General features: G+C 45.5%; 17 protein-coding genes, 5 long non-coding RNA genes and 1 pseudogene across 52 annotated transcripts; 12 read left to right on the top strand and 11 right to left on the bottom strand.

Moving 5' to 3' along the window:
• Nucleotides 1–61,108: 61,108 nt before the first annotated feature.
• On the bottom strand, nucleotides 61,109–118,912 carry SMAD6 (SMAD family member 6). Its single transcript, XM_082198612.1, has 4 exons — nucleotides 117,941–118,912; nucleotides 106,560–106,616; nucleotides 100,890–100,967; nucleotides 61,109–61,928 (listed from the first exon to the last, which is right to left on the bottom strand). The coding sequence occupies exons 1-4, from the start codon at nucleotides 118,776–118,778 to the stop codon at nucleotides 61,387–61,389; spliced, it is 1,515 nt and encodes a 504-aa protein (XP_082054738.1). The 5' UTR covers nucleotides 118,779–118,912; the 3' UTR covers nucleotides 61,109–61,386.
• On the top strand, nucleotides 81,259–90,346 carry LOC309518565. Of its 2 annotated transcripts, XR_014213499.1 has the most exons (4): nucleotides 81,259–81,409; nucleotides 85,284–85,379; nucleotides 89,960–90,130; nucleotides 90,282–90,346. It is a non-coding gene; the product is annotated as an uncharacterized lncRNA (long non-coding RNA). The 2 variants fall into 2 exon arrangements; XR_014213500.1 differs by lacking the exon at nucleotides 81,259–81,409 and having other exon boundaries at nucleotides 83,724–85,379.
• Nucleotides 118,913–192,080: 73,168 nt separating the features above from the next.
• LOC309518583 lies at nucleotides 192,081–206,710 on the bottom strand. Its single transcript, XR_014213523.1, has 2 exons — nucleotides 206,165–206,710; nucleotides 192,081–192,808 (listed from the first exon to the last, which is right to left on the bottom strand). It is a non-coding gene; the product is annotated as an uncharacterized lncRNA (long non-coding RNA).
• A 23,765-nt stretch (nucleotides 206,711–230,475) lies between these two features.
• On the top strand, nucleotides 230,476–236,726 carry LCTL (lactase like). The gene is given in 8 exon segments (XM_082199986.1): nucleotides 230,476–230,662; nucleotides 230,855–230,963; nucleotides 232,256–232,295; nucleotides 232,297–232,519; nucleotides 233,563–233,689; nucleotides 233,780–233,979; nucleotides 234,859–234,922; nucleotides 235,633–236,726. Coding segments are annotated over 8 exon segments (927 nt in total). The 5' UTR covers nucleotides 230,476–230,614; the 3' UTR covers nucleotides 235,749–236,726.
• A 142-nt stretch (nucleotides 236,727–236,868) lies between these two features.
• On the bottom strand, nucleotides 236,869–257,240 carry ZWILCH (zwilch kinetochore protein). The gene is made up of 18 exons (XM_082198529.1): nucleotides 256,950–257,240; nucleotides 253,080–253,131; nucleotides 252,228–252,323; nucleotides 252,023–252,138; nucleotides 250,855–251,051; nucleotides 250,217–250,296; nucleotides 249,231–249,401; nucleotides 248,969–249,040; nucleotides 248,355–248,448; nucleotides 246,717–246,769; nucleotides 245,577–245,673; nucleotides 245,326–245,405; nucleotides 242,323–242,479; nucleotides 240,732–240,760; nucleotides 239,956–240,092; nucleotides 238,788–238,883; nucleotides 238,568–238,686; nucleotides 236,869–237,488 (listed from the first exon to the last, which is right to left on the bottom strand). Exons 1-18 carry the CDS (start codon nucleotides 257,003–257,005, stop codon nucleotides 237,403–237,405), a joined length of 1,788 nt encoding a protein of 595 aa, XP_082054655.1. The 5' UTR covers nucleotides 257,006–257,240; the 3' UTR covers nucleotides 236,869–237,402.
• Nucleotides 257,241–257,347: 107 nt separating this feature from the next.
• On the top strand, nucleotides 257,348–263,941 carry RPL4 (ribosomal protein L4). Its single transcript, XM_082198729.1, has 10 exons — nucleotides 257,348–257,486; nucleotides 259,664–259,835; nucleotides 260,161–260,267; nucleotides 260,577–260,715; nucleotides 261,156–261,280; nucleotides 261,949–262,078; nucleotides 262,358–262,514; nucleotides 263,055–263,138; nucleotides 263,499–263,619; nucleotides 263,705–263,941. Exons 1-10 carry the CDS (start codon nucleotides 257,484–257,486, stop codon nucleotides 263,852–263,854), a joined length of 1,188 nt encoding a protein of 395 aa, XP_082054855.1. The 5' UTR covers nucleotides 257,348–257,483; the 3' UTR covers nucleotides 263,855–263,941.
• Nucleotides 263,942–265,516: 1,575 nt separating this feature from the next.
• SNAPC5 (small nuclear RNA activating complex polypeptide 5) lies at nucleotides 265,517–271,786 on the top strand. The gene is made up of 3 exons (XM_082198919.1): nucleotides 265,517–265,678; nucleotides 269,179–269,268; nucleotides 269,847–271,786. The coding sequence occupies exons 1-3, from the start codon at nucleotides 265,589–265,591 to the stop codon at nucleotides 269,949–269,951; spliced, it is 285 nt and encodes a 94-aa protein (XP_082055045.1). The 5' UTR covers nucleotides 265,517–265,588; the 3' UTR covers nucleotides 269,952–271,786.
• MAP2K1 (mitogen-activated protein kinase kinase 1) lies at nucleotides 271,709–316,318 on the bottom strand. The gene is made up of 11 exons (XM_082198730.1): nucleotides 315,943–316,318; nucleotides 299,480–299,690; nucleotides 298,492–298,638; nucleotides 293,869–293,946; nucleotides 292,773–292,824; nucleotides 283,606–283,730; nucleotides 282,639–282,846; nucleotides 280,845–280,909; nucleotides 274,263–274,324; nucleotides 273,382–273,427; nucleotides 271,709–273,121 (listed from the first exon to the last, which is right to left on the bottom strand). The coding sequence occupies exons 1-11, from the start codon at nucleotides 316,020–316,022 to the stop codon at nucleotides 273,008–273,010; spliced, it is 1,188 nt and encodes a 395-aa protein (XP_082054856.1). The 5' UTR covers nucleotides 316,023–316,318; the 3' UTR covers nucleotides 271,709–273,007.
• Nucleotides 316,319–319,269: 2,951 nt separating this feature from the next.
• LOC309518454 (tigger transposable element-derived protein 1-like) lies at nucleotides 319,270–323,694 on the bottom strand. Its single transcript, XM_082198797.1, has 2 exons — nucleotides 322,458–323,694; nucleotides 319,270–319,422 (listed from the first exon to the last, which is right to left on the bottom strand). The coding sequence occupies exon 1, from the start codon at nucleotides 323,442–323,444 to the stop codon at nucleotides 322,491–322,493; it is 954 nt and encodes a 317-aa protein (XP_082054923.1). The 5' UTR covers nucleotides 323,445–323,694; the 3' UTR covers nucleotides 319,270–319,422; nucleotides 322,458–322,490.
• A 1,231-nt stretch (nucleotides 323,695–324,925) lies between these two features.
• Nucleotides 324,926–333,428, top strand: TIPIN (TIMELESS interacting protein). Of its 2 annotated transcripts, none has more exons than XM_082198843.1 (8): nucleotides 324,926–325,078; nucleotides 326,625–326,774; nucleotides 327,628–327,721; nucleotides 329,000–329,075; nucleotides 329,950–330,072; nucleotides 330,167–330,230; nucleotides 331,471–331,674; nucleotides 332,549–333,428. In XM_082198843.1, exons 2-8 carry the CDS (start codon nucleotides 326,648–326,650, stop codon nucleotides 332,572–332,574), a joined length of 714 nt encoding a protein of 237 aa, XP_082054969.1. In that variant the 5' UTR covers nucleotides 324,926–325,078; nucleotides 326,625–326,647; the 3' UTR covers nucleotides 332,575–333,428. The 2 variants fall into 2 exon arrangements, with proteins under 2 accessions (XP_082054969.1, XP_082054970.1); XM_082198844.1 differs by lacking the exon at nucleotides 324,926–325,078 and adding an exon at nucleotides 325,093–325,328.
• Nucleotides 333,396–364,970, bottom strand: DIS3L (DIS3 like exosome 3'-5' exoribonuclease). 6 transcript variants are annotated; one of them, XM_082198377.1, is made up of 17 exons: nucleotides 364,884–364,970; nucleotides 360,692–360,845; nucleotides 356,769–356,824; nucleotides 356,388–356,523; nucleotides 355,267–355,443; nucleotides 344,854–344,932; nucleotides 343,584–343,763; nucleotides 342,792–342,961; nucleotides 342,538–342,699; nucleotides 340,691–340,938; nucleotides 339,256–339,348; nucleotides 337,844–338,377; nucleotides 336,757–336,911; nucleotides 336,467–336,645; nucleotides 335,581–335,726; nucleotides 334,774–334,948; nucleotides 333,396–334,687 (listed from the first exon to the last, which is right to left on the bottom strand). In XM_082198377.1, exons 2-17 carry the CDS (start codon nucleotides 360,722–360,724, stop codon nucleotides 334,379–334,381), a joined length of 2,832 nt encoding a protein of 943 aa, XP_082054503.1. In that variant the 5' UTR covers nucleotides 360,725–360,845; nucleotides 364,884–364,970; the 3' UTR covers nucleotides 333,396–334,378. The 6 variants fall into 6 exon arrangements, with proteins under 6 accessions (XP_082054503.1, XP_082054504.1, XP_082054501.1 ...); XM_082198378.1 differs by having other exon boundaries at nucleotides 356,769–356,897; nucleotides 364,884–364,964; XM_082198375.1 differs by lacking the exon at nucleotides 364,884–364,970 and adding an exon at nucleotides 364,679–364,817.
• LOC309518534 lies at nucleotides 364,668–379,064 on the top strand. Of its 9 annotated transcripts, none has more exons than XR_014213443.1 (3): nucleotides 364,668–364,733; nucleotides 369,078–371,248; nucleotides 373,096–378,791. It is a non-coding gene; the product is annotated as an uncharacterized lncRNA (long non-coding RNA). The 9 variants fall into 9 exon arrangements; XR_014213444.1 differs by lacking the exon at nucleotides 364,668–364,733 and adding an exon at nucleotides 364,863–364,970; XR_014213445.1 differs by lacking the exon at nucleotides 364,668–364,733 and adding an exon at nucleotides 365,016–365,362.
• A 2,740-nt stretch (nucleotides 379,065–381,804) lies between these two features.
• MEGF11 (multiple EGF like domains 11) lies at nucleotides 381,805–742,930 on the top strand. 7 transcript variants are annotated; one of them, XM_082198336.1, is made up of 27 exons: nucleotides 383,148–383,478; nucleotides 463,392–463,496; nucleotides 467,005–467,128; nucleotides 479,947–480,048; nucleotides 481,788–481,888; nucleotides 502,045–502,137; nucleotides 575,462–575,536; nucleotides 610,723–610,969; nucleotides 611,939–612,059; nucleotides 621,207–621,343; nucleotides 630,329–630,541; nucleotides 636,570–636,744; nucleotides 664,418–664,538; nucleotides 667,202–667,365; nucleotides 668,612–668,714; nucleotides 688,840–688,986; nucleotides 690,732–690,866; nucleotides 697,837–697,965; nucleotides 702,161–702,289; nucleotides 704,798–704,926; nucleotides 709,263–709,391; nucleotides 709,726–709,956; nucleotides 720,214–720,332; nucleotides 723,376–723,442; nucleotides 729,208–729,264; nucleotides 735,775–735,981; nucleotides 738,897–742,930. In XM_082198336.1, the coding sequence occupies exons 3-27, from the start codon at nucleotides 467,013–467,015 to the stop codon at nucleotides 739,055–739,057; spliced, it is 3,408 nt and encodes a 1,135-aa protein (XP_082054462.1). In that variant the 5' UTR covers nucleotides 383,148–383,478; nucleotides 463,392–463,496; nucleotides 467,005–467,012; the 3' UTR covers nucleotides 739,058–742,930. The 7 variants fall into 7 exon arrangements, with proteins under 7 accessions (XP_082054467.1, XP_082054468.1, XP_082054466.1 ...); XM_082198341.1 differs by lacking the exons at nucleotides 383,148–383,478; nucleotides 720,214–720,332; nucleotides 723,376–723,442; nucleotides 738,897–742,930 and adding exons at nucleotides 381,805–382,014; nucleotides 735,584–735,660 and having other exon boundaries at nucleotides 735,775–735,916; XM_082198337.1 differs by lacking the exons at nucleotides 383,148–383,478; nucleotides 720,214–720,332; nucleotides 723,376–723,442 and adding an exon at nucleotides 381,813–382,014.
• LOC309518497 (ribonuclease P protein subunit p21 pseudogene) lies at nucleotides 538,134–538,734 on the bottom strand (annotated as a pseudogene). Its single transcript has one exon. The product of its transcript is annotated as a ribonuclease P protein subunit p21 pseudogene (transcript).
• A 1,443-nt stretch (nucleotides 742,931–744,373) lies between the features above and the next one.
• On the bottom strand, nucleotides 744,374–764,245 carry RAB11A (RAB11A, member RAS oncogene family). Its single transcript, XM_082198858.1, has 5 exons — nucleotides 764,036–764,245; nucleotides 755,201–755,396; nucleotides 753,177–753,370; nucleotides 749,369–749,449; nucleotides 744,374–746,445 (listed from the first exon to the last, which is right to left on the bottom strand). Exons 1-5 carry the CDS (start codon nucleotides 764,076–764,078, stop codon nucleotides 746,306–746,308), a joined length of 654 nt encoding a protein of 217 aa, XP_082054984.1. The 5' UTR covers nucleotides 764,079–764,245; the 3' UTR covers nucleotides 744,374–746,305.
• A 9,862-nt stretch (nucleotides 764,246–774,107) lies between these two features.
• LOC309518550 lies at nucleotides 774,108–777,889 on the bottom strand. Its single transcript, XR_014213481.1, has 2 exons — nucleotides 777,786–777,889; nucleotides 774,108–776,667 (listed from the first exon to the last, which is right to left on the bottom strand). It is a non-coding gene; the product is annotated as an uncharacterized lncRNA (long non-coding RNA).
• A 149-nt stretch (nucleotides 777,890–778,038) lies between these two features.
• On the top strand, nucleotides 778,039–841,197 carry DENND4A (DENN domain containing 4A). Its single transcript, XM_082198932.1, has 31 exons — nucleotides 778,039–778,215; nucleotides 787,870–788,199; nucleotides 788,759–789,008; nucleotides 791,335–791,404; nucleotides 795,297–795,466; nucleotides 796,260–796,501; nucleotides 797,242–797,308; nucleotides 800,913–800,971; nucleotides 801,734–801,878; nucleotides 803,174–803,349; nucleotides 806,533–806,633; nucleotides 808,877–809,095; nucleotides 809,677–809,822; nucleotides 811,012–811,145; nucleotides 812,275–812,410; nucleotides 815,976–816,182; nucleotides 816,903–817,031; nucleotides 817,725–817,869; nucleotides 818,946–819,062; nucleotides 820,842–820,991; nucleotides 821,274–822,367; nucleotides 823,053–823,266; nucleotides 824,603–824,697; nucleotides 828,001–828,176; nucleotides 828,267–828,413; nucleotides 829,083–829,287; nucleotides 830,377–830,631; nucleotides 831,470–831,587; nucleotides 832,575–832,737; nucleotides 835,315–835,379; nucleotides 836,556–841,197. The coding sequence occupies exons 2-31, from the start codon at nucleotides 787,892–787,894 to the stop codon at nucleotides 836,690–836,692; spliced, it is 5,640 nt and encodes a 1,879-aa protein (XP_082055058.1). The 5' UTR covers nucleotides 778,039–778,215; nucleotides 787,870–787,891; the 3' UTR covers nucleotides 836,693–841,197.
• LOC309518599 lies at nucleotides 827,303–834,215 on the bottom strand. The gene is made up of 2 exons (XR_014213542.1): nucleotides 833,970–834,215; nucleotides 827,303–827,611 (listed from the first exon to the last, which is right to left on the bottom strand). It is a non-coding gene; the product is annotated as an uncharacterized lncRNA (long non-coding RNA).
• Nucleotides 841,198–843,562: 2,365 nt separating the features above from the next.
• Nucleotides 843,563–853,755, top strand: INTS14 (integrator complex subunit 14). 6 transcript variants are annotated; one of them, XM_082198579.1, is made up of 13 exons: nucleotides 843,563–843,714; nucleotides 844,402–844,519; nucleotides 845,416–845,680; nucleotides 845,845–845,952; nucleotides 846,565–846,720; nucleotides 846,971–847,089; nucleotides 848,441–848,583; nucleotides 849,075–849,167; nucleotides 849,581–849,722; nucleotides 850,901–851,034; nucleotides 851,412–851,530; nucleotides 852,352–852,417; nucleotides 853,392–853,755. In XM_082198579.1, exons 3-13 carry the CDS (start codon nucleotides 845,459–845,461, stop codon nucleotides 853,641–853,643), a joined length of 1,554 nt encoding a protein of 517 aa, XP_082054705.1. In that variant the 5' UTR covers nucleotides 843,563–843,714; nucleotides 844,402–844,519; nucleotides 845,416–845,458; the 3' UTR covers nucleotides 853,644–853,755. The 6 variants fall into 6 exon arrangements, with proteins under 6 accessions (XP_082054705.1, XP_082054700.1, XP_082054701.1 ...); XM_082198574.1 differs by having other exon boundaries at nucleotides 849,578–849,722; XM_082198575.1 differs by having other exon boundaries at nucleotides 843,572–843,689; nucleotides 849,578–849,722.
• Nucleotides 853,756–854,870: 1,115 nt separating this feature from the next.
• Nucleotides 854,871–875,126, bottom strand: HACD3 (3-hydroxyacyl-CoA dehydratase 3). The gene is made up of 11 exons (XM_082198566.1): nucleotides 874,963–875,126; nucleotides 872,421–872,463; nucleotides 870,498–870,571; nucleotides 866,437–866,601; nucleotides 862,979–863,030; nucleotides 861,416–861,526; nucleotides 860,047–860,174; nucleotides 859,136–859,248; nucleotides 857,759–857,865; nucleotides 857,032–857,163; nucleotides 854,871–856,411 (listed from the first exon to the last, which is right to left on the bottom strand). The coding sequence occupies exons 1-11, from the start codon at nucleotides 875,053–875,055 to the stop codon at nucleotides 856,335–856,337; spliced, it is 1,095 nt and encodes a 364-aa protein (XP_082054692.1). The 5' UTR covers nucleotides 875,056–875,126; the 3' UTR covers nucleotides 854,871–856,334.
• Nucleotides 875,127–879,408: 4,282 nt separating this feature from the next.
• Nucleotides 879,409–907,087, top strand: DPP8 (dipeptidyl peptidase 8). 3 transcript variants are annotated; one of them, XM_082198407.1, is made up of 21 exons: nucleotides 879,480–879,572; nucleotides 879,963–880,040; nucleotides 882,627–882,900; nucleotides 883,562–883,674; nucleotides 885,480–885,653; nucleotides 887,329–887,497; nucleotides 888,389–888,499; nucleotides 888,695–888,823; nucleotides 889,606–889,667; nucleotides 891,464–891,564; nucleotides 893,446–893,623; nucleotides 895,425–895,584; nucleotides 896,317–896,396; nucleotides 898,297–898,449; nucleotides 898,822–898,957; nucleotides 900,016–900,161; nucleotides 900,265–900,411; nucleotides 900,761–900,913; nucleotides 902,037–902,179; nucleotides 904,205–904,316; nucleotides 906,687–907,087. In XM_082198407.1, the coding sequence occupies exons 2-21, from the start codon at nucleotides 880,002–880,004 to the stop codon at nucleotides 906,810–906,812; spliced, it is 2,706 nt and encodes a 901-aa protein (XP_082054533.1). In that variant the 5' UTR covers nucleotides 879,480–879,572; nucleotides 879,963–880,001; the 3' UTR covers nucleotides 906,813–907,087. The 3 variants fall into 3 exon arrangements, with proteins under 3 accessions (XP_082054534.1, XP_082054535.1, XP_082054533.1); XM_082198408.1 differs by lacking the exon at nucleotides 879,963–880,040 and having other exon boundaries at nucleotides 879,409–879,572; XM_082198409.1 differs by lacking the exon at nucleotides 879,963–880,040 and having other exon boundaries at nucleotides 879,429–879,576.
• A 33,383-nt stretch (nucleotides 907,088–940,470) lies between these two features.
• Nucleotides 940,471–1,019,055, top strand: IGDCC4 (immunoglobulin superfamily DCC subclass member 4). 2 transcript variants are annotated; one of them, XM_082198314.1, is made up of 20 exons: nucleotides 940,471–940,813; nucleotides 961,108–961,443; nucleotides 967,350–967,464; nucleotides 968,911–969,044; nucleotides 977,550–977,687; nucleotides 981,112–981,267; nucleotides 982,612–983,022; nucleotides 984,750–984,914; nucleotides 986,506–986,643; nucleotides 987,123–987,293; nucleotides 988,361–988,594; nucleotides 993,084–993,191; nucleotides 994,734–994,917; nucleotides 998,885–999,012; nucleotides 1,001,668–1,001,838; nucleotides 1,002,545–1,002,682; nucleotides 1,002,778–1,002,883; nucleotides 1,003,557–1,003,794; nucleotides 1,014,038–1,014,199; nucleotides 1,015,460–1,019,055. In XM_082198314.1, the coding sequence occupies exons 1-20, from the start codon at nucleotides 940,756–940,758 to the stop codon at nucleotides 1,015,982–1,015,984; spliced, it is 3,816 nt and encodes a 1,271-aa protein (XP_082054440.1). In that variant the 5' UTR covers nucleotides 940,471–940,755; the 3' UTR covers nucleotides 1,015,985–1,019,055. The 2 variants fall into 2 exon arrangements, with proteins under 2 accessions (XP_082054440.1, XP_082054439.1); XM_082198313.1 differs by having other exon boundaries at nucleotides 940,472–940,813; nucleotides 967,323–967,464.
• Nucleotides 1,019,056–1,026,196: 7,141 nt separating this feature from the next.
• Nucleotides 1,026,197–1,139,896, top strand: IGDCC3 (immunoglobulin superfamily DCC subclass member 3). The gene is made up of 14 exons (XM_082198429.1): nucleotides 1,026,197–1,026,745; nucleotides 1,045,859–1,046,164; nucleotides 1,095,238–1,095,382; nucleotides 1,098,245–1,098,375; nucleotides 1,101,803–1,101,940; nucleotides 1,104,384–1,104,542; nucleotides 1,110,877–1,111,042; nucleotides 1,122,558–1,122,805; nucleotides 1,125,455–1,125,619; nucleotides 1,128,520–1,128,708; nucleotides 1,130,242–1,130,346; nucleotides 1,132,175–1,132,313; nucleotides 1,133,319–1,133,529; nucleotides 1,134,484–1,139,896. The coding sequence occupies exons 1-14, from the start codon at nucleotides 1,026,670–1,026,672 to the stop codon at nucleotides 1,134,673–1,134,675; spliced, it is 2,370 nt and encodes a 789-aa protein (XP_082054555.1). The 5' UTR covers nucleotides 1,026,197–1,026,669; the 3' UTR covers nucleotides 1,134,676–1,139,896.
• Nucleotides 1,139,897–1,153,433: the final 13,537 nt, after the last annotated feature.

Here is a 1,153,433-nt window from a genome sequence, read left to right as displayed (position 1 = left end):
CTAGTGTCAGTCCTGAACTGTTTTTTTGGATCTGGGTGGACATATAGGCCTCATCTCCAATTATTTTATATTCTGCTAAGATAAATTAGGGTCCTAATTGGAATTTTTGATTTAGTAAACCTTCCTATCCCTCATCCCCCCTGCCCTGCCTACTTTCCTGTCTAAACATCCCACACCGCTTATCTCCTCCCCTTACACAAACCTCATTATATTTTCCCACCAAGGGAATATTTATCATAATTTTATCCCATCTGTCAAATGAACCCTCCTCGAGGAAATCAGGTTATTCGGAGACTTGATATGCAGAAGGTCCTTCACTTTCTCCTTTGATACTGACTTCCTCTAGCCTCTGGTGGGACAGCATTAGGCCCCGAGGGTAAAGAGGCGCAGTTGCTCTCTAGCATTTGACGGGAAATGCAAAATCTCTATTAATTACCATGCAAATCACTGGGTGAAAAGAGTCCTACCCTCCCTCTCTCTCTGAATGGGACAGAAACTCAGTCTGTATCCAAACTGGGGGTGGGAAAGATAACTCACAATCTGCGTTTGCCTCATAGTTTTGGCAAAGGGCCCTCGTAACTTACCCAGCCCATGTCAAGGGATTGCAAACTTCCTCCTGCCTCACACAAAAAGCCATTCCTGGCTATGTTGCAGGTTCCACAGCCAGGGTGGGGAATCTCATACCTATGGCCCTTGGGTCCTCTCTACCTGACCCTCAATACTGTTTCCTGGGCACACCCTCTCTCCTAGGTCCAGTGCTTTTTTTCTGGGGGTATGCAGGGATACACATACCCCTAAACACTATGTGAATCTATGTTTGGCCTCATTGAGGGGCGGTATTTCAATATGAGTAGGAAAATGAGAGTACCCCTAAACATTTTCTAAGGAAAAAAAGCACTGCCTAGGCCACACCCCTTTCCAGCCCTGTTTCTAACATCCTTGGGGGAGCATCTTCTCTTGGTCCTATCAACATCAGGGGCATAGTTGGTGGTCACACGACACGGGGCCTTTTCTGTGGCTGCTCCTGTATTGTGGAATTCCCTCCCAAGAGAGGTCAGACTGGCTCCCTCTTTGTTTTACTTTTGCCAACAGGCTAAGACCTTCCTGTTCAGGCAGACCTTTGGAAACTAAGGTGCAGATAATGCTGATCACGGGGCTGCCATCGTGGCAGACTGCATTTTCAATCAATATTATCATGCTCACAAATCAGCCACAAACTGTATTTAATTGCTGGTTCTAAATGTGTTCTGATGTATTTTAATTATTGTTTTTAACTGGTTTGTTTTCATCGCTCTGTATTTTATAACGTTGTTATTAAATGTCAAAAGCCACCTTAAATCCCAGCTTGGGAGAAAGGCAAGATATAAATGCACCAATAATAGTAATAGTAATAATAATAATAATAATAAGGCTGCACGGCTTGGCCTTTTAGAAAGGAGGCAAAACACAAAGGATTTCCAAGGTGGGCTGTCAATGGAGGCTTTTGGGTGGCAGCCAACTCAATCGCAGCTGGAGAAAAAGAAAAGGAATTTACCTAATGACGTCCTTTGACCTGCGCCTCTCCCATCATTGTTACAAATAAAACTGTTCTTGTGTTGCTTAAATACTCTGCTGTCAGAAAAATGGGATGATGGCAGAACAGGAATGACCTCCAAGAGACACAGACCCGGCTGGAAAAATCTTGGCCTGAGTCCTGGGCGTAATTAATGGTCCTGTTCCCAGGGAGAGACAATGATGGATCTCTGTATGCGCCAGGCCGCCAGGCCGGGTCTAATTCAACACTTGTCACCCGCACTTCGGGCTGTATCAACAAGCCCCCTGGACTAATGAGCTAAGCTCAAACAGAAAATGACCTCATGTGGGCTGGGATTCCAGCCACAAATCTCCTCGGCAGTGTTTCGACAGCCTCACTTTTGACATGTTGCGGTTCGGCCTGGGCGTCACAATGGTTTGGGGTTCCGCAGGATGCCACTTGGGGCATCTGTTTGCTTATTGAGCAGCCAGGCTGGCCCAGGGCTGGAGGTCCACATAGCTGGGAGCAGAGGAGCACTTGCAAAAACAAAATGCCTCTAATTGCATTGTGGAAACGCGGAGAGAGATGCAAGAGGGCAATGGCGAAAGATGCCTGCCTTTATAACAGCAGGATGCCCGGGAACAGAACTGGCATGCATGGTCTCGCCAGCTATACTTTGCTCATTTGCCTACCCTGGTTTTCCCAAGGCTGAACACAATAACCAACATTCGCTTGTCTAAAGTAAAGGGACCCCTGACCATTAGGTCCAGTCGTGGCCGACTCTGGGGTTGCGGCGCTCATCTTGCTTTATTGGCCGAGGAAGCCGGTATACAGCTTCTGGGTCATGTGGCCAGCATGACTAAGCCGCTTCTGGCGAACCAGAGCAGCGCACGGAAACGCCGTTTACCTTCCCTCCAGAACGGTACCTATTTATCTACTTGCACTTTTACATGCTTTCAAACTGCTAGGTTGGCAGGAGCAGGGACAGAGCAACGGGAGCTCACCCCGTCGCGGGGATTCAAACCGCCGACCTTCTGATCGGCAAGTCCTAGGCTTTGTGGTTTAACCCACAGCGCCACCTGCGTCCCCCCTGTCTAAAGTAGTGGTTCCCAAATTTTGGGTGGCCACTGCCCTCTTGGTTCTATAAGCTCATCCCCATTGCCCACTACCCCACCCTATAAAATCAGAAAACCTGACCCACTAAGGAAGATAATAACACAATACAATTCGAAACAGTAGCAAATAACTTCACATTTATTCAAAATCCTATTAAAGCCATTTAGTTTGATTAATTCAACAAAATTGGTGAGCTTGGTCCAGTGTTACCAGCTTTACAATGTCATTCAGCACCTCCAGCCCCCCCGTCACCCCCTTGCCTCTTAAGAGCCCCCCTAGGTAATCTCACTGACCCTCAGGGGGTAGTACCACCCATTTTGGGAACCACTGGTCTATAAGATCTGGGTTGATGTGAGTGGAAGGCTCAGGGTAGTTTTTCAGGCCTTTGGCCAACACGTTGCAACTGTAGAAAGACAGGTGCTTTTTATGTTAAGGTGGAAAACCAACATTAAAAGAATTAATTAGATAGAAATATAGGGAGCTGCCATATATCAAGTCAGACAATGGGTTCCTCAAGCTCAACATTGTCTGCACTGACTGGCAGTGGCTCTCCGGGATTTTAGGTGGGGGACAAGTCCCAGCCCTGCCTGGAGAAGCCGGGAATTGAACCTGGGACCATCTGCATGTAAAGCAGATGCTCTACCACTGAGCTATGGTGATAGCCAAGGGAGTAGAGAATCAAGTGAGTAATACATAAGCTAAAATATGTCATTGATTGGCTGGTAGGTGGCTTATAGAAAGTTAAAAAAGTGATAAAAGAAAAGGAAAGAAAAACCCCATTAGAATACCACAATGCATAATAAAAATATAAAAACAGAAATAAATGCAAAATAGCGTAAATACAATTCACAGAGGCCTAAGAATTTTGGAAAAATAAAAAGATGACATCAAGATTGGCCCAGGTAAGCCTTCCTTGGGAGAGCATTCGACAACTGCAGGTGCCACCTGCATTTACCTAATGACGTCCTTTGATCTGCGCCTCTCTCATCATTGATACAAATAAAACTGTTCATGCCAGCCAGTGTGGTGTAGTGGTAATCTGGTGAACCGGGTTCGCGTCTCCGCTCCTCCACATGCAGCTGCTGGGTGACCTTAGGCTAGTCACACTTCTCTGAAGTCTCTCAGCCTCACTCACCTCACAGAGTGTTTGTTGTGGGGGAGGAAGGGAAAGGAGAATGTTAGTCGCTTTGAGACTCCTTAAGGGGAGTGAAAGGCGGGTTATCAAGTCCAAACTCCTCCTCCTCTACCACCAAGTGGGTCCTTTCCCATTACAGCTCAGATTATATGGGCATCCCTGTTGAACATGGGGAGATGGGTGGTCCTTCAGGGATGTTGGTCCCAGATGGGGAAGGGCTTCGAAGGTCAAAAGTTGCATCTGAATAATGTGAAGGGAACAGGGACTAGGTCAAATATTCCTTCTTTCATTGGGACTATTATAAGTCTCTCCTCATAGGCATAAGAACATAAGAAGATTCCAGTCTAATAGGGCCCATCTAGTCCTGTCCTCACATTGGCCATCCAGATTGCTGTTTCCAACAACGGGTATCAAAAGCACTACTACCTCTGAGAGCGGAGGCAGACCATATCCATCCTGGCTAGCCGCCATTGCTATCTCTGTCCTCCATGAATTCATCTCATCCTCTTTGGTCATCACTGCCTCTTGTGGGAGCAAGTACCACAGTTTAACTATGTGCTGTGTGAAGAAGTCATTCCCTTTCTGTGTCCTGAATCTTTCAACATTCAGCTTCATTAGATGTCCCCAAGTTACGGTACGTGTTACGAGAGAGGGAGAGAAGCGTTTCTCTATTCACCTCACAGGAAAGAGGCTGATTCCTGGCTCCACTGCTCATGTTAATCAGATCTCTCCCTCGAGGGATGAGCTCCACACATGCAGTGGAGTGTGTGAGCCACTTTAGTTCAAGGAATTATACCAATCAGAGTAAATCTTGGAGACTGCTGGCCAGTTCCCTTCAAGGGAAATTTTGCCTGGTTCACTTCTTCATGAAGGATCTGCAAAATTTATTCCAACACTCTCCTTCCCTCAGCAACCCAAAATAGGATTTCTTGGAAAAAGCAACCCTGCCATTATGTGTGAGGCCTTTTCCTCTCTCCCAGGCCCTCACTTATAATCTGAGTGCTCCAGATGAAAATGACAGACCCTGCCCAAAAGGGAACTCATTTCTGCTATACCGGCCCTCTGTTAAAGGAGTCAAGGGTGATGGTTTTGGCTTGGAAGGACCAGGGGTTTTTTTGCATCAAAAATCCAATAAGTGATATAGTTTCAGGGCTCTCAAAAACACCCCCTTAGATGTTCAGACGGGCTGTAATTTAAGCTGCCAGGCGCTGACTTTTTGACCAAGAGAATGTGCAATTTAGCTGGATGCTCCGTGGAGACGGAACATTCCACGATCTTCGTAGCCAAGCCCATAATAAGCAGCCCCTGTTTCTTCTGCAGGCCATTCCAGTCAGTCTAAATCAGGCATCCCCAACCTTCTGCCCTCCAGATGTTTTGGACTACAATTCCCATCATCCCTGACCACTGGTCCTGTTAGCTAGGGATCATGGGAGTTGAAGGCCAAAACATCTGGAGGGCCGCAGGTGGGGGATGCCTGGTCTAAATGGTGTGGCTCAAGGAGAGGTGGGTTCAGCTCTTCTTTGTAACACTTAAGCTAAAGTAGCAATTTATACTGTTTCCATTTTGTCCATTTTTCTGTTTATACAGAAATGAGATTCTATAACCAGTTTTGTACCCACAACGCAGTTCCCACAGGTCTCTGCTTTACAGCTCTGGAGAGTTCAGAGTGCTTCACCTACCTTATCTCAGTAAACCATACAGCAATCCTGCAAAGTAGGTCTTTCTTCTTTCTCTTCCTCTTCCCCTTCCTCTTCCTCGCTCTGCTGAATGACAAATAAGCTTCTAACCGATTTACGGAGTATAAAAACCAAGTGCACAGACTTTAAAACTATTTCATTGAAACATTAAAATATAAACATCCATCCTTAAAATAAACAATAAAACAATCACACGAAGACTATTTATTATCCCCATATCGGTGGGATGGGGGGCTGAAAATAAGAAGCAGAGCATGGAAGAAGCTTTGGAAAATATCTTTTCCAAATGGGTCCATCTAGCTCAGTATAGTCTACACCAACTGGCAGCAGAACTCTAAGGTAGGGGTAGGGGATAAATTCGAATGAGTTTGCTTTTAAAGCTGAGCCTATCAAACCCACACATTCCAAACCAATACATAGCCATCTCTGAATATTGTTATTTTGTGAATTATAATTACTACTACTACTATTACAAATTATTACTCACGCTTCACCCTAAGGTCCAAAGGTGGGGTACAACAATTGTTTTTCCAGACAATGTACCAATTGCTTCTGCTCTGATCATTAATGAAAATAATGCATTACATTAGAGGGGAATGCTTGGGGGGAAATGTGCAAGGCAAAATTGCCTAGGAAAATGTGTTTATTAGGATAAATTTGCACTAAATATTGATGGAAGTTCCTGAGTATTACTGTATTTTTTGCACCATAACACTCACTTTTTTCCTCCTAAAAAGTAAGGGGAAATGTCTGTGCGTGTTATGGAGGGAATGCCTACGGGTGGCATGCCTACGGATTTTCCTCCTCTAAAAACTACGTGCGTGTTATGGTTGGGTGCGTGTTATAGAGCGAAAAATACGGTATTTAAAGAAACAAAAATCACAACTTGCCACAGTAATGTGGAAAACTGAATTTAAGATTGGAAAATGCCCACAAGGAAATGCAGCCTGGGCTAAAAAAAAATGTTATCCACCCTGATCTAGCCACTCCTGCAGAGCTTCCCTAGTTTATCCTAAATTACCGCAAACATTCCAGAATGACCCACAAAAGCATTTGACAGTGCTTGAAACGGATCAGAGCAGAAGCAAACCACTTGGCAATGGGTACATTGTCTGGAAGAAGAGCTGCTTGTTCGCCTGTTCTAGCAAAAACAGCCAAGAGCCTTTTCATCATAAAGTTCAGCGCAAACAAGAAGCACCACAAGGATACTACCATAGTCTTCCACAGCTCCTGCTCATGTGAATAGGTTACTCAAGAGTAAGCCCATTGACTTGATTAACTTAAGTCCACTGGTGTCAATGGATCTACTCCAGGGATCAGGGAGAAATTACGGTAGATTCAGTTCATATTTTAAAGCAAACTTTAGCTCCCCAAAACAATAACACCAGCCAAAATGGAACCATCCTTCAGAAAGCTCACTTCTCTGAATTTTGCAATTCAGTTCTCTATCCAAAAACTGTACAAAAGTGTTATGATGATGAAATTTAATACCTGCCCTTCACATGCAGGTTTTAGGGCAGGTGAAAAAAATAAATAAATTCAGTGTTAAAAACAAATTACAGTCACAGGGATGGGGTGGGTCCTGAAAACACACATCTCAATTGTCAAAAGCCAGGGGAAAATAAAGTCTAGATGAATTGGAATAAGAGGAGAAATTGAATCCAGTTTACATTTTAAAAGTGAACCTGCCTATGTAATTGGCACTTTCCAAAATAATATGCGAAGCAAAACACAGCAATCAACCAAAATTGGCACTTCTCTGAATTTTGCAGAGCTGTTCTCCAACCAAGTGAAGTATACAAAAATGCGTCTACCAGGACAAAGTTTGCATAAAATATATACATTGGTGGAAATGACAAAAAGACATTATATTTGATGAAATTGATTGCAAAAAAGTGTTTATTAGGGGAAGCTGCATACAAAAGTGTGCATATTAAGGGCAATGTGTACTACAATACTGATGAATTTTCATTTAAAAAAATCAGACTGAACTGAAGGAGAGAAATGAAGAGAACCTGAAATTGTCATATTCTTCCCCTCTTACTTCTAGTCTCAGGATGATTTAGTTGGATACACCCCAAAGAGATTTGCACAGGAGAGCACCCTCATGGCTTGTGTGCTTACAAATTGCTCACGGCACAAGTTTCTATAGGCAAAATAGGTCTGCTTCATTTAGCAGCAAATGAATAGGAGACAGGTGAGGAGATTTGTTGTTATCATGGCCACAGTTTATGGTTAAAAGCACCAAAAGTATTGAATGGCAGGCTAAAATATATTTCTTGTAATTGCTCCTCTAGCTCCACCTCTGTAACGCCACTAGATGGCAGAGGCCATTGCAAAATGCTGTGCTATGCAGATGATGTTGGCACATATTGGTGGCAGCACAAATGGGGTTCCATGCTGCTGGGTTCGGGTCTGAGAAGCAGCAGGGCACTGGGAGAGAGCACTGAGGAGCTTCTGTGGTGGGGTGGGGATCTTTCCTAAAGAGAGACACATCACAGTCATCAACAAGCCTACTCTCTATTTACTCTGCAGTCGGTTTGTTTTGCCAGTTCCATAATGTGGGGTTAGTTATGGCGGCTAATGACAGGGTGGGTCCGGTTTGTGCCTTCCAACTCTTGCAAGATGAAGGCAAATAGTTTGCAACTCAGAAAGCAGAAATTGAAATCGAGAGGCCAGGCAACCTTTTGGCCCTTCGTCACATCTGGAGGTGTGGGTTTGCGCATATCGTTGCAAATATACACCCGCGAGCAACTGGGGTGTGAGTTGGTGTGGTCCATTGCACTTCTGTGCTTGAACTGTGACGTCCAAATGGCACTTTCACGGCTGCTCATTCCTGTGAGGCACAAACTGCTGAGAAACTGTGTGGATTTGGACAGGGGTGTGTGATAGAGCTGAATCACTGAACCCGGGGCCTGCCTTTGACTCTTTCTCCATTATGCCAATTCCATTGCAGCAAGTATCCTAGCAGTAACAGATGTTCACTTGCGGGCGCATGGGAAGCATGGAGGCAAACTTTGCAATTCTCTCCAGTCAGGGGCACTGGCTCCTGGGGACAGAGGAACTTTGCCCTCCCCCCAGTTTTTAAGGAGTGGGCTGAACTCCCTCAATATCCAGTGGAGACGTCACGAAGTTGCACGATGATGCACATGGGACGTCACAATATTGCGCACGGCGGTGGCCTGGACAGGGTGAAGGCCCCCTAGATTTAGAGGCCCAAGTTGCCCTGCCCTCGCATGAAGTCTTGGGTTTGCAACTTAGCCTATACATAAATCCGGCACTGCATGGTGCTTACCTCCTCCCTGTGAAAATTTTTACCTGGCGATTTCTACAGATTAAGGAGATCAGAACTGTCATGGCGCTGCCAGGCATGGAATGTCTAGAGTGAGGAATTAACTCTTTATTGTCAAAAGTACACTTACCATAGCTGTCAATTTTTCCCTTTTCTTGCAAGGAATTCTATTCGGAATAAGGGAATTTCCCTTTAAAAAAGGGAAAAGTTGACAACTATGACACTTACATGCATGTGCATCAGTCCTACGTCTCTCAACTACTCCTAGGTGTTCACCCAATGAGGCAGTTGCTGCAACAACAACAACAACAAGAAGAGTTTGGATTTGATATCCCACTTTATCACTACCCGAAGGAGTCTCAAAGCGGCTAACATTCTCCTTTCCCTTCCTCCCCCATAACAAACACTGTGAGGTGAGTGGGGCTGAGAGACTTCAGAGAAGTGTGACTAGCCCAAGGTCACCCAGCAGCTGCGTGTGGGGGAGTGGAGACGCGAACCCGGTTCCCCAGATTACGAGTCTATCGCTCTTAACCACTACACCACACTGGCCTCACCCTTGACTGCAGCTTATGTATGTCCTCTACCCGAGCTGCATGCAAGCACGTGAATACTCTACCTGCATGTAACCTGTTTCTGCTCCTCCTGCTTCAATCCTCTTCTCATCCTGGGAGACAGTGGAGCAGGAAAGGTGGGGGCAGGAGGAGGAAGTGTGGAAGTCCTTGACTGTACACCACTGTCCTTCTCCTGTCTCTGCTTGTTGTCTCCTGGCTGTTACAGGTTCCTCTAGTTCACTGACCCCTTCTTCCAAGTCAGCCTCCGACCTCCACTTCTCCCGCTGCCCACTCCTCTCCTCAGTATCCAGCCAGCCCCTGACAAGAATAGATTGGGTATTTTTCCTGGTCATCTGGCAACTTTGTAGGTAACAGACTACTAAACCCAATGAAGCATCCTCCCCTGCGTAGGCATCTTTCATGGGCATTGCAAAATGCTTTGCATTCTTTACTCACTGGTATATCGCTTAATGCAAGGTAATATACAAGCAGGAAAATGCTATATAATTTATGGCAAGCTGCAAGCTCGAGGGACCACTCAGGTTTACATTTGATGTCAAGCAAACTAGCTGTGGATGTATTGCTAATGTCAGAGAAAGCTACACACCCACTTCCTCTTTGAGCTGTGCCAAATGTGTGCTCATCTGAAAATAAGCTGCATTCTTAATGGAGAAAAGTCAGGAGATTCTGGGCCCACCCTGCGGAGCGTCTAAAAGGTAAAGTTATAATAACAGAGGGATGCAAATGACGGCTGCCTCCAATGTGAGGTGTGTGTTTTTAAAATTGACTCATCATCAGCTTTTTAACTTTTACATTTGCATGTCACCAAAACCTCCACAGAGGTGTGTTTCTGATTATCCCATTCAATTCTATATTTAGGGTCAGATTATCCATTTCACATACCAGTGGGGAACCTCTGGCACCAGGGCAGGCTTCCTCAACCTCGGGCCTCCAGATGTTTTAAACCTACAATTCCCAGCATCCCTGACTACTGCTCCTGCTAGCTAGGGATCGTGGGAGTTGTAGGCCAAAAACATCTGGAGGGCCGAGGTTGAGGAAGCCTGCACTAGAGCCACATATGGCCCTCTGGACCCCTCTATGTGGCCCTTGGGACTGTCCTCCAGCCAACAGACCAGCCCTGCTTCACACCCTTCTGGAGTGCTTTTGCCTAGCTGGAATTTGTCCTTGAGCTCTCGCTTATCTTTTTCTTGGGCTGCAGCATGTCAAGGTGTCCGTGGGGTGGGTGGCTTGCATTCTTGACTACTTCCCCATGAAGCAAAGCAGCAAACAAAAGCAAAAGTCCTAATTAAATCCATCTTTATCTGGCATTGGTCAGAAATCATCAGGTTGGTTTGTCTTTCAGAAAATCTTTCTGATTTTCTAGGGACGCTCACATTTTGGGATTTGGGAGACATTTGATCAGGTTTGCATTTAAAAGACAAACTTATTTACTCTTTTCGAAACAATACGTGAACCAAAACAAAGCCATCCTTCCGAATTCTCACCTCCCCAAATTTTTCAATGCACCTCTCCAGCCGAGGTGCACTGAAAATGTACAACACTTACAAAAATGTGTTATATTAGAGGAAATCTATTCTCAGAAATTGTGCATATCAGGCAGAATTGCATAGAAAATTTGTCCTTTAGGAGAAATTCGCACTAAAATGCTGCTGAGTTTTCAACAGGACTTTAAAAAAAAACAAAAAACAATCAAACCAAACAAACTGAAAACTGATGTGTGGAAATGTGAACCAAATTTAATATTGGAAAAAATGAGAAAATGAGAGAAATCGAAATTGACATATTTGCTCATCCTCATTCACATGTCATTGTGCATCCATGGAGAACCTTAAAGCCCCTGGAGATGTCAGGAAACAGTTTATTCACCCTTGTTAACATATGAGGTGAAACAGACCTGCACGGAATATCTATAGACAAGGTGATATAGATTAATTATAGGGTCTCCCATCTTTTTAAATGTTTGTAAAAATAGCAAAAGTGGGGTGGATGCCTGAAATTAGGAAAGGGGGCTTACCTCTTTCCCCTTGGATCTTTTCTGTGTTCTGAAGGAAATTCCCCCACAAAAGGCCTGATATTTTGCCTGTTCATGAAGGTAACTCATGGTGAACCAATAGCAAGGAGCAGAGCAAGCCTTGCAGGTTATGATGTGATAGTTACGGGGGTTATTGTTTTCCTTTGTTCCTATAGGATGTGGTTGGCGCTGTGGTCTAAACCACTGAGCCTCTTGGGCTTGCTGATCAGAAGGTCGGTGGTTCAAATCCCTGCAATGGTGGGAGCTCCCCTATGTTATGTAATTTTGTGTTTGTACGTTGTAAACCACCCTGTGATCTTCAGATGAAGGGCAGTATAGAAATTTAATAAATAACAACATTCATTTGCAACATTACACATGAGATGAGTGCACCATTGCGGTAACAACTTTACCCCAACAGAAGCTTCTATAGGACCTAAAGATTGAACAGAAGTCAGGAAAGGAGCCTTAGCTGTCAGCAGGGGTTTTTTTTACACCATAGAAAAGCAGTATAAAAGAGCCATAGAGTTGGAAGGGTACCTGTGCGGTCATCTAGCCTGACCTCCCCTGTTCAATGAAGGATCTGCAATGCAGGGATCTCGCAACCGCTGCAAGGCTGATAGGCATCCGCCCAGCCTCTTCTTAAGACAATTCCAGCAAAGGAGAGCTCCTATTATTTGCATGATGCGGGAGCCATAAAAGCATGCAATAGTATGGATGTTTGCTGAAGATTCTCCTGCAGGCTTAGGTCAGTCCTGAGCTACACACCAAATGTCCCTGCAGGCGCCGCAGAGCAGATGGACCTGCAATCTTCAAGCTGGGAGCTGCTCGGCTTCCGGCCTGTTTTCACTTTGTTTAACAGCTGCCCTTTGTTCTCTCGCTTCTTCGCAGACAGCAGATGGATGGAGACGTTTCATGGACCGTCCCCAAATCTTCAAACTTGCTTTCCTCTGATTCAAAGCACCTTGGCTGAGAAAAGGCACCAGAGCCATCAGGAACGTCCTCAAGCCACAAATGTTTTTTTTAAATTTTATTTTAAAATGTTATTACAATTATAGGCCACCTTTCCTCCATGGAGCTTATGGTGTCTTACCTGATTCTCCTCACAACAGCCCTGTGAGATAGGTGGGCTGAGAGACAGTGACTGGTCCAAGATCTGCCAGACCATGTACACACCATGTATATTTAAAGCACATGGCTTCCACCAAAGAATCATGGGCGCTATAGTTTGTTAAGGGTGCTGGGTGAGGGGAAGACTTCAGTTCCTGGGATTCATTAGGGTTTTAGGTATTTGTGGCCTTTTCTAGTGGGGTGAGATGGGCTAGACCTGGCTTTTTCTATCTGTTTGGATGTGTTTTTATTCTGTTGGGATTTTTACACTTGGTTTTAAGCTTTGTACCATTTTGTAAGTTGTATTGGGTCACTTTTTGTGAAAAAGTGACTATTAAATGCAATTATTATTATTAATATTAAGAGTAGTGATAATAATAAGGTAAAAGTAAATGACCCCTGGACAGTTAAAGTCCAGTCAAAGGCGACTACAGTGGTACCTTGGGTTAAGTACTTAATTCGTTCCGGAGGTCCGTTCTTAACCTGAAACTGTTCTTAACCTGAAACACCACTTTAGCTAATGGGGCCTCCTGCTGCTGCTGCACCACCGGAGCACGATTTCTGTTCTCATCCTGAAGCAAAGTTCTTAACCCGAGGTACTATTTCTGGGTTAGCGGAGTCTGTAACCTGAAGCGTATGTAACCCGAGGTACTAGGGTATAGGGTGCTCATTTCACTTTCAGGCCAAGGGAGCAGGCATTTGTCCACAGACAGCTTTCTGGGTCATGTGGCCAGCGTGACTAAACCTCTTCTGGCATAACGGGACACCGTGACGGAAGCCAGAGAGCACATGGAAACGCCATTTACCTTCCCACTAAAACAGTACCTATTCATCTACTTGCACTGGTGTGATTTGGAACTGCTAGGTTGGCAGAAGCTGGGACAGAGCAACGGGAGCTCACCCTGTCATGGGGATTCGAACCACTGACCTTCGGATCAGCAAGCCCAAGAGGCTTAGTGGTTTAACGCCACCCACAGACAGCAGCCTGTTCTCCAGCAGAATAGAGCCAGGGTCCCAGTGGGAAATGGTTTGCTTAGCATATTTGTGTACTGAATTCCCCACCGGTTATTCATTGACATTTTAAAGTCAGCACTGAGAGTGGACACCTCCCCCAGGTGTGTTGAGTGTTCCTTTGTAACTTTCCATTTTCATCTTCATTTATTGCGTTTGTTGCCTGCCTTTTCTGCCAGGAGCTCAAAGTGGCTCTCCTCTCCCTCATTTTTTTATCCTCAGCACAACTCTGTGAGGTAGGTCATATGGAGAGATTGTGATTGGATCGCACATTGAGCTTCATGGCCGAGTCAGGATTTGAACCCAGGTCATGCAGGTCCTAGTGCCACTGCCACACCTTCTGATACTGAAGGCTAGTTCCATTTCCTCCTCAAATTGATGCCTGCGCTCAGGCAGTGCTCAGTGTGTATTTGCCCAGTATTTATTTGCACCTCATCCATTTGCCCAGTGTTTATTTGCACCTCATCCATGGAAGCAATCTCTCACAGGTAGCAAATTTATGTTGCCTTGTCAGTAGCCAGAACCCAGGCTTAGGCACCAGGATTGAAGAGTGGGAAATAAAGGAAACTGGATTCATTAACACCTGTCAAGCGAGTGCCCAACAACTTCCTTATTGTCCGTTCACAATCGTTTGAAGTCCCAGCGGTTGGCAGCCTTCCAGTGTGTTCCAGCAGAGTTCCTCCTCTGTCCCCTGCAACATGCCTCTGTTACACATCGGGGTTGTCTGGTAGACCCATCCTTCCTGGCCTCCATCCTTATGGATGCAGAAAGAGTAAGAGAAGAGACACTGGGGCTTTGCACCTTGAGAAATCCACCGTGGTTAAGAGCTCTGTTTGCCTGACACATGTAGACAGTCATTCTTGCCTTCTGAAAGAGCACACGGCTTGAGCAGAGCAGAGCAGGGGGAGCCCACAAAGGGCCCCCAGATGTTTTGGACTATGATATCCACCAGCCCCAGTTGCTGGAGAAGGCAGAGGGCCCATCTGGATGGGCCCCACAGCTGGACAGAGCTCAAATCACTGTTCCCTCTATGGGAGAATACCAGAGCGGTAGTTGACAGGATTCTCAAGCTCATCATAATATCCGCCTGGCATTGCCCAATGATGAGGCTCGCCCATATTTATATCACATCTAGAGCAGGGTTGGGGAAACTTTTCAAGCCTGGGGGGCTCATTCATTCCTGGGCAGCCTTCCAGGGGTCACAAGCCAGTGGAGGACAGGGCCAGAGGAAAATGGGGCAATGATGATGATGATGATGATTATACCCTGCCCATCTGGCTGGGTTGCCCCAGCCACTCTGGGTGGCTTCCAACAAAATATAAAGGGACACAATGAAACATTAAGCATTAATAGCTTCCCCAAACAGGGCTGCCTTCAGATGTCTACGAAAATTGATGTGATTGTTTATCTCTTTGACAACTGATGGGAGGGTGTTCCACAGGGCAGGGGCCACTACCGTGAAGGCCCTCTACTTCATTCCCTGTAACTTCACTTCTTGCCATGAGGGAACAGTCAGAAGGCCCTAGGGACTGGATCTCAGAATAATGGGACTGGAGGTATATAAGACTGAAGCTGTTTGGGGCTTTAAAGGTCAGCACTAACACTTTGAATTGTGGTTGGAAATGTACTTGGAAAAGGTGAATTTTACCTTTGGGCAGTAGGCTGGTTTCTATGTACACCCTTCATTCACCTCCATCCAGGGAAGCAAGAGGCTTTGTTGGAGTTCAAGGATACATCCTATTCAGACTTCCGGGTTAGCGCCATCGGCGAATGGCAGAGTTCCTCCGACCGGAGGAACTGGCTCCGTGGAAACTGGGTCTTCCCGCCACGGCGAAGGCGGGGACCCGCTAGAAATCCCAGGCGGAGGAGGCCTGGGAATGTGGGGTTCGGCAGGGCGCTAGTCACCGGGAACTCACTGGGAACCCCATTTTGGGGCTCCGGAGTGAAGTGGGGTGAGCGGCGCGGTGCTGCGAACTGATTGCTACTTTCACAGAGTGAAGCCGCACAGCCATTGTCGGAGAGCGCTGACTTTTTCCTGTGGACAATTGGGTTTAAAATAAGTACCCGTGAGTAGAGACGGAAAATTGGATCAAGAAATATCTTAATTTGGCACCGAAGCGGGAAGGTTCAAAACAGGAAGTCCGCCTTCCACTTTTTGTTTATAGACTAAAGCAAAAACTTCGTAAGCTAAAGCCTGGAAAGCTGTCAAAAAAGTCTAAATTTCCTTCATTCAGAACTACTGAAACCCCCTTGGAAGCAGGAGAAAGGCGGGGGCATTTTGTTTAACCCCTGCAGGAGAGGGAGCGAGAAGGATGAGTTTCCACCGTCTCTAACCTGGGAACTGGGTGTCAGAGATAGAAATTGTAGGTTCATTGACTGTGAATGGAACATTTTGACAGATAGTTAAAGAAGAGAAACAAGCTGATTCCAATGTTGCCTTTTGCATCTTAAAGAAACAAAATATCCGGAAAATATCAGAAAAATGAAAGTAATTTTCCTTTGTTGGACTTGCCTTAAAAAAAATAAAAATGGATACAAATAGAAATTGTCTCCTCTAGAGGGAGCTTGTTAAATTGTTGCAGCAGTATACTGGAGGACTCAACAGCTGTGAGATTAAGACCATGGGAACAGTCTTTTCTGACCTTCACGAAAGATGAGCTGGGAGGAAGATTGGGTGCTTGCCTTATGCAAGACAAGTGCCCTGTTGGAATAGATGCATGAGAAGATGGACTTGATGAATGAAAAAATGGATTTGACTGTTGTGGTTAATAACTGTGGACAAACAGGGAACATTGATACAAAAATTATTCAGGGACCAACTCATGAATCAGTACTGACTGGGCAAGAACATAAGATAATGGAGGAGGATGTGGTTGCACCTCAAATAATACAAATGGAGAGACCCGAGGCCCTACAGGAGCATAAGCCGCTGTCATTGAAGATTGAAGTTGGAATGGGCCAGGGGGAATCTGGTGTTGAGGAGGTTCCTAACTTTGGAGAGACCTTGAAATATGTTTTTAATTTTTTTTGGATTTTATCGAGGACTGTGGGGAGTGGGACTTTGGGGAATGGGTGGGTTTGATGAAGGGAGATGGAGACAATTCTGGATTGGAACCCCCCAGAGAACTACTCCTCAATGAGAAAGGAAAAGAATTAAGAAAGAGACCAACAAAAGACAAGGAAAAGGGCAAGTATAAACAAGAAGAAGAAGAAATGCAGAAGGGACATGGAAAGCCTCAGACATAAGGCTTCCAGGTCGATGGACTACATGGATTGGACAGTAAGGACTGACACGATCTGAGACCAGGAAGATGAGACGCTGGGTGAAGATTGGAAGAAAATTTATAAAGGAAACTTTTTATTTAGGGAATTGGCTAAAAATTAATGAATATTAGGGAAAATGTTGGAATGCAACTATGTGACTCTAGCAGAAATGATATCAGGAGTTATATATATTTGAAAACTAAGATTTAAGCTTTAAGGTATTTTAGGGTAAGGTAAAGGTAAAGGTAAAGGTACCCCTGCCCGAACAGGCCAGTCTTGACAGACTCTGGGGTTTGTGCGCCCATCTCACATCTATAGGCCGGGGGCCAGCGCTGTCCGGAGACACTTCCGGGTCACGTGGCCAGCGTGACAAAGCTGCATCTGGCGAGCCAGCGCAGCACACGGAACGCCGTTTACCTTCCCGCTGGTAAGCGATACCTATTTATCTACTTGCACCCGGGGGTGCTTTCGAACTGCTAGGTTGGCAGGCGCTGGGACCGAGCAGCGGGAGCGCACCCCGCCGCGGGGATTCAAACCGCCGACCTTTCGATCGGCAAGCCCTAGGCGCTGAGGCTTTTACCCACAGCGCCACCCGCGCCCCTATATTTTAGGGTAAGATAAGGTTAAATAAATTAAGGCAATTTGAATAACAGAATATGGGGAAAGATGGTAAGGATTTGCTGAGCTAATTATTAAGTTAAACTGTCAAGATAAATTTTTTAACAAAAATTGAGAAAGATGGAAAGAATTTGCTGAAATAATTAATTAAACTAGAATACAAGAAGGGAGGTGTGAGGAGGTCAATGAAACAAGCAAATGGACGTTATAGATATGTAACTTGGGATCTATGTTGTTTTCTTTTTTCTTGTGGTTTCCATTTTTTTGTTGTATTGTTGTTTCTTTTTTCTTTCTTTCTATGTATTACAGTGTTGTTTTTAATTTTTCTTTTTTCTTTATAACTTTGAAACTACTAATAAATATTATTTAAAAAAAGATATGTAATATGGGATTTGTGTCTTTTTTTCCTTCTTTTTTATCTTTTTGCTGTATTGTTGCATTGGTTTTTATGTCTTGGTTTGTTTTTTCTTGTTTCTTTTTTATGTATTGTAGTGTTGTTTTTAATTTTTTTCTTTCCTTTCTGTAATTTTGAAATTATTAATAAATATTATTATTATTTTTTTTAAAAAAAGGATACATCCCATTCAGGCTGAAGCCCCCAAAGAGGTATTAAAGCATGATCATGGAAGGGCATGGGCTGGGGAGAGTCTTGAGGCCCAGACACAAAGGCCGAGTGTTGATTCCTGCATTGGCTTGGATAGAATTGCCCTTTGGTCCCTTCCAACTCTCCTAAATGAAAACCATTTAGATATGCTCCTTTATTATAATACAGTTTGCTTGGTAGGGTTTTCCGATGCTGATTCTACTGTGATTAAATTATATCCCTCAATCGCACAGAGAGTTCTGGAGAGATACATTTCGCACCTAGGACTGAGGTTCCCCACTCCTGGCTCAGAGGAAGCCAGACAAGAACTTGGTTCTCTTTCCTAAACATAATCTGAACAGTGGCAGGAAACTCTGGACTCCACCCAGATACAACTTAGTCTAGTGCCACCTAGTGGCCTAGCCCTGTAATAACTCCATAGGTAACCATTGACTTGAAATTATCCTTTGGTTCTTGGCTTAGAGAAAGTATTTGTTTTGGTTTCCACTTGGAAATAAAAGCGCTTTCTGAGCTGTGTTATATGAACCCGAGACCTCAGACTGGTAGCCAGAGACAGGTCCTTCCTTCCAAAATCAGGGATTTTAACAGACGTGAATGCTGGACTTTGTTTTTTCTGGTGGGTTGAAAGGACTAGGATGGGATGAAGCTAGCTCAGTGCAAGACTGGGTCCAGAACGGTAGCCAGGAATGTTCTGGAGGGGCTGGCCGGCTGGAGAGTTGTGGGAGAGGTCAGAAAGCCAAGAGCTGGGAGAGAAAGCCAAAGTGGAAATGGAAGGCTGGGAGGAATTGCACTGCAAGCCCCGTGGAGTTCCGGATGAAGGAAGGCAGGAAACCATTTCACCAGGGCCAAAAGGCAGGAAGGAGAGGAAGAGGAGAGTGGGAGGTAGGTCAGGAAAGGATCTAGAGAAGGAAGGAACAAAAGCAAACAAGTCGAGATTGCATGTGTCCCAAAAGGAAGCCCAATATGGCCACGGAGGGATCCTATGCACAGCCACAGTTCTATCAGTGTTCATCAGATAACCAGACTGGGTGCAAAAACTGACATTCTTGACATGCTCCATTCTCAGGGACCCAACCCTAGTTCTTGAGAATGTGGTTGCAGACCAATTCCATGTCTTCCAAGCAGTTTCAGATGCTGGAACAAAATGAAACTAGGGACTAGCTGCTGGGAGATGCATCCCTGTTGGTTCTGTATTGCTCAGTATTGTCTACACTGACTGGCAGTAGCTCTCCAAGGTTTCGGTGGAAATGCTAGGTCTTGGACCTTAGAGCTTCTGCGTGACACCATTGGTTCAAGAGTTAGGAACAAAACAAGCTGCCTTATCCTGAGTCAGACCTTGGCCCTTCTAGCTGTGTATTCTTGACACTGACTGGCAGCTGCTCTCCAGAGTTTCAGGCAGGGGACATTTCCTGCCTGGGCTGGAGATGCTGCGGTTTGAACCTGGAACCATCCGCATGCTTTTTTGCAGAGCGATAGTCCTCCAACCTCTGTGACTCTATACCAAAACATTGTGCGATGTGCTGAGGGCTTTGCAGAAAGCCAGAAAAGAGGCCACCGGCCTTCATTTCAGTGCCGGAGAACAAACATTTGACATGCTTTCCCCTAGCTCATTCCCATGGAACAACACACTGCCGATTGTTCTCCAAACAAGACGGTCAGTGTTCAGGTTCTCTGACATTTCCAAGTGGGCTTCGGATTTTCTTTTAGTGGCACCCCTTGGGCGCCTCGTCCGATACTGGGTGGCATTGTCGCCGGCGGGACGTGGCTAGCGGACTGGCCCCTGTTACATCACTGCATGTGTGCGGCAGAGGCATCTGAACCAATCCGAGATGGGAAAAGGCCTCTCTTTGGGGCCTGTTATCAGGCCGCAGACCTCCTGTCGCCAAGCTGGGAGAGCATGTTGCCAGGCAGGGTGAGCGTGGGGACGAGTCGAGGAAGGAGCGAGGCCTCAATGCCCTTCGGAAAGAAAGACGTGCCCACAAGTCTGGCTGCGAGAAGGGGCTGACAAGGCCTCCATAGAACCTCTTGTTCCCGAGCATAACAGCTCCGTTCAGAGTGTGTGTGTGTGTGTGTGTGCAGGAGGGGAGAAGCGAAGAGCTCCAGTTAACAGATTAAACTGTTCCCTTTTTTTTTTTTTAAGTGGGGAGGGAGGTTATTATGCACCAAGATAAAACTGGCGACAGCTGTTGATAAAGCGTCTGGCACCGTCGTTTTTGGCAGTCGGTGGCTGCTTCTGTCTCAAGCCATTCCCAACGGGGGAGAGAATGACCCCAGAATTTAAAGGGAAACATTCTCTAGATGTTTGTATCTTGTGAGGCTACGGCAGGGAGGGCGGTGGAAGGAACAATCACTCTCCTCTATGGATGCTGAAACCTAAGTCCTGGGTTCATCCGACCTTCCCCAGCAGTATTCAAAGCACATTTTGAAAAACGGCCGCCTCAGATGTCTCAGTAGAGACGTTTTGAAACCAAACCGCATTTCTTCTGGTCTTTTTCCATGAAGACCCCCTTCCCGCTAATCTGGATCTGCCACTTGTGGCCACATCCACAACTTGTGGTTTCCGGTTTGTTTATAGGTCCAGTTCAAGGAGCTCACGTTAGTGTTTGAAGGCCTAAATTACCAAGGCCCCAAATATCCAAAAAGGCCATCTCCATCCCTACTGACCTGTTGTTGTTGTTTAGTCGTTTAGTCGTGTCCGACTCTTCGTGACCCCATGGACCAGAGCACACCAGGCACTCCTGTCTTCCACTGCCTCCCGCAGTTTAGTCAAACTCATGCTGGTAGCTTCGAGAACACTATCCAACCATCTTGTCCTCTGTCGTCCCCTTCTCCTTGTGCCCTCCATCTTTCCCAGCATCAGGGTCTTTTCCAGGGAGTCTTCTATTCTCATGAGGTGGCCAAAGTATTGGAGCCTCAGCTTCACGATCTGTCCTTCCAGTGAGCACTCAGGGCTGATTTCCTTAAGAATGGATAGGTTTGATCTTCTTGCAGTCCATGGGACTCTCAAGAGTCTCCTCCAACACCATAATTCAAAAGCATCAATTCTTCGGCGATCAACCTTCTTTATGGTCCAGCTCTCACTTCCATACATCACTACTGGGAAAACCATAGTTTTAACTATACGGACCTTTGTTGGCAAGGTGATGTCTCTGCTTTTTAAGATGCTGTCTAGGTTTGTCATTGCTTTTCTCCCAAGAGAAAAGGTCAAGAAACAGTGCTTGCTTTGGTAGTTCCACCACCCTCAGAAGGGAATGGCAGCCTAGGTGGAGATGGCTTTCACAGGAGCAGCCCCTAAACTGTGGGACTCCCTCTTCCACAGAAGACTCTTGTACAGCTTTCACAGTATGCCAAAGAATAAGGCTGCAGTGTGTCAGGCAAAAATGGAAGAGGAAGAGGAAGAGGAAGAAGAAGAGGAGGAGGAGGAGGAGGAGCAGGAGGAGGAGTTTGGATTTGATATCCCACTTTATCACTACCCTAAGGAGTCTCAAAGCGGCTAACATTCTCCTTTCCCTTCCTCCCCCACAACAAACACTGTGAGGTGAGTGGGGCTGAGAGACTTCAGAGAAGTGTGACTAGCCCAAGGTCACCCAGCAGCTGCATGTGGAGGAGTGGAGACGCGAATAGGAAGGGGAAATTGCTGCAGTTCACGTGTTTGTTTGTAGTAAGGAATGGAAATGTCAAGTGAATATAACTGGTATTTTTTTAGTTTGCAAATGACACATAATTAATTACTTTTGTACATTGTTTTGACATTCTTTACATTGACATAAGTGTAAGTTAGGTAAGTTAGGTAAATAGTTAGATAACATGTAACTTGGGGTAAATTAGCGCACAGCGAGACAATGAGTAGCATTTGGCAGAAAGAGAACGGCAGGTCAGGATGGAAATTGCTGCCTTCTTGCATCCCTGCAGAAGACACACATCTTTTCCTGGCCCTTGATACCTAAGATATTTTGTTTTGTGGGGCCCACCTCTTTTGGTAAAGTTATTTTATTCTCTCCCACTTGGAACAGTTTTACTTAAAAAAAACCCTCATTGTATGAGTTTTATCTCCTTTTATAACAGTACTAGGGACTCCCACTCTGCTCACCAACTTTGCCTCCCCACCAACTCAGGGCACTTCACAGAAAAGATTACAATATATAAAATCAAATAAGAACAATGACCCAATAACACCGCCCCCCCAAGAGCCACATTTTTAAAGGGTATAGGATGTTGGATGTAGGATGTCAATCCGGTCAACCAAAGGCCTGGTTAAAAAGGAACGTTTTTGCCTGGCACCAAAAGGCATATAATGAAGGTGCCAGGCAAACTTCTCTGAGGAGAGCATTCCACAGATGGGGAGCCACTGCAGAGAAGGCCCTGCTCTTGTGTTGCCACCCTCTGGACCTCTAGAGGAGCAGCACACTAAGGAGGGCCTCAGAAGATGATCTCGGGGTCCGGGTAGGTTCATATGGAAAGAACCCCATCGCATCTCACTTCACCCTCCCTCATTGCTCCCCCCACCAGCTCCTCTCCCTGACAGCTCTCCCCAAACCACCCCCTTCCCTCACAGCTGCCGCCCAGCTCTAGCCCCTTTAAAGCAGGAGGAGAGGTGCTTCAGAAACTGATTGAGCAAACTGCTCTCCGAAACACCTTCCCTCCTTTAAATGCCACAGCAGCTTAGGGCTGGAGGTGCAAGTCCCATCAACCTCAGCTATCTGTTGAAAGTTCAGGGGTTAGATTATTCCAGGGGAGTGCAAAAGACCAAGCCTCTACATCTGTGGCCTTGAACAAGTTCTCCCCTCTTCCCTGGGATCTCTTAAACGGGGTCTGCCAGGGACCAAACTTGAGGCCTTTCGATTGCAGGGCAGGGACTACATATACCAGGGAGAGCCCAGCCTTTCAGATGTGTTGGTTTCCAGCTCCCAGAATGCTTGACCCCTGGCTATGATGCATGAGACCAAGGGAAATTGTAGTCCAGTGTGTTCAGGAGAGCACCACACTCTCTGCTGCTGGGCTATACTGTGCAATGGGCCTTCCTGTGCCCACCCTGACAGCCCAGGTCATGTAGGAGAAGCCCAGGGCACTGCTCCATCTTACTTGCACTCCTTTGGAATTGCCCCTTTGAAATGCTGCCTGTGATTTTTGTGCCTCCAATAAATCATATTCAAAGCAGCCAGGGAGCTGAAAGACACCCCTCCCCGCAGGAAAGCAGGCTGCAATGGAAGCAATTAATGGTTGACAAACACCTTTTCTAAACAAGCAGGGCATGGCAAGCCTTAAAAACAGCTACCTCCATCTGGCCGCTCAGGCCCTCCTTGCAGTTCATTCGAGGTCACCCCAAATTTATGGCCAGTATGGTCTTAAGAGCCACTTTATAGAGTGTGAGAAGCTGGCGGGCTGTCACTGCAGCTCCTCTGAAATGGCATATTCTGGGATTAATATTGTTTTATGTCCCTTTCTGCAGAGTGGCAGGAAGCTGGGGCTGCCTAATGCCAGCTTCTTTGAGAAAAGGGGGCAGTTGAGCATTACAGGATCATTCTGGTAATCCATTTAATCTCTTTTTAAAAAAAATGTTGAGAAGCAGCAACCAGCTTTTGAGCATCACTAAAGCCCACCTTCTGCTTGATGAAGAGTCTTGTGGAATTCAAAAGCCTGCACACTCCAAAGTTGGTCTCAGGTAAAACATTTTAGTTCTTCTGTATCTCTTAAAAACATTGCACTGACAGCTATATGCACACATGGGCAAAGCCAGGGAAATTCCATTGGTCCACTTACCCTAATGGCCAAACAACCAGCATAAAACATTTTACATATTCTTTAGCAGTGATTTCTGCACTGCAGAGGTTAGACTAGATGACCCACTGCGGTCCCTTCGAACTCTACCATTCTATGATTCTATATCCAGGTTAGTGGTAAAACAGGCCACTGGCTGGTTTTGGAAGGAACAGGAGGAGGATTGAAAGGGGGAGGGAGGAAAGGACCTACAATAAGAAAGGACTGCAAGGGGAAAGAAACCTCGTATTGTCAAGAGTGACCTAATCTGGCCCGACAGCAATTCCTCCCAATTATTTCTAATCCTTCTCAAACTTAAGTGGCAGGAACGGAACTCAAAAATGTACAAACAAGAGGGGGGAATTTGGCAGAAGAGAAGCGAGAGAGCCGGAGAAGGCGGGGGGAGCAGCAGATGGAGCAAGTGGCGGAAGGCACTGCAAGGAGAAACATGGAGAACGGTAGAGTTGGAAGGGACCCCAAGGGCCATCTAGTCCAACCCCCTGCAATGCAGGAACCACAGCTAAAGAATTCCTAGCAGCCGGCCATCCAAACTCTGTTTAAAAACCTCCCAAGAAGGAAAGCCCCAAGACCTTCTGAGGTTGTCAATCAGCTCTTAGGGCTCATCCATACTTCTGCTTCTCCTGTGCTGAGAAAGCACAGAACTGAGTGGTTTTCTGCTTATCCCATGTTTTCCAGGGATGGGTCTGAGCAGTTTATAGAAGTATAATCAATCGTAAAAAAGTAAAGGGACCCCTGACCATTAGGTCCAGTCGTGGCCGACTCTGGAGTTGCAGCGCACATCTCGCTTTACTGGCCGAGGGAGCTGGCGTACAGCTTCCGGGTCATGTGGCCAGCATGACTAAGCTGCTTCTGGCAAACCAGAGCAGTTCACGGAAACGCCGTTTACCGTCCCACTGGAGCAGTACCTATTTATCTACTTGCACTTTGATGTGCTTTCGAACTGTTAGGTTCACCCCGTCGTGGGGATTCGAACCGCCGACCTTCTGATCGGCAAGTCCTAGGCTCTGTGGTTTAACCCACAGTGCCACCCGCATCCCATAATCAATCATACCAACAGGCTAAAAAACAGTTTCTATCCGTGGGCTCCAGTTACAGATAGGTAGCCGTGTTGGTCTGCCATAGTCAAAATAAAAAAATTCCTTCCAGTAGCACCTTAAAGACCAACTAAGTTAGTTCTTGGTATGAGCTTTCGTGTGCATGCACAAAATGTGTATGTGTATCTGAAATGTGCATGTGTATCTGAAGAAGTGTGCATGCACACGAAAGCTCATACCAAGAACTAACTTAGTTGGTCTTTAAGGTGCTACTAGGCTGCTGAACGGGAAATAATATAGTACAACTGACTTTCAGGGTTGGTGTGTTGTGTGACAAGCACACAGAGTGCAATGAGATTGAGTGTTTGTGGGGGAGAGAGGCTCAGTTAATTTCATTGTACATAGGTTGTACATTGATAATAAAGGTATTCTTCTTCTTCTTCTTCTTTCCGGATTGTTCCTTCGCTTTCCCTAGGAAGGTTCTTCCTAGTATTTAGTCAGAATCTCCTTTCTTGGCATTTGAATCCGTTGGTTCAGATCCCACCCTCTGGAGCAAGAGAAAACATCTTCCATGGGGCAGCCCTTCAGATATTATGTCCATCTGCCAGCTGCAACGAACACCACCCTGTTCACAGGATGATGGCAATTTGAACGCTGCACGGTGGTGCCCTTTACATTCCTTCAAAGCCCATCCTCAAAACCTCCTTTTCCCAAAACGCTGTTGGAATAGGACCCACCCACCCCCCTCCTTATGAAGGTAGACCCTAAGAGTGACAGACCTGACCTGAAAGCCCTTCTTTTCTCCCTTCACCATCACCTCTTTGCTCCTCCTTGGGAAAAGGCCCACTTGGGGATGCTCAATGGTAGAGCATCTGCCTTGCATGTTGGTTCACTCTCCGATGGCATATCCAGGTAGGAGTGGGAGAGCATCCCTGTCTAAAACTCTCTCTAGGTAACCCTGGGAGAGAATGTGTCTCTGAAATCCTGGTGAACCACGGCCAGTCAGTGTGGACAATACTGAGATAGATGGACCAATGGCCTGATTCAGTGTAAGCCAGCTTCCTGTGCTCCTATTCCCCTTCCACTCCCTGTCTATATATCACATTTTCTTTGGACCATAAAGTCCTTTGGGACAGAGACTTCTTTCTGTTGTTGTCCTTCATCTGTAAAGTGCCATCTACACTGGTGGTGCTAAATCCATAAACATTACTAGCAATATCGGCTCACGATCAAATTGCGTGTTTGCATTCCCCTTTGATCCCCAGAGTTTGCACAGAAAGATGGAGGCGGGGAGACACCGCTTTAAGCACCACCATTTAAGAAGAATGTTGGCAAGCTGGAATGTGTGCAGAGGAGGGCAACCAAGATGATCAAACTAAGCTTTGTGAGGAACAGTCGAAGAAGCTGGGTATGTTTAGACTGGGGAAAAAGGAGATTGAGAGGAGCCATCTTCAAATATCTCAAGGGACATGGAAGATGGAGCGAGGCTGGTTTCTACTGCTCTGGAGGGTAGGACCCACACCAATGGCTTCAAGTTACAAGAAAGGAGATCCCCACTAAACATAGGGAAGAACTTTCTGGCAGTAAGAGCTGTTCAACAGTGGAAGAGTCTCCCTCAGGAGGTGGTGGACTCTCTTTCCTCCCTTTCAAGCAGAGGTTGGATAGCCATCTATCTGTCTTGGATGCTTTAGCTGAGATCCCAGCAGTGCAGGAGATTGGACTAGATGACTCTACAATTCCATGATTCTATGTTTTTCACTGTAATTGTTTTTAAAATATTTCAATCTCAGTTTTATAATGTTTTTGCTTTTTTATTTTTAAATTGTATGTCTGTTTCCCACCCTGAGTTCCTTAGGGAAGAAGGGTGGGATATAAACTCAGTTAATAATAGTAAATATCATCATCATCATCATCATCATCATCATCATCATCATGCTTATATGACTTAGGGATTTTTAATTATTAAGTGGTTCAGAAATGTCAGAAATGCCTTATCTAGTGGTTCCCAGTTAGCTAAGTACTGCAGACCCCGTTTGTCAAAAGCCAAGCCATGGACCACCTACTTTTGAAAATGTTGATATATCTGTGGTAGTTTTTGTTATGCGAATGGTGCCACGGACACCCTGGGTTGGTTATGGGGACCTCTTGGGGTCTGGGGACCACCAGTTGGAAATCACTGCCTTAAATAAAGAAAGAATACTGCAAGGAGGCAGCTGCAGGAGGACCAGTGCAGTGCAGTGTAGTGGTTAGAGAGCTAGACTAAGGCCTGGGGTGCTAGCCAGCACTCAGCCATGGGTGACCTTGGGGCAATCATAGTCTCTCAGCCTCACCTAGCTCACAGGGTTGTTGTGAAGATGAAACAGAAAGGGGGGATAACTATGCATGACATCTTGAGTTCTCTGGGGGAAAGGTGGTATATAAATGTATTAAATATTGGCTCCTGGTGCGATTTAGGGCCTAATTCAAGATACTGGCTTTGACCTGTAATCGTTCAGGGAGCATGTGGTCCCTCGCAAACCTCTGAGGCCTACCAGCAGAGCCTGGATTCAAATTGCAAACTTATTTTCAAGCTGGATTAACTTCTACAAATTAGAAGGGGGCTCCCCCACCCCCACAGGCAGACTCCTTCAGCAGCTTCGTCCTCATGGCATTCTGTAAACAGGCAAAGACAAGTTTTTGTTTCATTGTGCTTTTTGGGCGTTTGCCATTGTTGTGCTTCACATTCTCTTCCCTCCAGCCCAGCTTCTTCTGCAGAAAAAAAAAAGCTTGATTATTTTGTGTTATTTCTTTTCAAACAGATTGCTGTCGTTTCAGCGACACCTTTCATTGTTTTGCACGATAACTTTGTACTCCGCTTGGAGAGGAGCAGCTGAGAGGAGCAGCCCCGAATTTCTGCAAATAAGGAAAAGCAGAAAGGAAAGGAGGAATGTCAGAAACCATAATGGGGCAGAAACATTTCCTGAGGTTCCTTTTTGGCTTCAAATGTGGAACCTATTAGTGGCTAAATCCACCCCTTCCACACACTCCAGCAGCCCTAATTGTGCTTTTCACTAGCATTTAACACACAGAAGAAAGCTTTGTTGCATGTCACTCCCCCATGCTAGTATCTCTTACCCACAGGAAATTAAATAAAGTAGCCTTTTCAAATGGCTGTCAAAACAAGCAAGGCTGCTGTGCTTTCCATGACTTCACTTCTAAGCCCTTATTTTTACTTCTGGGCTAACTTTGATCTAATTTAATCCAGAGTCAGGGTTCTCCAGACAGATGGCCGCTATGCTTTGCGGTAAAACTCTGCAGATGTATGGCGGTGTGTCCTCTCCCATTAGGAGCATGGGGGAAGACAAAACTGGGGTGCTGTGAGCATCACATGAGAAGGAGGCTTCGGAGCAGATTGGAATCGTATCCCTTTGTGTCTTATAAGGGGCATAAAAAAGGATTTTGCTCTGTTCACTTGACTGTCCCATGTCCAACCCAAGCCTCTGGGATTGGGCAGGGTGCAGGTTTAAACGGGGGGGGGGGGGGGACTCACCATTCTGATCCTGTTGCTTAAATGACACGGGAGGAAACCTGAGGTTTCGTTTCAGGTGGAGTGCAACACACAGTTCGTGTCTAGATGCATGCGGACATACGAAGCTGCTAGGAAAGGGAGAGCACTGAGATTCAGTTCACATTTAAAGGTGAATCTATCTACCCACTCCCTACATCAATATAAGAACTGTATCGCCACCATCCTTTGAAATTGACTCTTCTCTAAATTTTGCAGTACAGGTTTCCAACCAAGTAAAATGCAATGTAATGAGCCAATGTGGTGTAGCGGTTAGAGTAGTGGACTAGGATCTGGGAGACTAGGGTTCAAGTCTCTCTCTGCAGCCATGAAGCTTGCTGGGAAATCTTGGGCTGGTCGCAGGGTTGTTGTGAAGATAAAATGGAGAGGGAGCAGACTCATGTATGCCACCTTGAACTCCTTGGAGGGAAGGTGGGCTATAAATGTAAATAATAATAATAATAATAATAATAATAATAATAATAATAATGCACAAATATGCATATACAGTGTTACCTCGGGTTACATACGCTTCAGGTTACAGACTCCGCTAACTCAGAAATAGTTCATTGGGTTAAGAACTTTGCTTCAGGATGAGAACAGAAATCGTGCTCCGGCGACGTGGCAGCAGCAGGAGGCCCCATTAGCTAAAGGGATGCTTCATGTTAAGAACAGTTTCAGGTTAAGAACGGACCTCCGGAACGAATTAAGTACTTAACCTGAGGTACCACTGTATTAGGTAAAATTGTGCATACAAATGCATATATTAATGAAAATAACATACAAAAGTGCACTAGATTGGGGGGGTGGCTTAGAAAAACCCACATACTGTATTACTTAAAAGTGCATACACTATTGTTCTCTGATATTAGGAGAAATTTCCATTGAAATGCTGGCAGCTTTTCATGAGAATTTTTAATAATGATTAATTGCTGCAGAAATGTGGAGAATTGAATTTAAGACTGGAAAGGATGGATTTATCCAGCTTTATTTATACCAAAGCCACAACTGACCTGGGAATGCATTTTAGAAACCACAAATCCGAATTTTTGACTGAAAAGTGGCACAATGATTTACTAAACCGTTCGGTTCTGAGAACCGTAGCTTGCCAAGACTTTTCCATATGGCAAAAGACATGCCCACTGTTTGTGCTATGTTAGCAATGAGGGAGACCTTCTGCATGTACACACTGGTCACATGGACACCACCTGGCCTGGAGGGTAGGACCAACTTCGCTGAGCTTCACGAAAGCCCTTCTGAACACTCCATCCTCATAGCTCTATAGCTGCCACCTTGGAAACAGCATCTGATGGAACTGAAAGCCAAAACATGTTGCCACCTGAATAAAAATCTGCTTTGTTAATCACAGAACGTAAGAACATAAAAAGAGCCTGCTGGATTAGGCCAATGGCCCACCAGAATCTTGTTCTCACAGTGGCCACCCAGATCCCTGTGGGAAACCAGCAAGCAGGATTCGATCCCAAGAGCCCTCTCTCCTCTTGCAGTTTCCAGCAACTGGGATTCAGAACATGGCTAAGACCATGGAGGAAGAGCACAACCATCATGGCTAGTAGCCATCCATAGCCCTCCCCTCCATGAATTTGTCTAATCCTCCTCTAAAGCCACCCAAGTTTGTGGCCATCACTGCCTCCTGTGAAAGTGAGTTCCATAGTTTAACTATGCGCTGCATTAAGAAGTCCTTCCTTTTATCTGTCTTGAATCATCTAACATTCAGTTTCATTGGATGTCTGTGAGTTCTAATGTTATGAGAGAGAGAGAGAGAGAGAGAGAGAGAGAGATTTCTCTACCACAGTAAGGGCTGTGTGTACACACATATGAATGAAATCTCAGTTGACAAGTTCTGGCCAATTGCTACTGAAACCAAAGGAAGGACAGGAGAAGGACAATCCTCTGGCCAAGCCCGAGGCCAGATAAGCAGTCGTTCACAGAGGCTGGGCTTTTTTGTAAGCCAGTCATTGTGAAATGGGAACACTTTTCGGTTTCCTTTCCAAGCTATCTGTATTTACCTTGGGAGCTAAACCACCATATCCTGTTTGAAAGGAGAAGGGTCAACAGGATTTCAAGGCAAACATTACCACGGGCCAAGTACCTCATCAAAAAACAAAAAACAGAAAAGGCATGCTTGCACTTAACACTCTCCCCTGACTCTGGATACTGCTAATTTGCTCCTGCCATGGCAAAGACCACCCAGGAGGGATGTTCAGTCTCCTCTATCATCAAGAAAACTGCTTCCTGGCCTGGCTTTCAAACCTCCCAAACCCACCACTCCCTTTGTTATCAGGGTATTTATCTCCTGAAAGACCTGAAAGACCACCTCCTTCCCTACAGATCCTCCTGGGTGTTAAGGTCAACAGTGGGATGCCCTCTTGGTAGTTTGGGGGGGTGCCCAAGAGAGGACATTCTCTGTGGCAGCCCCTAAGTTGTGGGACTCCTTACCCACCAAAGTGCATCTGGCTTTTTATAGTTTTAGGTGAATGCTGAACATTTGTCTCTTTCCCCCGACTTTTGACACCCGAGGTATGTGTTTACAGAGCCCACCTTTTTCCTTTGATCGGTTTTGATCGGTCTTGAATTTTGAATTGTTGTAACCTACCCTGGGACCTGCTTGTGAAACGTGGGTACTAAACTGAATCATCACCATCGTCTCAGAACTGTCAATGAAATATTTCCCACTGCCTCCACTTCCCATAGTCCCCAGACTCATGAGTGACCTTGGACCAGCCACTGCCTCTCAGCCTAACCTCCTCCTCCTTCTCCTCCTTTAGCAATCACTCGTAGCCGAGTAAGATTGTCTTCCATAAACACAGTTTATGTGACTTTGGAGGCCAATTCTGGATCCACACTTTCTTCCACAGTGTGGACATAGATTTCCGGGTGGGAGTTGATCATCGTGAGGGTTTACCAAGCATGCCTTCTTCCTCTTATCACGTTTGTCTCTTTCACCCTGAGTTCAAGTGCCTTCAAAGCCTATGACACCTCTGGTAAAGGCTGTTCTCCAATTGGAGTGCTCACAGGCCAATGTTTCCCAGTTGTCGGTGTTCATACTACATTTCTTTAGATTTGCCTTGAGAGAGTCTTTAAGCCTCTTTTGCTGACCACCAGCATTACGCTTTCCATTTTTAAGTTCAGAATACTGTAGAGTAGTTGCTTTGGAAGATGATAATCAAGCATCCACACATGACCAGTTCAATGAAGTTGATGTTGAAGAATCATTGCCTTGACACTGGTGATCTTTACTTCTTTCAGTACACTGGCATTAGTTTGCCTGTCTTCTCAAGAGATATGTAAAAAATTTCAGAGATACCGTTTCGAGGAGTTGGAGACGGTGTTTATAAGTGGTCCATGTTTCACAAGCTTACAGTAAGATTGGTAATACAATAGCTTTGTAAACAAGCTAACCTACATTACAGGGTTCTTATGCAGGTAAAATCAAAAGGGAGCATAAATGCCACCTTAAGCTCCTTTCAAGAAAGGTAGGATATAGAAAAGTTCGCTTTTCACCTTGCTCAATGTACATCAAGGGTGTGCTGGTTGAAGCACAGGGCACTGGTACCCAATTGATGCTCCAGTCACTTCCAGAAGAGATGGGGATGCAGTTTTTGTCTGTTCTCCCTCCCCGCTTAAAGCACCCCCCAAAAAAATCTGTTCTGGAGGGTTGGGAGATCCTCCAGGATGGCGTTCTAAGGAGCACTGGGACCTGTTGTGAGAGGAAGGATAACTGGCAAACACTTCTTCCCCTCAGTGAAGGGCACCTTCCAGAAGCTCATAAGGCCTTGCAATGGCACCAATTGACTGACTCTCACCCTCAGTCCCTTGAAGTCCAAGCTTCTTATGTGTAGGGCTGCCACACGTCCGGATTTTCCCGGACATTACAGCAGGGATTTGAAAGGTTAGAAGTGTGATCCAGGTGGAATTTCTGGAATGCGGCTGTTTGTCTAAAAAAAGTTGCTTTTCCTTAAAAAGAGCTCCCCAATTTTCAGGGTGTCCTGGTTTTGTATTTTATGAAATATGGCGACCCTGCTATGGGCACCTGGTGCTTCCTCATTCATGCAGAGCTTTGATGAACGAAGAGCAGCATCACATTTTCCAGCGGCAGAAAACTCTGCTGTGTGCCGCATCGTTTTCATTTCAGCAGCCTGCTAAATCTATGCAAAAGCCTGGGTCAGAGAGAAGCTTGAAAGAGATGACATCATGCACATTACCACTAAACCTGAGTTGAATATTATCCAGGAGTGAGTAATTTTTAATGAGGCCTTCTGGTATGTCTTGTTTAAACTTGCACATATCTTCAACTTGGAGCCTGCCGAAAAGAAAAACAATACCATTTGGCTCTGTAATTTTTAATTTTTTTTTAAAGCACACCAGAAAAGTGCTAAGAGCCTCATATCTTACCTCTTTTTATCCTCAGGTTTACTCAGTCGACGTGCAAACAGAAAAGGCCAGGGGATTGTTACATTAGGACGCACCTAAGAATAACTTTAGCATTCCTCCAGCAAGTTATCTCAGGAACGTTTCAGCATCACTGGTGGCGGTTGGAGGATGCCCTTCAGATAAGGGCTGTGGCTGCCTCCCCACCATAAGTACAAATTCCATCGGGTGTAAAGAGGATCCTATTTCATCAAGGGGTATTAATGAGCTCTTAAAGAAAGTGGCATGCCGCATTCTGGGGTCCCCCCCCCCAAGGCCATGAGAGATGGCTAGATTGTTTGTCTGAAAAGAAAGCATTTTAGAAACAGATGCTAAAGGTCTGCACTGGAAATGTAATGGGTCACCAAGGGAGGAAGCACAGATTTGTGCCCTCTTATTTATTAATTAATTGCAGGGATGTGCTGTTGATCGGTGTTACTTCATCTGTGTTGCAAGCAGAAGGTCTGAGATGTTGGAAGTGCAACAGCAGTGTTCATTCAGTTTGCAAGTTAAGCGTTAACTCTGTTAGTGTTAAGGTCAGTTAACCAAGTGTGTGTGTGTGTGTGTGTGTGTGTGCGTGTGTGTGTGTGTGTGTGTGTGGAGGTGTTGCTTAGCAACCAATCGGAATGCCATGATCCTCACAGAGTATCAAGTGCTCTGATTGACTGTGTAGTTCTGAGGGAGCTTCTCTTCTGAATGTATGGTTGAATGTCTCCCCGCTGTATACAAGGCCCAAACTAAGGAAGACAAAAGCTCTCTTTGTTCTTCCTCAGATTATACACTGTTTTGTTCAGTTTTGCTTAGTAAAGTGTCATCAAGACTTTTCTCTCCGAACTCTGGTGTTATGTGAGAGATTTCTAAGCAGGGCTGGGAAAGAGACCCCTGCCTGAAACCACGGTGAGCCCTGTCAGTCATTGTAGACAATACTGCACTTAGATGGACCAGTGAGTCTGACTTGTAGAAAGCTTATTGTTAGCATCCATGTGTCTCAAGAGACAAAGGAGTGTGCCTCTGGGGTTAAGTCAAACCACTGTGTTAGCAGCACTGAAGTGACCTGTGTATGGAGGTTCTGGGCTGCCCAGATGACAAGATGTCGTCCAAAGGAAAGAAAGATGTTTGGCACCAGCTTGGCTGCAGGAGTTGTCAAAAGGAGACGTACAAGGCACCATCAAACCATCTTAGGGACTCTACTCCGGATTGGTGTAGGGTTCACTCCTTAGCCTTTTCTTCTCCCAAAGATATTTCATGAAACAGCGGAGGTTTGGGATCAGAATTTTCCTTCACCTACATGGGCTATCTTCCCAGGTTGATGATCCCCATCTGTCCCTCACTTCCCTCTACAGCAGATGCAGAAACTGCCTTCCTGATCGTTGGACCCACTACTGGTCTCATCCGCTCAATCTGCTGGAGCCTGTTTTCACATGCAGAGGAAGTCCCTAACTTACTGATGGTTTTATACCCATTGGCTACCCTCATCTGGTTGAGCCGGCTAGTCAACGCCATTCGCTGGTGTGGCTGCTGTCGCTTGCTGACAGCTTCTAGGAGCCACAGGTGACAGCTGAGTGCATGGTGGGGACCAGATGTGGACAAGCTACCCCAGAAGGAGACAATGTGTCCCCCACCAGAGGTACTCCCCCTCCCCTAAAACCCCCCACACCCCTGGTATACAGCAGCTTTCTATATACTGTATTTTTTGCTCTATAGGACTCACTTTTTCCCTCCCAAAAAGTAAGGGGAAATGTGTGTGCGTCTTATGGAGCGAATACAGGCTCTGCAGCTATCCCAGAAGCCAGAACAGCAAGAGGGATCACTGCACAGAGGTCCCTCTTGCTGTTCTGACTTCTGGGATAGCTGTGCGAAGCCTCTTCAGGGCAGTGGGAAGAACGCTGGCTTCTGAGATTCAGAATATATTTTTTTTCTTGTTTTCCTCCTCCAAAAACTAGGTGTGTCTTATGGTCTGGTGCGTCTTATAGAGCAAAAAATACAGTAATTATATTTAAATGAATTTGCATGTTATGCAAACCTCCACTGTTTTGAGAGACTGAAGAAAGGGCAAGATAATGTTCCTTTTAGGGACCAAAGGAAGAATGTCCTGGCTGGGGCTGCAGGTCTAGATGTACTCAACTTGTGGGAATGTAAAAAAGTGAAAAACTTCTGGGAAATGATATATAATGAGATGAAAAAGATGTCGAAATATACATTTATTAAGAAACCAGAAGCATTTTTACTTGGCATTGTAATAATAATAATAATAATAATTTATTATTTATACCCCGCCCATCTGGCTGGGCCTCCCCAGCCACTCTGGGCGGCTTCCATAAAAACCAAAAATACAATAAAATATCACACGTTAAAAACTTCCCTGAACAGGGCTGCCCTAAGATGTCTCCTGAATGTCAGGTAGTTGTTTATCGCCTTGACATCTGCTGGAAGGGTGTTCCACAGGGCAGGCACCACTAACGAGAAGGCCCTCTGCCTGGTTCCCTGTAGCTTTGCTTCTCGCAATGAGGGAACCGCCAGAAGGCCCTCGGCGCTGGACCTCAGCGTCCGGGCAGAATGATGGGGGTGGAGACGCTCCTTCAGGTATACTCTACCGAGGCCGTTTAGGGCTTTAAAGGTCAGCACCAACACTTTGAATTGTGCTCGGAAACGTACTGGGAGCCAATGCAGGTCTTTCAAGACCGGTGTTATATGGTCTCGGCGGCCGCTCCCAGTCACCAGTCTAGCTGCCGCATTCTGGATTAGTTGTAGTTTCCGAGTCACCTTCAAAGGTAGCCCCACGTAGAGTGCATTGCAGTAGTCCAAGCGGGAGATAACCAGAGCATGCACCACTCTGGCGAGACAGTCCGCAGGCAGATAGGGTCTCAGCCTACGTACCAGATGGAGCTGGTAAACAGCTGCCCTGGACACAGATTTGACCTGTGCCTCCATGGACAGCTGTGAGTCCAAAATGACTCCCAGGCTGCACACCTGGTCCTTCAGGGGCACAGTTACCCCATTCAGGACCAGGGAATCCTCCACACCTGCCCGCCTTCTGTCCCCCAAAAACAGTACTTCTGTCTTGTCAGGATTCGACCTCAATCTGTTAGCCGCCATCCATCCTCCAACCGCCTCCAGACACTCACACAGGACCTTCACCGCCTTCACTGGTTCTGATTTAAAAGAGAGGTAGAGCTGGGTATCATCCGCATACTGATGAACACCCAGCCCAAACCTCCTGATGATCTCTCCCAGCGGCCGCATGTAGATGTTGAAAAGCATGGGGGAGAGGACAGAACCCTGAGGCACCCCACAAGTGAGAGCCCAGGGGTCTGAACACTCATCCCCCCCCACCACTTTCTGAACACGGCCCAGGAGGAAGGAGCGGAACCACTGTATAACAGTGCCCCCAGCTCCCAGCCCCTCAAGACGGTCCAGAAGGATGCTATGGTCGATGGTATCGAACGCCGCTGAGAGATCCAGCAGAACTAGGAAACAGCTCTCACCTTTGTCCCTAGCCCGCCGGAGATCATCAACCAGTGCGACCAAGGCAGTTTCAGTCCCATGATGAGGCCTGAATCCCGACTGGAAGGGATCCAAATGGTCCGCTTCTTCCAGGCGTGCCTGGAGTTGTTCGGCAACCGCTCGCTCAATCACCTTGCCCAGGAATGGAAGATTTGAGACTGGGCGATAGTTGGCCATCGTGGCCGCATCTAAAGATGGTTTTTTAAGAAGTGGTTTAATAACCGCCTCTTTCAGCGGGTCTGGGAAGGCTCCCTCACGGAGGGAAGCATTCACCACCCCACGAAGCCCATCGCCCAGCCCTTCCCGGCTTGCTTTTATTAGCCAGGATGGGCAAGGATCCAGGAGACAGGTGGTTGGTTTCACTCGTCCAAGCAGCCTGTCCACATCCTCGGAGGTAACAGATTGGAATTGATCCCACTCAACTTGACCAGACAGAACTCTTGCACTCTCCTGCCCCGGCCCTGCTCCCACGGTGGAGTCTACTTCTTCCCGAATCTGAGCGATTTTATCTGCAAAAAACTTTGCAAAATCATTGCAGGAGAACATGTGGCCCGTACTGGGCCCCGATGTTGCAGGTGGTTCCGCTAAATTGTGAACCACCTGAAAAAGTCTCCTGCTGCTGTTTTCTGCAGATGCAATAGAGGCGGTGAAGAAATTCTTCTTCACCGTCGCTATCGCCACTTGGTAGGCTCGACGTTGAGCTCTAACCTGTGTCCGGTCAGATTCGGAATGAGTTATCCGCCACCGGCGCTCTAGCCGTCTCAACGATTGTTTCATTGCCCTCAGATCCGTGGAAAACCACGGGGCTGTCCGGGCTCCATGCAATCGGAGAGGGCGCTTCGGAGCCAAACAGTCAATAGCCCTGGTTAACTCCGCATTCCAGCGGGCCACCAGGGAATCAGCTGAAAGGCCATCAACTTGGGATAAAGCATCCCCTACCACTCTCTGGAAACCATTTGGATCCATTAAGTGGCGGGGGCGGACCATCCGAATTGGTCCCACCTCCCTGCAGAGGGGATGGGTCGCAGAGAAGTCCAGTTGCACCAGGAAGTGATCTGACCATGGCACTTCTTTCGTTTCGCTTTTACTTAGTGTCAGATCACCAACATCCATAGAGGTAAACACCAGGTCCAAGGCATGTCCACGGCTATGGGTTGGGCCAGACTTATTCAGGGACAGCCCCATGGAGGCCATGCTTTCCACGAAGTCCCGAGCGGCCCCTTGTAAGGTCGTGTCGACATGGATGTTAAAATCCCCTAGGACGACCAAGCTAGGTGTCTCCAGGAGAACATCCGCCATGACCTGAAGCAGCTCGGGCAGGGAATCCTTGGCGCAGCGGGGAGGTCGGTACACCAAAAGGAATCCTGTACTGCCCCTATTGCCCAACTTCCAGAACATGCACTCAGAAAACTGGGTCTTCCCAATAGGACGCCTGGTGCAAACTAATGACTTCCTAAAAATCACTGCAACCCCCCCTCCCCGCCCACATGACCTGGGTTGCTGTGCGTAAGAGAAACCTGGTGGACAAGCAGCGGCAAGAACAGGCCCATCTGCTTCACCCAACCAAGTCTCTGTTACACAAGCCAGGTCAAATCCTCCATCCATGATCAAGTCATGGATGGCAGTGGTCTTATGAATCATTGACCTGGCATTGCACAGCAGCACCTTCAGGCTATGTGGGTATCCCTTGCTGATTCTAGTATCCATCCGGTCAGGACCAGACCCGGAGGCAGGGATAGTCCTCAGACAACGACTAAACCTGCCTCCTCTGTAATGACATGGTCTGGTCTTAGCGTAACTCCTCCTCCTACCCGTGATCACTGAGATCGGTTGTCCCAGTGCATCCCCCCCCTGTGGAACATGCCCCAGCCATTTTGTGGGCTGGGGCCCACTCCCCGGCAGCCCTGACCCCTCCCCCTAAAAACAAAATAGGAGATGTAGGAGATGATGTTAATAGACAGGATTGTAAGTTGTTTTTATATGCAATAACAGCAGCAAGAATATTATTGGCACAAAAATGGAAGCAAGAAGAATTACTGACGAAAGAAGAATGGCAGATGAAATTGATGGACTATACAGAATTAGATAAATTAACAGGAAGGATTCGAAACCTACGGGACCAGAGCTTCTTAGAAGATTGGAGTAAATATATGAACTATTTGAAAAGTAATGGTAATGAACAGATCACGCTAGTAGGATTGCAAGAAGTTTTGTAAGGAGGACTATTTGAAATATTGCAAGAAAGACTTTGAGAAGAATTGTTAGTTAATGATAATTAAGAGTAATAGAGAAATTAAGAAATGCAGAATAAGTGATAAAGAACGAAAAATCATCAGAGGTGTTGACGGAAGTCTAAAATATTGTATAAGATAAGAAGTTATGTTATATGATTGTTGGAAATTATATGTTTAAAAAAACCAATAAAAATGTAAAAAAGAGAGATGTACTCACCTTGGTCTGATCCAGTGATAGGGGCTCCTCTTATGTCCTGAGGAGCTTTCAAAGACCGCACAGATGCTTTCCAATTCCATAGGCCAAGAATAACTCAAAACTTCAGACAGTGTATACTCATCACGTGAGACAGAGTTCAGAAACACTATCTGGATTAGGCTATCAGAGAAGCCGTATCTCTGAGAAAGCTTAAATTAACAGGACTTTATTCAGGGAATTCTTTGCAAGGCAGAAACAAGAGGCCACTGTTATCGCAAATATTGCTTTGCATTACCTCTTTCACTTTTAGTCTGCCCCTGAAAAGTAGATATGGACACAGTGGAAACAGCCTCGAGCAGAGAACCAAGCTTTGACACAGCTCAAAGTTGCATACTAATTTCTCCCTAGATTTCTCTCTCTGTGTTTGATAATGAAAAGCAGCCACAGGAGGCTACATGCTTGTTGTTGTTTAGTTGTTTAGTCTTGTCCGACTCTTCGTGACCCCATGCCAGGCACTCCTGTCTTCCACTGCCTCCCGCAGTTTGGTCAAACTTGTTTTAGTAGCTTCGAGAACACTGTCCAACCTAGTTGGCTATTTCGCAGTTCAGAATGGACTCCTGTGGCTGCAGAAGATGAAAGAAGTTGTGGTTTCGGTGACTGGTGGTTTAATGTGCCGTTTGACCATGAAAGTTTAAAGTGAATTGGCTTTCTTAAACCTGTTGCCGCAGAGAGAACAGGACCCATTCTTTTGGGTCAGGATGGTTCTGGGCATTTTGCAGTGGGGCGGGTGCTACGGAACAATAGGGTTGCCATATTGTGGACTTGCAAATTCTGGTGCCTGGGTGGTGTCAGAACATGGAGACCACCTGTGGAGCCAAAAGAGCCAAGCCTAGTAGGTCATGGCAGCTCGTAGGCTGTGGCACTGTGGTCTAAACCACTAAGCCTCTTGGGCTTGCCGATCTGAAGGTCGGTGGTTTGAATCCTGTGACAGAGTGAGCTCCCATTGCTCTGTCCCAGCTCCTGCCAACCTAGCAGTTCGAAAGCACACCAGTGCAAGTAGATAAATAGGTACCGCTGGGGTGGGAAGGTAAATGGCATTTCTATGTGCTCTGGCTTCCGTCACGGTGTTCCATTGCACCAGAAGCGGTTTAGCCATGTTGGCCACATGACCCGGAAAGCTGTCCATGGACAAACGCTGGCTCCCTCGGCGTGAAGCGAGATGAGCACCCCACAGTCACCTTTGACTGAACTTAACTGTCCGGAGGTCCATCACCTTTTACCTTATTTACCCAGTATGTACAGCAGTAATATAATGGAGCTGGAAGGGGCAGGAATGAAACACCATCACTTATTTCACAGGTACTGTATATCAAGTAGATAAGATTTCTCAGAGAGAGAAAAGCCACCAAATAACCTCAGCAGAGGAAGTGCTACATTGCAATAGCAATGCCATTTAGTTTGGGAAAAGCCCTAAATCCCAAAATACAGCAGAACTGCATCATACTCAGGGATTCCATTCCAAAAATGCACAGAAAATCATATATACCCAAACCCTTGGAACTGCCCTATAGCTGGCAGGTGAGGAGAAGAAAGAGGGAATCCCCAGTACTCCCAGAGCAGGTCTTGTCCCCCAACCAAGTCAGAGAAGAAGAAGAAGAAGAAGAGTTTGGATTTGATATCCCGCTATGTCACTACCCGAAGGAGTCTCAAAGCGGCTAACATTCTCCTTTCCCTTCCTCCCCCACAACAAACACTCTGTGAGGTGAGTGGGGCTGAGAGACTTCAGAGAAGTGTGACTGGCCCAAGGTCACCCAGCAGCTGCATGTGAGGAGCGGAGACGCGAATCCGGTTCACCAGATTACGAGTCTACCGCTCTTAACCACTACACCACACTGGCTCTAAAGCTTTTTCTATGCTCGGTAGCCTCATGCACAAAAAGAGCTTTTAATCTGTCTGCCTCACCTGGATTTAAGTTGCACATTTTCAAGCAGTCTGCCTTCAACCAAGCATGGTTGAAATTGTGCAAGTTAAATATGCAAAAGATGCAATCATACTATATCACAAAACGGAACACTTCCTCAGGCTGGGTGCTAAACAAAATGGCAGGGTGTGTGGAAGAAGAAGGAGGAAGAGGAGGAAGCCAGCTTGATATTAAAGCCAAAAGGTCTTCACTGGTCAAAAATGCATTTTTGTGTCACCAGATACACCTCTCTGGGGAGGGAGTTCCACAACATGATAAAAACGAGCCATTTCCCTCCCCCATGTCCCAGATCAGCCTTTCCCAACCCTCCAGATGTTTTGGAGCACCGTTCCCATCAGCATGGCTGTGCTGGCTGGGCCTGATGGGGGTTGTAGTCTCTAACATCTGGAGGGCACGAGGCTGGGGGAAGTCTGTTGTAAGGTAAAAGGTTATTATGAATCAGCTATAATCATTTTAAGAAAAGAATTATCTGCTGGTGCAGATAAGAGCATTACATAAGTGAGATATTGCGAGCACGAGCAGAGTTGGCAAAAAGATTTGGCCCAGGGCAATTTGCTGATCGGATCCCATCTGTAGTGCCAGAAGAAGAAGAAGAAAATCGTTTCCTAATGAATTTGAATGGAATTCCACACCAGTGGCAGCGCTCCAAAGCTAATAGGTTGATCGCTTGGTTTGAATAATGTACGTAAAGGAGCACCTGCCATTCTAATTTGGGAATAGGGCATGGCTGGTGGAGGAAATGAACATGAGAACGAAACATGGGAGAAGCCCTGCTGAATCAGGCCAGAGGCCCATAAGTCCACCATCCTGTTCTCACCGTGGTCAGCCAGATGTGCATGGGAAGCCCGAAAGCAGAGCATGAGCAGAGCAGCACTCTCTGTCCACCTGCGAATACAATTATCTGTGATATTCAGAGGCAGAGTATAGCCATTGTGGCTAGCAGTCATGGACAGCTGCGTCCTCCTTGAATTTGTCCAATCATCTTTTAAGCTATTGAAGTCAGTGGCCATGACTGCCTCTTGTGTGTAAGCAAAGTCCATCACTTACACAGTGGTACCTCAGGTTACATACGCTTCAGGTTACAGACTCCGCTAACCCAGAAATAGTGCTTCAGGTTAAGAACTTTGCTTCAGGATAAGAACAGAAATTGTGCTCCGGCGGCGCAACAGCAGCAGGAGGCCCCATTAGCTAAAGTGGTGCTTCAGGTTAAGGACAGTTTCAAGTTAAGAACGGACCTCCGGAATGAATTAAGTACTTAACCCAAGGTACCACTGTACATGGCGTGAAGAAGTACCTTCTTTCGTCTGTCCTGTATCTTCCAGATCTAACCTGACTCATGTCCTGATTCTATCCACACTCTCCAGGCATAATTTTATAAACTTCTATCATGTCACCTTTTCCTTGCCTTTTCTCTAGACTAAAACCTCCCAGATGCTGCAGCCTTTCATTGCCCTTCTCTGCACCTTTTACAATATCCTTTCTGAGCCGAGGTGATCAAAATGGTACACAGTATTCCAAATGCACCCTAGATTTGTATAACAGCCTTGTGAAAGGGGCAGTTTTACTTTCAGTTCTTTTCTTAACCACCCCTAGCATGGATTCACCGTTTCCACCGCTGTTGCAAACTGGGTGAAAACTTCATGAATGCATGACCCCCAGATTCTCCATCCCCTCAAACTGATGTCAAATCTTAGTGCTAGTTTTGTGCCACAAACCCTGTGTTTTGTGCCACTCCCTCCCAAACTGAGTAATTGACGTAGCAAATCAGGGTCACAAGTTAATGCCAAAAAAATCCAACCTCGTCCGATTAACTCTGGGTTGCCATTTTCCTTGAACTATCTGCTGTGGCCCCAAGGTCTTGTTCCCCACCAGTGTTCCTAGTCAGTATGGATAATAGTACAGATGAGAGAGCACCTGGAAGATACCATCCTATGACAGGTCCATTCCACACAATGTTGGAACGGGGCCTTTACTGTGATGGCCCCCACACTTCAGAACTCCCTCCATTGCACACCAGACAAGCACCTTCTCTGTCGTCTTTTTTGGCATGTGCTCACGACGTTCCTCTTTCCACAAGCCTTTAAAATCTTTATCCCAGTTGGTATCTGTCCTGGATCTGAACTGATTTAACGTATATGCTGCTGTTGCTTTAAACTATTTTTATAACTGTTTTCATTTATTGTTTTCATCTATGTAATCGTTATATATTAAAATGTTGTTGTCAATTGCTTCAGGAAGTGATTCATAAATAACAGCAGCAACATTTACGAGATCCTATTGCAAGTGGATGTCAGCTTGGTTGAAAGTAGGCATAGGCTGAGCAGGTTAAATTCATCCAGTTTTAGTATCTCTGGTGCTCTGTCCCAAGTCTCTCTCAACCCTTCTAAAATATTTATCCCATTTAGTATCTGTCTTGGATTTGAACTGATTTTATGCACCAGCTGGTGTTGTTTTAAACTGTTTTTATATTTATAGTTGGTTCCTTAAAACTGTTTTTATATATGTAATTGTTTTAACTGTTTGCTTTGAGATATGCCACACGGGAAATGATTCCCAAATGAAACAAAGTTGTTGTTGTTGTTGTTGTTGTTGTTGTTGTTATTATTATTATTATTATTATTATGATGCTACTACTGCTACTATTATTATTTTTAAAAAACTGTGTGTGCCACCATCCTGCTTGCTTTGAGCTGGGCTGAAATTGCCGAAAGGAGAGCCTTGGCTGGAAGTCGGATGTGGAGAATCTGTACCAAGGAACAGGCGACGCCATTTGCTGAACTTTTGCTAACCCCCCCAAAAAGGAGAGCAAAGGGGGATTCCGCTCTTCCTTCCTTCCTTCTCCTGCCTTCAGCGTTGCCTATCCCTAATTAGTATCTCAGAGGTATCCATGTCAGTATTTTGTAACCTTATTAGAACAGGGAGAGCTTAGCCATAAGTTCTCGGTGTTCCAGAAATTTTATCGTTTACTCTCCCATCCTGTCTGTAACACAGCTGCCTTCTGAGCCAAGCTGCCTGGGTGTTCCAAGGAGAAGGGGCCAAACTCCGTTCTCCAGAGTTATACAGACATAACCCACTTTAAAAATTGGCCTATGAAGACACAGAGGAAAGCGCCTGAAGGTGTTGGTGGTTTTGGGTGGGGTGAGGGGATGACTATGCAGCCTAAACTGGCTATAAGCAATGGTGGCTGCTGCCCATTGAGACTCCATCACAGCACACAGAAAGTGGATTAAGATTTTCCTCTCTCTCTCTCAACACAAGAACCTGGGGACATTCAGTGAAGCCAAATTACAGATTAAAAAAGAAAGGACTTATTCACATAGTGCCTCATTAAACTATGGAACTCACTCCCACAACAGAGATGGCCAAACAACCTGGATGGCTTGAAAAGAGCAAATTCAGGGAGAAGGCTGTCACTGGCTGCTAGCTACAATAATTGTGCTCTGCCTCTGTGGCTGGAGGTTGGATTCATGCTTCTGACTACCACTTGCTGGTAGCTCAGTTAGTTAGAGTATGGTGCTGCTAACACCAAGGTTGCAGGTTTGACCCCCATACGGGACAGGTGCATATTCCTGCATTGCAGGGGGTGATACTCAGGGTCCCTTCCAACTCTATGGTTCTATGGTATCTATGCGGCAGCCAGACTGGTGACTGCGAGTGGCCGCCAATACCATATTTCACCGGTCCTTAAAAACCTTCATTGGCCCCAGTACGTTTCCAAGCACAATTCAAAGTGTTGGTGCTGACCTTTAAAGCCCTAAACGGCCTCGGCCCAGTATACCTGAAGGAGGTCTCCACTGCCATTGTTCAACCCAGACACTGAGGTCCAGCTCCGAGGGCCTTCTGGTGGTTCCCTCACTGCAAGAAGTGAGGTTACAGGGAACCAGGCGGATGGCCTTCTCAGTAGTGGCACCCACCCTGCGGAACACCCTCCCATCAGAAATCAAGGAAATAAACAACTACCTGACTTTTAGAAAACATCTGAAGGCAGCCCTGTTTAGGGAAGTTTTTAAAGTTTTGTTCTGTTTTTAGTGTTCTGTTGGGAGCTGCCCAGAGTGACTGGGGAAACCATATTATTATTATTATTATTATTATTATTATTAAACCACAGGCATGGGAGAGTGCTTTTGTGCTCGAGTTCTGTTTATGGCATTCCCACAGGCATCTGGCTGGCTACTGTGAGAACAAGGTGCTGGAGAGAATGGGCCAAACCTTGATCCAACAGGCTCTTCTTAGGTTCTTGGGCTCTTACTGGTAGAGTGGAAGGAAAGGAGACCCACAGTAGGCAGAGCCAGGGCAAATGACAGGTTGACTCAGAACTGTCAGGGACTGGGCAGAGGAGAAATGGTGGAGACTGCCGCCTCATCCTGACCCTTCCAGGGAGGAGGAAGAGGAAGACAGTATAGGTTTACAACAGGGGTTTGAGGGAGGTAGCAGCTCAAAGGCAGATGAGAGGAAAAGCTGGGAAATCATGGAAGGCCGCCCCAGCATTCCAGACTGCCCCATCTCCCAGAACCCTGCAAGCCTTAAAAGTAGGAGAGCAAAGAGCTCAAAGGCAGAGGGCATGTAGCAGCTCCTGTAGAAGTGTTGAATGAGGAAGTGGGAGATTCACTTGGGACAATGCCATTATCCAAAAGGCTGGGTTCTATAGCCTCTCTCTGTAATATTGAAATAAAAAAGGACAGTAAGAAACTTTTCCTTGTCTTTATACTTTCATGGTCAACCAGCCGGCAGCCACTGAAAGCATCCTGACAAGAACCAATGAGAGATGGAGCAGGCTAATTTTACTTTCCCCCCATCCTCCTCCTTGTGGAGTACCAGCACTAAGGCAACGCCCAAACTAAGGAGCTGATAGACAGTGCTACCCTTCTCCCTCCTTCATCTCAGGCAGGATGAGGACAAAAAGCCATACCGCTTTGTAAGCAGTTTCCTGGAAAGAGGACTTGATTGGTAAACCACCCTGGCAACTGTAGCTCTGGGAAGGGCATAGGGGTCTCCTAACAACTCTTAGCACCCTGAAAGAACTACACTTCCTAGAATTCTTTGGGGGAAGGCCATGGTACAATAGAATGTTACAGTAGAACCCTTGAAAATGCATGGATGCATGCGAGTTCCACTGAAATGAATGGGAGCAGTGCGCCAACACAGCTCAATGCAATTGTGCAACATCCATCCATTTCAGCAGGCCTCATGCCAGAGGGATTCCTAGGGGATTGCGTCCAACAAAAGTGGTAACTTCAGGCTAAAGCCAAAGAACAGCCACAACGCTTGTGGCAAACAACTCCAGAATTTCCCAGGCTGCACCTGATAGCCTGAGACCCCTGGTCATCATCCCATCATGTTTCATATTAAGCCCAAGTGTGGATTACCCTGTCATCAAAAAGAAGGATCTCTGCAATTGTTACAGTGGACCAGCTGGTTTTTAGCTCTCTTTTTTTCCATGTGTGATCTACTGTTCAGCTAAGCTCCTGGCTCACAGTGTTTCTTTTTTGCTTGTAACTGATGGACAGACTGCTTTGAGAATAATAACTCCATAAATCAGACTGACACATCCTCCATTTCACAATAAATCTTAAAATAATTCAGAATCGAGGGGAAAAGGCGGCCATGGTGAGAGTTTGATGATGATGAAGAAGATTACAAATCGTTAAATATATATATAAATAAATTAGACTCTTGCATAATCCACAAGGGGTCACTCACTCTCTTGGCAGAAATAATCTCATTGAAACCGATTTTTAAAAAACAACAACGTTAAACCAGGATTCTTCTCAATGGTTTTAGAGAGAAGTAAGTACATTTCTGGCCTCAGAGCGCTTGGATTAATCTTAAAGCCAAACATCCCGCCTCCAGGACCAAGAACGAAACTCCTGTTTCATGTGCAAAAATAAAAACTAAGCAGCTCAGGTTTAATGGGACGCACCACCCAGGCCACCCGGTATAAAGATATCATGGCAAAAAGTTCTCCAGAGAATAGCAATTCAGACACAGTAGGTATTTTAATAACCTTGGTCTCAGTGTTGGAACTAAAATTAACAGAAGCTTATGGGTTCTCAAAATGTTTAATTAAAAAAACAAACAAACCTTTGGCTACTCTATTGGATGCCTCCCAAATAATTTTAATGCCCTGGGTTTATTTCCTGGCCCTTTTATTTCAGCCTTGATTATTATCCCCCTGTTGCTGACAGGATCCGAGGCAGAGATAGCGGCTTACCTTCAGCCACTACTGCAGGAGTCACCAACGTTTTTAGACCTGTGGGCATCTTTGGATTTTGGAGCAAGTGCCATAGCTAGTCTCCATCCCCCGATTACCCTGCAATTCATTAGAGAAATAGTGGAGAGTATGCCACCCTAGTGACTTCTCTCCCCCAAAGAAGAGGGGGCGGATACACTTTGCTTTTCCAAGGGATCTGGGTAAAAGTCAAACCCAGTAGAATCAATCTGAGCCTTGGAAAGCCCATAGAGCTGAAAAGGAAGTGGGGAAGAGTGGCCACTCTTTCAACTTCCTGCTTCTGCTCTATATATTTCTCGTGACCAAGGGAGCAACTGAGTAGTGCTGGTGAATTCAGAGGCTTCGCTGGTACCAGGGGAAGACCTTGGTGGCACCATTGAGCCCCAGAGCATCACACTGACAACCTCTGCACATGGTTGTGGTGAGACTGGAACCATGGATCTCTCCGTTAGCTGCTGCCCAGTCTCAAAAGTGGGGCAGTTTCATGCCTAGAAAGGGAGGTACTTCCCCTTCCCTGCCTCTCTTTTTCAGGGTCTGATGAAAGACTAGAGCCAAAATAAGGTAGTGGCAGACAAATGAGCTTGCATTCCCAGGCAGGGTGGGGCTGAGGAACGATCCCTGATGCTTCTTTCAACTCCCAACATGAAAAAAACAACAAAAAAGAGGCTTACAAACATTGGGTGAAATACAGGATTTGCCTTGGCAAAGAATTGTCAGCATTGTCAAGGTGGAAGTCTTTGAAGGCCTTCTCCTTGCTGGAGAAAGACATTGAAAAGGAAAGCAAGCTTTTAAGTTCTTGATTTAGAAAAGCATCTTTGCAATTAGCCTGGCTCTGTGATGTATGAAACTGCAAACATGAGTAAGAGACACACAGACAAAAGTTTTCCAGGTTACCTTGGAGGGATCACAGTTATCTCTTTGCTTCATCTTCACCTTATGTTTACTGAAATGGTTTGTCGCAGAAATGACTCAATGTTTCCCTCCACTGAGTCAGCCTGGGACTCTTGCCCAGCCTTTGACAACCTGGTATCTTCCAGGTGTTTTGAACTACAATCAGCCCCAGTCAACACTCCTGTTCTGGTTGGAGCTGTATTCCAAAACATCTGGGGGGGCACCCGGTTGGCAAACATTGAATAAGAGGAGGGCTTGGCCAAGTCAGACTCCTCAACCACTGTCATGGACTGGCTAGGCACAGAGGAATGGTGGGGGGCACCAGCTGAGGAACCCCCATGGGACAAAGGCTCAGAGCCTGGAGCTTGGTGGTGGGATGACGAGAGTGGTCAGAGGGAGAGAAGGAAGAAGCCTGGGAGGAGGATGTGTCAGAAGTTAAAGAGCAAGGAGAGTCTGAGGCAGAGAGAAGTTCAGAATCAGAATCAGAGATGGAAGCAGGAGAAGAGGGAGGCCAAGCAGTAGAGACGAGTCAAGCTGGGGAGGGATCTGACCATTGCAAATCAGCTGCTTAGGCCAGCCTTCAGCAGCAAGTTATGCCCCACATGTTTTGGACTCTAATGCCCATCTGCACCAACCACATAGGCGCCGACTCCATGGGGCCTGAGGGGGCCCGAGCCCCCTCAAAAATTCGTTTGGGGGTCTCCGCCCCCCAATAATCTCAGGCGCCCCTCCAGCAGAGCGCCACCGCCGCCCCTCCCCCAGCCCAAAATGCACAGGGGCGGGCTGCATGCCTCCTGCCCTCCCTCCCGAGCAAAAGCTCCACCCAATTTCCTTCGGAGCTGATTAATAGGCGCAGCACGCTCTCCCCTATTCGCTCACGAGGAGGCGGCGCCACTTTATCTGCATATTCATGAGCTTATTTATTATTCATGAGCTTTCCCGGGCTCCCCCAATATTTTTTATAAGTCGGCGCCCCTGACCAACCATCACGGCAGCCAATATGAAACCTTCCAGATCATAGCTCCCAACCATCCCTTATTTGGTGGGAAACTCCCTTATCCCAGCACTGTGTCCCGCTGCTGTCCCTTATTGATGATGTCCCTTAAATTTCCCAGGTTTCAAAGGAAACAGCTTCTCTCCCTCCCTCCCTCCCTGCCGGCCAGGGAGGAGGGAGGCTCCAACTGTGTTGCTTGGCTGCATTACTCACCCAATAAGGAGTCTAAGAACGACTGGGGGGTGGAGCTTGCATGCCTTGTGCCGATCAAATCGGCCGCGTCGCCTTTGCTCAGCACTTCCCAGTGGAGAGGTGACGGTGGTTTTCCTTGCTGGGTTGCTGCGCTGTGGGTACCACCGCTTGAGGCTTCGTTTGGCTGCTGGCTGGGCTTTCTTTCAAACTGGCAGTATATTTTTAAACAGTCCCAAAGTTTTGAGAGTCAGTAGCACAGATGTTGCAAAGGTGTGGTGATCTGTCTTGGAACCACCCTGTTGAAGAAGATAACCTTGGTTACCCAGACCTTGTTGCTGGTTGCAAAGGGGCTCCCATGACAGTTCGAGCTTCAGGGGCCCCCAAATGTAGGTTCGACGTTGCCCTGACCATTGGCCATGCTGGCTGGGGCTGATGGGAACTGGAGGCCAGCAACATTGGGAGGGCACCACATTACTTATCCCTAGATTAAAGAATTGTGGGAGGAGTAAATTGGTCATAGAATTATAGAATTGGAAGGGACCCAAAGGGTCATCTAGCTCAACCCCAGCAATGGTGGGTTTAAAAACAAAACAAAACAAGAGTACCGTTCATGACAGGCAGAAATCCAACAGGCACAGAACTTCAGGGATGAGGAAAAAAACTGCTTTTGCCACTGTGGCTGTGTGTAGTTTTTTACAGCAAACAGGTTCAGAATTCCTGCTTTCTTAATATTCTCCAGCATTCGGCTCCCAACTGTCTCTCCAATTACCGCATTTTTCGCCCTATAGGACGCACTTTTTCCCCTCCAAAAATGAAGGGGAAATCTGGGTGCGTCCTATGGGGTGAATGCAGGCTTTCGCTGAAGCTTGGAGAGCGAGAGGGGTCGGTGCGCACTGACCTCTCTTGCTCTCCAGGCTTCAGGAAGACATCCGCAGCCTAGGCAGCCCTACGGGAGGTTCCGCAGGGCTGTCTAGGCTGTGGATAGCAGCCTGCTTCCTGGAGCGCCAGGCGCGCTGAAAGCAGAGCGCCTGGCGCTTCGGGAACGCATCCGCAGCCTAGGCAACCCTGCGGGAGGTCCCGCAGGGCTGTCTAGGCTGCGGATAGCAGCCTGCCGCCCGGCACGAGCTACGCCCTGAAGCAGAGCACCCCTCGCGCCGGGCAAACATCTGCAGAGTGGGGAGTCCTGCAGGAGTTCCCCGCAGGGCTCCCCACGGTGCGGATAGCAGCCTGCCACTCGGTGCGCGAGGCGCAGAGCGCCCCACGCGCCAGGCACACATCGGCCAGCCCCACAAGCTTGGGGGACAGCAGGGAGGCGCAGCGCCGCCATCCCGCTGTTCCTCAACCTGTTTCGGTTTCCCCGACCTGGTTTTTGGGGGAAATAAAGGGGAATTTTTTCCCCTTTATTCCCCCCCCAAAAAAACTAGGTGCGTCCTATGGGACGGAGCATCCTATGGGACAAAAAATACGGTGCCAGTTTTGCCTCTAAGTCCATTTCCAGGGGCAGCCATGCTGAGAGGCACTTCTTATCTTATGAACTGAGCACACCAGCGGAGGGGTGTGAGCAAGCTAAACATATGGACTTGGGGGTCTCTGTTCACTTTTGCGGGCAGCTAGGATTGCCTGGGGTGAGGTGGGCAACTCTGGGCGACTTTGATCACAGAGGTCCACGTTGTGCAGCTCTTTTAAGGAAACGGCGATACGCTGCACAACACAGATTTGATGGAAGGGCAGAAGTGATGCAGTGACTTTCAGACTGTGAGGCACTGCTTGATACTTAAAACTGGGGTGTGCGGAGGTTTTTGTCCGTGACACTTCCCAATGTTCCCGCATTGTTGCTCTCTGGAAGGCACTGTTATACTATAGAGCAGCTAAAGCAGGGCAACAGCACTATCATCCTAAAACATTGCAGGGGTGGACTAGAGGACCCTTGGGCGACCCCCCCGTCCAACTCTCTGATTTAGGATATAAAAAGTTACAGGGCAGAAAGTTATGGGAAATGTACTGATTGGAAATGAAGCAGTGAGAGCCCCTTCAGACATTCTTTCTATTGCATTTTCATGAGGAACTGTGTTCATGATGCTGTTTAAGGGGTTGAACAAAATTCTGCTTTCAATATTGCAAAAGATTGGGGTTGGTCACTTCACTTCTTTTTCTTATTTCTTTTTTTCTTTCTTTTTTTAAAAATAAATTTTAATAAGTTCTGCATTTTTATCATATAACAACATATCAAATAACAAAAAAGAAGTACAATTTCCCAATTTCTCTCTCTCCCCCCCAACTTCCCTCAATTTCCTCTCCTGGTTTTTTACATATTAACTTCTACTGCTTGCTTTATTATATCTTAATATTGAATTCTTTATATGCTATTCTGTTCTTATCATTTTAACATCCTCTTTGTAATTTCTATATTTGTTCTGTTAATTGTAAGTGTTTACTCAAACCCTGCTAGTGAGTCCATTTCTTTACACTGCTTCTGTAGGTACAACATAAGTTGTTCCCAATCTTTTTAAAAGTCTCTATTGTCTTTTTCTCTAAGTCTTTCTGTTAGCTTCACCATTTCAGCATATTCCATCAGTTTTTCTTGCCATTCTTCTTTAGTTGAAATCTTGTCGCTTTTCCATCTTTGGGCTAGCAATATCCTAGCCACAGTTATAGCATACATAAAAAGTTTCTTCTTCTCTTTTGGCAAGTCTTGACCTGTAATGCTGAATAAAAAAGCTTCTGGTCTTTTAACAAAGGTTATCTTAAGCATTTTTTGGATTCCATTATAAATGGTCACTTCATTTCTAATCAGGGCATACCACATAACTTCCTGCTGAAATCCCATTAACTTTTTATATACCACAAATGTTCTGGTTTATTCTTTGTCCTGCTTTCATTGCACTATGGCTGCTCCAGACAGCAATAATGTGGTATCATTGGAGAAACATAAAAAAACTAACTAAATCGTATTAAATCCATCACTGATGTACTCTTTTTGTTACAATAACATGTTGCCGAGTACACCCCCAATAAAACACCAGTCTGGAGGGGAATGTCCACCCTGCAGGATTGAAAGTAAGATTGTGTATAATTGCCCTGATACCAACATGAAAACAAAGAATCACAAAAAAGAATGTCACCCTGAAGGGGGCTCGAATTGCACTGGGCAAACCCAAGTTACACACCAAGAGAGGGTCCCAGGAGCAAAATCCAAACCCCATGAAGGGGTTCCTTTAGTCTCCGTTGCTCAGTGCACATCAGAAGCAAATTGGTTGGTGAAATGGGATCCTGGATCCTGCAGAATCAGGCTCCTTTCTACACATTTCTGAAGAAGGCATCTTCTTCACTCCTTCCATAAATCGGCATCTTCATCTTGACAACAACATGCCTTTGGGGTAATAACTCACAGTTAAGGGGACTCCAAGCCTACCCATAATTTCAAAAAAACCTGATGTGTTCAAATTCGGCTGTGTACACACCAGACGTTTAAAACTCACGCACCCTAAGACTCCTGGGAGCTGCAGTCTATTAAGGGTGCTGGGAACTGTAGCTCTGTGAGAGATAAACTACAACTCCTGGGATTATTTGGGTGGGTGTGCTTTAAATGAATTGTGTGTACATGGTCATTGTGTGTACATGCACTCATTGTGTGTACATGCACTCATTGTGTGTACGTGGCAGCTGATGTCTCTGTGATACTAGTTTTATGTGGTTAATTGCCTTCTTGGGGCAGGGCAAAAAAAAGAAGAAGCAGAGTTCTGGGCACCACAGTTTAAGAAGGATATTGACAAGCTGTGCAGGGGAAGGGATCAAGGGTCTGGAAACCAAGCCTTATGAGGAATGGTGGAGAGAGTTTGGGATGTTTAGCCTGGAGAAGAGAAGGCTGAGAGGTGGTATGATAGCTGTCTTCAAATATCTGAAGGGCTGCCACATGGAAGATGGAGTGAGCTTGTTTTCTGCTGTTGCAGAGGGCGGGACCCAAACCAACGGATTCAAAGGACAAGAAAGAAGATTCAGACTGAGTATTTAGAAGAACATCCTGACAGTATGAGCTGAACGGATTCGCTTGGACGGTGGTGGACACCAGAGGTTTTTAAGCAGAGGTTGGATGGCCCAGTGGCGTAGCGTGGGGGGTGCAGGGGGGGCCGGGCGCACTGGGCGCAACATCTGGGGGTTAGGGTTAGGGGGCACAAATCCACGGGTTATGGGGCGCAAATTGCTTGCCTTGCCCCGGGTGCTGACAACCCATGCTACGCCACTGGGATGGCCATCTGTTAGGGGGTTGGACTAGATGACCCTTGGTGTCCCATCCATTTCTGCAATGCTATGATTCTAGGAAGGAAGCCCATTTTAAGAAAGCTGATCTACCTCCCTCTGCCCTCTGGCAAATCCAGAAAGGAGTTCTCATTCCCTTACAAATGATCTGGTGTGCAACCTTCATAACTGGGTTGCGGTTTCCACGCGAAAGCAAACTTTTACTACAGTATCAAATAGCCCTCAAACCCCACGAAGCAACGGAGTGTGCATGTTTGCTCCGGGGTGGGAGGGGAGGGGGAGAGGCAGGAAGCCCAGAAGCTTTCAAATGTTGCACATGAACCAGCCACAGAAGCTCAGTTCTTCTGATTGGGCAGCGAGACAAAAATTTCTCAGCCATCCTCTTAGAAATGTGATTTTGACAGAGTCATGCTCACAAACGAAATGTGGCAACCCAAACAAAATGATTTTCTGGTGTGTGGTGAAAGTCCAAGGGGATTTCTCTTAAAACGGAACACCAGGCCCCCTCTCATTGACCTCCCCCCCCATCATTAAAGTGTCATGACTTACAGATATATTACCACCCAATGGATATAAGACAAGCATGCTGAATAAGCAAATAAATCTCCAGTCTGGGCCAAGACATCCCAAACTACATTGCAAGAGGAGCAGAGAAAATTATGCAGATTAAGCAAATGTATAACGTTTCCAACAGAGCTGAGTCAAGACATATTGCTCCTGGAGGCAAATATGGCACTTCCATCCCTTTCTCCATCCGGTGGAATCTTAATTTCCCTGCCACCACACCACCTCTAGCATCGCCACTTCAATCTGCCTTAGGGTAGGGCCGGCCCTGGATTTCCCTCCCATAACTAGGCAGTGTTTGCAATTTTGCATAATATATTCTGCTCCTCCTCCTAATTGTAGAGAAGGGAGAGGCCTACACAAGCACCTTGCAAGGGCTAAACATATTATTCTGCAACTCCTCTGGATTTAGCAAGGTTACCAGGCAGAACCATGCTCATTAAGGACTAGGAACTTGTCTTTCAATTTAAAAAGAATTATTGGGAGGCAGAATTCTGCCCCAAATGCTACATTTTGCAGCTTTTCTGTTTATTCATTTGGCACACACAGCTCTTGTAGGGGTGGGAAGACCCCCCATCCCTATGATTCCCCACCACCACCTTCGATTTTCAACCCTATCTCAAGTAAGGACTATTCATCTGTAAGTTATGGCATGAACTGAACTGAGCTCCCTTGAAAGGTGGTGGACTCTTCCTTCACTGGAGGATTTTAAAGAGAGGTTGGATGGCCACCTGTCAACGCAAATTACATTGCAAGAGAAGCAGAAAAATAATAATATGCAGATTAAGCAAATCTTCTTTAGCTGTGATTCCCGCATTGCAAGGGGCTGGACTCCAGCAACTCGTATTTGGAAGCATTCCTGCCTCCGACCATGGAGTCAACCGCACGATGCCAAGACTCTTGCCTTCGGTTTAGCTTCTTCCTCCTAATCCCAAAGTTATGTAGCCTGGGTCTCATTTTATTATTTAAGTAGCCGAGCAAAATAGACGTTAGAAAGTAAGCTGGTGAGTCATATTTCCTCAAGGATTCTGGGAAATGCCAGGCTGCTCCTTAATGAGCAGGAGGGTTTTGCTAGGGCCGTCCCCAGCCAAACTAATAAAAATGGGAAGGAGAGTTTTAAAAATTAAATGAAATAAAAAGCATTCAAACGGTCGATGAAGAGAAGTAGAGGATCCCCTGTGTTTACTATCATCTTGACTGAGGGAAGATCGGGAAAGGACCAGCCTGGGAAAGAGTTGTGTGTATTTATATCGCACATATCAAGAGCCCATGCAGTTGTGGGGAATACACACTTTAAACGAGTCTGCCAAATATTCTTGTCCCCCCCCCCTTCGTTTTATTAAAAAAAGGACTTGGCTCCACAAAGGCACAACTGTAAGAAAGCTTGTAATTTGCCCAAATAAAACTTAATTCGAGCCATGAAATAGCTGTGGTTTATTGTGTAATATATGTGCTATGTATTTTAATTTAATCGAACCCAATATAATTGGAAGCCAGTGGGTTTTTTATTATTATTTTAATTTATTCTTCTTCTGCAGAGCAACCCGAAAGCTGTTCCCATAGCAGAAGGCACTGTGTTGCACAGCGGACAGCTCAGAGTGAAGCGTAGATCAAGTCACAAAACTCGTGATTGGCAAGCAATGTGTGAAATAACTTAGCAGAGATTCCTGCATTGCAGGGGGTTGGACTAGACAGCCATTGGGGTCCCTTCCAACTCTACAATTCCATGATTCCATGACTCTCACACAGGTCAACAAGAGTCTGGAATGGTCCCTAAAGGGCTGCAGAGATTCTCAGCCTGGGACCCAGAAAGGTGCTGAGCAGCGCTGAATTATCCAATTGGCAGACTAAGCAAGTGCTTAAGGCACCAGCACAGGGCACAAAAAGAAAATAGGTTTTTTTGGTTAAAGAATTTGATTTAAAAAAGATAAAAAGTACTGAGGCATTTGGGTAGGACCCAACCCAATGGATTCAAATTACAAGAGAAGAGATTCCAACTAAACATTAGGAATCACTTTCTGAGGGTAAGAGCTGCTTGAAAGCAGAGGAGGAAGAATTTGGATTTGATATCCCGCTTTATCACTAGCCTAAGGAGTCTCAAAGCGGCTAACAATCTCCTTTCCCTTCCTCCCCAACAACAAACACTCTGCGAGGTGAGTGGGGCTGAGAGACTTCAAAGAAGTGTTACTGGCCCAAGGTCACCCAGCAGCTGCATGTGGAGGAGCGGAGACGCGAACCCGGTTCACCAGATTACGAGTCCACCGCTCTTAACCACTACACCACACTGGCAAGTGTGTTGGACAAGGGGTTGGACTAGATGAACCTACAACTCTACAATTCTAAGATCAAAGTAGTCTGCATGGGATAAATCAGAACTTACACTCTACACTCTTTCCCCATTCTTATTTTCTTTTCTTATTACTTATCCCCAGCTCAACCAGGAGACATCCTACTAATGTAGATCAAAATCATAGGAGGACAGCAGATCCTGCCATGTGTTGCACATGGCAGCCACACATGTCCATTTGGGCATGCATGTAAATTTTGTGTCATGGGGGGGAACCATTGTTTCGGGTTTAGTCTTGTTTTTATTTTGCACTATATATGGGGGTACCATGATCTTTTCAGCGCTTAGGCTGGCCTCCAAAGGTCTGGCTCTGGAGTTGAGGAAGGGATGTCGAGCTGGATGAAGAGGGTTGTAGCACCAACAGAGGCAGAAACACGAGATGCTCCTTCATGGAGACTCCAGGGACAGTTCTTTAATCCAGGGACAGGCAATGTGACGCCTTCCAAATGGCGTTAAGACTCCAACTCCCATCAGCCCCAGCCAGCACGACCAATGGATAGGGATGATGGGAGTTGTAGTCCAGCAACACTTGGAAGGGCACCACCGGGCTGGTCCAGGCCTCGCACGACAACTTGGCTTTGATGGGTTTTTACCTTGCAGTCTCCCCTGGGGTCTCTGCCACGGGAGAGCCATGGCTCTGTGGCAGCACCCGCACCTAGCCTTCAAAATACATTGGTACCTCAGGTTACCTACACTTCTGGTTACATACGCTTTAGGTTACAGACTCTGCTAGCCCAGAAATAGTATCTCGGGTTAAGAACTTTGCTTCAGGATGAGAACAGAAATCGCGTGGCGGCGGCGCAGCAGCAGCGGGAGGCCCCATTAGCTAAAGTGGTGCTTCAGGTTAAGAACAGTTTCAGGTTAAGAACGGACCTCTGGGACGAATTAAGTACTTAACATGAGGTACCACCGTATCCCAGTTCAATCTCCAGCACCTCCAGTCAAAAGGATCAGGGGCTGGCACAAACCTCTGCCAGACACAGAGACAGCAATGGTCAACGGTGGCACCTTCTGGGTTTCATTAAACTACAACTCCCGTCGTACCTGACCTTTGGCCATGTTGGCTGGGGCTGATGGGAATCCAAAACATTGGGATGATGCTATGTGGCTGCGGCTCTCCATGATTTCGCACCAGGGCCTTTGGGCAGCCTTACATGGAGAGCTGCTGCTTGTTACAGGAGAATATGGCAAGAGGGACCAGCGTGATGATGCAACAGAAGGGACACTACTTGCTTCGTGTAAGGGACTTGAACACCGTTTGCTTCAACTGCAGAGAAACACAGCATATTGCCTTACACCAAGTCAGACTACTGGTCCATCTAGCTCAGTACAGTCGGCACTAACTGGCAGCAGCTCTTAAGGGTTTCAGGCAGGGGGCAACCCGAACGACAGCCCTTCCAAGAGGAACAAGTATCTGAGCAGAAAGTGGTAACTGGATGGGAGATCCTTCTTACCAGAGTAGTGTAAAAGGACCTCGCTTTCTGCAACCCATCTGGCTGCACTTGAAAATTATGGAGCAAGTAGAACAGAAAAGGCATCGTTTAAGAACATAAGGAGAGCCTGCTGGATCCGGCCAATGGCCCAGCACCCTGTCCTCACAGTGGCCAGCCGGATACCCATTCTGGAAAACCCGCAAGCAGGACCCAAGCCCAAGCACCCTCCCCTCCTGTGGTTTTGGGCAACTGGTATTCAGCAGCATTTCTGCCTTCAACCCTGGAGGCAGATCGTACCCATGGTGGCTAGCAGCCCTCTCTCCTCCTCGAGAGTCGCTTCTTGAATTGCAGCATTCCAAAGAGGAGTGCTGTGTGTGCCCTCTCCCCCAAATAGGTTGCTATAAACAAGCAGCTGGGATTAGCATCTCCACGGAGCGCCTTGGAAGTTCGGGATTTGGTAATGTGTTTCAGATGCTGCGTTAAAGCCTTCATTAAAAGGGGATTTGGTGGACTCGCTCATGGAAGTGGTAGGGGTGGGGGGTTTGCAGGGAGAGAGAGAAATGCTGCCTTTTGTAATTAAATTTTTTTCTAAGGCTGGACCAAGGTTGGGGGATGGGGGGGGAGAGGGAGGGAGCCTGCAGAACCAGTCAGGCAAAAGAGGGTGACATTCTTGATAGTTGATGACCCAGAACAGGAAGCATGGGGGTGTGGGAGGGGAAGAGAGAGAGCGCACTAATTGTTTAAAATGAGAGCGCGGGGAAATACAAATGCTGGTAATGCTAGACCCAAGTTCACCTACCAGTTCACAGCTGCTGTCCAGCATAGCCTGCTTCATTAGCTATCGCAAGAAAATACAGGTGCTGGGTTTTCTGGGCTCACCTACCAATTTTGTAGCACTTTCCACACAGCTCCTGTCTTGCAAAGGCTGCTTCCTTGGCTACAATGTCAAAATGCAGTTGCCAGCAGTGCTGGCATCTGTGAACTCGCTTGCTCCAAAGCAAGAAAATCCAACGGCCAGGGAGAAAGCTTGGCTCTAAGCCCCTCCTTCATTGGTTTTTGTTTTCATTTTCAGTTGTCTCATTGTTACCCAAATGAGTACCATACGACAAAAAAAAGCAAACCGACAACAAAAAAACAAACCATTGTGTTGTCTGTACAGTCATACCTTGGGTTTCAGATGCTTCAGGTTGTGTTTTTTCGGATTATGGACCCGCTGAAACCCGGAAGTACTGGAACAGGTTACTTCTGGGTTTCGGGGGTTTTGCGCATGCAGAGAAGTGCTAAATCTCGCTTTGCGCATGCACACCAAATTGCAACCTGCACGTGCGCAGATGCGCCATTGCGGGTTGCGAACGTACATCCCGCACTGATCACGTTCGCAACCCGAACGTCCATTGTACAATGGTACCTCAGGTTACATACGCTTCAGGTTATATACGCTTCAGGTTACAGACTCCGCTAACCCAGATACAGTGCTTCAGGTTAAGAACTTTGCTTTGGGATGAGAACAGAAATCGTGCTCCGGCGGCGCGGCAGCAGTAGGAGGCCCCATTAGCTAAAGTGGTGCTTCAGATTAAGAACAGTTTCAGGTTAAGAACGGACCTCCGAAACGAATTAAGTACTTAACCCGAGGTACCACTGTATAGGCTTTCCTCAAGTAGAAATTTGCTTACCTACGAAGCTGGCTCAATAGAAATATTTGCAGTTTCTTTGAATGGAGATAAAGTAAGCCCCCCCCCCCCCCCCGCAAGGATCCTGAAATCATAGAGGCAAGTCCTCCAATAAACGTCTAGACCAGTCCCTGCCCAAAGGAACATGCCCTCCTGAAACCCCACTCCACATGCAAATCTATGCAAAAGCACTTACAGAGCAAAGGGCTGGATACCCACATCCCAGAATCCTTGGTAGTTTTTTTATCTTGGCAAAACTCCGTATTGGGGGGGAGTCATTCAGAAGTTCATCACACCGAAAAGAAAACTACCCTGCAGTGTCTTTTATCCAGGACTGTTGTCCCTTTCCTGCAGTTGTGCAGTTTTGCCCTGAGTGGTCAGTTGAGCTCCTTGGGAGTCTTGCATTTAAAAAGAGAGAGAAAAGAGATGTGTAGTCCTTAAGGCTGTAAGACTAAGCTAGAGTGTGTGTGCATGTAAAAAGCTGCAGATGGCAGGAAGCTCAGAGTGCCTAACAGATCTTGCTGCCTTTCCCCACAGCCATCAAAGGTAGAATTAACTATGCACAGTGCTGAAAGATATGCTGATTGGCTGCATATTATGGCTTTCCCCCACTGCTCCTGTTTAGCAAAGGCTGGTTCTTTAGCTGTGGTGACAAAAGTGAAAATTTGTGCCATAAGTCCTCTTGAGTCACTTGAGAACAAACACTTGGGAGAGGCTCATTTTGGCACATTTAAAAACATTTAAGGGAAATTTTACAGAAGGGCTGTGTGGATCAGTGGTAAGCACCTGTTCTGCATGCAAAAAGCCTCAGGTTTAATCGCCAGGCAGAGCTGGGAGAAACTCTTGCCTGAGGCCTGGGAGAGCAGCTTAGTATCAACAGCACTGAGCTAATGATCTGGCATGATATGACACAACTACCTATTTAAATCAGCCCCTTAATTTCAAACCATGTGGACTACAGCCTTACTTTATTTAGAGGGGGAAACCAAAGCTCAGTGGTGGACCACATGGTTTAACATGCAAAAAGTCCCAGGTTTAGGCCCCAGTGTGGGAGGGACCCTGCCTGAAACCCTGGGGAGCTGCTGCCAGCCAGTGTAGACAATACTGAGCTACACCAACCAATGGTCTGAGTAGGTATATGGTACCTTTTACCTACTGGGAAAATCCATGATCTGTAGCAGGGGTAGGCAACCTAAGGCCCGTGGGCTGGATGAGGCCCAATCACCTTCTCAATCCGGTCCGGGAATCAGCATGTTTTTACATGAGTAGAATGTGCCCTTTTATTTAAAATGCATCTCTGGTTTATTTGTGGGGTCTGCCTGGTGTTTTTACATGAGTAGAATGTGTGCTTGTATTTAAAATGCATCTCTGGGTTATTTGTGGGGCATAGGAATGCGTTCATTCCCCCCCCCAAAAAAATATAGTCCGCCCCCCCCCCCACATGGTCTTAGGGACGGTGGACCGGCCCACGGCTGAAAAAGGTTGCTGACCCCTGATCTGCAGGCTGCAACAGGACAAGAGGCTGATTTCTGTATGACTGTGTACAGCAGAATTGTCTGTGTTCTTGATTATCATTGTTTAAGGGTAACTCGGGCCACCCAGGTAAAACAACTGTTAGGTTTGGGGAGTGGAGAGAGAAAACTTGCAAATGCAAAACTTCTCAGCTCCACTTTGGACTCCAAAATCCCTTTTTGTTCATATCCTAGAAGTACGTCTCCTTACATATTCTTCCTTTAGTTTTAAAAATTAGACACTTTGGGGCAGGGGGGCAAAACCTATAATGCAAATACTTTATTATCAACGAGTGTCCGGTATTAGCTTTTTTTTTTCTTCCTGGGTATTACTATTATTTTTTTTAATATAAAAAACTATACAGCCCAAACATGGCGCTACTTCCAATTTTTGCTGTATAATTTTTTTCCTCCTTAAAAACAAACACAACTGTATTGAAAGACCTCTAAGCCAAAGTGCATTTTCCTTTTTTTGTCCATATACACATTGCACCATACATAAATAATTACATTGTAAAAATGACTCCATAATTACAAGTATAATATATATTTTCATATAATATATAAAACTTTATATTAAATCTAGGTAGATGATATTTGGGGATAAGTCTCGTGTCCCGCTCGGCTCTCCTCCTCCTCCTCCAAGGCTGGAGCGGCTATCTGTGGTTGTTGAGCAAAATCTCCAGCCAGCAGGGGCAGGAGGTGATGAACTGTCTGGAGTAGGAAGGGCCCCAGCCTTTTGCAAAGCTGATCCGGACACTGTTAGGGTCAAAAGGCCCGTCTGGGTACCCCAAGTCTGTGGCGTGCTGCAAGAGGCAAGACTTCTCGTAGTCGAAGACCTTGATCGAGTAGCCAGGCATCACTTTGCGCACAATCAGAGTCCGGCAGTTGGGAATGTCCAGTGTTGGGGAGTTGATGAAGATGGGGTGCTCGCTGCGGTTGTAGGCCCACACGCCGTCCTGCTCCTTGCTGAGCAAAATCCCATATCCAATCTTACTTCGAGTCCGGCGGACAGTCTCGTTCCTGTTCTCCAGCTGCAGCTGTCCCAGGCAGAAGCCGTTTCCTTGAGGTAGGTCATAGAAGATACTGACGGACTGTTCGTACACGGTGTAGAGGCGCCCGACGCGCGTCCGGTGCTCCCAGTAGGCGACGTTGCACCAATGGCTTTGCTTAATTGCGTCAGGGGACATGCTGGCATCTAAGGAGAAGAGGAGACACAGAAAGGGCAGGTTAGTTTCCAAAGCAGCAAACCTCATGCTGCGTGTCCAACTGGCGTCAGAAGTGGACCTCCGTCACCCAAATGCAGCTTATCCCAAATGGGATTTTGTGTGTGCGATTTGCAAACCAGTTCAACTGGACTTTCAACAGGGCTGCGTTAGTGACAATCAAAGATTTAGGGCTTAGAAAGGAGCGTCGGGAAAATCCCCCCTCCTTCCCCCCCCCGGTTCCTTTCCCTGCCCCTATTCCATGGCCCCAGGAAACAGAGGCAGAGCGATAACCCAAGGGTTGCCTCCCGTTGCCCCACTTGCAAAACTGCGCAGCCCAGGAATCGACATCCTTGAAAGGGGCCCTGGAAAGGTGAAGCTGCTTTCAAAACATGTAATCTGGAGAGCTCAGCAGGCTCTTTTCCAAAAAAAACCATTCGGGGGATTCCAAGGATGACCGTAAAATAAACAGAAAGTCCTCCTGCAAGCACCCTATCTGCGTCAATTCCCTGGCCGCCCCGCCTTTCGCTCGGCTCTTTTCTGCTGCCACAGCTGAACCACACTCAAGTTCTGCACACGCCCAGCATCTCCTGCCTCTCAAGTGCTCAGAGGATTTATTTCCCCGACTCTGTTAAGGAGGCTTAAGGCTGCCCACCCCCACTCCACACCCCCTATGCCAAACATCGCCATTCCTAGCTCAGGAAGAGCCAGGGCATCTGCCTGCCACGCAGATAAGTCACAGCATCTCCAGCTAGGACTGAGAAATATCCCTTGCCTGGGAACCCCAGAGAGCTTCTGCCAGTGTAGACAATGCTGAACTAGATGGACTCAGTAAAAGGCAGCTTCCCATGTTTCTCTGTGCCCAAGAGTCTGCAAGCTTGCAGATGCCACAAGAAGCTTACTCTAGTCAGCAGCGAAAGCTTGGAGGACAGGAGACCTGGCTCCATTAACCAGGTGTGGGTGGAAGTCCAGCACAATCCAGAGGTTTTACACGGCTAGCCACTGCGGTGGTCAATATTGCACACATCTTCATAGCCCCAAGACAGCTCAGTCGGAACTTAATCTTAGGGTCAGGGGTTCGAGCTCAACGTTGGGCAAAAAGGTCCCTGCATTGCAGAGGGTTGGACTAGATGGCCCTTGAGGTCCCTTCTAACTCTACGACTCTTCTTTGATTCATTCTTTGCTCCCCATGCTTGCTCTGGAGTGTGGGAGAGCACCTATACTGTTCCAGGGCTGTTACTGTACGTACACAGACTCCCAGGCTCTGTGCCCCACAGCCCCGGGTAACCCAGTTCGTAAATGGGATCCTTTTGTTGTTGTTGTTCTTCAAAGAATGCCGGTGTTGGAAGGGTTCCAAAGGATCATCCAGCCAACCCCCTGCAATGCAGGAATCACAGCTAATCCCAAGAGTCTTCAGGCATCCAACCTGGTGGGCACAAGGCTGGCAAAGATTGATCCAAGGTCCTTGGTACCTTCCAGATGTTTTGGAATCTGCCTCCCACCAGCCCCAGCCAGGATAGCTGTCAAGCGCTGACCAAGTCTGATGTGAGGCAGATTCCAAAACATCTGGATGGCACCGGGCTGGACGGAGAGTCTGCCAGAGGGCAGTGGAAGGGCCAAGGCAAGTTCAAGCCACCATGACTCCTCTCGAGTCTCAAAGATTCTCACCCACTGCCGCCAAAGTTCAGTGAAAATCCACAATCCCCCTCATTTTCTTCCCTGACCAAAAGAGCTGGATGTTGCCTTCTATTCTGCAGTTCAGAAAGAATGCCACAGATAACCCTGGAGTCTGATAAATATTCCAACCCAAATGTTTTGGAGGATTCCTATGGAAACATTTTCCCAGAACTCTCCAAAACGCTTTCCCTCCTACTCCAAGGAACTCTGTCAAAGAGATGGGAGCCCCTTCCTTTCTGAAAGCGTCTCCCCTGCCTGTACACCATTTCCCTGGCCAAATGGGGCTCAGCCACTTAGCAAATGCCAGGCTTCGATTGGTAAGCAAACAGAGAATCAGAAGGCAAACAATGATTCTCTGCCTGCTCCTGCGTGTGGGGACTGGTCTCTCCAGCTCTGGCCAGACTTGGCTTCACCACTGTGGCTGTGCAGCACCAGGCCAGGATTCTCGGTTCAGGGCGGAGCTACGGACCTGGCAAGGAGCTGGTATTCAGCTCCCTGACAATCTATCACGAGACGGCGGCCTCCTGACCCCTCTGCCTTCATACCTTCAAGTCCGATTAACTCGCACACAGGCTGATGCCATCATTTTGCTTGAGAGATTCCATTGACTCACCGGATTTCAAAAACAGGGGCCTAGTGCCCCTGCCCCGCCCCACTCCACGCTGCCCCCACCTTCCCCTTTCATTCTCAAATTTCACTGGCAGGGGAAATATAGACCCCGCTTGCCTGGAGAACAATCTCTGGAACTGTGCAGCTTTGTTAAAAGAGAGTTTTAACTTGAGAGTTGTAACTCTACAATTTTAAAGGGGGAGAAAGGGAAGGGAGGCGGGTGGAGATAATGGTGCTTTCCCCACCTCTCAGCCAGACAATGCAACAGGCTTAATAATCCGGCTGGTGCAAGAAAATGGTTTCATGTTTTGTCAATCAACCAAGCCCTTGGGGATTCTCAAGAGTAGCAGTCACAGGGGGGGAAATGTTCTTTTTTTTTTTTAAAGTGCATACATGAAAACAGCTTTTCTTTTTTGGCTCATTTGCTTGTGTTAATAATTTCCCGATCGTTTGGTAGATCAGTTTGCCCTGAGCTGTGATCCCTTTGACGTGGGATTTATTTGGACAGTTTATGATAAACAAGTGAAACAACAACAAACAAATGGAACACAAAGAAAGATGGAAAATGATTTCATGGGGGTGGGGAACTGCAGAAACACAACAAAGCAGGCCTGGTAGCAACTCCCAAAATTAAATGCATTTAAAAGACAGAGGCTTGGGTGACGTAATTGATTTAAAAGACCCGGGTGACCAGAAAGGGTGAACAAAAAGATGAAAAGTTGGCCCCAGGAGAACCTCCCTGCACAGGCTATTCCAACTGGGGTGCCACTGCTGACGGCTGCCCAGCTGGCTTCATTTGGTGGGGGCACCGAAAGGTTTGGGTAGCCTAATTATGGCAGAAAGTGACTTTGGCCTGTTCCCAAGTTACCAACAGCAGTGGTTCTCCAAGTGGGGGGGTACTGCTCCCTGAGGGGTGGAGTACTGAGGGGGGGGCACTGGGGGTGTAAATGGCTACCAAGACTTCTAAAAGCTGCCTTCACTGGACCAAGTTCATCAATGTTGTTGGATTAATTCAATTAAATAGTTTTAACTGGATTTTGAATAAATGTGCAATTCACTGCTGCTATTTTGAATGTTATTGTGTTGTTATTTTCCTTAGTGAGTCGTGCAGACCACTATTGTGGATAATGCTCTTTATAGGATACAGCGGCAGACACTGGGGGTGGGCTTAGGGAACCAAGCATTTGAGAACCACAGGCTTTAAATGAGATAAAGCCAGCACTTTAAAATGATGAGCTGGAAACAGACAGAGGTGGTGATGGGGAGAGAGCAGAGCTGGCAAAGCACAGGTGCTATAAGGTCGACCCACTTAATCTCACATCCCTGCTCTGGACCCCTTGCAGTCTCCGGACCTTTCTTAAAGGCTGCTCCATGAATAATGCAACAGTCTAAACGGGACGTTATCAGAACATGGGGAATAGGAGCCAAGGTATCACCATGCAGGTAAGATGACAGCTTGCAGATCAGCTGATAAAAGCCACGTTGAGCCACAGAGGTCACTTGAGTTACTAATTCCGTTGCTGTATCAATAAACACCTCAAGATGGCAAAGCCAATGTTTTTGGGGGGAGTGCAACCCCCATCTAGATCAGGCTGCTCACCTGTATATGTGCATATATATACGTCTCTCAGTGTGCATGCGTTGATAGATATAATTGTGGAATCTAGAGGTAATAAAAATGTATTCTTTCTAGGAGGAATGAAAACAAAAGCACCTCAGATTTTCCAGTTTTCCAAAGGAGGTGTCCCTTTGAGACCCAGCACTTAGCCTCCGCTCTGAGGGGAAGGATTCGAAAACCTGAAGGCAGCTTAATTGCCCAACCTTGTGGAGGAAGATGCAGTTCCTGTTGAACTCTGAAACCCATTCAAGGGAAATAACATTGACTGGAGGGATGGGGTGGGGGCGGCGGAAGAGACATGGATGTCACGTAACTTAGGGCTTCCAGCCAGACCCCTGGAACTCAGCCACCTGCCTCCAACCGGTTTGCTTGGGCTCAGAAAGCAACAAGTGGCTTTGTGGTCCTTGCAAAAAATTCCACGGGCAACTTCCTTGTGGGGGGAAAAGGATGTCATTCAGAGTCACCTGATAATAAATGCTGAGCCCATTGGCAAAAAAGGGGCTTCTCTCCACTTTGACAAACGGCAGTCTTTTCATCCCTGAAAACCGTGCAGGATATAAGGGCTGCTTGTAACCTGCCTGGAATAACATGGACATGAAGATCTGGGATGAAGGACATGACTTCCCAGTGTTGTGTAGTTGCTACAGCACTCTACTAGGACCAGATTTTATATCTGCACTCTGCCATGAAGCTCACTGGCTGGTCTCGGGCCGGACACCTGCTCTCAACCTAACCCACCAATATAGATGGCATTAAAGGAAGTTTAGGGACACGGGTGGTGCTGTGGGTTAAACCACAGAGCCAAGGACTTGCCGATGAGAAGGTCGGTGGTTCGAAACCCCGCAACGGGGTGAGCTCCCATTGCTTGGTCCCTGCTCCTGCCAACCTAGAAGTTCGAAAGCACACCAAAATCAAAGTGCAAGCAGATAAATAGGTACCGCTCCGGCAGGAAGGTAAACGGCGTTTCCGTGCGCTGCTCTGGTTCGCCAGAAGCAGCTTAGTCATGCTGGCCACATGACCCGGAAGATGTACGCCGGCTCCCTCGGCCAATAAAGCGAGATGAGCACCGCAACCCCAGAGTCGGCCATGACTGGACCCAATGGTCAGGGGTCCCTTTACCTTTAAAGGAAGTTTGGACAAATTCATTGAGGAGGAGGCTATCAATGGCTACCAGCCACGATGGCTATATGCTCTGCACCAGGGATAGTAATGTTTCTGAATACCTGTTGCTGGAAACCACAGGGGCAGAGGGTGTTCCTGTGTTCAGGTTCTGCTTGCGGGTTTCCCACAGCTATCTGGCTGGCCACCGTGAGAACAGGGTGCTGGACTAGTTCAGCCTTGGTCTAAATCCAGCAAGGCTCTTCTTATGTTCTTACTGTTTTTAAAAATAGTAGAGCAGCTCTCAGAGGTCTCCTCCAAATTGGACTTCTTACTGTCTGACTCCCCTTTTAATTGACACCACGCACAATCCTTGCTTCTTTATTTGATTTTACCCTGCATTTAGACAACTCTAATTCTGGGGAAAGGTAAGTGGGATTCTGGGAATGACTGAGTCCCACACACATATTACTCAGATGGAGCAAATCTGAATGCTTTGCCTTTCCCTGATCTATTCTGCGTTTCTTTAAACTACAAAACTTTTGCACAATGTATTCTGATTTTGCTCGCCGTAAGGCGAATCAAGGGACTGTGCAGGGCATCCAATCCCTGCATCCAACCACTTCGAAATTTATTCCGTGACCCTTCTTTTGCTCCAGAGACCATGCTGCATATTTTCTCATTCATAAGGCTCAGCCCACGACGAATATCCTCAGTAAGAAGTAGCTGAGTAAGGAAGAAGTAAAATTCCCCCTGCAGAAAATGGTACTTTAAAGCCAGAAAATGTAGCCGTCAACCTCCGCTGCCCCCCCCCCGCATCCTGCCCCAACACTACTTCGAATCATTTTCATCAAGCCAGTATACTTAAAATACCTCAGCCTTACAAGTTTCAGCTGGAATGCATCACTATAAAACAGAGCTAAACCCTGCCTCCAGAACTATCCCATTACATTAAGAGCTCCAATGGAGAGCAAGGGACTTATCTGGTGGTGGAAAACTTGCAAGAGGCATGGCCTGCAACCAACTCCGCCAGCTCCCTCCCTCCCTCCCCCCTCAAAAGCTTTCCCTCCCTCCTTATTTCATTATTATGCAGGAGGCGAGATTGGCGGGTCCCAAGACAGGCGATCCGTGACAGGTTGGGGGGGGGCATTGTTGGAGCAGCGCTTTCACAGCCCCAAACTGCTTGTTTGTACAAGCCAACTCTTCAGAGACATACCTTCGGAGTTAAGTCAGCCGTCAGCTCGCTTTACTCCCCACACCCCTCCCTCGAAAGACCTCTCCCCGCCTCTTTATGTTGCTCCTTGAGGTTGAGTGCATGGGCGGAGGACACACACAGAGAGGGCCCACGGCAAATCGTGGTTTCCGCAAGAGCTGCCCCCCAAATTTTGCCAAAAGAAAAAAAGTCAAAAGGACTTTAGAGGTACCTCTTGTGGGGCGGGGGGAAACTCAGGGATTATAGGGAAGCCAGAAAGCAAATCTCCCGAGGGTAGGGCTGTCCACACACCCCTAGTTTCAGAAGAGTGGTTATAGGATGGTTTGGCAACGCTGAGGGTTTGCAAGGCTTCGCATCACTATTCCCTTTAAGATCATTGGTGCTTCCACCAACAGACCAGTGTTCTGACAGTAGAAAGACAAGCAACATGTGACTAGAGCAGCCTTCACCAACCTGGTGCCCTCCAGACTACAACTTCCATCATCCCCAGCCAGCTGTATGGCACGGGAACCGATGGGAACAGAGCCGCATTGGCCCCTGGGGGCTGATGGGAGTTGTAGTCCGAGACATCCAAGTGGTATTATGTTGGCGAAGGCTGGATTAAACTGTGAGCCTCGGCTGATTGCGGAGGACCCCTTAGCCACAGGAGGGTGGGTGGGTGTCCCCGACACAAGGGATCTGTGCAAATGTTTTATCCTCCGGCTTCAGCGCCTAAGTGCAAAATAACATGCAGCGGTTCTGCAAAAACTAAGCACTGCCGTGCTATTTCATTTCTAAAAGACAGAACTCACCAGCTCCTTTTTAAATGCCCTTCTTAGAAAAGCATTCCCCTGCCTGCCCCCTTTTGCTGGCTTTATCTCTCCCTGATCCTTGGAGCGTGGCCCAGAGCCAGCGCTGGTTATTAATTAATCTTGAGGGTGCAAGTTACATTCCTGGCAAGTCTCACCACTTCCTGCACTGGCTGAGGCAGTGGGCATCGTTTGCCCTGTGCTTCTGATAATAATGCGACCTAGCAGAGAACATTCACAGCTTGTTACCCACAACAAAGAAACCCCAAACTCTACAGACGTTCCCCCCCTTTTGCGTTTTCTGATGGAAAGCACACAGTTAAAAACAGGGGAAGGGGAAGAAGCCTTGAAGAGAGGCGTGAGGTTTTACTAGGAATGCCAAAATGGCCTGTGACCACCTGGCGCCCCCTCAGATGGTTTAAACTACAACTCCCATAAGTCCCAGCCTTTTTGGGAGCTATAGCCCAAAACATCTGGGAGGCATCAGGCTGGCCTTGAGAGCTTAGAAGAGGATGAGGGAAGACAGAGCCTGGGATCAAATCCCCTTTTGGCTAAGGATGTCTCCGGAGGATGCAAGCTTTAGGCAGGGGTCGGCAACCTTTTTCAGCCATGGGCCAGTCCACTGTCCCTCAGACCATGCAGTGGGCTGGACTATATTTTGGGAAAAAATATATGAACGAATTCCTATGCCCCACAAATAACCCAGAGATGCATTTTAAATAAAAGGGCACATTCTACTCATGTAAAAACACCAGGCAGGCCCCACAAATAACCCAGAGATGCATTTTAAATAAAAGGACACATTCTACTCATGTAAAAATACGCCGATTCCCAGACCGTCCGTGGGCCAGATTGAGAAGGCGACTGGGCCGCATCCAGCCCATGGGTCTTAGGTTGCCTACCCCTGCTCTTAGGCTTTATACTACACCGGCTCACCCTGGAAAACAGCCCACTGTTACAAAAATCCCATCTTCTGCTTGGCCGACTTTTGGCCTCTGGCCCTGCCCACTGCTACTCGCATGCGGCCCCCAGAAGCTTGCCTGCAAGGGAGTGTGGCCCTCAGGCTGACAGAAGTTCCCTGCCCCCGTAACAGACAAAGCACCTCAACAGGCAACCCAGCAAACAGGGAGCCAAGCCACCCCACTGCCGGGATGAAGCTGGAGTACCTGAAATTGTCCAAAAAACTGGCACAACCATCATTACTGAAAATGTAGACAGACAACATGAAAGCTTGTTGCTCTAAAGAGCTTGTGACATGGATGTGAGCGGCAGCTAGAATTTCAATAGCCCCGTAGTCTTGAAAGATCTACATCTGTGGTACAAGACTTTGGTTACTGCGGAAAAAGTAATACATAAACTGCACATCTCCAGAGAGATGAAGTATCCAGGCTGCTTTTATGTCATCTGGTGAACAATGTTAGAAACTCAGGTATATAAGCTTGGTGCCAAATGGCAGCTCAAATCTCGGTTACAATCGCCACACAACGGAAGGCCTATTTGCCAGGTGGTTGGACTAAATGACCCCTGGGATCCCTTTCCAAAGCTACAATTCTATGATTCCATTTTCTGAGCCACATTGTTTGAGTGTAACTTGCTCTTACAGCAATTCTCTTGTCCCAGTATGCAAGAAGGAGAAACACACACACAGTGGAAGTGGAAATGGTATAGACTAAGGCAGAGGTTTTTTAACTGTGGTTGCCAACCTGGTGCCCAGAAAGCTCCACGAAGTCATAACTGGATCTGTGTTAGTAGCAAAATGCACTTGGCGCCTGGCTCATTTCAAAAACTGCTGGTGGGATTTTATTTCCTACGCTTCGGACTTGGATGCTCAACATTCGCCATCCAAGTCATCTCAGGAAAGAGGGGTGTCTTGATTTGAATCAGCGTGCAGTCATTTCTTTCTCTTATTGTTTTCATTGCTTGCTTGCTTGCTTTGCATACGGTACAATGCTACCACACTTTGGGGTTGTTAGTACAGTGGTGCCTCGGGTTAGTCGCTTCAGGTTACAGACTCTGCTAACCCAGAAATAGTACCTTGGGTTAAGAACTTTGCTTCAGGATGAGAACAGAAATCGCGCGGCAGCAGCGGGAGGCCCCATTACCTAAGTGGTGCTTCAGGATAAGAATAGTTTCAGGTTAAGAACGAACCTCTAGAATGAATTAAGTTCTTAACCAGAGGTACCACTGTAATGGCGATTAAGGAAATTTTAAAAAGGAACAACAACAACAACAACAACAACAACAATGCGGTGCTATTTTGGATGAGGGCTTTTGCAGGCCTGTGATCCTATGACCTCAGTGCAGCCTTTGGCAGAGGAAGAGGGGTGAGCCGAAGGCCTAAGTAAAACAACCCCCTCCCTCACCAAAACCGACACCAGAGGCAGAGGAAAATCAGAAAGGGTGTGTGTGAGAGGATCTGTTTGGCCATTACAAATCAGCAGGGTACATAAAGATCTGTGACTCAAAGTTCTTCTCCATAAGGTTTATTTCCTTAAGAGGTCCTATAAAAAAAAATTTTTTTGGGGGGGGGAGCAAGAGAAGAGAAGCTAGGCAGGACGTGACAGCCACTTTCTCCCCCCGCAAACCGACAGAGTTGGTGGCGGCCATCGCAACACTGTTAGGAACAAAACAAAGCCGGAAACAAAACTGCACGGTTCACATTTTAAAAAAACAGAGCAAAGGGGGGGGGAGGGAGCAAGCACGCACACACACACACACACACACACACACACACACAAACATGGGATTAAATCAGCCCATCTCTAAGCTGGCACCCTCCAGATGTTTTGGGCTGTGATTCCCATCAACCGCCTCAACATCACGGCAGTGCTGGCAGCGGGGGCTGATGGGAGTCGTGGTCTGAAACATCAGGAGGGCACCAGCTTGGGGAAGGGCTGAGTTGAGTCAACATCTGCAAAAGATATCCCCGCCGAACCAAAGAGCAGGATTTCATTAAGTAAATTGCAACTTGGCACAAATTCTGAAAGAAAAAAAGGGGTGGGGGGGGGGAGCCACAGTCAAGCCTGTAATTTAAGCCCCGCTTTCAGGGTGATGGCATGACTGCAACAGACTCCGGCTTCCAAGCTGACTTGAAATAAAATAAACGCCTGCCCCCCCCCCTCCCTGGCTCCTGCAAGCTCCACCTCAACGAACCACAATGTTTGCAGGTAATTATAACATTAGGAAGAGCCTCCCTGCTGGGCAGATAGAAAAGAGAGACCGGAAAGTAGAGAGAGGATGGAGCCGCCATTGTCATCTGAAACAAATTTACCAAGTGACCAGGAGTGTAACTCTCTGGGGAGAAGCTTTTGACCACAGGGGTGAGCTCCAGAGTTGCTCAGCTCAGCAGCTTGCTGTGCTGGCACACCTACCCAAAAGCACACAAAAACTGAGCGTGCAAAAGGGAGTCAGCAAGGGCTGAAACGGTAGTCCAGGAGCCAGAAGCAGGTGTGCAAAGTCAGTCCAACAGGACGTTCAAGCCCAGGTTCAATTACTTTCCCCAAGCCCCAACCACACTGGAAACAGAATTACCATATTTTTTGCACCATAACACTCACTTTTTTCCTCCTAGAAAGTAAGGAGAAATGTCTGTGCGTGTTATGGAGCGAATGCCTGCAGGTGGCGGAGGGGATCTGCGGCAGTCGTGAGCAGAGGATCCATGGTTCCCCTTCCTTCCCTCCCCCGTGGTTACAAAGCATGGATCCACATGGATCCTTAGGATTTTTGCATTGGGCTACTCCAAACTCACTGTCAGATCACATGTCTGTGGCCACAGCATGAACCACAAAAATCATATATCCACTATTTTGTTTAGAATATTTTTTTTCTTGTTTTCCTCCTCTAAAAACTATGTGCGTGTTATGGTCTGGTGCGTGTTATAGAGCGAAAAATACGGTAGTTTGCTGCAAGCCGAGAAGGCGGTTTAATAATGCTTTCCATTAGTCTGGTTGCTTCTTTCAATGCAGTTGTGCGAAAACTGGATGCAATCCCTTCCAGTGACTCAGCAGTGTGCAAATGCTCCCCACCAAAAGACCAGGAGGAACCTCACCAAAGGAAAATCACACACACACACACACACACACACAACAACAATGCCACCTAAAAATAAACCAACTTGCTATCAGCTCGCTGCCTGCTGCTAGTGGGCATGCTTTTTTGCTTCAACCCTGGCAGAAGATTTCAGCTCTCCCAAAGTTAACAAAAACAACCTTCCAACTTTCTGAGTTAAATGCAAAATTGGTAGGGGAAAAAGAAGGAGCAGCAGCAGCCCACATCACCAATTATTTGCTTAGACTGGGCTTGGCTTCTTGCAATTTTCCTGGCACTTAAGACTACAGTCTGTTATTTTGGAAGGCTCTCCACTGTATACAGAGCTCAGAAACCAGCAAGCTGACTTCCTCCGTGGTCTAAACATCCGCATGCCGTCCCTAGCTGGATAAAACTGTGCACTTCAGGAAACAGCACAAGAACCCTCAGTAATTCTGTGTGCGGAGGACAAACAGGCATCACCAAGAAAGCAAAAAAGCTAAAGCAAGATTTCTAAAGCAGAGCCTTTCTGTGATCCATTCAACAGGGGGTTGTGATTGCAACACAAGCCATTTTATCCGGCTTCCAGAATATTATCTAATGCACCCACTGGGTGCCTGAGGATCTCAGCATCACTCCTCAAATGAACAAGCACCTGACCCTTATGATTGCAGAGATGAGCTTGTTAGGTGGGGCGGCCCAAGGAGCTTGAGTCCTGGATCTTTTGCTCTGGGCCATAGATGTGTTGCTTCTTCCTACTTTCGGGAGGGGGGGAGCCTCTACCTTAACATCTTATTGGGACATCCAATGAAGCTGAATGTTGGAAGATTCGGAGCATAGAGAAGGGGGGGAACTTCATCACACAGAGCATAGCTCAACTATGGAACTTGCTCCCAAAGGAGGCAATGAAGGCCATACCTTGCACTGCTTGAAAAGAGGGTTAGATGGGTTCTCAGAGGATAAGGGAATCAATGGTTACTAGCCATGGTGTCTATGCTCTCCCTTCACTATCTGAGGAGGTCTGCCTCTGAATGCCAGTTCCTGGGAAATTCGGGTGGGGAGATTGGCTGTTGCACTCAGGTCCCACTTGCAAGCTTCCCACTGGAGTATTGGGTTCGCCATTGTGTGAACAGGATGCTGGACTAGACAGGCCATTGGCCTGATACCGCAGGGATCCCCTTACGTTCTTAAAGGCTATTGGGTAACCCACACAGCTCAATCACAGAGCCCATACTTTGCATGCAGAAAGTCTCCCTTTTAATTTGCATTCTCTTCCGTTCCCCTTCTAAGGAAATTAGAAGGCAATTTCAAACAGGACTCGTGACTTGAACCGGACTTTTGGAGAGGCATCTAAGCAACAGAGGATTATTCTCTTTTAACAGCTTTTGCTTTCCTTCTTAAGACTCATCAGCCCATCATTATCCTCCAAATTCCCCTCCTCCTCTTCTGATGTGCCACTTTGAAACAGAAGGTGCTCTCCATAAATCAATAAAGTGCTAACGTTTTCCGCCAATGCCAAATGAGATCTTAAGTCTAATAAAACACAGCTGAGTGTTTTATTTGATCTGACCAATTACTGCTCACTTGCTCTTGTGGAAAGTAATGTTCAGGGTTACTAAATTTGGGGTTGGTACTGAGGAAACTATTGCCCCTGGCTGGGGCTGGGGGGAGTTCTGGTGCAAAACATCTGGAGGGCACCAGGTTGGGAGATGCTGTTGTGACAGGAAAGAATGGAGCATGCTTAATGGATAGGGGAAACGGAGACCGTTTCATAAAGCGAAGACAAGAGAACTCTTAACTCCTAATCTGAATTTGCATGGTACAAATCCAAATACAGTGGTACCTTGAGTTACAGACGCTTCAGGTTACGTGATTTCGGGTTGCACACTGCGCTGAACCCGGAAGTACCAGAATGGGTTACTTCCAGGTTTCGGCACTCGCACAGAAGCACCAAATCGCAACCCGCACATGCGCAGATGTGGCACTGTGGGTTGCGAACGTGCCTCCCGCATGGATCACATTCACAATCTAAGGTTCCACTGTATGCAAAGTGCAGTTGACTGAGCATCATGCATGGAAAAGATCTTTGGTGATAGTCAATCCGCAAGTATGAAGGATCCTTTTGTCTGTAAATGTGAAAGGAAAAGCCTGTTTGGATGTTCCTTTTTTGCTCTGTGACCTTAAAAAACAAACCCTCTCATCAGGGCTAATACTATGTTCTGTCACTAGATGTCACTGTTCTTAGTTTATAATTTGTCTACGCTTTTCTCTAGCACAGAAACAGAAGGAAAATGTACAGCAAAGCCTTGATACACTAGCATAAATTTATTCCATTTACAGAAATGTGGGTCTGCAGGTAGCAGAATTTGGACTTTGGTATGGATTGAGAGAATATTTAATAAGCAGGGATAACTGAATGGAAAAACCCGACTCTTAGTTCAATGGTCCTTTAATTTTTACATTCCCTATGTGTGTTTGCCCTCACAACTAGCCCTGTGAGGTCGGTGATGGCTACTTGGGTTCCCCATCCCCCGATGAGGAACTGATGCTAAAATATACAGTGACCTGCGTAAAGCCACATAGCAAGACTACTGCGGGTGTAAGACTTGCATTGCAGTCTGTCAGATGTGTCCATCACATCAGGGTACTGGCCAGCTATCATTTTCTGCCTGGTTGATAAACAGTGTGAGTCCCAACGTTTCTCAAGTCACTCAACCTGTTTCTTTGTGAGCTTGCCAGAGGCATCTGGTTGGCCACTGTGGGAACAGGATGCCGGACTAGATGAGTCTTTGGCCTGATTCAGCGACCAGCCTCTTATGTTCATTTATACCACCATCTGAGAGGGCAGGAATTGGGTCCTCTGTTTGCAGAGCAATTTCAACAGGACTGGAAAATGTAACTGGCTGTTTGCAAAGGAAAACACACACACACACCCCACACAGCCTCTTCCTCCAACTCAGACTAGAGAACCTCTGAATGTCCCAAAACGGTTTTCAAAACCGGGTAGCTTCCAAAAAAAACCCATTCAGATGCGGCAGGGGGCATGAGGTTACCACAATATATTAAAAATAACAACAACTAGCAGTGCCCTGAGAAATGCAAGGAATGCGGGAGCATTGGAATGATTTAGCAGGAGAAAACATTATGGGAGTGCAGGACTTAAATGCAGCCTTCTCTCCACAGAGCCCATGCATTTGAAATGCCTTCCAAATCGCCACTGACATTCCTCATGTACCATCATCTCACAGCAATACAAAGTCATATTCTGCAGGGCAAATAAACACGTTTCCTCTCTCCCCTCAACCCCTTTCCTCAATCTCAGCTTTTAAAATAAAATAAAAAGGCTAATTTCTTAAACTTTATGACTCTGCTCCGCTTGCAAGAAAGAAACGGTATTTGGTGCCCCTGCTCAGAACTGCTGACATTTCAGGGGAATGAAGTGACCGAGCAAATTACTGCGAAGTCCCCGGGGCTTTCCAGATGGAAACTGCACTCGTTGCTGACGTGTTTGGAGGTGCAGAGTCTTTTTTCCCCTTTGACGCAAGCGAGGGCTCCCGGTAATGGAAAAAAGGAGTCCGGTCTGTCACTTCGTCACTTCACGGTCCTGTGGCAAAGTGCAGGGGGGTTGTGGCCACCTAGGGCTGGTGGGGAAGGAGAGGGGCACTGGAAATTGCCTGAAACCAATTCCTCCACAAGGAAACTTCCAGAGGGGGCAAGAGCTGTGTGTCAAATATAATGAAGGGGCTTGCAAGCACACGTTCCTTGAGCACTTTGGCCTGGCCGAAATGCGTCCTTGGAAAGTGAAAATGCCTCTCATTTTCCTGGCTGGATGTTGGAGAGGTGTGTTTGTGGCTTGTGCAGAAACCACTGGCCTTTGTGTGCCTGCAATCCAGCCTATTATGCAAAGGGTAGGGGGCACACCCATGGATAAACCTACTTTCGCCAATGACATGTGCCCCCCCCCAAAAGTTCCCTATGAAGAGATGTGTCCCTTCCTGTCCCCTGGGAGATGCTTTCATGGTGCCCAGAGTCCAGTTCAGCAGCTGCAACACTTACACAGAAGGTAACTTAAAACGTACGGACACCCCAAACCCCACCACTGCCGGGTCAAAGGCAGGACAGCTATGGAAGGGTGATGGGGAACCAATGGTGTTTATTCTCTGTAAACTCCAGTAAGCAATGGCAGAGGCACTGGGCTGGGCTAGTGGGGCAGAAGACAGGGAGCCTGAAAGTAGGTAGCACCACAGCAACTAAGTCCAGTTTTGTCCTCACTGTTAAAATCTACAAGTACGACCCCTGGGATGAAGAAGGAGGAATAGGGCTGAGCGATATCAAGTTTTCAACGTTGTGGAGCATCACCAGCTAATCACTGCGATACATCACAATGTTGAAAAGGAAAGAACACTTCCGCTGGCCTTGAAAGGCACCAGGGTGAAGTCACTGCTGCCAACGCCTGGCGCAGGGATGAAGGAGGCAGCTTGCCCACTCGGTCGGAGAAGCTAAGGCAACAGCTGGCAAGTTCCACTCGCAATATACTGCTGGGTCAAAACACCATTGCGATCTGGCCCTCAAACCTGTCGTGGATGATATACCAATACATTGCCCAAGCCTAGGGAGGAAACTGGCAGGCAGGGCCACCCCCTGGTCAGTAAATGAGTGGCTGGCTAAGGGCAGGCTGAGGTCAGCGGGGTAGGGCCCCCATTTGCCCCAGTGGATCTGCCTCCATGATGCACAGTGAATATGCGAGCACAAGAGTTCCCTGCCAAATGTTAGCACAGCTAATCAAGAGCACCAGACCCCTGGAGTCCTTATGGCCTTGAGGCTGGACTCTCCAAGGTTGCTTTGTCCCAATACGGGCAAGAAAGGTTCTCAGAGAATGTGTAGTCTATTGGGTCCAAAATTAGCCTCTGGAAAGATCTGTGTTTGGGTTGTTCCCAAAACTACTCAGCCTGTCCTGAAAAGATAGCTGAACTAACAGCTCCGACCATGACTGAAGGCCTACCAAGTGCGTTTGTATAAATTTCAGGAAGTACTTTAAACATTTACACAACAAGTCATTTAAAGAGAAACCTGTTATGTCTCAAAAATGCAACCGCTAATCATTCTGGAGTTACCATCGGTCATTTCAGGCTTCCTTCCCCCAGAATATCTCCTTTTCAAGGACAGAAAATAAAGAATTGCTAAGGAATCTTCCTTTCTGGGCTTGAAACCTAACTATCTATATTCACAATGAGCCCTATAGGAGCCTCCAAGCCAGATTTCGCCAACCTGTTGCCCTCTATGTGTTTTGGATGACACCTCCCATCACAACAACAGCTGGGTCTGGTGGAAGCTGTGGTCCAGAACATCTGGAAGGCACCAGAGTGCTAAGAACAGCTGCTCCTTGGAATCAAGAAACATCAAAACCTGCTTGTGGGTTCCTGTTTCTCTGGCCCCGGAGACTATATCAGAGAAGGGCATTCATCCATTCTTGCACGCTTTATAGAATTCGCAACCTATTCAATCTCCTGCTTCTTTCCACAGGAGGGGAGCAGCCTGGGATACTTTGACCAGAATTCTGCAAAGAAAAGAAGATAGACAGAGAGGAGGGCCAACGGTCTGGATGCTGGGTAAAGGCAAAAAATAGCCCCATTTCACAATTTCCTTAGAAACTAAGAATCATATGTGGCTGCAGGTTCCAAGTTTCTATCAGGGCCCAATGTGGGGCAAGAGAATGTGAGAAAAGGCTGAGTGATGGATCAGGCCAAGAACCCCTTCATAGTCCAGTATCCTGTTCTCACAGTGGCCAACTATGTGCCCCAATGGGAAGCTCCCACTGTACTTTCCAGAACCTCCAGGCCTTCCGGTTACTGGGCCTAGCAGAGTCTGACTGGGCAAGGAATGGGCTCTCCTCTTTGGGGTCACGGCTTCCGATCTGCTAGGCCCATCTGTCCTGTCCTAAAATTTAGTTTAATCCCCCTTTAAATCTATTCCCATTTGCTACCATCACCACAACATCCAGGAGTGAATTCCGTACATAGCATAACAACCAATTTACTAGGCTCTACTGACAGTCATCGAGTAGATGTTTATAGGATGAATTCCACCGGGAAACCCCATTAAGCCTTAACCAGAGACCTTCAGCTGGCCGTAATGCAACCTTCAGCTTTTAACAGGGAATACGGAGCATCTTGCAAAGTGGTGCCGCCAAGGAAATGGCTAGACCTGAAGTAAGAACCCCATCAAAGAAAAGGAAATGCGTGCCCAGCCTCTGCTTGATCATTTGCCCAACTCTCTTGACTTCCACCTGCAGTACTCTTCCCCCAAAAATGAGCAAAACTTGAAAGCCTCCACATCGCATCATTCACTTGCAAGGAGGGCCCATCAGCTATGCTGGCATTCCAGCTGATGGCATCATCGCAAAAGGAAGAAATCTGATTTCCACCGGGGGGAAACTAAGCAATTCTCAAAATAATCATCTGCACCCCAACTTTTAGGCAGCTGTTCTGTTTCCTCCATCAGGCTTTGTCTCAGGACAGTGTTCATTAACAGGGTGCCCTCCACGTCAGAACCAACCAAAACGTCACAAAATAAGTTAGCATGCTTTTGAGATCTCCAGAACCCTTCATCAGGCCGGATTCTGAACAAAGCAGTTTTCAGTCTCAAAACTGGTGCAATAGACCCCTTTGGGTCCCAAAGCAAGTTTTTAGTATTTAACAGAGGAGCAAGAGTGATGACAGCGAAACGAACTACCTCGCAAGGTAGCCGGGCTCTCCTTCATTGGAGGTTTTTAAACAGAGGCTGGACAGCCATTTGTCAGGGATTCTTCAGCTGTGATTCCTGTATTGCAGGGGGTTGGACTAGATGACCTTTGGGGGTCCCCCTCCATCTCTTACGATTCCGAGTTTCCACTACCGGAATACAGGACACAAATCAACCAAGGAAACAAACATTTCTGCATAAAGCAACTTGTCATCCAGGAGTGCCGTCTCCCAAAATGACGCTGAGGAATTTTAGCATCTCATTGCTCCACCGGGGCTTGCTCCTCAAAATCTGGTGCCACTTCTAAATATTTCAGATATTCTTCCAGCCATGGAAATTAGGGTTGTTGATGGAGGTGCCAGACTTGGGGTGGGGGGAGAGCATACAAACACCAACTCAGCATGCCAACATACAAATAACGCACCCTGGACCTTACAGATTTCCCGTTAAAAATATGAACCAAATCTTTGGACACAGAGATGCTGGGGGGCTGGCTATACTCCAGCCCCACCAATATACGCCCAATGTTTATGATGTGAAACAGGGAAATGGAAAGACCCACAGACAGTTCACGTTATCAAATGCACAGCCAAAAACATGAGACAGGTAATCCTCTTCTGAATGAACGAAGCTCGATTAGAGATAATGAAATATAGAAACGCACATCCTCTTCCAAGTATTACATCACCATCGATTTCTAGATAGCTGGAATCTCCCGCTGATGGATTCATAGCCAGCTCCTCCCTACCAATCAATTTACAACTGCTGCAAGGTTGCTGAAACGCTGCCTCGTTTTCTACTTTTTTTTTCCTTTTATGAAGCCAGGATGGCTGCTCGTATATGCAAATGCGGTGCCGAAATCCACAAAAGATTCCAGCGCGCGCAAAATACTGCTTTGGGAATTCACGTTACGCCCCAGGCAACATGTGTTTACATTAATGTGAATGGGGGAAAGGCGCTCGCGGAGGGGAGGGAGGGGTGGAGAGCGCATGAAAACAGTGAGCATTTCAAAAGCAACAGACCCAGGAGCAGAGAGCTGAGGAGGCTAGGAGCTCCGAAAAAGGCCGCCGGGCAGCATTAAGGAACAAGCGAGGAACATGCAGCAGCAGAAACAAATGCCAATTCCAACTCCGCCAGGCCCCTCTCTGCGAGCACAGTTTTTGCTCCTGCCTTCGAGGGGAAAACTCATTTTCATAACCAGCTGTTTTTAATTGTGCATTCTTCGCAGCATGCCTAAATAAGTGGGGGGGGGATGGAAAGAACGCAGGGCTGACGGGGGTTTGCAGGGTTGGCGGGAGGGTGGGGGAAGAAGAAAGATCAGGGCTTTAAATAATTCTGGGCCGACTTGGACAAAAGTTGAGTGGGCTAGAAGGATGCAGAATTTGCCACTCCGGCCCTGTGAAAAGAAATATCCCAATCTGCAAGCTCTTTTCTGGCAGTCTTGGCACAATTATCCTCACTTAAGAAGAGAGGGCTCAGCGTCAGCATATTTAAGAACATGAGCAGCAACACAGCTATAGGACTCAACTCCCTCCCTCCAGAGCCCCAGAACACAAAATGGCTGCCACTGGAGGGGCAGAAGGTGTATATCGGCTGCCTCCTATACCCGAGAGAAAAGGACAACCGAATTGATCAAGAGGATGGAAAGACAGTCCTATGAGTAAAGGTTGCAGCATTTGGGACTTTTTTACTTTAGAGAAAAAGGTGAGGAAGAAGCGACACAACACAAGTTACAAAATTATACCTGGTATGACGAAAGCGGGCCGAGAAAAATTTTGTCCCTCTCTCCTAACGTTTCATTACATTACACAACATTACAGCTCATGAGAATCCAATGAAGCTAAATGCTGGACAATCCAGGGCAGGAAAAATATCATTAAACTATGGAACTCACTCCCACAAGAGGCAGGGATGGCCACCAGCTTGGATGGCTTTAAAAAAGGAGTAGGCAAATTCATGGAGGACAAGACTATGAATGGCTGCCAACAACAACATGGCTATGCTTTGCCTTCAGAGTCAGAGGCAGCGATGCTTCTGAATCCCAGTTGCTGGAAACGCCAGGAGGGGAAAGAGCTCTTGTGCTCAGGTCCTACTTGTGAGTTTCACACAGGCATCTGGTTGGCCGCTGTGAGAACAGGACGCTGGACTAGACGGGCCACTGGCCTGGCCCAGCAGGGTCTTCTCATGTATAGTGGTACCTCGAGTTACAGACGCTTCAGGTTACAGACACTTCAGGTTACATACACTTCAGGTTACAGACTCCGCTAACCCAGAAATATTACCTCGGGTTAAGAACTTTGCTTCAGGATGAGAACAGAAATCGTGCGGCAGCAGCGCAGCGACCCCATTAGCTAAAGTGGTGCCTCAGGTTAAGAACAGTTTCAGGTTAAGAACGGACCTCCAGAACGAATTAAGTTCGTAACCCGAGGTACCACTGTACTTATGACTTTGCACCACTCCATTAGCAACAAGAACCAGGAAGAACGGCAGAGGGCACGTAACAGTCTGAGCCACATTTCTTAGAGCTAATGGCTCCCAGTTGTGGCATTTGGTTGGGGTAGGGGAGAAATAACCAACAACTCGATGACAGGAGTCACCAGGAAGTCAGAACATTCTGGCCAATAACATTAGTTTATTTTGTACATTTTATCACCCACCTATCTAATGCCAAGAACCCCCCCTCCCGGGGGGGGTAAGCCCATGGGGTTGCCCATCCAGCCACTGACCAGGCCCAGACCTGCTTAGCTTCACCAAGGTGGTGGGTTCATGAGCCTTCAGACCACATCCTGGGGCTCTATCCTGGGGTGGGGGAGCAAAGAAGCAAGGAGTTTGGAAAGGGTTTCAGTCCAGAGACTGGCCAGCTAACAAAAATAATGCTGGATAATTTCAAAATGGATCCCTATGTTTTCTTAGACACTCATAAATCTTTTGGTATCTGCCGCCAAAGCCACCTCCTTTGGGATAATCTAAACTTCCCTGCGAAGAGATGTGAGTGGCTAACCCAGATTTCACCAGCCTGGTGCCTTTCCTGATGTTTGCTGAACTACAATTCCCATCAGCCCCAGTCAGCACAGCCAATGGCCAGGGGTGATGGGAGTTGTAGTCCAAAACTGCCTGGCGAGCACCAGATTTGTCGCCTGCATAACAGTGATTTGCGGAAGGCCAGTTTGTGAACCCACAACCCAAGATAGCCTTCACAAGGAACAACTCCTAAGAACATGGAAGCCCTACGTCTTGGAAGCAAGAAGGAGCAGCTCTCTCAAGCCACGGAGGCTCTTGCACAAATCTAGCCAGTCGAGCACCAGGCACCTCTGCCCAGATTGCTTTGCATTCAAGAAGGAGCCTTGGCTGTTCCAAGCACAGCTGAATCCAATTTCAGATCACCAGATTCATATCGGTGGCGCTGAAATGGAAAACACTAAGGGCATTCTCAAGTATGTGAGGCTGCAACAATCTGAAAACTTATATATAATATATATATATATATATATATATATATATATATATATATATATATATATTTGCTTTCGTAGCCAAGCCAGAGCACAACTAAATGCAGCACAGCCATCTTCTCAGAAAAACTCTTCACAAGCTCAAGAGGTCAAGACACGAGAGCTTTAGCAACTAATCTACACTTAATGACCCACCCAGTGATATTCAGAATATCACTCATGAAATCACCCAAGATATCCCTCAAGTAATTAAGGAACAAAAGAAGAAAAGGCACACTAATCTAGGAACTTCCTCTCTGCCCAGAACGTTGGAGGCTATACACCACACCCCTCAACAGTATTTATAGGAACTCAAACACCAGACTCTGCTCTGTTCCAGTAACAAGAAGCCGAAAGCACCAGCCTGAAGATGACGAGTGAGACCTCGTCGAAACGTCGCACAGACACCCCGACTCTTACACGGGAAGACACCCGAAGACACCAAAACCTGCATATATATATATATATATATAAATAAAAAAGGGGGGGGACGTATCCAGAGGAATTGCATAAAAATAAAAAAGGGGGGGGGGACGTATCCAGAGGAATTGCATGAAATGTTTCTACCAATAAACAAGCCAAGTACTTTCACATACCTCTGTTGAGGTTGGCCTTTGGTGACTGGGAGAAGGCTGAGAGAGACATGGGAGGGGGGACACACTTAGAATGGGGGTCTTGGAAAATAAATCCGAACAGCTGGAAGGCATCGATGCGAAGGATTCTGCACTTCTAAGACCCACACAAGTGCACTTGTTGCAGAATTCCAGAAAAGCACCTCCGCTGTCCTTTTCTGAGTTTTCTAATGATTGAAAAGAACATGCTTCTTGTTCCTACATGTGCAAAGGTCACATTAAAACAGGGGACAGCAAGGTTTACCTCGCCTGGGCCGGTTCACTCCTGCAGAGATCACTTCATGGGCCGGAATGCGTCTGTGCAGGCGCGATTTCCGGCGCTGCGGAAGAGAGTCCCTGCTCCGCACTGCAGCACTTTAGTGCAGCGCACAGGGACTCGCCGAGTGGGCAGCTCGGTTTGGAGGCAGCTCATGGGCCGTTTAAACAACCCCCGTGGGCCAATGGGCTGCAGGTTGCCAACCCCTGTATTAAAACCTCACAAGCTAAAGTTTGACGATTTCTTCGTAGCTCTAGTTGGAGGCTCCCCAAGGCAGTAGGACTCTCAAGTGCTGCTCTACCCATAACTCCCACTACTCAGCACCTCTCACAAGACTGAAGAACAGAAGATGTGCCTGCTGGATCTAGTCCATCACCCTGTTCTTGTAGTGGCCTTCCAGATGCCCATTATGGCAAACCTACGAGCAGCACCTGAGCACAAAAGCAGTCTCCCCTCCTGCTCTTCCCAGCAGCTGGTATTCAGAAGCATTCCTGATTTTAAGTACTGGCAGCAGAGCATAGTCTTCATGGCTAGTAGCCATCGATAACCTTCTCTTCAATGAATTTTTCTAATCCTCTATGAAAGCCATCCAAGTTGCTGGCCCTCTCACTGCCTCCTTTGGGAGTGAATGCCGTAGTTTATAACTATGTGCTGCTGGAAGAAGTCCTTTCTGAAACTTCCAACTTTGCTGGATGTCCACTTCCCAGCCTGATCCACAGTTTCCTTTCACTGAACCCCTGCACTCACTGGCAAAAGGACACATGACCCTAAGTGGATTGGGCAACGCAGTCAGATAGGTGGGGTACAAATATGATGACGAGACCCCAAGTACTGTAATCAGGAGAAAGCGGAGTGTTTTTTTATTTCTCCTCTTCATTTTTGCAATTCTATACTACGGTTACCAGATTTTTTCCCATGAATCCGGGGACACTTTTCAATTTTAATAGGAATGATAGGATTTTGTCAGGGGACTGATTTGTAAATCTGGGGACTGTCCTTGGGAAACAGGGATGTCTGGTAACCTTATTCTATACAGCCTATCTGGGACATAAAATTGAGGGTGTCTTAACAGGGAATGCTTAATCAGTGTTTCCAAGGAAAATGCTGTGACTGTTTTCAGACAAGTGCCATTTGTGTTGCAATACCCATAACAACAGAGGAGCTTAACAGTGCTTTCACTGTTGTCCGTGGGCTGCCAGTGGTCCACAAACAGGAAACAAGGGGCGAGGGGACACCAGTGGAGAAGAGCAAGAAGGGAAGAAACAGAGACATCAAAGTCTGGAGAGAAGCATAAGGTAGGCAAACATTCCTCATGCCTTATCTAAGAGACCTTTGTTGAGAATGACATCCATCCAACTCTGGGGGAAGGACCATCCATACCTTTGATAACGGAAACCTTTTGGAACCTCCAGGCAGGGCTGGGAATACTACTTGCCTGAACCCACCAAAGTTAATGCCGGCCAGCTAATGGGGTGCCCTACAGTTCTTATTGGACTATAACTCCCATCATCCCTGACCATGCTGGCTAAGGCTGATGGGAGTTGTAGTCCAACAATATCTGGAGGGTGCAATGTTGGCTACCTCTGCTGTAGACAATATTATGCTAGGTGCTTTGTATGAAGAAGTCCTCAGGTCAGTACCAAGCATCTTCTGGTATGCTGGGATCCATTTCATCTGAAAGTCTGCTTCCAGTCAGCATGGACTTTATTCAGCTAGATGGACCAATGGCCTGCCTCAATATAAGGTAGCTCTCTAGGTTCCTAGCTCTAAGGGCAGCTCTTGCCCCAACCATATCATGGGCATGGTGGCATGGGGATCCAAAAATTGCATGTGCTGTCACCCGGGGATAAGGAAGATCCGAGTCTTGGAAACCATTCCTGGAAAACAGTGAGCCCATTGCCCCCAAGATTTTCCACAACAATGGTGTTTGCTAAATAAAAAAGCAAACCGAAAGGGGAAAACACACCCTGCTCTGAGGCGGAAAGGCAAGCTACAGCCAACAGCATTTCCCAACTGTAAAACAAGGTTCACTTTATTTATTATTTTGAAAACACAAATTACTTCCAAAAGCAAGAAAGCGGAAGGACACAGCCTGCCGGAGCTGGCCAATTGGCCGGCGCTGGGCCAATCCCATAAATGTTTGGCAGTCAGCAGAATACAGAGCCCTCTTCTATTGAAAAGGGGGCTAGTGACTGCTATCCTCCCCCCCCCCCCCGCTTTGCATTCCCAGCGGATTCATAAAACACTTTTCAGATTTCAGAATGCACTTCCTCAGCCTGTCCAAGTTTGAAAGCAAAGCCTGTAGGAAGTGGTTGGTCTTAACCTTTTTTTGCTATGGAGAGAGGTGGGGGGGGTTGAACTTCTTCCACCAGCTATCATAGAATCTCATTGGAAAGCATCTTCAGACTTCTCCTGGGCATGAAACCAACAGGGTAAAAGTCCGTAGCTCAGGGGGGGCATCAGCATCGCATGCAAAAGGTCTCAGATTTCACCCCACACAATATCTCCAGGTAGGGTTGGGAAAGACTAAGAACTAAAAACCCTGGAGAGTTGCTGCTGGTCAAAACTGACAACAGCAACTACAGGGATCCATGGTCTGACTGGTGCCTCTGTCCACACTAGACACTTAAAGCATTATTATACCACATTAAACCATGGTGTCTTCCACCAAAGAATCCCAGGAGCTGTAGTTTGCTAAGGGTTTCTTAGGAGACTTAGTCCTCTCCCAGAGCTAAAATTCCCAGGAGGAGGATTGATCGCTAAACCACTCTGGGAATCGTAGCTTGGTGAGGGGCTCTCCTAACAGCTCTCCGCACCCCTAACCAAGTACAGTTCCCAGGATTCCTTGGGGGAAGCCATGACTGTTTCAAGTGGTATGAGGTAAAGTGCAGATGGGACCCAAGCAGAGGGCAGCTTCTTATGTTCCTGACACCAGGAGTTTCCACCCATGCTTTTCTGGGCATAACCCTCCCTTTAGCTCATCTGCCGCTTCCACCATTTCCCACATAAAGATGTAGATTTCTACTCCTAACTTAAGAGCCCCAGGTGTGCACCAAGGTAAGCTTGACAAGGGAGGGAGTCACTCCCTTGCACATCCCTTTCATCAGTGGAATCAAAACTGCCCCCAGTAACAAAAGCTTTCCTTTCAAGTGAGATGCGTTAGAAGGGTGCAAGCAGTGGCCTGGCTCACACTTATGGCTTTCTCCTCTTGGAGAGTCAATAAAGTTGAGGTGCATAACATCTAGGGACTACCAAGTTGGTGAAGGTTGCATTCAACTGTGTGCCAGGGAGGCAAGTGTGCAACACAACCCAATGTATGTGCCCTCAGACCACTTGACAGGATGCCAGGGGGACAAGTGCCTGTGTGCCACGTTTAAGGTTTTGATTTATTTTTCATAAAATTTATACACTGTTTGATTGTTTAAAGAAAAGAAAACATGAAAGTAGTTTACAAAAAGAATGAAGCAATAATATTATCTGCAAAGGCAGTTAAAAGCAACAATGTGAAACATTTATGTGTGTAGAATTTTGTAAGAAAATATATATATATATATATGCAACTCTGAAGAGCGATGAAAATGCAAGTCTACATTCTACGTATCTGGGTAAGCGATGGGTAAATAAGATAGGCTGCTATCGCTCAAGAGATGCCAAGGGGAGTGTGGATCCAAGACAGGTAGACAGAGGGTTCTTGGCTGAATAAGGCTCAAGATCTGAACACAAGCCCAGCCTCTGGGGCCTTCAGAGGCTGGGTTCCATTGGTTGCCAAACCAGCTAAGAACAAAGAGCCATGGGAAAGACTACAGCCAGCTACTGTGCCGACATCATCCCAAACTGTCTTCTCCTTGATGCACATTAGGCATGAACCATCTGCCTCCAGATCTTGGGCCTAGCTTGGCACACACCGTCACTTCTAATACCAAGGTGTGCCAAAATGCCATGGACTTCAAAGTGCTTGCTTGTAACAGCACCCAAGTGGCAAACCCAGCCAAGACAACAGCAAGAGGGAGTCCCGACAGGTTTATGCCCTATCAGGAGGCATGGTGAAAGTTGCAGAAGGCAAACAGTCCCCTTGAGCTCGATTGAGGTAGCCAATGCATTGCATTCCTCCAAAACCCATCAGCACCAGACAGCATGGCCAATGGGCAGGGATGTTGGGAGGTGCAGTCCAAACATCTGGAGGGCACAAGAATCGTAGAATTTTAGAGTCATCTAGTCCAGCCACCCTGTAACGCAGGAACCTTTTTGCCCAACATGGGGTTCAAACCCACAAGCCTGAGATTAAGAGTCTCATAGTTGTGGGGAAGGCTGACCTAGATGGACCAATTGTCTGACTTGGTCTAAGGTAGCTTCCATCATAACTTCCACAATGGCTGCATTCCTTCCTCTGAATCAAATCCAGGAAAGCAATGCACAGTACAGCATCTTAGCACAGTACGATCAGATATTACGTGGTGTGCGTGTGTGTTTCAGTTCCAAGGGTTCTATATATACACAAAAATGCGCCTACTCAAAAGGCCTAGTAATCCAAACCCCATGCAAACATCTGGGGGCTTTCGGGACTGGCACACCGGCTCCAGAAACCCTAGGATGCTCTTGCGAAATCGCACAGGGCTGCCCACATCCATGCAAAATTTTGCAGGAGCATCCCAAACCCAGCAAGAGGTGAGGGAGCAAAGCCATCTCCATGCACTGGATGGTTGTGGGATTTCAAGCAGCCTTCAACTGCGCAAGTGGAATAAGCGTAAGATGTCATGGTACTGTATGTCCTACTTAAATCTTCTTTGCATCACCAATGGGCACGTATAAATGCTTGTTTCCCAAACAAGAGACTGCTATGGCCATTCAGATCCAGACATTTGTAAGGGGGCAGGGAGGGAGTCTAAGAAAGGCTTTCTATGCAAAGTACTTTTGTCCTGACACAAAAACTAAACATCAGTTTGACACATTTCTATCCATCAAACCACCACCCTCAGAACTGGAATTTTTCCTCATCTGGAAAAGGTTAAAGAAGACCTCCCTCCTTCTCATGCTCTCTTTAGGTATATACCTTTTTTCAGATGAGCCATTCTCTGATTCTTTATTTTAAAAACTGAAATAACAATGTGTGTGTGAATACAGCCAATGGAAACGCAGGGTTGATGGTGGGCTGGTGTCCTGGGGTCTGGCTGAAGACTGTGTTCCTTCATCTATATATTCTTCCCTTCCTTTTACCACAACAAATCTGACCGCCCCCATAAATCCGCAAAATGCAAATAGCAGGTTGCTCTGTACATTTTATAGATTTGCATAACACATTTCTAGCTTGGAAATGCAAATTATCTCATTGCAAACATTTCAGCTTCTTTGTGTTCCCTCTCTCTCTGAAGGGCTGTCACATGGCATATGGAGCAAACTTGTTTTCTGCTACTCTGGAGGGCAGAATTCATATGGAAAAATAGGAGATTCCAACTCAACCTTAGGAAAAGCCTTCTGATAGTAAGAGCTGTTCCAACAGTGGAATGGACTCTCTCAGGATTCCTTAGCTGCAATTCCTGCATTGCTGGGGTTGGACTGGATGACCCTTGGACCCTTTTCCAACTCTTGTGATTTCCAATTCTATGATTTTACATCTGATTAGAGAGGAGGGGGGGATGAGAAAAGAATCGGAACAGTCTCAGGCCAGGTTCTGGAAAAGTTCAAAGCTGTCGGCAGCCGAACCAGGAACGGCCAACGCTGTATTCTCAAGAGCTGAATCGACACAAATGCCCAGTGTTCCAGGGCAGCAGGATTCAACCGCCAGAAATTCTTTGAAATTATGGGTGTTTCTCTGAAGTTCTCTCCCTTCAGTTTATTTTGGGAGGGTTTTGATTTTCTGCCCCCCCTTTTTTTAAAGTTATTCTTCCGCCATCTCTGACTCTCCAACTGGGCCCCCCCTCCCCCCCTCCTGAGACCCGAGCTTTCTCCCAAAAAGCAAATTGCTGAGTTTGGATTTGGCACCTCCAGGAAGAGGAGGCACCTTTGATGAATACCAAGCGGGCAGACTTCAATCGCTTCAATGAGAGCCGTGCGTTTAATAAGTTATTTCCGTGGAAAAACCTTGGTCACAGAGTTTGGAGGGAAGGCTTATAAACGCCTCCCCCTCATCAAAGCGGCAGAGGGATGGGGCGGATTGGGGGGGGAGAGTTACTGTAACTCTAAATAACTTCTCTCCGCAGGTTTCCAGAAGAACTCAAGAGTTTCTCCTATATTACTGACCTGGTTCTTAAGCACGATAGAAGAAAACAATCTTTGACCAGCAAACGCGTATATACCCCTAGGACAAAGGTGGAGGGACCTCAGAGGCAGGAACTGAATGTGGCCCCCAGGCATTTCTATCTGGCCCTCGGAACTTTCGTCATGACACCCCCTCACTGTGACCCCACACTTCACCCTGAGCACTTTGTTCTAGCAGAATTTATGTCCCTCAGCTCCCATATTGCCCATTGGTTGTCCGGATGGAGAAGAGAGGTGTGACTGTGTGTACAATCACAGAAGTAGAATAACAGAAACATAGAACTGTAGAATTGGAAGGGACCTCAAAGGTCATCAAGTTCAAGCCCTTGTGATGCAGGAATCTTTCACCCAACATGGGGCTCGAACCCACAACCCTGAGATTAGAAGTCTCTTGTTCCATTGTCTGCTCCAAGCACTTTAGCCTCTGGCTCCACTCACTACTAGCTTGCATGTGGCCCCTGGAAGGCTGGCCAGAAAGGAACGTTCCCCAGCCCTACTCTGTGCCTTTACTTGCCTAAAAGCATGGGGTAGGGAGTTGGCCTGGGAGGGCACCTTTTATTCTACTAGGGTTTGGGGGGGTGTTTTTTACTATTTCTCATAGTCTGCTCAGGCTTCTAGTCCTCAAGGACGTGGGATCCATGATGAAGCACCTTTTAACACACTATCTCGGCAAAAGGCCTCTCCTAGCCCTCCTATGCAATGATCTTGCCAACTGGCGTGGATTTGACTGCTGATTGGCTTATGCTGAGGTTTTAAGATGCAGTTCACTGGCTCTGGGATTACGGGGTCAGCGGAAGCTGCACTATCCTGAATCAGGCCCATTGGTTATCAGCTCTGCTGAGTTTCAGACAAGGGGTAATTCCCAGATCTATCTGAAGGTGGCAGAGTTCCTTCTGCATGCAAAACAGATGCCCATGAGCTGCAGCCCTTACTGCTTGGGGAGCCTTCAGACAAAAAAGCAGTGTAGAAACAGACTGTTGCCATCAACACCATCATTCTCCCCCACCCCAAAAAGCAAACCAGTGTGGTTCCAGGCAAATTCATCTTCCCAACTGACCTCTTTTATAAACCACCTCTCTGATAGGAGATTGGTCCACTTCATAAGCAAAAGCATGTTCCACTATTGTGGGTGGTGGCAGCCCCTCCCCTGCTGGTCCAATTCACCAATTCACACACCCCCAGCCCCCAAACCTGGTGCCCTCCAGAATGGCCTGATCCAGCAGGGCTCTTGTAATGTTCTTAGGGTATGTTCCAAAGCCCCTGCCTCATCAGTGGAGCTTGGAGCACAACATCTAAGAGAGGGTCCAGTGGCGGCTCTACCTCCTAGGTCTGCCTTCCCCAACCTGGTGCCTGGAGGACACACAGCCAAGAGAAGGCTATTCTAGGGCAAGTCACATTTAGCTTTTTGCTCTAGACCAGCTCTTCATTGTTGATGGGATGGCAGCTCCCACACAGGGCTTTCTGGCTGTTCCCTCATTGCGAGAAGTGAGGTTACGGAGAACCAGACAGAGGGCCTTCTCGGTAGTGGCGCCCGCCCTGTGGAACGCCCTCCCTTCAAATGTGAAGGAAGTAAGCAGCTATCTTATCTTTAAAAGACATCCGAAGGCAGCCCTGTTTAGGGAAGTTTTTAATATTTAATGCTGTATTGTTTTTAACACTCGATTGTGGCTGGGGAAACTCAGCCAGATGGGCAGGGTATAAATAATAAATTATTATTGTTGTTGTTGTTACTATTATTATTATTATCATCATCTTGAGAGTCCCATGGACTGCAAGAAGATCAAACCTATCCATTCTTAAGGAAATCAGCCCTGAGTGCTCACTGAAAGGACAGATCCTGAAGCTGAGGCTCCAATATTTTGGCCACCCCATGAGAAGAGAAGACTCCCTGGAAAAGACCCTGATGTTGGGAAAGATGGAGGGCACAAGGAGAAGGGGACGACAGAGGACAAGATGGCTGAATAGTGTTCTCGAAGCTACCAGCGTGAGTTTGACCAAACTGCGGGAGGCAGTGGAAGACAGAGTGCCTGGCGTGCTCTGGTCCATGGGGTCACGAAGAGTCGGACACGACTAAATGATTAAACAACAACAACAACATTATTATCATCATAGAATCATAGAGTTGGAATAGACCACAAGGGCCATCGAGTCCAACCCCCTGCCAAGCAGGAAACACCATCAGAGCACTCCTGTTGTCAAGCCTCTGCTTAAAGACTTCCAAAGAAAGAGACTCCACCACACTCCTTGGCAGCAAATTCCACTGTCAAACAGCTCTTACTGTCAGGAAGTTCTTCCTAATGTTTAGGTGGAATCTTCTTTCTTGTAGTTTGGATCATCATCAATCCCACACAGATTGGCCAATGCTCTGGGTTGATGGGAGCTGCCGTCCACCAACATCTTGAAGGCCGCAGGTAAGCCCACCTGTGGCCCAGGCAATCTTTTGTTGTACTTGCTTGAGAAGGAAGTGTGCAAACACCGTCTGATCATGGAGGAGAGGTGGACTATTGACTACTTGCCACGATGGCTAATCTCTGCCTCCACAATCGGAGGCAACAATGCTTCCGAATACCAGTTGCTGGAAATGGCAGGAGGGGGGAGGGCTCTAGTGTTCGGGTGCCGCTTTCAGGTTTCCTACAGTTATCTGGTTGGCCACTGTGAGAATAGGATGCTGGACTAGACGGGCCACTGGCCTGGTCCAGCAGGAACATCTTATGTTCTTCTGGCTCCACCCAACTTTTCAGGATTCTGGGAAAGCTTACACCACAATAACAGATTTTTGTTTTTGTTTTGAACCACAAGAATAAAAACAGCAGCCCTCTTGGAAATTAACACTTTTCCCCACTGCCTTGGTTGAATTTTTTTCTCATCGGAGAGAAAAGGAGGCCTGAGAAGTCACTTTTGCCCGGAGCTCCAAAGAGGGTTAAACGTTTTGTGAAAACAAAGGGAAGGAATGTATTCTTGGAGGGAAGGGGAAGGAGATTCTCCCCCTCCTTTATTATTATTTTTTATAAAGCAACAAAATTGCTCAGTCATGCTGTCGCTCTGCGATTTTCATCCAAAATGGTTTATGGAATCGTTTGGGCCATATGGGGAAAGCGCCCACAAGGGGCAAAGAATTTTTACTTTTTTTGGAAGCGTACTGGAAAAGAAATGCCCTTTTAGTTCCCATCGGCAAAATAGGTCCATAGAGGGAAAAATATTTAATATAAAAACATCTGAACGAAGTATCCCCAGCTACTTTCTTTGCTTACTCTCCCCTCTTCCCCCACCATGCCCCCCCTTTTTTTTGCTTCTAAGTACTACTTTTTGGCAACGGACACGTTACCTTGTCAAGAAGACTTTTTAGCCTGATTGTAACAGGGTACGCAGAGAGAGAAAGGCCAAATAACATGAAATGAAGGGGAAGCCCAAGGAGGGAATCTACATCCTTTAAATAAGAATAGGGCAGAGATGCAACCGCTTGTAACAAAGAGGCCTCCTTCTTCCTCTCATAAAGGCCCTTTCATATTGTGTCATCATTGGGGGACTTCTCCTTTTGAGACAGGGGCTTCTACGTGATTTATTTATTTAACTTATTTATTAAATTTGTCAGTTCTGCTTTGCCACCCAAAGCGACTTACATTACAACCAAACATCAACGGACAATAAACCCCACAGAGATACATTAAAGCCAAGAGGAAAGAGAAGTACTTTAAAAGCATCCCATCCACTATGAAACGAGCACTCTCCCTCTTATAATATGTGGCTGGCACAGCTGTTATTCAACCTTCAACGCCAGTTAAAGACATACAGTGGTACCTCTGGTTATGGACAGGATCCATTCTAGAGGCCTGACCATATCCTGAAAAGTCCGTAACCAGAGGCGCCCTTCTGCGCATGGCGAAACCCAGAAGTATACACTTCGCAACCTGAAGTTTACGTATCCAGATACGTAAGTAGAGGTATGACTATTTATTTATCTGACCAGGCTTTCCGAAGGCGTCGACAGGAGGGGGCCTGCTGCCCATGGATTGACGTAAGAGCAGCCCTGCTGGATCACACCAACAGCCCATCTAGTCCAGCATCCTGATCTCACAGTAGCCAACCAGATGTCTGTGGGGAACCTGAGGGCAGCATTTAAGAGTAGGAGTCCTATCCCCTTCTGCGGTTTCCAGCAACTGGGTTGGTGGACGTTCTGTTGCAGCGCTGTGCTCTGGTTATGTACAGCTCCTTTTTCAATCATTTTCATATTCATGCTATTGCTGTGAGCTGCCTGAACCAATATAGCATTGGTTCTCAACCTGTGGGTCCCCAGATGTTGTTGGACTACAACTCCCATCATCCCTGAGCTCTCGCCTTGCTAGCTAGGGGTGATGGGAGTTGTAGTTCAACAACATCTGGGGACCCACAGGTTGAGAAAGGCTGCAATAGAGGACAGGCCAGAAATCTAAATAATAGGGCATGTTCTTCGGAATGGAACCTCGGGCCCGGGGTCTGAATGTGGCCCTCCATGCCATTCCATCTGGTCCTCAGAACTCTTTGGGGGCCACACACCCTCCCCAGCCTTGTATCACACCATCCTTGACTGCTTTTTCATAGACTGGAATGTGTCATGCAGGAGAAAATTTAGCCCCACCCACTTTGCCACTCCCCCCCACCACGGGCATGTGATTTCTCCATGCCTGAAGCATGCCCAGAAGAGAATGCACCTCTCAGGCTGGAAAAGGTTCCCCTCTCCCTCGATTTGGTTTGGGGACGCATGACTTTGCTGAACTCAAACCAGTGCTTGGATGGAGGACCTGCTAGCACCTGCCCCGCCTGAAAGCCAGTAGTTGGAAGTGTCAAGACTAGGACACAGAGGATCGGGGTTCAAATCCCCACCATGCCAGGAAGCTCACTGGGCGTGACCCCCAAGGTCACTGCCTCTCAACCTAACCTACCTCGTACGGTTGTTGCGGGGATTAAATGAGATGGGGAAGAAATCACGTGCGCCACTGTGAACTCCTGGGAGAAAAGGTGGAATTATAAATGCAACCAACAACTAATAATAATAATAATAATTTATTAATTAAAGCCCGCCCATCTGGCTGGGTTTCCCCAGCCACTCTGGGCGGCTTCCAGCAAAGTATTAAAATACAGTAGTCTGTTAAACATCAAAAGCTTCCCTAAAGAGGGCTGCCTTCAGATGTCTTCTAAAAGTCTGGCAGTTGTTCTTCTCTTTGACATCTGGTGGGAGGGTGTTTCACAGGGCGGGTGCCACTACCAAGAAGGCCCTCTGCCTGGTTTCCTTGTAACTTGGCTTCTTGCAGTGAGGGAACCACCAGAAGGCCCTCGGCACTAGACCTCAGTGTCCGGGCAGAATGATGGGGGTGGAGACTCTCCAACTAAATAAATAAATTCATTGGATTTCATGATGCCATGCTATTGTTGGGGCTACTAGCCATGATGGCTATTGCTCTGCCTCCACAGTTAGAGGCAGTTAGAGGGGAAAGGGATCTTGGGTTCAGATTCTGCCTGTGGGCTTCCTTTTTGGGCTTCTGGTCAGCCACTGTGAGAACAGGATGCTGGACTAGACGGGCCACTAGCCTGATCCCACAGGGCTTGTATCCCAAGTTCTTAAAGGGGCATGCATGGGGCCACACCAGGCCAGAGACTTCCTGCCAGAGACTGAACTCCACTGACGTTGCTCAAGTATGGCACGCTCAGGGTTAACTTCAGCTTGTCTCTTATCCTATATATATGTAATCCTCCCCACTGGGGAAAAGATAAATAGCCCACATTACACTCTTATGAAGAGTTGCGCCACTTGAAATTCCACGGTAGGAGATGGGAATATCCAGTTACACTACAATCTTGGTCACAAAGTGATCGTTATTTTGTTCCCAAAGAAAAGTTTAAACCCGCTTTCTTCTCCCGTCAACAACACAGGGCTCAGATACCACAGAATCTAATCCGCCACCTTCCCCCTGGAAGCTCACAGCTATTGTGTGTTTTCATCTGCGGTTTATTTAAAGAGGGGGCTGTATGTGGAAATGGATCATTCCAAGACATTATTTTAGTACTGAAAGCGCCGAAGTTTTCATGCTGAAAATTCATATGCGAGCCTCTGGCCCGGTGGTCAGAAGCTATATTTACTGAAGTTCCACATCTGAGTCACAAGCCAATATAGGCCAAGCCCCGATCCAAACACCAGCTCTCCTTCCTGGGTTGTGGGGCTGGAGAAATATCTCAAATTCCGGCATGTCAGAATCAAATTCGTCCATGCTCACCCAACACTTCCTCCCCGCTCTCGGATTTAGCACCAAGAGGACAAAGAGGGCAGAGGAAAACCCAGGATTTCCTGGGTTGTTTCTTGACAGAATCAGAGAATAGGAAGGGACCCAAGGGTCATCTAGTCCAACCCCCTGCAGTGCAGGAATCGCAGCTAAAGAATTCCTAGCAGATGACTATTCAACCTCTACTTAAAAACTTCCAATGAAGGAGCGTCCACCATTTTCTCACTGAGTCCGTTCCACTGTCGAACAGCTCTCACCCTCAGAAAGTTCTTCCAAAGTTTATTCAGAACCTCCTTTGTGGTCATTTGAATCCCTCTGTAGCAGCAGAAAACAAGCTTGCTCCATCTTCTACATGACAGTCCTTTAGGGTATTCGAAGATGGCTGTCGTATCCTATACTGCTGAATTGTGAGGGAATCACGCAAGTGAAACCTTAGTTGGTTCCATCTTCAGGTTTTCTCCTTGTCCAGAATAGGTCTCAAACTCTGCCAGCAGAAAGGTGGGTGTGGTAGGGCAGAGGCACTTTCCTGGCGCTGGCAATGCATCTCCTGACCTAGATGGGGCCAAGGAGGTCAGTACTGCGGTGTCAGGACTCATCCAGTGCTCCAACTGGTGCACCCACACAGCCCCTAACTCACTGCCACCCTGCCTAGTCCAGGGAAGTAATGGTGACACTGGTGTCAGGAAGACAGCTCCACTCCACAGCATGGATGGCTGAGACCTTTTGCTCTAACACAGTGATTCCCAAATTGGGTGGCACCCCCTCCCAGAGGCAGGAATTACCTAGCAGGGCACTAAGAGGCAAGGAGGTGGCAGGGGGGCTTTGGAGGTACAAATGACCACCAGACTTTGAAAAGCTGATACAGCATTGGATCAAGTTATTAATTTTGCTGGCCTAGTTAAGCAAACTAAATAGTTAATGGGACTTTGAATAAATGTGCAATTATTTGTTACTGCTTTGCATTTCATTGTGTTGTTATCTTCCTTAGTGGACTGTGCAAACCACTATTCTGAAAGCTTTTTTTATAGGGTAGAGCAGGGAACCAAGGGGGTCCTGGCCCCAAAAAGTTTGGGAGCTGCTGATTTAACAGGTTAAAGGTAAAGGGACGCCTGACCATTAGGTCCAGTCATGACCAACTCTGGGGTTGCGGCGCTCATCTCGCTTTACTGGCTGAGGGAGCTGGTGTACAGCTTCCAGGTCATGTGGCCAGCATGACGAAGCCGCTTCTGGTGAAACCAGAGCAGCGCACGGAAACGCCATTTATCTTCCCGCCGGAGTGGTACCTATTTATCTACTTGCACTTTGACATGCTTTCGAACTGCTAGGTGGGCAGGAGCAGGGACCGAGCAATGGGAGCTCACCCCATAGCGGGGATTCAAACCGCCGACCTTCAGATCAGCAAGTCCTAGGTTCTGTGGTTTAACCCACAGCGCCACCCGCGTCCCTTGATCTAGCAGGCTACAAAGCAGCAATTGGAAGTCTCAAGTCTAGCCAAATCTGCTTCAAGAGCAACAAGATGTCAGTTACTCAACCATAACTTTGAGGGGACACAGCTGAAACAGCCACAACAACACCAGCAGCATTTGAGGAGAGGACATTTGCCACCATCATGCCCAACTCTGCAAAGCATCTTCAAGTCACTACTGTCCCGGGTCAAGGTTCCCTGCATGTTTCAAAAGGAAGATGGAGAAGAAGTCGCAATTTTCAACCCCAGCTATGGGGTTCATTGAATTGTGTTAATCGCTTTGACCAATTAGACGCTGTCGTTTGCTTTACTTACATGCTACTGTGTTTAATATCATAGTGATTGCCTTGCTTGTTGCTGTTTTAATGCCACCATGGTTGTTGCAAGCTCAACACTTGTTGTTGGAAAAGCAGAACACAAACATCAAACCAAACCAAACCAAAATTAAACCAGTTGGGTATTTGACAACAACAAGCCACAGCAGTCAGGAGAAGATCCGTGGCCAGTGAGTAAAACCTGGCCATAAGGACTGCCATTTGTCAACTACTCGGATGTGGTTATCATCTTTTTTCTGCCTGCCTTGAGAGAAAGCAGGATGTGCGCATTTCTGAATAAACAAATCACAGCTTCAGAAGAAAATGATGGGAGTCTTCTAAAAACCCCACTTTTCTACCAATTGCCAATCTGGTCTGATTACAACCATGCCACCATGACCATCCTATTTCCCTTTGCTTCTTTCCAAACAGGTCTCCAAATCAAGCTCCCTCAGCTTGGTGCCCTCCATATACTTTGGTCTGCAGCTGCCATGAGTCCCACCCAGCACAGACAATTGTCAGGGATACAAGGAGTTGTAGCCTAAAACATCTGCAGGGCATCGGGCTGGAAGAATGCAAACTCCCACCTACCACATTAGGACGGCAACAAAGAAATACTATACTTCCTGGTCTCAGCAAACTTGTTTATGGCTTGCTGCTGGCTCAAAAAACTATGGGAAATTGAAAGGGTGGGCAATGTCTGAAGCACATTTTCAAAAGCAGTAGCCAGGACTAATTAAAACGTGAAACTTGGAGTTCCACAACAAATAACAAGAGGAGTATGAGAACTTGATTATCCAAGTTTCCCTTGGGCAAACCAAGTCCTGCAAAACAGGAGAGATCATTTGCAAAGGGAACAACCGGTTGCCCGATGGAGCAGACAGTCTGTCCCAGCGACTGCACGTTTTCATTCTTCTTTTTCCCCAAGCCAGCAATATGGTGCAAGAGAAACTTCCAACTGACACCAAATTAGGAAAATATAACAGCAATTCACATGGCAGGGACATTTTTTTTTGTTTTGTTACAGAAACACAGAACTCCATCGTGCTCCATGGAAAACTAGATCATTTCCACTTTAAAATTCGAGCCAAGATTAGTTCCCAATATTTATGACATTTTTTTAAAAGAAACAGATAATCAGATAAATGGAAACATACAAACAAAGCTCCATTTGCAGAGATACTTAGAAGGCATGCACTGATTATGAAACAAAACTGGGTAGATAAAGGATTCTCAACTCTAGATTAACTGCCCCACCCCCAGTAAATACCCATATTAGCAACTCTGTGGCCTTCCAGGTGTTATTAGAACCAACTGCACAAATCTAAGATGGGGAACACCTGGATTACCAATAATACTTATGAAAAGGATCTAGGGGTCTTAGTGGACCACAAGCTTAACATGAGTCAGCAGTGTGATGCAGCAGCAGAAAAAGCTAATGCTATTCTGGGTTGCATCAATAGATGCATAGTGTCAGATCAAGGAAAGTCGTAGTCCTGGCTCTGGTCTGCCTTGGTCAGACTTCACTTGGGAGTACTGAGTCCAGTTCTGGGCACTATAAATTTAAAAGGATATGGACAATCTGGAACCTGTGCAGAGATGGGTGACCAAGATGATCAAGGGTCTGGAAAGTAAGCCTTATGAGGAACCATTGAGGGAGTTGGGCATGTTTAGCCTGCAAATGACTGAGGGAGAAACGATAGCAGTCTTCAAATATCTAAAGGGCTGTCACACGGAGAATGGAGCAAGCTTGTTTTCTCCTGCTCTGAAGGCTAGGACCCAAACCAACGTCTTCAAGTTACAATAAAGGAGATTCTCTAAACATCAGGAAAAACTTTCTGATACTAAGAACTGTATCAGTGGAAGGAGGAAGACCTCCTTGGAGGTTTTTAAGCAGAGGCTGGATGACCATCTATCATGAATGATCTAATTGAGATTTCTGCACTACAGAAGGTCAAACTAGATGAACCCTGGTATCCCTTCCAACTCTAAAATTCCATGATTCTATAGGATGGCCAATGGTCAGGAATAATGCAAATGGTCCAGGAACATCTGGAGGACCGCAGGTTCACGGACGCTGGCCTACACTGCAAGAGTAAACTGCTTTTAAACCATTTTAAGTGCCACAACATCCCATAGGGAGCCCTGGGGCCAGAGGTTTAGTGATGGGGTTCAAACCCATATTAAGAGATCCTGAGCCCCCCCCCCATAACTGCAATTCATGGAGCCTCCTACACTACTTTTAGGTGTGTACCACACCTACGCCTTAATTTTCTCTTTCTATTCCATGTCAAGCAAATCCATTAACAAATATCTTGGATAAAATTCTGAGGCTACGAAGCCCTGGGAAAGGTCCCTTTGATATACACGACCATCACCCCTTTGTTTCCCATATTCAAATGAGCATTTCAACTTCTTGGATTATATTTCCCAAGAGAGAGTCAGTTTCTAACACTGAGTCTGACAAAGTTGCCCCAAAGAGTCCCTTGATTTCAACACGCTGAAAAATCTGCTAACCTGAAAATTCTCCTGGGGTGACATTGGGCGAGTTTGTAGCCTCTGTTTCAGTGTACGACAAGGTGGAATCTGAAAGATCTAGAAGCAAAAGTAAGAGAAAAGACAAGGGTTATTTCCTAGAAGACAGGCATCTTATTTGCAAAGACTCTGAAACCCAAGTTGCCGCTCACTCAAAACACAAAATACGCTAGCACACAAAAAAGCTTTCATTTCCAAACCAAATCCTTATCGTTCTTTAAAGTCTTGCCTTGCCCTTTCTAGGGGTCAATGTACATGTTGCCCTCTTGGTGAAGCCACACAAGCAAGCAAATCCCACTATTGGTTACACAACCCACCTGGAGCAAAAATGTAGAAGGTTCCTCACGCAGTCCGGGGCTGGAAGGTGGAGACGGATGACCTATTTGATCCAGAGAAATCAGTCCCCAAGCAGGAAGGGTGACAGAGGGGTTAAGGGACAAGTGGAAAATGGCAACAGCAACTGGGAAGCATGGAGTTAGGGGATTGTTCTTGGGAGCACTCGATAAGATGGCTTGCTGGATCAAGGAAGTTGGCTCAATTCTCCCAGAAGACAACACAGGTGAAAGCATAGCTGTCAACTTACAGATTTGAAAATAATAATAATAAGAAGAAGAGTTTGGATTTGATATCCCGCCTTTCACTCCCCTTCAGGAGTCTCAAAGCGGCTAACATTCTCCTTGCCCTTCCTCCCCCACAACAAACACTCTGTGAGGTGAGTGGGGCTGAGAGACTTCACAGAAGTGTGACTGGCCCAAGGTCACCCAGCAGCTGCATGTGGAGGAGCGGAGACGCGAACCCGGTTTCCCAGATTACGTGACTACCGCTCTTAACCACTACACCACACTGGCTCCAGCAGCCATATATAAGGGACCAGCAGCCTCGAAAATAAGGGATCAGCAGCCAAAATAAGGGATTTTCCCAGCACAGGTATGTTCAGCTTCTGAGCCCCTGCGAGCCAAAGGCAGAAAGCCCAGCCAGCAGCCAAACGAAGCCTCAAGCGGTGGTTCCCACAACGCATCAACCCGGCAAAAGGGATGCAGCAAGGAAAACCACTGTCACCTCTCCACTGGGAAGTGCTGAGCAAAAGCGAGTCCCCAGGCAACGCGGCCGATTTGATTGGCACAAGGCATGCAAAATCCACCCCCTAGTCATTCTTAGACTCCTTATTGGGTGAGCAACACAGCCAAGCAACACAGCTGGAGCCTCCCTCCTCCCTGGCCGGCAAGGAGGGAGGGAGAGGAGCTGCTGAAACCCGGGAAATTTAAGGGACATCATCAATAAGGGACAGCAGCGGGACACAGCACTGGGATAAGGGAGTTTCCCGCCAAATAAGGGACGGTTGGCGTGAAAGGCAGACTGGTTAAGTACGCTGGAACGGGATATTGCAGGAATTGGGAAACTTAAGGGCAAATGAGGCCCCGCAGGCCTCTCTCATTGGTCCTCAGAACTCTCCCTAGGCCACACCCCCTCTCCCAGGCCACGCCCCTCAGCAGCACAGCTCCACAACCCATTCCTTTGCCCTTGAACATAGATGATGAAGAAGTACAGAGAGCCTGCTTAGCCAGAAGCCCTAATGGGAAATGCACAAGCAGGACTTGAGCAAAAGGACCCCTCCTGTGGTTTCCAGCAACCATAGGAGCCAACTTCTAGGCACTGAGGTCCCGTCAGCCCTCCCCATAAAATATTTGAGGGGGCTGCCCCCCCCAGTTGATGGGCATCGCCATTCAAATGGGGGGAATGTGATCAATTATGCAGGGCAGGGCTTACCAATGGCACCCCCCCCCATAGTTTATTCAAGTTGCCACCCCTGCCAGCATTTGGAAGCATTAATGTAAAGGCAGAAAATTGCCATCATAGCTACTGATAGCCTTCCCCTCCATGAATATGCCCAATCCCCTTTTCAAGCCATTCAATTTGGTTTGCCATCACAGCCTCCTGTGGAAGAGAGTTCCATAGGTTAACTGTGCACTGTGGTTGGCCCTTGTGGAACAGGATGCTGTTGCTAGATGGGCCATTGGCCTGATCCAGGAGGCCTCTTCTTATGTTCTTATATTCTCCATGAATTTGTCTAAGAGGCACCCACGTTGGTGACCCTCCCTACCATAAACTTTTCCATCAACTAAAAAAAGAAATCTGGCTTTGGTTGAACCTGTGGGATCTTCTGCTTGCAAGGCCTCTTGAGATATGGTGGCCCCTCACCGAACTTCACACTAGCCCCATTTCCCTTTGTTTCATGTCCCTGCAGATCCAAGCGCCATTCACTGCTCCCCTTCCCTTTCCTGAAACACCGAAACTGCCCTCAAAAATAACCCAAGGTTGAGTGGATCAAATCAAACAAGTAGGAACTTGGGAGCGGATAAGGTTACACTAAGCCTCCAAACAATTCATCGTTACTATACTTAATTATCACTATTAAAATTCTTGAAGCTGTTTATTCTTGTTTCCTTCCTCCCTTCCTTCCTCCCCTGCTGAAACCAAGGAAACTTTGTTTTAACAAGTTAAAAGTCTTTGTTGATCTTTCTCCCTCTCTCCTCCACCCACCCCCACTTTGCTTGCACCCCTTTAATTAAAAAGGTGCTCTAAATGTTTGCTCCAAGATCAACTCCGTGTGTGCGTCGCCCTCCCCCATCCCTTTTCTTTTCAGTCAAACCAGCCTGAAAAGCAAAGCTTCACTTCGCATTGTGTCACTCAAAGTTCTCCGTCTAGGGAATGCAACTCAACTTGGTGCACTGTGTAGGTGCTCTGAACTACAACTCCCATCAGCTGCAGTCAGCATCTGGAGGGCACCAGGTTGGAGAAGGTTTGAAGAAATTATGACACCTCCAGCGCAGGAATATGCAAGTGGCCCATATGGGGATAGAACCCACAACCTTGGCATTATCAGCACCACGCTCTAAACAACTGAGCTAGTTCTCCTCCATCTCATTTAATCCCCACAACAACCCTGTGAGGTGGGTTAAGCTGAGAGGCAGTGACTGGTCCAAGGTCTCCCAATGAGCTTCATGGCCAAGTGGGGATTTGAACTCTGGTCTGCCAGATCCTAGCCCAATACAATGGTACCTCGGGTTAAGTACTTAATTTGTTCCGGAGGTCTGTTCCTAACCTGAAACTGTCCTTAACCTGAAGCACCACTTTAGCTAATGGGGCCTCCCACTGCCGCCACACCACTGGAGCACGATTTCTGTTCTCATCCAGAAGCTAAGTTCTTAACCCGAGGTACTATTTCTGGGTTAGCGGAGTCTGTAACCTGAAGCGTATGTAACCCGAGGTACCACTGTACTCTAACCACTACACCACACTGGCTCTCATACTTAATTTGAGCAATTGATGTGCACTGTTATAGTTCTATTGCTTTTGTTATTGTATTCCATACTATGTACTATGCAACAAATCTTTAAAATAAGCAGTTAATATTTTTTTTTAAGTCTATACAGTGGTACCTCAGGTTAAGTACTTAATTCGTTCCGGAGGTCCGTACTTAACCTGAAACTGTTCTTAACCTGAAGCACTATTTCTGGGTTAGCGGAGTCTGTAACCTGATACGCATGTAACCTGAAGCATATGTAACCTGAGGTACCACTGTATTGGGCAAATACACATTTTCCTTGTTATGTTCTTAGGAGGATTCTCGTGAAGAGCCCTGAACTTTAAAAGGTACCACTATACCACTGCATTTGGTGACTGCTTATTTGCAAGGGATATGGGGTGGGCTGCACACAATCCGAATTCATGATTCTTGACTTTGCATTCCCACCTAACTGACCAGCCTCCCAACCCCAAAAAGCCAGAGGCAGAATCGGGCACTCCATCCACTGAGGTCTGTGCTTGAATTCCTCAGAGGCAATATATACTTTGGAAGGCCACTCCTTTTGGATTTCACTAGCTTTTAAAGTAGGTCAATTTTTTCCCCCAGTTCCCAGCTTCTTTGACCATTTTTCCTTTGCTTGATTTGGGGGAAGGGGGAACAACAACTGGAACGTGTCCAGAGGAGGGCAACCAAAATGGTCAAAGGCCTGGAAACGATGCCTTATGGGGAACGGCTAAGGGAGCTGGGCATGTTTAGCCTGGAGAAGAGGTTAAGGGGTGATATGATAGCCATGTTCAAATATATAAAAGGATGTCACATAGAGGAGGGAGAAAGGTTGTTTTCTGCTGCTCCAGAGAAGCGGACACGGAGCAATGGATCCAAACTACAAGAAAGAAGATTCCACCTAAACATTAGGAAGAACTTCCTGACAGTAAGAGCTGTTCGACAGTGGAATTTGCTGCCAAGGAGTGTGGTGGAGTCTCCTTCTTTGGAGGTCTTTAAGCAGAGGCTTGACAACCATATGTCAGGAGTGCTCTGATGATGTTTCCTGCTTGGCAGGGGGTTGGACTCGATGGCCCTTGTGGTCTCTTCCAACTCTATGATTCTATGATTCTAAGGAGAGAAATTAAATCCAAAGCATCTCACATTGCTGTGTTGAAGGGAGGCTTGTCACCTTTGCTGTGGCCAGATTCTTTTAGCAGACTCAGTTTTCCCTTAGTTGGCAGAGCAGAAGACTCTATCAATCTCAGAGTCGTGGGTTTGAGCTCTATGTTGGGCAAAAGATTCCTGTATTGCTGGGGGTTGGTCTAGATGACCCTCAGGGTCCCTTCCAACTCTACAATTCTGAGATTCCCCTACTGCTGCACTGATCTGCGGGTGGCAGACAGACAAAAGGCAACCCGCCTGCAACCGTTGGATTTTCTGCCTACCGTACAGGTGCCAATAGCTCAGGTGCCCTATCAGTCAAAAATGTGGTAACCAAAGATTATAAAGAGAGCTTGGGGGGGGGGGATTAGCTCAGTAGCAGAACATCTGCTTTGCATGAAAAAGGTCCCACACAGTTTCTATCTCCAGAATCTCAAAGCAGGGCTAAGAATGCTCTCTGTCTGAAACCCCGAAGACTCTCTGTCCCTGTACATCCCCAAGAGCGTTCCTGGGATCTTCTAGGGAAGCACTATAAGTGGTCCTCCATGGCCCAGAAGCACAACTCATGCCAACAAGTCATCGTGCCTTCAGGGTGCAACCCTGTGGAACTTCCTCCCACCAGAAGTCAGACAGACACAGTCCTTGCTGAGGTTTCAAAAGCCTGGTTAGAACAATTTCATTTCAGGAGGCCTTTGCACTACAAACGCTTCCCCTTTGTTCCAAAACATTCTGACGCTCTTTTTTTGTTTCTGAGATTTTAAATTTGGGGAGTTTTGTTTGTGTTTGGGATTTTGTCAATCATCTACAGTGGTACCTTGGGTTAAGTACTTAATTCGTTCCGGAGGTCCGTACTTAACCTGAAAATGTTCTTAACCTGAAGCACCACTTTAAATAATGGGGCCTCCCGCTGCTGCCGCACCGCCGGAGCCCGATTTCTGTTCTGATCCTGAAGCACTATTTCTGGCTTAGTGGTGTGTGTAACCTGAAGCGTATGTAACCTGAAGTGTTTGCAACCTGAGGTACCACTGTATTTTTTTTGTTGCAAGCCACACTTTGTGAGGCCTAAATGGCAGAAAGCAGGATTTAAAAGAAATGAATGAGATGGGCTTGGCCTGCAGCAGCTTTTGAACATTTCGCGTGAAATCACAGCAAGACACAACTCCAGGACTCCAGCAATGTGTAGAAAAAGAGATACTTACCCAGTGGCTTTTGCTCGTCATTTGGAGACAGCCGGGAGTAAGGAGGGGGTGGAGATTCTGAAAAGCGAGGAAGACACTGATTAACAACCCCTGGAAGTTTAGGTTACAGAAGCATTTGCCCCCACACCAAGGAAGGAACCATTTGGCTGAATGTATGGTGGAATATCTCTCTCCTTGTTTTTATGGAGACACTGGGCACCATTACTCACTCCTAAAACCATAGGTAGGCAAACTAAGGCCCAGGGGCCGGATCCGGCCCAATAGCCTTTTAAATCTGGCCCGCGGATGGTCCAGGAATCAGTGTGTTTTTGCATGAGTGGAATGTGTCCTTTTATTTAAAATGCATCTCTGGGTTATTTGTGGGGTATAGGAATTTGTTCATTCCCCCCCCCAATATAGTCTGGCCCCCCAGGGACAGTGGACTGGCTCTCTGCTGAGAAAGTTTGCTGACCCCTGCCTAAGACAAAGCATTCATAAGCACATCACAAAGCATAGTTATTTAACAACACATTACCCCTCAAGGTGCTGGGTGTATACGATAAAATGGGGAGAAGTGCTTTCATGGACCACAATGAACTAGAATTGGGTCTTAAGGAGGCCACTGGCTGCAGTCCTTAATCCAATTTACTCTGCTGTAGTCCCATCAACCGGGGACGCGGGTGGCACTGTGGGTAAAACCTCAGCGCCAAGGGCTTGCCAATCGCATGGTCGGTGGTTTGAATCCCTGCGGCGGGGTGAGCTCCCGTCTTTCGGTCCCAGCTCCTGCCCACCTAGCAGTTCGAAAGCACTCTTAAGTGCAAGAAGATAAATAGGTACCGCTTTATAGCGGGAAGGTAAACGGCGTTTATGTGTGCTGCGCTGGTGCCTGTTCGCCAGAGCAGCTTCGTCACGCTGGCCACGTGACCCGGAAGTGTCTCCGGACACAACTGGCCCGTACGGGCAGGGGTACCTTAGTCCCATCAAAGACAAGGCGGGTACTCTGGCCAGGTTCACTGGGAATACAATGCACTTTGTGGCTAGCAAACTCCTGCTCCTACAAAGGCACAAAAGGCCTATTTGCTTGGGAATAGGGACCACTGCCTTTTCAAGTTCCAGAACTTCCTCATTAGGGCTGGTCGATATATCGTCCAAAACCCCGGTTTGAAGTTCACATTGTGATAATTGTTTCATAATATTTTAGCTAGCAATATATTGCGAATCACAATGTGTGTAGGGGCTAGGTCAGGCATCCCCAGCCTTCAGCCCTCCAGATGTTTTGGGCTACAATTCCCATCATCCCTGACCACTGGTCCTGTTAGCTGGGGATCATGGGAGTTGTAGGCCAAAACATCTGGAGGGCTGCAAGTTGGGGATGCCTGGGCTAGGTGATTGCTGGTTTTCAACATTGTGATAACTCACCAGCTAAACACTGCAATGTTATCAGGAGCTAAACCTCACAACATCACCTGCTAAATGTTGCCATCTACCACAATGTCTGAAATAAGGATAGAACTATACAGAGGCAAACAGGACAACTGCTGGCAACTGCTACAACTTAGGGGTCTAAAACAGATAAATGACAATATTACCAATAATCAAATACTCGGTTTCATCAGCAGGCATGCCAAAATGCATCCCAACAGGACTTTGGGTTTGGGGCTTGGCTACCAAATGGTGGTACAGTGGTGCCTCGCAAGACGAAATTAATTCGTTCCCACCCCCAGCATTTTAAAAAACCCCGGGACAGCGGAGGTCTTCTCTGCTGTCCGGGCAATATTAAAATGCTGGCGGGCGGCATTTTAAAATCGCCCCGGGACAGCGGAGGACTTCTCCGCTGTCCAGGGCGATTTAAAAGTCCCTGGGAAGGCAGGCAGGGGGGACAAAGACTTTTGCCCCTTGCCAGCCTTCAGAAGGTGTTCCCGCCCCCCCACCCCGCTTCAGAGCACCGTTCCGAAGCGGGGCGGCGGGGGAAGGTGTTCCCGCCCCCCCGCCCCGCTTCGGAGCACCGTTCCGAAGCGGGGCGGTGGGGGAAGGTGTTCCCGCCCCCCCGCCCCGCTTCGGAGCACCGTTCCGAACCCGGGCGGTGGGGGAAGGTGTTCCCGCCCCCCCGTCCCGCTTCGGAGCAGAGTTCCCCGCAGCCCCTTGCTTCAAAAGAGGTCCGGGAGGCAGCGGGAAGCGCTTCCCGCTGTCCCCAGACCTGGGGCTGCGGGGAGAAGATTGCTTCTCCCCGCCGCCCCTTGCTTCAAAAGAGAATACCCGCTGTCCCCGGGGCAAGCTTCGTTTTGCGAAGCAAGCCCATAGGGAAATTCGTCTTGCGAGGCAACTCGAAAACAAAAAAACCTTTCGTTTTGCGAGTTTTTCGTCTCGCGAGGCGTTCGTCTTGCGGGGTACCACTGTATAGAGGACAATCCAAATTACAGCGATGAGTGATAGTGAATACATATAATCTGGGGCTGCCAGACTGCCAGCAGGCCTACCAGGCGGCAGAAGCGGCAGTGGCAGAAACAACTTGCCGTGACAGTGGTACGTGGCAGCAGCAGCAGCGACAACCTGCAAGGCATGGCGGCACAATCAGTGGCGACCTGCAAGTCCTCGTGGCTGCGACGGGAGCTGGTAGCAGTAGCAGTAGTAGCCTGCAAGGCCTCATGGCAGCAGCACAAACAGTAGTAGCAGTTACCAGGATATTGTCCTGTTCGCCTCTGGGTATTTCCATTCTTACTTCAGATATCGTGATATATTGATATATCGCGATGCTTAGCTGGTGATATATCGTGATACAGTGGTACCTCGGGTTACATACGCTTCAGGTTACAGACTCCGCTAACCCAGAAATATTACCTCAGGTTAAGAACTTTGCTTCAGGATGAGAACAGAAATTGTGCGGCGGCACAGCAGCAGCAGCAGGAGGCCCCATTAGCTAAAGTGGTGCTTCAGGTTAAGAACAGTTTCAGTTTAAGAACGGACCTCCAGAATGAATTAAGTACTTAACCCGAGGTACCACTGTACGTACTGAAAACCCATTACTGTATTGTCCAGCCCTATTCCTTATCAGTGTACAATGAGAACTGAGTGTTTACTTGAAATTTCAGGGCAACTAACTCTCAACACTGGTGCTCCAAACAAGACTGCAAGATGAGGAAACCACACTATGGAAGGGCATCAACACTTCAAATTTTTAAAAGAAATTTTCAACTAGTTTATTTCAATTTCAACTCATCCTACCAGCCCAAAGGAAACCTGGGAACTATAGTTTTCAGAGGTGCCTGAAAATACCCTGTTCCAAGGTCCAAAGGGTGACAAATTATGGGGTTTCTCTAGGAGCCAAGAAAGTCCTCTGTAGAGTTTTGACACTGCTGCGGAAAGAATCCAGAACAACACTGTCACATTTTTTTTAAAGCTGCATTTTGGGGGTTCTCTTTCTTGGGAGGTGTTCAACTACAGCTGCTTCCCTCCAAAACCCTGGACACAAAGTCAGTGCACATTTGTTACAAAGAACACGGTATTCCGTGTTCCAGTGATATTCGAGAGAGAATATTCGAGAGAAAGAAATTCCATCACTCCCTGTAGGAAAGATCCAAAGTGAATGGGGATTGCAAAACAAAGAGAATTAAGGAAATTAAGGAAAGCTGACTTGCCAAAAAAAGGGGGGAGATTCCCCGCTCCCCTTGCAGCAACGCAGAACAGAATTAAGAGAGAGAAAAGCACACACACAGAGAGAGACTCCTGTCTTGTTCCTGTCAACCAAAGAACAAGATCTAGGATCCTTTTCCAAGTCAAGTTTCTTAGACAATTTAATTTCTACGTGAACTGAATTCTATAGTTAGGGCAACAGAAAATTCAGGTTCGTAGAGCTGGTTTTTCCTTCTCTTAAGGAGTTTCAACAGGAAGGCAGGTTTTGCTGCTTTTTTAAAAAATGGAAAAACCCCAACTTGCAATAATAATAAAAAACACCAGAAGTTAGGAAAAGGGGCACTGCAGCTTTAAGAGAGTCAGTCAGATAAATTGCCAGTCAGGCTGGCGCCAGCAAAATGCAAACTGCATATTATCACCACTTCTTCACCTAAATAGCAAGAGGGGGGAACCTGCTAAGGAAAAGAAGGGAGGGAGGGGGGAAGGAAGGGGGTGCTTTTTAAGAACAACTTGAAACTGATCTCGGTTGAAAGGGGATAATGCCAAGCCAAAAGAAAAAGAGACTTGTGTGTTTGTGCGTTTCTCTTTAACTCCCATTTTCTTTTGCCTGAAGAAAACCAGTGATTTTCTATACATCCCCTCCAAAAAGGTTAAGTCTCCTTCGGCATTGCCGAAAGGGCAGTAATTTTGTGGATACGGTTACTACCACCGAAAACAAAAAATGCAAAAACAGGCAAGGCAAAATTTGCCTTTCTAAAGAGAAGGAGCCGGCGATGAGAGTTAAGCACACTTCATTGTGTGATGGCTCTTACTCCTGTGCAAATTTACTTAGGGCTGTCTTGGGAAAACAAGTCCAAATCCTGCTCAGCCTTTTCTTCCCACAGAGTTTTGCTTAATTTAACACGTGTTCGCAGAAGCCCCTTTGGGAATCGAACTCAAACAAAGTGGATCTATATTTTTTTAAATGCCACCAAGCTGTTTGTTTGCTTTTGCTGGTCTTGATTTCTACATTTCCAGCGCCTGCTGTCAGAGCAGAGGAATGAGATAAGGGAGAATCTTGGATCTCCTTCTTCCCAAATGCTTTGGTGAATGCTAACTATTCCTCTGATGGAAGCAGAAATGGATGGTGGCGTTTGTGTGTGAATTTGGTCCAATGGCAACAGAAGAGGGGAAAGGATCCTGGATGTTAAAAACAACAACACTGATGGGAACTGTACTTCAAAACATCTGGGGGGGGGGACGGACACCAGGTTGTAAAAGGCGCCATCCTGCCAAACTTTGTCTAACATGGCCCTTTTAAAAAACACACAGTAAGAATGCGCAGAAGATGGTGTTTAGGGATGAAGGGAGAAATCTCATTTGCACTACTCTGTATTAAGTTACAGGGAGTACAAGGGCTGCCTACTCTTACTTCACCCTCCTGGCATCCTATAGACCCCATGGCCACAGGGAGTGAAGGGGGCCAGCCAAGGGAAGCCAGCCTCTCTTCCCCCCCCCCAACCCCACCTCAAATTGCAGCCCCTGATGCAAAACGTTAACCCCTTGCTGCCTGGAGCACACCATCCATTGACGTGCTCTGCTGGGATCAACAGGTGTTGCTGGTTTTAAGCGGTGGGGAAATCTGCACTCTCTTGATGCCTCAAGACTTCCACTAAAGGAAGCTGGGAGAACTGTGCAAAGGTGAGGGTGACCGCAGCCAGCTTCATCTGGCACACCCAGGAACCCACCCTGGGGTGCAGGTAAAAATATGGGCATAGGAAACTGCCTCAAACCAGTCAGACCACTGATCTGTCTAGCTCAGTACAGTGGTACCTCAGGTTAAGAACTTAGTTAGTCCTGGAGGTCCGTTCTTAACCTGAAACTGTTCTTAACCTGAGGTACCACTTTAGCTAATGGGGCCTCCCGCTGCCGCCACATGATTTCTGTTCTCATCCTGAAGCAAAGTTCTTAACCCAAGGTACTATTTCTGGGTTAGCAGAGTCTGTAACCTGAAGCATCTGTAACCCGAGGTACCACTATACTGTCTACTCTGACTGGCAGGGAATCACCAGGGTTACAGATATTGGCCTTTCCCAGTCCTACCTGGAGATAGCGAGGACTGAACCTGGGACTTCCAGCCTGCTAAGCTAGTGTTCAGCCACGAAGGTATGGACAGCCCACCTCACAGCCCCCGAAGCAGAAGAATGGGTTACTGTCTTGAAGGAAATTAATACCATGTTTTGTCTAGCCGATTGTCCAGATTTTCTATGACTATTATTACATTGACATCCCATCCTTCCTTCAAGGAGCTCATGGTGACATACATGGCTCTCGCAGCCGTCCTCACAACAACCCTGCCAGGCAAGTTACACTGACAGATAGTGACTGGCCCAAGGTCACCCAGTGAGCTTCACAGGCAAAAGTGAATGTGAACCCTGGTCTCCCAGGTCCTATTCCAACACTCCACTTGCACTCATTCTGGATTAGTGGCAAAAGGGTTCCCACACCTGTGGCTTCATGGTTCCCACACAAGCACAGAAAAGGCGCAGAATTTGGGTCTGGATGCAGAATTCAGCACCCATGTTTCTGGTCCTGAACACTCTGAAAATAATAATCATAAACACTCAGCACGAATATTCTCTGGAGCTCCATCCATTCCCATGTTATAATCCTCACAACAACCCTGTACGGTAGGCCTCCATTTGCATTTTACAGTTCTGAGGCTGACAAGAGAAGAACTTGCCTTAGGCCAGGTGCAGAATTCATAGCAGGAGGGATCTGAATGAAGACTGGACTCATTGGTTACACTAGCTTGAAAGTTTGTAGAGGACCATACCCGGGAAATGTCTGCAGCCAGATGGGCGGCTGAACAGGATTCCCACCAGCTGTTTGGCACAGCATCTGCTTTGCATGCGGAAGGTTGCAGGTTCAATCCCCAACAGCATCTCCAGTTAGGACTGGGAGAGAACCCTTCCTTAAATCCTGTAGAGCCATTGCTGCCAATCAGTGCAGACAATATAGAGCTTGGTGGACTAATGTGTCTGATAGCTTCCCTATGTCAGGTCACAATTCCTTGTTTAGAGCCAGGCAATGAGTGGAGCGTTGATCGGGGTGACAGCTATCTGGAGAGGGGAGAAAAACGCCCCGCTTGCCCCCGGTCAAATATCACTGTGACCAACACCACTGTGACCAACATTACCTCTTGTCACACAGGGAAGGGCCAAGGGGAGCCCTCATCCCTAATAAAACCATGAAGAAGCAGGCAGGCTTTGATCTGGTTTACATGCAGAAGATTCTAGGTTCAATCTCTCTAGGTAGGACCAGAAATGTCCCTAACCTGAACCATGAAAAGCAGCTGCCAGTCAGTGTAGACAATACTGAACTAGATGGACCAATGGCCTGACCCAGTATAAGGCAGAAATTTTCTTTGTTCCTTAACAAAAAAACAGACTCCCTGGAGATACAAAGGAAGCCAAGACAGGAACTCTTTCCCCTGATATCTAGGGGTTTTTTGTGGGCAAGGAATTTTTTTTTCAATCATGCAAGCCCCACCCTGCAACCTGAGGAGGGACAACTCTTACCAAGCTCATCAGCTGCTTGTGAGAACTAAGTCTCCCTTGCAACCGGATAACCAATGCCGATATTTGTCACTTTGAATACGGCCACTGAGCGGCAAGATATGCATTTCATACATGAAATAACTATAAGCAACATATAAAGTTTAAACTCAGCAAACAGGTTTCCAGTGCAGCCTTTGATCCAGGGAGATGATGCAGCTTTCTAAGTGGGCCAAGAATCAGGTGTTCTGTGCGTGCGCATGTGAATGGGCGACCCAGGGACTTTTTCATCTACTCAGATACAAGGCTTCACACGAAATCTGCCCGAGTCAGCAAATCCAAAGCAACGATGCATGAATCAGAGAAGTCAAGAGATGCACATGCATGTGTGAAACAGCCCTCGCTCGGACAATGCTCGACATCAGTTCTTCAGCAAACCCTTGAGGCAGACAGAGCACAGAACAAACACTACACTAGGGTGCTATTCAATAAAGGCTTGTGTTTTAGTACGGCATTACCACCTGCTGCCCAACACACCTGGTTTTAGACGTGCGTAAAGTAAAGCAAAGCAGTATTTTAATTTAAGAAAACAAGAATGTGCCAAATGTGTGTCCGTGTGTGTATAATACTATATAAGAGATCCCTGTGTATATAAATAGACCCTGAGTGCTTTCCCTAATTTAAGCTACGATCTATTCCAAAAGAGGGAGGAATTGAAATATGAGCAAAGGTGCTCTGTTGCCAGTTTTGCTTTGCTCCAGGGCTTTTTGGCTGGTAGACTTTAAAGCATCTCTGCATTTATATATATATATATATTTGAAAGCCGCAGCTAGCATGGCCAATGGTCAAGGCTGGTGGGAGTTGTAGTTAAAAACATCTGGACCATTGAGCCCAACCCACTTCCCTCTTTGGTACTCACAACAGGAGGAACCAACCACAATCCCTGGCTTTAGTGTGATGGCAGAACTTGGGACCATGGTTTGTTGTACCCCAAGCAAACCATAATGATAAACCAAAGTTTGTTCTCGCCATACCAGTCATGGTTTACTTGAGCTAAACAAACTATGATCCCTGTGAGAAGAGGATGCTGGACTAGATGGGCCATTGGCCTGATCCAGCAGGCTCTTCATATGTTCTTACAGGTCAGTTGTAGCTTCAGGAATCATGCTTTGTTTCCTTCCAACATGAATGGGGAGGATCAGAGCGGGCACAACGTTCTTGTGTAAACCAAGGTTTCCAGCTAAACATGATGTGTCACCTTGGCCACCATCTTCAGCTGGCCTTTTCCCCTAGTAATGTGTTTGGAATCGATGAAGTGGATTGTCCTATATTCTCAAGGAGCGTCTCCACCCCCATTGTTCTGCCCGGACACTGAGGTCCAGCGCTGAGGGCCTTCTGGCGGTTCCCTCGCTGCGAGAAGTGAGGTTACAGAGAACCAGGCAGAGGGCCTTTTGGGTAGTGGCACCTGCCCTGTGCAACGCCCTCCCAGCAGATGTCAAGGCAATAAACACCTATTTTACTTTTAAAAGACAACTGAAGGCGGCCCTGTTTAGAGACGTTTTTAATGTCTGGTGCTGTATTGTTTTTAATATTCGGTTGGAAGCTGCCCGGAGTGGCTGGGGAAACCCAGCCAGATGGGTGGGGTATAAATAATAAATTATTATTATTATTACGCTGGCCACCAACATGGATGGCTTTAAAAGAGGATTAGACAAATTCATGGAGTTTGAGGCTATCAGTGAATGTCAAAGGCAGTTTGCCTCTGTATGCCACTTGCTGGAATCACAGATGGGGAGAATGCTGTTGTGGGATTTCCATAGGTATCTGGTTGGCCACTGTGAGAGCAGGATGCTATGTTAGATGGGCTATACTTATGTTTTTATCTCTCACTCTCAAAAGTTGGGATACGGGCCTGGGCACAGCATGACGTCTCTGGCTTAAATTCTTTAACCAATCGTCATGGACTATGTTGGACCAAAAATACTCTAACCAGTGCGCTTTCCACACTGCGCCTGTCAAAATTGCACAACAGCCCTGTCAACACTGAAAAGGAAAATCAGTTCAACTTCCAAGGGCCAAGCACCAAACATCAACAGATCTGGGCCACACAGAACCTGCAAGCTGCTCTGCTCTGGTAGTAAGCAGCCAATTGTCACAGGTGGTGCAATAAATAAGGACCACTTCAGACAAGCATGTACATCACTTGATTTCTCAACGCTGGATCACCCTCAGCTGGAACACTGACTTCTGCAAGCCTCTGACATTTTACAGTTCTCTTGGGAGCGCCTGGAACTGTGATGGTGCATCCACACATGCAGGCTGTTTTATCTGATGCCTGCAGTTTCTAAGTGAACCAGGTCTTGATGAGTGGCAGTGGGATGTGTCCACCAACTTGGTATGGGAAGCCCTGGGTCTGAGGGGAACAGGAAGCTCCTGTGATGCTTCCTTCACAGATGCAGGCCACCGCTGGGTGCTGCAGTTTTCAAGTGCAGGACCTGCACATGTGAATCAGCCCTAGGGTGGGAAGGCGGAGAGGTCTCCGGTTCCATGCATTTGCGTGAACCATCACCATTCCAAACCTATCATCCCCAAAGTGGCCTGCAACTTGAACTGCTCATGCGGTGGACAAAATGAGTTAGGATCAACATTCCTGGCTTAAGAAGGAAATGGCTAGAAGTTGTTAACCATAAACAGAGAGGTACTGTGTGGCTCTAGGCATCCTGGAGGTCACACCCTATGACTTCAACACGATGCACCATAATCCCAGAATCCATTCTGCACATGCTCAGATATGCAGGGAAGGGCTGAAGCTCAGTGATAAAGTATCTGCTTTGCACGCAGGTCCCATGTTTAATCTCCAGGCAGGGCAGGGAAAAAGACTCCGGCCTGAAATCATGGAGAACCACTGCCAGCCAGTGTAGACAGTAGGGAGCTAGAGGAACCAGTTTGCGATGTTCCTTCCTATGCTGCTACGATTAGCTACATATACAAGATTATCGCTAGACATGGCACTTTGCAGAGTTTCTCACACACAAAAATTCAGGTCCTTGCCCCAAGGAGGTTCCCATCATGTCACATGTGCCAAGCCTGAGATCTGGCACTGAAAACTTGTTTTCAAAGCAGGCTGAGCGCCTCTCAAATAAACAGGGTGAGAAAGAGATACAAAGGCACCAGAATTCTGAAGCACCTTCCAAGACTAACAAAGATTGTTGTGCACCAACTTCCACAGGACAGTCGTTACATCTGGCAGTTTGAGCCGACAGCTGTCGTCATGCCCTTCAAATGCTGTCAGACCCAAACTCCAATCATCCCTGACCCTGAACACTGGCCATACTGGCTGGGAGTTGTAGTTCAACAACCATAGCCCTATGAAAGGGCAGTAGCTCAGGGGTAGAGCACCTGTTTTGCATGCAGAAGGTTCCAGGCCCAATCCCTTGCATCTCCAGGAAGCCAGGTGTTGTTGGACAACAGCTCTCATCATCCCTGGCCAATGGAACTGATGGGAGTTGTAGTACACCAGCATCTGGAGGGGACCACATGGGCTACACTGAGGCAGATGGACACAGGTCTAACTCAGAAGAAGGGAGCTTCCTATGTACATCTGAAGGGCATCAAATTGGTTATCCGTGCCAAACTACATCTGCTCACCTTTGAGATGCCTCCTATGGCAAACTATTCTGGAAGTTGCTTATGCCACTCCAGGCAAACTTTTGCACTTGCAAAAACATCATTCCGTCTTGGTTTAGACCAAAGATTCATCTGACCTAGAGATGGGGAACCGCTGGTCTTGCAGATACTGTTCAACTGCAGATCCTGTGATCCATGGGAACAGGGAACCCAACAGCGTCTAAGGGCCACAGGTCCCCCATCTCTGATCTAGGCCAGCATTATGGATCCCATAATGCAGCAATCCCCTTGATTTTAGCCACACAGGTGATAAGATTCTCCCCATGTCGTTTGCCCCCAGCAACTGAATTCAGAAATACAGTGGCTCTATCTATGGCGCTCTTATTCAGCCACCATGGTCAAAGTGAGAGAATTTTCACCAAGATGCCTGTGCATGTTGATTTTCAACACTGAATACTTCAAATGGGAGGGGGTGTAACTGTGGATCCTTTATGAAGATGCACCTTCCCCAATACTCCAGTCCCCCTCCCTGAACTGCCTCAGGACATCCCAGCTGCCCAGCCCTCCCGCGCCCCAGGTGGCCCCGAGGCAATCGACGGTGCTACTAACCTGGCCCGCACAGCCTGCTGAAGTGATAGGGGTTGCAGCACACCGTGGGGCCGTCGGGGAGGCCGAAGCTGCCGCACTCGCACAGGGGCTTCAGCTCGGCCGGATGCTGGAGGTCCGGCCAGCGGAAGAGCTTCCCCAGCAGGAGGTGCGGAGGAGCCGCCTGACCGCCCAGGCGCACCTCGGCGCGGGAGACAAGGACACAGTCACTGGGCATCCCGCCGCGGGACTCGACGGCTTCGAGGAGACTGTCGAGGGAGCGCTCCTTGAGGCGCTTCAGGAGTGAGTACGTGACGGCCTTGAGCTCCTGCTCCAGCAGAGAGAGCCTGGAGCGCCCTTCCCGGGCTGGCAGCTCCCGGGGCCGGGGCGAGACGGCGTCAGCGTCGGCGTCCCTCTCCTTGAAGAGGCAACAGGTGACGGTCATGCCGTCGCTCTCCTGCGCCCACCACGGGCTGTCCCTTTCGAGGCCGCCGTCGGAGCCGCCATCCTCGGCGTCCTCCAGCGCTGCTGCTGCTGCTACGGCCGCTGCCTCCTCTTCCACCTCGGGGGGCGCCGGAGGGTCGCCCTCGCCGTGCGCCATGGACCTCTCCAAAGCGCACGGCTCCTCGACGGCGCCTCCGCCGGTCACCGCTCGCCTGCCGCTCGCAGGGGGCTTCTCCGGGCTCCTGCCGTCGCTGCCCCCTCGCTCATGGCTCTTCCTGAGGCTGCCGGTGCTACTGCCGGTGGAGCCGCCGCCACCACCATCTCCTCCTCCTCCCCCTCCTCCGACGCCTTCTCTGTCGGGGAGGACCCGGCTTCTCCAAAGTCGCCGCACAAGCCCTGCCCGTTTGGACCTGAACATACGCTTCGCCCGGCCGCGGAGCTGCTGGCCTTTCCTGGCTCCGGGTCAGATCCTCCCAAACGAGGGCCGCATGAAGGAGACCCAGCAACGACGGCAGCGGCGCCGGCGCCCGGAGCAACCGCGGGGGCTACTCGCCCGCCCGGCCCAGCCACTCGCCCAGAAGCGCCGGCCGGGCAGCCACATGGGGGAAGGAGGCAGCAATGGCATAGAGCGGAGCCCCGCAGGCCGGCGTCCTGGCGAGCGGGGGATCCGCCGCAGCCCGCCCCCTCGGCCCTACATGGAGCCCCGAGAGCCAGGAGGGGACGGGGAAGGCTTGCCGGCCCCCCTCCCTGCGAGGGAGCCCTTCCACGAACAAGCGCGCAAGCAAACAAAACAACAAAACTCCCCCAGGCTTTTTCCTTTTCGCCCTTGCAAACCCTCGACGCCGCGGTCCTTCCTTTGCGTCTGGCTGGGGCGCCTTTTAAAAAGTTGCCCCGACGCCTTCCCAAGTTAGAGGCTGGCCGCCCCCCGGGGCAAGGAGCAGGCTGGCGGCGCCGCGCATTGCTTGGCTCGGTACTCAAGATCCCAGCCCGAGAGAAACGCGGCGGCGGCGGCAGGAGCAGGAGCAGCAACACTGCAGAAGGCGCATGAGAAGAAGCGCCGTCGTCGCCGCAGCCGCTCGGGGAGAAAAGGCGCCCCAAATCCTCCTCGGCGGTCCGGAGCAGCCTCAGCAAATCCACGCCAAGCGAAGCCCTCGGTGCTTGCAGAAGGGCCGGCGAGGCTCCTGGGGGCAGAGGCGTCCACCCAGGGTAGAGCCCCCCGACTTCACTACTCCTCCTTCTTCCGCCCCCCGGGCTTGGAGGGCCGCCGAGATCTGCCTCCCGAGCAGCGGAGACCCTCGTCGCCTCTCCCTCCCTCTCTCTGTCCCCCCCACTTCTTCCCTCTCTCTCTTTTTTGTTCTTCTAAAACACACACGCAGGGCCCCCTAGGAGAGCGCTGGAGTCATTGGCTCCCTCCCATCATGTGCCAGTCTAGACACTTTGGCGGCGCGGAGCTGCACTGATGGTTGCGCAAACAAGGTTTCAAGTTTCTTAACTCTTAAAGGAAAACGCCTCCCGGTTCTCGCTCGCCTCTCCTAGCTTCTGGCTCCCCCTTCGCTCTCTCCCTCCGCGCTTCTGGTTTTGGGGCACCCTCTTGGCCCCCACCCCTAAAATAATAATTAAGGGAAGGGAAGGAGCTTCTGCGAGGAAGACGATTCGCAAAAGAACTAATAAGAACAACAATAATAAAAAGAGGCTGGGAAATGGGAGCGAATTATAATACGTTCTCGTGCCCTTTTGCTTCCTATCTGCTGTGTGCAAATGGCCAAAGTGTTTATTTGTTTTTTGGAGGCATTTTTTATCCCGCCTCCTCCAAGGAGCTCCAGGTGGTGTCCACGGGTCTCCCCCTCCTCATTTAATCCCACAACAACCCTGCGAGGTAGGTTAGTGGGCCAAGAGGCAGTGATTCTAAGAATGTCCTCTTTCATTCAATAATAATATTGATAATAATAATAATATTAATGAACTGGCTGAGCAAGTCTTCATTGAGCTCCTGCATTTGAAGCTCCATAGAATGTTCATCCTTTTTCAGTAAATCCCATGGTGATGAATGAGACCTTGTCCCAAGTAAGCATGCAAAATTAATAACCGCAGTGGGAGTTAACTTCTGGGCAGACCTGCCTGAGATCAGGCTACAAGTGCACTAAGTGGGTGTCTACTGGGGGTGGGGGACCTGCTCCCATCAGTCCCTTCTGGACTTTTGTTCTGCTCTTGCTCTCAAGTGCAGTATGTCAGTTGTGGCAACTCAATCCCCTGTCTGACTGAGGCTTAACTTTCAGTGGGTACCAGTATAAATGTTATATTTTGCACCCCCTTGGTTCAGTTCCTTCTGTGGAGGAAATGCCCACACTGCCCTAATTCCGGCACTGGTGGGAGTTGTAGTTCAGTAAGATCTGGAAGGCTGCAAGTTGTACATCCTTGGGACACAGCCTTCAAGGCTGCCCAAAACATCGAAGCTGCATGGCAGGTTCTGGGAAACATATACCTCGGGAAGAAAGTGTGCATATTTGCAAGGGATGCTGGGGTATAGCTTCCAAATTGTATTTTCCTGCATGGGATCCCAGCCACTGCACACTGCAAGGCAGGGACCCTGGCACATACCTCTTGGGTTGCAAACTCCACTGGCGCCCCCAAGCAGCATCACCTTGTGATGTAGGCGGCTGTTCCTCCCATTTTAACACAGGGGGAAACTGAAGCCGAAAATTTGCATCTCACATAGGTTTGGCTGGGACGTTGAGGCTGCAGTAGGGCAACTTTTTACCCATTGGTTACCTGCAGTTTAGGGCAAGTTTCTACACTACACTTGATCTTAGCAAAAAGGCCGAGTAGCAAGTTTCATATGTAAGGAAAGTGCTTGGACATAAAATGCCTGCTTGCAAATTGTTTGGGTGCAAACAGTTCAGAAGGAATCTGAATCCCCATTGCAGAAGTAGATGCAGCCACAGGCTCACCTTTAATTATTTAGCGAAAGTCCAAGAAGAGCAGGGGATAAAGCTAAACATGGCTGCCACATTTGGAATCACCATTTGCTTTAAAAGACCAGGAGGGTTGAAGCTCAGAAATAGAGCATATGCCTTGCATACAGAAGATCTCCCGTTTTACTCCCCAGCATCTTGAGGTATGGCTGGAAGAAACCCCTGCCTGAAACCCTGAAGAGGCGAGCTGCTGCCAGTCAGTGTAAACAATACTGAGCTAGATGGACAAATGGCCTGACTCAGTATTAGGCCGCTTGCTGTGTTTGCTAGCTGATAAAGACTATGGAAGGGCATTTCTGTCCTCCAAGAATCACACCCTCAATTCAACTCCCTAGATCTCCCTGGGACACACACATCACCACACCACACCCCTTGTTTTGCAAAGACTCATCTGCACACCCCAAACTGCCCTGCAGCAGTGTACAGTGGCTGCAGCTCTCCCTGTGCTTCATCTCATTAATGCAGGGTTGCTGTATGTTTTTTAATAGCAGCACCCACAACATATCATTTCAAAGATTGCATTTTGTTTTTTGTTTTTAAAAAAGTCTGCTCCACGAGGCCCATCTTCATAAAAAAGTGAGGCCCTGGACTGCATAAAGCGAGAAGCTAAAGGGCTCTATCACCAATGTTCCGTAACACAAAGTGTAAGTACAGAAATAATCTCAAAATGCAAATTTGGGGGTTTAGATGGCTCCAGAAAGGAGTTGCTTTCGCTTTGTCTGGTGTGTTTTGTTTTTGAAGCTGTCACCTTGTTTGGATGTAAACTCTCCCAAGCCCAACCCTGCTTCACTCTGGACACAGGACAGAAGAGTCAGCCGCATTGTTGGGGCTAAATAATGCTGGACAGTGCTCATAATATGCAACAGGGCTTGGTATTTCCAAGATTATCTGATATGCACAGAATAGTCTTATCAAATGCATTGGGGATATTTGCTGTATAAACACACATACATTTCTTTCTGTTTGTTGTGTCCACCTTAGATTATTATATAAAATAATAAAATTCTTATTGTATAAATTTCTCAAATGCCAAAGAAATTGTGGGTTTGCATGAGACCTAAGCATTGTGCTTTCAGAGGTAGTGAGGACCAGATGGATTTCCAGGAGAATCCTCATGCCTTGCTTGTGAAATTTGCAGAGATATTCAATTAGTTGCTGGGTATGTGGACTTTTTATTTTACTCATTCTTTCCTCCATCATATCTTGCAAAGTTGTTCTACAATTGCACGTGTATGGAAGAGAGAGAAAGGATGAGGTCTTGAAATCTCTGGATGGGCTGACACTTCTCCCCCCTCCTGCTCCCTAGCTTCTAATACCAGGGTAGCCAACTGACCATGATGACCACAAATACCTGCTCCTGTCAGCTGGCTCTGCAGAAAGCAGGCAGTGAAGCCTTTCACAGTATTAAGATAAACTGTTCTTTTAAGGCACAGGAACAGAACCCAGCAAAACATATTTGGCAACGCCATTCAGCATCAGCAATTACCCTAAGCAAGTGAAGATATTTCCTGGCTTGTCTATAAGCGTGCTGGGAATCGCTTCGCCTGCTTTATTTATCCCGCCTCCCCCCGCCCCGCCCCGCCCGGCTGCTGTTCAAGACAGAGGAGCAGGGCCAAGGCAGGCAAGTTGGCAACCCCCTGCTTAAAAAGGGTAGGCTTTGGAAAGACGTTCTCCTCCGGCGCGCCAAGGGTTAAAGCGCCTCTCCTCCGCCGGAGTCAGAGAGGCTGGGCCACGCCTCCGGGATGTATTAACTTGTTCAGGGTGGCAAAAGTTCAGGCTCCGAAAGCCCTGGTTGGCCTTTGGCAGAGGGACACCCCGCCTCCGCAGCGCGTCCATTGGCTCGGCTGGCCGGGGGGGGGTCTCCGCCTCCTCCAGATCACAGATTGTCCCTGAATGAAATAAATTCCGTTGCTCTCATTGGCTGCTCGCCGCAATATTTATGCAACATTCCTTTCTCTCCCTGTCGGCCGCTGTTTTGAATGAAGTGGCTGCGCAGGCAGCCGAAGCAGCGCCGCCCTGCGCGGCTCAGCTTTTGCCTGCGTGGGGCTTACTCCCAAGTAAAGCGACCCGAGCAGCGATGCGACCCGAGCCTCCGTGCACGTTTACGCTGCAGGAGAAGAGGCGTTTTGAGAAAGGCCATAGCTCAGCGGTAGAGCAGTTGCCTTCCATGCTGCTGAAATCCTGCCAGTCCGTGCAAACAATACTGAGCTAAATAGGCCCTTGGTCAGATAGTATAAGTTAATTTCCGTGCATAGGATCAAACCCCTGTTCCATGCCCTTCAGGCAGAGTTCCTGACAGATGAGCCCAATTCCTGACAGATGAGCCCTACCTTTTAAAAAAAAAGTCTGATGATTCCTACACCCTAATATAAAAACTATTTCTTTGTGGGTGGGGATGGCACATCTCAAAGCGTTGTTGATCAGGGATTGGGAGATGTGTCTCGACCAGCAACTCATTCAGAGACATTGTGGGAAGTTGCCTCTTCTGAGGTTGAGTGATTCTGTTGCAACCCTGCAATGGGAGCAGTTGGAAAATTCAGTTCCATGGTAGAATGATTTTCCCCACCCCAAATGTGGACTGAAGCAAGCAAGGCTAGAGTAGGGAATGATGGAGAGAGGCTGCAGACAGCCTCCTCTGTGTTTGGGTGCTTTGGATTTTCATTAATTGGGTAGCACAATCAAGGTATAACCTTCACGGTATGAGAGAGCACTGGAGATTTAGGGTGAATTAGTACCATTTATGTTTTTTGACAGATACGCAAACAAAGCATAAAGGTAAAGGGACCCCTGACCATTAGGTCCAGTTGTGGGCGACTCGGGTTGCGGCGCTCATCTCGCTTTATTGGCCGAGGGAGCTGGCGTACAGCTTCCGGGTCATGTGGCCAGGATGACTAAGCCGCTTCTGGCGAACCAGAGCAGTGCACGAAAACGCCATTTACCTTTCCGCCAGAGCGGTACCTATTTATCTACTTGTACTTTGAGATGCTTTCAAACTGCTAGGTTGGTAGGAGCAGGGACCGAGCAACGGGAGCTCACCCCATCACGGGGATTCGAACCGCCGACCTTCTGTTCGGCAAGTCCTAGGCTCTGTGGTTTAACCCACAGCGCCACCCGCATCCCTAAACAAAGCATAGTACAAAGAAATAAGCACTGGCAGCAGGTAGCACAACCAGTGATCCTGTTGCAGTTTTCCAGAAAGTCAGTTTTCTACACATGCACCCAGTGCTTTCCCCCCCCTAAAAAAAAATGTTTAGGGGTACTCTCACTTTGACTTAAGAAAACCACCATTTTATAGTTCGAATCGGGGAAAATAAATACAGTAAATGGACAAAGTACATAGATTCACAAAATGTTTAGGGGTATGCGTCCCCCCCAGAAAAAAGCACTGCATGTAATTCAGTGTTGCACACCAGTTTTACTCTTTACAAAGATCTATGTCCACCTCTGTAAACTTAAACTGCAAAACTGTTTCCTATCCCACTAACTGGAGGCTCTAAACTTCCTAAGCTCTGACGGGACAGTGCTTTCCAAAGGCTGGTAAGCGATTCTCAGCTATCAAGATACATCACAGTTCTTTTGTTAAAATCTGAAATCAGTTGCCCATTCAGATTAATTAGACAGCCAAAACCCAAACCACCGATTTACATTTCAACCACCCTCTGTTTAAAACTGGTTCCAGCTGAGCTTTTATGTGGAGAACTACAGCTATGTAAATGTATGATAAATACCAGTGATACATCAAATTACTAAACTGCAATTTAGTAATCTATTGTAATGACTATGCAGGTATAATCAACATGGTGCATTCCGGAAGGGTTTGGACTACAATTCCCATCACCCCGACCATTGGCCATGCTGGCTAGGGCTGATGGGAGTTGTAGTCTACAACATCTGGATGGCTATCCCTGGGCTACAGCTTTTGTCTATGTGAGATGGGCAAGTTCTGCATTACCATCTCTGCTCGCTAGGAGGTAGATGAGCAGCTCATCCTCATACAATGTTTTTGAGGAATCCTCGAAATGTGTTTTAAAACCTTTGATACAAATGTCTTTTTCTAAACAGCAACAACAACCAACCCAAACTAAATTTGATACTTAAAGCCATCAAGGCTTGCATAAAATATAAGCAATTTGTTCCACACAAGCAACATGGAAATCAAACACTTGATTTTTGCCCCCCTTGGTTGTGTAACATTTTGTACTATTGATTATAAGATTCTATCAGACACTTGAGCAACAGACATTGACAGTTTCCTTTGCAAGACTTCCCTCAAAAACCAGAAAGACAAGCTAGTGTCACGGAAGTAGAAATAGCTTGCCTAATTTAAAAAAAATAATGTTATATTGATAACTTGACATATTTCCTGGCAGCACTTTAAAGACTCGTGGGCTGATTTTCTTTCATTTTTAAAATCAAACTCGAGACACACACATAGGAAGAAGGCATGCCAGAACTAGCTATCCACATAAAATTGGTTTGTTAAGTTAAATTTATATCCTACCCTTCCTCCCAAAGGAGCAGCAAACATCAAATTATTAAAATCAAATGCCTGGGTAAAGTGGAATACCGGGGAGGGCATTCCACAAACAGAACCACCACCAAGAAGGCCCTGTGTATGGTACAGTGGTTAGAGTGTTATACTAGGATCTGGGAGACCAGGGTTCAAATCCCCACTCAGCCATGAAGCTCACTGGGTGTCCTTGGGCTAGTTGCTGCCTCTTAGCCAAACCCACCCCACAGGGTTGTTATGGGGATTAAATGACCACCTGAAGCTCCTTGGAGAAAGAGGTGCGATATAAATGCAATAAATCATAGAATTGTGGAATTGGAAGGGACCCTGAGGATCATCCAGTCCAGCCCCCTGCAATATGCAGCTGTCCTAAACAGGGATTGAACCTTCAACCTTGGCGTTATCAGCACTATGCTCTAACCGATCGCAGTCAAAAGCAGCAGTCAGAGGGACCCCACCCATCAGGGCCTCCCCTGCTGTTTGTAGGGCGTGAGATATGGTTTGGGGAGTGAATAAATGTATCTGACCCAAAAGGGATCTAAAATCATAACTGGTGTGATCAGTGATGCTGAGCATCACAGACGATCAGCTGTGGTGACTGAAAACACTTCCTCACACTTCTCAGGTGGCAGGAGGTTCCAGGGGCTGCCTTTCTGTTTTGTGCAGAAACAGTGCTATGTAGAGGGGCCACAGCCCAGCGGTAGAGCATCTGTCTTGCATGCAGAAGGCTCCAGGCTCAGTCTCTGGCATCTGCAGGGAGAACTGCAAATGCACCCTGCCTGACACCCTGGAGAGCCACTGCTGGTCATTGTAGACCATGGGTCAGCAAACGAAGACCTGGGGGCCAGATCTAGCCCAATTGCCTTCTGGATCCGGCCCGTGGATGGTCCGGGAATCGCCGCGTAGATTGGCGTGGGGATTTGATCATTTGGGCTCCCTCACACACACTGCGGCGGCGGCGCCTCCCTCCCTCCTCCTGGATTCTCCCCGCCATGCCTAGAGGAGGAAGGGGGCTGGGCTTTGTTGAGCCATGGTTGGTTGAGCGCCATTTTAAGCAGCCCCTCTCCAGAACCAGCCCTTTTGCACCACTCATCTTCCCTCCGCCGCCACCAACCCCTGCCACTCACAAGGCACAGGTAAGCATTCACCGGAGCTCTTCCGGTGCTGTGGAGAAGGGAGGGGAGAGTCGGTGGGGGGATTCCCCCCCCAAAAAAATATAGTCCAGCCCCCCACAAGGTCTGAGGGACAGTGGACCGGCCCCCTGTGAAAAAGTTTGCTGACCCCTGGTGTAGACCATACTGAGTTAGATTTGACGCAGTGTAAGGCAGCATCCTATAGGGACGCGGGTGGCACTGTGGGTTAGGACAGAGCCTAGGACTTGCCGATCAGAAGGTCGGCGGTTCGAATCCCTGCGACGGGGTGAGCTCTCGTTGCTCGGTCCCAGCTCCTGCCCACCTAGCAGTTCGAAAGCACGTCAAATTGCAAGTAGATAAATAGGTACCGCTCCGGCGGGAAGGTAAACGGCATTTCTGTGAGCTGCTCTGGTTCGCCAGAAGCGGCTTAGTCATGCTGGCCACATGACCCAGAAGCTGTACACTGGCTCCCTCGGCCAATAAAGCGAGATGAGCGCCGCAACCCCAGAGTCGGTCACGACTGGACCTAATGGTCAGGGGTCCCTTTACCTTTACCTTTAAGGCAGCATCCCACTTGAATCTGCTGGCCGTAACCATGTATTTGCAGGGCTGAGATTTGGAATCTGAACCAAGGGCCTTGTTTAAATAAATTATCTGTTATTGTTTTGGCAGGCAAAGCATAAAGCTTCTTCAACACCGTATAATCACCCAGCATGCAAGAAGGCATCGTCGAAGACAATGGAGCTTTCATAGCAGTGCAGGCCCACTATCACAGCTAGCAGAGATATGCTATGCAGAAGCTGTCCCAGACATGTGCAACTCTATATAAAGCATCCCAGGACAAAATCAGGATATATTTAAAGTATGTAGCAGAGGATATATTGAAAATGAATCTTAACTCTTAATTCATGCATTTTAAATTCAGTAACTTTTAGTGCTAATTTGCCAAATTAATTATTACACCCTTGTTTGTGGGTTGGTTTTTCTACTTCGCCTCTTAGGCTGCTATCCTGGGCAAACTTACTTGGGAATAACCCCAACTGAAACACAGTGCAACTTATTTCCCAGTAATCATCAAGGATCGGGTTGCCCAGAGACAGCCATTATGTGGGGGAGGTCAGGGCAATTTAGAGGCATCAGATTAGAATGCAAGTTCCCATTTTTGCAAGCAAAAGCAATGTGCAAGAATGTCTCACACAAATTAATTTTGTCTCCTGCAGAAATGTCCCTCTGTCTTCTTAACGTAAAAGCTTATTCATGCATTATGATGGAATTTGCTTAGAGGAGCTGATCGGAGCCAGCTATAGCAGGCATGCTTTGTAAAAAGAAAAAACCAATTCCTCCCTTGGAAAACACAAAGGCAGGCAGACAGGCTGGCCTGGCGGCTTCCCTCCCTCCTTCGCCTCTCATATCAGCTGCCTTGGGCAATAAGTTCTGTTGTGGCAGCTCTCGCTGAAGAGGTTGGCGTCTGGTACATTTCAGAGCAGACGCCAGTCACTCCAAGCGAGAGCCACTTATACCAACTCAGTAAATATTTTGTGCAGTGCTGCTGCTGCTGCAGTCTTAAAGGGAGGGAGGAAGGGGTTGGGGTTGCAGTGGGGGTCGCTTCACAACAGGGAATCTCCTGGAACAGAGAGCACCTTGATAAGGCAGGTGCTGGGAGAGGGGCTGTACTCAGTAAAGCAGGGTGGGCGAGTCGCAGAAGCTCAAGATCGATTTCTCCGCCCTCCTGGACTGCAAACTTTTTGTATGACTTTGGGCAAGGTCACACGGGCCTCAATGTATTCAGAGAGGAGCACATGTCAGCAGCACATATGGCTTCAGTGCTGCTCAGGGGATAGATGGGTAATAGCACCAATCCTAGGCATAGCTTGTCAGAAGCAAGTGCTTCCAAGTTCTGCGGCACGTACTCCTGAGAAAACATGCATAAAAGGAGCCCTACCCAAAGGCTCTGTCATAGCTTCTGTGGTGCAACTAGGAATGGGTGAATGTTGGTTGCGCTCATTTTGCAATCTGAAGTTCAGTTCTCCACATTTCCATATCAGTTTGTGAATTTTTGTTAAAACTCACCAGGGTTCTAGTGCAAATTTCCCCTAATACAGTGGTACCTCGGGTTAAGAACTTAATTCGTTCTGGAGGTCCGTTCTTAACCTGAAACTGTTCTTAACCTGAAGCACCACTTTAGCTAATGGGGCCTCCCACTGCCGCCGCACGATTTCTGTTCTCATCCTGAAGTAAAGTTCTTAACCCGAGGTACTACTTCCGGATTAGCAGAGTCTGTTACCTGAAGTGTTTGTAACCCAAAGCATTGGTAACCTGAGGTACCACTGTATACACATTTTTATAGTGTGTTTTGGCATGTTATTTTCACAAATACATGCATCTTTATGCCCCCTCTTGCCTCATTACAGTGGTACCTCAGGTTGCATACGCTTCAGGTTACAGACTCCGCTAACCCAGAAATATTACCTCGGGTTAAGAACTTTGCTTCAGGATGAGAACAAAAATTGTGCTCCGGTGGTGCGGCGGCAGCAGGAGGCCCCATTAGCTGAAGTGGTGCTTCCGGTTAAGAACAGTTTCAGGTTAAGAACGGACCTCCGGAATGAATTAAGTTCTTAACCTGAGGTACCACTGTATGTGCATCTTTCTGCATGTGATTTGGCTGGAGAATTGCAACATTGAAGAAGCCGGTTTCGCTTTGTGCCCTGTTACAGGAAATGTGAATTAGATAGGTTTGCCAGGATTGATTTCTCCCCCTAGCCCTTAGGTGTGACTATGTTGGAATAAGCTGAATCATATGGTAATAAGGGTTTTCTAGCTGTCACTAGGGGTGGATCATGCCTGGTATTAAGAACATGATTGAGCAGGACAGAAGGTTTCAAGCATCATCAGCATAAACCCTGTTCACCCGGGGTGGAGAGGAGAGAAGAAGAAGAAATCAATACAAGCTGATGAAGGCAAGAAAGGGACCTACCCCCCTTTTCATTTTTCAGCCCAAGGGCCACTTTCCAGGGGCCATATGCTGGGAAGTGCCAGCAGCAAAAGCGGTTGTTCGGGGGACGCAACTCTCTTATTATTTTGCGCTAGGCTGCATTCCAGCAAAAGTCAGAGGTCCCTACACACCGACTGCCCGCGTATCTTTCCATCCAGAGAAGCAAGGCTGCAGTCACACACCAGGCCTGAGGCACCCCTGCTTTATACCATAAGACAAGGAATGGGGAATCTCAGGTTCAGGGAACAAACACAACCTTCTAAGGCTTCTTCATTTTGACCCTGAGAACTCTCCCTATGGGACGTCCCCTCCCCTGGCCACCAACCCCTGAGTGCCTCAGCCTGGCTGAAATGTTTGTGTGTGTGTGTATTCATAAAATACATTAAGAATCAAAATAATAATCAAAATATACCCTGCCCATCTGGCTGGGTTTCCCCAGCCACTCTGAGTGGCTTCTACATTTAAAAACTTAAGAAAATATCAGACATTAAAAACTACCTAATACAGGGCTGCCTTCAGGTGTCTTCTAAAGGTTGTGTAGTTCTTTATCTCCTTGACATCTTGATGGGAGGGCATTCCACAGGGCAGGTACCACTGTTGGCTCCCCGTAACCTTACTTCTCTCAGTGAGGGAAACGCCAGAAGACCCTCAGAGGAGGACCCCAGTGTCTGGGCTGAACGATGGGGGTGAAGACGATCCTTCAGGTATACTGGGCCGAGGCCGTTTAGGGCTTTAAAGGTCAGCACTAACCTAGTCTACAGAACAAGACTAATAAAAAGAAAAAAACCAAAAATAAGGAGGAAAGAGAGAAAATATAACCATAAAACCCTTTATCATACAGTGGTACCTCAGGTTAAGAACTGGAGGTCTGTTCTTAACCTGAAACTGTTCTTAACCTGAAGCACCACTTTAGCTAATGAGGCCTCCCGCTGCTGCTGTGCCGCTGCTGCACGATTTCTGTTCTCATCCTGAAGCAAAGTTCTTAACCCGAGGTACTATTTCTGGGTTAGCGGAGTCTGTAACCTGAAGCGTCTGTAAACTGAAGCGTCTGTAACCCGGGGTAGCACTGTATTTGTATCTCATATATCCTATCCTTTATCCACACACAGTGAAGTAGACCTTCCCATCTTCCACCTAGGAGCTTACCATATTTTTTGCTCTATAAGACTCACTTTTTCCCTCCTAAAAAGTAAGGGGAAATGTGTGTGCGTCTTATGGAGTGAATGCAGGCTGCGCAGTTATCCCAGAAGCCAGAACAGCAAGAGGGATCGCTGCTTTCACTGCACAGTGATCCCTCTTGTTCTGGCTTCTGAGATTCAGAATATTTTTTTTCTTGTTTTCCTCCTCCAAAAACTAGGTGCGTCTTGTGGTCTGGTGCGTCTTATAGAGCGAAAAATACAGTACTTCTTCTCCCAGTCTCTCACCCAGGGAGACTCTTTTTACCCTGCCTTTTATGCAGGGGCCTTCCTCCTCTGACTGTCCCCTTCGTGCGTGTGCCCTCCTCAGTCCAAGATTAAGGACTGCTCAAATGTCTGACGATGTCTCTTACTCGCTCGGACGGAGAGGTGTGTCTGTGTGCAAACCTCTGACTTCCGTACGGCTGGAATGCAGCCTATTGTAAGAGTCACGCACATCGTTCCACCCACGGTTGGCATGTGGCCTCTGGAAGCTTGTCCGTGAGTGAATGCGGCCCCCTCGGGCTGAATAAGTTTCCCCACCTGAGCCATAAAGGAAGGGGAGTGCCTGCCTTTCTCTTCTTCTCCTCGGTCTTCGTAACGTTGCTGGCGTTGTCCGCTGTCAAAATTCAGCTTGTAAGCTCCTGAGGGCAGGAAGTAATCTCACCTTTCCTTACATTGTTCTGCAAAGCTCCAGCTATATCAACGCTACTATAGAAAGTTGATTAGGATGATTAATAATAATAATAATTGTAGTGCCAACAGAAACAGAGCAAACGTGTTTTACGTGAGGCCTGTCCATGGCAGAGCCTCTGCGGTTTCATGTGAGGCCAGACACCTGCAGAGTTCCTCATTCACACAAACGTATTCATCGCTTGATAGCTGCAGTATCGTGGCTTGGACCATGCCTGCTACCTGTCTTCTTGGTCACCCCAAATGCAGGCCTCTTTCCAGAGTCTGTTTACACCAGCTTTTGCCAACCCGGGGCCCGCCAGAAGTTTTAAACTACGACTCCCATCAGCCCTGCCCCAGTCAGTGCTGCCATACAATGCTGGGGCTGATGGCTGATGGCAGTTGTGGTCCAAAACATCTGAACCCCTGGAGATCCCTGCCAGTTAGTACAAAGATACAGTGGTACCTCGGTTTACATACGCTTCAGTTTACATACGCTTCAGGTTACAGACTTTTATTGCTTATGCAAACCACTCAAAATATATGGCTGGATGAGGGTGTGTGTATATATATAACTGTAATAAACAAATTTGACTCGTGGCATCACACCCTATAGGAGGAATGGGGAACCTCTGGCCTTCCAGAAAGGTTCTGAACTCCATCCCCCATCAGCCCCAGCAGGCATGGCCAATGGCAAAGGGTGATGGGATCTGCAGTCTTCCAGCTTCTGGAGAGCCAAAGATTACCTCAACCCCTGCCCTACAGAATATCACAGGGTGACGATCTGAAAATGGGTATTTTCTGCTATTACAGTGGTACCCTAGGTTAAGAACTTAATTCGTTCTGGAGGTCCATTCTTAACCTGAAACTGTTCTTAACCTGAGGTACTACTTTAGGTAATGGGGCCTCCTGCTGCCGCCGCGAGATTTCTGTTCTCATCCTGAAGCAAAGTTCTTTTTTTTTATAATAGTTTTTTTATTGCTTTTTTTCCAGGTTAAAAATACATCATCAATGACACAACAAAAGCGGTTTTACAGAAAAAAGGAGAGATTATAGAAAGAAAGAAAAAACATTCACTTTTTCAAATCAATTTTCATGATCAACCGGACTTCCCCACGTCCTCCGTCCCCTGCTTTCTTTGCAATAAAAATAAACAGCAAATTAATACCTTATTTTGAATGTTTTTGTGTTTTCATTTAGTTATATAATCTACAATTTATATTTTTCTAAATCTTAACTTAATTTCCATCATTTACCAATCTCAATACTGAAGCATGTTTTTCCTGAAAGCTTAGCAAATTCTCAACATTCATATAACTTATAATGTTTTTGTAAATAGTCCTTAAATTTTTTCCAGTCCTCTTCCACTGCCTCTTCTCCCAGATCTCGGATTCTGCCTGTCATTTCGGCTAATTCCATGTAGTCGATCAGCTGCGAATGCCATTCTTCCAGCGTGGGTAGCTCCTGTGCCTTCCAATATTTGACTATAAGGATTCTTGCTGCTGTAGTTGCATATAAAAAGAAGGTTCTATCTTTTTTTAACACTCTCCGGCCCACAATGCCCAGGAGGAAGGCCTCTGGTTTCTTATGAATGGTGTATTTAAACACCTTTTTCAACTCATTGTAAATCATTTCCCAAAAAGCCTTCACCCTCGGGCATGTCCACCAGAGGTGAAAAAATGTTCCTTCAGCCTCCTTGCATTTCCAACATTTATTATCAGACAAATGATATATCTTTGCCAGTTTGACTGGGGTCATGTACCACCTGTATACCATTTTCATAATGTTTTCTTTTAAGGCACTACATGCCGTGAATTTCATACCGGTGGTCCACAACCTTTCCCAGTCTTCAGACATAATGTTGTACCCAATGTCTTGTGCCCATTTTATCATAGCTGATTTAACTATCTCATCTTGAGTATTCCATTTAAGCAACAAGTTATACATTTTTGAAAGCACTTTCGTCTTAGGTTCAAGTAGTTCTGTCTCTAGTTTTGATTTTTCCACCTGGAAACCAATTTTTTTGTCCTTTTTGAAAATCTCTAAAATTTGGGCATAATGAAACCAGTCTCGCACCTTTCCTTTCAATTTTTCAAAACTCTGCAACCTCCAAGTATCACCATCTCTTTCTATTATCTCACAGTATTTTGCCCAGCCACTCTCCATATTACGTAGTTTTATGGCCTTAGCCTCCGTCGGTGATAACCACCTTGGGGTCTTACTTTCAAGTAAGTCCTTGTATTTAGTCCAGACAATGAATAGAGCTTTCCTGACAATATGGTTTTTAAACAATTTATGAGACTTTGCCTTGTCGTACCACAAGTATGCATGCCACCCAAAAGCATTACTATGCCCTTCCAGATCTAGGACATCAGTGTTTTCTAACAGAAACCAATCTTTCATCCAGCAGAAGGATGCAGCTTCATAATACAGTCTTAAGTCCGGCAGGGCAAACCCCCCTCTTTCCTTTGCATCTGTTAATATCTTAAATTTTATTCGGGGCTTTTTGCCCTGCCAGACAAACTTCGTGATATCCCTCTGCCACTTTCCAAAACATTCCACTCTGTCCACGATCTGAAGTGTTTGAAACAAAAACAACATTCTTGGCAATACATTCATCTTTACTGCTGCAATTCTTCCCGACAAGGAAAGTTTCAATCTTGACCAAATTTCTAAGTCCTTTTTAATTTCCGACCAGCATTTTTCATAATTATCCTTAAATAAATTCAAATTTCTCCCAGTCAAGTTAACCCCCAGGTATTTCACTTTTGTAACCACATTTAATTCTGTTTCCTTCTGAAACCCATCTATTTCTAAAGGTGTCAAGTTTTTGGCCAAAACCTTAGTTTTTTGTTTGTTCAACTTGAATCCCGCCACCCGACCAAATTCAGAAATTAGTTCTAAAGCTCTTTTTGTACTGGTTTCTGGCTCCTGTAATGTCAAAACCAAATCATCTGCAAAGGCCTTAAGTTTGTATTGTTTTTCTCCGACCTGTATTCCTTCCACCAGCCGATCCCTCCTGATCAAGTTCAGCAACACCTCCAGGACAGAAATAAATAGCAAGGGTGATAGGGGGCACCCCTGTCGTGTCCCTTTTTCAATTTTAAACTCCTCTGTCACCACACCATTTACTATCAATTTAGCCTTTTGTTCTGAATAGATTGCTTCGATACCATTTTGAAACGCCCCTCCCACTCCCATCCCTTCCAAATTTTTCTTCATAAATTTCCAAGATATATTGTCAAAGGCCTTCTCTGCGTCTATAAAAATCAAGACTGCTCTCGTGTTCATATTTGTCTGTAGTAACTCCAAAACGTCAATAATGTTCCTAGTGTTGTCAGACAAATGTCTACCAGGGAGAAAGCCGGCTTGGTCCTTATGAATTACTTCATTCAAGACTTTTTTCAGTCTGTTTGCTAAGATGTCAGCAAAAATTTTGTAATCCACATTTAGGAGTGAGATAGGACGATAATTCTTGAGTTGAGTCTTTTCAGATTCCAATTTTGGTATCAGAGTAATAAATGCTTCTTTCCACGATTCTGGTGCCCCCTTCTCTTCCATAATCTGATTACATACCTCCATTAATGGCTGTGTCAAATATTCCATCAGTGTCTTGTAATATTTGGAGGTAAGTCCGTCTGGGCCTGGGGATTTGCCTGTTTGCATGTTCTGAATGGCTCTTTCAATTTCCTGTTGTGTTATTTTATAGTTCAGGGCTGTTTGTTTATCTTGCGTTAACTTTTGGAGGCCATAGCGTTTTAAGAAGTTATTTATTTCAGTCTCAGCTTGTGGTCCTTGGGTATACAGTTTTTTAAAGTATCTCTGGAAACACTTTCTAATTTCTTCTGGTTTCTGAATACATTCTCCTTCGACCTCCAGATTGGTAACAAAGTTCAATTTTTGTCTCTTTTTCAGCTGCCATGCCAGCAGCTTCCCACATTTATTTGCCGATTCAAATGATCTTTGTTTCATCTGTTTAATTTTCCATTCAATTTCTTGGTTTATCAATTTCGTATATTGTGCTTGGTAGAATTTTATTTCTCTTAAAACTTCTTTTGATTTTGGATTTAGTCTCAGCTTTTTTTCTCCATCTCTTATTTTGTCCAAAATCTTGTCCTTTTTACCATTCCAGAGTTTCTTCTTAATAGTGTTCTGTTGTATCAGGAACCCTCTCATAACAGCATTGCTCGCGTCCCAGATTGTTTTCTTTTCCACCGAAGTTTTCAAATTTATTTCGAAATAGTCTTTCAACGTCTTTTGGGCCTTCTTCACGATCTCCTGATCTCTAAACAAATAGTCATTCATTCTCCATCTGAAGGATCCAGCTGGTGTGAGTCTCAAGTCCATTTTCATATGATAGCCATGTTCAAATATATAAAAGGATGTCACATAGAGGATGGAGAAAGGTTGTTTTCTGCTGCTCCGGAGAAGCGGACACGGAGCAATGGATCCAAACTACAAGAAAGAAGATTCCACCTAAACATTAGGAAGAACTTCCTGACAGTAAGAGCTGTTCGACAGTGGAATTTGCTGCCAAGGAGTGTGGTGGAGTCTCCTACTTTGGAGGTCTTTAAGCAGAGGCTTGACAACCATATGTCAGGAGTGCTCTGATGGTGTTTCCTGCTTGGCAGGGGGTTGGACTCGATGGCCCTTGTGGTCTCTTCCAACTCTATGATTCTATGATTCTATGATTCTATGATTCTATGATTCTAAAGCATTATGGTCGGAGCAAGTTTTAGGGCAGATCTCTATTTTTTTTGTCTTAGGTGCCAGTCCTCTAGATGTCCAGATTTGGTCGATTCTTGTCCATGACAGATGGGCCTCAGAAAAGAATGTTCCCTCCATACCTAGAGGGTTCTTTGTCCTCCAAACATCAATCAAATCCATATTGTCTGTGAGTTCAAAAAAGGTCTTTGGAAGTCTGCCGTCCTTGTTCAAATTTTGGTTTTGTGACTTATCCATGTAGGGAGAGACTACCCCATTCATATCTCCCATCAAAATGATGTTGGTATAGTCAATATGGTCCAGCATTGTCTCATGCGGCCTCTTATAAAATTCCGATTTCCCATCGTTTGGTGCATATATTCCAACTATCAAAAATTTTTCTCCTTGTGATTGTATTTCAATCGCCAAAATTCTTCCTTGTTCATCTTTAAACACCAATTTTGGTGCCAGGTTCTCCTTAGCATAGATCACTACTCCTCTTTCTTTCACCTTGTCTGATGAAATAAACTCTTGGCCTAGTCTCTTGTTGATTAACACTCTCCTGTGGAGCCTAGTCACGTGTGTCTCTTGAAGGCAAATGACGTCCAATTGTTCTTTTCTTAGTATATGAAAAATCTTTTTCCTTTTTTCGGGAGAGTTTGCGCCATTAATGTTCCAACTAAGAAGCTGCAGAGACATCCTGGGTCAATTTATTTGTCAGTGGGGGTGTCTCCTTTATCTTCTTTACCTGGAGGTGGAACCGGGTTGAGGCCAAACGAAGGAGGTGGCCAGGCTCCTGCTACTCCTTTCCGAAGGTCCTCCCCGTGATCGTTCAGGAACTTTTCTTGCTCCTCTGCTGTTCTGATTCTTACCTTCCTCCCTTTCAAGGTAAAAGATAGTCCTTGAGGGAATTCCCACCTATAAGAGATTTTATTGTTTCTCAATAAGCTTGCTAAGTCTTTGTATGTAGTTCTTAAATCCAAAAGCTGTTTTGGTATGTCTCTGAAGATTTCTGCCGTTTTTCCCTGAATCACCAATGAATTTTTAAAGTGCAGGCCGAGTATGGTACCTCGGGTTACAGACACTTCAGGTTCCATACGCATCAGGTTACAGACTCGGCTAACCCAGAAATAGTACCTCAGGTTAAGAACTTTGCTTCAGGATGAGAGCAGAAATCGTGCGGCGGCAACAGGAGGCCCCATTAGCTAAAAAGGTCTTCAGGTTAAGAACAGTTTCAGGTTAAGAATGGACCTCCGGAATGAATTAAGTACTTAACCTGAGGTACCACTGTACTGAGCATGGGGTTAGTCGACTAAATGTGCACCTCAGAATGCTGAGCGCTGCTCCCTTCACGGAGTTACAATTCCCAGAGTTCCCTGGGAAGAGGGACTGATGGTGAAACCGCTCTGAGAATTGTAGTTCTGTGAGGGGAATAGGGGCCTCCTCAGCACCTTTAACAAACCCGAGTTCCCAAGATTATTCGGGGGAAGCCATGTGAGCTAAAGTGGTATGATACTGCTTTAAATGTAAAACGCAGGTGAGGCCTAAAGCAGTTTCCTAGAAAGCAAGGAGAAAACTGAGTGGTGTGTGTATCAATATTGATATTGTTATAGATACCTCGGAGGCACAGCTGGATTGCTCAGTCGATAGAGCATGAGACTTAATCTCAGGGTTTAAGCCCCACGTAGGGCAAAAGATTCCTGCATTGCAGGGGGTTGGACTAGATGACCCTTGGAGTCCCAACTCTACAATTCTATGATTCAATTATTCTATACAGTGATACCTCGGGTTAAGTACTTAATTCGTTCCGGAGGTCCGTAATTAACCTGAAACTGTACTTAACCTGAAGCACCACTCTAGTTAATGGGGCCTCCTGCTGCTGCTGCCGCGCCGCCGGAGCACGATTTCTGTTCTCATCCTGAAGCAAAGTTCTTAACCTGAGGCACTATTTCTGGGTTAGCCGAGTCTGTAACCTGAAGCATATGTAACCTGAACTTATGTAACCTGAGGTACCACTGTATCTGTGATTCTTGTATTGCAGGACTAGATGACCCTTTAGGTCACTTCCAACTCTACAACACACACACACACACACACACACACACACACACACATATTCATGCTTGGACCAGTCCAGTACTGGACATCAAGCAGACCACCGGACGTGACATTTCTTCATCCACCTCCATCTTCACTCTCCCCTCTTGTTAACCCAAGGCCAGCCTGTTGCAAAGAGCTAAAGTTTGACCGTCTGCCTGTTTGACTTTCTCTCTGCATGTCAGCGCCTGCCCTTTATTTAGTCGATTGAGCCTGTCCGAGGGATGGAGACAGGCTGGGTTAGTCACTCTGACCATGGGTCGCCAGCCACTGAGAACCGCCTTAGGTCATTTCCAAAATGCACCACTCACAATGAGAGGGAATCGAGCCCCAGGAGACCTGCAGGAAATGGAGTGGAGATGGAAGAGACAGATACCGTCCTTCACAAAGGAACACAGAAAGAATGTCCCCCGTGTGTTTCGTCGGGCAAAAGAGTTTCTTCCTCACCAGGGCCGCTCCATCTATTTTAAGTTTGTTTGCAGACCAAAAATGGTCATTCAAACTGCTGAGTGGTTCTCGATCCAAGAACCATCCAAGGAAATGCAACCCCTTTCGGCTGACTTTTGTGAGTGGAATTCCTTTCAGCGGTTCCTGGTTGCAGAAGGAAATGGTTTGCGACGACCTTTTTTTGTCCGCTTGGCACTCAAGTCGGGCTGGAGAGGCTCTGGCCTGGAACGGCAGGAAACTGAATGAGAGCTGGTGATTTGCGCCAGCCGAAGCTCTGGGGTGGCTCTGAGGCCTCTTTGCACTTCTTCGTGCAGCAGGCAAAGAGAAGGGAAGGACTCAAGTTCTCGATGGGGGAATCTAGGCATGTGGACCAAATTTGGCCCTCTGCGATTATCTGGCCTGCAGGACTCTTCCCAAGCCCCTTCCTTCCCCAGACCTCTCCCTTGCCCTGCTCCCCACTCTCCTCAAGGGCTCTTGTTTGGCTGGAAAGAGTCCTTGAGCTGTGCCCATGCTTCTTGCTTGCCCCGAAGGAGGGCAGTGAGCTATGTACATGTGCATACCCTCTAACATTCTCCAATGTAAATAGGGACGTCCCATTCCATCAACATCATCATTTTATTATTTATACCCCGCTCATCTGACTGGGGGGTGTGGGTGGCGCTGTGGGTTAAACCACAGAGCCTAGGACTTGCTGATCAGAAGGTCAGCGGTTCGAATCCCCGCGACGGGGTGAGCTCCCGTTGCTCAGTCCCTGCTCCTGCCAACCTAGCAGTTCGAAAGCACCTCAAAGTACAAGTAGATAAATAGGGACCACTCTGGCAGGAAAGTAAACGGCGTTTCCGTGCACTGCTCTGGTTCGCCAGAAGCAGCTTAGTCATGCTTGCCACATGACCCGGAAGCTGTACGCCGGCTCCCTCGGCCAATAAAGCGAGATGAGCACCGCAACCCCAGAGTCGGTCACAACTTTACCTTTACCTTTATCATCTGACTGGGTTGCTCCAGCCACTCTGGGCGGCTTCCAGCATATATAAAAACATAATGAAACATTAAAGATTTAAAAAACTTCTCTATACAGGACTGCTTTCAGATGTCTTCTAAAGGTTGTATAGTTATTTATCTCCTTGGCTTGCGGGGGTCGCAACATTTCTCAGATGAAAATAGGGATATCCTGTAGAAACCTCGGCCTCTTGTTTGGCTGGAAGGCAGTCTATTCAGCAAGTCACCTCTGTTGCTCAGCCCTTTTTTTGCCTCTGGTCCCCCCTGCCACCAGTATGCGGCCCCTGCAGGGTTGCCCACAAGGGAATGTGGCCCTCAGACTGAAAACGGTTCCCTGCCTCTCTGAGGGATCCTGCTACTGATGCCAAATGAAAAGGGAAGTCCCAGCTCACGCTTTAAAACAGAGGTTCTTAACCTGTGGTCCGCTGGGGTGTGTGTGTGTCTGTGGATGGGGCTTGGGGGTTCATGAAACAGACCAGGGTGGGGAATGGTTTTTCCTTTGATTTCCTTCCTGTTACTTTGACAACTGTCTTTGTGGGGGGGGGGGAATTCCAAGAAGGGGGTCTAAAGCTTTCATCAGATTCTGAAAGGGGTCTGCGACCCTGCTTTATTTTATTTTTTTATTTTTTAACAGCAGACACAATCATTTTTACTTCCAAGCCAAACAGATACAGAAATATAGAAATAGAGAAATAGAGAAATAGAGAAATAGAGAAATAGAGAAATAGAGAAATAGAGAAATAGAGAAATATAGATATAATAAAAAACCCTTAAACCACTTTCAAAGCTACTCTTCCAGCAACCAAGTTCACTACACTGTCATTTAGCTCCAAGCAGCTCAGTTTCTGACCCTTATATATCCCCACTTCAAGGAAGCACACAATGGTTCCCAGACATTCTAAGCATAATGGCTCTCGCTCATTCACTGTCACAGAGTATTGGCTTCTTTTCCATGAATGAGAGCTTGTTGAACCAATCCAGAAGTACTCGTCTTTAGAAAAACGTCTATAAGGCAAACCTCAAAACTCAGATTTAAAAAAAAATATTATTATTTCACTTTAATACATCAGAAAAATGGGAAATACAAAAATAAACAAATATCCATCGCCACCAAACATCAACAAAAAAATAATACATTAAATCCTGCTTTAAAGGATGGCAGAACGGCCATTTGGATGCTACCACCCATAGCTGTCAACGTTTCCCTTTTTTAAAGGGAAATTCCCTTATTCCGAATAGGATTCCTATCAAGAAAAGAGAAAAGTTGACAGCTATGCCTAACATTGGCAACATTCACCATATGTTTAAAGCACTATGATACCACTTTAAAGAGACATGGCTTCTCCCCACAAAGTTCTGGGAGATGTAGTTTGCAAACAGTGCTGAGAGTTGTTAGAAGACTACTGTTCCCGGATTGGTTTAGCAATCAATCCCTCTTCCCAAAAGAAACCTGAGAATTGCTACTCTGAGACAGGAACAGGGGGATCTCACAATAACTCTCAGAACCCTTATCAAACTACAGTTCCCATAATTCTTTGGGGGGGGAGCCATGTGCGTTTAAAGTGGTATCATACTGCTTTAAATGTATGGCTATTGAGATGCTGTAAGCTGTCCAAAAAGTCAGGAGCAAGATGACATGAGCCCTATAGAACGAGCTGGATTTGTGATGTGCACAACTGCTGCTAAGATTGCAGCTGGATCGAGGTCACCGACTGAGAGAGAAGGAAAAAATAGTGGACTTGTACCTGTAAAACACATTGCCCTCCGTTTGAAAAGCCACAGAGCTGCAGTGAAATGCTCACTCCAGGAACATCAGTGCCATTTGGTGTGTGGGTACATTCCAAGGTTTTACAGTGTGCAGAGAAATGGCTGAGTGGGTCAGGATTAGGAGTCCCTCCACCACCCTGCTGCTCTTTAATATCTGATGGAAAGATCACTCTAGCGTGTCGTTTTGCTCCAGCCACGGACTGGAAAAGTCTCTCTTCTGGAGCAGTTTTCTGTAGCTTTCCTTTGCTGGCCTGGGCAGGGAGGGGTGGAGGAGCCGTAAGCACAGGACAAACTGGCTATTGACTTCAGTCTGGGTGAGTGTATTAAGAAGCTGCACGTTCTGATGCTCTTTTTTTTGCTCAGGGTAGAAGGGGGGCAGGAATCTACAACCCTAAAAGCAGAGGTGCATGGAAGGGACACACCAACAAGCAGGGTGGCCTGGCAGATAAAGAGGTTTAGTTCTGGAACTAAGGTGAGGTTGAGGACAACCGTCTTATTTGCTGCACTACGGAATGGGTGCAATTGCCTGATTACCCTGCTGTCAACATTCTCAGTAACACACATCCTCTGTTAAACTTCGCAGCTCTTTGTACTGTATACTTAAAGCAATACAGTATTATACCACCTTGCATTCATGCCTTCACCCAGACAACCATGGGAACTATAGTTTGTGGAGAGTTGTTTGTTGTTGTTTAGTCGTTTAGTTGTGTCCAACTCTTCATGACCCCATGGACCAGAGCATGCCAGGCACTCCTGTCTTCCACTGCCTCCTGCAGCTCGGTCAAACTCATGCTGGTAGCTTCGAGAACACTGTCCAATCATCTCGTCCTCTGTCGTCCCCTTCTCCTTGTGCCCTCCATCTTTCCCAACATCAGGGTCTTTTCCAGGGAGTCTTCTCTTCTCATGAGGTGGCCAAAATATTGGAGCCTCAGCTTCAGGATCTGTCCTTTCAGTGAGGACTCAGGGCTGATTTCCTTCAGAATGGATAGGTTTGATCTTCTTGCAGTCCATGGGACTCTCAAGAGTCTCCTCTAGCACCAGAATTCAAAAGCATCAATTCTTCGGCGATCAGCCTTCTTTATGGTCCAGCTCTCACTTCCATACATCACTACTGGGAAAACCATAGCTTTAACTATATGGACCTTTGATGGCAAGGTGATCTCTCTGCTTTTTAAGATGCTGTCTAGGTTTGTCTGAGAGTTGTTAGGAAACCCCTATTCCCCTGACAGAGCTACAATTCCCAGAGTGGTTTAACAATTAGTTCCTCTTCCCAAGGAACTGTAGCTCTGGGAGGGGAATAGGGGTCTCCTAACAGCTCTCAGCATCCTTAAGAAACTAAAGTTTCCCACCCAGTATTCTTTGCGGAAGCTGTGACTGTTAAAGTGGTCTCATGGCATGTTAAATGTATGGTATGCTTGTAGCCGCAGCAAAGGCACCTGCCTGAAGTCAGCTGCAGCATGTTCAGGCATTTCCCTGGGAAGATGGGCTGATTGTTGAACCACTCTGGGATGGGGCCATAGTTGTAGAAACAGGCATAACACCAGCCTGGTTCATCCATAACACTAAGCAATGGTTTGTTTAGCAAAAGTGTAGTTTGTGTGAATGTCTGAATTCAGTCCAACAGACTAACCATGGGTTGTTTTATGGGAACAGACCATGATATTGGCCTATAAACCGTGGCTTGTATTTACCCTGGTTTGGTTTCAACCTTGGTTTGTTTTTAGGTGGACGACCTTGCTTACCCATGAAACCATGGCCACCCCAGAAGTTTGCCAAGCTAGAAAAGCCTTGAGGAGATAGCTGATGAAAGCCAAAGCAAGCTTCAGAGGAAACAACCGTGGTTTGTTTGCTTATCGGTGAGGCAACTGCTGGGTTGTTGGGGAAACCATGGCTTAGTGTCATGTGCAAATGAAGTCACTGTAGATGTATGGGCAAAATAAAACCCAGCCCCACAACTCAGAGTGGCAACCAGCAGAATAACTTGCATGTCTTTTATAATTGCTTTTGTTGGCGCAAGATTCTGATTTTAAGTACAGTGGACGCTTGGGTTGTGAACGTGATCCGGGCGGGATGCACGTTTGCAACCTGTAGCATTTGCAACCGCGTCTGCGCACACGTGGGTTGCGATTCGCCGCTTCTGCGCATGCACAAAGCACGATTTAGTGCTTCTGTGCATGCGTGACCGCCGAAACCTGGAAGTAACCCGTTCCGGTACTTCCAGGTTTCTGCAGTCCGTAACCTGAAAAAACGCAACCTGAGGTATGACTGTACTTTTAAAGCCCTGTTTAATCAAGCCAGGAAAGCTCTACTGAATTCAGCATACTGTTTCCAACAAAGTTCCAGCAGCGGTTTTGCAAAAGTATGCATGTGAAGGCAACAGCCCTTTGCTTATTATCCACTGCCAGCTTCTGGTATACTGCTTCTTTATCTGGAGGTTCAGCTGAGTTATCAGAACTAATAACTCTTGATAGGCCTACTCTTTATTTATTTGTCTAATCCTTCTTGAAAACCATCTACATTCCTGGCATAAAAGGAGCCTTGCGGATGAGAGCAAATGCCAATTCATTCCAGCATCCTGTTCTCACAGGGGCAACTAGATGCCTATGAGAAGCCCACAATCAGGACATGTGTGCGATAGCACCATCACTACCTCTTGTGGTAGTGAGTTTCATAAGCTAGTCATGGCCCATGTAAATGTGTTTGTGGCTGTTTCTGTACAGAGCACATTCTCTTTGCATGTCAAAAGAGGCTTTGCAAATGTTCTGAGTCCTGGTAGAGCTTCATTTCCCCCCGCTTAAAATCATTTCGTCTGTCATCACAATAATTAATTCCTCTGCACAATTGTTGGCATGTAGATAGTCTATTGAAACAGCAACAATAACAAATAGAGGAAAGGCCTCTTTTTGCAAGAGAAAGGATAAGGAAGAACAAGACATAATTATAGAATGAGCACATCACAATGGAGAGAGAGAAAGTTAGGAGATAATTCCTTAATTGCCGTGGTTGCTCATTCTTCTGGTGCTGGTTTTATCCATTCGAAACAAGGAACTTTAAATTATTATTTTTAAATTATTATTATGTATTTATATCCTATTTGTATAAAAGGGAAATCAAAACATGTCGTCTCTTTTTACAGTGGATTCAACCATATCTCTGGCAACACATTTTCTTGAACTTTGCTGCATCAATAATACATAACAAACGCACTCCATTTTTCTATATAAATATGATTCGTCTTTCCACCCATAGCCAAAACAAATTAAGTTTATTTCACCATGTATACTGTATCCCAAACCTTTAACATCTGGTCCTCGGAAGCTGGGGTTTTTACTCCCCCTCCCCCAATTTGAACTCACTGCCATTTATTTGCACAGCGGTCAAAAGATGGAACATTGCTTTCCTCCGTTCAGGTAAAACAGGTAAATCTAACAATTAACAAGCAGTAGCCATATCCTGTTATTATTTCAATTTTAGATAATACCCCCAAAATATTATTTTAGGACAGCTTCTGTCTTTTAATTTATAGCTTTAGCTAATTTGTAGAGGGTGGTTTGTAGCCCTTACTGATCTGCCACTGACTTAGTAGGAATTCATGAAAGGCTTCCTCAAATAATTCTGGGAGCTGTAGTTTGTTAAGGGTGCTGAGAGCTGTCAGGAGACACCCTCCCGTTCCCCTCCCAGCACTACAATTCCCAGAGTGGTTTAATTGCCAATCCCTCTTCCCAGGAAACTCTGGGAATTGTAGCTCTGGGAGGGGAACTTGCAGTGCCTTTAATTCTTTGAGGGCAGCCATGTCTGCTAAAAGCAGCATCACAGCACTTCAAATGTATGGGGTGAAGGAGTGCATGCAGGAGAGTCCTCTGCAGTTTCACCAATCGGCTATTCTAGCAAAGGAAGGGATTAAATGCTCGCTGCTGTTCTAGATCTTCCTTTGCTTGTGCATTTAGGCTCGGTTCTTGCTCAAGAGAAGCAGTTAACAGGATCCTGGGGAAAATAAGCATGTGCTGCTTGCAACTGGGGCAGGTTCTGAAGCGGGGCAGTGGGGTGGAATAGGCGCAGGGTTGAATGCCTTGAAGTCGCAACCATATATTATACATTCCATTATCGCGTCCCTGGTTCCACTGAATGTCTGCGAGAAACCACAGCCAGAAACCAGCAGAGGTCACCCCTTTGGAGACGAAGGGTTTGCTGTGTGAAAGGAGTGTAACTTTGGGTGCCTTATCTGCTGCTGGCTGGTTTGATGAAGAGTGCTGGCGTCTGTCTGGTTAAGCTCGATGGCTCCCATTTAACCCCGGCAAAGGCTGCATCAGCGGAATGCAGGGGGAGATAGCTGGGCCTGCTATCTAATCACAGGCCTTTCTAGCATTCAGGAGGGCCTCTGGCTTTCCGCTTTGCCAGGCTGGGAGCCCCAGACTCCCCGGATTTTCACAGGGAGGGAAAAACAACAACACCAAACACCCTGTCAACAGCTACCCTTTCAAGACTTCCCCAGCCAGCGGTGAAAATCAAGATGGGCAGGGAGGTATTTTATCAACCAAACTGGCAGACTTCTGTTCTCCGGCTTCCAGGTATTGGGCCGGCCAACCTCAACTCCCTTCTGCAGCCCCTGCGAGCGAGACACCAAGGAGACCTTTTTGAGATAACAGCTTTCCCCTTGGCTCTCTCTTTTCCACACAGTCCCTCACGAGGAGAGCCCCTTCCATGGGAGCTTCGTTTCCCAGCTGGCTCCGTCTGGGTAGTTTTAACTTTCCCAAGAACGAAGGAGGCCTGCCTCCACAGAGATTGCAAATTTCAAGGCGCTGCAGGGTTTTGCAAACAAGCTGGTGAAAATTCAAAGCGCAGAACAATGAAATGTGACCTTCAGAGATTTCCTAACCAGGTCTCTCAAACTTGTTCTAAAGATCCCATTTCCTCTGTCAGGTTCAAGGACCAGCTATAGCAAGGACCATGGCTCAGTGGGAGAGCACCTGACTTTCATGCAGAGCTGCTGGCAGTCAGTGTAGACAATAATGAGCTAGACAGACCAATGGTCTGGCTCAGCATAAGACAGCTTCCCATGTTCCTTTGCTCTTCAATAACTCCAACTGTGTGGGAGATTAGCAGATAAACCTAACAAATGCCTTATTCTTGCTAGTTAGCATTAGAAGGGACTAATACCACAGAGCTGTACTGCTGATAGGCAGATACTCAGACCAGAGAAATATAATTGGTAGAGGGGGCTCTGTGTGATGTCATTTCCCCTCCTCTGCTGGAGAGGAAGGAATATATAGTATTTCCAGTTCCTCTCCCTCTACCTTTGACCATCATTGGATGCAAACGTTCCTTCACTTTCACCAGCTTTAGGCACACGCCTGAAATTGTTATACTCCAAATAGAAGTACCGTATTTTTCGCCCTATAGGACGCACTTTTTCCCCTCCAAAAATGAAGGGGAAATGTGTGTGCGTCCTATGGGGCGAATGCAGGCTTTCGCTGAAGCCTGGAGAGCGAGGGGGGTCGGTGCGCCTGGAGAGCTTGCCGGCACCCAGAAGCTTGGGGCACACTGAGCTCAGCACGCCCCAAACTTGGGGCTTCGTGCAGTGCTCCGCTAGCCGTGGGAGAGCCGTGAGAAGTTGCGTGGCTCTCCCATGGCTAGTGGAGACCTTGCCGGCACCCAGAAGCTTGGGGCACACTGAGCTCAGCACGCCCCAAACTTGGGGCTTCGCGCAGCGCTCCACTAGCCGTGGGAGAGCCGCGCGAAGTCGCGTGGCTCTCCCATGGCTAGCGGATAGCAGCCTGTTCTGGGGGTGAGAAATAAAAATTTTTTCCTTTATTTTCCCCCCAGAAAACTAGGTGCGTCCTATGGGCCGGTGTGTCCTATGGGGTGAAAAATACGGTATTTTGCCAGCATGGTTTTTACTACTGCCATTGCTGTGAACCAATGAAGGATTATAAGTAATTTTTTAAACTTTGTTCCCAAGTTCATGCCTGATACTTTGTTAATCGGGGTAAGAAAGGAAGAGTCACCCCAAAGTACAAGATTGGCTCCACTATTATCAAATAATGGAGGTTTTTAAACAAGACAGGAAAATTGGCTTCCAGGTGGAAAAATCAAAACTTGAGACAGAATTGTTAGAACCCAATACTAAGAATTTGTCAAGAATGTATAACTTGCTGTTGAAATGGAATACACAAGACGAAACAGTTAAATCAGTTATGATTAAGTGGGCACAGGACATTGGTCATAATATTATGTCTGCTGACTGGGAAAGGTTGTGGAACACTGGTATTAAATTTACGGCATGTAGTGCTTTAAAGGAAAATGTGATGAAAATGGTCTATAGGTGGTACATGACCCCAGTTAAGCTAGCAAAAATTTACCATTTGCCTGATAACAAATGTTGGAAATGTAAGGAAACTGAAGGTACTTTTTATCATCTTTGGTGGACATGCCCGAAGATTAAGGTTTTCTGGGAGATGATATATAATGAAATGAAAAAGGTATTTAAATATACCTTCCTTAAGAAACCAGAGGCCTTTCTCTTGGGCATTGTCGGCCAACTGGTGCCAAAAAAGGATAGAACTTTTTTCATGTATGCAACTACAGCAGCAAGAATACTGATCGCAAAGTATTGGAAGACACAAGATTTACCCACCTTGGAAGAATGGCAGATGAAAGTGATTGACTATATGACATTGGCCGAAATGACGAGCAGAATTCGTGACCAGGGAAAGGAGACTGCGGAAGAAGACTGGAAGAAATTTAAGATTTATCTTAAGAACTATTATAAACTTGATGAAGTTTAGAATGTCGAGATTTTACAGAGAGAAAGGGTTGCAGTAATATAAGATTAGATTAAGAAAGGACTATGATGAATTAGGATGGGAAAAAACATTTATAAGTTGCTATAAAATTTGGACATGAGGATGCAGAAAGGGGAGGTATGGGGAAGTCCGAGGAAAGAAGTTTATGAAAGGACATTTTGAAATTATATTTGTTTGTTTGTCTGTTTTTCTTTTGTGTTTGTTTGTTATAAAAACTTTTGTAAAACCAATAAAAATTTTATAAAAAAAAAGAAAGAAAGGAAGAGTCACCTTACTTCATAGCTAGACTTGCTGAAAACAAAGCTTTGCAGCCTAATACCTATGTTTTTAATTTTGCTGCCAAGGATGGTATTTTGAAACTCTGTTCAACCCACACAGATGGGTGCCTGGAGGAGTAAAATGCAATTAGTATGTCCTCTCCTACCCATTAAAACCCACCCCACAAGTTGCACCCTCTTTAGAAACCTAGGAAGCTGCTTAATCTGGAGTCTGACCCCTGATCCACCTTGTTCAGTAATTTTTACAACGGACAGTCAGCAAAAGGGCCCTCCCGATGTTCTTGAAATACAACTCCCATCATCCTTGCTGGCCATGCTGGTTGGGGCTGATGGGACTTGCAGAGAAGCAAAGTGTCAACATCCAGTGCTGCCTCAATACAGCTGTGTGCTTCCGTTGCTGTGGTCCATTGAAAACGGCTACTCCATGCAAACCAGGAAGTGACCTCTCAAGATAACAGAATGACTCTTCTTATCTTTGCAGCTGTAATCTCCTGGTGTCAAGGACTGGTCAGAGGAGGAATGGTGGAGACTGCCTCCCCAGCCTGACCCTTCCAGAGAAGAAGACAGTTCAGAATTACAACAGGGGTTGGAGGGAGGTCACAGCTCAGAGGCGGATGAGGGGGAAAGCTGGGAAATAATGTGAGAAGACGAGGAGGAAGCACCAGCAGGGTGACAGCTGATGGACACAGTGTCTTTAGAAAGCATTGCAGACCCCACCCCCTCTCCCAGAACCCGGCAAGCCTTGAAAGTAGTAGTGCAAAGAGCTCAGAAGCAAAGGGCCCTCAGCACCACCCATAAGGGAGATGATGACAATGATGAATGAGGAAATGGGAGAAAAGGGGGGTGGAGAGTCACTCTGGACAATGCCATTATCCCAAGAGGCTGTGTTCCAATCCTCTCTCTGTAAATATTGAATAAAAAGCAGAGGGTAAGAACTTTTCCTTGTCTTACACGTTCCTGGCAACCGGCCTTGGGAGTTGCTTACTGCCGCCTGACACCTGGGTGATGCAGACGCCATTAGGCAGTTGAATGCACATGCACACTCTGTCTGTTTCCCTCCCACCCACCCTCATGTGGCCCAGGGAGCTGGCAACCCACGCTACGCCACTGGGACAGACAACCGAAAGTACCTCTCCATGCAGCGCATAGTTTTATAGATTATGGAGTGACATCCCTCCTCTTTCTCTCTACACATTTTTCTCTCTACACATCCCTGCTGCCTCTGCTGAATATTTCCATTCTTGTGGCAGCCACTATCGTTGCCATTCCAACATCAGCTGCAAGCACTTCTGGAGTCAAAGAATTCAAATTATGTTTTCAGATGGCGTTCTCGCCAACAGCGGGAAAGTCCCTTAAAGCACATGCAAAGACAGCAAGTTGGCTCAGGAGTGCCACTGATAATTTGCCTGGTGCAGTTTCTGCCCGTTTGCAGGGCAGAGGGGAAAGGAGGAGGGCATTAATTTACACAAACATATTATCTGGAGAAATTGGGAGAACAAAGTGTTCAATGATTGTGCCAGTCTGTTCCACCGTGTGCCAATTACAGAGCCAAAGTATTTAAAACATCCTGACAGTGCAGCAAGAAAATAACCTATACAAACCTGAGCATACTGGTGAAAAACATTTCTTTCTACCACAAGAAACCAACAATGGAGCACATTCTGTGACTTGCTTTACGTATAAACCCCTTCTTGGGGGTCTGAGTACTTTATATAGATATATGTATAGGAACTCTCCCTTTCAATGCTTCTCTAATTAATTTGCTCTCCCGCTGCCACAACCAAAGAGCTATAGAGTATTTTATTTCTTCTCTGAAGTATCTTATATAATGCTGTGCATATATGAAGCTTTGCAAGAGTTCATCTCCTAGATCAAGCATGTTAAGCTTTGCAAGAGCGAATCTGCCAGGTCAAGCAAGAATGAAATTTGTGAATAGTGGCTACATTCACACTATACTACTTCAAACAGTCACAGCTACGGAGCTACAATTCTCAGAGTTCCCCTGGGAAGGGGGATTGATTCTGCAAATTATAGCTCTGTGAGGGGTATAGGGGTCGCATATCAGCTCTCACCACCCTTTCCAAACTACAGCTCCTAGGACTCTTTGGGAGAAGCCATGACGATTTAAAGTGTTATCATAGTGCATTAAATATATGGTGTGAATGTGGCCAGTTACATAAGCAAACTTGAGGTTGTACTATCTTTCTTTTAACTACAGCTCCCCAATACATAAATAAATAACACACACATTCAAGCCAGCTTCAAAACAAAACAGAGATAAACATAAAACTTACAGGTCTTTCCAGTGCTATTTTTCTGCAAAAAGGTGTCAGAACTCACCATGCCTCCCTTGTTGTCTTATAAGAGGTGCTGGAACTGAGTTCTGGTGAGTAGTTGAAAAAAAGCCCTGGGTCTTTTAAAAAGGCAATATGAAAACATTACACCCACTGAAGGAGGCTTTTGGCTGACCCCTAAAGATAAGCACAGTGGTACCTCAAATTTTGAGTGTCTTGGAAGCTGAACATTTCAGTTTTTGAACGCCGAAAAGCCGGAAGGAATTGCTTCTGTTTTCGAATGTGCCTCAGAAGTCGAATGGCTTCCACTGTGTGTTTTTCCATTTTTCCAACTGAATTTGCAGCCAGCCCTTTGCACCTCGATTTTTGAACATTTTGGAAGTCGAACGGTCTTCTGGAATGGATTACGTTCAAGAACCGAGGTACCACTGTAATGATGCTGCCACACATATCTCTCTGGGGAGAACATTCCACAGTCAGGCAAGTCTCCCCAGGGAGAACATTCCACAGTCAGGCAAGTCTCCCCAGGGAGAACATTCCACAGTCAGGCAAGTCTCCCCAGAGAGAACATTCCACAAGCAGGGAGCCACCCCTGAAAAGGCCCGTTCTTATGTTGCCACCCTCTAGAGGGGGCACAGGGAGAAGGGCCTCAGAAAACAATCACAGGGTCACATGATGAAGAGTTCTGGAGAACTTGAAAGCTTGCACACCATTTGGTGATATTTTAGCTGGCTGGGTAAAGGTTTTGCCCTTATATGGATGTTGGAAACTCTATTCTGGGCAAAAGCAGCTACCTGGGCTTTCTGTCTGACTGCCCTTGCTCCTGATCCCAGCCGTGTGAGCGACTTCTCTGCTCCATGTGTGTGGTTTTGGCTGGTTCAGCGTGACTGGAGGTTCCTCCTCCTTGAATTGTTCTCTTCAACTCCAATGAAAACACTTCTCTCTCTCTTTTTTTTACTCCTCCTAACGTGCCGCAGTCCTGCCTCGCATTCCAAGGGCAACAAATTAGAGCATTTGCAAAAGCTGGAAAGATGCTTTCAATGCTGGGACAAGCGTTGCTTTAAAAAGCCTCACGTGGACTCTAGGCTTTGTTGGAAAGCATTTTGTAAGGGCTGCTGTCATTTTCTTCTTCTTAATTTGCAGGCAACTTCAGTTGGGAAAGGAGCCTAGGAACCTCCACCCTACTGCTGCATTTAGGATGATTCAAAGGCAACTCATTCTGTATAACAATGAGGGTGACACAGCAGAAGAACGTGGGTACAAACCACTAGGGGAGACTTCCCCCACCCTGGCACTGTTTTGGACCGCAACTCCCATGCTGGCTGGGGCTGATGGGAGCTGTAGTCCAAAACATCTGGGCAGCACCATGAATGGGGGAGCCTGCACCAGAAAGTTCTCAAGGTAAGACCCACTGAAGAAAAGACTGAGAGGTAATCAGAGAGCCACCTGCAAATACCTGTCACATGGAAGGTGCAACAAGCTTGTTTTTTGGTGCTCCAGAGGGCAGGACCCAAACCAATGAATTCAAATTACAGTACAAGAAAGGAATTCCTTCATTGCAGGTTTTTAAATGGGTTGAATGGCCATCTGTCAAAGCTTCTTTAGCTGTGATTCCTACACGGCAGGGGGTTGGCCTTTCTCAACCTGTGGGTCCCCAGATGTTGATGAACTCCAACTCCCATCACCCCTAGCTAGCAAGGCCAGAGCTCAGGGATGATGGGAGTTGTAGTCCAACAGCATCTGGGAACCCACAGGTTGAGAACCGCTGGCCTAGATGATCCTTTGGATTCCTTCCAACTCTACAATTCTATGAAATAAATGGGAGGCACAGGATATGCAGCTCTTATTAATTTCACTTGTATAGGGAGCACTTTTGGGTGGACTGTGCCCTTTCGTGCCCAAAGAGAGCCCTGCTGGATCATGCCAATAGCCCAACTAGGCCAGCATCCTGTTCTTGCAGTAGCTAACCAGATACCTGGAGAAACCTGCAAGCAGGTCCTGAGCACCACAACTCTCTCCCGACTTGTGATTCCCAGCAACTAGTAGTGACAGACAATACTGCCTCAGACATTGGAGCTTGTACACAGGCATCATGCCTAGAGCCATTGAGAGCCTCATTCTCCATGACTTTGCCTCACACCCTTCTAAAGCCATCCAAAATAAACCTGCTTGTTTTGCCAAGACAGGACAGCTGCTTTGAAAGCTTTATTGGGGGGAGGCAGATTTTCCCCAGCTCTGTTTCAAGTTATGGGTTGGATGCCCTAAAGGAGGAATCTCTTGGTTTTATGGCAGGGGTATATAAGGCATGCCTTGACCACTTGGAAGGGTGAATCTGTCAATTTAAGTTTCTCTGTTTCTAATTTTTCCAATCCTAAATTCATTTCTTCACATTTACACATCAGTTTGTGTTTTTTTGTGAGTGTGTTTCTTTAAGGGAAAGTCCTTTTAGTCCACCTGAAATTTTTCCCTAATATGCACATCTTTTATGCAATTTCGCCTAACTTTTTTTTTTTTGCAAGCAATTACCCCAACTATTGTGCTTTTTTGTAGTTTAACTAGTCTGCGCTTTTTGAAACACATTTTTTGTACTAACCATCTTGACCAGCAATCAGCTGGTGAGGCCTTGTGGTGATTCCACTATCAGGGACAGAGACCCATGAAACATAGGGCATGTCATTTTAGGGGTTGAAATTTTATGCAATGTTACACACATTTTACTTACCAAGCAAACCTGAATTATATTAATTTAAGCAAAATATCCTTTGAATTTGAGAGTCAGCGTGGTGTAGTGGTTAAGAGTGGTGGACTCGTGATCTGGTGAACCGGGTTTGCTTCCCTCCACACACAGCTGCTGGGTGACCTTGGGCCAGTCACACTTCTCTGAAGTCTCTCAGCCTCACTCACCTCACAGAGTGTTGTGGGGGAGGAAGGGAAAGGAGATTGTTAGCCGCTTTGAGACTCCTTAAGGGGAGTGAAAGGTGGGATATTAAGTCCAAACTACTACTACTACTACTCTTCTTCTTCTTCTTCTTCTTCTTCTTCTTCTTCTTCTAATTCCAAACTCACATTACACCTTTTTTAAAGGTAAAGGTAAAGGTACCCCTGCCCATACGGGCCAGTCGTGTCCGACTCTAGGGTTGCGTGCTCATCTCGCTCTAGAGGCTGTGAGCCAGCGCCGTCCGAAGACACTTCCGGGTTACGTGGCCAACGTGACGAAGCTGCAGCTGGCGAGCCAGCACCAGCGCAGTACACGGAAACGCCGTTTACCTTCCCGCTATAAAGCGGTACCTATTTATCTACTTGCACTTTGACGTGCTTTCAAACTGCTAGGTGGGCAGGAGCTGGGACCGAACGATGGGAGCTCACCCCGCCACGGGGATTCGAACTGCCGACCATACGATCGGCAAGTCCTAGGCACTGAGGTTTTACCCACAGCGCCACCCGCGTCCCTTACACCTTTTTTTATCACCTCTCATTTTTGTAATTTGAAAGTTGGAAAAGTCAACATTCACTACTATGATAGGGCCACTTCAGTGGTAGCTCCCTGGTTGTGAAATGCCCTCCTACACGAGGTGCGTCTGTCTGTCTCCATCTTTATGCACTTTCAGGAAGAATTTGAAAGCATTCTGGTTTAACCAGGCATTGGTGGCAACCCCAAGATGGAAGTATGTTTTAACTGTAATTGCTTTTAGTTGTTTTTAATTGTATTTGTTTCTAGAATCTTTTAACCTGTTTTAGAATCTTATTGTTTTTACATTGTTTGCTGCCCCAGACTCCTCGTGAAGGAAGGGATATAAATTCAATAAATAAACAAATTCAGTAAATAAATAACTTGCAGGGCCATATTTTGAAATGCGAATGTCAAAGCATGGCTGCTTTATTTCATTTATTGTTTTGGGACGGGCAAATCACCTTTAAATGTGAACAGAACCTAATTTCTCCTCACCCCTTCTTTACAGATGTTATGGATTACAACTCCCATCATTCATTGGAAGTGTTGGGTATGGCTGATGGGAGTTGTAGTCCACAACATCTGGAGGTCACCACATTATTTATCCCAGATTTAAGACCAGATCCAATGCTTGTAATATTCACCTGATAAATCTCTATATCTAGGAACCAGGCTGTTTCAATATACCTTTTCTGTAGCCCCAAAGCGTTGCCTAGAACAAAGCCAAACAATTTCTTTGCCGCAAGGATGTCTTCCATTCTTCCAGATTCTCTCTCCTCTGGCCCCGCCTGTACACACTTTCTGAGCCTATTTTTTTGGTACAGCTGCCAAAAGGTTCAGCTCAGCATGCCACTAAAAATGCAGACTTCTGAATTCCAAACTTTCGCTTGAAGAATAATTTATGTTTGGGTGGTGGAAAGTACATTTTCCCACTGCCAGTGGAGACAAAAAGAATACCTTTGCAAAAATACATTGGGAGCGCAAGAGAGCCTGCAAGTCCTGCGCCTGTTGTTATTTTCATAGGACAAGAAACTTGGCCCTGGGCTAGTTTAACAATGTGAATACAATGACATGGGGCTATTTTCTGGAAATCCAGTGAGCTCATTCAGGGCATCAGATTCCCAATCTCACACGGGTTTCCCGATCCACCTGTTGCACAAATGAGGATATGTCAGTCCTTTGTGCATGGTCTTCATTAGGACTTCAGACACTATCCAAACTGCCCCTGCCATTGTACAATGAATTATTTCAGAAGCTCTTGTGTAAAGACCAGACTGGCTGGCTGCTAACTCTCCACTGTTTAGTGGTGATTAGAGCATCTAACTACTACACACTAGAGAAGGGTCTTAGCTTAGTGGTCAAGTATCTGCCTTGCAAGCTGAAGGCCCAGTTCCCAGCAGCATATCCAAGCAGGGTTGGGGGTGATTCCCTGCCTGAAATCTTGGGAGAGCCGCCGCCAGTCAATACTGAGCTGAATAAACCAAAGGTCTAACTCCATATAAGGCAACCTCCTATGTTTCTAGTGTTGGACTACAACATGGGAGACCGTGTCTGAATCTCCACTTGGCCACTAGGTGACCTTGGGCCAGTCACTGCCTCTCAGCCTAGCCTAGCTAACAGGGGTGTTGTGAGGATTAAATGAGGAAATGGGGAGAACCATGTTTGCCACCTTGAGCTCCCTGGAGAGAAACGTGGGATATAAAAGCAGCCAATCAAACTTGGCATTCTCCCTGCCTATGCAGAAAATCAAGTGAGAATTAGGAACAGAGCCTGTGCTTCATCAACAAAGCTCAGGCTTGTCAAGAAGTTATTGATATGTATAGAATGATTTCACAAAGTTAAGTTAAGCTAAGCTAAGCAGATATATAAGATTGAATGTTTAATTATTAAGATACAAAATTACAGTCTTAATAATAAATTTACAAAATAATAACATGGAAGTCACGCACGGGTGGAGGGAAGACACAGGGCAAGGAATAAGGAATGGATAAATGTTGGTACATAATGAAATGTGAAAATATGAATTTACGAATATAATGTATATGTATCAATATGTAAAGATTTCATATATAAAGGTAAAGGTACCCCTGCCCGTACGGGCCAGTCTTGCCAGACTCTAGGGTTGTGCGCCCATCTCACTCTAGAGGCCGGGGGCCAGCGCTGTCCGAAGACACTTCCGGGTCACGTGGCCAGCGTGACATCGCTGCTCTGGCGAACCAGAGCCGCACACGGAAACGCCGTTTACCTTCCCGCTTGTAAGCGGTACCTATTTATCTACTTGCACCCGGAGGTGCTTTCGAACTGCTAGGTTGGCAGGCGCTGGGACCGAACGACCGGAGCGCACCCCGCCGCAGGGATTCGAACCGCCGACCTTTCGATCGGCAAGCCCTAGGCGCTGAGGCTTTTACCCACAGCGCCACCTGCGTCCCTATTGTAACATTAATAATAAATAAATTAAGTGCAAAAATTAAAAAGAAAAAGGCAAAGCTCAGGTTTAACTCCCAGTCATTGAAATAGGATTCCCCAATAGATTGCACCCAGAGAAGGCATAAATAATACTTAACAGATAACATGCCGCATAATCTTCGGAACTCTCTCCCACAGGAGGCAGCAATGGCCACCAGCTTTAAAAGAGGAATGGACAAATTCATGGAGGGGAGGGCTAACAATGGATGCCAGCCACAGTGGGCATCCTCTGCCTTCATAGCTGGAGGCAGTGGTGTTCCTGAATCCCAGCTGCTGGAAACCGCAGGAAGAGAGGGTGCTCTTGTGCCCGGATAAAGCTTGTGGGCTTCCCATTGGGGCACCTGATTGGCCACTGTGAGAACAGGATGCTGGCCTGATGCAAAAGGCTCTTCTTAACAGGTATTAAGAAACCAAATTCAGGGATGGCCATCCAAACAAACAGGAGTGCAAATGGGAGAAAGAGGACCTTGCTGGTGTCTGACGTCAGCCTAGTTCTCTGGCTGATGAGGAATAAAAGTGGAAACAACGGGGAAGGAAAAAGGAAAAAAAACACACACACACACAAAGGGGGAGGGGGTGGAATCAGAAGTCAGAATCTTAAACAGGAAAAGCCCGGCGTCAGGACTGGCTGGCGATAACAGGGAACTCCGCCGAATACACAAACAAACAGAGTTTCGGCAGAGGCGACCTGGCAAAAGCAGCCCTTGCACGGATCCAACCAAGAACACAGAACATCGGAAGCTTATACAGAATCAGACCATTGGTCCATCCAGCTCACAATTGTCTACACGGACTGGCAGCGGCTTTCCAGAGTCTTCAGCAGGATTCTCTCCTGGTCTTAACTGAGACGCCCTTCAGGTGGAGCTGAATGGAGGTAACCATTCTGAATTCCATGGGACTTCTGAGTTGACATGGTTCAGATTGCAGCCATCATGCCCATGCCACTAAGTTTAAAAGGGGTTGGGATGTGGTTATGTGTTTGGCATCCCCAGCTCCAACCGAAGACTATTCTCCCATCCATCCAGGAAAAAGTTAAATGTTTCTGCCCAGCTAAAATTTCAACAAATACTGAAAGCTTCCTTGCTTCACTGCCCGACATCACTGCAACATCCATGCTGTAATCAAAAGCACATTTTTATTTTATTTTTTGCAATTGTGAGGACATTTTGCCAAACCAACAAAAAGCATCAAACTCTACCAACTGGTCCAAAAATACCCGACGTGTAATTTATGCAAAATCAGCAAAACTCATCTTTTACCCATCCCCCCCCAGCCACTTCAAAGCGGGGGCCTTGAAGAAGGGCAAATGTGAAAAGTTCAGAAGGAGAGGCAAAGTCTGTTCTGCAAAGTGTTGTTTGTGAGAGTGAAACAGACAAGCATTACCCAGTGCCATTTCTGAGTACAGGTGAGCATATTCTAAGGAAACAAACAAACAAACAAACAAACAAACATATTTTGCCTCTTTCCCACTGGGAAAAGAAGATTAACTATTTTGGCCGTTGCAGCAAATTAAACCAAGATTCAAAGTTGGGAGGATGCATGAAGACAGATTCACACTTGCACATGAGTAACTATGATCTGGGAGATGTGTACTCAGCCATGAAGCTCACTGGGTGACCTTGGGCCAGTCACTCTCTCTTAGCCTAACCTGCCCCACAGGGTTGTTGTAGAGATTAAATGGGGAGAGCCATGTACACTATCTTAAGCACCTTAGAGGGAAAGGTGAGATATAAATGAAACAAATAAATCAGCAAATATTGGCAAGTATCCAAAGAAAGGATGCGAAGAGGGAATGGCACACACAGCTGGGTCTGGATTTTGCTGTACAATACTAATTCCTCCAGGATGCAGGTGGCGCTGTGGGTTAAACCACAGAGCCTAGGACTTGCTGATCAGAAGGTCGGCAGTTCGAATCCCCACCACGGGGTGAGCTCCCGTTGCTCGGTCCCTGCTCCTGCCAACCTAGCAGTTCAAAAGCACCTCAAAGTGCAAGTAGATAAATAGGTACCGCTCCGGTGGGAAGGTAAACAGTGTTTCCGTGTGCTGCTCTGGTTCACCAGAAGCGGCTTAGTCATGCTGGCCACATGACCTGGAAGCTGTATGCCGGCTCCCTTGGCCAATAAAGCGAGATGAGCGCCACAACCCCAGAGTCGGTCAGAACTGGACCTAATGATCAGGGGTCCCTTTACCCTTTACCTTTACTAATTCCTCCAGCCAAGGAGGCAAGCCTCTTTACAAACTGAGCATTGCCTTGCCTCTTCTTCCACGGCAAACTCTGTTGCAGAGAAATCAAAAGGCCACAAGCACATTCATCCTTTGGAGCTCAGCCGCAGGCTACGATCAAACACCAATCCTGTCAAAATAATGAGAATTTACTCAGGATCGTGCCCAAGGAGTCCTATGGCACCTTAAGGATGAATCTTGGATTGCCAAGAAGGGACCATGTGGCAGATGTCCAGCCCCCATCGGCCCCAGCCTGCCTGGCCAGTGCACAGGAATGGGGGGGGGCTATCTTCCACAGCATCTTAAAAAGCAGAGACATCACCTTGCCATCAAACGTCCATATAGTTAAAGCTATGGTTTTCCCAGTAGCGATGTATGGAAGTGAGAGCTGGACCATAAAGAAGGCTGATCGCTGAACAATTGATGCTTTTGAATTATGGTGCTGGAGGAGACTCTTGAGAGTCCCATGGACTGAAAGAAGATCAAATCTATCCATTCTGATGGAAATCAGCCCTGAGTGCTCACTGGAAGGACAGATCCTGAAGCTGAGGCTCCAATACTTTGGCCACCTCATGAGAAGAGAAGACTCCCTGGAAAAGACCCTGATGTTGGGAAAGATGGAGGGCACAAGGAGAAGGGGACGACAGAGGACGAGATGGTTGGACAGTGTTCTCGAAGCTACCAGCATGAGTTTGACCAAACTGCGGGAGGCCCTGGAAGACAGGAGGGCCTGGCGTACTCTGGTCCATGGGGTCATGAATAGTTGGACACGACTAAATGACTAAACAACAACAGAAATCTTCCAATGTGGTGGGCACCACGTTGACTATGTGGCTGTGCACCTGTTTCCAATCCTTACACACCAGAGTCTGCTTCATCGAATGGAAATGCAACTGCCACTGGATTTGGTTACCCCAGCCCAGACCCCCTAAGCATGCTCCAAAGCATGCATGGTGGTTTTGAAGAACATCAGCTATTCTGCTCAGTTTCAGCAGAGGCAACATATCCTTGCCCATGGGCCCATGCCCTTCTCTTTCCTCTGGTTGGTGGGGTTTGCTGCGTACACTCATCAGAACTCCTTCACCCGTATAGTTTGGGGCACTGTTTCCTTTTGAGCAATTTCCTGGGGCTTGTGTTTTCTTCCCTCCCCCTGCCCCCGCTGCAGCTGACTTAGCAGCTGGAATGAACAGGGACCAAACTAGGCATCTGCAGCAGATGCCATAAAACAGATCAACCAAGAGCCCATGGAACACCCAACTTTCTCCTCTTCTGCAGTCAGGTCTTGCTTGTACGCTTCCGATCTGGCTGGCTCCACTGTGAAGGGCAGGAAGCTGGACTAAATGGGCCTCTGGTCTGATCCAGCAGCCAGGTTCTTCTTATGGACTAGAGCAACTCCCAGAGGGAACGCTGCTTTAGGACACAGGAAACTGACCTGTGAGGAGTCCATCTAGCTCAGGGTTACTGCTGTATGCCAGTTCCTGGGAATCATCACAGGGGAAAGAGCGCTGTTGCACTGCGGTCCATCTTTTGGGCTTCTTATTACGCCATGTGGTTGGCCACTGCAAACAGGATGCCCGACTAGATGGGCCCCCTTTGGGATGGACCCCCTCTAGCAGGCCTCTTCTTATATTGACATGATCCTTGCTGAGCTCCAAAACAGCAAACGAGAAAATGTTTGGGATCTCCACGGCCAAGAGTCCCGCCTTTCCCAGCCCGAAGAAGAGCAGTTTTAATTAGAAGTTCCAGCATTTGGTTTTAATTCAGCCCAGTGAACAGCATGGTTTATTTCCACACACAGCATATTTTCACAGACTCATGAAACACTGTGCCACTAGGAGGTCGTTACGGGCTGTGATTACAGCTTTTTACATTAAGTAATTACGGCGGGAGGAGCAAAACGTTGACTTGATCTGCTTCAGGAGAATGGATCTATCATCCGCGTGCAGTTAATTAAGCATTCCTGGCACAAGTCAATTAGCGAGCAGATGAAACAAAACAATAACACCAATAATTATATATGCAGTGGTAGCCTTTGCTTTGGGCATATTGAGCACAAGAAATACGCATTCTGCTGATGTTACGGACCAGAACAGAAGTCAATGCGGAAAGCCTTTTAATGGCATGCCTAGTGGACAGTACGACGGGCAGTTTTGCATATTAGGTGGGGGGGGCAAAAAACCCCTGTTTGCTTCCAATGAGACATCCAATGCCACGGAGCAGCCGGTGAAAGATATCTCTGTACAAGAGATGTCTCTCCTGTCTCTCTGTCAGAGACAGGATGCCCCTGAATATCAGTAGCTGAGAACCATTAGCGGGTGGAGGCCTGTTGTATTAAAATCTTGCTCATGGGCTTCATATTAGGGCATGTGGTTGGTTGCTGTGAGTACAGGATGCTGGACTAGATGGCCTGATCCAGTAGGGCTCTTTTTATGGTCTTGTGGAATACAACAACAAGACACCCATGGTTGGGAGGGAGAAAAACCCTCCTCTTTACAGTGGTACCTCGGGTTAAGTACTTAATTCATTCCGGAGGTCCGTTCTTAACCTGAAACTGTTCTTAACCTGAAGCACCACTTTAGCTAATGGGGCCTCCTGCTGCTGCCGCACTGCCGGAGCCCAATTTCTGTTCTTATCCTGAAGCAAAGTTCTTAATCTGAAGCACTATTTCTGGCTTAGTGGAGTGTGTAACCTGAAGCGTATGTAACCTGAAGCATATGTAACCCAAGGTACCACTATACTGTTTTTCATATGTGTGTGTGTGTGTGTGTTTTAACATATCATTTTCAACAGTAATTAAACATACTTTTACATCTTATACTATTTTTTGACTTCCATCAATCCTGTCTGAAAATTTTCCAATCTAATCTCTTAATATACATTTCTTACTTCCCCTAATACATTTAAATATCATAACTCATATCTCTATTATTTTTCTACTTTGTAACATTTCATATTTTTCTCCTTACAGAACTTCTTGTTGTCCTACTAGCGTAATTTGTTGGTTATAATTGCTCTTCAAATAGTTTGTACACTTCTTCCAATCTTCTGTAAATCTCTGGTCCCGCAGGTTTCGAATCCTTCCTGTCATTTTATCCAATTCTGCATAGTCCATTAATTTTATCTGCCATTCTTCTTTCGCCGGAATTTCCTCTTTACTGTTTTTCATTCCCCGGTGCCATCAGATGTTTGCGGCCATAAAGCCCACTAGCTGTGGCTCTCATGGCCAATGCTCAGGATGATGAGAGTTGTTGTCCCAAACTTCTGGAAGGCACCAAGCCATGGGAGGCTGCCCTTTACCAATCATGCATAACCTCAAAAATAATCAGTACACTATAAGTGATTATAATTTACTTTCAGCAATTAAAATGGACTCCAAGCGATTAATTGGTTGACTAATCTACCAATTGCAGGTTACAGCCCTAGTGAAATGAAACCAATGTAGTGTTCTTGGGCTTGGGGGAGTGCAGTTGGGGAATCTGTTGACACACATGGATTTGCAAATGGATCTGGAAGGAGGTGGGAACATAGGAAGCTCCCTTATACATCTAGCTCAGTATTGTCTACAGCGATCAGCAGCAGCACTCTCCTGGATTTCAGACGTGGGGCAGGGAATAGGGATGTCTCTCCCAGCCTTCCCTGGAGATGCCAAGGATTGGACCCAAAACCTTCTACATGCAAAGCAGTTGCCCACCACTGAGCTATGGCCCTTTCCTAGACTACGCAGGCAAAAATCCCATTTGCAGAGAAAGCAACTGGACTTTGAGGGTTTTGGCCACAAAATGCCAGCATTTTAGGCACAGATGACTTTCTAGGTGGCCTTTTAAGATTGTTTATCCTGGCTATGCCCTCGCTCCCCTTGGCTTCTTGTACCAGCAGCCTCCACTGTGTGCAAGAACAGCAGCCTCCACTGCTGACGCAGCCTGCTTGCTCACGGGCAATCTTAACTCCATTCCTCCTCCACCCCCCCAAAGGTCTTTGTCCCGTCTTGGGCCTTATACTGTCAAAACAACGTCACCAGGAAGATAAGAGAGCTCCAGATATTAAGAGGCTCCTTCCTGCAAACCGCCGTCTATCTCCAAGAAACTCTCATCTCGGAAGGGCAACAGACACACATGGAAACCGGGATGTGTGTGTCTTCCAGTTGCATTGCCAGAAATATTCCGAACCACTCTTGACCTCCAGATTTTCATTTTCTGCTGTGTGTTTTTTTGGTGGTGGTTGAAGCAGCAACACAATTTTCACGTACAGAAGGATCTGTGTTTTCCAGGAGTCACTGAGGCTGGTCTCCCATTGGGGAGAGGACAGTCATCCAGGAAAACACACATTCTTTGGGACTGGTTTTATCTCTGCCTTTTTGTTTTTTTGGCGTCCACCCCCACCCCACCCCTGCTCTCCCCCAGCCTAGTTAGGATCCCTGGAGCCTCCTCCTCCTGAATCGAATTAATCTGAGGCTTTGGACTCGGCCCAAAACCTGCCCCACACAGATATCCAAGAGGAAATAAGATTATAAAGGGATGTGATTCGTTTCGTTAAGTTTCCCCTTTACAATTACTAAGCTCTTCCTTTGAGAAAAGTCATCTTCAGTCCAGAGTGAGCAAGTAATTTATTTATTTCCCAGTGTGTGGGGGGGGTATGAAAAAGGGTGGTGGTGGAAAATGCAGAAGCCTCCCCCCCCCGGTAGCTTTAGCATTTGATTGAACAAAAAGTGGGGAATTGCTTTATTTTATTTTTATTTATTACATTTGTATCCTGCCCTTGCTTTCAAAGGAGCCGACGTTAAAACAGCACAATGTACAATAACATAAAAACACGTTTAAAAATTTTGAAAAACAATCTGAAAAATCTGAACTTTTAAAAGCAATCACTGTTATTAATTTCAGTTACCAATCACATACTCTCACTGTTATTAATTTCAGTTACCATGGCCAGTCTCTATCAGCCATCAAATGCCTAGGTAAATAGGAATGTTTTGAAGTTTTTGCTGAAAGTGAGAAATGAGGGAGACAAGCACTCCTCACCAGGGAGGGCATAGGGGCTCCTCTGCTGCCCCCCCCCAATTTTGTTTCCCCCGTAAACCTCCAAAGCCATTGTCCAATCTTCTCCCCACTTCCACTGGCATTTTCCACTGAGTGAGAGGCTTCCTAGATGAATCTGCCCATCTCCTCGGCTTAGTCAATCAAAATATAATTATTTACTAGTAGGTCCCATCCATGTCTCCAATATCTCCCTCCCAGAGAAATGGCTTAGGCAGGGTGGTGAATTATTCTGCTCATTTCCCTCTCATTTTTCTTTCTCCACAAGCAGAAAAGGCCTTTTTTCAGCTGAAACTCACTGGAACTCAGTTCCAGCACCTCACAGGTGGGCGCCACTGCCATTATAACGGAACAAGGGATGTGTTCATGGTGAGTTCCGGCACCTCTTTTTCTAGAAAAATACTACTGTCTGTAAGAATCTGTGCAGAGAAAGTGGGTTGAAGGAACAAGTTAAGGTTTATAAGGAGGTGGGATTGGGGTGGGGGACACTGGTAGCCCTACCTGTCAATTAGTCCATGCTAAGCCAATCAGAACCACGCATTCTTCCTGAGGCATCTTCTTCAGGTCTGCAGTTTATGCCACACACACACACACACACAGAGAGAGAGAGAGAGAGAGAGAGAGAGAGAGAGAGAGAGAGAGATTTAACTCATAGCAGGAGCCTTGTTTACTGATACATTTTCTAATCTGCAGTATATAAATTACTTAACTCTTACGATGTCTTCAAAAATGTGCTGCTATATTTTCTGGTTTTTCAAGATGTTGCTTTATCTGGTATTATAGTTTTTCAGTTTCGTATAGAAATAAATATAGATCTACATATGAAAAATTGCAATATATGTACAACTACAATATTTTATACTTATATACATATGGTGTCACTTTTGTAAACCGCATAGAGACACTCTAAGTATTAGGCAGTACATAAATATATGAAACAAATAAACATGAAACTAATTTTTAAAAAGGTGACTATTTCTGCATTTACAACTATAATTATAAACTAGCAAATGCAAAATTGTACCCTCTTTAAGCTGAGGCTGAAGCATCCGCCCTACATACTGAGCAGAGAAGAGATAAAAATTTGAAACATACATGGGTTCATATCCAAAGTAGTGTTCAGTCTCTTGTTCCACTGGAACAAGAATTTATCATTTCACAGCAGAACTCCTCCCCCTCCTTTCTCTGCCCCCCTAAATTTGTTCTGGGACTCTACAACCCCCATCATCCATGCTGGCTGGGGCCAAGGATGGCAAAAATTTGATTCAGTCTGTGTTTAAGGGCGAACCTACCTAATCCACACTTTTTGAACCAAAACATGGCCATCCTTCAAAATTTGCATTTCTCCAAATTTTGCAGTTCAGTTCTGCGCCCAAGTAATGTGTACGTAAATGCATTTAGTAGGGTAATGTGTGCATAAAAAGGAATATATTCGTGACAATAACATGCAGAGACACATCATGTTGAGGAAAATATAAATATTAGGGAGCAAATGCTTTGCCAAAAAGGATGTGCATATTCGGTACAATTGCATACAAAATTGTGGATATTAGGAGGAATTCACAATAAAGTACTGACGTGTTTTCCCGAGGACCATCAACATTCTTTTCAAAAGTTGCAAACGAATATGGAAATGTAGAGAACTGAACAAGAAACAAAAATGGGCGTATTTTCTCATCCCTGGCCAGGGCTGACGAGAATTGCAGTTTGAAACATCTGGAGGGCACCAGGTTAGGGAAGGCTGATCTGCAGGAATCCTACATGCATAAGAACATGGGGATCCCTTTCTGGTTCTCTTTAAGGACCTACAGGACCAGAATTCATCTCCCCCTCTTCCGCTTTGCAACAGTTTCTTGAGAGCAGCGCATCCCTCGCCCCTTGAGATTAACCCGGCTTAGGAGATCTGGGTCTGGGATCCCAGGCCTTGTTCTTGGTGACTTTCCCTCCCGGCACCTCTTTGTTAAGGCCGGGCGGGCCTCCCTTTCCCATGCCAGGGAGAGATTTGCCTGGTGCCGGCCAGCTCTTTGTCCCAGAGCGCAATTGATACAGCTTCCCCCAGATAAACACAAGCTTGTTTAACTATGTCTGTTGATAAGTCCCAGCAAGACTTGATAATGTGGCCGGTCGGATGTTGTCAGGACGAAGGAGTCAGACATGCTGGCAACAACCTTTTCCCTTTCAAAGCACATATGTTTAGAGAAGAGAAGGGGCCGAGGCTGCTGCCTCTGAAGCACCACTGGAGGCTATCAGAAGCATCAAAACACAGAGCGGAATGCTGTCGCCCGGCCTGTGAGCGCAGTCACCCCTTCCCTCCCAGGCCCGGATCATGAAATAAAGATCACACACTTACAAAAATGAAAGGATCTCGGTGAAATGGCTCATGGGCACATAAGGGGGTGCGGGCTGCATCCCACGTAGTGCTGCGCGAAAATTCTGTCGGTGCAGGATTCCTGCGTGTGCACTGGAACATAAGAAGAGCCTGCTGGTCAGGCCAGCAACCCATCTAGCCCAGCACCCTGTTCTCACAGTGGCCACCAGGATCCCCTAAAGCAGTGGTTCTCAACCTGTGGGTCCCCAGATGTTGTTGGACTACAACTCCCATCATCCCTGGCCTTGCTGGCTAGGGGCGATGGGAGTTGTAGTTCAACAACATCTGGGGACCCACAGGCTGAGAAAGGCTGCCCTAAAGGGAAGCCTACAACTCCCACCACCCCTAGCTAGCAAGGCCAGAGCTCAGGGATGATGGGAGCTGTAGTCCAACAACATCTGGGGACCCACAGGTTGAGAACTGCTGCCCTAAAAGGAAGCCCATAAGCAGGATCTGAGCACAAGAGCACTCCCTCCTGGCCCTGGTTTCCAGCAGCTGGTATCACTCTGTACACTAACCACACAACCCCTAAATCTGTTCTAGGGGTTTCCCCAGTGGCGTAGCGTGGGGGTGCAGGGGGGCCGGCCGCACCGGGCGCAACATCTGGGGGTTAGGGGGTGCAAATCCACAGGTTAGGGGGTGCAAATCCACGGGTTAGGGGGCGCAAATTACTTGCCTTGCCCCGGGTGCTGACAACCCACGCTACGCCACTGGGTTTCCCCAACACTCTGGAGAAGATTTGGAGAGGGCACACGTGTGTGTGTGTGTGTGTGTGTGTGTGTGTGTGTGTGTGTGTGTGTAAGGAAGAAGTCCCATTGTGCCAGCGAAAATCCTTACACTGATGGGGCAAGTTCACTGAATACCACTCCAGGTATGCAGCACTGTGCATGTGTGTTTGTGTGCAAATGTGTGTCTGCGTCTGTGTGCACATTCAACAGTTCTCTGGATATAATATGTTGGCTGTTCAGGCCATTGCTGCTTTCTAGCGCTGCACTGACAAATTTTATCCTCTGCCTCCTCCCAATCGTTCTCAATTGTGTACTAAGAGAAGAAGTTGCATTCGAAAATTATCAAAGGGGAGGAAAATTGGTAAAATGCTTGCGTGCAGACTTTTTGTTGTGCTTTCCTTACTTTTGGGGTGGTGTTTGTGGGACTGTCCTGTCTTTCATTCTACAAATAATCTGGCCAGTGGTCTGCACTCTACAGCCTTCCCTGGCTTCCCGCCCATCAATCAAAGCCCAGGGGAAGATGTTGTGATGCAACTCTTCCCCCGGGGCTTTTTTTGGACCAGGAAATGTGGACAGCCAGGGAGGCTGGATAAATGTTTACTGGAAAGAAGAGAAACACACACATGCACACAACCCATAGGCACTTCACAGGAACAAGGTAAGCTCAAAACCCCAGACCTTCTTAAAGCCACAATCTAAAGGGTCCTAAGCACGAAGTCGAAAATGGAAGCCTCTTGTGCATAGGAGGCAACCCTGCAAGGAACTGCAGGGCAGATCTGGGCAAAACAATGCTGTTGTGTTGGATCCTCAACCAACTTACAGCGATTTCATGACTGATTCATCTGGTTTTCATCATTGCAATAACATGTATGTGCATTGCTCTAGTTCCCTTTTCTTGATGGCTACACACTGGGGCCAAATGGTAGGGTATTTATGGTGCTCAGAACTCGTCGTCATTTACTGAGGTGGGCGTTGAACTAAAACTACTTGCTGTGGACCCTCCATTGAAACCTATTGAACCTGTTCATTTCTAAAGCAAGGATACGAGAACATGTGGCCCTCCAGATGTTGCAGGGCTACAACTCCCATTGTCCCTGACCATCAGTCATTTGGGTCGGGATTGATGGCAGCTGGAATCTGACCTGCATGTGTGAATGGACCACCACCACAGCAAACTTCACTGTCACCTTTGGTGGACCCAGATCACACATTCGGCCTGCAAGGGTGCCTGTCTCTGTGATGCAGCCACATGTTTTCCCATCCCTGTTCTAAAGAAAGACCTTTGTGGGTAAGGGCTGTAGCTCAGCGGCCTTGCATGCAGATAGTCCAGGAATGTCCCAATGGCCTCTGCAGGTAGGGCTGGCAGAGGACCCTGGAAAGATGCTGCCAGTCAGTGCAGACAATACTGAGCAAGATGGACTAATAGTCTGATTCAGTACAGTGGTACCTTGGGCTACATACGCTTCAGGTTACAGACTCGGCTAACCCAGAAATATTACCTCGGGTAAAGAACTTTGCTTCAGGATGAGAACAGAAACCGTGCTCCGGCGCTGCAGCGGCAGCAGGAGGCCCCATTAGCTAAAGTGGTGTTTCAGGTTAAGAACAGTTTCAGGTTAAGAACAGACCTCCGGAACGAATTAAGTACGTAACCAGAGGTACCACTGTATAAGACATCTTCCTATGCTTCCCTCTCTTCTCTCTGTCTTAAAGGGAATCCAGTCTGAAAAAGTTCAAAGCCCTTGCAAAGTCTCCACGAATAAAATCAGAGAGCATTGAACCTGACAAACAGGATCTGTGCACGGAAAGACCCCATGCTGGATTCCAAGCCAAGCGGCCTGCCAGAGGCATCCACCCGCCTGTCATCCCTCTCTTGAGATGGAAAACTTTCCTGGCCAAAGGGAACTCTTCCCTTTGATACACTCTCTCTTCCAGTGCTGAGGAAGAACCCACAGCACAACCGGCACCTGAAAAGAAAGGCACTCTCATGCCAGGAGGCAAGTCTGTCTTTTCTTATTTCAAACGTTTGGTGTTTTAGAGTGTAATGAACAGATTAAACAAGCTCACACCTACAATCTGCAGCAGATGCGGTCAGCAGCAGCACTGAAGTTACGAAATTTAAAACCCTATGAACGACGTACCAAAAAACAACAACGTCTGCAAATCAGGACCGCACCTGACACTGAACAAAGGGAGAAATAGTGCAGACAACTTTCCCTGGACTGGGCTGGTGAAAGCGGCTTAAGCAAGCAGCCCTGAGGACAGCATTCCAGAGACAGGCTGGCAGCTGCATGTATGAACTGACACCACTGGAGGTGACAAGAAAGTTTGCTGTGGGAGGGAAGGTCTGCAGTAGTGGCCCAAATTTTGCAGCCATCAAGCAGTGAGTATGGTGGACATGGGAGACTGTTTGATTGATTTTTATACCACCCTTCATCAAAAGATCTCTGGGTAGTTCACAATACAAAAGACATGAGATAAAAGCACAAATACAGTGGTAAAGGCCAAAGGTACCCCTGCCCGTACGGGCCAGTCGTATCCGACTCTGGGGTTGCGCGCCCATCTCGCTTAAGAGGCCGGGGGCCAGCGCTGTCCGAAGACACTTCTGGGTCACATGGCCAGCGTGACAAGCTGCATCTGGCGAGCCAGCGCAACACACGGAAACGCCGTTTACCTTCCCGCTAGTAAGCGGTCCCTATTTATGTACCTCAGGTTAACTACTTAATTCGTTACGGAGGTTCATTCTTAACCTGAAACTGTTCTTAACCTGAAGCACCACTTCAGCTAATGGGGCCTCCAGCTGCTGCCGCGCCACAGGAACACGATTTCTGTTCTCATCCTGAAGCAAAGTTCTTAACCTGAAGCACTATTTCTCGGTTAGCGGAGTCTGTAACCTGAAGCATATGTAACCCGAGGTACCACTGTAAATAGCTAAAACAGATTTCAAGACCACAATGGAATGCAACTCTTTGGATGCTGACGCTGAATTCCCATTATAAAAGACGAACTTTGCTGAACCTGAACTGCAGGAAAGTTCTTGTAAGACCTGGGTTGCTTTGCAAGCTAGGTGGCCCCATTAAAAGCGAGCTGCTTAATGACAAGCTGACGAGGTTTCCTTCCCCAGCAGACTTAATCAGCGAGAGTCAAAGGGCCAAACCTAACGGGATGGTAAACGCATTGTTGCTACTCCTGTCAAAGCTTTTAAAATTAATAGCAGGCATGGTGAGGGGGGGGGGCGGTACTGATTTTCATCAAGAGCATAGCATTCAGAGGAGGGGAGGTTTAAGCAATGGAAGCTTTGCTCCTAGGTCTCCTAGTAACTTGGAGGGGGGCAATTTTCATTTGGAGTTAGGAAGGGTTTAACATTCCTACTTGAGAGGGATGACAGGTATATGGGGTGGAAGGGGCTCCAGTCGTTGTTCCCAATATTTTGGGGCAGGGGGCTGTCCCCCCAATATTGAGGGGGTTCCCACCTCCCGCCCCCCGGCATCCTCTGCATGCCCCAACTCCAGCCTCCTCCCAGCAGCCGGGACAAGTGAGGGCGACCAGCTGGGATGAGCAGAGGCATTGTCAGCACACAAATCTGAAATCCAAGATGCTCCGTTGTGGACTTTTAAAGCTTCCAAAAATATACTTGGATTCGGGGCCAAGGTCAATACAATCTTCCTTCACATCCACACACCAGTTTAAAACCCACACAAAAATATGGCAATCTGCCCTTCCCTCTTTTTTCTCACAGGGAAGCTCACAAGCAGTCTTTCTTTTTATCACTTCAAAAGGTTAGAATTTATAACCACATCAGCTCCCAAGTCAACCTCTTAGTTATTACAAGAAACGACTTAGGAGAGGTCTGTAGGTTTATGCAAAAGGTTGTATATCAAGGAGCCCGCCTTTAGATCTAAATTCTTTGCGAGTTCTCTTCTCTTAGGTATTTTTAAAACATCTTTAATAGAATCCCTATATTTTGACCGACTTTATCCTCCCAAATCAAGCAGGTCCTGTTTAAAATCTGGAGAAATCTGCCTCTAACTATCCAGAACCGAAGAGTTCTGGGCTCATTTTTTTATATTAAAAAAAAAAATCGCTGCTCATCCAACCGAGTTCTAAGTTGTAAACACCTGAAGTAATTCTTTCCATAAGCTGAGCCACTGTGGGCCTCACTTGCTCATCACACACAAATCTTCAGAAGTGTCTTTATGATGCGCAACCGTGTAAACATGTGTGAGCCAATGAAGCATCAGGGCTTTAATTGCAGAAGAAGAAGAAGAAGAAGAAGAAGAAGAAGAAGAAGAAGAGGAGGAGGAGGAGGAGGAGGAGGAGGAGGAGGAGGAGGAGGAGGAGGAGACTTCAATGGCACAGAGTGCAAATCCACCAGGGTGCAATTCTTTCCAGCTCTGCTATTCTCAAGCCATTGCAACCAAACACATATAGGACTTCTTGTAAGGTGGGGCAAATTTTAATAGACACAGCCCTGGAGGAAAGCTATACCTGAATATAGTCATGGGAATAAGAACAGTGCTCAGCATTTAGAATCATAGAATCATAGAATCATAGAGTTGGAAGAGACCACAAGGGCCATCGAGTCCAACCCCCTGCCAAGCAGGAAACACCATCAGAGCACTCCTGACATATGGTTGTCAAGCCTCTGCTTAAAGACCTCCAAAGTAGGAGACTCCACCACACTCCTTGGCAGCAAATTCCACTGTCGAACAGCTCTTACTGTCAGGAAGTTCTTCCTAATGTTTAGGTGGAATCTTCTTTCTTGTAGTTTGGATCCATTGCTCCGTGTCCGCTTCTCTGGAGCAGCAGAAAACAACCTTTCTCCCTCCTCTATGTGACATCCTTTTATATATTTGAACATGGCTATCATATCACCCCTTAACCTCCTCTTCTCCAGGCTAAACATGCCCAGCTCCCTTAGCCGTTCCTCATTTAATTGAATCTTCGTCAGACTGCTGCCTTTCAGATGCTTTGGACTACAATTCCCATCAACCCTAGCCAGCATAAGGTTCCCAAAAGCTAACTTCACCATTGCTTTTTGAGTGTTTTTTTTTAAAAAAAATTATTTTCAATTGTATACATTTCAACAGTTTTACAGTCATTCTAACATTTCAAAACTTGACTTCCTTCCTCCTCTTTCTGCAGTTCCTTAAATTTATTTTTATCATTTACTGCATATTCTAAATTAACTTAACTTATTCTTTTATTCACCTACTTTAATAATATACTCTTATGAAACTGCAGGTTATTACAATAATCCTGCCAATGTCCTTATCTGTTTACAATTTGTTTGTAAATATTCAATAAACCATTTATTAAAAGTTCTTATTTTTCCGATAAATTTCACCATTTCTCCATGGTTCATAAGTTTTTGTATCCATTCTTCTTTCATCAGGACTTCTTCCTTCCATTTTTGAGCAAATAACATTCTTGCTGCTGTAGTCACATACTGTACATGAATAAATTTCTATACCATTTAGGTAGTTCTACCCCTATAATTCCCAGAAGGAAAGCTTCTGGGTTCTTTGTTTTTTTTACAAATGTTATTTTAAACATCTTTTCCCATTCATTATATATCATTTCTCAGTAAGCTTTAACCCTACTACAAGACCACCACAGGCTTCAAACAAATCTCAAAAATCCTCTGACACCCAGGTTGAGGGGGAGACTGCTGCCACATTGCAGATGTTGACAGAATGGCTGTTGGAAGTGCAGCAGCAGGGACCATCCACCTGGTTACTTAAGGGTTAATTCTATTCTCATTGAAGTCAAGTAGCCAAGAGGAGAATGGGTGGAGGTGTTGCTTAGCAACCAGGCAGAGTTATATGATCTTCACTTAGATAGCACAGTGCACTGATTGGCCATGTAGTTCTAAGTTTTCCTTTGTATGTTTGGTTGCATATCTATGTGCTATGTACAAGGCCTGAACTAAGAAAAACAAAACCTCTCTGTTTCTTTCTCCTCAAATTATGCCCTGCTTTTGTACAGTTTGGTCAGTCCAGTGTTAACAGGACTTTTCTTTTTTATTATTATTAAATCGTTATTGGTTTAAAATACAAAGATACAAACATACAACAAAGGTAAGTATTTCAGATTTAAATACAAAAAATAAAAAATAAAAGAAAGGGGGGGGGGAGAATAATTTTGAAACAAAGACAGAAAAAATGATATAAAGAAAAAAAGAAAAGACCAAAGATTTATACATTATATCTATCATATAAATTTTTTTGCAAAAAAACTTCTAATCTTTCTCATTATACTTTTTCTGTTGTCATGATATTATTGTGCGGTTTTGTTTTATATCCCTTTTCATACATTCCACTATAGTGTTTATATCATTTATCTATTATTCACAAGTATCATTCCAATTCTGCTAAGGGGAGTTTTAAACCAGAAAACATACAGAGAATGGAAAATATTTAAAGAATATATAAGATTATATTGCAAAAAAAAAAAAAAATGTTAACAGGACTTTTCTGCCTGGACTCCATCTGCATTATTTGAGTAACTGAGACTACACTCTCTACCAGGACTAACTAGGAAGTCCTGTGGGAAGGCAACATGCTACATAACAAGAGAGAGAGAGAGAGAGAGAGATGGGGTGGGGTGGGGGGAACAGACAACTTTCCTTCCCTCAAGCACTGTGCCAAATTGGCACTAACTTGCTTAAGCTGCCAGCTACCAGGCATAGCTCATTACCATTCTGCCCATTTGACACGGCGTTACTATCGTGCTGATCAGCTTGAGATATTTTTTTAACAAACCTCAGCTTCATCCAGGCAGCCAATTAAGAGGGCTCTTTGAACTCACACTAATGAATGCATTATGGTATCATTCGAGGCTTATGGCAAGAGGAGGCATGTTTGCCAAGAGCAGGCCAGCCCCTCTTTCCACCCCTCTCAAGCGCAGACGCACAAACACACAAGCGTTGCACAAAACAGGAGGTGTGGCTGGGTCAAATCCCACAAGATGGCACCCTGAGCCACCTCTGGGGAGACTGATCTCATCCTCAGGTCCTGCTTGTGGACTTCCCATTGGGGTACCTGGGTAGCCACTCTGAGAACTCACCATGAACACCTCCCTCAATCTCGTATGATAGCAATAGTGCCCACCTGAGAGGTGCTGGAACTGAGTTCCAGTAAGTTCTGGTTGGAAAGAAACTCTTGTCAACAAGGCACCAGACTGGGGAAAGGGTGCTCTAGTCCGTCTTCTCTGTGGAGGGTTTGAGTTAAAGCACCAAGTTAGCGGAAATGTCAATGACCAGACAGCCAAGACTTGAGCTGCTTCTGCGCCTGATAGTCTTATCTTGTGCGCCGCCATTGCCAAGGCTCTCAGTCAAGCCATTCAGTCAAGCAACCTGTGATGGTCGTGCAAGTTGCAATTTGTTTATAAGCTCATGTTTGTAATGAATCATGCAAGGAAGTGTTCACCGCATGGAGACAAAAGTCTGGAGTTGCTAAATCAAAAGGGAAATGTAACGACGCAGTTTGCCTCTCCCCTTGGCACAGAGTATCTTTCAGGGGTTTGTTTTTTTCAAAAAAACACAACCACGCATACACACACGTGTGTGTGTGTGTGTGTGTGTGTGTGTGTGTGTGTGTGTGTGATTTTCTGCTTATTTCAGCTGTTTCTTTTTGTCTCGTTTTTATATAGCAAAAACTAGGCACGGTATCTGATTATAAATAAGAAAGGCTTCAGACATTTTTTTAAAAAATTGTACACTTATTCAGAGTGGAAAGAACAGCCCAGTGCCCTTTGGAACTCCTTTTCAATGCTAAAATCTTTTTTTATTATTATTATTACAGAAATAAGTAAGCAACAATGTAGAATAGAGTTTGGAGAGGGGAAACTTCCATACTGCAGTTGTTTGCAAATAAAGAGGAGGGGAGGATTCACAGCAACTCACAGGCATTATGAATCAACATTCCCATCCTATCCACCACTAATAAAATTATTAAAATAAGTACACAGATAGATTCAGGGTGCCTCCCTTGACTGGTGAGCTGCGGGGCTGTTGCAGGGGTGAGGAACCAGGTCACTTTCAGATGTTGCTGGAATACAACTCCCATCATTCCTATCCACTGGCCATGGTGGGTGGAGCTGATGGAAATTGGAGCCCAACCGGGTGTTAGGGGTTTAAATCATTGATTACTCAGGACTACAAAGGGGCCACAGCTCACAAACAACCCACCACTCCCCAAACCTGTAGGTGGGATCATTAAGCATGAGAATAATCAACCACAGTGTAACCAGGAGTGTGGGGGCTTCTTCCAGCAGTATTATTACCCTCCTAATGTTATTTCCCTTTTTAAAAAAAACTTTCAAGGCCACGCAGCCCCTAAGAATCCTAGTATAGTCCAAGGCAGAGCCATGACTTACTAAATGCTAGGAGTGGACAAGAGAGGATGGCGTGCTCGCTTGGTGCCCTCTGCTGTAATCCCAAAGCATGAAAGGCTAGAAGTTGGAAAACGAGGAGCTGAAGGAAGTGCCAGAGGTGAGATACAGCAGGGAGCTTGGGTGAATCGGTCAATTTCAGTTTCTTAGGTTTCCAGTTTACCACACTTCCACATCAGTTTGCATCTTTAAAAAAAATAGTGCTCATGAAAATGCACCAGCATTTTAGTGCAGATTTCTCCTTAAATTCGCATTTTTGCAAAGCAATTTCCCCTACTATAATGTGTTTCTGTATGCCTTTTTCACTACTATAGGTAAAGGTAAAGAGATCCCTGACCATTAGGTCCAGTCATGACCGACTCTGAGGTTGCAGCGCTCATCTCGCTCTATAGGCCGAGGGAGCCGGTGTACAGCTGTGGCCAGCATGACTAAACAGCTTCTGGCAGACCAGAGCAGCGCACGGAAATGCTGTTTACCTTCCCGCCAGAGTGGTACCTATTTATCTACTTGCACCTTGACATGCTTTCAAACTGCTAGTGGGCAGGAGCTGGGACCGAGCAACAGGAGCTCACCCCGTCGCGGGGATTCGAACCGCCGACCTTCTGATCAGCAAGTCCTAGGCTCTGTGGTTTAACCCACAGTGCCACCCGCATCCCGCGTTTCACTAATATAGGTACATTTTAATACACACTTCACCCTAGCGCATGCATTTTTGTGCACATTGCTTGGCTGGAGAGCTGCACTGCAAAATTCAGAGAAGTTTGGACTTTGAGGGATGGCTGTGCTCATGTATAGTTTCAGAAAGTCTGGATTAGGGAGGCTCGTCATTAAAAGCAGACCGGATCAAATTCCACTTCCATTCGTAACGCCACACATTGTGTTTTGCATGTGTGTTGCTGCAGGTTGAGATCATGGAGATATTTTCACATCACAAACTGGCTTCTTGCATGCCAGGCTGTCCCTGGGAAGTTGTCAACAAGCTGCTTAGTGATTGGTTGGCAGTGTCACCATGGAAACTGGGGGTACAGTTGGTGTGGTTGTTCGTGCTTTGGGCTTTTTGTGTGTGCTGGGGGGTGCCTAGGATCCTGACTAAATTGTGCCAAAAGGAATGAGTTGCCAACTTGCCAAACTACAGGGAATTCTCAGTTACTCTGCCCAGCTAATGAACAGGTTTCCTCTAAGCCAGCCTTCACCAACCAATCAGTTGCAGTCAGCACAGCCCACAATCAGAGATGATGGGAGTTGTAGTTGAAATCATCTGGAAGGCGCCAGCTTGGGGAAGACTGCCCCACCATAGAAAAATAAAAATTCAGCCCTGGAGAAATATATACCACCAAAGAGCATAAGCCACAAGGGGGTTAGATGTGGCACGACTCAAGTCCTTGAAGATGAAAGATTGGCATTTATCAAAATGTGACAGTATAAATATCTTAATTACATTAGGGCAACTGCCAGAACATAATTGCCTGAATGGTACAGACAAGTATGCTAAATCTTCTCCAAGTGGTAGCCAGGTAAGGATGATTATGCATCATTACACTTTTATCTCTGCAAAAGCAGTTGGGGGGGCTGCTTCTTCTTTTTGTGATCTCTTGGGTACAATTAAGTGTTTGCTTCTACTCCAGGAGAAGATTGAGAAGGTGAGACAGGAGGGGGAGTCATCCTGCTCCAAGTTGTGAGGGGTGGAATCTCTCACTCTTGCCAGCAGTGAGGCTGACATATTCCCACCAGCTTCTTTTAATCATCCTGCCCCCAGAAACCTTTGCAAGGCAAGGCAGGAGAACAGCAAGCTGCCATTTATGCTTATTTGAGGCGTGGGTGTCATTTGAAACCAATGGATTCAAATGACAAGAAAGGAGATAAGGAAGAACTTATTGATGGTAAGAGCTGTTCAACCACGGAACGGACAACCTGGGAAGGTGATGGACTCTCCTTCACTGGATGTTTTCAACAGAGGTTGGATGACCATCTTTCAGGGATTCTTTGGCTGTGATTTCTGAATTGCAGGAGGTTGTACCAGATAACGTTCAGGTGCCTTCCAACTCTACAGTTCTATGATTTTATGACATTTTTTCTGTTCAAGCAAGTTTCTAGATTGGGAATGACCGGAGCAACCTAACTCTGTCCAATTTCATTTTCACTGGTGCTCAGCTATAAATCCATTTCATCTCATTTTGTGTGGATCTTCTTCTTTTTTTAAGAGCAGACAGATTCCCAGTCTGTAAATTGTACATGTTTAATGGACTTTTGATGTATGGAAGTGAGAGCTGGATCATAAAGAAGGCTGATCACCAAAGAATTGATGCTTTTGAATTATGGTGCTGGAGGAGACTCTTGAGAGTCCAATCGACTGCAAGAAGATCAAACCTATCCATTCTTAAGGAAATCAGCCCTGAGTGCTCACTGGAAGGACAGATCCTGAAGCTGAGGCTCCAATACTTTGGCCACCTCATGAAAAGAGAAGACTCTCTGGAAAAGACCCTGATGTTGGGAAAGATGGAGGGCACAAGGAGAAGGGGACGACAGAGGACGAGATGGTTGGACAGTGTTCTCGAAGCTACCAGTATGAGTTTGACTAAACTGCGGGAGGCAGTGGAAGACAGGAGTGCCTGGCGTGCTCTGGTCCATGGGGTCACAAAGAATCAGACACGACTAAACGACGACAACAACAAATGGACTTTTTGCATCAAGACCAAAAAATGTTCATACCTTTTATGTATGCATTTTTCTATGAAATGTGTGTATTTTTAATATAAAATATGTACTTTTCTGTGCACTTTCTGCACACCCAAACGGCACTGCAAGATCTGCAGCACAGCGGTATCAGACTAGGAGTTCCACTCTGATCTGCAAGCAACCAATGGCACTTCAGAAAAAAAGGAGTGTCTTGGTCAAGCTCAACAGTTGTGGAATCCAAAGTTTTGAGAAACTCTTAATTTACCCAGCTAAGTAGGAAAATGCCCCAAAGATCTCGGTCCCCACAAGCAAAACTAGCTCACCCCTATTCCAAATAGTCAGGACACAATATACAAAGTGAAATTTGTAACGCAAGCATGCAAGAACACCCATTAAGCTTTTGAAATGCAGACCTCATTGGGGCAGACACAACAAAGGGTTAAAATGCAGCATGGCCATGAGGTCAGGAGTCCCATTTGCATTGCTTGGAATCCTTAAGCTCTCTCATAAGATCACCCACAGGCTGCGTCAGACCCTCAAGAAGATCAGATTTGCCTGCTGTTGCAACACACTTGTCAGCATGCCAGGTCTCCATTCACTACCATAAACCAAATCTCTAACCCTTCCCGCTCCATGCTCCATATTTTCTGACAATCCCTTCATTCATCCTAACTGCAACATTTCATTGGACAGAGAATCATTCTGGGGCAAAGCATCGAAAGGCACTTACCAAGCCCTGACCAACAGCTAATGGTTTGTGGGGTTGGAAACCACCCGCAGCGGGTTGGTTTTCTCTGCGATCACAAAATCATAGAATTGTAGAGTTGGAGGGAACCCCAAGGGTCATCTAGTCTAGCCCCCTGAGATGCAGGGATCTTAACTAAAGCATCCACAACAGGTGGCCATCCAACCTCGGCTTAAAAACCTCCAAGGAAGGAGAGTTCACCACCTCTCATGCAAGTCCGTTCCACTGCCAAACAGCTCTTATGGAAGATGTTTTCACCAGACTGCACAAGTCCACTGGTAATGGGAAGACCAACACCCTTCCCCCAATGGGTCTGCAAGAAGACTGGAACATAAGAAGTGGCCTTATTTGGAACCAGACCCATTGAGCCACCTACGTAGCTTACTATTGGCTACATTGGAAGACAATGGCGTTGCAGGGTTTCAATCTGAATTTCTCCCAGCCTTACCTGGAGATGCAGAGGACTGGAGGACATGCCTTCTGCATGCCACACAAATGCTCTAACCACTCAGCCTCTATCCTTACCTAAGGGGAGGAGAAGTGCATTTAGGTCCCCCCCCCCACCTCCCGCAAACTCTCTAATTTTCACTCCTCTGTCTAATCCCCTCCCTCCAGCCTGCGCTCTCAGAAAGTTGCAAATAATATAAAACCATAATGATTCTTATGCATGTCGTGGCATAAAAGAAAGGAGATTTGCAGAGGCCTGATGAAAGCAGAGAGTTCAGCCAGCAAACTCTGAGAGATTGTTGGCAAATTTGTGAATTGGCCTCTCCCCATCTTCTACAACCCGTAGAAAGTAGCTGCACTCAGGATATAAACAGAGCAGGCTGAGTAAGGCCACTTCATGGTGCCTCAGAACTAGCCAGGACTTTGGGCAGGTGGCGAGGAGCAGGGGCCGTCAGAAAGGTGACAGAATATCCACCCCATGTCTTTGTGTAGCGTCTGACACACGTTGAGGATTATCGCATTCAGAAATACAAAGCACTTCCAACATCTGAAGTGCCAAAAGCAACCTCGGCTAATGGAAAACTTTGCAGAGTATTTAACAACTGTTGTGTTTGTCCAGGCTTTTTTGCATGTTAGTGAAGGAAGTCGGCTTTTAACACTGACACTTTGGTTGCTCTGTCCTTTCGTAACTATTTGCGGATTTTGGGATGTTGTTGCTTTTGAATTTTTTCCTGGAAACTCTCTGGACTGAGGAGTGGGATGCATTCCAAGCAAATAATTAATAGGCAAACTTGGCACTGACCTTTCAGCAAGCAATCGCCAGTGATTTCAGCCTCTGGGTTTTGTGGCTGCACTTAAGTTAGTCAGTTCAATTCATTTCATATTTAAAGGTGACCCTACCTAATATGTGAACTGTGGGGGAAAGCCACCCTTTGGAATTCACACTTCTCTGAATTTTGCAATGAAGTTTTCCAGTTATGTCATGTTTACAGATATGCATACATATGCATATATTAGTGAAAACAGCATACAAAAATGTGTTATATTGGGAGAAATTGTCTATATTAGGCAATATTGAATGCAAACATGTGCATATTAGGATGAATTCACAGTAAAATGCTGGTGAATTTTCATGAGGACTTAAGAAAACTGATGTGGAAAACTTAAGGCTGGAAATTTTTGAAAATGAGAGAAACCAAAATGGAAGGATTTACCCATCCTTCGCTTTCATGCATTACAATGCCATTGGTAACTTTAAGTAAAACGCTGGGCTGATTTGGGCAATCATAGCTGAATAAGCCAAGATACGAACGTGCCTCTGGGGTGCCTGTGCCACCCCCGTGCTTCTTCCTTTGTGCTGGGAGCAAAGGAACCAGAAAGTTTTCTATAGAGTTTTTTGTTCCATCCAAACCAAGAAACTATGGTTAACATAACACAGGATAGTAAGCAAACTTCATCATCCATAATCACTTCAGATATATATATATTCGTTAAACCATAGTTTCCTGGTTTGGATTAAACGGGAAACTGTAGCTAATGAGAAACCTCCTGGTTTCTTAGCTCACTTGCACAAATGGAGAAGGGAAGTGGCTGCAAGCACAACCCAGAAGTTTACTCATAGCTTATTGAGCTGAGAATGAACATCCAAATGCAGCTAAGTTCACTCACAGCAACCCCCACCCCCAATCTGCCATAGAGGGATAATATAATCCTGGTCTATTTTACGGTCCTGTTTGCAAAGATTACAGGGTGACTATATGAAATGCATTGAGGTCTCAGGAAGAGCCAGTGTGGTGTAGTGATTAGAGTGTTGGACTAGGACCTGGGAAACCTGGGTTCAAATCCCCACTTGGCCATGAAGTTCACTGGGCGACTTTGAACCAGTTACTGCCTCTCAGCCTCACCTGTTCTGGGGATTAAATAAGGAGGGGAAGAACCATGTCCGCCAGCTTGAGCTCATTGGAGAAGTATGGTGGGATACAACTGCAAGAAATACCGTAAATAAGTGAACTTTATGAAATCTAAGGGGCTTTTACCCAACTTTTCACAGGGGAATTGGCTTTCCTCCTGTTGCTTTTTCATTTTCAAATTAAAACAACAACGTACTTTAAGTTCGAACCTTAACATCACTTCTCATCTCTTTCAATAGCCAGTGGATGAAGTCATGAGAGGGAATAGAGATCTTTTATCCATCAAAAAGATTGGCACCTCAGTCAAACTAGAACACCCTCCCAGTGGGGCTGCCTCATCAATCATGCTGCCCCCTCACCTCCTTCCTCTCCATTTCCAGTAGGAAATTTTGCACCTTTTACAAGCAGTAGCTCCTCCAGAATCTCAGCAAATTGGTTAGGAGTCTGGTATACTCATGTCCTCCTGCCTGGCTCTAGTCCTATCCTGACTTGGTTTATCGAGACCCTTTGCTTCTCGTTCTAAATTCACAACAAAGGTGTCAGAAGGTGGTGCATACACATCATCAGGTGAACGGGACATTTGATGCATCAGAGTTAAGTGCACTTTTCGCTTCTGCTTTACTGTGCCACTATGGCCAATGATCATGAAAATTAAGAGTTGTACTTGAACAGCTTCTAGAGAGCCACAGGTTAGCTACTCATTTTTATCCTGCTCTTCAGGCAAAAGAAAAAAAGGGGGGGGCTTCCAAAGATCAGAACTGAAAAAAGTACCTGCCTGCAGACTTATGTTTTTGAAGACGTGGCACGCAAGAAAAGGAAGATGGGGAGGGAGGAGGAAAAAAGCAAGCTCAGACACCAACGTTGTGTGGAACCACCCTTGTTTCTCAAGTGTCTTGTTGTGGCTACGTGGTTATTATAACTTAGCACCTGTATTTGCTGTTTGAATATGTATGAAAACAAGCAAATAGTTTGTATCAGTTCTTAATTCCTCTCCGTGTCTGTGAAAACAAATCTCTAAAGCCACACACACATCACTTTTCTTTTTTTTTATAAACCTGGGCAGCAAAAGTGAAGGAATCACCTCAAGACATTCCTCAGCAGCTCTTATCTGATGAAAGATCTCTGCAAATGCGCCCAGGCAGCAAAAGAAACGCTCCTTTGTTAGGCCTTAACATTACCTCATAATCCAGGCTGGAGTGCTTACGGAAGTCCAGATGGTCCATTTAAAATAAAATAAAAACCGAGCATGTTGCCCCTTCTGGTTCGCCCAGTTTGAGGAAGAAGCCATTTGCTGCTAGAAGTTATTGCGACACCGAAACACGATTCATGCCTCCCTGATCTCCCACTCATTCCATAGGCTTCAGAGCAGACAGCAAACTGGGGGAGCGAGAGGAAAAGGCAACAGAAAGGGCCCCACATCGCGGCTCAAGTTTTAGCAATATCCCTCAGCAGGGCTGTAATTAGATAGTGCACTGCATTAATCTGCCGCATTGCCTGCAGGCCGCCGTTGGCCTCCAGCAAAACCTCCCTTAATGAGAGAGGATTCCAAAGATTCCAGGATGGGAAACAGTACATGAGAAACCCTGGGCCCTTCTGGGTTCTCCTCCCAGTCAGCTAACCCAGGAGTTGGCTAACTGACTGAGCTGCATCAATCAGCAGGTCATGAGGAGGCCTATGCCAAAAGTAAACATGCGGGAGGAGGGATCCAGTTCAGTTTGTATCTTAAGGTGAACCCACCCGACTCATGTTTCCTGGAGCAATACAGTGGTACCTTGGGTTACAGACGCTTCAGGTTACAGACGCTTCAGGTATGGACTCTGCTAACCCAGAAATAGTACCTTGGGTTAAGAACTTTGCTTCAGGATAAGAACAGAAATCGTGCGGCAGCAGCAGGGGGCTCCATTAGCTCAAGGGGTACCTCAGCTTAAGAACAGTTTCAGGTTAAGAACTGACCTCCAGAACAAATTAAGTTCTTAACCCGAGGTACCACTGTACGCAAATCAAAGCAGCACAACCCTTCAAAATCTGCACGGAACTGAATTTTGCAATGTAGTTCTCCTATCGAAAGGAATGCATGAAATTGTGTGTATTTCTTTTGTTTACAAATTTGTACACCACTTGGCTGTTTTTAATATTAAAAGGTCCTCAAAGCAATTCAGGACAGATTGAAAGGAAGGGCTTAATTCATGCAGCACATGGTTAAACTATGGAAACTCGCTCCCACAGGAGGAAGAGGTGGCCAACTTGGATGGCTTTCAAAGAGGATGAAACACATTCATGGAGGAGAGGACTACTAGATGACTATGCTGTGCCTGTACAGCTGGAGGCAGTACTTCTGAATCCCAGTGGCTGGAAGCCACAGGAAGGGAGAGGGCTATTGTGCTTACATGCTGCTTGCTTGGCCACTTTGAGAACAGGGTAGGTTCTTCTTATGTATGGAGAAAATACCTATACAGAGAGAGACCGACAGAGCTTTTTCTCCCTCTCACATAATAATAGAACCTGGGGAACTCTCTCATCAGGGAGTCAGGCCTGGCACCATCACCACCAGTGTTTTTGGCACCAGCCTCAGGCGTTTCAGTTTCCTGAAGACTTTTTGGCTCTTAATCATGGATCCGACCTCAGTAGGATTCTGGCTTCTGTTCATTGTTTAGTGAGGTGGAGTCAGATTTTATAGGATGACTAGATCAGCACTGCAGGAATTTTGCTAGCTCTGTTTTGTTTGTTTTTCTTGCTGTTTGTTTTTTAACTGATTTTAGCTGTCTTTGTGTTTTATTGGGTTGAAAGTCATTTTGACGCTCCTTTATTGTATAAAGCAACAGAAAAAGGACAGGCAAAAGCAACCTGTAATTAGCTTGTGGAATGCACAGCATTTAAACTCACTAAAAAGCACTGAAAAAATGCATATTTTGCATCAATCGTGCGTGCAAAAATCCCTACTTTATGCAAAAAGCGGAAACGAAATGTGTATAATTTAAATGTATTTTTTTCCGTGTTATTGTGAAAAACCCACACAAAGTGAGATGAAACTGACCTATAACTGAGCACCAGCAAAACTGAAACAGGATGGAATTTGGCCACTCAGCCCATCAGTACCTGCCAGCATTCATCCCTTCAAGAGGTCTGTTGCCTTTGCTAGTTCTCAGTTGTTGTTTGTACTGATTAAGACTCTCACGCTCTACTGACTGAGCTATGTGAATTAATACGTGCGTTATAAGTAAGCAAGTCAGAGCATCTGGCGCTAGTAACCCACCTCCCCAGAAAGAACGCCTTTAAAAAGTACCTATAAACTGCAAGTTTGCTTTTCATTAGAAGCAGAAAATGCGCCCAAGCCAAAGGGATTCCCTCCATCAACCTAACTGGAGTGGCTTATCTTGAAAATCAAGCCCAAATTCTCCAAGGCAGGACGAGGGCTTTGAAACCTGATCCTCAGATGCCTCAAAGAGGGCCAAGGCACCTCGCTCTGAGCCCCAGAGCCTCTAACCAAGACTTCGATCGGATTGGCTGAGCGGGGGAGGGATGGTCAGAGTAGGGGGGGGGAGTGTGTATCATTCTGTTGCAAGACACTTTGGCACCTGAGGCAAACCACAAAACGGCACCCCCCCCTCCCCACCAGGGAAGAATGGATGAGTGCAGAACTACATCAGGAACAAGGGGGGAATGAGGATCTACACTGGGATCTGCTGACCCAGTGGATCCTGCCGCCTGAGGCAGTCGCCTCACGGGAAAAATAAATCTCAGCAGTGAAGTGCTCATTGGTGACAATTTAAACAAGAAACAAAGGCCAAAGAAGAAACATCTTGGATGTTATGCTTAGGTTTTGCTCCCCAAGACCCAGAATAAATCTAAGCAAGGGTTTTAAAAGGAGGATGAGATGATGTGGTTGCATCTTCCTTTGTGACAAAAATCAGGTGCTGTGTCCCTTGGATGTCTATGAGGAAAGGTGTTGATGATCATTTTACTTTATGTTATTTTTTAATCCAACTTAATGCATTCTGTTATATTCTATCACACACATTTGGATAATGTGTTTTATGCGCTTCCTATTTCGTCTCCCTGGTGCTGGTCATTGACTGCACCAGTGAAGGTTTGCTTTCTTGAAGCAGCAACAGTTAGCTGAGGACATCAATAAATACTGTACCGCTGTCAGGAGGTGCCCACACTGGCACCTGAGAGCACAATGAAGTAGTGCATTTCACAACAGTCTCTCTCCCCCCCCCCATTCCCCATCAGCACAGCTTCATTCATGTCAGAAATTCCCAACCAAGATTTATTGGGTTTTCCTTGAAGCAGGGAGTGTGAGGATTTCAGAGCCCACATGGTATGAAAATCCTAACGACATATATCCTTGGTGTGATCAGCATGTGCTTCCCCACCATGCTTGGTGGTCACACAATGCCAGCAAATGTGTCCTGCCATCGTTCTTTTGCTCTCTATCAACTCTGCCAGCCCTCCAGTTTGCAGAAAGTTGCATGCTTTGCATGCAGGAGGTTCCAGGTGCAATTCCCTGCATCTGGGACAAAGTCCTGCCTGACACCCTAGGGAGCTGCTGCCAGTCAGTGCAGACAATACTGCACTAGATAGACCAAGGGCCAAACTCTGGACAAAGTAGCTTCCTATGTTCCTGTAAAGCTTCCATCTCCTTGCAACCCCCGTGGCTGCAGCCTCTGTTTTCCGTCTTCCTTTGCAGGCTGAGGAATGCAGAGCAATGAGGTGGGGAGGAATCCTCAGGAACATGCCCTGGAGAAGTTCTCTGTTGGGGCAAGCGTCCCTCAGCCTTCCTTGTCTCCCACCTGTGCCCACGTCTCAGAGCCAGATTTCCTGGGAGATCCTTGTAGCTGATATGCCAGGGTGTTGCTGCTTATCAGTCAACGGCAAAGCAGGAAGAGTGAGATGGAGCCTCTCCTTTTTATACCCGTCTCACATTCGCCTTTAGGACAAAGTGTTATCTAAATAATACTGTGTGCCAAGCTATCTTTCTTTCTCCAGAAATTGCACGTATTCCTCTGGTTCAGAACGGTCCCTCTTTGAATGGCCTTCTAGCAGAAGCAGTGCATCCCACATGCCTGAGTTCTGTGGGAAGGAGCCTCCTGCCTTCGCTTGAGGCCTTGAACACCAGACACCTCAGATGTGCTCTTTCTGCAGAGAAACACTTTCCACGGAGTCCCAAACATCTTAAGAACGTAAGAAGAGCCTGCTGGATCAGGCCAATGGCCCATCTAGTCTAGCATCCCATTCTCACAGTGGCTAACCAGGTGCCCATGGGAAAACCACAAGCAGGACCCAAACACAAGAGCACTTTTCCCTCCTGTAGTTTCCATCCTAAAAAGCAGAGATCCTAAAAAGCAGAGACATCACCTTGCCAACAAAGGTCCGTATAGTTAAAGCTATGGTTTCCCCAGTAGTGATGTATGGAAGTGAAAGCTGGACCATAAAGAAGGCTGATCGCTGAAGAATTGATGCTTTTGAATTATGGTGCTGGAGGAGACTAAAGAGAGTTCCATGGACTGCAAGAAGATCAAACCTCTCCATTCTTAAGGAAATCAGCCCTGAGTGCTCACTGGAAGGACAGATCCTGAAGCTGAGGCTCAAGTACTTTGGCCACCTCATGAGAAGAGAAGACTCCCTGGAATAGACCCTGAGGTTGGGAAAGATTGAGGGCAGAAGGAGAAGGGGATGACAGAGGACGAGATGGTTGGACAGTGTTCTCGAAGCTACCAGTATGAGTTTGACCAAACTGCGGGAGGCAGTGGAAGACAGGAGTGCCTGGCGTGCTCTGGTCCATGGGGTCACAAAGAGTCGGACACGACTAAACAACAACAACAACAAAGTTTCCAGCAGCTGGCATTCCTGCCTTTGATAATGGAGGCAGAACACAGCCATAGTAGCCATTGGCAGCCTGATTCTCTTTGAATCTGTCCAGTCCTCTTTCATAGCCATCCAAGCTGGTGGTCATCACTGCCTCCTCTGGAAGCAAGTTCCATAGTTTAAATATGTGATGTGTAAAGATGTCCATGAATTCTAGTGTTATGAGGGAGGAAAAAAATTCTCCATCCACTCTCTCCATGCCATGCAGGAATGTATAAACTTTTATCATGTTGCCTCTTACTCACATTTTCTCTAAACTAAACAGCTCCAAGGGATGCGGGTGGCGCTGTGGGTTAAACCACAGAGCCTAGGACTTGCCGATCAGAAGGTCGGCAGTTCGAATCCCTGTGACGGGGTGAGCTCCTGTTGCTCGTTCCCTGCTCCTGCCAACCTAGCAGTTCAAAAGCACGTTAAAGTGCAAGTAAATAAATAGGTACCGCTCCAGCGGGAAGGTAAACGGCGTTTCTGTGCACTGCTCTGGTTTGCCAGAAGTGGCTTAGTCATGCTGGCCACATGACCCAGAAGCTGTACACCGGCTCCCTCGGCCAATAAAGCGAGATGAGCGCCGCAACCCCAGAGTCGGCCACGACTGGACCTAATGGTCAGGGGTCCCTTTACCTTTACCTTTAAACAGCTCCAAATGCTCCAACCCTTTCCTTATTGGGCTTTCACTCCAACCCCTTGATCATTTTGGTTGCCTTTTTGATCCTGAAAGCAAGGGCTCCAATTCAGGATACCCTATACCTGGAACATTATACTTGGGGTCATCAATGGAACACCTGTGGGCACAATGACACTCTCGAGAACTTCCCTTGGTGCTCAGGAATCTTCTGAACTGCCACAATCACAGCTTGCTTTGTCAACAGGGGGTGAGCGTGGCTACCTTTTCCTTCCTTGAAAAGCACTTAAAAGTGAAAGGGGAAGTTGAGTGACACTCTTTCCCACTTCCTCTTGCTGCTCTGTGTGCCTTCCAAGGGTCCGATTGGCACCTGAGCATCTGAACAGAAAGTGGAGTGACTGAGAGAGTAGGAAGGGAAGGGGAGAGATCTGGGAGGCTGAGGGAGGAAAACAGAGCAAAGTGGGGGTGGGGGGCGCAGAAGTCAGGAGAGAGAAGTTGTGTTTACAGGCTGAATCCAGTAAAATGGGTGCTCTTGAAATTACATATTTGTTTAATGGGTTCTCCCATTTTCCCAAATCCCATGTCCCCAAATCACAAATCACAGATCACATCTGTCTTCATTGACTCAGCTGCAGAAAAAGTGGACCCAGTGTTTTCCAGCACTGCCATAGCACAAAAGGATGGATTTTTATGGATTCACATTTCCTCTGCCCACAAGAGATCCCTTCAAAATCACCATCAAATCATAGGTAGCATCTGTGCTCACTGTTGTGTTCTGTGATTTGTGGTTGTCATCCTTTAAAAAACAAACAAACAAACCACCATGAAGATCCATGATGATCTGTGCCTTGGTGCTGGCAAGCTCCAGATCTATCATTTTTATTGCTCAGCCATACAGCAACATACACTTTAATCTGATGGTAGTTTTTTGGGTGGACCTCATGTAAAGCTCTGCAAATTCAATATGGATCTGTTCAAATTCTGCCCAGGCCTTTAGAAAAATGAAGTCCTGGTGCCTAAGTACTGGAAAGGTAAACAAATACCCACCAGGGAAGAATGGTTATGCAAACTTTGTGAATACATGGAACTAGCAAAGCTGACGGACATTATAAGACATAAACCAAAAAATACACATAAGAAGGAATGGGGCTGTCTGAATGAGTATTTTGAAAGACAAGGTTCAAGGGTAAAAATCTGGCTGTGTTTAGAATGATCTCATGAATGGAAAGGAAAATGTGTACACACACACACACATTAAGAGAATAATAATAATGAAATACAGATAGGCATATTAAGAACAAAAGGAAGTGCTGTGAGATTGGTGGAAGTCTATTATTTATTATTTATGTAAAAAAAAGCTGTTAAGGGTGTTTGAAGTATTTTTTATTTCTTTTCTACTTTCTCTCTTTACCTTCATTACTTTTTTCTTTCTTTCTTCATCTTTTATTCATTTCTATGCATTATCTGTTATTATTTTTATGTATTGCTTTGTTTCGATGTAGTTACTTTGTAAGAAAAATAAAAATTATAAAAAGAAAAAAGAAAAAAATGAAGTTTGTGTGACCCCAAAAAGTTGGTGACCACTGATGCTTCCGTAAAGCAGGGAGTGCTGCTGATATAAGTCCATCTTGAGGACTGAAGCCTTGCAAAGATGGCTCACACACCCATCCTGGATATTTTAGGCTTAAAACCCAAATACGTAAAGCGGGAAAAGGAGTTCTCTCCAAAAGACCACCGTCTGAAAACAAAATGAAATCACATGAGCTGTATGGAGTGCAAGGCATCTTGGGAGCCAATGGTTTCTTATCAGCCAGATAAATGTGAGGAAGGAGAAGCCTGATGGCAGCAGGCAATTGTACAGCTGAACACTGCATATGGATACAACAAAGCGCATTTTTGAGCCAGAATAATAAAGGCAGTGTTGACAGGCGGATCGGACGTTGGTCTTCTGTAGTGAAAGAGGGATGGGATTCCAGTGGCAACTTTGCACCTCCTTTAGAGAAGTCTGAGTCCAACTAGCTGGAGCAGACACATCAAAAGCCAGTATAAAAAAGGAGGGCTCTCTGTGGCACGTGGATCAATTATTTAGTTTTATCAGTTATTTGTTTTCAGGGTTCTGTTCTGGGCCCATTGTTGTTCAACATCTTTATACAGTTGTACCCTGGAATCCATTTCGGAAGTCCGTTCAACTTCCAAAACATTCGGAAACCAAAGCGCGGCTTCTGATTGGCTGCAGGAAGCTCCGTCGGATGTTTGGCTTCCAAAAATAGTTTGCAAACCGGGACAGTCACTTCTGGGTTTGTGGCGTTCAGGAGCCAAAACGTTTGGAAACCAAGCTGTTCCAAAACCAAGGTACGACTGTACTGTAAATGACTTTGATGAAGGCATTGAGGGGATGCTTATTTAATCTGCAGATGACACCAAACTGGGAGGGGTGGCCAGTGCCACTGAATTGGGATTCAATATGACCTTAACAGATTGGAGAACTGAGTTCCAGTTGAAAAAAAGCCCTGGCTTCAGGAATCACAGCTGCCATGAGGGGTGATGGCTGGGGTATCTAAGAGCTGTGGAGAAGCCCCAGATAGGTTAAGTCCAATGCATGGGAAGTTAATTTCAAGGGTCATGGAAAAAAGACTTTTGGGGTGAAAACTCAGGAGCCAACTGTCAGCCCACCACTGCAAGATATGAACAATCTACAGCCTTCACCACTACTACAGAAAGGACACACCTACTCTCTTCACAGCCATCCCGGTCTGTTTCACACCCTCCTTGGGTGTTTTTGCCAGGTTGGACTGTGCCTTTGCACACTGAGAGTGCCTCTTGCTTGTCTGGATGGAGACTAGAGACCGGTGTGTGAACGTGTGTAGAAACTAGCCTACAGTACAAAGGTACAATTTGTTGATCCACCCACTTTGCCTTCGGCCACACCTATCACTGGCATATGGCCCTTGGGAAGTTGCCCAGAAGAGAACATGGCCTTCAGGTGGAAAATAGTTCCCCAGCTTTGCCAAGGTGGAAGATAGAGAGAGGTGTGCTTGCATATAAACTTCCCTACTGTCCAAAGGTTAAATTTGCATTTGTTGCTCCACCCACCTTTATCTCTGGCCCCTCCCACCACTGACACCATGCAGCTCCTGAGAGGTTGCCCAGAGGGGAATTTGGCCATTAGACTGAAAAATGGTTTTCTGCCCCAGATGTAAGCAGAGCCAGTTGGCAAAACAAACCACATACTCTCAACACCTATCTACTGCCCTTCATGTGACATCTAAGAAAGCCATCCAAATACAGAATTTTGCCCCGTTCCTCCACGGTCATGCCACCCAGATTTCTAGGTTGGCTGGCCATCGTACCATTTTATTTAGGCTAAGATACCGAAACCACAACGACGGCCCTCCAGTGGAGGGAGCCCTGTTGCATAAACAATACTTTCGAGAGAATAAGCAAGGTTCTGTGTTGCCGTGACCCACTCCAGAGCCAATAAATTACATCTACGCTAATAAATCGCTCAAGAAAGAACACTCTTGTTCCATTAGAAGAATGGTGCTCAACTCTGACCCCGAAAGGAGTAATCGTATTACAGTATTAATAAAACAAACTCCATCCGATATGTTATTTTCCTTCCAGGAGAACATGCACTCTCGGTCCTTCACGGAGGGGAGGAAGGAGTAACAATTCCCCAGTTAGCCGCGTCAGGAAAAATGCATAAAATGCACCACTACAGCTGACAGGGAGAGCAGAGAAAATGATTTATAGGGTAAACTCGTAACGCTTTCAAGTCACATTCCTCCTGCCCACACAGTCCTGCTCTCCTTGCTGCAAGAGAGCCCGTTTCTCAGGGTGTACGATGAAATTTAAGATTACTTTTAATTACAGAGGGTGTGGGAGAATGTTTTCATGAGAGACAAATGCATCTTCTGCTTCTGAACTCTGTTGATTTAAGAGGCTCACAGCAAAACACAAATAAACCAATTTATTGGCATGGGGGCATAAAACAGCAGACGGCCTCAGCGCTTCAGATTTACATATATTTTCTTTAGGAGTTTGGCCTCTGGGCTCATTATAATTGGGCACTGTGGAGTGCTTGTAGAAGAAAGGTTATTTTGACTTTTCTCCTTCGAAACCCCGGTTTATGGATCCGACGCTGCAAATGGGATGCAGGTGAGATGGCCAGCCTGCCTTTCCCCATTCCACGAGCTGACAGAAGATCCAGGGCCCCTCCAGACATCCTCTTTACGGCCCATTCATGTTGATTTCTGCTCACGGTGCTCTTGAGGCAGTCAAACAAGACCCCCCTTTCAATACTGTTTGCCCTTGCAAAAGTTTTGGGGTGGTCGCATAACTTCCTGCTGAAATCCTGTAACTTTCTGTACTGTGCATGTTCTGGCTTAGTTTTGTCTGGACAGCAGTAATGTGACAGAAGTGGGGCAGCATCACAGGACAATTAATAAAGCAGTATAAACCCACCAGTTTATTGCATCAAGACTGTTATGTACTGAAGTTCTCAACCTGGGCCAGCAGGGGGATACTGTAGATAGTTTTCGCTCAGGTCCACATATGCAAATAAGGAATTGAAAGTGATGTTCAGTGATTGGATAGTTACTTGGAAAGTTGTTACTGTTGCATTGTAGTGGAGCTCTATATAAGCAGGCTGGCTGAACCCTTCAGTTCAGTTCTGTTCTGGGTCTGTGAATAAACAAGAGCTGTTTGAAGAATCACTGTGTTGTCTGATAACAAAAGCTTGTTATTCAACTTAACAAAAGCTATGTTGAATAAACTAATGGAAGAGCCCTCCCTGTACACATCCTTCTTTGATAGTGGTAGAGCACCTTCTTTGCATGCAGAAGGTCCCAGGTCCAATCCCCAGCATCTCCAGGTAAATTTGGGAGAGACCCTAGTCTGACACCCAGGAGAGCTGCTGCCAGTCAGTGTGGACAGTACTGACTAGCTAAGAATAAGGCCTAGCTAAGAATAAGGCAGCTTCCTATGTCCCACTTACAGAGCACTAGAAAAGAGGAAGCACATCACCAGGTACAGGTCTGTATAACATTTTCAAATGCTAATGTATGTGCAAATATAGATATATAGCTATATGTCAGGGAACTGACATCGGAGGAAAGGGAAGTGGTAGGGCTCCCAGAGACTGGGAGAGAGTCAACAGCCAAAGCAGGGACCAGCAGGGGGAGCGCGGGGTCTCTGGAGGAGGATCTCAGTAATGCTGAGAGAGACGCAGCAGCCCAGGCAGGAAGCAGCAGGGGAGAGAAAGGGGTGAGAGACACTTCGAGCGAAAATAGCGGGGAGGTGTCAGAAGCAACTGCAGGGAGACCTATGCTTCGCCGGAAGCTGTCACGTCGTGAGTCCAGGAGACGCGTTTCCGTTAAGGAACTTCTTTGCTGGAAGCGCTTCCGCAGACAGCCACTGTCGGACTCTACAAGTGACTAGAGCAGACATGTCTGAGGAGCTCTGTCACACACAGAGGTTTGTGGGGTCGCACAAACTCTGAAGGGGCACTATTTTAAGCACAAGCAGCTAATCATCCCCTGATAGCAGTCCGACAGTCTCTGTACGCTGCCTGTGCAGGAGAAAGCATCATGAGCGACCCAGCAGGAGCCGGAGCCGCAGGGGGTGGAGCTGGTCCAAGCTTGGAAGACAGATACCGAGCATTGGAGGTCCAACTTGCGCTGCAGACGGCGAGGCTCGAGGAGAGGAGGGCTCAAGATGCAGACAAGAAGGGGAGAACCACTCAGTTCCCCAGAAAGGTACCAGGATTAGTGCAGAAGTTTGGGGGGGACCCCAAGGATTACCATGCCTTTAGGACTGAAATGCAATATGCCCTGAATGTGCAGTTTGATGAGTTCCCTGATGAGGAATCCCGAGTTGCTTTCGTAATTGGGCATCTTGAGAAGGGGGCGCGAGACTGGGTTCGACCCCTGATGGCAACGCACAACGATATCCTGAAGGACACTATGAAATTCTTTCGGGCAATGGATATCATGTTTTCCAGCGATATTGAGGAAGGGGTGGTGCGCAGACAGCTAATGGCTTGCAAGCAGGGAAGCAGATCTGTCCGTGAGTACTGGACTGAATTTACCATGCTGATTCACAGATTGGGGTGGGATTTATCGGCAGCACCCATTCAGATGCTATTTGAAGAAGGTCTTTCTTCAGCTGTGAAAGACGAGCTGGCCAGGAGCCCCAGGGCGGTGTCTATGGATCAGCTGACCAAATCTGCGCTGACCATTGGAGCGCGCCAGGAGGCAAGAGCCTTGGAGAGGCGGGAAGGGAGAGGGGAACGTTGGAAGGAGTTACGCATTCCAGACATTCCTGAGCCAGCTTTCCCGCCGGCAGAGCCGATGGAAATCGGAACAGCCCGCGCGCGCGCAGTTTCAAAGCCCAGTGAGGGGGCGAAGAAGGAGGGAAAGGGAGCCCGGAAATGCTATCTCTGCCAACAGCCAGGCCACTTTGCCAGAGTCTGCCCCCAGAGGAAGGAATGGCAAGGGATGGTGGGAACTGTTGAGGGGGAAGAGCAGGGAGAAACGGAGCAGGTAAAAGCCAACGCCTGGTTGCCAGCAGGGCACTGCAGCCAGGCCAAAGAGCAGTGAAAGTGCCCCTTCCCCAAGTGCCAGTGCCAGAAGCTCCTCGACCTGCTCTAGTGATTGAAGTGTCGCTAGAGTTGCAAAATGGACACCCCCTAAAAATAAAGGCGCTGTTGGACTCAGGCAGCTCCTGCAATTTCATGAGCAAGGAGTTTGCTGCTGAACACCAGATACAGACTATCCCCTTAAGCAACCCCCTGCAGGTGACCACGATCGATGGCAGGGAACTGTTGGGAGGAGGCGTCAGCTTGCAGACCATCCCAATGATAATGAGGGTGGCAAGGCACACAGAACTGATAGCGTTTAATGTGGCCACCTTGGGAGGCGCTCCCATTATTTTGGGAATGAGCTGGCTAGCCCTACATGATCCGCTGGTGGGCTGGCATCAAAGAGTGGTTTCCTTCGGTTCCGCACATTGCTTAGAACACTGCAGGGGGGAAAAGGGGTCAGCAGGGGCCCAAGCCACCCTAGCAGGGACGGAAGTGATGGAGAAGGGGAAGGTGCCATCACAGTATGCTGATCTCAGCGACGTGTTCAGCGAGAAGGAAGCTGACCAACTACCCCCGCATAGGCCCTTTGATTGCCAGATCAATTTACTCCCTGGAGCACAGCTTCCTGTAGGCAGGTTGTATGCCATGTCAGACAGGGAGATGCAGGAGTTGCGAGCGTTCATTGACAAGAACCTGAAGAGAGGCTTCATCAGAGAGTCCAAGGCAGCGGGGGGTAGCCCAGTGTTTTTTGTGGATAAAAAAAACACGGACAAGCCGAGGCTGGTATGTGACTTTCGGGCCCTAAATGCAGTGACAGAGCCGGTGGCTTTTCCTATGCCCAGGATTGATGATATTTTGACCAGGGTGCGAAAAGGAAAGATTTTTACAAAGCTGGACCTAAGGGGGGCGTACAACCTGATACGTATAAGGAAAGGGGATGAATGGAAGACCACCATGTTCACCCCTTTGGGGGCATTTGAATACCTCGTTATGCCTTTTGGATTACAAGCAGGCTCCGCGTGTTTTCAAGCCTTTATGAACCATGTACTGGGGCCTTTGCTCTACAAGAATTGCGTGGCCTTCTTAGATGACGTGTTGGTGTATTCGGAGAATGAGGAGCAACATGTGAGAGACGTCAGAGAAGTGTTGAGCAGGCTGCAAGCCAACAGACTGTGGGTGAAACTGGAGAAGTGTCAGTTTCATACCAAGGAGGTGGAATTCCTGGGGTACCGCTTGTCAGACAAGGGGTTGGCCATGGACCCCGGCAAGGTTCAAGCGGTGCTGGAATGGAAAACACCCAAGACTAAGAAGGATGTGCAGAGGTTCCTAGGGTTTGGAAACTTTTATCGTAAGTTCATCCGAAACTTCGCCCACCTGACGGCGCCCATCACGGACTGTCTCAGCAGCAAAAAGAAGTTTGTTTGGACGGGGGAGGCGGAGCGAGCGTTTGAGGAACTGAAAAGGGCCTTCGCCTCTGACGAACAACTTCTACATGTGGATTTACAAAAAAAGCTGAGGGTCGAAACAGACGCTTCTGACAGAGCCATAGGGGCGGTGCTTCTTCTGCAGCCGGGGAAGGAGGGGTCCGAGTGGCGACCGTGTGCCTTCTTTTCGCGAAAGCTGAACAAATCTGAGAGAAACTACACGGTGTACGACCGGGAACTTCTTGCGATTTATGAGGCCTTCCGGAGATGGAGGCACCTACTAATTGGTGCACAACAGAAGGTGCAAGTGCGCACGGACCATAAGAATCTAGAGTATTGGAGAACTGCGCGAGTGCTCAACCAACGGCAGTTGAGATGGGCCCAGGAGTTCTCCAAATTTAACTTTGAGATTTGTTACGTACCAGGCCCGGAGAACGTTAGGGCGGACGCTCTCTCACGCAAACCTGAATATTTGGAGGGAGAGGGTGCACCCGAAGAGACCCATGTCATTCCCGAGGACCGCTGGGTGTGTGGGGCGGCATTGGTGGGGCTAAGGGAACTGATAGAGGGAACGGTGCAGGATGAATATGCCCAGGACAAACTCAGGGGTCTCAGGAGGGAGGGAGACAAACCCGGGGGTTTTGAGGAGAGAAACGAGGCGTTGTACTACAAGGGAGCGTTATACGTACCTGAAGGGGAATTGAGGGAAAAGGTACTCAAGCAACTGCACGATAGCCCCACAGCAGGGCATTTTGGGCAACACAAAACCATGTGGCTGGTTACCAGGGAATTCTGGTGGCCCAAGGTCAGGGAAGATGTGCGGGAGTATGTGAGAGGGTGTGACCGATGTCAACGAGCCAAGGGGGAGAGGCGGGCACCGGCAGGTTTATTAGAACCACTACCCACGCCGGAAAGACCATGGGAGGCAGTGGCAATAGATTTTATGACTGATCTGCCCAGGTCCAAAGGGAAGACAGCCATTATGGTTGTGGTAGACCTGTTAACCAAGATGGCCCACTTTATAGCCTGCTCACATGCGGTCACAGCAGAAGAAACCGCTAAATTGTTTGTGGAAAATGTGTTTAGATTGCATGGTGCCCCCTTGAGGGTGGTTTCGGACCGAGGGAAACAATTTACTTCCAGGTTCTGGAGGAAGCTCATGAGCTTATTGCATGTAGAGGTGAATTTTTCCACTGCCCGCCATCCAGAAACCAACGGGCAGGCGGAAAGAGCTAATGGTGTCCTCCAGCAATATTTGAGGTGTTATGTGAATGACAGAGAGAATGATTGGGTGGAGAAGCTGGCGTTGGCAGAATTTGCCTATAACAATGCAGAGAACGTGTCCACGGGAATGAGCCCTTTTTTGGCCAATCACGGGTGTCATCCCCGAGCCTTCCCAGGGGGGGAGGGGGAGAACTGGAGCGTTCCAGCCGCAGAACAGTTCGTTGAAGAAATGGAAGCGATCCATCGCCAGCTCCAACTTAATTTAAACAGGGCGAAGGAGGAATATAAGAGGCAGGCAGACAAAACCAGAAGGGAAGGAGAAAGCATTAGGGTGGGGGACCAGGTGTGGTTGTCCACCCAAGGGTTACCATTTAAAGGAGGTTGTAAGAAGTTAAGACCCAAAAGGCTGGGCCCATTTGAAGTCACGCAACAGGTCAACCCAGTGGCTTTCAGACTCCGGTTACCGAACCACATGAAGTTGCACCCAGTGTTCCACAGATCATTGCTGTCACCGTATATAGGGGACAGAGAGGGGAGGGTCAATAGGGGACCAGCTATGGAGGAAAAAGAACACAGCTACCATGTAGCGGAGATTCTCGATTCCAGGTGGAGGGGAGAGCAAGTAGAGTATTTGGTAATGTGGGAAGGGGAGCCGGAGTCGGAAAACACCTGGGTCAGGGCAGAGGATGTAGATGACGAGGTTTTGATTGAAACTTTTCATCAGAGATTCCCTCGAAAACCCCAGCCAGTGGCGAGGTTCCGGAGGGAATACTTCGCCACCACCGACGAAGAAGAAGAGTTGGAGGGGTTCGCTGATTCCGAGGTGGAGGAGGATTCAGCGAGTCGGAACGAAGACCGATGGAGGGAAATGTTCGAGACGTCTGAAGATGAAGAGGATTCTTTTAGGGGTTTCAGCTCCTCACCGCCCAGAGGAGAGAGTAGGGGCGGGGGAGAGGGGGGCCCTGGAGGGGAGGTGGATGTCAGGGAACTGACATCGGAGGAAAGGGAAGTGGTAGGGCTCCCAGAGACTGGGAGAGAGTCAACAGCCAAAGCAGGGACCAGCAGGGGGAGCGCGGGGTCTCTGGAGGAGGATCTCAGTAATGCTGAGAGAGACGCAGCAGCCCAGGCAGGAAGCAGCAGGGGAGAGAAAGGGGTGAGAGACACTTCGAGCGAAAATAGCGGGGAGGTGTCAGAAGCAACTGCAGGGAGACCTATGCTTCGCCGGAAGCTGTCACGTCGTGAGTCCAGGAGACGCGTTTCCGTTAAGGAACTTCTTTGCTGGAAGCGCTTCCGCAGACAGCCACTGTCGGACTCTACAAGTGACTAGAGCAGACATGTCTGAGGAGCTCTGTCACACACAGAGGTTTGTGGGGTCGCACAAACTCTGAAGGGGCACTATTTTAAGCACAAGCAGCTAATCATCCCCTGATACTATATATCTGAAAGCAACATAAATAAGTAATACAAATAAGGACTATCACTGAGATAGAAATACCAAAAATACTTCAGCAGGGTGTGGAGGCAGACTTTAACCAGATGATGTGTCTGCTGCCCAGGTGGTCACTGTTCATTGCATGCAGCGCTGTTCCTGTTCTGCTGCAGTTCATCTCCCACCAAAAACTATGTCATCCGTCTCGCTGCTCACTCTGGCAAAATTACATTGTTTGTATAATTTACGTTCACTGGTTATATAAATTACTTTGCCATTACGCTATTCCTCCCATTTCATTTCATTGCACAGGAAATGCAGCACAAATGGGGACAAAACGTAATCAATTACATATCATTTGCAAACTGAAAACAACAGCAGCGAATGCCTATTGTATCCATTGCATTGATTTTCATCCAGACATGGGAGGAATAAGCGAGCATTGGCAATTGCTACTCCCATTTCCGTTTCCACAGGGAATTCTCTGACCTCTCCATCACTGATGACAACTTCAAACCCACATCCACCTCTCTGCTAGTCTCCCTTCTTAATGTTCATTGTCCTTGAAGTGGGCTTGGACCACACACTTCGGAGTACAGTGGTACCTCAGGTTACAGATGCTTCAGGTTACAGACGCTTCAGGTTACAGACTCCACGAACCCAGAAATAGTACCTCGGGTTAAGAAATTTGCTTCAGGATGAGAACAAATCGTGCGGCAGTGGCGCGGTGCGGCAGTGGGAGGCCCTATTAGCTAAAGTGGTGCTTCAGGTTAAGAACAGTTTCAGGTTAAGAATAGACCTCCGGAACGAATTAAGGTCTTAACCCAAGGTACCACTGTATATGGAACAAATCCTCCTTGGTGTTCTTCCTGCTTGCCTTCTCCAGAGTGACCCTGGGAGCCAATCCTCCAAGGCTGAATCCCCTCTTTTCACTCTGATTGGCTCCAATCAGAACAAAGGGCAAGAAGACTTCTTCTTAGCCTTCTGCTGATTGAGTGACTCTAGGATGCTGGATGACAAGAGACCCTGCTGGGACCCTGATGCAGAAATAGTAATAGGTTTCTGCCCCCCACCCCCATATCCTTGGGCCACAAAATATTGGGTACTGGACCACCCAGGTTTGGTATTTGTTCCTTACAAATGGCATTCTGGTGTTCTCTTGAACAAACGCTCCGTGCCATGGAAACATTGCTTCCCTTGTTCTTCTTAAGGCCAAGTTCATCTACAAGTCAGGGTGAAGGCGGCTTTGGCCATCGAAAGCCAAGACACTCTGACGATGCTCTGGATGACCCAAAGGACCTTCTCTTCCTTGCCAAACAACCTGCCAAGTCAACACCACATCTCTGTGAGAAAGCTGCCATTTCCCATGATATACGGGCAACGATTCTCTCTCTTACTGGCAAGATCACTGGAAAATTGCAAAACATTTTCACTTAAAAGAGGCGTTTCAGCCTGCTTCTTTACAGGAATGTGGGGGGGAAAGACCCAAAAAAACAGCTGGAAAGATTCCGTGGACCTTTTGTGTTCATAATGACATTTAAAAAAGGAAGATATATCTAAAGTATAAGGAGATAAGGAAGAGGCACAGTTATGTGATCTGCATAAGTAGGGAAAGTGGGAGCTTTCAGGACCTTAAAGGGGGGCGGGAATCCCTGGCCACAGTCAAATGAGTGGGAGCTGTGCTAAAGCACTGACACTCAGGGATTGTTTATTATTTCCCTTGCGCAATCAGCATGCATGACAGAATGATAAGGGAAGGACACAGATTCCCTGCCCCAGGGACCTTACAATCAAAATCTCAGCAGAAAGGAAAGCAAAGGGAAGAAAGGAAGAGGCAAGGGTATAAAGGGCAGGTCAATATGTACAAATCCAGCTTCAGCCAGCATGGCCCAGCGGTCAGGTACAACAGGGATTGCGGTACAGCAACATGTGATGGGGAACAGATTGGGTATCCCTGCACTAGCCCATGACAAGTTGGTCATGTGCACACAATTTATTGATGGTGTGTGAGAAAGGTCGTGAGTGGCAGAAAGGCATGGCAAAGAGTGTGTGTGTAATAAGGAAGTTGCAGGAGGCGGCTCACATTACAAGTCTTGTACAGTTTTTATATAAGCTTAACTGTTGTGCATTCTCCCAAAGGATCATGGGAACTGTCATTTGGCAAAGGTATCGAGAATTTATCTGCCGATGATCCCTGGCTTCCCTCAGCTTTGGAGAACTACGACTCCCAGGGTGCCCAGGGGTGGCTATTAAAGCCTGTGAGCAAGTGTGGTGTAGTGGTTAAGAGCGGTGGACTTGTAATCTGATGAAGCTGGTTCGTTTCCCAGCTCCTCCACATGCAGCTGCTGGGTGACCTTGGGCTAGTCACACTTCTTTGAAGTCTCTCAGCCCCACTCACCTCACATAGTGTTTGTTGTGGGGGAGGAAGGGAAAGGAGAATGTTAGCCGCTTTGAGACTCCTTCAGGTAGTGATAAAGCAGGATAGCAAATCCAAACTCCTCTTCTTCTCTTCTTAAGTAGTGCTATGCAGATATACCCATGAAAGTGTTACACACAGAGAGACACAGACACACACACTGGATCTGTTGAGTGGAAGGTGCCAGCTGGCCACCCTCCAGATTCTTACAACGCAAAGCCCTTTAAATTGTGCTTGGCTGTGGTTTTTAGGAGGGTGCCTAGTCTTGAACAATCAGAGGATGGTGAAGGATCCACCATCCCTCTTGGCAGCCTTCCCCTTCTCCTCCAGGACTTATCACCCGTGTATGATTAATTGTGTTTTCTTTTTATGTCTGATTTGCATTTTTCCAACTTTGACTTCCTGCCCTGGTTGATCCCGCCCCGCCCAATGGTAGGTCTCTCACTGATCAGGTGTAAACCTTAGGAGTGTTAAGAAAAAGAAGTCCCTGCTTATAATAGCATGTTACTTCTGCTGGGGACGAGCTGGATGGATTATACATGATGACTAGGCATTTAAGCTTAAATCTAAGCTACAAACTGATTTCAGTTTTAATTCAGTGTCATTTTCATGGCTTCCCCTAAAGCATCCTGGATACTGTCATTAAAGAATGATAAAGAGCAATACATAGTAAAAATGCTTGACAGTGATAGCTACCATATTTTTCCGTGTATAAGACACCCTCATGTATAAGATGCCCCCTATTTTTTTTTTAATCCAAAATTAAGAAAATGCACTATGCACTATCCATGTATAAGACAACCCCTTATTTTTAACTTCAAAAATTTAGGAAAAAATATAGTCTTATACACTGAAAAATAAAGTATATGGCTAGTGTGAGTTTTGGGGCTTTGTTCACAGACACAAATGGAGGACTCAGTGCATTCAACAACATCCAAGTGTTGGCAGAAATTGTTTTCTCCACCTCAGAAAGACTTGTTTGTAACTATCACAACAAACTGGGTGAAGTCATGCCAAAGTCACATTTCGGTTTGCCTTCTTGGTTCAAAATGGCAACTGGAATCCCAATGTCAATGAACACCGCTGTCCGCATCTTGGAAACTCTTGTGCCAAGTTTGAAACTGGAACAGTTTGGATCCGTCACACCAAAAATTGGACAACATCATGCTAAAGTCACGTTTCAGAGCACCATCTTGATTCAAAATGACAGCCAGCATCCCAACATCAATGAAAACCGCCACCTCCCATTTCAGGAATCGCTGTGCCAAGTTTGGTGATGATATCCTGAGAGACATCCAAATGCAGAGCGAACAAACAGTTTCTCAAAATATACAGTCGATTTTGAGGGGTCAGCAAGAAGAAGACTGATGGCATTTCCCGAGTCTTTACTTCCCATTTGCCTTATCTGCCGGGGGGGGGGGAGAACCCCCTGTCTTCTGCATGTCCTCAACATGCTACCGTTCCTCTTTATGGCTATTTCCGCAGGTGTTTTGTGGCTCTCAACAGATCATTAGCGAAGTCTTCTCACTTGATAACGTCAAGAGCCAGCCAGATCAAAGCCACAGCTGATCTTGCAACCAGTAAACTTGACTTTCTCCACTGTAATTTCTCTAATGGCTCAGCAAGAAGCTCCGAGGGTTGATTGCTTTCCAGCCGTGGCGCCAGATTCTGAGCCCTCATTAACTTCTGCACCAAGGTTTGTGCAACCCAGGAGTTAATAATGACTCTGAATTAACATGGGCTTGGCATTGCTCCAGGTGAGATGTTGCGGTGTGATGGGCTGCACCCAGCCACACAATGGCTGCAGTGCATTTTTAAAGGAATCTTCTGGATGCCCTGCAAGCCCCACCCTAACCCCTTTGGCCATCCTGCAATTGCAGGGTGATTTGGAGTTATCCCTAAGCAGGGCAACAGAACCTGCACCAGGTTTCCCCCTGGTGGCTTGGAAGGAGGCAAGAGATTCCTGTGCGGAAATCCAAAGTGCATTTAAAAATAAATGCCAAAGTTTGTCTGAAGTTCCCCCATGCAAGTTTTTACACAGCTTTTCATTCTTGGAGCTGCTTTTGTATGCTGCTTTTTAGGCTGGAGGAAGGGGAGTTCATGCTTTTATTCTAGGCTGTATCTGCATTTTATTGCTTATGCAAACCACTCAAAATATATGGCTGGATGAGGGTGTGTGTATATATAACTGTAATAAACAAATTTGACTCGTGGCATCACACCCTACAGGAGGAATGGGGAACCTCTGGCCTTCCAAAAAGGTTCTGAACTCCACCCCCCATCAGCCCCAGCAGGCATGGCCAATGGCAAAGGATGATGGGATCTGCAGTCTTCCAGCTTCTAGAGGGCCAAAGATTACCTCAACCCCTGCCCTACAGAATATCACAGGGCGACAATCTGAAAATGGGTATTTTCTGCTATTACAGTGGTACCCTAGGTTAAGAACTTAATTCGTTCCGGAGGTCCATTCTTAACCTGAAACTGTTCTTAACCTGAGGTACTACTTTAGGTAATGGGGTCTCCTGCTGCCGCCGCGAGATTTCTGTTCTCATCCTGAAGCAAAGTTCTTAACCCGAGGTACTATTTCTGGGTTAGCGGCGTCTGTAACCTGAAGTGTCTGTAACCCAAGGCACCACTGTACAGTGGTACCTCAGGTCACATCCACTTTAGGTTACAGACTCGGCTAACCCAGAACTATTACCTCGGGTTAAGAACTTTGCTTCAGGATGAGAACAGAAATCATGCTCCAGCGGCACGATGGCAACAGTAGGCCCCATTAGCTAAAGTTGTGCTTCAGGTTAAGAACAGTTTCAGGTTAAGAACGGACCTCTGGAACGAATTTAGTACTTAACCCGAGGTACCACTGTACTCCTTATCTGCAGAAGAGGGTAGAGAGAGAAGCGCTGTGAACACTTCAGAATGGGATAAAAAGGTTTAACAACCTATATTCCTAACACTATACTGCTGTCTAACTTTTGTGAGTTTAATCTCTGCTACTGGGGCTCTCTCCCTGCAGGAGATTGTACAAAGCCTCATGTTTTGAATCCAGGAACACAGCTGTTTTCTTTTGTTGTTCACCCACACAACAGGGTCTGTAGGGGTTCACCTTTTATTCCCCCACAAATAGCAACTTCAGAGGAGAGATTTGCTCAGAAGCTGACCAGCCAAGAGGTGAAGAGGCATCATGCTAGCTTCCGGGCAGGTGAGTAGCTGTTGCTTCCTGAGATGGTGAGGGATGAGACCACATGGGAGGTCAGAGTGGTACAAACATGCCAATAGGAGCACCATGCTGGCTACACTGCTGAGTTTGCACTGCACCAACCTCCTCACCACATTGCCCCTCCCTTCTCCCTCCCAGTAAGCAGCAGTGACCTGCCTGCTGAGAAGCGAGAGCAGCATACTGGGAAGTGTAGTTTGTTAAGGATACTGAGAGTTGTTCTTCACAGAACTACAATTCCCAGAGTGGTTTAGCAGTCATTTCCTGTTGTAGGGCAATGTAGCTATGCAAAGGGAACAGGAATGTCTTAACAACTCTACACCCTTAAACTACACTTCCTAGGAAGGCATGACTGTTCAAAGTGCTGTAATAGTGCTTTAAGTTTATGGTGCAGACAGGGCCCAAGGTATTGGCACCCATTATCGCGCACCAACTTTCCTCATGACTTCTTGACAACGGGTGCTCTCACCAGCCCTTTGCAGCCCTGCCAGGGTGGCGGTGGTGCCCGCTGCCTCTTTATGTGGGGCAAGGCTGACTCCGAGGGCAGTGCTCTGTTTCCTCAGCTGGAGAGAGCATTGTGTGGAAAATGTCACACAACCGCTCTCCTGCGCAACCGAGCAAGCGGCGGCTTCATTAAGATCCATGCGTAATGAGCACATCGTTCCCGTAGGACCTGCCCAACGTAGGAGAGGCTGCCAGGCAAAACCCTCCTTGAAGGAAACCAGACTTGACTGTAATTTAATGGAGTAGCAGCTTTGCATTCTTGGAGCGTTAAATAACCAGGAGAAATGATCATAAATTGATCAAGCCGGAGTGTGTAGATTTCCCCCTCCCCTTTTAAGCGCTTTATGGTGCCAGAGCTGCTTATAGAGTGAGCAGAACAAGATCTCCGGGAATGGTAGAATGCAGAGAAGCCCAGGAGTTTACATAATCCTAAATGTCAGATGGAAAATCAGTTAAAGGAGGAGGGACCCTCCGCCTCACGCACGCACGCACGCACACACACACACACACACACAGACTGCATTGAAGTGGGGATTCCATTTGGCCCAACTACCACTCCTTTTAAGGATTGTATGGGAGGCAATAGCCCTGGGGCAAGGTATCAAGGCTACAAATGCGAGCTGGAAAGGCCCCACTTCAAATTTCTTCTCAGGCCATAAACTCACTAGGCTTCAGATGGGGAACCTCAGCCCCAGGGGCCATTTATGACTCTCCATGCCTCTCATCCCTCTTCCCAGACACACCCACTTTTCACTGGCTGCCCCCTCACTAGCCCTGCTTTGTTCCTCAAGTATTGCTTGCCTGGTTGGAGGACAGAGAGGGTGTGTTGTGTGTTTGTTTAAAAACCTCGGGCATGTGGGCTGGAATTGTTGGGATGCGATTAGATGCTCGGAGAGGATATGTTTATTAGATGTTCTCTTTCCTCCCTCAGGTTTGGAAGTCCAGCAGAGTGCATCCCTTTGCAGCTTAAAAGGGAAGCTAAGATAGGCTAGTTTCAGCCTTTTAGTTTATCCAGGATGTTTTAAGACAGACTGACTGTATTTTCCTGAATAAAAAAAATCCTTCCAGTAGCACCTTAAAGACCAACTAAGTTAAGGTGCTACTGGAAGGAATTTTTTAATTTTGACTATGGCAGACCAACACGGCTACCTATCTGTATTTTCCTGGTATTCCCCACCCCACCCCTGTAAAATAATAACCAACAACCAGAGTTATTAAAAGGTAAAAATAACATATACTCACTCACAATGCTTCTTGAAGAGTAACAGATACAGCAGCTGTGTTCAGACAGGCTTAAAACATTAATTCGGTTACAAAGACGTACTTAAGTCTGGCTTAAAAATGGAGTTTGGGCCTGGAGCTCAGACACATAGATGCTTCCACACTGCTAGCGTGGTGCATAAGAGCAGAAAAAGGATGTGCTCAGGCAGGGAGAAGCATATATAGTGACAATCACTTCCTGTCAGGGCAACGAGGGGAGTGTTCTCATCGGGTTCTCTCTAGGAAGCTCACAGGAAAACTCTGTGAGCCTCAGCCCCTTAATGCGCCTATCTGGCAAAACATGAATTGTTGGTTTGACTGCCTTTAAACATCCCACAGGAATGTGACCTACTGTACCAAGGCAAACAAAACTTCGCTCTGTCTCCTTTTCTTCTAGCCCCACCCACAACTGGCATGTGGCCCCCAGAAGGGAGAGAATGTGGCCCTTGAGCAGAAAATGGATCCCTGCCCCAACTTGGAATTTCAAGGGCCACTTGGGCAAATTGGTTAATCTTTCCTGTAGTTTAACCACCCTTCTGTTTGTTGACTTAAAAAAACCCTAGCATTATTATTATTATTTGTTACATGAATATACTGCCCTTCATCATTAGATCTCAGGGCGGTTCACAGCAGAACATACAAAATAAAAAAGCAAATAATTAGAATAAAACAGCAAAGCAACAACCACCACCACCCTTTCCACTCACACATTTAAAAGATTGTAGAATTTTAATCAGCCAAAGGCCTGGTTGGAGAGGAATGCTTTTGCCCGGCACCTAAAAATATATAATGAAGGCACGAGGTGAACCTCCCTGGAGAGAGCATTCCACAAATGGGGAGCCACTGCAGAAAAGGCCCCTTCTTTTGTTGCTATCCTTATGTGAAGGGCCTCAAATGATGAATGCAGAGTCCAGGGCGGTTTGTATGGGAGAGGTGGTCCTTGAGGGAGGGAGATCAGACGTTATCTGCCTTCCCTCCCTGCCCCATCTCTCCATCTGAAGTAAATGGCAAACAGTTTGTATCATGGTGTGTGTGTGTCAGAGGGTTGAGAGTGCATGTAGAAACGAGATCACCCTACAAAAGGTCACATTCACACTCATTGTTCTGTCCATTTTTTGCCTCTGCCCCCACCCTCCACTGGAAAGCAACCTGTCCAAAAGGAATGCAGTCCACAACCTGGGGGGGGGAGGAGAGAGATTCCTCACATCTGGCTTCCTGGAAGGTGAAGGAAGGAGCAGCTGCAGCAATCAGAGGACGAGCAGATGGCTGTTTATTGCCTCTATCTAGGTAGGTCTGCATATATATTTACAGGGAACTGTATTCAAATATGAACATTTGCATGATTTGAAATGGTACAGGCAGGTTTTCTTTGCACAAACTTTTGCATTTTCTTTCTGCACGGCGTACAGAATGAGCGTACGGCCGTTGAATGTTGTCTGAATGCGCTTGGCATCCCACACGCCTGGATTTGCATGGTGTCCTCAGCAGTGCCAAAGCCTGAAGAATATGCCTCTTTCCCCCATTTCAAAACTTAATGGCCTGTGGACTGTGTTTTCTCCAAAGGAGAGCATCCATCGCAGCGCACTAAATCTCTGCCACACAACTGGAAAGCTGCCTTTTGCTCAAGCCTGGCTCTAGAATGGGAATTATTTAGGTCAAAGTCAAAGTGTATTTTAACTTGCTAACTCTATTTCTTCCTTAATTAGTGGCAAGAGCCATGCTGATCCAAAGCAATAAACTTCTCTCCAATGGTTTATCTATCCCAAATACATCTCCTTCCCATTTTTATGGGTGCTCTGTTGCACGTGTGAAGCTGAAGAGGGAACGGAGTATTCCCTTCCGGCCATTAATGGAAGACACTAAATATCCTTTTCAGCCTGATTTCAACAGTTTTGCAGTCCATTTGCATGGTAAATTTTGCCAGCGTTAAGAACATTCTTGCTTCAAAGAGCTGGGACTGGAGAAAGATACAGTCTATATACTTCATTTGGTGGATGTAATGACACTTCTCCCCCATTTCCCCACAACTTTGAGAATGCTCAGAGGCATTTTGTGGTTTGCCTTCTGTGACTCAAGAGTGGTTCACACAACCCACTCCTTTTGTTTTGGGTCAGAATAATAGAATTGTAGCATTGGAATGGACCCCAAGGGTCATCTAGTCCAACGCCCTGCAATGCAGGAATCTCAGCTAAAGCATCCACGACAGAGGGCCATCCAACCTCTGCTTAAAAATCTCCAAAGAAGGAGAGTCCATAACCTCCCGAATGAGTCCGTTCCACTGTCAAACAGTTCTTGCAGTCAGAAAGTTCTTCTTGAGGTTTAGTCAGAATCTCCTTTCTTTGTAACTTGAAGCCTTCTATTGTTTTAAAAGGTTGGATCATTCTCCCTGCAACTTTGCACCCTCCAGTTCTTTTGGACTACAAATCCCATCAGTACTAGCCAGCAAGTACAGGTCATCACAGTTGCACATCAGCTTGTGTGCGTGTGTGTTATGTACTGAGCTGAATCCTAGAACAATAGGATCCAGAATGCAGCAGTCTGATTGGTCCGCAGGAGCCACCCAATCCAGCTGCAGGTGGAAGTGAATCAGCAACCTGACTGGCCTGCAGGAGCAGCCAATCAGGCTTCTGGAGGAAGTGAATCCGCAACCTGATTGGCCTACAGGAGCAGCCTGGAATTAGCCAATCACGCGGGGGCCATTGTGTAAATAATGTATATATAAATAGAAGTTTTGGGGAAAGTTTCATTCATTGCTACTACGAGCTGAATAAAGAGCATAAAATTCACACTCGACTCCGAGTATATTTCAGTGTGTTTTAAGTCCTCACATTCTGTCTGATTTACCATTTGGCCTTTAAGCTTCTGCCTTTCCTGATCAAGTCCCTCCTTTTTTGCAAGCAGTTTCCCCTAATATAATGCAGTTCATATGTTATTTTCACTAGCATGTGGTATTTTGGCTTTGTCCTAATATATACATTTTTGCACACGTCTCAAAATTCAGTATTGTACATATTGTTCTCAGCATTGTAAAATTAGGCAGTTTGCGAATTGAACTAAATTGCCTCCCCATCAGTGCACAAGATTCTACCACATGAAGTACAAGAACTGGTCTGCCTGAAGGAAATCAAGGAAAAAAGCACTCCTGTGAAGTTGTTGGGAGATGGGGAAAGCAGGTCACTGATCTCCCTGAATTAAACAGTTGATTATCCACAAGGAGAACCAGTGTGGTGTAAGTGGTTAGAGTCATAGCTGTCAACGTTTCACCTTTTTTTAAGGGAAATTCCCTTATTCCGAATAGGATTCCTCGCAAGAAAAGGGAAAAGTTGACAGCTATGGATAAAGTGTCAGACTAGGACCTGCAAGACCTGCCTTCAAATCCCTCCTTGACCATGAAGTTGCTGGGTAACCTTGAGCCAATTGCTGCCTCACAGGGTTGTTTTGGGAATTAAGCGAGGAGGGAGAGAACCCTGTAGGCCACCTTAAGCTCCTTGGAGGAACGGTGGGATAGAAATGCAGTGAAATGAACCAGAGGACTCATCTCTATGTGGCAGTCAGATAGAGCTATGAGCAGATATCAAAAGAGAGTTCTCTTTTTCCTATGAAGAAGAGGGGTGGTGGCTGGGGGAGGTAAAACTTTAAAATGTGAAGCCAGAACTTGACCTCAGAAGGCAACACAGTAAGGAAACATCACATTATGTGGAAAGAAAACCTCCCCTCTGCTGACGTTAAAGCCACTCAGTATTTATCACCAAGTTGCCGTGTCATAGCAACTTGCAAAAGACAGCACATCATGTAGGGTGACTTTTTTCCCCTTTGAAATAATTAATGAGCGGAGAGCTGTCATCTTGGTGTCCTGATTCAAGGAGGAGAGAAGTCATAATTCAGAAGGAGGGCAAACTGGATATATACAGTTCCCTTCCCTCACTGCTGACATCCATAAATGACAGCATTAATTGCTCATCAAACATACAGAAGATCTTACTGTATGCATTTTGGACAGCCCTCAGCTGTCAGAAATTGACACCTGCCAGGATTGGTTCCCTGAACTCCGAGCTTATTTATTTCCTGAGGTGACAGGAGTCCGTGAAATTGACTAAGCCGGGCTGATGGTTATACACGAGAATGGAATGCTCTGAACAGAGGATGGTGTGCGATAGGTAACAGGTTGCAATTGCCACATAGCTTTGGAACTCCCTTCCTGAAGAAGTTAAGCTGGCCTGCTGGCCTTATGCCGGCAGGTGATGACATTTCTATTCCAACAGGCCTTTGGGAACTGATAGTTTTTGTGAAAATGGCTGGTGCTGTGATGCTTTAATTGCTGTTGTCTGTGTTTTAAATGGACCTTCTAAATATTTTAATTCTATTACTGTTTAATTACATTTTAATCATGGTTTTTTCTATGTTTTTAGCTCATTCTATTTTATCTGTGTAAGCCACCTTGAGTCCTGGACTGGGGACAGGGCAGCATATAAATATAAATATAAATATAAGCTTTGGGTGGTCAACCAGATAAAGTGAGAATTGGTAAAAGGTATAGCTTAAAATAATAATAATAATAATAATAATAATAATAATAATAATAATAATAATAATAATAATAATAAATTTATTATACCCCACTCATCTGGCTGGGTTTCCCCAGCAGCCACTCTAGACGGCTTCCAACAGAACACTAAAATACAATAACCTACTAAACATTAAAAGCTTCCCTAAACGGGGCTGCCTTCAGATGTTCTAAAAGTTTGGTAGTTATTTTTCTCTTTGACATCTGGTGGGAGGGCATTCCACAGGGCGGGTGCCACTACCGAGAAGGCCCTCTGCCTGGTTCTCTGCCTGGTTCACTTGGCTTCTCATAGCGAGGGAACTGCCAGAAGGCCCTCGGCGCTGGACCTCAGTGTCCAGGCAGAACGATGGAGGTGGAGACGCTCCTTCAAGTGTACTGGACCGAGGCCATTTAACGTAAGCCCTGCTGTTTGTCCACTTCTGGTAACGAGACACCACCACACCAGTTAAATCTCCATAGAGACTGCACTCACCCTCCAGCAGTCTCACAGTTATGGGAAGCCGGTGCCTTGTGTGTGTGTTTTAATGAGTGTTTTCCCAAGACCAGCGTGTACCTTTACTCGATCTCTCTCCCCACCACCACCACCAACCTCTTTTTTTTTGCATTTGTGTGTTTGTAAGATGGGCTTCTCCACCTGCCTTGTGTTGAGGTGCGCACCCAACAACTCCCTTTCCTAAAGTAAAGCATGAAATCCCCCTCCAAAAAAAAGTGTCCCCAGATTCCTTGAAAAAAATCTGCTAGCCATAATGTAGGTACAACAACCTCCATGATTCTAAAGCTCCTTTAAAGCCATCCAAGTTGATGGCCATCACTACTTGTCATGGGAGCAGATTTCCAAAGTTCCCTGTGAAGAGGGATCAAATATCAAACCACTTTGAGAATTGTAGCTCTGAGAGGTGAACAGGAGTCTCTTGGCACCCTTAACAAACTACAGCTCCGAGGATTATTTGGGGGAAGCTATGACTGTTAAGTGGTATAACAGTGCTTTAAACATATGGCATGGAGGGTCTCTAGCTAAGTTGCTCTTGGATTGTTTTACAGCCTTAATTAATGTGCTATACCAGCTTACTTAACGGTGCTCTGAGGATTGGTTTTGCAAATATCAAAGGGCATCTAGCAAACTCGGAAGACTGTATGGGAACATTCCCAGGGAAATCAGATTTTGTTCCTTGATTGGCCTGAATTAACTCTCCTCTTCCCACTCCTAACTCCCAGATTATCACTCACTCTTCTTTTTTTCTTTGATAAATGGTGTCCCCTACTGGTTTGATAAAACATATATAAATCACTAGACTCCTGGGGTCTTTCTACAGGATCCTGAAAGCACACTGCTACTGGCTGCCTAGGGGGCACCTCCTCTGTAGACTCAGAACCCACCTTCAGTCCCAAGCTTCAAAAAGGAACATAGTTTTCGTTCCTGCTACTCCTTTTTCTTTCTCCGCAGTGTGCTTTCAGGATCCTGTAGAAAGACCTTGGTAGTACATTGTGCAGCTCCCTCGCAAACAGCTACATCCATTTTAGACCCCCCCTTCTTATAATTCCTTCTAGATCTTTATTCTTTTCATTATTTGCATCCCTCACAATCGGCAACAAATGGTGGCAGAAGTATTGGTTACATAAGGTTACCACCTCATGGAATCGTAGAGTCATCTCATCCAACCCTCTTTATCACAGCTAAAGAATCCCTGAGCGATGACCATCCCACCTCTTTTTTAAAAACCTGCAATGAAGGAGAGTCCACCATCTGTTCCATCTCACCCCATATAACCCTGCCCAAAAACTGTGCTAAGGGGTGAACTAGGAACCGGTCATTTAACTGTTATAGCTGCAGCACTCTGGAATTAGTTACCAATTGAACTTAGACTGGCATCTATATTGAATACAGTCGTACCTCGGGTTACAGATGCTTCAGGTTGTGGTTTTTGGGTTGTGCACTGCGCCAAACCTGGAAGTATCAGAATGGGTTACTTACAGGTTTCGGCGCTCGCACATGTACAGAAACACCGAATCACAACCCCGCGTGTGCAGACGCAGCGCTGAGGGTTGCGAACTTGCCTCCTGCACGGATCATGTTCGCAACCTGAGCGTCCACTGTAGTTAGTTAGTTAGTTATTTTCTATACTGCCCTTCATCCAAGGATCATGGGGCAGTTTACAATATGAAAACACATAACACAGCAACAAACTAAACAATACCCTCCCTGCAGTTTAAAAGGCCATAGAGATTGTTGAATTAGCCAAGGCCTGGGAGAAGAGGAAAGTTTTTGCCTGGTGTCTAAAAATATGTAAGAAAGACTCCAGGTGAGCCTCCCCGGGGAGAGCATTCCTTAAGCAGGGAGCCACCACAGAAAAGACCCGTTCTCGTGCTGCCACCCTCCGGACCTCTCATGGAGGAGGCACATGAAGAAAGCCGTCCAACGATGATTGCAGGGTCTGGGGCAGTTCATATGGAGAGAGGTGGCCCTTGAGGAATTGCAGTCCTGAACTGTTTATAGCTATTAAAGCCATTTTACCTGAAAGACTGTCTTCCTGAGAGCCAGTTTGGTGTAGTGGTTAGGAGCGGTGGGCTCGTAATCTGGTGAACCGGGTTCGCGTCCCTGCTCCTCTACATGCAGCTGCTGGGTGACCTTGGGCTAGGCACACTTCTCTGAAGTCTCTCAGCCTCACTCACCTCACAGTGTTTGTTGTTGGGGAGGAAGGGAAAGGAGATTGTTAGCCACTTTGAGACTCCTTAGGGTAGTGATAAAGTAGGATATCAAATCGAAACGCTTCTTCTTCCTTTCCACTACCTGGTAACAAGTAGATGATTATGATTATCAGCTGGCTTTTTCACTAGTAGCACCAATGTTGTGGAATGCTCTCTCTGCTGAAATACAAAAGGCGCCATTGGTATTAGTGTTCTACCAGTTCTTAAAGATGCACTTGTTTAGGCAAGCATTCCCCTGATCTCCTGACCCCAACCTTCTGTTTTAATGGCTGTTTTAATTGCTGTTTTAATTGTGCTCTTTTAATGGCCTTGTTTTATGGCACATTTTAATTGTGGATGTTTATTTTCATGTTTCAACAGAATTTTGATTTATTGTGTATTTTAATTATGTGTATCCCCCCCCCCCCACGTAATTGGGTTTATACTTGTAAACTGCCCAGAAGCCACTTTGGAAATTAAGAACCAAATAAATTTAACAATCACCACTGTCATATTTTTTGGTTCAAGAAGAATTTCCCTGAAGTGTGACTGGGTCATGTTATGGAATAACGATTGTACAGTTGTAGAAATTGTTTTTTTGGTTTCAGTTTTCTGAGTTTGCAACCTTTTAAAATTTAGTTTAATTGTATTGCACTCTGCGTCAGTGGTGAAATGGTTTATAAATCTGCAACCGAATCAATAAAATAAGTGTGTTCCATCTTAGGTTAGGCTGAGATGCACTGATGGACACCTACCAGCTGAAGGCTATTATGAAAGCACATTTTTAGACATTTCACAGTACCACCACCCTACACAAGTGAATTTTCAGATAAATAGCACACAATAGATAAACAGCTAGGGCAAGTAGCCTTGTTCAGGGGGCAGGAAACATGCTGCTGTTCTCTAGAATGCCACATGACACTGTGTAGTAGTCAAAACTGCATACAAACAATCTGCATATTGGGAGAAATTCACACAAAAATGCTGATGAGGATTTTTAAATTTTATTTTAAAACAAGATTAAAAATCGCAAACTGCTGTGCAAATGTAAAGAACCAACGTTAAGACTGTAAAAATGAAAAACTTAAGTTGACAGATTTGTCCATCCGTCATTACCATGTGGAATAAGCTCTAATCGTTAACATTTTCCACACAGTTACGTTCTCAGGTTTGCAATTGTGGAGAGAAAGGGCTCTTTATACGTGTGAACTGTGAGGAAATTTGGGGTTCTCTTCCTTGTAAAAGGAATGTGTAGGGAATGTGTGAACCTCAATCCAAGAGGCAAACGTAGATCTAGTGAGTCTGTTGAAAACTTTCTTCCGCCCCATTCAAACACTCAAGGAGGCCCACTTCAGAAACCAGTTTGGCAGGAATGCTGGCGAGGAAAGATCAAGCAGTCCTGCAAACATGTTTGATTTCCTCCAAGTAAATCCATCTGGGATAGAATCTTAGGTGGAGGGCTTTTTGCTAAGATCTTGTTCTTAAGCCATTTTGCTTCTCAGATCATTCTCATTTATCAAATTGCAACAGAACCCCCTCCAAAGAATCCCAGAGAAAGTCCTGGGTGCAGATTCCCAAAGACAATAAGAGTTCAAAACTGTAATGGGGATATTTAAATCTCTCATCAGGCTCAGGGACATTACTCAATGATTGCAACCACTTTCCAGAAACAGTTGGGAGACATTTTTGTTCCAACTAGCTTCCCCAGATGAATGACTGTATCTGTGCTGTGGGTGTCCATTTTCTGTTTTTGAATTAGTGAATCTGTTCACTCCAAGCACTGCATTTATTATACAGGTCACATTAAGGAAAGACATACCAGGAGTCTTTTGAAGAGGTATCACTGGATAATAATTTATCCCAAAAGGGAAGTTGGGAGCAAAAAAGAGAGAGAGAGAGGCAGGAAGCAGCCCAGAATTCAAGCTGGTTCACCCGGCCAAAGTCCTCTGCCTTTTCAGCAACGCCAGAGTCCCCCTCAAAAAGCCATTCATGTTAATTAGAGTTTTGTAAAAGGAGAAATCCCCTCCCCCCAAAAAAGATGTCAAATTTTATCTGGAGTGTTAGTGATGGATGGATGGAGTGAGGCTTTTGGGCCTCTTAATTGGGTCTGTTTGTTCAAGCGCCACAAACGCTTTTGACACGAAATGTTCTAATAACCCGGCAGCACAGGTGGCCCATGTTCCTGACAGGCCCGGTCTTCATGTCCGTTCCGTTCAGGGTCCGCACGACTGAACAGACGGCTTTGGGCCTTACAGTCATTAACCCTCATGTTCTCAGCCGGTCGCCTAGCAACCAATTTAAGTAGCCAGGATCTGTTAACATCCGTACCAGAAATCCACACAAATAAAAAAGCGGTTCTGGGGTAGACTGGATTTTATCGACATAGATCTCATGAGGGTTTGGTGTGGCTTTTTTCTTCCTGATTAACTATGTGGGCTGAGTGAGAGACAGTCAGCAAAAACCTCCCACTTTTGACACTGTATTCAAACACTACTGAAGATCTCTGCACATGTTTCTAGAAGTTCAGTTTGGCTTAGCTGGTCTAAACATCAAGAATGCAGTGTAAAGGTTATCAGGGCAACCTATAAAACAAAGATACCCACAATTTGAATGCACACAAGTTGTGGTGCTTTCATTTATTTTATTTATTTCATAAAATTTGTGTGCTGCTTGATAGTATAACACACAAAAGATCAAAGCAGTTTACGAAAAAGATAAAACAATAAAAGTATCACTAAGAGAAATCAACAACAATAATTGGGTCATTCCATATCAAGTGATCCAATTTTTTTTACCCCATGTCATCCAATTTTCTTAATATTTTGTAGACTTGTTGAATGATCAAAACTAAGTTTAAATTTGAATTTTGTATCTCATCCTGTTTGTGAGTTATGAGGATTTGAATTTTTTTTTTTTTATTGACAATTTTGGCCTCGCCAGAATTGAGATACATCAAAACTAAAGACACCAATTTCTTCAGAACTTCATGAGCTTTAATCTTATATGTCAAATTTTAAAATTTAAGTTACAAAATTTAAAAAGTGATTTCAAAAACATGTATTGATTTTAACATTTCTAAGAGCTATCTGCAAAATTTCATCTAGGAATCTCAATAGAATCACATTTTTGAAATATATTTTGTACATACACGTCTGCCTTATTGGGTTCTATTTAGGATAAATGGGTCTTCTTGGAGTAAAATAGAATAAACAAGACTTCAAACTATAATACCAGTTACTTCAGGCATTTCTTCAAAAAGTCCTTCAGACGTATCTGAAAAGCTAGTCAGGCTTTTCTTTCAAAAATGTGTTCCAAAGCCAAGTGATAGCTTGCTATTGCATGTTAAAATTAACACTTAAAATACTTATTGTTAATCTACCTATGACCTTATGAACATTACCCCATGAACAACAAAATACATATCAAACAAAGGATGACACTGCAGAAACTCTTTAACTGCTGCCAAGATAACATCCCTTCTATCCAAAAAAGAAGAGGGAAAGTGATGAAGGGAACAGAAGGATTTCAATGCTTTGTTCCATCTACATCCATTCTAACCGAAAATGTGACCATTTCCTACCTCCCCACTCCTATAAACCTCTTGAAGACATGGGGTCGACTTAGTAGAGACATCTTTGCTGCATGCCTTCCACGTGCAACCTCTCAGGACCTGCAAGGCTTCCTCTCATTGTCTTTGGCGCTCCTCAGAGCGAGGGAGAGATGATTGATGGTTCGGAGACATTTCCATGTTATGTATTATTGACACTTTTAAACCTTGGCTTTATTGCTAACTCTTAAATTGTAGTTGTTTTTCGTTGCCCGTGCAATAAATGAAAAGGCAAAGCAGCGAGATCGCACCGATTAGGAGCAGATAGCAGCTTGTATTACACATGCAAATAGGGGTGTTAATCGTTCATTAAGCAACCCTAAATTAAATATATATTTATTTTGTTGGGACAAGCTGTACCCTGAATTGCAAAAGGAGCGGGCGAGATAACAATCTTGGAGCAGCATCTGGAAGGGGGGAGGGGAGGGAAGAAAGTTGCTGTTTTATCTAATCTGATGTTTTGCAACCTGTTACCTCACTCACTGCCAAAGCTGGCTGCTCATAGAAAGCAGGCAATTAATCATCCAGGGCTGATTGTTTTTGAATAGCAGTCTCTGATGCTTTGGGAAATGAGGAAAGCCCGCTTATGAATTTGTCACCTTTGTAACCCAGCTATTTCTTCACCAAGCATTGGTGATTGGGATGTTGCTGTATGTCATTCTAACAACAATCCTGGGAGGTAGGCTCTTGTTTATTCACAGGCCAGAACAGAACTGAACTGAAGGGTTCAGCAAGCCAGCTTATATAGAGCTCCACTAGAACGCAACAGTAACCATTTTCTGTAACTATCCAATCGCTGAACGTCACTTTCGATCTCTTATTTGCATATGTGGACCTGAACTATCTACAGTATCCCCCTGCTGGCCCAGGGTGAGAACTTCAGTACATAACAAATAAAATAAAGAGGAAAATGTCAAGATGACATCCCCACTCCCCAACCTGCGTAGCAGCTGAACCTTCCTTTAACATGGAGGACAGAACATCTTCCACTGTACCTGAGAACCACAGGCTAGTTAGAAGGTGCAGGATAGGGTATTTATTACGGTGGTACCTCGGGTTAAGAACTTAATTCGTTCTGGAGGTATGTTCTTAACCTGAAACTGCTCTTAACCTGAAGCACCACTTTAGCTAATGGAGCCTCCCGCTGCTGCTGTGCGATTTCTGTTCTCATCCTGAAGCAAAGTTCTTAACCTGAGGTATTATTTCAGGGTTAGTGGAGTCTGTAACCTGAAGTGTCTGTAACCTGAAGCATCTGTAACCCGAAGTAACATTGTATTATAAATCAGGGGTCAGCAAACTTTTTCAGCAGGGGGCCGCTCCACTGTCCCTCAGACCTTGTGGGGGGCCGGACTATATTTTTTTTAGGGGGGGATGAACAAATTCCTATGCCCCACAAATAACCCAGAGATGTATTTTAAATAAAAGCACACATTCTACTCAGGTAAAAACACCAGGCCCCACAAATAACCCAGAGATGCATTTTAAATAAAATGACACATTCTACTCATGTAAAAACACGCTGATTCCCGGATTTAGGAGGCGACTGGGCTGGATCTGGCCCCCGGGCCTTAATTTGCCTACCCATGTTATAAATAATAAAGCTGGATAATGAAGCTGGATAATGAAGTCCCTTACCCCTGCTCTACAATGACTATAGCTCCAACTCCTGGGAAAGTGAGGACTTTTAACTAACTGCCTTGTTTTCCCACTAACATTCAAGGCCGGCCCTATCATTAAGCAGAGTGAAGCAACTGCCTCAGGTGGCAGATGCTCAGGGGCAGCCCCTGACTCTTCCTCCTGAGCCTCTGGTAATTGCCTTCTGATGCCACATGGCCTCTCCTATGCCCCCCCCCCCCCAAAAAAAAATTCAGCCTGCTGCCTCCAGTGTGTTGGAGGATTTTACCCCATCAGAAGTATTAGATTCAACTGCTGGCCCAGGCAGCTTCTGTGTGTAGACTTGGTAAGGAGCACTGAAAGTAGGTCCTTAAATTTTGCTCCATGGAGCTACTGTTGGCAAGCGGAAACAAACCAGAGTCGCATCAGAAGTAAAATAAAGTGGAAAGATTTGTTTAAATTGAAACAAAGAAATGGTGAAAATATATAATCTCTTCCATTACTAAAAATATATAAAAAGAATGCATGAATGAAATGTAAGAGTGCATATTATAAATGGAAAACGAGATCAGATTGGCGAATAAAAATAATTAACCTTTAAGTAAGTAAGTAACCCAACAGTTGCCAATAAAGCATGCATATTCCTAAGCCCTAAATTGCATCCTCCTAAAACTTCCACCAGTCCAAACTAGTTGAAAGCTTACTAAATTCCAGCCTTATAGCAATTTAACAAAGATCAGGAGTGGGAGTGGATTATAACTGCCAATCCAAGCAGGGATCTGAGGAACTGGCTTCTGTAGGCTCAAAGGGAAAGTTGGGGATGAATCATCCAGGATCCATTGTAAAGGATCCAGAAGGATCCGAGGGGAAAATAAGTTCAGTTTAAAAATAAGGAGAAATGTTTAAAACTGGATGTCTGAACCTCAGAAGGGAATACAGTGGTACCTCGGGTTAAGTACTTAATTCGTTCCGGAGGTCCGTACTTAACCTGTTCTTAACCTGAAGCACCACTTTAGCTAATGGGACCTCCCGCTGATGCCGCACTGCCGGAGCACGATTTCTGTTCTCATCCTGAAGCAAAGTTCTTGACCTGAAGCACTATTTCTGGGTTAGCAGAGTCTGCCTCTCACATTCCAGACAGAAAAGCATTTCTGCCCTCAAGACAGGCATTCAGGACTACTACATCCATGAGCCAAAGCTTCTGGGTTCAACATTTCTCTTCCATTCCACTCCACAGCTTTGTAGGGTGATTATCTTCACCCTGTGTGCAGATTTTCCCCCAAAACTGACCTCCCTGAAAGGCTCCACCTCCTCATTTGTCTCAGGTAACAAAATGTCCTGGGCCAATCCTCTTGACATGGCTCCTGGGACAGTATCTCAGTGTCCTTCATTCAGTCCCATCAAGGTGAGTTGAACACACACTTCGCTCTCTTCATCTGAAACTAACAGGACTTAAAAGTGGACAAATGAAACTTTTTTATTATCGCTCTCTCACTCTCTGTTATGTATTTAAGTCCTCACCCTGGTCATCAGAGGTATTGTGTATATAGTTTTCACTCAGGTCCCCATCAGCTAATTTAGGCAGGAAACCCTGGGATGTTGTTGTTACAGTGTTGACAGCCGGTGTTATGTACTGAGTTGAATAGGATCCAAAATGCAGTAGTCTGATTGGTCCTAGAACAATAGGATTCAGAATGCAGCAGTCTGATTGGTCCTAGAACAATAGGATCCAGAATGCCGCAGTTTGATTGGTCCACAGGAGCCACCCAATCCAGCTCCAGGTGGAAGTGAATCCGCAACCTGATTGGCCTACAGGTGAATCCCGGAATTAGCCAATCACGTGGGGCCCATTGTGTAAATAATGTATATAAAGCAGACATTCTGGGGGAACTTTCATTCCTCCTCACCACTATGAGCTGAATAAAGAGCATGAAATCCACTCTCGACTCCGAGTGTATTTCAGCCGGCTGCCTATAAAAGCAGGCCGGCTGAGCTGTTCAGTTCAGTTCAGTTCCAGCTTACTATAAAGAACCACTTGGAGAAATCTCTGTGTCATCTGCTTTGTCACCCACTACCTAATATTCTCATAACCCTAGAACTCATGGACATCCAATGAAGCTGAATGTTGGAAGATTCAGGGCAGACAAAAGGAAGTACTTCTTCATTGAAGTGTGTAATTGAACTGTGGAACTCATTTCCACAGGAGGCAGTGATGACCCCAGTGTAGATGGCTTTACAAGAGGATTGGAAAAATTAATGAAGAAGAGGGCCATCAATGGCTACCAGCCATGAGGTGGTCGAGAGCCAGTGTGGTGTAGTGGTTAAGAGCGGTAGTCTTGCAATCTGGGGAACCGGGTTCGCGCCTCCGCTCCTCCACATGCAGCTGCCAGTCACACTTCTCTGAAGTCTCTCAGCCTCACTCACCTCACAGTGTTTGTTGTGGGGGAGGAAGGGAAAGGAGAATGTTAGCCACTTTGAGACTCCTTAGGGTGGTGATAAAGTGGGATATCAAATCCAAACTCTTCTTCTTCCGTTGGAGACAGCAGTGCTCCTGAAAACCATCTTCTGGAAGCTACAGGAGGGGAGAGAGCTCTTGTGCTCAAATCCTGCTTGCTGGTTTTCCACAGGCATGTGGTCGGCCACTGTGAAAAGAGGGTGCTGGACGAGATGAGCCATTGGCCTGATCCAGCTGCCTCATCATATGGTCTTTTCTTCCTATAATATTGTTAATAGAAGCCCAAAAAAACTTTGCAGCCAGGAACTGAAGGCAGTTTACTCTCCAACACCCAGAGAAAGGCTTTAGCCGAAACATGGCAGGGTTAGTGGAGCGAGTGCCTGCAAAGTCACGCATTAAATAAAGCTGTTCCTTTTCATTCAAGGTAGCTACTGTCTAACAGTACATAATTAATATCGACTTGAAAGGCAGACTTCCCAAGGGAACCTAAACAAGTGCTGATGCTACACGCCGATAAAAGGAACAATCTGGGTATCTGATGGTCTGTTTATGCCATAACCTAAATGAATATTTGTCAGTTCCAGTTGGAATCTCTTCTGTCTTCTGCACAAACTCTTGGCCTTGGAATAAGGGGGAACCTATGGAAGATGAAACAGGAAACTCTGTTGGGTTGGAACGAATCCAGCCTGCAGAAGAAACAGATGGTACCTGCTATTAAACCTTTGTCTTATTTATTGAAAGTATTTCTATACCATTTTTCATAGGAAAGTTTGCACAATGGTTTACAAGCAAGGTGCGGTGTCAAATCAACAAAATTAACAGTACAAAACTGCACCAGATAAAAACGTCGTAAAACATCAAAACCCAGGCAGCAGAACAGCATAATCTTCCCATAATTCAGAGTAGGGTAACTAGAGGTACCCTAAGCCTGGCTGTGTAAAAATGTAAAGATGTCTTAGCAATGATGCAACCAAGTATCCCAAATGGTATATGTACCAAATTGCCCAATAGCAGGGAAGGAGAAAAGATAATGGGCAAGTCCATTGGAGAACATGAGAATGCAAAGTAATGAAAAGCTTTGATTATCAGCCCTGATCATAAAATGAAGAATGCTATTATGTCTTATTGTTTTCATTTTTAGCTTTGTAAAACTATAAAATCCAATAAAAATATTTAATATGAATAAAATGGATAATGGCTACAGAGCAACTTTGAACTGAACTGTTGTAAGGTGCATGAAGTCCCTATTTGGGCTGACAGAAAAATTGGCAGCGGAATCCCTGCTGCAGGGGGGCCTGGTCAGGAGCCCAGCAACTCTGAGCACCAGCACCCCACAACAACCAGGGTCATTCCTCCTTCCAGGGAATTCTAAGAAATATACTGGGTGAGGAAAACACAATGGACCTCTAATAGAAATCTCATCACTTCATCAGTCTCAGAGGTAGTCACAGGAGCTATGTAAAGGGGTATAAAGTAAAGCTATGTTTACAGGGTAAAGAGGGTCTGAAACTCAGTAGGTAACAGCGCTGGAATCCTGTTGACTTCACAAACCTTTGGAACTAGACGACCTGAGCTGATCCTTCCTTCCTTCCTTCCTTCTAAGAAACCCAGCCAAATGAGGAAAGAACATGTTTTAATTAGCTGACGGCTGTAACGATAACAATGGAATCAAGTAAATGTGCTTAATTCCTAGCTTTTAATAAATTTAAATACAAAATTTACATGTTGCATCGCTGGCTAGCAAGCAAACTGGCAGAGCATTAAAGGGTTACAAATTTAGCTGGAATGAGCACAAATCCGATTTAATTTTTTTTGTTTTATGATTACAGCTAAGTAATAATCCCACAGGAGACAAAGTTCTTTTCTTCAAACTATGCCAACAAAGTTAGCTGGAGAAAACACACACACACACACACACACACACACACACACACACACACACACGAGACCTTAAGAAACTTAAGAATATATTTGAAATTTTAAGTATTCTTTTTAAAAAAATAATAATAATGAATTCACCCCACGACACAGGAAACAATAATCAGATGACCTCAGCTCCAAAAATATTCCACTGTAGTGGCTATGCCAGGTTGGAGAGTTCATGTGGAAAATAAAAAGCTTTTTAATGTCTCCAAGTATCAGTCATCACTTCCAGATACCTCTAAATACAGCCATTCATTTCACGCTGCAGGATATTGTATCGAAAAGCAAGGCAAGGCACAGCCAATCCAGCACCTTCCACTGCTAACTCACACACACAGCACACACAAGGACCTCTGGCTAAGTGTGTTTTTCCTATTTGGAACAGGGCTTCTTCAGTGCTGGAGAAAGATTTGTGGAGCGAGCGCTCCTCTTGGATAGGGAAATTATTCACAGCCCTCTGCAATGCAGTCCTAACATTCCATGAGAGCTACATGGCAGAGATGCTCCTAGTGATTCAGCAACCGCTTCCTTCTGTGATATGCATCAATCTTGTATGGATCAAAGCGATGCATAGCAATAGAGCCGGCCCTACCATTAGGCAGAGTGAGGAAGATGCTAGGGAGAAGGGCACGGCAGCAAGGTGTTAGGAAACAGAGCTGTGTGTGCCAGCACTCCCTAGGCTGGTGTGTTGACCCCACAGGTGCAGTGGAAAACTGACACACACCCCACCAGGGTAAAAAATAGTTCAGTAGAGAGGGGGTATTTGATTCAGTTCACATTTAAAGGCAAAACTACCAAATTCATACTTTCTTGAAACAATGCCGTTCTCTAGCTAAGCAATGTGTACAAAAATGCTCAGCTCTCACCTGTGGCTCCTAAAAGCTGTCAGCAGGTGACAGCAGCCACATCCCAGGAACGACTGTGACTTGCTGGCTAAACCAGGAGAGGCTAGTCAATGGGTCTCAAACCCTCAGTGAGTTAGGGACTTCCACTGCATGTGAAGACGGGATCTGGTAGATTGAGGGAAAGAGACCAATTGTGGGTCCAACAGTTAAGGAGGCAGTTTCTGCACTTGCTGTAGAGGGAAGTGGGGAGCAGATGGAGCTCATCAACCTGGGAAGGAGAACTCTGGTCCTAAACCTCTGCTGTCTTGAAGGATGTATTCGGGAGAAGAAACGGCTAAGGAGTAAAACCCTACACAAATCCAGAGTGGAGACCATAAGATGGTTGGGTGGCGCCTTGTATGCCTCCTTCCGGCAACTCCTGCAGCCAAGCTGGTTCCAAACGTATTGCTCGGCTTTCCTTTGGACCACATCAGCAAGGTTGAGGGTGTGGTTTTGTCATCTGGGCAGCCCAGGACCCCATACACACTCAGACCCTCCAAGTGTCCCTATTTTCCAAGGACGTCCCTGATTTAGAGAAGCCGCCCCAGTTTCTGATTTGATCCCGTAATGTCCCACTTCTCCTTAGGATGTTCCTATTTTCACTGGAGAAATGTTGGAGGGTATTGTAGAATGTCCCTATTTTCATGGGAGAAATGTTGGAGGGTATGCATATTGCCCAGGTTTTCACCTCAGGGAGGTCACTTCACTGCTGCTAACACCCTGGTGTTCGACTTCACCACCAGAGGCGCACTCCGTTGTCTTTCAAGACAGACAAATGCCAACAACATAAGGAGCGTGAGGCATGGCAACGGTTGGGACATCTTCACTGCTTCCATTCACTCCTGCAGCTCTTGTACCTTGGAATCATGACTTCTGGGCCCTGTGCTTGTTTGTTGAGCCTGCACTGCCATTAGCCTGAAAAAAGATCTCTTCTTTTGGGACATGAGAGTGGCAGGAACTTCTGGCCGGTGGGCCAGTACTGGTCCAGCAGGAGTTCTGATTTGGCACATGAAGTTTTGTTAAACCATGTCCACCTGTCAGAGGTGTGCGCACCTTGATGGGCAGGTTTGATATGCACAATGGAGCCCTGACCTGAGCAGGATTGAACCCCAGCTTACCACCTGACGGGTAGGAAATTGAGTCCTGCTTTCAGCTGCAGGTGCAGCCGATCCCTTCACTGAGCAGAACTGAACTCTCCTCACCCATCAGCTGAGCCCAAGGCAGTTCATTCCTGCCTTGGTTTGGCTGCATGTGCCAGTTCTCCATAGGGAACTGGCTCACATAGTCAATTCGTGCGCCAAACAATCCCTGTGCATGCCAGTCAATTTCTGCAGAAAGCACAACTGAACTCCCGCTCAGCTGATGCACAGAGAATTTAATACTGCTCAGTTTAGCTGCGGGCACAGTGAAAAATGTTGGAAGGCATGCTCATCTTCCTCAGCCCCTCCCCCCCCCATGCACATTGGGACAAGAACAATTGTGGACTACTTTACAAGGCTGCTATTAAGGATTGCTGCAAAAATGTGTGTGAGGCACTTTGAACTCTCCCCAAACACTATATAAACCACCCCCCCTCCACTAGGTAATAAAATCCAGCCACTGAAATCCAAATCTTTGGGAAAGGTGCTGAGTTGCAGATGTTTGCTTCCTCCGTGACATAAATGCTCATGTTTTAAAGTCTAGTTTACACAAGATAAGAGAGCGAACTTGGGCTGATGTTACTGAATTGTTGCCGGAGGCGCTGCGTGGATGTCAGAGCGCTACCAACTAGGCCTGGAAGCATTAGTTGATTACTCAGTGTGATTAACCAATTAATAGCTTGATTACAGAGTAAATATACAGCTCTGGCTAATTGGAACTGACAACCCACTGGGGGTCTTCGACTTCCACTGCTGGGGCTGACATGTTGCTTAATGCTCCACTTTCATACTGTGCTGCCTCCCACAGCCCGACTTGCACCCCTAACCTTTCTCCACCCCCTAATGAATAATTGTTTGTCTCCTAACATCTCTGAACATTCTTCACTGTGGCCTGCCTTGCCTCCACTTTGGTTTGGTTTCTGGAGTTTGTGAGCATGGAAGGGTTGAACAAGAAGCCTCAACAGTCAGGAAAGTATAACGTCAAGACCAAATTGTGCCAGATAATCTCGCCTGACCACAATGGCCTAATTTAAGGCCTTGGTTTCCCCTGTCTTTTAAGAAAGGCAGCTCAGAGCTTGCACTAGGGGAATGAAAAGAGGAAGTCAAGTGGAAGAGTTATTCTAATGCTGCCATCTTGTGGGGGGAATGGAACATGGAACCGTCTGGCATCTATGGTTTGTCTTCTTGCGAATTTTAGTGCCTGGTTGCTGCGAAAGTGTCTCCATCACTACGGTTTTGCCTGAAGGGGCTGCTCATCAGAGTCAGGGATTTGCAAAAGAACCGTAATGGCATTTTAATGGCTGTGAAAGTGACCCAAGGGCAATTCACCTGTGGTGTGTGTTTCAGATGAAGCTATCTGTTCCCTACAGATGGGCTACTCCAAAGCCCTGTCTGTGTGGCTGCCTTCACTGCGTTGGGCCCAGGAGGCAGGGCTCTCTCCCAACACTGTTGTCAATAGATTTCACTTTTGTAAAAGGTGGTGGGTGGGTGGGTGAGTGAGAGAGAAAGCTTCAATTGGTGCAATTATCCAAAGCTCTAACAACACCCAGCTGATGCTGGCTCTGGTCTTATCAAATGCTGATGGCCTAGCTTAAATTGAGATGCATTCTGGGTGGATAGTGGAGATGATGTCACCATTTGAATTCAATTGTTTGGAGGCCAGTCATCAAGCATTAGAGCACCAACTATTAATTTTAAGGAGAGAATGCCAATATTTGAAAAGTGAGCTACTCACTAAAAAACCTCCTCGCCAGTCGTCATACTCCAAGTTGAAAACTCTGTGTTTTGGGATAACCTCATTCCTTCTTGCTTTGATATGTGATCTCCTCATTCTGTCCTCATTCTGATCAGTTTCATGGGATTCCCCCTCCCCACTGGGTGCTTCCAGATGAGTGTTGATTGAGGAAAGGCAGCTTCTCAAGCATGTAATTTTTTTTTTGCAGAGCCTGTATTCCCCCCCTCCCTTTGCAAAATCTCAGCGACCCATTTGCAATTTAAGCCTGCACCTGGAAACACTCATTAGTAGTCAATAAAATTCTTCAGTAGGTGCTCTTGCTCAATTGAAAGATGAAAAATTACTTTTGCTGGACAGCTCTTGTCATGTCCTTTGCATTGCACTTGGCAAAACCGCTTTTAGCGGTCCAACAAGTTTCTTGCAGAACCCCCCAGGAAATGAACAAAGCCTTGGCAAAAAGAGCATGAAAGTGACCAAGTCCCATTTGGTTCAAGGAAGATTCCACACTAAAAATTCCCACGGATGGTGATGGGGCTCGTCCTTCATTATGAAGCTGTGCTTACCAAGTCCTTTGCGAAAAAGGGGAAAAAAAGGAGGGGAAGGGGAAACTATTTGTATAGTTAAGCTAAATCCTTTGCTGCACCAATGGCTGCGGACAAAATAGAAGGATTGTTCTGTATTGTTGTAGGGCGTTTTTTGTTGTTGTCGTTCTTGTTTTAACCAATAGAACATAGATGGGGAGGCGCTCTACCTAGAAGTTTCTACCATATGTATGAGGCAATCTGTAAAGTAATGTAAAGGTGAATTTGTTGTTCGTGCTCTGGTAGTTTTCCAGCTGCTATGTGGAAGTCTCCCCCCATCAGAGCACCACGCAAGGAAAACTAGCAGGTAAGAGCAAGCAAAGAGAACAGTAATTGAGTGAGGGGGGCAGCGGCTATTTTAATTAGCAGGTAACTTACTAAAAAAAAAGGCAAGGTTATTTATAAATATGCCTCCAGATCAAGAGAGTACAAGAGTGTGTAATTATAAATCAGAATTTTCACACTGACTCTTACACATCTTAGTGCTGATCGTTGCTAAAGTAATTATTCACACAGGTTTTCTAATTGAGGTTTGGGCCTGTTCTCCTGTTTTTAATAGGAATGGGGTAGAGGGAAGCAAGTGACGTTTTTCCTGGGCCCTGGTGATAGAGCAATAGGACGTGAGCTGTGTGTCAAGCTGTTGTTAAAGGGCAGCAGCAAACAATCTATTCTATCAGACTTTACTAACCTGGTGGCCTCCAGAAGGCTTGGACCACAATACCCATCAGTGCTTCCTGAAGCTGACAGGTGTTGTGTTCCAAAATGACTGGAGGACACCAGATTAGCAAGGCTTGCCCTACCTAAATCTTCATTGGTTTCTTTTTGGATAAGAATCTGGAAGAATCAATAAGAAGGAACACTCCTGTTGGGGGAGGAGAGTAAAAGATCAGTCCTGGATGAGAGCTGTTGTTCATTGCAGTAACAAAGTGGAGCCTCTCTATTCAGCAGCAGTCTCTCTCTGCTCACCAGATGCTGCAGAGGTTCCATGGAAGCATCCTGCTGGCCACTGGCAGCGGCCGAATGGAGAAGATGGGGCTTCTTCTGATCTTGCAAGGCAATCCTTAGTTCCAAACAGGTTAGCTGAAGGAAGGGCAACATCTAGATTTGTTTGGAATATCCCTAAAATGTTGATGAGAGGTGTTTTTGTTCCATCAGGTGGACCCTTGGGACAGCCTTTTCATTGCAATTCTGGTACAAGGAGCAGTGCAGATGTGTGTTTTGGGAGCAGCCTTTCTGCTTGGGCTACCACAGGGTCTAAAGCCTGCAGAGGACTTCTCATGGACAAAGCAGAGCCCATCTTCCTTTCATTACGGAGTTTTCCCAAAAGGCATATTCCATCTATGGCTGGTTTTCTTCTCTTTTTTTGCTCGGGGGGTGTGTGTGTGAGAGAGATTATGAATTTATCTGTCGACCCAGGATTGCCTGCTTTTTGAAGACAAGCCTTGTGGCACCTTGAAGACTAACAAATTTATTAGGGTGCCTCCAGGCTGTCAGTATTCTGTGGCAGGGATTTAAACACATCCCAGGAACAGAGCTGGCCCATCCATGAGGCAAGAGGAGGTGACCGGCTTGGGCGGCAGTATCCCCAGGGGCAGATCTGGCCTCCAGGGAATGCATCACCCGTTACCCCTGGCGCGATGGCAGTGATGACTGCAGTGGGCTTCTTGGAGGCCGGATCTGCCTACTCCTTGGCAGCCCCCTTCCCCAAGCAATTCTCTAGAGCAGCCTCTCAGCCCATAGAAGCTGCTGGTGGTCTCCTCCCACTCTTGTTCCTGATGTAGATCTTCACCCACCCCTTCTTTCCTGACATGCACAGAGTAAGGGGGGAGCCATTTTGTGGTTTGCCTCGGGTGTGAAAATGTCTTTGGCTGGCCCTGCCCAGATTTGTGTGATTAAAAGTCAATGGAAGTGCTCTGTCATCCCCGCTTAAAAAAGAAAGAAAAAGAAATGGGCATTTTATGGTTAAGAAAGTGACAGGGAAACACACTGAAAAGTGGGGATGAACAAATGACTAATGGGAAGATGTGTAAGCACCCTGCAAGCAACTCAGAGTGAATCTCTTGATTTCCTTGGAGAAGAGGTGGGATATAAATGCAATATCTATCTCTATCTATCTATCTATCTATCTATCTGTCTGTCTGTCTGTCTGTCTGTCTGTCTGTCTATCTATCATCTATTCAGTGACCATGGACTTACACCATCATTTTATTTATATATATATATATATATATATATATATATATATATATATATATACACACACACACACACACACACACACACACACACACGTATGCCACAATTTCATAGATTTGTTAGTCTTCAAGGTGCTGCAAGACTGCATTCTTTTTGGTACAAGAGAGTGCCAGGACTGCCGATCTGGGTACTGTTTCCGAAGGCATACATTTACTTCAGGGCTGTGGCTACTGTAATCTAAAATTTAGTGCCTTTTTTGGAAGAAGAAGAAAATCTGGTGGGCTGGGAAATGTGGCTAATGTGGCTGTTCATTTTGGGACTTGTTTCCAAACAGGTAGATTTAGTTCGGGGCTGGTGATAACAACAAATGAACCAATGTTGCCAAAATCCAGTGCCAAAAATGTTTAACGTGCCAACCCTCATAAATGCAAGCTTGACAATGCTCTGACATAAACAGCTAAAGCTCTTCTTTAAAAAATCTCTTTCTCAAATACCTTTTTCCTTTCTCTCTCCTCCCCCTTCTGCAGAGCACACCAGAAACTGTAATAACCTAAGCCAGATTAAAGAATTGGGCACAAACAGGCCAGTGCACATAAGGGAATTATTGAGCAACTATAATACACTGCATAGACAGAGAGCAGTTCCCTGGGCGTCAATATAAACAGCAGTTTGCTATCCGATTGTGGTTTCTGCAACGCAGCATACATGCTATCCATTTAAAGCACGTTACTTCCCCCAAAGAATCCTGGGAACTGTAGTTTAACCCTCACAGAGCTACCATTCCCAGCACCCTTACCAAACTACAGTTCCCAGAATTCTTTGGGGGAAGTCATGTACACCGTGGGGAAAATGTGCTATAAACAGAAATGAAATGGTTTGGTGGGACTCCTGTTTGCTGACTTGTTTTTTCCTGTGCTCATTTGTCAATATCTTCAGGGTTCCTCTGGGGCGTTGGCAGTTCTGCCTGCCAAACCGAAGGCGCCTGGGACAAGGATGGAAAAGGCCCAGGTATCTGGGACTCTTTCGGGCACCAAGCAGGGAAGGTCTTTATGAACCGCACAGCAGATTCGTCATGCAAAGGCTACTATACCGTTAAAGTAAGATTCCTCCCCAACCCTCCAAATTTTCAGGACTGAATTTCAGCAAATTCGGTAAACAGGATGCTGTTGGGTGGATCACTAGCCTGACTCAGCCTTGCAAATCTCCAATTTGTAGCAAGACCTGTAGGATGTTTTTAAAGACGTGAGCAAAACTAATTTATTTCACCCTCTTTTCCCCTCTGCTTGTAGGATGACATTGAGCTGTTGAAAGAACTGAAGGTTAATCACTACTTGTCCTCAATTTCCTGGCCTCGTATTTTGCCCACGGGGATTAGATGTAAGCCTAATGTTTTGGGGTAACACGTCAATATTTTCCTACAATATGGCAACTAACTGATGGTGTGGGATTTGGTGGTGATCCCCCCTCTCCATACATGTATCGTACTAGACCAAGAGGGAGCTTTCAGTTTTTGTTTTTGCTGCATGATAAACCACTCTTGAAACTGAAAGAAGTTTCAGGAATACAGTGGTACCTCGGGTTAAGTACTTAATTCGTTCTGGAGGTCCGTTCTTAACCTGAAACTGTTCTTAACCTGAAGCACTGGTGAGACAGTCCGCAGGTAGGGTCTTAGCCTGTGTACCAGGTGGAGCTGGTAGACAGCTGCCCTGAACACAGAATTACTGTAACCTGTGCCTCCATGGACAACTGTGAGTCCAAAATGACTCCCAGGCTGCGCACCTGGTCCTTCAGGGGCACAGTTACCCCATTCAGGACCAGGGAATCCCCCACACCCGCCCGCCCCCTGTCCCCCAAAAACAGTACTTCTGTCTTGTCAGGATTCAACCTCAATCTGTTAGCCGCCATCCATCCTCCAACCGCCTCCAGGCACTCACACAGGACCTTCACCGCCTTCACTGGTTCTGATTTAAAGGAGAGGTAGAGCTGGGTGTCATCTGCATACTGATGATCTCTCCCAGCGGCTTCATATAGATATTAAAAAGCATGGGGGAGAGGACGGAACCCTGAGGCACCCCACAAGTGAGAGCCCAGGGGTCTGAACACTCATCCCCAATACCACTTTCTGGACACGGCCCAGGATAAAGGAGCGGAACCACCGTATAACACCAAATATACAGCAGTGGAGCCTGGTCCATTAAGATGAACAGGCCACTCCCCCACCTGCCTGCCTCCTCATTACATGGAGTGGCTTTGCCAGCTTCTTCCTCCTTGGTCTGCATTCTGCCCTTGCAGAAGACAGTAGGGAGGAAGATGGGGACTAAACTGTGTTGGCTCTTCTTTTCCTACCAGTCCCAGGCACCAACTACTAGAGATACAGTTGGTGTGGATGCAATGGGCTGTATTGCATTCATTAATATCACTTCATTTCATTATTTCAACTCTGAATAGGATTGGCATTGGTTACAACCTAATGCACTTCTATTAAGCTTATCCCACTGTAATCAGGAAGAGGGTCTAATTGAGGCATTAATGACTACAGAAATACAGCCAGTGACTGCTAAAGTGAGCTTCACTGCTTGGATGTTGTAGCCAGCATATGTGCTGTTTCTAAAACAGGCAAAGGTAAGAAAGTTTCAGTCATACACATACCTACACAGACTGCTTTTTCTTCTTCATGCTTGCCTTGAAAGGTAGAAAAAGTGCCAAGCAAGGACTGGCATCAAGACTGCCAGTTTTCTCAGCACAAGAGCTACATTAAGGGTACAGCAGTCTTCCTACGAATAAGCCATTTCACCACCCGTTACATTTCACAAAAGAACTATCTGTCGGAAGAGCTAAGTTATTTCACTGACAGAGATTTGATGGAATTGGTGGATCCCAAGTGGCCAAATGCAGGGTCCCAGTGGGTATATGCTGTGCCTTGGGGCTTCCGAAGACTACTCAACTTCGTCAAGGTAATGTGTGCTTCCTTAAAGAGTCTTCCTCTTTGCAAGATGTGTGTTATTCTATCAAGTTGGAAGCACTGTAAAACATTACAAGCACTTTTGCTGGTTCACATGAGCATGTATGACCTCCAGCATCAATTGATTTGCATCAGAGAACAAGACTCACCAGGTCACTAAAAACAACTTTTCTATCAAAGTAAATGCAATGTTTTTCAATTGAGAGAGCTCCCTAGAGTCAGCTGCAAGTTATCCAGTGTAATGAAATCAAGAAATTACATATACCTACGTGAAAGCTAACTACCAAACAATGGATGAATGCATACAGGCATGACATTTGGTTTACACCAGGGATGGAGAATCCCTGTTCCCCAAGTGTTTTTAGGAATACAACTCCCATTATCCTTAGCTGTATGCTAGCTAAAACTGATGGAAGCTAGAGTCCAACATCTACATGGCCACAGGTTCACTATCCCTGGGTTTTTAATAAACCTTAACTGGAACTAGCTGCAGTTGGAAGTGCCATTATATCAAACAAGGGTTTAAAGGAGCACCCCATGGGTACGTGTTGGTTTGGGCTCCAGTGCTCAGCAGAACTTGCAATAAAATTGTTTCTAGCCTTTTAACATACAGTGGTACCTCAGGTTACATACGCTTCAGGTTACATACTCCGTAACCCAGAAATAGTGCTTCAGGTTAAGAACTTTGCTTCAGGTTGAGAACAGAAATCGTGCTCCGGTGGCGCGGCAGCAGCATTAGCTAAAGTGGTGCTTCAGGTTAAGAACAGTTTCGGGTTAAGAACAGACCTCCGGAACCAATTAAGTACTTAACCCGAGGTACCACTGTACTAGCACTGCATTCTATAACCACAAATATTTGAATTATCTTGGATCACTCCAGCTACCCTTAAAATATATACATTGGGTGTTGGTTTTTGTTGCCTTAGGAACCCAGCTGCAATTTCAGTGCAGCAAAATGCGCCCATGGCTCTTGGAACAAGGGCAGCTCTGCCTTTGATACACATATCAATGAAGACTTTCTCTTTTTGTTTATAGGCACAATATGGAAACCCACTCATTTATGTGACTGAGAATGGCGTTCCAGAAAAGCTACTGTACGCTCAGCTGTGTGATGAATGGAGAATCAGTTATCTTAAGGGGTATATTAATGAGATGCTAAAAGGTGAAGTTTAAGTCAAATAATCACGTAAAGCAAATCAAGAACAGGTATAAAGTCTCAAACTTAACAAAACCATATGGTCCTTTCTTTCAGCTACTAAGGATGGTGTTAACATACAGGGTTACACTGTCTGGTCTCTACTGGATAAATATGAATGGGAACAAGGTTATTCTGAGAGATTTGGACTCTACTATGTTGACTTTCAATATCAGAACAAACCTCGATACCCAAAAGCTTCAGTTCACTATTATAAGGCAATAGTTGAAGCAAATGGATTTCCTAACCCAAGGGAGGTAAGGCCACTTTCTGCTAATTTTTTGCTTCATGGGGAAAGGCAAAATTGATCAGGTCTGAAGCATCAAACAAGCATCACTTGGCTTGGAGTTTGGCAACCATGTTTCCTTCTAAGGAAAGAGCATAAGAGTGCTGCTGGATCAAACCAAAAACCTTTTATGTTCCAAAAAGAATGAAGTCTCAAGGCTGATGTAGGGAACCCAATGTCTCCAATGTGATGTAGGGAACTTCATCTGCCTAAGTTGGGTTTGTTGTTGGGACTCCCATCATCCAATTGTCGTAGATAAGACCTGGAGTCCCAGCAAACACCCGGAGGGCCAACGGTTCCTCATCCCTGACTTGGGCAGACTAAGAATGTTTCCCCGTATCACACTGGAGAGCAACCTTGAGAATTTATTGCCTTTCATACATCACAGCAGGAAGAACCAATGTTGTACACTCCAGACTTTTTGGACTACATTTCCTGACATTCCATGCAGGATGAGGATGGTGGAAGTTGTAGTCCAAAACCTTTCTGTAAGGCCGGCTGAGAGGCAGAGCCTTTCAGTTTGCCTGATGCTGTGGCGATTTCTTGGAAGTTGAGGAGGCAGGAATTTCTCCTCCCACGCCCTCAGCACTAGCAGTGGCAGTTTTAATCTGGAATGTTAAGTGCAGTACTGTGCCTCATGCTCAGAAATTGCTTGCACTACTGAAATTCCCAGTCACAAAATACGCCTAGAACAATGGGAGTTTCGAACACTGGTTTCCTTCAAGCACAGTAGGTAGTTCCTCAACTAGGTGTTTTCTTAATAGCACATTGATGTGGACTAATCTTTAAAGAGCACACTGCTCCTTTCCAGCTCTATTACTTTATAGCTAACAGCAATTTGATTTGGCAGGTGGAAAACTGGCACCAGAAGGCCACTGAAGTCTGCTCAGCCATGAACCAACTCCTTAGTGCAGGTAACTCGTTTGAGCTGCCCAATGATGATTCTTCCAGATCACAAAGACAGAGTTGTTGCAGTAATATAGATCAATACACTTAAGTTTCAGTTTTGCTTTTAGAACTTTGCTCACTTCAGAAATTATTACATATGTTTAAGAGAGTCTTATGTCTCTTAAGTCAAGTAGGGAAATAGGATGTAGAATGATTGTGGTTGTGCACTCTTACCTTTAAGGGCTAAGTACAGAAAAAGTCATGGGTGCAGCCATCTTAGTGTAACATTTTTTTCTCGCTAGAGACACACCTCCCAGCACTGAGCAAGCACCGTCTGAGGATAGTTAGTAGTGATGGGGGAAGAGGGTGCTCCACTATGTGTGCACCAGAATGACAAATGGTGAAGCTGCTCCAAAGATTGACAACTCTTTCTTTCCCTTTCTTTAAAAATTAAGAGTATCAGCAGAATACTGTTGCTAATATACTCGGACTAATTCACAGTAATGGGCACAACCCATTTTTGTTATCATCTGAGCATGCACATGCTTGTAGACAGGAATCTAGAATTGGGCTTCCTTGTGTTTCAAAGTTCTTATGGGAGTTGTTGACATTTGTTCATAATTCCAACTTAGTGCAGAATGATAGTGCAGAATGACAGCAATGCTGTTCAAAAGTAGTTTTTGATGAAAATGCACAGCTGTACTTATCTAGCCCCCACTCTTTTCTCAAATTTCAGAGCCTTTGACAACTCATTTGGAAATGGTGACTGAGATTGTTGTGCCAACATTTTTCACTCTCAGCATTCTCATAAGTGCTGTTCTACTGCCGATTCTACTCAGGAAACATCATTAACAAGCTTTTCATAAAACATCTTCATTTGAAAAATGTTCCCACCCATTTATTTCTACATCTATTGGCTAACCAAAGTTCATCTTTTTGCTGACTTTATCAGTCATCTTTTAAATCAACACTTCCTTTGGGTCAATCGCGAGCGAAATAGCTGTATCCATTAATTCAGTGAGAACACTTTATAACAAAGTAGCAAATTTTTATTTTACATTCATAACCTATCTTTTTTCCTATATGGAACTCAAGGACCTTTGGCAAGGTGGCTGTATCATGTGCCTTCAGACTATGCTGTGGGACTTAACTAGGCACAGCAATCTCTGATCTAAATTAGGAGAGGAATTTAACATATCATTTGTCTGCTTCTGAAGTAAAAAGTGGCCTTCAAAAATTAAGAAAGGCTACATAAAAATGGCCCTTCTGGAATATATAAATAATATCCAAGAAGAGTTCAATGTTGAAAATCCTACACTAAACCTCACTTGCTGCTGCCCAAAATTCCTGCTTGTAAAAGAAAGAACTTAGCTTGAATTTTAACATCAATTAGACTGATTGGATGACAGTTGTTGGGTTGTTTTTTAAAACCTTTCTTACAGATCAGGACAATACTTGTGGTCCAACCCTGTGATATGCTTCTGGAATGATGTAAAATTCGAAAAGTGTAACAAGCACTAGGATCCACCAGTCTAAAGTCTTTTCTGATTAATTTAGCAAAAATACAACCTTTTGCTGAGGCTTTCATTAAGAAAATGTTATCTGAATTATAGAGAATTATGTGCCAACTGGTTCACGGTTACTCAATAGCGAAAATGAGCATTTTTTTAAAGTAGGTTACCTGTCAATAGAAGTGTCTTGCTTTTCAACACAGTCCTCACTACCTCATTTTTCACTGCCACTCTCCCCGACATCCCCACTTTTCCTTTGCTAGCCCACAACCCTCCTCGCTTCCTCTCAGTCCCATCTACCTAACATAAATTCCAAGTATTGTGGACAAATGAGTATATTAACTTCTGGCACACTGTAGACACTACATAAATGTTTAGCAGGAGCAAAGAATAAACCTTAAACTTTAAGGCTGCAGCTCTGCTTCATGTATGGACTTTGGTACAAAGCTGGAGTGGAGTCCAACAGTCCACTTATCAGGAAAATCATCACCATCATTTATTTATTATTTCTACCCCGCCCATCTGGCTGGGTTTCCCCAGCCACTCTGGTGGGGGGCTTCCAATAAAAGATTAAAAATACATTAAAACATCAGGCATTAAAAGCTTCCCTAAACATAAGGAAGTTGTCTTATATAGAGTCGGAACATACTATCTCAGTACTATGTATGAATCTTCAATGGATACATTGGTGGTTACTAGACATAAGCACAATTTCAGTGTCAAGAGGCCTGCGACTACTAAATTTCAAAAACACAGAAAGCTGCCTGGTTCTGAGGTCAGATTATTGGTCCGTCCAGCTCAGTATTATCTATACTGATTGGCAGTAATCTCTCTCTAAACTTTCTGCATGCAAAATAGATCTTCCTCCTGCTATCTGCTCAACTGCATTTTTACTATTATATTGGTTTTAATAACTGTCTTATGTAGATTTTATATTTGGCTATTGTTAGATGCCCTAGGCTCTTATGGGAAGAACAGGAAATACTGCCAATATTTTATGTAAAGTACACCTGAGAGCACTCGGTGAAGGTAATAAAAGACAGTTCTTTACTGCCACCATCTTCAGTATCATCCAGAAGACCTGCAAGACCAAAGAAAAGTGGTGACAGGTAGAGAAACCACAACAAGTGGATTATGAGGTGCTACATGGGATGTTAAGAGCAAAACATTGGACTTATCCATGAAGCTTTTTCTGGTTAAGTAAAAGGGGAGACTTCTGTGTTTTCCATGGGGGGGGGGGGCTTTCTCAGGTTTGGAAGTTCCCAGAGTGAAGGAATACGCTGAACTATACAATTCAAGAAACCCGGAAACACACTGACCCGGAACACTTTCTTGCACAGAAAAAGAGGACAGAAGCCCATCCACAGGATCTTAGTTAGAATAACTAAGACAAAAACACATAGTCCCTAGGTAGAATGTGGAGACCTGGTCTATCTAGGATGTTCTTTCCAGGAGCAAAACGTCCAATGTTTTTTCAGAGAATCTCTGAACAGTTTGGGATGAAATCTGGATCTGACATCTACATTCTGGTGGTAACCTTCATCTTAGCATCTGACCTCCACTAAATCAGCCATAGCTGTAAGTGGAAAGATGGTACTTCTCCCTTTCTGAAGACCTCAGAGCAAAGCCATCAAAATTAATCAACCCATCAGCTGCATGGCCCTGACTGTAACCAATAAGGAACTTGTTTCCAAACTCACTGAAAAACTATTATGCCTCTCTACGAACTAGTTTGGGGAGTTATGTGAGCCAGTGCCCTTGTTGTTTACCTTTCCTCAGTTCAACACACACACTTCATAGAAGAAACCCATCTTCTTCTCTTTCTAGAGAACGACACTCCTGTAAGCTACACCCCAGAAATTCCCTTCATTTTTGGAGGCCAAAAGGAACTGTAATCAGTGATCTCTCGTACATATAAATAGCCTCTCCCTTGCTGATATGCAAGTCTTCACACATGCCTCAGGTCTACTCATTTAAACCACATGTAAGATGTGTCTGCATTGGCAATCACCAGTCTGCCATCAGCTCCAGTACTGGAAAATAAGATTCCCAGTAGTAAGACATTTGTAAGGCAGGCTACAGGAAGTGGAATGAGGCAGAGCAGGGAGAGACAAAGAAGCAAAACAAACACTGAAATTCAGATCATAGAGACCCACTCACCTACACTGCTTGAGCTCATGTGTTCAGCTGGCAATGTGGTGCTCAGTTGCCATATTGTTTTCACTTTTTTCTCTCCTTGCCCACTGCTGATATCCACTCTCCATACTTGAGGATTTGCACTGAAGGACAGTCAAGAAGAAAGCCAATTATATGACAACCTGGAAGTTAACGCTCTACAGGCATTTAAATTCTAGGGTTCAAATACTGAGGCCTAGCTTACTTTTGGTAGAACTCCTTCACAAAAGTTGTCCTGACTGGTAGCTGAAATACATTATTTTCATTCAGGGGGTTTTCCTTGTAGTAATTTATACAGGACCTAGGAAAAGAGAATTTCTTTGAATATCAGCGCTCTGAAGAGATACCAGGGAATGTTAACTACTGATCCCTGCAAAGTAATTCCAAACCAGCCACATCCTTAATCTTTACAGTGATCAGCTGGCAAAAAGGTATGAGATACACTCAGGCAAAGCACAACCTATTTGGAAGGTATTTTCATAAGTGCCAGAGTGAACAGGAGTTGTGCAAAGAGCACATTCATGCTGAAAAACTTAGGGGCCTTTACAGGAAATATCAGCAACAGGAAATCCCTTCAACTGATTTTTGATTTCTTAAATAGGAGCAGAGAGACACTTTAATTTAGAGCTGTAGTTCTCAAAGTGGCTGGTACTGTCCTCTGGAGGGCGCTAAAAGGCAAGTGGGCAGCAGGGGGCCAGCGGAAGTGTAAATGGCCATCAGACTTTGAAAAGCTGGTATCATCAATATAGTTGAATTAACTGAACTAATTAGTTTTATTGGATTTTGAATAAATGTGCAATTAAGTGTTATTGTTTTGATTTTTATTGTGCTGTTATCTTCCTTAGTAGGTTGTACAAGCCACTATTCTGAATAATGGTTTTTATAGAGTAGATGGCACTGGGTATTAATTTATGTAACCATGGTGTTGGTGGCATGAAAAAAAATTGGGAGCCACTGATTTAGAGCTTAGCTGTTAAGAATTAAACAGTACTCCCCTCCCCTTTAGAAATATATTCTATGGCCAAAAACTTGACACAGCAACTTGGGTGTCCAAGAGTAAGACGTCAATAATCCAATCATTATTATATATTTGCCCCCAAGTTGTATTTTTGTGACAGCTGCACTTCTCTTAAAACCACTTACAAATGGAGAAAGGAGTTAGCAGCAGTACACACTATGATAAACAGGAAAATAAAAGAAGGGTTAAATAAATAATAATAATAATAATAATTTATTATTTCTACCCCACCCATAGTGGGGACTGGGATTGCAGTCTCCATCCTCAATTAAGATGGCCATTTTCCCTTTCCAGATATCAGTATTCCAGAGCATTCACTTGTCCTTGCTATTGAGATTTGCTGGTAAACAATTACTGTGTCAAGAAGATGAGGTTCTCTTGCTCAAGTTTAAGAAGTTCTACACAATTGTCCACGATCTCTAACATATGGTGGAGTTTCTGGATGTGCTGAACCTGCTCTTGCAGATCTACTGAAGTTGACATGAAGTAGTCCTTCAAGACAAAGAGGTGGCAAAGAACAAAAATCAATAGCTTTTAAAAGAGACACCAAATATATATAAGTTGCTCGGTTAAGACAGAATGCAATGCAAATACTTCAATACATGCAAGACAGTGCTCACCCCTACTTTACTCAAGAAAGACTAAGCCAAAAGAATTGCTGCAGTTCTGCTCATAAAAGGTCTAGTTCGCTCATCATAGTCAACCATAGTTAATGGTTTACTGTGAACAGGTGCTTTGCTCCCCCTGTTATCATGTGGAAACAAACCATGATTCTTGGCCTAGTGTTCTGTCCAAACCAGAGATCATGGTCTGCCCCACTCCCTTAAACCCCTGAACTATAACCAACATTTGTTTTTGGCTCACTGACCATAGTCTGTTGGAAACAATGCTAATCCAGGGATTATGGTTTGCTGCTTCTTGATAAAGCACAAGGGGAAACTTAAGTAGCCAAGATCAGCGAGTTGTATCAAATGCTAGTCCTGCTCAGAGCCGACCCATTGAAATGGATGGGAATGACTAGCATAGGTCCATTAATTCCAGTTGGTTTACCCAGAGTAGAACTAGCACTGTGCAGGCTGGGACAGTCATTCACTACTGTTTTGAAGAGAGGAAATATTGGAAGTCTCTTACCAAGTGAGTACGGATTGCAAATTCCTTGCCTGAAACAAAGATAGTTCTACTTAGCATAATTTTAAATACAAGGGAAACTTTCATTTATATAAAAAAAACCAAATGCGGATATTACCCAGAAAGTCACAAGCCTCCCTCCACGTTTGCTCTGCAAAGAGCCCAAGACCAATTGAGATGAAACCCAGATGAGTAAGAGACCTTGAAAGTTGGCCACAGCAGAGTTTTAACTTCTTAACAAATTAAAACACTTTTTCTTTTTGTATCCCAGCATTTGGTTGACTTCTTATTGGAGAATTCTACTGGATGTGTGTGTTTTGTTGCTGTTTTAAAGTTCTATTTGCTAATATAATTTATGCTTTATTGTACTTATTATATTGTTCCCCACTCGAGGATTATTTTTTATTGAAGAGTGGTTCAGAAAACTTTTTTTAAAAGAGGGCAGTTTTGCAACCACTAATATTTACAGGCAGCAGAAGGCCCCTGTTTTAGTGGCAGTGCTATATACAATGTATTGATAATATCAGTTAGGTCAACAAAATAACCCCTGAATGAATGGATCTAGGAGCATGACCAGGAGACTAGACCACCAAGTGCAATCAGAGAGTCATTAAAGGTATGTAAAAAATGTAGAAGACAACTGGTACTAGAACTATTGCCTAGTAACACATATAAAAAGACAGATGTACAGTGGCAAAAATGTTGGTTCAACCAATAATTTTAGTTGCTAAATACTTGGGAAAAATAATAAATTCCATCAATAAGACTCTAGTGCATAAATTGCATATTATTAACAAATATGGGAAGGAACATTAGATTTTTTTTTGCAAAGTTTCCCTTAAACCTTGGCACACATTCATATTTCATTAGTAGTAGTAGTAGTAATAATAATAATAATAATAATAATAATAATAATAATAATAATAATGTATTATTTATATGCTGCCCATCTGACTGTGCTACCCCAGCCACTCTGGATGGCTTCCAACAAACAAAGAGAGTAAGACATAATAGTGTAATAAAACCAAACATTTGGGTCAATAGCTCTCTGTATGGGGGGCGATTTAAGAAATGTGCTGAAGCCAATATTGAAAACTTAGTTTGTACATAAACGGTACTCATCATTGTACCCCCTTCCGATGGATCTCTAATGATTCTCTATCTTTGTACTTTTGTTTTAAATGCAAACCTCCTCCTCATTCATTTATTTATATTCCACCATTCCCATTTACAGGGACTTACGAACACTTTCTGCTCCTAAAAAAATTATCTGCAAACCCCCCCCCCAAAAAAATTGTCTTTTAAAAAGAGAAATCTACTAAATATTATGTGAAGATAATGTAGAAAAGCAACGTAAGGACAAGGACCATCTGGCAAACTCAGCTGATAGTCACTTTTGTTGGTTTATATCCAAAAGTAGCATTCATGGAAACAGTCCTAACATATAATTAAGTAATTTGCCCAACAGAACTTCAAATCCTTTTTCATGACATGCCCGTCTAGATTTTTTAATTGAAAGAGATTGATTTCACATGTGATGGATTGTTTGGACGCAGTCACCCAATATCATGATGGTTGTACAAAGCAGACTTACCTACAAAATAGCTAACATAATCTCTCTTCATCTTGTCCACACCAATTTCTAGAAGCATTTGAATTGGAGTATCTCCACTAAGAGAAACTGATTCTATGCTTCCATTATAAGATTGCTTAATCAGTTTGCTCAGTAAGCTGTTACTTCCTTGATGAACCTACAGAGACATAATCCGTATAAATAAATGTATACATCCTGTCTACTGATAAGATATAGTGAAGTACAATTACAGCACAAAGAGTAGTTTTAAGAGAGCCCATTTCTGAAGGCTATACGAGTCCGCTCAGCCCTAATCATTCAACCAAATACATTCACTGATACTCATTCCTTCAATTAGCAAAGTCAGGCAGTAGAATACATCTTAGTTTGGAAATAAAGCAGGGTCACTCAAAAGTAATGAGTGGTTTCATAGTTGGGAGCCTATATAGTGCCCTCCAGATGTTAGTGGACTATAACTCCCATCAGACCCAACCAGCACAGCAAATTGTCAGATTTGTTGTAACCCAGCAACATCTGCAGAGCGACCCCTGCCCTGGGTACAAAGAAATACAATAGTTTGTAAATTAATTTATTATTTATATCAAATTCACAGAGAGAATGGCATGCAAGTTTCTAGCATGTATGGAATATTGAGGGGTGCCAAATAAAGGGAAGTTGTGGGGTGGGGGAGAAAATTGGCCTCTGCAAACCCCTAAGATGGTTAGTAACCTGACAGAAAGGAATTAAGGTGGGGGCAGGTGTATGACATGACATTAAAAAGCCCACCTACCTTCTCTGCACTGTATTTCGGGAGCAAGGAAAGGAAAACACGGATTTTCTCTTTCCCATTCTCCAGAACCCTCCCACCATGCTGGCTACTTAGGTTTCAGATGCTTTGTTTCATGGGTACCAGCCTTAAAACAGAGCCCACTGAGAATATAAGCTGCTGCTTTTTACCACAACAGGCTGTTTGTCTGTCTCACCCACTGTTGCCTAATTTTGACGGGCAGTGTTATTTCAGAGAGTCGGGCAGAGATATGCCATATGGATGGATTATCTTATCCTCAGCACAGCTGGGAATGGTATCATAGGGGTGGGAAAGAAAAAAAAAGTGGTCTATTTATTCTCCGTGAAACTCTGCCTGCCCCTACCCGCACTTACAAAGCCTGAATAGGACTGGCTGAACTAAAGCATTCCTCTTAGGGGCTGGAAGCAGACCTGCCATAAAGAAGTTTCCTGGTCACCACTGGCAACTAGAAATTGCTGCCAGGCAACCAGGCAGTGACTCAAGACTCCTCAATATGCAGCACATTCCCCAGCACGAGCCTAGTCCTTAAAAAAAAAAAACCAAAGTAAATTCACTGGATATGCTCTGTTCAGTGCCAATTATATCAAACTAGAACTTTGTCTCAGAAGCCTCCTGCATGACTTTGCGGAGAGCACTGTCATTTCACGATCAAGACTCCGTAAGCTGAGATGAAGACTCAGGGTGAGCAGATTGTTCATGGTCTTTGGAAGGATCTTTAGCACCTTCTGTTTGCTTTTGCCTTGAGGCTGATTCATTAGGAAGGTGTAAAGAGAGCTCCAATAAGCCATTTACTTTTGTAGAAGCTGCAGCTGCCTTAAAATAACCTGGAAACTGCTTTGATAGGAATTCTACAAGGGCTATACAAGACTGCTTACAGTTACTCAGCAAGTAAAGAAAAAACGTATCACTTAATATATGGTTTCTAAGCATTAGTTCCATAAGCCTGTTTGTGAGCTGAGTCCTGGCAGTAAAAAACAAACTTTGGTCCAAGTTCTAGTGAACACCAACTCAGATTAAAAGGAGAGAGAATGAGATCTGCCAGAGAGGTGCACCTGCAGTTGTGTTGTAAAGAGGTCTGGTTTGGGGCAGTGGGGGAGATTTCTTTTGCTTTGTCTGCCCAGCAAGGAGAAGTTCCTCTGCAACTCTGTCCAATATTTTGAGAAAAATATTCCTGTGCTCCTTTGGAGATTCATCAAGGTAAATCCAAAACCAAAACCACCTTTATTTTCCCCTTCAAGTTTTCTTTGTCCTAAGACTTTACTTTTGTAATCCCAGAGCAGCTGGTTTAAATCTGAGGTGAGAGAATTGACAAGAAGTGCTTTGAAAAAAGACTCAGGTCAATATGGAAGGAATTAAAATACAATGAGCCAAGAGGCAAGGGAAAGAGGGATTCTAATCTATGTACTCAGCATTTAATTAAAAAGGTATTTGTTTCCCACCCACTTTAGCAGGTAGCCCCCTTCAGAGTTGGCTAAGGGTCAAAGAGGTCCTTGGCCTGAAAAAGGTTAGCCACTGCTGACTTAAGGGAACAATCCTATATTGTAGTTCCTCTGGCTGGGGGTTTACAAGATTTGGTGGAAGCCCAGCATGAAAAATGGCTGCAATGTAGGCATCCTTTCCAAAGCAGCCCGACTGGTAGACTGTAGCACCAAGGAATGCCGAGGGAGCTTGTCATTTTTTTGGTTATCTGGTTGTGCTTCTCCCCATCCCAGTTCCAGACCAAATACTCCCAGGATACCACAGCTGCTCAGCTAGCATAGTAGCTGTGCATCTTGTCTCCCTGCCTACTTCCCAGTAACATAAATACTATACAGCAGGGGTGGTCAGAAGGTGGACTGGGATCTACTGGTAGATCTCTGGGGGGGTTGCAGTAGATTAACAATTGGGAATGAAATTCTTGGTGAGCAAAAGAAAAACCTTCTTGTTTTCCAAAACGAAACAAAGAAAGTGGTGGGCTGGAGGAATGGCTTTTTCAGCAGAACGAAAGCGAGCTCAGGTTCATTGAAAACGAATTCCTGGGCACCAACGTATGCCCTATTCCTTAACTCTAAGGATATACCTGCTCCACTTTCTAAGACAGTACTTTGCACATGGTTCCAGTTTGCAGATAGCAAACTGGAAAAAAGGAAAAAAGCAGATCCCACAAGCTTGAAGTCTGACCATCCCTAGATAGGATTGGTTTACCCGAGATGTAAGCTTTATTAATCATTACATACCCAGGTCTTCAATTCACCACACTGGAGAGCTTTCATTATCAACATGAAGCACTTCACCAATTCTTCATATGAAGTGACATCTTTTTTTGGGGGGGGGAGCAAAGCATTAAATAAAACCAGTGTTAATTAAAAGTAGCTCAAACGAAAAACAAATAAATAAGCAGGACAGTGCATAAACCTTCAGTCATTTCTCTTACAGGCTAAAAATCTTAAAATAAAAGATACCTAGGGTCATCTAGAAGCATACTTACTCTTCCATATTTTACACCAGAACTGCTCAACAAAATCAATGTCTCTTCTCCTGCTAAAATGTGTTTTCATGGTGCCATAAACTGCAGCAGTGTCATCCTGGAGATTCGGAAAATAATTTTTAAAATCATCCTTCATAATAAAGGCATGGATTTAATATTCTTTTAGTTATTTATATCTTGCTCTTCAAATAAATCTATCACCGGGCATTTGCAATAAAGAAGCAAAAAACACTACACCTTTTTTTAAACCAACAGCAGTAGCAAATAAAAAGGCCAAATAGTTAAATATGGAAGAGTTCCTTTGGATCACACAATGTTAGGTTGGTAATGGCACCAGGTTGGAGAAGGCTGAACAAAGGGAATCAACAGGAGCAGACATGCCACCCCAAACCCATCAGACTCTGTGTTAGACTAGTTTAATAGGTCCCCATCACTGTAATGAGCTGTACTAGTGCACCCCAGGACCTGAGAAACTGCCCCAATATAGACCTGTAAGGTAACTTTGATCATCTGAAGAAATTCTACTCATTGCATCACACTCTATTATATTTTTACCATAGGGTGATGACCTGAAAACAAGCATTTCTGCTACTGCCCATTCAGTGGCATGCCTTTTCCTGTTTGCCCTATGCGAGAGCAGCAGCCATCATATGCTTCTGATGTCTTGTAGAGACATCTTTTTGCCTAGGCTTTTCTTGACCCAGAAGATCAGACTCTTCTTTTATGTGTTGGAATCCCCCAATTCCTATTGTATCTGTTTTATATGCTTTTATATTGCTCTTTTATCATATTTAGGCTGCATTTTTAAATGACATTTAAAAATAATTGCATACCACTTAGTGAACACTTTTAAATAAATAAATGGAAGTGGCCGGTGCCAATCTGAATTGCAACAGGATATGACCCAACCATAACAAGGGACTGCTTCAGTATTTTAGAAATAAAAAGGTATTTAAGTTTAAAAAGTAACAAAAAGCAGTTGCATTGGAAGAGAGTTCGAAGAGCACAGTCCCTCCTATACACACCTATGAGGCGTAAAAGTCGTTACCAAACAATGAACAGCCAACACATATCCAGCAACTACAGATTGAAACTGCCCTGGCAATGATGAACAATGAAAAATTTCACAGCTCTGAATACCTCAGCATCACTACTGTTTGGCATCTTCAAACCGTCCATCATGTCCTTTAAATCTAAAGCGGGAGAGAGGATGACAGTACAGATCTATCGGCAAGGTACACATAGCAGAGTATCAATACATAATGCATATGCCATTGATGTAATGCAAATAGTTTTGCTAAAAAGTTTGGCTGCAATGGACATTTACCGTATTTTTCGCTCTATAACACGCACCCGACCATAACACGCATGTAGTTTTTAGAGGAGGAAAACAAGAAAAAAAATATTCTAAACGAAACAGTGGATGTATGATTTTTGTGGTTCATACTGTGGCCACAGACATGTGATCTGACGGTGAGTTTGGGGTAGCCCAATGCAAAAATCCTGAGGATCCATGTGGATCCATGTTTGTAACAATGTTTTTGCACCTTTGCGGCCCAAGGCAACAGTGGGTGCGTAATTTTTTTTGGTACAAACTGTAGCCATGGACATGCTATGTGACCTGATGGTGAATTTGGGGTGACCCAGTGCAAAAATCCTGAGGATCCATGTGGATCTGTGCTTTGTAACCACGTTTTAAGTGGGGAGGGAAGGAAAAGCACTTAAGGGACAAGGAGCACGCGTGGAGCAGGCTCTGCTTCTCTCCCCCCCCCCCTGCAGCTCCTGTCCGGTAGGCTCCTTTAAAGCAAGCAGATTCTGCTTCTCTCCCTCCTTAGCGAGCTGAAAAACTTTGCTGGAGGGACAGAGAGCCTGCTTGCTTTAAAGGAGCCTACCGGACAGGAGCCACTTACACGAGTGTAAGCGGCTCCTGTCCGGTAGGCTCCTTTAAAGCAAGCAGATTCTGCTTCTCTCCCTCCTCCCCCTCCCCCCCCACCCTTAGCGAGCTGAAAAGCAAAGCGGGAGGACACTGAAAATCTTGCCTGCTGTTTCCAGCAAAGCGAGAGGAAAGAGATACAGAGAGCCAGCTTGCTTTAAAGGAGCCAACCGGACAGGAGCCGCTTACACTCCTGTAAGCGGCTCCTCTCCCACTTTGCTCCTTTAAAGCAAGCAGGCTCTGCTTCTCTCCCTCCCCTCCCCCCTTAGCGAGCTGAAAGAGCGAGAGGGGAGAAGAGCCGCTGAGTGGGGAGGAGGGAGAGAAGCAGAACCTGCTTGCTTTAAAGGAGCCAACCGGACAGGAGCCGCTTACACGAGTGTAAGCGGCTCCTCTCCCCTCTCGCTTTGCTCCTTTAAAGAAGCAGGCACTCTGTCCCTCTCTCCTCCCCATTCAGCGGCTCTTCTCCCGCTGGAAACCACGGAGGAGGGAAGCATTCGCTCCGTAACACGCACAGACATTTCCCCTTACTTTCTAGGAGGAAAAAAACGTGTGTTATGGAGCGAAAACTACGGTACTGAGCACAACAAATTTACCTCTACTTCTATTGTAAGCACAAGAAGTTGCCTTACGACAAGTCTGACAATTGGGTCTATCTAGCTCAGTATTGTCTACACTGACTGACAGAGGCTCACCAGGGTTTCAGGTAGAGGGCATTCCCAACACTACCTGCAAATGCCATAGTTTGAACATGGGACCTTCTGTATGCAAAACAAATGCTCTACAACTGAGCTATGGTCCATGTCTAGCTTTTCACAGCAAACATTTCCAGAATACTACAAAGTTACCTTTCAAAAGTTTCTGTACTAGTTCAACAGCTGGTTTCCCCCCCACAGGTTTAGGCCAGTCAGCCATGCCAGTCTTCAAGCTCTCAGCCAAACTCTTGACAGCGCCGTGTAAACAAAACAAAAAGATCACTATTCAAGAGCTTTGTATTGGTTATGGTAGGGTACACAGGGGTTAAGTTTATTTTTTGGGGAACCACTGTTTTAAATGTATAGTGGATCTGTCTCTAGAAAAACCATGTGAAAATTCTGCCATAAAAGTGAACTCAGGGTAGGATTTGGGTCCAACTAAGAATCAGTTATGTTTACTCAGACAAGACCCACTGAGATCATTGACCTTACTCCTTGGTAAGTGTGCTTAGGATTGTACTTGGGACTTCATACTTTGTTCCATTTCTTAAGAAAAGAAAAGAAAAGAAAAGAAAAGAAAAGAAAAACCACTGGAACTACCACGATCTTTACTGAGTGAGCTGACTTTCAAAACATTTTTTAAAATTTGGAGTATTCTTACAAATATTAATTTGATTTAAGGCAGCTGTTTAAAACCACACAACCATCCTTGTTACTATATGTCCAATAGTTCTCTTCTGAAATGCGATTTTCATAGCTATACTTACAAGAAGGAACTGCAGTTCCCTATTCAGTTCATACACAGAACTCAAGGGGCTCCCAGATGCCATCTGAATCTTCTGAAAGTTCAAAAAAAGCATAATTCTTGATGTGGATCCTTGCTAGAGCCCAGGAAGACTAATAAATCATTTAATGCACTATCACTAGTTAAACTACCTAACATTAGTTTGTCAATTTACACTATTCATAGTTAAGTCAGCACAGTTTTACTCTGCTACAATAATATGTTAAGAGAAGTGATTTCCTTACCAGTGTGGCAGTAGAAGTCAGGGGAGGGGCCTCCACCATCTTCTTTACAGAGTTCCAAGAAAAATCAGCGAATATATTTCTCTCCAACGGAATAAGGGTGTCCTCCAGTGAGAGGGAATCTAATGAAGTGGTTTCAAGGAACTTGTAACGGGCAAAACCCTTTATTGTCAACTATAATGATAATAATGATGATGATAATGATGATAATGATGATAATAATAATAAAATTATTTACACCCTGCCCAACTGGCTGGGTTTCCCCAGCCATTCTGGGCAACTCCCAACAAAACACTAAAAACAGAATAAAACATCAGACATTAAAAACTTCCCTAAACAGGGCTGACTTCAGATGTCTTCTAAAAGTCAGATAGTTGTTTATTTCCTTGACATCTGATGGGAGGGCATTCCATAGGGCAGGCGCCACTAGCAAGAAGGCCCTCTGCCTGGTTCCCTGTAACCTCACTTCTCACAGTGAGGGAACCACCAGAAGGCCCTAGGCGCTGGACCTCAGTGTCCAGGCTGAACGATAGGGTGGAGATGCTACTTCAGGTATACTGGGCCGAGGCCATTAACTAGAATTAACAGTTTACAGTTGCAGAATGCTGTTGCAAAGCTGACCTTCCAGAGCATATTTCTGAGGGATAAGGGACCTGGGAGGGGGGGGCAGGTAAGGAAGCTTATCTAACATTGGATGTCACCCATAGTTTAGAAGAAGACAAACACCGAATTAAAAAGTGGTTACCATAAAAATCCCATTAAGGCTTAAATCCCACACAAGAGCTAGACCCAGATTGTTTAGGCTCTAGCCCTACAGAGCCATGTCCTAAGACTAAATATCAATATTTTAGGGGTCTAGGCAGTGACTTGAGGTTTCACCAGTTGTGTGCATTTGAAAATTAAAGTTGTTCCAATATTTGTATAGGTGTGAATAATAATAATAATAATAATAATAATAATAATAATAATAATAAACTAGAGAAACCTACGTCAGAAGAGTGATTCCTCATTCTGTGAGTATCTTTTAGTTCTTGCAAGTCTGCTGAATAATTTTTATTTGATATTGGACCTGAATTTAAAAAAACTGAATTTAGTAGAAGTCTTCTAACTTTTGAAGAACAACATGTTAGTTTCCTCTTGGGATTTGCTTGCATCAGAAGATTCCCCTCATATCAGTATCCTACTTCCTCTCCCAACATTGAGAAGCTATGAAAAGAATCTAGATTATAGGTTTCTCCGAGACAAAAATTATTACTGGCAACCAGTAATACACACTCACTTGTCTACATCTCTTTAAAACAGCAAGTAAAGTACACCCACCAGACCATCAAGATTAAATAGGTACATTTCCAGGTAATACCATTTGAATTAAGAAAAACCCAACTTGTTTACTGTACTACATGCTGTATTAACCAATATAGCCAACAACCACTTTCTGAAAAACATCTTCGGGACTAGAGGTGATGAACTAACACTTTGATTATGGACCAGAAATGCAGACACTGTATTTTAAAGACAAAAAAAAAAGGGGGGGATTTACATTAATAGTCTTAACATCTCTACTTCCTCTCAATCAAATTCAATGAAGAGGTTGCTGACAAGTAAGGTATCCAAGGGAAAATCTTACCATTGCAGGTAACTGTGTATAGATGGATCCCCGTAATCTTGTTTCCAGTGCAAAAAGGTTCAGCTCCTAGCCAGACAGTTTGTTTGGGGTCGGAGTGATCACAACGCACCCACAGTGGAGGAAGCGGTGCTGACTCGTTTATGTTGGGGTGGGCCATATTTGGATTTTGAGACATTGTGTAGAATGAAATCAACTGCCTGGAAACAAACTTAAAGACATCAGAAATGTTCAATAACTGTCAGAAGTGTATTATGAGGGGGATAATGCTTAATTCTTTTCTATGCCACAGCAGCCTGATTTAGAAGATAACCTCTTCACTTAATAAACCAAGAAATGCATGTGCTATTCTAAGAAAACACAACGGTGGTGTACAATAAAAGCATTAAAACACCACAGAGTACAGAATAAATGATAAACACTGACTCAAATTAATTCTCTGAAAATGCTTAGCGAAGCAGAACTGTTTTCAGCAGGTGATGAAACATCAAAACTGCAGGTGCCTGACTTGATAGGAAGGAACATCTGCTCTGTTCCTGGCTCAACCCTTCTTCCTTTTTGCTGGCATGCTGTGGCACATCTTAAATTAACTGCAGTTTCCTGTAATGTCCAAACTGGGAAGCTATAGTTACTGGTATGACTACCAGATTCAGAATGAGCAAGCATCTTAAACCAACTTCAAACCATGAAATGTAATTATAGTTACCTTGTTCAGCCATCATTGGAAATGATGATTAACTGAAGACTTCCTGGCTTATCACATTGCATTGAGAAAGGGGAGCATAAGGATGGGGTTGACAGGGGAAGTCTAGTACACATCTCATCTTAAGAAACTGAGATATGACAATCCAAATCAAGCCACTAGCTTCTGGGCTGGATCGTTTGATCTTACAATTCAGCATGCAATAGCAGGCTATCCCAAATCAAAGAAAGCTAATTTATGTCTCACGTGTAATAAAAGCTATTATCTTCATGCAAATTTAACATAGGCTCCTCTTAGAGGAGTTACAGGTGGCTGCCTACTAAGGCCATCATGAAACATTTGTCTCCAGCATTTCTCAGAAGTTTACACATTCAATTACAGTAGTTGACTTGCATAATAAACAATTAGTCTTCTGTTAGTGGTTAAGAAAGTGCATTCTTTTCAATATAAAAATTAGGGTTCACACACCTTGCTCTTGGAAGGGGTAAAGCAAGTGCTGAAGAATTCTCTTTCGGGAAAGTCCTAGAAATAGAAGGGTCACCTATCTGATCCTCTTCCAGTTCTTGCATTTCTTCACAAGGTCTCTATAAGAATAAGCAACTGTGTTAGAATGATTACCACTCAGACAAAAGCAAGCTCAATGTTTGTTTTAAAATAAAGACACTAAACATACTACTTTCTCCATAATGAACATTGTATCATTCCTGTCCCAGAAGCTCTCCAATGGATTTATACATCCTTCCTGAATCAAATAGACTTGCACATCAGCCTGGAAGAACAAACAGTTTAATTTCTGCAGCACAGCTTTGGGAAGCATTTAAATGACACTTGAGGAATAGAACATTATCTGCTATAATTAATTTAGAGCATCAATACATGAAGCAAATCTATATGAAGTGACACTAAGAATGAGTTTTCTTCTGTCAATTTCCACCCCCCCTGACTAAAAGCTAATCTCCAAATCACAAGCATATCCCCCCCCCATCTCAGTGATCTCTTCAGTGGTGATGCAGAGTTGGACTTTTCACATTTGATGAAGGTTATCTCCTATTGAACTACATTGCAGCCTTAATCTACATAGCAGCATACACATACTTAAAAAATTAGGCTGATCAGTGTCAAGGAAGCATCTCTTTAAGGCAAAAGCACCAAAGCTACATCAAAAATCTTGAGATAACAGTCTACGATATGGCAAAAATGAGAGAAGATCTATATTTTCCTTACAAGAAACTTTTAAGAATTCATTCCAACATCTGCAACTTTCGAGGCACAGAATGAAATTTACTCAATAGCTGTTCTTATAGCATGAGTTGATTTGCCATTTCAAATCAATCAGATGAATTTTTCAGATTCAGAAATACTACAATTTTAAAGTTTGTCAATCAGATTAATCCATAGATTTCTCCTCCTCCTCCTTTTCTGAATGTAGCTCTAAATTAGGACACCCACAAGTGCAGAACTATACATTTTCATCTACTGTTGTAAAACACAATGGGTGTTTTTGGGAGAAATTATACATTCTTACCTCAAAGGTAAGTGGTCCTTGGTTGATATTCTTTTTTCCTTCCTCATATACTCTGTAACATAAGTAATTTATAGTATTTGGTTTTCTGAATTAATGAACAGACTTCAACAGAAATATTTTGCAGGCCAACCCTAATAATCTTCTGGTAACACTGTCAGTAAACTGTACAAATACTGCTAAAATCACCATCTGTACTAAGGTTGCTATTCCACTCCCACCTCCAATCATTAAACATTAATTAAGCAGCAGTAGAAAAATGCTCACATCCATTTAATTTTTGCCTGTCAAGCTGTTACTAAAAGTTCAGGACAAGACTCCTTGCCAACAGTGTCCCCAAGCGAGTGCAGCATTTTGCGGTTTCCCTTAAGCCAGAATGGCACCCATCCACTGCAGGAGAAAATAAAAACAAAGCTTTGGCACATAGTTAAACTGTGGAACTCACTCCCACAGAAGGCAGTGATGGCCAGCAATCTAGATGGCATTGAAACAAGATTAGAATAAATTGTAGAGTGCAAGGCTACCAATGGCTACTAGCCACAATGGCTATGTTCTACCTCCATTGAAGGTTGTTCACAGTAGAACCTTCACAGAATACCTCTGAATGGCCAGTTGCCGAGAATCGCTGTTGTGCTCATATTCAGCTTGCAGGTTCCCCATAGGCATCTGGGTGGCCACTGTGAAACCAGATGGACTAGATGGGCCACTGGCCTGATCCAGCAGGCTCTTATGTTCTCATGGCAGCATCGTGTGGGCTCCCACTGACTAAAAATCAAGCCTGTTTTGCACAGCCTTATCCCTTTGTGGGCCTGACCCCAACCTGTGCCTTGTATCTTGGTTAATTAGGGGCAAGCAGGAGGTAGAAAGAGCCAGATGTTAATTTCTAGGGAACCACCTGCAGATTCCAAGGAACTGTCACAGGTATCCCAGAAGGCCCATTCCACCGAAGGAACTTGCAACAAAATTAAATTCTGTAAGCTTATTTGATAAGTTGCAGACCTGAAAGCAATATATAAATAGATACATTTATATTAAGCAGTGTACTGTATCATCCTTGCTGCACGATTATGATGAAAAAGCCTTGACACCTGCCCATGCCTGCCATTCTTCCACCCTTGTCCTAGTGCTGGACTTTAGCCAGAGAGCTCCAGGTTCCAATTCCCACTCATTGCTTGACCCAATACCACCACTCTGGAGCACATTCCCCTGTTCCTTATTTAACTTGCAAGATGAACTGCAAGAGACAAATTTTTAACACGTAACACGTTACCAGGGCATATTTCATTACTTTTAAAACCCAAAGTTTCTGCACCACTCGACATTAAGAAATGCACCACAGTAGCCCCAAAATGGAAAGTGAGTGAGGTCTCAACTAAAGAAGAATGGCAACTTAAACTGATGGTATATGCACAACTTACGAACCTAACATATAGAATGAGAAGAAGAACACCCGTTTAAAGAAGATTGGAAAATGTTTATTGAATATATGGGGAGAAACTCTGCACACTTGAAAACGTTAAGATAAATTCAACAGTGTAAACACATTTTGATGAATGTATTAATGTAATACAGTGGTACCTCGGGCTACATATGCTTCAGGTTACATACGCTTCAGGTTACAGACTCCGCTAACCCAAGAACTTTGCTTCAGGATGAGAACAGAAATCGTGCTCCGGCAGCGCAGCAGCAGCAGGAGGCCCCATTAGCTAAAGAGGTGCTTCAGGTTAAGAACAGTTTCAGGTTAAGAACGGACCTCCGGAACGAATTAAGTACTTAACCAGAGGTACCACTGTACTAAGGGACGCGGGTGGCGCTGTGGGTAAAACCTCAGCACCTAGGACTTGCTGATCGCATGGTCGGCGGTTCAAATCCCTGCGGCGGGGTGCACTCCCGTCGTTCGGTCCCAGCGCCTGCCAACCTAGCAGTTCGAAAGCACCCTCGGGTGCAAGTAGAATAAATAGGGACCGCTACCAGCGGGAAGGTAAACGGCGTTCCGTTTGCTGCGCTGGCTCGCCAGATGCAGCTTGTCACTCTGGCCACGTGACCCGGAAGTGTCTGCGGACAGCGCTGGCTCCCGGCCTATAGTGAGATGAGCGCACAACCCTAGAGTCTGGCAAGACTGGCCCGTACGGGCAGGGGTACCTTTACCTTTACCACTGTACTGAATGGTTTAGTTTATCTAAAATATACAGGGATTTATGATATGCAAACTGAACCATGGAAAGAGAAGAATGGAAGTCACTGACATTTTAAGGTTGTTTAATAAATATTTTAAATTGTAAAATAGAAAACTTAATAAAAATTATACACACAAAAAGAAATGCACCACAGCATGACATAAGAACATTCAATTATTTATTGCACCCCCACCTTTCCTCCAAGGAGAGATACGTACTGGATTCTTGTCTCATTACATATGCTAAAGCTATTTTTGGTCATCTGCATACTATCCCTTGCTTTTTCCTGTAGGACTAAATGCAGTAGTCGTCAACAGGTTTACCATACCCATTGAGTCACCCACCCATCTCCTACTATCCTTCTGAGAAAAACCCCACCCCACCCTCCCACTATATATCAGGGTCTGGTGACTTCAGTGTATCTGAAGAAGTGTGCATGCAAATGAGAGCTTAAACCCAGAACAAGCTTAGTAGGTCTCTAAAGTGCTACTGGACAATTCTTTAATTTTTTTCAAGGTGAAGCACATTACATAGCTCTCTTTCTCCCCATTTCCTCCTCGCTCCTGTGAGAGGCTGTGGTTGGCCAGCAGGCTTCATAGTTGTTTCCTTGTGAATGGTGCAAAAGCGAATTACAACAACTGGACAAAGTGTCCCCATAATAACTTATATGCAGAATTCATCATGCGAAAGGCTGGGCTGGATGAATCCATAGCCGGAATTAAGATTGCTGCAAGAAATATCAACAACCTCAGATATGCAGATGACACAACCTTGATGGCAGAAAGTGAGGAATTAAAGAACCTTTTAATGAGGGTGAAAGAGAGCGCAAAATATGGTCTGAAGCTCAACATCAAAAAAACGAAGATCATGGCCACTGGTCCTATCACCTCCTGGCAAACAGAAGGGGAAGAAATGGAGGCAGTGAGAGATTTTACTTTCTTGGCCTCCATGATCACTGCAGATGGTGACAGCAGTCACGAAATTAAAAGACGCCTACTTCTTGGGAGAAAAGCAATGACAAACCTAGATAGCATCTTAAAAAGCAGAGACATCACCTTGCCAACAAAGGTCCGTATAGTTAAAGCCATGGTTTTCCCAGTAGTGATGTATGGAAGTGAGAGCTGGACCATAAAGAAGGCTGATCGCCGAAGAATTGATGCTTTTGAATTATGGTGCTGGAGGAGACTCTTGAGAGTCCCATGGACTGCAAAAAGATCAAACCTATCCATTCTTAAGGAAATCAGCCCTGAGTGCTCACTGGAAGGACAGATCCTGAAGCTGAGGCTCCACTACTTTGGCCACCTCATGAGAAGAGAAGACTCCCTGGAAAAGACCCTGATGTTGGGAAAGATGGAGGGCGCAAGGAGAAGGGGACGACAGGACGAGATGGTTGGATAGTGTTCTCGAAGCTACCAGCATGAGTTTGACCAGACTGCGGGAGGCAGTGGAAGACAGAAGTGCCTGGCATGCTCTGGGGTCACGAAGAGTCGGACACGACTAAACGACAACACAACAAGATCACCACGCGTTCCTTGTGCTGGAAACTATTACTCAGCAGCAGCCCTACCTTACAGGGTTGTCGTGAAGGTAAGTGGCGAAGGCACCTCCCGCCCTCAAGACACTTGCAGCGTGTCATGAGGGGCAGAGGGTGGAGAGAGAAGTCAAAGGAAAAAGGTGTGAAGAGGGAAACACTCACCGCAGGAGGCGGCTGTGGAACCGAAGGAGCGACTCCTGCCTCTGCCGGGAGCCCATCGCCGGTTCTCCCGCGCCACTCCCGCAAATGCGCAGCAGCTCCCTCGGCTTCCTTTCACTCAAGCGACAAACGAACTGCGCGCCAGAACTTCTTCCTTACAAATCGGCCTCGGACAAGTCTCCGGTAGGAATCCCTCCGCCGAAGTGAGGAGGTTTCCTCTCCGTCACCGCCCGCACACACAAAAATAATCCCTAGCATTTCTGAGGCGAACTCATGCAAAGAAAGGGAAGCGGAGACCCTCTTTCCTCAATTTTCTTCAAAGAAAGCGGCAGCGAGAATATTTACGTCCAGGGAAGAAAAAAGAGGGCGCCGAGAGTTCAATCCGCTGGGCGGGGTAGAGAGAAGGAGGGCGGAGCTGTGAGCGGAAAGGTGCGCAAGAAGCAAAAGAGGAACGGATGCGAGCAGTCCTTCCTTTTCCGGCTGGGGCCGAGTTGGTGAGAGAAGCCAGCGTGAGGGGCTCCTCCGCTAGTGGCCATCATGGTGAGCAGGGAAGGGGCCGGGGGCTCTGACGGAGGTGAGGCTGGGGAGGCAGAGTGGTCGCGGGGAGGCCGCCATGGCGGGCGGAAAGGAGGAGGAAGAGAAGGAGAATGGGAATAAGCCGGGCGGTGCGGAGGGGAGAAGCGGCGTTACAGGCCGGCCGGGCGCCATTTTGGAGCGGAGAAGCCGCCGCGTGGAGGCCTGGCTGACTCGGGAGGGCAGGCCCAGTGCCCGCTCCTGCGGCTGCCTGGCTCGCTTGTCTTCCTCCCCCCTCGCACCGACCGCGACCTGAGGGAGGGCCTTTAGCTAGGAAAGAGGGACGCAGCCTGGAGCCGATAGCGCTGGGGATGCTGAGGCCTGGAAGGGAAATCCCCCCCTTGGCTCCTCGTTTTTCCCTCTCTCCCATCCACCGCTCATTGGATTGAGTGACTTTAATTTTAAGTCACACAAGGGAAGAGTCAGTGGCCGGCCTAGTCCGGCATCCTGTTCCCACAGCGGAAAACTCCCGATCAGTACCCGAGTGCAAGAGACGTGGCCTTCATCGCTTAAAGATGCACGGCAAGGCGGGTCTGCAGCTGCAGAAGAGGGTCGTGCTGTAGTCCTGACCATTCACCACATTGGCTGGGATTTGGGGCCCAGCAGTAACTGGAGAGGGGCACATTCCGCCCCCTCCCGTCTGCTGTAGACATATATACAGTATTTCTAGTCCCAAGATGCTTCTGAGCTCCCCAAAGGTGGTGCCGTCTTCGTGAGAGGACTGTTTCAGTAATGCATTTTTTTAACTTTGAAATTTCTGGGTTTTATATCAATTTACAACCACCACCACCCGCTTTTCAGATGATAAGTTATCCTGTGCTTGTAGGATAGAGTGCAGCACGTTTCCATTAAGACCCTGAGTATTTTGCTGGAAATTTGCATTTACCAAGCCAGCATGTTTATACTTGGGCTTTCATTCTATATGTGCTTACCTGTGAGTAAACTGCACTAAATCCAATAAATATGCATAGAATTGCTACATGCTTTCATTATAAATATGTCAGACAGCATATAAAATTAATTGCACTGAGTTACATATGACACATTGTAGTTGAAACAGTAAAATAAGTATTGCCTATGTTCCAGTTTTCTAACTTTCCCATTGGCCTCATAACTTACAACACATAACTTACAATGATGTAAATATTAAAATGGTTAATAGCAACAATAGTATACAGCTTCCAAGTTCAGCTGATGTTGAGAGTGTTGCAGCTTTCCTAAGACTACTTAGTGAGTTGAGAGCAGAAACAAGATTTGCACCAGGACTCCATAGTTCAGTCTCTTTGCTGCTGCTCTACTTACCTATTAGAGGCTAAATGAGTTAGATTAATTCATGCAAAATGGGCTTATCAATGCTGTGTGTTAAATACCTATATTCTTGATGACTAAATTGAACATGTTCAGACAGAATATGCCTCTGAATACCAGTTGCATGTGGCAGGGCAGGATAAAAAGTGCAGTAGCTGTTTTTTAACCTTGTTTGTCAGGCTTTCAGAGATGCATTTGGCAACTGAGGGAAACTGGATGCTGAAATTATAATAGAAAACTTTTTAAAAAGATTAAAAACAAACCACAAATAGTCTAAAACTACAAAATGATTATATCATAAATAACCTTTAAAAATCAGATGAGAAAACAAGATGATCCATGGCAGCTTGACTTTTGTTTGTTCAAAGTAGTATACATACTTGGAATGTGGAGGAAAGTTGCCTACAGACAGTGTCTTCTATAACTTGCTTGCTTAAGTGGTCAGCAGATCCAACAGTTTCATGGCAGTCCAGTAGAAGACCTGAGTAGTGGACAGGAATTGCATTGTATGGACGATATAGAGGGCTGCAGGTTCTCAATCCCTGACATCTGAGAGTCTAAAAAATAAGTCAAAATACTTGTATGTTCATTCTTTATTTAACATAACAAGCATTTTTATGCTAGGTGCAAGAATGCATTACATTGCGTGAGTGCACATATTGCTGTGATGTTGTAATTTGCGTCCTATCCGGTCTTCAGGGGCAGTAGCCTGCTGTCCACTTGCTGTTGCCGTTGAGCTGACGACTTTCTGAAACTGAGCAATATTTGTGCTGTCGCTGAACTGCAATAACACTAGTTGCTTGTATTTGAGAATTTGCTTCTCTCCCCATCCCCAGGCTTGTACTCGTCCTTTGGTTTCGGTATATTCCGAAAAGGGGGAAGTTTCGGGTAAAAATGTCACTATGCCTGCTGTGTTCAAAGCTCCAATTCGTCCAGATATTGTGAACTTCGTTCATACCAACTTGCGGAAAAACAACAGGCAGCCATATGCTGTCAGCGAGCTTGCAGGTAAGAGTTGTACCAATACCACTGGGGATTGAAAATTTAACATACACATCTTATTTTTTAAAAAAGCTTTTTGGATATAATTTCTGAAAACCTGACTGAATAAAAGTCTTGGCTTGTTACTTCAAGTCAGTTTTTAAAGTCATTCATATGGCATAAAAATAAATACATACCTTGCTGAAATGATGAAATTCCACTTCATTGGTCCGTGTTTTTGAGCTCCGTGATATCAGTGGAAGTTCTGATGTTGGCTGTTAATAATTTCAGGAAAATGACATAGAACATGGTGATCAGTAATTATTTAATGTCATGCTTCTTTTCTTTTCAGGTCATCAGACCAGTGCTGAATCTTGGGGTACTGGAAGAGCTGTTGCTCGTATCCCAAGGGTTCGTGGAGGTGGAACTCATCGATCTGGCCAGGGTGCTTTTGGCAATGTATCCTTGACTCTGGCTGCCCTTTCTGATTATGTCCTCAAAAGCAAAGCTAATCAATTGAAATATAATGATTTATTAACAGCATTGTGATAGAATGTATTGTGTGTTTAGAAACTGGTTAGGAATAGAGGGATCGTACTTGCCATGATGTCGTAATTTGCGCCTTACTCTGTATACAGTGACAGTTGCCTGCTGTCATCAGGCTGGTACAGATGGTTGATGATCAGCTAACTCTGAGCAAGACTGAAAGAGGGGGTGGATCTTCCACAAGAATATACTTTGGTTCCATCCTTTACACTTGACAAATAGATGTGTCGTGGAGGTCGCATGTTTGCCCCAACCAAGACTTGGCGACGCTGGCATCGTAGGGTGAACGTACCTCAGAAGCGCTATGCCATCTGCTCTGCTCTGGCAGCTTCATCCCTTCCGGCACTTGTTCTGTCCAAAGGCAAGTATGTTGTTTTATGTAGGGCCATTCATGTACTTATTAAATGTGACATAGTTGTAATTGTGGGACAGTTTCTAGCCCACGTTTATAGGAAGTAGAGCACCTTTTACAGAGCATGTAACTCCAGATGTTGCAGACCACCAACTCCAGTCGGCCTCAGCCAACACGGCCAGTGGTCAGGAATGATGACTTGTAGTCCAACAACTTTTGCAGTTTAACCACCCTGGGACTAGAAGGTGACTGATGAGTCTGGAGGACAGTTTAGAGTACTTACGGAGACATTGGGGTGTTATAAGTGGGTTTTCAGGTGAACAGGCTTAGAGTGCAGGTTTTTTGCTATCCTGGTGTTCATTAATGAACCCAGACATTTAGTGGTGCTGGTTGTTTATTTGCCATTGTAGTCAGTGTGCACTAAAATCTAAAATGTGCTATCTTAACAGGCCATCGCATTGAGGAGATTCCAGAACTTCCTCTGGTGGTTGAAGACAAAGTCGAGGGCTACAAGAAAACAAAGGAAGCTGTTCTACTGCTTAAGAAGCTGAAGGCCTGGAACGATATCAAAAAGGTGTGCTGAGTGTTGACTGCAAAAATCAGGGGTGGTAGAGGAGTGTGTGTGTGTTTAACCAATCCAAGAACTTTATATATATATATATATATGTATATATATATATATATATATGTATATATATATATATATATATGTATATATATATATATATATATATATATATATATATATATATATGCTTTCGTAGATTTTCACGGGTACAGGAATGCAGGTTTTGGTGTCTTCGGGTGTCTTCCCGTGTAAGAGTCGGGGTGTCTGTGCGACGTTTCGACGAGGTCTCACTCGTCATCTTCAGGCTGGTGCTTTCGGCTTCTTGTTACTGGAACAGAGCTCTGTTCCAGTAACAAGAAGCCGAAAGCACCAGCCTGAAGATGACGAGTGAGACCTCGTCGAAACGTCGCACAGACACCCCGACTCTTACACGGGAAGACACCCGAAGACACCAAAACCTGCATATATATATATATATATATAAATATAAAGCTTCATATAGATAAAAGCATTCAGCAATCTGATTACTGTTGCTTCTGCAAAATGATGAATTTTTCACTGGTCCGTGTTTCAGATGAACACTGATGATTGTGAAGTTCTGAGTTGCAGAAGCACAGTTGTTAACCCTGAAAGTGGTTACTTGGTTTTTACACAAAATGTTTGTTTCCACCCAGGTCTATGCCTCCCAGCGTATGCGTGCAGGCAAGGGAAAAATGAGGAACCGCCGTCGCATCCAGCGCAGGGGACCCTGCATTATTTACAACGAGGACAATGGCATCATAAAAGCTTTCAGGAACATCCCAGGTAGCTTTTGAATTACTATGCAAGATGCATGAGGGAGGTTGTAGGCTGGAGGGGTGTAAAAAATGATGATATTCCACTTCATTGGTCCGTGTTTATGAAACACATGATTTGGTGGAGGTTCTGACTAAATACCCAGATTGGGGTGAATGTTTAGGTGGGAATATGGTTAAGAGCCGCATTGTGTTCCCTTTTATCTTCTAGGCAGTAAGAAAACAATTCATTAATCAGAATAGTGAACATGTGTACTTAAAATACGTACACTGTACTCTTATCTAACAGGGATTACCCTTCTTGATGTCAACAAGTTGAACCTTTTAAGACTTGCTCCTGGTGGCCATGTTGGACGTTTCTGCATTTGGACTGAAAGTGCTTTCCGCAAGTTGGATGACTTGTATGGCACCTGGCGTAAGCCAGCCACCCTGAAGAGTAACTACAAGTAAGCTTGTTTTTAGGTTCTGGTTGGGTTTGCTTAGCCTCACTAGTGGTTAGAAGTGTTAATTGCCCTACAAATAAATTGGGAGTTTCAAGTATTGTAGTGGGCTTGGTGACTGTTCGGTATGCTCACTGGAAAATCCCATAATAGTTGCCATTCCTCCTTAATGCCTCCTTTTCAGGCCGAAAAACACCTTATCAAGGAGGAGAGGGTGGCAGACAATGGATGGCTCCCACTTCTCCAAGGCATTGGCTTGGGTGAGGAAGGGCTGTAGGAAATAGTGGAAATGGGTTCAAATCCCAGTTGGGGCAGGGGACGGTAGAAGCATGGTTGTGCGTGACTGAGGTTGCCCTATTTGAATGAGAAATTGTCACATTTTGTACTCTGCCATTTGGAATTCTGCCCAGGCCTACTTAATGACAAATGGAAGGGTGCTCATGTAAATACATGTAATATCTATCATCAATAACTAAAAGGAGATGAAATGTATTTGTGTGTGAGAGTTCAGTGCTAAAACTGTAACATGCCTGTATTTAAATGCAGCCTGCCAATGCACAAGATGACCAATACAGATCTTGGAAGAATCTTGAAAAGCCCAGAGATCCAGAAGGCCCTCCGTGCACCAAAGTTAGTGTTTGTTTTAAATTTTCGACTTAAAATAGTAGTCCTTAAGTAGTGCTATAAGTGAGATACACTGGATGTTTTCTGGAACACAGATAAGGGGAAATGAAGCTTCAAGTGGGAATTTTAGATTTGAATCTTGAATTTCTGTCATATTGTGTAGCAGTATTTTTCTAGTTGCACACAGATTCTCTCCCTAGTATCTGTGTTTGGCATCCTAACAGAGCTTAGGAATTCCTTTTTTTCCCCTTCTTTTTGTTGTTGTTGTTATTGAGCTGTATATAATCTAACCCATCTGCACTGCATGATGGTGATGACTAGGCTATAAATAAAAGGGCTATGTACTCATCCAACCACCTTCTGCAGGAAAAAGATTCACCGCAGAGTTCTTAAGAAGAATCCACTGAAGAATTTGAGAGTTATGATTAAACTGAATCCATATGCCAAGACTATGAGACGCAACACCATTTTGCGCCATGCTAAGAATGTAAGTGGGGTAAAAATTGGATTGAAATTAGATTTCCTGTTTTCAAAGCGCTGCAGAGTATAACCATCTTAATTTTTCCCTACAGCACAAGCTCAGAGAAGAGAAAGCAGCAAAGGGCAAAGCAAAGGTTGAGGCTGCAGCTGCAGCTAAAAAGACAGAAATTGCAGCTAAAAAGAAGGAAACTGCAGCTAAAAAGAAGGAAACTGCAGCTAAAAAGAAGGAAACTGCAGAATAAATAAGACAAGAATTGGCACTTCTCTGCTTCAGTGCTGAAAAGGGCTGTACTGTGGATTACAGTTAATAAAAAACAAATCTATCCAGAGTGCTGTCTTTACTAATCATTTGCACTGATGCCCTTTAGTCCTGAAAGACTGGAATGGAAATTCAGGAGCCAGCAAATACATTTTTATGGAATGGTTTAGCCAGAGACCTAAGATTATTTGCATGTGTTATAAAGACATATCAAAACATATTTTTTTTGGATACCATGTTATTTATAGTACCCCATAAACTACTCTGAAGTGGAGTGATAGGACTTGTGAGTTACTCTTCAGAAGAATTCTGGCACACAAAACCAAGTTATAACAGATAGAATTTGGAGTCGGAACAAAATTAGAGGGGAAGGAGAGATGGAAGTTTTGAGGTGATGGATTTAATTAGGATGCAAACTCATTAAAACTTTCATCAGTAATGTGGAATGGGCATTGGAGGGAGTTCTAGGGATAAAATATTGAAAAGGGCTTTTAAATGGGCATAAGTGGAAATATAACTTGCAGTTAATGTGATATCACAAAACACTTGACTAAAGACTTTCAAAGTTGCTGATTCTGCATCAGATTTCCTCTTATGTACATGATGCAGAGCGGGTTGCAGTTGACATGCAGTTTTGCTTCTGCATGTTCTGGGAATAATTGTAGATAGCCCCTGACCACTGAATATATAGAATGGAAGGATGGCCTATAAATCCTTTTTAAAGTTAAGTGAGGAGAGGTCATTGCTATAGAAATAGTACCAATAGTAAATATGAAGGAATACACAAAGTAGTTAAACACTCAGCCAGTTGTGGGGTTTTTTTCTGGTTGAGGTTCAGTTTGCAACATCTGACATGTCCAATCTTTTGAACTGCTGCTTATAAAGTGCAGAAGGGTAGCTGTCCCGTTCCAGCAAAAGCAAGCCTGTACCTTAAGCCAAGAGTCAATGCTCAACTATGAAAACTTGTATCTACAGAAGAATGGAGGTGGTGCAGTGGGGTATGAGAGCTTGAAAATAATACCAATATATTTCACATCTGGCATCGAGGTGTAGTTTGGTCAGAATTGAGTATACACTAACTACATCTGGTAAAAACCACCATAGCCGCTAGAGGGGCATGAAAAATTGGGATTTTTAGACCACCAAAGTACTATCTGAAACCAATGGAGCACATTGGTTGCCAGATGTGAAATGAATTGGCAATATATTCAGCTTTTCTACCCCACTAGCCCTGAGCTCCATAAGGGCTACAACAACTGCAGGTTTGCTATTTTAAATACAACAAAGAGAATAGCAGAATTGGAAACATTCTAGCTAAATCTGTTCCATTATGCGCCACCTCTCAACCTGACGCAGGAGAGGATTCAGAAAAGAAATTTCTTTCCCTCGCTTCCCTTTGCAATGAGAAATTATGCCGCTGCAATGGGTAAACCGGTCCGCTAAAGTAGAAGCAGACGTGACTCCCTGCCCGCGCCCTCCCCGAATTGAAGAATGGGAGATCCCGTAGGCGGGCGGGCCCTTTCTGTCGAAAAGCGGAGCTGCCAATAGAAAGGGGTGGGCGAAAAGGATTTACGCGCCAGCCATCCGGCGGAACTTTGAGCTCTTCCGCCCTCAGGCAAGATGGCGCTGCCCCCTTCCGGGTAGGCGAGCGGCCGCGACAAAGGTAGCGTCATCACTCCACGCGGCCTGAAGAGGTGGCGGCGGCAGCAGAAGCAGGATGCTGAGCCGCCTGCAGGAGCTGCGCAAGGAGGAGGAGACGCTGCTGCGGGTCAAGGCGGCACTCCACGATCAGCTCAACCGGCTCAAGGTCCGCGGGGGGCGGGGGCGGTTTGAAAGAACAGGAGCTGGAGGGGGAGAGGAGAGATGCTTTCTGGGCCCGTCTCTATGGGGGGAGGGGGTTTATTTGCATATGCAATTTAGGGCGTTGTGTGTGTGCGTCTGCAGGTGCACGTGTGCACGCGTTTCCTCAACCCGTGTTTGAGTTGCGCTCAGTGCAAACGCCTGGCGAGTGCAGCCCGTCAGCAGGGGTGGAGGGACGTGCGGTCAGCGAGTTCAGGGCGGTGGGTTTTTTGATCCCCTTCCATGCAAAATGAGGCTTATTTGGGGACCACGGCTGTGGGTTTGCTGGCAGAACCCAGGCTTTGGCTGCAACGGGTCAGCGCCGTGGTAGAGGATCTGCCTTGCAGCGTCCTTTATTACCCTTGGGTGCAGCCCATCAGGTCCCGGAAATTCGAATTCATTTAATGTAGCTAGATGTTCCCGTAACACCTCTTTTCCTATCTTGAGCTGCAGCTCCCTCCTTAACCTTGCTCATTTGGTTATCACCAGGTTAGGCACTGCTTTCCTTTTGGGTGAAAATATATTAGATTTTATTATGCATCTTATTGGAATTATTTCAGGTCCGGGGTGGGGAATATGTAGTCCTCCCACATGTTGGCTGTCCCCATCAGCCCCAGCCATCGTAGCCAATGGTCAGGGATGGTGTGAGGTGAAGGCTGATGTCAGCTGGAGGGTTGCAGTTCTCCATCCCTAGGATAGACAGTACAGTACTGAGCTGGGGAGTCCCAGTGCCTGGTTCTATATAAGGCAGCCTCCTATGTCACAGAGGATCACATGTTTAAGAAAGTTGCCGTCTACACAACTGGAGGGCACCAGATTGGCATATGCTGGGTTAGGTGGAGGTTCTTGGGCTAACATAGGAGGGCTCTGTATTTGTTTTTATATAGGTCCATTTTATGTTCGTAGATGTTCTCATTTGCCTCGGTAGCATGCATGTGTTTATGCAAATAAGGGAATATCCACAGCATACATTTCAGGTACATGGCTTCCCCCAAAGAATCCTGGGAATTTACAGAGCTACAATTCCTAGTGCCCTTAAAATATAGTTCCCAAGATTATTTGGGAGAAGTCATGTGCTTGAAATGTACGGTATGGATGTGACTTAAGAATCAAACCCTTTCCTTCCTCTTCTCTTTATTCAGCTGTTTTCACAATAGTAGGCCTCTATTTTTTCCTCATTTCAATAGAGCCCTTAGGCCTGTCTTCTCCTCAGCTCTTGTGCACTATCCATCCTCTTCCTGCAACAATTCTTTTTTGTCATACTCAAGAGTAGATCCATTGAAATGAACTTGTGTTACTTAAGTTCACTGATTTCTGTGGATCTATTTTGTGTACAGCTCACATTGAATATCACTCATTCTCTCTCCCACCTGAAGCTCACTCTTCAAAGAAAAATCCTATATTGCTCAATATGACTTGCTAGGCAATATTGGCATTGAATGGGTCCTATCCAACATTACACCTATCCACAGCAGACCACACTTAGCCTTAGTGTGACTCAGTTGGAGATCACCCAATATGAAAAGATAACAGCCATATCAGAAAGCTGTATTGGCATACATAATAATTTAGACATTTACATATTTATATCCTCTCTTTCAGTCTCTCAAAGAGCCCCAAGATGGCAGGGGGGTGGGGGAAGAAAGAGAAACAGTAAGATTCATCTTGAAGCTCCCCCAAAGAAGAAATCCCATAAGGAAGTTGCTGTAAATTAGGCAGCCTTGCTCCTTACAGTAACCAACCTAACATCAAAAGATAGCTTCCCTTAAAGCTCTGAACCCACAACTTTGTGTGCGTAGCCCCGGAGTAAGGAAGCTTTGACTTTCCAGATGATCCTGGGAGGGGAGGGCCATAGCTTTGTGGTAGAATTCTGCATTCAGGTTCAATCCCCAGTATCTCCAGGTAGGACTGAGAGAGACTCCTGGCCATTTTAGCCAGGGCTGATGGGAGTTGTAGTCCAGCAGCAGCTGGAGGACTACAGGTTTCCCCAAACCTGGTGTAGTCTTTTAAGCCTCTTGAACTTTTCCTTCATCTTCCAAACAAAGGTCAGATGAAGAGTGCTTATTCAAAGGTGCAATTTCTCTGTAGACCATGCAGTTTGCTTCCTCTTCTGCAACTTGTAGCTATAAAAGGGCTCGGCCAGTGTTGCACCAGACGCGGTTGGTTGTTTGCAGTGTTTTGCTTTAAATGCCACAAGGTTTTGGGAGCATTAGTACAGCTTTCAGCTGAGTGCTAAGGCTCTGGTATGGAGAAGGGAAAACAACAACAAGAACACACACACACACACGGCAGTGTTATAAATAGAGCGCTAGGGAATGCACTTTCCGGAAGAGATTAGAGCTTAAGCTTCCTGGCATGTGCAGAGTGCTAGATGCTATGCTGATGCTTGCTCGCCATTGTTTTGGCACCGACAGAGCTGGCTTCAAACCATGTGCCTGTTAAGTGTGCCTCGCAAACATGGAATTCAGCTTTCTTTTAAAAGTAGTTATTTTTAAAAATCCCTTCCAAACTACAATTCTGCGAACCTAAATTTCTAATCCTTGTGATGTGGTAATTTTGTGAATCTGGGCAATGCTGTCTCCACATCCATCCCTGTGGACTTTTTTTTTTTTTAAATGAAACTTGAATGCTTTTGAAGTGGGAATTTTAATTTTGTTTACAGCTACCCGTCTTCCTGTTATCTCAGTTCGTTCCTGTTCGAGCTCTTTCTCCTCCACCTGCTGTAACCCACTACTTCTGTTCTTCATTTTAACACGTCAACATGACTTTATATTCAAAAGAGCAGGACTAACTAACTCCGTGCACCTGAATATGTTTGCTGTAAGCTGTTTCTTGTTCTGCCGTTTCTTGACAATCCTGCCTTCTAGTGAATCCAGCCAAGTTGCTTTTTATTGGGGTGGGGAATTGCGCAATTTACCCACAGGGAAATGGGCTGTAGCTCACCGGTAGAACATCTGCTTTGCATGCAGAAGGTTCCAGGTACAGCTGGGAAAGACTCCTTACCTGAAATTCTGGAGAGCCGCTGCCATTCCGTGTAGGCAACACTGACGGACCAATGGTCTGACTTGGTGTACGGCAGCATTGTACACTCCCGAGAGCTTAGAGGATTTGAATTTTGGTGTTCATAGAACCATAGATTTGTAGAGTTGGAAGGGACCATGAAGGCCATCTAGTTCAACCCCCTGCAATGCAGGAAACTTTTGGCTAATGTGTGGTTCGAACCCACAACCCTGAGATTAGGAGTCTCATGCTCTACCGACTGAGCTATTTCCCCAGCATCATGCTGATTTCCCCTGACACTGGGTGGTGAACGAGAGCAGACTTTGCCATCCTGGTGCCCTCCAGATGTTTTGGACTGTCAACTTCTATTGGTGCCAGCTGTAGAGAGCGCCAGGTTGCCGAAGGGTGAACTTGCTGGTTGTAACATTTTGGCTGTGCTGCTTTCACTGCTCTTTAAAACATTTCTAGGTGGAAGAGTTGGCCCTTCAGTCCATGATCAGCGCCAGGGAAGGAAAAATGACCGTACCTCCCGATACCGAGATGGAGGAGCATCAGAACGTAAGTTCCCGCTCCCCGCTGTTCTCTTTTGGGAGGAAGGCAGTGTCAGGTTGCCAAGAGAGACAACTGGCCCTGATCGAATGCTGGTGAGGAGGTGCAACATACCATCCGCTAATCCTTTTAGCGTTTATTTCCCCCTGCCTGGAAAGGAGAATGCCTCCTGTGCCAAAATGGATTTGAGCCAGCTGAATGGTCCCAGTAGCATTGCTGACACACTAAGAGTGGGGGTGGGTAGTAGCACCAGGAGAGAGGCAGAAAAAAACATGTCATTTTCTTTAAAGAACTGTTCCTTTTGAATTTCTTCCATCCCCTGGTCACCCCAGGGAGTCAAAGGTAGCCATTGCTGCCACACAAAACAAGTGTGGAATGAGTATTTTGTGGCACCAGTGTCTGTTCCGCAAATTGAAACAGCCAAGCAGGAACCTATGAGCTTTGGCAACCCTGCAAGTAAACTGGAAAGATGTATTTGGGGGTGTTTATGCACATTGTTGCATCTCTCAAATAGGAGGGCGCTTCTGGTTTGCGTTCTTTGTCCTGAAGTAATTGGGTTTTTTATTTTATGCATGCTCACGGGACAGATGGACAATGAAGCTGCCATCAATCAAACTAAATTGCAGTTGCAAATGCATGTCAGTGAAGAGGAAGAGGAGGAGGAGGAAGAGGAGGAGGAATCCGATTCATGAAGTGTAGCATGCAGCAGCCTGACAGCCTTTTCCTCCCAAACTCAGGAACCTACCTGTCCACCACCATTCAAGCAAATTACTTCATTGGACTTTGCTTGGTGCTACAGAGACCAAACAGTATTCACAAGTGCATCTGGGCTTCCCAAAGGCTTCCAGAGGTGGTGATGAACTGTGGCGGGTGTTGGGAGAATGCAGTGTCGATGCATCGCTATGTAGCATGATTCCTTTTAAACACACACTCTTTGAGCCAAGTAGCATTTGGGAAAAGTCCAACACGCAACTCCTCCCAAAGCAATAATCTACCCTTTGCAGCATCTGCTGCTGGTGAAAATAAGATGAAAAAGCATCAAGTCCAAGCCAATGGCACTATCCAACCTCAAATACTACAAACGGAAACGGTACTTTGGGACTTTTCTTGCATGTAGCATTTGCTGTGGCATTCACAAAAAGCAACAATTTCCTTTGATTCCAACCCACGGTATGAAACTTTGAACATTTTATGTATTGTCTACAAGTAATAATGGGGAACATTTTGAGACAGGAGCTTTTACTTCTGAAGCGGGCATATGGAACGGTGTTTCTTTCAGCAAAAGTCAGCGGATTGTATTTGTGTACAAAATAGAGAGGAGTCTGTTGATCTTCCTAAAATCAGGGGTTTCTTGCCTTGAATGAGGTGCCCAAGTATCCCTCCCCCTAACTGCTTAGTTTGGCAACCACAGGCTTGATTGCAACAAGCCCATCTTCTGGAGTGTGTCTAAAATACCTTGGGCTTCTCCCGAAGGGTTTTTAAGATAGGTCCTGCTGGAAACAAGTGCTGTACTTGTGATCAAGGGTGCTGAGTGCCTGCAGTGGCTGCTGGTCCTCAGAGCTGAAGTGCTTCTCTTTCTAGCCTCCCTTAGCTCTGTGCTGCTATGGCAGAAGAAGCTGATTCTTCCTACCTGCCAACCCAGCAGTGCTGCTTCCTCTTAGGGAAGTGAAGCTGGTTGTGCTCCTGGATGTTTTTCTTCTAAGTCCTTTTCAGCCCCAGGTGCTTTCCCCTGCTCTTCCTCTTCCCAGGTGCAGGCAAAAAAAGTGGGCTTAGGCAAGACCAGAGAGGGGCCTGAGGGGTTTTGGTTGTCTGTTTCATGTGTCTGTGATCCAGTGTCAGGATTTCACATGTGCTGGTTTACGGTGTAATAGCTGAGCATCACCCAAGGGAGTGGGGCTAAACCCAGATGTATGACCATACAGATGTGTGCAAACAGCTGGGGGGTCTCCTTATCTGTCACAGGCTTTGAGGTGGAGTGAACAACTGCAAGCAGTACATATACTCCCAACTAATAGTCAGGTGAGTGGGTGGGTGTGTAGCTTTATAAATTGCCCCATTCTCCCCACTTGAAATTGCTAGCCACTGGCATGCACGGATACTGGGAGTTGTAATATATTACCATTGTGGCTGATAAGACATTGATAGCCTTATCCTACATGAATTTGTCTAATCCTCTTTTCAAGCCACCCAAGTCAGTGGCGGTTGCTACATCTTGCGGTAGCGAATTCTATCGCTTAGCTATGCGCTGAAGAGGTTAGCTTGATGTGCCACAAGGAAGAATGGAAGGAAATCTACAAATTGAATGTGTGACAATGTGCCCGGGAGGAGGAGGGTGTGCAGATCTCAAAGGGCAGCACTGGAGTAGCAAACCTCTCCTCCCCCCCTTGCCCAAACGCCTTGAATCCGTCTTGATACCAACGAACCACACTTAATAACCCACTCCCTGAAGTAACTTCATGACATTTATTAGTGTAAGATGAAACACCTGAAATAATAAAAACGATTAAAAGAATTTTCAAACACTTAAGTATGCACAATTTGTCATATCAAACATCAGCTGACCTAGAAGGGAAACCATTCTGATGTGTATTATTATTATTATCATTTATTACTCATTCTTCAAAAAGTCTTTGATTCTGGTTGAGAGAAATAGTTCTTTCATCACCTGTTCTCAAAATACAGATACAGGCAGCCTCCCCGTTTACACGGGGATTATGTTCCGAGGCACCGTGCGCATCAGTGAAATTGCGCATAATCGAAACCCATTGAAAAAGCCCACAAACACCGTTCTGCCCTTTTTAAATGATGTTTCAGTGGTGTCTTTAGGACATTTCCAGGTCACTTCCAGGTTTGGTCTCACACATATTGAATGTGCATAAACGGGCAGCTGCCTGTACCAAATTAACCAGAAGGGGACAGATGTATACCACTAAGCAAATCCCAAACATATGCAACAAGACACTTAAAAATAAATAGAAGTGCCAACAGATTTCTATGTGTTGACCTGGGGGCGGAGGGTGGCAGCAGTCTACGGCACAGGGTCCTACTCACATTTACCAAGAGTCTGTTATACAAACCAAAATATCAGAGCCATTATTCATAACTTCAATCTCAGATTAGCAGCAGCAAAGACATGCTTCAGGGGAGGCTGGACTTGGGGCATCTCTGAACTGTTCTGCCCGCAACACTGGCTAAGCAAGGCTTGGGGGAAAGTACCACAAAAGGCTCACGGTCAAAACAACCCAGCAGAGGTGAGAAGGAAGCAGCTCCAGCAGGATTTCCTACTTGCTGAAAGGATATCCCAACATCCAGTGCCAAATTTGCCATATCGCTATCACTTAAAGCATCACATGTTTGGTCAGTTAACAAATAAGGAATCAAACACAACAGCTGTTAATTTAGAACCCTAAAGAGGAAATAAAAGAGACGGGGAATGGGGGAGAGAATTTGGCACATGCTAAAATTAGGGAGACACTCTTAAAGGGAAGTTTATGGGCTGGGGAATAGACTTTTTTTTAGTAGACAGAAGCTCTGAGAAACAGGACCAAAACAGCTTTAAACAGTTGGAACAGGAAGTAGCTTGGAACACAAATCCACCAGGCGCCATTCCAGTTTGCTTTCAGTGGGTCTTGCAGGGGGAGGTCCTGGTCAGACTCCACTTGGAATGAAGGTGGCGCGGGAAGAGCAGGAGCAGAAGGAATCGGCCACAGGAGTTCTTGGTGTGTTGTTTGCCCTGGAGACTCCAAATTCAGACTCCTCCCATGTGGGTCGGGGTGCTAGGCTGGTTAAGGCCTATGGTGGCACACAGCCAGCCTGCAAAATCCACTTCCTCGGCTTCTGATCTCTTTATGAATGTGTGGACCTAGAGGATGCAAAAGGGGGGGTTACAACAAAGAAAGCCCAACTTTGAGGCTCCCATGGGAGCTGTTACATAATTAGCATGGAGCAGATTAAGGCAGCAAAATGTATTTTCCTTGCACAGGTAGAGGCCAGAGGGGACCCTTTTTATACCAGCTTCCCTAAGACCGTGACTTCTGTCCAGCTTCCAGGTTTCAAAAGCTGGCAGAAGGCATCTTGGAAAGCCCCAGAATACTGTTAGCAGAGAAAGGAGTTTCCACTCACCACCAGCTGCTTCAGATCTGCCCTCTCTGCTGGATTCTTGACCAAGCTGCATAAAAGGAAAGAGTGTCATACTCCTCTTGCCACTTCAATACACTCTGCATCGCAGAACGGACAATGCCAACCATTGCTCTCCATTTGGCCGGCTTCAGATGGTGATACGGCACTGAATGACAACTCTTGTGTGGCTCCTGAACATTTTAACAGGGCTTGTGCAAGAGAACTTCACCCTGGCTTGTGCTGTGGGCTGAATCTGGGGTGGGGAACTGGATCCTGACCAGTGGAGCAGATCCTTCACACACCCACAGGCCAGGTTTGACAGCCGGGATTCAAATGACCTGTTTTTGCCACACTGCTGGAAACCAAACCGCGAGGGCAAAGAAGTATGTATAGCATTTCCCTTCTGCCGACAATCAGCTGACTGCTAGCGCTAGGTTCTGTGTGCAGCTCTACCCAAGCAGCAACAATCAGCTGATAGCCAGTGCTTGGGAAACATGGCGCGAAGTGCTTTGCAGCCAAAGCTGAAAGCAGGCACTGCCTAAGTCCTTTTTGTCCATGCCCTGCCTATACCTGTCCCACAGCAGATGTCATATACAGTGACAGGTGGGTATGGTTTGGCCAAAATGGCCTCATGGGTCAAATGTGGGTGGGGCTTGGGAGGGCTTCATTAGGCCTACAGCCAGAGGTTCCCCACCCATGTTAAATTAAGGGGAAAGAGGACTGGCATTTGGGAGACCCAGAAGCATTTTGACCCCGTCTGCTTAGGATCCTTTCCAAAAAGCAAAACCACACTTTTTATTTACTAGTGAACCCCAAACAGAGTTTGAAAAACACACGTAAAAAACATTTCCTCTGAAAATAAGCTGCTCAAGAACTGAACTCACCACTTGTTCACGAAGTCCTGGAATTCTGGACTGAAGACTCCACTGGGAAGCTTTGGAGGAGGCTGGGGGGAAAATGTGGCAAAGAGATGAAAGCAAAAAAGAAGAAACATTGCAACAGTATAACTCCTGAAACTTGCAGTTGATTTAATGGTTCTTTAGGAAGGCATAAAAAGGATGCAATTGAGTTGAAGGGGTTTTAAGCACTCTCTTGACAAATAAGGCATTCACATGTGACATCAGAGAAAGGTCCAAGTGGTATTTTGTGTGGTGTGAAGGGGCTGACAAAATCAGTTTGTTCAAAACTCCACCCACATACAAACATTAGCTGTCTTTTGAGACCCGAAGCACAGATTTAGTGTTGGCAGGCAAACGGGGGTGGTGTTTTGGGGGGAGGGTGTGTAGACATGTTGACAATGTCAAAGGATATGATCATGGCAGCAAGTGTCTAAAAGGTAGGGTTTTAGTTTTACATTGAACACCAGAGCACATTTGTGAGTCACCAAAAGAAGTGCATAAAAGCTTTGTGTGCATCATGCAATGTGTACAGTGACTCCAAGCCCCAGAGTCTCAGGGCTGGAAATCAGGGCTCTGAAAGGGGGAATAAAATGCAGTGGTGCTTTTGCATGACAAGGTATTAAAATAAGCGAGGGCAATGTACAGCCTTCCTGCATTTGCAATCCCTGGGATGGTCTCTCTTGGATGCTGCATCCTGGGAAGGCAGTGTTTCAATATCTTGCAGCCCTTGCTTTGTTCCAGGCTTGTCAAATGATCATGGGTCCAAAAGTGCAATCTTTTAGGTTCCACATGACTCGAGCATGTTAGGCTTGGAACTGGCACCCTCCCTTCTTCCCCAGGGGAAATGGAAGAGCACAACAACTGGAGGAGGAGGAGGAGGAGGATGGAGGATCAGGTGAGAGCCTTCCTGGAGGGGGTGCTGCAAGGGGTTCCCTCTCGGCCCCAAAATTGGCACAGATTGCAGGGAAGAAGCCCCCACAAGCAGCTTGTCTCACTTGAGTTAGCTGGATTCTAAAGCAGGGGTGGGGAAAGCTGTTCAGCCAGAGGGCCACATTCACTTCTGGGCAATCTCCTGAGGGCCACATTAGAGTGAAGGGCAGGGCAAAAGTGAGCAGAGCAACAGATGTGGATTTTGCCCAGGTATGGGCAGGCAAACGAGAAGCATAATTGGAGTTCAAGGACACATCCCAGCAGGACAAGAACACCCAGCATGTGAAGTAGAGCCCAGATTGTTAGTTTCAGCTCTCTTCACTGTGCAGCAGAGTGCTTGTCACAAGACAATGTTTACATTCCACAGTCAGAGTACTGTTGGGTTTCCCACGGGAATGGGAAGCTGGATGTGACGTACACTGGCTTCCTGTTTCTCTCTGTTTTCTCTCGGTGTTCGTTATTCCGAGGAGAAGGATGGGTTGCTTCTCTGCTCCAGCAGAGGCAAGATGCATGTTTGTAAATTCTCTACAATGAACTGAAAATAAAGCAACAAAAAGCATGTGGCACGTACTATTCATCATTCCGTTGTGCAAACGGACTCTGCTATATCAACATTTTGGTTATGGGCCCAGAAAGACGTAAATCAAACTGAGGATCAAAGACTCCAGCGATCGAGTCGGAATGCCGGCAGAGGTACAGAGGAACGGATCGCGTTATCTGCTCTGCGCGTCAAGTTTGATTGATGAAGGTATGTGATCATGCTCCCGGAGCAGCCTGGCAGCCTGCCAGCTACTAGTTTATGGTTTTATGGCTGGACTTTGAACTTTTAAAGCCGTTTTGCCGTGTTACAGGCAAGGCTCCAAAAGGCACAAGCTAACAGGCTTGGATGGCTGGGGAAAACGAAAGTACTTTTACAAGTGCTTTTGGCTGAAGCTGCAGGACTGTGACGCAGCTTGTTTTAAGCAGCAGAAAATGGCAAACGCAAAGCTGGTTAATGATTTTGGGATTCCTAAGCTCAATAAGATTAATTACACAGAGTGGGTGTTATATGCAGAGGCAATTCTGCGGAAAGAAGGTCTGTTTAATGTTATTACAGACAACCCCCCAGCTCCAGTTACAGCTGATTGGAATGATAAGGATTCCAAAGCACAGGGAACGCTTACGTTGATAGTATCCCCAGAAGAGCTCTGTCTGTTGCGTGGAAAGACCACAGCCAAAGAAATTTGGAACTCTTTAAGATAGGCTCACTTGAGGACAGAGGCTGGTTCCTCAATGTACTACTATGCCAAGCTGCATGATATGGCTCTTGCTGAAGGTGGAGATGTGCGTAAACACCTGATGGAGATGCAAAATCTGAGACATGAGTTGCAACAGAGAGGACTCAACTTTCCAGAGGCTGTGTATTCCTTCATGATACTACATTCTTTGGGTCCAAGTTGGGAGTCCGTTGCCACTCAGATTGCTGTTCAACCAACTGCTCAGCTCACAGTAGCCTATGTTACTGCCGTGATCCAGAATGAAGCAGATCGCCGGGGTGCTAGCTGCATGGGTAAGGGGGAGTCTTCACAGACGTCATCCCAGAATGCAGTGGAACCACCAGAGGGCGCCAAAGCTTTGAAGGCAGTGAAATGCTACTCGTGTGAACGTCTAGGCCATATGAAGAGGGAATGCAAATATCCCAGGGCCAAGACAGAGCAGCGCAGCGGAGGTTCATCGCGTGGAAAAGGCCAAAGCAAAGGCAAAGGTCCAGTGTCCAGGACAACGCAGCACAAGGCAATGGTCTCACGCTTCACTCCAAAGGTCGCAAAGGTCCAGAAGACGTCTAGATCTTTCTTCGTTGTTGATTCAGCAGCTACCCACCACATGTGCAACGATAAGAGACTGTTCGTGTCTTTTACACCGCAGGAAGGTGCGATTCACCAGGCGGATGACCACACGATTCCCAGTCAAGGCTACGGAACTGTTGTTCTTCACAGTTTGGACTTAGAGATACATGATGTACTTTATGTTCCAGATGCCACACACAATCTTCTCAGTGTGATGCAGCTGAATGAACGCAACATTGACGTTTCCTTCAAGAACAAGAAATGCACCATCACAAAGAAAGACGATTATGTGTTGCATGCTGAATGTGTTGATCGTTTGTTTGTTTTGTATTATGATGATGTTGTGCAGAATGATACTTGTTGCATTGCAGGTTCTAACAAAAGTTTGCATGCAGGATGTATTCATGATTTTCACAGGAAATTTGGTCATTTGCATTTTGAGGCAGTTTCTAAAATGCCTACCTTGGTTGAAGGTATGACTATTAAACCCTGCAGGTACCACATGAAGTGCAAGGCATGCGCAGCAAACAAGGTGAAAATGGCTGCGAAAGGTAAGGTGTCTAGTAGGCAAGCTACAGAACCATACCAGATTGTTCATGCTGATTTAGTTGGTCCACTATCGCCCTCTATAGGTGGCAATAAGTTCTTCATGGTTCTCATTGATGCATTTTCCAGGTATATTTATGTGTACAATCTCAAGCAGAAATCAGAGGCTTTTCCAAGGTTTAAGGAATTCTGTGCTTGGTTAGAAAATGTGCATGGTAAGAAGATAAAAACTCTTTTCACTGATCGCGGGGGAGAATTCACTTCTCAGCAGTTTGAAGCTTTTCTGACTGAGAAAGGAATTCAACACGATTTGTCCAGTCCTCGCTCGCCATGGCAGAATGGACTTTGCGAAAGGGCAAATCAGACATTGCTTCAAGGGTTAAAGACCTTGCTGCATGATGCAAATCTTCCAGAGAGTTATTGGGCCGAAGCTCTCTCGTGTTTTCTTTACAGTTACAATCGCAGGTTATCTTCAGCGATTGGTTGTACCCCCTATGAGAAGATGTTTGGCAAGAAACCATACATCAAACACATGAGAATTTTTGGTTCAGACATGTGGATTCATTCACCACAAAGCTCCAAATTAGGCAAACGTGGATTGCATGGTATCTTTCTAGGTTATCAGAAAGGTTCTTACAGAATAATGATGACTGACTCTAAAACAATTAGGCTCACAAGAAGTGTTGAGTACAATGCCAAGTGGGGGGAGAATGTGGGAATTTTTCAATGTTATCCTGATGACAGTGATGAGACTGAGGATAAGCAGCCACAACAACCCACACCCACTGATGAAGGTTCTGACACTGAGTCTGAAACTGAATCGGATACTTCAGAGGATTTCAAGAGTGCGAAAGCATCTATGCGACCCTCTGAAAGTTCTGATCAGGAATTGGAAGAACCATTGTTCACAATAGGCCACTTTTCTCCTAAGAAGGAAGAGGAAAGTGTTGAAGACCAAAGGCTGATTCGCAGGTCACAAAGAGCCACAAAAGGCAGACCTCCAAAGAGATTTGCTGATGAATTTGCTAAGACAGCAGTAGCAGCTGTTAAAAAGCTCCAAGAAGGTATTTGAACCTTCAAGTTTCCAAGAAATCCAGGATTTGGATTCTAAGGAAGCTGAGCCTTGGTTAAATGCTATGAAGGCTGAGCTTGATTCCTTAGAAAAGAACAAAACTTGGGAGCTAGTTCCAGTAGTTCCAGGAATGAAACTGCTTGGAAGCAAATGGGTCTTCAAAGCGAAGACTGATCAAAATGGCAAGATAGTCAGACACAAAGCCAGATTGGTAGCCAGAGGTTTTGCACAGGTACCAGGTGAAGACTACCACGAGACCTACTCACCCACGGTGAGATATGAGAGCATTAGGCTTATGCTCAAGCTAGCTGCAGAGGAGAATCTACACATTAGTCACCACGATGTAAATACAGCGTTTTTGTACGGATCTCTAGGTGAATCACTTTATATGCTTCCACCTGATGGCGTACAGGTAAAACAGGGATTTGTTTGTGCTCTGAAGAAGTCCCTTTATGGTCTCAAACAAAGTGCACGGTGTTGGCACACAAAACTCACTGAAGCATTGTTTTCTCTAGGTTTTAAGCAAGGGAAAGCTGATCCATGTGTATTTGTCAAAGAGGAGGGGCAAAAGAAGCTGTATTGTTTGTTTTATGTTGATGATATTTTATTCTTTTGGAAAGATGTCACAATGTACAATAACACCCTAGCTCAACTGAAAGAGCACTTTGACATGAAAGATCTTGGTGAGGTAAACAATTACCTATCTCTGGAAATAGAGAAAGATCAAAGTGGTAACATTCTAGTACACCAGTCACGGAAAATTGCTGATGTGTTAAGCAAACTGAACCTGATGGATGCTAACCCTGTAGACACACCGATGACAACAGGTTATCAGGTAGAAGACACTGAAGAAGCATTTTCTGACACTACACTGTACAGAAGTGTGCTAGGCAAGTTAAACTTCATTGCCAGATGTTCAAGACCTGACATTGCTGTTAGCTGTAATTTGCTAAGCAGACAAGTTAACAATCCTACTGTTAAGGATTGGAAAGCTCTGAAACGCATAGCACGCTATTTGAAAGGCACTATGCATTACAGACTGAGATTTAACAATCAGAAGTCTGGTGGTCTTGAGATTTTTGCAGATGCAAGTTTTGGAAGTGACACTACAGACAGGAAAAGTACGTCTGGAGTTTGCTACATGTACAATCAGGGTCTATTTGATTGGTCATGCAAGAAGCAAACAACAATTAGCTTAAGTACTTGTGAGGCTGAACTGAATGCACTGTCTTATTCACTTAAGGATTGTGAATGGTTGTTACAATTGTGCAAAGACATGAAAATTCCTGTCAAATGTCCAATCCAGGTTTACCAGGACAACAAAGCATGTTTGGCTTTGCTGAATTCAGAAGGTTGTAAGCAAAGCACGAAGCACTTGCAACTGAAGGTGCAACATGCTAGGGAACATATTCAGAAGGGACTCGTAACGGTGTCCTATATGCCAGGTAATGAAATTCCTGCTGATGTATTGTCCAAGATTGTATCAAGGGATCAACACTGTACCTATGTACAGAAGTTGGGTTTGTACTGATATTGTACGAACACGCTGCCCAGTGATGTTCACAGAAAGGGGGAGGATGTTAGTTTCAGCTCTCTTCACTGTGCAGCAGAGTGCTTGTCACAAGACAATGTTTACATTCCACAGTCAGAGTACTGTTGGGTTTCCCACGGGAATGGGAAGCTGGATGTGACGTACACTGGCTTCCTGTTTCTCTCTGTTTTCTCTCGGTGTTCGTTATTCCGAGGAGAAGGATGGGTTGCTTCTCTGCTCCAGCAGAGGCAAGATGCATGTTTGTAAATTCTCTACAATGAACTGAAAATAAAGCAACAAAAAGCATGTGGCACGTACTATTCATCATTCCGTTGTGCAAACGGACTCTGCTATATCAACACAGATATGAGTGGGGCCTATGGTCTGGAGAGTTCCAAGGGCCAGATAGAATGGCTTGGGGACCACATGTGGCCCCTGAGCCTGAGCTTCCCCACTTCTTGTCCTAACATGTTGCTTGAACTGTGTGCAGTACAGGGGAGTTTGCACCCACCCCACTCACATCCAGGGTGAGGCAAGGTACCTTTACGTTTTGAAGGATCCATATGCTGGAATGGGGAGAAGTCTAAACCCTCCTTACAGTACATTTCCTCCTTGCAAAACTGGCCAAAATGCAAAACACAGAATAATAGCAGCTGGCTTACCTCGTTGACAATATAGTCTAGGAGTTCAAATATAGCCATTGGTGGTCTGCTGTCTGAGCCATAAGCTGAAAAGTCACAACAGATGTTGGAAGTTAATGAGACAACTCATTTCTCTTTCTTACATTGTGTTGTTGCTCCTACCTTTTCTAGTAAGTTCTTTTACCCCCAAAGCCATCTCTAAATGGTGGTTTTCAAATGCTCACATGAAGTCCAGATATTCACATGCTTACAAAATGACCACTGAGGTTTTGTTATTCATTGCTGCTTTGTTTCTTTTTTAAAAACCAAAAAAACCCAATTCTGTCTGGCAGAAGCATTTGGCAGTAGCTAGGTACCTCATTTCCTTAATTCAGCCTCCTGCAACCTGGGGCCTTGCAGCTTTTCTGGAACTACATCTCCCATCAACCCCAGCCAGCATTTCCTGGCTGAGGATGATGGGAGTTGTAGCCCCAAACAGCTGGAGGGCACCAGGCTGGAGAAGGCTACTTTGGTTACAGTGAGCCCCTTGTGAAATGGGAAGCAGTTAGGAAAGAGATTCCATAAATAATCTGAAAATAACCATGTGGAAAAAGTCTTCCAAGCACCTCATTTTGTCATAATTACTCTTGAGGAGAAGTTTGTGCAGTTTTTGCAGCCTCAATTTATTTATTTATGTCTATTTACCTAACAAGGTTTATATATAGCTTGGACAACTAAAACCAGCTTAACATGAAGCAATGCAAAATACTGACTTAAAAAATACTGATAAAAACCCAGCGTTAAGAGCAAGCAGGCATAAAATTTATCTAAGTAAATAGATAACACCAGCAGTCTTTTAAAATAAAAAATATACATACATAATAATGAGTAGGTTTGCCTTAAAAGGGGGGGGGGCAGCCATTGAAAATAATAAGGCACCGAGCTAGGAAGCTGCATGTTGACGGATTGCTGAACCACCATCCAGCAGAAGAAAATTATTCCCCAAAGGTGTATTCAATTCACCATTGCACAAATGGCTACTTTATAAATGAGTCTCAACTCCTACCCTGAGGAGAGTATAATTACACTTTGGGGAAGGGCCATAGCTCAGTGGCAGAGCATTTGCCTTGCATGCAGAAGGTCCCAGGTTCAATCCCAAATGGCAGCTCCAGGCAGGACTGGGAAGTGTCCCCACATGCAATCTTGGAGAGCCACTGCCAGTCAGTGTAGACTGAGTTAACTGGACCCATGGTCTGATGCGGTATAAGCAGCTTCCTTTATTCCTAGGTATATTGTCTTCATCAACTCCAAGAAGGCCTCCATGCAGAGACCAGCTCTGGGATGGCATCATACGTCTTTGCTGACATGGTCCTCCTCCCTGTGTTAAACCGGACAACCTACACTGTGGGCATGAAGAGGGAAGTTTGCTACAGAAAGCAGGATTTTGGGTTTAGAGAGGATAAGACGGCATAAATGACACCAACTTCTGACCACAAGACTGCCGCATTGTGAACTCTCCTGTTGCCTTTGTAGAGCTTTCCCTATAGGCAGCAGAACCTTGGAATTTGGGTGGGTTTAGGCGAATTTCCAGATTTCCAGGCCCTGGGCACAGAATGCATCAGCCAATACAGTGGTACCTCTAGTTGCGGACATGATCCGTTCCAGGGTGTCGTTCGCACCCCGAAAAGTCCGCAACTAGAGCGGCGCTTCTGCGCAAGCGCAGAGCACTTCTGCGCATGTGTGAAGCACGCAGAACGTTTCTGCGTGTGTGGCGATCGCAATCCAAAAAACCACAACATGAAGCAAACGCAACAAGAGGTATGACTATGATCTTACCGCTCATCGGCCGGCTGGGTGTTCTTTGCCTTGGAGATGCCTCAGAGACAGGCGAGTCGCCCCCTATGGGGCAGCCGAACATGAGCTCCAGCTCCTTCGAATCAGGTGGGGGGATTGGATACCTGCCGATGGCCATCTCGACCAGGGAGAGCCCCATGCTCCAGATGTCTGACTGGACCGAATAGTGAGTCCCTTGTAGTCTTTCTGGCTACATGCACAAAAAACCACAAAAGATAGAACAGAAATAAATCTAAAAGCCTGAGACAGCGGAAATTTGCAATGTAAAAGAGAGCAAACCCCTGGCGAGTGTGGCAAAGAAAACAAAATGGAGGAAGGTGTTTTAATTCTGCTTAGTCAGGCAGGCCCCTTTTCTTTTGCTTTCCTTTCCCCTACAGCAGGAGACTTGGAAGCCTGTGGGACCTTCAGAAGCCTTCAGGAATGCTGCACTGCTGAAGCCTTCATAAATATCAAAGAGAACTGCCAATTTTTAGTTGTAGTTCGTGCTGCTCGGCCTGCAATCTGTTGTTAAGCCTCTATGCCACAGGAAATTATATGGCACTCAACTTGAAACGAGCACGGCTCCTCCACTAGCCCTCGCTGAAGCTGATCCTGGGAATAACACCAACCACAAGTAATGGGAGAGGCAAGTCAGGTCCGGCTCTGAGGAAAGGGTCAAGTTCCTTAATCTCCTGCCCCAAATGCATCTGAAGTTCATGAGCCACAAAATCCTGGCAAGGTTTGATTCTAGCAACGTCTGTCATAACTGCATCCCTTTCCAGCAATGCAAATGGCTCACACGTAATTCTGTGGCACGTACACAACTGCAAAGCACACCAACGTGCAACTGTCACACATGGGGAAAAGCACACCACATGAGGACATGGAAGTGCTCTCTGCACATGGCCATTTTGTCCTGAGTAAACTGGACCATCACAGTTTCATCATCATCGTCGTCGTCTGTACTTACGGACATGTAGGACCTTGTGCCCACAAAGGAGTTAGCCATTGAATCTATCAGCTGTCCACTGACACCAAAATCACAAAGCTTGATCTCCCCTCTAGAGTTTACCAAAATGTTGGATGGTTTAACATCTGGGAGGGGAAAAAAAAAGATGAATGGACGATATTTTAATTACTTGTTTTCATTCAGGCATTTCTGCCTTGCTTTTTTAATCTCTGGTGCTTAGTATATATTAAAATGAAATGAGAGGGTGGTTCGAAAACAGATCATGAAAGTAACAAACCAAAAAGTGAAAGGGAGAAATGCAGTCCTTTCCTTTTTATAGCGCAACAGAAAAAATTAATAATAATTCCTTCGGTAGGCCTTCTATTTACCTCATGACATATAGGAGACAAGATACTTTGACCAGCCTTCCCCAACCTGGTGCTCTCCAGATGTTTTGGACAGCAATTCCTATCAGCCCCAGCTCACATGACTATGCCAGCTGGGACCGTTGGGAGATGTAGCCCAAGTCTTCTGGAGGGCACCAGGTTGATGAAACACCAGCTGTGGTTGCAAGTTGTCCAATTCAGAGTTCACTGGTTTGTCCATTCTGGGCAACCTTCCAGGGGCCGCAAGGCAGTGGTGGGCAGGGCCAGAAGCAACAGTGGGCAAGGCAACCAATTTTACCTTTGTACTGTAGTTTCATTTCTACATGCACTCACAACACCCATCTCATCCTTCATCCAGACAAGCAAGAAGCATCATCACATTTCAAGGCCACTTTCCAGTCAGGCAAAAAGAGGGCCAAGTGTCTTGGGGGAAGTTCCAAGGACTGGATAGAGAGCCTTGAAGCCCCCCATTTGGCTCACAGGTCTGAGTTTTCCCTTCCCTGCTTTACATGGTCAGGAGTTTTGCTACAGACCAAGAACGTTCCTGAGGTGGTGCAAGCTGATCTTGGTCCAAACATATCCCAAACTCAGTCCAATTATGCAGTAAAGGCTCCTTGTGGATTGCTCCAAGGATGACTGAACCCAAACAGCTTGTTCATGTAAAGAAGAAACACGACTTTGAAAAGAGCGTCCTGTGGCATTTTGCAGACCAACAGTCAGATCACAAAGGACTTGGCTTCTACGGAATTTTATCTGTTTATCTAAACTTGTACTGTCCGATCAGAGCTGGAGCTGCAGCAGAGAGGAAGATGCTTTCCCTGGTCCTGGGACTTGACAGCCTTTGTATGGGAGATCCCAAGGGCTGAGCAGAGGAGACCTTCTGCAAACAATGCCAAGTGTTCCACACAAACACTACACACACACACACAGTCCCGGACTCTCTGCCCATGGCACCCCGCTGACATAAGCATTTGCAAGCTACAGCTGCTTAGACAGATGGCAGAGTCAGGACACAGAATACGTCCTCCGAAACGCCAGCCTCACTGCCTGTTCTCTGCCTGTCAACAGACTTCCTCTACTCATGAGGCTTCACATGTTTTCATTCCCTCCCAAACAGTTTCCCTGGATCAAAAGCAAGAATTCCCAGCTGAATTCCGACAGTCTTTTATCACGCAGGTATGCATGGGGGGGGGGGGGACAAGGCTCTTTGATTTCACAACCCCAGAGTGGTGTTATGGGACAAAAGTCACAACCTCAGAGTATCACTCAACTGGGGTTCACAACCCTGTTGAGCCACACAGCTTCTCTCTTTCTCTCTGTCTAAGCTACCCCACAAGGATGCTGTGAAAGGACTAAGGGAGAGAAATTATGTGTGCTTGCCTAAGGTCTTTGGAGGAAAGCTGGGATTAAAAAACAGGGTTGTATTCAACCAGATGGGCGGGATATAAATAATAAAATTTTTGATAATATCATAAGTCACTAGATGAGCAGAAAGATTTCCATGAGTTCAATGTAACTCCTTTCTCTCTTCTTTATGGATGCTCCCCAAATCTGTTCTGAGGGTTCCCCCAACCCTCTGGGGCAGATTTGGGGTTCTGTTGCACTTTTGGAAGCCGTTCCACACATGCAACGATTCTGCTGGATTCAACGCACAATAAAGCAGGGACTGTTTGCAAACCAACAGGCAGGTGGCGAGATTATGGTCAACCACCTCCCACTTCAAATTCAGTCTTGATCTACCTTTCAACATACACAAAGCATCAAACGTAGAGGAAACTGCACCCTGATCTACCTGGCATATGGATGGCTGAGTCAACAGTGGTAGTAAATAAATGTCAGGTGGACTCTGGAAAACTTGGGTTCCCCCCACTGAACAAATAAGTGATAAAACTTTTGCAAAACACCAAGTTATGGGATGAAAAAGCAAAACTTATTTGTGCAAAGGGATCCAAAGCAAGAAGCCCTTCAAGCCATCATCTTTGGACAAAAATTGGAAAACATGGTGGCTGCTGGAGCCCATCGTTCATCGGACCTCTTCGGCCAACTTTGATCCACCACACTTTTCCAACAAAACCATAAGAACTGAAAGCAATCAGTGAGTCTTTTGGTTTTGCAGAAATCAAGGCTCACTGTAGAAAAACATGGTTGTCTGGACCAAGCCACCACCAGCTTACATATGCAGCCCTGCTTCCTTAAATAAAGGCTGTCTGTAACTAGGCAACTGAAAACTATTTATGAATGCTCAGGCACTGGAAGCGATTCTTTTCATCTTTTCTGCTGTAGGCGGAGGACACCACTGTAGATTAGAGCACTTATCCAGTCATTAGCAATGCATTAAGCCTTATGAAATAAGCAGGCATCTCTGCAATCAATTCTTCTGGTAAGGAGGAAAAATGGAGCAGCTGAAAAGTGATGGAGGTTCAAGGAAGTAGTAGCAGCAGCAGCAGCAGCAGCCTCTCACGATTTCTACTTGCAGGGCAGGGAAAGTCAAGGGCCCAGAGTTCCTTCCTCACTTCTTCTTTTAAGAAACCTTACAGTGGATAAGAGAAAACATCACTGATGTTTCCAGTGGGTTAGCTGTGCTAAGTCTTTTGCACCTACTGGGCTTCTATGGTGGATGGGAAACAGTAAATCTCCTGAGTCAAAGTCCATCTCTGTGGTATAGATGCTGCATAGGAACATCTACGTATGTTAAACCTATGTGGATGTTCATACTCATTGAGTGGTAGAAGACTGGGATCACGCCAGCTCACCCTGATCCCTTTGGCGCACCACCAAACCTTTAATCCTCAACTAATTTGCACATTTCAGCACAGAGGACTCCCACCCTCATTGGACAGTAATGTCTTGTGCTACTGTTATCTAGTGCTGAGTAACACACTTCCAGGGCAGTGTAGCTCTGTGTGAATGTGTGTGTGTGTTTTTGTTCTTCCACTATGGCCTCACTCCCTGTGAGACAGGAGCATAAAGGATGGAAGGAGGAGTTTCCACATTCCTCCAGCACTTCCAACAGCCTCACCTGCCACCTGGAGTTCTGAGAGCCAGAACATCATTTGCCCAAGGAGCCCCTCAAGAAAGGGTGCAGGTGAAAACAGACCTGCATGTTTTGCACACCTTGGGTGATACTCAGAGCAGAAATCAATAGATGTAAGTCCATTCGTTTCAGTGGATCTAATCAGAGTACTGACTGCACAGGCTATATCGCTCCTTGAGCTTTCAGGGCACAGACAGCTGATTTGCTCCCTGAGACATATAGGACTTATACAAACGGTAACTCTAACATGTGAAGCACAGATGAAGCCAGTGGTGGAGTGGGTGCCCGATATGGCTGGGCTGGCTTGGTCCATTCCCTTACTGTACAGGAAGTTGCTGTGTCAGCTTGCTTCATCATAATATTGCGGTTCTCCATGACACCACTGCATGTTCCTGCAGAGCTCTGGGACCAGAATGGAGACTTCCCACAATGGAGCAGTAGAGCCAAACCATCATGTGGGAAGACTTAAAAATCATGCGACCTCTGAGCCAAGGAGATAAGTAGCTATACAACCTTTAGAAGACATCTGAAGGCAGCCCTGTATAGGGAAGTTTTTTAATATTTAATGTTTCATTACGTTTTTATATATGTTGTAAGCTGCCCAGAGTTGCTGGGGCAATCCAGTCAGATGGACAAGGTAAAAATATATCATTATTATTATTATTATTATTATTATTATTATTATTATTATTACTACTACTACTACTACAGTAGTAGTTAGGTTAATCAGGTTAGGTAGTCAGGTTAAGTACTTAATTCGTTCTGGAGGTCCGTACTTAACCCGAAACTGTTCTTAACCTGAAGCACCACTTTAGCTAATGGGGCCTCCTGCTGCCGCCGCACCTTCGGAGCCCGATTTCTGTTCTTATCCTGAAGCAAAGTTCTTAACCCGAGGTACTATTTCTGGGTTAGCGGAGTGTGTAACCTGAAGCGTACGTAACCTGAAGCGGATGTAACCCAAGGTACCACTGTACTACTACTACTATGGAATAGGTCGTCCCTATTTTCATTGGATAAATGTTGAAGGGTATGGTAGAATGTTTGATGTGTACAGCAACTCTCACCCTCAGCTTTCAAAGGAATCTCAGGAGGCACCCAGCTGCTATCTCTTATCTCCATTGGTCTGGTATGTGCTGAAGCTTTCATTTGAATGGTCATTACAGCCAAGAGAAGAGGCAGCCCTCTTGATCATGGTAGATCTTCACCGGTACTGCTTGCATCTACACCCTCCCGGATGAAATATTTAGCACCTGCTTCTCTGAACCTCACATCCCTGCATCTTGGCTGCCATAACAACCCAGTGCTTTACAGCTGCAGAAGGAGCCAGCTAAGAGCCTAAGTAAATGCAGTCAATTAGACTAATGCAAGGGTACAGTGCTAGTTCTTTATCACTCCCTTGCCAGCACCAGGACCCAAAGGCTCTTCAGGATATTTAAGTCAGGATCTCCAGTCCTCTGCCGTGCCTTTCCCTTTGCGGGGGGTGGGCAAGTCATTGCCCCTAAGGGAAGGGCCATAGTTTGTGGTAGAGAGTCTGCTTTGCATGCAGAAGGTCTCAAGTTTGATCCCCAGCATCTCCAAGTAGGACTGGAAAAGACTCCTGTCGGAAAGTCTAGAGCAGGGCTTCCCAAACTTGGGTCTGCAGATGTTTTTGGACTATAAGACCCATCATGCCTAGCTAGCAGGACCAGCGGTCAGGAATGATGCGAACTGTAGTCCAAAACCAGCTGGAGACCCAAGTTTGGGAAACCCTCATCTAGAGAGTCACTGTCGGTCAGAGTGGGTGATACTGAGCGAAATGGACCAATAGGCTGACTCTGCATTAAAGGTAAAGGGACTCCTGACCATTAGGTCCAATCGTGGCCGACTCTGGGGTTGCAGCGCTCATCTCGCTTTATTGGCTGAGGGAGCCGGCGTATAGCTTCTGGGTCATGTAGCCAGCATGACTAAGCCGCTTCTGGCGAACTAGAGCAGCACACGGAAACGCCGTTTACCTTCCCGCCAGAGCAGTACCTATTTATCTACTTGCACTTTGACGTGCTTTCGAACTGCTAGGTTGGCAGGAGCAGGGACCGAGCAACAGGAGCTCACCCTGTCGCGGGGATTCAAACTGTCGACCTTCTGATCGGCAAGTCCTAGGCTCTGTGGTTTAACCCACAGCACCACCTGCGTCCCTGACTGTATTAGGCAGCTTCTAATGTTCCCCTTTTTGTTTTCATGTCAGGAGGTGTCTGAGTGAAACACACCACACTTAAAAAATGTGAACTATATTATCCTATATTCTAGGATATCAAAATGAGTATCTTGCCCCTTATATTCATAACTGGGCTCTATAGGATACCATCTCACCAGGAGGTCCACGCAGTTCCATACAATGCAGGAACTGGACCTTTAATGGGGTAGCACCTCCCTTTTGAAACTCCCTCCCATTAATAGGTAAAAAGGTAAAGGACCCCTAGATGGTTAAGTCCAGTCAAACTGGTTAAGTCTAGTTATTGTCTTTTCAGTGCCTACTGAAGACTTCCAGTGTCGACTGCTAGGAGCTTGTAGCCCAACAACATCCAGAGGGCAAAAGGTTGGCCAAGGCTGGGTTTCCTGCACTGTCACCCAGTGCTTGTAACAAGGCAAAAGGAAAACAGAATAAAAACCTACAAATTCCAGTTTCTTTGGGGGCAGAATGCACAGAATCACCTCCCTGCCAGCTGGGTATGTGTCCTGCATGGGCAGCCTAATTCACAGGAAAGGAGATACACAAGTGGAGAGGAATTGCACTTTTCTGCAGTGGCTCCCGGTTTGTGAAATGCTTTCCCCAGGGAGGCTCACCTTTAGGTGCCAGGTGAAAGCATTCAACTTCAACCAGGGCTTTGGCTGACTGACATCCTGCATCCTTTTAAATGTGTTTGCGGGGAGACAGAAAGAAGAAAGAATCCCTACCAGAGAGGAATGACAAATCAAGCTCTCAGACTACGGCAAAATGGCAAAACTGACCGGAAAGCTCAGGGACCGAGAAGACAAAAACTTCCAAGAAAGAAGTAAGAGGATGAAAACATTAGCAGGATTTTAATCTCACTTGTAATGTAACAAATACTATGGACAATATGGATAGATTTAAAATATAGGTTATGATATAATATGCAGTTGAATACATTGACATTAGGACCCATGGAGGGGATGGGGGGGGAATCTTGGGATTCAAAGAAATTTCTTTATATGGATATGTATTTGGTTTTGTTATAAATTTATATCTGTAAAATCAAATAAAAACGATTAAATAATAATAATATGTTTGAGGGGGGGAAGGGGAGCTATTGATTTATTTTGGTTTTGTTCTTGTTTTTATTATGTATTTTGTGTTTTTATCTTGTGTTTTTATTCTGTGAACCGCCCTGAGATATTTGGATGATGGGTGGCATACAAATTTAATAAGTTAATAAATGCAAAGATCATCTCAGGGTAAAGATGATCAGGGTAAAGGCCCTGCTGACCAGAATCAAGCAGCCCAACATGACTGTTCTAGCAGTTTCATACAATTCTTTTTTCTTAGCCTTTTAATCTCCTATTTATCTGAGCTCTCTGGTTTTATTGATTTCCACCGTCCGAACATCCAATAATGTCTGTCAGGAAGAGAATAAGTTGACACAAGCACATCTTTGGAATATTGGTTTTTGCAAACAGCCTCCTCCAGGTTTATAAACCCCCAGGGGTGCTTGGCTGCAGAGGATCTATGGAAGGAGGGGTTATGTTGGGACACGGACGCTATTAAGGAACTGGGGAGCTGACAAAGGAGGCAAAATTCACACTGCATTTGAAGGTGAGAATTGGTTTTTTAAAATGCGTACATTGTACAGTAGGTACCTTTTTAACCTTGAAAGGCTGAAGCAGCAAGTTGGCCTTGGAAATAATAAAATGATGCAAAGCCCCAGTCTCCTCACCCCCTCCACTGACCATGCAAACAACTCTGCAAACAAGTGTTTCTGGAACAACCCGCACTATGCATTTAAAGCACTATCATAGAGACTTCAAACAGTCATGCTTCCCCCCAAAGAATGATAGGAATGGTAGTTTGCTAAGGGTGTAAGAGTTGGTTCAGAGACCCCTCATAGAGCAGCAATTCCCAGAGTTCCCTGGGAAGAGGGATTGATTGTTGAACCACTCTAGGAATGGCAGCTCTGTGAGGGGAGTTAGGTAAAGGTAAAGGGACTCCTGACCATTAGGTCCAGTCGTGACCGACTTTGGCGTTGCGGCGCTCATCTCACTTTATTGGCCGAGGGACCCGGCGTACATGTGGCCAGCATGACTAAGCTGCTTCTGGCGAACCAGAGCAGCACACGGAAACGCCATTTACCTTCCTGCCAGAGTGGTACCTATTTATCTACTTGCACTTGACGTGCTTTTGAACTGCTAGGTGGACAGGAACTGGGACCGAACAATGGGAGCTCACCCCATTGCGGGGATTCAAACTGCCGACCTTCCGATCGGCAAGCCCTAGGCTCTGTGGTTTAGACCACAGCGCCACCCGCATGAGGGAAGTCAGGGGTCCCCTAATAACTGACCATTCCCCTACAGTTCCCAGGATCCTTTCAGGGAAGCCATGATGTTTTAATAATGTGATATAAGTGATCTAAGCATATAGTGCAAATGGGGCCTAAAGTATGTCCTTACAATTTGTAACTGGGATTCAAGAGCAGCCCTCCTGGGGTCAGGCGCAAAGTCCAACACCCTGTTTCAAACCTCAAGCAGCTGGCCGGCTCCAGGAACCTTGAAATCAAGTTTATTTTTGCTTATTGATTATGCTTGTGCCCTGCCTTTTTCTCCAAGGGATCAGGCTTGGCTCTCCCACCCCAGCCCAGCCCAATTTTATCCTCACAACAACTCCGTCAGCCTCCCCCAAAGTGGTGCCCCATCCAGGTTTCCCTGGCCAACACCCACAACTCTACCCATCACGTACCACACTGGGTTCCCTACCGGTAGGAGAAAACAACAGAGGCCAACCAGAGTATATTGAGAAGTAAAGCGGCTAGTATGCCTGATCTTTATTAAAGGAACTGCTGCAACATGGTCCCCACTCACCACATGCAGGAAGGTGGTGAACCCTGAACAATGCTGCACAAGCCCTTATATAGACGTTTGAAGTTGCCCACCCTTTAGCCCAAGACTACCCCCAAAAATATCATACATACATCCCAGAAAGAGGTGGTCTACAACAGGAACCCTGTCTGCCAGGATACCTGATAATGATCACTGATTGCACTACCTGGGCAATCTGGCCATTCTTTTGTGGTGGTTAATATTTTAGTTCCTGAATCCAGGTCACAGGCTCATCCTATTCATACACAAAAATGCCCTTAAGACAGGATTTGAAAGCGAAAAGACAATGGGAAGGCTTTCCATATTTGCCTCTCTTACTGCAGGTTTGAGGTTATTGGGAGAGTCAAAATGGCTTCAGGATTGCTCTCCCATACTATTTCAGACACATGGTTCATATATTTAGATACGTGTGCGTTTATGAATATTTATTCTATATTTGAGACCTTAAAATTCTTTTAACACTCCTCCGAATGGGCTGAGCTCAACCCTAGTTGTCCTCAGAGTAGACCCACTGAAAATTAATGAGCCTTACTTAGTCATGTTCATTAATTTCAGTGGGTCTTCTCTTAGACGAGTATCATCCTATGAGCTAACCTCACAGACACCTACAGGGAAATGAAGCTAAAAAGCATAGACGAATGCAGAATATGCTTGATCGTGAAGAAGGAAGATTGCATCCTTACCTCTGTGCATGATCTTATGCTTCTCTCTCAAGTATGTTAGACCTTTTATGACCTGCATCCAAAACCAAAAGATTAAATTAAAACAAAAAAATAGCAACGGAAATGAAAAGCCATATACTGCATAAAATACAAGGGGAAATGGCATTATTTCTCCTTGATTGGGGAGCAGCAATGCTCTTCCTTCATGTATGAATTGTGCTTTAAATGAATTTAGAATTGCAGGACAACTCCTCAGATTTGGCTCCACTTGCTAGCAGAATACAGCAGAATTTAATTTAAAATTTTAATTTAATTTTTAAAAAGCAACATACACGCCCCAAAATAAAAACTCACAAGCTAAGAAGCCGTTAAAAACCAGCTGAAAACATTTTAAACAAGTAGGGCAATAATAATAGCAACAGAACCCCCTAAACAATACCCCAACCCCAAAATCTTTTCTCTGCCTTGGTTCAGCTGCCTTGGCTTTCGTAGATTGAATCAGTCAGGGCCCTGCCCTCTCAGGCTAGGTAGAACGGGAGCAGGGAGCAAGTGGTGTTTGGATGAAGGGCAGTATACAAATTTAATTAATAAATAAGAATAAGCAAAATAAACTTTAGGGGGGGTTGGGAAGCTGTTTTATTAAGTGGGTTGGTAACATCCAAGGTTGAAGTGGAGGAGACAGATGCAGAGACAGCAAGGAGGAAAGGGAGGGTCTCTCCTTGCATCACATACTTTTCTCTCTCTCCCATCTGCCTGCCCTCTGACCCCAAGTTGCATCACACGCTGGGGAACAGGAAGGACATACAAGACCACAACAAATGAGTTCTCTGTGGGTGACTGTAGTGGCTGTCCCACCCAAAAGCTGCCGCAGTAGTCAACTAAAGGCTTCTGGTGACAAGGGACTTCTATATGGGCTATATTTCCTGTGCCAAGTGTGTCTTTCTATTTAAAAGGGGGAAAGCAATATATTTAGAAGCACAAGTCATAGCTGTCCATCTCATTTCAGTTTGCCTCAAGCAGAAACTTTCAACCAGCTGTCTCTGCCTTCTGGACTTGACCTGCCATCACCGACTGCATTTCGATTCCACTTGCTTGAATGCCAAAGCAACATACTTACGGCAATGCTAACTTTGCCCAGAATCTGTTCGGGGATTCTGCCAGCCTTTTTCAGGACTTGATCCAAGGAGCCGCCGTCCTATTAAGAAAAGAAAAAAACATGTTTAAACATTCAGAGCGTTAATCATGTTTATCCTCAAAGTGTCAAAGACACTCCGAAAGGCCTGAAGGGGGCAGGAAAAAAGGCAGCTTGACATCTGATAGCAGAAAAGGAACAGCTGGACCATGTTTTTGATGAAATCAAATGGCAAATAGTTCTGCAAAAGGAGAGAACAAAGGAAGGCCACACAGAGCAATTTCTTACCCACAACTTGAGGATGTAAAGGGCACACAACTTCCTGTAACTCATCCCATTAACCCCTGAACTCAGATGACACATTTAAGGTTCATAACCCCTTCCCACCAGCATGTTTATGAGCCATAAAGCCATTATTTATCCAAGTGTGGACATTGGCAGGTGTGTCCCTCTTGTTACCTGCACACCCTCTAGAATTTGCACTGCATAAGATTACAGCTGAATTAACAACACATTATCTTACTTCCACATTTCGAAACAAATTAATCAGCAGGTTACTGGTCACCACACAGCTGGAGAATGCAAGAGCCCTGCTGCATCAAAATGGGGCAGGGGCCTAACATCCTCTAACATCCTTTTCCCAACGGCATGTCAGCCTGTTGGGTTTTCCAGAGGCAGGGACACCGACTTGTCTCCCACCCCTGAGATGGTGCCATTGCACTTGCTCGTCCCAGCCGTGGGTCAGCTGCTGTGTTGCCAGGCGGAGGCTGGGGCATGCGGAGGGTGCCCAGCGGCAGTGGTTGAGGGGTTGGCCCCCTCAATATGGGGGGGTGCAGCCCCCTGCCCCCAAATATTGGGGGACTGGAGCCCCTTGAGCCCCATATATCTGGCACCCCTGTCCAGAGGTCCAAGCAGGTCACAAAAGCAGGAGCCCTTCCCCACTGGTCCTCAGCATTTCCAGGGTATACTGCCTTTGAACATGGAAGTTCTATACAGCTGTGAGCAGAGCACACCTTTTTCCGTCAGGCAGAATTAGGTAAGGAGTGGGACACCCATGACCTGCCAAAACATGGGGGTTTTTGGGGGGGCGGGTGGAGCAAGGAAGGCAAGCAAGACATAACCAAGCAGCACAGAAAGCCTGCTATCCTTAGACATCAGTCTTTAAAAGAAAATCTCTTCCTTTGCTTATCGGGGCCTGTTACAGAACGCAAACACACCCTTTCCAAGTTAAATATATACTGCTGTTGCTAAGAGCTGGAGGCAGAAGGGGAGAGGAACGGTGTAAGTCACAATAATTTATTTATTTTTTGCAAAGCACAACCATTTTGAGGAAATAACAGGCTTTAAAAAGAGCCCACCTCTCTTCCAAAACACAAAAAACCCCAATCAAAATCTTTATTTTAATTATTTTCACAAATAGAGCCGGGAAGCGTCTGTTTCCAGGGTGGTGGAGAGGTTTGTGGTGTTCCAGACTTCCTGAAATGCTTGATTAACAGGAGACAAACAGTCTCTGCAGTTAATTTATTTACTAACCCTCTAACTTTCTTCTAAGGAAGAGACAGTGTGGGTGAGACGCAGGGATAAAAAAAAGCTGCCCAAGCAAGGAGCAAGCTGGGTGGTCTGGGACACTTTAAAGCTCCTCATCTGGATAGTGTCATTGTGACCGGAATGATAAAGTTATTTTATAGAACAGAATCACAGAATTGTAGAGTTGGAAGGGACCCCATCATCATCATCATCATCATCATCATCATTCTGCAATACTAGATATGCTTTTTATATCATTTTGATTCCATGTCTAGATTAATTACTTAATAAGCTTTTTATGTTTTTAGCTACATTTCTTTCAAGTGTATTTGTTTTAATTTTTGTAAGCCCACTTGAGTCCTGGCTCTGGGGGAAAAGGTAGGATATAGATAAGGCCAGGGTTTTCTAAACTTGGGTCTCCAGCTGTTTTGGGACTACAGTTCCCACCATCCCTGACCACTGCTCCTGCTAGCTAGGGATGATGGGAGTTGTAGTCCAATGACAGCTGGAGACCCATGTTTGGGAAACCCTAAGTAGATAGGTAGCTGTAGGATACATCTGCAAAAAACACCCCCCAAAACTCACCAGCCAGGAAGGGTCCTTTTGACCTCCTGCCCTCTTTCTCATACACCTTTACAGTGGTACCTCTGAATGCGAATGGGATCCATTCCGGAGCCCCATTCGCATCCTGAGTGGAACGCAACACACGACTGCGCATCTGCGCATTTCGCTGCTTCTGCACATGATGTCATTTTGAGCATCTGCGCATGCACGAGCAGCGAAACCTGAAGTAACGCGTTCCGTTACTTCCGGGTCGCCGTGGAGCGTAATCTCAAAACGCTCAACCTGAAGGAGATTTAACCCGAGATATGACTGTATTTTAAGTTATTCACTGCTCTTCCTGTAGAGTGTATTTTCTGCGAATATAGAATAAAAAAAACCAACTCATGTCCTTCTCATTTCATAAGAAACATTAGCAACAGAAAGGGCAAATAAAACAAAGACTTCTGTTAGAGTAGGACAGAAATAACGATGCATCGTGGCGCTCAGAATGCCAGCTATTTTTGTAGGCACCATTTCATTTAGCCCCAAAGCTGGGACTTTGGTTTTTTTTGGGGGGAGGGGATACTGCACAACAACATTTGGTCACACATGTGAAATTGTTCCGATGCCTCCGCTGGGGTTGAAGAGAGGGAGGGTTATGACTGACCTTTAATGGAGGGGGGGGACTAGTGCTCTAAAACTAGGGGTTCCATCTGGCTTGACAAAGGCTGACAGATGTCGAGAGCAAAGTGTCATTTTTTTCTCTCTATCAGAGTGAAAATAAATGTTAAATAGTTAAATAATGTTAAACCTGAAACATTGGGGGAGAGGGAGGGGAGGGAGAGAGAGAGAGAGAGAGAATGGAGGGGGAACTTTCTAGTTTTGTTAAAAAATGGAAGACGGGAGCAACCCCAGGCAGCCCATAAAGGTAAAGTGACCCCTGACTATTAGGTCCAGTCGTGACCGACTCTGGGGTTGCGGCGCTCATCTCGCTTTATTGGCCGAAGGAGCCGGCATACAGCTTCCGGTCATGTGCCCAGCATGACTAAGCCGCTTCTGGGTGAACCAGAGCAGTGCACGGAAACACTGTTTACCTTCCCGCCTATTTATCTACTTGCACTTTGACGTGTTTTCGAACTGCTAGGTTGGCAGGAGCAGGGACTGAGCAACAGGAGCTCACCCTGTCACGGGGATTCGAACCGCTGACCTTCTGATCGGCAAGTCCTAGGCTCTGTGGATTAACCCACAGCGCCACCCGCGTCCCCAGGCAGCCCATGCTCACTGTTTATTTCCCTATAGGTGAGAACGGCAAATGCAGCAGTGAATACGAAATAAAAATACAAGGTGAAGTGGAGCAGTATGGAAGAGATACTACGTAGATTTGTATTTAGGGTGAAGCTCATAGTTTATATTTTTCTGTTTGGGTAGGGCACACACAAGGAAGAACTCGTCTTAGAAAGAGCAGTAAATCCTACAACTGTCTCTACAGGAGGGGCCATAGCTCAGTAACAGAGCACTTGCGCTGCATGCAGAAGGCCTCAGGTTCAATCCCCAGCTTTCCCAGGGAGGACAGGCGAAGACTCATGTCTGAAACTCCGGAGAATAGCTGCCAATCAGAGCTGACAACACTGAGGTAAGAAGGACCAATGGCCTGAGTCAGATTCCTGTATTCCTACCTCTTAGTCACAGGTCCTTCCATACAGAAGCTGTGCTTCCATCCAATAGCCACCAAGAGCTCTGATGAAGCTCTTGAGCAGGACACACAGTTAAAGCACTCCTTGGATGACTTTCAGAAGTGATCAGACAAATCCATGGGAAAGGAAGTTATAGGGATGCACCCAGTGATAGCCCTATTCAAGAGCAGATCCTGACATTCATCCCCCCCAAGTTTGTCATGTTAATTCATTTCAATGGGTCTATGCTGAGTAGGTCTAGCAGTGGATATGGCCTACAAGTCATGATGGCTCTGTTCCATCTCTACTGTCAGAAGCATACACCAAATGCTGGCATTCACAAGTTGGGAAAATGCTGTTGCACTTGGATCCTGTTTGTCTGCTTCCCTTTGGGTGACCAATCTGGCTGACCAATGCAAGAACTGGATTCTGGGCTAGGTGAGCCTCCTTGGACCTGATCCAGCAAGGCTGTTCTTATCTGCCTCTGATTAACCAAAACAGTTCGGTGTTTGGTGTAAATGAGTTCTATGAGTTAATCACACAAAGCATCATGTTGTGTGCCTTAACCCTGCCGGGTGAGGACCCAAAATTCTGGTACTTTGAGAATGCACAAATAGCTTTTCTGTATTCAACCTCATGGAATTGTACAGTTGGAAGGGACCACAAGGGTCATTCAAGTCCAATGCCCTGCAATGCAGGAATATTTCGCCCAATGTGGGGCTCAAACCCACGACCCTGAGCTTAAAGAGTCTCATGCTTTACCAACTGAGCTATCCACTTCTCCATGAAGACACACAATGGGGAAGCCGTAATCAGGGAAGGAGCCCAAAGGCTGGGGGGGAGGGAGGAGAAAAGGCATACTTACCATGTGTTCCATGCAGATGCTGATCTCACCGTCGCTGTAAAATGCTCCATAAAAGCCCACAATATAGGGAGAATTACATTCATGCAAGACCTGTAGCTCACGGATGATCTGGTTCCGGATTGCCGGCTTGATCTCCAGGTGAATTAACTGCAAAATGATAATTGCCATAAGTTTCCGGGGCATTTAAAAGAAAATAAGCATACCCCAGATGCAGGGTGTGCTGCACGAAGGCAGAAAAGTCATGACATACCAAACACAGATTGACCCTAAGAGCTACAAAGCTGCATTTCATGGAGGAATCTCTTGTGAAGTCTGAATGTTAGAAGCCACAGAGGATAACACCTGTGATCTGAACATCCTCCTCCCAGAAGTATGGGCTGTACTGATTGATCTCTGTGGATGCGTACCAAAAACATACTAGACTTTTACTCAAGAATTTGCCAGGTGGTAGAAACTGGCTATGGCAACTGTGAAATAAGTAACTATGTGGGTATTTTATTGCTTTTTACATGCATTTATTTTATTTTAAGTTTGTACTGAATTAATAATAATAATAATAATAATAATAATAATAATAATAATAATAATACATGTTTTTATATATTGCTTCCCCGGGCTCCTTTGGGATTCCTAGTTTTTATTTGTTTCATTTCCCCAAATTCCCGATTTTATTTGGTTTAAACTAAATTTGTACTACTGTTTTACTGGTTTTATGTTGTATTTTTGTTTTAGTCATACTGTTTATTGTTTTTATACGTTACTTAGAGATTTTTAAATATTAATCAGTTTATATGTAGGTGCTTTTAAATAAAATAAATTATAAATAAAACTACAGAATGGGCAAATTTGTCAATGGGAAGCTAGCCAAAACAGCTTTCCTCATCCTGTGCTGGATTATGCTGGGATTGATGGGAGTTGTAGTCCAAAAACTGCTGGAGGGCACCAGGTTGGGGAAGGGCTGGCCTATAAGGTCAGTAACAATGCTCACCTTCCTTGCCATAATGAGGCCAGAAGGTTTGTGCGAGACTTTGAAGACCACCCCGCCATTTCCTGCACCCAGCTCGCTTATTTTCTCAAAGTCATCGTCCTTTAGCTCCCCAACTTTTTGTTTCTGGGTAAGGAAGGCCTCAAGGCGTTTTCGCTGCTGCTCATCAAGTTCTAACTCTTCCAACTTTTTTTGGAGGGCTTCCAAATTTGTCCTGGAAGGAGAAAGAGAGAGAAAAGGCAAAGAAATAGCCATTAACTGAACTCGAGTCACATTCACAGACACTGCTAAATGAGAAAGTGGAGAAGGAGGAGCCAACGCAATTCAGCAGGGCCAGCTCTACCATTAGGAAGAGTGAGGCAATTGCCTCTGGTGGCAGTTGCTGTAGAACAGAAGCATTAGCAGTACCCCCTGATCTGTGGCTCAGAACCAATCCCACTCCTCCTTAGCACAGTATTGCAAAATATACACTGCACCAGTCTCAGAATGGCTCAGGGAAATGCTGAGGTTGGGACTTGGATGAATCCTCATCTCAAGGGAAAGACACTCCACAATTGTGGCACAGCCACAGAAAAGGCATTCCACGAGCCCTTGGAACAAGGTATGCAGGGCTCCAACTGTTTAGGATTCTAAGTCAAAATGAGAGCTGTGTAGATTCCTTGCCAGAAACATCAACATTCTAAGCCAGGTCATCTGAATTCTGCACCACAGGAAGTGCAATTCTGTTTCTCTCGTCACGTGTGCCATGGAAATCGGCACAATTTCTCTGATTTTATACATTTGTTACTCAGTTTTACTATTTTGCAGAATGTATTGTGGTTTTGCTAGTCACAGGGAGGGGCAAATATCTTAGCGGGATACTGAAAACACACACATTCTAGAAATCCTCTTTAGTCACCTCACTCCCTGCAAGTTTCAGAGATTTCGGAAGCTCTTGCCAACGCGCTTCCAAGCACCTATCTGCAACCATAAGACCCAGAGACTTTACCTCTCTTTTTAACCGAAAGCTGAAATTGTCAGGAATCTGAAAACCAGCTGAACCCAATACCACATTCTGCTTGCCTCCTTTCCCCTCCCCAGAACTGGAGCACATGCAGAACTTGCATGTTTGGTGGTGGCGGATGCAACATGAACGGGAAAAGGAAATGTCTGTGCATAAGAACATCTAGATGGATTCAAGCCAGCCACCCCTTTGGGACAGGAAACCGAGTTAATCTTTGACTCAACACTTCCATTGTCCATGTGGCCCCGTTGACTCAGCAGTGCTAACTCATGTTCCAGTGAGCAATCACTACCTCTGCAGAAAGGGTTCTCGGATTGAATGAGGGGGACGGATAGAACGTGCAATCATACCCTGCAGAGCTTGTGTAAATATTTCAGATGCGTATCTGTGCCAATTCAAAGGCAATTACATAACCATGGGCACGCTGCATGGAAGCTTCTTGCTTGCGCTTCTCCCTCGCCCACCCTTCCCACATAAATAAAACGTGTCTGTTCACTGAAAGGAAAGGAAAACCAAGGAAACACAAGAGGGCAGCTTCCCTTCCAGAGTCCACACCGATCGCTGATACCTCTGGTTGCTTCAAGTCATTTCCTGCTGAATTTGAACTGACTCCCTTTTACCAAGTACAACACTGATCTAAAAGCCACTTGATTTGCTAAGCACCCAAGTGAGTCCTACCAGCAACGAAACAGCAGCCAGCTTGCATTTCCCTTCCTCCATGAAGTTTGGAGGATGTATCAACAAAGAACTATGCTCAAATGAAGAGGATGTGGCTAAGCAAGGGCTGAATCTGTCTACACGTGCGGAACTATCAGTGTTAGAAACTCAGATCTATAAGCTAATTGCCAAAAGGCATCTTAAACCTGGGTTATGGCCACCAGAATGGAATGTCTAGGTGCCATTTATTTTTACAATGAAATATGATTGTTCTTGTTGTTGTTATCATCATCATCATCATTATTATTATTAATTTCATTTCTATACCGCTTTATGTTTTAAAGAAAAAATCTCAAAGTGGTTTTACAACACACTAAAACATCAGATAAAACAATCCAGAATAAAACAAATTCCAGCTTCAAGGAAAATATTTCAGATCCTTCTCTAAGTGACAATTTGCTTTCCCCATATTTCATTACCTACTTAATTTATATAGCTGCTCCATAGCAAAAGTACTATGGGAAGCCAATGTGGTGTAGTGGTTAGAGTGTCGGACTAGGACCTGGGAGATCAGGGTTCAAACCCCCATTCAGGAAGCTCACTGGGTGGCCTTGGAGTCAGTCACAGCCTCTTAATCTACCTTCTAGATCAAGCCAAAGCCCATCTAGTCCAGCATCCTGTTCCTACAGTGGCCAACCAGATGCCCCAATGGGAGAAACCTGCAGGCAGGACCAGAGTCCAACAGCATTCTCCCCAATTGTGAAACCCAGCAAATGGGCTTCCTCACTGTGGTCTGCAAGAGAGCTTCTCCTTTTTGTAAGCTGCTTTGAGGTTTTATTACAGGTTGTGAAATAAAATAAATAAATAAAAGTCCCAAAGATCTCAGAAACCCAATCCACAATAACTCCGAGCAGGGCTTTCAGTGTGGCTGTCCCTGTTCAGTTGTCATGACTAGTAGCTAGCTAACTTCTGGTCAGAAGCATAGCTGTCAACCGTCCCTTATTTTGGCAGGAAAGTCCCTTATCCCAGCGCCATGTCCCGCTGCTGTCCCTTATTGATGATGTCCCTTAATTTCCCCGGGTTTCATGCTCGCCCAGCTCGGGAGGGAAGCAGCGGCTCGGGGTCCTCCGCCGGGTGAGAGAGCGTGCGCACGAGCTGCCGCGTCTCTGTCTCTCCCTTTTCCCCCTCAGGGGCGCATCGTGAGGAGCCCAGTAAGCAAAATCCCTTATTTGGGCTGCTGATCCCTTATTTTCGAGGCTGCTGGTCCCTTATTTTCAAATCTGTAAGTTGACAGCTATGGTCAGAAGTGAACCCAGTAGCGGCAAATCGGTTGTAAGCTACAACGGCCAACATGTGTTTCCCAAGTTTGCAGACCAGCACATTTCACAAACAAAAAGGGAGTAATTGCATTCTACGCAATGGCACAGAATGGTAGGGTTTATGCAACATATATGAAATGCCTATAATAGCCTTGTTCCACCTGCCACATGCTTCTCCTCCTGTTACAACAGAAAGACGGGAAACCGAACATCTCCTGAAACAGGAAATCTGCATCTGTTTCAGGCCTGGGACACAAAGAATGCAAGAGGATTGTGTTTTCCTAGCCAACCCCCCCCCAATTAAAACAAAGAAACAGAGTTCCTCTCTCACAGCCCCTGCAAAACAACTGATGCATCAGCTAAAAACAAGAAGAGGCACAGGTGGAAACAGCTGCCTTCTGCCTCTTTATGCCAACAGTCAGAAAACAAAATTAGAAGCTGCTCTCATTAAGAGGAGGAGCAGAGCACTTGCCTTATCGCAGGGCAGTAAATATTTGCATGTCAGTGCAATCTGATTATTCACTTCCTGCCCTGGAAGTTTTCTGACAGGGCAGGAGAGCAGAATAAGCAGCTCACGCTTCCGCTGGCAGGGCCCACCTGGTCAGCTGAACTCCTTGGCTCAGAGCCAGCTGAGCTAGGACCCGGGAGCTTCCACAGCAAAGGATCAGGTGGTGCCAGAGACAGAATATCCTGGACAAATGACAAGAGCCATGCAAGAAAAACTGCCAGCACCATTCGCAATTCCAGGTCAGAATGTGAATTTATTTACAGATAATATGTGCACTTATGAAATCAAACAAACTGTAAGTTATTGGGGGGGGGGGCAGCCACGTGGTTCTTGTGCTGAACTTGCATTCCACAAATTCCACAATTAAACAAACCCTTCTAAGGGCCTAAGCAGATTACTGCCCACCCACTCCAGATAAGAAGCAAAACAGACCTTTCCCATTTATGCCTTTGTTATTCAACAGTTAGAACAACATGCTAGGCCATGGGTGGGGACCCTCAGGGATCAAATCCTGGTCCCTAGAACTCTCTCTGGACCACACTTCTCCCTAACCACAAACCCTTTCCCCTGGCTTCCATAAGATATCCTCCTTGAGTGGCCATACAAGCAGGTGGCCATCACTGCCTCTTGTGGTCAATTTTACATCATGCCTGCAGTTTGCTCTTTAAAGATACGGTATATATAACCATTGTCATGGTTAATTGCATGAATCGTATCATGTCTAGCTGCGTTTCATATCTACTGACACAGATTCGGGGGTACAGGCGCAAAGGCACGAGTGCTCATCTAAAGCACCTACGCACCTGTCTGTTTTTGAAAAGGTAGGAGGTGTTTGACAGTACAATTTGCATGAACAATTGCAACTGGGGAAATTGCTGGTGCGGGAGAGTGAAAACTGAAATTCTGCAGACAGCTCCATACATCTTGAAAAGCAATACATGCTCGCTTCCACACGGTGGCTGAAACAAGAGGGCAAAGTATTTTTTTTAATTGCTTTTCAAGAGCAGCATCTCAAGAAATAACAGAAGGCAGCTCAGCCTTGAGGAGCCTGGGAAACTCCTTTATACCAGGGTACTATCTGACTGGCAGCAGCCCTCAAGGATCTCAGACACAGATGGATCTTTCGCTTCCTGGTCCTCTTCACTGGCATTCCTGGCACCCTTGACAAGGAGCTGTACTGGCACCACTACCTGAAAAAAAATCACTTTGCAGAATAGCCACCAGCTGAGCAAGTCCCACATAAGCACCAAGGCTCTCCTGGGACCACCTCCTTCTCCTCCTCCTCCAGGGCCCTCTCCCCCCATCCATCTGGGTGCACACAGCAGCAACGCAGTTCCCTAGGCTGTGCTATCACCTAGAAGCAAGCAGGGGCAGGCAGGCAGGCAAGCAGGGCCTACTCAGGCTCTGACATTTTTGATGCTAGTGCAGTACAGTGGTACCTCGGGTTAAGTACTTAATTTGTTCCAGAGGTCCGTTCTTAACCAGAAACTGTTCTTAACCTGAAGCACCACTTTAGCTAATGGGGCCTCCTGCTGCCGCCGTGCCGCCGGAGCACGATTTTTGTTCTTATCCTGATGCAAAGTTCTTAACCTATTTCTGGGTACTATTTCTGGGTTAACGGATTCTGTAACCTGAAGCGTATGTAACCTGAAGCGTATGTAACCCGAGGTACCACTGTATTGATGAACAGATTGATAGGTTTAAAGACTGTCTCAAGGCAAATCTAAAAAAATGTAGTATAAACACAGACAACTGGGAAAAACTGGCCTGCGAGCGCTCCAGTTGGAAAACAGCCTTTACCAAAGGTGTCATGGACTTTGAAGACACTCAAACTCAGAACGCAAGGGAGAAACGTGCTAAGAGGAAGGCACGCTTGGCAAATCCACACCGTGATCAACTCCCACCTGGAAACCAATGTCCCTACTGTGGAAGGACGTGTGGGTCCAGAATTGGCCTCCACAGTCACTTATGGACTCATTGCTAAAACCGTGTTTATGGAAGACAATCTTACTCAGCTACGAGTAATCACCAAAGAAGAAGAAGACCTGTAAAAAGGAGAATCTGCTTATTGTAAGTGTCAAGAAGGTTTGTGCAGGAAAAATCTCAGACTTGGACCAGCTTGATAGAAAGCAGGCACTGAATTCTTTCTGCTGAATCAGGCACCCAAGCTCTGATAATGCAGGCATGCTTTCCCTCCAAGAATATTGCTTAATTTCTACACCTGCATCAAGCTAAGGCAAGGGAATGGAATGCCTCTATATGAGCCTTTATAAATTATAGGCCTGTGGACTCAACTCTTGTTGATTCCCCAGCAACCACTGTTGCGACCAAATAAAAGCTGTCTTGAACATTACCATCTGGACAGCTCCGTTGGTTAGAGCATGGTGCTGATAACGCCAAGGTTGCAGGTTCGGTCCCGGCTGCATATTCCTACTCAGGATCCCTTCCAACTCTACAATTCTATCACAACTGTAGTGTTTAACTGCAGAAAATCCACTACACTAGCATGTAAGCATTTAAATGTCTTCTCTGACGATATACAGCTGACTCTTTAACGTTTTCATTTTGGTTCCTAGGAATTTGAAGCATTTCCCCCCCAGACCTGTTTCGCAGGAGAATCTCCTCCAGAGATTGAAGATTAAGCTAATCAGCTTCCTGGAGCCCTCCTTGCCCCTGACATTAGTGCGTGCGCGCACACACACACTCCTGATGGAATGTCTAAGAAGTGATGAAATCTCTCAGAGAGGCCATAAATCGTGTCACAGTCACTGAGGAATGCCAGCCAACAACGTTCCAAAGGAATTTGCTCTTTTCCTGTTCAGACAGGGCTGTGAGTAGGAGAGAGACCTTCCATCCATCCGAGAGCAGATGTTTGCTAAAAATTTCTGAGCGGCAAATGGTCCCTTTCCCCCTTCGAACAGCTGCTGCTTTGCTGCAGGGTAACAGCCAGCAAAGACTTTTGGCATGCGGTTCTCGGAGTCAACGTGTCCTCGGATGCAACCCTTTTGTGGCTGGGGGGGAGGAAGGAAGGGAAATTTGCCCGCTTGGAAGGCAGGGGGAAAGTTCACCATTCAGTTCCAATAATAACATTAATCAGAAAGCACTTGCACAAGGAGTGATTCCCTTCCTGACAGACTCAGTCAAAGTCTTTGGTGCTGCCTTTTGCCAACCTGGTGCCCCCCAGGTGTTTGGGATGACAACTCCCATCAGCCCCAAACATCTGAGGGGCACCAGGTTGGCAAGGCTGCCTTAGCATGTCAATAAAAACGGAACGGAATCTTCTGGAGCCGACAGAAGCCAGCACCGCAGAAGAGGTTTTGCCAAAGGAAAGTGGTTTCTGGCCAGAGAAATTAGCCACAAGAGAAACCAAAGCATACCAGATGTCAGGAAAATACCACCAGCAATGGGGAGGTTGCTGCTTTGGGGTCCTGCTGTGGAGTTTCCAGAAGCATCTGTCTGTCTGCTGCCAGGAGTGGAAGAGAATGCTGGGCGAAGGCAATCTTTTACCCGCTGCAGAAAGACTTCCCTCACACTTATCAGTCACTTTCCCTGAGCTGGAAGTGGGTAGAGCAGCCTGGACCTACCACACTCTGTGTGTGTGTGTTATGTGTGAGTAAAAATAAAAAAATGACAACAGAGATGCACACTGCAGGATTGCACTTGCAACTTTCTGCAGCTGCCCACACCTGCAACACTCTTTAAAAACTCTACATGTGCCCTCACATCCCTGGAGGGTCAGCTGACCCCTGCTCTTTGCACTGCCTCATCCTGAGTCAAACTGTTTTGCTACCTGGCCCAGCACTGCCTACACTGGCCCTTCAAGGGTTCAGACCTTCCCAGTCCTACCTGGAGATACTGGGGTGAAATCTCACGAATGCAAAGCATGTGCTATATCAGGATGCTCCGACGCTTCCTAAAAGGTCCTCTGCAATGTTCAAAACTCCCATTGTTCTAGGCGTATTTTGCGACAGGGAATGTCATTAGCTCAAGCAGTTTCTGAGCTCTGGGCGCAGTACTGCGCCTAAGATTTCAGATAAAAACTGCAGAGTGGAAGGAAAGGAGGATCTTTTTCTGCTCCCCATTTCCAGCTACTCTCTGAAGACTGGAGAAGGGACCCTCATAAAAATATAAGGGGGTGGGGCAGGGGAAGAACTAGACCATGTGAAAAATGAACATAATATTTCAGTTGCAGTCCATTCATTTTCAGCTTTGCATTCTTGTTATAAAAAAGTGTGCCTAGACATTCCGTTGCTGCACCCATAACCTAGGTTTAAGGTGCCATTTAGCTCCTAGCTTTCATATCTCAGTTTCTAACACTGGTCCTCTGTATCTAAAAATGTGCACTTATCTCTCATCAGTGGATTTCCTTCCAGTGCAATTTAACAACATGAAAACACATCAAAATGGTTCGCATCATTTTATATCCAAATATCAAAACACAAATCTTTTCTCAGTCTGTACAGCGTGAGACACTTAATCTCAGGGTCATGGGTTCGAGCCCTGGGTAAAAGATTCCTGCACTGCAGAGGGTTGGACTAGATGACCCTTGTGGTCCCTTCCAAATCTACAATTCAATTATTCCATGAATGGCCTTGCCTGCAGGTTGAACACAGGAACCCTTGCACCCAAGGGAAGCAACATGCTCCCAGAATCCAGAACTTGTCTTAGAGGTTACCTTGGTGAATGATGCCTGGAGGTGATTCCCCCTCCTTTTTTCTTTTTTTTTTCTTTTCTTTTTTTTGCATCATCACCAACATACAGTAATTAATTGCTCATAAATTTCATTTTTAAAGACTCTCATGTGGCAACACATACAAGGGTTAAGAAACACTGCCTACACACTTTCCCTTGTACATTTCTACCTAGCTCTTTATAATTAAAATGGACACTGATGAGAGTATTTTATTTCTCCTGGGGGTAGATTGGGAAGCTGGCCTGCCAATCTGTGCTTGGAACTGAATAGGGATTTAAGGTGGATTTGAAAAGTGCATTTAATAACAAACAGTTCTGCCATTAGCTTGGAATTATGCTAAATTCATAATGCCCGGCTCGTAAAGTACACCCTTTCACAACCAGGGTGGACTGGTTAACATATTATCAGTAGGGAAGGGGAAAGGAGACTGTTTTAAACAAACTAGATGGATTTCCCCCCCCCAAAGCAATAAGCACTTAGAAGACAAAAATGTAAGTGAGGCCATTTTAGAGACAGGAGATGTAAAAAGAGAGAGACTGTCATTTTACTAAATGGACTCATTTGGCACCTGAAGAATTAACCAATGTATTATAAGCATAAGCTTTCTATGAACTAAAGTACATTCTATCAGATGCACGGTGTGTTAACCTCAGGGCAGGTATCTCTCTCTCTCTCTCTCTCTCTCTCTCTCTCTCTCTCTCCTCCCCTCACTAGGGATTAAGAAGACCCATGTTCACACAGCCACAAAGCCCACTAAGCAGCTATAGCAGCTATGGGTGGGTCACAATCTCTCAGCATCTCCAGCCTCACAGGGGTGTTGTGAGGATAAAAAGCTAAGGGAACCTTATAGCTTCTTCTTCTTTTTTTAAAAAAAAACAACTGCGTTGATGCTACTTAAGAGGATTTGTATGCTGGCATAAATAACTGTGATAAAATGATTTGTACTTTTCTGGAGGAAAGACACAATATAAATGAAAGATACACATGCATACATAATTGCCTATATATATTGTTATCCGTGCACAAAAGGACAGGTCAGTGCCCCAAGGGGATTACAGTCTAGAAACAGACACAACGGACAAAACAGGGAGGAAATGGAGGCAGGGCATAAACAGAGTGAGAATGTGTGGCTATTGCAGTTATACAGGCTTTGTTACAGTATGAGGGGTGATGCCCAAGGCTTTGCACACAAACGTGGGTTTTCAGGGTAGATTTGAAGAAAGTGAAATTGACAACCTCAGAGAGGCATTCCAGAGGGGGAGCTGCATTAATAGATCATTGGAACAATGGTTTATGCCGAAGTAGCCAAAGCTGTGTTCACTAGATGTAACTCAACCGCAATTCCCATCAGCACCAGCCACCTTCCCAGGGGCAGGAGCTAACCCACAGCTCAGTGACAGAGTGTCTGCTTTGCAAGCAGAAGGTCCCAGGTTCAATCCTCACCATTTCCAGATAAAGCTGGGAGTGTCTCCTGCCTGAAATCCTGGAGAGATGCTGCCAGTCAGTGTGTATGCTACTGAGCTAGATCAGGTACCGTATCACCAACCTTTTCATACCCAGGACCCACTTTTAACCCATATCTTAATCTTCTACCATGTACTCACAGGGAGGTAGTGTGCTCTTGTTGTGATCCGGCTGGGAACAAATTGCAACCAATGTTTTAAATTAGCCAGGTGACGGGTGACTAACATGGCTCCAGTTGCAACCATGTGGAGATCTCTGGATGCCAGGTTTGCGACTGACATCTCCATCTGGCTGGCCACTCCCACCTTCTTAAGCAGGTAAACAGAGCAGCTTATTTATTGCATTGATAGCCCACCTTTTTTCCCCAAGGAGTACATGGTTCACCCCCCTCCTCAGTTACTCCCTACAACGACCCTGTGAGGTAGATTAAGGGGCTGTGACTGACTCCAAGGTCACCCAGTGAGCTTCCAGACTGAGTGGGGATTTGAACCCTGATCTCCCAGGTCCTAGTACGACACACTAACCACTACACCACATTGGCTTCCCATTGCACTTCTGCTATGGGGCAGCTATATAAATTAAGTATATAACAAAATATGGGGAAAGCAAAATGTCATTTAGAGAAGGATCTGAAATATTTTCCTTGAACCTTGAATTTGTTTTGTTCTGGATTGTTTCATTTGATGTTTCAATGTGTTGTGAACCGCTTTGAGATGTTTTTCTTTAAAGTATAAAGCAGTACAGAAATGAAATAAATAAATAAATATAATAAATTTCATTGTAAAAATAAATGGCGCCTAGACATTCTGCTTTGGCAAATGTAACCCAGGTTTAAGGTGCCTGTTGGCAATTAGCTTATATATCTGAGTTTCTAACACTGATTGCAACCAACTAGTGGGTCCAGACCCACCAGCTGAAGACCAATGAGCTAGACTGACCAGTGATCTGACCGGGCAGAAAACAACTCCTTATAGTCCTATGTACCATGGTTAGTAGGGATGCGGGTGGTGCTGTGGGTTAAACCACAGAGCCTAGGACTTGCTGATCAGAAGGTTGGCGGTTCGAATCCCCGCAATGGGGTGAGCTCCCGTTGCTCGGTCCCTGCTCCTGTCAACCTAGCAGTTCGAAAGCACATCAAAGTGCAAGTAGATAAATAGGTACTGCTCTGGTGGGAAGGTAAACGGCGTTTCCGTGCGCTGCTCTGGTTCGCCAGAAGTGGCTTAGTCATGCTGGCCACATGACCCGGAAGCTGTACGCCGGCTCCCTCGGCCAATAAAGCGAGATGAGCGCCGCAACCCCAGAGTCGGCCACGACTGGACCTAATGGTCAGGGGTCCCTTTACCTTACCATGGTTAGTGGTCCAGGATGCTTCGAATTGCAGCCCAATTACATCTGGAAGGCACAAGGTTGGCCACCTTGCTTACACCCAAGTCCCCTGCCCTTCGCCAGAAGCACAAGGCCTCTTCTAAAGTAATAGCTGCCTCTCTGAGAGCTGCTTGCAAGGCACATAATTCCCATCTAAGACAAAATTATATTTATGGAGGAACAGAAGAACAGACGTGCATAGCAAAAGCATTAAGAACAAAATAATGTTGAGAGCAACAACAAAAAGGTTATATAATAGAGCAGTACCAACACAGAAAGGAGACGTTAGGAGCTGGCCTCATTTTATCTCTGGCGTTACCAACTCTGAGTTGCATAATTAAAGCTATCCAAATAAAATCAACATATTCCTACTAAGCAGCCTTCCCCAACCTGGTGCCCTTCAGACATTTTGGACTACAACTCCTCAGCAGCCCGCTGTACACCAGATTGGGAAAGGCTGGTTTAAAGAACGAAAAATACTTTCTTTCCCTCCTGAATGAAGCATACCGTGAAAATGATTTTTAAAAGGCAGCATTGGTGTGGTGGTCACAAATCTGGCAAGTTAAAATGCAGGGCCAGCCCTCCAACATCTTCACACCAGTAGCAAAATAGCATTTACCTCCTCTGATTGTTAACCTGGCACTGGCTAATTTTATCAGCTAGGAAAGGTAGGGATCCAACAAGCAAGCACGGTGTCTCAACCCTCTAAGCAACTTATCAACATCCTCAGGCTGTTCAAGCTAAAAATAATTCATAACAGGGCCAGACAGTGTTCTAGCTGTATCTTTCTCAGATTCTGTCAAAACTATGCCAGAGCTGACATGAGTGATCTCATCCGCAGAAGGCACCTATGGGCCTTTGAGAGTTAAACAGGTTGATCCATTGGGCCTCTGCAGCACAGGCCTTTCACCACTGAGAAGAGCTGCATTTGCTGGCATTGTGCAGAAGCAATGGTGGTGGTGAAGTGAGCTTTCTTCACAACAGTAGTATAAGCTCTAAAATGGGCTCCAATCTGTGCTTGATCATATTCCCTTTGAGTTTTCCACCATCTGCTCTCCAACAGTCAACCTTGCAGTTTCATTGATATGGTGCAGAGCTAAAACCCAAAAAGTTAAATTGACTCTATGGCTTGGCCAATAACATTAGGAAGCAGTCATCTCAATGGCCCAGGTCACCTCCTGATTCAGGGGTAGGCTACAGCCTCGGTAAGACTGCTGGCCAAATCTGTGGGAAGTTCTGAGGGTCTACCAGTCTTCAGGGTCAAACCATCAAAACTGGTCCTCCACATCTATGGAGCTTAATTGCAGCAGACAGCCCAGACCTGATCAAATAGTGATTTGTCCATGACAACAGTCATTACTAGTACCCACAGACTGCCACGCTTTGTAGGAACGCAGAAAAGGGCCTTCTTGGTGGCTGCTCCCAGACTCTGGAACTAGAGAGTCCTGCAAAAGCTAGACTGGTTCCCTCCTTGTTCTCCTTCCACCAGCAGGTGAAAACCTCCTTGTTCCCATAGGCTTTTGGAATTGACTGTTTTTAATGAAACGGCTTCTGACGTGCTATTTTTATTGTAACCGTTTGTAAGTTTTAATCACGATTTTATATATGTATATAGTTTTAAGTCTATTATTAATTGCTTTTTAATTATTGTTTTTCCTATGTTTTAAGCGACTCTAGCTTTTATCTGTAAGCTGCCTTGAGTCCCATCGGGGGAAAGGTGGGGTACAAATAAATATGTAACAACAACGACAATTACAGACACTCAGAACCAAACAATTCCTGAAGTGGGCATCTGACAAAGGAGATGGGCTATAGAAACCCCACCTCTTCAACACTCAAGCAAAGGCTCATGTGGCACCCCAATCTGAGAGGCTCAGCCTGAACCCCTTAAGCAAACCAGGTCTCTGTTATACATTCCACACCAGCATTTTCCAGGTTGACATAATGCATAAAAAGATACTATATATCAGCAATGTCCAACAGGTCGGCCACGATCAACAGGTAGATTGCCGGGGTGTCCCAGGTTGATTGCGGGATATTTGAAAGTGTTTGCCCAGTTGCTCCTGAGAGCGATCTCCACGCTCCCTGCCCCCAGCGCTAATTAGCATTGTTGCTAAGACAGCTTGTTTATCCTCTGTCAACAAGTGTGGTATTCCCTTCCTAAAAACAACTAACTCTGCCCCCCCCCCAAAAAAGCTCAAGAACTATTGGCAATGACAATGAGTAGATCACTGCCAGTTTTACTACACTGGGAGTAGATTGCATTGGACGTACCTGCTATATATCATTTACGCTGGGTGGCTGCAAGTTCTAAGAAATTGAGAAAAGTGTTTCTCTATCCATTCCATGTATCTACCTAGTCTATCCTACACAATATATCATTTTATAAACCTCTCTTACGACTTCTGTTTAGTTTCCCCCCAAATTAATATGTCCAACATTATTTAGCCCTTCTGCATTGGAAAAGTGCTCCAACCTCTTGATGGTATTGGTTGCCCTCTTTTCCACCTTTTTCTAGCACTAAGATGAGAGCAGGCAACAAGAACTGCACACAGAATTCCAAACACAGCTGCGCCATAGATTTACATCAAGGCAGAATGACACCAGGTGTGTTTTCATCTCGCTTCCTAATACTGTACTTCCCAGCACAGAATTTGTCTCACTCATTTCAGCCGGGTACCAAATTGGCACTCACACTGAGCTATCCACCGTGTCCCCAATATCTCTTTCAAGGTCAGGCACCACCAGAGCCCATCAGTGTATCTGAACGCGCATCACTTTGCAATTAACTTACACTTAACCTCATTTGCCATTTTGTTACCCACTCATACAATATAGGCAGATCGTCCTAGAGCTTTCCAGATTCCGCTTGGGTTTTCACCATCCTGAACAATTTGCTGACATTTGGAAACTTGGCCATCCCAAACATCTCCCATGACTACAGACCATTTAAGAATGTTAAATTAGCACCAGCTTCTTACAGAAGCTCAGCACTTCCTTCCTTCATTGTGAAACCTACTTTTGCCTTCTACTTCCTCATCCTACCCTAGTAACTAACTGATAAAGAGGTCCTAGCCTTTTTACCTCAGCTCTGCTAAGCTTACTTAGCAGCCTGAGTTTGCACACGGTTTGAGTCAGAACCTGCGTTCAATTCTCAATGGCATTTGACCATTTCCAGAAGACTGATTCATTGTTCCATTGACCTTAGCACAATTTTTGCCACTGCGATTGCTTGTGGAAGTATTCTGAAGGGGGAAATGGCACACCAGAAAAGGTCTGTCCATCCATCCATGTGGATTTTTAAAGTAAATATTGTTATTTGCAGCAGTTTAATTTTTATTTTGAATAGCCAGTCACCTTGATGAATCTCTCTCATTTTAAAATGGTATTGTATGTTTTCACATTGAAAAATGCCTGGATAGTTTATGATATGGTGATAGAGATGGACATTTACAAATAAATAAGAAAGAAGAAAAATCTACCTTTCTGAGGGGAGCCTCTCACTTCAAAGAGTCATGTGGATATCCAATGGCAAACATTTTTCTACATATACAGGAATCATTAAAAAATGGACTCGTGGATGTAAAAACATCATGTGGGTGGTTATGACCCACATTTATGAAAAATGGAAAAGGATTACAGGACCCTGACAAATCAACAGCAGAACTCTCACTTTAGGAAAGGAAAAAATCAATCCATTTCTGGGCAGTGTCACTTTTGCATGGTTCTGTTGTGTACGGTTTCTATATCAATCTGTGATTAAGAAAAACTAAAGGAAAACTGTATAAAAGTACATACTTTCAAAATTGCATTTTTACTTTTAACCTTGCATTTCTAAATGTAGGTTTATAAGCTTTTTGACCCTGGGACTATGAGAGAGCATTCAGAAAGTACAAAAGCCAGCTGATAAATTCCAATTAGCACGCCCCCAAAAATTTCCTGTCGGTCCTGAAAGTGTCAGTTTGTATCTGACTTTGGAAATACAATATCGGATTCCGTGAATTCCATTGTGTACATCTCAGCATTGCAATGGAGAGGAAATTAGGGACCTGCTTGTACTATTCATTCCCCCACCCTTCACTAGGCAGAAGGCTTCAATATAGAACTTTCCAGGCACTCAGAGTTGTCAATTCACAAGTAATCCTGACGATCAAAGGCAATAGTTTTGAATAATGCAAACATCTTGGTACCATTTCAAATGAGAGCCTAAGGCAATGAGCTGCTTGCTGTTTCATCCCACACTCCACCCTTCATCCCCAGCGCCCGGATTGTGATGTGCAAACAGAAGAACATCTTCAGTTCTGTCAGAGAACATCCACGTTGTTGGAACAGCCTGTAGTCAGCATAGCAACAGCACAGTATGGCGATTCCGTGGGGTTATGCAAACATATTATTGCAGGTGTCTTACTTGTGTGTTTAAGTAGCATTTCCTGCAAACAATTAATGTAGTTTTGGCGGCCACAAAACTGTCACTGCAGACTGGAGCCGGAGGGTGCGGAAAGGTCCTGCCAACTCACAAATAAATTTTTTAAAGTGTCTCTTTTTCACAGGCGCTGCTTTTAGCGATGCAGCAGCTACAAAACACTCCGGGAAGTCCTCTACAACGGTCTTCAGCAGAGAAACCTGTAGCTAGGCTGAAACAGCGAGTCCTTGCACTAGGGCAGTTTACAACTTAACCTCCAGCCATAATTTTATCTTTAGGGCGGGGGGGAAATGGTTTAATAAGCGCAGATTCTGAGTCTCATTAGTGCATTCACTCATTTCCTCCCTTTCTTTGAAAATACCCCTACACACGAGCCCGAACCCACAAGAATATTCCTGTGCTCTTCAGCCTACAGTTTCGAACCACCACTTTAAAAGCAACTAAGAATGTGAAGAATTGATGCTTTTGAATTATGGTGCTGGAGGAGACTCTTGAGAGTCCCATGGACTGCAAGAAGATCAAACCTATCCATCAGCCCTGAGTGCTCACTGGAAGGACACATCCTGAAGCTGAGGCTCCAATACTTTGGCCACCTCATGAGAAGAGAAGACTCCCTGGAAAAGACCCTGATGTTGGGAAAGATGGAGGGCACAAGGAGAAGGGGACGACAGAGGACGAGATTGTTGGATAGTGTTCTCGAAGCTACCAGCATGAGTTTGACCAAGCTGCGGGAGGCAGTGGAAGACAGGAGTGCCTGGCGTGCTCTGGTCCATGGAGTCACGAAGAGCTGGACACGACTAAACGACTAAACAACAACAACAAAGAATGCGAAAGGAAACGAGGGGCTCCTGGATTTCCGCCGGGCGTCGTTTCCCACCCCTCCAAGCCCCCCCCCGCGCCCCCATCTTCCACCGAAGTCCGGCGAAAGAAGTCCTGCGCTCCGAGGGCAGGAAAAAGCCAGGGCGGCCCGGCGAGGGACCTCAGCCCGGCCCCGCTCCGCTTGCCTCCCCCTCCGTCCCCCCAGCCTGACTCACTCGGCCGCGCTGGTCCCGTTGATGGCGGAGCCGTCGGGCGCGGGGTGGAGCTGGATGGGCATGGGCTTCTTCTTCGGCATGGTCTCCCTCGCGCGCTCCGAGGAGGCTGCCCGCCAAAGCGCCGCGCTGCCTCCGCCCGCCGAGCCCCGCGCTCTGCCCTCTCGCCCTGCGGCGCTGGGCGCGCTCCCTCCTTGAGGCTCGGAAGCCGAGCGGAGGAGCCCGGGGCGAAGCAGGCGCCGGCTCGCTCTGCGCCTTCCGGGCTTCGCCTGGGCGCTCCGCCACCTTCTGGGCGGCGTTTACTGCGGCTGCTGCTCCTGTGCCGAGGCGAGCTCTCGCCTCCTGCGCGCTTTAAAGAACAAGGCGGGGAGAGAAGCGCCTCAGCGGCGCGAGAGGGCGGAGGGTCCTCCCCCCGACGAGCGAAGGGGTCCGGCTTAACGCAGGGCGCATGTGCCCACAGCCGCGCGCATGGACGTTGTGGAGGGGTGAAGCCTCCGCCAAGCTTCCCTACCCTTACTTTGCCCGGAATGCGTGGGAAATTGCGGCAGGGAGGGGCCGCGGAAGGCGCGCTCCGGGGCCAGAGCAGCCCGGGAAGAGCCGGTGCAGCAGAGCGGCAGATCTCGCATGCAAAACGGGGCACAGGTTCAATTCCCTCCCCCATCTCCTGGGGTGCATCCTATCGTTCCCAGGAATCAGCGTTGACAATACTGAGTTAATGAAAAATAAATGAATGAATACTGAGTTACAAGCAACTTGTTTCTGGGACAAGAACAGCGGCACAAAGTCTCAGGTTCAATCCCCGGCGTGTCCAGGAAGGGTTTGGAAAACCCTCGTGCCCTAGAGCAGCGATTCTCAACCTGTGGGTCCCCCGATGTTGTTGGACTACAACTCCCACCACTCCTGAGCTCTGGCCTTGCTAGCTAGCGGTGATGGGAGTTGTAGTTCAACAACATCGGGGGGACCCACAGGTTGAGAAAGGCTGCCCTAGTTATCTGCCCTAGGCTGCCCTAGTTATCTGCCAGCCAGTCTATACAGTGGTACCTCGGGTTACATACGCTTCAGGTTACATACGCTTCAGGTTACAGACTCCGCTAACCCAAAAATATTACCTCGAGTTAAGAACTTTGCTTCAGGATGAGAATAGAAATCGTTCTCTGGTGGCGTGGCGGCAGCAGGAGGCCCCATTAGCTAAAGTGGTGCTTCAGGTTAAGAACGGACCTCTGGAATAAATTAAGTACTTAACCTGATGTACCACTGCACAGTACTGCGCTGTATGGACCACTGGTCTGGCTTGTTTCTCAGGCAGATTCTTGGGTTCCTATAATTTCCTTTATTATAGGAGACTTAAAGTAAGGCGCATCAGCAGTGTTTCTTAGCTGTTGTGTCTTCTTCGGTGGCACAAATTGACTTGGCACCACTCACAGCTCCAGAACATTACATGGACTCAGGGCCAGATTTAGATGAAGAGAGGCCACTTGTGAGGCTCCTCCCCATCCCCCACCCTCACAACTAGAAGAAAATGGAAATGTTATGAACAAAATTGAGTGAAGCCAAGGATGATGACGGGTGTTTAAAATTCTACAATTCACAATTTCTCCTCTAAAGGACATAAAATATTATTGTTACATACCCTGGGCAGGCCGCAGGCCGGGTCATCCTCTTATATACCTGCTGGGATTGACAAGGCATCTGACCCTCACCTGAATCTCATTAGCATCACATGTCATGTGCATGGAAGTTGCCAAACCAATTACAGTGGTGCCCTGCAAGACGAATGCCTCACAAGACGGAAAACTCGCTAGACGAAAGAGTTTTCCGTTTTGGAGGTGCTTCGCAAAACGAATTTCCTATGGGCTTGCTTCGCAACGACAATGTCTTGCGAGTTCCTGCTGGGTTTTTTTCCTCCCCCCCTTTTCCTGATCCAATCAGCAGATAAGCCGCTAAAAGCCGCTAATAGCGCTAATCCTTCAATGGGCTTGCTTCGCAAGACGAAAAAACTGCTAGACGAAGAGAATCATAATTCTCTTCGTCTTGGCACCACTGTAATCAACTTGAAGGATTGCTGTTAATAGCACCAGTTTTCCTAGAACTTGATATTGCTGGATAGTTTTGATGAACTGCAAAAGCATTTTTAGTTTGCTTTCTGTTGCCACCCTGGAACTTTTCTTTATTAGTGCCACTTTGTTTTGTACGATTCCTTGCAAATGAAGGAAAACAACTTTTCTCCCTCCTTGTGTTATCCTCACAAAAACCCTGTAAAGTAGATTAGGATGAGAGACAGTCACCAGTCCAAGGCCAGACAGTGAACTTCATAACCAAATGGAGATTGAACCCTGGTCTCCCAAGTCCTAGTCCAGCACTCTTAACCAGTATATTGCTGTAAGCTGCCTTGACCCTATAGAATACAGCAATGTGTGTGCACCTGAACGTATAGGACAGAGTGTGTGTAGATATGTAAGAGTGGGTACTCTTACATATACTTCTTTTTCCTGTACTTCTTTTTCCAATATTTTCTAACGTGAACATTTTTGTTTAATATTTCATATACCTACTTTTTAACTACAAAAAGAATAACGAACTGCAGAAAATTGGATATAAGATTTAGGATGAGCATTGCTTTTCTATTTTCTAGATTAATCTTGACAATAAATAAAGGTCCCATAAAAGCATCAACCTAATTAAATTAAAAACATTGCACAAATGCTCGAAGCAAATTGTGATTGCTGTGGAAGTTTTGCAGTAGCGTCCTATCCAGAGCCAAAAGTCATGCCAGAACAATTAAGAAGGAAGAGAAGTAATGAAAGTAGCTGGGAGAACCTCAAAGGAACAAATTCAGACTGCGTGCATATTTCTGTTTACTCTGCATCCAGTGTGCTCCCACTGCTGGTCTGGAAAGTGGTGCACACATTATATGAGCTACAATCCATGTCTAATCCTGTTCTCTTCTTGTTTTTTTTTTTTTTTAATATATACCAGTATACAGTGGTACCTCGGGTTAAGTACTTAATTCGTTCTGGAGGTCTGTTCTTAACCTGAAACTGTTCTTAACCTGAAGCACCACTTTAGCTAATAGGGCCTCCCGCTGCCGCTGCGCTGCCGGAGCATGATTTCTGTTCTTATCCTGAAGCAAAGTTCTTAACCTGAAGCACTATTTCTGGGTTAGCAGAGTCTGTAACCTGAAGCGTATGTAACCCGAGGTACCACTGTACTGCATTTTGCTACATTTCCCCCTCAAAACAGCTTCAATCCAAATTGAGGAAAAAGAACAACCTAGCTGAGTTTTAAGCTGGTAATGTGTACAAAGCCTCAGTGTAATAAGGTATATAGGCGCTTGTCTCTCATGGTATAATTCACTTTGCACTCTGAAGGCCAAATTGGGTGAACAGATTCTTGGAATGATTGATCCTCTTGAGTCGTGCTGATCCTGAATCTCATCGTAGATAATTTCTGCCTGCCATGGACTTTTTAAAAGACACAACCTCCCTGCCAAGAAAAAGGGGGGTGGGGAGTAGAAACTTTGTGTTGTATTTACTCCAAGTAAAAGAGGTGTGACAGAGCAAAAGTGAGGGCTTGTGGGTCAGAAATGGCAGTCCCTAGACTCTTACATGGAAGTAAACCCCAGCAAATAAAATAAGATTTGCTTCTGAGGAGACTCCTGCACTCAGCACTTAGGTAAACTACAGAATTTGCTTGGATGGTATTAAGAGGATTAGACAAATTCATGGGGAATAAGGTTATCAATAGCTATGAGCCATTATTACATTTATACTGTATCTCATACTTCTTTCCACTTTTTATTGTTTTGTTATTATTATTATTATACAGTATTTGTATACTGCCCTATACCTGCAGGTCTCAGTTACAACATAAAATCACAATATAAAAACACAAAATACATAATAAGAATAAAAACAACCCGCTAAACCCCCCTCCTCAACCCAACACATTTTAAAAGGGTATTGGAGGTAGGTTGGGCTGAGACGCAGTAGCTGGTCCAAAAACACCCTGTGAGCTTCATGGCTGAGTAGGGATTCGAACCCTGGTCTCCCAGGTCCTAGCCCAGCACTCTAACCACTACAGAGCACTACTTCCGCTGTTATATATGTGCTCCGGGATCTTCTGCGACATTCATGAAGGGCAATAAGGCTATCAATGGCTATTGTACTTCTCTTGGCAAAGGCAGAATCCCTTTGAATGCCAGATGCTGGGAAACACAGATGAGGAGAGGGCTGTCACATAGGGCTGAGCGATGTCTGGTTTTCAACATCGTGATATATCGCAATATACCAATTATTTCATGATGTCTGAAATAAGGATAGAATGATGTAGAGTGAACAGGATAATGCCCTGGCAACTGCTACTACTTTGGGATCTTAAAAGAAAACATTTTTACTTATATTTTCCATATTGTTATAACTGTTACTTTATAGTACAGAACAACGGGGGTGGCAGGAAGCTTGACAGAAGCGATGACCAGCTTCACGGTTTTCCCCACATCACAATTTTTTTACATAGCACACACACACATCACAATTCTCGATATAGCACCACGTCAAATATTAGGAAACCGTGACCATGATGTGGACTTCAAACCGATTTTGGACGATGTATCGATACATCACCCAGCCCGATTGTTGTGCTCATGTGCCACTTTTGACTAAATGGGCCTTTGCCCTGGTCTAACGGGGCCCTTGTTATGTTCTGGGGATTCTGGGGCACAAATTCAAGACTGCACAGCACAACCATGCAATGGGAAGTACAGTGGAACCTTGGTTCTCAAACGGCTTAGTTGACGAACAAATCGGCTCCCGAACGAAAACCTAAAAACCCAGAAGTAAGTGTTCTAGTTTTCAAACGTTGTTCAGAAGTCAAGCATCTGATACGACTGTTGGCTATTGCTTCCGGGGCACCTGCGCCAATTGGAAGCCACGCCTTGTTTTTTTAACGTTTCGGTAGTTGAACGGACTTCCAGAACGGATTACATTCAAGAACCAAGGTACCACTGTATCAAAATACTTAATGCAATCCAGGCCAAAGCCCTCACACTGAAATCTGACCCCCTACCTATGCCATTTATTTAATTACGTGTTACGTTCATCATACCTGGGTCTCCATCCACTCCTGTTTTATCCTCACAACAACCCTATGAGGCAGGTTAGACTGAAAAAATGGCTGGTCCAATTCAGCCAGTGAGCTTCATGGCTGTGTGGAAATTTGAACCCTGGTCCCCTAACTAACCACTACACCACACTGGCTTTCATAATGTTCGATTTTCTAATCTTCATCACAAGATATAATGATTATTTATTAAATTTGTGGGTCACTTAGCACACAAAGGTAAGTGACTTAAATATATATGTGTGTGTATATACTTCAAGTCAACTTATATTGTTTAAATGTAGCTATCCTTTTCCATATATTAAGAATGGAAATTTTATGTATTTATGAACAATGTCATCCTGTAAAAGATTATCTAAAAGAAAATAACAATACTTCAAATAATATAATGCATATATAGATATCTGGACATCAGATGGCACAATTTATACTGTAGAGGGAGGGGGTGTTAGAGGGGAAAGGGTTGGTGCAACTGTGTTCAGGTTTCAATTATTCTTATTTTTTGACTATTAGTTTCCTCTCAGGCACAGTTTACCACTAGTTGGCCACTGGGGTAAAAGCGTGCACCAAGCAACTGCATAGCAACAACAGAAAGGGGCCAAAGTAACAGGTAATGCAAATGAGGCGACCAAGTATGTGTGCGCAGACAAATGGGTAGGGTGGAGCAAAGCAAGTACTGCAATTAAGCGAATAATCACAGTAAATTGAATCACACAATTTTTTTGGTTTCCGAGTGCATATAAAACTTACGTTACCACTATATTGTAGTCTACTAAGTGTTGTTGTTTAGTCGTTTAGTCGTGTCCGACTCTTCGTGACCCCATGGGCCAGAACACGCCAGGCACTTCTGTCTTCCACTGCCTCCCGCAGTTTGGTCATACTCATGCTCGTAGCTTCGAGAACACTATCCAACCATCTGGTCCTCTGTCGTCCCCTTCTCCTTGTGCCCTCCATCTTTCCCAACATCAGGGTCTTTTCCAGGGAGTCTTCTCTTCTCATGAAGTGGCCAAAGTATTGGAGCCTCAGCTTCAGGATCTGTCCTTCCAGTGAGCACTCAGGGCTGATTTCTGTAAGAATGGAGAGGTTTCATCTTCTTGCAGCCATGGGACTCTCAAGAGTCTCCTCCAGCACCATAATTCAAAAGCACCCATTCTTCGGCGATCAGCCTTCTTTATGGTCCAGCTTTCACTTCCATACATCACTACTGGGAAAACCATATACGGATCTTTGTTAGCAAGGTGATGTCTCTACTTTTTAAGATGCTGTCTAGGTTTGTCATTGCTTTTCTCCCAAGCAGGCGTCTCTTAATTTCGTGGCTGCTGTCACCATCTGCAGTGATCTCTACTAAGTGTGCAATAGTGTTATTAAAAAAAAAATCAAACAAACATCAATGTACATACCTTAATTAAAAAATACTTTATTGCTAAAAAATGCTAACCATCATCTGAGCCTTCAGTGAGTCGTAATCTTTTTGGTGATGGAGGGTCATGCCTCAGTGTTGATGGCTGCTGACGGATCACTTTGGTGATCGCTGAAGCCTGGGGTGGCTGTGGCAATTTCTTAAAATAAGACAACAGTGAAGTTTGCCGCATTGATTGTCTCTTCCTTTCGCAACAGATTTCTCTGTAGCATCCAATGCTGTTTGATAGCATCTTACGCACAGTGGAACTTCTTTCAAAACTGGGGTCAATCCTCTCAAAGCCTGCTGCTGCTTTATCAACTAAGTTTATGTAATATTCTAAATCCTTTGTTGTCATTTCGGCAATGTTCGCAGCACCTTTGCCAGGGGGAGATTTCATCTCAAGGAACTCCTTTCTTTGCTCACCCATAAGGAGCAACTCCTGTTGTTTAGCGTCACCACCTCCATCCATAAACTTAGCTAGAACTTCTGGATAGCTTGCTGCAACCTCTACATCAGCACTTGCTGTTTCAGCTCGCCCTTTTGTGTTACGGAGGCGGCTTCTTTCCTTAAACCTCATGAACCAACCTCTGCTAGCTTCAAACTTGTCTTCTGCAGCTTCCTCGCCTCTCTCGGCCTTCATGGAATTGAAGAGAGCGAGGGCTTTGCTCTGGATTAGGTTTTGGCTTAAGCGAACGTTGCGGTAGGTTTGATCTTCTATCCAGACCACTAACACTTTCTCCATATCAGCAATAAGGCTGTTCCTCTTCCTTATCACTCGTGTGTTCACCGGGGTAGCACTCTGAATTTCCTTCAGGAACTTCTCCTTTGCATTCACAACTTGGCTGACTGTTTGGCGCAAGAGGCCTAGTCTTCGGCCGATCTCGGCTTTCGACATGCCTTCCTCACTGAGCTGAATCATTTCTAGCTTTTGATGCAAAGTGAGGGACGTGCGACTCTTCCTTTCACTTGAATGCTTGGAGGCCATCGTAGGGGTATTAAGGGATTTCAATATTGTTGTGTCTCAGAGAACTCAAACTCCCAAGGAAAGGGTGGAAGAGGGTCTAGGGGCTTAGTTCATCCCATGGTCCTCTTGGCTGCAGGGGCAAGAGGGGGGAAACCCGGCTCCAGCCATAGCCAGCTCCACCAGGGCTGCAAGGAGCTGCACCCACGTCCAGGCTCCTGCAGCCTCGTCTGCAACCCAGCAGCAGTAGCTCCTGCAGTTCTTCACATTGTCAAAACCGCAATATCTGCGAAGCGCAACAAAGCGAAGCGCAACAAAGCGAGCCGTGACGTTTACAGTCCTGTGTCGCAATAGGGGGAAAGTAGCGGCGTGGAAAAGAAGGAGGGAAGCGAGAACACAGAGCTAGAACCCCAAGAGGCAGCTCATCGCTTCGCTTGTGTTATAGGCGATTTTCGGGTTCAGATAAAAAAAAAAAGATATTTTAAAGTGCCGCTTCCGGATGAAAGAAGTAAAACCTAGGCGGTGAAATAAACATGGAAATTCAAGGTAATTGGAAGTTGGGTGCAGACTGCTCCCCCGCCCTTCAGAACAGAAGGGCACCAAGAAATCGAGAAGTCCTTGTTTTCTAACTCTTGCTTCTTTTGAAACATTTGATTTTCTGTGCAATCCTGTACGTGTCTACTCTGAAGGAAGCCTCGTCGAGTTTAATGGGGCTTATTTCTGAGCAGAGGCATGCACAGAATTGCATTGGTAATTAGCTCCTGAAGCGTGTGTTGTTTTTTTAAAAAAAAATTAAATTAAAAATAGCCTAATCTATGCAAAATGTCAGTGCCGATATGCTCTACTGTCTTCCACAATGGAAACTGGGGCAGTTGAAGAGAGAAGAGAGTTGCGTTCTCAGCCAGGGGCGAGCACGATCGAGCCGGGATTTTTATTTGGAGGGGGCAGGGGTTTTTTTAGGAACTCAAAGTTGTTTCTTAGGAAATTAAAGCTGGAGAGGCTTCTGCTGGGGGCGGGGGATGGCAGAGCCTCAGATTATTTAGAGCTTTAAATGTTTTTGGAAAATATTTGTGGATTCCCCCCCCCCCACACACCGCAATGCCATCGACTTCCTTCTTCAGAACCGGGTTGCGCTGTAATGTTGCACGTGGAGGCCGGGTCAGGTTCAAGTGGTGGTTTTACAACAGCCTTGCAGCCCCACGATAATTCAAAAGCATCAATTTTTCAGCGATCAGCCTTCTTTATGGTCCAGCTCTCACTTCCATACATCACTACTGGGTCACCGCCCATACTTCATGCTAAAGAGCGCTTGCGTCTCCCACCCCCAAATACCCCAGGTAAATCCCCTTTTTTATCCACACCAAGTAAGTCTTATCATCAATATTTTTTCCCTTTTCTTTTCCATTTGGGGCGGTAGGAGTTTCCTTCCCCGCCCCCAGGGAAGAAAACGAAACAAAAAGATGGACTCGGAAACTGCCTCTGCCACCTTCTGCCTGTTAGGTCTACTGTTGTCTGAAGTCTATGGGAGAAGAGCGCGTGTCGCTGCTCTCGCGAGATGTCGCGCCTTCCGCCTCCAAACCCCTCCCCCCGCAGCGCTTTGGCGCGTTTTCTGCTCGGCGGGAGCGGAGGGCCGGTTTCTGAGGGAAGTTGTCCCTGAGGTAAGCGAAGCCATTCCGTTGGTATTGTCCGGTAGGGAGGGGGCTTCCTCTCCTCGGAGGGTTTGCGTGGAGGCGGCTCGAGGCCCAGGTTGGCTGGACTAGGAAGAGGAGCGGCGGCGGCTCCCCTTCGCCTGCCCTTCAGGAGGACCTGGGCGAGGCCCAGAAAAGGGCTCCCAAAATCATGGTCGAGGGAATGAAGGAGCAGCTTTTCCCCTCTGAGGGAAGGTTGCAGCTTTCTGAAGGAAGGAGGGTAAGAGACGACATGAAATCACTCGAGGTGGGGGGAAAGCGGAAAGGAATAATAATAATAATTTATACCCCGCCCATCTGGCTGTGTTTCCCCAGCCACTCTGGGCGGCTTCCAGCAAAATATTAAAATACAATAAAACATCAAATATCAAAAGCTTCCCTAAACGGGGGAAGGAGGCTTCCCCCCCCAAAAAAAACCCCTCTGAAGCTCAGGGACATCCCATAAAGTTGAGTGTTGGAAGATTTGGGGCAGATAAAAAAAAAGGAAATCCCTTCACGCAGCGCACTGGTGAAGCTGTGGAACTCCCTCCCACAGGAGGTTTTTTAATGGCCACCAACTTGGGACGGTTTTAAAAGAGGATAAGGTAAGTTCATGGAGGAGAGGGGCTATCTGTGGCTGTGAGCGAGGAGGGTTTTTTTATCTATTGCCTGCCTTTTACCCTAAGGTCCCAGGGTTGGTTGCAACAGCATTAAAAGCCGTATTTATAACAAACTTGGATGGTTATGCTCTACCTTCATAGTTGGAGGCGATGATGCTTTTGGATACCAGTTGCTGGAAACCCGAGGGGGTGGAGAAAAGTCTTGCGCTCGAATTCTAAGTGGACACCCAGGGTCTATTCATCCTGCTGGGAAAGCTCTCGTCAGAACGGAAAAACCCCCACATCTTCAGTTTCTGCAAAGTGAAGATAGTGTGGTATCTCAACAGGAAAGCTGTTCCAATGAACAGGGATGGCCACACTGAAAGCCCTGCCCGGAGTTGGTGTGGAGCAGGGTTTCTGAGATCTTTAGGGCTATTTATTTATTTATTTATTTTATTTCACAACGTGTAATAAAAACCTCTGAAGCCCAGTTGCTGGGTTTCTAAATGGGGAGAATGGTTTTGCACTCTGGTCCTGCCTTGGGGCTTCTGGTTGGCCACTGGAGGAACAGGATGCTGGACTAGATGGACTTTTCACTTGATCCTGCAGGGCTTTTATTAAGTTCAGCCAGCATGATCAAGGTGGCTGGAGCACCTTCTCTATGAGGAAAGGTTACAGTGCAGTGTTCTCAGGAATATGAGATGATAACGCACAGCCTTCTGAATGAAAGCTGTGTTGCTCTATACTTGATTCTGAGATGAGCTTTCATTTTCTAACATAAAATTTATAACCTGTAACTTTTATAATCTGTCTTTTTTGTTGTTGTTACCTCACATCATCTGCCCTTTGTCTGAACGTTATCCATGACTACTTTACTTCTTTATCCCTTGTTCATCTTTTAACTAACATTTTACAATTTTGCATTGCTACTTTTCCAGCATAGAGTGCTTTGGATCGCAAGATGATAGATCCAATAGATGGCAATTTGTTTGATCTTCCTGATTATGAACAAATCCAAGATGAGACGTTTCTACCTCTACCACCTCCAGACTCTCCAGGAGATGTTGAAGACAACTTAGTGAATGGAGGTGACTGTTCACTTGAACTAAATGTTCACATTTTGAACCCTGATAGCACAGTCTATGCACGTTTATTTGGATGTAAATCCCACTGTGTTCAGGGTTTTACTCTGAGGTAAGTGTGCATAGCTTTGTGCCCTGAATCCATGAAATGACATTTGCTTCTAATACTAAACTTTACGAGGAAAACTTATTTTATGCACATAGTATGTTTTTAAAAAACCAACAATAACCCCTAATTAAATTATATCTGGTGTTTTTGTCTTTTTTAAAAAAAGACTGATTGAGTTACTTTGCACACTTATTCCTTAAGGTGGTTTAGCTTTGACACAACAAGCTGTAATATGTAGCATGTGGACTATAGCCTTAGGGTTCTCCCTAGGCCATGCCCCCTCTCCCAAAGTCATGCCCCTTGCCTTCTTTGCTCCAAAGCACTCATTGGGTGCTTTTACCTCACTGGAATGTGCCCTTGAACTGTAATAGCCACTTATTTGCCAGGATGGGGTCTGGAATGGCAGGAATGTAACCCACCATTCAAAGGTAAGTCTCCTAATTGTTGCCCCTCCCAATTTATGTTTTGGATTTGCCACTACTGTCATGTATCCCTGGAGGTTTGCCCATGAGGGAATGTGGCCTTGAGGCTGAAGGTTTCCTATCCCTGTTTAGCAGCAAGGGGATAGGACACCAAATATAAGACACCATTGCATGAATAAATACCTTTCCTGGAATATGCCTGTGTGACTGTTACAGCATTCATATATGGTATATAAAAATATATGAGAATGTTTATTACTATGGATGTTTCACTCAGTAAATCTAATCACATTCTCAGTTTTAGCATATGTTGTTTTTCATTTGTCAGAATCAGAAGAAAACAAATTGTCACAAGCCAAGGATTCTTCTAGGACTACAAGGCGATCTGTTAAAAGGCCGGTGCCTAAACTAGATGCTGACAGGTACTGTATTTAGGAAAAAAATTCCTAACCCTATGTATGCCTCTATTTACTCTGTTGCATATTATTGCTCTTAATCCTTTTAATTGATGCCAAACTTCTAGGATTTGGATCTTTGAGATGCATCCCAATATACATAAGAGTTTTTACTTTTTGTTGACCTGTATGGTGTTCTCCTATGGTTACTAGAGTGGAACTTCCCTAGAGTGGAACTTTGGTTGCTGAGTCCCACCATCCATTGCTATTGTCCGTAGAGATCCTCTTTCACACAGAGGTCCAGTTGGCTAGGATATGGGACAGTGTCCTTTCAGTTACAGTGTCCAGGTCATGGAACTCTATTTTCAGGACCCCAGGGTGGGTTCGAACCATAAATACATAGTCCATTCTTTACTGGCACTTCAACATGCTGCCAAAACCTTTTTGTCCCACCATAGCTTTGGTTTGGTTTAGTTTCCCATTGTCTCTTCAGTGACTTTAGTATCTGGCTTCTGGCATTTAGCCCCAATTTTAGGAAATTTATATTATGTTAATCATGTGAGCCATCTTATGATGACTGTTGTGAGGGGCCCAAAGGCAGGAGATATGAATATTTAAATAAATGAATAAATTGGTGATTTTGTAGATCTGCCTAGGCAATGGGTTGTACTATACCTTTGCCATTGTTGTGTTGCAGTGTCACATCATTTGCTTGGCAGTGAGTGACGAGAATAAAATGGAACTGAGCAGAAAACATTTGGAGACTTGCTTAGTCAATGGCCCTCTTCCCAACACAGTACTCAAATGGGTGCCAAAACCCATCCAAATAATGGCTTGGCAACTCTTATTTGTAAATGGTTTGTTTTAAGGAGGTTCAATTCAGTTTTGTTGGCTTAAGAAATATGTATATACTATTGTATATATGTGTGTTTGTGTAGGTATATGTATATATGTATTGTAGATTCTGCTGGAACAAATCGTCTATGGCATGGATAGCCAATATCATGTTCTCCAGACTACAGCTCCCATCACCCCTGACTATTGGCTGTACTGACTTGAGCTGAAGGGAATTGTAGTACAAGAACACTATGTTGGCTATCCCTGGAGAGTTTGATAGCATTTTGATACCTCTTCAGAACTGGAAACATTTTCTTACATGAAAATTATGTGCATCATCAAAACCCATAACAGACTGTATACCATGCCTCTTGTACACATTGGCATCGTATTTCAGAGTTTTGGGTGGAATACCTGTTATTGAAAAAGAAAACATCAAGTAACTGGAGACACTTCTAACATTCACAGGTTAGTTTCAGAGCGAGGACTTCCAGCTTTGCGGAATATGTTTGATAATGTAAAATTCAAAGGTAAAGGTTATGAGGTAAGCAATGCTGAGAAGTCTTCTCTTGATTTTTGTGGCCATTGCATGCATATTATGTATTCTGGGATATAAACTGTGTGGAACATACGAACATGAAGTTTTTCAGCAAAGGATTAGATTAAACGTAGGGATTCTAATACTAACATGTTTAGTTTTGTTGATCAGTTGTGAATTGCCACTCTGTCGTGATGATGATGGCACAAAATTGACTATTTTGGGTAATTTACGTTTAACAGTTAATAGTATAAGGGAAGCCAAGCAAGGAGAAAGATTTGCCTCATTGTTGAAAAGATTGCTGTGCAGGCTCACTTAACTAATACATTCATCAAAACATACCCTTTCCAGACAAGATACTATTTTACAATATCTTAAAAGACTGGAGGGGAGAAGCAATGCAAGTACAATTAAAAACCAGTAGGAATATTTAAAGTGATGGATATGCCATCTCCAGTCTTCAACCACAAATCCACACCTGAATGGACCATCTCAGTTGGTGGAGCTCCTGTTCTTAAACCTCTGGGGACACAAGACTGAGGAACAGTGGTCTACACTGGCTCGCAGTGGATCTCCAGGATTTTAGACAGTGAACAGTCCCTGCCTTAACCTGGAGATGTAGGTGTTTGGGATTTTTTTTGCGTGCAGAACAAATGCTCTATAACTGAGCCACAGCAACTCCCCAAGCATCTTCAAGAAAGGGCCTTTAATCTGTTGTTGTTGTTTTTTAGCTAATAACAATTACTTTTGTCAGTTGGATACACTTTTGCACCCCAAATGTACAACTTCAGTATTTAAGGCTTTGTAAAATAAAGCTTCAAATACTTTCTCAATGTGAGCATGCCCAATGTTTAAACTGTATCTTGTTCTTTATGTTCAGGAAGCAGACCTGAAGGCGCTTGTGAGGCATATGGAGCACTGGGCTCACAGGCTATTCCCTAAACTTCCATTTGAGGATTTTGTTGACAAAGTAGAGAGTTTAGGAGGTAAACAACCAGTCCAGGTGAGTGTCAACCGATCTGAGTAAAAGTAATGCTTAACTGAAAGCAACAAATACAACTCGGATCTGTAACATATGGCACATTTTCTCATTCTAGGCATGCTTGAAGCGAATTAGACTTGACCTGCCCATGTTGCATGAAGAATTCACAAGTAATGAAGGCATGTATGCATTGAAAATGTTAGCACTGCATCCTTTTCTCTTTTGACGGTCAGACATTTAGGTGCTACTGAGAACTGACAGCAAAATTGATGTCCTTTAGGACTGAGCTGACCAGTCTCATTTTGAAAACTTGAATCCATGTGTCTGCTGCTAAAATTACAATGCCATAGTGCATCGCAGGAAGTCTTTAACAGTTGAGGGATAACTTGTTGGTATTGAGTGCTCTAGAACTTGCGTTTTTTGCTTAAAGACTTAAGAAGTGCCTTGCTAGATGTAAAGAGCTACCTAATCAAGGACCCCCTTGAGCAGATTCTAGTAGCAGGTCCTAGACGCACTGGAAATTAGCTAGAGAACTACTATGTACTTTCAGCCCCTCCCTAGAACAATGTATTTAATCCTTTTTTAAAAAAATAAGGAACATATGTCCGCTCCTTAAGTTTGTGTATTTGTTGGGATCCATCTGCAGTCCAAACACTGGATTGCACATTGTGCTTAGGACACAATAAGTTCTGTTTCCAGAATACAGGATTTAATCTGAACAGTCTCCTTAAGTGGTGTGCATTTTGCTAAGCCCTTTGATTATACATTAATTGTAAACTTTTGTGGTGTCTTGGGAAGCTTGGACTCATAGAGAGAGGAGCTAGGTAGAAATTTTGGCAATTGCTGCAACAGTGCTGAAGTTTATGACAATCTTTCCTAAAAGATTAGCAGAAAGGTCACTACTGCCACTGACTTGACTTTAAAAGTGTAAACCATTAATATGCTGTTTTGCCTTCCTCTCCTGGGATATCAGAACAATTAGATAATTGTGGATGCAATGAATATTGGTTGCATTTGTTAGCTATACAATGCAGCCCTAGGCAGCCACATATATTAACAAAATGGATCCTGCCGACAGCCTCTGTCCAGTTATCAGATTTCTGTGCGATGGTTCCATACATATATGTTGAGTGACAGACAACAAGAGTTTTGGTTTAAGGAAAGGTGAATGACATTTTGTTTCAGGAATTAGATAACTTTTTGATTTTGACTGCTTTCTAATTAATAAGACAGGAATTAACACTTCTGCATTATTGGACAAGTAGCTTTCCTTCTATAATTTGCTACACTATTGAATGAGGGAATATTATTGTAGCTCCAGCAATATGATGATAAATCTGGTATACTTTTTTTAAAGCAGCCTAGCTTAGTGTAGATTTTGCCTGGAAACTTCTGATAGCCTTTTCCCATTCAATATAGGTGAGGATGGGGGAAGCAATGGACCTAATCCAGCCACTGAAGAATTAGATTTATTTTCTGAAATCCAAAATGCAGGAGAAGACTTTGGTTTGCCCCCAAATAGCACACTAACAGAGGAGCAGCTGCAGAGAATTGAAAGGAACAGACAACTAGCCATGGAAAGAAGACAAGCAAAAACACAGTTCAACAGTCTGTCACAAGAAGGTAAATTCTAAAGTATGAATAGAGGCTATTCATGGTGATACTTTGGGATAATTGAATTCAAAAATCCTGCTAAATATCAGCTTTTGCAGGAGCTTGCTGCCGGTCATCTATAATTGAATTTGTGTTATTTATGTGTGTGTGTGTGATGCGATTCCATTATACTTTCAGATTAGCAGGAAGTTCATGTGATGACTGGTTTATTGCTAGTTCTATATACGCACTGCCCTTTTACACTAAAACTTGCCAACTTGATATAAACAGGGAAATTAAATCAAACAGCTGGTCTTTGTCTTCACCTGAACAAGATTCAGGTTACCTTGTTACTAGGTGGATGAGCTACCAAGGATTGCCACAAGAGCGGAATAGTTATTAGCAGGAATTTTTCTTCTCCAACCCCCTTCCTTCAACTTAGTAATGAGATTTATTGTGGTGGAGATTCACCAAGTGGCCTGAACCACATTTCTTCATGAAGGTGTACCACACTATGACAAAACCAAAGAGAAGGAGAGTTTATGTAGGAACAAATGTCACAATTTGTTCTTTCCATACATTTGATGACTGAACTAAAGTGTCTTGGTCTCTATTACAATATTCTGTGGAAAGCTGGCAGCCAGAACATTCCTCTCCTTGCATTTTGAATTCATGTTTTTCAGTTTTAAATTTAACTATTTCCTTCAACTTGACCGCTGCCTTGTGATAATTGCTTCATTTTTCTTACTAATAAAAGTTTGGTTTAAAGAAATTGATTGCTTCTCTCACCTCATAAAACTTCAAGTTATTGACTGGGCTAGGGAGTATGAGCCTAAGCAATTACATTAGAGGAAATGAGTTAATGCAAGAATGGTGACAGCCAATATTTTTTTGTTTCTAATAGAGCTGCAAGTGACCCAGGCAGATTAAGAATGTAACATCCTTGTGGCTCAGGAACAAGATGACCTGCCTGTGGGGGAAGGAGGAAATGTACCTTTTCAGACTACTGAGAAGAAGAAAATTGGAAGTATAGAAGATAAACGACCTTTAACTTTTGTATCAAGTGACCAAGGACCAACATCTTGAATTATACGTCACGTATTCCTGTTATTTCTTCCTCTTGAAAGTGGTTTTTTTAATGAATTTTTTTCTACTGGAACAACTGATCATTCTCAGTTCCACTGGTCTCACTTACATGTAAAGATGAGCCAAACCATGCCTAGGCATGAATGAGCAAGTGTCCTGGTAAGAGGTGGAAACTGTGGCTGCTTGACTCCACCCCTGTAGTGCCTTCCATGGTTTGTCTTAATGTTCTGTGCAAACCTAGATTTGTGGTTTGTCTTCTCCGATCAAACCATGAGCAGTAAGCTAAAAACAAGCTTTAGTTACAGCTTGTGGCTTGTTTCTAGTGAGACATACAAGTCTAGGCTCAAATGGGTTAGTTCTGTAGCAGGACTCGGGGAGGAGTAAAGTGGCTGTGATTTTCACTCTGTACCACTATGCTTGCTTGCTCACACTAAGGTATAGTTTGGCTTAATGTTGCATGCTAACTTGGCCTTTCAGTGAGAGTTCTGTAATTCAGATTTTTTTTCTCTTTATCCACCACTTTGGAAATGGTGTTTCTCCGTTTAAAGTGAGACGAGTTGAAGCTTGAATTAAAAGTAATGGCTGCTAATCCTTCAATGAGAAAGCACCATTCTCACAGTAGATGTTATAAAATGTTACATATAGAAAGCAGACCAAAGCAATGATAGTTCTGCCATTAAAATCTTTTATAACTTTCACATTGTGAAATACTTGTGCTATGTGTCCATATTTTACACTGGAAATGAAGATGTTGGAAATCTGCTGTGAAACGGGAGACTTTGTCTGCTACTAGAAGCAGCAACTAATATACTGCGTAGGTAAATATTGTATAGGTTGATCTTGCAGAACAGAGGTAATGTTCAGTGGCATAGCATGCAAATTAGGGGATAGCTATGTGCAAGCTTTTAGATACGCTACGTATAAAAGTAGTGCTCATTAAAGGAGCATGGTTTGGGATATCTGGAAGGTTACTTTGCAGTGTAACAAAATGGCACGATCCAGTGTTAGAATGAGAACTGAGTCAATTCAGATAAGCCTTTCCTGCGACCTCATCCCATCCTGAATTCCTGCACATTGCTTGGATGGTTTCCACATGGCAGGTAGGAAAGCCTAGTCTGAACTGAGAGGCTGAAGAAAGAAAAATACAAAATCTCAACTAAACTTAGTTCTTATATGCTTCATTGCTAAAGTTGTTACTCAAGAGTTTTGATCATGGTTTCGTAATTCGGAGGTACATTTCAGTACAACTCAATGGTGGTGAAAACAAAAAACAACCCAAATGCTAAATACTGGATATAAATTAATGGGAAGTGCGTAACATTCTTTTGCTGTATAGTCACTTCCATTATCAGAGAGTAAAATTTTAAAGAGCTACTTGGTTGTCATATCAAATTATTATTTATTCCCTGAGGTGCTTTGAAACATTTGCCATTTTATGTACTCAATTCACAGAAGGCAAAATGCTATTTCATTACCATCCATGGCTACAAGTGTGTTTTAATGTATAGCTGCCTGTTTTCATAGAGATATTGTATTATACCATGTTTTACCAAAAGCCGAGCCAACTGAAATAACGTAATACATTTAGAAATATTAGAATATTTTTTTTTTAGGACAGGCCAAAGGAACAGCACTTGCATGAGAGCTTTCATGCTCCACTATCTGCAGATACATCCAATAAGGCCAATTCCTTGATTTCCTCCAACAAGTGATACAGGCTCACACCCCGAGTCTGGCGATACTCCTCATATTCTTCCTCTATCATCTTTGTTTTGGCCTTGTCATGAGCAAGCTGGGCCTCCTCCACAGTCTTCGTTACTTCCCGTACCAAATCTGTTCTAGATATGTGGGGGCTTTGAGACAGTTCCAACTCTGGTGTCTTGTAAGGTTTGCAGCTTGTTATATGCAACTGAATGCGATCGGTATGGCAACGAGAACTCTGTACGGAAATTTTTACCTATGGGTGGAAAAAGCACACAGTGAGATTCTATTTTGCCTCCTTGTGTTACAGGAGAGTAATTTCAATGCAGATACGTTACATACCGCCACATGGTCAAACAGGTTCAGAGTAACAGGATCCTCAGCTGTGGGAGCAGAGATAATTTTGCTAGGAAAGCGCTGGAGACAACCAGGTTTCCATTTGCAGCTCCCATCGGCTTGACAAGAGAGGACCAACCCTTCCTTATTTTTCAGATAGGCTGCCCCTTTAATTCCATACCTGTGACAGAAAGAGATTAGGTTCCCAAAAAAGTATCCAATTGCCAGTGAACTTTATCGTTAAAAAGCCTGAGGCAATTAATTGATTAAAGTAAGTACCTCTTTTTAGAAAATTCAATAAAACTATTAGTAAAAAACAAAAATAAATGTAAAATAAGTATCAATTAGTATTACAAAACATGCTTTTTTAACAAACAGAAAGACTAGGCAGTCTCTGTTGCAGGAGAACTTATTCAGTGGAGCTCTGTCCCACCCTGTGCCAGAGGCTCAAAGCATTGTCACATGGGGGCTGTATCTAAGTAGTGAACAGGCTCTGAACAGAGAAGGTCCCAGGTTCAATCCAGCATCTCCAATTGGATTTGGGGAAAACTCCTGTCTGAAATGTTGGGAGAGCTGCTACCAGCATTTGGTTAGAAAGACAAGTGGTTTAACTGAATAGGGCAGCTTCCTAGATTCCTGAATTCCACTTCCCCTCCTCCCAACGTCCTTTGAGAAAAATGTCCCCACCAAATCCCACAGGGTTAAATTAAAAGCTGCTATGCTGTAATCCTTCCCGTGTGTTCCAGATTGCCCAGAAATAGGCAACTTGCCATGTGGACTTGCTTGTCTGGCCTCAAGCTACAGTTGCCTTACCTTGGCACAAAGACAAGCACACCATTCGTTCGGATTGAATAGATAATCCCGTCTGCTGTGCGCTGCTCATCTCCATCAAGACTCTTATCTCTGAAGTACATACACTGGAAAAGTTCAGTGGACTGCTTCTGGGCATGCTGGGCGGCCTATCCAAAGAAAGCCATTTAGATTAGAAATGAGGGTTTCCACTATGTTGGTGCCACTACCAAAAAGGCCCTGCCAATGATGTTTTGATATCTGGTCAACCAGACAGCATAGCTCAAGACAATGACCTTAAACCTATGTAGGTTCATATGGATGGAGGCAGTTCTTTAGGCAGCCGGGTCCCAGAACATTTAAGGTTGGGAATGACTTCCTGTCTTGTCCATTCTCTTCCTTTTCTTTATGTTCTTTAGGTTAATGTAATTAAATAAATCATAAATCATTGTGATTTATTTGCACTGGCCTGCTTCCAAAGCAAGTGGGATGACAAACCTTTCTCAAAATAACTTCCCATCTTCACTGCAGTGAATCAACCTTCACAGTAAATCCACATTCATACTACACATTTAAAGCACTCATCATGATTTCCCCAAAGGAGTCTAGGAGCTGTATTTTGTGATGGGTATTGAGAATTGTTCACAAACCCCTAATCCCCTCCCACTGCTACAATTCCCAGAGTCCTCTGTGAAGAGGGATAGTTTTTAAACTACTCTAAGAGGGGAATAGGGATCTCTGAACAACTCTCTGCACCCTTAACAAACCACAGCTCCATTCTTACGGGGAAAGCCATGATTTTTAAAACTGCACCATAGTGCTTTAAATGTATGGTGGCCTAAGTCAAATGTGCCTCTCTGAGAATCTATTGCATAAACATACCCAAATGCATGCTCACTAATCGTCTTACCCTGTTTCTGTTGTTGATGTGTCTACATAGCTCTTCAAGTTCTTTGTTGCTAAGCAAGTTCTCCTTGGTGCCTGATTTATCTCCTTTCGAAGTGGCCACCAACAGCAGCCGGTGGACTATTATATCAGCATATCTTCTAATTGGTGAAGTGAAGTGGGTGTATTTATCAAGAGCAAGACCTGCCGCAAAATAGGATGCAATAATGGACACAAAGGCCATGAAGACAATAGTGGAGGAGTTGGAGCTGGGATTTTAAAAGCACACAGAAAGAAACAAACGACAGCAGTTACCATAGTGAAAGAACTCTTCTTTGGGGCAAGAGCCAGTTGAAAAATACAAGGCGTTAGACATTGCCTGTGTGGCCATAGATCTCAGCAGCCTATTCACCAGAGGATCGGATGGGTCAACTGCCTTATCCAGGGAGTCAGCTAATGCTTTGTTCGACCTATCGAAATGAATGGATTAATGATAACAGAAAACCAATTTATTTGAACTTTTCAGTAATGTATATGCTTCTTGCTACAACTTTCACAAATGAACCTACGCCACCAACCTGTCCTAAAACTAGTCTTGGACTTACCTGCACAGACAATCTCAGAGCAATTCCAGTTCTACACCAGTTGTTAAGGGGTCTAGCTCTAAGTTTTTAAAGATGCAGATGGAGAAAAGTTTCCAAGCCACTCTCCTCCCCTGCCTTTGAAACTGCACTTCAGTCCAAAACTCAAGTTGCTGCAACCGAGCTCTTCTATGGCAAGCTCCAGCTGGCTGCCTTCTAACCCTGCAACCAGACTACTCTGAATACAGAAGGGTAGAGCAGCTGGAAAGATCGTAATAGCCTTTTTCCTAGCCCAAAGTGCCTTATCTGTAAATATTCAACAATGAAAATGCTGCCAGAAGATAACTCAGGTTCTGGAGTGGCATATCAATGTCATAATTGTAAAATACGTTCTTAATGTTCTATACAGTGGTACCTCGGGTTAAGTACTTAATTCGTTCTGGGGGGTCCGTTCTTAACCTGAAACTGTTCTTAACCTTTTGCTAATGGGGCCTCCTGCTGCTGCCGTGCCACCGGAGCACGATTTCTGTTCTCATCCTGAAGCAAAGTTCTTAACCTGAGGTACTATTTCTGGGTTAGCGGAGTCTGCAACCTGCGGCGTATGTAACCTGAGGTACCACTGTACCACCCTGGAATCTTTTGATAAACGGTGGTATATAAATATATACATTAATTAAATAAACAACGCATAAGCCTAGCCTGTTTCTGAAAATGCAGATGATTTGGGCACCCAGAGCCGCATTGTACTTGGAGATATTTTGGAAAACAACTACTCTGCAGCTTAAGGAAGGCCTGGACTAGTAAGCCCTGATTCAACTTGCCGTGTATCTATGAAGAAGCCTTTTGTTCCAGCACATTCTCGGAGCTCTGAAAAAAACTCCTGCCGTGGGGGTGGGTGTTGGCGCAGGAGGGCTTGGTGAGGGAAAGTCTCCCATATCTTCTTGGCCACCCAATGGTTTGCGAGAATCATACATTCGGCAATCGTTTCGTGGACTTCCAGCGGCTGCCGAGGGATGAGGTCGTCAATGTTCTTTTTGTCATCCAGTAGCACTCTGACCTCGACCCCTTCCAATTCCAGCGCTCCGCAGCTGTCCCTCTTAGCTCGAATATGCCGGGCTACGTCAGTCAGCTTCCCTATGGCCCAGGTCAGCTCATCTAACTTCTGTTTCCTCGTATCTTCGCCCATATCTTTGAGCTCCAGAATTTCATCGGCCACTGTCAAGTCTCCATCCAGCAATGCCTGGGCCGCCTCATAAAACAGTTTGTAGGAAGAGCGAATGATGGTTCTGTGGTACCAAACCTCCTTTATTTCATAGGAAGTTTTTTCAAGTTCCCAAATGACACTCACAGCATACCTTGAAAATAAAACAACATTGCTGATTTATAAATGACAATTCTGACCATCATGTAGCCTCTTTCCATATGAACATACCCAGGCCCTGAGATCATCTTCTGAGGCCCTTCTTCGTATGCCTCCTCCTCAAGAGGTTCAGAGGGTGGCAACACAAGAGCAGGCCTTCTCTGCAGTGGCTCCCTGTCTGGAATGCTCTTCCCAGGGAAGTTCACCTGGCACCTTCATTATATACCTTTAGGCGCCAGGCAAAAACATTTTTAACCAGGCCTTTGGTTGATCTGATTTATATCCTATGCCCTTTCAAATTTTTTTTTTTGGGGGGGTTGTTGTTTTTATTATGTATTTTGTGGTTTTATATCTTGATTTTATTCTGTGAACCGCCCTGAGACCCCCAGGTATAGGGAGGTATATAACTTCAATAAATAATAATAATAGTTTCAAGCAAGAGAGAAACAGAGTTCAGTTGGTTTGACATTCATAACATGGGTTGCTTTTATGAATCATAAACAGCTGTATTAGCAAAATCCACTTGTTAGTCATTGGAAAAAACATGAAGTTCACCCCTAGTTTCTACCCTTTCAATTTTCAGTACAGGGGAGAAAAGACAATGGCTAGTGACGGAGAAATTGATTTAATCGTTATATTTTAAGTACGTGCAGTTTAATAGATTCTAATAATGGCCAAACTTCTTTGCTTGCAAAATACACTAGAACATTTTATGTATGAAACGTTTCTCATAAACTGAGAAAATTGCAGAATATTAGAATGCTACAAGGGGTTATTTTGGTCCCCCAAAGAGTCGGGGCTAGGAAGAAGCAAAACACCAAGAACTTGTCTTAATACCCGAGATGCTAGGGCAAGTCAGTGCTAAGAGCTCACCTGTCAACATTCCCAAGAAGAGAACATAAGTTGGCACTCAAGACGGCAGGCAGCATGTCGTAACGACGATCTGCTAAGTAGTAAGTAGTAGCCCTGAGAAATTGGAGAAATAATTATTATAATGCTCCTACTGCACATCTTTAAAGTTTCAGAACATTTGGACGCATATTGCAACACGGTTGGTTTATCTAATGCGAATGCTAAACAATTTAGGACGGGCCATTTATAATGTAGACAAGAGACATTTGTTTCAGTGACACTAGTATATGCGTAAAATAACCATGCTTTAATCCCTTTTGCTGTGGGGTGACTTATATTGATATCTACTGTTAATTCAGAATAAGAGCAGTTGGCAGCTGTAAGAAACAAACACCCCAAGCATACATGTTAAGATTAGTTTCAGCCTAAAACAGCAGCAAAAATATTAAAATCAATTTTGGGCAATTGTACATCTAAACAGAGCTTTCACAGTTACAAGAAAAGATTTCCCTCTGACGACACGAGTGACTGATTCTGCCATCTCCTATGCTGCAGTATTTAGTCACTACTGTTCATTTCAGAAGTATATTACATTCTTGGTATTGGCTATTGAAATCACTATCAAAAGAACAATCATTCATTTTTCCCCCTGCCAGTTAATACAATATACAGGTCCATACCATACATTTATAGCACTTTAACAGTCATGACTTCCCCTTCCTGGAAAGTAGTTTGTTAAGTCTGCTGGGAACTGCAGCTCAGCAAGGGGTAAACTATAATTCCCATGACTCTTTGGGGGAAGCTATGACTGTCAAAGTGCTTTAATTCTATGTTGTGGATGTGCACAATGAAGTACAGTGGTACCTCGGGTTACGTACGCTTCAGGTTACAGACTCCGCTAACCCAGAAATAGTGCTTCAGGTTAAGAACTTTGCTTCAGGATGAGAACAGAAATTGTACTCCGGCGGCATGGCAGCAGCAGGAGGTCCCATAGCTAAAGTGGTGCTTCAGCTTAAGAACTGTTTCAGGTTAAGAACGGACCTCCGGAACGAATTAAGCACTAAACCTGAGGTACCACTGTACTATTATTATGCTTCGCAATCTTGTTTTCAAATTGATTTTCCTATGTTATTTTATAAAACCTTGTTCACTTAGGTACTTTGTTTTAACTGGTTTATATATACAGTGGTACCTCTACTTACATGCCCCTCTTGTTATGTATCCTTCAGGATACGCATGCGGCAAACCCGGAAGTATATTTCCGGGTTTTGCTGCGCGTGCATGCACAGAAGTGCTCTATTGCGCTGTGTGCATGCGCAGAACAGGCACCTCCGGTTGTGGAAACCTCGGGATCTGACCGGAGCTCCGGAACGGATCCCATCCGCAACCGGAGGTACCACTGTATTGCGACAATAAATATTAAAGCTTTTAGCTTCTACCCCAGAATCCAACCCACCTTGCTCTTGCCTCAATATCTGTGTAAGAGTTTGCAGCCACGAAGTGAGTCACGTCTGCAATGTGAACCCCTAGCTCCAGGTTTCCATTAGGCAGGGTTCTAATGGACAGGGCGTCGTCCACATCTTCGCAGCCTTTTGGATCAATGCTGAAGACTAAATGGGTCTCCCTCAGATCCACACGCTTGAGCTCTTCTTCTGGAGCCACTTTCCATGGCTTCTCTGGGACAACAACTGGCATCTCACACATCTGCAGGAGGAAAGTCCTGCATGTCAGAGATTTTAGATTGAAAAAATAACACTTCATTCGTATCCTCTCTAAGAGTCAGCGAGTAAAACCTGCTGGAGGCAGCTTTGCCCCCTGTTTATACTGAAATCACAGTACATCAGACCCCTTCAGTGCAAGGGGCAGAGTTTGCTTTTCTAAAATGACACCTTAAATTCAGCACTGCTCTAACAACTCTGCAGTGCTTAGTACAGTCGTACCTCAGGCTTCCGATTGGCTGTAGGAAGCTCCTGCAGTCAATTGGAAGTTGCAGCGGATGTTCAGGTTCCAAAAAACTCACAAACTGGAACACTCACTTCTGGGTTTGCGGCATTCGGGAGCCAAAAGGTACGAGTGCCAAGGCGTTCATCAAACAAGGTATGACTGTACTGTATAATAATATTGTATTATTTGTACCCCACCCATTTGACTGGGTTGCCCCAGTCTCTCTGGGCAGCTATAGCTGTTATAGTGTCTGACTAGGACCCTGGAGACCAGGGTTCAAATCCCCACTCAGCCAGGAAGGTCATTGGGTGACCTTGGGCCAGTCATCATCTCTCCACCTAACCTACCCTGTGAGGATAAGATGGAGAGGAGGAGAACCACATATGTCACCTTTCCAAGAGGAAAGCCGGGATATATGTATAATAAACAAATAAATAAAAACTGCTTTTATCTCAAACCGCTAACAGCAAGAGAGCCATAAACAGGCCTGCTGCATCAAGCAAATGTGGAACTTGATACTGGGTGCAGAATTCAGCACCCTGAGAGCATAGAGTTTTATTTATTGATTTTAAAAGCAGGTTTCTAGCCCTCAGCTGTAGAGATAGGTTTGAAAGGGAGCAGGTGAAACCTGTTGAATGCCAGCTGGTAGTGGTTAGGCAGCACTGGCAAAGGTCTTGCAGACCTTTTTGAGCCTCTCCATGCCAGGTTCGGTTATAGTTTACTTCTATGCCACTTTTCATCCCAGGTCAGCTCCCAAAGGTTAAAACACAAAGACATCATTCAAACAAGACAATGAAATGTAATTTACAGCAAATTAATTCAAAACAGACATACATCAATCACATCTATTTAATGGTGTGTGAATTCTTGGGAAGAGGTCTGTGTTTGGTGGGCAATCCTTAAGTTGCAAAGCCTCTGTCAAGAATCTCCACTTTCACTACAAAATACATTTCACTGCAGAGCTCTTGCAAATTCCATGACTAACAGAAGCAGAACAGTTTCCCCCTCCCAAAAAATAAGCACATTTGCACTATTTACAAAGGCTGCAGAATTCAATTGCTGCTTTTGTCTGAGGTTACCTTTGTATGGAAGGTTTGGGCCAGCCTTGACAATAAATAAATAATAATAATAATAATAATAATAATAATAATAATAATAATAATAATAGACATTCGCATAGACCATCACCCACAGTATCTATTACCTGAAATAGTATGGCATTTCTCCAGTACACCTAGTATGTGTTTCATGCAATTGAACAGACTGCACTGTACCAATTGCTGTTATTACCAAACCATTGGGAACAAATATACAATTACCATTTACCAGCTGAAGTATTAAAAGCAAATGCAGACCAACCTGCGCTTCGGAGAAAGGGCTCACAGAGATGCTGTTTTCCACCAGGATAGTCTGAATTTCTCCCTCAAGATCTCCTATCCGCCCTAAAACACGCACAAAATGCCCATTTGGATACACCGATGTCGACTCCCAAGAATCGATACGCACGATAACCCGGAAGTCCTGTTGTGAAACACCAAGTCAACAGAAAACCCATGATTAGCAAATGCAGATTGGAACTTGGTTGACATTTATGCACCAAGGAACTGTTTTACCTGTAGAGCCTCAGCTTGCTGCGTGCTAATTCTGATCTTGGGGATTCTGTAATCCCACGGTGTCACAAGGACTTTCTGTGCATTTTTGCCGTGCGACTGGCTCTCTTCTTTGGATGGAAAAGTGACCACATAATCACGCCAGTTCTTCTGTATGATGCCAACGACTTTACCTTTGAAAGTGGAATAATGCTGTGATTATACATCAATCCCTTGGAAGCAGAAGCAAAACGCATGATAAGGAAGATATTATAGATAAATCCATTTACAGGAAGATCTATCATGCCCAAGAGGCAATAAGGCAATTGATAAAATGATACAGTAGGTCTGCGAAGTGTTCTTACAGGACTAGCTTGCCACTTTACAATGCTACAGTGCATTTCAGACAAGATCAATAATTTCTTCTTCTTAAATATGAGCTTGTTTTTACAATGGCCCTTTCTAGCAAGATTGGAATAACAATCTCAGGCCCAAGGGACACCACTACAATTTACAAACTTCAACACACCCCAAGTAAACCAAATACAACTAAAAAGTTGTCAGCTGAGCGGCTGCTAAAGCTTGAACAGGGTAGCACTGCGTATTAACATGATGTCAGTGACAACTTGCTCAGAATTTGTTCTGCAAAGCACAAACCATGGAAATGTAGGGGGAAATGCCTGTTTCCAGCTCACAGCCCTATGATGTTCTGTAGGGTGCAATGCCAAAGGTAGAATTTCCCCAGGTGACTGAAGTGCTTTTACACGTCTTTACAGAGGCAAACAGTCTTTCAGGTAGCTTGCTCTCTACACTTACCTGTGGGCATAGGTTCACCGTAAACCTCCCCAGAAGTCTTCTCTTCGGTCTCGTTCTCACAAAGGGCGGCAGTCCGTCCCTTCCACTCGCTCTTGGGGAGTAATTCAACCGCTACCACATCACCATGAATTGCTCTGTTCCGAGCTTTGGTGCCGTAAATGAGGACATCATTTTTGAGATCTGGGTGCAAAGAAAGGAGGAATGACTCAGTGGAACCTAGAGCAGACAGCAGATTCCTATTTCTCGAAGTCTGGTTCTTTTTTGGCATTTTCTTATATAAAAAAAAAGGGGGGGGGACTTAGCTGGCCTCACAGATAAATAAATAAATTTTAAGAATGCACACAGCTTCCAAGCCACACTGCCTGTTTCCTAATCACTGGTGTTCATCTATATACAAGATGAACTTCTGAAACTCATAAAGCCACTCTCATAACTAAATGTGAAAAATCACATATAGAGATTTATAGGGCCAAACTCCAGCATATACCGGTACATAAATTCTATGTCAAGAGAATAACTGGATTACTATACATAATATTATGGTTGCCAAGTGTCCTTTACTTTCAAAGAACTGTCCCATATTACAGGACATCCCCTTATTCATTTTGAGCACAATCCAATCCCTTCCTGTTGAAATATTGATCTGATCATTTAAGGGGGAATCATTTGGAGGGGGCTTTCCTGGTAAAGGGAGAACCCTAGGAAATAAATCTCATTATTTATTTCCTCTCCCCACTGTTCTGTTTCCCCACTGGCAAAAAGATCAACCCCTGAGAATCTGTAAAACCTGATTGCAGAGGACAGCTGAAACCCAAGAGAATACCTGCTCTAAAGCAGAATTGCAGCAGTGTGAGGAATGAAGAAGCTATTCAGTATGAGGCAGCTACCACCCTTTAATCAGCTCTCACTATGAGGCAACCTGTTCAGTCTAGACCAGACAAAGGCAAACTCGGCCCTCCAGAAGTTTTGGGACTACAACTCTCATCATCCCTGACCACTGGTCCTGTTAGCTAGGGGTGATGGGAGTTGTAGTTCCAAAACATCTGGAGGGCCGAGTTTGCCTATGCCTGGTCTAGACCACTAGGAACCTCAGAGAGAGAGAGAGAGAGAGAGAGAGAGAGAGAGAGAGAAGATTCCAGAAATGTAAGTGCTGCATGGCAAAGTAGACCCAGATGACCCAGCAAAGTAAGCCAAGCTGTACTTTGCAGAAGGAAAAACCTAGCAAAACCCAGTTCGCTAGTCAAACTGAAAGCATGGAATCTGTTCTCACCTTTTTCTTTGTTGCTGGCTCCTTGAAGTCGCACAAATGCTTCAACCTGCGCTCTGTGCTTGTTCACATTCAGGACCCCCTAGAATAAATTAAAATTCAGAACCAGGCACAGCCAATATAAATATACAAGGCTATGTTAAATTCGGCTCTGTAGTACTGTAACTTGCTAATGACACCCAGCTCTTTCTCTCTCTGCCCCCTGCCTACACTTTCTATAAGTTCCAGGGAGACAGGAGAAAGTTTGAACCATTGTCTAGAATCAGTGAGCCCAGCATGTTGGCCAATAAACTGAAACTTAACCTGGATAAGACAGAGGTGTTCCTGCCCAGAAGGAATGCCAATCATGAGAATTGCTGCTGCCTGTTTTGGATGGAGTTGCACTCCATCTAAAAAATCCTTTTTAAAGTTTGGGAGTGCTCTTGGAGCCAGCATTGCTGCTTGAGGTTCCAGGTGGTGGATGTAGTTTGGAATGCCTTTGCCCAGTTAAGTTAACCTGTCAAATTATGCCCAGAGAAAGTGGATTTGGTCACAGTGATGCTCACTTTAGTTATCTCTTGTCTGGATTACCTTAACCTGTGGAACTGCCCCAAGAAAGCATTCAGAAACCTCCCTGGCTCAAATCGCTGCTGCAAAAGATCTTGCTGGGCCATGCGACTGTCCTGTTGTTTTGGCTGCAATGCCTACCACGTTGTCCAGGTTATCAGCATCAAAGCTCTGTTTGCTAAGTGACTTGGAAACTTTTTTTTTTTTTTTTTTTAAAAGTTTTTATTGTAATCCAACCTCTAAAAAATACATATACATTGTTAATATTAAAGCAAATCACAAAAAAGATAAAAAGACAATAAAATAGTTCAAAAATCAATATACAATATTTCCGATCCTTGACTTCCCACCACCACGACGAGACCTCTATCTCAACGATATTTACAGCAGTGTCTTATGCTAATCGTCATGTTTTACCTCACAGCTTTTAAATTATACCTACTGTGACTTTGGTGTTTCCTAATGTCATCTCCATGTATGAAAAAAATTTATTCCAATCATTAATAAATTTCGTATTTTTCTGATGCCTAATCTTCTGCGTCATTATTGCTAAGTCAATATATTCAGTTAGTTTGGTTCGCCAGTCCATAATTGTTGGCATGCTGGGGTTTTTCCATTTCTGCGCTAGCAGCACCCTAGCGGCTACGGTTGCGTACTGAAATAAGGTTTGGTCATCCTTATTGATCTCACTACCCGTCATTCCTAAAAGGAATGCTTCGGGTTTTTTTGGGAAGGTGTACTTTAGCATCTTTTTTAATTCGTCATAGACAGAGCCCCAAAACTTCTTTACTACATCACAAGACCACCACATATGAAAGAAGTCTCCCTCTTTCTTTTGGCACTTCCAACAGGTCTTATCTCCGGTTTTATACATTTTAGCTAATTTTGTTGGAGTGATGTACCAACGGTACATCATCTTTTCCATGTTCTCTCGGAGGCTGACACATGCTGAGAATTTCATATCCTTGGTCCATAGTTTTTTCCATTTATCATATTCTAGGGGATGTCCTATGTCTATGGCCCACTTGATCATAACTTCTTTAACTTCCTCATCCATGGTATCCCAGTCTAATAGTTGGTTATACATTTTAGTTAGGTGTTTAGACTTCCCTTCTATTATTTCTAACTGGAATTTGGATTTGTTTTTGCTCATCCCAGCTTTTTTGTGTTCATTCCATAAAGAGCTAATTTGGTGGAATTGTATCCACCCCGTTAATTTATCTTTTAACTCTTCGTAGGGCCTAATTTCCCAACCTTTCTCAGATCTTTTCAAAAGTTCGGCATAGGTCCATCTTCTACCTTCCATATTCACTTTTTTACTTACTAGAATATCTATAGGTGACAGCCATAAAGGGGTATCTTTTTCTACCAAGTTCTTACATCTGTTCCACACTTCCAGTAGTGCCCCTCTTATGATATGACTAGAAAAACCTTTGTGCACTCTCCCCTTATCCTGCCATAGGTAAGCATGCCATCCATACCTAGCATTAAAACCCTCCAAATCCAGTAAGTCGGTGTTGTCCAGTACAATCCATTCCTTCACCCAGCATAAGCACGAGGCCTCATAGTATAGTTGTAGGTTCGGTAGCGCAAATCCACCTCTATCTCTTTTATCCGTAAGCAGCTTATACTTAATTCTGGCCCTTTTGCCCTGCCAAATAAATCTAGAAAGGGTCCTCTGCCAGTTCTTAAACATCGTTGTACCCCTGATTACCGGGATATTTTGGAATAGAAATATCATTTTGGGGAGGATGTTCATCTTGATGGCGGCCATTCTGCCTTCCCATGAGAGGTGTAGTCTACTCCAACTATCCAGATCTCTTTTACATTCTCTCCATGTTCTGTTGTAATTGTCCTCCACCAAATTTATATTTTTCGTTGAGAGCCAAATACCCAGATACTTAACCTTTTTTGATGTCTTTATCCCAGGTTCTAGTTCAATTCTATTTTTTGATTGTTCGTCTAAGTTCTTTACCAGCATTTTTGTTTTAATTTTATTCAATTTGAACCCAGATAGTCCCCCAAATTCCTCCATTGTATCAATGATTGCATTTATCCTTTCTAGAGGTTCTTCTATTGATATTACTAGGTCGTCGGCATAGGCCTTAACCTTGTATTCTTTTTTACCTATCTTAATCCCTCTTATTTCCGGAGTACCTCTAATCTTGTTCAATATAACCTCCAATACCATGATAAATAACAGGGGTGATAATGGACACCCCTGCCTTGTACCTTTTGTGATCTTAAATGAGTTTGTTAAATTACCGTTAATACTAAGTTTCGCTTTCTGGTTTGAATAGATTGCTCTAATGCCCTCTAGGAATGGCCCTCTTATTCCCACCCTCTCCATACATTTGATGAGGAATTCCCAGGATACATTATCAAAAGCCTTTTCGGCATCTATAAAGATTAGGGCGGCAGGGATATCGATCCTAAGGTCCAAATATTCAATTATGTTAACTACATGCCTCACATTCTCCTTTATCTGCCTACCCGGCAGAAATCCGGCTTGGTCCCTATGGATTGCTCTATTCAGATATTTCTTTAACCTGTTTGCCATTATTCCTGCAAAAATCTTGTAATCATTATTGAGCAATGATATTGGTCTGTAGTTTGCTATGTTAAGTATTTCGGAGTCTGCTTTGGGTATTAATGTGATATATGCCTCTCTCCACGAATCCGGCATTTCCCCTCCTTGGAGGATATTGTTAATTACACTACAGAGTACCGGGGTCAGATGTTCCTCTAAGGTTTTATAATATTTTTGAGAGAGGCCATCTGGGCCAGGGGCTTTTCCGGGTTTCATTTTCTTGATTGCATCTCTGACCTCATCCATCGTTACTGGTTCATTTAGCATAATCTTTTCCTCATCTGTTAGGTCTTCTTTCCCGTTCCTTTCCAAATACCTACCTATCTCGTTTGTATCTTCCGCCTCTTTCTTTTTATACAGATTTTCGAAGTATTGAAGGAACTTTCCTTTGATCTCACTGGGGTCCTCTATTATTTGATCTTCAAATTTAATTTTATTAATCACCTTTTGCTTTTGCCTTTTCCTCAGTTGCCACGCTAGCAACTTACCAGTTTTATTTGCTGATTCGAAATATCTTTGTTTCATCGTCTTTATTCCCCATTCTATTTCACGATTCAGCAGTGTTGAGTATTGAGTTTGTAATAATTTATAGATTTGAATATACCTCTCATCCCCAGGGTTTTTTGTTAATTTGTTCTCTACTTCTTTTAGTTGCTTAACTACCTCTTCCTTCTTTGCTTCTCTCAAATTCTTCCTAAATTTGTTCTGTTGGATCAAAAAGCCTCTAAGGACTGCCTTACTGGCATCCCAGACCACATTAATTTTTGTTTCTTTATGCAGGTTATGATCAAAATATTCTTTCAAAACATTCTTTGCCTTATCAGTAATCTCATCTTGTTCCAGTAGATAATCGTTCATTCTCCATCTATACGGGCCTGATGGAGTACCTTTTATTTCCAAAAAAATTGAATTATGATCCGATAATGTTCTGGGCTCTATTATACACCTCCCCGCTCTCAGCGTAAGCTCTCTGGAGACCCAGATCTGGTCTATTCTACCCCAGCTCTGGTGTACTCCAGAGAAATGGGTAAACTGTTTCTCTGTAGGGTTTTTGTATCTCCAAATGTCCAATAAATCTAAATTTTCTTGGAGATCATCAAAAGTTTTTGGGAGTTTCCCTTGCTTCCCTTTCCTTCTCTTTTCGCTTCTGTCAATATTAGGTTCCGGGACTCCATTCAGGTCCCCTAGTAAAATTAGTTTATAATTTTCTAATTCTAATAGCATTTGTTCCAGTTTTTTGTAAAACTCGGTTTTATTTGTATTAGGGGCATATATCGATACTACGTTAAATCTTTCCCCTTGGTTGGTAATCTGGATCCCTAAGATCCTCCCCTCCTCATCTTTGCATATTACTTTAGGTTCCAGTTTCTCTTTAGCATAGATGACCAACCCTCTCTTTTTATTCACTTCTGAGTTAATAAACTCCTTTCCCAGCTTTTTATTGATCAGTATATGTTTATGCCTTTTAGCCACATGGGTCTCTTGGCAGCATACCACATCACATTTCTTATTTTTCAAAACTTTCAATATTTTATTTCTTTTGGATTTCTCATTTAGACCGTTGACATTCCATGTTAAAAAAGTTAAAGACATTATTTAGGAAAGATGTAGCGTTTGTGTCCAATTGTTAATTCTTTGTTTCTTCCTCTTCCTCTGTGTCTTCCCCTGTTTCTTCCCCTTCCGCTACACTTTCCCCCTCAACCTCCTCTCCTTCTCCTTCCCCCTCCCCTCTCTGCAGCCTCACCCTCCCCCCTCCCTCACCTCCTCCCTCCCTCACGTCCTTTCTATCCAATATTCCACTCTCCTTTTTGGTAAGTTCCTTCTCGTATCTTCTCAGGAACTTCTCTACCTCTAACGAGCTGTTCAGTTTGAATCTCTTGTCTTTAAAAAAGAAAGCAATTCCCTCAGGGAATTCCCATCTATATTGGATGTTGTTCCTTCTCAGGACACCTATTATGTGTCTGTACACCTTCCCTCTTACGTAGTAGCCTGACCGGAATCTCTTTCAGGACAATTATTGGTCTACCGCCTATTACTAGCTTTTTATGATAACTTGTTTTAAGTATCAGATTCCTCATTCCTATTGAGTTAAACATTACTAGGCAGTCCCCAATGGGCTTCCTGGTTTTGTTCTGGTGTGTTCTCATTTTAATCCTAAAGGCGTTTTCTATTGTATACGCGACCTCCTCTTCTTTGATCTCTAACCATTTTGCTAGTTCTATAGTTATTTTTTCTTTAATATTCTCTTTCATTTCTTCCTCTATGCCTCTGAATTTTAAGTGCATTTGTCTTTGTCGCATTTCAGTCATCGCAATATTGTCCCATATCTGCTCCTGTGATTTGTTCAACTCTCGCAACTCCTCCTTCATTTTCTCTGTCTCCCTTTTCTGTTCTCTCATGTCTTTTTGAATTTTTTTGTTAGATTCCTCAAATGTCTTTGCTTTGACTGTTAACTCTTGAACTTTCTTTCCAAGCTCTCCTATAGCTCCCTCTATTCTTTTGTCTATCCTATCTTGCATTTCCTCTAATTTATTCTCTATATTGTTTTCGTTCTGCTTGAGTTCCTCCTTAATTTTTAACCACAGAAAATCCAAGTCTTTAATTTCTTCTTGTCTTGAGATTTTTCTTTCCCCTGGTGTTCCCCCCCCCCTTTTCCCATTCTTCCCCTGCATTTTTGCTCCTATTTACCCGTTGAACTTTCCAGTGCTGGTTCTCTCCCTTTAAGGGCTCACAATCTCCTTATTCCCCTCTGTGCGGCTGTCCCAGATAGTCTGTTTAGTTACCTAGAAGAGTACCATTATACTCCCAACAAATTCCCACACAAAATACCCAAAACTTAACAGAGTCCCTTATCTCCAGAATGCCAAAATATCGGGGAAGTTATCCAAAAGACGCACATGGGGAGGCCAAAGGGTGGAGGGGGAACAGACGGGTTATTGTGTAAACTTTGCAGGATGTACAAAAGAGAGGTCAATCAGGGAGGCTAGTAGAGGGATATAACAATATCTGTACAGAGAATTGAGCTACTACTAAGTTAGTTAGGTGGAGGAGGAGGGGGTAGAGATTAAATAAGTGAGTGGGTATACACCAGTTTACAAAAGACCATAAGTAACAATCAGTCTAAGTCACTAAGGAGAAGATGGGTTTTGTTACTTCTATTACAAATAGATATCCGTCTTTAACTTCCTTTACAACATTAACAGAAGACTCTTACATCGGCCCAAAAGGAGAAATCCCATATATCTTAAGTAAAAGTCTCATATATCTTAAGTAAATAAAAAGGGAGAGCTGGTATAGTCCTTAATCAGCAATTATCCCCGGCTATCAGCAGTAAGTCTCTTCAGGGTGTGACCAATTCTGTTTATCTCCTCCCCTTTGTGCTTCTCCTGTTCTCTTGAGTTTGTTCCCTTAACGCTTATCGCTGTATGTGCCCACTGGCTCGCCAATAAAGAGTCACAGAGGGAAACAAAACTTGAGCAATATCCCGAAATAAGCGTCCAAATGTACTCGTGAATCCACTTCAAGTTCCTAGCGAAAATATACGTCACTTAGGCAAACAGTCTTTGAACTTCCGATAAATGGAAGTTCAGTTCGTTCCTTTAGTTAAGTCTGTAAAAAGAAAAAATAACCCTCCTCCTTCTGCGCATACACAGTTCGGTCGTTATGAGTTATTCTGCTTTCTTACTAACTGTGCTTCTCTGAATCTGCGCCCTTTTCGCCCTCCGTCGGGTGGGGACCGTATGTAAAGCAGTTAATACCCGGACTCACCCATCTTTACTCCTTCTCTTCTTTGTTGTTTTAAGTCCAGAAACGATGGGGTATCCGTTTTAAACCCGTAGTGGCTCGTCGCAATTTTCGGTGGAAGCTTGAGGCATCGTAGCTCGGAGACGGTAATTCCCCATTGTGCGCCTGCGGCTCCGCCCTGTCTCTCCTCTCTGGTGTACGGGGAGGACCCGCGGATGTAAAACGCCGCTCCGCGCCGCTGGGAAACCTTCCCCCAGGGGTTCCCCCCCTGGGCTTCCAATTTTTCGGGGGGCGCAGTGCCCTTGCGACACCCCTTATCTCCGAGATATTCGGAAAGCCCTTAGCTTGGCTTTCCGCGCTTCCTTGCCGTCCGCGACCGGAACCGGAAGTCTCTTGGAAACTTTTTAAGGGCTACCAATTCCTTTAAGAGCCTGCCAATCCCGTTAACGCAGTGGAAGAAACTCTCTAGTGTCTTTTTACACCAGAGGACACATTTGGATTTTTGAGCAAGTGCTGTGGGCATTAATCCCTCTGATCACTTCTCTCCCCACACTCCCAGATCAGCACCCAAGAGACAGGAAAAGGGAAAGTGCATATGTACACACTTCGCTTTTTCGGGGCACACGGTTAAAAGTCAGATCCAATAGGATTAATCTGAGCCTTGAAAAAGGCATAGAGCTGAAAGAGGAAGTGGGAAGGAGGGTCACTCTTCCCACTTCCTTTTTCAGCTCTGTGTACTTTTCAATGGAGAAAAAAGTCATTGTTCTCACCACCTTAGGACCAAGGGGGCAGTGAGCGAGGCAGGGCAGCGGGGAGCTCAAAGGCCTGAAGGGAAGACCTCAAGGGTGCCATTGCACCCATGGGTGCCACAATGGCAACTCCAGCTCTAGTGTATTCTGCCTATGTCCGAGGCACAGTTGGTGGGGAGATGGGGAAGCTGTCTTGGTGGGAGTACAGTGGTACCTCAGGTTAAGTACTTAATTCATTCCGGAGGCCCATTCTTAACCTGAAACTGTTCTTAACCTGAAGACCACTTTAGCTAATGGGGCCTCCTGCTGCCGCCGCGCCGCCGGAGCACAATATCTGTTCTCATCCTGAAGCAAAGTTCTTAACCCGAGGTAATATTTCTGGGTTAGAGGAGTCTGTAACCTGAAGCGTATGTAACCCGAGGTACCACTGTACCTGGGTTACAGAACTCACCTACCCCAGGGGATCCATTTGGATCCTTGTTAGCAACTTTTTGTCACTTCCTGGACTTGTTTGCTCTAGGAAATATTTGTACAGCCATCTGGCTGGGTTATTACTATTTTCTTCTTCTTTAAAATTTGCAACATTCTGTCCACTGTGCTCATTTTATTAACGATGTAATTCTGAGTGTTTTTATATTTTGTCTTGTTAGCTGCTCTGGCATCTTTGATGGGGAGAGCAGGATTCAAATTAACTGAAATAAATACTTTCTGTACACAATGCCAGATCTTGCAACTGATCTTGCTTCTTTCCCTATCAACACTGTAATGAGCTATAAAGGCCACTGCCGACATTTCAGCAAAAGACTCCAGTCTATCTTTTCCCACAGAGACACTGTCCATTACGGGGCAAAAGGGCAAGGGGGAAACCAAGCCAACTGATATCGAAGGGAGCTTATTTGCAGGAACAAAGTTTCCCAGTGTTGTCTGTTTTATATCCCTACTCTAATCATTATCCTCTGAGCATTTTACAGAAACGTTATGAAAACTGACCTCCTTGCTTGCTGTTTCACTGTTCCAGCGTCAATTTTGGATTTAGTACCTTTTTGTGGCAGAAAGAGCCCATAAAACTTTCCATTTCAAAGTCCAGCCTCCAAACTTTTAAAAACGTTGTGTTAGAAATCTTGCAAAATTGCTTATTATTCTTATTACTATTACTGCAGCGTGTACAATTTGCTTCATCTATTTTTCTTCTCGTATCACTGGGTGCTTTCACCCTGCCAAGATCACAAGGGGTAACTTCAAAAAGATGGAAAGTTCTGACTGTTTGAGCTCACACTATTGGAGGCAATGTTCTGCCACCATACTGGTAAGCAGTACGCTATGATTACCAGTTGCTGGGAAAGCACAGGAGGGGAGAGAGAGCGCTTGTGCCCAGGTTCTGCTTGTAGGCTTCCCAGAGGCACCTGGTTGGTGTGATAGGAATTTTGAGGTCTTAGATATATAGTAATGTTCATAAGTGTACCAACCAAGCACGTACATAGATTAGCAGAGGAAGACCGACCTGGAACCATTTTGATTCCTAAACTCAGCAAATGTTTTCTCTGCAAGGTCAAAGTGGGAAACCTCCCCTTGTCTCTTTCCTCACAAATCCTGTCTTAAGGGCACATTTAAGATACGAAAAGGGTGTGAGCCTGTGACCTGGCCCAGGAACTAAGTATTTATCATTACAAAAGACTGGCCAGGCTCCCCAGGAAATCCAATCAAGTAACCTGCCAGACAGGAGATAAACAATGACAGGAGAAAAACAACATTCAAATTTCTGTTTTAGGTCGCCTTTTTTGTGATGTAGGTGTGATGTATCTGAGGGGTGGTCTTAGATTACACCCCTTCTATGATGTATGTATGATGTTTCTGGGGGTGGTCTTGATCTACAGGGTGGCAATTTCAAAAGTCTTTATAAGGCCTTGCGCGCCATTTTTCTGGGTTCCTCCTCTCCTGCGGGTGAGGGGAGCACCCTGTTGCAACAGATCAATAAAGATCAAGCTTACTAGCTGCTTTGCTTCTCAATATTCTCTGGTTGGCCTCTGTTATCTTCTCCTACCAATAGGGAACCTACATAAGGACTCTACATGGGCTCTTGAATACCCCATAAGGGAAAAGGGCAATTTTTGTTTACAACATTGCTCATTGTGAAAATAGGATGCTGGACTAGATGAGTCACTGGCCTGATCCAGTAGGCTCTTCTTATGTTCACTACATGTTGGATTGGTGGAGTTAACAGCCATGAAACCAACTGTCCATCAGACTGATCTGGAAAGGTTTTGGCTCTGTGAAAAAATACTCGGTTATTTAATGGCAGGCTTTCATTTTCCTATGCACATCTGAGAAACTGCCTCTCCCTAGCCTGCTCACTTAGATCTATGGATGAAGATCTCTTGCTGGTGCCTCTGCAGTAAAGCATGGTGGGACTCAGGCATGTGCTTTGAGCAATTAGGCACCAGTTCTCTTAAATTCTCTTCCGTTAGAAGTGAAACAAGCCCCAACATTGCTCCATTTTCTATGACTGCTGAGAACTTTTCTTCTCAAATCAGCCTATTTCAAATCTGCAGATTTTAACTCTTGTTGGCTTTTATGCCTTAAAACTATTTTTTTATGATCTGCATTATGTTTGATATTTATACACTCTTTCTTTTCATACTGGTTTACTGTACCATATTCTGTATTTTCATGTTTTATTGTCATGCGAACTTGTTTTATTTAATTGGAGATTGTATGCTGCTTTGTGAAGGAAGTTCCTCAAAAAGCAGGGAATACTTTAAAAAATGAAATAAAGAAATAAAACAGAACCTGTATGTATCTCCCCGATTTGATCCCTGCTTCCAGCATTTCCACGGGGACATGTTCAGGGTACTCCCTTCCGTGATTCTCTTGACTTTCATTCTCCCGTTCGCGCCGTGAGTGGACTATAGACTCAAAAAGCTCATGAGCAGCTTTTAAGTCAGGCCAAAAGTTGTCCAGATAATTCTGTGCACAGACAGAAAAAGAGGAAGGAGATTATTCCTGTAATTCGTAAATGGGCAATTCATAACAGGACCATGGAAGCCCTAATAAATAAGGCAGAAATAGTAATCCTAAAGTGAAATTAGTGAAATTACTGGGTCATCCTGCTGCTCCATGTTCAATCTTAACCATGTACCACAATGGATCTCTCAATAAAGACGGCAACTGTATCTGCTAAAATACAGGGATGCAAAGAGCTAAGTCATCCCTCTGAAGAGCCACATACAGTGGTGCCTCACAAGACGAAATTAATTTGTTCCACAAGTTTTGTCGTCTTGCGATTTTTTTCGTCTTGTGAAGCACGGTGTCGGGGAAGTTTTGGAAAAGCTTCAAAAATCACCAAAGTCTTTAAAAACCTCAAAAAAGGCTACCACACCGCGTGCTATGAGTTGCTCCTCAAAGTCAAGTCGCAACTGTATTAACGGTGTTAAGAAAAAGGAAACAAACTTGCAAGACGTTTCCGTCTTGCGAAGCAAGCCCATAGGGAAAATCGTCTTGCGGAACGACTCAAAAAACAGAAAACCCTTTCGTCTAGCGAGTTTTTCGTCTTGCGAGGCATTCGTCTTGCAAGGTACCACTGTACATAGTATTTGCCAATCCCAAGAAATGGAGCAGGAGCAAGATGAAATAATTTGGTCTCGTAAAGGTATGTGACTATATAAGGCTTTAGGAAGAACTAAGCTGTGTTAAGAGAACATTTACGTCATCTCCTTTCTCTCTAGAAGGAACATTTACTTTTCCATGCCCTTGTGTGTTACCGAACAGTTCTGATGTTTTACTACAAAACGGGTCCATTCTATCCATGTCGCTTTAATGCAAACAAGCGAATAAAAGGCACAGAGGCATTTCTGCAGGCAAACATCAAGTACTGAACTGTTTCATTTGCCATTACAGTACAGAAAGATTACCTTGAATGAAATCACAAAAACACCTTCTGTTTCACTTCCAAGTTGCTGGATGGAATCTTCATCATCTGTTACCATGACGATGGGCATCTGACCCGCAAAGTGATTATAGTACCAAACGGATGCATTGTAAATACTCCTAGGAGAGCAAACCTTCACAATTACCACTCCATGTCCTGTTACATTTTTGCCTTGACATCATAAATGTGTAAGACTGAGTCATTATAAGGGCTTTTTATTTTAGTATAATTAACAAGCTTGTTATGGGTCAGTCACCCACTGGCCAGGGCTGAACCTCAAGGGTGGAGAGTTGCTGGACACAGTTTTCTAATAATTTTACTGATGCTTTTAAACTGGCGACACAACCTCATATTCAGCACATACCTTGTCTGCCACTTCTCCAAAGATTCTCCCCTCTCTCTTGGCAAGTAAGAAAGCAGCTGGAATTCATTAAAAAACATAATGCAATCATGCCGGGCATCCCTCACCAAATTTCGCAGTTTATTGTACTGTCTGTGAAAGAAAGAAGTCAAATGTCACTCTGCCAAATCATTACAGCTGTATTATTTATAAATGGTAACATTCATTTTAACAAAGGATCATTAATCCACAGACCATCTTGTGCATGTAGTTAGCACCCAAAGGTACTCCTATTGCTGCCAAACAACTCATTGTTAAGTATCTAAATATTCATCCATATTGTATTCAAATTTAGTACTACTGTAACAGTAACATTATAACTTTTATACGATCAGAAATTTTTATATCAATTATAGTATAAATTAAGAAAATATCGCTATTTTTATTATTGGTACGTTTTATTAAAGGGTGGGTAAGGAATCAAATAAATACAATCTGCTTTCTTTCTTCATTCCTCCCCGTTCCTTTTCTATTGTGCTTTTTACATTCTGATCCTGCGGGGCAGGGAATGTATGATATTTTAATCTGCGCACCGTGTTTAGAAAGTTATAGGTCCTTTAAAAGCAGTAACTCACAATAACATTGACGATGAATCAACTTTTCAATCTGATCTAATCTTTAAATGCATCCCTATACAATTAATATCCACTAAAATGATTTAAACAAAAGTGCAATTTAAGTTTATTAATTTTAAAATTATGATTAATTATGAATTGTTAAAATTTAAATTATAAAATTTAAATTTAAATTAGACTTATTTCTCTACCAAACAGGGCCAATACAAGGATGTGCACAGAGAGATTTCAGAGTTGCCTCCTTACCCTGCAAATACTAGAAGCTGCTGATGCGGAGAGTACCAGGGGCCAGGAGTCAGATTCCTCTTCACTGGGTGATCAAGGGAGGATTCTGAACCAGAAGGGGAGGTGCAGGCAGGGCCAGCCCTGGAAGTACTGCTAGCTCAGGGGTCTGCAACCCGCGGCTCCGGAGCTGCATGTGGCTCTTTTACACCTTTGCCGCGGCTCTGGGGCGGATACTAGCGAGGGGAGGAGGCGCATTGTGCGCCCTGAGACTCCCCACTGTGGCGGGCACTGTACTGGCTGTGACGTCGCATGGGGGTGGTGCGTGCGTTAGTCACGCACCGTCCCGACGTCACCTTCACGCCCGCTGTCAGATCGCGGCTCCGGAGATATATTTGTTTTTAATGTTGCAATGGTTTTGCGGCTCCCAGGTTTTTTCCCCTTCGGAAACGGGTCCAAGTGGCTCTTTTTGTCTTAAAGGTTGCAGACCCCTGTGCTAGCTGATGAAAATGCATAATGCTTTTTTTTTTGCCGCAGCCTGAGGATGTGGCACTGCTGTCCTCTAACTCAGAGGACTCCATTGCAGAAGACCCAGGAAAGCCTGAGACTCACCTTCCTTAGGTCTCAGTAGGAGACTATTGGAGAAGGCTGGGCCCCTCCCCTTTTAAGTCAATAATCATCTTGCAGCAAAGGGGGTGCTAACCATCAGGCAGCACTGCCAGCTATTACAGTTTAAAGACTTAATTTCAGCTCTTCCCTTGCTGGAGGTACTTCAGAGCATTGTGTTCCCAACAGCACTGCCTGAGCTGTCCAGCCTGTTTGCTGCTTTCCCTTATTGCAAAACAGAGCAGGATAGAATGGGTTGATGCAGAGACAGAATCACAGAACTGCAGAGCTGGAAGGGACCAGGAAGGTCATTCAGTCCAACCCCCTGCAATGCAGGAATTAATATGATATGTTAAATTTGTATACCACCCCATACCCGCAGTTCACAGGAATCACAGCTAAAGAATCCCTGACAGATAGCCATTCAACCTCTGCTTAAAAACCTCCAAGGAAGGAGAGTGCACCACCAAGATTCACATGTAAGGTAAAGGTACAGGTAAAGTGACCCCTGACCATTAGGTCCAGTCGTGGCTGACTCTGGGGTTGCAGCGCTCATCTCGCTTTATTGGCCGAGGGAGCCGGCGTACAGCTTCCAGGTCTTGTGGCCAGCATGACTAAGCCGCTTCTGGCTAACCGGAGCAGCGCATAGAAACGCCGTTTACCTTCCCGCCGGAGTGGTACCTATTTATCTACTTGCACTTTGACGTGCTTTCGAACTGCTAGGTTAGCAGGAGCAGGGACCGAGCAACAGGAGCTCACCCCATAGTAGGGATTCAAACCGGCGACCTTCTCATCGGCAAGTCCTAGGCTCTGTGGTTTAATCCACAGCGCTACCCGCGTCCCAGTAGATTCACATGTACAGCTCTGCTTATGCCCCCATGTTCTATACCCCTTTGGGAAAGACTCAAAACAAATGTGTCCCCTTCCTATCCCTACTGATCATTTCAGGAAGAAACTGCACCATTCCTGCTATAGTTCCCGACATCTGAATTGGGCCGCACAACTCTTATCAGTACAAAATATGATGAATATAGTCACAGATCCTAGCCGCAGATCTATATATCAAGTCTCACAAAAGTGCAATGCTGAAAACAAAGCCTGCAATGTTGGGTGGGGTGAAACCTGAAGCATTAAACATTGAAAAATATGCATAACCGTTGGTATAATAAAGGTGGCAGCTAAGTAATTAATGCACAATGAAGAAATGGCTGGCTGGGATTTCAAAAATGAATAGCCACTCTGCAGATATGTGAACCGCATCTCGCAGATGCCAAATTAGCTCCATCAAATAAAGTGACTGATGTTGGACCAGCGGCTTGTAGGCTGCAGCTTTCCCCCCACCTAAGACCCCCGCCCCCTCTCAAATCCTAGAATTTAAAAAAGGCCACGCAGAAAGACAAGGGCCAGACCTTGTGTCACAATCAGAAATATTTTTAAAAGAGACCCACATGAAAACTTTATCTCAACCTGGGGAGTGGTCGAAGGTCAAAAAAATAGAATAAAAAATGCTGGCGGGAAGAAAGCATTATGTATTTTCATTAAATTGCCTTGTTATGACTGAGGATTAGAATACTGCCATTACCTCTGAAATATATTCATAGATAATAATGCTATAATTAATGTCAGTGAGAGAAATCCCTGATTAACCTTTGGGGTCCCAAGGGCATCTGAAATACAGATGTGCTCACAAAATTGCTGTAGCATAATATTAACCTTTGTAAGTCTAAAAAAAGGAAGGGGAGTAAAAGACATTTCACAGTTCGGTTCTATTATTTCTTGGCATTTACAGTGTCATTGTGAAGCTGAAATAAATCTGCCATATGCATTGTTTATAGAGAGCCATCTAAGGATATGGCGCTTTTGACAAAAAAAGAGGCATGGCCAATCTCTACTCAAAGGGCTCGCCATCTAAGAAAGACGGGAGGCTGTATCCAATGTAGCACTAAGTTAAAGTTATTTAGTGGAATGCTTGTTCCACTAGAGAAATGTTTTGTGCCAATGGACCGCTGTTGCACAAGAGAATGCATAAGCAGTTCAGCTTTGTTGTGCAACAGGTTGCACAATGCAGAGTTTGTTGGGTGCTGAGTTTCCACCAGTGCAACAGGACCCTCCAATGGATCTCTACCCCGGCACTGACCACAAAGAGCCATTGGATTCACCCATCTCCAACACAGAACCAGGGGAAACAGTGATGCAGGGGAAACAGTGATCCGGGCAGGAATTTCATGCGCTAGCTGCAAATAAGGCTACTCGGGAAGACAGAGAAACATGTGAGAAGCACCTGCCCAGGTCAGGACCTGGCTGAGAGCCAGGAAGGAGAGGAGCCTGCGGTTCCTATAAAAGTAACAGTGCTCCTCTTAAGATTATCTGCCGAGTCTTCCTGGCTTGGGGTAATGCAGAGCAGGACTGAATGCACATATATTTATCATTTTATTTTTGGAGGAACTTGAAGCATGCAGGAGGCTTCGTGAAAAATCAAGATACCTGCGCCCTCTCTGATGCTGCACTGCTTGACATGCTGTTTGCATGAAAACAATCCCCCTGAGCTCCAGGAACTCCAGTATCTCCAGATAATCTTGGACAACCTTCCAGTCAGGTACAACATAGTGGGTCAGATCGTCGGACAATAATTTCTCACCTGAAACAGAATTCAAAGTGTTACTGTTTGCTTATTTATTCATGGCCTCTAAGAATTATGGTGCTGGAGGAGACTCTTGAGTGTCCCATGGACTGCAAGAAGATCAAACCTATCCATTCTTAAGAAAATCATTCCTGAGTGCTCACTGGAAGGACAGATCCTGAAGCTGAGGCCCCAATACTTTGGCCACCTCATGAGAAGAGAAGACTCCCTGGAAAAGACCCTGATGTTGGGAAAGATGGAGGGCACAAGGAATCATAGAATCATAGAATCATAGAGTTGGAAGAGACCACAAGGGCCATCGAGTCCAACCCCCTGCCAAGCAGGAGAAGGGGATGACAGAGGACGAGATGGTTGGACAGTGTTCTCGAAGCTACCAGCATGAGTTTGACCAGACTGTGGGAGGCAGTGGAAGACAGGAGTGCCTGGCGTACTCTGGTCCATGGGGTTACGAAGAGCCGGACACGACTAAACGGCTAAACAACAACAACAAGACTGTGTTGTGCTTTACAGAGCACGTGTCTCCACACTGAGGTGTGTACAGTCTTGTAGACTATAAGGGGAAACCTATAATGGAGAAGGGTAGAGTATGGTAAACAAGGGAACAACATGCAGTCATATTTCAGTTATACCTGCGTACTGTGGGTTACAGCTTTAGTTGCAGTAGGCAAGGTGGAGAGGGGGAAGCTGGTGCCCTTCAGGTGTTGCCCTCCAACTCCCATGAGCCCCAGCCAGGACAGACAAGGGTCACATATTATGGGATTTATAGTTCAAAAGCATCAAGAGGTCGGACAAGGTGGGTTTTCTGAAAGGAGTGGAAAGAAGAGAGGGGAAAATAGTGCTGGCTCACTAATTTTACTCTGTACTACCCTTCGTCCACCTCTTGGCCTCCAGATTTTTGGATTACAATTCCCAGCAGGCTGGTGAGGGTTGTAGTTCAGAACATCTGGACGCCAACAGGTTGGCGAAAGGTGCTCTGTACATACTAAAAATTATACGGTCCCAGAGAGCCTCAAATCCATCCTTCTAATGGACAGATAGTCCTAGATGGCATTAAGTCTTTCTCACTTTATGAATGGTGATTGAGGTCAAAAAGAGGGCACGTTGCAGTAACAACCTGGCAACAAGGACAGAAACCTTATTTGAATAGTAAAGGCATATGCTGCTTCAAAGTAAAGGCTACCAATCAATTTACTTTCAGGGGAAAGGGCAAAAGGGTTTATTCTACTTGGTATAAACCATTTGACCTTAAATTCTGATGGAAAATAATGTAAGAGAGATGTTGGATCTTCTGTGCATTGCTACACAGCATTTCTGATTTTCTAACACCCACTTGCTACAACAAAGTTAGCAACGAGCCTCAAAAAATATACAAGAATCCCTAAATTCGTACTGGAAGAGTTGCAAATTACAAGTTTTATTCTTGGAACATCCAGTGATTCATTCCTATGATAAAAATTACAATGGGCAGATAGGTAGTCTGATTCAATCAATGGATTGTGTTTGTACTGAAACGTAATCAGACAAGATGGAAATACTGTGGGAGAGAAAATCTGTTGATCTGGAGGGAGCTGTGTGCCCAGTACTGGATAGGGATGCATTCCCCAGAAAGACCAAGTCTGAACTTTGGGCTGGGGTGTCCTCCTGGATCTAGTGCTATCACTAGAGACATAGGTGCTATGTGTTACCAGCAGTGCTTTTTATCACCTTTGCCTGATTTGCCAGCTCCAGTCCTATCTCAAGAAAGCAAACCTTGCCTCATTCATGCCCTGGTTATGTCTAGATTAGACTACTATAATGCACTCTACATGGGCCTACATTTGAAGATGGTTCAGAAGCTACAACAGGTGTAAAATTCAGCTGCCCAGGTGTTTTGAGGGCCAAGCAGCTGCAGCGCCTAATAACCCATTCTGTACCAGCTACACTGGGCGCTTATGTATTTCTGGGCCCAATTTAAAGTGCTGGTGGTTACCCTTTAAAGCTCCAGAAGTTTGGAAGCAGTTATTCAAAGGACTGCCTGCAGTTCTGTGAATCTGCCTGGGACCGAAGTTCATCCACAGGGGCCCCATTTGGAAGCCCTGCCATTAAGCTCAAGCAAATTCCCAGGCACAAAAGACAGCCTTTTTTGTGATGCCCCTCTCCCAGTCTTGGTGGTACGTACAACTGGTTTCCTTTTTAGTGGATGCTAACAGATCTTACTGCTGCTTTTAAATGCTGGACCAGGCCTGGAGTTTTAAAACAATCATTGCTTTGGGTTTTCTCTTTAGTGGTCTGGATTGGGATTTTTTATTTTTTGCTTTTTGTTAATTGCTGCCTTGTTTGATGTTTGTTTTTATGAGGATTCTTTATGCTGTTGTTTAGTAAATGTATTGAGTAAATGTAACCACCTTGGTAATATTTGTGAATTACTTTGCATTGCCTGGAGAAGCAGGATATAAATAAATAAACAAATCCTTCCTCCTGCTTGTTTGGGCCCTGCTTCTTTAGCACCAACCTGAAATCCAAAACCAATCCCACTGAAAGGCACAGGAGCTGCTTAAGAGTGCTACTACAGTTGATGTGAGGAGTCACAATGGCTCTATGGAACATCCATGGACAAGGGGTCCAGTTTGTCTGTGGGCTTCCCAAAGGCATTTAACCGGTCACTACAGAAAGCAGGGTGTTGGAGGAGATGGGCCTTTTGACCGAATCCTGCAGGGTGGTTCTTATGTTCTCCTTACTAGGATAGCCAACGTGGTGCCCTCCCGATTCTAGAATCTGCCAACGTAGCAATAGTCAGAGATCCTGGGAGTTGTATTTCAAAACATCCAGAGGCCACCACATCAGCTACTCCTAGTAGTATAATTTTGTGTGTATATGTTGACAATCATGCTCCTCTCCTCCTGTTTTATTCATCCCGGACAACTACCACATCCCCAGTTATGTACTCATGAGTTCTGTTGGAAATGGCACTCTACCGCTTCCTAAAAGAAATGAAATAAAGCACCACAGACGCTTTCCTCCCACCCTAGTAAATGCCCAAAGAGGGATAACTAAGCCACGTGCATGGAGCTGAAATATACGAATTCAGGAAGATTATACCAAGTCAGATATCTGGTCAATGTAGTTCATTATGGCCCACACTGACTCTTTCAAGTTTCAGACAGGAAGCCTTTCCCAAAGCTACTTGAGGATGTCAGGCCCTCAACCAGGGAGCTCTGGCAATTCATGTATGTGCATGTAGAATAAGCAATTGTGTGTGTCTTACACAGAAGCACCCCCCACTCCTTTTCCCATTCACATGTACTAAAGTTGAACCCTTCCTTAATAACAATAACAATAACAATAACAATATTTTTATAAAATACCCTGCCTATCTGGCTGGGTTGCCAGTTGGGCGGCTTCCAACACATATAAAAATGTAATAAACCGCCAAACACTTTCCTGCTCTTCTGAATAGGGAGCAAGGAAAACACTTTGCATATGCCCAGTGACCTCTTTTCCTGCATTAGCCAGTTTGGTGTAGTTTAAGAGGACAGGGTTCAAATTCCTGCTCAGCCATGAAACTCACTGCTTGATCTTGGGTCTCTCAGCAAAAACCTGCCTCACAGGGGTGCTGTTAGGACAAAATGGGGAGGGAGAGACTTATGCACAGCTCCTTGGAGGAAAAGTGAAGTATAAATGTAATAAATAATAATTTAAAAATGCCAAATCAGGCGGGAGCCTTGGATAGACATTTCCCCTCCCTACCCCACCCAAACATGACACCACGCCCCGCCTCAATAGCCAAGCCCCACCTCCTTTCAGCTTACAGACCGGTGCCCCGCCCACCCTCCTTCGCCCCGCCCACCTACCGCGGGGACAGTCCGCCCGGCAGAGGGCGCTGCCGCAAGGCACGTCGGGCCTCAGGTAATGCTCGCGCACCACCCGCACGGAGCGGCCCAGTAGGCCCCGCAGCTGGAGCACCTTCTCCGTCCGCTGCATCTGGAGAGGGAGGGAGGGGCGCGCGGGAGAGAGAGAGAGGGCCTGCGGGAGCGGGCTCGAGCGGGAAAGCCACACCTCCAAACGACCGCGCTGCGCCGTCCCACCGCCCTGATTCGTCGCCGCCGCCGCCCGTCCTGAGAGGAACGTGGAGGCGGGCTAGGGGCAAACGGGGAGGCTGGAAAGAAGAGGCGGGGCCACCTCTGAGAGAAACAGGGAGGCGGGGCCGCGGCGCGAGATCAGAAAGGGGCGGAGCCGCCTTAAAATGGCGGGCGTGTTTTCCTGAGGGGAGAAATTCCCTGAGGGGATGAGGCCGTTTGCGTCCATTCGCTTTTCCACCCTCACGGTTACAGCCTTGGGCAGTTTAGTAAACCCCATCGTCAGAATAGAATAATAATAATAATAATAACAATAATAATATATTTATACCCCAGCCACTCTGGGCTGCTCCCAGTAGAAGAATTAAAAAATGTGATAAAATACCAAACTTTAAAAACTTCCCTAAACAGGGCTGCCTGTTAATGGGCATGGTTAATTTCGCCCCATTCTTCCTCATGGTGAAAATAATTAAGTTACATCACATTACATTTCTACCGAGCCTTTTCTGTAAGGGACTGAAAGGGACCTACTCAGTTCTCCTCCCGGCACTTAAATTTCAACAACAACCCTGTGCGGCGGGTTAGGCTGAGAGACGGTGGCTGGTATTTTGCCAGCATTTCCCTGCAAAAATCAAGGCCTCCGAGGTGGCAGGCAATGATAATAAAGCAAGCTATTGAGAGAAAAAAGAAGAGGCGGTGCGGAAAACGGAACTAAAAATTAACGTATAAATCAATACATTCATTCATAAATTTATAAATCCAAGGCAGTGCACAAAACCAAAGCGACTAAAAGCCAGAGGCAGCAGTTCTGGTCTATTTAAATAAAGAAGAAATCCATTAACAGGCAATCTCTTTATTAGGAGTGTCTGAAAATAAGTTTTCCAAGTTCATTGGATCCTGTTAGGCAAACAGAGTTCAAAAGGGAATGAATTGAAGACTGTGATTTGGTCCCCTGGCAGAGGTGGTTTTAGGAGTGATCTTGTCCCAACCCATCAGGATTAACTTGAGAACTGGATCTGTTGTTGAAAAATGGAAGCAGGAGACTGACATTGCAGCTAGCTGTCCGGCTCAGAGGAGACTGGAATAGACAAAACGCTGTCATTTTTTACTTGATTAGTATCTTGATTTTGGGTGGCATGCCAGAGCCGTTATCAATTATTAAATAAAGAAGAGAAATAAATTGACAGAGATATACACAACACCGCTTTCCCACATAAATACAGCTGTAATGTGTCATCTTTTGACATTTTAATGACAACTCTGTTGCACTTTATGTCATCCACGTATTACAGAAGTTCCCCTCCCAACCTCTCTCCATCAGGCAAGACTAATGCCTTTCATCACATACGGAAAATTAAAATAACCAAATGCAGCTAGTTTCCAGAAACATGTTGCCAACAGCAAAAGGAACTGCTCTGGTTGGTTTCAGGGTTGAAACGAAGATGTTAAGAATTGTGCAATGCAATCCCATGAATGTTCACTCAGGAGTAAGCCCCACTGGGTTTAGTGAGGCTTCCTCCAAGTTAAGTGTTTTAGAATTTCAGCCAAAGATTCACAAAACCCCAATTCTGGAAATCCAAGAACCCTTTGCTCTGAAGATAATTTAGCAGAATGTCCTGGTGCCTGCCTGCAAGTCATTAGGATGCATTTTCCATTTTTGTCACTAGGAGTCACTGTTTCACTAATACAGTAAAGATAAGCTATATGATGGGGAGTTTCCTTTGCCCAGATGCAACAGACACAAATCCACTCAAGTCCGTGATAACAACATAAGCAGATTGTCTTCAAAATAAACAAGAAATTAAGTGTTTCCCTACAAAACAACAACGTAAACAAATCCCTCAATTTATTGGAAGGATTCAAGTAGTGGAACATGAAATTAGAAGACCAGCTTATGAACATTACTGGTTGTATAGAAATATCTTGCTTGCCATAGCTCTTTGTTTTTGCTGCCATGTGTTTAAGAGTTAACTTTACACTTTATCTCTGGATTAAATTGTTTTACTGTCAAACCAAGCTGCATATTACTTTTATTTTAATTGCAGCCTGACCCTGACACATGCTTAAGCCCTTGAAAATCAATGGTCTTGGGCATAGCTAAGTCTGCATAGAATTGCAACCTTAAACTCCAGTTCTATGCACATGTGCTAGAGGATAAACCCCATTGCATTAAATAGGACCTACTTCTGAGTAAACTGTCTGGAACTGACCTGCTGAATTTTTTTAATTTTCGTTTCCCAAACTGCCATTAAGATCAGGAAGTTTGATAGATGGTTTAATATTACTTTCTTCTATTACCAACAGCAAATCAGAATGTTGAAGGCACTGCGTGGATGGAGCTTTTATTTTTATTGGATTAAAAAAAAATCTCTTTCTCCTAAGTAGTCCAGGGTAGTTTACGTGGTTCTAAGTTCCTCATTTATTCCACACAACAACCTTGTTTGGTAGATTTGGCTCAGAGAAGGTGCTTGGTCCAAGATTGCCCTGTGAGCATGAGGCTGAGCAGGAATTGGAACCAGAATCTTTCCCGTTCTAGTCTGGCCTTCAAACTACTATGTCCTACTGGCCCTCACAGCCTTTTTACCTCAGTTGTTCCAAACACAGCAGCCAACAACTCGGGTGGATGGACTGGCTATAATATGGGAAATGAAGCCAGATAGTGTGCCTTAATTCATGTATCTCCCCACAAGGGCCTTTACCTTTTTCCAGGCAGTGTCTGACTATTCATGTAAACCACTTCAGAATCAGGTCCACCTTAGTTAGGAGGAGAAAGTGCTGGTTGATTATCACACCTGCCCCCCCGGCACCTGCCCCCCCTTTCTCTCTTGAATTTTAATGCACATCCTTGAGCCTCTAAGGAAAACTCTTCTTATCTCATTTGTACCGCAAATGACAACTGGAAAGAGTTCAATGGAGGTCGATTGCCTCCTCATTTAATTTCTCATGATCGGTGGCTAAAAAGGAATCCATCAATTTCACCTCAACATCACAGCTCAAGAATGTGAGGGCAAGGGAGCATTCTTCCATTTGTAGGTGGACTTTTATATACACAGCAAAGCAGCCAAACCTATTTGGGAAATAGCCATGGCCCAGCCTGTCAGGAATGGGGGTGCAGACCTTTAAATTTTGGAACTTCTCCGTTGTACTGTTGGTCAAATATGGGCCTATCTGAACTAGACGTGAAACCCAGATTCCCCCTCTTCTGCTGATGTTTTGGTAATGAGCTCAATGAAACACTCCTCAGATTTCAGTACAAGGCTACCCTCTCCTTCCAAGTTACAGCCTTTTTAAAATGCTGTCCTTAATACCTTAGAAGCTATAACTTGCTTTTATGGGAAACCATAGTGAAATGAGCATTATAAACTACAGGAGCAAATAAAATAAAATCTGAATGGCAGGTGATATTCATGCCTCTTTATCTAAGACTATAGAAACAGAAAAAATTATTTCATGGACCCTAGAAAAAAAGAGAGAAAGCAATGAGCAAGCTTTTAAAATAAAATAATTTATAACAGCTATAACACATAAATCACTCTTGGTTGGCATGGAATAGTTGTTAAATGGTGGTGGCTTGATGTAAAATGGAGAGTGAATGGGGAATTGCATTTGTGTGAGTTCTTATTTTTTTAAAATGCAACACCTGAAGGCTCTTGGCTGACAAAACATGTAACTATGGGTAGGGGTGGGGACAACTCCCATGCACTGTTGGTTATGTGTGTGAACTGCTGCTTTTTCCATGGTGTAGTTAATGCACTGTGCTTCAGCACCCTGGATAGTTCATTATCCCTCTGCTAATGCTGGCTGCTGTTTTTCCTTTGCCTCACCTATCTCCAAGTTGTATCTAGTGTTAGTCATACTCAGAGTAGACCCATTGAAATTAAAGACCATTACTTACTTTCGTCCATTATCTTTAATGGGTGTACTTTAAGCAGAGACGGTTTGCTAGAACCTTATATCTATCTCACCTCTTTTCTAAGCCCATTCTAAACCATCTCCCAATTCCTTTCAAAACCCGCTTCTTGGATAAATAGTAAGTTATGCAAAACAAATGCGTGTCAATATGACTAATTCTACATGTGCATCTCATTTGCAGAATTTGGATTTTCGTGGTGAATATTTTTTTATTTTTGCACAGCACATACGGCCTCCATCTGTTCTTTGTGTTTTCTTCCAGAGAGGCATAAAAACATAGTTTATGCTGACAAACCTCTAAGTATGCCGGTGAAAACTATGATGCAGTCACCCATCACGAGGATGAAGCTTACAGAAGCAAGTTGATAGATTTATTTGCTGATCACTCAAGAAAAGGAAGGAATGAACTGTGTCATCCTGCTTGCATTTTTACAGAAGGCGTTTGCTCATGCAGAAAGACGATCGGCATTACACCAAGGTGCTCTGAGTTGTTGTTGTTTTTGTTTTTTTGCAGACTCCTGGTTGAACTGGCAAAGGCACATGAAGGTCAAATGACTTGCCAGAGGTTATCCATTGATCTGAGTGTTTTTGGCAGGATGGCAGCCAAATCTTCATGCTCATCCTGGTGCATTGCCCATCAGCTGTCAGTGCAGGATTCTGTTGTCTTCAGTCTGTATTTCATTTGTAAAACAAAATGGGCTTCACACCATTTGGTAATAATTTAATAGACTGCACATTAAAAATCCAGAGGACATGTGTATGATTGCTTTACAGCACATCAGCAAAATGCCACTATCATGCACAGGAAATGCAGTGTTTGGAGTAAAGCTGAGATTCAACACATTCATTCAAGCATCAATCTCAAGCAGAGGCAAGGCAGAACAAGCAGAGGCAAGGCAGTACCCTGGACAGCTCCACGCAGGGCTCAAGCACTGCTCAGATGTTGCTTCAGCACCAGTTATTTAGATTGCAGCTCCCTCTCAGTAGCTAGCTCTGCCTTTACTTCAAGGGGCCTAGATTTCTCTGGCAACCTTTGAATCTGACAAGGTGAGTGAGACTCTGGGACTCATGTGATGGAGCCCTTTGAGTCAGATGTGGGTCAGAGGGGAACTGGGTCCACAGATTCTACTTGCAGAAGTGCTTTCAGTAGGTTAGGGGCTTCTAGTACTGATCCAGAGGGCAATTCCCTCTCTCACTCTGAATCCCAAGCTCATTTCCCAAAGAAGGTAAATCTGACCCCGAGGTCATGACATTTCATCCTCTTGAAAAGCTGTTTCTTCTTTCACTTTCATCTTCTTCTTTGGTGATCACTCACAGCCAAGTAAGATTCCATAAACTTCTATAAACATGGTTTTAACAGTGGGTTCGTAAGTGACTGTGGAGGCCAATTCTGGATCCACGTGTCCTTCCACAGTGGGGACATAGGTTTCTGGATGGCAGTTGATCATGGTGAAGGTTTGCCAAGCGTGCCTTCCTCTTATTGCATTTCTCCCTTTCATCCTGAGTTTGAGCATCTTCAAAGCCCATGACACCTTCCATAAACATGTTGAAACAGAGGTAAGAGCATCCTTCCTTTTATTACAGTTTAATTATGCTGAGTAAAAACATTGTGATCATACCCTGTCAGTGGCCAACAACTAACTGAAAGGGTGGTATTTATACTGGAGTAATGATATCAAGATGAAACAATTAAATCAACTAAGGAGTGATTTAATTCTGAACAGAACATAAATTATTTTAAACAAAGAAACAGAAGTGTGAAATCCTCAGCTCTCCGTACATCCTGCTGTACAAGTCCTGTTGAAATAAATGGGAGCTGTGCAAGAGTCCTGCTTCCCAAATATATTTTGCTTGCCCTTTTCACTCTGTGGCTTATCTTCCAAGGATTTTAAGAACATTCCTCCATCTTTGGTTTCCCTTCATCCTATTGAGTTGTCTTTTTCTCCTCCCCACTCACCCTGTTCTCCACTGCGTGGCTCCCCATGTGTCAGATAATTAAAAAAATGGAAATTGCAAAACACAAGGCTGGAGAAGGTAGCAGAAATCCATACTGGTTGAGGCCCTCTTGAATATTAAAATGACTTTACTTTTGAGAGCATAGCAAATTCCAGCCTTGACAATTTCATTTTGAAAACTGTTTATGCTCACAAAAGTCCATAACAACAACATTTCCATTATGTTCTTGCAGGATTTTCTTGTGGTCTTTACTTTTGTGAGTCAGCTTTTATTATTGTTCAGCACTGATGTCGAGCAATGCAAATGCAAAACAGGAAAAGCTTTGCGGTAAAGATATTGCTGTTTTCTCAAAGTACAAAGGTGTCTGTCGGCCTGTAGCCCTGATGTTTTCTCCTCCCGACCTGCCTCAATAATGCAAACTAGCAGCAGTGGAATTTATTCTCCTGAGACCGTAATCTTCATTTACCTGCTACCAAGGTACTCTACCTGACTATATTTAGATTTCTTTTGAATGTTATCTCAAGAGTCTAGAGCAGATTATAGTATATCATCATCTCTTTTTATCTTCACAAAGGCTGTGGGAGGGAGAGGTAGTGGTTTGCCAAAATCCATGCAAATCAGCTGCATCTCCCATGTCCAGACTAGCCAGGGCACCACAATGTCTCTGCAGGGCAATTAGTGAATTCCCATCTCTGGTTTCTGTCCCTCTCTTTGGAGTTTCTCTGTAGAAGCTGGGTGCATTCAAACAATCTCCCCCTCCATTGATCTTGCATTAGGAACAGCTATTTTCATTTAAACAGCTGCGGGGAGTCTGGAACACTGACCTAAAAGGAAGTCAAATTTATTTGAGGCTGATTTTATTCTCATGCTTTATTGTCCCATTGAACATTAAGTGGAAGGGATACATGCAGGCATGCATGCACGCACACACACACACATTCTGCCATTGGGATACGTAATGCAAATGAATCATATAAACAATTTTTCATACATAGAATAATTTATCATTTCCCCAAGATCTAGGTTTTCAAATAATTTAGGCTGGTTGGAAGGAAATAAGGTAGGCAAAATTATACCACAGGGTCTGAAAACAAGGAGAATGCAGAAAAGGAGAGGGCTTTTTCTGTGGCAGCTCCTAAACTGCTGAACCTCCACTCCACAAAGATGCATCTAGCACTTCTGTTACCCACTTTCCACTGTGTGCTTTCTAATCTGACCTTTGACAGTCAAGGTATTATTGGGCGACCCACCTCTTCTGTTTTGCTTAGCTTATAAAGGTAAAGGGACCCCTGACCATTAGGTCCAGGCGTGACCGACTCTGGGGTTGCGGCGCTCATCTCACTTTATTGGCCGAGGGAGCCAGCGTACAGCTTCCGGGTCATGGGGCCAGCATGACTAAGCCGCTTCTGGCGAACTGTGCTGCATTTGTTTTGAATTGCTTTACTTGTTCTTAATTTTACGATTATGAAACCCATCTTATGGTGAAATAAGAAATCTAATAAATAAATATGAGACCACCAACAGGAAGGTGTTTTACACTGAAACAGTCAGTGTATTGTCTACACTGGCAGGAGCTGTCTAGGGTTTTAGGCAGGGTACTTTCCTTCCTGGAGATGCCTGGGATTGTACCTGGAACCCCCTGCATGCACAGTGAATACTCTGTTACCACTGAGCCACAGCATTTCCCCTTAAGCTGCAGCCCTTCCACCAAGCCTCTAGGGCAGGCATGGTGAAACTTGGCCCTCCAGCTGTTTTGGGACTACAACTCCCATCATCCCTAGCTAACAGGACCAGTGATCAGGGATGATGGGAATTGTACTCCAAAACAGCTGGAGGGCCAAGTTTCGCCATGCCTGCTCTAGGGCTTACTGATCGGAAGGTTGGCGGTTCGAAACCCTGTGAGGAGATGAGCTCCCATTGCTTTGTCCCAGCTCCTGCCAACGTAGCAGTTCGAAAGCATGCCAGTGCAAGTAGATAAATAGGTATCACTGTGGAGGGAAGGTAAACGGCATTTCCATGTGCTCTGGCTTCCATCACGACGTTCCGTTGTGCCAGAAGTGGTTTAGTTATGCTGGCCACATGATGCAGAAGGCTGTCTGCAGACAAACGCCGGCTGAAAGCAAGATGAGCCCCGCAACCCCATAGTTGCCTTTGGCTGGACTTAACCGTCCAGGGGTCCTTTACCTTTACACTTCCAGATCACCTGAAATCCCCTTCACCTCCCTTGTTGTAAACTCTGTGATAATTTTGCATACAGTTAGAACAATCTCCCCACCCCCACCCCCCATGTAGATCTTTTTTCCCAGTGGCATATTCTTTTACAGAGGAAAAGCACCACACTGGAATCCATTGCACTTCATAATGAAGACAGATGGTTTACCTGGCAGCTCCCCTTCATGCCTTCTGTCTCAGGGCAAGCAGATTGAAAGGGAGGAGGGGCAGAACCAGGGGGTCACATGGAACCCACAGTCGGACCGAAGATCCACAGAGGATGGCGCCCTGGAGGAGCAAAAAGAAAATAAAGAGAAGAAAAAAGAACTTACCAAAAATAAAGGTAACCATGAACCATTGTTCTGACACAGGCAGCCTCAGACTATTCTCACATGCTTCTTCTTTTCAAGCAACCTGTCTGCTTTCAAGAGCAGGCAATCTGCTCTTCTCTCTGTGTGTAGGAGGAGGAAGCATGCTTCGAAACCGTCTAAATGCAGCTGCTTCTTATATAAAACTCAAAACATGCAGTTTAAAGACTTTGACAAAAGTGACAACGTAAGTGGAACAGCAGCTGTTCCCGAGAGAGGGGGAAGTGAACCCCAAAATGTCCCAGTTGACCAACTGCCAGGGGACCCTTGTTCCTTTAGCTGCCACAAAAAAATGTGAAATTCTCCTGCCTTTTCCGCCATTTCCCACTTAGTTTGCATTTGCTGGGCCCTGGGGTCATATGGAAACCTACGCCTGGAAAGTGGAGCTGGAGACAGATGCAGAGCAAAGTTTCAAGAAGGTGGAGACCCTCTGAAGCAGAATCAGTTCTGCTCAGTTGATTAGGCATTAGCATCAGGCCTGGCCCATCCTCCAGTTGCACCCCACTGAATTTCCCTCTGTGCCTGAAGAGGACCCTGAAGCCTGACCAGTTCTGCAATTTTCCAAGCTCCAGGAATGAATCTTCATGCTAGACAGTGAGTAAAACGACTGTTATTTTCAGGGCATGACTTGAACATCTTCAACTGTCATGGCTTTGCTCAGGGAGTCTGTCAGAGTCTTAATCTGAGACAGGCTGGGTTTTTTTTTGGGGGGGGGCGGTGTTGGCTGAAACACCGAGGTCAGACTCAAAAGGCTAAAAGGTTTCTCAAGAAGTCAAAGTGGAAACACACAGATATCCCTCCTCACAAAAAGCATAAAGTGCACCTCCAGAAAGAAAGAGTCACACCTCTGTCCTGCACATGGGCCTCCACCATAGGCATCAAGTTGGTCACTGTGCGAAGAGGGTGCTGGACTAGATAGGTATTTAGCAGAACTCTTCTTAGAACACCTTTGCATAAGATTTGCTTACAGTATGCTGATTTATAAGAGTAGATAGGGAACAAGACTGTGACCATGTCTCAGCTAGATTGGTAAAGAAAAAGGGTTTTATATGTGTTGTATGTGCGATATAACACTTGACACCAGATGGCGCTGTGGAGCCCCATCTTTCCCTACTGGATTTCCCTATATGAGTTCGCAACGTGTAACTGAATCACTCCTTTGACGTGTCTAGATCCAGCCCTGGTGGTCTGTGTGCCTGCTTAGTCTGCTGTCAGGTGCTAATTAAATGGGAAACTCCTGCTCTCCCTTCTTAGGGCTTTTTAAATCTTTAAACTGGGCAGCCTTCAAATTTCTTTTTCTTCAAAATAGTATTACGTAGTAGGACCAGGAGGCGGGGGGCAGCTGCTACCTTTCTGCATATCACTGAATCTGTTATTCAGGTTGAGAACTTCCAAGATGCTGAAGCAGGTGTATTCCTAATCCTTTGCTCTGGATAACAACCTTCCCATGGGGACTTTCTTCAAGGGCACCTTTCTCTTAGACCTCAGCAGCTGGCCTGCTTTGATTCTCCTCTATACTTTCAACAATCACTCTTCACAGCCACCGTTCTCTGTTACCTGTTCGGAGTGCTTCAGAGGGAAGAAAGTCTCACTTGTGCTCACACTCAACAAGAGAGCATGAACAGGTAGGTAGCATGAGAACATAAGATGAGCCTGCTGAATCAGGCCAATGACCCATCTAGTCCAGCATCCTGTTTTCACAGTGGCCAACCAGATGCCTGTGGGAATTACTAATAGCTTCCTCTTACATTTCCCCCGTGGTGGCTTGTACCTGCGCAACTGGCAGAGTGGAAAGCGGAGACGGGTGGGTAGTCAAAGCCAGAGCCAGTAATGGGCGGAGCCACCGCCTGGCTGCTTGTAAGAAGGCAGGCAGGTGGGGACTAACTGGGAGCTTTTTGAGATGGGTGGGGCAATGCCCAGTTCACCCTAATGAACAAGTCTCCACTGCCGTTTCCTATGCTCATTCATGTGCTTAATCTCCACCACACATGGTCCTGACTCTGCACCTTTGGTCTGAAATGTACAGATGAAGACCTTGTTTTTTTGCTTGAGCAAAAACTCTGCGTAAAATCAGCCACAGTGTGTTTGAAAGGGGGACTGCATTTTATTTTGTTTCCTTTGGTCTCAGCGCCTAAATCTAATATATGTTATTTGATTTGGATCCTTTGGATTAGTAAAAGGGGATTGGCTATAAAGGGGGCCAGCATCATTATTCAGTGTTATTAATGATGTTGTCAACCCTTAGATTTCCCCAAACTAGAAAACTCATAAATTTTACTTATGGGGGGAGTGGGTGGAATCTCAGAATGATCTAACAAATATATAAATTCTTTAAAGTATTTAATATGTGTTAAGAGGACAGCATGATAAATTCAATATTGAAAACCAATATCAGGTTTACAATTATTTGCCATTTATCATCCCTGATTGCACAGACAGTATCTTATTGAAAAGAATAAAGTGATTCATAAAGAGAGTTCTATTACAGAAGAAAGGAACCAAAAAGAGAGAGGGGAGGAACAGTCAAAAATATCTTGTTTTCCTCTCCTACCATTATTGTCAGCTGCTATTTGCTCTTTTGAGAAAGGAACCGTGTGAGCTTAATCGCCTGCACTTTGATATTAGAGATACGATAAATTTATAAAGGGAGGAACCATCTCATTTTCTGAACAGCATTGTGACAGCACATTTTTCTTTAAATATCTGATTTTCTACTTACGGAGGAAAACAGACAGCTCTGTTCCATCTTTGTATGTACAAGCTTGAGTTCTTTGAAGTTTAGTACATTGTGGGGGGCCTTGTTTCCCTTCCCTGCCTGCCCCATGAGTTTGTCATTCTGTTACTGGTGGAATATGTGGAAGAAACCAAACTCCAGCAGTTAAATTGCACATGATAAGACAGGAGAGGGTACCATTGGGGGAGGGCAGGGCACCCCATCCTTGTGTTTCAGAGACCACATCTGGTAATTTCTGGAGTACAGCTATTGCCTACTGTCTCACTGGTCTACACTTTGGATGAATGCCAACAATGGCATTGGCCTATGCACCAGGCATGTATGCCAAAGGTGTAAACCCCTTCCCTTCATATATTAAGATTTGCAGAGGGAGCTTTGTGTATGTAATAGTGCCCAGGAGAGGACTTTCTCTGTGGCACCCCTTAAATTGTCAAACTTCCTCCCCACAGTGCTGTGTCTAGCAGCTTTCAACACATTGTTTGTTATGTGTTGGGGTGCCAGAGTTTTGTGGGTGCAAGGCACCAATAATCCGTAGAATTCATAAAAGTCAGAATTAATCAAAGTTTGATTAAACGGTGCCAAGCACAGAAATTCCTGGGTTTAGCTTCTGCTAACGAGCCAGACTAGCCTGGCAGGAATAGCTGAGTGCAAGCCATTCAGAGACAAAGACCAGTGATGCCCATCAAGGAAACCCCCAAGAGTGAGTGAAGACTGCCAGACCAGGAGGGGAGGGGCCCCTCCTCCAGCTGTGTGTTGCTTGGTATTTAAGACAAACAGGGAAAAGTGTCAGTTTTGCAAGTAGTTTGGGAATCAGAGAAGTGGAGGGCAGAACATGATGTAGGCTGGTTGTGACTGGCTAGAACAAAAGAGCCACAGAGCATGGCTTTTTGCTGTTCTTTGAATCCAGTGCTATGCTTACAGAGGAGGGCAAACCCCCTTGAAATGTGTATGTTCTGTACTCTCCCCATCTAGGTTCAGGTTATCTATCTGTGTAAATAAACCATGTATCCTAAAGATACCAGTGTTTTTGCTGTGCCTTATTCCCAAAAGGGAACACAGGCCCTGGGTAAGCACCCTGAACCCCTGAAGTCTCTTGCACCACCCTTTGGAGATTGGGGTGGCATATAACAATATGCTGAATAGTGAAAGGGGCACAACATGGCTCCTTCTATTGGCCAGAGAAGGAGCAGCTGCAAAGAGCTTAATTCTTCCTATCCCACCTGCCTGAATGACCACTCAATTACCTCTGGCTGTTGCCCTGGGACTGCAGAAACAATACACAAATAAATAATGCACCCTGCCATAGTCCCTATTCAAAGGTAGTGGGCTGTTAGGAAGGTCCCCCTGTGAGAGCAGGACTCAATTTTGTATTCCAGGTGAGAGCAGGCTACAATTTGGGGCATGATTTATTGGTCCTTAAAGGAGTGATTCTGCGCAGGTGAGATCTGGGCTCACAAGCAGGATGTGTTTGGAGACAGTGAATAATTGCGTGTAATTTTTTTTGCTGCAGTTAATATGTTTTGCTCTTTGGCAGCTTAAATTAGGGTTATCAGCTCTAACACTCCTGGTACTGCAGGCCTTTAAATAGGAAATTGATTTGAAACCTTTTGAAACCTTTTCTGTCTTAATTCTGCTATTAGCAAGCGTTCTATCATTTGTTGGTTAGTGCATGTCTCTATGGCAGTGTGGATGGAGGTGTCCCAGTTGTCAGCGTAAGTGGTAGGGTATGTTACAGTGATGGGAGGATGATGTTCTGAATAGATACTTAAGAACTGTCCCTCCTCTCATCTAAGGGAACCTCAGTTGCCCTGTCAATGGACCGCTGAAATTGCTGGTGCTAAATGACAGGTCAGTGAAAGGGAAATGTAGCTTCCAGGACTTGTTCCTGAATCGGGACCAACCTGGTCTACATAATTAAGATATGGCACAGTGAGACTGGCAGGTAGGCTCGTCCCTAGACATTTTGCTGACTGAGGTGAACAACAGGATGGCATCCACTTCCACATTCCACTTAAAGACGTAGACTGGATTGGGAACTGAAGATTGCTTCAATGTGTGCCTCTAGCACACCTGAGAACAGCAAACTCTTTTAGGAGATGCAAGGCAAGTTGTGTGGCACATGCAGTTCAGTCCCCCAATAGTTGGGAACACCTAGAGTCTCAGGAGGAACAACCAGAAGACTGCCACCGTCTTCAGCATCTGCCACCTGAGGCAGTCGCTTCACTCTGTCTAATGGTAGGGCCAGGCCTGCAAGAAGGGTTGGCCTGTCTCAATCATAGTTTTTCAGTGTCCTGTCAGCACAGCATCAGCATAGGTAGGGAGTCAAGGAAGCAGAGTTTCTGTCTTTTATCTGAGCTTCATCTTCTACAGGTTCAGCATGGATTCAATTTTAAGAGACCGTGTTGTACCTCCTACCCTGCTTCCTAACAGACTTCCCTGCCTAAGCAGGTGGAGGAGGTCTTGAAGATCTTCAAGCCTTCAGTGTTAGGCAATTAAAACATCAGTGGTAGAGCATTTCAAGCTACCTGTATGGTGGACCACGTGCTTGACATGCTGGCACATGTGTGGGTGAAAATTCCCTTACCAGGAAGAGCTAGACTTAAGCTTATACAGGCTTCTCTGCAGCCATAGGGGATCAATTAACCACTAGAGGGTGGAAGTGTCATCAATATATTGATAACACCCATCTCTATTTCTCTTTTCTAACTTAACCAGGTAAGGAAGCTGACACTCTGAACAGGTGTTTGTGATCAGTAGTGGACTGGGTGAGGAGGCTAGCAAACCAAAGCGAATTCCGGACAATATGGTGCTCTCGCTGGTTGGCAGCTCAGTTGATCCTGGAGTTAATGTCTGGCAGCATTTGAAATTGAGTTTGTATTAATTGGTGTACTTTGGTAGTATGATATGTATACTGATACGTTGCAACCTGTCCTGTGACCATGTGGTGAAGGGTGGGAAACAAATAAATAAATAAATGAAATTACCACTGCAATCAAATTCCCTCCCTCCACAAGCTAGGACTTCCCTCTGACGGTCCCAAAGTAGTAAAATAAGAAGCTGCATTTTACTAAGCCAAACAGTGGTCCATGTAGCTCAGTGTTGTTGAAGCCCAGGATGTTTTGAACTCCTATCAGCCCCAGCCAGAATTTTGAAGGGTCAGGGATGACCTGAGTTGCAGTTCAACACATCTGAAGGGCAACAGGTGGGCGAAGGCTGCTGTGCATTGACTGGCAGCACCTCTCCAGAGTCTTTCTCTGTCCTACTTGGAGATGCTGAGGATTGAACCTGGGACCTGCTGCATGAATAAGCTGATGTCCCGATCATGGAGCTGGATGAATCATGGCTCTCCTAAGATGTGTAGCTAAGATGTGTAGTCAGTGTGTAGCTGACTCTTTGATATGCCTTTTAATGAGTGCCATTGTGTGTTTGTTTGATCCCCTGCTTCTTTATTTTTAATGGGTCTTTTATGGTTTGGTGGGGTTTTAAAAAATGATTTCAAGAGTTTTTATTATTTGGAACTGATTTTGTTTGCCAAAATCATTGGATCTCTTTCTTAGTGGAAAGGCATAATATAAACACTTAAATAATTAAAAACAAACAAACAGCATCCTCCCTGCCTTTGTGGTGGTCATCTTCTTCTAGGGCAGGATGTAAGTAACTTAAGACAAATCACGAGTTTGTTGTTGCTGTAGGTCTTCATTTGTTTTTAATATTCTTAAGCAAATAATAAAAAAGCAATTAAGTTTATTCTTATTTATTCAATAAAGCCATTGCTAAATTTCAATCAATATGCAATGGCGTTCAATCATCCCCTAATTTAATCAACAATTGCTAATTTATTATTAATGTTGTGAGTTAATAAGAGGTTTGTAAAAATAAAGAGAGAAAATAATTAAAAATAGACCGGCGTGCTGAGCATAAAACTGATGTGAGAATGCATCACCCCCGTGCTGAAATGTATGGGGCAGTTGCAGTGTTAGGCAGATACGTGGCAGAGGTTGCTGCAACCTTGCGTGATGAGGAAGGCAGGGAAATAGTTTTCTGTAGTGACAAAGGGATTATGGAAATGGGTTTTCATAGAAAAGTGGACCAGAAGCTAGCAGCAGCTGCAAACGTGCATATAATCCTCTGCTCTTGTCTTGACGCAAGTGGTTGATAGCAAATTCAGGTAATGCTGACTGCTGAATTTGTATCCTATTTATTTAGTAGATTGATATCCTGCCTTTTCGTCTGTCATGCAATTGAAAGTTGGCAGATATGGTGGTTTTCCAAGCAGCCCTCCATCCAGGGTGCTGGTTAGGGCCAGACCTTGCTGAATACACACACACACACACACACACACACACACACACACAGTTACAGTTTCCTGCACCCCGAACAAAACTACAATTCCCTGGATTCTTTAGGGTAAAAAATGTGCTTTAAATGAATTACATGTACACAGTCTGGTGGGCTTGTTTGTTTAACAAAATTTATATACTGCTTGATTGCAAGAAAAGATCTTACTAGTTTACAAAAATATGGAATAAACCATTGAAATTCTTGATTTAAAAACTGCTAAAAGCAAGTGTTTAAAAACACCCAAAAGATGATAAAAACTAACAGTAGCTAGGAAGAGATGAAATAGGTTTAACATGCTTGCCTAAACAAAATTGCTTACAGCAGGACCCAAAAAGAATGAGTGAAGGTGCCTGCTTAATAGGCAGGGAGTTCCAAAGTGTAGCTGCTGCCACCCTAAAATGTTCATTGCAAGTGCAGAAAAAGTGCTGTGTGGCACCTGCAACAGTATTGGTTCAGACTGAAGAGTCATCCAAGGGGTAAAGGCTGCATCCAACATTACTTCTACTCAGAGTAGACCCAGTGAAATTAATGGATGCAAGTGCAATTCTAACCCTGCTTACCTGGACATAAACTTTGTTGAATGCAACAGGACTTCCCTTCGAGTAGACTGGTCAGGACTGCATGCCCATTGATTTCAATTGGTCTACTTTGAGTAGGCCAAGCGTTGGCTACTGGGGTGGAGGCGGCTGTTTGGATGGGGATGCGTATTGCTTTACGTCCTCCAAAATTTGGTCCCCTAGCCCTGCTGTGTATAGTGTGGGTCCTGCTTGTTCCGATGAACTGGGTCATGGACTTCTGACCCCAAAGTCCTGCCCTGACGGCACCCCCTCGCCCCGTTTCCAACGGAGCCGGCCAGGTGCCCCGCTTTCCCCAGCAGTACCTGAAATTCTGGGGTAGACTGCCCCTTTCCGAGGAGGCTCCATACATATCCAAGCTGCATTTAGCTACCCCGTGAACCTTGACACGTGCAGGAAAGATGCTGACACCCCCCCCCCCGGAAAAAAAAATGGGCCGCGTTTCTGCTCGGTCGGTAGAGTGGACCTCTCGTCATTCTGAGGCCCTAGCCCGCGAGGTTTACATTAGCATCATCATCATCATCGTCAGTGTTTTGCTGCGAGGTTACTGCCCAGCGGGACCGGAAATGAACTCTGCACATGCTCAGAGGCGCCCCGCTTTCTCTTCTCGACTCCCAACGGAGAAGCAGCCAGCAGGCGGGGACCCAGCCAACGTCTAAGAATATCCCGCCGCCGACCCCAGAAGGTTTTGCTGTGGGGGTTGCTGGCCGGTTGGGAGAAAGAGGCGCTCTGCACTTGCTCAGAGGCGCCGGAGCCTAGCGTCCCCTCGCCTCCCGTGGGGGCGGGGCGGAGGGGAGGTCCAGCTCTGAGTCTCCGCCCTCCGGGCCGCCCCGTCTTGCTGGGAGGCGGGTTTAAGGCGCTCGTGCGGCCGCGGCAACTTTCCCAACAGAGCCAAAGAGCCGCCGGGAAGGAGCGCGGAGCCCCGGCCAGCCAGCGATCCGGTCCCAGCCCGGGCTGCGGCTCCTCTCATCCGGCCGCCTCCTCCGCTCCAGGCAGACACTCTCTTCTCCTCAGGTAGGTGCCGCCGAGGCGGGCTTGGCGTCGCTGCTGCTCCGCTCCGGCAGCCGGCGAAGGAGGACGCGGACAACAAGCGTGCTCCTGAGCGCGTGCAGACTTGCGTTCCTCTCGCCTCCTCTCTGCGTGCGCTGGGCAGGCTAGGCGCCATGGCTTCCTCGCTCGGCGTTTGAGGGGCGAGTGGGGCAGTTGCTGGATGTCGACGGCTGTGCGGGGGTGGCAGTGGGTGCTTTGTTGCGTCCCCTTCCCCTCACCCCAGGGACAATAGGGTTATATCGCTCTCCGGGACGGAGAGCGTTTGTGGAGAAATACTAACCCTAACCCGAGTTAGGGAGTCCCGCCCCCAACTGCTTTCCAAGTTCCTAGCCCCTATGAGGGCTGCTTTTCTTGCAAGCTATTTGTGTGACTGACCGCGAGCAGCCAAAAATCTTTCCCCTTGCCTCTCTCTCTCTTTGGAAGCGTACGTGGCCAACAGGATAACCCGTCGGTCGATGGTGCAGGGCGAGCCCCTCTCACTAGGCAGCACGTTTCCTGCACTAGGGTCTTCGTTTCGTGTGCGGGAATGTAATTCTGTTTACCAGGAATTCTAGGGTGGAGTTGGCTATTTCTCTTGTGGCATCCCCCCAACCCCCCAAAACATAAGGCTGCAACGTGACTGTGTGAGAAGCCCCTCTTTTCTTCCATCCAGAAGACCGCTCCCCTATTCCATTCATCCCAGTCCTAGGTCTGCTCCCAAGGACCCCCCCCCCCCACAAAAAAAAACAGCTTTGGGGATATGTGTGAGATGGGTTTTAGCTTTCCAGAAAATTGTGGCTTTCCTTGTATGCAGAAGAACAGTTTCGAGGACACCCCCGCCCTTGCATCTCACAATTTTCTTGCTGCTAGCTGCTAGTTAAAGATCAACTTCTGATCTCTCACCCCCCCCACTCCAACATGCTCCAAAGCCCTGCAGTTTTTCCCTGCTCCACATTCACTCCACGCATCAGCCCTAGCGCTTGATGAATGGGGTTTCCCTGGGGGTGACTGAGTGGGAGGGACATTGCGGGCCAGGCCTGTGGTGGGGAGGGGGGATTGGGTGGCAATACTGATGGAAAAAGGGAGGAGGCGGGGGTCTTGGCAAATTGGAGCTTGGTGGCTGGACGCTGTCCAAAGCCAGCCTGCTGCCTCTTCAAGCCTGCAGAGCATAGCTCATATCTGGGAGGAACGATAGCCTCTCTCTTTGGGTGTTTTTTCCCTTCCCTTTTGCAGTAGTTGATTGCAATAATCTATTAACGTGTTACTTGCGAGGTGGCAGCTGAGAGAGTGAAGCCGGTTTTGAGGGAGAGGAGGGCTGTTGACGTAGCAAGAGAGGGGATCCATTTCGAAACTGAACCCCCCCCTTTAACGAGGCTCTCCTTGAAGTCTGCTCTGGAGCTGTGGTGGAGGATGATGCAAAAGGATTTCTCGAGGCAGCCAGCCAAAGACGTAAGGAAACTCCTGATTTAACTTTTTTGCACCCCGCTGCCCCTTTGCTTTTGACAGCTGTAGGAAGAGTGCATCCTGAACTCTTGAAGGGGGAAAAGATCACCAGCCCAGTTCCCAAAACTGGAGATAGAGTGGGGAGAGTTGCACTTAGAAGTGAACTAGGTTAGTAAAATCACTTGAGCCTGCATGTCTGTGCCTTTGGTTTGCTTCCAGCAAGGATAGTCCCGCAAATGTAGACGGAATTCCCACTGACTTCCTGGATGTCCCAGGAAGCGTGCTAACTTGAGGCTTAATTCCTTGCAATGAAACCTCTTGGCACAAAGGAGATGGAATGCTTTTGTTGGTTTGCTGTTTCTTTGGGGGGGGGGAGATAAGAGTGCCTACTCAAGATCATACAAACCTTTGCCCCCACCACCCGCACTCAATCCCTGTTTGTATGATAGTCGGGCTTGATTTGCCCATCTCTGGATAAGGAGCTGTATTTTACTTTCAGTGACTAGATGACGCTAGTTAGATGAAGCTTGCGATCTTATGCATGGGGCATGTTCAAGTCTTCTTATGGGACTGTATCGCCATCAAAAGTGTATATTAGCGGAGAAATCAATGGAGCGAATGCACCGACGGAAGCTTCCTCGTATTGAGTTGGAAGGAATGTGTTGCATGTTGAGTGCCGTTCACCTGCTGTGTAGTTGGCTATTAGCACGGATAAGTAATTTATGGAGCAGACTATTCTGATGGTAGGCAGGTGAAAGTGGGGTCTATTATGTACCTCTGAGGTTTTTCTTCCTCCTTGCATCTCTCCTGGATATAAGAGGCTCTACTTCGAAATGCAAGTTTCATTTACCCCTTCCCCACCCCAAAAAAGCACTCCCTACTATTTCGCAAAGGTGCTTTGTGAAAGTTGTTTGCTCATCTTTTGTTCACATTCAGAGATTAACTTTGCAAATAGATTGGAGGAGACAATTTTTATCTCCCTATATTTCAGAATGGAATGGAATGTGATGGTTTTGATTGCCCCGGGGAAAATCAGATACAGGTAGCTGAATGCTGTTTTATAAATTTAAATAAGTTTTAAGAGATTTTGCTGATACAAAGGTGGAAAGCAAATAATAGTTTTTCTTTTTCTGAACACCCACCTGCTTCACTCGGGGACATTTTCAGCTACTTCTAAAACAAAAGCCACACGCACAAAGCCCAAATGGGCTTGTTGTACAAATTTGTCTTCATTATGCTTTAAGCGACCATTATCGTTCTATGTCTTAAAGCAAATGTGCTACTCAGCAAAATTATGATTCCTTGAAACAAGGCAGTTCCTAATGGAATTTTGAATCGAGCTTTTAAAAGCCGTTTGCACAAACTGCCGTTCTCTGTTAGGAGCACAGCTCCTCCTAACCTCTCATCTAAATGTGTGAAATTGTTCCTGTGCCTTTGCTGCTACAAAATGAGTGTCTGGCTGTGGCTTGAGCTGCTGCTTTTAAATATAATATTTAGAGTGCTCCTAGGTTGCTTTGAAAAAAAGAAGAAGTCAGAAGGAGGCAAAAGGGTGTGGGAGAAATGCCGCTTGCTGAATATTCCTACATAATTGCTACTTCTGGCTTCAGAGCTCTCAAAATCTCTGGGGCAGCTTCTCAAATGGTAGCAGTCCTGTATAGCTCAGTTGCTTCTTATAGTTGGGCTAGTTCGTATGATGAAAGCTGCGAGTTGGGTACACTTTCTCTGTGTGTGTTTGGCCAGAATACCAGAGCTTTAAATACAGTGGTACCTCGGATTAAGTACTTAATTCATTCCGGAGGTCCATTCTTAACCTGAAACTGTTCTTAACCTGAAGCACCACTTTAGCTAACGGGGCCTCCTGCTGCTGCCGCGCCGCCGGAGCACGATTTCTGTTCTCATCCTGAAGCAAAGTTCTTAACCTGAGGTACTATTTCTGAGTTAGCGGAGTCTGTAACCTGAAGCATATGTAACCTGAAGCGTATGTAACCCGAGGTACCGCTGTAGTGTGGAATTATAAAGTGAGCAGGTACCTCAAGGCTTCCTTGTAATGTGGGCAAGCCAGAACTTCACTGCACCACGCCAGCCATGGACTCTGATGGTTAAAGCATAATGGGCACCCCCCCCCTGTAAACTTTTCCTCCTGTTGTCTTGTCCTGTAGGTCAGAAGGTTGATGGACATCTCTGGTTGATTTGCAGTAGATTTCTGACTCCCAGCTGTCTAACAATAGCATCAGCTAAAAAGTTCTCGAAATTTGCATGGAAGAATGTTCGTTTTTGGTTGCTAGTGCTGATCACAGATTCCTGGGCAGACCGTGTGCCTAGATTCTTAGTGTAAGTCTGCCCTGCTTGAGCTGCTATTTTGCACCTGGCTTAGGCTGGTGGACTTTATGGTATGAAAAAGAGAGAAGCTGGTCCTGCAAGCCTGAAGTCTGCCCTCTCTGCATTCATGTGAGGCATGTGGTGGACATGACCCTAGGCTTTCGGCAGCCCCTTATGCAAAAGGTACTTTGGAGCCTCACCTTACAGACAGTCTTCCCATCAAATCCAGATTAAATTTGCAGGCGAGGCACTAGCTGGGGCCACAGCTAGAGGAACCTGGTTGCCTGGAAGTCTCTCCAGCTTCTTCCCAGCTTCTCTCTGGTCCTTGCAATTCCAGGTGTGGAAGTAGAAACTTGTTTCTCAGTTTCTTCCTGTTTTTGCAATGTGTTGCAAGCTATCTGGCGTGGCCGATGAACACTAAGACATCTGCCACATTTTAAAGCTCTGTCAAATGTAATAAATTAAACCACTTTTCCATTGTAATGAGATTATTACTATTTAGGCTGCGTTGACTTTGCCGAGGCCCCTCCCATGTATCCGTTCCTTCACCCCCTCCTTCCCAATTTCATACTGCGAGTGCAGAACAGGAAATTGTGTGGCTCTCCACATGTTTGATGGGCTTCATCTCCCCATCAGCCTTGACCGCTGCTCTGAATGCAGAGTCTAGCAACAACTAGAAAGCTACAAGCTCCTCACCTGTAGAGAGGACTCTGCAGAAGATCTGAGTAGCTTCCAGCCACATGACGGGCAACTTTTCCTGCCAAAGTGTCTGAATTAATCACAGCCTGCAATTTGAACAGTCCTTGGAGCTGTGTCCTTAGTTCAGATTTGCTGTCCGTAGAGCCTCCTTGCCAGTGTTAGAAACTTAGATATTTAAGCTAGATGCCAAATGGCACCTTAAACCTAGTTTTGCGGTTGCCACGAAAGAATGTCTATTCCCCAGGGGGTTGGGATAGATGATCCTTGGGGTCCCTTCCAACGCTACAATTCTATGATCTCAACTACATTGATTGACTGTAGCTTGCTCTTAACAATTTGCTTGTCCCAGTATGCAAGGAGGAGAAGCACACGCAGTGGAAATGGAATTAACTATGGACTATGGCAGAGGTTTTTAAAGCGTGGTTGCTAGCGTGGCGCCCAGAAATCTCCATGTAGTCGCAATTGGACCTGCTCTGGTAGCAAAATGTGCCTTGCACCCGGGTAATTTTGAACACTGCTCTTTGCTACCACGTTGTGGCCTCTCATTTTGGGGTCCAGAATGGTGTAGGGCTGTACTTGATGGCAGAGCACTTGGTATTTCTCGGCACCGGGGGGATAGACAATGCTCTTGTCTGAAGCCCTGGAGAGCTGCTGCCGGTCAGTGTAGACCGTACTGAGCTAGATTGACCAATGGTCTGATGGATGTGTGAAGGGTGCCCCCCTACATTCCCAATGCTTCTCGACTTGCCAGAGGATTTGGGGTATGTGAAGGAGGGTCTCATGTATTACTCAGCTTTGGGGTGGTCAGAAATCTCTCTGAAGTGCAGGGTAGCCTTAAATGCTTTTTTATAGTTATCTGCCTTTTCCAGAGAACTCTGCTGAGGGTGGGCAGATCCATAGTCTTCATGAAGCTTGCTAAAAACGGTGACTGGCCCAATCTCATTTGCGGAGATTAAACATGTTGCTGTATGCTGAGTGCCATAGAGAATGGATGGCGTAGGAATGTAACTGACTAATACTTTTAGTGGAAGAAAGGGGTGTCAGGGAGAGAGGAAATGTTGGCATGCGCTTAATCTTGAAAGGAAATCTGGGATGGGGAGGTGAAATCCTCTGCTTCCAAGGCAGATAACTCTAAAGGGCACTGACCTTGTCAAGGTCATTGAGTCTGTGGGTGGCCTAGTGGATATGCCATTCCTTATCAGCATGAATTCAAAAGCCCACTTAGTCATTTGCCAACCTGGTGCCCTTCAGATGCTTCGGACTGCAGCTTTGGTCAGCCCCATGGGAGTGGCTTTCTAAAACCTTAGGAGGGAATCAGGTTGGTTAAAGTTGCCCTAGTCTCCATTCCACCTGTGTTCTGATATCATCACTGCAGTCTCATGCAGAGGCGTACCTAGGGTTCCTTACACCCTTGGCAAGGAGCTGTATCAGTTTCTACCCCCGAAAAAGAAACAACATTTTACATGACCCAAGTACTTAAAGCATCCAGAGTGAGGTTGAGGCAAGAAGGAAGGACAAAAAAATAAAAATGGCATGCCTTGGTGCCATGGTACAAGAAGGAAGGGCAGCTGTGAGAGCCAGTGTGGTGTAGTGGTTAAGAGCGATACTCGTAATCTGGTGAACCGGGTTTGCGTCTCCGCTCCTCCACATGCAGCTGCTGGGTGACCTTGGGCTAGTCACACTTTTTTGAAGTCTCTCAGCCGCACTCACCTCACTGAGTGTTTGTTGTGGGGGAGGAAGGGAAGGGAGAATGTTAGCCGCTTTGAGACTCCTTCGGGTAGTGATAAAGCGGGATATCAAATCCAAACTCTTCTTCTTCTTCTGTGTTTGATCTCATGACGACAGCCGTCGCATGCACACCATACATTCCATAGTTCGAGAGGTGATTTTTGCACATACACATACTGGCCTGTGCTCCTGGCAGGGTCTGGTTTCACCAACCCCTGGGAACGCCTCTGGTACGCAAGGATAAGAGATTCTTTCCAAAGGATCCTATGCCCATCTCGGTCTGATTGGCATTGGGGCTTCCACTTCAATATTGACTAGCCTCCGCTAAACTGAATTGGGCCCCTTTTAGGTACCAGAGCAGAACAACTATTTGGATCTGCATCATGGTCTACACTCCCTCCTTGCTGTTCTCAAATGGAAGCAGAGACACCTTTTAGTCTTTCCTTAACTGTGTTGGTGGCTTTCCCTTTTGTGCTGGACTTTGAGATCTAGAAACACTCCAGATTTATTTCTAAGATGGTGTGGGGGCACAGCCATTGCTTTTTTCTGTCAGATACACATGGAATTGCAGTTGACTTTCCACGCTGTGGGTTTTTGCCTTTTTTATTTTTTAAAGATGTTCTATTCATCCTACTGGGTGGTACATGTGGACAGGGAAGGTACAATTCACACTCCAGCCATTTTTAAAACACCTTTTTTGTATCAGTTGAAGGTAACTTAAGTCAAGCTTTTTAAAAAGTGTAAAATCACATCATTTCCCACTACATCACATGTTTTATGAACTATTGCTCAATTGCTTTAATTATGTACAAAAAGTCAAACAGTTTTAGGGACATCTTTGAAAAGAATAATAGAAATTTGTTTTGTTTAATTGCTCAGCATATTAAAATTAATGATATAATAAAAGCCACATGCAAAAAGTGAATACAGAGTCTTTTTAAAGCAATTAAGAATAGGATAGACTGAAAGGTGTATGGCTGACAAGACTGTCTATAACTGATGACATGCTGATGACTTGCCACATTTTTGAGCATTCATGCTTAACCTGTTTTCACAAAGTTTGTGCAGAGGTTAAACAATGCCTGATGTTTACGGAGTATTCATTCTGAATTGTTTGTGCGAAGGTTATACTATACCATGTCAAGCAATTCTTCTCCCACGTTTTCCGGTACATTTTCCTATTACTTTCCTTACAGAAAGAAGACTGGTTGGTTTTTTTGTGTGGAAGTGGGATTGTTTTGCAAGAAGACCACATTCACTTTAATTGTACAACTCAAATGCGTTGATACATCACTGAATTTCATCTGTAAAATAGCAGCAGCCTGGAAGTGGCTGAGTTCAATCCTGAGTTATTTAAGCCTGAAGAAGAACCATGTTTCTAGGAAAATCTGTAGATCTGATAAAAACAAACAAACATTAATTGCTGCCACCGGAAAGGGTGATAGCTAGTAGTAAATCATTTTTAAAAACCGCCTTTGGGGGCTATTATACAAATATGTTAATAAAAGCATAGCCAAAAAAGCATTCTAACTTTAATTAAAAGATTGGGGGTGTTTTTTTAATGGTACCAAGCGAAAAGCTAATAGTGACGGCCTGTCAGTGATTCTAGCTTCACCTGCCTGACAACTCTCTGCATATATAAAATCCTGCCTTTTGAAAAAAGATGAAGGATAATGTGAAGAGGTTTTACACCTGTGGAGATTGTGCTACTCTTCCCTAAAAAAAAAAAATTAAAAAATGGAGGTTTGAAAAGGAATCATTTCAGGGAAAATAACAGGACGACGGGGATTTGGGTGATCATGTAGTTGCCCTGTAGAAAGCAGGTGAACGAAGTGTGACAGTTATTTCTGTGTTAAATACCTGGTGTTTGGGATTCCCGAAGCTTGTGAAATTCCTGGAAGTGGGGTTGAATGTTGCTGAAGGTATATGAGCATAATATGGGCAGAAAAGCAGCAAAATATACATAGACAAACACACTACACCAAGGGTGCCCAAACTTTTTCCAAAGAGGGCCAGATTTTTTAAGGATTTAACTCCAAAGCTGTTGGGCTTTTTTTAGAATTTTACCCCGGAACATACAGTATACTGCTACGGGGGCTGGATTAAATCCCCGAAACGGACTTTTGACATGCCTGCGCTACACACTGGAATTGATTGGTATTTCAAATAGTGTTAGGCTTGTCGTTCCCCGGTTGAGCCTCAGTGGATGTTTTTTGTTTTTTTAAATTGTTCAAATAGTTAAGATCAGGTACAAGAAAAATCCTTCACAGACCATCCAAACATTAACAAAGAAGAGAAATGAAATGAAAGAAAATGTATAAAACCCGAAATGTATTTGCCTGTGTTTGTTCCAGAGTCCTCCGATAAGTGCCACTTGAATGTAATTTATGCTTTGACGTAAGTGCTGTAGTTGGCTTTCCAACTTTAAAAATCCAGCTAAAACAATGATAAGAAATCTCGGGTGATATCCAGCATCCTTCATATTTAGAGCAGACCCATTGTAGCTTAAGCCTAGTGAGCCTCCTCTGAATATATGCAATAATTCTGGAAAATCTCCCACTGATAGTGGGAGTCTAGCAAATAGGATTTCACAAGTGATGGTTTGCAAATAACGTATCTCGACGGAATTGCTTGCACTGCATGTCAAAGGTAGAAATTTGCCTGAAAATGAAACTTGCAGCATAAATTTAATCTCCCTTCCCTCCTGCCACCCCCCACCCCAGTAGCCTGTGGGGTCTTGTGAGGAGAAACACAAGATGTCACAGCGTGGAGAGTGAGATGGTTAATGATTTAATAACTTGGGGTTTTCATCTTAAGTCATTGCAATAAGAAGGTGGGAGGTGAATTATTTAGTAAGGATGAAGACCATTAACTTGATCAGTTTAAAGTGGATTATTCTTTGTTGTTGGAATGGATTGTTTATACTTTGGGAGTAGCTTACCTTTGGTGGTGGTGGGGAGAAGGAAGCAGAAATAAATATGAGGTAACCTTCATAAAAATGCTGGCAGCCAAGGAGAACACCCTATACACAAAAATGGGATGTGCCTTGATTTGGCACCCTGGACACCTTGTTCAAGAATTATTTATTCCAAAGGGCTTAAGGGAGTGTACATGGTTTCCCCCCTCATCGCTTAATCCCCATAACAACCCTGTGAGGTGGGTTAGATGGAGAGGCAGTGACTGGCCCAGGTCACCCACTGAGTGACTGAGTGGGGATTTGAGCTCTGGTCTCCCAGCTCCTAGTCTTACACTCTAACCACTACGCTGTTAAGTTGTGGGTGAACATATCAGACGACACAGCAATTCTTCAAACAGCTCTGGTTTATTCACGGGCCAGAACTGAACAGAACTGAAGGGTTCAGCCAGCCTGCTTATATAGAGCTCCACTACAACGCAACAGTAACCACTTTCTGTAACTATCCAATCACTGAACGTCACTTTCAATCCCTTATTTGCATGTGTGGACCTGAGTGAAAACTATCTACAGTATCCCCCTGCTGGCCCAGGGTGAGAACTTCAGTACATAACATACACCACACTGCCTTTTCTGCTGCGCCTCTTCCTTCTGCAAGGTGTGGTGCAGGAGATTGACTCAACTTCTGCCTTGCTGTGAATCCAGAAGAAAGGGGAATGGCTTTTCATCTCCAGCTCTGCCTTGTCCCGCGAGGAGAGACTGGGGCGGCCCCAAGATTTCCATAGATTCTGGCGTGTTTTAGAATTTTCTACAAAAGCTGGCCATTGAAGCAATGCTTCACTTTGCCTATTGGTAGGGCTGGCAACAGTTGTACCCCTGGCCGTTTTGCCAAATGCATTTTAAGCATGCAGCTTAGAAGTGAGACAAATGTACATTTTGTAAAACTTGTCCAATTGACTGTCTGTAGTTCTGCTGGGTGTAGAGTAAACAGTGTGGGCAGCTTGGGCTTACCTTTGTCATGAAATGGCATGAAATGGTCTCTGGTTTAGCAGGTGATGGGGCCTTTGCTGTGGCCGAGGCAGGTAGAGGCGACCTCTTTCCTTGGCATTGTGGCACAGCACATCCTTCGTCTTTTGTTTGCTCAGCATGTCTTGGGTTCAGTCCCCCATATTTGTAGTCAGAGCTGGTGCTATCCTCTGTCTGGAACCCTGAGAGCCATTGCCAGCCAGGGTAGGCTATGATCTATCTGGGCCAACAGTCTGACTCTGTATCAGTTCGCTTCCTGTGTTCATGGGGTTGACTGGCCAAGACAGGACTCAGTGTCCATCCTAGATGGAAACGTTTGGATCGCCTGCAGTATGGGTGCGCGGAGAAGTTGCTGAACAGCTTTTTCCGAACTGCACAGGGTTCTGAGGGGGCAACGCAAAGGCACTGCGACCCCCCGAAACCTCAAGGGGGGCCCCCTTGAGGGAAACGCAACCGACGGCGTCGGAGGGACCCGAAACCCCTTTGAGTCCTCTCTTTTTTGGGTCGACTTGGGAATGACGGACTGAGAGACGCACTATGGTAAGCCCTGCGAACCCTGTGCAGTAATGCCTCGAGCCCCAACTGAAAGTGGCGACAAATCTCCGTAACTTTAAGAACAACCGCCTTTGGGGCTGTTTAACAAATGTCAGAGTTGAAAATTTGAAGAGCAGAGCCCAAGACGTGTTGAATTTAATCAGATTAAAACTAAGGAGCCCGATCTGCATTTCGGAACTAAGATGGCGCTGGGACGTTAATCGGGAGAGTGAAGCAAGGAAACTCTTACCTACCTGCTGTAGAAGCGAAGAAGGGAAAGTCCCCGTTGGAAGTTTCACGGGGCAAAAGTATCCAAAATAGATAGTGTTCATTTAGAAAAGAGACCTGGAGACTTTGTATTAATTGATCGCTACAGGCAAGCTCGGAGAGAGAGTAAAAGGAACGTCTAAAAGATCTGAAAGGAGGTGATAACCAGAGGCGGAGACGGAGGGGGTAGGAGGGGGAGAGTAAGCTTGGGACACAGAGGAGACGAATTTTGCCCCCCTCCTCCTCAATATTCTTAACATCCCCGCGGGTTTACAACAGCGGTGTGTAAACGGAACGCCTTTTGCCGATTTTGAGCCTCCGCCTCCCCCCCCCTTTTTTTTTTTTTTTGTTCTCTCTCTCTGTTCTTCTTCGGCTCCTGCCAGCTTCCGCAGCCTTCGCTGTCGGACGCGGGGGGAAAGCACTATGTGAGTTTGTGCACGTACGCCAGCCCCTACCTTCTATTGGGCAGTGAATAAGCCGAAATTGCGAAACCTGGTTCACTCACATGGTTTGGAAACCTGGCTGGACTTTTACGAACTAAACTACTGCCCAGGACTTAACGCTAACTAGAAATACGAGAGTGTGTGACGTCTCTTGATTTTTGTTTAACTCGGAGAATATCTCTTTTCTGAAGACGGCGGAAGCTCCGTCCCTCATCCCACTCCAGCTGAAATTTGGGACTGAAATCTAGCCACCTCCTTCTCCCCCCCCAGACCATTTAAACAACGTAGAAAGATTGAGATACTTATAGGACCCCAAGCACTGCCCTACCCCCTGCCCTTTCTTTTTCCCCTTTTTCGTCTCTCGCGTTTGTTCCCCCTCCCCCCTGCTTTTCCCGTCTACCCCCCGGGTTTGCCCGGGCTACCCCCACGGAGACGCCAATTTGAACAAAGCTTGAACATCGGACTGCCGTTAAAATCAGAATTTTGGAGTGGGTCAAACAAGTGGCCGAAGCTAAATTAGAAGAAAGAACCCCAAAATTTCCTCGATTGCTTTTGTATATCCTATAATCTCTCTTTTGATTCTCTCCTTTTTTCAGCCTCTTCCCCATTTCTCCCCTTCCCCTCTTTTAATTACTCTTTTTCTCCCTTTTTCCTTTTTATTGAATTTCAATGTTTTGACCTGTCCAAGAAGCAGGCTAACGGAAATCCCCCTTAGATCGTGCGCCTCCTTCTAGATTGTGCGACCCCAAGGGGTTAGGAGAAAGAAACATTAGTTGGTTTAACCTTAAAGACTGAGGAGGAGGGACGGTATAGGCCGGGTGGATGGCGGGGAGAGAAGGGAAAAAGCCGGTGGGAACACCAATAGAGAGGAAAATCTCAAGGCAAGAGGAAATAAGGGATTTAGACGCTTTATGGTTGAAAATAAAAGAGGAATTTAGACAGAACGAAACCCACATGGAAAAAAAACTAGGAGAGATGCAGGAATCTTTTGATAAAAAAATAGAGGTTGTGGTGGGGGAACTTTCAAACAAAATCAAAGATTTAACAGTTAGAACAAAGTCTGTAGAAGACTCAAATAGGAAAATACAGAAAGATACGAAAGACCAGAGAAGAGAAGTAGAAAAAATTAAGGAAAACTTTGAAGAATTAAACAGAAGCCAAGATCAAGTGTTAGATAATCTAGCCATGATGGAAATGAAGCAAAAGCAGTTAAATCTGAAATTTAGAGGAATAGGGGAAGCAAGAGAGGAAGATATAAAAGGGAAAATGACAAAAGAATTGGCGAGGTGGCTAGTATTGAGAGAAGAAGAAGTTGCACAAACCATAGAAAATGCCTTTAGAATAAGAATAAAACCGAAGCAAGATAAACAGAAAAGGACTCCAGGAGATTGCTTAGTGATCTTCAGATCGATAGAGATGAGAAACATAATTTTGAGAGAAAGCTATCAGAGGAAATTAGTGATTGACGGGAAACCAATTATTATTTTTAAAGAAATACCAATCAGGCTCCTCCGCAAGAGAGAGGGCTACAAACAGTTAGTCAACACTTTGAAAAAAAATGGCATACAACATAGATGGGAATTCCCTGAAGGGATCTCATTCTACTACAAAGGGAAAAGATCCAAGATAACAGAGACTCAGGAAGTCAGTAAATTCCTTCGCAGATATGAAAAAGAACTTGGGGGGATGTTGGAGAGATATGGGGGGGGACGCGGGGGGGAGGGGGAGGGAGGAGCCGGGGGAGGGAGGGGAAAAGAGGGAGGGGTGGGAGAGGGTGGGGGGGATGATGAAGAGGAAGAAGCGAAGGAAGAAGAGGTAGAGGAGGATCAGGAAGAAGTAGAGAACCAAAACACTCGAATTTAAGTTAGTTAAAACTTAAAACTTAAACCAAATTACTGACTTTTCAATAAGTGAAAGTAAAAATGAATCTTAAAATTTTAACATGGAACGTAAATGGATTGAATGAAAAAACAAAAAGGAATAAAATTGCAAATGTGTTGAAGAAGAAAAAAGTGGATGTCATTTGTATACAAGAGACCCATGTAGTCAAAAAGCATAAGCATGTATTAATAAATAAGAACCTAGGAATAGAATTCATAAACTCCGGGAGTGAGAAAAAAAGGGGAGTGGTAACTTATGTCAACGAAAAATGGGAACCCAAACTGACCTATAAGGATGAAGAAGGAAGAATACTAGGGGTTCAAATAAATTATCAAGGAGAAAAGATTGACGTGATAAACATCTATGCCCCCAATACAAACAGGTCAGAGTTCTACAAAAAATTGGAACAGATATTATTAGAACTAGGAAATAATAAGATGATATTATTGGGAGATTTCAATGCAGTGCCGACATTAGAAATGGACAGACAGACAGATAAGAGAAAACGTAAACAAGGAAAGCTACCAGAATCATTCCAAGACTTGGAGAAGAACATGGACCTAACGGATGTATGGAGATACAAGCACCCAACAGAAAAACAGTTTACCTTTTTCTCAGAAGTACATAAAAGTTGGGGAAGAATAGACCAAATTTGGACCTCAAGAGAAATCACCCTAAGAGTGGGAAAATGTGAAATTCAACCGAGAACCCTCTCCGACCATAACTCAATAACTTTGGAACTAAAAGGAGAAGTAAATGGAGGTTTCAGATGGAGGTTGAACGATTCCCTGTTGGACAATGATGAGGTGATCGGAAAAGCCAAAGCTACACTAAAAGAGTATTGGGACCGGAATCTCAATATAGGAATAAACATAGAAACAGTCTGGGACGCCAGCAAGGCGGTCCTAAGAGGTTTCTTTATCCAACAAAGTAATTACAAGAAAAGAATAAGGCAACAAAAAATGGATGAAATACTTAAACAATTAAGGGAGTACGAGAAGAAATTAACAGAACATCCGAAGGACGAGCAAAGTCTACAATCAATAAAAATATTACAAAGACAATATTCAATATTAACGAACCAGGAAATAGAATGGAAAATTAAGCTAATGAAGCAGAGATATTTCGAATCGGCGAACAAAACGGGAAAATTCCTAGCCTGGCAACTAAGAAAAAGACAGAAGCAGAATGTTATAAACAAAATAATGGTAGATGAAGAAATAATAGTTGACCCAAAAAAAATACAAAAAAATTTTATTAATTTTTATGAGGAATTATACAAGAAAGGAGAAGAAGACTTAGCCCAAATAGAAAAATATTTAGAGAATAGCTCAGGGAAAACTGTTACGGAAGAAGAAAGAACTCAACTAAATAGACCTATAAGTGTGGAGGAGATTGAAAATGCGATAAAGAAATTAAAATTGGGGAAGGCACCAGGACCGGACGGGTTATCGGCTAAATATTACAAAGTTTTGGGAGGTCAACTAGCACAAGCACTCTGTGACACCATGAATAATATTTTAAAAGGAGGGAAAATACCCGAGACGTGGAGGGAAGCTTTTATAACACTAATCCCTAAACCTGATATGGACAAATCAAGTATGAAGAATTACAGGCCAATATCGTTATTAAATAACGATTATAAAATATACGCAGACATCATGGCGAACAGATTGAAGAAATGTTTAACAAGGCTAATCCACAAGGACCAAGCGGGTTTCCTCCCAAATAGATTCCTGAAAGACAATGTGAGGCACGTCATCAATCTAATCGAATACTTGGAGATTAATAACAACATCCCGGCATCCTTGATATTTGTAGATGCAGAAAAGGCGTTTGATAACGTCTCCTGGGGGTTTTTAATAAAATCGATGGAAAAGGCAGGGATTGAAGGGGAATTCCTGAAAGGAATACAGGCTATATACTCAAACCAACATGCCAAGCTGATCATAAATAACAGTATTACGAATAAATTTAAAATAGAGAAAGGGACAAGGCAGGGATGCCCCCTCTCCCCGCTCCTGTTCATTTTGGCATTGGAAGTCCTGGCGAACAAAATAAGGTCCAAAACAGAGATAAAAGGGATTAAAATAGGATTTAAAGAGTATAAATTAAAAGCTTATGCGGACGACTTGATGTTATCTCTAGAAGAGCCGCAAGAAAACATGGGCAAAGTATTGGAAATTATGGAGGAATACGGCAAATTTTCGGGCTTCAAGCTGAACAAGACTAAAACAAAAATGTTAATAAAGAACCTGAGAAACGATGTGAAGGAAAGATTAGAGAAACAATATGGAATCAAAGTGGCCAAAAAAATAAAATATTTAGGAATCTGGCTTACATCCAAAAACATAAATTTAATTGAAGACAACTATATACCAACATGGAACAAAGTGAAAAAAGATTTGGACATTTGGAATAGGGTGAAGCTTTCATGGCTGGGTAGGATGGAAGCAATAAAAATGAACATTCTCCCTAGGATGTTGTTCTTATTTCAAAACATACCCGTCATTAGAGGACTTAAAATATTTAAGGATTGGCAGAAGACTCTGTCAAGATTCATATGGCAGGGAAGAAGGCCAAGGGTCAGATTTAAATTATTAACAGATCGAAAGGAGAGAGGAGGACTGGCAGTACCAGATTTAAAAGTATATTATGAGGCGGCCTGTCTCTGCTGGGTTAAAGATTGGATAACCCTAGAGGACACAGATTTGTTAGACCTGGAAGGGGCAGACAACAGACTCAGCTGGCATGCCTACCTCTGGTCAAAGAAAGAAAAAGTACACAAGAGTTTTTCTAGCCACATCATTAGAGGCCCTCTATATGAAGTCTGGGAAAGAAACAAGAAATTGTTGGAGGCGAGAACCCCCTGGTGGCTATCCCCAACAAATATCTTATCATTAAAAAAACCAAATATGGAAGAGCAAAAACTGACATATGAAGATTTATTAGTAAGATCTCAAGATAGCTGGAAACTAAGACCTTATGAAGAACTAAAGGAGAAGTTATCGGGATGGCTACTGTATCACCAAATAAATGCAAAATGGTCAGAGGACAAGAAAATAGGAATGAACGAAAAGAAGTCCAAATTTCAGATTGAAGTAATTGAGAGCAAATCGAAGATATTATCCAAGATGTATAATATACTACTGGAATGGGAGACTAAAGATGAGAAAGTCAAGGAAGTTATGGTTAAATGGGCAAAAGATTTGGGACATAATATAGAATATGAAAAATGGTCAAAATTGTGGAAAGAGGGACTAAAATTCACGGCGAGCGCGGCAATTAGGGAAAACCTAGAAAAGATGATTTACAGATGGTACCTGACACCAGAAAAATTGAATAGAATGTACAAAACTGCAGAAAAGGCTTGCTGGAAATGTAGAACAAAAGAAGGTAATTTTATACATATGTGGTGGGCATGTGAGGAAGTTAAAAAATTTTGGGATCAGATATACAACGAGCTAAAAAAGATATTTAGATACACATTTCCCAAAAACCCAGAAGCCTTTTTACTAGGGATGGTGGGGAAAGAAATCCAAGAAAAAGACAAAACTTTATTTCAATACTCAACCGCAGCAGCCAGAATGTTAATTGCCCAAAATTGGAAAAGCACTAATCTTCCAACAGTGAGGGACTGGCAACTAAAATTATACGACTTTATAGAATTGGCAAGACTGACACAAAAAATCAGAAATTACAAAAATACAAAGTTAAAAGAGGACTGGAACAAGTTTATAGTGTATTTTGATAGTAATTTTAAAAACCTACCAAATACAGCAGGTTTGATCTAAAACTTCCGATGTTGCAAACCAAAAACAAATACCAGCAGCAAAAAGAAACTATTGAAAGTAAGAACCCGAAATCAGTAGGGAAGGAAGTCAATAGTTTTTATGTTGTATGTGGTTGTATTTTGTTTTTTCTTTTTTCTTTTTTCTTTTTTTTCTCTTTTCCTGTACTTAAGTGACGGGATATTTTGTTGAATGTATTTGTCCTTTTTCTTTCTGTGTGTATAAAAGGAACTTAATAAAAAGAATTAAAAAAAAAAAAATAATAAAGTGGATTATTCTTTGTTGTTGGAATGGATTGTTTATACTTTGGGAGTAGCTTACCTTTGGTGGTGGTGGGGAGAAGGAAGCAGAAATAAATATGAGGTAACCTTCATAAAAATGCTGGCAGCCAAGGAGAACACCCTATACACAAAAATGGGATGTGCCTTGATTTGGCACCCTGGACACCTTGTTCAAGAATTATTTATTCCAAAGGGCTTAAGGGAGTGTACATGGTTTCCCCCCTCATCGCTTAATCCCCATAACAACCCTGTGAGGTGGGTTAGATGGAGAGGCAGTGACTGGCCCAGGTCACCCACTGAGTGACTGAGTGGGGATTTGAGCTCTGGTCTCCCAGCTCCTAGTCTTACACTCTAACCACTACGCTGTTAAGTTGTGGGTGAACATATCAGACGACACAGCAATTCTTCAAACAGCTCTGGTTTATTCACGGGCCAGAACTGAACAGAACTGAAGGGTTCAGCCAGCCTGCTTATATAGAGCTCCACTACAACGCAACAGTAACCACTTTCTGTAACTATCCAATCACTGAACGTCACTTTCAATCCCTTATTTGCATGTGTGGACCTGAGTGAAAACTATCTACAGTATCCCCCTGCTGGCCCAGGGTGAGAACTTCAGTACATAACATACACCACACTGCCTTTTCTGCTGCGCCTCTTCCTTCTGCAAGGTGTGGTGCAGGAGATTGACTCAACTTCTGCCTTGCTGTGAATCCAGAAGAAAGGGGAATGGCTTTTCATCTCCAGCTCTGCCTTGTCCCGCGAGGAGAGACTGGGGCGGCCCCAAGATTTCCATAGATTCTGGCGTGTTTTAGAATTTTCTACAAAAGCTGGCCATTGAAGCAATGCTTCACTTTGCCTATTGGTAGGGCTGGCAACAGTTGTACCCCTGGCCGTTTTGCCAAATGCATTTTAAGCATGCAGCTTAGAAGTGAGACAAATGTACATTTTGTAAAACTTGTCCAATTGACTGTCTGTAGTTCTGCTGGGTGTAGAGTAAACAGTGTGGGCAGCTTGGGCTTACCTTTGTCATGAAATGGCATGAAATGGTCTCTGGTTTAGCAGGTGATGGGGCCTTTGCTGTGGCCGAGGCAGGTAGAGGCGACCTCTTTCCTTGGCATTGTGGCACAGCACATCCTTCGTCTTTTGTTTGCTCAGCATGTCTTGGGTTCAGTCCCCCATATTTGTAGTCAGAGCTGGTGCTATCCTCTGTCTGGAACCCTGAGAGCCATTGCCAGCCAGGGTAGGCTATGATCTATCTGGGCCAACAGTCTGACTCTGTATCAGTTCGCTTCCTGTGTTCATGGGGTTGACTGGCCAAGACAGGACTCAGTGTCCATCCTAGATGGAAACGTTAAAAAAAGGGGGGGAAGGATAGCAAGCTGGGTTTTGTTTTGTTTTTAATTTCATTGCATCTGTAGTTGGACTTAAATAAAGTGCCCAAGGCTGTGGTTTGCTGAAATAAAAACTTTTGGATTGCTTTGAGGAACTTGGTTTTTGGTGCCTACAGATGGAAGTCACAGCAAAAGGTGTCAGCATGGAGTACTCCTGTTCAGGCTTCTACTCAGCCAGCCATACCCTCTCCTGAACACTCCATTCCGCTCCTCCTCCAACAGCCAGTCAGCATTCCATGCTCACCAAGCATGTTGCACTGTTGTTGTTTTTTTGTTTGTTTGTTTTGCAGCGGTGTGTGTGAAATTTTGTAAACCTTAGAATTCCCCTAAAGATCTTCTTTCGGAGAACTGGCTTCACTGGTATTATATAGAGCAGGGGTAGGCAATCTAAGGCTCGTGGGCTGGATGCAGCCCAATCGCCTTCTCAATCTGGCCCGTGGATGGTCCAGGAATCAGCGTGTTTTTACATGAGTAGAATGTGTGCTTTTATTTAAAATGCATCTCTGGGTTATTTGTGGGGCATAGGGATTCATTCTCTCCCCCCCCCCCACAATATAGTCCAGCCCACCACATGGTCTGAGGGACAGTGGACTGGCCCACGGCTGGAAAAGGTTGCTGACCCCTGATATAGAGAATGCCAAAGAATGCCGTATTATAGCTCTTGGAGTTTGTGAAAGTCTACAGCTCCCCAGAGAATCTTCCGTTGTATTTCAGGGTGGGGGAGAAAGAGAGAGAGGGCATTTCACTTAATCACTTGCTCCTAAAAACTCTCGGTTGAGGTCTCAGTGTAATTTCCAGTCACGTTAAGGGAGCTGTCCGTGTGCATTAAGAGGAAAATAGACTCATTGACGTCTGGTGTCAAGTAATGGCAAAACTATCAATGCTCTCAGACAAAGACGGCCTGTCAAAACAGGATATGTTTGCATCTTGGGATTGAAAGGGCTTTTTTATCTGTTCGCTACAACTAGCTTACCATGTAGTCAAATTAAGACAATGCTGTAGCATTGTAGCAGTAAATGTAGCATTAATTAGTCTTTTGATTGCCTTTATCTTAAAATGCAAGAGATGTAAAATATCTCACTTTTAAGAAATGTGTGGGCAATTAATTTTAAATTGCATGTACCCTCCACTTGTAGAAGATAAGGATGATCAAAAACTGTGATTAGATCTACATTTTCTCTCTGCCCGCCCTCCCCAGATGGGAAGGAAACTAACCAAAGTATTCATGTTCTTTCTCCTCCAATCTGTGTTCTCTTTCTTCCTTCCCCTCCCAGGTCAGATGGACCTTTGGTGGGGAAGGTTTGAGGGGGATAGGAAAAAAGGAATAGCCTGATTCTTCAGAGCATACAATACAGCTCAGCACCTTTTGAAAACCTGGGCATAGCAGGCATCAGCACTGAAAAGTTTTCTACACTGCTTTTAGTTTTACGAAAAGGAATACCAGACAGATACGACACCAGGGAACCTGTGGCCCTTCGAAGGCTGCTGGAATACAGTTCCTATCATCCTCTGCCACTGGTCCTGCTGGCAGGGACTGATGGGATTTGGAGTCCAACAATACCTGGAGAGCCCCAGGAACTCCATCCTGGCACTATAATAAAACATAGCAATATCCCACTCAAGGTCTCCTCCCTTTTCCTATGTTTTGGGACCAGGCATTTATTTCTAAAGCTGCCGCCTCCTCCAGCTTCTCACAGCTTCACATATCACAGAACGTCCGAATCGTAAATATCCCATAAAACCAATCATCAGTAAAATCAGAGAAATCATCACTGCTGTCGAGCATACCAGGAGCTTGTATTAATATTACATCCTATAATAATGCTAATAATGTTACCATTAATTAATGTTAATTATTAATAATGAAGCTCTTAGCAAAAGGTTCGGGGACAGCCTGGATGAGCAGGTGGTACATCTTGAATTGCAGGGGTTGGGGCTTGCCTGACCTCAATGTCACAGGTGCCACCAGGCCAGTCACTCGCAGGATGGCGAAAAGAGTTGTCTCCTTAATTCTCTAGTGGGGCAACAGTGGTGGTGGTGGTGCAGGATCCACCCTTACAAAATGAAGTTGACTTTTTTAAAAAATAGTCAAACGGTATACAAATTTCATGAAATAATGAAATGAGTGCATAAGTGTCTAAAGACTGGCAGAATTTTGGAAGGGCTTTCTGCCCTCCAAACTCCATAACGCTGGTCTCGGGGCTTGGAGTGTGAAAAATTGGGGGGGGGGGTGTCAGTGGGAGGGCTCGTCTTTTTTTGTAGGCGAATTTCTTCACAACAGAGAATCTCCTCTTGCCCTCTCCAGACTGAAAGAAAGCGACTTCTTCTTTTCAGTTTGGATTCTTCACTGAAGATGCCAGGATGTTTTTTAAAGATATTATAGATATTGAGAGGGCATAATTTACTGCTTGTGAGCTTAGTCTCTGCCAGCTTGGTGTGCCCTCCAGATGTTTTGGACAACATCTGTAGGGCACCAGGTTGGGGAAGGCTGGCTTGGATTTTGTACTGTCATTCTGACCTGTGCAGGACCATCCAAGGCACTCTGGCGACGAAGGTATTTTTAAACCAATGTTGCCTGAGCAAAGAACGTTACCAAGCCTTTTTTTCTTTTCTTTTTTCTTTTTTCCTTTTTTTTTTGTAGATGCTTTTCAGAATAATTCTTGCAGAGTGCCTATCCATCAAGGCTGACTTTGCTGCAAGAGGCAGTTAAAACGCTGGCTTGTAAAATGCTCATTCACTTAACCCAGAAACTGATCATCTATAGAACATTGTGACTCCACTTAATCGGAAATGGAGTTTTGAAAATAGCATCGTCCTGGCCCATGGAGCCTTGGGTTCCTCTGTGTTGGAAGAGGAGGAACTTTTTGTTAATTGAGTTATCCAAATTTCTCTATTTGAGGCTTTCAGAAGATGCAAAATTATATTAAGAGTAATAATAATAATAATTGTGCTTATGTGTGGGGGATTTGCTATTGTGAAAGCAGGGAGTAGAAACTAATAAAAAACCCAGCAGTAAGATGAGGTCCGTTCGTTCAGCTCTTGCTAAAACTTAATGGGGTGTGAAATTCTGCTGTATCTCAGAAGGGTGGGTCTTGGCAAATTTATTTAGGAATATATATTTTGGGGATTAAAGTTTGCATCTGTATGTAGGATGTATAAAGGGACTTTATTGCTAAGCCCCAGGAGAAGGAGCAAGGGATCCTCTCTTATTGAGGTCTCCTGGACCCTGCATCTCAAATGACCCCAGGGCCAAATCCAAACCCTTGAAGAGCGTTGGCTGATCCCCAGGTTACAAATGTGGAAACGAGAAGTGGGTGGAGAACAGGGGTGGCAGATTTCGGGCCCTGGGGACAAATTCTGTGTTCCAGGCCTCCCTGTTCAGTGCTTGGTACTCTCAGGAGGAGAAAACCTCCTTTGATGCTCTCTCTGAGTTCCTTTGGACGTGGGTGGCGCTGTGGATTAAACCACAGAGCTAGGACTTGTCAATCAGAAGGTTGGCGGTTCGAATCCCCGTGACGGGGTGAGCTCCCATTGCTCGGTCCCTGCTCCTGTCCCCGCCTAGCAGTTCGAAAGCACATCAAAGTGCAAGTAGATAAATAGGTACCGCTCCAGCGGGAAGGTAAATGGCGTTTCCGTGCGCTGCTCTGGTTCGCCAGAAGCGGCTTAGTCATGCTGGCTACATGACCTGGAAGCTGTATGCCGGCTCCCTCGGCCAGTAAAGCGAGATGAGCACCGCAACCCCAGAGTCAGTCACGACTAGACCTAATGGTCAGGGGTCCCTTTACCTTTACCTGAGTTCCTTTGCCTGACTGGAATGTGCCCTTTACTCTGATAAGGCCTCTTGCATGGAGAGAGGTGCAACATGCCAAAACACAGGATCAGTTTTTAAGCACAGCACTGGTGAGAGCAGATGGTTCATTGGGTACCCAGGCTCCAAGCAGTCTTGGGGCTTGAAAGCTACTTGGTCATTCTCCATCAACCTGTCTTGAAGTGTCTTGACTGTCCTCAGTCTTGGGGACTTGCCTTCTTCCTGCTAGTGGGAGACCCAGAACTGGGTTTTGCTTGAGCTGCTGCTCCCTCTTGCCATGATTCCTCAGCCCACCCAGACGGGCCATTTCCCCCCTACTTCATGACCTTTGGTGTGCCTGTTGCTGCCCCCTGGTGGGGAGGCAGGTGCTTTGCCTCTGAAGGCATGCAGTGCTGCTGTCTCGTGGCGAGTTATACTGAGGAAGCGAGAAGCAGAAACAAGCTCCAGCTTGCAATGTTTTGGCTGCTGTTTTTGCATCTCCAACCTTCTCTGGGCAGGATTTCAAGGGAGTAAATGAAAGACAAGAGTACGAGACCCTGCCAAGGACTTGGCACTGTCTTGCTTTTTTACGCTGGTGTTCCTGTCTTCTCCTGGGTGGGAACAGACTGAGCTGTTTGTTCCAGTTTTCCCTTTCCCCTTTATGCTTCTATCCAGGTAGTGACTTCTGACCAGTGGATCTGACCAGTGAGCCAGGTCCTTCTTCCCCTGCCCTGCCTGGAGCCAGGTTTGGTAAGTGGGTGGTGCCACCTGACTGCCAATCACCTGATGTCACAATGTTAATAGGTGACTCTTTTGCAAATCTACACTTGGAAAGGCATTTTCACAGGACTTTGCAGTCACAGCTGGCTGGTGCTGCCTGCAAATCCCCTTATGTCCAAGCCCTACTTTTGCCTACCCTATGCCAGGAATCATAATTCATTTATATGTTTATTAATTAGTTATATTTGTTGCTTTTCTCGCAGATTGACCCAAAAGTGACTTGCATTAAAATTAATTAAGAGCAACCAAGTAAAAACCTAAAATGACAGCTAAACAGATGAAAGAAGCCTTTGCTTTGGTGCCCAAAACCAGATAGAGATTGCCTCCATTCCACAAATGGGGAGCCACCACTGAAAAGGCTAGTTCTCATGTGTTTATGAGTATGACTTACCTGAAATGTCCTCACGGGCCAAATGGGGAGGCCTGGTTAGGGCCCGTGACATGGAGGTTCCTTACCCCTGCTTTAGAAAAGATCTCCATCTCCATTTCCTGGCTTTGTTGTAATTTATTTGGATTCATTCAACACAATATCTATACCATGTGGGACAGCTGGGAAATAAGATGCAAAAGACTTCACAGAAGAAGTATACTTAGCAGACCAAACACAGTTTGCAAATAACAGGACATGTTCTTGTATGTTGCAGACTCCCAAGACACACAAATGTTCTCTGCAATCCTGTGCATATGCTGTATAACATAAAAAAATAAATCTGCTTGCAGGTAATTCAAATTCTGCAACCAGTATAAAATATGCTTTTCTAAGCATGTGGGCAAAGCCTTCTCAACTTTTGGAAGCCTGTGATGTGCCGCTGAGTAAGGCTCCCAGTGGTTGGGGAGCAGAGTGTAAGTCCCTGTGCAGATCACTTTATCCTTTCTCCATGCAAGAAATTGTTCAAATTCACATCATTTATACATGCTGCAGAATTGAGGTGGTTGCACAGCTTGGATTTCAAGTTTGGTTTTGTGGGGAGTACGCACACCCCAGAAACTTACCGTACGTTGTTGGAAACTGCATGCACACAAGCCCTCCGTGGCTATTCTATGGGAAGCTTTGCCTAAGTTGCAGAGGTGATTCTCAAGGAATGAGCTAAGCCCCTTCTGCTGGAGATTCAGAGCATCTGTTCCGCCAAAGCATTCATGGGCCGCAGGGCGAGGAGTGAATCTCAAATGCCTGCTTAGTTCAAATCCCACTCTGGCAAATGCTGAATTAGAAGCATTGATCCTTCCCCCAAACAGGGTGGTGCGCAGGAAGCCTGTTGTTTGGCAAGTCCTTTTAAAGCCGCAGCTCTTGGGGTAGGCAGGCTCATTCCACTCCTTTCCCAGAGCTGAAGATGCTCCGTTGCATACAGCCAAAACTGGGTAAATTGATAAGCATTGTGTCCAAATGCTGTGAAGGGGTCTGTCCAAGGGCTATAAGCAGTGGGTCACTGGGCTTACCCAATGCCACCGTTCCCTCTAGGTAGGAGCAAGATGGATTTGGCATAATTGCACACAGACAGTGTTTAATCTGGGAAAGGCCATAGCTCAGTGGCAGAGCATCTGCCTTGCATGGAGAACATCACAGGTTCAATCCCCGACACCTCCAGACTGAGTTATGCCAAAAACTGCCAGCTAGATAGACCGATACCCTGACTTGGAGAAAGGCAGTTTCCTGTGTTTCCTAAAACACAGGAAAGCCCTGCCTGAGTAACAGAAGGTGTCTAAAAATGAACAGGGATGGCTGGGACCGAGTTCCACAGGCTGCCTGCCACACTAAAGGCTTGGTCCTTGGCAAAGGCTTGCTGAATATCAGGGTTGTGGAGAACCCCCAAGGCTTGCTATCAGAGGGCCTCCAAGCTCATAAGGAGGATCACAAGGAATCTTAAGGGCTTTGTGAAGAACCTTGGACGTGACCTGGTAACAGAATTAGTAACCAGCATTTCTGCTCTCAGGAGCCATCGTAGAGTGACGAAGTCCATCGTAGTTGTAGCCATGCACTTCTAAGATTTCACTTTTTTTTTTAAGATTATGCAATTATCTTAGGGATGCAGGTGGCGCTGTGGGTAAAACCTCAGTGCCTAGGGCTTGCCGATCACATGGTCGGTGGTTCGAATCTCCGTGGCGGGGTGAGCTACCGTCGTTCGGTCCCAGCTCCTGCCCACCTAGCAGTTCGAAAGCACCCTTAAGTGCAAATAGATAAATAGGTACCGCTTCTAGTGGGAAGGTAAACGGTGTTTCCATGTGCTGCGCTGGTGCTGGCTCGCCAGAGCAGCTTTGTCACGCTGGCCACGTGACCCGGAAGTGTCTCCGAACAGTGCTGGCCCCCAGCCTCTTAAGTGAGATGGGCGCACAACCCTAGAGTCGGACATGACTGGCCCATACGGGCAGGGGTACCTTTACTAATTATCTTAACATTTTACAGTAATAACAATAATTAGGGATTCATCACAATGATCAGTGCAGATCTCCATCTGTTGTCTTTCAGCTAGATCTGAAAAAAAGGATCAGGAGGGTTTATCTTCTTTTGGAGTGACTTAACTGTTCCATTGTGCATAGCAGAACTTGTATATTGTTCTCTTGAAAAGGAAGCAGCTTGTGTTTTTGGTGTTCCTAAGTGCTTCACTTCCGGCTACGCAGTGGTCTCCTTTCATGCTCTTTGGGCAGCTCTTGGGTGCTGGAGATTCAGCTGCAGAAGTAGGAACAGCGTTAGAAACTCATATATAAGCTAGGTGCCAAATGGCTCCTTAAATTCAATTGCCAAAATGGAATGTCTAGTTGCCATTTTGGGGGCAAGAGGACTCCAAAGTCTTATTTTTCAAATGATGGACTGGCTGTGAATGATTCCTAGTTAAACATCTGGCTAGTACAGATGACAACCTCGAGCTAGGTTAAATGTTTTGAGAACTTAAGAAAAGTCACTTGATCCAGGGACAGTCCACATATGTATTGGACCATTTTGACCTCTTTTTTGTAATGGTGGCTGCTCCTGCTTAGTCTGCGTGGAAAAAGCATCTTGGCTCCTGAAATTCATTCCGATAAAATATAACTGAAAGAATTCTACAGGATGGCATTATTACTGTGTGAAAGCAGTCCAGATCCAATGATCCCCAGATGGTGGAGATATCAGGTGCCATCTTAGTGCCCAGGCATCTTTGATTGGTTGCAAGGGGTTGAAAGCTAGGTGCAAAATGTGCTTGGCGCTTGGCTAGTTTCGAACACCGAATAGAAATGGGTGTTTGATTCCCCATAACCCTGGACCACTACTCTGCTTCTCAGCGGAGGATTAACATGTTGCCAGTAACCTGCTCCTATGAGCTGTCTGGCTATTTGTGATGAAAAGCAAGCGGGAGGCACCAGGTTGGCATAGGCTGGCATATAGTGTGTTGCTGCCAAGAGGCAACAAGCATTGAAGCTGCCTTATAGCTAGGCTTGGTTTTGTTTGAGTGCCCTGTTGCTTATTCCTGACAGGCTGCAGCTTCCTCCACAGTCTTTCCCCTACTTTTTATATTGGAAATGCTGGGGATGAAACCTGGCGCTTTTATATATGCTGAGCACCTGTGCTACCAACCGAGCTGTGGTCCCTTCCCTAGCGAAAGAAGATTGCTGGGCACTCAAAGTGCATCTACAGTGTGTCGTCTTAATTATTGTCTTCCACTCTGGCTTTTTCCAGCCCTCTGGTTCCCCCCCACCCCACCCCTCGTTGATCTCCAAGATTGCCACGGAAGAAATCAAAGCAACCTAATTGCCATTCCCGAATCCATTTTTCAACGATGCCAATTAGGAGTAGTTTATTAGCGACCGGCTTGAAAAGCGTCAGGGAGGCTAATTTACCATAGGAGGCCTTTCATGCACTTTGAAATCCAGGCTCTGTATCCAGGTTCCAAATGAGATCAGCAGAGGAATGAACCTGCTATTTAAAAGCTAATTTGTACACAGGAAATTTAAGTTCTTGAATATTCCTAGTGATGAAAAATGTATTATTTGGTCTTGTTAAGGCGCCTGGCTGCTTTTTTTTTTTTTTTGCTTTTTTTGAAAATGAAGCCCTGATCTTAGTCTTTGCACTAAAAATATAAGCAGTGGGCTATTAAGTGGGGAGGAGGTCTGGGTCAATGGGGGCATGTTTTCTCCCTCCTACCCTAGTGGCTATGTAAGAAACACCAACATCTCAAGCTGAGGAGTTGAGGTCAACACAAGAGGCTTTGTCCAGAGCTCAGTGGCTTGTCTTTGAACCAAGTGCTCTCTTGCTGGGACCTGGGCATTCTGAGGCAGGCTGGGTATAGGATCTCCCCCATATCCTGATACTGCTGACCCCCAACCCCAAATCACTGTAGCAGGTTTCCCAGAACAGGATGCTTGGCCAGTTGGGTCACTGGCCTCATCCAGCAATGCTCTTACATTATGTAAGTCTGTGGGTTTTATGCATGTGAATAATTGTGCTTCTATTAGTTGCTTGCTCTACATATGGCTATGAAGAAACCCTAAAAAACTAGACACCCCCTTCCTCTGAGTATTGTCATACATTTTAGAACCCCACAAGGAGTAGAAACCTAGATTCAACACACCTCTTTCTTCATGGGCCCATTTAGGGCGATTGAGCTGTGGCTTCCCCATGAAAATCTTGCAACGTGACAATCCAGTTTCAGGTTCCCTGCTGGAGATTGGAATTTTGTACCATTTGACACCAGCATTTTAGTTCTATAGATTGTGTTTAATGAGCCATTTTTTCTCTGAGAGGTTCTGGCCCACTGTTTATTTGCCAGAGTTTTATATGCCTTGTTGTTTAGTTACAGTGCCAAGGCAACAATGCTAAATTAAATCTTTATGTTGACAGCCCATCATATTCTGCAGCAAGGTACATTAGCAGAAACCGAGTTGCTTAAAACCTCACATTAAAATACTCCTGGTATTTTGGACCATTTCGGTACACTTTTAAACATTGGTTTCATTGTAATGCAGAGGGCTTTTTTCTGTTGCTGCTGTTCTGTTTTGCTTTAGGAACCATCACTGCAAGAATGAAAGAAAGCTCTTAGCTTAATTGAACCGGGTGTCTTAATACAGCAACTCATCAGTCAACAGCCAGAGTTCGTTCCTTCTGTTATGGTTAATTGTATTTCTCTCTGGGGCTTTGCAAGATCAATGCTTCTGATAGAAGATGCTCAGCATTCTGTCTTCCCCCCGCCCCCGCCCCAGTAGTTATGCAGATAAACAATTGGTCATAATAAACCACTTAAGAACAGTAAGAATACATATTTTGAGAGCTGTGGAAGAAAACAGGCTTCTGGTGCATGGCACCAGCGACTCTGAGTTGGTAGGAAGCTGCGCCTTTGAATGTGGAAAGGGCCACGCTGGAAGAAAAGGAGGGGCCATTGGTAGCCAATCAAATGCTTCTCTTTAGCTCACCAGCTGGACATGAAGGCAATGACCATTCCTGTTGCTTTTTAGGTGGGTTCTGCAGGGAACCTGCACACAGGAAGAGCACTCCTCCGACAATCAGCACTATGGTCAGTGGCAGGTGCGGCTGCTTTGCATGCAGAAGGTCCCAGATTCATTCCCCTGCATCTCCAGGTAGTGCTTGCTAGCAGCTTTCCAAGGTTTCGGTCAGTGTAGACGATATTGAGCCAGGTGGGGCAATGGTTTGACTGTATAGAACAGCTTCTTATGCTCATACTGGTATCACCCCTTTGCTCAGAACTTGGAGGCCAGAGATCTATCTTCATTTTTACATCATGAGCTGCAGTTGTAGTGCTTTGCACGCAGAAGGTCCCATTCTCTGGCATCTCCAGATGGAGCTGGGAACATCCCTTTCTGAAACCTGGAGAGTTGCTGCCAGTCAGGGTAAGCAGGACTGAGCTAGATGACCCAACAATCTGACTTAAGGCAACACCCTGTGTTCCTATGTAATGCTGGCCTGGAAGCATTCTAGTGCTGTGTTGCTTTTTGAAAATTGAGGCATCTTGTGTAGGACGTTGACAGCAGGTGGTGTTGGGCTGTGAGGTACATCTTGAAAGCCTGTGTGGCATAGTGGCTAGAGCTTCAGACTAGGACCTGGAAGACCAGGGTTCAAATCCTCATGCGGCCATGAAATTCACAGGGTGGCCTTGGGCCACTCGCTATCTTGCATCATAAGCTACCTCACAGGGTTGTTGTGGAGATTAAAACCATATACACTACCTTGAGCTGCTTGGAGAAAAAGGTGGGATATAAATGCAAGTAATAATAACAACTTCATAGCAAGTGAGCTCAGTTCACCACAAACGAACCACTTTTGTTCCATTTGTTTCTGTGCATGAACTTGCACTTTCTTCCTTGTAATTGATGCAACTTTGGCTTCCCTTTGGGCTGCTCTGCTATTGCTGGAGCGGGTCTAAAGCACTAAAGATATTGACTTTCCTTTTGGGTGGCACAGAATCCTGGATTTCTTCTCCGGGACAGTCTGCCAAGTTGGGCGGGGGGAGAGACACACCACTTGTTCTTCACTGTGCAGATTGAGTCACCAAGGATGTCTGTGCCTTGCCAAGCCAAGAGAGCATCACTTGGTGTTTGAAAACAACCTGCGTCATCTTCTGTCAATTTATCCTAAGCAGAACTGTGTTGGGGAAATATTAGAGGCGGGTTTCGGACGAATACAGTAATGCTTGGTTCAATATGGGCAAAGCAAGCCAATTCCACCTAGCACTGATTCTAGTGATGGGAAAGACCAGGGTGTGACGCTTGGTCTTACATATTTAAAACCATTTAATACATTTCCAAAAAGCTCCTTAAGAGGTGAACATTATATATATGTGAGAAAACAGATTTGGGGGATTCATACATGTCAACCAGGGTCCAATCTGATGGGTTGGGGAAGGGCCACGGGAGAGCCCTTGCTTTGCATGCAAAATGTCCGGGGTACAATCTCTGGCAGCATCTCCAGCTAGAGCCGGGAGCAGCTCCTTATCTGAAAGCCCAAGAGTCTCTACCAGTCAGTGCAGACAGTGCTGAGCTAGAAAGACTGATGGCCTGACTTGGCGTAAGACAATGTCTTGTGTTTCTATGTCAGGGAAATCCGGGGTGTGAAAAATTTATTGAATGCATTTATATCCCTCCTATTTCTCCAGGCATCTCAGGGTGGCATTCATGGTTCTGACCCCTCCATATTTAATCCCCACAACAACCCTATGAAGTAGGTTAGGCGGAGAGGCTGTGACTAGCCCAAGGTCCTACCTTGGTGGGAATTTGAACCCTGGTCTCCCAGGTCCTAGTCTGATGGTTGTTGCTTTGCGCATGGCAGAGGCCATCTGCAGACTATTTGCCTATGCTCCCTATGCTAGAGGTGTGTGTGTGTGTGTGTGTGTGTATCTGTCTGGAGAAGGCAGGGCTAGGCTTATGACTGAATGTAAAATAGGAAAGCTGCCTTATACTCAGCCAGATGATGGGTCCATCTATCTCAGTATTGTCTGTCCTGGCGGGCAGCAGCTTTCCAGGGTTTCAGGCAGGGAGTCCTTCCCAGCCCTATTTGGAGATGCTATGGCTGAACTTGGGTCCTCCTGCACACCTTTATGATACAGGGGCAGGTGACTTTTCTGGTAACCAAGTCCTGAGTTGATTCAGGCCTTTATATGCTAACTGCTATGCATTTCATCCAGAGCAATTTGGATGAAGGGCAATGATAAAAGAGAATAAATCTCCTTGGACCTCTTACTCTTCTGCCTGTTTCTGCACTTTTTCTGTCTTGTTATGCCTCCCTATTAATCTCTCTCTTGCAATATTTTAGCTCTCATTTAACCTCTTTTAGGATCACTCCAAATCATGACCTTGTGTGGGGATCTGTTACAGATGAGAGAGTATCCATCGCCCAGGCGTTGCGGGGAGCCTTGGTGCTGTCTCCGTTGGAAAAGGAAATTATATTTAAATGGGAATATTAAAGCCCTTGTTAAACTGACTTCAGGTCTTGCAAACGTCACTTTGGGAAAAAAGAAGAAAAACGACTCCCTTGCTCTGTTGCAAAGATTAAACTGAGCGTAAGCACAGCTCTGATATATCAGGGCTTTGGGCTCTGGTATGTGAAGTAAGCCCAAATAAAGGCCCTTTTGTGCATGGACAGAATGCTTTTTTATATTTGCACAGAGGAGTCTCACCAGCTGTGAGTTGTCTCTGATGATGGCAAGGGACTTCTGTGTGTCAATTACAGGTGCTTGAACTGCCACTGACTGGCTTCCTGCATGGGCATACAGGTGAAGGAGCCAGAACTTCTCAAGCAGAGCTCAGTCATGGATCTCTCAAGTTAACATGAAATCCATCCTTTGGTTTCCGTTTTCCCACATTGCTGTAGTCAGTCAGGACCATGGACAGCTCCTTTTCCTAAGCTAAGCGATGAGGATTGGACTGATGAATCAGTTCTATGGCTCTGTGTGTAGACATATGAACAGAGAAGGGGTTGGAAGGTAGGGAGAAGTGGCTGGAGCTAGGGTTGCCATACGTCCACAGTTTTGCAGACATCACCGGTATTTGGTGCTAGTAAACAGCATCTGGGCGGAAAATGATGAAATGTCCGGGGAAATTTGGACGTTTTAACAGTCACAAAACACCCCTTGGCTCTCCAAAAAATGCTCAACAACTTTTGTGTTCGGATTTTCATTTTTTGAAATTTAGCAAGCCTGCTGGAGCATCATGCCCAAGTCCCTCCCCAAAACCTGACCCCATGCCTGCCATAAAAGGGTAGATGCAGGCTGATAGTCTAAAGGCAAGTGGCAATAAGGGGATTGGGGTTCAGTTTTACAGTTCAGGGTTCTCACTTCTAGGCTGCAGTGGGGGGCAGCCTGCTGATCTTGCATTGGTTGCAATTCATGCTTCACAGCAACTTTGCCTCTCTCCAGCCACGGCCCTGAGCAAGAGCCGGCGATGCTCGATGGCTGCACATTAATGCGCCAGAGCAGCCGCAGCTCGTGGTGAAAAGGCCGATTTGTCTATTGTGCTCCCTGAAGATGGGAAGCAGGAAGTGGCAGGACAGAGCGATGAATGTTGCCTTCCCAAATGGGCTGCTTTTGATCTCGGGAGCCTTTGCCGATTGGGCATTCATTAGCTGCCTTTTTGGCCTCCCCCAACTGCAGCGTCTCCTCTGAGCCTTTTTTGTGCATTCCGGTGAATGATCCTCTTGTTTGCAGCAGAAAAGCATGGCTGTCTGGGGACTTTTGGAAAAGCTTCAGGAATGCATCTGGGGCAGAGTTCACACCTCTGAAAACGACAGCTCCAAGCAGGGGGTTAGCCAAGGGACTTCTGTGTGGCCCCTGTGAGGCTGGATTTACATGATTCGGGGTTTACTCCCTCACTTTGTGGCTAGAATCTATTCCAGCTGTTTGAAAGTATCCTATGTTAGGTTGGCTATGGACCATGTAACCATCTGTAACAACAGTCCCATTGAGATGGGCAGAGAAGCAGGAGCCTAGGAAGCTGCCTTAAGCCCAGTTGGACCAGTAATCTGTCTGGCTTAATGTTGTTGACACCAGCCTTCCTTCTACACAGCCTGATGTTTGGGATTATGATAGGGCTGGGCAATATATCAATACATCGCCCAAAACCGGTTTGAAGTCCATATAGTTATATCAATTTCAGAATTTCTGACCTGGCAATATATTGCAAATCATGATGTGTGTGCTATGCAAAAATCACAATGTAGGAAAAACCATGCAGCCAACCAATGCTTCTCTCAATTCCTGCAGCCCCTGTTAACTCTGCTGGCTCAGCTCTCCCTTGCCTCATACAGGGGGCAGCAGCTCACAAGAGCAGGTGCCAGCAAAAATCACGATGCAGGAAAAACCGTGAAGCCAACCAATGCCTCTACATAGCTCCATCCTTACTTCAGATATTGTGATATATTGGTATATCACAATGTTTAAAGGTAAAGGTACCCCTGACCGTTAGGTCCAGCCGCAGACCACTCTGGGGTTGCGCGCTCATTTCGCTCTATAGGCTGAGGGAGCTGTCGTTTGTCCGCAGACAGCTTCCAGATCATGTGGCACATGACTAAGCCGCTTCTGGCGAACCAGAGCAGCGCACAGAAGTGCTGTTTACCTTCCCACCGGAGCGGTACCTATTTATCTACTTGCACTTGACGTGCTTTCAAACTGCTAGGTGGGCAAGAGCAGGGACTGAGCAACGGGAGCTCACCCCATCACGGGGATTTGAACCGCCAACTTTCCAATTGGCAAGCCCTAGGCTCTGTGGTTTAGACCACAGCGCCACCCGCGTCCCCTATCACAATGTTTAGCTGGTGATATATCACAATCCTGAAAAACCAAATATCGCCCAGCCCTAGACTACAACTGCCCTGGACAGCACACTCATTTGCCAGGGTGTTGTAATGCAAAACAGCTCGAGGTCACCAGAAAGGCTATTTTGCAGCCCTTCCTGGAGATGCCAGGGATTGAAACCAGCACCTTCTGCATGTAAAACAGGTGCCCTATCTCTGAGTGCTTTCCAAGCAGTTTGGGACATAGGAACCTGGCTTATACCCCATCAGCCCATTGGTCCATTGAGCTCAGTACTGTCTACTCGGATGGGCAGTAGTTTTTCTTTGAGCCCTATGGGGAGATGTTGGGATTTGAACCTGGGACCTTCTGCATGTGAAGCAGATGCTCTGCCACCGAACCTTTTGACGCATGCCAGCTTTCAATCAACAGAAGCTCTACCCCTTTTTAAAGATTTCAACTCCAAAGCAAAGTAGCCTTCTGCCTATTTTGTTTTTCCATCTTTCAGCGGCACCAACAAAGCACCTATTCCCTAAAGCTATTTCGAGGAGGCTGCATTATTTTATGTAATAAAATTGCTGCTCGTGGACCGCGTGTGCTGGTATTCCTGGCCTTGAGAATCAATGAAGTTAATTAGCAGTGATTAATGAGAGAGTGCTGATTGTTGACTGTAGCCATTAGGGTCGCAAGCGGTCAAGCCATTGGCAAGGAGGTGCCGGCAGTCCCACTGCAAAGCCAATTTAGACTTTTATATTTTCTGCACTGTTTGCAGCTTGGTGTTTAAATATAACCCACTCCAAATGAAAACGGGAGGAAAACACCGGGGGGATGGCAGGAAGAAAAGGGGAATTCTCTTTGGTTCCAGATCTATAAACTCTCTCCTATCCAACAGAGTCAGAGTTTGTTCTCTGGTACTGGAATTGTAGGATGCGGGTGGCACTGTGGGTTAAACCACAGAGCCTAGGACTTGCTGATCAGAAGGTCAGCGGTTCGAATCCCCGCACCGGGTTGAGCTCCTGTTGCTTGGTCCCTCCTCCTGCCAACCTAGCAGTTTGAAAGCACGTCGAAGTGCAAGTAGCTAAATAGGTACCACTCCGGCAGGAAGGTAAATGGCGTTTCCGTGTGCTGCTCTGGTTCGCCAGAAGTGGCTTAGTCATGCTGGCCACATGACCCGAAAGCTGTACGCCGGCTCCCTCGGCCAATAAAGCAAGATGAGTGCCGCAACCCCAGAGTCAGCCACGACTGGACCTAATGGTCAGGGGTCCCTTTACCCTTTACCTACTGGAATTGTACAGAAAGCTACATTATCCCACATCAGACCATGGGTCCATCTAGCCCCACATTGTTTACACTCTCTCCAGGGGTTCAGGCAGGGGACGTTCCCCCAGCCCTACCTGGAGATGCTGAGGATTGAACCTGCAACCTTCTGCATTCAAAGCTGATGCTCTACCACGGAGCTACAGCTCTTCCCCAGATAAGTATCCAAGATAGAACCTGACACAGGTATTTAGGAAGCTCCCATATACGAATTGGTCCACCCACTCAGCGTCTTCTACACTGGTCAGAGGCTCCCTGTCTGCTTGCACTTCCTGACCTGAAAAAGCCCCAAAGCAGGAGTGAGAATGTCAGAAGAGCTGGTATCGATCAGGCCAGTGGCCCACCTAGTCTAGCATCCTGTCCTCACAGTGGCCAACCAGAAGCTTGTGGGAAACCATCAAGCAGGAGTAATCACATGATCTCTTCCCCTGGGCTTTAATTGAAGTGTGGGGACCCAGGAAGGCAGACCCCTGCTGTGGATGGAAGAAATAACAGTCACAAAAACACCCCATGGCCACCTCAAAAGTAAGGTAAGCACCCACCTTATGCTCCACCAAAATGTTCTCTCCCCCTTGATGGTATTCTAATGCAATTTATTTTCTCATTCGTTCATTCATGGAGAATGGGAGGAATCTTTGGTGTGCCCCTTGCTCCTACTGATACATCTGCCCACATCCTCCTCCAGCTTCCAGGGCTGAATTTCCTTGCAGAAGTTGGTCAGAGGCCCAGGAACTCCTGGAGTCATCAACCCCCTCTCTCCCTTTATTATTTCGTTCCTCCTGAGTCAGCTCTTAATTGCTCTTCAGGTTAACCAGGTCTCCTATATATTCTCCCACCTTAATTATCCTTGCGTTCTCCTCTCTCCGCTGCACATTATTTAAATTCAGCTTCCTAAGTGTGGATGTCGACAATGAACATTGAACTGCTGTCAACAGTTTTTGTGCGTGTGTTGGGGACTCGGCCGCTCAGCCATGTAAGCACTCATGTCTGCCCAGAGAGTGCCTCTTTGTTCCCTTACTGTTCAGGCCAACACAGCACCTGTGGGCCTTGAGGGTACCACTAGAGCTCCTTTTGGCACCCAGGGAAGACCCCTGCCAGTGTGGTGTAGTGGTTAACGTGTCTCACTAGGACCTGGGAAAGCAGGGTTTGAATTCCCGGCTTCATGAATAAATAAATAATGAAATTAATCTTGGGTATGATTGAGCCAGTTCGGTTAGGGGTTTTCATGTGTGTGTGGCTTTGCATGGTGATGGATGTGTTTCTTGGAGCATTGGCTGTTTTCCTTCTGTGAAATGGGTTATCTTGTTGTGCCTTTTTGGGGTGTGTGTGCGCTAATGTGCAGGTCAGTATCTGAGGTTCAGACCCAACATTTATTTACTACATGTATATCCCATCTTTCCTCCAAGAAGCTTATACTTCTCCCCAACAACCCTGTGAGGTAGATTAGACTTAAGAATGAACAATTGACCCAAGATCACTCAGTGAACTTCACGGCCAGGTGGGTATTTGAGCCCTGATCTCCTTTTGACAAGGCGGGTGATCTTGGCAGCATTTCTGTGATTTGGCTGGCCCTCTCTTGCAGCCATTTTGTGGTGGTGCCCACAGCAGCGTTCCAACTCCCCCCCCCCCAATTTCCAAATGTGCCCCTGGACCCAAAAAAGGTTGGAGATGTGACCCCTGTCTTTTTTTAAGGGAGAATCATAGAATTGTAGAGTTGGAAGGGACCTTGAGGGTCAGCCCCCTGCAATGCAGCGATCTCAGCTAAAGCACCCATGACAGATGGCCATCCAACCTCTGCTTGAAAGCCCCCACGGAAGGAGATTCCACAACCTCCCAAGGGAGACCGTTCCACTGTCAAGCAGCTCTTACTGTCAGAAAGCTCTTCCTGATGTTTATCCGGAATCTCTTCTCCTGTAACTTGAAGCCATTGGTTTGGGTCCTGCCCTCTGGGGCAGCAGAAGTTTGCCCCGTCATCCACATGGCAACCCTTCAGATACTGAAGATGACTGTTGTATCGCCTCTCAGTTTTCTCTTCTGCAGGCATACACAACTCCCTCAAATGTTCCTCATAAGGCTTGGTTTCCAAAATGACCAATTTTTAATTTTGGTTGCCTTCCTCTGCACACTACAGTGGTACTTGGTTCTTGAACTTAATCCGTTCTGGGAGTCCGTTTGACTCCTGAAACGGTTCGAAAACCAAGGCGCAGCTTCCGGTGGGCTGCACTCGTTTGGAAGCCATAGAAGCAGCGTCGGATGTTCGGCTTCCTAAAAATGTTTGCAAACCAGAACACTTACTTCCGGGTTTGCGGCGTTCGGGAGCTGATCGGGCCAAGCTGTTCAAGTACCAAGGTACCACTGTACCTGGATGAAGAAGTTGCGGTGTTAGACGGTCATCATATTGCATTGCTCAGGAATCCCAGTGATAGCCTGGTTGACTGTTGTATACACAGCCGCCGGCTTCTGGGCCAGCCATGTGGACCTCGCAAATTTCAAGCGCTCCATTTCTCGGGGAATGTTCTCTTGCAAAGAACCTTGTATTCTTTTCAGCCTGGCTTTCTCTCTCTCTTAGCAGAGTGTATAATGCCATGGCACGAATTGCAGCCTATTGAATCTCTACTACCAGCACCCGCATTTAGCCTTTGGCTTCCTTTTAAAGTGTGGCGTAGGAACCAGAGAACAAAACCCGACACAAATGCAAGGAATGTCTCCTCCTGGCAGGGGCGGCTATTAACGGGCTCTGCGTCGGGCTGAGCCTTTTTTTGACTCAACGGCTCGGCAGTTCTTTTATGCACCCAACAGAGGGCTTTTTCTTCTTCGTTTGCTCACCACGCTTTCCTGCATATAAACAAGAAAATGAATAAACTTGCGCTCGCATGATGAGGCTCAAAACTCTCCCCCCCCTTTTTCCTTTTCAATGGAGAGTCTCGGCACTCCTGGTGGGTCGTGTGCAGTCAAACCTCCCTAATTGAGAGCAGATTGCTGGGCCACATTCAAGCACATAGATGAAGCCAAATGGCTTGTTTTCTGCTCCTGATGTGTCTCCAGTGAGAAGAATATGGGGGGGGGGAGAGCAGGGATTGACCAAGTTAAAAACCGCATGCCTTGAGGTCTTCTCTTTTCCAGGAATCTTTGCTTAGACGGAGATCATATCCGTGCCGTACATTTACAGCACATTTAAAAAGGTAAAGGGACCCCTGACCATTAGGTCCAGTCGTGACTGACTCTGGGGTTGCGTGCTCATCTCGCTTTATTGGCCGAGGGAGCCGGCGTACAGCTTCTGGGTCATGTGGCCAGCATGACTAAGCCGCTTCTGGCAAACCAGAGCAGCACATGGAAACGCCGTTTACCTTCCCGCCGGAGCGGTACCTATTTATCTACTTGCACTTTGACGTGCTTTCGAACTGCTAGGTTGACAGGAGCAGGGACCGAGCAACGGGAGCTCACCCCATCGCGGGGATTTGAACCGCCAACCTTCTGATTGGCAAGTCCTAGGCTCTGTGGTTTAACCCACAGCGCCACCCACGTCCCTACAGCACATTTAATAAACATCTAAAGAACATGGTGCCTCAAAGAATCATGGGAACCGTAGTTTATTCCTTGCAGAACTACAGTTCCCAGCATCCTTCACAAACTACAGTTCCCAGGAATCTTTGGGGGAAGCTATGTGCCTTAAATAGATGGTGTGGATATGTGACCTGAGTGAGTTCTTCTGCCACACATCTAAGGAGAACCTGATAACACACAGACAGAGCCCCAACCAACTTGGCAAGAACCTCCCCATTCTTTCTGCATTAAGCGCTTGAGTACACAGGGACTACTTTTCACTGAAATGATTGCAGAACCCCATAATAATTTAATAAGGAGAATGATTTATTTTTAGTACCCCACCCATCTGACTGGGTTGCCCCAGCCACTCTGGGCGGATTCCAACAGGCAGTGCTTTTTCCTTAAAAAAATGTTTAGGGGTGCTTTCATTTTCCTACTCTTATTAAAATACTGCCCCTCAATGAGGGCAAACTTAGATTCACAAAATGTTTAAGAGTATGCGTCCCCCTGCGTCCCCCAACGAAAAAAAGCACTGCCAACAGGGTATACAAAACAACAACATCACACAATAAAGCGTCCCATGGCCAGGAAAGCTCCACTTTCCCTTGGTATTTCTACAGAGCTCTAGGAGTGTCACATAGTCAAAGGGCAGCTATTCATAGACTTTGTAGTGAGCTTTCCTGAGATGAGACGTCTGAGGTCCTGCTCACACAAGTTGAGGTTGTGATGCTGATGCTCTGGAATGTCTTTCTCAAAAGACCTGCCATATGTCCAGATTTTTCTGGACATTACTGGGATTTCAAAGGCGGAATTGCCAGATGGGAATTTCCGAAAGTCGGCGCATTGTCCTGGATCTTAGGCAAGTCAATCGAAAAATTGCATTCTTTCGGTGGTTTTAGGGGGTTTCCTTAAAAAAACCAAGTTTCGTGATGTCCTGGTTTTTACTTTTTGAAATATATCAACCCTACTTATGACCCCATCACTGTATGTGGTGCCACCACAAATTAGGCCCTATCCCTGGTCAATTACGCGGTTCAATCCCTTATAAACTAACCCAACATATTTAATTCCCCACTCCACCAGGCATCTTGACCACCAGCCTCTTTATATGGTCTGTTAGCATGACTAATTTTGGGGTGGGTGGGGGGATGAGGCATTTGCCCCCCCCCACTACTATATATTGAGTTGGTGGGACTAACCAACAGAGATGAAGTTTCTTTCTTGTGAAGTGAATCCTCTGCCCTTGAGTCCAGGTGTTGAAACAATGGTCAAAGGGTATTCCCCCTGCCACGTTCCACCTCTGCACTCTGCGTAAATACCATGCATTTTTAGTGGCTTAAAAGGTCACTGGACTCCTCTCTGTGCTCCTCCCCACTCTTCTCCCCCTTCCCCAACTGTCCAAAAAGGATGTATACAGTCTGCTTGGAAAATATTATGCAAATTGTGCCCATCTGCATTATCTTTTTATGCTGTTCAATATCATTAGGTATATATATATATGGGGGGTTTTTTTTTGTGTGTGTATAGATATATATATGAGGTGATTTAGTACGTGTGGAATAGCAGTTTGGATCCTTCCTCAAATGGATTCTGAGCTGGCTGGATTTCTTGGTGGAATTGACTTTTCTTGCCTTCTTTTTTTAAAGGATTGTAAGTAAATGACATTTAATCTTTGGTGCAATAGACCTTGTCTGAAACTGTTCTCTAAGTTTTTATAATAAATTAATTAAAGTGGACATTTTTAAACTAATCAATTTTGATGTAATTATTGTGGTGGGGTTCAGTGTTTAGTGACGAGAACAATGAATCTTAAGCAGTACAGCCCCCACCCCAGCCATCCCACCCCCACATTTTGTTTGCCAATATCTTATCCAGGGAGGCAGCCAGTCCCAGGGGCTTGGTGGTTCATCTCTGTCGCAGGAGACCTTTGCAAACTCCCTCTGTGACCTTCACGTCTCTCCCCTGCCCAGCCCCACTTTCTGCTTTATTCCTGGGAGTTTGCTTGCAGGTTATTTGGCTGAATCTTGTTTTGGAACTGGTCTGGAGTCTTAACCTTGAAAAACTGTTATGGCTTTATTTTGCCTTATTATAAGCAGCGGTCTGAAAGTATTTTTAAATAAAGAGTTAATCCTTTCTAAGGCTTTGCAAAGGAATCCGCAACACTCACTAGTCCATCTGCCCACAAGGGTGTGGGAAAAGCATGAGAAATAGCCCCCTGGTTTTTAAAAATGCTTCTGGTCAAAATGTTACCCCAACCGGTACTGGCGTATCTGTCAACTTCAGTGTCTCATTTTCCACACTTTAAGTCCTGTTATGCAAACTGCTAGCAAACTTTGCAAAGCTAAGCAGAGTCTGGTATGGTTTGAGATTGGATGGGCGACCGTGCATTGAGATTCCTGCATTGCAGGGGGTTGGACTGGATAACCCTTGGGGTCCATTCCAATTCTATGATTCATATTCTGCTGCAGTTTCAGGTTTTTTTTAAGTTCTTCATGAAACTTTTCGGGTCCCTTTACTCTTATACATAGTCTTTAGTGCCATTGTTATTGGCCATTGTGTTGTGTTCTTTTGTTCAGCTTGTCTATTTTGCAACACAGGGGTCTGTTTACGGATCATACCACTTCAAGCAGTCATGGCTTCCGCCAGAGAACCCTGGGAGTTGTAGTTCGATACGGGTACTGAGAGATGACCTCTATTCTCCTCACAGAGTTACAGGTCCCATAGTGGTTTAACTGTTAGGCCCTCTTCCCAGTGAACTCTGGGAATGGTAGCTGGTAGGGTTCTCCTCCTAGCTCCCAGCACTTTTAACAAATGACAGTACCCAGGATGCTTTGGGGAAAGCCATGACACTTTAAAGTGGTAAAATAGTGCTTCAAATGTATGTTGTGGTTGTCACATAACTTAGGTGGCCTAGGGCAGGCTGGGCCATCTAGCACTTTGCCATTCATCATCTTCAGCTGCCTCACTCTGCCCAATGAGAGGACAGGTGGCTTTTGAAATTAGACCAAGGGCCACAGGTTGTACTACCTGTCCTCTAGGCTTTTGCTTAGTTAATAAGCCTCCTCTTTTTTGCTTCACTTGACTTATAATACTGTAAAGCTGTGTGCAAGTGAAATAAACAGTGTTCAGTGGCAGAAGTTCACAGAACGTTAGAGACTTTCCCAGCTTTGACTGCTTCTAATCAGATCAGGCAGATCCAGAGCACATTGAATACACATTTGAAGCCCATGACTCCAATCTGAGTGGTTCTGGGGAACTGTAGTTGAGCTCTGTAGTGGGGAAACAATAATTCCCAAGATTCTTCCAGGGAAGTCACATGCTTTAAGTGTGCATTGAATGGGCTTTAATTTTACGGGCTGGGTCTGCCCTTGGACATGGCGATTGCTTTGAAGACATCCCATCCCATGCTAAAAGGATTTTTTTCCTGTCTGCCTACCACCACCGAGAAATAAATTTTTAAGTTCAGATGAAGATTTTTGGTTTTTCTCTGTGAGGGATGCGGATGAGCTCCCCCCCCCCTTCCTGCAAAGCTCAAAGCTCAATGCTGTTTTGACAGAATTATGCATGGGATTCTGAGGTTTCCCGGAACACCTGAATCACCTGTCAGGGAGCCATGATTAGCTGTATTCCCCTCTGACACACACACACACACGAAACATGCAACATGCATCCTCGGTTTTGCTGATGCGTAATGTGCAAAGCAGCCTTTGGTCTGCCTGCTGTATTCTCTGTGCGTGCAGAAGGGCTGACTTCGCTCCTGTGGCAGTGGGCCAGACTTACTAAAAAAAGAAAAAGGAAAAAGAAAAGAAAAAGACTGTAAGCTGTTGGCTGGCAGCAAATTCTGCTGACCCAGGAAAATGGTGTTGCAGAAACTCTTGACTTTCGAGGGAGGGTGCAAAAGAAAAAGTGTCGGGGCTCCCCATTGTTGTGAATTAATCTAGACATCGCTGAGCTGGTGGTGTTGCTGGCCTCCAAATCCTTTTTTTTTCCCCCAGAGAAAGTCGACATAAGACGGTGTGAATGGCAAATGCCTTTGAAAAGGGGATTTGGAGAAGAAATTGACTCAGCTGCGATAAAAGGGAAACCTAGTTAGATCTGATAGAGAGCAATGAGTAGGGAGATTCTGAAGTGCTTTTTGATTTAAAAAGACAGCTTCATTAAAATGGTTTGGGTTTAAAATTTTGGTTTTTGATCTGCAACAAAATGCTGCAGTGTGGTCCTTTCTGTTCTGGATCCCAACTGTTCCATTCCATCCCCCCCGTCGGTTTCCTATTCCCCCTCTCCAATAGTTCATCAGCATTCCACACCCACAGGGCATGCTCAGTCTTCATTGACTTTTGGTTTGTTTCGCCAACTCCAAAGACACCTGTTTCCACTCTGCCCTAACCTTGCTGCCTCCTCCCTACTCCTGTGTATAGGTTTGCTGTTTGGACTACAGAAGGACTCTTCAGACCTGAGGTAATTACTAGTAAGGTTGGGGGAGTTGGGGATGTTTAGCCTGGAGAAGAGAAGGCTGAGAGGTGATATCTCAAGGAAGATGGAAGATGGAGCAAGCTTGTTTCTGCTGTTCCAGAGGGTAGGATCAGAACCAATGGATTCAAATGACAAGAAAGGGAATTCCAACGACATTAGGAAGAACTTTATGATGGTAAGAGCTGTCCAACAGTGGAAAAGATTAGCTTGGAGTGCACATTTACACCACCTGACTTCCCCCAAAGAATTCTGGGAACTGTAGGTTACTCCTTGCAGAGCTACAATTCCCAGCAGCCTTACGAAACTGCAGCTTCCAGTACTCATTGGGGCAGGTTGGGTACTTTTAATGTGTCGTGGGTGTGCTTGAAATGCATGTTGCAGACCTGCCTCAGCCTGGTCTCAGTTCACAGTACGGTCCACTTGTTGCTCTGTTCCTCATCTGCAGACTTGCAGAAATTGCTTCCCTTAACACACCATTGCTGCGTTTGAACCTTGCTCAGCTGCTCAAACAAGCACATGTCTTGGCATAAACCTCGGGCGAAAAGGGATCAGAAAGTGAGTGAGGGGTTTGGGTTTTTAACTTGGTAATTTTTTTCGGTCGGAGGCAGCAGAAGCGTATCTTGTAAAACTGGCGTCTAGGGCTTTCCCTGTGACTCTGAATCATTTTCTTTTCCTGTCTTCCTTATCACCTCTTGGGAAAAGTACAAAGAGAAATGCCCAGCCTGTTTTTCAGGAGAGTGATTCATGTGTTGCCGGGGTTATAATTTTGACTCCTTTTATGGGTCAGAAGAGATCTGTTCCTGGAGTGTGGTTTTCTCCCCCCCCCCACCTCCAGGCTACTCTTTCTAATGTTTAGGGAGGGCAAGAAAATGTACTTGCAATCAGTGCAGCTGCTATAACTGTGTTCAGCATTGGTGGTCTGAGGTTTTTGTGGGATGTAATAGCTGTTCCTGTTGTTACTCTTCCTGCTGTTATTATTACACTTTGGGTGTTGGCCCAGCCCACAAATTTCCTTTAAGGGAATATGACCTTTGACCTAAAAAAGGTTGCCCACCCATGGCCTACACTGGCTGGCAGCAGCTCTTGAGAGTTTCAGCCAGTGGTCTTTCCCAGTCCCACCTGGTGATGCTGGTTATCAAATATGGGATCTTCATCATGCAAAGCATGTGTTCCCGCCTTTGGAACTGCAACCCTTCCATCCCTCCATCCTAAGGACTAGAAACTTATTAAAAAAGCCAAGACCATTATAAATCTGACAATTTTTAGGTCCCTAGATGAACTGGATGTTGCAAGAACAGCTTCCTTTCCTGTCATATTGCTCTTTGCCATGCGAAGAGGTGTCATGGTGCTCAAAGAGCCAGCCCACATTCTGTCGCTGCCCATCTGCCTCTTACCCTTCCTCTCAAGGGCAGTTTTATCCTACGCATCCAAGTGCGAATGGATTTTTCTTCTCCCCTGGGTCTGTTTTGAAAACCAAATTCTGCAAACAGTGTTGAAGGGGGGTGACAGAATCCTGCCACTGCGTAATCATTTATGGATCTGGTAGCGATTTCCCCCCTGTTCTGTGACTTAATGACATCTCTGTGCTCTGGGGAGCTGAGCTCCCTTTGTCAAATATTGCTGATACACCCACTTACGTCTGCCAATGCTGATCAAAGCTAACTGCCTTATTTCATATGTACCTGAGTCGCTCAGTTTGCAAAGGAGTTAGGAAGTGTTGCACAAGGCACTTCTGTTTTCCTCTTTTCTTTTTTTTTATCTTGCAAAAGTGAATAAGGATTGCAGCCGGTATATGGGGTTGGTGGGTAGTTTGCTAGCTGAATCTTCCTTGGAGCTGCAGCTAGAAGAAGAGTGAGGTGATGGGGACTCATTCCTGCATGTAGCCAAGATGACACACCCATGACTGAATGGGCCACTGGTGGGGTCAAGTACTTCATCCAGAGGGTGATATTCAACTTGGTCCTACTTTGAGTAGACCCATTAAGAACTTATGTCGGATCAGGCCATTGCCCCATATCTAGTCCAGCATCCTGTTTTCACAGTGGCCACCCAGATGCCTCAATGGGAAGCTCCAGAACAGGATCTTGGCACAACAACGCTCTCCCCACTTTTGATTCCCCACCAACTTTCTCTGACGGTGGGCCAGAGTGGCTTCTGAGTGTGACTCACATTGGATATTGTGTGTACGTGTGTCTGACGCTTGTTCTGCGTCTTAAGCAGTGAAATGTCTTTAGGCAGCTAACCCTTTCATGTAGGTAGATATAAAGAAAGAAAGAACACAGAACTTTTTTATTGAGAGAGCAATGATGGGCAAGAGATTCGTTGGTGTTCTGTCATGCAGTATTCTTCAGTCATCATCTTCAGTTGTAGGAAATAGGTTTATTGGATAATTAGACTGTCCGTATCACAGAGATGTAATTAAAATCCTAAGGAAGCTAATTAATTTCCTTAAAAATAAGTTTCTTTGAAACCGCATTATAGTTGCTTAAAATAGGTTTCTTTTATTATTATTTTTAAAAGCAAGGAGCTATTCCTGGGCACTGACTTTCCCCTTGCATATGTAAAATAGCTAAAAAAACAGCGTTTTGCCCATTATTCATTTTTGCAAGCCCTGGTCTTTATTTTCCTGTTGCCTCCCACTGTGTTGATGCAAAGCTTTACAAGTTCTTATTCGTCACATCATTGCACTGGCTAATTGGTTTCTGATAACCCAGAGAATGTGGGAGAGAACCCGTTCTATCCAGCCTTTTCAGTTGCCTGTGGCTGAGGACAAGGGCATGTGCAGGCAACTTTTGGTCCCCCAGATGTTGCTGAACTACAACTCCCATAAGCCCCAGCAAGCCAACAGTCAGGGATGATGAGAGTTGTAGTTCAGCGACATCTGGAAGGCCAAAGGTTCTCCGTACCTGGAGGGATGGTGCCCTCTTCCTGTTCCACATTGTCCCTCTTCCTGTTCCACCTTAGAAGGGGCTCGGGGCCGGCCCTAAGATTAGGCAGAGTGGGGCAGCTGCCTCAGCCGGCAGATGCTGGGAGACAGCAAAAAGTGATGGAGAAGTATAGGGGAACAGAGCTGTGTGTATATGCTATACAGCCTGTCTTGCACCTCCTAAGATAGCCTGATGTTCACAAGTGGGATGCAGGAAGCTGTCTTCTTGCCAGCATTGTATTAAAACCAGCTGCTAGTCAATGCCCCTGTACTTCTCCATCACTTTTTGTTGCCTCCCAGCATTTGTTGGCTGAGGCAGCTGCCTCACTGCCTAATCTTCAGGCCAGCCCTGAGACTCTTCTAAGGTTTGGTGGATGCAAGCTTCCAGTAGTGCAAGCTTCTTGGCTCTTTGCTAAATTTCTTTCTAATGCTGATTCTGGGAGAAAAGCTGAAACCAGCACCTTTTACCTAACCTCAAAAGCCAGGCAGCTTTGAGAACAATCTGACCACCACGACAGTGCCTAACCCAGTCAACGGACATTGGTCTGTCTGGGATGGCTCAGCAGAGCCTCCACATACAGGAGCAGTATACCTGTGCATGACAAGAAACAACACAGGCCTATTGTCCCCATACCCAGCTGGTGGGGATCCTTTTCAGCCCAAGAGCTGCAGTTCTTTATAGGTGACCATGCTGGGGGTGGGGGATGCCTGCCAGTTGATGGGGAGGCAGAGGCAGAAGTGGGTAGAGGAAAGGATACAATGCTTACCTTTACACAGGAGACTCCATCCCAGCTATGCAGATGCCTGAGGCTTCTATACATACACCTCTCCCTCCCTCCCTCTCTTTCTTGCTTCTGACTATGAAGGCAGAGCATGGCCATGAAGGCCAGCAGCTGTTGATAAGTCTTCTCCATGAATTTATCAAATCCTCTTTTAAAGCCATCCAAATTGGTGGCCATCGCTGCCTTCTGCAGCAGAGAGTTCCATAGTTTAACAACAACAACATGCCTGGATTTACACACAGCCAGAACAAGACTTGGCCTCAGGAGCTTGCCCTTAAATATATTTTGGGCACACACACACACACACACACACACACACACACACTTTTCTGTGGTGGGGAATATATAATTGGCGGTGTGACTTGGGAGAGAGAATGCACGCTTACAAAATGTGCGGGGAAAGGCGTATGTTACGGGGGGAACAGCAAATACAGATTTTTGTTGGAAAGTAACTGTTAACGCATAAGAGGATATTGCCGGGTTGACAAGCTGTAAATAGTCACTGCTGGTGGAATTTAATATCCTCCTGACTTCTGACAGAGATGTTTCGATGAGTCTCCTGCCATCTCTGCAGCCGCTCAGAGCTGCTCTGTCTCCGACTGCCTTGTCAGATTCCTCCTTTAGCCAAGGCAGGGAACAAGTCCCTCCACAACCCCCTTTTGTTTCCAGGAAGGAGACAGCCTTGCAGAAGAACTCCCTCTTTTCTCCCTTATTTCTCAAGGTTCTTCTCCCTCTGCATAAACCTCTTGGCTGTCATGGTTTATGACATCAGCCCAGCCGCCCGCATGAATTACGGTTGCGTTCAGTTCAGCGTTGCTGGATTTACAAGGTGAAGATATTAAGGGGAAAGTCTGCGTTAAATTAACAGACTTTGGGCTTTGTTGAACTTGTTGCTACCATACAGTACATCTCAAGGACCCTATTCAGACCCCAGAACGCTGAACGGAACTCTGAGGGTTGGTTGGTTTAAAGCAATCTAGGGCTCTCTGGAGAGTTTGAACTATAACTCCCATCAGCGCCTGGCCATCTTGAGTGACTTGTAAAAAAAATCAGAGATCCAGTGCTGACCAGCATTTCTTTGACACAAAGACATGGATCTGAGCCAGGGATCCTGGTATGTTTTGTTAAGGGATCCCCTCAAAAGCACCATCAAATCATAGGTCGCCCTTGTCCACAGATGCATTCTGTGATTTGTTGCTGGTTTAGTTGTCCTTTGTAAAAAATAAAGATCATGAATATCCATGAGGATCTGTGCCTTGGAGCAATGTATTTTGTGATTACCCCCCTTTCTTTGTGTGCAGTCTACCTGATGTATGCTTGAATTTGATGGTGATATATAGAGAGGAGGGAGGCAGTGTAGAATTGTGTAAATTCAAGAGGGCCAGTTTTTCTTACCCAAAGAAAAGCAAAGTGTGTGTTGTGTGTATGCAGTGCACACACATGCTTTCTCTCTGTCTGTTGCGTGTGTGTGATGAGAAACAACACACGCCCCTTGGCACACGCCCCAAATTCAAAAAAAACCCAAATTCCAAATGGGTTAATGAGCTCTGAAAGGTTGATGACCCCTCAAACACAACAGAACTCAGGCATGGTATAAGGCAGCTTTCCACACTAGAGTCAGACTATTGGTCCATCTAGCTTAGTGTTGTCTACACTGACTAGCAGCAGCAGCAGCTCTCCAGTGCTGCAGGCTCGGCTCTTTCCCAGCCCTACCAGGGATGGAACCCGTGATTTTCTGCATGCAAAGCAGATTCTTTGCCACTGCAGTGAGAGGGTGGAAGTGGTGAAACCTGGGGAAGCTTCTTTCTGTCTCCCAGGATGCTCAGCTGCTGACCTGAAGGTGACCAGAGGTCAAGAAAGAAAACTTCAGAGTGAGACTCCAGCATGGAATGCACCACCAAATTAGATTCTGCTCAGTATGGACCTAATTGGGATTGTGGGTTTCTTTCCCACTACAGGTATTAAGATACGATGCCTACGACGGCTGTTGGGAATGTGTTAGTTCGTTTTTACAGTATTCTGCTTAGAGCAGGCATCCCCAACCTTCGGCCCTCTGGATGTTTTGGACTACAGTTCCCATCATCCCTGACCACTGGTCCTGTTAGCTAGAGATCATGGGAGTTGTAGGCCAAAACATTTGGAGGGCTGTAAGTTGGGGGTGCCTGGCTTAGAGCATGGTGTGGACAACACCAAGGTTACAGTCTGAGCCCCATATGGTACAGCTGCATTGCATGGGTCCCTTCCAACTCTGCAATTCTATGGTTCTATGAAGTTATTCGCTGCTGGGGGGGTATGTAAAAATCTCACAGACTTATTAAAAATGCCTTGCATTTTGTAGAATTCTGCTTCCACTGCAAAATAAGTTTTGTATTCCTTTGTGTCTGTGTGCGTGTTTATAGATAATACGTATTTGCCAACAGAGACTGGCTTCCCCTGCGTCTTCTGAAGTGGGCTGTGAAGTTTTCAAGGTGCTGCAAGGCTCTTTCTCCCTCCCTCCCTCTCTCCCACTTGCTAATTTGTTCTGGGGCTGTTTTAGCATGGAGATTTGCAGTGTGATCAAACACTATGTAGATTTCCAGCCTCCCCGGATAAAAATCTTGACAGGAGCTGAGATGCATTTGGGAAAAGCTGCTGCAACAGGACAAAAGTAGTGGGGGGGGAGGGAGGGGAGCTGTGGGTTATTAGAATAGACTTTGTCACGTCAGTGAACCTGGAAATCTGCATCTCTCGGCTTGTCACTATTACTTTGTGACCTTATGGATCTTAATGTTGCCCATCTGTTATTGGTGAAGCCGCCGATGTGTCATGCCGTTAATAGGGTAGCTTATTCAGCAAGAGCGCTTGACCCATAATCAATGGTGGAGGCCAGGGGCTGTAAATTAAACAACATCTGACTATTGCCTGATATGCTTTTGGTGCAGTCCTGGGACTGAGAGTTGCAAGCGCCGGTGAAGGGCACCTCCCTGATGAAGGGCCTTCGCTGCAGAAGGTCCCAGGCTCAGTCCTCAGTTGGCATCTCCAGGTGGGGCTGCGGGGAAAGGCCCCGGACCTGAAAGCTTGGAGAGATGCTGCCAGCCAGTGTGGGCAGTACAGTGGTACCTCGGTCTATGAGCAGTCTTGCTAACGAACGCTGCGGACAGTGACCTCCGCAAAACCGGAAGTCGGTGTTCCGGTTAGCGCACTTTGCCCTGGAAGACAAACGGGAGGCGTCATTAGGGAAAGTGCATGCCTCTGTTTAAGAATGCTTCAGTCTGAGAATGGACCTCCGGAACGGATTAAGATTGTAACCCGAGGTACCACTGTACTGAGATAGATGGACCCAGTGGTCTGGCTCAGCAGAAGGCAGCTCCCTATGTTCCTATTTCAATCAGCTCTTTCATTCAGAAACATGAGGACCTGAATCTCGGGGAAGGGGCATCGCTAAGTGGTAGAAGCATCTGCTTTGCATGTAGAAGGTCCCAGGTTCAGGTCCCAGCACCATCTCCGGGTAGGGATGTGGAAGAGACCCCTGCCTGAAACCCTGGAGAGATGCTGCCAGCCAGTGTGGGCACTACTGGGCTAGATGAACCCAATGGTCTGACTCACAAAATGGCAGCTTCCTGCATCTTACCTCCATCCTCCTCTCTGCACATGGAGGCACAGGGACTGTGTGCTTATTCCTTTTCCTGGAGTGGGGGGGGAAAATGATTTTTACATACCTTCCAACATTTCTGCGATGAAAATAGGAATGTCCTGTTTAATAAAAATAAAAATAGTAATAATAATAGTAATAATAATAATACCCCGCCCATCTGACCAGGTTTTTCCAGCCACTCTCGGCGGCTTCTAACATGTATAAAAACATAATAAAACATTAAACATTAAGAAACTACACAGGGCTACCTTCAAATGTGTTCTAAAGGTTGTATCTCCTTGACTTTGGGAGGGGTCACATAACTCCACACCCTTCAACATTTCTCAGATAAAAATAGGGATGTCCTCTGTTCCTGCACTGCAGGGGGTTGGACTGGATGACCCTTGAGGTCTCTTCCATGATTCTATGTTTCCATACCCTCCACCATAAATCTGATGAAAACAGGACGTCCTAAGGAAAAGCGGGACATTCTGGGATCAAATCAGAAAACAGAGGAGTGCTTTTGTAAACCTGGGACTGTCTGTGGGAAATAGGGACACTTGGAGGGTCTGCTTTTAAAGCAGCCTTCGCCAACTTGGTGTCCTCCAGGTGTTTTGGACAGCAACTCCTGCCCACTCCAACCACCGCAGATGTGGGTGCTGTAGCAGAGCAGGCTTGGGGGACACCTTCATCCATCCAAGTGTTGCTTGACTCTTGGCTGCCATCATTCCCCCACCCCGAGCAAACCAGTGTGACCAGTTTTGAGGGATGCTGGAAAAGTTGGAGTCCAGCTGCACCTGCAGGGCCACAGGTTTCCCATCCCTGCTGCAGAGGCTCAGGTGTTGTGCCAGGCTTGCATCTTGAAAGTAAGCCCAGGGAAGTCAATAATTTACATGTTTGTCTTTGTTTTGTTTTTTTGTTTTCTTATAATTAAGTTATGTTGTTCTTATTATTGTTTCCCCCCCCCCCGTGAAGAATTTATTTTCTGTACATATGTGTGTATACGTGTGTATGAAAATTAATAAAGAGAAATTAAAAGAAAGAAAGAAAGAAAGCCCAGGAGCGTATGATTTTTAGCGGGCCTTTTCTGACACATCTGCACTCCCAGATGGCTCAAAAGCCATCCCGTGGGCATCTCTGCATGGAAATGAGTCATTCAACTTTTTCTGGAGCTGCATCTGTTACCAGGAGCAGTCAGAACTCTAGGAACTTGCTCATTCGGGGTTTGCGTGGGAAGTACTAGCACATGGCCCACGTGGGGGGGGGGGGGGCTTAGCTATGTTAGGAACAGAGGGAGCTGCCTTATTCCAAGTCAGATCCTTGGGTCCATCTAGCTGAGTGTTGTCTATTTTGCTGCAGCGGCAATCCAGGGTCTTCAGGGTCTTCTATCTGGAGATGCTGAGGATTGAACCAGGGACCTTCTGGATGCAAAGCAGATGCTCTGCCACTGAGCCCACAGCCCCATCCTCTTGCAACCTCATGACTAATAGCTGATGAAAGGAACAGAGGAAGCAGCTGCCTTATACAGATTCAGACCACTGGTCAATCTCACTCAGTGTTTTCTACACCAGGATTTCCCAAGCTTGGGTCTCCAGCTGTTGTTGGACACCAACCTCTCGTGATACTTGGCTATCAGGACCAGTGGTTGGGGATGATGAGAACAGCTGGGGGCCCAAGTTTGGGAAACATTGGTTTATACTGTCAGGCAGCAGCTCTCCAGGGTTTCAGATATGGGACAATTCCAGCCATACCTGGAGATGCCAGGGATCAAAACTTGGACCTTCTGCATGCAGAGCTGATGTTCTGCTGCTAAGCTACAGCCCTTTGCCTATGTCGAATAATAGAACCAGAGAATCTTAAGAGTTGGAAAGGGACCCCAAGTGTCATCTAGTCCAACCCCCTGCAATGCAGGAATCTTCTCCCCAACATGGGACTAGAAGCCACCACCCTGAGATTAAGCGCATTAGTATTTAGGAAGTATGAGAACAATCTGGGAAGGTAGACTGGTACTGCCATCTCAGTATTCCAGAGAGTGGCTCTAAATTGGAGCTGTGCTCTTAGTCCCCATGCTGCCCCAGCTCAGCACCGGGACTGACTTAGGGTGGTGCTTATGGGAAGGTGGGCATCCTTTAGCATCCTGCTGATCTATGCGCCTTACCCAACTGCTATCTCGTTGCTTACCTTAATTGCTTTCATTAAGCTGGCAAAATTCATTACAGCACTCCAGATTTCTTGGCTTTCCATGCTTTGAGTGTCGGGGGTGGGGGAGCCATTCAGACTCGTCAATAGTAAATCTTATTAATGTTCTTGTCATCTGTTAGGATGTGCCTTAATGAAAATATAATGTGCATTTGAGAGAGCTAGCAGAAGTCTTTGCATCTGCTACCCCAAACAATTGGTGCAAGAGAGTTTCTTCCCCCACCCGTTTTCCACCAGCCGCTCCTCTTGTGCTTCTGATCATTCCCCAGCTTATTAATTCAAGGAGCTTTAAGCAAACATACTGGGTAGCAGCAGCTCCTGCCTGTGGGACCCTCCAGGCTGCTGCTATTTTGCTGGTGTCTTCTGCAGCATGTCGCGGGCACAATAATAGCGTATTAGTGCTGGATTTATATATGACCTTCTACACTTCATTCTGCTTTATTAGTTGTTCTGCGATGCTTCTGCAATGTTAACGCCTGATTGCTGTCTACAGGGGCACTTTTATGCTATAGCTCAACAAAAGTGTGTGCGTGGGGGAACACCCGGAATATCTGCGGCATGGCAAGTTGCAGGATTTCAGCGGGAAGTTTCTTATAGTATTGGCTACCAACTTGGATGGCTTTAAAAGATTGGTAAATTCATGGAAGAGAAAGCTATCAGTGGTTGTTAGCTGCCTCTACTGACAGAGGCATTATGCCTCTGAATCACTGTTACAAACTCAGATATAAACTGGGCACCAAATGGCTCCTTAAACCAGGATTACAGTCACCAAAACGGAACTCCTAGTTGCCATTTTTGAGCCAGATGGCTCGGAAGCCTTATTTTTCAAAGGAAGGGCTGACTGTGAATGATTCTCAGTTAAACGGCCGGCTAGTTCATATGACAGGGATGCGGGTGGCGCTGTGGGTTAAACCACAGAGCCTAGGACTTGCCGATCAGAAGGTCGGCAGTTCGAATCCCTGCGACGGGGTGAGCTCCTGTTGCTCGGTCCCTGCTCCTGCCAACCTAGCAGTTCGAAAGCACATCAAAGTGCAAGTAGATAAATAGGTACCGCTTCTGTGGGAAGGTAAATGGCATTTCTGTGTGCTGCTCTGGTTCGCCAGAAGCGGCTTAGTCATGCTGGCCACATGACCTGGAAGCTGTACGCTGGCTCCCTCAGCCAATAAAGCGAGATGAGCGCCACAACCCCAGAGTCGGTCATGACTGGACCTAATGGTCAGGGGTCCCTTTACCTTTACCTAGTTCATATGACAACCTTGAGCTAGGTTAAGAACATTGAGAATTTTTTGGTTCCTGAAATTCATTCTGATTGTGCAGATAAAATATAATGGAGAGAATTCCATGGGACGTGTTGCTAGTGTGTGAAAACAGGCAAGACCCAAGGATCCCCAAGCATGCACCTCCAGATGGTAGAGACATCAGCTGCCCTCCTGGCACCTGGGCATCTTCACTTGGTTTGCAAGTGGACAATAGCCGGGTGCAAAGTGCAAAGTGAATTCTGAATGCTGCTCTGAATACCACCTGCTGCGAATCACAGGTGGGCAGAGTGCAGTTGAGCGCTGGTCCTGCTTGTGGCTCTCTTGGACTAGATGGGCCATGGGCCTGATCCTGCAGGCCCTCCTTACGTTCTTATTGTCAGGAATAATTTTCACGGTCAGCCACTTGGTGACTGTATTGGCGGACATCTGCCTTTCTGCTGCAAGTGCCAATGTTTTCTAGCTCTGAGTACTGTGGCTGGATTATCTCAGTCTGCTCTAACATTGTGGGAGTTCTTCCCTCCATCCTCGGTCCTGTTCCGCGACACCCCCCCCCCACTGCATGAGCCCTACTAGGTGCCCTGCTGGCTCCTTGCGCTGTTGAGAGAGGCTCTTTTGCCCGTGCCTGCCCGCAATGATTACTCGGCATGGCTGGTGGTGATGTGCTAATGGCAGTTCAATTAATATGATAAGATCTTAATTGGCTATGTAGAATATTGTCCTTTCTAATCTATGCAGAAACTCCACGGCTACCAGGAGTGAGGCTCTTGTAATTCTCCCTGAGTCATAATAAAATGGGGACATCAAAGCTCCTGTCTGCCTGGTGATGAACACTAGGGTGGAGTGAGCAGAAGGTTGATTGCCGGTGTCACTCACTGGGTTCTTAATTCTTCTTGCCTGAGATTGCAGCAGTACTTGCTGTCCAGCGTGTTGTCAGATAGGAGTGAGTCTCTACACAACTTGAGTCCAGGTCTCAGGAAAAGGTGGGATATAGCTAAATAGCTAAATAATGCAACTACAAATGGGTGAGTCTCTCAATTTTGGTTTCTCTTGCTTTCGATTCTCCACATTTCCACATCAGGTTGCATTTTTTTGTTTTAAACGCGTCATCGAAAGTCATCAGCAGTTTAGTGCAAATTTCTCTTAAAATGATTTTTTAAATTCAGTTTGGTCTAATAGACCCATTTTTGCAAAGCAGTTTTGCTTAATCTAATGCATTTTTGGATGTTCACTAATATATATTTGATTTGGGTGGTGGTTAACAAAGTTCTTCACCTTGAAATGAGCAAGCATGACTGAGTTAGGTCTAGCCTCAGTCTCTAAATACCTTCTATGAATGTAGTACGTAGAGTCTACTAGCAAACATGTTTGGCTTAGAGGACAAGCCCTGCAGGCAGCTGGTCCAAAGACTTTATTGTCTCCAGCAGCAGGACTCTGCTCCCTCTGCCCAAGTACAATTAAGTCTACTGCCACCTAGTGGCTAAATGATATATGACAGTATCCACCCAGCTTTCATGCTCAGCTCAATATATGGTGCATCATTTTTTATACTTAATTGTCATATGAAAGCCATCTATTTCTAAGAGAACGAAGAGGGGAAACAGTCCTTTTAATCATCTTCAACATATGTTCCCTCTGTGAGAGAGACATTCTGTCTTCATTCTGCCATCCTTCTTTCAGCTTTGCTTCCTTTAGAAGAAGGCTGGTAATATCTTTTCGCACCATACTTCGCGGCAATAGTGGAGTTCTGTTTTGGGGGCTGGAATCTGAACAGAACGGAATCTAAGTTTCCTTTTGGATATATATTTAAATTTTTTGGTCGATGTACTTCATTTGACAACCTGAAATAACTTCTAACTGTGATTTATGCCTCTCTTCCCCGCAAAGCTTTGGCTCATCTGATTGAATGGCAACAGAAAGACAACTAATTCTTTAAGAAAAAAAGATTGAGGCAACTTGCCTGGCATATGCAGCTGTTGAATTTTGTGTGGGTGGGTGGCAGGGAGCAGGGATAAGGCATTTGCTAGATGCCAAATAAACACTTCAAATGAGGGATGGGGCAAGAAGTCCTTTCAGCTTAGAGTACACAAAAATGCATTCTGTTACTGGAAATCAGCTAGCAGAAATGCATGTTCCATTATTGCTATTTATTTGATTTATATTTCACTTCCTCCTGAAGGATCCCAGGGTGGCAAAGCTGCAGACAGAAGTGTGTGCATTGGGAGAAATGCACACACAAATTAGTACAAATGCAGAGTTTGTGTAAGCTTCCCATGGACTGAACTGTCCTCCTCATCAATGCACAGACTCCTGGCCCTATACTGCTGGAGGATGATAGTGATGAAACAGGAGTACTGACCAAAGAATGGGTGTTTGGTGCCAGTGCTAGAATCATAGAACATTTGGAACTGGGTGCTTGATGAACAGCTCGATTCCCCACTCCTCCACATGCAGCTGCTGGGTGACCTTGGGCTAGTCACACTTCTCTGAAGTCTCTCAGCCCCACTCACCTCACAGAGTGTTTGTTGTGGGGGAGGAAGGGAAAGGAGAATGTTAGCCACTTTGAGACTCCTTAGGGTAGTGATGAAGTGGGATATCAAATCCAAACTCCTCTTCTTCTGATGTGGTCCAAAGGAAAGCAGAGCAATACATTTGGCACCAACTTGGCTGCAGGAGTTGTCGGAAGGAAGCATACAAGGCATCAACCAACCGTCCTAGGGACTCCACTCAGAGTAGACCTATTGAAATTAATGTATATATGCTAGCCATTTCCAATGACATCAATGGGTGTATTCAGCATTGAATGCAACTCAAAGCTTCCAGTGAGGGAGGGTTGGTCCCTCTTAGGCAAATAGGAGATTGTGTTTCCTGTTCTATTTTAAGGTGTTGACTCCTGCCCTGCCTGTCACTCACCCCTTGATAGGAAAATGGTTTGGGGGGGGGGCAGGGAAGAAAGGTTTGGGCATAAAAATCCTAACCAAGGACATGGCCTCTTTGAAAGCTTTCCCTAAGGGGAAGCTGAAGTGAACAGAGATGCTGGGATTTGCTTTAGCTATTACTATGAATGAATAATTATGTTCAATTCAGCCAGTGATATGGGTTCACAGCAGGTTAATTGGTAATAATGGCCTTCATTCCAAACAGTGAGGGAAAATGAAATTTCCATGGAAAAATAGGCTGCCCCTAAAATGTCCTTGTACTTGGCGTTACACATTCATAAATATTGGCAGCCGGAGAAATGGGGATCATGTCTTCTGCGGTGGGTTGGAGAGAGAGAGAGAGAGAGAGAGAGAGAGAGAGAGAGAGAGAGAATATTCAGGGCTCCAGACAGGATGGGGAAGGTTCTCTGAGGAGGCAGGACCAGTTGTGCAAGAGATGCTCCAAATCCTCCTCCTCCAACTCGGGGGGAGAACATAAGATGAGCCTGCTGGATCAGGCCAGGTGCCCAACTTGACCAGCAACCTGTCCTCTCAGTGGCCACCCAGAAGCCCATGGGAGACCCACAAGCAGCACCTGAGCACCAGAGAACACTCCTCTTCTGTGGCTTCAGCAACTGGTATTTAGAAACATCTCTGCCTCCAACTGTGGAAGGCAGAGCACATCCACTGACGCTTGTAACTATTGATAACCTCATCCTCCATGAATTTGCCCAATCCTATTGGAGCCAGAGTGCGGAAAGGTATTTTATTCAACTAACGTTAACCGTTTTATTTGCACCATGCACTTCCCCCCTAACATCCTCTTAAATTGGGGGCTCTTCCTGACGTTCGTTCATGATGACTGAGAATCTACATGCAGCCCCTAAACATCTGGATGCCTGTCACCATTTGTTTGTAGAGGTTAGTCAGGGTGACCACTCGTGTTTTGGAATCTTGACCCTCTTGGATGATAAAAACTAGCAGGGAGGGGACAGCTGGCTCCAATAGGACTAATGCCTCCTTATGAGAGGGGGTGGTCCCTGCGGCTTGACGAAGGCAACATCCGATGCCTTTTAAAATGTGCTTATTATTTATTAATTAAATTTGAATACCTATACCCGTAGGTCTCAGGGCAGCTCACAACATAAAATCATAATATAAAAAACACAAAATTATTATTATTATTATTAATAATAATAGACAACCCAATAACCCCCCCCACAACACATTTTCAAAGGGCTTAGGATGTCAATCAGCCAAAGGATTGGTTAAAGAGGAATGTTTTTGCCTGGCACCTAAAAGTGTCTAATGAAGGCACCAGTCAAACCTCCCTGGGGAGAGCATTCTGCAAATGGGGAGCCACTGCAGAAAAGGCCCGGTCTCGCGTTGCCACCCTCCTGACCTCTTGTGGAGGAGGCACACAAAGAAGGGTCTCTGAAGAGCCAGTGTGGTGTAGTGGTTAAGAGCGGTGGACTCGTAATCTGGTGAGCCGGGTTCGATTCCCCGCTCCTCCACCTGCAGCTGCTGGGTGACCTTGGGCCAGTCACACTTCTTTGAAGTCTCTCAGCCCCACTCACCTCACAGAGTGTTTGTTGTGGGGGAGGAAGGGAAAGGAGAATGTTAGCCGCTTTGAGACTCCTTAAAGGGAGTGAAAGGCGGGATATCAAATCCAAACTCTTCTTCTTCTTCTTCATCTTATGGTCTGGATAGCTTTATATGAAGGAACTGGGGGTTGTGCTGTGGAAAGGAGGGTTATTGGTTTGATTTGTTCATTTTGTATTATGTGTGTTGTGTTTTTATGTGAACCACCCTGAAATCTATGGATGAAGGGCAGTATACAGATTAAATCAGGCATAGGCAAACTCCGGCCCTCCTGATGTTTTGAGACTACAATTCCCATCATCCCTTACCCTGGACCTGTTAGCTAGGGATGATGGGAATTGTAGCTCCAAAACATCTGGAGGGCCGGAGCTTGCCTATTCCTGGATTAAATGAATGAATGAGAGTAGGTCATGGAGATGTTTGCAGAAGGGCCTAGATGGGGGTGGGGGCGGAAAATCCCTTTGGATCTTGGGGGCTTCAGTTGATTTAGGCTGTGGGTGAATTCTTCTCAAACATTCAATCCAAGGCTATGCTGGTATTGACCAGGATAACTTATTTCTGACTCTAAGGAGCTATTGATTGCTATCTTGATTGATCATTGCCCACTGATCACTGCCTATTTGTTGCTAGCATGCGGGCAAGTTTGGGGCTGGCGCCATTGGTTCTTTGTTGACGCTTGTACAGCGTGAGAAGAGCTTGGAGGAGCAAGTGCTGTAAATAAGAATTAATTCATTGCAATGATACTTCAGGGCATATTAGATGTATCCTAAATATTTTTCTTTGGAAAAGATAGATGCTCTTGTCTCTAAATGGAAGCCGGCTCTTCATGTACTCTTGAGGGCTTCCCCCACCCCCAAAAACCCTCATAATGTGTAAATATAATGTGGAGGTCACTTGCTCCTTGAAATTGGTTTTTCATAAGAAATGGACCCTGTCTGTGGGTGTGATAGGGGTTAGGCACTGCTCACACAACTGTTGCCTTTGAGCAAGACTTGAGGCTTTTCTCCGAAGTGGCACAGTGGTACCTTGGTAGTTGAATGGCTTGGCTCCCAAACAAATTGGCTCCTGAACACTGCAAACCCAGAAGTAAGTGTTCCGGTTCGCTAACGTTTTTCGGAAGCCAAACGTCCAATGCAGTTTCTGCGGCTTCTGATTGGGTGCAGGAAGCTCCTGCAGGCAATTGGAAGCCGCACCTTGGTTTTCGAACGGTTCCAGGGTTCCGGAACAGATTAAACTCGAGAACCAAGATACCACTGTACTCTGGATTTTTTGCATTTCAGCAGAGTTGCACATTTGAATATCAAGTCAGATACAGATAGAATGTACACATTGGGGTTTTTAAAAACGGCTCTGTTCAGTTTTTCTGTCCTATCTTAACATGCTTGTAAATGGCCCATTACTGAATAAATTTATAGATTGTAAGCTCTGTGGGGCAAGGTCTTAATCGCCTGCCCTCTCTTTGCTTTTGCTGCTTAGTGCCTTATACACAGATGGTATTAGCATGAAGCAGTAAAAACTTGTCTTTAAAGTGAGGTGATGTAGCACAGCAGCGAGGAAGTCCTTGATCATAATCTAAGTGTTTATTAATATATTTATAGCCTACTCTGTGTCAAATGAGCTCTCAGTGGGGGGCACCAATCATTAAAACAACGAACCCAATTACAAACCGGGAGTAGCTAAAACAATAAGCAATTCTAAACCACCAGCCACAGTCACCACAAAAATTAAGCTGTGAGAATGAGGGATGGGTGAATATTTCAATTTCTCTCCTTTTCTCTTTTGCTCCATTCTTGAGTTCAGTTCTTCACATTTGCATATCCCTTTATGATTTTTTTTTAAAAACCTTATAATAATTCATTGGTATTTTTGTGATATTTTCTCCTGATAGCTGCATGTTTTTATGCAATTTTGCCTCACACATGCATTTTTGTGAAGCCATTTCCCTACTGTAATAAATTTTTGCGTGCTGTTTTCACAAACACATTCATTTATATGCACACTTTTTACCCAGACTTTCCCATACCCATAAGATCAGACCCAGTCTATACTACTGTTTTCCAGGAAATTTGTGTTGTATTTTTGTTTTAATTAGTCTACCTTATGTTGTACCACTACTTAGGGATTTTTTTAAAAATCGATTAAGCACTTTATAAATGCTCTAAATAAATAAATAAATAAATAAATTCTTGAAATAAATGATACATCAGGCCATTTGCAATTCCCTCAGCCTTTTGAATCTTCATTTGCAAGGTGAGGGATTGTCACCCTGATCCTACCTTAGAGAGGCGTCATTAGGATTTCCGAGAAGTGCCCAAAGCCAGGGCCGGCCCAGTATATCCAAGCACCTGAGGCACACCCCAAAATGGCTCCCCCCCCTCCTGCCAGGAAAGAAGGGGTGAGTGAAGATCTACATTGGGAACAAGCAAGGAAGAAAGTCTGACATCAGAATCTGCTGCCCCTGTGGATTCTGCCGCCTGAGGCAATTGCCTCAGTTTGCCTCACGGGTGGGCCGACTGCGCCCAGAGTACTTAAAGGCCTTCTTCTCTCTAAACACCCAACATCTATTGAAGGAGGGGAGGGAAATCCCTGCTATGTCAGGCTTCTGTTTGCTCCAGCTATAAATTCATCTAAAAGGTCACTATTGCTCCTTCCAATTTCTCAGGCTCAGCTGGGAGTTGATTAAAACTGCCAGCAAAGGCATGTCAAGGGGTTGTCAGAGAGACAACTATATCAACACTTTTCTTTTCGTCATCCACCCTGCTGGATGGTATAAACATAGTTATCTTTTGAGTTGCTGACGGGCTGAGTGCTGGAACATCAGCAAGGCTCAGGCGTTCATTATTGGGGCATCATCAGGAGGGCAGTTTTTGTCTTGGAGCTAATCAGCTTTATTTATCTTAGCAAGATCCTGAGTCACGCTGAATATTGTTATTGTGGGAGCTAGTTCACTGTGTTTGTGTGATGTGTGCAATCCACCCGCCTCAGAAATGTTGCTGTTATTATTCAAACTAGTTTTTTATAGTGGTGTTGGAAACCTCAGGGCTGGTGGGTGGGGGTGGGTGGGAGTTCATTGAATCAGGCCCTCCCGTCCTCTCTACCTGGCTCCTCAGGACTATGGAGGGATGAATCTGTCAATTCTGGTGTCTTTCAGTTTCTCATTTTTATCCATTTTTAAGTTCCATCCTCCACATTTCCATCTCAGAGTCCTCATGAAAATTCGCTGGCATTGTTGTGAAAATTTCTCCCTAACAGACACATTTTTAATGCAATTTTGCCTAATACATGCATTTTTTGCAAAGCAACTTTCCCTTGCATATGATACATTTTTGAAGGCTGGCAAAACGTGCATTTCTATACACACTTTACCCCAGCACAGGCAATTTTGTTACATTATGCAGCTGGAGAACTGTACTGCAAAGTGAAGAGAAGCATGGATTGTGAAGGATAGCTGTGGTTCAATTTCAAGTATTGTTTCAGAAAGTGCAAATTAGGGAGGTTTGCCTTTAAATGGAAACTGAATTGAATTTCCTCCCTCCCCATCTCTACTTGGGATTCTCCCTAAGCAAACATGTCTCAGCCCATGCCCCTCAACAGCAGGATTGCCAATTTTAATAAAATGGGGGGGGGGAGGGCAGGTAATCATTGCCTTGCATAATCGATCACAAGATGTGGAGCACACACACCATTTGAATGGTAATGTCCACCAACTTTTGGGGGGCCTGACCCCCTAAAATATTTTATGGGTGGGGGCTTAAGGGGTTTCAGCCCCCAGGAGTTGGCTCCTATGCTAACCAGCCTTGCTCCACACCCACCTCGAGGGTTTTTGCCTGGCTGGACTATGTCCTTGAACTCTGATTGGGCCTCCTGGCTGCCTGGATAGAGGATAGGGAGGAACATGAGCAGAAACTAGCCTATTGGAGAAAGGTAAGATTTGCATTTGACCTTCAGAAGGTTCCCCAGATGGGTACATGGCCCTCAGGCTGAGGAAGCTGCTCTAAAAGTGGTGGCTTAGAAGATGTTCTGTAATTCACAAATGGATTCTTCAGTGTGAACCTGCCTCATACTGACGGAGGGCCGTGTGAAGGAGGAGGGTCTGCTTTGCTTAGGCAGATTGTTTTAATCTTTGCTATGGAAAAGGATGTCACTAGCTTCTGGGTTAAACCCTTGATTCAATAAGACGTATTCTGGCCAATTTACACTTTGTGGAGGTGACGTCGTCCAGACTTTGGTGTACTGGAGAATTGGAATAGTGCAGGTACGCTTGTGTCTTCCAGGGGAGCCAAGCGTGGAGTGTGCAGTGCACATTAGTTTAATGTATGGATTTTTGGCGAAATTAAGATTTCTGCACTACAGCCACTGACGGCAACGGAAAGCGGAGCTGTCCCTAAACATAATTATTAATCACTTTAATAAATGCAGCGGCACTCTTTGTACCCAGCTCCTCTTGAATGAAATTAGATGCTGCAAAGCTGTATGTTGGGTTTCTGGTACGGGGGTCCCCTTAGCTGGGATCGTTCCTCCCCACATCACATGGACGCACAGAACTGGTCCCAGGCTGCAGCACTGACCACAGAAATTCAGCAGGGAAGCTTTCCAGGAGATGCGGTGAGGGCAAAACCTCACCCGCTTATTCTCTGCATATGAGTTTGGCGTGTAAGACACATGAGACCCGTCAGAAGAACTGTTGGCCACCTAAAGCTAAAGAGGGTTGTGTCGGTTTTCCCTGGCCCTTCGGTGGCTGCATTTTCCTTTTAAACGCCGCAAAGTTTTACACGTGTGGGAAAGATTTCGCTTGAGATGACGACCCGTTTTAAAGCAGCGGCGTTAATGGAGCAGCTCGCGAGAGGCTGTGGTGGTATTGCTGCATTTCCCCTCTCCTGGAGCAAGGGGGAGATGCGGCGTTTGGCTCTGCTTGGTCTCGCAGGCAACATGAATTTAACGGTTTTACCAAATTCCCTGCTGTCTGTTCCTTCATCAGCGCAACTGATGTGTACAAGCTTGAACATGCACTCTTGTACAGTGGAAAGGCAATCTGTTGCACAGAGAAACAAGTGGCAGGCAGAAGAAGGGGGGCATTCCTCCCACGGTGCCTTAAGCACTACGACTCCCGGTAGCGCCAGTACGCTTGTAGAAATCTGCCCCTGGTTCCCCTTTAAATGCTCAAGTAGTGATTGTAATCGCAAGGGGGAAATAAGCTGGGGAAGGCTTCCCAGTGGGAGGAGAAAGACAAGAACGAGTCCTGACAATGGCTCTTAAGGGATAGCTAAACGACCTCAAATGAAACGTAGCGTTGGAAGCTTCAGAACAGATAAAAGAAAACATTTCTCCATGCAGCACATAGTTAAACGATGTCGCTGCCTTCCGCAGGAAGCATGGATCGCTACCAACTTGGCTGGCTTTCAAAAGAGGATTGGAAAAGTTTGTGGAGGAGAAGGCCATCAATGGATACTAGCCATGAATACTATGCTCTGCTTCCATGGCCAGAGGCAGTAATCCTTCTGAATACCAATTGCTGGAAACTGCAGGAGGAGTGTGCTGTTGTGCTCAGGTCCACTTTGAGCGTTTCTGATTGGGACATCTGGTTGGCCACTCTGAGAACAGGATGCTGGACTAAGACGGGCCTTTCGGTCTCATCCGGCAGGGCTCTGAGGTTCTCATGTCCTTACCCATCCAGATACCCATGTGTGGAAGCGTGGAACAATTCTCATTTGCCTGCACGTAGGCAAACACATTCAGACTCTGACTTGCAGGTTTGCCGCTGTGACTGGGTGGTAGGAAAGCTCTCTGTGTGGGTGGTAGTGATTGCATACTACGGTGGTACCTCAGGTTAAGAACTTAATTCATTCTGGAGGTCCATTGTTAACCTGAAACTGTTCTTAACCTGAGGTACCACTTTAGCTAATGGGGCCTCCCACTGCTGCCGCCCCACCGGAGCACAATTTCTGTTCTCATCCTGAAGCAAAGTTCTTAACCCAAGGTACTATTTCTGGGTTAGTCTGTAACCTGAAGCGTCTGTAACCCGAGGTACCACTGTATTTGCAAGCCACAATCTATGACGCAGCTACAGAGTAAACATTCCTCAGGCCCTTTCTTTGAGGGAAGCTCAAAGAGGGAGAGGTGGTGGCCAGGAAAAGGAGGCCTTTCAGTTGTGGCTTCCTATCCGTGGAATGGTCTCCACCGTGAGGCCCACCTGGCACCTTCACTGACACCTGTTGATGGTGATGTCTTTGCTGTTGTATGATTTCCTGTGACTGTAGGGGTCCCAGTCTGCAGCACTGTTCTGCATATATTTACCAATGGTGTGTGCTTTTGTTATTAAGGTGTCTGTACCTATGTAATCAATGTTCATGGTTTTAGACATGTTGCAAATTGCTTGGAGGCTTTTGTATAACAAGACACTGACAGGTCTACTGTAAATAACAACAACAACAAACCAGCATGGATTATGGGAATGTTCCACAGAGTGTTCATAGAAGTAAAACATTTGATCTGGGATGTCTCTACTTCTGTGACAGCCTCTGCTACAGACATGCAATATTGCCTCAGACAAATTGCCTATGCCCCCTTCTTTCCTCCCCCCATTTCCCTGACTTGAAACTTGCCTCACAGGTGGCTGTGAGAGGCAACAGACAACAGTGAAATGACAGTCACAGTTGAACATTCCCAAAATAACCCTAATCAGGGAGCGTGCTCTCAAACACTGACAGAGCTCTGATATTTCCATAGGAGGACTTTATTCATGTATTAATTTGCTTGTTAATGAATCTTCTGGTCGGATATTTATTTACCAACATGTATGCTTTGGGATTCAAATGAAGATACAACGATTAGGATGGTGGTGTGTTTTTGTGTCTGTGCAGGAGTTGCCATTGATTATCAATACATTGATTATTAGCTTTCAGTATACTTTTTGTAAACCATCTGGAGGTCTCTAGGTTGTGGAAAGGCTGGTTTATAGACTTGTATACTGTCTAAATTGCATCGAAAGGCAAAAATGAGCACTTACATCCTCTTGGAAGTGCTTATGGTGTGAAAATATTATCTTCTGGTTTTTTAACACTGACTGGTAATGGACGCCTGAGATTTATCCCCTTGTGCAAAAGAGAAATACAGCCTGAGCAAATTAAAGTTAATAACTCCATCTTTATGATGTTGAGTTGGAGGCGGCATTAATGTTAAGGTGGCGGTAAAACTGGCAATGAGTTACAGCCCAGATGTTTACAGAAAATGAAACCAGAATTTGAGCCAATCAGTGTGTGCATGTGTGTTTCTTCGTTCCCTATAGTAGCATCTATTTTATTCCAGCTTTCACCAAATTGGCCAAACATTTGTAAGCCAAACATTTTTTTTAATGTGTCTTGGAATAGGTGCTCCCGAGCAGAACAGGTATGCAGCAGGGGGGAGTTTGCTTGCAAAAATATGCAGCTATTTGAGTATTAGGTTTATTAGGTTACTGATGTGGAAAATTGCTCTGACAGTTATGATATTGTGCCTTTTCTTTTATTAAGGTTTAAAACTGTTGTTAGCTTCCGACATGTCCCCCTCCTCATCCTGTTCCAACTGGTGCTTGGCTTAGCCTGGGATTATAATTGGCTGGTTGCATATTTTTTGCATATTTTTAATGTGTTCACACTGGAAGTGGCACATTGCACAAAGTTGGCGTAAGAGGAGGACATTCCAAAATCGACAGTAGGCCAACAAATATGTCACAAAATAGTGAGCAGGCTTCAGAGTTCTGCAGAAGTCTTCATCGCCTTGGGGATGAAGTAAAGCAAGCCGGAGGAACAGGGAGTAAAATGGTTTGGTGTTTAAAGGCAGAATGCAGGGATGAGGAACCTGTGGTCTTCCAGATGTTGCTGAACTAAAACTCCTATCAGCTCCAGCCATAGAGATGTGAAGGCCTGGAAAAAACCCTGAGACAATATAATAATAATAATAATAATAATAATAATAATAATAATAATAATAATAATAATATAATTTATTATTTATACCCCGCCCATCTGGCTGAGTTTCCCTAGCCACTCTGGGTAGCTCCCAATCAAGTGTTAAAAACAGTACAGTGTTAAATATTAAAAACTTCCCTGAACAGGGCCGCCTTCAGATGTCTTTTAATAGCTGCTTATTTCCTTCACATCTGAAGGGAGGGTGTTCCACAGGGTGGGCGCCACTACCGAGAAAGCCCTCTGTCAATTGGGTAAGTACAGGGGTAGTCCAAAGAGCTCAAGCTATTCACTGAAGTGACCTCCATATCTGAATTCTACATTGGAGACTGTTGTCTGTACCCCTTCTAACGGCAGTGTCATTTCTGTGGAGAATGCACATTTTCTGATACTTTCTCTTTTGGGCAATATGCATTCAAGAGGGCCGAGGACATGATGCCTTGGACCTCGGTTCGCATTAAAGGACAAAATACAGTCTCAACGTCTGTGAGATGTATACAAAATGTGGAGCTTTTGAGTGGATGACTGACTATCCATTTATGTAAAACTCAAATCTGAAAAACAAATCTGAAAAGCCTTCCTTTCATTAATGGAAGATATCTTAAGCTAAAGAGTTGCCTTATGCAATGCTTGGCTAATAAATCCCACTCTCTTTCTACCCTGCCAGAGAGGATACTTTTGTCTCAAAAGATATTCCCCATAAATTACATCTGATTCTGTATACCTCCCCTCTGAATAAGAAAAAGAAACGAACTGCAGATTGCATTGCCGAGAGTGATTCTTGAAGACCTTTGGCTGCTGCAGTTGTCTTCCTAAATAATAGTTACTGAAATAATTCCTAAATTACAAATGCTTTTTAAAAATGAAGCGCAATTAGCTCATTCTCTATGGACCCTTTTACCACGTGCACTGTCATTAATTAACATTAGATGTCATTAATGATCAGTCAACTTATGCAGATCAAAGTAAATGTCTGTTGTAGCAGAAATTGAGAAATAAGCGCACGGTTACTAATTATGATGTTGGATCTTTTTTCATAGTTTGGAAACTTTAATTATAAGTGATACGAAGTGGACTTCATAGAGTCTGCTGTGGGTGCTTTGAACACGAACATTTGCTGGCATTTTCTTGCAACTCTTACATAAATCACATCTGAGGCTAATTGAGTATCTCCTTTCAAAAGGTGATGTTTTAACGGACTTTGAAACCTGAAAAGAGTGAGTTCTGTCTGGTGCCAGATGAAAGAGGCAAGAGATTTGGGATTTGCCTCCCCTGTTTGTTTCACTTCTGATTTTTTTTCTTAACAGCCCTGTGGAAAAAAAATATGTTTCAGATCTCTAGGCGGGATACATTTGTGCAGCGGAAATGTATAAGGCAACTCTTCCTTTTAATTAGCAGGCTGTTTTAATACACCTTTTCCCCCAAGCTCCCCTCGGCTCTGAAATTCCTAAAGTTCACAATACTTTTTCGGTTTCTGAAAGTTCTCAGTGAGGGCTTAGAGAGGAAGAGGGGACTGAGAAGGAAGCAGAATGGGGAAACTGTTAGACACACAAAACCCTGAAGCGTTGTAAGAGACATTAATGATGATTCTTCTTTATCACGTGTGAAGAATGTTTTCATAGTGAAGTAGGAAAGGGTATAAGATCAATAGCATAATTACAAATGCTATTCTCTTTCCCCCACTCCCTGCCTTAATTGCTTTACTTACGAACACAAAAGCTGCATTTTGAAAGTGTGTGTGTCTAATTAACTGTGCCGTTCCGTGACACTGAATTTGCGCCCTCTTCATGGTATTAACAGGGGGGGGGGGAGGGAAGCTACCCAAAACATCTATTTAAACTGCAAGGCAAAGGTATTTTGCTCTTCTTTACCTACCACTTGATCTCCAATTTTCCATCTGTCGCTGATTACCCTGCTTTCTGCTTGACTTCGCTTCTTGGAAAGCAGGGGAGAGATTCATCATGCAAAGTTGAGAGGTAAATGGGCAACAGGGCACTGGCTTCACAGCCTCAGGATGGCAGAAGGAAGAGCAGTTTTATCTAGCTGCTTGGGCTAACAATGGCTGGTATCCAGTGTTAGCCCTGCTCGGGGTAGAGCCATTGAAATCAATGCCTCTCCAAGCTTTGCCAGGCATTCCAAAGAAGGCACACTTCCCAGTCTGTCTTTGCAGCCAGAGCTTATCATTAAAAATAAAATCTAAGATGCTAGATTCTGTACCAACATTGGGCGCTGGGTCTTATGCAGTTGCTATGCAAATGGAAGCTTTTGGGGGCTTTCCCCCTTCACTGTCCAAGCTACTGTTGTTGTTGTTTAGTCGATTAGTCATGTCCGACTCTTCGTGACCCCATGGACCAGAGCACGCCAGGCACTCCTGTCTTCCACTGCCTCCTGCAGTTTGGTCAAACTCATGCTGGTAGCTTCGAGAACACTATCCAACCACCTCGTCCTCTGTCGTCCCCTTCTCCTTGTGCCCTCTGTCTTTCCCAACATCAGGTTCTTTTCCAGGGAATCTTCTCATGAAGTGGCCAAAGTATTGGAGTCTCAGCTTCAGGATCTGTCCTTCCAGTGAGCACTCAGGGCTGATTTCCTTAAGAATGGAGAGGTTTGATCTTCTTGCAGTCCATGGGACTCTCTTCTACCCAGGGGCATAGTTAGGGGTTGGTGAGATTGGCTCCAGTTAAGGGTGCATGCCCAGTGGGGCACAAAAACCATGCCTCTTCACTCTGGTGGCTTAGAGCCCTTCTGCCCATCTGTGCGCTCACTGGGCCACCTATACGCTGCTTTGGGTGGCTGGATGAGGTGTGCAGGCTCCTCTGGGCACCTTGGCAGAAGAATCTGATTGCTGGCATGGACCATTGCAGCAGCCCTGTGCTAAGGACAGGGGGCGCAAGTACAGCTCCTTGCCAAGGCCGCCTCTCCCAATACCTCCTCTGGGAACTGCTGTGGATCAGCAATCCAAACATTTGTGACCGGAAATCCTGCCTCTCGATAAATGTATTTTATGTTTTCTAAGGAAATGAATGGATTTGTGTTATTTTCATTTAGATTTTCTATATAATTTATATAAAAAATGGGTATACTATCACAAAAAGAGCCACCTAATAACCGAAGAGGAGCCCTGTTCTTACACTGGCCAACTAGATGCCTCAATGGGAAGCCTGTAAGCAGGAAATGAAGGCAATAGCCTCCTGCACTCTTGTGTTTCCAAGCGATAGGTGGTCAAAGGTATGCTGCCTTGGGATACTGCAGATATTTAGTACTTTGTCTCACAGTGGCTAACCAGATGCCTGTGGGAAGCCCACAAGCAGAATGTGAGCACAACAGCATCTCTCCCCACCTGCCATTTCCAGGAACTGGTTTTCAGAGGCATATTGGCTCTGATGGTGGAGGTAGAACATAGCTATTCTGATGCTTAGCCATTGACAGCCTTATCCCTCCATGACTTGGTCTAATCTTTGTTTAAAGCCATCCAAGTTGGCGATTGTCACTGCCTCCAGAGGGAGGGACTCTCATAGTGGAACTATGCACAGACCACACCTGGAATATTGTGTCCAGTTTTGGGCGCCACAATTTAAGAAGGATGTTGACAAGTTGGAACATGTGCAGAGGGAGGGCGACCAAGATGATCAAGGCTCTGGAAACCAAGCCTTATGAGGAATGGTCGAGGCAGGCAGGTATGTTTAGCCTGGGAAAGAGGAGAGTGAGAGGAGATATGATAGCCATCTTCAGATGTCTAAAGGGCTGTCACATGGAAGATGGAACAAGCTTGTTTTCTCCTGCTCTGGAGGGCAGGACCCAAATCACTGGAATCAAGTTACAATCAAGGAGATTCTGACTAAACACCAGTTTTCTGACAATAGAAGCTGTTTGACAGTGGAACAGTTTCCCTTGGAGGCTGTGGATTTCTCCTTCATTGAAGGTTTTTAAGCAGAGGTTGGATGGTTATCTGCCATGGATGCTTTAGTTGAGATTTCTGCTTTGCAGGGGGTTGGACTACATGACCTGAGCTTCCAACTCTGCAATTCTATGATTATATCGTTTTGTTCTGTCCTGAATCTCCCAACATCCAGCTTCATCAGTTGCCTTTGAGTTCTAATGTTATGAGAGAAAGAGAAAAAACTCTGTACACTTTCTCTATGCCATGCATCTATTATTCACCTTTTCTCTAAACTAAAAAGCCCCCAATGTTGTAACTTTTTCTGATTGGGGAATTGCAGCAGGAATTCAACCAACCAATCAACTTCAGTTCACAAAATAACTTCATCATTCAGCCTTATTAATACTGGAAGTGAAAAAAGACCATCTTCAGGTTACAGGTCACAATCACTTGCAGACCTATGGAAAAGCAATCTAGTTACTTACTGGGTTTCTGTTGAGGCAGTCTTCAGTTTCTGTCCTTTTGAGCCTATCTTCTTTGAACCACCTGTGCTCTTATATAGCTACAGTACATTTGTAGCACCCAGAGAGTATTTTTCAAGCGTGCCTCAGGGCAAAGTTGGCAAATCTGAAATGGACTAATGATCAGTTTGCTTCTGACTGGCATAATTGAGAAAGCCAATTTGCCCCCAGCTTATTTACTTGTGCTTTCCATCCTCCATCCCCACAGGAAACAGTTTTGGGGGAATATTGCATTCAGATTTCTCTGAATCGTTGCAGAGAACTTTCATGTTTGGAGCCTGCTGAAATGAAGAGGGCTTGAGGTAAACAGGAATGGATTTTTGTGTGAGGAAGCACTAAGAGCTCAGCTCAGTACCCACACTCAAAACAAGATCTCTGTGCACAGAAACTGCTCAAAAGCACCAAGTCCTTTCATGTGAAGTGCAAGTCTTTTGCACATGCCTCCAGTTGGTGGACCTCAGTATTCTAAGAAAGCACAAAGTCGAAAAAGAGAAAAAGAAAGCACAAAGTCTGCCACTTCCCAGTTGCAAGATGCTTTGCATAATTCAAGAGGAGTGATGCAAAAACATTCTAAAAAACGGGGACACGCCATTTCCTTGTTGGGATGACTCTGATATTGTCATGGACATGACTTCCGACAGTTAAGATGAGCAGTCTGAGTGGAGGGATAGTCAGAAGAGGAAGAAGAGGAAGAAAGCCTCTTTCTCAGCCAGCCAAAGGCAGTGGGCTACAACCCCCCCTTCTCAGAAGGAGGAGAGGCCTACACATTATCAGTACAGTGAGAGTGGGCTGGATGGAGGCTAGTTCTCTGAGGAGCAGCTGTTAGTCACCTCACAGGGGAGTGGAATCTTCTGCAAAGGAAGAGGTGGATACTACCCCAAGAGTCCCAAGGCTCGCAGAAGAACAAAGATCAAGGAAAGGCGTCAATTAAAGAAGAAGAGCGTGGGCGCTTTTGTGTTTCCTTGGACTACTGCAATGCGCTCTATGTGGGGCTACCTTTAAAGGTGACCCAGAAACTACAACTAATCCAGAATTTGGCAGCTAGACTGGTGACTGGGACCACATAACACCAGTCTTGAAAGACCTACACTGGCTCCCAGTACGTTTCCGAGCACAATTCAGAGTATTGGTGCTGAACTTTAAAGCCCTAAACAGCCTCGGTACAGTATATCTGAAGGAGCATCTCCACTTCCATCGTTCTGCCCGGACACTGAGGTCCAGTGCCGAGGGCCTTCTGGGGGTTCCCTCGCTGCAAGAAGCCAAGGTACAGGGGACCAGGCAGAGGGCCTTCTCGGTAGTGGCGCCCGCCCTGTGGAATGCCCTCCCTCCAGATGTCAAAGAGAAAAACAACTACCAGACTTTTAGAAAACATCTGAAGGCAGCCCTGTTTCGGGAAGCTTTTAATGTTTAATAGACTATTGTATTTTAATATTCTGTTGGAAGCAACCCAGAGTGGGGTGGGGTATAAATAACAAATTATTATTATTATTATTATTATTATTATTATTATTATTATTCCCTGTTGGAGGCGCAATTTGAGCTGAGATGCCTCAACTTCATCTTGATGGATGGTCGCTAGTGTGAGCAGCTTTGAGGTTAATGACTGTATACAATAAATCTTCTTGTAAATACAACTATTGTGTGCTGATTATCCAAGCCAATAGCCTGTCAGATCCTGCCAGATATCCTTTTGGAATGTGTAGAACAGAGGTGGGCAACCTGCGACTTTCTAGCCTTTTCTGCCATCATCCCTGGCCACTGGACCATGGGCATCTAGAAAGCCACAGGGTCCCCCACCCAGCAATGTAGAAAGAGATGGAAAATTTATTTTTATTTTTCTGGGTCAGACTAAAAGTCCATCCATTCCAGAATCTCTCCCCCCCCCAGAGGAGATATAGCTAACATGGCACCCTCCAGCTGTTGTTTGACTCCATTTCCCATGAGCTCCAGCCAGCATGGCCAATGGTCAAGGATGATGGGAGTTTGTAGTTGAAAACACCTGGAGGTAAGTGGTTGGCACTTCAAGGTAGTGTTTGGTTTCACGGTAATTTGTTTTATTGTTATATAGTTTGTATGGTTTGTTTCTATGAACACCACTTAGAAATGTGAATGACTACATGGTATAGAAATGCCTTAAATGAAATAAATACATCAGGCTGGAGGAGGCTGCTTTATGGTCTGGGAACATGATCAAAAGTACGCACACATATGCAACTACACACATACACAAACACACACATGCACAAACCCTGAGTATCCTGCTGTGCTTTCTGGCCTTGACTTTTTTCAAAGCAATCCTCCTGCCCCCAAACCAACAGAAACCTAGAGAAAATCCAAGCTGCATCTCTTCACAGTTTCATTTCCATTTTCCTTCTTAGGGCCATTATTGATGTGAGAGGCGAACTGAAGGGAAAGTGCCCAGAGGTTGCTTCTTTCCCTTTCCCTTTTGTAACGAATGTTTCTTTCTCTTGAAGGAGGACAGTTAGTCTTTAGTGTGTTTTATGGACGAGAGCTGGGCGGATGATAAAGCACAGGCTTGGCATATGACCCTGGTTGCTTTTTCAGCTTGGCAGAAGAAACGACCCTTTTCTAAGGCAGTGCAGCAGAGAGGAATTTCTCTGAAGCCCAGACAGAAGAGGGAGGTGGGAGGGAGGGCTGAGAACGATAATAATTTTTAAAATCTTGTTCTGTCTGCCCCTATGAATGTTTGCATGGAAGTGAAGATGGTTTTTACTACTAGATAAGCCTCTGTAGGGGACGTGGGTGACGCTGTGGGTTAAACCACAGAGCCTAGGACTTGCCGATCAGAAGGCCGGTGGTTCGAATCCCTGCGATGGGGTGAGCTCCCATTGCTCAGTCCCTGCTCCTGCCAACCTAGCAATTCGAAAGCACGTCAAAGTGCAAATAGATAAATAGGTACCGCTCCAGCGGGAAGGTAAACGGCGTTTCCGTGCACTGCTCTGGTTCGCCAGAAGCGGCTTAGTCATGCTGGCCACATGACCCGGAAGCTGGCTCCCTTGGCCAATAAAGCGAGATGAGCGCCGCAACCCCAGAGTCGGTCACGACTGGACCTAATGGTCAGGAGTCCCCTTAAGCCTCTGTAGAATTGCAGTCTTATTTAGAAGATCTTGCACCCTGCTTCCCTGATCAATCATATTTCCTACTGTCCCCCTGGTCAAAGTTTTCCATAAAGTGGTTCTGTCATCTGGGCAGTCCACACCATTCAGCTGTCAGGGCCATGCTGTGATGCCAAAGTAAACCAGGGGCAGCCAATATGATGCTCTCTAATGTCGTGGGGTTACAACTCCCATCAGTCCCAGCCAGCATAAGAACATAAGAAGATTCTGATGGATCAGATCAAAGGGGGCCATTTAGTCCAGCATCCTGTTCTCACAGTGGCCAACCCAGATGCCAATGAGAGGCACCAAAGCAGAACCTGCATGGCCCAGTAGGCAGGGATGATGGGAGTTGTAGTCTAGTCATGCATAAAACAATGGTTTTTAGCACCGAGTGTTCATATTGCACAATGAATGATTCCCTCAAGACAACTTTTAAATGGTGCCGGTTCACACATTAAGCTGCCCACCATCAGGCAATTGGAACACCCATAGAAGGGAAGATTCACTTTGTGTAGGAAAGTAGCATGTCAAGGGGAAAGCGCAGTCCAAGCCTGCAGCTATTGGGTGTGCAGGGAATCTCTTAGGGGAGAAATGAAACTTGGAGGGTGGTGGTGGTGGGAAGGAAGGACCACCCCACTTGCACCTGTAATGGCAGTATAGGAATGGCAGTCGAGGAAGTCAAATCAAGTTCTACCTTATTTTGAAGGCTGATAAGTCTGGAGACCTTCTTGCTATTGAGATCTGCTGATATTCCACCTAACAGGGCTAATGTTAGTGTCTGGTCCAACAGTTTTGATTTGTTTTGCAACAGGGCCCTGTTCATCTCCCTCTTCCCCCCTATTTGTGTTTGCTTTTATTTTCCTTACAGAGTGACTTTCCCTCTGAGAGGTCGTAAATTCGCACCTGTATGTATAGGTTAGTTTATACAATTTTTATAAATCTAAATTTGTGCCATTCTATGGATCTAGTAATGCCCATGCCACTTATAAACCGTTTCCTAAAAAATATGGGCAAAAACGTTGTCAGGTCAAGGGGAAGAATCAGTCGTATTTATAAGTTCTTGACCCTCTTTCTGCACAACACAGATGGTGTCCCAGGAGGCCTAGCAGATGCTAAGAGTTGTCACTCTGAGCCTGCAGACGGCTCCTGAACCCTCCACGGACCACCATAATTAAATCTGAACACACCCACCGGGAATTGGAAGTCACCTGGAATGAATCCCATGCTGTGCGGCTGTTTGCTTTTGAAAGATATCTGCAGGGCAGTTGTAAAGATGGTTTTATGCCAAGGTTTTGCCAGGCAGGGAGGTGCTTTGGGGAGCTGGCGGGGGGCGGCATATGGGGGATTAAAATGTACTGCCTTGGGGGAGAAAGTCTGCTGGCAGTTTGAAAACGCAGCGCCAACGGAAGCACTGAGATCATAAATCCAGAAATAATAAAACCAGTAGGGTGGCAACCTGTCTTGTTTTAGATTGGACCAGGCTGATTTTTGTGCCAGCTGACTTGCTGCTAACTGCTCTGGTTTATTTTTAAGGTTAGAACTCCTTGTGAGGGAAATGGGAACATATTTGATTAATATAATTCACATTCAGCAGAATACTGTATTGGATGTATTTCTCCTTCAGAAGAGGTCAGGGACCAGCAGTAGAATTATCACTCTGTGATCTGTGCTTCCCTTTGAAAAGTACCTGGGAGTTCCCTTAGGGATTTCCCACAATGCCTCAGAGAGATGCTGCAGCAAGGGGGCATTTTGGAAAATCGTATGGGTTATTTCCCCCTGGGCACTTTCCCATTTCACAGAAGAAAACTGGACATTTCTAAGACACTCCCCACTCCCCTACAGAAAATAAGCAAAACACTTTTACATACCCACAAAGCAGCACAGATTCAAAAACAAAACAAACAGGCAACACGCCCTAAAAACAGGCACAAAACCATAATCCTCAACCTAAATAAATAGGAAGGGCAAGAGCCCTTGACAGGCACCAGAGGGCACAGGGGTATCTATGAACATCACATTAGGGATGCCAGGTTATATACCACCAGTTCATACAATAGAACACAGTGGTTCAGAGCAGAGTGTATACAATAAAATATCAGACCGCATAGGAACACATGAAGCTGCCTTATGCTAAGTCAGAGCATTGTTCCCTCTAGTTCAGTATTGTCTACACTGACTGGCAGTGGCTCTCCAGGGTTTTAGGCGGAGGTCTCTCCTAGCCCTACCTGGAGATGCCGCTGGGGGTCAAACTTGGGATCTTCTGCATGCACAACATGTGCTCCACCACAGAGCTATGGCCCCATAGAAATGGTAGGAAATGATTCAAACTGAGTGTCTGATCCAAAGAATAAAAACTAAACAAGTGAATTGTCCTGTCCTTATGAAAAGGTCTCCAAGAGACACCCAAAAGTCAGGAGCTAGCAAGGATTCACTCATTCATTTTATTTGTATGCCACTTTTCCACACACAAGGGACGCAGGTGGCGCTGTGGGTTAAACCACAGAGCCTAGGGCTTGCCGATCAGAAGGTCGGCAGTTCGAATCCCTGCGACGGGGTGAGCTTCCATTGCTCGGTCCCTGCTCCTGCCAACCTAGCAGTTCGAAAGCACATCACAGTGCAAGTAGATAAATAGGTACCGCTCCGGCGGGAAGGTAAACGGCATTTCCGTGCGCTGCTCTGGTTTGCCAGAAGCTGCTTAGTCATGCTGGCCACATGACCCGGAAGCTGTACACCGGCTCCCTCAGCCAATAAAGCAAGATGAGCGCCGCAACCCCAGAGTCGGCCACGACTGGACCTAATGGTCAGGGGTCCCTTTACCCTTTCCACACACACATTCTCTCAAAGCGGCTGAAAACAAAGAAACCAGAATGCATTTCAAACAAACACTACAAAACAATTACATGATAACATAACAGAGCAATGACATAGTAACAATTTCATAATGACCTAGTACACCCAAAATCTAACAACATACAAAAATCTATATTTCAGTACTATAAATACAGTAAGATTACTTAAGCAGCCTGCAGCATCCGATAGCAGAAATAACAAGGGAGGATGCCTGCTGAATCTCTGCAGCACTAAATGCCCTTCTTCTAGTGAAAGCCAGTAGGTCCTCTGTAACATGGGGTACAAGTAACAACACTCCTCTGGATGATCTCAGTGATCCAGCTGCAAAACAAAGGCTCAGGGTTCAGCATTCACTGGGAATGGTTTAGGTCAGTCTGCGTCTCTCACTCCTCTGATTACTTCTTGATGTTTTTGACATATTAATTCAAAGGAACTTGCCCACCAATTTTTCTGATGGATTGTTGTCACCCTGCCCTGTTACTGGAAAACTAGGTGCTTTTGCTAATAATTTCCTGGAAAGAAGCCCCGCCTTTGGGAGAAACAATGGATAATAAATGAGTTAGACATTACCGGAGATGAAAGATGAGTGAAATTATGCAAAATTAAATTGCAATAGGTGTCGGATCCAGTTGTATTTCTATTTGTCATTGCATCCCTGGAGTAGCTTATGAAAATTAAAGGCTGGTTCTTGGAAAGGGGAGACCGCCATAAGGTGTTGACAATGAATGTCAAAATTCAAAAGCTTCAGTGTGATCCAGAGGTAACAACTGGAGCCAGTTCAACACCGGAGCTTTCATCAGTGGCTTGGCTAATCAGGTATAGGGACCCTCAGGCCCTCCAGGACTCTGTGTCTAGCCCTGTTAGGAATGAGCCTGCTCCAAGTGAAGGTTTGCAGCCAAATGCAGAAAGCAGCCAGGAACAGGGAGGCTTTGATGTTAGGCAGGGGAGAGCCGGCAGCTGCAAAATTTGGCTTTTCCTGACCTTGACGGGCGGGCTGATCGGACAGTAGCTGAGAGCAGGCTAGAACACAGCCAAAGCTCACCGCAAGCTCAAATAGGTGTGAATAGACAAGGAGACAGTTCGCCAGAAAAGGAAGAGGCTGGAGCTAATCCAATAAGTCCGAGGAGTCAGTGAATGGGAGGGCTTCTAGATAGGAAGCAAAACAAGAGATGCAAGGGATGTTGGTTCAATAAATATATTCTGTAGACACTGGAAGAAATCTTCAGAAGGGTCATCTTGAGTAATGATGCCGGAGCCTTTGTTAGAGCTGTCCGGAGCTATCTGTTTGTTTTTGCAATAAATCCTCCTTTTTAATTACCTACGCTTACCTACGTTTTATCAAGCTGGGAACCTGGACTCCTGACAGGCCCTCAGGACTCTCCCTAGGCCATACCTCTCTGGCCACACCACCTACTCTCCATGGCATGCCCCTCATCAGCCCTGCTTTGCACCCTCCTTGAGTGCTTGTGCTTGGCTGGAATGTGTCCTTGAACTCTGATAATGCTTCCTGCTTGCCTAGGGGTGTGTGTGTGTGTGTGTGTGTGTGTAAACAACCCTACTGTAAAAGGTAAAATTAGCATTAATTGCTAAGCCCACGTCTGCTGCTGGTCCCACCTGCTGATAGCATGTGGCCCGTAGAAGGTTGCACAGGAGGGAATGTGGTCCACCATTTAAATAGTATCATAACTTATCCCACAGACTTAAAAGTAAGTGCAAAAATGCCCACGTTGGCCCATCCACACTTTCGTTTGTCCTGTGATTTCTAGTATTTTGTATCGCTCTGTTATCATGGGTCTGAGAAAGGTGGTTTTTTTGTTGTTGCTCTGCTTTCCATGGGAAAGCCTGCTGAATTGTGACAAATTTCCATCCGCAACAAACCCGAAGAAAAAGTTGTCCCTCTTCTGAACTGGTCTTGAAATAGTTCCTGGACTGACTTCTGTGTGCTTTTCCGTGAGTGTCATTGGGGACGGTCTGCTTCCATCTCCTTTCCCATGCTACCCCTGCAGAATAATTTTTCCAGCATCAAGCACTTCTGGTTTTCTCAGCACGTTCATTTTTTTTAAAAAAAATATGAATTCCCCCCTATTTAGCATTCATATAAAAAATTTTGATCAAACAATATACGTGCAAAATATGTGTGCTCCCACTTGTTTGTTTTGATTGGTTTTGATGCTTCTAATCACGACTCACTCATCTTAGGAGTCTCATAATAACAGAATCCAGCTTGTCTCCATTTTGAAGAGAGCCAGTTCACAATAATGTTGTTTTGAGTAAATGGGGTTAAAGTGAAAGTTCAAAGACAGCCCTGGGTTGCTGTAGGAAACCCTCCCAGCCTCTGGTTGAGGAAAGAGGTCATTAGTGAGCAGTAAGCTATGCTGTGATTCGGCGGTTCATTATCTCATATACAGAAACCTTGAGAGAGGATGAGTATTTAAGACTCTCTTGCACAACTCTGTGGTTTTCTTAGTCATTAGTCTTTGAGCTTAAGTTTGGTTTTAATGTATTCTTTCCTCCACGGACAACTCGGTGCACCTGTACTCTGTTTCTCCAGCAGCAATTTCTTTGAAATTGGGCAAGGAGGAGGATTATGTCTCCCACTCCATCCGAAAGAATCTCACATTCCTGATCCATTTTCATAAAATGTCTTTGGGAATTTAGTGCTTAATGTCCAGAAATCTTGATCTGATTTAAATTACGATCTTGGGAGTTCCTCTTGAAGAGTTGAATGAATTCATTAGCATTAAAAGTCAGGGAAGAAAAATATTAATTTGTACTTCTTTAATGCAGTGTCTACTCGCACACCCTCCAGACTTACATATTCCCCCAGTATCCTTTGACATTTTTGGGATAAGTAGAAATATGCATCTCCTACTGAATCATGCAAGCATCTGAACGCAGGGACTGCTGTGGATCAGCAGCCAAAAGTTGGGTTTTAATTCACTTGCTTTTCTTGCCTACCTGTGGCTTTAAAACAAGTAACTACTTTTAAATATTTATTTATATATTTATTTATCATGTGTATTCCCTGTTCTTTAGCTTCCAAATTTCTTAGTATACTGTACTACATTGGATACAACCCAGTGAAACTAAGGGCTTGTCCATACTTTGTTTGCTCCTCTGCTTCCCCCCAGGAAAACCGATGGTTTAGCACTGAATCGGAGCAAACAGCATATAGGTTTTCTAAGGATTGCCATTTGTTCTGATTTATTGCCAAAGAGAAGGTTTTCCAAGGGAAGGCAGTAGGGCAAAGACAAAACTGCTCAGAGCTGTGATGTCCAGGCACGGGACAAATAGAGGTATGGATGAGCTCTAAGTTAAAGTCACTTAGCAGTGTATGGGTTGTGCTGGTGGAATATTGCACAAGGGAAAGAACTAACCAGATATTGTTGTGCAGTTGAGTTATTGTTGGAACATGCAAGAGAGCAGCCCTGACATATGATGTGACAAGGGAGAAATTTAACTCAGTTCACATTTAAAGACAAATCGCCTAATTTGTGGCTTCTGAAACAACACACGTACCAAAACGCAACCGTCTTCTGAAATTCACACATCTCCAAGTTTTGCAGTGCAGTTCTCTAGCCAAGTACAAAAATGCATAGACTGGGGGTAAAGTGTTCATATGAATGTATATATTAGTGAAGATAACATACAAAAATGTGTTATGTGCTGGGCAAAATGGTTTTGAAAACCTTTGCATATTAGGGGAAATTGCAGACAAATATTAGGAGAAATACGCACTATGTATTAACTTTCTATACCGCCCTTCATCTGAGGATTACAGAGCAGTTTACAATATAAAAAACTAAAATGCATAACATAGTAACAAACAAAACCAATACTGCCCCGCAGTTTAAAAGGCCATTTATTATTTAATTAGCCAAAGGCCTAGGAGGCTAGAAAGTTACTGGTTGGTTTTCATAGAGAGCCATGTGGTCTAGTCTAGCCCATCTCTTAAGGGATTGAAATGAGAACAGAATGTGGGGACTGGGAACTCTTCTATGCCATCCTGTAGTTTTTGGATGGGCTGCAAAGATCTGCAAACAGTCAGTTCTTTGCTTTATGCATATAGTCCCCCTTCTCCATTCTACAATAACTAATATATCCTAGTTCTGTGTGGAAAGTTGGTTTAAAAGGTTTGAAATAAATAAATAACTTGGAATGTGACTCACCATTGCTTCTTTCAATCTGAACCTTAAAGTCACTCTTCAGTCTATATAGGGCTCTTCCAGATGTCTTTTTCAGTATGCATTCATGATGATTTGTGCTTGTGATGGTACTGGGAAGTTCCTACACTACAGTATTTCAATTTCAACACTGTTTGTGCCTGCAAAAGTTCTGAGGCAGACATACTGCTTCATTTCCATTTGCTGCATGTCCCATAATTTCTTGCTGAAATCTTTTAACTTCTTATACCACAAAATGTTCTGATTTATTTTTTGTTCTGCTTTTGTTGGGCAGCAGCCCGCAACTCTCCCTTCAGACAGCAGTAATGTAATAGCACTGGGAAAGCATGGCAAAACATCTAATAAAGAAAGATGTGTGGACAGTCCAGTATAAACCCATCACTAATGCAGTATTATTACATTAATGACATGTTGCAGAATATCCTTCAACAGCCTCCCCCCAATTTAGAGAGAGCCTTAAATGCCTGTCCTGATCTTCCTTATCCTTGTTTCCTAGCTTTATTCCCCATTCCTTACTCCCCCACTTTTTAAATATTTAACCTGAATGTGATAGGAAATGCTGATTAGCTTTTGCATTTGAAAAATCCTCATTTTGGTCATCTGGTCGCTGGTACATCCAGCACAATTTCACTCTGGCATTACTTGAGCAAATATTTGCAAGTAGGGATTTCCTCTATCTACATCTGTTTTTTAATTCACTTCTTCTCCTTCCCTTTGTTCAGCTGTGTATTTCTCTCTCTGCAGTTTCTGAAGGACGTCTGAAAAGCCTGCAGAGTGGTTCTTTCTCTTGCCAATGAACTCTGAATACTTGATGGATTCATAGCCACAAGGGATTTACAGCACACTGAGGTGAGACTGTTAAAAACTTGCAAATTCAACTTTTAGTTTGCTTTTTGTTTTGTTTCAGTTAAACAACATAAATAGAGCTCACTTTGGACATATTTGACAGGTGGCCAATCTTTCCATTTCAGGTGGTCATTACAATAACATTATAACAATGAACTAGCGCTTGAGTTCGCTGTTTATTGTTACCCTTCTCTGTGAATCCTTTCCCTTTTGTGTCATTTTAAGTCCAATAGCAGGGACTGGGTTTTTTCCAATGTAAATTACCCCCCCCCAAAAAAAAACACCTTTCAATAAATAAAGTGAAACAACTAAGGCACAATCAGATTTCGGCCGTGATGCAGGAGAAAACAAGGCCTTGTTTTCACTGAGGTGGTAAACCTTAGGAAGGTGGCTAGGCTGAGGCCCAAGGAAAATCCTGACATACTAATTTTCTATATCCAAGGAATCTTTTTGTATGAAGTCTTTTTAACCCCAGCCCGCCATCTGAAGTGACAACAGCCTGACAGGAGGTTGACCACTTCAGGTCAAAACTGGGCGAAAGGATAGGCCAGAGTGAAGCAGTGCCTGAGAGAAAAATATTGTTCTGAGGAAAAAAATTTCACAACATGTGTTTTTGTTAATTATAGCTGATTGGGTTGTATTCCCATTATCTATCACACCACTTCTAAATGGTTAGGCCTCCTTTCTCTCTCTTTTAACTTTATTACCTCAGTTTTCTCATTGACACCAAGCCATTCATTGCCAGTTTCATTATAACGGGATGAAAATACCTTCTCTCCACTAACCCACTAATCTTAGTATTCATCTTAACATTTCTGCTAAGTTACCCTCCTTTCCTCCCTCCCTTAGGATTGATTTTATTTTATTTTTTTGCCCATGCCTCTTCTTGCTACAGAGTGCTTTGTGCTTGAAATGGCAGCCGCTCTGGATTTTAGCTTTCTGCAGTGTCTCGACAAAGAGAGACTTGGTCATTTTTGCCTTACTTTGTTATTGATTTTGATAATATTTCATAACTGATCAACTTGGCATACCCCAAGCAAGGCAGCTCCTATACCGTTATAAGCATGAGGAATAATTACACTTGACATTAACTGGAGACAACCATGTTTCTTGACATCACTCTGGGAGTGATTGTTGCATATCCATATCTGAAACAGAAGAAATAAAGTCCCACCAAACAGAATTGAAATGTTCAGGGCCCTCTTTTCCCTTGGAAGCATGTAGTTATGTGTTATTTTTCCTGCAATGGCAGGAGTCCATAAGGAAATATTCAAATTATGTAGTGTTTCCACTAACGTTGCACTATGGAAATCCTGGCAGCTACCAGCATCCATGTAAAAAGATCTTTGGTAAAAAACAATAAAAGGCCTTTGGTCAGTCCACATGTTCAACAAAGAAAACTGAGGGGAAGCATGAATAGGTGTTTTAATTATTTTAGTTATTACTTGGTGCCATTTATGCATTGCTGAGATGGTATCTGGCATCAAAACATAAGTTTGGTGCCCTTTTTGACTAGCTCCTCCAGCTACCTTTGTTGACCTGGTGCCCTGCAAATGTTTTGGACTCCAACTTGCATCAACTTCAACATTATGTTAGCTTTGGCTGATTGGAGTTGTAGGCTAAGACATCTGGAGGGTGGCAAGTTGTGGAAGGCTTGTTGAAGTAATACAATGGTTTTCTATGGTGAACATATTTATTTATTTAGACTATTTCTATAAAAGGTAAAAAAAAAAAGGGTAAAGGACCCCTGGATGGTTAAGTCCAGTCAAAGGCGATTATGGGGTTGTGGCACTCATCTCGTTTTCAGGCTGAGGGAGCTGGCATTTGTCCACAGACAACTTTCTGGGTCATGTGGCCAGCATGACTAAACCGCTTCTGGTGCAACAGAACACCGTGATGGAAACCAGAGCACACAGAAACACCATTTACTTTCCCGCCACAGCGGTACCTATTTATCTACTTGCACTGGTGTGCTTTCAAACTGCTAGGTAGGCTGGAGCTGGGACAGAGTCACAGGAACTCACCCCGTTGTGTGGATTTGAACTGCCAACCCTCTGATCGGCAAGTCCAAATTCTAAGCAGCGTATACAAAAGTAAAACAACAACAGATGTTACAAAATGTGCAGCAAAACTCTTAATGCAAGCTACTAATAAAATAGACAATCTCAATTCCTTCTCTGTCCGCTTTCTCCATGCCACACATAATTTTATAGACCTCTGCCATATCACCTGTTCCTCGCTTTTTCTCTGCACTAAAAAATTCTCAAGTGCTACAGTCTTTCCTCATAGGGGAATTGCTCTAAGGACAGTCCTGCATCCTAAATACCAAAGATGTGTAAGGACCCTAAAGGGTTGCATGCATCCCCTGCAAAAACCTGTGAGGCTCTGACTCTGGTTTGTCCTCCAGAAGGAGGGAAACTCTATCCCTGGGGGCCACCATCAACCATGCCGTTTGTCATTTGTATTTTGTGAATGTAGAACATTATCGAGATCCCTGGGAGTGAATGGGTACAGAAAAGGGAGAAACCCAGTTCTTGTTTTGATATGAACCTACCTAATTCACACTTTCAAAAAAAAACTACCCCAAGCACCACACCATCCTTCAAAATTTGCATTTCTCTGAAATTTTGCAGTGTAGTTCTTCAACCAACAATGTGTATATCAAGGGAAAGTGTTCATAAAGTGCATGTATATATGTGAATATAACTTTAACTTGCATAAGGGAAAATTGCATACAAAAATGTGTATAATAGGAGGATAAAATAGTATATATTTTTTAAATTGCAAGCTAATGGGGGAAATGTAACAAACTAAACTTAAAACATAGGGGGAAATGAGAAATGGAGGGCAACTTGTAACTGGCAGATTCAGCCATCATTAATTGCAATGGCAGGGAGCTGAAGTCTATCTCTCAGGTATATCATAGCCCTTAAAGCTTTATGTCGAACGAGAACTTTCTAAAATGGTGCCTCAAAAGCAAATGGATTTCTTCTCTGAACTCCGTAATAAGTCCTGAAAATTCAATTGATTTTCTGTCAATCAATCATAATCTGTAGTAGCCATGTTTTGGAGGCAGATTTGGCAGCCTTGTACTTGACACTTGCAAACTCCGTTCAAATTAACAAGAGCTGGTTTCTGTCTTGGGTGAGTATAGAAGTAAGCTATTACAATGCCTCAGTGGTTCACTTTAAGGAAATCTTTTTTAAAAAAATATTCTTTTTTTAAAAAAAATGAGCATAGGAATTGCGGAAAGAACACATTGCTAATGGAGAAAATTAATGCCAACAGATGCTTTGGCCTTCAGTTTTCTCTTTTCTTTTTTTTAAAGCTTTGATTCCTGACGTGCTGGGTAGCAGATCTTTTAGGCCGAGAGATGATAACACTCCAACTCCAACTCCAACACACTAACCACTACACCAGACTGGCATAAAATGTACCAGAAGCTATAACTGGTTAATTATGATACTAGGAAGCAATTGTTTGTCTTAATGCTTTTCTCTCCTTTGCTTAGAAGCAGCGATGATGTTCTGCCTCCTCCTGTGGTGGAATCTCAAAGTCCTTGCCCTGTCTCTCCTTCTGAAAACCACCATCTCCTTAAATCCAGATGACCCAAATGTTTGCAGCCATTGGGAAAGGTAAAATGTTGCTCCCTCGCAGATTTAAAAACCTCTGTATACCACTTCATTTATAGAGCAGTTCTCAACATAGTTCGATACAAAACTGGAATAAAAATGCTGTCAAGACACACTGAGCCTTCCTTGGGCAGAGAATTCCACAGACCCACAGTTGAGGACCCCCTTCTCAGTCACAATCCACCTCATTTTTGAGGAGGACCTTGAGAGCAGATCTTCCATTGTAGAACAGTGTCCTCTTATGAACAGTGCTGTAAGATTGGAGGCATGCCCGGAGGAGTTTACTTTGAGTTCTCTCTTGTGTGTGCACTACCTGCCTTCAGAGGAGTCTCATTTCCCCAGCTGTGGTTGTGCTGTTGTCCCCCTGGTCAAAATGCTCATGGAGATCTTGATATGAGGAATGCAGTCAAGGAACTGTTATCATTGTGGGTGACTTCAACTATCCTCCTATAGACCGGCTACATAAGTGTTCCAGTCATTTCTGAATACCCGAAATGACTTGTGCCAGACGTTACTGACTTGTTAAGCTGAGGTTGCTGCTCATGTGGTCATAACTTCCAAAAGGGCAGGAATATGAGGCATCCATCTTCTTCATCCAAAGCCGGGTAACCTTTAGATGTTGTAGGGCAAACTATCTGACTGTGATTTGTCACCTTTGGAATTTCTGCTTTGGGAAGGGCTTTGCGTGAAAGTCCCAGTTTCAGTGCCTAGCATTTCCAGGTAGAGCTGGGAATTGACCTCTGCCTGAAACCATGGATAGCTGCTGCCAGTCAGTGTAGACAACAACAAACCAGATGGGCCATTTGTCTGACTCTGTATAAAGCAACTTCCTACGTAGGTCCCACTTTTCTGCCGTGAAGCTCTTAAGCTAAGCACAGTCTTGCTTGTTTTATCCAAGAACAGGCTCTTTAAAATGTGTTTCACCTTATGCTATAATGAATATGAATCTTCTTTAAGTAACGTCAACAGCTCTTAGTGGCATTCTGAAGTTCATTATGCTTAGATTTATTAAGGTGTTGTGTGCGCGCATTTTTAAAAAAATTTTTTAAGGATGTTGATCACGCAGCACAACAGGCTTTGAGGGCAAACGTGGGTGGAGATGGAGCCTGTGATTTGGTATTGTTTGCAGTTGCACAGCAAAGTACATTTCAAGCCCAGGAATACAGTATTGATTTTGTGTGAAGGGAGTCAGCAACCCAGAGACCCAATCAAGGAGAAACAAAAATTAAATACCAGAATTGATTGGCTGCCCCGGCCAAGATGACTGTGATACTTAGATGGTAATAAATCAGCCCAAAGAGATTGAGTTAGGGTGAGGTCAAGAGGAGCAAACAGGATCATAAAATAATAATCAAGATGACGAGGGGGTTTATGTTAATAAAAGAGTAGTCTAAATACGTTCCGCTTTGGCATATTTGCCAGCAGGATATCTCATTGCCCCGCGCAGACAAAAGAGAGGTCAGCTCTTAGGGCTGACATTTTGTTGGCTGACAAAACCAGGTGGTTAAAGCCCTGTGCCCAAAGCACTGTAGGGTATACTCCTGCACACACACAGGTTTTCCAGTAGGAGTGGGGGAGAAATACATTTTGGCATGAAACTCTCTAACTTGCACTTCCTGAAACAAGGTGGGAACCAATGTACTTAACCCTTTGGCATTTGCATTTCTCTGAATTTTGCACTGCCATTCTCCAACCAAATAAGGTGTATTAAAATGTGTATATTGGGGGAACCCAGGGCTATTTTTCTAGGAAAATGGTGCTGAAGCTCACCATGAACCTTGTTCTCTTAGAATGGCAATGGAACCCACCTGAGAGGTGCTGGAGCTGAGCTCTGATGAGTTTTGGCTGGGGGGGGGGGAAGCCCAGGGCGAAACTATGCATATATTAGTAAAAAAATGCATTGTATTGGGAGATAGTCCTTGCCAAAAATGGTGTATATCAGGAGAAATTCTCACTAAAACACTGATGGATTTTCTTGAGGACTTCCCCCCAAAAAATGTGGAAATGTGGAGAACTGAACTTAAGAATGGGAAAATGAGAAAACTGAAATTGACAGATTTGTCCCTGCTTAAAATGTGGCCACAATTATTTTTGGTGTTGGCTATCATGGTAAGGCCTCTGAATCCAAAGAGCTTCTGCTCTCAGGCAAATGGCAGGTTCGGACTAAGCGTCAACCCTTGGATTGTCTTCATTTAGGACCCCCATGTTGCAGAGCTCAGGTACATATCAATCCTCTTAACTAAGTGAGTTTCAGGACCCTGAAGGTAATACTTTTGAACCCTGACAGCAGAGCAATCAATAGAAACAGACTGACAGGCATTGAAGGTGATCTCTAAACCTACTCTGTCTCAATACAGCGTGCTTAACTCCCCCAAAGGCTGCTGTTTTATAAAACAATACGCTGTATTAATAAGTAGTAATAGGATTTACTAAATATGGATTTTTTAAAAAAAATCTACAGTGTTTTACATCCTTACAACAACCCCTTAAACTAAGGAAAGTGTGTAAGGGAAGTGCTGTGTAAGGCTATTGGTGAAAAAAGTGTGAACAAAAATACAAATTTTGCTTTGAAATGCATATTTTAGGGAGGAGCTTTATTGAAAAGATTTGAAAAGCTTTGAAAAAAATGTGCGTTTTATGGCCAAAATGTATAGGAAAATGTGTACAACTTACATGCAGATTTCTTGCATGTTCTTTCAAAACCCAGGATGGAGCAGACCCATGATTGGGTGCTTGCTGAACCCACATGCAATGGGCTTAGGTTAGACTAATAGAACCATAGCATTGTAGAGTTGGAAGGAATCCCAAGGGTCATCTAGTTAAACCCCCTGCGATGCAGGAATCTCAACTAAAGCATCCATGACACATGGCCACCCAACCTCATCTGTTCCTCATAAGGCTTGGTTTCCAGACCTTCGATCATCTTGGTCGCCCTCCTCTGCACATACTCCAGCTTGTCAATATCCTTTTAAAATGGTGGCGCCCATATTTGGACACAGTATTCCAGATGTGGTCTGAGCAAGGCGGAACAGAGCAGGACTATTACTTCCTTTGATCAGGACGATATACTTCTGTTGATGCTGCCTAGAATAGCATTAGCTTTTTTTGCTGCTGCATCACACTGTTACCTCATGTTAAGCTTGTAGTCTACTGAGATTCCTATATCCTTTTCATATGTACTACTGGCAATCCAGGTGTCTCCCATCTCATATTTGTGCAACTGGTTCTTCCTGCCTAAGTGCAGACCCTTACATTTGTCCCTGTTGAAAGTCATTTTGTTATTTTTGGCCTAGTTCTCCAGCCTGTTAAGATCATACTGAATCCGGATTTTGTCTTCTGTGGCATTGGCTACCCCTCCCATTTTATTGGTTGACGCAATGCTAAAGTTTTCAGGGAATAAACAAACAAACAGAGAACCCGCTGCTTAACTCACAATTTATGGTTCTCAATTACTGGTTAATTTCTGCTACAAATTATCTTGGATTAAAATAGGTTCTGTTTAAAATGAGCAAAAGTGAAAAATCAAGCCCCAGAGACCTCTTTCCTGTTTCTAATATAAAAAAGCCTTGTGTTTGATTGGTGTGCCCATCATTTTGCGGTGCTTGTGCCTTCATCATCAGAATGAAGTGCCGGGAAGCCTCGACAGCATTATGTTAATATGTGCTTTTAATTAGCCTTTTTTGTACACAAGTAAAAGCTGAACAGTCCCAGGAGGAAGAATATCTGATATGGTTTTATGTGAGGGCATAGAACCCCCCCCCCCCGATCCCTCGTTCTTTCTTTTTTATTAATGGTGGCAAGCTTCAATCAGTTTACATTTTTCCATTGCTCTTTACAAGATTTCCTTTTTTCTTGGTTCAGAAGCTCCATGTCAGAGACAAAGCTTTGAAAATCACTTGCCTGTTCTTTCAGTGTTCCACATCGTGAGGGCAGTTTGTGACTTGTCCATACTTGGAACCTGATGTCTCCCCCAACACAGCCCCCACTTCCACAGCTTGTAGCCATCAGTAAGCCCAGAAATGAATACTGGTTTAACTGGATGGTGGCCAGTTTCAGCCTGCAGGCCTGCAAATTCTTTTTGGTGGGGTGGGGGCTGCTGCTTTGGTTCTGATGTCTCAGTATTTATTTATTATTTATTATTCATTATTATTCATTTATTATTCATTATTCATTAAGAAATAATACCTGAGTGGTGTACAATATAATAAACATAATAACAATAAGTTATTTTAACGCAAATAAAACTTTAAGCAGCTACAAAACACATTGATCCAGTGGGGCAGGCACGCCCTTCTTCACCAAAAGCAAGGTGACTGAAGACATGGTTGGAAAAAAATGTTTTTTTGAACTGGTGCTAACAGCCCACCAGGGTCCTTCATACTTAAAAATGGAGTGATTTCTTTAAATTAAAGATGGTCTTTCTAGAAATCTACGGCAGCTAATATGAGAATTAATGCATCAGGAGCCAGAGTCAGGGGCAGGTCAGCAATAATACACCTGGTGTCAGTGAAGTTACCAGTAATTCTTTTTCAAAGGAACCAAAACAGCCCAGGGCTGGTGATCACAGTAACACTTCCCAGGAGGTCTTGTCCCAATGAGGCAGTTGTGAAGACTGAAGGTCCCTGCTTTCCCACCACTCCCTAAAGCTCCTCCCCCCTGTTCCTTCCCCAGCATCCTTAGGCTCCTTCATCTTATCTTTCTTTGCTCTGCCCACTTCATTTCTCTGCATGTTCTGGAAGACCAGAAAGGAGAAGGGCTTGTCACAGGAGGAGCGGGAGACCCCCTGGCTTCTTCAGTAGCAGACCACATTTCAATCTCCTGGCCTCCCTCCTCTCCAAGCCTCCGTTTCTGCCTCTGATTCTGGACTGCTCTCTGCTACAGCCTCTTCCTGCTCACTAAACCCTGTTGCCTCTTCAGCTTCCTCCTCCCAGTCTTCTCCCTCTTACCACTCTTCATTGTCCGACCACCAGTCCCCTGGCTCTGAGCTGTCTTTCCCCAGCAGTTCCCTTGGGGCTTCCCCAGCTGGTGTCTCCTACCACTCCTGTGCACGCAGCCAGTCCATGACATAACGTTTCACTTATTTCATGATCTGAAAAAGCTTTGGCCAATGTGAGCATGTGTCTAGCTTTCATCTGTTATTGGACCAATTAGCTCAGTATCAACTTTTTAAAAACCCTGGACAGCCTTATCTGTGTGAGTGGTTGACCATTATTTGGTGCCTCAGAGAACCTAAAACAATTAAAGTAGGTCATTCGGGATTTGATTTGGGGAAGTCCTCTTCTGATGCAGGCTGCAATCTACCAAAACCACCTTTCCCCCCTCCACCTCTTTCCCCCTTTTCTTCCTAATGTCTCAACAAATGAAACTGATCTGTAAAAAATGTTACTTGGGGAAAAAAGAGAGAGAGAGATTGCATATACTTTCGTAAACCAAGAAAATATTTAATAAAAATACATTAACAACAACAACAACCTCATGGGTATCTACCAGTAAATCACAATCAACCTGTTGGACATCCCTGCTATATGCCACTGATGCAGCTAGAACCTTATTGGCACAAAGGTGGAGAACAAGTATAGTACCCACTAAGGAAGAATGGCAGTGTAAAATGTTTGAACATGTTGAACTGGCTGGTCTGACGAACAAGTATAAGAGAAAATAAAGATAAGGAATACAAGGAGGAACAGATCATGTTTATTGAATATTTCAAGAGCCAGTATAAACAAATACATACCTGTCAGGGGTTCAGGAGCAGAGACGCAGAGAAGGGAGGAAGCAGAGAGCGAGGGGGAGGAATCCGAAGGGAAAATGAGTGATGATGACGACCCGAGATCTCCAAGCCTAAGCAGTGAGTCAGAGGACTCCCAAAAGGGAGCCCCAGTGAGCAGAGCAAGGGGGGGATCCGGGGGGACACCCCAGGAGGAAGGGAACAGAGGAGATTCAGAGAGTAGCAGCTGGAAGTCGGGACCCACGCTCATAACTGAGGGCGGCAGCAGCTGGAAGTCGGGACCCACGCTCAAGACTGAGAGCAGCAGGGAGGAAGGTAGCCAGGCATCGGGTTCCGGAGGCTGTCAGCAGGAGGGAGGGCACGAGTCAGGGGTGGTCACGCCCTCCTCAGAGAGCGAGGCAACGGTTAAGAGGAAAGTAGAGAGTTGGGCGCGCGCGCCAAGTTCAAATGCAGCGGAAGCTGGAGCAGTAAGCAGCCCGGAGAGTGAGCCAGGTCCCAAAGCCCGCCGCAAGGAGGCAGAAGGATCAGGGGGGTCAGCGTCAGAGGAGAGTAGAAAGGAGGAGGCCCAGGGGGGCAGAAGGACCCAGAGACGTAGGGAGAGGCGAAGGAGGTGGAGCAAGGCTAGGGTATTAAGCTGGTGTGCAAGAGGCGGGGACTCAGACGGGTCTTCGCCGACCTAGGGCAGAAGGTGTAGAGCTGCACGCTGCAGTTCGGAAATGAAACCTGTAACTTAATAAAGACTCTTATAAAGTGAACGCTGGCGGACTTGGTCCTATGTGAGCTGGGACTGGGTGGCAGCTCTGACTGTAAGACCCGTCTCACAAAAGCTTCGGACACCTGATATCTCGCAGCGGAGAGAGAGGCAGCTGGAGGAGGGGATCGGTGTTTGGGAGCAAGCTCACGACGGTTAGCAGAGATGACGGAAGCAGAGACAGTTGCAGCGCTGCAACAGGCAGTTACCCAATTGAACGCGGAGGTACTGGCATCCAAGAAGAGGGAGGAGGATGCGGCAGCCGCCTACAGAGATCTCCACGCCAGGTTTGAAGCATGGGTTAAACACGGGCAGCCAGGACCCAGACCGGAGGGGGTTGGGTTGGCACGGAGAGCAGGAGGGCTTGTGGCTCACTTCGATGGGAATTTACAACAGTACCCCAATTTTCGAGCAGACGTAATGTGCGCACTGCAACTGCTGGCAAAAGACTTTAGAGATGAGGAAGAGAAAGTGGGGTTCATACTATCCCATTTGCATGGGGATGCTAAAGCGTGGCTACGCAATTTGTGGAGGGATAAAGATCCGGCGCTTCAGAATGCAGATGCCTTTATCAAAGCGATGGATGCGTGTTTTTTGTCTACTATTGATGTGGATCTTGCCCGACGGGAGATTCATGGACTAAAACAAGGGAGGGCAAGCGTCCGGCAGTACCACGCCCGCTTTTTTGCGCTGGTCAGTGCCTTAGAGTGGGACCGGGATTCGCCCCCTGTCAGAGACCTGTTCTGGGAGGGTCTAAGCTCTGCGGTCAAGGATAAGATTGCAAGGGGGGAGAGGCCCCGAAGCACGCAGGAGGTGGTCCAAAGGGCGCTGACTGTGGGGGTGAGGCTGGAAGAACGTCCATGGTGCAGAGATGAAGGACGTGGAGGGCGCGAAGCAGCGAGAAGTTTCTCTTTCATTCCAAGAGAAGCAGCGCGTGCGCAATCCACACCTCCGCCTGGAGGGGGAGGGGAACCGATGGAGGTTGGAGGTGCAAGGGCTCAGTCAGCAGCCAGAGCCCAAGCACCGACAGCAGTGAAAGCGAAGCCTCCTAGAGGGAACAGGAAGTGTTACATCTGCGAGGATCCAGGCCATTTGGCGAAAGAGTGTCCCCGGAGGCTCCACAAGCACACTGCAGCCTCAGCAATGGTGACTGCAGCAACGCAGCAAGGAGGACCACAGCAGGGAAACGACGATGTCTGGCTGGAGACAGAGGCACTGGGGCCCAGCCAGACGCATCAGTGAAGCAGTCCCCAGCGATCTTGCAACCCACGGACCCCCTCCCACCCAAACCAGTAGTGCAGCTCACAGCATCTCTCCAGCTACCCGATGGCGTCACTATCGAAGTGCCGCTTTCTGTGGATTCTGGAAGCAACGCAGACTTTATAGCGCAGGATTTTGTGGAGCAGCACGCTATACAGCTACTGCCTGCCACTCTGCCCCTGCAAGTCGTCACAGTGGATGGCAGAGAGTTGCTAGGGGGGCAGGTGGTGAAGCAAACGCCACCGATGGTGATGCGCCTTGGCAACCACAGGGAAGTCATCAGTTTTAATGTCACCCAACTGTCGGACACGCCCATTGTGTTGGGCATGAGTTGGCTGGACAGGCACAGTCCGACACTGGCTTGGTACCAGAGACAGCTGATCTTCGGCTCCTCTTATTGCGCAGAACACTGCATCCTGCCCAGACAGGAGGGAGAGGAGGAGGAATCACAACTGCAGTTGGGAACGTTGCAAGCAGTCCCCCACAAATACGCAGACTTTCTGGAGGTCTTCTGCGAGAAAGAGGCTGACAAGCTACCACCGCACAGGCAATATGACTGCAAGATTGACCTCCTACCAGGGGCGACGCTGCCGAAAGGGAAGCTGTATTCCATGTCTGAGGACGAATTACAGGAACTCAAACAGTTCATAGATCACAATTTGCAGCGCGGTTTCATCCGGGAGTCCAGGGCAGTAGGGGGCAGTCCTGTTTTCTTCGTGAAGAAGAAAGACACGCCCCAAAAAAGACTGGTGGTGGATTTTCGCCTCTTAAACAAGATGACCAAGCCTTCTGATTTCCCCATGCCCAGGATTGACGACCTACTAGCGACGGTGCGCAAGGGACGCGTGTTCACCAAGTTGGACCTGCGAGGTGCGTACAATCTCATCCGCATGAGGGAGGGCGATGAGTGGAAGACAGCCATGTTCACGCCTCTGGGCACCTACGAATACAGAGTGATGCCGTTTGGATTGCAAAACGGTTCTCACTGTTTCCAAGCTTTCATGCATCATGTGTTGGCGGGACTCCTTTACAAGAAGTGCGTCTGCTTTCTGGATGACATCCTGATATTCTCCGAATCGCAGCAAGCCCATGACCAAGATGTTCGGGAGGTGCTGAAGAGGCTGCAGGAGCATAGACTGTACGCCAAACTGGAGAAGTGCCAGTTCGACACGACGGAGGTGGATTTCTTGGGTTACAAGTTGTCGGACAAGGGGCTAGCCATGGACAGCGCCAAGGTTCGTGCGGTGTTGGATTGGAAGAGCCCGCGCAACCGGAAGGAGGTCCAGCGGTTTGTCGGCTTCGCCAACTTCTATCGCAAGTTTATCAAGGGGTTCGCGATGCAGACGGCGGCCATTACGGACACGCTAAGCTCCAAGAAAAAGAAATTCATCTGGACGGAGCAGGCGGAGCAGTCCTTTCAAGCACTCAAGCGTCTCTTCGCGTCGGAAGAGCAACTGCTGCATATCGACCCCAGCAGACCGATGCGGGTAGAGACAGACGCGTCCGATAGAGCAGTGGGAGCTGTCCTGCTGCAAAGGGACCCACAGGGGGTCTGGAGGCCGGGAGCGTTCTACTCCAGAAAGCTCAGCAAGTCGGAGCAGAACTACACCATCTGGGACAGGGAGTTGCTGGCCATTCATGCAGCTTTCAAGGCGTGGAGGCACTTCCTGATCGGCGCCAAGCACACGGTGCAGGTCTGCACGGATCACAAGAATCTGGAGCACTGGCGCACGGCTCAGTTCCTGAACCAGAGGCAGATACGTTGGGCGGAGTTCTTTGCTGACTTCAATTTCCGAATAGAGTACGTCCCAGGCGACACCAACGTCATGGCGGATGCACTGTCCCGCAAACCGCAATACCTCGAAGAGGCGATGCCAGCGGCAGCCATGCACATCTTCGCGCCAACAGCGTGGGCGTGCGCTTCAGCCACAGTAGACCTGGATGCGGTGCGGCGGGCGTTGCAGGACGACTCCTTCGCGCAGGCGAAGATGGCAGAGGTGCACAAGGGCACGGCGAAGGGCGACGAGTTCCAGATACGAGACGGCTTGCTCTTACGTAAAGGGGCCATCTACGTGCCGGGAGACGAACTTCGCGCCAGGGTACTGCAGCAGCTGCACGACGCACCCACGGCCGGGCACTTTGGCACGGAAAAAACGGTGGAATTAGTCGCAAGGGACTTTTGGTGGCCCAGACTGAGAGGGGAAGTCGCGGACTACGTTGCGAGGTGCGACACCTGCCAGAGGGCCAAACCGGTGCACAAACCACCGGCGGGACTGCTGGAACCGCTGCAAACGCCGTTTGAACCGTGGGAGAGGGTGGCCCTGGACTTTGTTACGGATCTACCCAGCTCGAGAGGCAAGACAGCTGTACTAGTGGTGGTGGACTTGTTCACCAAGATGGCACATTTCATTCCGTGTGCGAAGGTGGCCACGGCGGAACAAACCGCCAAACTGTTCATAGATCACGTGTTCAAAGTGCATGGTCTGCCGCGGTCTATCCTGTCCGACCGCGGGCGCCAGTTCGTCTCGAATTTCTGGCAGAAGCTGATGAGTTTTCTAAATGTCAAGGTCGATCTGGCATCAGCAAGACACCCGCAGACCAACGGGCAAGCAGAGAGGGTCAATGCCATCATGCAGCAGTACCTGAGATGCTATGCCAATCAACAACCTGCGACCTGGGTGGATTACCTGCCGCTCGCCGAGTTCGCTTACAACAACACGAAGCACGTGTCCACAGGGGTGACGCCGTTCTTCGCCAACAATGGGAGGAATCCCAGAACCTTCCCGGGACGGGAGAGAGTGGGGGACGGAGAACCACAGACGGCGGACGCGTTCGCGTCAGAGTTGCAGGCGGTACACGATCAACTCAGACGGCAGCTGGAGCTAGCTAAGCACGCCTACAAGGTGCAAGCTGACAAGCACAGGCGGGTTGGCGAAGAGATCCAAGTGGGAGACTGGGTCTGGTTGGCAGCCCACGCAGTGCCGACCAGGTCACTAGCCAAGAAGAAGTTGGGGCACAAGCAAATTGGTCCGTACCAAGTCGAAGCACAGATCAACCCGGTAGCCTTCCGACTGGTGCTGCCGGAGGGTTCCAGAATGCATCCGGTGTTCCACAGGTCGGTGCTCACTCCCTACAAGGCACCTCACAGATTCCAGGAGCCAGGGACGGCACCGAGTCCGTTCCGGGAGCGGACGGAGACGCGAGGGGTGACGCAGCAAGACCCCATCAACGAGGTCACGGAGATTTTGGACTCCAGATGGGGGGAAGAGGGAGTCGAATACCTCCTAGCCAGAGAGGGCACCCGGGCCAGCGCCAATAGCTGGGTGCCAGACTACGCTTTGGAGGAACCCCTGCTCAAGGACGAGTTTCATGCCCTTTTCCCACACAGACCCATGCCAGCGAGCTTCTTCGACGACTGGCTGTTCACGCCCACACTTTCTTCCAGCACGTTCCATGGATTCGACTCGGACGGGGAACCCGCACTGAGCACCCGTTCCCCAGAAGGATCGCCGGCGGGTTCGGCGTCAGACACCTCGTATTGGTGGGACGATCGACCGGAGGAGCAATGGCGCCGGAAGTGGCTGGAGATGCCAGGTCGAGCGACCGACGCAGAGACTGACATGGACGTGTTCGGGGAGGACCTTGGGTTCGAGCACGGCGGTACAGAGATGGAAGCGGAACAGGTCAACGTCGGCGACCGCGAGGAGGAAGACTCGGAGGTCTTCAGTTGGCGGCCAACCACGGGGAGCGAACTGTATCCGGCATTCCCTCCCGTGATGATGGAGCACCCAGCACCCACACCTGAAAGCGGGGAGGGGGGAAGGGGGGGCTTCGAGGGGGGGATGGATGTCAGGGGTTCAGGAGCAGAGACGCAGAGAAGGGAGGAAGCAGAGAGCGAGGGGGAGGAATCCGAAGGGAAAATGAGTGATGATGACGACCCGAGATCTCCAAGCCTAAGCAGTGAGTCAGAGGACTCCCAAAAGGGAGCCCCAGTGAGCAGAGCAAGGGGGGGATCCGGGGGGACACCCCAGGAGGAAGGGAACAGAGGAGATTCAGAGAGTAGCAGCTGGAAGTCGGGACCCACGCTCATAACTGAGGGCGGCAGCAGCTGGAAGTCGGGACCCACGCTCAAGACTGAGAGCAGCAGGGAGGAAGGTAGCCAGGCATCGGGTTCCGGAGGCTGTCAGCAGGAGGGAGGGCACGAGTCAGGGGTGGTCACGCCCTCCTCAGAGAGCGAGGCAACGGTTAAGAGGAAAGTAGAGAGTTGGGCGCGCGCGCCAAGTTCAAATGCAGCGGAAGCTGGAGCAGTAAGCAGCCCGGAGAGTGAGCCAGGTCCCAAAGCCCGCCGCAAGGAGGCAGAAGGATCAGGGGGGTCAGCGTCAGAGGAGAGTAGAAAGGAGGAGGCCCAGGGGGGCAGAAGGACCCAGAGACGTAGGGAGAGGCGAAGGAGGTGGAGCAAGGCTAGGGTATTAAGCTGGTGTGCAAGAGGCGGGGACTCAGACGGGTCTTCGCCGACCTAGGGCAGAAGGTGTAGAGCTGCACGCTGCAGTTCGGAAATGAAACCTGTAACTTAATAAAGACTCTTATAAAGTGAACGCTGGCGGACTTGGTCCTATGTGAGCTGGGACTGGGTGGCAGCTCTGACAATACCCTAGCAGGTCTCGAGTAAATCCAGCAGAGTTGAAAGAGATAGAGGTTTTTAATAGATAACAAATTGGATGATTAAAAAGAAGTGGATTACGCAGAGCAGTAGAAAAGCAAAGGAAGCAGGAAATGGGTGGAAGGAAAGTCATATATGGTATATGTATACATTCTATATTTGGTACGAAGTTGTAAGTGGGACGGGGGAGCAGGGTTAAGTATGCTCTCTGTTCCTGTTTTTGCAAATAAAAAAAGGATAAATATTCCAAACAAATACATGCTGGGTCTTTGGGAGACCTTGGAGGGCCAGAGTGATTTGCTGTGACTTGTAACCTTCACATGTTGCGGAGAGCTTTAATATATGAGCGAGAGAGAGGGGCAGGGGGAGCTATTACAGGCTAATGACCCACCTTTTCTCCCCCTTTCATTGTCTGCTTCCAGCTATGCCGTGACTGTTCAGGAATCGTACTCACATCCCTTTGATCAGATCTATTACACGAGATGCACGGATATCCTGAACTGGTTCAAGTGCACTCGACACAGGTAAGTGGCGATCGGAAGATATTTCAATCTCCCTCTACCGTTTCATCTTCTCCACATTGCCTTCTTTTTATCTAAGGCTCTCAAGATGTTGAGGATAAATATAGACCTCTCTTTGCCAGAATCCTCCTGCAAAATTAAAGAGGCTGAAATGGAATTTTTTTCTTCCAAGAGAACTTGCTCTTTTTTTCTTTTTCTTTTTCTGTTGTTGAAAACATGACCAATTTGATATTGTAAATCTGCAATTAATTTGGGTTTATTATTATTATTATTTTCCCTTTTTTGAACAAAACAAAAAGTTTTGATTTAAACTTAAGTCACCCAATTCAGAAGGAATGAAATGTAAATATCCTGGGGGGGGGGAGTGCAGAGACGAAGAACTGAAAAAAGCCCTCCCTCTGTGAGGAAAGGTTACATTTGAGGGTTTTTGTTTAGGAAAAAAGGCAAGTAAGGAAAGGGTGTGGGGAGAGACATGATAGAGTTGTTTAAAATGATGCATGGTGATTAAGAAAGTAGACAGGGAAGGTTTCCTCCTAGAACCAAGGGCCATCTAGTGACGCTGAGTGTTGTGAGATTTAGGGTAGACAAATGAAGCAATTCTTCACACACCACAAGTTAAACTTTGGGAGTTGCTACAATAAGATGTGGGACGTGGGTGACGCTGTGGGTTAAACCACAGAGCCCAGGACTTGCCAATCAGAAGGTCGCTGGTTCGAATCCCCGTGATGGGGTGAGCTTCCGTTGCTCAGTCCCAGCTCCTGCCAACCTAGCAGTTTGAAAGCACATCAAAGTGCAAGTAGATAAATAGCTACTGCTTCAGTGGGAAGGTAAAGGCCGTTTCCGTGCGCTGCTCTGGTTCGCCAGAAGCGGCTTGGTCATGCTGGCCACATGACCCAGAAGCTGTACGCCGGCTCCCTCGGCCAATAAAGCAAGATGAGCACCGCAACCTCAGAGTCGGCCACAACTGGACCTAATGGTCAGGGGTCCCTTTATCTTACCTTTACAATAAGATGTGACGACATTTGCTGACTTGGATGTGATGATTTCCCCAGAGGCATCTGGTTGGTCACTGGGAGAACAGGATGCTAGACTAGATGAGCCAATGGCCTGATACACTGGGGCTCTTCCTGTGTTCTTAACTGAGACCTGAATCACACGTGTGCATACATAACTAATGAAGTATATGCATTGGACGACTGCAGCTGTGAATCATTGATTCCAGTGAAAAACCTGGTGCTTTGAGATGCTACAGCAAGAATTTCTATTCAAATGGAAGCCATCACTTGATAACTGCAGTCATCAAGCGATGAGCATACATTCACAGATTACCTGTGATATAAAACAGACTAGTTTTCTGCATTTTAGCAGCAATATATTTAATTTGAAGTTCAAATATGAGTTGCACTTCGGTTCACAGATGGTTCAGGAAGTGCAAAGCAGGCAGGTTCACATTAAAATGTGGACAGGAACCAAATTTCACTCCTGTTCCTTTTTAGAGACAGGCAATGGATTTTGACATTCTTATTTCCACAGAGAGAGACACACAGAGAAAATTGTTTTAGGGTATGAATTGAACTGTAGAGTTCGAAATCTGTATTGATCACACACACACACAAAATATATATATCAAAAAACATTTGAAAGTAATTATTGAACACACCCTCTAGGCAGTAACACAGTGCAAATAGTATTCTGAGTGTGAGCATTGATTTCCAATGTGTTCTTTCTATCTCACAATTTAGAATAAGTTATAAGACAGCATATCGGAGGGGACTGAGGACTATGTATCGGCGACGATCGCAGTGCTGCCCAGGATATTACGAGAGCGGAGACTTCTGCATCCGTATGTACATGTGTTTTGCTGGGTTGGTAGGGATGCGGTGCTGGACCATTTGATACAGTTGCTGCCCTACTTTCCAGATGTGTGTTTTGAAATTTTAATTACAGCTTGCATTCCTGCGCAGGCAGTTTGTGCTGGTACCAGCAGGCAAGCAGTACTGGGCAGCAGGGAAGGGACACTGGCATTGTGCACCATCTCTTGTTTCTGCAGTGCAAGGTCTGGGGTAACCCACCTGGAGTAGTGGAAGGAAGCAGGAAACTGAGCTTGTCAGCTGAGGGTACTTTCAGGACTTTGGACAGCTCCCTAGGATGCTGACCTGCCCAAACCCAACTGAGTCAGAATATCCAGCTTACCTACTTATTTTATTTATTTCAGCAATATGTATATACTGCTTAATTACAAAAATCTTTAATTTGTGTAGAAGTAAAGATTTAAAAAATCAGTTAAAACTATAAAAAATCAGAGTTCAGTCAAAATAGCTGCTGAAATAATATATATATTTTAAAAAGTACTCAGTTCAAGTTCAACAGGAAGAGAGGCCTTTCTGTTCAACTGGAAGGCAGTTCCATAAAAGTGAGCTCATAATCCTGAACACATGGTCCCTGGTGGATATGAACGAGTCATGCATCTGAACCATGGGAGACCACTGACAGTGACTCGCCCCAAGACCACAGTGATCAGGCAGGGATAGAAGGGAGTGATGTGGTCCTTAAGGTATCCTGGATCCAAGTTGTTGAGGGCCTTGTAAATTAATACAAGAGCCTTGAACCTGGCTTGGTTGTGTATGGTCAGCCAGTGCAAGCTTTTAAGCACAGGAGTGATGTGCTAGTCTTTCTCCATGAGCATTCTGACCACAGCATTTTGCACCAGCTGAAGCCACTGGATCAGGCCCAAGGGTAGATTCACATATAGTGTGCTTAAAAGCTCTTGGCGTGACAACCAAGAATTGCAAGAGATGTTCAGAGAGTTGTGCCTGCAGTTCTATACCTGGTGGTGGCTTTGAAGGCAGGCATCCCAGTAGATGACCCTGTCATTGGAGTGGTCTGGGATCTACATGGGTCACCTATGAAGCATGAATGGCGCATGTGTGCATTGGCCCTTGCAGATTGGGGAAAGAGATGGAAATGGGGAGTCTTTATTCCACAGATGGGCTGGTGAGTTGTGAGTGGTTCCTTGAAGTTCCAGGTCTCCACTTTGATGCTATCTGTAGATACAATTTGTGTGGGTTCTTCAGTGATAAATCCTCTCTGACAACAAGCCACACAGTTGTAGCCAGGGCTGATGGGAATTTGAAGTCCAAAATATCTGGAGGGCACTGGAATGGGAAAGGCTGAGCTGCCTGGTTATTTCACTGTGTTACCTCGGAAGATACTGATTTCATTTTAATATTTTTGGGCCCTGCTTGAAATAACAAGTGTGAAATTTGCATCCCAGGGAATTGCAAGTATTACAGAGAGAGCCTCCTGTAAATAGCACATTAAAATGTAGTTTGAAAATTGCTTTTCATAGAATTAATAGTTGGTTATGCTGCCACAATTCCCAAGCCTGTTTTCCTGATAAGGAATGATGGATGTTTCATGCCGGAAACGGTTCGCTTAAATGTAGCAAAGTCAGTCGGACAGCGGTTGCACGCTTGAGTTATGTGGCTAATTATATCGCTAACTACATGCACACAGTAATTTTAAATTCTCCGGGTTGCCAACTCCTGTGACTTTGTCTTGTTGCTTTTTTAAAGTCGCGTTCTTAAAGTGTCAGTATTATTTTTTACGGGAAAGATTCTAGCCCTCATGGTTTATGGATGCAAAGTCTCTAAAATCTCATTGTTCATACAGGTTGGAATTCTGAAAAGCCAACAGCTTTGCTCCTCATCTCTGATGTGTAAACACAATGTTGATTCCTGCAATAAGATGAGATAAACAAAACGCTTTATTCTGGATGGAGCAAAGTCTATTCTCTGTCAGTGGATGTTCAGTTGCAAGTTCATACCCAGAAAGGTCCTTTTAATCTCTTCTGTCCCCACCCCACCAAGTACCAGTCGTTTCCTGTATATCTGAAAGGAGATTTTGCTGCCAATGTTTCCTCTTATGGGTGGTGGTGACAGCTCTCTGGGCTCTCAGCTGAAGGCCTCCCCAGTTTTGAGGCCCTCTTTAATTTGGAGAAGACAGGGATTGAGCCCAGAGGCTTACCTAGGCTCCCTTGCACCCTTGTAAAAAAGTTGTATCAGCACCTCCAAAGCTGGGAAAGACCATGGACCAGAAACTAAAAAAGTTTGCTTTTCATCACCAGTGACTTCCTCTGATGCCATTGGAGTCAGATCTGCTTTCCTCATCCTTCATTATCATCAATCTGTCTGTCTACCTCCCTCCCTCCGCCACTCTACATGGCAGCTTGGTTCCAAGAATTCAGTGTATACACGAAAACGCATATATCCAAACTGCCCCTGCATAAGCTTCCCTAGCCTTCTGAATCTGGTGCATTCAGCAGGCCTTGTCACCCTAGCAATACACAGGCTTTAAAAGCCAGTCTTTCCCTGCCTGGAAAGAGCTTTTCAGCTTTCTTCCTTGCCTGCAGAATTTCAACCAACTGGCTTTTGACTGCCTATGGTTGAAATCACGCAAATTAAATGCACAGCTGAAGTCCAGCAGAGGCGTTCTATTGTAAGGTGGCCATTCATAGGACTGGGCGTTCTCTCTTCACTTGACCTTGTAAAGCCACTTTTGTTGGCGCTAACTGGAGTTAATAGTGTGTGACGAGGGGAGACCAAATCTCATGGAGCATAAAATGATCAAAAGCGCTTACTTTTTTTAAAAAAAAAGTTTCCATTTTTTTGAAGTTTTAGATTAAAGACTAATTGGTTCTTCTTTCATTAATAGTAGCCTTGCTTTCTTGTAAAAGTTTTTTGGTTTTTTTTAAAGATGGCTTTCTAATTAAGTGCAACACATTTGGATGACTGAGGACCAAGCTGCTGTTTCTTTATAATAATAAAAAATATCTCTATTCATAGTTTTCTTTCTGGTAGCACAAAGTCAGGATTCCTTGCTGCGGTCTCCTAATCTTACCCCTTTTTTCATCTGTGCTCTACAAAAGGCAGGCTTCTGTGACTGTTCTTTATAGTGAAGGCTGTATATTCTGGCCTGGGTGGGGAAAAAGATTATTATTCAATGCTTATAAAGTGCCTAATATTTCCTAAGGGCTGTACATATAAGACAGTCCCTGTCGGCAGGCCCATTATCTAATAGACAGGATACGAAAGGAAAAACGAATGGGGAGGGGAAAGGAAAGCAAGCACTGGAGCAGCTAAGAAGAGCCTGCTGGACCAGGAGAATGGCCCACCTAGTTCAGCATCCTGTTCTCACAATGGCCAACCTGGTGCCCCAGTGGGAAATCCATAAGCACAGCTAGCGTGCAATAGCATTCTTCCCACCTGGGTTTCCCAGCGACTGGCATTCAGGGGCATGCTATCTCTGACAGCTGACCTTCTCTGGTTGATGGAAGAGGCCAGGTTGTTGCCTTCCCTGCTTGCCCTGGTGTTCTTTCTGAGAGATAGAGAGTGGAACCTTGTCTCTCTGTCTGCAAACCTACATAATATTTCTTTAAAATACAGTTAATTCTAGATTTTGGAAGTAACTGAGTGGGTGGGGTGAGTGTTTTGCAAGTGATTGAAGCCCTACTGTATTCAGACTTCTGGAAATTCTTGGATAACCCTCTGGCTTTTAGAATTTTGCCAGGCATTGCTCACATGTTTTAAATTCTATCTTCCTTCACAACATGGTGCTGGGATGGTGGGAAGGTCTAAGTTTTTATTTCACTTTAAGCACATTCTGTGTCTGGTTGCTCTTGGCTACTGCGTGTATTTTTTCCTGTATTGCTTTTGAGCTTTTCGTTCTTGTCGATTAGGTTCCATCCCCATTGGCAGACATAGACACACACACACACACACACACACACACACACACACACACACCTTCTTACCTGACTGGGCTGGAGGACATGCTGCCTGGTGTGAAGTCCTGAAAGATTTAAAAGCAACGCTTTTGAGATCATAGCCGAATGCTACAACCTCTTTGCAACCACCCTACATTCCTTTGCTCCTGTTGGGCTTGGCTATATTTCAGCCGTGTCTGTGGCCGTGCTGGAGGTTCACTTCCTGGGACAGGGCTCTTCCATTATGGATGAGTGCTTCCCCCCCCTCCCCATTACAGGGAGACCATCAATCTCATTTTACTACGACATGATGGATGGAAGTTGGTGGCTTGAGGTGAAAGGAGTTCAGTGAATGAAAGTGCTTTGGTAGCTTGGACACAAGAGATGTGAAACTGGGAACTAAAGAAGTTTGATATCCCCCCTTTTGTCTCTTGAATGGGAGATCTCAAGTAATCACCAAGCATGAAATCACAGCTTTGTCACTCACACTATCGACCAAATAGTCGAAGCGGGTTGGGGGGTGGGGATGAATTATTTTGGCTGACTTTTCGCTCTTTAACAATTCCAGTTTGCATGTCAGAGAATATCCGGAATTAAGGATTCATGTTTTGGGCGAATGCTTGAGTTGATCTTTGCTGCCATGCATTTGATAATTGGTCACCTAGGTATTTGGATGTCTGTGAAGACTGATGCTGTTTGGCAGGACAATCTATCCTTTGGAGGAAGGCACTGACTAATTTGGTGAGCAGCTAGTCCTTATGATTTTACTGGGAAGACAAGGGCTGCAGGGGAATATTGCTTGCTGGCCATTGAGCCTCTGAGTTGGGTATGCAACAGAGGTGGGTATTAGACAACCTCTCCCTCCAGGGGACCTTAGGGACCATAGTTCTGTGAGAGATGCTTATTGATTATCCCTCTAGAAAGTATTGATTATTGTGCTTCTTGGATACAGTAAGATAAAAGGGTCATGGATTCATCTCTGCTTATGGATGTCTGTAATAACCAATTAAATGTGACATAGTGGGCTGCATGGTAGGCTCTGCTAACACCTTTCTTGGCTTAGCAGTAGCTATTGGGGCTGAGTATGGGCAGAGGTGAATTTAGGGCAGCACAACCGGTTCCACCGTACTGGGCGCTGAACCTAAGGGGTGCAGGGCATCTCAACTATGACCTAGTGAATTGAGCAGAACAGAAGGCCAGAGGCATGTGTGTGTGAGTGTGTCAAATTTTGGGCTTGCACAAGGCGCCATTGAAATTTGAAAGACCAAAATCTGTCATGGCAGAAGTTGAATTAGGCTGTAGTGGGTAAATGGGATGGAGACTTAAGCTTTCCGCATTGCTTCCACCCCATGTGAGTGGTGCAGCAATAAAGCTGCCGGCACATTTGCAAACTAAGCAGGGTCCAGTATGGTGTCAAATGGGATGGGGGACAGTGCAGGAAGTAGGGCTAGAGCAGGCACCCCCAACCTGCAGCTCTCCAGATGTTTTGGCCTACAACTCCCATGAGCCCTAGCTAACAGGACCAGTGGTCAGGGATGATGGGAATTTTAGTCCAAAACATCTGGAGGGCCAAAGGTTGGGGATGTCTGGGCTAGAGGATCTTTGGGGTTCCTTCCGACTTTACAATTCCATGGTGATATGATTTTAATGGCCTTTTGAAACTACTGTTGGTGGTGCTGGGGAGGCAGGCAACCACGCTGCACCTGCCTCTCTGTGCCCCTCCTCCACATTAATAGCAATTCAGAGATGGGCAGTGGAATTTTGATTGGGGAAATGATTAACAAAGCAACAGCTTAAAAATAATAATGATGTGTGTAGTGAGTTTTCAGAAACAGCATACAAAGACTAAAGAAACAAAACCGCCACAACTGTGTGGAGCGCATTATGGCAGTTAGAATAAAATAAACAGCAGGCTCAGTACAGTTTTGCAGACAGCATAATAAAATAGTTTCCGTGAAGGGACATTTTGGAAGTAAGAGTTACATATCGATAATGCTGCCTCGCTGCATAGAGGCATGTGTCTTTGGGGAGACTATGCAGTGCAGTATTTTTATTTATAAAGCTTATTCTAGAGGCTTTTGAGACCTGACTGCTTTTATTGAGAGGGCTGGTACTGTGCTGTATTTGTTGTAATTATTTGTATGTTTTAAAAGATCTGAGAGGGATCTTCAATTGTTTAATTATTTTTCTTAATATTACTTTCTTCTTCTTCTTCTTCTTCTTCTTCTTCTTCTTCATCTTCATCTTCATCTTCATCTTCATCTTCATCATGTTTTTAGCGCTTCCTGTTTTATATGCAAGCTGCCTTGAGTCCCTTGAGGGTAAAAGGCAGGATATAAATAAATATATAATAAAAATATAGAGAGACCATACAACATCAAAATGGTCTCATTTCATAACTTCTCTTTTCACACAAACTCCTATAGGAGGTCTCCTAACATCTTCCAGCACCCATAACAAACTACAGTCCCCAGAATTCTTTGGAGGAACTCATGACTGTTAAGGTGGTATCATGGTGTTTTAAAGGCTATGAGCCATAATGGCTATACTGTACTCTGTCTCCACAGCTGGTGGCAGCAATGCTTCTGAATACCAGTTGCTGGAAACCACAGGAGGACACAGTGCTCTTCGGCTCAGATCCTGCTCACAGGTTTCCCGTTGGGGCATCTCATTGACCGCTGTGAGAACAGGATGATGGAGTAGATGGGCCACTAGACTGATCCTGCAGGCTCTTCTTGAGCTTTAAATGTCTGGTGTGGATGGACTTTGTTGCTGGTGTAAAAGAATTAGGTGTCAGGATTCCTCACTGATCTCTTGCAAATCATCCAGAGATCATACTTGTAGAGCCTGATCTACCATCAGCCTATGACAGGTGGCAGAGCCTGTGCAGGTGAGGCTGGCAGAGTCTAGAGTAGGTTAGTTTTTCCACATCCTGATGCCACCATGGGTGGTAACCCTAGATGTCACTTAGTTCTTCAAATGCAGAACAATGGAACCCTTGCTGATTATGATAATTTTATTAATTATACCCTGCCCTTCTGGCTGGGTTTCCCCAGCCTCCGTGGGCAGCTTCTGGCACATATAAAAACATAATAAAATGTCAAACATTAGAATCTTCGATACAGGGTTACCTTCAGATGTCTTCTAAAAGCTGTGTAGCTCTTTATCTTCTGGACATCTGATGGGAGGGCGTTCCACATGGCAGGTGCCACTACCGAGAAGGCCCTCTGCCTGGTTCCCTGCAACTTCACTTCTCGGAGTGAGGGAACCACCAGAAGGCCCTTTGAGCTGGACCTCAGTGTGGAGATGCTCCTTCAGGTATACTGGGCCGAGGCTGCTTTGCTCATGTAACCATATACCGTACATCCCTCTGAACACTGCTGGCTGCTCAGGAAAGACCCTGTTTTCTGGAAAGAATGAGCTATGTCTCTCCTCCTGTTCTCCAGCTCCCCGTGATTATGCTTTCTCTAGTAACACAGCAAACTGCCTTATACTGGTCTATCTATCTCATCACTGTCCACACACTGACTGGCAGCTGCTCTCCAGAGCTTCAGACTGGGGTCTTTACCAGCCCTATGTGGAGATGTCAGGGATTGAACTTCCTACAAGCAGATTAGATGCTGTGCCACTAAGCAGCAGTCCTTCCCTGTGAAGTTATCCAGAGTTGTATTTGAAAACAAACCACACACCACAGGCCATTAATTTGCACACAAACATGATTTAGTGTATTCAGTTTGCAAAGGTAAGCCTTTTGGCAAAGCAAATGCATAAATTGCAGAAAAATCTCCCCCCACCCATTCCCCGCCTCCAATACACAACAATTGTCCTCTTTTTAAAGGCTTTTAAAATTATTTAGACTAGATTAGAGCTCAGGGTAGCTTTTTGATTTCTTCCTTGATGCTTAAAAAACCCCCACATCCTGGAGCTCTTTTGTCCTGTGTTGCCCTCTGAGCAGAGACACTAATTGAAGATCTCCTCCTTCTTTTTTTGTAAAGAAGAAAGAAAAAGGGAGGAAAGAGCCTCCAATTTACTAAATGGATCTCTTTTTCTTCTGAGGACCAAGCCTTTGTTAATCCTGTCCTTTTCAATCTTTGCACCCTATCAGGTTTATATAAAGCATCTGCAGAGAACTGGTAGCTGAGTTTGTGTTGGACAACAGGAGTGGCAATGATCTAGGCACCAAAGGAGGAGGGGATGGCTTGTTAGGAAACACTTCTGCGAAATTAAAGGAAGTAGTGGACTAATAATTATATATATATATATATATATATATATATATATATATATATATATATATGACTTATTAGTCATGTGTTAGACAAAGCTCTCCAAACGACACATGACATATTTTAAAACATTAGCATAAGTAAGTAAAAATGCACTTTTGTGTGAACACATTCACACAAAAGCACATAGAATTCATTAAAAAGCACACACAAAGAGAGAAGCGGGGTGGGTGGGGAGACACCTTCATTATTCTGTTTTTGGCAAATACTGAAGACACACCTGTTCCCACTGACTTTTGACACTTGAGATATATATTTTTAGGCTCCATTTTATTTTTGTAGTTTTAAATTGTTTTAAACTGTTTTTAATAATGCATAATATTGTGTTTTAATTGTTGTAACCCACCCTGGGACCTTAGGATGAGGGGATGGTAATGAAGTGTAATAATAATAATAATAATAATAATAATAATAATAATAATAATAATAATAGATGTTGGTAGGGATAGGTTAGTCAGCAGAGCATAGGACTCGTAATCTTAGGGTCGTGGGTTCAAGCCCCACATTTGGGCAACAAGATTCCTGCATTGCAAGGGGTTGGACTAGATGACCCCTGTGGTCCCTTCCAGCTCTACAATTCTATGATTCTGTTATTCTAAGTAATAAATTTAAAATGTAGAAAACCAAGGTGGTGCTTGGAATATGGCACAGGTGACTGTCTGGAACCCTGAACAGAGAGGAGTATTTTACATTGCAATGGTTTGCAGATCCTGCTTCTGTTGTTGAATTTCCTAAGCACCGCCCCCCCCCAGCTGTCAACATTTCCCTTTTTTAAAAGGGAAATTCCCTTATTCTGAATAGGATTCCTCGCAGGAAAAGGGAAAAGTTGACAGCTATGCTCCTCCCCATGTGTTTCTGGTCTGGGACCCTGTCAAATACCTTCCATGGTCCTCTGCATTGAAGTCAGCATTGCTGTAGTGCATTTACACCTCACTCTTCGCTACCTGAAGTAGACAAGGTGGCGTAAGTAATGCATTATTTGGGTTTTAAAAAATCCCACCGGGAGGCTCTCTCAATGAAGCCATATGGCCTAATTGTTAAACAGCTGGACTGTCGAAATAACCATTCCACAAGCCTCCCACCATCTGCACAAATTTAATTTTCTTTCTGTTTGGGGAATAGGCTGGTATAATACAGCAACAGGACAGTCAAGCGATCTTCTGATTTGGAAAGTGAAATAAGGCTGAGCCTTCCCGTCTCGCAACCACCCTGCCTGGATGCGAGAAATGCCAGCTCAGCGTTTTTTGAATTCTCTGTATCTTATTTCCACCTCACAATCCTGTTAGAAAACATTTGGGAAAGGGGCAAAAAAACAACCACCACACATCTTTGATCGTAAGGAGAACGTTAAAAACTTCCAGCATTTTAGCAATTTAAACACGTTTCACTGTGTAATGTCTTTTTTTAAACCTCCTGGAGAAGTGCCCATTAAAAGTTTGCATCAGTTGCCTTTGTGCAGAACGCATCTGGGTGTGTCAATCAGCACTCGTGTCTTACCAGCGCTGCTATTTAAATTAACAGAAACAAGACATTTCATTATTTGGAAGCATTCCTCACATGCAAAATAAAATAAAAATAAAAATTCCTGGACTGCTTAGGCAGATGCACAAAACGATTTCAAGGCTAAAGCAGACTGAAGACTCACAGATCTAAGAACATGGGGATGTGGGAGACTGCCGCACACCAAATCTGAAATTGGTCAGTATTGTGTGTGCTTGCTTTATTCAACTTGGGTGTCCTTTGGGTGTTTTGAACTACAATTCCCATCAGGCTTAGTCAGTTGAATGGAACTGTCTACTCCAGTACAGCCATACTGTTTAAAACAATTCTTTATTGGTTAATTGTTTGCAATTCTAAATGATGTACATAAAAGTGGTCCACAGAAAATGGGACAATAAAAAAAAATACAATTAAACCAAACACTACCTTAAAATGCTTGCTGGAACAAGAAAACCCGAGCCATGTACCTGAAGTTCAGGAAAGAGTGTGCCTGTCTAGTCTCAATTCACAGGCTCAGGACCACTGCACTGAATGCATGGCTTCTGGTAGTTAGGAGCAGTGCATCTGAGCCATGAGGGACTGCCAACAGAGACTCCCTTTAATTGGGCATGTATAATCCTGTGATGGGGTGAGCTCTCGTTGCTCGGTCCCTGCTCCTGCCAACCTAGCAGTTCGAAAGCACGTCAAAGTGCAAGTAGATAAATAGGTGCTGCTCTGGTGGGAAGGTAAACGGCGTTTCTGTGCGCTGCTCTGGTTCGCCAGAAGCGGCTTTGTCATGCTGGCCACATGACCCGGAAGCTGTACGCTGGCTCCCTCGGCCAATAAAGCGAGATGAGCGCCGCAACCCCAGAATCGGCCACGACTAATGGTCAGGGGTCCCTTTACCTTTATGAGGGATCAAGCAGTTCTTAAGATATCCTGGACCCTCCTTCCTAGAAAGAACTCTTTGTAACTGAGAACAGATAGCTGGGGTTTGCTCTCCCCTCCCCCTTTCTTCCCAATCCCTTTTGCTTTTGTATTGTGTCTTTCAAATTGTAATCCTAAGGGCAGGAGCTGTCATTGTAAAGTGCTCTGGGAGCCTTTTGGGAGAGGGAGTGTTGACATGCTGGTGTCTGCATTTTTAAAACCCTAAAGGCAGGGAATCTGTCCTTCCAAATGTTGCTAGACTACAGCTGTCGCCACTCTAGGTTGGCCTGATTTGAGTTGGAGTCCAGCTGAACCGGGGGGGGGGGAGGGCGGGGGGCAGCAGGGCTGCTGCATTTAGGTTTGATGAGGCCCTAAGCTGCAGAAGGTAATGGGGCCCTTTATATGTCCAGCTGTCCTTTGTCAACAACAAATTGGCGCTGTTTTTGTGTTGGATATAGAGTATGCTATATGGTAATCTATGGACCTAATAGGTATCTAAAGCCATTTGCACATGTTGCCATGCAACCAGTCCATGCAGAATGTAGGTACCCTATATATAAAAGGTAAAGGTAAAGGGACCCCTGACCATTAAGTCCAGTCGTGACTGACTCTGGGGTTGTGCTCTCATCTCGCTCTATAGGCCGAGGGAGCCGGCATTTGTCCGCAGACAGCTTCTGGGTCATGTGGCCAGCTAAAGTTTCCCCATACTTTGTTCACCATCAACATGCTCATCTGGGCTGCTTTGCTCCTCCGTGCCAATGCGTGGGAGAAACAAACCACAATCCCTGGTTTGGCATTGTGCCCAAACCTGATAGCCAAGATTTGTTCTTGGCTTACCGACCATGGTTTGAGTGAAACAAACCACACCCCCAGGTTCAGACATAGGATTGGCATATTGATGGTTTTAAGGTAAAGGTAAAGGGACCCCTGACCATTAGGTCCACTCGTGACCGACTCTGAGGTTGCGGTGCTCATCTTGCTTTATTGGCCGAGGGAGCTGGCATACAGCTTCCAGGTCATGTGGCCAGCATGACTAAGCCACTTCTGGCGAACCAGAGCAGCGCACAGAAACGCTGTTTACCTTCCCGCCAGGGCAGTACCTATTTATCTACTTGCACTTTGATGTGCTTTCGAACAGCTAGGTTGGCAGGAGACCCTATATATAGAAATGAGCAAACCAGTGACATTTTAGGGAGCAGGCTAGCAGGCAGGGCCCATTACTTACATCATAGGATCCTACACAATGCAAAACACTGTTGCTGTATGTAGGTCTTATTTTTATTTTGATTTATGTTATATTTTGGAAATGTATATCCATTTTTTTTCCCTTTAAAATTTTTGGGGGCCCACCAGAGAGTGGGTCCCTAAGCTATAGCTTGTTTAGCTTATATGTAAATCTGGCACTGGAAGGGGGGGGTCTCAGGTTCCCCATCCCTGTTACATCAGTCAAGCTCCTGTAACTTTAAGGATGCTCCTGATGCTGCAGTTTGGCGCTAAAGGTGGAGAAAAAGGCTCTGTGTCTCTGCTCTGTATAGGTTCTGCTTTCTTCCATTCTGTGTGCTCAGGGTCCGTTTCCGCCCCCCTTGTTTCCCCAAAAGATCCTGCAGGCTTCATTGCTAGTCTGCACGGGTGTGGGCAACCATGTTGACATCGCGGAGATCAATAAGGTCACATGAAGCAGAAATGACACTGTGAGAAATAAAACACACGCTTACAATTAAAGGTGGGGTTCTTTCCCCCGCCCAGCACCCCTTTCCCTCTGTCCATCTCTCTCAACCGCAATAGATTTATTTCTGCTTTTTTTGTTCCGGAAAACTTCTTTGTCATCCTCTCTTAACAAAAAGAAAAAGAAAACACAGGAGCTGCCTAAATCAAGATGACCTTTAAAAAAAAGGCTCGATGTGCACGGTCAAATTTTGAGATACCATCTTTCCCACTTTGTCCTTTTGTATTCCCGACCAGCTGTGCCCCTCTTTAAACCTGCCCCCTTGTTCTCCACCCGCTTTCACCAGCCATACAATAGCCCTGAACTTCAGGGAGGCTAAAAAAGAACAAATCTTCCCCAAACATTCCCTCATTGATTCCAGAGGGGCAGCTCTCAAAGCTGTTCCCCTCCCCTCCCCACCATCCAGTTTTTAACAGAAATGAAAATGAATCAATATCGCAACAAGAGGGCTGGAAGTGCCTTTGAAGAATCCCGATAAATAAAAGCCTACGACGGCAAAGCTGGCTCATTGGTCACAACCTAATTAAACTCCCAGATGTTAATTGAGTCTTTTGGAGCTTGTCTGGAGCTTCAGCAGTTGCAGAGAACTGAGTGGAGGATTGTTCTTGCGATTTAAACTTCCGGAGAGTAAATGGGGCCATTTCCCAGCTAAATAATCTGTTGTGGAACGAGCTCTGGTCACAAGGCATGCATGTTGCAGGCTTTCCAAAGCTGGGGCCCTCCAGATGTTTGGGTATCTAGGGCTATGTCAACAAATTTGTCTGTATTTTTTCCAGCCATTTATTGATCAAAGGGGAGAGGATTTTTTGGTAAGACTCCCATGCATCCCATGTATGGTGCAGGGTTTTGTGGCACTTGCTTTACTTTTGAGGTGTGGCCTTTTTGCAAGTGGTCTTTTTCTTTATCCTACAAAACATCTCACTGGCTGGTGCAAAGGTCTCAGGACCACATGTCTTCCTAGGACTGAAAGAGAAGACTCTTAAGTGGTCTGTGTTATGATCTCTCATTTGGTTAATAGCCTACTTTATTTTGGCAAGGCCCCACTTCATTCCACTTATCGCCTTTTTAAATCAAGCCAGCTCTGGGCTGCTAAACAGTCTCTGTGTTGTCCCAGTGATGCATTATGGCCAAGAGAAAACACATTGGCACCTTCTTGGGAGCCAAAACTAAGGATGTGCATTTAAAAATAGCTCCTGTTAAAATTTGCTAGCAACAGCTGCCCACACCAGGTGAAGGGTTCCGTATGGCCCTCTCTGTACTTGATAAGAGCAATGCCTCTTTCGTCTCCCATCTGGAACATAACTCTGTGTGTTCTGAGAGCGTTGCTATGTGTTAAATATGCCTGATTTCTTTTGGATGTCTTCCATATTTTGAATCTATGATGCCTATGAGAAAGAAGGATGCAAGGAAGCTGAGAATCTCAGGGCTGGACAGTCTCTTCCTGTGATCTTATCCTAAGTACTAGGAACACAGGAGGCTGCTTGAACTGAGTCAGAACATTGGTCCATCTAGCTCAATATTGACTGGCATCAGCTCTCCAGGTTTTCCAACAGGAGTCTTTTCCCAGCCCTACCTGGAGATTCTCAGGGTTGACCCTTCTGCATGCCAAATAGGTGCTCTGCCCCTGAGCTACGGCTCTTCTGTTCAGGAGGGAGGTGCAGAATGGTGGGCACCAACATGTTGCATGAGATGAGAGACTCCTTTATCATTTACAGAAACCCAACAGCATGCTGATCTGTGCTCTGCTCAGCCAGAGGAGTGATACAGGCCATGTCCAGAGTGCTTATATTTCATTGTGGATAGACAGTGGGGAAGCACCAGAGCTCAGTAGTAGCTGACCACCCTTGAGGTCCTCCAATAGTCTACTTGATGTGGCTATGTGTAGGGCAGCTGTGCTGGCTGGGGCTGATTAGAATTGCAGTCAGAGTTATAGTGGTTCAGGGTTCTGAGGCTTTAGGTGGCGGACAAAGACCGGTTACTAATTTTACAGCAGGGCCTCAACAGAGTCACTTTCCCTAGCATCCCTATTGCCTCCCAATCAGCATGAAAGAGGAGCTTTTTAGCCACCGAGAAGTAGTCTTCTCACCCTTTGTTCTGAGTAGAACCAGTCCCAGTGAAAGGAGATGTGACGGTCCAGTTTATGGGTGGTCGAAGTCACGGCTGAGGACATCGGGACCGGGGGCAAGATGATGGGGTGGGAGCAGGAACGGAGTCTGGAAGCCAAGGATCCGAAGGTCAGAGAGCCAGGAGTCAAGAAGCCAAAGGCAGGAAGCTTGTCAACCAAAGGGGAATGCTGACCTTGTATCCCTTCCCAGCTCTTGCCACCAGGTGCTGTGAGTTACCAATTGGCCTCACCTGTGTGGCCATGCCTTGCCTCTTCAGAACAAACTTAGGAAAGCCCCAGTCCTGCGAAGCCCTACCGGTCACAGGGCCTGGCTCCGGCACACACTCCTGACAGGAGGTGAGTCAGTCATTAAGGGTTAGCTCTTAGGGTCAATCTGGAGAAGGCACATAGGAAGAACATTAAAGATGAATTGTTCTGTATGCCCCAAAGCTAAGCATTTTGGAATAATGAAAACGCAAGGTGCTTCTGTTTCAAGAGAATGGTATGCAAGTTTTGTTACATCCAATGGAACTTCAAGCAAAAGGCAAATTAGGTCACTTCAAAGGGAAGGTACTGGAACACCCCAAATCATTTGCCTATATATGTGCCCAAATAAGAGTACTTCTAGCTGAAAGGGCACATGGAGATCTGCATTGACCATTGCAATATATCCCTAATTGTTCTCATTGTTTAATAATAGCATGATTGTGTAATCTTAGAAGGGGCCATGGCTGTGAGTATAGTTCTGAATTTTCCACTACGCTACTAGCTGTAGTCTAAAGCATATAGAGGACACCAGGATGGGGTAGGGAGAGGGAAGAGTATGTCAATATTGCTTTCTCTCAGTTTCATCTTTTTGAATTTTAAGTTCAGTTTGCGCCGTCTCTGCAAATACTTGCAATTCTTTTTGAAGTCTGCAGTTAAACTTGCACTCATTTTCAGCCACATTTCATGCTTAATAATTTGTGTGCATATTTTTTGCAATATATACACAACTTTGTCTACTACAGTGGTGCCTCGCAAGACGAAATTAATTCATTCCGCGAGTTTTTTCGTCTTGCGGTTTTTTTCGTCTTGCGAAGCACGGTTTTGGAAAAGTTTTGGAAAAGCTTCAAAAATCACCAAAGTCTTCAAAAACCTCAAAAAAGGCTACCACACCGCTACTATGAGTTGCTCCTCGAAGTCAAGTCGCAACTGTATTAACGGTTTAAAGAAAAAGGAAACAAACTTGCAAGACGTTTCTGTATTGCGAAGCAAGCCCATAGGGAAAATCGTCTTGCGAAGCAACTCAAAAAACCAAAAAACCTTTCGTTTTGCGAGTTTTCCGTCTTGCGAGGCATTCGTCTTGCGAGGTACCACTGTATATGCACTTTTGCAAGCTGTTTCCACTGACAGAATTCATTTTTGCATGCTAATATACACTTCTTTTTTGGTGCACTTTTCAACAAGGTGCACATTCATTGGTTGGAGAAATGTAAATTTCACAGAAATTTTGTGTTTTGGTTCAGGAAGTACAATTTTGGTATCAAAATGCAAACTTGGGCCAAATGCCTTACCCACCACTTCCTACACCAGCACCAGCTTCATATGTGGATTAATCCTTTTAAAAACAATAATTTTCTGTTCTGTTCTCATGGCTTGGAAGGAGGAGAGTAAAGTTAGGTGAGTTGTTGCAAAGGAGTCTGCCAAAATTTGGAGTTTATGGCCTCTTGACACATGCATACACACATAGGATATGGAATGAGGCCTTGCTTCCAAAAGGAAACGAAATGACTGAAAAACTTTATAAATGATAATATTGGTGAACTGCAGTGGAAGAATAGAACAGAGGAAAAAGTTTAAGCACATGGATTCTTGAGTCACGTGCTGTGCTGATTCAGCAGGCATGTTAACTACATTATCCCATTGAAGACGTTCGTAATTCATCGCTAAGTGTACTAATGGCAGTTTCGGGCCGTGTGGCCAGTAAGTTGGCCATCTCTTGGCGGATATTAAACGCTGGGAATAATAAAGGGGAATGTTATTGTATTAACTTTATTGATTTAGCAGGATTGATTGAGCCTGTCTCCCTGCGGAAGAGGTAGGGGATTTGCTTTTTTGCTGGAATGGCATCATTTTTCCCCTTTCTTTGCTTCTTTAAGTCAGTGCTCACATCCAAAAGTTGCGCTATTTGCATATCTCATTTACTGTGTCATTAGCAAGGCGTTGTAGCTCTGCACATGAGGGAGTTGGCATGTGTGGCTCCTTTACTCTTTGTGTCTGTATTCGATTCCCCACTCTGTCCTTTTATAATTTGGAACTGTGTGTCTTTTTGACAGCCCAGTCATAGACGCATAGAATTGTACCTTTGGCAGAGACCACAAGGGTCATGTAGCTGAACCCCCTGCAATGCAGGAGTCTTTTCCCCAACGTGTACTTTCACATTTAAAAGTTCTGCACCCGTGCTAAGTCTTATTACTATGATTATATTACGCAGCTGTATGTGTATGTACATAAGAGTTGTTTTAAATTGCTTTTAATATTGTGCCTTAATGCTGTAACCCAGGCATCCCCAAACTTGGCCCTCCAGCTGTTTTGGGACTACAAATCCCATCATCCCTAGCTAACAGGACTAGTGGTCAGGGATGGTGGGAACTGTAGTCCCAAAACAGCTGGAGGGCTAAGTTTGGCAATGCCTGCTGTAACCCATCCTGGGACCTTTGGGTGAATGGTTGTGTAATAGATAAATAATAGTCATATTTGAAGCACTTTAAAGCTCTATATAAATGCTTAATAATGATGCCACCACTGTGGCTGCCCCCCCTTCTGCATACAAATCAGGTTCTCTTAGCTATGGATGTTTCTCATGAACACTGGAAGCTGCTTTCCACCAAATCATATCAAGCACCCAGCATTGTCTAGCAGTGGCTCCCCAGAATTCCAGACACGCCTACCTCAAGTTGCTGGGGATCGGACCTGTGACCTTCTTTATGCGAAGCGTTGAGCTACTCACACAGGCCTGCAGAAAACCCTGTTCCTGAGCAGTTGCTTTAGCAATCTTTGGATTTGAAAATTGGCACCAGGGTTTGGAGGGTTGGAGATTAAGATGTGTTAAGAGTTGGATTTAGTCCGTCGGCATGTTTCACTGTGGCTTGAGCTGGAGCCAAACTGGCGACTGCAATTAAAAAAAGCCAAGAAGCGATAAACATCGAGTGGATCTGTTTTCCCAGCTCCCATCTGTAGGCTTCCTCCCCCCCCCTCGTTTCTTTTTAAATTCCATGCTGAGGAATGATTGCCGCATGACCTTGAACGCGGCCCAATATCTCATGCTAAACGCATTTGCAACCAAGTTGGTTCTGTTTTGGCAGGGCTTTGATGTAGGTCGTTTTATTACCAGGCTGAATCCAACTCCATACTGATCTTCTACTCATGCCAAGAATGCTAATAATAAACTAATCAATGAGGTGCTGGATTGTTCTTGTGAAATGGTCTGTCATGATGGGGCAGGGTGGGGGAGAGATGCAAAAGTGGTGGAACAGTTTGCTCACAGGAAGGACTGGCTGTTGCCCTGGGTGGTGGAAATGATGTTACCTTTGCTTGCTTGCTTGCAAGAGAGAGTTTTCTTTACCCCTGGGGTCTTTGGCAGTATGCAGAATAGGGCAGTGCCTAAGAGCGCAGGCTCATCTTTATTTTAGCTTGACCTTTTGGTACAAGTAATTTTTATAGTTCCATTAAATGGCGAGATCGTTTGCAAAAGTACATTAGGAAGAGTGCCGTGGGGACCACTATCCTATTATGTAGAATGTTAATAGAATGAAAAATTAATTAAATGCTAAAGATTACAGCAGGACACATTCTTTTCTCTCTTTTTCTCTCTCTCCCACCCCACCAAAAAATACTAATTCATGGGACAGATATAGAAACTTGCACTAACTGCAACTCAATTTTCAAGTGGGAGGGTAGATTTGATGTATTGAACCCAAAGCTGCCATTTTCAGTGTAGGCAGTTAATCAAAACTTCTTCTCTTCAGAGGTGCAAAGCATCTTTCAAACCCTCTAGCTCATTTGTCTTCTGAACTATGCCTAGTAAGTCTTTCTATTTCCATTTTGCAGCGAGAATAATTGAGGCCGCTCAAGATTATCGGGTAAAGTCAGGACTTTTCAGAATTCAGATTCCTCTTCATAATTGCTTGGGTCTAATTCTTGTCTACCACTGGCTTGTGCTATAGGAAGGGATGGGACTCAATGGTAGAACATCTACTCTGCATGCAGAATGTCTGGATTGGACTGATAGACTGGTTATAGAGCTGCTGCCAGTCAGTGCAGACAATACTGAGCTACATGGACCAATGGCCTGAGTCTGTATAAGGCAGCTTCCCATATTCTTAGGTTTCTTTTTTAATGCCCAGGTTTCCGTGCAAGAGATATTTTAAGGATTATTGAGATAAAGTCTGCAAAGCTCTTTAAATGCTAAGGAAAAGCACAGTGTTAAGACTTAGATTTTTAAGTGCTCAGTAGAGTTGTGGCAACAGGGTGACTGGCTGCTAATTACAGTCTGATGCTGCACTGCAAAATCCAGCCATTAAAACTGACTATTGGATAACATTGTGTGTGTGTGTGTGTGTGTGTGTGTGTGTGTGTGTGTGTGTGTACGTGTACTCTTTTTTTGCATGAATCTGTATAGCTCTCCAATCAGGAGGAGGTGGGAATGACACTGTAACAAATGTCTTATTTTCTGATAATTTGGTTCGATACGATACGACACGACACGACACGACACAATACAATACTGATTTGCTGTTTTTGTTGCACCAAAGTAACAAAATATTGTTCACACATTTAGCAATTTTGTGAATTATTTTCTTTTTCAAATGGCAGATGTGGGCCCCCAGATTCAGACTGGGAACCCGGTAGTGATCTTGGGGGTGTTTGTGGCTTTAACCCTTTAATTCTCACCCAGACTGTAATTCTGATTCTTCCCAGTCTCCTTGCACCCACAATTGCACTAGGAGGGGAAAGCTTCCAGTGGCACAAAGATACCCCTCCAATGTAAATAGTAGGTTGGAACTTCCAGCCTGGATTGGTACGGCGGCGGGGGGGGGGAGGGTTAATGCCCTCTAAATCTGCATCAGGATCCTCACAGAGATCAGGTCTTCTGATTGTGTGAATGCAACATCGTCTGGTTAACCCTGAGCTTAGATCTTGATCAAAGCAACATCTGTCTTCCAGATCCTGCAGGGTTTGACCTCTCCCTGCTGTATCTGAATCTTGTGAATAGTTTAGTTCGGTCATAACACTAAACCATTGTTGTTGTTTTTTGCTGGAACAAGGTGCAGGGAGCTTCAGACTTACGCTCCCCGCCTCTCTTTCAGTGCAGCTGTAAGGAGGGGCTAAGGCTCATTCTGGTAACACTAAACCATGGTTTAGCATTACATCCAAACAAACCATTATGCCTTAATAGCTGTTGAGCAGAGCAGGCGAGATGGTGAAGTCCTCATCTACGGCATGTTCAGTGCACTGTGGAGGCTCAGCCCAGAAGGTTTGGGTTCAGTGTGTGTGTGTGTGTGTGTGTGTGTGTGTGTGTGTGTGTGTGAAAAATATATTGCTATACGTTATAAAACCCTTAAGGATGCAGGCAAGTACAAAAATATCTGCTGATAATCTACACAAATCATACCCCTGCTCCCCTTGCATTGCAACATAACAAATATATGATCTTCTTCTCTGTTTCCAGCTCTCTGCACAGAAGAATGTGTCCACGGAAGGTGTGTTTCTCCCGACACGTGTCACTGTGAACCTGGCTGGGGGGGCCCAGATTGTTCCAGCGGTGAGTAGAAAAAACAGCATTGATTCTCCATAGCCTTCCTACATAGACGTCCCAAGAGGACAGTGCCTTATGGTAAATCTTTTGGTTTCATTTGTCTATCCTGAGATGAGAACAACAATGCAAACGAAGCAGCAAATCTGTTACTGTTTTTATCCTGTTATTTATTTATTTATTTTGGTCAGTTGGTTTTGATAGTGTCATGAATGCACCATGACTCATTTGTTGCTCACTGTCCAAGCATATAAGCATCTTCTGTTGAGGTTGAGCTTTTGTAGTAGGGAGGTTATTCCATTTCCCCATTACTGGGTTCTTTCTGCTATATGGGGTGTGTGTGTGATTCTTCTCTCCACCCACCCGCCTTGGCACCCAGATATAAAAGCTGTAGTGGTTGCTGAACGGAACGTGGTTGTTCAAGTGCTGCAGACCCTTTATGGTTTGACGTCTATGTCATCGTTACTGGTAAGCTTTGCAGAGCTTCCCTCTCCTTCTGGCTTCATGCTATCTTGCTCTTTCCTTCTTCTTTTTAACCGTTGCAAACAAAGCCATGCCTTGCACTGGGGCTGGTTCCAGGGCTCAGGTGGCCCATGCCAAACAGCTGTCCTATGGGATGCCTACTCTGAGTTTTTAATTAGCATTATCTTCCCCACCCTGTCCCTTAGCACTAGAGCATCTAATGGCTTCTGGATATCATATTGTATTTGCCCCACACCCCAAAAGCCTTGAAAGTTGAGTCATTCCAGAGCGGTATGTGTATGTAGGACTATGGATGCCACTGATGCTTTCATCCTCAAGGACAATTTCTAGGACCTTAGAGGCAAGCCCAAAGTTCATTTTTTAAAAAAAGAAATAAATATTATTATTATTTAGTAATGTTAGCAGGAGTTAGTAGTGGGATCTCTCAGGGTACTTGTGCCCCAGTACCTATTTGAATTTGCCTCGTTTTTGTGCTGGGCCTCCTGAATATACAGGCAGACTCTTGCCCCCCCCCCCAGTGCAGCCTTTGACCTGCCTGGTGCTCTTTGGATATTTGGGGCCACAGTGCTCCATCAGCTCCAGCCATTATGGCCTTTGTGGGAAGGTTGGCCTAGTCCATTGTCATTTACTGCCAGGGACTTCAACATTGCACAGCCTAACATTTTTTAAATCCCAGCATATCTGAACTTCTGTGGTCCCCTGGTGTACATTAAGTTTTATGAAACAGCTGAGTATACTTGTTTTATGATTTGTGCGTTTAAATTTTTATTTTTTAGTTAGGGCATCATTTTGTTCATGAAGAACATGGTATTTAATTCTTTGATTACTAATAAGATGCCCTTATAATGAGGATGATTAACATTGAGGCGTAACTAATGTCTTAAGGCATTAATTTCTTTAAAGAGGGTATGCTCTGGATAACATAATAAGCTAAGGAATTTCTTGCTGGGTCAGATGAAGAGCCACCTAGCACAACATGGATAGATAGAGGGTGATGATAGATAGATAGATAGATAGATAGATAGATAGATAGATAGATATCTCTACCAGAATTCTAATAACCGGTAGTGTTGAGAATAGGTCCTATCCTATGGATGGACCACAGTCCATCTTCCTCTCCATTTCTAGAATGGCAGTGGCTCCCCAAGGTCTCATTCTGTCTCTACAGTTTGAAGTCTCTTTAAGTGGTGACCCCAGGGACTGAACTTGGGACTTCCTGCATATGAAACAAGTGCGGAGTCACTGCTGATCTCCATCATCATGCAGCTCACGTACTGGTTATTGTGTTTTACATAAGAAACTCAAGTCACAGCAAGGTTACACTCTCTCCTTGTTCTGCTCTACCACTTTAGGAGCCCACTTTCTTAAAAAAAACCACAACAACCACAACATTGTTCTCAGGAAGCTTGTTTATGAAACAAGAGTAAAATATGCTTTTGAACACTTCTCTTTTCTCTTTAAAGGAACAGTCAAATGGGGCATATAGTTATGGTTTTTCAAATACATTTTTGGTGCTATAGCTTTGGACGCTTATCTGTTTTGCTCAGGGGAACTGGGGCAGTTAATATCAGCAAAACTCGTTATGGCTTTATCCTCTCGGAAGGATAACTTCTGTGCACCTGCATCCCAACTGACAAAGGAAGGCCAAATTTGTCTGATCTTCTGCTAATTTGGCAAATCACCCCATTTGCTGGCTTGGCAGACTCATTCTAGAACGTGTACTTGAAAGTAAACATCAGAGTTACGCAATATAAGCTGACACATCTATTTCTCCAAATAATGGTAATAATCTTGTTAACTCTGCTGGAACAGATGGGTAAATAATACAGCTCTGTCCAATAAACATATTGTAGTTAACTGAGTGGGCGGCCTCCCTTCTATTCTGGGGATCGATTAGAAATTTCAACAAACATCTGTGGAGATGAAGATGATGATGGAATGGTATTTTGGTTCTTTCTGTTGGAAGGCTGGAACACTCCCTCTTGTGCATCACAGATTTGGGTTTGAAGGATTATGGAAGCACATTGACTAACAAGAAGCATTTTCTCTCCCTTCCTGAAATATACTCGGAGTTGAGAGTGGATTTCATGCTCTTTATTCAGCTCATAGTGGTGAGGAGGAATGAATGTTCCCCCAAAATATCTGCTTTATATACATTATTTACACAATGGGCTGCACGTGATTGGCTAATTCCAGGATTCTCCTGTAGGCCAATCAGCTTGTGGATTCACTTCCACCTGGAGCTGGATTGGGTGGCTCCTGCGGATCAATCAGACTGCTGCATTTTGGATTCTATTCAACTCAGTACATAACACCTCCCAAGTCCATATGGCTATGCAGGTAGCTGAAAGTTTTGGTTATGGAGGTTATGGAAGCACATTGACTAACAAGAAGCATTTTCTCTCCCTTCCTGAAATATACTCGGAGTTGAGAGTGGATTTCATGCTCTTTATTCAGCTCATAGTGGTGAGGAGGAATGAATGTTCCCCCAAAATATCTGCTTTATATACATTATTTACACAATGGGCTGCACGTGATTGGCTAATTCCAGGATTCTCCTGTAGGCCAATCAGCTTGTGGATTCACTTCCACCTGGAGCTGGATTGGGTGGCTCCTGCGGATCAATCAGACTGCTGCATTTTGGATTCTATTCAACTCAGTACATAACACCTCCCAAGTCCATATGGCTATGCAGGTAGCTGAAAGTTTTGGTTATGGAGGCTGGGATTACAGTAGTTGAAGAGTGAGGATGTAGTTTATGGCTGTATCCAGGGAATTCCTAAAGGGTTACACTGATCCTGAGGAAAGAAAGGGATGTGTCTGGGGGAACTCAGAGAGTAGGTGGGAAACCTTGTTTGAACAGGAAGCAAAAAAGGGTGTGCATGAGGAATGGGTTGCCTAATTGCCCAGGCAAGGGATTTCCTAGCACAGGCTCCCAGTGAGTGGCCAGAACTGAGTGTGGATCACACCCAATAGAGGCTGCTCCGAAGTGGATGAAAACTAGTTGAACTGGAAGTGCCAGGGATTGAACCTGGGACCTCCTGTGTGCAAAGCAGGTGCTTTACCCCTGAGCCACACCCGCTCTAGGCATGGGCACTCACAGCTGCCAATAAGTGGTGTACGGTTCCACTTAAGGATGTTAAATTCCCTTGTCTTAAAGACGGGGGAATCTTTTCCTCAGAAGGCAGGCTGATAAGAGCTAGCAAGTCTGGATGAAATACTGAGTGGCTATTAATAGAAAAGCTTTTTAAAAGCCCTTGGTAAAAATGATAGTGAAATATTGCCCAGAAGTCATATTATTCTGGATTAGTCTTTTTATCATCTTCTTTTCTTTTCCTCTTTTTCTTTTTGCCCACAGACACAATGCATACTTCTGTAATACGTATGGTTTGGGGGCAAATGGCAGGGTGGGGCAATGGCACAGCCGTAAAAACTCCAGTTGGTGTAACAAAGACAAGGCATGGATAAGGTTCCAGCCTCTATATAGGTATTTGCACCCTTGTGCAGACATTCTGCATTGTTCCTCTTTACGCTTGTTGTTTATTATTTTATCATTTCTTGAATCTCTATCCCACCCCTCCTTCCCCTTGAAGGAGCTCAGGGTGGTGGTGATGAATTGTGATGGTGGCAGCAGTCCCTGTTCCCTCCATGAACCCACGAAGATGTATGTCCACATTTGCATAATCTGCATACAGAAAAATGCAGTCCACACTGAATATCCGTACAGGGCTTTGGACAAATACCATTATGTGAATCACAAAAGGCCACTAATTTGGGAAGGGGATTTCTCTCTTTAAATTGGAACCCTCTTTACATTAAATATTCCAGCTTTTAAAAATAATTAGGAATATTAAAGCACTGACAATGATGGAGAAGGAAGCATTATTCATAACTTTTATTTCCGCTCACTGGGCAAAGATCCAGCATATTTCATTTGCGAGAGGGTTTTTTTGGAGGCTGTAGGGAGAGGGATGTTAGCCAACTCCTAAATTAACTATTCTCTGGTAGCCTTTGCAAACGTTACCCTGGGATTAGCCTTGATATCTCAGTGTACTCTTTTCATTAAATATAATTACTGCATTTGTTAGTCTTGGAGATTTGGATGTCTTCATATCCCACTGGTGAATTCTGGAGAACTTGGGTTGTGAGCCTTAGAACAGTTTCCTCCTCCCCAATCTGGTACCAGATGTTTTGGATGATAGCAGGCATTCCCCCACCCCCACCCCTGCAGCACCATCTGCCTACCGCAGATTCTGGCTTCCACAATCTAGGAATGGGGTTAGCTCAGTGGTAGAGCATCTGCTTTGCATCCAGAAGGTTTTGGGTTCAATTCCTGGCATCTCCAGATAGGGCTGGGAATGCCTGCTGCCTGAAACCCTGAAGAGCTGCTGCCTGTCAGAGCTGTAGCCTGTTCTGCTTTGATACTTCCTGGCAGCTTCCTATGTTTCTATGCCACTCTTCTGAGCTCTTTCCCCATCTGCATCACAGTTTCTATCTGCCCCCCCCCTTTCCTTTCTGACTTTCTCCACTAAACTCTAAACATGGCAGCATAGAAAGCTGCCTTGTTCTGAACCAGACCATTGGCCTATTGAGCTTAGCATTGTCTACCCTGACTGGCAGCAGCTCTCCAGGGTTTCAGGCAGGGGTATCTCCCAGCCCCACCTGGAGATGCCATTGGGGAGTGCACCTGGCAACTTCTGCATGCAAGCCACTGGGACATTGCCCATCCCTCCTAAACTGGTGGTGGTGCCCTCATACCATCAATGTTTGGGGCATGGCCCACTTGTTGAAGACGAACGATCCGCAATCCCATCCTCCAAACTGCTGGTCTCTTGTAGCCCTTATGATGGACCATAAATCTCATTAAAGAGTTTGGTGCTTGTCAAGGTTGAAGTGACTTTTAGAGACAGTTTATCAATAGGGAAAGGGAGTCTGTGCCATATTTGACTCGGCATGGCGTCTTGCCTACACTGTATGCTGGCTGGCAGGCAGCTGCCTGTGCCTCCAGGCCTTGCTTTGATTTCATATCAGAAATCAGTAATATATAGAGGCTTGATTACCATACCAATGAAAAACAGAAGTGGCGAGGTTCATCTGTTTTATATATAACAAAGACAACTGTTGAAATGAATTGTTTCCAAGGTCTTAATAATGTTAAAGGGGAATCATATCTAGCCAGTAAGAAGTTTCCAGCCCTCCCTCCCTCTCTCTTTTTTTTTAAATGGCTTTTAAGTCTCACCCCCTCCACCCTGGTGACATTTTAATTCATTCAACCTGAGCTTTGGTTGTTCAGATGCAGAAGAAAAGTGGCAAATGCTCAGTGCAAACCTTTCCTGCTCACCTGCTCGATGATTTCAAAGCAATTAACTTCAAACAGCAGCAGCAGGCTGGTTTGGGGCTTCCTGTGGAGCAGCGCAAAGCCGTTGGGGATATACCTGGCTTTAAGCAGAGGCTCTCGTGGTTATGAGTGGCGGACATCCAGATTGATCAGTGTTCAGTACGACAAGTACATAAGCATGGCATTAGAGTACTCTTCAGCAAATGTCCTTCATACACAAGAGTAGCCTTTGGTATGTGGAAAGCTGTGCTGTCACATTTGAAATGAACCACATGTTGTAGCAGAGGGAGGGACATCAGACCTGGGCACCAAATACAGCCCTCTGAGACTTTCCCTAGCTAGCCTACAACCCACACCGGCTCTGCTTCACCTTAGTGCTTAAAGCCCTAAAATGATTTAGACCCCAAATATCTGAGAGAGCACTTCCTTCCCTACAGATCCTTCCAAGTGTTAAGATCAGTTGAGGGGGCCTTTTTGACAGTTTCACCCCCCCCCCTCGGAAGTTTGGGTGTGGTGATGGCCCTGGAAAGGGTATTCACTGTGGCAGCCCCAACAATGTGAAATTCCCTCCCCACAGACATCCATCTGCCACCTTCATTATATAGTTCTGTCATGTGCTGAAGGAGGGACGTGGGTGGTGCTGTGGGTTAAACCACAGAACCTAGGACTTGCCGATCAGAAGGTCGGCAGTTCGAATCCCTGCACCGGGGTGAGCTCCCGTTGCTTGATCCTTGCTCCTGCCAACCTAGCAGTTCAAAAGCACGTCAAAGTGCAAGTAGATAAATAGGTACCACTCCGGCGGGAAGGTAAACGGCGTTTCCGTGCACTGCTCTGGTTTGCCAGAAGGGGCTTAGTCATGCTGGCCACATGACCCGGAAGCTGTACGCTGGCTCCCTCGGCCAATAAAGCGAGATGAGCGCCGCAACCCCAGAGTCGGCCACGACTGGACCTAATGGTCAGGGGTCCCTTTACCTTTTACCATGTGCTGAAGATGCTCCTCTTTACTACTACAACAACAACAACAACAACATTTTATTATTTATACCCCACGCATATGGCTGGGTTCCCCCAGCCACTCTGGGCGGCTTACAGCACATATAAAAACATAATAAAACACGAAACATTAAAAACTTCCTGATACAGGGCCACCTTCAGATGTCTTCTAAAAGTTGTGTAGTTATTTATCTTCTTGACATCTGATGGGAGGGCGTTCCACAGGGTGGGCTTTGCTACCGAAAAGGCCTTCTGCCTGGTTCCCCATAACTTCATTTCTTGCAGTGAGGGAATAGTCCCTTAGAGGTGGACCTCAGTGTCCAGGCTGAACGATGGGGGTGGAGACACTCATTCAGGTCCCTTGAGCTATATACTTTTAGAGCTCACCCTATTATTGTGACTGTTACTTCTTTTGAACTGCATTTAATTCTGTATTTTGAAATTGCTGTCACATGCCCTGGGGCCTTCTAGTGAAGGGTGGGTCATAAACCAACTAAATAACAAAAATAAACACAAGGGGAAATTACATTATTTAAGCTACCCTGAAAACCTGCATAAAAGGCTGTTGTTTGTTTGTTTGTTTGTTTGTTTGTTTGTTGTTTCAAACTTGGTCTCTTCAGAGTGTTTGTGTGGCTCTGAGCTATATTCCAGATCAGATTCCGCACCTTAAAGGAACATTTCCAAAAAGCCATTGGTAGTGCTTACGGACCACAACTCTGACCTAGACCTAATTTCCTTTTTCATATGTAACTTTTTCATTGAATTTTTGAAGAAACAGTCCATTGTCAAAGCACTGTAATTACCTAGACCTAATTTTGAGGTTGCTGGCAACTCTTGACATTGGGGGCACTTCACAGTAAGACATAGTCCTGATATCTGCAGCCTTTTGCAAAAAGGGAAAGGGTGATTAAAAAAAAAAATCTAAACTCTGAAGGCGATACATGAAAAGCAAAGTAGATTTTCCAGCTGGTTGACCTGTATCCACAGGAAACCACAGGAGGGGCAAGTGCTCTTGTGCTCGAATCCTGCTTGCTGGTTTCCCAGAGGCAACTGTTCAGCCACTGTGAGAACAGGATGCTGGACTAGATGGGCCATTGACCTGGTCCAGCAAGGTCTTTTTATGTTATTATGTTCTTATCCCCCTTGGGCTGCAAACCTAGTTTTCGTACCAAGATCTTTAATTTAGCGATTCTTTGCTTGTTGTTGCTGTGGGAGGAAGAGGAGGAGGAAAGCACCCACGAGAATTTTTCATCTGAGAGAGGGGGAAGCTAGAGAGTGTGTACAAAGAATTATAGTACCAGCCACGGTGACAGGTTGGTCAGTAATCTGCACAGATAGTGTAGTTTTCATCACACTTCTCAGGACAAACTGTCATTAGAAGAGGAACCTATTTCATCTTTATCTCTGTCAAGAAAGAAAATAGCCAAGGTCATAACAGGCAAGTGTAATGTCTCAGCAAGATTCCTTTGAAGGTATATTCCTTGAGCAGCTGGGTGCTTGAACACTTGGAGATTTTCATGAATGAGAAGCACAGCTGGAAGATGGTTTTACAGAAGGCCGCATGTGACTTGTTCCTACACACATGTATTTTCCATGCGTGGGGGGGGGGAGTTAACATATGGCACAGATCTTGGTCACTTAGAAACATTTGCTCGATCGATAACTCTCTATCCTTATCCCAGGCATAGGCAAACTCAGCCCTCTAGATGTTTTTGGGACTACAACTCCCATCATCCCTAGCTAACAGGACCAGTGGTCAAGGATGATGGGAGTTGTAGTCCCAAAACATCTGGAGGGCCGAGTTTGCCTATGCCTGCCTTATCCAGTCTGGAAATGATAGGCTAATAGAACATTTGAATGGGAGGTTTTCATACACCTCTGATTGAGGGCTCAGTATATTTTAGAGGGTGGGGGCATAAGGTGGAGTCATGTGCAGCTATTCTGACTCCTCCTTGAATAAAGTTTTATCTTCATTGATTAGAAGCATTTGCTTGAGGTTGTGCTGTTTACTCCCCCAGAAGCTATGATTTGAGTCAAAGATGATTTGGCCCATCAAACTCTTGACAGGTAACAGAGGCCTTTGGAATGGGTTTGAGGAACACAGCAAGTCAGATCCATCAAGTTCTGGTCCATCAAGTTCTGTATTCTCTGCACTGACTGGTAGCAACTTTCCAGGGTTTCTAACAAGAGTCCTATTTGGAGGTGTCAGGGATTGATCTTGTATGCTTGAAAAACAGTCTTCCCCAACCTGGATACCTCCAGATCTTTAGAACTGCAGCTCTCAATGAACTTTTTAGTGTAGAAAAATGGCGAGAAAGAGGTAACAATTCCGAATATCAGTTTCTGGAAATGGTGGGAAGCGGCCAGGTCCTGCTTGCAGGTTTCCTCACCTGTTTGGTGACTGTGAGAACAGGATGCTAGACTAGATGGGCCATTGGCTTGATCCAGCAAGCTTGTCTTGTGTTCTTATCTCCTCTGCCACACTGCAGTGATCTCTCCACTGCCAAGATAGTGAAAAAGAGAACAAAAAAACCCCCAACCCTCCGAAACAAACCCACAAGCAGTTGCAATTTAAAACAAAGTAAAACCATCAATAATGGGACGTGGGTGGCGCTGTGGGTTAAACCACAGCACCTAGGGCTTGTCAATCAGGTCGTCGGCGGTTTGAATGCCTGCGACGGGGTGAGCGTCTGTTGCTCGGTCCCAGCTCCTGCCAACCTAGCAGTTCGAAAGCACATCAAAGTGCAAGTAGATAAATAGGTACTGCTCTGGTTCGCCAGAAGCGGCTTAGTCATGCTGGCCACATGACCTGGAAGCTGTATGCCAGCTCCCTCGGCCAATAAAGCAAGATGAGCACCGTAATCTCAGAGTCGGTCACGAGTGGACCTAATGATCAGGGGTCCCTTTACCTTTTACCATGTGCTGAAGATGCTCCTCTTTACTACTACTACTACTACTACTACTACTACTACTACTACCTTAAAACCATCAATATGCCAATCCTATGTCTGAACCTGGGGCCGTGGTTTGTTTCACTCAAACCATGGTCAGTAAGCCAAGAACAAATCTTGGCTATCAGGTTTGGGCACAATGCCAAACCAGGGATTGTGGTTTGTTTCTCCCACGCATTGGCACGGAGGAGCAAAGCAGCCCAGATGAGCATGTTGATGGTGAACAAAGTATGGGGAAACTTTAGCTCTCTGGTTGTTGATGCACGTCATTTTCCATCCCTCCCAGCCATTGGCCATGCTTGCTGGGACTGTTGGGAGTTGCAGTTCAGCAACATCTGGAGGCTCAGAGGTTCCCTACACCTACAGCAAGCCTTTACCTTTAGTTTACTATGGCAGTATTTTTGCAGTGGAAGATTGGTTACATCTTTGTTGTTGTCAAATGCACCATCATATTTTTTTTTTTAAGCTGCAAGTGGTTTTAAGATATGAATATGTGTGTAAAGCGTGGAGTGGGCGAGACTTGCATGCAAACAGCCTCCTGCATTAAAAGCAATCTGTCAGAAAACTGCCAGGTTTTACTGGTTTGATTGTGATGTCTTGTTTTCCAGCAGAGAAATCTGCTCCTCACCTGGTCCAATCATGTCCATTTATGGGTGAGCACCTTTTATCTCCTCTGTGTGAGAAGGGGCATACACAGAAATAAAGATGATTAGGTTTGTGGCATTTATGAGGCAGGCAGAGCAGCTGAAAGGAAGAGAAGAGCAATTTGGGGGCAGGTTGGGGATTTTCAGAGTGACTTTCATTAACAGCAGGCAACGTGAAATGCTGTGTGATGTGGTGAATGCGTTCTTAGACTAAGGCAGCACTTCCCCAGCTTGCTGCCTTCCAGATGCTTTGAACTACAACTCCCATGAACCCTAGTCCACATGGTCATGTGGGCTAGGGTTGATGGGGGCTGTAGTTCAAAGCATCTAGAGGGCACCAGATTGGGGTAAACTGGTTCAAATTCTTGCTGAGCCGGGAAGCTTGCCTTTCTCACTCACTCTCTTCATCTGCGTGTGATAGTGTGGATTACAGTTAATTTATTAATCACTACCTAAACCACAGACTGAAGGCAATTCATACGTATGTAAGATAATTGAAAACAATGAATATGTTTAAAACAAGACAGGAAGGGAAAAAATCTCCTTACAGTAAGCCTGCAACTTACCAGAAGGTTTGGTTCCCATGAACTTCATGCAGATAAAGAAAGAAATGCATAGTAAGCTAAGAAGGTCACTTTAAAAAGGTGTAAAAAGGTCAGTGTAAAAAAACAACAACAAGCAGTTAACAGCAAATGGTGGCTGCATTGCTTAGTCTTCCTCTTCTGAGTTTGATGTTGCTTCAGGAAATGAAATCACGAGAAGGGGTGGGGGGTGGGGGGTTGACCGGTAGCCAGATGAAGATGATGAGCTTGGTCGTAGTTCAACATCAGAGCTGTTGCTTTTTTTCCCTTTTTTCTTTTGGCTTTTAAGACATTGTGATTGGCAACTGCCACTGTTGCCTCTTGAGCTCATTACACATTTCTTTGTAGGGTCTCAAAGTGTCTGTAATCCCATGGGTGATTTTTCAGGCTGCGTTCCATGGAGGGATCATATCATTCACATGCTTAATTGCACAGAAGATTTTTGCAGGTTCCAACTTGCTGCCTCATGCTCAGCATCAACAACACCATCTTCACCCTTGGTGTCTGTGCATGATTTCACCGGTTTCTCAAGCTCCTCATCAGTCAGTGTTTGTGCATAGCCCTCGATGGACTATTCCACTTCTTCCTGGAGAAGGTAAACAAAGCCATCACCACCCACTTAACTTGCCGTGTGCACAATGTCTCCCACTTCATTGTCCACCCTGGGAAATCAAGTGAAATCACGCACACATTCCTTCTGTAAGTTCTGCCTGCGTACATTCAGTGTTGCAGATTTGATTAGATCCATTGCTTGCTTGATGTAAGTGATACAGTGGGCAATGTTGAAGGACTTCCAACATGCCAGACCAGCAGTCATTATATTAAGGATCCATGAGAAGGTGGGCTTTGTGTGATTTGCCTTGAAGCAGTGAGTCCAGAGGGAGGTTGTGTTGGGGGTGGGCTTACTGTAGTTGTTTTCAGAAAGTGCAGGCAATGGGCACCTGTCAGATCTTGATAGGGATGTTACTCAGCAGAACAGGGCCAGCCACACTAAAAGCCCTCCTCTGAGTTACTGCGGAGTGGGATTCTGATATCTCCTTTTGCATGCACAGACACCCAGAGCCTAATCTCCTACAGAGATTTGCAGGGATAAAAAATGAATGCATTTTCCCATAGAAAAATATCTCATACTTACTTGTTTCATTAATTGCATTATAAACAAACAAACAAACAAACAAACAAACAAACAAACAAACAAAAACTTCTATTGAATTTGCCTGGGATACATCCCCTCCCTTTGGAGGGGGGCTGCACCTTATTTAGCTCTTGCCATTCCTGTCCTATTTAATCACATTCCTGAGTACCATTCAGAAAACTAGGACCCAGAGCTGCACCATCTTGTAAATGGATGGCTAGCTTCATGGCAGAGAAAGGGGGGTGGGGTGCTGACTCTGCAGTTATCAATGAAATTCAGAGCATTGTGATGGTTCAGCTTTTCACTTGCAAGTTTTGTATAGGGCACAACTAGGTTAAACCTGTTTGACTTCAAATATGGCTGAGAGTGCACCCAACTTTGGAAATAAAGACCAATCAATTAAGAGAAGTTTGCTGGTCCTGGGGCCCCTTAAATCCAGAAAATGGAGAGGCTCCCTCCAGCAGATAGGCAAATAGATTCCTTTTTCCTTCCCCTCTCATCCCGCCACTCTCACCTACCTTTTAAAAAGTGGGTTTTTTTTAATTCCAAATGATCTCCAGCTGCTGCCAAGCTGCCTATTAATCACAACAAACCTAGCAGATTGTGTTTATCCTTCATTCTCCAAGGGGTGTTGAGGACATGCGTGTTGGCCGTGTGAGTCCATCCATGTTTTTAAAGGTCCCAGGGTGTCCAAGACAGCCTGAGCAAGGGCAGCCTGTGTCTAGCAGCAGGAAAACATAATAGGAAAACATATATAAACACTTACATAAATAAACAAAGAAAAAATCCCATCATAAAATATTGTATGCCTTTTCAAAGCAAATTATGAATTTTGTCAGACCAGATGAATTCATATATCAATGACTGAGACTTTATCTGGGTTAATGAAAATGTGATTTACTGTTCTACAATTCATTTCATGATCATTGGCTGGATTGTGCCCCACATTCTGATTTTTCAGGGTGATCTCTTCTCTTCCACCCGTGTCCCAAATGGATAGGGTGACAGTGCATCCTACTTTATAGGGGATGTATCTCTGTCAAAGCTCAGTTTTTTTATTCAGAATTCATGGTGAAAATATATATTTTTTCACATGCGAGGCCCTTCATTTAGAGCTATCAGGATTGCCCCGAAAGTTTTATTTTAGATAATGGAGTTTCTAAAGGGAAAGAGGGGCTATGGTGGGGAAAATCTACTATATAGCATTTCTGAATGTCCAGCTTTTCAGACGTTGACTCCTCACCGTATTCTTCTGAGACTGCAAGGTTGCCTGAGAGCAAGCTCCATTGACCTCACTGGGACTTAGAATTAAGTGTGCATAGGAATAAACTGTAAACCAGAGGTGTCTAACCTTTTTGGCCCAAGTACCACATTCACCGGCGGGACATGGGTGGTGCTGTGGCTTAAACCACAGAGCCTAGGGCTTGCTGATCAGAAGGTTGACGGTTCGAATCCCTGCGACGGGTTGAGCTCCTGTTGCTCGGTCCCAGCTCCTGCCAACCTAGCAGTTCGAAAGCACGTCAAAGTGCAAGTAGATAAATAGGTACCGCTCTGGCTTAGTCATGCTGGCCACATGACCTGAAGGTGTTCGCCGGCTCCCTTGGCCAATAAAGCAAGATGAGCGCCGCAACCCCAGAGTCGGCCACGACTGGACCTAATGGTCAGGGGTCCCTTTACCTTTACCACATTCACCCGTGACTATCTATTTGAAGGCTGCATGGCAGCAGTTGGTGTGGCTGTCTCACACTCCTTCATGCAAGCACACACAGAGCCTCCCTCAGCAAATGTGTACAATCTGAGAGGTGGGGTTATTGCTTCCTCTCCACTCATCAAACGATTAATCCTATGTCCAGGTTCACCCTAGTGCTGTGCCTACTTTAATTTTCTTCTCTTTTCATTTTGTCATTGCCACCCAAACTGGTATGGTGTTGGACCTTGCCCGAAAAGTTTACTGGGCAGTCAGATTTGGTTCCCAAGCTTGGAGGTAAGCCTCCCTTCTGTAGATCACTCTGAGCATTTGCTCATGATAGACCCTCCTGCCAGCAGTAATGCAACCGCTGCATTTCTTTGCAGGCTAAATGATGCTGCAAACAACTCTCACCCTCTCAGAATGTTCGCTCTCTTCCTCTGAAGTTCTTAAATTGCTAGTCTGAGCTGGGAGCCCCATCAAAGAGAAATATCCAGCCCTAACCTGCGCAATTCTTTTCTTCACTCCTCCAGATTTTTGGGGGTCTGCAAACCATCAGTCATGGTTCCGACTGAGCGAACGCTTTCAATTCTAACACTGCACATTGCTAGCCTGAGCTGTGGGGGAGCTGAATCGCAGAACAACAAAACTCCCCTTCTCCAAGCTAGACTCAGCCTGGCATGCATCCCTCTGGTCTGGAATTCCTGCTAGCTTCAATGAGCAAAGATGAGGTGACTTGACCCTATGATCCCTACATGCCTAATTCCCTCAAGAGCGGAAATTGCCCGAGAAACCATGCCTGTCTACTGCTCACACGGCCCCTCACTTGGATGAGTAAACTTTTCTTTTTTAAAGGTTTTGATTTATTCTTGCAAATATGCAGAGATTTCATTTGCTTAATTCAGTTTACAGAATTTGGATTTTTATTTTTTTTACCCAGCTGTGCCTTGTTTTGGACTGTGATTTTAAAGGTTACACTTGAAAGTGAATAATTAATTGAAAGGGTTCGTTTAAAGGAAAGCTTCTGAAGTTCCTACACTGATCACCCCCCCCCCCTTTACTGAATTTTACCTGCTGGAGGCTTACTCATTCATCACCCAGCATTAGGCATTTTGAACAGATGGCTTCTTGGAAAATGTGAAGGCTGATGGGGGGCTCTTTTGAGTACATCCACATCTGGGCCTCTAAATCCAGCAGTTAGCAATGTTATTTTCTAGTGCAACAAGGTCGTCACAAAGTAAATTTGTGTCACCTTGCTATACGGTTGAAGGTGTAAATGTTTGCATTAGTGACTGGTACCCTTTGGGACTGGTGAGGCAGAAGACAGGGAACCCAACAGTAGGTGGAGACAGAGCCAATGGCAAGTAGAACCATCTCATTCTAGTTCTGTCCTCATGCACCTCTGCGGTGTTCTGCAAGTGCAACACTGAGACCGAGGAAGAGAAGGAACCTGAGAGCCCGTGCCACCTCCTAAACTGATTGTAAGACAGGAGAATACAAGAAGAGCCTGCTGGATCAGGCCAATGGCTCATCTAGTCCAACACTGTGTTCCCACAATGGTCAACTAAGATGTCCGTGGGAAGCCAGCAAGCAGGATCTGACTGCACCTCTGTGCAGGATCCGATCTCACCTCTGTGGTTTCCAGTGACTGGTCTTCATAGAACCATAGAATTGTAGAGTCGGAAAGGACCCCAAGAGCCATCTAGTCCAACCCCCTGCAATGCAGGGATCCTGACCACAGTCTGGGTGGGCTCGAACCACCAACCTTCTGGTTAACAGTCAATATTCAGAAGCATTTCTCCCTCTGATTGTGGAGGCAGAGCATCATGGCTAGCAGCAATCAACAGCCCTCTCCTCCATGAACTTGTCCAGTCCTGCTTTAAAGCCAATCGGGTTGGTAGCCATTAATATTTCTTGTGGGGGAGAGTTCCATAGTTTAACTATAAGCTGTATGAAGAAGTAATTTCTTTTATCAGTCCTGAATCAGCACCCATTCTGCTTCCTTGGATGTCCATGAGTTCTGGAGTTATGAGAGAGGGAGCAAAACTTGTTTCTCTACCCACTTCACATACGGTAATTTTATAAACTTCTATCACAGGTGTCAGCAAACTTTTTCAGCAGGGAGCTGGTCCACTGTCCCTCAGACCATGTAGTGGGCCGGACTATATTTTTTGGGGAGAAAAGAACAAATTCCTATGGCCCACAAATAAGCCAGAGATGCATTTTAAATAAAAGCACACATTCTACTCATGTAAAAACACCAGGCAGGCCCCACAAATAACCCAGAGACACATTTTAAATAAAAGGACACATTCTACTCATGTAAAAACACCAGGCAGGCCCCACAAATAACCCAGAGACGCATTTTAAATAAAAGGACACATTCTACTCATGTAAAAACACCAGGCAGGCCCCACAAATAACCCAGAGACGCATTTTAAATAAAAGGACACATTCTACTCATGTAAAAACATGCTGATTCCCGGACCATCCACGGGCCAGATTTAGAAGACAAAGTCTTGGAAACAGACAATCAGGGGAACAGCTACAGAGGTCAGAGAGACGAGCAGAGAGGCCTCCAGGAACACAGCACATCACTTCTGGGAGAGCAAGGGGGGAATGGGCAGACACTTGAGCTATCAGCAGGAAGCAGGTGTTGCAGCTTTCTCTTGGAAGGTGCAGAAAAGTAGAAAGAGGCACTGAGGCAAGAGTAGAAAGGAGAAATGACAGAGCTATCAGTGGTTGGCAAGAAGACAAGTTGTGTCCCCTGCCTTTTTAAAAGACTTCAGAAAAAGAGAAGAAAATCCCTTATGTGCAAGGCAAAACACCTCAGACCTCACAGGGGGAAAGGAGCTGGAATGCCTTTTTATCATCCAAACCATTTAACGTTGAAGTGAGGAACGGGCCTCATGATTGTAAACTGGTGGTAATAATCTGACAGTGGAAGGGAGATAGAGATGAGTGTTACCTCTCAAGAGGCATTCATCTGCACGCCGCCGCCCCCCCTCCAACCAGCCTGCAAAGGTATCCGCTAAAGTGTTTATGAAGGGTGTAAAGATCTATTTTATCGGCATTGTCGGTGCTAGAGGCTCAATAAACATTGTTTAATGTTTAAACACAATCTACTGGAAGCGATTTTGTGTTAGCTGCCGAAACGGCTGCTTTCTGCTGTGGAAAATGTATGAAGGTGGGGGGGAGGGGAAGAAGGGGGGGAGAGTAATGCCACCTTTCTGCATTGCACCTTTTTCCGGTTCATTTCAGACAGAGTATCAGAAACTGAGCCCTCCGAGGAAATTGGTCCCAGCCTTGTGAAACCAAGGACCCTGTTCTTGTATTGGGATGGATGACTCTTGTCAATTTCAGTTTCTCTCAGTTTCCCATTTTCCCAGCCTGAAATTCAGTTCACCCCATTTTCACTTCAGTTCGTAATTAAAAATAAAAAGTTATCACAAATGTTGACCAGTATGTTATTGTGCCTTTCTCCTAATACGCACAGTTCGCATGTAATTCTTCCTTTTGCAAGGAACCTTTTCCTAACAGAATGCATTATTATGTGTTGTTTTAAAAAATATAAATGCACTTTATTTTTTGACACATATTTTGAGTAGATAACTACATTACAGAATTTGGAGAAACATGGATGTCAAAAGATACCTTCACTTCAGTTTGTGTATTGTGTTATGCATGGGCAAATTAGGCAGCTTCTCATTCAGATGTGAGCCAAGTTAAATCACTCCTCTGTCCCTCTTCAAGTGTTACCGCTTCCTGGATGTTTTTTGGTAGTTGCATGTCTTTTTCTGCAGTGCCTGAGTGGGAGCGCTTTCATGCTACTTTCCCGCAGAGTCTGATTGCTTGCTTTGTAGACAAGAAATTGATGGTTTGCTAGGCGCAGCAAAATATCAAAAACTTTGGAGGTGGTAGAACGGAAAACAGCTGGAAGAGTGGCGAGGGAAATGTTAAAGAGCATGTGGAAAGTCTCTGTCTGAGTGTAGCGCAGCCCTCATGGGAATTCAGAAACAAAGTCTGATCCTATTGAGCTATATCACGCACATGCCCTCATGAGCAGGGAGTGAGGGAGAGATTCATTCAGTTCCCTTTAAATGCAAACTTAACAAATTTGCACTTCCCCAAGCAATGCATAAACCAAAATACAAAACTCCTTTCTGTCTTGCAGCTCTCTGATTGAAGAAAACATACAGATGCCTGTGCTAGTGAAAAGCACACACAAAAAGGTGTATATTAATAAATGTAATTTGCAAAAGTTCATTTTATTAGGAAAAATGCTTGCAAAATGAATATATTAGGCAAACCTGTCTGCAAAAATAAAATAAAAATAAAATCATATAATGGATGTGAAAATATGTATGAACTTTCATGCCACCTTAAAAAAACCACAAACCTCACAAATGTATATGAAATTGGAGTTAAATGAACTTACAGAAATATATCCATCCTTCATGCCCCAGGAGTCTTCTAATATTTTCTGGTGTGACACAATCATGTATGTAATTTCTGCAATGGTGTAAATTAGATTTATGTCAGTACAAGGTGCTAACGGGCGAAGAGCAAGAAAGAAAAGCACCCTTTTGTGGAAAGACAGGGTGTAAATTTAAATAATAAACAGTGATTTTCTGCAAGAGGGGTGGGCAACTAGCCAATTTTAGCCCTTTGCTACATATCCACATCCCTGGTTGTAGGAACTGCATCCACTGGAGCAGAGAGGGGTAGGGAGGTAGCCTGTGTGACTCTTGCATAAAAATGAGAACCCAGTATATACCCACAAAACCATTCAGTGCAGTGCCAAGCCACAAATGCTGGTGAGCTTTCCTGGCAACTGATTGTGGATGTCCCATTGTCAGGTACCTGTTCCATTTGCATTAGAAAATTGCTATACACAGTAGGGGTTGTGCCTCTGCAATGGAAGATAGAACTTGCACAGAGCACGTCCTTCAGGTTTTGCTTTGATGTCACCCTAATAGTTGTCCAGTGGAGTTTGTTTTGTCTGCCTCCCTCCTGGTATAACGGGCAACTACATTCACGAACTTCTTAATCTGGGGAAGTGAAAATTGAAAGTCAACAGAAGCTTTGATGTTTCTCAAGATACAGCCTTTGAAAGCAATTGCACATGGAGCAAAAGGAACCTTTTAGCGTGTTATCTGTGTCCCCATCCTGAATTTTGTGATGAGCGAGCATGTGCAGTGGTAGAATGTAATTGCTTTTAAAGCAGGGGAATAGGCTTGGCCTTAGTCACTGCAAGTGTTTGTTTTTTGCTGTAATTAGGTAAATTCATCACTCTGTTAGCTTTTTAATTCGGAGCATAGGATGCTTACTGCCTCTTGTAGCTTTACAGCTGGGCTCTGGTCTGATGCCAGAGCCTACAGGTAAAGTGGCAAGCCGAGAGGCAAGTCTCATGACCATGGACAGCTCCAAGTGAGCAACTTGCTCCATGAAAGGAGCAGACTGGGACCTTTTATGCCTCTGTCTCCCATCCAGCTCCTCCATCCAGTTGTAAAGATTGTCAGCTCCTTGAAGGGCCAACCCCCCTGGCCTGAAGACAAACACTCCGTCTCTTTTCCACAGCCTCCCTCCAGGTGTGCTTCCAGCATAGCTGAACTGATGATGTTTTGCTGGGAGCCATCTGCTTCTTCAGGCTCAGGGGACAGTGTCCATGAGGGTCCAGGTCCCTATAGGGATCCTATAGGTCCCTGGTAGTCTTGGAAGTTTCTCTATGAGTTGTTGTCCAACTGCCTCAGGTGCGGTGGTCTTCGTATTTTCCTCAGTCAGCTTTCAGTCCTGACTCAGATCCAGCTTCCTTTCTGGTGCTCCTGCAGCCTCTGATTCCCCGCCCTATCTGAAGATTCCTTTGGGGATTGAACCTGGGACCTTCTGCTTGGGCTGCTATGGCCTTTCCCCAGGAGTTGAAGATATCCATGGCAGAAGGAAACCACACAACATGCATTTGGATGTCACTCTGTGATCCCTGATGTTTCCTTACCATGGCCCTTGTATGGATTCATTAGAGCGTCAGTTTTTGAAAGCCAGCTAGGAGGCTCTTTGGTCCTGAGATCACAGGCAAAGAGGATAAAGGCTGCTTGGATTCACTTTGTGTGTTGGAGTGACTGTCCTGGCAACCATGCCTGCACCGATTAACCAGACGCCTTTTCTTTAATTGAAATCATTAAAATGCCATTAGTGGAATTAGTGTTCTCTCTCTTGGCTTTACGATACTGAGCACTTGAAAGTAGCTTCTGCTGGTGAAGCAGTTTGCAGGAAAACTTAAGTTCTACGTAGAAGGGAAAGTGTGGGGTGGAGTTCAAAGTGTTGCAGATCCCCCATCTTGCAACATTTGGAGTTTACTTGGGATCTGGGATATGGTGTAGCCTTCCAGGTTTCACCAAGTTGTTGCAAGAACTGGAACATACCAGCATGAAAATGGCAGGTCTCTTCACATGCTAGCTTTTCCTAACTGGAAAAGTTACTGTACGCTTTATCAGTGAACTTACGTGACTCCTCTATGAGGAAAGGGTGCCCCTTTTGGGATTTTCTAGTTTAGAGAAAAGATGAGTGAGGGGCAGCATGACAGAAGTTTATAAAGTTATGCACAGCATGAAGAAAGGGAGATGAAAGTTTTATCCTCTCATAAGACTAGATCTAATGGACATCCCACGAAGCTGAATGTTGGAAGATTCTGGACACCTATGTACTTTTCCAATAGTTAAACTATGGAACTTGTTCCCCCAGGAGGCAGTGGTGGCTTAAAAAAAGGATTAGTCAGAATCATGGAGAATGCTACCCATGGCTACTAGCCATGATGGCTGTTCTCTGCCTCCATGGTGGCAGGCAGTAATGCTTCTGGATGCTAGTAGCTGGAAACCATGGGGGTAGAGGGTGCTGCTGTGCTTGGGTCCTTCTTGTGCATATCCTTCTGGGGCAGCTGGTTGGCCACTGTGAAAACAGGATGCTGGACTAGGTGGGGCCCCTTTGGCCTGATCCAGCAGGGTCGTCTTATGTTCTTAACTAAAGGTGGTGCACTGTACCTTTGCAACATGGAATGGGTAGCTGGCTACCCTGAGCTGAATAAGGGGGACTAAGTCAGTGCCTGGGGTAACTGATGAGCTTGGTTTTGTTGGGAGCTCCTTCCTGCCAAGTGAGATGATTGGTCTACCTAGCTCAGTGTTGTCTGCTCTGACTGGCAGTGGCTCTCCGGGGTTTCAGGCAGGGATCTTTCACATCTGTTACTGGAGCTGTCATGGATCAAAGCTGGGGCCTTGTGCATGAGAATCATACGCTGCACCCCTTTCTCAATTCTGCCACAATTACTTGTGTGTTTCAGAGCTGAGAACTATTTGCATATCCGAGAAACTAATACTAATTATCTGCAAAAAAAGAGAGAACATAATAATCCCTAACCAGCCAATGGCCCCCTGGATTATACACATGCAGGTCCTCCAGGATGTGTCTGCTTGGGGTTCTTGCTGTGGCCCCCATGTTTTAAGGCAATAGGAAAGAAGTCCAAAGTCACAGTATAAATAGAACAAGCATAATTTAACATGGTTGGCCTTCCCGTGCAGCGGGTGTTGGATTGAGGGTGGAATTTGACATTCTGCTTGGACAGCTTACTGTTAGTACAAGTATCTCAACTTGCCTAGTGGAATGATCTCCCCCTTTCTCCTTCTGTGGGCTGTTCTGAGGGTTCCCCTTACCTTCTAGAATCAATGTGGGGAGGAGGGAGCCCCACTGTTCTAGCAGGAGTCCTTGTTCTGGCTTCTGCCAATGGAATGGGTTAGCTGAACCCGGTCGTGAGTTTCAAAAAGTAGACAGAGAATCTTTGCTGTTGGGTATATTTAAAATCTGCTAGGATTCTTGATCAGGGATTAATATTGTTATTAAGCTGGGTTGGTCTGGCACCTTGACAACCTTCTGAATCCCCCTTGAGGCTCTCGTCCCCCTGATGGTTAAGAAAGCAAATGGCAACTGGAAGGGGAGCCCTTTGAAGTCTTACTGTACACCTTTGCTCACATTACTCTTAAGTAGTGCATGGGGGGAAAAATCAGCCCAAAGGGTTGTCTTTCAATTGAGCTCATTAAATGTAGCTTGAGCAAAGGGAATTATGCAAATATCCTTTTAAGCTTGTGGAAAATTGAATTATTTTGGGTTCTGGCATTATTTTTATTCCCCCTCCTTTTGTCGAGCAATTAATATTTAACTCCTTTGAAATAAAACTGACACACAATATGGCCTTTACAATATAGGCTTAAAATACCTACCTATTCTTTTATATACTGTGGTTATAAAGCATCGACATGGTGATATTGAGTGGCAGTTTAATTTTGCTTTTTATTAATTCAGATCCCGAGTTGGGTTTAATAACTCTCTTTATTTCATTCCATTTAATTTTCTTTCTATTTGTGCAAGCGAACTTTAAAAAGCGGGGGCATAAAAAAAGGAGGATGGCTTTTTAAATAGGCCTCGTTCTCCGTCCCTCATAAACATTTTGTGGGCTACCTAGGAATGTACCTCAACTTTAATTCTCTTAGTTACAAGCAATTTGCAACTTGAGTCATAATCTTCCTAACCTTTGCGATGCTGCCATGTCCTTCAGGTAATGGAGAAGGTTAGAGTAACACATTAGTAGTCTCTTACTGAGCTCCGGCTGTACCTGTGATCTAATGATATTTAACTCTCCACCTAATATGAGCTTACGAGTGATTACAAGCTGTCCTTTGGGATGAGGCTGTGGGAGAATTTCCAAATAAGTTGCAAAACAGCGATGAATTAACTTGTAGGCCTGTCAAAACCAATTATCTCCCTTGACAACTCAACTCTGCTTCCCTCCCCCCCTCCCCACTGGGTGTTTTTGCTGTGATGAAACTTAACAACAACAAAAAATACACACCGTGCATGGAGGCTCCATAAGCGCCCCCTCCCCCCACCCATTTTGGTTTTTGTAGAGGATGGACATTTCACATCTACGAGGTTCCCATCCATCGTCAAGTCTAATCAAATGGCATGCTTCTGACAGACCTCTGGGTCATATATTCTGTATTGATTTATGGGTGCTGCATCTAGCTCTTATAATTAAAGGCCGCTTTTAATTAAGCCTTTGGGGCTAGAGGATGAGCAATGGCAGAACAATCACCCACACCCCTTTATGTTTTATCAGAGAGTGTATTTTGGATCAGTGGAGCCCATTTGATACTTCTAGGCCAACTTTTTTAAAGTGTTATTCAGAAACCAGTCTGGTTTGTTGAGTATGATGTACAGTCTATCTGTTCTTTTGGAAAATAGGAATCTGTCACTTGGACCACTATTGTCCACACTGACTCACAGTAGCTCTCAGGGGTTGTCAAAGGAGGGTCATTCCCAACCAGGGGTTGAACCAGGGGCCATATGCATGCAAAGCAAATGTTCTGGCACTGAGCTATGGCTTCCACCCCACCCATCTATTCTGGTATGCAGGCTGAGACCCTACCTGCCCGCAGACAGTCTCGCCAGAGCAGTGCATGCTCTAGTTATCTCTCTCTTGGAGTACTGCAATACGCTCTATGTGGGGCTACCTTTGAAGGTGACCCAGAAACTACAACTAATCCAGAAAGCGGCAGCTGGACTGGTGACTGGGAGCCGCCGCCGAGACCATATAACACCGGTCTTGAAAGACCTATGCTGGCTCCCAGTACATTTCCGAGCACAATTCAAAGTGTTGGTGCTGACCTTTAAAGCCCTAAATGGCCTCGGTCCAGTATACCTGAAGGAGCGTCTCCACCTCCATCATTCTGCCCGGACACTGAAGTCCAGCGCCGAGGGCCTTCTGGTGGTTCCCTTGCTATGAGAAGCCAAGTTACAGGGAACCAGGAATAGGGCCTTCTCGGTAGTGGCACCCGCCCTGTGGAACGCCCTCCCATCAGATGTCAAAGAGAAAAACAACTACCAGACTTTTAGAAGACATCTGAGGGCAGCCCTGTTTAGGGAAACTTTTAATGTTTAATAGGTTCTTGTATTTTAGTGTTCTGTTGGAAGCCGCCCAGAGTGGCTGGGGAAACCAGATGGGCCAGATGGGCAGCGTATAAATAATAAATTACCATTATTATTATTATTATTATTATTATTATTATTATTATTATTATTATTATTATTATTATCATTGCCTCTTTTCCTTTGCCATCTTGCCAAAGGTTGCAGGCAGCTTTACCTGCAGCAATTGCATGTTGATTGCTCTCTTAAAAGACAAAGTCCAGCAACTGGAGGAACGTGTAGCTACGCTCCAAAGAATTAGAGAGCTGGAGCTCTTCTTGGAAGCAACAGAGCACACCGTCTCCACCAAGGAGGAGACAGGGGACTCCCCTGAGAAGGAGTCTAGTTCACCAACACAGGAGCCAGATATATGGAGAAACGTGACTCAAAGAAGTAGGAGGCCCAGGGTTCACTCTGATTGCTTAGAAATACACAATCGCTTTGAGGTCCTCTCCCCTAGCATGGAAGACGAAGAGCAGACTCCATTTGAGGATCTCTCCCTCATTACAGTCGATCAGGTATATGAAGACGAGCAGCAAAGTCAGTCCTCAGGGAATGTGCAGGCGACCTTGGAACGGACAGCTCACGGAAGAACCCCGACCAAACCCAAGAGGAGGCGTGTAGTGGTGATAGGGGATTCCCTACTGAGGGGAACAGAAGCAGTGATCTGTGGGCCTGACAAGATGTCTCGGGAAGTGTGCTGTCTCCCCGGGGCTAAGATCCAAGATGTAACTGAACGACTGCAAGGAATCATAAAACCCACTGACAAATACCCCTTCCTCTTGGTTCATGTGGGAACCAATGACACTGCAAGCAATAGCCTCCAGAAGATCAAAAGAGACTACGAGGCTCTCGGCAGGAAATTGAAGCAACTAAATGCACAAATTGTTATCTCATCTGTCCTCCCAGTTGAACGACGTGGCCCAGGGAGAGAGGGGAAAATAGTGGAAGTGAACAGCTGGCTTCGCAAATGGTGTAAACAGGAACGGTTTGGATTCTTAGATCACGGACTGCAGTTTCTTGAAGATGGACTTCTGGCAAGTGATGGGCTGCACCTCACAACGGTTGGGAGAAATGTTTTTGCCAAAAATCTCAGAAACCTCATCAGGAGGGCTTTAAACTGACTAATGTGGGGGAGGGAGACAGTGCTCCTGAAGGTAGGAGCCTATCAATTAATGAAGATGATCATCCAAATGTCATAGACCAAATGGAGAAAACAGCACACGGACCTAGTGGTGGGAGGAAAAAATCCTTAAATAAGAGACACGGGGGAATGATTAATGGACTTCAATGTCTGTACACTAATGCGCAAAGCATGGGAAATAAACAAGATGAGCTTGAGCTCTTGGTACAGCAAACTAAATATGACATAATAGGCATCACTGAAACCTGGTGGGATAAGTCCCACGATTGGAATGTAATAATGGGGGGATACAATCTATTTCAGAGAAACAGACCAGACAAGAAAGGAGGAGGAGTGGCGTTATATGTCAGGGATGTGTATACCTGTGAAGAGATCCAAGATTTAGATCCTCAAAGCCAAAGTGAGAGCATTTGGGTCAAAATTAAGAGAGAGAAGAATAACAGAGACCTCATTGTGGGAGTTTACTATAGATCCCCAAGCCAAACGGAGGACATAGATGATGCCTTCCTGGAACAGATGGCCAAGCATGCAAAAGGAAGGGAGATAGTAGTAATGGGGGACTTCAATTACCCGGATATTTGTTGGACGTCAAACTCAGCCAAGAGCATAAGGTCAAACAGATTCCTCACTGGCCTTGCAGACAACTTCATTGTCCAGAAAGTGGGAGAAGCAACAAGAGGAACAGCCATTTTAGATCTGGTCCTAACCAATGTTGATGACCTGGTTAGTGGGGTAGAAGTGGAAGGATCATTAGGCGCGAGTGATCATGCTCTTCTGAAGTTTACCATACAGCGGAAAGGAGCAGCCAAGCATACTAGGACTCAATTTCTTGACTTTAAGAAAGCCGACTTCATAAAACTTAGGGAAGTGCTGGGTGAGATCCCATGGACAACAATACTAAAAGGAAAGGGAGTTCATGATGGCTGGGAGTTTGTTAAGAGGGAGATACTAAAAGCACAACGTCAGGCAATACCAATGAGACGGAAACATGGAAGGTGCCTAAAGAAGCCAAGGGGGCTATCTAAAGAACTTTTAACTGAATTAAGATTAAAAAAGGATGTGTACAAAAAATGGAAAAGGGGGGAAACCACCAAAGAGGAATTCAAACAAATAGCCAGCACATGTAGACACAAAGTCAGAAAAGCTAAAGCACAGAATGAACTCAGGCTTGCTAGAGAGGTTAAAAGCAACAAAAAAGGCTTTTATGGGTATGTTCGTAGCAAAAGGAAGAACAAAGAAACTGTGGGGTCACTCAGAGGAGAAGATGGTGAAATGCAAATAGGGGACACAGAAAGGGCTGAACTACTCAATGCCTTCTTTGCCTCAGTCTTCTCCGATAAAGAAAACAATGCCCGACCTGAAGAATTTGGAGCAAATGATTCAGCAAAGGAAACACAGCCCAGAATAACTAAGGAGATAGTACAAGAATATTTGGCTAGTTTAGATGTATTCAAGTCTCCAGGGCCAGATGAACTGCATCCAAGAGTATTAAAAGAACTGGCAGATGTGATCTCAGAACCACTGGCAGTCATCTTTGAGAATTCCTGGAGAACAGGCGAAGTCCCAGCAGACTGGAGGAGGGCAAATGTTGTCCCTATTTTCAAAAAGGGGAAAAGAGAGGACCCAAATAATTACCGCCCAGTCAGTCTGACATCAATAGCAGGGAAGATTCTGGAGCAGATCATTAAGCAAACAGTCTGTGAGCACCTAGAAAGGAATGCTGTGATCACCAATAGTCAGCATGGATTTCTGAAAAATAAGTCATGTCAGACTAACCTGATCTCGTTTTTTGACAGAATTACAAGCCTGGTAGATGAAGGGAACGCAGTGGATGTAGCCTACCTTGATTTCAGCAAGGCATTTGACAAGGTGCCCCATGATATTCTTGTAAAGAAGCTGGTAAAATGCGGTCTTGACTATGCTACCACTCAGTGGATTTGTAACTGGCTGACTGACCGAACCCAAAGGGTGCTCATCAATGGTTCCTCTTCATCCTGGAGAAGAGTGACTAGTGGGGTGCCACAGGGTTCTGTCTTGGGCCCGGTCTTATTCAACATCTTTATCAACGACTTGGATGATGGACTCAAGGGCATCCTGATCAAATTTGCAGATGACACCAAACTGGGAGGGGTGGCTAACACCCCAGAGGACAGGATCACACTTCAAAACGACCTTGACAGATTAGAGAACTGGGCAAAAATAAACAAGATGAATTTTAACAGGGAGAAATGTAAAGTATTGCACTTGGGCAAAAAAAATGAGAGGCACAAATACAAGATGGGTGACACCTGGCTTGAGAGCAGTACATGTGAAAAGGATCTAGGAGTCTTGGTTGACCACAAACTTGACATGAGCCAACAGTGTGACGCGGCAGCTAAAAAAGCCAATGCAATTCTGGGCTGCATCAATAGGAGTATAGCATCTAGATCAAGGGACGTAATAGTGCCACTGTATTCTGCTCTGGTCAGACCACACCTGGAGTACTGTGTCCAGTTCTGGGCACCACAATTCAAGAAGGACACTGACAAACTGGAACGTGTCCAGAGGAGGGCAACCAAAATGGTCAAAGGCCTGGAAACGATGCCTTATGAGGAACGGCTAAGGGAGTTGGGCATGTTTAGCCTGGAGAAGAGGAGGTTAAGGGGTGATATGATAGCCATGTTCAAATATATAAAAGGATGTCACATAGAGGAGGGAGAAAGGTTGTTTTCTGCTGTTCCGGAGAAGCGGACACGGAGCAATGGATCCAAACTACAAGAAAGAAGATTCCACCTAAACATTCGGAAGAACTTCCTGACAGTAAGAGCTGTTCGACAGTGGAATTTGCTGCCAAGGAGTGTGGTGGAGTCTCCTACTTTGGAGGTCTTTAAGCAGAGGCTTGACAACCATATGTCAGGAGTGCTCTGATGGTGTTTCCTGCTTGGCAGGGGGTTGGACTCGATGGCCCTTGTGGTCTCTTCCAACTCTATGATTCTATGATTCTATGATTCCTTCCACAACAGTTTCAAGGCTAGTTTATTTTTTTTTTTTTTATAATAATTTTTATTACATTTTTTACAGAAATAACAAAGAGATCAAAAAGTAAGAAGAAAAAAAAAGACCAGAAAAAAAGGAAAAAGAAAAACACGACCATTTCGATAACTCATTTCAAATTTCCATTGGACTTCCCCCATCCCTCGCAGAATGCATTTCTTAACAATAAATTTATCAGCAAATTATATCCTTATTTCGTATGTTTCTTTCTATTTTCAATTACAGTTTAAATTTAAATCTCTTGATCAATATATACTCTGAGCAATATACCATAATATCGTTTTTACCCATTTAAACCTTGATTCTTTCATAAATCTTGTCAAATTTCATAAATAATTAAGTTTTGTTACTGGGGCTAGATTCCCAATCACACGACATCTTATGTTTCATATAACTTATAATACTTTTGCAAATAGTCTTTAAATTTTTTCCAGTCCTCCTCCATTACTTCTTCTCCCAAGTCTCGAATCCTTGCAGTCATCTCGGCTAATTCCATGTAGTTCATCAGTTGCGTGTGCCAGTCCTCCAGTGTGGGCAAATCTTGGGTCTTCCAATGCTTAGCGATAAGAATTCTTGCTGCTGTTGTAGCATACATAAAAAAAGTTCTATCCTTTTTAGACACCTTCTGGCCGACAATGCCCAGAAGGAAGGCCTCTGGTTTCTTGGGAAAAGTGTACTTAAACACCTTTTTTAACTCATTATAGATCATTTCCCAGAAGGCCTTCAGTCTTGGGCAGGTCCACCAGAGGTGAAAGAATGTTCCCTCAGCTTCCTTGCATTTCCAACATTTGTTATCGGACAAATGGTAAATCTTAGCTAGCTTAACCGGGGTCATGTACCACCTGTATACCATTTTCATAATGTTTTCTTTCAAAGCATTACATGCAGTAAACTTCATACCGGTGGTCCATAACCTTTCCCAGTCATCAGACATAATATTATAACCAATGTCCTGAGCCCATTTTATCATTGCTGATTTAACTGTCTCATCTTGAGTGTTCCATTTAAGCAGCAAGTTATACATTCTCGATAATAACTTGGTCTTTGGTTCAAGCAACTCTGTCTCAAGTTTCGATTTTTCCACCTGGAAACCTGTTTTTTTGTCTAGCTTAAAAACCTCATTAATTTGGGCATAATGCAGCCAATTTTGCACCTTATCCTTTAGTTTTTCAAAGCTCTGCAATCTCCAGTTACCTTCAATATTTTCTATTATTTCCCAATATTTCGGCCAATAAGCCTCCATATTGGTTGTTTTCCGAGCTTTGGCCTCTATTGGTGAGATCCACCTCGGAGTTTTGCTTTCCAATAAGTCTTTGTATTTTTTCCAGACCATATATATTGCTTTTCTGACAATATGGTTTTTAAACATTCCATATGATTTACCCTTGTCATACCACAAGTACGCATGCCAACCTAACGAATTGTTGAAGCCTTCCAGATCTAGGACATCAGTGTTTTCTAATAGAATCCAATCTTTCATCCAGCAGAAGGCTGCCGCTTCATAGTATAGCCTTAGGTCCGGCAGGGCAAACCCCCCTCTCTCTTTTGCGTCAGTTAATATCTTAAACTTTATTCGGGGCTTTTTGCCCTGCCAGACAAACCTAGAAATGTCCTTCTGCCACTTTCCAAAGCATTCCACTCTGTCCACAATCTGCAAGGCTTGAAACAAAAACAACATCTTTGGCAAAACGTTCATCTTTATAGCTGCAATTCGGCCTAACAAGGATAATTTCAGTCTTGACCAAATTTCTAAATCTTTTTTAACTTCTAACCAACATTTCTCATAATTATCTTTAAATAGATTCAAATTCTTGGAAGACAGATTGACCCCCAGGTATTTCACTTTCTTAACAATATTTAGTTCTGTCTCTTTCTGAAACCCTTCTGTTTCCATGGCCGTCAAGTTTTTCCCTAAGACTTTAGTTTTTTGCTTGTTCAACTTAAAACCCGCCACCCGACCAAATTTCTGGATCAGTTCTAAAACTCTTTTTGTACTGGGTTCTGGCTCCTGTAGTGTTAAAACCAGGTCATCTGCAAATGCTTTCAGTTTATATTGTTTCGCTCCGACCCGTATTCCTTGTACCTGCCGATCCTCCCTTATCATGTTCAGCAAAACCTCCAGGACTGAAATAAACAATAAGGGGGATAGGGGGCACCCCTGTCGTGTTCCTTTTTCAATATGAAGTTCTTCTGTCACCACATTGTTCACTATCAACTTAGCTTTTTGTTCTGAATAGATTGCTTCTATTCCATTCTCAAACCCCCTTCCCACTCCCATCCCTTCCAAATTTTTCTTCATAAATTTCCAGGAAATGTTATCAAAGGCCTTCTCCGCATCAATAAAGATCAATACTGCTTTGGTGTTAATATTTGTTTGTAAAAGTTCCAAGATATCAATAATGTTCCTGGTATTGTCAAACAAATGTCTGCCTGGGAGAAAGCCGGCCTGGTCTTTATGGATTATCTCATTTAATACTTTTTTAAATCTGTTGGCCAGAATATCCGCAAATATTTTATAATCCACATTTAGGAGTGAGATAGGACGGTAGTTCTTAAGTTGAGTCTTTTCAGTTTCCACTTTAGGTATCAATGTGATGAATGCTTCTTTCCACGTATCTGGTGCCTTCCCTCCCCCCATAATCTGGTTACAAACCTCCTCTAGTGGTTGTATCAAATAGTCTTTTAACGTCCTATAATACTTGGAGGTAAGTCCATCAGGTCCTGGAGATTTGCCCAGCTGCATATTCTGAATGGCATCCTCGATTTCCTGTTGTGTTATTTTACAATTCAAGGTTGATCTCTTCTCTTGAGATATTTCTGGAAGACCATTTTCTTTCAAAAATTGTTCTATCTCGGTTACATCCTCGGGTCCTTGTGTATACAGCTTTTTAAAGTATTTCTGGAAACACTTTCTAATTTCTCCCGGTTTCTGAATGTTCTTTCCTTCAACTTCTAGATTGGTAACGTAGTTTAATTTTTGTCTCTTTTTCAACTGCCAAGCTAGCAGTTTCCCACATTTATTCGCCGATTCAAATGATCTTTGTTTCATTTGTTTAATTCTCCATTCCACTTCTTGGTTAATCAGTTGCGCATATTGTGACTGGTGGAATTTAATTTCTCTTAAGGTCTCTTTGGATTTTGGGTTTAATCTTAATTTTTTCTCGCCGTCTCTTATCTTCTCCAATATCTTGTCCTTTTTACCATTCCAGAGTTTTTTCTTAATCGTATTCTGTTGTATCAGAAACCCTCTCATAACAGCTTTGCTCGCGTCCCAGATTGTTCTTTTTTCCACCGAGGTGTTCAAGTTGATTTCAAAATAGTCCTTTAAAGCTTTTTGGGCCTTCTTTACAATCTCTTGATCTCTTAGCAGGTTGTCATTCATTTTCCATCTGAAGGAGTCGGCAGTAGCAAATCTCATTTCCATTTTCAGAGCGTTATGGTCGGAGCAAGTCTTTGGGCAGATTTCTATTTTTGTGGTCTTAGGTGCCAGCCCTCTAGTTGTCCAAATTTGGTCGATCCTTGTCCATGACAGGTGGGCCTCAGAAAAGAAAGTTCCTTCTTTACCTAGGGGGTTTCTCGTCCTCCATGAGTCAATTAAATCCATATTGTCAGTTAGTTCAAAGAAAGTTTTTGGTAGTCTTCCATCTTTAGTCAAATTCTGGTTCTGTGACTTATCCATAAAAGTAGAGACAACCCCATTCATGTCTCCCATCATAATGATGTTAGAATAGTCCAGATAGTCCAATAATGTCTCATGCAGCTTCTTATAAAATTCTGATTTCCCCTCGTTTGGTGCATAAATTCCTAATATCAAAATTTTCTCTCCTTGGGTCGAAATCTCAATAGCCAGGATTCTTCCTTGTTCATCTTTAAACAAAAGTTTCGGTGAAAGAGTCTCTTTGGCGTAAATCACCACGCCTCTCTTCTTGACTCTGTCTGATGAGATGAATTCTTGGCCTAATCTTTTATTTGTTAACACCTTCCTGTGTACCCTTGTCACATGGGTTTCTTGCAAACAAATTATATCCAAATTCTCTTTCTTTAGGATATGGAAGATCCGTTTGCGTTTTTCTGGGGAATTCGCGCCATTAATGTTCCAACTATACAGCTGCAGAGACATCTTGTATCAATCTGTTGTTACTCTTGTGGGGTGTCCTCTTTTTTGTCCGAGTCCGAAGGTGGTAACTCTTTCCCTGACTCTGGTGGTGGCCAAATGGCTGCTCCTTTCTGTAGGTCTTCTCCGTGATCGTGTAGGAACTTCTGGCAATCCTCTTTCGTTTTGATTTTTATCTTCTTTCCTTTGTATTTAAATGAGACGCCTTGTGGGAACTCCCACCTGTATGGTATTCCGTTACCTCTCAAAAGTCCGGTTAGGTCAGTGTAGTTGGCTCTTAGATCCAGTAATTGTTTAGGGATATCTTTGTAAATTTGTGCTCTTCTATCCTGGATCACAAGTGCTTTATTGAAGTGTAAATCAAGTAGCTTGTCTCTCTCCTGTTTAGACCTTAAAATAATCAAACAGTCTCTAGGCCTGTCCTTCCCAACGACTCTTCCCAATCTAAATGCAGTCGTTATTTTGAAATCTGTGTCTTGGTTTATACCCCAGAATTTGGAAAATTCTGCCGTTAAAAAGCCGGTCAAATCCTCTTTCTCAATCTCTGGGATAGAGCGTAATCTCAGGTTATTTTCCCTGTTTCGCAGTTCCACCAAAGACAGGTAGGCCTGCTGGTCTGTAATATGTTTGTGAAGCGGTCTTACCTCTCCTTTCAGTTCCTCCACTCCTTTGGCTGCAGCCTCTGCTTTTCCAATCGCAGCCTCCGCCAATTTTCGATTTTCAGATGTTGCGTCGTTTAAGTTTCCAATATCTTGTGAATGCTTGGCCACCTGTTCCGAAAGTTTGGTAATTGAAGATGTGGCTAAGTCAATTTTTGCAGTTTGATCATCCACTTTTTTGTTCAAAATTGCGAATTGTTGTAACATTTCCTCTAAAAGAGTGTTAGATCCTCCAGATGCCATATCCTCACCTATTGGTTGTTCAGCTTCTTCAGCTGGTGTTGTTGGCGAGGGTACAGTCTGTAAAACAGCAGGGACTGAAGATCTACGTCCCTGAGAAAACAGGGTTGTTTGTGTCAGTTTGCCTTTCCCTGCCTTCGACGCAGCTCTTGTTTTTACCCTGTCGCTCATTCCACACCTGTCTTTGGATTCAAGGTCAGACTGTCAAAAGTTTCATGAGAAAGGCAGGCGCAAGCGTAAACAATCTAACCACAGAAAGACAAAGCAAAGTTGGTTCTCAGGAAATTGTAAGTCCCAAGTTCCACTAGAGGGAGTAATGTTGCAATTCAGGGAAGAAGAAACAAAATTTCAGACGCCATTAAAGTTCCTTAAGTTAAGTAAATTAACGATGATCCTTGGAAAAGACCTTTTCCCTCTAGCAGAGCTCTCACAGTATTGCCATAAGTTTCTTAAAAGGTGCAAAGTACAGTTGTTTAATTGTATCCAACAGTAATGCCTCTAAGTGTCCATTTCAAATTTATAAGTGTATCCGCAAAGTAGCCTTTTGTCCCACTGCAAGTCCGAGACTGGGGGTTTTAAAGTCTTTAGAATTTAGAAAAGTCCAGCAGAGGAGAAAGTCCCCAAATAAGGTACAGAAAATAGCAAGGAAATAAAAGTAACTTGCCTGCTTCAGTTTCCGACTTTTCCGAACGTATGATGTCTCACTTTAAAATCTCTCCGCACTGCTTCCAGCTTGTCAAATCTTTGCTTTTGATCACTAGCATCCTCGGGAGACGGACTTCCTTTTTCTCGCCTCCCGCTTTCAGCCAAATTCATAAATTTGTAATCCAATTTTGAGTAAATCTTACTCACGAGTAGTTGGTTTGTAATCCAATGTAAAAGGAAGAAAGGTCGGCGCTCATCCGCAACAGCCGCGCGGCTTCACTCCCGCAGAAAGAGCGATGAATCCACAGCACCGCTTCCCCTCCGCGCTTCCGGAGCCCCTTACGGGGTCCCTTCTTCGTTTTGGGGGTCGCTCTAGGTGCCCGCCGGATCCCACGGCCACGAGCTCACTCTGCTCGTGGTTTTTCTTAGTGGGTCGTCGCTTTGAGTTTCAAGGCTAGTTTAGTGCCTTTTAGCAATGTCATTATGCTCAGTCTATAGCCTTCAACCTCCTCTTAAAACCCGGGAGCAACCTATCGCCCAAGCTTAACATGGGACACGCTTCTAATTTTGCAGCATTATATGCCAGTCAGGATGAGTGAGCTCGCATCTGCCTCAGCATCATATGGGCTGTGTTTGCGGGTTTCTGATGACAGTTGCAGTCCAAAATGTCTGAAGGGCACCAGGTTGGGGAAGGTTGGTTAAGAATCATGAGAGCCTTTCAAGCTGTGTCCTCCGTGGCGTTGGCTGACCTAAATTGTCTCTGGATCAGGAAGGCCACATTCACACCATATATTTAAAGCACTGTGATACCACTTTGAACTGCCATGGCTTCCACCTGAAGAATCCAGCGAGTTGTAGCTTGTTAAGGGTGCAGAAACGAATTTAGGAGACTCCCCCCCCCCCATTTCAGCCCTCCAGAGCTACAATTCCCAGAGTTCCTTGAGAAGAGTTATTGATTGTCAAACCACTCCGGGAATTTTAGCTGAGCACAAGTGGTGTTGTGAAAATGAGCCAGTGGCAATGCCTCAGTCTGTTTGCTGAAACTCTGTGCATTGCAGAGAAGATGGAACATTTTCCTCTTCTCTTCAAAATGCAAACAAGATTTGTTTCTCTCCCTCATCCCCCTCTACTTTCCTTCTTTCTCAAGATAGACAAACATAAATACAGCCAGCACAAAGTTACCTGGCAGCAATTTTTCTGTGCCTTATATTCTAAATATCTACTTGCGCATGACATTTACTGAGGAAAAACATTTGCAAATTACCTGTTTGATTAACACCCCCGTCTTCTACAGTTTCGAAAGGGTAAGGTAATTGAATGCTGAGTTGAGTTTAAAAACATGAACTTTTATGTGAGCGGCAGTCCCAGACTGCAAATTGCCCTTCCTTTCCTGTTTTGAGTGCCCCATATGTCAGGGTGCTGAATGTATTTGCACTTTGCAGCAGGATCACTCCGCCTTTAGATGGATTGATACGAATGGGGTCTTGGTTGCCACTGCTGGAGCACAGCAGTGAGTAGAATCATGAGAACTGAAATGCTGAAACAGAATCCTAATATTTGTAATGCAAAGCAGGACATGCCACAAGGCCTGGCCAGAACTTCCATCTAAACCCTGCATGCGTTCCAGAAGATAGACAATATCCGATGTAGCACCAAGTTAAACTCATTTGGCAGTATACTTCTTCTGCTGGCAAAATGCTTTGCACCAGTGGAACGTTGATGCGCAAGAAAATGCATAAGCAGGTTGCTGGTGACATTTTTTTGTGCACAGCAGATTTTGCAGCCTGATGTGCATTGAGTTTCTGTTAGTGCAGCTGGTGCGTTGGATTCCTCCGTTGTGCAACATTAAAACTCACCCATCCACTAGTGTAAGAGCCCTTGCACTAGCAAACAGAGGGTGCTGGGTATACAGCCCTCTGTTCAGAATCCACTTTAGTACAACAGGGCTTCTATGGCAGACATTATTATTGGTAAGGTAAAGGTAAAAGGACCCCTGACCATTAGGTCCAGTTGCGGACGACTCTGGGGTTGCGGTGCTCATGTCACTTTATTAGCCAGGGGAGCCGGTGTACAGCTTCTGGGTCATGTGGCCAGCATGACTAAGCTGCTTCTGGTGAACCAGAGCAGCGCACGGAAACACTGTTTACCTTCCCACCGGAGTGGTACCTACTTGCACTTTGATGTGCTTTCAAACTGCTAGGTTAGCAGGAGCAGGGACCAAGGAACGGGAGCTCACCCTGTGGCGGGGATTCAAACTGCCGACCTTCTGATCGGCAAGCCCAATTTTCTATCCCGTCTTTCCTTCCCAAGGAGCCCAGGACAGCAAACAACCTAGTATTTATATTAACAACATTTGACTCTTCTGCCCTGACTTTGGGATTATGTGTTTGCTACCAAGCCACAGTTGCCTGCCTGACTGGGTAGAGTTTGTTCCCCGTTCTTCCCTTTAGATTTGGTGCCTCCTGTCGTCTCCTCAGAGGCAGGATGGCTGTGAGGTCCAGAACTTGCAGGTGGTGTTGCCTTTTCTGCTTGGGAGGACTTGGGAGGGGGGCTGTTGCACTGAGCTGGGGGTCTGGCCTGAAGCTTTTGCTCCTTCTCTAGGGGGCGTCTGCTTCTCCAGCGATGCCTCAGGTTGCTCCGACCACAACTTGTAGTCAGGGTTGCTGAGGAAACGCTTGGTGAAGCCACAGTTGAGACAACGCACAATGGTCCACTGCTGATTACGGCGCTTTCTCTTGCTCAAAGTGGAGCTGATTTCAGGGACGAGAGGGGAGAAGCAAGATTTGCAGATGGATCCTGTCTTAACGCGAGCCTCCGGCTGATGCTGTTTCTGTGTGTGGCAATAAAAGCGAGCCAGTTCCGGGTTCTCTGGGTTCTGCTGAAGGATGCAATGCGCTGCCTGGTAGAGGAAACTGAGCCTCTGAAATGCTTCTTTGTCCTTTCTCATGGCTGACCTAGTATTTAGTTATTGACATGTAAACAAGTAGTAGTAGTAATAATAATAATAATAATACTAGTAAATGTTGTAAGATGTATTCACTGCTATCCACTATCAGGTCTCAAGGCAAGTTTGCAACAAATAGAAAATGCAGCTTTTAAACAGATAAGGAATGCTGCATTTTTAAAACATCCAAAGCCATGCAAAGTGGAACGGTATAATATAGTAGCAATACAAATAGTAAAAACAGTGAAAAATGAAAAATAAAATGAAACATATTTAAAACATTTAAAGCACATAAGAACATCTAAAAACATTTACAGATTTGCATGCCAGTACTAATACTTTGACTTGGGCCTGGGAGCTGACAGTCAGCATGCTTTCAGGACTGGTGGATATGGTCCCATCAGATTGCTCCACTCACCAGTCTACTTTCTGTATTTTGCAGCAGTTGCAACTAACAGACTGTCTTCAAGGCTAGCCCTGAGTAGAGTGCACTGCAATAGTCCAGGGAGCAGGTTGCCTGTGGATGGGCAACTGATGCCAGGCCTTTCCCTTGGGATTGCAGTCTAGGGTTGCCATACACCTGGGATTTCCTGGACATATCTGGAATACTGCAGACAGCAGCAGTGTCCGGGTGAAAATTGGTAAAAAAAAGTCCGGGAAAATCTGGATGTATCGCAGCCCATGTTGGCAGTGTTGTTTTCACTGATTTTCCATAAAAATAGGTCAAAAATGGCGATTTTGCCAAAAGAGCTCAACAACTTTGGCCAAAAAGTTCGGTGAACAGATTTTCACTGTTTGAAATATGGCAGTCCTAGCAGTGACAGATTGGAACCTAGGAGTTCTTTGGCAGAGGAAGGTTTCCCTCAGGGTAGGATGTCTGAAAATGCTTACAATTAAAAAAATATATATTTAAAAATGGAGGACAGGATGATATGCAAGAGGGCCTTAAAAACATGGTTACAAGTAAAGGATGAAAAAGAGAAGACACATTTAATATCAAAAAGAAAGTTTTAAGAGGTAAGGAAATTGTGCATTATTTACGCCAGGTCTGTCAACAATTTAGCTGTGATGAGTGAGAGTATCTATCAAGGTGATCAGGTTGGGAATGGTTAAAAGAAGAAGAAGGGCGATTTCATTCTTCCTTTCTGGCAGTTGGTATTCCAGAAATGACTAACATCAAGCCAGATTTATGTCCACAGTATGGGTAACAGTAATCTTAAATATTAGAATAAACTTTTCTAGTTGGAATTGCAGGTAGGGCCCAAATATCAAAAAGAGAGCATGCAGATCTTCTTTACTCAGTTTTCAGAGTAAGATTGGATTAAAATGTCAGAGGCATTTTAGGTGTAATGGATGTCTGTTCAGACTAGAAGATGTTTGGAGTTAACTTCAGGTTCTCTATGGAGAGCCATAGAGCATGTCGCTGCAAATGATTAATGTGGCCCATGTCTTAATATTCACTTCTAGATCCAGTTGCCACACTCTCTTTGGATTAATACATTTCCCACATGTCCCAGCAGAACCCTAGTTTCACCTCAGGATAAGTTAGCCTTTTTGAACCTGTTGCACTCTAGGTGTTTTGAACTGCAACCCTCATGAGGCCCAGAAAGCACAGCCTGATGGGAATTGTAGTTCAAAACTCTATCCAGCAGCAGCAGCAGCAGCAGCAGCGATCCTTAGAACAAGCTTGGGTGAAAGAGACGAGTGAAGGAAGACCCAGAAACAAGACATTTTTGAAGAAATGTTCAGAAAGAGGGGATAAGAACATACAAAGAGCCTACATGATCAGACTAATTGCTCATGTAGTTCACCATCCTCTTCTCACAGTAGCCAGCCAGATGCCTTAACAGGAAGGCCACAAGTAGGAAGACCTAAGCCATCCATCTTGGTAGCCATCAGTGTCCCGAATCTTTCAACAGTGCCATCCTTGTGACTGTTGCTACCAAACTGTATCCTTTTTAGTTTAGACAAAAGGCGACCAAGAGGTGGCATGATAGAGGTGTGTAAAATTAGGCATGGTTTGGGGGGGGGAGTTGGTAGGGAGAAGTTTTTCTCTGATAACACTAGAATTTGGGGGCATCCAGTGAAGCTGAATGTTGGAAGAACATCTTCAAATATCTCAAAGGCTGTCACATGGAAGATGGAGCAAGCTGGTTTTCTCCTGTTCTGGAGGGTAGGACTCGAACCAATGGCTTCAAATTACAAGGAAGGAGATTCCAACTAAACATCAGAAAGAACTTTTTGACAGTAAGGTCTGTTTGACAGTGGAATGGTTTCCCTTGGGAGATTGTGGACTCTCCTTCCTTGGAGGCTTTTAAGCAGAGGTTGGATGGCCATCTGCCATGGATGCTTTAGTTGAGATTCCTGCATTGCAGGTAGTTGGGCTAGATGACCCTCAGGGTCCCTTCCAACTCTTCAATTTTATGATTCAGGGCAGGCAAAAGAAAGTACTACTTCATACAGCCCATGGTGGAATTCATTCCCACAAGAGGCAAGGATGGGCACCAACCTGCATGGTTTAGGTCCCTCTTGTGGGCTTCTGGCTGCCCCCTGTGAGACAGAGGATGGTGTACTACATCGGCAATTAGCCTGATCATGCATGTTCGTCCGTATGTTGGTATCCTCTCTTCTTGAGCATTTCTTCAAAAAGGGTTCATTTCTGGATCTTCCTCCACTCACACCTCTCTTCTAAGGCTCTCTGCTGCTGCTGATGATGATGATGATAATGATGTGAGTGTAGTGTGGGGAGTATGACTCACACAAAGTGTGTTCATACATACATTCAAGATGCATGGATGCATCCACATCTCAAAGGTGGAAGGGGCTGGCCCCTGCAGGGTGCGTTTCAAAAACAGTGAAATGCGAGTTGTAAATGAAGGCATTTTTGAATTCATCCTGTAAATGGATTGAGCAAAACCCACATTTTCTCTAAGACTGCTTATAAGTATGGAACTTTTTTTCTCAACTGCACTGAGCTTCTTTAAAACCTCCATTTTGCAGATTTAATTTGGTTCTGCATCAGCTGTGCAACGCTGGAAAGGAGTAAATTAGAAGTCCCTTATGAACTGTAGGATGCAATTTTTAAAATAGATTTATGAACTACAGGATGGGCATGTTTTGGGGGGTTTTTTATTCCCCCCCCATAAACAATGCCATTATATCTGCTATTATTCTTGTTTACTTGACTTACAGGCTGCTGGCAATAGCGCAGGAATAGATTTAGAGAATTTATACATTATATGCATCATGAGAAGGCAACACGGGAGCAGCTGCAAGATTGATTTGGGTAAGAGCTAGCATTGATCATATTGTCTTCCTGCCTCCCCAAAAGCAGGGGGGGTAGAATAATTTGGTAGTTCGCAGTTTCTCTGAGTACCAGCTGCATCCCTTATGTTGATGGGGGGGGGGAGAGAGAGAGGCATGAATGAGCCACCCCCCCCCCACCTTAAGTGAATGTATTTGGTCCAATAATGGACTATTTACCCACCTACCCCTGGCAATACACACACAGCTCCCTTCAGACATGCAAGGACAAAAGTGTGTAGAGATCTAGGAACATTTCTGCACTAGCAATTTTCCTGCTCAAACTGGCTCCACCCCTTCCACTCACAGACATCATACGTTTAGCACAGAAGTCTGCAAGGCGCTTCTAAGCCTGTTTGATTGAATGTGATGTACCAAAGACTCCTGAGTAAGCTTAGCAGTAATGAGCAAAGACGATAGGTCCTCATATGGCTAAAGGGTAGGAATAAACGGACAGTTCTTGTAATGGAGGCAAGTAAGAAGAGAGGTCCACTAAGGATCTGCTTTGAGGATGTGTGATTTTTAACTTGCTTATACAGTGGTACCTCGGGTTACATACGCTTCAGGTTACATATGCTTCAGGTTACAGACGCTTCAGGTTACAGACTCCGCTAACCCAGAAATAGTGCTTCAGGTTAAGAACTTTGCATCAGGATGAGAACAGAAATCGTTCTCCGGCAGCGTGGCGGCAGTGGGAGGTCCCATTAGCTAAAGTGGTGCTTCAGGTTAAGAACAGTTTCAGGTTAAGTACGGACCTCCGGAACGAATTAAGTACTTAACCTGAGGTACCAGTATAAATGAGTTGGAGTTAGGAGTGAACAGTAAGGTGACCAAATTCGCTGATGATACCAAATTGTCCAGGATGGTTAAAACAGACAGACAGACAGACGGATTGCAAGGCACTCCAACAAGGATCTCTCAAAAAATGGGAGAACGAGCATTAAAACTGCAAATGTGGCAGGCATAAAATGATGCCCACTGGGGCAAAAGATCCCAGCTTCATGTATACACTTAAAGGGTTTTAATTGGTTCTGCCTGAGCAGGAACGAGATGTTGAGGTTATGGTGGATAGCTCGATGAAAAGGTTAGTCCAGTGTGCAAGAGCTTTTTCTCCTCACGTGCTTTGGTTGAATGCTTAGAAAAGGCTTGCTTTTATGAGTGCATGTTCCAGGATGAAATAGCTTTGCTGGCATAATTAAAGTAATCTTCGGGAGCAACCCAAACCCAAGATCCACCAGGATGAGTAGAATTTGGAACAGGCTTACCCCCAGCTGAGCTGGCTGAGTCTGGGTTCACACAGGGCTGTGTTGAGTGAAGTCCCTCAGTCTGCCTCAGCCAGAGATAAGCTGGCATAAGTTCTCCATCCCAGCTCAGCATGTGCTCAGCTGAAGTTGACTGACCAAAGGCTGGGGTAAGTTCTGAAAAAAGGGGTGTTCTGTGGGAGTGGTGAGCATGTGGGAGGGATAGAGCAAGGGGAGACTTACTCCCATTTAGCTTGGTCATGTGACCTAGCAACCCAGCAGATGTTACACTGGCAAAAAGTGTGGTGTCAGTCAAACTCTGCTTTCAAGGCTTGTTTTCCTACTGGCAGGCTCAAACGAGCTCAGCTGGCAGCAGCTCCTGAAGGTAGTAGGGGTAAGTTACCCCAGCACAATTTACCCCAGTACAATTTATACTGGCTTCCAATATCTTGGATTGCTCTGCCTGTCCATCAGTCATAGGAGTTCTAGCTCAAGTTGCTTTGCTCATGGGTAAAAACTATTCAGGGGGAAGGCATCTTCTAAAACGGTGCTTCCCCCTTGCCGTTTCCCCAAGCACTTATGTTAAAAACAATAACTTCAAAATCTGTTGGCTGTTTAATCCTGGGCACCTTCTTCAACCATCAAAATGACATTTTAATCTATTAATCTAATTTCTCAGCTCGAATGTATCAGAACAAGTTGCCTTTGCTGAATCAAGGAAGGCTCTTCATCTGTGTTTGGGAGGAAGACAACAGACCGCCTGCATTTTTAGAAATCATCCCCAGATGCCACCCTTCCAATTTATCTCTATTACAGTTCAGGAAGAACTGCCATATCATTTTTACTTTTGATTTGGTCTGTTACAAGGGAGACAAATTGCCCACAAATAGCATGATATTGCTGCATCCCTGGCTTATACACTCCTTAGTGATTTCCATGGGAAATCTACAATGCGTTTATTATTTTGACACAAGTCAGATACGCTGATAGCTTTAACAATTGCAAACTGAGTCAAATGATGGTACCCTACTGTGTTTTTCCAAAACATAGAAGTTGTGCAGAGAAGTGGACAAGAGGATGGGCAAAACAGGCTGTATGGTTGGGAATGTTCTCAACTGGTGATCTCTCCTGTCTTTCTAATATGGGATGCCTCAAAGGATTTTATAATTGGAACCAGGAGTGTGGTTCCCTGCTATGCATTTGTATGGCGTAATTTGGAACACATCGGTATCTCTCTGTTTGCCTAAGGATACTGGCAGTCTACTCACTAAGCAAAGTATTGTATGGAGCAAGGTTGTGTTTATGGTTTAATTCCTCTAGAGCTTCCCAGTGAGATATGTCTACTCAGCTTGCTCCCTTGTGGGATGACTCCAACTACCCTCAGTCGGAGAATCTTCCCCAGCATGATTTCTGCATGCATTATGGATGTCTGCACCTGGAGAACATTGACTTACATGAGCTTGGAGTGTGCATAAGGTATGAAGGTTAGGGTCAAGGGCTGCTTTGAGAACAAACCTATCACAAGTGCCGAACCTGTTCTGGATTGGCGCTCACTGCTTTTTGTCTGGACAAAGAGATTTCCCAAAGGAAATCCATGTTTGGGGCAACTGATCCTTCCTGTTTTCCATAGAAGCTGGCTGTGCAGAGTGTTGTTGGGCAAACTCTTGAGCTGATTGTGATACTATCTCCCTCTCCAAGGGCAGGGTTTCAAGTTAACAACTGCTGAAATATGGCAGTAAAAATTTGGCCAGTTCAATATGCTAAGTGCCAAAAGACTTTTAAAAATAAATAAATAAATAAATAAATAAATAAATAAGAAACCCTTCACTGATTTGAAGCCAGGTTCATGTGTCAGAAGAGGAGCAAAAGGCAAGGGGAAGCATTGATTGTCATACAGCGGGGGGGGGGGGATCTACGTTTTCTCCTGGATGTAGGGGTGTTGGTACGGATCCAAAGACCTCTCTGCTAAAATTAGGAAAGGGAAGGGGACTCTGGTCAGAGTTAGCTCAGCAGTTCTATCAGCCCAGATGTGATAGAAGCTTATAAAACTACACATGCCACAGAGAAAGTGGGTGGAAAACCCTTTCTGCCTCTTTCATAACACTAGAACACATGGACATGCAATGAAGCTTGAATGTTGGAAGATTCAGGGCAGAAAGAAGAAAGATTTCTTCATGCAGCACATACAGGAGACAACGAGGGCCACCAACCTAGATTGATTGATTGATTGATTGATTGATTGGGTGGCTTTAAAAGAGGATTAGTCAGATTCATCAAAGACAAGGCTACCAGTGGCTACTAGCAGTGGTGGCTATGCTCTGCAACCATGGCTGGAGGCAGCAATTCTTCTGGATACCAGTTGCTGGAAACTACAGGAGGGGGGAGAGCTAGTCATAACCAGAATAGACCCGCTGAAATTAATGGACATGCCTAATTCAGGTCCGTTAATGTCAACGGTTTTATCCTGAGTAGAACTTAGGTACAGCCCTGTGTACTTTGCCCTTCGCAGCAGTGCTAATGTTTGTTGAATCCAACGGTAACTTTTTGGCTACTCTACCCAACATCTCGTCTTTCAACAGAATTAAAGTTATCCTCGTTGCATTTTTTATTTCTGTTCCGTGGGTGGGGGAAAAAAATGCAATAAAGAAATCCTGACTTCTCTTAGCATAAAAATGCATTTGATTCTTGGCAAAGCCCATTGTATCCAGAAAACCTCTCATCCATTGTTCATTTAAACAGTGTCATTTCTTTGCTCCTGTTAACCTTTTTTCTTTTAATACTTCCACTTTAATACTTATGGTTTATCACCAATATCCATTTGTTACTGCTCCACTTCCAGACAAGAATAGAAAACATCAGTAAGTGATGATTCTTCCTGCAGACTTGGGATCATTTCAAGCATCTATTAATAAACTGTTGTAGTGGCTGGGGTGCGGGGGGGTGGAGGGGGGAAGATATCTTTGTGACTAATGCAGTACCTCCTTAGGAACATGGCTTAATTTCCGGCAATGATGGAACACCAACACAAAGCAGGAGACTGTTTATTTGGGATATCATGGCAAAGCTTTAGAATTGTAGGGTCCTTGTTCTCCTTTGAAGATTAAAGGAAGGGTCAGTGCATGCTTCCTAATTTGCTGGTGATGATTAACTTTTGAAATGGGCTAACCTTTGAGCAGTGAAAGAAATTTTCATTTGTTGCAATTGTTATATACTGTGCTTTCTTTTTATTGGGGTCTCTTGGGAAGGGAAAGGAGCTGCTGGCGCAGCCTAGATGAATTGGAATTAGGAATGGGGGAGAAACTAGATTCAGTCTACTTTTAAAAGGAAAACCTACCTAATGCATACTTTCCAAAGCAATATGCGTAGCTAAACACAGCTATCTTTCAAAATTCACAATGCAGTTCTCCAGTATAAAAGGGCATCTGCTGGGGCAAAGTGTGCTTAAAAATGCATATACTGGTGAAAATTACAAAATTGCATTATACTAGGGGAAATTGCTTTGCAAAAATGTGTGTATTAGGAATCATTTCTACTAAGATGCTGCTGAAATTTCATAGGGACTTTTTTTTATTAAAAAATAAAATCAGAAATGTGGAGAAATAATAATAATAATATAATAATAATAATTTATTATTTATACCCCGACCATCTGGCTTGGTTTCCCCAGCCACTCTGGGCGGCTTCCAACAAAATATTAAAATACAATAACCTATTAAACATTAAAAGTTTCCCTAAACAGGGCTGACTTCAGATGTCTTCTAAAAGTCTGGTAGTTGTTTTTCTCTTTGACATCTGGTGGGAGGGTGTTCCACAGGGCGGGAGCTACTACCGAGAAGGCCCTCTGCCTGGTATAAATAAATTTACCATTGGGAAACTGAGAGAAACTGACAGATTTGCCTATGCCTAACTGAAAAAGATTCGCAGAATGATGGTCTCATTTGGGAAGACAATCAATGCACACAGATTTCTTGGCCCGCTGTGCCATTTGTCTGTATTACCTGCAGCATGGCTGAGCATAGGTGCTCTCTCTGGAATTTCCCAATCCTCACTGTGTAATTCTGATGGTGCTGGTTGATTTCACACCAATGCGTATCTTAACTGTTGCTGTTTAGTGGTCTAATTCAATTTAGATATACCACTCATCGCTGCTGCTTCACAGTCTCCCACCCAGACAGCTAATCAGGCCAGAACCGCTAAGGTGAGGCAGTAGGAACTGTCGTATCCTGTGAGGCAATGCCTCAGCTGGCTAGAATATCAGACACCCACCTGTGCTATGCCTGAACAGAGTGATGGGGGATCCAATATATCCCTTGTGTTTTCCTTCATCCATTGGCATCTACCAGGTGGTTGCATGAGCTCCCACTGGATCAGCAATTCATTAAAATCTGCCCATAACCCTTCCACAGATCTTGAGGTTTTCCCCACTCTGTCTTTATGCCCTTCTGAGAGTTTCTTTACTACTTCCTTTAGAAGGCAAAAATTAGGATGTGGTGAGTGTGTGTTAGATTATCTTACGCTGAAAGCCTAATTTGTCCCTGGGGGCATCTTTGCAGTCATTAGCCCAGAACTCCTGGGAGTTTGTGTCACCTCTGCTCTCCCACCTCCACCTCTTCACATGGAGGCAAGACTGATTAGCTGTGAAGCAATCTCTGACACTTAAGTGCCTATGCAGCTTATCTTTAAAATTCTCCAGTGACTGGGGCTCTCCTTGCAGCAATTAATGAGCACCTTTAGGGGAACCCCTGACCTATGGCTCTGCTTTAGGGGTTCACGCCCTCCCCTTGGGGATATCAGGATGCAGAGATACTAGAGAAGGGATTGGGAAACTCCATAATGCTTGGATTGCTTTTCTGGCTTGAAAGAACACAGTGTTGTCCACATGGGGTTCCTGAGTGGTAGGGAGACCTTTTATTTAATTGGTTGTGTGTTGCAATGATTGCATTGTTTCCTGTTGGTCTACAACAGGCTTCCTCAAACTGGGCCCTCCAGATGTTTTTGACCTACAACTCCCATGATCCCTGGCTAGCAGGACCAGTGGTCAGGGATGATGGGAATTGTAGTCTCAAAACATCTGGAGGGCTGAGGTTGAGGAAGCCTGGTCTACAATGTTGGTTGGCCTTTTTGGGGAAGGAAAGGATACTAGGAAGGGGCCTGAACTGTTGTGGGAGGATTCCAGGTATAATTGGTAGCAAGGAAGAATGGGCAAAGTAGTTTGGGAGCAGGAAGCATTCAGTCCTCTATGACTTCTCCATCTTCTTGCTTCAACCAAGGGGGGTGCATAGGTATGCTCATCCCCATCCACACTGTGTGGGACCCAGGATGTAATGGCTGGGCAGGCAGCCCTCGCCAGCCCAGCTACAGCCTCTGACTACTGGGGAAGGATGTGTGTGGAAGTCCAGGAGTGCTGTGGCTTCCTCTTCTAAGCTGCCTTAAAGTAAAGGTAAAGGGACCCCTGACCGTTAGGTCCAGTTGCAGACGACTCTGGGGTTGCAGTGCTCATCTTGCTTTATTGGCGTACAGCTTCCGGGTCATGTGGCCAGCATGACTAAGCCGCTTCTGGCGAACCAGAGCAGTGCACAGAAATGTCGCAAGAGTAGGGCAAGAGTAGGGACCGAGCAATGGGAACTCACCCTGTGGCTGGGATTCGAACCGCCAACCTTCTGATCGGCAAGCCCTAGGCTCTGTGGTTAAATGCTTCCTCGTTATTCTTCCCTTTGCCCTGACGGCCCTTATGCAGGCATGCAGCAGAAGGCTGTGGGAGTCAGTAAGAGTTTAGTCTCACCCGTTGCCTCCCAGCATGAAAACTAAGGTTGGCTGCCATTATGTGGCCACTGAACTGAAACCCATTTTCGGGAAAGGATGTGGCCAGAGGGGGAATTTCCTTTGCCATTGGCTCCCTGGTTGTTTATTTTCACACACAAAAAGGCATGGCTGCTCTCTCCAAGTCATTAGCTCTTGTCCTCCAGCCTGCATTCAGGCTCGGGTTGTCTGACCTTGGTGTACCTGGATGGAAAAAAAATCTGAAACAACATTGAAATCCACTTTAGGCGACAGACTATATTTATTTATTTATTTATTCATAACAAATATTTTCATAACACCCCCTCTCATGAAACATCAGGGTGGTGTATAGCAACATATAAATAAACATTTAAAAGCAGTACAGAACAATCATGAAATTACTGGTTACTCAAGAAAAAAATGTAAACAACTGCAAAGGCCTGTTGGCATAAAAATAAGTTTTCAAAAGATGCCTTAAAGCCAAAAGCAAGGATGCCTGTCGAATCGCTGCTGGAAAAGTGTTCCACAGCATGACAAAGGCAATACTAAAATTTATTTTTATTTTTTTTTTAAATAATATTTATTGAGTTTCCAAAAATTTAAACACTACAAACAAAGAAGCAAAAAGAAAAAACAAATGAAAAACAACACAATACAATACAAAAACACTAACACATAAGACAAACAAAACAAAACAAAACAAAACAAAAACCATTCAAAACACATTAAACAATTTCAATGTCATATCTTTCGTTCGCTTATTTCCACGACTTCCTCACACCCTTTTTGTATTCCACATCAATTAATTATTTCAGCAATTCCTTTCCATTTTCCTCTGTTTTCTATCCTATAATTATCTTAACACATTCTAACCTTATTTTATTCCCTTTAATGCTCTATTGATCTATTTATACTTAATTCCTTATAACATTTCTGCTAAAGCCATATAACTTCATTCCAACTTTGTTCTAACATTCATTAATTTTGCAATATTTCTATAAATAGTCTTTAAACTTCCAGTCTTCTTCCACCAGCTCTTCTCCCTGGTCTCGGATTCTGCCGATTCTCTCAGCCAGCAAAAAGCAGACGATTTACAACAAAATTTAGGGGTCTGGCAGGGCAAGTCCACCTCCTTCTTTAGCATCCGTCAATATCTTAAATTTTACTCGAGGCTTTCTGCCCTGCCAAACAAATCTAGAGACGTCTCTCTGTCACCTCCTGAAACAATCCCTCCCATCCAAAGCTTGCAATGTTTGAAACAAAAGCAGCATCCCCGACATCACAGCAACCCTCATCTCCACCACAGCAGCTCGGCCCAACAATAACGACTTCCAATTTAACCCTATCTCCAAATCCCCCTTCTCTTCAAACCAATGTCCTTCACAGTTGCCCTTGAATAAGTTCACATTTCTGGCGGTCATACTAACCCCCAAATACCTCTCTTTCTCAACCAATGTTAGTCCTATCTCCTCCTGAAACTCTATCAAGCTTTCCTTTTCCTCAGGTAGGGCTCTGATCCTCAATTTCATCTGTTTCTCTTTAAGTTCAGTCATAACAAGTGTCAGCTTATATTCATCAAGTTGTCCTTGTATGGATGGGACTCTCTCTCTCTCTCTCCAGTAAAATTACTTCAGCAGCAAGGGTTTTCTCCTTAACTTCATCCGCAGTTTGCCATATCAGAGTAAATTCCTGTATCACTTTCTGGGTTGTTTCTGTATTGGTATTCACCTTTTGTCCCAGGTTATTTAAACTTTCTACCGTTGAGTCAATTTTAATATTTGCAGCATCCACTTTCATATTTATCACATCCATTTTCTTGTGACAATACTAAAATTTATTTTGTGCTGATTTTTTGTATTCCATTTATTGTGTGTAATTTTATACATTTCCCAAGATACATTGTAACAAATAAACCAAAAAAATCATGAATTGTTGAACAAACCATGGTTCAAGCAAACCATTGCTTAGTGTTATGTATGATGCAGCCGCTGTCATTTTCTCCCACAGTTTTTTGTAGGTTTTGAAATCCTACAAAATCTATTTTTCCAGGTTTAAAACCTAAAGCCTTCACAGTTTGAGGATCGTAGCTTGGTAGAACCTGTGTCTTGGAACCAGAGATCATTTAAAAAATAAATAAATTCTAAATTATTTATATTCTGGTCCATTGGGGGGTGGGACTATAGCGGAATATAATATAAAATTATAAAACAAAATAAACCCAATAAATCAGAACAAAACAGTAATGCATATATGATCCCATCTGGTGCTTGTGTGTATATGCAGTATCACTGATACCTGTGCAAACAAGTACTTTGTAAGTATGCAGCTAAAAGCTAGTACAGTTTGCCAATAATGTTAAAGATCACTTGTGGGTGAATAAAAGATGGAACACCACTTGCTGGTGGTGATACCACAAAGAGGGCCTTGTCTGCAGATCTCAGTGAGCAGCTGGGTCTACGGGGGAGCAGGTGCTCTTTCAGATAGATGGATCCCAAGTTGTTTAGGGTTGTAAATGCATACTGCAAAACTCTAAACCTGCACTGGAAGCAAATTGGCAGCAAAGTGTTATATGCTCTCTTTATGTCACACCAATGATCACATTCTAATCCATAATAGCTGTAAAACAGCCTGGTTGCTCCACACAGAGCACTTTGCAGTCTTCCAGTCTTGAGGTTATTAGTGCATGGGTTACTATGGCCAAGCTGTCCATCTTGTGTGATAGAGACACCCAGGAAGTCACAGGGGACCCAGCAAACTCAAGTGAGATGTGAATTAGTTGACAGTACAGCACGAACGTGTTGTCTGTTTAGAATCTCATTTTGGTGGTTCCAGCAGCAATAATTAGTGTGTACTTTTGAACAACTGAACCCCTGAGGAGGGTGAAACCTTGCTAATAGGAAAGGAGGAGGGGTGCTGGATCAGATTTGCATGATTAATGAACCATAAATCCATGTTTAATCAAAGGTGAAGCAACAAACTAATTTGACATAATTTTTCAGTCCCATAAAAGGGCTGTGCAGAGTCTAAGCAAGCATGTGATCTTGCCTGAACTGATTCCTTGTCTCCTGTCTGGGGCTAAACTCTCCAAGCCCACCAACGCATCAGGCTCTGGGTTTACGCTGCTTTCATGAAAGGTTACCTGGAGAGAGCATCTCCCATTCGTTGCAAAATTTATTTCCTGATGAATCCAATTTACATTAATGTGGGCTCATTAAAAGATAATTATTGTGCCACGGAGAGGGCCGCAGCATCCATCAATGGAATGTCTCTAATTGTTTTAGTCATATGATAAAGAGATAATCTTGCACCAAGCTTTTTCATTAATGCCACTCATATAAATGTCAAAACTGAATTTTTTAAAAAAACTCTTAACTGCCTGCCAAAACATAATTGTCTCATTATTCTTGTAGCTATTGTTATCAAAATCTGGACACCTGGTACCTGGTTCCCTTTTGCACAGTCTTGCACACCGCTGGCATTTTGCATCTGACGGATTTCTTAGAGCATCTATAAAAAATGCAAATGTGACTGAAAATGTTTACCTTTTTGAATCAAGATCAGAGTGGAATGTTCCCAGCACAATCCTATGCACGCTTGCTTGACAATAAAGCCAGTTGGACACAGTGGCTTGGGTCCAAAGAATGAAAGGTGAAAATGCATCCGTGCTGTTTTGTAAACTCTTGTATAAGTGAATAACTTCTTGCTGTGCAGTACCAATAGTCCACCAGAGGTTGTTCTACAGTCAGAACACACTGGCTTTCTATGGTGTGAGACTAATGGTCTCTGTCTTGGCTCCCACTCATGGACTTACTAGTTGGGCTCTTGACCTGGTTATTATTATTATTGAAGGCTTTATTCCAGAATTCACTACTGTGCCAAAACATTGATCCAGGAACAAATTAGGTATTTTATTGCATGGCTTCCATGGCAGAGGGCAACTTATCTTACTTTCACAAGGCCTCTAGTGCTCTTCTGCCAATTGCTGCTGTCTGTTTCTGGCACATCTTTTTGGTTTGGATTGTGTGCATTGAAATACATGGGTGGTGTCTAGTGTGCTCTTGCCACCTTTGGGGAGCACAGGTCAGACAGTGTCACCTTTTGGGACCCTGCAACTATGATTCTCCTAGTAACATCTAGGGTGCTCAATGAATCAGAGTTATTTGATTATCTGTTTCTTTCTTTTTACTGATTAAATGCATTTAGATGCATTTGCATGGTACCAAAATGTGGAAAGAGAGAGAGAGATTTTGGTTTAGTAAGTTATCAATTATTGGAAGGAAAGTTTATATTTCAGTAGTTTAATTCCTATGCACAGCAACCTACCAGACTATAGGGGGAAGCAATGTGGGGCAGTGAATTGGATTGCCTCTTGTGTTTGGTCTTGGAGGTCTGGATTCAAATCCCTGCTTAGCCATGGACCTCACTTGGGTGACCATGGGCTAGTCTCTTAGCTTAACCTATTGTCATGATTTATGACCCAGGGATTTTGCAGTGTGCAACAGAGGATACCGAGGTAGTCAAGGTTCAGGCCACTTCCTTGGAATGGGAATCATTAAAATAAGGCTTCAGACCCCTTCTGGCCAAAGGACTCTGCCACTATCCTCTGATTCAAGAGGTTGAGTTCCTGCAGCATCTGTTTCCCAAGCCTTTCAGGCATCAAAGCCTACAAAGCAAGATGAGGGCTCTTTAACCAGCCAGCCTAGCACACTCCAGATCTGATGAGCCTGCATACGGCTTCAGCTGGCTGAAGCACCTAGCAGATAACAACAACATCAAGGCCTCTTGGAACTGTCCAGGGTCCTGTTCTTATCTGCTACCCTGGGCTCTTCACTCTCAATTTCTCCTGTGGGCATCAAATTCCCATGAATCAAGACATGTATCTCACACAGTTATTGAGAAGATAAAACAGGATAGTCTCCTTATATAAGTGCCACCATGACTTTTATTTGTGCACAGCCTTTCAGTCAGTGCAGCTGACAATAAAATTCTGAAAGTACAATAAAGCTAACTAATACATAAAAATAAGCTACACATGCAAATCTATAAAAGCAGTGCTCTCCCCCCCTTCCTGGGATAGTATAAATAATAAAGTTTGCTCTTAACTCACAGCCTGGTAGATGTTCAGTTGGGGCTCAATTTTAATCAATTGGCTAAATCTTATAGCACTCATAACTTCCAGCATTTTCTCATGTAGTTCTGCCAGGAAAGAAAAGGAGAGTGTTTAGGGTTATATCAATAGATCAGCTGAATTAAACAGCCATTGTCAGACTTAGACCTTATAGGGCCAGAAATGTATTATCAATGCCTGGTTTTGTTAGCTGACTCCCATTGCTTGTCAGGCATTGCATAAGGACGTCTCAATGAAGATGTTCAACGCCCTTTTGCATTCACTATTCTGCAAACACTGGGGAACAAAGTATTTCACATGGCTAGCTAGGGTAAAAATCATGGCAGGGCAGGTCACACTGCCTGAGCTTGTAATTGTAGGACAAAGGAATAACAACTTATTCACTGTTGAGGCTGACAAGTACCTTATTGCATGAAAGAGTAAATAAAGAGGACAAAGTGCGTTGGCTTGAGTTTGCTGACATCTTATTCAGTGTTGGGAAGAGTAGGATGAGTCTGGTTGAAATCAGCTAGAATGCAAAACTGAAGTTCCACTGATCATTAGAGAAGTTAGAAAGATGCAGATTCCACATTGAATCCTTCTCTTGATCCCTCTCAGGCGCATTTGGTGGAGACGCCAGAAGGGGCCTTACTTGGTGGCTGCTGCCAGACTTTGGAATTCCCTCCTTAGAGAAATTAAACTGGCCCCCTCCTAGTTGTCCTTCTGCCAGCTGGTGAAGATCTCCTTATTCCAACAGGCTCTTGGGAACTGACTGCTTTTAATGAAATGCCTGGTGCTGTGCTGTTTTTTATTGTAATTATCCGTTTGTTTTTAATTGTGTGTGTATATATAATCTTTAATTGTTTTTTAATTATTGTTTTCTTGCTATGTTTTAAGCTGCTCTTATTTTATCTGTAAGCTGCCTTGAGTCCCTGTCAGGGGGAAAAGGTGGGGAATAAGGAAATATAATAATAACAATAACCCCTCTACTCCACCCCTTTTTCTTTCTTCCTTTTTTGGTCAAGAACGATGGGAATTATAGTCTAATGGAACCTATCAACCGATAGGTGCACTCTAAATTTTGAGAAGTATTGGGCAATAAGGAGGAGGAGAAGGAGTCCCGGAAATAGGTTTTTTATTTCATGCAAGTTAATCACATTCCCCCACCTCCACTCTCTGCATCTAGATCACTGAGCATGCTTGTATTTACGCATTCCAAGGAAACTTAAGATGTTATAAGAGATCGATAAAGAGGTTTTCATTTGCAGACTGCACATTTTGAAATATCATCATCCCATCCCATTGATTTTTGAAGTAAAACTTAACCAGGGATCCTCACAGGAATTGTGGAGATTGATTTGTTCACGAAGATACCCTCTGGAAAGAAAACTGACGTTAAAAGTCAAAACAGTTTTGAAGATGTGGGTCTGAATGCAAAAGTTCTCATCTCCTTTTCAATAAATATGCATGCGGGATATTCAGAATGCTTGGTCCCTTTTGGCTTTCTGAGCTAGGCGTTGGATGGTCACCTCGTGAACAAAGCAAGATTTCTCACAAACTCCAAGCCATGACAGGTCCAAGAAGCATGAGACAAGTTTTTGTCAGGCTGGCATTTTTTAAAAATTATTTTATAAATAGCCAAGAATATTGTAGATCAGTTCCAATGATATGTACAATGGTTTGGTCTTATTTAAGAGAAAATAAGCTTAACTGAAGAAGTGTTAGATGAATTAAGGAAAAATGAAATGTGGATCTAATTAATGGAGTAATTTGTTTTGGTTATAGGTTAAAGTACTTCCCCTGTGTGAAACCCTGAGCAGCTTTTGTCAGTCACTGGGTGGGGTTCATACTGAGCTAGAAGAACCAATGATCTGAATGGATAGAAAGCAGTTTCCTATTTGTGCATGTGTGCTCCAGAGTAGGCAACCTGCACAAGAGTGAAGTCTAAAGGGGGCTTATTCCCCGTGATGTAAATGTGGAAGGTCAGGGCTTTCCCCCCACAGTAGCTGCATAGGACAGCACCACATTTACAGTACATTACCTCTAATGAGACAATTTCTATCACCAAAGGAAGAGGGCAAATGACAGGGCCGGCCCAATATATTTTACTGCCTGAACACAGCAAGTTATCCCAAAGTCTTTAATATCTAGGGCTAGTCTGTTTTTTTAGGCACCTGAGGCAGAAAATCCCACACGTGCTTCCCCTCAAGCAGTAAAAATGCAATACTAATAAATTGCACTTAAAAAAACTGTTTGCTGCCCTTTCACGACACTCCACATCTTCTGCCTGAGTCAGCCACCTTGTTCTGTCTAATGGTAGGACCAGCCCTAATGAAAGAGAACACTGATTTGCATTCAGTTTGCATGTGTTAATTCATAGGCATCGATGCAAATTTAGAAATAATTACTATAATTGAAATAGAGCCTAAGCACATCTCACTGTAGAGGGGAAGACTATGATCAGGTGACCTGTATGTTCCTGGGTCAGTTTTTGTTTTTTTAAGCAGACTTGGATCATACAAACCTACAAATAGCAGATGCCTTCAAACGGAGGAGTTTGTAAAGTTGGGCACTTGACCATCCTAAGGCAGCATCTTACTGAGAGCAGCATTTTTGCGTTGGCAATGCGTGGAAAGGAACCCCCTCTCCCCCAGTATTCTGCTTCCGCAGATACAATTTATCCCTCCTCCAGCTGCCCCCGTCTTTTATTTTTGCACTTCTTCCTTTTTAATTGATTTTTGTCCTGAAAACTTTGCACTCTGTAGAATCTCTCTCTTGGTCTTTCCCCTATTGATTCTGTCTTGTGGATATGAAAAGATGGAAAGAGATGTGCAGATCCTTTTGTAGTAATTACTCACCACCGCTTCTAAGAAGAGCTCGTGAACTTGAAGCGAATAACCTGCTGAGCTGCAATGAGTGCCAAGGGACTCGGAAGCCACCCAGGTGCCGTCACCTTTAACTGTGATAATGTTCTCCCTTCTCCCACTGCCTCCCTCTGCCTGTCCATTCTCTCGCTGCCTGCACTGCTTACGACTCAACTGCCAGATAGTCCAAAGTCAATTTAGTCCAATGGATAATCCATCTTGCTTCTGTTGCACGTGCAATAAGAGCTGGCAAGTTCTGGCACACTTTTATTATGCTGATTCATCACACTCTGCTTGGGGTTGCCTGAGAGGTCTGGCAGACCTTGAATCAGCAACAGCAGCTCTTGAGGGTTATTTTTCATTAATAATAAAGGATGCGACCTTCTGCTGTTCCTCGTCATTGATTTGTGATTGGGGAAGAAGTGATTGGCAGAGTTTCAATGGCAGCCTGTGGCCCAAGAGACACCCTCCTCATTATGCATTAACATTGCCATAAAGCTCGTTGCAAGGATCTCTGAAGCAACCTGGAGTGCAAGAAGTTTAATTTCTCCCCTGCTAGGGATGGGGTGGGGGAGAAATACAATTACCTACCTAATTCACACCTTCCCCAAATCAATAAGCAAAATGCAAAATGCAACATGCAACTGTGCTTTGAAGTGTACATGTCTCTGAACTTTGCTGTGCAGTTCCCCAACCAAAAGTGGACAGCAAAATAAGTTTATTGGAGAAAAGTGTGCGTAAAATGTGCATATCAGTGAAAACAGCACAAAACACCTTGTATTAAGGAACATTGCTTGCAAATTATATATTGAAAAAAATGTACACTTAACAAGTGCTGAGAAGTATCCCTCCAACTAGGGATGTGGGAGAAATTTGGTTCACTTTGAACTTTAATGCAGATTTACATAAACTTCAGTTCCAAAAACAATACACAAACTGAAATGCAACTGTCCTTCAAAATGTGCTCTTTTCTGAATTTTGCAATGCAGTCCTCCAACTTTTTTTAAAAAATGTGCAAAAATCTGTATATTACAGGGAAATGTACATAAAGACACATTATATTAGAGAAACTTGCTTGCAGAATTGTGCACAAAAATGAGTTTATTAGGAGAAGGAAAATGCTGCTGAATTTTTGTAAGCATTTTTAAAAGTGCAAACTGATATAGAAATAATTGGAAAAATGAGAGAAACTAAAATTGCCAATTCATCCAACTCTTGCACCCCTGAAACTGTTGTTTGAGCGCAAAGCTTCATCCTGTGGAATCCTTAGCAAGGCTTATCTCCTCATAACTACCACCATCAGCTCCTGCCCACCGCCACCTGGTGCAGGAAGACAGGATCTAGAAATGATCTAGAAACTGCTTTGTCAGTTTCTAAGCAAGGTGAGAGTTCAGTTCCACCTCCTTCAATATGAGATCTAGAGGGGGCAAAAGGAGGAGAGTAGGGGGTTCCTCTGCTCCTGCTCTCTTTTTCCCTGAGCACAACTGGAAACCAATGGTTTCATGTCTCAGTTAGTGATCTTAACATTTATTTATTCATTTGATTGGTTGATTTATAGCCCCACCTTTCCTCTAAGGAGTTCAAGGTGGCATACATTGCTTTCCTCTCCCCATTTTGTCTTCACAACAACCCTGTGAGGTAAGTTAGAATAAGAGACAATAAATGGTCCAAAGTCACTCAGTGAGCTTCATGGCTGGGTGGAGTCCAAATCTAACACTCTAACCATTACATCGTACCAGGACCAGCCCAAGACATCTTGCTGCCTGAGGCAAAGGATAAGATATTCCCCTTCACCTTATTCCGTGTGCAGAAGCCAACCAATCACCACCTTACTTCAGCACTGTAAAGGGGATAGCATCCTCCATTAAACCCGAGAGACGCTGGCTAGATTAGGGCAAGCCGTGTGACATACGCTCAGACACTTCCCCATTGCTGCCTGCCCTGCAGCATCTGCCACCTGAGGTGGCTGCCTTAGCTCTGGCTAATGGTAGGGCCAGCCCTGCGCCATACTAGTTCTCACATTCTGCTTCTCCATTATTTACTCCAGGCAAGAGGTTCAGGACTCATTAATGGCTCGGGACACTCAGAATAGTGAGAGTCACAGAAGAGCTGTGTGATGTCTCAATTAGACTTTCACAAAGGCCCAAATTTGCAAGGTCGTTCACACACTTTTTGTTAAGAAGAGGCAACCATATGTTTCTCATCTTAATTGCCCTTCCTTATCCTCCCTCTCTTTCTTGCCTTCTCCCTGAAAAAGAGAAGATGGTAGTAAAGAAGGTTTATTACACATTAAATTAGTTTCAGTAAGTGTGATCATTAACTAGGTCGTAAAAAGCGGTATTGGAATGTTGCAAAAGAGTACTTTAAAAGAAAACAAAAAAGAAAACCTCACCCTGAGATACTCATTAAAGGCCACTGCCTCTGCTGATACGTTTCCAAGGGGCTTGCAGTGCAGTTGCCCACCTCAACCTAAACTCCCACTTGATGTGACTTATGTGTAGGGTGACAGCCATTTCCGACCTGCTGCCCTCTGGACTACCACTGCCTACAGCTGCAGACAGGGGGAGTTGTAGTCCAAAACGTCTGGAGGGGTCCATACATGGTCCCTTCCCCCCAATTTCCACAATTCACTTGGAATTGGTTTAATTATGGCGGAGCTCCTTGAGGAGTGACTGCTAGCCATGATGGCTATGCTCTGTCTCCACAGCTGAAGGCAGTAACGCTTCTGAGTACCAATTTCTGGAAACTGCAGAGGGGAGAGTGCTCTTGTTCTCAAGTCCTGCTTTATGGGTTTCCCACAGGCATCTGGTTCACCACTGTGAGAACAGGGTGCTGTACTAGGTGGGCCATTGGTCTGATCCAACAGAGCTCTTCTTATGAGGGTTTGGTTCCTGGGCTTCTAAGCAGATCCAACTACTTCTGGCAGTTATTTGCTCTCTGCTGCCTTGAGTTGCCCCCCTGCTTCCCAAAAGTCTCACATTAGGATCTAAGGAACTACTTTTGGTGCAGACTAATGGGATCCTCCCCTCCCCTTCCTCCCCTCCCCCATCCTGTTTTCTGTGTACAGCAGCACCCATCATTACATTGATGCCATTGCACCACAGGATGCAAGTTCTTCCTTGCAGCATAAACCATTTGTGTGGTCCTTAGGACTCAGGCCCCCACTATGGCAGTGTGTGTGTGTGTGTATACTTGGCAGCAATTCCTGTTGGCCCAGAGGACAAACTTTGAAGGACTTGTGGGAAACTGAATATTTTGATTACTATTTACGTGCCTCTTTCTGTCTTTGTATTGCTGTCTCCTAAATTCAGAGCCATTCTGGAGAGCAGGAGCAAAGCCCCATCTAAGTGAGAATATTTTAAATGAAACAGCCCAAATAAGCTTCATTTTCTCCCAAAATCGGATGCTGGTAATGAAGTTTTATGATCTGTTAGCTTAATGTTCAGGCTTATTACAGCCAGATGCTTTCCAGACTGCTGTGCTATCTTAACTCCATTCCCATTAGCAAGAGCAGAGATTCTGTTTTAGCAAATCATACACCAAGGCCACTCTTAAAAGCATGATAAGAGTCAACGATGGAAGGTCTATCTAGAGCAGGGATGGGAAATCTTTTTCAGCCCGAGGGCCACATTCTCTTCTGGGGAATCTTCCAAGGGGCACATGCATGTACATTTTACCTTAGAATCATAGAATCATAGAATCATAGAGTTGGAAGAGACCACAAGGGCCATCGAGTCCAACCCCCTGCCAAGCAGGAAACACCATCAGAGCACTCCTGACATATGGTTGTCAAGCCTCTGCTTAAAGACCTCCAAAGTAGGAGACTCCACCACACTCCTTGGCAGCAAATTCCACTGTCGAACAGCTCTTACTGTCAGGAAGTTCTTCCTAATGTTTAGGTGGAATCTTCTTTCTTGTAGTTTGGATCCATTGCTCCGTGTCCGCTTCTCTGGAGCAGCAGAAAACAACCTTTCTCCCTCCTCTATGTGACATCCTTTTATATATTTGAACATGGCTATCATATCACCCCTTAACCTCCTCTTCTCCAGGCTAAACATGCCCAGCTCCCTTAGCCGTTCCTCATAAGGCATCGTTTCCAGGCCTTTGACCATTTTGGTTGCCCTCCTCTGGACACGTTCCAGTTTGTCAGTGTCCTTCTTGAACTGTGGTGCCCAGAACTGGACACAGTACTCCAGGTGAGGTCTGACCAGAGCAGAATACAGTGGCACTATTACTTCCCTTGATCTAGATGCTATACTCCTATTGATGCATCCCAGAATTGCATTGGCTTTTTTAGCTGCCGCGTCACACTGTTGGCTCATGTCAAGTTTGTGGTCAACCAAGACTCCTAGATCCTTTTCACATGTACTGCTCTCAAGCCAGGTGTCCCCCATCTTGTATTTGTGCCTCTCATTTTTTTTGCCCAAGTGCAATACTTTACATTTCTCCCTGTTAAAATTCATCTTGTTTGTTTTGGCCCAGTTCTCTAATTTGTCAAGGTCGTTTTGAAGTGTGATCCTGTCCTCTGGGGTGTTAGCCACCCCTCCCAGTTTGGTGTCATCTGCAAATTTGATCAGGATGCCCTTGAGTCCATCATCCAAGTCGTTGATAAAGATGTTGACCTTAATAGAGTAGACTAGTTTCTACAAACACACAAACACCCCCCCACCTCTTTCCATGCAAGTAAGAGGCATTGTCAGAGTTCAATGATGCACTCCACCCCAGGAGGGGTGTAGCCTGCAAAGAGTTCTGAGGGCCAGATGGAAAGTCCCGAAGGGCTACGTTTGGCTCATGGGCCAGAGGTTCCCTCATATAGAGCAGCATTCATTTCCCATAGTAGCCATCCCATTGCTTCTCAGAAACTCACAAGATGTAGTGATGGCCACCAACTGGACAGCTTTAAAAGGGGATTAGGCAAATTCATGGAGGATAAAGCTACAATTGGTCATGACACTAGTCATGATGGTCACATAATACCTTGTGTGTATGTATTGCCTCCAGTTTCTAGGAGGCAACAAGGGAAAGGGTTATCATGCCCATAGCCTGATGGGCAGGATTTTAATCTGGAACAGTGTTTGATTCCCTCTGCCTCCTGATGGGAGGAATAATGCTCCCCCAGGGTCAGGGGGAAATAGTAAAGCCACTCCTCACTTTGTTTTTTGATTAACACTGAGTGGTTGCACACAGAGTCTCCCCTCTGAGGACAGAGGCATTGCACATTTCCATTCCAGGCCCTATACGCTGTGTTTTTGGGCATGGGATTTCAAAATGCTTGCAACCCTAGCCCTGACGTCTGAATGAGCCTTAAAACAGCTTGAAACATTCTCAACCAACATATTTTATTAATTTGCTTCATGAGCTGTGATGGAGGAAATGTGTGCTCCTTCTGTCCGAGTCTCGGTGTGCCCAAAGTAATACTGTCCCAGCCCATCAGCAATATTCTTCATGTGACACTATTTACAAATGCTACTGTTGTTCTTAAAAATGTGATTGTGTACTCCTCTACCTGGGGAACTTCCTGCATTACCCTGAGAGTTCTCGGCGTTACAGGATTTAGATGAGGCATGAAAACACCCCAAAGGATAAAACAAGCTCTCTCTTTATGCTAATTTTTGTCTTTCCAGACAAGAAATAGGCCAAATTCTGCCTCTGGGTATCAGCAGCCAATTCCCAATTTAGTCTGACTCAACAGTGTCTGATTGCGGGGGTGGTGTTAGGAGATTCATCTGCCCCAAGTCTTGTGGGGTTGGATGGAATCCCGCCTGAACTGATACTAAGTGTGGGAATGGTTGGCTGCTTGCCGCACAACTTCAAACGACGAGAGTCTTTGTGATGGCTGCAACCACACTTCAGTGAGCAAGTGGTTGTCATGCTCCTGTAAAGCACTTGGAAATCCCCAAGAAGCGGGTCCTAGTCATGGGTTACTTCCCTTTGTTCCTCCATTGTCCTGTTGTTTTATTAGCTCTCTGTCCCAATAGTGACTGCTTAGGAAAGAGATTTTGGGTTTGAGGTGGATAATGCAACATAAATGTTTACCCATCACACGGCAGCTGGTGAAAAAGGGAAATTCCAGGCTACAGATAATTGGGAAAGGGATCAAAAATAAAACCACCAGCCTTGTAATGTTTTTAAACAAGGGATGAGAAGCTTTCTTTGCAGCCCAAGGGCTATGTCCTGTCTTGGGCCACATGCCAATGTTGGGCGGGGCCAGATGTAAAAGTGGGTGGAGCAACAGGTGTGACTCTTACCTTTGTACAGTAGGCTGCATTCCAACCATGCAGAAGTCAGTGGTTTCTACACATAGACTACACATCTCTTCACCCTGGCCATCAAGAGGCATTGTCACAGTTTATGGATACATCCCAGCCAGCCATATCCATCTCTCAGCCATGAGGTTCCTTACTCCAGCTTTATACAAATCTCCGGTACTAATACACTTGGAATACTGCATCTCAAAAAGGACATTGTAGCACTTGAAAATGTGTAATAAAGGGCAAACAGAAGGAACAAGTGACTAGAGCTTTTTCCTGCCCCATGAGAAAAGGGTACAACATTGGGGGCGTATTTGGGTTGGGAGAAGAGCAAGAGAGAGGGGACAGGGTTGAGGTTTGTGAAATCATGCATGGTACTGAGAAAAACAGACAGAGGTTTTCATCCTTGACTCCTAATACTAGAACCCAGAGGTGTCATCCAATGAAATTGAATGTTTGGAGATATGAGACAAGCAAAAAGAGGTGCTTTGTCACAACACATAATTAAACTGTGGAATTTGCTTCCATAAGCAGTAGTGAAGGGCACTGATGGGCGGCATTAGAAAAGGATTAATGTTCAACAGCCATGATGGTGATGTTGTTCCTTTCCTCTTGGAGGAACTATGCCTATGAATGCCAGTTGCTAGGTATCATAAGTGAAGTGGTGTTTCCTGCTTGGTAGGGGGTTGGACTCGATGGCCCTTGTGGTCTCTTCCAACTCTATGATTCTATGAAGAGAGGGCTGTTGTTTTACATGCTTTTGGGCTTCCATAGATGCATCTGGCTGGCCAAACAAGTTGCTGGACTAGATAATCTCAAAAGGCTGTTTTCACTTTACTCTGTGCATTCTCAAAGTCTCCTGCTGTCTCTCCCACACCAATTTCATAGGTGCCCCCTTGCAGCATTTGTGGGCTCCCTCCCCCTTCAGCTGTTGGGCATGTTGGGCATTTCCTGACTCTTGACATCAACTTCTGGATGCCATAGTTCTTGAAATTATATGACTAGCTGGATGTTTTAACTGTTGTGTGATATATTGATTTCTCTTATATATGGATTGTGAACAGCTTTGAGATTTATAAATGAAAAGTGGTATCTTAAGTTTATAAAACAAATAAATAATATTCATGTATAGGAAAGTAATGTAATGTTTGGTCTGTAATGTTTCGTTTTGCTTCCCCCACCTATTTTCTGATACAGTATTTAAATAGGGAGCATCTGTTTTCTCTGTTTTGCTCCAGAAGGCAAATGATGCTTGGAGAATCTCCAGCTGTTGAGGAGGAGGAAGAGGAGGTTTGTGACTCGTCCTCCAGTCACACACAGCTGTACTCTTAAGTGTCAGACTAACATTTCAGAAGTCCTTGGAAGCCATGAAACCTAGTGCTTGGGTTTAATTCAGCTATTTTCAGGGCTTCCTTCCAGCCATACAATTATGTAAACTTATAAGACAGTTGAAGTATTCATTGCACATATAGTGAATATGCTCCTCTGTTGCATTTGACACAACCTCCCTAGTAGTCTAGTTGAAAACAAAATATCTTAAGTTGTTCTTGATGTACTTAGCTTTGGAACATTGAGTATCCGGGGGAGGGAAAAGAGCGGGGGGTGGGGGTGGGAGAGAAACAAATGGCCACTGATTTTCAAAGCAATGCAATTTAACTTTGTGGTGTGCCATATGCAAGTCTTCAATCATTTCTCGTGCCCAAGAAATGAAATATGTGTTTGGAAAAATCAGATTGGCAAATAGAGAAATGCTTTGCATATTAATTTGATGTACTTGTTGAGCATTGGCTGTTCCTTAAGACATTGCAAAGGGAGAGGTAGAACCAGTTATTCACTAGTGTAAACGTGGGATGTTTAAATCCAGGCTTTTATTGATGCTTGCAGCAAGGAGATAATAAACGCTTAACAAAAATCTCATCAGCATCCTTTAGCAGCCTCCAGTAGGGTCATGGCTCTTCACAGTGCTTCCTTATTTCTCTCTCAAGCTATCAGAAAATGGCGAATATCACTCACTGCTCTCTCTCAGAGCTGTTTAGCTCTCCCTGGGAAATGGAACCAGCTTGGGATGAGCTGTGGCTCTAATTAGAAGACATTGGACATTTATAGCTCCAGAGGCATCAAATGGGGTCAAGAATAATCTTTTGATCAACTAATAGAGGCATCTGCAGATGGAAGTCACCCAGTCAAAAGTCCTGCTTTGAAAGCAGGTTCTGAAATTAGAAGCAAGAGCTTTGAGGAGCTGAGGAATTGTTTGAGTGGGTGTTTTCGATCAGCGTGTGGCAGTTGTTGTTCTCAGGCTCTTGAATTCTCTTTGGCAAATTCGGGTAGCAATGGTGACAGTGAGATGGCATGTGATGCTATTTGGTGCTGCTATTAATGAGTTAGTTATGGCACATGTGTGGTAGCCTGATTCTAGAGGCAGAACTTGGAGCGAACTCTGCAGCAAGAAAAGTCAGTTTATATGAATGATTCAAAGTGAAGCACTAATTGGCTTGTTTTGCACCATTGTTTTCTGCCTCTGCTAGCCATTGGGAGGCCAAAGGACACCACCCAGAGATCCTATAATGGTCTTGAAGTAACTGATCAGGGAATGACATAGAAATGGTAGCAGCTACTAGCAATGGATGCATCTGTCAGTGTTGGTTTCTCGGTTTCTCGTTTTTTCATTCTTAAGTTTTATTTTTTTTACATCCCACATTTCTACTCATTTCTCCTAATATACATATCCGTTGACTCAGTTTTGTCTTGTATGTGTGCTTTTGCAAATGCTTTCCCCCCAACAGACTGCATTTTTGTATTTTATGTTCACTTAGGTGCATTTTGGGTGCGCTTTTAATTAATATATACATTTTTATAATTCAATAATAATAATAATAATAATAATAATAATAATAATAATAATAATAATGACTGTGGCGGTGGGGTTATTGGTTTTGTTTGTTGCTATGTTATATCTCTGCCCCGTGATCCTCTGATGAAGGGTGGAAAATAATAATAATAATTGCTATTATTATTCTTTGACTGGGCAACTGCATTGCAAAATTTGGAGAAATGCAAATTCCAAATGAGATCTGTGTTTCAGTTTGCATATTGGTTTGGGAGGTGTCAATTTAGCAGGGTCTTTAGAAACTGTGGCAAGTTGCAGGAATCACAGACACTGCGCTCATGGGAAGGAAAGTGACACTAAACTGGAGGTCCTTCTTTAAATTTGGATGCTATGGATGTATGATGGCATTTCCCCCCCATTCTGCCCTGTTTTCATCAAATGCAGCATTGTTTCTGTTCCACTACAGTTCATCATCTGCCAAAAACGGCATTATTCATCTTGCTGTCTGCTGTGGCAAAAATTACATAATGTATGTAATTTAAAGAATTAGTTACGTAAATTAATGTGCCATAGCATTATTCCACCCCATTCATTTCAGTGCAAAGAAAACAGTATGCAAATAGGGGTGGGACATAATCAGTCACACATCGTTTGTGGACTGAAAGCAGCGACAACCATGAATACCGATAGCTTTCACTAAATTGATTTCCATTCTGGATATAGGATGAGTAAGCAAACACAAGCAGTTTCTGGTCTTGTTTCTCTTTCCTTTGGAATCCTCTGACTTCTCTAGCGGAAGCAGGCCAGGTAACTGCTTAATCCCAGCTGTTGTTAGAATGACTTTTAAAGGGGCAGCACCTTGTTTCCTTCTTCAGGTGTGTCTGTCTCAGGTTGAGGTTTAAAGAACTAGGATCGAAGATAAAAGTAGAAAAGCAATTCATTAGCTTAATAACAATAGTTCTGAAATCCAGTTACCTTTGCTGCAAGTGAAGTCCTGCTAAAAATCACAAATGGAATTAGATTCCACCACCTTCCTTCTTCTGTCCTGGAAGTCTGTCCAGACTGAGCGGGTGAATATTTTGTCTTCTGGAGGTTGTTGAACTATGCTGGCTGAGGCTGATGAGGGTTGCATTGGCTACTCCTGACCAAGAGTAAAATCACAAGTGGAATTGTAACCAATACAGATTAGACTCTCCCTCCCACTACACCTATCTTGGATATCTGTCCAGACTTGGGTAGCCAATGATGGGCCCTTTGGATGTTGTTGGAACTTCAGCTCCCGGCATCAGCTCCTGAACATTGGCTTTTGCAAGTTGTATTCCAACATCAACTGGAAGGCATTACAATGATTTGGTATTTCAAAGGTGGAGAAGCAGAATCTGAACCAGCAGTTGAATGATCTTACTCTGCAGCTGCTCAACGGGCTTTTTTTGATCCTGAGGACAGTCTCTCTTTGCCACTGGAATTTCATTTGTCTTTATTAGACAGTGATCGGAGCCCTCTGAACAGTGGGCTTTGATCTTGCCTCTTGTATCACATTTGCCACTTGCAGGTGCCCTCCCACCGTTTTGCATCTAAACTGTCATCAAAGTGGGTGTCTTATCACTTTGCTTCCATTCAAGGCAAGAGTGATGAAATGGAACATGCTATCCTATAGACCAGAGGTGCAAAGAGGTGATGTCATCCCCCTCCTTTAGGAGCATAAAAAGATGCTTATCGTTGCTGCTAAAAAGAGATCTATGAGGAATAATTGCAAATGTGCCATGAGAAATTGGCTCAACGACAAGACAATTTCAGAGAAACAGCAGGTAGCTTTTAAAAAGCTATATCATGTAATAAACATCTTGCTGTGTTATTGGGCTTTTGTTTTAAGTTTTTTTTTATAAAGGATATCTATATCTATCATCTAGCTATCATCTACCTACCACAGTGTACAGAAGCTGCTGTTTTGAAAAAGTGCCTTGTTTGGTCCATTGGGTTACGGCTGGAATTCCACCCAAGGTCTTCCTGGCTTGAGGCCATTTGGCTGCTGAGATGTTGCAAGGAATGAGAAGCTTTGGGGCTAAAGGAGCTCCCTGATCTTTACATGCAGTTCTGTGCCAAATAATGTGAGGGATCTGGCACTGTACTTAAATTCCTGAGAATCACTGTCTCCTCCACTTGCTTTATGGATGTGGAGGTCAAGTCTTTGTAAGAAGAATCCTTCAAGATTTGGTCAAAGGTCCATCTGATGCACTTGTGCTCCCAAACATCTGAAGGACACAGAGTTTGGAAAGGTTGTCCATGGCTTTTATATTCCAGACGTGGAAGAAGAATCTGACTTGGCAATTGTATTTGTTTAAAGCTGTGCTTTTTATTTCAGTTACTTGTTTAGGTGTTTTAAAATGTATTTTTATTTCTTATGTTCTCTGCTGTCTTTTAATCTCACAACAGCTCTGTGAGGTAGATGAAGCTGAGAGATAATGGCTGACCCAATGAGCATTGTGGCTCAGTGGGATTTTGAACACAAGTCCTAGTGCAACATCCTGACCACATTTGCTTTACCCTCCATTTCACCTCAGTGGCCAGCTAGGTGCTTCTGGGACACTTACAAGCATAGTATGAAAGTTATGGCTTCCCCCATTGCTTGCTCTTATCAGATATACTACCAATGGACATGGGTGTTCCATTGTGCTGTAGATGTACAGGGATACATCTTTCAAAAGTATCCTGAAGGGTGAGGAGCTTCTGTGACCTGCTTGTATGGCTACATGATTCCTCAACCTGCCTCTACCTTCCTCAGTACCTTTCCCAGCCTTGCTTCTTGTGTTAAAAGGTATAATAATCTCCACACAGGTTAGAGACACATTGGATGATTCATGAGGCTGGGCCCAATGGCAAATAACTCATGATGATCTTCCTCTTCTATGCAGCTCCTTTGTTAAAACGGGAAGGTGAATTAACCCTGACACCGGGGACAGCCGGCATGGTCAACCAGCAGCCTTTTGACGGCACAACTCCCATCAGCTTTGACTGTTGGCCTTTCTGGCTAGAATTGTTGGGAGTTGAAGTCCAGCCACATTTGGCTGCCTTGCCTTACACTCATGCAACAAAAGCTCCATTAAGGAAATGATGCAAACTTGCTTCATTTGCCTACAGAATTTGGAGTGGCTGGATGCAGAGGATGATGAAGAGGAAGAATATTGTATAGCATAAACATAGCCTGGACCATCTTCTTCAAAGGATGACATGCGATGCAGCCTGGCTGTTCAGGCATTTAATAAATATTATTATTTTGCTCTCTCCAGCTTTTTATTGCCAACCTCTGTCATCCCCCCCCCCCCCAGAATAAAGACTTATGAGATACTTCTAGTTTTGAATACAAATAGGGTAGGGAAATACTGTGGTGAAACCTAGGAAGTTAACCATTATGAATTAATCCAAACTGTTCATTTTAGTAAAGGAGCTTTGAAGCATCTCAATACGTTCTGCAGCATAAGCTCCCTGGCAGATATTCTTGCACCCAGCTTGCTATTAATTTGTATTTCAACAGGGCCTGTGTATGCACACAGCTGAAGGCACCATAGATACAGCTGGTCTTCTGTGAATGGGGATCCTTCTATATACTGCTGGCTGGCCTGAAATTATTCCCTTTGAGGTGGCTTTGTCACACTGGCACCTCTATTGTCTGTTTCTGGGCATTAGATCTTGGAAAAGATTGCAGGCAGTTTGTCATTTCCCTCTCTCCATAGATTGAATGAAAAACCAGACACAATGATCTCTCGTGGGGGATTTTAGCCACACACAGAAGCCTTGCCAGTGCCTTGCCTTGTGTGTGTGTGTGTGTGTGTGTGTGTGTGTGTGTGTGTGTGTTTATACCACCGTCATCTGAAGATTTCATGTCAGTTCACTGCATATATATATCTTCTATGAAAACCTTACCCAAACCCGACACTCTCCAAATGTTTTGTTGTTCCATTCCTATCAGTCTCAGAAAGGGATGGGGAAGATATTTAATATCATTTGTGATTAAAGGCAAATCTACCTAATTCACACTTTCCAAAACAGTACATGAATCACAACACAGCAATCCTTCAAAATGTGCATTTCTCCGAATTTTGCAATGCCATTTCCCAGCCAAGTAACAGGTACTAAAATGCACATACTAAGGTAAAATGTGCATATAATGGTGAGTATTGGTGGGGAATGACATATGAAAATGTGTTATACTATAGAGAATATAAAAATTAGAGAATAAGCGCTTTGCAAAAATTCATGGATTGGGTAGAATGGCAAAGAAAAATGTGTGCAGTAAGAGAAATTTCCACTAAAATGCTGATTAATTTTCATGAGGTTTTTTTTTTTTTTAATGAACTGATATGGAAATGTGGAAAACTGAATTTAAGACTTGAAAAATGAGGAAACTGGCTGACTAGAGCTGATGGAATTAGGGAAACCCAAAATTCCCAGAGGGCACCAGGTTGGGGAAGACTTTTTTATGAAACGGGGTTGGGGGTTTGGGGGGGTGCAAGAATTTTGGCTTAGGTGTCTCATTTTGCCTCAGTCTTCACCTCCCTGTGTGGTTCTTATATTGCAAAACAAAACCATGAAACTGGCATTTATCCACAGCCCATTTTTGTTGTGTTGGTGCTCATTGTCCATATCATCAGCAAACCTACAGCTGATGGGGAAGTTGGACTAGGTTCCATTCATTCATTCCAAAATGTTTTAGCTTGCTTTTCTCAGAAGAAGAAAAAAAACCCATCCACCACCCCACGCAAAATGTGATTATAAACTACATTCAGAAGATTTGTGTTGAAAAAACAGTATAGATATTTATTAGATTAATTTGATTCAGTGAATAACCCATTAGCAGCCTATTTTCTGCACCATGCTTAATAAGGATTGCTTTGGCTTAGTATTTGGGGTTTCTGTTTAACATTGTTGTTTTTCTTCTTAAATCTTTCTGTAAGGTTCCTCCCCGCCCCCTTAGGGCTGTATCCAACATTATCTGTCCTCTAGTGTGAGAGCAGAGCAGATAAGGTAAAGGTAAAGGGACCCCTGACCATTAGGTCCAGTTGTGGCCGACTCTGGGGTTGCAGTGCTCATCTCGCTTTATTGGCCGAGGGAGCCAACGTACAGCTTCCGGGTCATGTGGCCAGCATGATTAAGCCGCTTCTGGCAAACCAGAGCAGCGCACGGAAACGCCGTTTACCTTCCCGCCAGAGCGGTACCTATTTATCTACTTGCACTTTGATGCGCTTTCGAACTGCTAGGTTGGCAGGAGCAGGGACCGAGCAACGGTAGCTCACCCCGTTGCGGGGATTCAAACCGCCAACCTTCTGATCGGCAAGTCCTAGGCTCTGTGGTTTAACCCACAGCGCCACCCGCATCCCTTGTGAGAGCAGATAGGTGAGCTTTAATATGTCATAACAGAGGCCACAACACCAGTTGCACAACACAATAGTTCTGCTAGTAGAAACCCATTGTGCAACATATGGTTGCACAATAGACTGCAAAGTTACCAGCTACTTGCTTTTATACATTCTCTTGTGTAACAACGTTCCATCGGTGCAAAAACCAGTGGGACAAATATAAAACTAAGTGACTTTAACTTAATGCCCTGTTGGATAAAAAAACAACAACAATGAAGGTTTGTAAGTATCTGTTTAAATAAATAAATAAATAAATAAGGTTACCCATTGTGGGCCTTCAGGGGAGGGCAAGCTGAGATTGAAACAATCAGAATAATGAAATAGAAGCAACTGATTTTATGAACATTCAACAGATGCCAAAAAGAAATCCATCCAGACAGTACATTGCAAAATATAAACCATTGGGCATTTGTGCTCTAAGTCATTGCAGGGGCTTTTTTTTTGTAGATTTGTCTTAATGCATGAAATATAAATCAGTAGGATGGCTGTCTCTTTCTGACACCTGACCTGTGCCATGGGGTCACTGGAGTCTTTCTCTGAAAGCCCTGCTGCCTATGTTTTTGCCTGCGGCAGGAGGAGAGACCTCCAGTAATGAGAGAGGGTTCCAAGGCAGATTGGTGCCTAACAATAGAACCAGCTGCTGTCTCATTTTGCCCCAAGTTCAGTATTTATTGTAGTTTTGGTTGCATCATTTTCTCTTCACTGCCCTTCTTAACTTTGGAAGAATAAGAGAGGTTTTTTTTAAAAATAAAATAAAGAAGAAGAAGAAGAATGATGGGCACCCGTCAAGTGACTGTCTATGTTCCTGTCAGCAATATTTTCCCCATCTTGTCTTTTCCTGCCCAAGGAAGCTTTTAAGTTCTAAAAATGTTCTGGCCTTAATTTGTCTAGAGGTTGACTGAAGTGATGTGCATCTGTCTCTCTCTCTCCCCTTTCTCCCTGCTAAACGTGTCCCTCCACCATCAGCAGCCTGCAGTAGTTCTGGCGTTACAAGCTACCTTTTCTGAGTACAACCTAATCCGACTTGGTTAGTTCAAGATTGTTAAGGCAGAACATCCCCCTCCCTGGCTGCAGTCCTAGGTCACATCCGCACCAAACCATACGCCCTTATACTATGTGAACAGCCATGGCTTACCCCATGGGTAGGCAAACTAAGGCCCGGGGGCCAGATCTGGCCCAATCACCTTCTCAATCTGGCCCGCAGATGGTCCAGGAATCAGCATGTTTTTACATGAGTAGAATGTGTGCTTTTATTTAAAATGCATTTCTGGGTTATTTGCGGGGCCTGCCTGGTGTTTTCACATGAGTAGAATGTGTGCTTTTATTTGAAATGCATCTCTGGGTTATTTGTGGGGCACAGGAATTCGTTCATTCGCCACCCCCCAAAAAAAATATAGCCCAGCCCTCCACCAGCTCTGAGGGACAGTGGACCAGCCCCCTGCTGAAAAAGTTTGCTGACCCCTGGCTTACCCAAAGAATCCTGGGAACTTGTTAAATGTGCAAAGATCTACAGATCTGAGGAGGAGTCCCGAGACAAACAAAAATGCAGGGAGCCAGCTTACTGAGTTTCCCAGAATGGTTCTTCAGGTTCCTTTGTTAAGCAAAACAGGGAATGGGAGGGAGAAAATACCCAAGGCATTGGTCTTTTTTCTAAATGGGCAGGGTGAGTGTGTGTGTAACTCTTTCTTTTGCCCTAACAGCCTCTGCATCCCGAAATCATTTTGCACCTAGGACACACTAATGCATTAGGTTTGCCTAACATCACCTGCATCCCATCTCAAGACTTTACAGTCTCCAGACTTTGCAGCGACTCCATCGTGCCTTGTTCTCTCTCCACATCCATCCTTCTGACTGGAACCATAGCTCACTATTCTGCAGTATTGCAGGTGTCCTAAAGGAATTAGAATTACCTAACTGTGTCGTTTGTTCTCCCCACAAATGGATCAACACAGCTCCCTACATCTTTCGAGTGCTACCATTGTTGCTATGGAAATTGCATCACTTGATCTTAGGTATAGGAGGCCAAGCAGCTTAACTGGCTATGCGAATGTGGAAGATGATTAAGATATATATTTAAATAAATAACTGGGGCTCTCAAATTCGTGTGCATTGAAAGAAAAAAAAGGCACAAAGCCCCCCATAATTCCAAACGTGTGGAAAGATGTTAATTGAGGCTTCTTTGGTCTGTGTGTTTTTAAATGGCCTGTCTTGGTGTAACTATTTATGAACTGAATTGCAAGGCAGGAATTGGAAATCCAAAGGGCATAACAAATAATGCATTGGCCCCAAAGTTTAATCACTGCTAGTCAAGGAAGACGGAAAAGCCAGCTTTGCTTGGCCCGCAGACACGGCTTGTAATATAGGGCATTGGAATGTCACTGTTCCCTGCGAGTCGAGGGGTGCCCTTGCATTTTAAAAAGGCCGCTTTGAAAGCACTGAGGAGGACTTGAAAGAGCATCTGCCCTCGGCAGTCTGTGCAGGTTGTGTGTAAATGGGGCTCTGCGGTGTTAACGGAGCTAAGCCTGGATTACTGCCTCCATATCGAGATCAAGGCAGCACTGTATGGAGATATTTACAATAAAATATGGATTTATATAGTGCCTGTCTGAAGCGGCACTGCAGCCCGTTGCTCAGGTGACAGAAAGATGTTCCAACTGCTGGTGTTATATGGTGCCAAAATGATGAGGTCTGTGGCAAAGACCAAAATGATGAGGTCTGTCCTCTGCAAAGAGAGATGTGGCTCTGGTGGCATACAGAATAGTGCCCCCTAAGCAGGGCATAGTTCCCCAACCCAGGTTTAATGATTCATAACAATCAATGTAAAAGTCTGTAGGGCTGCCGGTTGGCAGCCCTGCAACAGTCACCTTAGCTCATTAGAGAATGCTTGTTGCTGAGGTTGTTGCATGTTCTGCCCTTCCAGAGCCACATCACAGAAGCATATGTGCAAATTACCCACTTTACAGGTAGACTTAGTGACTTCTTCACCAACATGCTTACATTTAGGGAAACTTTCCTGTCTGAAGTGTTGAAGCTCTGTTGTCTGTCAGCTACACTTAAGCCTCCCTCCCCCGGGGAGTTATGATACTTATGGACATTCTGTGACATCACAGAAGCTCATTCAGTGGCCAGATTGTGTTTCCGTGCAAGCAGGAGCAAAAGCAATAGGCTTACTGCTTCCCCCAAACATGCCAAGAATTAGCTGTGTGGAGCTGAAATAAATTGAAAAATGCACGTTTCAAGATGTTGCCTTTCCTCTGATACTCCCAGCTCACTTTGTGGCTTGCTAAATTTCTGTGCTGTTACCTCAGCACTGTGGGAACCTGTGTTGATTAGGCCCAACCAAGCCTCTGGATTTGGCCTGCCATGTTGAACCATGTCCAGCATGTAATGTCAGGGGTGGGGAAATTCAAGCCTTCAATGCCAAGGGAAAATTGGGGCATCTGCAACCATAGCTTCAATTCAGTGCTTTTTTTTGAACTTGGTGCCTTTGTCTGTCACCCTGCATTGCAGAGAATTGAACTAGATGACCCTTGGGGTCGTTTCCAACTTTGCAATTTGATGATTCTTGAATTCAAGCCGCAGCTGCAAAGGAAGATGGCAATTTGTTTATTTTTTTAAAGAAAAATGCTGGATTATGTGAAACCTTTCACTGGACTAGCATAAGACTGATTTCCAGAAATATTCTGTGTCTTGTTCCAATGATGGGGAAAAGGGGAGGTTATTTCTTAACAATCAAATGTAGTTTAGTTTCCGTTTGTTCTGTTTGGGGATCTCAGGCCCTTCTGTATTCTTAACTGTGTGTTCTTGTTATGCTGTTAGTGTTCAGTTAAAGATGCTCCCTTTCCTTTCTCTTGCCATCTTTTGCTCTCGCCCTCCCCTCCACCTCGCCTCCCCCCCTTCTTTTCTCTGCATCCTTCCTTTTCGTTTTCCCATTCAATGTCAGGAAGGGCCACCTCTGAAGGGGCACCCGAGCACACGGCAGCACCAGCGGGGAGTAGCAGGAACCACACCGCCAACAGTGAGTGGGTCCAAAACGCAATCTCTAGTGGTGGTGATGGTCTGTCTTTTCTTGTTCTTTGCAAGAGTGTGTTGGCTGGGCTGGGGTGGTGGTGGTGGTGGAAGTGGTTCTGTCCATTCTGTTCACTGTGCATGCTTTTCCTTTCCTTTCTCAGCTCTTTTGTGCCATGCATGTCACATGGCACTGCATTCTGTGTGTTTATGTCAGGCTGTGTGTGTGTGTGTGTGTGTGTGTGTGTGTGTGTTTCTCTTTATTTATTCAGTCATTTGTAAACTGCACTTTTGGCATGCAACAATAAAACAAAAACACAATACCACAGTGACAGCAGGAAAGACCTCGATAACATAGCAGTAAAAACAGGTTGATTTTTTTTAATAATAAAAAAGTGCCAAAGGCCTCTCTGAACAATGCAGCTTGAAAGAAAGTAGGCATTGCTCTTGCTGAAATTGTATTGGCATGGAGTTCCACAGGGCAGGGCCTGCCACAGTCTCAGTTTGGGGCCAACTGAACTGCAAGGGAATAGGGGACCACCAAAAGTGCCCCATCAGAAAGTCTCTATGGTTGAGATGGGCTTAAGGAATGAAGCAGTCCTCAAGGCCTTACTTTGGGCCCAAGTTGTCTAGGGCTTTGTGAATTAACAAAATAAACTTGATTCTGACCTGGTAGCAAATTGGCAACCAATGCAGCTCTCTTGGTAAAGAAGTAACTTGCTGCCGGTAACCTGCTCCTGTGAGGAATCTGGCTGCTGCGTTCTGCAGGAGTTGCAGCTTTTGGACTGGATGCAAGGACAGCCCCACATAAGGCATGTGTCAGTAATCAAGTCTTCAGGTTACCCAAGCATGGTAGACTAGACTGGTCTAGGTATGTTTGCAGCTGGTGTGTACCAGTTGAAGCTGGTGGAAAGTATATGTCGTTCATATATACGATCTGAAATGTGATCCATAACTCTCTGTGTATAAATAATGGAACTTTACTCACGTGGGGAAGTTGTCACAGTGTTCATTTGGCTTAGACTGGTGAATAGGGTGATATTCTTCCAGTGGCTTTCCTCGTTTTTTGTTTTGCCTGGAAAACTCTAGGAAGCAATTCAGAAATGGAATCAAATGGATAAATAGATGGGGAGCCTGCTCAATATGTTTTGCTGGCTGAAGATGCAGAGCAAGAAGTCACCCATCCCTAGTTTGCCTTCAGAAGCCTGGTGATCGGATTGCATCCTCCCCACCCCTCCTGTGGTAGCAGGATAGTTGAGGGGCCCAATTGAGCATGCACAATCCTATCATTTAATATAGGGAAATGACTCAGGAGAAGCAGCTGAGGGGGATTGCCACCAAGACCTCCCTGCTGACATTTCCTACTTCAGCTTGCTTAATGGTAGGGTTGGCCTTGAGTCCAGGTACAAAGACTGTGCTAGTCTGCCAGAAATCCCTTGAGATGTCAGATTACATGATGTCTCATACTTCTTCACAGTTGTAGAGTAATGCTTGGGGACCGATCAAGCCCTCTGTCCTTAAGGGTTCCTGGGGTGGGTGGATCTTCTCCCTGTTACTCAGAACTTCCCTACCACTCTCTCTCTCTCCTGGCTCTCATCTTCCTTCCCTCCTTTCCTTTAATATTGGGATGGAGAACCTCTGGCCGCTGAGCCAAATCTGGCCCACCAGGGCACTTTCCCATAAACCACACCCACCTGCTCCGCACCTGATAAAATTTTTAACTTCTGGTGTGAGGTAGGTATTGATGTGGCTACAAAGGTACACTCGGGGCCTTAAAGAGAGCTCCCCATTGTTCCTTCGCTAGCTCAAGGCACCCTCCCAATCAGCTGAGGGGCAGGGGGAGTGTGCCTTGCTTCCAATAGCACCAAGCAGTTTACACTGAACCAGAGAAAGCTCCATTTTAGCAGTGGTTTCAGTTCACGCTGCTCGGTGACACTGGAGCAGCAAAGTTCTTGTGTTGTGGTTCCCAAACACCTGCTGGCTGCCACAGTGGCATAGCGTGGGGGTGCAGGGGGGCCCGGCCGCACCGGGCGCAACATCTGGGGTTAGGGTTAGGGGGCGCAAATCCACGGGTTAGGGGGTGCAAATTACTTGCCTTGCCCCGGGTGCTGACAACCCACGCTACGCCACTGGGCTGCCAGGTTTTGGGGAAGCTCTGCCCAATAGAGTTTGACAGGTGAGCGGAACAGCCCTCCTGTCAGTCATCTGGTGTCCTAATGATGCTGGGTGTTTGAGAGGTGGAATGTCCCACCTACCTGTCAAAGTTGACCCACGGATGTAGGGCATTATAAGGAACTGAACCACTGAGTCAGAATCAACCCCCCCCAGCTTGGCTTTAATGCTGCTGTCCATCAAATTAGTCTAGTCTATGTATATAAAACTAAAAAAAAAAAAAATGCCAGTAAGCCATAGGATAAATTTTATTAATTTATCCTATTCAAAATGTTTGAAATTTATTTCTGTTGGTGTAACCTGGCCTTGGCAGGGTCTCGACTGGCTAAACTGCTCAGGCAGAGTCAAGCAACAGTTCCCTCCATTTACAGTCTCTGTGGGTTTGAATTTGCAGGGAACTGTTTGTTAAAAATCCTCATTAGAAGAAAATGCGGAAGCTTTTTTTTTATAAAGAAAAATAGAATGTGCATTTGGCATTTTATTGCTTGTTGCCCCCAAATAATTTCCTCGTTAGGCAAAAGCGGGTGACATCACACTTGCTAACTACTAGTGAGAACTTCCCAAATCTTTATTATTGTTGGGACAAATCCATTTATGCATAAAAGCTTCTGGGCATTGCCAAAATAACATGATCTGATTGGAATCAGGCACGCGTTCTGCACTGCAGTCTTGGGCTGGTGCCAACAGCTATACAAAGTGAGAAGGAGAATAAGCTGGAGAGCCAGTAATTCTTTCTCTCCTGGTCTTGCACACGCACAAGATGACACCCTATTCTCTCTCTCTCTCTCTCTCTCTCTCTCTCTCTCTCTCTCTGCTCTGGATTAATTAATCTCTTCTCAAATAGTCAGAAACTCAGTTTAGAGTTCATGCACACCTTATTTTTGAAACCTGGATGCAAGAAAAACGGTTTTGAGTTTAAATTATAAAGTACATGCATCATCCTGAAAGCTGCATATGCATTTAAATGTCTGGGCTACTCTGCAGTAAACACTGAAGCCAGTTCCTTTCCCAGCCACAAGTTTGATGCTTAATGGAGGGAAACCCAGTCACTTAAATACTGGCATGCTATGCACCATTGGCAATACTGCTTGCTTGTTTTGCTACTTAAACACCGGTATATTGTATATGTAGATATAAAACATAATGTAGGAATTGCATCCTTAACTCTACACTGAGAGCCAGTGTGGTGCAGTGGTTAAGAGCGGTAGTCTCGTAATCTGGGCAACTGGGTTCGCGTCTCCGCTCCTCCACATGCAGCTGCTGGGTGACCTTGGGCTAGTCACACTTCTCTGAAGTCTCTCAGCCCCACTCACCTCACAGAGTGTTTGTTGTGGGGGAGGAAGGGAAAGGAGAATGTTAGCCGCTTTGAAACTCCTTAGGGTAGTGATAAAGCGGGATATCAAATCCAAATCCAAACTGTGCTCATAAGTGGAGGAGGACTGTAGCTCCGTGGTAGAGCACCTGTTTGGCATACAGAAGGTTCCATGTTCAATCCCCATTGGACTCCAACTCCCATCATCTCTGACCTTTCCCTGGTGTGGGTGGGAAGCTGCCAGTGGATGGCTATAAAAGAAGAGTGGACCAATTTATGGAGAAGGCTCCAATGTCTACTAACTTCAATGGCTATGGTCTGCCTCCACAGTCAGAGGCATTAATGCTTCTGAGTACCAGATGTTGGAAATCACAAGTGGGGAGAGTGGTCTTGTGCTCAGGTCCTGCTTGCATGCTTCCCGCAGGGTTCTGGTTGACCAGTGTAAGAACAGAATGCTGGACTAAATAGACCATTGGCCTGATCCAGCAGGCTCTTCTTATGTTCTTATGAGTTGGAGTCCAGCAACAGCTGGAGAGTGGTTAGCCCATGCCTTGGGCAATAGACACTACTAGATAATACTGATTTAGGAGGACTAGTGTTCCAATGCCTTTTAATAAGACAGATTCTTATGTGTGCTTTGAAAGAAACGCTCTTTAGCCATCCTGGATGTGCAGAAAATCTGTGGACAAAGTAGGAAGGAACAGATAGGTGTAGAGAGGGGGAAAGTAGTGCAGATTTTTGGCAAAAGATTTTGTTTTGTGTTCCATTGCTAAGTTCCAGGTAGCATGAGACTTGAGTCAGAATATTGGTTCATCTAGTTCAGTGTTTTGATTGGGTGAGGCTGTGCAAGGTCTGAGGCTGAAGCCTTAGCCTTGATCAAGACCCAAAATGAATCAGAGATGCTGGGGATTGAACATTCACAGCCACACACCCTCCTGAGCAAAACTGTCAAGTCCTGTGAGGGATATCTCCATTGTCAGGACTTCTGTACGTCTGCAGTCACAGCAGACGAGCAAAGAATCAAGTACAGCCTAGAACAGCTGGAATATCTTTTGCTCCTGAGAAGGATCTTGGGATTCTATGGGCAACAGAATTTAAAAAGTGGGTACCGCAAAAAAATAAAATAAACAACCCTGCAAATTCAATTTGTGGGGTGTTCTTGTGTTCCTGTTGATGCCATTTTGGATGCAAGTGTGTGAGAGGCTAGTCTCCTTCTGGGTGCTTTAATTTCAGCAAATAACCATGTGAAGCATTTCCACTGCCAGAGTTGCTTAATAGGGATGATTAAAGGCCTTCCCGTTTTTAGTGCTGTCTGTCTATGTACTTGCTTCCTTGCAAATCTTAAATTCACTTTTTAAAAGAATGAAAGAAGTTCAACAAAAAATGGGGGAAGGGGAAAAAAGTACGAGTCTGCTCATAAAAGAATGTGAATTTTTAGGAGGAAAGTAGCTATAAATGGCCCTTAGTTTATGGACTTTTCACATTGTAAAAAGCCATCTGCTATAACCATAGCCAGCTTAATTGGAATATGCTGTTCTATTAACGGGTACATGAGAGGTCTGTCAGGAAGAACTGCAAATCACCCCGCTCTTATATCTTTCCCCTTCTCCAAAGGTTTTGGGGGGGAAGAAACTCTCTTTGCAAGTGTTACATTCAGAGATGTGTTTGCATTGGTGATTTCTTGAAGGAGAAGGAAGGATCTGTTCTAAAGACAGCCAAGGTGCGGTCTGTGGAAGCCCCTGGTGTCAAGCTTTTAAGGAAAGTTATTCTCACCGACTGTTGCCTTTCTTTTGCTCTGGGTGCTTAGTTTTCCCAGGCGCACCAACTCCTATGCGCGGAGGTGTCTTTGGCTCCCTAAATATCTGCTGGCAGGGGGCCAGGCCCCCTCGGTGTTGAGGAGATGGAGTAAGCTGAACGCAGTTCAGTTCAGTAGTTGGCCTCTCCTGAGTGTGAGAGCAGAAGCTGCACCATGCTGGACTCTGTGCTCTCCCTCCTCCTGATGATGCGATGTGTGTGTCATGCGTTGCATGCATGACATCACACACGTGCGACACACACTGGGCTCATGACATCACATGCTGTGCGCTGGGTCCTGGCAATCTTGGTCACAAGACGGTGACTCTGGTTTTGCTGGAGTTAAGGACAGACAAATCTGTCAGTTTTGATTTCTCTCAGTTTCTTGCTTTACTAACCTTAAATTCAATTTTTCCTGATGCAATGCATTTTTATGCATTATTCTCACTTATATATGCATTTTTATGCACATTTCCCCTAATGCACACATTTTTTTGAACACTGTTGGTTAGAGAACTGCATTGCAGAACTTGAAGAAGTAGGGAAGGTTATTGCTACATTTTGTTTCACGTGTTGTGTTAGGAAGTGCAGATCATGCAAGTTCATGTTAAAATACAAACCAAACCAAATTTCTTCCCCATCTCAGGCTGGAGGTAGCACTTCTCAGTTGCTGAATGGTTCTTTCTCCCGTGTTTAAAATTGCACAGAGCGGTTTAATGTGTTCAAGACTTAGAAAGTTCCTTTCCTCGCCCCCCCCCCACTGAAGGGTGAGCCTTTGGGGAGAGCACTGTTAGGCCATGTCTCTGCAGCTGGCTAGACTGGGAGATGGCAAAACAGATGTTACAATGATTTGTATTTTAAGGGAAATTAGTAGCTTAAGACAGCCTTCCATCACCCAGTGCCCCTCCACATATTTTGGACAAGAACTCCCACCATCCCAGACCATCAGGCCTGCATACTGGGGCTGATGGGAGTTGAAGTCTTCAACATTTGTAAGGTCCCAAGTTGGAGGAGGATGGCCTAGCCCTAGGCCATGGAAAAGAATCCTCCTTTCCTGGAGCCTTTGCGTTTTTGTATGCTAGTTTATCCGGTTGATGACATTGGTTGTTCTCAGAAAGCCCATCTCTGTTTAACTCTCACTTTTATACATGTATTTATATAAATCAGTTTCTTAACATCTCTAAAAATTATATATTACTAAACCCTTTAGCTAGGTGCTTATACGCTAGGGTTACCATATGTCTGGAATTTCCTGGACATAGCCAGAACACTGCAGTTGGAAGCAGTGTCTGGGTGAAATAGCAGAAATGTCTGGGAAAATATGGATGTATGACAACCCATATCTGCAGTGTTGTTTTTGGCGATTTCCCTTTAAAATAGCTTTAAAATTTCTTCCCCCCACCCCATCTTCAGTTTTGCTCAACAACTTTTGTGTCCGGATTTTAACTTTTTGAAATATGACAACCCTATTATAGAAACATGGAGGGTGGATGAAACCTGACATGAAGTAGATCAAATCTTCCTGCTAATAAATCAAAGCACCACCCTCCTTCCTTTGCCCTTTGATTTTTATGTCACAATTTTTCTCCTGAATTTTGGTTTTGCGATGGGTTGGCTGTAGGTTATCCCTTTTCCACTTCCAAGTTAAATGAACCTTAGAAAGTGTACTATATAATTAGAGAGGGAATGTATTTATTTGAAATAATTATATCCTGCCTTTTGATTGAATGATACTCAAGGTGGCTTGCAGCAGATTGTAGTAATATATGCAAACCAACAGAACCATCCATCTTTAGTCCCCTGGCTGATAGGTGGGGCCCAGAGTGTTTTTTTCTGTCTGAAGTTCAACAGCAGGGATCATTTAGTGTCCAACTTAAGGGGTTAATTCTGTTTTTGTTAAAAGTCGACTGGCCAAGATGCATTGCTTAGCAACTGGTCAGGGTGGCATAATCTTTCCAGAGGTGGCACATACTCTGATTGCTGGTACCATTCTGAGGGAGGTTTCCTTTGTAAGTTTGAGCATCTTCTTGCTATGTACTAGGCATGGACTAAAAAAACCCCCAAACATCTCTGTTCCTTTCTCCTCAAATTATCCACTGATATGCCAGTGTGGTGTAGTGGTTAAGAGCGGTAGTCTCCTAATCTGGGGAACCGGGTTCGCGTCTCCGCTCCTCCACATGCAGCTGCTGGGTGACCTTGGGCCAGTCACACTTCTCTGAAGTCTCTCAGCCCCACTCACCTCACAGAGTGTTTGTTGTGGGGGAGGAAGGGAAAGGAGAATGTTAGCCGCTTCGAGACTCCTGAAGGGGAGTGAAAGGCGGGATATCAAATCCAAACTCTTCTTCTTCTTCTGATACATATTTTTCAATGTTGATTTATGCTGCTTTCCTTTTAATAGTCTTAGAATTGATAGGTTTGAGTCCAGCTTCTACAACAAATTTAGATAGGATGTTTGCTCATATCACACAAATTGGATTGTGTGTGGTGCAGGTTCACCTCGTTGCCTTTCCCCCTTGTGCCAGAGGTGGCTTGTCAACAGGAAGAAGGCTTGCTAGTGATTATGACATAGGTGACCAATGTGATTCCTTCCAGATGTTGTTGGACTACATTTCCCATAAAACCTCATCACTGGTCACACTGGCTGAGGCTGACAGGAATTGGAATCCAGCAACACTGGCTGTTCCTGATTTAAGGTGACTTATTAGCTAGCTGTAAATGCCTACTTGCCTTTTCATTCTTGATCGTGATTGTGGTTCATGAGGAAGTGCATAGATTGAGTGACATAGTAAATGGTGCTTTCATATTCTTGGGAAAAACGCAGAGTGTATAGCTGGAGGGAGTGCATGACGATTAACTGCTGAGGGTCATATTCAACGAATTTGTGAAGAAGGGAAGTAATAGAACCACTATATTCTCCCAGGGAAGGGACCCCAATGGCCATCTAGTTCAACCCCTTGCAATGCAGGAATCAGCAAAATCATCACTGACAGGTGGCTACCCAACCTCTGTTTCAAACCTCCAATGAAGGACAGTTCCACACCTTCCTAGGTAGTCCATTCCACAGTCAAACAGCCCTTGTCAGAAAGTTATTCCTGATGTTTACTTGCAATCTCCTTTCTTGTCATTTGAATCCATTGGTTTTGGTCCTACCCAATGGAGCAGCAGGAAACAAGATTGCTCCATCTTTCATGTGACAGCCCATGTGACAGATATTTGAAGATGACAATCACCCACCTCTCAGTCTCTTCTTCTCCAGGCTAAACATCCCCAACTCCCTCAACCATTTCCCCCATTTTGATTTGGGACAGGTTGAGTTTTTTGCTCTTCACGCCATATTTTTCTGAAATGGGATTTAAGCAGAATTCCTCTAATCAGAGGAACACCTAATTTGTGTATATGATTTTTGTTCCCTTTGCCTTTTGGGAAACATCTGTGATAAAATTTAATTTTGTTGTATTTACAGCAAGATCAATTGCCTGATTAAAAAGCAATGGTTCCCACTGACTGACCTTGTAGAATGTCAGCTCTGGAACTCTGGATATCTGTTGGAAGATTGTTATGGCATAACTCTCTCTGCTGGTGTATGACGGTCTATTGATTGAAATAACCTTACGTACAAATGAGTCTATAACTGGAGTTCTCGTTGATTTTTTTCTGTTGGATTTTTATTTGATACCCTTCAATGTCAGGCAAGGAGCACTTTGGCGTGGAGAGTTGCATATAGCGAAAGCTTGTCTTGTGTGAAAAATTCCAACGTCAATGCCTGTGGTGAATGGACCATTTCTGAAAAATCCCCTTGCCCTACAGTAGAGATTCAACGATAAGAGAGTCATTGTCATCAGTTATGGTCCACCCCCGAGATCTCACATCCCCATAATAGCTTCTTCAAGCCTTATTGGCTGATCAGTTTTTCGGAAACTGCATTAGTTGAGGAGAGAAGGCATGTTTTCCCTTTCTGGCAGTGCATCATCCTTTATCTGGGGAAGGAGATAAAGGATGATGTTAAGCACTGAGGTTTTATTCTAACTAAATGAGCAAGATAGCTCTGCTTCCCCCCCCTTAGGTATAGCAATTAAGAATTTATATAGCTATTCATTCTAGATAATAATGTACAGAAACTGTTTTGTGCACTCTCGCCCTTTGCTGTTAGATGGGAATAAAAGAGCAGCATTGTCTGTTGCAAGATAGCTCTTCTTTGCATGGTTGATGCCAGCAGTGGCAAGTCACTCACACACTGACCTTGGCACCTTCCTCTCACATGTGCTCTGTGACAGCTTAAGGACATGAGAACAAGCTGCTGGGTCAGGGACAAAGGCCCATCTAGACCAGCATCCTGTTCTCATGAGGGCCAACCCAATGCCTGTTGGAAAGCACTCTGCTCACCACCTGTTTGCAACAACTGGTATACAGAGGGTTACTGGTATTCAGAGACAGAATGCCTCTGACAGTGGGAGTAGAACATAGCCATTGTGGTTAGTATCCAATGGGAGGATTATCATTTATCTAACCCTCTTTTTAATACCATCCAAGTTGATGGCCATTCCTTCATCTTGTGGGAGACAATTCCATAGTTTAGAGATTGTGCAGGTGTGTTCTGTATTCCTGGCATCATAAAAAGGCATTAGTGGTGGATCTGTTCTGCTTTATCAGTTGTTCTGCAATGCTTCCCCAGTGTTGCCACATTATGGCCATCTGGAGGGGCAACTCTTGAACTAGAGTGGAAGGGAAGAAAAGAACTTCAAAACATTTGTGGTATGAAAAATAATGGGATTTCAGCAGGAAGTTACAGGAAGCACACTGCTTGGAAATGGAGCAGTATGACCACCCTGAAATCTTTGAAGGTGTACATAGTATAGAAAGCGGGATTGCATCTAGCATTATGAGCACAAATCATCCTCAGTGCAGAAGGAAGGACATCTGGAGGGGCCTAGAGAGTCTTGTGGAATCTTAAAGACTAACACGCTTGTTATGGGGCAGATCTTTGCGGACTACGGTTGGCTGCAGCGGATGAGCTCTGTGAACAGACTACAATCCACTCTGCTGCTTCTCTGCATCTAATCTACAGATCAATTTGCACATTTCTTGTATATGTGGCAGTTAATTTTCCAGTGTCAGCCCTGATAAGGATGTGTGACACAGATACCAAGAAATTTCACCAGACCGGTGTTACTTTGGATACCCAAGACACAATTATTTTTAATAGGAATACTAAAATGAGAGGCATGTTTTTTCTTCTTCTCTCTCTCTCTCTTTCTTTAGCATTGGTTGAAGGCTATTTTGATCAGATCCCAAGTGAGCAATAAGCAGGCATCCTGTTTGCAATTGTAGGGTAAATAAGTTCATATTGACTGGAAATCCCGCCCTCCGCCTTGGCAAGTCAAAAGGGTTTTATTTATTTATTTATTCATTCATTCATTTATACCCCACCTTTCCTCCAAGGAGCTCAATGTGGCATATATAGTTCTTCTCCTCCCCGTTTTATCCTCACAGCAACCCTGTCAGGTACACTAGGCTAAAAGACAGTGAGTGGTCCAAGGTCACCCAATAAACTTCATAGTTGAGTGGGGATTCGAACCCTGGTCTCCCAGGTCCTGGTCCAACACTCTAACCACTGCACCACACTGGCTCTTTTGTGATGGAACTGTATTTTAGAGAGTGGTAGAGCTCTCCTGAGCCAGGCAGCAGTAGAGTGGGGTGCATCCTCCCTCTCCTTCTAGAATATAAGAAGAGACCAGCTGCTGGATCAAGCCAAAGGTCCGTCTAGTCGAGCATCCAGTTCTCACAGTGGCCCACCAGGTGTCTCTGGGAAACCTGCAAGCAGGGCATGAGCACAACAGCATTTTCCCCATCTAAGATTGCCAACAGCTGGTATTCATTGTGTGTCAAGGCCCCCTTGACAACCTCATTCCCTAGGTATTAAATAACTAGACAATACACAGAATACAGTGGTACCTCAGGTTAAGTACTTAATTCGTTCCGGAGGTCTGTACTTAACCTGAAACTGTTCTTAACCTGAAGCACCACTTTAGCTAATGGGGCCTCCTGCTGCTGCCACACCGCCAGAGCACGATATCTGTTCTCATCCTAAAGCAAAGTTCTTAACCTGAAGCACTATTTCTGGGTTAGCGGAGTCTGTAACCTGAAGCATATGTAACCTGAAGTGTATGTAACCCGAGGTACCACTGTATTGGTTTTATGGGATCAAATAAGGCCACAGCTTTATTGGTTACAGTTGTGAAGGTTTTGGCCATAGGCATTGGGGTAAGCAGCCCTGTACACCACTCTAGCCCATCTGCTGGCATTTTCTCTAAGGGTAAAGGCAACTGGGAGGGATGCCCTGTGACCTATATCAAATCGGGCATCCCCCAAGTGGTCCCCATTGGAGGAGTGGTAAGTCACTAGCATCGAACAGGAGCCACTCCTCCTGGATCCTTTTAACAGTATACCCTTACCCATAGAGGGGCAGGCGGAGACTACAACCTCCCCTCCACCCAAGATCTAAGCTCACCCAACGACTATCCACTTTACAAAGTTGTGTCGATTGCTATGAGGTAGGTAAAAACCAAATGGCCAGTGCCAATTTGCCCATGTGGGAAAATTCCTGCCCAGCCCCGAATACAACAATCGACATTGTCCATAGCAAGGTTGTAGCATCTGCAAAAACCCTGAATTGAGGGAGGGTGGGTGAGAGAACTGGCGAAACAAAAGAGGCCAAATGGCCTGGCAGGCCCCACAATATATCCTGGCCTTGGGTACGGTGCCAAGTGCTGCCATTAGACAGTTGGTCCTGACCCCAGGGGAATGCCCCACAAAGTCCTGCTGCCATTGGCCAATTTGGTGGCAGGCAGACTATCTGGCCTGCCACTAGCTGGTTCACTAGGGAGGCCTGGGGCCTGCCCACAAAGCCACCCACCCTAGAAGGCGAATGGACCTGCCTCTGAAAGTGAAGGTAGAAAATGAGGCATCATGGCTAATTTAGGAACTGAGCCCTCAGACTCACTATGGCTTTACTAACTGAAGTGTGATTAACAAGTATATTATGTGAATGTGTATGGTAACTATTCACTGGTCTGCTTCTATTATTTTTTCATTTATCAGCAGGGTAAGTAACTCCAGTTAGTCTCATTTTGCTTAAACAGATATAGTTTAGTAGCCAATTGCAGTCTACTTTGCCCTTCAGAAAATACCACTGCTGCTAGAAATCTTTCTCATTAGAATAAAAAATGAATGCTTGGTGGGTGGCTTATATTTTTTGCTATTACAAAGATATAGTTCCCAGGCTGTAATGTTTTGCAGCAAGTTTCGTAAAGGAGAAAAAGCAATTGTTGTTGTTGTTGTTTGTTAGTCACTTTATCTTGCCCAAAACGACTTACAACCAAACTTACAACAGTTACTTTCATTATCTCTTGGCTGTCTGCACCGAGATTTTCATTAACTAAGCAGCATAAATAGACCTAAGTCACACGCTCCTGCGTCCTTTATTGGTACCAGCATGGTTACAGTTAGCAAATGTAGGGTTATGTTTAATAAGTGTTCAAGAAATTTAAATAGATGTTTAACAGCCACCTGAGTAATTCCTTGTATCTACTGTTGTATGACTGGTTCAGTTGGGCAAGCTAGGCACATTATAATGAGATACACGGAGTCCTGGGTAGCTCTGTCAGTTTCTGCTTGCAGAAAAATGCACATTTGTGCAAGGGACAACAAGGAGATGGTAGTTGGGATCCTATCACCCCTTGGTGCAGCTTCAGGTGGGCCAACTCCAGGGGCAAGTGCTTAAGAACATAAGAATAGCCTGCTGGGCCAGGCCATTGACCCATCTTGTTTTCACAGCGGCTGAGGAGATGCAATGGGACCTGAATGCAAGAGCAGTCTCCCCTTCTGCGGTTTCCAGCAACCGATATTCAGAAGCACTGCTGCCTTCGACCGTGTAGGCAGAGCATAGCTCTTACATAACTTGTTGTTGTTGTTGTTGTTGTTGTTGTTTAATCATTTAGTCGTGTCCGACTCTTCATGACCCCATGGACCAGAGCACGCCAGGCACTCCTGGCTTCCACTGCCTCCCACTGTTTGGTCAAACTCATGCTGGTAGCTTCGAGAATACTGTCCAACCATCTCATCCTATGTCGTCCCCTTCTTGTGCCCTCAATCTTTCCCAACATGAGGGTCTTTTCCAGGGACTTCTCTTCTCATGAGGTGGCCAAAGTATTGGAGCCTCAGCTTCAGGATCTGTCCTTCCAGTGAGCACTCAGGGCTGATTTCCTTCAGAATGGATAGGTTTGATCTTCTTGCAGTCCATGGGACTCTCAAGAGTCTCCTCCAGCACCATAATTCAAAAGCATCAATTCTTTGGCGATCAGCCTTCTTTATGGTCCAGCTCTCATTTCCATACATCACTCTTGGGAAAACCATAGCTTTAACTATACGGACCTTTGTTAGCAAGGTGATGTCTCTGCTTTTTAAGATGCTGTCTAGGTAACTAGTAGTCATATATTGCCTTGTCACCCATGAAAGAAACTAAGGTGGCCCAAAACAGGTGAAAGCTCCAAATGCTCTTTCTGGGTCTTGTTCTGCGTGATATATATGTGCGGTGATTACCAGACTCATCCCATGTGCTCTGGGCAGGTTGCGCCAGTGTCGTAAAAAAAATGGCCAGGCCCATCATTGTTTCCAGCGGGTCAAAATCTAAGCAGGTAACAGAAACTGGTTTGGGGAACAAATGACAACTGGACCAACTCAAAAGTTTCTTGCTATCTTTGGTGGGGCAGAGCAGGAGTCGATTATGGGCAACCAAATGTGTGTGGTGATTATGAAAGACATCCATCAGCTAATGAGATCATCAACATCATCATTTCTTTGAGCAAGACATTCCCCATGGAACGTTGCAGATTGGTTTTGAAACTTCCCTTGGTTCCAAAAGCAGTTTGGCATACAGATGTTCAAGAAACAAAAGCAAGATGCATTTTCCTTTGGATCTTGGCCCTAATCTGTTTTGTAACCCTTACTTCTGAAAATTAGATCTGACAAGTCCCCCGCGCTCATTCACGCTGGCCTGTCTTTGCTCCCTCTGAGGCTGGTCTCATTGGTAGGGCTCGCTAATTTGTATCATAACAAGTCTGCGGAATTCAATTTGGGAAGCGCCAAAGCCGCAGATAATGCTCTGGCTTTTTATTTGTTAAGGTCGGATGCATCAGTTCGTAGCATTGAGTTTTGCCGGTGCGCAAACGACTGCCGAGGGTGTCAGTCCCGTTATTGTTTTCTTCTCCTCCCCAACAGGAAATCGATGGTGTCAGGAATGTGCGGATCAGTCTGCAGTTTGCAATCAATGAGCTCTGATTAAAGTGGTTGTGTCTGTTGGGTAAATTTGCTGCATCATAATTAGAATTATTAATTAAAAATAGGAAATCAATTGACACAAATTAAACCACAAAGAAATTTTGTTTTATTGCTTTGACATTGTCATCTCCAGAGGCCCCAATAACTGTGGCAACCAGAGACATGACTGCAGCCAAATGTCATTTAAAAAAAAAGAAAAAGACAACCTTAAACAATGCTAAAGTTTTTTCTTTTTCTTTATAATAGCTTGGCACGGAGCCACTGTTCCAACATATGAAAAGCTTGCTGCTGATTAAGTCCCACATCTCCCAAAAGAACAAGAATTGGGTCTGGAAGCTTTAGTTAATTTAATTATGATATTTAGTTTAATTTGGGATAGGGAAGCTGTGGCCCTCCAGGTGCTTTTGAACTACAGCTCCCATCATCCCTTACCATTGGTTGTGCTTGCTGAGGCAGATGGGAGTTGGAATCCAACAAAAATCTGGAGGACCACAGGTTCCCTATCCCTGCTTCGGTTGACTGATCAACACGGTGAGCCAATTTTTTAACAGAGTGCAAACTTTAAATAGTGGTGCTTCAAGGACCCCCTTGTTTGATTCTGAAGGGTGTTTTGTTTTTGATGAAAAATAATATGTGGAAGGTGACCTCCTAGGCATGAATGGTAGCTAAATCATAGAGGATTTTACAATTTCTTTACCATGAGTCTTTGGAAATGGGTTTTTGCCATGTATAGCTATTTGCTATGGTTTTAGTAAGGGCTTTTTTCAGTCAGAACTCACCAGAGTTGGGCTCCATCACCTCTCAGGTGGGCACCATTGCCATTCTAAGAGAACAAGGGAAAGTTCATGGTGAGCTCCAGCACCTCTTTTTCTAGAAAAATAGCGCTAGTTTTAGGCATGCTTTAAATGTATTTCCTGTTTTTGTGTTTTTAACTGTTTTAAATAGTCTATTGGACATTACCTTAAGATGGTTGTATAGAAGGTGATGAATACACCTATAGTGATGATGGTGTTGATAATAATAGTAGTAGTAGTAATAATAAGAATAATAATTTCTAAAGTATCTCAAAATGGTGTGGGCTATATTCAATGTAGCACTAAGTTAAAATCGCATAGTAATATACTTGGTTCTCCGTTGAAATATTTTGTGCCCATGGAACATTGATGCTCAAGGTTGCTGGCTACTTCGTTGCACCATCAGTTGCACAATCTGTTGTGCAATGATTTTCTGCTCATTGTGCATTGCATGCTTCTGTTGCATAACATTAAAACTCAGCTACCCAGTAGCACAAAAGCCCTTGCACTTGTGGATAGCAAATGTTGGACTGAAATTGCTAAGACAGGAAATAAATTCATTTCAACTGAATACTACCATCTCCTGAAAAATGACCATTCCCCTTCTAAATGATGCAGTCACCTTAATTTGTAATTCAAATGTTCAGGGCCACATGTGTGAATTGAATGGTTGTGAGCCATTATTAAAAATGAGCATGGCAAGATTTGAAGGATCAAGTGTGCAAGTATTCCACAAAGAGCAGCTTTATGACTCTTTTGCTATATTAATGACTCTCTTGCTATATTGCTGTTTGTAATGCCATTTAGTGCTTTCCAGCCTTCTGCTGTGGAGTTTCATTAGCCTGTGTTATAGTGGACAGAGTTTCTCGAACAATTTTCCTTTGTGTCGGTATTAGAAACTCTCAATTTCAGTCTCATTCTTTCTCATTTTTTAGTCTTCAGTTCGGTTCACGCCCTTTCTGCACCTGTTGGTGATTCGTGTGTGTGTCTGTCTGTGTCTGTCTGTGTCTGTGTGTGTCTGTCTGAAAGTTTCTTTTAATATACATATTTCTCTTAGCAATTTTCCCTAATAAATCATTCAAGCGATTTTCCTGTGCACCTGGTATTCTGGGGTATACTACCTCTGATAGCAGAGTTAGCACAGAGTACATAAAGAGCTCCCTTGCAGGTCATTGGCCCATCTAGCCCAGCATCCTGTTCTCCCAGGTGCCCCAGTGGCAAGCTCACAAGCAGGAACCGAGCTCAACAGCACTCTGTACACTTAATATGCACCAAAACAATACAATGAGGGTGCTGCTAATGTCAGTGGGTGGCGGTAGGTGCTGCCATACTAAAAGTGTGGAGGTACATGTTATGTGGCACTTGTTGTTTATTACACTGTAACATGTGTGGTCTCTAGAAAATATGTACAGTGGTACCTCGGGTTACATACGCTTCAGGTTACATACGCTTCAGGTTACAGACTCCGCTAACCCAGAAATAGTGCTTCAGGTTAAGAACTTTGCTTCAGGATGAGAACAGAAATCGTGCTCCGGCGGCATGGCGGCAGCAGGAGGCCCCATTAGCTAAAGTGGTGCTTCCGGTTAAGAACAGTTTCAGGTTAAGAACGGACCTCCGGAATGAATTAAGTACATAACCCGAGGTACCACTGTATATGTTTGTCCAGCCATCCTTTCTCCCATATACCTGTTTTGTAAAGTTCTGTATTATTTGAGGATGAAATGTTAAAGATGTCTGGTGATGTTTATTGCTTTCGTTTCCCACGAAAGAGAAGTGGGATTCAGACCTACAGCCTCCGTAACACGTTCCAGTTGTGTAAACTTTGCTTAACCCATTGAGCCACAGAGTTCTGGATGCAGTCTTTGCAAGCTCATGGGGGTTAATTTTGGCTCTTGTCTGGGTAGCTTGTTGTTTTCTGTGCACATTTATTCAATGAAAAGGAAATCATAGAAATATAGAACTGGAAGGGGCCCCAAGGGCCATCTAGTCCAACTTCCTGCAATGGAGGAATTGCAATTAAAGCATTCCTGACAAGTGGTCATCCAACCTCTGCTTCAAAACCTGCAAGGAAGGAGAGTCCACCACCTTCTGAGGGTGTTTATTCCACTGTCAAACAGCGCTTACTGTTAAAAAGTTTTTCCTTAAAAAAAGGAGCAATGAAGACATCGTCGGTTTAAACACTGAAAGGCACCGAGCTGCTGGTGTGCAAATGAGGAAGTGAAAATATTTTAAATCTTGCATTCTGACAGGTTTAAATGGCTAGATCATGGGGTGGTTGAGCAGGGCTGTCTGTTAAGACCTCGGTGGCGACTGAGAACATATGGAGACCAAAGGAGAGCTCTTTCAGACATGTTTGATCGCAACTGTTGAGTGCCTCAGAATTAATCTGCAAAGCTTTGGCGCTGTGTGAGAAATTTATACTGAGCCCAATGTAAATAGCGTGAAATGTGGCAGATCAGCTGCAGTTGACTGAGGGATGGAGGCAGCGGCAGCAATAGCCTGAGCAAAACAAGCCCCGCAAGAGACATAATTTGGAGTGCTCCCGCAATGAGGAAGGCTCCAAAAAATTCATTAAGCCTTGAGAAAATAAGGACTTTTACTGTGCCAAATGATTCATGCTTAGTAAAAGAATTGGCCTGTCATCCCTGTTTCAGGGAAGGGCCATAGCTCATTGGCAGTGTGTCTGCTTTGCAAGGAGAGGGTTCCAGGTTCAATCTCTGACAGATTTGGGAGAGGCTCCTGCTGGAAACCCTGGAGAGCTGCTGCCAGTCAGTGTAGACAATACTGAGCTAGATGGACCAAAGGCCTAACTCAGTATAAGGCAGCTTCCCATGTTCCTACAGTGGTTGTGCTCCTAGCACAGTTGACAGACAATGACCTGCAAGGAAAACCTCAAGAGAAAAACCACTTTCTCTTCTTGCAGTGGAAAGCTCAGGGAAGTTTTTGTAGGACACATTTCCTATTGGGGAGACTTGTGGGGGGGATTCTGTTTCTGGGGAAATAAATTAGCATTCTCGATATTCATTGGGCTGTTTTGGAGCTCCAGCCCCTTAGAATGTTCCTCCCAGAGGTATACAGTATTTCTCGCTCTATAAGACACACCAGACCATAAGACGCACCTAGTTTTTGGAGGAGGAAAACAAGAAAAAAAATATTCTGAATCCCAGAAGCCAGAACAGCAAGAGGGATCCCTGCGCAGCGTAAGCAATGATCCCTTTTGCTGTTATGGCTTCTGGGATAGCTGCACAGCCTGCATTTGCTCCATAACACACACACAACATTTCCCTTTACTTTTTAGGAGGGAAAAAGTGTGTCTTATAGAGCGAAAAATACAGTATGTTTGTTTCTGTAAACCTGGAGCTTTCCCAGGCCTGCTGATACTTCCCCTCTTGTGTAGATGATGTAATTTGGGGCTACATAAGGACCCACCATTGTAGAATGAGTGGGTCCTTATTAGTAGAACATGCTGATTCCTTCATGAACAGCTCAGGGGTAGCCAACATGGTGTAATGCATATATTGTTAGGTTTAAACTCCTGTCAGTCCTGGTTAGTGGTTGGAGATGATGGGAATGGTAGTGTCAATAGCATCTCATGTAGGTTCCCAGCTGTAGCTGAAGGTGGGGCTGTAAGCTGCATCTCTGAGGTCCACATGCAGTGCCTACCTCTGATTTAGCGTTAAGTAGGCATTATTGGTGGCCCTAGTTTTCCTTCAGGCAGCAGCTTCAGGATTCATGACAGATCAACATTTGCATTTTCTGAGATTTGTTATTTCTGTTTCTTGAATTGTTTTTTTCTGGGCTGCTTCTGATTCACGTTGAGGAGTCAGTTCCTGTGTTCATTTACTTGCTAATTAGATATGGTAGCGTCTGCTGGGGTGGCTGGCTTATTAGGTTTAACAAACTACTCCATTATGGGCAGGGATCAGCGCTGTTTCCTTTCCACTGCAGTTTGGTTTCTGCCAGAAACACATCAATCGCCTCATCCACCCTTACGTAGCCATCTGCATGACTCGCATACAATTTAATGTGAAGGAAATGTCAAAACAGTCATTTGTTACAATCCATTTGTACACTGTAGAAAGCAACCACAATGTCAAGGATTGCTGATCCTATTCATTTAACTGATTTCCATTCTTGCTTCTTTTATTTGCAATTTTTGTTACCGTATTGGCCTGAATATAAGCTGCACCTTTAAAATTCGGCGGGGGGGGGGGGGAGTTGAAAAAAAGACAATACCCGAATATAAGATGCTCCCTTAAAATTCCACAGGCACTCACACCCATTCGGTTTTACCGTATGTCTGTTTCAGCAGCGATATCGTAAAAGCCAGTTTCTGTAATGTCGCAAATTTAAGCCGCACTTTAACTTTTCACAGTTGTAATTGGGGGGGGGGGGAGTGTGAGGCTTATATTCAAGCTAATATGGTATTTTGATTGAATAGTACAACCAGCACATGTAAACACACAAAGTTCTATCGGTTACAAGCTTGTACAAGGCAAAGCACAGAACAGAAGCAAGGAAAGGATCCATCAATATACAGCTGAGTTCCATTCCTGGCTGCAGACGATCACACGGATTGCAGCAATTTCCACTTCCTTTTCCATTTTCCCTGGAATTCTCCAACATCTTTAGTTCTGGGGGACCACCTCAAACAATGGGTTGTTGTCTTTACTCTTAGGCCTAAGGGTGGAGTTTCCTCCCTTTTCCTATTGGCTTAATATAAATAAAAATAAAAGAGATATAAATCAAATGGAGGTCGCTTAGCCGTTCCTGGACTCTCATAACTTTTAATCTTATAATGAACACCGTCCTCTTACATCTTTTACATCCATCCAGGCTCTGTGGTTTCCACCACATTCGTGGGAGCTCTGAAAAGCAGTTTTCTGTACATCATTAAAGCAGAACAGAATGAGTCTTGGGCTCACAAGGCTGGCTTTCAAATCTTCTTTATTTGAGGCCTGTGGGGGGTGATTAATTTTTTTAAAGGCGGCAGTTAAAATGTTGGCAAAGCATCCACGGGCCTAACAAGTAGGAATTCAACAGTCCCTTTCAGAAAATCCAAGGAAATCATTCTAGAAAATTATTCTAGAAGGGCAGTGTTGGTGCACCTGTGGATTGCTTTTATTTGGTTAGTTGAAGAACAACAAAGCAATATGATTCTAACCACTGAGCCTCTTGAGCTTGCTGATCAGAAGGTCAGCATTTCAAATCCCTGTGACGTGGTGAGCTCCCATTGTTCTGGACCAGCTCCTGCCAACCTAGCAGTTCAAAAGCATGCCAGTGCAAGTAGATAAATAGGTACCACTGCGGTGGGAAGGTAAACGGTGTTTCTGGTTTTCATCACAGTGTTCCGTTGTGCCAGAAGCGGTATAGTCCTGCTGGCCACATGAACAGGAAAGCTGTCCGTGGACAAACAGTGGCTCCCTTGGCCTAAAAGTGAGATGAGCACCACAACTCCATAGTTGCCTTTGACTGGACTTTACTGTCCAGTCATCCTTTACCTTTTTTACCTTACAAAATAAAATTAAAGTGTGCACCTGTGGATTCCAGCAGGAGAATTCAAACCAGAGCTGTGGGATCTTTTGCATCCTGAAGGCTGTATTCCATTCTGGGTAAGCTTCTGAGGGGTAATTGCCAGTTAGTGGGCAGGGCTAGAGGCAAAAGTGGGCGGAGCAAGAAAAGATTTACCTTTGTACAGTGGGCAACTTTCTACATCCACTCTCATGCACTTCTTTATCCTCCATCCATACAGTGGTACCTCAGGTTACATACGCTTCAGGTTACAGACTCCGCTAACCCAGAAATAGTGCTTCAGGTTAAGAACTTTGCTTCAGGATGAGGACAGAAATAGTGCTCCGGCGGCGCAGCAGCAGCAGGAGGCCCCATTAGCTAAAGTGGTGCTTCAGGTTAAGAACGGACCTCTGGAACAAATTAAGTACTTAACCTGAAGTACCACTGTATAAGCAAAAGGCATGGTCAGAGTTCAAGGGCACATTCCAGCCAGCTGAAAACACCCCAGGGGTGAAGCAAGGCCAATGAGGGATGTGGCGTGAGAAAAGGGCATGTGAACTGGGAGAGTTCAGACAGAGAGAGCTGGAGGGCCACATTCTCCCCCTGGGCCAAAGGCTACCCACTCCTGACTCCAACTTCCATTTACAAGATGTTTGTTAGTGAGGAATTAATTAAGGAAAACCATTCCTTAATGCAGTGCTTCTCAGACTGAGTGCTGAGAGAGAACTGCTGCAAGAAATATTTGTTTGTGAAAGATTACTATATAGGAAATTGGGGAAATGATCCAGCAAAGCCTAGATACTCTTTCCCTTTTCTTTGATGAGGTCCATACTTTATGCCAGCAGTTTAAATAGAGGGGTGTTTATTTGCATCAGCCACCAACCATTGTGGTTTGTGCTCCAAGTTCATGAATATATAAACACAACTAAACAGATAAAATTGCCAAGTTAAATAGAAAAGTAGACAGTTTAAAGGATCTAAGCATCATCGAGGCCATTCTTTTGATGGCAGACGCTAGCATCGTTGTGATCTTTCCACTTACCTTAAGCCTGTAAGATAAATCTATGCAGTCAGAAGTGCCACTGACTTCAGTGGAGCTGACTCCTAGGAAACTATGCATAGGTCTGCATTCATACTGACCCTAATAAGCTGGGTATTATGCTGTGTAGTGCTGTTCTCTGTGTGTGCATGCATAAGAATGGATCAGCACAATTGCCAGCATTTTTTAAACTTTCCTTGGTGGCCTGGTTTCAGGGCCTGTTATGAAGAGCTCCTTCATTTCAGAGTTTACTACTATACCACCACTGATCAGGAGAACCAGGCAGCACAGTGACTCATAAAGAAACACAAGCTCCAGGTTTTCTGAGGGTGATCCTTACTCTAACATGCTGAAAGTAAAACTTTATTTTTTGGGGGGCGGGAGGAGATTGCAGTGTGCCCCTAATGTTAATTCAGGAAGAAAAACTGTCTACATCTATTGAATATTGCTTTAAAAGCATTGCAACTCTCCCTGAATGTGAATTAAAATCATTTTGGAAATGATCTGCTGTAGAGTAGCAATGTATTTTTGAAATATTTCCCTTGTTTGCCAGCTGTAATGCCAATTAGATGGGTCAAGGTCCCAGAAAATCAGATTTCAAGAGAGCTGACCCAGGCAGTGGACGTTCCTTGGCGATACGTTTCAATTTCCTTTTGTTTTGTGTGAATATCATTCCAATGTTCCCAGAACCCTCGCAGCTCCCCTGCCAGAGTGCATCTTCTTTTTAAAAATTATTTGAAAAGAATTGAACAAGTCAATTATCTGATAATTAAGTACCTTTGAAGCAATTCAGCAAATTAGAAGTGGCGGCTGAGCTTGATAGAACGTATCAGAGAAAACTGCTGGAGTCGGTACATAAAATAATGAAGATAAGAAGCCACCACGAAGCTTGGCTGTCATTGAGATGGCTGATGCTCAAGACTTCTTTTCATTATTGTTTTCTAAATGAATCAAGATAGAGACAGACAGCAATGCCCTCCCCCGGTATAAAACCAACTGTTTACATCAGAGGTCAGGAACATTTTTCAACTAGGGGCCACATACCCTTCTGGGCAGCCTCCCAGGGGCCACATGCCAGTGGTGGGCGGGGCCAGAGGCTAAAGTGGGTGGAGCAATTAATGTTGTTGTTGTTTAATCGTTTAGTTGTGTCTGACTCTTCGTGACCCCATGGACCAGAGCACGCCATGCACTCCTGTCTTCCACTGCCTCCCACTGTTTGGTCAAACTCATGCTGGTAGCTTCAAGAACACTGTCCAACCATCTCGTCCTCTGTCATCCCCTTCTCCTTGTGCCCTCAATCTTTTCCAACATCAGGGTCTTTTCCAGGGAGTATTCTCTTCTCATGAGGTGGCCAAAGTATTGGAGCCTCAGCATCAGGATCTGTCCTTCCAGTGAGCACTCAGGAATGATTTCCTTAAGAATGGATAGGTTTGATCTTCTTGCAGTCCATGGGACTCTCAAGAGTCTCCTCCAGCACCATAATTCAAAAGCATCAATTATTCGACGATCAGCCTTCTTTATGGTCCAGCTCTCACTTCCATACATCACTACTGGGAAAACCATAGCTTTAACTATATGGACCTTTGTTGGCAAGGTGATGTCTCTACTTTTTAAGATGCTGTCTAGGTTTGTCTTTGCTTTTCTCCCAAGAAGCAGGCGTCTTTTAATTTTGTGACTGCTGTCACCATCTGCAGTTAATGTAAATGTTACCTTTGTACAGTAGGCTAGATTCTTCACAAACATGTACCACCCTCTCTGTCCTCCACCTATCCAGGCAAGCAAGAAGCATTATTCAAGGACACATTTGCCCAGCTTGAGTATGTCCTTGAACTCTGATGATGCTTCTCAAGGAGGGTGCAAATCAGGGCTGGTGAAGGGTGTGGCTTGGAAAGGTGTAGGGCCCTTGGACAGTCGCAGGGGCCAAACTGAGTAGACTGGAAGGTGCATTTGGCCCCCAGGACTGAGGTTTGTTGGTTGTTTACTGCATTTATATTCCACCTCCCACCTGTTTCTCCAGTGAGCTCAAGGTGGGTCTCCCCATTCCTTGTTTAATCCTCATGACAGCCCTCATCCCTGGAATACATTGATATTTTTGTCATTGTCTTCTTTTATAATAATATTTATTTATTTATTTATTTATTTATTTATTTATTTTGGCTGGGTTTCCGCAGCCACTCTGGGCAGCTCCCAACAGAATTAAAAGCACAATAATACATCCGGCGTTAAAAACTTCCCGAAACAGGGCTGCCTTCAGATGTTCCACAGGGCGGGTGCCGCTACTGAGAAGGCCCTTTAGGAGTTCCAGAGCAGGGCGGTACAATAACTAAAGACAGTTTTACAGCATTTCCAATAATTGGGTTTGTGTCCCTAACAGTAGCTGGTTGTTTTAGTCTTCTGCTGATCTGACAGCTGCTGAACTTAACTGTGGGATGCCCCAGAGGGGTGTGTTTTTTCGGTCATGCTAGGCTCTTGGCAGATCCCTTGCACGTGGTGCTGGTGGTGGGACTTGGGCATGTTTTCTATTCATTTAGCTAGCCATTCGATGTATATCCCACCCTTTCTCCTAAAGGAACTCAGAGCAGCAAACAATCCAGCCTCAAAAAAAGAGTAATAAACACCATATCTAGTAAACGTTGCAGAATATTTGACCTCATCCAGTCAGCCTTTAATGTGAACGTAGGCATGGATAATTCACTGGTAACTGACAAGAAACAAATTTGGTTTGGAAATGGAATAGCTTCAGCTAGAACTGATCCAAATCCTGGGCAAGCCCAGAATGTTTTTCTGTCTGAGGCAAAGGAAGGAAAAGATGGCAACTTCCCTTCCCTTTCCATATACAGAAGCTGACCAGAGTGTCACGGGGTCTGGTCAATTACAGCTAATGGGGCACTGCTCCACCAACCTAACCCTGCCTTCAGCCTGCCATCTTACATACATCACCTGGTCCAAAGGAGCTGGTTCTGGCTGTCACCTTCCTCTTCCTCCCCCCTCTCAGCATTGTGCCTTATAGAACTCTGTAGGGAGGAAGAGGAGGATAAAACTAGAATTAGTTGGCACTGGTAATCATTGGTTCTGTCTCCCCCTACTGTTGGCCTCCTGCCTTACACTCACCTTGTCCCAATGGACACCAGTTACCTGAACTCTGGTGTCCTCCACTGCACCTGTGGCAGCAGACGTGAAGACACAGCTGGGTAATATGCCCAGCTCTGTCCTCCAGCAGATGGGAGTGTCCAGCTAAGGAGCTATGACTGCTGCCTGAGGCAGCTGCCTCACTTTACCCAGTGGTAGAGCTGTCCCTGCCTAAATGCTCCTCTACCTGATCTTGCAAGCAGTTCTATCCTACGTGGGCAGAATCTAGCAGTAGAAGGAAATGGATGCAGCATTATTATTATTATTATTATTATTATTATTATTATTATTATTATTACCATCACCTCCCTTCTAGCCTGTTAACTAGCTTGTGGCTTTTTGAAAAGAAGTCATCCCATTTTTCTTACACGTGTGAGGTTTTCCTCTTTTTTTTTTTACAAAAAGTGTGTGTGAATACTAATGGTGTATTGGCTGAGAAAAGGAACAGAGCATTTAAAGCGTCCTGCACTCCTTTTCCAAATATTAAAAGGACATCAGAAGGTTTAAATGCACCAAGAAGAAAAGAGAGCAGCAAGGAGATACATGTAGATATCTGGAAACAAGTCTTTGAAGTGTTTTGAGAAAATGAAAGGGAGCTACATTTCAAAGACAAAAATGGGACTGTTCCTTCGTTCATCCGCTTCTGAAATTTTTAGAGAACCTAATTGTTTTATATTTCCAATCTGGGGTGGCAGTGGGTAGGGAGTGGGGGAGGGAGGATAATTTAGCCTTAGGATCCATGAAATGAAGACCCTGTGTTCTTCCTCCACCAGCTCCAGCTGTTTTTTAGCTGAGGTTGTGGTTCCTTAGGGATGGGTGCCTCTGCCAATTTTGGTTTCTCTCAGTTTCTCATCCTCCTCCAAATCTTGATTTCATTTCTCCATACTTTCACATCAGTTTTTGAGTTCTCAAAAGTCACCCTAACAATTTTTCAGACTTTTAGAACGAATTTACGTACTCATTTTTGTGTGCAATTTTGCTTCATATAGTCATTTCTGCAAAGCAGTTTCCCCTAAAATAATGTGTTTTTGTATGCTGCCTGATTGAAGAGAAATGTTTTTGTCTGGCATCTAAAGGTATGTAATGAAGGCCCCAAGTGAGTCTCCCTGGGGAGAGCATTCCACAAACACGGAGCCACCACTGAAAAGCCCTGCTCTTGTGTTTCCGCCCTCTGGACCGCTCATGGAGAAGGAACACAAAGAAAGGCCTCCATTGATGGAGTGCAAGGGCTTCAGATGGCATGCAACCCCATCCTGAACAGGTAATCTGCCAATTTCCCAAACATGGTAACCATGTTTGGGAAATTGATGAAGAGCCTTCATCTTCCTAGGATCAAACACAGTTTATTGTCCCTTATCCAGTCCATGTAGTTCCATGGTAGAGCATCACCCATGCAGAAAGCCCTGCGTTCAGCTCTGGCTGCACCAGTTGAAGTTCTTAGGTAGAAGAGATGGGAAGGATACTTGAATGAGAATCCAGAAAACTGTTGATAATATTAGTCTATACAATGAGTCAGTGATCTGATTCATGGAAATTGTAGAATTGTAGCGTTGAAGGGACCCTGAGAGTCATCTACTCTAATCTCCTGCAATGCAAGAATTTCAACATGCAGGCCCCCGTCCAGTTTGAAACAATACCAGACTCTGCTTAGCTTTGCAAATGTGCGAGCAGTTTTATTGCTTCACTACTAAGACAATGCTCAAAAAGCACCAAGAAGCATTCATGAAACAGACTAGCAAAAGAGGGGCTCCTCTTGATAATGATAATGATGATGATGATGTTATTATTTTATGAGCCCAACCCCCTTCAGGTGCCACTACATTTTCCGCTGATGATGGGCATGCCTGTTGGTGGCCTGATGTCAGGGACTGGGCAGAGGAGGAATGGTGGAGACTGCCTCCCCAGCCTGACCCTTCCAGAGAAGAGGAAGACAGCTCAGAATTACAACAGGGAAGGTCACAGCTCAGAGGCGGGTGAGGGGAATAGTTGCAAAATAATGGGAGGAGGAAGAGGAAGCACCAGGGAGGCAACAGCTGATGGACACAGTGTCTTTAGAAAGCATTCCAGACCCGCCCCAACCCGGTGAGCCTTGGAAGTAGGAGAGCAAAGAGCTTAAAGGCAGAGGGCGCTTGTCAGCACCCATAGGGATGACACATGAAGGGAGAGAGGGAGCAGGTGGAGACTCACATGGAGCAACGCCATTATCCAAGAGGCTGTGTTCCAAAGCCTCTCCCTGTAAATGCTGAATAAAAAGCTGGTGGTAAGAAACTTCCTTGTCTTTGTAGGTTCCTGGGCAGCTGGCCATGGGAGTTGCTTTCAGCTACCTGACACCTCATTCTGGGTTTTTTGTTTTTAAAAAAAAAGATTTTCACAAACTATTAGGAACATATGAAGCTGCCTTATTTGAGTTAGACTAGTGGTCCATGTAGCCCAGTACTCCCAGGTTACATGTGCTTCAGGTTACAGACACTTCAGGTTACAGACTCCGCTAACCCAGAAATAGTACCTCGGGTTAAGAACTTTGCTTCAGGATGAGAACAGAAATCGCATGGCGGCGCAGCAGCAGCAGCAGCAGCAGCAGGAGGCCCCATTAGCTAAAGTGGGACCTCAGGTTAAGAACAGTTTCAGGTTAAGAATGGACCTCCAGAACGAATCAAGTTCTTAACCTGAGGTACCACTGTATTGGGAGTGGCTCTTCAGGGTTTCAGGCAGGGTACATTCTCAGCCTGTCTTGGAGATTTGTGGAGTTGAACCTGGATCCTTCTGCGTGCTAAGCATGTATTCTGCCGCTGGGTTATGAGGCAAAGGCTTCTGTTCTCACAGTAGCCAACCAGATACCTATGAGAAGCTCGCAAGCAGGACGAGCATGCTCCCCACTTGTGATTCTCAGCAACTGATATTCAGAGACACATGGCCTCTAGCTCGGGGTGTGTGTGGTCCTCTTTTAAAGCCATGGAAATGCGTAACAGCTACCCCTCTGCACTCAAGTGGATTTTGCAGTTGTAGAGAAGCATCTCCTTCAAATAGGGCCTTAAGAATTGGTCTGCAGAATCAGATCAAAGGCCCCATTAATCCAGCAGCCAACCAGATGTTTTCAGGAGTCCTGCAAGAAGGACCTGAGTACGAAAGCACACTCTCTCCCTCTCCACTTGTGATTCCTGGCAACAGGTATTTGGAGACTTACTGCCTCCAGTACTGGAAAGCAATACTGGAAATTCACAATACAATTATCCTCCATGTTTCCTGTTCTTCGTGTGAGTTTGTTCACCTCAGCTGACCTCGAGGATCCGTTTGAAATTAACAGCCCCCTTGATCCTCAGCAGGATATATCCCTCTCCACAGCCCAGAGCAAAGCTCGCCCTGCAAGTCATTTTGTGGAGGCTGGATGTGGGGCAATTGCCTTCTGAATTGGGGTTGGGAATAGATACCCTCCAGGAGCCGCAGTATGAGATGGGAGGGGGGCAGCCTTTGAAGTAATCCGCTGGATAAGCAACTGGAAACTCGTTCAGCAGGGCAGTAATGTCTACAAAAGTCATAGAAAGCTTTTAAAAGAGAGGTAGGGATTTCAGATATTCCTTTCCCCACCATAATGCTCAAAGTGGCCACTGATTAAAAAATATCTTTTTAAAGAAACCTGTTTGATGTGTTTCGGTCATTTTCTTTCCATCACTGGGTTTTTTTGCTCATCTTTTATGTGTCTCCTATGACAAGTTCTTTTCGAGAATTGGCCAGCGGGATCTGCATGCGTCCCCAAAATTTGTTTCTATCAATTAGAGGCACACACACAAAAAACCCTTCAATTTTTTAAACTTTTTTTTTTGCCATTTGCATTATTAGACCAAGAACAAAAATTAATGCCGCTGAGGGGAGTTGGCTAGAACATTATTTTAAAGGGAACGCTGCAGGACAGACCTTTGTCAGAGAGAAGCCTCTTCCAAATGGCACAGAAAAGAAAAGGAACTGTGAGGTTTTGGATGTTCCACAATTGAATTAAGCAACTGCATTCAGTAGAGTTGGTGGCTAATGAGATGGCTCTTCAAGATTAAATCGTGACTGTATTAGCCATGTGTGTTATCAGATAGAGACTGCCTGGCTGTGATACAATCAGTGGGATCGTTCCCTCAAGGATCCAAGGACATCCTTGTGTCTCTTTAGAAAAATGAAGATGGCATTAACTTCCTCTGCTGTGTGATCATCTATCTTTTTGCAAGGAACTGGCAAATGCTGATGATTTCCTCTCTCCCCCCCCCCGCCCATTACCTTGTTTACTTCTTATAAGCCCAAGGAAAGAACTCCAAAAGAGAGGGCAAATAATCCCAACATACTCTCAGAGGAGTATGGTAGCTGGTTCTGCTTACTTTCATTATATAGAGAAGAACCGTTTGGGTCTCCAGCACCCAAGGAGAGGGGCAAACTTAGAATGGGGAGTTAATAAGCTGGAATCATAGAAGTGTAGAGTTGAATGAGACCCCAAGGGTCATCTAGTCCAACCCTCTGCAGTGCAAGAATCACAGCTAAAGAATCCCTGACAGATGGTCACCCAACCTCTGCTTAAAAACCTCCCATGTAGAAGAGTCCAGCACCTTCCAAGGGAGTCGGTTCCACTGTCAAACTGCTGTGACTGTCAGAAAGTTCTTCCTAATGTGGAGCCAGAATCTCTTTTCTTGTAACTTGAGGCCCTTGGATTGGGTCCTCTCGTCTGGAGTGGCAGAAAACAAGCTTGCACCATCTTCCATGTGAATCACCTTCATAAGGACATAGCTCAACATAAGAGTATCTGCTTTGCATATGGATGGTCCCAGGTTCAGTTCCCAGCATCTCCAGGTAGGAGATGTCTGGATGTCCCACATCAGAAACACACTGCCTGTCAGTGTCAGCAGTATAGTGCTAGATGGACCAATTGTCTACCCTGTGAAGGGCAGACTCCTATGTTGTAACCTGGTGTCCTACAGTTTTTGGGATTGCAACTTCCTGTGGGATAAATATTTGAGAGTACCTTGTAGACATTCATTGGATGGATGGATGGATGGATGGATGGATGGTGTGTGCAAATATGATTCAGAGAGTGTGGGTGGGTGATGATGACCTTAAGAGAGAAAGAGAATGTGGGGTTGTGATGACCTCAAGAGAGAGATGGAGGTGGCTCTAGCCCTGCCCATCTCTGACATCTGGCTCCCAACAGATTATCCCCAGGGGCACGTGGGCCTCAACAGAAAAAGTTGATTGACCATAATTTGTACATTTTGCCATAATTCTGGGACTCTTGAGAAGATACTGAGGAGGCACATCAGGCTCATTGGAAGGGCTTGAAGACCATTTGGGACCCTTCCAACTCTGCAAGTCTATGATTCATGTGGAAAGCTTGTTTGAATAAGCAGTTGTGTTGTTGCTGTTTTATCATGATAAGCTTTGGGGGCTGAGTTTCAGCTGCATAAAGATAACCAGTGCATTGCTCCAACCAAAAAAAGTAACTGGTGTGATTTTGATGCATCTTATGAAGGGAACAAGTCATTTCATAGACTTGGCTGGAGCCCACAGAGGAGTGGGCGGAACAGCCTGCATGGAAGTGGGTTTCTCAGCCTCTTGTTATTGCAACTTGTTTAAGCAGTCCCCTGTCCTGTGTTTCTCTTGCCAACAGTGTTCAATTGAGCCAAGCTGAACTGTGGCTGTGAAGTGGACCGCAGCCAACGTCACCCCGCCATGCAACTGAAGCTGCTATGCTGTCTTGCTCTAACGTGGGAGTTGAAATGTTGACAGATGCTTCCCACATGTGATAGGGGTGGCGGGAGGAAGCTTCTCATTCCCCACGTTGTGTTTTGCAGGTTCAGTGCTAGCCGCACGTGCTTTGTGCAAATGCTGTTCTCACGGGTGTGAACTCCCAACAGGGGAGCCAGGCATTACAGAAAGCAAATGTGAAAAAAACACCATCGGAATAATTGTTTCAAGTTTTGAAATGCCTCTCTTACGACCCCATTTCAGCATTGGTTGTGGAGGTGGTGGCGGTGGCAGAACGCTCCTTGCAGTGCTTTTCCTCTGCACTCAGCAAAGGGGGTGGCCCAGGGAGCAATTGTTGCCTTGTGAGATAAGGAAGGGCCATTGCTGAGTGGCAGATTGCATGCAGAAATGCCCAAGGCCCCAGCTGGTATGTACTGAAGTTCTCACCCTGGGCCAGCAGGGGGATACTGTAGATAGTTATGCAAATAAGGGATCAAAAGTGACGTTCAGTGATTGGATAGTTTTAGAAAATTGTTACAGTTACATTGTACTGGAGCTCTATATAAGCAGGCTGACTGAACCCTTCAGTTCAGTTCTGTCCTGGCCTGTGAATAAACAAGAGCGGTTTGAAAAATCGCTGTGTCGTCTGATATGTTCACCCACAACTTAACACCAGCAGCTCCAAGTAGGGCTGTGAGAGACTGGCTGAAACCCTGGGAGCTTCTGTCAGCTAGTCCAGGCAATACTTAACTGGATGGACCAGTGGCCTGACTCAGTGTAAGGCACATTCCTGTGTTCCTAGAAGAGTTGGAAGACACACTCATGGCTCGTTCAGGGCAATCCGGAATGAAAGCATCTTTTACAAATTTGTTCAATGTGTTTCCTGTTTGTTTGGGGTAAGAGCCATAGTTCAGGGATAAGAGTACATGCTCTGAGTGCAGAAGGTCACAGTTCAATTCCCAGCAACTCCAGGTAGAACTGGGAGAGACCACTTCTTAGGACAGCCACTGCCAGTCAGTGTAGACAACACTAGATGGACTGATAGTCTGGATTGTTATAGAGTAGCTTTCTTTGTTCCTATGCTAAGAGTGAAATTTAGAATAGGAAGAAAGAGTAGGCCTGGTTTTCATAGTTGGACAAGACTTCAGCATCTTGTACTCTGTAACTTTATTAGGTGTTTGCTTTTAATACAGAGGGCGGGGAGCTGCCTTTTACAGAGTCAAAACCACTCAGTAGTGTCTGCACTGACTGACAGCAGCTCCTCAGGGTTTCCAGGGGTCTCTCCAGTTGTACCTGGAAATGCTGTCTGGGATTGAACCCAGGACTTTCTGCAGACAAAGTGGGTGTTCTTCCACCGAGCTGCAGCTCTTCCTCAAAGAGAGAGATATGATGGCTGTCCCCAAGTGCTCTGCTCCTGGCATCTCCTCTTCTCCGGTTCAACTTCCTCCGTTCAATTCATTATCTCCCTTCCTTACAAGATTAGTATTTTATTTAAATGCTAAAAAATGCATGTTCCAAATGTTCTGGAATGGTTTATTATTCTGGCCGAATCCTCTCCTTTCTACCTCCTGCTCATCTGGATGTAAATTAGAAATAAATTGGGCAGCTCCAGGGTGCCTTGTGGTGCAAAAGGAGGAGAGGATTTGGCTCTCTTGGCTTTCAGGTTGAGCCAAGAATTCTCCCTTCCTTCTCTTTACCTTTGATGGAATATTTATAATGCTCCCCTGACACATCATATAAAGAGTATGGATTTTGTCACGTGCAGAGAGGGAGAGAGACCCTGAAATAAGGTCAAATTAAGCCAGAGCCTTTAAAGATACTCAGATTTGGTTTTGCTGTAGTGAATGCTGCTTCCTTATTTACATGGTCTCTGGGGGAAGAATTCTGGTGATGTGTTTTTTCTTTTCTTTTAAGAGTGCTAATGATGCTATCTCGCTGGGTTAACTCAACTGATTGAAAGATTTGTCCAGATGTCTGGACAAGGAGTCCGGCACCAATGTTTAGTTTCTAAATGCAGAAATGTTGAGACTCAAGATTTCCTGGGAGCCTGTGGCTGCTTGTGGTCATTCCCTGGCAAGTCACTTTGTTTATGCTCAGAGGCATCACCTCCCTTACTGCTGTTTTCTATGCCCAGCCCTAACATAAGAAGAGCCTGCTGGATTAGGGCAATGACTCATTTAGTCCAGAATCCTGTTCTCACCGTGGTCAGCCAGATGCCCCAATGGGAAACCTTCTAGCAGGACCCAAGCACAAGAGCACTCTCTCCTCCTCCATAAATTCAGAAGCATTGCTGCCTCCAATTGTGGAGGCAGAGCATAGCCCTTGTGGCTAGTAACCATTGATTACTTTCTCCATGAATCTGGCTAATCCCCTTTTAAAGCCATCCAAGTCGGTGGCCATCGCTGTCTCCTGGGGAAGACAGTTGTCTCCTGGGTAAGTGAGTTGTATGGTTTGACTATGCGCTGTGTGAATAAATACTTACTGTATTTTTCGCTCTATAAGGCACACCAGACCATAAGACGCACCTAGTTTTTGGAAGAGGAAAACAAGAAAAAAAATATTCTGAATCCCGGAAGCCAGGACAGCAAGCAGGATCGCTGCGCAGCGATCCCGCTGGCTGTCCTGGCTTCTGGCTTAGCTGTGTGCAGCCTCTCCCGGGCAGCGGATGAAGGGTCCCCTTGCCCAGGAGAGGCTGAGCACGGCTAAGGCTCCCCCAAGAGCCACACTCTCTTTACAGAGCGCACTGCCCTTCTTCCTCCTCGGGGAAAAGCCCCAAATAGCCGCGCGCACACTCTGCGCGCTCTTTAAAGGGAGCGCTGAGCAGAGCCTCCCGCCTACATTCGCTCCATAAGATGCACACACATTTCCCCTTACTTTTTAGGAGGGGGAAAGTGCGTCTTATAGAGCGAAAAATACAGTAATTTTATCTGTCCTAAATCTTCCAACATTCAGGTTCATTGGATGTCCATGAGTTCTAACATTATGAGAGGGGGAAACAGACTTGTTCCTGGCAAAAACAGGCCTAGGGGACAAGAGTCCTGGTCAACCTGGCTGCATACCAAGCCCTGTTCAAGAGACAAGTCTATTTTTGAGAGAGAGTGTCTGAAATTGGCAGAGACAACAGTTCCTCTCTCTCTCTTCCCTGTATCCCCTTCCATAGGGAAAAGAGATAAATCCATCCCTGTTTACTATGCAGTAAAAACAATGCATGATGTAGTGGGTGTATTGCCAGGACTTGTTCCTTTTTTTTCTGTTGCTGTAAATCCAGGGGACACGATCGCCCTGAGAGCCAGTCAGAGATTGGAGTGCCCTATCCTCTCTGCCAACACAGCCCCAGTCCATGATCTAAAGGCCTACTTTAGACATACCCGAGTGCCTATCATTCTCTGTCAGCTTTTCAATATATTTTCTCCCTTTGAGGAGCGTGTGTGTGTGTGTGTGTGTGTGTGTGTGAGAGAGAGAGAGAGAGAGAGAGAGAGAGAGAGAGAGAGATGAGACCCTCAATCCTGACTGGCACAGTGCTGGGGTGGCAGCCACTCTCAGATGATGAGGAAGAAAAGGAGGGGGCACAAAGGATGCCTTTGGTGGGGAACAGCCTGCGAGGGAGGGCCCCCACTCCCTTGCCTTTAGAGACTGGGGAAGGGAGATGGACAGGGCCACTGACTCCATGTCCTGCCCCATCCATGGAGTGGAGATATTCCCCAGGAACAGGGAAAGACATTGACCATCTAGAAGGGGGGGGGCTGGAGGTAGAGGAGGAGGAGGAGCCAGGGTGCATGACCTTCAGCCCATCACCAACAACTCAGCACTACATTTGCTGTTTGCAACAGACCCATGCCATTTAAGAAAAGCCTGTGTCTCCAAGTGCACCAGTCCCACAGGGAGAGTCTGGCAAGGGAGCACACCATGTCTTGTTTTTAAAGGATATGCCAAACCTGCCATCATTCCAAGCCGTTTGTGTGGGTGGGAGCACTACAAAAAAAGAGAAAAGGAATAGTGGAGAAAATGAAGATGAAATTCTGCAAAGGAAGGTTGAGAGAGGTGGGGAAATATGCATGCTATTTACTAAATGTATGCAGATACCCATCTAGAGTATTTCCCCAGTGATTTGCAACATAACATTTTTTTTAAAAAAAATACAGCTTATAATAGTGAAAAACAACCATAAAAGACAGCCAAAAAACCTTTTCTTACAACAGCTAAAAAGCTCAGGAAATACCTTCTGAAGAATTTCGGCTATAATTTCTACATATGTGTATGTGTGTGTTTGATGTGGGGAGTGCTTCAACTTTTCTTCTGTTCCTAACCTTCCAAGGGATCACGTGAAGTGCCACTAATGTGATGTGTTCTTCAGCTAAATGAGCATGTGCTTCTCCTTCTCCTTCTGATTCTAGGCTGTGATAGTGACCATTGGGGTCCTCACTGCAGCAACCGCTGCCAGTGCCAGAACGAAGCGCTTTGCAATCCCATCACTGGCGCCTGCGTCTGTGCGACTGGATACAAAGGATGGCGCTGCGAGGACTTGTGCGACCCAGGAAGTTACGGCAAAGGCTGCCAGCTGAAGTGCCAGTGTCACAATGGGGCCACCTGTGACCATAAGACTGGGGAGTGCCACTGTGCTCCTGGATACACAGGTGTCTTGTAAGTTGAGTGCTGGGTACCTTTTACATGCGGGCTTTGCGGCAGTTGCTTTCTCTTAGGACCACGTTCACACTGTACATTTGAAGCACTATGATGCCACTTTAAGCAGCCACGGCTTGTCCCAAGGAATTCTGGGAGCTGTAGTTTGAGAGTTGTTAGGAAGCCTCTGTTCCCCCTCCCAGAGCTACAGTTCGGAGAGTAGTCAAACCATTGACCCCTCTTTGCAGGGAACTTTGGGAATTGTAGTTCTGTGAGGAGAAGAGGGGCCTCCTAGCAACTCTCTGCACCCTTGGCAAACTACAACTCCCAGAATTGTTTGTGGGAAGCCATGACTGTTTGAAGGGGCATCATAGTTCTTTAAATATCAGTGCCACAGTTGTCTGAAATGTGCCCAGTTAGGATTCCTTCTTTTGGAGAGAAGCCCTGTGCAACTTTTGACCCACCGAGGAAGCAAAGCTCACCATCACCTAGTGAACATGTTTCCCTCCACACCATCTGTGTGGCATGCACGATTTTCATGTATACGTGGGAACCCTTCGAACCAAACCTTGCGTAAGAGGGGATCATGCTGTATTGCAAATGTTTGTTGAGTTTGGGGAGTTTAGCACATAACTTCCACCTAGCTTGCCATACCGCTTGCCAAGTATACAACTGAATCTTCCCCTTGTGGAAATACTTTTAGCTCCCATGAACCAGAGGTTATCTTTCTGAGTGAAGGGCTCTTAAAATGAATAAAGGATCTGAAACAAAAGCAATGTTGTTTGGAGCAATAAATATTGGATAGCAACATTTTACCATTGATGCCGTTGATTGGAATTTGCTGAGTGTTTGATTATTTGTGTAGGCGCTCCTGCAACAGCCCTGTAGTGGTCTGCCCTCTTGTAGCTTCCTGATGTAAATTGTTTCCGTGTCTGTTTTGTGTTTCATTTTGGTGTCCGTCTCTCCTCGCTTCCGACAACACCTGTGAAGCTGCGAAGAGCATTGTCCTCCCGGCAGCCATGGAGCGCAGTGTGAGCAGCGGTGCCCATGCCAGAATGGGGGGACCTGCCACCACGTCACTGGAGAGTGTGCCTGTCCCCCAGGATGGATGGTATGTAACACTGGACTACAGCTGCAGTCATGCACCCCTTAGAACATACTTTAGCGCACATAAATGTCGGTTGGGTTAAGCTTTGCATAACGCCTCTCCAAGCCATTTGCACAAGACAGATTCAGTAAGTGCCTTTTAAAATATGGCATCCAGTCTCATATTTGAATAGGCAGTGCTCCCCAGGGATCTGTTGGACTGTTTTCCAGGATGAGCACCAGACTCACTGAACTGACAGTGAGGCTCAAGAGATGCGCTGAGTGGCTAGCGTGAGCTGAGGCTGCATCCACACCATACATTTAAAGCAGCATGATGCCACTTTAACAGTCATGGCTTCCCCCAAAGAATCCTGGGAGCTGTAGTTTGTTAAGGGTGCTGAGAGTTGTTAGGAGGCCCCTGTTGCCCTCATAGAACTGCAATTCCCTGAGTGGCTTAAAAGACTGTATTTCCCAGAGTATGCTGGGAAATGTCGCTCTCTGAAGGGAAAAGGGGCCTTCTAACAACTATTACAGTGGTACCTCAGGTTAAGTACTTAATTCATTCCAGAGGTCTGTACTTAACCTGAAACTGTTCTTAACCTGAAGCACCACTTTAGCTAATGGGGCCTCCTGCTGCTGCTGCTGCCGCGCCACTGGAGCACAATTTCTGTTCTCATCCTGAAGCAAAGTTCTTAACCCAAGGTAATATTTCTAGGTTAGCAGAGTCTGTAACCTGAAGCATATGTAAACTGAAGCATCTGTAACCCGAGGTACCACTGTATCATCATCATCATCGTCATCATCATCATCAATAGTTGGGGCTGAGTTCCATGTCATTGCAGGGGTTTGAAGTTTGACCCTTTCGATCCAACTCTACAATTTTGTCATTCTATGATTTATGAGAAAGATAAACTAATCACACCTTTTGCTTCTACCTGAGCCTAACAATGAGATGAAGCATGTGGCTCTTTTTCAGGGAGATCTGGCTTCCATTTGCCCTCAGCCATGAAGCTCCCCAGGTGATCCTGCCACAGCCCATAATCTCTTGGCCTAACTATAAAATGTGGTCTGTGCATAAAACGTGGTCAGTGTGGGGTGGAGGCTCTTAGGCCATCAATGAGCTCCCGGGAGGAAGAGCAAGATTCAAACGAGATGGATGAGAACAAGAGGCATCCAAAGTCACAGAAAGGGAAGGCATGAATGCTGCAACTCAGAGACTCTGGGGAGTGTTTGCACTGTGTCAGAGGGAGGTCTGCTACAGAGGTCAATGCAATTCTTTCCCTCCCGCTCGCATAATCTTGCTCATTTCTGGCATAATTTTACTTGTGTTAAGAGGGGCTGCCGGGGATTGGCTTCGAGGCAGCGCATTATTACTCGCACCTTTAATTCTGTGTGTCAAGGGAGGGGGGTGGGGAAAGGCTGTGCTCTTTTTTTCTCTCCCCCTTTTCCAAATCTAAATCTGTATCAATAATGTGATAATTAACTCCCTCTGGATTTGCCAAGGCTTCATTCAGCTGCGCTCCGTTCCCTGGCATCATTCCATCATTTGACAATTAGCCTGTTGGCAAGTCCCGCTGCTGGAATTGGGCAGAGAAAGGAAAGGCAGGGGAAGGGGTGTCAGACAGACTCTGGGGATCCTTCCTGGTTAATACCATGAAAGGCTATGAAGATGGCTGGAAGCTGTGGATTACATGGGGGTGGGGAGTGAGGAGCCACCAGGTCCATGCTGGAACAATCGTGACAAGCTCTGAGCTATGGCAGGAATGTGCTGAACTGCACACTCTTCTTCTCCCCATGGGTCCCCTGATGAATTTTGGAAGGGTGGAGAGAGTGCTGAATGGCAGGACTACCACTGTTACAATTAGGGTTGCTCCCCAGGATGCAAGGCTAGTAGAGAAGCATTGAATTGTGTTTAGTGTTAGCCATAGAATCATAGACTCATAGATTCATAGAATTTTAAAGTTGGAAGGGACCGCAAGGGTTATTTAGTCCAACCCCCTGAAATGCAGGAATCTTTTGCCCAATGTGGCACTCAAACACATGGCCCTGAGATTAAGTGTCTCATGCTTTACTGACTGAGCTATCCAGAATCCTATTCACAGTAGATCCACTGAAATGAATGGTCTAATTTAGTCCCCTTAATGTCTGTCAGTGGGACTATTCTAAGCAGAAATTTGCTGGACCCAACCCATTGGTTACGTTCTGTTGTGTTTTGCCACCATCACAAAGTTGGTTTCATAATAAGCTCTCAGCTGTGTTCAGTCGGGTCCATATCACCACCGTCATCATTGCAGAATCACAGAATGAAAGAGTTGGAACAGACCCAAAATGTCATCTAGCCCAACCCTCTGCAATGCTGGCATCACCACCTCCATTGTCAGTTTGTTTGTCTGACACCTTCCCACAACATGCTGCCCAAAGTGAACAATTAAGTATAGCCACTCAAAAAAGTGCAGATGAGAAACAATTGGAAATAAATGCCAAAAAAAAACAAAAACCCCAATCCGAACACATTTGTATAAAACAATAGAAATACAGTCATACCTCGGGTTACAAATGCTTCAGGTTGCATTTTGTCGGGTTGTGAACCGCCGAAACCCAGAAGTACCGGAACAGGTTGCTTCCGAGTTTTGGCAGTTGTGCATGCGCAGAAGTGCTAAATTGCGCTTTGTGCAGAAGCGCCGAATTGCAACTTGCACGTGTGCAAACGCACCGCTGCGGGTTGTGGACGTGCATCCCGCACGGATCACGTTCGCAACCCGAGCGTCCACTGTAAACCAATCCAACTTGAACACCTTAAAACTGAACAGGAGATAGAATAATGCCTAATACAGATATCAAAAAGTAGTATTGAAAACATCCGCATGCTCCAGATGATTCATTTATTTCCATTAGTTTGGATTGAAATCCCCATCTCCAGGTGCCCTGCCCCATCTCTCTTGGTATAAGGCAGCTTCCTATGTTTCTGCGTTCACAATCACAATCAAGTTTGAGGCAGCAATTATTTTCTTTTGTACAGACACTGAGTAACAGCACCTCATTGCCAGAGGGCAAATTGCTAGGGCAGCTTAGGTTATTTAGGTTGGAAGATGGACTGGAGCAGGGGTGGATTTTAAATGTCTGACCCTTCCTGTTCCCTCACCTGACACCATCACATTTTCCCATGCCTGTAACTGCTGTAACCCCACGGAAACTACAATAATCCCCAGGCAAATTTCTTGCAATATTTTTAAATGATATTAAACAGCAGCATAATAATACAAACGACAGAGTTACAATTAATAAAGTGCAGGAAGAAGGTGCATAACAACTGGAGGCAATGTTTCTTTTCTTTATTTATTAAATTCATATAGGTATGTATATCCCACACTTCCACACAAAGGAGCATACGGCTTACAGAAGGGCATCGTTGAGGCTGTGTCATAAACTGCTAAATACAGAAAGCAAGTGGGTACTGAATAATTGAATCCCGCACAACTGATGATGCCAGCCTGTGGTCTGGATTCTGTGGCTTGCCTGAGCATGGATGTTAAGCCATGCGCAGTGGACCTATGGTGCCGCACCATCAAGCAGATAAGCTGCACATCACCCTGAAGCTGGTGGTGCAATATGACCTGCAGGTGTGTGCCTGCACAAGTACAGCCAGAGAGACTGTCAAAAGTGCACTACCGTGTGTGGGGGTGTGTAAACTGTAGAAATTCTATTCTACTCAGTTGGTGGGTGGACCGTAAATGAGGCTGTCTGCACTGATGCTGCCTGGAAGAAACAGAGAGATGCATTCCAAAGGCCAGGGGTTCTTCTTGAAAACCCTATCCTTGGCTGTTCTGTTCCCCAGGGACAAACCTGCAGTTAACAGTGCCTGCTTTTGAACTGAGCTGAGTTTAAAACACACATACACAGACATGCAGACTCTGAAAGAGGCAGAGCAGGAGCTCTGGGGGAAGCAGAGGCAGTTAGAAGCAAAAGCACTCCACTTGCAAATGTTGGGATTTTAAGTTTAAAGGGCCTCTCCAGGGCTTTCATGAAAGAGGAAAAAGATTCTGCACAGCCACTGTGTGTGTCTGTGTGGGGGAGAGAAACTTTTTCCTTACTCTTTTCTTGCTTTGTGTTTTTAACCCTTGATGTTTGGAGGACAGTTCTGGCTGCAGCAAGCCAGGAATGGAGAAACAGAAAGAAGGCGCTACTGTCCTCGTGGCCTTGTGTTCCACAGAAGGCCTGTCTTTGGCTGTAGACATTTTGAATGCACGTTTAGTGTGCTTTGGGCGTATGTATAATATACGCTATGCATGCACCAGTATTCCTTGAAGACATTTGCAACTTCAGGTTTATTAATATACATCGACTCCAACTTGATTTCACCTGGGACCAGAAACCATCGCAAGAGAACAGCAGTTTCTACGCTCCCCTGGGGTGCGTATGATGAAATGCAGCTCTGCCAAGAGATTTGCTCCCTGAGGAATCAGGTTCCCAGTTGAAGCAGGAGATTGAAAAGGAAGATCAGCGTGCGCTCTCTGTCTCTTTCCTCCTCCCTACCCTTCAGTTCCCTCCTTTTAAAGATAGCATTGCTCCTGTTCTCAGTGTGCCTGCTCGGTAGGACAAAGAATCTAGCAGGAAATCCAGCTTTACAGCAATAGCAAGCAGTGTGGTGGAAACAAGAGCCACTCTGTCTGGCACAGGGATCACTGCAGCTTCCCCGGATGGAGCCGAGCAGGATTTGGATCAGATGCAGTAACAGAGCCAGTCTGACACTGCTGCTGGTGTGTCTGCACAGCCACAATCTTGCCTCCCCACCAAACCCCACCCAGGAGAGATGCGACAATGCTCTGTGCCTCTGCCCCACTAAGCTGGCCACTACTGCTTTACCGTAATCTGTTACTGTTAACTGTAATGATCTGTTGCAATGGCATGCAAGGAGAAGGCTACCAGTGGCCAGCAGCCACAATGACTATGCTCTGCCCCACAGTCAAAGGCAATGATGCTTCTGAAAAGCAGTTGCTGGAAGCTACAGGAGGAAAGAGCCCCGTTGCACTCGGGTCCTGCTTGTTTGCTTCCCAGAGGCATCTGGTTGGCCATTGTGAGAACAGGATGCTGGACTAGATGGGCCATCAGGCTCTTCTTATTTCTTAGATCCTTTGCCAACTTGGCATCCTATGGAATAGCTCAGTTGGTGGAACACAAGACTCTTGATCCCAGGGTTGTAGGTTCAAGCCCCATGCCAGACAACAAGACTCCTGGATTGCTGGGGGATGGACTAGGTGACACTTCCAACCCTACAATTCTGATGCGGGTGGTGCTGTGGGTTAAACCACAGAGCCTAGGACTTGCCGATCAGAAGGTTAGCAGTTCGAATCCCCACGACGGGGTGAGCTCCCGTTGCTCGATCCCTGCTCCTGCCAACCTAGCAGTTCTAAAGCATGTCAAAGTGCAAGTAGATAAATAGGCGGGAAGGTAAAAGGCATTTCCGTGCACTGCTGTGGTTCGCCATAAGCAGGTTAGTTATGCTGGCCACATGACCCAGAAGCTCCCTTGGCCAGTAAAGCGAGATGAGTGCCGCAACCCTAGAGTCGGCCACGACTGGACCTAATGGTCAGGGGTCCCTTTACCTTTACGTGATCCAAAAGGATCAGCCCCCACCAGCTTCAGCCAGCATGGACTCCAAAACATCTAAACCGCACCTGGTTGACAAAGACTGCTCTAAGTTGAGGCATGTTCTGGCTAAGTTGGACTCTGCCTAGAGTGCAAGCATCCCCTTTGTTAATTCCCTCTGTTCATGTCCATTGTCAGGCAACTCTGTCTCCAACTCTCCGCAGAACAGTTATGGGGCTCTCTCCGGCTGCATTGCTTGGGGCTACCCTCAAAAACTGAGTCCCTACTGACTCTCCTTGTCTGTAACAGCATTATTAGGCTTATCTCAAAGGGAGCACAAGAAAAAGGGGGACGGCATCTCAAATGAACAAAACAAGGCTCACTGAGGCAAAACTTTGTCGTAGCTCAATGCATTTCCACAAAAGATACTCCTCCTTCAGGACCTTGAAACCCCCCCCCCACCCTGCTCTCTCCCCATCTTATTTGCAGAGGTTCAAAATGGATAAGTGAGGGAGTACAATTGCTTTATTTTTCAAGCTGATTCCTGAGTTGTTCAGGTTTTGAAAAGAGCTTCTGAATTTTAAGAAATCACAAGCTCCTAAAGAAAGATTGTTCCACTCTAAAACACACTGAACTACAGTAAGGAGCCTTATATCAGTGAGCACCAGAGCCTGTTCTCCTTTAGGTTTTGCAGTCTCAAATGGAGCCAAGATTTCATGCCAAACATATGAATGGTACCCCTGCCCATTTTCACGCTTTTTGTGTTTGGCATCTACCCCAGAGGAAGGTCTTTCAGTTCCGCTTTCACAGTCACTCGTGTGAAGTGGAATCCCTGGACATCTCCAGAGTGTTGCTCTTTTGGTGTGGGATTCAGCCACATAGTAGCAAGTTCAGGTGGCACAACCACAGTTGATTGGGAGCTCTTGCACAACACCTGCCTCCCTCAAAAATAAGACTTTTGCAATAAGAAATGTGATGGGAAGATGCACAGGAAAATGTGGAGTAATGTTTGGTGCAGCACTGTCCAACCTCCCGACAAACAAATGTGATAAATGCTAAACAAACACATTGTCTGGGAGAGCCCCTTCCCTCCACTTCCCCCCTGCACTTCCATTGTGTCAAGGTCTGGTCTACGGGCAGTCAAAGTCCCAGCTGAGGACATCGGGACCGGGGAAAAGATGGCAGGGTGGGAGCAGGAACGAGAGTCCAGAAGCCAGGGATCCGAGGGTCAGGAAGCAGGGAGTCGCGAAGTCAAGGGCCCAAGGGTCGAGAAGCAAGGAGTCAAGAAGCCGAAGTCCGAGGATCAGGAAGCAAGAAGCCAAACACAGCAAGGCAGGAAACATGTTGCTGTGGGAAAGAGCCGAAGGGAAATGCTGACCTTCTATCCCTTCCCGGCTCTTGCCACCAGGTGCTGTGAGTTACCAATCGGCTTCACGTGTGCAGCTGCGCCTTGCCTCTTCAGAACAAACTTAGGAAGGCCCCAGTCCTGCAAAGTCCTATTGGTCACAGGGCTTGGCTCCTGCAAGCACTCCTGACACATTGAAAGGTCTGAAAAGAGCGAATATCCCATCTAGTCCAGCATCCTCTTCTCACAGAGGCTGCCTGTGGTATTTCCACCAGCAGGACCCAAGCACAGGAGCACTCTCCCCTCCCGCAGTCTCCAGCAACTGGTATTTAGAAGTATTACTGCCTCTTGTTGCAGCTACCAAGCATTGATAGGCTTATCCTCCATATATTTGTCCAACCCCAGATTAAAGACATCCAAGCTGGTGGCCATCACTGCCTTCTGTGGAAGCAAGTTCTGAAGTTCAGCTGTGCACTGCATGATGGAAGTGATTATCTGACACCCTGGTTATGAATAGAAGAGAGTGGTTGAAAGTTTGAAGTTGTACCTAATCCTCATTCAGGCTCTGCTGTGTATTCAAGATCATGTTTGATTGCCCCAAAGTCCTTGCAGCGCACATGTTCTGTTGGAGAGGAGAATGCCTTTTAATCCTTGTTCTGACTTAAATGAAGTGTTGGGAGAGGGGGTGGTGCTGGGACCATCTTTTGCTTTCCTTGGCAGCAGTTGATGACATTGGGGAAGGGCGCTGAAGAACGCACAAGCCTGAAGTCTTTGCAAAGTTGCTGATGGAACAAACTGTGTTGATGAGATGCATAAAATTGCTTGCAACTTTGCTCTGACATTTGATCCTCCGGAGATGGGCATTTTGTATTCCCTAAATGCACGTTTGTGCCAGAAGATTCACACCTCTCTTGAGGGGATGCATCTCGGAGCACTGCTTCCTCATCATTTGCTGATAGAAGTCCTCTCCTCTTTGAAACATGATGAGAAAAGGCATTTATTATCATAATCAATGGGCAACTTGCCTTCCTGGAGAGAGATTCAAAATATCACTCCTTGCTCAAGCCTAGAGACACAAATGGTTATGGCAGGGCCCGGATGCTCTTGAATTGAGGCCAAGCTATCCCTTCCACAGCTGAAGAGGCAGCAATCATACAGGTTAGGATAGGCTTTCAGAGTCCTTCTTCATGATTAGTGAGACCCACTGTATTCCATTCTGGGGTTGTTGGTATTGCCAAATCTTCCTGGCCTGTGAGTGAAGAAACTGTCAGAGGAAGGCAAATATGAAGCCATTCCTATTCCCGTTTTGAGATGTGCTGTGTTTTTTATTTGCCTTGAGAACTGTTCATTGTTTCCTCTTCCACTACCACCCTCTCCTGTCTAAAATGCTTTAAGGTGCTTGGCTGAGAGGCAGGGCCGGTCCTGCTGTTAAGCCGAGTGAGGCAACTGCCTCAGGTGACAGATACTGAGCCATCTTCAGAGGCAGCCCCACGTATAATGTGTTGCGGTAGAGGTTACCAGAGCATAGACAACAGAAGTTAGGTTATCTTTGTCTAGATAGGGGTGTCAGTGGGTCACCAGCTGTGGCTAATGGAAGGCAGTGTGCGTCAGTGTCCCTTCTGAGTGGTTGTGTACACCTAGGGTGATTCCCTCTCCCACTCAGAACCCCTGGCCTCATCCAATGAAGAGGGGGAACCTGACCCGAGGGTTGTGGCAGTCACAACATGGCTTGGCAGGGTTTCCAAGCAGGATTGAACCCCATAACTTTTCAATGGTAGCAACTACTGGTAGAAATTGGATGGATTGTGTGGCATATGAATGGAAGGCTCAGTATGTTTCCATGTCCTCTTGCATTCATTCATAAGTCCATTCTGTACCATTACTGCATGAATCTGCAATTTTTAAAATGCACATTACTTTGTAATACTTTGCATTAAAATTCACATTACTTTCTAGTTTACCCTAACATGGTCATTTCGTACACATTTTGTCCTAAAGTCCACATTCTCATATGACTTCCAAACTAAAATACGCATTTAATATACGTACATACTGGTAAAGTGGCAAGCACTTTATTAAATGGCATGACATGCAAAACACATCCTTTAATGCACATCTAAATGCAATGTGTTTGTTTGTTTGTTTGTTTGTTTGTTTGTTTGTTTGTTTTTCTCCATGTTAACCTGAAATGATGTTAACCTGAAATGACTGTTTTTTCTCTCTCTGTCTCCTCCTACCTAGGGCTTTGTATGTGCCCAGCCGTGTCCATCAGGAACATATGGGGTTAACTGCAGCCAGGATTGCCCATGTCATAATGGAGGGCAATGCGATCATGTGACGGGGGTTTGCCTATGCACTGCAGGCTATATGGGAGACAGGTAGGTATGGAGGTGGCAGGTGGAAAACTTCATTCTCCTGTGTGTGGATTGCCAGTTAAAACTCTTTCAACCCAATGAAACTTCAATTAGCAAAGTCCTGTTGTCAGAGATGGCGAACCTCAGGTCCGGAGGGGATGGCAAATGTGGCCCTCAAGGCCTTTCTATCTGGCCCTCGGGGTCCTCCCCAGGTTACACCACACCTTGCCCCTGTTTGCAGTTTCCTTTATGTCTGGATGGAATGTGTCCTTGCATCCTGCTAATGCTTCTTGCTTACCTGGATGAAGGATGCAGAGAGGTATGTGAGTGTGAGCCTGCTGCTTACAGGTAAGATAAAGGTAAAGGGACCCCTGACCATTAGGTCCAGTCATGACCGACTCTGAGGTTGCGGCGCTCATCTCACTTTATTGGCTGAGAGAGCCGGCGTACAGCTTCCGGGTCATGTGGTCAGCATGACAAAGCCGCTTCTGGGAAAGCAGAGCAGCACACGGAAACAGCGTTTACCTTCCCACCAGAGTGGTACCTATTTATCTACTTGCACTTTGACGTGCTTTCGAACTGCTAGGTTGGCAGGAGCAGGGACCGAGCAACGGGAGCTCACCCCGTCACGGGGATTCGAACCGCCAACCTTCTGATTGGCAAGTCCTAGGCTCTGTGGTTGAACCCACAGCGCCACCCGCATCCCTATGCTCACAGGTAAAATTGGCAGTAATTGCTGCACCTACTTTTGCTCCTGGCAAGATGTATGAACCCTTCCCCAGCCCCGAAAAAGTCTAACGAATACAGAGAGATGCACTATTTAAATCAATAAAAAGAGAAAGCAAACATTTAGTAGTATTTGAGTTATTTTAAACTTTTACATTTGTTTCCCATCTTTCCTCCAAGGATCTCAGGGTGGCATACACACCTTCACCGCCTCTCCACAACAACTCTGTGAGGTAGGTTAGGTTGAGAGTGGGTGACTGGCCCAAGGTCGCCCAGCAAGCTTTATGGCCGAGTGAGGATTTGAACCCTGGTCTCCCAGGTCCTAGTCTGACACTCTAACCACTAAACCTCACACCACACACATATTTTAAGCATACGCCATACATAACTTGATAAGAAAGCAATGCAAAAAGAAAACCTGCAAATCCTCCCAGATGTTAAGAGCACAAAGGCTCCTGGGTCTTGTTCAAGCCTTATTCGTTTTGACAGAAGGAGTTTCAGATCCCATAGAGAAGTAAAAAGTCCTAGCTGGAGACATTTACATATATCTCTTGAAGTCCTTGCAAACACATGAATCAGGTCTGGCCCAATAGGTGTCAAATATAATTCTTCACACTAAAGCTATTTCAAGAAAACTATTTTAAAAGGGGATTGAGATTTTCCTTTGAAAGTGTCAGTAATGGAATCCGATAATAAAGAGCTCCTTTTCCTCGGAGGATAAAGCTTTGATCCTGTGTACGTTTACCTGGGAGTAAGTCGCACTGAACTGAACAAGGATTACTTTTTAGCAGACACATATATTTATTCATTTATTTATTAACAGGTAACTGTTAGGTGGATTTGTAGCTGACTGGCTGAACCCAAAGAGTACTCATTAATGGTTCCTCGTCATCCTGGGGGAAAGTGGCAGGTGGGGAGCTATTTTTTCTAGAAAAAGAGGTGCTGGAACTCACCATGAATGCCTCTCTCGTTCTCTTATAATGGCAATGGCACCCACCTGAGAGGTGCCAGAACTGAGTTTATATTTCTGTTTTGGGTTGTACCCAGTGTTCGTCCTGCTCAAGTGAGTAGCCTATTTAAATTAAAGGTCATGATAAATTTATCACCCTTAATTTCAATGGGACTACTCAGAGTAGAATTTAGTCAGTTACAACCCACTGTTTTTATATGGGGGGGCTGTGCTCCTCTTCACTCGACTCACCACCCTACCCATATCATCCCCACATTAACCCCTAGAGCCTCCCCTTCCTAGGATTCTGACAAGATACTACAAATCCTCCAGTGGGGACTATAAAACAACAGCCTTACATTTTTATGTATATAGGAAGACATGGTGTACACTATAGATTGAGATTTTTTGAAATATTAAGCTGTTTAGAAATGCTTTTAATTAAATAAATAAATAAATAGTCATGCACCCCATTACTTTTGCTGAAATGAGACACATTCTTTTTTATAGCTAGATATTATCACTTCTATAATTTTTTTTTTTTGCAAAGCTCCTCCATTTTTATTATAGCTAGGATGGTGTGGTTTTCCTTTTTTTAATGTCCCTTATAAAACATAATGGATTAAATTTAATTTAATTTAGATATTTGCAGCAATAAACTTGAACGGGGAAGATCTCTCCATGTTTACAAGATATGCAAATGAAACACATTTATACCAATTAATCCCCTCAAGAGTAAGCACTGCATTTCTCCATTTCCCATACCGCACTCCAGCATTTCTAGATGGGAGAGTGGAAAGACTGTTCAAAGCACCTGAGAGTCCCAAATGATATATTTCTGTAGACTAGCAATCCCTGACTTTGTGTCTTCCAGGTGATTAGTGGACTACAACCCCCATCATCCCTGTCTGTTGGCCATGCTGACTGGGGCTGATGGAAGTTGTAGTCCCACAACATCTGAAGGGTACCAGGCTGGGGACAGCCGTTGTAGACTGACATCAACCTTTCATGGATCTATGAGTGAAGGTCCCCAATAGGACCACTGTAATTATCAAGGGCAATGGCAAAACTCTTATCTTTTCCCCAAAGAGAAACATAAGCTCTATTCATGCTTTCAAAATGATACTTGAAGGCATAAACTAGGATGTGGGAGTGGGTGTACCCACTTTGCCCCCCAACTTTCTACACTGAGCAGGCTAATGTCTTCAGGCTGGTCTGATCCACTTATGTAAAGATGGTCATTCATTGGCCTAGTAAAGGATTGAGTGACCAGGTGTTCTTTGGTGATTTCAGCCAGTGTGGAGCTTTCAGCCAGTCTAGGAGGTGAAAGACCAGGATTCAAATCCCCACTCAACTGGGTGAGCAGTCATTGCCTCTCGGGAGAAGAATTTAGGGGCTCAGAAGTTTGCTTCTCCTTTGAGATGGGGTTTTACGAACTACTGAAGATTGCATTTATCCTTGGATAGCTCTTGTCTGGCCCCTGGAACTCTTCCCAAGCCAAACTTCTTGCTGGCTCTGCTTTACACCCCAAGTGTGTATGCCTGGCTAGAACGTGTCTCTAAACTCCATTAATGTTTCCTGCTTGACTGAATGGCAGCATAGAGAGGGGCATGTCAAGCATGTGTAGAAACTAGCCAACTGTACTAAGGTCTAACAATTGCTCCACCTACCACCGGCACATGGGACTGGAAGGTTGTCCAGAAGGGAGTGAAAAAAATTCTCCATCCCTGAGTTCACCCTGGATCCCAAAACTGGGTGCTGAAGCCAAGCCCATTGTAATTGCAACTTTCAATCCTAGTCCAGCTCATGATGGGCTGCTGGTTCACTTTTAGGACCCAAAAAATAAATAAATCCTTATTTTGTTCCTAAAGTTGCGACTAAACCGTTCTCAATTAATTTGAACAATGGGACCAACCAGCCAATTTCATTTCTGTCCCTATTGCTCCCTGGGCTTGATGGGCTGCAATAAGATTCCTCTCCCCCATCCCCCATTCTGGGTGAAATAACGTGCGGGTGACCTTTTAAATAAATCAAGGAAATGTTCCTGTTAATGGGTGCTCTTTTACAACAATCCCTTCCGGATCCCCTTTCTAATACTCTTCAAAGGTAATCTGTATTAGCCTACAGCATACAGTCCTGCAGAAGAGATAATAAAACATGTATTTTTCGATAAATATTTGTGGGGAAATAGCTCGGTCACAAAAGCCTGTGGGAGCTGAATAGCTCCCTTTTCTTTCTCACTTTTTTCTGGTTCGTGGAGCGTGCCTGTGCATTCTGAATAACTCAACAAACGCCAAGTTGATAGTGCCAGATAACTTCCCTGCTGCACTGAAATTTACGTGAGCTGAGCATCCAATGCAAATGCTTTCATTGTGGACCCCAATTATTGGAAGCCATAGTTCTGGTAGAAATACAGCATGGGAAATCAGTTCCCAAGTCTTGCAGCCAGCAAGAAACTGTATTTGAGCTGCGGAATTGCAAGATTAGAATCTTTTATGCAGGGAGGACAATTCCCCCAAATCTCACCAATTACAGCGAACAAGTTTATTTTCCTTGCTATTTTGTTACCCGTGAGTACTCCATTATGTTATTTATGAAAACATGATCACCCAAGTTTTTAAATGCTTGCGGTTTTTTGGGTGCCATTTCGATTCTTTTCATTGGACAAAACTATTATCACTGACGAGAGAACGGGTTGGCAGCACAATATAGCTCCTCTTGTGACATCCTTAGATCAGGGGGTTGGGAAAGTGTGGCCCTCCATGTGGGTTCCGCTGCCACCATGGCCAGTGCTTATGGCATATAAGAGCTGTTCTCCCCCCACAGGATATCTGAAGGACCACAGATTCCTCACTCTTGCTTCAGAACAAGCCTGGGGAACATTCAGCCTGCAAGCCAATCTTGGCCCTCCAGGAGATCCAGTCTGGCCCACAAAGCCATTCACCTCACCACCACCATTCCTACCTGTCAATCAGCGGATGACACTTATGCCATCAGCTGGTAGGAGAGGAGAAAGAAGTACGGTACTTTGCCAGCCTCAAGTGCTGTGCTTCCTAAAGTGGCTATTGGCCAGTTGGGAACTCTGCTTAACAGATTTTGACAGGTGGGTGGGTGGGGCAAACCACCTGTCCAGGTTTGCCTATGGGGCACAACCAGGTAAAGATATCAACTCCCTTCCCCCCCCCAAGTCAGAAAGTTCCCCCACCCTTGTTGTGGAAGAAACAAATATTGTTTTGTGCATGTAACGTGTTTAACAGGGCATCATAATGTTTAATACGTTGTGAAATTGTAGCCATTAATTCTACAGCTGGCATATATATTAACCCAACCCCAAATAATTGTACACTTATTAAACTTCAATGGCACTTATAATAATGTGGCTCTTCCTAGATAAGAAGGAAGCCATGTAAAATAGAACAAGAAACATGACGATGGTCTAGTCGCTTGTTGAGTAATTTAATTGAGCAATGCATCTGGCTGCTAATGGTGTTGCAGGCCCATTAGATTGATACGTTGCAAAGTGATGACATTTTCTGCAGCAAGTTAATTCCTACAGCGATGATCCTTACATTCCAAAGGAGGCATTATTGGTTTCTTGTGGCATAAAATTCATTTGCAGGGGGTTGCTTGATCTCCAGATAAATAAGTTGGTTAAACAGTTAGGAGAGCGGTTGGGTTGGGGGCAAGAGGGTAGCTAATTATGTAATAGATTAGGTCATCGATGTTTCATTTCTAGATGCTCTTTCCCACTTGGTTTCATCTATAAATATAGGATGATATAGTATGGTATTGACTACTCTATTCATCTTGCGGAGTATTTTACATTTATGCTCAAATCAGCAGGCTGCACTTGGAAAGCAAGCTCTCCAGACATCTCACCGAACGGAAAGCAGGCATCTGTGCTTTTAAATACCAGTGTGGCAGGGGAAATAGTTCTTTCCCTGCCTTTAGTGTCATAAAGCTCTGAATGCTTTCTAGACTACGCAGGTAGGGAAGCTCCGTCCTGCCTCCGCGTTAGCTGAAGTACCACACGGCAAACTTTGCAGCAAGGAAAGTCTCCGTGGTAAACAGAAGGGATGCAAATCAACTGGCATCAAGTGGTAATCCAGGGGGTTGCCAAGCTTTGGGGCACATGGGCACATTTGCAAACCAGAGAAATCGTGGCGGTCACCTCACACATACAGACTGCTATCAATCACCCTCAGCCAACGGTTCCTTTCAGCAATAGAATGCTTCTTTCAAACTTAACTTCAGGTCTCATCCACAATATACATTTAAAGCACTATGATAAAACTGTAAGAGAGCCAGTGTGGTGTAGTGGTTAAGAGCGGTAGTCACGTAATCTGGGGAACCGGGTTCGCGTCCCCGCTCCTCCACATGCAGCTGCTGGGTGACCTTGGGCCAGTCACACTTCTTTGAAGTCTCTCAGCCCCACTCACCTCACAGAGTGTTTGTTGTGGGGGAGGAAGGGAAAGGAGAATGTTAGCCGCTTTGAGACTCCTTAAAGGGAGTGAAAGGCGGGATATCAAATCCAAACTCTTCTTCTTCTTCTTCTTCTTCTTATAAACAGTCATGGCTTCCCCACAAAGAACCCTGGGGGCTGCAGTTTATTAAGGGTGCTGAGAGTTGTGAGAAGTCCTCTATTCCCCTCCCAGAGTTACAGTTTCCAACATGGTTTAGCAATCCTTCTTAGGAAACTCCGTGGATTGTACATTGGTAAGGGGGTCTCCGGGATGCGGGTGGCGCTGTGGGTTAAACCACTGAGCCTAGGACTTGCCGATCAGAAGGTCGGCAGTTCGAATCCCTGCGACGGGGTGAGCTCCCATTGTTTGGTCCCTGCTCCTGCCAACCTAGCAGTTCAAAAGCACATCAAAGTGCAAGTAGATAAATAGGTACTGCTCCAGCAGGAAGGTAAACGGCGTTTCCGTGCGCTGCTCTGGTTCGCCAGAAGCGGCTTAGTCATGCTGGCCACATGACCCGGAAGCTGTACGCCATCTCCCTCGGCCAATAAAGCGAGATGAGCGTCGCAACCCCAGAGTCAGCCACGACTGGACCTAATGGTCAGGAGTCCCTTTACCTTTACCTTTACCTTTACCTTTACCTTTACCTAAAGGGGTCTCCTAGCAACTCTCAGCATGTGTAAGAAACTACAGCTCCCAGGATTATGTGGCGGAAGTGATGACAGCTGATGTGGCATAGTAGTAGTATGTTATAGTAGGAGAACTTCCTTGCAAAACTGTCTGCATGGAAGTGTAAATATTAGGAGAAAGGCACTCTAAAGTGCTGGTGAATTTTCAGTAAGCTGATGCCGAAATGTGGCAAACTGAACTTAAGCCTGGAAAAATAAGGCACCAAGAGAAAATGAAATGGGCAGTTTTGCACGTCCCTAACTACGGATGTGTTGCAATAGCTGTTCCACTGAAAATACCTGAGAATCATTGCCTTGTAGAATCTGATGTAAGAATATGCAGCAATGGGACATGTTGTTTGTTTCGGGGGGGGGGGCATATTCAGTGGAGCCAGCAGCTGCAATAGCACTTTTCCTCTTGCATCAACCAATTTCATTGCCATTCCCCTCCCGCGTTCCCAGGCAAGCATTGCGTGTTTAAATCCTTTCTCCCTGATCATCATATTTTAACTCTCTCCGGTGCCGTCTGCGAAATGACCCACAAAAGGCATTTAACAATCTCCTCTCTGCGTGGAGGTTACAGTAAACATTTTAATCAATGGCAGGATTAAATGAATGCTGATTGGGCAATTTCCAGTCCCTGCTGCCCATGCGATAAGACTTTATTAATAATACGACATAGTGGTCCTTCATGGCAGATCATTTCAGACGAAGATGTGAGCTCCTTGCAGGGTAGGGCAAGTTTCAGAACTCAGGAGGTGGCTTAGGCACCGATCCCTTGCGTGGCACTGTGTTGCAGCTTCTCGAGTAGGAACCTGGCTTTACTGCTGGAGGAACCAGTAAATTTGCGCTGCCTTTTATCAATATCATGGTTATTAGTGGCAAAATTCGGGAGGGGGAGGCTGCAGAAAAATGCTTTGGCATGTAATGTCACTATTCAATGTTCCAGGCTGCCAACCAGACCATTTCTACATTAATCTATGGCATTTTTTTCATCCTCTCAAAATACATATTTTAAAAGTGTATTTTTATAAATTCAAATGCCAAGACCCATAATGCAATATTTGAAGAAGTGTGAACTCCAGTATGTTGCTGTGTTCCAATCTGCACATTTGTCTGAATAGGTAATTTTGTATGGGAATTTGAAAAGATAACAGTCCTCCAGCTTTCCTAGCCTCAGTTTGGACAGAGAGGGGAGCTCTCAGAGGAGAGCATTGGCATATGACTTTAGGTCATGGGCAGGATGATGCAGGAGCTACTAGCCATGGTGGCTATGTTCTGCCTCCCCTGGTAAAGGTAAAGCTAAAGGGACCCCTGACCGTTAGGTCCAGTTGCAGACGACCATGGGGTTGGGCAAGGGAGCCGGTGTACAGCTTCCGGGTCATGTGGCTAGCATGACAAAGCCACTTCTGGCAAACCACAGCAGTACACGGAAACACCGTTTACCTTCCCGCTGGAGTGGTATTTGCACTTTATTTACTTGCACTTTGACGTGCTTTTGAATTGCTAGGTTGGCAGGAGCAGGGACCGAGCAACGGGAGATCACCCTGTCACAGGGATTCAAACCACCTAGACCACCAAAAGCCAGTTGCTGGGAATTACAAGTGGGGAGAGTGCTGTCTGCTGTTACACTCAGCACCTTCTTGTGGGCTTCCCATGGGCATCTCATTGGCATAGGACAATGGGCATCCAATTGGCCACAGTGAGAACAAGACACTGGGTTGATAAGCCTTTGGCCTGATCCAGCAGGGCTCTTCATTTTTTCACATGTACAGGTTTTCCTTCAGCCATTTTTATGCCCTTATTACGAGCTTCCAGTTGCATCAGGTTGGTGCATCAAGCTAACTTGACGGCTACCAAAAATATAGCAAGACCTTCTTGCCTGGTCCAGCAAGCCACTTCTCATGTTCTAGTTCTGTGCAGGTGGGGATGTTGACAAGGAACAGACTGGATCCAGAGCAACAGGCCAGCAAGGAACAGCAAGCTTTCTTAAGCTGCCTTGTACCATTGGCTCTCCAGAGTTTCAGGCAGGGCTCATTGCTCATCCTATATGGAGATGCTGGGACATTTTGCATGGAAACTGCCACTGAGCTACAGATTTTTATTGGGCCGGGTGCTCTTTAAACTTGACTGGTTTGCTAGAAGCTCTCCCACATCTCCAGTTTACATTGAGCCTCTACCTGCCTTTGCTTCTTCTCCTTTGCAGATGCCAGGAGGAGTGCCCTGTTGGGACGTTTGGCTTTCAGTGCATGCAGAAATGCAACTGCGAGAACCGAGCCAAGTGCTACCACATCAACGGGGCCTGCCTGTGCGACCCAGGTTTCAAAGGGATCCATTGCCAGGAGCGGATGTGCCCCGAGGGATACTATGGGCTGAAATGCAACAAGCGGTGTCCTTGCCATGTTCCAAACACAGTCAGGTATGTGCATCATGTCTCTTGCTAGCTGTGAGAGTGATAGCTAAGAAGCAAGAAAGCTTCTTTTGGGAAGAGAGTGGGAAGGAAAAGCTGGAAGAGTGGATTTTTTTTGCTGGGCAAGTCCAGTGACTCCATCTCCAGCATGGAGCAACTCCTGAACTTGGTACAAGCAGTGATGCATGTTTGTTGAATGTGGGCAGTGGAAGAGCCTATTGCTGGGCTGAAGAACAAAATGAGGAATTGGCGGTATTGGCACGGGTGGCACTGTGGGTTAAACCACAGAGCCTAGGACTTGCCGATCAGAACGTTGGAGGTTTGAATCCCCATGACGGGGTGAGCTCCCGTTGCTTGATCCCAGCTCCTGCCAACCTAGCAGTTCGAAAGCACATCAAAGTGCAAGTAGATAAATAGGTACCGCTCCGGTGGGAAGGTAAACGGCGTTTCCGTGTGTTGCTCTGGTTTGCCAGAAGCAGCTTAGTCATGCTGGTCACATGACCCAGAAGCTGTATGCTGGCTCCCTCGGCCAATAAAGCGAGATGAGCGCCGCAACCCCAGAGTCGGCCATGACTGGACCTAATGGTCAGGGGTCCCTTTACTTTTACCTTTACCTTTTACCACCCACCTGTGGTGTCCAGATCCTGAACATCAGAGAAGATAATGGGTGAAAGTGTTTTAAAAGTTGATTAATTGATTGATTTGTAAGCTGTCCCATAACACATATTTGTTTGTATGGCTTACAATATTATTATTATTATTATTATTATTATTATTATTATTATTATTATTATACCCTGCCTGTCTGACTGGGTTTCCCCAGCCATGCTGGGCGGCTTCCAGAACATATAAAAACATAATAAAACATCAAACATCAAAACCTTCCCGATACAGGGATGCTAACCAAAACATACGTTAAAAGCATAACTTCCAAATTAAATAAATGCTGCAAAAACAGAGCACACAGATTAAAGCCACAGGTTTGAAAACTGAGAAGTAGACTGCGCAAGTGTTTTTTAAAAAAAGAAAACTTGGCTGAACAGAGGTGTCTTTGCCTTGGGATGAAAGGACTACAAGAATGGTGCCAAACGAGCTTCCTTGGGAAGGTTGTTCCATAACCCTCTCCTTGCTGACTACTCCATAGAGGTAACTTGGTACTCTTAGCTCTGTTGTTCTCTTCTTTTGCTATGGCTCCTAGCAGTGCTATTTTCTAGAAAAAGAGGTGCTGGAACTCACCATGATCACACCCCCCCAGTTCCCTTAGAATGGCAATGACACCCATCTGAGAAGTGCCAGAACTGAGTTCCCCCGAGTTCCTGCTAAAAATAGTTCTGGCTCCAGGGTCATCATCTGCCCTTCTGGGGAAATATTAAATTTTTGCATAGTGCAAAAGAACCCACGTGGCAGGCTGTAAGTCTTCTAAACAAACAGACTGTAGTGTCGTATGCACCAGAGCTTGGACTTCAGAGCTCATTCCAGTCACAAACTCTGTATCAGCTCTCACGTGAGGCTAATATTATCCTTCTTGAATAATTAGCATTTATATAAAAGTATTAATATTGGTGCCAAACCTCTATAGAATAGATACTGTGTCTTTAGCCTTTCTCATCATTTAAAGTCATCTGATAAGACTGCCATCTAGATGGATAGAGACGGAGCTTTTTCAAAGCAAGACTTTAAATTTAATGGGGGAAATGTCCCTCTGAACATTTACTCTCCCAGGAGAATATTTGCACCTTGCACTTCTTCTGAGCTGGCCAGGTTTCTTCTTCGCCTTGGTTTTCTTTTCCCCCATCCCATCTGTTTGTACTGTCTTCAAGCATTCTTGTCTCCAGATGGTATCTGCTCCTCTTAATAAATGAGTCTAGTCTCTCCCCGTTGATAAAAATCTGTCATTCTACTTGGTCTTATCTCAACCACGGTGGAACAAAAGAGATAGCGGGAGGCAGAGATCCGTAGATGTTATTTTCATTCATCCCATTGGCATTTCAGCTTTTGACTTTCCAAGCAACTCTTCAGCAGCTTGTCAAAGTTTCAAGACAAAGGGGGCACCTAAGCTGAGAAAGGAGAGCTCACCTTCTCTGAAAACAGCCTTGTGGCTATTAAAATGTAGGGATTTAATCAATCAATCAATTATACCGCCCTTCATCTGAAGATCTCAGGGCGATTTATAGCATAAAAATGCAAAATAAAAACACAAAATGCATAATAAAAACAAGAACAAAACAAACCCATAAGCCCCCCCCCAACTCCCACATGCGTTCAGTTCCATCCATGAATTTGTACAGTACTAGCATTCCCACCTAATTATGTACAACCAGTTCCCAGGGTTCTGGCACATTCTAGCCATCATGGCACCCTCCAAATGCTCTTACACAACAACTTCCATTGGGGATCTTGAGAGCTGTAGTCCAAGAATATGATTCCTGGATCAGGATAGCTTGAGCACAATTGATTGTGCATTGGTAACTTCACAGCTGGGTTACTGCAATGCACTCTGTGTGGGGATAGCCTTGGGGTTGGTCCAGAGGCTGCAGCTGATGCAGAACGTGGCAGCTAGGTTGTTTGTGGGGGCAAAGTACCACCAGTGTATATCACTTTGTTTGTAGGAGTTGCATTGGCTGCCAATCTGCTACTGGACAAAGTTCAGTGTGTTGATGCTAACATAGAAGTCCTTATACAGCTTGGGACCAGGTTGCTTGAGAGACTGCCTTCCACACCCAATAGATTGCTGCAGTCTGTGGGAGACTTTCTCCTGTAAGTTCCAAAGATTTCAGAAGCCCTTTCCACAGTAATGTGAAAGAGCAGGGTTTTTAGTGTGGCTCACCCTGTTCTGGGGAATAGCATTCCTTTCGAGATATGACAGAAACTCACTATCTGCACTTTGCAGAAACAGTTGAGGGCATTTTTGTTCTGAGAGGCTTTCCCAGCAGATAAATGGGTTTTGCCAGGAGTGTCTTATTTTAAACATATTTGCTGTTTTTGTGTTTTTAACTGTTTTTAATTATCTTATGTACAAATCACCTTGAGACAGTGGTTTAGAAGACAATTAATAAATACATCATCATCATCATCAACATCAACAACAACAACTGCTTCATTGCTTTCAGGTGGTGGTTTAGAATGCGATCAATAAATCAATAATAGTAATAGTAATAACAGTAATACTAATGATAATAATAAACAGCTGGAGGGCACTACATCAGCTGTCCCTGCTGTGGTGTGGCCAAACAATATAGGATCAAGATCCACAGACAGGAGCAAACACGGCTTTCAGTAGCTCTCCTGCTATATCAGTGATAGGTAGATGTTGGAATAAAGGCAAAGCAAAGAGAAGGTTGCATTAAATAAATAGCACATGAAATCGCAAACATAAATCTTCCTGGGAAGCGAGTTTGTGCAGGAGAGAGTGAGAAACAAAAGACATGGGGATATCACCAGATGTATAGTGGACTTGAAATGGGAGAGGGACCCTCAGCCTGTTTCTGAATGCAGTCAGTTTGCTTTGACTCTATTTTCCTTGCAGTTTGCATCTCATGCAGCCCTTGTTTTGGTTGGGACATATCTTTTACCATTCATGAAGTGTTCATATTTCATGAGGAGATTTGGGGGGAGGGGGAACCTACCCCTCTTTTTTTATTTATAAAAGACTCCGCCTTGCGGTTGAAATGCTTACCGGATGCCGTATTTTTCAATTGAATTGTAACAGGCCAATTCAGATTGCTGGGAACATATATTAGTTTTGAAAGATTTAATTTAGCTTTCCGATGCAAAGCTGGTTGGAAATGTACAGTTCTGCACGCCAGGAGGAAAAACGCAAAACGAGGGAAACTAAACTATTTCTGTGCTGTTTAGTTTTCTGTTCCCATTACCTGAAGATTAATAGATGCCGAGATGGGGGGGGGGTTGCAGTCCCAGCTTTTTTTATTACTTTTTCATCTAAATGTTAAGAGGTGTGAACCGAGCAGCGTATAATTCCAAGGAGTGCTTTGTCAAGCGGAAACCTGGTGATTTTTTTTATTAAGCTGATGAATTGTTTTAATTAGTTACCAGAATCCTCCAAAGAAGCACATGACAGCTACAGAACGTGGCAATTTTTAGTCACAACATTATGCACTAATCGCTTCTGCTGGTAACAAAACAAAGGCGGTGAGGGAAGGAGGGGAAATTAGGAAAGCCAAATAAATGTTTGTTTGTGAGGATTCCACATTGCACTTCTGTCCCAGATTGTCAAGGAGGGTCTCTTCCAACCGAGAGGGTGTGTGCGAGACAGTCTGTGTGCATAAAGCAAGGGTGGAGAATTTCAGACCCAGGGAAGGGATACGGCCCTTGAGGTTTGTCTATCAGGCCCTCGGGAAGCTTACTTAGGCTGAAACCTGCCACCAGCCCTGCTCTACACCCTCCTTCAGTACTTTTGCCTGACTGAAATGTGTATTTGGACTTAATTGTGCCTCTTGCTTGTCTCGATGGAGATATGGGTAGGATATAGAAACCTCTGGGTTCTACATGACTGTAATATAGCCTGCAGTCCAAAGCTAAAAGCCACCCCCATTGCCCAGCCATCCTTTTTCCATGGCATGTGGCATCTAGAAGTCTGCCTGAGATGGAATGTGGCCCTTAGGCTGAAAAGGTTCCTTACTGCTGATATAAAGGATGTGCACATAGCATGTTGTTGTTGTTGTTGTTGTTCAGTCGTTTAGTCGGTCTGACTCTTTGTGCCCCCATGGACCAGAGCACGCCAGGCACTCCTGTCTTCCACTGCCTCCCGCAGCTCAATCAAACTCATGCTGGTAGCTTCGAGAACACTGTCCAACCATCTCGTCCTCTGTCGTCCCCTTCTCCTTGTGCCCTCCATCTTTCCCAACATCAGGGTATTTCCAGGGAGTCTTCTCTTCTCATGAGGTGGCCAAAGTATTGGAGCCTCAGCTTCAGGATCTGTCCTTCCAGTGAGCACTCAGGGCTAATTTCCTTAAGAATGGATGCATTTGATCTTCTTGCAGTCCATGGGACTCTCAAGAGTCTCCTCCAGCACCAGAATTCAAAAGCATCAATTCTTCGGCGATCAGCCTTCTTTATGGTCCAGCTCTCACTTCCATACATCACTACTGGGAAAACCATCGCTTTGACTATACGGGCCTTTGTTGGCAAGGTGATGTCTCTGCTTTTTAGGATGCTGTCTAGTTTTTTTAAGATGCTGTCTAGGTATGCTGTCTGTGCACATAGCATACCCTCTGATGAAAATAGGGACATCCTATTCCAATAATGATAATTTGACTATTTATGCCTCTGAGTGGGTTGCCCCAGCCACTCTGGGCTGATTCTAACATATATACAAAACATAATAAAACATTAAACATTAAGAAAACACCCCTATACAGGGCTGCCTTCAGATGGCTTGGGGGTTGGATAACTCCATGCTCTCCAAGAGAAAATAGGAAATCCTAAGGAAAAACAGGACAATCAGGGACCAAATCAGAAACCCGGACAGCTTCTGTAAATCTGGGACTGTTCCTGGAAAATAGGAACACTTGGAGGGTCTGATACAGGGATTACCTGGTAGAGCCACTACTTCTTTGACCGCTTTATCTATGTTGCTTTTGTAGTCTCTGCTTGTGTGTCTGCCCAGCTCTCAGCTTTCCTGTGTGCTTAGCACAATGGTTTCTTGCCCTCCATTTCCAGCCAATAGCACAGAGACCCTCTTACCCCTCCCCTCACTCCCTCAACAGTGTCTGAGGTTTTGTCCAGCCAAAGTGGCCTTTCACTTCCACTGTGGAAACAGTCAGCACTCGGTTGCGGGCAGATATCCTCTCATCTCCCACATAGCAGAAATGTTTGTGAGCATTCTGTGGCATCAGACAAGCTCAACTACCGGCTGTAGGGGATTTGGCGTTGGGAATGCAGATAAGAGGCGTCTTGAGAGTGTGTGTGTTTCACTCGGTTATCCATGCCCTGAAATGATGCGGTTTAATAATCAGATGCCTTCTCTTTCCCCTTCCCACTGGTGCTTCTCATTAATACCTGTCTCTCCTCTTGTCAGCTGTCACCCTCTGTCTGGAGAATGCAACTGCAAAGCCGGCTGGGCAGGACTCTACTGCAATGACACCTGTCCTCCGGGATACTACGGAGAAAGCTGCCAGCTTGCCTGCCGCTGCCAGAATGGAGCAGATTGTGATAGTATTACAGGGAAGTGCTCCTGTGGCCCAGGATATATGGTAAGCCCGGGGGGGGGGTGTGCACATTTCGATTAAGTGATCAGAACACTGGAGAACTTTCCCCTGATATTGTCAGTATTTTTTATTCCAGCTCAGAGTTCTATCTGAGCCCCTTTGGAAAGGAGAGGGCGATAAATACGGAAAGCTAGTAATGGCAGGAGCAACTGTAGAAGCAGCCTTATACTATTGGTCCGTCTAACTTAGTATTGTCTACACTGGCCGGCAGCAGCTCTCCAGACCTGCCTGGAAATGCCAGGGATTGAGCTAGAGACCTTCTGCATGCAAAGCAGGGGCTCTGCCACTGAGCTATGGTCCTTCCTTGTGGCGCATTTCAAAATATATGAATCTAACTTCTACCAAGTCAAAGCATTGGTCCATCTAGCTCAGTATTGTCAGCACTGACTGGCAGCAGCTTTACAGGGGTTCAAAGAGAATCCACATCCTGACTTTCTGCCGCTTACCTGCAGCCTTTCCCCAAAGCTCTGCTTCTGTTTTCTATGTTTGTCTGTTGCTGTTTTCAATCAGTAATCAATATTTTTACTTACATGTTGGCATCCGTCTCTCTAGGGAGACAATGGAGGAGTGCGCCTTTGGGGGTGAGGTTAGACTGTTGGGTGGTTGCAACGCCTGCTGTGGCTGTAGAGACCGATGCAGGAGAGACATGTCTTGTTGCAGCTGGGGCAGATGAAGGCGTCCAGTTATGCTGCTGCAGATGCACCATGGCATTTCTTCTCTCTGCGCTCTGCCCAGTGGTCATTCCTCCTCTGATCACTGCTTTGGATATTTGCAATAATAGCAATAATAGAAATAAAGGAGGAGGGTTTTTAACTGAAATTAGAACAAAAACTTGAAAAAGTTTTTTGGGACACAAATGTTTTGCTTTGGGTAAAATAATTATTGGGGAGGAAAGAGGTTTCTGATTATTAAATTGAATTGTGCTGTTACATCTGTGGGGCCTCTGCAAAAATTCTGGATCTTTGGTCTCCTGTTTTCAATCAAAGCAGATAGAAGAAGATGGAAACTGGGTGGGAAGGACGAGGTGTGTTTTGGGGGGATATATAATTTTTTTGTGGCTGTTAGCTGGGCAAGGAGTGAGCTCACTGGGACATCACATAATGTGCCTTTGTGGGGATGGGGGAGGCAATGTTGTTTTAGTGAAAGCATTCAAGCCACCCTATATGCTATTGAATATGTGCAAGTGTACCCTTACATATATACGTTGCTCCCTCTTGAGATACCAGTTCTAGGGGGTTCCGCTACCCACTTCTCAGCAGCATCGGGTGGCAACCCCATAATGCCGGTTGCTTAGCAACTCAGACTGCACATCAGATCCAAGCCACGTGCATCACTGGGCCGGAACATAACCAAGCACCAACTGAACAAATGAGAATGATTGTCTGCTGCTTAAGATCTTTCCCAGAACCACAAATTACCTTTCAGCTCCAATATACCAGGTGTAAGAGAAGCTTCTAACTCTCCATATCTCCAGAAAGGAGAGCTGTCAGAACAGTCTGACTACCAAGGAGCGGGACCAATGTTTACTTTTATTGGGTCTGTCCCATTTCTTTACTGTTCATATTTTAAACGGGGGCATGGCCCACAGGGCGGTGACATGTTGCAGGACATTCTCAGTGGTGGCCCCCCAGCTGTAGAATTCCTTCTTGATGGAGATCCAGTTGCCCCCATGTATGTTACTTTAGGTGGCTGCTTAAGACCTTTTGTTCAGGCCTTTGGCACATGTCTGGATGGGAGAGCCGTCTATCTGCTGCCCATCATGTTGCATTTTATTGTTTTTCTGTATTGTTGCTTTTATGCTATTTTTTTCCGGATTAACTGCCTTGGGCTCTATTTGGGAGGTGGGATATGAGAATCAAATAACAGCAAAAATAACAACTTGTTATATGAAAAGTGGAGGGGCATGGATGTTAGAAGCTGACACACACATACCCTGCTACCTAGGCTGCCCATGCTCCACCGCTTATATGTCTGTGTTACCAGGATCACTTCTGGTGTCTAGATGGGAAAGGAGATGGGGTGATCAGCTGCTAGGAGGGGAGGTACTGTATGGTGGAACCAGATGTCAAAGAGAACAACAACTACCAAACTTTTAGAAGACATCTGAAGGCAGCCCTGTTTAGGGAAGCTTTTAATGTTTGATGCATTACTGTATTTTAATATTTGGTTGGAAGCTGCCCAGAGTGGCTGGGGAAGCCCAGCCAGATGGGCGGGGTATAAATAAAAATTATTATTATTATTATTATTATTATTATTATTATTATTATCATTATCATCATCATCATCATCATCATCATCATCTCCCTTCTGGTGTTAAATGTAAGTGTTGCTCATAGGACCTCCCACTTTGGTTCTTTTTGCATATGTTTATCAGATAGTCAAAATAACAACACGTTTGTTTCAAGGCAACATTCTTGAAAAGGTTGATTAGGCTCTTCTGGCCCATTTTGAAAATAACGTTTCATCTCCCACTAAAGAGCTTTCTCCGCACTGACATTTAAACAGCTTGGTTATTGAAGATAGCACCATAATCACTGGAGCATATTTAGGCATTAGTATCATTGCGCTCTCATAATATACAATAATCTCTGGCAATTAGTCCAGGAGGGGTTGTTAAGCCTGGGAATTGCTAATTTATTGTGGTGGAAGTGTGTTTGTCATGCATAGGATGAGTCGGAACACAAGACATCATCTTACACAGAGTTACTGAGCTGTCAGGAACTGCTAACTCTCAGAGCTAGAATTAGCCGCGGCCTCTGAATCAGAGGGGACCCCCAACATTTCCCATGACCAGGGGGAGACAGAGGGAAACCTCAAGATTATTCCCCAGGACAGTGTGCCACCCAAGGAACTGGTGGAATTGGGGAACATTAAGGGCCCTAAGTGCACTCATTTGACAACTCTGTATCTCCCCCCAGCCACCACCATGTCTTCAAGAACAGTGATTGCAATGAGCCCCAAAATGAAGTTCAGTCTCAAGGGCAGCACAAGGCATCCCATCCCAGAGATGGGCCACAAGCATGGTTGGGAATAGGGCTCCATAACTACACTAGGAAGGATAGGGCAGCCAGGCTGAGTTCTTGAATCCTATGTTGTTGCCTGAAAGCCATTGTTGCAGCAGCTTCCATAGGCCTGCTCCTAGCCCATCAGTCTTGGTCCATAGCTCCTTCCATCACCACTAAAAGGCAACAACCCAAACAAGACAATGGAAGCAGGTTCAAGACTGCCCCAACCAGCTCTGTGCTGGATCAATGTCAGGACTTGGTTGGAGCCCAGGAAGCTGCATCAGAGCACAGAAGCAATAGTTCAGGACCATGGACAACAATCTTGTAGCTGGGAGCAAGTTGTCTCTGCACTGGCTTTCTGCAACGGCCAGAGCTTTATATACTGGACTCGGACGAGCCAGACTGAATTACCACCTTTTGGTTGATGCAGACCTGCTAGTTAAAGTGCCAGTGTCCTTTGCAGCCATTGGCTTCTCCTAGATGGTGTGCTTTTGGCAGTGAAGACTTGATCTTTGGATTCGCTGCAGGGCTATCTTGATCCTCTGTAATATCCAAGTCCATAGGCCAGGGGACAGGGAGCTAGGTGCAGAATATGGTGCTGGTAGGTCTATACAGGATAGAGCTGGGGAGGGGATTCATCCCTTCTTCTGAGGTACTACTGATTAGAGACTCTGAGACCGATGACTCAGAGCTTAGGACCACAGTACCAACAATCTGCTGGACAGCTTCCCTGGCTAAGGTGATTGGAACAAGACAAGATTGCTGCAAAAATAATAAGAAAAAAATAGGTAAATGTTACAGAAGACTCAAAAGTGTTGGCTCCCCAAAATGGTTGCTTTTCATTACCATTTTTGAAAGTCATCCCACTGCTAAAGTTGTAATAATCCCCATTGATTGCAGTGGATTTGCAATGCATATGCCCATGCATCTCTTTCCAACATCCTAGAAAAGGGCATGGGTGAGTGGCCAGCTGGAATCCTGAACAGGAGCACTCTGTGCTGCAACATTTTGTTGCAGGTCCTACTTGTGAGAACCTACCAGCCCAATCCTTTTATATCCCACCAGCAGGATGAAATGGTGCAATCCACACTATCACCTCATTCTGCTGCATGTACGGGCTTGCTCCTTTCAGCTGAAATCAACACACCTCTCGGCCCAAATCCTCAAAGTATTTATTGACTTCCCTTCAGCTTTCCCAGTTAGGTTCTTGCTCTTCATCTACTGTGTTTCTAGTATTTGAAAATAGCTGCCCAACCCAACTGAGCTGTTCCCCCCCCCCCAGTAGCAGTTGGCTTGGGGCAGCAACATGCACTTAACCTCCCAACAGTTGCATCACTGCTACTTACTGGGAAGGAGAAGGGGAGGGACAAGGCTGTGGGGAGGTTGGCACAGTTCAACACAATGCATTTGCATCATGCCAACCTCCCTGGCACCTCCACCTTTTCCTTCCGGGTAAGTATCCGTAACTTGTTTATCCCAAGCTCAGGTGAGCATCACTGCTCCACCGCACAGTCTGCTGTGGCTTTTCCCAAAGAAACAGAGTGTTTGCTTTCTTCCTTCTCTAATTGTGGTGTTATCCAAGAAGCTGCCAACATTTCAGTGGCCATGACATGCAGCTGTTGAAAAAATAAAATAATGAGAGAGAAATAAAATAATCAGGTGCTGTGCAGCAGGCTGGCCTGAAAGAGGATCTTGTTTGACCATTTCTTTCAGGAGTGTGACACCAAAGTCACAAAGCACATCTCAGAGTGTGTGGGAGTTTATAAAGGGGGATAGTGCAGAGGGGTAGCCTTGAGCATTTCATATCCTGGGTAACTTATCTACAAAAGGGCCATCGCCCCAACGTATGACCGAGCAGAGTTGGATTCTGCTGTCAGCAAAGCCAAGACTACTGTGAATGGCACCAAGAGAAAAGAGGGGTGGGAGGGCAATGCTGCCTTTTTGTTCAACGGACCAGCATCTATTTTAAAATAGAAGAAGCTGGAGAAGATGCAGCTGCAAGGAGGGGAAAGTGATTACAAGCAGATTTGCACCTTTATCTAACACACACAGCCTTCTGTGCAGATCCTTCCTTAGTTTCCTGACCAAAGCATTTAGGGTGAAATGGGGTTCTTAATAGGCACAAATATGCCTTCGGAAGAGGCATTTGGAGAGCAAGAGAAAAACATCCTTGGTCTCCAGATGCCTCTGCATTCCTAAGTGTGCCTGAGCTGAGTTTAGCAATGAGGGGTCAGGAAGTTCAAATGCTTCTTTTCTTTAATTTTGCCCTTGCCAGGTAAAGTTCAGGTTTATGCTGAAATGAGGTCAGAATCTGCCTTCCTGCTAGAATAAATTCCAATTATTTTCCTATTGTACTTTTTAAACAGGGAGGGTGCAGCATCTTTTGACTGCCATAATTGAGGGGGAAAGAGAGGGAGAGAGCAGCCTCTGCATGACAATGGGGTCACCTGTAATTCAATTCACAAGTTTAGATTTTAAAAACAACAGTCCCTGATAAACATTCTGGAAGACTTGGGGAAGGGCCATAGCTCAGGGGTAGAGACTCGACCTTGCAAGCAGAAGGTCCCAGGTTCAGTCACCAGCAAATCCAGGTAGGGTTGGGGGAAAATGCTGCCTGAAACCCTGGTCTCCTGCTGCCAGGCAGTGTAGACAAAACTGAGCTCAGTTGAGTGGTAGGCTGGCTAAGTATAAGGCAGCTTCCTCTTTTAATGATGTTACTTGAGTTTCAGTCCCACAGACCTATCATATAGCCTTGGGAAAGTCTTTAGTCTGGTTATACATGGCATAAACCTTGGCTCATGGTTAGGGAGGAGAAAGTGTAACCACAAGCCCTTGTTTGGACAACATGCTAAGCCAAACTGTGACTTAGCTCAGTGCAGAATAATAATTAAAAAAGGACCATGGAGGAAAGCAGCAGCTGCTAGCTCCTCTCTGGGAACCCACACATTCATGAGGTCCCAGTAAACCATGGCTTAAATTTATGTGTTGTGCAAACCAGACCATTATAACTCAGCCCCAGCTCCCTGCACTGATAAAAAGGGAGCTGAGTGCCTCCTTGCCTGAGAAATGAAGTTGAAAGCAGTCAAAATCTCTCAAGAGGTTTTAAGAATTAAAAGTACTTTCCCCCCTTAAATAAGGAATACTTGAAAGAGTGCCTCTACACATATCTGCTAGCTCTGTAACTGAGATTGCGGCTGTGCGGTGGGTTAGGGGTGGACCTTTGTGGTTCCACCAACAGGGGCTGCCCAGCTGGCTGTAACCTCTGAGAGGGCTTTCTCTGTTGTGGTGGAAATCTGTGGAACCTCTTAACCCTGAAACTGCATTCAGGCACCTTCAGTGTGGAGTTTTCAGTGTCAGCTGAAAATGCGTTTGGGACATCTTGATCACAGGTGCGTGCTGTCTGTCCAAAGTTCATAGTAGCTGACATAAGTTTTCAAATTTTGGAAGCAGGAGTTTCCAAGTATACCAAGCAAATCAGCATTAACTGAGATGCAGAAGAACAAGTTGGATGCTGTATAACTTTAAGGAGCATCTCAGTTTTTCACTAGTTATTTATTTATTTATTTTGAAGCATTTATATAAATTGCTTAATGATAGTTAGCCTGGTAGATGGTACTGGTTGTAACATTCTGCACCAGCTGCAGCTTCCAGACCAATCCCAAGGGAGGCCCCACATAGCCAATAGCATACAGTAGTTCAGCCATGAGGTTACCATAGCACAAATCACCATGGCCAAGCTATAGATGCTATTAAACAGACTTGGACCAAAGTCCAAGAGTCAGGAGCAGAGCTGCTGCAGAGACCTACTGTATTGTCTTTTCCAACATTATAATGTCTTTCCATCAGAGAAGGAAAAAACCTCCAGACCCATGAATACTGGAGTTACATGCTCATTTATGCCACTGCAAAGCAACAGAAATATATCGTTCGAAGGTTTTCAGAATACATCACCAGCAAGACCTTAGGGCTGGGATTTTCTGTTTGCTTCTGATTTTCATTCCTGTAATTCTGTAAAATGTCAAAAGGGAGGGTCTGGTTCATTAATTAAGCATAGCATGAGACTGTGGGATTCTTGACCTGCCTTGCAGGGAAGTCTTGCAAAGAACCTCCAGCGCTCACTTGTTAGCTCAGAGCATCATTAGATGTGCCCTTGAAACATGGCTGGTGTGTTTTCACTGCTCAGCCCACAACTAATTGCAACTTTCTCAGAGAGGATCATTAGTAAGATGCTGAGTCAACATTCACTGATGGCTCTTTGTTCCTTTTTCAGGACAGGGGAGCCTCAGGCCCCTCTCATTGTGTTTTTCTTTTGCAGAACGCACCTGGTTTTGGATTCCTTGGTTCTGCTAGGTGTTAAGGAAAGATAGAAGTAGGGACTAATTCATCCTATGATGGTCTCAGCCTACTCAGGACTTAGCATTGATAAATATCACTAATTGGGTCTTTGTACCTTCCAAGTTATTTTGAGAGTCAGTGTGGTGTGTTGGTTAGAGATGAGAGCAGCCAATATGGTGCCCTTCCGTCGCTGTTGTTGTGCTACAACTCCCATCAGTCCCTCACATCATGGTGATGATGATGATTTAATTTCTATACCGCTCAATATGTTTAAAATATCTATAAGCGGTGTACAGAAAACTGAAGCAACAACAAAAAATATTCCCAAAATACAGTTACATATAAAAACATGATATTAATGCAAAGTTGCTAATATCATCAACCCCAGCCAGCAAAGTCCAGGAATTATGGAGATTAGTCTAGCAGAGTTCATGGCTGAGGGGATGTTTAAACCAGAAACTTCCCATACCATGTCTAGTTCTTAAGCCACTCTGCCACCTAAGCACTTCCAAATGAGAGGCCTCCTCTCAGTTCCAGAATTACAGAGTTGATTCTCTCTCTCTCACACAAGGGGGAAATAAACCTTGGTGACTCACATGTACCAAGCATACTTTAAAGCTGGCTGTCAAACGAGGTGCCAACATGAATAACATATGGGGGGGGCAGGTAAGCCCTGCCCCATATGCCCATCAACTGGGGGGAGCCTCAAATATTTAGTTGTGGGGGCCAAAGGGACCTTGGCCTTTAGGAGTTGGCTCCTGTGTTGTCTTGCCTTAGTTAGTGCTGATTGGCTTTGGTGGTTTTACCTGTATTTGCAGGTAACTCTAACCCCATGATAGCTAACATGGTGCCCTCCAGGTATTTTGGACTGCAACTTCCATCCACTCCTGCCAGCATGTCAATGGGAAGGAATGGTGGAAACTGTATTCCAGAACACCTGGACAGCCCCAGGTTGACTACCTCTGCTCTAACCCATTGGAATAGCCTTCACTAACCTCGTGCCCTTCAGCTGTTTTGGACTGCAAGCCCCAACAGCCCTGGCCTGCATGAGGGCACAACTGGAGTACATGGAGTTGGCAAAGACTGTGTTAGAGCAACCTGCGCCACCAGCTATACCTAGTTAAACCACTTTAGCTGTGGGAAGCTTGTAATGCAGTTGAGTTCTTGGTTGACATGATGTCCTTCCAGCGATTGCCACCTCAGTGAGCCCCTCATGTCCATACATCATAGCGAGGTGACAGAACTTCTATTGCTTTAACGAGTTCATCTCTTTAAGCTCCAATTTGTTGAAGACCTGTCCACTTTTATCGAACTCAGAGCGGTGTCGAGCAAAACTAGCACTTCATCACCAATACGAAAGGATTTGATATGAAAGGAGTCAACCTGACTTTCTCTCCCCTCCACACACACACACACCTGTTTTGACAGTTTGGGGAGATTGCTCTTGTACAATATGAGGATAAAAATGTATTTTCCAGGACAGAATAATTCCATTCCCATCCCCCTGCCGTGTTCAGACAGCAAAGCCATATGTCACAGACGTCCAATAATAAGATTATCTATGATCCAGAGGGGATTTGAAAGGAGCAAGGTTTTCAAGAGAGGAGTGAACTTCTAGCTCTTGAACCTAGTCTGAATGTTCTCTGGTGGACAGGGGAAAGAAAGTCTTCGGGACACAGTATGCCAGAGGTGGGTGTGGCCAGAGGCAAAAGTGGGTGGGGCAAAGCAGAAATCTTTTTCCTTTGGTGTACAGCCGGGCCCCATCCATGAAGCAGTCAGAAGCAAGCTTCACCCTGAGAGGAGAAGAAGCTGCCACCCAAAGTCGCAAGACTAGCAAGAGGTTAGTTGGGAGGCTGCACCTCCCACCACCTTGCCAGCAGCAGCACTGCCAAGACTCCCCACACCATCATGCCTCCCCCACTCAGATTGAGGCAGTGCCCATGCTACCGCCTCCTGCCCGTCACCCCTGCCAAGTGCCTGGCACTCAGCACTCACCACTGCCTGGTGCTTGCTGCCTCCTGGTCCCTCACCCTGAATGCCCTATTGCATACTTTTCTTCTCCCAAAGTCACCCTCCTTGACTAGAATTTACATAGCTTATAGAATCATAGAATTGTAGAGTTGGAAGGTACCCTGAGGGTCATCTGGTCCAGCCTCCTGCAATGCAGGAATCTCAACTAAAGCATCCAGGAAAGAAACTTTAGCTTAAGTGGATGGTGCATATTCTGCTTTTTTATATAAATAAATATGGTGAACTACATATTCTGCGGCCTGTATACATTTTGCAGATTAAAGATATGTGCATGTATTTCCTTAGGTTTCATGATTCTGTGCATGCCAGTTACTCAGGGGGTCAATGAACTGTGTCATCAACCGCCATCGTCTCCTTCTGGTCACCTTGCAGGAATGGTCCAATGGGGTTTCTATGCTCCAGTTGGCTCTGACCATTCCTAAAAGACAGGTCTCAGAAGGTGGTGCTGGGAGACCATTGCTTTTAAGCAAGGATCAGCTATGCTCCAGAGTGCCTGACCTCAATGAGGCTTGAAGTCAATCAGCTGGTCATTAGTGATGACTTCAAGCTTTGCTTCCAGCATGGATGAGTTGCGCTGAGGACTTCATAATCAGAAACTCTGGAGTGCAACTGATCTGTGTTTGTCTTGCATTTGAAAGCTGAATTCAAGGTCCACCTGCTGAGGAACAAGCAGGAATGCACCTTAAGGCTCCAAATTTGTTATTTTGCAGCCATATATTTATCTGCCCCGTCGTTCGGTCCCAGCGCCTGCCAACCTAGCACTTCAAAAGCACCCTCAGGTGCAAGTAGATAAATAGGGACCGCTTACCAGCGGGAAGGTAAATGGCATTCCGTGTGCTGCTCTGGCTCGCCAGTTGCAGCTTGTCACGCTGGCCACGTGACCCGGAAGTGTCTGCGGACAGCGCTGGCTCCCGGCCTATAGAGTGAGATGAGCAAGACTGGCAAGGGGTACCTTTACCTTTATTTATCTGCCCAGATGCCATTTTTTACATCAGATGTAGGACAGGTGGATGCAGCTTGGGGGAAATTAGGATTCCTGGAGGGTCTAATCTGGCCCATAGGCCAGAGGTTATGAAGTTGCCTTTTACTGAATCAGGCCATTGGTCTGTCTAGCTCACTATTGTCTACATTGACTGGCAATGGATCTCCAGGATCTCCCAGCCAAGGCTGAGGATTCCCAGTATTGATGCTGGGACCTTCTTCATGCAAAGCAGCTGCTTTACTACTGAGCTACAAAACTATAACCAAAACGATAACCTTCCAAAACTATAACCCACACTTGCTTTGATCACTACACCACACTGCCTCTCGCATCTCAACCTTCCAGGGGACCATATTCAGCATATTTTTATCATCCATATTACAATTGCACAATGTATCCGTGTTCTTCACATAATGAACAAAACTTCCCTTGGCCTTAAGCTATTGATTAGAGAATGCGAGGAAAGGGAGTTTATAAAATTTGCAAAAAAGGCTTCTCCTTTTAATGTCAGAAATGAACCTGGAGCTGAGACTGTTGGATCCATTGAGGGTCTGTGATGGCAATTTAACTCATTTAAATGATCGGTTTCCCTTTGATATGATTCCAGATGTACTTTTAGTGCGGGGGGGGGGGACTATTCTCGTCTGAAGTTTCTGGAAGAAGAAGAAAACTCGGGAGGGGGTGACGTTCAATGGAGCTCCTGTCCTTTTATCCTTGATTTAGTGAGCATATCAGATGCTCCGCTTTGTTAACAGCCCTTTTCATTTGTAAAATAAATCCAGCTATTTTATTGGGCTGTTTTTGTTAGCGATCACCAGCATAAATTTTGCGCTATGTGAGATTGGGGTAGGTATTACGGCACAGCAGTTGTCCAATTAAGTGGAGCATCGCTGGCAAAAAAAAAAAGCCAGCTTTTCATTTTGCAAGTTATCTATGGGCACAAGAGGACTTTGTGTGTGTGCGTGTGTGATTTTCATTTTGCACATTATCTATGGGCGCAAGAGGACATACAGTGTGATCCCCCCCCCAATTGTACTAGGAACATCTTCTATCCTGTGCTATTTAGCCAGCTGTGGATCTCTTACTGCTGGCAACACAGAAGATAAAAGGCACCTGTTTTCTCCTAAAGAAAGGTGCCTTTTCCTCCCAACATTCCAGAAAGCCAAACATTCATACAGGGTTTTTTGGGGGTTTTTTTTTAAAAAAAGAGTTAGAAGATACCAGTAGCAGAGAGCTACTTTTGTAGAATCTGTTTTCACACCCATCAGGGAGAATTCAAACTGGATTTCCCATAGATCATTGAAAAAGATCTCAGGGAAGTTTACAATAAATACACACTATGCATTAAAGCACACACACAAGAAAACAGCACAAAAGTTTAAAAGAGCAGGATGAGAGCTAAAATGCTTCAAGGGTGTGGGAGGATGAAACACTGTTTGCCTAGTGCCCATTAGATGACAAGGTCAAGTGTGTACTTGGCCCTGTTTAGAAAATAGAAGTGATGGGGTGTCAGGACTGGTGGTCTGGAGAGGGGAGAAATATTCACTGGAAATAATCTGCAATTAGGAAGGGTTTGAAGATACGGCCGGAGGAGTAGACATTACAACTCAGTAATACGGAGGTTCCACGTCCAAATCAATGGGTGTTAGAATTCTATATGAAAGGAGAGGGCAAGTATATTCCTGGGAAGATAACCTTTTCTTGTGTCTGGTAATCAAGATACTCTCAGTTCATCTGAGCTTGAGCTTAGCATGTATTGCTTGTGTCCTGTTTCTTTCTGTATGTAACATTCCGAGTTGTTCAGGGTTTGTTGCTCCAGTTTCATTTCTGCCCTGGGACTTTAGGGTGAAGGCTGGATAATAAATTGTAGCCATAGTAATCATCACCAGCATAATGCTTCACCCTGCACATACTATGGAACTTGCTCCCACAGCTTTCCGACAGGTATCTGGGTGGCCACTGTGAGAACAGGATGATGATGATGGATTAGGTGGGTCATTGGCTCCTCTTGTGTTCTTTAATTTGAGGTTCCTTCCTTAGCCTGAATAAATCTGGTGCAGAGGGGAAAGCATCTGAATCTCACTGCTGATGGCTGTGCTTGAGAACACATTTGACACATGCCCAGAGGTTTGCTTCCAAGCAACCCAAAAGTACTTTGTCACAGTTTTGTTAGTTAGTTAAAAAGAAAAGAAGAAGAAGAAGAAGAAGAAGAAGAAGAAGAAGAAGAAGAAGAAGAAGCAGCTCCTCCTATCTCCCTTTTAACAATGTCTGCATACTTCCCCTGGTACCTAGGGAAAGAATGGAACTGTCGCTTTGGGTCCTCCAAGTTCCTCATTCTTCAAGTCTTAATTCCAGCTCTCTACATTTCTTCAGAAATTTGTGAATTTATTTGTTAACCTCCCATGAAAACTTGTCTGCATTTCAGTGACCATTTCTCCTAATAAACACATGCCGTCTTGATTAATGTACTGCACACATTTCCCCTAAAATAATGCATTTTTTGTAAACATTGGTTAGAGTTCTTCCTTGAGGAAGGGTGCATTTCAGAGGATGGCAGCAGTATTTGGGTTCTCACATTGTTTCAGAAAGTGAAAGAAAGATAAGGTCACCTTTGAATGTGAACAGAACTGATTTTCTCCCCCATCCCTACTCATGTCAAACTATCTGTATTTTTAGACCCAGACCCTGACTGTATCCTCCTGCTGCTTCTTGACCTCCCAGATCTCATTCAGTTACACAGAATATTTAAAAGTCACCGGAGGGAGAGGACACCTTCAGCCCTTTGCTTCTCCTCCTCCTTGTCCTTCCTCTGTGTCTCCCCTGTGTTCATATTTGTGGCAGTCTCCTGGGATTTTGCAGTGACGTCCCTGGGTTTCGGCTTTGTGCCAGGGCCTCTTTGCAACTTGTTGACATGTCTCTTCCATTTGGCTCCCTTAATTGGCAATGTGGGCATGTCGCATTGCATTTCCGTTGCCGCTGCCTTTCGGTACCGCAGGGGCCCGGTACCTTAACTTCAGACTGAGTTTATTTCATCTCCATTTCACAGGGCAATCTAGCCTTCACCAATCTCCTTCCTTCCTTTTCATCCACTTTTAACACTTAGGAATTTTTATATTGCTTTGTCAAAGGCACCTGCTTAGAGACCCGCGTGGCTCTTTGCATATCAAGAGCAGGGAGCTGGTTTAGTTTGTGGTTCAGATTCCAAATTGGGAATGGGAGGGGGATAACGACCTGAGAAATGATTGAAAACCTCTACAATAGAATTAAAGCCTTTTATTTCACTTTCTATTTAACTGCATTCCTCAGGGGCCCTTTGAAAGAAATGTATGCAAATCTTAGAACTTAATTCCATGCTTCACAAATAGCCTCCAAGCAGCCTTCTGACCACTACAGGGGAGAGAGAGAGAGAAAGGGAGAGTAAAGAATAACATGTGAACAGGGCTTGCATGGATGCTGTCCTGCTGTAAAGGTAAAGGGACCCCTGACCATTAAGTCCAGTCATGGCCAACTCTGGGGTTGTGGCACTCATCTCGCTTTATTGGCCGAGGGAGCCGGCGTACAGCTTCCAGGTCCTGTGGCCAGCATGACTAAGCCACTTCTGACGAACCAGAGCAGCGCATGGAAACGCCGTTTACCTTCCCGCCAGAGCGGTACCTATTTATCTGCTTGCACTTTGATGTGCTTTTGTACTCCTAGGTTGATAGGAACAGGGACCAAGCAATGGGAACTCACCCTGTCGAGGGGATCAAACTGCTGACCTTCTGATTGGCAAGTCCTAGGCTCTGTGGTTTAACCCACAGTGCCACCCGCGTCCCTGCTGTAGGTACAGACAAATCTGCCACTCTTGCTTCCTCAATCTTCCAGTCTTAAATTCAGCTCTCCCAACTTCCACCTCTGCTTCCCAGTCCTAGCTGGAGATACTTCCAGGGATTGAAACTGGGACCTTCTGGATGCAAAGCAGGTGTCCCATCACTTAGCTTGAACCTTCGCCTAAGCGTTGATAATAGTTTGTTAGATCATTAAAAGCAACAACAACAAATGCTCTTAGAGTATCATCCAATTGGAATGAGGTTTCGTTTGTTAGTCCTTGTTAATCTTGAATGCTTCCAGGAGCAGATCTTTAAACTTTGCTGAGATGTGCTTGGGCATCTATGGAGCTCCTTCACTTAGGTTATCTCCATGGCCTCTGGAAGGACTCAAAAAACTTGTATTAATAGTAAGTTGCAGAAATTTTTTCTTTCCTCTCTCATAATGCTAGAATTGGGGGGCATCCAATGAGACTGAATGTTGGAAGATTCGAGACAGGCAATAGAAAGTACTTTCTACACACAGCACATAGTTAGAATATGGAACTCATCCTTACCAGAGGGAGTGTTGACCATCAAGTTGGACTACTTTACAAGATGATGGCTGCCAGCCACAATGGTTAGGTTTTACCTCCCTTGTTGGGCTTCCACTTGGAGCATTGGGTTGGCCACTGTGAGAACAGGACATTAGGTTAGATGGACCTTTGACTTGATCAAGCAGAACTCTTCTTATGTTCATAGCAGTGGAAAGTGGATGGTGATTCTTATCCAGCCCTTGAAGTTCACTACGCCCTGGGAATAATTTACAACAGGCATTCAGCAATTCAGTAATTTAGGGCAGCCACAAAGCACCTACACCTGCATGCAAAACAGGGTCCCTTTTGCCCTGTTACTTGGTACCTGGATAGTTGCAGTCCTTCCTTTTCCTACTAAATATTCATGGCATAAACAAAGTCACCGGTATTCTGTTTGAACAACTCAATGAGTTTGTTTTACCGCTTTGACCTTAAATAACAAACTGATCTTACATGGCAAGGAGTCTGAATAACAATGCTGTTCAGTCAAACGCTTGACTGCACTCTCACTCCTCCTCACCCTTTCCTTTATGAATGTTTTCATGGCTGAAATGGTTGGGTCCACCCAGGTCCTCCTGCCAGGGCACACTAAAAGAGAGTTTTAATCAGAGGAGATATTTCCAGCTAGACCCATTCCACTGGAAATAGGAAGCTGCCTTATACTGAGCCAGATCATTGAATCCCTCTAGTTCCACACTGAGTGGCAGCAGCTCTCTTGGGTTACAGACAAGGAGTGTCTCCCAACCCTAGCTGGAGATGCCTGGGATTGAACCTGGAACCTTCTGCATGCAGGGCAGATGCTCTAACCGCTGAACTATGGCCATTCCCTGCTATTGCTCTGAGAGAAAAAATAACCCTCCTGGGAAAAAAAACCTGTTTTGCATTGCTCAAGTGTCTGTGCTCACGTTGATTTCCATGGGCTCTGTGGTTTTTATCTGCCAGACTGCCAAGCATTTTCTTGAGTGGCCTCTTGAGTGCCCAACCCTATCAACAGGCAGGGTGAGGCAGCCGCTTCAGATGAGAGATTTCAAGTGGCAGGCAACAGCAGCTAGTCTGCTACCCCATGTCAGCTTCTGGACACGCAGTGTGAGACAGTTAGGCAACAACAGCACAGTTCTTTGCACTGTGCAAATGTTTGCCAGGAAGTGGACATTTGCAGGGGAGTATTGCCAGCCAGGATGGGGTGCTTATCCTTTCCCCTCCCGGCTCCTACCCATGGAGTCTCCCCTGCAAATGCCCCTCTGACTGCGCTTAACTTGTTTTCTGCCCACTAAACTTTGAGGGAAAAGGCTGGGGAAGTGGGCATATGCAAGGAGAAATCAGCAAGTATAGAAAGGATAAATTATTGCTTCTCTTGTCTGGCTACTTTCTCCTACAAATGGGCCCATTCTCTCTTCCCACCCCCCACCCTGCCAAATGTTCCCACATTTGCATTATCTCAGCATGTTCAGGTTTGCCGAGATCTCACGTAGTTCCTCCCTCAGCAGACCTGCAAGTTCTCATCCATGCAACAGGATCCCTGGGGCTGTTTATCTCACATCATGACCCGTCCTCCCTGCCCAGTATTTTATCATTAGCACCGATAACAGCACCTGCAGAGAACTATTAGCAGCGCTCCAAGAGGAAACTCATCCTTCCAGAGATCATTGTTCTTTTTGGAAGGCTAAAGACATGACTGTCCTGCCTGGGGCTGATGGGCGTTGCAGTCCAAAAACATCTGGAGGGAAGGCTGATTCAGAATTTTAGATCTGCTGTGTATGTACCTGAGAAGCACCCCTCTTAATTTCTACAGGAACCCAATTAGGGAACTCAGTCTGTTCTCCCCACTTTGATATGGGAAGCCATATGTTCCCCTTGCGGGGGATTGCTTGTCAGGAGCTGAGGTGGGTTAATTGTAAATGTTGCCCTTAAGTTAGCAAATACACACATCCATATCTAGGATCTGCATCAGTGCACTGGAATGTTTGAGGAGGACATCCCGCAGCATTTAAATACATCCATGGTTTATGAAATAAATCGGCTTATCTGGCATAGCAGATTCTGGGATCAAGCAACCCCTGTATTTTTGTCACTCAGACCTGCAGAGATAAAGGTGTCTATTGGTACCTTTCACCTACTCTCTGGATTTTATAAACATCTGTGGCTCCTGCAAATTGTACATTTCCTACAACACCCTCCCTTGATGGGGAGCAATGGGTTTTATTTCACCAAATTCCCTCTGTGTCTCTTTTAATGTACTCTGCTTCATACCCTTGCCTTACTCATGATGCTGGGGAGGGGGGCACAAAAAATGTGCATTTTACATTTTTGAAAGAGAAACAGGAAAAGAAGAAAAAAATACAACCTTCTCCCTAAATCAGTAGTGGGTGACCATTTTTTTTCCTGTTGAGGGCCACATTCCCTTGGGAGTTATCTGTTGGGGGCCACATCATGGGCAGTGGGTGGGGCCTGAGCCAAAGGTGGGGGAGGCAACCCCACTTTCTCTCTCTTTTTTGCAACCCTTTGGAGACCCTAGGAGCCCATCCTCTGTAGCTAACTCATCTTCGTTTACTCTTCTTGGCACCAGTCAGCACAAGGGGTAAGAAAACTGCTTCTCCGTGACTAAAAAGCTCACCTTTCATGTTGATTGGGCATTTCTAAGATGCTGGAGACTGGGACTCTACTGTAGAAACACAAACAGGTCTTCATCCTTCCCCTACTCCCTGTGACCCTCAACCACAAGACCTCTGCAGGGTACCTCTCAAATGTGCAGCTGTGACACCTGAAGCCTGATGCAGTCCATGCAAGCTGCCATTCACCATGAAGGGTGGAAAGAGTCAGGTATCCATATTGTGTCTGCCCCCACCCTGCTAATATGACAATTTCCATTATTTCAATGAGAAAATACATGGATAAAACCACAGCAAAAAAAATCATAGAATCATAGAATCATAGAATCATAGAGTTGGAAGAGACCACAAGGGCCATCGAGTCCAACCCCCTGCCAAGCAGGAAACACCATCAGAGCACTCCTGACATATGGTTGTCAAGCCTCTGCTTAAAGACCTCCAAAGTAGGAGACTCCACCACACTCCTTGGCAGCAAATTCCACTGTCGAACAGCTCTTACTGTCAGGAAGTTCTTCCTAATGTTTAGGTGGAATCTTCTTTCTTGTAGTTTGGATCCATTGCTCCGTGTCCGCTTCTCCGGAGCAGCAGAAAACAACCTTTCTCCCTCCTCTATGTGACATCCTTTTATATATTTGAACATGGCTATCATATCACCCCTTAACCTCCTCTTCTCCAGGCTAAACATGCCCAGCTCCCTTAGCCGTTCCTCATAAGGCATCGTTTCCAGGCCTTTGACCATTTTGGTTGCCCTCCTCTGGACACGTTCCAGTTTGTCAGTGTCCTTCTTGAACTGTGGTGCCCAGAACTGGACACAGTACTCCAGGTGAGGTCTGACCAGAGCAGAATACAGTGGCACTATTACTTCCCTTGATCTAGATGCTATACTCCTATTGATGCAGCCCAGAATTGCATTGGCTTTTTTAGCTGCCGCGTCACACTGTTGGCTCATGTCAAGTTTGTGGTCAACCAAGACTCCTAGATCCTTTTCACATGTACTGCTCTCAAGCCAGGTGTCCCCCATCTTGTATTTGTGCCTCTCATTTTTTTTGCCCAAGTGCAATACTTTACATTTCTCCCTGTTAAAATTCATCTTGTTTATTTTTGCCCAGTTCTCTAATCTGTCAAGGTCGTTTTGAAGTGTGATCCTGTCCTCTGGGGTGTTAGCCACCCCTCCCAGTTTGGTGTCATCTGCAAATTTGATCAGGATGCCCTTGAGTCCATCATCCAAGTCGTTGATAAAGATGTTGAATAAGACCGGGCCCAAGACAGAACCCTGTGGCACCCCACTAGTCACTCTTCTCCAGGATGAAGAGGAACCATTGATGAGCACCCTTTGGGTTCGGTCAGCCAGCCAGTTACAAATCCACTGAGTGGTAGCATAGTCAAGACCGCATTTTACCAGCTTCTTTACAAGAATATCATGGGGCACCTTGTCAAATGCCTTGCTGAAATCAAGGTAGGCTACATCCACTGCGTTCCCTTCATCTACCAGGCTTGTAATTCTGTCAAAAAACGAGATCAGGTTAGTCTGACATGACTTATTTTTCAGAAATCCATGCTGACTATTGGTGATCACAGCATTCCTTTCTAGGTGCTCACAGACTGTTTGCTTAATGATCTGCTCCAGAATCTTCCCTGGTATTGATGTCAGACTGACTGGGCGGTAATTATTTGGGTCCTCTCTTTCCCCCTTTTTGAAAATAGGGACAACATTTGCCCTCCTCCAGTCTGCCGGGACTTCGCCTGTTCTCCAGGAATTCTCAAAGATGACTGCCAGTGGTTCTGAGATCACATCTGCCAGTTCTTTTAATACTCTTGGATGCAGTTCATCTGGCCCTGGAGACTTGAATACATCTAAACTAGCCAAATATTCTTGTACTATCTCCTTAGTTATTCTGGGCTGTGTTTCCTTTGCTGAATCATTTGCTCCAAATTCTTCAGGTCGGGCATTGTTTTCTTTATCGGAGAAGACTGAGGCAAAGAAGGCATTGAGTAGTTCAGCCCTTTCTGTGTCCCCTGTTTGCATTTCACCATCTTCTCCTCTGAGTGACCCCATTGTTTCTTTGTTCTTCCTTTTGCTACGAACATACCCATAAAAGCCTTTTTTGTTGCTTTTAACCTCTCTAGCAAGCCTGAGTTCATTCTGTGCTTTAGCTTTTCTAACTTTGTGTCTACACGTGCTGGCTATTTGTTTGAATTCCTCTTTGGTGGTTTCCCCCCTTTTCCATTTTTTGTACACATCCTTTTTTAATCTTAATTCAGTTAAAAGTTCTTTAGATAGCCACCCTGGCTTCTTTAGGCACCTTCCATGTTTCCGTCTCATTGGTATTGCCTGACGTTGTGCTTTTAGTATCTCTCTCTTAACAAACTCCCAGCCATCATGAACTCCCTTTCCTTTTAGTATTGTTGTCCATGGGATCTCACCCAGCACTTCCCTAAGTTTTATGAAGTCGGCTTTCTTAAAGTCAAGAAATTGAGTCCTAGTATGCTTGGCTACTCCTTTCCGCTGTATAGTAAACTTCAGAAGAGCATGATCACTCGCGCCTAATGATCCTTCCACTTCTACCCCACTAACCAGGTCATCAACATTGGTTAGGACCAGATCTAAAATGGCTGTTCCTCTTGTTGCTTCTCCCACTTTCTGGACAATGAAGTTGTCTGCAAGGCCAGTGAGGAATCTGTTTGACCTTATGCTCTTGGCTGAGTTTGACGTCCAACAAATATCTGGGTAATTGAAGTCCCCCATTACTACTATCTCCCTTCCTTTTGCATGCTTGGCCATCTGTTCCAGGAAGGCATCATCTATGTCCTCCGTTTGGCTTGGGGGTCTATAGTAAACTCCCACAATGAGGTCTCTGTTATTCTTCTCTCCCTTAATTTTGACCCAAATGCTCTCACTTTGGCTTTGAGGATCTAAATCTTGGATCTCTTCACAGGTATACACATCCCTGACATATAACGCCACTCCTCCTCCTTTCTTGTCTGGTCTGTTTCTCTGAAATAGATTGTATCCCCCCATTATTACATTCCAATCGTGGGACTTATCCCACCAGGTTTCAGTGATGCCTATTATGTCATATTTAGTTTGCTGTACCAAGAGCTCAAGCTCATCTTGTTTATTTCCCATGCTTTGCGCATTAGTGTACAGACATTGAAGTCCATTAATCATTCCCCCGTGTCTCTTATTTAAGGATTTTTTCCTCCCACCACTAGGTCCGCGTGCTGTTTGCTCCATTTGGTCTATGACATTTGGATGATCATCTTCATTAATTGAGAGACTCCTACCTTCAGGAGCACTGTCTCCCTCCCCCACATTAGTCAGTTTAAAGCCCTCCTGATGAGGTTTCTGAGATTTTTTGCAAAAACATTTCTCCCAACCGTTGTGAGATGCAGCCCATCACTTGCCAGAAGTCCATCTTCAAGAAACTGCAGTCCGTGATCTAAGAATCCAAACCGTTCCTGTTTACACCATTTGCGAAGCCAGCTGTTCACTTCCACTATTTTCCCCTCTCTCCCTGGGCCACGTCGTTCAACTGGGAGGACAGATGAGATGACAATTTGTGCATTTAGTTGCTTCAATTTCCTGCCGAGAGCCTCGTAGTCTCTTTTGATCTTCTGGAGGCTATTGCTTGCAGTGTCGTTGGTTCCCACATGAACCAAGAGGAAGGGGTATTTGTCAGTGGGTTTTATGATTCCTTGCAGTCATTCAGTTACATCTTGGATCTTAGCCCCGGGGAGACAGCACACTTCCCGAGACATCTTGTCAGGCCCACAGATCACTGTTTCTGTTCCCCTCAGTAGGGAATCCCCTATCACCACTACACGCCTCCTCTTGGGTTTGGTCGGGGTTCTTCCGTGAGCTGTCCATTCCAAGGTCGCCTGCACATTCCCTGAGGACTGACTTTGCTGCTCGTCTTCATATACCTGATCGACTGTAATGAGGGAGAGATCCTCAAATGGAGTCTGCTCTTCGTCTTCCATGCTAGGGGAGAGGACCTCAAAGCAATTGTGTATTTCTAAGCAATCAGAGTGAACCCTGGGCCTCCTACTTCTTTGAGTCACGTTTCTCCATATATCTGGCTCCTGTGTTGGTGAACTAGACTCCTTCTCAGGGGAGTCCCCTGTCTCCTCCTTGGTGGAGACGATGTGCTCTGTTGCTTCCAAGAAGAGCTCCAGCTCTCTAATTCTTTGGAGCGTAGCTACACGTTCCTCCAGTTGCTGGACTTTGTCTTTTAAGAGGGCAATCAACATGCAATTGCTGCAGGTAAAGCTGCCTGCAACCTTTGGCAAGATGGCAAACATTGCGCAGGAATCGCAGGCGACTGCAGCTGTTCCCTCCCCTTCCATCTTGAGATCGTGTCGTTGGGGTTGGCTACAGAGGTCCTCCATCATAAAAAGCTTGAAGACAGGACAAATAACTTCCCTCACACAAAAAAACACCTAGATCTCCCTCAACAAACGTTTGAGACTAGCTCCCCTAAATCTAAAAGATGGATCTAACTGCGCGCGCCGCTGCCCTACAAACTCTGATAAGCTCCTCCCACAGCTAATCCCCTGCCTCAACAAAAACCCTGCCCCCTCTGACCTGTACACAGGGAAAACAGCTAATCAGCCTCCAAGAAACACACAGACACAAGAAAACCCTTTTTGCTCCTTCTTCAACTGATGCCCTACAAACTCTGATAAGCTCCTCCCACAGCTAATCCCCTGCCTCAACAGAAACCCTGCCCCCTCTGACCTTTACACAGGGAAAACAGCTAATCAGCCTCCAAGAAACACACAGACACAAGAAAACCCTTTTTGCTCCTTCTTCAACTGATGCCCTACAAACTCTGATAAGCTCCTCCCACAGCTAATCCCCTGCCTCAACAGAAACCCTGCCCCCTCTGACCTTTACACAGGGAAAACAGCTAATCAGCCTCCAAGAAACACACAGACACAAGAAAACCCTTTTTGCTCCTTCTTCAACTGATGCCCTACAAACTCTGATAAGCTCCTCCCACAGCTAATCCCCTGCCTCAACAGAAACCCTGCCCCCTCTGACCTTTACACAGGGAAAACAGCTAATCAGCCTCCAAGAAACACACAGACACAAGAAAACCCTTTTTGCTCCTTCTTCAACTGATGCCCTACAAACTCTGATAAGCTCCTCCCACAGCTAATCCCCTGCCTCAACAGAAACCCTGCCCCCTCTGACCTTTACACAGGGAAAACAGCTAATCAGCCTCCAAGAAACACACAGACACAAGAAAACCCTTTTTGCTCCTTCTTCAACTGATGCCCTACAAACTCTGATAAGCTCCTCCCACAGCTAATCCCCTGCCTCAACAGAAACCCTGCCCCCTCTGACCTTTACACAGGGAAAACAGCTAATCAGCCTCCAAGAAACACACAGACACAAGAAAACCCTTTTTGCTCCTTCTTCAACTGATGCCCTACAAACTCTGATAAGCTCCTCCCACAGCTAATCCCCTGCCTCAACAGAAACCCTGCCCCCTCTGACCTTTACACAGGGAAAACAGCTAATCAGCCTCCAAGAAACACACAGACACAAGAAAACCCTTTTTGCTCCTTCTTCAACTGATGCCCTACAAACTCTGATAAGCTCCTCCCACAGCTAATCCCCTGCCTCAAAAGAAACCCTGCCCCCTCTGACCTTTACACAGGGAAAACAGCTAATCAGCCTCCAAGAAACACACAGACACAAGAAAACCCTTTTTGCTCCTTCTTCAACTGATGCCCTACAAACTCTGATAAGCTCCTCCCACAGCTAATCCCCTGCCTCAACAGAAACCCTGCCCCCTCTGACCTTTACACAGGGAAAACAGCTAATCAGCCTCCAAGAAACACACAGACACAAGAAAACCCTTTTTGCTCCTTCTTCAACTGATGCCCTACAAACTCTGATAAGCTCCTCCCACAGCTAATCCCCTGCCTCAACAGAAACCCTGCCCCCTCTGACCTTTACACAGGGAAAACAGATAATCAGCCTCCAAGAAACACACAGACACAAGAAAACCCTTTTTGCTCCTTCTTCAACTGATGCCCTACAAACTCTGATAAGCTCCTCCCACAGCTAATCCCCTGCCTCAACAGAAACCCTGCCCCCTCTGACCTTTACACAGGGAAAACAGCTAATCAGCCTCCAAGAAACACACAGACACAAGAAAACCCTTTTTGCTCCTTCTTCAACTGATGCCCTACAAACTCAATAAGAGAGAGAGAGGGCAGTGGTTCATTCTGGGATTGATCAAAGTTTTGTTCTTTGGCTAAAATCAGCCGGCGGAGTGGGAGCGAGAATTAGATCCAGAATCCAGCTTTTGGTGGGAGAGTAACCTTTTTGTCTTATGATATCTTTCTCATGGAAATTATATTATGGGAATCTCCATAACAGCCAGGGGAGGAGAGTCAGATACAATACAGATACCTGTCCTCATCTTCCTCCCCAACACTGTGGTGAAGAGCAGCTTGCAGGGGGGGTGGGGTTACGTGGGGAGGAGGAAGCAAGCATTTCCATTGAGCTCAGGAACGGAGAACAGCCCTTTCAAATCAGCCCTTTAAGCTGAAATCCCACAGCAAACAATTAACTGCCGATGAATCTTCACATGGTCCATATGGAATCCTCAGCTGTGCGGAAAAGAGGCATTAAATATCAGTCTATTTATGGCGAGATTCCTTAATATAGCCATAACACCTTTCCCCCACTTCCCATGGGGTGAGTGGGTTATACATTTTGAATTTAATTCACTATCCTTTCTCGTTTCATGCTGCCTCCAGTGGTACGCTTTCCGCTGGAATGTTGCGTACTGATTAAGTTGCCAAACTGCCCAGAAGGAAAAGGGTGGGAGAGAAGGGAGGGAGAGAACGGTCACCATATGGAGCCCAGATGTTGATTAATTTTGGTAAATGGGATAGGAATCTGAAACACCATATTGCAAGAGAAAAGATCCGCTAACACTTGATCCCCAGCCTAATAGAATATATACTCATTAATGACTGGCAAGGAAGAGAGCCTGTTGCAATCATCGTCAGAGGTGGGGAGGTTGTGGGTGCGTCAGTTGGATAGTAGTGCCCACGTGCATCTCATTCCGTAAGCCAGGCTCCCCAAATTGAGGTGAAAATGTTAATGATTTTTGCATTTAGAATTAATCCCTGCTTGGAGCGGCTGCAGCTGGTTTGAGTCATATGTTTTCTGGTATAGAAGCTAAAAGGGCAATCCTATATCTGTCTGGGACGTGGGTGGCGCTGTGGGTTAAACCACAGAGCCTAGGACTCGCCGATCAGAAGGTCGGCGGTTCGAATCCCCGCGACGGGGTGAGCTCCCGCTGCTCGGTCCCTGCTCCTGCCGACCTAGCAATTCGAAAGCACGTCAAAGTGCAAGTAGATAAATAGGTACCGCTCCGGCGGGAAGGTAAACGGCATTTCCGTGCGCTGCTCTGGTTCGCCAGAAGCGACAGTCATGCTGGCCACATGACCCGGAAGCTGTACGCCGGCTCCCTCGGCCAATAAAGCGAGATGAGCGCCGCAACCCCAGAGTCAGTCACGACTGGACCTAATGGTCAGGGGTCCCTTTACCTTTACCTTTATGTCTGTCTACTTAGAAGTAAGCCCCACTGTGTTCAATAGGCCTTGTAGTCTGGCAACTGTGCATAGGATTGAAGCCCTCTTAGCAGTCCCACCACCCGCAAAAGCTCTGTGGGATAGTGGCCTGGAAGAGGGCATTCTCTCTGGCCACCTCTAAGAAGATGTGCCTGGTACCTTCATTGTGCAGTTTTCAGCAGATGTAGAAGACACATGTCTTCATCCTGGCCTTCCACCGTACCTGAGAGCAGCAGACTAGCTTAGAGGAAGCAGCACATGCTGCTGCAGCTTGCCTCACACAATCCCTCACCTCACGTTGCCTAATGGTAGGGCCGGCCCTTTCAGAGGAAATGCTTGGCAGTCTGCCTGATAAAAAGCCATAGTGGCCATGGAATATCACCATATTTTGAACTGCTTCTTCTTAATGATAAACAGTTGGAACAAATAGCAGTTGTGGGGGGTGGCAGGAAACCAGGGAGGGACCCTGATCAGATCAAGAGCACACTCCAGAATGGTGGGGACACGACTGTTTTCTTTCTTCCAAATAAAAGTGACCAGCTTAAGCACACTTTTTAAAAATGTGTGTTTATCACAAAGCCATGTAGATGGGAAGTTCCCTCATCCCTCACTCAGTTAATGCCAAGCTCTTCTGTCTCTAAACTAAAGGAGTGGCCTTGAGGATTATTATCGTGTGAAGGTTGATGGAACCTTCCCCCCCCTGAAGTTTCTCCACACAACCCTTGACCTTAATAGCTCCTACCACACATTCCTTTGGGCACCATCCTTCTCAACGAAAAAGGTCCACCTGTGTACAAGTTTTCCCTGGCCACTGTGAGAAAAAGATGCTGAACTAGATGGGCCCCTGGCCTGATCCAGTAGGCCCTTCTTATGTTCGCTGATTTCCATTGTTAGCTCAGTGCTTCAGTCCAGGTTCAGTAGATGAATGCCATAATGTAACTGTCTGACTTAATGTTTTGAGATTCCGTAAAGCATATATATTCCGGCCTTTCCATTGCACAGATGAACTTCAGTTTTGCAACTTTCTTGGGGCACAGACATTTCCCCTCCCTTTTATTTGTGCTAATTTGCAGAGCATCTCATACATTGATTTTGCAATATAAATAATACATCATTATGTATGCTCAGCAGTTTCTCTGGGATTTGAAAATATCACTTCTTTGGGGCCTTGTTTGTTTGTTTGCTTGCTTATTTTGCCTCTGCGAGGAGACCAAGCTTCGCACGACATTAAGCCCTTGTCGTCTTTTGTGATTAGCGCTTTGTCCGTGATGTTTTTCTTAATGAGCAAACAGCTGTTCAGAGAGATTTGCCATTTTACCTTTCCTACCTCCCGCTGTACGGCTGCCAATAATTTGTCCCTGTTCTCCTTTTGCGCCAGTCCCAAAGAAACCATTGTGATGCTGTCAGTTCCTGGGAAACAATGGACATTGTGTAGAAGGACTTTGTCTAAACTGGAGATGGCAATGACTGGATAGCCCAGGCTGCTTTTCAGACCCGGAGATGCTTCCTTAGAATGTTGAGAATCTCAGCTTTGCTGCTATGATGATTCAACCTTTCAAGGATAACTTTAAATGTGATGCAAAACTGAAAGGGGTTTCAACAAGATTCATAGCAGTTTCCCACTTCTGCAGTATTTCAGGGTCACTTAAGAACATCATAAGAGCCTGCTGGGTCAAAGCAACAAGCTATTTAGTCCAGCATCCTATTCTCACATTGGCCAACCAGATGCCTGTGGGAAGCTCACAAACATAATTCAAGCACAATAACACACGCCACACTCCTGCATTCTCCAGAAACCAGTATTCAGAAAAACTGACTGTGGAGACAGAGCCACAGCCATCATGACTAGTAGCCATTGGCAACCTTCTTCTCCATGAATTGGTCCAATCCTCTTTTAAAATCATCCAAGTTGGTGGCTATCCCAGTTTCATGTGGGAGTGAGTTCCATGGATTAACTGTGCACTGTTTAGCTTCTGGCGTGATTCGTTTCCTACACAGGATGCTGGAAGCAGCATGCAGATTGTTCTGTGTAATTTTTTCTCTGTGTCCATTTACATGTTTTGAGATGCTGCAGGCCACTGTGTTGTTCTGTTATACCTTAGGGACAGCCTGAACCAAGCTTACCAGTGTGGTGTAGTGGTTAAGAGTGGTAGACTCATAATCTGGGGAACCGGGTTCGCGTCTCCGCTCCTCCACATGCAGCTGCTGGGTGACCTTGGGCTAGTCACACTTCTTGAAGTCTCTCAGCCCCACTCACCTCACAGAGTGTTTGTTGTGAGGGAGGAAGGGAAAGGAGAATGTTAGCTGCTTTGAGACTCCTTCGGGTAGTGATAAAGCGGGATATCAAATCCAAACTCCTCTTCCTCCTCTTCTTCTTCTTCTTCCGCCCTCTAGTTGCTTTGAACTACAGCTCTCATCAGCCCCACCGTTACCGTATATGGCCATGCTGCCTGGGGCTAACACAAGTGGTGGTCAAAACATCTGGAAGTTACCAAGCTGAAGAAGGCTGCCTTAGGAAATTACTCTTTCTGAGCGTTCTTCCAGATGCCCTCGGGGATTCAGCTGTATCATCCTTGAGGGAAGTGCAAGGAGTTTGGGCCTTCTCAGTAGAGATGGGCAAGTTCTATGATCCTCTTATTAGCTTCTGAGCTGGCCACGATTACCTGGACCCCATACTTCTCCTTCTTCCTCAGCTTGGTTTCATTTTGGTTTGCAGGGAGAAGACTGCTCTGTCGTTTGTGCAGCCGGAACATACGGAGGCAACTGCTCATTGGTTTGCAACTGCAGAAACGATGGCGGGTGCTCCCCAGTGGACGGTTCGTGCTTTTGCAGAGAAGGTAAAGGTCCTGCTTCAAGGGCTACCGTGAGGTAGCATAAATCATACTCTCCTGTGCTAAAATGTTCACCAAATGGCTCCAGGCTGTGAAGCAGGTCAGGATCTCTCAAGTTGGTAGTAAATCATAACATGGAGTGTTATGCTGCCCTTCGGAGGTCTATGTTTGTGTTTTTCCAGGAATCAGTTAACATTGGTTTACTCCTGCTGCTATGTATATCTGAAGAAGTGTGCATGCACACAAGAGCTCATACCAATAACAAACTTACTTGGTCTTTAAGGTGCTACTGGAAGGGATTTTTTTATCCTGCTACCATGATATGGTTGACACATTCATGTCTGTCAGTTGACAATAAGTGATGGCATTCGCATGTTGATGGGCTGTCATAGAGCAAATGCCTGAGTCACATTGTGCTTTTACTTCCAAATACTGTACACCTAAAATGTTAACAATATTTCATTTTGTATGTTATTATTAGTAGCAGTATTTATTATTTAACATTGTGACCTCTGTGTATTACTCTGCATATCATGTAGGTACATGTATCAGGGATGGCTGCTGAGTGAACGCTCAGCAGCACACAGGAACATCAGAAGCTGCCTTACACTAAGTCAGACCATTGGTCCATCAAGATTGGCATTGTCCCACAGCATACCCACTCTTCCCAAACAAACTAAGGAAAATACCCACAACACTTAACAGGCACACACAGACCATGCTCAAAGCATGGAAAGCAGAAATAGGCAAACTATCTCCAGCCCCAGCCCCACTAATTCCCCTGGTGTACCACCCATTATTCCACCACACAGCACAAAACCTCCAGATTAAAACCTGGCAAACCAGAGGCTTATATCGCCTAATAGACTTCTATAAAAATAAAAATAAACCTTTGTCAACACAAGAAATACAGGACAAACTAGAAGACACCCAAATGCCCTGGTTAACACACCACCAATTACATGCCCTCTTAAACAATCAAGTAGTAAAATCAGCAGCAACTAGGCCCCTGACAACCTTCGAAAACCTCCTCCTAACAACAAAGGGACACGGCAAGGGGATGGTATCTGCAATATACAAAATACTACTCCAAAATCCCACGAACTCCCTAGAGGCAATTAAAAAACAATGGGAGGACAATATAAATTATGAGATTAACCCCATCCAGTGGACCAAAATATGGTCTACCCCCCCCTTTAAATCCATACCCATGAAAAGAAAAGAGCTCACTCTGAAACTCACCTACAGGTGGTACCTAACACCAAGAAAACTAGTGCTAATGCGCCCAGGAACTTCACCTAAATGCTGGAGAGGGTTACCGCCTCCACATACCTCCACATGTGGTAGGAATGCCCCAAAATCCAACTATTCTGGACAACAGCCATACGAGAAATATGTAAAATAACTAAGCAAGTATTAGAAATAACTCCAGAATTGGCCCTACTAAACATCTTCCAAGACAATAACGGCCATTAACATCACAAAGAACTCATAACCCACCTACTTCCAGCAGCCAGAAACATCATAACCGGACATTGGAGAGACCTGTCAGGAGTAAGCATGCACCAATGGTACCAAATAGTATGGGAAACAGCCCTACTAGAAAAATTAACCAATAAACTGAAACTGACACGGGGAGAAATAGAAGAAGACGCCTTCTTGCCAACAAGACGGCAAGAATCCACCAACAGCATACGAATCAATATGGCTAACCTGATCCAAAACACCCACCTACCCCACTCACACATGAAAACAAAGCTCACCACAGCCAATCACAAACGAACAACCACACCCTAGGCCACCTGCAACCTCCCTCACCACCAAAGGAGCACAAGTGAATAGCAGAGAACCTGCACAAGCGATGCTGACACGAAACCCCACACATACATTAAGTAAAATAGAAACATCGCCACCCAACCCCACCCCCACTCGTCCTTCCCCCCTCCACCTCTCTTCCCCTTTTCTTCCTAAAGTAACACTAATGTCTCAACAAATGAAACTGATCTGTAAAAATGTTACTTGGAATAAAAATTTACAAAAAGAAGAAGAAGATTGGCATTGTCTGCACTGACTCTGCACAAATCTATGGCACTTAAGTAGAAATTTCATGTCCCCTCAGACCATGAAGATTCTCAATTGAATGTTCTCACACACTTCACTTGTGAAAGCTGAATTCCGATCGATTGATTCCTGTGCTTGCTTTTGGCTTGGCCATTCCTGTGTGGTTAACACAGCCTTCCCCAAAACACCAGCCGTCACCATATGTTCCAAAGCACATTCTGCCCTACTGATTGGAAACATGACAATAAATCTAGATGGCACAGTTCTGTGGGTGCGTGACACAAACAACTGCTACCATCTCTAAATTGGGTGCCTTCTCCAAGAAAGATCTGCAGGGCAGGGTAGCCAAGATGACCCAGTTTTCTAGGGCAAAGGACAAGATGGTGCCACCTATTCCATGCACTGAATAACTGGCAATTGCCTCCTATTTCAGCACTGGTGACTGGACAGCATGCTGTAATTCACTTGAGCCACATACACAGCCCTGTCTGCTCCACACCCCTCAGCTTTTGCCACCTGAGGCAGCTTCCTTGTCCTTCCTAATAGCAGGGTCTGCTCTAAAGGGGGTAATGGTTGACACATCTGACTTGTGCTCTGTCTTGTTCCAGGGTGGCAGGGAGCAGACTGTTCCATTCCATGTCCGAGTGGCACTTGGGGTCTCAACTGCAACCAGTCATGTTACTGTGCCAATGGAGCTGCCTGCAACCCTGTAGATGGATTCTGCCTTTGCTCTCCTGGCTGGCAAGGGGATTTCTGTGACCAGCCCTGCCCTGTAAGTTTACTTTTGATCCTTATCCAGGTCAGTAATTAGGGTGCCATTGACCTAAGAACAGCATCCAAACAAAGGGAACAAAACGTCTTTTCAGTGTTGTGCATGAAAATGACCAGATCAGTGGTTAACATCTATGCTAGGACATCCACCCCACCCTGCCTCATGAAGGCTGCAAGGTCCCTCCAACTTTTGCAGAAGACATCTCTACACAGAACCTCTGTTTTTGCTTTGCTTTTCAGATCTACATCCTAAAACAGTTAAAATGTTTGAAAAGCAATTACAGTTAAAAACATCTAAAAACTATTACAGTTAAAACATTCTAAAAGCAATATTATCATTAGAAATATTATTCCATCCAAGGATCTTGTGGTTGCCAAGAACGCTTTTCTTCAGCCACCAAATTCCTGAGCAAACAGGAAAGGTTTCAAATTCCTCCTGAAAGTTAATAATGATGGAGAAGCACTTTACTAGGGAGGGCATTCCACAACCACGGAGCCACCCCTGAAAAGGCCCTGCCATGAGTGAGTGCCAACCAGGCAGGCCCTGGTGGCAGAACCACCAACAAGGCCTCGCCTGCTGATTGTAGGGTCTGAGAAGGTTGGTACTTGGAAAAGGCAGTCGTTTAGGTCTAATTACAATCACAACTACCAGAGTGGCTGGTAGGAAAATGTAGATATATATATAGCTAGACTGGCGACTGGGGGTGGCCGCCGAGACCATATAACACCGGTCTTGAAAGACCTGCATTGGCTCCCAGTACGTTTCCGAGCACAATTCAAAGTGTTGGTGCTGACCTTTAAAGCCCTAAACGGCCTTGGTCCAGTATATCTGAAGGAGCATCTCCACCCCCATCATTCTGCCCGGACGCTGAGGTCCAGCGCCGAGGGCCTTCTGGCGGTTCCCTCATTGCGAGAAGCAAAGCTACAGGGAACCAGGCAGAGGGCCTTCTCGGTAGTGGCGCCCGCCCTGTGGAACACCCTTCCAGCAGATGTCAAAGCGATAAACAACTACCTGACATTCAGGAGACATCTTAAGGCAGCCCTGTTCAGGGAAGTTTTTAACGTTTGATATTTTATTGTATTTTTGTTTTCTGTGGAAGCCGCCCAGAGTGGCTGGGGAGGCCCAGCCAGATGGGCGGGGTATAAATAATAAATTATTATTATTATTATTATTATTATTATTATTATTATTATTATTATATAAATAACTAAGAGCCTTTCCCATTCTCTGTTTCTTTTTCTGGAAGGACGGGACATATGGACTGAACTGCAGCGAACACTGTGATTGTAGCCATGCAGATGGATGTGATCCGGTTACAGGTTATTGTTGCTGTCTCGCTGGTTGGACAGGTAAAAATGGCAAGCTGACAAGTATGTTATCCTGCAGCTCTATCCATGACCAGTTCAAGTGCCACACTTTGCCTTTAAACCTTTTTTAAAATCCCATTGAGGCCAGTGAGATCTTCATTGATACCTTAAGGGCCCCTCCAGACTGCTGGTGGGGTGTGTGTTTTGTTTTGTTTTGTTTTTTGCAAGTGTATTCTGGAACATGTCATTGATGCAGTAATTGTGTATTAGTGATGGATTTGTACGGGATCAACCACAGATCATTCTGCTTTGTGGTGCTTCCCGAATGATACAGCATCGTATTTGTCACACACATCCTGGACCATTTGCGGCATAAAGGGTTACAGGACTTCAGCAGCAACTGATGGCACATGCACTGATTAGAAATGTCCTGAAACATTTCAAGCACAAGCAACACTGAAAGCACGTCACCCCACACAGGCCTGGGCAGAGGGTGATCCCAACAGAGACTGGCCAAATGTGAATGTGAGGCCAGGGTCTTACCTTGAGAGGCAGCAGTGGTGGCAGCAGCAGGGTTGCTGCAACAAACAGCTGTGCAAGCCTTTGGGAGGCAGAGATGCAAGAGGGCATCAGAGGAGGGAGGGAAGGAAAAACAGACAGAGGCCAGTATTGCCCATGGCACCCCTGACCATCATTCAAGGCACCCCAGGGTGCCACGGTACACTGGTTGAAAAGCACTGGTCTAGAGTAAAGCCCAGAATTCTCCCAGATGCTACCCTCCTGTTTTGACTGTCACTGTTACACATGGACAAATATTGCAGCACACTTTATTATTCACATTTTACTGAGGCTGAAGCTGAAAGGTGGCAGAGTAAGGTTGCCCATTTAAGACTGTGTCTGAGGTGGGAATCACTTGCCAACAATGTCTCTGTTTAATTCAAACAGCCAGCGGTTTCTGCCGCTAATGGCATTATTTTTAGAAATGCTGCTTCAACGTTGCCGCTGTGACTGCAGAGTCACACTGAGCAACAGCTGCGGCTCTGAAGATACATTAGTGATAGGATTTCTTGGGAAATTTGGCTTCTCCCCTCAACAGGAGAGATACGGACCAGCATTAAAACCAGCTACCAAGTTTTGGGTTCTGGAGCGCCGAGCCTTAATTACTGGCGATGGACAACTTTTGCCGCCTTCTCTCTGTCGAGCTGTGTCATCATCACAGCAGCAAGCCCTCCCAAGAAAACAATGGGGTTGCAGAGGAAGCGATGTGAAGGGCTCCCAAATCAAAAGGCAACTTTTTATAATTAAACAGCATGGAAGGAAGGAAGCAAGGAGGGAAGGAGAGGAGAGTGAGAGATGGGACTTGTGTTGCTTAGGAACCATTTGTAGCGGCGCCTTGGCGCTGCACAGTTCCATCCACCGGCCAAGCTCCCCCACTGCCCTTTTGATTGACAGCCCTTGCAGTCATCCCTCTGAGGTGCCAGGTGCTCATTGGCCTCTTGCTGTCAGGGGTGAACTCCATAAGGGCAACTGCACAAGGTTGTTGTCACTAAAACGACAAAGAGCCTTGCTGCACTATTACTAAATTTATTGTGACATGAACAGGGACTGTCAGCAAAATAGGACCAGAATATCTAGACCCATAAGAGGAGTCTGCTGCATCAGGCAAGTGGCCCTTCTAGTCCAGATCCCTGTTCTCACATTGGCCAGTCAGATGCCTGTGGGAAATGGAGGAGGGGTCATGCGTTAGACCACCTGTTTCTTAAACTGGCGAGGTACTTGCGGATGCCTCCTTCCCTACTTAGAGAAGAGACCATGTGGCTCCCGATTAAAGAGGATCATTCATGTGACCAGTCCAACAAACATTGCTTTCTAGACAAAATTTGCCCTCTGTGACATTGTTCCAATCTCTCTATGGAGTACGTGGTTGGCTGGGATCACTCCAGATGAGCGAGATCAGTGAAGGGAAAATGGCATCCACCCTGAGAAATTAATGACAATAAATAGCAGTGAATGTGGCCTATAAAAAAGACCAAAGCGAGGGTGTTTGGGTGGTCATTTTGAACTCCTTAAAGCTGGCTTAGTCAACCTGGTGCATCTAAATCTTTTTGAGTACAATTCAAGTTGACCCCAGATGGTATAACCGTATGTATTGGGGCTGATTGGAGCTGTAGTTCAGCACATTAGGTTGGCGAAGGCTACCTTAAAAGCATAATGTTCATCCTGAAACTATTTGCAGATGAACACTGGTTAAAAAAACAAGCAAGCAAGCAAATTTCCTGTATGTAGAAAACCAGAATCTATAGGGGAATGCTAGCCCAGCTGGGATTTTTTTTTTTTTAATTGGGAAACATGATTTTAAACCTACACTTTCCAGTCCTTGCACTCTTAAGTGGTGTGTTGCTAGTAGCACATCATATTTGTGAATTGCAATATTTCTGGCTTTGAAGTTTGTGTATTGGTGTGCTTGGAGAAACATCTTTACACTTTTTAAATCCTGTTAGGAACATAGGAAGCTGCATTATATTGAATCAGACCATGGGTCCATCTAGCTCAGTATTGCCTGCACTGACTGGCAGCAGCTCTCCAGGTTTTTACGCTTCCCCTCCCTGCTTGGAGAATCTGGGGTTTGAACCTGGGACTATCTACATGCAAAGCAGATGCTTTGCCACTGAACAACTCTTGATGGTTTGCTGTTTGGCGCGATGCTTTTGGCGTGCTGTGAAATTTCCTCTTCCTATTTACAAAGCTTGAAACTGAGCAAGAAGACCCTTGTAAGAAATTATACTTGCAGTTTCAAGTCACAGGGATCAGACATCGCATTCTTATGGCTTTCATGTTATTGTTTGAAGTTGTGAACTGTATCATGTTGTCCGTTTTGCAAACATGGCATTATCAATAATAGAGTGCCAAACTTGATGGGTGGGGAGGGGGGAAATTGCTGTCCTGGTTTTTTTACTAATTAGAGATGGCCTAGAAAAGATCAGAAAAGTTCGGGAATTTCTGAAGGTTTTGCTCTCTGCAGCTCATGAGGGTAAGCCAATTCAAATGACTCTCTGATGCTAATGGCCAGCGAAAGTCTGATCTAAAAAAAGTTATTCTGTGTGTTCACCCACCCCCCAAAAAAGGAATTTGCATTGATGTCAGGAGCTGAGTGCAAGAGATCAATGGGAGGGGAAATAACTGGGTTTTCTTTCCTCTTTAAAGTAGGTTCTCAAGATACTACTCATTAAAAAAAAAACCCTCCCAGAAACTAATAATATGAGTGAGGCAGACAGGAACCACAGGGGAGAGAACTTGGATAAAGGTCTTCAAGGGGTTTGTACAGGACTTCTGTGTCTTAATTTTTTCCTTAACATTTGTCATCCATCTTATCAAGTCAGGTAGCAGCAACATACAGTACTGAACAACCCCACCCTGTGATAAATAACCGACATCCATACTGGTAGCAACCACAGAACAAGCAGGCACAGACAGATACGTTAGCAGATAGAGAACAAACATCAACATCACGCCTATGGGGACACCAAAAGGTCACCATGAACTCTGGGAAGCCCACAAGCAGGAAGTGAGCACAACAGCATTCTCCCCACTTGTGAGTCCCAGAAAGTATTCAGAGGCACCCCTGTGGGTGTGTTGGACGCTATCTCACATTTGCCCTTACTTCCTAAAGCTTTGTGTGACCTCCTGCCTCATTGTTCACTTAACATAAGAGCATAATAAGAGCAGCATCCTGTTCTCACAGTGGTCACTGACATCCCTGTGGAAAGTCTTCAAGCTGGACATGCATGCAGTAGCACTCTCCCCTACTGTGGCCTCCAGCAACTGGTATTCGGAAGCATTATTGCCTTCAACATTACTGAAGAAGAAGAGTTTGGATTTGATATCCCACTTTATCACTACCCTAAGGAGTCTCAAAGCGGCTAACAATCTCCTTTCCCTTCCTCCCCCACAACAAACACTCTGTGAGGTGAGTGAGGCTGAGAGACTTCAGAGAAGTGTGACTAGCCCAAGGTCACCCAGCAGCTGCATGTGGAGGAGCGGGGATGCGAACCTGGTTCACCAGATTACGAGTCCACCGCTCTTAACCACTACACCACACATGACTGCACAGCCATCGTTACTGGTAGCCTTTGATAGCCTTGATCTACATGAATTTGTCTGATCCTCCTTTGAAGTCATCCAAGTTGGTGGCCATCAAAAGGTTCTGTGGTTGCACAGTGAACAAGGAGAGCAGGAGGCCAGACTCAAGCTATTTATACCAGGGCTGGTTAACCCAGAAACTTCATACTGCCTGTTACAGGAGCTGGAGCCTGCCAGGGAAGTTCAGGGGACAAGCAGATCAAGCTAAGCCAGGCAGTATCAAGGCAGGTCTCTCTAAGGAATTATGGACTCTGATCAGCTTCCGGTGGATCTTGATGGCTGGAAGATGTTATCTCAGCCAAAACCTGGAACCAACTGAGGCCTTATGGAGGCTGTCAAGGCTATTATTACAGTTGACCCCACCACCACCAGGAGCCAGCATTGCTGACTTCAAGGTTCCTTGTCTAACTTAGCAGTCACTGACATCTACACTGTGAAAGTGGTGTTAATCCCCTGAGTAAGGTGAGAAGACCAGAAGGATCCAAGGGGAGCTGCTGAGGGGCCCCCTCCAAGTGGAGCAGCTTGTTATTGCCTCCTCATAATATTACCTTCTTCAAGGTAGAGTGAGTGGACTTATAAAACAACATTGCTCACCCCTGTTCCCTTCTGTGTTGAGTTTACATTTTTTCATGGTATCCTTGGATCCTCAGGTATTCTGTCGGTTTTGGTAACAGTATGGACTTCCCTCTGCCTTTGCTAAGACAGTGTCCAGAGATGCTACCCCAGAGTTGCAGCTGCCTCTTCTCCTGCCCTCTTTCTACCTCCTGCCTGATCCACTAGGTGATGGAGAAATAGTGCTAGCAGCAAGTACCACTAAAAACGTCATGGATGTAAACATGCCCATAAATCTTCAGTGGGGTTAAGCTGGGGCTAAGCTGGGGCTATGACTTTCTGGTGTCCAAAACAGAGCAGTCGTGGTAGATTTGAACTTTTTGTGAGAGCCTCTGTGCCCCTGGCAAAGGGAGTTAATGGCATAGAGAAACGAGTAACTGGCTGGGCACAGATAAGCTTGGCTTTGAGAAAGGGAAATTCGAGTGCAGGGAGGCGCTTTGGGAAGCAGAGAGCAACATCCTTTACTGTCACTCAAACAGCGAATCCTGTTTCTTCTCTCCTGTGGACACATTAATTCAGGAGAACTGATAAGGTGCATACACACACACACACACATATACACACTCAGAGGAAGGCCTTTTTTAATTCTGAGGGAAGCAGTCCCTTTGACTGTGAGCTAGGAGGTATTTTTAACTTTGGATTTGTGAACAGTTGATAGAGGAGAGAAAGCCAAAGAGAGTCGTTTTTGATCGGCTTTGTGAGAAACAAAGTTATTCTATAACATCATTGTTTTACTAATTTGAATCTGTCCCCCTCAGCTGTTGTAGTGCTTAGCTTGAGGTAGTTAGTATTGTGTTCAGAGTTGGCATATGGTTGGCACTATTTAATTAATGTTAAATAGTCGGGGATGTGTTTTATTCTGGGATTATTGTGTAGCGCAGAAGTTAGTACAAGGCATAGAGTTCAGCCTCCTAACAATTGCAGCTTTCGTTGTATGATTTGTTTTTTTGTGCAAAATGCAAGTTTCTAACCCTTATGGCGAAGGCAGCATGTGGGCACTGCCTTGTGAAGACACATGTGTGGGGACTATGTTATTGCTTCTGTGGTCAGCCACTGCAAATCAAACAACTTGTAAGGGATTAGCACAGTGGTTCTCAACCTGTGGGTCCCCAGATGTTGTTGGACTACAACTCCCATCACCCCTGAGCTCTGGCCTTGCTAGCTAGGGGTGATGGGAGTTGTAGTTCAACAACATCTGAGGACCCACAGGTTGAGAAAGGCTGAGTTAGCATGATCACCTCCCTGTGCTTGAAACCCAATGCATTTTGGTGGAACCACCTGACATGTTCCATTGTGAATTGCCAAGTGTTGGTTCCCATTCCATCATTTGATGGGACAGCAACATGAAGTGGTGGCTTGCTCATGGACCCATCACAGATTTAGCATAGCAACAGAGGAAGTTGCTTTCTGCCAAGTCAGATCATTGGTCCATCAAACCCAGCTAAGCTCTGCTACTTTGCTTTCCAAGGGCTTTGACATGAACTGAAAGCAGAGCCCCATCCCCATTCCCTGATGGACAGAGAAAAGCTCCATGATTCAGAGGCTCCTCCTGCATTTTGTTGACTGCCCTGATCAAAGGGCAGGAGGACTTGGTGGAAGAAGGCAGCAAAGAATGTGGGGAAGGACTGTAGCTTGGTGGTAGAGCATCTGCTTCACATGCAGAAGGTCCCAGATTCAGTCCTCAATAGCATCCCCAGATGCTTGGGATAGACTACATGCCTGAAACCCTGGAGAGCTGCTGCCAATCAGTGTAGACAAGCTGGGCCAGTGGTCTGACTCAGTATAAGGCAGCTGCCTATGTTCCTATGTGTACTCCTAGCTACAAATCTCCTGCCAACCTAGCAGTTCGAAAGCACGTCAGAGTGCAAGTAGATAAATAGGTACCGCTCCGGCATGAAGGTAAATGGCGTTTCTGTGCGCTGCTCTGGTTCGCCAGAAGTGGCTCAGTCATGCTGGCCACATGACCTGGAAGCTGTACGCTGGCTCCCTCGGCCAATAAAGCGGGATGAGCACCGCAACCCCAGAGTCGGCCACAACTGGACCTAATGGTCAGGGGTCCCTTTACCTTTACCTAGCTGCAAATAGAATGCTCAGGTCACATTGGGTGCAGGGCTGTTCAGTGGAACCAGTTTTGCTCATTTGCATGCCAGTCCACAGAGGTAGAGAACTCAGGTAATGTCCATTCATGTGTAAAACTACCTATGGAATTCGTGTGTATGCATGCACGTGAGTCGAGCATAATTTCCAGGGGCAGGGTTTCAATGCCCTTTAGTTAGTTAGTGAAGTTATTTATTTATTAGAAAATTTGTTAACAAAGATATCCCCCCACCAAGAATATATTATTGGAATATAATTAGGAAATATTGATTTAGAAACGTCCTGGTGGATTTATGAGCTGTCCTTTGGTATAAATTTCTTAAGGCAGCATGTGCATAAGAGTGCTTGCCTTCCTGTGACTAGCTAAATAAATATCGCAAAACATAAGCAAGTTTATGCAAATGTTCTGAATGTGTGGCACTCATGGAGAAGGTTGGATTCTGCTGCTCCTGCTGCAAAGTTTAGACTACCTTGGCACACAACTTACTTTTCTTTTAAGGGCAGAGTATAAACAGCTTCATTTCTAGGGGACTTTCCCTCATCTTTTGGGATATAACAAGCCCTTTCAAACAAGTGATATCTTTCCTGAACGTTAAGCAAAGGGTGCTTCCAACCTGTCACTATTTACAGGTGGGATTCTATCACATACTGGCTAATTTAGGTTGTTCCTTTGGGAGGTCTTGTGTGACAAATCCCCTTCCCCAAAAAGATTGTACTATTTGTGATCAGGAAAGTGTTGGGGGGATGTACTAGAAAGTGTGAGATAACAGTTGCTTTGACATAACATCATCTAACCTGACTGCAAACAAATCAGGTTAAATGTTCAATAAACAGACTTCCAGGCAGCATGCTGAGAGTTTCACAGTGCATCCTAGTGCATTGTTGCGTGCATGTTTAAAAGGACCTTTATCCCTCGCCGATTCCTTTTTGTCCTCTGCTGCTATGCTACGTAGAAAACATTAGATAGAAACATTCCTGCGTTCACATTAGCTTGCCATTTTCTGGCTGGCTGTTCCCGTTATCTCTGCCATAATTTCCGTTTAATCACTTTTAGTTACTGTATCCTAGCTCTTGAAGTTAATAATTTAGTTGTGTGATATTCCTGCATCCTTACATTGTCTTTAAAGGAAGGATGGAACTGAGACATTTCAGCAGGATGGGTAAGTTATCACAATCCCCTTTTACCTGCCTCTACTGGGCGTTTTTTGAAAAGGGAAATGTCTTTTCCCATCTGAAAGGGGAGCACTTAGCTTTCTGGCTTCTATCAGTGCCCTCTAAGCCTTTAAAAATGTACCATAAGCCTATTAGAAATCAGCTTTAATTTTTCATTGGCTTAATTTCAAGTGAGATGATAAGATTTTAATGTCCTCCTTTTGCTTAAAAATTCTCTCTTTTGATGGGGAACCTTTCAGGATGGCTCCTGCTGATAGCAGACTATTTTTTAAAGAAAGAAAAAAAACTAATCTGCATTTGCTAAGTTATCAAAGGCTCCACTGATGTCCTCATGTTAATTGAGCCTCTGGAACTTATTGATGAGGTGCCCAACTCAGTAGAACTAGATCAGTATCTTAGTCAAGTTTATTTTTTGTTTACCCAAAAGATAGTCCAAGAAGATGTTTTTAGGGCATGAACCGGAATTTTATTTTTTATTTTTTTTAAAGGAGAAGGGAGATTTTAAAAAATAGAATATACCATACCTTCTCAAATAAATGGACAAAAATGGGAGTGGGATGAAGGTGGAAGTGTTATACTATATAAGTCTACTTACACCTTAACATAGTGATGAGGCACCTGTGGTCCTGCAGTTGTTTCTAGACTCCAGTTCTTATCAGCCCCAGCCAGCTTGAGGTGTGATGGTGAGCACCACAGCTCAATAACACCTGGAGGGCCACAGATGCCCCATAGAGCACAGACCTTCCTCATGCTTGAGTCCCTCCAGATGTTCTGGACTGCAGCCACTATCAGCCCCAGCTGACACAACCTTCCTTCCATATTGGGGAAGGCTGATACTACAAACCAGTAAGCAAGGGATGGAAGATCAGAGTTCCTGGTTCAAATCTCACCTCCACCATGAACTCATTTGGCCAGTAACATATTCAGAAGTGCTGGGTACCTTCATGAGTCTCACAGCCATGTCCCTTCCAAGGTCACAGTAACCTTAGAATTATATAGTAATAATAATAATAATAATCAGGGATGCTTGCAACAATAAATGCAGATTTGGCCTTTCAGTTAGATCTGCTCTTTTCTGTGCATATACATGGGCAAATGATTTGGAGTGCTCCAATACCTTCTACCAGAGTGGCTTAAGGTGTGTTTTTCCTTGAAGTTCCATTATACGTAGCAGAACTTCTGAAACGGAAGCACCTTGTGTTTTCGGTGTTGCTAAATGCTCATCTTTGAAGCATACAGCAGCTAAAGAGGTCCCTTTTCATACTGATTGGGTGGCTGTAGGTTACTGGAGACAGGGACCGTGCTGCAGAAATAGTAGTGGGTCTTCAATCCCAGACTCTTACACCACTGTATTTGGTGATGAATATAATATGTGAGTAGCTGGACCATAAAGAAGGCTGATTGCCGAAGAATTGATGCTTTTGAATTATGGTGGTGGAAGAGACTCTTGAGAGTCCCATGGACTGCAAGAAGATCAAACCTATCCATTCTTAAGGAAATCAGCCCTGAGTGCTCACTGGAAGGACAGATCCTGAAGCTGAGGCTCCAGCATTTTGGCCACCTCATGAGAAGAGAAGACTCCCTGGAAAAGACCCTGATGTTGGGAAAGATGGAGGGCACAAGGAGAAAGGGACGACAGAGGAGGAGATGGTTGGATAATGTTCTCGAAGCTACCAGCATGAGTTCGACCAAACTGCGGTAGGCAGTGGAAGACAGAAGTGCCTGGCGTGCTCTGGGGTCACGAAGAGTTGGACACAACTAAATGACTAAACAACATAATATGTGAGTGTGTTTGGCATCTACACTGACTGGCAGTGGTTCTACAGGAGATGTCTGGGGTTGCACCAAAGACCTTTTGCAGGTAAAGCAAATGCTCAGCCACTGAGCTGCACAGTCACAGTCGGAGGCCATGACTCAATGCAGACAGATAGACAATCCCCGGACTTCTACACACATTCCAGAAAAAGCTCGGAACCTAGAAAAGGTACACCATCCATGTAACCAGCCGCCAGACAATGATATTCTAAGAAGACACAAGGCATAGGCAGAGCACAGCATGCAGTACATTAGAGGGCACACAAACCTGCTCCACCTTATGGAGCAGACACCAATGGCTTGAGATAGTTGCACCAAAGCACCACTAACAATGGGCGCACGGGCCTTTCTCCTGAATCTCACCCAACTCCAAAGCACATAGAGCAAGCAAGGGCCCAGGCCAGCATTTCACGCACTCACACAGGGCTGCCAACAACAAAGCACCCTATAGGAAGCCCCCCTCCCAATGTTTCTATTCTGTGCATGACTCGTAATTGGACAGAGGCCAGAACTGTGATGCAAACAAAGCCTCAGCAGGCAGATTCCTCTGCCATCTGCTCTCATGTCTGCTTCACAGGTGATCTAATGATCCAACAGCCCCCGGTGCTAAGATGTGGCAGAATTAAGCTTCCTCCGCCACCAAACAAGAGCTGATGACATGGAAGTCCAGTGGCTTGTTCTGAGAAAACAGCAAGCCCCCTCCTCTGTACGTGGGTTCTCTTGGGCCCTTTAATTATTTTCTCGCACCACCCTAATGTGCCCCAGCACTAAGTTCAGGAATGACAGCTTCAGTATGCCTCCACTCCCATCTGTTCCTCCTGGGCAGCTGAGATGGAGCTAATCAGATGCTATTCCTTCAAACAGCCCTGTTGTATTCCCCTTTATCCAGCCCAGAATGGATGCAGTGGCATGCTAGGTACACACACAACCGAGCGTGCCTCTGTAATTGCTAATGAGTAGATTAAAGTACAAGCTGTTAGGCACTAAGAGGACAGTGCGACGGTAGAGGTAAAACAGCAGAGTCATTGGGAAGGACAAACAGATCACCAGGCACCGGATTATAATATATAAGTAAGCCCCCATGCCATCCTGCATTGGCATCTCTGCAGAATAATCTTTTCTAGGCACTTAGGAAGCTGCCTTATGCTGAATTAGATCACCCATCTAGCTCAGCGCTTCCATACTAGCTGACAGTGGCCAGGGGCGTAGGAAGGGGGGGCAGTGGGGCGGTCCACCCCGGGTTTCATCCAGAGGGGGGTGAGAAGATCCCCCTGGGTGGATCACGTGCAGCGCTGCAACCAGCCACCCAGGCAGCGCTGCACCGCGATCAGACCCCCGCCAGGAGGATCACGCAGCCGCACCAATTGCTCCGTCTTCGTGGGCAGATCCTCGCTCTGGGTGCCCACCTGGCTAGCTCCACTGCTGGCAGTGGATCCCCAAAGTTTTAGGCAGGGGTCTCTCCCATAGCTACCTAGAGATGCCATTGGCGATTGAGTCTTGGCCCTTACGTATGCAAAGCAGATGGCCCCTTTCCCATCAAGGCAGGTAAATGTAAAGGACACCAGGACAGTTAAGTCCAGCCGAATTTGACAATTTCAGGCCAAGGGAGCCAGCATTTGTCCACAGACAGCTTTTCTGGGTCATGTGGCCTGCATCACTAAACCGCTTCTGGCGCACAGAATACCATGACATAAGTCATATCATACGGAAATGCTGTTTATCTTTCCATCGCAGTGGTACCCGTGTATCTACTCGTGCTGGTATGCTTTCAAGAGGCTTGGTGGTTTCATGAGAAGATCAGAGTATGTAAGGGGACAAGGTCCCTACCCCAAAGGAGCTTACAATTTCAAATCCCCCTTCAACTTAGGAAGGGGAAGATACTTGGAAGTGAATGCAACCTGGGAAGAAATTTGGGCTGTTTCAGTTGCACATCCTTCAGTTTGGGAGTTCCAGTTTGAGACTTGCCATGGTGAAGATGGAAGCAGGGTGGTGGTTATTCTGGATAAATCAGTCTGGAACACTTTAGTCTCTGCCTGGTTCTGAGTAGAGCTGGCACATGAAACATGATGGATTTTCCCCAAGGGGGAAAAAGGTTGTCTACAAAACAAATGTTCTACCACTGAACTTATAGTCTTTTCTAGGAGCAGTGGTACGCTCATTGTTCTGTTGGGCTGGGTCCTGGCTCTGGTTCTGTAGGCCCAGGTACAGTGAGTTCCTGCCTCAAGTTCAATGATCCCCTGATCACCAACATCTAACTCAGAGCCAGGACCCAGTCCAGCTCCATAGCTGGCAATAAGAGCATAAGAAGCGCATGCTGGAACTCAGAAGCATTAACTGGAATCATAGAATTGTAGAGTGGGATGGGACCCCAAGGGGCATCAGGCCCAACCCCCTACAAAGCATGAATCACTACTAAAGAATCCCTGACTGATGGCCATCCAACCTCTGCTTTAAAAAGTCCCATGAAGGAGACTCCACACCTTCCAAGGTGATTTGTTCCACTGTTCAACAGCTCTGACACCAGAAAATTCTTCCTCATGTTTAGTGGGAATCTCCTTTCTTGTGATTTGACTCCATTGGTTTGAGTCCTACCATCTGGAGCAGCAGAAAACAAGCTTGCTCCAGCTTCCATGTGACAGCCCTTCAGATATTTAAAGATGGCCATCCTATCACCTCTCAGTTTCCTCTTTCCCAGGCAAAATGTACCCAACTCCCTCAACCGTTCCTCATAAGGCTTGGTTTCCAGACCCTTGACCATCTTGGCCACCCTCCTCTGTACGCATTCCAGCTCGTCAATATCCTCCTTACTACCTTTGAGGTAGAGCTTAGCTATCATGACTAGTAGCCATTGACAATGTTCTCCGGGAATTTATCCAGTCCTCTTTTAAAGCTACCCAAATTAGTGGCCATCACTGCCTCCTGCAGGAGCAAGTTCCATAGTTTAACTCTGCAACGTGAAGAAGCCCTTTTAAAAATTTATCCTGAATCTTCCAACATTCGGCTCCACTAGTATCTAGTATTATGAGAGAAGAAGGAAAACTTTTCTTCTCTCCATTTTCCTCTCTGTTGTTCCCGACTCAGTGTCCTGGCCGCTGCTGGGTTTTCAGGGTCACAGCAGACAGAAGGATTGCCTTCCCTTTTGTCTGGGTGCTGGTCTGGCTGAGCTAGGGAGCTCCCAGGTGCCTCAAAATCTCCTTGATACCCAGCACGAATTCTGCAGCTTTGACAGGCTCACATGGCCTGCAGTGAATCAGACCTAATCTCTCTCTGCACTCCAGGAACCGCTATCCAAATGTCAGAGACAAGTGGCTGTTATGACTTTGTGCCATGCTGAGAAGACAGAGGAGAGTAGCAGGGTGTTTAGCGTCAGATCCACCATGTCTATTGAAGTCCTGTCAAAACTAATTTCTGTGGAATGTACTTTGAGATGGTGATTAATGTGTGGTGTGTTTTTGTTTTTTAATGTGGAGAGAGAGAGAGAGAGAGAGAGAGAGAGAGAGCACGCTCCAATAATAAAATAATTACAGCGTATACATTGATCTATCCATCTCCCCACAGATCCTTCTTTCCTTTCCCCCACTTTCAAACAAGAGGAAAGGAAGCTACATCCTGTAATTTCTCCAGGTCTTACATCCCTTAGAAAATAATTAGATTCCGTTCAGTAGCAAGAACCCCCCCCCCAAGACTCTGCCACAGTCAAGGGGATAGGAGGAGCAGATCCAGGCCGAAGCCTCCAGCTCTCATTTATTCCAATCCACCTTCTTCCTTCCTTCTTTTCTTCCTGCATTTGGAGAAGTGTGGTTGTATTGTCTAGAGGCATGAACAACCAGTTTCATTAGGAGCAGGATCTGCAGTTCAGCCAAGTTGGATGGAAACACAGCAAGGGCCGAAACCAGGGGGCAGTTTCTTTTCTCCTCGACAAGAGAAATTTTGTGCCGTAGGCAGAGTGGAGAAATGGCAGAGTACAAAAATGTTAACATCCTTTGTGATGATGATTATTTGTCAATTTGTATTATACTGCTCAATTATACCATCATTATACCAAAATAGGTGTCTGTGTGGTTTACAAAATGTAAAAAAATACAAAAAAAGACACAACATTACTAAAATACACTATAATTAAAATACAAACTAAAGCAATCCCATTGCACATAGGACCAGGACTTTTTTCCGTTCCGGCACCTCTCAGGTGGGCGCCATTGACATTATAAGAGAAGAAGGGTAGTGTTCATGGTGAGTTCCGGCACCTCTTTTTCTAGAAAAATATAGCACTGCACAGGACTCACAGTTTCTCTCTTGGGACTTGTTGGCTTGTGTGAGTTGAGACTATGGTGGTCCCAGGAAGAGATCCAGGATCTTTCCAAACACAAGGGTGAAAATGCCGTGCTTTATTTATTTGATCCCCCCCCCCAGGGCATCTTCATGGTGCCATTAAATCATTGTCCTCTTTCATTTTCCCATGAACCTTCTCTCTCTTTTAGACCATAGAAAATCTAACCTTTTTAGAAAGAATGCGAATGTTTGCTACAGCTGTAGATTGCCTTAGTGCTGCCCTTCCTTGTTTTCTAAGAGGCACACTTTTGACATGTTCATTGTGGAATAAGCCAGGTGAAAATATCGCCCCTGTATACCTTCCTGGTTGGTATCATTTTATCAGCATTTTTGTTTTTTCTCTATCCATCTATCCAGCCATCGGTCTTTTAATGAGCACCATAACTGTTCTTTGCCTACATTTCTAAAAGAAGATATTAAAATTTAGTTTGAAAGCACTTAAATGAAAGAGTGTTGTAGAGCTAATTAAAAATTGATTTAATGTAACAGAGCAAAAGACCCCACTGCATTTTCTGTTGCTGTCGTTTCTTTGTTTCAGATTTAAGGTAAAACAGTTTGTTTAAAATAAGTATGTGTGTATATGAGAGAGAGAGGAGAGAGGTGTAATTGTCATGTCAAATAGATACAACTGAGTTCTGCCTTTATCATATTACAAGTAAACATGGAGAGTTGTGCAACTGAAAATCTTCTAATAAGGGCCACTCCATGTGTTTGCTATCTATCTCTCTTTGCTAACCTTTGGAATCTAAACATGCTTAAAAGGTGTGATCCTGCTCTCATCTGTTAGATGTGATTAAGGCTTCCCTTCCACCACCTCTGCGTTGTGCTAAGTCAGTATCCCCATCAGGAATCATCTTGCCTTTATTTAGTCCTGGGAAGACACTGCCTCATTAGTCTTGAGCTAGAGGTGACTTCTCTGCCGCGGGAAACGGAGATGCATTTTAATGCTCCTGCCTTTTTAAAAGAAAGGAGCTGGTGTCATTCTCTGAAAAACTCAAGACAAGAAATAATGTTCCTTAATTGTCTCCATTTATAAATAGCCCGGTTTACAATGAAAGAATTCTAGTCCAAATATTGCTGTCAAAATGGAGGAAGCAACGTGACAACTCTTCCCTTAATCCCAGTTTGCACTTAATTCCAGGAGTCTGGGTTGGCAGTATTTAAAATGAGGGGAGGCAATCCATCATTAGGTTATACATTCTAATTGTGCAAGTAGTCCACGGTGGGTTAAGCCACTTTGTGCCCCCCCCCGGTCATTTATTGCCTGCTGGGTTTTTATGGGTACTGCCAAACAGCTTCTCCCAAGGGATCAGGACCCCTAACACAACTGAAATGTAGCAAGCATGGTTAGCAAAAGTCTCCCAAATCATATTGTTGCACACACCCTAATCTCCAAGTGGCAGGAAGCTCCAGAGGTTATAGCGCTTTGCCCAGAGTTTGGTTTCCTTAGAATGAAGGTCAATGGAGAATGTGGTGTCTTTAGGATATATGGTTTTATTTAGACATATATACAACCTGAGTATAGCTTGGAGGGCCTCAGTCACAGCATTAACACTCACTGAATCTTGCCTCTCCACTCAATTCCCAGGGAGTTCTCCAAACCATATCTATGGGTCTTGCACAGAACAAGACCAGCTTCTGTCTCTAGCTTGCAGCATCAGCCAAACTCTCCTTCCAGCACTAACTCTCCTGGCCTATTGCTCTCCATCTTGGTGATCTGGCATCCAGCCAGGTGAGGTGTGGAAAGGCCCACCCATTTGTCTCTATGGCAACAAATGGACTTTTCCACCTGGCCCAGTAGAGCAATTCTGATATTCTGTTATTGTTACTTATTATTTTCTTTCCTTTTTCATTTTACTCACCTTTTATTTATTTTTAGGTTTGTGGTTGAATTGAAAGGGAATTGATTTATGGTGCCTTGTTTCCTTATAGTGTACGTTTATATCAGTAATACCGGTAATTTCCAGGGGGAGTAGCTGTGTTGCGCTAATACAGCCAAAAGAAAGAGAGTTTTGTTGCACCTTAAAGACTAATAATTTTATTGGGGCAGTAAGCTTTCATGAAGCAATGTCCACTTCATCAGGTGCTTATCAGTAATATGTCAGTAATATAGTCAGTCCATGATATAATGCAATATAAAGCTGTTCTTTTCTTTACTTTCAACATGCTTCTGAACCTCATGTTAAGATGCCTCTGGCTTTGGTACAACATCCCTTCTGAAATGTGTAATTATTCCTGAACTTGAATAGCGGTGGGTGGAGGGATGAGTCCTGCTATGCTCCTTTAGTGCACTATCCACAGATATTTTTGAAAACTGCCCTGTATGTATGCTCGACAGTGATCGTTCTGTCAGTTTTAATAATCCTCCAAGCAGGATATCCGAGTGGGTGGCAAGTCTACCAACATGGCATGTTCCTCATGGCAGCCTAATGAAGCCATCAAAAAGCAGGAAATGAGCTGAAATGAAGCTTATCCATGGCAGCACATATAATCCAAACTCTGGCTGAGTTCAGGTATTTTGGAGTCATCGCCCGCGCTTATCCTTTTATCCGCGAGAAACATGCGCTTGGCTGATAAAGAACTTCCGGATGGTGTAGGGATTGCTGGCTTAAATGAGGTCTGTATCAGATCTCAAGGCACACTGAGGCAGCAAACTCCTGAGCTCTCAGTCTGATGCTCATGTGCTTTAACAGGACCTGTGCAGCATGCGACCTGCGGAGCCAAACGCAGCCCCTGCCTCCTGGCATGTAGTGTGTGGCCTGTCAGTGCAAGGACAACCCTTCTGGTATTGCAGGGCCAGGCAGACATTAAAAACCGGAAGTTTATCAGCTCCTGGCTGGGTTGCCATACATAGCTGGTGGGGTGCATTCTGCTTTGTGGGTACTGAGCTAAAATATGCAGGAGGCAGTGGAGGAGAGGTTTTGTAAAATATATGATTAATTATTCCCTTGCACAATATATACCTCCCAACCCTTTTTCTTCCTTTACTTTCCCGTGCCTTTAGCCACATGGAATGCACTAAGTGGTGGTTACTGTTCATCAAAAGTGTAGACTCAGAGCATAAACTTGCTACTTCTTCAAAGCAGAACAGCCAGTAGCAGAGCTGGCTGCATGGGTGCCCGGAGGCACATGGGTGCCATGCACCTGGGGTGGTGGGGCGATCTGCCGTGTGGTGGCAGCGCAATCAACACGCAGCTGCAGCGATGCAATCCTCCACACACAGCAGTGTGATCCTCCACGTGCAGCTGCGGTGGTGTGATTCTCCATGCGGCAGCAGCTTGCACAGCTGCATCCTGGGGTGACAGGCCTAGCCCCCCACGGTGTGCCTTTTTGTCACCCCCCTCAGAGATGGCACCTGGGGCAGGCCGCCCCCACCGCACCCCCCTCCCTATGCCCCTGAGAACAGCATTCTCAAACTACGGGCTGATTTTCTTTCCAAATCTACCTTGCTAATGTCAAGGTCCCAGTGCATCCATCAAGAAAGTGTTGTGGTGTTTTCGGTCATGTTTAAAGCCAACCGTGTGAAAAATGCTGTTTCTTCCATGCTGGTTTGGGCAAGGTCAAGCCCACACACATTCACATGTAGCAAGTTCAGCGATTAAACTGCAGGTGTAATTCAGCTGGCTGCAGCCCCATGATACAGTTCAGAGAGTACCAAGAGTGCTGCACTTGCACAGTCTGAAAGACCAAAACCCTACCACACATCACAACTGTGATTAAAAGCCATTCCACAAAACAAACTTTATGGAGTTGAATTAGTTCAGATGCATGCCCTCTACCATTCCTCAGATGAAAACAGGGACATTTTATTCTACATCAGTATCACTGCTTAAGCATTTCCTCCTGGTCAAGTAAAAAAGTTATTAGAGGAAACACACAAAACGGCAGTATTTTAAGTACAGAAATCTTTGAATGTATGTATTGCCTGGGGAGGAAAGAAAACCCCAAATCAATAAATACAACTAACTTATAGGTGTGTGTATGAAAATTGTGCATTATCATCATGCGTTTACAAGTATTTTGGAAGGATGATAGCTTTGAACAACGATTATTGTTGCAATTGTGCAGGTGTATCCTATGGGGTATTCTAATGTCTATTTTGGGGTACAGGGACATACAACTGTTATGGGGGATACATAAACTTCCTTTTTTAATGTTTCAAACTTCTAAACAAATTGTGAATGTGTTAGCAACTGCAGCACCCTGGAGCTGTGGTGAATCCTGTGGATGGCTCAGCAGCACAGACACCCCTCACCCCCCCCACCCCAGGCATCCCCTCCCCCATCCTGTCCTGGGACTCCCCTTCACTCAAATGCAAAAAATGGGGAGACTCATCAGATTTCAGAAGGTGCCACCAGTTCAGCTCATGGGAGAGATCAATGCCTTTTTCCTGTCCACGTGAGAATCCCCCTCTTTTGCAACTGTTAAAGGCACAGGCACCCTTGCTCCAGCTCAAATCTGATCAGGTTAAATGATTCTCATGAGTACTCCCATTAATCTGAGTAAAATAAAGTCTTGCCCTCGTGAGTCTTACACAGATGAGTGACAGCTCCTTAGAGACCCCTGTGGGCTTGCAGGATTGGGCCCTGGTTTATTTTAATTCATTTGTTGACAAGTGAAAGAGCAGGAGCCCTTATTTAAATGTCACTAATTAGAATACTGGAGGACAGAGCCTTTAAATCACCTGCTAAGAGTCTCTGCACACACAGAGTGCACGTTGGAAGATTTGAACGTCATAATAAATGCCAAACTATTGTCCTGGGAGCCATTTGGTGCCTGGATTTGCATCTCTGCACGTTTGCAGAGCATACAAATTTATGTGAATAAAGAGAGAGTCCAGGGTAGGATCTATCCACTATGCTAAGTGCTCTGCAGAGCGGGGACATAACCTGTGTCCTAATAATCAGAGAACATTTATTTTTCCATTTCGTCCATGTATGAAGGGCAGTATACAATTTAAGCACCAAAATCACAGATTTAAGCTCCTCACCACAGATGAGCATGCAAATTGCAACAATTCCCACTTCCTTTTCTATCTCCGGTGCAATTCTTTTGACATTCCTACCTGGACATTTATTTCCTGAAAGCCCACACTGAAGCTACAAATTCAGGGGAAGGGTTGCTGCCTTTCTCCACCACTCCCATCCTCTTGCTGCTTCTGACATATGTCTTCTAAAGTGCATGAAGCAGCCTGGGTGCCAAGACAAAGGGTGCCACCATCACAGCAGCCATGCCCATCACCCTATTAGACTCTACCCTGTATGACTTAACATAAATAATATCAGGCATTTTATTATTTTGCCAGTTTTATTGCGAATTTAAAATGTGATGCTAGCCTTAAAATGAATTGCTATATTTTGTTTCAAAATTAACTGGTATGGGACAACTTATTGCAATGATGTCCTTCTGCTGGTATTTTATTATCATGCCTGTTATGTAGCGCTTTTCCCTGGGGGGACGCAGAGGGACGCATACCCTTAAACATTTTGTGAATCTAAGTTTGGCCTAATTGAGGGGTAGTATTTCAATATGAGTAGGAAAATGAGAGTACTGTACCCCTAAACATTTTTTTAGGGGAAAAAGCACTGCTGTTATGTATTCAGAGGTCTGTGTTTGCCTAAGCTTGAGTCTAAGGATTCTGAGCCCCTGTGTTCTGATTCGATACATGATATCCAATCACAGAACATTTCAGGATTTGGACCTCTACCATTGGCCCTTAAATTCTGAGTCATGATTCGCAGCTGGGAAGTTTAGACAGCCAGTCACGTTGGGAGTGGGAGTGGCCCAGGCCTTCGGAAATGTATATAAGCAGTTGCCCAGTTCTGTTAGTTCAATAAAGGTTCTTGTTGTTATCACTGTGTGTGATAACCTCTTGGGAACCCACCTACACCTCAGTGCCTTCACCCTAATTAACTGAAAAACAGTTAAAAACAACTTACAGTCACAAAAAGGCGTCAGATGTAAAGCATTTTGGATTTGCATTTCTGCTCTTCTCCAGGCATCCATTGCGACAGTGTCTGTCCAGAAGGGCGATGGGGACCCAACTGCTCCATCACCTGCAACTGTGAAAACGGAGGGTCCTGCTCCCCAGAGGATGGGACCTGCGAGTGTGCACCAGGCTACCGAGGACCGCTGTGCCAAAGAAGTAAGTTCTCCCCCCAACCTACGTACTTTCCTCCACTTTCCATTGGCTAAATGCCTGCCTCATCCCATCCCTAATTCCTCTTCAGCCATTATGTGGAGAGGAGACCATAGGGAAGCAGGGGGCCATAGGAGCCAACTCCTAGGGGCTGAGGGGTCTCGGACACCCCAATAAAATATTTGAGGGGGCTGGGGGGGCAAAGTTGATGGACCGATTATTCAGGACAGGGCTTACCCCCCTCCCCAACGAATATTTTATTTAAGTTAGTCTCTTGCCCTGCAAAAAAAGGCCTGGATGAGGGATCCACAACAGAGGTTGTGGAACTGAGCTTGACCCAGTTATCCCATCCTCAGGTTTGCAGTTTGTATGGCGGGAACACCCAAACACAATTACTGAGTCTACACTGGAATTGTGCGATTAAACTCAGAATGGCTCTTTACAGAACCAGTGTCTTTAACTCTGCAAATAACTTTTGCACACACATAAAATTCCCAGTTCACTTCTCGTTCCCCAGCCCCAAATTTCGCAGGTCAGCCTTGGCACAGGCAAAAGCTCCTTTCCCCCCAAATAACTTGCAGCTGCTGTTTTTCTTTTTTATTTAAAGCCATTACGGTGCTGACCTGGGCCAGGGCTGCCATCCACAGCCTTTGTGCATTTCAATTACAAACCCCTCTTTCCCTGTGAGTTCATGGCAATTCTCTCTGTGGCTGTAAAACTGCTCTCCAGACCCACAAAAGAAGCCCTCACAGAGTCGGGGAACCAAGGGGGGGTTTATTCCTCTCTCTTTTTGCAAACTTTATATCCCCAGGGTTTAGAATGTGACAAGAGGAAATTGAAACTTTCCCAGAGAGAGGAGAGAAATAACAGGTTAGCTCTATCAGTCGGTGGTGCAAAGGCCGGGAGGGCATCTGAGTGCCTTCATCTTATCCATGTAATCAGGCTGTATAGCCCAAGGTGGTCTGCTTGGAGCTGTGGCAAGAAGAGAGTTTGGCTTCCTTCCACCATTATCGGCGGCCTCATTATGCCAGGAGTTGCACCTGCCCCCTAAGTATCCCTCGTTATCAGATCCGTCCCTGAACTGAACTTGCATATTTAAAGTTGCTGCTTCTCCCCACTAGGCCTGACAGGTATGGAGGGTCTTGTTGCTTTTGTTCCTTTCTTTGCTTCTGATAGTTCATTTGTGTCTTGAATATAGAGATGGAGGGGAAATTCAATTCTGTTTCCTATTATTATTATTTATTATTATTATTATTATTTTATTTTTATTATTTGAATTTATATAAAGCCCTATATCCGCGGGTCTCAGGATGGTTCACAGAATAAAACCAAAATATAAAAACCACAAAATACATAATCAGAATAAAAACAACAACCTAATACCCACACACATTTTAAAAGGGCATAGGATTTAAATGCAAACCCCCTCCTAATTTGTGCTTTCCGCAACAATACACAAACTGAAACACAGCCATCCTTCGGAATCCAAATTTTGCATTGCAGTTCTCCAGCCAAATAATGGATGCAAAAATATATAGGCTTAGGAAGGTGTGCATTAAAAAGATATATTCATGAAAACAACATATAAAAATGCATTCAATTAAGAAAAAATGTAGTCAAGTGGTTAAACTGTATGGTGCTTTCTTCGTAAACTGCATGCATTGTTGCAAATAACTGTAGTAACGATGAGGACTAGTGACTTGTTTCTGCCTTCTTTACAGTTGTAGTACAGCTTTTGTTATTTATTTTAGTTTGTCCACCTGGTTTCTACGGACATCAGTGCAGCCAGCCGTGTCCCCAGTGCATTCATAGCACTGTCCCCTGTCATCACGTTACAGGACATTGTGACTGCCTCCCAGGATTTTTTGGCCCACTCTGCAATCAAGGTATGAAGACTCTTGGTGGTTCTCGCTGGTTGTATTTATTTATGAGCAATTGATAGAAGCCAATGGAAAGGTTTCTGGGCAAAGCTCGCCTTTTTGTACTATTATTATTCTTGTAAGCCTTTGAGGTTCTAGATAGCAGCAGGGGAAAGAAAACCTGTTTTCCTTTGTAGGCAGAAATGCAAATAAGCACTTAGTCTCCCCTTTGTAAATAAGTTGTATGCTAACATGCTTAAGTAAGGCAATTCCTTAGTTTTGGACAGAAGTGCAAATAAAATGTGGCAGATGTTGCAAATGCAGCCGGCTACTCAAGGCTCACATCTCTTTACTGTCAGAACCTAGAGCATCTCAGGCACACAGTGGCACTTGTAAGTTGTGCTGTTAATTAAATGTAAAAGGTACTTGTCAGTTAGTACAGACTGCACACACAGGCAAGTACATATTGCCGGCAGGAACTTTTTAAAATGAAATTCTGAAATCTTGTTTGAGTTGGCCGATAGCTGAGAGATGAGCATTGTGAATGAGCTCTTGTTGTCCATACTAAAAGTCCCAGGTTTCACCCCAGGCTAGGAAAGACCTCAGGGGTGGGGCTGGGAGTGAGGTGGAGCAGTCAACATTGGACAAGATGGACCCAAGGGCCTTTCTCAGGAAAAAAGCAACTTCATGGGGCCATATATTTAAGGGCTGGGGCCGTAGCTTATAATAATAATTATAAACCGTATAATTATTATTATTATTATTTATTATTTATACCCCGCCAATCTGGGCAGCTTCCAACAGAATATTAAATTACAACAACCTATTAAACATTAAAAGCTTCCCTAAACAGGGCTGCCTTCAGATGTCTTCTAAAAATCTGGTAGTTCTTTGACATCTGGTGGAAGGATGTTCCACAGGGCGGGTGCCACTACTGAGAAGGCCCTCTGCCTGGTTCCCTGTAACTTGGCTTCTCGCAGCCAGGGAACCGCCAGAAGGCCCTCGGCAATGGACCTCAGTGTCCGGGCAGAACAATGGGGGTGGAGACGCTCCTTCAGGTAAACTGGACCGAGGCCATTTAGGGCTTTAAAGGTCAGCATCAACACTTTGAATTGTGCTTGGAAACGTACTGTGAGCCAGTGTAGGTCTTTCAAGACCGCCTTGGAAGTCAAACAGCTTCCGAGGTTCATCTCTCCATTTATTTCAATGTATTTTGCCAACCAGCAATTGCGCCTCAGTTGTTGAACGTTTCAGAACTCAAACAGTTTTCTGGAATGGATTATGTTCGACAACCAAGGTTCCACTGTATATCGCAATGTTTAGCTAGTGCTATATCGCAGTGTTGAAAACCAGATATCGCCCAGCCCTAGTAAATGTATATTTCTTATTTGGGTGCAATCTTCAATGTTTTGTTTTAATATTTCATAATGATTCCTTTGATGTTTTCAGTTAGGTTGCAAACTGCTGTGGGATTTGTTTATTAATTCTCAAAATGCAAAGTGGCATAGACAAATGGGAGACTAAGGCCACCCTGGACCACAATTCCCATCAGCCCTCAGGCAGCAAGCTGGCTGAAGGGAGTTGCAGCCTAAAACATCTAGAGGACACCAGGTTGTGTTGATTTAACAGATAATATGCTGCATGGCATTTGCCTGTCTGGTCATCATCTTTTGTTTCTGGGGGGGGGGGGTTAAGAAAAAAATAGAACTCACTCTTTTTTTAATGCCGTGCTTTTCCGCAAGGTACAAATTATAGGCAGTACTTAGGCAAAAATAATTAAACATAGATTAAGTCGAAACATATGTTTTCTTTTCTCCTTGCCACTTTCACCACCAAGATGTAGAGCAATTGATATGAGAGCAAGCACTTTACTTTCCCCTTTTCGGCGAATGTGTTTGTCTCAATGCAAAAACCCCAGCTTAGTTTTCACAGTCTGAAGCAGGCCTAATTATCTCATTAAGCAAAACCCTGTTTTCTTGATTTCAATCTGTTGAGCGTCCCTGCCTTCCCTTTGAAATGTTGATCCACCCAGCAGAATTGCCATAAAATATTCATGTTCTAATTAAAGGCAGTCGGTGTTGCAATTTGTCATAATGTTGCAAGCATATGATATGATATATATGCTTTTCTTTAATATAAAAAATGAGAAAGAAGAGAAGAAGGATGCATTTTAATAATTTATTTTAGGCTAACTTGGTGCAAATATTGCTGTTTTCAAAATGCAGCTATTATTGCAGGTGCTTTACTTTTTTGCTAACTAGAAAGATTATTTAGAGCTAAGCAGAGAGGAAGAAAACTCCTCTCTGTGCTAGCAGCCCTAGAGAGAGAGCATTTACAGAGGGTTGTCCTATGGCCCATACCTGTGTCTTGGGTCACACCTCCTTGATCCATTTTCTTGGGGAGGGAGGGAAATAAGAGAGAAGAGGAAAGGACCCATCTAAATTGTATATGTGAGTAAAGGGGGGGAACAATACCTTGGATTGGAAGATGGGCCCTGCGTTGTACTCTGGGGTCAAATGGTTTCTGGGCTCTTGAAAAATTGATGGCCACAGGGTGGTCCAAAGGGATGTTGTGGTTCGCCAGCCATCTTCCAGCGGACCACCTAATTCCTGCTGCTGGCTGATAGGCTTCTAGCAGGGATTTCATCTCCTCTTCTTTTATTTATTGATTTTAAAATATTTATTTCCTAGGGCAGCTCAGAGTATGAAATTTAAAACAAGTTATTGCAACCATAGCAAAACAAAGTAAACAAGTAAAACTACATGAATCAGGGCTGCAGTTTTTAATCGATTAACCGGTGAGATCAGTCAGCCTTAAAACGTTTTTAATCAACTGAATAGGCACCCCGAGATACATGCGGAAATAATGTTTAGAATAAAAACTGTCAGCGGCAAGCAACATCTTCAGTGGGTCTTTCTCCTTTTTCCCTCTTGGCCGTAGGGGGAATCTCTTTCCTACGATGATGCCTCACAACTAGAGTGCATCATCTTAGAAACAAAGGAAATGGGTTTTCTTGCTTTAGAAATGGCCAGCATGACGAAGGTGCTTCTGGTGAACCAGAGCAGCTCACAGAAATGCCGTTTACCTTCCCGCCAAAGCGGTACCTATTTATCTACTTGCACTTGATGTCCTTTCAAACTGCTAGGTGGGCAGGAGCTGGGACCAAACAACGGGGGCTCACCCTGTCGCGGGGATTCAAACTGCCAACATTCCGATCGGCAAGCCCTAGGCTCTGTGGTTTAGACCACAGCGCCACCAGCATACCACTAAGGGCCTTGTACACTAATACAAAAACCTTGAACCTGGCCCAGTAATGTATAGGCAGCCAGTGCAGATTTTGAACACTGGAGTTGATTATATATTGATTTCTCTTGATAGAGGGCTTGCCTACACTTCCACTTCTCCCATGCCTAGAAAGCACATGTATGAGCAATTTTCTGCTTTTCCTGTGCTTTCTAGGCATGGGTCCGAGCAATTTTTTTTTTGCCCCACCACTTTCCCTGGGAAAACTTGCTCTTTAGTGCTGAATCAGTGCAAACATCAGTTGAGGTTTGTTCCAATTCAGCTATAAAGATTGAGATTCCCCAGCGGAAAGCAGCAAGAAGAGAGGAAGTCTGGATGCACCCTTAGTTCCGTTTACATTCCTAAGAATTTGGGTTGTGGTCAATGACAACTTTATAAGCTCAACAAGGGGGGTCATTGAATCCTAATCTGGAATTATGCAATGGGAGGCCAAAGCCAAGCTAAAGATCCCCTACCATTAATAGGAATACAAGCAGCTTGGATTGATAACGAATTATAGCTGCCAGAAAACAGCTGATATCTCAGCAGGGGCTTGGAGTAGTCCCCCTTCAGAGCTCTAATAACTAATTAACATGGCAATTACATCCTTGTATTCCTAATACAGAAGGCATTATTCCCCTTTTCTGTATTCAAAATGTCTCAGATCCATTTAACTATTGTTTGTGCGTAATGCATGCAGCTTCAGTGAAGATCTTAATAGGCTCTAAGAAGGGTAAACAACTCACTTTTGAAAATGGTTCTAGTGGGTTGTTTCCCTCCCTACACGGTTCAGAGAATCTTGGAGAATGAAGATATATAGTAAACATTTTACAGGCAAATATACCTCACAATACCATATATATCCCATTATATGGTTGAGTTGACTTGTTTTCCAAATTGCTCAGCCTTTGGCTTCATAGGTAATGAAATGTGCAACAGTGTTGTTCATCTGAGGCCGACTTGCATCAGAACCAGACCAACCAAACTACCAGGTTTTGGACTACCAGGTTCCCAGTGCACTCTGGGTTGCTGTTTTTTTACCAGCCAGAAGGGCATTGCAGTTCATGTCTAATGACAGCATTTGCATGTCGTGGTCAACACTATTTATTATATTTATTTATCCCATGTATGAATCATCACCTATGAAACGTCTCAAAGTGATTGACGGTAATAACATCAACAATTTAAATAATTTATTATGTTAAAACTATTCAAATCCAATGCAGATAACAGACTGGGATTTAGAAGGCTTGTTGAAGGAAAACTATAGGTCATGGTTTAGTGTGAACGCAGAAAAGATCCATGCTTTCCCAGCAGGAGCAACAAAGCCACATTCTCTAGTTTAGTGTTACATCCAAACTGAGGACTGTGGTTTGTTTTGCTCCAAACAGGGGAGAAATTTGACTCAGTTCACATTTAAAGCTGAATTTCTCAAATTTGCACTTTCTGAAAGGAGCCTGCGAATGAAAACGCTTCCACCCTCCAGAATTTGCCTGTATTTGAATTTTGCAGTGCAGATCTCCAACCTGTTTACAGAAATGTAACTCTTACAGAAATGTGTGCATTAAAAAAAAATAGTAAATATAACATACAGCTGCATACAAATGTTATTGGGAGGAATCTGCCATGAAATGCTAAAGAATTTTCATGCAGTTTATTTTAAGTGGGCCCCGGCAGTAGAAAGATTGAGAAGCCCTCTCTGAGAGTATATGTGATTTCCCAGCAACTTCTGTGACTCTGTCGCAGTCCGATAAGGGCCATATAACATCATCGCCTTCTTTTTATTTTATGTAAATTGGCTTTCTAAAACCAGGCTGTTGGGAACGTCCTCTTGATGGGATTATGTTTCTGCCAAGGATGCCTGTCACTGAATCCATCTTTTTTTTTTCCCCTCGATAACAAAATTGTGTTATAATATTGCTGAGATCTGTTAGAACAATGGGTCTGTGCATGAGGGAAGACAGGTGGACAGATTGTTTCGGTGTTTCGTCCTTTCTCTCTAGTGTGAATATTTCTCCCTTCTCTTCCCGCCTGCTACGTTTTCTCTCATTTCAGTGAGAAAACTGTTCCATTTAGCATTTAACTTCAAAGTCAACTTTATCTACTCTGGGAGGGAGATAAGTGTGTTTTGAGACTGTATGTGATTGTCTTCCGGCCTATTCTTACCGTCCCTGTCATGGCGGGAGTTGGAACTGGCAGATGATTCCCAGCTCCAGATTTTAATCTCGGACTGAAGCGCTTTGGGAATAGATTGAGGTCATCTCCCGTGAATGTGAATCAGGAAGCATGAATTGTCGAAATGCTAAAGTAGGGAAATAATGCCAAAACAAAAACAAAATACCTCTACCTATTTGCAAGGCTATGAGTCCAGTTATGTTTGTGTGCCTTCGTTGCACTGATGGACTGGGTGAGCTGGTTTTATCTGTTTAGTGAGCGTGGTTATATGATGCCTGCTTTTGTCAGGGAGAGAATCCAGCAGCCAATAAGAACAATTTGACAATGCTTCCATTGTCATGCTAGAAAACAGGGACTACGTGCTGGTTTTCCATCAGTATTCTGTAGTTATGTTGGAACCTAAGGATATAACTGTCTGTATAGAAGAGTTTAATTCAATACCCTCAAGACCTGCTACGGTTACAGCGTTCCTTCACCAACCTGGGGCACGCTGTATGTTTTAGACAAGTCAAGGCTGCGATGGCTGGTGCTAATTGGAGTTGAATTCCAAAACATCTGCAGGGCACCAGATTGGCTTTAGAATAAAATTAAAGGGTTTTTTCCTCCCCTGTCTTATGGACTAAGCAGTGCTAGGTAAAAAACTTAATACTGATGCTCTCTCTCTTTCCCTCCCTCCCCCCACTCTCTCTCTTTCTCTCTCTCTCTCTATGTTTTCTTTTGTAATGACATGTGTCCTAATCAATGGATGGATTTACAGTGGTACCTCGGGTTACATACGCTTCAGGTTACTTAAGCTTCAGGTTACAGACTCTGCTAACTCAGAAATATTACCTTGGGTTAAGAACTTTGCTTCAGGATGGGAACAGAAATCGTGCTCCGGCAGCGCAGCGGCAGCGGGAGACCCCATTAGCTAAAGTGGTGCTTCAGGTTAAGAACAGTTTCAGGTTAAGAACGGACCTCCGGAACAAATTAAGTACTTAACTCGAGGTACCACTGTATTTCATCCATCTGTAGATGGATGGATTTCTATGGATATATACTTATTGAAAGCCATGCATAGCAACCTGTGGCCACAGAGGGGAAAAGGCATCCTTTTTGTCACCAGAAAACTCATTCAATGGGTCTCAGTTTAGCATTGTGATTTGTGTTTCACGAGGTGTTTCCAGAATCTCACTAGCCACCTGGCCATGTGCCTCCTTGGCTTCAGCAGCTGAACCACATCTTTTACCTTCAGGGCATTCTCTCTCTCTCTCTCTCTCTCTCTCTCTCTATACACACACACACACACACACACACACACACACACACACACCATAGTCCAGTGACCAATAATGCAATAATGAAGCTCAGTGAGACTCAAGACAAGGTTATCTTTGGGTCAGTGCGTCTGGCTGTTAACTAGAAGGTTGGTAGTATGAGTCCACCCTGGGACGGCTGTGGGCAGGATTCTTGCATTGCAGCGGGTTGGACTAGATGAGCCTTAGGATCCCTTCCAACTCTACAATTCTATGATTCTGTGTGCATTTCTGTTTCTATACAGTGTGTCCAAGCGGAAGATATGGGAAGGATTGTGCCGAAGTGTGTCTGTGCACCAACAATGGGACATGTAACCCCCTGGATGGGTCTTGCCAGTGCTACCCTGGTTGGATAGGCAAAGACTGTTCCCAGAGTAAGGAGCAATTTCTTTTTCTGTCTTTCATAGCAATAGGTCTGCCTTATTTTCATGTGAAAAACACATTTGCTTGTCCTTCACCCCCTGATTTGTGGTATAGCAACATTGAGACAAAGCAGGAATTGTTGAAGAAAGGCAGATTGGAACAAATGAGTCTTCAAGAATTGCCTGAATTGAAGGGGCCTCTCATAGGTGTGAGAAGGGAGGTCCACAAATGTGGAGCCACCATCAAGAAGGCCCTATTCCTTGGGTTCACTAATCTAATATACCATATTTGTGGGCAGTCTATATCTGATCTTATAAGTAGACCAGGTTTGTACAGGCAAAGCTGAGTGTCCTTTAGATAAGCCAGCACCATTTAGGGCTAACACCAGTTCTTGGCTGTCACAGTGAAACCCTTTATCCGTGTCTCTTTGCATCTCTGTCATTGGTTTGGGAAAACATGGTTCATTCTGTGTAAAGTCTCACATAGTAAAGGATGGCTCTTTGTCCAGTTAATAGCCATTAATCAAATCAAAATGACTCCTCCAGGATAGCCCAGGTAAGGAAGCAGCCCTAGTTCAGAATAGTAAATTCAACAACAAAGATTTAAAAAACACTTATGCACAAACCTATCTACTAGGAACTCTGTCCCTGAACCCAACCTTGCTACAAGGTTTTCTACTTAGTATTCTTGTTTGTTTGCATAGGTGAATTCGTATTGAACTGCGAAGCAAATGTACCCATTTGTATTGCTAGAGCAGGCTTTGGCAGCCTTGCACCCTCCAGATGTTTTGATCTGGAGGGCACTGAGTTGGCAAAGGCTGTTCTAAAGGAAGGTCTGTTCATTCTTTTCAACACTTTCCTTAAGAAATCATTAAGTGATCAACAATTCTGTGTTGCAAGGTCCGTATGGCTGAGAAAATTAGAGAGATGAGATATTCCTATTACACATAATTTAGTTGTTAAAATCAGTGCTTTCTGGAGGGACGTGTGGTGACTTCTCTGAAATTGCCTAGGTAGAAGATTGACATTTGAGGATCCAAAAACTGGCATTTCCCTAATGAATCCTTAATTGGAGGCGGATCATCTCTGGGAAGACCCAGCCTGTCGTTCAGAAATGTTACTTCATATTCACAGTGCAATGAAGGTATTAGACAGCACTTGCAGTAAAACATATTAAACCTCCAGTGATAAAGGAGGGATCGGATAAAAACAGACAGCTGTAATTTTGCTTTTATTGTGCTTCTTCCGCAGGCCAAATATTTCTGTCACTCAAAACAGAAATTAGGAAGCCTGTCAATTTCAAATATAGTTCATTATATTTAGAAAGTAATTGGGAAACTGCTGTTCACTTCTGCTTGACTTCAGGTGACGGGCGCACATTTTCTTTTTCTCTTTTTTCCCCCTTAAAAAGTGATTGTGGCTACACATGACAACTGCCTTTAACAAAAGCCGCAATTCTTGCTGGATTCCTTGCGTATTTACTGAAATTTCCAGAAGAGTGCACCAGTGAACATTTCTCCTGCCTCTCTCCATTTTTGTAAACATTCTCCATTAATTAATGAGAAAAGAAATTCAATTCGAGGATAAGGATCAAAGGCGAAAGAATATCTGGTTTATTCTCATGGGTTGGGTGCAGGGTCTGTGATATGCCTACCCATAATTTTGGAGTGGCCAAGGGTGTTTGTGAACAGGGAAGCAAGGAAGCACCATTCTCCATTCTGCTCTCTCACAAGCAGCGCTGTTTCCAGTCCACTGCAGTTCATCTTCTACCAGAAATAGCATTATTTGTGTCGCCATCCGCTATGGCGAAATTACAAAACTTATTGCGTAATTTACATTGTCATTATGTCTTTCCACTCCATTCATTTCAGTGTAAAGGAAACCCAATGTGAATGGGGTGGGCTGAGAAAACATAATCACCTACCTATCCTTTGCGACCTGAAAGCAGAAGCAAGAGTGTATAGAGATTGTATGCACTGAATTGGTTTCCATTTCAGACCTGGGGCGAATATGTGGGCACCGTCATTTTCTGCTTCCCTTTCAGCTGGACTTCTCTGTCATCCCTGTTTGTGAGGGCTGTTTCTTACATGGGACAACTGTCCTCACCAGTGTTCTGCACTCTGCAACCTTCTTGACTTCCCAGGCTCTAACTTGAAGCCCAAGAAAGATGCCATGAGGAGGAGAAGGCTGTTAAACAGAGCTTGGATAGCCATCTCTCAGGGATTCTTTAGCTGTGGTTCCTGCATTGCAGGGGGCTGGACTTGATGCCTCTTTTTGTCCCTTCCCACTACGATTGTATAATTCTATGAACTCGTCTCATGGGGGCTTTTCAGATCAGGAAAGACCGGAGGTTGCAAAGAGAGTGGAAAAACATTTTGTGGGGGTATTGGAGAACACAATTCCCCTTGGCCACCTTACAACAGTAATAATAATAAATTTTTATTTTATTTTATTTATTCAGAAAACCAGGCTCTGGGCGGCAGCTAAGAACAAATTTAAAACACTTAATTGTAAAAGCAGTATAAAATACAGTATAAAAACATTAATAACAATAAAATTCAAAGTTCAGAAATCAAATTGGGGTAAATCCATCTAATAAGCATTAGATAGTCACCAGGGCAAGCTGGCTGAATTGGGCCAGCGAGGAGGCCAGGAAAGAATTAGCTGTGGAGGTCTCAGAGCAAGTAATCTTCATAAAAGGGGAGGGGGAGGGAAGAGAAGGGAAATAAAAGATCAGACTTAAAAGATCAGAGCCATCACTGAAAAGGCCCTGGCCCTGGTGGAAGATAGTCTGACTTCCTTAGGGCCTGGGACCCCTCACTATGGTTATTCATGGACCTTAAGGTACTCTGTGGGGCATACCAGGAGAGGCAGTCCCGTAAATACGAGGGCCCTAAGTCACAAAGGGCTTTAAAGGTCAAAACCAGCACCTTGAACCTGACCCTATACTCCACCAGGAGCCAGTGCAACTGGTAAAGCACTGGGTGAATATGCTCCGATGGCAGGGACCCCGTGAGGAGCCTCTCTGCAGCATTCTGCACCTGCTGGAGTTTGTGGGACAGTAAGGGAAGCCCAGGGACGCGGGTGGCGCTGTGGGTTAAACCACAGAGGCTAGGACTTGCCAATCAGAAGGTCAGCGATTCAAATCCCCGCGATGGGGTGAGCTCCCATTGCTCGGTCCCTGCTCCTGTCAACCTAGCAGTTTGAAAGCACGTCAAAGTGCAAGTAGATAAATAGGTACTGCTGCAGCGGGAAGGTAAACAGCGTTTCTGTGTGCTGCTCTGGTTTGCCAGAAGTGGCTTAGTCATGTTGGCCACATGACCTGGAAGCTGTACACCGGCTCCCTCGGCCAGTAAAGCGAGATGAGCGCCGCAACCCCAAAGTCAGCCATGACGGGACCTAATGGTCAGGGGTCCCTTTACCTTTACCTTTATGGGAAGCTCAACTCACTCTGTTCTCACCGATGTGCTAAAATGCCCTGAGAATGAAGCAGAAAAACCCTGAATCTCTTTCACCGGGAGGGGGGGAGAGAGAGACTTTTGATAAATTTAAGAAGAAATGTTGGCGTACCACTAGGCATCATGCCCCCATTACCCCCTGGTTCTATGTGGGCGTGAGTGCACACTCAGAGCTCCCCATTGACTTCTGTGCAATATGCAATTCCATTTTAGATACCTGGTGACAGGTGTATTCGGACATCTGAAGTGTTGCATCAGTTTTCCCAATTATGATGCTAGCACTTCTACTCTGCTTTTCTAATGTTCTTTTCACCCTGTTGCATTATGAAACCGTGGCCTTTTTGGCCAATATACTGGCATGTCCTGCTAAATTTCACTCACACCCTACCCTTTCTACACAGCCAGCTTTCTTCCCTCCCCCCATGATTCCCCCATGAAAACAGCAGGAAAGAACTGCGTGTTAATATGCCTCCTCAAACTTTGTCGCTTTACTCTCATGATTTTCCAGGTAAAGGGAAGGTGGCAAACGGGATTTTTTTCTAGAATCAAATAACATGGAGCACTAAGCATGCACTATATTCCATTCATTTTCTGGAAATGGGTTTTATATTGTGTGAAAGCTTAAGAAAAAAATTAACAGTTGGGGAAACATTGGGGGGAATGGAGTAAACTGCTATGTGAATGCAGCCGAAAACATAGATATATGGAAATATTGTATAATTGTTTTATCTCTCTTTCTTTCTCTCCAGCATGCCCTGTTGGCTTTTGGGGTGCAGACTGTTTTCATTCTTGCAGTTGTCACAATGGTGCAGTGTGCAGCCCTCACGATGGAGAATGCAGGTGCACCCCTGGCTGGACGGGTCCCTACTGTACACAACGTAAGATTTACAGCTTTAAATGATGATGGTGGTGGTGTTTAGTGGGAATGTGTCTGTTTTTAAAAAGTATGCACTGCCCCCTTGCGGGAGCTTCCTGCATTGCATCAGGGGGGGGGTTGCTAATGCACACTTAATCTCTGCCAAAAAACAAAGCAAAGAAACAAATGTTCCTAGTAAAAAGAGATGTTAACCAAAAGAGAAAAAAAGAGGAATAAAACTTGATTTATCTATTTGTGTACATAACATCTTAATTCCCCAGCACTTACTTCCAAGGCAGACACGTCAACATTTCTGCAGTGCACTTAATTTGTTCTGAGACAAAGCCAAACAAGACCACCAGATTTATTTTGAAATTAGGAGATCACTTACCTGTGTCCTTCCAGCGGAACGGCAGTTTTTAGAACCTGAACATTTGGAATTAGGAGACTTTTTAAAGGCAAGCTTCTGCATCATTAGCAGCCAAGCGTTCTAAATTAAATAGCTGAAATTGGGGGAGGGCTGTTGATCAGCGGTGAAGCATCTGCTTTGTATGTAGAAGGTCCCAGTGGCATCTCAAGGTAAAGCTGGGAATGTCCCCTGCCTGAAGCCCTGGAGAACAACTACTGCCAGTCAGTGCAGGCAATACAGAGCTAGATAGACCAATGGTCTGGTTCAGTATAAGGCAGATTCCTATGTCACTGTGTAAGAGTCACACTTCAACATCTTTACAAGGCTGACTCACACATTTAAAGAAAACATATCAATTTCCTTCTGGGTCCCTCTCCACCCATGCTGTCTCTACAAGTCATAGGAACATAGGCAGTGGCCTTATACTAAGACAATTGGTCCACCCAGTTCAATATTGTCTACACTGGCAGCGGTTTTCCAGAGTTTCAGACTGGGGTCTTGCCCAGCCTTACCTGGAGATGTCAGGATTTGATCCTGAGACCATCTGCATGCAAGGCAGATGCTCTACCACTGAGCTACCATTCCGGTGCTGCTGTTCTCCCCTAGTCTACATACTCTGTGGTTGCCTCTTTCCCCCATCATAGCTCTTCTGCTGCAGAGCAGCTAGCAGCCACCCTCAGACGTCCCTGCATTTCCCCTTTCCCCACATTAGGTGTGTTCAGACTTTACATTCAACAAGTATGCAGTCTGTGTACCTGTGTAGACAATAGCTGAGCTGTACCCTTGGACACGGGTGGCGCTGTGGGTTAAACCACAGAGCCTAGGACTTGCCGATCAGAAGGTCGGCGGTCCGAATCCCCCCCCGCCCCCCGTGACAGGGTTAGCTCCCGTTGCTCAGTCCCTGCTCCTGCCAACCTAGCAGTCCGAAAGCATGTCAAAGTGCAAGTAGATAAATAGGTACCGCTCTGGCGGGAAGGTAAACAGCGTTTCTGTGCACTGCTCTGGTTCGCCAGAAGCGGCTTAGTCATGCTGGCCACCTGACCCGGAAGCTGGCTCCCTCGGCCAGTAAAGCGAGATGAGCGCCGCAACCCCAGAGTCAGCCATGACTGGACCTAATGGTCAGGGGTCCCTTTACCTTTACCTTTACCCTTGTACATAAAGAAGGCTGATCGCCGAAGAATTGATGCTTTTGAATTATGGTGCTGGAGGAGACTCTTGAGAGTCCCATGGACTGCAAGAAGATCAAACCTATCCATTCTTAAGGAAATCAGCCCTGAGTGCTCACTGGAAGGACAGATTCTGAAGCTGAGGCGCCAATACTTTGGCCACCTCATGAGAAGAGAAGACTCCCTGGAAAAGACCCTGATGCTGGGAAAGATTGAGGGCACAAGGAGAAGGGGACAGAGGATGAGATGGTTGGACAGTGTTCTCGAAGCTACCAGCATGAGTTTGACCAAACTGCGGGAGGCAGTGGAAGACAGGAGTGCCTGGCGTGCTCTGGTCCGTGGGGTCATGAAGAGTCGGACACAACTAAACGACTGAACAACAACAACCCTTGTACATGCAACGAGAGTGCAGTCTGTGTGCCTGTGTACACAGTAGTTTGTACAAATTGACACGTGCACACACTTTCACACAAACAAGAGGCAGCTTGTACCTGTGTTCTCTGTAACTTGTGGACAAGCCTCCTGTGATTTGATCGTGGGCATGGCATGCAGGAACCAAAATAGAGCTTCAGTCACCTGAGCAATTTTGAAACTGGTTTTTTAAAAAGCTGTTGTCGTTTTACCTCCGAGCAGCTTAAGGCAGCACACAGGTTCTCCCCGCCACACCCAACCTTTTTATCCTCAGAACAAGCCTACAAAGTAGGTTAGACTGAAATAAAGTGACTGACCCAAGGTCGCCCAGTGAGCTCCATAGCTAGTTGGGGACTTGACTCTTGGCTTTGCAGCTCCCCTGGTTAATAATAATACTTTATTATTTATACCCCGCCCATCTGGCTGGGTTTCCCCAGCCACTCTGGGCGGCTTCCAACAAAATATTAAGATACAATGGTCTGTTAAACATTAAAAGCTTCCCTTTTCTACTTATTTACCTTTTCTTCTTTCTACCCCACCCCAGGATGTCCAGCTGCTTTCTATGGGAAAAGCTGTGCCAATGTCTGCCAGTGTCAGAATGGAGCGGATTGTGACCACATTACTGGGCAGTGCACATGCAGGACAGGGTTTACGGGGAAGCAGTGTGAGCAAAGTAAGTTGTTGCTGACCTTCTCCCCTTCATCCTAGGAGGGTCTTTTCCTTTTGGCTGTGTTCACAATTGAAAATGAATATGTGTATGTGTTTCCTCACATCTTATGCTCTGTTTCAAGTTGTGGGAGGCAGCTGTTGAAGCTAATTGCAAAGCACCCTTCCACCTTCTGCTACAGCAGCAGTGGGGAACCTTTTTAAGAACATAAGAAGAGCCAGTAGTTCATCTGGTCCAGCATCCTGATCTCACATTGGCCATTCTACTATCAAACAACTCTTACCACCAGAAAGTTCTTCCTAATGTTTAGCTGGAATCTCCTTTCTTTTAACTTGAATCCATTGGTTTGGGTCCTACGCTCTAGAGCAAGAGGAAACAAGCTTGCTCCATCTTCTAGCCCTCTTCTTCTCCAGACCAAACATACCCAACTCACTCAACAGTTCCTCACAAGGCTTGCTTTCCAGACCCTTGATCATCTTGGTTGCCCTCCTCTGCACATGTTCCAGCTTTTCAATATCCTCCTTAAATTGCGGTGTCCAGAACTGGACACAGTACTCCACAGAGTAGTCCAGGCATGGCAGAATAGAGGGGGGACTATTCTATTTCTCTTGATTTGACACTATACTTGTGTTGATGCAGTCTAGAATAGCATTAGCTTTTTTTGCTGCTTCATCCCACTGTGGACTCATGTTCAGCTTGTGGTCTTCTAAGACCCCCTCAATCCTTTTCCTATGTGCTATTGGCAAGCCAGGTGTCCCCCATCTTGTAAATGTGCTGGTGGTTTTTCCTGCCAAAGTGTAAAACTACAGTGGTACCTCAGGTTGCAGACACTTCAGGTTACAGACTCCGCTAACCCAGAAATAGTACCTCGGGTTAAGAACTTTGCTTCAGGATGAGAACAGAAATCGTGCGGCAGCAGCAAGAGGACCCATTAACTAAAGTGGTACCTCAGGTTAAGAACAGTTTCAGGTAAAAACTGACCTCTGGAACGAATTAAGTTCTTAACCCAAGGTACCACTGTACTGAAATTCATTTCATTAGTTTGAGCCCAGTTCTCCAACCCGTTCAGTGCTCTCACACCAACTGCTTAATTATCTGTTCTAGGAACTTTCCTTGTATCAATGTCAAGCTCACCGGTTGGTAGCTACCTGGGTCTTCTCCCCACCCCCCACCCCCCACTCTCCCAACTCCCACTTTTTGAAGGTGGGGACAATATTACTGCCTCTGAATGTGGAGACAGACCATAGCCATTTTGGGTAGCAGCATTTGATAGCTTTTTCCTCACCCCCACAGGAGTCAAGCTGGATGGCGTTAAAAGAGGATTGGACAAAATCATGGAGGCAGAGGCTATCAATGTTTACTAGCCACAGTGGCTAAGCTTTTGCCCATGGTCAAAAGCAGCAATGCTTCTGAATACCAGTTGCTGGAAACCACATGAGGAGAGGATGGTTTTGCACATGGGTCCTCCTTGCAGACTTCTCCTGGGTGGTCACTGTGAAAACAAAAGAGTAGACTAGATGGGCCACTGGCCTAATCCAGCAGGCTCTTCTTATGTTCTCGTGATCCTATCTCCTAGCAGAGGCTAATCCAATTAAGGTAGCACACAGCAACTCCTAGAATCCACCTTCAGACGTTTACAAAGTATAGGTGGTGTGACTTTAATATCACATCAGCTTTTGCTGGGTCCTGTTGTGCTTATTTATTTCTTCAGGGTCAGGAGACAAAAGGAAGTCCTCTTTCACATGGTGCATAGTTCAACAGTGGCATCTGCTCCCACAAACATGCAGTGATGGCCGCCAACTTGGATGGCTTTGAAATGATGGAGGAGAAGGCCATCAATGATGATGGCTGTGTTCTGCCTCCGGCGCTGGACACAGTGTGCCTGTTGCTGGGAATCACAGATGGGGATAATGCTGTTCAGCTCCAATCCTGCTTTCAGCCTTCCCAGTGGGGCATCTGATTGGCCACTGTGAGAACAGGCTGCTGGACTAGATGGGGCCCCGTTGGCCTGATGCAGCTGCAGGGTTCTTATTTATCTGTCTCTTTTATTTGGGGCATTTTTATACTGCCCAATTAACCATGCTCTCTCTGGACAGTTCACAAATTTTAAAAATCAATGCATGGCAAATATAGTCAAAGCTAAAAACAAGCAATACGGAAGCAAAAAAAAAACTACTGGCACAATGATCAGCATCAATGCCACATAAAACCATCAAGAAGCCACAGTGCAAGATCAATAAAAACTATTTAAAAACCACTAAATCCAACAAAGGAGGAAATGAAATAGTCCTAAGTGCTAAAATGCACAAAACCTCAGTGATTAAAAGACCCAAGAGAAGTGCTTACTTATCCATTCTGATGAAGAGCTCTAGAGAACTCCAAAGCTTTGCTCACTATTTATGGCAGGTAGGTTGCCCTATCATGGATTTTAGGCTCCCCACTCCACCCATGGATCAGCAAGAACATAAAAGAGCCTGCTAGATCAGGCCATAGCGGCCCACTCTACTCCAGCATCTCCTGGGTCTCCTACCAACTCTCAGCATCCTTAACAAACTACAGCTCCCAGAATTCTTTGGGGGAAGCTGTGGCTGTTTAAAGTGGTATCATAGTGCTTTAAATGTGTGGTGTGAACATGACTATGGCCTTACATGATAAAAACAACTCTCCCTGAAATTTAAGACAGAAAACAATGTTGAGAGCTTAGAACGGGTCATTTGGAGCCGGCTTCCTTGTCCCATGTTTACATTCAGGGCTTTAATGATGGTTTTTGGAAGGGAGAGAGTTGCCTTCCTCCTGTGGATTTTATGAATGTGTTGCTGCTGGGCTGGGCAGCCTGTGTCTGATGGGACCAAGGAGGTGGTCATCTTGAAGGAGCTTTGCTGGTTTAGGGCAAATAAATAGTACAGTTGACTGGCGCTTCCTGTAGAACTCCCCCTTCTCCTCTCTTTCTCCAAAGTCTCAGGAATTTCCAGGCCGCTTTGCAGCCTTCCTTTCTATTTCTTACAGAAAGTTGCCCAACAATATTATAAGCAGCCTCTGGATTTATTGTCCTAGACCATCATGGTAATTTCTTGAATAAATTATGTCATTGGACATTCAATCATTTTGCCTCTGGTAGAAATGCAGGACAACCAAACTTTCAGCATCCAAGAGGAGAAAAAAGGGAGGAAGAATGCAGAGCTAAATCATGGATACTTTTGTTTTCAGGACTGGCTTGGGGCCCCTACCCCTTCCAGGGAAAGTGTCCTTTAATTGATTCCTCCATTGTTTGTGGACCTTAGGCAAATTATTTAGCTGTGGTGGAAGCAGTCCAGGCAGTGCTCAGCCACCCTTTAGGTTTCCCACAATTCCCCAGTGGTGACACTAGGCGAGGGTCAATCTGGGAAATCTTAAGGGTGTCTACACCCAGACACCTGGTCTCCTTGGGAGTGCTAGGCCAGAAAATATTGGGGGAGGGGGCATCAACAGCAGACCCCTGTAGCTGCCCAATGATGTCAAGCGCTGGTGCCATCCCAGGATATTGTTGCTGCTGTCACTGAAGCATCAGAGCCACAAGGCACACCGGCACAATTTAATGAAGTATAAACTTGCTTTATTTTAGTGGTCCCTACAGATTTATGAAATGGTGTTTTATGGTTGCTGTTTTTACAGTTTATAAATATTCATAAACAAATTAAATAAATGCAGAAGAATAGATGGAAAGAGCTCTGCTGTCTTTCTGCCCAAGTCATAGGTGGGCAAACCTATGGGCTGTGTTCAGCCTGCAGCCCCTTGGCCTCACTCCCCCGCCCCACCTTCCCAGCCTCTCCTGCTCCTTCCCTGCTGGAAGAGATTCCCTGCCTTAAACCGTGGAGAGCTATTGCCAGCCAGTGTAGGCAATACTGAACTGGATGGACCAGTGATCTGGCTTGGTATAAGGAAATTTCCTCTGTTCTTGTGTACCATGGAGATTGCCATTACTGTTAGCTGCCTTGAGTAATAGATACATGTTAGAAGAGCAGGATATATGAATCATTATACTAACAAATCCTCCATTTAAAAATATACCGTATTTTTCCGTGTATAAGACTATATTTTTTCCTAAATTGTTGAAGTTTAAAATAAGGGGTCGTCTTATACACAGATAGTACATAGTGCATTTTCTTAATTTTGGGTTAAAAAAATAGGGGTCATCTTATACATGGGGGCGTCTTATACACAGAAAAAAACCGGTGTATATATAAAAATGGTCTCATCTTGTCAAAGTTCTCACCGACCATTTCACCCTTTTTACACACGAACACACACACAGCTTTCTTGCGGTCCATAGACCCATAAATTTTCACCCTTTTTGAATTTGCAGAATGCCCCCCAGGAACATTTGGTTATGGTTGCCAGCAGCTGTGCGAATGCATGAACAACGCGACCTGCGACTATGTTACAGGCACCTGCTACTGCAGCCCTGGCTTCAAAGGAATCAGGTGTGACCAAGGTGAGACAAAATCCCTTTGCCTTTTCTTTCAAACTGAGTGCCCAAGTATGTCTTTCGGCAGCCTCTCAGATAGCGATGGGTGAGCCCAAGCATGGGACTGGCAAGATGAGAAACTAAAATTGATATTTTTGCCCCGGGGTGGGGGGAAAAAACCCTTGGATAGGGGCAGCGAGTTACAAAATATTTTGCTGGTATTGCAAATGTTTCCATCCAGTATTTGTAGTCCAGAGATTCCAAAGAGCCAGGAGGGAGGGAAGGAGAGATAAACGCCTCTCCTTGCAAAATGGGTTTCTGCCACTCAATTTAACAGCACATTGTGAATTATTTTTAACAGCGGCTCTCATGATGGAAGAATTAAACCCCTATACTAAAATTAGTCCCGCTCTTGGATCGGAGAGGCATTCAGTGGGAGCCATCATTGGGATTATTATCCTCCTGCTAATTATTATGGTTCTGCTGGCACTCTTCGTGTGGTATCGACGGAAGCAGAAGAAAGGCCACGACATGCCAAGCGTCTCGTACACGCCAGCCATGCGGATGACAAACACCGATTACTCACTCTCTGGTAAGGGACACTTCCTTTCCTTATGGTGATGCAATGCGGGCTCTGACGCTTTTACGAGGGAAGGGAAATAAATGTCCGTTTCTTTTTGGCACAAAGGACTTCTTCGTTTTCCTCTTGGACGCTGCCATTCCCCAAAGTCTTACCTTGGATATGTAGGGAGGCCAGGACAGGCAGAGGCTGGTGGGTGGAGCAGAGAAATAGACTCGCTCCCCTGCCCCCCAAAAAGCTGCAGCGAGAGAAGGGCCATAGCTCAGTGGTTTAGCATCTGTCTTCCATGCAGAAGGACCCAAATTCAATCCTGGATGGAATAGCCAGATAGGACTGGGAGGTCACCCTGCCCGAAACTGTGCTGCTGCCAGTCCGTGTAGACAACACTTGGGTTAGATGGGCTGGCGGTCTGCCTATGCCCTGTGTTCCAATGAGAGTCAGAGAGGCAGAGTTTCTCTAACAGCCTTTGCCGACAGCTGTGCTAACTGGGAGCTGGAGTTCCAAACATCTGGAAGGTGCTAGGTTGGGAAAGGCTGAACTGCAACATTCCAAGGCTTGGTTCTCTAGAGGGAAATTCCCATAGAAGTCAGTGGGAGTTCAGTAGCAGAACTATACACACACACACACACACACACACACATACCCAAAATGCACAGGTTATTTGTGTTCTGGATGGAGTTGCACTCCCCCTATAGAAACAACAACCAAGTTTGAGATTTCACGGTGCTTTGGGGCCAAACTCTGTCATCTGAGGGGCACAAGTGGCCTTGATGGCACAGACCGCTCTTTGCCATCCTGGGCTGCTGCAACATCACCCATGACCCCTTTCCAGACAGAGACGCCCTAACTTCAGTCATCCATGCTGGGGTAGCTTCCCAGTTGGGCTACAGCAATGCATTGTACACAGAGCTGCCCTTGGAGACACTTCAAAAACTGTGGAGAGTGAAGAATGTTAGGGTGCTATCTAGGAACACCCAACTTGCTGGTGCAGAGAAGGCTGGATCCTGGTCCATTTCTGACACCAATTCAAAGTGTTTGCGCTCCCTGCTGTAGCCCAGGATAACTGGCAGGTCCGTCCGCCAGCCCATCTCTACAGGGGTCTGCCCCAAGCTGTGGGGTCATCTCAGAAGCCTCTCCCTGGGAATGCGTGCTCTCCCATGTGTGATGGGCAGCAATCAGAGAAAGATGCTTCTGGGTGCTGGTGGTGGGGATGCCTCTATTGCCGAATGCCCCCCCTAGAGTGGCTTGCCTGGCACCAGATGGGTTGTCATTTGTTTGAGATCAGCGCTTTGGTGTCATTTTCACACCAGATGGAAACCATAACAACAACAACAACAACATCAACAACAACAACAACAACAACAACATTAAATATTTAATTTTATTTGGAAGATTGATAGACAGTTTGATCTAAGAGCTGTCTTAAAGTGGGGTACATAATCATAAAACTGTAGATAAGACGCAGCTAAAATCAGCAAAACTTTTTAAAGAAAAAATATACCCATAAAATGATCATCACTAAGACACAGATAAAAGCACTAAAACTTTTAATAGTGAATAAAGATAGCTGTGTTTATATTTTCTTCTCTCCCAGTTTCACCTTCAGTGTTTGGTTCTCATGCTTCTCTTTTATTTACTAATTCAGATTTGCACTGTTATTTTATCGCTTTTATTTTAATATGCTTTTTTCATGGTGCATGGCTGTATTTTTATCTTTATTGTGAGTTTTCCTGGGAAAGTTTCTTTAAGGGGGGAGTGTGTGTATGTCTGCGTGCGCACAGAACTACCAACCAATTTCAGTAACCCTGACAACAACCTTGTAAGCTTGGCCAGTCATTAGTATGACCCTCAGGTTGCAGGTGGATGACTGAAACTGGGAGTCATTTGCCTCTGGTCACTTAGTGTGTCCATGTAACATTTGAACTCGGTGCTTCTGGCTCATAGCTCAGGGCCCCTCTAGACTGGTGAATGGTGGGGTTTGCAAATATCTTCTTCAGCATGTCATTCATTTAATAATAGTTCACTAGTGGTGCATTTACACTGTCTGCACATCAGTCTGCTTTATTAATTGGTTTGTGATGCTTCCTCACTGTTACTGGATTATTGCCATCCTCAAGGGGCTCTTGAGCTCTAGTACAACGAAAGTGGGACCCCAAAAAGCACATTTGCGAGTGGAAACGGAGTTGAAAGCAAGGCTCATGGATAACTGCCCTAATACCATAGTGAGCACATGAATGCACAATAAAAACACAAAGTCTGGAAGGGCTCTCAGGTGCAGCCCAACATTCTATGCTGCCATCCACAGGCACCGTTCCGGATACTGTTTTATGCTCCAAAGCATAAATTGGTTTTGAAGAGCTCCAGTTGCTGCAGCTCCCTCAATTTTACGATTTTGTGAGATTGTCAGGGAGTCCACAGAGCTATAGTCCTTGGGATTACTTGGATCAAAACTGTGATGGATAAGCCACCCAGCTTGCAAGGAGGAGAGGCAAAGAAGGGGTTATATATCCTCTTCTTCCAAACTACCCAGACAGTCTTTTGCCAGCATCCCTGGGGGAAACAGCCATAAACTTCCTCCAGCAGTAATGCTGCAGAAAACTCCTTTCTGATGAAATGCATCCTCCGTGCAGAGAGAGGGTCGTATCCATCCATAATTCCAGTGGTAAATTGCTTGCTGTCTGTGGAGAGTACATCTAAATTCCCAGAAGCCACAACGTTCCCTGGAGAGACCCAGTGAGAGTGAAATCAGGGGTTGGAGAGGGCGGGGGGGGGGCGAGGAGGAGAGTCCCAACTCCATTCTCCCAAATTATCCCTTTCCACCCTGTGGCAAAGCCCTCTTGCCATGGTGTCCAACCCCTCTTCACAGTCACCTTTCGGCCATGCAGTGTACTGAGTGTGACAGTTGTGTCACTGCCAGCCTTTGCGTGGCAAGTTCCTGACCCCCCCAGGTGGAAATAATGACACATGACACAATTATTAAGGTTAATGGGCTAAAAAAGGCCACAACTTTATTGGTTACAGGTGAAGAGCGGTATTGGCTTAGGCATTGGTCCTAACCGACTATATCCAACTCCAGCCCATCTGCTTGAAGTCTGGGAAGGGTTAACCACCAATAGGGGGGAGTCCTGCTGGTGCACATCAACTAGGAACTCCCCTGGGGTCACCGCTAGGAGGTGTGCCTTGGGCCCTAACCTCCTTAGGCTTCGGACAGGGCCATGCCTCCTGGAATCCTTTAACGGACTACCCTTCAATATGTGGGGCAGCTGATGCGCTACCTCCCCTCTTCCATCTACAGAACAAATACCAATGCCTAACCGCCAATACCCAGAAAGTTGTGACGATTTGCTATGAGTTAGGCGAAAACCAAGTGGCTGGTGCCAATTTGCCAAGTGGAAAAATTCCGACCAGGCCCCTCAACGGCAACCAACCAAGGTCCATAGCAAGGTCAAGAAATGAAAATCTTATAGGGCAGGAGGGTGGGAAAAAGCAGGAACAGCTGACAGGCAGCAAAGAGGGAGATTCCCAGCCGTATCCTGCCTTAAATAGGGCAGGCCACGCCCCCAAGCCAACCAATTGGGAATCCCCCCAATCACTCAGGGCTGTCCTCCACCCACCACGCACGTGGAGAGGCCGTGAAGCCCACAACTCTTCCTCCTCCTTAGGCGGAAGAGGCTTTCTCCTGATAGTGCATGCAGCAACCTGCTTAGGTGAGTCAAAGTAGGGGCAGTGGCGAAGGAAGACTCTCCGGCACCCGGTGTGGGGTGTCGAGGGGCAGGGTGAAATGGCCACAGGGGTGGGGCAGACCGCCCAGCGCCGCTGATACGGACGGCACACGCATGGCACCAATACGGGCAGCACTCGGCCACCCTACAGTGAGTGTAGCCCTCGGCCACCCGCCATTTTGGCACCCCCCCTCAGGGTGACACCCGGTGTGGACTGCCCACGCCTCCTACGCCCCTGAGTAGGGGTGGGGGAGAAAATAGATTTGGTTTGCATTTAAAGGCAATTTGTACTTTCTGACACGCCTTTCAAAATCCACATGAGTCCAAATCTTGCAACCAAGTTTTCTGGCAAAGTAATATGTACAAAAAAAGGGGACGCGGGTGGCGCTGTGGGTTAAAGCCTCAGCGCCTAGGGCTTGCCGATCGAAAGGTCGGCGGTTCGAATCCCCACGGCGGGGTGCGCTCCCGCTGCTCGGTCCCAGCGCCTGCCAACCTAGCAGTTCGAAAGCACCCCCGGGTGCAAGTAGATAAATAGGTACCGCTTACCAGCGGGAAGGTAAACGGCGTTCCGTGTGCTGCGCTGGCTCGCCAGATGCAGCTTTGTCACGCTGGCCACGTGACCCGGAAGTGTCTCCGGACAGCGCTGGCCCCCGGCCTATAGATGTGAGATGGGCGCACAAACCCCAGAGTCTGTCAAGACTGGCCCGTTCGGGCAGGGGTACCTTTACCTTTACCTTTAATATGTACAAAAACATATATATTAGGGTAAAGTGTGCAATAAAACGCATATATATTAGTGAAAATAGTGTGCCGAAATGTGTATCTTATGAAAAATTGACACTAAAATACTGGTGGATTTTCACAAAGAAGGCTTTTTAAAAATGTAAACTGATTTTGAAGAGTGGAGAACTGGACTAAAAGGAGACTAAGAGTTTCTGTGACTTTGCCCCAGCCTATCTGAGGAACCTAACTTGGGATGGGATGGGATCCTATGTCAAAGGCCAACTCACTGCTGAACTACATTTTTATTTTATTTCATAAAATTTATGCCCCACTTGATTGTAAAACAAACAAACCTCAAAGAGCTTTACAAAAAGGTAACACAATAAACTGAGAAAAATTGCAGCCATACTTTAAAACATAAATAAATTAAAATACTGAAAACAGATTAAAATTACCTACACTTTCAAAGCATTTGGGTAAACTTGTTTGAACAAGAATGTTTTTATCAGGCAATGAAAAGACTATGGGGAAGGTACCTGCTTGATCTCAATAGGCAGGGAATGCCAAAATGCAGGTGCTGCTGCTTTAACAGTTCTGGGTTCAAATCCTACCCTCTGGTGGAGCCACCTGTGTAAAAAAAAAAAAAGGCCACATACTGCCAGCGGCGTAGTGTGAGTTGTCAGCACCCGGGGCAAGGCAAGTAATTTGCGCCCCCCCTAACCCCTAACCTGCCGATCTGAGGTGAGTTGCCGCTGGCGCTGCCGCCCAAACCACGCCGCTTGCCCGGAGGAGGAGGGGGGCAGAGAGGCGAGGAAAATGCAACATGGCCCAGCAGCTGCAGCAGCAGCGGCGGAGGTGGGGCTGTGAGGAGGGGCTGCCTGGCGCCTTCAGCCCGGGCGCGCGCACAGCTCGCTGGTTCCATGAGACATGGGGCTCTGCTACAGCCTGTGCCGGAGGCTCTTCGGCGACTCCGGAGGCAGCGAGCGCGCCCCCCCAGATGTTGCGCCCGGTGCGGCCGGCACCCCTGGCACCCCCCACGCTACGCCACTGCATACTGCCTTAAAGGTGAAGAGCTATTTATTTGCACTCAGTGCTGTCCGGATTTCAAACACAGATAAGGCAGAACCAGGCTCTGGGCAACAGGTCTCAGGGAAGTTGATCTGGGCCACCTGTGCCTCCTTCAATTTGACAAATGCTTTCTCGTCTGACTCTCCTGCAGTGAAGTTGGCGGCATCAGGAACTCCACAAGGTGTCAGAAGAGGCAAGTGTATCTTTAAAAAAACAAAAAACCCTCCCAAGTGGCTTGGATTTAAAATGGATCTATCCTGTGCCAGGATTTATTCTGTGTTTTGTTGTTGTTTTGCCCCTCACCTTTTCCCCTCAGTTAATGAGTGACGAAATTGCACTTGAAAATTACCAGAGAGGAGAGAGAATGTTAGGAAAACCCTTATGGGTAATGGGCAGAATTTTTGTTGTGCTTCCCTTCCTTTTGAGGTAACCCAAGGGCTGTTTGCGAGTGTCTTGTCTTTCATCCTACAAGTCATATTGTGCATTCTGCTTGTCTGCACTTCCTGGAAATGCTATTACATCCTTGGGTGGGCTTTGCTGTAATCGCAGGAAGGGTTGAGAAGGCTGCCCACTGTACTCCTGTTGGCTGTTCATTAAAAAGGAAGAATGGATAGGTGGGGTACCTTTTTCACAGCAAGGGCCACATTCCCTTCTGGGCAGCATCATGCAATTGATGGAAGGAGCACAGGTGGGTTGAGCAAGGAATGCAGAGTACCTTTGTGCTCTAGGCTACTTTCTATAAATGCTCACACACACACCCTCTGCTTGCCATCCAGACAGGCAAGAGGCGTTATGAGAGTTCAAGGACACTTTTGAGTAAGGCAAAAACCCTCGAGGAGGATGGAAAACAGGGCCTAGAGCAGCGGTTCTCAACCTGTGGGTCCCCAGATGATGGTGGACTACAACTCCCATCATCCCTGAGCTCTGGCCTTGCTAGCTAGGGATGATGGGAGTTGTAGTCCAACAACATCTGGGGACCCACAGGTTGAGAACCGCTGGCCTAGAAGGTGTGTGGCCTTGGGGAAAGCCCTGGGGTCCAGATCGAGAGGCTTGGGGCCGCATGCTTCCTCCAGGCTTGATGTCCCCCACCCTTGTTCTAAATGAAGTGAAGTCACTTCAGCAGTTGAGGGAACTGGGTCACCTGGAGAAGACAAGACTGAGAGGGGATGTGATAAAGGTAAAGGTAAAGGTACCCCTGCCCAAACGGGCCAGTCTTGCCAGACTCTGGGGTTTGTGCGCCCATCTCACATTTATTGGCCGAGGGCCAGCGCTGTCCGGAGACACTTCCGGGTCACGTGGCCAGCGTGACAACGCTGCTCTGGCGAGCCAGAGCCGCACACGGAATGCCGTTTACCTTCCCGCTGGTAAGCGGTACCTATTTATCTACTTGCCCCCGGGGGTGCTTTCGAACTGCTAGGTTGGCAGGCGCTGGGACCGAGCAGCGGGAGCGCACCCCGCCGCGGGGATTCGAACCGCCGACCTTTCGATCGGCAAGCCCTAGGCGCTGAGGCTTTAGCCCACAGCGCCACCCGCGTCCCTACTGGGGGGATGTGATAGCCTTCTTCAAATAACTGAAAAACTGACACATAGAAGGTGGAGCAAGCTTGTTTCTGCTGCTCCAGAGGGCAGGACTCAAACCAATGGATTCAAATGACAAGAGACAAGATTCCGCCTGGGCATTAGGAAGAACTTTCTGGCAGCAAAAGCTGTTCAGCAGCGGAATGGCCTGCCTCAGAAGGTGGTAGACTCTCCTTCCATGGAGGTTTTCCTACAGATGTTGGCTGGCCATCTGTCAGGGATTCTTTAGCTGTGATTTCTGGCAGTGCAGGGAGTTGGATTAGATGGTACATAGGGCCCTTTCCAACTCTACAATTCTATGATTTTTATGACTTTTTAAGAAAACAGTGCCGTGAGCTTTGTTGTGAGGAAAAAGGAAGGACTTCACCTAAAAACAAAATCTCGAGGGCTTGGTATCCAGCCTCCCCTGTCTCATGCCCCAATGTAAGCTCATCACGAGGTCGTCTCCATGGGGCAAGTCAGGAAGCAAAGGGCAGATGCGGACACACCATCCTTGTCCACTGCACAACAAGATGGCAACCCCAGCTGCACACCCACTGAAATCAAAAGACCTTCTTAAGCAGATGAGGCAGGGGAAGGGGAAGAAAAAATTTGAGTAATTGGAGGGTGGATTTTGGCACAGCGCTAATCTATTCATTCCAAGTTGGCTCTTCTCCATCTGACAATTAAAGTTTGATTCCAGCCTTTCATTCACCAGAGGGATCCTGCAGAGGTACTGCATTCCCACCCCCAAACCTATATATCATTTGTATCCTTGAATCATGAGGTTTTCACTTAACAAAGGAAGCACCCAAGTGTGCCGGTGAGTTTTCCAGTTCAGTTACCAATGTTTTTGTTTTATCGGTAGAGGTCTCCCCCAAATTAAGATTTTTAATTAATACAAGGTAAATGAGAGCCTGCCTGCTTCTTTTTCTTGTTCTTGCTTTCCAAAGCCGCTTGCTGTTCTTATCGGTCTTTTAATTCATCTGGGAGTGGTTTAATTGCTAAATTGAGTTTGTTTCACTCTTCCGAAGGAAGTGTTGCTATTTTGATCTTTATGGGGTGGCGGTTTTTGTTCAGTGGCAAGGCAAATGGATTGCCAACAGATGGTCATTAAAGTTGGCAGCTCTGCATCCCTTAAATAGTTGGCATTCCTCTCTGGGTCGTCATAGACTTTGGCCGAGGAGAAGGTAAAGAACTGTCACTGATTCATGGATGTTGTTAACCTCAGGGATGTATCTCTGCAGAACGAGGGCCCAGGAGAGCTGCTCTGTTCCCTCCTATGTGCCTGTCACAATTTTTGCTGGCTTTCTCTCAGGAAGGCGCTGCCTTTTCCACGTTGCACCAAGGGATCAGGCTCTCTCCGAGCTCTGTTGTGAATAGATTTCACTTTTGCACTTTTGAAAAAAGCGTCAATAAAAAACTCAGACATCCTGCATGCATTGCGCAGGTTTGCATGGTTATTATTTATATTATTTTTTGCATACTTTACTCTGGTTCTGAGGGGGAAGGAGGGGCTATTAAGAACATAAAGAGAGCTCAGTTGGATCAGGCCAAGGAGGTGGAACATGCCTATTGTGGCTAGTAGCCACTGAGAGCCTAATTCCTCATGAATCTGCCTAAACCCCGTTTAAAGCCACCGTAGTTGATGGCCATCACTGTCTCCTGTGGAAGCGAATTCCGTAGTTCATGCGCTTCATGAAGAAGTACATTATTTTATCTGTCCTGAACACTGAGTTCTGGTATTACTTTTCTCTATTCAGTTGCACTCCTCCCCATCTGTTTACCCATTGCTGCTGCTGCTGCTGCTGCTGCTGCTGCTGCTGACGACGACAACAAAATGGCAGCAGTGGTGGGCCCAGGTTTAGCCACAGCAGGTCCCCTCGAGCGCCATGTCCTGGCCTAAACCACGCCTCGCCAGAGCAGTTTCTCCTCCACTGAGAATATTTTAGTAGACAAGCCCAATTATCAGTCTTCGCGGTAATCTTCTGAAAGCAACTCCCCTCCCCAGTATCTGATCTTGAAACTTGAAAGACTAGCCATAGTCCAGAGCATCACATCTGGGAAGTATGAAAAGACCCACGTCTGCAATTTAAAGAAGTTTAAAGTTTTTCGGTGGGATGAATGAAGACCGCATGACAGATCTATTCCGTGGCTCCACATGATGCAAGTCTTGAGAGACAATAGAGTGCACCTCTGGGAGTGAAGCCAAACCACTGCACCAGCAGAACCAAAGTGACCTCCCTGAGGTGCAAGCCTGGCCATTGTGTATGGAGGTCCTGAGCAGCCCAGATGACACGACCTCCCTCTCGGCCTCACTGATATACGGTCCAAAGGAAAGCAGAGCAATACATTTGGCACCAGCTGGGCTACAGGAGTTGCCTAAAGGAGGCATGCAAAGCACCATCCAAAGGTCTTAGAGACTCCACTCCAGATTTGTGTAGGATTTACTCCTTAGCCTTTTCCTCTCCTAAATATATTCCGCAAGGCAGCCAGCAGAGGTTGAGGATCAGAGCTTTTCTTCTCCTAGATGGGCTTCCTTCCCAGATTGATGAACCCCATCTGCCCCTCACATCCCTCTACAGCACATGTAGAAGTACAAAATAAAATCGTTCTTTAAACAAATTTAAGGGGCAACCCACACTGGTCAGTTGGGCAGGGAGAATGGGAAATGGAGGAGAAGAGATGGAATGGCTTGCTGGGAAGAGGGTGTGGCTGGCTGGCTGGCTGGAACCCTGAACAGGAGTACTTCTGCTAGGAGGTGCAAATGCAATGCAGCTGTTTGTTGTAGGTCCAACTTGCATACATCTTAATTACGAGGCGGGGTTTAAACATGCTAGACATGATCTCTGTGTTTGGATGGTCTTACACATAGAGCTTCATATTTATATGCATCCTCCAGGCTGCATTCAAATTTATTCTTTGCACCGTACCAGAGACTGAGTCTTCCATGGTCCCTGTCTTCCACAATGGTTGGTGCAGGGCTGTGACTGAAGAGAGGGGAGCTTAGCAAGGCAAAAATATTCCTGGCTTGACAGATTGGAAGTGGTGGTGTGGTTTTGTAACCTAACCTACCCGTGTGTGTGTGTGTGTGTGTTTTAGCACATAGGAGTGTGCACATAACACTCTCTCCCTCTCTTCCCCTCCTTCCTCCCGTGCAGCTCCAAAAGAGTGTTGTGATGACTTGTTTTCTTCCCAGATATATCTCAAGGTAACAGCAATGCACACTGTTTTTCCAACCCAAGCTACCACACCCTGCCATGTGGTGTGACTTCACGGTTCTTTCCCAGTAATCTGGATGGAAACCTCTCCAGTAAGGTAGATATGACCCTTGTCTTGCCCTCCATTCCTGGCACCGTTCTCCCCGGTTCAAGGAAATGTGCCGTAATGGTTCTGTTTAGTTGTCATGGCTGAATAAGCCTGGGGTAGGCAAAATGGCACCCTCCAGATGGAATACAACTCCCATCATCCCTGATCATTGGGCATGTTGGCTGGGGCTGGTGGGAGCTGGAGGTCAACAACATCTCGAGGGCGCCATGTTGGCTGTCTCTAGAATAAGCTACCCAGCTCATGGACAACCAACATGTGCTTTCTAGATGCTGTTGGACTACAGCTCCCACCAGTCCCCAGCTAGTACGGACAGTGGTTAGGGGTTGACGAGAGTTGTGGTTCAAGATCTGGAGATCACCATCTTGTCTGCCCCTGGAATAAGCTACTCAGCTCATTGACCGCCAATGTGGTGCTTTCTAGATGGTGTTGGACTACAGCTCCCATCAGTCCCCAGCTAGCACAGTCAATGATCAGAGATAATGGGAGATAAGAAGAGACTGCTGGATCAGGTAAATGGTCCGTGTAGTTCAGCATCCTGTTCTCACAGTGGCCACCCAGATGCTCCAGTTGGAAGCTCACAAGCAGGACCTGAGTAGCACAGCAACTCTGGTCACCTGTGTTTCCCAGTAACTGGAATTCAGAAGCATTACTGCCTCCAACCATGGAGGCTAGAAGCCATTGATAGCCTCCATGAATTTCTCCATTCATCTTGTAGTCCAACAACATCTGGATGATGCCACATTGGCTAACCCTGACTTCAGTTGGTGAAACTGATCATGCTGTTGCAGTCCTCAGCTTTCACAGGTGGATCAAAAGAAGAGTCAGATAAGGTGAAAAATGACAAGGGGTCTTCCTTATTGTGGCTTGAGGCAGCAACAGCTTTCTCCAACCTGGTGCCCCCCCAGATGTTTGGGGCGGCAATTCTTATCAGCCCCATACTAGGGCTGATGGTAGGTGTAGTTCCAAAACATCTGGAAGGCATCAGGTTGGGGAAGTTTGGGGTACAGCCTCCTTTATGATGCACACCTTTTGTAGGGCATTGCAGCAACCCAACATGGCTGCCTTTCTGGAATTTGTCTCTTTCAAAAGTAACTCCTCTGTTGTGCATCTAACGAAGCAGACTAAGACTCTAAGAGAGCTCTCATGGCAACAAAACTCATTAGCTTTTAAGACGTGCGATCTGCTGCAACGGATTGAGATGCTCACTCTTTATAAAAGATTTGGGTTCTTCCTGATCACAGGTGGACCCATTCTTGCTCCCTTCTAATTGCTTAGTTAGCTTATTGTCTCTGTCAATGGTTGGTCTTGCAATTGTGTCCTCTGACAAGGGTGCAGTGCCCTGTTGCAGGACTGGCTAAGGGACTGGCTGTAGCTCAGTGGCGGAGTATCTGTTTGGCATGCAGAAGGTTTCAGGTTTAACCTCCCAGCATCTCCAGGTAGGGCTGAGAATATCCCCTGTACAAAATCCTGGAGAACTGCTGCCAGTCAGTGTAGACAATATTGAGCTAGACGGACCAATGGCCTGGCTTAGTATAAGGCAGCTTCCTATTTCCCTGTGTCTTAAGGGAAGGACCATAGCTCAGCAATAGAGCATCTGCTTTGCATGCAGGTCCCAGATTCAACCCCCAGAATCTCCAGGTAGGACAGGGAATGTCCCCCTAATGAGGACAGCCACTTACAGTTACTGCATAGACAATACTGAGCTAGATGGAGCAATGGTCTGATCTGGTATAAGGCAGCATCCTATACATAGGAACAATGCTTCTAACCTAGGATTGGCTGGCTGGAAAGTCACATGCTAGAGCACTTCTTCATTGAACTCCCACCCAATATACTTTGACCACCCACAACCAGGTTCTTTGTAAGTTCAGTTCCCTGTTCTCACCCAGCAGCACCTTAGCCTCCATTCATCCCCAAATGATGGTGGGAAGAGGAGCTCAGAACAGCTTGCCATAGCTCCTATGGGGAAATTTGCCAGGTACATTGTGAGTGATGTGTCTATCAGATGCCACTCACAATGGAGAGACTTTCCCCCCTCCTTATCATGAGACTGCGAACAATATGCAAACAAACACAGCTATCCTCCAAAATTTGTTGCTCTCCAGTTTTTGTGACGCAGCCCACAAAATATATAGAAGTGCACATATTAGCAGAACTTATTAATAAGAAGGCATGTATTAGTAAATAAAATTTTAAAAATACAGAAATGCATTATATTAAGAGGAGACACTTGCAAAAAAAGGTGTATATTGATGAGGAAATTTGCATACAAATACCGTAATGGGGGGGGGGGCGAGAAAGGCACACTATAATGCTGGTGAATTTTTGCAAGGACTTTTTTTGTTAAAATTGCAAACTGATAATAAAATATGCTGAACCGAAGACAAGAAAAATGAGGTATTGAGGGTAACCAAAATTGACAGATTTCCCATCCCTACTTGAGATGCTGAGCGAATCCCTGTTGCAACAGACTGAATTGTTTCTGCAACTACCTCCTGAAACTCTGTTTGGATTTTGCTGGTGGATCTGTTTTGAGCATATATATATGCTCAAGGTTGCTGATTTTTTCCTTGAATTGGATGAATTCCTCTCCATTGTGTTGATTAAGTGAACCTCCCTCTTTTCCGACTAGTTTTGTGACTGCATGCTAGTATCATTTTGTGGTGGTAGTTTTATATATATATATAAGCCCCTTCCCCCTTCACTGTTTTCTCTGGGTTGTGTCTTAATTTGTAAGTCATTTGCACAAGCACCTGAATATTCTCTTGGGGGGGATAGCAGTTGTGCCCCCCCTGTCCTTCTCAGCATGCTCTGGTGTAGCCAAGCTCATCTCCTTCTCATTGCATCTTCTCTGTCCTGCCAGTTTCCAAAGTTCCCAGTGAGTCTAACTAGCTTGTTCCAAGGAAAGACTCTCAGCTTCACTTCCCCACCTGCCTATTTCAATTTCATTTTTCAACCCCCCTTGGCTTTGTTGGTGGGGCTCTTTAATTGCTTCTGCATTAACTCCTTGCTGTCGTGACTCTTTGAACAGCTCAGTAATAAAATCCTTGACAGACGCACTGCAGACTGGAGAGCTTACGGCTATCTGAGTGATCTAGGTCAGTAATTTTCATCCATTAAGTCATTTGAAGTCCCAGGTCCACTTAAAATATGAGTTTATGCAATCAAAAGACCCTTGCTTCCTTTAAACAGTCCGTTGTAGGTTTTCTAAAAACCTACCCAGGTGGGTTTTGCCCTACCACAAAGAAGTCTGTTGAAAGTCCAAGTCTTTTGTTTTGTATAATGCTGAATTTCACAGGCAAAGAGAGTTTTGACCAGGTTCAGGAGAGTGCCTGTTTGGTCAGTTCTCTTTATTTAGTGGATGGCTTAATTCTATGAGGACTTTGGGCTTCTCCACACTTCTTCATGTCTTGCTGCTTTCCCCTGGGGAAAACCACTCTTCAGTGCTCAGTTGGAGCAAATGGAAATAGGACGGTTCGTGGATTGCTGTTTGTTCCAATTTAAAGCTAGAGTGACTTTCCCTGGGAAAGGAGCAGGGCAAAGGGGGAAACTACTTGGCCCCATGCTTTCTAGGCATGAGACAAGAGGAAGTGTAGACAAGCCCTTTGTTTCAGTGCTGCTTTCTGTCATAGAGGTGGCACTATAGCACTGCTTGTTATATGGAGTCTGATGGTGAAAATCTCATACAGAGATAGCCAACAGCACTGTAGTGGCATCTAGTGGTAGAACACGTGCAGTGCAGTGCAATGCAATGCAGTGCAGTGCAGTGGAATGCAATGCAATGCAATGCAATGCAATGCAATGCAATATTAGAACATCAAAGGAAGAAAAAGCACATTGATTCCAATCTAACCACAGAAATACTCTTCTTCTTCTTCTCTCTCTCTCTCTCTATATATATATAAACATTTTCCAAGTTGTCTAGCAAGGCATAAGCAGTGTATCAAACTGATATTGTCAGGCTGCATTTATATTTATATATTTTCTGTTCCTGATTCCTGGCTTTATTTACATAAAATCATTATTAATTGACATTCTTATTGAATCACTTTCAGGTTTCATGACCATGAAACAGTATATACATTTTGTGAAATAAAATAATTGTAGTATTAATTTTTAATTGTTTTATTAGATACTTTTTTATTTCTGTTCATTATTTATGCACTCACAAGGCACCTAAAATTTACTAAGCACTGTGTAGAGATTTTTTCAGCGCTGTGCAAGCTCACAGTCTACTAGACATGATACAAAAGGGGGGAAAGAGTGAGAAAGGAAGAGGAAAATCAAGCAAATTAAGTTGTGTAATTGATCAACTAGCTTGAATGGCCAGTGAGAAGGAGATGGTTCTGGGAGAAAAGGATCAAATGGCAGCTGGTCCCAGATAACCTGGTGGAATGGGCTTGGCTACCATGTCCTCTTCCACAGATGCAGCCAGATGGAAACGGGAGAAGTGGAGCCAACACCAGCATTAACAGTTTCAAGAGTAACTTTCTGCCTGGTTTTCCTCTAAATTCTCCCGCCCTGATGCAGTTCATACTGAGAAGTTCATACTGGCCATGATCGCTGAGCATTCAGGAAACATTAGGACCAGACGGAGACCACCTGTTGTTTCCTGGGCGCTGAAAGTTCAGAATGACACTCCCTCATCCACATAAATACACAGAGTGACAAATGCCACCACTGATAAATTTCATTGTGGGATGGTTGATCATCAGAAAAGACTTAGCAGGCCAGATCAGGCCAACAGTTTGTTACCTCTAAACTAAATCCGTCCTCCAGATTTAAGGCCTTTGTTGTGAGCTTGGGTTTAAGTTCTCGCTCATCACAATGCACTTTTCTTTTTTTCTTTCCATTTTAATGGCCCATTCAGCTAGATAGTCCATCTATAATTGCTTTGGGGTGGATATAGCACTGGCACAGGTTTGCAAACAGCAAAGAAACAGGGAGAATTCGGGTGTCTGTATATGTGCATTTCTCCCTCCCACAGAGAGTTCTAGCAAAGTTAGTTGGTTGCAAGGACGTAGCACTTTGCTGCGTTTTCTAAAATACCACTTTTTTCAATTCAGAGACTATAACAGGAGTGCAGAACTTGTGACCCTCCAAATGTTGTTAGATTCCAGATCTTGTCATTCCTCAGTTCCCATCATTCCTGGCCATAGTGTCTGGGGTTGAAGGGCGTTGGAATCCAACAACTGGAAGCCTGCACTACAGGCTTGTCCAGTTAGTGATTTCCCAATATCTTTCTTTGATGGCTTGATGTGTGTGTGTGTGTGTGTGTGTGTGTGTGTGTGTGTGTGTGTGTAGAGAGTCTGGATACTTTTCGTTTTGGCTGCCCATTGTAGCCCTATTGCCTTTCTTCTTTGGCGATCACTCGTAGCTGAGTAAGATTGTCTTCCATGAAAACAGTCTTAACAGTGAGTCCATAAGTGACTGTGGAGGTCCAATTCTGGATCCACATATCTGTCCACAGGTTTCCAGGCTGGAGTTGATCACGGTGAGGTGCCTTCCCTTTAGTTCGTTTCTCCCTTTTGTCTTGAGTCCGTGCTTCTTCAAAGTCCGTGACACCTTTGGTAACGACGGTTCTCCAATTGGAGCGCTCACAGGCCAGTGTTCATATATGAATACCAGCATATCATTTTCCACACACACAAAAAGCACTGGCTTTGATGCAGGCCTTAGCTGAAAGACTGGCGCCTTCAAGGTGGCTGCTCTAGGGAATGAATGCAGCTCTAGGGAATGAATGCCAAACCACAGCAGCATGGGCATACAAATCAATGCAGAACTGAACAGGACCTCCTGGCAAGCTGTGCCAAGCAGATGATAAAAGGTCTGGAAACCAAGCCTTATGAGGAATGGTTGAGGGAGTTGGGTATGTTTAGCCTGGAGAAGAGAAGGCTGAGAAGGCAGTATGATAGCCATCTTCAGATATCTTAAGGGATGTCACACAAAAGATGTTTTCTGCCATTCTCAAGGGTAGGCGCCAAACCAGTGGATTTAAAGGACAAGAACAGAGATTCTGACCAAAGGTGATGGTAAGAGCTGTTCCTCAATGGGATGGACCACCACAGAGTCAGGAGGTCTTCTTCATTGGAAGTTTTTAAACAGAAGTTGGGTGGCCATCTGTCAGGGATTCTTTAGCTGTGATTCCTGCATGGCAGGGGCTTGGACTAGACAACCCTTGTAGACCCTTCCAACTCTACCATTCTATCATCCATCAACACGAGTCTTGCATATGGTTACACCAGCTTCTATTGCTTCATAAAATACTGGGCAGTGGTGGCTTGTGCCCATTGGGACTGGTAGAGAGGGAAGGCAGGGAGGCCAACTGTAGGTGGGACCAGAGTCAATGAGTGGTGGAACCAACTTATTCTAGCTTTTCCCCCATCCTGCTTCCCCCCTCATTGACTTCTATGGGGGCAAAACTGAGACTAAGGACAAGCAAGCTGACAGCCAGAGCCACCCCCTGGCATGGTTGTTAAGGAAGAAGGCAGGCAAGTGGCTGAGGGCAGACTGAGGTTGGTGGGGCAGCCTTTGTTGATAGTGGTCTTTGTGTGAGAAGAGGGGCCAGGAGGAAACCCTGAACAAGCCTTCTCCTACTCCACAAGCACCATCTCTCTCAGGCCTCTGCAAGTGAGCCTATTCCATGCCATTGGGGTTGAGCATGGTGCATGTTCACCAGTCATAGAGCACTGGGATTACTACAAAACCAGCACACCTGTGTGTGGCCAGTCCCCTTAATAGCAAATGTGGGTGCTGAGCACCAACAGAATTGTTGGGAGCCAAAGTGGAGCCACTGGGGGAAAGGTGTAGGCATCAGCAAGCTCAGGAAAACCCTAAGTCAGGCATAGGCAAACTCAGCCCTCCAGATGTTTTGGGACTACAACTCCCATCATCCCTGACCACTGGTCCTGTTAGCTAGGGATGATGGGAGTTGTAGTCCCAAAACATCTGGAGGGCCGAGTTTGCCTATGCCTGCCCTAAGTTTTGCAGATGTATTTTTTAAAAAATCATCCCCCAATTGAGATTTTATTATTATTATTATTTTAATGGTCCTCTGAGGGCTGGGCACATTTAATAGTCATGGAGTGTTGACTCAGGAGTAAAAGGGGGGGGGGAGTGGGAGAGGAGAGTGGAGTAGAGTAAAAATCCTTTTTTTGTTGTTACCACCTCAGATTTTGCAAGGGAAACATTTGAATGTCAGCTGCAGACGGGTGTCCTCAAAGCCAGGCCGGGGTGGGGGGGAATTTCCCATCCGCCTTGTTGAATCTGTGCAAATTTTAAGTGGCTTGCAAAATGCCCCCACGTCGCAGCATATAATAAGGCATCTCATTTTGAAGGGACTAACCTTCAAATCCACCAGCGACAGAGGGCTTCAAAGTAAGTGCTGCAGATGCATATTTATACCTCCATTGTGTTAGATCGCTCCCTAATTTAGCTGAGTCCCCAGCAGGAGATTTTCCCACTTTCCTCCTGATGAGGAGATTTCCTTGCCAAGGATTTCCAGCTGTAAGAGAGTGCATTGAAAATAGAAACCCATCCATGCTATCTCCATCTGCAAACAGGTGCAGAGGTAGCGGGATTATGGGGTAGAGGCAGCCCAGCTCCTTTGAAATGAGAAGTTTTGCCATTGAATGTGAACACCCTCCATTTCCCCCTTTGCTTGGAAGAATTTAATGGACTAGATTTTTCATATGAATGTTTGCACCACAAAGAGTAGCCTGAACAAATTTTACATGCCAGGCAATTTTTTGCATATACTTTAAAAAAAAAAAAGTTTATCCATTTAATGATACCAGTAAGGGAGGGATCCATAGCTCTGCAGTGCACTAACGCCACCCTTCTTGACCACTGCACATCTCTCTAGAATGGCTTTGACCGCTCCGCACAGGTGTAGTGACAGCAGGAAGAACAAACCTCTGTTCTCCCTGTCTCATACGAAATAAATCTTTTGCAGCCTCTCCAATGGGGAAGATGTTCGTACCAGGGACACATTTCAGGCTCTTTTAGTACTGCTTCTTCACCCCCCCCCCCCCCCGGTTTCTGAAATTTCACCAGAGGGGTCAAGTGTTCTCAAGAATGCCTTTGGTCACCATGAGGCCTAGAAACCTGCCTTTTTCAAAATGCACCCAAATTGGATTACGTCCTTGCATATTGTCTCAAACTGGGTCTGCTTTCAGTAGTGGGAGTTAGTGGCATGCCAGATGAAAATCCTCCTCCCCAAGTGGCCTGAGACTTGGGATGGGGGGAGGAATTCTACTCACTTCACATATAAAACTTACCTGATTTGCAGTTTGGGAAGCAAGATGAGAAACTGTCATTCACCCACCCTTCGAAATCTGCAGTTCTCCAGCCAAGTCATGTGTATGTAAATGCACATGCTAGGATAAAGTGTGCATATGCATGCATATATTAGGGGGAATTGCTTTGAAGAAGAAAAAAGTGCATTTTTGCACACACAAAAATCAGCGAACTGCAAAATTTTGAAGGGTGGTTGTGGGCCAGTCCATGGATTGTTTCAGAAAGTGAAAATTAGGTAGATCTGCCTTAAAATGCGAAGAGAAACTTGTTTCTCTGCTAAAGCAACTTCTGGCGAGAGATCCAGACACCCTCCCATCCACATGCCACTTGCTCTTTGCAAGATGATTCAACACACTTCTCCCTCCCTCGCTTATCCCCCCCCTCAAAAAAAAATCCCTTGTGTCAGCCAGCAGAGAGCATTGGGCTCCCCCCCACCATGGTCAAGCACTCACTTTTCCCTGCCTCTGCATCACAGTGAGCCAAAGGAGACACATCTTTCTGCTGCACAAGTCCAGTTTGCATAAAGTTATTTATGCATTTTCCATTGTATATTATTTTTGTGCAGGTGCTTATGGGATGAATAGACGTCAGAACACATACATTATGGAAAAAGGCTTCAAAGGTATAGTATCTGATGCTGGCAAGTGACCCCATAGTGGCCAGTTTGGGTAAGGCAGGAGAGGTGAGCTCGCCAGCCCCAAACATCTGCAAGGTGGTTGTTAGTCGGTCTGCAAGCAGGCAGGCAAGCCAGCACGGTTTTTTGAGACCTCTGGCGACAGCCCAGCTTTGACTTGGAGCTTTGCCATGCCTGTTGATCTCTGTCCCACATTCCTGCTGTTATTGCCTTCCTCCTCCATTGGCAAACGAATTAGAACTGAGCTCTCTGTTTAGGAAAGCCAATGGCAGTAGCACTTGGTAGATGTGGATCCACAGCCCACCTCTGATGTGGACTTGCCATGTGGTTTTGAGGCAACTCGTCCCCTGCGCCTCAGTTTCCCTACTCCCAAGGGTGGCGGGCCTTCTTCAGCCTGAGGGCTGCATTCCTTCTGAGCAACATTCCGGGGGCCACATGCCAGTGGTGGGCGGAGCCAGAAGCAAAGCTGGGCAGAAGAACGAATGTAAATGTTGCCTTTGTATGGTGGGATAGTATCTGCATATGCTCAACACACTCATCCTCTGGAAAGCATCTGGTTTCAAGGACACGTTCCAGCCAGGCCAAAGCATTCAAGGAGTGTGTGTCCTCGGGAGAGCTCCAAGGGCCAGATAGAAAGGCCTGGGCGGCCATATTTGGCCCCTAGGCCTGTAGTTCCCCATCCCCGCCCTACACTGAAAATGGAAAGACTGGTGGTTTACTTGGAGGGTTGCTGTTAAAATATCTGCTCGAGAAATAAATGTTTTCCCTGAGCCTTAGACTAGACTATAAGAGCACTGCACTGAACTTTTGTGGATTTAAGGGCTAAAGAGCAGGGATCAAAAATGGTGGCATGAAGAGGGTTTTCCTTCTCTTAAGAAATGTTTTCTTTTCTTTGCTGCTTATTTCCTTGCTGCATTTATATCTCATATTCCATCATGGTGCTCAAGGCGACTCAGAACTGGGCTCCAGGCACTAGCCAGGCTCCGACTAGCAGAAGCAAAAAACCCCATTTTGAAATATTTTTAATTTCTCTCTGCAAGCTGCCCAGACAATCTCTGGTTATAGTGTGGCAGATATACGCCGAAAATAAACAAGGTCCCTGTATCATACGCTTTCAGACCCAAGCACCAAAATCAGGGCCAGCGCCAGAAATAGTCATGGCGTGGATCTACACAAAACGGGGGCGGGGGGGGAGAGACCACTAAATTTATGTCAGGAATTAGATCATTATAACAAAATAAAATAAAACCTTTGGGAAAAGGCATATCAACATTTTCTGCTCTCTATCGCCATCTGGTGTTACATGTTTATAGCACCTTCAAATCGCTGTTTCTTTACTAGTGTAGCTGAGTCCATGGTTGGTCATATTAGCAAGGCCCCTGAGCCCAGTGACAAGGTTCCCCTGGACCTGTTCCTCCTCTTAACAAAAGAGCATAAGAAGAAGAGCCCTGATGGATCCAGCATCCTCTTCTCCCAGTGCCCCACCAGATGCCTGTAGGAAACCAAGGAGCAGAACATGAAGACAAGAGCCCTAATCTCCTGTGGCTTCCAGCAACTGGTATTCAGAAGCATCCTGGCCATTCGCCATCCTTTGTGAACTTGTCCAGTCCTCTTCCTAAAGCTTTACAACTTGGTGGCCATCGCATTCCATAGTTCAGCTATTTCCCCTCCCCACTTTGTCCTGAATCTTGCAACACTTAAACCGTTGCAACCTGCTTGCTGGTTTACATGCCTCTTAATCTGGCCCAAGGGAAAGCTGATGGGAAGAAGGAGGAGTGGCTGTGGTTAAAATTTCTGCACTAGGAAAACAACCATATAGTTGTGGGGGACTATGAAGTCTGATTGTATTCTATCAGGTGATTGACAGGTGGGGGCCAGTCTTGAAGGGTGGGTCACATCCAGATCCACCTCCAGATCTGAGTAAATTAAGGTCTCAATTTAGCACCAAGAATGATAATGAAGGAAATAGGTGTGTTTCCATGGTAGAGCATCTCATGAACTTTGTGGGGGAGCCACCACTGAGAAGGCCCATTCGCACTTCGCCACCGCCCACACCACCCTCAGATGAAAGCTCTGAAGGAAACCACAGGGTTGGGCTGATTCATATTGAGGCAGAGACAGCCCATACAGCGTTGTGGTCCTGAACAATTTAAGCTTTTATGGGCCCAAACTGGAGCTTTGACGTGACCCCAGAAACTAATCCGTAGCCAATGCAGTCAGGCCGCAATTGGGCTAATAAGCTCAGGTCTTTTGGTCTCGGTCCATAATTCGGCAGCTGAATTCTCCACTAGGCGCAGCATCTGAATTATCTTCAAAGGCAGCCCCATGTATAATGCATTATAGTAATCTGAAGTGTGTCTAACTCCCCTCCCTCCCCCCCCAAAAAAAGAAAAGAAAAGGGAAAGAACTTTTGAGGTGGGATTGTGAAGTTTGGAGCCAAAACTGCAACGGGACCTGGAAAATCTGATTTCCCCGTGTGTGTCCTTTTTCTCATTTAAAACCCATGTACAAGAGCCCCCTTGTTTATGGACAATTGAAGCCGTGCCACAGCGATAGTCAAGGAGAAGTGGGAGAAGGAGTGTTGGTTAACTCCAGGCACAGTAATATCAGTTGCTGGAAACCACAGGAGGAGAGAGTGCCTTTGCTCTCCAGTCCTGCTTGCGGACTTGCCACTGGGGCATCTGGTTGGCCACTGTGAGAACAGGATGCTGGACTGGATGGGCCATGGGCCTGATCCAGCAAGCACCTCTTATGTTCTCAGAGGGGGTTACAGAATAGAATAGAATAGAATAGAATAGAATAGAATAGAATAGAATAATTTATTATTTATACCCTGCCCATCTGGCTGGGTTTCCCCAGCCACTCTGGGCGGCTTCCAACAAAGTATTAAAATACAGTAGCCTGTTAACATTAAAAGCTTCCCTAAAAAAGGCTGCCTTCAGATGTCTTCTAAAAATCTGGTAGTTCTTTGACATCTGGTGGGAGGATGTTCCACAGGGCAGGTGCCACTACCGAGAAGGCCCTCTGCCTGGTTCCCTGTAACTTGGCTTCTCGCAGCAAGGGAACTGACAGAAGGCCCTCGGTGCTGGAGCTCAGTATCCGGGCAGAACAATGGGGGTGGAGGCGCACCTTCAGGTATACTGAACCGAGGCCGTTTAGGGCTTTAAAGGTCAGCACTAACACTTTGAATAGGGAAAGAGGGTTTGAATAATGGTAAGTAAGAAAGAAAGAAAGAAAGAAGCTCAGTCGGTTGAGCATGAGACTTTAAATTTCTGGGTCATGGGTCCAAGCCACACCTTGTGCAAAAGCTTCCTACGTTTCAGGGGTTTGACTCAGTGAGCCTCAGGGTCCTTTCCATCTCTACAATTCTACGATTCGTATGCTTGCAAAGGCCCATGGTACAATTTGCATGAAATTTGCACACGATAATTTCTATGTATAGATATTTCAGGGCAAAGTAAGATGGTGGTTGGGGAGGTGTCACTACATTTCACAGGGCACTCCCCTGTTTTTGGCCCAAACAGCCCAAAAATGAATCCAGTAGTAAAGTGGACGCTTTGCACTGTGAGGCTCTGTTAACTGTAATAAATAAATAGGCCTCTCTTATGAATAAATAAGAAAGAAATAATATATTCAGTTTACATCATGCCCTTCCTCCTGAAGGAGCCGAGGGCAGCAGACTCAGCAATGATAAAGCACCAACAAAAATTAAACCCAGTAGCAATCAGTTTTAAAGTGTCTTAAGGTAGTTAGGAACATTCTAAAAAATGTGTATCCGTTAGTTATTGGTAAGACAGAGTATTTTTGTTGTTATTATGACCAGCCCTTCACCAGCGGGTCCCAGGGCAGGTTACAACAATTTGAAATTCAGAACTAAAAAGAGTTAAAATAGATTGCAGTCACAGGATGAGCACTGAAAATGCACGTCTCAGGTGTCAAAGGCCAGGATGGAAGTGCATCTTCAGCATTCGCTGAAAGATGTATAGAGAAGAAGCCAGATGCACTTTAACCAATCAGGACGAGAGGCTCCCGCTCTCAGAAGGGCAAATGCAAATAGAAGTTATGACTCTGTATGCAAATATGTGACCTCACCTGTGAGTTCCTGCGTGAGGAAGGAAATGCAAACATTCATCACTCAGCAAGCAGTGAATAGTGAAGTCAGAAAGAGACCCGGGAGGCATTTTGTAATTTCCAAAGGCCATGGCAAGCGCAGCCAGGCCAAAATGGCAGCCAGTGTTGTGTAGCCGTTGAACTAGGACATTTCCCCCAATCCCTACTTAGTCATAAAGCTCCCTGGGGCTGTTGGGCCCTTCACTGCCTCTTGGGGTTTTTCTGAGCAAAGAACATGCCAACTTGAGCTCCTTGCAGGAAAGGTGGGATATAAATGTAACAGTCATTAAAAAAAAAGCAGGCTGTTCCCAAAAGAGAACATAAGCATCCAATATGGAGCTCGTTCACCAACCTTGTAAAAACTCAGGTACTTTCCATCATGAGAGATTTTTAATCCTTTCTCACTCTCCAAACCAGTTCCCTGGTGATTTGTCTCTCGCCCTCCTTCACACCTTGAAGCTGATCTTAGCTGGAAGCAGGGAGATGGGTGAGGTTTCCTCACCTTCACAGCCCATTCCTGCTTCAGAGTGAGGCAAGTTGTGCCAGCCTAGTGCCACCATCTCCACCCTGGTTTCCTCCAGATGTTGTGAACTACAGCTGTCAGCTGGCGTTGATGGGAATTGTAGTCCAAAACATCTGGAGTGTGGCAGGTTGGGGAAGGCTGCGTGTGTTGCATGTGTTGCGTGATGGGTGCAGTAGCTAACTAGGATTGGGAAGAGCCAGGTTCAAATCCCCACTCGTCCACAAAGCTTGCTGAGTGACCTTCAGACAGTCATTTCTCCCAGGTCAAAATAACTTCTGGTGTTAAATGCATGCAGATGGCTAAGAAATGCAGATAGCATCAGAAGCAGAGAGAGAGAGCACTATCAAGATGGCAGCAAGTGTGGCAGTAGAATGCCTGTATTTTCAGCAAGAAAAGCCAGAGATCACAAGGACGTAAGGGTAGCCCTGCTCTCAGAGCGAGATGCCTCAATGGGAAACCTGCAAGCAGAACCTGAGCACAAGCGCCTTCTCCCCTCCTCCTGTGGCTTCTAGCAGCTTGTACTCAGTAGCATCACTGACCACAGAGGCAGAGTTAGAGCCATCCAGGGTGGGGTGGACTTTGGGTCACATGACATAATTCCTCTGGATCCTCCTTAAGAAATCTGAGAGGTGGGGAGGGAACCCCAGCTAATATCCTTAAAGTGACAGGTAAGTGACCATCATCCGATTCCCTCTTTGTATCCACAATAGAGCCAACCAAGCTTTTTTTTTTAACCTGGTGGTCTGAGGCTCTCTGCAAGATTGCAGAGCAGGCATTCTCCTTCGCACCTGAGATGAATGTTTCCTGTATTACAATGAGATGGTGGTGTCAGCCTTATAAATGATGTTGCTGTGTATAATGTCAGTGGTGATTTGCAGGACTGCACAAGCAAAACAGAAATGTCAGGTCCCTGCCCCGCAGAGCTTCCAACATTCCCAGTCGGGAAGTCAATGAGGGGAGGGAGAGGCAGAGATAACAATGGTTTTATTTCACATTTTTGGGAAGAAATGCTGTTTGTCTGAAAAAAAGGCAGAGGAGGGAGGGGAGAGAAGAGGGAGCAATGTGAAAACTGGATTTTACCTTCCCGTAGAGATCACAGAATTTCTCTGCTAGCAAGCAATCTTCCTTCTAAACCTATTTTAACATGAAAATCTAATCATGCCATTCTGGACTTCTCCCTATAAAGCAATTCAAACAAACAAACAAACAAACAAACCCACGTTGCATTAAATGTGGTGGGGGATTTCCGGGTGCCACCCCTGAAACAGGTATTATACCCAGTATGCCAAAAGACTTTGCTTGCTAGCACGGTTCTCTCTGCCAGGGAGGAGGGTGGGACTTGTGCATGATCTCTTGGTATGGAAAGGGGGATCTTAACCAGTGTTATCCTTTAAGGCAGGCGTCGCTAGTTCATGGCCCTCCAAGCATTATTGGACTACAGTTCCCATCAGCCCCAGCCAGCATCGCCAATGGCCAGGGATTTATGGGAACTGTACCCCACAACATCTAGAGGGCCGCGGGTTGTGCCATCCCTGCTTTGAGGGATGTGGGGAATGGTGGCATGGGGTGGTTGTGTGTGTACAAACTGATGTTCTTAATGTAGCAAAATGAGACCCTTTTGACCGCAGAGTCCGTGGCACTGAAGGGCTGTTTTCTTTCCTACTGAATGTTCAGGAAATGACTTGCGAATGAGTTTGGATGAGCAGATGGTTTGGAGAGACAGTGGTTCGGAGATCCCTGAGGCGTAACTGGTGGGTCCCTGTGCTGTGCGCTCTGAGGGCTAGAAACCCCCTCCTCCCCTCCCCCTTCTCCTCGAGGTCCGGTTGCATGTGTGCTAAGAGGCCGGCCCGGCTCTTGTCTTGCAGACTATATGAAGGGATCTGCCTGCAGCTCCAGCACCTGTTCCCTCAACAGCAGCGAAAACCCCTACGCCACCATCAAAGACCCCCCCATCATGGCATGCAAACATTCCGAGAGCAGCTATGTGGAAATGAAATCTCCCGTTCACCGGGACGCATCCTATTCTGACACACCAGCCTTGTCAGCAGCTAATAAAAACATATACGATGTTGGTAAGTATCTCCGGTGATCCAGCTGCAAGCAGGGAGAGCTAGCTGGTGCTGGGTCATCAACGGTGGTGCAGCCCAAGTTTTTGCTGCGTTAAAACTCCCCATTCATTGGCCACGCTGGCGGAGGCTGATGGGAGCTCAGCAACATCTAGCAGGGGAACCACCCTGACGACCCCTGGCAAATGGGCAGGCCAAAAAAATATACACCGACTGCTCATTGCCCATTGAGTTGGTGCAAAGTTACTACTGTTTCCTTTGCAAACTGGCAAAGGGCTTTCCCAAAGTGTGGTTAACTAGCAGTGGCCTAGCGTGGGGGGCAGTGGGCCGCGGCCCTGGGCACAAATTTCCGAGGGGATGCAATGAGACGCCCCCATGGCAGGCTCCTTCATCAAGGCTGGGGCTGCAGGGAGGTAAGCGGTGCCAGGGCAGGACCTTTGGAGCTGGGGTGGCGGCAGCGCTTTCACCGCACAGCTGGTGAAGGGACACCCGTTTTTGCCCCACCCCTGGACCAGCCCCTGGACCAGTCAGGGGGGAGCGAGTGGGAGGGTGCTGCCACTGCCACCCACCAAGAAGTGAGGAAGGCAGGCAGGAAAGCACTGCCAGAGCCATGCTCAGAGCAACACAGCAGTGCTCCTGCCTTCGTGTTTCACTGCCTTATCCATGCTCCCAGGTTGGGGCTGGTTTGCAAGGAGAGGCTCCCTTGATTAGATGCCGGCCAGTGAAGGGACTGACTGCTACACCAGGGGGCCAACACTTAGCGAGCCCTGGGCACCGGTAACCCACACTATGCCCCTATTAACTAGGGCTATGTGGCTTCTTCGTCCAAGAATAATTATTTCAAGTTCCACATCCCAGCAATCCAAATTGCACGACGTGCCAAATTTTGCGCCAGTATGCTTTATTTGTTTTTATGCACATGTCTGTGTTTTCCTAATGTTTTCACTGTTCTGCATAATTTATCTGGGGCTTCCTTAGCCATGGGAGGGACCAGTGTGGGTCTGCTGAAGCCTCTCTTCCTAGATTGCTGGCAGGGGTGGATGGAGCAGCCTGGTTCTGGCCTGTGTCACTTTTCACCTGCGTTCATTCCTAAGTCTGTTTGGTCCTGATTCCAAATTAATCTGCAATTAAATAATAATAATGATTCACCTGGGAAATGGTATAGGAAGAGCAAGTTTCATCTGGGTGTATGCATTTTTAAACAGATTTGAGCCTAATGCATTTCGTACTTTGAGCTGAGAACTATATTGCAAACTCTGGGAAAGTTTGGAAGCCAAAGGATAGTTAAGTTCTGATTCAAACATCGGTTGTGTCAGTGTACACCAGAATTCACTAAAAGAGAATTCCTCCAGCTTCCATAAATATTGGTAATCACCTAGCAGCTTGTGTGTGGCTTTTGCTCACACACTTTCGGCTGGAGGCACTAGAAACATGGTATATTTGGGATTTTAGAGACAGGGGAGGGAGAGAAAAAATAGTGGTTTTGAGTAACCTGAGCTTTACATCCATTACCACATTTGCTGTGTACGTTTTTCTTAGAGATGGGTGTTTCTGTCAATTTTGGTTTTATTTTTCTAGACTTAAGTACATTTTGCCGCACTTCTACATCAGTCTGAAATCTTTTTAAAGTCTTCAATTTTGCCAGCATTTTTGTGTGCATTTCTAACATTTCTGTGATAAATTTCTTCTAAGATAATGCATTTGATATATTATTTTCTCTTTAACATTATTATTAATTTTCTTGCTTCAGGATTTCATTTTAGTATTTGCCCTAATCTGAGGAGACCCATTGAAAGTAATGGACCTTGCTCACTAGGTCCATTAATTTCAGTGGATAGATTCTAATTCAGTTGGCTACAACCCAAAGCTTTAATACTAATGATCTGTGTTATGCTTTTATATTCTGTTTTCGTACGCCACTCTTGGGTATTCTCTGATTTTGGAGCAGTTAAATAAATATAAGCATATTTATGCTCACTTTCACCTACTAGTTTATTGGAAAAGTAAAACAAATAGAACAATTAACAACAATATCAGGGAAATAACAAACATCCACTTCCAATAATGGGTAATTCAGAGGTACAGAATGAAATGTAAACAGTCAAAAAGAGGTAGCAAACGAAATCTACAAAAAATAAAGGTCAGAAATAAGTTTTTTTTTAATGTGATATAGTACGTATGGGAGCCCTCAGAAAGTAACATATAAGCCCAATAGTGTGTAACTATCGCCAAATAAAGTCATACACAGTAGACACTAAATCTCTTAAACACAAAAATGCCGCAGGATATATATAAAACATGTTTAAACCATTCATAGTGGTGTTTTTCCATCCCTGTGGTGGAAAAGTTCAACGGGAGTCTGTGTGGTACTCTCTGGATGGTGCTGGATTTCATCTGAGCAGTCCTAGGAAGCATGGCTAATGCACAGGGGATGGTATGAGTTAAACATCTAGGCAACACTATGCCAGCTACCTATGGGGGAAGAGAACAGACATTGATATGCTTTTACTGCCAAAGTTAATGTAGAAAGAAGCTTTTGCTAAGGGAATAATTGTCTGAAGCAGCTCATGGTAGAGGTAGCCAATGTGTTGCCCTGCAGATGATGTTGGACTACAACTCCCATCCCTCTTGTCTGTTGCCCATACTGTCTGAGGCTGATGGGAGCTGGAGTTCAGTAACATCTGCAAGGCACCATATTAGCTACCTCAAAGCTTGGTAGCAGAGCTAAGGAGCCTCGGCTCATTACTAGAACAACCCATCCCAGAATTCCTTGTTTAGAGCTAACAAGCTTTGGAATGGATCATACTGACGGTGTTTGCAGAGACATCTTTTGCCTTTAGCATCTTTCCCCAAGTCTTTTGTTTCTGAAGAGGTGGCTGCTTAGAGGAGGCTATTCAACAGGTCCCTGTTTGTCTTTGCAGAGCCCACCATCAGCGTCATCCAAGAGGCTCGTCTCCGCAATGCTGTCTACATCCAAAACCCATACGACATGCCCAGGAACAGTCACATCCCCTGTCACTATGACGTCCTCCCTGTAAGACACAGCCCAACGCATGGGACACTTTGGGACAAGCAGTCTTAGAGTGCTGTGCGTGCTGCTGCTGCTGCACTCATAAACTTCATTCCCCGATGCAATGACCGAAGAGAAGACAATCCTTTCTGTTTTGTTCTGCTACATGCTGGATAAACAACAACACAACCCAAGGAACCCGAAGACGAGACTTGTATTGGGCCAACTTCCTTCTGCATGAAACACTTTCTTTTTACAAGACAGTTTTATACCGATCACAGGAGAAACCAAGAAAAACTGCTCTATGTACAAACTGGGAGGGGGGAAAGGCTCCCAGAAGCAGTTTCTCATGCAAGTCTAGTGTTGGACAAAGTGTATCTTACTGACTTGACTTTGCTTTTTAAATTGGAGGGGTGGGGGTGGAGGGGAGAAAAGAGATAAAGATCCCTTGCTGTAAGTTCTTAGAGCTGTATGTACTATACTATCACTTGCTGAAAAAGAGGGGTTTAAAAGAACTTTTAAAGACAAGACAGTAGAGGAGAAATAAGCTCTGCATTGAAGAACCACAGGAGGGAGCAGGGCTCAGGTTGCTTCTGCCATCCTGGCTAGACAACGTGCTTGAGCTCTGCTTAGTTCCTCAGCATTCGTTTTGAGTGTGCACCTGCTATTCTACAACTGTGTGTGGAAGAACCAAACTATCTGGTGCTCATGGACTTCCACTACTGCTTCAAAAATGCTTCTTGCTTGCAGCGGTGGAGAGTGCCGAAGAGCTGAATTTCAAGTAGAGAAGAAACGAGGGTACTCCCTTGAGGTGCTTCTGTTCTCATACTTCAGCATTCCACTATAAACAAGGTTCAGAGGCAGAGAGATACTCAGTCACATAAAGAAATGCCAGAAGGTGGCAGGATAGGTGCAAACATAGGAAACTGTTCTATATTGTATCAGAACATCTAGCTTGGTATAGTTGATGGTGTCTGACTGCAGCTCTCTCCAGGGTTTCAGGAAAAGGTTTTCCCAGCCTACCTGGGGATGCTGCTGGGGATTGAACCTGGGACCTTCTGCATGCCAAGCAGCTGTACTTAACACTGATCTATGCCCTCCCTTCAAGCCATGCCACCTAATACAGTCAAATCAACAACATACAATTTCCACAAGATTTTTTTTTTACAGGCTCACTCCCCACCAGGCAACTGCTCATTCTATACACAGTATTTTGCTGTGATGTTTCCTTTTGCGCATAAGATGCCATGGCAGCAGACACAGAAATTGTCACTGTTCAAAACTTCCATTTTTTCCTCTAGATTGTTTTGAGCGTGACCTATTGCTGGGACTCAATGTATTTATTTATTTTTTAGGGCACGTGCAAAGAGGGGTTGCAAAGAGGAGGCTGCGTCACCAGGAAACACCAATTTAACAGTATTACAGTTCAGTAGGAACCAGATATGTGGGGGAAATGAAAGGAGTTTCTAGAAGAGGATTGAGTAAAACGACAGGCCCAGGAAGACTTGGGTCTGCGAGAATTCCCACACTCCAGCTAGTTGTATTTTCCCAAAGAGGGTGGTGCAGTAAGCCAACACTGCTTAATAAGGAACATGTGCATGCCAGGTGCGCAGTTACATTATAAAACATGGTCATGGGTGCTATTTATTTATAACACTGTTCCTAGGAACACAGTGTGGAATGGCTGCAGCTTAGTGGTAAGAGTACTTGCTCCGCTTTCAGAAAGTCCCGGGTTCAGTCCCTGGCATCTCTTGGTATAGCTGGAAATGTCCTGTGTCTGAAACTCTGGAGACTTGCTGTCAATTTGTGTAGGCAATACTGAACTAGGTGACCAATCATCTGACTCAGAACATGGCAGCTTCGCACACCCACATTCTGAGAGCTTCAAGCAAGTCCCCAGCTGGAGTGGTAATCTGATAACAAATAGTTCTGGTTGTAGACAGACAGACAGTGACCCACCACACTCATTTAGGAAGTCTTCCTGTAATAGCTAACAGGCTCCCCTTACGAAGACAATTGCTTCTGATTTTTGGAGATGGGCAATGCCGACGAGATCCCTCTTTGTTGCCTTCAGTGTGTGAGCAAACTGTACGTTGCCTGTCCGTGGCTGTAGGTATGTGCTGGCATGGAAACAGTGGGCGAATGGCTGCCACTCAGTGGCAGAGCATCTGCTTTGGTTGCAAAATCCTAGGCTCAAGCAGCAGCATCTCAGTCACCAGCAACTAGGAAATACCTCTCTGAAACCCTGCAAAACCAGGGACTTCAGTAGAAGGCAAACCCCTATGTCCCTAGTGCAAAAATGCAGGACATTACTCCTGAAGAATGAACTTCCTATTGGTGATCACAGATGTACTGATCTTCTACAGGCAAAATGAAATGGCAGACTCTTTCTAAGCCAGGCCCAAAGGCATTTGAGGAGGATGGAGTAGATGTTATTTGCACATAAGGGGTAAAGTTGCCAGGAAGAGCTGCAGCCTAAGCAAACACACTGTTCTCTTAAAACTGAAGCACCTTTTGTTTTCAGTGTTCCTGAATGCTTATCTTTGGAACACAGTGGCCAAAAAGTCCCCTTTCATGCTGATTGGGCGGCTCGAAGGATGCTGGAGACAGTGACCCAGCTGCAGAAATAGTAAGGGGTCTTTGACCCTCTGTGACCTCAGACCACTACACCACTGAGGTACAGGATTGGTTTCAGCCAAGTAGCAGACTTGGGTAGACTTGTTGCTGGGTGTAAAGCTCAGCTGAGTCAGTGCCAGACTTTAGCCGAAGAGTGGGGGACCTTATTGAGGCTGAAAAGTTTTCTGAGGGCCACAGGGCAGTGGCAGACGTGGCCAGATGTAAAAGTGTGCGGAGCAATGAATGTCAATTTTGCCTTTGTGCCATTGGCTAGATTCTGCTCTGTCATTCATCTGGACAAGCAAGAGGCATTACTCAAGTTCAAGGACACATTCTAGCCAAGCAATAATAATCTAGGTGGAAAGCAGGGGCACCAAGGGTTCTGGGCCCTGGGGAAGGGTGCTAAAGGCCAGAGGCAGAGGCCTACGTTTAGCCTAAGGTTCCCAACCGTTCGGCCCATTGACCTGTTCAACATCCACCGGTAAGTTGAGATAACTAATGGCAGCTTAATCCCTCTCTAGAAGCAGCGATGAAGTACTGAAGGCCTCTCTCTCCTAAAGCAGGGGGATATCTTATGAAACAGAGCAAGGATGTTCCCCAGGAAGGATGACAAGATTTATCCACAGCACAGGAGGAAATGTAGTTATTTACCCGAATGCTGCATGTGTGCATGAGGGGTGGGGGTGGGGTGGGGGAGGCAAATGAGCCATTTTACTTTCCAGGAAAGCCTTATGCAGATGACGAAAAGTAGCAGAACCTTATTTTGTAGGGCCAGTGGGGATATATATTTTAATTACGTGTATAGAAAGAAAAAAGTCTTACCTCAGAGTTAAGCGATGGGAAAAGTCCTCCATGAAGGCTTTTTTTCAGACAGGGTAACTTCCCAACTGTGTTCACGTCTCACTCGGAAGTTAACACATTTAACCCAGATGGAGCGAGGAAACCGCTGCACAAATTTGGAGGGACGTCATCCTGCCTCTGCGCCGCATCCTGGACTGTAGCAACGTGCGTTGACTGGTGAAATTGTCCCCACCGGCGGTTTGGGCACAATGGAGACATAGATGGGGGAAGGCAACCTAGTGCTACCCCATCAGAGGGTGCAAGCTTTCAGATCACACAACTCTCCCTCTAGTAGCCACATGCGTCATGTTGCTGCACAGTTGAGACTGCACCAGGTAGCTGAACGTCCTTTGGCTTTTAAAAAACTGGATGGTTAAACCAAATTGAGGGTTGGGGGGAGGGGGAAGAAGAATACTAAATCCAGCAGGAGACAGTGAAAAGCAAATCCAGTTCCCCACACAAACACACACATATATATACATATAAATATTATATGCAGGTTTTGGTGTCTTCGGGTGTCTTCCCGTGTAAGAGTCGGGGTGTCTGTGCGACGTTTCGACGAGGTCTCACTCGTCATCTTCAGGCTGGTGCTTTCGGCTTCTTGTTACTGGAACAGAGCAGAATCTGGTGTTTGAGTTCCTATAAATACTGTTGAGGGGTGTGGTGTATAGCCTCCAACGTTCTGGGGAGAGGAATATTCTGGTATTCAGAATATCACTCATGAAATCACTCAAGATATCCCTCAAGTAATTAAGGAACAAAAGAAGAAAAGGCACACTAATCTAGGAACTTCCTCTCTGCCCAGAACGTTGGAGGCTATACACCACACCCCTCAACAGTATTTATAGGAACTCAAACACCAGATTCTGCTCTGTTCCAGTAACAAGAAGCCGAAAGCACCAGCCTGAAGATGACGAGTGAGACCTCGTCGAAACGTCGCACAGACACCCCGACTCTTACACGGGAAGACACCCGAAGACACCAAAACCTGCATTCCTGTACCCGTGAAAATCTACGAAAGCATAAATATTATATATATATACATACATATATATATATATAGCATTCCTTTAAAAAGGAATCTAGACACTGTAATGGCAATACTTTTTTTAAAGCAAGACAGATTTGTAATATTTGTTGACCGTATGACGGTGGTCTACCTTGTAAAAAATAAACTGAATTTCTCTCAGCTGTGTACTTCTGTAACACAATCCTTTGTGAACTTTGCAATGTTGCTAAAGCTATTGTCATTCATGAAAACCTTACTGTGTCAACTGGGAAAAACTGATTCGAGCCTCCCTTCTTGCTAGTGTTCTGGAACTGAGAACAGTTATGTTTAAAAGCAAGTGAGAAGTATTTTGTTGGCAGTCATCAACCCAACAGATCTCACTCCTGGGGGGAAAGGAGACCTAAGACCAGTGGTTAAGCTTTCACTCCTCTCTCAAAACAAAAAAAATATTAATTCTGTGCATGCGCACTCAATCTGCGGAGAGATCTTGGCTTATGTACTGGGCCCCCAACAAGCCTGGCCAGCTGAATTTTCTCATCCAACCTTTTCTCGCTAGTGACTGTCAAAAACTTTCAGACCTGCAAGAGAGTTTCAATGTGTTCAGCAGGAAGGAGCTTTTTGTTCAGTGCCTGATTTTCACCCTCCTTTGTGATCTTACAGACCCATAATGCATGACGATCCAAAACGCACTTTTTCACACACACACACACACACACACACACACACACACTGTAGCATGCAAACTGAAATAGCAAACAGATTCCAATTTGCATCTCAAATTGATTTGCATAATTTATTCCGAGTAATATCTGCACTGCATATAACGTTCAGGTTAATCATCTTCATATACTTAAGTGCCATGTTTTAAATACTGGAATGCCCACAGCAGCATAATTCCAAAGAAGTCCACTCAACAACAGCTGAACAGTCCCCCTGTGATTCTTTTATTAGAATTCCAATAATGAATAATTTCAAATCAATCATAAAAAAATATTTGAGGTACAGAATGTGCATACAGTACAAAGCAAATTTACAAAAAGGGGGGGGGAGTTTGTGGAACAAAAGATCAACAACTACAGGAAAGACACAAACATGAAGGGACTACAGCAATGCCTTCTGTGCTCCTCACACGTCATGAGCACCGCAAGACCGACAGGCTGGCTGAGAGATTCAGCACTCTGTACGTGCCCTCGTGGGGGGTGGGAGCAGCAGGAAGGAAAGGACACCATATGGGTCTATGGCATCTTTGTGATAAGCCTCTTTCCTTCCTGTCCACTCCCTCCTAAATATTTCCTGGAGCCATTTCCTCTTCTGGTTGCAAATGGGCTTTCCAAATACCACAGTATTCTATGCGTGCTTGTATGTGTAGATATAAAGAACACTGCTTGTTTGAACAGTGCTTTAGAAGTAGAACAGTGCTTTAGAAGTAGGGACATCCACAGTTGGCTTAAAAACTGCAAGAATCCAAGAACAAATCTTCTGGCATGTATTTCTGGATTTCTTCAGCAGGGCTCATGCGCATGGCCTGAGCTTCTCTAAATAAATGAGGAAGGGCAAGGAAGAGGCCAAGCACGCTCCCTGGCCAGTATCAGGGAGGTGCAACAGAGGCCTCCTGCCAAAACTGCAGACTAGATTTAATCCCATCCTGTGCCTTGAGTGGTTGCTGGAATCAAACCCCGTTTTCACAAGGACTCGAGACTTAAAGAGAAGGAGGTGCAATGATGTCCCCATCCTGCAAATATTCTCCATGCCTTTTTGAGAACGACAGCAAGCATTGCTGCACAGGCCAAGGTGCAAAATGGACCAGCGGCCCAGGGGTGCATGAAACGAAGTACTGCAAGCCATAGGCACTTGCAAGAAAAGCAGATGGGCTACTGAGCTACGACTTACTGCTTCCTCTACAGAAGGCACCCATCACCAACTCTTTGGGCCTTAAGACAAATGGTACTGCATTGGCTCAGTATAAAACTACACCCACCCTCCCCAACATGCAAAGCGACTAATCCCCCACTTGCTTGCACAAAGATGATTATTTGAATGCTGTGACTGGATAAACATTTACCTCGCTCCAACTAGCCATCTTCATGAAGTGGCACTATTGGCTATTTGGGGACACAGTAGGTAGGAGGAGTGAGCAATTTCTTCTGGGAATGTTACGTACATACAACTGCTAATTCATTAGATCAGCCTCCCCTAACCTGGTGATCCAGATGTTTTGAACTACAACCCCCACCAGCATTAGTTTTGGCTCATGGGAGATGTAGTCCCAAAACATCTGGAGGGCACCAGGTTGCTCAGAATGGGTGCACCCACCGGTATAACTACAAGGAACTGAGAAAACTCAGCCTCCTGGGCCAGGATCCCTCCTCTTAGCAATAAATTAGTGTAGTTCCTGCATACTGTTAACTGTGGGATACTGCTGGGAGCCACAGGATAAGCCACACGAGATGCTCATTCCATGAGATGCAATATTGAGGCTGAAAGGAGGTTTAAAAGGCTCAGTCAGACTCTCAGGAGTATAAGAATTGCAAAGACTTAAGCTGCAGCAATCTAGTTCTTTGCTGAATGAGCCAACCTGTTTGGAAAAGAGATCAGTCATGATTTTTTAAAAACTGCCCTGCCGGGACTAGCATTCTGATAATGCTGCAGCCACATGCAAACAAACTGATGATTTGTAATACTGAAATAAAGGGGAAGAGTTAAGACATGGAGAAATCCAAAGAGAATAAAAATAAGGTTTCATGGAGATGGAGAGGGAGAGGGAGAGAGAACTAAAAAGAGGACAATGTGAACTCAGAATCTATTTCCATCTCAGACCTGGGGAAATATACACAGCTTTCGAGGAATGGAACCTGCTATATATTTTGACAACACTGCATCTTTGGTTTATTTTCCGTGGTCGGGGGGACGTGGATAGGGACCACATTGTTGCTTGGTGACATGTCATTCTCGCGTCTGTCAGACATTTGCTTCTGAGACACGATGCGATATATTTCTGAAAGAGGAGGAAAGGTGTCACTAACAGAGGCAGCACCTGTCCTATGGCTGAAGCCCCTCCATCCCTCCCATGGCAAGCTGGCCAGCCCTGGATTGCAACATGCTGCCACCTCACTTCACTCCCAACTCTGACCATTTTCGTGGGCAAGCAACCCAACATTCCCACTTGCAAAATTTGGGCATAATGTATGCAAGTTGTCACCAATTCAACTCGTGCAGTAATGAGTTCTCTCTTTTGTAGAATTTGGAATGTATTTTAAGGTGTGATTTAAAAGCAAAAAACAAAAAGGATTGGTAAAACCAAGTATTATAACAGTGATGGGAAACTTGCGGCCCACCAGATATAACCGGACTTCCATCAGCCCCTGCAGTCAACTTGGCCAACGATCAGGGATGATGGGCACTGGAGTCCAGCAACAGATGAGGGGCTGCAGGTTTTGCACCTTGCACATCCGCTACAGATAAGACTGTCTCCACCGCGCTTGCCTCCCGCAACTTTCACCTGGGACGGCACTCCTATTCAGCTGCCCCACAGGGAGTGAGAAGAAACAGGATCTCTCTGTTGGCTGTGCTGAGACCCCCAGCTCAACAGGGATCCTCCTTTCCCTGAACGGTCACTTGGCAGTTGCCATGCCACCAACTGACAGCAGAAGGAGAGAAGAGAAGCAGGAAAGCTCCATCAGCTCTGCTGGGAGACGAGCTGCCACTGGTACCCACTTGCCACCTATCAGCAGCCGTTCTGAGAGGCTGCAGAACAGAGAAATAGATGAGAAAGCAGGGCCACTCCACTGGTCTCACAGAGGAACCAGCTGCCTTCAACTCCTCCTCTCTTTCAACTGCTTCCATCCCAGCTGGTCATTATGAGAACTTTGTAACCTAAAGGACGGGTGCCCAAGTCTGCTCGTTTTCCTCTTCCCTCCCCATCTCTTTCGTTTTGTGTTGCGTCTTTTAAAATCGTAAGCCTGAGGCCAAAGACTGCTTTTATTATTGTTGTTGATCCGTAAACTGCTCTGGGAGCCCCTGGGGATAAAATGCATTAAACAGAGTCATTTATTCCCTGGCCTATCTGCCAAAACATGCCTGCATTGAGGACATGGGGAACAAATTGTACACTGCAGCCTCTGCACAATCTGGCACTAGCTGCGATGGGTAGGATAAGGGGACAGAGAAAAACTTCCCTGCCTCATTATTAGGTTTTGAAGTTTTCTGGATATACCCAGGTGTGAGGACATGGCTGGATAGCTAGTTTTAGAAACACATTTAAATAATTTGGTCAATGGAGTCTCTTCCCACCATAAACTTGTAAACACCATCATAAATGCTCATTTCTAATAAGCTGTACTTGTCCACAGCTTCTTTCAATTAAAGTGGACACATAATTGGATTTGATCCGATGAAGGGTCGCTTTCTAACATTCCACTGAGTATACTTTGCTGGTAGCTGAATAGTTTGTGCAGGAAAGACCCACTTGGTACAGCTATTCAGCGCCTTAGGCAAAATGAAGAGGAATCATAGCTCAGTGGCAGAAGTTTATATGCAGAAGGAAGGTTCCAGCTTCAATCCCTGGCTGATCTAATTGAAAAGAAATCTTGGGATAACTGTTGGTGTTAACTTTCACTGCAATGAATGTAAACGGCACTTGGCTCGAAAGGCCAAGGGTCTAATATAAGGCAACTTCCTATGTCTGCTCATTTCCACACAGAGGAACTGAGCAAATCTACAGTGATGGCAGGAAGCAGAGGATGTGCTGTTCCACACAGAGAACAAGTGGCTCTGCGGTGATCTCAGCACCGAGGGGCCAGGAAAATGTTGCTGCCAACAGAGATGAGCAGCCTCCCTTGTTCCTCCGCCTCTCAGCGACAGGACACAAAAGGTGGCCAGTTAAGAGTTGACTGCCAGGGGCCCAAGAAGACATCAATAGCTGTCTATCAGCAGGGCTGCTATGTACTCTGTGTGCTTAAAGAAAATTCTGTGCCCAGGAAACCCCAGATGCTGTAAACAAACTGGATTCTGCAACTAGTTTCAATTATGTTTCTTTTCAGGTGCTTGCTTACTCTGCATAATTTACCCTGCTTTTCTAGATATGGGGCAGGCAAGGAGCTATTAACAGGGGCAGAGCACCTGCTTTGTATGCAGAAGGTCCCAGGTTCAATCCCTGGCACCTCAAGATAGGGCTGGGAACACCTCCTGCCTGAAACCCAAGAGAGCCTCTGCCAGTCAGTGCAGACAACAATGAGTTAGTTGGACCAAAGGTAAGACTCCATATAAGGCAGCTTCCTCTGTTCCAAAGAAGTACCGCTCCTTAACTGCTGGAAATCAGTTTATGGCTTCCACTATTTTGGAAGGCCCCAGCCTTCCCCAAGCTGGTGCCCTCCGGGTGTTGTTGAGATGACAAGCCCCATTCTACTTGATCACTGGGCCACAGGGCTGATGGGAGCTGGAATCCTAAACATCTGAAGGGCAGCAGATTGGGCAAGACCAGCCTGCACACTTCCAGGCATGCCTATCAAGGGAGAGAAAGCAAATTCTGGTGACGGGCCTGCTCAGAACAAAGTAGGATCTAGGGAAGAAGTGACGGATTTGCTTCAAAACGCAAGATTATCAAAAATGTTGCCATAGCAATCTTTCCCACCAAGTAGGTGCATAGCCAATCTTGCAAAGAAAAGACTCAGTCCTGGGGTAGGACTTTCCTGGAAGAGCCTCTCTAATCTACACACATATTATGTGCCCCAACAGGGAGGATCAATGGAGGCATGGAAGAAGATCCCAAAATCCTCCTCTGTTCCCTAGAGGAAAAAACAGCCCTAAGGTACCGCCTCCCTGTTTGCTTCCAGCATCGAAGACTCTGAGGTTTCCCAACTCCCAGCTCCGCATTTCGTTCTCGTGGCCCACACAGCTCTCCCACATCAGTGCCAAGTCACCTGTCAGAATGGTCTGGAAAGCAGCTTCCACATTCGTCGAGTCCAAAGCCGAAGTCTCAATAAAAGAAAGGCCGTTCTTTTCTGTGAGAAAGAGCAGGAAGTTGATTAGATCTGCCAGTCCAGTGAAGAGGCCTGAATAAAAGGCTGCCTTGATTCCAGCTCAAGAGCTTCATAGCTTCCCATCGCAGCCACAGAGACCAGGAGCCCAACTTCACACCCGTTTTTGTGCCTTTGGCTGTGCTGCGTGTGGCCTCCCTAACACTATGTCTCCCTCTTCCTCCAAAATGCTCCCCAAGCCTTGCTTTCCCCCATATTTTCTGCCCTGCCAGCTGCCATTTTCAAAACTTTGCACAAACTCAAAAACCTCAAATTACGAAAATATACTTTTGTCACAGTGCAAGCTGGTCAGTAAATCACACAGTTCAAAGCTGGAGTTAACTCTTTATTAGCAAAACATGATCTTCCCAAACTTGGATGAGTGTCAGATGTAATGAGCATAGCAGCTCAAGCCCTGTGGGTCATAACATCAGTTGCTGAGACTAAAAATCCTTGCCTCCTCACAGCAGCTTATGTCTCCGCCTCTCCAGGGCTTCTTGCAAGTAATCAGACTGCAGCTTGTTTTTGCTCCTCCTGTTTCATACCTCTCCTAGTTCTGGAGTCAGGGGGGTGGGGAGCCTGTTGCAGCAGGAGGGGGAGACCCCCTGGCTTCTTCACCAGCCTGACTCATAGCTGCCTCTTGACCTCCCTCCTCCCACTCACCTGCTTCAGCCTGCTCCTCTGATTCTTGCTTCTCTCTGCCACAGGCTCTCCCACCTCACTAAGCCCTGTTACCCCTTCAGCTTCCGACACTTCCTCTTCCGAGTCTTCTCCCTGTCCCAGCACCACTCCCTGGGCTCTGAACCTTCTTCCTTTGGTGGTTCCTGAGCTGGTTCCTCCCATCATTCCTCTGTTCCCAACCAGACCATGATAACTATATCGTACTCAAGAAACATACGGTGGTACCTCGGGTTAAGTACTTAATTTGTTCCGGAAGTCTGTTCTTAACCTGAAACTGTCCTTAACCTGAAGCACCACTTTAGCTCATGGGGCCTCCTGCTGCCACTGCGCCGTCGGAGCACGATTTCTGTTCTGATCCTGAAGCAAAGTTCTTAACCCAAGGTACTATTTCTGGGTTAGCAGAGTCTGTAACCTGAAGCCTATGTAACCCGAGGTACCACTGTATACAAAACGAAATACACAAATAGGATACTAAGTAATGCACAATGGAAGACAGGTTGTGAACCTGTTTCGACTGTTAAGTCTTTCACCATCCTGTCACAATAATCTTCACTCCTTGGGAACAGCGGCATGAAATGTTTGGCTGTCTCCCTCTCACATAGCGCAGGTTTTTTTTGTCATATGCTAGAAGTCAGGGTCAGCTTCTGTTAAGTGGGTTTACGAAGAACTTAGATGAGGGTGCTGTATAAAACAGTATTGAACCCCACGAATTTTGTGTGTATTTTAAAAAGCTTCTTCCATCACATGGATGAGAGGGCTTTCACACACTCCTCAGAGAGGAGAAAGAATAAAGCTGGATCAGGTTCAAGGTTTCTCTGTAGATCCTCTCTCGCTTCCTTAAGTGATTAGCAAAGTGTCACCTGACCAAAGAGGAGGAAGTCTTGCAACCATCAGAAAATTGCACCTTAGCTGCAAGATATTTAATGACTCCCAGAGAAGAGGAGGGGAGCCATTTCTCTGGGACTGAGGCCATGAAAACCAGCTGCCAACTTTCCCCTCCTCCTGCAAAATTCCTCTCTGAACTGCATGTGGCATAAATCAAGCATTTTTAATCATGATTAGTGCAGAGGACTCAAAGCCACATTCCAGAGTGGAATGAACTTATCCTGAAAACCAACCAGATTTATGAACAAGTCAATGTCTTGAGGTCACAGCGGATGCCTCCACATTGTTAATTGCTCCTAGCCTTGGGGGAGTGAGGGTGAAGGGAGAGAAAAGGGGGCACTCTCATTTAATTAAAGAAGAGGCCAAGATGCTGCTTAGACTGCTCGCTGCCCCTGCCTCACATTCCTACAAGTTACACACAAGCATAAAAATCCACAGATGGCATCTGTCAAAGGAAAACAGATGTCAGGAACTCACAAACTCGGCTGGTACCAGTCACTGTTGCCGGGCAGCCCAAATCCAATACCCAGGAGACAGTGAGTGGGATAGGGTGCAAAGCGGTCATGCAAAACTCCAAAGCTACTGCCTCCTGCTTCTAACTAGAGGCCATCTAGAAGCAGGAACGTGGAAGAAGATAGGAAGCTGCCCGATACCCAAGGGCAATGGGTACCTGGTTGTTGCTGCCATGAGTGCTGGAAGGAAGGCCTGCTCCCTGAACAGACTCACCCTGAACAGCTAAAAGGCTCCTGGGAGGCCACTGGGACATTGATACAACACTTGGGTTGGGGCAACAGGCTAAAATGTTTTAAACGGTTCCAATTTTAGTTCCTCTGTTTCATTTTTGTCTGGTTGGTGTTGGTTAAATGTTTAGTTGGGGTTGGTGGTTACTTTAATTTGGGTATAACTGTAAACAGTTTGTTGTTGTTGTTGTCATTGGTTTTTATTGATTTATTGGTTTGTTTGTTGCTTGTATGGGATATCTTGTTTTTTAATATTTGATGTTTTGTTGTGTTTTATATGTTGTGAGCCACCCAGAGTGGCTGGGGAAACCCAGCCAGATGGGCGGGATATAAACAAATTTATTATTATTATTATTATTATTATTATTATTATTAAGCTCTAAGCTACGTGCCAGTTCTGCTACTCTTTGTCTATGGACTGGACATTGGGCCTCTCATAGGAAAAGCACATCTTCATGACTAAGCTTTGCACAGGACAGGCTGAGGAGGAAAGGTACTTTAGATAGTTTGACTTAAGAGCAGCAAGTACTGACATGACCTGGGAGACCAGAGTTGAAATCTGACTGGGTGACCTTGGACCAGTCACTCGCTCTCAGTCTAACCTACCTCACAGGACTGTTGTGGGCATTCATTATGGAGGAGGAGGAGGAAAACTATGTATGCCATCTTGAGCTTCTTGAAGAAAAGATGGGATAACAATGCAATAAATAAATTTTAGACAAACATTATCCTGCCAAGATGGAGATTACACATGGAAAGATACACATGGAAAGAAGTTGTAGGATATGGTTGAAAGGTGCATAAGGACACCTCCTTGCAGGTCTCAGCCTGGCCAGATAACCCTGGATTCAATGATGGGGGGCGGGGGGGAGAGGCAGGAAATAAATGAAAGCAAGAACCATCCAGACTTCTAACATACCAAGGAGACTGCATTATCCTCCTCTTCCCACACTGATGCCTAGGAGCTGATGACCCAACAATTAGCAAGCGGCAGGTAGCAGAAGCGACAAAATCTCTGGAACCTCAATAACCGCTTCCCACCACACAGTTACAGAGAAATGCCTCTGAGTCACCTGTTTGAGTTTTTCCAGCAGAGAAGTGACCATGATGCAGGACAGGGCCTTTTCAGTTGTGGCACCCGCCTCTGGAATGCCCTCCCCAAGGAGGCTAGTCTGGTGCAGAGGCTGGAGCCTCTTGGGCTCCGTTTCCACATTTCAAAAAACTTGGGAAGTTTTACAAAGTTTCAAACTGGCTCTGCTGCTGTTTTAGTATTGCTTTCAATTTATTGTTAGCTTTAAATTTTCGGCAGCTGCTCTAAGAGGTTTTGCAAGAAAAACAGAAACTGAGCAAAACAAAACAAAGAAGTATTCCAGCAGCAACACGCTGGGCCCCCCCGACCCACTCACCTGCAAAGGCTCGGGCCTCATCCGTCGGAACAGCCCTCAGGTGGCGCAAGTCGCTCTTGTTGCCCACCAGCATGATGACGATGTTGCTGTCGGCGTGGTCTCGCAGCTCCTTCAGCCACCGCTCCACGTTTTCATAGGTGAGGTGCTTGGCGATGTCATAAACCAGCAAGGCCCCCACGGCACCTCGGTAATAGCTGCAGGCAGAAGCACACAACCCACGTGAGCCCACAGCAAGCACCGAAAGGGGGCAGGGGAAGGAAAGCTCAGACCTCGCCAGGCTGCCCAGTGGGGCATCACGACACTCTCCAGAGAGCCAGTGTGCTGCAGTGGTTAAGAGGGCTGGGTCCTAGGACCTGGGAAACCAGGGTTCAAATCCTTACTCAGCCAGGAAGCTCACTGGGTGACCTGGACCAGTCACTCACTCTCAGCTTACCCAACCTCACTGGATTGATGTGAGGATAAAATTGAGATAGCAAGAACTATGCAGGCCACCTAGAGCTCCCTGGAGGAAAGATGGGATATAAAGCAATACATGCATTTTAAAAATTGGCTCCACTTCATACAGGCTGCATGTGTTTCACAACTGCCCCAGGACCACCCCAGCCCTCCCCTAACCTGGGGGCTTCCAGATGCTCTGGGCTACCAACTCCCATCATCCTTGACCAGATGTCAGGCTGGCCAGGACTGCTTAATGATGTAAAGTTGTTGGATATTTTAATTTTACCAACTGGTGAGGATTAGGTGCCCTTAAAACGCTGATGTATCACTGGGAAACCCAGCCAGATGGGCGGGGTATAAATAATAAATTATTATTATATATTATCAACATCGCAGTACATCGCCAAAGTGCAATGTTTGGCTGGTGATACATCGCCACCCCTAGTCAGGGGCAGAGTACGCACTGCCTTCGCCCAAGTGGGAAGTTGCTTGTGCTGGATTTACACTGCTTCTTATGTGAACTGCTCTGAGAACAAGCATATCTGTGGAAAATGCAGCAGATAAATAAACTGACTATGGTGAAATTGACTAGGATGGGAGTTGGTGTCCAAAACATCTGGAGGACACTAGGGCGGGAGGGGCTGGCACAGCCTCTTGCCCAATGCATAATTTGGCCTTCCGATAACCCCAACTTATTTCCAGTTTTTCATCCTGTCGTGACTTGGTTTTATAAGTTGCCCTGTTACAGTCATTTAGAGAGAGAGAAGTAAATGTGATTATATGCATCATCACTACAGTTGACCTAAAATTTAAAAAAGTGGTTAAAGCTCTTCCAACAGCAGCTGCTGGAAAAAAAACCACATCCCTAGCTGGCCTGACTTTGGAGCCAGTTTTGGACTCAGTTATCCTCAGTTTGGACTCAATTTTGGACTCAGTGATCCTACAGCAGGGATGGAGAACCTCCAGCCCATGGGCCTAATCAGGCCTGCCAAGTCTCTCCCCGTTTTGGCCAAGCCATGCTCACCTGCCTCCATCATATATGAAGCCACGTACAGGGCACGTGAGCAAGGGACTTGGCTAAAAGGACCCTCTCATAGGGCGGTTTTGGGCAGCACTTTCAGAGGGGCTGATTTTTCAGATCCTCAGAAGCATTGCTCAAAGTGCTGCGCAAAACAGCAGACAGAAAAGGTCACCTGATGTCATCATAAAGTCAGATGATTTGACAGGCGGATGGTGGCTCTGCCTGCCAAGTGGAGGCAGATATCAATCTGGCCTGCCAGGCTAGAAGGCTATTGATTTTCAGCTGGTGGGTCACATGATTTCTGTATTGCAAGGGGTTGGACTAGCTGGCCATTTGAGTCCTTCCAACGCTACAATTCAATGAACATTGAAGACTAGCAACTTAAAGAATGCAATGGGATTCTTGAATGCTGTTCAATCTGAAAAGCAGTCCTTTTTTTGCTGCAAACACGATGTCTGCAAGGACCATCACATAGAAGACACACACACACTTGCAGTGCTCCTGCGTCCTGTTCCCATAAACTCCCCCACAATCCCCGGGAATGCTCTGGCGCTGGTCCACTTACGCCGACGTGATCGCCCTGTATCGCTCCTGCCCTGCCGTGTCCCAGATCTGAGCCTTTATTGTCTTGCCGTCCACTTGGATGCTCCGTGTGGCAAACTCCACGCCAATGGTGCTTTTGCTTTCCAGGTTGAACTCGTTGCGAGTGAAGCGGGAGAGGAGGTTGCTCTTGCCAACTCCAGAGTCTCCAATGAGAACAACTGGGAAGGGAAGAAAGAGAGGAGAGTCAAGAGAGGAACCCAACACACTCTTTGCTCTGACACTGTGAACCTCCTTTGCTGATTCACCTGGCCCTCTGTGTAGAGAAACTGCCCAGGTAAACATTTAAGGAAATCAGGCGAGGGGGGGGGTTGTTACCAGAGGGAAATTACATTTTTAAGCTCCACATACTCATACTCATACACACACACACACACACTCAAAATACTGGCTCTTGAACTAAATGGGCAAAGAAAGCAGAGGCTAAATGTGATCCTGAAATGTATTGTTCCTAATTAATCAATTAATCAAACATTGCTCATCTCTACATCTCCTGCATCAGCAGAAGGTTAGACCGGATGGCCTTTGAAGCCCCCTTTCACCTCTATTGGCTTTTGCTCATCCACCATGCTGTCTTCTCAGGTCTATATATATGTAGTTGATATTGACAGCCACAATATCCCCAACTGCATAAAGCTAGAATGTTAGCTTTCTGTCAGAAATAAGACATTTTAGCTGCTGTTAACATTGCAATACTAAAGTTCTTGTTACTCAATAAAATTAACTGTTAGATCTGGCTCCACCCAGGCGGCAACTGCAGAGAGCTCGCTTCTTTTCTCCCTGCCAGAAAGGCTACTCTGCTCCAGGTGCTCTGCAGCTGGGACTGCAGAGCTGAAGAGAAGGGCCAGAGTTCAGTGACACCTGCTCTGCTTGCAGAAGGTTGCAGGTTCGATCCCCAGAGGCATCTCCAGGTAGGGCTGGGAGAAACGCCCTGCCTGAAATTCTGGAGAGCTACTGATGGTCAGTGTAGACAATACTGAGCTAGATGGACTTGGAAAAGGCAGCTTCCCATCTTCCTACGCTCTGGCCTTTGGCAGCAGCCAAAGAAAAGGGGACTCTGGGCTGTGTGTGTGTGTACATGCCAGCCAGTTTTTATATTACCACAAGCTGTTAAACAGCGACCTTGAGAACCATACGACTGCAAGCCAGGATGTCGATCTTCAAATTTTTCTGGCTCCCTTTCGCATCCCATTTTATCTGAAAATTTACACCTATGTTTACATGGTTACCATCTGAATGCTCATTTTGGTCTATGCATGCCAGAAAAGGATCCAAAGCAGAGTCTCATTCTTTTATAGGTCAAACCAAAGACTCTCCATCTGCATCACTTAAGAAGGGGGGTGGGCAGCTTGATCCAGAAAACTAACATGACCCGGGTATTTATCCTGCAGCAATCCATGGCTTCATCCTTCCAAGACTGGCATATTTGCTTCTCAATCCTTTCCTCCACTCTGAAATTACGATAAAACAATCACATATGGGATTTCATCTTAATTAATTACTGCACAAATCTCACTGTGCGAACAAAAACAACCAGCCCTTTTTGTCGTCTCTCCCCTTTCAGCTGATTCAGCAAAGCAGGAGCCAAAACTACAAAAAAAAAAAACAACAGGAAGAGGCTTGTTAACTATTCATGCCCATCAGGAGTTTGATGCCAGGCTAAAAGGCATCAAGCCTTCCCCAACCTGGTGCCCTCCTGGTGTTTTGTTTGAACTACAACTGGCTGGGGGTGGTAGAAGTTGTAGTCTAAAATATCTGGAAGGCACCATTTTGGGAAGGTTCAGCTTCAGGGGTTTCTCTGTTAATTCAGAGTAAGCCCATCAGAGCTAGCACTCTCTGACACACACACACCGGAAATTAAATCCTATCACAAGGTGTTGTTATCCGACCAAAGTCAGGCAAAAGAGAAACTGTGAAGTCCAGAAGAGAACCTGGCATTTAGATGCTTCCTTTTTTTTGCACAGAAAAATCCCTAAAGTTTTTCTCATGGCCACTGAAGCCACATCTCAGCAACTCGCCAACTATACTTGTCTACTCAAGCGGGACCTGCAAACCTCCCATTTCTGCTTCCTGTGCCTGGGACCGTGGAAGTGTGAGCATGGAGATGGGGGTTAAAATACTGACCAACCCACCATACATAGCCACTGGTTCAATGTTTATGTGTCCCCTGCCCTGCCAAGGTCAACAAGTGCATTTCATGGCTGAGTGGAGGTTTGAACCGCAATCTCCCCGCTCCTAGTCAAGCACCAAGCACCCTAACCACTATACCACCCTTAACAAGCACCCTAACCACTATACCACCCTTAACAAGCGGGAGGGTGGCATTCAGTTTGGGCAGGCAGTTTTCAACTCTTTATTGCTCCTACTCAGTGGACGCTGAGGGAGGGAGGATGTTAGTGAAAGTTGGGTGGCTCTTAACCCAAACCCATAACATCACAATTATGCAAGCGAAGCTGGGAAATGTTAATTGGGTGCAAATTCAGAAGAGCTGTCTGAGACACATTTCCCCCCTTTTCTGTGTTTGTTAATATTATGAAATTCATTTTTTAAAAAAATTGTTAGAGAAGAGCTGTCGAAGTATTTTAAGAAAAAAAATATGTCTTTTCTTTGGTCTCATGGAGCAAAGGGAAGAGTGCCCTTGTTTCCAGCTTGAGTTTCACTGTTAAGTTTAATGCATGATTTAACTTCCTTGAGCAGGTGACAGGAATTTCCAGGGTACTGTTTTCTTCCAGGGGTGGGAAATTAGGCCCCTTGCAGTAGCCAAGGGACAGCAAGGGCAGGCAGAGGTTTGGTTGGGCATCATCTCACTGGTAAAGAGAGGGAGGACTCTGCAGAAGGAATGCAAAGATGCCAGCAAGTAAAAATAAAAAACCTAAACCAATGGTATGGCTAGAACTTATCCAAGGACACTGATAAGACAAGCCACATGTGAAAGCTCCTGTTCATAAAAGGAAAAGAAACCAGCTTCCCCAAAGGAGAGTGTAAAAAGCATATGAGAAGGTTTACAGCATTTCTAGGTGCACAACTCACAGGACTTGCGGAAGGCCTGAAAGCCAGACTAACCAGATTGCCCAGTCCTTGTGTTTTTTATTTGTTAACAATAAAGCTGGGGAAAGCAAAGAGTCCAGGGTACACTGGTAATCAGCTGGTCTCAGCAACACCCAAGGACAAGCAGGGAAGAGACAAACTGAATTACCTCACCTCAGCGCAGTCAGGTGGCTCAAAGCTCTGCAAATACAAGCAGCTACCTCAGCCCCAATGTGTGCAGCACCTCTCCTCTTCTATGCAAACTTTCTCCAACTCCAAAACATCTGCAGGACACAACTCTCCGATCGGCAAAGCCATGCTGGCTGGAGCTGCTGGGAGTTGTAGCACAAAACAACAGGATGGCTGATGTCAGCCATTCTGAATAGGCCAGGGCTATACAAAGACCCAGAAAGGAAAGGGTGGAAACTGGAGCAACCCTGAATCAGTATGAAAGCAGGGATATAACGGAGGAGCTGTAGCCAATCAGATTTTAAAATGCTAGTGGGAAACCTTTGTCCCTCCAGATGTGCTGAACTACAGCTTCTATAAGCCCTAGAGATCATGGTCAATGGTCATAGAGGAAGCTACAGTTCAGCAACATCTGGAGGGTCAAAGGTTATTTGCACCTGCCATAAATGAACTGATGAATGGTGGGGAAGATTGCCAGGCTCAGCTGCCAGTGTAGACCCACATCTGTAGTTATTGCAACTTATCAACTCTTGGGGCTTGGCTTCTGTTCTTGCTAAAAGGGATTAAAACAAGATGGGAAAATGAGAGCCTGCGACAGCAAAGCTATTCTCAAACGGTTTGTTCATATGCATATTGCCAGAGTGGGGTCTGTACTATGGCCTTTCCTAAGGCCCCATTAGAGAGCAGAAGAGCATCTTCTCCAGAACGCAGAAAAGAACTCTTTGACTTCAATAACCACAAGTCATGCACAGAGAGATACTTTCCATACTTTCTTTCATTCCTCCCCCTCTGACCTCACTATTTACAATCCCCTCCCTCCAACCATCTGTTTGTTTGTGTGTATGTTTATATATACACATGCCTGAGTCACAGAGGTGTGGGCATACACAAACACAAACACCCCTACCTCAGGATAGCAGAAGAAGTGAACATTATTCCACAAAAGCTTACACCACAGCAAATACGTTAGTCTTTAAGGTGCCACAGAACAAAGGCCATCCTGCAGCTAACCAAGTCCTGGGCTAATTAGGGCTTTAAATATCAAATCCAGAACTGCGGTTCAGAACCAAATTGGTAGAACAGTATAACAGGGGGAAGTGTCATTCGTTTATTTATTTGCTTACATTACTGTTCCACCTTTCCTCAAAGGAGCTCAAGGTGGAATACTGTACATGGTTCTCCTCCTCCACAGTTTTATCCTGACAACAACCCTACATGGCAGGTTAGGCTGAGAGGTACCATGAGTGGTCCAGGGTTACCCTGTAAGCTTGATGGCTGAGTGAGGATTTTAACTCTGTTCTCCTGGGCCCCAGTCCAGCACTCTAACCACTACATTACACTGTGAGAGCAATTTACTGGCTCTCACAGTAAATCAGGGTGCTATGGAAGAGATTTCTCATCACCCATCTTACAGAACTACAATTCCCAGAATTCCTTGGAAGAAAGTTAAACTATGTTTGCAACACAGGCTGTGCCCTGCTAACATCGTAAGGATGGGAGTGAAACTCAGATGTGGAAGAGGGCTACAGAAGCTACTGTTAGGATGAAATTAACCAGATTGTTGCAGGTGTTGCATATCAACATAATGCATGTGAAATGCACTAGAAAGTACAGTATTGAATGCTTCTATGCAATTACCATGCAAGTGTTTAAACCTAAAAAAATGCAGATACTTGCAATACATGCCACAGGTCCTGGACTACAGAGGGTTATTATTGGGACTAGTCTGCAGAGAAGTGAGCAAGGAGGGCAGGAAGCTGGGCTGCCACATTAGCTGCTTCACTGGCCTTTCCTGCTGTCTGAAGATGTCAGGAGAAGGTACACATGGTCAAGTATGTGACATGTCTAGCTGCTGCCTCAGCAGAAACTGCTGTTCACAATGAAAACATGGCACACCTAAGCATTTACAGGCTGGACAGTACGGAAAGCTGGCCCAGAAAAGCAAGGAAACAGTTCAATGTGTGTTCCCTGTCATGCAGCCTTTGTCTCTAAAACCCAGATTTATAACCTCTGCAACATTCCCTCTCTGCCCTGTTATCTGTGCAGCCAAGCATGTTATTTCCCAACACATCCTGCTCACTATCAGGGGGGGGAACTCTGCTGGGAAGAATGCCTGCACATCCAGGAGGAGGAGTAATGCCCTAATGGGCTGGTAAATGTTATGTAGTAACAGTAAGACCGGAAGTGAGGTCAGTGGAGGGATGCAAGTTCCATGTCGCCTAGAAGGAGCCACTCAAGGAGGGTACAGTTGCAAGCAGCAAGGAACAGCCAGTCTTGTTTATGCCCTGATCAGGAGCTTCACAAAGCAACAAGGCTAGATCTTGCTGCTGCTGCTACCTAATCTCTGTTGAAAAACCTGTTAATAAGTCCCTTAACTCTTCACATTCAGCAGATTCTAGGCAATTAACCACCATCACCCTGCAAGCTCAGCCTAGCTAAAAGCATGCCAGGGCTTACATTCTTTTGTGTGATAAGAACCAGACAACCCACAGCACCAGCACCACCGCCCCAGAAAGACAGATAAACATTCCACATTGAAACAGTTGGCTGTTATTTTGCCTGGTTTATCCCTACAGGAAAATGCACTGCATTAGAAAACAAACAAGCTCAATCTATAATACATTTTTTAAAAATCCCACGCTTGCAACATTCACCAGTTAACCCTCTCCGTTTGCCACCCCTGCCCCTGCAAGCTGGAACTTGAGGTTTCATCATTAAATCACTTGCTCGCTGGTTGCCATGCCTTCCTCAGTCACTTCCTTTATCTCAAAGTAAAAAGGAGGAGGGAGGGAAAGCAAAATTCCAGAGGAAAACCACACCAAGACCACAAAGCAGTGGATCAGGGTGATACTTTTACAAAGATTTCACACAAAAGCAGCGAAACACATAGAGTAAACCAAGTTATCAAAGGGAAAGTTCATCTCAAGACAGTAGACATTCTTTCTGAAAGGGAAGGGGCTCTCCCCGTACTGTATTAAGTAAAAAGCCCACAAAGTTACTAACTAGCATTATTCATCACCACAGTGACTGGAGGCCACCCCCACCGAAGAGCTCAGTGCTGATCAAAAGTCCAGCCTCACCCCTGAAGAGCTCTTTCCTAAGCCACTGCAGCAGCCAAGTAGGGCAGAAATGCTGAACACACACAGCAAGAAGGATGACAGATTTTTAACAGAACTTGGGAGATCAGACATGCAAAGGTGAACTCCAGGGGAGGCACCAGAAGGGCCTGGCCATTGGTTTCTATGAGAAAAGTCTCAAGAAAGGGATAGGGAATAGGACTATAATTACAAAACAATAGGGGGGGAATATAATAAAAAAGGAATGCAGAGAAAACAATTCGTTCAAAGTTACTTGGCTTCGCAACAATAAAAGGGCCGGATTCTACAGTAGCCAACAGATATTGCCACCAGTCCCCTTTTTGCTTTGTATCACCTTTTCACCTACTGGGGGAATCTGATATAGTAGCCCCAAGTTATGCCTTCCCCACTTCTTCTTTTTTAAGGTTTTCCAACTGCACTGCTCTCTTTTTATGGTGAGAGGATGGGTTCTGGGGTATGCAAAGAGAGAGGGGAGGAAAGAAGTCAACAGAGGCACACACAATAAGAAGAGCCTAGTATGGCGCTAGTCTTTATCAGATAAGTCGGAACCCATCACTGGTCCACCAACTCTGTACTGTCTACAATGACTGGCAGTGGCTCTCCAGTGTTTCAGGCAGGGAGTCTTGCCCAGCCCTACCTGGAGATGCTAGGGGTTGAACCTGGGTGGTTCTGCATGCCAAGCAGGTGCTCTGCTGCTCAATTGCAGGAAGAGAGGTTGTGGGACTGGATCTCCTGTTTAGACTGGTGTTCTTCTCTATATTTCTGCTCCAATCAGCTGCTGTACTCATTTTGTGTTGAGGCAGATACCCCCCCTTTAGCCTCTTGTTGGCCATCACAACTAAATAGAGCCTCCATGTCCCGATGCATTATACCTCTCCAAGTATGACTTGAAGCATTCCTTGGGGGCTTTCCAGAGACCTCTGGCCAGCAGCTAGAGCAAACTGGAGGATGGGGACTAGAGGGATCCTTATGGTTTGATCTAACCAGGGTCTTTCTTATGTTTAACACATACCTGCCCATGTCTTTTACTGGATGTTGAACAACTCACTGATTTAGCACACATACAGACATCTATTTTAACTTCACTTCTGGGAAGATGCCATATTCCAAACTTTCTCTTTAGTTGCACTCCAAATGAAAGAAAGGATGGAGGAAAACTGGTTCAGGGTTCTCTTTGTAACCCAGCCCAGTAACCCCACTGTGCTGACTAAGCTTGATGTTTTGTAGCCTAAACCTCTGAAGAACACAAGGTTGAGGAAGGCTGTTTTAGTCAATAATACACTGTGTCCTGCAAGATGTCCAATCTTCCCCACCCACCCCTCTATGTTGTTGCTGCCCTCACTGGGCAACACAGCATGTCAGTCTCATTAAGCAACTGCTGGTGTTGAAAGGCACTTGGGATAATCTTAAGCAAGAGTGCAAATTCAGGATCACACAGATTAATTACACCTTGACAGTTAGGATTTCTTATATCTACATTCTTATTTTATATCCCACTCCCTCACCCAAGGAGGTAAAAGTAGCACATATGGTCCTTCTCCACATCCTCTCCTTTTATTCTCACAACAGCCCTCTGTGGTAGGTTAGACTGAGAAATCATAACTGGGTCAAGGTCACCCAGCAAGCTTCATGGTCAAGTGGAGATTTCAGCCTGGTCCTTTTCAGCCAAGTCTGACACTTTAAACTTGGGCATATAAAAAAGAGAACAGGATCACATGTGCTGCCCTGACCTCCTTGTGGTAAAAGTGGGATATAATAATGCAAACTGAAGAAATCCTAACAGTTACCCTGTGTGTAGCAAAAAGAATCTGGTAGCTCTTAACCAAAGTGTCAAGACTGTCTTCACCCCACTTTAGAGACATCCCAGATTTCAAAGCCCAAACACAATTCAGCCAACAAAATACAACAGACATTTCACAACACTCCATTGCAAAGTCCCAATACAAAGCCCGTCCACTAGTTTAGTGAAACAAGTATTAAGTATGAAAATCATTAAACGATTTTTTTTTAAAAAAAACCCTGTCCAGCGCCTAGCAAAGGGTGGGTAGGCTTTCTGATGTGCCAACAAGGCTTGAGATACTTTACTGAGAAGGACTGGGGGAAGGGGAGCCAAGGCTGTGGACTGTATCCAACCACATTAGACTCGGAGTAGGCCCACTACAATTAATGGGCCTATGCTAAGCGCGTTGATTAATGGGTCTACCCTTGAGGACTAGCACTGGATACCACCCAAAGGGCTGGGGCGAGGGAGAGGCAAGGGGATCGGCTTCAACCAACTGCATTTCACTCATAGAGGAGGCCCCTGGGAATTAATGGACCTTAGTCAGTGGTGCTCCATAATTGTCTATCGGTCTCCTCTCGAGTAGGGCCGGAAACCATCCAAGGAATCCTGATCGGGAACCGGGGGGAGGGGTGGGGGGGGTCTGAAGCAGCCCCCAGAGAGCGGGGGGAAGAGACGCGGCGGGGGACAAGGGATGCAGGCCCACCTTTGAAGAGATAGTCGTACTCGTCGTCGCGGGAGCCCCCCATAATGACGGCGGCAGCGGCACCTCCTCCGGCTTCTCAGCTAACAAGGAAGCGATAGCCAGAGAGCCCCTCCCTGCGCCTCCTCCTACTGCTGCTGCTGCTTCCTCAGGATCAGCCGCACTCCGGTTCCGCCCACTAGCCGGCCCTTCCTTCCTTCCTCCTCGCTCGCTCGCCGACCAGATACAGCTTCCGGGAGCTCCGGCTTCCGGCTTCCGGTTCGCATGAGAGAGAGGCTATTTTCCGCAGAGGGGCCGCTCCGTAGACACGTATGACGACACTTCCGGGCACTCAGGGCACCAACAGAGGGACCGGGAGAACGAGTTGAAAAACGTACGGAGCGCTAATTATGTTTAGGAGGGAAGGAAATCGGAGACTGGCGGGTTTCTGAATACACTTCCGGTTTTAAACTTGGACTTGTTTTCTGAGGCAAAGGCTTTCATCAGAGAGTTTCCAGATTCCTAGAGCGGCGCCGCACGAAGTCCTGAGAGAATGCGGACTTTCGTTTCTGTGCCGGAAGTTATCTGTAGCCTTCAGCTCCCACTTTAGACGCTTTTCGTCTCTGTATTCTTTCCCCGCATATGACGGCGACCGAATGGAAACCGGAATCGATACCTGAGTGCGGCACCTCTTAGCATTTTCATCTCTATTGTTGTGGAGGGCAGAGCGAAGCGGGCCGTAGATCAGCCTTCGCCCGTCTGGATCCCCTAGAAATTTCGCACTACAACTCCCATCAGCTCCAGCGAGCGCGACAGGATGATGCTAGGGCTACTGGGAGTTGTAGTCCAGGCTGGACCGCAGAGGCCTCTGGGAAGGTGTAGAGCCCCATCAGGAAAAGCTTGCCTCTGAGCATGTGCAGAGTGTTTCTCTCTCCACCTCCCTTTTCTGCTTCTCCGTGTCGTTTTCCTCCTCTGCCTGCCACAGTGCTTTGACTTGGATTTCAACTCACGCCTGGGATGTGGGAAGGGGAGCCCTTCTCAGCCTTGGGCCCCCAGATGTTCTTGAGCTACAACTCCTATCATCCCTGACCACGGGCCATGCTGGCTAGGAATGATGAGAGTTTTAGTCCAACAGCATCTATAACGACCCAAGGTTGATGCAGTATTAAAAGAAGAGGATGCCTAGAGGCATGTGCAGAGTGCCATTCGCTCAATGCCTCCTTTCTTCCTGGACTGCAGCGCGGGAACTGAGAGCGGGCCCCGGATCCTACCTTCTGAGGAATGCACGTCTGCATGCCTTCCCTTGACTGAATGAGTGTCAAGCGACCTTGGTAGTGCAGTCCCAGTGATTCATACATAATATAAGCAGCAGCTTGTTGCTCAGACAGTCAAGAGGTAGAGACATTCCAGGTTTAGGGCGGTATATACATTCAAATAATAATAATAATAATAATAATAATAATAATAATAATAATAATAATAATAATACTGTAACCATATTTCCATATTGGAACCTTCCACCCACATCTCTCTGACACCTTCATTGCAGACAGGCAGTTTCACTTATAAAAGAGTCCCCTGCCTGCCCCCCACCTCTTCTGAGCTGCCGCCTTGGTGTCTGTGAGAAACACGGAGCACGTGCAGAAGAGTTAGTTGTCATATGCGCTCTGTATATTCTCACGGGCACTCTTGCGCCCGTCGCAGTAGAAGCTGCAAATAGGTTCCGGGGCTAAACTTTAGCCTCGACACCCGCTCGTCCCACTCCAAATGCACGTGCAGTGGCAACGGGTACGCGTCCTCTAGCGCCATCGTCCTGCTTTCGCATGCCAGGTTTTGTAAGACTCCTAAGTGCGCACGTGTAAACGCAGTCGCTCCCCGAACCTATTGCTGCTCCAAGCCGGAGAAACAGAAGCTGCAGGGGAACATCCGATCCGGGCTTGCAAGAGCAAAAGGCGTCGCTTGGGAGCGCCGTGGGGGCGCTGGAAGTCAGCGCAGAAGAACTGCAAGGCTTTAGTGAGAGCTGCTGCAATATATCGTCAGGGCGGTTCCATGGTGTAATGGTTAGCACTCTGGACTCTGAATCCAGCGATCCGAGTTCAAATCTCGGTGGAACCTGCAACGATCCTTCCTTGTTTTTCTCTTTAAGGCTAGTTTTATTTTATTTCTCAAAAGCAAAGGTCGCGGGAACGCAAGTTATTTTCAAGTGCTCAAAACATTTCCAAGCGAAACTCCCATCAGCTCCGAGATCTTTGAAATGCTTTTAGAACTACAGCGACTGGAACGCTGAATTTTAAGGGATCGCCTCTTCACACATGGGAAAGTATGACCTGCCAACCTGAATAGTCCTTGCGACGCACTGAGATGGGCTGGATCCTGTACCCTGGGCTGCAATAAATGCTCTTGGCGAAAATGAAATGAAATCAAATAGGAAACATATGAGTAAGTATTTCCTGAAATACACTGGGTTAGGATGATGCAGCCTCTTGAGTCATGCATCAAGATGGGTCGTATCCTGCACTCTGCTCTGCAAATAACCATCGGAAATGAATGCAGATCCTGCTCTCTAATAAAAAGCATACCGACAAGCCAGAGTGCTTCTTAGAAGCTCAAGTGCAAAGTGGTATCTTTTCTTTTTATTATTATTACATTGCATTCAAATCTCACTTTTTCTCCAAGGAGTTCAAGGTGGTGTGCAGAGTCCACCTCATTTAACCCCCCACAACAACCCTGCGAGGTGGGTTAGGCTGCAAGGAAGTGACTGGCCCAACTCACCCCAGCACTGGATTTAGGGCTGGGCAAGCGAATTTTCCCGGACAAGGTGCCTAGCTGAGGGGGTGCAAAATAATAATTAATGAATTATTGTGAAAATAATAAATATTTAGGGGGCATGCCAAATTTTGTCGTCGCTCAGGGCTTCCCTGCTTACTCTACAATCACTGTGTAGAGTCATGATGACCCTTAATTCAAGAGTACCTTCGACCACCAATGGTCCATCACCAGTGATCCACAGCATATTTGTGGTTGAAGATGGGAGACAGCACATCCATTCAAAGTGGGTTTCTTTGTGTTATTACAGCGAAGTGGAACCAAAACTGACAGAGTAGCACATTCCTTAACACTGCAACATGATGTTGTGGATATTACTCATGTGTTCACAGTGGTGAATTGTATACAGTGGTACCTCAGGTTACATACACTTCAGGTTACAGACTCCGCTAACCCAGAAATAGTGCTTCAGGTTAAGAATTTTGCTTCAGGATGAGAACAGAAATCATGCTCCGGCGGTGCGGCGGCAGCAGGAGGCCCCATTAGCTAAAGTGGTGCTTCAGATTAAGAACAGTTTCAGGTTAAGAACGGACCACTGTACCTTGCGAGATCCTACAGCTACCAGATGAAGTTAAAGAGGAGTTCAGGGAGGGAAACTTAGATGTCAAGAGACCTATAGGAGACAACTCCTAGGAGCCAAGGTCCCTTCACATCCCCCCCCCAAATATATATATAAGGGGGCCAGCCACCCCAAAGTTGATGGGCATTGTCATTCAAAGAGTGTGCATGAGTGTGTGTGCCTGTCTTGTGATTGATTATGCAGGGCTGGTGAGGCGGGGTTTATCCACTCCCCCCCCCCAAATATTTTATTCAAATTGACACTGCTGCAAGCAGGATCAGATCACAGGCGTGATTGCTTAAACATAGACACACACAAAATGGGAGCCCACTGACATCACAAAAACAAACCACATTTAGCAGATGAACAATGAAATGGCTCAGATTGTTAGTGGTACAATATCATTGTCTCTAGCAGATCACAATGATCTCACACACAGTGAATCAACCACTTGAAGGAGAGGCAGATCCGTCCTGCAAAGAACTAGACCGCGTTACTAGCTGTTTTACTCTGTCCATGGAAATGAGCTAGAGTTTTCTAATAATAAAAAGAGGGGTTGGCAAAGCCTTGCTTGACACAGGGAGCTATATTTTAAAACTTCCCATTATTTGGGGGGGGGGGGGCGGTTGGAAGCCATGACTGCTAAAGGTAGTATCACAGTGCTTTAAAGGTAAGGAGCAGATGTTGCCTCTGTGCCACACAAGACTCTTCTAATGTTTTCTTGGCAACTAACACAGCTACCTCTGGTAATGGATATTTGACCTTTCATCTGCCACAAGGCTCCAGCTTTTTCTACAGAAAACAGGACTTAGCAACAAACTTTTGCAGCTATTCCTATCTGAGTCCTGAATGGTTGAGCACTCAGGAATAGTTTAAAAGTTTGTCAAAATTGATCAGGCTACGCTACGGCAACCTCAAGTTTCACAAATCAGCAAGGAAAAACAGTTTCTTGGCCTTTAGTTCATTGTATGCTGTCAATGTGACATTCAGACAATGTGACATTGCTAATAGATCATTGGCTATATATATATATATATATATATATATATATATATATATATATGCAGGTTTTGGTGTCTTCGGGTGTCTTCCCGTGTAAGAGTCGGGGTGTCTGTGCGACGTTTCGACGAGGTCTCACTCGTCATCTTCAGGCTGGTGCTTTCGGCTTCTTGTTACTGTAACAAGAAGCCGAAAGCACCAGCCTGAAGATGACGAGTGAGACCTCGTCGAAACGTCGCACAGACACCCCGACTCTTACACGGGAAGACACCCGAAGACACCAAAACCTGCATTCCTGTACCCGTGAAAATCTACGAAAGCATATATATATATATATATATATATATATATATATATATATGCAGGTTTTGGTGTCTTCGGGTGTCTTCCCGTGTAAGAGTCGGGGTGTCTGTGCGACGTTTCGACGAGGTCTCACTCGTCATCTTCAGGCTGGTGCTTTCGGCTTCTTGTTACTGGAACAGAGCAGAATCTGGTGTTTGAGTTCCTATAAATACTGTTGAGGGGTGTGGTGTATAGCCTCCAACGTTCTGGGCAGAGAGGAAGTTCTTAGATTAGTGTGCCTTTTCTTCTTTTGTTCCTTAATTACTTGAGGGATATCTTGAGTGATTTCATGAGTGATATTCTGAATACCAACTGTAAACATGTTGGCAGCCGTAAAGTAGGTTTACAACCACTTCAAGATCAACATCATTAATCAAATCCTTAAGATAACTCAGAAACTATTTAGGGATTTTGTGGTATGAAACAACCAGCCGTTTTATCAATCACATTTGGAATCAGAGCACAAAAGGGTTGTATCATTGGACTTGCATAAAATGTAATATTAATTACCGTATTTTTCGCTCTATAAGACGCACCAGACCACAAGACGCATCGTTTTTGGAGGAGGAAAACAAGGGGAAAAAAAATCTGAATCTCAGAAGCCAGAACAGCAAGAGGGATCGCTGCGCAGTGAAAGCAGCAATCCCTCTTGCTGTTCTGGCTTCTGGGATAGCTGCGCAGCCTGCATTTGCTCCATAAGACGCACACACATTTCCCCTTACTTTTTAGGAGGGAAAAAGTGAGTCTTATAGAGCAAAAAATATGGTATGTGAATGCAAATTTACCAAGCAACGTTGTTGTTGTTGTGTAAATAGTTGCCCTGGAGAAGCCTGATCAACACTGGAACTGCTGGGGAGTAGAAGTTCAATTATTTCTACCGCTATCACAATCCTTCCCACACACTTCTCTGAAGCTGTTATTTGGTCTGACTCAGTGCAAGTCTGCTTCCTATTTTCCTGTGTCTTAAGGGAAGGACCAAAGCTCAGTGGCAAAGCATTTGCCCAACACTTTCTTAAATGCAAGGAACTTCTCACCTCTCCAGGAAGTGGTGGGAAGCCCGTAACTGGATTTACACATACAATCTGAATTATCTGTGACAATTAATATTACAAAAGCACAGGGAAATGTATTGTCCAAAAATTTGGTGCTATCACCTTGCACAAATATCCTCTGATGGGGTACCTCTTGAGGGCCCCCATGCCCTTGAGGTTCAGTTGTCCTTCAGCAGAGATTTGGCAGGAGTCTCCACTCTATTCTTTTAAACATCCTTTGCAAGATACATGCTTTGTTGATATTTTTCACGATGTTTTATGGATGCCTTTGCTGATTTTATTATAACATTGTATGTTGTATACCGCCTTGATATAAATTTATGAAAGTGTGGGTTATGAATACTTAAATAAATAAATAAAGATCTTTTAATTTAGATATTCCACTAGTACTTGTCTCCACTTTGCCTTGCAAATATGAATCCTCATACTGGCAGCGCATGCTGGAAATCTGGTGCAAGGAAAGCAGCCTTTATACTTTATACATGTATGATGGATTTGTGCAAAAATAAGTAAGTTTGTGGGGCATTATTAACATTATACAAAATATGCTAGGCTATTATTTATTGCCACTGAGGCCATTACAATTCCTTTTAGAGTATCTTAAAAATGATATACATCTGGAATGCCATAATTTGGTGGGAAATATGTTAACTAAAGCAAAAAAAATTTTTTAGCAACACTCAAATAGCATACGCCAGCAATTCCAACGGAACAAAAGTGGATTAATAAAACATGGAGCGCTGCCATGAGATCTAAGCTGACTGAGACGGCACAATTACGAGTAGGATGACAGAATGAAGAACAGTTTGAGAGAGGTTTATGCCTCTTCAGTGATTATAATATGGAGCTATTTAAAACACAGGTGGGAAACCTCTAGGCTGGGTCTCCCCTTCAAATGTGCCCCCCGGGCCTCACTGACCCTCAGGACAGTGGTGTTGTATCCTTTGTTGGTGTCCGGGGCATGTGTGTGTGTGCACACCAGGTTGGGACCAGGTTGGTGTGGATGGTGAACAATTCAGGAGATGGCAAAGAGTGATCAGGAGCCAGTCTTCTTATATAAAACAGGTGCCATCTCTGCAGATAGGAGCAGACACTCCCCCTGGAGAGCACATTTGCAGTCCCGACATTTCCGCATAACAAGCAAGTGAGTGTGCTGTGCCTTATCTTTAAAAGCTTGGCATGTGTGGAAGCTGTTGGGACATCTTTGTTGCTTCTGTCCAGTTCTGAATATCTCGCCCGTTTACTGAATCCTTGAATCATGATTCCTGAACTCTGTCTGCTGCCAAGCCTGTGCTGTTACTTTCCTGAATTAAGATCTCTTTCTTACTTAAGATCCTCTGTCTGCATTTGCTGGGCCTGAAGCAGGACACTTACTCACGGGAATCCCATTAATAGGGTAATTAAAGACACATGTAATCCAATTGCAGTAAATAAAGAGTTGGCAATTCGTCAGACTAGTTTTCACTTAAGAAACAGTTTGCGACTTTGCAGTTATTCCACAGGGTTGTTGTGAATCAAAATAAGAATAGCAAAGCATTTAGTTCTCTGAAAGGGTGCTATTAAAATAATCAATTTCAAGAACACATTTCTAATATCCAGTGATCAGAAACAGGGAAACCTTAATACTGAAAACTTGCTTGACATTTAAAGCTTAAAAATAAGTACATTTGCATGTACAGGAGGTGTTAATACCCAACGGTCTGGAAAGCAAGATATGAAGAACAGTCACCATGAAGTAAGATCCTCTTTTTTTAACGTCACGCTTGCTAACTTCTTCCTGTATGTTTATTGGCCCCTTACACAGATGTTTTTCTGTGTTGCAGTAACACAGGACATCACCATGGAGACCCAACACAAATGTACGCAACACGGAGAGAATCTGAACATTTTCTGTGAGATGCTACTTATAATAAACCATCTCCGTTCTACTGCCTCTGCTTCTCTGGACATTTTGAAGAAATTCATGTCTTTATTCTATTTAATCTGTCTATTTAGTAAACAAAATTTATATACTGCTCAATGGCACAAGGTCACTCAACAAGTTTCACAGCTGAGTATCTGAACCCTGATCTCTCAGTTCCTAATCCAACACACTATCCGCTACTACACCATACTGATGCAGTCCACCCAGCTGGCCCCATACATTTTGCTGCCTGAGCTGCAGGACAAGATGTTGCCCCCTTACAATTCCAAGTTCAGAAGCTGACTGCATTGGCGATTGAGTCTTACTTCAACACGTCTGATCGGATAACATCCTGCACCATACCTGAAGCAGCAGTCCCCAAAGGGACTATGTGGCAGCAGAAGGGGAGTCAATAGGAAATTCTGGAGGCTGATACTGCTGTCCCTGAACAGCTACTAGCTAAGGCAGTTACCTCACTCTGTTTAACTTAGGGTTGGCCCTGCAGCCCTACAATGCTGAAGGTATTAGAATCATATGCTAAGAGTCTAATCCAGAATGCTGGATGAAATGGATCTTAGTCTGACTAGTCCAGCCAGGGCAGTTCCTGCCAAATGAGTAAAACGCAGAAGTTGGAAATTTTGTTCTTGTCACAATGCAAGAACTATATTAATTTTACAGGTTTTACTAGATTCTCATGGGGGGGGGAGAACAGTTTGAGGGGCAGATTGCAATCTGGAACATGTGTCCATATAGTGGGGTGCAAGTGAACAAATCAAGTGGAGTGTCCCCCACTCCCCAGATTCAATGGGATTTTCCTTAAAAAAGGTAGACTTGATTATTTATTCCCCTTTTCACATTCTTTCCCCTGTATGCCACACATTTCTGAAAAGTTGCTACTCCCCAGGGCCCCGGTTTTGTGTTTTAGCAGCTGTTTCCTATTGTTTTCTCAGACTGGGGCCAGCAGCCGCATGGAACACATTACTTGTGCCCAGGAGTGTTTCCTAAACTATTATTTAGTCAAAGATGCAAGGCAAACTGTGATTGTGAAGAGCCTGACAACTTGCAGAGCTACTTTGCCTCTTTCCAGAGCTGGATTAACTGTTAGCTAGGTACACTTTAGTGTATCGGTCCAGGCAAATTTGGACCCTTGCTATGGTCCAAAGCTATTTAGAAATTTCCTCTGCAATCAACCAAATACCATCTTTTCCATGCTGAGTTCTCATAAATTCCTGGGGTGGTTTGTATATGGAAAGAGTGGGTATTATTCCAGACGTATTGACACTTTAAACACCTGCACACCCTTGTGCAGAAGAAAGGTCTATCCTTTTTTTAGCAGCTGCACAACAGGCAGGGACTGAGAGGTGATGTTTCCTTAGGTCTGGAAAAGCAGGTACAATTTATTGGCAAATACTAGGTCTTCAGCTTGAGATGGGCTTAAGTTAAAAATCAAGGAAGGGGCCAGTAAATGCTACCAAACTCCTTTCCCATTACATAACTTATCAATAGCCCTTAATTTTACGCAGAAATGAAAGAGAAACTGAGCCTACCAAAATTCTCTCTTTTGCTACACTTGTAGTCACAGGAAATCTGTATCGTGAATGCTATCTGTGGTTTTATCTGATGCCCATTACTTTGATTCTAGAATATGTCACAAATGCCCAAGTGTTCATTTGTGATCATTATAATAATTATAGGGAAAGCATGTGGATCTGGGGTTGAGTGTGCCACGAGAGACAAAGCTTTGTAAACCTTCCCAAATGATTAGTCAGAGTACCTGGTGTTTTCTCCAATATACAAAGCTAGTTCTGAGATGTCACTTGGATCGAGTACTGCTTGTCTTTACAGTGGGGTGTCCTGATTGAACTTGGGGGGGGGGGTTACCCAAACATAAAGCTCTTTCCCTCCCTCTGGGAACAGCTGCAGTTAACCCACATCAGCTTCTACTGCTTCAGAACTCTTGGTTGAGTCCTGACAACTCTGTCTATAGGTCTTGCGTGTTTCATTTTGTGTGTAGCCTAAGATTTTAATTTCTTTTGTTTCTCCCCCATACCTCCGCCCAACTAATGGATGTGAAAAGAAATCAGATGGTTTCCCCAGATAAATAAGGGCCTTGGTCCTACAGAGTATTCATTAAAGGCTTTGTAGAAAGAAAAGTGGATTAATCAAGAGCAGCTGGTGATGTGGGTGGCCTCATTGGTGCTGCATTTGTAGCTGAATTTCAAGTTCTGAATTATCTTAATGCGTGCTCCATTACTGGAGAATATTAGAATAATTCAATGGAAAATATGCTTTTAGTAATTGAGACCAAACACAAGCATCACATAAAACCGGTTAATGGTAACAGTAAGGCAGACACTGATTCACTTGTTGCCCTTTTCGAGATGGTAAAAACCACATTGCAAGAGTATTTGAATATTTATTTCAAGTGTTTATAGCCAACCCTTTCCTAGATAGTCACAGAGCAGGAAATACATATATATTAAATATTGTGGCCAGCTCTTTCTGTCCAGGAAAGACTATATTTGGTGAAGCAGCTACAGCTGGGAAGATATTCCCAGCCACTGAATTCACCTGGGCTTAATGTGACAAATGTGGCCTCAGGAGCACCCCAAAGGTGATCTTTCAAATCCTGGACCAAGAACCCATTAAGTCACAGTACGTCAGTGTTGTCTGGATTCAGTTTCAATTTACTGGCCTACATGCAAACTATTATCACCACCAGACCTCAGTTCAGCACCTGCATCTGGGCATCTTCTGTATATTGATGACACCTCATTCCAATTCCCCTGATGCTATATGCATAAACTAGGGTCACAGTTCTACATCTGCACACAAGATCTGTTGTAACTGCTTAGAGAAAAGCGACTGAGAGTTCTAGTTTAAGGGCTTGGTTGAATTGCACCTCCACTCTCAAATACAAAGATATGCTGGACTTGCTGGTCTGTGCTATTCACTTGCTAGCCCACAAGGCTGATAGTAGGCATGGATTAATCTGTCAATTTCATTTACTCATTTTTGGCATTTTCACTTTTTGCATCTTTAAATGCACTTGATAATTTGCAAAAAGTAAGGATTGCTGAGGAGTTTGGACATCTTCAAATAAGGTGCTCATTTTTGCAGAGATTGGACTTCCCAATCCTTTAAAGTGAGAGAGAGGGTTTATCACTGCCCCAAATATTAAATAAAAACACTTTGAGCACTTATTCCACATTAGAGCACATTTCCATGTTTACATAAGCCCACAACTAAAAGCAGATTAGCAGCACAGTGAGAACACACTTAACAATGCACAGAGCTGGTCTAGCTATAGAAGCAAACTAGGCAACTGCCTGGAATGCCAAAATCCCAGTGGCACCTGCTTCTGCTGTGCAAATGGCTTAGCAAACGAACAGCTGTTTGGTTCAGTTTATCTGGGGGTTTTTAATGGATGCTTATCTGTGAAATAGGGAAACTAATTCATTAATGAACTGAACCACTTTTTATTTTTAATTTATAAAATAGGGTTTCCAAGTGCCCAACAGCCAGCTGGCTGTTGAGCACTTGGGAATCTGCAACAGCTTCAAAGGCAAACCCCACACTTCCACATGAGCTCCCAGGAGCAGGGGGTGTCGGCGTCTGAAAGCCCTTTGCAAAAGTTATTTCAAGCAGCCCCTCCTACTTATAACATCACTATGTTAAAGGCAGTGGGGAGAGTGCTTAAAGTGCTTTGCAAAATCTATTTTAAGCCATCTCTCCCCTTTAAATATTTCTCAAGTGGTGTTTGACGGAAGAGCGGGAAGCTGCTTCAAAGAGCAAATTTGCAAAGCGCTTGAGGACAGTCCTGCTGCTTCCATCCTACAGTCTCAGATGGGCGAACAGGGACTGTGTTAAGTGCTTTTTGAAGCAGTGCTCAAGCAATGTTGGTGTAGGGAGGCTACTTCAAAGAGCACTTTTGCTTTATGATTCTCTGTACATTTTACAAGCTCCTTTACCTTCCTGTCTGCCCAACTATTTAAAGAAGGTGGTCAGCTGGGAGTGTGTGGGCATGGTTTGGGGAAAATTTCTTAGAATGTCAAATTGGACCCCCTGGCAGACCAAGGTTGACCTACAGGCTGGATGTTCCCTACCCCTGATCTAAGACAAGACATGTGAACAACAGCTTCTCATAATGCAAATAGCAGTTTTGGGAGGGCAGGTGTGACATACAGCTCAGAGCTTAATAAATCTCCGTCTCCCCTCAATTGTCCTGACTCTTGTTGAGCTCTCCTGCTGCTGCTATTTAGAGATTATAAAAGAACCATGCAGCATCAAAATATGTGTTTATAACATACAGCTTTGCTCTGAACTTTATCCATTGTCCTCTGAAATCAGAACAACTTTCCCACTGGTTTCTTTGGTCCGTTGTATGAAAATATTTTGGTGGGAGACCAGGATTATTTTTTTCTTCGTTGCAATTTTTGTCGCTTTAGTAAGTGCCTTCTACAGAGAATGCATCACCACCGCCATCCATGATATTCAGTTTCCTCTTTTATAATTTACAGACAGCATAGGTCCCTGGAGTAAGAAATTCCTTTCCAAGACCTGCTTTGAAAGCAAAGGAAAGAAAGAAAGAAAGGCAAACACAATGTTCTACCGCTGCCTCACCATCATCGTTGCATTTAAATATGCTGCTTCTTAAGTTTAATCAATCCCTATCAGACATCATTCTTCTAAGCACAAAGGGATCAATGCTAAATTTCCTACTAATGAACAAATCAAAAGCTTCTGGCTTCGCTGCCTAACTTTTAATAAGAACATACCATGCCAAAAGCTCCATTTTGTTGTATAACATTTAAGATGTAGAGATATTACTGCATCATAAGTAAGCTGGACGAAATGATAAGGTGATTTGTCTTTTGGAATGAGAACTATTTTGTTGCCTATCAGTTTCAGTACCTGTTTCTGTTATTCCCAGACAGGATAAACAGATGCCATACTTGAAAGAAACAAATCAAAACTGCAAGGCTTAAAAATGAAATTTTGGATGGAGGAAAGTAGTATTATGTTAACCCTAATCACATAGAGTTTTAAGGCAAGGTTCAATTGCATCTCTCCCCACTCCCTACTAAAACAGAATTAGCTTGCCTCAAGTCAGGTACGCTGTACACTACACTATGTTTATGAGCTGGTTTATGAGCAATGGGAGAGATAGTTAATTCATTTCACATTTAAAGGCAAACCTACCTAATCTGCATTCTCAAAAGCAATACGCCAACTGAAAACACAGCTAGCTCTCAAAATATGCAAAATTCAGAGTAATTTTGCAACGCAGTTCTTCAGTAATATGTACAAAATGTATACAATGTGACAAAAGTGTGCATAAAAGAGTTTGTTATCAACAATAAAATACAAAAATGCATTGCATTAGGGGAAGCTGCTCTGGAAAAAGGCAAAACTGCAAACATGTATTACAAAAAATTCACACGAAACTCATACTTTTTATGACTCCCCCCCCCCCCTTAAATCGCAAACAGAAATGCGGAAAACAGAATTTAAGTTCTGAAAAACGAGGAACTGAAGAAAACCTAGGAGGACAGATTCGCCCATCCCTAGCTGGCAGTAATGTGGGTGAGTCAAGCAGCATAAACATTTTACAAAACAATAAAATTGGTACAGTATGTCCATCCCAACCCCAAGAATCACAGAACTGTAGAGTTGGCCCATCCTTCCCTCAGCAGCAAAGCCCTGGGCCAAGAGACCCCAACCCACTTGGGACCCCCTCAGAAGTCAGAGGTGCTGGACGGACAAGAGACCCCACTTGGGACCCCCCTCAAAAGTCAGGGGTGCTGGATGGATGAGACACCCCGCTTGGGACCCCCTTCAGAAGTCAGGGGTGCTGGACGGACAAGAGACCCCAATCGGGACCCCCCTCAGAAGTCAGGGGTGCTGGACGGATGAGACACCCCATTTGGGACCCCCCTCATAAGTCAGGGGTGCTGGACGAACAAGAGACCCCACATGGGACCCCCTCACGGGGGTGGGGGCGCTGGCTTTCTACACAGCCAAGAGGTATACTATACTGTATAAACCTTGTGAAATCAAAGGAACATAAATAAACTAAAACACAACACCCACCCCCTCATCCCACACTGGAAATCCCGCTAAAAACAACAACCCTCGAGGGAGTCCTGAGAGCTGGCCACCAGGCCGTCGAGGGACCCCCGCTTGGCTCCCTTCCCCGCGCGCGCCCCTCGGCCTCCCTCCTCCTCCTCCTCTTCCGTCCGTCCCCCGCCAGAGAGCCAAGATGGCGGCGGCTGAGGGGAGGCGGGGAGGGAATCCCGCCTGAGGCGCCCACACGGCGAGGGAGGAGGCGGCGCTGTTGCTGCTGCCGCCGCTGCCTCTGCCGCGCGCGAGGGGAAGGAGGATGCCACAAGAGGCGATGCTGTCTTCGTGATCGGCCGCGCGTCGGCGAGGGAAAAGCGCTTCGGGACCTCGAGGGGACCCCCCTCTCTCTGTGTCTCCCCTCCATTCATGCTGCCGCTGGGGAGCAGCGCCCCCGCCTGAGGTGAGGTCGCTGGGGCGAGAGATGGCGGGCTGCCTCTGTCTTTCGGGGGCGCTGCTTCTGTTATGGATGCGCACCTCTCTCTCACCCCCACCACCAAATAACGGAGCCGAGGGAAGAAGGCGGCCGTTGCTGCTCTTCCACTGGGATGTTTGGGGCAGCGGGTTGGCGATGGCGAGGCGGGGGGGGGGGAGGAGAGAGAGAATAATACGCAATTTCGGGGCATCTCTCTGGCGTGTTATGCGTGTGTGGTTTTAGGATGGGGGGACGGACGGACGACGAAATGATGCAACTGGCGCGTGTGAGACATGACGGTGGGTGATGCCAGATGCTGGAGTATATAATATTCAAAAGAAAGGAAAGAAATGGGTTAGCAGCCCTACTCGGAGTAGACCTTTTGGAATGAATGGGCTCAGGCCCATTAGTTCGCGTGGGTCTCTTCCCGAGCACGACGTGGCTGGGGACAACCCGGTGTCATCGGTGGTTTTAATCTGTTTAGGAATGAAGCTGAAGTATTTTAAAAGAAGGGGGGTGTCATGTGTGCAATTCCCCCCCTCCCCAATCTATGAAGTATTTAAAAGAAAGGGATAATCCATTCAGTTGTTTCTGGCTAGTCTTATTTATTTATGTTCAAAATTCGGTGAATGTTGGTGTTACGTGTGAATGTCGACTGTGCCTCAGGAATGTATGAAATGAATGTTTTCTTCTGTGGTTTGGGGGTTTTTTTGGACCTCGGTATATTCTGATGCTCTCTGCCCCGTGGTGAGCTGACCCGCCAATGTTCACCAGCCTGTCCCTTGAGTTTGGGGGACTTGGGAAGCGTCTGCTTGTGAATGCCGAAGTACACCAGAATTTGAACATTCAGTTGCATGTAACAGATGTCAGAGCAGCTCCCCTCCCCCCCCCTCACGCTCTAGTGTGACCAAGCGGCTGATGCTAAGATGTGGTGAGGCAGATGGGGTTGGTTTGACCCCATGGCTGGGCTCATCAAGAGCAAAGGTGATAGTTTAGTTTCCTAGCGCAACGGGGTCTCTCAAGAGCATGTCTTTGCCTTTTCCCATATGAGCGAGTAGCTGACATTCATTCCTATGGAGAAATGCAAAATGAACACAGTAAACTGACTCATAGCAAGTCTGACCATTGGTTCATCTAACTTAGAATTGTCAACACTGACCGACAGCAGCTCTCCAGGGCTTCAGGCAGGCATCTTTCTCAGACTTAGGAGATGCTGGGATTGAAACTGGGACCTGCTTCATTCAAAGCATAGGCTATACCACAGAGCTATGGCCATTTAAACTTAAGTAAGTACTGCGCTCAAAGACCAAACACACCTCAGTAAAAAGGGAGGAAAGGGGTCAGGCAATCAGGGACCTAATACTGTACAAATTCAGGTTCAGATTTCCTGCACCACCCCATAACAACAGCCCTGAAAGGCAGGCCAGCAGTTATTACTCCACTGTGAAAGCAGCTTGACTGAAAGGAGATAAAGAAAAAACAGAGGTTTGGACTGGGTATTTCCTCTTCTTTTGGATTTCTTCTGTAGAAATGATACCTTGACATGTGGGATAATGCTACTGGGAATGATTTCTAGGTTTAACTTGTGAGGGTTGTTGTGAATGTGCAAACAGCCCCAAGTTTGAGGCTCCTTTATTTATAGCTTGGTCCATTACTACAAAATCCATAGGGCCATTAAGATACTACCTTTATGGGACTAACCAATTTCCGTGGAAAGCCCTGAACTTTAAAGGTAAACAGAGCTCTTCTTCAGCAGAGATAAGCTTATTTTATTCTTGTTTAATTTGGGGAAATGTGTATAGATACATGCTATTACAGTGGTACCTTGGGTTACATATGCTTCAGGTTACATATGCTTCAGGTTACAGACTCCGCTAACCCAGAAATAGTACCTCAGGTTAAGAACTTTGCTTCGGGATGAGAAGAGAAATTGTGCTCTGGCGGCGTGGCAGCAGGAGGAGGCCCCATTAGCTAAAGTGGTGCTTCAGGTTAAGAACAGTTTCAGGTTAAGAACGGACCTCCGGAACGAATTAAGTACTTAACCCGAGGTACCACTGTATATAGAAGCATATTTTGGCTTGAAATTGTTTTTAAATATTCAGTTGTTTTATAAATGCAGTTGTTTGTGTTGTGTTGTGTTGTGAAATTGCTTTGACATGCTTCATAGGAAGTGATTCATAACTGAATTAAATTATAATGATGATGAGGATGTATGTGGGGCTGACTACTGTGTGTGTGTGTGTGTGTGTGTGTGTGTGTGTGTGTGTGTGTGTGAAGAGGAAGAGATGGGTGCTATTTGACAAAGATGACACTGGTACATTGGAAGGCAGGTTAATGGTAGAAGCCAGGCTGATCTTTGAGAGGGGGGAAAGAGGGAAAATACTGGGGTGTTGGTGGTTTTATAGTTGATTGGAATGTTTGGGGAACCAGGTTAGCAAGTAAGCTTCATTTGTGTACTTATCGAGAAATCACTGTTGAATACATATTAGTGAAGGAATTGGGGTATGGCAAAGGAAATGCTGGGGTAAATTTTACAAAGCGTTACAGCAATTCTGGTGTTTCCAGGTGGCCACCTTTAAAATGTTAGGTAGTCTTTATAACTAACTTTCATCATGCACCAGCAATGTGGAACTTTTGGAAACTTTTGAATTGGAAAAACTTTCTGGAAAGTTTTCATTTGCAAGTTAGGGTAATTTATATGAGGAAGTTTTCTGTTGCCCTGAGAGTGGTTTAATTTAGCATGTTTATTTTATTTGCATTTAGTAAACAAAACTAAAAACTTTCAAACTGCCAAACCTTCCTAATATTAATTTGCAGTTGGCATCCATTAAGTGTTTTTAATGAATTTATGAAATGCAACATTTTCTATGGGGGAAGAAAAGCACTGCAATTTTTTCTGCACCACATCATAGTCACACATTCGAATTACTCTTCACTCTGGGTGTTGGGTAGTTTGTGCGTCCATTATTTTCTATGAGTTGGATTCTTTGGAGGAGGCATTATGCCCCCATCTTTATTTAGACACCTGGGATTTGTTTTATTTAGGAAAAAGTGGTTAGGTAATTTTGTCCCGCAACCTTTCCTGTTTGTAATTGAAATGATAACTTTGCTTTATAATAGCAGAGTACTTGATATGAGAGGGAACTCTTTTGATTAAAATAAAATTAGACTGTTGCCAGTAATGGTTAGGTGTTTCTGGTGTTTAATACTTTTCCCCAATTATGGATAACTAATAATGTTTTCTTGCATGACAATAGTAATAGTAATAGACCTCTGTAGTGGTAGAAACAGAACCTTGGGGTTCTATTACCATATATTTATGCTACAGTTTGCATATCTACCCATCTGTCTCTGTCTAGCAAGCCTCTTTTTTAAGGCTTTTGGTGCCTTGAACTGACTTGAAGATGAAGCAAGGCAGTGACTTGCCTACAGCTATAAATCTTCTGCAGACACTGATTTTGGACAAGATTCTAATGACCCTGCCATGTTACAAACATGGCAAAGAGCTGGCCTGACCCCTCTGAATGAAGGAAAAAATTCAGGTTTGTGTCCAGAAAACATTCAGTTGATCTCAAACAGTACATAAACTGCCATCCAGGATGAATTGGTGATGTCCATTCTGGGTTAGCCCAACACAGCATGATGATGCAGATGGGAAATTTAAATGTCACCCAACTTTCTGCTAAGTAGCAAGTATCACAATCCACCTGGAAATTCTCTTGCACCTAATTGAAATGAGCAGGAGCTATAGAAAGATGTGGTAGGTCAGGCACGTCCAACTCACAAGAGACTGTGAGCTACTCCCAGTAAAAAAATTCTGGAAGTGATCTACCCATGAAAGGAGGGTGGGAAGCCAAGGTTGTTGACCTTTCTTTAGGGGGGGCCAAGCCAAAGTTGCTGGGCTTTTTTTTTTTTTAAGGAATGTGGAAGACAAAGTTGTTGAGCTTTTTTTAGGGGGTAGTCACAGTGGTAACATCTATTTTAGTTTCATAACAACAAAATACAATTAAAGAACACCCATTTGATGCAACGGAGGAATACAGCAACGGAGGGGGGGAGCAGGGACTTTCACTGCATTGCTTTTCACTACCGACAGTCGGGAGGGGTCCCGTGAGCAACAGCGAACATCCGGGGATCGACCTGTCAATCACGGTCGACCAGTTGGACATCCCTGTGGTAAGGGAAGGGCTGTAGCTCCGTGGTAGAGCATCTGGCACATAGACCCATGCAGAAGGTCCCAGGTTCAAGCCCTGGCATCTCCAGGTAGGGCTGGGGAAAAATCCTGTCTGAAACCCTGAAGAGCTGCTGCCAGTCAGTGTAGACAATATTAAACTAGACAGATCAGTGGCCCTACTCTGTATAAGGCAGCTTCTTATAATAGTGCTCTGTGCAACAGATCCATTCACCTCTCACTCTGCTGCCCCTAACAGCACTCAGGTTGTGCCAGTTTATGCTGATCTCTCCTTGCTTCAAGAGGGTCTTGGCTCACCCTCTTGTGTGTTTTGTTTTTTGTTATGCTTTTCTCTTGGTTACATACAGCAGGTGACCTTAAAAATGGATGGATTAGTGTACCTCAACTAACATAGCAACAGTTTATGCTCTGGAGCCTGAGACTTTTTGTTGCTGTCCTGTCTCTAATAACTAGAAAAGTCAGCAGGCTAGATACTAATAACACTTAACAGCTTGTTAATTATGTTGGTGGCCTTGGGCCTCTGCTAATCTCATTTTCTATTTAAAGAATGCACAAATGTGTATCTGACCCACTCTCAACCAAGATGCATGTTGATGTGTAAGTTGGAGTGTGAGTTTTTGTATGTGGCTACTCAAACTGAACATTTGAAGAAAGCGCAATTTGCTTTTTAGTAAGTTTCACGTTTCCCCTACACTCTCTGTCAGTCTGTACTTAAATATTTCACTTTCTAGATGATTAAATGCAGAACTAATCTGCACAATCCTAGTGCTTACTACCTAACTGCAGTCCTGTCTACTCAGAAGTAAGTCCTATTGAATTCAATCATGCGCCTTACTCTTAGGTAAGGGGGGTTAGAATTGCAGCCTCTGGCAAATACTGAAAGGACAAGATTCCAAGTGAGAGGTGGAAAATTGATTTCAGTATTGGGCAGATAACTCATTTATAACTTTATATTTTTAATTTGCATGAAGATTCAGAACTGTAGTGCTAAATATAATCATTAATCATAGGAATTATTTCCATCATCCCTCTAAAGTAGGTGTCAGCAACTGGCAGCTCTTGAGTCAAATCTAGCTCCCTTAGGAGGCATTTTAGGCCCCCAGTTACAAACTCAAAGCCAGCAGAGGTGTGTGTGTGTGTTATGGAAAGAACAGTGGTTGTGGTTGCAAAGTTTTATAAATGTGGGGAATCAGTTGAGGCTTTTACATGGTACTGTCAATAAGTCACCTTCTGGCAAAGCTAGTTGCAGACTGGAGCCCTATATAATGAGAGGTTTCCTTGGGATCTCTGTAATTTCTTATCAAGTCAGATTTATTTATAGGAAATAGAGCAAAAAATCTTTGTGTCAAAGTAAAACTAAGGGCAACGAAGATTAACTGCCCTGTCCCACTTCTGTGCACAAATCATTTGTTTTGCTGGTTCCCCCCCACCCCCCAAATTGATAGACTGGGCTCTTGCACTTTATAAAATCTAAATATCCTGAACTAGGACTAGCTGGGTCCTATGCATGCTTGCTGACAAGTTTGATCCACACAGTACATTTAATGCACGTCCAGTGCACATTTAAAACACATAACTTCCTCAAAAGATTATTTGGAGCTGTTGTTTCCCTTATAGAGCCATAGTTCCCAGCAACCTTAACAAACTGCAGTTCCCCTAACTCTTTGAGGTAAGTTATGTTGTTTTTTAGTGCTCTGGTCTATGGGGTCATGAAGAATCGGACACGACTAAATGACTAAACAACAACAACATGTGTTTTAAATGTGCATCAGATGTGCTTTAAATGTATGGTGTAAAACTGCTCTGAGTCCCACAGGCAGAACAATTTTATGAAGGTCCTTGGGGTGAATGGGGGGGGCGTGTCAGTGACGGAGGCAACACCACTCCCTCAGTTCTGCTAGGCTTGTGGCAGCCTGGATGGAAGCTGGGGAACAGCTTTATTCCTTCTGTCCTCCCCTTTTTAAAAGAGTTTTACTTTCTTAAAAATGTTTATCCCATTGGTTTTTATGGGAGGGGGGAAATAACTATATGGTTGGAATGCTATTCTTTCTGAAGACCCCAAGGCCTTCTCAGAGTTCATGACATACTCCCTTTCAAACCATGCTGCCATCTGAGCACTGATGATGGTGGAATAACAGTGGCAGACTTTGCTGCCACCATAACAAGCCCTCTGGCATCAAACCTGCCTCTTCGCTGGCAGAAGGGCAGGTTTGCAACATCCAACAGCCCATCAGACAGTAGGACACAAACCAGTGGATTCAGATTACAAGAACATTCTGACTGGAAGAACTTTCTGATGTTGCCATCAGAGCTGTTCAACAGTGGAATGGACTACTTTGGGAGGTGGAGCACTCTCCTTCATTGGAGGTTTTTAAGCAGAGGTTGGATGGCCAACTCATGGATTATTTAAGCTGTGATTCCTGCATTGCAGGGAGGTTGGGCTAAATTACCTTTTGGGCCCATTCCAACTTGGACGTCCTGTGATTTGGGCCCCCTGTCTGGGAGCTTAGGCTTGCTCCCTAAATTCAACAGGACTTATCTGCAAATAAGGGTTCGTCCGCACAGTTAAATGCGACTCCAACTCTACCATTCCATGATTCTATGAAAAGAGGGCATTGATGTAGTGTTTGCTTTAAACATATTGCTTCAGTTTTCCAGAAATGAAATCAGAGGTTCTTGAGCAACAATCATATGACATAGCAGGAGGCTGAAATGACCCAATCTTAAGTAGTTTTTGGAACATTGAGTCTTGTATCTGGAAATGGGACTTGTAGGATGTTTTGACATTCCACAGGAGAGGAAAGAAAAACATTTATTTTTATCTTTAAAAGTGTAAAAGTGCTAAGATTAGGTAAAACTATAATTTTTCAGAAATGGACTCCATAATAATTGCAAGTTTAGTCAGTAAGAAACTAGCTTAAGTGGGAGACCTCATTAAATTCTGTTTTCAAAACCTGCAATTCACTAATATCCTAGCCTGCCTCATCTTTGAGAATTAAAAATTTAGAAGGAGGATTAGCTTGTTTTATAGAGATTGGATGGAGAGGACTGCACTTTTCAGCTTGGGGATGAGTCATCTCTGTTTTCTTTTCTCTGTTCTGCCAGAGTGTCTGGTTGGCTTTTATACAACTGGGCAACCTCCATGCATCTGCTTAAAATGGTGAGTGGGAGGGGGAGACTACTTTTCAGAGGAGTAATTAAATTTCAAGGGAAAGCATTTGAAATTGTATTGATTTATTTCAATTAAAAACAAATCTCTTGACCCTTTTTATACATAAGCTAACACCCGCATTAAGGGTTTGTGTGTGTCTTTGGAAACAGGAAAAATATATCCCTGAGCAGATGCAGGAAGATTTTGTACAAGCGTATCTGCCCTGCTTAAGGCCAGTCTCTCTGTGTTGTTTTGTCCAGAGCCCAAGTATTCTGTTATCTATCGCCACCTAATCAATATAATATTGACACTGATAGATGTGGCATGTGCTCTTATATTGACAGAAAGTATCTCCTCTTGTGTATCCACATGATCTTTCCTTTAGTGGCCATAAAGTGTGCCATGAATCTATGTTGACTTTCCCTTTCGGTACATCTATACTGTACTACATATTTTTAAAAAAGTCATTCAGTCTCCCAAGGGGACCTTGTGAATCGTAGTTCTGTGCCATGGCTAGGGATCTCTTAAGATAAATCTGTTAGCCAAAGGAAAAATAAGAGCCATAATGTCAATACGTTTATATCCAGTGCCTGGATATAAACTGCTGCTGAATTCTGCTATCAGTAACAAATTCTGCAGTTATTTTATGCTTGCACAGAATCTGTATCAAAGTAACAAAAGCTGTCTGTTGGTAAATTGACCATATTATTAGTAGCATGTGGTTTCCTGTTTTAACCTTTAGGATTTCTTAGATTATTACATGGTAGAACACATGTTCTCAGCTGGGTTTGAACTAGAAGGATAATAGACAATAGATAACCCTGATCTAAATGCTACAATAAGCCAAAATGAGTTGCTGCTCTTTGTGGTTAGTGACGTTTCGGAAGTCCAAAAAGGGAAGGAAGTTTCCTGTGATGAGGCAGGATGGATATCTGAGAGACTTCGGCATTGCTCAACTGATAACGTGATGAGTGTATTTTTTAAGGGTTTGTGTCAGGCCGTCTGTCTTCTATTGTTGGCTTTCAAAAACTTCACCCTTGGGTTTTGCATGCACCCACAGAATGAATCTGAGTGAGCAGGGGGAAAAGAGAAGTTTATACTGGTGCTTGAATAATTTATTGATTCAAGTATGCTTTCCAACAGGTTAAAAAAAAAAGAGGTCTTCTGCAATGTAATAACTATCAGTAAATGCAGAATAAAATCAATCAGACAACAACAATGCCATCACTGAATGGCTGGGATAACAGCTATTAGGCCATTAGAGTACAAAGTGGATAAAATGATGAGTGACTGTTACGCAATATATGTCAATAGTATAAATAAAACATCAAGGCTGCCATGATAGAGCCATCATAGCCTATCCTGTATACACGCATTTTCTTGTTCTATTTTAGTCACTGTTCACACAGTGCTGCAGGGTTTTGAGGTACCACAAAAGCCTGGCAAACTGTTTAATCAGATCAGATGGTGAGATGAGGGTGTGCACCATGAGTGATAGTGCCTTTCTTGCGCTACTTTCAGCTCTGAAAAATCTACTGCCTATTTCCAGCTCCAGTCTGTCTCCAAGCTGTCTTCACGCACTGGTAATTCGTAGTCTAACCCAGTTCTTTCTCCCTTGGTTCTTCAGAACAGCCTGTTTACCATTTAAAGAATGCTTTGTGTTTGTCCATTATACACTCTGATATTTCCATGAGGAAGACGTTTGTGTTGTTCGCTCTGCTTTTACCCACTGCTCTAAAAAAAGGGGGGCACTAGGCAAGTGACTAAGCTCTGTTGCATCATTTAAGCTGTTAAGAGCAGATGCTTATATAATGCCCTGTAGCTTTAGGAGTGTTTCGTTTCATTGGCCCAAGACACTTGTGATAGTTGAGGATAGGTTTTCATTTGAATTAACATTTAATATACAGAAGGTGTGCTCCCGAAGATGTTGGTGCTGGAAAATATTCCGTTCCTTTATTTTGATAAGTAATGCAGTTTATTACAAAGATAACTCATTACAGTGGCAAGTGTGTGAGCTTGTGGGCCTCACATCTGTGCAGGCACATTAAACTCAACAAGCTGTTCATAAGCTAGCACATTTGTGCCAACGTTATTGAAACTGGAACTTGGGTATGTAAGCCATGTGCTTATTTCATTATAAAGGAGAGAGAAAAGTCTGTTTTACGTAGAACAAAACTTGGCAACGGCATCTGAGAAAAATGTAATGCTTTTCAGTGTACTCTTAAAGGTTGGTGGTTTTCAGAGACCTTCTTGTTCTTTCAGTTTTACCATATCCCACATTTCTTTCATCCCTTGCTAGCCAGATCGTTCTGTGATGGAAGATGGAAGACAGAGGGGCCCGTGTTGCTGACTACTTTGTTGTGGCAGGATTGACTGATATTTCAAAACCACTAGAGGAGGAAATCCATTTCAACGATGCTTGTCACAAGCTTGCAAAGCCAAAAGAGCCAATCACAGATGTGGCGGTGATAATTAAATCTCTGGGGGAGGAAGTGCCTCATGGATACAAATGCATAGATGTTACTCCATCAGGACTGTCAGCAGATCTCAACAATGGCAGCCTTGTGGGACCACAAATATATCTGTGCTACAGGAGAGGGAGAAACAAGCCCCCACTTACTGACTTGGGGTGAGTAAATTTTATTAGCGTTGCTTTAAATATATATATATTCAAGTTGCACTACTAAGGAATAGATCTGCTAACTTTTTATTTAAAAAACATTGGTCCGTTAGGTTTTGTTTGGAGGCAGAATTGGGGGAGAACCTGATGGATATAGAATCATTGAATCGTAGAATTGTAGAGCTGGCAATTCAGGGGAGAAACTGGAGTGGGGTCTGCTCTGAGGTGGGGTGCAGGTGGGACTGTGTTGCTGACCTTCCTTCCCAATGCCATGTGTCACTGCCACTTACCGAGATGGGGAAGTGAAAGAGCAAGGCAGCAGGAGCTTGGTGCACTGCTGGTTCAGTGCAGACACAGTGTCAGAAGCCTTGGATCGGTTCTGCAGTTGCACCTGTGCTGAGCATGTCATTCATGCAACCCAACCCTTGCTGCTTCATGAATGGAGCATAGTTGACTGTGGTCTATTATGGGCAGAGCTTAGCAGGATTCCTTCCCACTCCCCGCAATACTCCTTACCTGTTGTTTCTAAAAACCTGTCATTGTGTTTTTGGGTATGTCTTCTGTCTAGGGTTTTATATGATGGGAAAGAGAGACTAAAACAGGGTTGTGAAATCATCCAAGCCACTCCGCATGGCCGCCCTGCAAATATCAGCGGTGGTGCTTCATCGCAAAAAGTATACATCACATTCCGAAGAGCCTTGGAGAACATGACTCAGAATACCTTGGCTGTCACAGACATATGCATAATTATACCAAGTAAGGGAGAAACCCCACCACACACATTCTGCAAGGTTGACAAGAATCTGAACAGCAGTATGGTAAGGTGGACTTCTGGATTTGTAGAAAATACTCTTTAATGGATTTATAATGCTTACAATATAGTTGTTGTTATTGTTTAATTTATATACCTCTTAAGGACAAAATAGGCTTTTAAGTGGTTTACAAAGCATAACATTCAGTTACCAGTTGGCATTAAAAAACCCCAGGTTGGAGTAGACATATATATTTCTAATTAATCCCACTCTCCTGTAAGATTCCAGAGGATCCGTGCCAGTTTCTTCTTCATGTCTCAACAATGTCAACTTCTCATGAGCAATCCATAATCCCTTGAAGGGTTCTCTGCTGTGTTGCAGTGTTATCTGCTCTTTGCCCTATGGACAATGGTATAAATTAAATGCTGCAAGCGACTTTTTATGAAGTTATCTGTGCAATCCTAAAGCAAGTACTTAAAAAAAAGTAAGAATTGCTTTGCTGGATAGACTAAGATATACCTAGATGGAATCTACACACATATAAAAAACGCTGTGAAAATGCTTTTTAAAAAAATGTTTTGAAAAATACATTGAATTTTGCATAGCTCACTGTCGCCTTCTAGTGCCACATTTGTATATTGCACTTTACAACACATTTAAAGGTGTGTTTTTTTGCAGCTGTGTAGCTGAGTCCCTAGTTAATTCACCTCCGCCAACCATAGCTCAGTAGGGAGACACAAAATTGCAAAATAGTTTCCCCCTCTTCTTTACTCCCAGCATCTGATAATGAGATGTAGGCTGCCTATGAATATGGAGGCTCAGTTGTTGTTGAATAATATATTGAATACATTATTTTTGTCTCATCAACATGATTGAAGAGTACTCTTTCTTTAAGTCTTCCTGCTACTCATTATCAAAGTAATAATTGTTGGCATGCTCTATAAAAGTTCCCTCAAGTCCTCTTTGCTGTCACAATGTTAACGAATCCAGTCTACTCCACCATCTTCTGATGCCTGTTAGTTACACAGAACACTGGGAAAGCACTTCCTGCAGGCCTTCCATATGAATAGTCAATTGCACAAAAAGTATATAAGATACCATTACTTGGTTTTCAGTAGAATATTTTAAATGCAAGTTAAATTGAATGGATTTCTGGTGATAGCATTTGTTCAATAGAAACAGTATGATTCAGGTGCACTGTGGCATGAAAGCCTGTGGTTAATGCACTGCTATTTTCCATCATTTTTGCTTTTGTGTGATCAAATCATTGTCAAGTGATTTGATTTTTTTAAAGCCCCTTTTATTTATTTTTTTGCAAGCCCTTCTCATGTGTATTTAAACTGAAAAAATTTATTTATCTCACTGGGCCATAGTGCTATTTTTCAATGATAAATTGTCGTTATGCCACTTTCTAGGATAAAAGAAAAGGCAGAAAATCGTGTGTGTTGGAGGGGTAGGAGGAACTATGATATACACAGGGTAGCTTAGAAGACAGTTCCTAAAATGCTTCAAATTATGGACTCAGTTAAAACACATTCCAGAATTCATGGCTATTTGAAGTAGGAATGTATGCTGTTTTCTGAGCAAGCCTCTGGAATAGGGCTTTTACATCTTTCATGATTTTCACTTATGGCACATAATCATTTGTTTTGCAATAAGTAGGAGCTGCGCAAGGTTTTTTATAAACTGAAGTTATTAAAATGCTACTGAAATCAGTGGGAATGAATATTTGCTTCTCATTTCTCTGGTATGAATGCTGTCTGAGCTACTCCAAAATATATACAAAACCTGAGCAAGCTAAAAAATCAAGTGTATTTCATTTGTAGTACCCATTTTATGGCTTATGTAGTGCATGAAAGTACTCATTTTACATTCCAAAAGTGTTTATGGACTGCAGACATTTGTTGGTAGCCCCCTCTTTTTTATTCTTGTCTTCCTTTGGGTTTACCAATGGTGACAAAATTTATCAGAATACTATAAATTTCTGTTTACCTGACACATTGCCAGCAGCAGAGAGAAGTTGGTACTGTTCAAAAATTATGAAATTGTATGATATTTTGTGCTAAAAATGAGTCATAGAGTGAAAAATTACAGGTTAAGAGACTCAAGCATGGTTATAGAATACTTAAACATCAGCATGAATCAAGTGAAAGGGCTTGCCCAGGAAAATAGTTTGTGTTTTTTTTGGCCTTAAGTCGGGTTCTTTAATCTGACACACAAGAGTGCTTCCATTATTCATTACAATCATTGAATTGATTTTAAAGGAGCATAATTTGACCTCTTACAAGTTGTCTGATCAGGCTTGTTTATCCTTCCCACTTGTGGCATTGTACTCTTGTCTTTCTACATTGCCTAGTCAACTAATTCACCCTGTTCTGCACTTCTCTTGCAGTGGGGCTCAGCAGTATACTTGTGCTATAAGAAGTCTGTGGCAAAAACAAACACCATATCATACAAAGCTGGTAAGTCATCTGTAGGTTTTATTTATTTATAATACAGTAATGCTTATTGGCTGCATATAGTAGACCAATTCTATTTATGGATTAATTCTTTTATGTAAGCTTAGACTGGATTTGCACTGACGTGGGAAAATTCTGTAATATCAAGAAGACCAAGAATGTTATGTCACTTTGAGAGGCAGGCAGCCTACACACTATGCATTTAAAACACACCCACACACCCCAGAATCCTGGGAATTGTAGTTTACCTGAAACAGACCCACAATTTCCATCACCCTTAACAAACTACAGTTCCTAGGATTTGGGGGGGGGTGTTGTGGAGTGTGAGGAAGAAGACATGCTTTAAATGTGTGGTGTGTACACATTCTCATTTATGACAAACAGGATAAAGACTTGGTTCTGTGGGCCTGGAGGGACTTCAGAGGTTGCTTATTTATTATATTTTTATTCCATTTTCTGGACCATTCTTGACTTCTAAAGTAGCTCATATTAATGACATTTTAAAAAAATGAGAGACAGGAGCTGTCATCAAGCTTACAAACTAAACAGATGAGATGCAAACAAAGAGAAGGGAAGGGGAGCAGAAGTAAAAGGCAGAGGAGGGAGGTCCAATTTTCAAGGCCAAAATGAAGTGGTGAGCTATACGCGGGCCTTCGTATTCCATGCTGCCCACATTCTTCTTCCCTTGTTGGGGAATTTGACTTGCGGTTACTTTTCATGAAAAGGTTTCTCTTCCCCCACTTCTCTGCGTAGCAAACCACTTTTGGAATTAATGGGAGGTCCAGTAATGGTTATTGATACGGCATAATGGGTGGTCTTTCGTTGCTATGCTTTTGTAAAACAAAATGAGGGGGAATGCACAACCCTGAGTCACTTTAATTGGGATATTTTGGAAGCACACAGGTATATCTGCCAAGTACAGAGGCTCATCCTGTCTCTGGAGCTTGCCTGAGCAAGCCCAGTTAAAATGAACGCAGCATCGCTTAGGAGGCTTTTATCCAGTATGCCTTCTATTGAATAAGCAGAATGAAATGTTGAGTTATTTTGATTTCATTGCTTGGAAATTGGATTGGATTGACTAGAGGAGCTGTGAAACCAGTTCAAGTGGCAATGCTGTCTGTAATAGGACCGATGTGGCTCAGTAGATAGAACAGGGGTTGTCAGTGTGTTTCCCATGGCACAAGTCCTTCTCAGACCATGTTTTTGTTTTTAATTTTCTTTTTTGTTAACTTGCCAACTCATATTCTTCTGCATGTCTGCAGAGTCCACCTAGTATGCAGAGGCTCCAGATTTCTTTCTGAGAGGCCCTGTGTTGCTGCCAAACTTGTAGGAACCTGAGTTCAGTATTAGTAGGAGCAAGTGGGGACTTGCAACAGTCCTCAGCCCTAAAAGGAGTATTCCTATTCAGGACTTTTGGCATTCTGGAAAAGGATCCTCAATGATCTCTTCAGGGCTTGCAGAAAGCTAGAAGGAAGGATTCAGGAGCATAAAGGGAGAAAGGACACCTTTTAATTTCTTCCCATTTGAAAATGTCTCCTCGTGGCTGGCCCTGCCATAGGACAGAGTTCAAAATATACGAATAAGCCACTTCAAAATGATGTATATATCATTCAACACATCTCACAAAATATACAAGTAACTACAAGTTGTTATATGCATCAGAGTCAAATAAAGAATCAAACAAATCAATGAATAGCGAGGAACACCAAGCCGTCTCTCAAAGGAAGCCGTTTCACAAAAGTCTCAAAGGAAGACATCTCTCTGAAGACTCAAAAGGACAGTATATCAAGCATAGTTCAACTGTTTCAGAATAAAGTCTTCATCAGCGAATAATGAAATATTCATACTAGTGGGGAATCATGCTAGTGGATCAGTGATCACTGGATAGTGTAGCTGCAACACAGGGGTTTGTGTTTGTTCATAGGGCAGAATTCAACAGCCACCTCAGGTGGCAGATGTTGGTAGGGGCAGGGAATGTGGCAACATGTTGGAGGATTGAGCTTTGGACACCCCACAGCCAGCCCCATACTCCCTAAGCTAGCCTGCTGGCCTCAGATGTGGTGGAGGATGCTTTGTGTTTGAAGTAATATTCAGCTGCTGGCCTGGTTGGTACATAGAATGGGGGAAAGGGCATCGTTGTGTTTCTTGCCTCAGGCAGCAAAACTTATTGGGTCAACCTTGCTTCTCCTATTGTGTTATGTAGTGCTAAAGGACATAGTCTTAGGACTGCCAGCCAGCCCCAAACATGAGAGTATTAATGCTAATATACCAAAAGAAAATGTTTCCGTTCTTTCCTGCCTCCTTGTAACCTTGTGATACACACCTGCCACCTCACCCCCTTTACTCCAAGCCAAGGATACTATAAGCCAGGGGTCAGTAAACTTTTTCAGCAGGGGGCCGGTCCACTGTCCCTCAGACCTTGTGGGGGACCGGACTATATTTTTTGGGGGGAAATGAACAAATTCCTATGCCCCACAAATAACCCAGAGATGCATTTTAAATAAAAGCACACATTCTATTCATGTAAAAACACCAGGCAGGCCCCACAAATAACCCAGAGGTGCATTTTAAATAAAAGCACACATTCTACTAATGTAAAAATATGCTGATTCCTGGACCGTCCACGGGCCAGATTTAGAAGGCAGTTGGGCCGGATCTGGCCCCTGGGCCTTAGTTTGCCCACCCATGCTATAAGCTATTTGGCAAATTCCCTCTATTTAGATTCCTTTCCCACCCCACCCACCTAACAGACTTGCAACCTTCTGTGTCTCAACTATCCTCTATGTTTTATAAGTCTTGAAAGCCACTGTGTGTTGGCCCCCATCCAGCTGTTTGTTGCTGTTTTTAAAGTATTTTTCTTTTATAAACTAATATTCCTGGGAGCATGAAGAAGCTATTATCTTTCTTTCTTTCTTTCTTTCTTTCTTTCTTTCTTTAGCTAGCTAGCTAGCTAGCAGCCCTGTTTTCCTTTCAAATGGATAGGCATTGGACCACCCAAGTTTGGTATTAGAAGGGATGGTGATAATGCAGAAATTATACATGTCAAAACAAGAAACAGTGAAACTGTAGTCCTAAAAGACACAAAAAAATTCCAAATACGAATCAAGCAACATCATTAAAAACTGGATTGCACTCCACAGCCCAAAGCTTTCCTGAATAAAGTGTTTATTTTACATTCTCACTGGATCATTTGATGATGGCTAAGGACGATATTCCTTAATTTGTCAACAAGGTCAGAAATAAATGAGGTATATTGAAATTACCTCAAGCAAAATTTTGTATTGAAAGATATCAACAGTGGATAGATGGCAGTTTGACAATATAAGAGCTTTGTATCTTGAGCTTTGAATCTTGATAGATGGCAGTTTGACAATCTTGAGCTTTGAATTTTCCTTATTTGCTCTAATTGGGGCAATTTAAATTTCTGCTGTGTTGCTTGATTTAAAAGATGAAGGGTTTTTAATAATTTTTTGTATATTTTTGGAATGCTCAATATGGTGCTAATGTTCAATTGAGACCTTAATTCCTTATTAGACTGATACGTGTAGTTTTTCTTTAATTTTGTGGTGTTGGCCTTCATGATTTTTCAGGAGTATGGTTAAACTGGATCTCATGTGACTTGGAAGTAAATACCATAGAATTAAATGGTCTTATTCCCAAGTAAATGTGTGTAGGATTGTGCCCTTAGCTGGAAGTAAGACCTGTTTAATTCAGACTTGTTTGTGAGTAGGCATGCAAAGGATTGCATTTGTTGTGCAGGGAAGCATAGAAATTGGGGAAATAAACTCTTAGCATGCTTCTTAATAGTTCGGTGTGTTACATAAGGAATGGTTTTTCTGGTATGCTCAGTGGTATGCTTCAGGTCTATCAGCAATATAAAAAATTGTTTCTCCAGGTCTAATATGCAGATATCCAGAAGACGACTACGATTCATTTCCCTTACCGGAATCAGTACCTCTTTTTTGCCTCCCAATGGGGGCAACAATTGAATGTTGGCCGTCTAATAGCAAGTATCCCCTCCCAGTGTTTTCTACATTTGTACTAACTGGAGCTTCAGCTGAAAAGGTAAGGATAAGTTTGTCAACAAGTATAATTTTCAAGTACAGCTTGTTCTTTTATTTTATTTTGTTGTTGTTGTTCTTTCATTTTTCTGAGTTTGAGGAATTCATCAGAAAATGTTTGAAAGCTTGAAAATTCTTCCTGCTATAACTTCACATGATGATTAATGCTAGACTTAAACTGATTTGGTCATCATTCCTTCTTCATGAGGAGCACTGGAAGCTGTAGTTCTGTGATGGGGAGGTGGGATCTAACAGAGCAGGGTCAGCTCCAGGACTGAGGGGCCCCAGGCAAAGAGACCTTGGGAGGCCCCCTCCTCTCTTGGTAGAACAGAATGGGCTTACTTGGCAACAATGCTGTGTTGGGTGGATGGAGACAAGATTTACATCTCCCATAATGTCCCTCAGCAAAATACTTTGGAGGCATTGGGATAAATTATAATGGCCACTAGACCTTAAGTGCCATATCTGATGTGGCATGAATTGCCCCGCATTATGCCACCTGCCCAGTAACACATTGCAACCCAGCTATTGAGACATACATTTTAAGAAGTTGTTCATTAACCTTAAACTGCTTATAGTGCTGCATGCATGCACAAAACAACTTTTTATTGCACTTTTATGTTCATATTTAGTTCTCTGAGTTGCTTAAATTGTTTTCATAATATTTCAAGAAGTGCAGTACATTAAAGTAAAGCTATTTGAGAAATGTACATATTCTGGAGTCCTTTGCCTTTGGTCTGAAGCAAACGCATGGAGAACAAGCATGTTCATTAAATCACATATTTTGTTATTTGCAGGTCTATGGTGCTGCGATACAGTTCTATGAAACCTATTCTGAAGAGAATCTCACAGAAAAGCAGAAATATCAGTTGGATTTAGTGGCTACTCCTGATGGGAAGTCTGCTAGCTCCAAAACAGTCCAGACGAATAAATGCATCTGCCTTCTTTCTCACTGGCCATTCTTCGATGCTTTCAAGAAATTTCTTACTTTTCTATATCGTTATTCCATCTCTGGTCCACATGTCCTGCCCATTGAGAAGTAAGTTCTGTAGGATAGTTTGTCCATTTCACATCAGTGCTATTGTAGAACAATTTTATTAATTGAGACTGGCCACTGGTCACAGCTGAGAGTGCATTCTGCCTAGCCAGCAGCCAGCTGGCCTCCCTGCCTCTCATTGCTAGCTTGAGTCGGACATTGCACCAAACCTGTTTTAAGTAATCTTAACTATGGGTATATAATGGGGATATAATGGGGATATAATGCCAAATCATGATTTGATGATACAGGAACAAACTTGGAATAAGAAGATACTCCCAACAAGAAACTTCCTGAGTGGGGCAGAGTCACTATGCTTGTTTCTCAGCAGGTGGGTCATTGCTTACTGGGAAGTGGGTGAGCAAGGCAGTGGTGAGGTCCGTGCAGTGCAAATGCACCAGCAGATCCAATCTGGTGGTGCGTTGCACCCCACCAACCTCTCTGTCACCTCTTCTCTCTTGCTAATCAGTAGTGACCCACCTGCTGGAAAGCTAGCAGAGCTACTTCTGTTCCCAGCAGGTTGCTAAATTGTTCCCCATAGCTTGCCCCTACTCTTTGTGCCTCCATGGAACACACAGGTCATTATGGAAAACTCTGCACTGATTTAAACAAACACAATTGAATAGAGCCTATCTGCTAAAAAATGTTTTAATGCTTTTTGTATGCTGGATGTACACTGGCATCCTGTATTCCGTAAACGGATTAAATTTATTAAGCTGAAATAATTATTTCTTCTTTCACAGGCATATTTCCCACTTTATGCACAAAGTTCCTTTTCCATCCCCTCAGAGGCCAAGAATTTTAGTCCAGGCAAGTGTAAATTTGCCCTTTACTGTCCACATGTTGTTCTAGTTTCAGCAGGTTCATGCATGTATATGCATCACTAGATTACATGAAGGTTTTACAGGTGATTGTGTAAAACTCATTCAGTTGAAAAGCAATATGCCAGTGGCCCAATGGGTCAGTGCGTCTTGCTGTTAAGGTTGGTGGTTTGAGCTCATCCAGGTACGGCTGTGGGCAGGATTCCTGCATTGCAGGGAGTTGGACTAGATGACCCTTGGGTTTCCTTCCAACTCTACAATTCTCTGATTCTCTGAGATGAATGTTTGATCTGTGATGGCTCATTCATACAGTGGTGCCCCGCAAGACGAATGCCTTGCAAGACGGAAAACTCGCTAGACGAAAGAGTTTTCCGTTTTGGAGGTGCTTCGCAAAACGAATCTCCTATGGGCTTGCTTCGCAAGACGAAAATGTCTTGCGAGTTCCTGCGTTTTTTTTCCTCCCCCCCTTTTTCTAAGCCGCTTATCTAATAAGCCAATAAGCCGCTAAAAGCCGCTAGTAGCACTAATCCACTAATCCGTCAATGGGCTTGCTTTGCAAGACGAAAAAACCGCTAGACGAAGAGACTCACAGAACGGATTCTTTTCGTCTTGCGAGGCACCACTGTATATGCAATTCATTGTTGGTTGTTGCACCATTTAATGTTTAAGTGATATGTGTGAACCATATATATGTATTTTGCTTTTGCTTTTTTGTATTTGTATATAATTCTTATTGTTGATAATATTTTGCATTCATATATTATCGTTGCTAGCCACCCTACATTTCTTGTGCGGAAAGGTAGAGTATAAATTTACCATATTTTCCAGCGTATAAGACGACTGGGCGTATAAGACGACCCCCCAACTTTTCCAGTTAAAATATAGAGTTTGGGATATACTCGCCGTATAAGACTACCCCTCTTCCAACGCACACCAAATAAAAATTTTAAAAAACGATCTCCAGTCCGGCTCGGAAATCCGCTCCACTTTCCAGTGGCTGGGGGCTTCTGGGCCAATTTTCAAGCATATTTCTGCTTCATCTAGAGAGCTTGGTGTCCTCTGATTTAATTTGCTGTCATTTTATCCTTTGGTGGGGAGTTGCTGCAGGAGCTGCTGCTGTAGCTGGCATACAAGACGACCCATGACTTTTGAGAAAATTTTCCTGGGTTAAAAAGTAGTCTTATACGCCAGAAAATACAGTAAATAATAATAAAAATAGATAAGCCAGCACATAGTGCTGGCATCTTTTTATTACATAATAGTTGTAGAGCAGAGATGGGGAACTTGTGGCCCCCCAACTGTTGTTGGACTCCAGCTCCCATCAGTGGCTAGGGAAACCCAGCCAGATAGATGGGGCATAAATAATAAATTATTTTTGTTATTATCTCTGACCACTGACAATGCTGGCTGGGTCTGATGGGGTTTGGAGTTCCACAGTGGTTGGAGGGTCACAGCTTCCCCATCTTTGCTGTTGAGATAAAGTTGAAGAGGTAAAGTTGAGAAAATTCTAAACTCAAGCACCCACCTGTGTGCAGCTGTGATGTTACTCCCCTTTCTGTACCAAATAACCTAAACTTCTGAGGGCTGTTTCTTGTGTGTTAAGATCTAGAGAAGGTCCTGCATCCTTTTCTTCGATGCCAGTTAAAATCCTGGTTAAGGGGCACAGTGTTGTATTTTCATGTGTAGAGATCTTTTTCAAATTGCCAACTCGTGATTTATAGCCACAAGAGCAGCTGTATATTTAAGGAAGCAGACTTTTACAGCATGAACATTCTATTTGTCATTAAATCAAGACAATTTTGTCCTTTTGGCATGGAATTTGACATGCTGAATCTACCTGGTGAGAGGGTATCCTCTGGACAATTGGTGGGGAGGCAGCAACAGAAAAGAGTTGCTGAGCTTTTGCAACAATATGCTCTGAATGCATATTGTTTGGCAGTCATTTTTCTTCCCTGCTCAAAAGTTACGTATCCCTTTGCCAGCTTAATCATGTCAAGGATTCAAGGCTATTGCAGGGGTCTGCCCTTACTGGATTCATTAAAATCGATTATACAGATCTGCCACCACAGTATCTTTGGTCTTGATCCTGGTATTTCATTTGGGGTCAGGTGGAACAAATGTGAGGTTTCTATATAGATTGAATTTTGTTGGTCATGTGCCAAGTTGTATGTGTATTTATTTTTGTTGTTGGTTTAAGAGATCTACCCTTGTTGTATTTGTATGTACAGTGGTGCCTCGCAAGACGAAATTAATCCGTTCCGCGAGTATCTTCGTCTAGCGGTTTTTTCGTCTTGCGAAGCAACCCTATTAGCGGCTTAGCAGATTAGCGCTATTAGCGGTTTAGCGGCTATTAAAGGCTTAGCGGCTTAGCTGCTAAAAGGCTATTAAAGGCTTAGCGGCTTAGAAAAAGGGGGGGAAGCGGAAAAAAATCTCAAGACTCGCAAGACATTTTCGTCTTGCGAAGCAAGCCCATAGGGAAATTCGTCCTGCGAAGCGCATTGAAAAACGGAAAACCCTTTCGTCTAGCGGGTTTTCTGTCTTGCGAGGCATTTGTCTTGCGGGGCACCACTGTATATTTTGGAATACTCAGTAAATAATGATATTCACAATTTTTTAAAAATCTATTGTGTGCTCCAAAATTTAAGAGGTGTCAGTAGGCCATACTTGATGCAATGTAGGAGGTTGGTGTGGTCTGCAGTTTTTCAAAGTGTTCATACCAGCCAGGGTGGGGGCAGTTAAAAACTGCAGCATTGTGGGAAGAAGGTACCATAAATCTTCTCCACTGAGTATTTCCTCCATTAAAACCCCACCACCACCAACTAAAGCTGCTGCTTGATTCTATGCTATTTTATACCTGACAAGAGAAAGTGGATTTACACAGAAGCAAACTTGCAAGCGAGCACAATATGTAAGGCTATAGAATGCATTTATTGGTTACAGAGCCTGAAAGTTAATTTGCTATTTGTTTGCCACTCAGTGCATGAGTGTATATGTGAACTCTTAACCCTTCTCTTAAAAGGAGAAGTTTTTCTGTCTTATAATTCTGATGCTTTTGTGGGCTTCCTTAAGCGTGTTTTTGAAGAAATCTTTGGGAAGATGATACCTATATTAAATAATTTAGCTAGCTTGCAAGTAAACAGACCAGTGCTAGGTTAAACTGCCTGAGACTTTGAAGTTGAGCCATAACCTCTTTTTCAATTGAAGCTTTCTTAAAAAATATTAACATTAAGGGTATGCATACTTTAAAACCAGCTTGCTATGGATGGGACAACAGTATTAATTCTGCGAGGGTAATTGATGTTTACTAAAATAGTACATAGTTAAGACTGTTAGACCTGTCAACAGTGTTTTCCAAATATATGGTGAAGTCTTTATTTTTTGTCTAAATGAAATAAATAGTAGGGATACCTTCTATGAACTAATGACTATTTCCTGTGTATACTGTTACTTTTTTCATGTATGGTTTAGAAGTCCAATACCAGACCATGATCTGAAATTGCTTCTTTTCTTAAGCTTTTCTTTAGTAATGTATTATTTGATGTCTAAAATATCATGTAAATATAAAAATCTACTTTTATGTTATGTTTTTATAGCTGTCGCCTCATGACAGTCTGATTCTTAGTCAGCCCATATCATCACCTCTACAACTGAGGCAAGTAAAAATAACATTTTAAAAGTAATGCATTATCTGAAGGATGGGAAGAGGGGTTGATTGAAAAATTATTGATGGTGAGACAAGAAGACGATATAAATATTTGGAGTAATAGAAATGAGTTTCTTCCCTTGTTTCTTTAACATTTTGCTGAAAAACACTGAAAGTTTTTGAAATACTTTTTTTCAATAATTTAGTGAGAACTAATTCACTAGGAACTATAAACAGCTTGTCCCATCTTGTTTCTGCTGCCCTTCAATTCATCACAATAACTTTCTCCTGTTGTGTACTGTACTACAATGCATGTAGAGAAGAAAGGAAGACTTGTGGCAGTGCTAAATCCAAAACGTCTGCTTTTCTGTATTTTCAGCTCTGTGTTATTCTTACATTACTTGCAATAATTATTTAATAGCCACTGTGGTTTTAGGGCCAAAGTAACCAACCTTCCTGATGATTTGAACTACAGCTCCCATCAACCCCATCCAGCATGGTTAGCGGACAGGGGGGTGGGAGCTGTACTCCACAGCATTTGGAAATGCGCCATGTTGACCGTCCTTCAGTTAGGCTGTTGGACTTAAACCATAGGGTCTTGGATTCAAATCCTTGCTGAGCTGCAGGGCTGAATAGTGGAGGACCTTGCGCTAGTAAAATGGTGCTGACGTATTGTGTTGTGGTAAAGACAAAATAGCACCTGGGAGGCAGGGTAGCATTGTAATCAATAAATAATATTTATCAGTACATTTTATTGTCTTTGTCTGACAGTGGTGGCAAGTTTTCTGCTCTTCTGCAGAACCTTGGACCAGAGAATGCAGTAACTCTCCTTGTATTTGCGGTGACGGAGCATAAAATCCTTATCCATTCTTTACGACCGTCAGTCCTTACCAGTGTAACAGAAGCACTTGTCTCTGTAAGTAGCATTTGTTTTTATCCAGTTAAATGGCTATAGGGTGTCCTGGTCCTAGGAACTTAATACTTTCCCCGGTATTTATTAGTAACATTCCCTATTTGCTCAAGTGTAAAATGAACTGGTATGTATCTTTTATCTTTGCCACAATGACCAGGATCCACAGCTGCATAGAAATGGTTCTATGGACCCAGGGGCTTTAGACTGTTTTTGCTTGAACACCAGCTGCATGTCAAACCGAGGGGGTGTTTCAAACGCTGTTTATCACACAGCATGAAGGTCAATTGTTCAAAGAAATAAAGTCAAAAATTCCTCTGAGCTAGCACAAGCCCCATGCATAAGGCTTTGTCATCCTTTGGGTCCTGGCCTCTGCTCCGTGCAGGGGGTCATGTGTTAAATATTTAGCTTTTTTTCGTGGTGGTGGTGGGTGTTTTTTTTTAACCTTCCAATGATGTTTATGCAGATGGGCTGCTGCGAGTGTTTGCCATCTTCATCTCTGTGTCCCGTTGCTTGCTTCTTACCCAGTTTTAGATTGCTGTAACAATCCTTGGGCATAGTCCTTCAGGAAGTTATTCTGTACAAGTTCCATTGAAGTAAATCAGAGTCCTCTCCCATTCATTTCAACAGGGCTTGCACAGGAAAGCTCCCTGAAGGCAGTGGTCCATTAGGGCGAATGGGGCACAGCCCTTCTAACCTCAGTGTGCAGTGATTTGTGTCACATCTGTAAATGTTTTGTACACTGCAGTGGGGGAAGGGCCCTGGGGAGCTGCTGCCTGTCAATTTAGACAGTGCAGAGCTAGGCAGACCCATTGGTCTGATTCAGTATAAGACTGCTTCCTCTATTCCTGTACCCCTCTCCCCTCCCTATACATAAGAAAGTAAGTAAGAGGGTGGCACTGACTGTCAGCATTCCTCCTACTTACTCTCAGTGTTGCCTTTGTACAACTCATCAGTGAAGAGGTTGGGAATGGCACGAGAGTTAGTTGGCTGCCTATCATTGGCTCTGGGCTCCACCTACTGTTTGGGCTCCCGGCTTTCCACCCTACCCATCCCAATGTGCCCCAGCCATCACTGCTTGGAGGATTGTCCCTTTGTCTGTCTCCTAGTAGTGAGCATTTTAAAGTATAGGAGTTGCTGCATTTTCCCTACAGCATTGCACTGACATTAATTGAAATCTGCAGGGAATGTTCACGGTGAAAGTGCTTCATATGTGGAAAATGGTCTGTGATTGTTATCTTAACTTGAAGCACAATTGTTTGCTTATATCCAATGCATACATTCTTTTCTCTTTTTTAAAGATGATATTTCCTTTCCACTGGCCCTGCCCGTACATTCCTCTCTGCCCTCTAGCCCTGGCAGATGTTTTGAGTGCGCCGTGTCCATTCATAGTAGGAATTGACTCAAGATACTTTGATCTCTATGACCCTCCACCAGATGTTAGCTGCGTTGACCTAGATACAAACACCATTTCACAGTAAGCATTGAGAACTTTTCTGTATGATTTTGTAATAGTTCAGCAGAAGGCACAGTGGTGAATTTTTGTTTCCTACCTCATCTAGTTCTGCTTACCAGAAACTGCAAGTCCTTTCACATTTGCATCACTTGATTACACAGCACCGGATGACTTGCAGCTGAACTTGTGATCTGATTCCTCTGAAAATCATTGTGTCAGAGGTGATGATCTATGGCATTAAATTTATGATGGCTCATTGAGGCATACAAGTCACACTTAATGGTTATGGTTACCTAGCATGTATATAGTGCATTTCAAGTGTCTACGTGTATTTTATCTCAGGGACCCTTACAATAGCCCAGTAATGTAAACCAGTACAGTAATACCTTCATACTGGGCCTGAGGCTGGGAGTATAAAGCCATGTATTGAGCTCCACACATTCCAGCTGTTGATTCACCTGTTTTATCACTATACCAGCTACAATGGTGCTACAGTTATGAAGGAATAAGCTTGCAAGTGCAGACTAACCTTGTCACCCTAAGGTTTTTTTCTCGCACTTCCTTGCTGTAGAAATCATGTGTTAGTAGATCACACAGACAAATTGGGTACCTCAGCACTTTGACTTTGCCAGTACATGAAACACATTCTAAGTAATTTGCAAATAATCTCACTAATCCTCATAGTACTGTGGAAAGCAGTTAGCTTTCCTAAAAACAATACTTAAAGCTCATGTGAACAAAGGATGCTTCTTAAAGACCACACAATCTGAAAGCAGAACTGAGATTAGTTTTCTGCAGTTCTTGGTGGTCTAGACTTTGCAGTCTTCCTTAGCAGGGAAGAGTACAGAGGAAATGTGTTTGTAAAATAAAGGAAACAGATTTCATGGGCAAGTTCCAGTGTTGTTACTAATTTAACTGCTCTCAACTTGCAATTCTCTTGGAGTATATAAACATCTCACTGATGACTTGAGAAGGGGGAACTTGTACCATCTTTAATCAAGGACATGGAATTAAGCGAGCATTTCTGCATCATTCGTCAAAAGTGAATGTCAAAAGTGAGTGGGTACCTTGGTTCTCAAATTTAATCCATTCCGGAAGTCCATTCCAAAACCAAAGTGTTCCAAAACTAAAGCATGCTTTCCCATAGAAAGTAATGCAAAATGGATTAATCTGTTCCACACTTTTAAAAACAACCCCTAAAACAGCAATTTAACATGAATTTTACTATATAACGAGACCATTGATCCATAAAATGAAAGCAATAAACAATGTACTGCAGTCACACAATCAATCAGTAGCTGAACTGGGTTCCACACAGTCACAAAAATAAAACATAAAAACCACAAAAACAAAAACGCAAAATAAATAGCAAAAACAGACAGACCTCAGCGTAACACTCGAAACAGAAGTGTGGCACTCAAAATGGAGCAGATTTGGCTTCCAAAAAAAGTTCACAAACCAGAACATTTACTTCCAGGCTTACGGTTCCAAGTTGAGTACCAAGGCATTTGAGAACCAAGGTACCACTGCATAAGCCTTATATAACTGATTTCCCTTAAAGTACGGGTGAGGAATTAGCGGGCTTCCAAATGTTGTTGGACCCCAGGTCCCAATGTCTTTGGCCATTGACCATGTTGACTGGGGCTTATGGGAGCTGGAGTCCAACAAAATTTGAAGGGCCACTGGCTCCCCTGACTGTTGCCTTAAAGGATCTTGAGAACTTTTGTTGGGTGAAGAATCACTGAAATGCTCACCAAGAGTTGGGTATAGAGCAGGCCACAACTTTCCCATTATTTAGCAGAGAAGAGATGGACAAGACAGTTGTTGCCGACAGTCCATATTCTCCACCCACCTTACTGCTGGCTAACCCTGAGGGGAAAGAGTGGCCATTCTGAGAACAGAATGCTGGACTCACCACCTGGTCCTTGTTGTTGTGCAGTTTCTTGAGTTCCTTTTATGGCCTCCCCAGAATGGTTTGTGGGGAGCCTGCCTTTCCTTATCCCTGCACCAGTTGTGACATTAATTCACCATCAGTGCCAAAAGCAACTGCTTGCAAACCTTTGCTTGGAGAAAAGTGAACTCTTGCCCCCTGCTTGATCAGTCTAGGAGGGAAGTTCAGTTACTTCCTGGCCCTGTCATCTTAAGTTCATGGCAAAATTTATGTAGCTGTATTGCAAGAAACCCTAATGAGACCAGGCAGAGCATTACTATAAACCAGCTACGGCTAGATAGCCACAGCAGTTGCATATAGGAGAAAAGTAACAAACTAAGCTGCTTTTTGGGCTCCTCTCGCCTATATTAGGCAGGAACAGGGCTGTTTCTACTCCAGTTCACCACCCACATGAGCTGCCCTCTTCCCAGCCACTGTGATTGGCCAAATTGTGGGGCTAGGAGAAAAGCAACCCAGCTCATTCACAGCCAGTCATTCTGTTCACCACCAAAGCTCCAATGCCCCTGCCTGAGGCACAGCCTAGTCATTATGCTGTAGTGGTGTCCAAACTTTTTTCAAAGAGGGCCAGATTTGATGAAGTGAAGGGCCATGAGGGCCGACCAAAGGGCCAAGCAAAGTTGATTGAAGTTGTTGGGCCACAGGGGCCGGATTAAACCGAACACCGGCGGGCTGGATTAGGCCCCCAAGATGGACTTTAGACATGCCTGCTGTAGAACAATTGCAGTTTAAAAAGGAGAGCAGGAGTGGTTGTTTAACTTTACTCATGTCCAAACCAAAATATTAGTAAGCTGTTATGAGTGTGCCATACAGGTGTCAGGGTATCAGATATTTAGGACTCTCACATGCTTCAAGGAAATACTGAAACGAAACTATCAGCCGAGGCAACAAGGCTGGGAATTGAGAGATGAGAAGCTGAATCAATTAGTATGGAAGCAGAGGACCAGATAAGATTTTAAATATTAATAGAAACAAACAGCATGTTGGGTGCTTCCCACAGAAAGAAGTGAGGGGGAGGGAAATCATGCTTGCAAGGTTTCCAACAGCAACAGAGGAGAGCAGAAGCTTGAATAATCCGAGTGCAGTGAAGGACACTTTGCCAGATGTCATCTTTTCACAAGCATATTTAAAAATACACTGCTATCTATAAATAAAGATTTCCATACCTAGATAACCGTTTATGTGTACACTTTTTAGCTGTTGCTTTGTATTTTCAAAATACCATGTTTTGCATAATACCTCTGTTTTTATTCCAGACCAGGAGATAAGAGAAATATTGCATGGAAGATCTTACCAAAGAAACCCTGTAAAAACCTGATGAACACTCTAAATAACTTGTATCAGCAGCTAGCAGAATGTAAGTGGGGGAAATGACACAGAGATTGGCATATGCAGTGGCTTGTTGTAGTTGTTCATGCTTTAAGATGGTTAAGCTGTTGTGCTACTTAGCAGGAGTGGACTTCAGGGAATCCAGTGAAAAAGCTGTCTTTGAAGAGGGGAGAAACATATGGTGTTCCTTATTCTATGCAGATGGAACAGATAGTGATTTGGGAAAGGACCGTAGCTCAGTTTAGCGCTCAACCAGCCATCCTTGCCTAGAGGAACCCAGACAAAATCACAATAGGTTTTTCATTATTTTGAAATTTTCCAATGATTTTTGACAAAATTAGACTAAGAGACTTGTGGCATCTTAAATGCTAAACAAATCATTATGCCATAATAAATCTGTTAGTCTTTAAAGTCCCACAAAAGTCTGTTGCAGCACAAATAACAAACAAGGCTACCTTTCTGGAACTTCTGTGAATTACTGTTTAATAGGTTGCATAAATGTTAAGTATTTGAAAAGCTGGGCTTGTTAAAATGTCCAGCTTTGAAAATCAAATAAAAATTATTTACAAATATTAAAAATGTCATGTGTCTGACACCTTTTTATTCACCCAGGCATTTAAATTGTACTTTAAATACATTCTGTTTTATACTACCTCTGCTACAATGAACATTTTGCTACTTTATATTTTATTTTTGTTTCTTATTTATTGATAAACATAAATAAACACATTTAGAAAGCCAGTATGGTGTACTGGTCAAAGTGCTGGACTAGTACCAGAGGGACCACATTTGAAATCCCTATTCAGCCGTGAAGCTCCCTGGGTGACCTTGGGCTGGTTGATATCTGTCAGCCTGACCTACCGTACTTCACAGGGACAATGTGGTGATAAAATTGGGGGAGGGGAGAACCATGTACCCAGTTTTTGTTGTTTTGGAGGAACTATAACATATTGATATAATAGATAAATTCATAAGATCTGTTAGACTCTTGCTCAGAGCAGAGGTATCTACAGTGGTTTCCTTTATTAAAAATGTTATTTCTCTTGAGCCCTTTATTATTCCATTGAGGTGATATAAGTGTGCATCAAGAGCCACATGCAAATTCCACTGAAATAACCAGGAGTCACACAGGAGCAGTCCTTAGCAGATTTCACCCCGAGGGCTTAAGCTATATCACTAACTGATGTATGCATTTCAAAAGCTTACATAAATTGTCTTTTTCTATGTGCATATCACTGTGTTTTCACCCAGACTAATTCTGCCATAGTTTCCATAGCGACGCCTTTTCTGCAAAAAGTAAATGTGCTTGTCTGAGTCTTTTGTCTATCTTGGAGACTAGTGATTTGCATCCTTTTCTGCCATAGCTAATAGCTGTATCCCACTATTTAAACCAGATCTAGGGAACTAGTGATGAGGCCACCAGTAAGATGGGATATTAGTATTGCCAAACCTCCCTCCTGGTTGCTCTGCATTCCCTACCTTATGCTTGCTTCCTCTGTGTCTCTCCCTTCTGCTTTCCCAGCCTCTCTTAGTACCATTGGTTGATGTGCTCTGGTGTCAGGGTGGGCCATGTTAGCCTGGCAGCTGTTCTAATGTCACAGAGAGGCTGTCCAGACAGCCAATATAAGTGTTTGGTAGTCATTGGGGATGGTAGGATATGCATTCTTTGGTGTCTCAGTTCTTGAAGCAAAATTAAACTTGCCTCCATTTGTGACTGTATGCTACGCGCTTCTGAATAACACATTGAGGATGCAAATACAGTGGTGCCCTGCAAGACGAATGCCTCGCAAGACGGAAAACTCGCTAGACGAAAGAGTTTTCCGTTTTGGAGGTGCTTCGCAAAACAAATCTCCTATGGGCTTGCTTCGCAAGACGAAAATGTCTTGCGAGTTCCTGCGGGTTTTCCCCCTCCCCCCCTTTTCCAAGCCGCTAAGCCGCCTGTCAGCTGATCCGATAAGCTGATAAGCCGCTAAAAGCTGCTAATAGCGCTAATAGTGCTAATCCACTAATCCGTCAATGGGCTTGCTTCGCAAGACGAAAAAACCGCTAGACGAAGAGAATCACAGAATGGATTCTTTTTGTCTTGCGAGGCACCACTGTAAGTTTATTGGTCTTGAATCATCTTGACAGAAAGAGACAGACAATGCTTGCCACTTATAAGTAGCATAAGTAACTTAGCAAGGTGGGATAATGAAGTAAGCCCTGTGGAGCAGAAAGGAAATGCTAACTCAATACTGGGAATGTTTTCATATTTCGTCCTTTTATTCACAGTGCAGCAAAGACCAAGAGATGACGCACTGATGGAGCTGGCTATGAATGACTATGATTTCCATTCAGGGGAGAAGCTGCATCTGTTAGATGTGGAAATCCAGGAGGCGTTTCTCTGTTTCATGGCCTCTATCCTAAAAGGTTACAGGTCATATCTAAGACCCATTACCCAAGCACCTTCTGAAACAGCAACAGATGCAAGTTCCTTATTTGAGCTGCAAGGTAAAGGAGCAGACTGTTATACCTTCCTCCAGTTTGTAGCTTGGTTTAAATGACTGGCAAGGGGGAAGCTGTAAAGGGATTGCATCCAACTAAGTTTTACTCAGAGTAGACCCATTGAAAGTAACACTTAGTTGAATTGCAGGTGTTTAAACAGGTTGGATGGCCTTCTGTCACAGATTCTTTAGCTGTGATTCCTGCATTGTAGAGGGTTGGACTAGATGACCCTTCCAGCCCCATAATTCTATGACTCTGTGAATGCATGCCTGTCTGTTTTAGGCCCAGGCAGTATTTCAGTATCTTCCTGCAGTTCATTTAACATCCCTTGGAATTCCTACCATGGTTTCACCTAGGCTTAAGTACTTAAGCTTTAGGCTAAATTCAGTGTCTAGTTTTTGGAGGTTTTTCAACATGACATTCAGACTTTGAGTTTCTTGCACTTTTGTGGCTCCTGATGATGGTAGCAGGGACCCCATATGGAATGTTTATTTAATTTCCTTTTCTTAGTGGAGTATATGTTCTTTGCTTTCCCTGCCAACCACGTTTATAACATCAAATGTTGGGTTTTTGTTTTAACTTTATAGGGTTCTTAAAAAGCCGTGACCGTTCACATCAGAAGTTTTACACTATGATGACCAAGACACAAATGTTCATTCGCTTCATTGAAGAATGCTCCTTTGTCAGTGATAAAGATGCAAGTCTTGCATTTTTTGATGACTGTGTAAATAAAGTAAGTGTGGCTGACATACTTCTCCATTGAACCATGTCTGACAACACACACACTGCTAACATAGGATTTGGCAACTCTAGGTAATTTAGAGTGGCTCTCATGGCCCCACACTGCCCACTGTTGCTGATGGGAGTTGTGGATCAGCAGCATTTGGAGAGCACGATGTTGGCAAAGACTGATCTAATTGGCTCTGATACCAAAGAGTTTATTAAATCTGTCAGTGTCCATATAGTTGACATCTTCACAGCTGACACTCAGTCTGGCATTAATGTGCCCCTAAAATTTCTGGAAACTGCAAAACGTTCTGAAGATGGTGGCTTTTGCTTTTTTGCAGGTGTACCCTTGACTTAATTGTTGCAACATAAAGTGCATGTCACACACCTGAGAGAAAATGAGCAACTATGGAAATTGGCCATTTCTTTCCTGCCATATGCTAGAAAGATGGCCAGCTCAAGTGCCATTTTATTGATTATAGACAATTCTGCTGCAAGAAGGGGGGTGGGGTGAGCTCTTCGGCAATAGTTAGCCTTCCCTGACATAGGATCCTGTGAGGAAATTGGCTTTTTACAAAGGGAACAGTGGTTTTCCTATGCAGAGCAAGGAAACAGGACTAGCTTGGTTAAGTATGTTCATTGTGTGTCATGACAATGTATTTATTACATAAACACACACTCACACTGAAACATGCTTAACCAAGCTAGTCCTGTCTCCTTGTTCTACATATAGCATAAAATGAGCAGCTGAAAAATATCACTTTTTGTGAGAAGCTGACTGCTGGAATCACTTTCAAGATAAACAAGGCATGACAATATTCTATGAAAGGGATATGACTTGAGACCAACAAAGCCTTTGAAAGCAGTATGCGGAAAACAACTCTCTCATCTTTATACTGAATTGCTAAATTTCTTCAAAGGAAGTCCAAGACGCAGCCTTTTTCTTTCCTTTTTCTTTTTTTAAAGAGATTGGAGACCGAAGGTGGGGGAATTGCAAATAATGACAGTAAAACACAGGAAACATTATCTAAATGTTTCATAAAAATTTCATTCCACTTGACTGTAAAAACCCTAATGTTACTGTATCATTGGCAACTGTTTTTTCTACACACCATCGTATGAACAATACCCTGCTTCCAAAATGTGAGTATATGTTGTACTTGAGATAAAATACATTTTTAAACTATTTTATGCAGGTAGATATGGATAGGACAGGTGACACACGGCTTATAGAACTGGATGAATCATACAAGAGTGAGCACACGGTTTTCATAACTCCCCCAGAGATTCCCCACCTTCCCAATGGAGAAGAAGTTCCATCACAGTACAGGTAATGTGGCAAGAATCCTGGCAAAATGCTGGTCCCTAAGTTGTGCTGGCTGCAAAGTATTTTATGTGTCAAACCTGCTGTACCAGTAGAGGGTAATAGCTATACCTGGCCTAAACAATATGTGTGTGTGTGTGTGTGTGTGTGTGTGTGTATGTGTGTCTCACCCACCATCCACTCCCCAGATTGAACACCAGACCTTTGCTTATTTTGACAACCACCAATTGGTGGTTGGTGGGTTTGTTTGTTTGTTTTGGTCTTCCTGAAAGTCCTTTTTTAAAAAATCCAGCAATCTAATTTTCTTTTTCAAATGAGTTTGCAGGTCAATATTGATTTTTATGGGCTTCTGCTCTTTCTTTGTTCGTTAGAAACTAAATAAGCTTTTCAGATGTTCATGGCATAAATGCAGTCAATACTAATGAAGTTGTCACTCTAATTGAATAGCACACTAAAAAAAATAAAAATCCTTACTTAAATACTCAGCCTTAAGTGAGTATATAGATCTCTGCTCAGGAAAGAGTTTTACTGAAGGGTCATACAAAGAAGAGGGGGCCCAAGTTAACCTGTCATTTAGTCAATTTTTCACGGCAATTTCATAGTCTGGTAGCAGAGCACATGCTTTGTGTGCAGAAGGTTCTATCTCCAAGGACCAGGCAACACATGACTGGAAAGATCCTGCTCTACCTAAGACACACACTCCCCAGAGACCCACAGCCAGTAAGAGTACTGTAATGACCATAGCCCAGACTCAGTACCAGGCAACTTTGTAAGTCCCTCCATTCATCCCTCCTCATCTCTTAGTTGTCTCAATTATGAAGATGGACAGCAATTGTCAGAGGGCCAAATATGGTCAATTACTGAACCATATGCTGATTCCGCTCAGTAAATAAATGCTTGAAGGATGTCTTTTTCTTTCTGCCCCCCCCCCCACCTCCGGTCAGGGTTTTTACTTGAAAAAACAAAGAAAGTACAGCAAGCTTGTGTGTTCTCTATTCAATTTTTTACTCCTATAATAAAACTGTAGCCCACGAAAATATCAGTTGTAGTCAAAGCAGCATCATGGCCCAAAGCCCTCTGTATGGTGTTGGGGCATAAGTAAATAAAATAAGATGGTGTCTCCCTTCTTTTTCAGTTATAGTGGATTTCCTGTGCTGCAGCAAGATCTGTTTGAGCGGCCTAAGGCACTCCTGACAATACAGAACAGCAGATTGTCTTCAAAAGCCAGCAGTCCCAACAGCCCGTTGCCAATGTTCAGGAGAACAAAACAGGTACTTAGTAAGCATGCGGCACCCTTCGGTGTTCTGTGTATCCTGGTTTCACTGTTTCTCCCAAGGAGTTTGCTGCAGTGCTTTTTACAGTCTCTTCAAACTTGGGGCAAGTTACAGCAAATTGCTGCTGGCTGCCATGGACAGTTGAGAGAGCGCATTTAATTCATTCATTCCCACTTATTAAATTTGTATACTCCCATTCATCCATAGATCTCAGGGTGGTTCACAACATACAATTACAATATAAAACACATAACAAAAGTTATGTGGTTTGGAACAGGCTGCAGCAAGAGTTATTGAATACCTACACATAGTTCAGTGTATAATTTACCTAAAAGAAATGCATTCCAGTATAGTATTAAATGTGAAAGAACAATTTTTTTTTAATTTTTACGGTAATGTTACTTTACTTTTTAGATCAGCCTTTATTAGCCTTGGGAGGCAGGGACAGGGTCCCCAGATGCTGCTGGAACACAACTCCCATCATCCCTGACTGCTGGCCCTGCTGGCAAGGGACAATGGCAGTTGTAGTCCAACATCATATTGGGATAACCACCCACTCTGATGTTGCGCTGAGGTTCGGCTTGTGGGCTTCCCAGAGGTATCTGGTTGACCACTGTAAGAACAGGACAAGATGGGCTTTTGGCCTGCTCCATCTGGGCTCTTCTTACGTTCTTATGCACAACCTCTTCCTCTCTCCCAACCCAACAAGCTGGGTCACATATGTAACAAGCTTGTGCCCTTTGGGACTTTGAACTAGATAAACAGCAGCTTCCCCATACTTCCTCGTAAGCTGCTTTTGAGAAAAACTCAGGAAATTTAAAGAGCAAGTGTGGTGTTTGCCTCCTAGGATGGGTCAAGGAAAGGGTTAAAATGGGTGTGATGTGATTGGCCAGTGAGAATGCAAGGGGGGAGTAAAAGATAGAGTGGGAGGTTTTGAAAGTCAGCTGAGGTTGGGAGTTGGGAGTTGAGGTTTGTCAGTTGGGAGTTGCATTCTCACTGGCCAATCACATCACACCCATTTTAACCTTTTCCTTGACCCATCCTAGGAGGCAAACGCCACAGCAAGTTAAAGTGCTTTGTAAACTGTTTGCTTTGAAGAGTTAAAGAGGCAGACATCCCAGCAAATAATAAATAATAATAATAAATTTTATTTATATCCCGCCCTCCCCAGCCGAAGCCGGGCTCAGGGCGGCTAACAACAATAAAACAGTACAAAGGTACAACATAAACAACATTCTAAAATCATTCATTATAAAATAAGTACAGGCATTGTGTAAAATTGGGTATGTTATGGGATGTATTCTCATAGCAATGGGCTTTTGAAAAGAAAAAGAAGTAAAAGGAGTGGCAGCCTTGTGGCAATCCAGAAATGCAAATTTGTGTGTTATACGGGAATAATTTATTCCAGATTTGGGTGCTCTATAAACCTCTGCTTGTCAATGATAGGAACTTAGTTTGAGTGCCTCTACTGAATTGTAACGAGGATCTCAGCCTCCCTAGGGACTCCATGCTATAATTTAATCTCACATTTCCCTTTTCTTTCCCTCTGCTAGCCACAGCAGCTGTTGCACAGAAGTGCTTGTGGGTAGAATTGGGCATAATAAACCACTTTTAAAACAACATTTCCTTCACAGTTTGTATCTTTTTCTCAGATAACCTTCCTCTGTCCTTCTGAACAATGCTTTTCCATTTTCTTTTGCTCCTCACCTTCCTGGCTGGTTTTATTTAGTCACTATTACTAGCAGCGAACCACAGTTATGGTATTTGAAGCATGTGAAGCATTTGTCAATCTATCAATTAATTATTTTCTAACTGTCTAGTCTTGTTTTAAATTGCTTTGAACTGTTTTCATCTATTTTATGTGTACTGTAAATCACATTGAGATAGTAGTTTGTACTGTTTGTAAAGCTTTATTTTATACATATATTGCTATACACCTTTTGCAATGTTTTATGAGATGGCAGTATATAAATAAATAAGAACTGTAGAGTTAGACGTGAAGCAGATAATCATGGGCTTCTTCCTTGTATGGGAGGCATCTTCTTTGTTATTGGTGTCTGCAGCCTGCTGGAAACAGGTTTAATATCTAATTTGGATAGTTAAGTCACTTAACCTTGTTTGCCTTTTGTTCTTGTGAGCGCTGTTTGGCATGTAAAAATACAGTGATATGCCCAACTCATGCTTTAACTAATGAAAATTCTTTTGAGCACCTGCTGGTTGTACAGCAAGGGTAATGACCGAGTTATCCCAGTAATTATTTTTCTACTGTGCTGCTCTTGTTCAACATTCAGATAACGACACCTTGACTTCTATTATCTATCTATCTGTCTTGTGGCTTGAGCGACCATTTAAGGAGATTATTTTCCCCTCTAATGCACTCCACGTACTGTTGCATTTCAGATGAATATGTATGTTCTATTGCGGTGATGCTGGCATGCTGTCACCCTCAAATGATTTCACTAGATAATAGTTTGCATTTCAAACAAATTAAGTGTATTAGTCATCCTTGTGTCTTCTCAGTTATGAACTAGAAACACCAGTTTTCTGATTTTAGAAATGAAGCAACAGTGGAATTAATGAGGGTGTCAGAGCTCACCAACCAGGCATAGCCTTTGCTGAATTAGGCCACCAAATCCTGCACATCAGGAGATAAGCAGGCTGCAGAAGCCAAAGTAAAACATAGTACTGAACACCTTCTTCCAGGAAACCCACAAGTTTGGTGAACGATTGAGCCAGCATAGGCCAATAATAGCTTGTCTTCAGTCTGAAGACTAAAGACCAGAGTTGAGGGTCAGGCTTGATGAAACACAGAAGATTCGTGGCTCGATTATCTGACATAGTTTTTTAAATAAAAAAATTAGCCACCACAGACTGATTGGCATATCAGTGGTGGCTCCACTTTTTGGGATGCTCTCCCCAGGTAGGGGAGGCACTCTCCCCAGGTAGGCACACCTGGCATCGTCTGTTTTTAGGGGCCAAGCGAAAATGTTCTTGTTCTGCTAGGCTTTCGGATTCAGTTTTCTGCTTATCATTTAGTCGAGCGGGGCTGAGTTAGATTTGCTCTTTTAAATACATTAATGTTGGGGTTTTTTTCTTCTTTTTATGCTTGTTTTTGATATTTTTTTATAAGTGGCTTTAAGTTCCCTTTTCTGAAGAAAGTGAGTAATAAATATAAACCCACTTCCCTAGCACTATAGTCCTGATCCAATTTGCACTCACCTCCCCCTAGCAGCTGTATTAATCTTAGAAGAAAACACTGGGAGACCTGATCACAGATCCCTTGTGTATCATCTAAATTGGTCCTGAGGCTCTCTGTGACCACAGGAAAAGCTGCTAGTTGTTTGTATTGCCAGACAACCACTGAGTCTCGCAGACCAACTGAATTTGTTCCACAATTCAGTGGCCTCCAGGGAAGAGTGTGCAGCAGTCGATAGTTGCAGAGCTGTTACTGAAATAATTCAAGTGAGGATCTGCCTCATGCTTATCTCCCTTCTGTGAATGTGAAGAGGATTTAAAAAGTGTAACATACATAAAACACAATATTTTCAATGTGTCTTTGCAGGAAATCAAGTCGGCCCACAAGATAGCCAAGAGGTATTCCTCCATCCCTCAGATGTGGTCTAGGTGCTTGCTGCGCCACTGCTATGGCCTCTGGTTTATCTGCCTTCCTGCCTATGTCAAGGTGTGCCATTCCAAAGTGAGGGCTTTGAGGACGGCCTATGATGTGCTGCGGAAAATGCACTCGAAAAAGATTGATCCACCTGACGAGGTAAATTGCCTACGTCTAGTACCTGGTGTGGAAACTGGAGCTTCGATTCAGGAGCTGTGCTAGGGAGTTCTGGAGCTGGTGACTTGATGAGTTCAAAAGGGGCAGAAATATGATTTATAGTCACCACCAGTATTTCCTCTTCCTGGACCTCTGCTGGGTTATTGCTTGCAGCTTGCCTCCCAAGTAGATTCTTCACAATACAGCTGTCTGGCAGTGAAACAGGTGCTTTTCTAGCAACTCTGAACTTTCTCTTGAATCTGGTGTCACCTTTGCTTCCAAGGCCTGTGGGATGGTGGGGGAGAGTTGGGGATGAAGGAAAGGCTCAGAATGGGGTTGGAGGGGTTCTTGTGGGAGCCCAGGAATCCCTAATATGGATCTCTTCTAGCCACCTCTGCACTGCTGCAAGTTCCTCCAGGTTTTTAGGGTTCTCTATGAGGCCCCAAGCCTTTTCCTTTGAAGAGGTCTCTCCAGTGTCTAGGTTAGATGGGATCCTGACATAAATGGATGTCCTTTCTGAAATATGATGATGGCCCTAAGTTGGCCAGTTTCTTGAGAATGAATTTGTATTGTGCTTTTATTATTTTTTGTTGGCAGCCGCCCAGAGTGGCTGGGACAACCCAGTCAGATGGGCAGCATATAAATAATGCATTATTATTATTATTATTATTATTATTATTATTATTATTTTATCTGACAAGGAGAATCTTTTTTTTTTTTCAGGTATGCTACCGGGTGTTGATGCAGTTATGTGGACAATATGGCCAGCCTGTGCTAGCAGTGAGAGTCCTTTTTGAAATGAAAAAAGCCGGAGTTGACCCCAATGCCATTACATATGGTTATTATAATAGGGTAAATATTTGTTAATTATTTGAAAGCCTTGCATTTTAGTACTGGAAAAATAATTCTTTGTAAAGATAATGATCAATTGGCCAATGTCTGATTTCAGCAAACCATAGTATATGCAGTGCTTTTTTTCTGGGGGGACTCAGGGGGATGCCCAGCCCTAAACATTTTGTGAATCTAAGTTTGGCCTCATTGAGGGGCAGTATTTCAATATGAGAAGGACAATGAGAGCACCCCTAAACATTTTTTTTAGGGAAAAAGTGCTGAGTATATGTATGCATGACTGCATACATGGTTTGGATTTTTATCCATCTGTTCTCTGTTTTTAACACAGTTCTCAGAGTGGTTTAACAATCAAAATGTCTCTTCCCAGGAAACTTGGAAAATGGTAGCTCCATGAGGGAAATGGAGGTCACCTAATAATTCTCAGCATTCTTAACAAACTATGGTTTCCAGAATTCTTAGGAGGAAGCTGTGACTATTTAAAGTGACACAATACTGATTTAAATGTATAGTGCAGGTGGTCTTGCCCAGAATGAGACCAGGGAAACCTAGGTCTCAAAATCCTATTTAGCCATGACATTTTTGGAACAGGTTGATCACTGAATTGCTTTAATATAGAATGGGATAACTGAAAGTGTACTATTCCAAGATCCTTAGGTTGTGTGATTTAAATAATTTCCTTTACTGTTATTACAGGCTGTTTTGGAAAGTACTTGGCCGTCAAGCAATCGAAGTGGCTATTTTCTGTGGACAAAGATAAGAAATGTTGTCTTAGGAATAGCTCAGTTTAAAAGAGTTCTAAGGAAGCAACCTGCAAATGGCATCCACAAAGTTCTTTCTGGTAGGAGTTTTTATGCGTCTTTTGGTTTGTAGCTCTGCAAATGTAACTGCTTTCAGTAGGTAGAAATGCCCAGTTTTCAAAATCAGTCTTAATTTATGCAGCATATTCTATTCAGTGTTGTAATTGCTCTAATGGATGACACAAAGACCAGGGATGTCTTATCCAGACTCACATGAATGATAGGACCTCAGCTATGTAGCATATTCTGCTGCGTGTACCTCTTGAAAATGTGATGAGCTACATGACACAATGAGGAAGAGACACTGATGGAAGAGGAATGGTCAGAATCCTGGGTCTCTCTGGAAAAACTGTGGGGAACAAATGTTTAAAGATTTATCGCATTGCTATCTTACTCCTCAAAATATTAGACATATAGGAAGCTGCATTGGTCCATTGAGGTCAGCACTAATCACAGACCAGTAGCAACTCTCCATGGTTTCAGACAGGGAACATTCTCATCTCTGCTTGGAGATGGCGCAGGGGACCAAACCCAGGACCTTCAGCGTGCAAAGAAGATCCTCAACCACTGAACCATGCCTCTTCCCTGTAGAAGTCACAGTGGTCCATAATACATAAATTCTAGACTGACATTTTGGCAGAGATTAAGTTACTGGCTGTCGTCTAGATTCATCTGGTAAGATAGTCTTACTCAGTGCTTGAGTCCTCCCCCCGCCCCCCCCCCAAAGCATTGGTCTTATTGAATTTCATAATTCAGAGGGGTAAAAATCCCTTTTCTCACAAACAGCTTTGTACATCCTTCCTAACTGCAGCCAGACAGGCTCTGGAACCAAGGGTCTTCTTTCTAATAATCAGTGTCATGCAAAAAATACAGGCAGTCTCTAAAAGCAGAACAGCCCTATTAACTGAGGACAGTCTTTAGTCACCAAAAAGTCCCCCAAGTTTCTGGAAATGTTCTACTGCTGAGTTTCCTCATTCAAACAAATGGTCACTTTTACAAACAATATCACCTTTATATGTATTTCATTGCAACAACATCCCATTATTCCCTTTCTGCTTGGCATTCTTTTTAACATAAAAAATGTATTGTTAATTTTTTATCCTTTTTATTATGATAGGGGAACATTCAGATCTGTTATACAGGCTATCGAAAGCAGCAGCTAAACAAGGGAAAGCCACTGCTCAGAGGAATGGTGAGCAAAAGGAAGAGAAGAAAGAGAGTGACTCTAGTTCTTGTAAGTATCAAATATTGATACTTGTCATGTTGCCTGAATTCTGTTCCTTTGTTTTGATTCCAACTTTTATGCACTGCCTCTCTTTTGAATATCCCTTTACTGTTGTATTTCTGTGTCATGTTGCATCATAGACTACCAGCAGCTTGGGAGAACTGTTGAGGCAGCCCCACCTTTTGGTGTCAGTATTTTTAATTGTTAGCCCCCTTGGGTGCCTTGGTTTATCAATGCACTAAAATGCAATACATAAAATTTTAATGAATACCTTCCACAAACACTGCTGGGCAAATGCAAAGACAAGGAAGAGAGTCAGTAAGAAAGAGTCTTCTTTCTTCATCATTATTCTCTCAGCCCTTTTTATTATTGGCTGAATGCTCACTGGAGCAAATGCATATGATGTAGAACTATAACAACCTCTATGGTTTCATAAAGTGAATTTATGCACATTTGAATTTAAGAGGTTTGAAAAGATGGTTATGCCTACAGGGGATTTTAATCCATTATGAGTCTTAAAACAGACATGAAATACTTGGATTCTTGCCTCTGGTGAAAAGTACAGATTTTGTGTGCTTCTGGGAAGAGCGTGAAGACTTTGTAGCTCAGTTGCATAACGGATCAAAGAACCTAGATTTTTACAGGAATGTGTGTGCGTGCGCACATTTCTAAACCAATGTTAAATTGTGTGGTGGTGCTGCTTATTATTATTAGTTGTAGTAGTAGTAGTAGTAGTAGTAGTAGTATTAAAATTTATACCCAGCACTTTCCTCCAAAGGAGACCAGGGCAGCAAACATAACAGTGCAAAAGCACTGCAATTAAAACTTCTAAATCCAGTTAAGATCAACCTCTAACAACAGTTCATAACTCCTAAAAGCTATCACCTCCTCTCTGACTAATAATTTCAGGGTTGCCACAGCCCAGGATTTTCAGCCATCCAATGCCTGGGTAAACAGGAATGTTTTAGAATTTCTCCTAAAAGTTAATAGTAAGGGAGATTGAAGCACCTCTCTAGGGAGGGCCTTCCACAGATGGGAAAGCCCCACCAAGACGGCACTGTCACACATCACTGCCAACTGGGAAGTCCCCTTGGCACTATTTTGCTACTTGAGTTCAATGCCACTTAGGGCTTTGGGTGTTAAAATACTAATACCTTGAATTGGGCCAAATAGCTCATTGACAGCCAGTGTTGTGTCTTAAGTACCTGTGGCACCTAGTCCCATTAGGTTGCCCCACTTATTAACCTAGCAGCTACATTCTGTATTAGCTGCAGCCTCAGGACTATCTTCAGGGGCAGCCTCACACAGATCACATTACAGTAGTCCAAGTGGGAGGCCACCAGAGTATGGGTAACTGAGGCTATCCCAATCCAGGAATGACTGTAGTTGGAGAACCAGTCTAAGCTGGGAATAAGCGCATAAGCAATATCACCTCCTGCCACTGCCCTCCTCCCTGCACTATAGGACAATCACTTGTCATGTGTACTTACTGCTAAGAGATTCTGCTGCTCAGGTTTCAGCTGCCATGTTCCCTTGTTGATAATGCACCATGCTAGCATCTGCACACATGCACAGTATCATATGGAAACATGTAATATATGTAAACCAGCCTGCCCTGCAAGCAGTAAAGAAGTGTGTGAGGGAGTCTGCATGGCATGCTAGTTTGACTTTTGAATACCTAACAACATGGGGAAATGGCTTATGGTTAATGCATGTATTTTTCTAGCATTTACTAAGAGCAAGCTCATCTCTTAACAAGTGATATATGTCTATTGTCTGTGTATACAGTATCTGAAGTAGAAAGTGGAAAGGGAAGTGGTGACTGCCTTCCTTCATTAAATTATCAAAATTCGAATAGAGCTAAGCCTGCGTCAAGGATTGTTCGCCTGAATGATAAAATTGGCAAAGTAGCAGATACGGCAGGAGAGATCGGCAGAGGTAAGCTGGTGCAGTTGATTCTTATGAATTCATGGTTTTGAATCATTTATTTTCTGTGAGACAACAATCCCATTGCATGCATTCATTCATAAGAGGGCTAGATATTTTTTTCCAGGACTGTTAACAGGATTCCCTATTAATATGGTCCCCATATTAATAAGGGTCCCCATCCTATCATAAAACATGTTAGAGATGTCTGTTTTATGGCAATTTCTGCACTGCTTTGCTTTGTGACTAAAGTAACCCCACTTCCCTGAATTTGTGTGTGTTTCCCCCTCACAGAAAGCTCTGCAGGATTGTTATTCTCTTGCTTTGAGGATATCAACAAAACAAGAGTTACTAAAGTTGAAAGCTTAAGAAATAGGCACTTAAAAGCAGCTGAATTGGATCAGAAACGGATAGTTTGGAGAAACAGGAACCGTAATCTGAGTGGAGATGCTTTGATAGAACTCATGAAAAACCATATTAACCAGGAGGCAAGTCCAGAACAAATTGTTGAAAAACTAGGAGTGGATGCAAAAATTCTTTCCAAAGTGTTTGAGAAGAGAAAAAGGCCCAATACTCTCAACATCAGACAGTCTTCCTTGGGACCCAGTAGGAGAGGTAACTTGGAGAAAGAATCCAGTGATGAGGATGCTCCCTATGAGGACCGTTTTGTGGACAAAACAGAGTCTCCTGTCATATTTGATTTGGAAGATTTGGATAATGAAGCTTTCTCAGTGAAGACTGTGAAGCTGTTACATAAAAGGCCAAAGAGGATTCAGCGAGCCATCAGCTTTCCAGTAAAGCTTGTTGAGAAAACTGGTGTTGAGATGGGATTTGATCCACTTTCCTTGCTGGCTGCTGAGACAGAACAACAGAAAGAGGAAGAGGATGACGATGAGGACAGAAGTGCCTCAACCCCGTCTGCAAGGCGAGATTTAGCTGAAGAAATAGAAATGTATATGAACAATATGAGCAGCCCCTTAACAAGCCGTACGCCAAGCATAGATTTGCAAAAAGCCTACAGTGACAAGAACACCAACAAAAAGAGTCCAACGTTGGCTCAGCCATGCCGGAGATCTAGCCTTCCTCCAAACTCACCCAGACCGGCGAGCCTTACCAAATCCAAAAGCTACCACATAAAAAATGAAGAAAGGGGAAGGGACAGACTTTGGTCCTCTCCAGTATTTTCTCCCCATAGTCTGTCCAGGGGACAATCTCAGGATACAGCTGGCGCAATAGCTCTTGCCTCTCCAACTGCATTCAACTTGGATACACTGCTAACACCTACCTTTGACGTTCTAAAGACCAGCATGTTTTCTGCAGGGAAGGGGGTTGCTGAGAAGGCCAGCAAGTGGTACTCAAAGTTTACTACGTATGCGGCATCAGCAAAGGTAAGCATCTTAAAACATTGCTGGGTGCGAGGGGAGCCAAAATAGCTCTTGTAGTACAGCAGTTCTCAAACTGTGGTGTACAGCTCTTTTGTGCAGTATAGGTGTGTGAGAAACTTTCCCTGTCACTGAAGATGATAAAAATGTTTTCAGCAAAGATTTGGGTATGCATACAAATCCTGTGATTTGAGAGCCAGGTGTATGTAAATCATGCTGAGACTGACAGACCTGGCTTTCCTCTGGGAGACTCCAAGAGGAAATAAAATAATAGTTATGTCAAACACAGAGAAGGAAAATGGTTGCAAAATAAATAGATAGGGCCCTCTGTCTTCTTGCACTGTAGGGACAAGTAAATTGTTGTTGATCAAATTTTTCATCCTGAAAAAGGAAAAGAATTTTGCTCTCCACCAGCCAATAAATTTTGGAATGTGATGAGACATTGAAAGTGGCATCTATATGATAACTATTGCAGGAGATATTTAGTCTTCATTTGTTAACTATGTACATGAGTCAGGTTGCTTGGCACTCAGCTTTCCACTACCATTTAATAGAAGTCAACTTGGATGTTCAAAGCAGTTATTCTAGAAGAAGATCCAGCTTGGTTCTGTTGGTATTGATGGTGGTGTTTCTTCCAGATACTTCCTATAAGACCTTTAAGCACAGAAAACATTCCTATTCTTGTTTTCAGGATCAAAACTCAGACCGAGCAAGCATTTCATCCCTTGGGGCCCTTGATTCAGAAACTGCCTCCCTGACTGATGAGGACATCTGCAATGATCTTGAAAGCAACTCCTCTCCTCAAGAGAACGCCTCCTCTGTGTTAAAGGGAATTGGCTTGAGTAGGACAAGTCTTGAAAGTTCAGCTTCGAATAGTGGCACATCAAAGCGTTTTTCTCAATCCAGTAAGAGTTCTCCTTAAATTTCTCAAATTTCCTTTCTTACCCTATTTATTTTATTTTAGTTATTTAGTAACAGGTGTAGGGGGTATTAGGGGAGGGGTAGTACCTCTGGTGAGGGGCACGTTGTGCTCCTTCTAGGGTAGTTTGTCCACCTTTGGTCCCCACCCTGCACTCAGCTGTCACCTGCGGCTCCTAGAAGCTGGCAGCATGTGACAGTGACCACACCCCAGGAATGGCTTCAACTCGCCAGTTAAACCAGGTGAGGGTAGCCGATGGGTCTCATACCCTCAGTGGGTTAGGGACTTCCCCTGCATACAAAGACAGGCTCTGGCAGATTGGGTGGATGAGACCAATAGTGGGTCCAATGGTCAAGAAGGCAGTTTCTGCACATGCTGTCGAGGGAAGTGAGGGAAAGATGGGGCTCGTTAACATGGAAAGGTAGCCCTTCTAGGAGAAGGAAAAATCTGATCCTAAACTTCTGCTTTATGGGATATCTTCAGGAGAAGAAAACGTTAAGGAGTAAACCCTACATAGATCCGGAGTGGAGTCCCTAAGATGGTTGGGTGGCGCCTTGTATGCCTCCTTCCAGCAACTCGTTCAGCCAAGCTGGTGCCAAACGTATTGCTCTGCTTTCCTTTGGACTACATCAGTGAGGCTGAGAGCGGGGTCTTGCCATCTGGGCAGTCCAGGATCTCCGTACACGCTGCCCAGGGTTGCGCCATGAGGAGCTAATGCAGCGGTTTGATTTCATCCCTGGAGGTGCACTCCATTGTCTCTTGAGAGAGACGGATGTCAACAACAGTTATTTAGAATTGCTGTGTACTGCTTTATGTCATGTAGGCCTCAAAGCATTTCCCATTAAAAATATACATCACAAAAACCAAAATCAATAAAATCTCGTAAAATTCAAAGCATATAATAACAGTTTAATTCTATTTAACAACAGCACAAGATAGTGGTAGGGAGAGAGAAAATTAAACTTATCCACAAAAAGCTACTCAAGATTTCCCCTAGCTATTACTTGCACAGTAACAACAGCAGTGTACTCATGCAACTAATGTCACATCATGTCTAATTTGCAATAACTTTTATTGCCTCTCTGTGGATGACCACCTCTCCTGTCATTCTCTTCTCTTCTGCTTTTTGTTTGTAATATTCCAATTTCTAAGAATGTGTTTCTGTTTTTATTATTTATTTTTATTTATAAAATACTTATATACCTCTATTCATAAAAAATGACAGCTGTTTACAACAATTGTACTTTCCATGACAATGTAGGGCCATTGTGGGTCAGTCTAACATTTCCTTCTGCAGTAACAAGTATCTATTTGCCTTTTAGGCTCTCTTTCAAAGTTTCCTTTGCCTGGCAGATCAGAGCTGGTATCATCTTGCAGTACAAGCAGCACCAGCGTGTTCCAGAATTACGCACTGGAGGTACAGCATTTCCCCTTTTTAAACAGCTTGTGTTCTACACTAGCAAAAAGGATAGGTTACTCGCTTTCTCAGTTTGGTGTGGAGGAGGTATCCAGATAACAGGTTGTCTCCTCCTTCTGGCGAGAAACAGACAAGGGACCATGGGACCCAGATCTTTTGTTCTACATCTGATTTCCTGAGACTCCTGCCTCATCAAAGAGCTCTCTGCTCTATCCCCACTCATCTTTACTTTACATTTCCCTGCTTAAGTTAGTGTTAGTTCTGATGAAAAGCATGGTTCATATACTTTCTAGTTTGCCCTGTGGAATGGCCATCACTTTAGGGCAGTTTCTAAAATCTAGGTGACCCTTCAGTTCAGAAATGTAGCTTTCTAATATTAATGGAAGATTTTCTGTCGGTTACTGCTAAGGGGACCTTCATTACTCTTTCAAATGAACCTTCAAAAGCCTCATTACTATCCAAATGAGCAATCGTTGATACCCACTGATAAGCTGTTGATAGAAGAAGCCAGCAAATCAATCTAAAATGTATTTGTCAGCTCTAAAAATAGAGTGATTCAGCTGCTAATTTGTTGACACCGCAGTGCAGCAAAATCCTCATAGCTGCTTTTTCTTCCATTGAGGCAACTAATTAATTTTTTGTGACAGGGAGGGGTGTCCTCAAGGGGATCGGCTGAATGTTGGAGAACTCCGTATTGCGCTCTGGAAAGGTCAGGACTAGATAATTAAATCTCAAAGGGTTTAAAACAGGTGGGGAACCTACAGCCCACAGGCCAGATCTGGCCTGCTGCTTGGTTTCATCTGGCCCATGGGCAAGTATTTAGGAGATTTAAAAACCCTATATACAAATTGGTTCTTCCTCTTTTTCCTTCCATGCAGTGGTACCTCAGGTTAAGTACTTAATTCGTTCCGGAGGTCCGTTCTTAACCTGAAACTGTTTTTAACCTGAAGCACCACTTTAGCTAATGGGGCCTTCAGCTGCCGCTGCGCCGTCAGAGCCCGATTTCTGTTCTTATCCTGAAGCACTATTTCTGGGTTAGCAGAGTATGTAACCTGAAGCGTATGTAACCCGAGGTACCACTGTATCTTGGCTTGGTATCTGTTATTTAGCATTGATAAGGATGAGGGAGAGGGAATGAGAGTGAGCAGCGGGTGTTTTATTGACTGATGTGACATCACATACACAATGCTTGCACAGAGCCCAGCTGTTCCTCATCTCCCACCCTCACTTTGACCTACTTCCTTCCTTTGTGCTGGTAGAGACAGAACACTCTATCTGGGTCTACATGTGCCTATGGTGTGTGTGTGAGAGAGAGAGAGAGAGAGAGAGAGAGAGAGAGAGAGAGAGACAGAGAGAGAGAGAGAGAGAAATGGTACATGCAAGATGCAAGTGAATGGTTGGTGTTATTCTTCCTTTCAAGAATGAACCAAACCAATAGAGAAGGGAAGTTCCACACTCCTTTTCACCTTCACACTTCACTGTCTGCCGTGACAGTGGTTCCTGGAGAATATTCCTGAGCCTGGCATATGACCTGCCTAAGAGGCTGCCTGAGCAGCAGCAATCCCTACACTACCATCAGCACCTTGTTCAGATCTTCGCAGCACCTCACCTTGTCAAACAAGTCTTGCGTACCTAGCTGAATTGTTAGCATCCTTTACAGGAAATGTGGTTCCAGTTACAGATGGGTAGCCGTGTTGGTCTGCCATAGTCAAAATAAAAAAATTCCTTCCTGTAGCACCTTAAAGACCAACTAAGTTAGTTCTTGGTATAAGCTTTCGTGTGCATGCACACTTATCTGAAGAAGGGTATCTGAAGAAGTGTGCATGCACACGAAAGCTTATACCAAGAACTAACTTAGTTGGTCTTTAAGGTGCTACAGGAAGGAATTTTTTTATTAGGAAATGTGGTGATGGTGGTGGTGTTCAGGGGCAGCCAAACATAGTGTAAAATGGTGTGAGGCTCAGTTAGCAGCCATACATTGTAGAGATGGGCCTGTGGCTCTTGTGGGGTGTGGAATTCCAACACCCCCCCCCCCCGCTGTGAACTTTTTCTTGGGGTCTCTTATGGAGTTTCTGCCCAGGAGCCCCAGACTGAAAGACTCCCCAAAAAGTCTCTGTATGCTGAGAGGTCAAGCAGGGTCGGTTTTGTTTTGTTTTTTAATTAACAGAGAAGCAGGCTGTGTTGCTACTTGTGGTTCCATTATGCAGCCGGCTGAAGAGAATGCAGCCCAACATTCTTTGCTTTGAATTAACAAGCCGTGTGAGAGAGAAAAACATCCTGCCTGTCCAATTGAAGTCCCCAGAGGCAAACTGAATTTGGCTCACAGCATGCAAAGAGGTGTCTTTGCCCTCACTTCTCTGCTCATTCCTTTCCCCCCGCCCTTGGGCCAAAGGCCCTTGCAAGGCAGAAGCTTCCACATCCCTGGCTTAAAATAAGGTCACTAACAGAAAGAGGATATGCTGATGGTGGATTAGGTTGCTGATCTCTGAGTACCTTGAATTGAACATCTTCGTGCCTTGCTGGATTCATGTGTTGAAACTGAACTGCTGGTTGTTGTTTTTTAGGCCTGCAATCTTTAATTAGCTTAATTAGTAGATTAGACAACTGACGTTTTAATTGGTTTAATTGGTATGAGGGCAGTTTTTGCTCAGGAAGGCTGGGAGTTGAGAGCACATTTACTTATTTGCTCAGCCCCTTTTAGTTCCAGCATGTAAATGTAAGAGCAGATGACAAAGAAATGGTTGAAGTTGCCTTGCAAACAAGTCCACAAGCAAGCATTTTTGTTAGCCAGCCTGCCAGTTCAGCTATAAGACTGCAATTCTGTGCATGCTTAACTTAGAAGTCAGCCACACTGAATTCAGATTTGATTTCCAAAAAAACACGTCTGGAATTGGACTGTTTTCATCTCCAGAACCTGAAAAACAGTGAAAATTTTACTCGATGTTTCACTGTAGCCTATCAGAATGCAACATAGTCAAACCCTGTGTAAATCTGCATACATGATACATTATTTACTTTCAACTTCAATGAATGAATCTAAAATACCAAAACAAGTTTGACATTTACAAACATTTCCAACTATATTTTAAGATTTCCTTTGGTGGTCAATTTGAAATGGGAATCTCCAGCCCCCCTGAAGTTTTCAGCCAAAGAATAGGATGCAGAGCCGAGAGGCGCTTTCAGCTCAGCTCAGGGTTTTATGAATTCACTTGGGTTTCTATTGCAGTTTGGTATGACTTGGGATTTCTCTTGCTACTGGGGGCAAAAGCCGCACTGAGGGCTTTAATGAAATGCTTTCCACAGGTCCTCATCTCAAGCTGTTCACGATGCCATACCTGTGACTGTCTTGTACATGATGAAGAAATCATGGCAGGCTGGACAGCAGATGATTCCAACCTTAACACCACATGCCCTTTCTGCGGAAACCAATTCTTGCCTTCCCTGAACATCGAAATCAGAGATCTACGGGGTCCTGGAAGGTAACTGATTATTTGCCATTGGATTCTTGCTTGCAGTATTTCCAAATGTGTGTTGTCTAATTGCAACATTTTTTGGGGTACTTTTTATAGATATTTCCTGAAATCCAGTCCATCTTCAGAGAACATGCAGCTTCCATCATCTTTTTTCAACCATGCAGCAAAGTCCTGCATTTCTGATCCCACATCAGGATTTTCAGCATCTCTAATACCTCCTCAGGATGACTTGCATTCAAATAGGTAAAATCATCACATTTTGACTCAGTCAAAGAAGAAAAACAACTTGACATGCCTGTGGGCATTTAATAATACTGTAATAAATGCCCACAGGCAAGTCATGGTTGCCCACTCCATCCTGACTCCTCAAAGTGGGTAAGAGGATGCTGACTTCGATGGTCCTTGGCCTGATTCAGCGATAAAAATTAAAACCATAAAGCAACATCAGAAAAGCAACAGTCTACCCAAAATACCCATTAGAAAGCCACAGTAAAATCAGCATGAATCATTATGCTAATTTTTATTAATAATCAACAGTGGCACGGTAATAATCTATGCCCATCAGTTAGACAAATTTTAGAAGATGCAGGGGAAATGGGGAGGAGGTTGTCATGAAATGGCTCATATACATGAATAAGAAAAACTGTGTGTTCTGGCTTAGTGGCTAGACTGAAGTCTATTTTCTGCCCACCTAAGAACCGGTTAGCAGTATGGCACATTTATCAGACAGCAGGCAAGCAAGTTTACTGAAGGATGAATTCTATGTGCAGTGTGTTAGAACAGCAAATAACAGGACAGTGTTTGACCTTACCTTTTCTTTTTATTGTAGAGTTGGGGTGGGAGATGTTGATTTTTTAAATATGTGGTTTTAGGTAAAATTAAAAAATACAAATATTCTTTTGTTGGTAACAGATCCAAAGAGCCTGATAGCACCTGTGCCAGAAGCATTCAGATCCCTCCAAGAAGGCAAAATACTGCTGGGACTGAGCACACCAGCCATGCCTTGTCTCGAAGCATGAGTACCTTCAGTCCCCTGGAGGTGGAGGAAACAGAGCATCACAAGCACAGTCACATTGTTCCCACTGGGAGCTTGCCTACCACATTGCAGGGGACAGCTGTGAGTACTTAGGCCTTCTTTCTTGCCTCCCTAACTGGAATATTCAGAGCAATCAAAGATTCTGCAAAGCACAATTGCTTTTACCATGTTGGTGCTAGTTGTTCTGCTTAATAATTACCAAAGGGGGGATAATTGACCAATGGTATAATCCCAGAAGTGTCACACAGAGTTAAACGATGAAGCTTGGTCCCACAAGAGGCAGTGATAGTCACCAATTTGAATGGCTTAGACGAATTCGTGGAGGATAAGGCTATCCAATGGCTTCTAGCCACCATATTCTCCCTCCACTATTGGAGGCAGTATGTCTCTGAATACCAGTTGCTGAGAATCACAAGTGGAAAGAGCATTGTTGCACTGGAGTCCTGTTTGTGGGCTTCCCTTTGGGACTTTTGGTTGACCACTGGGAGAACATGATACTGGACTTAAAAGGGCATTTGGAGCAAAGGAAGCTTCCTTTTACTAAGTCAGGACATTGATCCATCTAGCTCAGTATTGTCTGCACTGACCAGCATTAGCTCTCCAGAGTTTCAGATTGGGATCTTTGCCCAGCCCTACCAGAAGATGCTAGGGATTTAACCTGGGAACTTTCTGCACGTAAAGCAGTTGCTCTTAACACTGAGCCATGGCCCTTCCCCAAATTAAAGCCCACCGGAGAATAAAAGGCTAGGAAAATGAAAAAGTCTTCTCCTAGCACCTAAAGGAGATCAGTGTAAGCGCTAGGAAAGGTTCTCAAGAGTGTTGCGACTGAGACGGCTGCCTCTTCTTACTGACTTTAGTAGCTCCTGAAGAAGAATCTCTAAAATAGAGCTTAGCTAAAATGAGACCCAATGTGGGGTAGTGGTTAGAGTGTTAGCCTAGAACCTGGGAGACCAGGGTTCAAATCCCCACATAACCATGAAGCTCATTGGGTGACCTTGGGCCAGTCACAGTCTCTCAGCCTAACCTACCTCACAGGATCGCTGTGAGGGTAAATTGGGTAGGGTGGGGTTGGAGAGGACCATGTATGTCACTTTGAGCTCCTCAGAGAAAAGATAAAATGTAATAATAAATACAAAAAAGTTTCTTTTTATTTCTTTATATATCCAATAGGATCCTTTGGGGTTGGAGTGGCGTTTGCAGAGTCCAGAGCCCATAACTGTCCCATACCTGAGTCCTCTTGTTGTATGGAAGGAGCTTGAAAGTTTATTAGAAAACGAAGGGGATCATGTGATAACAGTGCCAGACTTTGTGGACCACCATCCCATTGTGTTCTGGAATCTAGTATGGTATTTTCGACGCCTGGACTTACCCAGTAACTTACCAGGATTAATACTGTCCTCTGAGCATTGCAATAAGAATTCAAAGGTATGAAAAAATGGCTGTACCTTTGTTTTAAGGGCTTGACAAATTATTATAAACCTTGTGCCTTCCAACTGCAGCTTTTCTCTGCTCCTACAGCTTCCCACCCCAGGGATTTTGGGACTGTGCATGCATGTGTTTTGGGGCGGGGAGAGAGAGAACTACCAATCTGTTTTAGACCTGTATTGAACGAGTTCTGGGATTGCTTCTGGTTCTAGAGAGCCTGTTGATATCCTCATAATGAAAGCATGCTGGCTAGATCTCTGAAATTGAAGCCTGAGCAGTATTCTGCTCACCCTTGAAAATGCTTCAAGAATGGAAAATAAGTGCATGTCTAGTCTCTGGACCAGACTAGCTGAGATGCCAGTAGCCAGTGCAGGGGACTGGCAGAGATGTAAATAGTAGGTGCCAGGGGACTGTGCATAGTTTTTTGTTTTTCGTTTTACCCCTCCTCCACTGTGTTTCAAATCTGGATCGAAGAGTCTGCTCCTTGCACTGGGGGGGAAAGTTCAATTTGTGACAATGGCACAGGAACAGGGGGCCAATCCAAATCCATACCACTGCAGGGAACAAAGAGCGAAAAACCACATTACACCTTCCTTCACAGGCTAGGGTCTCAATCCTGTTTACTTTTTTGCCTTTTGCCACACCCACTTTCACCTCTGGCCAGGGTATTCATAACTCTTCAGTGGGGCCCTAGCAGAGAAGAAGCTTACAATGCGATAGCCGAAAGTCAGAATTGTTATCCTTTCCCACTGTGTGTGTGGCATCAAGGAAGTTTGATGCTGTTCTGTAATTTCCTACTATTATGTTTAGTCTTGTCTTTTGTGTTGTTATTGCTCAGATTCCCAGGAACTGCATCTTAGAGGACAGCAAGTACGTTCTAATTCAGATGCTGTGGGACAACATGAAATTGCATAAGGATCCAGGGCAGCCTCTCTATATTCTGTGGAATGCACAGAGTAAGTGATGACCGGCATGCAGCCTGGAAGCTGTTGTGTGCTGTTTTTAGAACAAATTCCTCACTACGACCACCAGTAACTTAAGCTGATAAGCAATGGGGATTTTGATTGTGCTAATCTGTTTGTCTTGCAGGTCAAAACCAAACACTTGTGTTTGAGAGTGAGTGTTACATTCTGTACTGTTCAGGTTGCTTTTTTATTTTGTTTGTTTTAAAAAAAATATTCCCCTTTTTAGTGTGTATGTGTGTATATTTTATACAGTAACTTTTTGGCTTACAGTGTACTGCCTTAGCACAAATTTATTTTCCAGCCTTTTTTCCATTCAATCGTTAAATTCCTATCCTTTTTTTTTATTAAGATGAACCATTGGAGTTGTGTTGGTGATTTGCCTCGTAGGCAGAGGTGGCTGGTCCATTAAGACAAATGGAGACACTGCCCCATCACCCTCTGCCAGACCCAGCTAGCCTTCCCATCTATCTGCCTTATATCCAGCCTAGGAGGTGGCTGTGGCTGCCAGCTTCCTCCTCCACCTTAGTCTCAGTGCTGTCATTGTGGAACTCTGCAGGGAAGAAGATGCAGGCTAAACTAGCATCTCTTGGCTCCACCTGTCATTGGTTCTGCGTCTCCTGCTTCTCTGCCTTCCTCCCCACCTGTCTCAATGGACACCAGCCACCACTACTTGCAGGGTCACCTGAGTAAAACCTTGCATTGGTCTCAATGCTTGTTTTTGAATTGGCTTTTAATACCCATTTGGTTGCAACTCTTATATGCTATTGGCCAGAACTTCCCTTTTATGGCTTGCTTTTTTGTGCTTTATTTTTGTACTCCTTTTATCCTGATTCTGTCTTTATATGACAAGTGCTTTTTTTTTGCAGAGCCAACTTAAAAGGTATCCTTGTTTTTACCTTTCAGCTGTTATTCCCCCTACCCCATCACTGCTGTTTTTCATTTCCTTCTTAAATATTCCTTTTTATTCCTTCTCCCCAGCACAAAATTACCCAATGGTTCGCTTACTGCAGAACGATGACAGCTCATTTAACCAGGAGCTCTTAAGAAGCATGGTGAAGAGTATTAAGATGAATGATGTCTATGGGCCAATGAGCCAGATTCTAGAGAGATTGAACAAATGGCCACAGATGAAAAGGCAAAGGTAAATGAGCACAGTTAAAAAGAAGCCTATAGTATCATGTTGTAAGAGGAGGAAGTCATTCATCCCCTTGAGAGTATCAATGCTTTGATGTTCTGCATCTTGAAAAAGGATGCCTCTTAATAGGATGCCTTATGGGCTGTAACATCATTTCGTGCTATGTGTTTGATACCTGAATGCTTCTTTAGAACAAATACTCTGCACTCTTTCTTGTAGAGGTGGTGGCAGTTATTATTTCACAGTGTTCACTGGAACGTAATCACTGCCCCCCCCAAAAGAAAATGTTTTAAATGCATATCCAGTCCTGTGGGCTTTCCAGTGGTCTCCCACCCAAATCATGCCCACATCTGATAAGATTCAACAATGCTGCAGCTCCAGGTGATGCCAGACCAATTCACCGGACTCCTTGAACCTATGCCCTCAGTCCAAGCAGCCACAGTGCTGTGTGCTTGTGTGTATCCTATTTGGCAAAGCAGCAGTGAGGATCACAAATGCACTACTAAACATCAAGGCTTTCTCACTCAGTGGAGGGTGGCAGCCAGAGTGGTTCATTCTTCCCATTTGTTATGGGGGAAGGGCCATGAAAATTATTCAGGCAGGGACTCTCCCCCTCACATCCTGGCTGCTTCAAAGAGACAAGGTGTTTCAGAGCTTCTGCTCCACTTTCTTTGGATGTAGGTAGATGGAATAGGAAGCAAGCTGGACCAGGTTTGCATTTTGATCGTGCCTACTGCACTGTGCTCTCCTAAGTGGGTCACAATGCAAAACCGCCATGGCTCACCAAAAAAAAAATGTGGAAACATAGCAAAGTGGCGCCCTGATCAACCCCCAGAGGCAAAAACAGAACAAAGAGAAGCAATGTCAGGCATTACAAAACACTGTTTATGTAGAGCCCAGGCAATTTTGGGGGAAAAATCTCTTTCTCAAGGGCACTGCAAAAGCATGTACTTAACGTGATTGCAGCTTCTGCAGATCACCAGACATAGATACAGGGTGAGTCCTTTAAAACAGGCTCCGTGGATACAGAGTACACATGTTCCACAGGGCCTCTTTTAAAAGACTCACCCTGTAGGTAGATGGATAGATAGATAGATAGAGGAGCAAGCTTGTTTACCAGGCTCTGGGAGTCTTCTCAAGAGCCTCCCAGAGCCTGTTAAGGCAGAGAGCCTAAGAATTATTTCCATGCCACAAAAATCCTTAACAGAAAGAGCTTTTAAACCCTCCACCCTGCTTACCAAGCTGTGGGAGACTCCCATGAGATCTCAGGCAGCCCCATTCTCAAAATCTTGGATGGCAGGGACAGTTCCAGGGCTTGTTCTGCCTTTGCACGCAGTCCCTGGGAATGTAAACCTTGTGTCAATTGCAGTCCCACTATGTGGTATAAATAAGAAAAAGTGTACCGTATTTTTCACCCTATAGGACGCACTTTTCCCCCTCCAAAAATGAAGGGGAAATGTGTGTGCGTCCTATGGGGCGAATGCAGGCTTTCGCTGAAGCCTGGAGAGCGAGAGGGGTCGGTGCACACCGACCCCTCTCGCTCTCCAGGCTTCAGGAAACTATCCCCCCCAGCCCGGCAAGCTCCCAGAGCGGTGCCGAAGCTGCACGCAGCTTCTCCATCGCTCTGGCTCCCGTTCTGGGGGCTGGGGTCCTTTATTCCCCCCCCAAAAAAAATCTAGGTGCGTCCTATGGGCCGGTGCGTCCTATAGGGCGAAAAATACGATAATTAGTACAAAGTAGAACAGCCTTCTCCAGCTTGGTGCCTCCCCCACCCCAGATGTTTTGGAGTAGAGCTTTCATCTGGACCTAACCTCTATGCCCAGGTTGGCAAGGAGAATAGGGTGCTGTGGCGATCACACAGGGCCCCCGGACGTTTCACGGTCTATTGACCCTGTGCCACCACTGCGGTTGCTTTCTTCGCTGCCACCACCCCGCTTCTCACGGGGACACATGGAGTCCAGACAGTTGTTAACATAAACAAATAATCAAGTTTATTTTTAAGTGCAGGAATAAGTGTATGGTTTCGGTTTATTTTTCTCTTGTCAGTTTCTTAAATCTTAGTTCCTAACAACTTCAAACTGAATTATTCCCAACTATCTATTTACCTCCCTAACAATTCCTCTCACTCTCTCACAATAACTTGACCAACCCACTGCCTATTCCACCCTCTTCCTTCTGCAACACCCAAGCCTCAACTCCCAACTGACAAACCTCAACTCCCAACTGACAAACCTCAACTGACTTTTCAAAACCTCCCACTCTATCTTTTACTCCCCCCTTGCATTCTCACTGACCAATCACATCACACCCATTTTAACCCTTTCCTTGACCCATCCTAGGAGGAAAACACCACAGGTGCAATCCAGCCTTCCAATCTCTTTTAACAGTGAGAACTCCCCTTCACCTCATGGTGTGTTTTCTAGACCTGGCAGGGCTATCATCATGACCCAGTTACAAATAATAATAACAATGCAAAAATCACTACTTTTAGAGTGGAGAAGAATGTCCGGATTATATGAAGTATAGTAGGTTCATATAAGATTGTGGTTTTTAAAATAACACTTTCCAATGTATCTTTTTTAGGAGCCTTTATAGAGAAATACTATTTCTCTCTCTTGTTGCGCTTGGAAGGGATAACATTGATATAGGTAAGCCATCAAGTTGTGTTGTGTTGTGCTAAGCGCGCATAAAAGTAGTCATTGTAAACTGTTACTTCAAGACTTAAAAGGATACTTTTTGTTTTAAAGCATCTTTCACAATCCTGTTTAGATGAAGTATAATAATTTAAACCTAGTTGCTTCTTTTCTGTAAAGCCAGACTCGTAAATAGCTATTTGCCTGTGTGCGGTGAAGATCACCTTCAGGCAAACAAGAGTGGGGAAGATTTTATAAAGGGAATAAGAATGGGTTTATTCCTCTGACTCAGACTATTGATGGTCACTAAAACGTGACCAAGCCATTTTCAAACCATGGAATATGAAGAGAGCTTTTTTTTTAACTAACCAGGGTTTGTTTTAAAACAATAATCTCTTATTCATATTCATTCATAACTCAGGATTAATGAAAACTCAGAGTAAATGCTGCAGAAATTTTTATTCTGAGCTGAAGGTTTTGCTCTGGCTTAATTCTAATGCATGCACCCATGGTTTAGCATTGTGCAAACCAGCCCAATTTGCAAGCAGCTACTATTTATTTGTTGCTGCCACTAAGTTGGAACACCACTAAGTTGGAAGCACAAGCCATTTGGGGGCCATCCATTCATCCCCCAATTGAGGTTATTGGTTCATCTTGCTAATCTGGATATAACACATTTTTTAAAAGGAATTGTATGATGAAGTGCTTCAGGCAGGCTCTTTTGTGAAACATGAATTCAAAACTGTTGCCTAAAATGGAATCAGTCTCTTGAAAACACACACACACAGTATTACAGAAAAGAACCAGACACTAATATTAACAATAGTAATAATTTATACATCACAGAAGCATATAAAATATATCTGTGTGGTGTACAACCACCTAACATATAAAATCAAACCTTAAAGAAACAGAAATACAGGAATGGGTCATCCGACAAGAAGGTTATAAAAAGAGTAAATCATTTTTATCAGGTTTGCTTCCTGAGTTGGTGCCTAAAGTCAGCCGTGGACAGAGTGCCTTTTTCGGAATCCCCTATCTGAGCAGAGTCCACTGGGAAATCCCCCTGCCCCAAGAAATGAATCGGAGCTGTGCAGAAAACACTCCTAGTTCATAGCTATCCCAAAGCTAAAGCATTTCTGGCACCTGCTCCATTGTTCTGGTATAACCTCCCCCCTCCTGTCGTTACAGATGCTTTTGACAGAGAATACAAAATGGCTTACGACCGCCTTACAGTAAATCAGGTGAAGAGCACCCACAACTGTGATAGGCCTCCAAGTACAGGAGTGATGGAATGTCGAAAGATTTTTGGGGAGCCGTACCTTTAAAAAAAGAAATATTGCACCTAATGAATTGCAGCAGGGTTTGTATGAAGAAACAGAAAAGACTTCAGAAAGACTCTCACCCTTCTCCATTTAAAAAAGCATCTTCAGCTTTGTTTTAAAATTAGGATTTCCAAGGGGGGAAATGTTGCTGGAATGACTTATGAGCCGTGGGCCAGAGTAGGCTCTCTTCGCTGTGGACAGTGTCTGCAAAACATGTAGGGGAGAAAACGGAATCGTCCATTGCAGAAAGCTTAAGCAGAGATGGACCAAAATCATGTACTGAAAGTTTGCATGAATGAAATAAGCTTTTCAGAACAGTTTACAAAGAAAGTTAAAAATGTCACAGAGCTCATACCAGAGTTGTATAATAACAGATTTTAAATTATTTATAGCAAGTTCATATTTTTTTAACTTTTTAAATTACTATAGTGAATCAAGTGATCCTGTTGCAGAAGCAATACTTTTGTCCTCCCTCAGAATATTGCTGTTTATAGCAACTGGTCTTTTTTGCAGATAAAGCCCTTCTCTCTTTCATTTTTTAAAAAAGTAATGTGGAAATATCGATGCTGTTCTCAATCACAGTGCAGGTTGTAGTATTTCCTGTCCCTCCCCATAAGTGCACACTTAAAAGATTGCAGACTTTAGCTGACAAGTATTTCAAACTTGTATGAAGCTTTCATAAGTTACCTGCATTTGTCACTTTTAAGAATCCGACATGGTTGGCTGTTGGGGAGCCACCGCTATACAGATAATCCATTGCAAAGCCTGCCATTTAAAGAGTTACTTTAGGCATTCCAATGGGCCAACATTTGCCCTGTAGAGTTGTGGACCTTTCCTCATCAAAATAACAAGCTTTGCACCAGAGGTTGGGAACGCTTTTCAGTCTGAGAGTCACATTTCCTCATGGAAAACCTCCCAGGTGTTGGGCCAGGACAGAGTCAAAATTGGACAAAGGATGTGAGACTTACCGTTGTACAATAGGCTACATTCCAGCTATCCAAAACTCCAAGGTTTTGAAACACATAGCCCCACACCCTGCCCACCTCTCCATCCAGGCAAGCAGGAGGAATTGTCACAATTCTTTTTTTTCTTCCCCTGGCAATTCACTGCTTGCATTTATTTAATATTTGAAGATGCCCTCTTCAGAGCACCACACTTCGAACAAGTACCTCTTCCTGGGGAAACACATAGCCCCACACCCTGCCCACCTCTCCATCCAGGCAAGCAGGAGGAATTGTCACAATTCATGTTTTCTGGGCTTGAACACATTGTACAGGGCAAATGATAGTAATACTAGGGCCGGTAAATTCATAATGGAAACTAATCCCATTGTACTGAGCCATAAAAATTTCTCTTGCGAGGGTTGGATATATATGTTTGAGATCTTCACAATGCCATAAGGTTTGCCGTTGCTAGAAGAGTGTTTCCAAAAACAGACTTTAGAGATCCTCTTGGCAGCTTCCAATCTGAGCTAGTGTTGTTATTCAAGGCGGGCAAGCTCTTGTTCCACAGTGGCGGCTTTCCAGGGGTTTTAGTCTGTTGGTTGCTTCAAGATTCATAGGCAGAAGCCCTGGCCACCTGACACCCATTTGGCATCTGGGACATAGACAGGTGGCTGCTCTTCATCAGAAAGGCCCTTGCTCCCGTGAGCGGAATCCACCATCTTGAAGCAACTAGGAATTATCACAATTCAAGGACACATTTCAGCCATACAAAAGCACCTGAGAGGGCACAGAGCCGAGTCGGTGAGGGAGTGGGCCCAGGTGGAATTCCAAGGGCCCAGGGCTATGATGTTCCCTACTTCTGCCCTATACCATATCAAAATCCATGGGCATAGCTAGGGGGGACAGGGGGCAGTTGCCCCCCAGTCAATAAAAATGCACAGCTAACTGAGCTTCTCCCCCCACCAAAAAAGCCAAAAATCCTGGCTACACCCATTTCACAATCTGCTTTCAAAAGTCCCTGCAGTTTCCAAAGTGGTGTGTCATGTGTTTCCGCTTCCATGGGCTGCTGCCTAAGAAGGACAAACCCAAAGCACCTCTGGGCACGGGGGAATGGTGCTTTGGATCCCAGCCAAAGTGTATGGCAAGTCGCTTGGGGAAAATGCTTATATACAAACTGAAGGAAAGAACTGTATAATCTGTGGACCAAAATGTTCCAAAATGGAATTTAGGACAAGCTTGTCCAAACAGAAAATTTGGGTGCAATAGGATCATGTGGGTTGGGGAAGAGAATGTAATCTACTTTGAGATAAGATGTGTATCAGATATATTAGATATCATTGCTTGTTTGCTAATATGCAAACATCATAGCAACTTCTTATTTTCTGTTGCATGGCTTCACACTGCTTGTGTTTCAAACCCAGATACTTTAAAATTTTGAGAACTGGAGAGCATTATAGTGTCTTCTCTAATTTGCACATACATGTAGAGTTCCTTGTTTACAGGAAGATGTGCTGCCTATTCTGTCACCTCCTTCCGGTTTTTCTCCAGCTAATAGGTTTGGTTGGAGGCAGTGTGCTTCTGAATACCAGTTGCTGGAAACCACAGGATGGGACAGTGCTCTTGTGCTGAGGTCCTGCTTGCAGGTTTCTCACAGGCATCTGGTTGGCCACTGTGAGAACAGGATGCTGGACTAGATGGGCCATCGGCCTGATCCAGCAGGCTCTTCTTATGTTCTTAGTATGCTAATAGTCATTTTGCATGGGGATTATTAACCTATGCCTTAGCAACTTGGTCTTAGACCTGAATCCAAAGAGCTACTTCAGGCATTTTGAATTTTTTTTTGTCTTTGAACAGCAGATCCCTTTTGCCATGTCTCAAACTGTTTTTGAATCTGCTCCTGGATTCAGACAGCATATGGGCCTGCTGCTCAAAAAACATTTAAGGCTGAAGCCTCTTTGGGTGTGTTGAAAGTGTAGTCTCTAAGGACACAATGAACTAGGAATTTCTCTTGCATAAGTCCCCCCTGCATCCTCTTGCATAGCTTCCATTCAATTCTGCGGGCTTGCATAGGAGAATTTCCTCGTGCATTTCCACACATCAGTACTCACCTTGCAATTACAGACAAACACAGGTAACTTTAAGAGAATGTCATCTCCATGAATTTTGTGACAAAGCTATGCCTCCTGATATAGTGGGTATAGAACTTTGGAAGCCACATTGCTAAGTACCTAGTAACGTGGGTGGGTGTTAATTTCTGTGTACAGTATCTGTGCTATGTTGTATTCACACAGTTATGTTGTGTAAGGAAAAGATGTGCACTGTGGTTGCCACAAATGTAAATAAGTCATTTGGTATTTGTATTGTGTAGAAGAAAGTAGAGTGCTGGTCAGCCTTTGAACTGCAACTTCTTGCTTCTGTTAGCTGTGTAAAAGCCACTATTTTATAGCACTTTAGAGCTATGATGGAGAGCTTCTCCCTGAGCTCTGTCTGGTGTTTCTAGGGATACCAAGAAAGTGACAAATCAAATTCACTCATATATGGTATGTATAATGTGTTTGGGGGAATATGGTCTCACAAGGGTGTGTGTATGTGTGGGTGTGTCTACTGCTGTCTTAACATCAAGGTTTCAATTAACGTGACAGCGATAATTTTCCAGTTGCAGCACTTCCTAACAGCATAAGTGTGTGTATATACTAAAATCAAGCCCTCTAGGCTGGTGTGTTAGCTTGGTAAGAGAGAAGGATAGAGAGGGATATTGTCCTATTAACATGTTTGGCCAGAATTCAAGGAATTACTTCAAACATACTCAATAACTTGTGCACACCCAAAATATGTTTCAACGCCCCCCTTTTGAATGGCTGATCCCCATTCTTACCACAGACACAAAATTAAATCTGATATGTCTGAGGTGGCCCATACATTCACTTTAAAACAAACATGGATTGAGTTTACATTTTTAATCTTTGTTATTGAAAGGCAGTTTTGAAATCTTTTTCCTTCTGTTTATAGTGAGTTGTCCTAATACTTAGGAACAGTTCTGTGTTTCTTACTGGTAATATAACAAAGCCTTTTATCCTTATGGTTCATGGTATCTGAAACATATTTGAGGCTTTTAAGTGCTTATTTTCTTCCTTTTTACTGTGTTCATAATCCTTGTAATGTTAGGTTTGCTCTTTGTACAGATATGGATTTATCAAGTAGATGACTTTAGTATTTCAATAGGAAATGCTTTATCCCAAAGACAGAAAATGGATATTCATTACATGTAAATGTGTGTATATATGGCATTATAAAGCAGGAGGTATAGCTGGTGGATTAATTTGCTAAAGAGCACTTTTACAAATGAATGGTTGTAGATTTGTACATATGTAATGTTTACATTTTATTTACCAACAAAGAATATCAGTTTTAAGTGTTTATTTTTGTTTTGAATTTGTAGGTCAATTTTAAGGTGTAAATTTCCATGTTCACAATGGAAAAAGCTGTGTTTTCCCTATGAAATGTCCTAGAAAAATGATTCTATTTAAAATTTTACAATGGCTCAATAAAGAAAAGTGAACATGATCTTTGTGCTCATTCTTTTGTCTTACGTTTATATTGAGGACAAGTAGTTGCAATGTTTCTCCATCATTTCCAGGATTCATAAGACTTCAGTAACCCTAATAGCAGTTTCCAGAGGGAGGTTCAGTGTCTTGCAGCGAAAATCAGAGTCTCGTGATACCTGAAAGCCTAAGAAACTTAGAGTAAGCACAAGCTTACTATAGCATAAGCTTAGTATAGATCACAAATGCCTTATGTCAGAAATTTGTTAGTATTTAAAGTTCCACAAGTCTCTTAATATCAGTGGATTTTTTATAAATATAGAAACTCATATTTGCAGCCTGAAAATGTCCTTTATTACACTGAAACTTGTGTGGGACTCCTTTGTGAATTGCATGTCACTAAGGCAGCTTCATGTACCGCAAGTATTTTTAAAAGCTCTAGTACCAGCAACATAATCTGATGATACTCGGTATCTTAAAATATTCAGTAGCAAATATCAAGGGCAACCTGCACACCCCAACATTTCCTAGTTGAAAAAAGGGCCTGCCTTTAACACCCTGTCATTCTCATGCCACATAAAACTATTACATTTTTCTGAAGTCACTACTCTGCCTGCTACATTTATTTAAAAATTAGGTTTGTTTTCCCCACTTAAGAGCAGGCTTATGCTCAAGGAACTAGCACTGCACTGGGGCCACCAAAGCCTCAGGCAACAGCAAAGGATTCAGAAGTACAGTGGTACCTCAGGTTAAGTACAATTCGTTCCAGAGGTCCGTTCTTAACCCAAAACTGTTCTTAACTGAAGCACCACTTTTGCTAATGGGGCCTCCTGCTGCCGCCGCACCACCGGAGCACAATTTCTGTTCTCATCCTGAAGCAAAGTTCTTAACCTGAAGCACTATTTCTGGATTAGCGGAGTCTGTAACCTGAAGCGTATGTAACCTGAAGCATATGTAACCTGAGGTACCACTGTACCCGCAAGTAACCCCTCTGAATGAATGGAGAGTGAAAGATTACTGGGGCAACCCAGTCAGATGGGCAGCGTATATTACTATTACTTTTACTATTGGGCTGCCATACGTCCTGATTTTTGGAAATCAGGCAAATATCCTGGAAAACCGGCAACGGGGGTTAAATTGTGCCGAAAATGCCTTCAAAAGCTCCCAAACTCCAAAATTCTTGTACCAGTGTTTGCTGCCATTTTTCATGGATGTATGTGTGAATAGGTTTCAAATGTGGTCAAGGCATATGTACATGGATGTGATGTGGATGTTGGCCAGCTGCACTTTGTGGATGAAGTCGCCAGGCATAAGCTGGTGGAGGTACCTAGGTGATGCTGTTAGATGATGGGCATCCCACTAATTTTCCATTAAAAAAAACTTTCTAGGGATGTACGAAGTCAGTGAGGTTTCTTGAGATCACCGGTAAAAGCAATGAAAAGAAATGAAGGACTTAGATTTCTAAATAAATCTACTTTTAGTATCCATTCTTTTTCTTCCGAAATTGGGATAGCAAATATCCGAGTTTTATGGTGCCCCCCCCATCAGTACACATGAAGAGTGGACTGGGTGAGAAGCATATAATAAATGAATCAATGACTCTTGAGATGCCCTCCACAAAAGACAAGCATGGCCAGCACATAATTTGAGATTTCAACAAGGGCTAGAACCTCTAAATTCTTTTTCTCTGATTTCTTTTTCTTTCATGACATATATAACAGAACCATCATTTTTAAGACAGCTCTTACCCTTGTCACAGGCCTGGCAAATCTGGAACCAAATTTAATAATCTGATAACGCTGATCATCTTAACTTGGACTTTGTACCTATTTTATAGTTTTGCTTTTTCACCTTTTAATTTTCATCTTTTGTTATAATTGACCTCTCTCTTTTATATACATGATAAAATGAAAATAATATTTACAAAACAGGAAAAGCATGGACGCCCCCTCCCCACTCCGCAAACAAGGCTCTAGTTCCCCATTGCCAGACTCCCGTCATTAACACAGACTTTTAAAATTTATTATACGTAAGACACTCTGGGAGACATTTTGGCTGAAGAGTGGGATACAAATGCTCTAAACAAATTAATTAAATAAATAAATAATCCAGTGTATTTGGAACATGCACATTCTTTTTAAAAAAAGAAAGTTATTTTTTAAAAAATAAGGTTGATTTTTTAAAAATTTTGTAGCATAGATTTGCAAGCTTACTCCCCCTCCCGCCCAAAAAACCACCCTTCTCTGCATTCTGGAGATGCAAGGAAACCCGATCCCTGTATTCAAAACCAAAAGCCGTGCAGGGAAACAGCTCCTGCTCTCGGGGTTGCTAACATGCCCTCCTCCGCTCTCGAGCTTCACTTGCCGCAACTGAGCGTGCGCGAGGCCAACCGAGCCGCGCGTGCCCAGTAAGTGCTTTGTAAGGGCCGCTTTCTAAAGCCGGCCCCAAAGGCTGCGGTTAGAGCAGCAGCGGGGAAGGAATTACGGGGTGGACCAACATGGCGGCGGTGCGCGGGTGAGGTCCCCATCCCGGATGGAAAGTACGATTTACACTCACACATCCCAACATAGTGGGGCTGGGAGCTCCCCCTTCTCTAATAGGACGGACCCCCCAGTTCCTTTTCCAGCCCCCTTTTCTTTCCTACTTCCTACGTGCCCCCACATACTTTCTCTCTTGTCCACATAATGGGCGTGATGATGGCTGCTGTTGTTTGTGTGCGGCTTCCTTCGTCAGAGCCAGGCAAGCCCCTTCCCCGAGCTGCTCACGGCCTAAAAGCAACTTCCAGCCACCATGGCTCTACGTTCCCTCCACTGTTGGGGAGGAACATACACGTGTTTGGCTCAGTGGTGTAGCACCTGCCTTGAGTTCTGGGGGGTCCCAGGCTCGGTCCTTTACACCCCCTGGTGCGGTTGTGGGGGTTGGGGAACGACTGCTGGCCCGAACCCCCCGGTAGGCTGCTGCCAGTCAGTGTAAGCAATGCAGAACTGGATGGACCTTCATAGTGTGGCTCTGTGTATAAGGCAGCTTTCTGTTTTCTACGGCAGCATGCCTGTTTCTGGGAATTGCATGTGGGGAAATAGTGCTGCTTTTGCACTCAGATCCTGGTTAGGGGTGGGGTGTCCTTTTGGGGTACCTAGTTGGCCACTGTGAGAATGGGATGCTACTAGCCACTGGTCTGATAGAACAGGGAAATTCTTAACATTGTTCTCTTCTTTTGTTGTTAAAGCAGCCACAGCCGAGGAAGAGACAAAGGCAGCTAAGGGGCTAAATGTGAGCAAATGCACCTAGGTTTGCTTCAGACTCCATCGCACAGTTGGGATGCAGCCAGAAGCCACAGAGAAAAGGTGAGTTTGTGAGGGTTTTGACAAATGGGAGAGAGGTTGCAAGCTTCTCAGGACGTATTTTCTGCATATACCGGTATCGTTCCTCCTTCTTTTTGCCCACACTAACATGGTGCTTTAAGGTGCTACAAAACCCCTTGTTGGCTTTGCTGCAGCATGGCTACCCCTTTGGAATTCACTCTTGACCCTCATCTTAGATTCAGAATGTCACCAACTTATTATTAGGTAATGCTCCACTGTTTCCACCAATTTGCCCTCTTCCCTCAGATTCTTCTTACCATCCCTTGCACTCCAAATAGGTGCTGCCTCTCTCCTTTTCTATGCATTTTTTGGCCTCTTTTATGCTATCCACTCCCTTATAGGTAATGTACTGCTCTTCCTTCACCAATTTTCCCCTTCTCATATTTCCTTTATTATCCTTAATTGGCTTGCTGTGCTTGTGTTGACCATCCCTCAACCACACAGTGCCAGCATGCATATTTGTAATTCTTCCCTAGGTTCCTTTTTTGTTTTGTTTTAATATTTATTTTATTTATTATTACATTAATAGCTGCCACTTAGCAGATGTTTTCTGGGGAGCTCACTCACTGGTTCCATTTCTCTCCTTGCAACACCACCTGTTTATTTATATACCAGTTTTTGGCCCTGCCCTAGGTAATGAAAGTGGAATTAGTTGTTTCTAAGATTATTTTATTATCATTTACTTGGTGCATTAGTCTCCTACTAAAAGTTTAAACAACTTACAAAAAGGCTAGAAGCCAAAAAGTCATAATATTTCAATAAAATTATTCCAACAATCCATAAGGAAAACCTCCTTATTTGCAGGAGGTGTTATTATATATTTAATTTGAAAAAAAGTTAAAACTGATGGGCATTTATTTCAATTTCTTCCTCCACAGCAATTTCCTCTTGCACATTTGATAGAACAAAGAAGGGGACACCATGCCGACTGTGGTGGTGATGGATGTGTCCCTCTCAATGACCCGACCAGTCTCAATTGAGGGCTCTGAAGAATATCAGCGGAAACATCTTGCAGCTCATGGTCTGACCATGCTGTTTGAACACATGGCAACCAACTACAAACTGGAATTCACTGCTTTGGTTGTGTTTTCATCCCTCTGGGAACTGATGGTTCCCTTCACAAGAGACTACAATACACTCCAGGTACAAAATATAAAGGCAGAGAATGTTTTTGTTGCATTGTAAATATGAATTAGGACTGACTGTCATTCTCAAAACTCCAAGTCAGTCCTCTATAATTGAGCAGCCAGTTGCATATAGAGTATTTTTCTAACCCAAACCAACTAGTATATAACTTGTGTTGACAGGAAGCCCTGAGTAATATGGACGATTATGACAAAACATGCTTGGAGTCTGCTCTGCTTGGGGTTTGCAATATTGTGCAACAGGAATGGGGGGCTGCCATTCCCTGCCAGGTAAGATTTTAGACTATTCCAGATGATGACTGCTATAAATTAGGGTTCAGGATTGAGCAGACTACATGCATCTGCAGGAAAAAACTTCACATCCTGGTAAGGTGTACTAAGCATACCCTTTTTTGTGAGCAAGGAGTATCCTGTCAGAAAGTTATCCTTGCCACTCAGTACTTTCTGTTTGCCTCTTTTGCCACAGGAGTATTAGTTGAAGGAGCGGGTTGTATCTCTGAGGTTTCCTTTTGGCCTAAGAGCTTCTAGTTTGTCGGCCCTTATTAAACACTGTCACATCCTGTATAATTCTAATGCATGGGGGCCTTCCTATAGAGGTTCACATGATGTACTACTAGCAAAGAGAGGCCTGAAGGCACATTCAAACCTCACATGGGAAAACACCCCAAGGACTTGGGAAAGAAATAATGATTTTGTAGGCTGGCCTTTCCAACAAGTCTGAGTTAAGCTGTTATAATCCCCATATTGCTGGTGGAAAACTGAGGATGTGAAATCTCAAACTGGTACTTCTAAAATCGACTGACAAGTGCTTGCAGCATGGGATAGTTTTTGGAGAGCAACATGTTTGTTGGGTCACTGCTTCTCTTGTTCCCTCCTTGCTAGGTTGTCCTTGTTACTGATGGCAGCTTGGGCATTGGAAGGGGCTCTCTCCGACACTCTTTGGCTACTCTTGGCCAACGAACTGAAAGCAACCGGTTCCCTCTGCCTTTTCCTTTCCCATCAAAGCTATACGTCATGTGCATGGCCAATCTGGAGGAGGTGAGTCTCCTTTGGCTTTAAACAAGGTTTGCTCTTGGTTTGTCTACAGAAGACAAACCACAAGCCTGAGTTTGGATTTTATGATGAGATAAATTATGGCTTAGCTCACAGCAGTGCAGCAGCAGCAAGACCAAAGAAGCAGAATGAGGAAATTGCCTCTCCAGGAAGCTGCCTGCTTGCACAAAGCTATAGTTTGGCATTACATGCAACTGGGACACTGTGTGTGAAGTTGTGCTTTCTTTTATTAAAGCTCCAGAGCTCAGATTCTTTAGATTGTCTTGAACGGCTCATAGACTTAAACAACGGAGAGGGTCAGATTTTTACTATTGATGGACCCCTTTGCTTGAAGAATGTGCAGTCCATGTTTGGGTGAGTACACCTGTGATCAGCATTGCTGTGTAAATGCTATCCTTCAACACAGAGTCTTGCATGACATGGTGTGGGTTTGTTTCCTTCTCTTCCTACCTAGCACAGATAAGTTACTGGGTAACTTTTCCACCAATATAATTCAGTCTTCTGATGCTAATGTGTCCTCTGCCTTTCAGTTGTGATTATTGTCCCTTCTTGTTTGTCTGCAAGGTTAGTTTCCTCCACAGTCTCCCCCCCCCCTTGAGTAATTACTAATATTTGATGGTAATTATCATAGAATTGTAATGTTCGATGGGACCCTGAGGGTCATTTAGTGCGCCCCCTTGAAATTCAGGAATCTCAACTAACGCATCCGTGACAGATGGACGTCTAAATTTAGTGCTATAAACATTGAGTTGCAAGGTTTTTTGAGGAGAAAATCAGGAATGGTCACAGTCCAGCCACAGTTAAGTACAAAGTCTCACTAATGTTAATACTTCAATGAATTGGACTTTAAAATGCTTAACTTTGGCCGGCTGGTGCTCCAGCTTCCATGTTTGCTCCAAAGTACAAGTTAGATAAAGTAAATGAAATGAACAGATAAGACAAGACATAAATTTTGGGATGAAAAGATCATGAGTTGCACACAATTCTGTTGGCAGGATAGTAATTTAATCATATGAGCATTGCTACATAAATTGACTTCTCTATGAATCCTCCATTCCCCTTGCTTCCAAAGCAGAGCTCTTCAAATTTGACAGATAAAACTCTTGGAATTGTGGTTTTCCATGTACTGCAGGAGATTTGTTGTCATTGGCACTCTTAGAAACTACAGTGCCTGCTTCCTTAATGGAGTCTATGGCAGCTTAAACTAGTTTAAGACCAGTTTAACTGTGTAGCTATGTCATAGAGAACTCCTAGGATCATAAGAAACTGCCTTATCTTTACACGTTTGCCTATCTACGTCAGTATTGTTTACACCAGCCTTTTCCAGCCTTTGGTCTTCCAGATGTTGGACCACAGCTCCCATAATCTCTATTAGCTGTGGTGGCTAGAGTCTTTCCCTGCCTACCTAGAAGTGCCTTGGATTGAACCTGGGACCTTTTACCACTGACCTATCTTTTAACTGCTCTCCCAGCATCATCTACAAAGGGCCTTATTTATCACTGATCTTATGGCCGCTTTCTTAGCTCTTCTTTCTGATGAAAAAATTCCTGTTGCTTGAAAGATCACATAATTCTTTGCAACTAGAAATGAATGGTCAAGCAAAAGATGTTCTTGTCACCAGTCTTCCCACCCATTAAACATCATCTAAACAAACTCCTTGTTTGGATTTAACTTTTTGTTTTAATGATAAGCTCTCTTGTTCTAGAAAGCTAATAGACGTAGCTTATACCCCCTTCCATGCTGTTCTGAAATGTGGCCATTTGTCTTCGGACGTGCAAGCCTTTCCGAGGCCGGAGCCTTTCATTATAGATGAGGAAATCGATCCAATCCCTAAAACAATTAATACGGGTAAGTAGCTGCTTCGTTTCTGGCAACAACTTTGATTTAGCTCCTCCTCCTCGGCAGTTTCTTCCTCTGACTTGAGCTGTGGAATGTAGCCATCTGTCCCACTTCTGACACTTAGTACTGAAAGCTCTAAATGACTCAGGCGACAAGGATGTGGAAGACTGCCTCCTTCCCTATAGACACTCTCAGGGGTTGTGATCGTCAGAGGGGGACTTCTTGGTTGTTCCACCACTCTCAGAAGCTTGAGGGAGGGTGGCCCAGGAGAGGGTATTCTCAGTGGCAGGCCCCAATTCTGGGATTTGAAACTGAGGATAAACCACTGTGGTCTGGTTGGATTCCACTTTGGAATGGTCCTGGTCTACTTTTGAGAGGGCCAGGGGCATGTGTGAGATGGTGTGTTCCTGTTTAGACATTATGTGGGTGTGTGGAAGAAATCCCCAGCTGGCGTGTTTTTTGAAATCTGACCACCTTCTCTCTCTTTTTCCCCCTTTTAGATTTGGAAATAGTTGGGTTTATTGACATAGCAGATATCTCCAGTCCCCCCGTCCTATCTAGGCATTTGGTGTTGCCTATTGCTCTCAACAAAGGTGAGCCCTTCTCTCTCCCCTCCCCACACCCAGCAGCGACAACTCTGTATTTTTAGTCTGTTGAGCACTGATCTGGGCAGTGTGTGGTGTGGTGTGTTGGTTAGAGTCCTGGGCTAGGACCTGGGAGACAAGGATTCAAATCCCCAGTTGACCATGATGCTCCCTGAATGACTTTGGGAGCCAGTCATGATGTCTCAACCTAGCCTATCTTGCAGGATGAAGGGATGAAATATGGAGGGGGAGAACACAAACTTGAGTTCCTTGGAGGAAAAAAGTGGGATATAAGCTTAATAAAAAATGATATCTAAGCAGCAACAGCAGTAGTAGTAGTAGCAGCAGCAATAACAACCACCACCACCCCAGTGAGAGGAGGCAGGTTCTGATAGTGTCTTATTTTCCCTTTTCCCTAGAAGGAGATGAGGTGGGTCCTGGGATTGCTGATGAGGTTGAAGACGAGAATTCGGCTAATCAGATAGCGGGCAAGATCCCAAACTTCTGTGTGTTGCTTCATGGGAGCCTGAAAGTCGAAGGCATGGTGGCTATTGTGCAGTTAGGGTACGAAGGGTCCAGGGGATGGGGGGAGGGGGCTCGTGGTTCTGGAGAACAGAGATGTTATTGGCTAGAATTGTATGTATTTGGGGCCAGTGATTGATGTTCAGTTCATTTCAGTATTGGAAAAGGGAGACTGGATTTATCTACCAGATGTCCTTTGATGGGCGACTTACGTCCGCCACAACAAGGCAGGGGTTCCAGAAGCTTCTGAAACAGGGATGGGAAAGCCTTTGTTCTGCCTGAGGGCCACATTCACTCCAAGTAATCTTCCAGGGGCTTCCAAGTGGGCGGGGTCAAAGGCAAACAGAGGATGGAGCAAAACAGGCAGTTCTTGCCATTATACACAGTAGGTAACATGCCAGCCACAGAAAACCCAAGAGGTTTCTACACTCGCCCACATATCCCTTTAGGCAGGCAAAAGCCCTCAAGGAGGGAGTCACAGAGCAGGGCCAGCATGGGGCCTGGGGAAGAGTCACAAGGGCCACATTTGGAAACTTCCACAGCAGAGGCCCGGTCTTGGAACAAAGTGTCCCTAAACATTTCCTGAAAATTAATAGAAGAAGAGGGCAGGTAGAAGTTTGTGAAATAATGCCTGGCATGGAGAAAGTGGATAGAGAAATGGTTTTCTCCCCTCTCTCATAACACCAGAATGCATGGACATCCAGTGAAGCTGAATGCTGGACAGATAAAATAAAGCAGAACAGATAAAATAAAGCACTTCCTTCAGTGCATAGTTAAGCTATGGAAATTGCTCCCCTGGGAGGCAGTGATGGCCACCCACCTGGATCGTTTTAAAAGAGGACTGGACCAATTCATAGAGGAGAAGGCTGTCAATGGCTACTAGCCATTACGGTTATGCTCTGCCTCCACAGTTGAAGGCAGTAATGCTTCTGATTACCAGTTGCTGGAAACCACAGGAGGGGAGAAAGCTCTTGTACTTGGGTCCTGCTTGCAAGCTTCCCGTTGGAGCATCTGGGTGGCCACTGTGAGAACAGGACTGGATGGGCCATTGGCCTGATCCAGTAGGCTATTCATATGACAGATCATTTGTGACTTCTGTCTGTTCTTGTAGTAGTGAGAAGCTGCAGGGAAAGGGAATGCCCAGCCCCAGATTGGCCAGGGTGTTTTCTTTGGAGCAAGAATGGTAGAACTGCTTGTGGATGTTCTGCTTTTCTTTTCAGCCCTGAATGGTATGGGATGCTGTATTCTCAGGCTGACAGCAAGAAGAAGTCCAACCTCATGATGTCTCTCTTTGAGCCGGGTCCGGAGCCTCTTCCTTGGCTGGGGAAGATGGCCCAACTTGGCCCCATCTCAGGTAGGGGTCATGCCTGTCTGAATGGTTCTAGCAATCCCCTCGGCGTTTGAGACACTAGTCTTCCCAAGCCCATTTCCTCCCCTGTTGGGTCCATGAGTTCTACACCACAGATTCCCAGTTCATTTCAGTGAAGGCTCCAGATGTAGTTCCCTCTTTTTGCTCACAGAACCGCCCCAACCATTGGTGTGCAAATGGTGGGGTTCTGTGCACACAGGAACTTTTGGTGTGCATGTTCCACCTTGGATCAAGGGCTCTTGTGTCCTGCGTATCTCTTGACAATTTTTTAGAGTCCCCTTTTCAAACATCCAGGCCATACGTTCAGTTGCTTTGCTTGCTTGGAAGTGGTCTCGTTCTTCAGCGATTCGTTTTCCTTTCAGATGCTAAAGAGAACCCATATGGCGAAGACGACAACAAGAGTCCCTTTCCGTTGCAACCCAAGAATAAACGCAGCTATGCACAGAATGTAACAGTGTGGATTAAACAAAATGGCCTCCAGGTGAGCAGAGGGCTGAATTCAAAGCCCACAGCAGGCATCCACTTTCTCTTGTGCTCCCAGGTCTGTGTGTGGGAGGGGATTCTCAAGAGGCTTTCAGTTTGATAGACACTCCACAGTGGGGAGGAAAGCCCAGAAGGTTGGGCCCACTTTCTTGAAAGGCCACTTTCCTGCCCCCCCCCCTCAATGTGCAGCCCCAGGGCACATGGAACAACCTTTTACACCAACCTGCTGCTGGACAACGGCTACGGGGATTAGGAGTTATGAGTGCTGAACCAGAACCTGGGAGACCAGGGTTCAAGTCCCTCAGCATAACCTACCTTGCAGGCTGGTTGTGAGGATGAAATCGGGAGGGACAGAACCACATATGCCCCCTTCAGCTCCTGGGGGTGTGGAGAGGTAGGGCCGTAAATGCAGTAAGTGAAGCCTCGTGGAATTAGACTAGACTTCAGCTCCTGGTCTACTCCTCCTCAGCAGACTCGGGCAAGATGTACTAATCTCTCTGCCTCAGTTCTCCAGCCATAATAAAAGAATGAAGACTGTCTGGAGGTTTCTGTTGGTGCAAAAAGCAGGTGGCTGCTTCTGGGTGTGGGAAGATCACCTTGGTGCTCACAGCATTCATGTCAGCCTGCTGTCAACTTCTGGTACAGTTCCAAGGTTTCTGAGCAGTAAAGCGTATTCCCCATTAAGAATGCTACTCTGTGGGAAGGGGGTTTGAGGGTGTGTGGTGGTGAAGTTGTCCTTTTTTGTACCTGTAAGGGGGTGGGGGGTGAAGTTTCAAGCTCCAGCAAGCCAGGCATATTTTCCTTTTCCTTTCTCCGCAGACAGATGTGCAGAAGATACTTAGGAATGCAAGGAAGCTCCCTGAAAAAACACAGACCTTCTACAAGGTGAGAGCGGCAGGCTCCTGTGGCACCCTGGTCTCCAGGGACTCTCTTGCACAGGCGAATAAATTGCAACTCACCCAGTGCTTTTTCTTCCCTGATAGAACAGAGAGAGCTAGTTGTGTCTTAGCAGCAGTGAGAGGTGGCATAGTTGGCTTAGAGCAGCTGTTCTCCAGCTCAGGGCTGGAGAGCCCTGGTTTGTACTTGGTTGGTTCAGAGCTTTCTCATTGGAGGAGTCAGTAGCTGGAGGCTAACTTCCCTGAAAGAGGACAATGTACACCCCCTTCCTGTGTAACGTGCAGTTGTGTGTGTTCTGAAGCGCACTCTTCGTTTACATACAAGGAAATAGCCAGTGCTCTGCTTAAATGAACTGTACACCTCCAGAGGTGCACTCCAGAATCCTTTGCAACATTCACGGATCCTTGGCAGACAACAGCAGCGTGTATGCTAGTACTACCTAGTGAGACAAAGTGTAGAAGCCTCTGGCCTTAATGCATTTAAAACAGGGATAAGGAATCTGTGGCTCTCCAGCTGTTTTATTCAACACACACACGTACACACGTACACCCAGCAACATCTGGAGAGCCACACACATCCCTTATCTTTGATTTTAGAAGCACCCGTTTAGAGGGAATGATTAACTCATTCTACTTTAGTGTTGCACTAGACTTTTTATTTCCCCCCATTCAGATGACATTATAATTTTAAGATCTCCCAGTACTGCACAAGTGCTTGATTAGAAAGTGTTCTCTCTCCAGTGGAGGCTGGTCCACTAGGGAGAATGGGGAACAGTAAAAGATCGCACTGGCTGTCAGCTTCCTCCTCAATTGTCTCAGTGTTGTACTTGTAGAAAGTTGGGGAGGAAGTCTGGGATAAAACTAGAATTGACTCAGGCTCCACCTACTGTTGGCCTCCTGCGTTACACCCTATCAGTCTCAACTGACATCAACACTGCTGTCTCTCTCTTAACTCCTTTCTAGGAGCTGAATCGCTTGCGAAAGGCAGCCTTAGCCCTTGGGTTTTGGGACCTGTTGAAAGGCGTAGCAGATATACTTGAAAGGGAATGCACCCTCCTGCCAGATACAGCCCACCCAGATGCCGCGTTCCAGCTTACCCACGCTGCTCAGCAGCTCAAAATGGCAGGCAGTGGCACCTCGGAATATGCCACCTATGACCACAATATCACACCTCTGCAGACAGACTTCTCCAGCAGTGGGACAGAGCGCCTGTGATGACCCTCTAAAGCAAACTTTGCCCATCATTGATGGTTTTCTTAACTGTTGTATTCCAAGCTTGCTCTGTAAGGGCAGACTGGACTTTATTATTAAATTTGTTACATTTTCATCCCTCTTTCCTTCATATCACAGGCCCTGAGGAAGGGAGAATTTAGAAATCCCTAAAACCAACACAGTACTCCTGAAAGCCGTCATACTGTTCCAAAGGTTTCCTCAACAAGGAATGTAAAAAGACATCAACAGTGGAGATTTCTGCACCATAGGGCTATTTAGGTAAACCACTGTCAGTTGCGGAGATAAATCTTTCCCTGCACTTTGGTTCTACAGCACTAAGATTTGACATAGCTCCCATGGCTTGAATAGTGAATCAGCTGGTGTCATTTTACATCAGGTGATTGACTGCTGGACAGCCCTGCCCCCCATCAAAACAGCTTATAGAAGATGGTCTGGAACTGGCTAGATCAAGTCCCCCACCTCTGCTCTGGAGAGAAAGTTAGGACAACTATTTTTTCTGGAAGCTGGGCTGTGTAAAGAAAAAGTAAAAAACAACCCCTGCTGCTATTTAAACAGTGTGACTGGCATGCACTTTTGATGTACGTTTAAGAGTCTGGTTCTCAAATGGTAGCACTTTTTAAATTCCCCACTCTAGTAATTAATTTCACATTTTCACAACGACTGAACTTTGGTATTGATGGTGAATTGCAACAGCCAGAGCTCAGAATTCTGCTTCTATTAACTGGCAGGTTGGAGGGGATATGAGTAATGTCATATGCTGTTGAACTGACTGGAAGCGATGACCACAAAGAGAAGTGTGAACCCCCTTGTAGATCAGGGGGTTCAAGAGATACATTATGCAGGTGTAAAGCTGTAAGGGAAAACATTTCAATAGTGGGAAGGAGCAGAAGCACTCAAGCAGACCTTTCCCCACTCTCTGGCCATGGGTGGGGCATGAGGGGAAAGGGGTGCTGAGCCAGAGACCCGTGTTGTAAATTATTCCAGTATCACTCCAAGAGCCACTCAGATTCTGCTTTGCTTCCCTCTATTCTGTCAGGGTCCTTATTTATGACTAAGAGACATACCAATACGCATATGTAAATAGGCATAACTCATTCAAATGTTGACCATGGTAGAATATCTGCCATCGGTATAATTTAAGCACTGTATTCACCCCAAATCCTGTTTAGTTTTTTAAAGAAAAAAGAAAACGGCAATGACTGCACAAAAGATGTTTTTAAATCTTTATTATTAGAAATACACATTCTATTTGCCTCCCGAAAGACCAGCAAATACAGATTCATGACAAAAGTGCCTGCACCCTAGACTGTAATTTTAACAGATGGGACAGCAATGGAAAGGGCTAAGTAAGGTGCCCTGTGTGCTATGGTTGAAAGTCCGTGTCGCTACTGGCAGATCAGGACTTGGGTCCCCCAAACCCCACCATTTACCCTCCTGGAGTAAATTAAGGTGAAACGGTCACCTCCAAATTGGCCCTGAGGAGGGTGCCTGTGCCCAGTCTGGTGGATAAAGAGTGCTTCTTCCCCTGCCCCAATTCTAAAGGCAGGACGGTGCCTTTCCTAGACCCCTCAAAGACAAAGCACGTCTAGAACCATGGAGCCACCCAAAAGCCTTCTTGTACCAGAAGCAGAATTGTGATATTGGGTGGTGAGCTGGAGGAGGTCCCATCAAGCCAACTCCAGAAACGACAGGTGTCTTTCTGCAGAAGTTCTGAATCAACAGGATGTCCTTCCACATCAAGGGGTTTAGAATACAGACGTAAGAAAAGAATGAATCCAGGGGTGGGGAAGCTGTGGTCCTCCAGATGTTGGGACTCCCAATTCCCATTGGTCCCTGCCTGCATGTCCAACTCAGAATTAGTTGGAGTTGCAGTCCAGCAACATTTGGAGCAGTGTTTGGGTCTCCAAACACTACAGCTCCCATCATCCCTGGCCAATGGTCCTGCTAGCGAGGGATGATGGGAGTTGTAGTCCAATGACAGCTGGAGACCCAAGTTTGGGAAACACCTATCTAGAGGGTCACAGGTGCCCCACTCCTGATGTGCCTAGTAAGGGCATGCCAGTAGCAATTCTGAGGGAGAAGGGGGGGCCTCTGACTTACCATCTCCACTGCAGGGAGAAGGAAAGAGAGGCAGGCCTCAATAAACCACCAGCACACCATTTTTGGCTAGAGGAAAGGGTGCTTAAGGTTACCACCCTGCTCAGGACTTTGGCTTGGGAGCCTCAGCAACAAGCAGTGACCAGCTAGCTTCCCTGCTCTGGGACCATTCCAAAGGTTTTGATACTGGAAGAACCCATAAAAATAAATAATTTTCTGCGTGGAGAAGCTCTTGCCTCCACCTGTGGACTTAGCCAGGCAAACACTGCTCAACTCCTGGATGGAAGGGAGTTGTGTTCCCACCGAGGGGGTAAGTTTTATTTGCAGGTAGCACAGGACACAAGGGCTATTGGCTCAGCCTTTCAGGATGACCAAAGAGTCGCTGCACCTAACTGGGAGGTGGGGAATGTCACCTGGATCCATCTTTGTGTGGGAGGGGAGATGCATGTTGGCTATAACTGTACAAAACTGGTTTTTCAGATCAACAGGGTAAGTAAAACCGTTAGGAGAGAGCCCTAACCCTGCCTTCAAGGTAGATTAGAAGAAGAAGAGAAAGGAACCATTCCAGGCTCCGGCCTAGTGCATTTTCCTCTTTTTGGGTCCAAGGTGTCTCTTCCGTTGCTTGTAGAGGTAGCGGAAATTCACAAACGGCCCTGGAGGAAGAAAAAAGTCTGAACTCCCAAGGCCAGGAGTGCCAAGAAAGAGAGAGAGAGTACTGGTACTCAAGCCCTCCAAATTATCAGTCTAACATGCTGGTAGATGGTTTTAAATTGTAATGATTGAACTATTCAATGTCTCCTGCCTTAGGTGCTTTTTCGAGAAAGGGCAGATAGAGATTTAATAAATGAGTAACGTATCTCTGTGAATAGTGGCCTCTCACCATGCCCTTCTGGCCTTGTAAGGCCCCAAACTGCCCCTCCCCCTTAAACAACTGCAGCAGGGGCTGTGTGCCAGTATTTATTCACTTGGTGTGGCTCTGTTCCTGCCTTAGCAAACAAAGATTGGAGAAGGGAGGGCAGGAAACGGACTTTGCCAGCAATTCTTTAGGGGGGAAAAGGAATGTAAAGCAAGGTGACAATTTATGACAACCCCTAACTCTGCAGAGCTTTGTGCAAAACCTTACCCTGGGAGAAGAGTTCCCTTCAGCAGGATACTATGATGATGATGATTACTACCACCACCACCACCAAGTTATCCAAGAACAATTCTAGTCCTCATGAAGTCCACCCCAATCCCACATTACCTTGTTTGCAGACTTTAATCTGAAACTCACCTAGAAACAAGAAGACAAGGTAGAACTGGAGAAAAAGGGAGAAGGGAACGGTGATGTTCAGCGGGTAGGGCAGCATGAAGCTAAATCTCCCGGTGCTGCTGAAGATGGGAATAGCCTGAATCACGGAGACAGCTGGAAACAGAAGGAAATAGGGCTTGAGGTCAAGGCACCTTGCAGGGAAGAGCAAAGGGCTACAGTTTACATGCAGCTTCGTTCAGCCTCGTCTCCAGCAAAACACGAGAACATCATGTGAACAACAGGAGGCAGGGAGCTCAGGAAACCAGGCAAATGTATCGCAATCCAGGCTGGAAGAATTGCTTCCAATCTTCAGGCACCCAGGACTAGGGCAGCGCTGGAGAAAATGTTATCCCTCCAGATACTGATAGACTCCAACTGCCATAAGCCTCAACCAGCACAGCCAACGATCCAGGATGTTGGAAGTTGGAGCCCATTCCTGGGATGGTGATGAAGATCAGATTTTCAGCACAGAGCTGGGGTGGGGGAACCTTTAACCTCCCAGATGTGGCTAAACTGCAACTCCCATCAGCCCCAGCAAGCAGTGCCAGGGGCTGGGGATGATGGGGCTTGTAGTTCAGTGACATCTGGAAGCCCACAGGTTCCCAACACCTGGCACAGGCTGCTTCTGAGCCTTGAGTGGCGTTGGAAGGCAAGTTTGCGGTGCTAGGTAACGGGTGTCGACGCAGTCGCCTCTGTCTCTCCAGCATACCTTCTGCTAAGATCCCCAGAGGGTAGAGGGGCATCCAGATGCTGTATCGAATCCAGGTCAGGATCTTCCATTCTATATCGAGGCACGAGAGCATGTAGAACGGATACCTGGAAGGGAAACCCTGCAAGTCAGTGGCTCATCAGGCTTAGCCACCAAATACCCCCCAGGAAGGAGAAAGCATGAACAATGGCAGCGAGCTGAAAAGACGTAGCACAGCCAGGGTAGCGTAGCGGTTATAGTGTCAGACTAGCACCTGGGAGACCAGGGTTCAAATCCCTACCCAGCCATGAAAGCTCACTGTGTGTCCTTGGGCCAGTCATAGTCTCTCAGCCTAACCTACATCCCAGACTCTGAAAAAATGAAGAGGAGAACCATGTCTGCTACTTTGAGCTCCGTGGAAGAAATGTGGGATACAAATGCAACAATAAAAAGCTTCCTCAACCTGGTGCCCTCATTAAAATAAAAAATACATTAAGAATTTGGATGGGACTTGTGGGGGAGCACAAAAAAAATATTATGGCCTTTGATGCTCTGTTTTGAGCACCTGCTAAAACTGTATTTAGACAAGCCCTACCCAGAAGTGTAAAGTTGACATGTGTTTTAATAAGTAACTGTATTTTACAGTGTATACTTTTAACTGTTGATTTTCATATATTAGAATTGTAGAGTTGGAAAGGATCCCAAGGTGTCTAGCGCATCTAGTCCAACCCCCTGGAATGCAGGAATAATTGTTTATATGTTTTATTTATATATATATATATATATATTAAAATGTTATGTATACTTTATATTTATTTAGAGATTTTTATAATTAAAGTGGTTTAGACAAATTCGGTCAAATTAACTAAATTTACTAATTAACCCGGCTCGAGCCAAGTCTATCACCTCAATTTGCGGCTCTTGCACTTCTGCAAGCGCCACACAATGTCTGCCTGCAAGTAGCTGTTCCTTGAGTGTGGCAGGACCTGCACTTTGGAACTCTCTGCCTATTGACACCAGGCAGGCACCTTCGCAGCAGCGGTCAGGGATTATGGGAACTGTAGTCTCAAAAACATCTGGAGGACTGAGTTTGAGGAAGCCTGGGTTAAGCTGAGCAGGCCAAAGCACAGACAGTGGCTTCCTTTCAGCAGAGATATAAATGACAGGGTTAAGCCTGAGCTTCTCAGCTGTGTTCTGTGTTGAGGAAAGATTTGAATATGAAAGGGAGAGGCGGTATCGGGGGGGGGGGGGTGCCATAGAGGAAACCACAGAAGGGGAGGGTGCTCTTGAGGCATCTGGTTGGCTATTGTGAGAAACTGAACAGGATGGTGGACTGGCATGGGCCATTGCCTGGCTGGACAGAGCAGCCTGGGACTGCAAAGCAAGATTCCCCGATACCTGAAGATCTCCACCATGCTCCAAATATAGAAGATGAAGAAGACGACAGCTTTGCTCTGCATTTCTTCCACACCTCCAAGGACAAGCAACAACACAAAGTTTCTCCCAAAGACCTGGGCAGGAAGAGGGGAGAGAAAGACGTAGAAGCGTTTGGAACAGAGGAATGGCATAGACGTAGCACACTCTGTGTCTGCATGTCTCTAAGCCAGAGGGCAGGAGGGAGCTAGTACTGTATTCAACATGCTTCCAGATCATGAAAGCAATTGACCTCCATGTGATTTAGCTCCTCTTCCCGTGAAAAGGAGAACAGAAATTAATGTGTGAAAGGCTCTGCCAGACTGCCAATTAAGGCTGCCCACATGAACACAGGCCCAGGTCTGGAGACAGGCAGGATCAAACCAGGGTGGTGTAGTGGTCAGAGTGCCAGGCTAGGACCTAGGAGACCAGGGTTCTAATCCCCACTGAGCCATGAAGCTCACAGGGCAACCCTGGGCCAGTCACTCTTCTCAGTTGGACCTACGTCACAGGGTTGCTGTGGAGATACAACTGGGGAGGACCACATAGGCCTCCTTGAGCTCCCCAGAGGAACGATAAGGCTCAGTGTGGTGCAGTGGTTAGAGCGCTGGACTAGGACCTGGGAGACAGGGTTCAAATCCCACACTTGGTCATGAAGCCCTCTGGGTGACCTTGACACAGTCACTGCCACTCCAGGAGAGAGAAGCTAAGGTGCACAATTGGGGAGGGCTCTGCCACAGCCTCCCCTTTCTGCTGGAACTCCAGCAGAGAAAAAGAGAGAGAGAAATAAATAAAGGGCATTTGGCCTAGATGGGAGCCAGGAGGCCCTGGCCAAGTTTTGAATATGGGCCCCGGGGTTACCAGAGAGGGGTTGCTGGCTCTCTAAGTGCAATTACCTGGAGGATGACAGGCATGAAAGGAGCCCGAACCAGACCAATCAGTGTGTTCACAATCTCAATGAGAGACAGCATCTGGCAGAAGTACATCATGTCTGCCATCGTGTGGAAAGTATCGAAGAAAGAGTCTGCAAGAAAGAGGCAGACAAGGAGGTTACTCTTTGGAACTCCTTAAAAAAAAGAGAGAGGTGCATCTTGGAAATTGAAAAATGACTGGATCAAAAGAACAGGAGAACTTTGCAAGGGGAACTCTGGAGTCAGGCTTCTCAGAGAACGGTTTCTTCAGCCACTCAAGTGTTTTCAAGTATGTTGGCTGGAGGCCTCTGCAAAACAAACACCTAACATGTCTGATAACAACAACAACAACAAAATTTATGGCTGGCTTATATTGAGGCAAACCATTGAGTCCCATCTTGCCTATTCCAAACAGCAGCAGCCCCCCTAGGCCCTCCTTTCCAACCCCTTCCGTTCAAGATAAGAGTTGTAGCGGTCGAGAGTTTGGGGTGTGTGTTGAAGATCTATTACTATTCTTGCAGTGCCCTTGAGTTGCCCAATCAGCATGAGAGGGAAACTATGTAAACACCAAGAAGCCTTCTAATTGCAGCCAATCAGAGTGAAAGGAAGTGAGTCAGCCACTGAGGATTGGCTCCTAGGGTCACTCTGAAGAATGTGTGGGAAGATCCCACACCAAGAGGAGTTGTTCTGTATACTTTAAAGCAAGAGTTTAAGAATCCTGCAAGCGACTTCCGCTTCAAAAGAACGTGCAAGTTCCATACAACAGAATTTCAAGTACAGTGGTGCCTCAAGTTACATACGTTTCAGGTTACATACGCTTAAGGTTACAGGCTCTGCTAACCCAGAAATAGTGCTTCAGGTTAAGAACTTTGCTTCAGGATGAAAACAGAAATCGTGCTCCGATGGCGCAGCGGCAGGCCCCATTAGCTAATGTGCTGCTTCAGGTTAAGAACAGTTTCAGGTTAAGAACAGACCTCCAGAACGAATTAAATACTTAACATGTGGTACCACTGTAAACACAACTTAAGTCACTCTGAAAGACGACACTGGAACACGCCAAATCATTTGCCCATGTATGTGCACAGAAAACAGCAGATCTAGCTCAAAGGCAACACATGGAGATCTGCACTGACTGCTGCAATGCATCCCCATTTATTATTATTATTGCATAACTTCAAGATTATTGTATAATCTTAGAAGGGGGCGTAGCTGTATCTATTGTGAAACGGCCCTGAACTTCTGCATGTGCCGCTCTACTGCTGCTCAAGGACCTTTTAAATGAGAGCAGCCAGGGATTGAACTTGGCAGCGGAGCACCAGCCGCCAGGGACAAGAGGGTGAAGAGGGTCACTTGCCTTTCCCCAGCATGAAGAGCCGAACGGTCATGTTCACGAAAATCCATGAGTAGCCCAGGAACTGCACAAGGTTGTACATGAAGAGGTAGCCTCTCTTCAGGTGCCGGAAAGCTGCAAGGCATCGCAGAAGAACAGGGGCTAAATGGCAGAAGTCAGTGGAATGCAAGATCCTGTCTTTGGTCGGAGGCACGATGACAAAGGCATTCTTTTATATACATTCATTTTTCACACTGCACATAAAACTACGTAGCCATGTTGCTTGAAAATATCAAATTGAATTCTTACAGTTCACACCAAAAAACCTTTCCACATATTACTGTGAGATCTCGGTGGTTTATGAACACAATCTTCTTGACACACATAATCCAAAAACGGTTGCCACACACTGGAGAAAAGATGGGGGTTAGAATTCCCTTTGTCACACAAATCTGGCATGCCAGCTTTTCAGCCAGGGCCATTGTCTATGCTCTGGAGCACCACGCTTCAACATTGAAGCCCAAGGCAGTTCACCATCATCGCATGACTATTTCCATATGTGTTGCTGCAAGGAGGAATGTTAGAAGGTCTTTATATGCAGCTGCCAGAGCAGACATGTCCTTTATTCCAAGTAAATCAAGTTGACGGGAAGGCTGCAGCTCCAGTTTGTATATTAAACTCAACTCTTTAAATACCAGAACCCAAAATGGGTAAACAGATTTGCAAAACCACCACATATGTCTGTAGGATCCAGTCTCTCCATATCCCCTCCAACAGGTTGATGTTGCCCCTGGTATCATGTGGGATATTCACAAGGTGGAAAGATGCCACCTGTGTAAGAGTTTCAAATAATATTCCCTTAATTGGGCCAAAACTGTTTTAAAATGTGTTTTCCCTGCAAAGCAGGTTTCATTACTTGAAGGTCCGTTTCCCATGGAATTTTTGTGGCCATAAAATGGCCAAATTCTACCTCTATTAATATTTTGTGTGTAGTTTATACTACACCAGGAACATGTAGCAGGAACACTGACCATAAGTTTATAGAATAATAGAATTGTAGTGTTGGAAGGGACCCACGAGGGCAATCTAGTCCAGCCCCTTGCAATGCAGGAATCTTTTGCCCAATGAAATTAAAAGTCTCATGCTCTACGGACTGAGCTATCCCAGCACTTTTCATGTTTAATTGTTTAGTTGTTCTAAAGCGGCCAACACTTGGTCTGACTGAATAGCTAGTACATGGTTTTAGCACAAAGAAAAGCAACCAATTAAAATTAAACTGTGACCATGTTGCATTTCGAATCTTAGCCAAAATCTGTTCTTCATGTAGGGAGAAAACATTTACACAAAAATCCCTAAGTCTATATAGACCTGCTTGTTCCCAGTCTTCCCAGTCCATCGTATCTCCAGCTTCACAAAATATGGGGTGGTATCTAAACAGGGAGATTGGAGGAGCGGTAAAAAAATCTTGCTGGCGCAGAAAGGTTTGCCAGACAAAAGATGCTGTAGTACGACTCATGCAACACGTTGATGACTAATATACACACAAGTATTACCAAAATGATTATACAAAAGATACTGGCTACTTACGATCTTTGGGGATGCGGTTCTCTATGCTGATTTTGTTAACCCTTTCTTCCTCCTAAAAAATAAGCAAGACGGGTTTTTAGCAACTGTTAGTGCCATTGGGGGGGACGCGGGTGGCACTATGGGTTAAACCACTGAGCCTAGGGCTTGCCGATCAGAAGGTCGGCGGTTCGAATCCCCTTGACGGGGTGAGTGCCTGTTGCTCGGTCCCTGCTCCTGCCAACCTAGCAGTTCGAAAGCACGTCAAAGTGCAAGTAGATAAATAGGTACTGCTCTGGCGGGAAGGTAAATGGCGTTTCCCTGCACTGCTCTGGTTCGCCAGAAGCGGCTTAGTCATGCTGGCCACATGACCTGGAAGCTGTACGCCGGCTCCTTCGGCCAATAAAGTGAGATGAGCGCCGCAACCCCAGAGTCGGTCACGAGTGGACCTAATGGTCAGGGGTCCCTTTACCTTTACCTTAGTGCCATTGGGAAGCCGCCTGCTGACTTTTGGGACAGACCTTTGCCAAAAAACAAAACAGAAAAACCAACTCAACAACATCCAATGTGAGCTGATGTTGAGACAGCCAGTTCTTGGGTGATGGTGTCTGTTGGCCAATTCAGGTGGCCTCCAGTTTCAGCTCTTTTCCTCCCTCCAGCCTCCAACTTGCCTGGGGCATTCTCTTTCATTTTTGCTTTCATTTTAAATCGCCTCTCCTCCTCCTTTTCAAAAGTCCCTGCTAAGCATTGCCTTCCATTTGCAGTTGCTACTTAATCACCTCGCAGTCCTGTCTGCCTTTAACAAAATCTGCCTTTGCAAAAAACAACACTACTTAGCATTTAAAATAGCACAGTTCAAAGTGCTTCGTACACTCAGTGTAATGTTTAGAAAACTTATTCTACCACTTCATTACAATGGCCTCTTAGGTAAAATACAATAAACTCAATCCAATGAAAATAAAAATGACTTCGAACGAACTATTACATCAGAATTAATCAGTTAAAATGCCTGCTGGAATTTTTTTTTTTAATAAAAAGGTTTTCAGTAGGCAGAAGTTCAACAGGGAGGGAGCCTGCCTGGCCTCAGCTGGAAGGGAGTTCCATAGAACAGCTCCTGGTGGGCATTCTAGCCATGGGGAACCAACAATTATTATATTATTAATTCTATTTATATACCACTCTCTATCAAAAGATTTCAAGGCAGCGTACAACATTAAAAACACATTACAGAACATCACTGATTAAAAACATAATTAAAAACAGAGTAAAAACCATATTGACAGATAGCCTAATAACAAAACAATCATTTCACTCCCCCATACTTTTACAGGCCATAGAATATTTAACAGCCATAGGCCTGGTTAAAGGGGAATATTTTTGCCTGGCACCTAAAAGACATGTAATGGCGGCACCAGGCGAGCCTCTCTGGGGAGAGCATTCCACAATTGGGGAGCCACCACAGGAAAGGCCCCGTTCTCTTGCTGCCACATTTCTGGGATGGGGGACATGGAGAAGGGCCTCAGATGACAAGTGCAGGGTCCGGGTCGGTTTGTATGGGGAGAGGCAATCCTTAAGGTCTTGAGGTCCTGAGCCATGTAATGCTTCATAGGTTGACACCAGCCCTTTGAACTGGGCCTGGAAACTAACAGTGACTCCCCCAAAGACTTCAGTAGTTGGATAGAGATGTATGGACCCAAATTGTGGCGGGCCTTGTAAATATATAGTAGAGCCTTGAACCTGGCCTAGGAGAGCATAGGCGGCCAGTGCAAGCATTTGAACACTGGAGTTACGGGCTGGCAATACAGTGGCACCTTGGTTCTCAAACGCCGAAAACGTTTTTCAGAAGCCGAATGTCCAATGCGGTTGTCGGCTATTAACACCGGCTCACCACAGGGTTGCGTGTTGAGTCCCCTGCTCTATGCTCTCTATACGTATGATTGTACAGCCATCTACTCCAGCAACAAAATCATCAAGTTTGCTGATGATACTACGGTGGTGGGGCTCATTTCAGGAGGGGATGAGTCCGCCTATCGGGACGAGGTGGAGCGGCTCTGTGTTTGGTGTGGAGAGAACAATCTGGCTCTCAATACGGCTAAGACCAAGGAATTGGTGGTGGATTACAGGGGAAAAAAGGCGGACATTCAGCCCTTGTATATCAACGGGGAACGGGTGGAGAGGGTGGCGGAATTCAGGTTTTTGGGAGTGACTATGGATCAGGGCATGACTTGGAGTGCAAATACCACTGCTCTGGTGAAGAAGGCCCAGCAGAGAATTTATTTCCTCAGACTTTTAAAAAAGAACAATCTGAGTGAGAGACTGCTGGTGTCCTTCTACCGAGGCTCCATAGAGAGCATACTTACATACTGTATTTGTGCTTGGTTCTCCAGTTGTACAGCTAGGGAGAGGAAGGTGCTCCAGAAGGTCATAACCACAGCCCAAAGGATTATTGGTCACCCTCTCCCACCTTTGGAAGAACTGTACGGTTCCCGTTGCCTTAGGAAAGCAAACAACATCCTGCAGGATCCATCTCACCCGGGATACAGTCTGTTTGCACTACTGCCTTCTGGCAGGAGGTATAGAAACATCAAGTCTAGGACAAATAGACTGAAAAACAGTTTCTATCCAAGAGCTGTGGCCTTTTTGAATGCTGTAACTCGATAGTGAGACCTGGGAGTTTGATGGGTGTGGGTGTGGGTGTGGTTGGAAGGTGGTTTGTTTGTTTGGTTGTTGCTGTTGTTTTGTTTTTGTTGTTTTTAAGGGTTGGCATCCAATTTCGTTGCACTTGTGCAATGTTGCACTAGTGTAATGACAATAAAGAATCTATCTATCTATCTATCTATCTATCTATCTATCTATCTATCTATTGTTTCTGGGATGCCTGCACCAATCAGAAGCTGCATCTTGGTTTTTGAACCTTTCGGAAGTCAAATGGACTTCCGGATTAAGTTTGGCGCTTTTGTTTTTGCTATTTATTTTGCGTTTTTGTTTTTGAGGCTTTTCCGGTTAATTTGTTTTTGTGACTGTGTGGAACCCAGTTCAGCTACTGACTGACTGATTGTGTGACTGCAGAAATGGATAAAAGCCCCTCATCCAAACAATGACTATCATCAGTGCAGTTAATATTTTTTTTTTATCATCTACAATACTGTCTTATTTGTTTTATAGTACAGTACATTGATTATTGCTTTCATTTTATGGATCAATGGTATCATTAAATAGTAAAATTCATGTTAAATTTCTGTTTCGGGGGTTGTTTTTAAAAGTCTGGAACGGCTTAATTCATTTTGCATTACTTTCTACAGGAAAGCGCGCCTTGGTTTTGGAATGCTTTGGTTTTGGAAGAGACGTCCAGAACGGATTAAGTTTGAGAACCGAGGTACCACTGTAGTCTGTTTCCATCATCAGCCAAGCAGAGAGGCCCACATGTCCTCATGGAGCAAGGATGGGACAGAGCACATTGTGTATCACTGGCTAGGCCTTACTTTGGCTTTCAGCTCCATCTCAGCATCCGACTCATCCAACCAACGATCAAAGTCCGGAGCAAGGAAGAGCGGCCGCTTCTCCTGCTTGGTCAGCCTTTCCCACCACTGGCTCTCCTTCTTCGTTACGGTGATGTTCAGCTGCCTCTGTGTCATTTTATAGGCTGGCTGAAAAAAGACAACCACAGAGCACCGGTATTGAATCACACAGAACTTTGGAGTTGGAAGGGAGCCCCCAAGGCTCATCTAGTCCAACCCCCTGCAATACAGGAATCACAGCTCAAGAGGCCCCGACAGACAGACCCGCCCCCACCTCTGCTTGAAGACCTCCAACGGAGGAGAGTCCACCACCTTCCGAGGGAGACCGTTCCGTTATCAAACAGCTCTGATCGGAAGCTTGTTTTAAGCAGTGGGCTGGAAAGAACTTCACCAAAAATCACACACACACACACACAAGCACAGTTGTGGATAACCTGCAGTGCTACTCAGCACAGGCTACCCTGGCTTTGCAAAAGCATCCACACCAAGCTACTAATTCGCAACTTTTAAAACTGAATGTTCAGATTTGTGACCCAAGCCGTTACCCAACAGGATTCTTTTCACCTGACATCATGACGCAGGTAAGGACAAGCCTTCAAAGGTACAATCAAGAGCTGGAGGGCACTGATGGGTGCTGGGTGCAGCGGCAGAGCATATTCCCACGCTGTGTAGAGGGGCGCACTCCGGAGGGGTGTGTGGCCTCCCAGGCGCAGAATAGCAGCTAGGGTGTTCAGAGAGGCGTGCGTGCCCTGCAGCAGGGGGCAGAGTGAGCAGCCCATGGCTCGGGGTAGGTTTGGGAGTCACAGGTGGGCAGCGCATCGAATGTCACCCCCCTCAGTGAGGGCACCCGGGCGCTCCGCCCCCACCGCACCCCTTCCTATGCCCCTGGCTGGATGTGCACCTTACTCCTGGAGGAGAAAGCAGTTTCCATTGCTGAAATGAAGGGTGCTCAAATATCCATTTTAGCAGCAGTTTAAAGAGACCCTGAGCCTCAAAACGGCCCCACGACGACTGTTGCAGGTAGCATGTTCAGTGACTATTTTGCCATTCAATAGCAAAAATTACCAAGGGCACTGCGACCTTGAATGAACTTTCAGAGGGGTGTGGCCCTGCTCCTAGACATAAGGGGTAATACTAATGCCATTGCTGTAAGATACATTTTGACATAAATAACAGACTTTGCAAAATACCCACAAAATTCATGACTATCATGCACTCCTTGTTTGTTGATTTGGCACAGAATGTACCATATTTCACACCGGAAGCAGCAAGGCTCTCTTCCTCTTAGGCCAAGGTTACTTCAGGTAGGTGCCTGTCAGTCTGACAGCCAAAACCATTCTTTATCAGACTATGATGGTTACAACTGAACAAGGCTAAACAGACAAGAATTGTGGAGTCGTTTCTGTGCAGATTTCTGTAGCACATCGACATCTGTGACTACGACTGGGAAGCCATCCCTTCTCTTGCTTCACAGTAATTTGGTGCTATCCAGGATTAGTCAAAACAAACCCATTTTTCAATGGGTCTACTTTGAGCACGACTAATTTCAGATTTCCCTCACTGTGTTTCATAACTTGTTTGGGTTACTTTGTACAACCAGTTCTGTGTACTGCTGGCCCCATCTATGTGCTCGACTGGGGGTGATTTCTTATCTCTCACTTGTCAGGGTTTGGAACTCTACAGTTGTGACTGAGCTTTTGGCATAGAAATCACAATTGCTCCAGCTTCTAAGGGGGCTTTGACATTTCTGTTCCCCTGCAGGCAGGAGGATTGCAGAAATTAAGATCCAGGCAGGCAGTTTTCCCCATCCAAGCGGTTAGGTGAGCACTGCAGGAAACTTGAGCCAGATATCTGATACTGAAGTGGCTCCAAGGAACTCTCTAGGATAAGCAGAAGCAGGTAGCTCTAGGATGCTGGCATGTAGGCAGAGCAGGTTCTTGCCCGAGGCAGGAAGCATTAGCCAACTTCATTGGCTAATACCACAACCTACACACAGGATTCTGGCTTATCACACAATCAGTGCTGACTGGAATTTCAGAGTTGCAAAAACCACTGAGCAATCCCACATGCTGATCTTATCTACATAGCTGCATGGCCACACCATCATTCTCAGAAACAGCAAACTCAAGATGGGAACCACTGAGAAACAAAAGAGGTATTGTCGTGCTGGAGGAGATTCTTGAGAGTCCCGTGGACTGCAAGAAGATCAAACCTATCCATTCTGAAGGAAATCAGCCCTGAGTGCTCACGGGAAGGACAGGTCCTGAAGCTGAGGCTCCAATACTTTGGCCACCTCATGAGAAGAGAAGACTCCCTGGAAAAGACCCTGATGTTGGGAAAGATGGAGGGCACAAGGAGAAGGGGACAACAGAGGACAAGATGGTTGGACAGTGTTCTCAAAGCTACCAGCATGAGTTTGACCAATCTGAGGGAGGCAGTGGAAGACAAGAGTGCCTGGCGTGCTCTGGTCCATGGGGTCACAAAGAGTCGGACACGACTAAACAATTAAACAACAACAACAACAGTGAAGTTGGGAAATCTTAGTATGTTAAACTTTGGTTCATGTAGGCATGATGCATTGTGGGAGAGTTAAAACTGTGGATTTCTGGGAAATAGAGATCTGGTCTCTTTAACTGTAAAACTCCCTGCCTTTAGAAGTGTAGATCAAATTGCCTCTTGACTCTAGGTGGGATGCTATGTTATCTGGTTTGCAGATCCTGGCACAGCTGGGGGCTTGAATGTGGATGGAGTGTGAAAAGTTACAAAAGGCTATCAGGTAATTTACAGCTCAAGAGCTTGGTATGGGTCAGAGAAGTTTGGGAATGAAGGGAGAGCCTTTTGATCTCAAGGTCTCTGAGAATAAACAAAGTTCAGCTGTGTGGGTCTTCTGACAATCAGGAGTTCTTGTCTCATCATACAGCCATTGGCAAATTGGTAATTAACCCAAAGAAATGATTGGTTCCCAAACCTGTATTCCAAGGATAAAGGTTTGGGGAATTCAGATGCAAATTGCAGACTACCTTGCCCTGGTGTTCGCCTGAGGGTGTTTGACCAGAAGAACAGACTTTGTGACTTCTTACTATGCTTTGAACTACTGATTACTTGTGAGTATGTTTTAGTTAGTGATATTATGCAATGTTGTTATTTTTCTTGTTTGTAACCTTTTAAGAAATGTGCAAGCTTTTACTCTTTAAGTAGCTTTTTCAATAAATTTGGAAAAGGACTTTTGCCTTTCTGTATTCTGTGCCTTTTACCCAGAGAAGCTGAACTGGTGCTTGACCACTTAGTACACATGACCTGTTGGATTTCTGTCTGCATCATGGTTAAGTGACACAGAGCTGGGCAACCCGATAAATACTGAAGGGGCGTTCTCCTCCTTAGACCCCATTCGAGGGTTGACCCAGGAGAGGAGGTGGTGGCAGCTTACGATTTGTTTTGTGACTTGAAACACCTCGCGTAACTACCCCTCTCCCTGCCAGGTCCTGCCGGCATTTGGAGGACTGGTCAAGGGGTGTGTGTGGATAGCTGCGCGATTGCTACAGGTATAAGCACTGCTTTTTAAGTTAAAAAATGAGGTGTCAGTACTCATATCCTGATAAAAGTGCTGTTGGTCCAGCACAAAATGGCTACAATAAGCAGCAAAAAGAAGTGAGAGTCTCTGTTGTGTAATGGTTACAGTGCTGGACTAGGACCTGGGAGACCAGGGTTCAAATCCCTGCTCAGTCACTGTCTCTCTGCCTCGAAGGGTTGCTGTGAGGATAAAATAGAAAGCAGGAGAAGTCTGAGCTCCTTGGGAAAAGTGGGATGTAAATGTAAGGGGAGGGGGAAATAAAATTAATATTCTGTACCAGTGAGTACCGTCATAGAGGAAGTACTGGGTATAAGCGTACTCAGGGAAACTCTGAAGGTTGCAGAGGTATACACAGAAAACCACCCACAAGAGACAAAACTCCAAAGCACCGTCCACCTGTTGATCAGAGCACCGGCCTTGTAATTCAGCTGCAGGAAACACCAGAAGCTGTTACCTTTGGGTCCACTGGTGCCAGGAACTCAATTTGAAATTCATACACGTTGTCTCCCTTGGCTCCATGGCCTTGAGCTAGGAAGAAAAACAAGCAGAAGTAAGAAATCTACTTGAGAATTGCAGGAAGTGGTACAACTCTGCAACTGAATGACAGCTCCGTTTCTCAGAAGGCTTTCCAGGTTAATTGTCGGTCTGTCCTTCCTGCATTTTTTTTTAAAGCAGGTAAAAGATAAATTGGAAACACCAGGACTTGGCCCTCTGTAGGGCATAGTGATGCATCCAGGCACAACCCGCCACATATCAAGTCTGGTGTCAAGGAACTGCTAAAATTGACAAGAGTTCACTTCTGTCCTCATCATGGCTAGCACCTTCATTGACATCTTTCAGAACCAGGTAAAGGCTGCCCAAGCTTCTTGTCTTTGATATGGGGGTCATTTTTGCTTTGTTTTAATTGTTTAATATAGTTATGTTTATGTTTTTAAATGTGTTGTTAGTCACTTGGAGACCTTTGGGTAACAAGCAACTAACAAGTCCAATAAATATTAACAAATAAAAATAATAATGATGCTGCTGCTGCTGCTGCATTTTAATGTGGTAAGTGTGCCCCCCCACAGGCCATATTCTGGAAGCTGAAGTTAGTTAAGGGTTCTGAGAATGAGTAAAGGGGTAAAGGGGCCCTGGACCATTAGGTCCAGTCGCAGACTACTCTGGGGTTGCAGCGCTCATCTCACTTTACTGGCCGAGAGAGCCTGCATACAGCTTCTGAGTCATGTGGCCAGCATGACTAAGCCGCTTCTGGCGAACCAGAGCAGCGCACGGAAATGCCATTTACCTTCCCACCGGAGCGGTACCTATTTATCTACTTGCACTTTGATGTGCTTACGAACTGCTAGGTTGGCAGGAGCAGGGACCAAGCAATGGGAGCTCACCCCGTTGCTGGGATCTGAACCGCCGACCTTCTGATCAGCAAGTCCTAGACTCTGTGGTTTAACCCACAGCGCCACCCGTGTCCCCTGAGAATGAGTAGGAGGCCCCTTTTCCCCTCACAGAGCGATAATTCCCAGAATGGTTTAACAATTCCTCTTCACAGGAAATTCTGGAATTGTAGTTCTGTAAGGGAAACAAGGGAATCTCTACACAACGCTTAGCACCCTTAACAAACTACTGCTCCCAGGATTCTTGGGGAGCAGCCATTAGTGTTTAAAGTGGTATCATAGTACTTTTAATGTATGGTGTGTAAGTGGACACACACACACCCCTCTATGTAATAATGAGTTAATCTCATTCAAAGACAGAATTTGGGTTGGGGTTTTTTGTTTTTTTTAAAGTAATGCAATGCATTGCTCTTACAAGTTTTTAGACATAAGGCAAATCCATGATGAGGAATCAGAAGATCAAAATAAAAACCAAACAAACATTTGCATTGTATCCACTTATCTTTCAAATTTGAATGTCAGTTCCTTATGCAACAGCAACAGTACACAAGATGTTTTGGAAGAGAGAGACCATTATTAGCAGGGCTTACAGTCAACCCAATAGATCAGGGAAATTTCACTGCTATATTCAAATAGGTTGAATTTTGTTTGAAATTATGGCACAGGAGGGGAAAGATGGAGTGTAAGCCTCCAAAGTCATGTTAATTTTACAAATACAGTAAGTGGCTTTTATGTCAAGAGCTCAGTTGTTTTACGCCTTGTGACAAAAAAAAAATAACGCTTTAAAAATGCAAACACGGCTTCTCCTTCCCCACCCCCAAAGCAAAAGTTTAACAAAAGTCAGGAGGAAATAGTGATTTTAAAAAAGGATATTACATATTATTTATCGATACTAAATTGCCATCTACTGCGTAAAATCTTGCCACAGCAAGATCCCATAGCCATTTTCTTCCGGAAAAAAACATGAAAACACAACAAAACCGACCTACCTTTGAAATGGAGCACATTTTCTGTAATTGTGATGTCAGGATCCTGCAGAGAAAGAGGCAAAAGATAAAGAGCCGTATTGGATCTGATAAAGGTTTTCATTAGCCCATTTGCTTGTATTTAAATTACCCGAGGTGCCTTCGACAACCTTTTGTATCTTATGGCACCCCACTTTTGTAGCTCTTGCCTGTGAAGCAGTTTCATAAACCTACAAATATATTTTAAAAACCCATTCACAGAATTGTTGTAGGAGAAGGGGTGTTATTAGTTTGTGGTGGTTTTGTTCCTGGTTTTTCATGTATTTTGTGCTTTTATTTTGTATTTGCAGATGAAGGGTGGTAATAATAATAATAATAATAATAATAGAAGCAGACTTTCAGAGACAGGGATCTGCAGAGGACGGCATAATGGTAATTTTATCATGCTTTTATCCCAGCAGATTCAGGGGCTGTTCATCACAGCTTGGAATGGGAAAGTACATACTTTTATTCAAATCCCCACTCAGCCATGAAGCCTGTGGGCATAGCTGTCAACTTTTCCCTTTTTTTAAAGGGAAACTCCCTTATTCTGAATAGGATTCCTCACAAGAAAAGGGAAAAGTTGACAGCTATGCTTGTGGGGTGACTTTGGGCTTACTCTCAGAATACCCTACCTCACAGGTTGTCGTGATGATAAAACGCAGAGGAAGGAGAACAATGTATACCACCCTGAGTTCCTTGGCGGAAATAATAAAATTTACATATAAATGTAATAATTATAATAAAAATAAAAAAATTCCTTCCAGTAGCACCTTAAAGACCAACTAAGTTAGTTCTTGGTATGAGCTTTCGTGTGCATGCACAAAATGTGTATGTGTATCTGAAATGTCCATGTGTATCTGAAGAAGTGTGCATGCACACGAAAGCTCATACCAAGAACTAACTTAGTTGGTCTTTAAGGTGCTACTGGAAGGAATTTTTTTTATTTTGACTATGGCAGACCAACACGGCTACCTATCTACAATTATAATAAACTTTTTTTAAAACCATGGTTAGGCGCTTAGGGGAAAAGCCTTGATGGCATGTTCCCTATAAAATAATAGGGCCTTCAGAAGCCTAATGTGAGACATATAGGGACGGGGGCCCTACAGAAAGGGGTCACCAAAGCTGCAATGTGTTGCAGGTGGGTGGGGGGATAAAGCATAGCTTCTTCTCCCCTATTCCACAAAAAGGAGCAGCAGGAACTCCACAAGGAGGGTGAAAAGGGCATCATGCTGTCACCAACCCCCCAAACCTCACTATCTCCACAATGAGACTTAACATTATGTGTATTTTAACGAACTGAAAAGTGTGAAAGAATATGAGTCACGGGGGCGTGGAAAGTGTGTGTATGGACTTGTGCTTAGCGTACGCTTTTCATTAATGTTGTTAACATTGATTTATAGATTATAAATGGTGTATTGAATTACGGATCATATATAGAGTTTTTGCTGCAACTGTGATGTTTAGATTTTTTTTTTAAACTGCTGTTTCATTAAGAGTGTTTTACAGATTGTAATTGTTTTATTTGTTTTATATTATTTGTGCTGTATTTGGGAGGTTCTCTTTCGTTTTGTTATTTTTTTGTCAGACGCTTTGAGATGTATTTGAATGATTTTACAAACATAAATTAATCACAACACCCAATATGTATTCATAAAATGAGATTTCTCTGAATGGAAAGCGGCATCGAAATGCTATAAATCTAATCAAATCAAAAGTTTTTAGCAATACCCTTATAGCGCCGGAGACCAGTGCAGGATTTATGGGGAAAACTTTCCTGTAGGAGAAGGGTTGTAAAAGGGAAAAGTGTGCCAAGGTGTGCAAAATCCTGAGAACTGTAGTCTTTAGTTCCTTGCAGAACTACAGCTCCCAGCACCCTGGGGGGAAACTACAATTCCCAGGATTATCTGCAGGGGAGAGGAATGTGTGTTAACTGTATGCTGTGTCAAATGTAGGTGGTATGCACACATGCGCACAGGGAACCAACTAGATCGAAGAGATAATAACCTGTTTTCTCCACCTTTGCACACCCACTTGCCCCTGTGGATCCCGCCAGGCAAAACCGGCATGCACACCATGTTACTAAAGAACAGAACGATGATTGCATTATTAACTTGCATGGCCCTGAAGCCTCCTCTGCAAACAGCCTGGGGCCTGCCCAATGATGCCCAATAAAGCACCCCCAAAACGCTCCTCGGCCAAGTGGGGATCGGTGGCGATCAAGGAGCACGAATACCTCGCCGTGGAAGCACCTGCGGGCGTACCTGTCGCTCTAGGGATTTTTTTTTTTGGGGGGGGGGTGCTTTATTGGGCATCAATAAAGCACCTGCGACCCCCCGGGAAGTGGGGTATCTATAGGGCACCCGGGAGGGTGGGGAGAAGAGAGGCTGCCCCAGAATCCCTTGGGCAGGAGTGGAGGAGGGAAAGGCCGCAGGAGAGATTGCGTGTTATGGGGGGGGGGAACCGACACCTACCTGACCCCCCCACCCCTCCGGCTCCGCAGCCCACCGGGCCAGGCGCTCACCTGGACGTCGCTGAGCTCCACGCGCAGGTAGAGCTGGTGGTGCCGCTGCGCCCAGTGCACCTGCGGGGTCAGGCTGGCGTCGGCGCTCGGCATCCTCTTCCTCGCGTCTTGTGCGGGAAGCGCCGGGAGAAGGCAGAGAAGCAAGCGAAGGGGCGGCGCCAATAGTGCCCGCGCGGATCGGGAGCGCGCGGCCACGTGCGCGCGAGCCCGCTCCCCCCGTCCCGCTTCTCGGGGCGCGCGCGAGCCTAACAGACTCCGCCTCGCGCAGCAGCTTCCTTTGGGGGGGCGGGGGGCGGGGAGAGGAAGCCAGGCCAGCCCCGCCCCGCGCATGCAACGGACGCGACTCCCCGCAAGGAGAAAGCTAGCAAACCAGACAAGAAGCGCCTGGCTCTGGGGGAGAATGAAAACATCAGGGATAGGATGCACAGTTTGCGGGGGCCAGGGAGGCCTTGGTGGTTTCACCGCGTGCCGCCCCCCTTCCCACTCCAAATATCCAATGGAGCCCAAGTTCTGTATGCTAGCTTTCTCCTTGTAGAGAGTTGAGGATTTACCAAGTCGCAACCCATTCCACTGCTCGGTTAGGGTTCCTGCCGTTGCGTATGTAAAATTATCTTCCCCTTGGAGCATAGAAGCTGGACCTCAACCATCCGGAGTCTTCTAAAACGGGCGCATGCACTGCATTGGATCCTCCTAAACTGGCTTTTTATGATAATAAAAATAATAAAATTCAATTTAAAACCGATGCTGTATGAGATCTTCACTTGCTGTCTTATAAATTGCTTAATGTGTTAACACGAATAGAAGTGATAAATATTGCAGCTGTTGTGGGATTACTATCATGATGGGAATGTAAATGAAATCAATTTTGGAATGCAGGAACAAAGTAAACCATCAATTCTAGCATGCGGGGGGGGGGGCACCTAAATTTTATAATTTGGTATTTGAATGATTTGTATTAGGAATTGTATTATAATTTGGCATTGTTATAATGAGGCTATTATTGTAATTGAAAACTAATAAAATTATTTAAAAAGCAATTTAAAATTCAGGATTAGGAACAGTTAAAACATATTACATTCACAAGAATACTGTGGTTCCTGAAAGAATGAAACACCATTCAAATGAAATATTCCAAAACATTTCATATGTGTGGTGCATAGAAAAGCCTTTTACCAACTGCTGCTTGTTCAACAGCAACGGCCATTCTTGTACCAAGAGACCCTTCCCACAGTAGTTCATGCTTTGGCTACTTCAATACTGGATTACTGCAATGTGCTCTATGTGGGGCTCCCCTTGCATTTGATCTGGAAACTGCAGTTCGCACAGAATGCTGCAGCACAATTGCTGACAGGAGAGAGAGGCCTTGTCAGCATAGAAAACCTATGCTCAGAGTCCTGCACTGGTGGCTGGTTTGCTACTGGGCCAAGTTCAAGGTATTACTCTTACAGGTGGCACATAACACTTGAAAGAACTCGATCTCTTTTTTTTTTTTTATAAAATTTTTATTGGGTTTTCACATTTTATATAGACAAAAACAAAAACACAAGAAACAAATAAACACATAAACAAAGAAAAAAAAAGAAAACAACAACAAACATATATACTTTCCCGAAAATATTATTTCCTAACCCTGGTCATTGACTTCCCCCTACCCCCTCCCTTGCATCCCCATTTCCAAATTTATGTCAGCAAATTGGCATTTCCCTGTCCTAATATTAGTCCTTTTATAAAAGCAAACAAAATTAATTTTTTCTAAGTTGGACCTCAATTCCCTTCCATCGATTTCCCATTTTGTCTTGAATAATAATCTTTTTAACCAAATCCCATAATCATGAGTGTTGTTAGAACTTAATTTTTCCCTCCCTCCCATCCCCGGTTTGCGTCCCTTCCCAAAGCATGTCCAAAATAACAGTTCTTAGCCCGGGTTCCTCACGTCCGAGGCCCTCCAGTCTCTTTCAGTCCCTCTCCGCCGGTCTTGTTGGTAACCCTTTATGCCAGTCGTCACATCTCGAAAGAGTTCTTTCACCATCAATCCAAATTCTCTTCCCATATTTGCAAACAGCTGCTGAAGAGTTTCCACAAGGCATGAATCTTGAAGGTAATCAAAGTCAGAGTCTATGTGGAGGCCCCAATTATATTTCTTTATTTTAAATTCCTTAATTTCATAAACTCCCAGGGCCTCCACTTTCGTCTTCTGCATCTTTCGTGGATTTATAGTAGATTTACTCCAATAGTCTCCTTGTTTGTATTCCACAGGCGTCAGCTTCTGCTCAGTATTTTCCCACATCACTTCTTCTCTTTCTTGTTTTGTCTTCTCCTCTGCTTTTATTATCATTTCTGGTTCAGCTGTGGATTCTTTCTCATTGAGGTCCTCTTTAAATTCAGCAGGACTACTTGTTTCAGAAGTCAAGGTCATCAATTGTTCACTCATAGCCGTAGTCTGCTCTTGTAAGATTCCAACCAAATAAAACATCCTTTCGATTTCTCCCAGTATCTTTCCATCCACAGCCATTGTGATTCCACAGAATTCCCTCTAGAGGGAATCTGGTTACTTAATATTCTTTTCCCCAACAGTCCTCTATCTTGTTATTGTTTCTTTATTTCCAACAATTTTAGATCAATTGTAACTCTTTTTAATCCAGAGGTAACTTAGGTAGCAATTTTCCACTATTAACAGTCCGTTTGACAGCTTTGACAGCTGTCAAACTCTGCACTTCTTAAACCAGCTCCAAAGCAGGACGCTCCCGGGCCCGGGAGGGGGGGTTGTTTACAGCAGAACATAAAACATCCAACACTCCTCTCTCCTGCTCAAAATTTCCAAATCTTGGAAGTTACTGCCTTTTTTAAAACTCACCCTTTACAGGGTAGGCACTCCAGCTTAGTTCTTTTTTCGTTGCTCTAGATCGTCTGCAAGGTAGGGGGTGCGGACTTCCTTTTAGCACATCCCCCGATCGTCTCAAATTCAGTGGATAAATTTCTTAAAAGCCAAGTCCAAATTACTCACGGGTTGTTTTTTCAGCCGAATTTCAAGGAAGGAAGTCAGCGCTCTCCGGTCATGGCTCGCGGCTTCGCTCAGCAGAGGTAGCGATGGACTCTCAGTGCCGCGCCACCCCCCGTATCCCCTCCGTAGCCTTTAAAAAGGCTCTTCGCGAATCAGGGGGGGCGCTTAAGGCACCCGCCGAGTCTTCAGTCCGCAGGCAATCCGCGCCTGCGGTTTTAAGGGTCCCCGTGTCGCCGGCACGGCAAAGACCCGTCCCCTGCTGAGCCGATTCCCTCCGGAGCTCGGAGGGAATCCGCCATTCCCAGATCGCGTCAACCCCGGAAGTCGAAAGAACTCGATCTCTTTGTGTGGCAGCATCTGCACTTTGGAACTCTCTGCCTCTTGACAGCAGGCTGGCCCCTTTGATGTACTTTTTCTCTGCACCTGCTAAAAACATTTTTGTTTAGGCAAGCCTGTCCGGAAGTTTAGAAAGTTTTAATCTGTTGGTTAACTTGTCAAAAGCCTCAAATTGTTTAAGAGCACAATTCAAAGAGTTGGTGTTGACCTTTAAAGCCCTAAACAGCCTCAGCCCTGTATACCTGCAAGAGCATCTCCACTCCCATTGTGGTTCCCTTACTGTGAGACAAGAAGCTACAGGGAACCAGGCAGAGGGCCTTCTTGGTAGTGGCTCCTGCCCTGTAGAACGCACTCCCATCTATGTAACACATATAAACAACTATTTGACTTTTAGAAGACATCTGAAGGCTTTTAATGGTTCAGGGAAGCTTTTAATGGTTGATGTTTTACTGTGTGTTTTAATATTTTTGTAGGAAGCTGTCCAGAGTGGCTGGGGCAACCCAGTCAGATGGGTGGCATATAAAACAATTCCTTATGGATAATTTTATTTCTTTTTTGTAAACGGCTTTGAGGCGATCAGCTCAGCTCAGAAGAAACTCTTCTTTGCATCAGCCACTAGCCATAGCAATAAAATAAAATGTACTGAAGATAAGAGGTAAAAACTTAACTATACGAAATACATTTTGGAGGTTTGCATTAATAATAAAATAATGGATCTTATTCTAAATGTCCCCACTAAAAACCTTGCAGTTTTTTGGCCTTTGAGTGTGTGTGTGTGTTTGCAATCAAGCGGTGTATAAATTTTATGATTGAAATAAGATAACATGCGCGCCCTGTATGCAAAATGCAAAAAAAAAAAAGCAGATGAAAGGAGTTTTATCCTGCTCCTCAGCTACCGGTGTGGAGGTGCACAGAAATAAGAAATTAAAAAAAAAACTCCTCTCTGCTGCCGCTTGGCTCTGGGTCTGTGGGGCTCGCCTTGCTCTCCTTTCCGGAGCGGTGGGCCGCAGCGTTCGCGGCTGCGCTGCGCCCGGATTGCGCACCCGTGCGCCGGTCCCTGGCTCGCTCTCGTGGGCTCCGGGGCTTCCTCCGTGCCCGGCGGGGGCGGTGTGAGGAGCGCGCGGGCTCCGGCAGGGCGTGGGGCGCCGCTCCTGCCGCCGGAGGCAGACGAGGAAGCGGAAGCGCCGCTGCAACATCAGCAAAGCAGCAGCAAGAGGAGGAGGAGGAGGAGGAAGACGAGGAGGAACCGGCCAGGGACGCGCCGCCCCCGGGAGTGAGTAAGGACGGAACCCCCCCCCCTTGCACAACACACACAAGCAACACCCCACCCCAGGGAGACGGGGAAGAGCAGCAGGCCTGGCACCCCACCCCACCCCCCATTCGGACGCAGCAGGATCCCCCAAGAGAGGGCGCCGCGCCCTGCGCAAGGCTGGAGTAGGTTGCGCCCCGCGCGCCCCTCGCCGGCCAGGCCAGCGGGTCACTTGCGCGCCCCCCACCTCCGGTACACAGAAATCTCTCCTCTCCCCCACAGAGAGCAGCGACGCCCCTCCGCCTCTGGCCTCCGTGGCCGGAGAAAGGGGGGGGGGAAGAGGGTGGACAGCGGGGGCACTGGCCACCCAGGAGTAGAGGTGATCGTCTGTTTTTCCTACCCACCTCCTGGCAGGGGAAAGGCGGAAGCTCAGGAGCAGAACACCTGCTTGGCATGCAGAAGGTTCCAGGTTCAACCCCGCCACATTTCCAGGTAGGGCTGGGGGAGATTTCCGGCCTGAAACCCGGCAGATCTGCTGCCAGTCAGTGTAGGCAGCGTTGAGATAGGCAGACCAATGATCTGACGCGCTATAAGGCACCTGTCCGTTTTTGTTAGGGGGAAGGGCTGGTGGTTCTGTGGCAAGAGCACCTGTTTGGCATGCAGAAGGTCCCGGGCTCAGTCACGGGCATCTGGAGGTGGGGTTGGGAGGGATCCAGAAAGCCTGAGGAGCTGCTGCCCATGGGGTAGATGATGCTGAGCAAGATGGAGCAATGGTCTGATTTGGTACATGCCGGCTCCCTATGTCCTTATGTTCAGGACACGAGACCTGAAATGTCATTTTGTTTTTAGGGGAAGGGCTGTAGCTCAATGGTGGAGCATCTGCTTGGTATGTAGAAGTTTCCAGGCTCAATTTCCAGCATCCCCAGGTGGGGCTGGGAAATAACATGGAAATAACCCCAGAGAGGGGACGCGGGTGGCGCTGTGGGCTAAACCACAGAGCCTAGGACTTGCCAATCAGAAGGTCGGCGGTTTGAATCCCTGCGGCGGGGTGAGCTCCCGTTGCTCAGTCCCTGCTCCTGCCAACCTAGCAGTTCGAAAGCACATTAAAGTGCAAGTAGATAAATAGGTACCGCTCTGGCGGGAAGGTAAACGGCGTTTCTGTGCGCTGCTCTGGTTCGCCAGAAGAGGCTTAGTCATGTTGGCCACATGACCCAGAAGCTGTACGCCGGCTCCCTCTGCCAGTAAAGCGAGATGAGCGCCGCAACCCGAGAGTCGGCCACGACTGGACCTAATGGTCAGGGGTCCCTTTACCTTTACCTAGCCTCAGAGAGTTGTGTAAACAATGTCAAAGGAACTAGATGGACTCTTGGTCTCATTCAGGCCCTATGTGCACAAAAATATTTAAAGCTTTACACAGTCATGGCATGACCCCTATTGCCTTCCAGAGCTACAATCCCCACAGTTCCCTGGGAAGAATGATTGACAGTCAAACCACTCTAGAAATTGCAGCTCTGTGGGGGGAACGGGATCTCTCACTAAAACTTGGTTCCCTTAACAAACTACAGCTCCCAGAATTCTTTGGGGTTATTCAAAGTGGTGTGATACAGCTTTAAATGTTCAATATAGATGGGGCATCAGCAAAAGGCACATTCCAAGGCTGAGGAAGGGCTGTAGCTCAGTGGCAGAGCAAAGGATCACAGGATCATAGAATCAGAAGGCACCCTGAGGGTCATCTAGTCCAACCCCCTGCAGTGCAGGAATCTCAGCTTGATAATGCATCCATCCTCTGCTTAAAAACTTCCAAGGAAGGCGAGTCCACCACCTTCTGAGAGAGTCTGTTTCGCTGTCTGACCCTAACAGCTCTTAGTGTTAGAAAGTTCTTCCTGATGTTTTGTTCGAAATCTCCTTTATTGTCATTAGAATCCATTGGTTTGTGTCCTGCTTTCCAGAGCAGGAGAAAGCAAGCTAGCTCCATTTTCCACGTGACAGCTCTTGAGATAGTTGAAGATGGCCATCATATCTTCTCTTTCCCAGGCTAAACATACCCAACTCCCTCAGCTGTTCCTCACAAGTCTTAGTTTCCAGACCTTTGATCATCTCAGTTGCCCTGCTCTGCAGGTAGGGCTGGAAAGACTCCCTGTAAGTCAGCTGCAGAAGTACATAAGAGGATCTCGCTGGAGCTGGCCAATGAGCCCACCAGGTGCCTGTGGGAAGCCTTCAAGCAGGACGGGAGCCCAAGTGCCCTCTCCCCTCCTGCCGTTTCCTGAAACTTGCATTCAGGAGCATTGCTGCCTCCAAACATGCAAGCAGAGCATAGCTAGCAGGCTTTGATAGCCTTCTCCTCCATCAATTTGTCCAATCCTTTTTGAAGGCCATCCTAGTTGGTAGCCATCACTGAGCAAGTTCCATAGTTTACCTGTGGGAGCAAGGACTTTACAGTGGTACCTCGGGTTACATACGCTTCAGGTTACATACACTTCAGGTTACAGACTCAGCTAACCCAGAAATAGTGCTTCAGGTTAAGAGCTTTGCTTCAGGATGAGAACAGAAATCGTGCTCCGGCAGTGCGGCAGTAGCAGGAGGCCCCATTAGCTAAAGTGGTGCTTCAGGTTAAGAACAGTTTCAGGTTAAGTACGGACCTCCAGAACGAATTAAGTACTTATTTTATCTGTCCTGAATCTTCCAACATTCACCTTCATTAGATAGCCATGAATTCCAGAGTCACGAGAGACAGAGAAAAATTTTCTCTTATCCGTTTTCTCCATGCCACGCATGTTTTTTTTAAAAAATAAACTATCATGTCACCTCTCAACTCTCCTTTCCTCGAAACTTAAAGGTCCCAAGCGCTGCAACATAAGGGAATCTCTCTACCCCCTTGATCGTTTTGGTTCCCAGCCTTTTCCAGCTCTGCAGTACCCCTTTTTTGAGGTGAGGTCTCAGGTTCAGTCCCCAGCATCTCCAGGTAGCCTTGGAAAGTCTCCCTTCCTGAAACATCAGAGAACCTCTCCAGTCCACGGCTGGTCTGCTGGGGAGAGGTTGCTGCAGCTCAAAGAGGTTTCATGGGGTTTTCCCTTCCAGGAATCAACATGCAATATGGCAGCTGCAATGGAGACTGAGCAGCCAGGGCTCGAAATCTTTGAAACGGCCGAGCACAGGGAGAATGTGGCGCCTGGAGAGAAGGCCAAGCTGGAACCGTACTACGTGGAGAGGTATTCCTGGAGCCACCTGAAGAAGCTGCTGAATGACACCAGGAAGGACCACGGCTGCCTGATGGCCAAGGCGCCCCACGACTTCACCTTTGTGAAGAGGACGGATGCAGAGAGCCCCCACTCAGACAGGGTCTATTACCTGGGTAAGTGTTGACAGCTTCCCACGCAGCCTGGAGGATTTATGCTGTGTTTAGTGTTGCTTTCAAAGAATCTCAGCTAAGCAACGTGTATGAACCAGGGATCCTAGTTTGCAACAAACCATGGTTAGTTTCCAAGCAACCCAGCTTTAAACCATGAGTTATAAAGCTGGCATGTGTAACCCTTAAAGGTGAGAATAAACTCATCAGACGTCCTCCTGGCCACCTATGTTGGGTTCACAGAGCAGTGAGCCATGGTTTAGTTCAAACCAAGCCTGTCTGTCTCTAAATACCAGTTATCGGGGTGGTGGAAATAATGCCATGTGAAGATTCATACTCAGTTTAAGCCAGGAAGGCTCATGTTATATTCTTATTTCCTTAAGATTTTGGGAAATGTGCAGATTTGTTAAAATTGAATTGGTTACAAGCCGAATCAGCTACTTGTTCTTAACTTTATTAGCTGAATAGTGAATTGTTAAAATAATGCTGACTGAAAATGAAAATAAAAATAGAACTGCATCGAAAAGGGTTTATTTTAGAAATCATGGTAGTTTTTGGTTTTAAAGTCTCCCAACAGGATTTGGCTTCTCTCTTTCTTATCTGCTTGGTATTCTGCTAATGCAAAAATAAATAAATTGCAAACTGTGTTTTGTTTTTTAATACTCAGCAATGTCCGGTGAGAACAGAGAAAATACACTTTTCTATTCTGAGGTTCCCAAAAACATAAACAAGGCTGCGATTCTTTTGCTCTCGTGGAAGCCACTCTTGGATCTTTTTCACGTAGGTGACTAGCCTGAATCTTACACATCTCATCCCCTCCCTTTCTCCTTTTCCAGTGGACAGTCTTCCAGGTAATGACACGCCCTGTTTGAGAGACTGGCAGCTGTCAAAGATGAAAACCCATTAGCCAAGGGAATCTTAGTAGCTCTAATGTTTGTTCCAGCTCTCCTCCTGCCTAGCTACACTCGTTGCCAATTAAAAATTCAAAGCATTTTCCATTTCTAATATTTTTTGCTTGTATGCATTTGGTGAACTGCCCTTTGCTGAGATAGCTCCTTCTTCCATTTACCTAAAAAAGTATTTAATGCAGCTTGCCTCGGCCTGCTTGCTGCCGTTTTCTTAAGGAAAATGGCATGGCAGAGGTCTTTGGGCACAATTCAGCAAGGGTTTGTTTATTATGGGAGATGTCCACTGTTACTCATACTCAAGAGTAAACCCACATAAATTGTTGGGACTTCCATTGGTTTCAGTGGGTCTGCTCTTTAGCTGAATATCAACATATTTAATCTATATTTAATCTGTTTAATATTTTTTTTTAAATCTACAAAGTAGAAACCCTAAAGCGAAACTAAATGCATCCTGTCAATATTGCAGTTTAAAAAATCGATAATGAAAATATTGAGTAGTGCATTCTAAAAATTAACACCCCCATGTAGGTGTCTAAAACAGGTCGGTTGACTCCTCTCCAGTTACATGGGGGGAAATCTGATCATTGTGATGTAAGCCCCCTTTGGAATCCATGGGACTTCATTTCTCATACTATGAGTATACAGAAGCAAGCCCACCCCCTTTATTTTGGGCACACTCAGACATAGGAAATACCACATTTGTTTTCCTGATTATAATGCTAGTGTTTCTGTCTTGTTTCCTAATTTTCCATTCACATTGCAGTACCTATTGTGCTATAGAACTGTGTTTTTTTGACCAATAATACTGGCATGTCATGCTACATATCACGTCATTGGGCCCAACAACAAATGCCATTGGACAATGACATTTTGACCCTTCCTGCACATGCGTGCTTGATTCCCCCATTAAAAAGGCAGGAAGGAACTGTATGCTGGTGTAGCGCCCCAGGTTTTGTCACTTTACCCTTGCAATTATCTGGGTTAAGGGGGCTGCAAATGGATTTTTTTCTGGAATCAAATAACATGGAAACGAGTGCTAAAAATGCACTAAATTCCATTTGTTTCTCATAAGTGGCGTAATGTAAGGAAGCCTCAAATTTAAGGAAGAAATGAATGGAATGAGAAACACTGGTAAAGTGGAAGAAGCTATTGTGTGAATGCAGCTTTAGTTGGATGCCATGGGATTAAACCCCACATAAATAAACACAGGATTGTGACCTTAAGGAAGTTGCAACTGAGTCCCACTGCTTTCTGTATCAGACACATCTTGCTCCTGTGCATGTCTGAAATTTTAAAAATGCACGAGTCTTTAATGGTTGTGCAGTATTTTATCCAGTTCTGGGTTACCTTATAGATTTGTAATATTTGTATTTCCCCCTCCCCTCTTTTTGTAAGTGTTTTGGGAATGCCAGCTGGGGTTGGGTGGTGATAGGGAGGATGTAGTAAACAATACAAATATATAAATGCTTAGAATTAATTCAGCAGGAGTTACCCTCATGTAATTCTGCATAGGATTGCAGCCATAATCATAAATTAACTTTTGCTGAATCATACTTTGGATTTTCTTTGACAATATAAAACAAAAAAACCTCAGTGGCAGTGAAAAAACACCCTAACAACAAAAGAAAACACAGGCTGTGGGTTGTAGTTTTCTCCCTCTTGCTTTCTCCCGGTCAGGCCAGCCTCGATTATGGGATGTACTCTCGGGAGGAGGAGCTGCTGCGGGAAAGGAAGCGGATCGGGACGGTTGGTATCGCCTCTTACGATTATCACCAAGAAAGTGGCACCTTCCTGTTCCAAGCCGGAAGTGGGATTTACCACGTGAAAGATGGAGGTCCCCATGGGTTCACGGTAATAAAAGACCGGCAAGCTAGACTTTTGTGAATTGCTCTATGCCCTGGGTTTTAGGTACAGTGCCCTCTGGAGGGCGGAGGCTAATGGGAAAGTGCAGCCTGACATCAGTGCTGGAAGCGGGTTACAATTATTTGCTAGTCGTCCAAACTTCAGGGGTTATTTATTTATTTATTTATTTCAGCATGTGTATATGTTGTCAATTCATACAGTATAGCATGGTGGGGGACAACAAAAAATAAAATAGCTGAAACATAAACCCCACAATAAAATATACAATGCAATATGCTATAAAATGCAAAACCCCATGAAAACTAAAGGGGGGGAAATGTCATCAAAATGATCAAAAAATGTAGACAGTTACTTAGGCCTTATCTGCATTGAAAAAGGTCTCTAAGAGACAACTGAAAATCAAAAGTGTGTGTGACAGTTGCTAGAAACTGCAGGGGATAGTGCTCTTGTGCTCAGGTCCTTCTTGGAGAGTGGGAGCAGGTGGCGCTGTGGTCTAAACCACTGAACCTCTTGGGCTTGCCGATCGGCAGGTTGGCAGTTTGAGTCTGCGCAGTTCAGGTGAGCTCCCGTTGCTCTGTCCCAGCTCCTGCCAACCTAGCAGCTTCAAGGCATACCAGCGCAAGTAGATAAATAGGTACCTCTGCATCAGGAAGGTAAATGGCATTTCTGTGCACTCTGACACTCATCACAGTGTCCCGTTGCACCAGAAGCGGTTTAGTCCTGCTGGCCACTTGACCCAGAAAGCTGTCTGTGGACAAACGCCGGCTCCCTCGGCCTGAAAGCGAGATGAGTTGCCTTTGACTGGACTTAACCGTCCAGGGGTCCTTTACCTTTACCTACTTGGAGGTTTCACGTGGAGGCACCTGGCTGGCCAATGTGAGAACAGGATAATGGGCTAGAGGGGCTCCCTTTGGCCTGATCCTGCAGGCTCTCCTGAGGCTCTTAGGTGCTTGCCACATTCTTGTTGGAAGAGTGTTCCACAATATGTAACCAGACTCCTAGTGGAGGCCAGTTGGGCCTCTGTAACATGGGAGGCAATTAGCCATGTGTTGCTGATCCTCCCCACCAACTGAGATCTTCTGGAAGAGTTTTCCTTCAGTTTCCTCTCTCATAGCACTGGATTTCTGGACCATCCAATGAAGCTGAGTATCAGAAGATCCTTGACGGGCAAAAGGAAGGACTTCTTCACACTGTGCATGGTTAAAGCAATGGATTCACTCCTAGAAGAGGTTGTGCCTCTACTTCATTGGTTGACCCCATTGACTTCTAATATTCTTTATTTGAAAGTAGCATGCACTATTCTAAATGAACAAATGCTGCTTTTAATTGCTGTCTGCCGCATTGCTTACGACGGCATTTGTGTGGTTTTCTTATTATGGCCTCTTTTGGTGAAGGAAGGGCGAGTTATACGCATTTGAAATAAATGAATAATCAAATAATATTGAGAGAGAGGGTGAGAAACATCTCCCGGTTCATTTGATGCCCCTCCCTTTACTCTCCATTTTTCCTAAGCTAATAAAGTCCGTAAGGTGATTCACTCTCGCTGACTCTTACGGCATCCCAGACACTTTCTGCAAAGATTCCTTGAGCCTCATGGGAAGGGTTCACTAGTTCAAAAGGGCTGTTTTCCAGCGTCTTTCTCTCCTGCGGTCTTTTTTTGCAGAAACAACCCTTGCAGCCCAATTTGGTAGAGACAAGCTGTCCAAACATACGGATGGATCCCAAGCTCTGCCCAGCAGATCCAAACTGGATTGCTTTTATCCATAGCAACGACATCTGGATCTCCAATCTAGCAACCAAAGAAGAACGGAGGCTGACATTTGTACACAAAGGTATGGTTGCCTTTAGCATGGGACAAAAGCAGAAGAAAGTCGAGGGCAGCACGAGTGGGGCAGTGTGAGGAGGTAAAAGTGGCTTGGGAGTTACACGTGAGCCGACTGGGTGACGCATTCCTCACGGGCAAGGATGCCCCAACAGAGTAGGAGGGCCATCAGTCTCTGGCATGGGGTCTGTAGAGATTGTGCCCGCTTCAGTTTGCAGAACTGGCATTGTTACAGGTGCCACATAATACTAATTCTGCAGTTGTAAGAAACGGATCTTTTAGTGTAGTGGCACCTACACTTTGGAATTCCCTGCTTGTTGACTTCAGGAAGGTGCCTTTGCTGAACTCCTTTCTACCGCCTCCCACTCTCTTAAAAGAGAAGCAGAGTTGTTTCAAAGAGTGCTTTTGCAAAGCGCAAGCCCTTTGCCAAAGCACTCTTTGAAGCAGCTGCTCCTGCTCTTTTAAATATTGGTGCAGTTAGCCAGTTGGCAGGGGGCTTTTCTGTCAACCCACTCGGTCAGTTGCTTAAAGGAGAAGGAGGTTGGCTGTTTCAAGGAGTGCTTTTGCAAAGATTGTTAAGACAACTCCCCTTGCTCCTGTTTGAGCCTCTGCAGTCCCCTTTTAAACCTCCGACATTAGAAGTTTAAAGCAGGATGGTGGAGACTTGTAAAGATATCCAATGAATTTTGATAGGTCCACTCGTCATATCTGGCCCACAAAGCTGACCCTCTTAAGGGCCTGGTCCAGAGAGCCAGAGGGGTTCTCCATCCCCCCTGTGGGGTTGAGTCCTTGCCATTCCAGCTACAATAATGGACATTTTATGAGTCACAATGCATGCTTCAAGCTTTCCATGGGCATTCTTCTCTCTGAAAAATAATGTTTCTTGGCATTGCCTTCACAGAATTTGCCAACATTGAAGAGGACCCCAAGTCTGCTGGGGTTGCTACCTTTGTGCTACAGGAAGAGTTTGACAGATACTCCGGCTACTGGTGGTGTCCCGATTCAGAGATGAGTAAGTATGCAGAATAGCATTAACTCTTTTTCAGTGCTGCATCACACTGTTGACTCATGGTCTACTAAGACTCCTAGATCCTTTTCACATGCCAGATGTCCCACATCTTATATTTGTGCAGCTGGTTATACCTGCCAATGCAGAACCTTGCATCTGTTCCAATTGAAATTCATTTTGCATCCATCTTTCTGGTAGCTGTAGGTGGAGGCAAAATCCTTAGAATTCTGTATGAAGAGAATGACGAGTCGGAGGTGGAGATAATTCATGTCACATCCCCCATGTTGGAGACAAGGAGGACAGATTCCTTTCGGTACCCCAAAACCGGTGAGATAGATTGCGCTATGGCTCAAATGGGGGCGGTTTAATCCTAGTGAAAGCCACCAGCAGTTCCTTTCCATTTCAGTGTAAAATGTATTTGCTTTGGGTTACAGTATATCCAGCAAAGTGCTAGACCCACTCACATTTATGGGTCTGGGTTAGCAACGTCCGTTAATTTCAACAGGCCTACTCTGAGTAGGACTAGCATTGGGTTCAGCCCTGCATTACTATTTCACTTTTTAAGAGAATTTCCAAACCACTTCATAATTTTAAAATGTTCTGAGTGGTCAGATCAACATGAAACTCTCAAACAATATAGTAAAAACCGGGGGGGGGGGGGGAGGAGCCATACAAAATTATCAATGGTACAGGATCCAACCTTATAGAATAAGGAAAGCTTGTGCAAAAAGATACATCTTTACAAGCTGTCGGAACCAAATACAGTGGTACCTCGGGTTACATACGCTTCAGGTTACAGACTCCGCTAACCCAGAAATAGTACCTCAGGTTAAGAACTTTGCTTCAGGATGAGAACAAAAATCGTGCAGCGGCGGCACAGCGGCAGCAGGAGGCCCCATTAGCTAAAGTGGTGCTTCAGGTTAAGAACAGTTTCAGGTTAAGAATGGACCTCCGGAACGAATTAAGTACTTAACCCGAGGTACCACTATAATTGAAAAGCCATTTCCATGTGTAGGGGCAGCAGCAGAAAATGCCAACTTTTAGGACACTGCCCTGAAACAATTGTACCATTCCTTAGTGACCATTGACTGCTGTCTTTTCTTTTTTAGGTACCGCTAACCCCAAAGTAACTTTCAAGCTGTCTGAAATAACCATCAACGCTGAGGGCAGAGTAAGTCTGATGTTCTGTTTTGCCTCATTTGAATCAGTTTGGTGACTTGTCTATCTGCTGGCAAATGGGTAAGCCGCTGGAAAGCAAGCGGGGCAAGAAACATGAGGCACCCCTTCAGACAAAGGTGGCTAGCCATTCCCGTTCTGAGGGCCACAGTACCTTGTTTCAAATCCTCTGGGGGCCACATGCCCAAACGGCGGCGGAGGCGGGCAAGCAAAGGTTTGGATTCTTGCACTGCAAAACGGGAGGTACATTTCATATGGTTTGTATTACGGCCATTTACAAATCTTTTTAAACTAGTGTGGTGTTCTGGTTAGAGTGTTGGACTAAGGAGCTGGGGGAAACTAGGGTTCAAATTCTCACTCAGCCATGAAGGAGACTGGGTGACCTTGAGCCAAACACTGCCTCTCAGCCCATCCTGTCTCCCAGGGTTGTTGTTGGGACTAATTGAGGAGGGGGCAAACACTGTATGCCCCCTTGTGCTCCTGGAGGAGGGGGATATCAGAGCAGCAGAATGAATAAATAAATGAATGAATAAATACTGTATTTTCATTCCATAAGATGCACCTGACCATAAGACGCAGCTAGTTTTTAGAAGGGGAATGCAAGAAAAAAAATATTTTTAAAGGGAGCGCTGAGCAGAGCCTGTATGCATCCCAGGCTCTGCTCTGTGATCTCTTTCACGAGCTGCAAGGAGCGTGTGTGCGGCACTTACAGGCTTTTCTCCAGGAGGAGCATACATGCTCTACACGGCTAGTGAAAGGAAGTGCGGTTCTTGGGGGCTTTTCCGGGAGGTGGGAGAAGGGACTGAGGGGCTGCCCTCTGTCCCTTCCCCCACCTCCCACAAAAGCCAGCAAGAGCTGCACTCTCTTTAAAGGGTGCGGGGCTCTTGGGGGCTTTTCCCCGAGGAGGGAGAAGGGACTGACGCGGCCATGTGTGCGGAGCATGTGTGCGGCTCTTGGGGGCTTTTCCCGCCTGCCTCCCACCTGCATTCGCCCCATAAGACGCACATATATTTCCCCTTACTTTTTAGGAGGGAAAAAGTGTGTCTTATGGAGTGAAAAATACGGTAAATGATCATTGTGAATTGGTAGGATTAATGCCTATGTATTGTGGGGACACAGGTGGTGTTGTGGTCTAAACTACTGAGCCTCTTGGGCTTGCCGATCAAACGGTCGGCAGTTCGAATCCCCGCAACGGAGTGAGCTCCTGTTGCTCTGTCCCAGCTCCTGCCAACCTAGTAGTTTGAAAGCACACCAGTGCAAGTAGATAAATAGGTACTACTGCAGCAGGAAGGTAAACCGCGTTTCCGTGCGCTCTGGCTTCCGTCCTGGTGTTCCGTTGCACCAGAAGCGATTTAGTCATGCTGGCCACATGACCCAGAAAGCTGTCTGTGGACAAACGCCAGCTCCATCGGCCTGAAAGCGAGATGAGCGTCGCAACGCCATAGTGGCCTTTCACTGGACGTAACTGTCCAGGGGTCCTTTACCTTACCTTTTATTGTGGGGTTAATTTAATTAAGATGCATATTAACTGAAACAAGTCCACTAATGTGCAAACCATTCATTAATGAATTACAATCACAGTAATTAGTGAAATTAGTAGCTTATATATATTTTTTTATGTATTAAATGCGTATTCCACCCTTCCTCCCAGAGGAGCCTGGAGGGTAGCAAACAATAATGGAGAAAAAAATTCTTAAGAATTTGTTTAAGACCTTTTAAAAGCAGTCCCAGAGCACACTTTGGGAGAGCTTTTCTAAACGGTACTTCCCTCACCCTCACCTCTCTTGGCAGATTTCCGATGTGGTTGACAAGGAACTCGTCCAGCCCTTCGAGATCTTGTTTGAAGGCGTGGAGTATATCACTCGAGCAGGATGGACCCGAGAGGGGAAATAGTGCGTGTTTGTATGGTTTCCTGCATTTCTCCAGCAGCTCTTGGCTGGAACTGGACTGTTCTGAGCAGGAGGCAAACTCCTGGTGTTGGAGGGCTTTGTTATTATTGGGTGTGGCGTTATGGTTGGAGGATCAGCCCAGGGCCTGGGATCCCAGGGTTCGAATCCCCGCTTGGCCATGAAGCTCACTGGGCTTGACCTTGGGCCAGTTATTTTCTCTCAGCTTAACTACCTTGCAGGGTTGTTATGAAGATAAAATGGGGAGTGGAGAACCATGTCTGCCACCTTGAGCTCCTTGGAGGAAAGAAGGTGGTCAACAGATATAATAAACCCTTGGAGGTTCTTAAGCAGAGGTTGGATGGCCACCTATCATGGATACTTTAGTTGTGATTCCTGCATTGCAGGGGGTTGGACTAGATGACTCTTGGGGTCCCTTCCAACTCTACACTTCTATGATTCTATGAAATAAATAAATGTTTTTTTATTACGGTACATATGGCTTAGTGCCAAGATATGCTTCTTTTTTAGTTTTTATTTATTTTAATAATAATAATAAATTTTAAATACATTTTTATTTAATAATAATAGTAATAAATAGTAATAATAATAAATAAAAATGTGCACCCTGAGACCACTCCATTGTAACTATCCAACCTCTCAAAATTTCAACACCTCTTGCGATGCTTTGATCCCATTCCATTAACATGCTTCTAAGCAGTTTGCTGTATTGCTTTTGAGACCTGTCAGGTGCTGGTGGTGGTTGCTTGCGAGTAACCAGGCAGGACTCCGACCTGTCTTTTACAGGTTTTATTGGTGCAAACTACAGTTCAGAAACACAAAGTTCATGTCCATCCTTGTCACTTGCAGATTCCGGGAGTGGCCCTTTCTGGTTTCTCCCCCAGCATAAGAACTTAGACACCCCAAATCTCCTCCTTCCCTCCTTTTGTTTCACCCCTCTGCGTAAACTGGGCGACGGAAATGGCGTGTCTGTCTCCTGGCCAGCCGGGCTAGATGAGGCGCTTAGGCACTCAGTAGCATCTTTGAGCCCTCCCCCTTGCTCGGCTGCCCCCTTCCCCCTCTGCTCCACTGGAGGTGTAGCTTTCTCCACCGCTGGACGAGGCGCTGCTCCTCAACAACGTGGGAGGCTCTCTGTATCCCCCTGCCTCCCTCCCCTGTTCCGATGGCAGTCCCCTGACAAGACCCAATTAAGGGGCATTCCAAAATAAATAACAATAACATTTATAATACAACATATTTGTGATTGATATGATATGAAATCAGCCTTCTTCAGTTGTTCCAAATGACCCTTGCATAGTCCATAGCTGTTTTTTGTTGAGCTCAATGTCCAAATCTCTTCCTTGGATAATGATGATTATACCCCGCCCATCTGACTGGGTTTCCTCAGCCACTCTGGGTGGCTCCCAACAGAATATTAGTAATAATAATAAAAAAGCGATAAAACATCAAACATTAAAATCTTCCTGATACAGATGTCTTCTAAAAGTTGTGTAGTTCTTTATTGCATGGACATCTGATGGGAGGGCATTCCAGTACCGAGAAGGCCCTCTGTCTGGTTCCCTGTAACTTGGCTTCTCGCAGTGAGGGAACCACCAGAAGGCCCCCGGAACTGGACCTCAGTGTCTGGGCTGAATGATGGAGATGGAAACACTCCTTCAGGTATACTGGGCTGAGGCCGTTTAGGGCTTTAAAACTTAGCACCAACACTTGGAACTGTGCTCGGAAACGTGGAAGGAAGCCCCACTGGCATCCACAGGGTCTTGGGTTCGGATCTCTCCAGCTGGGGTTGTGGGAGCTGGTGTTTCGACTGCAGTGCTCAGCCGCAGCTCTTGCCATGTTCCGAAGCTCTCCCCCTTCCGTCCACAGTGCTTGGGCCATCTTGCTTGATCGCTCTCAAACGCGGCTTCAAATTGTGCTCCTTCCCCCCGCTTTATTTATCCCCGTGGAAGAGGACGCCATGGAGAGGCAGAAGCTGATCGACGCAGTGCCTGACTCTGTCACGCCGTTGATTGTTTACGAGGAAACAACAGACATCTGGATAAATGTAAGAATGTTATCCCGTTGAGCGAAGTCCTGCTAGCAGCCCCCAGACCAGGAGCGGGGAGACTTTTCAGGCCAAGGGCCACATTCAGCCACCTGGGCAACAGTCCGGGGGCTGCATGCTAGTGGTGGGTGGAGCAAGAGGCAATAGTGGGTGGAGCAACAGGTGTGGCTCTTGCCTTTGTGCAACAGACTTAAGTTCAGGCCACACCCACGTCAGAGGCTTCACCTATGCCCCGCTTAATCACGTGATTTTCTATCCAGGCAAACAAGAAGCATTGCCACAGTCCAAGGACACATTCAAGCCAGATACAAGCAGGGTTGATGAGGGGTGTGGCCTAGTGAAGGGGCGGATCCTACAGGAAGTCCTCAGGGCCGGATAGAGAGGCCTGAAGGGCCACGTTCAGTTCCTGGGTCTGAGGTTCTTCAGCCACGCCCTAGTGTGATGTCATAGTTTATTGACAACGTTATAACTGCTTGGAGGGAAAGTGTCAGCTACAGAATCTCGACAAATATTGCAGCTTCTAAATGAAAGTGGGTTGTCAGTTTGCCTGCCCTACAGGAAATAGCTCACACAGGCTCCAGGGGATGGTAGGTGCTGATTGTGTAAGAAATGACTGGACAGGCAGGGGAATTTTGGGAGGTAGGCACCTCAAAGGTGGCTGAAGGACTGAGTTGTTCAGGGTACGCTGATTTTGCTAGTGACCGTATTTTCAGGTAACACTAAACTGTGCTCCATTGCAGTGTGCTGGCAAGCCTTAACGCTTTGTGTCCAGGAGGAAGACTTTGACAGAGCTTAGTTTCAGTTTTAAAGAATCCCAGCTTAGCTTTAATTGCTTGTACTAGGGATCCTGGTTTGAAACAAACGGATAAGTTTCACAGCAAGCCACCTCCAAACCTTAACTAAACAGATCTTGTGTCAAGCTAATTCTCCCCTGGTCTCCTTGCTGGCCCAAATAGGACTACAGTGGTACCCCGCAAGACGAACGCCTCGCAAGACGGAAAACCCGCTAGACAAAAGGGTTTTCCGTTTTGGAGGCGCTTCGCAAAACGAATTTCCCTATGGGCTTGCTTCGCAAGATGAAAGCCCATAGGGAAATCTCCGGGACAGCGGGGAAGCGCAGCGCGTCTTCCCCACTGTCCTCGGACTTCCTCCGAAGGCTGGCGGTGGGGCGGAGAGACCTCCTCCTGCCGCCAGCCTTCGGAAGCCTGCTCCAAAGCCTGGCGGTGGGGCGGAAAGACCTCCTCCCGTCGCCAGCCTTCGGAGCATCCTTCCGAAGGCTGGCGGCGGGAGGAGGTCTTTCCGCCCCACCGCCAGCCTTTGGAAGGCTGCTCCGAAGGCTGGCGGTGGGGCGGAAAGACCTCCTCCCGCCGCCAGCCTTCGGAAGCCTGCTCCAAAGCCTGGCGGTGGGGCGGAAAGACCTCCTCCCGTCGCCAGCCTTCGGAGCATCCTTCCGGAGCATCAGTTAAGTGTTTTAAATTTGTTGTTAGCCGTCCTGAGCCCGGTTTTTTGAACCGGGAAGGGCGGGGTAGAAATAAATATTTATTTATTTATTTATTTTTATTATTAAACCAAGATTCCTGGTTCAAACATAAAACACACGAAGCTGGCGTTCCTTAAAAGTGAAAAAAGACTCTGCCATGACTGTGCTGGAAGAAGAAAGAAAGGGGTGTGGGAGGCAAACGCTTTGCTCTGCATTGACTAGGCTTGTCCGCATAATATTAAACCTCAGTTTACAGTTGCGTGCGAACGGGCCCAGTCTCCATCCTTCGGTTCAACTTCCAACCCTCCTGTGTTCCAACAGGTCCACGATATCTTCCACGTTTTCCCCCAGACCAATGAGGATGAGATAGAGTTTATCTTTGCCTCCGAGTGCAAAACAGGATTCCGGCACCTGTACAGAATCACAACTGTTTTAAAGGAGAGCCGGTACAAGCGCTCGAGTGGAGGACTCCCTGCTCCAAGTAACCAGCTTTGGCTGTTTTTGCTCCTAAGTTCAAATGAAATAGAATAAACTGCACCAGGTGGCTGAGGGAATTCATTTTCTTAGGAGATTTCTTTCAGGTTGGCATCTCAGCATTGCAGTGGCCCGTTAGGCTTGGATTGGGGCTGTAAGCACCCTGCACTTCCGCAGGTCAGCTTGCGCCCCACTTTAAAGTAAAGTAAGCTGCGAGTCCTTATGATTCTGAAGATGAGTTTGAAGTGTTGTAAGGAATCTCAGTAGCCCAAGAGGAAAGATATGGAAAGTGTGGGTGCCTTGCTTTGTCTAGACCGGTACCCAACATTTGTGGAATACAGTATGCAAACGAAGCAACAATTTGCATTTTCTCTCTGTAATCTAGACTGGAGAACTTGACAGCCGAAACTGGCTGGCTTGCTTCGTGCTGGGCAGGCAAGGATCCAAACGCCAGCTTGTAATGCCCAGATTTCCCTTGCAGGGAGTTGGACTAGAGGAACCTTGCAGTCCCTGCCAACTCTGCAATTCTGTGATTCCTTACCAGCCTTCTGGCATGTCAAGATCAGCAGAGGGGGCCCTCTGGGTTGTTCCGCCGCCCTCAGAAGTGTGTGGGGTGACAGCCCAGGAGAGGGTCTTGTAGCAGCCCCATAAGCAGCCTTTGCCTGCTGTTGGACTACAGCTCCCATCAGCCCCTGCCACCGCGCAGACATTCCGATAATTTTGATCTTGATTTTTGCAGGTGATTTCCTGTGTCCCATCAGAGAAGAGGTGCCAATTACCAGTGGGGAATGGGAAGTTCTTGGCCGACACGGGTCCAACGTAAGACCCTTCAATTTTATTTTATTTTTAATTTGGCAAATGCATTCGGGAATTTTAAGTATGTGCTTGACCTCTCCCCAAAAGCATGAGCTGAAACATGGGTTGAGCATCAAGCCAGTCTGATCAAGGGGGGAAACTTAAATGCAACCTTAGTTCCCACATAGCGAAAAACAGAACAGACAATGCAGTCACGGATTTGTGTGGAATTATCGTTTAGGTTCATTGTTGCTGTTGTCATTTATTGTTCACGTTCCACATGCATATCTTATGTAAAATGTAGAAAACCTAACAGTGTAGAAAATATAACAAAAACAACTAAAAACAGGATGTCATGGGGGGTGGGTTGTTTTGTGTTTTTTGAACCGCAATGTAATGTGGACGCCGATGGCAGCGACCAGTTTGTCTGGTTAGGAAGGCTTGTTGGCAGAGAAATGTCATCAGTTGTTTCCAGAAACTGCAGAAAAAAATGGGTGCCTGTCGTATCTTGACTTGGCAGCTATTACACAGAACAGGGGGAGCCACACTGAAAGCCCTGCTCCGAGTTACCTGCACAGCAGATCTCTCCAGTAACAAACAAGAGAGTGGCGTTCCTACCTGTGACACGCCACCTTGCAGCTTCGTTCCATGGATCTGTGGCCCCTACAAAGTACCGTATTTTTTGCACCATAACACTCACTTTTTTCCTCCTAGAAAGTAAGGGGAAATGTCTGTGCGTGTTATGGAGGGAATGCCTGCGAGTGGCGGGGGGGATCTGCTGCAGTCATGAGCAGAGGATCCATGGTTCCCCTTCCTTCCTTCCTCCGTGGTTACAAAGCATGGATCCACATGGATCCTCAGGATTTTTGCATTGGACTACTCCAAACTCATTGTCAGATCACATGTCTGTGGCCACAGCATGAACCACAAAAATCATATATCCACTATTTTGTTTAGAATATATTTTTTCTTGTTTTCCTCCTCTAAAAACTACGTGCGTGTTATGGTCTGGTGCGTGTTATAGAGCGAAAAATACGGTAACTGGGCATGAGGAAGCAGCCACAGGGGTTGTGCAACCCCACCAGAGGCTCAGGAATCTGTACATCCCCTGTTTTCATGTCCTGTTAGGGACATACCCATCGAAATCCAAAGTGGGAAAAAACATGCAATTGAAGTTGTGTAATGGAGGGAAAACAGGCATTGCAGGTCTCGGAATTCCCACTCCTCCCCTGAGCATTGGTGTCCAAAGGGATCTTTCTGGGGGTGGGAGCAAACAAGACATTGAAAGGGAGGGAAGTTGGCTAATTTCCCACAAAAACAGAAAACGAGAATAGCGTTTGTGTGTTTTCCTTCATATCTCAGGTTCTGCAGATGCTAGAAGCCTCTTTAAAAAAAAGAAAGTTGGCAACACGGGTCTCAGTATTCATCCAGGGAGGAGTACACATCTTTTGAATGCTCCCCATTAGTTGAAATCAAACATAGTTGGCATAATAATAATAATAATAATAATAATAATAATAATAATAATTTATTTATACCCCGCCCATCTGGCTGGGCCTCCCCAGCCACTCTGGGCGGCTTCCATAGTTTGTGCTGAGATAGACCCCTTGTTCCTGATGTGCTAGTCCTCAGTTTGCAGGGATTTGCAGTCGGAAGTGGTATGTGCCCTGCAGTGAGTGGTATAGTCACTCCTACCGCTTCATTCTCTGGCCAGCATCAAGATTCACCTGAGAGCTTTTTTCCTGAGCCAGGAGGCTGCAGTGGGGTGTAACTTCTTCCTTTAGGTATACCTGGGTTTTAAATTAGCTTTCCACATAGGCAGTTGAAATGAACTTAGTACTAAATCCAACCTGGGAATTGTTGATGCTACAAACTTGGGTCACTTCTGTGTTTTTTTTGTGTGTGTGTTTGTTTTTTTTATCAGATCCGGGTCGATGAAGCTAAAAAACTGGTATATTTTGAAGGTACAAAGGATTCCCCCTTGGAACATCACTTGTATGTTGTTAACTACGAGAACCCTGCGGAGATCAAGCGGCTGACAGAAGCTGGTTTCTCCCACGCCTGCTGTGTCAGTCAGGTATTTCACCTCCTTCGCTGTGGTTTTGTTCTGTGCTGAGTTCCCACATGAAGATAGCAGGAAGGAACTGTGCGCTGATGCACAACCCTGAATTTCATCACTTTACTCCTGCAATTTTATGGGTTAATTGGTTTGCAAACTGATTATTTCTGGAACCAATTAACACAGGCACGAGCACTAAACATCTATGAGATTCCACAACATTTCCGGAGATGGCTTTTACATTGGGTGAAAGCTCAAATATAAAATGGAAACTAACAGGGAAATGGTATAAAGCACCATGTGATGGCAGCATAAACCTTGAGGGAAATTGCCTGGTAGGCCCAAGCTGGTTTTCAGAGGTGGTCACTTATTTCTCCTCCTGCCCTCTAGAACTGCGACATGGTGATTTGTAAATTCAGCAACCAGAGGAACCCGCACGAGGTGTCACTCTACAAGCTGACCGGCCTCGAAGATGACATTTCCAACAGGTCCAAGGAATTCTGGGCTACCATTTTAGATTCCACAGGTATTTCAAATATGGCGCCAGGCTGTCCCTGAGCCTTGTTTCATCCTTGCCCTCATGCATCCTCTGTGACAACTCTTCCATTATTTGTCAGTACGTTTCACGTGTGAACCAATTCTTACAAAGCATCCTGAAGGAATTTTGCAGTGCTTCCTCATGTGAGGAAGAAAGTTGAAAACTGGTGGGACTCCGTGAGGTGGAGATGGGGAACCTTTTCCATCCCAACGGCCATATTCCCTCATGGGCAGCCTTTAGCGGGCCACAGGGCCCTGGTGTGCAGAGCAACAGATGCAACTATGGCCTCTGTCTGGTAGGCCAAGCCAGAGTCAGAGGTTTCTACACACACACACACACACACACACACACACACATGCACGCACACACACACCCCTCCACATTCTAGGCCAGGCAAAAGCATTTGAGGAGGGTCCTTTCAGGACTGGTTTTCTGGAGAGAGGAGAGTGGCTTAGGGAGGCTCCTGAGGGCTATGAGGCTTGGAGGGCCACTTCTGGCCCATCTGACTGGGCTTCCCCCTTTCCTGGTGTAAGGATTGTGGTTGTGCAGTCAGAATCTGATTTTATGCAGGGGTGTACAGACTTAAACCTAAATGGCCTCGGCCCAGTATACCTGAAGGAGCGTCTCCACCCCCATCATTTTGCCGGGACGCTGAGGTCCGATGCCGAGGGCCTTCTGGCGGTTCCCTCACTGCGAGAAGCAAAGCTACAGATAACCAGGCAGAGGGCCTTCTCAGTAGTGGCGCCCGCCCTGTGGAACGCCCTCCCACCAGATGTCAAAGAGATAAACAACTACCTGACATTTAGAAAACATCTGAAGGCACCTATTGGCTAGTACTTGTGACATCCTGGATGCCAGTAGGGACACCCACACACCCATCTGAAGCTGTTGCTAAATACATCTTGCTTTAAATTGAGGCTTGTGGTTATTGAGATGGGTTGGACTGAAGGGTTTGGGAACCTGTGGATGTTCAGCGTTGGGATATAATGGCCAACTCCACTCTGCCATGCCGAACGCAAACGACACCTGTGCTTGCATCCTTGCAGGGCCTCTCCCAGATTACGTTCCGCCCGAGATCTTCTCTTTCGAGAGCTCCTCAGGGTTTTTGCTTTATGGGATGATCTACAAGCCCCACAACCTACAACTCGGGAAGAAGTACCCCACAGTACTCTTCATATACGGGGGCCCCCAGGTCTGTTGATAACATTGTTCCTGGAAGCTGTTAATATAAAAATGCTGTTTTTAATCAGCCCCCATGTGTGCAATGTAGACGTTTAATCTGCGCTTCCTTCCAGGTGCAACTTGTGAACAACCGGTTTAAAGGGGTCAAATACTTCCGCCTGAACACCCTAGCGTCCCTTGGTTATGTTGTGGTGGTGATTGACAACAGGGGATCCTGCCACCGCGGTCTGAAGTTCGAAGGTGCCTTTAAATATAAGATGGTAAGTTGCTCAGTGGGTACAGAAGTCCTGACACAGGTCTGAGTGCTGCAACCTTGCGTTTTTATTAAGAGATGAGATAATCTCATAGAATTCTGCCTCAGAGGCCTCATCCCTCCTTTCCCAGTTGTATTTAGGTTCAGAAAAAGCAGTGCATTGGAGGTCATAGAAGGCTTCCCCCCCCCAAGCCTAATTCTGATTTTTTTTTGGGGGGGGGAATAACAGCTACGGATTGTAATGTTAACCCTTCCCTGTGCATGATGACACTTTACCCTCCCCATTGTCCATGATGCCATTATTTTTCCAAGCCTAATATTATTTTTGGGGGGTGGGGGTTGGTTTCTTCCAACAGGGACAAATTGAAATAAGTGACCAAGTGGAAGGTTTGCAGTACTTGGCCTCCCGATACGAATTCATTGACTTGGACCGGGTTGGCATTCATGGCTGGTCCTACGGGGGATACCTCTCCCTTATGGCCTTGTTGCAGAAGCCAGAAATCTTCAAGGTAGGATAATGTGCAACAAGACAGCTGGCTGTGTGTTTGTGTTTGTGTTGTGTGTTTCCATTTCCAGCTTTTGCAAGATGTCCTGTTCATTTGACAGTTCAAGTCTTGTTAGGATTGATTGTACCATCAGTAAATATAACACGTAAGAAGATGCTTTATGTTGAGCCAGACCCATTGGCCCATCTAGTTCAGTATTGTCAACACTGACTGGCAGCAGCTCTCCAGGGTTTCATGCAGGGAATCTTTCCCAGCCCTACCTGCAGATGCTGCCAGGGGTTGAACCTGGGACCCTCTGCAAGTGATCAACCCTTCTTGACCTATGGTCCTTCCCCAAAAGAATCCCGTTTGCAAGGGGTCAAGTTTGTATGGAAAAATTCACTTTCAGTCAGGAGAAAATGAGTGCCTGCCTCAAAAAATAAAAAAGTTGGTCATCTCTGCCCATGGTGACCGAAAGGTATTGGTACCACTATATAAAGTTGCATAAAACTTGGAACTGGATAACTTGAAAGGTGGTCTTTAATATACCTAGCCAATCGGCTGCAACAGATACCATCTCATCAGCTGGTCCATTCTGTACAATGTCGGAATACGGCATGGGTAGGCAAACTAAGGCCCGGGGGCCGGATCCAGTCCAATCGCCTTCTAAATCCAGCCTGTGGACAGTCCGGGAATCAGCATGTTTTTCCATGAGTAGAATGTGTGCTTTTATTTAAAATGCATCTCTGGGTTATTTGTGGGGCATAGGAATTCGTTCATTTCCTCCAAAAAAATATAGTCCGGCCCCCCACAAGGTCTGAGGGATATAAGATATGTCAAATGAACCATGGAAAGAGAAGAAAGGAAGTCATTGATATCTGAAGGATGTAAAATGTCTGTTTGAAATTGTAAAACAGAAAAATTAATAAAAATTATATTAAAAGGGGGGGGGAGTCACATTACACAAAAGCTGCCATTGGGGTTTTCAACTTTTTCTTTTTACTTATAATTTCATTGTTTCATTCTTTTTGCAGACTGCTTTCATATTCCCTCCCCCCCCCCAACAATCCAGTGTTATATATGTACATTTTATGAAATAAATGCATTAATGAGAATAACACAACACTGACCGTCTTCTTCCCCATAGGTTGCCATTGCTGGTGCCCCAGTCACCCTGTGGCTCTTCTACGATACAGGGTACACCGAGCGCTACATGGGTCACCCAGATAATAACGAACAGGGCTATTACCTCGGCTCTGTGGCTATGCAAGCGGATAAGTTTCCTTCAGAGTAAGTGTGTTCCTGCCCCCCCTTCACCCCCAACTGTGCTACATTCCGACCTAACGCTGCTGTTTCTTGCCTAATTAAATGCTTAAACGGTTGCGTGGTAGTAAAGAACCACTTAATAAACTTGAATGGGCATTTACATAATCACGGCCCATTACGAGTAATCTGCTTTTCTAGCCTTGTTGTCATTAAAGTATTAACTTTTGCCTCAAGAAATTGCAGGCGGACCTCCCCCCTGCCTCAAATTACGCAATTAGCCCCAGTGCTAATTAAGTGCATTAATTAGACATACCACCCTAGTGGCTGGCTGTAGATCAGCCACAGTTGTTGTTAACAGGGCTTGAGAGGGAAGATTGTGTCTTCTATCCTAGAGTGGCCCTGTCAGCTCCTCCATACAGACACATACACTGTCTGCTTCTTCCGACTTAGGTTGGTATTCTGCCATCCGTTCCCACCTTTTCTTATTGGCCTGGGGTTTAAATTCTGTGTTTAAATCTTCCGGGACAGTGAATGGAGAGATGGGAGGCTGGAGGAAGTGTACAGTGGTACCTCGGGTTAAGTGCGTAATTCGTTCCGGATGTCCGTTCTTAACCTGAAACTGTTCTTAACCTGAAGCACCACTTTAACTAATGGGGCCTCCTGCTGCCGTCGCGCCGCCAGAGCCCAATTTCTGTTCTTATCCTGAAGCAAAGTTCTTACCTGAAGCACTATTTCTGGGTTAGCGGAGTGTGTAACCTGAAGCGTATGTAACCTGAAGCGTATGTAACCGAGGTACCACTGTATTGTTTTGGAGCCTTGGGATCAGCGATGTGGGTTTTCCAGAAAACTTAGAACACATTTCTGCTGTCCTAAATCGATGAGAGATCTGATTTCACACAGTCGTTTTGATTTGATTTGCTTCACAGAGGTTTACCCCATAAATTATTCTTGGCATTTGCGGCAAAAAGTGGTAAATAACTAAACTAGAACAGGCATATTCTGTAGATATGGGAACCGTTAGCCCAATATCCGAAAGTAGTTAAATCATTTTATTACAAGGGGGAAATCAGTTTAAGTGCATTTCAGCTGTGATCTTCTGTGCCGGGGGTGGCTGGTCTGTGGTCCTATAGTTGCTGCAGTTCCCCAACATCCCTGACCATTGGTCATGCTGGCTGCAGGAGCCATTGGGAGTTGGGGTGCAGCAACTGGAAGGCCACAAGTTCCCCAACCCTCCTATATGGGTTTCCCTGGGAGTAAGTTCCATTGAACTTAATACGACTTATAAGCAGTCATCGATAGGATTGTGATATTTGCATGGTTTAGATGACCTAGCTAATTCAAAACTTTGTTTGGAAATTATTTTGTTGGAATCCTAAACATGGATGAAATGATTATATATAGTGGACAGACTAAGAATGGGAAGTTCTTTAATCTCTGAATTGCATGTTTTCTATGTCCTCTTGAAAGTTCTTTTCTATCTCTTCTTATCTCTTTTTTCTTTTTTTGTCATGTTTTTATTTTATGTTGGACAAAAAGGATATTTGAGATTGTTTTGTATTTCTCTTTATAAACTCTAAAAACAACAACTTTATTTTTTTAAAAAAAGGAATCCCAAACATGTCAGCTTAAAGCTTCCCTTCCATTATTTAGATTTTAACTGGAGGGTTGAATGAAAAAACACTGGAAAAAGTTAACATAACTCATTTAGCAGGCCTAAAGATCTTTCTGTGTCACTTCCTAGGGATAGTCAGCTGAAAAAAGAATTGCCACTCTGATTTTCAGATCCAGGTTTCAGTTGCCCAGTATGACTTGTGTTTTGCATTTTGTTACTAATTGGTTTTATGAATCTCTCTCTATTTCTGAACACTTAAAATGGGCTGTGGGGAAAATAAAGCAGTGGGGGAAATTCCAACCCTGGGGGGTCTGTTATTTCACGCTCCCCTTCTGGTATTAGATACATAGGTATCTTCAGACGATACCAGAATTCGAAGAAATTCTAATTCAAACGATCTGAAGCTTTGCTTACTGTTTCTCCCCTGGTCCTTTCAGACCCAACCGGTTGTTACTGTTGCATGGATTCCTCGATGAAAATGTTCATTTTGCACATACCAGCATCTTGCTTAGTTTTCTGGTCCGGGCTGCGAAGCCTTACGATCTACAGGTAAGATGCTCTAGGGCAGCCTTCACCAACCTGGTGCCCTCCCACCCATTTTGGACTACAACTCCCATCAGCCCCAGCCAGATACGAACATGCCTTTTGGTCACATACACATCTCCTTTGCTTTCCCCTTCACAGTATAGCAAACAAACCAGGGAGTCTTCCATTAGCTATAGTTTACCGTTTTGTCCCAACTGAGAAACCGTGGTTAGTGCCTTCGGAACAAGCTAGGATAAGCTTCATATCCACAAAGGCTTCATATCCTGGCCTTCTCCGAACCTCCTAACCATGAGTAGGCAAACTAAGGCCCACGGGCCGTATCAGACCCAATTGCCTTCTGGATCCGGCCCACGGATGGCCTGGGAATCGCCATGTGGATTGCCAGCGTGTGTGTTCTCTCCCTTTCCCTCCATGGCAGTGGCGGCTCCTCCCTCCCTCCTCCTGGCTTCTCCCCGCCCTGCCTAGAGGAGGAAGGGGGCTGGGCTTTGTTGGTGCCAGCAGCAGCACTTGAGCAACTGCCATTTTAAGCAGCCCCTCTCCGGAGCCCTTTCACACGCCGCTCATAGTCCCTCCACCAGCCCCTGCTGCTCGCAAGACACAGGTAAGCAGCCACCGGGGCTCATGGTGCTCTTGCATCATTCCCCCCCAAAAAAAATACAGTCTGGCCCCCCTCAAGGTCTGAGGGACAGTGGAACGGCCCCCTGCTGAAAAGGTTTGCTGACTCCTGCTCTTAACCATCGTTTCTGCTGCCCACCAACCGCTCCTGTCCCTTCTAGTTTTTAATTTTCTTTATCAAAACAGTTGAGGTTGGTTGGGGGGGTGCCTACTTCTTGTTGTTGTCTGTGCTTTATTGGGCTTTTTGTGGGGTGTGGTGTAGGTGTTTTGCTTGTTTTGTTATGGTTCTGAGCATTGCAAAAAAACAAAAACAAAAACTTTATTTTCTTAAATTACAAAACAGCAACCATAGCGTTAGAACAAAGCTTACCTTTCCGGACTTTCTGAATACGTGAGGTTACATTACATCAGTGCTTAGATCTCTGAAGTTGTTCTGTTTTTAGTGGTGTGATAGTTCCAGTTACCACATGCAATCACAGTAACAAAACGAAAAAAGGAATATTGTGGAAAAGGATTTTCCTCTTTAGCACTGTATGTAAGAAAAGGATGCCAATTCACCCAAAATGTGTCTTTTGGTTTAATTCCCTTGGCTATATTTAGTTTAGTAGTTAATTTTTTTTACCAGTGCTAATTGCGAGCGTTTCTAGTTTTTCTTCTCTTGAAATGGTTGCTTTGAGGTGCCAAGGGCAATTTCCAAATGTGCCCCCCCCCCGGCAAAGTTTGAGGATTCCTGCTTCTTCCTCTATAAAAGCTTCCCCCCCTTTTAAAGTTTTTATTAAAGATTTTCTTGTGTAATAAAACCAACAAATCAACAAGAGAAAGTACGTAGAGCGTCTCCACTTTCAATTCGTTGAGTCTTTGTCGCAGTTCGTTTACATTTGGTATGAAACACGATTGTTAAAGACATTGTGCGTTTGGGGGAAGAAGGAGAGAGGGAGAGAGAGATCGGTTGTGGGGGGCGAAAATGATATTTCGTTCTGTTGCATAGTGTTTGTAGGGCTTTTGCGTCAGCATCACATGGGTAGGTTCTTTATTTATACATATATATTTATTTTTACTGGCACTGCAAGAGAATGGAGGGTTCAGAGCTTGGTTGGTTGTGTTTGGTTGGTTGCAGTATGTTTTGTTTGCAGGGGGACGGGTGGGCTGGGTGGGTCAGATGCTTTTGTGGGGGGATTTAGAAGACATCTGAAGGCAGCCCTGTTTAGGGAAGCTTTTATTGTTTGATGGACTACTATATTTTAATATTTCATTGGAAGCCACCCAGAGTGGCTGGGGAAACCCAGCCAGATGGACATGGTATAATAAATTATTATTATTATTATTAGCCGTTGTCGTGTTGTGTTGTATATGTGATAAAGGGGGGCATTTAGAGAAGCATTTGTAAACCTCTTAACCAGGCTTCCTCAGACTCGGCCCTCCAGATGTTTTTTGAGACTACAATTCCCATCATCCCTGACCACTGGTCCTGCTAGCTAGGGATCATGGGAGTTGTAGGCCAAAAAACATTCAGAAAGATACCTAGCAACACACGACACAAAAGCAATAATATCACTGCAACAATAATGCAGTGATAGAACTTAAAACCAGCAAAGCAGTAGTATAAAAGCATATTAAAAATAAGAATTCAGACAGCGAAGGCAGGGCCAAAGAAAGCCTGGGCAAAAAGATAAAGGCCTTACAAGACATCTGAAGCAGCAGATTATGTGAATACCTCAAGAAAGAAGGAAAATTGACTCCTTTCCCCCCTTTCTTTAGATCTATCCACAAGAGAGGCACAGCATCAGGGTCCCTGAGTCTGGAGAACACTATGAACTGCACCTCCTGTATTATCTCCAGGAGAATCTGGGTTCACACATGGCCGTGCTGAAGGCAGAGCACTGATGACACCCCCATCCCTCCCTCCCTCCCTCCCTCCCACCCTTCCAGGAACTCTCAGCACAGACAAATACAGCTGCTTAACCAAACGCCTCGGAAAGGGGCGTCATGTTGTTGGTGCCTGCTTCCCACACAGATCAGTCAACACGTCCTCGGCCTTGCTTCGTTTTATTTCTCCTTATTTTTTTTTAAAAAGTCAACCCGGTGCCATACAAGGAGACGACGCTGTACAGCAAACAAATAATTTTAAATGTAAATAAAAAAAGTCAACATCTGTGCTACTTGGCAGTCCAGAGGTTTTTTTTCTTTTTTAAGGGTGGTTCACACACTCCAGAGTAAGTGTGCTTACCCAAAACTTTATACCATGGGTAGGCAAACTAAGGCCTGGGGGCCGGATCCAGCCCAATCGCCTTCTAAATCCGGCCCGCAGACGGTCCAGGAATTAGCGTGTTTTTACATGAGTAGAATGTGTGCTTTTATTTAAAATACATCTCTGGGTTATTTGTGGGGCATAGGAATTCATTCATTTCCTCCCCCCCAAAAAAAATATAGTCCAGCCCCCCACAAGGTCTGAGGGACAGTGGACCGGCCCCCTGCTGAAAAAGTTTGCTGACCCCTGCTTTATACAGTTGTACCTTGGTTCTCGAACAGAATGCGTTCCAGGAGTCCGTTCAACTCCTGGAACTGTTCGAAAACCAAGGTGCGGCTTCCTATTGGCTGCAGGAGTGTCCTGCAGCCAAGTGGAAGCTGCGTAAGCCATGCCGGACGTTCGGTTTCTGAAAATTGTTGTGAAACTGGAACACTCACTTCCGGGTTTCAATCATTTGGGAGCCGATTTGTTTGGGGGCCCAAGGTGTTTGAGATCCATGGTACGACATTACTGCTTAATATCGTAAAGATCTCTAAGCACTCTGAAAAACAATGATAATACAACATATATTATCCAGTAAAAGTTCCGAAAACGAGATAAAAACAAAAACTATGTGTCAGGGAACTGACACCGGAGCCAGAGGCGGAGGGAAGGCTCTCAAGTGATGCTGGAGAGGGACCCAGCAGGGAGAGAGGCAGCTCAGCTGGGGAAGGAAATCAGCGCAACACCAGGGATAAAGGGGGGCAGATGGGGGAATCGGCGAGAGGGCTCCAGGACTCTTCGCTGGACACCAGCGGGGAGAGCACGGGTCCTCCGCTACCCACACCCTCCCTGCGCAGAAGACTTCCGCGCAGGGAGAGTAGGAGGAGACTTGGCGTCAAACAGCTTTTATGCTGGAAAAGGTTTAAGAAACGCCCACTGACGGATTCTGCTAGCGACTGAGGCAGCCACGAAGTGAAGGGCTGTCCAGACAGAAAAGGTTTAACAAGGCAACATAGCCAGGAGTGGTGGCAACTTGCGCACGAGCAACCCCTATATTCATTACACTATGTATCACAGAAGTGCGCAGTGTGATAAGCTGTGATTCCTGCATTGCTGGCGGTTGAGCTAGATGACTCTTAGGTTTCCTTACAGCTCTCAGCTCTGTGATTCTAGAATGAGCAGCAACTGAACTCTTCTTGTCAAGTGCTGCATTTGCACAGTTATTATTACTATTTGGCTTGCTTTGGCTCTTTTCCTATTCCTCCCCAGTTTCTTTGCTCTTTAAAATACAGTAGCTTTGGACGTTCTGTCCACGTAATATGAACACTCTTATGGGTGGCTAATGATGGGGTGGTCAGTTGAGAGCTTTGTTGGCCGGCGAGGAAGAAGCCCATTTGGTAGGAGAAGCTGTACAGTGGTACTTCGGGTTAAGAACTTAATTCGTTCTGGAGGTCCGTTCTTAACCTGAAACTGTTCTTAACCTGAGGTACCACTTTAGCTAATGGGGCTTCCCGCTGCTGCTGTGCCACCGGAGCACAATTTCTGTTCTCATCCTGAAGCAAAGTTCTTAACCCGAGGTACTATTTTTGAGTTAGTGGAGTCTGTAACTTGAAGTGTCTGTAACCCAAGGTACCACTGTATTTTATAAATGGACCCGCTTTGCCGTAGCTTAGTGGCAGCTCACCCACTTTGAATGCAAAAGATCTCAGGCTGAATCCCCAGCATCTCCCAAGTAAGCTTGGGAGAGGCCCCTGCCTGAAACCCTGCCAGTCAGTGCTGACATTACTGAGCTTGATGCGCCAACTTAGTGTAAGGCAGCTTCCGATGTCCCTATGAGCCACCCATTTCAAAGGGGCAAGCTGTCATCCTTTTTGCAGAGCACCATTTTTCATCAGTGGCCACCCAGCCTAAGAGCTGATGGGAAGATTTCCTGATCTTTAAAAGTGTTGAGGTTCTCTTGAACGCTGCAGGTGCAGACTATAAGCAGCTTCAAAGGTCAGCGCTTTGTGTTCCCAAAGCCCCCTGAGATTCCACGAGCTGTTTATCTCCTTGCTGCACCTTCCTTCAACAGCTGATCAGAGAGGGGGGTCTCTTCAGCTGCAAATGCAGATTGTTCTGCGTTTTCAGCTAAAGCGGGGAAGGTTGTACTAAGGTAACTGGAGCATTTTGGCTTGGAACAGCCACCCACACATACACCTAAGCTTCTGTTTGCTTGGCTAACGAAAACTCGGCAAATTCACCTTGTGTCCCTGTACATGCATCCCCACCCCCACCCTGTCAAGGATATCTCGACGCCTTGTTCACTTTGTTCTGCACCGGTAAGTAGACATTCGGGTTTTCAGTTTCAGAACACACCGTCCTGCTGTTTCGAAACACCTGGCTCACAGAAACCAGGCTGAGCATCTCCGGTGTCGCGTCTGCACATCGATGTTCCTGATTATGCAAAGAGGAAGCGTCTAGTTAGCTTGTGTTTTCCTTCCTTTTGGAATCATACCGAACAGCCTGGTAGGCTTTCCTAAGAAGGTCTCGCCACCTCCCTCAGAAAATTAAGCTCCACTTACTGTATTTTTCGCTCTATAAGACGCGCCAGACCACAAGACGCACCTAGTTTTTGGAGGAGGAAAACAAGAAAAAAAATATTCTGAATCTCAGAAGCCAGAACAGCAAGAGGGATCACTGCACAGTGAAAGCAGCAATCCCTCTTGCTGTTCTAGCTTCTGGGATAGCCACGCAGCCTGCATTTGCTCCATAAGACGCACACACATTTCCCCTTACTTTTTAGGAGGGAAAAAGTGAGTCTTATAGAGCAAAAAATACGGCAATTTATCGGTCCCTCTACAAACTGGGAGGGGTAGCTAATATGTCACCAAACAAAATCAGGATTCAAGAGGACCTTAACAGGTTGGAGAACTGTGTCCATAAATGAATTTCAGTAGGGGCAAATGACAGGTTTTGCATGTAGGCAGGAAGAACCAGGTGCACAAATATGAGGTGGGGGACACCTGGCTTGACAGCAGTCTATGTAAAAAAAGATCTAGGTGTCGGAGTAGACCACAAGCTAAACACGAATCAATTCAATGCAATTCTAGGCTGCATCAACAGAAGTCTAGGGTTCAAATCAAGGGAAGTAATAATACCACTCTATTCTGCCTTGGTCAGACCACACCTGGAGTACTGTGTCCTGTTCTGCGCAGAGGAGGGCAACCAAGATGATAAAGGGCCTGATAACCAAGCCTCATGAAGAACAGTTGAGGGAGTTGGGTATGTTCAGCCTGGAGAAGAGGAAGACTGAAAGTTGACATGAGAGCTGTTTTTGAATGTCTGAAGTGTTGCCACATGGAAGATGGAGCACGCTTGTTTTCTCCTGCTCCAGAGGGTGGGACTCGAACCAATTAATTCAAATGACAATAAGGTAAAAGGTAAAGGACCCCATGATGGTTAAGTCCAATCAAAGGCGGCTATGGTTGCGGCGCTTTGCTTATCTCGCTTTCAGGCCAAGGGAGCTGGCATTTGTCCACAGACAGCTTTCCGGGTCATGTGGCCAGCGTGACTAAGCTGCTTCTGGTGCAGTGGGACACCGTGACAGAAGCCAGATCGCACAGAAATGCCGTTCACTTTCCTGCCGCAGTGGTACCTATTTATCTACTTGTGCTGGCGTGTTTTTGAACTGCTAGGTTGGCAGGAGCTGGGACAGAACAATGGGAGCTCACTTTGTCGTGGGGATTCAAACCGCCGACCTTCTGATCGGCAAGCCCAAGAGGCTCAGTGGTTTAGACCACAGTGCCAAACATTAGGAATATCTTCCTGATGGTAGGTATTGTTGGACAGTGAAACGGACTACCTTTGAAGGTGGCCAATTCTCCTTCATAGGAAGTTTTTAAAGAGAGGTTGGAGGGCCATCTGTCAGGGATTCTTTAGCTGTGATTCCTGCATTGCAGGGGCTGGACTAGATGACCCTTGGGATCCCTTCCAGCCCTACAACTCAGTGAATACCCACCTACCCCAGAAAATGCATCCCAGCCAATGTCCTTATTTAACTTTTATTTCCTAGTAACTGGGTTGTATCCACTGTAGTGCTAAGTTTTAGTCACTTAGTGGCATAGTTGCTCTGCTAGTAAAATATTTGTTGCCTATTGGGATCAAGCACTCTTTTCAGCACCTGCCAAAGACATTCTTGCTTAGACAAGCCTACAGAGACGCTTGTAAAGTTGAGGTAATTTTAATCTCCTCTAGTATTTTAACTATTGTATGAGTTAAAGTATGGGTGTGATTTTTCTTCTTCTTGATTTTGTGGTTTTATCTTTTTGTAAACCGCTTTGAGGTGGTTTTTGGTTTTTTTAACCATCAAATGCTGTATAAATTTAATGAAGTAATAAATAATAATAAGGTGCACAAGCATGTAGCTGGTGATTTTATTTTTTTGCACGGGAGATTTTGCAACCTGTCAGACAAAAGTTTTATTGGATTCCTCTGTGGCACAATATTAAAACTCACTCGTCAGCTCACGCAAGATGGATACAGTCCATGGTGATGAAGAAAAGGAAAAGGAGAAAAGAAAGAAATGCACAAAAGGAAGAAACCATTCTTATATGACTTGGTGAGCTAAGGCAATGCACAGTGAGGGGAGAACCTCTTTATATGCGAAGTCTGTGGAAGTCAAACTCAATGTCAAAGTTTACAGGGTGGGGGGGCAGAGGATTTCATATCTCAGTTCTGATCCTTTAACTGAGTCAGGAACTGCAAGTAAGGAACATGGAAGTGTTGTCGGCCTGCTATAATCAGAGATGGAAACTTTAATTTTTTTGTCCCTTGTGGCTGTGAGGAATCATTAGATCAAATTATGGGAGCCTCTCCTACAACCAGCAGGCAGTGCTGTAACACAAGGCAACCTGCAAATTACATGTGGTTATGGAGGGAGCTGTGGGAGACCATCATCCACAGATTCAGGTCGAGTGTGTTTAAAGATGCTGCAGCCCAACAGAGCGACTTGTTTTATTGTCCAAGATGTCACAAGGCATCTCGGTGCCTCACCTGTATGTGATATATGAATGCAAGAAGAACCCAGCTGGAAGAAGAAGAAGAGTTTGGATTTGATATCCCGCCTTTCACTCCCCTTCAGGGGTCTCAAAGCGGCTAACATTCTCCTTTCCCTTCCTCCCCCACAACAAACACTCTGTGAGGTGAGTGGGGCTGAGAGACTTCAGAGAAGTGTGACTGGCCCAAGGTCACCCAGCAGCTGCATGTGGAGGAGCGGAGACGCGAACCCGGTTCCCCAGATTACGAGTCCACCACTCTTAACCACTACACCACTCTGGCTCCCCAGTGAAGCAAAGACCCAGGAAGTTTAGCATCCTGTTCTCACCATAGCAAACCAAATACAAACCCAATACCTATGGGAAGCCCTCAACAAAGTCCAGAGCCCAATAGCACTCCTCACACTGGTGAAAACATAACCATAGTAGCCATTGATAGCCTTATTCTCCATGAACTTGTCTAAAATTCTTTTTAAGCCACCCCTGTTGGTGGCCATGAAAACCTTTGGTGGGAGCAAATTCCATAGTTTAGGCATTTTGTGAATGGGTAATTTATGTCATCTGTTTGGAGGCTTCCAACATTCAGTTTCATTTAATGTCTGTGAGTTGTAGCATTATTACAAGAGAGGGAGAAACACAGCTCTGTATCCATTTTCTCCCCACCGTGAATATTTTTTTGACAGTTGTATCATGTCTCCCTTTCCTCTAAACTACGAAGACCCACAATGTGGCAATGTTTCCTCGCTGGGGAGTTCCTCCATCCCTCTTGATATGATTTTGGCTGCCCTTTTCTGAACTTCTTCCAACTCGGCAATATCCTTCATGAGGTGAGGCCACCAGAACAGTTCGTCGTTTTCCAATTAGCTGAGAACGGGCTGCCCTTTCCTGGGGCACAGCAGGGGCAACTCACCTGACATGGCTCATCTCCACCCTGCCTCAGAGTCTGTTTACTGCAGTGTGACCTTTTGTAAACAAGGCCTAATTAAAAAACTGAAAAAATAAATAAATGGGTGGCTGTTCCCGAAAGGGAAGTGCGAGGTAGCTCCCTGGTCGCAGCACCCCGCAATTATTTGAAACAGAAAGCTCTATTTGGGCAAGAATGGTAGAGCGTATAAATCAACTGAACAAGACAGGCAGAAGATGAGCTTACAGCGAGTCTGTTTTCCTTGGCACCTGATTAATAGCTATTGCCGTTTCGACAGCGACACTGATGGAAAAATCCTGCCTTTATGTTAAAATGGATTATGAAATCAGCCTGGCTGAGAACACGAAGTGAGCTGTTTTCCAGGAAACATTTCATTTCTCATCAGTAAAGATGCATTTGCACCAGTCTTAGCCAAGCCGGTGCCCTCCAGATGTTTGAGAGGGCAACTCCCACCAGGCTGAGTCCCACATCTTGGAGGGCACTGAGTGGGCAAGGAGGGGAGTTCTTTTGAAGTTAACCCTGGGACTGTCAGCCTTCGAAATGGCTGCTTCAAGGAGGATGACAATCCTGCAAATTCTCTTCATAGGGAGGGCTGTAGCTCAGAGACAGGGCATCTGCCTTGCAGGTCCCGGGTCCAATCCTGGAAATCCCCAGGTACACTTGGGAAAGAACCCCTGCCTGAAATACTGTAGAACCACTGCCAGTCAGTGCAGACCATACTGAGGACCCACGCTCTGATTCAGTGAAGGCAGTTGCTCAGCTCTTCGCTTTGTAGCACCTTTGCAAAGGGGAAAAAGAAGACATGATCTGGAATGGAGATGATGATAATAATTATTTGTACCCCACCCATCTGACTGGGTAACCCCAGCCACTCTGAATGGCTTCCACCAAATATAAAGGCATAATAAAACATCAGACCTGAAAAACTTTCCTGTACAGGGCTGCCTTCAGATGTCTTCCAAAAGATGCTGTTTATCTCCTTGACATCTGACAGGAGGGCAAGCATCACTACTGAGAAGGCCCTCTGGCTGGTTCCCTGTAACTTCACTTCTCACAGTGAGGGAGCCATCAGAAGACCCTCGGAGGTGGACCGGGCTGAACTGCCCTGAGACCTGCGGGTATAGGGTGGTATTAATCCAACAAACAAACAAACAAATGATAGGGGAGATGATGCTCCTTCAGGGATATAGGTACAGGTCAGGAGTGATTCTAATAAAGAATAATACATTGCCTAAAAGAGTTGAGTAGACCAACTTCACAAAGCACCTCTTGTTTCTTTCAAAAGGCTGCCCTTGTTCCATTCATAAAGCTCAAGTTGTGTTTGTGGGGATTTGTCAGCCTGCCGTTCTTAAACATCCAGGAGGTATGGGAGGGGATGCTGGTCAGTGGTAGAGCATCTGCCTTTGCATGCAGAAGGCCCCAGGTTTAAACCTTGGCATCTCCAGGAAGGGCTGGACAATACACTGGTGCCTCGCAAGACGAAAATAATCCGTTCTGCGAGTCTCTTCGTCTAGCGGTTTTTTTGTCTTGCGAAGCAACCCTATTAGCGGATTAGCGCTATTAGTGGTTTAGCGGCTTAGCGGCTATTAAAGGCTTAGCGGCTTAGAAAAAGGGGGGGAAGCGGAAAAAAAATCGGAACACTCGCAAGACGTTTCCGTCTTGCGAAGTAAGCCCATAGGGAAATTTGTCTTGCGAAGCAGCTCAAAAACGGAAAACCCTTTCGTCTAGCGGGTTTTCCGTCTTGCGAGGCATTCGTCTTCCGGGCACCACTGTACTGAGTTAGAGGTAAAGGTAAAGGTAAAGATAAAGGGACCCCTGACCATTAGGTCCAGTCATGACCGGCTCTGGGGTTGCAGCGCTCATCTCGCTTTATTGGCCAAGGGAGCCGGCGTACAGCTTCCGGGTCATGTGGCCAGCATGACTAAGCCGCTTCTGGCGAACCAGAGCAGCGCACAGAAATGCTGTTTACCTTCCCGCTGGAGCGGTACCTATTTATCTACTTGCACTTTGACATGCTTTCGAAATGCTAGGTTGGCAGGAGCAGGGACTGAGCAATGGGAGCTCACCCCATTGTGGGGATTCAAACCGCTGACCTTCTGATCGGCAAGCCCTAGGCTTTGTGGTTCAACCCACAGTGCCACCCGTGTCCCTGAGTTAGATGTACCAACTGACCAATTTGGTTTAAAGCAGCTCCCTCCCCGCTAGAACCATGAGCACTAGAATCTTACTTTAGTTTTAGAGGACAGGACCATAGCTCTGTGGCAAAGCATCTGCCTTGCATCCAGGTTGAATCCCTGGCATCTGCAAGTAGGGCTGGGAACCTCTTCGTCTGGAAAACCTGGAAAGCTGCTGCCAGTCAGTGTAGGAAATACTGAGTGAGATGGGCTAATGGTCTGGCCACGTATAAGGCAGCCTCCTTCCTTCCTCTGTCGTCTCATTCTTTAATCCAGCTCAGTGTCTAAGGGGCAGTAGCCAAAATGAAGAACTTTCACAGCATGATAAAAATAAAAAAGAGAAGCACTCATAACTGCCCAGTCGCTTGTGGGATCGGTTTCCCTTCCTTACTTTGCAAATGGCTTGATAAATGGTTACTTAGCAGACCTCAACTTGTTTTCAAAATCACCCAGAGTTCTCGGGAAGCTGTATAAATGCTCATTTGTCAGAGGGGCTTGGAAATGAGACAAGCCACTCCATCATTTCTGAAGCCCAAGTGAAGGAAGTGGGGAAATGGAGGGTGGGGGGAGAGAACAGCTCAGAACTCTCTAGCAATCGACTCTGCAGACAAAGCAATCATTACTCAGGAGGAGAGAGAAATGACCCCTGTTCCTTCAGAGGGAGTGCTCTCCCTCTCCTTCTCCTCTCTCGTACAGTCTGTTGTTCAACTGGAAAATTATATATTTCACTTTGGAGGTATGAGGATTGTACTAAGGACTAGGAATGCAAGAAGGCATCCTTTTCCATTCTGCAATGCAGGCAGCTGTTTCCTTTCCATTGCAGTTCATCTTTCACCAAAATCTACATCCTTCGTCTTGCTGTCTGTAATGATGTGAACTGTGTTGCTCCACCCTGTTCATTTCAATGGAAAGGAAAGGCAAAGTGGGGTTGTGATCAATTACACGTATCATTTGTAGACTGAAGGCTGAAATAACTAAGAACTTTAACTGAGAGCGTAAGAAAAGTCCTGTTGGACTTTTCTCACAATGGCCAACCCCATGCCCCAATGAGAAGCCTGCAAGCTGTTCAAAAACGGGCGATAGATATTGTTACTGGTTGGTCTCTAAAAAGTGTCCCCGCAGCTACATTTTGAAACAAAGGAAATTTCTAAACAGTTTATGCAGTAACCCAGGTGGAAACTGCACACATATAAAAAAATCGTGAAAACGCTTTTTTAAAGAAACCGTTTAGAAAAATATATTGAATTAGCCATGGCTCACCATCGCCATCTGGTGTTACATTTGTATAATGCACTTTAGAACATGCTCAAAACATGCTTTTATTTGCAGCTGTATAGCTGAGTGTGACCAGAGCAATTAGTACTCATCACTACCGCTTCAGAAATGGGCCAGCAACCCTGTGTACCCATGGGTATAGCCTTGGGGATGAGGAGATGCTTCGTAAAACATTATATTACATGCAGAAGGGGTGAGTGTCTGGAAGTCTTAACTATGTGGTGTGTCCATACAGTTGCCCTATTTGTTGATGGAGCCCTCTTTCTAAATAGAGGGTCAAGAACCCAGTTCTAAGAATAGGATTCCTGGACCGCCAGGGCTTGCATTTCCCAGTCAGGGCCTCAGGATGACATCTTAGAGGGGGTCAACAATGGGTAGACCAATATCCCCAGTGAGATGGTGTGTGTAGCTGCAGGGAATGTGGTCTTGCCACAGAGACAGCGAGAGCTGTCCCATCACGGGACATTTGATGCGAGCTCTGCTGCTTTACCTTGTCACTAATAAACAGTGTTTATGCGCATTCAGTTCACAGCTTCAACTGCCACATGTCTGGGTGGATGGTGCGAAATGCCAAATCTAAGTTTCTTTACAAAGAGCAAAGGATCCATTATACGGAGCTATTTCAGCAAAGAAGTTTATTATGTCTTTATACATGCTGGAAGCCACCCAGAGTGTCTGGGGAAACCTAGCCAGATTGGGGGGGGGGGTATTATTATTATTATTATTATTATTATTATTATTATTATTATTATTATTAACAAGGATCCAGAGGGTGAACTCTCATCTTTTGCAAAAGTTGGTTGCTACACACGGAACGGCTCTCATAAAAGAAAAGTTATAGAGCAGAAGCCCTCTTGTTTCCAGACACTTTTCTTTGCCTGCTGGCTGCTTATAAACGTAAAGGGACCCCTGACCATTAGGTCCAGTTGTGACCGACTCTGGGGTTGTGGCGCTCATCTCGCTGTACTGGCCGAGGGAGCCGGCGTACAGCTTCCAGGTCATGTGGCCAGCCAGAGCAGCGCACGGAAACGCCGTTTACCTTCCCGCTGGAGCGGTACCTATTTATCTACTTGCACTTTGGCTGCTTATATTCAACCATAAATACCTTATTCTAAAATAAACATAGTTTATTCAATATACTGAGAGTAAGCTCAGGCTAGTGCAACTGTGGAAGACAGGAGTGCCTGGCATGCTCTGCTCCATTGGGTCACAAAGAGTCAGACACGACTAAAGGATTAAACAACAACAACAAGTGCAGCTGTTGCATCAGATTCCTCTGTTGCACAATACCAAAACTCACCTGTCCGCTAAAGCAAAAGTCCTTGTGCTGGTGACACAGAACTTTGGATGGAGCCCTTAATTTTTGTTTTAAAAATGGCATGGCTCAGCTTTCCGAAGTGTGTTTTCGCAAAGTACCTAGTGAGAAAAATGCATATTGTACCTCCTTAATGTGCATCCATGTTGCTGCGTCTCTGTTCTCAGATTGCTGAGTCACGATCTTGGGCAGCCAGGCAGGACAAAGGACAACAGTTTCCATTATGCTGACTTATGCGCTCTGGGAGGAGAGAAACCTAAGCCATCTCTGCCTACACAGCTCGGAAAGGTGAGGGGCTCACTTAATCTCTGCGAGGCTTTGTTGTCAAAGCCCCAGCTGACTCTCCCAGCCCAAAGGACTGTTATCACCTTGTTTTGCTAATTGGTTTGCATTGGTGTCCCAGCAGGGTGCAGGAGGGGCTTCCCAGAGACATAGTCCTGTTGGTTTGCAGAAGTAAAACCAGCAGAGAGTCCTGGGGCACCTACAAATTTATTGTGGCATAAGTTTTTTGTGGACTACAGTGCACTTCATCAGATGCATGAAACGTTATCCTGAGTTGCAGGCACACGTACGCAGGGTGGGAGTTGCAAATGGTGAGGTCAAAGGCAAACGAAATGCAGATGCTACAGAGATGGTGATAATTACGATATTGACAGGAGTAATTCACAAAAAGGTTGGCGGACACATTGGCATTGGTGTAAGCCACTTCACGCATGTGATGTTATAAATATCCGTTGTCTCTGTTCAGTCCGCAAGCAATAGCACCAAACCTCTTGCTAGCCCTGTTGGCGTCTTTATTTTGGTATTCCTTCCTTGTGTTTCCATCATACTTCCAGGTGAGCCTCTAATGCAGTGTTTCCCAACTGGTGTTCCGCGGCACACTAGTGTGCCGCGAGACGTTGCCTGGTGTGCCGTGGGAGGGAGGCGGACGAGTCGGGCGGCGAGAGGCGGGGCGGCGGCGGCGAGGAGAGGCCGCCCAGCGCGGGGCTCTCGCCGTCTGCCTGCCTGGCTGTCTGCGTGGCGCTGACGTCACGGGGCTGTAACGTGCCCCACATAGGCACATGCGGGGCGGCAAGCGAGCTCCCTCCCACATCCCATCGCCGCTCGCTTCGGCCGGCCTACTGGGCTGTCGCAGGCGGAAGGCCTGCGCATGCGCGAGGTTTTCGCGCCTTCGGGATTCCCTTCATGCCTTCCTCCTCCCGGGTCCTTGAGAGCGCGGGAAGCGGCAGCGCGAGACTGGCGTTGAGCCTGGTAGGTATTGCGCTTGCCAAGGCAGTCATTTGGGAAATGAAAACTTGCAAAGCAAGCAACCAGTTCAATCTGAAGTACGTGTATGCTTAATATCCTGTATCTGAAACCTGTTCTGCCCCCTCCCCCACACTTGGTGCCATTTTCATCTACACATGCAGCAGAGTAAGTTGACCCAGAATAGTACCAATTCAGATGGCAGATGGGAGAATGACAGTGCTGAATGCTTTCCCATGTAGAACAGTCCCTGCAAATAAAAACCTAGCATATTTGGAAGAGGGATGCTAGCCTAACCATTACCTTCTATGCTGTTACTATTTTTTTATTTTTTTTTACATAAGTAAAAAGTGACCTTTCCCCATCTGGCATGGTGGTGTGCCTCGAGATTTTTTTCATGAAACAAGTGTGCCTTTGCCCAAAAAAGGTTGGGAAACACTGCTCTAATGGTTTTTAGGCTAGAAGGTGAGCACCTTTGTGTGAAAAACCCTTACCCGTCTCAGGACCTCAATACCTTAAGAACTCCTTTTCACATTTCCCCTTTTGTCAGCATTATTATTGTCGCTATTGTTATGCACAGTTGCATTATTTGATGTTATTGTCTTTTGTCTCTGTCTGCTTATGTCTCTGTCTGTTTATGTGAGTTATAACCACTTTTAACTATTAGCTTTTATCCCTCTCCCTTCTAAGACTTATGTGCTTTATTTCATTCGCATGTTTGTATCTCATGCTGGTCTGAGACCGTAATAAAGTTTGTTGTTGTTGTTATGTTATCATTCTTAGCCGTCTCAAACTCTTCTGAGGAAAGGCGGGAAGGAAATGTTTAAATAAACCCCCAGGAAGGATTTAGGCCCAAACCCCACTGAAGATTAGCTGCCAGCGTCTCTCTGCATCCTCTGCCACTGCTTCTCCTGCCCAAAGTGGCAGCCCATTTGTGTGAGAATGGTAGGCATTTATCTTACTGTTGGTGTATCGATTTCCTGTGCTTTTGCTGTGGGGCTGTCGGATGCTTTTGGGTAAGGGCAGCTGATTTGCTTGCTCCTGCAGTATTTCGTTGAGTGCGTCTCTGCAGAAAGAAACACCTTTAGAAAGGGAGAAATGATCTGAGCCAGAGGTAGCCAGCCTGGGTCCCAGGTACAATCTCCAATGACACCTCCAGGTAGGGCTGGGAATGTCCTCTGCCTGAAACCCTGGAGAGTCACTGCCAGTCAGTGCAGACAATACTGAGTAAGATGGATCAATTGCCTGATGATATAAGGAGCCCAAGGGGACGCGGGTGGCGCTGTGGGTTAAACCACAGAGCCTAGGACTTGCCGATCAGAAGGTCGGCGGTTCGAATCCCCGCGATGGGGTGAGCTCCCATTGCTCGGTCCCTGCTCCTGCCAACCTAGCAGTTCGAAAGCATGTCAAAGTGCAAGTAGATAAATAGGTACCGCTCCAGCGAGAAGGTAAACGGCGTTTCCATGCGCTGCTCTGGTTTGCCAGAAATGGCTTAGTCATGCTGGCCACATGACCCGGAAGCTGTACGCCAGCTCCCTTGGCCAATAACCCCAGAGTCGGTCACGACTGGACCTAATGGTCAGGGGTCCCTTTACCTTTATAAGGAGCCTACAACTCCCATCATCCCTGACCGTTGGCCATACTAGCTAGGGCTGATGGGAGTTAGAGTCCAACAGCATCTGCAGGGCTGCATGCTGGCTAACCATGATCTGAGCAAGTCAGAAAGGTAGAGAGCCTGTGGCAGCAGTTTTCATAGAATCATCGAATTGTAGAGTTGGAAGGGACCCTGGCGGTCATCTAGTCCAACCCCCTGCAATGCAGGAATCTCAACTAAAGCATCCATGACAGATGACCATTATTGTTGTTGTTGTTTTCTGAAAAAGGGGTGTGTGTGAATAAAGCAAGATGTGTTGATTGATGGTTAAGCCACGCTCAGAACCTTATTGCAGGGTATAGAACAAATGTTAAGGAATGTGAATGTGCAACCGCAAGGCATGTGAATATGCATTGCAAGTTCTCAGCTCCTTGATGAAGGAGAATCACACTTGGGAGTCATATTTCAGCACTTTGGGTTCTATGGTACCATAGAACTGTTGGAAGGCTTCACAGAAGTGATCTAGTCCAAACCCCAGCAATGCAAGAATCATAACTAAAGAAGCCCTGACAGGTGGCCATTCAAACTATGCTTAGAAAACGCCAATGAAGGACAGTCTGTTATAGTATTTTTTATATTAAAAAACAAATTAAAAAATAAATATGACCCAAAATATTAATGCCAGTGGAAGAGCACTGAAACAAGAAAAGTTTGTGTGTAATAGATCAGATGGAGAGAAAGCATAACTCCAGCTCAGGATCAGTTTCTCGGCATAAAGGAGTTTGATGGTCTGTCTAAGCTGGGACCACTATTTAAGGAAGCCAGTCTATTTCAGACAGCTGTGGCAGGCCCAGAAATAAATGAGGTAATGTGAATTTATCATTGGAGGAACAAAATATCGCAATCTAAATTGGGAGCTGCTGGTCTGTATCTCGTGTCTCAGAACTCTGGCTGACCACAAACACAGCTGAGGTGGGTTTTTTTTTTTGGGGGGGGGTCCTGAGCACGCCAGAGAGATGGAGGCCCCTGGGAAAGAGAGAAGTAAGGTCACCATCCCATTCCCCCAAATTTTCCACATCCTTTTATATGAAGAGGGCTCAAACTGGAGGACTCTGATTGATCAGTAAGAGAAAGATGGAGCAATTCAAATTATTCCACTCCAAAAAAGCAGAACACATTCCACAGTGTCCACCTCCTCTAGGGATGAGTAAATCTGTCAATTTCAGTTCCTCTCAGTTTCTAATTTTTTTATGTTAAATTTGCCATATTTCCACACCAGATTGCAAATTTCCTTTTAAAAAGAAAATTCATCAACATTTTCCTAACATGCACATTTCATATGCAAAGTTATCTAAGATACGTATTATTTCCCCCTAATATTTCTATTCTCCCTAACGCGATGCATTTTTAAAAGGTTATTTTCACGAATGTGTGAGCTTTTACGCATACGTCACCTTGGTATATGCATTTTTGTGAGTCTTATTCGGCAGGAGGCCTGTGTTGCAAAATTCAGAGAAGAGCGAATTTAGATGGGCAGCTGTGCTTCAGTTCACATATTGATTCAGAAGTGTTAATTAGGTGGGTACAAACTGAACCTAATTTCTTCCTCCATCCCTCCTGTCAACAATAGGGCCCAAAGAGCTTGTGTGCTGGATCAGGCCAAAGGCCCAGCCCTCTGTTCCCTCAGTGGCCAACCAGATGCCTTGAGGGGAAGACGGAAAGCAGGTCTGAGAGCAACTGCGACACTCCCCACTGGTGATTCTCAGCAGCTTTCAAAGAAGGAGTGTGGGGTGAGGTGGAGGGGGCCGAGTTTCCTTCTCAGGAGGCTGCCAAGATGGGTAGCGGCAGCAGCAGCAGCAGGCAGGCTGCAGTTCACCCTTCCCTTTGCCAGGAGAAGCCAGCTTGCTTTTAGAGAGGCCGTTCTTTCTCCCTCCACTTTGTATTCTGTGTATGATTCGCTTGCTCAGAAAGGCTTCTTGGCTCCTGTCGCTGAGTTGTTTGTGATCATTAGCTCCCTGGTTCTTTTAGATTTCCTTAGCTTTTTATTTCATGTCAAGCAGACCAGTAAACAGCACCCAAAGAAGGCCTTTTTAGTAATAGAGGGTGCTCTTTTCCTCTTTCCTCCCTTCTTTTTTATTGCTTTCTTTCTGTTGTGTTCCCATTTCTTCAGTCTGCTTTCCTCCCCGCCACCCTCCTTCCACTTGTTAATAAAAAATCTGTTCCTTTCTCCCCCTCCTCCTCAGTCTCCCCCCTCCTCTCCATCCCAGCAGCTGTTGTTATCCGTGAACAACACCCCCCCCCCATTTCCCCATGTGGCTCCTGTTCTCAAATCTGTTTCCATTCATCGATTTGTTGAGTGAAAACTATGACCCTCGGCTCACCAGCAACATGCAAAAGTTTGAAAACTTTTGAAAGAGGAGTGAGGTGAGGAGGCAGGGGTAAAAAAACCCAAAAAGCACCCCTCACCCCAACAAACACACTTTTCAGCAGCTGTGAAGGGAGCTGGTCAGGGCAATAAGAACAGCCTACACACACACGAGAGAGAGAGAGAGAGAGAGAACCTTTTCACAAAACTGTAACCCTCCTTTTCCCATCAGGTTTTCCTCTAGCCCTTTTGGAGGCAAGATTTGCTTTGTAAGAGGACTGCTTGGGGAAGGGTGCAGCCCAGCCCAAAGTCCTGCCCCTATTCCACACCTGGTGTGTCGAAGCTAATGACAGATGGATAGAAAGACGTTTTCCTTCCTCTCTCACAATTCTAGGCCACATACAGTGGTACCTCGGGATGCGAACGGGATCCGTTCCCGAGCCCTGTTCACATCCTGAATGGGATGTAAGCCGTGACGGCGCGTCTGTGGGTTGCGTTTTGCCGCTTCCACGCATGCGCATGACATAATTTTGAGCGTCTGCGCATGCGCGAGCAGCAAAACCCGGAAGTAACGCGCTCCGTTAGTAAGTAACGCACCCGGAAGTAACGCACTATGATACCACTTTAAATAATCATGGCTTCCCCCAAAGAATTCTGGGAGCTGTGGTTTGTGAAAGTGTTGTTTGTGAAAGAGCTGTTGGGACATCCCTGTTCTCCTTCCAGAGAAGTTTAACAACCCCTCCCTCTTCACAGGGAATTCTGGGAATTGTAGCTTGGGGAGGGAGTCTTCTAACAGCTCTCCAGATAACTACAGCTCCCAGAATGCTTTGCAGGTAGACATCACTGTTCCAAGTGGTATCATAATGCTTTAAATGTGTGGTGTAAATATGCCTCAGGAACCCAGGGTCATCCAATGAAGCTGAATGGTTGGGAGATGCAGGGGGAGGGGCCATGGCTCAGTGGTGGAACACCTCCTTTGCATGCAGAAGGTTTCAGGTTCAATCCCCGGCAACTCCAAGTAGGGCTGAGAGAGACTCCTGCCTGAAACAGTAGAGAGCAGCTGTCAGTCAATGTAGAAAACGGGTTCCCAAACTTTCTCCCACCCACCCGGACCACTTGAAAATTGCGTAAGGTCTTGGCAGACCACCTAATGATTTTTCTACCCACTGTAGCAGTTGTACTGCATGCTGCTAGATGCTTTATGGTTTGTATTTGTGCCTTTATTGCTTCTTTAATTACACATTGCATTTTCTTGTCTTCCATAGAATTCAGATTAGCAATACAATCAAATACAACATTCGATGTAAGAGTAGCAACTAAAACACAATTAAATTTTGTTATGGATAGTTAATGCCTTCCCCCATGGAATGAAGTTTGCAGACCGCTGGTGTTCCACAGGCCACAGTTTGAGAACCCCTAGTGTAAGTCCCTGTGCTCCTTAAAGGTAAAGGTAAAGGTACCCCTGCCCGAACGGGCCACTCTTGACAGACTCTGGGGTTTGTGCGCCCATCTCACTCAAGAGGCCGGGGGCCAGCGCTGTCCGGAGACACTTCCGGGTCACGTGGCCAGCGTGACAAAGCTGCATCTGGCGAGCCAGCGCAGCACACGGAACGCCGTTTACCTTCCCGCTGGTAAGCGGTACCTATTTATCTACTTGCACCCGGGGGTGCTTTCGAACTGCTAGGTTGGCAGGCAACTATAAATCCCAGGTTCAAGCTGTGTACACAGCATACATGGCTTCCCCCAAAGAATCCTGGGATCTGTAGTTCACACCTTGCTGAACAACCCTTCCTGGCACCCTTAACAGACTACAATTCCACCCCACATAATCCATCACATGATGCATCACAAACACACCATTTGAATGGCAATGCCCCTCACCTTGGGGGGAGGGAGGGGTTCGTTCCTATGATCCCAAGGATTCCTTGGAGAAAGTCATGCATTTGAAATGTACCATGTGCGCACAGTGTGTGTGTGTGCAGGTGTGAGCTGGAAAACCCCATCCTTCTCGTGTCATGAATTGACAAGAACTTCCCCAGGCAGATGGGACAGAGTTTACTGGAAGGGAGGCCATATCGTTCTGGTGACCCCCCCCCTTTTTCTCACAGTGCATTAGGTGGCCTTTCTCCTTGGACAATGCGCCCGCCCCTGCCTCCCTTTCTTCCTCTTGTTTGCTTTCCCACATTCTCTTTGCACCTTCATGAATATTCAGTGGCGCCTGGCTGCTTTGGAGGCTATTGAGAGCTCTTGTTAACACTTCGGCTAATGGCGGGCACCTTCAGTTGGAAACAAAAGCAGAGATAAGAGCTTGTTAGCAGGGGATCCTTGTTTCCCACCTAACAAGGTTCCCATTCACTTGGACACTTGCGGCGGCGCGCGGCTTCCTCTGAGAGGCGACTCTTCGGACGGGGGGCTAGCTGTTCCTGAGAGGGGTCTCCTCTCTTCATAATGCTCCAACAAACACACACATACACTGCAGTCTGAAACTCATTAGCGCAGGGGACCCCAAATGGCTCTTATTGGGAACGGTGAGCTAACCACAATGGGTGCACAAACCTTGGGGCAAGTGGACAATAACAGAAGTTGCAAAGCTTTGTCAATAATAATAATAATAATAATAATAATAATACTTTTATTATTTATTCCCCCTCCCATCTGGCTGGGTTTCCCCAGACACTCCAGGCATCTCCCAACAGAATATTAAAAGCATAATAAAGCATCAAACATTAAAAACTTCCCTAAACAGGGCTGCCTTCAGATGTCTTCTCAAAGTCAGATACAGTGGTACCTCGGGTTACATACGCTTCAGGTTACAGACTCCGCTAACCCAGAAATATTACATCGGGTTAAGAACTTTGCTTCAGGATGAGAACAGAAATTGTGCAGCGGTGGCGCAGCGGCAGCAGGAGGCCCCATTAGCTAAAGTGGTGCTTCAGGTTAAGAACCGTTTGAGGTTAAGAACAGACCTGCAGAACGAATTAAGTTCTTAACCTGAGGTACCACTGTAGTTGTTTATTTCCTTGACATCTGATGGGAAGGCATTCCACAGGGCGGGCGCCACTACCGAAAAGGCCCTCTGCCTAGTTCCCTGTAATCTCACTGTGAGGGAACCGCCAGAAGACCCTCAGAGCTGGACCTCGGTGTCTGGGCTGCACAACGGGGGTGGAGACACTCCTTCATGGGGTTTGGCCCATCTCCTCTGTGGCCTCGCTTGCCCCCTGAGGTTCCTGAGCTCCTGTAGCATCTGAAGCCAGGTGTTCCATTTTCTACTGCAGAGTAAAGGTATATAGCAGATGCAGAAGAGTTTTCAGAATTGTGCAGGGGGTGGGGCGCAGAGATGGAGGCAATGTCTCAGGTAAACTGGCCGTAATAAACTTTAATGTGAGAATAGGGGAGCTGTACATAGGGATGGATGGATCTATTAATCTCAGTTCTCCCTATTTCTCCTTTTCCTGGTTTTAAACTCAGTTTCCTGCATTTCGGCAGCAATTCGTATTTTTTTTTAAAAAAAAAAGTCGTGAAAATTCACCAGTATGCAAATATTGCCTAATAAGCACATGCTTCTCTGCCATTTTGAGAACATAAGGGATAGCCTTGCAGGATCAGACCAACGGCCCATTTTGTTCACTATCCTGATACCCAGCTGCCCCAGTGAGAAGCCTCTGAGCAGGACCTGAGGGTGACAACACTCTTCCTGCTTGCAGTTCCCAGCAACTGGGGTTCAGAGGGATACTAGCCTTCATGACTAGTAGCCATTGCTAGCCTTATGCACTGTTAAGAGTGGCTTGGCTGCCATTTCAACCTTAAGAAATATTCTAGCAATCCCTCACAACTCCTCAAGATTGACAATGATGAATTTTGGCCCATCTTTCCCCCAAATCTCACAAGAAGCTTCTTGCTCATTCTTTGCAGAGACCCTGTGAATCCCAGCTTCTCAAGGATCTGACTGCATTTTTTGTCACCATCTCATCAAGGTGCCTTGGTTTCTATGGCTACAGCTTAATTATATTCCAGTTTTCCTAAGTGGCCGTGCTGCCAATTAAGATGGCTGAGTGTTGAAGGAGGAACTTCAGTTTGAAGTTCATACTCCCCCCCCCCAGTGAGGGAAAGGGCAGTCCATCACACACACACACACACACACACACACACACACACACACACACACACCAAACAACCTGTTCAGCCTATTGCTTGCTCTTTTATCAAAATAAACATTCACAGGCTATACCAACCTTCTCCAGCCCAGGTTCCTGAAGATATTTTTGGACCACAACCTAAGTTCTGGCCAGGAGAGCTGTATCATGCTGGGGCAGAAAGGACACAACTACACTGGCTGGAGCCAATGGGTGTTGTTGTTGTTTGGATTTATATTCCGCTCTTCTTCCCCAGGGTGCCAAAGAGGTATACAATTTTAAAACAAAGCAAAAAAACAAAAACAAAAACAAAAAACCCCAATAGATCAAAACATTCTGAAGACAATTACAGTTTAAAACCTCTCAATGCAGCTACCATCAAAACCATTATTCCATCCTATGATCTCCACGCTGCCAGGAACAGTATTCTTCAGCCACCAAATGCCTGGGTAAACAGGAATGTTTTCAAACAACTGTCCCTGAAAGTTAATAAAGATGGAGACAGGTGAACCTCCCTAGGGAGGGATTTCCACAAATGGGGAGCCAATACTGCAAAAGGCCCTGTCACGAGTCAACACCAACTGGATAGTGAAACCAAGAAGTACAAAACATCTGGAGGTCACCAGTATGGCAAAGACTGAGCTAATATATCCAGAATGAAATGCAGTCCTGACTGGAGAAAGAGAGACAGATAGAGACAGCAAGAGAGAAAGAAAGCACACACACCTAAGAATAACAGGGGACTCAGCTATACACTTGCAAATAAAATGGTGGTTTTTTATGTGTTGTAAAGTGTATTATACAAATGTGACACTAGATGGCGGTGATGAGCTCTGGCAAATTCAATATATTTTTCAAAACGGCTTTTTTTTTAAAAAAGCATTTTCACAATGTTTTTTTCATATGTGTGTAGATTCCACCCAGGTCAGTGGGATATCTATCCCACAAAGGCAGGTTTTTCAAGTCCACGTTAGATGTTCCTTGTTCATTTGTTTTCCACCCAGAGGCAATATTTAAAGGTCAGCCTTTCTAGCAAGGGAAAATAAAACATCCAACAGAAATTAATCAAACAATTGACAAGAGCAACAGGAAAACAAGACCCTGTAAAAATAGAGACGGGCGCAGCAGATTAAAACAAACAAAACCAGGGGCCAAATCAGCAAAGGATTTTCTACTTGACAGGCCAAATCCCTACTGGCTAAGGAGCAAAAAGCAAAGCAAGTGAGGAGGTTAAAGGGAGCTCCAGACTTTCAACATCTAGGTGCAGCCATAGAGAAGACTCTCTCTCTCCCCCTCTCAAACTTGCTGGCTGACCTCGGGCCAATCACTATCTCTCAGCCTTGCTTACCTCACAGGGCTGTTGTGAGGATAAAAGGGGAAGTGAGGACAGAAAGGGTTTAAAATGGCATGCAATGAACAAATGCGCCTCTACTCCCTGCTATGTGCCGTTGAGATGTCTAAAATTGCTGGGTGTGCCTTTTAAACACACCCAGATGAGGAATCAAGTGGAGAAAGACAGAATATCCATCCAAGGACACCCTGCAACAATCAATGGATTTGTGCATGGGTGTGAGTCTTTGAAATGCCCCAACCAGAACAGATTGGGCAGAAATTCAATTCAGTTCCCATTTAAAGGTGAAGCTACCTACCTAATTCACACTTTCTGGAACAATACGCAAACCAAAATACAGCTGCCCTTTGAAATTTGCCCGGCTCAAATCAGTGAGAGTGAGAGGAAATTGAATGAGTAGGGGGTCCTGCAACACAGAGAGAGTACAGAGAGTGAACACAAACCCCTCAGGGGGTGACGCCAGCTGCCCTGCCCCCCACGTGGATAGGTGCCACTCACATCTAGGAATAGGAGAGGAATTTGGATCAGTCCACATTTAAAGGCGAATCAACTAATCCACACTTTGAAATTTGCCTTTCTCAGAATGTTGCAGTGTGTGGTTCTTCCACTCTGGAGGGTAAACAAAGGTGCATATACTGGGGTAAAATGTCCCTAAAATGGGGCAAATAACATACAAAATGCAATGTATTGGGGAAAATATGAATATAAGGGAAAATACGCTTTGCAAAAAGGTGTATCATAGGCAAAATGTGATATGAGGATAAATGCGCACCAAAATGCTTTTTAGTTTTCAAGATAATTTTTATTAAAAGGAATTCACAAGACGATGTGGAAATGTGGAGAAATGAACTTAAGATTCAAAAAATGAGAAACTGAGGCAAACCAAAATGTACAGATTAGTGTATCCATAGCCACACGTAGCAATGAGTAGGGTTGCCATATTTTGAAGAGCAAAAAAGAGGACACATTGGCTGACTTCTACTTTTAACTATGGATCGCTATGACGACTCTCATTTCACATACCCATAAAAAAAGAGGACATGCCCTGGAAAAAGAGGGCATATGGCAACCCCAGTGATGATGCTCCCCACCAGCCATGTGTTTTATGGCAATGTGAGAAGGACCCACATGCACAAGGATGTACATGCATGAAGTCCCTTTGCATTGCCACCAAACACGTGGCTGATTTGTGGGGAAGGAATGGCTAGTTAGCAATGCCACACAACTGTCTCCTGTGAGCTTTCTGTGTCTGGTGGGGTTTGCATGAACTCCCCCCTCTTCCCTGAGATGATAAAACTCTGAACGAAGGCACTCCAGCTGCAGAACGCAAAGTTTTATAGGGATATTTTGGAGACAGACACAGACGTTAGTTTCTTGGCAGGGTCCTGGGAGTTTAGTGGAGAAATTTGTGGGCCTATTCTGCAACTGAATTTTTCACATAGGGGAGTCCAGTGCTTGGAAAGTTGATTTTAAAAGAAAATTGCTCTGCTGAAGTTGCTCTCCTTAAGTATGAAATATATACACAAGAAGGCTAGAAAGAAATCAACACACACATTGTGAGATGAACAATTGTTTTATTCATTTCCCCCCAAAATTATGATATTTAAGCTTAGACAGCATCAACATTTTTCAGATAGGTAAAAATGGTAAATGCAATGGCCACAGTCAAGCACAGAGCTAAGTGCAATTATAAAAACTATATTAAAAATATAGAATTAAAATGAGAATGGAATTGAATTGAATTTGCTTTCATTTATTCCAGAAATTTTGGGAACTGTCAGCAGACTTTGCAGCTTGGGTAAACTACATTGGGACAATCACTTACAGTTTCTGGAGTTCAAAGGCTTTATTCATGCAGGAACTATTTACAGGGTGAGTGGAGATGAGTAAAAGTAGCAGACATAGCGGCTGGAGAGAGCAACAGACAAAATGGCTCCGCTTTTAAGGATGGTGTTAACTCAGATTGCTATACGAAGTGCAGCTAGATTGCTATACAAAGAGTATCCTTGTGTGGTTCCCGAGCTGGTGCCTCCTACCACTCCAACCAGTCCCTGACAGCATGTGTGGAAAACAGGGCTGGTCTTGCCATGCCCCAGATTGAAGTGATCTGCTTCAACTGGCACCAGGTGTGCATGAAGATAGATGCAGACGGGAATGGATGTCTATTCCATGCAGCAAGCCTTTGAAAGCATTGACTTTCATGGGAGAGGGGTACCTTTGGGCAGCCAAATGTGCCATCACTCTCCAAAAACCACAAAGCTTTTCTTTGGAGAGAACCTATTTCTCCATCAGTTGATTGAAGCCCTTGTATACTAGAAGAAACACATTTCACAAATATGATAACCTTTGCCGAATATAACTACAGGCATTAGAAACATCAAGCGTGTAAGTTGATGTAAGATAAAACTATGTTGTTGAGTTTTGGGGGTCCCCCCCCCCGCTTTGATTTCAAGAGACGTTGGCATTTAATTAGTCTGAGACAGACCTTCAATCGCTCAGTTTGGATAAGCCCTCTGATCACTGCAATTTTAAATGAATGCAGCCACAGATTAATTAATTAGAAGGAACAGTGAGCTGAGTAGTGCATGGCTGATGCCACGGTGGAGAGTTAGCATCACAAGAGAAAAGGATTGTTCAGAAGCTTTCAGATCTGCTTTGATGGCAGCAATCGGATTGGGGAATCAGGTGAGAAAGTGGGGAAGTGAGCAGACAAGGTGTGTTGGCCTCAGGTTCAAGAATGGCCCTGGAGGTCAGGTGCTTATTGGGACTGGTAGGGCACAAGGTAGGGAGCCCAACAGTAGGTGGCGCCAGAGCCAATGACAGCCAGAGCCCACTCAGTCTAGTTTTGTCCCCATCTCTTGCCAGGGAGGAGGAGGAGGAAGTTGACAGGCAGTTCTATCCTCTGGACTGGTTCAAAGTAAGGTGGCAGGCAAGTGGGGACTGGCTGGGGCAGACAGAAGATAGTCCTAAGGGAACAGCCTCCACTCCCAGAGTTGAAGCAGAAACTATGTTCTATTTACTTTCGAAGGGGAGGGAAAGGTCATCACCCTCACAAAGGGGTGAGTTGCTCAGAGGTTTTGCAGACACAGGAACACTATTGCATCAGCAAGCACCAGGAACAAGTAGTCTGCTTTGAGGGGCTATAGATCTGCAAGATTCTCTGTGTCCAGCACCTGACATGGAGGTTGGAGCCGGATTTAAAGTTGTAGCCGGGGCTGAGCCAAGGAGTTCTGTAGCGAGTGATTCAAGTGGTTAGAAAGGGTCTGTCAACCAGCAAAGGTCCAGAGGAGGCAGAGAGACTGAATACACCTGCAGTTAAGAGGTGTGCGAATATGTCGATTTTAGGTTCTCTCGGTTTCTCATTTTCCTAATCTAAAATTCAGTCCTTTTGCATTTTTTAAAATAAAAAAAGTCTTCATGGAAATCTATCAGCATCTTAGCGCAAATATATTCTAATATACACATTTTGTACGCAATTTTGCCTAATATACACTATTTTTGCAAGGCATTTTCCCCTAATACAATGCATTTTTGTATGTTATTTTCAGAGATATATGCATTGTTATGCTATGTGCATTTTTGTAGCAGAGCATTTGCTTTGCATGCAGAAGGTTCAACCTCTGGCATCTCCAGGTAGGACTGGGAGAAATCCCCTCCATCTGAAATCCTGGTGAGCCCCTGCCAGTCAGTGTAGACTGTACTGAGCTAGATAGACCAGGTGGTCTGCCAGCATCGAATGTTCCGGTAAACAGATGGGGCAGGTTTTAAAATTTAAAATTCAAAAGCCTACCAAATCTGTTGGATCAGCAGTAACAGTGAGACGAAAGAGGGAGACGAGGATACTGTTTAAATCTTCATAAAACTATCAATCATCTCCTGCCTTGCTTTTCTGGATTCTTATTCCAGTCTATAGAAGAAAACAAATGGGCTCGCAGGACTTTGGTCATGTTTTGTCTCCATGCCCCATCTTCACTGTTTCCTACACCATACATTTAAAGCACATGACTTCCCCCAAAGAATACTGGAAACAGTCTATCCCTCACAAAACTACAGTTCCCAGCACTTTTAGGAAACTATAACTCCTGGGATTTTTTTTTTTGGGGGGGGAACATGTGTTTTAAATGTGTTTTAACTGTAAGGTGTGGACGGTGAAATAAATTTCACAAACCTGCTTACCATCACTCCCTGATTCCTTTAATCCTTTTCTTCTCTCTCTTTCCCCCCTCTCCTATTTTACTCTTTTTTAAAAATGTAAAGTTGTCTTCAGTTGGGAAAAGTTAAGGGGGAGTGCACAACAGACCAATTAGCAGCGATGATCTCGTTAGCAATTCTCCTCCATCACTTCTCAGGGCAAGGCAGCTGTAAGACAATAGCTTTGTTTATGACAAATTTAATTGGACAGTTCAAAGGGAAGCTGATGAGCTTCTCGTAATTGCTTGGATGCCATGGGAACTTGGAGGGTGAGAAGGGTTTTTTGTGTGTCTGTGTGTTGAAAGCCACATGAAATGTTGTTTGAAAAGCTCTGAAATTATTTAATGGTGCTGTTCTGTTGCACTCTGGCGGTATTTACTGGTTGGAACCAAATGACTGAGTGCAGCAAGGGACACTCTTTGTGGTAAGGGAATAGAAGGGCAGTATGGTATTTCACTAAATCAGGATCATGAGCAGAATGACTTCCACATCTGCAGTGGGACTTCTGCCCCATCTCCTTGCAGTGCATCTCCCCCTAATTTGCTCCAGAGTTGGGGGGAAACTCAGAACAGATTTGGAGGCGGGGGGAAAGGGGGGGAATAGTCCTGTTGCACAAGCCCCATTGCACAAGTCCTTCGGCTCGGTACCTAGTGCTACTTATCACTATCTTTAATACCGACCCATCTCTTTTTGCCCTGCCAACAATGTGAGAACACCTGCTAAGTCTGAGCTCCAGCTCACACACCATTTTAAGCTAGACTTAAGTTAAGTCTTTGTAACCAATTTACCATATTAAGCCTGCCTGAACAAAGCTGCTGTATTTGTTGCTCTTCAACAAGTATTCTGAGTGAGTATACAGTGGTACCTTGGTTTTTGAACGTTTCTTTTCTTGAACATTTTGGTTTTCAGATGCCGTGAACCTGGAACTAAATGCTTTGGTCTTCAAACTTGCCTCAGAAGTCAAACATGCCATGCGGTTTCCATACTGAGTTTTCTGTATTGAGCAGGGGTCAGCAAACTAAGGTCCACAGGCCAGATCAGACCCAATTGCCTTCAGGATCCAGCCCGCAGACCGTCTGTGGATCAGTGTGGGGGTTCTGTTCATTCGGGCTGCGCCATTTCCCCTCCTGCACCATTCCATTTCCCCCCCTCCCTCACACACACCGTGGCAGCGCCTCCTCCCTCCCTCCACTGGTGGAGGAAGAGGGGGGCAGGGGGAACGCACCGCCCCCAGCACCACAATCCCGGTGGGGTGCCACGCCCCTGGGATGCGCACCAACCATGCCCACGTCTGCTCTCTGGCCTCGGTGCTGGAGCATGAAGCTCCGCTACTGCCTCCCTTCCTCCTCCTGACTTCTCCCTGCCCTGCCTAGAGGAGGAAGGGGGCTGGGCTGAGCGCCATTTTAAGCAGCCCCTCTCAGGAGCCAGCCCTTTCGTGCTGCTCATCTTCCCTCCGCCGCTGCCACCCTGGTGTTCCTGTGGGCCAGAGTGCTCTGTCTACCCACGAGAAGCAGCAGCAACAATGGCGGTGGTGATGGCGGTGGCGGCTGCCTCAGGGAAGGTAAGCACAGTGGCTGGGGTTGGGGCTGGGGGGTGGGGAGGAGGACTACTTGCCCCCCGCCTCTTCTTCCAGCTCCCTCCCCCCCCGGTGGTGCGTTTTTGGCCCACCACAAGGTCTGAGGGACAGTGGACCAGCCCATGGGTAAAATATTTTGCTGACCCCTGGTATTGAGGCTTCCCTACAGAGTTTTCAGTTTTCAAGCATTTCAGAACTCGAACGGATTACGTTTGAAAGCCGAGGTACCACTGTACGTTATTTTTACCTTTTACAAGACTGTTTGTGGGATTATGGTTTTAAGGGGGAGAAAAGTGAGAGATACCACGTGCCTTAAAACACCCTGGATTATTTCAACAAAAAGGCTAACACTAGCCTATCTAAGCTTCCCTTTAAGCTGCAAAGGGATGAAACTCTGCTGGACTCACAAACGTGAGGAAGGAAGGATAATATCTTAATAAATATATCTTCTCCTAGCATCTATTCAGGGACGCGGGTGGCGCTGTAGGTTAAACCACAGAGCCCAGGACTTGCTGATCAGAAGGTTGGCGGTTCGAATCCCCGCGACGGGGTGAGCTCCCAATGCTCGGTCCCTGCTCCTGCCAACCTAGCAGTTCGAAAGCACGTCAAAGTGCAAGTAGATAAATAGGTACCGCTCTGTTGGGAAGGTAAACGGCGTTTCCGTGCACTGCTCTGGTTCGCCAGAAGCGGCTTAGTCATGCTGGCCACATGACCCGGAAGCTGTATGCTGGCTCCCTCGGCCAATAACGCCAGATGAGTGCCGCAACCCCAGAGTCTGCCACGACTGGACCTAATGGTCAGGGGTCCCTTTACTAGCATCTATTCACATCTCACATCTGGACCTTGTGCCTGAGATTCCCAACTGCTGGTTCCATCACTTCACCACACTGACTATGATGAAAAGCCCCACCTATCTATTTCTCAGCTTCCCGCGCAGGAAAGGACAACTGTGTCTTTTTAAAGCTTGGGGTGGGGGGAGCGGGGAAGAAACCCAGAAGCGAGATAAGAACACCGCTTTTGACTGAAGAGCAGCGATTCACATGGAATCCCTCCAGCAGCGAGGTTTCAAAACAAAATGCTCCTGTGTGTGTGTGTGTGTGTGTGAGGGAGCTGGTGGCAATGGGAACCAGGCATGCAAAATAAGTGAAACTCCTGTTTTCAAAGCTCCAGTGGCTTGGGGTGTGTTTATTTGCTCTCGTCACTGTAGGACTCTTCGCCGCCGTAAAAAGAAAGAGCTCCTCGTGTCTGGACTTCTCAACGTTGCTGCTGTTTTCAAAAGCAGAACCCCAAGCACTTAACGCTGCCTGTCCTTGCTATGCCTTAATTTGAACTCTCATTTTTCTCTAATGCCAAGGTCTCAGCCTTGACATATTAGAAATCATGAGGCAGTCTCTGAGCTGGCACAGATATTCTGGTAACCTGTTATTCAGCAGCACTGTGAGCTGGTCTTACCACAAGGCAGAGCGAGATGCTTGCTTCCAGGGGCTGATTTTGTGTATATTGTGATAGGGAATGGGTAGGCAAACTAAGGCCCGGGGGCCGAATACGGCCCAATCACCTTCTAAATCCGGCCTGCGGATGGTCCGGGAATCAGTGTGTTTTTACATGAGTAGAACATGTCCTTTTATTTAAAATGCATCTCTGGGTAATAGTGATGATGATGATGATGATGATGATAATACCTTTATTGTTAATGTAAAACATGTGTACAATGAAATTAACAATTAATTACAATGAAATTATTTGTGGGGCATAGGAATTCGTTCATTCCGCCCCCCCCCAATATAGTCCGTCCCCCCCAAGGTCTGAGGGACAGTGGACCCTGCCCCCTGATGAAAAATTTTGCTGACCCCTGTGATAGGGCACCCAACGGTTACCGTATTTTTTGCACCATGACACTCACTTTTTTCCTCCTAGAAAGTAAGGGGAAATGTCTGTGCGTGTTATGGAGGAAATGCCTATGGGTGGCATGCCTACGGATTTTCCTCCTCTATAAACTACGTGCGTGTTATGGTCGGGTGCGTGTTATAGAGCGAAAAATACGGTAGCTATTTAACCTGAGTATTATAGTTGTATTTTATTTTATTTTATTATTTTGTATTTTATTTTTTTACTCCCCAAGAAAGAGGTGCTTGTGGGGCTTTCTGACTCAGGTGCCAAAATAACACGAATAGCTGTGGGTGCTGTGCATCTTCACCGGGGGGTGGCAGAAAGGGGCAAGCAAAATTGTTGGGGAGGGAGAGGGATAAAAGCACTTTCCCTAGGAGAAAAGGTTACAACATTTCAGGGAAGGGCCATACATGACACAGCACCTGCTTGGCTCTTGGTATGGCTCCTTGTCTGAAACCCTATACAGCTGCTGCCAGTCAGAGTAGACAGTACAGAGTTAGATGGATAGGAGAAAAAACTCTGCTGTAGCCCTAGAACCCAGAATCACGAGGCAGAATTGTGGACAGGCAAAAGGAAAGACATTTAAAATTGTATACTCCAAGGGAGCAGAGAGCTCTCTGTGTCATTCTGCAAGGCACCAGGCATTCAAGGGCATTCCAGGCCATTCAAGGGTGGCTCAGCTCAATGGCAGAGTTTTTGCTGTGCATGGAGAAGGTCCCAGGTTAAATCTCCAGAGACTTCTGGAGAGACCTCTGCCTGAAACCCTGGAGGGCTGCTGCCAGTCAGTGCAGACAATACTGAGTTAAATGGGGCAATGGTCAGACTCAACATAAGGCAGCTTCCTATGTAGTGAATTCTTTGTTTGCTTTGGGGAAGCTGAGGGCAGTGGCATAGGGAAGCAGGGACGAATCGCCACCCCTTGTTTAATCTGCTTCATCGCTATTTGTCAATCCTTTGCATGCCAAATAAGTGAGCTTTTCGCAAAGAGAAACCTACCCAATAAGCAAAGCAGAAGAAGGGGAGGTTGCATTATTTACATGCACGGCTAAAGGTTAAAACTGCCCCTTTTGTTTTTCAGAACTACCAGAAAATCAAAACGCCGCAAAGTAGTGAGCAAGCTTTTGAGTCTGGCAGAACTCTTCATCATCAGGCTGGATGTTAAGCAAAGTGTGTGTGTGTGTGTGTGTGTGTGTGTGAGAGAGAGAGAGAGAGAGAGAGAGAGAGATGAGGAGGAGGAGGAGGAGGAGGAAGAGGGGGGGGAGACGATGACAGAGGGTGGGCTTGGTATTGAAACCATGTCTTCACTGGTCAAAATTTCATTTTGTACTACAGCTGCAGAAGGGGGTTGTCATAAAAAAAAACCAGAATTCTCCACCACCACTGGCCCAAAGTGCAAGCCACCCTGCATATCATAGCTGCTTTCTATCAAGTCAGACCATTGGTACACCTACCCCAGTATTGTTGACACTGACTGGCAGCAGCTCTGCAGGAGCTCCCCTGTAGCAGGCGTTTTCGCAACCCTACTTGGAGATTCTGGGGATTGAGATTGGAACTTTCTGCACGCAAAGCAGATGCTCTACCACTGAACTTTCCCTTTAAGAGCCAGGTGCATAGGAATCACAGAAGCATAGAATCATAGAGTTGGAAGACCCGCTGCAATGCAGGAATCTTTTGCCCAGTGTGGGGCTTGGACCCATGGCCCTGAGATTAAGCATCTCATGCTCCACTGACAGAGCTATCCATCAGGAGTCCTACACAGGAAGCTGTGTCAGACCATGAGTCCATCTAGATCAGTATTGCCTACACTGACTGGCAGTAACTACCTTAGCTTTGGCCATTCCTTTAAACATAACACTCCATTCCTCATGGTTCTTAATAAAGGACAGATTTAAATAGGGGTCTAGGAAGCTGCCTTATCCTGGTCAGACTGTTGGCCCATCTAGCTCAGTAGTGTTGACACTGACTGGGAGCCTGCTCTCTGGGGTTTCAGACGGGAGCCCCACCCCCACCCCACCTAGAGAATCTGGGGACTGGACCTGGGGCCTTCAGGTGCTCTGTTGCTGAGTTAGGACCCTTTCTGGAACAGAATCTGTCTCTTGCTTTCTCCAGTTTTTGCTGCCACCCTTACCCTCTCACTCCTCCAAAGCCTCTTGTCCAAACAGACTTCTCTGCACAGCTTGCAGGGAGGCCAGACTGAGAGGGGGCTGGGCGGTGGCGGCAGAGGGAGGAGGAAACCTCCATGCCTAAGAATAGTGCATCCACCAGCCATCCTCAGAAGAGCAATGAGAGGTGGTTGTGCATGCAATAAATATTTATGAGAGCCAGCATAATGAAATGAACTTATTATACATAAGCTCCCGGAGGGCATGAGCATCTAAAGGGCTGCTTCCCCTCCCTTTTCGCTGTACAGAATTGCCCTGATATCTCTTGAGTTGTTGAGCAAATTGCGTATTTTGTTGTTCACTTACATTATGCCTATTAAATGCAGCCAGCTGCTGCTCTTTGGCACGGCTGATCCAGACAAGACTTGTGGCTGCTGCTGCTGTGTGTGTGTGTGTGTGTTTTCTAGCAGACAGAGTCTTTGGTGGTTTGCTTCACATACCCACACCCACACACCCCTGCCCATTGGACCCATTTGAGTTGGTAGGATAGCAAGCTGTCAGATCACACAGACATCTTCTTCATCCAAGAGAACTTTTCTGCTACGTATTTCAGAAAGGGCTAGTTGCACCTTCTTCACATGTGTATGTATGCCCAATGGACCCAGTTGGGTTGGCAAGGTGGCAGGCTTTCAGCTCACACAGGCATCTTCCTCACTCAATAACACTTCCCTACTATTTCAGACAGGACTGGTTCTACCTGTGTGCATATGTGTTTGCTTGCTTGCAGTTAGGGTCAGTGATGGTTCACTGTATTCTCTCCCTTCCTCACCATAGGTCCAGTTGTGTTGGCAAGGTGGCAGGCTTTCAGATCACGCAGGCATCTTCTTCACTCAGAACACTTGTCTGCCCCCCCCATTTTCCAATAGGCTGTTAAAACTTACCAAGTTACCAATTAGCAACCAATGGAGTCCTGCTGAGCTGTATAGATTCCACATTGAGTAGACATTTACGCCTGGCACAGAACTATGCAGTTATCAGCTTCAAAACGCTTCTCTCCCTGACCTGGTGTGAATTTAAAGGTGCACTTCTTGTTAAGCCTGTGCCAATAGGCTTGGAAGCATGTGAGGAGGCTACGGCAGAATCAGAAGTCTGAGTGTCCAGCAGACTTCCTAGGGCCCTACACTCTTTTCATATACTTGTGATTCCTGCATTGCAGAGGGTTAGATAAGATGACCTTTAGGATCCATTCCAGCTCTGCAGTTATATGGTCCATATATAACTGTGCTATGTAAGAACATAAGAGCCCATTGGATCAGGCCAATGGCATGCTGTTCTCACAGTGGCCGAACACATGCTTGACTGGGAAACTGTCAAGCAGGACTCAAACCTAACAGCCCCCTCCCCTCCCGTGGCTTCCATCAACTGGTATTCAGAATCATAGAGCTGTAGAGTTGGGAGGTACCCCAAGGGTCATCTAGCCCAACCCCCTGCAATGCAGGAATCTTTCACTCAGTGTGGACCTCAAACCCACAACCCTGAGATTCAGAGTTGAAGCCTTGCTGCCTCTGACTGTGGGGGCAGACGACAGTCATCGCGGGTGGAAGCCACTGGTAGCTTCGTCCTCCATGGATTTGTTCAATCCTCTGTTAAAGACTACCAAGTTGATGACCATCCCTTGGTCCAGAGGTTAACCACGCGCTGCGTAAAGTTCTTGTCCCTGTCGCGACTCTTCCAACATGCAGCTTATGTGTTCTAGTGCTCTGAGAGAGGGAGAAAAACTTTTTTCTCTCTCCTTTCTGAATGCCATGCATGGTTTTTATCTCTGGGTGCAAAAAGAAAGCAAGGACGGGGCGAGGAGAGAGATTCATTCCTCCTCTCTCGCCCGGCCAGCAAAAGCAGGGGGAAAAGCAAGGCTCCCTTTTGCCTTCTCCGTCCGTTTTGCGCTGGCAGAGAGACCACCCCCTTCCCAGGAGAGAGAGAGAGAGAGAGACCCATCTGTCTGGGCTCAGCAGCCTAGAAGAGACAGCCAAGGGGGCGCGCGCGCGCGAGGGGCAGTCCAGGGGGAGCGGCCGGCGGGAGGTGGCGCCCGGGGCGTCTCCCTCGGGCACCGAAAGGGGGACTCGGCTCGGGCCGGGCGCGCGTGGTTGCGCGTGTGTGCCTTGCAACTCCCAGAGTCACCTCTTCTCCTTTTTTTTCTTTTCCCTTTTTTTTGTATTCACACAAGATGGCGATGGAGGAGGGGAGGCAGCAGCGGCAGCAGCCCTTCGCTCGCGCGCGCGTCTAACCCTCGCGCGCCAGACCCAACAGGCGAGCCGCGGAGCAGACTCCGGCCGCCGGGGTTGCTGCCTCGCTCGCTCGCTCGCCCGCTCGCCGCCACCTCTTCCTCCCGGCGCCCCCTTTCGCACACCCGGAGCTCCGAAGGGCTTACATGGCGCTAGAGGGACTGTTTGGCCTCGCGATTCTTGCCTTGACCTTGACCGTGGAAGGTAAAGACCCAAACCCAGGAGAGGGGTCCGGGGAGGGGGGCTGAGGGCGCTTGGCGTGGCGGGGCGGGCGCTCTTTTTTCTTCGTGGGATGGGGATTTGTGGTTGTATTTCCTACCCCCCCTCCAGCCTTGCTAGTCGGTCGGTGCAAAGAACCGGGCGCGGTGGAGCGCAGAGCGGGAGCTGGCCAGGGCGCGCGGGACCCCTCGGCCTGGGGCCACGCTAAAAGAAACGCGCAAATAATGGGTTGTGTGTATACGTGGAGAGGTCAGGCTCGCCGCTCCGTGGTTCCATCGCAGCCTCCAATCTTCGCTGGCGCGTCCACAATGGGCAACGTGGTGGTGGTGGTGGCCCTGGCGAGGGGGGAGGGTGCGCGCCGCGGGGCTCCGGCCGTCCCGTTGCTCGGCGGGGTGACAAGCGCAAACAGGTGTGTGCGCGTTTGTACGTGCAATCCGCGCGCCGAATCCCTGGGCGGCCTCGCCTTTTGCGACTGGTCGCCGGGCTGGCGTGGCCGGAGCTGCCCGCGCCCCACGCGGGGTGGGTTTGTTTGCTGGCTTACGAGGCGTCGTGGAAGCGGGAGGCGCGCGGCGGGGAAATGCGCAAACGGACCTTTCTCTGGAGATCGGATGGTGCCCTCTTTGCGATGGCCTTGGTTTTTCGAAAATGCCCCCCACCCCCTCCAAAAACACGCGCACCCGTCCTGCATACTGGGGTGGGGGGTCTTAAAGAAAGCCTTGCAAAAAAATGCGAGGTGGAGAGGGGAGTTTCAGGTACTTCCATGGCGACGTTTCCAGCGTTCAATGAGATTTGCGCGGGGGGGTGGGGGATCAACAAACAAAGACCGCCATGCTCTCCAAGCGGGCTTTGGAACGGGGTCTTCCCGGCTGTCCAACAGATAAAGGATCTATTGGCAACGAGAGAAAATCACACCCACATTAGCCAGCTGTCTTGTTTGCAAGATGGCATTGGTGTTCACCGCCCGCCACCCTTTCCCATTCAGTCTTTGTCCAGGATTATGATCGCGTTCGCCCTCCCCACGTCCCTCAAAAGTTGTTTTCCTAGGGAACTTCTCGCCCCTGCCTGGCAAAACTGTCTCGGGGGCTGCTGTGAGACATCTCACCAAAGATGAGTGAAGAGCCTTCCCAGGCGAGTAACTCTGAAGAACCGCTGCAATGAGCCTTAGGGAAAAGTCAGCAGGTTGGTGGTAGCCAGGCAGCTGCTTTCCTGATACTTTCAGAAAGGGCTGGGTATGTCCCCTGGCTAAAACCCGGCTGGTCAGTATGGACAGTGCTAAGCTAGATAGACCAATGGACTGTACCAGGCAAATTCCTGTGCTCCTGAGACACGGCAGGTGCAGGCAAGCTGGCTGGCAACTTAGCCCAAATCTCCCCCTGGTTTTCTACAAGACTTTCCTAGAGGCAGAGTTGCAACTACTGCAGCTGCTAGTTGAGTTAAGTTGGAAAACAGAATAGAGCAGCTTTTTGTGCGATGGGTACCTTCCGTGATGTTTTCAGGCTGATGGGAGTTGCAGTCCCAATATTTCTGGAGGGCACCTTCTGCGGAAGACAATTCCTAAAGTAGTGTAGACTTTCTGGCCAGGATGGAATGGGCAGAAGGTAGCCATGGCTGCTTCTGAAAACCTCAGGTGGCTGGCCAGTGGAGTGTCATTTGTGACACCTTTGTTCCAAAATCCATGCAGTATAGAGCACACGGCTGGGCTCACTGGCATGAGTGTCCTGGAAAGTATTTGCTTTGCCAACGGATGAAAAGGGAACACTCTTCCGTTCCTTTTTTCCTGCTCTCTCACTGGATTAGTTTTGAAACAGCTGTATTAAAAATCCAGAGAATGTAATAAAGTGTCACTTAATATTTGGTTGAACGATTCTTTCATACAATCATAGAATTGTAGAATGGGAAGGGAACCTGAGGGTCATCTAGTTCAAGCCCCTGCAATGCAGGAATCTTGCTCATAGCTGTGAGCCATCCCTGGGCTTGAACCACCAGCCTTGTGGTTAACAGCCAGACGCACTGACCCATCAAACTGTAAAGAGCAACTGACTCTTATTATTAAACAATTCCTGCAGCTAACATACAGTTCAGGTAGTGGCTCCCCCCCCCAATAAGCTATCTCTGTGCTGTGAAAACCGCCCACTACAGTATTGTTTGTTAATTTCTACCATGCCAGACTGTTGCTCAAAGGAGCAGGAGTGGTGAAAGAAGTTTGCAACCTTAATTTCATGTGAAAACAGCTGTCTGGCAAACTGCTTTCTGAAGCACTTTCCCCCTCTTTTGAAAGGGCTTGAGGCTTGGGCCAAGCAGGGAGGGGAGGGACTGGGTGAGGTGCAAAGAGAGGTGGATTCGGTCAGGTGCAAAGGGGGCAGGGTTTGGTGAGCTGTGGGGGAAATGGGGTTGGGAAAGGGACTAGCGAGTGGAGCAAGCAGGGGTGGCAGCCCCTATTGTATAGGATCAGGGGCTTACGTCTAGGCATGCTAGGAAGCCCCTACCCCTTTGGACAGTGTTGGAAATGGAGTCAGGGAACCCCCGGGAAGAAGAGACTAGGGAGTGAGTGGAGAACAGTGTGTTCTTTAGAGGCTGCTGGATCAGGCAAATGGCCCATCTAGTCCAGCATCCTGTTCTCACAGTGGCCAACCAGACGCCTTTGGGAAACCCGCAAGCAAGACCCGAGCACAAGCGCTCCTGAGGTTTCCAGCAGCTGATACTCAGGAACAATGCCAGAGCACAGCCTTTGCAGCTTGTAGCAATTAATAGCTCCATGAATTTGTCTTTTAAAGCCATCTACATTGCTGACCATCACTGCCTCCTGTGAGAGCGCGTTCCGTAGGTTAACTATGTACTGCTTGAAGAAGTCCTTTATTTCAGCTCTCATATCTGATGCGCTTGCATTTAGAGTAATAAAGAGCAAATTTTCAAATGATTCTCAAACGAATGATGTTTAAATTATCAAATGAAATACCTCCTCTCCACTGTTAAAACTTTGCTGCAGTTGCATTTAGCGGGTGTGTGTGTGTGCGGACTTCAGAGAGGTGATTGCCAAATGTCTCTTTGAAGCACCTCATCCCTCTATTAAACAGCTCACCTGGACCACCTGCTACCTGCTTGCTTGCCTGCCTGCCTGCCTGCCATCATACTGCTGGTGGTGTGGCCACCTATTAGCAGCCATGTGTACTGCAGCATGACAACAGCCTTACATTTTTATGTATATAGGAAGACGTGTGTCTATAGCAGAGGGGATTTCAGGGCAGAGATGAGCTGTACCTGTTGACATTCCCCCTTGCACACATATATGAACTGTCCAGGAGCTCTTTGGCTTCTCTTTCTGCTGCCTCTGGATTATTAAAGAGTGTTAAATGTGGCCAAATGGGAGCCCTGCTTTCCAGATCAAACTGATTTGCAGCTCCCTCAAACTTTGCTCCTGCTGCTGTTTTGGTTAATGAAAAGTTCTGCTGTGGCTTTAGCTTAATGCAGGTCTGTAAATTGTTAACACGTTCTGTACATTATTCAGCTGGAGTTCCTTTAAAGAAACTTTTCTCTCGTTTTCCAAGGTGTGCAGTATAAGGCTTGCAAAACAGCAGGTTTTTTGCTTGATTTGACTAGCCTCCATTCTTCAAGTAGATAGGAAAGAACTTTCCCCATCGAGACAGGCAACCCATCAAACACAGCATCTCACTGCTGTACCCCCCCAATTCCACTGGAGATGTACACAGTCTTTCTTTATCCAAATTTCTGTTTGTGTAGGGGTGTGCAAGTTTTTGGATGCCACAGGCGTCTTCCTCAAGCAGGATGGAAAGAGGGGCAGTGGCTTGAGGGTGTGGAGAGCAAAGCCCAGCTGTAAAAGTTTCTAAGCCTCATAATTGTAGCCCATCAAACAGCCTGATTGTGCACATGCTTAATCAGAGGCAAGCCCCAGTAATTTCAATGGGACTTTCCTTTCAATAGGACTGTAGTTATATTCCTTGCCCACTCCCTTCCCTAAACAAAATCTTGTCTTAGAGTTCTGCATCTCTGTGGCTTGGTTTGGTTGCAGTTTTTAAGGCTTGCGCACATCTCAATAAAAGAGGCGAAGGAGAAATTTTGGCAGATGTCACTTGTCATGCAATTCTTTTCTCTGTTGCACAAGAGGTCGTTAACGCAGAAGCCCATAATCTCCTTTGTGTCAGGATTATTCAGATAAAAATCAGGCAAGCCACATTATGTGCTGAAAACGTAAAACCTATTAAGAAGTGGATGGGAAAAGGCAGCTGAGGAAATATGGCTTTCGTTGTTTTCTAAAAATGCTTTCGGGGGATGGCTTTTCACAACTTGTGTCTGGATAAATATGATGATACTAGAAATGCATTCATAAAAATTATAATGACTTGCTAATAATCGGAACAATAGCACAGAGCTATACATCGTATTGCATTACAGTTTCAAGCATCTTTCTTTCTTTCTTTCTTTCTTTCTTTCTTTCTTTCTTTCCTTCCTCCCTCCCTCCCTTCCTTCCTTCCTTCCTTCCTTCCTTCCTTCCTTCCTTCCTTCCATGTCTTTCACTTTCTTTGCCCACTGAACGTTTTCAATAAAATATAAATATTTTTTAAAAAAACTTTTCCAGGGGGAAGTGATCACTCGGAAGAAAATCATGTACCCCTTCCCCTCCCCTAAAAGTTGCCAGCGTGTTCCCCAGGCACACATAAATTAAACAGGTTCCCTTTCTCCCCCATTACTCTCCCCTCTGTACAAGGGAGGAAACCCTACTTAATTTGCTGTGCCTCTCTTAAAAGCACAGGACTAGACCCGGTGAAAAACCTGGCAACCCCCCATTCTCTTTTGTCATTCTTTTGTCATGTTTGCTCTCCCTAAGAGGGTCCCTCTCCACCCCCCTTGAAAGCCTGAACCATATTGCTGGAACAGACTCTGGGTGTGTATTGCAAACATATAGTATTCACCTTTTCTCTGCTCAGTGCAGACTGTTCTGACTATAGCAAGGTCTCTTCTGTTGTGGATTTTCCCTGAAGAACTTGCAGAAGCACTTTAGAAGAAGAAAAGAGAGCGACATGCCCCGTTGGTTTCTGTTATGGCAGTGCGCGTTGCTTGCTTTGTGGTGGGGCTCCCGAAAGGGACAGAACCAGCTCTGGGAACGGAGAGGTGAAAGAAAGAAGCTTTTTCCCACTAGCTCGACAATCGGATTATATAATCCTCAATTTAGGCAGTTTGTATCAGGTTCCTTTTGTGAATTTCCTCCCTTGACTTTAAGGCTTTTTTTGTTCCCGGCGGATGCTTTTTCTCCCTTTCTCTTCACACCCCCCCCACCCCTCCCCACACCAGAAGCTGTTGGCGTCTGAATAGACTTAGGACCCTTTCCCTGAGAATTTGGGTCTCCCATTGTCTTGGCAGTCACATGCCTCTTGCTCGTTTTCCCCCCGAATGGTCACCTGCATGCAGATTTCATTCAGCTCCTTGCACAATATCATTTTGCAAAGGCACACAGGCCTGCTTAAAATGCGGTTGGCTTTTTCGGGACCAAGTTTCTATAGAGAGATGGGCTGGCAGGGAAGGGGAAGTTTGGGGTTGGTGGCTTTCAGTGCCGGCTGGGAATCAAATTGGCTTGAGGGGGCAGTGGATGAAAATACTCTTTTTAAATTGTAAAATTTATTTATTTATTTATTTATTTATTATTATTTGTTGTTGTTAGCCCCAGCCACTCTGGGCAGCTTCCAACAAATTATAAAGCCACAGCAAAACATTTTGGATGCTGTTTGTTCAGAAGAAGACAAAACGTGGGACTTCACATTCTCAGAATTACCGTATTTTTCGCTCTGTAACACGCACCCGACCATAACACGCACATAGTTTTTAGAGGAGGAAAATCCGTAGGCATGCCGCCCGTAGGCATTCCCTCCATAACATGCACAGACATTTCCCCTTACTTTTTAGGAGGAAAAAAGTGAGTGTTATGGTGCAAAAAATACGGTAATTCATTGAATTTGCTGCCCCCAGGGGTAGGCTGATAGATTAGCCTTTCCTAACCCATTGTCCTCTCGACATTTTAGACTACACCTCCCATGGCTGGGCCTGATAGGAGTTGTAGTCCAAAACATCTCGAAGGCAGCGGGTTAGAAAAGGGTACATCAATTTTGGCTTGATGGATTCTTGAAGGCAAGATCAGTATGCTTTGCTTGGTAAGTAGAGACTCCATGCTCAGAGGCAATGTACCTTGGGATACCAGTTGCTGCAGGTGATGCACCTGTGCACAGAGGAACATCCCAGGTTGCCTTACACCAAGTCAGACCTACTGGTCCAGCTAGATCAGTGTTGTCGACACTGACTGGCAGCAGCTCTTCAGGGTTTCAGAGCAGGAGCTCCTCCCAGCCCTTCCTGGTGCCCTCAGTGGCCAGTGTGGTGCCTATTGAGGCAGCTCCAGCCTTCTTACAGTCTCCTTCCCTGCTCTTGACGTTTCCCACAGCAGTGAGCCCAGCCGCCCTGGTTCATATAATTAAGCAAGTATTTAATTGCACAGTAATTTGTCTCTGGCCTGCATCCCAACGTTTTTCCTTACTCCATATTTGCATTACAGAAGGAGAACGCAGCAACTTAACGAGAGCATTGTTGTTTGGGTAGCGAGTTAATTTTGTGCTTTGGGAATAGAAAGAGGCTATTTGGAGAACTGAAATGCAACTTAGGCAAAAATGCCCAGGAGAGGAGACTCTGGAGGAGACCTAGGTTGCATTTCTGCCTAAGGATTCAGTGATAGACTTCCTTTGAATATGGAGGTTCTCCATGCACACACACAAAGTACCCAACCCTATTTCCTTCTCCCTTTATTTAAAGGTTTATTTTTCTTCTATTACAACTATAGTGGTACCTCGGGTTACATACGCTTCAGGTTACATACAGTTCAGGTTACAGACTCTGCTAACCCAGAAATAGTACCTCGGGTTAAGAACTTTGCTTCAGGATGAGAACAGAAATTGTGCTCCGGCAGTGTGGCAGCAGCGGGAGGCCCCATTAGCTAAAGTGGTGCTTCAGGTTAAGAACAGTTTCAGGTTAAGAATGGACTTCCAGAACGAATTAAGTTCTTAACCCGAGGTACCACAGTATTCCAAATCTATGTTTTTGTCCCAACAGGGGCTCCTGAGTCAGTTTGAAAATAGAGATTTCTGTCCTGCCGATATGTATGTATGTAAACAAATTTGCTAAACGCACACCCCCTGCAAAAGAAGCCCTCTAAGTAGTTTACAAAAATATATATAATAAAACATTTACATTATCAATAAAACAAGTTAGAAACAGGTGTTTAAAAACGTCCAGAAGACGATAAAAAATCAATAGCAGCAGAAAAAGAAATATATGTAACTTCTCTGTGTCTGTAGAGGCTTTCCTGAACACAAATGCTTTAAGCAGTTGATAGAAAGAGCGCATTGAAGGTGCCTCCCTGGTGTCAATAGGCGGGGAGTTCCAAAGTGTAGAGATGCTGCTGCACTAAAAGATGGATTTATTACCAGTTTCGAAAAATCCCAAGTTGGTTTAATATGAAATAGTGCCTCACAAGTGCCCCTTGCACCAGATCTGCCTCTTAGCCCCACCAGGTGTCCAACGCTGCTTGAAATCTTACAGAATCCTCATATAGAACTATCTAAACAGCACTATGCTTCCGGGAACTTGGCTGAAGGCACTCTGTCCAAATCACACCCAGCAGAAGGTGTGTTGGGATCTACTGGTAGAATTTTTGAATACAGTTCCTTTTCTCATTAATGGATGGAGAATGGTTAACCCTCACCCCCCCCCAAATATGTCGGAGAAATTTTCAGCATAGTACTAACTGGACGAGAATTATATGGAAAAGAAGACTGCCGTACAAAGGATTGGACCACAAGGAACTGTGGGAGGGATTCCCGGTGGGGTAGCTGTGCTAGCAAAAACGGCAGTCTTGCAGCACCTTAAAGACTAACACGGCATTCTTGTTGATACGCAACAGTGCTCAAAGCTTAGGCAAAAATAAGTGTAAACATGCCTGAGACAAGCGCTATGGCAGATGGCAGTAGTTCCACTTGTTTTGTGTACAGAAATGTTATCTGTTTGAAACGGAAATAAAAGTACATTATATTTAGATGAACACATTGATAATGGCATAAGCCTCAGCCCACCAAAGCTTATATCTTTCTATATGCATAAAAAGGTAAGGCTGTCATCACATAGCCCACATTAGAGGATTCACAGTGCCTCGTGACAATCCTGGATTTGCATGAGGTCAGGTTGAGGGAGGGAGCAAAAGAGAAGGTAGTTTTTCATACCTTCCAACATTTCTCTGATGAAAATAGGGATGTCCAGTGCTATTTTTTTAGAAAAAGAGGTGCCAGAACTCAGCATGAACACCTCCCTTGCTCTCTTATAATGGCAATGGTGCCCACCTGAGAGATTCTGGAACTGAGTTCTGGCAAGTTCTAGCTGAAAAAAAAAGCCCTGGGGATGTCCTGTTCCATACCCTCCAACATTTCTCTGAGGAAAATAGGGACATCATATAGACCAGTTCTAGTTGTTTTGTACTGTCCCCCCACCATCCCTGACCACTGGCCATGCTTGCTGGGACCACTGGGACCTGGAGTACAGCAACATCTGCACAGCCACAGCTTACCAACCTGACTGTGACTTATCTAAGACCTTTCTCTCTCTCCTTTGCATAGTTGTATCATTTAAAAAACAAAACAAATTACTTTTTAAAGAAAACATCCCCCCAGCATTCTCCTGCAGACCTTGGACTTCTGCTACGTCTCCAGGGACCCCTATCCCTGCTCCTTCCCCAGATGATTTAAAGGCACATCACAACTGTGCAGTAAGTTTAGTAACAGTGCATGGAGCATACCGGGGGGGGGGAATCTTTTCTGTGGCTTTTAGACACCTTTGGAAGGCAGGCAGGTGTGCCTGTGTGCAACTCTGTGCTATTTCTCCCACGCCTAGGGGATTTCCGCCTTCTAGCTGATCTTTAAATAGGCAGTCAATAAATAATTAAGTTAATTGGTGTGGCCAAACAGGCCATTAGCTGCCTTAGCAGATTGTTTATTTTTATTTATTTGCAAACCGGCTCCTGAGATTTCGTGTGCAGAGAGTAAAGGGCACGACTTGGGGATGGCGAATGAGATGTGCCCTTATGACAAGCTGTGGGAGGCAGGGCACCTGTTTGGCATGCAGAAGGCCCCAGGTATGCCCAATATCTTCGGAAAGGCTCCTTTTCTGAAACCCCAGAGAGCCTCTGCCAGTCCTTGTGGACAATACCGAGCTAGATGGAAAAGGGTTCTCTCTCTGGTTCCAAGCAATGATTAGATGATGCTGGCTCCAATTTGAAATTCACTTTGTTCCATTACTTTCATGGTGTTTCGGTTGAATTTAGATTCCTCAGCCAGATGGCTTTGTCTGTTGCCAAAGTGGCCTGTATGGCAAGTGAACCAAACACAGCCCACTAGGCAGGCATGGGAAGAATCACTGTGCCTCTTCTCAGGCTCCAACTCAGAGGCTTCAGAGTGAAGCTGATTGCTCAGAGATATAGTGGTACCTCAGGTTACAAAACTTTGGGTTACAAACTCTACTAACCTGGAAGTAGTACCTCAGGTTGAGAACTTTGCCCCAGGATGAGAATGGAAATTGCGCAGGAGGCCCCATTAGCAAAAGCGCAACTCAGGTTAAGAACAGTTTCGGGTTAAGAACGGACCTCTGGAATGAATTAAGTTTGTAACCCGAGGTATCACTGTAGTGCTTGTAAAAGCAGTGGTGGTGGGGAGGAGAGTCTGGCTTTTTAAAAGAGCTCTCAAGCCTCTCCCAGGCAGAATTGTCACTCACGTTCCTACTTGTTTCTCAAATCGATTTATTATCCCTTTATTGGTGCCCATTTCTGTTTGCCTTCCGCAGTAAGAAGATCCTAATATGTTGGAGAAGGTGGTGCTTTAGATTTCCTAACTGGGGGTGGGGACCCTGAAGTCTACAGATCACTCCCTCCCACCATTTGCTGCAAGTTCCTTCATCTGGAGCAGGGTTTTCCAAACTTTGGTCTCCAGCTGTTTTTGGACAACAACTCCCATCATCCATAGCTAGCAGGACCAGTGGCCAGGAATGATGGGAATTGTAGTCCAAAAACAACTGGCAACTCAAGTTTGGAAAACACTGGTCTGGATGGTTTGAAAACATGGGCGCAGCCAAAATTTTGTTAGGGGGGGCAGGAGCTTGTTAGGGGGGGCAGGACTTTTGTGGGGGGTGGCAGAGCTGACGTGATTGATCAGTTAGTTAAGTATTTCTGTTGTTTTACTTGATCAGGGGGACAGCTGCCCCCTTTGGCTAAGCCCATGTTTAAAAAGGAGGCTAAAACCTTGAATTGCCAGATCAAACCCCAAGACCTGATTGTGTGAATAGTGCCATTATATGGCTTAGTCACTAGGAGGCAGTGGGCTCAATTGTGTTTGGGTGGAGTCAGGACTTGCCTGTTTGGTTTCGTTAGGGAGACACCATAAAATTGTTGTCTAGGTTATTGTCTGTTGCTCTTCAACCTAGGATCCCCAGCTGTGGTTAAACTCCAACTCCCATCATCCCCAGCCAAGCTTAGTGCAATTGTCAAGGGAGATGGGAGTTGGAGTCCACCAACATCTGCAGGGCCAGAGGTTCCCCACCCCCTGCCTTTGAGAGATGTAAATTTTGAAGCAAAACAAACCAACTTGTGTGCATTTTTACATTTCAGACACATGCAGTACTGTAGTGTGCCAGAAAACAGATCCAGTGGAGCTTGGTAGAGGCTTCAAATTTCACAGTATCATTTTTTTTATGGCGTTGGCAAAGCTGAACTAATAGGATATTTGGGAAAGAGCAGAGGATTGGTTGTGGGGGTTGTTGGGTTTTTTTTGCATGAAGAATTTGCAACAAAGAAAAAAGAAGATGTGATTTGGATTGTCCCGGTGATCCGAGCAAGACTTGTAATTCTCTCAGTTTTGGAAAACGAGAGTGCTTATAGACTAGCAACTAAGAAATAATCCGGAGCTAATAAACTGTAAGCTCAATTAATGGTAATCCCTTTCCAGCGGCAGTGACAGTCTGATGAGCTCAGGGCATCCTCCAAATCTTGTTTGGATGGGGCAGGGACTAAGTAGTCACTAAAGCTCCAGGAAGGGAAGCAGTTTGGATGTCTATTTATTTATTAAAATGTATACCACTATTGATAAAAAAAATAGACCATCTTACAACAATTGTACATCAAACCATACAATAATTTAAAATCAGAAATTGTTATGGAAAGATGTCTTTTTTACTTGACTGCATAAGCCTAATGGGGATATAAAAGTTTTTAGCAGGTGCTTAAAAGTTGGCATGGGAGACCTCTGCTGAATCTCTGTTGGCAGAATGTTCCACAAGTCTGGCCTGGTGACACAACAGGCTCAGTTTCTTGTTGTTGTCAACTCTTGTCCACATCGAGGATGACCCATGACACTCCTGCAGATGATGTCAGTGACTGAGCTGGGGTAAGAGGGTCAAAGAAGATCAAACCTATCCATTCTTAAGGAAATTAGCCCTGAGTGCTCACTGGAAGGACAGATCGTGAAGCTGAGACTCCAATACTTTGGCCACCTCATGAGAAGAGAAGACTCCCTGGAAAAGACCCTGATGTTGGGAAAGATGGAGGGCACAAGGAATAGGGGACAACAGAGGACGAGATGGTTGGACAGTGTTCTCGAAGCTACAAACATGAGTCTGACCAAACTGCGGGAGGCAGTGGAAGACAGGAGTGCCTGGTGTGCTCTGGTCCATGGGGTCACAAAGAGTCGGACACGACTAAACAACAACAAGAGGGTCAGGCAGTCCCTGAGGTCCTCTGGACGTATGTCTACTTCATCCTATGTGGTCATTGGTAACAGATTCAAAATGGCCACGGAGCAGTTTTCCCATGGCGGATGGTTAGGGAATGAATTATTGATTCAACCCTTGTCAAGTGGTTCAGTCGCACTGGGTGTGGAGCCTTGGGGGCACGGCAGGGGATCACAGAATTGTAGAGATGGAAGAGACCACAAGGATATAATCTAGTCCAACTCCCTGCAAAGCAGGAATCTTTCACCCAAAGTGAGGCTCAAACCCACAACCCTGAGATTAAGAGCTTCCTCATCTACCAACTGAGCTATCTGGCTAGAATGGAGTATGAGTGTTGGGGTGGGGGTGATGAATCTTAGCATTGCACAGGTTACTGAAATTTGAGACCTGCTTAAGGAAGCTGGATGGGCCAGCCAGGTAGAGATATCAGATGCCAACCAGACCTCCAGAGATCTCCATGTGGTCGCAATTGGACCCGTGCCAGTTGCAGAACACGCCTGGTGCCTGGGGGATTTTGAATGCTGGTTCAAGGTTCTTGTGTTGATACCCAAAGGCCTAAATAACTTGGCTGCAGGATACCTGCACATAACACCAGTCCTGAAAGACCTACATTGGCTCCCAATTTCTGAGCACAATTCAAAGTGTTGGTGCTGAGCTTAAAAGCCCTAAACGGCCTCGTCCCAGTATACCTAAAGGAGCGTCTCCATCCCCATTCTTCAGCCCAGACACTGAGATCCAGTGCCGAGGGCCTTCTGAGGGTTCCCTCACTGCGAGAAGTGAGGTTACAGGGAACCAGACAGAGGGCCTTTTCGGTAGTGGCACCCGCCCTGTGGGTGGGGAAACCCAGCCAGAAGGGCAGGTATAAATAATAAATTATTATTCTTATTACCTCAAGGAAGGCCTGAGTCTTCATGTCCCAGCCCCATTGTGGAGAGCATGGAAAGGAGTGCTGTTTGTTGTCCCCCATGTTACAGATACCCAACTGAACTCAACGAAAAATCTGGCTTTTAGTGTCGCCAGTCCCATGCCTGTGGAACGCTCTTCCAGCAGAGTTGCAGCAGGCACGTCCTCGCTTTTGACTTTTGAGAGTTTCCTCAAAAAGTTGAGTGTTTTTATACTTTGTGGCTTTTAGATCACGCCCCCTTTTTCAGTTATCCAGACACCTTAACGATTATCTGCAATTATTTTTTTAAAATGGTGTTTGATGCCTTAGCATTCTATACCCCCTGATATTTTATGACCAAGAAATGCTTTTTAAAGATAAATAAATAAAAATGCCCTTGTGTGTCCCTAGTAAACAACAACACCACACCAAATCTCCAAATTCTTAAATGTAGGCAATATATTGGTCCGAAAGGAGGCTCCCTTAGTTTAAAATGCAGGTTCTTTTGCAGAGCTGAGTAGTGTGTATTGCATAGACTTATTTTCATGGGTTGTCAAGGGGGTGTGTGGGGGGCATTTCCCAGCAAGGAAGAGATTAGGATGTCACGAAATCAGGCCTTGGGAGCTCCAGGGAGGGTAGTAAAAATACCCTTATCTCTGTTTTGCAATTGGAGCTGGAAGAGGCAAAAGTCACCTTTTGGGAGATTCACAAGGCCGCAAGATGTGCTCCGTGAAAATGGCTGCGATGGGAGTCAATGCTCCTCTTTGGTCAGGTCACCTGCCTTCGCCCTGTAGTTGCTGATTAATGAGGACTTGGCAGATTTCGCTCTGTGCCCTTGATGGCATGTTCCATGACCTGGAATGACTTGGAGAATCTTGACTGCTGAGCTTCCAGTAGGAATGGGGAAGAGGGAATGCCTGTGACTCAGAGGCAGAGCAGCTGCTTTGCATGCAGAAGGTCCCATTGGTTCAAACCCCAATGGCACCTCCAGGTAGGACTGGGAAAAAGCTCCAGCCTGAAACCCCGGAGGCCTTGATTGAACCTGGGACCTTCTGCATGCCAAGCAGGTGTTTGGCCACTGAGTTCTGCTCCATCCTCCTTGCATGAGGTTACTCTGCAGTTTCTCATCAGGTGGGCAATCCATTGTAAGATGAATGTGAATAGCTTCTTAAAATAATCAGGTTGCCAATGGGCTAGATTTGCCATGTCTTGTGCTGCCTGCCTGAGATGGCAACAACAAGGTCTTTGTCCCCAACAGGGGGCTTCCACATGGCTGTCATGTAGGTCAGAAGTTGCTGTTATTGTTATCATGGTTCATTTGATTTTTATCCTGCCCAAAGGAGCCCAGGATGAGCATAAGGCATATTTTTATTTTATTTTGTTCTATGATTTTGAACAGAATTTGTATACTCCTTAAGGACTCCTGACCATTAGGTCCAGTCATGGCTGACTCTGGGGTTGCGGCGCTCATCTCGCTTTATTGGCTGAGGGAGCCAGTGTACAGCTTCTGAGTCATGTGGCCAGCATGACTAAGCCGCTTCTGGCGAACCAGAGCAGTGCACGGAAACGCTGTTTACCTTCCCGCTGGAGCGGTACCTATTTATCTACTTGCACTTTGACGTGCTTTTGAACTGCTAGGTTGGCAGGAGCAGGGACCGAGCAACGGGAGTTCACCCCGTCATGGAGATTCGAACCGCCAACCTTCTGATCGGCAAGTCCTAAGCTCTGTGGTTTAACCCACAGCGCCACCCGCGTCCCTTTGTATACTCCTTAGCTGTGAGTAAAACCTCAAAGCATTTGACAAAAAACAAACAATAAAATGTGCGTTAAAATGATAATTAACCGTCAAAGTTAAGAGGAAGTTTTTAAAACATCAAGATGTAATTAAAATCAGCATAATTAAAATTTCAGATCAAAACGCCTGCTAGTGTTTACATAGATTCCTAGAATTTGTTGCAAAAATGTTTTTAGCAGGTTTCATAGAGTGCAGAGCAGAGGTGCCAGCCTGTTTTCAATAGGCTGGGAGTTCCGGGATCTAGGTGCTGCCACACTAAAAAACTGTGGCACGAATATTAATAGCGTGGAATGGATATTATGTGGTGTGTGTAAAAGTGCCGCAGATCAAAGCGGTCAAGTTGGCATATATGGGGTAAGATGATCCTGCAAGTAAACTGGTCCCAAGCTGCTTTATGTATATTAACAGCAACACATTGAACTTGGCCCAGTAAGAGATTTGCAACCAGTGCACGGGCAGGGGTGTCGTATGTTGACAAGGTCTCACTTCTGTCAGCAACCTTGCCGCAGCATTCTGCACTAACTGCAGCTTCCACACCGAGTGCAAGGCAAGCCCTGCAAAATAAATAATGCCACATAATTAAAAACCTTGCAAAAATGTAACACCAATTAAAAACACATTTTCAGTGTTGTACACAACAACTTAGGGAACTGTAGCCTGGCTCTTCCTAATGGCAAATCTGCTGCTGAGCCAGCAGCCTTTGAAGGTAGTGGCGGAAGATTCCTCGGGCAGGTAAGTAGCCACAGCCCAGCAGCAACGCTGACCGAACCCCTCCAGGCTTTGAAGTCATAAGCAACTGGTTAATTTTTTTAAAAGCCTTCAATGCCCGCTAATCCAAATCAATTTTCATTTCTTTCATAAAGCTCAGGCTTTTGCATTGGGCACCCACAAATAATTGCAGCTAATTTGTTTTATTTTTATAACACCCATAATTGGGGGTGGGGGGATTTTGATGTCCTGGCAGCCATGTTCCCTTTAGTGAGTTCTTAATGGAAAGATCCATTAAAGTCGAAATGGTTCTGGGCACCGGTTCAAAAGCCAGATGTCTCTGTGTGTTCTCGAAGAGGGTTTCAGGCCATCTGCTGATCTCAGATATGTCACCCAAACAGTGATACCGTCATTGGCTTGGGGGAAAGGCTTGAGCTGCCCCCACCCAGCATATATTTTCTGTGCCTGCCAGACCCACTGGGAATTCAAGTACAGACCAGCATGGCAAAAGCTCACTTGCCTCACCACAATTGCAACTATTTAGAGCAAGATTTCCCAAATTTAAGGGATGCAGGTGGCGCTGTGGGTTAAACCACAGAGCCTAGGGCTTGCTGATCAGAAGGTTGGCAGTTCGAATCCCCGCGACGGAGTGAGCTCCCATTGCTCGGTCCCAGCTACTGCCAACCTAGCAGTTCAAAAGCACGTCAAAGTGCAAGTAGATAAATAGGTACCACTCCGGCGGGAAGGTAAACAGCGTTTCTGTGCGCTGCTCTGGTTTGGTCATGCTGACCACATGACCTGGAAGCTGTATGCCGGCTCCCTCGGCCAATAAAGTGAGATGAACTCCGCAATTCCATAGTCATCAGCAACTGGACCTAATGGTCAGGGGTCCTTGTAAACTTTACTTTTCCCCAAACTTGGGTTACCAGTTGTTTTGGGATTACAGTTTCCACCATCCCTGAACACTGGTCCTGCTAGCTAGGGATAATGGGAGTTGCAGTCCAAAAACAGCTGGAGACCCAAGTTTGGGAAACCCAGATTTAGAGTCACGGACCCCTCCACAAAGTGCAGGCAGGCACACGTGGTTTTGCTGGCTGGGGCTGATGGGATTTGTAGTCCTGCTACATCTGGAGGGCAGCAGGTTGGCAAACGGCTTCTTTAGGGTCTCTGGCAGAGAGGATGACTGAAGGGTGGAGTTAGCTTGCTCACCCCTGCCCCCTTCATGTTGATTTAACTCAGAACTTGGCTATGGAATGTGCAAGCAATATCCAGTCCATTATTCAGCAGAAGACACACTGGCACCCTCAGCTCTCCCACGCATTATGTCACTCATTTGACCCTTGCACCACAGAGGCTTTTGCAGAGCTCCGGTTTGAAAAATTAGCCACACGGCACGTAAGGAGTGCAGTGATTAAATGCCCCCGGTGCATGAGGCGTCATTTCACACCACTGAATCAACACAAGCTGAAATACCTCATGGCTGCGCATGTGGTAAGAGAAAATCCATGGGCCTCTGACGTGCCTGAAGGCACTTTGTGGCCAGGGTTTGGCCGGATCAGAGGGCCTCCTGAGGAACCCCCATGCAGCATGAGAATTGGGGTCATCAGTTGAAGCCATGAAACTCCTTAGCAAATGGGGCTTTTAACAATGCGTTCATGCACTGTCCCATCAGATGTTTATAGAGCACGATTCACTTGACGGGTCTTTGCTCTTTAAAGTCATTGGCATCATTTGCAGGTGTTTGAGGCTTGGCCCACTTGATCCTTGTAGATGATTGGTGCCTATTAACACACTGGCTTCCTGGTCTGCTGCCGTTTTGGTTATAGGTCTTTCTGGGTGCGTAACATTTGGCTACCAGACACCACCTCTTCGCCAAAATCACAGAGTCCAGTGCCGATGTCTGTGCTCCTCTGAATGCACACAGTCCTGCCTAAAATGACCTGATCCAGGCTTCTGAATAAGCTGCACACCTGTCTGTGGTGAATGAGAGCCACTGCCAGTCGGAAGCTTTCATGCCCTGTGCATGCTCTGATTCTGTCTTGGAGTGGCTCCTGACGCTTTCCCCCAGTTCAGTAGGCTAGAGGCAAACTGGTGAGATTAGGGCACATTATGTGGTAGACAAAATTTGTAGTCATTCCCTTAGTTGGATCCCAGATACACCACTGGAAGTATCTTCTTCTTACCTTGGAATTGGGTCACTCTTGCTGAAACCTGAGGCACTTCCAGACGTTTGTTGATGGGTTCTGCAAGGTGCACACACGTGGTTTTCTCCAGGGAGGCTGGCGTGCCCAGAAGCAGGAATGGAGCTGGCTGGCTGGCTGGCATCCAGGCCCAGCGAGAGGGACCTGTCTGCGCAGTAGCAGCAGGAGCTGTCCAGGAAAACTCATTGACTGGTGCCAAGGATTGGAAAGTGATGTCAGCGTTGGAAGGAGGACGGGCTAGCCAGCCCTTCTGCTTCTGCTCTCTGCGGAGTGCAAAGTGTCTGAGGGGGTCTGCTTAGTCTCTGCCCCTCTTTTTCGTTCCTTTTTGCTGAGTAGATATTCCAGGCTCGTTGGGTTGCTTCTCTCAGCCGCGGAAGAATGCCTTGGTGCTGGATTTTGCAAGCACTGTGAGGAGCACGGATTAGCCAGCTTTTATATACATTGGATGCCTTTACATACATGCAGGTCAATTGTAGAGTTGGAAGGGATTCCTAAGGGTCATCTAGCACTACCCCCTGCAATAGAGGAAGAGTTTTTCCACATTTTTTAATTTATTGCATTTATATACCACAAGGATCCTGTCAGGTAGGTTGGGCTGAACAAATGGGACTGGTCCAGGACCACCCATTTATACCCCCATCTTCCTTCAAGGTGCTCACAGTGGCATTTGTCATTCTCCCACTCCTAATTTCGTCTTCACTACAGCTCTGTGATGTAGGACAGGCTGAGAGATGGTGACTGGCGGTCCAGGGTCTGAGTGGGGATTTGAATCCTGGTCTCCCAGGTCCTCCTAAAGCAGAGACATCACCTTGCCAACAAAGGTCCGTATAGTTAAAGCTATGGTTTTCCCAGTAGTGATGTTTGGAAGTGAGAGTTGGACCATAAAGAAGGCTGATTGCCAAAGAATTGATGCTTTTGAATTATGGTGCTGGAGGAGACTCTTGAGAGTCCCATGGACTGCAAGAAGATCAAACCTCTCCATTCTTAAGGAAATCAGCCCTGAGTGCTCACTGGAAGGACCGGTCCTGAAGCTGAGGCTCCAATACTTTGGCCACCTGATGAGAAGAGAAGACTCCCTGGAAAAGACCCTGATACTGGGAAAGATGGAGGGCACAAGGAGAAGGGGATGACAGAGGACAAGATGGTTGGATAGTGTTCTCGAAGCTACCAGCATGAGTTTGACCAAACTGTGGGAGGCAGTGGAAGACAGGAGTGCCTGGCGTGCTCTGGTCCATGGGGTCACGAAGAGTCGGACATGACTAAACAACTAAACAACTAAACAACAACTCCCAGGTCCTCCTAATCTAGCACTTTGACCGCTACACCATACTGCCATTACATACCAAAAGTCTGCAGCGAGTAGACCAAAACACTTACCTCTGAAATAATGGCCACTATGATGGATTGCAGGCCGAGGAAGGAGGGTGAATTAAATTAACTGACCATTTAGCCATTTCACTTGCCAAGAATGCAATTTTTTTCCAGCTTTCTTTGCACGTCTTTGAAGAATGCAATTTAACTGTGTTAATGTTGGGCATCGCTGCAGTTAATTGCATGCTCTGGGGAGAGCTCTTCTCCACCCCCGCCCCCGAGAAAGGTGGCCCTTTTTATCATCCGTAGGTAGCAGAAGGTTTAATTGGGTGCTTGAATAGCTATAAAATTAATCTGCGATAGGCACTGGGCACCCAGCCATGTGGTTCCCAGCCCGTGCTGATAAACTTGTTATGGAACCAGGAAACATTTTCAGTTGGAATGGTAACAAAATTATTTGGCGCAGGGTTGTAAAAGGAGCTGGCTTGCGGAGGGTTTCCTCACGGAGGAGGCTGCGATAGCCATGCAAATTCCTGTTGGCCACCGTGTTTCTCAAGGACATTTGCAGATAATGGCCAAACACATTCAGGAAATACTACGGCTCTCTTGCAAGTTGGCAGTTTGGAGGTTAGTGTGGCCCACGTCAGGCTCTCTCTGCACATGCTCAAGAAACCACCAAACATCAGCACTTGTTGTTATTATATGTTGGTTGTCCTGCCCTTTTTGTCAGTGACGATGACAACTTTGGGTGCACAGACTAGTAGGAAGGGCCAGGTTCTGACTCTCACTCAGCCATGACACTCACTAGGTGGTCTTGGGGCCTGTCCCTCTCTCTCTCTTTTGGCCTAACCTACCTCAGACAGTTGTCGTGGGGATAAAATGGGGGGAGAGAGAACCACATACGCCACCTTGAGCTCCTTGGAGAAAAGGCGGGATAGAAATGTAATAAATAAATAGTTGTATTAGTGTGTGGAATTATCAGACCCTCCAAGTGTCCCTATTTAATGTTTCATTGTTGTTATATATGCTGGAAGCTGCCCAGAGTGGCTGGGGCAACCTAGTCAGATGGGTGGGGTATAAATGTTGTTGTTTATAAATGTAGTAGTAGTAGTAGTAGTAGTAGTAGTGGTGGTGGTGGTTGTTATCAGTGTAAAGTGGTACCTAGGGTTACATATGCTTCAGGTTACAGATGCTTCAGGTTACAGACTCCGCTAACCCAGAAATAGTACCTTGGGTTAAGAACTTTGCTTCAGGATGAGAACAAAAATTGTGCAGCAGTGGTGTGGTGGCAGTGGGAAGCTCCATTAGCTAAAGTGGTGCTTCATGTTAAGAACAGTTTCAGGTTAAGAATGGACCTCCGGAACGAATTAAGTACTTAACCTGAGGTACCACTGTAATGTTGGAGAGTTTGTATTGTTGTTGTTATATTCCTGTGGTTGATATGACCATAATTTGTCAAAACAACAACAATCAAAAAGTTACATAAATTAAAAAAAAAAAATTTAAGGCGTCCTACTGTAGTTCCTCCAACAAGCCAACCTTCTGTTTTGCTTTGCTGCAGGGGAACCATCTCCAAGGCCTTCTCTGGAGCTGACCTGTGGGCTGGGCCCAGGCCAACTGACCTTAGAGCCAAACCAAACCCTGGAGCTGCGCTGCAACTTGGCTCCCGTTGAGGAGCTCCTCAACATTACCTGGAAGAAGAATGGGCTCCCACTAGCAGAAAAGGACAACTTCCGCCTCCTCCCCAATGGATCTTTGCTCATTTCGTCGCCAGGGGCGTCACCTTCAGTGGAGGGAGCCTTCCCAGGAGGGTCCAGCGCAGAGGGAAATTACTCCTGCGTTTCCCATGGATCTTTCGGCTCAGTCGCTGGCCAGACCGTTGTACTTCGTGCGCCGAGTGAGTATCCGGGTTTTTGTGCCCACCTCCTTTTAGCATGAAAAACAACTCCCTTCTGAAAACAAGGGGAAGCAGCAGGTTTTATTTACTGTTTTCTAAAAACCATTTCAAGTAGGCAAGTTCTGTATTGCTTTTAAAGGGGTGTTGTTTTAACACCGCAGTACTTAATGTTTTGTGAGAGGGCTCAGAATATAGATAAATTAATTTAAATAAGCAATGCCAGTAAAAATGAAAGCCCAGTCATTGATTAATCCCAGTCAGGGAATCTTTTAAAAGATTTCCTGACTGAGATTTAAAGAGTATTTAAGTAGCTCTTTCTAAAAACAAGAGGAAGAAGCAAGTTTTATTTACTGTTTTCTTAAAAAAAGAGAAATGGGGTAGGCAAGACATTTTTATGATTGGTTTGTATTGGTTTTAAAGGTGTGTTTTTTTAATGCAAACATCGCTGTACTTGATGTTTTGTGAGAGGGGTCAGTATATAGATAAATAAATTTAAATAAGCATTGACAGTTAAAATGAAACCCCAGTTACTGATGAACCAGGGAATATCTTGTTTGAACCTTGCCTCTGCCACAAACTTCACTCAGTGTTCTTTGGCAAACCTCTCTCTCTTTTTCTCTGCCCCAACCTTCCTATCTTAGGCTTGCCATATTTCAAAAAGTGAAAATCCAGACACAAAAGTTGCTGAGCTTCTTTTGGCCAAGTTGTGTGGCCAAATTTTTGAGCAATTTTTTAAAAGGAAATTAGCAAAAAAATCAACACTTCCGACATGGGTCGCCATACGCATTTTTACCGATCTTCAGAAATTCTGCCTAGATGCTATTTCTGACAGATGCATCCTGGATATGTCTGGGAAATTCCGGACGTATGGCAATATCTGCAATATTGAGAGAGTAACATTGACCTACCTTGTAGGGTCGTTGTAATGGCTGTGGGAAAAAAGAAGGGAAAAGTCCATAAAGCACTTTGAGTCATCTAAAAAGGCTGCATGGCTCCTAAAGATTATTCGATGGCTCATGCAGAAGAGGCAGGAAATCTCCCTGATGAGCTTTCGCTCCTGGTGCAGCTCAGCATCTTCTGAACCAGAATGGGAAATATACCCATTGTGATGGATGAAAGTCGCCTGCTGGGTTGTTTTGACCACGAGCTCTTTGTGTGCTCCATTTAGCATTCAGCCTGTGTGAGCGCAGGAAGGATCCCAGGGAAATCCATCTTGCAGCAAGTGGGACGTAATGTTGTGTTCGATCAAAGGACTTGTTTACACGCAGAAGCGTTCATTCCTCATGCTGGGGGTAGGGAGGGCTGATTAATATTCGGCAATATATCATTTATGTCAGCGAAGGTGTATATAATAAAATATATGGAGAATGGCCCCGCATTTTGCATGCAAAAGGTCCCAGGTTCAAGACCCAGCTCAGGGGGCAAATATTCTCACCTGGTTTGAGGCAGCTTCCTGTGTTGGGGAGAGGCTATAGCTCAGTGGTAGAGCACCTGCTTGGCTTGCAGAAAGACCCAGGTTCAATCCCTGTTACCTCCTAATATGCCTGGGAATGTCCCTGTAGGGGTGCTGCCAATCAGTGTAGATGTACCAAGGGCCTGGCTTTGTGTAGGGTAGCTTCTTCTGTTCCAGGGGCTGTAGTTGAGAGGTGGAGCATCTTTGTAAAGTCCCTTTTGATAAAGGTTCAGTCCCTGATGTCTAAACTTAGGGTTGGGGAAGACCTACCAGTCAGTGTTGACACTACTCTGCTTAGGTGGACAAGACTGTGTTTATGTTCCGGGGGAAGGGCCACAGCTCAGCAGCAGAAGGTCCAGCTTCATCCAGCATTTCCAGGGCAGGTGGGAAGGACTTCCAGCATCCCGTCCTGAAATCATGCAGATCTGCTCCCAGTATTGAGCTAGGTAGACCAGTGAGGCAGCTTTTCATGTTTTGGGGGGAAGGACTCAGCATCAGGGCCTTTGCTCTGCATGCACAAGGTCTCAGGTTGAATCCTAGACATCTCCAGGTAGGGCTGCCCTGTTTTTGCCTCCACAGTTTGAAATCAATCTGTGCAGGCAAGGCACAGCCTGAAAGGCACTGATGGTCAGCAGAGTGCTAAGCACCAGGCGCAGCAATCAGCTGATTGCCAGGCCTTGCACAGCACTTTGCAAGGCCTGTCCATTTGCTGAGCAGCTCTGCAACCCCTGACAATCAGCTGGTTGCCAGAGCTTGCAAAGCCATTTGCACAGCACGGCCCCTTGGGGCTGACCTGCATCTTTACCTGTTCCACACCTGACATCATGAATGGTATCAGGTGCTCAGTAGGTGGGGGAAACCAGGTGGGCCTCGCAAAGCCCATAGGCTGGAGGCTCCCGACTACAAAGCAATGTAGTTCCACTTCCCCACAAGACCTTGGCATTGATGCCTATGGGGCAGAGCGAGGAGAAAAATTGAACAGGCTTTATTGCACATGATTCTTTGGGAGGGAGTGGCCCAATTCCCAGACTGGCCCATTCCCTGGGGCACACCTTTGTTTGGGATGACCCCTAGCTGGATGGTAGAGCATAGACTCGCAAAGTATAAAGCCCCAAATCCAAATCTCCAGCTCTTAAAGCAGCAGGATGGAAAAGAACACTTTCTGATGAGACCCTAGATAGGCACTTCAGGAGTCAGTGGCTGGGCTCTGACATAACCCTAACTGGTTTAGCATCGCATGCATGTCCTGTTTCGGTCGATTTCCAGAACCCATGGGGAAAGCACCAAGGCTGGTCCAGTGTTGCTGGACCATGGACAGCTCCAAGCGAGAAAATTACTCTGATAAACGTCAGGCTGAGACCTTTTATGTCTCTGTCTTTGGACTACCTCCTCCAGACTTTGTCCCAGGCAACCAATGCTCCTCCCTTCCACAGCCTCTGTCCTAGCGCACTCTCAGCACTGATGGGACGGCGACGATGTGCAATGGGAAGCACCTTGCTTCTTCTGGCTTAGGAGAAGGTGTCCTTGAGGGTCCAGGCTCTGGCCCCATCAGCATTGGTTACCTGGGAGTTGCTCTGGGAGTTCTTGCCCAACTCACAGTGGTCTTAATGCTTTCTGCCGTCAGCTTTGAGTCCTGACCCAGACCTGGCTCCCCTTCTGGTGCCTCTGCAGCCTCTGACTCTGTGTCCAGATCAGTGCTGGATAAACAGGTCATGGTAGTGCATGGGCCTTGGGCTCACAAGCTCCCTTTCCCTTCTCCACTGAGGTTGCATCAAGGAGATGGGAAGTGTCTGCTTCTGTTTTTCACTAACCATGATTTGCTGACATGTGCAAACTCAGAACGGTGTTTAGTCTTGACTACAGTTCAGGGGAAAGAGCCGGGATCAGAAACCGTGGTTTGAAGTTGGCTGGTTTCTCTGAACCATGGTTAAGAATAAACACTGCAGTTTGCTGAAAATGGGGATGGCAGCTTCTGATCTCCTTGTGGCTGTGTCGAAGGGAGGGAGAGCTCACCAGTCTGTTCGCATAATGCTAAACTATGGATTAGTGTCACCTCCAAACACAGCCAATTCTGGGAAGGGCCACAGCTCAGTGGTAGAGCATCTATTTTGTGTCCCAGGTTCAATCCTTGGCAGCAGCTGCCCCCTGAAACCCTTGAGTGTCATTGTCAATCAGTGTCAAAGATAGTGAACTGGATAGTGAATGGTCTGGTTCAGCTTCCTATGTTCCTGTGGGCTAGATAGACCGGGGGTCAGATTTGGTAGAAGGTAGTTTTCTATGTTACATATGAATAATAACACTCAGATCTTTCTTTGTTGGCCCCAGTTGGCCACTACGGAATCAATGGAGTAAAACATAGAGGAAATTATCCAGCAATTGCTCCAACTTTTCCTTGAGCACAGATGTTCCCTCTTCTGTCCTTGTTTGCCATTCAGGCTGCAGAGGCAGAACTGGCTCTTAGATGTGCTCACCCTCCCTCTCGGGCCTTGCCTCTTGGCCTTTGGACGAAAGAACGTGGTCTCTAGAAGCCATTCGGGAGATTTAGAAATTCCTTTCCCTCTCTCTCTGGAAGCAGATCTGTTCACACTTTCAGCTGAGCCAAGGAAGGGGAGTCATGTTGACACCTGTTATGATGGGCAAATGGGGTTTTAGTGTGTGCGTGTGCTGTTCATGTGATGTTGACATGAAATAAGACATGTATGATTAATTGTTAAAATAATATTTAATTATCCTACCTGGCTTTTCCTCTATAATCAGCTCAGGGCTGCAAGGAGTACAGGGAAGTTGTCCCATTTTATTGTCACTAGAGGTGGATAGATCAGCTTGTTTCTGCTCTTTGCCAGTTTCACACACGATCATTTGTGAGTCCGTTCAGTTCCATATTAATCTGAATTTTTGAATGTATTTTCTTACAAAGTGACCCTCAGGGTTCCTTCCAGCTCGACAATTCTATGAAAATGCACACTCCCTTCTTTCAGAGTATGCATTTCTAAACATATTTTATCCCAAAATACACACTTTATATGCCTTTGGGCACTTTTTTTTTTAAGCTGAAAACTGCATTACAACATTTAGGAAGAAGTGTGGAGGGTGGCAGTATTCCCACGTGCACATTCATCCAGGAGTGGCAGATCAGATCAGTTCATATGGGAATTCAGGAAGAGTGAACTCTTCAGGCACCCCTAATCCTTACAACAACCCCGAAAGGTAGATTAGGCTGAAAGAGAGGTGGTTCAGCAACATCACCCAGTAGCCATTTAAGAGATCCAAGTGCGCATTGTGCCTGGCCAGCTTGCCTGGTCAAATATTGCCTAATTTGTCATCTGCTGACTGTGATCAAATATTGCCCTGTTGTTTCTGAAACCAAACACTATTCTATAGGTGGCAGTTTGCCTTTCTCCTTTCTTAGCAAGGGCAGGAGTGAGAGGGGGTTGCCTTCCCTGTACTTTTGCCCCAGTCATGGGCAAACCAAGCAGCATAGCAAAGAGTTTCCTCTGTCCTTCAGGCCACCAACTGCATGAATACCAACAGAAGCAGTCATTAGTAGCCAAAATCACTGCCCAGGACTGCCCGGGACTCCAATTTGCTTGCTGCAGGAAACTAGGAGTGCCTGCTCCATATCTTATCTGTCTACCTGTGCTCTAAAGCACCTGTGAAGGACTCTAGCAGGGACTAGGAACCCATGGTGCTCCAGATGTTGTTGGACTACAAGTCCCATGATCCCTGGTCATCCTGGCTGTGGATGATGGGAAATGGAGTCCAACGACACTTGGAGGACCACAGATTCCCCATCCCTGGATTTTAGATTCAGATACAGAAACTTAATCCCCCCCAAGTTAATCTTGTTGCACAATAATTATTCCATAATTTTGTTTTTTGTGCATGATTCGCATATGTGGTATCAAACATATGTGCATCAAAACATGTCGATGATTAAAGTACCCCATTGGTTCTAATAAAATGAATGCTTTAACCAGGGTTTCCCAAACTTGGGTCTCCAGCTGTTTTTGGACTATAAATCCCATCATCCCTAGCTAGCAGGACCAGTGGTCAGGGATGATGGGGATTGTAGTCCAAAACCAGCTGGAGGCTGAAAGCTTAATTGGTCATTGATCAGATTTGTTAAAAACCAGTTTGGTACCTAACCCAAGACCCCATCCTTGATCCAAACACAAAACTTCCTCCACTGTTTTAAAATACAAAAATTTGCCACTTTTATTTATGCGCACAATTGAACACATGTGTTGGTACATAAACAGCATGGCTGGCACTTTTTAGTATTCTTTTGTCCTTTGGGGGGAAAACCCCTCCCAAGTGCTCCCACGAGCTTTGATAGAGAGAAATTGTAAGGAACTAAAACTTCTCCTATTTCTCTGCCCCATTTCCTGCCTCTCTTCCACTGCCACCCTTGACCTCCCACCTCCAGCTTTGTCTCAATTTTTTCAACATCCAGAGTCCCAGACGGTGAAAGAAAATGGGATGGCCCGCTTTGAGTGTCGGATCAAAGGGCTGCCTCCTCCAGTGATCACCTGGGAGAAGGACCATGTGGCTGTGCCTTCAGAGGCCAGGTGAGCTGGGCTGGAGTGTGTAGCTTCCAGGTGGATAAAAAGACTGTTTTTTTGGAGACATCAGCTCACATTGGCAATATGGATAATTCATCAGTCCAAATACAAATATTATCCTTATTGGCAATTATGTCCTGCCCTTCACCCTAAGGTCTCAGGGTGGGTTACAAAAGTAAGGAAACTGATAGAAACAGTTTAAAGCAACATAAATTACATCAGTAATCTGGGTCCTAAAAATGTTAACAGTCCAGAAGATGTTATCCCAACGGTTGGGGAAGGGCTAAAGCTTAGTAGTGGAACATCTGCTTTGGATGAAGGTTCAGTCCCTGGCTGCATCTCCAGGTGGGGCTGGGAGAAACCCCCTCCCTGAAATCCTGGAGAACTGCTGCTAGCCAGTGTAGGCAACACTAAGCTAGATGGACCAATGATATTATTCGGTATAAGGCAGCTTCCTATGTTCCTAAGCAATAACAGCTGAGAGGCCGCTCCTGCTTTTAAAGAAAGGGGTGCGGGGCAGGACCAGAAGCATTGAATAGTAGAATTGGAAGGGACCCTGAGGCTCATTTAGTCCACCCCCTACAAGGCAGGAATAAGCAGCTGTCCCATAGAGGGATCGAATTTACAACCTTGTCATTATCAGCACTATGCTCTAACCAAGTGAGCTATCCAGGCCCTGTGTGGTTCTAAGGCACAGGGAATGGCACATCCTGAGTCCAACTCTTCAACCCTCTTTCCACCCCCAACCTAGCTGGCTCTACTAATTGACCAGCTGCATCTTTGGTAACCCCAGGAGTCAACGCAGGATCTGGCCCAGCCAACTCCCACTTCAGCACAGAGGTGTCCAGCCAAAACAGTGTGGGACTCTCTCCCTCCCCACTCACTGTGCTTTCCCCTGACTTGGAGGTCCTCCTCCCCTGACATTCCCATCCCCATAATACCGAGAGATAATGCGTCGCTACACGTGCATGTGAATCAGCCCCATGATCTGTGCTATATCGCTGGTGTATTGGCTCAACCTAGCATGGCAGTCAATATATATATATATATATATATATATATATATATATATATATATATATTTGCTTTCGTAGATTTTCACGGGTACAGGAATGCAGGTTTTGGTGTCTTCGGGTGTCTTCCCGTGTAAGAGTCGGGGTGTCTGGGCGACGTTTCGACGAGGTCTCACTCGTCATCTTCAGGCTGGTGCTTTCGGCTTCTTATTGCTGGAACTAATTCCAGTAATAAGAAGCCGAAAGCACCAGCCTGAAGATGACGAGTGAGACCTCGTCGAAACGTCGCCCAGACACCCCGACTCTTACACGGGAAGACACCCGAAGACACCAAAACCTGCATATATATATATATATATATATATGCAGGTTTTGGTGTCTTCGGGTGTCTTCCCGTGTAAGAGTATATATATATCCCCCTGTCCTTTGATTCCCACAGGTTCATTGAACTCCCCAACGGGGTCCTCCAGATCATAGACGTGCAGGAGAGCGATGCTGGAATGTACCATTGTGTGGCAACCAACTGGGCAGGGCAACGCTACAGCTCTGGAGCAGTTCTCAGCATCTCAAAAGGTAGGGGTTATATGAGCTAAATCTTCTCTGTTCTTTTAATATCCGGATTTGTCAGCCTTAGTGACATTTGATTCTTTTTTTTATGGCCCAGCACCAATAAAAGTAACTCTGAGTTGGGTGTCTGCAGCCACCACAATCTTTTACATACCTTCCAGTGACATCCCCTAAGCAATGCTACATTGGGGCCCAGAAGCATTGTGGGAAAATAAAGATGGTGGCAGATACAGTCACTTGACTTTGCATTTTGCCTGCGGTTTTTTTAAAATGCTGCCACCTGTAACTAGCAATCCCTGCCACTACCAGATAGGCTTATAGTGAGGAGGGGAATGGGGACCAACTCTTAGGATGGTGCTAGAAGAGTCACTAGGGCAGCGCTGAGGAACTTTATGGAAAACACAATTTAAGTCACTCCGAAAGAAAATACTAGAGCACTCAAAATCATTTGTACATGCACAGAAATGAGTAGATATAGCTGAAAGGCAGCACATGGAGATCTGCATTAATGCATCCATTCTTCTTCTTATTCTTATTACCGTATTTTTCGCTCTATAACACGCACCTGACCATAACACGCACGTAGTTTTTAGAGGAGGAAAACAAGAAAAAATATTTTAAACGAAACAGTGGATGTATGATTTTTGTGGTTCATGCTGCGGCCACAGACATGTGATCTGACAGTTAGTTTGGGGTAGCCCAAAGCAAAAATCCTGAGGATCCATGTGGATCCATGCTTTGTAACCACGTTTTTGTGCCATTGCGGCCCCATGAAACAGTGGGTGGGTGTGGTTTTTTGGTGCAGGCTGTAGCCATGGACATGCTATGTGATCTGATGGTGAATTTGGGGTGACCCAGTGCAAAAATCCTGAGGATCCATGTGGATCCATGCTTTGTAACCACGTTTTAAGTGGGGAGGGAAGGAAAAGCACTCAAGGGACAAGGAGCACACGTGGGGGGTGTGGAGAAGGATGCTGCTAATAATGCAGGAGAGGCTCCTCTCCGGCTTTGCTCCTTTAAAACAAGCAGGTTCTGCTTCTCTCCCTCCTCCCCGGCAAGGAAACCACGATAGTAACCACTCTGAGACAAATCAAGAAAAATTGCGACCAACACTCTCCCCCAACAAGCGCAGTGAGGTCAACACACACACACACACAGAGAGAGAGAACTGGCCCTAAGGTTGCAGGGCGCTGGAAGTCGCAGGGCGCTGGAAGTCGCAGGGGCGCTGGGGGAGTGAACGGGAAGCAAGGGGAGAAGGAGCCCTCACACACACAGAGACACACAGAGTGTCAATCCTAAAGTCGCAGGGGCGCAGGGAGAGTGAACGGTAGCAAGAGAAGGAGAAGGAGGCCTCACACATAATCTAAGAAGGGTGTGTGTCTGTGACTGTCATGAAGGGACCTTGCACTTCTGGGTTTGCCACTACACTACTGAGGAGTACTCTTATGTGCAAAGGGCAAACTTCTCTGTCAGTGGAGCTTGTCTATTATTACTTGAGTCTTACATTGATGAATTCTAAGAAGGTTCTGGATAAAAACTGAGGTTCTCCCAGGAACACTGTGTGGCATTCAGCATGGTTTTCAACAGTGAAATTAACAAACATGATTAAGTTCATTCCATCATTTTAAGTAAGTCTACTCTAACATCGAGTTACATACTACTCAGAGTTTGAAAACCACTGTTTTTAAGCAGTTGCCAGGCTATTTTTCTTTTCTTTTATGAGGAAAAGAAAACTCCCCACCCTGAGGCAGACAAAAGGCAGACATGACTGTGGGTGACAAAAACTCATCTGTGGATGATGAATACGATGTTTTGTTTTTAATAAAAAACACCGCCCTCTGAAAGATCATTGACATCTCTGGCAGGTGGCTGATCCTTTGCTGCTTTCCTTATTTCCAAAGCAGTCAAGGAAGGCAAGTGGGGTCGGGTCAGAAACCGTTTCTGTTGCTGTTGTTAAACAAAGCTTTATACATACATGCACTGGCAGCCTCATACCTGAAGTTGCCCAGGAATTCTATGAAACCTAAAAAAATTAGTGCAGTATAGAAACATTCAGCCTGCCATCTTGATTCAAAGCAGCACCCAGTCGTATCCAGACATAGGCAGAAACTTGCTCCTCCATCTCAGGAACCATCAGGCAAAATTTGTTTGCAGTATCTAAAGAAGGTGTCTAAATGCATAGCAAACAAACCACTTTTCAAAACACATATGTTTGCCTCTGGGAACTACAATCCCCAGAGTTCACTCTGAAGAGGGATTGATTGTTAAACTGCTCTGGGAATTGGAAGTTCTGTGAGAGGGGAATAGGAGTCTTCTAAAAATTCCAGTTTTTCTTTCCCTGGATGGAGACGGGACCCCAACCCCCTTGGCTATTTCAAAGGCGAGCTCATCCCCGTCGAAGGTCACCGAAAGGGGTTTGCTACCCTGTTGGTGGCGGAGATGCAGGCAGCAACTGTGAGTCAGGGCTGTTGCCGTGCGAGTGGCAGATGTTTCAGGCCGGGCAGACGTCACGGTGTAAATTTCCAGACACTCCTTGGGGAACTGCATTCCAAACGGGGAGAAGGATCTAGGGGCCTTTTACAAGCGGATCTCTTTCATGGCCCTGAAATGGAGAAGTTGTCGTCACTTAGAGGAAATATCTCCACAAGAGAGAGAGAGAGAGAGAGAGAGAGAGAGAGAGAGAAGAAGGGAGAGAAAGAGAAATAGCACAGCCCTGGTCATTTAAGTCCCTGTCCAGACCTCAGAGAGGGTGACCAAGAACTCCCCACCTTCTGCCCTCTCCCAAGTGGGATGCCAAACACATTGGTACCTTGGGTTAAGAACTTAATTCGTTCTGGAGGCCCATTCTTAACCTGAAACTGTTCTTAACCTGAGGTACCACTTTAGCTAATGGGGCCTCCTGCTGCCACTGCTCTGCCACAGCACGATTTCTGTTCTCATCCTGAAGCAAAGTTCTTAACTTGAGGTACTGTTTCTGGGTTAGCGGAGTCTGTAACCTGAAGCACCTGTAACCCGAGGTACCACTGTATGAGCCAGCCACAGACTCTCTTCTGAAAAGAAAACTGGTGAGCCAGTGTGGTGTAGTGGTTAGAGAGCGATAGACTCGTAATCTGGGGAACCGGGTTCGCGTCTCCGCTCCTCCACATGCAGCTGCTGGGTGGCCTTGGGCTAGTCACACTTCTCTGAAGTCTCTCAGCCCCACTCACCTCACAGAGTGTTTGTTGTGGGGGAGGAAGGGAAAGGAGAATGTTAGCCGCTTTGAGACTCCTTCAGGTAGTGATAAAGTGGGATATCAAATCCAAACTACTACTACTATTACTCTTCTTCTTCTTCTTCTTCTTCTTCTTCTTCTTCTTCTTCTTCTTCTTCGTGTCGGACCCCAACTCAATAGGAAAGTGTGCATGTGTGGATTCAGCATAGAAACAAAGAGAGCAGGGGTGGGGAATGCGGCCCTCCAGTCCTCTCTGCCTGGCCCTTAGCCACACCCCTTACCAGTCCTGCTTGAAGTGCTTTTGCCTGACCAGAATGTGTCTTTGAACTCTGATTGCACCTCTCACTTGCCTAGGATAGAAGGGGGAGTGTTTTGAGCGCGTGTAGAAACTAGCTGACTGTACACAGGTAGCATTTGTTTGTTGCCCCACCCACTTTGGCCTCTGGCCACACCCACCACTGGCATGTGCCCCCCCTCCACCCCAGGGTTGCCCAGAAGGAACCTCGACCCTCGCATCCTCCTCCTCCTCCTTCCCTGCCTTCTCTTCAATCTGCTGCCGCTTTGCTTTGTCCCCAGCTCTGCTGGGCTGAGCTGCTGGCTCTCTACCCTGCTGCTCATATCTTGTACAAATATTTGATGTTGGAAGCACGTTTTTAGTGGTGACAGAGCCACAGGAAGCGATTCAGCCAGCAGCAGCCTCCCAGCGTCTTCTCCAGTAAGGCTTACCCAGTTCTTTAGCTGCAAAGCCATGGCACCCACCCAACCCCAATTGTTGTATCGGGGGGCCTACATCTCAGTAGTGGTACCCACCCTGTGGAATGCCTTCCCATCAGGTGTCAAGGAGATGAGTATCTACATAACCTTTAGAACAGTGTTTCCCAACCAGTGTTCCGCGGCACACGAGTGTGCCGTGAGACGTTGCCTCGTGTGCCGCGAGATGCCTGGAGGGAGGCGGGCGAGTCGGGCGGCGAGAGGCGGGGCGGCGGCGGCGAGGAGAGGCCGCGCCTCCTGCTGCTGCCTGGCGCTCCTCCTCGCAGCCGGCAGCGCTGCCTGGGCGCCTCCGCGCGACTCTGCTTCGCTGGGTTTGGTCTCCCAGCAGAGACGGGTCACACGCGCACCTCCCTCCCTCCCTCAGCCTGCGCGGAGGGAGAGCCAGAGAGAGGCATCGCTCCTGCGCGGCGGGAGAGGGAGCAGCCGGAGCGATGCCCCAAACGAAGGCATGGGACCGGAGGGGAAATCCTCTCCGAGGAGGATTGAGCGCAGCTGAGAGAAGCCTTTCGAGGAGCTGCCGTGTCCCCTGGAAACCCCCTTCCCAGCTCTGCCTGCCTGCCTGCCCAAAGCTTGGAGGTTCCCTGGCAAGGGGGAGGGAAAAAACTTTCACTTTTGTGTGTCCCTCCCGGCGTGACGCTGCGCGCTGACGTCACGGGGCGAGGCTTTAATGGTGGTGTGCCGCGAGATTTTTTTTCAGTAAACAGGTGTGCCGTTGCCCAAAAACGTTTGGGAAACACTGCTTTAGAAGACATCTGAAGGCAGCCCTGTATAGGGAAGCCTTTCAATGTGTAATGTTTTATTATGTTTTATATATGTTGGAAGCCTTCCAGAGTGGCTGGGGCAGCCAAGTCAAGTGGGTAGGGTACACATAAAATTATTATTATTATTATTATAGGATGGGGGAGACCCATGTATACCACCTTGAGCTCCTCAGAGATAAAGGTGAGATATAAATTAAGTAAGTAAATAAGTAAATAAATAAGCAAATAAATAAATAAATAGCACACAAGAAGGAATTGAGCACAATATTCTTGCAAATCCCAGCAGCTGCTATTCAGAGGGATTCTGCCTCCAGATCCTTGCACCTTTTCATCATATCAAACAGGGAGCTGTCCATGACTGCAAGCCAGAAATATAGGAATTTGCCTTATACTAAACCAGACAGTTGACTTAGTATTTGTCTGAACTGAGGACTTATCCGCACTTACCTTTTCCTTTGAGCTTTCTAGGCACTGCTTTCCTGGACCCCACCCCCTGCACCGCTTTTCACTGGAAAACCCGATCTTTACCACTAAGTCAGAGCAAACAGCAATTCGGGTTTTCTGTGGATTGCTGTTTGCTCCAATCCAGCAGTAAAGAGCAGGAATTCTCTCTGAAAGTTCAGACAGGAGTCAATTCCCAGTCCTGTTTGGAGGTGCCGGCAATTGAACCCAGGACCTTCTGTGTGCAAGGCAGATGCTCTGTCACTGGGCCACGGACCTTCCCCAAAAAAGCTCCTACCTGCACCTGTTTTGTAATTCCACCAATACAAACATCTTCATTCCACCCTTCTTCCACAGAGCTCAAGGCAGCTTGCAAGATTTTCCCCCAGTCCTCATTTTATCCTCAACATCAACCCTGTGAGTTAGTTTAGGCTGAGGTCACTTACTGAGCTTCATAGCTGAGTTGAGGATCTGAAACCTTTTTATAAGGCTGAAATTCTGTGAAAGGTAATCTGTTGGGAATTGCAGGCTTGGACAAAAGTTGACATTGTCTCTCTCCCTGCTACCCTCTTCTCTCTCTTTCTCTGTTGCCCCCCTTTATCCCCCATTTTTTTCATGAAACCAGGGTTGCCCACAGGTTCCTCCCTTCTTCCAACAACCCCACAGCACAGATGAATCATGGAGTGGCCTTAAGAGTCAGTTTTGAGAAACTAGCCCCAGCAGAAGCCTGCCCAGGCAGAGACGGATGGCTGCTGCCATTGCCTCTGCTCCCCAACCCCCGCATTTCGCAAATGCTCAGCCCCACACCACTTGCGTTCCAACATGGCTTGCTTGCTGGTGGGGAGGCCGGCGACCGGCTTGGATCTCAGCTGTCAGCAGCAGCCTGAGACGGCGAGATATCAGACAACTGAGCCCTGCTCTGCTGTTTTGCCGTGAACTTTCTCACCCTTTTCCAGAGGAGGAGCTTGAAGTTTTATTCAGCCCCCGAGAACCTCCCCTGAGAATAGATTCAGGCTTTTGGAGCAGCTGTTCAATGGAGGGAAGGGGAGGGAAAAGGATCCGTCTGTGATTTTCTACCATTCTTCTGCAGATAGCAAGAGACCCATTTTGCGGTTGCTGCAGAGGAGCTTTCAAAACTCAGCCTTTCTCCACCCACCCTTTTCCAAGGGAGGGGGCACACTGTGCAGTCCTTGTCCGTTGGGAAACAAAAGGAGGTTTTACAGAAACCTTCATTCTTTATCACATAATTAGTTTTGCAAGTTTTAACCTGTTTAACCAGAAGATTAAGCAATGGAAACGTGGGAAGGAGGGAGGGAGCGATTTTGATCAACGAGAGGGCGCTCTCAATTGGTGAGCCTGAGAATTAAGTGTTTGCTTCCCAAAGTAATGTTGTCTCTGAATGGTCACTGCAGTAAGGAAAATGAGAAAGAGGGGGCAGCTTTTGTTGCTGGAAGGGTAAACCGTCTCACATGTCTCCTGGTATCTCAGACAAGACGCCAGCGTTGAGCTTGAGGTGATGGGCTGATTTGTTTAAATTGAGGTGAGTCCTGAATTAGGAGGGACGCGGGTGGCACTGTGGTCTAAAGCACTGAGCCTAGGGCTTGCCAATTGGAAGGTCAGTGGTTAGAATCCCCACGATGGGGTGAGCTCCTGTTGTTCGGTCCCAGCTCCTGCCCACCTAGCAGTTCGAAAGCACACCAGTGCAAGTAGATAAATAGGTACCGCTCTGGCGGGAAGGTAAACAGCGTTTCTGTGTGCTGCTCTGGTTCGCCAGAAGTGGCTTAGTCCACATGCTGGCCACATGACCCGGAAGCTGTCTGTGGACAAACGCTGGCTCTCTCGGCCTATAGAACAAGATGAGCGCCGCAACCCCAGAGTCATCTGCGACTGGACCTAATGGTCAGGGGTCCCTTTACCTTTACTGAATTAGGAACCAAAGGAGAGTTTGCTGGATCAGGCCAATGGCCCATCTAGTCCAGCATCCTGTTCTCACAGTGGTTAAGGCCTCGTAACAGAGTAAGCACGCAGGTTTCTGTAACTTGGAAGGGTAAGATGCCATCTTATTGTTTGGTGCTTAAGGTAAAAAGGGGGGTTGAGCAGGCAGAATAAGGGCAGCAGGCCCTTGGATCAGCAGCAGAGCTCATGTTATAAGCAGAAAGTCCCAGGTTTGATCCTTGGTACCGCAGATTAAAACTGTGTGTGTGTGTGTGTGTGTGTGTGTGTGTGTGTGTTGAAGCCTTCCAGATGTTGCTGTACTCCAGCTCACATCATTCCTGACCATGCCGATGGGAGCTGGAGTCCCAACGACATCAGGAAGGTGACAGTATTGTCCACGCTGACTGGCAGCAGCCCTCTGGGGTTCCAGGCAAGAGTCTTACCCAGCCCTGCCACGAGACGCAGTCAGGGATTGAACCTGTGACCTTCTGCATTCCAAGCAGATGCTCTGCCGCTGAGCTGCAGCCTCTTTCCCTAAAAAATAAATCAATATTCCGGTTCTCATGATTTTGAATAACAGGGTGATTCAATTAGGAACATAGGAAGCTGCCTTGCACTGAGTCAGAGCATTAGTCCATCTAACTCAGTATTGCTTACACAGACTGGCAGTGATCCTCCAGGATTTCAGACAAAACACTGTCGCAGCCCTACCTGGAGATGCTAGGGATTGAACTTAGGACCTTATGCATGCAGGTGCTCTGCTGTGGAGCTACAGTCCTTTGCCATGAACAGGATAGTACTTCTCCCACTTGTGCTGTAGTCACTATACAAGCACCTCCTTTGCTCATAGGCATCAAATTGAAAGCAGCTCTGGGCCTGGAAGAACCAGATTATTTTCCTGAAAGCTTGGCTTGCTTAGATTTTTAAACTTTTTATTTACAGATATATACATTTCACTGATTTTACAATCATTTTGGCATTTTAAAACTTGACTTCCTTCCCCCTCTTTCTGCGGTTCCTTAAATTTATTTTTAATACCTTCTGCGTATCCAAATTCACTTAACTTACTCATTTATTTTTATCTTCTTTAAATATATACTCTTTAAATATATGAAATATATGACCCTGCCAGTGTTTTTATCTGTTTACAATTGATCTGTAAATATTCAACAAACCATTTCCACAATTTTATAATAAAAAGTTTGTTATCTTGATTTCTTATTCTTCCGGTAAGTTTCGCCATTTCTGCATATACCGTAAATTTTTGTATCCATTCTTCCTTTGCTGGGACCTCTTCTTCTTCTTCCCTTGAAAGTTTGGCTTTCTTAGAATGCCTCGACACCTTTATCTTGTTTTTTGGAAAGACTAAAAACCTGTACTTTATTCCGCTAGGGCACCAGCTGCCTGCGACAGGGGACGTTGCCATCGTCGCCGTGCCAGAGAACGCCACCGTCGTGGTTGGAGAGAGCGCCGTGATGGAGTGCATGGCATCTGCAAACCCCACGCCATTTGTTTCTTGGATACGGGATGGTAAGTGAAGACCGCCAGCCCTTTTGATGCCAAGAGACGACGGTGGGACCCTTTGGTTTCTGAAAAACCCATCAGGAGAGGAATGCGCCCCGAGAAGCTTTGCAAAGTGCAACTGAATACAAGGCGGCCCAGCTCTCCGTGGCCGGGGAACGGCTCCCGAGTCGAGCTCGCCCATTAACGTTAACGCGATACAAAAGCATGCGGTTCATTTATGTTGTTTGATCTGTAAAAGATATGGAATTCTAGTTGCTGGATGCCTTTTGATCTAAATTGGACACGGCCAATATCGAATGACGCCCCCCAGCTCGAAAGGGCAGGGCAGGAGGGTCGGGCCTTTTGTAGACGTTTCGTGGGGCTGGGCGCATCTGTTGCTGGTTTGCAAAAATAACTTGCGGGTTATCTTTAGGATTATAAAAACGTGATAAAGATCGCTGAAGGCGCTGAGGATGGGGCAGGGCTGGGGCATGCGTCTCTTTTTAAGAAACGCGGCATTTCCCTGTGGGAGTGAAGGTGGCGTGTGAAAGTCACCAGAGCCCCAAATTCGATGCAGATCAAAGGATGCACAAGCAAGAGCTACCTCACATAATTTTGCAGGACTGGAGATTAGCAGGGCCTTTAATGTCAACTAACTGCCCTGCCTTGCCAACAAAGGTACGTATAGTTAAAGCCATGGTTTTCCCAGTAGTGATGTATGGAAGTGAGAGCTGGACCATCAAGATGGCTGATCGCTGAAGAATTGATGCTTTTGAATTATGGTGCTGGAGGAGACTTTTGAGAGTCCCATGCACTGCAAGAAGATCAAACGTATCCATTTTTAAGGAAATCAGCCCTGAGTGCTCACTGGAAGGACAGATCGTGAAGCTGAGGCTCCAATACTTTGGCCACCTCATGAGAAGAGAAGACTCCCTGGAAAAGGCCCTGATGTTGGGAAAGATGGAGGGCACAAGGAGAAGGGGACGACAGAGGACGAGATGGTTGGATAGTGTTCTCGAAGCTACCAGCATGAGTTTGACCAAACTGCGGGAGGCAGTGGAAGACAGAAGTGCCTGGCGTGCTCTGGTCCATGGGGTCACGAAGAGTCGGACACGACTAAATGACTAAACAACAACAACTGCCCTGCCCCAAATTGACCAACATACAAGGCTGGGGGATTCTCAGGCCCAGGATCCAAATGTGGCCCTCCAGGTCTCTCTGCCTGGCCCTCTGGCCCTCCCCCAGGCAACACCCCTCTCCAGCCACCCTCTTTGTGCCCAAGCCACACCCCACACCGATGCCACTTCACAGCTTCCTGGAGTGTTTCTGCCTGGGTTGAATGTGGCGTTGGGTAATGGCTGCTTGCCTGGATGTAGGAAGATGCAGTGCTTTTTGTGTGCAATGGGACTCCTTGGTCCAGAGTATTGGCACTTCTTTTTTGGGGGGCTACCGATGCCAGCCATTATGAGCTGGCACCCACAGCCCTTCAAACAGTACCTCTTTGTGCAGTACACAGTTCAACTATGGAACTCCCTCCTGTTGGGATGCGTCCGGGGAGACGGGGGCAATTGGCAGGCCCCCAACTGGCTCCAGCCCACCGGCTGGCAGCCAGGCGAACTCCGGTTCTCAGAGCAGCATCAAAACTGCAGCTCAAGCCTCAGAGACCTTTAGAGACTGAGCACGCAAGCTAGCAGAGATAAGAACTCTTTGCAACAGAAGTAGCAGACAGAGGCATATGTAAGCATATTTACAAGCATTTATTCAATATCAGGACAAAGCAAACACATGTCTGCTTCCCTTCGTGTCCAAGCAAACAGCATAGGCAAAAGCTATATACAACAGATGTTCCCAGCAGACTGTGCTGGAAGTAAACAGACTTGTGACATACAACAACTCCACATGCCTGTTCTAAAGGTGGAATGGAACTATATCCTAACACCTCCCACAGGAGGCAGTGATGGCCACCAACCTGGATGGCTTCTGAAGAGGATTGGGCAAATTCCTAAAGGAGAGGGCTATCGATGCCTTCTAGCCACGATGGCTATGCTCTGCCCCTATGGTCGGAGGCAGTAATGCTTCTGAATGCCAGTTCCTGGAAACCATGGGAGGGGAGAGTTCGGGTCCTGCTTGTGGTTTTCTCACAGGCATCTGGCTGAGAAACAGGATGCTGTACAAAGAGCTAGAGGGATCATTCTTTCATATGTGGTGGACTTGTGAAAGGGTGTTGGAAAATGATCCATAATGAATTGAAAAAAATGTTTAAAAGTACTTCCCTCCCAACCCCCCCCCCCGAGTCCTTTCTGTTGGGGATAATTCAGCCTGAAATTCCCAGGTGTCAAAAAAGGTTATTTATGTATGCCTGTCTTTTGTTAGCCCCAAAAAGGAAAATGAGCGAGATCCCAACCAAAGAAGAATGGCAACTTAAGTTGATAGAATATGCACGGCTTGCAGACATAACTTATAGAATAAGAGAACAAGAAGAACATATGTTTAGAGGAGATTGGAAAACATTTATTGAATATATGGGAATATATGGGAAATAACTCGGTACAGCTGAAAACACTGTCTGCATTAAGATAAATTCAACAGTGCAAATAAGTTTTGATGGATGTAGTAATGGAATACTGAACAGTATAAATTTTTGTAAAATATGGAGGGATTTATGATATGTAAAATGAACCATGGAAGTCATTGATATCTTAAGTATGTAAAAAGGAGTACTTTAAATTGTAAAACAGAAAATTTAATAAAAATTATATTTTTAAAAAAGAGAAAAAGGATACTGTACTAGATAGACCCTTGGTCTGATCCAGCAGGCTCTTCTTCCATTCTTAACAAGGCATGAGTACTTGCACCTCATTTTTTAACCAAAAAAGCACTGAAGATATAGATGTGTGTGTGTAGAAACTAGCCAAATTTACAAAGGTAAAGTTTGCATTCATTGTTCTGATCCCTTTCGCTCTGGCCCTGTTCACCTCTGGCATGTACCCCACACCGAAGGTTGACCAGAAGAAAATGTGGACCTTGCCCTGAAAAAGGTTCCCCACCACCACCACCTCCGTGCCATAAGAGAAACCAATTTTGATGTAAAATTGCAACACCCTTCCCTTTTCTTCTAATTCATCAAGGACACAAGCATACATCCGCTGGTCTTCATACATTCCAGTTCAGTGTGTCTCCGGATTCCATAGGGGACACGACTGTACAGTCTTTCTTTGGCTGCTCTAAACAATCCGCTGGAAATTAGAATGACTCCTTGCAAACTTGGTGCTTAATTATAGCAGAAATATAAGGTTCTCAAAACTGAGTGCAAAACGTCTGCTCCAAAGTCTGAAATGTTAAGATCATGATCCTGCCAGAGCGATGCACTTTTAAGATGATAATGTGCAGGGTTTCTCTCCCCCCCCCATTATCTTCCTTAAGAATTTGATGCCTTGTTGTTCCTTTGCAGATGGGGACCCTATTTCCACAGATGTGATTGTGCTGGGACGCACCAACCTCTTGATTCCTCATGCCCAGCTCCATCACTCAGGGATCTATGTCTGCCGTGCCAATAAACCCCAGACCAGGCAGTTTGTAACCGCTGCAGCTGAGCTCAGAGTTCTTGGTGAGAACAGAGAATATACCAGTTCTGTGCTGTCGTAGACTGTAGCTCGGTGGAGCATCTGCTTTGCATGTAGAAGGTCTCAGGTTCAATCCCTAAGATCTCCAGGTAGGGCTGGGAGAAAATCAGGCCTGAAATCCTACCTAGAGAGACTTTGCCAGCCAGTATGGGCAATGCTGAGGGAAGCGGTTGGCGCTGTGGGTTAAACCACAGAGCCCAGGACTTGCTTATCAGAAGGTCGGTGGTTCGAATCCCCGCGACGGGGTGAGCTCCCGTTGGTCGGTCCCTGCTCCTGCCCACCTAGCAGTTCGAAAGCACGTCAAAGTGCAAGTAGATAAATAGGTACCACTGTGGCGGGAAGGTAAACAGCGTTTCCGTGCGCTGCTCTGGTTCACCAGAAGTGGCTTAGTCATGCTGGCCACATGACCTGGAAGCTGTACACCGGCTCCCTCGGCCAATAAGGCGAGATGAGTGCCGCAATACCAGAGTCGGCCACGACTGGACCTAATGGTCAGGGGTCCCTTTACCTTTACATTTATGGGCAATGCTGAGCTATATGGACCATTGTGTCTGGCTCAGATTATTATTATTATTATTATTAAAAAATTGTATTCTGCCCTTCATCTGAAGATCTCAGGGTGGTTCACAACATAAAAATGCTAGATAAAAACACAAAATACATGATAAAAAGCTTTCTTCAAATAAAATTCAACACTGCACTGTGAAGGACTTAGAAGCTCAAAGCTGTAAGTTCCACCTTCCTGTGCTCTTTATGTTGTAAAAACTGCCTCAGTATTTTGGGGCTCTTATTTCTGGGTCCTTGCAAAGTTGAATGCTGGGAATCTGCATGAACCAAGGTCTCCCCTGCTTGCTTATGGGGCCCACACACCACTTCCAGGCCCCTGTATCTATTCCAGCAGGAAGGACTAGAAGAAATGGTTTTGGTTAGCCTGGGCTAGGACAACTTTCCCCAACTGGGTGTTTTCCTGATGTTTTGGGCTACAACTCTCATGAGCCCCAGTCAACCTTTCTTATGAGAAGCCCTTAAGCAAGTCTCAAGCGCAACATTCTCTCCCTCCTTGGGATTCGCAGCAGCTGATACTGAGAGGCATACTGACTCTGACAGTGGAGAACGAGTAGCAACTCATAGGCTTATCCTCCATTAATTTGCCTGCCCTGAGTCTTCCAACTTTCAGCTTCATTGGCTGTCCCTGGGTTCTAGTGTTATCCATCACCATTCATGATTTTATGCTGCTCTATCGTGTCACTTCTCCCTTGCCTTTCCTCTAAATGAAATAGCCCCTTTCCTAACCTTTAGAAGCTAATTTTCTTCTTCTGCCTCTTAAGCTCCCCCTGTCATCTCCCAGGCTCCAGAGACCATTTCTCGGACGCGTGCCAGTACTGCCAGGTTTGTGTGCAAAGCAGAAGGGGAGCCGTCCCCCAGCATCCACTGGATGAAGAACGGAGAGCCTCTCTTGTCCAAAGGGCGGGTGAAGATGCAAAGTAGCGGCACCCTGGTGATCAACCAGATCGGGCTGGACGACGCCGGCTATTACCAGTGCGTGGCAGAGAATCACCTGGGCATGGCGTGTGCTGGGGCCAGGCTGGTGGTGATCGTGAGGGAAGGTTTGCCCAGCGCCCCTAAGAGGGTGGCTGCCAGTTCTCTCTCCAGCACGACTGTCTTGGTATCCTGGGAACGTCCAGAGTTCAACAGCGAGCGGATCATTGGCTTCTCACTCCATTACCAAAAGGCTTCGGGTATGTCCCTTGAATGGTTGCTTTATCATCATCGTTTGTATCATGGCATATCGACTTTTAGAAGATATCTGAAGGCAGCCCTGTTTAGAGAAGTTTTTAATGTTTGAAGTTTTATTCTGTTTTTTATGTTCTGTTGAAAGTCACCCAGAATTGCTGGGGAAACCCAGCCAGATGGGCGGAGTAATAATAATAATAATAATAATAATAATAATAATAATAATAGTTGTTGTTGTTGTTGGGCAGGTGGCCTCCTGGCTTCCTCCGACTTGAAGGTCACACTAGCTAGCCTTCTAATGCTGTTTGGGCCTCTCTTAAAAGTCTGAGTTTCTGTTTCAGCTGTAATAATAATTTAATAATAATAATTTATTATTTATACCCCACCCATCTGGCTGGGCTTCCCCAGCCACTCTGGGCGGCTTCCAAAAGAATATTAAAATACTATAATACATCAAACATTAAAAGCTTCTCGAAACAGGGCTGCCTTCAGATGTCTTCTGAAAGCCTGGTAGTTGTTATTCTCTTTGACATCTGGTGGGAGGGTGTTCCACAGGGAAGGCGCCATTACCGAGAAGGCCCTCTGCCTGGTTCCCTGTAACTTGGCTTCTCGCAGTGAAGTTAATTGGCGCAGAATTGACTGCCCCATTGTTCTTTAGGCCATACCCGCACCATAAATTTAAAGCACATGTATTCCAGTTCAAGAAGTCATGGCTCCCTCCCCCAAGAATTATGGGAGCTATAGTTTGTTAAGGCTCCTGAGAGTTCTTCACAGACCCCTGTTCCCTTCACAGAGCTACAATTTTCAGAGTGGTTTAACAGTCAGTCCCTCTTTGCACAGAACCCTTGGGAATTGCAGCTCTGGGAGGAGGTCATTGCTGAGGTCAAAGCTCAGTAAGAAGTCCTTCCCTCCTCCTCCTCTTGAAGGACTTGCTCACAAATTTATTGACAGCTGCACGAATTATGATAGCTAGGAAGTGGCAAGGCAAGCAGAATATAAAATGGAAGAATGGTATAAAAAGGTGTGGGATATAACTATCAATGATAAATTAACACGTGCCATTAAGGTAGGATGGGGACCATGCAGGAGAAATGATTTTAGGGAGATATGGAGGGTGTTTGTAGAATTTGTACTATTAAAATGGAAAGGGGTCAAACCATCCCAAGAGGTGTTGAAATTTTGGGAGGTTGGATAGTTGCAATGGAATGGTCTTGGTGGTGGGGTGCACATTTTTATTCTTATTTATTTGTGATTATGACTGTAAAAATAAAAATAAAAAATAAATAAAAAGCACAGTATGAAGGATGTATGAAGGGGATGGATGTAGCCCTGAAAAGAGGGAATTGTTGCTAAAAACCACTATGGGAACTGTAGCGCTATGAGAGGAGTAGCTGTCTCATAACAACTCTCTTAACATATTCTTAAAACTCTCAACACACTGCAAGTCCCAGGAGTCTTTGGGAGAAGCCATGACTGTGTAATAGCGCTTTCAATGTTTGGTGCAGTTGTCACCTAACTCGTTGCCAGAAATGTGGGTTTGAAACCCTGATTGTGTTGAAAAGGTGGGAACAGCCCCAGCATTTGCTTAAAAACCAAACTGCGTGCCGTGAAAGGCGCACTGGACCTTTTCTGCGAGCTGCTTGCAAGAAGCCGCTCTGAAGACAGGACAAAACACGTTTCCCCCCCCCTCTTTTCTTCTTTTTTGTCTGACAGCGTTGTGTACCCTCTCTAGGCGCTGACAACGTGGAGTACCAGTTCGCAGTGAATAACGACACGACAGAGTTCCAGGTCAAAGATCTGGAGCCCAGCACCAACTATGTTTTTTATGTGGTGGCGTATTCGCAGCTCGGAGCCAGCCGAACCTCCTCTTCCATCAACGTACAGACACTGGAGGATGGTTCGTAGACTTGGAGGGGAAGGGACTGTTCCCCACCCCCATGCTTCCTGAAATAAATAAATCACACAGTGGGCCCCGTTATATGTGTGTGTGTGTGTGTGTAGCAGTGAGAAGTATTTTGAACTGAAGGGGTGACCTTCATTTGTGTTTGTAATTAGATGAGGTTAACACAATTTGCTGACTCAAGCCTTCCCTCCCCCCCTTGCAAAAGCTGCGTCGGGGAGAGCTGGGTTTAAGGCGAGTTCACACACTCTGCTGGACCCCTAGAATCCCCACTTGCCTGTGGGGTTTTTTGGGGGGGGGGTTGCCTAGCCCTGACGTTTACCCCCGGAGCCCTGAAAGCCAGAACTGTGTCATCCTTTACTCAGATGACACGGAGCACGCCACCATTCCCTCCGCAGCAGACCGGAAGACAAAATACTGTAATTTTAAAGGAGACAAATTTGTTCAGCATTCCCCCCTTCTTTGCTAGGTACAACAGTGAGACATTTAAATTCTAAATGGCCTGTCTGGTCAGCATTCTGTTCTCACAGGTGGCCCAAAAGCAGGATATTGAGTGCGACAACACTCTTCCCATTTGTGGTTCCTAACAATTGGTATTTAGAGGCAGGCTGCCATGGTCTAACTTAGGCACTGTGGCTAGTAGCCATCTCTGTGCCATTTAGGCAACCTGTTGATATGACACAGCATGCGGGTGCATTTTCAAAAATAAAGAAATTGCCCTGAGATCAGTTCAGCTTGGCGGTTCTCATGCTGTGCTGTCCTGGTGTTCTGGTATCTCCACCCTTCCCCCTTGGAAATGTCTCTTTGCATTGGTGTTAGAAAACACATCTTCATGAAATGAAAACAGCCAGATTTCCATTCCCAGAGGAAATAGGTTGGCTAAGTGAATTGCAGAGTGTGATTCCTAATGTTCTCTTATTTATTATCTTTATTATTTATTATTACAGTTATTTGTCACCTGCTACCAAAATGTCTCAAAGAAACTTAAAATTATAAAAGCGGGCATAAAACAAAATTTGAAATAAATAAATAAATAAAAGAACATAAATTAACGAAAAGTGCTCATCTTGCAAGAACATAAAATGGTCAGCCCCTATCCTGTCCTACTGAAGATGAACATCAATACAGACTTGGGTATAAATCACACCCTATTATCCAGTTAAGATTCAAATTCTTGGGTGAACAGGAATGTCTTTGCCTGGTGCCTAGAAGTTTGTAATGATAGTGCCAAGCATATCTCTTTGGGGATAGTGTTTCATAGTTCGGGAGACACCACTAAAAAGGCCTGTCCTTGTGTTGCTTCCCTGTGAGGGCGGCACACAAAGAAGGCCCTCAGGTGATGAACACAGGGTCTATGTAGGTTCATGTGGGGAGAGGTGGTTCCTAAGGTGCTGTGGGGTTCTGGGCCATTTAAGGCTTTAAAGGTCAAAACAAACACTTCAAATTGAGCCTGGAAACCAATCTGCAGCCAATCAATGAAGCCCTCCAGGTTCAAATGTGTGTGTGTGTTTTCACCCACCAAATGGGTGTTTTGCTCATTTCCTTTGTGACGAGGTGGAGTCATCGCTTTTATCCTTTCACTCCCCAGTTCCCAGTGCAGCTCCTCAGCTGTCTCTTTCCAGCACAACACCGATGGACATCAAGGTGACTTGGCTGCCTCTCCTTCCGGAACTCAGCAATGGCAGAATCACCAAGTACAAAATTGACTATGCTCCCCTCAAGGAAGGTAAGGAAGAGATGGTTCTGGTGCCAGAAACTGGGGCATGATTAGGGATGTAGTGAAGCAGTGATTTTCACCTTGTCCTGGGTTCATCACAATCAGTGCTGTTTCCATTCTGCTACAGTTCAGCTTCTAGCAAAACTGGTGTTGTTTTCTCACTCTAAGCTTTGACCAAAACCAGTGCTTTTTTTCAGGGGGTACTGAGTACCAGCACCTACTTTTCAAGAAAAATAGCACTGACCAAAACTAATGTAATTAATTTCACAATCAAATTCAGTGGAAGGGAAACATCAAAAACAGTGCAGAAAGTAACATAATTATTTACGTAAAACAATAGCTTGTACTCACTGATGTTATTTCTGTTCCTGACCTCAGATGCGCATGTGAACTGTGGCAATTTCTGCTCCCATTTCTGTTTCTGGTGGAATTCTCTAGCACTCATCAGCATGTTAGATTCAGCATGTTGGGCTCTGTTTTTCTAACAGATCTGATTTCCTCAACCGAGGTTGGTGTGAATGAGACCCAACTCACTCTTCACGGCCTGCACCCTAATAAAGTCTACAAAGTGCGCATTGCAGCGAGTACAAGCGTGGGCTATGGGGCCCCTTCAGAATGGACACAGCACCGTACCCCGGACAGAGACAACCAAACTCATGGTAGGTCAGCCCACTGCCCATGAGGATCATGTCCGCTGTTCTCAGGGCTTAGTAGGACATGGAGAGTTTTGTGTCTGCAAATGGAATTCGGATCCAAGATAAGTACGTGGAAGCTTTAATCAAAGGTAGGAAGCATAATAGCCAAGGGGAGCAAGCCTGAGATCAAGGTGGCAATGAAATGCTGATTCCTTTATTTGATTTTAAATGTATATGTACCACCCTTCATCAGAATGGATCCAGAGTGTTTTCTTCCTATATAAATAAAAATGTAAGGCTGTCATCACGCAGCAGTTCGTGACCACAACAACTCCAGGAACAGGTGGCAAGTGAGTGAGCAAGCAGCACGGGTGGCAGTTGGCCGAGGCAAACTGTTTAACAGAGTGGGGGAGGCACTGGGAAACCTGGTGCCCCCTGTGTTGTTGGGCTCTGGCTCCCATTGGCTCCAGCCATCTTGGTCAATGGTTGGGGATGAGGAAAGTTGTTTTCCAAAACATCTGGAGAGTATCGCCCTGCGTACCCTGATTTAGTACAACCCTGTATGGTACCTTCTTGTATTTTTATCCTAATCTTCCTCTAAGGAGCCGAGAACAGCAGATTTATTATTATTATAATTTACACCCTGCTTTCCTCTCAAAGGAGCCATGGGCATCAAACAAAAAGCTGATAAAATAACAACAAAAGCAATTAAAACAATTCCAGTACAGATACAGACTGGGAGAGAGCTCTACTTGAAAGGCTTGTTGAAGGAGGAAGGTTTTTGGCAGGAACCAAAAAAGACAACAGAGTCGGCGCCTTTCTAATGGGTTAAGGGATCGAATTCCAAAGGTGCCACAACGCTTAAGACCCAATTCCTGTATTGTGTGGAGTGGGCCTTCTGATAAGACAGTATCTACACAAGGTACTCACCTGCAGAGCAGCTGGGGTGTATAAGGGGTGAGACAATCCTTCAGGTTTCCTGGTCCCAAGTTGAGTAGGGCTTTATACACCAAAAACAAACAAACAAACAAAACCTAGCACCTTGATTCTTGAGGCAACCACTGTTGATGTTTCTTCTTTGCTTCCCCTAGTTCCATTTGCCCCAACTGAGTTAAAAGTCCGAGCGAAAATGGAGTCCCTGCTGGTGAGTTGGCAACCTCCAGCTAACCACGCCCAGATTTCAGGCTACAAACTTTACTACCGCGAAGTGGCCACAGAGGAGACGAGTGAGGAGAACCTCTCCGAAGGTCCGGGGGATGGTGCTTGGGATGTTGGGCCAATAAAGCTGAAGAAGAAGGTCAAGCAGCATGAACTGACAGAGTTAAGTAAGTTCATTTGTTTGTTGAAATTATACCCCACCCTTTTTTGTCCAAGGATGTCAAGGTGGCGTACGTGGTTCTCCTCCTCCTCCCTTTAATCCTCACAACAACCCTGTGAGGTAGGTTAGGTCAGGAGGCAGGGACTGGCCCCCCAAAATCACCCAGTGAGCTTTAGTGGCCAAGTGGGGATTTGAATCCAGGTCTCTGACACTCTAACCACTATACCACGCTGGCTCTCGGAAAAGGTTTCCTGTGCCCTGCTTGTTCCCGTGAACTGGCCATGGAGGTTGTCTGTGGCATGGAGCCCACCAATGAGAACATTCTCTGATCTGTGTGGACCCAAATTTTCTAAAACTTGGGTGATCAGCCTGCAGCCTGAGGGCCGTGCTGCTCAACCTGATTTCGTGTGGGTAGCAAGGAAGGAGAAAACAGAGAGGCAGGATGAGAGAGAAAAGCAAGTGCCCCATTGGCTCCACCCTCTGCTGGCTTGCGGCCCTCAACAGACTAACCTGAAAGGAATGTGGCCCTCAACAGGGTGAAAGGTTCTCCAACCTTATTCTAAATGCCATGCCAAAGAAATACAGCTTTTCCAGCTGGTTACTTAAGCCAACTTTTGCAAACTTCCAGATACATAAGACGTTAAATCTCATTTCTTCTGAGTTCCTGCTGATTTTAACCATCCTGAATGTTCTTAAATACCTGTTTTTACCAATAATTTTAATGTTTTTTTTTTTTTTTGGTAAGCTGCTTAGAGGTTTCCTTACAGTTATGCAGTATACGCATTTTGTTAAATGAATAAAATAAATGGCATGCACTGCTGGTGAGGGCCATCTCATATGCTGACATTTCAAGACAGGGTTTAGACAGAGCTCCCCTAACCTGTTGCCCTTCCAGATGTTTGGGGCTACAATTCTGTGCGGGCTGGGACTGAAGGGAGCTGTAGTCAGAAAAATCTGGAGAGCACTTGATTTGACAAAGGCTAGTCCAGAGGTAGAGAATTGTGAGGAAGGGGGGAGATTCTGAAAATTTGGGAAGAGTAGGCCATGGAGTCAGGAGAAGGAGGAATCTAGATAGCTGTGGGTAGAGGAAACAGGACTTCTTCCAGGCACTAGAACCACTTGCAGGTTTTTTTTTGCAATCAAGCAGTGTATAAATTTTATGAAGTAAATAAATAAAATCACTAACCGAAATTCCCTGCATTAGCCATGCTAGCATAATTCCGAAGGTTGTATCCGATGCTAGTCTTATTCAGAGTAGACCCATTAAAATTAGTAGGCATGCCTAATACTTTCAACTTGCCTGCCCTGAACCGTGCCAGATTTAATAATAATAATATTTTTTTATTTATACCCCACCCTCCCCAGCCAAGGCCGGGCTCAGGGCGGCTAACAAGCAATAATAAAAACAAATTGAATGAATATAACTTGAAAAACAAGATTAAAATACAACATTAAAATATTGAAACATTAAAATATTAGAATACAGCCTCATCACAGGAGGAGAAGGAAAAAGAAAGAGGGGGAGGGAATCAAATTGGCTCCAAGCCAAAGGCCAGGCAGAACAACTCTGTCTTACAGGCCCTGTAAGACAGAGTTTAATTTAGGGTGGTGCAGGCGCCCAGGGCGCTGAGCCGAGGGGGTGCAAAACTGAGAAGATCTATAATTGAGAAGATCCACTTGGGTGTGCAAAATGCTGGCCTCACTCAGGGCTCTATACTACCAAAGATTACCAGATTGCGTCCCTGATCTAAGTAGCACTTAGACCACATTTGCACCAGACACTGAAAACATCACAATAACTACTTCCAACAGTCCTGGTTTCCCCAAAGAATTCTGGCAGGTGTCGTTTTTAAAAGGGTGCTGAGGGCTGTTAGGAGGCCCCTATTCCTCTCCACAGAACTGCAATTCCCAGAGGGATATATTGTTAAGCCACTCTAAGAACTGTAGCTCTTTGGGGGGAATTTGGGATCTCTTAACAACCCTCAACACCCGTAACAATCTACAGCTCCCAGAATTCTTTGGGGGAAGCCATGACTGTTTAAACTGGCATCTCATAGTGCTTTAAAAACATGGTGCAAATGTGGCGTTAGTTGGATACAACCTCAGTTGTACAGTTTGTCGTGCTATGGATTGGGTAGGTAGAAATCCATGCCTGAAAGAGGAGGAAGTTGAGTTGGCGGTTGTCTAACAACCATAGAACATTTCTTCCATGCGCCGTTGCCTGAACCAGGCCTGAGGTCTACCTCCATTACATTTGGGCTGTGACTGGAGGGAGAGGGCACCCTGTGTGGGGAGATGTTTAGCTGTGGGTCCCTCTTTTAAGCCTTTGCTCAATGCTGAGACACTCCTCAACCAACACACACACACACAGCCACTCTGCAGTTTGGACCATCTCCAGGCTGACTCTGTTCTGCCTGCTGCCAAGATTTTCAGAGCAGACAAAAAAGCCTTTTTGCTGCGGCGTTCTTAGGGAGGCCGGCAAAAAAAGAAGAAAAAAGGAGCTAAAATGTTTTCTCTCTCTTCCAGATGCAAATGTGTGTTGCACAAGTGTAAGGCTTTTCTGATCCTTGCCATCCATGTGCTTTTCCTTGTGGGGGGGGGGAGTGGCACCACTTGCCCCCCCTCCATACACACTTGCACAATCAAAAGAAGAGTGATACACTGGCACAGCCAAAAAGTGCTTTTGTACAGGCCGTATTGTGGTGGCGAAAGGAGCTGGCCATCTTCTCCACAGCAGGCCCTGAATAGGCACATCCTTAATTAGCAGAGCTTCGTCAATGAAACCAACAAGAGGTGGGGGGGGGGGGGAGGCCATTTGGGGAGGAACAAGGAGCTGGGTGTCCAAAGAGAGAATTGCCTCATTTTCCCTCTATTTGTAAACTTTGAGATGCTCAAGCAGTTCCCTTGAATAAGCAGATCTTACAAAAGAGGGGCGAAGAAAGAAGCAGGCGAGCTTTGGAACAGCCCTCTTGGCTTGCTCTCTCTGGAGCTTGGATTGCAGCACAGCCAACAAGGGTGGCTGCATCTGGCGGTAACACAGAATTCACATTGCCAGAAAGTTTCGCAAGGCCATGGTCTGCCCTGGATGGCCTTCAGCAATATAGCAGGTCCATGCACTCATTTAATGGGTTAAAAAAATGCCCTATTTATATTTTGGCAGCATCCAATAAAATGCTTAAACAGCCTGTTCCTGGTTCGCTCTATTCAAGAGGTGGGGTCAATGGGAGCGTGGAGTAGAGTCGCTGTACAACCCCCCATACTGATGAAATGCCAAAGGACAATTGCCTGGAGGAGGTTACTAAAGACTCACCCGGCACTTGATTCTAGTTGGGCAAAGGGAGATGGATTTGGGACGCCAAGTTTTTCTCTTAATTTTAAATGTATTCATTACATTTATGCCCCACTTTTCTTCTAAGGAACTCAAGGGGGCGTACACACTTACCCTCCTTGCCCTTTTTATCCTCACAACATGCCTGTGAAATAGGTTATGGTCTGAGGGTTGCGTTCAACCTAACTTTTACTTAGAATAGACCCATTGAAATTCAAAATTAGTGGTCCTAAGTCAGCTTTTACTTAGAATAGACCCATTGAAATTAATGGGCCTAAGTTAGAGTCGTTTATTTCAGTGGGTCTCCTATAAGTAAAAGTTAGTTGAATACAATTATGAGAGACTGTGATTGGCCCAAGGCCCCTCAGTGACCTTCATGGTTAATTGGGTATTTGAACCCTTGTCTTAGTCTGGCACTCTGACCATTAAACCAAACTAAACTATCCAGATTTTTGCTGCTAATTGCCCTTGTTTCTTGCTTTTCAGTTTTTGGAGTTTTCTCTGATTTATTATCTTCTTTGTTTTAAAAAGACACACCTGTTAATTATAGAACTCAGGATCACCAAAATAAGTCCACGGGACACAAGGCACAGGTGGTTTAAGAAAGAGTAATAGGAGGTGTTGTCCAAAACTTCTAGAGAACAACAGGCTGGGGAAGTCTGGACTAGAACAGCAGAATGCCACTAAAACTATGCCAAATGAGAAAGGGGAGAGTTTGCCTTCTCGCTCTGCTTCCCAAACTCGTTTGTCTCTCCACCGTCAGAAACAGAGATGCTGGACTAGGCAGAACTTTTGCCTCGTCTTGCAAACCTCTTGCTATGTGAGGCACACATTTAATTATTATGAATGGGTTGTATCTAGTGCAGTGCTAAGTTGAAGTCACTTAGCAGCATACTTGTGCTGGCTCATTACCACAGATGGTTGTGTAATGGATTGTGCTGCATGAACCAGCTGTTGTGCAACAAGCTTCCACTAGTGCAATTGTTCCATTGGATTCCTTCAAACTCTTCCATCTGCTAGCCCAAGAGTTCCTCCCATGGCGAAGAGAGAATGTTGGATACGGCCCTTTGCTGAAATGGAGATGGTAGCCATGATTTTGCTCTTCTAAGCCAGGCTGCTCTTTTCGTTGCTTGACCCACTCTTCCATTCCTCTGCTTATTCTCTCCAGTTCCTGGGAGACTCTACGAAGTGAAGCTGGTGGCGTTCAACAAGCATGAAGATGGCTACGCGGCAGTTTGGAAGGGAAGGACCGAGAGGGCGTCTGTAACCGTAGCAGGTAGATGCTGCTGCTGCTGCTGTTGCAAGGCTTTGACTCCTGGCTCATGTTTATGGATGGCTTTCCCACAAAGCAATATGATAGGGCAGCCTTTGCCAACCTGGTGCCTCCAGGTGTTAAGACAAGGGCAGCCAAAATGATCAAGGGAATGCAGTGTTGGATTCACGTATAAGCTAAACAAGCTATAGCTTAGGGCCCCACTCTCTTGGTGCCCCCCAAAAAATTTAAAGGGAAAAAACCTGGATGTACGATTCCAAAATATAAGATAAAAAACAAATAAAATAAAACCTACATACAGCAACAGTGTTTTGAGTTGTGTATGGACCTATTAGGTCTATCAATTACCATATAGCATATATTCAACACAAGAAATAGCGACAATTTGTTGTTGACAAAGGACAGCTGGACATATAAAGGGCCCCATTACCTTCAATAGCTTAGGGCCTCATCAAACCTAAATCCAGCCCTGAGGGGATGGGAAAACTCCCCTATGAGGAAACATTGCAGTATTGCGGACTTTTAGATGAGAGAAAAGATGGGTAAAAGATGACACGATGGAAGTTGTTTAAGAACAACAACAACAACAACAACAACAACAACAACAACTCATTATGTATATGCCAACCATCTAACTGGGTTGCTCCCAACAGAATACAGTGGAACCTCGGTTACTGAACGTAAACCGTTCCAGAAGACCGTTAGACTTCCAAAACGTCCGACAACCGAGGTTCAATGGACAGTTGGCAAAATCCACTGAAAAAATGGAGAAACGCGCCTTGGAAGCCATTCGACTTCCGAGGCTTGTTCGAAAATGGGAGCATTCACTTCTGGGTTGTCGGCATTCGAAAGCCGAAATGTCCGACAATCGAGGTTCCACAGTATTTAAAAACAACAACAAAAACAAGAAAACATTAAATATTTAAAAATTCCCTTTAGATGCAGTTTGCACGGCATGGAAAAAGGAGAAAGGTTTTTCTCCTCTCCTAACCCTAGAACTTGTGGACATCCAATGAAGCCAAATATTGGACAACCCAGGACCGTTAAAAGAAATGACGTCTTCAAGCAGAGCATAGACTATGAAAGGTGCTTCCATAGGAGGCAGTGGTGGCCCCCAACTTGAATGGCTTTAAAAGAGGGTTGGACAAGTTCATGAAGGAGAAGGCTATGCTCTGCTTCCATGGTCGGAGGCAGTCATGCTCCTGAATGCCAGTTGCCAGACACCACAAGAGGGAAAAGAGCTCTTGTGCTCAGGTCCTGCTTGTTTGTTTCATAGGCTTTTTGGGCTGGCAGCTGTGAGAACAGGATGCTGAATTAGATGGGCTCTTGGCCTGATCTAGCATGTTCTCCTGAGGTTCTTATGGACCACAGCTCAAGTCAGCCCCATTTGACGTCTCCCACGTTCTGTGGCTCATCTGACCACAACATTTCGCCCTGCCTCGTTCCTCTGTAATTTCCGCTGTTGTTCCTTTGCAAGCTGGTCTAGGAGTCATCCTCCCTCCACCTGATTGTACATATCTTCTCTTCTCTTGATCATCCTTTCAGACCCTCCGCTTCAGAAGGGCCCACCACTGCCCCCGGCTCACGTCTACGTGGAATCCAACAGCTCCACGTCAATTTGGTTGAGGTGGAAGAAGCCGGATTTCACAACGGTGAAAATCGTCAATTACACCGTGCGGTTCAGTCCCTGGGGGCTGAAAAACGCCTCGCTTGTGACTTACTACACAAGGTAAGAGGGTGACTAGCAAAGCTAATGGGAAAAGTCAGGGGAGCCTTAAACCAGAAAACACATGAAGAATGGAAAATATTTAAGGAATATATAAGATTATATTGTAAAAGTGATACCATCTTAGCAGAACTGGAATGATACTTGTGAGCAATAGATAAATGAAATAAACATCAAAGTGGAATGTAAGAAAAAGGATATAAAAACTGTGTGATAATGCCATGACAATAGAAGAAGTATAACGAGAACAACTGGAAGTTTCTTGCAAAATAATTTTATTTGATAGATATGAAATTCTTGGGTTTTTTCTTTTTTTCCTTTTTCCTTGTTCTTTAAAAAAAAAGTTTTTGTTTTTATGTCGTGAGGTTTCCCCCTTCTTTTCGTTATTTACTTCTGTATTTAACTTTGTTACACCTATTTTTGTTGTATGTTTGTATTGTAAACCAATAAAGATTTACACGCACAAAAGAGGGTGACTGAGCACCCGTGCAGTCTGCATATGGGGTGCTGCTGCAAAGAAAGAGGACGGGTGAAAGTGACTCTTCCCCACAGGAGGCAGTGATGGCCACTAATTTGGAAGGCTTCATGGGCAAATCCATGAAGAATAAGGCTATCAATGGATAAAATTGAGATATATACCGTATTTTTCGCACTATAGAACATACTTTTCCCCCTCCAAAAATTAAGGGGAAATCTGTGTGCGTCCTATGGGGCGAATACAGGCTTTCGCTGAAGCTTGGAGAGCGAAAGGGGTCGGTGCGCACCTACCCCTCTTGCTCTCCAGGCTTCAGGAAGCTATCAGCAAGCCTGGGGAACCCGCGGGAGTTCCCGCAGGGCTCCCTAGGCTGCAGATAGCAGCCTGCCGTTCGGCGTGCGGGCGCCCTGAAGCAGAGTGCCCCTCGCGCTGGGCAGATATCTGCAGCCTGGGGAGCCCTGCGGGAGTTCCCGCAGGGCTCCCTAGGCTGCAGATAGCAGCCTGCTGCACGGAGCGCTGGGCACGCTGAAGCAGAGCACCCCACGCTTCGGGCAGACATCGGCCAGCCCCACAAGCTTGGGGGACAGCGGGGAGGTGCAGCGCCGCCATCCCGCTGTTCCCCGATCTGGTTTGGAGGCTGGCGCTGAGGAGAAGTGCGCTTCTCCCCAGCGCCAGCCCCACAAGCACGGGGGACAGCGGGGAGGCGGAGCGCAGCCATACCGCTGTTGCACAACCTGGTTTGGTTTCCCCAACCTGGTTTTGGGGGGAAAATAAAGGAATTTCCCCCCTTTATTCCCCCCCAAAAAACTAGGTGTGTCCTATGGGACGAAAAATACGGTACATACACCTGTACAACTGAGATTTGGGCTACCATAAAAAATTGACCCTGAGGCACCCCAAAGGGCAACTTCAGCATTTCCCTAGTAAGCTATTTTATTCTAGAGGATGTGCCTACAAATCTGGGCGCAGAATCTGGCTACCAGCCAGGTTGTCTTATGATCTTGGAGAAAATTAAGTTTAGACTTGTCTGAAAGATCGGCGAGCCTCTTAAGCAAAGGATCAATGGTGTCTCTACGAATCTCAACATAAAAAGGACATCTAAAAATATATATGTTTGAGGCTTCCTATTTCCCCCAATGGCCAGGCGCAAAGTCTCCATGTGTATGGGACCCGTCTATAGGAGCCTCCCAGAATCGGTGAGGGCAAGGCCGAGCTTCTAGCAAGAGTAAAAGCCCTTCTTGCGTTTCTGGATGTGAGGAAATAGAGATATGTTGCTGGAGCGGCTACGTATCTCCCGTTTTCTATGATTTTATAATCGGGGACCCTTGTACAGTCCTGTTGTCTCTCTATGTCCATGATTCTTTGCCTAACCACGGATGTAGCTTGGCCCAGGCCCATAGTTATGAGGGTTTGGGGAGCAACGCCCAGTTTCTGAAGAGTGTTTAAGACTGCTGTCTGCCAGCCAGACTGAAACTGGTCACTCAGAATCAATGGGGCGATGCTATCAATGGCTACTAGCCGTGATGGCTATGCTCTGCCTCTATGGTTGGAGGCAGTACTGCTTCTGCATACCAGCTGCTGAAGACGACAGGAGGGGAGAGGGCACTTGTGCCCGGGTTTCCCACAGGCATCTGATTGGCAATCTGGAAACAGTGGCTCATGTTCTCCTGTCCTGTCCCCTTTATAAAGATCTGAGGAATGAGATCATCACCCCACTCCTACTTACCATCCCAGGCCGCCCATCTGCGGCCACATTGTTCTTTCTGTTATCAGATCAAAATGATCAGACAACAGCAAAGGTTGCTAGGTTTATCGAGGGTGCAATGAGATTAAGGGCCACAATCTGAACGATAAACTTGATCATTTGATTGTCCTTTTTACCCATTGTTGTCTTTTTAATTGTACAGTGGTACCTCAGGTTACATACGCTTCAGGTTACAGACTCCGCTAACCCAGAAATAGTGCTTCAGGTTAAGAACTTTGCTTCAGGATGAGAACAGAAATCATGGTGCGGCAGCAGCAGTAGGCCCCATTAGCTAAAGTGGTACCTCGGGTTAAGAACAGTTTCAGGTTAAGAACGGACCTCCGGAACGAATTAAGTACTTAACCTGAGGTACCACTGTATATATTGCTTGTTTTATGTTGCTATGGCCGTTGGCTAATGCGGAAAAAGTTTATCTATCTATCTGTCTGATTGGCTACTGTGAGAACAGGATTCTGGACTAGATGGGCCATTGGCCTGATCCAGCAAGCTCTTCTTAATGTTTAGAAAGCTCTCTTGCACACTGCAGCCAGCTGTGTCCCAGAAGATAATTGCACATGTGAATTTGCCTGAACAGATGATCTTGGAAAAAAGTTAGCCAACAAACTTAAACTGGCCCAGGGAGAAGCAAAGGAGGATGCTTTCACCCCAGTGTAGCTCCCCTTTATCACACATACAACCCAACAAGACCTATCCCCCATCCCCAACAGCATATGAAACAATTTGGCCAGTCTGATCCGACAACCCCCCCACACATAAAAACAAACCATACTGCAACCAACCGAACACAACCAAGCAAGCTTTGTATCCTATTATCTCTCATAAAGCCAATAAAAATGAATAAATATATAAAGGACCCATCCACATGATGCTGACACAAAAACCCTACACAAATACTGTGCAACAGAATGAAAGATCATATTCCCCACCCCCATCTCTCTCCCTCCCCTCTCTTTCCCCCCAACTGCACAATGTCTATGACAATAATGTTTCATACTGAATGTAAATGAACTGTAAAAAGACTTTATGACTTGAAAGCGGAGACGCTCTATGTACTTTTTCCTTGTTTTGTAACACAAGAAAAAATTTAATAAAAACTTTTTTTAAAGTTCATATTAAAGGACAGGTAGGTTGAGATGTACGGAGATGGCCCATTATTGGCAGCTTCTGCTGTGACTCATGAGAAGGGGCAATGAATGTGCATGTTATCTTTGTACACTAGGCTAGTTTCTATACAGACTCTTACTGTCCTCCCTGCTCTCTATCCAAGCAGGCAAGACACCTAATGGGAGTTCAAGGACACATTCCAGCAAGGCAAAAACATTCAAGGAGGGTGCAAAGCAGGGCTGATGAGGGGAGGTGTGGACTGAGGAAAGCCTTGAAGGACCACATTCAGCCTCTGGGCCTGAAGTTCTCCAGCCCTGTACATAATCCATGACTTAATAAACCATATACTGTATTGGCAATCCATGGATCAGCATTAAGGCCAGTGAGTTCTGCATCCATCAGTTTCCTGTCCTATCACAGAGAAGCCCATGACTTCTCTGAATGAATTCTTTGCTTCAAGTGGGGCTGCTGTTAGGTAAGAATCTCAAATATCAAGTGAAGCACTATGAAACCACAAGACCTGCCATCTCTTCTGTTTTGACAGCTGCCAGTCTCCTTACGGGGGTACACAGATTGCAGATGGCGTCATAATATTTTCTCCCTTGTGGGCATTCTTCCTTCCATAGCTCTGACGAAGACATCCTCATCAGTGGGCTGAAGCCGTTCACCAGATACGAATTTGCCGTGCAGTCAAATGGCGTCGGCGTCGATGGGCCATTCGGGAATGCAGTGGAATGGTTCACCCTTCCAGACAGTGAGTACACAACAGAGTGCTTGATAAATAAATAAAAAGGTTTTGGGTGAAAGATTCGGATGGGGGAGTGCAGGCTACCTTACCTAACTGAACAATAGCATATGTGTTCCATGAAGGGCCGGCCCTATCGTTAGGCAAAGCAAGGCAGCGTTAGGCAGAGTCTCAGACAGCAGATGAGGGATGGAGGCAGTGACGGAAAAGGTGTTGGGCAGAACAGAGCTGGGCATATCACCTGCCTAGACCGATGGCTGCTTCTCTCCCAACCCTGGGACCAGTGGCTTCTTTACACAGCTCATAGTTAAATTGTGGCTCTCTGTCCCACAGGAGACAGTGATGGCCACCAATTTAGTTGGCTTTAAAAGAGGATTAGACAAACGGAAGGCTGCTGCTGTGTTCAACCTCCACTGTCACATTCAGCTGCCATTTCCTTGGCTTCTGCATGTGGAATGATGGGAACAGAGGAGGCTCCACCTTTCCCTTTGCCTCAAGCAGCAAAATGGCTTGGGTTCTTATCCAGGTTCTTGCAGTGCTTAGTTTTCAGACTGAGAGTTTTAAATGTAAGTTTTTAGCCCCTATAACTGCTTAATCGAAAATATTCTGCTGTTCGTTTGAAGAAATTCTCAGTAAAGATAGAAATCTCCAATACAGGCAAAAGCAAATAAAAATTTACGACAATAACTAATATTTGCTCTGCAAAGAAATCAATTTTTCAGTGTGTTAGAACTCATACTTTGGAACTCACTACCTATTGACAACAGTCAGGTGACTTCGCTGTACTCTTTTTGATGCCTGCTCATAACATATTTTTTTTGCAAGCCTATCCACACATGCAGAACATTGACATGTGTTTTAATTTGGTTTTTAGCTTATCGTTGATTTTAATTATTCTTAAAGGTTTTAAATAGTTATTTATTGTTTTATTCTTTTTGTTAACCACTTTGAGAGGTTTGGCTTTTTAAATAGAATCATGCAGAATATAAATTTTGTGAAATAAATAAAAATAAAACACGAAGATGAAACAGCAGCCTCGACCAGAAAAAAATCCAAATTAAGAGTGAAAAATCCCAATGTGCTCCCGTGGGCCTTGTCATTGGACAGCCATGCTGGCTGGTGGTGCTGATGGCACTTGAAGTCCCAAACATCCAGGGGGCACCAGGTTGGGGAAGGCTGAAGCCAGCCATAAAGTTGGTTTTCTACTGAGTCTCACAGGAAGCAGCCTTATACCAACAGACTGTTGATCCACTTAGCTCTGTAATGTATGCACTGACATTACAGCCCTACCAGGAGGCACCAGGGATTGAACCTAGAACCTAGTGCATACAAAGTACCATATTTTTCGCTCTATAGGATGCACCGGACCATAGGACACACCTTGTTTTAGAGGGGGAGAACAAGAAAAATAATAATCTCCTCCTCTCTGCTCAGCGCCCCTTCAGCGAAGTGGCAGGAGAAATGGAGCCCCTTCCATTTCTCCTCCCGCTTGGCTGAAGGGGTGCTGCGCAGCTCCCCCTTCTCTGCTGAAGCCGGGAGAGTCTTGCTCTCCCGGCTTCAGCAAAAAGGAACCCAAAGCCTGCGGAGCGCAGCGGGAACTCACGCTGTGCTCCGAAGGCTTCAGGCAGCTATCCCTGAAGCCTGGAAAGCGAGAGGGGTCGGTGCACACTCTCGCTCTCCAGGCTTCAGTGAAAGCAACGCTAAGCCTCCGAAGTGCGGAGGGAGCTCTCCCTCTGTGCTTCGGAGGCTTCGCGTTGCTATCGCTGAAGCCAAGGAGCCTGCATTCGCTCTATAGGACGCACACACTTTCCCCCTTAATTTTTGGAGGGGAAAAAGTGTGTTCTATAGAGCAAAAAATATGGTACATGCTTTGCCACTGATCATTGGTCCTTCTAGCTGAGCATTATCTGCACCAGTACCCTTCTTCAACCTTGAAGTCCCTAGTGGTTGTTGGAGTCCAACTCCCAACATCTACAGGCACCTTAGCTAAAGGTCAGGGAAGACAGGAGTTATAGCCCATCAACATGTGGGGACCCAAGGTTCAAGAAGATCACTATGGCAGTGGCTCCCCAGGGTTCTAGATGAGGGACATAGCAGGTTGGTGTTAGGCAGCACAGGATCCAACCCCCCATGGCAGGTTGCCAGGAATGGATAAGACAAGGAAAAGTTCTTACCAACTGCTTTTTATTCAATATTCACACAGAGAGGCTGAGAAATGCAGCCTCTTGGATAATGGCTTTGCTTCGCGTGAGTCTCCACCCCCTCCCTCCCTCCCTTCACGTGCCATCACTACAGGTGCTGACAAGTGCCCTCTGCCTTTGAGCTCTTTGATCTCCTACTTTCAAGGCTCGCCAGGTTTGGGAGGGTGTCTGGAATGCTTTGTAAATACGCTGTGTCTGTCAGCTGTCGCCCCCCTAGTGCTTCTTCCTCCTCCTCTCCCATTATTTCCCAGCTTTCCCCCTCATCCGCCTCTGAGCTGTGATCTCCCTCAAAACCCTGTTGTAATTCTGAACTGCTTTCTTCTTCTCTGGAAGCGTCAGGCTGGGGAGGCGGTCTCTACCGTACCTCCTCTGCCCAGTCCCTGACATCTGGCGATGGCTGCCTTAACGGTTGCCCGATAAACCCCCTTCTCCCTTTTTGCGTTCTGTCCTCCCCTTCCTGCAGGGCCGTCAACACCTCCCTCCGACTTGCGGCTGCACCCCATCAACCCATATGCCGTCCAGGTCCACTGGTGCCCCCCCTCTGAGCCAAACGGCATCATCGTGGAGTACCTCATCCTCTACAACGCCAACCACACTCAACCTGATGAGATGTGGACTCTACTGACAAAAGAAGGTAAAAAAAATGCACAGAGGAAACTTTTGCGCAGGAGTATGGGAGTTGTTTCGTTGTTCAATTTTCCCTCAGGAGTCGTCTGCCAGGGGCAACATGCCAGGGTGAGCAGGGATGGCGGTAAATAGGTCTTTCTCTTCTTCTGCCACCCCCTCTCCCCTCTTTGCCACCCACATGAAATTGGACTGAGTGTTTCCCCACCCCTGTGTGTGTTTGAAGAAGAAGCAGTCTTCCTCAGCCTTGGCCCAGTATACCTGAAGGAGCGTCTCCACACTGGGGTCCAGCGCCAAGGGTCTTCAGCAGTTCCCACACTGCAAGAAGCGAAGTTATAGGGAACCAGGCAGAGGGCCTTCTCAGTGGTGGCGCCCGCCCTGTGGAACGCCCTCCCACCCAAAGTCAAAGAAATAAACAGCCGTCTGACGTTTAGAAGACATCTGAAGGCAGCCCTGTTTAGGGAAGTTTTTAATGACTGATGTTTTGATGCATTTTTAATCTTTTGTTGGAAGCTGCCCAGAGTGTGCGGGGTATAAATAATAATAATAATATATTATTATTATTATTATTATTATTATTATTATTATTATTATTACTACTACTACTACTACTACTACTACTACTACTACTACTACATGGGAGCCACAGAACATCCGCTGTGTTTTTAACCAGTCTGCAACACTTGAGCACCTGCTGGGTTTGCTCTCTTGCTCAGGCAATACGTTCAGCACCGAAGTCCATGGGTTGGAGAGCGACACCCGGTATTTCTTCAAGATGGGAGCCAAGACGGTGGTCGGGTCAGGGCCATACTCCAACGTTAAGGATGTGCAGACCTTGCAGGAGAAGTTCTCAGGTACACACAGCAGCGCACACAATGCAAGGTGGGGTTTGCCTTGGCAGGCCGCGGCATCACCCTCTTCTCTTTGACTGCTCTCCTGTGTCCCTCAGATATGCTGGACGTTCACTCTGTCACGGGGATCATCGTGGGAATCTGCCTAGGCTTGCTGTGTGTCCTCTTCTGCATGTGCGCCAGCTTTCGCAACAACAAGCCAAGGTAGGTTTCTGCCTCGCCTTGGCCCAAAGTACATCAGAGCAAACTGAAGCCTGTCCGTTCGGCCATGAGCCTGCCATATCTGTATCGCAGCCTCTGTTCTGTGTCTTTTGTCCGAAGCCCTGGAGGACCACTGCCAGTCAGTGCAGATAGCAGTGAGCGAGATGTGCCAATAGTCCGACTCAGTCAAAGACTGTTTCCTATGGTGCTAGAGAAAGCATTGTCATGGACACACGTAGCAGGATAATCTCAGTATAATACAAAAGTAGCTACAACCCTAAAGTGTACCATAGCATATGTTTTTTGTATTGGCTGACTAACACAGCTGCCTTGCTGAAATTAGGAAGGCAGTGTCGCAGTTTTTGAAAGTAAAGGTCTCAGGTGCTGTCCCTGGCTGCATCTAGCTAGGGATGATGGGAGTTGTAGTCCAAAAACAGCTGACCTAGATGGACCAGGGGTCAAACTCTGTTTAAGGTAGCTTTCTGTTCTGTATATCATCCCGCAGCAAATAAATCAGCAATTGGTGACTTAATAACTTGCTGCTATTGGCCAAGAATGAGTCCTATACCTAGCACTGGTTCAGTCTGCTGGGAAATCTCCAGCATTCATTGAGCTGCGGGGGAAGTTTCGTTACTGGTTGGTGAGCGCTTAGTCTTTTGTTCATTCACTCCTGCAGGGAGTCTGTGGCAGGCCTGGTTTCCCAAGCAGCCGGGAACCACACCTACTATCACCGGAGCCGGCAAACACCGTCCCTTCCTGTGGCCCCCTCCAACTCTCATGAACTGGAGTCCCTGATGACCCCGCTCTCTGATGATGCTCCCTCACCACCGGCGGACATCATGGAGCTGACTGAAGTGCAGGGCCTCATTCGTGGTTGCCCCCTGGATGACAGCATGGGCCACGTCAAAAGAAAGGTATTTTATTTGGTCCTGTGGTCCCCTTTCGTGGGGATCCCCTTGCCACTTGGAAGGGAAACAAGCAATCCTCAGATAACCTGCTCCCAAGGTGGGTTGGATATTTTTGGGGAGGTTACATCTTACAGTTTGAATTGTGCCTCGAAATGTTGAAGGCAGTGAAGATATTTCAATGCTGGCAGATTATGTTCCTGGCGATCCTGAAAACCCAAATTAGATTGCTTGGAAGGGGAAGGGGGACCTGAAAGACAGGACCTTCAAGGTGGCTTTCTCTGAAATGCTACCTGTTCCACACGCAGGGCCAGCCAGACAATGCATGGATGAGATGTTGGGAAGAGGGGGTTTGAATTTGTTAGGCACTGGGAGACATTTTGGGACATGCTGAGAATGTGCAAAAGGGCCCAGGCACCACTTCCGCCAGGATGGAAGCAGGTTGCTGCAGCTTAAAATAAAAATAATAATTAATGTGATTGCTGGGGGTGGGGTGGAGAACTGAAAGGAGCCAAGAAGTGTCTGGTTTGGGGTGAAAATGATTATGACTATCCAGATGGGGCCAGATAAGTTCTGCAAAGAAAGTGCAGGAGCACATGATAGCCAATTGAAAGGCACATTTTGATTTTTTGGTTGAGTGTAGCAAGCATCTCTTCACCCACCCCCATTCAGTTCTCTCCCATGGATCAGGCCTCTGCCCCACTGCCTTGCACCGCCAATATAGAAAATGTGTGCTGGGATCACAGGATCTGGGCAAAAGTGAGCTTGAGCAAAAATAATCTGAACCTTGAAGAGCACACAGAGCTGAAGGGGGAAGTGGGGAAGAGAGTCACTTTTCCAGCGTCCTCCTTCAGCTGTGTGAGCAAGGGAGCAGCGAAGAGGAGCAGGAGGCTGGTTCACAGATACCATAGGAAGACCTCAGTGGAGGACCTGCTGGCAACCAGTGCCCTCGGGCTTAGAAAACGCAACGGTCCCCTGAGCTAAGCCATCCCTGTGCTAAGGTAGTGTAAAATAATAACTGCTAAACCTGGAGTACCAGAGAGAACTTCTGCAGTACAGAACCAAGCCAAATCATGTGTCTTAAGAGACGTCAGTGATCCCTGCTGTGGCTCCCACTTACTACTTCCCAAGATGTTCTGCATGTGTATTTAGCCCATTCCCCTTCGCTGGTTGGGGCTTGGTGTCAGCAAACTGCATGCCAGAGTGCAAGAAATGGTCATGGATTTGAGCACCATTCTTTTTCCTCTGAGGGACGCGGGTGGCACTGTGGGTTAAACCACAAAGCCTAGGACTTGCCGATCAGAAGGTCGGCGGTTCGAATCCCCGCGACGGGGTGAGCTCCCGTTTCTTGGTCGCTGCTCCTGGCAACCTAGCAGTTCGAAAGCATGTCATAGCACAAGTAGATAAATAGGTACCGCTCCGGCGGGAAGGTAAACGGTGTTTCCGTGCGCTGCTCTGGTTCGCCAGAAGTGGCTTAGTCATGCTGGCCACATGACCCGGAAGCTGTACGCCGGCTCCCTCGGCTAATAAAGCGAGATGAGCACCGCAACCCCAGAGTCGATCACGACTGGACCTAATGTTCAGGGGTCCCTTTACCTTTACCTTTACATTCTTCCTCTGACTCCTTCTGTGGCCAGATATTGCCCCATGCACAGATTTGCATCATAAGGTTCTGGAGGTTGGTGTGTTTTATGGACAGGCGGGGGGGGGGGGGTTCTGCACCTGTGCGTCATCCCCACTCCCACTCCACCCCCCAAGTCTTGCTGTCATAGCAGTTTCTGCTCCAAGATCCTTTTATAACTTTTTCTTTCTTTCGCGGCAACTTATTTTGCCTGCCAATTGTGCCGCCTTTGCTTTTCCTCCCTCTTCGCTTGCCCCTCCCCTCCCACCCTTTTGCTTTAAAGCTTCCCAGAGTTTGTCTGGAGCATTTCATTTCATTAGGGAATGTTTAATTGGCCTAATTTAGCTAATCAGTTTATGCCTGTCTTTGTAGCCTGTGGAGAATGTGTAAGGTAATTAGGAGATTGACTGAAACAAGTGTGTGGCGAGCGCGTGGGATTTTGCGTTGGCGTCAATCATGACATTTCTTGCGGGTCCCCAGCCCTGAAGAGAAAGCAGCCGTCAAGCTGGAGACGGGGAGGAGGGCAAAGTGCAGTCGGGTGGCAAGAGCTTTAGCTGGGCAGGGTAGAGTTTCTTTACAGCCAGAGGTTTTACCAGTGCAGCTCTTTGCGGGTGGAGAAATGGCAGTGGACCTGGGTTCATGTCCTCTGCCTCCACCAAGGACTCACCACATGGCCCTGGGGCAATTCACCCTCTCTTATCTTCCATTCCCTGTACAGTGGTACCTCGGGTTACATACGCTTCAGGTTACAGACTCCGCTAACCCAGAAATAGTGCTTCAGGTTAAGAACTTTGCTCCCGGTTGAATGTTTTTCCCTCAGCATTTGTCTGGGGAAGATATCAAAACATCCCTAGAAATAAGAGACTCTGCAGATGTTCTATGAATGTCCCGGACACTGTAGAGCATATTCTCTTTCATTGCCCATTGTACAGTACGCTCCGTCAACGCGTGCTGTCCCCTCTTTTGGGTGGCCTGGAACCCCAGCAAGGTGAATGTGTGGGATTCTGCCTATCCGACGTCGACCAAAGGGTAACGGCGGGGGTAGCTGAGTTTTTGGCAGCAGCCCTCCAAGGAGCAGGTTAACAAGGAAAACCACTGACTCTATATGTATATATATATATATGTATGTAGCCAACCGCTGCCTTTTTATATATATTTTAAGTCACTTACATGTTATTTTCTCTTTTATGGTTTTATTTGTACAATGCCTAATAAAGGTTTGATTTCAAGAACTTTGCTTCAGGATGAGAACAGAAATTGTGCTTCGGCGGCACAGCAGCAGCAGGAGGCCCCATTAGCTAAATTGGTCTTCAGGGTAAGAACAGTTTCAGGTTAAGAACGGACCTCCGGAACGAATTAACCTGAGGTACCACTGTATTTAAAAAGGGAATAATAGCTCCAGCTCAGCTGCTTGTAAACCGCTTACATAAGAACATAAAAAGAGCCTGGCTGCAGGATCAGGCCAAAGGGAGCCCATCTAGCTCAGTGTCCTGTCCTCACAGTGGCCATCCTGATGCCTCTGGGAAGCCCAGGAGGAGGACCCCAGCCCAGCAGCGCTCGTCCTGTGAATCCCAGCAACTGGTATTCATAGGCTTCTGGTGGCAAAGGCAAAACACCACCTTCTTGGCAAGTAGCCACTGATAGCCCTCTCCTCCATGACTTTGTCCAGTCTTCTTTTAAAGCTATCCAAAGTGGTGGTCATCACTCCCTCTTGTGGGATTGATTTCCATAGTTTGTTGGGGCTGTCATATGTCCGGAATTTCCTGGACATAGCTGGGATTCGGTCCTCATAAACAGCGCCTATGTCGGAAGTGTAGATTGAGCTATTAAAAATAGTTCAGAATGTCACATTTAAGCTCAGTGAGTTCGGCCAAAAAGTAATTTTTAAAAACTCAACAACTTTTGTGTCCGGATTTTCACTTTTTAAATACGGCAAGCTTAAACTATTTGTTGCGTGAAGAAGTATTCATCCTGAATTTTCGACCATTCGGCTTCAGTGGATGTCCGGAGTGACAATCTGACGAGAGAGGGAGAAAAAGACTCTATCTACTATGTCCCTCTTTACACACCTGTACAGCAGGTCAGGTGGCCAGGAGGAGTCATCTCCGGGTCCCTGTGAGGCTTGTCTGAGGAAGCAGAAGTATAAGATCTTCCAAGAGATGCAACACATGGTCTTTCCTTTCCTTTCAGGCTCGATATTATCTTCAGTAGGCAGATGCAGACTCTAAACATCAGAGCCAGCCCTGCCACTTGCCAGAGTGGGGCAGCTGCCTCAGGTGCCAGATGCTGGAGATGTAACCCACCCCATCCTCCTGAGTCCCCAAAGCTAGTCTGTGCCCCCTAAGCTAGCCTTCTGCCCTCTAGTATTGCGGGACGGAGGGGGAAGTTGTCCCACAACCCCCCCTTCAGTGGTTGTGTGCAGATTTGCTGAGGAAAGGTGAAGAGTTGCCACCTCTGCTGGACTCATCAAACAATCTACCTGATGACTGGGAAAGGGGTGATTTGCACCCCCACCACTGGTCTCTGCCCACCCTAGCACCCTGTTTTCTTAATTTCTCCCCTCCTTGCCACCACTGCCAAAATCAGACAAGCTGAATTTTTTGAATCGCCCTTCAAGGGCAGCCCCACCGAGAGCGTATTGGGGTAGTCCAGTCTGGAGAGCATGAAGTACAGTGGCCAAGTCCTGCTGGAAAGGAAAGGGACAGCACAGAGCCTCTCAGGGCCTTTGCCAGGCAGGGAGGGACCTGGGCATGAGTGCCCTGAGCACAGCAGCTGCGAGTGTTTTGTTTCAGCCTTAAGCCGGGCAGAGAGACATCTTCCGCCTGGTCTCCACGCCCCTGGCTGGCCGCTAGAGGGGAGCAAAGACAATCTATGTTCAAGCCTGGCCTGCAGAGGGGTGTGTGTGTGTGTTCTGCCACTACTGTCAGCATTTGGTGGGGGAAGGAAAGAGGCCTGCCCTCTTTTGAAGAGTCTCCATGTAGGAGAGTCTCCATGTGGCTTCATCATCCATTGAGACCCCGGGTTAACTTGGAAACCGTGGATGAACGCAACTCTTCTTCGCTGTTCCATCTGAGCTGTTTGGGGTTTGAGCAAGTGATGGGGAAGGGGTGTTTATCCATTTATCTCGAAGTCCTCACCCACCCCCCTCTTTTCACACCCACTGAGAGGCCCCTGCTGGCTAATCCTGCTGCTGCAAACTCATTTCCTTTGTCCTGGTGGCTTTGATGTCTGTGCTAACCCACCAGCCCAGCCTGGGTTAGGTTTTTAATGTAGCTGCTGGTCAGTTTCAGCTACAAGGGACAGCTGAAACTCTCACAGTTTTCTGGTTTTCCAATCATCAGTTGGCCCAGTAAAAAGATTTCATCTTTGTCCTTCATTTTCTTCTACGCAAACCATTATTGACAGGTGCCGGTTGTTCCCCGACCTTATTTTGAGACAGATTTTGGGGTGTGATTTCCACTTTATATCTCTACAGAAAAGGAGGGAGGGTTGGGAAGCTCAGAGTCTGTGCTGCTATTTTTCTAAAAGCACATCTATGAGGTTTGAGGGTGGGGAGGAAATGTGGCTGCCTAACCAAGATCTGGCCCGTACAGTCAAACCTTGGTTCCCGAACGCCTCCGTTTTGGAACGTTTTGGTTCCTGGATGCCAAAACCCCAGAAGTAACTGCTCTGGTTTTTGAACAATTTTCGGAAGCCGAACAGCTTCCAAGCCGTGTTTTTAATCCCCCCAATTGGCTTTGCAGCCACCCCATTGATCCTCGGTTTTTGGAAGCCGAACAGTCTTCTAGAACAGATTAAGTAGTAGCATCTGATCCAAACTCAGTCAGCCCCAATATGCCTACCTTCTTATCAGAGAGGCAGGCTGCATCACTTTAAAAGGGGTTAGAGTGACATACGATGGGTTCCCCATGGGTATTTCCTTGGGGCTGCTGTGATTACAGGCTGGACTAGATAGGCCACTGGCCTGATCTAGAAGGGCCCCTCTTAACATTTTTACATTAATAAAAGATAAGTCTAGAAACGCCTGTTTCTTGGCTACGTGAGGCCTTGTCATGGGCTGGTTGGACTGGTTGGACGCAGAGGAATAGTAGGAGGAACCTGGTGGGAGTCAACCTTGGAGCTGCCAATCAACAGTTAGCAAACCTGGACAGTTACCAGAATTTTTTCAATGAATCCGGAGACACTTTAATTGATTGATTGATTGATTGATTACTACACATTTGGGGACGTTAATGCTGCAGCGAGGGCAGTGGCAGAGGGGCAGCTGCCACCTTGACCTCAACCACCACATTTCCCCTTCCTCCGAGGCTTCTATCTCCTTTCTCCATGAGCCTGGGCAGCCCCTGAGTTGTTGGTTCTTTGGTGGTGGTGGAGGTGGTAGGGAAGCAGTGCGCGGTGGGTCAGGCATGGAAGGCGGAGAAGGAGGGCCGAGAGTGGTGGCGGCAGCAAGGCTCGGGCAGCATGATGCCTCGCCATCAGAGTAGTCCCAATCCCATTCCTACTTGTGTGCGAGCAGGAGGGGGTGGGGATCCCTCAGCTGGGAAGGGAGGCTTCCCGTTGCCTAACTGAGAGATCCCTGCCCCCTCCTGTGAAGCCTCCCTTCACAGCTGAGAGATCCCCGCCCCGCTCCGGCTTGCACACAAGTAGGAATTGGGAGGCTGCTTCAATAGGCAGCATGAAGCCTCCCTTCACAGCTTAGTTGCTGGGGTCAGGGAAGGTGGAGGCAGCCCGGAAGCTGCATCTTAGAGCCCCTGCACCACCATCATATGGGGACTTCCGAGCAGCTCCTGAAGCCAGCTAGAGCCAACTGCTCCGGGCTGCTGAAACTGCCACTGCTGCATTTCCCGGGGACATTAGATGAAATCCGGGGACATTCCGGGGATGGAATTTGTCTGGGGACTTATTCGCAAATCCGGGGACTGTCCCCGGGAAATGAGGATGTCTGGTAACCCTAATTTGGCGCCAAGGGCCTTCTGGCGGTTCCCTCACTGCGGGAAGTCAAGCTAGGGCCTTCTCAGTAGTGGCACCCACCCTGTGGAACGCCCTCCCACCAGATGCCAAAGAGAGCAACAACTACCAGACTTTTAGAAGACATCTGAAGGCAGCCCTGCTTAGGGAAGCTTTTAATGTTTGATGCATGACGGTATTTTAATATTTTGATGGAAGCCGCCCAGAGTGGCTGGGGAAGCCCAGCCACCCAGGCCTCCCCTCCAAGGTGAGAAGTATTTTACTGAATGTTTAGCAATCGTTTCTAAATTTGCGTCCATGCCTATAAATCTGGATATGTTTACTTGTGTCCCCTTTGGTCTTACTTTTTGGTGGTGTATTTTTGGTGGGTGTTGTGCAGAGTTAGATATACTGTGAGCTGAAGAGTGAGAAGGACCCTGACTTAAGAGTCTTAGGCGTTCTGATTTAGTCTTGGCTTGGAAGGTGTCCTTGCCCAAGGGATTGGCCCAGCAATAAGATTGGCACAAGGAGGCTCTTTAACGTGCCCAGCTCACCCTTCCTTGTCCCTTCCCATCTGGATTATTGACAACGGCATGCCATGGAAAGGTCACGGCACGAGAGAAACACACATCTGGTGTGCTCCCCTCCACCTTTTGACGTGGAAACGAGGTCAGCTCGACTTGAGCCAAGGTCAGCCTCGTGTTAGGAAGCATCACACTCTGATTTCTCACCCGCTCCACTGTTTCCGTGCCAGAACAGCAGCATGCTAAACAGATGTCAGGGAAGGTCCCTCTACTCTAATCCTTCCTCCTGTTTCATCTTATCTTTCCCCCCCCAGAGTTAAAACATGATTGCATTTCTCTTTATAATCCAGTGTTAGAATCTGAAGGTCTGTAGCTCAGTGGCTAGAACATAGGTCCTGAATTCAATGTACAGCATCTTCAGGCAGGATTGGGAGAGCATCCCTGTCTGAGAGCTGCTGCCAGTCAGTGTAGACAGCTCTGAGATAATAATAATAATAATAATAATAATAATAATAATAATAATAATACATTTTTATTTATACCCCACCCTTCCTGGTTCAGGAAACCGGGCTCAGGGCAGCTAACAACAAAATCTAAAACACTTCATTGATGCTGAAAAAACCACAACAGCATAAAATATGGTATAAAGTGTAAATAACAATAAAATCCAAAATCAATTTAGGGGGGAAATCCATCCAATAAACATTAGATGATCACCAGAGCTAGCTGGCTAAATTAGTCCCACTTGGGCCAGCGAGGAGACCAGGGGAGAACCAGCTGTGGGATCCCAGAGCGGGCAATCTTCACAGAAAGGGGAGGGGGAGGGAAGGAAAGGGAACAAAAGATCAGGCCAGGTTCAAATTGAAAGCCAGGCGGAATAGTTCTGTCTTACAGGCCCTGCGGAAGGAAGTTAAATTCTGCAGGGCCCTGGTCTCATGGGACAGAGCATTCCACCAGGTCGGAGCCATCACTGAGAAGGCCCTGGACCTTAGATAGATGGGCCAAGGCTCTAACTTGGTATAAGGCAGCTTCAGACTAAGGATCATAGGTCAGCTTTAGAGCATCTGCATTGAATGCGGAAGCCCCGGGTTCCGTCCCCAATGGCTGGGGGAATCTCCTTCCCAGAATCCCTGAAGAGAAGCTGCTGCCAGTCAGTGTAGACAGTTTTGAGTTCGATAGACCAATGGTCTGACTTTGGATAAGACAGATTCCTATGGTCCTCCTCTAAGATATGAAATAGGGCTGGGGGTACTGAGAGCAGGACCTGGCATGCTTTGGGGTGGGAGGGGAAGGCGAGACAACACCCTGGCATTGCCAGGGGATATGGAGGCCTCCCGGGGTCCACCTTGCAAGAGTGGGAGGGCTGTGGTACGCCATTTTCAATTTCCAGCTAGCGGGAAGGTTGGGGAGTGGGTGGGTGGGAACAGCAGCCTCTGTACCTTTCAAAACACCTGAGAGCAAGTCATTTTGCCCCAGCTGGGGGCCTCCAGCACCCAGAGAAACCGTCCCACTCTGGGATCTGGAAAAGGCCAACTTGAGAGCTAACCAGCTCAAGCTCTGAAAGGCCAGGCAAAGGCCCCAAGTGTTGTGCATGGTAGTTTTTTATGGCAACCCGGAGAGGAGGAGGAGGAGGAGGAGAGGATAAAGGAGCCTGGACAAGTTCTCTTCTAGCTGTATAATTTAATTAGACTTGCAAACAGGGTAACACTTGTGGCCCACGGGATTGGAGAACGCCGCAGAGGAGCAGGTTTTGGCCTGGTTTATGAAGCAAAAGTTTTTGAGTCTGGGATCAGGGGCTGGGGGGAGTGAGCAGGATTTGGCCATGCAGCTGAAACCTCTTGAAGGAGATCATCCAATGCAAGATAAACCACAGGCCTGTCAGCCTCCCATTTTAAAATGTCTTAGCATCACTGCTGCCTGATTCTTTCTCTCACATGCCTGTGGTTCGTTCTCTCTCTCTCTCTCCTGCCATGTTAACAGCCCAATTCGCAAGGCCAATTCTCTTTTTCATTTCCCATCTTGCTGCCTTCCTCTTCCTCCTCCTCTAGTCAGGTTTTGGCTGTGTCTCCACACAAGGGAACCTCTTTGCAAAGACAGGGGCCCATCCCTAGCTGATGTTGTTTTCCTTTTGGCAATTTTGACAAGGGAAGAAAACCCATGGCCTTTTGAAACACATACATCATATATCAACCTTCCTTGTGAATGAATTTACTCGATCCATACTAGTCCAAAGCTGAGCACCTAGGGGCAGAAAGACAAGAAACTCATTCTTCCATCCTGCCCGCTCCCACAAACAAACAAGCAAGTTAGTTCCCTTAAGTCTGCAAAGGCAGACTTGAAACATGTGAGCCAAAGCCAGAGAAATTCAGAACCTAGCAGGGGAAGAAATGATGTAAAGCTGAATAAATTTGCCTAACTTCAGAAGACTGCAAAATTCTGTTTCTGTTGCTTTTTTTTTTAAAGCAATTAACCCAGCTCTCTTTAATATTTTTATTGTGTTACAAATCACTAAGCGGTAAGAAACTCATTAAAGAGTAGAACGCTTTGCAAGAGTTCATATACACTTCGTTGAGGCCCTTTTTGCCCTCATTCTCACTAAAGTGCTAGACTGCAGATGAGGGCTCACATCACTGAATACTCCTCTGTACAAAAAAAATAAAAAAAGTTTTAATCCCCTCACCTAGAAAGCTAGCATGTCATGCAGCTGTTGACTACCTTTCTCCCTGACATACTAATTATGTGCTGGGATTAATTCCTTATTGCATTTGGCTACCTTAAGTCCAAAGTGGCTCAGCCAAGACTCACCTCAGTGGAAACGAAGCCTTTATTTCATTATTTCACCATGGCTTCAAACTGGTTGGAGAAGAGCAGCCTTACTGGTGGTCTCCAGATGTTTTAGACAGCTGTGCTGGCTGGGACTGACAGGAGTTGCGGTCTGAAACATCTGGGAAAGGCTGGTGAGGAACAGCCTTTTCCTTTTTCACGTTACAAGAAAGTTCATTTAGTTTCCCTTTGTTTGTTTCCACTGCTTCCATTTGCCTTGCAAATCCCAGCAGCAAAGTGTCCCCAAAACCCTTAGGCTTTATTTCCACCCACAGACCTTGGATCTTCCTGTGTGGCACCAGAGATAATGTCCCTTCCTTTCCTTACAATTCTGTAGCCTCCCTGGGAGAAATCGCTGAGCAGCTGGGCAAACAGCATCACTGGCTATGGAGACACAGCTCCCAAAGATCCCACCATGGCTTTGAACGGATCATTGAAGATGGCGTCCAATGGAGGGCAAAAGGTCTTGCTGCAAGCGCTGGTCTATGAGGTTGTTACGGTGTGTATTCCCAGCAGGGGGATTCTTGCTGTTTGGAACAAGAAGAGAAAGGTTTGTTTGCAGGGCTCACATAACACTGGGGACTGCGAAGTTACATTTAAATTCCTGGCTTCTCCGAATGCCTGGTTGACTAGTTTACCAGGATAAAGTGCATTCTGTCAACAGAGCACCTATAGGAATTTCCCCAGGTTGGTGCCAGCGGTCAGCATAATTTGGCTGACTCAGACTCTAGTGACTTCCCTTGATCTGGACATTCTACTTTTTGTGTGTGTGTACATCACCAGATCTTAACCTATTACAGTATTTGTAAGAATGGATTGCAAATATCATTGAATTTGCCCATTGCAACTCTGTGTTTATATGCAAGTTGTTCATATGTTTGTATAAGTTTTCAATCTACAGTGGTACCTCAGGTTACATACGCTTCAGGTTACATATGCTTCAGGTTACAGACTCCGCTAACCCAGAAATAGTGCTTCAGGTTAAGAACTTTGCTTCAGGATAAGAACAGAAATCAGGCTCCGGCGGCGCGGTGGCAGCAGGAGGCCCCATTAGCTAAAGTGGTGCTTCAGGTTAAGAACAGTTTCAGGTTAAGAACAGACCTATGGAACGAATTAAATACTTAACCTGAGGTACCACTGTAATCATAGAAGGGAGCCACATTTTTATTTTTCCAGGTCATCAGTATCAGTCTTTTTGCTGTGGTAAGGGCACAGAGAGTGCACCCACATTGTCCTTTTGTAAGGTTCCATGTGCTGCGTATATAATTCAAGAGGATATTTTGCTCTGTAAATGCAAGGTTGTTCTGTGCAGTTCTGTTGATAGTTTCAGTTATCTTCTGCCAAAAATCTTTCAATATAGGACAATGAAAAAACACATATGTTAGAGAAGCATTATCCCTGTTGCATCTTCAGCAGTTAGATACCTTAGATAGTGCTTTTTTAAACAGACATAATGGGGTCCAGTATATTCTAAATATTATTTTTTGTTGTATGAGCCTCAATTTAAGGCCCAGAGACATTATACTTCAGTTGATGCAGCCTAGAATAGCATTCGTCTTTTTTGCTCTTGCATCACACTGTTGACTCATGTTAAGCTTGTGTTCACTAAGACCTGCAGATGCTTTTCATATGTTCTGCTGTCAAGCCAGGTATTCCTCATCCTATGTTTGTTCAAGACACACCTCCTGCTTTTCGATAAACACACCTTGCAGTATTTCACCGCTGTTCCTACTCTTCGCTTGTCTCTTTCATAATACAGAATGACGTGAACAAGGAACACGCCCCCAGCAGCCTCAACCAGATGGAAGCAGAGGTCATTGTCCACTCCGACTTCTCAGCCTCTGACCGAGATTTTGACTCCCAGCTTTGTGTGCTGGACGGGGAACCTGTTCTCTCTGAGGACTGCGAACGGGAACACCTCCATGCGGAGGACTCCTCACGGCAGGCGTCCCCCAGCCTGAACCTCACCAAAGCGTCCCGGGACCAAGAAAACGAGAGTGACCCTGAGGCCCACAGTGTGTTGCTCAGGATAGATGGGCAGGCCCACAAGATGGCCGCTGAATTTCTTGAGACAGACACTGGCTTCCCCAGGCCTGGCCAAAGCCTGGACTCGGCTGAGAGCGGGGACTCTGACTCCCTTCCAGAAGGGGGAGAAGATGCGCAAGCCAACCCGCGCAAGGCTTTCCCCACGGGCCAGTCGCAGCCCCTCTTGTGTAGCAGCCTCTCTAGTATAATCAATTCACCCTCAGTGTTTGAGAGTGTGGCCTGCGTCCACCATCTTTGAAGAGGCCGTTGACTATAAACCTTTGACCAGAGCAGAGCTTAGAAGTAACGTAATACCTATTAAATAAGGCTTAGCCCTCGATGGTACTAAATAGCCTCACAGTTCCTGGTTTGGAGGAGGAGGAGGGCCTGGAAACCCCCAGAGAGCCACTGCTGCCAGACAGAGTAGACAATACCAAGCTAGATAGACTCGTATAAGGCAGCTTCCTGTGTTCCTGTAAGAAGGTACAGCAGTGCCTCCCAAACGTTTTTACTATGGAGACCTCCTCCCAACCCCACAAGTATTTTGCCTTTGCGTTAGAACCCCAGAAGCTGCTGCCTGTCTTATTTTGTGAGCAGTTCTCCTGCAGCACCCACTTTGGAAACGTTTATGTAGCTGCTGGGGACGCGGGTGGCGCTGTGGGTTAAATCACAGAGCCTAGGACTTGCTGATCAGAAGGTTGGCGGTTTGAATCCCCGCGACCAGGTGAGCGCCTGTTGTTCAGTCCCTGCTCCTGCCAACCTAGCAGTTCAAAAGCACATCAAAGTGCAAGTAGATAAATAGGTACCACTCCGGCGGGAAGGTAAACGGTGTTTCTGTGTGCTGCTCTGTTTCGCCAGAAGCGGCTTAGTCATGCTGGCCACATGAACCGGAAGCTGTACGCCGGCTCCCTTGGCCAATAAAGCGAGATGAGCGCCGCAACCCCAGAGTCGTCTGCGACTGGACCTAATGGTCACGGGTCCCTTTACCTTTATGTGGCTGCTGAGGGTTAAGAAGGTGCCATGGACTGGTATTCTGGGGTCACAAAGGGCCAGGGTGGGCCACACAAGGCCCTCAGGGTGTTTTCATCCCACCAGGATTTTCCCCCTCCAGCCCACACAACCCCGTAGTGCCACCTTTTGGTGGTTGCCATGCAGCCAGGAGGAGACTTGGCGCAATGGAATAAGCGCTGCTCCCTTCTGACGTTGGCACCAGTGTCAGGTTTGCACCTCTGTATGGCACAGAGTAAGCCGGTCTCTGGCTCCAGCTTTTTTGAGGCCTTTTGGCCATCTGGCCTTGCAGAGGAGCAGTAGGTTGTGTGACTTGTGAAACCGACCCAGAATCTCTCGTGTCAACACAGGACCCTATGGAAGGGTCACCCTTTGCTGATGTAGGGCCTAAACAGGTGGGGTACACTGCCTCTCATCTGGCTAAGCCATTGCCTCAACCCACCACCCCGTGCAAGGATGGTTGTATTGGTCTGTAGCTGCTGAGCCCGTTAACTGGGGGGCAGGGATACCTTTGCCAACCCCTGGCACCAATTCAGCTTAATTCATTTGCAAGATTAGGAGGAAAGGGGCACTTTCCAAATTCAGCCTCGAGGGGGATGCTTTTTACAAGTCTTAAAGACTATGTGATGAGGGTTTTTGGTTTTTTTTTACCCCATAGGAATATTTTAATTATATTAAATATCAACTATCCAGAATTAATGCTTTTAAAAACAGGAAAGAGAATCCCCGTGCCTAATGGCATCCGTAACTGGAAATGCCAAAAATGAATTTGCATTAGCATAACACAAATGCACATTTTGTTCAAACAGATCTCAGTTAAAATAACACAGAGAAAAGGGCCAGTAAAAGGGCCCAGGGAACAATATGATGATCCTTTCCCACTTGCCTTTGGTCCAAGGGCTCCAGTAATGTATTTCTACTACCAGCACGTAGAATTCAGCCTGCAGGTATTCCGAGTGCGCTGCAGCTCATCTGGTGTTCTTCTGGTGCTTAAAAGGAGCCCCAGCCAACCTGGTCCTCAACAGCCAGCAGCAGGAAAGCGTTGGGGTGGGGGCACAGTGGGGATGTGGAACAGTTCCGAAACACTCAACCTATTTCTTGAAATTTCCCTCCACCTCCCAGGCAGGCATCCTATTGGGTTGCGTCCTCTACCGATGCTGACTTTTCTGATTGAGTAGAGAGGGTCACCCCTGTCCCCCTTGCGATGCTGCTGGAACATCCCTGCTCCCTCACCTTATGTGAGAGTTGCAGTATTTAGGGCCGGTTTATACGTTCAGCCGAATCAAGCGGTATGAAGGTTTTATTGGCCCGGACAACAGTTTCACTTTAGCCTTCACCCTGACATGCTCACGACCACAGGTCAATTTTGCCTCCCCTGCAATGAAAGCCTTTCCACGGGGGTGGAGAGCCTCAGTCCTGGGGGGTCAAAGATGCACACACCTCCATGGGCCTCTTGATCTGGCAATGCAGCCCTCCTAGGTGCTGGGCTGTGTCCCTGAACTGCAATACTGCCTCCTGTTTGTCTCATGGAGAATGCGGAGGGGCAGGTGGGGCTGTAGGAACCTCTTTAAGTTGGCACACCTCTAAATCTAACCTACTGTACCTCCATTGCTTCTGCCTTTCGCCCCCATGCAGCACTGGCATGCGGCCCCCGGGAAGTTACCCACGGGTGAATGTGGCCCTGGGGCTGAGAAAGCCCCCCCTCCCGTCCTTTCCCTATGTTTTCTGTGTTCATCATCAGCAGGAAAGCAGCCTTCCCCCTGCCCCCATGTTTCTGGTGGATGCTGGCCCTTTCCTTGCAGGCAGGTGTTGCCGCCACTTATTACACACTCTGCGAGTGCTTCTAACAACTTGTTCCGAAAATAGAGAACCATCTCCAGCAACTGGGTCACCTCACTAGCCTGGATGTTTGTGTTAACACAGGCCACTTTCCAGGCAGGAAGCCCTCCTGCCTCAGCCCCACTGAAAGGAACGGGGGTCCATTTAGGGCTCTTGTTAATTTCACTGTGGGCTCGGTGAGGGGTTCCTGCTGCGATGGGGCCCTCTAGGTTCTTGTACCTAATATTTTAGGTATTGGCCTTTCTCTTTTTTCTCCTTTTTAATGTATGACAATGTATTTTTTATTTCCTCAGAGCATCTTTATATTATTTAATTTTTATATGAAAAAGGAAAAAAAAAATCTAGTAGTGTGTGTCTCTAGCGTAGCATTTCTACTGCTATTTCTCTATGGTGTCCCCCCCCCTCCTTAACACAACAACTACCTCATGCTTGTTTTTTTTTATTAAAAAGAAAAGGAAGAATAAAAGCAGTAGATTTTTGCTCCTTTGTGGTGTTTGTTCTTATTCTTTTGTAAAAAATATATATAAGTAAACTAAGTATCTATGAGTCATATCCAAGGCTTAACCCACTCAGAACAGGTGCATTGAACATGGTTACTTTTCATTTCAATGGGTGAGTAGGATTAGCACTGGACACTGAGGTCCAGCTCCGAGGGCCTTCTGGTGGTTCCCTCACTGCGAGAAGTGAGGTTACAGGGAACCAGGCAAAGGGCCTTCTCGGTAGTGGCGCCCGCCCTGTGGAACGCCCTGCCATCAGATGTCAAGGAAATAAACAACTATCTGACTTTTAGCAGACATCTGAATGCAGCCCTGTTTAGGGAAGTTTTTAATATTTGATGTTTTATCGCTTTATTATTATTATTATTATTATTATTATTATTATTATGATGTTGGGAGCCACCCAGAGTTTCCCCAGCCAGGTGGGTGGGGTATAAATCATCATCATCATCATCCAATTCACTTTTACAAAGTGTGCCGGCAGATACCCGCTTGGAGGCTTTAAAAAGGGTTCAGACAAACCCACAGTGCCCTCAGGCCCCTGCCATTGACCAAGGGACCATGGCCCCTGGGGGGTTCTACCCTCTGCCTCCCAGAAAGAACATGGCAAGGAGGAGACTCAACCTGGTATCACTTTCTTTGCCTTCTTCTTTGCTTTTCCCTGTCATTTGGTTGAAGGGGAAATAAGCAAAACCAGAGATTTTGAGGGTTTCATTAGATCTGGGGATATTAAATCAGGTCTGGCTTTAGAAGCCGCCCCTCCACCCTGTCGCCGGACCTGCCAATCACAGATTAATGAACTCCATCATGCCCATTGGTTATTTACATACATGTTGATAGGTTTTAAATGAACTGGAACCACTCAGGAAATAGATTTACATGCTGGTGTGGCCATCAGGATGAAAACATCTGCTCTGTGTGCAGCAACAGTTAGGGAAGAAAGTAAACCAGATGTTGGACTTAATTACAAAAAGCAGAGTGAGAAAGGGGGGCATTCTACTGAGAGTTACTGGGGTGGTGAGGGGGTGTTCACAGGATGTACTCCTCTTCGAAATGGCCAGGTCTGATTTCCTGCCAGTGTTAGACATGGTCAGGGAGGTATAAATTCCGGGAGGGGGGGAGAGAGCAGGGGGGTGGGGTGCTACATCCTTCTCCTGACCACCACCTCCCCCCTGGAAATCTCACATCTCAATCTATTTTTAATATTTCTTCTTTCCCAGATGGGCTCCCAAACTAGAAGTCTTGGGAGAAGCATCAGTGGCAGTTGTGCAGTGTTCTGGGTGAAAGCGGGTGGCGGGGAGAGGCTGATGTTTCTGAAGCAAGGTTCTTTGCAGAGTCCCCGTCTTCAGTGTCCTAGTCATTAAAAACGACATTAAATATATACCGTATTTTTTGCACCATAACACTCACTTTTTTCCTCCTAGAAAGTAAGGGGAAATGTCTGTGCGTGTTATGGAGGGAATGCCTACGGGTGGCGGGGGGGATCTGCTGCAGTCGTGGGCAGAGGATCCATGGTTCCCCTTCCTTCCCTCCTCCGAGGCTCGCTTTGAAACAGCAAAGTGGGAGAAGAGCTGCTGAGTGGGGAGGAGAGAGGGACAGAGAGCCTGCTTCTTTAAAGGAGCAAAGTGGGAGAGGAGAGGAGCCGCTTACACGAGTGTAAGCGGCTCCTGTCTGGTTGGTTCCTTTAAAGCAAGCAGGCTCTCTGTCCCTCTCTCCTCCCCACTCAGCTCGCTACATAGCAGCAAAGTTTTTCAGCTCGCTAAGCCGGGGATGAGCGGGGAGGAGGAAGAAAAGCAGAGCCTGCTTGCTTTAAAGGAGCAAAGTGGGAGAGGAGAGGAGCCTTCTCCCTTTATACCCCTCTTCTTCATTATTAGCAGCATCCTTCTCCACCCACCCCACGCGTGTTCCTTCTCCCCTTAAACCCCTCTTCTGCATTATTAGCAGCATCCTTCTCCACCCACTCCACGCGTGCTCCTCGTCCCTTGAGTGCTTTTCCTTCCCTCCCCACTTAAAACGTGGTTACAAAGCACGGATCCACATGGATCCTCAGGATTTTTGCATTGGGCTACTCCAAACTCACTGTCAGATCACATGTCTGTGGCCACAGCATGAACCACAAAAATCATACATCCACTGTTTTGTCTAGAATATTTTTTTTCTTGTTTTCCTCCTCTAAAAACTATGTGCGTGTTATGGTCAGGTGCGTGTTATAGAGCGAAAAATACGGTATATATCTAAAAGACAATCCTATTTTTAAAAAGCTAGATGAAAACATTCCACCCACACAAAAAGACCAAAGAACTGATGAAAAAGAAGTTTTTGCCTGGCACCTAAAGATGTATAATGATGGTGCCAGGTGAGCCTCTTTGGGGAGAGCATTCCACAAATGGGGGGCCATCACCGAAAAGGTCTGCTCTTGTGTTGCCACCCTCCAGACCTCCATGAAGGGGGCCCATCTACAGATGACAATCACAGGGTCCAGGCTGGTTCGTATGGGGAGAGGTGGCCCTTGAGACATTGGGGTACTGAGCTGCACAAGACTTTATCAGTCAAAACCAGCACTTTGAATTGCATCCAGATGTTCCAAAGTGAAGGAACACTGAAAACACAACGTGCTTCCTTTTCAAGAGAATGATGTGCAACTTCTGCTACATGCAATGTAACTTGATGGAAAAAACAACTTAAGTCACTCCCCACCCAAAATGGGAGCACTCCAAATATTTGCCCACGTACGCGTACAGAAAAGAGCAGAGCTAGCTGAAAGGCAACACATGGAGATCTGCACTGATTCTTGCAATGAATCCCTAGTAATTATTATTGTATAATTATAAGATCATTGCATAATCGTGGATGGCTGCATATTTTTAGAGGGGAAGTGGCGGTGACTGTCATGAAGCAATCTTGCACCTCTGAATTTGCAACTACACTGGGGATCAGCGGGGATGATTTGATGGGATAGGATGGCACCCACCGGCATGTGCCCCCCCCCAAGGTTCCCCACCAAGGAAAGTGGCCCTCACATTGAACAACAGCAGCAAAAGGTTTGCAATATGTCTCTGCGCGATGCCAAAAACGCAGACCCCCAAACACAGGTCTTTCCCCAGAACAGTGAAAGCCTCATTCCTCCCGCGTCTCTCTCCCACTTTCCTCCTCCTAATTATCCACGAAAGTGCGATCGCTCCCGATGCAGCTGGGATTGTTTTTGCAAGCGCCGGTCTAATCTGCTCGCGACGGCTGTGGAATTCAGTAGCTGCTCCGCCGAAGTGAGAGCCGGCCTGGTCTGCTCTTCCCTCGCAAGGGGCTCCCGCTCACTGTTTGGTAATACAATCTAGTCCGGCTAGAGGTGATTCAGAGGAACTGGAGAGAGGGGGAGGGGCCGAGGGACGGGACAGGGTAGCATATATGGAGCCGGAGCCCAGCTTGGGTACGTTCCCCAGGCTCCGCCGCTCGGGCGCTTCTGGCTCCGGATGAGAAAGGAGATCTTTCTTACAGCGCAGCAATAAAACAGCTCGCACGCTTGCGAAGCTAAGCAGGGTCCGGCATGGTTTCAAATGGGATGGGATACTATGTATCACAGGGGGTTGGACTAGATGACACTTGGGGGTTCCTCCCAGCAATACAATCCTATGAAAAGAACGCTGGAGGTTTCTGAAACTTAGGGGTGGCTAGAAAGAAGCATAAAGCAATGACAAACCTAGACAGCATCTTAAAAAGCAAAGACATCACCTTGCCAACAAAGGCCCATATAGTTAAAGATATGGTTTTCCCAGTAGTGATGTATGGAAGTGAGAGCTGGACCATAAAGAAGGCTGATCGCCGAAGAATGGGTGCTTTTGAATTCTGGTGCTGGAGGAGACTCTTGAGAGTCCCACGGACTGCAAGAAGATCAAACGTATCCATTCTTAAGGAAATCAGCCCTGAGTGCTCACTGGAAGGACAGATCCTGAAGCTGACGCTCCACTGCTTTGGACACCTCATGAGAAGAGAAGACTCCCTGGAAAAGACCCTGATGTTGGGAAAGATGGAGGGCACAAGGAGAAGGGGACGACAGAGGACGAGATGTTTGGACAGTGTTCTCAAAGCTACAAACATGAGTCTGACCAAACTGCGGGAGGCAGTGGAAGACAGGAGTGCCTGGCGTGCTCTGGTCCATGGGGTCACGAAGAGTCGGACACGACTAAACGACTGAACAACAACAAACAAGAAAGAAGCATGCCTGCCTCTCTCATCAGGCAAAGGATCGGGATCAGCCGATTTAAGTGGCAGATGATCCCAGACTTCATTAGGAATAAGGGGAGCGGCCTGCCCTGCAGGAATGTTGTTAGCGGGCGTTACAAGTAGTCTTTTGCACAGGAACTCCGGCATCTGTCTCCCCACCCCGATTTAAAACTTAGTTTTATATATTTGTTGACTTTGCTTCGACGGCAGCTTTCCCTTTGAAAGTGACATACAATATTGGCCCATGAGCACATGTATCTGACATGACTCCTAGCCCTGACCCGGTAACTGTCACCCGAGTCCTCACAGAATCATAGCATTGTAGAGTTGGAAGGGACCCCGAGGGTCATCTAGTCCAACCCCCTGTGATGCAGGAATCTCAACTAAAGCATCCATGACAGGTGGCCATCCAACCTCTGCTTAAAGACCTTCATTGAAAGAGAATCCACAACCTTCCAAAACAGTCTGTTCCAACGTGGAACAGCTCTTACTGTCAGAAAATTCTTCCTGAAGCTTTGTCGGAATATCCTTTATTGTCATTAGAATTCATTGGTTCTGGGTCCTGTCTTCCGGAGCAGGAGAGAAAAAGCTTGCTCCCTCTTCCATGTGGCAGCCCTTGAAATATTTGAAGAAGGCTATCATATCTCCTCACAGTCTTCTCTGTTCCAGGCTAAGCATACCCAACTCCCTCAACTGTTCTTCACAAGGCTTGGTTTCCAGAGCCTTGATCATCTTGGTCACCCTCCTCTCCACACGTTCCACCTTGTCAATATCCTTCTTAAATTATGCTGCCCAGAACTGGACACAATACTCCTGGTACTGAGACCTTTTAGTCCCCGAGAGTGCCCCCGGAGGCTGCCACAGAACCTGACTTTTTAGGCTCTAAGATTTTACTTTCTTGGGCTCCATGATCACTGCAGATGGTGACGGCAGCCACGAAATAAAAAGACACCTGCTTCTTGGGAGAAAAGCAATGACAAACCTAGACAGCATCTTGCTAACAAAGTTAAACTATGGTATTCCCAGTAGTGATGTATGGAAGTGAGAGCTGGACCATAAAGAAGGCTGATCGCCAAAGAATTGATGCTTTTGAATTCTGTGCTGGAGGAGACTCTTGAGAGTCCCATGGACTGCAAGAAGATCAAACTTATCCATTCTGAAGGGGACGGCAGAGGACGAGATGGTTGGACAGTGTTCTCGAAGCTACAAACATGAGTTTGACCAAACTGCGGGAGGCAGTGGAAGACAGGAGTGCCTGGCCTGCTCTGGTCCATGAGGTCACGAAGAGTCGGACACGACTAAACGACTAAACAACAACAAAAGCCTCTGTTGCCTTTACACTGTCAGACCATTGGTCCTTCTGCACTGACCTGAAGTGACTTTTCAGGTTTCCGAACGGGGGCGAAGGAGACCATAAACAGGACAGGAGTGCAGCAGTTCTCTAGGACGGAACATGGGACCTTCTGCACGCCAAACATGTGCTCTGCTAGTGAACCACACTTTGTCTCTGCTCCAAACAGAGTCTTAGGCAAAGGCGGGCCTTCGGTCAATCTGGCTTAGCACTGTCTGCACTGACTGACAGCAGCTCCCCAGGGGCTCAGCCTAGAGCTTTTTCCCAGCCTTACTTGAAGATTGAACGTGGGGCCTTTTCTGAAGGTACAGGAGATGCTCTGCTACTGAGCTGTGGTCCTTCTTAAAGATAAAAGGCTCCAGACCTCATGAATGTAAAAGAGGAGCTGATTTAAACACGGGAAGCGGCCTTCGTTCGGCCAATGTACGGGGGCGGGGGGCAACCAACATGCAAAAGTACCCCTACTTTAGACCCCCGCGACAACCATCTTCTTTCTCAAGCCGGGCTGCTGCGCAACGTCTAAATGTCAAGCGAGCATCTTTTGTTTCTCTCGCGCTCTCTCAACCCCCTGAATCCTCAGCACCTGCTCTCCGCTGACCGCTACTCTCGCCCGTCTCTAGTACCAGGCCTTGTGGGATGCCCGGGCTCAGTTTCGGGGCGCAGAGGTCCTCGTCTGCCCCTGCCCGTGGGAGGAGCGTATGGGAGTCCCTGGGGAAACTGTAGGAGGGTTTCCATCCTTTATCGAGCCCTCTGTCTCTGCAACCCCCCTGCCCGGCCACACACTTCAGCAGTGTGGATTTTTTTGACACCGTCCAGTTACCAACCCCACCGCAGTTGCTACTTTCGACAGCGCTGCTGATCCGGAGGAGAAATTTCCCCCCTTAAGGGAATCTCCAACACAGCGCAACTCATCGCCGCCGCCACCCCCTGGTGCAAAATCTCCTCGACCGCCCCAACTAACTTTTCAACCCCAAAATAATCATCTCTCTCCCCTCCCCACCTCAAACAAAAACCTCACTGCCTCACATTTGCACCGCGCGCCACGAAATCCCTGCGCGTGTTTTCACGGGGCCGGGGTAGGGGGTGGAATCTGTGCATTTATTTAGGGGTGGGCTCTTTTTTGAGGGGAGGGGGCGCAGACCTTGCAGACCGATTATCGGCCGCAGCTTTTTCTTTGCAACGGGAGCGGGGGGAGGAAAAGGCTTTTTAAGCCTTTGCAAAGCTGCGTTGAGGAGGGCAGAGACCCTCACCCCCCCCCAAAAAAAAAAACCCGTCGGACCTGCTTTGATTCCTAGCTGCATTTAAAGGAAACCCCCTCCCTCGGCCAAAAAAAGGAAGTCATTGGGGGCGCTTTATTTGGCCGTGCGCGCTGGCCGGCGGGGTCCGTCCCGTCGCAGGAGCGAGGGAAGCCGGAGCGCGCCGGCCGGCCGGCCGTTGGCTCGCCTTTTGTTCTGCCCCCTTTGCTGGGGACTCCCAGGGGAGGGGAGGGGCGGGGCGGGAGGAGGAGGAGGGTTGGGGGGCTCGAAGGCGGCGGCGCTGCTGTTGCTGCTACTGCTGGGGCGCCGCCTGGCAGGCAGGAGAGGCGAGCCGGGCGCCGGGAGAGCCGCCGCGCCAGAGCGCACGCCGGCGAAGAGGCAGGCAGGCAGGCCGGCTGCCCGTCCGGCAAGATGGCGCAAGGCGGCCCTCGCCGCCGCGCAGGCTCCTCCCGTCCTCGCTGCCGCCGCTACTGCTTCTCCTCGAGGCGAAGGTTGAGGCGTTAGGCTCGGCCTGCCCCACGGACGGACGGACGGATCCCCTCACCCATCGCCGGCCCTGCCCGGCTCCGAGGGCGCTCGTATTTGTGCCCGGCGGCGGGCGCACGTGCGCACGGCCGCTGCTTTGTGCGGCTCCGTGGGCTCCTCGCCACGCCTGCTTCGCCCGGGAGAGAAGCGAGGCAGCCGCGCCGGACGGGGCTTCGTCGTCGAGAGAAGGGTTCGGGAGAACCCGCCCGCGGGGAAAAGAAAGAGGACCTCTCCAATCTTCCCGGAGCCAATGGCTCCCCGCGGCTGGCCCTTGCCGCCGCTTTGCTCGCTCGCCTGCCTCCTGGTCGCCGCCGCCTTGGCAGCAGGTAGGACGCGGGGTTCCCTTCGGAGGGGCAGGGGGGGGACGAGGGGGGCACCGATTCTCCAGGAAGGGTAGGGAGCCCCCTCCTCTGACTAGCTGAAATTTCAACTTTTGGGCGTGCGCCCTTTTCAGACTTTGTTTTTCTTCGACGGGGCGGGGGAGCCCTTTTCTCGGGGTGTGTGTGGAAATGGCAATCGCACCCCGAAGCTCCGGACTGGGCTGTTGCCGCGCGATCCCCTCCCCGGCTTTTCTCCGGCTGCGTTTGGGTGCGCGCGTGGTTCTCCCCTTCTTTCCTCCCCTTCTCTGGAAAGCACATGGGTCTGTCAACAAGTCCTCTTCCAAGGAGGGAAACGTGCCAAGTCGCAGTAAATAAACCGACGACCGCGATCCGCCTGTTCTCTCCGCCTCCCTCGCCTCCTTCAGAGGCACAACGGAGAGGCTGAGAGAGAGGCGCTTCTGGGCGAAGCACCAGCTCTTGCAGGGAAGGAGGTGCGCTCGCCCTTCTGCCTCGGATAAAGGCTTCTGCACATGATAAAATCACTCTCGCCTTCCTCCGCACCCTCTTTGTTTAAGAGCATCAGGAGCGCTGTGCTTCGGACCAGACCGAAATCGCACCCTGGTGCTCTGATTCCAGCGCTGCCCAACGAGCGAGAGATGCCTCTGCAAAGCTCAGAAAGGCATCTTTCCCCAGCGTCTGGGCTCCTGGGGTCTAGTGCCTCTTCACAATGTCTGGTAGCTATTGCCTGACCCGTCTTTGGTGTATTTATTTAATCTCGTTTACCAAAAAAAGATAGTGGTTGTACAGCTCAGTACAGTACAGTACAGTGATCATCTGTTTTGCGTGCCCAAGGATCCCAGATTCAAATCCTGGTTACCTCTCCAGGTAGGGCAGGGAGAACCTTTCTCTAGGGTTTCAGCTGAGACGCTGCCAGCCAGTGTAGGCAGTACAGACCCAGGTGGAGCAATGGTCTGACTCGCTGTAAGTTCCCATTCTCTGTTCCTAGGTCCTGTTGGGTCTTATGGTAAGGAGCAGTGTACATTGTTAATGCAGGGTTGAGCCACGGTTTTGCAGTTGCTTCCATTTGTTGTGTGTTAGGAATAGGCCATGTGGAGAGTGAGATTTCTCCCCGTACCAGTGCTGTGGTGAGGCAGGACGCCTCTGATTCCCAGAGCCAAGGTGCCTCTGATTGCCACCAGGTCCTGGGGTTCGGCAGTTGGGGGTGGCTCTCTCTGTCTTGCCCTGGTGGGCGTTCCCAACATGTGATCGGCACTGTTGGGGACAGATTAAATGGACATTTGGTATGGTCCAATGTTGGTCAGTCCTTACGATCATGGGCTAGAAGGGGTTTGTGGAGTATGGAGGTTGAGATACCCTTTCAGTATGAAGTAGGGTGCAAGCAGGGGGTGCGTGTCTTGAGTTTGCTGGAGGGCAAGTCCAGAGAACCCGATGGGTATGGAGGAGTCAGTGGGTCTCACGAGTCCCACTCTCCTTGCTCCTTTCAAAACATAGAATTGCTGAAATGGTTGTGGGACCCACTCTTGGGTTTCAGGGACAAAGCAGGCATCAGTGGGGATGTGCTGGTTTTTTCTCCTTCTTACTGCTCTTATCTGGGATGGCAACATCCCAGTACATATTGGGAGGTATCCATAGGAGTGCAATGGATGGTTAACATTAAAGCATAAAGGAAACTTCAAATGCACAAAGGGCAAATGCACCAAGAGCGTTTCCTGAGAAAGGAAAGTGGCTTGAGACAGCAGAACTGGAAGGCGAAGCAAGGTGAACTCTTGAGATTACCCCAGTGTGGACCTTCATAAAGCCTCTTAGCTGGACTTTCAAGCTTGCCATCAGAGTACTTCTCTCACTCCAGCTAATGTATATGGGTAATAGCAAACGTAGCGAGCTGGGCATGCTTTTGTTTATGTAAACGGTATTGGTCATGAGAACTCCCATGTTCATATGCTGAGCTGAACTATTTTTTCTTACGTTTGTTATATCCCACATCTCTCCTCCAAGGCTTGTAAGGTGGTGCACATGTTTCACCCCCCTCTTCTGTTTTATCCTTACAACAATCCTGTGAGTTGGATTTGGCAGAGAAGCAGTGACTGGTCCAAGGTCATGCAGCAAGCTTCATGGCCAAATGCGGGATTTGAACCCTGGTTTCCCAGGCCCTAGACCTGCACTCTTACCACTGTGCCAATTGGCCTGCATGGAGAAAGGGGCTGTTGTCTTTGTGTGCTGCTTTGTAGAGGTCTCTGGTTGGTTACTCTTGGAAAGATGCTAGGCTGTGCTGGCCTTTTTCTGGAGTCAGGAAGACCTTCTCTTGGTTGAAGTTGATGTGCTTGAAAAGATGCTGATGAGAAGACTAGGCATCTTCGAGAAGAGCCTCTACTACACATACTAGGACTTTTAAATGTTTTTTCCCTACCAGTTTTCAGAAGGATGTTCACTAACGTGTCTGCAGAAAAGCCACCTTTAAATTCACATTAAAAAAAAACACAGTTGCAAAATGTTCTCCCAAGTGGGCCATGGGGGATAAAAATGCCTCGCCTGCTCAGAGGCACTCTCTTTCTGCCTTGTTCCTTTGCATGCACCAGGGACGGGAAGGAAGATGAAGGCTGCAATTTTGTGCATGCTTACCTGCGATTAAATCCATTGGACTTGGAGGGGCTTTCTTCTGAGCCAAGCAGGCATGGCACAGAGCCACTGATAGAGAAGGCAGCAAAATCACAAGCCGTTGCACAAACTTGATTGGGAGAAATAGCATCTTAAAACAGCCGCAAGAGAAGCAGGATGGAAAGTTGGGCATGAGATTAGTGTTCTTTTCCTGATCCTCGAAAGCAGGAGGCTTTATTGCAATGTGTGGTTTTTACCTTTCAAGAAATGCAGGAACTTGTTAGTTAACACCACCCACCGGACTGAAGCAGAACAGCAAAAACATTACAGGGATTTCCCCCTTGAAACTACTGAGCTGAAACCTTTGCCAGTGATTGCAAGCATTTGCTCCTCCTATTTGCCATCATTCTCCACCGCCCCCCCACTTTTTTTGCTGCCCAGCCTCCAAATTTATGTGAAGTGAATAGCCAGGAGGAAGGGGGCATTTAGGTCAGAAAGTGGGAGGTTGCTGTCCCTTCTCCAACCCCACCCCACCCCACAACTTCTTTTGGGAACTCCTACAGCACAATCGGGATGCGGGTGGCGCTGTGGGTTAAACCACAGAGCCTAGGACTTGCCGATCAGAAGGTTGGCGGTTCGAATCCCGGCAACGGGGTGAGCTCCCATTGCTCGGTCCCTGCTCCTGCCAACCTAGCAGTTCAAAAGCATGAAGTGCAAGTACATAAATAGGTACTGCTGTGACGGGAAGGGAAATGGTGTTTCCGTGCGCTGCCCTGGTTCACCAGAAGCAGCTTAGTCATGCTGGCCACATGACCCGGAAGCTGTACGCCAGCTCCCTCGGCCAATAAAGCGAGATGAGCGCTGCAACCCCAGAGTTGGTCACGACTGGACCTAATGGTCAGGGGTCCCTTTACCTTTTCCAGCACAATCATCACATGATCCATTGTTGCTGGTGGCTGTTCATACAGGAGGACAAGGCTTACCAGTGGCTACTAGTCACTTTGGCCACTAGCCACAATGGCAATGTTCTTCCTCCACTGCCAGAGGCATTATGCAGGAGATCACAAGTGGGCAGAGGGCCCTTGTGCTCAGGTCCTGCTTGGAGGCTTCCCAGAGACCTCTGGTCAGCCACTGTGAGAACAAGATGCTGGACTAGATGGGCCACTGGCCTAATCCAGCAGGCTCTTAACTTTCCGAGAGCATGATCTGTGTACATGGCGGACAGTTGTGCACACTGCAGATCAGGGGCAGAGCAGATCCTCAGCATGCGCAAGCTCTGGGTTCACCCTCTGGGATCTGTCGTTAAAAGGGTCACAGCTGCTGCCTGCCGGAGTCTGCAATACTAGCCTAGGTGGGCAAATTGACTGAGCAGTTTCCTATGGTCTCCTGTAATGCATTCCATGGTCGCTGCCTGCAAGCAGCTGACAATCTAAATTCAAACAGCAGTAGTTTGGGGGGAGGGGAATGGGGAAGAGCAGAAGGAAAGGAAGAGGCAAGGGATGGAACAGGAGTGGAGAGCCTTTTCCAGCCTAAGGACCGCATTCTCCTTGAATAGCCTTCCAAGGGCCACATGCCATTGATGGGGAGGTCAAAGTGTGCAGAGCATTGAATGTGAATATTACTACTGTAGAGCAAGCTAGTTCCTACACACAAGGAGCATGATCAGGACAAATTCCAGCCAGGCAAAGACTCTGGGAGTGCAGGGCAGGGCCAGTGAGGGGTGTGGCTTGGGGAGAGTTCAAAGGGCTAGATAGAGAGCCCCAAAGGACAGCTGCCTTTGACCTCTGAGCTCCCACTGCTGGTCTCAAAGAGACCAAGAGGGAAAGGAGGGTATTTTGTTCACTGGAGGTGAGATGCCTCTTAGGAACTGAATAATGAGAGGGATGAGGCTGTGGGTTTCAGCAAACGAAGGTCCCTAACACTTGCACCTCCAACAGTCAAAGGTGAGCAGGGTGTGTATTGTGGCCCTTGTGAAGTACAAAGCGCTGATTAACTAAATGCAATTAGGGAGCTCTGCTTATTAGCACGTGCCTGTCATGATGTCAGGGCGGATAATAGTATGCAATTAAGATGATTGAAATAATGCTGATTCTTTTCTCTCTCCCCCCCACATCTGACAATCTCTTGAAAGCTGAACCCTTCATAAATGCAAACCACCAGACAGCTAGATGGGTATTAGGAAGAGTAGAAAAACAACAGACAAACAATCCTGATTTTTGCAGGGCATGGTTTTGCCTTCTGATCTTCCTGAAGATTGTATCTCTTGTGGCTTAAAGGAATCAAGGTATCCCTGGAGCTCACCTCCCAGTCCTCTTTGTATGAAATATTATTAATTTGTTGTGTGAAACTTAAAATACCAATGCCAGTTATACTCAAAGCAGTTACTGTGGAAGTTAAATGGGCGTTACTAACCTGCTTCTACTAGTTTTAACGGGTCTACTCTTGAGTAAAATGTGGTCTAGCCAGCTAAAAGGTGCACTTTTAGCACTCCTCTTTCCAACAGCTTGTGAAAGTAGATCTTTAATGACCCCATTTCGCAGAAGAGACTGAACACTTGTCCATTGCATATTCTTGTGAATGCAGCATTTAAATGTCCTGTGTCCTGATCAAGCTTTAACACTTGCCTTCGCTGGTTCTTGTGGCACTGAACTGGTATGTGTGCCCGATGGAGGGAAATCTGTGTGGTTGGATTGCGTTATTATTGCATTATTCTCCTCCCACATTTGATCTGTGATTCATGCAGGGTCTCAGAATTCCACTGGTGGCTGCTCTAAGGTATTCCAAGTTGTTCCACTGGTGAACCAAGTTGTTTCATTCATTATTTTATTTGCATGCCATCTTTTCCTGCAAAAAAGAATCCTGCTCAAAGCGGCTTACAACAAAGAAAACAGGAATGCATCTCAAAATCAACCATTGCGAGAAAAATTTCATGATAACATGAAAACAACAGCGTTACGGCAAATATAACAATACAGTGGTACCTCGAGTTAAGTACTTAATTCGTTCCGGAGGTTCGTACTTAACCTGAAACCGTTCTTAACCTGAAGCACCACTTTAGCTAATGGGGCCTCCTCCTGCTGCTGTGCTACCGGAGCACAATTTCTGTTCTCATCCTGAAGCAAAGTTCTTAACCTGAAGCACTATTTTTGGGTTAGCGGAGTCTGTAACCTGAAGCATATGTAACCTGAAGCGTATGTAACCCGAAGTACCACTGAATACAAAACCTCCCAGCATTTCAGTACTGGAAATAAAACAATATTGCATTAACAGCATTTCACCTCTTGGTGAAAAGGAAACAGTAACAGGGAAGCTTGACAGTTTCAGCTTGGTCCTAGAAATGTTTCCAGTCTTCTGTTGCTCATAGCCCTTCTCCTGCAATGACTTACAAGGCTTCCAAAGGCAGGGAAGGTGGGATAGCTGGATCAGAGTCTGGCATCCTGCTGTCACAGTGGCAAACCAGATCCCAGTGGATCCTAGCAGCTGGTATTCAAATTTGGAAGGGAACTGGGAGCCATTTTGTGGTTCGCCTCAGGTGTCAACATGTTTTGGGTTGGCCCTGCTGCTGAGTCTCCACTGGCAGTGAGTTCCACAGGACAGGGCCTGCCACGCAAAAGACTCAGTCCCTAGTAAAAGTTGATCAAATCTCAGGGGCCTTGTGAGGAGCCACCAGAAGTGCCCCATCGGAGGATCTCAGTAATTGAGTTGAAGGATAAAGGATCAGGAACGGGTAACTTGAAACACTAGGTTTACAACAGCTTGCAAGCCTTGACGCTATATATTTAAAAAATAAATCCAAAAAATTGTCTTTGTCTTGGGTGATGGACAGCTTTTGTCTGCTGCCACAGAGCCTGGTTTTCAGGGACCAGAACAGGATATGAGCTGCAGACCCTGCGTGGTTAGAGCCCTAGAATTAAATCTTGTCATTTATATTTAACCAGGGCTTCACTTTTTAAATTATTCAAGGGTCTAAGCTTTCATTAATTCCTCTGCCTACATGGGTTTAGTTTTGTTTTTGATGTGGAATGGGATTGCTTTCACCTAAATTGGTGTAATACCCCCATATATATCTCCCCTTCTCCCTGCTTAAACCGCACGCCGGGTATCATTTAACGAATAAAAAACGTTGACATGATATATGAAATTAAAGCTGGCGTTGGGCATAGAAATGCATTTGAAAGTGCCGAGATTGGATCCGCTCTCATTTCTAATCAAAACAGCAAGCTTAACAAAAGGAAGGAGCAGATTGGTTCTCCGGCGTGTGAACTGAGCTGTGCTGGAAGTGAAAGAAAGGTGGATGGGAATGGGGTCAGGGGGGTCAGCTGATTATTTACAGCAGCTGTCCCCCAACCTGGTGCCCTCTGGATGTTTTAGGCTACAGCTTCCATTGACTGGGGCCATAGGAGTTGCACTTCAAAACCTCCTGAGGGTACCTGGTTGAGGGAAGACTGGTTTATATGTTAACATTCCAGGGTTCGAGTGCAGCTCTCTGTTAGGTGCAGCTGCTCTGCTGACTTCCTGGAAAAAAGATCTAGTAGTGATGTATGGAAGTGAGAGCTGGACCATCAAGAAGGCTGATCGCCGAAGAATTGATGCTTTGAATTCTGGTGCTGGAGGAGACTCTTGAGAGCCCCATGGACTGCAAGAAGATCCAACCTCTCCATTCTGAAGGAAATCAGCCCTGAGTGCTCACTGGAAGGACAGATCCTGAAGCTGAGGCTCCAATACTTTGGCCACCTCATGAGAAGAGAAGACTCCCTGGAAAAGACCCTGATGTTGGGAAAGATGGAGGGGACAAGGAGAAGGGGACGACAGAGAACGAGATGGTTGGACAGTGTTCTCAAAGCTACCAGCACGAGTTTGACTAAACTGTGGGAGGCAATGGAAGACAGAAGTGCCTGGCATGCTCTGGTCCACGGGGTCACGAAGAGTCGGACACGACTAAACGACTAAACAACAACAAATGTGGGCATGCAGTGAATGAGTGAGCCAAAGTGCTGCTTTTGGGGTCATTTTTCTGGTGTATCTGGGAGGAACAAAATTCCCATTCCGCGTTTCTCTCTTTCTAGTCTTTCTTTACTCCTGCTTTTGTTCTCATGAGCCCCTTTTGTCCTTTCCCCTTGGAACCCAAAGTCAACTCAGCTGTCCTCCATACTGCCTTTGGAAGTGGCTGTCCATCAAGACTCTCTTCTTTTATGCCATCCCCACCAGGCTTTCTGATCCACACCAGCTCCTTTGTGTGGCATGGAGAGATCAAGGGAAGCTGGCTTTATTGCCATGGCACAGTGGCTCCTGTTGGGATGGCCTGGCTCTTGTTCCCATGGTAGCCACTGCTGGGTTGGGCCTTCCCCATTCCACCAGCTCTGAGGAACAGCTTGTCCAAGCAGATCCATGTGCCGGATTTTCCTTGAGCAAAGCCCCCAGCGTCCAGCGAAGTTGAAGGTTGGAAGCTTCAGGTCAGATGTTCAAGAAAGCCTGCGAAAGAGAACCATAAAACAAATATAAAACAGACCAGAAACATCAGAAACGAAAGCAATTATTGTAGCAACAGTAAAACTAGCAGTAGATATAAAATCAGTCAGGAGGATGTGAGGCTGACTGCTAAGTCTGGCAGCTTTAACAGAGGATTAGATTAATTCTTGAAGGACATGGCTATCAGTGGCTACTAGCCACAATCATTATTCTCTGTTACCTCTACTCTCGGAGATACTAGGCCTCTGAATACCTGTTGCTGAGAATCTCAGGTGGGGAGAGCAGCGTTTGAAGTTCACCAGGCACATTTTGCATCTGGCGATGGACCACTTGCAACCAAGGGAAGATGCCTGGGTGGCAGGATGAGGCCTGATGCCTCCACTGTCTGGAGGTTCATGCCTGGGGATCCTTGGACCTTCACTGTTTTCACACATGAGCAACACATCCTGTAGAATCCTAGCCATTACATTTTATCGGCACAATCAGAATGAATGTCAGGAACCCCAAAAGTCTTATTGAAAAATATGACTTTCGAACCATCTGGACCCAGCATGCCAATGAAGCATTTCCTCTTGGTGACTTGGTGACTCTTGGAGCCATTCTGAGCCGTATATCTGGCCCGGGAAAGTGGCCATCATATCCCTGCAGATACATTAGGATGGTCATTATGAGAACCGGACTCTGGGCCATTAGCCTGATTTTGCAGCTAGCTCACCTTATGCTCTTCCCATCCTTGCAGTCTCTAGTAGGACTTTCCTAGTGTGTTTGGTGTTTCCACTGCAACTTGAAGTTAATTATTGGAGTGGTTGTTGGGGTGTGTGTGTGTGAAGGTGCCTTTTAAATACTTAGTGTAGTGGTTAGAGTGTCTGACTAGGATCCGGGAGACCAGGGATCAAATGACTGCTTGGTCACAGAGTTTGCTGGGTGACCTTGGGCCAATCACTGTGTCTTAGCCTCACCTAACTCACAGGGTTGTTGTGGGGATTAAATGAGGAGGGGGAGAACCCGAGCAACTTGGAGGAAAAGGTGCTATATAAATGCAATCAATATACAGTGGTACCTCGGGTTAAGAACTTAATTTGTTCTGGAGGTCTGTTCTTAACCTGAAACTGTTCTTAACCTGAAGCACCACTTTAGCTAATGGGGCCTCCTGCTGCTGCCACGCCGCCGGAGCATGATTTCTGTTCTCATCCTGAAGCAAAGTTCTTAACCTGAGGTAATATTTCTGGGTTAGCGGAGTCTGTAACCTGAAGCGTCTGTAACCCGAGGTACCACTGTATAAGCTTTAGTTTGGAAGGGGATAGAACTATTCAAGCCCTAACTGTTATTTCCTCTTCACGCTCTTATTTCCATTTTCTGAACAATACCATTGTTAGTATCCTGTAGCAAGTCAAGTTCTCTATGGACTATAAACATCTGTTAAGTCCAAATGATTAGGGGGTTTGTGCATGAAAGAGTCAGTTCGGAATTACTTCAGTCTCACGAACTGGTCTGAACTTTACTGGAGTTCTTTTTTTTTCTTTCTTAAAAAACTTTACAGAGTTTTTAAAAAACCAATAAATTATGTAGCACGGCTCATGAAAAAGCCTGTCCTTGGCCAGTCAACCCAAAAGAGTCTAGAAAGTTTTGGTTTTGCAGGAGGATAAAAATAATTGTTTTCATGTGTTTCGCGAGCCCGTAAAAGCAACAGGGCAGGAAGTGAGCGGGCCCATAATTGCACTTTCAAAGAAAGAGAGGCAGAGAGGGACTGGCCAATGGCCCCTCATGGAGGAGGCTCAGCCATGCTCCCCAGGGCAGCCTCAGCCGAAGAGAGCTCTGTGGTAGCTTCAGTGCAGGTTTCCAGCAGAATATCTTGGGAAGCATTAATGCTGTGCTGCCTAGTGCTAGTGTGTCCTTTGTTTGGAGTGTGGAAGGGTCTTGACTCAGCGCTCTGAGTGCAAAAATTCTCTGGTTCAATTCTTGGTCTCTCCAAGTAGGAAAGACCCCTTCCCCAAACCTTGGAGATTCAGGAAGGGGACTTTGCAGCCATCTGGTAAAATGGAGTTTCTCTTTCACTGATTTCATAGAGGTTTCCATCCAGACCTGATTTGGATTCCCTGCTAACAAACCTCCTCCCTTTTATCGTGATGCACACCCCTTTCTGGATCAGGAAGGGCTGTGCATTGGAATCCCCTGCTTAAAGGGGAGGATTCCCCCCCCCCCCATTATAATTTTAGCAGAGGATCCTTGCAACCCACTGCCAAATCAAGAGGAGAAACTCTCTCCTTTAGAAGCCCCAGCTTCTGGACTTCAAAGTATCTTGCATGTAATGTCACTATGATGTCATGGAACCGATAGGTGGGCAGCCCCACCCACCTGTCCAATTTGGCCCTACAAGGCTGATTCTGATGAAGATGTGGCCCTTGCAGATGAAAAGGTTTCCTACTCGTACTTTAAAGCAAGGCCCTAGGAGAGGGTTGCTCACAGCAAACCCAAACCAAAGGCCTTCAAGCGAGTCTTCAGAACATGGATTAGATATTAGACCAAGGATGGCAGACTTCAGGCATGCAGGATCTCCTTGGCTTGCTTGTTTCTCACTAGAATCCAGAGGCCACTGATCACAGCCAGGTTGAAAAAGGCCAATGTGGTGTAGTGGTTAGAGTGTTTTGTGACTATGACCTAGGAGACCAGGATTCAAATTCCCACTTGGCCATCAAGCTTGCTGGGTGACCTTTGGCTGGGCATGCCTCTTAGTCTGAGCTCCCTCATTGGGTGGCTGTGAGAGTAAAGGAGGGGATGGGGAGAGCCATGAACATTATCTTGAGCTCCTAGGTGGAAAGTACCGTATTTTTTTGCTCTATAACATGCACCCGACCATAACACGCACGTAGTTTTTAGAGGAGAAAAATCCGTAGGCATGCCACCCGTAGGCATTCCCTCCATAACACGCACAGACATTTCCCCTTACTTTCTAGGAGGAAAAAAGTGAGTGTTATGGTGCAAAAAATACGGCAAATGTAGTAATAAGTAAGAAAAGAAAGAAAGAAAAAAAAGACAAAGTGGTTTAGTTAAGAATTAAGGAGTTTGTGATGATGATGATGATGATGATGATGATAATTTTATTATTTATATGCCATCCACCTGAATGGGTTGTCCCAGCCATTCTGGGCAGCTCCCAACAAAATATTAAAAACATTATAAAACCTCAAACGTTAAAAACTTCCCTGTACAGGGCTGCCTTCAGATGTCTTCTAAAAGTCATACAGCTGTGTAGCTGTTTGACATCTGATGGGAGGGCATTCCATAGGATGGGATAATGATATAATAACAGTTATTATGATCAATACCAGAACCAAGCACACAGGTCCTTTTGAACCTAAACTCATGTTCTTCTCCCTCTCCTCACCACCCTGTGCTTTTAAAAAAAGAAATAAAGAAGCTTTCTAGTTGCAATCGCTAAAAGATTAGGAGTCAGAACCACATGCTGATCTACTGTGAATTACTCAGAGATCTCCCAATAGATCCCAATATGCTCCCTGCTCATTCCCCACCTCCCCATGTTAGACAGTGCAAGGACTGCTCCCTTACGGTAGCTGTAAATAGATTTCATATGACCAACCTCTCACGGTGCCCCTCTGTGGAATCCCTGACTGAGCCTCCTGTAGCTTTGCAGAAAAAAAAGGAAAAGGGTCAGAGCTAGTTTGATCTCTTTCTGGCTGTCTCCTTAGAGCCCCCCCCCAAATTCCTTCCTGTTTCCCCTTAGCAATTGTATTTGGAGTGCTAACACCTGGGAAGGCTTCAGTTTAGTTTTGGAGCATCTGAAAAATATTAGGAGGGGTTGTTTTTTAAAAAATGCAATGGTGGGTTCTGCATTTACGGTGGCTTCCCTCCTGAAGCAAAACCCCCATTGTCATTTGGGAGGAGATGACATTCCGGGAGTCTTGTAACCCAGTCACAACACAACCCTTTGCAAGTTTACTCAGAAGTAAGCCCCCACCACGTTCAATGGGGCTTGCTCCCAGGTGTGGGTACACAGACTGCAACCTTGATACTGCGCAGTGGTAGTTGGTGCTGTTCAGGTTGGGAAAGGAACGACAGATGCCCAGTTAAAAGTGAGGGTTGGAAGATGGGGAAAACAATAATTAAATCAACTTCAGAGTGCATTGAAAAGCTCTCATTCACCCCCAAGCCTCCTCCCTCCCCCCCTTTCCCTCTCTCTCTGCAAGATAAATCTGGGAGTTCAGCCTTTCCCCTGCTAATTGTTTTCTCTCTGATCAAATTTATTGGGTGATATTTTTTGGTTAAATAACTGTTTGTGTTGCCACACATCATATTGTTGGGGAAGATATGAAATGTTTCTCGCAGGAGAACTGGCAGAGAGGGGGAGTTTTCTGTCTTGAAGTTTTCCCTCCTCCATTGTGACATTGTCAATTACATTTTCCTTGCTCCCACCCTCCTTTCCTTTGCCATAATAAAAGGTAAAAGCGATTTAAAAGGAGGGAGAGAAAATTCCCCTGACAAAGCCCAGCTGGAGTGGAGATGAGCAAGCACTTAATTGACTGGTGAAGAATCTCCCAGTTATTTAAGAAGCTAACTTGGCATAGGAGGCCACAGCCCTGGGTCAGAGTTAGACCCATTTAAACTTGCTTGGGCTTACTTCTGAGCTGTGTTGGGCTCAGAAGTATATAGCACAACTGTATATAACACAACTGTATTATATTATTGCAGTGTTGCACATCCTGATTGAAAAGGCTTCCTTCAAATCTCTCTTCCCACCCACTGGCCTCAGGGCTCTGGCACCATGATATTAGATTTGATAGGCATCCAAGATGTGAATAGGGCTATATTAGGAAATTAGCCGCAATTATTTTCTTTCCCCCTCCAGCGAAGTGAATGGTGGGCCTTTCTCCTCCATTAATTGTGTAATCTTATTTACAATTGCCTTAAACAAAGAAGAAGAAGAGGAAAATGGAGTTGAAATCCACCTCCAAAACACTTTTAACCTTTTGCCTCTGGTCTGGGGTGGTATTTCAGTTATTCAAGGGCAAAAGACGAAACATCTCATCCACATCCGAAATTGCCTTCATTTCAATTGAGGCCACTCTTTTGCCAGCGAATCCAAGCTGATCTCTAAACCAAACATGCCTTATTTTATTTTAAAGAGTTTTCACTCTTCCCCTCTGTGGCTACCTCCAGGCTTAGCGAAGTGTCGCTCAGTGACAGAGCAACTGCCTTGCGCTCAGAAGGCCTGAGGTTCAAACTCTTGCACCTCCAGGAAGGGTTGCCAATTTCCCTGCCTGAAACCCTGGAGAGCTGCTGCCAGCCAGGGTAGGCAGTACTGAGCTAGATGAACCAATAGGCCTGACTTGGTGTAAGGAAGCTTCCTGTGTTCCTGTCCTTTGCTCAGTGATCAGAAACTCAGATGTATAAGCCAGTCACCGAATGACTTCTCAAACCAAGGTTACAGTCTCCAAAACGGAATACCTAGCTGCCGTTTTTGAGCAAGACTGCTCTAAAGTTTTATTTTTCAAATGATGGACCGGCTGCGATGGATTCTTAGTTAAACATCTGGCTACTTCAGATGATAACCTTGAGCTAGATTAAGAACTTCAAGAACTTATAGAAGGAAAAGTCACTTGATTCAGGACAGTCCACATCTATTTTAGCCTCTTCCTACCAGGGTTCGAAATTAGCAGGGTACCAGGCGCATTTTGCACCTAAAGATCCTCCCTTTACGAGAGCCTAAATAAGTCTGGGTGCCAATTTTTTTGCGCTTGGCTGACACTCAAGGATTACTGAAATGTATGTGCTTTGAAGCCTCAAAGTATATGTTAAGGATAGACAATATGTTAATGAGTTTAACAATAAAGAGTAGAGTGTTTTGAAAACCAATATTTTCATTGTCAACACCAAATTAAACATGTACAGTTGTACCTCGGAAGTCAAACACCTTGTAAGTCAAATGTTTTGGCTCCCAAATGCCGGAAGTGAGTGTTCCGGTTTGCGAACATTCTTTGGAACCCGTACATCCGACGCAGCTTCCGTGGCTTCCGATTGGCTGCAGGAGCTTCCTTCAGCCAATCAGAAGCCACCCCTTAGTTTCCAAATGTTTTGGAAGTCAAACGGACTTCCAGAAAGGATTCTGTTCGACTTCCGAGGTACGACTTTATTAACAATTTCTGCTAAAAATGTGATATTAACAATCTGTCACTTATGTGAATTGTGTAATAATTCATGCTTATCAAAATAATAACTAAAAAGTATTGCCAACCCCTCCAGTGGCAACTAGACATTCTGTTTGGTGCCCACAACCCTGGTCCCAGAAGCCATTTGGCTTCTAGCTTTTCTATCCCAGTTTCTAACACTGATTCCTGCTTCTTTTTCTTAATGGTGACACAGACCATTCATAACGTAGGAATATTCTTCACAACTGTGAGTGAAAACAAGCTACAACAATTACTATACCAGCATTGTTCACTGTTCCTGCTCAGGCTCCCCATGAAAGCATTTTGGTTCCTGAAATTCATTTTGATTGTGTAGATAAAAAAGAACTGATAGAATCTACAGGATGTGGTATTAGCATGGGGGAAACAGGTAAGATACAAGGACCCCCTGGCATGCATCCAGATCGTGGAGTTGCCAGGTGCCATCCTAGTGCCCAGGCATCTTCACTGGGTCGCAAGTGGTTACACTGGGTCGCAAGTGTAGCAGGGTAGTAGGGATGAGGGTGGCGCTGTGGGTTAAACCACAGAGCCTAGGACTTGCTGATCAGAAGGTCGGCAGTTCAAATCCCATGACAGGGTGAGCTCCCGTTGCTCGGTCCCTACTCCTGCCCACCTAGCAGTTTGAAAACACGTCAAGTGCAAGTAAATAAATAGGTACCGCTCTGGCGGGAAGGTAAACGGCATTTCCATGCGCTGCTCTGGTTCGCCAGAAGAGGCTTAGTCATGCTGGCCACATGACCCGGAAGCTGTACGCCTGCTCCCTCGGCCAATAAAACGAGATGAGCGCTGCAACCCCAGAGTTGGCCACGACTGGGCCTAATGGTCAGAGGTACCTTTACCTTTAAGGTAGCAGGACCTGGCTCCTTTCTGGTTTTGACAGTACTACCTGTGTCCACAGTAATGCCCTGCCCTTGGCACTCAACTGAGCCTGAGCACCTCTGTTGGCAGGGGCAGACTTTGGTCTTTCAAATTTCAGTGGTGCCCTGTGCCAGCCCAAAATTCAGCGCCCCCACCTTCCATTCTGCTCAATTCGCTGCATCATACTTTCGGCACCCACTGTGGCGGAACTGGTCACGCTGTCCAAATCCACCCCTTCTGTTGGTCTGTGTTGACTAAGGCCTGGCTGCTCCCCAGCCCTCAACTTAGCCTGCTTGGCAAAGGATGGAATTGCTCACACCTTTTCCCACAAACACTATTCTGTTTTGAAAGGAACTAGTCGCTTCTCTTTTGCAAAAATGAGAACCCGTCTACTTTGGGAGACTTGGGCACTTTCAGAATTCCCCCTCTTGCCTTATATATGGCAACTTAAATTGGATTACGAGGGGATCAGCATAGAGTGAAACCTGAGATGAGGCAGATGGACTTGGGCAGACAAAGAGGCGGGTTTGGGTTACCGAGCTGCATGTCAGAGGTGAGGCTGCAGGAACTTTTCCAAATGGCGACTCCATTTGAGCAGTGGAGGCTGAGAATAAACATGGCCTTTGTCCGCCTCCTTTTATTAACCCATTAAGCATCTTAAAACATCAGGCTTCATCCTGTCGCGGAAAGACTCATCTAAGATTTTCCTCCCTCCTTCTGCTCTCCCTCTTTAAAGAGCTGCCTGTCTTGTAAACAGGAAGGTTAGTACTTCTAAACATCAAGGCAGATAGGTGCTGTGGAGAAGGGCTGAATTGATCCAAGGGAACCGTATTTCTTGCTGGGCTATTGGGAATTAAGCTTGGATTCCATTTAAAGGGGAATTCATCTAATTTGCACTTTCTGAAACTTAATGCAAACCCCAATACAGCCATTATTTCAAATTTGCCTTACTCAGCATCCTGCAACACAGTTCTCTGTGTGTACAAAAATGCATCTACTGAGGTAAAGTTTGCACATATTGGTGAAACCGACAGTCAGAAATGCTTTACATCAGTCAGAGTTACATATGCAAAAGGCCAAATTGTGTGTTGTTGTTCAATCGTTTAGTCGTGTCCGACTCTTCGTGACCTCATGGACTCCACTGCCTCCCGCAGTTTGGTCAGACTCATGTTTGTAGCTTCGAGAACACTGTCCAACCATCTCATCCTCTGCCGTCCCCTTCTCCTTGTCCCCTCCATCTTTCCCAACATCAAGGTCTTTTCCAGGGAGTCTTCTCTTCTCATGAGGTGGCCAAAGTATTGGAGCCTCAGCTTCAGGATCTGTCCTTCCAGTGAGCACTCAGGGCTGATTTCCTTCAGAATGGAGAGGTTGGATCTTCTTGCAGTTCATGGGACTCTCAAGAGTCTCCTCCAGCACCAGAATTCAAAAGTATCATTTTTTCGGCGATCAGCCTTCTTTATTGTCCAGCTCTCACTTCCATACATCACTACTGGGAAAACCATAGCTTTTACTATACGGACCTTTGTTGGTAAGGTGATATCTCTACTTTTTTAGGTGTTGTCTAGATTTGCCATCGCCCTTCTCCCAAGGAGCAGGCATCTTTTAATTTCGTGACTGCTGTCACCATCTGCAGTGATCATGGAGCCCAACAAAGTAAAATCTCTCACTGCCTCCATTTCTTCCCCTTCTATTTGCCAGGAGGTGATGGGACCAGTGGCCATGATCTTTGTTTTTTTGATGTTGAGCTTCAGACCATATTTTGCGCTCTCCTCTTTCACCCTCATTAAAAGGTTCTTTAATTCCTCCTCACTTTCTGCTATCAAGGTTGTGTCATCTGCATATCTGAGGTTGTTGATATTTCTTCCGGCGATCTTAATTCCGACTTGGGATTCATCCAGCCCAGCCTTTCGCATGATGAATTCTGCATATAAGTTAAATAAGCAGGGGGACAATATACAGCCTTGCCGTACTCCTTTCCCAATTTTGAACCAATCAGTTGTTCCATATCCAGTTCTAACTGTAGCTTGTTGTCCCACATAGAGATTTCTCAGGAGACAGATTCGGTGATCAGGCACTCCCATTTCTTTAAGAACTTGCCATAGTTTGCTGTGGTCGACACAGTCAAAGGCTTTTGCATAGTCAATGAAGCAGAAGTAGATGTCAAATTGTATACTTGAATGAATTTGCACTGAATTCATGCGGCTAGGTTTTAACGAGGACTCTTGGAAACAAAAATTGATATGGAAATGTGGAAAACTGAATTTAAAGATGGGGAAAATGTGGGAAATGGAAACTGACCCATCTCTAACCTAGAGGAGGGAAGCCTGGGGGGGGGCTGCAATAGCACTTTTTCCAAACTTGAGGGGTTTTCCACAGGAGAGCATAAAAACGTGTTCTCTGCTCTTGTGAAGGACTGGGCTAGACCAACTAGAGGGCAGGTTTCAATTGAACATTAGGAGGAAATCTCTAACTCTGGATTTCCTGCCTCAAACAGGCGATTGCACTAGATGAACACCCCCCCCCCCGCCTTCCAGCTGCAGGATTCTGTGTCCTGTGCTCTCCAGGTCACATACACATTCTTAGCATTCCCAGGTGCAAACCTTGAAACTTGGCTTTCCGGCTTCCTTGAAGTTAGTCCCACGACAGACCTGAGTTACCTGTGCATCTTATTCCATTTATAGACAGCACTGAGCTAGGTGGATCAATGGGTGACTCAATGATCAGGTAGCTTCCTGTATTTGAAATTAGCCAGGAGCCAGGCACATTTTGTGATGAACATGGGTCCAGTTGTGACCATGTGGAGATCTTTGGATGCTAGGTTGGCGACTGATATCTTCATCTGGCTGGCTCCTCCAGATTTCTTAAGCAGGTAAACAGAACAGCTTACTTGTTGCATTTATATCCCACCTTTTCCTCCAAGGAGTACATGGCTCACCCCCTTCCTCAGTTAATCCTTACAATGACCCTGTGAGGTAGGTTAAGAGGCTGTGACTGGCCCAGTGAGCTTCCCGACTGAGTCAGGATTTGAACCCTGATCTCCCAGGTCCTAGCCCAACACTCTCACCACTACACCACGCTGACTTCCTAGAGTACTTCTGCTGTGGGGCAGCTATATATATTAAGTAGGTAACAAAATATGGGGAAAGCAAAATGTCACTTAGAGAAGAATGTGAAACATTGTCCTTGAAGCTTGAATTTGTATTATTCTGGATTGTTCTATCTGATGTTTTAATGTGTTGCAAACCACTTTGAGATATTTTCTTTAAAATAGAAAGGAGCATAGAAATGAAAATAATAGTAATAATAAATAAATAAATAACAAATCTCCTTGGAAAAAAGGCACCTAGAGACTCCATAACCAAGGCTTAAGGTGCCATTTGGCGATTAGCTTATATATCTGAGTTGCTAACACTGGACTAGCTTCCTATGTTGACATTTAAATTAGCCCTCCATTATGAACCATGAGGGATGAAGAAGAAGAGAAGAAGAGTTTGGATTTGATATCCCGCCTTTCACTCAAAGCGGCTAACATTCTCCTTTCCCTTCCTCCCCCACAACAAACACTCTGTGAGGTGAGTGGGGCTGAGAGACTTCACAGAAGTGTGACTGGCCCAAGGTCACCCAGCAGCTGCATGTGGAGGAGCGGAGACGCGAACCCGGTTACCCAGATTACGTGACTACCGCTCTTAACCACTACACCACACTGGCTCTCTTAGTGATCTTTATCACTAAGAGAAGGACCACAGCTTGATGGCTCCATCTTCAATCCTTTGGCGTTTCCAACTAGGTTTGGGGAAGAGCCTGCCTGAGATCTTTGGATTACCACACAGCCAATCACTGTAGTCCATGATAAGCAAGACGGTCCAGTGGTCTGACCCACTTGACAAGGCAGCTTCCTGGTTGGTGTGAAGACTGTGTCTCTGTGGCCCTGGAGATGACCTCTCCTTCCCCTTCCCTCTTCTCTGTGTTTCAGACTTGAGCCGCTCCACGGAACTCTCCTTTGCCATCGAGCCCAGTGACCACATAGCTGTGCAGGAGCAGCCGCTGGTGCTGTACTGCCAGGTGGAAGGGATCCAGCCCATCAGCATCACGTGGCGCAAGAACGGGGTGCTGGTGGTGGACAAAGAGGACTCCTTCACACTCGCCAACGGCTCGCTGTACTTCTCCCACTTCCAGAAACTGAAGGGCGATGGGTCCTCGGACGAAGGCGAGTACGACTGCATGGCTCGGAATCGTTTTGGGATGGTGGTGAGCCGCAAAGCCAGGATTCAAGCAGCAAGTAAGTTGAGGAGGTTCCTCCATCTTGCAAATCCTTTACTTTGCCTTTGTTGTCTGTTTGACATTAATGGATGTGCAATAGCTAAGTTGGCTGGAAGGTGTTGATGGAGCACAGGTTATAATTGCTAGAATGGGCAGGTTTTTAAATGGTGATCAGAATATTTCTAAGTATTTGGGTGACAAAGGATGATGAAGGGCTCTACACCTGAAGCTCCTTTTTCTTTCTCAAATATTGGGGGGGGGGAATCCCATAGTTTGCAGTTAGGGCTGCAGTGCAGAAGGAAAGTTGCTTTTTCTTCTTCTTTTTAGTTTGCAGGATATTTTTTTTTAAAATGGAAGAAAATTAAATTTAAATGTGTGTTTTTAAAGAAAGTATTTTATGTCAATACAGTGGTACCTCGGTCTAAGAACAGTCCTGTTTAAGAACGATTCAGTTTACAAACTCCACAAAACCGGAAGTAGTGTCCTGGTTTGAGAACTTTACCTTGGACTAAGAATGGAATCCGAACAGTGGAAGGGCACCGGCGGTGGGAGGGCTCATTAGGGAAAGCGCACCTCGGTTTAAGAACAGTTTTGATTTAAGAACTGACTTCTGGAACGGATTAAGTTTGTAAACCGAGGTACCACTGTACACATTTTTAGATAATGTTTTTATTGGTGAGAACTGTGTTGGAACATTGGGGAAGTCCGAAGATCCGCAGATGCCACATTCACAGATACATTTAAATCCCTTTGAGAACTGTAGCTCTGTACAGGGGATGGGGGGAGATATCTCCTAGAGCTCTCAGCATCCTTGACAAACTACAGCTCCCAGAATTCTTTGGAGTAAGCAATGGCTTTTTAAAGTGATGGATACTGTTTTGTCTGTGTGGTATGAATATGGCCTTAAATATGTCCCGCTGTGCTCAGATTTGCACACTAAACGCAGGAGGCAGGGATCCGGTCAGTTTTCTATTGCATTTCTCAATGATTGGATTCCTTGATTCCTTAAATGAAGGGATTCCCTCTCTCTCTTTCCTCTCCCACCCCCTTTAATATGTGTTGTATCCCTGGACTGAATGGGGTGGTAGTGGTGGTGACAGAAACAGATCACAGCGGATTTCAGGAAAGCCACATGCTGTAATAAACATTGTCCAGCCACACAGTGATTTTCTATTTTTTTTATCTTCATGGTAAAAGAGGGGAGCAGGGAAGTGTGAGAAGCCAGGACTCTTACTAGGTTGGAATTTTGCCCTGGAAAAAGACTCTGGAGAAGTATGCCATTGGGTGAGATCAGTGTGAATGACCTGATCTTGATCTTGATTGGAATCAGGCTGCTTGGAAAAGGCCAGGTTGGGTCAGGATCAAAGAGGTACTGGTCCAGGGTTTCAGGGGGCAGATGACCCATTACTGTTTCTACAGCTGGGTCCATGCAAGGTCCCTGTCCCCAGTGCCCTAGAGCCACCGCATCAGACTGAAAGGGGAGGGTTTTTTTAGTCACTGCGCTCCAAAGTATTTAGGAACACCAAAAACAAGAGATGCTTCAATTTCAAGAGAATGGGGTGCACGTTCTGTTATGTGCAGTGGAACTACAACTAATCCAGAATGCGGCAGCTAGACTGATGACTGGGAGCGGCCGCCAAGACCACATAACACCATCCTGAAAGACCTACATTGGCTCCCGGTACATTTCTGAGCACAATTCAAAGTGTTGGTGCTGACCTTTAAAGCCCTAAATGGCCTCGGTCTAGTATACCTAAAGGAGTGTCTCCACCCCTATTGTTCAGCCCGGACACTGAGCTCCAGCTCCGAGGGCCTTCTGGCGGTTCCCTGACTGTGAGAAGCGGGGCTCCAGGGAACCAGGCAGAGGGCCTTCTTGGTAGTGGCACCTGCCCTGTGGAACGCCTCCCACCAGATGTCAAGGAAATAAACAACTATCTGACTTTTAGAAGACATCTGAAGGTAACCCTGTTTAGAGAAGTTTTTCATTTCTGATGTTTTATTCTGTTTTTAGTGTTCTGTTTGGAGCTGCCCAGAATGGCTGGGGAAACCCAGCCAGATGGGTGGGGTATAAATAGTAATAAAATTATTACTAATACTACTTCATGGAAAACACACCTTTGGTCATTCCAAAAGAAGATACATACTAGAGAGCACTCCAAATGATTTCTCAAGTCATTGAGAACAGAAAATAGTAGATCTCACTGAAAGGCAAGACATGGAAATCTGCACTGATCATTGCAATGCATCCCTGATTGTTATTGCATAATTATAAGATTACTGTATATTCTTGGAAGGTTGTATTATCTTAGAGGGATTCCATACTCAAACACAGCCAGCTGCACTGCATGGGCTCTGGGACTGTAATCATGCAAGGTATGTTAAAAATTGACCTCCCTCTCTTACGCGATGGGGATAAGTTGCTTGCTGGCTTTTCCTATCTGCCTGCTGCAGGTAGGAGCATCACCCAGTGGTTTGCAGGAGGCTCAGGGGAAATTTATCCAAGGCGTTGCACAAATGGTGAATCCTGTTGAGCAATTTATCATCTTTAACTTGTCTTGCAAAACCGAGAAGGCTTTGGCATTGTTACAGCCATCAAATCTCAGCACATAGAAATCGTAAGGGGGTGCCTAGCAATTGCCCAAGGACATCTTCGGAATAATTGTATGTTTGCATTGTAAGGATGCAGGAAGAGCCAGTGGCCCAGAGAGCCCAGTGGCCAACCAAATGCCCATGGGAAACCCACAAGCAGGACCTGAATGCAATAACACTCCCCCCCCCCAGAGGTTTTCAGCAACTGATCTTCAGCAGCATTGCTTGTTTAGTCGTTTAGTCATGTCCGACTCTTTGTGAACCCATGGACCAGAGCACGCCAGACACTCCTGTCTTCCACTGCCCCCCACAGTTTAATCAAACTCATGCTGGTAGTTTTGAGAACACTGTCCCACCATCTTGTCCTCTGTCGTCCCCTTCTCCTTGTGCCCTCCATCTTTCCCAACATCAGGGTCTTTTCCAGGGAGTCTTCTCTTCTCATGAAGTGGCCAAAGTATTGGAGCCTCAGCTTCAGGATCTGTCCTTCCAGTGAGCACTCAGGGCTGATTTCCTTAAGAATGGATAGGTTTGATCTTCTTGCAGTCCATGGGACTCTCAAGAGTCTCCTCCAGCACCAGAATTCAAAAGCATCAAAACTTGTGGCTAGTAGCCATTCATTTATGTGTCCCGAATCTCCAGCATTCACCTTCGTTGGATGTCTATGAGTTTTAGCATTGTAAGAGATGGAGAAAAACTTTTCTCTATCCACTTCCTCTGTGCCATGTGTAATTTTATAAATTTTTTTCATGTCACCTTCTATCATCTTGCATGGTTCTCTGGACTAGACATGCTCCATGTATAGTTTATCTCTCTGGGTGTTTTCTTCACGGCAGGTTTCAGGTTGTTGGCCAATCCTTTGCCGTCCCCAGGGTCAGGGTGGCTGAACCTGCCAATTCCAGTTTCTCAATCTTCCATTCTTAAAGCTCAGCTTGCCACATTTCTGCACCAGTTTGCGATTTTCAAGAAGCCCTCGTGACATTTACCAGCAGGTTAATGCAATTTTGCTGAATGGACACGTTTTCCCAAGCCACTTTTGCATAGCAGTAAAGTAGCAGCAGCAGCAACAGCAGCAGCAGCAAACAACATTATGGGGAAACCTGACGCATTAAACAAGTTTTAGCCAGAAACTAAAACTCAGCAAGGTGGATGCCAGATAGGCAGAGGATGCTTCAAACCCAGAGAGTTATCAAGGAAAAAGGCCCTCTCTCCTAATTTGGAGAAGAGCTTCTGTATATTATTTAGCCATCAGGCAGGGTTACCCCAGAAGTTGGGGAACCAAACTGGCCCTTTGAATTCTCCCCAAGCCTTCCCACTGGCCCTGCATAATATCGGGAGTGTTTTTGCCTTGCTGGGACGTGTTCTCTTGCTTGCCTGCATGCAGGTTAGAGAAGGGGGTGTGACTGTGTGCAGAAACTAGCCAGCTGAAATTGACAGCTGTTGCTCCGCCCGCTTTCGCCTCTGGGTCCACCTACCAGTGACATGCGGCCCTCGGAAGGTTGCCCAGAGCGGCATGTGGCCCTTGGGTTGCAAAGGGTAACCCTGCCACTGCAGTCGGCATTTCTGCCTTCCCAGCCGCTCATCCCCAGATGTAGCATCTTGGCTTTTTAAAAGGGAGGCTCCTTCTTTAAACTTGATTTTCAGCAGCTGGCTCGGCGGTGGCAAAGGCGGGGTCAGTCGGCTTTGCCTAAGGACCACTTGCGAAGTGGCTGGGATGAAGGCCGAACCTGGGAGCTTCCCTGGTTCCCAGCCTTGGCCGTGACGTCTGGAGCAGATGGCCTCTTGAAAGCAGCTCAAAGACGGCCACCCTTTCCCCTCCGCCTATTGTCCCTCATTGTTCGGAGCTGAATGGGGTGCTGCTGAAAGCGAAAGTCTGCTTGCTTTGCGGAGCCTGGGAGATGCGGCCCAAGCGATGTGGATTCTCAGAGGGATTGAAAAAGAGGCCTCCTTCCTCGCTGGGCTTGCATCCTTAAGAGGACTGGGAACTGTTCTCAGAGCACACACAACTGCCACCTTCTTTCACATCTACCTCTCAGATTTTTTGGGGAGGGGGTGTGAGTGGGAGAGGACTCTTCCCCGCCTCCTCTCTTTTCTTCTGCCACCTCCTTGCAATTTTCCTGCTTGGAGAGGGTGCTCAGCCACAGACAATTGGCCATTTTCATTCTTTGCTCTTTCCCAGGGCGTTGAATACTTGCACACTGCTAGATGTAGGCAGGAGGAGGGCCTTGGGCGAGCTCAAGTGCAGGCAGCTCCTTCCCCTCCTGCCTTGGGAGAAGGCGGCAGAACGGACAAAGCCCCGTCCCTGGTAAACAGCTCCAGAGACAGGAATGGTCCCTGCAAGAAAGATGAACAGGTGTAGCCCAAAAGGCTAGTGGCCTTTTATCTGCATAATGCATTCTTAGCTAAGTTGCGGTGGGAAAGCGGCTGAGCTCTGCACTTGAGTTCCTTGCAGAGCGGACCGCCATTCAAATGCTATGTGGCTGGGGGGGGGGGGGAAGGGCAAAGGGAAAGCCATTGGGGAAAAGTGCTGGAGCCCCTTCCCAGGGAGGGACAGCTACAGAGTTGTGGGGGGGGGGGTTAGTTTAGAAAGGCTAAGGTTGCCTTCTCCCCATTAGGTGCTATGAGACCCCCACTGGCCATCAGTCTCTTCCAATGATCAGGGATGGTAGGAGCTTTAGTCCATTGGGGGGGGGGTCAGGTTGGAGACGGTTGTGATAGGGAGGGTTCTACGCCATTTTGCTGTAGTTCGGCGGCAGAGCATCTGCTTGGCATGCAGAAGGCCCCGGGTTCGATTCCCAACAGCTCCAGGTCAGACTTTGAAATCCTGGAAAGCCTCTTCCAGAAGGTGTAGACCAGAGCTTTCCAAACTGTGTGTTGCAACACGTTAGTGTGTCGGCTGCAGTGTGTAGCTGTCCCTGCACTCCTCCAGGGGCTGGAAAGGAGTTCATTTACCTCCAATTTCCTAGTAAAACTGAATTAATGTGTCACAAAACGTCGCATTTCCAACAAGTGTCACCAACAGGAAAAGTTTGGAAACCTCTGGGGTAGATAGTACTGAACTAGAGGGACTAACGCAGGGGTCAGCAAACTTTTTCAGCAGAGGGCTGATCCATTGTCCCTCAGACCTTGTGGGGGGGCGGAATATATTTTTTGGGGGGAGATATGAATGAATTCCTATGCCCCACAAATAACCCAAAGATGCATTTTAAATAAAAGGACACATTCTACTCATGTAAAAACACGCTGATTCCCAGACTGTCCGCGGGCCAGATTTAGAAGGTGATTGGGCCGCATCCGGCCCCTGGGCCTTAGTTTGCCTACCCATGGACTAACGGTTTGACATAACTTTGGTTTAACATAGCTAGCACTGCAGGAGCAAGGGCAGTGCAGGAGGGGGAGAAGAACCCTAACTCTCTTTCTCAGCTTCCTAAACTACGAATGCATCCAGGCACCACAGTTTAATGCTATCAGGATTGTAGCATCAAATCCAGCAAAAGCAGAGGTTTTCTGGGTGCTTGTTCCTGGCTTGATAGGGTTGCTTATGCTTGGAATGTGTGTCTGAATTGACCATTAGTCTGGAGCATAAAAGGTTTCTGCTGATCATCTTATGGCATCTCTCCTTCTCGGTTTGGGAGCAGCCGCTTGGCCTCTCGACTCTCTTCCCCCACCCCACCCCCAATCCTTTCTGAAGAGGAGCCACAGCTAAATAAGCTGGCACCTCCTTGAGCTCCCGCTTGATTAACAGCAGCGCTTTGTCAAGGCCAAGATCAGGCCCCAGCCCCCTCCACTGCTAGCGTCCCTTTGATGCCGTCTCTTGCGCCCACCACCCTCGCTGAGCTCAGTGGCTCGGCTTTCACAGGTCACAGGAAGGGAACAATGGAGGCAAGAGGCCTTGCTGGAAAGAAGGCAGGAGGAGCAGCAAGCGGGGTTTTGCTGCGAGGCGAGGCTCCAGAAAGCTAGCAAGGACCGCCTTCTGATGCACAGAGGGGGCAAAGGGCTGGTGGCAGCATCCAGGTGGCATGCAGAGGAGTGGTGGTGCTCAGTCCTGCCTCCACTGTCGGAGGCAACAATGCCTCTGATTGCCCTTTGCTGGAAATGGCAGAAGGGGAGAGGGCTCTTGGGTTTGGGTCCCGCATGAGGGCTTCCCACAGGCATGTGGTTGGCCACTGTGAGAGCAGGATGCTGGACTAGATGGGCCATTGGCCTGGTGTAGTGGTTAAGAGCAGTGGACTCGTAATCTGGTGAACCAGGTTCGATTCCCTGCTCCTCCACATGCAGCTGCTGGTGACCTTGGGCCAGTCACACTTCTCTGAAGTCTCTCAGCCCCACTCACCTCACAGAGTGTTTGTTGTGGGGAAGGAAGGGAAAGGAGAATGTTAGCCACTTTGAGACTCCTTAGGATAGTGATAAAGCGGGATATCAAATCCAAACTCCTCCTCCTCCTCCTCCTCCTCCTCCTCCTCCTCCTCCTCCTCTTCTTCTTCTTCTTCTTCTTCTTCTTCTTCTTCATAAAATAATAAATTTTATTAGTGTTTTCCACACAACAACAATACGAAAAATGTCAAAAATAACAATACACAAAACACAAGAACCAGCATAGAAAAAATATCCATATCTTTCTATTTAATAATATAAACACTAAAAAAACCCAACAACATTGACTTCCACAGCACCTCCTTTACCTCTTATTGTATCTTCCTGTTTTCTTGTTTTCCTTATCATCTCTATCCTAGCATCTAGATATAAATCCCTCTTTCTTATCCTTTCACTTCACAAGGTGATTCCAGACTCGGCCAGATTTCCGTCCTCAAACCTTGGCTTTTAAGGTATTCATTTAAGCGCTCCCATTCCCTTTTCACTTCACTTTTTGATTTTTGCCTTATTATATCTGTCAATTTGGCTAATTCTAAATATTCTGAAAGCTTACATAACCATTCTCCCCTAGTGGGTAACTGATTCCCTTTCCAGTACTTAGCCACCAGGATTCTTGCTGCAGACCTCGCGTATAAGACTGTAAGCAGGGCTTCTTCTAATGTTCTTATGGACTAGAACAACTCCTGTGGCTGATTTAGGACAAATCAAGCCACAGGTCCTTCTAGCTCAGGATGGCCTCCGAACCCGTTGCCGAGAATTTCAAGTGGGGAGACGGCTGTTGTTTTCAGGCCCTTCTTTGGGGCTTCACATTGATGCATCTGGTTGGCCAAAGTGAGAACAGGTCTAGAGGGGCTTGATCCAGCAGGTTCTTTTAATGTTCCTCACCAAAGGCTGGAGGTGGGTTGGGGAATCTTTAATCTTCCAGATATGGCTGGACTCCCAATTCCTATGGTCCTTGTGGTCAGGTATGATGGGGGTGGGGTCCAATGACACCTGGAGAGCATGTGATTGCCTCCCCTGGTGCACAGAATGCTGAGCTAGTTGGATCAGTGACAGCATCCATTGTTTGTAGGAGCTCAAAGCGCCTGAGTCTCTGTGTTGTCAGTTTCTCCTTCCACTCAGCCTCTGCTACTGCGGCCAGAGGTTCTTCCATGTCTTGGCAGTGCGTGGGGTTGGTTCATTCCGTCACTCCCAGTGCAGAGTCTTGTCTGCCTATGGAGCCTCTGAATGAGGTTTCTGGGAGGAAACTCGCTTAATATTTTATGTCATTTCAAGATTCAAAGTTACACTTTGCCACTCAACGGTAATAATCCTATTCTGGAATACTAATGACTTCCTGCTCACCCATCCTCGGTATTTATAATCATGATTACACACAATTGCGTTTTTAAATTCCATCGCATCCAGTTTCATCTTTAATAGGTTTCTTAACTATGTTCCGCTATTTCTTTTTCTTAAACTTCAAACCCCACTGTGGACTTTGCATATGAAAAGGTATTTTTAAATAGACGAGAAAAGGTTTCCAGTCCTTGAAAGATACTGAACTTGTGCCTCTTAACAGCACCGTCAGTTTTGCCATCTTTCGTATTCCATGATTTTCATCAGGTATTTTTCCTTTGAGAGTATTCGTTCCTCCTTCTGTTTCCGTGCATAGTGATTCCTTGCCGCTGTGGTTAAATAAACATAAATACTGTTGAAGCTTTCTTTGGAATTTCTCTGTCCAGAAAACTCCAGGTGCTAAGAAATAGTGTTTATTTTTCTGAGCCCAATTGCATTTCAGGGCACCGGTAGCGGCAATGGGGTGGGCGGAAGGGAAGAAATCTTTTTGCAAAGGTTCCAACCCCCTTCGCATCAGGGATACTGCAGCAAGTCCCACAATATCTTCTGGTGCGTTAGAGAAATGTTGCTAAAAGGTGGCCTTTGGGAACAGGCTGGGCTTACAGTAAAACGAGTTTTGTAGTACAGTGGCACCTTGGGTGACATACACTTCAGGTTACATACGCTTCAGGTTACACACTCCCTTAACCCAGAAATAGTGCTTCAGGATAAGAACAGAAATCAGGCTCTGGTGGCGCGGTGGCAGCAGGAGGCCCCATTAGCTAAAGTGGTGCTTCAGGTTAAGAACAGTTTCAGGTTAAGAACGGACCTCCGGAATGAATTAAGTACTTAACCCGAGGTACCACTGTACTTGGGAATTCCCTCTCCCTCCTCTTTTTAACTGGCTGGGGCTTCTACCCATTTTTGTGCTTGGATTTTATGCTCTGGAAGGTGCTGTGGACCTCACTCAGACCTCACATGGGCAAGGGAGGTTCTCTTACTCTCCTGTCTGCTTTAAAAGGAAACTCCCCCCCCCCGACCGAGGAGAGCCTGGGGTGGGGAGGGGAAGTTGAGTGTGTGCTGGGCAGTCGGTAATTTGAGAAAGAGTGATTTAAGGCTTCCAGACATCCCGAGGCAGACTTAGCCGGATGTTGGGCCCGATCGCTGGCCATGGTGAGCATGAGGCCATCCACAAGAATCTCCAGGAGAAGTGGGCAGAGCTCGGTGCTTCTGCCGCTGCCTGTCCATTCAGAGTTGGGCTGTGTACATTTGAGCTCCTGCCATGGCAACAAGTTCATCCTCAGGCCAACGCGACGGTGGATGGCAGTGAGGGGTGTGAGCAAAGCAGTGTTATGAGGAGGCAGGCGGTGGAGGGTGTGTGTGTGTGTTCTAGCTGCCGGAGCGAGTGAGAGGACTATCCATCCCCGGAGACCCGGTGGAAGGCAAAATGCAATTACTGAGCCCAAGGTCCTCTTCTCTTCTTCCTGGTATGCTTTGCAATTGGCAAAGAGGCCCAGGGCCATCGTCTCAAGAGGCCACGGCTCTGCAGAAAAGCATGAACTTTGCTTAGTCTAGCTTAGCCCGAGGGCTGCATTCCCCCAAGGGGAACTTTCCAGGGTCCGCAAGCCAGTGGGGGCTAGAGGTGAAGGTGGATGGGGCAGCAGGTGTGCTTCTTACCTTGTGCCGTAGTTTGCATTCCAGGCTTGTGAAAGTCAGGAGTTTCCACCACTTCCCCACCCAAAACACATTTCTCCAACTCTACCCAGCTTATTCATATATTTGAAGGGGCTATAGCAGGGGTCAGCAAACTATGGCTCCCAGGCTGGATCAGGCCTACCTGGGTCCTAAATCCGGCCCGCACCACGAAGCCAGAACCCGCCACAAAGCCGAGACTCCTGGCAATGGCAACAAAAGGAAGATGCTGAGTGGTGGCGGCTCTGCCACTCAAACACTGTGCCTGATTTACCTCAGCGGTGATTGATTGGCACAGACATCCCCGCGCCATGCTGAGGTAAACCAGGGGTGGCGTTTGATTGGTAGAGCTGCCGCCACTTGGCCTCTTCCTTCCGTTGCCGCTTGGCCTCTTCCTCCCTTCCACCATCGCCACCCTGGTGCTCCTGTGGCCCAGAGACCAGAGTGGATGAGCTTGCCCTGCCCACCCATGAGAAACAGCAGCTGTGGTGGTGGTGGCAACCCCTGGGAAGGTAAGCGCTGGGGCTGGGGAGGAGGACTACTTGCCCCCCTCGCCTCTTCTTCCAGCTCCGCTCCCCGGTGCCATTTCTCTGGCCTGCCACAAGGTCTGAGGGACAGTGGACCAGCCCGCTGCTAAAAAATTTTGCTGACCCCTGGCCTATAGCATTGCCTCTTAGGAGCATAGGAAGCTGCCTTAAACTGACTCAGACCATTGGCCCATTTGGCTCAGTATTGTTTACACTGACTGGCAGCAGCTCTCCGGGGCTTCAAGGAGGGGGATCTCTCCCAGCTAGAGATGCCAGAGATTGGGCCTGGGACCTCCTGCATGTATTACTTCAGGCACAGAGATCTCACAGAAGGACAGTTCCCAGAGTGGTTTAGCTGTCAGTCCCTCTTTCTAGGGAGCTCTGGGTATTGTGGCTGTGCGAGGAGAAGGGGGGTGTATTAACAACTCTCAGCACCCTTAACAAATCATGCTTCTCAGGATACTGTGTTCCTGCAACAAATGTGTAGTGTGAATGGGGCCTTAGCTGTGTGATGCAGCTCTCTCACTCTGCCTCATGGGAAGGCGGGTGCCCACCCTGTGCCCCTAAATACATGGGGATGACATCATGCTGGGGAGCAGCCAATCACAGTTAGGGATTAGAGGCACTGCCTTCTTTGCACACTTTACATGTCTGTTGAGGGAACCAGCAGCGCCATCTTGTTGCCTCATAACTAGCGAAAAATCTCTTAAGGGGAGTGGGGAGGGAGCCCTAGAAGTAAGGAGCATCTGATAAGGGTTCAGCTATGTGGGTGCTTTCCTTTTTGAAAGATGGAAGCCCCTTGGCAAGCCCTTGGCATTGTCTTACTTGGGCCTGATGCTGGATCTCACTGGACAAAGTGGGTCAGGAGTTTCAGGACCACGGAGAACTCCAGGTGAGCCTCTGTGCTCTGAGGAAAGCTGAGGAAGACTGAACCTTTTACTCCTAAGCTCTGCTCCCCCATGTGGATAACTTCAGCTTCTTAAAGGGCCAACTCTCTCACCTGAAGATGGGCTGGCCTCCTCTATTCCATAACCCACCACCTGGTGAGCTCCCTTTGCTGCCCGGTCAATGAGGTCCTGTGGGAGGTGAAGGTGCCCAAGACGACCTGAGCTCTGACCCTACTGGCCCTGGAGGTATGAGAGTTTTTTTTATAGGAGCTCTGGAGGGTAAGGCTCCACGATCCTCTGGATCTCCACCAGCTGGCCCAAAGCTTTGAACCTGGCCTCAGACTTTGAAGTCTTGCTTGCTGCTGGGTTCATGACAAAGCCAGCAGCTGCAATGCAGCAGAAAGATGGAAATACAGTATACTTCAAGAAACAAAGCCATCTAAGAGAGGGCCTTGGACTTAGGATAGCTCAGTCAGTAGAGCACAAGACTCTTATTATTATGGTCATGGGTTCGAGCCCCACGTTGGGCACAAGATTCCGGCATGGCAGGGGGTTGGACTAGATGACCCTTGTGGTCCCTTCCAGCTCTACAGTTCTATGATTCTACGATTCTCTGGTAGTGGTCAACAGTCTTCCTCATAGAAATAAGGCATGTATCAGCATCAACGCAGTTTTGGTGCTTGCGGGGGATGGGGAATTCTCCTCACTGTGGCTTTTGCTGGCTCTTGATGTCTGTTGCTGTAGAACTTTTAAGGATTATTTTTGGATTGTTGATTGATCGTTGCTTGTTGTATTTTGGTGATTTTTTTATCGCATTTGAAGGTTTTATATCGTATTTGCTGTACATTGCCCTGAGACGCCCACATAACAGATGGGATATAAATATTTCAGTAAAGCAAATAATAAGGAGAAATCCGCACATATATATTTCCCCCGCAAGGTTTTGTGTTTAGGATTTTTATTTATTTATTTAATGGATCTGGCAGCAGCACGTCAACGAAAACTCTGGCACAAAATTGCTGCAAAGTTTGGCTCCTTGCCAGGGATGATAATGGCCCGGGTGCTGGATTTAGCAGACAAATAACACTTTCTTAACCACTGCCGCATAATTATGAGACACTCTTTTAATGCAGCTCTTTCTCTCCAGTCCCCCCCCGCCTTCGGCAAGGCCACCCCCCCACCAAGAGCTGCCGAGTGAGCTGGGTGGTGGTGTTTTAAGGAAAACAAGAGTGACGTTTTGACAGCGTGACTCCAGGTACTTTTGGCAAATGTAAAATACTTCATTTAAATCTAATTTAGACAAACCAGACCACTTACAGTTAAAAAAAAAGGAAGGAGGATGGCTTAATGGTGGCTTTTTTATTTTTATTGTGAAGTGTTAAGTGGTTCCCAGTTTCTGAAAGCTCATTGTCCTCGTCTCCCACCTCCCAAAAAGGAAATTAGTTTGGATGGAGCTGGAATACTCCATTAAAGGACCAACGTTGTTCACTACTAACTGTGTCTAACAGGCGGTTTGCAAAACATTTTTGTTCCTCCTAAAGCAGCCTTCCAAGCAACCTGCAGATGTTGTTGGACTACAATTCCCAGCAGCCCCAGCCAGTATGGCAACATCTGCAGGGGCACCAGGCTGAAGAAGGTTGTCCTAAAGCTTGGGCTGGTTTTCAGATGTCACTTGAAATGTCTCCTTTATTTGGGCCACAACTCACCTTCCAAAAAAGACATTACCTTTCAACAACGCAGAGGTAAACATGGTGCAGGTGATCTCTGTGTGGGATATAGTATCAATTGTGACGGCTCGCTTTGGGGACTTTTTAAATAACACATTACACTTCCTCAAGGACATTTTGAATTTTCTGAAACATGTCTCATTCCTTCCTCCCAGGACTTTTTGAGGGAGGTGTTCCTGGTAAGTTCTGGCACATCTTTTTCTAGAAAAATATTGCTGCCTCCTCCCTAGGTCATGGGAAGAAGACTTTGTCCCCAAATAGTTTTTTGTGATTTTTTTAAAAAAAATAGAAGTCCAGTTTGGGTGGAACTGCACATAAAGAAGAGACAGACGAGGTTGTCAGTAAAACAAGAAGACTTACTGGTAAATTGATTTCTGTCCCTCTGATGGATGTTGTACCTAGTCTAGTGTGTTACTTTTTTCATATTTACATATTACTAAAGGTAACATATAAAAATGCATTTATATTGGTGGAAATTAACTGGTAGCATTTTGTGTATGTTAGATGCATATGAAGATACGTATATTAAGAGAAAGGAGCACTAAAATGCTCCTGAATTTACATGAAGAATTAAAACAACAAAACACAAACTGATTTGGAGTCCTGAATTTAAGATTGGGAAAATGAAAGAGCAAAACTGACCACTTGGCCCATCCATGGTTCCAGCAGGTACCTGCTTAGCAAACTGAGAAAAGAAATAGCATGTTATGTTGTTGTTGTTTAGTCGTTTAGTCGTGTCCGACTCTTCGTGACCCCATGGACCAGAGCACGCCAGGCACTTCTGTCCTCCACTGCCTCCCGCAGTTTGATCAAGCTCATGCTGGTAGCTTCAAGAACACCATCCAACCATCTCATTCTCTGTCGTCCCCTTCTCCTTGTGCCCTCCATCTTTCCCAACATCAGGGTCTTTTCCAGGGAGTCTTCTCTTCTCATGAGGTGGCCAAAGTATTGGAGCCTCAGCTTCACGACCTGTCCTTCCAGTGAGCACTCAGGGCTGATTTCCTTCAGAATGGAGAGGTTTGATCTTCTTGCAGTCCATGGGACTCTCAAGAGTCTCCTCCAGCACCATAATTCAAAAGCATCAATTCTTCGGCGATCAGCCTTCTTTATGGTCCAGCTCTCACTTCCATACATCACTACTGGGAAAACCATGGCTTTTACTATAGGGACCTTTGTTGGCAATAGAGCCAACAAAGAGCATGTTATAGAGCATGTTATAGAGCATGCAATAGAGCCAACAAAGAGCATGTTATAGAGCATGTTATAGAGCCCCCCTTTTTTAATTTAACAAGATGTATATACTTCTTAAACAACAAAACTCCTCATAGCTGTTTATGCAAATCAATTTGTACATTAAAATACACATATAACATAAAACTTTTAAAACAAGTAGACATGATTCCCCCCTTCCCAAGTGTAGATTAAAACCTTTCAAGGACATGTACATGTCTGGGTAAAGTAAAGGGGCCCCTGACCATTAGGTCCAGTCGTGGCCGACTCTGGGGTTGCGGCGCTCATCTCGCTTTATTGGCCGAGGGAGCCAGCATACAGCTTCCGGGTCATGTATGAGCCGCTTCTGGCGAACCAGAGCAGTGCATGGAAACGCCGTTTACCTTCCAGCCTGAGTGGTACCTATTTATCTACTTGCACTTTGAGGTGCTTTCGAACTGCTAGGTTGGCAGGAGCAGGGACCAAGCAACGGGAGCTCACCCCGTCGTGGGGATTCGAACCGCCGACCTTCTGATTGGCAAGTCCTAGGCTCTGTGGTTTAACCCACAGTGCCACCCACGTCCTGACATATCTGGGTAGGCTCCCCTAAAAAAAGTTTTTAATAGATGTGGAAAACAGCACAATGAAGGTGCCTGCCTAATACTAGTCAGCAGCAAGTTCAGGAAGTAGATCATAGAATCATAGAGTTGTCGTGGTGGAAGGGATCCCAAGGGTCATCTAGCTGAATGCCCTGCAATGCAGGAATCTCAACTATATTGTACATGACAGGTGGCCATCCAACCTCTGCATCCAAAAACCTCCAAGGAAGGAGAGTCTACCACCTCTTGTGAGAGTCTGTTCCACTGCCGAACAGCTCTTCCTGTCAGAGGTTTCTTCCTAATGTTTAGTCGGAATCTCACTTCTTGTAACTGGAAGCTGTTGGTTTGAGTTCTGTCCTCTAGAGCAGGAGAAAACAAGCTTGCTCCCTCTTCCCTGTAAAAGCCCTTGAGATATTTGAGGATGGCCATCATATCTCCTTTCGGTTGCCACTTTTCCAGGCTGAACATATCCAGCTCCTTCAACCATTCCTCATAAGATCCTTTTTACTCTAGCAGTCTAGATGCTGCTAGACTCAAGCACTTGCAAGTCCTCTAAAATGTTGTTGTTTTTTAAAAAGCAGAACCTATCACTCTGCATGTAGAAACATAGCACATTAGGGGGGAAAGGAAGCCAAACCTCTTTCCGGCGAGTTAGCTGGATCAGACCAGTCAGTGTCTCAAGTAAAGGTAAAAAGATAAAAGGCAAAGGAACCCCTGGATGGTTAAGTCCAGTCAAAGGCAACTATGGGGTTGCAACACTCATCTCGCTTTCAGGCCGATGGAGCTGGCGTTTGTCCGCAGACAGCTTTCCGGCTCATGTGGCAAGCATGACTAAACCGCTTCTGGTGCAACGGGACACCGGGATGGAAACCAGAGCGCACGGAAACGCCGTTTACTTTCCCACTGCAGTGGTACCTATTTATCTACTTGCACTGGCATGCTTTCAAACTGCTAGGTTGGCAGGAGCTGGGAAAGAGCAACGGGAGCTCACTTTGTCATGGGGATTCGAACCGCTGATCTTCTGATTGGCAATCCCCAAGGGCTCAGTGGTTTAGACCACAGCACCACCCGTGTCCCAGTTGCAGCTAGTAGCCACTGATGGCCTTGTCCTCCATGAATTTGTCCAATCCTTTTTTAAAATCCATCCAAATCTATCACTGCTTCTATGGGAGTGAATTCCCTAGTTTAACTACGTACTCTATGAAGAAGTCCTTTCTTTTATCTGCCCTGAATCTTCCAACATGCGGTTTCATTGATTTTTTTTTTTTTAAAGGAAATGAACCCAGCAACTTGCAGGAAACATTTTGAATAGCGGAATATTGGTTATGCAAACCCACTGGAAGTTTGTTTTAAAATTGTATCATGCATACTCCCCTCTCTGCATTAAAAATCTCCTTACCACCCACAGCTTCTAGTTCTCACAGAATTAAAGATTTTCAAACGTCTTTCATCCATTGTTGGCCACCTCTCTCTCCCTCCCTCCTTCCTGCCATCTTCTTTCAGGGCTTCCACTTTGGGGGGGGGGGAGCACCAGGAAGCAGATGTCCAAAAAGAGCATTTTTTCTTTCTTTCTTTTTTCCTCCTCCCCAAGTTCTCACACCACTAGAAACCTTCTCAAGAGGGGAGCACTTCATTTTTATAATGTAGATGAATCCTTTTCCACCCCACCCCAGTCTTACACTGCCTTGAAATCCTGGGCTGGGAACATGCTAAGCCAGCAAATTCACAAAGCTTATTAGAGTCCTCTGGCCTTTAGGAACAAGAGGGGGATTTGCAATTTTAAGCTGAGAGGGATAATTATGATAATCATCATAATTTTGGGAATGGGGGCAGAAAGAGTCCTTTCCTCACCAATGAATTCTGGGGCTGCTTTTTTTGTAGGGGGTGGGAGAGGGAGTGGGGGAAGGGTCCGGATGTCGCAGACCACCCTGCCCTGAGCAAACAAATGATTTTGAAGGTCCATAATTGCAAGCCTGTCTTTTAAGGAATCCTCTGGAGGATTCCTGAGTAATGGAGGTCACGCAAGGTCAGCGAGGAGCACAGGAGGATAAATCTGAAAGCATGAAGTCTCTCTCCCCTTTTTAAAGCCCATGCATAAAGGATTTATTTTCTAGAAAGGACAACTTGGGAACAATACCCTGCTGTGTGTGTGCTTGCACGTGCACGCACACACATTCACACCAACACACATGCACACACCTTACCTAAGGGCTGAAAAATAAATAACAGAGCCCAGGCTAGCTCCCCTGTAAAGCATCATTGTCATTAGAGAAGGGGTGGGAAGAAAGAAACGGTTTTTTGAAGAAATAGCCCCCCAAGACTGTGGGCAGATTCTTAAGCCAAAGGGTATCTTAAGTCAGCCCATGAAAGCGGTTGGTTCATGAGATCAGGGTTTTAGAGATGAGCAAAACAAAGGTCAGAAAGTCAGATTTGGATTCATGGTACAAAATGCTCTCTCAGCAGTGGCCCAGTAGAAGTCTCTCATCTGGACTCATCTGGCAAATTGGCATCTTAACATCCCTCAAAACATGCTCGCCAGACTGCTCCAAAGCTTGCAAAACCACCAAATGGAAAGTCGACTCAAATTGTGGATTTGCACAAACAGACCTCTTCCTTCTACACCCTCACCAGCTATCTTTAACAAAACTCCTCATAAACAAAACAGCTCTGAAGTTTGGTCTGGAAAGGGTTAGGCCATAAAAAGCCGAGGAAGATTGGTGACTGATGAAAAAGGTGAAACACCAGCACTTGCTAAACAGTCTCAAAATAAACTGTGATACCACCGTTCAAAGATCTTTTTGCCTTTTAAAAATCAAAAATCCAACCCACATTCATTCACATCACAGGCAGATTATATTCACCAGGTGAAATCCAGCCCACTGGTGGCTATTAAACTCGACAGTGTAATAAGTCCAATATGTATTTCAATTTACTTTGCAGCAACTACATTTAATTTACTCACTGCGGGGTTTGGAATGTAATCTTCTCCATTCCTAGTATTTGTCGAATGCATTATACATAAAGTCGGAAGAGGAACAGAGCACAGCTACCTCATGATTTGCTGCCTGGATGAGATGGCGAATGTGAGCCAATTAACGATGAAATCTTAGCAGTGCATAGTTTAATTATATTTGCAGATGAATTAAATGCATTTCCTCCCATTCCAGGTTTCCTGTGAAGCTTGATTAAAGTGGTTTAAAAAAAAAAGTGTTGAAAACATCACACTCTGCAATCTTGGAGAAGATCTGGAGTTCTGCTGCTTGAATAAGAAAGTGGCTTGTTGAACTGTGCTGATACTGAATACTATTTTCCAAAATATGGCACATTTCTGCTTCCAAATTGAAATCAGAGAGATACCCCCAAATGTTTCCTTACTAGGGCAGGGAAAACTGAGAGCAGCTATGATGTCCCCCCCTGTGGTTTCTGATTGTAAGGAAGCCAAGCCACACCTCATGACTCAGGCAGAGACACAACAGCCAACATCTTTCAAGCATGGATGTCTTTGCCTCAGGAGTGACCTCCAGTGCAGGAAGGCAGCAGAATGACTTGCCTCCAGCACAGGCCCATTGGTAAGTGAAGCTAAAGTAGTGAAACATACAGAGGATCAGGGGGAGACTCTTCTCCAACACTCAGGTTTAGGTAAAAGTAAAGGAACCCCTGACCATTAGGTCCAGTCGCAGATGACTCTGGGGTTGCGGCGCTCATCTTGCTCTATAGGCTGAGGGAGCCGGCGTTTGTCCACAGACAGCTTCCAGGTCATGTGGCCGCTTCTGGTGAACTAGAGCAGTGCACGGAAACACTGTTTACCTTCCTACCAGAGTGGTACCTATTTAACTACTTGCACTTTGACGGGATTTTGAACTACTAAGTTGGCAGGAGCAGGGACTGAGCAACGGGAGCTCACCCTGTCGCAGGGATTCAAACCGCCGGCCTTCTGATTGGCAAGCCCTAGGCTCTGTGGTTTAGACCACAGCGCCACCCGCGCCCCTACACTCAGGTTTACTGACATCATTCTATTCATTTCTGTTTTCTGGTGGATTTCTGTTGTCACTACATTTTATTTTTTTGCATGTTCTCTTTTCAGCAAATAGTGTGTATGTATGCCAGCCGCAAAGACTGTGTTATGCATTTGGAAATTGTGCTTTTGGAGTTAGGCACAAAATTTGTCGTGCTGAGGATCTCAGTCACCCCTTAAAGCCTGGTAAATCTGCATAATGCTGAGTGAAATCTCAAAGCCTCAGTGGGAGAGCATCTTGGTTTTGGATACCCGAGTTGCATATTTTTAGGACTCACCCTATTTCTCTGACTGTAATTTGTTTTAAACTGTTGTGTTTAAATTGTTGTAACCCCCCCCCCCAATCCCTGGGAGTAGGGGGAGGCGGGGCTCAGGGCAAAAGGCAAGTAACTAATAATGTTAAGTTTTTCATACCCAGTCACACTCCCCTTCATGACGCAGCAGGCCTCTTCTTATGACTCAAGTAACTTAAGGCCATTCCTTTCAAGGGTTTTGCTTTGAGTCTGCCTAATATCAGATATCGCACATTGTGTTTGATTGGCCTGTGTAAGCTGCCTTGGGAATCCTTCTGGACTGAAAGATGGGCTAGAAATGAAAAACAAATCAATTTTGATGAAAAATAAAATGCCGCTTGAGAATGGCCGGCTGCCTGCTTTCTGAAAACAGTCTGATACGCGGGATGAAGCTCTTATCTGAAATCAGCCAGGTTCAAGGTTCTTATCTTAAATCACAAAGAGTCAAACAACTTAGGCCCAAAAGTGCATTAAGGATCACCTGATCCCTTCTGCTTCACCTCAGTCACAGAGATCCTCTGAGGGGGCACTTCTGTGGTTCCCCACCAGGCCTCTGAGGTTCAGTCAGCCTCTACTAGGGATAGAGCTTTTGGTGCAGTAGCCGCTGCCTGTGGAACTCCCTGCCACTAGAGGCACCAGCAGGAGCCCTCCCTGCCTGCTTTTAGACATCTGCCGAAAGCTGTTCTTCAAAAAGGCCCTTGAAACGTGACTTTCTTTCATCAATGCTTTTGGTGTACCTGTCATTTTGTATACTGTGCTTTTATAATAAGTGCTGTCCATAAATATATCAAGAAACAAAAAAATCCAGCAGGGCAGCTGCTTCACCATACATTGAAAACACGTGTATATAAAGAATCCTGCACCCTGCAGTTTTTTAAGGGTGCTGGGAGTTGTTATGAGATTCCCTCCCTGTTCCCCTTCGCAGAGCTACAATTCCCAGAGTTTTCCGGGGAAAAGCGATTGGTTGCTAAACCATTCTGGAAACCGTAACTCTGTGAGGGGAAAGCGGGAAGGGTCAACTCTCTGCACCCTTAGCAAACTACAATCCCCATGGGGGGGGAGCCCATGGCTGTTCAAAGTGGTATAAAAGTACAGTGGTACTTCGGGTTAAGTACTTAATTCGTTCTGGAGGTCTGTTCTTAACCTGAAACTGAAGCACCACTTTAGCTAATGGGGCCTCCTCCTGCTGCTGTACCTCTGGAGCATGATTTCTGTTCTCACCCTGAAGCAAAGTTCTTAACCCGAGGTACTATTTCTGGGTTAGCGGAGTCTGTAACCTGAAGCGTCTGTAACCTGAAGCGTATGTAACCCGAGGTACCACTGTACTTTAAATGTCTGGTCTCTGAGAGAAGAAGAAGCTGAGATTAAAAGAAGTATCTAATCCCTGCAGTTCTGGTGGAATTCAGTTTTAAGGAAAGGGAAGCTTTTAAAGCAGCGCTGCACCTTTAAGAGTGTGGCGCTCCCGGCTGTTTCCACTTAGTCTCCTCTGGCCAGCTTGTCTCCGTGCATCAGGGCTTGGCTTTCATCATGCTTATCTCCCCCCTCCCCACCTCCCTCCTCCCCACCTCCCTTCGGGGGCCCTGGGAGCCAAAGGCTAGAGGGGCTGTGTGACAGGGAGCAATGACCTCTGCATAAGTAGTCCAGCAGATGGCCACACCCCCTTCCTTCGCTGGCTTTTCTCTCATAGCCCCTGGGGGCACAGGCCCCTGACCTCTGCCTCCGCAGAATACCAGAGACCTTCGAACGTGACTCTGGTATGTTCGGTAACAGGCATAACATTATCCTCCCCTTCCATCGAGGCGGGGGTGTGGGTGGGTTGGTGTTGGTGGCAGAGGCGAGGCATGCCGGCAAGCGGGCGGAAATTCGTTATGGCGGCCTCTTTGGGGCACCCGCCGCCAGCCTGCTCCCTGCACCCTTCCCCACGTTTTTGGACTGATTCCACAAGAACCTGGGTCAGGCTCATTGAGATCAGCATCCGGTTCTTTCAGTGGCCAACCACTGGGAAGCCCATAAGCAGGTCCTGTGGCTTCCAGCAGCTGGCATTTGGAGGTAATCCTGAGCTAGATGGACTAATAATAATAATAAATTATTTGTACCCTGCCCATCTGGCTGGGTTTCCCCAGCCACCCTGGGCGGCTTCCAACAAAGATTAAAAATACATTAAAATGTCACACATTAAAAGCTTCCCTAAACAGGGCTGCCTTCAGATGTCTTCTGAAAGTCTGGTAGTTGTTTTTCTCTTTGACATCCGGTGGGAGGGTGTTCCACAGGGCGGGTGCCACTACTGAGAAGGCCCTCTGCCTGGGTCCCTGTAGCTTTGCTTCTCGCAGTTAGGGAACCGCCAGAAGGCCCTTGGTGCTGGACCTCAGCGTCTGGGCAGAACGATAGGGGTGGAGACACTCCTTCAGGTATACTGGGCTGAGGCCGTTTAGGGCTTTAAAGGTCAACACCAACACTTTGAATGGTGCCCGGAAATGTAATGGCTTGACTCGGCACAAGGCCGTTTCCGAAGGCCTATGTCAGCCTTTCTTTCCCATGGCAGTTATTGTAGACCATAAGAACATTAGAGTTTCCCTGCTGGATTGTGGATAGCTCAGTTGGTTAGGGCATGCTGCTAATAATGCCAAGGTTGCAGGTTTGATTCCTATACAGGACTGCTGCATATTCCTGCATTGCAAGGCGGGTTGGGATAGATGATCCTTAGGCCCCTTTCCAACTCTACGATTCTGTGGTTCATCTAGTCCAGAAGCCAATCACATCCCTAGGAGAATCCCAGAAGGAGGAGCTGAGCACTGCATCACTCTCCTCTCTAGTGGTTTCCAGATACTCGCATTCAGAGCATGCTGTCTCCCAACAGTGGAGGCATCCTTTTTCAGCCGTAGGCCGGTCCACCGTCCGTCAGACCTTGTGGGGGGGCCGAACCATATTTTGAAAAAAATAAAAATGAACGAATTACTTTGCCTCACAAATAACCCAGATAAAATCATACATTCTACTCATGTAAAAACACCAGGCAGACCCCACAAATAACCCAGAGATTCATTTTAAATATAAGGCCACATTCTACTCATGTAAAAACACGCTGATTCCCAGGCCGTCCGCAGGCTGGATTGAGACGGCGATTGGGCCGCATTTGGCCCACAGGCCTTAGGTTGCCTACCCCTGAGGTAGAGCATAGTTATTTGGCAGAATAGGGCTGATTTGCAAGACAGTGGCAAGCCCAGCCCAGCTGTGTCTCCAGTAAAAGGACAGTTGGCTCACCTGCTCTTACCTGTGTCCCTCATTTATCCTCCAGAGGGAATCTGCCACAGCCCTTGCAAAGCAATAAGGTTGCTCGTGGGCTGCCGTACTGTTAATTACGATCCCCTCTGTTTAAAAGAGGATGCATTTGTGAATGAATTGGCCCATCAGTTGGTTAATAACACCTCCTTATCAAGCCTGCTTATAGGTATTAGTTATGCCCTATAAAATTCATACAAGGCCCCTTGGGGGAAATCACTTAAATTGTGGGCCGTGGGGGTGGAGGGACTGAAACCCTGCTGTGTATGTATGGATGTGTTTTGCAAAACTGTAGAGACACGTGGAGGCAAGCTGGCATCCCGAGCAGCGGAACAAGAGCTAAGACGACCTACCAGCTTGTGTTTTAATAATTCTGGATTAAGCACTTCCCTTTCTGCCTTTCCACCTTCTCTCCCTGCCAAATAATAGAACAAGCAGACCATAAATTTGCTGATTATATGCATTTGGGCCGACTCTTTCCCTTAACGACCCTTTCTGATGATTGCAATTCTCAGTGATGGAGAGTAATTTCTCTCTCTCGCTCTCTCCCCCCCCCCTCTCCTCATCCCTTCTTTGTTTCAAGTAACATCTTTTGCTTTCATGAATGTGGAATGCGTAGTGTGGGCCAATAGCAAAGCTAAAAGAAACACACACATATTCAACATCCTTGGGGGGACTGTCCTGTAAAGTGGTCAAGCTCAGAGAGAACCATTCATCACCAAAGAGCAGGAGTAGGAAACCTAAGGCCCATGGGCCACAAGCGGCCCTTGGGGGTCATTTAACTGGTCCACAAGCTGCCCCTGAACTGAGCTGCCCACCTGGTGAGTCCCCGTGCCACACTACACTGGTTTAGCGCAGCGCGTGGGGACTCTATTCCGTGGCTCTGAAAATCATGTCTGCACAGATCTGGAAATCACGTCTGCGCAGATCCGGCCCACGGAGGCATCTCCGCTGGAGTGAACCGGCCCAGGTGTGGTAAACCTTGCTGACCCCTGCCCAACAGCTTCAGGACCGAGCAGGACTCCAGATCTGCTTAAGAACATAAGAGCCCGTTGGATCAGGCCAGAATCCTGTTCTTCCGGTGGCCAGCAAGATCCCTGTGAAGCAGGCAGGCAATATCTGAGCACAACAGCATTAACCCCCTCAGAAATATTTCTGCCTCTGACTATGGAGGTAGAGCATAGTTCTCATGGCTAGTAGCCATTGATAGAATTATCATTTGTCTAATCCTCTTCTAAAGCCATCCAAAAGCCATCACAGCCTCCTGTGGAATTGAGTTCCCATATGTGTTGCATGAAGAAATCCTTTCTTTTTATGCTTTCTCTACCTTTGCAAAAGCCAGCACTGCGCGGCACATTGCATCACACTGGCTTATGGGTTTATTTTCTCAGAAAAAGAGAAGACGAGAGTCCTGTCCTACGACTGGATTTGTTTAATTGATTAATCAACCAAAAGCAGCACCAGTTTAAAACAGAGAGGGAAGTATCCCTTTTCTTTCAGGCTGTGTTTGTGTGTGTTAAGATCAGTATAAATGCTTCGTTTCTTGGGAGCTGCGGCTTAGAGCTGGGAAGCAGAAACACCTTAAGGTCAGTGTGAGGGGCCCCTCTTAATGGGCAGAGGGGGAGAATTGGGGTGGGGTGGGGAGGGGGCGCAGGATGTCATTTTGTCATTAGCTGAGCTTCAAAGGGAAATGGGCAGTGGGCTGGAAGGAGGGGAGGGTGTCAGAGGGCTGGGAGCCAATTAGAAGCGGCCCAGGGTAGTTTCTACCCTTGATTCTTTTCACCTGGTATGCAGCTGCCTCTGAAGGGGGGCAGTGAAGGAAGCTGCAAGAGGGGAGGGGGGAAGGTATGCACTGGGGTCCCATTGAGGGAATCCGTACTTGGGCAATGGCTCGCCTTCTGCTCTGCTGTTGTTTATTCCTGCTTCTGAACCAAAGAATTCACTGCTTTCTTCAAATTCCACCACTTGCAGTGGTATCACAGGAATTTAGGAAGCTGTCGTCTACTGAGCCAGGCCGCTCGTCCATCTAGATCAGTAATGCCCACACTGAATGTCAGGAGTGGGTCTCTAGAGTCTCCGGCACAGAGTCCCTCCCAGCCTTACCTGGATCAAACGTAGGACATTCTGCAGGCAAAGCAGATACTCAGCCACTGAACTACAATGCATGTATAAAAAGAAAAGGGAGGGAGTTTGGTGTTGCTGCATGGTTCTAAGATTGCTCTTAAGAGTGCATTTTGCACTCTTTCTCGGCGGTTTCCACACTTACCCTCCAACCCCCAATTCCTTCAAGATGCAAGAGCGATGCATCAGAGGCAGCCCAAGACGTTTTGGTGCCCTGAGGCACAGGAATATTATTATTATTATTATTGAGAGTTTTCTGCCCTTTAATGGCTCCCCAAAAGCTGCTGCTTGAAACAGACTCTACCTCACCCTGGCAATTGGAGCCTGGTCACGAAATTAAAAGACGCCTGCTTCTTGGGAGAAAAGCAATGACAAACCTAGACAGCATCTTAAAAAGCAGAGACATCACCCTGCTGACAAAGATCCATATAGTAAAAGCTATGGTTTTCTGAGTAGTAATGTATGGAAATGAGAGCTGGGCCATAAAGAAGGCTGATAGCCAAAGAATTGATGCTTTTGAATTATGGTGCTGGAGGAGACTCTTGAGAGTCCCATGGACTGCAAGAAGATCAAACCTATCCATTCTGAAGGAAATCAGCCCTGAGTGCTCACTGGAAGGACAGATCGTGAAGCTGAGGCTCCAATACTTTGGCCACCTCATGAGAAGAGAAGACTCCCTGGAAAAGACCCTGATGTTGGGAAAGATGGAGGGCACAAGGAGAAGGGGACGACAGAGGATGAGATGGTTGGACAGTTTCTCGAAGGTACAAACATGAGTTTGACTAAACTGCGGGAGGCAGTGGAAGACAGGAGTGCCTGGCGTGCTCTGGTCCATGGGGTCACGAAGAGTCGGACACAACTAAATGACTAAACAACAACAAACTCGAGTACAATGGAATTTGAAATGGTGTGTTGCAGCAAACAAGATGCTTGCGGCATGGGGGGTTGGAGGTGGTAGTGAGGAGAGTGGAAGTCACTCCCTGCCTCATGCAAAAGGCCATCCATTGGCTTCCTTGGTGCATTGTTTACATGTCCCTGCTAACCTTCCCCAGCCATTATTGGTTGCCCATTGATGTGGCATATTTTCTCCCTCAGAGGATTGGTTACCATATGGCCACTGGGAGAGCTGCCTTGTCGAGTGAGCCAGACCACAAGTCCATCTTAGCTCAGCATGGTCTGTATTCTGTTGATTGGTGGCGCCTCTCCAAAGAGTCTCAGGCTTTCCCAATCTTGCTTGAAGATGTTGGGGTTGCACCTGGGATCTTTTGCATGCACACAGTCTGTGCTCTGCCATGGAGCTGCAGCCCTTTTTCTTAAAGACTCTAGTCCTCATGGTTCAGGGAATGGAGAACCTGCAGCCTCCCAGATGTTGGTGGACTGCATCTCTCATTCTCCAGCATGACCAATGGTTAAGGACTATGCTTGCTGTAGTCACAACAATGCCCCAAGGGCCGCAGGCTCCTCCCCCCTGTTCTACATGAAGAGCCACAGAAACATGGGAAGCTGCCTTATTGCTGACTCAGCCCACTGGTCTACCTATTCAGCATTGCCAGCACAGGCTGGCAGCAGCTTTCCATGTGCTCTGCTGCTGAGCCTTCTCTTAATAGCCTTTGGTCAGAATTTTTATTTATGTATTATATTTTTTACATTTATTTCCCACCCTTTTCTCCCAAGAGCTCAGGGTGGCCTACATGGTTCTTCCCATCATTTAATCTCCACAACAACTCTGTGTGGTAGGTTCAGTTCCTAGTCTGACACCCTAACCATTCTTATCATGCCGGCTCTGTGGAGCTGTTCCTGACTTTCCTCTTCTTGGAAATGTGCAACTTGCAGTGGAAATGGGAGTAGAACCTCAGCTGGAAACAGCAAAAGGGGTGGATTTTGAGGGAGATGGCTATGGAGAGCAGGAATGGGCAAGCAAAGGCACCCATCAGTTTCCTTTGCCTTTGATGGGCTTCTCAGTGCCAACTCCCCATATGGCAGCGTCCTGTTACCAAAAGAGAAATACATTTAAAACAGCCCAACAACAACAAAAATATGTAAAACGAGAAAGCCACAGCCTCCCGCCAGCAGTAGCTTAACAATGCCTCTGAGTATTGCTTCAAATACACATAATAAATCTGGGCTAATAACACCAGGAGTTTACAAGCTTTTTAGAGATTTTATGGGATAAATTGTGCTCCCCAGCAGCTCGATTCGATTTCTTAATATGAGCGGCATATTTATCCAAGTCTCTTAAAACAGATAGGTAGGGTAGAGAGATGTCTGTCCTGCTATTAACGGCATGGAATTGTGGCGTACAATTTATATTCCTGCCACTGGTGGGCTGGAAAAAGTTCATTATCCATGGGCCTTGCAAACCCAGTTATAGCAGAGGATCAGGAGGAGGATGAATTAGTTTAAAAAGAAGCTTGGGAAAGCTGCTCAAGGAGGTATACAGAGTGGGTACAGAGGAGTCCAATCACCTTTTGTTGCCCCCAAACACAGTAGTAGTAGTAATAATAATAATAATAATAATAATAATAATAATAATAATAATAATTTATTATTTATACCCTGCCCATCTGGCTGGGGTTCCCCAGCCACTCTGGGTGGCTTCCAACAAAATGTTAAAATATAATAGTCCATGAAACATTAAAAGCTTCCCTAAACAGGGCTGCCTTCAGATGTCTTCTGAAAGTCTGGTAGTTGTTTTTCTCTTTGACATCTGGTGGGAGGGTGTTCTACAGGGTGGGTGCCACTACCGAGAAGGCCCTCTGCCTGGTTCCCTGTAAGTTCGCTTCTCGCAGTGAAGGAACCGCCAGAAGGCCCTCAGCACTAGACCTCAGTGTCCGGGCAGAACGATGGGGGTGGAGATGCTCCTTCAGTTATACTGGACTGAGGCTGTTTAGGGCTTTGAAGCTCAGCACCAACACTTTGAATTGTGCCCGGAAAGGTAGTGGGAGCCAATGTAGGTCTTTCAGTAATGGTGTTATGTGGTCTTGGCGGCCGCTCCCAGTCACCAGCCTAGCTGCCGCATTCTGCATTAGTTGTAGTTTCCAGGTCACCTTCAAGCATGTTTTCTGGGGAAAGAAACTCAGAAGGCACAAACCCAACACCCAAGTTGTAGGGCTGGTGGTGAGGGGCAGCAAGGGCAGGCATCTGTTGAGGGCTACCTGGGCGGAAGGGGGTTTCATGTACCAAGGGCCTCCAAAACCTGGGGTCGACACTGCCCAGCTACTGCTAAACCCCTCTGAGCTGAAGGAATATGCATTTCCAAACAGGTGCACCACACATGCGTGCTTGTAAAGAAGCCGGAATTTTATTTATATCTTATTGATTGATTGAATTTATTTATACCCCACCCTTCCTCCCCAGGGAGCCCAGGCTGGCAAACAAATGCACAATTTAAAAACAAGCAAAGCAAAAACTTTAAAAAGTGGTTACAAATATCCTAAAAACAATTACGCTGAAAATCAGCTACAGTTGAAACATTCAATTAAAACAAGCAATTTAAAACATTCTTCTATCCAATGTTCTCAGGGTTGCAAGGATCAGTATTCTTCTGCCCCCAGGAATGTTTGTTTTTTAATGGTTTTTCAATGATATGCATACAGTGGTACCTCTGGTTACGTACTTAATTCGTTCCGGAGGTCCGTTCTTAACCTGAAACGATGTTCTTAACCTGAAGCACCACTTTAGCTAATGGGGCCTTCCGCTGCCACCGCACTGCTGGAGCACGATTTCTGTTCTCATCCTGAAGCAAAGTTCTTAACCAGAGGTAATATTTCTGGGTTAGCGGAGTCTGTAACCTGAGGCATATGTAACCCAAGGTACCACTGTATTGTATAAAGTTACAAAATAGAAATTGAATGTAACAAGAAATATAAAAACGAACAACAGGAATGTTTATAAATGTCTCCTGAATGTTAATGATGATGAAGACAGGTATGCCTCATTAGGGAGGGCATTCTGCAACTGGGGAACCACCCCTGAAAAGGCCCTGCCTTGGGTCAGCACCAATCAGGCAGTCCTCAACAAGGTGCCATCTGCCAATTGTAGGGTCCGAAGATGGTTGATGTTGGGGAAGGCATTCCTTTGAATTTTTGAGTCCCAGGCCATTTGGGACTTTATATGCTAGAACTAACACCTTGCATTTGGCCTAGTAACTCATTGGCTGGGTGGTTCTCTCTGTGTATAATATGTGGGATAGCCCTTAACCTCATTATTTTACTGCCCTTGTGGTCCAAGTTTGTGGTCCAAATCTCAGCATTTGTTCCTTTGGATATTGAGTCCGACTACTTGTCCAGCAGCGAAGTTGAGATGCGAATGGGCGCCACTCAGCCTCATTTTATCCATCATCAACAAAGCATGAAATTGCACTAGAAATGCTGATAATTTCCCCAACAACATAAGATCTGCTTTGGTGAAACAGTAATTTGTTGACTAATTAGGAAAGTAATTGTTCTAGGCTTCTTTTGGAGCTCAAGGGTTTCATGTGTGTGTGTTTCTGTTGATTTATTTATTTTTTTAGAGTATTCCTTCTCCCTCCCAATTTGGGTCTGGGTCTTTTCAGCACTGCAAGATAGCTGGCTTTCCATTCTTCATCTTTTAGGCAGCAATATGCCTAAAAATCTTCTGTAGAAGGGTGTCCAGTGTTTTATTTTTCTATTCATTAGCAATGATGGGTTGACCTACTCAGAGTAGATCCATTAAAATGAATGGATATATATGTCTGGTATATGGGTTTTTTAAAAAAATAAAATAAAAATAAAATACAAAATGAACTCAGATGGGTCCAAATGGGTAAGAAATCTGGGGTGGGGGTGCGGGTGGAACCATAATGCATAATGAAACATGGAACCTACTTTATTTTCCGGGTTTTGTTGGTTTGAAGTGGCAGCCATAGTCTTGCTCCCAAGATTGGCTGCAGATGGTTTCTGGTTTGGATGCAGGATGAGGAGGGAAATAGATGTGGCCATAGATAGGCTGGAGGTCAGGCCCCAGATCAAGCAGGCGAGGATCAAAGTGCCAGGGACAAGAGTGGAGTCAGAGGCAGGCAGAAGGTCGAGTTCCAAAGTGGCAGGGAGAGGATTGATGGGGCCAGGAGGGCATGCAAGGTCAAAGGCAGGCAGGGGTCACAATCTTGAGGGAGAGAAAGCAGAAGGGCAGGCAAAATCTCACCAAGTCAAGACAAGTGGCTCTGGCTGATAAGCTGGCTTGGTTTCAAATGCTTTTTATTTTTAGAGTCTGATGTGTCCTCGTTGGTTTGGGGAGTTGGCTGACGTTCTGGGTGGCCATCTCTACAGGCAGTCGAGAGGGTACTCTATTCCATAAGGCAGGGGTTGGGAAGCTGTGCAACGGGGGTCAAATGTGGCCCTCAAGACCTTTCCACCTGGTCCTCAGAACTCTCCCCAGACCACACTCCCTCCTGGCTTTGGTTTTCAAGATCTTACGCACCTCTGGTTGAAAAGGAAAACTAACTAGGGAACTTATCAGCTTATCAGAGCAGGAAACTTGTCGGCTTGTGAATGCTGAAGATTTAATTCATTCATCCTAAAGGAGGGCTGCAGAAACTAATTATGTGCCTATTTAACCGTAAACGCAAGACTTGCCTCCCCTTTTTGCTTGCTGATCTGTGCTGCCTTGTGATGATGCAGCTATGCGAGTGTGTGTCTTCCCCCAGGCTTTTCTGTCCCTTGCAGACCTCCCCTCTCTATCCCCAAACATTGGGGAAATAAGAAGCTGCCTTTTCTGAGTCAGATCATTGGCTGTCTTGCAGAGGCTCTCCGGATTTCAGACAGGTGTGTCTCCCAGCCCTACCTGGAGATGCCAGGGATTGAACCTGGGACCTTTTGCATGCAAAGCAGATGCTCTAACACTGAGCTAAGGCTTTTCCTCATGTTAATGAATGCTGTTATCTCTAGCACAAAGGAAAGTGTATAAAGAAAGCAGAGGCTTAGGGTGCAGATACTGTCCTCTTTCTCCTAGTGTCCTAAACTTTTGTGTGTCCCTCCCCTGACCAACCGAGGAAGAGGACTGGAAATAGAAGACCAAGTCAAAGTGTGATACATGGAGATACAAGTGAATCTCTTTGCTGTTTACACGGCACAGATATTCTTCCCAGATGTCTTTGCTTGCAATTTCCATGCTTTATTGTTCATGAGTGAAATTGTAAGAGACTGAACTCTTCTCTAAAACCGATGGTTTTAAAATATTGCAGCACCGACAAATGGGTGTAAATGTGTAAAAAATGTGTAAAAAGAGTGGCTGGGGAAAGCCGGCTAGATGGGCGGGGGTATAAATAATAATAATTATTAATGTGTAGGGATTCTGACTGATGGGTATAGAGTACTTGCTATCAAACTCTTCACCCCCTACTTGAAATTGTTCGGGGTCTCACCGGCCACTTAATAAACTTTCTGTTGTTCTACAAATCAATGCACATATGTAATTCATATTTTAAAAGCATATTTTCTGCAACACTGCCATCATAGGCAAATGCAGCACTGTGCTATGAAAATCAAAGCCCGGGTGTCAGAGCCTTGTTAGCCTGTTAGATAATACAGCCCTGGTCAAAATGACCTCCATCTCTGTTGTCAGGGAAGAAAAGATGCGATCGAGTACAGGGCCAGGTACTGATTCCCTCAGGTCTGCCCAGGAAATGTTCAGTTTGCATTGGGAAAACTGCCAAATTTGCCTGGTACTTGCGGGATATGTTTGGGAGAAGAAAAGGCTGAAGAGTAAACCCTACACAAATCTGGAGTGGTGTCCCTAAGACGGTTGGATGGTGCCTTGTACATCTCCTTTCGGCAACTCCTGCCTCCAAGCCATTTCCAAATGTATTGCTCTGCTTTCCTTTGGACCACAACCGTGAGGCTGAGAGGGAGATCTTGTAGTCTGGGCAGCCCAGGACCTCCATACCCACTGTCCAGGCTTGCGCCCCAGGAGAGGTCACTTCCGTGCTGCTAACACAGCAGTTTGGCTTCACCCAGTTAATGGCAAATCTATACCTTACACTTAAAACACATTACTTCCTCCAAAGAATCCTGTGAACTATAGTTTGTGAAGGGTACTGGGAACTGTGCCTCTGTGAGGGGAATACTACGGTTCCCAAAATGTGTGTTAAATGTGCTGCCTTAAATGTGCAGTGTAGATCTGCCCTTCGAGATGCTAAGTGTGCTTCTACATTGTTTTAGTGCCCACGGTATTTCCAGGCTGGTGCCCTCTTTTCACCAGGGAGAAGGACGGCGGGGAGAAAACTAAAACAAGTTGGGTTCCACCACCACCACCACCACCACCTCTGGTGACTTCCTTGGCCCCATCTCCTTGCTAGCCCTATTAGGTGCCGTGGTTGCCAGCCACCACTTGGGTGGCGCATGGCCTCATGGAGACCTAGGCAAACTTGACATCAGGCCAATCCAAATGTCAGTTAGACGTTGGGAGCAAAACCATTCATCTGAATGGAGGTGGAACGGCTAAACTTTAGAATCTGGGCTTTCCATCCCAGGACTGTGAGGACCGGGGCTTTGTTTCCGTTCCCAGCCTGGCGAAAAAGAAAAGGGAGAAAAGGCTACAATTCTCATCCCAGCCCCACTAATTAAAGCCATGCCTGACGTTTAAAGCATCCTGCTGAAAGAAAGGGAAGGGGGGGAACCCCTCACCTCTTTTCCTGCAGTGCCTGATGTGAGTGTACCTTAACTCAGGCCTCACTTCGCTGGGCCTCCCCCTCCCTCCTTTTTTCCTTGGGTTTGACTTATGGGTCTTCTCTCTCTCTCTCTCTCTGTCATTTTGGGGTGTTGCTGTTTTTTGCGCTCTTGGAGCTATAACCGTTTCCTGTGCTCTGATTGCTTTCTTCCTTTGCTCACAGGCTCCCTGCAGCAGCGGGGATTGCGGGGTAGGGAGGGGGAGGTTGTCCGTTTCCACCATTGACTTCTTGGAACCTGAACGGTGGTAGCAATTGAAAAATAATTGCGGGCGGTTGTGAGAACAAGGCATCATCACTGGGCTCAGTTTCACCGAGGCTCCATAAGGGATGTTGCTCCAGCGCTTTGGTCATTATTCAATATTGAAGCATGTGCTGGAAGGCCAAAGAAACGTGCCACTCATGTGTACACCCTGATAATCCACTCAGACAGGGCAATGCATGGCATTGAGAGGCAAGTTTTTTGTCTTTCATAACTATTGGACATCCTATGAAGATGAATGTTGGAAGGAGGTAGAGACAGCCACTGACTTGGATTTCTTGGACAAATTTGTGGAGGAGAAGCCTGTCAAGGGTTTCTAGCCGCGATGGCCATGCTCTGCTTCCATAGTTGGAGGTAGTAATGCATCTGAGTACCACTGGCTGGAAACCACAGCAGGGAGTGCTCTTATGCTCTGGCTCTGCTTGCGAATTTCCTGCAGGCATCTGGTTGGCTTCTGTGAGAACAGGAATGCCGATTAGGTGGGCCATTGGCCTGATCCAGAAGGTTCTTCTCACACACTTACTGGGTTAATTAACATTGACAGTGCGGGGGGGGGGGTATTTTGAGTCACATGGAACTTTTCTTTAAGCTTAGGTGCACTGTGTGTGTGTGGGTGTACAGTGGTACCTCGGGTTAAGAACTTAATTTGTTCCGGAGGTCCGTTCTTAACCTGAAACTGTTCTTAACCTGAGGTACCACTTTAGCTAATGGGGCCTCCTCCTGCTGCTATGCCGCCGCCACACGATTTCTGTTCTCATCCTGAAGCAAAGTTCTTAACCCGAGGCACTATTTCTGGGTTAGCGGAGTCTGTAACCTGAAGCATCTGTAACCTGAAGCGTCTGTAACCCGAGGTACCACTGTATTTAAATACCATTGTTATAAAACAGCCTTCTGTAACCTGGGGTCCTCCACAGGCCAAAAGCTTTTGGGATTTGTAGTCCAAAACTTCTGAAGGGTTCCAGGATGCAGAAGGCTGTTTTAAAAAGCATGCCGAGGTTTCTCTGGTAGCACTGAGCAAGAAAATGGGAAACCCTTCTTAATGAGATTACAAATTATCTGGCTCTGCTGGAATGATAATCTTTTCCAGCTCACCCCTGCCAACTGCCAATCTAAAGTGTGATAGAGGGTTTTTTTGTTTGTTTTTGTTTTGTAAGATACGAGGAAAACCTCAGCTGTGAAATATGATGAGTCAGGGTTGTCTCCAGTGCTGACCATACCTGGAGAAGAAGAGGGAATTGGAGAGGTCGAAGGTCCGTTAATTTCAATAGGTGTATTAGTGTACAGTGTAAGGGGTTGTAGCCAACTAACTCTCTATCTCACAGATGTGTAGCTTTAAAAATGTACCCTTGCACATTCAATGAACACATGGGGCAGGGGAAGAAAGGGATCGTGCCCAAAGTCCAGCTCCTTTGATTTAAAACATCCCACCCACTAAAGGAGGCAACAGAAAGCCAAAGGCCTAGCGGAAAAGAAATGTTTTTGCCAGGCACTTAAAGGTATGTAATGAAAGTTCCAGGCGAGCCTTTCTCGGGAGAGTATTCCGCAGGCAGAAAGCCATCACTAAAAAGACCGGTTCTCATGTTGCCACCTTCTGAACTTCCTGTGGAGTGGACACACAGAGAAGGGACTCAGAAAACAATTGCAGGGTCCTAGTCAGTTCATAGGACTTGCCGATCAGAAGGTCGGTGGTTCGAATTGCCGCGACGGGGTGAGCTCCCGTTGCTCGGTCCCTGCTCCTGCCAACCTAGCAGTTCGAAAGCACGTCAAAGTGCAAGTAGATAAATAGGTACCACTTCGGCGGGAAGGTAAATGGCATTTCCGTGTGCTGCTCTGGTTTGCTAGAAGCGGCTTAGTCATCCTGGCCACATGACCTGGAAGCTGTACGCCGGCTCCCTCGGCCAATAAAGCCGAGATGAGCGCCGCAACCCCAGAGTCGGCCACGACTGGACCTAATGGTCAGGGGTCCCTTTACCCTTTACCTAGTCAGTCCATATGGAGAGATGGCATTCTTCTAAGCAGCCCAAAACAAAACAAAGCATGTGATTTGAAGACTTTCAAGGTTCTGTTTGATCAGCTGTGTTCTCTCTCTCTCTCTCAAGTTGCCAGTGGCCAAAATTCTATGTTCCTTGGCCCAGCCTTTCCTTAGCACAACCTTTGCCAGCCTGGAGTCCTCCTATTGTTTTAAACTACAACTCCCGTCAATCCTCAGCTATGTTCTCGTCCAGAACACCAGAAGGGACCTCAGGATAGTGAAGGCGACCTTAGCATACTGAGAGAAGGGTCTAACTTTGGAAGCAGGAGTGTGTGTGGCGCTGACCCTGCAGCTGCAGAAGAATGCTCCGATATCCTCTGGCATGTGTAGAGCCTTGCATGTTTTTGCCAGATCCCTCTCATAGGAAATAGCTACCCTGACGCTCCCCGACAATGCTATTAAGTGGGAAGCTGTGAGCCTCCTACTCCTCTCTGTCCCTCCCCTTCCTCCTCTCTCCCCTCCCTCCCTCTCTTTTTAGTGCCTCATGGTCAGACGTCTCTCGACAGGCAGGTCACCAGTGCTGGCCCCATCCAAGTGGCGATCCATCTGCATTTGAACCATCTGCATTAATTTATATATATAGCTCAAAGCATCAGTCTTGGCTGGGCTTGATTTCCCCTGTGGCTTCCTTACCCAGCTGAATTGCTATGGGCGTGCATTAGCCAGCCGGCCAGATGGTGGATTGTAGAGTCAGAGCAGGCTCACGGTTCTGTTGACACGAGCATTGTGCCTCCTGACAAAGGAGAGAGGGGCTGCCTGCAGTCTTCGCCTTTCCTTTCTTTAGCCTGAACGTGGCTGCCATTTTGGAATGCCTCAGCTCCTTGCAAACTGTGCCATGTGGTTTTTGGGTTTTTTTTTGCTCCTTCTCCGTATACTTTTAAGATGGGGCTGCAAAGGTTCCTTTCTGCCCCTAGGCACCACACAGCCTGGGCTTCAGCCCATGGGCTGCCCTCTGCTGCTGGTGTTGTGGCATAAACACGTTAACTAAAGTGTCTCTGTGGGTCTCCTAGGGAGCTATTATAGGCAAACTTTTGTTAAGATAGCCTTCATAAGAGTCGTGCAGCCTTCTGGAACCACATGATGGCCAGATGTTTTGGGCTACAGCTTTGGGAGTTGTCCAAAACATCTGGAGGGCACCAGGTCGGTGAAGGCTGTGGGAATGGAATTTTTGTTGTTGTTGTTTCTTGCATGGATTAACAAAGCAAGTTACTGTCATTGTTTAATTTAAAAAAAAACAATGTTCTTGGGTTTTTTTTAAATAATGCTCCACCCTTACCAAAAGAAATATTGAGGTATGTGGTGAAAATACAGCATAAGAATAGCCAGCGCTCTAAAGTGCATACCCTCCAACATTCCTCAGATGAAAATAAGGCTATTTCTCACTCCCCAAAACTGACCCTCCTCAACCCCCTATTTTCATACTCTCCATCATTTCTCTAATGAAAATAGGGATGTATTATTATTATTATTATTATTATTATTATTATTATTACCCTGCTCATCGGCCTGGGTTGCCCAGACACTCTGGGCGGCTTCCAATATATGTAAAAACATAAGAAAACATTAAACATTTAAAAAACTTCCCTGTTGTATAGGTTGTGTTGTTACTTATCTCCTTGGCTCGGGGGTCGCATAACTCCATACACTGCAACATTTCTCTGATGAAAATAGGGATGTCCTACCATACCCGTCAACATTTCTCCAATAAAAATAGGGACGTCCTAAGGAAAAGTGGGACATTCTGGGATCAAATCAGAATCTGGAACGGCTTCTGTAAATCTGGGACTGTCCCTGGGAAATAGGGACACTTGGAGGGTCTGAAAGTGTAGACTATGATTTAACCTAGAGCAACCCAAAAAGTCTGGACGTCTGGGAAAGTTTAGCATTTTTTTTCTTATTCATGCAAAACCGTTCCAGTCAGTTGTAAATCAGGCTTTGTGTCTCGGTCCTTTTGTTAGTCATATTTTGTTGGCCAGTTTCTCTTATTAGGGCCAGTTGTCAAGCTTTATTAAGCCAATTTGATAAGGATGCTCCTTGCAAGTCTTTTCAAAATTGAGCTATAACAAGTCTAGCTGCTAACAATGGAGAACCAATAGGAGATTTAAGTGAAGTGATCTGTATTCTGACCCTGAAATATATTCAGTAAAGCTAACTCTGGGAACTGAATGATTTGTTGACCGATGATATTACATCTCTCTAAAAAAACTGTCCTCAACACAATGTCTCCACATCGTTTGCTGACTATACATTTGCTGGAAGCACTTCTTTTCATCTGGAGGTTCCTCACTACCAAATAGATGTGTGAGCCTCTAGTACATGGGTACGCAAACTAAGGCCCGGGGGTGTGTGGATCTGGCCCAATCGCCTTCTAAATCCGGCCCACAGACGGCCCGGGAATCAGTGTGTTTTTACATGAGTAGAATGTGTCCTTTTATTTAAAATGCATCTCTGGGTTATTTGTGGGGCATAGGAATTCGTTCATTCCCCCCCTCAAAAAAATATAGTCCGGCCCCCCACAAGGTCTGAGGGACAGTGGACTGGCCCCCTGCTGAAAAAGTTTGCTGACCCCTGCTCTAGTGAGGTGTAGCTCATTTCCATAAGCATGATGTTGTATGAGGCAAGCAATTTGCACCAGAGGTTCCCTGCAGAATAGAAATATGAGGACCCCATTCCCTGCCCCCTATAAACCTTTCCATGCAAAAATCACAGCAAAGTTCATATGTAGAGCAGTCTCCTTTACATGCTTTTGAAATCTGCCTTAGTTGGAGGAGGGGGGTGCCAAATTAACAAAGGGGGCGCTAACACACTGGGCAGCTAACTGCTGCTGTTTGTTTTTGGCGGGGTTGTGAGATTTGATCACTGGCTTAAAGTATATGCAGCCCGGCTTAACTTGCCTACTATCAGCATCTAGGGGCGAAAGGCTTGTTCCAGTAGTTATAGCAGCGATGCTGATGATTTAATAGTCTATGACATATTCCATCCAAAGCACTCCCAACCGAAGATCAGAAATGGGTTGGTTTCAAAAGTCATATTTCACAGCAGCACAGACCAGAGAGAGATCAGTGAAAACATCAAAATGCATTTACCACCATAACAGCTGAGCTTGCATGCTGGAGAGCTACGAAACCTCTTCGTTCAGGCAGACCAGGATTTGGCCATCGGCCAACCGAAGCATAAGGCAGCCAGCACAGGCGGAAGAGGGAACTTCTAGTGACAAGCTATTTTCAACCAACAGGGCTTTTCCCAGTGAATAAATAGAACAGGATGCCCCCCCCTCCCCCAATGTATGGAGTCATATGACCTATTTCCAGGGATATGCTGTATATTCTGCGGAACAGCTGATTCAACCTCCCTTGAATTTTTGCCAGCAAAATGCAGGAGTAGTTACAGGTGCCAAAGAGAGTGGATAGGCACAGCTTAGCTACGAGAAAGTAATTGCAGCTCCTCGTAGAGGGAGAAAGCAAGAAATACTCAACCTGTAGAAAATAAGATTAGCAATATCGGGAGATGTTGGATTACATATTCTCCCTCTTAATATAATTCAGTGGACCGGGCCATGGGAGGGGAACCTCAAGGCCCTCAAGGTTCTCTGTCTGGCCCTTGGAATCTTCCCCAGCCACACACCTATGAATGGAATCATAGAATTGTAGAATTGGAATGGACCCTGAGGATAATCTAGTTCAACCCCCTGCAATGTAGGACTATGCAGCTGCACCATGTGGGAATCGAACCTGCAATCTTTGTGTTATCAGCACCATGCTCTTATCAACTGAGCTATCTTGAAGAATCTGTCAATTTCAGTTCTTGTTTAATGTAGCTGTTAAATCCAGCTTTTGGCTTTAAATGCAAACTGGACCGAATTTCTCTTCCATCCCTATTGCCCCTCAGTAGACCTGTTTCGCATCCCCCTTTCCTAGTATGAGTCACTGAACTCTGAGGGATGTAGAGGGGAGGGGAGCATTGGTGTAGCAGGGACGGGGTAGCCGTCCCCCAACAAGTAAATAAATAAAAATACTTAACTAACTGACCAATTGAATCACATATAACTTGGTTCTGACCCCCTTAACATAAAGCCTGCCCTCCCCCAAACAAATTCTGGCTATGCCCATGGAGGGGAAGGTGGAACACCTGCTTTGCATTCCTGGTTCTATTCCTGCGGTGCCTCCAGGTATTTTCAATTTCTATATTTCTATATTACACCGCCCTTCATCCGTAGACCTTAGGGCAGTTCACGACATAGGGTAGGACTGAGAAAGGCTCTCACCTGAAAAGTCACTGTCAGTCCGTGTTGACAGTACTGAGCTAAGTGGACCAGTGAACTGGCTTGACTGTATTCTCTGTATGTCCCTCCAACCTTATTCTTTGCCTTGCCCCATCGGTCTGATGCCTTGGCCCAACCTGTTCTCAGCTCCCAACTCCCAACCCTGCCAAGGTCCCCTGTTCCCTTTTTCCACTTAACCTTGTGGGCAGGGGGTGGGGGTGGGCGGACCCTTCCGGTATATGACAGCACCCACCTCCTAGGAAATACGATCAAACCAAACCCTAGTCTTTATTGGAGGCAGAGCAGAACAAAGATGACGTCTGCGATTGTCGAGGGGGAAAAACGGAAAGCAATTAACTCTGGCGACGCCATTGGCTGTTTGCCTGATGAAAATGGCACCTTGCCCGAGCGTTCTATAAATCACAGGTTCCATTTGGGAAGGAGCTTTCCGTGGTAATTAATGAGCCAGTATGAAGACATTAAATGTGGAGTGTGCGGTGATAGACTGGCTTGTCATTCATCGGTGTGTCATCTTCCTCTTACTTGGATATCCACCAAAGAACAAAGGGCAAAATCCTTGTAGACCCCGGAGCAAGGCTGCTATCTCTGATAGCAGCGAACGAAGCAATTCTTGGAAAATAACAAAGCCGGGTTAGACATTTAGTGAGCTAATTGCAAGGATGCCATCGCAAACGCATTCTGAAAGCTTGCGGTCTATTATTGGAAATGATTGCTTTGTGGACTTGTGAGGATTGACAATGTAAAGTTAATTTTCCCCTCCCATTTAAAATTCATTAGGCTTGATTGGGAACCAGGAAGGGTTTTGATGGTGTTATCGACGGGCATGTGCGAAATTAAATGGGTCTTTCCTGGAGGTGCCGTGCCTTGTAATCGCTATGAAAACCTTTGCCAAGCTGGTGCCCTTTGGATATTTGGGGCTGCAAATCCCATTGGGTCCAGGCAACAAGAAGTTGTAGGAATCAGGTCTACACTGATGGGCAGCACCTCTCTAAAGTTTAACAAATGCAAGAGCCGCAGCTCTGTGGCAGAGTATGTGCTTTGTATGCAGAAGGTCCCAGGTTCAAAACCTGGCATCTCTAGTTGGGCTGGGAGAAACTCCGGGGAGCCACCGATACTGAGCTAGATGGAGCAATGGCAAGACTTGGAATAAGCTATCTTCCCATGTTCCTAATCTAATATCAGAATAAGAGCCTGGTTCATCAGACCAGTGACCCCTCTAGTCCTGTTATTAGTAAGATTGTCTACTGACTGATAACACTGCTTGATTAATTTTGTTGGGGTGGTATTTTTAATGGGATTTATTGTAAACTGCCTTCAGGTGCTTTTGTAATAGGTAAAGGTAAAGGGACCCCTGACCATGAGGTCCAGTCGTGACCGACTCTGGGGTTGCAGTGCTCATTTTGCTTTATTGGCCGAGGGAGCCGGCATACAGCTTCCGGGTCATGTGGCCAGCATGACTAAGCCGCTTCTGGCAAACCAGAGCAGCGCACAGAAACACTTTACCTTCCCGCCGGAGCGGTACCTATTTATCTACTTGCACTTTGACGTGCTTTCGAATTGCTAGGTTGGCAGGAGCAGGGACCGAGCAACGGGAGCTCACCCCGTCACAGGGATTCGAACCACCGATAGGTGATGATATATAAATATTTCAATAAATATGCTCGTATTATAAAAATGGCGAAAGCAGTTGGGGTGTGTGTGGGAATAGAGCCTTTTAAGCCTGTTTTGCTCAGGTCATGGACCTCGTCTTGATGATGTTGAAGAAGAAAATGAAGAAATGTTAGCATTTCAACCCCTCTTGGAAAACATGCAAAGGCATGTTTTCTTTGCGTGGAAGGACAAAGAACAGCAAAAAGAGCCTAGATGCCTTTTTAAAAAAAATCCCGCCATTTTATTATATTCAAATCCTTCTTTTCTCTTCCCTTTCAGCACTAGGGAGTCCGGCCTGCACATTCCCCCCTCCCCCTATTCCTCGGACTCAGGGAGAATAAATGGGCGGCACTGTCGTTCACACTTGGCTACGCATAGAGAAGGGAGTATTCAGAGCCGGGCTCTGGGGTCTGGCAGTGGCAGCTTTGGACAATAGCATCATTAGACACGGAGAGCGAGTCTCCAGTTTGCCGCCACTGAGCTTCCCTGAATAGCCAGCAGCCCCTTGTTCTGGGAGTGGAGCCTTTTGGTGGGGGGAGGGGGTTGAGTGATGGAGGAGAGGGTCTTTTTTATCAAAGGGGGGGATGCAAAAGGAAGATACAATGTCACTTTCTGAATGCCCTCAAAGCTTTGTAAAAACCATTGGGATTGTCAAAGCAGAGGGTCACAGAAGGAAGAAGACAAAGCCTCTCTGCTCCCTTCTCCTCTGCCCCCAAACTCTTTCCCTCCCTTTCATCTCCCAACTGCTTTCACATTCTAAGGTTCCAGAGTGTGAAGGGGGGACTGTATTAAATCACTTCTTCCCCCACCTTCCTCCGATAAGGGGTGCATACAAACCATATATTTAAAGCATGTTACCCCCCCAGGATAATCCAGGGGACCGTAATTCACCCCTAAGAGAGCTACAGCTCCCAGCACCCTTAGCAAACTAAAGTTCTTGGGATTCTTGAGTGGGTGTGCTTTGCCTGAAGCCCTGGAGAGCCACTGCCAGTCAGTGTAAACAATACTGAGCTCAATGTCCAGACTCTCCATAGCTTGGGTTGACCTTGTGGCTCAGGCTGCAAGATTCATGGCATGGCCGGCTCTACCATTAGACAGACTGAGGCAGTCACCTCATGTGACAGAAACTGGGGCTGGGGCAGCACTCTTCTCCTACCAGCCATTCCTCTTGACCCCCTGATCATGCTTGTCTATTGGAGATCAGAGCTATGCGGGCCTGTCATGGACCCTCTTGGGCCACATTCACACTGTGCATTTCAAGCTCTATGATGCCACTTTAAATAGTCATGGCTTCCCCCCAAAGAATTCTGGGAGCTGTGGTTTGTTAAGGGTGCTGAGAGTTGTGAGAAGACGCTTATTCCCCTCGCAGACCTTCAGTTTCCTAAGTGGTTTGACAGTTCAATCTCTCTACATGAGGAATTTTGGGAATTGTAGCCCTGTGAGGGGATTAGAGGTCGACTAAAAACTCTCAGCACCCATAACAAGGTGCAGCTCCCAGGATTCTTTGGGGGAAGGCATGGCTGTTAAAAATGGTGTCAGAGTGTTTTGAACACATGCTGTGGTAGCAGCCTAAATTAGCCTCCTGACTTCAGGTTCATTGAAGGGATGTTATCAACGCTGACAGGGTTTGGAAACAAGATTCAGTGGTTTATTCAGTCAAATTCAGTACATGGAGAGGGGACGCCATTTTGTCCGTTGCCTCAGGCGGCAAAATGTACTGGGCCACCCCGGTTCATGTTACTATAATGTGTGTGTTTGTGGAGCTGTGTTTGTGGGGGGGGGGCAGGTAAGCCTGGCATTTTGCTATTTGAACTCGGGTCAGTTGAGGGGTGAGTCTTGTTGAGTGTGAGAATGCCAACAATTTAAGGAGCCGAATGGACGCTGGAGGTTGTGTTTCGCATCTTCCACTTTCAAGCATGAGTTTGAAAGGCTCCCATGTCTGTTTAATTGGCATGTTGTATAATGACGCCTTCTGCAGAAAGGAGTTTTTCCACACACAAACACCCCTGACCAATTCTGCCATCTGGAAGGATTCCAGAGCAAATGATGCTCAGCCTCTGATCTTATAATGCTGCTAATTTAATACGACTGCAGACAAAAATTTCCCTCCACTCGCCCTGCCCCACCCTCTACAGGAAGGCTGCATTCTCATGAACCATGAATGGCCAAGGGAGTCAGAGAGAGAGAGAGAGCGCACACACCTTTCTCCTTTGCTGTTCACACACAACTATTAAACATTACATTAATTCTGCTGCATTTTCCAGGGTCCCCTTGGCTTCCTTGGTGGAAGAAAGGTGGGATATTACTGAAAATAGGGCTCCCCGGACAGTAATGGGATTTCAAAGGCAGAAATGATGCCCGGGGGAGGGGGATTTCCAAAATGTGGTGCTTTGTCCTGGATCTTAGGCAAGTCAATTGAAAAATGGTGGTTTTTTGGCTCAACAACTTTCGAGGTGTCCTGGTTTTTACTTTTTGAAATATGGCAACCCTACTGAAAAAGGTGTAAGTAAGTAAGTAAGTAAGTAAGTAAATATGACATTTATACTCCTCTTTTTGAGGAGGTTGGAATCATGAGAGCCAGTGTGGCATCACAGTTAAAGTGTTGGACCACGACCTGGGAGACCAGGGTTCGAATTCCCACTCAGCCGTGAAGCTCATTGGGTGACCTTGGGCCAGTCACTGTCTCTCATCCTAACCTACCTCACCTGTTGTGAGGATATGATGGGTTGGAGGAGAACCACGAGCTCCTTGGAGGAAAAGGTGGCCTATAAATGGTGGTCTATAAAGGTGGTCTATAAAGAAATAATAAACTAAAATAAAAATGGTTCAAATTCGTCTGAGCCACAAGCACATATTTGCAGCCACAGCACAAAGTTAATGGCTGAACATTTTAGTGAACCTGGATGTAAGATCAGATCAGTGTTCCCCAATCTGGTGCCCTCAAAACTATTTTAGACTACAGCTTCCATCAGCCCCATGAGAGTTGTAGTCCAAAACATCTGGAGGGCATCAGATTGGGGGATGCTGGACTAGATAGACTAAGGGTAGCCAATTTGGTGCTCTCCAGATGTTGATGGACTCCCCAACTCCCATCAGCCCTGGCAGCCAGCATGGCCAATGGCCACAGGATGATGAGAGAGCGCCATATTGGCTACCCAAAGATAGACCTTTGTTCTCCACAACTATGACGGTTCTTACATTCAGTATCCGTGGTTTTCAAATTGTGTTTCAGAGGACCCTCAGGGAAGGTAATTAATGGTTGGGCAAGCTTCCCTGACAGATATATTCCCCTTCACAGACAATCTTCTACTGGGCTGCATGCTGGCAAGGGGGTGTTGTCAGATGACCTCTCTATTAATGAAAAGTGATTATGAAACCAATGGTCAGAGGCTGCAATGCCTCTGATTGCCAGTTGCTGGAGACTGCAGGAGGGGCGAGGGCACTTGCGCTCAGGTCTTGCTTGCGGGTTTCCTACAGGCCACTGTGAGAACAGGATGCTGGACGAGACAGGCCATTGGCCCGGTCCAGCAGGGTTTTCTTATGTTCTATGTTGTGAGGGTGCCTAGTGCCCCTTGGGGGCTTAAAGGGTCACTTAGCCCAGATTCCCCTGTAACCTGGTGTCAGCTCTGTCTCTTCATCCCTCCTCTGCTGCGCACACACACACACACACACACACCACTTTCCGTTGCTTGCTGTTGATCCCAGGGCCTGTGCTTTAATGATCCTAACAGGCCTTGGATTTACTGTGACATATTGAGTTAATGTTTCCCTTTCCCCACACCAAATCGAGGCCAGCCTCCTCCTTATCGCTAATGCTGCGCTGAGCGAAAACGAATTGCCTCCTAATGGCTTCAATTTAGTTTTTCGTGGAGTAAAGAAAATTTTATTCAATACCTGTTTTCATCTTTATTATATCAGATTTGCCGCCGCTGTCATCCGGCTCATGAGCTGGCTTGTGGTTCGATTAAGGGGGATCCGACCAAGCTGTTTGCCTGAATAAACCTCTCATGAATATGGATGGAGCTGTGACCTGGCCCTTAAACGGGAGAGGATAGAAGGGTTTATTGCTCTGTTCGAAAGCCTTTGCATCTGTAGTGAAGGAAACCGGTTTCCCGGAACCCACGATATGCCCAGTGATCAGAAAGCACTGGGCACCGTATATGCCAGAGCCAGTTTAGATCCTAGGAAGCCTCCTGGATCAGACCAATGCTACACCAGCATCCTGTTCTCACAGTGGCCACCTAGATGCCTGTAGGAAACCTTCAAGCAGGACCTGAGCACAAGAGGACTCTCTCCCCTCCTGCTCTTCCCAGGAACTGGTATTCAGGAGCATAGCTTCCTCCAACCATGGAAGCAGAGCACAGCCATCATGGCTAGTAGCCATTGATTTGCCTCTCCCCTGTTTGACAGGTGTTGTGTGTGTTACTTTTATGGTGCGGAAAGAGAACCACACAAGGTAGCATTTCTGCGGGATGATCTTGAATTGGTTTAATCTTTAGGTCAGCTCCAATCCAAGCGGGTGGTGCTGTGGGTTAAACCACAGAGCCTAGGACTTGCCGATCAGAAGGTCGGCGGGTCGAATCCCCGTGATGGGGTGAGCTCCCATTGCTCGATCCCTGCTCCTGCCAACCTAGCAGTTCAAAAGCACATCAAAGTGCAAGTAGATAAATAGGTACCGCTCTGGTGGGAAGGTAAACGGCGTTTCCGTGCGCTGCTCTGGTTCGCCAGAAGCGGCTTAGTCATGCTGGCCACATGACCCGGAAGCTGTACGCCGGCTCCCTCGACCAATAAAGCGAGATGAGCGCCGCAACCCCAGAGTCGGCCACAACTGGACCTAATGGTCAGAGGTACCTTTACCTTTACCTTCTTCAATCTGGTGCCCTCGGGATGTTTTGAACTATAGATTCCATCAGCTCCTGCAGTCCAAAGCCTATGAAGAGTTGTCAGCTTGAGGAAGGCTACTTTCATTGATCAGTCAGTAGAGAAGTTCCGTAGCTCAGTGGAAGAGCATCTGCCTTGCAAGCAGGTTCAATCTCCAATTGCATCTCTAGGTAGGGCTGGGAGAGGCTCTGCATCCAAAATGCTGGAGAGTCTACGCTTCTAGTCAGTGTAGACAACCCTGAGCTAGATGGACCAGTGCTCAGTATAAGGCAGTTTCCTATGTTCCTGAGAATTTAAATAGAGATGTGAGCAATTAGCGAACACCATTGTTTTGGCTTGTTTCCAGTGCATTTCTGACACAGCCATACTGGAAATCTCATGGTAACGGCAGTGATGGGACCACCACCCACCCGCCATTCAGAATCTACCAGCGATGGTTTGCTGCTGGAGCCTGGGGCTGAGCTGCAGGACAGTTGCTCAGAACGGCTGCCTGTGCAGCTGTAAATAAAGTTTGCCAAACCCATGTTTTTAAAAACAAGGAGAAGAACATTTTGTAGCATGGGGCATGATTTATTTATTTGAAAACACAAATTATCAAAAACAAAACACCCAATCGCTTTGGCGAGGGTTGTGGCCTTCCCCCCCTGCATCCGACACAAAACTGTGCTTTAAAGCCACATAAAAGGGTCACTGCAGAGCCTTATTTTACTTAACATCCTCATCAATGAATTATTTATGCCCTCCCGATGTTTTATTCATGATAAATATTAATACCAGTGTCTTTAAGAGGAGAGGTTATTGCTGCAATTTTACCTGGAAGAGATGATATTATTGAAATAAAGTGACAGAGATCCCATTTCTTCACTGGGGGCTGTTTTTGTTGACAAAGCTCTCCTTCCGGTTAACCCTTTGCCAGCTGGAGGACCTCTATCCCGGGGATTCCTAGAGAGCAGTTATGCCTTCTGAACTTGAATGGTTTTGGGGTGGTTGAGGTTTGCTTTTGTTTTGCTTTGGTCCCTGCAAATCATTAAGGGGGGGGGGGGCTTTTTCTGGCATGCCTGCTTTGTGTTTGGACCTGGAGTCAAACCATTTAGTTCATGGAAGTCTTTAAGCTCTGTGATGGTTATTCATTCCTCATATGAATATAACTAATAGCAGTGGTGTTCAGTCTTCTAGTGGTGTTCAATGTTCTAGGGTGCCAACACAATTAACATGGGGCATCGTTTGGGGCCTCAGTGTTACCCTACTTGAACACACTCAGCCCCAAGAACAAGAACACACTCAGCCCCAACGGCCCTTGCTCAGAGATACAGCATCTCTGCTTTGCATGCAAAAGGTCCCAGGTTCAGTCCCCAGTATCTCCAGGCAGAGCTAGGTGAGAACCCAGCCTGAGAGCTGCTGCCAGTCTGTGTAGACAATACAGAGCTAGAGGGACTCAGAATAAGGCAGTTTCCTAGGTTCCATTCCTAAACTTCCATTCGCAAAGCTCTGATCAGCTTCCATGCAACTCTGGGGTTACCCAAACAATTCAGAAATCATTGCTAGGGGCCCTAACCCAGAAAACATTTCACTGAAATGTGTAGCACAATGGAAAAAAGCTTGAGGATAAAACTATGTCCTGGCAGATCAGTTCCAGCTACCCTTACAACTTAGACTGTAGAATTTAACAAAAACATTTACTAAGAGCACTGCTAAAAATAGAGTGATGTTTCTTATGAGCCTCGCTATTGTATGATAGTATTGAGCGCTAATACAATAAGTATGTTCCGATTCTACCTCCACTTTGGTTGGTTGCTGCTCAAAGCCCTTTTCATAGCACAATAAAATGTAATTAGTGCTCAAGAAGCTTACATAATTTAATAAAATGCTCTCAGATGGCATTAAAATCCAGTTGAAACCAGGGTTGTTTTTTTGGTGTTTTTCCCCTGTTGTTAAAAGACGGAGAGGAACAACGGTGGATCCCTTAAAAGCACAATCAGCATGTTGTATTTTCTAAACCCTCCCTATTTAGTGAGCTGAAGCTTATGACAGAGGGGCGTGAGAGGAGGGTGATATGGCCCATGTTTAATGTATGAAGCGGAATAAGAAGTCTCCCATCTGTCGGAGCCCAATGGGAGTCTGGAGATGAATGATGGATCCTTCCTGACATGTCTTTGGTTCTTTCCCTTAAAGAGATGCACATGTATTATCTTTGATGTGTGTTGAAGGAAGGAGATTGAGGTGTGTGTGTGTTAATGTGCAGCCAGGAGGCATTTTGTGTTAAGGGGAGGCTGGCAGGGGGGGCGAGGATAAGGCACAGTTTAAAGATGGGCTTTTGGGGTTTGGAGTTACGAGCACGGATGGAAATATCCTGGAAAAGGATATTGTGGATTTGGAAAAGGTTCAGGGAAAAGAGCAACCAGAATGATCAAGGAGATGGAGCGACTTCACCATGAGGTTGCAACGTTTGGGGCTTTTCAGCTTAGGGGAAAATTGAGCAACAGGAGACATCATAGTGATGCATGAATTGATGTGTGGTGTAGAGAAAGTGGATAGAAACCAGTTTTTCCCCTCCTTCTCTCATCATATTTGAACTTGAAGCTAAATGTTGAAGGACTGAGAGCAAACGAAAGAACTCATTTGCACACCACGTTGTTAAACTGTGGAACTCACTCCTGCAGTAGGCCGTAATGGCCACCTATTTGGAACAGCTTTAAATGAGGATTAGACAAATTCTTGGAGGAGGAGGAGAGGACTGCTAGCCATGATTGCTACGCTCTTCCTCCATGGTTGGAGACAGTAATGCTTCTGCGAATCACAAGAGGTGAAATTGCTCTTGTGATTGATTCCTGCTTGCTGGCTTCTCACTGTTGGGTCGGTGTGAGAACAGGTTGCTGGACTTATGGGCCATTGGCCTGATCCAGCAGGCTCTTTTTATGTTCCATGTCCTGGCCCCAGAGCAGGAATATTCCTGAGAATCTCCATAGCAGGAATCCCTGAGGAGATTTAGCTGTTGGTAACATCTGGAGGGCAGTAGCTTGGCAAAGATGGACATAGGCTGCATTTTTTGGATTGCTCTTGACAGTAGCTGTGCCAGAATTTGAAATACAGAATTAAGTTTCAGTTCGCATTTCTTAGTGCAGAGAGTATTGATCTGATTCGTAGAGATCTTTCCTGTTCTACTTAATTCAAGAGGCTTCTGGAAGCTTCTCTGTGTGAAGGAAACAAGCAGAAGGTTCATTATATTTGGGTTATTCAGAGAAGCTGAGTAAAGCTGGCTTAATCTGTTATCTCTTTCAGTCAAGGTCATGCTGACTATAAAAGTAGGGTAAGAAGGAGCCTAGGTTTCACTTTCTCTTTCTGTCTCTCTTCCTTCTGGTATGGTTTTCTGTACATGGTTAGGGTTAAGGTTTAGACTTATTGTAAGTTTAAGTTAAGTCTGTTGCAGCTGGATTTCTTATGGACAGTGCCAATCCTGAATGTATTGGATTTGTGACCATTATGCCCATTTGCCTTCAGTAGCAGTAAAGCTCTGCTGGATGAAATACAATTGCCTCTGCTCTATTTTTTGGGAATCCTACAAAGTTTTTACTCTGCTAACTATACATTGGAGTTCTGCTCTGGATCTGGAGTAGAATTCGACAACATTTTCCCCCACGTTTTCCTTTCAGCTTTTCCCTTCCTTTTCCCTTTCAGCTATGTCTGACTTCCACATCCACCCCCAGAGTGCAGTGGTGGAAGAAGGCGGCGTGGCCAGGTTTCAGTGCCAGATCCATGGCTTGCCAGAGCCTGTGATCATGTGGCAGAAGAACCATCTCCCCATCAATACAGAAAACGACAGGTAAGGACAGTGGGTCCAGTCCCCTCCAAACAGGGCTGCGAGTGCTGCAGGAGGGGTGTTTTTCAAACTCTGCACTATTCAGAAACACCTTGCAGGGGGAAAGTTCTTCATATTTACTGCGGAACCCGTCGTTTATTTATGTCACAAGATTTATATACTGCTTGATTGTAATGAAGCCTCAAGGTGGTTTACAAAAAGGATAAAGCAACTGAATTATCAGTAAAATAAATGCAGTTAGAAACAGCTATCAAAAGTATCCAAAAATTAATTGAAATTCACAATAAACTGAAATCCAGATTAAAACACATGCCGACATTCTCCATGTCTGGATAGGCTTGCCTGGACAAAAATGTTCCCAGCAGGTGCTCAAAAGGGTACAGTGAAGGCATTTGCCTGGCGTCAATCAGCAGGGAGTTCCAAAGTGGGGCTGCTGCCACACTAAAATATAGATTTCTTAAAACCCTTCCAAGCAGTTGGGGCCAACTGGGGGAGGTAGATCCAATTAGTCTGGTCCTTGACCTCAAAGGGGGCCTCCGATTTAGACACCCATTTTGGCATCTGATAAGCTTCACAACTTTTTTTCATGTGCATTGGATCAAAATGTGACAAAACCCTCTCAGCTTAGAGCTACAAATTTATGCAAGTGAGAGATGTGATTTGTTAAAAGGGATTTCTTTTTGTTACCTGTTAATAGATTTTAAAGAGTTAAAATTAAAATGTTCATGAAAACCAATAGAAATATATTTGATGGCACAAGATTAGACCCTGATGAATGTATCCTCTCAGATCAGCTGATTTTATAAACAAACCACTCACGCTTGTTCTCTTTTTTTGGAGGGAGGTGTGCCTTATTTTGTTTTCATGGGTTGTCCTTTAAATAGTGAGATGAGCCTCTCTGGACCCATGGCAAGGCCTGGATGCAGCAGACGATTCTGGGAAATGTTTTTGGGAACCCTGTGCTTGCCATTGCCTGGACAGATTGGACCTCAACACTGAACTGAGACTGTGCTCCAGAACATGCCTGGCATCCCCCCCTGTTGCCGAGCCTTTCAAGAAAATACTGTGGTTGGCAAGCTGACTTTCAGGGCAGATAGACAGCTATTACTGATCTGGCAAACCCCTGATAAGCTTCTCCGAAGCTGCAGGCTTTGAAAACCAGTGTTCCAGAATAATAGCAGCGCTAAGCTTGATATTATAAATAAGCAAGGGAACTTTCCAATTCATAACCTACCTTCATTCACCTGTCCCCCAACCAATCACAGAGGCAATTAAACTGGTCAGTGAAAAACATCCCATGATAATCCCAGGGTGTGTGTCTGCGCATTTGAAATGAAGCTGATTCGGGGCAGAGAAAAAGAAGGAACTTCTTTGTGCAGCACAAAGTGGAATTTGCTCTCCAAAGAGGCAGTGACATTCACCGAACTGGATGGCTTGAAAAGGGGGTTAAGACCATTCCCTGAAGGAGAATTAGTCCACAATGGCTATGTTCTGCCTCCCCTGTCAGAGGCAGCAAGCCTATTGAATGCCCATCGCTGGGAATCGCAGGTGACAGGCAGTGCTGTGGTGCTCAGGTCTTGCCTACAGGCTTCCCATGGGCCTCTGGTTTGCTGCCACGAGAACAGAATGCTGGACTAGATGAGACTTCCACCTGATCTGGCAAGGCTCTTTTTGTGTTCATAGAATTAAGTGTCCTCATTCGATGCACGTTCGCAGAACAAATTTTGCAATTCAGGTTTGTGTTTGTTGGCTTGGTATGGCTGCAGGCTCGCACCATTGCCAGCTTGCCTTTTCCCCACTTATCACAAATCAATGAGGATTATTCATTCCTTAGTTATTTGTTAATTTTTCAATCCATTTATTTCCACCACCCCCAGTCATGGGTGTATCCAAGGGGGGGGGGGAGCAGGGAGGGCAGCTGCCCCCCCCAAATCAGTAAAAATACATAGCTAATTGAGGTTCTGCCCCACCCTAAAAAAGATCCTGGCTACGCCCATGCCCCAAATTGATTGCTTTATAGCAGTGCCTTCAAAGTAGCTTGCAAATATTAAAATGTTGCTGCTGCTGTTGTTTACCTGTCCTTTACCCTTAAGGTTCCAGGGCAGTTCATAGCAATTAAAATACAATATTAAAAACAATTCAAATAGTTCATAGACATAAGGTGGATCCTAAAAATATACATATTGGGTGTCAAAAGCCAGAGTAAAGAGCTGCATCTATAAAATACATACACAGATGCATAGAGTATCATCAAAACAATCCGTTTTTCATTCAGCTAATGCTTACCACATACAAAAAAATAGTATTTTAGTTCAGTTCTGAAGGGGAAAAACTATTTACTTCCATCAACTGAATACTGAAATGCTAGAAAAGCAGAGAATCATAAAACCATCTATGAGATCAGGCATACCATGTGATTGTTCATCTCTTTCTTTCGCTGATCATTTTATCAGTATGCCCCTCAGGCAACTGCTTGGAAGCAGAGTTCGATCTGGCCTGCATATGCAGGCGAATAGCAGGCAGGATGCTGAGGTGGCAGAATGGACCACAGCACTACATTCTGCAGGTGTTGGATGCCAACTCTGAATGGTCTACCATGTGAAAACAAAATAAAATAAATCCCCTTGCAGTCAGAAAACTAACATAACAGGGTTCTTTGCTGGATGTGCTAGATTTCTACTTGCAAGGAGCCTTAACAAAAACATAAGGAGGAATTCAAAACATCACCAGCCACCTGCAGTTTGGAGTGGCATACTTTGCCCCCTCATTCTGGAGCAGGCCTTTACCCTTCTAAATACCCATGTACCCACTACTCTGCTGAAACTCCCCTCACTTTCTTTCCCTTGCTTTTTCCTGCTCCTTTAGGTACACGCTGTTGCCTAAGGGTGTTTTGCAGATTACTGGCCTGCGAGCTGAAGACACTGGGATCTTCCACTGTGTTGCCACCAACATTGCCAATGTGAAGTTCAGCAGGGGAGCCAGGCTCACTGTGTCAGGTTGGTGTGTTTGTGGGACAGAGGGGGGGGGGCAGAAGCAGGTGGTACGTCCCACTTATTTCCTACCAGGCCAGCCTAGTAATGCGACTCATTTGGCTGCAGTTAAGACCGGATGCCAGGGACGCGGGTGGCGCTGTGGGCTAAAGCCTCAACGCCTAGGGCCGATCGAAAGGTCGGCGGTTCGAATCCCCGCGGCGGGGTGCGCTCCCGCTGTTCGGTCCCAGCGCCTGCCCACCTAGCAGTTCGAAAGCACCCCCGGGTGCAAGTAGATAAATAGGTACCGCTTACCAGCGGGAAGGTAAACGGCGTTCCGTGTGCGGCTCTGGCTCGCCAGAGCAGCGATGTCACGCTGGCCACGTGACCCGGAAGTGTCCCCGGACAGCGCTGGCCCCCGGCCAATAAATGTGAGATGGGCGCACAAACCCCACAGTCTGTCAAGACTGGCCCGTTCGGGCAGGGGTACCTTTACCTTTACCTTAAGACCGGATGCCATGTGCTGGCTGGGACTGTTGAGAATGCAAAACACCTGGAGGGCACCGGTTAGGGGACTACTGAGAAGATAGAGCTTACCTTCACAAAGCCCCCCCTTTTTTTTACCCTCCCTGCCCGCTGTGCCCACTGTGCTTGTCAACCTGTCAAAAGTCTTGAAACAACAACCGTGTCCGGATTCTGCAGTGCAGGTGCATAGAGCTGTTTTGCCAGGGGCAAGCAGTAGATGGTTGACATTCCTTGAACACATTGCTCCGTAAAGCCGGCTGCTTCTCAGCAGGGGATGTGAAATTCTGCAGCCAGAATCCTACCCATGAGCCCTGAATTTGTGCAAAGTACTTTGATGGAAATTAGTGGAATAGAGAGGAGAAGGAAGTAAAGTGGTTGGGTTGGCCCATCTTTTCTCATGCCCAAACACTGCAGACTGGTGGGACCAGAAGGCCACTCCTCTGCAGAACCCAACAGTCCTGGCTCCTGCTCAGCACACATAGGCAAAGGCTCCTAACGTACAAGTAAGAAAGATACCTTAATTCGGGCAAGTAAAAAGTACAGGTTCAGCAGCAGACACAGAGTCCCGGAGTTCAGTCTATTTAGGGTAAAGGGACCCCTGACCATTAGGTCCAGTCGTGACCGACTCTGGGGTTGTGGCGCTCATCTCGCTTTATTGGCTGAGGGAGCTGGCGTACAGCTTCCAGGTCATGTGGCCAGCATGACTAAGCCACTTCTGGCGAACCAGAGCAGCGCACGGAAACACCGTTTACCTTCCCGCCAGAGCAGTACCGATTTATCTACTTGCACTTTGACTTGCTTTGGAACTGCTAGGTTGGCAGGAGGAGGGACCGAGCAACGGGCGCTCACCCCGTCGTGGGGATTCAAACCGCCGACCTTCTGATGAGTGAGTCCTAGGCTCTGTGGTTTAACCCACAGCGCCACCCGCATCCCACTATTTAGAACAGGGTATTTAGAACTGGCCAAAAGCAATGGAAATGTCCCACCACTTTCTGCATCCTGCCCACCAAGCTTTTAAAGATGATGCACGACATGCTCCCTCATGAGACTCTCTCCCTTTGCAGGAATGTTGGGCTTGCAAATGCGCTCTCCTTCTGAACCCCCAAGACCCTTGGCTAGTGCCCAACCTGACCAACTCTTGGTCCTGAGCCTGGCAGGATGCTAAATAGGCCTGCCTTGGCCTGGCCCTATTCTCCAAAGGGACACATTACCTTCTGGCACCCTCTTGAAAGCTGCTTTCCCCATCAAGTCCCACCTCCCTTGAGCCTTGACACCCACTTAGCAAATGGCTGTTCACACCTGCTTACCAACATGTCCTGGAAACCGGCCTTCAGAGGAGGAATGAGTCAAACTTCCATCTCTGGTCTGTGGCAAAGCTGACCTCTGGGCAAAAGCGGCATTCCTTTCATGCCTTTGTGGCCATGGCTGGCACTGCTTGCTTCTTGGTGATGAGCAGAACCTGACCAAGCAAGCAGCTCTCCCAACAGCTTAATCTTAGAGCTAAGGTGATCCCAAGGGAAGTTGTCCAGGGCGGCAAGTGAATTGGTGTCAGGGGAGAGGGACCTACCTCAGCGATAGAACATCTGCTTTGCATACAGAAGGAACCAGGTGCAATCCTTGACGTCTCCAGATAGGAGTTGGAAAAAAGTCTTACCTGAATCCTTGGAGAGCTGCTATCAGTCAGGGCTGAGCTAGTTGGTCTGACTCAGTATAAGGCAGCATGCAGTGTAGGATTTAGAGGCATAGTTTGTTTATTTGTTTGTTTGTTTATTGCATTTAAACACCACCTTTGTCTTCCAATGATCTAAAATATGGTGTACATGGTTCTTCTTCTTCCCATTTCATCACCTTAACAACCCTCTGAGGTAGGTTAGGCTAAGAGATGGGATGTTGAGTGGCCCAGAGTCACTCACTGAGCTTCATGGCTGAGTGGGGATTCAAACCCAGCTCTCCCCACGTCCCAGTCCAACACTAACCATTATTATGCCACACTGACTCTTTTAAAAGATTGTATAATAAACCAGTCGTGCCTCGTGGCTTTACCTTGGAACCCTTGTGGACATCTGCGCACGGGAGCCAAGCCTAGTGAACTAGGGGATTGTGGGTGTTTCAGCTTCCAGATCATTGCCGTTTTAGGGTGGGATTGAATCGCATCCCAGCAAATTCAGGTTGCCCAATTATAGTTGACTGGGAGGTCTTGTGCAACAAACCTGCTTCCCCAAATTATCAGGCTTTTTGCAGCGAGGAAAGCAACAGGGCAGTGCATTGAAAATTGTGGAATTACACTTGCTTTCATCCAAGGTTGTGTAACCTCCCCCACAAACAAATCAGAATCATTAAATAGCCAGTGTTGTTTAATTTCCCTGCTCAATGAACAGGTTGCCTGGAAGTGCCCCCTTCAGCTGTAGAAGGGAATAGCCTGATGCAGCATCTGCTCCTGTGACTGGCAGGCAGCATGAAGCTTCCTGATTGGCCAAGCCTGGTATAAATTCCAGGAGTCGGCACCTTGTGCTCTTTCCTGGTCAAGAGAACCTCCTCCCTTCAGCATTTCAGCCTTTGCAGTGAGTGGGAAGGCAGGCAGGTTTGGGTCATGGCTGCCTTCTCATACGAACACTAGGAACTGCCTGCCATTGAGTCTGGCCATTGGCTCAGCTCATTCAATACTGTGTCTACAATGACCGGCAGAAGCACGCCATGGTTTCAGGCAGGGAACTCTCCCATCCCTACCTGGGGATCGAACCTGGGACCTTCTGCATGCAAACAGATCCTTTACCACTGAGCTGCGGCTCTGCTCTAGCCTTGACGTGACACAGCACTTCTGAAACCTTACACTCGGAGCACCTGCCCCAGCAATGGTATATATACACATACAGATGCACCTTCTCGATTTCAGAATGTCTCATGTTAATGCTTGGTCTGCCATGCACAGGTTCTCATTCTCCCGTGTACAAGGATCCCATGATTCTCGTGGGACCAGAGAACCTGACCTTAACTGTGCACCAGACTGCCATCCTGGAATGCATTGCAACCGGAAACCCCAGGCCTATCGTCTCCTGGAGTCGACTTGGTAAGTGACCAGAGGTTACCCTCGTGTCAGAATCCATACACAAGAAAGGAGAGTGTTGCTATTACTTCAGTGCAGGCAAAGTTGCCGTATTTTTCACTCTATAAGACACACTTTTCCCCTCCTAAAAAGTAAAGGGAAATGTGTGTGCATCTTATGGAGTGAATGCAGGCGGGAGGCTCTGCTCAGCGCTCCCTTTAAAGAGTGTGTGGAGCGTGTGTGCGGCTCTTGGGAGCTTTTCCCTGAGGAGGGAGAAGTGCCCTTCTCCCTCCTTGGGGAAAAGCCCCCAAGAGCCACACACACGCTCCACACGCTCTTTAAAGGGAGCACGGCTCTTGGGGGAGCCTTCATCCCCCTGCCCGGGAGAGGCTGCGTGCGGCTAACGCATAAGCCAGGACAGCAAGAGGCTATCCCAGAAGCCAGATCCCTCTTGCTGTTCTGGCTTCTGGGATCCAGAATATTTTTTTCCTTGTTTTCCTCCACCAAAAACTAGGTGCGTCTTATGGTCTGGTGCATCTTATACAATGAAAAATACGGTACATACAGCATATTGTAGTTGCTACTAGGTAGGAATTTGGTTTGAGGGGATGAAGACCCTTGTGAGCTGGAAGAAGTTGCTAGTTTTGTGTGTAAAGCTGGTTGCGTTGGAAGGGACCCAGAGGGTCATCTAGTTCAACCCCCTGCAATGCTTTTGTCTTCTGTTTCTTGTGGTTTCTTCACACCCGCTTCTCTATGTCCCTGAAATGCAGGCTGCATACCCGTAATACATTTAAAGCATGTTGCTTCCCCCATGGAATCCTGGGAAATGTAGTTTACCTCTCACACAAGCATACAATTCTGAGCACCCTTAATAAACCACAGTTCCCAGGATTCTTTGAGGAAAGCCATGTTCCTTAAACATAGCATAAACATGTTTCTCAGAACCAGCAGGATCAGATGTTCCTTGACTCTCCATAGGAGAGCGAATTCACCCTTTCATTTTCAGTGCTAAAGCTCTCTCTGCTAGTTAATGAGATTCTAGCTTCTAATCCCTCACGGCTGGTTGGTGAGCTATGGAGGCCCTGCTGATCCCAGGACTGCTGGAGCAGAGTGGGGTCACTGCCTCTGTCAACCATAGCCAAGCTTAGAAGCTTTAACACACACACACACACACACACACACACACACACACGCAAGGCCACATCAATGTGCTCTGTTGTGGTTTGCTGCCCTGACCACGGCAATGCAGCTTGCTTTAAATACCTTTTGGCACCTTGACTGCACCATACAAATATGAAACACCTTCTTTCTCTACAACTGCATTAAAAAACATATATTATGATGTATATATCTGAAGTTGAGAGAAGGAACTGCTGAAAAAGTTGTGAGAGGCAGATTGTAATTATTAAATGGACAACATTTTTGAAGGATGCTCTGAATTGCAAAAAGAACTTAATAGAAATGGAACCAGTAGTTAGGTTTCAGCGGAAGGCCTTCTTTTTTCCCCAGCCTGAGGGGTGCAATCCGCCATGGGCAACCTCCCAGGAACCACATTTATATAGGTTTAATATGAAAGAAAAATCTCCAAGAGGTGTATGAAACCCAGTATATAGAACCAGTCATATAAATTGTGGGTTTTTTTATGTTGTATTAATAGGCAAATATAGAAGTGCTCATCCTCACATCATTCTAATAATAGGTAAAAGCATCCAGTGTGACCAAATTCAGTGGTCATGGTAAACCTGGGCATATGACTACACCTTTAAAATACAGGCAATGACCAATTTATGTGCGTCCAATGGATGTGCAACGGCGCATACCTGGGTTGTGGCAATCCGGAAGTGGCCAGAAATGGGGGTGGAATGGGGGCAGGGCAAAAGGGGGTGGCGTGGCCTTACTCTCCTCTTGGGAAAAGAGGAGGATTATATGGCCTTGTGAAAACTGCAAAGTTTGGGAGAAGTATATAAAAAGTGAAAAACTGTTTATACCTGAAGTACATTGATGCTTTGAAGATTGGTATCGTTGGCAAACGCTGTCTCTAAACAGTATTTATTGGAACTTAAGTTTGTGCCTTTATTATATTTGTTTATTTATCTTGAATCAGGAAGAATGTTACATACTTGCTGAGATTTGTACATATGAGTAATTCTCATATCTCAACAGCATAACGTAATGTACACTATTGTTGTTCATGTGGCATTCGGATAAAATTTATTAATGATTTTTAAAAAAACACAACTGAAGTTGAAAGCTAAAATCTGTTCAGGGCTGTCTCGAAAGAGAGTTTGGGTTTGACATAAGGGAAGCATATCTCCTCATCCCATTTCTGGTCCCTTAGAGTGAGCCTGGTTGTTCTAGGGAAAATGGTGCCTTGCTAGATTAAGCGAGAGAGAGTTCCAGGCTCCTTCGCACCGTAAATACCAGACAGACCCAGGGTGTAATTTGCTCTTGTGTTTCTCCAACCCAGATGGCCGACCGATTGGCGTTGAAGGAATTCAGGTCCTTGGGACAGGAAACCTGATGATCTCTGACCTCACTGTGCAGCATTCTGGGATATACGTGTGCGCAGCCAATAAGCCCGGCACGAGGGTGAGGCGGACAGCCCAAGGAAGGTTGGTGGTGCAAGGTAAGGCAGTCAGGATCGGGATCCCTCAATTGCTAAGACACCAAATGGCTGTTTTCACAAGTGAAGCAAAGTGTAAATGGTGCCCTTGGATTTCCTTCAGCTAGAACAGAAGAGTGACATTGACTAGCATGTACACTCAGTTTTTTAAAAATGGTCTCTTTCACTTCCTATACTTCATTAGCAACATTTTACAAGTAGCGCATTTCAAGTTAAGAGTGTTCCTGGCGTCACATGAAGAAATGTCCAGTGTCTGCTTCCTCATCATGAATGGATTTTTCATTTTTAAAAATAGTATAACTGTGTCCTGGAAATTTCCTCTTCTGATCACCTAAACAGGGTTGCAGCTGAAAATGTGGTGATAGTAACAAGGGAGTGATGAGGGAGCCTAAATGTATTTATTATTTTTGTTTTGTTGAAAAGATCGTTTATATACCATTTATTAATCCTCAAAACCTCTAAGTAGTTTTGCACAAAATTAAAATTACTTATAAAAATAGCCAGTAAAAAACCTTAGCCTAAGATTTATTTTTCGAAATAAAATCAGTTTTAAAACCTACATTATAAAATAAAACTACACAGTAAAATTCGTGCCAAATTAACATGTCTGGGTAGGCTTGCTTTAAAGAAATGTTTGTGGCAGGTGGTGAAAATGTGCCTCCCTTCAATGTAAATGGGCAGGGAGTTCCAACATTCACGGGGTGCCACAGTGAAAGATTGTTTGCTTGCAAGTGCAAGAGCAACCATTATGTGGCACTTGAAAAATGCCAGTTCCACAGACCAAAACAGTTAAGTGGGCAAGGTGATCCTTCATGCAAACTGTTCTCAAGCTGTTATATACTAAGCATGACACCTTGAATTACACCTAGTAACAAATCAGTGGCCAGTGCAACTCTCTGAACAGAAGTCTAACACACTGACAGGGCCTCACTTTTGTCAGCGATTGTGTTGCAGCTTTCGGCACTGACTGCAATTTCAGGACCAAGCGCTGAGCCTCTTTCCCCATCCCTTAAACCTACAAGATTTGACTTGGCCAAATACCTTCAGCAGTCTGGCATTGTTCTGTACTCTTTGACCAGAGAGCACTGAGGTTGATGTTCTGCAGAGCAATTGGATAGAAAAGGACAACCGAAATAACTGAGGTGAGGGAACGATATCGCTATGAAAAAAGCTTGCAGCATTTGGGACTTTTTAGGTTCAAGAAAAGGTAAATGAGGCATAACAATTTGTTTGTTTTTTAAATCTGGCATGGCATGAAGAAAGCAGAGATAGAAAAGTTTTTCTCCCTCTCTCATAACACTAGAACTCAGTCAGGGGCTGAGTCGAATGTTGGAAGATTCAGGACAGAATCTCAGATTAACTCAGATTAGACAAATTTATGGAGGAGAAAGGTACCAGTGGCTACTGGCCATGATGACTGTTCTTTACCTCCACATTTAGAGCCAGTAATGTTTCTGAATACCAGTTTCAGGAAACCTCAGCGGGGGGGGGGGGTATATGCTATAGTGCTCAAATGCTGCTTGCAGGTTTATGACAGACCACTGTGAGAACAGGAGGCTGGACTAGATGGGCTTTTCTTATATTCTTAATGCTGTCTGCCCTTACCTCCTTCCTTCTCCCTATGTAAAGGGGCTAGAAGCTTAATTTTTCCCTTTTGTTTTGGGGAAAGGAAAAAAAATGAAGCTGAAAATTTAGTGAGAGAGCTTAGTTCCATGCTCTCCTGTAGCTGCAGCCTGTGACTAAACCCCTCTGCTGTGTGGCCTGTGCACCAGGGAAATGTGGGGGCTTTTCTCTCCCCCCACCAAAGGCAAAATCCTTCTAACGGCGGACCTGAAAAGCCATTTTTAATGACCTTGGCCAATGCTGCCCCAAAAGGACTTTCTCAAATGTTTGCTGTGCGTCCAGTCTCCATGGTGAAGTTTTTGCACAGAGAATGCCTTTTCCAGGGTTTGAGGAGGGGAGGGATGGGGAGAGAAAAGGGGAGCAACACAGCTGGCAGCGCAGAATTGAATGCTGTTAATCCTTTCCCTGATTACGAGCCCTCGGCTTCGCCTTTGAAGTAGCCCGTTTCCAGCAGCCCGCATTCTCATCAGCTCCCCTCGTTAACCGCTTGGTTTGATGAGCCTCTGAATCTCAAATTATCTCTCTCCCACCTGAGCGGCCTAATTGGCCATTTTCACAGGGATGGCCAGGCAAGAGGTTTTTTCCCCCTTTGGGGCAGTGGGGAAGGAGATCTCTTTCTGCTAACATCCTTGCCTCCAAACGACATTGTTATAGCCCCCGTTATAGCCAGACCCATTGGCCCGAAAGACCCCCTTCCTTGGGCTCCAGTAACTTGGTGCCATCCTGTGCCGTTCGCAAATGATTCTTCCAAACAACCATCCCCAAGTCAGTTGCGGCCTAGAAAGAAAACAAACATAGGAACAAACAGAGAGCACATGACATGTGCAGAAGGTCTGGCAGGGCTGGGAACACCCCTTCTCTAAAAGCCAGGAGAGATGCTGCCACTGTAGATCCACTGTTGAACCAAATTCCCTTGGGAGGAAGAGCAGGATACAAATTTAATATATAAGCAGTTCTATTTTTCTAGAAAAAGAGGTGCTGGAACTCAGCATGAATGCCTCCCATAGTTCTCTTATCAGAGCAATGGCACCTACCTGAGAGGTGCTGGAACCCCATATAGAAGTAAACAAAAACAATTTGACCCGAGGGCTGCATTTCCACCTGGGCAACCGTCTGGGCCCCACATGCCAGCGGTGGGTGGGGCCAGAGCCAAAATTGGATGGAGCAATTCCTATCAATTTCAGCGTTGTATGGTAGGCTGGTTTCCATTCATATTTGCATACACCTCTACGAACAGGCCTGGTGGATCTGGCCAATGGCCTATCTAAGCCAGCATCCTGATCACGCTGCTGCAGACCAGATGCCCGTGGGAAGCTGACAAGTTGGAAATGGGCGCAACAGCACTCTGTCCACCTGCGCGTTGCCTCTGAAGTAGAGGTAAACCTAGCCATTGTGGCTAGTAGCCATTGATTGGCTTTGTCTAATCCTCTTTGTAAGCTGCTCTCTATCCTCCCATCTAGGGAAGGGTGAGGCATTACAAAAATTCTAGGACAAAATTCCAGCCAGGCAAAGACACTCAAGGAGAGGGTACAAAACAGAGATAGAGAGCCTTGGAGGGTACATCCAGTCCCCGGGCCTGAAGTTCCTCATCCCCTATGTAGACAAGCCTGAGCTTGCATGCGTTGACATAATATGAGGCAGCTCCCCACATCCCTTGGAGAGTTATGCTGCATTTACACCATACATTTAAAGCACATGGCTTCCCGCAAAGAATCCTGGGAACTGTAGTTTGTTGAGGAGCTGGGAATTGTGGGTCTGTGATAACTACAGTTCCCAAGAGCCTTTGAGGGAAGGCATGTGTTTGTGTGTGTGTGCAGCTGCAGTCTTACTCATTGCAGTTGGCCAGGTGAGTGAAAGGTCGGCCATCCTCTGTCTGCAACACAGCTCTCAAAGCAGTTGGGCTGGAGGAACCATTATCTACGAAAGAAGCAGAATGTGAGGAGGAGGAGGAACGGCTGCTGCTGACAGAGGATGACCCGTTCAGCAGCCTTGATGTTAGGGTGTCCTCCTCCTCCTCCTTCACCCTTTCCCAGACACTCAGAATAATTTATTTTTGCAGCAGTGAATGGGCTGCTGATTTGAAGGCACCACAGGGTCTGGGGCATATCCATCTGCTGGTTTTCATCAGCTCACACACTACGTTCTCAGGTAGACACAAACGACATCCTGAAAGCAAAAGGTGTTAAACAAAATGCTTGTTAATAACTCATGCCGCAAGTGGGCTGGTTGAAGGTTTGGAGCAGTAAATCAGGGAGTGTCTGGAACATATCCAGAAGCTGCTGGTGTAATGCAAAAGACTCAGGATTGCAGAGAAGTGGGAGAGAGTGAGGAAGGAAAGGGGAGAAGGGCCTTGCATGCAGGAGGTCTCAGGTTCAATTCCTAGTGTCTCCAGTTAAGGCTTGAAATATCCCCTACCTGAAAAGCCTCAGAGAGTCACTGCCAGTCAGTGTGGGCAGTACTGAGCTACGTGTGGCACATACTTCCATGTTCCCATGAAGGGCTGGGGGTCTCAAACAAAGAATCCCTCCCCTGTTCTTGTTGCAGTAGCTGCTGCTTTCTGTACCCACAGAAAATCTCTCATTCCAGTTATTAGCTACTTATTGTGATCCACTCATTATTATCTTCCTTACATGAGATGATAACAGACTCCTTCTACACTTTCAGTAAGCTTAGGTGCTCCCTTTGCAAAGTTGGCATTCTTTCCTAAAGTATAAAGAACTGTTCTTTTGACAGTAGCATAGAACTAGCCTGGCAAAGGAGTTCATTCATTCATTCATTCATTCATTCATTCATTACACTTGAATCTTGCCCATCCAACTAAGGTCACATCTATACCATACATTTTCCGGCCAACCTAGCAGTTCGAAAGCACGTCAAAGTGCAAGTAGATAAATAGGTACCGCTCCGGCGGGAAGGTAAACGGCGTTTCCGTGTGCTGCTTTGGTTCGCCAGAAGTGGCTTAGTCATGCTGGCCACATGACCTGGAAGCTGTACGCTCGGCCAATAAAGCAACCCCAGAGGCGGTCACGACTGGACCTAATGGTCAGGGGTCCCTTTACCTTTTTTATACCATACATTTGAAGTGCTATGATACCACTTTAAGCGGTCATGGCTCCCTGCAAAGAATCCTGGGAGATGTAGTTTGCCAAGGGTGCTGAGAGTGGTTTGGAATCCTCTATTGCCCGCTCAGAGCTACAGTGTCCAGAGTTCCCAGGGAAGAAGGTTTGATTGTTAAAGCACCTTCGAAATGCTTATTTATTCCCAGCAATCATTATCTTTTAAGCCAACTTAATACAGTGGTATTATAATCAAGTTCAGTTGGGGGCGGGGGGACAGGAACATCTCCCTGTACTAAATGTTAAACCAGCTTCTTCTGTCTCCCTTCTGTGACTCTCTCAGAGAGTCCTTTTGATTTCCTTCCTTTGATCCCTGCAGCAGACAAGTTTCCTATATTCCTCTCGGTTCTCTGACCTCAGATGTTGGGAGTCTCATTTTCATCCCTTGTCGCAAATGAACAAGCTCCGTATAGGAGAATGGTTAACAACTTAAGACATACAATGACAAAATGAAGAGGGTGTTTCTTTTTGAGGCAGGGAGAAAGAAGAACAGATTGAAAAGAAACAGGGATCCCTCCCAGCCACCCATCCTTTCTGTTGTTTCCAATTAGCCATTTGGTGTCATAAGAGACCGGACAGGCTGGTGAATATCCAGATGGGCACCAGCATCCTCTGACTGAAGCAGAGGGGGGTGGACAGAAATGCTGGTCCTCCACAAGTATGCTGATACCTTCCTCTTGTTTCTCAGTTGCCCCTTTTTGTCTACAGTGCCGTGAGCCGTCTAGGGAGGCCAAATGTAAAAGAAGGCAAGGCTCCTGAGCCTTTAGTAGCTGGGTAGAAGAAGGGGTTGTTGTTGTTTGAGAGATGTACTTTGCACAACTAACTCTACCTGCTGAAATTCCCTTTTCTGAACACCAGTAGCTGGACCCACTACATCACTCCCTGCCTGAGTTAATAGGAGGGATGGTGCTGGTTCTAAATTCACTTCCTTCTGCTCTGGGGATTACAGGACTGGGCATTCCTTTCCAGATCATGCCATTCATTCATTGGTAATTTTGTTCATATAATGCTTTCCCACAAATGGTGAAAATGGGTTGCAATAAAGAAAAAGGGGAACGCTTCTCAAAATCAGCCGTCACAAGAACACACTGTTTTTGTCTGTGTGGCCACTGTCTATTTCCCCACTGAGTGCTCCAGGTCATTGGTGGCAGAGCCAAGACTGGCTGGAAATCATGCTGTGCCAGTCCAACCATATAACCCTCTAGCTCTTTATGCAACTTTCTATGCATGTGTATTTGAAGGCACAATGGTCTTCGTAGAGGGAGGCCAATACAGGCACCCCCCAGGGCACTTAGGCCCTGGCATCTCTCTGGGCATCATGATGATGCCATTTCCAGCAGCTCCCATTCATTTATCTGGGTCTAGCACAGGAAAACATTCACCTCTGCAATAAGCTTAGTTTTCTGCCTCCCCCACCCCTAGATAGATAGATAGATGATATAGATAGACAGATGACAGATAGATAGATAGATAGATAGATGATAGATAGATAGATAGATAGATAGATAGATAGATAGATAGTTGAAAGATAGATGATATATAGATGATATATAGATAGATGATATAAATGGAGCCCATGTTTTCCTTTGTCTTTGCAGCTCCTGCAGAATTTGTACAGCACCCGCAGTCTATTTCCAGGCCCGTGGGGACCACTGCCATCTTTACCTGCTTGGCACAGGGGGAACCTCCTCCGCAGATAACGTGGCTGAAGAACGGGCAGATTTTAGAACCTACGGACCACATTAAGCTAAAGAACAACAACAGGTAAATCACTTATGTGTAGATCTTAAGATTCTCTGGGTAGGGAATGCCAAGCAGACTGAATGGGCCGAGTCCAGTGTTCTCTGTCTGCTAGTACAAGGGTCCTTGTCCTAGGGAACGGGTGAATACCTCCTTCTTCCAACAGGCTTCTGGGAACTGACTTCTTTTAAAGAAAGGGCTGCTGTTGTGCTGTTTTGATTGTTATTATCTGTATGTTTTTAATAGACCTATTATTATTATTATTATTATTATTATTATTATTATTATTATTATTATTATTATTTGCTACCTACCCGAAACCCATTTTCTGGCCTTAAAGTTCAGTCTGCCTCACCCCTAGCAGCAAACCCAGGAGTGTAAGGGCTGGCTGTGATAACCCTTGTGGGTACAGGGTAGGCACTCTCCACATGCTCAGAACCCCTTTAATTTAGTAGCATTTGATCATATGGCTGGCAGAACGTATGTTTTCAGTCAATGTCTTCTGTACCTCAGAGGACTCTCCACATGCTTGTAGGCCCAACAAGACACCGGAGGAGCTTTGGATCATGACAACAATTATTATTATTATTTTCTTGAAGCTCATACACATCTGTTAATATGCTTAACACTGTTATATCACGCTAAGGAGATTATATGAAGCTACAGGGTTTATCCCTCCAGCGCTGTTATTTCTCTCTGTATTGTTGCCTGTTATTTCCATAGAAACCGAAACCCACTGACCAGTAATTTTCACACTAGGCTCACCCAGGCCTGCTATTTCCACCACACAAATATCACTCTGTACTACGGCATGAAAATGTGGTTCTTTGGTCTTTTTTTGCTTTCCCTGGCGAGATAAGAGGCCCGGATTCAGAGGAAGTCGGTCACAAGGACACTTATTACCTCAAAGTGCAGGGAAGGGAGGTCAATTTGACCCGCAGTTGGGAAGCAAACTGTTAAACCCCTGTTGGAAAACGCTTCTGCAAAAACCAATGCCACTCATTGCAGCTTCCAGCATAGGTTAATGCAATTTTCCCCAAACTGGTACCCTCCAGGTTTTTTTTGTAATGCAACTCCTTGCAGGTGCATGCTGCAGAGAAAGAGATGACAGAAAAATTGGTTGCCAGTTTATTTCTGAGTCCAAGTCAAGGTGCTCATGCTAGTATTTGTGGTTGTTGTTTAGTCATTTAGTTGAGTCCAACTCTTCGTGACCCCATGGACCAGAGCACGCCAGGCATTCTGTCTTCCACTGCCTCCCGCAGTTTGGTCAAACTCATGTTTGTAGCTTCGAGAACACTATCCAACCATCTCATCCTCTGTCATCCCCTTCTCCTTGTGCCCTCAATCTTTCCCAACATCAGGGTCTTTTCCAGGGAGTCTTCTCTTCTCGTGAGGTGGCCAAAGTATTGGAGTCTCAACTTTAGGATCTGTCCTTCCAGTGAGCACTCAGGGCTGATTTCCTTAAGAACGGATAAGTTTGATCTTCTTGCAGTCCATGGGACTCTCAAGAGTCTCCTCCAGCACCATAATTCAAAAGCATCAATTCTTTGGCAATCAGCCTTGTAAATGACTCAGGTGTAATGATTCATGGGAGCCAACGTAACGAGTCCTGCTAGCGCAATGGGACTTCTGCCCTCTCTTCCATGGATGAGCTAGAATTTGAACCCAAGTCTGTCCACTCCTGTTCTTGACACCTTAATCACTGTGCAGCATGACAAAGTTCTGTTTCTTTCAGACAGTGCTGGAGCACGTTGTAGGGCCCCATGTCTATTCAAGAAGAGCTTATAGGTCTATTGTAACCCCCTCCCATCCCCACCCCGTGGTGAACTGGGAAAACACCCTGGAAAACACCCAGCAGTCCTTTGCGGGATTGAGTTGTTGCAATACATAAGCATTATCTTTTCATGGAGGAGCGCCTTAAATATATTTCCAAGAAACTCTTTGGCTTTGCAGGATGCAATTTGAAAATGACTGGCATAAGAAAATAGGAGGAGTCTGCTGGATCAGGCCCATCTAGTCCAGCATCCTGTTTTCACAATTTGTCCACTCCTCTTTTAAAGCCATCCATGTTGGTGGCCACCATTGCCTCCTGTGGGAACAAGCTCCATTGTTTAGCTATGTGCGGCCTAAAGAAGGACTTCCTTTTGATTTGTCCAGAATCCTCCATCATTCAGCTTCATTGGATGTCCCCAAGTCTGAGAGCTATGAGAGAGCTTGAGCGTTATGAGAAAGGGAGCAAACCTTTCCTCTACCCACTTTCTCCATACCAAAAAGGGCCTAGATGAACCAAGTGGATGCGGGTGGCACTGTGGTCTAAACCACTGAGCCTCTTGGGCTTGTCGATCAGAAGGTCGGCGGTTCGAATCTCCATGATGGAGTGAGCTCCTGTTGCTCTGTCCCAGCTCCTGCTAACTTAGCAGTTCAAAAGCACGCCAGTGCAAGTAGATAAATAGGTACCGCTGCGGCGGGAAGGTAAACGGCGTTTCCATGCGCTCTGGTTTCCGCCACGGTGTTCCATTGCACCAGAAGAGGTTTAGTCATGCTGGCCACATGACCCGGAAAGCTGTCTGCAGACAAAAGCTGATTCCCTCGGCCTGAAAGTGAGATGAATGCCACAACCCCATAGTCACCTTTGACTGGACTTAACCGTCCAGGGGTCCTTTACCTTTACCTTTTTTTTAATACTAGGGGTAAGTTTCCTACAACCAATACCTCCATGATTCCCAAACCCATGATGCCGAGAAGTCCTTTTCAACTATTTTTGAGGTGCTGGATGTTATTGGAAAGGAGGAGTTGCAGAAAGAAGCCAGGTTTCCTGGGATGCTTTCCTCATCCTTTCTCTCCCCTTCCTCTCTCCTTCCTCTTAATCTCTCTCTCCCTCTCCCCCAAATCCCTTTGTTTCACGCTTGTGTGCATGACTAAACGGTATAGCCCCGTTCGTTCCAAGCAGAATCAGTTTGCATAGTGGCCTTCGGATGTGCACTTGGGGAGGGGGAGCGGTATTTGTCTCTGTAATGATGGGATCTCTTATCTTGCAGTTAATGAGTCCAGCTAAACTGCAGCCTGAGTCTCTTAATTAGATTACATGCTTTCCCCTACTGAAAATTTCATTGGATTAAAACTCATCATATAGTAATAAAAAGACTGAATGCCCCTGAAGGATTTCCCCCCCTTTTTTTGTTGATTAGAAGAGGGCAGGGGAAAGAGCAATGAAAATTGGGGGGAAGTAATCTACCCCAGATTGAACTGTTTACTAATTAATTGGCAGTATTATCTAAATGATCTCCTCCTCACTTGTTGGATAACAAATAGAAGAAAATAAAGCTAAATGAAAAGTGTTGGGTCACAGGCAATGGCTTTCCTTTTCCGTGGACGCTTCCCAAAATTCTAACTGGAGCTTTCCCCATAATTGCTATAAGAACTTAAGGAGAGCCCACATGAATGACATATTGTAAGCCTACCCAGTCCAGAACCCCTTTCCCACAATGGCCAACCAGATGGCCCAATGGGAAATCCACAACCAGAACCTTGAGTGCAACAGTGCTCTCATGTGAGCCAGGAAGCTCCCAGCTTCTATATAATTCTGAGCACCATCTCACTCCCAAACTCCAGCCTTCCTGACCTGGGGGAAAGGGAGGGTTTCTCCATGAGAGAAAGAACAAGGAAGCCTACAGACTTCCAACTGTAGTTGGCCTCTCCAGTGCCCCAGACAGCAAGCCCATTGACCAAGGATGATGGGGAAAGTTTGTTGGGGGGTTTTTTGGACAAGAGGTTCAGAGCAGCCTTCTGCAATGTGTTAACTTGCCAGAGTTGCAGATAACAACTCCCACCAGCTTCAGCCAGCATGGCCGTGAGCTTGTATGGGGTGTGAGGTGAGAAAATGTAACAGAACGAAGGTGCATTGCTTTATTTTGGCCTGCTCTGTGCACATCAAGGGCCGTGTATCTCTGCTTGGAGCAGTGGTGGTGAGTCATCTGCAGGGAAGAAATAAATTATCTTAAAGGGTCTATATCGCCAAGATGCATTTACCACAACGGCATGTAGCAGATGCAAAGATAACTCCTGATATTGATTTGTGTGTGTGTGTGTTCCTTGTATTTACAAAATGGTAATTAAGTGGGTATTATTTATTAATTCTGCCAAAAAGCAATGCTGAGCCCTGGCCAAGGACTTGCTCTCCTCCATAAACTAGCACCTTATGAACAACTATTCCCCATCCCCACCTCTCCCCTATTAACTCTCTGCTTCCCCAGACATCGTAATGTTCACTGGTCGCTTCTTGAATGTCTTTCTTTGAGATCACTCAGCACCAGAGGCAACACACCTGATGGAAGTTGTCGTCCATCAACACCTGGAGGGCACCATATTATATCTTGCTGCTTTAGCCATCATGGTCCATGCTGCTGTAATCAAAGGGTGGGCAGTCACTAGCCTTCCAGATATTACTGGACCCAAAATGCCATCAGTCACAGCCAGCTTGGCCAGTGGACAGCAATGATGGGAGTTTAGCAACCCCCCGAGGACACCAAGCTGGTTCCCCTGACTTTAGGTGGAAAAGGGCGCAAAGGGTCATCTAGTCCAACCCCTTGCAAAGCAAGAGTAGGATTAGCATTGGGTACAACCTATGGCATCGTGGCTCTGCCAGGCATGGCAATGAAGAAGAAGAAGAAGAAGAGTTTGGATTTGATATCCCGCTTTATTACTACCCGAAGGAGTCTCAAAGCGGCTAACATTCTCCTTTCCCTTCCTTCCCCACAACAAACACTCTGTGAGGTGAGTGGGGCTGAGAGACTTCACAGAAGTGTGACTAGCCCAAGGTCACCCAGCAGCTGCATGTGGAGGAGCAGGGAATCGAACCCGGTTCACCAGATTACGAGTCTATCGCTCCTAACTACACCACACTGAACATTTCCTAGGGGGACTTCAGCCATACAAATCTTCTTCTTCTTCTTCTTCTTCTTTTTATGCCACTGCTTGCCATAACCAGTGAAGGATTCCTTATATGCATCAAGTCACCCTCAGATCCTGTAAGGTCAAATAATAATAATAATAATAATAATAATAATAATAGTAAAGAGAGCTTTGACAGAAGAAGAAGTAACAGGATCCAGCTTCCTCAGAATCTTGGCTTTTGCTTTTTACAATGGGCAAGTTTCTAGCTCTTCTGGTTGCAAAGAGAGACTTGGAAAAACATGCCGAGTATTCAGGTGCTGGAGCAGGGAGAAGAAGCTGGGTGAGATTTCCTGGGGGGTGACGGTGGGGCCTCAGTGCCTTCTGCATCTCCCGCCCTCTTTCCATGACAAGCAAAACTAGAATAAATTATGCAAAGGTGGCAAAGTTATGCAAAATCTGGGGATCGAGCTGATTTGCAAGATTTGCATAATATATGCATGTTGCAGAAGCCAGCTTTCCCCGAAGGGATAGGATTTCTTTTTTTCATTTCATGCAGCGTACACACAGCCCCATCTTCAACCCGCTAGGCTGCCCTTTTGGCATGAAACTTGGCTCGCTAGCATGAGCCAGTTGGACCGCACCTTCTGGGGCACCCTTCCTCTCTGTCCGCGGCCCCCTGTGTTTTTCACAGCTTGACAGGTGGGCCTGTTTGCTCCCTCGGTTGTGCTGCTGAACCCGTGTCCTTCTGCATTCTTTCCTTGGCTTCCTCTCCCTTGCAGTGCCTCCGAAAGTTCATCTCTGGTCCGCTGACCTTTGATGAGATCAGTCATCTTGATTGCCTGCGGGCTGAAGCGACAGCTTGTGAATAGAGCTCTCTTTGAATGGCTGGAGACACCCGTTCTCTCCCCCCCTCCGTTCTCTCTCTTGGGGCTGCGGCCCCCACCTTCGTGGAGCCAAGTGTGAATCTCCAAAAGCCTCCTCTCCCTCTTTGGTCCCTGCCTGTCAGAGTCATTGTGCAAAGGTTTGATTGACATCACGGCGGCTCCCTGAATGTGTCTTCAGTATAGGCAGGCTGTGAATGCCACTACCTGCCCGGCTCTTCGAGAGAGCAGATGTCCCAGAGTGATGGGCTTTACTTCAAAGGGGAGCAATTACTCATTTTGGATAGCTGTAGCAAAGGGAAATCTCCCTCTCCTCTGTGTGAAAAATGCATCAACCAGCATCAAGCCTTCCTTTCCTCCCTGGCCCAGATGGAGGAGGCAGTAGCTGGTTCTTCCACAGAGCAGCAGGCCTGGTGGGGGCATGGCTTGTGAAGAGCCCCGAGGGCCTGATAGAAAGATATGGAGGGCCACATTTGGACACTGGATCAGAATTTCCTCGCCACTCACTTATGGCTTTCTTGGTACTCGAAACTGGACACCCAAAGCGGTTTTGAAGCATCTTTCTTGTGGTTTCAGATGGTGCAATTGTGCTGAGTTTCAGCCCTTCCGTGCTCTCCTCTGTTTCTGTTTCTTCATAATGTGTGAAGCTGCTTTTTAAGCAGCAACATTTCCTTTGTTGGGGTGGGGTGACAGCTGACAATGACAGAGGAGGCTGCCCCCCCCCTCCTTGACAGCCTCAGGGCACCTCTTTGCTCTATCATGTCTGTCACACCTAGCAACCCCCCCCACCCCAAACATGAAGGCTGGTCGTCTTTACATGGAGACAGTTTCACACACACGCCAGATGGTGCCTGAGCATAAATTAGAAGCTGACTGATTTGCAAAAAGGCTTGGCGTAATGTCTGTGATTCCATCCCCTCCCCCTTAGGCCTTCTGCACCTCCCCACAAAAGAGAATTAACGTTTGTTGTTGACGTGGGGGAGGGGAGTGACCCCCGCATGGAAATGGCAAATTTCTTGCAGTGCTTCTTGTGTCTGGGAAGCCCTTTAGGGGGCGCCCTTGGGACGAAGGTGATATCCCGCTCTTTTCTCTCTCTTTTGGAGCCCTGCCCCGCCTGCCCGTCTCTTCCAAACGCTCATATTATTTGTGCCTGTTCTACCGCAGCTTGCAATTTTACAAGTGCCACACAGTGTTCGTTCCACATTTGTGAGGATTTGGTCTCCTAGTGTTGCAGGAATTGCACTTGAGAGAGCTCCCTTCCTCTTGAACGGAAACTTAGAGTGCAGCTGGTGGTGCATTTCTGTTACGCAGCCCCCTGAAACCTGCTTATGGTTTGTGCAGCCATGTTCCACAGGCACAAAACATTTCGCTAGCAGAACAAGGGTTCTCCTAAGTGACTTTAGCTTAGAGCTGTGTTGGATACAGCCCTGCTCTCCAGAGCAGGTTTTTGAGGGGCAAAAGGAATGCAGGGAGGAAGAGAGATAAATGAAAATGCCCACCCCCGTTCTGAAGTAGCATTCCACGAGCAGAACTCTGCTCACAGGACACTCCCAATGGAAGCTGAGTTAGGGTGCGGGCTGAAGTTGGGAGCCTCCCCATATACAACCCTCCAGACCTCTCCATCTGCCACTCACAACTGTCTTAGGCTGCACTCCTTGGCAGCCCTGCCCCACCCCCTCGAGGGCCTTTGGTGACATCAGTGCATTTAAAGGTGAACCTAGGTAAAGGTAAAGGTACCCCTGCCCGCAACGGGCCAGTCTTGACAGACTCTGGGGTTTGTGCGCCCATCTCACTCAAGAGGCCGGGGGCCAGCGCTGTCCGGAGACACTTCCGGGTCACGTGGCCAGCGTGACAAAGCTGCATCTGGCGAGCCAGCGCAGCACATGGAACGCCGTTTACCTTCCCGCTGGTAAGCGGTACCTATTTATCTACTTGCACCCGGGGGTGCTTTCGAACTGCTAGGTTGGCAGGCGCTGGGACCGAGCAGCGGGAGCACACCCCGCTGCGGGGATTCGAACCGCTGACCTTTCGATCAGCAAGCCCTAGGCGCTGAGGCTTTTACCCACAGCGCCACCCGCGTCCCCAAGGTGAACCTACCTAACTTTTTTTTCTTTGGGGGACGTGGGTGCACTGTGGGTTAAACCACAGAGCCTAGGGCTTGCCGATCAGAAGGTCGGCGGTTCGAATCCCCGTGACGGGGTGAGTTCCCGTTGCTCGGTCCCAGCTCCTGCCAACCTAGCAGTTCGAAAGCACGTCAAAGTGCAAGTAGATAAATGGCAGGAATGCTGTGCGCTGCTCTGGTTCTCCAGAAGCGGCTTAGTCATGCTGGCCACATGACCCAGAAGCTGTATGCCGGCTCCCTCGGCCAGTAAAGCGAGATGAGCGCCGCAACCCCAGAGTCAGTCGCGACTGGACCTAATGGTCAGGGGTCTCTTTACCTTTACCTTTACCTTTACCTTTACCTAACTCCCTCTTCTCCAAACAATATGCAAACCGAAACAGAGCCAGTGTGGTGTAGTGGTTAAGAGCGGTAGTCACGTAATCTGGGTAACCGGGTTCGCGTCTCCGCTCCTCCACATGCAGCTGCTGGGTGACCTTGGGCCAGTCACACTTCTGTGAAGTCTCTCAGCCTCACTCACCTCACAGAGTGTTTGTTGTGGGGGAGGAAGGGAAAGGAGATTGTTAGCCGCTTTGAGACTCCTGAAGGGGAGTGAAAGGCGGGATATCAAATCCAAACTCTTCTTCTTCTTCTTCTTCTCTGACTTTTGGAGTGATGTTCTCTTGCCAAGTAATGTGCACAAAAACACACCTGAATTCTAAGGTAAAATGCACAAACATGCATATATTAGTGAAAATAATATTCAGAAATGAATTACATTTGGAGGAAGTTGTGTTGCCAAAGTATGTATTTTAGGAGAACTTCTCACTAAAATGTGGATGGATTTTCATGCAGATTATATATATGCGCAAACTGATATGAACATGCAGAGAACCAAATGTAAGATTAGAGAAACTGAAATTGACAGATTCCTCCATCCCTCCATCTGTCCCTGAGTGAAGAAGAGGCTTAGGGACCTCCTGTCCCCAACCTCATCCCTCAGCCTCTGATGACCTTTCTTTCCTTCTTGTCTTCTTGGCAACTTAATCAGATACAGTATGTTGAATCTGTGGCAACGGGGAGAGCTTATGGCCAGTCCACCGAAATCACCCCATCAGCCAAACCTCTTGCTAACGTTTCCAAGGAAACATGGACTCTTGGCACATGGGAGGGGGGGTAGAATAAGCATCTGTTCGTCGGTCATTGTGGTTCTGGGCATTTGCAGAGCAGGAGAGAATGGACCAGCAGGCAGAAAGGTCCAAATTTTGGCCCCAGTGACAAGGAAGCATTTGTGGGAACAAATTGCCTCTTTTCATCCTACAGTGTGTAGCCAGGAAATGGCTGCAAAGGGGCATGTGCAGTGCCAGATCAGTGGGAGAACATCTGCTTGGCATGCAGAAGGTGCCAGGTTCAATTCCTAGCATCTCTAGGTAGGGCTGGGGAACAGTTATTTGCCCGAAACCCTGGGGAGCTGCTGCCAGTCGGTGTAGACCATACTGAGCCAGATGTTCTGAGGGCCAGACTCAGTATAAGGCAGCTTCCCCTGTGGGATAGCTCAGTTCGTAGAGCATGAGACCCTTAATTTCACATTGAGCAAAAAGGTTCCCGCATTGCAGGGGGTTGGGCTAGATGACCCACGAGGTCCCTTCCAACTCTACAATTTTGTGATTCTATGATTCTAAGTATGCTCATTTTAATCCAGTAGCAATTACGCTGTGACGTGAGTAGATTGAGCAAATTTAAAGGTGCAGCTTTCCTTGAGCTGCCACACTGGGGTCTGAGCAAGCTCGGCACCATTTAATTCTAGCTTCAGAATCTGCCTGCTCCTTGCAATCAGAATATAGGGAACGACACGGTGTGGATAAAGGGGCTCGGAGACCTTTGGGAGATCAAGTATTGGAAGGTCGCTTGTGATTTCTTGCAAAGCATTTGATCACAGTTGTTCGAAGCTCTTTGTTCTGAGCCTGATTTTTTCAAAGCAAGCATGTCAGAACTTGCAAAAAAGCAGAGCGGTTGTTGACTGGTCCACTCTTCCCATGCCTGAAAGTGGAAAATGTGTTTTTAAACATGCAATGGCTGGCAAGGAGGGCATAGTCTTGTTCAGGCTTTCATCAATAGTCAAGTGTGGCGCTGATTTTTGTGAAGCTTGGTTTAATTATTCCTCCCACTGCGATGGAAGCAGTTGCAAAGCAGGCAGTTCCCTTCAGCCAGCTCAGGTAATGGAGTGTTTGAGAGCACGAGTGATGAGCTGAAAGCTTCCACTTCCAACCCCAGGCCAACCATGAACCTGCCTCCTGATCACTGGACTCTCTCCACTGCTGTCTCTAGACTTCAGTGCAATGGTTCCCAATTAGCTACGTACTTTGGACCTCCTCTTTTTCAAAAGCCAAGCCAAGGATCCCTCTGCTTTTGAAAGTTTTGATATTTCTATGGTAGTTTCTATTATGTGAATAGTTCCACAGACCCCCCCCTCCAGGTGGGTTACATGGACCCCAATGGGGAACCCCTGTACAGTGGGGGGGGGAAGAATCTGTGGGCCTCCAGATGTTGCTCCAGATGTTGTTCTCCATCTCCCATTGTCTCAAGCCATTGGCCATGCTGGCTGCTGAGGTTGATGTGAGCTAGGATCCACTATGGAAGAATGTTGTGAGCCGGAAGCAATATATTGGTGAGCCTAATGTTCTCACCCTTGCTGTAAAGGTTGTTGAGGCAATGTACGTGAAGTGTTTTGCACACTTAGGAACACAAAGGAAAGCCATGTGTGCCACTTTGAGCACCTTGGAGGAAAAGTGGGATACAAATGTAATACTGTGATCATGATTTTTAAATGGGGGGGGGCTACCTGCCTCAATGCACACGTGATGCAACATCTGAATTGACTGTATATGTACTTTTATGTGTATATTTGGGGCTGTGTCCCTGCTTGCTCTGCTTGCCACCCCCCCCATTCCTCCCACAGCTTCCCCTTCTCACCCCATGCAACTACTGAGCTTGCTTTTCTTGACCTTTCGGGTTTCTCTTCATTCAAATCCAGGATTGCAGTGCAGCACTAGAAATCCTCCAACGGGGGCTGTGCGACGACAGCCTTCCATTTCTATGTATATAGGAAGACATGCCTGATGCAGATGTCATGGTGTCTCGCTGTGCATATGTATGCTGCATGTGTACTCTGCTGCACTGTAGGCACATCCACCAGGTGCAAAACACAATCGTATGAATGGCCACTTTCCTATTTTCCCTCTGGGAATCTGCCCTTTCCCGCTGAGATTTTAAATGCTTGTGGCTCTAGTCTCTTTAATGCAAGGCAGAGCTGAGCCGTGTGATTATCAGAGCTGGATAATGCCACCACCAATATCACCTCCTCATTCCCCCCTCCCCCTGGCCTTTAACATAATCCATATGGTACTTCCCGACTGGGTTGCAGGTTTCCATCCCAGGCAACAATCCTCTACATTTTCTCCAGTCCTGCCAGAGCCCAAAGAGGGAGGAGCTGTAGTGAAATTCCCACTAAGCAGCCTTAGCCTTTCATTACATCCTCTTCAGACACATCAGGATTAACCTAGATATGGCTGGCCAAAGGAGGGAGGGAGGGAGAAAGGGCTGGGGGATTTCTAGGTTTGTTGCTGGAAAGCGCTAATCCCCATGGCCTTGCTGGGTTTCCCCACAGCACGCTGACGATCTACAGCATTGGCCAGGCAGACGAGGCCATCTACCAGTGCATTGCGGAGAACAGTGCTGGCTCCACCCAAGCCAGCGCCAGGCTGACGGTGCTGTGGGCTGACGGGCTGCCCGGCCCGCCCCAGAAGGTGAGAGCCACGACCGTCTCGGCCACCACCATCCAAGTGCTGTGGAGTGAGCCTCTGCAGAACACCAAGGAGATCATTGGCTACGTCCTACACATCAGGAGAGCAGCAGGTGAGGCGGCAACAGTCCATTGGGCATTGATACGAGTGCTGTGCTGAAAATTTTCCCACAATGTCCTGTCATGGCAGGGGTGGTTGTGAGGGGGCAGGGAACTGTATAGTGCCACCACAGGTGGGTTGCTCAGTGGGAGTGGGAAGGGGAAGGACGCTGGTGATCACCTCCAATGAGGAATTATAGGCAGGAGTGGTGGCAATGAGCTCAGAAGTGGCCACAAGGCTTGTTCTTTCAGTCTTTAGGGTAAAGGTGGTCTCTGTGGCACTGGGCAGCTGCGTAATTTGGGGGCCTATGACGGCCATCCTGATTGGTGGAAAGTGTGAGGCTCAGCCTCTGGAGTTACTGCTCTCTTGTAGGCCACACCTTCCCCCCAACTGTCGGGACCTCCAGGATGGAACAATAGGCAAAGAGATGCTCTTTGGAATTGCTCCTCCTTGGAAGCTGCCTTCAAAAATTGTCAAAGGGGAGGTACAATGTCGGTGAAATTCTCACGGGGCAGGATGCAGGGCTGTGGTTTTGTTTTGTTTAATATTTGCATGTCTCTTTTCCAACAGCAATATTGAGTTCAATGCAGCTCACAGTTGTAGCAATAGTGTTAAAAATGTGACGTAATCGTTAGAGTGTAGGACTGTGACCTGGGAGAGCAGGGTTCAAATCTCCTCTTGTCCATTAAGCTCACCGCGTGACCTTGGGCCAGTCACTGCCTCTCAGCCTAACGTACCTCACAGGGTTGTTGTGGGGATTGGATGAGGAAGGGGAGAACCATGAATGCCACCGCAAGCTCCTTGGAGAAAAAGGTGGGATGTAAATGCAATAATTATAATAAACAAATAATCAATGTAATCATACTGGGTTGCCAGTGCCAGTGCTCCTCAGAGGAGACCCATTAAATCCCCACAGCAACACTATGAAATAGGTTAGGCCTGGGAGTTGGGTGACTGGTTTAAGGTCACCCATTTACATTTCAGGGGCATGTGTTCATTGTTTTATTTATTACATTTATATCCTGCCTTTCCCCCAAAGAGGAGGCACAAATGGTTCTCCTCCTCCTCCTCAGAATAACCCTGTGAAGTAGTGTGGGTTTGCAAGTGACTGATTGACCCAGGGTCACCCAGTGAGCTTCATGGCTGAGTGAGGATTCGAACCCCGATCTCCCAGGTCCTACTCTGACACTCTAACCACTGAACACTGGCTCTCCTGTGCCTGTCTTATTTTTATCACGCTGGCATCATGTGTAAGCTGACATTGCTAAGGGTGGGAAGTGGGGCGAGAGAGCGAGAAAGGAAATAAAGTAAATAAATAAATACCCATGATTGTAGTGTAGACATGCCCTGACATCTAGTGGCGAGGTCCAGCACCCCGCAGCCTATGACACAGTGACTCCCTCTAAGCAGAAGACAACAGTCCAGCATTCTGAGAGCTCAGATGGGGACTTTCCCTCCACGACTAGCTTCCCAGATCTTGAGTTTCACCCTGGCACCAGGCGACCTTCCTGGATCGCTTGTCTCCTGGGAAGAGACTAGGTCTGTGGCTTGGAACCGCCAGGATGCCTTGTTTGGTGACGCAGGAAGCAAGGGAGCAGATACAAGCTCCTGACGGTGAACAGAGTGGCATCAGGCACACCTCTGCCATTGTGCCACATCCTGGGGCTGGCAAACTACAACTGGAACATTGCCTCACTCTCAGTAGCTAGATTTTTGAGAGCTGCGAACAGTACCAGATGGAGAGGAGGGTGCTCTTATGCTCAGGATCTGGATGGCTGGACGGCAGGAGGAAATCCAGATGGATTTCAGAGATGTCAAAAAGGCAGTCTGCCCTGAAGGAAAGTCGCTGGGAATCACAAGTCTTGCTTTCCCAATATCTGAAATAGAAATCATGCTTGCTTTGATCAGTGGATAGAATAAGAGTCTTGCAACCTAGGAACAGATTGCTTTTAGAAGCTGACTGTGCTTTATTGACAGCTGCACGAATTATTATAGCTAGGTAGGAAGTGGAAGGGGCAAGCAGACTATAAAATGGAAGAACGGTATAAAGAGTTGTGGGATACAGCTATTAATGATAAATTAACATGTGCCATTAAGGTAAGACGGGGAATATGCAGGAGAAATGATTCTGAGGAGATATGGAGGGTGTTTGTAGAATATGTACTGTTAAAACGGAAAGGGGTCAAACCATCGCAAGAGGTGTTGAAATTTTGGGAGGTTGGGTAGTTACAATGGAACGGTCTCAGTGGTGGGGTGCACATTTTTATTCTTATTTATTTATGATTATTACTTTGTCAAAATAAAATAAAAAAATTAAAAGAAGAAGAAGAAGCTGATTGTGCATGGATAAATATCATGGTATTTGGAATGCATTTATAAAAATTATAGAGGCATGTTAATGATTGTATACGCTTTGTAATAATAACATTACTTATATATCATATTGTATTTCAGTTCCAAGCACATTTTCATTTTCATTTCTTTCGCTTTATTTGTCCACTGAAATTCTTCAATAAAATATAAGTATATACAAAAGTCTTGCATCCTGGCTTCCCAGAGGCATCTGGTTGGTCACTGTGAGAACAGGATGCTGATCTAGATCCTGCTTGGCCTGATCCTGCAGGCTCCGCTTATGTTCTTACACCTTCCCCTTGCATTTCAGACCCTGTGGAGATGGAGTACCAGGAAGCCGTCAGCAAAAATACATTCCAGCAGCTTGTGACTGACTTGGAGCCCTCCATGAGCTACAGCTTCTATATAAAGGCTTATACCTCTCGGGGGGCAAGCAAGGCCTCTGACGTCGTGGTGGTGAGCACGCTAGGAGAAGGTAAGGATGAATAAAAGGGCCGAAGAGAAATGGAAGTTCAAGCTCATCATCCTGCTAGGCTGTAGAAGGGAACTCAGATCAGTGGCAGAGGACCCAGTTTGCATTTGGAAGGTCCCAGGTCCGATCAAGACACCTCTCGATAAAAGCCTCTTATGAGCAAGACCAGGAAATCCCCTTGCTTGAGCTCTCAGGGATCTCCTGCAAGTCAGAGCAGACAGCATTTAGCAAGATGGGTCAATGGTCTGATTGGGTATAAAGCATTTTCATGTCCCATGGTTCAATTTATTTCCATTGCATATCAATTTCACACCCCAAATTCATGTCAATTTCTGATGTGTTTATTATTCATATCCATTTTCTAAAGTAATCCGCTAATTTTTGTTTTTAGTGGCCCAAGTTTTTTTTTTATTAATAGCAAGATACAATCTATTATATTATAGAGAGCCGGTGCAATGTCGTGGTTAGTGTGTTGGACAAGGATCTGGGAATCAAAGACTCCTATCCCCACTTTGTGTGTCTCAGTCCAACCTATTTCACAGGGTTGTTGTGGGGATTAAATGAGGAGGGGGAGAACCATGTATGCCACCTTGGAGAACAAGAAAAAGGCGTGATATAAATGCAGTGCAGTAAATCATAAATAACTAGATAATTACAGTACATTTCTCGCCTGCCCATCAAACTCCTCACGGCTCCTGCTCCCAATATCTGCACAGCTGGTAAGCTGCTCCTGTGAAGCGCAGCTGTATGTTCAGTCTTTATGGATGTTGCACTGTACATACAGGAGGTTCAGTGGCATAGCTAGAGCCTGCAGGGGCAATCTGGTACCCGCTGTGTGCTACCTAGGACCTTCGTGAAAAGGGCTGCACTCAACTGCTGGACATGTGGAAGGGTGAGGTGCTCTCCAGGGTACTGAAACTCCAGGGTGCTGAAACAGGGTGCAAAGCAGACACTGTGCTGCTGAACTACAGCCCTTCTCTTACTTGGAACTTCAGAAATTATTGTCTCCTTTATTACCATCAGCACAAGTTTCTTCCTTTGCAACCTTAACAACTAGAAATTTGTTTGCTGGTTGTTGTCTGCTTTTAAATGACAGCAGGGGATCACAGATTGGTGGCTGCTGTATCTGATGCCAGGTTCTGAGGCTACATGGAATTATAAAGCATGCAGATTCACTAGTGAACTCAGAAGGCAGGAGTTAGCAACCCATGTGTCAACAAGGAGCAGAGCAGAGCGCCCCAAATGGCTTGAGCAAGTGAACCAAGTTGCATGAGCCATCACAAGGAGAGACATACATGCAACCAAAATGGCTAGGATTTCTGCAGGAAGTCTGCCTGGGTCTTTCCATCATAGGTCACAGATGCCAGTAGGATGCAAAATAGCTGCTACATTGTTAAGCCACTGTAGCAGCAGCTTGTGACATTTTTGTTATTTCCTTTTTCAATTATTTTGGCATTTCAGTCAAGCCACACAGCCCCCAAAGGAGCCCTCGGCTTACAATATATGATCCAAACATACACAAACACAACAATAAACCTGCAGTACAACAAGACCTCGTAAAACCAAAGTACTAAAAATTCCTATAATGGCATAAAAGCCAACAGAGCTTGACCTTCTTTGTAATGCAAGGGTTGCACAGAAGCCCTGCCAGCTGTGGATGACTTGAGCAAAGGGCCCACAAAACCCCTGAGATGGTTGGCACCCAGCAATGGCCCCATCTTTCCAGATCCCTTCGCTCACCATTCTAGGATAGAACAACCCATTAACCTGGCCTCCTCCTTTTTCAAGCAGAGAGATTGACAAGGCTTAAAACCTTTAAAAACTTTGACCTAAAACCTTGCAGTTCAAGGCAGTAGCTTTCTGCCTCATAAAGTTCATGTTTTTCTGGAGCTTTGAGAAGTCAGGGCACTGCCTTTCCTGTGAGTTAAGGGCTGCAGGTCTTGTCGCACGCTCATAAATTACACATACCTCTTCAATGCTCGACATCATCCCACCACACAAAGCTCTAAAGTGTGTGTGGGTGTGTTTTGAAAAACAACAACTTTGCTTCCATGGAACAAAAGTTTAGACCTTAAGCTCCATCTCCCGTCATAGATGAGCAGGTGCTGTTAATCATTAGCTCAGCCCCTCTGTCCCCGTTTAATTTACAAGTCAGTCTCCTTGCTGGATCTGCCCCTATGTTTAGAAAACCCCTTTGAGCTCCATAGTGTGTCCAGAACACCGTTTTGACAGCCGCTCCCCACATTTGAAGGGACGCTGGTGGCGCTGTGGGTTAAACCACAGAGCCTAGGACTTGCCGATCAGAAGGTCGGCGGTTCGAATCCCCGTGACAGGGTGAGCTCCCGTTGCTCAGTCCCTGCTCCTGCCAACCTAGCAGTTCGAAATCACGTCAAAGTGCAAGTAGATAAATAGGTACCACTGTGGCGGGAAGGTAAACGGCATTTCCGTGCACTGCTCTGGTTCGCCAGAAGTGGCTTAGTCATGCTGGCCACATGACCCGGAAGCTGTACACCGGCTTCCTCAGCTAGTAAAGCGAGATGGGCACTGCAACCCCAGAGTCAGTCACGACTGGACCTAATGGTCAGGGGTCCCTTTACCTTTACCTTTACCTTTACCCCACATTTGAGGGTCACTGGTTCAGAATAAACCATGGCTGACTACGGTAAGAAACATCACAAGGCCAGTGGTTGATTTATGTAGCCTTCTTCAAACTGGTACCCTCCAGATTTTTGAAGTACAACTCCCATCAGCCTCAGCCTTCATCTTTTTTAAAACCAAAGCACGAGGGGCTTTGAGAATGGCTCGTCCGGCTTATAAGGAATCCAAGGGAAGGGAACCAAAGGGGTAAAAAAAGGAGTCAAAGGGCAAAACCAACCATATCTCTTTCTGTGGCTTTGTTCCAGTGCCAGCCATGCCTTCACTCTTCATCAAAGTCCTCAACAGCACCACCATCCAGGCCACGTGGGAGCCCTCCATCAAACTGGGCCAGCACGAAGGGTTCAAGCTCTACTACCGCAAAGTCCACCTTCCCCACTTTACTGGGCCCATGTTCTTGGCCAGCAACATCACATCCTGCAACATTACTCAGCTCGGTGAGCGTCATTTCCATTATTACAATTATTCATTAAATTTATGTACCGCCCTTTGTCAAAAGGCTACAAGGTGGTATGTGACATAGAACGAAAATGTCAATATGTAGCATAATAGCTGTGCAAAGCAAACGTCAAACCAGTTAAATACTTAATCAAGAATACGTAACAGAATACAGATTCTCATAAAATTCAGAGGGAGTGTGATAACATAAAAGACACAAGGGGTCAAGCAACTAGTCCCTAGCGCTGCTGAGAAAATGTTAGAACCCTGCGCCTCAGGGTTCATTGGGGAAGGAGGGAAGGATAGAATATAAATTTAATTAATAGATTAAACGAAGGCCCACTGGAGTTGTCAAACCCACCTCTTCCCTCTCTACTCCTGTCAGTATTGCGTTCTCCAGTTCCCTGTTCCTCACCACCATTCAGGGCTCCAACATCTGACTTGCCTTCCTTAGAGAGGACTCTTTCTTTTTGCACCGCCAGTAATAAAATTTTATTAAGACTTTTCATAATACAATAAAAAACTAATCTAAACAAAAAGTAATAAACCAAAGAAGAAAAGAAAGAGAAGGGAAAGGATAAAAGAATGCAAAGTCCTGTCTCACAGATGTATCCTAAGTTTTGTCCCGTACGGAAAAGGTTGTACCCTCCCAGCTCTCACCTGGGAGCATCTTAGATGCTCACAGGTGGTCCTCCCAGCCTCTCTGTCTAGCCTTTGGGACTCTCCTCAGACCACATCCCTCTCCCCATTCTGCACCAGCCCTGCTTCACATCCTCCTTGAGCATTTCTGAGCTCCTGCTTCACTGGACGGAAGCTTGAGGGGGCGCTTACGAGCGTTTGTAGAAACCAGCCTCCTGTACCAAAGGTAACATTTACATCTGGTGCCCTGTCCACTTTTGCCTCTGGACCAGCCTATTGCTGGCATGTGGCCCTTGGAATGCTGCCAAAGTGGGAAGGTAGCCCTCTGGCTGTAAAAAGGCTCCCCCAACCTGCTTTTAATGTAATAATAATTTATTACGTATACCCCGCCCATCTGGCTGAGTTTCCCCAGCCACTCTGGGTGGCTTCCAACAAGAGATTAAAAATACATTAGAACATCAGTCATTAAAAACTTCCCTAAACAGGACTGCCTTCAGATGTCTTCTAAACGTCAGATACTTGTTTATTTTCTTGACATCTGGTGGGAGGGCGTTCCACAGGGTAGGTACCACTACCGAGAAGACCCTCTGCCTGGTTCCCTGTAGCTTCACTTCTCGCAGTGAGGGAACCGCCAGAAGGCCCTCGGAGCTGGATCTCTGCGTCTGGGCTGAATGATGGGGGTGGAGACAATCCTTCAGGTATACTGGGCCGAGGCAGTTTAGGGCTTTAAAGGTCAGCACCAACACTTTGAATTGTGCTCAGAAATATACTGGGAACCAATGTCTCGGCGGCCGCTCCCAGTCACCAGTCTAGCTGGTGCACAGCAAGCGAGCACAGCAGGTCTAACCACATTTAGGTACAGGTCAACATCTCTTCTTTCCTTTTCCTCCCAGACCCATCAGTAGTCTACGAAGTCAAGCTCCTTGCCTACAACCAGCATGGTGATGGGAATGCCACTGTTCGCTTTGTGTCCCTTCGAGAGACTGTCGAAAGAACAGGTGAGTGGGCAAGCGGCCCTGCGCAGCCTTGAGGGAGATGGTCTTTGAAGACAGTTGGGGAGGCTCTGGCTGAGGGGTGTTGATGAGAAAAGAAAGTTGTTTTACAGAGAGACACACAGAGCGGGAGGTCAGTATGTTGAAAGTTTCCCCATGTTGCTGCTCTGATGCAAGTTATCAAGCTTGAAGTTTGCGAGCCACTTTGAGTTACGTTTGAAGAAGAAGAAAATGCTAATAGGTTTAATTAGTAATGATAAAATAAATAAATAATAGATATTTAGATGTTTTACCCGAACAGGAACATCCAAATTCCCCTCTAAATCTTGCTTTAGGTAAAACTCTGTGGCTGTATTCAAGTGCTGCTTTTGTTTTGGGACACATCTTCTAAAAGCGGTTTATGTTTGAGAACCATCTGACTTATCCTTCTAGGGACAACGTCCCCTGGTGATCAGGTTCCTGTTTGCTGTTTTTCTTTTTTCTTTTCACAGTAAATGTTAATCTCAGCTGGAAATTGCAGCGGATCCTTGCCAAAGCTTGCTTGCTTGCTTTCTTTCTTTCTTTCTTTCTTTCTTTCTTTCTTTCTTTCTGGTCTGGAATTGGTTTAACGACACCATTAGTCATGCCATTACAACGAAGTGGGAGGGGGACCTTGCTGGAGTTGAAAGTGAGAGCCGGTTTCCCTTTCATCTATACCTTACTGACAGCGGCAGGAAAGAGAATGCGGAATTTGCAAATCACTAGGTGGAGGAGAAGGCTCTATAACAGCAGGCTATCCTTCCTTCCTCCTCTCTCCTACCCCGTGGAGTGATACCTTTTCACCAGAGTGCTGCAGCTATTGCTAACCTGGTGCCCTCCAGATGTTGTGGACTACAGCTCCCATCAGCCGACCCATTGGTTGCCAGGGAGCTTGGCTGGAGCGTTCTCCTCTGAGCCACTTTCTGTTGTGAAAAAAACAAAGGGCCCAAATGGCGGAGGCCTAGCCTTTTGCTGTGCTTCACCTCCTGCCCACTGATAGGAGCCTGACGTTTCCTGGCCATGTTTAAACTTCTCCTGGGCAGTTAATCACCTCCCTACTCACCAGTTTTGCTCCTCTCTGTGTCCCTGACTGTTCCTTTCCCCTTCCCACACCTTGCATGTTTCTTGCCAAGCCTGCTACTTGCTCCCCACCTCCCTCCGCCCCTGTGTGAACTGCCTTAACTCATTTCTCCATCCTATGTTTTTGTCCTGCTCCTGGGTTCAAAGCCTTTCCCTGACCAGCTCACTGCAAGAGGCCCAACCCACCGGAATTCCAGATCCCACCGCCCTCTTGCTCAGAGGTCCTCACTCTGCAGGATGGCTGTTGCAAAAGATGAGGTCCAGCATTTGGCAGCTTGCATAGAATGAAGGGGGCCATAGCTCACTGGTAGAGCACCTGTACTGCATGCAGAAGGTCCCTGGTTCCATCCCCAAGGTAGGGCTGGGAAAGACTCCAGCCTGAATCTCTGGAGAGCTCTTGCTGGTCAATGTGGACACTACTGAGCTTGATGGATCTCTGGCTGGACTCAGTATAATGCAGCTTCCTATTTAATTCAGGGTTGTTGTTTTTTAATAGAACTGTAAGGATTAGCATCTTAATTTATTTTTAGGGGGAAGGGCTTTAACTCAGTGGTAGAGCATCTCCTTTGCGTGCAGGAGGTCCCTGATTCAATCTTCAATGACTGGGAGAGACTCTTTCTCTCTCTCTCTGAAACCCAGAGGGCCACCACCAGCCAGCCTAGACGGTCCTGTACTGACAACTTTCCATGCCTAATGGAGCCCTGCCTCCCACTTACACCTTTCCTTTTCATCCCAGGGCTGAACCCACCGTGCAACTGCATGAAGGATGGGCAAACCAATAAGACGTCGGCCACTGGGATAATCATTGGGATCCACATTGGAGTCACCTGCATCATCTTCTGTGTCCTCTTCCTCATGTTTGGGTACCGAGGAAGGTATGGCTCTCTCTCCACTCATTGCGTTTGGAGTGGGTGGACTGCTTTCATATTCCAGAGCAGCAGGACAAGCATTCTTTAGGCCAACCTCCTCCAGTCTAGAGATTTGTTGGACTACAACTCCCATCAGCCCTAGCCACCATGTCTGGTGGTCAGGGATGATGGGAGTTGTGGTCCAAAACATCTGCAGGGCACTTGATGGGAGATGGATGCCTTAGGCATTGAATATACTGCCTTGGGGGTTTCACAACTTTTCTTATGAAACTCCCAGGTCCCCACACATTATAAACCACCTGGGGAGGTTTGCATGTTTGGGTTGCCCCACTAAGCTTTGCATTGAGAGGGAGTTTGGAAGGAAAACTCAGAACCTGGGGTCGGGGTGGAGGCAGAGAGATAAAACATAGGTCTGCAACACCCATCATCACTTCTTTGTTATTACTTATATTTTATTAAAAGAATTTCAGTTATAGAAAAGAAAAAAAGAGGGAGAAGAAAAGTGCAAAAATACAGTAAGAAAGATATAATATGTTACAGTAACTACAATGTGTTACATTTCCATACATTATTATATAGAGTAATATTATTGTTCTAATACATAAATGGTTATTAATAACCTCCTATATTCTGTATAGACACCTTCCAAATGTCAATATATTTATCTAAACAAAGTCTACATCTATAAGCATCCCGTCCATATGATGTCCATAGCACTCTGCGAGAACCATGTTGTGTGTAGGGAGACGACGAAACTCAGATTTGGAAGGTCTGTAGCTCAGGGCTAGAGGACATCTCTTACTTGTTTACGATCTCCCTGGGCTTTCCAAGCAGGGCTGAGAAATTCTTTTGCCTGAAACCCCGAAGACTCTTACCTGGAGGCACAATGAACTGATCCTGGGAGTTGTTGCATGTGAAACAGACACTCTACCCTTCTCGTGGACTTCTTGTTCATATGATGGTACATTGCTAGAGAGGGTTTTATTGTTCTTCTTTTGCTTATTTCCACAGGCTGCTGGTGTGCAAAGATGTCCAGGAGCAGCTGTCAACCCCACAGGTCCCAAGAAGCCAGAGGAATGCTGCAGGCCTGACCTCGAACGGATCTGCTCAGAGGGATAGGGACAACCCAGATGCAAACGGAAAGCAGCTGGATTTGAATGAACTGGAAAGACTCTTTCCAGCCTCCCCTCCCCCGCCTGATCAACACAACAAGGAGATTGTGGTAAGGAAGGGACACTGGGGCTTTTGTTTGTTTGTCATACTTTCAGACAGCAGTGGTGAACCTCGGGGCTAGGGAGGAAATGCGGCTCTGCACACCTTTTAGCCTGGCCCTTGGAACCCTCTCCAGGCTCCACACCCCGCTAGCCCTGCTTTGCACCCTCCTTGAATGTCTTGGTCTGGCTGTGATGTGTCCTTGACCTCTTTTTTGCCTGGAGGATAGAGGGAGGCGTGTGAGCATGTGTAGAAAAGCTAGGCTGCTGTACCAAGGTAAAATTGGTACTCTGTGCTCCGCCCACTTTTACCTCTGGCCCCGCCCACCACAGGCATGTGACACTCTGGGATTTTAGTCGGGGGCACTTCCTGTAGAGGCCAGGGATGGAATGTGGGGCCTTCTGCATGCAGAAATGTGCCCTACCACTGAGCCACAGCCGTTCATAATCTCCGTTAGTTTCATAGGAAGCTACAGTCTAGCTCAGTATTGCCTACACTGACTGGCAGCAGCTTTCCAGACTTCCAGCCAAGTGACTCTCCCAGTCCTACCAGGAGATGCTGGGGATTAAACCTGAGACAGTGGTACCTTGGGTTACATACGCTTCAGGTTACAGACTCTGCTAACCCAGAAATAGTACCACAGGTTAAGAACTTTGCTTCAGGATAAGAACAGAAATCATGCTCCGGCGGCGTGGCGGCAGCAGGAGGCCCCATTAGCTAAAGTGGTACCTCAGGTTAAGAACAGTTTCAGGTTAAGAACAGACCTCTGGAACGAATTAAGTACTTAACCTGAGGTACCACTGTATTCTATCACAAAGCCATGCCCCTTGATGATTTCCATTTGTTCTGGGATAGGCAACTCCTGCTATTATTATTATTATTATTATTATTATTAAATTTTAAGAGGACAGTCAGTCTTCTTCTTGGGCATTCAAATAGCCATTTTTTCACTCTCCTTCCCCAGCTGGACCATATTCCTCCTACCTCACATGACGAAACCCAGACATCCATGCTTCCGCCGGATGACTTCAGCATCATCGAAGAGGAGAGCGACACCCTCTTCCAGCCCCCGCACTCGGGGGCCCCCGGCAGGCCCCTCCTCAACGCCAGCCAAGATGAGCCAGCTTTGAACCAAGCTCCAACCAATGAAGGATAATTGCCAAGACTTTGAAGACTCTTAATGGGACCTCGCCAGCCACCAACTCCCCCCCCCCAACCCTACCCCTGGCGATGTCTTTAAACCGACTCATCAATCTCAGGTCAATTTTAAGATTTCTGCGATATGTTTCTTAATTTTTTTATTACATATATATATAAATATATATATATCTATATCGGTAGGCAGCCTTGCGGAAGCTCCATGAAGTTTTTTCTTCCTGACTTGTCTCAGGCCTCCTAGTACATTCCTCTCCAGCTGTTCGCTCTACAGCTACTGCGTTTGTGGCTTCTCAAGGCGCCTTCCTTGGCCAACTCCATAAGACACCGAGATGGGAACCTCTTATCGTCTTGGTTCACCAACGTTCAGTCCCTCGTTGGCAGCTTTAGGATGACTCTTCTCCCACAGATCTGCCATTGTGAAATGTGTTGAGAAAACAGATTGGAATGGGGCCCTCCTCTCTAACCTAGCTCCGGGAGAGGGGGGGGGGAAACGTTCAGGTGCTAAGTTGGTTGGCCAAACTTCTCGGTGCATTTGACGACATTTTTTGTCGGATGTGTTTCAAGTCTCTCTGTCTCTAATTCTCAGGATGTTTTGTTGCCGACGAACTATTTTAAAGGCAAAGCGAGTGTGTCAAAAAGAAAAAGGAGAAAATAAAAAAACCCAGGCCTACAAGAAGGTCTACTGAAAAAAAAGAAAAGAAAATGAAAATACTTGGACTAACATCTCGAGTAAATCCAGAACCTACCTCAACCGGAATTGAATGTCTTTTGGGAAGAAGCAAAGTATCTTGTGTCTTCCTTTTGTTTTCAGAACAGAGTAGAGTAGCACTTGGTCAGTACAAGCTGTGGTACTACCTCAGAAGTTCATACTCCATGTCTACCATGTTGGTTGTTGGTTACCTTTTTATTATTTTTTATTTTAAAGTATTTCTTTATTGTCACAATCGTTCCAATGTAAAGCACTTCCAAAACCTTGAAAGCAATGTTCTACCTCAAGAAGCATTTTTGTAGAAGAACCATGTTGTTGTGTCGTCAGACCACCTCGCCCTCCTTCGCCTCTCTTCCTTCACTCGGCCCCGAGACTCCAAAAGAGGAATGACGATGAGCAGGCATGGATTCGTCCCCAGTAGTGGTTGTCGATGACATCCCCCCCCCTTAGTGTTATAAACTTGACTTTTAGGCAAGTTGCTAGTTAACTTGTGTAGAGGTTTACTGTGTCAAGAGTTGTTTTTATATCATGTTTGTTTGGTTGTTGTTTTTTTAAAAGGAACTTTAAAGATTGTTAGGGTTGTAGCAAAAAAAAAGGCAGGGCCACCGGTCACCTAAAGATGAAACTTTTGCCCGTAAGCGACTACTTAACTACTGGTCACAGGTTACTACTGAAGAGCTGCTCTCTTTCCAGTTTTATCACTCAGAGCTGGTTCACCACATCTGTGCATACTTGATGACCAGAACATCAAGTGAGGATTGAAAACATCACGTGATGATTGCATGTGCAAATGATTTCATCACAGAGAGGACAGTCCTATCACTTTGTACATAAGGCTGTTCAGTGGAATCCACATTCTCAATGTCCAGTTCTTGCCTTATGCAGAGTACGGCCAGTGATCCATCTAGCCCAGTATTTCTCAACTGACTGGCAGTGGTCAGTCCAGACAGAGGTCACTCCCAGACCTACCGGGGGATGCCAGGGGTTAAACCTGGAACCTTCTGCATGAAAAGCAGATGCTCCACCACTGAGCCATGACCCTTTTCCTTTGTCTTGGAGCAACTCCTCAGGGACTCAGGTGGAAAAGAGTCTTTCTCCTGGTACCAGAGATCCTTCATGGTGGGAGATTGGACGTGGGGCTGGACATGGGGCTGGACGTGGGGCTTCCTGCATGCGTAATAAGGGCTCTGCAACTAAACGAAGGGCCTGTAAAATATAGGAATAGAAGGAGCTACCTTATACCAAGTCAGACCATTGGTCCGTCTTGCTCAGCTTGGTCAACACTGACTGGCAGCAGTTCTCTGGGGTTTGACACAGGCGTTTTCCAACCCTACCTGGAAAGGCCTGGGATTGAACCTGGGACCTTCTGCATGCAAAGCAAGTGCTCTGCCACTGAGCTATGGCCCTCCCCATACATGCTTGGGATGAGCTGTAGTTTCTCCCTTCTGTAAGCCATCAAGCCAAGCCCACTCTGTCCTGTCTGGCAGCATCTCCTGGAGATTGCAGGCAGAGAGGAGCCCTCCGGTTTGAGATATTTTTATGCTAGAATTTGAGCAGGAGACTATATACATGCAAAGCTTTAGCACTGAGCATTTCTCACCCAAAATGTGGAATGCCGCACAGGTGCGTGTGTGTGTGTGTCAATTTTTTTGGGAGGGTGGGGGACAGAATTGAGGTGGTTCCAATCTGCTTGGCCACTGTAAGAACAGGATGCTGGACTAGATGGGTCGTTGGCCTGATGCAGCAGGCTTGTTCTTCGTTCCAGTTTTAGCACACATGCTGTCAAAAGTGTGTGTCCATGTGAACCAGACCTGTTTGCTAAAAGGTGGACATCTTCTGCCAAGCCTCAAAGCACTTGATGCTGCTGGCTGAGCTTCTCAGCAGCCAGCTTCTCTCCTTGTGGAGATGTCTTCTCCGAATCTGGCGGTTGCTCTTTAGGTCACCGGTGGTGGCACAGCTGGTTATAGACCTCATATCTGAAGCCTTAGAATGTAGCGTGTTTTCTCTCTAGGCTGGTGACCTACCTCAGTACAAGTAGTCAAAGCAGCCATAAGGTTATGGAAGAAAGGATGAGGAGCCCCTCTGATGTGACCGCTGTCAGGAGGAGAAAGGAAGGGGAAAGATCTCCCCCTCCCCTAAGTCCATTGAGATGGGCGGAAGGACTCTGAAATGCCTGTGGGGCTCCTTTGGGCTGTGGGAGCTCCCTGCATCTCTCTTCCATGGAAGGAGCAAACGATGTGTGCAGGAACCCTGTGGACTGCCTCCTTATCCTCCAGAGAAGCCACTTCCATTTTCATGTTTCGTTTCATTTTTTAAAAATAATTCCAATAGCTATTTTTATATATGGTGATGAAAAGAAGAATTGAAAAAAAGATTCTTTTGAAAATAATAATGATTTGTTTGAAAGAGAAGAAGAAGAAATCAAAGAGGGCCGTGTGGTGATGACGGGGAGGAAACCAGCTAATGGTAACAATGGGTATTTAAGGTCTTTTAAAATAAGCTGATTAAAACAAAACAAAACCCCCAAAATTCTCCATCAGGAGTACCAGCACTAGGGAATCAGCTGGCAACTCCCTCACTGCCCCCTACTTCCCATCCATCAACTGTTTTGCTTATGTACATTAAAAAGTGTAAATATCACCGGACGAGGACAGCAGAAGCGTCAACTGTCCGTGAATAAGTCTGTTGCTTTTGTGAGAGGTTTATTCAGAACTGGGCAACAGGAGAGGAGGGCAAACCACTGCAGCGGTGGCAGGGTGCAGTAAGAGAGAGAGAGACTAGTGAGTGGAGAAAAGGGTGTCACTCCTCTTTGAAAAACAGGCTGGCCCGTCTAGCCTCAAGCAAGCATTTCACCCTCACAAAAAATAGAGATTGGTGGGTGTCGTTGTCAGAGAATATCTGCAGGGCACTGCTGTTGGCTATTCCTGATCCACCCAATAAATACATATCTAGCACCAACTCTGGTTCTTTCCCAGGGATCCAAGGATCATAGGAAGCTTCCTTCTCCCGAGTCGAACACTTGGCCCATCTAGCTCACTATAGTCTACAGTACACTGACTGTCAAGCAGCTGTCCAGGCTTTCAGAAAGAGGACATTCCCGGCCTGGAGAGGCTGCTGGGGACTGAATTTGGGCCCTTCTGAATGCAAGGCAGATGCTCTCCTGCTGTGTGAAAGCCCTTGTCTAAATGAGCTCTGGGAATTCCTCAGAAATTCTCATCGTAGAAGCCCTGTTCAGGGATTATTCCTGAATAGGGAATGTAAGCACAGGTAGGGGAGATTAAAGGCATGCATGGCAGAACTGCCACCAGCATGCCTGTGTGGAATGACTTCTATGTGCTCCACACTGGCCTCCCCCAATATTCCGTAACTCAAGTTTGCATTACCTATTATGGCACAGCACCTGCAGTGTGGTACAGCATAGTGACCAGATAGAAAGCCTCTGGCTCTCCAGGCAGTGCAGGACTCCAACTCCCAAGAGTCCCAGCCAGCATAACCAATGGTGAGTGACAATGGGAGTTCGAGTCCAATAGCATCTGGGGGACAACAGTTTCCTCATCCTTGGACCAAAGTTGCAGAGAACCAAGTTCTAATATTCCTCCGCCCACAAAGCTCACTGTGCGACCCTGGTCCAGCCCAACATCTCTCAAACTAACCTGGCTCTGTGCAAAAATAAAAAAGTGGACTGAACTCCCTGGAGGAAAGTGGGGATATAAGTTTAAAAAATGGTAGTCAAGATGGTACCCTCCAGATGTTGTATGACTACAACTCCCATCATCCCTAGCCATTGGCCTTGTTTGTTGGGGCTGATGGGAAATGTAGGCTGACAGCATCTGGAGGGCACCATGTTGACTACCCATAGTTTAAAATAATTATCCCAGTTCCCTTTTGCAGAACAGATTCCCTAGGTCAAGAGAACACTCATTAAGCCTATTTAAGACCATCATACATATACCCATGCCCCTTTAAAAAACTTTGATCCCCTTCACAACCCTTCAGAAGCAGTTTCTAGTGTTGCCTCTTTGATGGAAGCAACTGCTGTTCAAAATAAACGCTCTCCCCCCCTCTTCTCCTGCTCTCTGAAGGCCCAGTTCCTACAGCCAGAAGAGGGGATAAGTGAATCCAATACATTCTAGACTCAGTGCAGCCAGTATTTGGTGTTCCTCCATCTTGTCACCAGCACACTGTCGAACATGGCTTAGTTCACACTGTATAGCTAAGAAACACAAAGAAAATGAACATTTATTTTGATTGTACATCACTTGATGACATCTGTGTCAGGGCGACCTCATCCAATGATTTTTTTTTTTAACACGATCTCTCTTCGTAAGCGATGTGAAGTCTCAGATTTAAATAAAGGATCATTGCCAAAGCAAAATACGTACTTTTTAGACTAGTTTTGGCTCCAAATCCCCAGGGCTGTATGAACCTGCTATTAATTTAATATCATGTTATTGTGATATTGTAAACAAATATTTGTCACTGCTTCCTTTGATTAAAAGGGAAAACGTTGTGCCATTTGATTAGTGCTATTATAGTAGCCTATCAGGTAGAAATTTCTTTCTTTCTTTCTTTCTTTCTTTCTTTCTTTCTTTCTTTCTTTCTTCTTTCTTTCTTTCTTTCTTTCTTTCTTTTTTCCTTCTTTCTTTCTTTCTTTCTTTCTTTCTTTCTTTCTTTCTTTCTTTAAAAATGTGATGACTTAATCCAATGTGGACTTCCCATTGGTATGAAACAACAGATTCCTCATCGATGTGAACCCCTAAATAGTTTTAACATTATTATTATTATTATTACTACTACTACTACTACACTGTGTTTTGTTTTTAGATGGTTGGATTTTCCTTTTGTTTTGGGATTTCTTTAAGCATTTGAAAGTTCCATAGCAAAATAGCCACAGGAATTTGTGACAGGCAGAAGAGGGGCTGATTCTGCAAGCAAGGCAGGAAAGGGGGCTTCCTTGTCATTTCAGGGCACCCTTGCCCAACCGAGTGCCTTCTGGGTGTTTTGGACTACAACTCCCACCAGCCCCATCCAAAAGGTCTGTGTTGCATGGGACTGATGGATGTTTTAGTCCAAAAACATCTTTGGGCAATGGGTTGGGCAAGCCTGTTTAGGAGTATGGTGAATTCTGCTAAAAGCAGTCGTCTTGTCTCTTTATCAACTTCCACTTTCCAATTCGAATAGCCAGCAAATTGACAACTGTGTTCACCAAACCACTGACAAAGTCCAAAACACCTAATGCATCCGTGATGCTGCATCTTAGAGCATCCTCTTCTGCTTCGGATGTGATGCACATGAAACTTTTTGCCTGTTCGGTAGAGTCTTCATCTACATATTCAGGGGCTCCTTTCATTGAAGTGAAGGGACGTTCCTTTGCAACTGAAACATTTTGATCTTTCAATTATTATTTGAGGGGGGAGACAGCTTTGAAAATTAGGGAATCTTCAAATGACCAGTATTTTAAAAAAGAAAAAGAAAATTGTTTCTGCAAATCAAAGAACACTACAGCTCCCATTTTATTTGGAAGAAAACACGATGCCAATGTGCATTTTATGCCCTAATGAAGTCCCCCTGTGGATCCATTAATACAAATAGAGCCCTTTTAACCTTGGTCTGGGGATGCGGGTGGCGCTGTGGGTTAAACCACAGAGCCTAGGACTTGTCGATCAGAAGGTCGCGGTTCGAATCCCCGTGACAGGGTGAGCTCCTGTTGCTCGGTCCCTGCTCCTGCCCACCTAGCCGTTTGAAAGCACGTCAAAATGCAAGTAGATCAATAGGTACCACGCCGGCAGGAAGGTAAACGGCGTTTCCGTGTGCTGCTCTGGTTCACCAGAAGCGGCTTAGTCATGCTGGCCACAAGACCCAGAAGCTGTACACCGGCTCCCTCAACCAATAAAGCAAGATGAGTGCCGCAACCCCAGAGTCGGTCACAACTGGACCTAATGGTGAGGGGTCGCTTTACCTTTAACCTTGGTCTGCCTTCAGGTAGCTTCCCCCTCCCCACCTGACTCTTTACTTACAAGTACTCTGCCTGCTGTTGGCTCTGGCTCCCCCTACGGTTGGTCTCCACACCTTTCACCCAATAAGCACCACTGTCCCTGTTCATGCAGATGTGGGGCCCTGGTCTATGGCAAGCCTGCTCATTTGGCCGCACTTCCCCAGCTGCGGCGAGAGGAAACTGCAGAGAGAAACTCAAGATAGTGTGTCACATGTTCATGCAAAGCCCCCAGTTCAAATCTCACCTTGGCCGCACATTTCTATGGCCTTACGCAAGCCAATGAGATGGATAACATTGTCCCACTTTATAGGGGTATTGCAAGGAGTCCTGGGACAATGTGTGTGTGAAGTGCATTTGAACACTTGAAATGCCCTATATGAATGCTCTTGTTACTATAATCACTCATAATTCTCTAGAGCACTTTTTCTGTAAGGCCTTCGAATGACTCTTGAGTATTAGCATTCGAATTCACAGGAGACAGTTGGCTACCTTGGGGAGAAAAAGCAGGAGGGGAATCCACTTTGGCCACAACCCACAAGCAATCCATTATACACAACCCCCTTTTGAAAAGAATGGGAGATTTGTGCTCTTGCAAACCTCTCACTTGCTTCAAAGGGGCAGATTATGGGCACTGGCTCCAATCCATCTGAAATTCTGCCATGACCAAGCCCCATGAAAACAACAAGTTAACCACGAGTGACTTTTACTTAGACTGGGGCCTACGGTCCTTAGTTCAACAGGGCGTAATTTGTCAACGGACGTTGCAATGTGGTTGTTTCATAATACCCAGGTTGAAAGTCTTTTCTTTGCCATCTTTTTTGCTTTCTTTCCTGAAAAGTGCTGGAATGTATTCTGAAAACTGCCCTGGAAGATTTGAAATAGTCTGTAAAGATGTGTATCTTAAGACAGCAATAATAAGAGTCATAAGGAACAACAACAAAGAGATCAAGATGTCATTCTCTATGTAGGCCTGGTGTGTGTGTGTGTGTGTGTGCTGATTTTTAAGTTAATGGGTTTCCATAAATCTGGTGTGCAGACAGCCACCCGAAGCACTTCTCAAGTGGAGTTTTTCAGTTTGTTCTGTGACACGTTTATTGTGTCCACCCCTGTTTCTGAGAGCTCAATGTAGTTGCAATTCAGTATGGCATTCACAGGGTTTGGGGTTTATTTTTAAGGGCTTTTAAAGGGGCAGACATCCATAATGTGCTGCATTTGCTGGTGGTATTTCCCCCCTTCTTTTGGCGCACCCTTCATTCTATTGTTGTATTCAGTGTCTAGGATGATTTCAAAAAGCAAACATGTTTACAAGTCTCTTTCAATTTCATTGTTGATTTTTCCTTCTCCCTGGTGCGAATGTTCCAGTGTTTGGGGCTGCCAGAATAGCCTTCCTCATCTGTGTCCTCTTAATAGCATTGCTTACACTGACTGGCAGAAGCTCTGCATGGTTTCAGGAATGGAGTTCCTGGAGGTGCCAGGGACTGAACTCTACAGCCCTTCCATAGAGCCAGCAACAAAAATTTTCCTTTAAATGCACTTGGAGGAAGATCCATCCCACATCACCAATGGAAAAACCTTCAGCCCTGCCTCATCTTCCCAGGTGTGGAGGAAAATGTGATCTGATGTTAAGAAGCACACCGGCTGTTTCCCTGCATTGCTTTGAAGAGGAGGGGCTTGAAGTATTTTGAGATTTGGAGTGAAAGGATCTGGGAGGCTTTAAAGAAAAGAATTGCACACACAGGACTTTAGTTGGTGGTCACAACCAGCATCTCTTTGGCCAGGCATAGGCAAACTTGGCCCTCCATATGTTTTGGGACTACAGTATCCATCATCCCTGACCACTGGTCCTATTAGCTAGGGATCATGGAAGTTGTAATCCCAAAACTTCTGGAGGGCCGAGTTTGCCTATGCCTGTCTTTGGCAATGTATCCACCTGCTGTGGGTGAGGAACACACAGGGGTTTCCCCCATTTGGCGGGGGGAGGCAGTGTTACTGTTTTAATAAGTGGGGAGGTATAATGTTAGGGAACAAAACTGGTTTTATTTTTTATGAAATATTATCTTAAGATCAGAGTATTTCAGCTCAGAGACCCCACAGTTTGAAGGGCTTACTGATTTATTGCAGAATCCTACACATTCCTACTTAGAGGTCCCACTCAGGCCAGTGGGGCTTACTCCCAGGGAAGTGGTATAGGACTAGCCTTAGACTGGGTATGGACAGCAAAGGCAGCTGGGTTGTTGCTAAAACATGTGGCTGCTGGGATAGCTCAGTTGGTAGAGCACACAACTCTTAAATCTCAGGGCTGTGGGTTCGAGCCCCACATTGGGCAAAAGATTCCCACATTGCAGGGAATTGGTTGAGATGACCCCTCATGACCCCTTCCAATGCTACAATTCTATTATTCTAGGCTCTTTTGCAAAACATCTCTGAATGGGCACAAAGCCGAGGGATCTCTAGCAGCAACGGAAAGATTAAAATCAGGCCCAAAGGTGTGTGGGTGTATGAGAGTGAGGGGGTGGGTGGGGGTAGACTCACTCCCATTGCCTATATATTTCACTCAACTCTTTGATAAGGATACAAGAAGACCCCAGCTGTACCAAAGCCACCCACCACTGTGCAGCCCCTTTATTAGGACCAACCAAAATTTCAGAAAATAGGGAGCGCACTTTCCAGTCCTCCCGGGTCCTTCATCAAGCTAGATGTTACACAAAGAAGTAACAAAAATAAGGATAATGTTACAGCCAGAAAACCAGCATTTTGGCTCAGTCCAAGATGGAGATTGCAAATTGAGTTAGTCTCTATTAGGTCCTGAGGGCAGAAGGTTGCACCTAGAATTCCAAAATACATTTGTCTGGCCATCAACAAGCAAGCCAAGTAAAAAGCCAAGCCAAGCACAGGAAGCATTGCTTGTAGATCTACATCAGCCTACAATACCTTCATCAATCTGGTGCCAGCTGGGGCTGATGAAAGTCCAAAACATCTGGAGGGTACCAGGTGGGGAAGAATGATCTAGACGAGCATTTCCCAAACTTGGGTCTCCAGCTGTTCTTGGATTACAATGACCATCATCCCTAGCTAGCAGGACCAGGTCAGGGATAGTGGGACTTGTAGTCCAAAAACAGCTGGAGACCCGAGTTTGGGAAGCCCCGGTCTAGACAATCCACATGACTGTGGCTTGCATTTGCAACATGGAAACCTGGCCACAGGGAAACAATGGTCTGGTAGGAGCTGTCCTGTTTGTTTATCAGACTTTGACATTCTCTCTCTCTTAGGGAGCTTGTCTGGCACCTTCCCCCAAAAGCCTGGACAGTCTTACCATGCATGTTAATGTTGATATCATAAAGGCAAATAAAATACTTTCTGTTTCGGCCCTCTTCAGGAATAACTGTGACTTGCAAAGCACTTCTCTGCCCTTTCTAATCTCTATTTCTTGCTCTTTGAAATCCCACTGAACTTACGATTGTTAGCACTGTATTTAAAAAGAAAGGGGAGGAATAAAATCTAGATTTTTTGAATTTTTTTTGGTAGGGTGTTTTGTTTAGCCTGTGGTTACTTATACAGACAGACAAACACAAATTAGAATAAACTAGATCTGGTTCTTTACTTGGTGTATGGCTTCCTTATTTTGCTGCTTGCTCAAAATAACATCCTTGCTAGTGGAAAATAAACCCCATGTCCACATATTCTGTTTTCATATTGGGTAGACAAAGCAGCTGCAAGTAGCCTGATCTAGTAACACTTTACCGCCTTGAGGCCCCCAAAGCCCCACTGTCTTAAATGGCTCTGCCTTATTCCCCTTGCTGCTCTTGATAGAAAACACCTCTACTGTGAAGTCTCAAAATTTTCACAGCTAGGCTACAGGTGTTCAGTTATGCTTGCCTTACACACAGTGCAAAAGCAGCAACAGATAATCTTAGAAACATAGGAGTTTGGGAGTTTGGATTAGATATCCCACTTTATCACTACCCGTAGGAGTCTCAAAGCGGCTAACATTCTCCTTTCCCTTCCTCCCCCAAAACAAACACTCTGTGAGGTGAGTGGGGCTGAGAGACTTCAGAGAAATGTGACTAGCCCAAGGTCACCCAGCAGTTGCATGTGGAGGAGCGGAGACGCGAACCCAGTTCACCAGATTACGAGTCTATCGCTCTTAACCACTACACCACACTGGCTCTCACTGCCTTACAGTGAGTCAGACCATTGGTCTATCTAGCTCAATATTGTCTGCACTAAGTGGCAGCAGCTCCTCCAGGGTTTCAGGCAAGTCCTACCTGGAATGTTGTCAGCGACTGAACCTGGGTACCTTCTGCATCTGCAAGGAAGATGCTCTGCCATTGAGCCACAGCCCATCCCTCTTGCAAGCTTAACTGCATCGAAAAGATAACTCAAGGCTGCCCCTTTATTCTGCACATGGTTCTGAAGTGACAGAAACACCCAAGGAGACAGAGATGCTAAAAGTAAGTGCACAAAGGCTTTCTGAGAGAGGGTAATTGACTGGCGAACCTTGCTTGGAGCTAAGCAGAGAAGTGGCAATGTTGCCAGGCTGAAGTGCCTTTAGATCACACACAAGGGGACCCGAAACCTCTTGAAGGCTCTCGACGTAATTCAGAATCTACGTTCATTGCAGGCATTAAGGCTGTTGGTACATTTGGCAGAATCAACCAGGAAAGGTGCTTCTGGATGGTTTCAAGCTGCAGGTGATGACACAGTTTCTCTGAATGTGTCAGTCCACCTGACTGAGCTCCTTGCATATAGAGGAGATGGTAGCAAACCCGTTTTCTACTCCAACTAGGTATATACAATAAGAAAAATAGTCGTCCATTTCCAACCAAATCCCAGCTGATTACAGTGGTACCTCAGGTTACATACGCTTCAGGTTACATATGCTTCAGGTTACATACGCTTCAGGTTACAGACTCCGCTAACCCAGAAATAGTACCTCGGGTTAAGAACTTTGCTTCAGGATGAGAACAGAAATCGTGCTCTAGTGGTGCGGCGGCAGCGGGAGGCCCCATTAGCTAAAGCGAGTGGTGCTTCAGGTTAAGAACAGTTTCAGGTTAAGAACGGAATGAATTAAGTACTTAACCTGAGGTACCACAGTATTCAGTCAGCTCCAACACAATTCCTTCTTAAAGGGCCCCTTTTAAGGACATAAAATCACCCTTCTGGATCAGGCCAGTGGCCCATGTAGTCCAGCATCCTGTTCTCCTAGCGGCCAATCAGTTACCCCCAGGAAAAGCCCCCAAGCAGGACTTGAGCACAACAGGGCTCCCCCCACTTGTGGTCCCCATTCACTGGTATTTAGAAGCAATCGTGAGTTAGAAATAGACTGCTGGACTGACTCAGCAAAAGGCAGCTTCCTAAATCAGCTCCCCTCCTGAGCGCAACAATGCTCTCTGCACCTCCATTTAGCCTGCTTTGTCCATTTATTTATCCAATGCCTTCAAAAAGGTGCAACAAAACTTAGCAGCCCTACCATTAGGCAAAGTGAAGCCGTTGCCTCAGGCAGCTAATTTTGAGTGTCAAGAAATGGCAGCAAATTGCTTTTCCTTTTCATTTTCATTGTCTTTTTACTCCCATGAGAGGTGCTTTTTTGGAATATTTCCGCATATAGGTGCCAAAATAACTTGCCCAGCCCTGGGTAATACCGTATTTTCCCGTGTATAAGATGAGCTTTTTTGACCCAAAAATGAGGTTCAAAATTTAGGCTCGTCTTATACATGGGTAGTGCTGAGGGGGGGTGTGCACGAATGGTTTTTTGGTGCGAGCCCGAGATTGTAAGCGGCGATTGGCTGCTTGATTGTTGGGGGGGGGTGGATGCCGAAAATCAACCAATACTGTAGACAACTGCCCTTGTCGCAGCAAGCGGGAGCATGATTGGTGGCCACAGAGGCAAGCAGGAGGGCTAATGGCAGTGATCAGGCAGCTGCGACGTGAGCGGTTGTGTGCTGCGTTCCGGCAATTGAGCGATTTTCGGCATTCCCCCCAAATAATCCTCCCCAAAAGCTCAATCCCCCCTATTTTCTAAATTTTGAGGCCCCAAAATACGGGGCATCTTATAGACAGGAGCGTCTTATAGATGGAAAAATACGGTATGCCCTTTGACTTTGGAGGAGGGGAAACGTTTGCTGTTCCCCATCAGGCGGCAAAGCATTTTGGGCTGGTCCTCCAGCAGAATATTATTAAAAGACACCCCCCCAAAAAAAAAACTTGATGCCAAACTTACAGTGTGCTAGTGGAAAGCCTCTGAGGCTCGTCATCTTGGCATATCACACAGCTTCACTCATATAGCCTTCTTCATTTAGCATTTAAAAAATAAATAAATTATTTGCATTTTCTAAAACAGGAACAGAGAGCATATTTAACCCCCTCCCCTCCCCTTGTCCCACTTGCACCTTCGTACCAAATACCCTTCTTTTTTTTGCATTGAGGAACTTCAGGAGTGAAATTTGGGGGTGGGCAGGGAAGGAATTGTGAAATTGTAGCTTGAAAGATGTCAGAAATCGCCCACAGCTTAAAAAAAATAAAAGTGTGAAAATAAATTCATTTGGTAGTCAAAAATAACTGCTGTAATTTTCTTGAGTGCATATTTTTATGGCTGTCTTGTGGGGCATGTCATAAAGAAGGAAGATTTATAAGATGGCGGTGAGTGAGAAAGGATGAACAGCCCCAAGCCAAAACTGTTCCAAAGAGAGGCAGTTACTGCTCTATAAATGGCTTTTAAGCGTGGAGGTGCCATAATATGACATAAGGTAAGAATGTTGTGGAAAATTCAAATGGCAAAAAGGTTCCATTTGCCCCAGAAACCACATTTTACCCATGGCTTAAAATGTGCTCTCTCTCTCTCTCTCTCTCTCTCTCTCTCTCTCTCTCTGTGTGTGTGTGTGTATGCACTGCCTTGAAAGTTAACTAATTACCTTATCCATTTATGAATGCTTTTTTTGGTTTCTAGGAATTCCTACTCAACACCAGGTACTGTTTGCTAGCCTACCTCCAGTTTCACATTGGACAGTCAACTGAGGCAAAATCCTGTGTGACACTTTCCTTGCCTAAGAAAAGTAGTCTAGAAACTCCAAGCTGTTGACAAACATTTTTAAATGCGCATTCTGCACCCCCCCCCAGCAACCTCTGCTGCCAAAAGGCAAATTAAATGGGACAAAACAGGAATAGGGAAATGAAAACAAAGGAGCAGTTTGAGAGCACGGATGTTAACCTAATAACACGTGGCGCCTCAATCTTGGCTTATTAAAGGTTTCATGGCACACCATGCCTCTGCCAGCGTATTGACAAAAGCAGTTTTTCACGTAATCAACACATGCAGCTGTGTGGCTTTGGCTTTCAGAAATTTGCACGGAATTGAAAAGAGAAGCCACGGCGTGACTTTCCCTAGGGATGGAGTTTCCCTCGCTGGAGCCCTAAGCAAATGCATTAGGCAGAAGGCAATGCTTCCTAGTGAATGTTTATTCAGGATTAACTGCTATCAGAAAGGCCAGTCCCACAGGGCATCGCTCCTCGGTTTAAATCTGCAACTAAGCTCGCAGGCTTCACTGTTCAACGCGCGTGATTCTCCCTGCGCGTTCTGCTTGGCTGGGTAAGAAAATCAACCAAGGCATATTCCGCAGCCCAAAGACCTGCCGCTTGGCTCTCGGAAGGCTGGGTGACAGCTAAAGTATATTCTAAACAAGTCGTATTAGATAGGGCTCCTCTTTTAGCACCAACTTGCTTAAAAAAGGAAAGGAAACCACATTCAGAAGTGTGGTTCTCTTCTAACTCTTACCTGGTTTTCAAAATCTGGTTTTCTAATATTTATAGCAAGTATTGATTGATTGATTGATTGATTGATTGATTGATTGATGGCTCCACTTGGCTGGGTGGAGGCTTGAATTTGGGTGGGTGGATTGGTGGGGTATCTCTGGCCACATCCACCACAGGTGTGCAGCCCCCCACAGAAAGTTTCCCATACGGGGATGTGGACCTCAGACTGAGGTCCCACACATTAGTCTAGAACCTGGATACTGGTCCAGTGCTGCGAAGCTTCCATTGTCTGTACTGGAAACTATGGGTGGTTTTCCAAGTGATGCTATGAAAGCTTTTGGGGCTGCAGGCTCCCTTGGGAGAGAGCCTTCAGTGAGGCTTACTTGAAAGTATATATGCACAGACTTGAGATGCATGTAGCTTTCCTGAACGTGTTATGAGAGATTGCATGCAACACGTCATAAGAACCTAAGATGAGCCTGCCGGATCAGGCCCATCTAGTCCAGCATCGTGTTCTAACAGTGGCCAACCAGGTGCCTCTGGGAAGCCAGCCAGCAAGACCCAAGAACAAGGGCACTCTCTCCTGTGGCTTCCAGCAACTCATCCCAGTCTGAAGCATTACTGTCTATGACCATAGAGGCAGAACATAGCCATCATGGCTAGTAGCCATTGACTGCTTTGGCTTCCATGAATTGGTCTGATTCTCTCTTAAAGCCATCCAAGTTGGTAGCCATCGCTACCTTCCGTGGAAGCGAGTTCCATAGATTACCTGTGTGCGGCATGAAGAATGCCTTTCTTCTACCTGTCCTGAAGGGATGCGAGTGGCGCTGTGGGTTAAACCACAGAGTCTAGGGCTTGCTGATCAGAAGGTTGGCGGTTCGAATCCCTGCAATGGGGTGAGCGCCCGTTGCTCGGTCCCTACTCCTGCCAACCTAGCAGTTCGAAAGCAAGTCAAAGTGCAAGGAGCAGGCCATGCCCCTTTCGCTGAGTCCATTGGCAACCACATAATCAGAAGACGAGAGAGAGAAAGGCTGGTCTGCTGAAGACGGGAGCAGGCTGCCCACAATCTCACTCCAACGCTGCTGGCAAATATATATTTTATAACACCCCATAAAAGTCAAGCTACCTGAAAGGTCATTTGGGTTCCTCTGAGATTGCATCGGGTCCTTTGGGCTCATTTGCTGACACTTTTATGAATCCATGCTTAATTTCAACCGAGAGGCTATAAAACCGTTTTTATAGAGATGTTTGCCATGCTGGAAAACGATCTGTAAAAATCAAGGGCTGGAACATCTTCATCAGCCATATGCAGATTGGCAGGCTTCTCTCGACATCTGCCTTCCCCAACCCGGCGCCCCTCCAGAGGATGTTGGTCCGTAGAGCTCAGTAGCAGAGCACATGCCTTGCAGACAGAACACCCCATAGTCCAATTACTAGGATCTCCCTTTTTTAAAAAAAAATCAGGGGGGGGGGTGAGAAAAGCCATTGTGAAGAGCTGCTTCCAGTCAGAGTAGACAATATAAGAACAATGGCCCATCCAGGCCAGCATCCTGTTCTCACAGTGGCCAACTAGAGGCAGTGGCGTAGCGTGGGGGGTGCCAGGGGTGCCAGCCGCACCGGGCGCAACATTGGGGGGGGGCGCGTTTGGCCAGCCCTTCGCAAGACAAAAGTCCATAGGGAAATCTCCGGGTCAGCGGGGAAGCGCAGCGAGTCTTCCCCACTGTCCTCGGACCTCCTCCGAAGCCTGGCGGTGGGGCAGAGAGACCTCCTCCCACCGCCAGGCTTCGGAAGGATGCTCCGAAGGCTGGCGGCGGGAGGAGGGCTCTCCGCCCCACCGCGAGCCTTCGGAAGGCTGCTCCGAAGCCTGGCGGCGGAAGGAGGGCTCTCCGCCCCACCGCCAGCCTTCGGAAGGCTGCTCCGAAGCCTGGCGGTGGGAGGAGGGCTCTCCGCCCCACCGCCAGCCTTCGGAAGGCTGCTCCGAAGCCTGGCGGCGGGAGGAGGTCTCTCCGCCCCACCGCCAGCCTTCGGAAGGCTGCTCCGAAGCCTGGCGGTGGGGCGGAGAGACCTTCTCCCCGCGCCAGCCTTCGGATGGCTGTCCTGAAGACTTGTGGTGGGAGCAGTGGCGTAGCGTGGGGGGTGCAGGGGGGGCCTGCCGCACCTGGCGCAACATCTGGGGGGGGGCGCGGAAGAGACTCGAGTGCTAAAATCCATGGGTTAGGGGGCGCAAATTACTTGCCTTGCCCCGGGTGCTGAGAACCCACGCTACGCCACTGACTAGAGGCCTGTGGGAAAACTGGAAGCAGCACCCAAGCACAAGAGTTTTTGGCAGCTGGTATTCAGAAGCATTACTGCAAATTTGTATTGGGTCACTTTTTTTTTTTTTTTTTTTTGGCAAGTGGTGCATTTCCTCTATGGGGACCAAAGACGAGAGGGTGCACAGACATTCCTTTCCCTGTACATAAGCTGATTAAACTGGCAGCTGAATCTCAATCCAAGAATGATAGTGGAATAGCATCCTGCACATAATAATAATAATAATAATAATAATAATAATAATAATTTATGCCCCACCCATCTGGCTAGGTTTCCCCAGCCACTCTGGGCAGCTCCCAACAGAATATTAAAAACACAATAAAACAACAAACATTAAAAGCTTCCCTAAGCAGGGCTGCCTTCAGATATCTTCTAAATGTCTGGTAGTTGTTGTTCTCTTTGACATCTAGTGGGAGGGTGTTCCACAGGGCAGGCGCCACTAGCGAGAAGGCCCTCTGCCTGGTTCCCTGTAGCTTTGCTTCTTGCAATGAGGGAACCGCCAGAAGGCCCTCGGCGCTGGACCTCAGTGTCTGGGCAGAATGATGGGGGTGGAGACGCTCCTTCAGATATACTGGACCGAGGCCATTTAGGGCTTTAAAGGTCAGCACCAACAGTATCTTCCACCTGAGGCAGTTGCTCCCCTCTGCCCACTGGCAGAGCTGGGCCATGTGCAATTCATGAGCCTGGCTCCTGATGGCCCCCAAATTTGCATTTATTTTTACCTTAGGCAAACCATCGCCAGCTGATTCTGCTTCTCAGGCTACCAGTGAAGGCAGTTCAGGCCCACTGGCAGCGGGGGACCTTGCGGTCTCCAATTTCAGTGGCACCCTGTGTGAAGTCAACCCCCCCCCCCCGCCTCTTGTGCTCCATTCTAAATAATGGTTGTGACACCTGCTATGGTGCCCTCAAGACTCTGTGACAGAACCAGTTGCACTCCCCTGAATCTTGCTTTGCCACTGGCCAGGATCAGCAAAAGAAAGGCTGTGCTGTTTATTGGGCTATAAATATAAAGCTATGGTGTCTTAATCCACCAGTTTTTAAATCGAGAGAAACAGCTCCTGACATTTAATTGAGAATAGCACGAATTCTTCACAGGCTGGGTTCACCACCTCGGCCCCAAAGCCTTTGCTTTATCTTTTGAGCCAGGAAATTATTTTCTGCTTCTCAGCCTTTTGGATGTATTGGGGGGGTGGGGGAGAGGGCTGTCATTATCAGGACCTGCAAATATTACACTCGACTTTCCCTAAGCCCATTTATATTGGCAGCCAGCTGTTTTAAGCCCCCCTCCCCTCCATAAATCACTTGTATGAATTCTAATAATCTGAAAGCACTTTCAAACATGTCCCATTAATATGCAACATACTATTACAGCTGGGCTATAGATTCAGAGGCCATGAACCTGGTGGGTATTATTATTAAGCACAGGAGATGAAGATGTATGGAGACTCGGTCCATTTCCAAATTACGCCAACAGTGGTTCTTATTCAAAACAGGTTATGAGCGTTGCAATTTAACGGAGTCATCATTACACTCTCTATCTCTCTCTTGCATGTTCCTGAATGTTCACAGATAGATTTAATTCAGCTGCTGCTGCTGGAAAAAAAATGTGCCTGAACAGAATTCAGGACTGAGCTCATCTGTCAGGTGAGCCATTAAAGCAAAATGCCTTATAGCAAAATGGCTCTCAAGGATCAGTGGCCAAAAGCATCAGCACAGCCTTCCCCAACTTGGTGCCCTTCACATGTTTTGGACTACAACTCCCATCAGTCCCAGGCAGTGTTAGAAACAGAGATATGAAAGCTAGGAGCTAAATGGCGCCTTAGACCTAGGTCATGGGTGCCGCAATGGAGTGTCTAGAGTAGACACACTTTCTTTTATGTAACAAGAATACAAAGCTGAAAATGAATGAACTGCAGCTAAAACCTTATGTTTATTTTTCACATGGTCTAGTCCTCATCTTAAGACAAAGCCACACTCCCCCTGCCTGCCC

This window comes from Podarcis vaucheri (genome assembly GCF_965113315.1).
Source record: "Podarcis vaucheri genome assembly, chromosome: 14".
Classification (NCBI taxonomy): Eukaryota; Metazoa; Chordata; class Lepidosauria; order Squamata; family Lacertidae; genus Podarcis; species Podarcis vaucheri.
This window is presented reverse-complemented; position numbering and strand designations above follow the sequence as displayed.

What these genes read in the sequence shown, in the direction of transcription:
- LOC309518454 (XM_082198797.1), bottom strand. Translation starts at nt 323,444, where the DNA reads ATGGCCTCCAAGCATTCAAGTGAAAGGAAGAGTCGCACGTCCCTCACT.
- MAP2K1 (XM_082198730.1), bottom strand. Translation starts at nt 316,022, where the DNA reads ATGCCGAAGAAGAAGCCCATGCCCATCCAGCTCCACCCCGCGCCCGAC. An exon ending in TGGGCAAAGTTAGCATTGCC is followed by an intron (nt 292,825 to 293,868) that starts GTAAGTATGTTG and finishes TTTTGGATGCAG; the next exon opens with GTCATAAAAGGTCTAACATA. An exon ending in CAGGACTTCGTGAACAAGTG is followed by an intron (nt 273,428 to 274,262) that starts GTGAGTTCAGTT and finishes CCTTTTATGCAG; the next exon opens with CTTGGTCAAGAATCCAGCAG.
- RPL4 (XM_082198729.1), top strand. An exon ending in GGCACTTGTTCTGTCCAAAG is followed by an intron (nt 260,716 to 261,155) that starts GCAAGTATGTTG and finishes CTATCTTAACAG; the next exon opens with GCCATCGCATTGAGGAGATT. An exon ending in AAGGCCCTCCGTGCACCAAA is followed by an intron (nt 263,139 to 263,498) that starts GTTAGTGTTTGT and finishes CACCTTCTGCAG; the next exon opens with GAAAAAGATTCACCGCAGAG.
- RAB11A (XM_082198858.1), bottom strand. Translation starts at nt 764,078, where the DNA reads ATGGGGGGCTCCCGCGACGACGAGTACGACTATCTCTTCAAAG. An exon ending in TACAGGGCGATCACGTCGGC is followed by an intron (nt 753,371 to 755,200) that starts GTAAGTGGACCA and finishes TTCTGCCTGCAG; the next exon opens with CTATTACCGAGGTGCCGTGG. An exon ending in TTTCCAGACCATTCTGACAG is followed by an intron (nt 746,446 to 749,368) that starts GTGACTTGGCAC and finishes CTCCTCTTTCAG; the next exon opens with AAATATATCGCATCGTGTCT.
- TIPIN (XM_082198843.1), top strand. Translation starts at nt 326,648, where the DNA reads ATGATAGATCCAATAGATGGCAATTTGTTTGATCTTCCTGATTATGAA. An exon ending in AGACAACTTAGTGAATGGAG is followed by an intron (nt 326,775 to 327,627) that starts GTGACTGTTCAC and finishes TTCATTTGTCAG; the next exon opens with AATCAGAAGAAAACAAATTG. An exon ending in AGAATTCACAAGTAATGAAG is followed by an intron (nt 330,231 to 331,470) that starts GCATGTATGCAT and finishes CATTCAATATAG; the next exon opens with GTGAGGATGGGGGAAGCAAT.
- SNAPC5 (XM_082198919.1), top strand. Translation starts at nt 265,589, where the DNA reads ATGCTGAGCCGCCTGCAGGAGCTGCGCAAGGAGGAGGAGACGCTGCTG. An exon ending in ATCAGCTCAACCGGCTCAAG is followed by an intron (nt 265,679 to 269,178) that starts GTCCGCGGGGGG and finishes AAACATTTCTAG; the next exon opens with GTGGAAGAGTTGGCCCTTCA. An exon ending in AGATGGAGGAGCATCAGAAC is followed by an intron (nt 269,269 to 269,846) that starts GTAAGTTCCCGC and finishes CTCACGGGACAG; the next exon opens with ATGGACAATGAAGCTGCCAT.
- MEGF11 (XM_082198336.1), top strand. Translation starts at nt 467,013, where the DNA reads ATGATGTTCTGCCTCCTCCTGTGGTGGAATCTCAAAGTCCTTGCCCTG. An exon ending in CCTGGATACACAGGTGTCTT is followed by an intron (nt 610,970 to 611,938) that starts GTAAGTTGAGTG and finishes ACACCTGTGAAG; the next exon opens with CTGCGAAGAGCATTGTCCTC. An exon ending in CGGCTATCTGAGTGATCTAG is followed by an intron (nt 723,443 to 729,207) that starts GTCAGTAATTTT and finishes ATTTTTGTGCAG; the next exon opens with GTGCTTATGGGATGAATAGA.
- DIS3L (XM_082198373.1), bottom strand. Translation starts at nt 364,808, where the DNA reads ATGCAGCGGACGGAGAAGGTGCTCCAGCTGCGGGGCCTACTGGGCCGC. An exon ending in CAGCATCAGAGAGGGCGCAG is followed by an intron (nt 356,898 to 360,691) that starts GTATCTTGATTT and finishes TTTCTTTCACAG; the next exon opens with ACAGTACAATAAACTGCGAA. An exon ending in TTTTTGTGATTTCATTCAAG is followed by an intron (nt 355,444 to 356,387) that starts GTAATCTTTCTG and finishes GTCTGTGCACAG; the next exon opens with AATTATCTGGACAACTTTTG.
- DENND4A (XM_082198932.1), top strand. Translation starts at nt 787,892, where the DNA reads ATGGAAGACAGAGGGGCCCGTGTTGCTGACTACTTTGTTGTGGCAGGA. An exon ending in GGCAGGAGAGATCGGCAGAG is followed by an intron (nt 820,992 to 821,273) that starts GTAAGCTGGTGC and finishes TCCCCCTCACAG; the next exon opens with AAAGCTCTGCAGGATTGTTA. An exon ending in AAAGCGTTTTTCTCAATCCA is followed by an intron (nt 823,267 to 824,602) that starts GTAAGAGTTCTC and finishes TTTGCCTTTTAG; the next exon opens with GCTCTCTTTCAAAGTTTCCT.
- ZWILCH (XM_082198529.1), bottom strand. Translation starts at nt 257,005, where the DNA reads ATGGGCTCCCGGCAGAGGCAGGAGTCGCTCCTTCGGTTCCACAGCCGC. An exon ending in TTACCCCTTCCAAGAGCAAG is followed by an intron (nt 251,052 to 252,022) that starts GTGTGTGAACCC and finishes GTTTGTTTCCAG; the next exon opens with GCAGTTGATTTCATTCTACA. An exon ending in CAAACAGTAGTGATGCTGAG is followed by an intron (nt 245,674 to 246,716) that starts GTATTCAGAGCT and finishes CCGAATCTCCAG; the next exon opens with GATGACACTGCTGCAGTTTA.
- IGDCC4 (XM_082198313.1), top strand. Translation starts at nt 940,756, where the DNA reads ATGGCGCTAGAGGGACTGTTTGGCCTCGCGATTCTTGCCTTGACCTTG. An exon ending in GCATGAACTGACAGAGTTAA is followed by an intron (nt 988,595 to 993,083) that starts GTAAGTTCATTT and finishes TATTCTCTCCAG; the next exon opens with TTCCTGGGAGACTCTACGAA. An exon ending in TGGTCTATGAGGTTGTTACG is followed by an intron (nt 1,014,200 to 1,015,459) that starts GTGTGTATTCCC and finishes TTCATAATACAG; the next exon opens with AATGACGTGAACAAGGAACA.
- HACD3 (XM_082198566.1), bottom strand. Translation starts at nt 875,055, where the DNA reads ATGCCGAGCGCCGACGCCAGCCTGACCCCGCAGGTGCACTGGGCGCAG. An exon ending in TGGAGCTCAGCGACGTCCAG is followed by an intron (nt 872,464 to 874,962) that starts GTGAGCGCCTGG and finishes CTTTCTCTGCAG; the next exon opens with GATCCTGACATCACAATTAC. An exon ending in GAACCGCATCCCCAAAGATC is followed by an intron (nt 861,527 to 862,978) that starts GTAAGTAGCCAG and finishes GATGCCTTGCAG; the next exon opens with CTTTCCGGCACCTGAAGAGA.
- DPP8 (XM_082198407.1), top strand. Translation starts at nt 880,002, where the DNA reads ATGCAGAAGGTTCCAGGTTCAACCCCGCCACATTTCCAG. An exon ending in CAACCCCGCCACATTTCCAG is followed by an intron (nt 880,041 to 882,626) that starts GTAGGGCTGGGG and finishes TTTCCCTTCCAG; the next exon opens with GAATCAACATGCAATATGGC. An exon ending in TGGACCCGAGAGGGGAAATA is followed by an intron (nt 891,565 to 893,445) that starts GTGCGTGTTTGT and finishes TTCCGTCCACAG; the next exon opens with TGCTTGGGCCATCTTGCTTG.
- INTS14 (XM_082198574.1), top strand. Translation starts at nt 845,459, where the DNA reads ATGCCGACTGTGGTGGTGATGGATGTGTCCCTCTCAATGACCCGACCA. An exon ending in CCCTAAAACAATTAATACGG is followed by an intron (nt 848,584 to 849,074) that starts GTAAGTAGCTGC and finishes TCCCCCTTTTAG; the next exon opens with ATTTGGAAATAGTTGGGTTT. An exon ending in CCAACTTGGCCCCATCTCAG is followed by an intron (nt 851,035 to 851,411) that starts GTAGGGGTCATG and finishes TTTTCCTTTCAG; the next exon opens with ATGCTAAAGAGAACCCATAT.
- SMAD6 (XM_082198612.1), bottom strand. Translation starts at nt 118,778, where the DNA reads ATGTTCAGGTCCAAACGGGCAGGGCTTGTGCGGCGACTTTGGAGAAGC. An exon ending in TGACGAGCAAAAGCCACTGG is followed by an intron (nt 100,968 to 106,559) that starts GTAAGTATCTCT and finishes TTTTGCTTCTAG; the next exon opens with ATCTTTCAGATTCCACCTTG. An exon ending in CACCCCAGGAGAATTTTCAG is followed by an intron (nt 61,929 to 100,889) that starts GTTAGCAGATTT and finishes TCTTCTCCTTAG; the next exon opens with ATGCCAGCATGTCCCCTGAC.
- IGDCC3 (XM_082198429.1), top strand. Translation starts at nt 1,026,670, where the DNA reads ATGGCTCCCCGCGGCTGGCCCTTGCCGCCGCTTTGCTCGCTCGCCTGC. An exon ending in CGTCTCCTGGAGTCGACTTG is followed by an intron (nt 1,101,941 to 1,104,383) that starts GTAAGTGACCAG and finishes TCTCCAACCCAG; the next exon opens with ATGGCCGACCGATTGGCGTT. An exon ending in AAGCTAAAGAACAACAACAG is followed by an intron (nt 1,111,043 to 1,122,557) that starts GTAAATCACTTA and finishes GTTTCCCCACAG; the next exon opens with CACGCTGACGATCTACAGCA.